At 40.0% G+C, this 933,044-nt stretch overlaps 17 protein-coding genes, 2 non-coding genes and 1 pseudogene across 66 annotated transcripts; 10 read left to right on the top strand and 10 right to left on the bottom strand.

Annotated features, from left to right (window-relative positions):
- Positions 1-7,785: 7,785 nt before the first annotated feature.
- CTDSPL2 (CTD small phosphatase like 2) lies at positions 7,786-100,391 on the bottom strand. Of its 2 annotated transcripts, none has more exons than XM_045528056.1 (13): positions 99,775-100,391; positions 74,161-74,369; positions 46,697-46,835; positions 43,422-43,568; positions 37,757-37,972; positions 33,958-34,036; positions 33,544-33,655; positions 30,678-30,764; positions 18,899-18,961; positions 18,715-18,794; positions 14,861-14,987; positions 13,496-13,591; positions 7,786-12,664 (listed from the first exon to the last, which is right to left on the bottom strand). In XM_045528056.1, the coding sequence occupies exons 2-13, from the start codon at positions 74,344-74,346 to the stop codon at positions 12,599-12,601; spliced, it is 1,398 nt and encodes a 465-aa protein (XP_045384012.1). In that variant the 5' UTR covers positions 74,347-74,369; positions 99,775-100,391; the 3' UTR covers positions 7,786-12,598. The 2 variants fall into 2 exon arrangements, with proteins under 2 accessions (XP_045384012.1, XP_045384003.1); XM_045528047.1 differs by having other exon boundaries at positions 43,422-43,571; positions 99,775-100,390.
- Positions 100,392-106,202: 5,811 nt separating this feature from the next.
- LOC123631105 lies at positions 106,203-106,308 on the top strand. The gene has a single exon (XR_006732980.1). It is a non-coding gene; the product is annotated as a U6 spliceosomal RNA (small nuclear RNA).
- Positions 106,309-109,655: 3,347 nt separating this feature from the next.
- Positions 109,656-196,971, bottom strand: GOLM2 (golgi membrane protein 2). 2 transcript variants are annotated; one of them, XM_045528026.1, is made up of 10 exons: positions 196,237-196,971; positions 160,643-160,697; positions 156,118-156,220; positions 154,308-154,398; positions 151,173-151,311; positions 150,838-150,918; positions 145,015-145,113; positions 143,797-143,967; positions 117,739-117,906; positions 109,656-111,793 (listed from the first exon to the last, which is right to left on the bottom strand). In XM_045528026.1, exons 1-10 carry the CDS (start codon positions 196,561-196,563, stop codon positions 111,723-111,725), a joined length of 1,305 nt encoding a protein of 434 aa, XP_045383982.1. In that variant the 5' UTR covers positions 196,564-196,971; the 3' UTR covers positions 109,656-111,722. The 2 variants fall into 2 exon arrangements, with proteins under 2 accessions (XP_045383982.1, XP_045383988.1); XM_045528032.1 differs by lacking the exon at positions 117,739-117,906.
- A 23,980-nt stretch (positions 196,972-220,951) lies between these two features.
- LOC123640859 lies at positions 220,952-221,345 on the top strand (annotated as a pseudogene).
- A 33,855-nt stretch (positions 221,346-255,200) lies between these two features.
- Positions 255,201-547,326, top strand: FRMD5 (FERM domain containing 5). 8 transcript variants are annotated; one of them, XM_045540442.1, is made up of 16 exons: positions 255,377-255,478; positions 498,369-498,473; positions 502,560-502,602; positions 502,846-502,924; positions 513,468-513,565; positions 515,733-515,856; positions 519,630-519,717; positions 528,472-528,560; positions 531,640-531,703; positions 532,225-532,316; positions 535,262-535,336; positions 536,277-536,345; positions 537,256-537,362; positions 543,602-543,945; positions 544,831-544,882; positions 545,224-547,326. In XM_045540442.1, the coding sequence occupies exons 1-16, from the start codon at positions 255,377-255,379 to the stop codon at positions 545,235-545,237; spliced, it is 1,545 nt and encodes a 514-aa protein (XP_045396398.1). In that variant the 3' UTR covers positions 545,238-547,326. The 8 variants fall into 8 exon arrangements, with proteins under 8 accessions (XP_045396373.1, XP_045396398.1, XP_045396392.1 ...); XM_045540436.1 differs by having other exon boundaries at positions 544,831-547,326; XM_045540451.1 differs by having other exon boundaries at positions 544,125-547,326.
- A 3,231-nt stretch (positions 547,327-550,557) lies between these two features.
- On the bottom strand, positions 550,558-597,233 carry WDR76 (WD repeat domain 76). 4 transcript variants are annotated; one of them, XM_045540331.1, is made up of 13 exons: positions 597,115-597,233; positions 596,122-596,520; positions 585,497-585,589; positions 583,697-583,752; positions 579,121-579,247; positions 577,516-577,620; positions 577,378-577,421; positions 575,856-576,009; positions 569,052-569,210; positions 563,645-563,862; positions 562,903-563,055; positions 560,846-560,899; positions 550,558-551,654 (listed from the first exon to the last, which is right to left on the bottom strand). In XM_045540331.1, the coding sequence occupies exons 1-13, from the start codon at positions 597,172-597,174 to the stop codon at positions 551,387-551,389; spliced, it is 1,890 nt and encodes a 629-aa protein (XP_045396287.1). In that variant the 5' UTR covers positions 597,175-597,233; the 3' UTR covers positions 550,558-551,386. The 4 variants fall into 4 exon arrangements, with proteins under 4 accessions (XP_045396287.1, XP_045396294.1, XP_045396301.1 ...); XM_045540338.1 differs by having other exon boundaries at positions 577,516-577,617; XM_045540345.1 differs by having other exon boundaries at positions 597,121-597,227.
- A 1,749-nt stretch (positions 597,234-598,982) lies between these two features.
- Positions 598,983-612,292, top strand: MFAP1 (microfibril associated protein 1). The gene is made up of 9 exons (XM_045540362.1): positions 598,983-599,293; positions 603,604-603,823; positions 605,059-605,188; positions 605,440-605,627; positions 606,148-606,256; positions 606,356-606,516; positions 608,548-608,707; positions 611,008-611,097; positions 611,194-612,292. Exons 1-9 carry the CDS (start codon positions 599,215-599,217, stop codon positions 611,374-611,376), a joined length of 1,320 nt encoding a protein of 439 aa, XP_045396318.1. The 5' UTR covers positions 598,983-599,214; the 3' UTR covers positions 611,377-612,292.
- Positions 602,531-602,634, bottom strand: LOC123631194. The gene has a single exon (XR_006733060.1). It is a non-coding gene; the product is annotated as a U6 spliceosomal RNA (small nuclear RNA).
- A 994-nt stretch (positions 612,293-613,286) lies between the features above and the next one.
- Positions 613,287-614,873, bottom strand: HYPK (huntingtin interacting protein K). Of its 2 annotated transcripts, XM_045540375.1 has the most exons (4): positions 614,386-614,873; positions 613,969-614,024; positions 613,581-613,632; positions 613,287-613,449 (listed from the first exon to the last, which is right to left on the bottom strand). In XM_045540375.1, exons 1-4 carry the CDS (start codon positions 614,545-614,547, stop codon positions 613,354-613,356), a joined length of 366 nt encoding a protein of 121 aa, XP_045396331.1. In that variant the 5' UTR covers positions 614,548-614,873; the 3' UTR covers positions 613,287-613,353. The 2 variants fall into 2 exon arrangements, with proteins under 2 accessions (XP_045396331.1, XP_045396339.1); XM_045540383.1 differs by lacking the exons at positions 613,287-613,449; positions 613,969-614,024 and having other exon boundaries at positions 613,573-613,632; positions 614,386-614,635.
- Positions 614,874-614,938: 65 nt separating this feature from the next.
- Positions 614,939-620,255, top strand: SERINC4 (serine incorporator 4). Its single transcript, XM_045540406.1, is given in 13 exon segments — positions 614,939-615,285; positions 615,741-615,917; positions 616,091-616,269; positions 617,191-617,270; positions 617,382-617,475; positions 617,905-618,116; positions 618,311-618,406; positions 618,512-618,638; positions 619,031-619,103; positions 619,530-619,578; positions 619,713-619,866; positions 620,041-620,221; positions 620,223-620,255. Coding segments are annotated over 13 exon segments (1,557 nt in total). The 5' UTR covers positions 614,939-615,183.
- A 948-nt stretch (positions 620,256-621,203) lies between these two features.
- SERF2 (small EDRK-rich factor 2) lies at positions 621,204-623,014 on the bottom strand. The gene is made up of 3 exons (XM_045540396.1): positions 622,828-623,014; positions 622,161-622,269; positions 621,204-621,538 (listed from the first exon to the last, which is right to left on the bottom strand). Exons 1-3 carry the CDS (start codon positions 622,970-622,972, stop codon positions 621,475-621,477), a joined length of 318 nt encoding a protein of 105 aa, XP_045396352.1. The 5' UTR covers positions 622,973-623,014; the 3' UTR covers positions 621,204-621,474.
- A 17,759-nt stretch (positions 623,015-640,773) lies between these two features.
- Positions 640,774-644,478, top strand: ELL3 (elongation factor for RNA polymerase II 3). The gene is made up of 11 exons (XM_045540318.1): positions 640,774-641,074; positions 641,295-641,330; positions 641,672-641,784; positions 641,901-642,102; positions 642,193-642,272; positions 642,416-642,491; positions 642,959-643,142; positions 643,225-643,267; positions 643,383-643,554; positions 643,770-643,814; positions 643,896-644,478. Exons 1-11 carry the CDS (start codon positions 640,943-640,945, stop codon positions 644,004-644,006), a joined length of 1,194 nt encoding a protein of 397 aa, XP_045396274.1. The 5' UTR covers positions 640,774-640,942; the 3' UTR covers positions 644,007-644,478.
- Positions 644,479-645,476: 998 nt separating this feature from the next.
- Positions 645,477-668,114, bottom strand: PDIA3 (protein disulfide isomerase family A member 3). Its single transcript, XM_045540272.1, has 13 exons — positions 667,727-668,114; positions 661,563-661,641; positions 660,128-660,245; positions 655,527-655,634; positions 654,256-654,385; positions 651,937-652,053; positions 651,451-651,576; positions 650,655-650,837; positions 649,293-649,401; positions 648,209-648,337; positions 647,577-647,656; positions 646,489-646,546; positions 645,477-646,244 (listed from the first exon to the last, which is right to left on the bottom strand). The coding sequence occupies exons 1-13, from the start codon at positions 667,891-667,893 to the stop codon at positions 646,128-646,130; spliced, it is 1,521 nt and encodes a 506-aa protein (XP_045396228.1). The 5' UTR covers positions 667,894-668,114; the 3' UTR covers positions 645,477-646,127.
- Positions 668,115-668,143: 29 nt separating this feature from the next.
- On the top strand, positions 668,144-714,610 carry LOC123630528 (stereocilin). Of its 2 annotated transcripts, XM_045540250.1 has the most exons (32): positions 668,144-668,178; positions 669,306-669,452; positions 670,004-670,177; positions 698,206-698,373; positions 698,688-699,473; positions 699,562-699,586; positions 700,349-701,603; positions 703,104-703,166; positions 703,266-703,376; positions 703,547-703,713; positions 703,911-704,097; positions 704,235-704,350; positions 704,611-704,743; positions 705,101-705,283; positions 705,574-705,612; positions 705,797-705,964; positions 706,140-706,205; positions 706,692-706,817; positions 707,121-707,179; positions 707,976-708,099; positions 708,214-708,326; positions 709,910-710,045; positions 710,461-710,657; positions 710,832-710,922; positions 711,138-711,294; positions 711,925-712,094; positions 712,648-712,803; positions 713,200-713,342; positions 713,531-713,679; positions 713,930-714,027; positions 714,119-714,266; positions 714,470-714,610. In XM_045540250.1, the coding sequence occupies exons 2-32, from the start codon at positions 669,308-669,310 to the stop codon at positions 714,556-714,558; spliced, it is 5,742 nt and encodes a 1,913-aa protein (XP_045396206.1). In that variant the 5' UTR covers positions 668,144-668,178; positions 669,306-669,307; the 3' UTR covers positions 714,559-714,610. The 2 variants fall into 2 exon arrangements, with proteins under 2 accessions (XP_045396206.1, XP_045396215.1); XM_045540259.1 differs by lacking the exons at positions 668,144-668,178; positions 698,206-698,373; positions 698,688-699,473; ... (25 more) ...; positions 714,119-714,266; positions 714,470-714,610 and adding exons at positions 668,209-668,394; positions 670,352-670,420; positions 673,927-674,099; ... (6 more) ...; positions 682,338-682,505; positions 683,729-683,873.
- A 211-nt stretch (positions 714,611-714,821) lies between these two features.
- On the bottom strand, positions 714,822-720,968 carry CKMT1A (creatine kinase, mitochondrial 1A). 3 transcript variants are annotated; one of them, XM_045540306.1, is made up of 11 exons: positions 720,876-720,968; positions 720,556-720,619; positions 719,726-719,911; positions 718,930-719,128; positions 718,631-718,726; positions 718,022-718,243; positions 717,790-717,875; positions 717,548-717,671; positions 715,770-715,904; positions 715,287-715,412; positions 714,822-715,069 (listed from the first exon to the last, which is right to left on the bottom strand). In XM_045540306.1, the coding sequence occupies exons 3-11, from the start codon at positions 719,872-719,874 to the stop codon at positions 714,953-714,955; spliced, it is 1,254 nt and encodes a 417-aa protein (XP_045396262.1). In that variant the 5' UTR covers positions 719,875-719,911; positions 720,556-720,619; positions 720,876-720,968; the 3' UTR covers positions 714,822-714,952. The 3 variants fall into 3 exon arrangements, with proteins under 3 accessions (XP_045396262.1, XP_045396252.1, XP_045396243.1); XM_045540296.1 differs by lacking the exon at positions 720,876-720,968 and adding an exon at positions 720,783-720,870; XM_045540287.1 differs by lacking the exons at positions 720,556-720,619; positions 720,876-720,968 and having other exon boundaries at positions 719,726-720,220.
- A 2,781-nt stretch (positions 720,969-723,749) lies between these two features.
- PPIP5K1 (diphosphoinositol pentakisphosphate kinase 1) lies at positions 723,750-771,939 on the top strand. 15 transcript variants are annotated; one of them, XM_045540219.1, is made up of 33 exons: positions 723,750-723,825; positions 728,689-728,766; positions 729,396-729,570; positions 730,037-730,232; positions 730,686-730,776; positions 730,998-731,083; positions 731,420-731,574; positions 731,713-731,814; positions 732,281-732,442; positions 732,551-732,672; positions 733,323-733,424; positions 733,683-733,769; positions 733,890-733,965; positions 734,108-734,217; positions 734,304-734,386; positions 734,638-734,769; positions 734,942-735,063; positions 735,354-735,536; positions 738,146-738,287; positions 738,469-738,692; positions 739,020-739,147; positions 739,361-739,475; positions 739,648-739,755; positions 740,671-740,787; positions 740,941-741,105; positions 742,932-743,081; positions 744,052-744,142; positions 746,958-747,083; positions 747,793-747,855; positions 753,501-753,638; positions 765,814-765,927; positions 769,967-770,385; positions 770,908-771,939. In XM_045540219.1, the coding sequence occupies exons 3-33, from the start codon at positions 729,424-729,426 to the stop codon at positions 770,914-770,916; spliced, it is 4,065 nt and encodes a 1,354-aa protein (XP_045396175.1). In that variant the 5' UTR covers positions 723,750-723,825; positions 728,689-728,766; positions 729,396-729,423; the 3' UTR covers positions 770,917-771,939. The 15 variants fall into 15 exon arrangements, with proteins under 15 accessions (XP_045396175.1, XP_045396099.1, XP_045396089.1 ...); XM_045540143.1 differs by having other exon boundaries at positions 739,020-739,123; positions 769,967-771,939; XM_045540133.1 differs by having other exon boundaries at positions 739,651-739,755; positions 769,967-771,939.
- A 1,316-nt stretch (positions 771,940-773,255) lies between these two features.
- MAP1A (microtubule associated protein 1A) lies at positions 773,256-787,506 on the bottom strand. 3 transcript variants are annotated; one of them, XM_045540097.1, is made up of 6 exons: positions 787,411-787,506; positions 784,349-784,431; positions 783,982-784,122; positions 775,376-783,761; positions 775,011-775,231; positions 773,256-774,822 (listed from the first exon to the last, which is right to left on the bottom strand). In XM_045540097.1, the coding sequence occupies exons 4-6, from the start codon at positions 783,609-783,611 to the stop codon at positions 774,667-774,669; spliced, it is 8,613 nt and encodes a 2,870-aa protein (XP_045396053.1). In that variant the 5' UTR covers positions 783,612-783,761; positions 783,982-784,122; positions 784,349-784,431; positions 787,411-787,506; the 3' UTR covers positions 773,256-774,666. The 3 variants fall into 3 exon arrangements, with proteins under 3 accessions (XP_045396053.1, XP_045396043.1, XP_045396062.1); XM_045540087.1 differs by lacking the exon at positions 784,349-784,431 and having other exon boundaries at positions 787,411-787,482; XM_045540106.1 differs by lacking the exons at positions 783,982-784,122; positions 784,349-784,431 and having other exon boundaries at positions 787,411-787,480.
- A 6,671-nt stretch (positions 787,507-794,177) lies between these two features.
- TP53BP1 (tumor protein p53 binding protein 1) lies at positions 794,178-887,037 on the top strand. 7 transcript variants are annotated; one of them, XM_045539950.1, is made up of 30 exons: positions 794,198-794,405; positions 794,522-794,592; positions 814,487-814,675; positions 815,261-815,445; positions 815,656-815,749; positions 816,002-816,086; positions 824,639-824,763; positions 825,263-825,421; positions 825,764-825,893; positions 827,374-827,540; positions 829,140-829,269; positions 830,072-830,166; positions 833,735-833,943; positions 843,481-844,807; positions 850,591-850,710; positions 851,474-851,677; positions 855,515-855,572; positions 859,050-859,142; positions 864,212-864,695; positions 868,717-868,869; positions 873,634-873,905; positions 874,578-874,727; positions 875,023-875,453; positions 878,647-878,838; positions 879,166-879,381; positions 881,138-881,353; positions 884,763-884,857; positions 885,406-885,605; positions 886,144-886,289; positions 886,681-887,037. In XM_045539950.1, exons 3-30 carry the CDS (start codon positions 814,669-814,671, stop codon positions 886,866-886,868), a joined length of 5,931 nt encoding a protein of 1,976 aa, XP_045395906.1. In that variant the 5' UTR covers positions 794,198-794,405; positions 794,522-794,592; positions 814,487-814,668; the 3' UTR covers positions 886,869-887,037. The 7 variants fall into 7 exon arrangements, with proteins under 7 accessions (XP_045395927.1, XP_045395906.1, XP_045395899.1 ...); XM_045539943.1 differs by having other exon boundaries at positions 825,251-825,421; positions 829,143-829,269; XM_045539934.1 differs by having other exon boundaries at positions 825,251-825,421.
- Positions 847,504-920,752, bottom strand: TUBGCP4 (tubulin gamma complex associated protein 4). Of its 7 annotated transcripts, none has more exons than XR_006732683.1 (19): positions 920,390-920,752; positions 915,965-916,093; positions 914,268-914,390; positions 913,826-913,879; positions 913,323-913,379; positions 910,468-910,547; positions 907,564-907,765; positions 904,736-904,901; positions 904,355-904,479; positions 897,992-898,042; positions 897,464-897,569; positions 895,801-895,908; positions 895,215-895,371; positions 892,576-892,753; positions 891,901-892,035; positions 890,287-890,403; positions 889,530-889,669; positions 876,040-876,215; positions 847,504-847,716 (listed from the first exon to the last, which is right to left on the bottom strand). XR_006732683.1 is itself a non-coding variant. In XM_045540033.1 (18 exons), exons 1-18 carry the CDS (start codon positions 920,741-920,743, stop codon positions 874,016-874,018), a joined length of 2,379 nt encoding a protein of 792 aa, XP_045395989.1. In that variant the 5' UTR covers positions 920,744-920,752; the 3' UTR covers positions 873,634-874,015. The 7 variants fall into 7 exon arrangements, 5 of the variants coding, with proteins under 5 accessions (XP_045395989.1, XP_045395996.1, XP_045396021.1 ...); XR_006732684.1 differs by lacking the exon at positions 847,504-847,716 and adding an exon at positions 874,056-874,112; XM_045540033.1 differs by lacking the exons at positions 847,504-847,716; positions 876,040-876,215 and adding an exon at positions 873,634-874,112.
- Positions 920,753-920,773: 21 nt separating this feature from the next.
- Positions 920,774-931,934, top strand: ZSCAN29 (zinc finger and SCAN domain containing 29). Of its 4 annotated transcripts, XM_045539994.1 has the most exons (6): positions 920,774-921,232; positions 921,780-922,217; positions 922,698-922,902; positions 924,706-925,407; positions 928,675-929,142; positions 930,763-931,934. In XM_045539994.1, the coding sequence occupies exons 2-6, from the start codon at positions 921,900-921,902 to the stop codon at positions 931,629-931,631; spliced, it is 2,562 nt and encodes an 853-aa protein (XP_045395950.1). In that variant the 5' UTR covers positions 920,774-921,232; positions 921,780-921,899; the 3' UTR covers positions 931,632-931,934. The 4 variants fall into 4 exon arrangements, with proteins under 4 accessions (XP_045395950.1, XP_045395960.1, XP_045395968.1 ...); XM_045540004.1 differs by having other exon boundaries at positions 920,775-922,217; positions 924,740-925,407; XM_045540012.1 differs by lacking the exon at positions 920,774-921,232 and having other exon boundaries at positions 922,127-922,534.
- Positions 931,935-933,044: the final 1,110 nt, after the last annotated feature.

Below are 933,044 nucleotides of genomic sequence, written 5' to 3'. Positions count from 1 at the left end.
CGGTGGCGGAGGGCCGGAGGATGTAGGAAAGGCTTCCTGAAGTAGGCGCTGGTGAAACTGGAGTTTGAGAGACCAGGGGAAATTTGATCAAGCGCATTTCCGGTAGAAGGAACTCCCGTGGTCCCTTAACTTACTGGAGCAATCGGAGATAAACTGAGCAGGTAAACTGATTATAAAGGGCTTAAAATGGGCTATCCTCTGTCCTTGGGCCACTGGGCTCCACTGCAGGGTTTTGAGGGGCAAACCGTCTCATGTATTTTGATTTTTGTTTTTATTGTTTTCGTTATTTTTGTATATATAATACATGTACTTGGTACAACATTCATGTTATAAAAGCGTGGATACAACAATCAGCTACTCTGTTCTTTCTAGTGAAAATCACTGTGCTCTGTTTCTTGTGTATCTTTTTCAGAGAGTCTACAAATATTTTATAAACAAGGTCTTTCAAGAGCTATTCTACAGCTCAGTTAAAGTGTGAGAGGCAATGATCTACAAACATCCGTTTATAAAGGGGGATTGGAAGGAGGCAAGACATAGGCAGGGAAAGGCTAGAATTTGAGTCCCTAAGGGCACAGTCTATCTCATTCACAATTGTATCTCCAACATTTGGTCTAGTACCTAATACATAAGTATTTTATAAATAATTAAATGAGAAGAACACATGCCTAAATTAAGGCAGTGGCAATGGAGAGGAAGGAAGCAATCTGAGAAATATTTAAAGGTCAGAGTCAATAGAACTTAGTGACTGTAATGGTTAGTTTTACGTATCAACTTGGCTAGGCCATGGTATCCATATTACTCAGTTTTTGGTCAAACACCAGTCTAGTTGTTGCTATGAATATATTTGTTAGATGTGATTAACATTTAAATCAGTAGACTTTGAGTAAAGCAGATTACCCTCCGTAATGAGAATTAGCTTCATCCAATCAGTCCAAATTAAGACAAGATTCTTAGGAAGAAGCAATTCTGCCTCCACCTTCTGTATCAAATTTTTCTTGGGTGTCCAGCCTGCTTGCCTGCCCTGTAGGTTTCCTACTTACCAGCTCCCATAATCATGTGAGTCAATTCCTTAAAATAAATCTCTATTTATATGTATACAAAATATATATATATATAAAATATATATCTTATTGATTCTGTTTCTCTGGCCTTTGGAGATTGAGTGACACCCATCTAATTGCTCAAGTCAAAAACTTTAGAGCTATTGTTGATTTCTTCTCTCTCACTCCCTAAATTCAAACCATCACCAAGTTCTGTAGTTGTACCTTCGACATTAATCTTGAAGCCATTTAATTACCCTCAAGTCTCTTGCTACCACCTTAATCCAGGCCGTTTCTAGACCAGCGGTCCCCAACCGTTTTGGCACCAGGGACTGGTTTTATGGAAGACAGTTTTTCCACGGATGGGACTGGGGAAGGCAGAGTTCAGGTAGTGATGTGAGCGATGGGGAATGGCTGTAGATACAAATGATGCTTCTCTCGCTTGCCCATCGCTCACCTCCTGCTGTGCTGCTGGGTTCCTTACAGGCCAGTAGGGGCCCGAGGGCCACGGGGTTGGGGACCACAGCTCTAGACTGTTATACTTTAACAGCCTCCCAGTTGGTCTTCATTCTTCCACTCTTTCCCCTTTACAATCCATTTACTACACACCAGGCAGTTTTCGTCTTTAAAAATGTAAATCAGGGTTGGGTGTGGTGGCTCACGCTAGCACTTTGGGAGGCCAAGGCAGGAGGAGCTCAGTTCTAGACCAGCCTGAGCAAAAGGGAGATCCTGTCTCTAGTAAAAATAGAAAAATTGGCCAGGTGTCAAGCGCACACCTGTAGTCCCAGCTACTTGGGAGGCTGAGGCAGGAAGATCACTTGAGACCAGGAGTTTGAGGTTGCTGTGAGCTGCAAAGATACCACTGCACTCTACCAGGGGCAACAGAGGGAGCCTGTCTCAAAAAAAAAAAAAAAAAAAAGTAAATCAGATTGTGACACCACTTGCCTTCAGTTGAAATCCCTTTAGTGGCTTCTTATTTTTAGAATAAGGCCTAACTCTTACTGACTCCTACCTCCCACCAATCCCCTCGTGCTATTCTCTCTTATTAACTTTATTGCTACTGGCCCTTTAAAGCTCCTAAGCTTTTTCCTGTTTAGTGGCTTTGTACTTAACTGTTCTACCTTCAGTGTTCTTGCCACACTTTGCATGGTATCTTCTCTTCTTCCTTCACAAAAGTTCAAATGTTACCTTTGCAGAAAGTCCTTCCCTGATCTCCCTCCTGCAAGAAACCTCTCCAGTTACTCTCTTTCATCACTCTGTTTTTGTCATAGCATTTATCACAATCTGGAATGATCTTGTTTATTTAATGTCTTTTTGGAGCATAGGGATCTTGTCTATGTTCTTTACTACTGTATTTCCAGTGCCTGGCATATAGTAAATGCTCCATAAATGTTTTTGAAAATGACTGAATGGCGCCTCTCATCGTAATAAGGAATACAGAATAAATTAAATTTGGCCACACAGATCTTGACATTATGCTGTGGGACATCCAAATGGAAATATTTAATACACAATTGAACTAGAGAGTCTGGACTATAGATAGAGAAATAGGAGTCATCTGATTATGGTGGTGGAGGAAATCATGTGTAAGTAGAGGCTATGTGACGATGGCACAGAATGAGAGACAACCTTGAAGGATGTCAACATTTAAGCAGCAGCCAGAGGAAAAAGATACAGGGAGGATAGTTAGGTTTTTAAAAAATTTTGTATCCTTCCAATTCTACCATATGTGTGGGTTTCTTTTTTTGTAAAAAAAAATTAATAATTTTTAAAAAAATACTGTAGAATGTGGTATATTCAATTTACTTCTTGGAGGTCAGAAGACCTGGTTCCAGTAATTCAAATTAGATTATATTGAACTGAACACTGGACACTTTTGGTGAAGGGGGAAGAGCTCACAAGATTCCTCCTTTTCTGGTAATTGTCCTAGTACACAGGAGTAGGTAGGCTCCCTAAAGCCATGTTTGCTGCCTTATCATAGCTGATAGGGGGAAGGGAGCTAGTCAGAAGCCGATTAACTGTGAGGGTGATGAAGCTTGAGCTTCAGGGCCCCTCATTGTGTAGCCCCTTCCATTCTTCAAGAAAGCCTCCTAAATTGTATGTGCTTCAAGCCATATAAAATCTGGATTTGCTCCTCAGTGGGTATAAGTAACCCAGTGGAACCATCACATTTTGTGGTAGCTAGTCTCCAACAGTGGCCTCCCCAATGAACAGTATTCAAACCCTTATGAATTCTCCTCCTCTTGAATCTGGGCTGCCCCTATGATTCATTTTTGACCAACAGAATAGGGCACAAGTGCCTACGCCATACATAACGTACCTTGCAGCTTCCATCTGTACTTTTGGAATGCTCACTCTGGTGGAAGCCAGCTATCATTTAAGAAGTCTTACTACCCTAAGACCACCATGCTGTTAATAAGTTCAAGTTAAACACATGGAGATGCTGTATAGAGAGAAATACTCAGCAAACCCCTGCCTGTTCCAGCTAGCCCAGCTGAGATGCCCACACATGAGCATGAAGAAGCCATCTTGGACATCCATCCTAGTTGAGCCTTCAGGTTATTCCATCCCCAATCACCATATGAATGCAACCACAGAAGACCCTAAGGGAGAGTTGGCCAACTGAGCCCAGTCAACCCCCTGATCTGTGACAGATAAGTTATTTTAGGTGTCTGAGTTTTGGGGTGAATTGTTATGAATTTAATAGATAACTAAAAGATTCTCTTTCCCAGGACTTTAGAATTTGGAACTCGAGACTCCTAGAGCCTGGGAGTTGGTGGTGGTGGAGAACAGCATCCTGAAGGGAGGGCCACAAACTCCTGCTGAGGTGATGATTTCCCAAGCCACCTTACTTCCTCCTGCCTTCCCTGAGGTCCAGTTCTCCAGCTCTTCCTTAATTGCCATGAGGTACCACAATATCTTAACAGTAAATTCAGTTTTGGCCTCAGCTAAAAATCTTAAATACATCCTAGTGCAGTCTAATTGCAGTTAAGAAATCTTGAGAGGCTAATTCTCTGGTATACCTAAGTCTGTATTTGGCACATAGTAGGCACTTAATAACTGAATGACTGCATCAATATATTTCCTTGAAGAACTGGGTTCTTTTCCAAGAAAAACCTGTCCACCAGGCCATTGTTTCTTTTCATGAAGGGTAGTCTCAAAGGAAAATTACTATAGCTGGGTCCCAAAAAAGCAAGTGTTTATTACTAGTAAGCAAGCACTCTGCATTGTAGCAGTAACTGAACCAGGAAATAGTAAACAAGTGGCTAAGAAGATGCCACATCCAAATTAACTACCTCAAGGTGGAGTCTCAGGAAAGCAAGGCTATATATATATCTGAAGTGGTAATGTAGTTAATTATTTGTATTGGTTGAAGAGGTTTTAAGACAATGTGTCTTTAAAGAATGTTGACAGAAAAAGTGAAATATAGGGAAGGGGAAGCCAAAGAACATTTTGAGTCTCCAGAGAAAAAGGTAAGCTGACCTGCAGTCTTTTAGCAAGTATATATCTAGTGGAGATGAGGGCATCCTCTTGACTTGATATTAGCCATTAAGGTTCTCTTTCAGTAGACTCCCTCTCTGGTTCTTCTCTTACCAAGCAGGCATCTAATTTAGTTTCTTAAGGGAGGAAACCTGACAGTAAATGAATAAAATTGAAATCTGGTGTAAAAATTAGTCTCTTGTGACTGTGATTAGTGTGAACCAGTTTCCCTGAGTCTCATCAATTTTGTATGCACTGAATGAATCAATTTTCTGGACTCAGAAGTCCAAACTCTGAAATGTGGGCTCATTTTTTCCTTCATTTATCAAACAATTATTGAGTGCCTACACTGTACCAAAGTACTCTTCTAGGTTCTGGGGATATTAACTTCAAAGTGTTAACCCATATAAAATTGAAAATGGAATGTGGGGGTTGAAGGTACTATGGAAAAATACATGGGCTATGTGTATGTAGCATTAATAAGTTTTTGAAACAAATTGAGAATTCATTCACAATATTGTACATACTTTTTCAAATGAGGAAGCAGGGAAACACATGTTTACAACTATATGTTAGGGACTCCACTTAGTCCTTAAAACTAACCTGCGATTCACATGCTAAGTCTCTAGGGGAATCCTGTAATCACAAATACAGTAACAATTCCCATTTTACAGACAAACAGAATAGGTAATCAATAAATGTTGAACAAAATAACGTTAAAACCTCTGTCCTCAAGAAGTATTATTAAAGGAGAGTAAATGACAGCAGAAGTGAAGCAGAGCTGCTCATGGATTTTATTTAAGAAGTACCTTATGCACCCGTCTCAAAATCTCATAAAGATGAACTAGCTTGAGGCTAAAGGGCAAACAGGGCTAGGTTAAAAACTCCTATGTATAAATTCCAAAATCAGAGTCATTTTTTCCAATGATTTCTTAGGAAAAGATTACATTTTGTAAAGATTTGATATATGTAACTTGATACAGAAACAGCTAAATGAAATTTTTTTCATTTTAAACCAAAACAACAAAAATCTACCCAAGAATCCTGTAAGATATAAAGTGATAGTTGATAGTATCTGTCTCCATTCAACTCCCATACATTTTTCCATACTTTTATAGGGCATCGTAAAATCCTATAGTACCTTCTCATTCCTGTCTGGACAGTGGGAAAAACAAACCTTTCTTCAGGAAGTCCCCAAAATCCACATGGTTAGTAAGCTCTCAGTAAACCAGACAAGCCATATTCTCTTTAGAACCATAACCACCTCTTGAACTCAGACTGTCCACTATGATGCTGTCACCCAATGCATTAACCATTTGTCTTGGAGAAAGGGAATACTTTGCATGAAGAACTTCAGAACTTCTAACTGGTCTCCCACCCACCCATTCTTATTTCTAAAGTGATCTTTTTAAGACCAACTCAATCATTTACTCCCCGTTTGAATGTTCCCTCGCCACAACCAAGCCTAGCTGTAGCCCTTGAATAAATTTTCTGAGGATCTTGATGTAAAATAGTTATTAGCACCCTCACAGCCATTCTCCTTTATGACCCTTTTCCCAACTATAATTAGTCAGTCTTCACTGCTAGATTGTAAGCTTGAGTGCAGCTTCAGTTTTGCTTTGTCATTTACAGAGCCAACAATGTAACATAGTAAGGTAGTGTGATTTCTTAAATGACTTTTTACCGTCATTAGGAAGGTTACTCATAGCCACTTGTTAACACATGAAGTACATTACTGCTTATATTGGTAGCCACTAAATGTACCAGTTCATTTGGTTCATCCGTCACTAAGGGGATTTTTCCTAACTTGGCAGATCCTTTAGGTGAGCTTGCTATCCTGACTTCTCACTTAAGCCATTCAACAATCACTCTTAAATTTCCTCATCACCATTTCTTAACACTCAAAATTTTCATCAAACATGTTCTCAACATGGCTAACCTCTCCATTGTCACTTTCCTAGTCTTCATTTGTTTAAATGCACCCCACTGTTCACATCTTTCTTAAAAATTCTAACATCTGTGATTATGATATTACAATACCCTGATCCTGCTATTCCTTTCTTCTTGCTTCATCTTCCAAAACTCTTGGGTATAGTTCTCATCCCTCTTGTATACCCTCCTTCAGAGAACTACCTGCTTTAACAGCTCTATTCTGGTATCTTATTTGCATATTACTTTATGGTTTATAATATGCTATAATGTTTCATTTGAACCTTTTAATTCTGAAAGGTAGATCTTAGTGCACCCATTTTACAGATGAACAAAATGAAGTTGAGATAACTGCCTTACCTAGTAAGTGGTTGAGTTTTCAGGAACTTGAATTCAGGTCTTTTGACCCTGAATTTCATGCATTAACCACACTCCCAAGTCAACTATTTGCCTGACTGCTTTAAGTGCTCTTTTATTTCTAAAGGATTGCTACAGTGACTCAAACCTGTGAACACCAAATTCCTTTAGAGCTTAGGGAAAATAGTTATCAAAAGTCTCATCACAGAGACTGAGGTGGGACCAGAGTACTATTCTATAGTTATATTGGCTCAAGTTATTTTAGCCTGTACATCAAGTATAAATTTTTCATCTTACATCACTATAATCTGGTTCCTTCTTGCCATCTTATCTCTACTTTTCAAAACCAACCCCTTCTTTATTCAGGTTGGTATCCTCAAGTGTTCTATTTCACCTCTGTTCACAGTAGTTCCAGAAATTAAAAATGCCCTTCCACAATCATTACTTTGTGTAATGGTAAATAAAGAGACCTTGATTCTAGTTCCAGCTCTGTGATCTTGGGAAGACACTCTTCTACTAAACTCATTTCCTTATCTGTAAAATAAAGAGGTACACTTAGAAGTTGGAATTTCCTTCTAGTTTAAAAATTGTACTGTTATCTACAGGTCTACTTGATACCATTGTATATATATTTTATTGGCTTAATTGGTAAATTTGAGAAAGTTTTGTATTCACATACAAACATTATCATACAAGAAAGCCAAGGCTTTGGGAATAGATTATAGTGATAACTAAATTTAAGTCTCCCAGAATAGATACATGGTCTTGGGTCACAGCTTTCTGAGCCCCAATTTCCTTATCTGTTTTTCCTTATCTGTAACCCTCTAAGGTCCTTACAGATTTGTCCTGAAGATTAACATCAAAATGGAAAGGAATGTGAGAAAATTGTATACTTGTAAACAAAACCAGCCCTATACAAATATAAGTTGTTAGAAATTATATTGTTTCTGGTGGTTGATAAAATATAATCAAAGAAAAGTGCTTCCATAAAAGTTTTATTTATCCCCACAACAACCCTGTGAGGTAGGGTGATAAGGGCATTTGAAGATGAGAAAACTAAATCTACATTACTTGTTCACGGCTATACTGCATAGTAAATAAGTAGAAATTAAATTGAAATTTTTAAATGTCCATGACTTTATATTGATTCACGTGGAAACAGGTAGAGAGAATATTAACTCCCCCCTACCTTAATGCCAAAAGGACACTGCCTTGAAAAATCCCATTTCAAAAGATGAAAGTAGTATTTCATTGCTTATTTCTAAAAAGATTTATAAAATAAAAAAATAGTGAAATATTTTACAGGTAATATATATAATGGTCTCATTCAGGGACATGTCCTTCAGCTGTGTATATGATCAACTATTCCAAGTCCTAGAAATGCAAAGTCTTAAAAAAGTATGAAAGACAAAAATGATAATGAGCAGTAGCCTCAATCTTCTTTATTATTCCTCCATGTATCTTGAAAAAGTTCTGTGAAATCTGGTCCCACGTTTAAAAAAGAAACCCTACTACAAAGATAATGTCTGGTAAATTTTTATTTTGTTGCCTAGTCTCAAAACACTGTCACATTACTTAAAACAGTGCACTATTTCCCAAACCTGGCCATTGAGAATCACTGGGAAAGCTTTAAAAAAATATACAGAGATCCACGCTAGAGCCAGTGAGACAATTTTCCAGAGGTAGGCCCCAGGAATCTGTATTTTAAAAGCTCCTTAGTGTAATTCTAATGCAGTCAGGGTTGGGAACCACTGATTTATCTTACTACTATCAAAACCATTAACTAGAATAAATCTGTTGCTTTCATATCCCCTTTTTTAAAAGATCTCAAAACGTGTAATATCCCCAGAACTCTTCCCTCTGAACAAGTAATTTCAATTCAAGATACAGAGAAACATTTTATAAAGATGTATCCTAGTTAGTGAGACTTGGATTCCAGTAATAATTTAAGTAGCATTTAAAGATAAGATACTGAGTTTTGTGGTTCCTATTCTGAAAATCTTAAATGTATGTAATATAGGTTCCTTGTAGGCTTTCAATTTAGGGGAAGACATGAAAAGTAATGACATAAGCACATCAGCACTAAAAAAATACTATACTCAAATATAGCTCATGAGAGGAATAAAAAAGTGAATGAATGACAATCAAAGGCCTTTTGGCCCATACATTTTTGTTCCCAGTCCACTCTTCCCCTATAAGGGGAAATAAAATAAACATTCTTTCCTAGTTGCTTGGCATAGTTATTCAGTGGGTAACTATTAACTAAGTTAATTTAGATACACAAGATTTAAGAGAGATAACAAATAAATACCTAGGAAGACAAAGAGAAGTCAGGTCAGAAAACCTTAACTAGCTAATAATGTAGTATATAACACCATCATATTAGTACAATTATATGAAGGCTTCAGTGTCCTTTACATTTCAGATTTGTGTGATTGACACAGACGTGGAAGAGATCTGGTCCTTATGAAGAATTCTGTGCTCGCTGGCAAGATTTGTAGGTATAATGAAATGTTTTCTTCACTGATGAGATGAAGTCTCTCTGTTTTTCAGGCAAGTTGACTGAACAGAACAATGAGAAACAAACTTCTTTAGAAGGTTGAATGAAAATAATATATCTAGCTGAAAAAGTCATTGGCCAAAGATACTTTTCTAAAAAAGCCATTCTATGTTAACCCTTAAAAAAAAAAGAGAGAGAAATATAAAAAAAAAACAATGTACACATCCATTTCACTGATAGTTACAAGAAAATAGCTGTTTATAGAAGTTACATAATGCTTTCAACAAATCCCCAACAATTTTGGGGAAACAGATAAAGCCATCAGGTAAATAAATATACATACTAGCTAATATAAAACAATTTATGGTTACGAATTGTCATCAATTTTTTTAGGACCCAAGGAGAAATATGGTGATATAAATCTGATTAGGGCTACATATATTACATGGAATTAAAAAACACAACTGATTAAAACATCCTCTAACAATGATACAAATATTTAAAAGAATGTCTTAAAAGTCAGACATTTATTACTGGAAATAGCACAATTTTAATATGTACTTCAGAGTTTTAATGTGTATACAGGTCACTTTTGCTGTGTCTCATCAGGTATCAATCTCTCCTGCATTTACTACAGTCAGTTTTTTAGGAGTTCACATTTTCTGTGTGAGCGGAAGGGGCTGGGCACATCTAAATTAAAAAAATATACACCTCCAGTTAACCAAATGGAAGTGTTTAACATTTACCAACAGAGAAAGACAAGACAGGGGTGGGTAATGGGAAGATAAAACATTATATTAAGATTGAAGGAAGCTAAATTGTCTCTTTATAAATTATTTTAAATTTTTATTAAATTTAAAATGACCCAAGTAAAGTAATGAAGAAAAAAATATATTAATTTGGTCTCAAGAAATTTTCTCAGGCCATATAAAATTTCCCTTAGTTTATGTCTTTATGGAAGCTTGTTATACTTGATTCATTTATCAGCTGACTTAAAGGAACAATCTCCTAGCATGGGACCGAAAACAACTCTTACCATTAATAAAAGACAATTTAAAAAATGATGTTTATTATTAAAGTGCCCACCGGCACAATGATATAGGTGCTTACATCTCCCTTTAAATTATGGGAAAGCCCTTTGAAACTGTATTTACTTATTCAGGAAAACTTTCAGCAATTATAATGTGTGCTGAAAGTTCAGATCTTGTACAGGGTTTGGGTTTTGCTGTTTGAGCATAAAAAGGAGTGGAGCAGGGAGAAATGTAACTAGGTTCACAATTTTGAGCAAGAGCATATGTAAAGGTAACGTATGTACATTTTATTTCAAGAAAGACAAGACAAACAGCGTAAAGATGCCCATATGCCCTAAAGATAAATACATTTCAAAGATTCTCATTAAAATGAATCTGTAGTATTTTTTCCTGCAAGCAAAATACCTTTCTTTAAATTAAAAAAAAAAAATCAGTATTCTGAATTGCAAATGCTTTTGCTTTTTTTGCAGAAAATCTGCCATGATTATTTTTTTAATGAATAAGGATTTTCCACAAAACAGGCTTGCTCTACATGCTAGATTTTTAAACATTTCAGTGACACAATATGCTAACTACATACACAACAGATAATATAGTAAGAAAACACTCAACCTGATGAAAAGTTAAAATCTTCATTAATACACTGAAAATTGACATAACTCATGCCTTTAAAATCAAAAATACAAAAATTAAATGTTTTCCTAAAAAGATTTCCTTATTTTAAGGATTCATTTGAAAATGAAGCTGCATGTAATTTGTACAGTAAGTTGTACAAGTAAACAGGTAATATACATAAAAAATTAATTGACATACTCAATTATCAGTTGTCCACCTTTAATTTCCAATACTGTACTTTCTTAACAAGCATACAAAATATCAAACTTCTCTTTAGAAAAAGTGCTGTTCTTTGACATCCTTTACATAAAAACAGTCTGAGCCTGTGGCATGTTAATGCAGTTGAGAGGCAAAGCATACTAACTTTTACAAATTCTACCTTCCATAAAAAGCCTCTCGAAAAGGAGATTACACGCCACTATAAAAATATCAACCTCTTGTGGTAGCTGCATTAGAGAACCAAGGCTTGAAGACTATTTTCATATAGCATAGAAAAACCACTATGAGAGCATATTAACTGCATTGGTGGCTTGGGAGTGTACTGTGCCACAGGATTATGCATAGCTACTGTTAGGTACCAAGACTGTTACACAGAGTTTTAAATTGATTGTAACCGAGAGCATAACAGAGGTACTACCAGCCCATGCAAAATAACTAAAAATACTGAGTCACTGTGCTGAATACTTCATTCCTGGAGAAAACCAAAGGCAGCAGTAACTAAATCAAGCCCAACAGGTGACCAAACCCATTCTCCTCAAAGATTGGTGAGCACAGTGAAGTCTGAGGTATACCTTTATCCATTAAATCTGTGTGCCATTGCAAGATATTACCATTTGGGAATATACGCCATCACAATGGTTTAAATCTTTTGAATATTAGTCATTCATATATTCTTATCTACCCAGTCTCTTGATTTTTGTAAAGATTTCACCTACAGTAGAATATTACAGAAACAAAATATAAATGCATGTCTTCTAAATGAAACTTACATGGACTAAAATAGAGAATATTTTTAAACAAATATACAATATGCAGGCAGACAAAGCAGGAAAACGGCCATTCAAATGTATAATAAAAAACTAAAAATTGACTATTTCCAGAAAACTATGAAGCGCCTCAACTAAAAGGAATGCATAATGAAATTCTAATCTAATATAGGTCAAAAATGTAAAAAGGTTATAAACCTTAACAGGAAAAATAAAACAACTTTTACTGGCCATTCCTGTTGAAATGAGAATCGTAAAGTAACAGAAAAGTGGCTACAAACCCACTTAGAGCACCAAACAGAGAGAAAATAAAAGTCCATTTTCATCTCTGTTATTATCATAAAATCCTGTGTGACTACAGGTCAAACTGCTGGTGGCAGAAACAGAATTCTTTATAAACTGCAGATGTCCTGTACATAAAAAAATTTCACTGGAAATTGCACTAGTTCTAAAGACTCTTCTGTTTTAGCCTACCTACTGTATGTATTCAATCTGAGATAGATAAAGTCTCTTTCTGTAACCCTTGATTATTATTGGGCACCAAAGATAAGAAAAGCAAGACAGGGTACAAAAATGCAAAATTTCAACAGTAATGGCGATGTTTTTGTCTTAGTCCAAAAGGGTCCTCTCCCCCTTCAGTGATTTGACAAGTCTTTGTACTTAATCTGGGGGCAGCAAATCATGCAAGCGAAATCTGTCTCTGATGTGAGGTCGAACATCTTCATTCTGTGTGGAAAAAGAGACAATTTTTTGAAAGCCACATAATTTCAAAGATATGATTATAACATTAGAAACATTCTTTGCAGAGAAAATATACTATTTTATTTTATAATTAAAATTTTATTATTGTTTGTCAAATATAGATATACTACACAGACATAATTAACTCAATTAAATTTAGGTTAAAGAAAACTTTCATTAAAGTTTTAATTTCATAAGAACAATGAAGCAATAAGAGGCCAAACAAAAACATAGCTAAAGGGGTTAAGCCACTGAATTCTACTTTCTACATTAGTCTTTAAAGTTGACTGATCCATGGATATAGAAAAATAATTCTGAGAATAAAGTTTCAGTGACATAGCATTAATTCTAGTTGTGAATTATGAAAGCAAAATGGAATCAATGTTATTTCAAACCCAATCTGTTAGTGATTTATAAGAGGAAGTCTACTGAAATAAACATTCAACCTATAAATTTAATACTGATAAGCATAATTTTAATATATAAAGTTCAAAAAATGCACATAATGCTTTTTAACCTTTGCCCCAATCTCCCACCACAGTTGACTTTATTTATTTATTTATTTAGTTATTTATTTATTTTAGAGAGATGGAGTCTGGCTGTGTTGCCTAGGCTGGCCTCGAACTCCTGGGCTTGTGATCCTCCCACCTCAGCCTCCCAAGTAGCTGGGACTACAGGTGTATGCAACCACACCTGGCTCATAATTGACTTTAAATGTCAGTATGTAAGATGAAGAAATTAAAAAGGAGATTTATTTTAATATAGTTGAGCAAACAGAAACACAATATGAAAAGATAAATTATAAGATATACTTACCAGTTCTACAAGCTTCTCCAGAAATGGAATCAATTTTAGGAGTTCATTGTCATTTTTATCCATAAACCAGCTTTCTATAGGGATTCCATTAGAAAGCTAAAACGATAAATAAGTAATTAAATCCACTTTTTACTTATATTTTGCCTAGTTTGGAAAAGCTTAAAAAAGAAAAGAACAGATTTAAGTAAACACTGCTTTAAAAGTTCCTTTTAAAAGGAATACCACCAGAGTTTTCACTGACAACTCAATAGTACAAGAGACAGATGTTAAAGAATAACTTGAAGCCTCTTGGTTTTTCAGTGTCATTTCTTCTCAGTGTATATAAAACTAAACAAGAAAGTTCCATTAAACCAAGTTTTACAGGGGTCATTAACATAATTTAAAACATTCCTTTATTCATTCAAGAAGTAATGACAATTAGTACAATGCTAGGCATTGTGAATGAAGGGATATTGCCAATCTAAACAGAGAACAAGAGCAGAACACATATACTTTTTTTTTTAAACACAGGGACCATTGTCCCATTCATTATTCTTTTCCCAAAAAGCAGCATGATAACCTGAAACATAGCAGAAACATTAACAAACTGACTCAGTGGCATTTCACTGAAGAAGAGTCTAAAAACAGTGTTATATATGAAATAGAGGATAACTGAAATGATTTTATCTAGGAACCAAGATGAAATTCTTAAAAACATATTTTAAAAGGCAAGCAAATAAAAGTAGGGATCTAAAGAAAACACATTTCAGTATCATATGCAGCTGTTCCCTTTTTTGCTTTTTATTATGGATATTTTGACACTCAAAAGTTAAGGGCTACTCTTGTTTTCATTTATACTCCCCATCCACTTTCCATTATCCCTATTCTGCACCGATTTACTGTAAAGCAAAATCTCAGAAATCTGTCACATGGACATATTTGTAATGGAAAATATATCTTGCGACGATGGCTCTTTAGTTACAGTTATATTTCAAAGGAATGTTAACAAAGGGTACAAATAGATTGACAGAATAGTCTAAGAAAATAATTCATAATGTGAAACCAAATAAACAGACCAGAAGAACACAGTTAAACAAATTATGTGATTAAAATTACTGATTTAATGACTGTTAAATGACATATATCTTATAGTTCCTTCTTAATCGGATTCACTACTCAGATTTTTCTTCATTTATGTTGCATTTCATTTAAAAGAAAAATTTCCGCAAGGAATATATGCTTTGGCATTTCTGATTCTAAAAACTGACACACTAAATGGAAATTCCACCAGTGAAAATTCTCTTGTTCTTCTCTCATCATTTTCTGTTTGCCAGTATTTGTCTTCATTGTATTTTTTCCAATCTGAATTTAACAACTTCTTCCTACCTGATATGCAAAGGCTTGTGGTGAGTTGTCAATTATTATAGTTTTTGAAAGATCTCTTCCAAGGATATTTAAGTCTTTTATATAGTTTCCTTGCACACACACACAATGTTCACGGAAAAGCCGGTGCCTAAACATAAAAATAAAAACAATCTCAAAAAAAAAAAAAAGATCTCTAAAAAGTACAACATATACTGAAATATGTAACACATACATATACCATAGGCTTTACAGGTTAAGCCTTATTATTCTCTCTCTCTCAAAGGAAATTCAAATATAAATGTGGGCCTAAGCTTTGGGCTACCATTTTACTATAAAAATTCTTAGGATTTATTGAAACCTTACAACCAAATATTACTATGCCTTAAAGAACTTTGGTTTATCCCAAAATGTTATAATATTAAATTATAAAGGGGGATTAAAAACTCTAAATTGTTTTTGTAGTTTATTTACCCAGAAAAGCTCAGCTCAGATGCAGCATCTGGTTGTCAGCGAGGTCCTGCTTTTTAACCAATTTTCCAGATGGTTGACTGAGGCACAAGGAGGTCAAGTGACTTGCCCAAGGTCACACAGTAAGTCAGTAGTTAGCCCCGCATTGGAACCCAGGATCCTCCTGGCTCCCAGTCCTTTGCTCTAACCAGTAGAACACACAGCCTCCCTATCCCTGTACATGCCAGAATAGAAAATATAAGAAGGAATGTTTTTGTGTTGGCATTTTTTAAAGTGTTTTTTTAGTTTTTCTTATAATTTTAGAAAAAAGGTGCTAAGGCCAAAACATTCCATCATTTCAACTTTTCCTAAATTAGTGTATGTGTATGATCATTTGAAAAGAGTGATTGAATGAAATGATGAATTCAGATTTAAATATTATAAATGTCAGCGGATGTTTCATCAATTTTAGATACTAAATATAAAAATGCTAAATCATTTTAGAAAGCTATCAATGGTTTTACAATAATAGTTACATACTACAGTAATTATGTAGTCTCAATTTATACTCAAAATATTAGTCTCTGAATATTATAACTGATACAGATATATTGATGTTTTTCACTTTGAAATACTCCATTCTGTACACATTAATTAGCTGGTAATTTGTCCTTTGCCACTAAACAACTTTTCAGGAGCTAGGGCCTACTTATACTTGTATTTTTAATTACATACTTTCAAGAAAGGGGTATTTTCTACCCACAAAATCTGTCACATTACTACCAAAATTAAATAAATAAATAAATAAATCACATACACACAAGTACAATCTCAACCTTAAAAAATATCAGTGCCAGTGGTGATGGCAAGGAGGAAGAATTTTACAAATAGTTCTTTCCCCTCTTATTGTAATCTAGGAATATTTTAATAATAATAGTCAAATGGTCATCTGCCTCTGGAAGATTTAAGACAATCCTATTTTGAAAAAAAACAAAGACTAGATAAAATAATTCAAGTCCTGGTTGGGCCTAAGTAAGATTCCGTATTTTATTTCCATAAACATTTGGATATGAGGAAATTGGAGAGGCAGGTACAGCACATGATGCAAAAGTCACTGTTGATGCCTCTTCGCCAACAGTAGCAAACTTGCTGAGACAAGAGACAATTGAAGGCTGGGCGCGGTGGCTCACGCCTGTAATCCTAGCACTCTGGGAGGCCAAGGTGGGTGGATTGTTTGAGCTCAGGAGTTCGAGACCAGCCTGAGGAAGAGTGAGACCCCGTCTCTACTAAAAATAGAAATTATATAGACAGCTAAAAAAAAATATATATATATATATATAGAAAAAAATTAGCCAGGCATGGTGGCACATGCCTGTAGTCCCAGCTACTCGGGAGGCTGAGGCAGGAGGATTGCTCAAGCCTAGGAGTTTGAGGTTGCTGTGAGCTAGGGTGACGCCATAGCACTCTAGCCCAGGCAACAGAACAAGACTCTGTCTCAAAAAAAAAGAGAGAGAGACAGACAATTGAATATGTATGTGGATACTATGGTTATTTTAATTAAATTACACTAAAAACCCGCCAGCCATTCAGGAATCTGAGGGTCCGTCTGCATGTATTTGCAGTGTTAGAAAAAAAAGAGATGCCAGTCATCCAATAGCAGATCCTCCATGTCAACAAATTTGCATTTGAAACTCAAAGGATTCAGAGATTACAGAATTTTTCAGAATCTACCTTGTCACCAACATAGATAATCCCCTAGCATTCTAACAAATTCAATTTACTGTTCAAAAAGCTCTTATTTCAAGTCTTTCAAAATATAACTAGATAAAACAAAAGGAAAACTCCCAAATATGTAGATTTTATAAATCTAGTTTTAAAGAGAAGTATTAATTTATAACACATTAGAATAGCATGACTATTATTTGTTCCCCCATAAAATGAAAGCTACAAGAGGGAAGGGTTTGTTGCTCACCACTGTTCCCTGGAACACTGGAGTCATCAAAGCAAAATCATTTGTATACTTTTATTAAAGTTAGGTAAAATGAGCACAAATTACAATAGACTTTTGTGGATAGAAAATACCATTTCTTATTTGTATAACTGTAGCTTACTTATTTTGATCCTTTAGATTAAAAAATAAAAGATGTTACAATTCTATTTAGAAGGAAAAACACCTCTAAAATATGGACATTAGGAAAAGCCTTTCAGTGTAATTGCAACCACTCAATAATAAAGGTATTATTAACAGTAGAAAATTAAGTTTAGGATTTCCACTAAGACAATATGGGGAAAAGTATTCAAGGAAATTAACACCTAGCTATTAAAGCTTTTATGGGCCTGGCCGGGCGCGGTGGCTCACGCCTGTAATCCTAGCTCTGGGAGGCCGAGGCGGGTGGATCGCTCGAGGTCAGGAGTTCGAGACCAGCCTGAGCAAGAGTGAGACCCCGTCTCTACTAAAAATAGAAAGAAATTATCTGGCCAACTAAAAAATATATATACAAAAAAATTAGCCGGGCATGGTGGCTCATGCCTGTAGTCCCAGCTACTAGGGAGGCTGAGGCAGTAGGATCGCTTAAGCCCAGGAGTTTGAGGTTGCTGTGAGCTAGGCTGATGCCACGGCACTCACTCTAGCCCGGGCAACAAAGTGACACTCTGTCTCAAAAAAAAAAAAAAAAAAAAAGCTTTTATGGGCCTTTTTTGTCATCATCTGTCAGCTTTTGGTCAAAAACTCAAAAAACTAACTAACTCCTTCCTCTTAAAGGATACATCAAGTCTGCTGCAGTCTTAATATGTCACTTCAGTTGACAGAAATAATGGAACTAATTTTCCAAATGTTTTAAAATCACCCAGAGAACTCCCACCTAACTAGGAACACAGTGCATCTGCTCACTCCAGGCACACACAAGGAACAGAGTCCTGAATAAACCAACTGTAATTTCCAATTAAATTCATGTAACATTTCCTTTCCATGGAAGATAAATTTGCTCTTGGAAAAAAGCAAAAGAGTTTAATTTGATCCTTTCTGTGAAAAATTAACTTTTATTTCTCCATGCCATTAAAAAGGTAATAAAACATGCATTATCTTTGACACATAAGAAGGTGAAACATCATGCACATAGTGGAAAAATTTCACACAGTCCTCCACCCTCCATCTCCCCCCAATCCCAAAAGAAATGAGGATATAGATGTCACATTGAATAAAACATGTTTGATTTTTGTATTCTTTAAAGAACGTCTGTCTGGAGGTAAATCATTAGGAACTCTTAAACAGTTTTGGGGCTTTAAAAAATTCATTTATTTTCACCATTCAACACAATTTAAATCTCTACATATGCAGCCAAATGAAAATGGCCATTAAAATTAAATAAAATGAGCAACTTAATAGATGAGTGTGACAGACATTTCCACTATTTCTTAATTAAATTTACCTGACCAGTTGCTTTTTAGGGTCTAGTATGTTCAGTAACTTGTCTGCATACACCTTCTTAGAAGCAGTAAAAAGAATGATCTATAAATTCAGGGGAAAAGAAGTAATCATTATACATCGTCTAAATATGGGTACTATACTAAATAAAATAAAAATACATATGTAATCAGCTTAAGCCTGTGTACCTCATACATCTGAGACATTCGTTCCAGGAATTCCCTGAAGAATGGTCTTAATCTCACATAAACCTGAAGAAATACAAAGATAGGTTTCAGCAAATAACATAAAATGAAAACCACTTATTTTAAAGGTATCTTGTGATCTAACTTTGGACATATAATTAAAAGTTCATTTTTTAAAATAGAAATGTTTACTAAGTACCACTCAAACCAAACATTTCACATACAAGAGATCACTTACAACAATCTTTTGGTAGGGTAATAATAATCATTGGTGATCATTTCACTTTTAATAGTTAAATAGCAGCATACAAGGTAACAGTACTTCATTGGAATATAATTTTAATAAACATTTAAACTAAAAATGAATGGAAGGTGTCCCTCTGAGATTTTGATCCACCAATCAACTCCATCTTCCAGCCAGGTAGCATCCATCCAATTATTAGGCAGGCTGTGTGTCCACCTCTAGCTGACCTGTCTCAATGACCTTCCTCAATAATTACTCAGAATTTCTTCTCAACAATCACCTGCTAAAAATTTCTTTAAGTTTGTTTCTATTAAGGTAAATAATATTCAAGAAGGAGATGTCTGGATTGGTGGGTTTAAAGAACCACAATTTTTCAGATATCAATCTTGCTGTTCTACATTTAATGATTCACATGTGGCATCTAATTTAGCATTACTGGGCTACTTAAGATTAAACATACAACAAACACACCAGTTCTCAAAAATCTGGCCAATGTGTACCCAAAGAGCTGTCTTATATACATTATTTTCTTATTTCTGTGTCTGTCTTCTTGCCAGTATTTAATGTAGCTCTTATAATATACCTTAATATTCAAAAAGCAGAAACATGATCCATGACTATCCACTAAAATTATATTTAAAAAGATGTCTTCAGGAAATTATAGAGAAATAAAAAATTTTTAAATTTTGTACTCCACTCAAAGGTGACTATTAGCTTCAGATACCATGAATAACAAATATTTATTGAACCAGGTTCACTGGATTCAGATTTTTTAAAAACATACTCTCCTCCCCCCCCCAAAAAACACATGAAAACCCCCCAAAAAACATACCCTCTGTGGTAGCAACAAATTCAAATCCAGGCTTAGTGGAGTTTAATTCTGGCATCCATCTACATGGCACAGGAAAATGCCCCTATAACAAAAATCTAGTTCTGGGAATGTTTTAGGGCAAAATGGAGACAGCATGCAAAGGATTCTTGGAAATAGGGACTATGTTTTACCAATCATTATAATTTCCAAAGTCCAAAATATATAAGACAAATATATAGTAGGTACCTGATAAAAATTTGTTCAGTAAATGAAGTAGAATTGCCTAAAGTTAGGCAACAGAGATAAATAAAGAGAAGCAAGCCTACATGACTACAACTACTGAACTTCCTTAAGAACTGACTGCTTAAAGAAGACAAATACTGAATGATTATTACTTTGCTAATATCATTCTGTCCCCATCTCTGGGCTGGATAAAGGTTTGGTTGTTTTTAATCCTATTAGTCTTGGCTAGTAAGAAACAAAGTAGGCTATATACCCCTCTCCTCCTAGCAAACAAAAATAACCAAATCCTTGTATCCAATCGCCATCATTTAGGATGAGGTATAAGAAATTATAATTACTCTTCTAATCAATTTTAACATTTTCATCCTGACATTCAGTATAGTTTGTAGCCTTGGTTGAAAACCACACACATCTTATTTGTTTGGTAAGCCAAATAATGATAGATTTTTGTTTTGTTTCGTGTTTTTTTGTTGAGACAGAGTCTCACTCTGTTGCCTGGGCTAGAGTGAGTGCCGTGGCGTCAGCCTAGCTCACAGCAACCTCAAACTCCTGGGCTCAAGCAATCCTTCTGCCTCAGCCTCCCAAGTAGCTGGGACTACAGGCATGCACAACCATGCCCGGCTAATTTCTCTCTCTCTCTTTATATGTATTTTTAGCTGTTCATATAATTTCTTTCTATTTTTAGTAGAGACGGGTCTCATTCTTGCTCAGGCTGGTCTCAAACTCCTGGGCTCAAACAATCCGCCCACCTCGGCCTCCCAGAGTGCTAGGATTATAGGCGTGAGCCACTGCGCCCGGCCAATGATAGATTTTGATGTATTAATATTACTATTTTACGGGCAAAATCATTTTTATTAACTATGGGTCTTTTCAAAACAGATTTGTGATAGTTAAGAAAAACCAATACTTTTTACGAATTACCTTATTTCAACGTGGATGATAAACTATGAACCATCAAGAGCCTTTTGTTGTCAATGTTCAGCACTTGAATGCATTTAATAACCAAAAATATTTCATTTTTGCATATGTATTTTTCATTTATTTTCAATATCCCTGTTATCACCTGCTTCATATACAAGTTGAGTATCCTTTATCCTAAATGCTTGGGACCAGAAGTGTTTCGGATTTTGGATTTTTTTTCAGATTTTGGAATATCTGCACTATACTAGTTGAGCATCCCTAATCCAAAGATCTAAAATCCAAAATGCTCCAATTGAGCATTTCCCTGGAGCATCATGTCAGCACTCAAGAAGTTTCAGATTTTGGAGCATTCTGGATTTAAAATGATTGGATTAGGGATACTCAACCTATAGTAAACTAAGATAAACAGGACCTCTTGAGATTCATTTCTTCTAACACAACACTGCACAGGAATACTTCTATTTAAACCATACTTTCCAAGCATAAGTGGAACACTGTTCACGGATAACATTTTCCAACCCCTTATACAGTGACTTCCAGATTAGGTCAAAACTGTAACTTCATCATACATTCTACTACTTTGACTATATTTAAATATACATCTTAAAACTTGACAGTGCTTTTAAAATGTGTTTGTTTACCAGGGATAAAAGGTGGCACTGAACATGGAGGGATACCTTGCTAGAGTGTTTCCTTACCATGAGAACAGAAAGAATTGTTGACCGTAATAATACCTATTCTCAGAACAGATTCACCATTTAAACAGGAAGGTGTTTTAGGATTAAAAAACAGATAGAGACTGAGGAAGTTAGTGAAAAAAATAATGTAGAAAGGTACAAAGTAACAATGAGCAGGTCTAGGGTTAGGGCCACATGAGGTACTGTCAGGTGATACAAAGGCAAAATTTGAGAAGCAGAAGTAGAGACAGATATAAGGCCAGCAGTGTTGGCATTTGGATATATTACAAGTGTGAACAGAAATATATACAAATCAAGAAGCACCAAGTATTGCCCAGTAGAAACAAAGAACATTTATCAGGTACATATAACACAATGAGTTTAATTCTTGAGACTGCCATTACTTATTGTGTCATCTCTATTAGGTCACAGAAATACAGATATATAGATGCACACAAAGACATGCCTCCAAATACTTCAAAATCTATTCCATAGATGCCATTAGCTCCATTTTTCTTCTACCTTTATTCTCATACGAAAATTCCTTTCCTGAGCTGCCTACTTCCCATTTTCTTCATTTCCTTTCTCTACTTACTATTTTAACAACCATCCTTCTTCAACTTGCAACTCTTCAAAACTATGTAGTCTCGCAAACGCCAAAACCTTCATTTCAGTCTACAGGGTGAATGTAGCTAAATGTACCTTTATTTACAAAATATTCATTACAAAATTTTACAAAATTTTCTTTATGTATGGCAACTTTTGGGACACCCTGTTGTATACATATGTTCTTCCAAATCTACAGTAATTATTGTATCTATGCTATAAATAGTTTTAATCCTCCTCAATAAACCAAAAAATAAGTCATAAGTTTAAAAATGATGCCTGATGTGATAATGAAAAACAATTATATAAAAATATTATACAAGATGGACTACTTCTCTACTGAAGATAGGGATTTATGAATGTTTTATATAAAACCTTTAAAATAAAACTTTATTAGGAATGATATCTGCAAAACTGATAACAAAGCTAATCTTATACAATGTGTTGTGGACTGATTTTACCAAAATTTAAATTTTATATAGAAAATTAAGAACCCCACTATATTAACATCACTTATGAATAATACCTGATAGCCTGCATTTTCTTTGGTATTAAAATAAGGAGAATTTCCTACAGTTGTCTATAGATAGTACAAATAGGACATTAATGGTTAACAGAACTGGATAAAGTAGTCATTAAAATAGCATGTACTTATAAGTTGATTATAAATATTGTGTGGTAAAGTCTAAATTGAAATTTCTATCTAATTATGCAATTTCACGTTATGCACTAATTTCTATTAGTTTATTAACCCTTAATTTAATGCCATAGATTAAAGCCTTCATCTAATATCACAGATAATTTTAACACTATGAAAAAAGAGTAAAAAACAAAACCCCATCCAAAGACAAGTAGTTTCAATTTGTGGTCAAGTGGCTAAGAAAAAATTATCTTACATGTGAGTCTTTTTAGGAAAAACATAGCCACAGGGTGGGGGGGGGGGGGAGTGTGTGTGTGTGTGTGTGTGTGTGTGTGTGTTTATTTTACGAGACAGTGTCTTGTGTGTGTGTGTTTATTTTACGAGACAGTGTCTTGTGTGTGTGTGTGTGTTTATTTTACGAGACAGTGTCTTGTGTGTGTGTGTGTTTATTTTACGAGACAGTGTCTTGTGTGTGTGTGTGTGTGTGTGTTTATTTTACGAGACAGTGTCTTGTGTGTGTGTGTGTGTGTGTGTTTATTTTACGAGACAGTGTCTTGCTGCCCAGGCAGGGTGGGGGTGGGGTGTGTGTGTGTGTGTGTTTATTTTACGAGACAGTGTCTTGCTGCCCAGGCTGGAGTGCAGTGCTGCAATCATAGCTCACTGCAGCCTGAAACTCTACAGCCTTGAACTCCTGGGCTCAAGTGATCCTTCTGCCTCAGCCTCTCCAGTAGCAGCTGGTACTACAGGCACCCACCACCACACCTGGCTAATTTTTTCATTTTTTTGTAGAGACAGAGTCTTGCTATATTGCCTAGGCTAGTCTTGAACTCCTGGCCTGAAGCAAAGTGATCCTCTCACCTTAAGCCTGCCAAAGTGCTGGGATTATTTAATAGGCATGAGCCACCGCACCTAGCCTTATTGCTACATTATAGCAATAGGCTAAAAAATGATAAATTCAGTGGGATTCATCCACTTAAGATCATAGCATGTTTTCCTTTAAACAAAATGATTGGTGACTATTAAATTTAATTAGCAGTAAGAATTGCAGCAGTAGAAAACTAACAATGTTGGGGGGAATATAAAGAATGAGATGCTACAATTAACTGAAAAATCTCACCACCACATGAATACAAGTGGCTCTGCCAATTTTTCTCACCCTTCTGTACACCTCAGTTTCCCCATCTATAAAATGGATGTAATAACAGTACCTACTCATAGGTTGTCATAAGGATTAAAGAAGTTAAAATATGTAAAGCACCTAGAACGATGCTTTGTACATTTAAAGTATCAACAGCTGTTAGCTATGATTATTATCTACCTGATTATTTAAGAATAATGAGACATAATAGCTGGAATGAGTATGATGCTATGGTGCAGAACTGGGTAACCTCAATTCCCAAGAGAAAGCTCTACAGCTACAATCTATACTTTTAGAAGGACAGTAATAACTGTATCAGTTAATAGTTTAACTATTTAGCTTAGTTAACATTTTCTTAGCATTCATACATGAGCAGAGACAAAACCCAAATCTCTAAGGAAAGAAAGTTGCTCAGGTAAGCCCTGTGGCGACCTCAATTTCATAACCCACTGAGTGATTTTATAGTCATCTTTTGATTTGCTAAGTTCCAATAAGAGGTAAATGGATGCTGAGGGTAGGATGTGTAAGTTCTGTGCCTACCCATGAATCTGAGGATAAACAGATAAATACTAAAACATCAGAACTAATGAAAATAAAAACAAAATAACAACAAAAATCCTCAAACTAAAAGCTTTCATAAAACCTTACTCTATTAAATGGAAATCAATTTGAAAAGGAATTGTTTAAAGAGTCCGTATGGGATAAAGTGAAGCTTGATGTATTCATACAGATGACATATTAAAAGTTAGAAATGAAGCATAATTTTCATGAAGTAAAAATTGGCCATTATAGATATACTTAAATATGTATGTACATATATTTGTATATACAGAAAACTTTTGATGTGTTTATATTAATATAAAGTTTAGTCATTTTAAAAGCAAAACAATGGCCATTTTAGTAAAACAAAAATATTAAATTTAAATTCAAAGAGAATGAAGCCTCCAATTTAATATGTTCAGTAATCAACTGTCACATCTTCTAAATTTATAGAATGTTTTCAGCTGTTAAATAAGAACTTTCCATGTAGTGTATTTTTTTAGTGAATTGCTCCTAACTTTAAAAGACACATTTTAGACAAAGAATTCCCCATGAAATAAATTTTCTTATTTTTGAGAAGCAGAGTACTACTATAGGTTTCATCTGCATTTTTTAGCCTAAAAATTAATAGTGAATAATTATGATGAAAAAATTAATACCAGTGACTACCTATACTTACTAATAAGGATGGGAAAGTTACTTTAAAATTACTCTAAATTGCCAGGCGAGGTTACTCATGCCTGTAATCCTAGCACTCTGGGAGGCCGAGGCGGGAGAATCACTTGAGCTCATGAGTTCGAGACCAGCCTGAGCAAGAGTGAGACTGCGTATCTACTAAAAATAGTAAAAATCAGCGAGGTGTGGTGGTGCGCTCCTGTAGTCCCAGCTACTCAGGAGGCTGAGGCAGGAGGATTGCTTGATCCCAGGAGTTTAAGGTTGCAGTGAGCTACGATGACGCCACTGCACTCTAGCACGGGCAAAAGAGTAAGACTCTGTCTCAAAAAAAAAAAAAAAAAATTACTCTAAATTAGTATTTTTGACATTTATCTATTGAGAAATATTGTTCTGTACCATCTAAAATATTACTTTTATCCTCCACACTAGTGTCTATAACCCCCTAATGTTTTTAAGGCACAAATACACATATTACTTCTGTGCAACAAAATAATGCTTTATGAAACTCAACAACAAAATGCCTTTAGTATCACTTTAAGATAAAACTTGAGGAAAGAGAAAAATTAAGTATTTTTACAAAATTCCTTTAAATGACTGCTTTTTTTCTTCATGAAGCAAAAATATAAGCTGAGTTTTCTAGGAAAGACTGTAGAAAGGAGACAGAAGTGAATGACCCTCTACGTCTCTTCATCTGTGGTATGAAAATTATCCTAAGCTGTAAGATTCCCAAGAAAACAAACTATAGTAATGGGGAAGAGGCTAAGCTTTGCTTACCATGGGCTTCCCCACCCACCTCTCCCCGCAACTTTTCCCATAAAAAACAATTTCTACTAATAAAGCATCCTTTACAAGTAGCTCCCTAAAGGATCCTATCTCTCCTTGAGTGCTTACCACAATCTGATTTCTGGACAGCTGACCCAAAGTTTGTTGATTTTACTGATCTTCAGAAAGCCACTGACTGGCTAAAGTCTTATTGGTGAACAGAGTCAAAAATCAGATGCCCCTGCCATACTTTACAGAATGAGGAGTTGGACAACACAGTTACGTTTGGCTGCACTGTGGTGAAACATATGAGGTATCTTCTTTTTGTCTTCAATCAGCCACCTTTGGGCTGGTAGCTCTATTACATCTTCAAAAAACTGAGCTCCAGTTCTTGATGGAGATAGAGGAAGGTCATTGAGGAGGTGGTTCAGCTCAAGAGCTAAGTGAAAAATGTCTTTTGATTCAGTCCTGCTTGTGGATAGAAGTCATCTTCTGGATGGAAGAGGGAGTGAGATGACCTAGAGTCTTGAATTGGTGGATCTGCAGGAACAGAAACTAAATACAGTGGAGACCTCTTAACTGAGTAACACCACGAGATGGATTTCCTGACAATGTGCCAATATAAGCTAAATATAAAAATTAAACATGTGCACTGTAAGTGATCATGCACTTGTTTTTCCAGATATCAAATGCATTTGTACCATTTTATGAATAAATGTTTTCTCAATAACTAATTATAAAATAATTTACAGAAAAAAGTACCAATTTAAGGAAAGAAAACAGACCCACTCAAACAAAAACCTATATACTTTGCTTTCATGAGTCCCATATCCTCACTTTCAAAAGTCAGTTCTTTCGAATGACTTTTTCTGCATATACACAAACTATAATCTGTCTACTCCATAATAGTGTCAGTAGTGGCATACATCAAATTTTAATCTGAGATGGATCTTTTAGGCTTTTTCATCCCCTAGAGAAATGGAATTCAAGGTATTAAATTTAGAATAATCTACCTGTTTATAAATACTAAGACTTGCATTAACCAAGTTTATTCCTACTTATCAATCAAAAGAAGAGTTATGTATCAAGTCGGGCAGTTTTTATTTATTTATTTACTTATTTTTTGAGACGGAGTCTCACTTTGTCACCCAGGCTAGAGTGCTGTGGCATCAGCCTTGCTCACAGCAACCTCAGACTCCTGGGCTCAAGCGATCCTCCTGCCTTAGCCTCCCAAATAGCTGGGACTATAGCCGTGCACCACCACGCCCGGCTAATTTTTTCTATTTTTAGTAGAAACGGGGTCTTGTTCCTGGTCAAGCTGGCCTAAAGCGATCCTCCCACCTCAGCCTCCCAGAGTGGTAGAATTATGGGCGTGAGTCACCGCACCTGGCCAAGTCAGGCAATTTTTAAACGTGAGTAGTGGGCACCTCAAATTTCCCTCAAACTTTGATTTGAAAAAAAACTTTAAAAGCCCACATTCGAATCACTGTGGATCTAATTTAAATTTTCTATATATTTATACAAGAATTTTGATGAACATTTGATTACTTCCACTTAGAATTTGGATATGTAAAGTTACTGTATATACTCTCAGAATTATTATAGCAGGGGTCAGGAAACTATGGCCTCTTGGTCAAATTCAGCCCACCACTTATTTTTGTAAATAAAGTTTTACTGGGACACAGATATGCTTTTTCCTTTACGTACTGTCCAAGGCTGCTCTCATCATGCAATGACAGAAAAAGTAGTTGCAACAGAGACCACAAAGCCTGAAATATTTACAACTGGCCCTTTATAGAAAAAGATTTCCAACCTCTGATATAAACAATTATTAAAATGTATGTAATACAAATTATACTTTAAATTTGTTTGGAAATGAAAGAGAAATACATGTAGAATTAAAATTATACATCAACCATAACAAATTTATCATAAAAAGAAAACAACAGTAAAGTAAGTCCCAAGAAGACATTTTATCTGGCTTTGATTCAGATGAAGAATTTCATCCTATTGTAACATACAGAATATATATGTTAATGCTGTGGAACTGATACAGTCAAGAGTATATACATAAATGCCATGGAACTGTTCACTTAAAAATGGTTAATTTTATGTCATGTGAATTTCACCTTAATAAATTATTTTTAAAATAAGAGTATATACAGTATTTTACAAGTTTCTACCTTTAAGTGGGCCACACCATAGTATAGTTGTTAAATATGTAAGTTACGTCTTACCTAATAATGTGGTTTCTCCAAAATCTCTTAGATCATCTCAGACCCTTGTGTATATTTCTTCTTTGCCAGTAGATGGAGACAACACCACTGAAAGTTTAAAAGACATCATTCCCTGTTTAAAGGGAGCTTGCTGGTCTGAAAACTGGGGGAACACTAACCCAAAGATTTCTTCAGTTGTTTTTTAAAAGGTAGACAGAATGGCTAAGCCAAAACCAGAAATCCAAGGGAATGCACCCAATACTAACTATGGATATCCTCAAAAATTTACTAAAGAGGAACTACACTCTATGATATAGTAATTAAATCATATTAAAATGCAGTCATCTCTATAGCTTGTAAGATTCAAACTGCCTGCTCATTGCTCCTGTTTAGGCTAGATCATTTATTTTCAGTTTCAGAAAGTATAACTCAGAATATCTAAGATAAAAGAGTTCCTTGAATTCCAGAGGTACATGCAGTACATATATATAGTTTTTAAAATTAGTCATATGCACTGCTAGAAGATTTTTATTCAAAATAACACAACCAGATCCACATGAAATAATAAGAACTTTAAAAAGTGAGTTAAAGTAGAAATGGTAGAAGCAATAAGAAAAAAATTCAATTTTATGATCATACTGAAAAGAAACACTCATGAAGGGGAAGAATCAAATTTATCTACTTTCCAAGTTTCTTATTTCACTATTAAAAATTATATAAACAGAGCAAAAACCACATGTAAGAAATAAATTGCAAACCTGGAAGCTTAAGAAGTCATCTCAAAATCATTATTTACCTATATTTTTCAAATAACAACTTTCCTTTCCAAATTCAAAGCCCTAAAGCTATTGCTTTCAAATGTAATCTTGCAAAAATACCAAAAAAAAAAAAAGAAAGAAAGAAAGAAAGAAAAAGAAAAGAAAAAAAAGAAAAGAAAAACTCAACAAGCTTATCAAGCTAAAAAGAGAAAAACTAAGATATTGCCACACTACTTATATTGGCTATAAGACTCCTGTTCTTGAAGTACACTAAACAAGAAAAACCCATTTGGCAGAAAATGTCTTAAGAAAAAGATTTGCTTTAAACCAAATAATAACCAGTTAAAAAGGAAAAGAAAAATCATAAAATCCTCTATTTTTATGTATTTTGCTCATCTTCTGATTATATATCATGACTAAAATCAGTTTATATAAAAGGGAGGTGAATATAGTATTCAGATATTACCACAGCTGTAATACCTACCTAGGTCAAAACAGAACTGACAATAACTACTAAAATAAATCCCCTTAAGACTCATTACTAGATAAAGTAGCCCTGAACCACAAACTTCTATTTAACTCTGAAATTTTATGATTCCTGTGAGATAGCAACTATCATCTGCCAAGAAAACTATAACCACATTCTAAGTGCCTATTAAGAGCACATAAACAACTGTAAACACCTTTTCATAATCCACATGGTAAATGATCTGCAGCTTTATTTAGTTAATCCTTGGATTGGCATCCTCTTGACAGACAACAAACTTTTTGACCTTTCCAAAAATTTTCAACAACTGTTAGGTATGAGGGAATTGCTAATTAAATAACAAACCGCCAACACAGAAAGGCACTTTGCAGTTTTCAAAGTGTGTTCACTTATATTAATCAATCTTATGACAAGAAAAACTGAAACGAAATAAAAACTACAGCCAACACACATAATCCAGTGAAATGTTAACGATATTTGTATTTTGCACTGTTACCTGTCCATTGGCACAGAAGAGGGAGAAATGCACATACTCAAATTCTTTAACTAAAGCAATAACTAGAAGAGTGTTCTGGAATTCTGTATTAATATAAAATAGATCTACCAAACTGCAATTTTACAGACCACATTACTACCACAGAAAATATATGACCAACAAGGAATGACTTTTCTTTTAATATATTAATTGGATTTTTGAAAAAAACACCAGGTGTTAACCTGGCAAGTTCCCCTTTGGGACCTATGATGTCAGTGCTCCTGCCTCCACCTGCTGGCAAACAGATTATGAAACTAACAGAGAGATCATTGGGTAAGAAAAATTAGCATTTGGGGGGGGCAATAAATTAACGGCATTTTATGCAGTATCTAGTACGATGCTATTTTTGTTAATAAATCATTAAAATATTGATGAAATCCATTAAGAGTTCTACAGAAAAACACATTTAATTTCACACACACACACACACACACACACACACACACACACACACAAATTACAAAACATTTCTCAGTTCAGAATGTTACCTAACAGGCCAAAAATTATTTTTAAAAAATTTTTAAATTACCTGATAAATGACATCTTGGAAAAGGACTGGAAAAGTAAGTGCTGCATCTTCTAGCTCATTTAGACTACAGTGCACTAGTGTTTCATCCTTAAAATAAAAAACACATTGAATGAAACAAGATATTAAAAGAAATTTCAAATAATAATGTATTCATGATCACCAAAAACACTTATTAAAACACCCATTCATATGTAGAATTATACATTCATAACACATTACTATATGTGTCCTAGCAATATGGGACAGAATTTTCTAAAGTCATTGGTTCTTGAGTATAGCTCCTGGAACAGCAAGCATCATCAGGATCATCTCAGAACTAGTTAGAAATGCAAATGTAAATTCTCTAGCTCCACTTCTGATAACTGAGAAACTAGGGGGAGGAGCTATATGGAGGGAGTCGCTGAGGAAGTAGTGGAGGGTGACCTCAGCAATCTATGTTTGTATAAGCTCCTTCAGGTGACATTGATGCATGCTTAAGTTCAAGAACCACTGCTCTGAGTTCTGTAGTTGCCTACTTTCAGTTAAAACCACATGCATACTAGATTTTTTTTTACAATTAGCAAATGCAAGTTTAGAATCTATTACTAAAATATATTTATATATATTTATTTGTATAATTCCTTTTATTTCTTTGAGACAGAGTCTCATTCTATTGCCCCGGGTATAGTGGCATCATCATAGCTCACATCAACCTCAAATTCTTGGGCTAAAGTGATCCTCCTGCCTCAGCCTCCCTGAGTAACTGGGACTACAGGCATGGGCCACCATGCCCGGCTAATTTTTCTATTTTTAGTAGAGACAAGGTCTTGCTCTTGCTCAGGCTAGTCTCCTACTCCTGGGCTCAAGTGATACTGCCACCTCAGCTGCCCGGAGTTCTACAATTACAGGTGTGAGCTACTGTACCTAGCCTGTATAACTCCTTATCCTCCAATTTTTTATAAAGCATCTTACTTTAGGAAAAGATTATTTTAGTATTTCACAAATACATTTCATATACATCATTTGACTAAATAGCAGTCAGTGAAAACTTGTCATCTTTAATTACCACATCCTGTTTTCTCATTAAAAGGATAAGAAAGTAAGGAAAGTTCAGTCTAAGATAGGTACAAATATTCAGTATATTTCTCAAATCCTGAATAACTGAAAAAAACTTTGGTTTCCATTAGTATAAGTGACAGCATTTTTAAAAATAAAGCTGCTAATAATTGTCCCCAAAATTTTTAATACATTTAAGATCAATTAAAGTAAAACAGAAATGTTCATACCTTGTGATTCCACCTTTTACTAGCTGGAGTGTTTCTTTTAACCTAATGTTAAACTCTGCTGAGACAAACAGCAAAAAAATACTCTAGATGTGCCTCACTTTCTTCTAATAGCAAATCAGACTAAACATTTCAAGGTGCCCTCTTTCTTACAACTGAATCATAAGTAATCCTACTACTTCATCTACAGCCTATTTAATTCTGATCATTCTTGATCTACTTCAATAAAATTATGCTCAGCCAATTCTTATCTTTCCTTCTCTATTGATCTTTAGATTCAAAATAATATGGCCAAACTTGATATCATGACCACATCAACTCTTTTCTTTTCATTTTTTTGGAGATAGAGTCTCTGTCGCCCAGGTTAGAGTGCCGAAGCATCGACCTAGCTCACAGCAACCTCAAACTCCTGGGCTCAAGCAGTCGACCTGCCTCAGCCTCCCAAGTAGTTGGGACTACAAGTGCATGCCACCACGCCAGGCTAAGAATAGGCTTTTTCATCAAGATAAATTTTCTATAAGAACTAAACCACATCTCTACTCATAGGGTACCAGTAAAAAATGCTAAATAATGAAATATTTTCCAATATGATATGATACTATTTTTGCTAATATCAAGAAATTGGAGGTAGATGGTAAATGTGTTGACTATATATTAAATTTGGTTAGCAAAAGATATGAGATATTTAGGTTTCAAAGCTCCTCTGGTACCCTAAAATATCAATTTTAAATCACATCAAGAGAGCATATTAAAGCCTTTATTAGTCAGCATTAAGAGATTATGCTGGGCCGGGCGCGGTGGCTCACGCCTGTAATCCTAGCACTCTGGGAGGCCGAGGCAAGCGGATCGCTTGAGGTCAGGAGTTCGAGACCAGCCTGAGCAAGAGTGAAACCCCGTCTCTACTAAAAATAGAAATAAATTATCTGGCCAACTAAAAATATATATACAAAAAATTAGCCGGGCATGGTGGCGCATGTCTGTAGTCCCAGCTACTCGGGAGGCTGAGGCAGTAGGATCACTTAAGCCCAGGAGTTTGAGGTTGCTGTGAGCTAGGCTGACGCCATGGCACTCACTCTAGCCCGGGCAATAGAGTGAGACTCTGTCTCAAAAAAAAAAAAAAAAAAAGAGATTATGCTTTATAGATTATCAAGTAAATGTTTATTGTATTAGACAGTATGTCAAAGTAAGAATAAGAAAGGGATTATGGTCTTGCATATGGTTCACTCAGTGAGACCCAAATTATATTCGGTCCTTCAGGGACACATGATCCCAACAAAAAGGGGGAAAATCTAAAACAGTCATAATTCCAATAAAATGACATTAGAATTTTTTAAGAGATTAAAAAACAAATCACAAGGGTTTCAGGAGTATGAAGGAAAACACTTTAAAAAGTCTAATTTATTTTTAAAGAGTACCTGATACTAAGCAAACTAAAGACCCTAACATTAGACTGTTCAAATAAAATCATTTCAGAACTCCTAGGATACATTTATAGTAAGTGTGATGGCTACTCATTCATTTGTATTCTTTTAGGTATTTTGGGCTATTATTTTTAAAAAGAATTTAACTGCTTTATTCTCTCTACATGCAGATAATATACTTACCAGGTCTAAAACTAGGGAGAATTCTGGTGTGCTTCTTGTTTTCAATGGAAGAGCAGGTTTCCTATTTAATTGTTCTTCTGTCAGTGGTGGAACATGTTTGATGAAATAATAGCTATAAATGGAATTTTAAGAAAATTTCAACATTCCTACTTTATAAATATAAAAGATATTACTAAATTCAGCGCATTTAATTAAATAAAGCACAATTAACCCAGTAAGCCAAATTTATAAAACATGTAAATATAAGGGAAAATGTACAAATTAGTATTGCTGTAACTCAGAGTAAAGGTTTTAATACCTATAGGTCACATGTTCTTGGTAATGTACCATTTAGCCACCCCTCCACACAGATAACATACTTTCATCATGCTCCAAAAAAGGAAAGAAAGGGAAAAAAAAAAAACCCCAACTCACGGGTCAAATACTTCCCAGTCTTCTTCATAGGTGGCCTCTGCGTGGGCTGATGAATAGCCACTATCTGGAGTTACTGGTGCTATTTAATAAAGAGAAAAACAAAATGTTATTATTACTTAATGATTCATGAAATACACATTTTATTGCTTCTACATAAGATCTTTCTGAAGCCCTGTGTATTTTAGGTTAAAGATAGAAATAATTTGTAAACAACATGAGAAACAAATTTATTAACGTAACTCTAACTCTAGATCAAAGGGAAAAATAATCACTACAGACAAAATGGCAAACTAGATCATGGCTAGTAGAATTAAGATCCTTATCAGCTTAGAGAAAATTTACTACATATTACTAGAAAAATACACTCCATAAAAATTTAATTTCTAACTGGATGGTGTTTATATGCAATAACCATAAAAATTTCATGGTACTCTTGTAGAGGTAATACTTCATAAAGTGACTTGTACATAAAGGCAGTCAATAAATATATGCTGACAGCAGACCCAAATGTAGTTTTTAAATCTGAGATCCATGAATAGTCTTTAAGAGATCTGTGAACCCCTTGAAGAATTATAAAAAAGTATTATATGTACATTTTTCCAGGAATCTCAGGGCTATATATGATCTTAAAAAGTTAAGAAATGCTGCTCTGTGTGGAAATCATTGCTTTAGAAGATCTATTATTTTACTTCTAATTTATAAGCAACTTAATTTCTATATTCCATACCACATAGCTCACTCTCTAAGCAATGATTATATCAATTGATGGAGCCTTAGAAATTATGCTGGGAATTTTATAAGACAATCATTACAACTTAAATTGAAGGAGAAGACAAAGGTAACTTAAAAGCCAAACAGGTATTATCTCAGACACAAAAGTTTAAGGTAGAAACCAATAAAAAATTGCTGTAATCTGGCCGGGTGCATTGGGCTCAAGCCTATTATCCCAGCACTTTGGGAGGCCAAGGCAGGAGGCTCGCTTGAGACCAGCTTGGGCAACACAGCAAGACCTCAGTCTCTACAAAAAATAGAAAAAATTAGCCTGGTATGGTGGTGTGTTCCTGTAGTCCCAGCTACTTGGGAGGCTGAGGTGAGAGGATCGCTTGAGCCCAGGAATTCAAGGCTGCAGTGGGCCATGATCACACCACTGCACTCCAGCCTTGGCGAGACAGTGAGACCTTGTTTCTTTAAAAGGAAAAAAAAAAAAAAAAAAAATTTTAAAAGATCAATCTTCCTATAGAAATGCAATGTTGGTGAATAATAGTCTTTCAGGACAAAAACTAACCTTTTTTGCAATTAATCACGTATTAACACCTTCTGAAAAATGTCATCATGGTATCTATGTTCAATGAATGACATCAGATATAAAGCAGAATTTTTGTTCCACTGTAACAACTTTATGCTTATCATGATTCATTAGCACAGAGAATAATGGAAAATGTATCTTCCAATCACTTTACTGTTTCAAATTCCTATTATCCTCAGAGAAATGAACATCTATACTTCAGCACATAAAATTATTTAGCATCTGAAATTATGGAGTGCCTATGTGCTAAGTATTTTCATATTTCATCTCATTTAACCTTCAAAACCTTTAATTATTACCACGTTAAAGCTAAGAAAATGGAGTTTCTTTTTTTCTTTTTGAGACAGAGTCTCACTTTGTTGCCCGGGCTAGAGTGCCATGGCATCAGCCTAGCTCACAGCAACCTCAAACTCCTGGGCTTAAGCGATCCTCCTGCCTCAGCCTCCCAAGTAGCTGGGACTACAGGCATGCGCCACCATGCCCAGCTAATTTTTTTCCTATATATATTTTTAGTTGTCCAGATAATTTTTATTTCTATTTTTAGTAGAGACAGGGTCTCGCTCAGGCTGGTCTCGAACTCCTGACCTCGAGCGATCCACCCGCCTCGGCCTCCCAGAGGGCGAGGATTACAGGCGTGAGCCACCGCGCCTGGCCGAAAATGGAGTTTCTTATGTCTATCTACCACAGTCCTCTCAAGAGCTTACATAAGTTGTCCAAAGTCACACAACTAAGTAAACAGTAGAGCCAACCTCCTACCTCATTCTCTTTGGCTACATTCTCAAAGTTAAGGAAAAGTAGTACTTTTGTCACTCGTATTCATCTTTTAAGATCAGCATAAATGTTACCTCTAAAGTCTTCCCATGAGCATCCCAGAGTAACTGCAGTGTGTCACCACCTCATTTTGCTCATTTAACTGTAATAACACTCACCCCACTGTAATTTTTCTGTGCACTAGGCTCTTCAATTAGATCATGAACTCCTCAGGGTCAGGGAGCATATCTTAATCACCATTATCAACAATTCCTCCTCACAAAAATAGGTGTTCACAAATGTTAGGGGAATAAATGAATGAATGTGACAACTGTAGTAAATCTTACTTTTCCCCTCTAGAAACCCTAAAGTTACAGAAATCTGTCTTCCATCTTCACAGTTGTCAGAAAAAATAAATACAAAGGCTTATACAGCAGCACAAAAATACAGAACAAGCATCAAACAGGAAACCAAAGCCCTGGACTTGATATTTTACTATTCATTAGTCTTATCTCACCAGGCAAAATAATCAGCATAAAATAGGAGGTCAAACATAGGTTAACATGCAATTCTTATGCACTAAAGAACAAACTAACTGTTCATAATGGTGTCAATTTCCTTGTTAGATTCAGTATTATTCTTAAATTCTGGGTTTAACATCATAGATATAAGTCTGTTACTTGAGGAATTTAAAATAAATCTTTCCTATTTTGCTGTTTTCCCTCCATATTGGTACTACTGGGATGAACTATATAAAAGTTTCATAATTGTGTCCATATTTTCTTTAAATGTTTCCTTCTGTTTCAGTGATTTAAAATTTCTTCTTTCTATTCAAGAGGAGTACAGATGCTCCTTGATCTACAACTAGGCTACATCCCGATAAACCTATCATAAGTCAAAAATATTGTAAGTCAAAATGCATTTAATACCTGGATAAATCCATCATAAGGTCAAAAAATTGTGAGTCAGAGAACATCTGTACATTATTCCACTTCCTTATACCAAGGTATGTTTCCTAACCAATACATATTTACTGGGCTCTCTTAAATACCTGTTACCCCCAAAATAAAAAAGCAAATCTAAGATCTCTGTCCCCAAATGAGAAAATGGCCATCCTCAGTTTTATTTCTGCTTTAAGAATGGTGAAACTCAATTTTATCTTGTACCTTATATGTCTATCTACCACAGTCCTCAGAGGTAATAAATTCCTGATCGCATGTGTTTCCACATTTCAATAACAACTAGCTGAGGAACCCCATAATTATGTTAGGCCTTTGTAAGGATCCAGAGCTAGGCTGCGAAGTTTGGTTATAGAGAGAGATCTGGAAACAGAAGGCCCCTTTGGGGGATGTGATCTATGTATGAAACAAATCTGAATGTATGAGACTGTCTCTAGTTAGGGACCTCAGACCTAAGGGTCCAAAGACTGGTACAACAATAACAAATATGTTCATAAACATAAGCATATATTTTGCTAGCTATATTAAATTCCTCCAAGCAGTAAGACTGGTGGAAATAATTCAACTGTGAAATGACTAATACTTAGTCAAAACAACCTTTCAAAAAATTTCAATTTCAAAATGATGGTGGATTTTTGGGACAAAGTTTTGTTTCCAACTTTAATTTTTTTTAACTTTAAGGAAGAAAAACTTATATATTTAATCTGCCCACTTAAGAAAAATATGAAATATTATATTTTTATAAACTATTCATGACAATGAATAAGAAAAGAATTTTCTTCACCTGTAAGGGGTGGGATATCACGATTAACTGTTTCTTCTGCTTCTTCTAAACTATTATTTATTGACGGCCTCACTTGAACTGCTTGATTTGAGTAAGCTGCTCCATTAGTTGATGTGGTAGTACTGGTAGTGATCTCATCTACCTGTTCCATATCAAGTTGTTTTACTATTTCTTCAGCTTCCACAGCCTGCCCTGGAGAATCTGATCCTGATGTTCCTGAAATCATAATTCAGTAAACTCACTATCATCACTTAAAAATGCAAGTATTTAGAAAAACTAAATGCAGTATCACTTTACAATTTATTTAGTTAAACTGGTAATTCATACGGGAACAAAGCTGAGAACGTCATTTGTTAATCTTTTCTAGACAATTCAAACAATGAGGAATAAAGATTATTACAGGCTAGAGTAATATTTGTGAGTTTTTCTTAAGTTTTCAAAAAGTTTGCAAACATCCATTTACGGTCATACGAAAGCCACAATGGAATTTTTCATTAAGGCAAATATCATTTATTAAGTATGTACTATGTGCCAGGCATTTTATGTACATTCATTATCCTTAAACAGCTACCAATCTTTCCAATTCAAATACTAAGCATCCCCTCCATGTAGGCAACTGTAATTTTTCAACCAGAGGTATCCAAGGAAGACCTAACTGTTCCTCTAACCATGAGAACCTTTTTAAGACAGAATAATTTCTCAATAAAATTCCATCTCATTACCAAATAAAGATTAAAGCTGTCCCTGCCGAATTCTTCTGCTATGAAATGATCCCAACTCTTTCCATTTATTTCCAGAATCCTCCAAATGTCATTTTAAACAACAAAAATAACAAAATCGAAGTCTAACACTATCAACTTCCTTGCAAAATACTTTCTCCCTCACTGCTTTAAATTTAACCTCTTTCCTAAAAATATCTCTTTTCCTGATACCTTTCCCTCAACACTTTTTTCTTCCACACTCCATGTTCTAATTGAATCAGTTCATTTATCTCCATTGCTGTCACCAGATCATTGGTTTCCACTGATGTGCAAAAAATGTCTGCTCTTTTGAGACTGATGTTGCATGGCTATATAATTCTTCACTTATCTTCACTGTTGTCACTTACCACTTACTGCCTGAATCTTGATCATGGAGGACTTTAACACCTAGCTACTACTTTACTGCTCTATTTAATGTGGTATTTTGTCCAGTTATTACAGGTGATGTCAATGATTCATTCAATGACTAATCCTCAAAGTTCTTGGCCTCTTCGGCTCCAACTATCTTCACTCACACTGCTCTTTAGCAGTTATTACCATAGCCATAACCTGGACATTAACACTAAGAAACTATTCACCTCTGAAATCTAAAATTCTAATCCTACATATTAATCCATTAGTACAGCCTTCTAACCTTCCAACAATCTATCTCATACTCCCATTATATGTGACCTCCAAGCTTGATAAAGGCCAGTATCATTTACTCCAAACAAATCCCTCAATGGCTTCTTCTTCCCTCCTAATCTAGTTAAGACTTCATGGTATATCACTCAACTCACTCTCAAGATGGCAACTTCAGTATCCTTGATCCCTTGTCCTTCATTGTCATCTGTCAAGAAATCCCTCTTGAAGCAATCTAACAAACAGGATTCTTAGGCCCCAGTCCCAGGGTACTGAAGGAAACAATATAAAGACTGGCCACACTACAAAAAAAACCCTCTAATCTTAGCCAGGTCCATAGCATGCTATTCGGTACTTCTGTGTGTGTCCCTCTCTCAGTTCCTTTTTCTTATTTCCCAGGCAGGGATGGGGAACCTGTAGCCTCAGGGCCACATGTGGCCTTTTGACTGAATCCAAATTTTACAGAACAAATCCTTTTAATAAAGGAAGTTTGGATTTGGTTGAGGGGCTGCACTTGGGGGTCTGGAGGGCCACATGTGGCCTTGAGGCTGCAGGTTCCCCACCCCTGCCAGTGGTTAACATTCTAAACCTTCACCATTCTCTTTCTTCAAGTCCCTGCTACCAGGAATATCTCAGTAAATGACACCATCTCCTCTTTCAAAGAAAAAAATTGTAACTGCCCAGGCATGATGGCTCACACCTGTAATTCTAGCACTTTGGGGGCTGAGGCAGAAGGATCTCTTCAGGCCTAGAGTTTGAGATCTGCCTACATAACATAGCAAGATCTTGTCTCTACAAAAAAAAAAAAATTTTTTTAACTAGCCAGGAGGATCACTCAAGCTCAGGAGTTTGAGGATGCAGTGAGCTAGGATTGTGCCACTGCACTCCAACCTGACCAACAGAATGAGACCCTGTCTCCCCCGCAAAAAAAAAAAAAAAAAGTAACTCTCAAACATCAACTTCTTCCTCAAACATCTATTTCTGTACATACCTTCACTGCTTCTTCCCTCCATCATGAAGGGAAAATGTCTCTTCCCAATTTCAATTTTAATTATTTTACCTGTTCTTTTGATTCCATCCCTGTCAATAGTTTCCAGAAACTTTCTCCATTATTTTCTCCTCTCAATTTTCATGCTTGCCTCCTGCAAATACAAACTATTCCCTGAGACTACGTAACCTCCCTAATTTCTTTCTTTCAATTCAAGCTCATAACAGTAATCTACACTTGCTGCTCCTTTCTTACTCTTCACTTTACTCTTCTAACTCAAAAATATTAGGCTTCCAAATTTAACTGCTCCTCTGAAACTGTTCTGACAAAAGACACCAATGACTTTCTAATTGTCACGTTTAGGTGTGTCTTTTCAATGATCATTTCCTTTTCTTCTGTCTTTACAACTATTTGACCCTGGGTTTTGATAGTTTCTCTTCCTCTGGCTTCTATAATACAATGTCTTTCCTGGCTTCCTCCATGTCTTCTTTTATGGCTCCTCTTACCCTGTCCAGTCCTTCGATGTTTTCCCCCCAAATTCTGGTCTTGGTCTGCTTGCTGAACCAAGTAAACCATTTATTCCACTGGTTTCAACTAATACCTACAAACTGATGGTACCATGATCTACTGCTTAAACTTAGAATTCTGAGGTCCACACCAGAATAACAAATTGCTACTAGACATATTTGGTTGTTTCATGGCATCTGAAAATCAGGATGGCACATATTAACCTCAATTACCTATCTCCCAAGAACTTTCTTCTCCTTCTTGAAACCTTTACCTTGTGTCATCTTAATTCTCTTTTCTTTCACCTCCAGTCTATACCCAAAATTTGCATATTTTATATCCTCTGATCCTTCCTCTCTTCTCTAATACCACAATTAATATCTCATCGAGTCTCACATATACTACAAGTCTACTAATTGTTCTCTGTGATTGCAGCCTCTTGAGAATCTAGCCAATAAATTATTGCCAAAGTGTTCTTTATAAAACACAAATCTGATCATATTATTCACCAGTTTATACCTTTGAATCATTCCCCACTGATTAAAGCTTAAACATCTTACCATGCTACCTCTATAATCTGACTTCTTCATAACTCTTCTACCTTATCCCTCCTCAAATTCAATGCTCCATCAGTTACAAACTACAGTTTCTCAAATATGCTAGGTTGCTTCCTATTGTAAGGCCTTTGCTCATGCTGCTGCTTCTACCTGGATTCAGCTTTTCTATCAAGCCTTTTTTTGTGAGCCACCACTGCCACTGCCCAGAAGACAGGACCACTCTATTCTGTGAATACCCCATTATCCCATACCTCTAATCAATGCACCTATAAAATTTATTATACCTATTTACCTACACTTTTCCCTCTGGTAAAAAGTAAGTTCCTGGCCAGGCACAGTGGCTCACGCCTCTAATCCTAGTACTTTAGGAGGCCAAGGTGGGAGGATCACTTGAGGCCAGGAGTTGAAGACCACATAGCAAGACCCCATCTCTACAAAAAATTAAAAAAATGAGCCAGGCATGGTGGCACATGACTGGAGTCCCAGCAACTTGGGAAACCGAGGCAGAAGGATCACTTGAGCCCAGGAGTTTGAGCTTGCAGTGAGCTATTATAATGCCACTGCATTCTGGCCCAGAAAACAGAGTGAGACCCTGTCTCTTAAAATAAAAAAAGTAAGCTCCTTGAGGGCAATGATCATTTGTTAAACATCTTTAAATATCCAATGACTTACACAATGACTGGAACACTGTAGATGCTCAATAAATATTTACTGAATGAATTGAAATCTTCAAAACACCCCTAACAGTTAAGTATAAATTAATTATCCCAATACGTGGATTAACAGGCATAAGAATTTAAAGAATTGTTCCAAGGTAATGTAGCTAAAGAGTGGCACAGATAAACTTTTAAAATAAGCATGTCTAACTCCAAAGCCTATTCTCTTTCCACCATACCAGCTTTTCCATTATATCAGCATCTAGTTCCATAAGATATTAATAGATACTACACAGAAAAAGGTTCTGTGGTCACATATGTCTATGAAATACCAGGTTAAACGAAGTTGAAGGAAGTTTTTGGTTTTCTTTTGTTTCTCTTATAGGACTTTACAGTCCTTTAATGTGCTAATATGCATTATTTTCTCCCTGAGAATATCTTGATTTTATATTACACCAATCTGCCTTTTAGAAATTATACTATCATCCAGAAATATAATTGATATTAGAATTTAAATCATCAGGCAACAAGCATTTAATGATTATCTTCCACGGACCTAACACTATATTAAACAGCATGACAGATGCAAAAATAAAGACATGGTCTCTTGCCCTGAAGTAACCTACAGACTAAATTATCATGTGTGAAATAAGGTATTAATCGTAAGAAAAGATAGGACAGAAGCTAGGCCATTAAAAAAACACAAAGTGAAAGAAGCCAATGTTTATTCTTTTGGAAAACACAGATAAGTTTTACAAATTATCTGAAACGACCCTAATTCAAATGAATTGAATTACTATTTATCCAGAATGAAAATCCCTGGGGGATAAAAATCAAGCAAATGATAATAAAAATAAACGGTGTTACCAAAAAAATCTGGTTTCAGCTCACTTAAAAATATTCAATAAATTCCATTTTAATGATCTTGAAAATGTTTCTGCATTCTCTCCTGTACATTCTCTAAATATTAAAAAAGTCATCTTGGCCAGGCCTGTGGCTCACGCCTGTAATCCCAGCACTCTGGGAGGCCGAGGCAGGCAGATCATTTGAGTTCAGGAGTTTGAGACCAGCTTGAGCAAGAGCAAGACCCCGTCTCTACTAAAAATAGAAAGAAATTATATGGACAGCTAAAAATATATACAGAAAAAATTAGCTGGGCATGGTGGCGCATGCCTGTAGTCCCAGCTACTCGGGAGGCTGAGGCAGGAGGATTGCTTGAGCTCAGGAGTTTGAGGTTGCTGTGAACTAGGCTGACGCCACAGCACTCTAGCCTGGGCAACAAAGTGAGACTCTGTCTCAAAAAAAAAAAAAAAAAAAGTCATCTTAACACAGTAAAAACAAAAAACCTTCCCTCCAGCCCAAAGTTTATCTAGCTTTGCAGATAATGAAAGCAGAGTTCACTACAACAGCACTAAATTTTATTTCAGTCACTTTAAAAGAAAAAGCTTTTAAGAAGCTGTATATTTTTAATGAGGCTAAAACAAACACAAGACATTGACAAAATAGGCCAGTAAAGTTAAAAAGATCTTTCAAAAAACTATGAATTTTTTAACCCAAATTATGATTAATACTCACCATTTTTATTTGCTGGTGAAAAAAAGTTGAAGACAGGTGAAAATATGGTCCCCAACAATGTAGTTCTTGGAGGACTGCCAGTGGAAGGATTATCTTCTAATTTTCCATTTTGTTTTACATGCTGATTTGTCATTTCATAACTACCAGCTTCTAACAAAAAAAACAAGAAACAAGTCATGATCTAGAAAACACTGACTTTCAGAAATGTGTTTTAAATCCCTCATTACAAAAATAACTTCCCCCTCCCTGAAAATATTTCATGAAAACTGATTTACAGGAGAACTTATTAAAGAAATCCTGAGAAAAATCAAATGTTCCTTATGCATAAATATATTAGCTTATTAAGTATGAAATGTCTGATTTCCTTAAGTATTGGGTTTGACAGTTGATGTCTTTGACTTTTCACTTTGATACTTCTTGTTTTATTTTTATTATGAAGGTACATGCTCGGTCTTTCAAACCCACAGTTTGGCTTGTGAATATCTTTCAAATTTTTTTTACAGCAATTGTTGTAAAACCATGAATAAGTAAAAAATTTGTGATATTTTCAAATATGAGTTCTGTCATGGAACCAGTGTAGCACAGACAGCCCAAAATATCAACGAAGTGTTTGGGAACGGTGTGGCTAATGAATGCACACTACACTGATGATTTGAGAAGTTCCATTCTGGTGATTTTAACACATTAACTGACATGTGAGTTGTACTTAACTCATAATAGTTTTGAGCCTGGGGCCTTACGAAGCATATGTAACTCACACATCTCTTCACCTTGAGAACCATGAGAACTATTTTTCAAGGTGCATAAAACTCATGCACAGGAAATAAAAATAAACAAATTTTTCATTAAATTAGAAAGGATCATTTTGTTTTCAAAGTTTTTATTCTATTTTCATAATAAAACACCATGGCCCCAATGAAAAATTTTTCTTTCCTAGTGGGGCAGTCAACGTGTTAATCTTGAAAATGAGCGACGTGGGCCACCTGAGACCAAAATGGATAATGATGAGCTGAAAGCTGTAGTGGAAGTAAATCCATCTCAACCTACATGTGAATTAACAGCAAGGTTTGACGTTACTATTCCAACAATAGTGGACCATTTGAAACAAATTGGCAAGGTAAAAGAGCTAGACAGATGGGTTCCGCATGTATTAAACGAGCGCCACAAGAGAAATCGTCTCAAAGCTTGCCTTTCTTTGCTGTCACGACATAAAGGCAAACCATTTCTACACCATATTGTTCCATGTGATGAAAAAGGGATTCTTTTTGACAATTGCAAGCGTTCGGCACAATGGTTGGATAAAGATGAAGTGCAGAAACACAGTCCAAAACTGAATATGCATCAAAAAAAGCTAATGGTGTCTGTTTGGTGGTCTAGCACTGGTTTTATCCACTATAGCGTCACGAAACCTGGTAAGTCGATTACAGTGGGTTTCTGCTGCAACCAATTGAACAAAATGATGAGGATGCTTGAGATTAAGCAGCCGAGACTGGTCAACAGAGACAGGCCCATCCTCTTGCAAGACAATGGTGGACCCACATGTCACACAAACAACGCTGCTCCAATTAAAGAGGCTGGGCTTGGAAATTCTCTGTCATCCACCGTATTCACCAGACCTTGCAATAACTGACTACCACTTATTCCAGGCTTTGGACCACTTCTCACAAGGAAAAATATTCAACTCTCAACAAGCTGTGGAAAACGCCTTTCGAGATTTCATTGCCACTTGCCCTCTGGGCTTCTTCGCTGCTGGCATAAACAAGCTACCTTGAAGATGGCAAAACTGTGTCAATAAGTTAGGCACATACTTTGATTAACTAACTGTACTGCTTCTTGTTTGAGATATAATAGACTACACTTTTGATGTGAAATCAGACATTTCATATTTAATGACCTAATATTGACGTTATACAAATGGTAACATACTGAGTTTTTTCAAAGTAGATTTACATCAAGAATTATATAGATTGAAAGGCTTCAAATCAACACAGTATAACAGAAAATGAAGGACATACTTTATAAACAAGGAAACAAGTTGCCAGTATCTAAAACATAAATGTAAGATTTTGGTTTTGTTTGCATTCTCAGACATTAACTTCATAAAACCTTCCCCCATATCTACTTCCAGTGAATAACAGCTAAATGAATAGAGGCAATATAGCTCTACTGAAGCAGAAGACTATATATATATATAGTAGTGTCAAAAATTACCTATGGATATTTAGGCAATGGTTAGGAAGAATAACCAGTTGTTTTAAAGTTTCTTGTAAATAAAAATTTTCCACAAATTTTAGAAAATAGAAAATACATATAAAATCAATCAAAAGTTTTGATTAATCATCCTTTGACCCTCCACTTTACTTGGTATCAACCGCAATTCTTTCCTTCTTTGCTATGGCTCTTTTAACTTGTTTCTTTCTCTCTCTCTCCTCTTTCCCTTTGTCCAGTCTCAGTTCCCTTTTTCAGTCTCCTTTATCTCCTCATTAGTTACTTCTAACAATAAAGATATATTATTGCACTGGCCAGAAAGAGGAGAGAAATTGTTATTGCTGTTGTTAAGATAGCATTGGTTAAAAGAACACTCCATGCTCTAAAGTGTTGTTCTTTATGGCTTTCTCTTCATGTCCTCTATTTTTCTCCCCTTTGATTCTGAGGAGCTTCTCAGCTATACGATAAGGTATTGACAAAGTTTATCAACAGCTGCACAACTGACATTTGGGCCTGACAATTCTTTATTGCAAGGGGCTGTCTTGTGTATTGCAGGATGTTTAGCAGCATCTCTGACATATACCTGATAGATGCCAGTAGCAGCTTCTCCACAGGTTATGATAACCAAAAAGGTCTCCAAGTACTGACAAATGTCTCCTGGGGACAAAACTACCCCCAGTTGAAAACTACTGGCCGAAGTGATCCAAGTCCCCTCTGAGCTCTTAAAGAGTGTAATCCAGGAAAAAAATTTTGTACATATTTCAAATGAATTATGTCGTAAGTATTACCGCTTTAAGAAATCAGAGGCCAAAAATGTTGATCCATATGTATTTTTATGGTAAACAGCATAAAGCTAGTTACTCTGCCTTTACTTATTTTAACTCATCACAGTACAATTTTTTTAGGACGGTAAATTTTTATTTCACTTTATGCTACTCATATTTGATATAAAGACTATAAAATCAGGTAGAAATTGCTCAAAGTAGATTTTTAAAAAGAGATAGGAAATGAGTCAAGTGCAATCTGTGTTTACACCTAAATAAAACAATATCTAAATATTAACAAACCTCCATTTACTTGACTTTTCCGTCTTACTCGAGAGATCTGTTTGTTAGGCTTTTCTCCTGCTCTTGGTGTTGATGTGATCAAATTATTATCTATATCACGTTCAATTCTACTCCGTTTTGAAGGATTTTCTCTCTCTTCCTTAAGATATAAGAGGAAAAAACATGCACTGAGCACAGTCATTCTGCCTTATGGGTTATACTTTTAAAATGATAAAATATGGTATAATATACTTTCCCCTGTTTTACATATCCAGGAAAAACAAAACGCAATTACAGGTTATATCAAAGAGTGTTAGGGAACACAAGAAAAATTTGATAGTGTTGTAAGGATATTAATACAATTGTAATATACACATATAATTACCACATCCCCACAATTCAGATCCTTTTCCCACAGTTTATTAAATTTTCCAGGCTATCAAAGCATTGAATTGTACAATGTACCCTGAATTTTCCACAATTCTTCCTTATTTTTGGAAATGTCCTAAAGAACCAAAGATCATTTCCTTAAGCAACTCAGGGTAGGAGAGAAAGCCTCAATGAACTTGCTGGCAAGTCACATATCCCCCCCACCACCCCCAGCAAAAAAGGAAAAGGTCTGCCTTTGCCATACTCCTCACTGCCAACCTCAATTATTTAAATGCCCAAACTGATATCATAGAGTCTACCCCTTAAAAACCTCTTCATTTACTGTCTTACGTGGGACAAGTCCACGTGACCACTTTAGACTATTCTTACAGAATTACTGACTAAAATAGTATACTTCAAGGCATTAGCCTGATTTTTCTCCTTTTATATATATTTTCTTCTCGTTTGTAAAGATTTTCTGAGTAATCTACCACAAACAATTTTCTTACATTATAATATTGCCCTATAATTCCTTGCTGTTTTAATTAGTACCTGAAATCTTTTGATAAAGATTAGATTTTCAAATCTATACACTATATATAATTTATACATAAATTTGACATGCTCATCTATTCTTTTTTGTATTCAATGCCTTGATCCCACAGAAAGTAATAAAATATACTAACATGCATTTTTAAAAAGCTGACTATTCTATTATTTCTGGAAAAAACCTTGGTATTGTAAATGGTGAAAACTACAATTTCCCATTTGGATCAAAACAGAAAAGAAGATATTCCTGCAATACAGAATTTTACTTTTACTCAGTAGTTTCTCTAATTTTAGGTAGCTCCATAAAACCAATATAACATTATAGCACAGAATAATGCCTCAGTGATCCACAACAAAATTCTTCAAATTTTCACTATTATTCCTCTATATTTTAAAATGACGAAGAGGAAGTCTCTTATCTCTAACATGGGATCTCCATTATCAGGAAATATAAGTGCTCTTTATAAAATCCATCTAGAACAGAAATAATACAGCAAAGCGTCAACTACATACACTAAGCTCTAGTCTCCCCTTTAAGAAATTTCTTAGTACAGCTGCCATAACATAAATACATACATTTCAGAAAACCCTGCATTCTGCAACACTAAAGTAACAATGCTTAAGGAAAAAATGTGTACGGGAGAAGGGAGAGGGGTATGTTGGGACAGATTACTTCATGCAACTGTAACTTTGTAACCATAGCACAATGTGACTGTAACTTTGTAACCAAGGCACAAACAAAAACACATCCGGACCTCCAGAGCTAACTTGGACACGCCAGTCAGGCAAAGAGTAGTTGGAATGCAACCTCAGAACATAAAACTTACTAAAAACAAGAAGTAGAAACAGGGGCCTATGGGACCTGAGAAGTGGAGCCTCAAGCCAGTGGAGCTGCTGTGCCTTAAGATGGGCACAAAAGGAAATGCGAATTACCACATGTAAAGACTCTCTGCTAGACCAGGGTGGACCTCTCTGGGGAGTGAGCCTCTGTTGCAGGTTATCGACTTTAATGAAAAAGCAAAAATAAAAACAAAGAACAAAAAACAAAACAAACAAGCAAACAAACAAAAAACAGGTGAAAGGGCTTTTGCCCAAGCAGTTGAACTTAAAGTTTTCTTTATTTTCTTTCCTTGCTTTCTTTATTTTCCTTCCTTCCCTCCCTCCCTCCCTCCTTCCTGTCTTTCTTTCTTTTCTTTTTTTTTTTTAAGAGATAGGGTCATTCTGTCACCCAGGCTGGAGTACCGTGGTGCAATCATAGCTTCCTGCAGCCTCCAGTTCCTAGGCTCAATCAATCCTCCTGCCTCAGCCTCCAGAATAGTTGGGATTGCAAGGTGCATGCCACCATGCCTGGCTAATTTATTTATTTTACTTCATTTTTAAAAGACAGGGTTTTACTGTTACCTGCTGAGAATACAGTGGCCCCATCATAGCTCAAATTCCAGGGCTCAAGCAATCCCCTCCCAAGTAGCTGGGGCTATAGGAACATGCCACAACACCTGGTTAATCTTTAAATTTTTGTAGAGATGGGGTCTCACTATGCTGCCCAGGCTGGTCTTAAACTTCTGTCCTCAAGCAATCCTCCTGTCTCAGCACTCCCAAAGCATAAGCCACCATGCCAGGCCTGAAGACTTCTTTTACAAAATAAACTACATGTTAGAAAGTACCAAAGAATACCAAAGATATCAAATCATACAGAGCATATTCTTAGATCACAATGATATTAAGTTAGAAATCAACAACTATAAGATATCTAAGAAGTGTCCAAATATCTGGAAATTAAGTAACACATTTCTAAGTAATCCATGGGTCAAGGAATAAATCACAAAGAAAAGGAAATAAAAATATTAATATAACTTATCAAAATGTGTGGGATACAAGGAAAGCAGGATGTTGAAATTCTTACCATTAAATACTTACATTAGAAAAAAAATAAAAGTGTACAATCAAGGATCTAAGCAAGGGGCTGGCAAACTACAGTCATAGGCATAGTATGGCCAGGAAACTAAGAATGGTTTTATATTTTTAAATGGTTAGAGGAAAAAAAATCAAAAGAATAATATTTTATAGCAAATGAAAACTATATGAAATTGAAATACAGTACTTCCTCCTTCTGCAAAGGGGATACATTTCAAGATCCCCCAGCAGATGCCTGAAACTAGATAGTATAGAACCCCATATATACTACGTTTTCTCCTATACATACATATAGCTATGATAAAGCTTAATTTATAAATTAAATACAGTATGAGATTAATAAGAACAATAAAATAGAATAATTATCAGCTTCATTACTCTTGCAGTTTGGGGCCATTATTAAGTAAAATAAGTATTATGTGAATACAAGCACTACAATATGATAACCAAGAAGGCTAACTGACTAGCAGGTAGGTAGGGTATCCAGTGTGGGTGGAGTAGGACAGAGTGAGATTTTAATCACACTACTCAAAACAGCAGACAATTTAAAACTCATGAATTGTTTATATCTGGAATTTTTCATATAATAATTTCGGACTATGGTTGACTGCAGGTAACTGAAATCGTGGCAGGTAAAACCACAGATAAGGGCGAAGTACTGTACCAATGTCCAAAGTCATGCTGATTCATTTATATATTGCCTACAATGGCAGAGTTGAGTAGTAGTTGCAACAGAGACAATACAGCCTGCAAAACCTAAAATATTTATCTGAAATATTCAAGAAAAATTTCACTGATCCCTAACCTAAGCTCCCACTTCTAGAAGCTAGAAAATTAAAAGTAAATCAAACTGGAAACAGAAAATTATTAAAAACAAAGGGCAGAAATCAGTTAAATAGAAAGTGACAGAAAATAGAAAAAATCTTTTTTAAAAAATAATGAATCTGATAAGCCTTAACGAGACAGATCAAAATAAAGATAAATCATGAATTATCTACATCAGGAATGGAGAGACATCATTACAGATCCCACAGACATCATTATGTTAATACAGAAATACCACGAAAACTTTACACCAAATAAATCAATAACTTAGATGAATGGTCAAATTCCTTGAAGATATATATGATTAAAACTGAAACAAGAAACAGAAAAGCTAAGTAATCCCATATATATTAGAAAAGTTAAATTACAATAAAAGGATCACACAAAGAAAATTCCAGTCACATTTCAGAAATCCTACTCCAGAATTCACCAGTGAGGGGATTCTGTCAAAAATTTAAGGATAAAATAATACCAATCCAACACAGTTCTTTCAGAAAAGAGAAGCAAGAGGAACAGTAACACCAACATACTCCTGATCCCAAATCTAAAAGCATTTCACATCAGTACAAAACTATATGGCCAGGCGCAGTGGCTCATGCCTATAATCCTAGCACTTTGGGAGGCCAAGGCAGGTGGATCGTTTGAGCTCAGGAGTTTGAGACCAGCCTGAGCAAGAGCAAGACCTCGTCGCTACTAAAAATAGAAAGAAATCGGCTGGACAACTAAAAATATATATAGAAAAAATTAGCCGGGCAGGGTGGTACATGCCTGTAGTCCCAGCTACTAGGGAGGCTGAGGCAGAAGGATTGCTTGAGCCCAGGAGTTTGAGGTTGCTGTGAGCTAGGCTGATGTCATGGCACTCTAGCCCGGGCAACAGAGTTGAGACTCTATCTCAAAAAAAAAAACAAAAAACAAAACAAAACTATAGACCAAAATCCCTCATCAACCCAGAAATAAAAAAAATCCTTAAAAAACAAACAAAACCCTCCAGCTAGTCAACTTCAACATACAAGTTATGGTTTTCCATTCAAAATTAATTTATGTACTATTCCACATTAAAAGAATAAAACAGGAAATCTGAAGAACATCTCAAAAGCAGAAAAGCCTGACAAAACTCAACAACATGATAAAACCTCTTCATAAACTAGGAATATTAATAAAAGGGAACTTCCCCAAACTGATAAAAGATAACTATGAAAAACATCTAGCTAACATCGCACCTAATGGTGAAACAAATTCTTTTTCCCTAAGAACAAGGCAAGGGTGTTTGCATTTACCACTCCTATAAAACATCGTACTACAGGTCCTAAACAATGTATTAAGAGAAGAAAAAGAAACAAAAGCCTCAGTGATCAAAAAAGAGTAAGTAAAACTCTCATTCTTTGGCATATGACATGATTATAGATGTATGAAATCTATGAACTCTTCCAAAGACTAGAACTATTTAGTGATTTAGCAAGTTCACACAGTACCTGGTCAATACTGAAAAATATTTCTATATATTAGCAACAAATAGAAAAGAAAAATGTTAAGTGTATACCATTTAAAACACTATCACAAAACACCAAATATGTAAGAATAAAACTACTGAAAGTTGTACAAGACCTCTACATTACTCAGAAAAATTAAGAATATGTATTAATGAAGGGGTATATCATGATCACGAATTCGCAGACTCAGAATCAATACTGTTAAGATGCCCATTCTCACTAAACGATCTACACTTTCAATATAATTTCTATTGTAATTCCAGTGGCTTTAACAGAAGAAATAGATAAGCTAATTCTTTCCTTTCTTTTTTTTTCCCCCAAGACTAGAGTCTCAACTCTGTCGCCCCAGCTAAAGTGCACTGGCGTCATGGTAGCTCACTGCAACCTCAAACTCCTGCGCTCAAGTGATCCTCCTGCCTCAGCCTCCCAAGTAGCTGGGACTACAGGCATGCACTACCATGCCTGGCTAATTTTTCTATTAATTGTAGAGATGGGGTCTCACTCTTGCTCAGGCTGGTCTTGAACTCCAGAGTGAAAAGCAATCACCCTGCCTGGAACTCCCAGAGTGCTAGGATTATAGGTGGGACCACCGCATCCAGCCTAGACAAGCTAATTCTAAAATTTATATGAACATATAAAGAATCTAAAACAATAAAACAAACTTGAAAAAGAACAAAGTTGGAGGACTTATACTATTTCATTTTAAGACTCACTATAAAACCACATTAATAAAGACAGTGTAGTACGGGTATAAAGATAGATATACAGTTCAATGGAACAAAACACATATGAGAAAGACATCCACACATGTATGGCCTTTTGACTTTCAAGGAAGGTATAAATCTAATGTGGACATAAAACTCTCTTTAACAAATGTTGCTTTTTTTTATGATTTCAGAATGTTACGGGGATACAAACATTTTAGTTACATGAATTGCTTTTGTGCAGTTTGAGTCAAAGTTATAAGTGTGTCCCTCCCCCATATAGTGCGCACTGTACCTGTTATGTGTGAATTTACCTGTCCCCTCCTCCCCTCTTGCACCTGCTTGATTTCCACTGAATTTTACTACCATATATGCACGTGTACTGACCTATAAGTTTCAATTTAGTAGTGAGTACATATGGTTTTTGTTCTTCCACTCTTGTGATAGTGCACTTAAAAGCATGGTCTCCAGTTCCATCTAGGTTGTTACAAAAGGTATTAGTTCACCATTTTTTTATGGCTGAGTAATACTGCATGGTATATGTATACCATATTTTATTGATCCATTCATGTGTTGATGGGCACCTGGGTTGATTCCACATCTTTCCGATTGTGAATTTTGCTGCTATAAACATTTGGGTACAGTTGTCTTTTTTATAAAATGTCTTTTTTTCCTTTGGGTAAATACCTAGTAGTGGGATTCCTGGATCAAGTGGTAGGTCTACTCTTAATTCTTTGAGGTACCTCCATACTAATTTCCATAGAGGCTGTACTAAAACAAGTGTATAAGTGTCCCTTTCTCTCTGCATCCAGGCCAGCATCTGTTCTTTTGGGACTTTTTGATAAAAGCCAGTCTCACTGGAGTTAGGTGATATCTCATTGTGGTTTTGATCCCTGATGATTAGAGACATTGAGCATTCTTTCATCTGTTTATTGGCCATTAGTCTACGTTCTTTTGAAAAGCTTCTGTTCATATCTTTTGCCTAATTTTTAATGGGTTTTTTTGATGTTTTCTTGCTGATTCACCTGAGTTCTTCATAGATTCTCATTATTAGCCCTTTATCACATGTACAGCGTGCAAATATTTTCTCCCATTCTGTAGGCTGTCTATTCGCTCTGTGGGTTGTTTCCTTGGTTGTACCGAAGCTTTTTAATTTAGCAGGTCCCATTTATTTATTTTTGTTGTTGCTGTGAATGCCTTTGGGGTCTTCTTCATAAATTCTTTGCCTAGGCCAATATCTACAGGAGTTTTTCCGAACTCTTCATGTAAAATTCTTATAGTTTCATGACTTAGGCTTAAGTCTGTTATCCATCATGAATTAATTTTTGTGAACGGTGAGAGGTGCGGGTCCTGTTTCAGTCTTCTACGTGTGGCTATCCAATTTTCCCAGCACTATTTATTGAGTAGGGATTCTTTTCCCTAGTGTATGTTTTCATCTGCTTTGTGAAAGATCAGATGGCAATATGAGGATGGTTTTATATCTGGGTTCTCTGTTCTGATCCATTGGTCTAGGTCTCTGTTTTTGTGCCAGTACCATGCTATTTTGCTTACTACAGCCTTGTAGTATAGCTTAAAGTCTGGTAAAGTGATGCCTCCCAATTTGTTCTTACTGCTTAAGGTTGCTTTGGCTATTTGGGGTCTTTTCTGGTTCCATACAAAGCGAAGAAGTATTTTTCCTAGATATGCAAAAAAAATGACATCGATACTTTAATGGGGATTGCATTCGATCTGTAAATCACTTTGGGTACCATAGACATCATAACAATGTTGATTCTGCCGAAGCATGAGCATGATATGATTTTCCATTTGTTTACATCCTCTGCGATTTCCTTCCTCAGTGTTTCATGGTTCTCCCTGCAGAGGTCTTTTACCTCCTTGGTTAAATAGATTCCTAGGGATTTTATTCTCTTTGTTGCTATTGTGAAAGGTATTGAATCTCTGATTTCATTCTCAGCTTGACTGCAGTTGCTGTAATAAGAATGCTGATTTGTGTACATTGATTTTATAGCCTGAGACTTTGCTGAACTTGTTTATCAATTCCAGGAGTCTCATGGCAGAATCTTTGGGGTTTTCTAGATACGAGATCATATTGTCAGCAAAGAGCGATAGTTTGACCTCTTCTTTCCCCATTTCGATAGCCTTAATTTCCTTCTCCTGCCTGCTTGCTCTGGCTAGAACTTCTAGCACTGTTAAACAGAAATGGTAATAGTGGGCAACCTTGTTTAGTTCCAGTTCTAAGCAATAATGCTTTCAGTTTTTCCCTGTTCAGTATGATGTTGGCTATGAGTTTGCTGTATATGGCTTTTATAATATTGAGGTATGCCTATTTGCTTAAGAGTTTCTTACCATAAAAGGGTGCTGAATTTTGTCAAATGCTTTTTCTGCATCTACTGAGAGGATCAGATGGTCTTTGTTTATGCTTCTATTTATGTGGTGAATCACATTTATAGATTTGCGTATGTTGAACTATCCTTGCATCTCTGGGATGAAGCCCACTTGATTGTAGTGGATTATTTTTTTGATGTGCAGCTGAATTCAGTTTCCTAGGATTTTACTGAGAACTTTTACATCTATATTCATAAGGGATATTGGTTTGTTATCTTTTTTTATTGTGTCCTTTCCTGGCATTGGTATCAGGGTGACACCGGCTTCCTGTAGAATGGGCTAGGCAGGATTCCCTTCTTCTCTATGTTATGAAATAATTTCTGCAGTCTAGGTACCAGTTCTTCTTTGAAAGTCTGATAAAATTCAGCTGTGAAACCATCCAGAACATGACTTTTTTTCCTTGGGAGATTTTTTTGTTGCTGCTTCCATTTCATTACTTGATATTGGTTTGGTCATGAGTTCTATTTCTTCCTGATTAAGCCTAAGGAGGTTGTGTGTTGCCAAGAATTTGATCATTTCCTCCATGTTTTCAAGTTTATGTGCATAAAGATTTTTATAGCATTCAGAGATAATATTTTGTATTTCTATAGTATCAATGGTAATATCTCCTTTTTCATTTCTGATTGAGATTAGGGAACTTTCTTTTCTGTTTCTGTTTAATATAGTGAGAGGCCTGTCAATTTTGTTCATCTTTTCAAAGAGTCAACTTTTTGTTTCATTAATCTTCTGTATAATTCCTTTGCTATCAATCTCATTTAGCTCTACTCGGACCTTAGTTATTTTTCTTCTGCTGGGGTTGGGATTGGTTTGCTCTTACTTCTCCAATTCCTTGAGATCATTCATTAGATTGCTAATCTGTGATTTTTCTGGTTTTTGGATGCAGACATTTATGGCTGTGAATTTTCCTCTTATGACTATTTTTGCTGAAACCCACAGATTTTTTGGTAACTTGTATCCCCGTTGTCACTTAGTTTGAAGAATCTTAATTTCCTCCTTGAACCAATACCTATCCAGTAGTAGGTTGTTTAATTTCCATGACTTTGTGTACAGTTCAGTGTTTCTATTAGGACTAATTTCTAATTTTATTGCACTGTGGTCTGAAAATATACATAGTATAATTTCTACTTTTGTAAATTTGTTGAGGCATGTTTTGTGGCCTAGGATGTGATCAATCTTAAAGAATGATCCATGAGCTGATGAAAAGAATATATATTCAATGGTTTTTGGGTAGAATGTTCTGTAAATGTCTGTTAGGCCCATTTGTTCTAGAATTCTATTTAAGTCCATCATTTCTTTGCTTATTTTCTACCTGGAGGATCTGTCCTGCTTTGTCAGTAGGGTGTTGGAAGTCCCCAGCTATTACAGCGCTACTTTTTATCATTTTGATTAGATCAAGTAGGGTTTCCTTTATGAATCTGGGCAAATCTGTGTTAGGTGCATAAATATTTAGGATTGTTATGTCTTTTTGTTGAATGGTTCCCTTCACCATTACATAATGACCATTTTTGTCTTTCTTTTCTTTTTTTTTTTTTTTTGAGACAGAGTCTCACTTTGTTGCCCAGGCTAGAGAGAGTGCCATGGCGTCAGCCTAGCTCACAGCAACCTCAAACTCCTGGGCTTAAGAGATCCTACTGCCTCAGCCTCCCGAGTAGCTGGGACTACAGGCATGCGCCACCATGCCTGGCTAATTTTTTCTATATATATTTTTTAGTTGGCCATATAATTTCTTTCTATTTTTAGTAGAGACGGGGTCTCGCTCTTGCCCAGGCTGGTCTCAAACTCCTGACCTCAAGAGCGATCCACCTGCCTCGGCCTCCCAGAGTGCTAGGATTACAAGCGTGAGCCACCACGCCCGGCCTTTGTCTTTCTTTACTGTTGCTGATTTGAAGTCTGTTATCTAACATGAGAATGGCTATACCAGCTTTCTTTCGGTTTCCATTTGCATGGAATAGTGTTTTCCATCACCTCACCTTGAGTCTGAATAAGTCCTTGTGGATTAGATGTGTTTCCTGGAGACAACAGATACTTGGCTTGTATTTTTTTATCCATTCAGCCAGCCTATGTCTCTTGAGTGGGGAGTTCATGCCATTCACATTTATTGAAAGAATTGATCGATGGGGTGTATTTCTGTTCAATCCTGTTGAGTAGAACTTTATTCCTTTGTTTTACCTCTTGAGCCATTGTGGTATCCAGGCTCTGACCTATAACTTTTGGGTGCTTTTATACTGGTGGATGTCTATTCTACTAATCCATGTACAATATAGTTCTGAGTACTTTCTGCAGGGCAGGTCTGGTCTTGACAAATTCCCTCAGTGTTTGCTTGTCTGAGAAAGGCTTTATTTCTCCATCACATAAGAACTTTAGTTTTACAAGATATAAAATTCTAGGCTGGGCAGTATTCTGTTTGAGAAGACTGAGAATGGGGCCTGAATTCCTTCTGGCTTATAAGGTCTCAGTTGAGAAGTGTGCAGTTACTATGATAGGTTTTCCTTCATAAGTTACCTGCCGCTTTCTCCTTACAGCTGGGCTCGTTAAGTAGGAGTGCCTCTTTCATGTTTACTTTGGCCACTCTAATATTTCTAGCAAGGCCAGGGAAATTTTCCTCCGTTATTCCCTCAAATAGGTTTTCCAAACCTTGTGTATTTTCTTCTTTGCCCTCTGGGATGCCTATGATTCTTATGCTGGGCCTCTTTACACAGTCCCATATTTCTTGTAGTTTTGTTAGTTCCTCTTGCTTCTCAGGTCTTTCTCTTTGACTGACTTGTTTAACTCGAAGATGTTGTTTTCAGGCTCTGAGAGTCCTTCTTCTGTCTGATCTAGTTTATACTTAAGGCTTTCCCTTGTGTTTTATTTCCTTAAATGAAATTTTCATTTCTAGATGTTTTGGTTAGACCTTTTTTCTTTAACATAATTCGATTTCCTTAGTAAATTTTTCATTCATTTCCTGCATTATTTCTGTGGTTTCTTTGTGTTGGGTTTCTATATTCTCTTGTCTTTCATTGAGCCTCCTTACAATCCATATTCAAAATTCTGCACCTGTCATTTCAATTTTTCCTTTTTTGGTTGGTATCCACTGGTAGGGAGTTACTGTTTTCTTTTGGGGGTGTCCTTTTGCTCTGACTTTTCACATTTCCAGAGTTCTTTTGCTAATTCCTTCTCATCTGGCCTCTCAGTTGAGACCTGGGGGTGGTAAGCCTGGGGCCTGTCTCTAGGTCCCCAAGGATTGAGTCCTGAGTGTGCCAGGGAGAGGAGTGCTGGTCGTAAGTTGATTATGGGGTGTTCTAGCAGGTTTGGGATACCTCTTGGGTTACTTCTGACCTGCTGTCTTCACCTCTTCCCAACAATGTGTAGTGAGTTAGGTCCTCCACCCTACTTTTAGTGACGGTGGGTGGTACCTGTGAGTGTGTATCAGCCACACCCTGTTTGCTTGAGTTGGAAGAAGCTATAATGTGCTATATCGCTGTTCTCCTTGTCATTTGTTGGTGTTTTTGTGATAGAGCCAGCTGCCGAGATGTTCTTTTGGGTCCCTGGTAGACTCTGATCCCCAGGTGGAGTACTTGAGTATCCCAAGCTTTAGGAGGGACCCTGTAGCTCCCAGGGGGTTTCTTGATCTCCACCAGCACCAAGAAATGTTGCTTGCTAAACTGGATATCTACATGGAAGTTAGGAGGAAGAGAGGCAAAAAGTTTTCCTTCTTCTCCACTTATTAATTTATTTATCTATGTATTTATCATAGTCTCATGGGCTATTTCATTCTAGAAGTTATAATCTGTTACTACACGAGCCATAGAATGAGATATTTCTTCAAGGAACCTGCTAAGTTTTGAATATGGTTTGTCTTCACCAAAACTCACATTGAGGCATGTCCCCAGTGCAAATAACAGTGTTGAGAGATGGTGGGATCTTTAAGAGACATTTGGGTCATGAGAGATGCACCCTCTTGAATGGATTAATGCCATCTCACAGGAGTGAGTTCTCATTCTTGCAGAACTGGATTAGTTACCACAAGCATGGGTTATTATGAAGTAAAGTCACACCTCATGTTTTGCCTCTTTTGCATGTGTTCCTACCAAGTAATGCCATCTACAATGTTATGATGCACAAGGAGGCCCTCACCAGATACAGCTGCATGATTTTGAAATTTCCAACATCCAAAACTATGAACGAAATAAACCTCCTTCTTTGTAAGTTATCCCATCTCAGGTATTCTGTTACAGCAACATAAAATGAACTAAGACAGAACCCTAGCTCCTTTTACTGGAGAATAGTACTGAGAAACCAAGATCTGGGTGCTAGGTGCACATAGTTCAGCAGAGAGAGCAAGGAAATACATTCATGTACCACATATGCTACATAAAGTTTCTCTAAATGAAAGACTACATATACGACGGTGGTTCCATAAGATTATAGGACTCGCTCTGTCACCCCAGCTAGAGTATAGTGGCATCATCATAGGTCAGTGCAACCTCAAACTCCTAGTCTCAAGTGATTCTGCCTCAGCCTCCTGAGTAGCTGGGACTATAGGCCTGTGCCACTACGCCTGGCTAACCGCTTCTATTTTTTCTAAAGACAAGACCTCATTCTTGCTCAGGCTGGTCTCAAACTCCTGGCCTCAAGCAATCCCCCTGTCTGCTGTATCTTTTCTATGTTTAAATGTGTTTAGATATACAAATACTTACCATTCTGTCACAATTGCCTACAGTATTCAGTACAGTAGTACACTATATGTTTGTAGCCTAGGAGCAATAGGCTACACCACATAGCCTAGGTGTGTAATAGGCTATATCATCTACATTTGTGTAAGTACAATCTATGATGTTCACACGATGATGACATCATCAAACAAAATACTTCTCAGAACATATCCCCATTATTAAACAACACATGACTGTATATAAATATATGCATGTAAGGAGGGGTGTATAGAAAAAGACAGAGAGAAAAAATTAATCAATATTACTTCACTTATCCAATTATTATTATTATTATTTTTTTTTTTTTGAGACAGAGTCTCGCTCTGTTGCTCGGGCTAGAGTGCCGTGGCATCAGCCTAGCTCACAGCAACTTCAAACTCCTGGGCTCGAGCAATCCTCCTCCCTCAGCCTCCCAAGTAGCTGGGACTATAGGCATGCGCCACCATGCCCAGCTAATTTTTTCTATATATATTTTTAGCTGTCCAGATAATTTCTGTTTTTAGTAGAGACGGGGTCTCGCTGTTGCTCAGGCTGGTCTCGAACTCCTGACCTCGAGTGATCCACCCGCCTCGGCCTCCCAGAGTGCTTGGATTACAGGCGTGAGCCACCGCGCCTGGCCACACTTATTCAATTATTAAAGAACACATCTAGAGACACTTGCTTACATGACAAGTGGGATTTAACTTTGGTGGAGAGAAAGAAAATTCCCAAATAAAAATATGAAGTATGGCACTAAAGAGTTTCAAAGAAACTTTTCATCTAATCATGTTTTTCAAGCTAAGGGATGCATGCAACCTATCAAGGAAATCATAAAATCAATTTAAAGTATTATAATCATCTTTAAAAGAAGAAACAATAGGACAGAAAAGAAAATTCAAGTATATCACATATATTAATGGTGAGTATAAACACAGTATAAGATGTGTTCCTTTCTGTGGATCACAGATAAAAGATTTAAAACCACTGACTTAATACAAGTGATAAGAATATATTAGTATTTTGTTAAAATGATATCCATATGGAAATTGATGATCTGCAAGTATCATAGAACAGTATTTAGGTAAGAACAGAAGAAAAGGCTGTTTTGTTATAGGGAAAATTCTACAAACCACTTATTTAGAAAGATGTAGAGAGATTCCTGGTACAAAGCAAATATATTTAGTTTGAGCCCTTCATTTCAAATATATATTAGAAACTTTACGGTGCTAAAAGCAGAAAGCCTCCATGTGAACAATCTTACTATTTCCTAATTCTAAAGTCAGAGAAGTGTAAGTCACTAAATCATAAAATGTGGATTTAAAAGAGACAAAAGGCTGGTGGTGGTGACTCACACCTGTAATCCTGGCACTTTGGGAGGCAGATGTGGGAGGACTGCTTAAACTGGGGAGTTTGAGAAAATCCTGGGCAACACATGAAACCCCAACCATACAAAAAAAATATGAAAAATTAGCAGGATATGGTAGCACACACCTGTACTCCCAGCTACTCTGGAGGCTGAGGCAGGAGGATCTCTTGAGCCCAGGAGTTCAAGGCTGCAGTGAGCTATGATCATACCACTGCACTCCAGCCTAGGTGACAGATGGAGAGCCTGTCTCTAAAAACGAGACTGAAGGTTTCATTCAACTGTTATAGGCTGAACTGTAGCCCCCTCAAATTCATATGTTCAAGCTATAACCCTGAGTACCAGACAATATGACTACATTTGAAGATAGACCTTTAAAAAGGGAATTAAGCCAGTGCAGTGGCTTATGCCTATAATCCTAGCACTCTGGGAGGCTGAGGCAGGAGGATTGCTTGAGCTCAGGATTTTGAGAGCAACCTGAGCAAGAGTGAGATCCTGTCTCTACTAAAAATAGAAAAATTAACCAGGCATAATGGCACACACCTGTAGTCCCAGCTACTCAGGTAGCTAAGGCAGGAGGATTGCTTGAGCCCAGGAGTTTGAGGTTGCAGTGAGCTATGATGATGCCAATGCACTCTACCTAGGCCAACAGAGCAAGAGTCTATCGCCAAAAAAAAAAAAAGGTAATGACGTTAAAAGAGGTTTATTAGGGTGAACCCCTAATGCCAATATCACTGGTATCCTTACAAGAAGAGAAGATTAGGATATATACAATACACAGACCAAAGGGTGACCATTTAAGGACACAGTGAGAAGGCAGCCATCTGCAAGTCAAGGAGGGAGGTCTCAGAAGATACCAAATCTGCCGACACCTTGATCTTGAACTTCTAGACAATATCTAGCTACTTTAAGACAGAATGGTAAAAGAGAAGGAGCATACGTATCAGTCAAATACTGACCTGGGTTTAAATTCCAGCACTGTCATTTCTTGGAGATGCACTAGTATACAGGAGGTAAGAGTCACTCTGGAACCAGGATAATTGGTTTCCAGCGTTGCCTCTTAAAACTAAGTAAACTTGAACAAGTTATTTAACTTCCTTGTATATCAGTTTCCTCATGTGTAATAAAGAGATGATAATGCCCACCTCACACAGTTTGTGAGGCTTAAATAAGTACACCTAAAACACTGAGAACACTGGTTGGCAAACAGTAACTGCTCAATAACTGTTAGTAAGTGCTGTTGTACTGTGCTTTTTTAAATATTTTTTTAGAGACAGGGTCTCGCACAGGCTGCAATGTAATGGCCCAATCATAGTTAATGGTAACCTCAAATTCCTGGGCTCAAGTGATCCTCCTACCTCTGCCTCCTGAGTAGCTGGGAACTACAGGTGCATGCCACCATGCCCAGCATGTTATTTTTTATTACATTTTTATCCTGGGAAAGTTACTATTATAATTATTGTTATTATTATTACTGACACTGTGCAAGTTACCTAAGTTTACTAAGTCTCAGTTTTTCTCTTCTATAACATATCAAAAGATAAGGATTAAGAGGACATGCTGGATATAAAGCACTTAATGGACATTCAACATATTGTAGATGTGAATCTCCACCCAAATTTTGAAAAAGCCAATGACGTTGTATTTAAGATAGATACATAAGCAAGCACTATCTACATGTTCAACACAACTTTAGAATACATCATCAAAATGATAGTTTAGGACAATGGAGATAAGAAACCAACAATAATTAAAAGCCAGTATGAGCTCATTAAAATTAATACATGACAAAGTAATCATTTTACTTTGGGTCATTAGTCTGGGAAAAGACACAGTGTACCGTCATTCAGCAAAGCATTCAAATACTAATTTCTTTAACAATCTTATAGAATATGATTTTAAAAATTTCAGTTGAATAACAGTATAATTAAGTGAATTTGTAACTGTAGGAAAAAATCTTATTCTAAAATATTAATTAATGAATAAGACATTAGTTTACAAACAGGTTTTTCATGGCCCTTTCCTATGCAACATTTTTGCATCAACAGGCTTTAATGAGAACTCTCAGATTTTGGTTAGAAAAAAAAAAGAAACCTGACAGAAATCTCCACAGGAAAATCTTGAATGTTTTAGTTAACAGGAGTAAAAATTTCCTGACCAGCAAAGACTGAGCCAATTACCAAAAGAGGAAAGAAAAGTATAATATAAAATCACACTGACAGAAAAAAGTTCCAGTGAAAGAAAGTACGGGTGACCCTTAAACACGGGTTTGAATTGTAAAGGTCCACATAAACAAATTGTCTTTCACCTTCTGCCACCCCAGACAAGACCAACCCTTCCGCCTACTCTTTCTCCTCCTTATCCTACTCAATGTGAAGATGATGAGAATGAATACCTTTATAATGATCCACCTCCACTTAATAAATTGTAAATACATTTACTCTTCCTTATGATTTTCTTAAGAACATAGCCTTTTTACTAGCTTACTTTATTGTAAGAATATAGTAATACACACAGTATGCAAAATGTGCATTAATTGACTAATTAGGTTATCAGTAAGGCTCCAGTCAACAGTAGGTTATTAATAAAGTTGCTGGGGAGTGAAAAATTTTATGTTGGAAGAGGACCAAGGTGGCAGAGTAGACTCAGCCTGCACTTGCCACTCTCAAGGAGAGGATCAAAGGATGCAGGTCTCTACCTGCAACCACAAATGACTCATCTCAAAGAGAGCATTGTGAAGCATCAAAGAAGCAACTAGGGACACCCAAACCAAGCGAGGGACACGTAGGGTGATTCACTGGGCAAGACTGAAAGGTACTTGGGGAAAGCATCTACACATGGGGAAGGGGTAGGGGAGAGATCCCCGGAGCTCCACACTGCCCCAGTAGACGCTGCAACCCAAGCAGTGAGGGGGCTCCCCCACCACAGCAGGCCTCCAAACTGATCAGGGAGCTAGCTGCCTGGAGACTGTGCAGCAGCATCGCCCTGGAGAGCAGGCACAGTGGGGTCCCGCCAGCTTCTGGTCTCAGGTCGCTTCAACAGACATAACTCTGTAGTCTCAGCCCAAAGCACCCGGTGTACAGAGAAGCTGGCCCCACTGCAGCCACCTCCCTATTACCCCTGCCAGTCCAGGGACAGAGTGGGGAGGATGGATGTTCTTAGGCACACTGTGACTGGGTGCTGTGCTCTTAACCCCTTCCACAAGCTGGCTCCCAGGCATTCAAGCAAAGACACCCACTAGCTCTCAGCATCTGCCAGCACCATCTCGACAGTGCCGCCACTACCACCTGAGTAGCACCATAGCAGCTACCAGGCAGACCGTGCCTGGAGGGAGAGACCATACCTCTCCGGCATGGCATCACACATCTCTCCAGCCCCACAAACTGCAGGTGGCCCAACCGCTGTAGCCTGACATGCAACCCCACCACCAACCATGGTCCTGTGATCCACCCAGACATCCGCCAAGATCCTACAACTCGTCTCGCTGCTGGCTGTACTGCTGTGACATGCCCAGGCACCCAACCAAGGTCTTGAGACCCACTCTGACATTGGCTGCACTCCCATGATGTGTCTAGGCTCCTGCCACAGTCACGCTACCCATCACCATGGAGAGAGACTTGTCCAGCCCCCAGGAAGAGCTTCCAACGGCAGCCTGGGGACCAACCCATCAATCCAAATGAGTATGCCTCAACAGTAGGTTGGACTTTGACAACCACAGGGGAATGGGAAAATGGCATTCAAGAGCTGCGACACAGGTTCTCAGTGCATCCCTCTCCAACTGGGTCAATTCTCTGGAGTAGGACACAAAACCACTATCTATCTAGGGACCTCTGCTCCTTCTCACTAGGTAGGTGAGTTCCCAGGAAAGGAGAACGGTACACCACAAACCTATCAGCCTAGAGCTGAGAGGAGAGGTTTCAGACAAGAAGAAACCAGCAAAAGAATTCTGATGACATAAAAACAAAACAACAAGCTAGTTAAAGAGTCATTTAGGAAATTACAAAGTACAGCAGGTGGAGAACCTGTAGGCTTAAGGCCACATGTGGCCTTCTAGGTCCTTAAGTGCGGCCTTTTGACTAAATCTAAATTTTACAGAACAAATCATTTTAGTACTAGGTTATTAAGTATGAAATGTCCAATGTCCTTAAGTACTAAGATTGACAGTTGGTATCTCTAACATTTCATATTGACATTCCTTGTTTTCTTTTTATTGTGAAGGTACATCCTCAGTCTTTCAAATGTACAGTTCACCTTGTCATTATCTTTCAAAAAAATTTTTAGGCCAGGTGCGATGGTTCACACCTGTAATCCTGGCACTCTAGGAGGCCAAGGTGGGAGGATCGCTCAAGGTCAGGAGTTCGAGACCAGCCTGAGCAAGAGCAAGACCCCGTCTCTACTAAAATATAGAAAGAAATTATCTGGACAGCTAAAAATATATATAGAAAAAAAATTAGCCGAGCGTGGTGGCACATGCCTGTAGTCCCAGCTACTTGGGAGGCTGAGGCAGAAGGATTGCTTGAGCCCAGGAGTTTGAGGTTGCTGTGAGCTAGGCTGATGCCATGGCACTCTAGCCTGGACAACAGAGCGAGACTCTGTCTCAAAAAAAAAAAAAAAAGTTTTTTTTTAGAGCATTTTTTGTGAAACAATGAATAAGTCAAAAATTTGAGTTATTTTTGAATACAAGTTCCATCATGGAACCAATGCTACACAGACAGCTAGAAATACCAACGAAGTGCTTGGGAAGGGTATGGCTAATGAACACACAGTATGTTGATGGTTTGAGAAGTTCTGTTCTGGTGATTTTAATCTTGAAAATGAGTCCCATAGGCGATCTGAGACCAAGGTGGAGAATGATGAGCTGAAAGCTGTAGTGGAAGTAAATCCATCTCAACCTACATGTGAATTAACAGCAAGGTTTTTGTTTGTTTGTTTGTTAATTTTTTTATTTTTTTCAAAATATACTTTTTTCTTTTTTTAAAATTACTTTTTCTTTTTGAGACAGAGTCTCACTCTGTTGCCCGGGCTAGAGTGCCATAGCATCAGCCTAGCTCACAGCAACCTCAAACTCCTGAGCTCAAGTGATCCGCCTGCCTCGGCCTCCCAGAGTGCTAGGATTACAGGTGTGAGCCACCGTGCCCGGCCTAGCAGCAAGGTTTGACATTACTATTCCAACAATAGTGGACCATTTGAAACAAATTGGCAAGGTAAAAGAGCTAGACAGATGGGTTCCGCATGTATTAAACGAGCGCCACAAGAGAAATCGTCTCAAAGCTTGCCTTTCTTTGCTGTCACGACATAAAGGCAAACCATTTCTACACCATATTGTTCCATGTGATGAAAAAGGGATTCTTTTTGACAATTGCAAGCGTTCGGCACAATGGTTGGATAAAGATGAAGTGCAGAAACACAGTCCAAAACTGAATATGCATCAAAAAAAGCTAATGGTGTCTGTTTGGTGGTCTAGCACTGGTTTTATCCACTATAGCGTCACGAAACCTGGTAAGTCGATTACAGTGGGTTTCTGCTGCAACCAATTGAACAAAATGATGAGGATGCTTGAGATTAAGCAGCCGAGACTGGTCAACAGAGACAGGCCCATCCTCTTGCAAGACAATGGTGGACCCACATGTCACACAAACAACGCTGCTCCAATTAAAGAGGCTGGGCTTGGAAATTCTCTGTCATCCACCGTATTCACCAGACCTTGCAATAACTGACTACCACTTATTCCAGGCTTTGGACCACTTCTCACAAGGAAAAATATTCAACTCTCAACAAGCTGTGGAAAACGCCTTTCGAGATTTCATTGCCACTTGCCCTCTGGGCTTCTTCGCTGCTGGCATAAACAAGCTACCTTGAAGATGGCAAAACTGTGTCAATAAGTTAGGCACATACTTTGATTAACTAACTGTACTGCTTCTTGTTTGAGATATAATAGACTACACTTTTGATTCGAAATCGGACATTTCATATAATGACCTAGTAAAAGGAGTGCAGCAGAGAAAGGTGAAGCTTTTCTTGCCTCCTTTGGTGGCTAAAAAAGAACAATCTTGAAATCAGATGGCCACAGGTTCCCCACCCCTGCCTAAAAGAAAAAAATCTCAGAGCTTGAAAACAAGGCTTTTGAGCTAACCCAGTCAGTAAAACATGCAGAAAAAATAAAGAATGAACCATCACTGAGAAAATATGGGACTATGTCAAACGAGCCAATATACAAATTATAGGTATCCCAGAGGGAGAAGAAGAAAAAACAAAAAGCATGGACAACCTATTCAAGGGAATTATTGAGGAAAACTTCCCTGGTATCACCAGAGATTTAGATATCCAGATACAAGATGGTCTTCAAACTCCAGGGAGATTCATAGCAAACAGGACATCCCCAAGGCACATAGCCATCAACCTAACCAAAGTCAAAATGAAGGAGAAAATTCTACAAACTGCAAGACAAAAGCAACAACTAACCTGTTAAGGAAAGCCCATCTGGGCTAACAGCAGAATTCTCAGAGGAAATCCTACAAGGTACAAGGGATTAGGGACCGATATTTAGTCTTCTTAAACAGAACTATCAGCCAGGATTTCTGTATCCTGCAAAAAAACTAAGTTTCATAAATGATGGAGAAATAAAGACTTTTCCAGACAAGCAAGTAATAAGGGAATTTGTCAGTACTAGACCTGCCCTACAGGAAATACTCAAAAGTGCATTACACATGGAACAGCATGATAGATATCTACCAGTCTAAAAACACCCGCAAGTTAAAGTTCACAGCTCTTATAAATAATAATAGCACAAGAGGAAAAACAAAATAAGGTATCATCCAAAATGATAAACAGAACATGAGCCCACATATCAATATGAAAACTCAATGTGAACAGTCCGTATGGCCCACTTAAAAGACACAGACTGACTGGATGAAGAATCACAACCCAGCTATTTGCTGTCTCTAAGAAACAAAACTAAACCACAAGGACTGACACAGACTCAAGGTAAAGAGATGGAAAAAAATATTCCACACAAATGGAAACCAAAAGTGAGCAAGTGTAGCCATTCTCTTAACAGATAAAACAGACTTGAAATCAACAATGGATTAAAAAAAAAAAAAGACAAAGATGGTTGTTATATAACAGTAAAAGGGCCAATTCAAGACACAACAATCCTAAATATATATATGCACCTAACAGAGATACTCCCAGATTCATAAAGCAAATTATACTAGATCTAAGGAAAGAAATAACATTAGCATCTTAATTGCCTTCAAAATCCCACTGACAGAACTGGACAGATCATGGAAGCGAAAAATGAATAAAAGAACACTACACTAGACTTGAATGGGACTCTAGAACAAATGGACCTAACAGATATTTATAGAATATTCTACCCCAAAACTACTGAATATACATTCTTCTCATCAGCACATGAGACATTTTCCAAAATTGATCACTATCTTAGGCCACAAAACAAGTCTTAGCAAATTCAAAAAAATCAAAATCATACCATATATCTTCTCAGATCTCAGTGGAATAAAACTAGAAATCAATTCCATGAGAAACTCTCAAATCTACACAAAGTCATGGTAATTAAACAACCTGCTGCTGAACAATCCTTAGGTCAATAATGAAATTGAGATGGACATCAAAAGATTCCTCAAACTGAATAAAAAAGGTAACACAAGCTTTCAAAATCTATGGGATACATACAGCGAAAGCACTCCTAAGAGGAAAGTTCATAGCCTTAAATGCTTACATCAAAAAGACAGAAAGATCACCAATTAACAACCTAATGTCACATCTCAAGGAACTAGCAAAAGAAAAACAAAGCAAATCCATAGCCAGCCGAAGAAAAGAAATAACAAAGCTTAGAGCATAATTAAATGAAATGGAAAAAAAAATTACAAACGATCAATGAAACAAAAAGTTGGTTCTTTGAAAATATACACAAAATTGACAGATGACTAGCCAGATTAACCAGAAGTAGAAGAGAAAGGACTCAAATTCGATCAGAAATGAAAAAGGAGACATTACAACTGATGTACACAGAAATATAAAATATCATTCATGAATACTATGAAAACCTCTATAAAAAGAAACTAGAAAACCTAGGGGAAATGGATAAATTCCTGGAAACACACAACCTCCCAAGCCTGTATCAAGAAGAAACAGAAATCCTGAACAGACCAATAACAAGCAGCAAGATTGAAGCAGTAATAAAAAACATCCCAAGAAAAAAAAGCCCCAGGCCAGACAGATTCACAGTCGAATTCTACCAGACCTATAAAGAAGAACTGGTACCCATCCTACAGAAATTATTCCGTAACACTGAGAAGGAAGGAATCCTCTCTAGCTCATTCTGTGAAGCCACAATCACCTTGATACAAAAGCCAGAAAAAGACACAACAAAAAAAGCAAACTACAGACTAGTATGCCTTATGAATATAGATGTGAAAATCATCAACAATATACTAGCAAACTGAATTCAAATTCAATTATCACCAAAAAGATAATTCACACTAGGTATGGTGGCTCACGCCTGTAATCCTAGCACTCTGGGAGGCCAAGGCAGGAGACTTGCTTGAGCTCAGGAGTTCAAGACAAGCCGCAGCCCTGAGCAAGAGCAAGACCCTGGTCTCTAATAAAAACAGAAAAAAATTAGCTGGGCATGAGGGCCCATGCCTGTAGTCCCAACTACTCAGGAGGCTGAAGGCAGAAGGATTGCTTGAGTCCAGGAGTTTGAGGTTACTATGAGCTAGGCTAATGCCAGGGCACTCTACCCCAGGCGACAGAGCAAGACTCTATCTCAAAAAAAAGAAAAAAAAGAAAAAAAAAAAGAAAGAAAGAAAATTCACCATGATCAAGTAAGTTTTATCCCAGGGATACAGGGCTGTTTCAACACACACAAATCAATAAACCTGATTCACCACATAAACAGAATTAAAAACAAAGATCATCACAACAAACACAGAAAAAGCATTTGATAAAAACCAGCACCCTCCCTTGCATGATAAAAACCCTCAACACACTAGGCATAGAAGGAACATACCTCAAAATTATAAAAGCCATATGTGCCAAAGTCACAACCAACATTATACTGAATGGGGAAAAGTTGAAAGCATACCCTCTAAGAACTGGAACAAGACAAAGCTGCCCACTGTCATCACTTCTATTCAACATAGTATTGGAAGTTCTAGCCAGAGCAATCAAGCAAGAGAAAGAAATAAAGAACATCCAAATCAGGAAAGAGAAGGTCAAACTATCCCTGTTTGCCCAAGATATGATCTTGAATCTAGAAAACCCTAAAGACTCAACCAAAAGACTCCTAGAATTGATAAATAAATCCAGCAAAGTCTCAAGTTACAAAATCAATGTACACAAATCAGTAGCATTTCTATATATTAGTAACAGTCAAGCTGAAAGTGCAATCAAGGACTCAATACCATTCACAATAGCTACAAAGAAAATAAAATAACTAGGAATATAATTAAGCAAGGAGGTGAAAGATCTCTACAAGGAGAACTACAAAACACTGATGAAAGAAATCGCAGAGGATGAAAAGGAAAAAACATCCTTGCTCATGGATTGGCAGAATCAACATCATTAAAATGTCCATGCTGCCCAAAGTGATTTACAGATTCAATGCAATTCCCATCGAGATACCAACATTGTATTTCACAGACCTATAAAACATAATTCTAAGCTTCATTTGGAACCAAAAAAGAGCCTGAATAGCCAAAGCAATCTTAAGCAAAAAGAACAAATCTGGAGGAATCACATTACCTGACTTCAAATTACACAAGCAATGGTACCGGTACAAACGCAGAGACACAGACAAATGGAACAAAATAGAGAACCCAGAAATAAAACCATATAGCTATGACCAACTGACCTTCAACAAAGCAGAGAACATACACTGGGGAAAGGAAGCTCCATTCAATAAATGGTGCTCAAAAAATTGGACAGCCACATGCAAAAGAATGAAACAAGATCCCTATTTCTTGTAATATACAAAAATTAATTCAACATGGATAAAAGACTTAAGTGTAAGGCATGAAACCATAAAAATTCTAGAAGGAAACATAGGAAAAACTCTTCCAGACATTGGCCTAGGCAAAGAATTCATGACTAAGACCCCAAAGGCAAACACAGCAACAACAGAAATAAATAAATGGGACTTAATTAAATTTAAAAGCTTCTGCACAACAAAGCAAATAATCAACAGAGTGAACAGACAACCTATAAAATGGTATAAAATATTCACAAACTATACATCCAGAATCTACAAAGTACTCAAATAAATCAGCAAGAAAAAACCAACTCCATCAAAAAGTGGGCAAAAGATATGAACAGAAGTTTTTCAAAAGAACACAGACAAATGACCAACAAACATATGGAAAAATGCTCAACATCACTAATCAAGGAAATGCAAATTAAAACTACAAGGAAATACCATTTTACCCTTATCAGAATGGCCATTATTAAAAAGTCAAAAATCAACAGATGCTGGCGTGGATGCAGAGAGAAAGGAATGCTTATAAACTGTTGGTGGGACTGCAAATTAGTACAATATCTGTGGAAAACAGTATGGAGATTCATCAAAGAAATAAATGTAGACCTACCATTCGATCCAGCAATACCACTGCTGGGTATCTACCAAAGGAAAAGAAGTTATTTTACCAAAAAGACAACTGCACTCAAATGTTGATCGCTGCACAATTCACAATTGTAAAGATGTGGACTCAATCTAAGTGACCATCAACTGATGAGTGGATAAAGAAAATACGTGTGTATACACACACACACACACACACACACCATGGAATACTGCTACTCAGCCATAAAAAGGAATGAAACAATGTCATTTACAGCACCTTGGATGGCACTGGAGATCATTATCCTAAGTGAAGTATATCATGAATGGAAAACCAAACACCATATGTTCTCACTAATAAACAGGAGCTCAACGATGGGTGTACACAGGCACAAAGAGATATAAAGGACACTGGAAACCAAGAAAGGAGTAGGGTGAGAGGGGAAAGGGAGGGATAAAAATGTACCTATTGAATAAAATGAACCCTATTCTGTTGACAGGCACACCAAAAACTCCAGCTTAAGCATTATACGAGGTATCCATGTAACAAAAATATTTGTACCCCCTTAATATTTTGAAATTAAAAAAAGTTATATGTAGATTTTTTTTTTTTTTTTTTTTGAGACAGAGTCTCACTCTCTTGCCCAGGCTAGAGTGCCGTGGTGTTAGCCTAGCTCACAGCAACCTCAAACTCCTGGGCTCAAGCAATCCTACTGCCTCAGCCTCCCGAGTAGCTGAGACTACAGGCATGAGCCACCATGCCCGGCTAATTTTTTCTATATATTTTTAGCTGTCCAGATCATTTCTTTCTATTTTTAGTAGAGACGGGGTCTTGCTCTTTCTCAGGCTGGTCTCAAACTCCTACCCCCGCATCGTTCATGGGTCAACTGTGAATATGAACAAAAGTTAGAAAATATAACAAAAACCTATCCTCACTTCTGGTTGTTATGAATAACAGGAAAAGGTCACCAAGATGGTGATATATATCATATAATGCCATGCAATGAAAACTAGAAATACTAAACCTAGATAATGACTGAACGTTTGCCCTTGCACATGTAAGGGAACATAGTATCTGTTTTCAAGAGAAACACTGCAAAAAAAGGAACATGTGAGAAAGTAAAGAGTAGATATATTTTCTACAAGATGAGAAGGCACTTTGCAACAATTACAACTGTTCACGAGAATGAACTGATATACAGTAAGCTTCCCATCAACACAGGCTGATGACAACCCATTAGGAATTTATAGAAATGGGTATTCATATTTCTAGAAAAAATTTGATCTTTAGGCCGGGCGCGGTGGCTCACGCCTGTAATCCTAGCACTCTGGGAGGCTGAGGCGGGTGGATCGCTCGAGGTCAGGAGTTCGAGACCAGCCTGAGCAAGAGTGAGACCCTGTCTCTACTAAAAATAGAAAGAAATTATCTGGCCAACTAAAAAATATATATACAAAAAAATTAGCCGGGCATGGTGGCTCATGCCTGTAGTCCCAGCTACTCGGGAGGCGGAGGCAGTAGGATCGCTTAAGCCCAGGAGTCTGAGGTTGCTGTGAGCTAGGCTGATGCCACGGCACTCACTCTAGCCCGGGCAACAAAGTGAGACTCTGTCTCAAAAAAAAAAAAAAAAAAAAAAATTTGATCTCTGTTATGTGATAATACTAGGATACTTCTAGGTTTATATAACTCAAACTTTTAAAAAATTCTAATTACTTAAAATTAACAAAGAAATTATAGCTACAATATTAGCAACATAAAAAAATAAAGCCGCCACAACAAAAAAAACCCCTATACACACAAAAAAAAATACTTATAAATCTTGCCAGTGATTCACAGTAATTAAGCTTTGTGAATACTATTACAAGAAAATCCACCCCCATGAACAAGTCAATAACCTTACATTATAATGAAAAAAAATCATATAAATTATCCAAGAAAGAACACAAAATTAGTAAACAGTCATAACAAAACGAAAAACACTAAACATTTATACAGTGCCTTAACATTTCTCAACTGCTTTTCTACATGCTGTGCCATCTAATGTGAAAACAACTCTTGAGACAAACACAGCAGTTAGTATTAGTCCCATTTAACTATCTTCCTAAGGCTCAGAGGGGTAAATGGCTCTCCTTAGGTCACTCGAGTGGGTCCAGAGTATGAATCTGGTGCATATGACTCCTGGTCAGAGGCCATTCTTTTTTTAGCAATCTTGTTTCCTCTTTATTGAAATAATACGTCTTCATTTGTACAAATGTTGGAATTCAGATAAAAGAAATCACTACCCTAGATAGTGAATGATATTAACAAGAAACTTTAACTCTCTTTGAAATGAAAGAAAATGGAAGTAAAAGGAACTCAAGTAAAAGAATAAGGAAAAATTGATGTTGCCACCTATAATTATTACTATGCTGAAAAAGCAGAGGCTAAGTGGATTAGTTCTATGGGATAAATAATGTTCTTCTTGAATTGCCATTAAGTATCTTGCATGTAAAACGCTTAAAGTAAAATAACACTAAAATATAGACATCTTCTGAAAATGAACTCTAGAAATGTCAGCTTTCTCATCTGTACTTGCATAGAGAAAACATTCTAAGTTTCACTTTAAATGATACATAAGTATAAGGTAAAACCATTACCTTGGGTGTGCTTCCTTTAATGAATTTTTTAATTGAAGACAACAAGCCGGTTTCATTCTTCGGTGGTTTTTCTCCTCCTGAAGGCAGGCTATCATCAACCTCGGAGTATTTCCTCTTTGCTCTGGCAGTGCGTTGTGTCTGGATTTGATTTGATTGCTGAGAAGCTTTCCGTGTTCTCAGCCTCATCTTTTATGGGTGCCACATGTAACCTATAAGAGAAAAATAACAAAGGTTATTAAAATTCAACCTAGCGTACCCAAATGTGCCCACCTTATATAATAAAAATCTCTTGGTTTAAAAAGAAGCCTAAATCTCTAGGAGACTGAAATAAGAAAACTAACATTTTAAGTAAAAGGTACTGTGTTTTGTACTTAATATGTAACCTTTCCAACAACCTCTGAAAAAAAAGTAAAGGTAACATCAAAGAGTGTGTTGTGCCTGCTCTTTCCACAATACTATGCTGCCTCCACCCATGCCCACATTATCATGTGTTTAATCATTCATTCAACAATTATTTATTGATCACTTAACCACTGGGATAGGTAAGCACTGAGTAAACAGTCAACAAGATATGACAGGGTTTTGCCCTTCTGGAAGTCACAATGTAGTGGAAAAAACTCAGTCAATGCATGAATTCCATGAGCATAACTGTAATAGTCAACAATCCTAGTGTAACAACAATGGTTCAATCATCTTAAGAAATCCCAATCTTACCACAGAAGATACTTTTAAAACTGAATTCACATCAGAAAGAAACTATGAGGCTACCTACTTAAACTCTCTCATTTTATAGATAGGAAAATTAATGGATGGCAAAATTCTACCAACACTTCTATGGAGTTAAGGCCATACCCTGAGTTAGAATTTGTGAGACAGAATACAAAGACTACTAAACTAAGAATTAAGAGATGTGAATTCCAATCCTACTTCAGTCATAGCTAAACTATAGTCACTTACCTGTGTTTTTTCACTTGTCTAAAAAATATATTCACCTTACCATCTTGAGGCTCAAAATGAAAAATGTATTAAAAAAGGCTACAAACAAGGCCAGGTTCGGTGGCTCACGCCTGTAATCCGAGCACTCTGGGAGGCCGAGGCAGGAGGATGGCTCAAGGTTAGGAGTTTGAGACCAGCCTGAGCAAGAGCGAGACCCCGTCTGTACTAAAAAATAGGAAGAAATTATCTGGACAACGAAAAATATATGGAAAAGATTAGCCGGGCATGGTGGCGCATGCCTGTAGTCCCAGCGACTTGGGAGGCTGAGGCAGAAGGATTGCTTGAGCCCAGGAGTTTGAGGTTGCTGTGAGTTAGGCTGACGCCATGGCACTCCAGTCAGGACAAAAGAGCGAGACTCTGTCTCCAAAAAAAAGAAAAGGCTATAATGTGCAGCGGATGATAAAGCTGTTCACAACAGTGAACGCTTTCACAGAAAAGTCTAACTCCAGTTAAGGACACTAAACTCCCAAAGCTATAGAAATTCCTGGCAAAGATTAAAGTCTTCAATGACCAATTAGGAAGTCTCAGAAATTGTGTTCTTACTAAATAAACACAACAATTACAGAAAATAAACTTTTTTGAAACACAGAAACTATATACATTTATAGTGCCTACTTAAAAAAACAAAAACCCTGTTATAGACCGAATGTTTGCACCCCTCACCTCAATTCACATGTTGAAACTTAATCCCCAATGTGATGGTATCTAGAGGTGGGCCCTTTGTAAGGTGATTAGGTCATGAGGGCATGAATTGGATTAGTGTCCCAATAAGGTTATATAAAGAGCCTGGTGGTGTATGAGGAAGCAGGCCCTTATCACATATCAAATCTGTCTGCACCCTGATGTTAGATTTCCAAATATCCAGAAGTATGAGAAAGAAATTTCTTTTGCTTGTAAGCCACTCACCCAATTTATGACATTCTTGTTATAGCAACTTGAACTGACCTAAGACATCCCCTACAAACTCAAAGAATTCACCAGAGGAGTCCGAAAGTATTTTTCCAAATGACTACTTTTTTCCATAACCAAATGGTGTTCGGTTTTAAGTTGCCATCTCCAAGTAAAACAAATACTGCTTTTTCTCCTAAAGAGTTAATGTTAAAGTATAAAGGGATTTATCATTCAAGGCATCTATTACTTATTTAATAATCCGATTTATAATCCATAAATTTTCTCTGAATTCCTTTGTTCTTCAACACAGAGCTCCCTTAGAATAGCAATATTTCTATATAGCAAAGCATGGGGAAATTTTTTCTAAAAGTTGTTTTTAATCAATTTCTGTAAAAATTTTTATAAGAGCCTTTTCAAAAATACCTATGAGTGAACCTACCTTAAACCCACAATCATTAAATGGAAGTCAAAAAAATTGTGAAAAAACATATTGCTGTAAAGGACGTCTTAAAAGACTAAAGACACATATAAGTAGTCCAGTCTTAAGAGGTTCAACTCATTCAAATAAAATGCTCATTGGTGACCTGTTGCCAGAATGGAAATAAAACATTGAAAACGATAATCTCTGCCCATGAAAAGCAAAAAAACCTAGCAGGTAAGCATATTTAATTATCATATTATATATATAAAATGCTAAATCACTCTGCATGAAGAAAGTGAAGAGGGCTTTGGGAAAGCTTAGAAGGCAGCCCTTTGAACTCAAAAATAACGAGGGGGTATTTCACTGGAAAGAAAGATGAACATCTGAAAAAGGAAGCTGATGTGTAGAGGTTTTGCCCTTTTTATAAGTAGGTTGTAAAAGATGTACTTAATAGGTCCAAAAGGACTGAAGCAGTCAAGCCCTAATGAACTTCCAAAATTGACCACTCACACAATGGATGAAGAAAACACATACTTTTCAATCATGCATGCAGTGCTCACCAAGATAGACCATATGCTGAGCCATAAAACAAGTCTCAATAAATTTTAAGACTAAACCCGCATGAAGTATGTACTCTGACCCGAGTTATAAATCAAATTATACATCAATAACCAAAAACGTTAAAAGTACCAAATACTTGGAAATTTTAAATTATATTTATAAATAAATCAGGAGCCACGAAATCACAAGGGAAATTAAAAATATTTTGAACTGAAAGATAGCAAAAATAGAATACATAAAAATTTCTAAGATGTACTAAGCAACGCTTAGTGGAAAATTATAAATATATATGTACCCAAAAACAGAACCGCAAAATATATAAAGGAAAAACTGTCACTACTGAGTGAAAAAGACAATTAATAGTTAGAGACTTCAATACCCCACTTTCGGTAATGGATAAAACAACTAGACAAAAGATTAACAAGGAAATAGAAGACCTGAACAACTCTTTAGATCTAACATACATAAAACACTACAACAGCAACAGAAAACTCTCCTCAACTTATACACAAAACATTCTCCAGGGTGGTACACCTGTTAAGACACAAAACAAGTCTTAATAAATTTAAAAGGATTGAAATCAAGTAAGTATAGGCATACCTCATTTTGTTGTGCTTTGCATATACTGTATTGGTTTTTTTCTTTTGAGGGGGGGTTGTTTTTTACAAATTGAAGCAACTCTGTATTAAGCAAGTCTTTCATCACTATTTTTAAAACAGCATATGCTCACTTTATGTCTCTGTATCACATTTTGGTAATTCTTACAATATTTCAAACTTTTTCATTATTATTTTATCTATAATAATGATTTGTGATCTGTGATCTTTGATGTTACTGTTTGAATTGTTTTGGGGCTATACGAACCACATCCATATAAGACAGCAAACATAATAAATGCCAAGTGCGTTCTGACTGCTTCACTGACCATCCATTCCCCATCTCTCTCCCTCTCCTTGGGCTTCCCTATTCCCTGAAACACAAGGATATTGAAATGAGGCCAATTCATAACCCTACAATAGCCTCTAAGTGTTCAAAGAAGAGTCAAACATCTCTCACTTTATTAATAAATCAAAAACTAGAAATGATTAAGCTTAGTAAGGAAGGCATATCAAAAGCCAACACAGGTCAAAAGTTAGGCCTCTTGTGCCAAACAGCCAAGATGTGAATGCAAAGGAAAAGTTCTTGAATGAAATTCAAAGTGCTAGTCCAGTAAACACAAGATAAGAAAGCAAAATAGCATTCTTTTTGATACGGAAAAGTTTTAGCAGGCTGGAGAGAAGATCAAACCAGTCACAGCATTCTCTTAAGCCAAAGCCTAATGAAGGCTAAGAGAGTTGAGGAAGCTGCAGAAGAAAAGTCTGAAGCTAGCACAGGTTGGTTCATGAGGTTTAAGAAAAGAAGCCATCTCCATTAACATAAAAGTGCAACTAAAGCAGCAAGTGCTAATGGAGAACCTGCAGCAAGTTATCCAGATGATCCAGCTAAGACCATTGATGAAGGTGGCTACACTAAACAACAGATTTTCAGTGTAGACAAAACAGCCTCCTATTGGAAGAAGATATCATGGAGGACTTTCATAGTCAGAGAGAAAAAGTCAATGCCTGGCTTCAAAGCTTCAAAGAACAGGCTGACTCTCTTGCTAAGGGCTAATGCAGCTGTTAACTTTAAGTTGAAGCCAACGTTCATTTACCGTTCCTAAAATCCTAGGGCCCTTAACAATAATGCTAAATTTGCCTATGCTCTATAAATGGAACAACAAAGTCTGAATGACAGCACATCTGTTGACAGCATGGTTTACTGACATTTTAAGTCCACTACTGAGACCTATTGTACAGAAAAAAAGATTCCTTTCAAAATATTACTGTTCATTATCAATGCACCTGGTCACCCAAGAGCTCTGATTGAGATGTACAAGAGATTAATGTTGTTTTCATGCCTGATAACACAATGTCCATTCTGTAGCCCATGGATCAAGGAGTCATTTTAACTTTCAAGTCTTATTATTAATATTTAGGAAACATATTTAGTAAGGCTATAGCTGCCACAGACAGTGATTTCTCTGACAGATCTGGGCAAAATAAATTGAAAACCTTCTGGAAAGGATTCACCATTCCAGATGCCATTAAGAACATTCATGATTCATGGGAGGACATCAAAATATCGACATTAACAGGAGTTTGGAAGAAGTTGATTCCAACTCTCATGGATGATTCTGAGGGGTTCAAGAAAGACTTCAGTGGAGGAAGTCACTGCAGATGTGGTAAAATCAACAAGAGAACTAAAATTAGAAGTGGAGGCTGAAGATATGATTAAACTGCTGCAATCTCATGATAAAACTTGAACAAATGAAGAGTTGCTTCTTATGGATGAGCAAAGAACATGGTTTCTTCATTTCCTGGTGAAGGTGCTGTGAACACTGTTGAAATGACAACAAAAGATTTAGAATATTACATAAATTTAGTTGATAAAGCAGTGGAAGTGTTGGAGAGAAATGACTCCAATTCTGAAAGAAGTTCTACTGTGGGTAAATGCTATCAAACAGTATCACATGCTACAGAGAAATTTTTCAGGAAAGGAAGAGTCAATTGATGTGGCAAACTTGTCTTATTTGAAGAAACTGCAACAGCTACCCCCAATCTTTAGCAACCACCACCCCAATCAGTCAGCAGCTATCAGTATCAAGGCAAGACCCTCCACCAGCAAAAAAAAAAAAATTATGACTTGCTGAAAGCTCAAATGATTGTTAGCATTTTTAGCAATAAAGTATTTATTTATTTATTTAGAAACAGGGTCTCTCTCTGTCACCCAGGCAAGAGTGCAGTGGCGCACTATAACCTCCAATTCCTGGGCTCAAGCGATCCTCTCTCACCTCAGCCTCCCAAGTAACTATGACTACAGGTACGTGCCTGGCTAATTTTTAATTTTTTTTGTAGAGACAGGGTCTTGCTATGTTGCCCAGGCTGGTTCAAACTCATAGCCTCAAACAATCCTCCCATCTTGGCCTGCCAGAGCACTGGGATTATAGGGATGAGCCACTGCGCCTGGCCACAATAACGTATTTTTTAAATTAAGATGTGTACATTGTTCTTTTAGACATAATGCTTTTTTTTGTTGTTGCACACTTAAATACAGTATAGTAGAAACAGATTTTATATGCACTGAGAAACCAAAACATTCATGTGACTCACTTTATTGCAGTATCCATTTTACTGTAGTGGAACCAAATGCGCAATATCTCTGAGGTACGCCTATATATGGTCTCCAACCACAACGGGACTGAGTTAGAAATATAAGAAAAGAGGAGAAATAAATGAAATAGATAACAGAAAAACAGTGAGAATCAATGAAACCAAAGTTGGTTCTTTGAAAAGAGCAACAAAATTGATGAAGTTTTGATTAAGCTAGCCAAGAAAAAAGACATTCAACTTATTAAAGTCAGAAAAAAAGAGAGAACATTAATAGCAACCTTATGGAAATAAAAATGATTCTGAGGGGATACTATGAACAGCTTTACGCCAATAAATTAGATAACCTAGATAAAATGTACAAAGTTCTAGAAAGACATAAGCAACCAAAATGGACTAAAAAAAACAGAAAATCTGAACACTGATAAACAGATAACAGACTGAATTAGTAATCAAAAAACATCCCACAGAGAAAAGGCCAGGACCAGATGACTTCACTAGTGAATTATACTAATTATTTATTTTGTTCTTGAGACACAGTCTCTGTCGCCCTGTGTAGAGTGCAGTGGTGTCATGGTAGCTCACTGCAACCTCAAACGCTTGGGCTCAAACGATCCTCTTGTATTAGCCTCCCAAGTAGCTGGGAACTACAGGCACCTGCCAAAATGCTCGGCTAATTTTTCCAATTTTTAGTAAAAATAGGATCTTGCTCTTGCTCAGGCTGCTCTCAAACAATCCTCTCACCTTGCCTCCCAGAGCGCTAGGATTACAGGCATGAGCCACTTCACCCAGTCTGTACTAAATATTTAAAGAATTAACAGCAATCCTTCTCCAGTTCCTCCAAAAAAAAAATTGAAGAATATCTCCCAACTCATTCTATGAAGCCAGCCTTACCACGATACCAAAGTCAGATAAAGACACTACAAGAAAAGAAAACCACAAGTCAGTGTCAATATCCTTTATGGGCTACACCCAGAGGGGCTCATGCCTGTAATCCTAGCACTTTGGGAGGCCAAGGTGAGGAGGGAGGATCACTTGAAGCCAGGAGTTGGAGACCAGCTGGAGCAACATAGCAAGACTCTGCCTCTAGAAAAAATAGAAAAATTAGAGGCATGGTGGCACATGTCTGTAGTCCCACCTACTCAGGAGGCTGAGGCAGGAAGATCCCTTGAGTCCAGGAGTTTAAGGTTGCAGTGAGCTATAATGATGTCACTGTTCTCTAGCCCAGGCAAGAGCCAGACCCCATCTCAAAACAAAAGTATAAATTAAAACCACAAAGGCATACCAATTTACATCTACTTAAATGGCAAAAAGACTTAATTTTCATACTCTACTGGTACAAATGTAAGTTTTTTGGTAAAGTTGTGCAATTTCCAATGTACACCTAACTCTTTGACCCATTAATTTCACTTCTAAGTTCTTATCCAAGAGAAATGTAAAACACGTTCACAATATAGTTTTACAAAACTGTTTCTGGCGGACTTATTCACAATAAGGCTGTTTCTAGTCCCAAGTGGAAACAACACAAATGCCCAACAACAGAAAGTTGACTACTGTGGTATTTTCATACAATAGAATACTAATCAGCATCAGAAAGTAATTGTTAATTATTGATATCATCAACGGAAAGAATCCCACAGACATGCTGAACAACTGCACACACAAAAGAATACATGTTTGATGATTCCATTAACAAGAAATTTTATTAGAGACAAAAATAATCTAAGGAGAAAAAAATCAGAAAAGAAGTTGCTTTGGGGAAAGGAAATGCCCTCTAATTTGATAGGAGTATTGGACCTATTTGCCAAAATTTTACAGCTGAGATCTGTGCTCAAGATGTTTAAGCTCAACATCTGTTGAATCATTAGCTGACCACTAGGCTATGCAGATACAGTGGATATGCCCCAGTAAGCTGGGCTTAAAAATGAAAGCAAGAAATTTTAAAACAAATAAAAATAATTAAGCAGAGAAATTAGTGGTCACACACTGCAGAAAGATAGATTTCATAAACTTTGCCTATGGAAGTTACTAAACAAACAACAACCTTTGAGGGGGGAATTATGTAAAATGACCAGTTTTCAAATAAAAAATTAAGAGACATGACAGAAACAGGAAAGTATGACCCAAACTCAGAGGGGGGAAAATGCAGTGAATACATATCAATTATGTGCCAAGCTTCCAACAATCCAGTGAGAGGTATATGTAATTATTAATATTTAGTCTACATAAGACAAAATTCACTCTTGATCCTTTAAGAGTTGGAAAAATTCTTATTTCAGGTGAACATACTGAGCCTTTTCTCTGATTACAAAACATATGTTATTTTAAACCTTTAAAAGGACAGAAAAACATGAAAAAAACTCCCATAATTCCTTAACTCAGAGATGAATGAAATTGGGTACATTACTCTGCTTATTTTAATATGTATAAATATTTTAATCAATGTTTAGAATTATACTACGTATATTACCTGCTTTTTCCTCTTTCAAACTATAAACACTTTACCAATATTCTTTTAAAAATTTAAGAATTTTTAATGGCCATATAATATTCCCACACACAGATAAATGTTTCAAAATTTATTTGATCACTGACTTGTCAGAAAATTAAATTTTTCATAATTACTCACTAACATTACCTCAAAAGGAATAACTACATAAATTTCAGTTTATATTTCTGATTCCTTTCTTTAAGATAGTTTCTTAGAGTCAATTTATTAGGTCAAAGATGGCTGACATTTGGTAGTATGCTTTCTGGAGAAGTGGTTTCAAACAGCAGTATATAAAGAGTGCTTATATGACTGAGTTTTCCACATCCGTATTTTTAATTTCTAAAATGCCTGCTAATTGTAAGATAAAAAAAAAAACTAGTAAAACTACACAATTTAATTATATTTACAGGCCATCTCCAGTTTCCATTTTAATGCTGAAAAATGGTCTGAATTCAATTTCCCCAACTAAAGCAGAAACACCTCATGTAGCAATCCCAAAGAAAGATAACTGAGAATGTTTGAATGTTTAGTGAGACGTGAAGCTCATTACTTCATAATGCAAACATTAAAAAATATTAAATGAGTTCTAACTAAAAAATTTTCTTAAACTGAACTGAATAAAATTTGCAAATATGGCCAGGTGCCGTGGCTCACACCTATAATCCTAGCATTCTAGGAGGCCGAGGCGGGTGGATTGTTTGAGCTCAGGAGTTTGAGACCAGCCTGAGCAAGAGCGAGACCCCATCTCTACTAAAAATAGAAAGAAATTATTTGGACAACTAAAAATATATACAGAAAAAATTAGCCGGACATGGTGGCACATGCCTGTAGTCCCAGCTACTCGGGAGGCTGAGGCAGAAGGATCGCTTGAACCCAGGAGTCTGAGGTTGCTGTGAGCTAGGCTGACGCCACGGCACTCTAGTCCAGGGAACAGTGAGACTCTGTCTCCAAAAAAAAAAAAAAAAAATCTGCAAATAGGCTGGGCAGGTGGCTCACACCTGTAATCCCAGGACTTTGGGAGGTCAAAGCAAGAGGATCACTTCACGCCAAGAGTTAGAGACTAGCCTGGGAAATGTGAGACCCCATCTCTACCAAAAAAAAAAAAAAAAATTAACCTGGTACAGAGGTGCACACCTGTAGTTCCAGCTACTCAGGAGGCTAAGGCAAGAGGATTACTTGAGCCCAGACTTTGGACTTGCAGTGAGCTATGATCATGCCACTGCACTCTATCCGAGCAGCAAAGTGAGATACTGTTTCAAAAAAAAAAAAAAAAAAAAATCTGCAAATATGTACTGTCAATTACCTTAATAAGGAAGAGTTTTTAAGAAGAAATTTAACACTGGCAACTTGGTTAAGCAATTCAAAGTTTGGGGATTTTTTTTTTTTAACTTTAATACTTTAAAAACAGATATTTATACAACTTTTTAGTTTGCTAATTATGGCTCAATGTAAGAGTTTAAATGTTTGCATTATCTTCTGCCTTAACTCCCCAAAATAATGGGACTAATATTTAATATTTCAAAAATCATTTGTATTTCCAGAGAGCCTAGCATACTATACTGGTGTGATAGAAGCATCTCAATAAATATTTGCTAAATTTAATCTTTTGATATTTCTTGCAAATTACTAAAAAGAAATCATAAAAAATAAAGGCTTAAATGTCTATGCTTACCTGAATACAGAAACATAACCCAACCACAAAAGCACTGTATTAAAAGCATTATGTTGGTTTTCTTTTTTGGGGGTGGGGTGAGGTGACAGAGTCTCGTTCTGTTGCCCAGAATGAAGTACTACAATCGCAGCTCACTGCAGCCGCAAATTCCTGGGTTCAAGCAATCCTTCCACCTCAGCCTCCTGAGCAAGCTGCACTACAGGCGCAGGCCATCACACGCAGCTACACTTTCTACTATAGGTTCCTACCTACTGACTTCAGAAAACCAACCTTCAACTTATTCTTTTTAAAAAAAAAAACTTTAAAATCAAGTATCTATTTTAATTACATTTATCCAAACACAAAAAAGGTTAAAGTCATTTTAACAACCAGATATCATTTATTGTTAAGTGCAAAGCACTGTTTTTTTTTTTTTTGAGACAGAGCCTTACTCTGTTGCCAGGGCTAAAGTGCTGTAGTGTTAGCTTAGCTCACGGTAACCTCAAACTCCTGGGCTTAAGCAATCCTGCCTCAGCTTCCCGAATAGCTGGGACTACAGGCATATGTCACCATGCCCAGCTAATTTTTTTTTCTATATATATTTTTAGCTGTCCAAATCATTTCTTTCTATTTTTAGTAGAGATGGGGTCTCACTCTTGCTCAGGCTGGTCTCGAACTCCTGACACCTCGAGTGATCCTCCCACCTCGGCCTCCCAGAGTGCCAGGATTATAGGCGTGAGCCACCGCGCCCGGCCCCAAAGCACTGTTTGAAGTGCCAAAATCTTTTAAACTATATAAAGTAGTTGAACCACATAAAGTAGACTATTATTTCCATTTTACAAAAGAGAAAATGGAGGTAGAGAAGATGGCAGAAGTGTTTTAAGTAACAATTTCTGGATAATTTCAAAAATAAGCTACAATGTGAAAATAGTGTATTTATCACCAACAAAACATTTTAACTAATTAAAAAGTTAGCAAAAATTCCAATTTCCCATTACTCTCTAACATTTTTTACTTCTGCTTTTTGCCTAAATAGTCCATTGGAATGGATGATTTTTTCTGCAGAATCTCAATTTGTGCAAAAAGCTCAAAATAAGATTAACTTGTAAAAGCTGTGTTTACTAATTGGCTGCTAGGAGCTCAAAATTAAACTTCTTATAGAAACAATGTTACAAATAAGGGCAGGTGTTCCAGGGCGGCTTCTATGGCAGCTAACCCATAATATAACTAAATTTAAAAATCTAGAAATTAACCCATTATACAAATAATATAAAAAACCACATTCCATATCTCAGCACCAGGCCTATCTGTACCCCTATTAAAGCTATAGATATTTGGGGCTGGGAAAAATGGATATCTAAATGCAAAAAAAAAAAAATGAAGCGGGACACTTACCTTATATTATATACAAAATTAACTCAAAATGGAACAAAGACCTAAATGCAAGAGCTAAAACTATAAAACTCTTAGAAGAAAATACAGAGGAAAAGCTCATGGAATTTGGCAATGGATTCTTGGATATCACACCAAAAGCACAGACAAGACAACAAAAGAAAAAATGGATAAACAGGACATCAAAATTAAAAATTTTTATATATCAAAGGACTCCATCAACAGAGGGATAAGGGGACCCATGGAATGGGAGAAAGTATTTGCAAATCATACATTTCATAAGGAGTTGATATCCAGAATATATAAAGAACTTCTACAATCAGAAATAAAAAACTCAATTCATAAATGGACAAAGGACTTGAACAGCATTTCTCCAAAGAGGATATACAAATAGACAATAATCACATGAAAACACACTTGACACATCACTCATCATTATGGAAATGCAAATTAAAACCACAATAAGATACAACTTCATACTCATTAGGATGACTATTATAAAAACAAAAAAAGGAAGAACAAAATAAGAAGTGCTGGCGAGAATGTGGAGAAATTAGAATCCTTGGGCACTGCTGGTGAGAATGTATAATAGTATAGCTGCTGTGAAAAATGGTATGACAGTTCCTAAAAAATTAATGCAGAATTACCATATGATCCAGCAATTCTACTTCTAGGTAAACACCCCAAAGAATTGAAAGTAGAAACTCAAACAGTACACCTACATTCACAGTAGCATTATTCACAGTAGCTAAAAGATGGAAGCAACCTAAGTATCTATCAGTGGATGAATGAATAAAATAATTTGGTACACACATACAATTAAATAGTATTCAGCCTTAAAAAGGGAGGAAATTCTGACATATAATATGGATGAACCTTGAAGACTAATGAATCTGGAGTTTCAGTCTGAGAAGATGAAAAAAGTTCTGAAAATGGATGGCAGTGATAGTTACAAAACAAGGTGAATATACTTAATGCCACTGAACTGTATACTTAAAAATGGTTAAAATGTCAAATTTTATGTTATGTATATTTTACCACATTAAAAAAAAACTAAAGATCTTCATTTAACCCAAAGGTTTCTAATACAGTGAAAGAGGAGGAGTCTGGAATCGGAAAACAAAATTTCTTCTATTTTTTTTCTAACAAACTACTGTGAAAAAGGGGTAGAATATAATGGGAACAAAATAAAAGGACAGGAAAAGGAGGCATGTAAAATTTGCCCTTCTACCCCACCGTTTTAATAATTACTTCTTTTTAAAAAATGATAAAATTATCTGTAGGCCAAAAAAAAAAAAAAGGCAAATTGTCAGGTACACACAGTAGTGAAATATGTAGTCTTAATTCTCCATTTAAAAATCCACAATATATCTAGTTTTTCTGGTCACTTCATAACTGGAAATAGAATGGGAGGATAAGCAGGGTTGGGAGAAAGAGACTGGAATAAAGATGACAAAAATTGTAGCGGAGGAGCTGACTACAAGACAGTTTTGGGGGAACCACAGTGTTTAGGGAAGAAGAAATGCAACCTAGGGCCAGTTGGAGAATTATTCTCTCTCCGCCATCAATCTAGCCAATTTGAACCCTCTCTTTTGGTCTAAACCAAGGAAAAGGCAACCTGAGGGCAAGGAAGTCAAGGAATTACAAACTACAGTCCCAGAAAAGAGAAGAGCACTTCCATGGCACACTGGAGTTTTGCCTAGAGATCCATTCTCATAAATTAATTGGGGTCTGTCCAGGCTAAAGAGCTGGGAAGAATGCCACCACCAGCCCAACAACAAGAAAAAAACTGGATAAACTACGAAATTAAACCTTTCTTGAACCATCAGAGAGCTGAAGACTCAAGGCAACAAGTCTCAAATTCAAGAAAAGATAAGCCCTTCCCTAGGAGAAAGGGGCTGCAAGCACTGGCTCACCTGTGGTAGAGCAAGGGAAAAACAATGGTTCCATAAAAGCAGGTAAAAAGAATTTATCTAAAATTGTTAATAAAAGCTAAAGGCAAAGTGTGTGGATCAGCATGAGCCTGTATTATCCCTGGGAGCCACAAACTCAACTAAAATTCAAACCTATTTGCAAGATTTTTGCCAGACCTCCACCAGGTTCACACAATATGGGAACATCAAACTAGAGAGAGCTTTCCTCGGTATTGCAGGGCTGGAGGAAGGAAGTAGCCTCTGCAATGGGAAAAATACAAAGCCCCAACCGGATCCTTTTCCCCTGAGGAACAAAAGATTGAAGGCACTAAGGGAGGAACAGCAAGGCCAGTGACCCAGTCAGGGCCAAGCGAAGATGTAATTAAGGATGGGGGAAGGGTGAAAGAAATAACCCTCCACCAAGAGAGGAGGGGTAGGAAACTGTACATTTGAGTACAGGACGCTGTACATTAGAGATCTATCACTGAGGCAGGAGCAGAGAAACTCTTTTTCCAAACAAGACCTGCAAAGATACAAGATGCAGTTTGCGCTAGAGGAGCAAAATCACTGAGAGTTCTACTTGTGATGCCCAGGCACACAGGCCCTATCCAAGATTGAGACTGGACCAAGACAAGACATTCCCGACTCCACCACCAGGCTAACAAGTACCACTTAACACAAAGATAGTCTACTTCTTGGAGAGGGAGAAGAGCACAGGGAAAGCCAGAAGCTAAGAGCTGATCAGGAAAATTGAGAAACATCTTCCTAACTCCCAGCCTAAGCACAAAGTAACACAAAAGAAATTTGAAGCCAATAGTGCACTTAAAGTACCCTTTGCAACAGCAAAACAGAAATTCAGCTTAACTCCTGATAGACTGACTTATACTTAAAGTCCAGGAATGCAATTTGCCAGGTATAAATACTATTGACTCAGTCTTTACCATACTATTCACAATATTCAGCATTCAATAAAATATTGCAAGACACAAAAAAAGAAGTTACAAATCACTGTGAAAAGACAAAACATTCAATAGAAACAGAAATCAATGAAGTTAAAAACAAAAACATCAATGAAACCACAAGTTGAATTTTTTACAAAGATCAGTAAATTGGTAAACCTCTAGCAGGACTGAGAACAAACAAAGACACAAATTACTGGTATTGGCAAAGAAAAGTGGGTAACACTACACATTCTATAGATTATGGAATATTACAAACAACTTTGTACCCATACACTAAACAATTCTGACAAAATGGTCAAATTTCTCAAAAAATATGAACCACTAAAGCTCACACAATAATAGATAACCTGATTAGCCCCTATCTATTTTAAAAATTTAAACTGTAGTAAAAACCTCTAACACAGAAAACTCCAGGCCCAGATGGCTTCACTGGAGAATCCTACCAAACATCTAAAAAGACACAATACCAAATCTATATAAACTCTTCCAGTAAAGAGCAGAGATGGGAATACTTCCCAATTCATTTTACAAGGCCAACATTACTCTGAAAATAAAACCAAACAGACAAAACACATTAATTAGGCCTAGTACACGTTAGAGGTTGCCTACATAACATCAGCAACAACCTAATTTTATTACCTAAATTTAAAATATAAAGCAAAGAGTTTAAACACACTTATACAACCTTACCTTAGTTAATCCTACTATTTATGTTATTATAAAATTTAACCCATCCTCTCAGTTCTTTAGAACTCCGCTACTAGAGAAATTCCTTTCTATTACAGGTTGAGTATCCCTCATCTGAAAATTTGAAATTCGAAATGCTACATAATCCAGAAATTTTTTGAGCAAGGACATGACATTCAAAGGAAATGCTCAACCAGTACAATGCAAATATTCCCAAATCTAAAAAAATCCCAAATCCACCTCTCGTCCCAAGCATTTCAGATAAGGGATACTCAACTTGTATCACTAAAAAATAGAATAAACAAAGATTGGGAAATAAGCACACTTAGGAACTAAATCTACTAATGAATGAAAATGATACAATTGACCTAAACTTTTGTACCCCCACAATATGCTGAAATAATAATAAATAAAAATAAATTAAAAAAAAAACAACAACAAAAAGAAAATGATACAATTGAGGTAGATTATGTCACAAAACAAACACAGCAAAGGTGGTAAAAACATTTTAAGAGTAAGAATTCATGACTTTTTCAACATTTGAATGACGTATCATTTCAGGAATTTAAAAAGCTGATTGTCGAGCAATCCAAAACTAGGCAAAGTTTCCTTTCTACTTACCTGCAGCCCAGGTAAAATTAGGGGAAGGGAATGTTTGGAGATGGAGAAAGAGCCTCTTCCAATGTTCATTATAAACTACAACATTAATTCTGCTAGTTTCTCTAGACCACCATCTCTAAATTTCAGACTCATATCCAACCACCATCTCAACACTTTTACTTGGCATCTCAAATTCAACTTACCCAAAACTGAATTCATTTTTCCCATATCACCCCCATACCCCAACCTGCCCTTCCTACTATATTTCTCCTGCTACATTCTTCATCACAGGCAATGCTACCACCTAATCAACCAAGCTAAAAACTTAGAAGCCATCCTAAACACCCTAGTCATTATTCCTCTCCCTTACCCCCTATAGCCAATCACCAAATCCTAATAATTTTACCTCTACAATATTTCTTGGTCTTGTCCTCTTTAAATCCATCCTCCGCACTGCACAATCTGCCTATTCTTCTCACCAGGTTTCCCATGAACTGCCTTCAAATAAAGACTAAACTCTCCAGCACTGTATATAAAACTCACAAGATCTCTCCATCTTTTTTCATTGTTATTTGCTGCCTCATTCTTTGCACTGCAGTAGTAATAGTCTCCTGCCCACACTGTGCTCTATACATGCTTCTGCTCTTCCCTCTACCTCAAACATTCTTTCAACTAATTCTTATTTTCATTGTTTAAAACTCAGTCCAAGTATCATGTACTCCAATAAGTAACCAATTCCATACCCAAATCTGTGTAAGCCTTGTGATTATCTCTACCTTAGCTCTTAACAAATCATAGTAAAATAAACTTTCTCTTTAATCACACTTGACTGTAAGAGACTTGAAGGGAGAAACCTGATCTGTAACTCCAGTAACCTGGGACACAAGTTAACGCTCTTTGTTGAACTGAACCGCAATCTGTCTCAAAAAGACCAGATTACATAGGGGAAAAACTGTATCACTGAAACATAAACAATTCTCACCGCAGTAATCAATTCTTGTTCACAAAAAAGGGGTCTCTAAATAAAACTAAAAATGTTCCTTCCTCGTAAGATTTCCTTCCTCTTCACAAAATCCCTAATACCAAGCAATCTTTGAAATAGACAATTACAGTTACAAATTATCTTGTGTTAACAGTAAGATTACAATAATAATATAAGCACAAACTCGGCTGATAATTTGCTATTGAGGGGTTGGGCATGGTGGCTCACCCCTGTGATCCCAGCACTATGGGAGGCTGAGGAAAGAGGATCATTTGAGGCCAGGAGTTTGAGACCAACCTAAGCAACATGACGAGACCCCATTTCTACAAAATATAAATAGAAAATAAATAAAATAAATTTGCTATTGAGGTCTTGAGTGCACAAATCTCTATGTAAACACATGAAGAAAAATAGCATATTTGAAGAATCCTTAAGAAATTATAGTACCTAGAACTAACTAGTGTGTCCTCTTTCAAACAAGTATGTCTGCTGAAAGAGAGAAGTGGCATATAGGTTGGGCATCCCTAATCTGAAAATCTGAAATCTGAAATGTCCCAAAATCCAAAACTTTTTGACCACTAACATGAAATCACAAGTGGAAAATTCCATATCTGACTTCATTTGACAGGTCAGTCGAAACAGTTTCAAAAAGAGGCTGAGAAGGGTAGTGGAGAGGTGGGGGGGGGGAAGGGGATGAAGAAGGTTGGTTAATGGGTACAAAAATACACTTAGATAAAAGGAATAAGTTCTAGTGTTTGGCAGCAGAATAGGGTGACTATATTTAACAATAATTTATAACATATTTCAAAATAGCTAGAAGAGAAGATTTGAAATGGTTCCAACACAAGGAAATGATAAATGTTTCAGGTGATGAATATCCCCATTACCGATCTGATCACTATACACTATATGCTTGTATCAAAATATCATATGTACCCCATAAATATGTACAACTATTATGTATCAATTAAAAAATAAAAACAAGTTAAAAGAAACAAACAAAAAAAAAGTTTCAAGAACAAAATTATTTAAAATATTGTATAAAACTATGTATATAAGTTACATATGAAATATAAATCAATTTCGTGTTCAGACTTGGGTCCTATCTCCAAGATAGCTCATTATATATATGTAAATATTCCAAAATGTTAAAAAATCTGAAATCTGAAACACTTCTGGTCCCAAGCATTTCAGATAAGAGATACTCAACCTGTACTGATGTATCACACATTAAGAGGAAAAAAGAGTGGATAATAAATATAAATAATGAAAACTGTAAAAAGATCACAAATCAAACTTTAAAGGCAACAAAGTTAAGTCAAGGTTTGCCATAAAATTTTAGGTATGTATTAATTATATTGGCTATATAAAGAATAATACATGCACGCAAGGTTCTGGAATAGGCTCCTAAAGGAGTTACTAGAGGAATTACCTCCAGACCAGGAGGAAGGAAGCCAGTTTCCAGTCCTGAATCGATCACTAGTCAGTAAAGTCATGCAATCATTCTAGCATTTCATTTCCTCAAAAGCAAGTTATTGAACATCAGATCTGTGCATTTCACTGCATGTAAATTTTACCTTAAAAAATTAAAATATGCTGTCAAAAATGGGAAATGAGTCATTAATCACAGCTATTTCATCTTTCTATTATATACAACTCATCCTGCAGTACCCTAATTAAGACATTTACTACATGTTAAAAAGTCTTTAGAATGATTCATCATTAATAAAACACAGATGTTATTGGACTAGTGACCTCATTGGTCTCCTCTAGCTCTAAAATTCTACCCGTCTGTTAATTTATACTTTACCTTACAAATGGTGTGATTACTAAATTTATATTAACTTATATCCATGAAAGAAAAAGCTAAAAGTCATTGCCTCAGTTGATACCAAACGACATTATCAAAAATGGCAGCATCTAGGCCGGGCGCGGTGGCTCATGCCTATAATCCTAGCACTCTGGGAGGCCGAGGTGGGCGGATCGTTTGAGCTCAGGAGTGCAAGGCCAGCCTGAGCAAGAGCAAGACCCTGTCTCTACTAAAAATAGAAAGAAATTATATGGACAACTAAAAAAAAAAAAAATATATATATATATAGATAGATAGATAGATAGATAAAATTACCCAGGCATGGTGGCGCATGCCTGTAATCCCAGCTACTCGGGAGGCTGAGACAGCAGGATCGCTTGAGCTCAGGAGTTCGAAGTTGTTGTGAGCTAGGCTGACGCCACGGCACTCTAGCCCGGGCAAGAGAGTGAGACTCTGTCTCAAAAAAAAAAAAAAAAAAAAAAAACAAGGCAGCATCTACTTCTACTTAGTCTATATTTCTAGCCCAACTAATCTGAAATCAACACCTTCAGGTATTTCAACTGTCCACTTTTACTCTCCACTACTTCCCTAAACCTTCAATGAATGATGTCAGGAAGAGATTTCTGTCACCTAAAAAAAAAACAAAAGTCAACTAGGGCAGAAGGAATAAGTAGAGGAGCATCATATGAAGCACCAACTCTAAGACAGGAGATCATTCAGATATATGTTTTTATTTTTTATTTATTTTTTTTTTTGAGACAAAGTCTCACTCTGTTGCCCTGAGTACAGTGCCATGGCGTCAGCCTAGCTCACAGCAACCTCAAACTCTTGGACTCAAGCGATCCTCCTGCCTCAGCCTCTCAAATAGCTGGGACTATAGGGGCGCGCCATGATGCCCGGCTAATTTTTCTATTTTTAGTAGAGATGCGGTCTCACTCTTGCTCAGGCTGGTCTCCAACTCCTCAGCTCAAGGGATCCTCCCACCTCGGCCTCCCAGAGTGCTAGGATTACAGGCGTGAGCTACCACATCCAGTCCAGATATATGTTTTTAAATGCTACTACTAGCACCCCAATTTAAAACCTTATATGGCCTTAGCACAAATATTAGGGCAAAACTCATATTTGTTGCAGACAGAATAAGGTATTTGTATTTCTTTAACCTAAGCTTTAATAGAACAATTTGCAGATTGTTCACCTTATAAAAAGAGAATTCTATTACATGTAAGAAAATTCATACCAATAAAACTTTAAAAACAAAATGTTATTTTAGCAAGAATATAGGTTATGAATTCATAAGAAGTGAGTACCATAGTTCATCCTTTTTCTCAACAAGCTCATGGGAAACTTGACACTCCCAGGCTACCATTTCTCACCATATTACTATCCTATCTGTGGAATGTGCCAACATATTTTGTTTTAATTTGTGGGGCTCACCTACATACATACAAGTTTCAATGTACCTACTGGATACATCAACAAAGAAATTGTAAAGATTAAATAGTTCCCACCAAAAATGGGCAAGGGCAGAGATGAATTTACTATACTTATTTATACCCTTTTGATTAAAAAAAAATCTTCCATTTAAAGTAAATTAGTTTTACATTAAACTTACTCTCAGGCCTGAAGAAATCTGAAACCCTCAGAACACATTAATTGGATAGTAAGAAAAGAATCAATGAGATGTTGACAATGAAGAAAAATAGTAACTAAAAATCTTTAAAATAATAAAGTAAAACATCATGGCCTTTGCCCAAAATAAATTCACATTAAGTGTCTCACATAATTTTCCACTATTCTTACCACTACCTACCAAGGAAAAACTAATCATTATGATTGAGATAAATATGGGACATAGAAGACAAAGTTTATGAAGAGTGAATTTTTATTTAAACTACTAGACAAAGATCAGGTATAATCATAATTCTCTAACAGAAATGTCCTCTTGTTTGCTACTACTAAAAAAAATTAATTAAAAGGCATATTCCCAATAGGGGGAATGCATGATGGTTTGCAATATGATTGTAAATATTTTTCAAATAATTTTTATCTGTACATTAGAAAATTAAAGGATTATGTAATTAATTTAACAAAATACACTAAAGCAGGTACTTGCAAGATCAGTGAGAGGTTAATCATTTCCAACTCATACATATTTGGGGAATACCAAGACAAAACTAAAGCAAATAGTTTTCTCTCAACTAAAAAGATCTTTATGTGTCCTGAATATTTTTCCTTAACAAATATACACTTCTTTTAATAAAGCATACTTTGAAAATTCCTAGTTAAAGATTATTTTAACTGGTCAACATGAGAAACTTAAAATAGCAAGTTATTTATACTCTTATTTATTTTTAGCAACTTCTCTGCTTTTGTTCCCAATTTCTCAATATATAAGTTTTCATCCAAAGGAAGAAAATATTCTTCCTACACTATACAAACTGCTATTACTAAATCTTAATCAAAATTGTTTCTGAAGTATTTAAGTGCCTTCTACTAGTAGTTTTAGGTTTCTTTCACCAAAGCAGTAAACACATTTCCTTGTCCAAAAAATTAATGTATCTATTATGAAAGCCTGTCTCCAACCAAGCATGGTGGCTCACCCCTATGATCCCAGCACTTTGTGAGGCCAAGGTGCAAGGATTGCTTGAGGCCAGGAGTTCAATACCAGCCTGAGCAACATAGCAAGACCCCATTTTCCACAAAAATAGAAAAATCAGCCAGGTGTGGTGGCATGTACCTGTAGTCTCAGCTACTGGAGAGACTGAGGCAGGAGGATGGCTTCAGCCTGGAAGTTTGAGGTTGCAGTGAGCTATAATAATGCCACTGCACTCTAGTCCAGGCAACAGACAAGAACCTGCCTCAAAGAAAGAAAGGAAAGAAAGAAAGGAAGAAAGGAAGATAAGAAAGCCTGATTGCTAGAACCCCCAGGATGCTGCCAATTCATGATTTGTGTTTAATCTAGGCCGGGCACTGTGGCTCACACCTGAAATCCTAGCACTTTGGGAAACCAATGAGGAAGAATCGCTTGAGGCCAGGAATTCAGGACCAGCCGGAGCTACCTAGTGAAACCTCTGTCTCTAGAAAAAACTAGAAAAATTATATGAGTGTGGTGGAGTGAGCCTGTAATTCCAACTACTCAGGAGGCTGAAGCAGGAGGATCACTTGAGCCAAGGACTTTGAAGTTGCAGTGAGCTATGATGACACCGCTACACTCTAGCCTAAGAGAGAGAGAGACCTCTCCCATCCCCCTTCCCCCAAAATGCTGGGTCCAGTGGCTCACATCTGTAAATCTAGCACTCTGCGAGGCTGGGACAGGAGGAATTCCTGAGGTCAGGAGTTCGAGACCAGCCTGAGCAACAGCCAGTCCCTGACTCCAGAAAAAATACAAAAAATTAGCCAGGTGTCATGGTGCATGCCTGTAGCCCCCACTACCTCAAGAGGCTGAGGCAGGAGGATTGCTTGGGCCCAGGAGTTTGAGGTTGCAATGAGCTATGATGACACCACTGCACTCTAGCCAGAATGACAGAACAAGACTGTCTCAAAAAGAAAAGAAAACCTAGACATATTCCCTTTTTTTTTGAGACAGAGTGTCACTCTGTTGCCTAGGCTAGAGTGCCATGGCATCAGCCTAGCTCACAGCAACCTCAAACTCCTGGGCTTAAGCGATCCTACTGCCTCAGTCTCCCGAGTAGCTGGGACTACAGGCATGCGCCACCATGCCCAGTTCATTTTTTCTATATATATTTTTAGTTGTCCATATAATTTCTTTCTATTTTTAGTAGAGACGGGGTCTCGCTCTTGCTCAGGCTGGTCTCAAACTCCTGACCTGGAGCGATCCACCCGCAATCCACCCGCCTTGGTCTCCCAGTGCTAGGATTACAGGCGTGAGCCACCATACCCAGCCAACATATTCCCTTTTTTTCAATCTAATGCAGGAGGCCATGGATACAATAAAATACGGGGTCCCTAATATAGTCAAATGGCCTATGATGACCTTATGTTAAAATAACTGTCCTTAAGGTCTTACAGTTCTTCTTGGGACCACACTTAGTCTCATCATTCCTTACTGCCAGGTACCCAAAGGACCCCAAAAGGCCCAAGCTTCTCACTATTACTCTACTCTCACCATGCCAGTCTTCCCTAGACAACGATCTTATATTCCACACCTCTCCTGATCATAGTCAGTACAGAGAAATTTAACTCTATATTCCCTTTTCTCTAAACCCTCACCTCTGTATGGTATCAGTAAGTCTATTTGATAGCTAATCTGTGATAATATTGCCAATAAAAGACAATAGTTTAAAGTTTCTCTTCCAGAGAATTTGTGATTTAAAACAGGATATTTTAGAAAGAATTGCATAAAACACTAGAGAGATACAAGTAAAGTTAGGCATTGGCAATTCTCAAATTATACCATATAGTCAACTACCTAGTCTACATATTTGTAATGTAGGGCCAATTACAATTTAGTACAGTTTAAATTAAAAATTAATGTACTCATATAACCACTAGTGAATATATGGCTGCCTTAGATACATGCCTCATGGCAAATGTCAAGTAAGTGGAAACTAAAGCTCTAATTGTACAGTTTCATGTCTGTTAAATCTCCTCATCCTCAAAGTAGAGCAAATAACCCCCTGTAGCCAATCCAGTTAAAATGGTCAGGTACTTCTTAACCTACCAAGAAAAATTACTTAGAGCACACCATACATGAAGTCCTCTCAGCACACTTGATAATTGTGACTTAAAGTGTTTTTTCTACTTTATACTTTCACAACAACTTGATAAATTAGAAATATAATTAGATATTGCTTTTTTCAAATTCTAATCCAAAGCATAGTCTCCTATGACTGAGATAAATACCATTTTACTCAACTGACAATTCTATAGTTACGAATGTAGTACATTCTTTCTGAACAACAGGACCAAGTTTAACCAGCATTAGATGGATTCTGTTACATAATAATCTCATGAAGAAACCACTTGACCAGAAATCACAAACTTGAAATCAGCTAAATGTGTTTGGGAAAAATAAAACCTCCCCAATTTTTAACATCTTAACAATGGAAAAAGAATAACATTACTAGCTCAAATGAAATGCCAAAGAGACACTATATAGAATGGAATATTGTAAAACATACCAATCCTATTTGGTATTCCTATGCAACCCTATTTGGATTTTCTATATAGCTATACATCTATAAGGGTTAAAGGTTACACCACCAAAAGCTTTCAAGTTTTGATTCTTCCCTGCAAGATCTGAGAAAAAAATAAAAATTTAAAAAAGAGTGCAGGTACTAAATGAATGTAATATCAGAAAATTTGGGAGAACTCTTGAAAACATAGTCTACAATGCTCATTCAGCTAACTGCAAACCAAATTTTATTAAAAACATTAATGCTATAAAATATCTGAAAAGGTCATTAAAATACAAAGCCTACACCAGATCAACATTTTAGATCCCTTTAAGCCATATATTTGGCCCCATTTTTTAAACAAATTGACTAAGCAACTAGTTAACATACCTGTACCTCCACTTCCCACCTCTATTGGTCCTAGAAAAGAAATATGAAGTTCAACTCAATCCTAAAAGACTGCTTCACATAAGAGCTACATTTTGCCTTGACTTTCTTTATGACCTTGGGCAAAGTCTATCAAATGAGGACTATTATAGTGATGTTTGTGCGTTCCTGTTTACTTCTGAAATTTAATCCTAATATACTAACAGCAGTGAAGTTTTCTAAGTTGGACCTACAAAGCTGAAAGCTTTTGAGTTATAAATATCAACTGATATGCACCACTTTTTAACATTTTAATTTGGTTAGTGGAAAAAAGACAACCACAAAGGCCCCAAATTCAACACAATTGAAAAACAAATTCTAAAAAATACCAACAACCTTATTAATTCTCTTTATGGACAACTGCTCTTCATGTTAAAAAAAAAAAAAAAGAAAGAAAGAAAGAAAAGAAAAGAAAAAAACTAGCTTTAACTTGCCATAATCCTGCTTTTATAAGGGTAACAGCTGGATCACCAACGAAAATTTACAACCTGGCAAAGACTGGGGAGACGGAATATAAAGCAATCTACAATCTGAAAATTACACAGATAAATCTATCATTTCAAGTCACTAATTTGTATATCCACGTTAGACAGTAATCTTGGTACTGCTTTACTAGCATTAGAAAGATAAATCCCTGCCTCGGAGGAACATCTACTAAGTACTTTTCATTTCAGGATCTCAGGGAATTTTACGAGCAGTATCTCTTTAGGCTTCCCTGAGGTACTCTAAAGTACTTAACATCATTCACACATCCAGTCACCACTAGGGTGAGAAGTAAATAAATGCGATTTACTTATCCAATTATTTATCACATAATTCTGGTCAAGAATGAAAAAGTAAACACCCATACAAGTACTTAATATCCAAAGAAAGCATAGAATATTAAGGATAATAAGATTCACTCTTCATTAACCACTATGGAAACCAGAGGCCTTCCACATGGGCTATTCTTCACTGCCACTCTTGATTTGAAAAAGTAACAATGTCAACTCGACATTTTAACGGTACAAAAGATAAACAGAACTTAGTGAAATCCCTTCTCCCAGATTCTCAAAAGGTGTTTATAAGAACTGAGATAGAGCAACGCCCCCCTGAAAGCACCCTACTAGAAAGAATGAAATACCAAATACATCAAGTGAGCCAAGAAGGTTAGAAAACCTGATCTTCTAACTTAAGTACCCAGAGGGACCACAGGGTTGGGGACTAGGAACGTGAGATCAGAGTGGGGGTGGGCAGCAAAGTGAAATCTAACCCCAGAAATCACAACGCAGGCCGCAGCCTAAGAGCTGAAGCTGGCGGGAAGTGAGCTCCCCTTTGGTTCCCAGGAGAAAGTCCAGAGAAGAGTGGCTCCACACAGTGGACGTACGAGGCGCCAATAGAACATGCCTACCAAGGCGCTGGAGCCGCTGGAGGACCGGGTTGAGAAGGGGAGGAGATCCCGGCAGACGGCCCTGGAAGAGGAGGAGGACTAAAATTGGGAGCAGCAGCAACGTCTGGACGAAGAGGATTACCTAACTGTGACGACAGAGAAGTGTCCTCAGGCTCCGGCGATGGTCCCGACTGCGCAATGTGTGGTGTCTTTCCCGCTTAGCCCGCAGCAGCAACAGAACCAGCTCCTTCAGCCAGTCGCCATTTCCCGCCTACCGACCTGCTGCACCGCACGGGCAGGGACCCGGATGGAAAGCGGCCTCTCCGCGCAGGCGCCCTGCCTTTCTCCTCCCCCTCCCACCACAATTCCGCGAGGTGGGAGGGAAGGAATGCGGGCAGTCACAGAGGCAACAACAACAACAAAAAAAAAACACTTTTACTTCCGTGAACAGCGTTGAAGTTCCTTACGCCGGAAGAAACTCCCGAGTTTGAATTCCTGACAGAAAGAGAACACAGGGCCGTAGGACCACATGAAATAAGAAAGGACAAAACCTAACCGGAACGCAAGGGCCTGGGGGGGATATTTGTACTTCAGGGGCCTCCGTAGCCGGCTGTGTAGTGGTCGCAGGGGGAGTAGGGAGTAAAGCCTTAGGAGTGGAGAGGCGGGGACCCGAAGGACGGTTTTTCCTCCCGCTGCTAACGGAACTGCTTAGGCCGAGCTGGGAGGGGGAGCGCGCCCTCGCCCCGGAGGCGAGGCTTAGGAACGCGTCGCACTTCCTGGCTGCCAGGGTTTAGTAACGTGGGCGAGCCAGATGGGTGGAGCCGAGGGGACGGGGTGGGACTAACGGCTTGGCGCGCTGGAGGAGGTAGTTGGTGGGGAAGGCTGGCCGAAGCCGGGGGCATCACGCAAGCCTTTCCTGGGATTTCAGTGGCTCCTGAAAGTCCTCTTTCCAGCTCGCTGCCTAGAGAGCATAGCTGTCGCTCTTGGATCAGTCATACAAATTCACACCCTTCGATTCCACGCAGGGTCGGAGGTAGTTCTGCAGGTTGAGAATTCGGATCTTTCAGACAAATGGGCTCCCACCTGCAAGCTTAGTTCAAAAGACAGCTCCACAAAATGAAAATGTATCAATCCAGAGCAACCAGTCCCAGTGGAGTATCAGAAAACCAAGCCTAGTGGTTGGCAGAGCATTGTCTTTTAACTAAAACTCTAAGCAACTTTCACTATTCAATCAAGACATAACTCATTGAAAAAATATTAGGTGCGAGGGATACAATAGTGAACGAGGCAGACTTGGACACTGTCTCCCAAACTTCACAGTCTATTGAAGTGCTCACACAAGTAATTTAAATACGATGTGATAAAGTGACTACAAGGGGTGGAATGATAGGCATTGGAGGACACGAGGGTGCTGGTGAGGGTGTCTAGGATGGCTTTCATAAGATGGATGACATCAAAGTCAAACACAAGCAAAGAGTGTCTAGATAAAGGAAACAACAAACGAAAAAGTCCAAAGATGAGATTGTGTTGAGCCATTGGAGAAGTAGTTCTGTGCACCAGGGAAAGAGGATTTGGGGGATAAAGGGGGTAGATGGAAAGATATGAGGCTGAGAGGTAAGCACAAATAACATAACCTTGTGAATCTGATTGATTGTTTCAAAGCGTGGAGCACCTAAGTGGGTTGTCTTCTGAAAACCTTATATACAACAGATCCTGTCAGAGCTCAGAGTTCATTTGCACCCTAAATCTTTCATAGTACAAAAATGCTTTGAATGTGACATTTATTGAGAGATGGTGGTATACACAGCACATAACTAGTTATAGTCCACAAAATAATACATTCCTGAAAAGCTAAATGGAAATCAACAGATAATTATTCATTATCCAATGTGTATCAGGGAAAGCAGTAAGCTAAATAATTACCCCCATTATTACTAAAGTTATTTTAAATGAAATAAAATTAAAAATATTTCTAGGAAAAAGTTTCAAGAAGTAGTTATTTCAAACCTTCATGCTTCTAAAACTTAACTAAAATATGCCATTTACAAAATATTTTTATATGCATTTTGATTCTCCCAACAACCTTGGGAGGTAGGTAGAATAGGTGGTGTTTGTTCATATGCATACCCTTGAAGACACTGAAATTTAAAAAAAGATAAAAGAAAAAAAGAAAAACAGATGCCTTATTGGAAGACACAATCAGCTAGTATATACAATCAGGTCTCAAGCCTCCATCTGCTCATTACACCACCTCCTCTGGCAATGTTGTTATCATTGTTAGCTTTGTTACATTTAGAAATGTTGCTGGTAGTAAGACTAAATCCTTGTGCAATTTATTTAACATTTTAACACCATTTTTTCACAAAGGATAATTATTGCATTCTGTTTTTCACCTTAACTATCATTTATAGCCCATGATCTTTTTCTACTAGTCTCTTTTCTGCAGTATCTAAGTGAATTGTTGTGAAGCTCAAATTAGATTATGAAAGCACTTAGCAAGGTGCTTCCCTTGCTCCTTAAATGGTGGTTGTTAGTGTCTTTAAGTTTCAGTAACTTTTGTTAGGGTGGAAACTTACTAGGTGTTCATGGAGGGTTGGAGAAAGAATTCTCACACAGTTTAGGATAGAAAGAAGTATAAAGCTTATTTATTTTCCTGAGAAAGAGAGAGAGAAGGAAGGAGTGGCCATGGCACATAGAGAAAGGAGTGAAAATACCAGGCCTTTGAGGAAATGCTGCTGGTGTTTTAAAGGGTAAAGATGGCTTTTTTCTCTGCTTTAGCAGACTGATAACAGGAACAGCTGCAGAGCAGTGGTGTTTGCTTTTGCTATTTTCCCCCCCTTTTTTCTGTGAAGCCAGTTTATCGGAGTCCTTGAAATGTGTTTCTTGCAGGAACTGAGGCAGAGAGTTGGAGCAGGGAATTCACACCCCTACTGTCTGCTTAAGGCTTTTCAAGCCTGAGAAAAATGAAGTCTTAGAGATAATGAGTTAGACCACAGGTGTTTTAATTAAACAAAACAAAGGGGGTAGTTGTAAGGTTTTTTCTTTTTTTTTCCAAAGGGGCAATTATGTGCTGTGAGTTTATTTTCCTTACTTTCTGTTTGATAGTTTATTTTCCTCTGTTACATAGGTCATTAGTAAGACCACCTTTTCAACCTTATCCAAAATTTCAGAATAAAATAAAGACCTAAAAATATGAACTTTTAAAAACTGGAAAGTACATTTAGATGCAAATCGGTGGCCATGGGAAAAATATGATGCAAAAAAAACCCCAAAAACTAGTAGCAGGTATTTTTGCATGCTTTTTTTTCATTTTTCTTTTCTTCTTCTTTTTTTAAGAGTTGAAGCCTCACTATGTTGCCCAGGCTAGACTTACTCTCTTGGGCCCAAGCAATCCTCTCACCTCAGCCTCCCAAGTAGCTGGGACTACATGTACACACCACTGCACCTATCTTGCATGTTCAATTTAAACTATTTAAAACTACTGCTGTATGAAAACACTAATGAAATAGAATGTTCATTAAATAATGTAGTAGTCTCTCAGATCTCCAATAGTCTTTCAGTAGGTCCCTAATTCCAGAGTATATGGAATATATTTACCATTTATCTGAAATATAAGGTATATGTACGTCACAATCTATTCTTATATTAATATTTTCTCTCTAGGATGTATATGTTTTTATCACTCTCTTATGGCAACTCACTAAGGCAGCAAAATTCATATTAAATATTGTAAAATCATATATTTTCAAAAATATATCAAAACTGTCATTTTGCTCCAATATTGCACTTATTGATGGCAATGGTCATCTGAAAATTTATATAGTCAAAACTAAACTCTTAATTTTCTCTCAGACCTGCTTCTCCCTTAGTGTTCTTCACCTTACTGAATGCAATTTTTCCTTCTCATACCCCAAGGTCCAGTTGGAAAGTATAATAAACTAAACTTTCAAAATATATGGTCCGTCTAACCTCTTCTCATCACCTCAGCTACATCCCTAGCTCAAGAACCATCATCTTTCACTATACTGTAACAACTTTTATAGTCTTTTTGCTTCATTCTTGAACCCCTTTAATCTTTTCAACATAGCAGCCAGTGATGATTTTAAATTTTTAAAATTTTCCATCACCCCCATAAATCTAAAGTCTTCACTAAGGCATGGAAAGCTCTTCATTAGCTGACTGACTCTTGGCTACCTCACTGACCACATTGCCTACCTCTTTCTTGTTGTACTCTACTCATACTGGCCAACTAACTGTTGTTTGAGAAAATGCATTCCTGCAGCGAAGACTTTGTATTTGTTGTTTCCTCTGCCTCTAATTCTCTTCCCTTAGACCTGTGCTACTCAATAGCCAGTAGCCACTAGCCACATATGGCCTCTGAGCACTGGAAAGGTGGCTAGTGTGACAGAGGAACTTAACTTTAAATTTTACTTAATTTTAATTAAATTTAAAAATTAATACTTACTTCAGTGACTGCCTGATGGATACAAGGTTCCCCTTTGAGGTGTTAAAAAAGTTCTGGAACTAGATAGTGATGATACTTGTACAACATTGTGAATGTACTTAATGCCACTCAATTGTATGCTTTATATATATATATGTACAATAGTGAATTTTATGTATATCTTACTACAGTAAAAATAAAATTGCACCTTGGAATTTACCCAAATGAGTTGAAAACATGTTCACACAAAAACCTGCACATGAATGTTTATAGCAGCTTTATTCATAATTACCATAACTTGGAACAACGAAAATGTCCTTTGGAATGGATAAACTGTGATAGAGTCATACAATGGAGTATTATTCAACTAAAAAGATATGAGCTATCAAGTCATGAAAAGTCATGGGGGAATGTTAAATGCATATTACTAAGTGAAAGAAGCCAACCTGAAAAGGCTGCATACTGTATGATTCCAACTGTATGACATTCTAGATATAGAGACAGTAAAAACATCAGTGGTGACCAGGGATTTAGGGGTAAGGAAGGAGGAATAGGTGGAACACAAGGGATTTTTAGGACTGTGAAACTATTCTACATGGTACTATAATGGTAGGGACATGTCATTACACATTTGTCCAAAGCCATAGAATGTAACACAAATAATAAATCTTCACATGAACTATGGACTTTGGTTGTGATGTCTCAGTGTTGGTTCATCAACTGTAACATTCTACATTAGTGCAGAATGTTGATGGTGAGTGAGGCTCTGTATATGTGTGTAGGAAGGGGGTATGTGGGAACTCTGTGTTTTGTGCTCAATTTTACTTTGAATGGAAAACTGCCCTAAAAAGTAGTCTGTTGAGGCCACATGTGGTGGCTTATGCCTGTAATCCTAGCACATTGGGAGGCTGAGGTGGAAGGACTGCTTGAGGCCAGGAGCTGGAAACCAGCCTGAGCAAGAGCAACACTCCATCTCTACCAAAAATAGGAAAATTTAGCCAGTGTGGTGGCACACACCTACAGTCCCAGCTACTCAGGAGGCTAAAGCAGGAGAATCGCTTGAGCCCAGAAGTTTGAGATTGCAGTGAGCTATGATCATGCCACTGCACTCCAGCCTGGGTAGCAAAGCAAGACACTGTCTCAAAAAAAAAAAAAAGTAGCTGAAACAATGATCATTGTTCTGCCATGATGGAATCTTGTGGTGAGGAGTGGGATGGACAGCATCTTAAGGGGCTGTTCATTAATTTTGACAAATGGAATCCCAAATCGATGTTTCTGGGTCTCTCAACATTTCAACCCTGTATTTCCAAATACTTATACAATGACTCCATTTGTACGTTTTCAAGTTCATTTCTCTGCCATCTCCAATCTGTTATTAAACTCGTCTGATTTTTCATTGGAGTTATTGTACTTTGCAGTTCTCGAATTCCATTAAGTTTTTTATAATTTCCATGTCCCGAGATTCCCTATCTGTTCACTCATTAACATATTTTCATTTAATTCTTTGAACATTTTATAATAGCTGCCTTAAGAAACAAACAATAAAAAGGTCCATCTCAATTTCTTAAAACTATGGATCACATTTTATTGTTTATATGTCTAGTTATTTTTAACTGAACACTGGAAATTGTAAATCATATATTGTAGAGATTCTGGAATCTGTTATCTTCTCTGAAAACTGATGATTCTTTTTTTAGTGGCATTTCAGTCACTGAGTGCTCACCTAAACTTATAGATGCTTTGTGTTGTACTTTGCTAGTTCATAGCTGCAGAAGGCCTAGAGTTTTGCAACATGCTTGCTTCCGCAGCACATATGTGAAAATAGGGGCCGGGCGCAGTGGCTCACACCTATAATCCTAGCACTGTGGGAGGCCGAGGTGGGAGGATTGCTTGAGCTCAGGAGTTCAAGACCAGCCTGAGCAAGAGCAAGACCCCATCTCTACTAAAAATAGAAAGAAATTAGACAAACAACTAAAAATAGAAAAAAAAAATTAGCTGGGCATGGTGGCACATGCCTGTAGTCCCAGCTACCCAGGAGGCTGAGGCAGGAGGATTGCTTGAGCCCACGAGTTTGAGGTTGCCATGAGCTAGGATGATGCCACGGCACCCTAGCCCAGGCAACAAAATGAGATTCTGTCTCATTAAAAAAACAAAATAGGAATGATACAGAGAAGATTAGCATGGCCCCTGCACAAGGATGACACGAAAATTCGTGAAGTGTTCCATATTTTTGGTTCCAGTTTCTAATGTTCCTGGGTGGGGAAACTGAGGCTGGGCAGGGGAAGCGACTCTTCCAGTTTTACACCCTTATCTCCAACTTCTATCCAAAAAAAAAGTTTTGCAAGTCCTAATTTGACAAGACTCAATCCTTAATCTCCATAATGTTTCCCATGCCAATCTTTTTTTCTTTGAAGACTTTTTTTAAAGACAAAGCCTACCTCTGTCGCCTGGGTAGAGTGCAATGGCACCATCATAGCTCACTGCAACCTGAAACTCCTGGGCTCAAGTGACCCTCTTGCCTCAGCCTCCCTAGTAGCTGGGACTGCAGGTGTGCGCCACAACGCCCGACTCATTTTTCTATTTTTAGTAGAGATGGATCTTATCTTGCTCAGGCTGGTCTTGAACTGTGCAGCTCAAGCAAACTTCTGACCTCGGCCTCCCACAGTGCTAGGATGAAAGGTGTGAGCCATCCCGTCCAGCCTGCCCTGCCAATCATGTCAAGAATTGATTTTAGGCTTTGTTGGGGAAGTCTAGAGTAGGTTTTACCATATGGCATGGTCTTTACTCCTAAGGTGCAGCCTTTTGAGTGTTCCAGCTGCTGCCACAATTATTAAAGAGATCTCCACTTTGGCAATCCCAGAAATCCAATGCCCTTTTGCACCAACACTTCTTGACGTCTGATATCTCTATTCTGTTCTCAACCCTGTAGCAACTACTATCTGGTAAGCATCAGGTGGTCTTGTTCTGAGGAGGGACGGCCCGGCCCTCAGCCATGGACTCTTTTGGGGCCACTTATATGAACAGCTCCCTCTTCTCTCGTGCCCCATCCCATAGATTCCAAATGTTTCAGTTGCTCCTCACTACGATCTCTGTCTTCTCAGCTAGGTAAAACCACTATGGTCTTCTCTGATTTCAGCCTGTTTACACCACAGGAAGCTGGGTTACTGGGGGGGCTCATTATTAAGTTTCCCTTCTCTCAGAGATGGTAGTCTTGTGCTGGCTGAAAATAGTTGCCTAATATATCTTGTCTAGTTTTATATTATAGTTGCTACTAATCCAAGAGTGCTAGTCAAGTTACACTACTTGGAGGTGGGGGGGGTGAAGCACGGGGAATGGGGAGGACTTGGGGAAAGAGTCTTGCTCTGTTGCCCAGGCTAAAGTGCAATGGGGATACCATAGCTCGCAGCAGCCTCCAACGCCTGGGCTCAAGCAATCTTCCTGCCTTAGCCTCTGAGGACTGTAAGTGCGTGCCATCAAGCCTGGCTAATTAAAAAAATTTTTTTTTCTTTAGAGATGGGGGCCGGGCGTGGTGGCTCACGCCTGTAATCCTAGCCCTCTGGGAGGCCGAGGCGGGTGGATCGCTCCAGGTCAGGAGTTCGAGACCAGCCTGAGCGAGACCCCGTCTCTACTAAAAATAGAAATAAAAATTATCTGGCCAACTAAAAATATATATAGAAAAAATTAGCCGGGCATGGTGGCTCATGCCTGTAGTCCCAGCTACTCGGGAGGCTGAGGCAGTAGGATCGCTTAAGCCCAGGAGTTTGAGGTTGCTGTGAGCTAGGCTGACGCCACGGCACTCACTCTAGCCCGGGCAACAAAGTGAGACTCTGTCTCAAAAAAAAAATAAAATAAAATAAAAAAAAATAAAAAAAAATAAAAATAAAATAGAGATGGGGAGTCTCACTAAGTTGCCCAGACTGGTCTTGAACTGGCTTCAAGCAGTCCTTCCCCATCAGTCTCCCAAAGTGCTGGGATTGCAGGCATGAGCCACCACACCGAGCCCTTCCCTCAATTTTTTAAAAGTTAAAGGAAGGGAAGAGGAACAATCCCTCTTAGACAGAAACACTAAGAAAATATGATTTGTTGGAAGACATGGTTAGAACTTTGAGTGGGGAGAAGGTTTGAGACACTGAAGGTAACAAGCAGACAGAAGCAGAAATGGAAGTTTGCATTCAAGTCCTTGTTTCAGTTGTCTGTAAGCCCAGGGGACCGCTGCCCTTTATGCAGTTTTTGTACACGGACCATAACATTTCCCCTCTTTTCTGGGTTAGCTGGTTGAGTTTTCATTTAGAATCCTTAGTGAGTAGAGTAAAAAGAAATTGATTTGGCTTGATGTAGCCCAATTAGAACTGAATATTGATTGCCCACATGTGATGTGAAGACTCAATATCCTAGACTTGGAAACGTATTAATGTCACACTGTTTGTCTTACTGGAGACAGTAAGTACTTACAGCCAAACAGAAGAACAGAAGTTTCCAAGGTCAGCCATTGTGGTAAGTGACTGCCTCCCTCATAATCGTGTTTTGTTTTGTTTTGTTTTGTTTTTGAGACAGAGTCTCACTCTGTTGCCCGGGCTAGAGTGCCCTGGCGTCAGCCTAGCTCACAGCAACCTCAAACTCCTGGGCTCAAGCAATCCTACTGCCTCAGCCTCCCAAGTAGCTGGGACTACAGGCCTGCGCCACCATGCCCAGCTAATTTTTTATATGTATACATTTTTAGTTGTCCAGCTAATTTCTTTCTATTTTTTAGTAGAGATGGGGTCTCGCTCTTGCTCAGGCTGGTCTCGAACTCCTGAGCTCAAACAATCCGTCCGCCTCAGCCTCCCAGAGAGCTAGGATTACAGGCGTAAGCCACCACACCAGGCCTATAATCATGTTTTTTATAGATTCTCTTTCCTCATATTCTAGCAAATTTTGTTGTTACATGATTACACAAATGAGAAGTTAAAAAGACACAGTCTTAAGATTTTTAAAAATAGTGTGACATTTTAAAAAATGATTTTGAAGTCATATTCGCATTTCCTCTGGAATCATCCTTCCATGTATATTTTATGTTCTGTGTTTTCACTTCATAGGTCAGTAACAGTGACCTGAACTTACAAGGCTCTCACTATCTTGTCCCCTCCATACCTCTTCAGCCACTTTCTCTTCCCCTTGCTCATTACACTCCAGCCACACGACTATAATATTTTAGGTGAGTGAAAATCTGATTATTTGAAACCTTGGAACTTTGTTTTATTTTTAATAGCTCTTTAACACTATTTAAAATTATCTGGCTCATTTGTTTACATGTGTATTGTTTGCCCCCACTTGAATGTACGCTCCAAGAAAACAGAGACCTTGTCTATCTTATCCAGTTATCTACTACATAGAACAATGCTGAGCACATAATAGGCATTCAATATTGTTGAATAAACTAGCCCTACAGTAAAGAGCCTTATTGTAAAAATTTCTGGTATTCTAGTTTAGCTTAATTTAAAATGAGTGCTAAATTTACTCAGATTTTAGTTAAAATGTAACTATTTACATCACACGAGTGTGATGTTTGTATATATATCAGAATCAGCAAAACAGTAAAACAAGTTTAATTTTTAATTTATTAGAACCCAGTAAGTGATGATTTCAAAAGCAGAGTTTCCATTAAATTAAACTTAATTCAGGGCAAAAATACATTTTAAAAACCTAAATCTTAAGGCAGAAGTAAAACATTATAAAAACAGCATGTCTAATACAGACTGTATAATGTCAGAACCTTGAGACTCACATATTATTTTATAGCACTATAATATTAATACAGTCAGAAATATTATCAATTGGTCCAAGATTTCTCACTTTATAAAGTGTTTAGGCTGATAACTAAAGAAATTTTGCTGTGTAAGTAATAACTATAATATAACCAAGTGATTGTTTTTATGATAAAGGAACTAAAGTCAGGTAATTTCATGGTTTTCATTCATAAAGATTTTACAGTATTAAATATGAAGTATTACTAGGAGTAATTTTAGATTTATTTCCCCATCCTAATGCCCAAAAGATGTACATGTACTTCTCTTTAACTCCATTTTAAAAATTCTGTGAACCACCATACCTATTCATTGTAGGCCTGACCCTACTAATAACAAAAGCATGAATTGTTTACTTTGATATGGCTATGGCAGAAAAACAATTTTAGTAAATTACTGCATCTTTTCCTAATCATTAAATAATTTCAAACTGAAGTCTTAAAAATTTTTGCACCTCAACAAGTGGACAATCTCTGTTAAGTTTGAATTTTTACTAGAACTTGTTAGTATGGCGGGGAAGCATTTTATGTTTATGTGCAATTAACAATAGCCCTTCTGAAAAACAGGGTTAACAACCTTAAATTTCCCCTTAAGGTCAAAACCTTTTGTTTTAGGGGAGCAGGATAAGATTTAAAAGTACTTTAAATCAGAAAACAAGGATTAGCTAGCTTACTCTACTCAATAGTCACAAAAAGAAATGCATTTAAAGAATGTTTTAAGTCCAGCAAATATGAGCCTGATGGGTTCTTAACATATTAATTACAAAGATTCATTTTTATTACAAACTTCTGAGCTATTTTAATAAAACGGCTATAGATCCCACTGTACTTCTATTTATCTGTGCATTAATAAAAACCTGTTAAAATTCCTTATTTAGTACTTGTGAAAAAAAATCTAGTCAAATAAGATCACTAAAACTACCAGAAAAGCTTTGAAATACCAATTGCAGATTCAATTCAAAGTATATTTAGCCACTTTCAGGATCTAGTATTTAAATCATGAATATCTTCACCTACTTCAACTCTGAAAATATAAAAAGTTTTGCCAGTGCTGGCTATAGTTAAACAGTACTGGTATTACCTGAAAAAATAAAAATTGAAAATATATTGTCAATCATGCATTCCACAATTTCAAGAACTAAGTAAGGTATAACTTATAAATATTGTTATGTCTTTGCAGGTTATCTCAGCTTCCATCAGGCCTCAGCTAAAAGTTTATCTGCCAAAACATATCAGCACTCACGTAAAATAAAAGGAGTATGGAGGTGATTTTGTACACATGCTGTCCAGTTTGCCTTCCAGTTTCCCCTTTTTTTTTTTTCACTGAAACACTTAATCAATTTGTAATCCTGAGATATTAGAGCTAGATGAGCCCCTCTTTTATGTAACTATTCTAGTTATAACTCCTTGAAAAGCATGGAATGAGGGGTAGCTAGAACAGAACACCTGTTGGGCTAACAAGAATATATTAGTGTAAAAAAAGTTTCCAGCTGAATACCTGTTCTCACGGTGGTCACCACGTGAAACATATAACCTGTACAACCACTTTCTCCTGTTTATCTATTTCTGGAAATAATTAGGCTCAATAAAATGTGAAATATACATTAGTTTGCTTTGAATGCAAGGATTAACTGTTTTTGGCTCAAATGTATCATAACCAAAAAAGTCTCTGCTTTGCTAATACAATATGAAAAAGTTCACATATGTACATGGGTACATTCCTTCATTAAAGTTTTTCCTTAAATCTATCTCAATGTATCTTTACAACTGATACAACTGATCTTTACAACAAAAGTCAAAATGACAAAGTAGAAATGATTCCATTTTACAGCACTTTAGGTTTTCTGAAGTTTTCCTTTAGGACTTAAAGGACATCATTGAAACGTTGCTTTCCATAGTCCGCAGGATCCATTTGAAGCTCTCTTTCTTCATCATCTGTAAGTGAAATAATTCTGTATCAAGAATATTATTTTTAAAATCACAGCAGAAATTCATTTAAATGATGTCTCAATTTTTCTCAGTCTTAAGATAGTTTTCTGCTTGTTATTTTACACCTACTGCAAATAGTGTTCTATTTTTTAGTTCTTTGGCTAAAGAGTGAAAAGTGTATAACTATTTTGGAAGAGTACTTAATTTTAACAAATCTTCTGATGATAGATAAATAGACAGGCAGAAATAGAGATAGATGGATGGATAGATAGGCAGGCAGAAATAGAGATAGATGATATAACTAGCAAAACTTTAGAAACACACAAAACATTGAAGAGTTAATCTTTTTATATAAATATATTATTTATATTTAGAAGAAGGTTTAGTCCTTTAAAGTTTTGGTAGAGACCTTTCTGTATACATTTTCATGCCTTTAAAAACCAAAATTTTTTCTAACTATAAAAGTGATCCACACTGGGATTGTAAAAATTATAAAATAAAACATAGGAAAATAAGTGTCACTCATAATCCCAACATTTAACAATTTCGTAAATTTCTTTGCTTCTCTGCAAATAGTTTACCCTTGGACTTCCTAAATGGAGTATACCAATTAAAATTTAACCTTTTCTTTACCAAAAATAAAAAATGATTACATAATAATGTTAGACAGTAAAATCCTCAAAGCCTCTTTGTGTAGTTATATTAAATGACTCCAAACAGTGTTGGAGTTTGATTTATTTGGCTTTTTTGACTCCTTGGCTATCTTATCTGCTGTTACTTTGCATTGTTGTCAGTTTATCTGCCAGTAGCAATCCCTCTTTTTTAATTTTGTTGCAAACTACAAGTTTTGAAATAAAACTGCTAAAGAGTATTTAAATTATACTAGGACAAGAATGGAAAGTATTTTAATCAAAGCCTAAAAGGGCCCCTTTTGAGTAAATGACTTTTTATGATATCTTTTGGCTCCCCTACAGCTTTAAAATTTAAAGTATTTTTCTCACTTTCTGGTTCACAGTGACAATTACCCAATAGCTTATTTTTGATAGATTGAGGTGTTATTATCATAATTGTCTGAAAATATAATTTTATATAATTTAAAGAAAAGTTATACGTTAGAATCCAAATTCATATGTATACTATAGCTTTCTAAAAATCTATTATTTTAAGTTTCACTCTAAAATTTTATTCTTTCAAAAATGCCAAACCAACCAACTTTCTTTTTCAACAACTTTCCTATTAAATTTATAGAATTTCTCATTTAGAATCATAAGCAACCATTTTGCACCATATTCTCAACAAACTGATCTCATATCTTTAATAGTCTAATCCGCTAGGATTGATGATCCCCAAGTCTATTATGTGTAAAGGCTTAAATTGTAGTCATATTCACACTCTTATTTTATAAAATGCTAATCAACCTCTTATCAAAGAACTCTCTGTACTTCAAAAAAATGATCTTTGGTTTTAAAAGGAAAAATGATCACCAGTACTTCTCTGAAAAATTCTCCTTAGGATTCATTTATGGAACCTCGCCTGATGGCTATAAACATCTTTTAGGACTTTAATAGTGAAACGAAGACTTAATCACCATGGAGTGGTGGAAAATTCTAGAAATTTAACAGGAATGTTATTGGAAAAAATGTTTTTACCTTTTGAGATTTTTAAATGAATAGATGTAAAGAGAAAATAGATAAAAGTCTAGGAATAGAAAAACTGAAATCTCTTAGGTTAGATACTTAACAAACATGATCTAGTTCCTAAACTTCTTTGAACCTCTAATTATCTTCTCAGTAAAACAGAGATAACTGTTTTTTCCTAACTCAAAATATTAATAATATATATGAAGGCAGTCTTATAGTTGCAATGTCCTCTATAAACACAAGGAGGGATTTTTTGGTTTTATTTGAAGTTTTAATATTGTACCTTCATGTTTTTCAGAATTTCTCAGGACTTTGGAATACTGCATTGAGCTACCATTTACATTAACTAGAGTCCATTTTCAGTATATCTATTCTACCTAGAATTCAAGTTTCTACCAACAACCTCTTAGCATTTATCTGTAAAGTTTTATTAAATCACCTCCAAATCTGATGTAGAGTAACAGATAACCCCTAAATATAATTACATGTACTGATATTTTATTTCATTTTAGAAAGCAAAATCTTTAAAAGCTCATTAATGACTATCAAAGGAAATATAATTATAAAGACATTCATACTTTATTAAATAATTCCTAAATTCCCTCTGAAGTCAAGAAAGGACTACCTCTATTAAAGAGAGCTCTACCAAGCAAGAACTTCTTGGGGCAATAAGCCAGTGAGGCTCCACTAAAAAGTACAAGTTAATCCACAAGCCAAAGTACAATGACCCTCTAAAGCAGGCAACCTAGAGAAAAAGTTCTAGATTTTCTTTTACTTTTTAAAAATTATTTTATTCAAAAAACACTTATATAGTGCTTACAGTGTGAAAGACCTTATTGTAAGTGAACAAATATTAAATCACTTAATCTACATAATGACTGTTGAGTTAGGTAACCATATTTCTATTTTATAGTAGAAGAAATTAAGGCATAGAGGTTAGGTAACTCACAATCTCACAGAACTAGTTAGTGGTCGAGCTAGTATTCAAACCCAGGCAGTCTGGCTCCAGAATATATTCACTTAAGCACTATGCTAAGCTTCCTTCCATTGGTATACACTTAGGAATACTTATGCATTTCACATCCTATTGAATTTGGAACTTCTATGTGACTAAAGATAAAAGGAAATTTGCAAAGATCTATTTCCTTAGTACAATAAAGAATGAATTAAAAGATATATTATCCATCAGATGTATAGTGTTTCCAGAGTTAATCTTTTCATTGGGTCACTAAAAGGAGTCAGGAAAAAAAATTTATATACCAACATAAATAAATTAATACCTCCTTTAGGATGCTTCTGAAAACTAGGAATCAGAGAAATCCAAATAAACCATGATTATAAACATAGGAAAAATTGGCCTCACCTAATTCTACAAGAAAACACTCTATAACTAGTGCTGACCACAATGATCAATACGCATGAACAGGTATCAGAGATAAGGCTGGAATCCTTCAGCTTCCCATTGGCAGAGATGCTGCCAAAGACTCCATTTCACAATTCAGAATTTTGGAGACCAAAGTCAGAGTGTATATAGTTAGCTGAAGCTACAACCTTGTCCTGCAGCTGGAATCTCTAATCCTTGGGACCTCACACCTTGAGAAAATAATCCTACTAGAGAAAGCAGAGAAGAGCTTTAAAAATAACCTTAATAGTGCTTCTGAAGTGCATGCTTTAATTTTTGCTATTTTTGGTTACAGAGTGTCAATGATAGCAGTGAAGTTTCCACTTTCTTTCTTGAGTTTGGGAATAGATGTGTTTCAGACATCCTGAAATCTGAAACACATTTTCCCCATACTACTTGTGTTATATATAGAGATTCCACTATGATGTGGCCACAAAATTTTAGAACTGAAGACCATCATATTCTCACATATAGATGAAGAAACTGTGGCACAGAGAGTTTAAGTGATTTGAAAAGCAATACACAGCCTGTCTTTTGATTCTCAGCCTTATATATTTTTTTCTACTCTATTTTACTGCCTGTTTTAGCTACAAGAACAAATTGTACTGGGAACCCAACCATTATTTCTACATTGGTGCAATGAAATGCTTTTCAATTCCACATATTCTGACTTATTAATAAACATTTGGAATCCAACTTGTTGATAAACTAGGGAACAGCCATAATTATCTCTCCCCACTTTTTGGACAGTTAATACTATACTTAAAGAATCCCTGAAAACATGTTTAAAATTATTGAGGTCTCTTCAGTATTCCTTTTTAGTCAGTTCACCCAAACTTATCCCTCTTTATTTGCTAGAGGTGATAATGTTCTTGCATCTTTCTGTTCTCCGTCACCTTTGTAGCTTGCCCTGTCCTCCTGCCACTATCATCTGGTGAACCCCAGAATGGGATAAGAAATGTTAGATGGCAACTCTCAATCAAGTAAGATTCACTTGCAAATAAGGACGCCCAAAAATTTAACAGCTCTCTCCCTAAATCACTGAGGATATCATCTTTGGTCATTTACTTGTATGCCTAGAATCAGTGAATTTATTGTGTTGTGAAAGGGAAAGCAGAGCAGCATGAGGGTACTGGGGACCTGAAGTAGAAGGTGGCCATGAGAATGAGGTGAAGAAAGGGGAAGGGTACAAGAAAGAGAGAAAGCAATGAAATAAATTTACCTACTGTGGATAAAAAACATAAAAATATTTAACTGAAATTTTGTGATAAAAATCATCAACTTTAAGATAGCCAAAAATATAAGAAATCATTGACAATAATGGTTGAAGTCAATTGCTATAATAAAAACCCCAAAATTATCCAGTGAGATGATAGAAGCCCTTAAGAAAAAAAAAAATAGAGAATATTTAAAGTGCAAACCAAGCAAGCTCATAAGACCAGAAGTTAAGGGGTTATTACCCTACTCATAGTTATAAGAATAAAAGCTCAATGAGAAAAACATAAAATTATCAGCTAATGACATTTATTGAGGACTCTGGGTGCTAAGTACTGTAGCAAGTGGGTATGAAAGCAGAAAAGGATATAAACAAAATAGAAGGCAAAATAAATGAAAATTCATGCCCTCCAATAGCTTACAATATACTTGGTGATATGATATGTATGCATGAAAAAGCCTTAAAATGCTATAAATATAATCCAAACAAATCACAAAAGCAATGAGAAAAAATGGTAAAATTTATGAAAAAGGGATGAAATTATATAAAAAGTGAATATAATTTACTCAGTATTACAAAAAAATTTGAGACTTCTCATTAATATATCATCCTTATATAACTCCCAGCAGTTACTAATCTCTTTTCTATCCCCAATAACCATATTTTTCCCAAAACTGCAATGTACTATTAAAAGAATGCCTACGTAGAAGTCAGAGTCTCTAGTTTCCTTTTCTCTACTAACTATATAGTACTCTAGAATAACTATATTTTCTTCTGAGTTTTATAAAAATAATTATCATCATGAACCTAAATAAAAATTTAATTACTTGAAGAAAAAGCTAAGAAAGAAATCAAAACAGGTTATACTGAAAAAACTTTCATGCATCATATTATAAAAATTTGACATAACACACACTAAGGTCGTAATCAATTTTTATAGAAAAAGGGCTCCACAAATACTACTAAACAATATAAGCAGGCAGAAAACAGGCCTAAAAGCTTGCAGTAAAGAAATACACTCTGATATGCATGCATGGGTAGGGCTGCATGCACACAGGTAGATTTTCAACTTTCACTAAGTTAAAAGCTCAGAAGTAACACAGTTAAGAAAAATATGTTGAATCTGTGTATTAAACATAAAACAAATAAATCTTCACAAACTGATTGTTAAATATAAATTTTAAGACTCTCAGAAAAAATTTCAAAAACAGCCCTCCTATACTGTATCAGTGGTGAAATAATCTTCTATGTGAAGAGGCCTTGTGGCTTTCTTTATAACAAAAAAGCTGCCTGGGTAATATCTGTACCTAGAATAATGAAATATTTTCAGATGAGAAATTGGAAAATAATTATTTTCTGGGAGCAATTGCCTTAAGAAAAGTCTAGAACTATCTTAAACAATTTAATTCTAAAATTTCTGAAGATTCTGAGTTTCAAATTGTAACTGCATCAATAATACACATAAGATGATAACCAAAAATTTTAAAACTTAAAATAATTTACTTACAGATCTATAAATACTACTATCATAAACTACTTTTGAAAATAAAACTGAAAAACTACACAGAACTTCTTTGTATTGATAGTAAGATTTTACTGCTACTAATAAGTGGGGAAATTCTACACAAATTCAACCAAAAAACTTAAGAGGTGGGTTTCACGGTCACAGCATGGAGGCCAGGCCCACGCTCACCTTGGACGTCTTCCTCTCCACCATCACCATCTTCTTCCTCATTGTAAGCCAGCTCAGCCTGCTTGTCTGCCTCATACTCACCTACGTTACCATCATCCCCATTATAATCCGCCAGTTTAGAGCCATGCTGCGGATCAACAGGGGATTCATTCTCATCAAAGAATCGGCCTGTGAAGTAGGTAGAGGATTAATTCAAGAGTAAAGAGAAGAAAAGAAGGGACCTACACTGAAGGCAGACCAGAAAGTAGACAAGTGAAACCTGGCAACTTTCAGGGTTCTGGTTATAAAAAGGATACATTTTGTGAAGGTTATCTAAGACAAAAGTACATAAGAGTGAAGACTCTGAAAATAAATGTTTATTTAAGAATTTCTCTTTTGTGTTAATTTTCAGATGTGCTTCTTAAGATTTGAATGTTTTCTTAAAGAAATGGACACCATTTTCAGGATTGTTTTCCTAATGACCAACGACTTCTTTAATATAAGTATGTCCAATTTAACCATTTAGGAAAAGAATAAATCATTTTATTACTAGACAAAACACACATTTGAAATTTGCAGTTTCAAATGTGTACTTTGTCTATTAATAAACTGTTACTAGATTTTCAAATTTTAAATAAGTACTGTGTCTAGTAATAAAATGATTTATTCTCCTAAAGTGTTAAATTAGACAAATGAATAGTTTTGAATAATTTTTCCATGAATAGTTTTGAAAACTTTAAAAAAAATAAATGAGTACTATACAAGCTAATTTCCTTTTGAATACTAAGACAAACTAACACACCTGAGGCTATCTCAAATTCCTTCAGTAATACTGATTCACTATAGCCATGGATTTCCAAGAAGGAATGGCAAAGGGAGCAAGCTATTATTAATAGAATCCCTAGCAGTTTTGAAAAAGACATTCTGAGTAATTCTCATTTATCTCTTCCCATTTCCTAAGCCAGATTTTTTAAAAAGTCAATAGAAGTATAAGAAAGTTAACCTGCAGGAGGCTGTTACATTGTACACATTCATTATCATTAGAAATCAAGAAGAGCAATGGACATAACACCTAACATAAAAAGCTATTCAACGACTAGACATTGAAAATAAAAATGTTAGGTACATTGAGATCTGACTCATAAATGAAACACTACTTTCGACATTAAATTTAAATGAGGGTAAATTTTATTTTGATCCCTAAAATATGAATAAAAGTAATTTGCTGGTGACATAAGAATTTAAGACTTAGAAATTTAACAACTTTCTGTGATAGGTCTAAATTTTTGGAATATATTTCAAAAACTTGCAATGAGACACTTAAGAAAAAATTAACAGCTTCCTTTGCTTGGAAAGAAAAGTTAAGTTACAAGTGGAAAGAATTATGGAAGTACTGGTCAATTCTACAGATGGCTCACCACATCATCAAGCCAACATATTTCTTTTCTTTTTCATAAAAGACAAGGGTGGTCTTGCTATGTTGCCCAGAATGGAGTGCAGTGGCTATTCACATGCACAATCCCACTAGTGACTGGCAGGGGAATTTTGACCTGCTCTGTTTCTGACCTGGGCCAGTTCACCCTTACTAGGCAACCTGCTGGTACCCTGCTCCCAGGAGGTCACCATATTGATGCTGAACTTAGTGTGGACACCCAATCGGCATGCACTACAGCCCAGAACTTCTGGGCTAAAGTGATCCTCCTGCCTCAGCTTCCTGAGTAGTTAGGACTATAGGTATGTGTCACCACACTCAACTAAGCCAATATATTTCTAATTGCTGAGGAAGGAGTCATTTAGGAAAATAAGTAACAAATCACACTTATATAGGCGGGTCGGATGTGGGGACAATAGGAGACTAAAGTAATTGGGACCAATAAAAAGAGCATGAATTCATCTTAAAACTATTGTAGAATAAGCTTACAGTATGTACAATAAATAAATAAATGGAAAAGTTGATCAAATAGAGTTAGAGAAAAGAAATGAATATACAAGAGTTACAAAGGAAGACAGTAACAAGGGAAGAATTGGTAGGCTGTTTGTGAGAAAAATACCCTGTCTCCTAATTACAGTCATATAAAAAAAAGCATTTTGGTGGCTTTTACTTTCTCTTTTTCTAATGATAAAATAAATGATGTCAACGTAAGCAGGAAAAAGGGAAATTTATAGAAATCTCTATTTTCTTCTCCTTAACATGCAATATTTGCTTATGGACAAAACAACTGGTCTAGATAAATCATCTTTATGCAATGTGAAACTGCTGTTTTAAACATATAAACACTTAAGGCTGGGCACGGTGGCTCACGCCTATAATCCTAGCACTCAGGGAGGCTGAGGCAGGTGGATCACTCGAGGTCAGGAGTTCAATACCAGCCTGAACAAGAGTGAGACCCCGTCATCTCTACTAAAAATAGAAAGAAATTAGCTGGACAACTAAAAATATATAGAAAAAATTAGCCAGGCATGGTAGCACATGCCTGTAGTCCCAGCTACTCGGGAGGCTGAGGCAGGAGGATTGCTTGAGCCCAGGAGTTTGAGGATGCTGTGAACTAGGCTAACGCCACAGCACTCTAGCCCAGGCAACAGAGTGAGACTCTGTCTCAAAAAAATCAAAAAACATATAAACACTTAAATATGGTAGTTACTAGTGAGTTTTTCAAAGTACACTATTTCTTCCAAGGAAACTTTTTCATTTTTTATCCATTATGAAATACGGAAGACTAAAACAATTAGCCTAAGAGAAATTATTGCAAAATATACATAGTTAATTTACTAATATTGTCAGACATGGATTAAAGAAATGGCCCACCTATATTTTTTATAAAATTCCAACAGAACAATTTGAAATTTCTTTCTTTTAGGTGTTTGACTGATTATCTGACTAGCCTGAATTCAGTCATATAATTTTTTTTTTTTTTGGAGACAAGGTCTTGCTGCTCTGTTGCCCAAGTTAGAGTGCAGTGGTGCCATCATAGCTCACACAATCTCAAACTCCTGGGCTCAAGCAATACTCCCACCTCAGCCTCCCAAGAAGCTGGGATTACAAGCCACCACACCCAGCTAATTTTTCTATTTTTTGTAGAGATGGGATCTTGCTATGTTGCTCAGGCTGGTCTGGAACTCCTGGCCTCTGGTGATCCTCAGAGGATGATCCTCAGCCTCCAAAAGTGCCAGGATTACAGGCATGAGCTACCACCACACCAGGTCAGTCATGTAATTTTGATACTATAATTACAGTGATACTTAAAGATAATAAAAATATCAATAACAAGGATGGATGACCACACAACTGCCTTGTGTTAAATAGTAATCTGTGCTATTATATATACAGAATTGTTATGTTTGGAGAAAGTGCTAACCCTTAATATTGGAGTTCCAACACTCTCATAGACAACAAGAGGAAAAAAATAGAGCCAACTACACAAAGTTCCCAGTCGAGTTGGGGAGATCAGACAATCTTCACATTAAACAGTGAATGAATATGATGGTATAGATAAAAATGAATAATGCTGATCAATGTAACATACTGTAAATTATACAGTTGTCAAGAAACATTTCAATATGAGTTAGAAGGGAGGGTTTCAGAAAGAAAGCAAACACACTAGACTATGACAGAGGGAAGAAAAGAAGCATTCAAAGAACAGGTAAGAACATATATGGGGTATTCAGGAGATAGTAAAGAGATCTGACTGGATTTACATAAAAAAGTAGAAAGGGGAATTTTGGACAAGCAAATTAAGGATAATAATGGGATATTTTTAAAGTTAGAGATTTCCCTCCAGTTTACAAGGTCATTGAATTAAATGACAAAGTATGTGAAAGTATCTACAACGTTCTTTCATCCATCTATTGAACAAAGATTCACTGATGTGATAGGTATTGTGCTAGGTAATGTGATACAAAAATAAACTTACTATCTCCATCTCCTATAATTCAGTGTAGTAAGAGAGAAAGACAAGTAAAAACATAATTAGGGAATGATGCTGTGCGGGCTATAGCACAGTGATCTAGCAAGTAACATCTGAACATGGAGACAGTTGCTTCAGTTCGTTTCTATTTCATAAAGTGAGTTTGAACTTTATGTTGGAGGCAATAAGCAGTTGTCATGATTGCTTTTAAACTCCCTGAGAATAGTAATCTAATCTGCCTTATGCCCTGTAGTATCTCCAGAATTTATTCAGGTAAGAAGCTATAAGGACTTAGACTAGGAAGACAGAGAAAAATGTTAGAAACAGGTGAATCAAATACATTTGAAAACGACAAAATGAATATATAGCATACTGGAGCATAAAGAGTCAAAGAATGATTCCATAATCTTAGCCTGGAAACTAAAAATAATGGTACCTATACCCAAAATGGTACAATTGGGAAGGTATGAAAGAGCAAATGTTGCTTTGGATAAACTGAGCTTGGGTCCACAGTAAGATATCCAAATGAGAATGTTTTAGAGAAAAATGGATATATGAATCTAGACTCTAGGAGGAAAGTGAAGGATAGACATGTAGATTTAAGCCTCATAAATTTCAAGATGATAGGTTAAACTATGAGAAGATAATTTCTCTTAGGAAATAAATATTTACAGAAAACAGCTATAAGTCAAAGGAATGGTCTTAGGGAATGACTATATTTAAGAAGGGAAAAAGGAATAAGGGCAAAGTTATCACATGATGGTATAAATCTGTGATGTGTTATGACAGGAATTAAGTACTAGACTTCATCTCTGAAGCATTTCACCTTTTTGACAACCTTTAATTCAGTTCTGTCCCTCAGTGACCACAATGTTAAAGCTGTGCCCAGCTAGGGAACTAATATGATAATTATATTTAGTTTGGATCTATAGAATTTCTTATTTTGTAGCAACATTCAACTATGCACTTAAATATTATTTTCACCCTGATGACTGTCTGAAAATGATTAACTTAGAGTCTATTAGCAACAAGATAGCTTCATCCCAACCGTTTAAACACAAAGAAACACCATACCCACTAACTATTGAAAGTCTTTGAACGGTATGATTTTGGAAAAAAACTGTAAGAGATTGGTTTCAATATTTAAATTCCTTTCCTGATCCAAATGAGTTAAAGAAGTCTCTAAATACATAATAAGCATGTATGAAGTAATTTTTCATACATCTTCCTTCCTTCAATTTATACACCATATGGTCAAAGTTCATATGCCCCACATCACCTAAAGTATCAAGCTTTGATATACTTTCAGTTCACTTTAAACAATACAATAAAACTTCATATAGAATGCTAGACATTCTGTAAAACATTTCAAATATCAGATTAAAAACTGTAAAAAAACAGTAGAAAATAAAAAGATAATAATGACAAAAACATTTCTCAATCACAAAAGGGCATTTCAATCAAGTGAAACTAGGCTGTATATTTTGATTCTGTACTGTAAACCAAATGAAACACCAAGATCAATCACTTTTTTTGCTTCATTAGCTCAAGGTTCATTTATGGGTTTCAATTTTTCAACTATTTTATTTAAAAAAGTTTATATTTTTGTCATTATTTCAATATTTTACTACTATTATAAGCAAAATGAAACAATCTGAGTTGGTTACAATAAACCTAGAAAGTAAGAAAAGTTTAAAGAAGGCAACCTCTTTTTCCAGCCTTCATCTATTGGCTGTATACAATTTCATTTACTCATTTGGTAGTTAACATGTTCAACTAACTCTTACATTATTCAATTTAAGACCTAGAGTTTTGACTATTTCAAGTATCCTTAAAGGTAAATGACATATGATAACTTATAATCTGTTGAGACATGAACCAGAGTTGTGAGTGCTGGGAGGGTAGGGTATGCAAATTGTGACAAAAATGTTACTGCAAGTTTTCCTCATAAAACAATATATAGGAAAACATTGACTGCTTTTGAATTGTTTACTTTGATTTCATTATCAGGAACATATTGGCGCAAAAAGGCCATAATTATTTTGTACCTCAATGTATAGGCCCTGCATGTAGTAGGCACAGGAAGGAATCTATTGATTGACTGGACTCATGAAAGGTAAAAAGAAATCAAAGAAATGAAAGAAGCATGGTAGCTAGAATTTATGGCTAAAAGCATCTGAACAACCTTACCATATTCCAGTTTTCAAGGCAAAGAGGTTCAATTGCTCTTTCCCCTTCCTTACATAATCCACAGGCTGCCCTTTTGCTATTTTTTCCTTCAGACTGATTCTTATGGTCCTGTAAGATTATAATACTGTATTTTTTTTTACTGTACCTATCCTATGTTTAGGTATGTTTAGACACACAAATACTTACTATTTTTTCCTTAAGACTGATTCTTATGGTCCCGTAAGATTATAATACTGTATTTTTTTTACTGCACCTATCCTATGTTTAGGTATGTTTAGACACACAAATACTTAACTATTGTGTTACAACTGCCTACAGTATTCAGTACAGTAACATGCTGTATGGGTTTGTAGCCTAGGAGCAATAAGCTATAGCATGTAATCTAGGCCTGTAGTAGGCTATACCACCTAGGTTTGTGTAAGTGCACTCTATGATATTCACACAATGACGAAATCACCTAAAGATGCATTTCTCAGTATGTATCCCCCATCTTTAACCAATACATGACTATATATAGCATCTAGGCAAGAAAGGGTTGGTTAACTCGGCATGCCTGGGTTGCTCAAGCTCTGTACATTCCAAAGAAAGGTTTGTCTTCAGGACTGGCCCTTGGCTGGATCCTAGGAGATAACCTCTGAGCCACTGGAATATTCTCCTTGGTAAGTGTTTTTGTATGCCTGAAGTCTTGGGTCATGATGTACCAGGCTGATTGATGAATTTATCCTAACAAAGTGATTTATGGTAGATACAGTTGTTCCTTGGTATCTGCTGGGGACTGGTTGCAGGACCCCCTGTGGATACCAAAATGAAGATTAATAGTTTTCCATTATATTAACTGGCTGTATAAAAAAAAAAGAAAAAAATAGTTTTCCATTTGGTTATCCAGTTGACCCAATACTATTTATTGAAAAGACTGTCCTTTCCCCCACTACTCAGGTCCCTTATATAAAAAAGGTATAGCATTTGCACATAACCTATAGACACCCTCCTGTATATTTCAAGTCATCTCCAGATTACCTATAATATGTAACACAATGTAAATGCTATGAAAATAGTTGTCATACTGTATTGTTTTGGGAATGACAAAGAAAAAAGTCTACACGTTTAGTACAGGTACAACCATCATAGGCCTAACTACATTTTAGATCTGTGGTTGGTTGATTCCACAGATGTGGAACCCGCAGATACTGAGGGCCAAATGTACTTGCTTTTCTGCTACGGACTAAGGGGGAGGGCTGAAGTCTGAGTAGCTGAGCTCAGTCATGCAGGTGCTACATGCTTACATGACTGACTCTCCCCAATAAAAACACTGGACACCAAGAAGAAAGTGAGCTTCCCTGTTTGGTAACACTTCACACATGTTGTGATGAATCATTGCTGGGAGAATTAAGCACATCACCATGGAACTCCATTAGGATGGTGCACCTGGAAGTGTGTGCCTAGACCTCATCCCATGCGCCCTTTCCCTTTTCTGATTTATTTTTTTTTACTATGGCAAATTTATTTGCTCACAGTTATGAAGGTCAGAAGTCCAGCTGGCCTCAGCTGGTTTCTCAGCTACAAGTTTCTCCAAGGCAGAAATCAAGGTGTTGATTAGCCAAAGCTCACAACTTAGAGGCTCTGGGAGAGAGTCTGCTTTCAAGCTCATTCAGGTTGTGGGCAGTTCAGTTCCTTGTGATTGTTGGACTAAGGTCCTGTTTCTTTCCTGGCTTTTGGCCAGGAGTCAATTTCAGTTTCTAGTTGCCTCCTACATTCCTTGGTTTGTGGTCTCCTTCAGCTTCAAAGCTGGAAATAGCCAGTCAGGTCCTTCTCATACTTCAGATCCCTCTGACTTTCCCTTCTGCCTCATCTCTTCCTTCTGACTTTCCCTTCTGCCTCCTCTCTTCTCATGGTACACCTATCTGACTCCAGCCCCAGAGTTTTCTTCTGTTAAGGGCTAATGCAACTTTAGATTTAAACTCACCTGGATAATCCAAGATAATCTCCTTAATTTAATGTCTGTGACCTTAATTACACCTTCAAAGTCCCTTTGCCATCTATGGTAACATATTCACAGGTTACAGAGATTAGGATACAGACATCTTTGGGGGACTATCTGCCTATCTATTATAAATAAGCAGCATATAACTTAGAAGTAAATAACTCATTGTTTTCTTACTGGAAGCTTGAACAAGTTTCTCTTTATCCTGGGCATCTCCCTTTGCTGTTTTTAATCTGTTTCCTGTCTCGGTACTAAACTATAACCATAAGTATAACAGCTCCTCTGAGTACTTGTAGTAAATCATCAGGCCTTAGGTTAGAAGTCTTGGGACTTCTAACACAGTATCATAATTCATCTATCCTGCAACTTGTTTTATTATCTCCCCACTACTTTTCAGATTTAACCATGTTGATCAATGTGGTTTTGTTCATTTCTTTTAACCCCTACATATGGTTCCATTGTCTGCATAGTATATATACCATGATTTATCTACTGTCAGATGAGGGTGTTTATAGATACATATATTAAGTGTTAAGCTGTAGGGTGTATGTATTTTCTCACTCTTTTTGGTCTGAATTTTAAGTCAGATCAATTAATTAATTAATCTGAATGGTTCTTAATTTTAATAAAGTCCAATTTATCATTTATCATATCCTTTAAAGTTAGCTTTTCTTAGAATCTAATTTAAGAAATCTTAGTCTACCCACGTCATGAAGATAGTCTGTGTTTTCTTCTAGCGGTTTTATTAATTTCAAACTTAAATCTGTAACGCAATTTGAACTAAATTTTCTGTATTGTGTAAGGTAGGGGGATCAAGATTAATAGTTTCCACTGGTTATCCAGTTGACCCAGTACTATTTATTAAAAAGACTATCCTAGGCCGGGCATGGTGGCTCTCGCTTATAATCCTAACACTCTGGGAGGCCAAAGCGGGAGGATCGCTTGAGGTCAGAAGTTCGAGACCAGCCTGAGCAACAGCGAGACCCCGTCTCTACTAAAATTAGAAAGAAACAATCTGGACAGCTAAAAATATACAGAAAAAATTAGCCAGGCATGGTGGCACATGCCTGTAGTCCCAGCTACTCGGGAGGCTGAGGCAGAAGGACTGCTTGATTCCAGGAGTTTGAGGTTGCTGTGAGCTAGGCTGATGCCACGGCACTCTAGCCTGGGCAACAGAGTGAGGCTCTGTCTCAAAAAAAAAAAAAAAAAAAGACTATCCTTTCCCTCATTGCATTGCAGTATCAACTTGATTCATAGATGAATCAGGTGACCATATATGTGTGGTTAGGTTCTGGATTCTGTATTTTGTTCCGCTGGTCCATCTGGCTATTCCTGTGCCAATACCATACTGTCTTAATTACTCTATCAGTAACAGCATTATAACAAATATTGATATCTGATAGTAGAAGTCTTAAGTTTTCTTTTTCTTATAGGTTGTCTTGGCTATTCTTACTCCTGTGCATTTGCCATATAAATTTTAGAGTCAGTTTATTTGCACCAAAACAAACAAAACCCTTCTGGGATTATGATTGAGACTGTACTGAAATTCTAAATTAATCTGTGAAGAACTGACATCTTTAAAACATTGAACATTCTAATCCATGAACATGGATTTATTCATATATTATCTAATTTTTGTCAATATTTTGTAGTTTACAGAGATTCTTGTAAATCTTTTGTTAGATTTTTTTCAAGGTATCTCATGTCTTTTTATACTATTAAAAAATTTCTTTAAAATTTCACTTTCTATGTTTATTGCTGCCATATAGAAATAAAATTATTTTTTATATTAACTTTGTATCTAATAACTTTGCTAAATACATTTATTAATACTTTGTAGATTGTTTTGAGTTTTTACATATAAAATCAAATTCTCTACAAATAATACCAGCTTTTCAGTTTTTTTTCTTTCTTTCCAATCTCTATACTCTTTATTTTCTTTTCTTCTGCTTTATTTCACTAATTACAACCCACAGTGAAAAGTCAAATAGAAGTGATGATGGTGGGTATCCTGTCTTCCTCTAGAACTCAGGGGGAAATTTTTTGATAATTGACCATTAAGTATGTTTGTTACCATTAAGTATGATGTTTGTTACAGGACTTTTGTATATATTCTTTATCAGATTAAAGAAATTATTTTCTAATCCCATTTTGCTTAAAGTTTGTTTTTTTATCATGAATACACATTTGTTTTTTTGGTTTTTTTTTTTGAGACAGAGTCTCACTCTGCTGCACAGGCTAGAGTGCCGTGGCATCAGCCTAGCTCACAACAACCTCAAACACCTGGCCTCATGCAATCCTCCTGCCTCAGCCTCCAGAGTAGCTGGGACTACAGGCAGCACCAGCATGCCTGGCTAATTTTTATATATATATTTTTAGCTGTCCATATAATTTATTTCTATTTTTAGTAGAGACGGGGTCTCGCTCTTGCTCAGGCTGGTGTCGAACTCCTGAACTCAAACAATCCGCCCATCTCGGCCTCCCAGAATGCTAGGATTACAGGTGTGAGCCACTGCGCCCAGCCAAGGTAATAATTTTCTAGAATATTACCCATATGGTCTAAGTTTTCAAATTTATTTTTTCATATTTTCTTGTGATTTTAAAATCTTTACTGCATTAGTAGTTATACCCTCCTTCTTGCTCTAAATATTATTTTCTTTTTCTATTTTCTCTTCATTCACATTACTAAAGGTTTATATTTTTCTTTTTGCTCCTATTTAATTATTCTTTATTTTCCGTTTCATTTATGACTGTTATTGTCTTTATTTTTCCCTCCCTTCTACAGTCTTTAGATTTTTTTTGTTATTCTTATTCCCCCGTTTTCTCTGAAGTCAGAATGCCTGGGTTCAAACCCTTACTCAGCTATTGACTAGCTAAGTAATCCTGGAAGTGTTGTGCAACTTCTTGTTGTCTGTTTCGGGTCTAAAACATGGGAATAACGACAGTATCTAAACATGGGTCTGTTATCAATTTAAACATTTAAAATGCCTTAGAACAGCAAGTGGCACATAGTAACCACTCAAATGTTAGCTATTATTGGTACTATCATTATTAATAGCAGTACAACTATTATCACCACTATTATTACTGCTAGTATTTTTTAGTTGAATTCAATTAATTTTAAAAAATTTTTTTCTTAATGCTTTTGAGGCAATAAATTTAACTAAATACTAATTCAGATGTATCCTTCACATTTTGGTATGTACAGTATTTATACTACTGTTCAATTCTATAAATTTTGAAATGCCTCCCATTTCATAAATCCCTCCCTTAAGTTATTTAGAATTGATTTTAAATTTTCTAAATATAGGGGTTTTAAAATACTATTCATAATATAAATTTCTTGAAATTTTTTTAAGAATCCCTGTGATCTAGTATCTAGCCTATATCTGTAATTATTTCATGTGTACTTGAAAACTGTTTATTTTCTCTTTATAAGGTATAGGGAATTATATGCATTTATATATATGAATAAACAACATTTTTGCTTCAAAATTTCTGTAGTCTTGTGATTTTTAGTTAGATAGAAATATATTAAAATCTTTCACATTATATAGTTGTTAATTATTACTTGAAATTGTATCAGTTTTTTGTCTTCCTATTTACTGGTTATGTTTTTAAATGATGATTTCTCCTTTTAGTAGGTCATTGTTTTTAATGTTTTCTTTTTTCCTTAAAATCTATCTTTTCATTTGTTAATACTTTACATCACCTTTCCTTTAATTAGTTTTCACCAAGGAGTATCTTTATTTTAATTTGTGGTAAAATGTACATTACATAAAATTTACCATCTTAACCATTTTTTGGTTTTTTTTTTGGTTTTTTTTTGCAGATATTAACCTGAACGTCTTAACCATTTGTAAGCATACAGTTCAGTGGCATTAAGTACATTCCCATTATTGTGTAATCATCACCACCATACAGGTCAGTATCATCTTCCCAAACTGACACTCTGTATCCATTAAACTCTAACTCCTTCTCCCCTCAACTGGACCATAGCAACAACCAATCTACTTTCTGTCTCTATGAATTTGACTATTCTAGGTACTTCACATAAATAGAATCCTACAGGATTTGTCCTTTGTGAACAGTTTATTTCATGTAGCATAATGTATTCAAAGTTCATCCATGTTGTAACATTTATCAACATATCCTTCCTTTTTAAGGCTGAATAGCATTCTATTATATGTTTACATCAAATTTTATCCATTTATCTGTCAATTAACACTTAGGTCGTATTCACATTTTGGGTATTGTGAATAATGCTGCTAGGAATGTGGGTATACAAATATCAGTCCAAGTTTCTGCTTTCAATTCTTCTGGGTATATACCCAGAAGTGAGGAATATCTTATGAGGTCATCTTATTTTCACACTTTCTGTGTGTGTGTGTTTAAGATTTAGATATAAACCCTATACAGCTGGATTTCTTTTTCACCCCACACCCCTGGATTTTCTTTTACTACGCTTTTATCCTCTGTCTTTTAGCAGATAATTATAATCTGTTTATATTTATTGTGGTTAGTATAGTATGTAAACTTATTTCTTTGCTTTTAAAGTTTATATCTTTCTTCTTTGGGTTTTCTTCTTCATTTCTTTCAATATTACCTCCTTTTCCTCCTCTACCCACTATTGGATAAAAGCTGTACACTGCATTTCTATTCTTTTGGCCTTAATTTCTAAACAAACACATTTTAAATATTTTTCTATCAAAATTTGAAAGTATTCAGCATTTCTGTCCTCTTTCTGAACTTTTTTTGTTTTTTGAGCAGAGTGTTGCTCTGTCACCTGGGCTACAGTGCCATGGCATCAGCCTAGCTCACAGCAACCTCAAACTCCTGGGCTCAAGCGATCCTCCTGCCTCAGGCTCCCGAGTAGCTGAGACTACAGGCATGCGCCACCACATCTGGCTAATTTTTTTCTATTTTTAGTAAATACGGGTCTTGTTCTTGCTCAGGCTGGCCTAAACTCCTGAGCTCAAAAGATCCACCCCCCTGGTCTCCCAGAGTGTTAGGATTACAGGCGTGAGCCACTGTATAGGTCAGGACTGTACTCTTGAACATCTTCTTTTATTACCTTTTTTTTTTTTAATTTTTTTATTTAAAGAGATGGTATCTCACGATGTCTCCCAGGCTAGTCTCAAACTCCTAGCTTCAAGTGATCCTTCTGCATCAGGTTCCCAAACTGCTCATTACAGGCATGTGCCTTCATGCCCAGCAATCATTTTTTCCTTTTATTTATTTATTTATTTTTTTTTGAGACAGTCTCGCTCTGTCACCCCAGCTAGAATGCAGTGGTGTCATCATAGCTCACCACAACCTCGAACTCCTGGGCTCAAGCAATCCTCCTCCTTCAGCCTCCTGAGTAGCAGGGACTACAGTCATGTGCCACCACATCCAGCTAATTTTTTCTATTTTTAGTAGAGATGGGGTTTCCCTCTTGCTCATGCTGGTCTCAAACTCCTGATCTCAGGTGATCTCCCACCTCAGCCTCCCCGAGTGCTTGAATTACAGGCATGAGCTACTGCGCCCAGCCCAATAATTTGTTATTGTTTTCACTGTCTTAACAGAAAAATAGTTTTCTTACATCAAAAGCTAATTAAATTTCCCAATACCTTTGGTCAATCTGAGCTCTAGTTTTTTTTGTTTTGTTTTTTTTTTTTTGAGACAGGGTCTTGCTCTGTCACCTGGGCTAGAGTGCAGTGATACTGATCATAGCTCACTGCAACCTCAAACTCCTGGGCTCAGGCAATCCTCCTGCCTCAGCCTCCCAAGTAGCTGGGATTACAGGAGCATACCACCACACCCAGCTACTTTTTTATAGAGACAGGGTCTCACTATGACCCAGGCTGGTCTCGAACTCCTGGCCTCAAGTGATCTTCTGCCTCAGCCTCCCAAGCAGCTAGAACCATAGGAGCATACTACCATGCCCAGCTTGTTTTGTTTCTTGATGACAGAAATATTTGCCATGATTTTAAGCTTATCAATGTAGTTTTAGCTCTTTCTTTTTTATATTTTGTCTACAGTTGTTGTGTGTGAGCAGAATGGATATGTCAAATGTGAACTCACTAAGGCATGTGGACCAGAGGTTGAAAAAGACTTTTAAAAGTTCCATACATAGCCAGTCATAATGGCTCATGCCTGTAATCCCAGCAACTCGGGAGCTGAGGTGAGAGGATCGCTTAGGGCCAGGAGTTCAAGACCAGCCTGGGAAACATAGTGGAACCTTCCATCTCTAAGAAAATGAGAAAACTTAGCTGGGTATGGAGACACACACCTGCAGTCCCAGCTACTCAGGAGGCTGAGGAGGGAAGATCACTTGACCCCAGGAGTTTGAGGTTGCAGTAAGCTACAATGTTCCGCCGCACTCCAGCCTGGGTGACCAAGCAAGACCTCACATATAAAAAAATAAAATAAAATTCAATATATAAAGGAAAATCAGGTACCTTGTTATATAGTAGCTTGCTTCTCCAACATTGTTCAGTAGAATCATTAATAACCACTGTCAAATAAGTGGATCCCTGTTGCTATTCAGAAAAGCCAATATGAGAAGCAGTTTGATCAACAATCACTTCCTACAGTTTGGAGTAACTGCCCTTGTGACTTTCCGTGTGGGGGCTGACATTTGAAGTGAACTGTTTTCTCTATTCAAAGCATCTAAACATATATGTTATATGGTTCTAACTGGCAAACAGCTGGGCCTCCCATGGATTCTCAGTTCCAATTATTTTAGAGGATGTCTATTTCTTTGAAGTATCCCCTAAACTATATTTTGTGTCACCATGTAGCCTACATTCTACAGTTTTAATTAACCCAAATATGCCAAAACATGCCCCAAAATGTTTTAGCCATTTTTGTATGATGTGGTAATACAAAATTAAATTCACAAAAGCATGCACATCTTTATAAATACATCAATATAAATGTGATATTAAGCTATAAGGAAAAAATACTAAATTAAATTTATCAAAAAATTGTGGTGATCATTATATAAAGTCTAAGGAGTCCCCCCATCTAACAGTCAGTGTTTTCAACAAAATTTTCAACTTGTTTCTAACTGTATGTCATTTTGTAGCTACAAAATCAAGTGCTTTTATACTTTATTATCTGTTTAAACATCTACTGTCACTTGCACTGCTGATCTCTTTCTATATACCTCTGGTATCTAGATGAAGTAAAAATCAGATGAAGATATGGACTAAGATTATATCTGTCCTGTTTCCATGATGCAAAAGCAGTCAAACAGGATAGAAAAAAAGATTCCTTCACAAAATCAAATTCTTCCTTCCTAGTCCTACTTTATATTTTCCAAGTATCAACAAAGCCTCATTATGACAATATTGCTCTGCCTCTGACATTGTCAATGTAGTATCTTTTCTCTCAAGACCACAATCTCTTCATTTACCATTTTTCAATATCACTTCTCATTCTGATACTCCTTAGTTGCTAAATTCCATAGTTAATATCTCCCTCTCAAGCTCAGCATAACCTCATGTACCTGCCATGGGTTCTAAATAGGCAAGTCCCTATCATCAATCAATCACATCTATATTTTCACACTACAGAAAAGAGGTCACAAACTCTAATGCCTATGGGCACGAGACAAGCAACATAAATGCATGTACTATGTCAGAATGGGTTTATAAGAAACTGGACAGAACAAGTCTTATTCTAAGGAGAACAATCATGATTAGTTCCCGTGATTTTGTCAAACATTCTGATTTAATAGAACCCAGATACTGAGAATGTGAAATCTCTTTATTTTAAAATATTTCCTTTTTTAAATAGAGACAGAGTCCTGCTCTGTCACTTAGGCTGGAGTGCAGTGGTGTGAGCACAGCTCACTATAACCTCAAACTTCTGGCCTCAAGCCATCCTCCAGCTTCAGCCTCCCAAAGTGCTGCAATTACAGGTGTGAGCCATCATACCTGGCCTATTTCCAATTTTTAAAAATCACTCTGTGGACAAAACTCATATGTTGGCTGGATATGGCCATGGGTCATCAGTTTCCAATTTCTATAAAAGATTACTTTTGTTATTTAACAACGTTTTGGAAACACAGAGATCTATCCTAACTTTAAAATCACATTTTTCAAATTCAATGAAAGCTTAGACATTCCTATAAATCTTAATCTCCAAAAAAAAAAAAAACCAACAAAACAAAACAGGCTTATCCCTCATCTGCTATTCCAAATGTTCTCTTTTACCTATTTTGAATGCTGATAGTGTCTGTTTTGTAATGCTATAACAAAATACCTTAGACTGGGTAATTTATAAACAATAAGAGATTTACTTGGCTTACAGTTCTGGAGGCTGGGCAGGCAGTCCAAGATCAAGGGGCCACATCTAATGAGGGCCATCTTGGTGAGTCATAACATGGTGGAAAGCATCATATGGTAAAAGAGAGTGCACATGGGATGCAGGGGTGGGGATTAGGGTGGGGAGATAGGAAAAGAAAGAGGGATGGGGGAAGGAGAGGGAAAGGGGGGAGGGAAGGGGACAGAGAGGGGGAGGAGGAGGGAGAAGGAAAGAAAAAGGGAGGAAAGGGGGCCAAACTCATCTTTTATAAGGACACTGCTACTGCACACAAACCTACTTCCTTGAAAACAGCATTAATTCATTCATGAGGGCAGAGTCTTCATGACCTAATCACCTCTTATAGGTCCCACTTCTCAACACTGTTGAATTAGGGATTAGGCCGGGCGCAGTGGCTCACGCCTGTAATCCTAGCCCTCTGGGAGGCCGAGACGGGTGGATCGCTTGAGGTTGGGAGTTCGAGACCACCCTGAGCGAGACCCCGTCTCTACTAAAAATAGAAATAAAAAAATTATCTGGACAACTAAAAATATATATAGAAAAAATTAGCCGGGCATGGTGGCGCATACCTGTAGTCCCAGCTACTCGGGAGGCTGAGGCAGTAGGATTGCTTGAGCCCAGGAGTTTGAGGTTGCTGTGAGCTAGGCTAACGCCACGGCACTCACTCTAGCCCGGGCAACAAAGTGAGACTCTGTCCCAAAAAAAAAAACGTTTCCAACACATGAATTTTGGGGCACACATTCAAACCATAACAGATAGAGATATAACATTAACAATTTAAATCACAGAGGAAAAAAATGTCCTTTATGATTCTTTTTTGTTTTGAGACAGAGTCGCGCTCTGGTCCCCAGGCTAGAGTGCCATGGCATCAGCCTAACTCACAGCAACCTCAAACTCCTGGGCTCAAGCAATCCTTCTGCCTCAGCCTCCAGAGTAGCTGGGACTACAGGCATGCGCCACCATGCCCAGCTAATTTTTTCTATATATTTTTAGTTGTCCAGATAATTTCTCTCTATTTTTTAGTAGAGACGGGGTCTCGCTCTTGCTTAGGCTGGTCTCAAACTCCTGAGCTCCAACAATCCACCCGCCTTGGCCTCCCAGAGTGCTAGGATTACAGGAGTGAGCCACCACACCTGGCCCTTAATGATTATTGATGAAGAACAAAATCAGAATAAAATGGCAAAATATTCTTAAAAGACAAAAGATACAGAAATACATAAAAACTTAAAGTACACTACCAAACAACAGAGGAAAAATTATAGTTATAAATGCACAATGTTTTGCACAGCAGTCATTCAATAAAAGTTTAAGTGAATATATTAGTAAGGAAAAAAGTGTTAACAATTAAGTATTGGCCGGGCGCAGTAGCTCACGCCTGTAATCCTAGCACTCTGGGAGGCCCAGGTGGGTGGATCGCTCAAAGTCAGCCTGAGCAAGAGCGAGACCCCACCATCTCTACTAAAAATAGAAAGAAATTATCTGGCCGACTAAAAATATATGTAGAAAAAATTAGCTGGGCATGGTGACACATGCCTGTAGTCCCAGCTACTCAGGAGGCTGAGGCAGGAGGATCACTTGAGCCCAGGAGTTCGAGGTTGCTGTGAGCTAGGCTGATGCCACGGCACTCTAGCACAGGCAAGAGAGTGAGACTCTGTCTCAAAAAAAAAAAAAAAAAAAAAAATTAAGTATCTACCTAAAAACTTCAAAAAGGAATAAAATGACAACTTGCAAGTAGCAAAGAATAAAGTATAAAACAGACTGAAAACTAGCAAAGTTAGTAGTTGAGTTTGTGAAACACAAAGTAAACAATTGATAAACTATAATTTTTAAAAAAGGAGATACTGTAAAAATTTCAGCACTAAGAATTCTAGGATAAAGAAATTAAAAATGGGAAAATTCTCATATATTAATATAATTAATGACCAAGTAAACAATTTGATTATATGACTACATACAGAAATACAAAATTCCAAAATTGATGGAATAATAAATGCTTACTATGTCCATATGAGGCTGGGAAAACAAAAAATAGTAAGACACATATCCTGCCCTCATGCTGTTACCACTGTAATACAGAAGACAGATACATAACTAGTTAATTACAGAATAATGTGGCATATACACTAATGAAAGTATGATCAATAGACTGAAGTAATATAAGAGGTTGATTGACTTGGTCAAGATAGTATGGATATGAGGAAGGACTTTATCAAATAGGCAACAGCAAAGCAGGGTTTTAAAGAACGACTAGGAGTTTGCTAGAAACAGAACAAGGAAATATTAAATAATTTTTCCAAAACTTCGAAGTATAGAGGAAGTGTTATACACCTCCTCTATACTTTGCTGTGATACAGCTAAAAAGAGCAGTAAACTGCAAAGTAATAGTCCTGGTTGTTCCACTATTTACCTCAAGAAAATTAAATCTCTCTGGATCTAATTTTTCTCATCTGTGAAATGAGAGATCATATTAGAACAGAGTCTCAATATTTAACATACATATATAAATAAGGTCTAAGGCAGGACATTAGACTATCTCTAAAGGTTCCTTTTATCTCAAAAGTTTATTTCAAATAATTCTCCTGCTATATTGAAATTAATGAGACAAATGACAGTCATATAAAAATTTGACAAAGATAAAACCAAAAAAGAAAGTTATAAAGCAAAAAAAAAGAAGAAAATTATACGGCAAAACTGCACTTAAAAATGAATTTTCATTTTGACAAAATAGTGTTTACCCTCTGGAAAACAAGGCTGTATAAACACAAGAATACTATTAATAATGATGTATTTCTGCACATAAATAGGAATGATGGTAAAAACCATAAATGTATAGATTCCAAGAGGTCATTTAACAAAATTCAACTTTTTAAAAATTTAAAACCTTAAAACATTTTGGTATGTAAAGCTTAAAAAAAACAAATTTAACCCCAAGAGCCAATGTTATGCTTAATGAACAAGCACTATAATTTAAAATTTTAAACGGTTCTAGAAATGCTGGTGAGAGTAATTTGAGTCAAATATTGTTTAAAAAATTACATAAAATCACTTCTACAATTGACAAGATAGTACAGCTTTTAAAATCCTTGTAAAAAAGGATTTCATGGACATAAACAAGTAGTACAAAGTTTGCAAGAAATGAGAAATACCAAAACGTGAATTATATTTTAAATAACAGTGATATGAAACTTGAAAATACAATGAAAAAAAAAAACACTCCATTTTTAAATAATGAGAAAAAAGTAGTAAGTACTTGGACATCAATTGAATTTGGAAGGTCAGATATTTATTCAGAGAAAAGTATAAGACTGTAATGAACCAAATAAGCAAGAATAAATGGAGACTTAGATGAAAAGATACTTGATAGTAAATAATATAATACCTAATTTAATATGTAGATTTAATTCAAAACAAATTAAGGTTTCTGAAAACTAGTTATAGAATATAATAAACTGAAAGTAAAATTTGCTTGAAAGAACAAAGAAAAAAAGGTTTTTAAAACTTTAAGGTAGGTTCAAATTATTATAAAGCAGTAGTTTTTAAACCAATATGCTAGGGATAAAGATAAGAATTGGCAAAAATGGAAATTCTGGAGATAAGTTAAAAATAGTGAAATAATTTAATGTATGTGCAACAAACCAGAAGTAATATCACCAAAGGAAAAATAAAAAAATTAATAAGAATTCTAGGACAAAGAATATCAATATAGAGAAAAATTAATTTGGATCACTATAAATTCCAGACAGGTTAAACAACCAATTAGTAAAAAGCATCAAAGAAAATTGAATAGTATATTTATGCCCAGATGGAGGACAGATGATTTTCTATTAAAAAAATACATGGAGGCTGGGTGAGGTGGCTCATGCCTGTAATCCTAGCACTCTGGGAGGCTGAGGTGGGAGGATTGCTCGAGGTCAGGAGTTCAAGACCAGCTTGAGCAAGACCGAGACCCCGTCTCTACTGAAAATAGAAAGAACTGATCTGGACAGCTAAAAATATATATAGAGAAAAAAAAATTAGCCGGGCATGGTGGCGCATGCCTATAGACCCAGCTACTTAGGAGGCTGAGGCAGGAAGATCCCTTGAGCCTAGGAGTTTGAGGTTGCTGTGAGCTAGGCTGATGCCACAGCACTCTAGCCTGGGCAATAGAGTGAGACTCTGTCTCAAAAAAAAAAAAAAAAAAAATGCATGGAGACTGTCATAAAAGTCAAGATAGATACGCTTGAAATATATACAATTAAAAGCCTTTTGTATCAAATTCAGCAAAATTACAGGATATGAGATAAGCACACAAAAATCAGTCATGTTTCTTCTATGCACCAGCAATAAAAATGTGAAAACAAAATTAAGAAAATAATTTCATTTACAATAAAATCAAAATAAGAAATTGCTTAGAAATAAATTTAATCAAGGCAGTGTGAGACCTGTACACTGAAAACATTGAAACATTGCTGAAAGAAATTAAAAATGATGTAAGTAAATGGAAAGACATCCCATATTCATAGATTGACAGACTTAATATTGTTAAGATGGTAATACTTTCCAAATTGATCTCCAGATTCAATGCAATTCCTTTTAAAATCCCAACCGACCTTTTAGTAGAAATGAAAAAGCAGATCTTGAAATTCACATAAAATCACAAAGGATTGTGAATAGCTAAAATAATCTTAAAGAAAAACAAAGTTGGAGAACTCATACTTCCTGTTTGAAAACTTACTATAATCAAAACAGTGTGATACTGGAATAAGGATAGACATATAGACCAATGGAACAGAATTGATAATCCAGAAATAAACCCATACATCTGTGGTCAGTAGATTTTTCACAAGGATACCAAGACTATTCAATAGGGAAAGAAGAGACTTTTCAACAAATGGTGCTGGGACAACTGTGGTCAGTAGATTTTTGACAAGGATACCAAGACTATTCAATAGGGAAAGAAGAGACTTTTCAACAAATGGTGCTGGGAAAACTGGATATCCACACACAAAAGGATGAAGTTAGACCTTACCTTATACCATATACAAAAATTAACTTAAAATGGATCAAAGCCTTAACTGTAACAGCCTAACCTATAAAACTCTTAGAAGAAGTCAGGGGAAAGTCTTCATGACCATGATTTTAGGAATGGTTTCTTAGATATGGCACAAAGCATGAGCAACAACAAAAAAACAGATAATCTGGACTTCTTCAAAATTACAAACTTTCGTGCACCAAAGGACACTACAAAGAAAGTGATAAGATGACTCACAGAATGGGCAAAAATATTTGTGAATCATATACCTGATAAGGGTCTAGTATTGAGAATATACAAAGAACTCTCATAACTCAACAACAACAAATAACTCAATTAAAAAATGTGCAAATGGGGCCGGGTGAGGTGGCTCACACCTGTAATCCTAGCACTCTGGGAGGCTGAGGTGGGAGTATAGCTCAAGGTCAGGAGTTCAAGACCAGCCTGAGCAAGAACGAGACCTGGTCTCTACTAAAAGTAGAAAGAAATTATCTGGACAACTAAAAATATATGTAGAAAAAATTAGTTGGGCATGGTGGCGTGTGCCTGTAGTCCCAGCTACTCAAGAGGCTGAGACAAGAAGATCGCTTGAGCCCGGGAGTTTGAGGTTGTTGTGAGCAAGGCTGACGCCACAGCACTCTAGCCTGGGCAACAGAGTGAGACTCTGTCTCAAAAAAAAAAAAAAAAATGTGCAAATGGCTGGGTGCAGGGGCTCGAGCCTGTAAACATTTTGGGAGGCCAATACAGGAAGATTGCTTGAGGCCAGGAGTTTGAGACCAGCCTGGGCAACACAGTAAGACCCTGTCTCTATAAAAAATTTTAAAAAATTAGCTGTGTGGTGGTACATGCCTGTAGTCCTAACTACAGGGGAAGCTAAGGCAGGAGGATTGCTTGAGCCCACAAGTTTGAGACTGCAGTGAACTACCATAGCACAACGGCACTCCATCTCTTAATAAAAAAAAAAAAAATACACAAATGACCAAAAATTACATAAAAAGAAGCTCAATGTCATTTGTCATTAGGGAAATGCAAACCAAAACCACAATGCAAACCAATACCAACTCACATCCACTAGGATGGCAATGTTAGAAGGAAGGAAGGAAGGAAGGAAGATAATAAGTGTTGAAAAGGATGTGGAGAAACTGGAATTCTCATGCATTGCTGGTGGGAATGTAAAATGGTGCAGCTGTTGTGGAAAACAGTTTGGCAGTTCCTCAAAAAGTAAAACGTAGAATTACCATATGACAGCAATTCCACATCAAGGTATATATCCAAAAGACCTGAAAACAGGTGTTCAACAAAAACTTGTACATGAATGTTCACAGCAGCACTATTCACAATAGCCAAAATGTAGAGAAAACCCGTATGTGCATCAACAGATGAATAGTGTACCCATACAAAATATACCCACACAACTGAGAATTACCCACCATAAAAAGAAATAAAATATTGATACATGCTATCCTCTGGCTGAACTTTGAAAAAATTATACTAAAAAAGAAGCTAGACACAAAAGGCCACATTTGTATGATTCCATTTATATGAAATACACAGAATAGGTGATCCCATAGACATGGAGAAAGAAAGCAGATTAGTGGTTGCCAGGTGCTGTGAGCAGCAAAGGGAGTAACTGTTTAATGGGTACAGAGTTTTCTTTTGGAGCGATGAAAATGTCCTGGAACTAGATAGGAGTGATGGTTATACTACATTGTGAATGCACTGAATGCTACTTCGGTGAATTTTATATGTATTTTACCACAACAAAAAATTATTTTTAATTTAAAAAACTTTTGTATGATAAAACATAATAAAGTCTCCTATCAGGAAAGACAATAGGTAAGGAAAACTGTGATTAAAGTAACTTACAAAAGGTTAGCATCTGAATTATTTACAAAGACTTGATACAAACATACAGAAACAATCTACAAAGTTCTCAGGTTAAGTGATCAAAACTGATGCACAGATTATATACCAATAAATAATTATAATAAAATTCCTCACATAAAAATAGGTTGCCACAAAGTAAATGCTAATTAAAACCTATCTAAGAAAACACTGTATTCTAAATATCTTATAAAAGAGATAAAAATCAATGTGCCCAGGCTACAGGGAAATAATAAACTTAAACATCTCCAGTGACACTATAAACCTGTTCTAGAGAACAACCTGACAATATGTAACAAGAGCTATAAAGCTAGTCAAGTGCTTTGACCCAATAATTTCATTCTGAGGGCTATACTTCTAAAGGAACACCCAAAGTAGGAGGAATAGGAAGCAATTAAAAAAAAAAGATGGGCCAGGCGCGGTGGCTAACGCCTGTAATCCTAGCACTCTGGGAGGCCGAGGCGGGTGGATCGCTCGAGGTCAGGAGTTCAAGACCAGCCTGAGCAAGAGCGGGACCCCGTCTCTACTAAAGATAGAAAGAGGTTATATGGACATCTAAAACTATATATATAAAAAAAAAAAATTAGCCGGGCATGGTGGCACATGCCTGTAGTCCCAGCTAGCTACTCGGGAGGCTGAGGCAGAAGGATTGCTTGAGCCCAGGAGTTTGAGGTTGCTGTGAGCTAGGCTGACGCCACGGCACTCTGCCCAGGGTGACAGAGCAAGACTCTGTCTCAAAAAAAAAAAAAAAAAAAAAAAAGATGGTCACAGTCATGACATCTACAATGAGAAAATACAAAATAATCTAAACAATCAATAAGATAGTCCTAAGTGAATTATTATTATTGCCTAGCACAATGGAATATATGTATATATTAAAACTCAATAGGCTCTTTTCAAAATAAATTGTAGAGAGTAACAATTTCCCGGTAACTACTTCTAATCACTTTCTTTACTCAAAGATCAGTTTAAAAAACACAGGGTAAGGCAACAATAAAAAAATTATGGGATAAATATGTTCATTTATTTTTTTATTTTTGAGACAAGGTCTTGTTCTGTTGCCTAGGCTGGAGAGCAGTGGCATGATCATAGTTCACTGTAACCTTGAACTCCTGGGCTCAAGCAATCCTCCTGCCTCAGCCTCCTAAGTAGCTAGGACTACTAGCTAGTCCTACCACTAACTAGGACTATTAGCTGCCACCATGCCCAGCTAATTTTTTTAATTTTTATTTTTTGTAGAGATAGGTAGGGTCTTACTATGTTGCCCAAATTTGTCTCGAACTCCTGGCCTCAAGCAATTCTCCCACCTCAGCCTCCCAAAGTGCCTGGATTACAGGTATAAGCCACCACACCCAGCCTAAGATATTTTATTTGTTATGTTCTTATTGTATACCTTTTCTTATTGAGATGTAAATTGTCAGGCCAATCTCCCAATTTAATTGAGGAAACATTTTTTCACTATATTTAAAATGTTAGCTACATTCTTGTAAATAAAAATGTTTTTCATACAATACCTTGGTCAAGATATGCTTTAAAATATCAAGGAAGGGGGCCAGGCGCAGTGGCTCACACCTGTAATCCTAGCCCTCTGGGAGGCCGAGGCAGGAGGATCGCTCGAAGTCAGGAGTTCGAGACCAGCCTGAGCAAGAGCAAGACCCCTTCTCTACTAAAAATAGAAAGAAATTGTATGAACAACTAAAAATATATATAGAAAAAAAATTAGCCAGGCATGGTGGCACATGCCTGTAGTCCCAGCTACTCAGGAGGCTGAGGCAGAAGGATTGCTTGAGCCCAGGAGTGTGAGGTTGCTGTGAGCTAGGCTGACGCCATGGCACTCTAGCCTGGGCAACAGAGCAAGACTCTGTCTCAAAAAATAAAATAAAATAAAAATATCTGTGTTCTTAGAATAAAGTAAGCAGTAAAAAAGAAAAAAAGAAAAAAAATATCAAGGAAGAAAAGCCAATTAAATGTATATAAACTATATATTCACAAATATGTAGAAATGTGAATAACTGTTGTGAGGACCAACAAAAATACCTTGAATAAATTGACAAATGTGACATTGTCCAGTTCTTTGTCTACAAACAACTTGTGTACAAATAACTGCCTAAACACTACTCTGAGCAGTTGCTACCACAGAAGCCATCATAAAAACCAAACAAAGACAAACTGGAGCTTTTAGAGATCCTATCTATTCAGAGGTGAAGGTGGAAAGAAGCCATGAAAAGCAGAACCAGTGAGAAACACAGTTTAGGGGAGCCGATCTAAGGAACACTCTCCTGCCCCAAATTCTCTCTACTACCAAAATTTTTTCTTATACTTCCTAAGACCTAAATGAGGCAAACTACAATTGGAGTGTATGGAGGAGGAAGTGGTATTGAACCTTCCACTATAGCAGTTTCTCCAGGGTATGTTTCTCCCAGAATGCTCCATTTTTCAAAACTATATATCTTCCCTCCCTTCTAATCAAGTTTTCATTCATTAGCCTACTAAAATATATCTTCTCTCATTTCTCCAAGGAAGTTTAGTCATAACATTTCTTAAAAAAATGAACTCACCTGAAATTTATTAGTTAACATTGAGAGCATGAGAAGCTTTTTCAAGTTTTCTTTAAAATAGTATCTATCCATTTAAAACCTGCTTTTCTTTTAAATTCTAACACTTTCATATCTTCTTTTTACATACACATAACTTCACTACACATTCATTAGGTAGAGATTATAATAATGAAGACCTTAATTCATATTTTACTTAACGAAATCTTTTTTGCATAATATTCATCAATTGATTCTTACTTTGCTTCAATTTATGGAAATCACTGACTCTATCCTTGGTAGCCTGCTTTAGTGTATCTGTTTGAATTCTGGGTTCACTCTCCAAGTTTGAGCCTGGAATTAAACGCTGAAGAGGACTGGAAGGGTTCTGTTTTGAAGTACCAGGGTTTCCATTGTGGTTTATGTGTGAATCTGTGGCATAAAAACATCAAATTAAAAGAATGTTAATTCTTTGACAGAGGATTTTCACAAGACCTGCTTTAGAAAAGCTAAGACACACTGTTGTCTAACACTGGGCAGTCACATAGCTTTTTTCATTTAAGCTTTATTCTAATTTCTTTAATCAAATCTTATAACCAATGTGATTTTAGCTGTGAGAAGTTTACTAATTCTCAGGTAAGTATCTCTACTAATGATTATAAACCTATTCACCAAAAATATATAGTAGAAACCCAAAGATTAATATTTCAATGATACCCGTATCTTTTCCCCCCTCCAAATTCCATACTGCTGTCAGAAATCTCCAAAATCTAGTAAGGCTTTTGAAATTTCTAATCTCTAAGTCATCTTCATCTATATAGTGACTCACAGTTGTTGACTCTTGATTCTTCCATAGCAGTATCTCCTGTATATAACCTCTCCTTCTCCCACCTCCCTTTCTTTCCCCATCAAAGTCTTGATGTAGATCCTTATTACAATGAATTTTGGATTCAGAAACTCCTATGCCACTCTGATTCCTATATCTTTCCCTTCCATCATCTCCCTTAAGCAGCACCCTTAAATTATATCGATTCTCAGTTTAAAGGAACATTTCTATAAAATCAAATAGGCATTCAGTAGGAAACAAATACATTCATAAATATGAAGTAAGGAATTTAATATAGGGGGGCAAAGTAATTTATAGAAGGCCTCCATGAAATAAATTTGAACACATTTTGAAGAAGGTACATCTATATAGCCTAGTGAAGATGAAAAGAAATCTAGTCCAGAGTGGCAAACAAATAATTTTTCTGCTTTTTAGAAAAAGACTGTTAACAATCCATTAGACAAAGTGCAATTTTAGATGATTATTTCTCCCTGAGATTTTATCAGTAATTAAAAAATGTGTAACATTAACTCAAAGAATGAATGCTATGTCACTATGCTGCTAAATGACATGTTTTATTCACTGTATAATATATAATAGTACATGACCAGTAAATTGGTTTTCCCATGAAATTCTAAAATAAGACCTCATACCTGGAGCCATATTTGGGGAGAGAGGTTGTCCAGTTGGAAGATAGGAGATTGCTTGATGACTTTCATGTTGAGAAACTGAAATAGGGGGCTTCTTTAAAGCTACAAGAAAAAAAATAAACCCATATGATTCTCATCATCTTACTGATATTATAATTTCTAAAAACCAACTGCGATGAATCTATTTACTTTGCATTAATTAATTCTATGTTTATTCTATTTTATAATCCTTATAGTTGGTATATTGACAAAATGATACATTGTACTATCCATTACAGGTTTTACTAACCAATAAATCTCACAAGAATATAAACTCCATGACAGTAAAAACTCTTGTCTTGTTCACCACTGTATCCCTAACATCTAGAATAGTGCCTGACACATAAGAGGAGCTCGATGAAGATTTACTGAATGAATAAATAAATGAATCTCTTCAGATACGATGATTTCCAATAGTGAGACCTCTTTAGATAGTACTAATAAAAATTGACATTTACAGATCAGGTAAGGCCTTAAGAATATGCTATTATTAGTTGCTTAGGTTTTAAATAAAACCTAAATATGACTAATTCAACAAGTTGAGATTTTATTTTGAAGATGGAAAATTTAAGTTGTGTGCAAAGGGCTTTACTAACAAAGATGCACATACTTATAGCTGAAGTTTTCTTTTCTCTTAACAAATAAAGGGAACAGGGAAAAAGATGATTTTTCACCTACTACTACTTACTCCACTCTATCCTCGGCAGCTTAACATGACAGAAAGGCAGATAGCAAAGAAGGAAACTAGAGAGAAGAAAAACAGATAAAAAGAAAAAAAAATAGAAAGCCTCAGCTATAAGATATGGTTAGTGCCATGCTTTATTCCTCTAAGACTTTGGTGTAAGTAAGTAAGTAAATAAATAAATAAATAAAATTTTAAAAAGACTTTGGTGTGGAAGAGACAATGCTATGTGTTCCCATTTCATTATATTTTTCCTGGGCACAGGAAAAGATCAACCTTCTTCTGTGGTTAGGGGCCAAGGGCCCTTGCTTTTGACCTTGAGGATATAGGTGAAACTGAATGTGCCATTTCTAAGTCTGGCAATAAAATCTATGCAAATCACCTACAGTCTCTCTTCCCTTTCTGCCACAACTTAGGAGGCTACATACGAAGATGGTGGCATCATATGATAAAAGTGGTCACTGCTTGGAGAAGAGCTGCAAAGAGAGCCACCCAACCTGCATCAGACAGTAAGATGAACAATAAATAAACCTTTATTGTTTTAAGCCACTGCAATTTGAGAGTTGTCTGTTAATATATCACAGAATAGTTAATCCTAACTAATATACACACTTGGGTTATTTTTATAATCCTCAAAGTTTATTTCAATATTTCATTTATTATTACACAGTTTTCTAAACTTAAGGACCCAAGAATTTTAAAATTCACCCTAAGCACATCACTCAAACTTACAGAAATCTTACTATGTTACCATTGCCTTGTCCCTATTGCCATCTGCAATATCCAACACCCATTTTTGCACATAGAACAGCTAAATAACAATAATCAACTAACATGTTAAAAGAGGAAAACTTTGCCAAATTTAACAATACAATTTTGACTTGCTAAGAGACTCTGAGGACACTAAGCAGCTGGCAGATATAGCTGGAAAGAGAAATCAGTCACAATCCACAAATTTGTTGATCACTATTGGACCTTAGCAGGCCCTTGCACAAAACAAACCAGACAACAAAGAGAGGTGCCTCCATTACAAAACAGTGATATTACAAAAAAGTGATCATTCATGGTCTTAGATTTATAATATAATAATAACCTGAGCCTCTTGCTCAAGAACTAGGTTACTACCTGAGGCAAAAGTATGATTTTAGATAGAAAAAAGCTGGATTAAAAATGGCCTTAATAAAAGTTTGGAACTGATATAGCAGCAATAGAGTAGCACAATGGAGTCCTCATATGTTTAAAAATATACTTTTAAATGTAACGTATAAATACTTTTGTTTCTATGCTTTTACTTTCCATTTTGTTTACTTTCCATTTTGGTTTCCTTAAAAAATTCCTTTTAACAAACTACAGCCTTGTTTTGTTGAACTAAGGAGAAAGGTGATTTATTTATATGTAGGATAGGATAGTTAGAGGATTTCACAGAGGCCAGAAGTAATGGTTATAGTTAATGATACTCAAACAAATGAAGAACTAGAAAAATGCTAGTGGACTTGGAGACAATGAGGAGTTAGTACTCCAAAACTAGAGTCACCCTCTAGGCTGGGCGTAGTGGCTCACGCCTGTAATCCTAGCCCTCTGGGAGGCCAAGGCGGGTGGATCACTCAAGGTCAGGAGTTCGAGACCAGCCTGAGCGAGACCCCGTCTCTACTAAAAATAGAAAGAAATTATCTGGCCAACTAAAAATATATATAGAAAAAAATTAGCCGGGCATGGTGGTGCATGCCTGTAGTCCCAGCTACTCGGGAGGCTGAGGCAGTAGGATCGCTTAAGCCCAGGAGTTTGAGGTTGCTGTGAGCTAGGCTGACGCCACGGCACTCACTCTAGCCTGGGCAACAAAGTAAGACTTTGTCTCAAAAAAAAAAAACAAAACAAAAAAACTAGTTAGGTTCTATGGCTTTGGAAACTGAGAAGGTGAAACATAATGCTAATCCTAGGTACATGCTCTACCCCTTAACTATTGCAGAACTATATTTTAAGACAGTTCAGCACTGCTTTGCTGTAATTTCTAGCATAGTCCCAGCTATCTTAAACAAAACTGTCAATAACATATGAGTCTACTTTAACATTGTAAGGATGTGTTCTTTTCTTTGCGTCCTCTTTGGGATTACTGCCTCTATAGCCAATAGGACACCACATATACACTAGAACTTGCACTGACATTAAGAATTTTGGCATAAACTACTTCAGGGAGAAAAGACAATACTCAGGAAATGGAATAGCAAGGAGATAACAAATAAGGTTATAATGATATGAAATAACCATAATAGTAACAACAGCAGCTAAGATTTATACAGTGCTTGCAATGTGCCAGGCACTGTTTTAAGTGCTTTATATTTAAATGTCACAATCCTATGTGGTTGGAATTGTTATTATCCTATTTTATAAATAAGGATAAAGGCAAATAAATGGTTACATGCTTGTTAAAAGATAGAGCCAAGGATCTGAATCTAGGCAATTTGACTCCAGAGATCATTGCCTCACCACCAAAGGTAGCCTGAGAATTCAACCACACACATTTACTGGGCCCCTGCTATATGCAAGGCAGCATATAGGAAGCTCAAGGTACAAAGATATGACATGGCTTTCCTTTGTGTTTGTATCTGACTGATGACACCTCAAAGTGTCCTTTAACCAGTTACTGTATCAAAGTAATCTTTATACCCAAAATACTTTTCCAAATTAAGGATAATTATTATGAAAAATATAAGCAAAGCACCAATAGTTTAAAGAGGCTCAAAAATTAATCCATAGGAAGGCCTCTAATATGCCATGACAATGTAGACAAAGTCTACAGATACAGATGTTTAAATTTACGTGAACTGTATATATATTTTTAGTGTTTTTACCACTTCCAAACTATAATGATGCAATCATTATGTGAGTTAACATGGCAAGTTCATATGGTAAAATCAGATATGAATTTGTTGGCATCTCATCAAAAGCAGCATTATTCATGCTTTTTAATTCTAATAAAATGGTTGTGCACTTTTTTGAAATTAATGAAGCAGAAGAGCCAAGACAGGATTTTTGTCCTGCTGGAGCGATGCATGTATGAAAGACATTTGAAAACCTCTGTCTGATAAGGACAATATTCCTAATAATGGTCAAGACAAGATCTTTTGTATTCCTATTTCATTTTATCCTAACTCTGGAATTTTCTGGTGGCCAAATAATAAATTATGACCAATGAGAAAATAAGCTGAGACATTACACATTTAGACTAGTGATGATAAAAAACTAACTTGAAAACTATGTGGAAATGAGTAACAAAGGTTAAAAATTATGTATTTAAATGTAAACAATATATTTTTGTAGACATATCACATGAAAATAAATGCATACAAGCAGGTAACCAACCCTTGCTCATGTATCTGAATAGAGTGCTTGTATATACCAGAAACCTGCAGAACTATCCTTGGCAAAACTTTCGGGATAGTGTAAAAAGTAAATAGGGGCAATGTAAAGAGATTAATGAGCCTAAAATTCAGTGAGTTTAGGACTAGAGTAAGTGCTACAAAAATTCAAAAGCATAATACATAGTCCCTGTTCCGAACATTTCTTTAATGTCTAAGTCAGTGGTTATTAAACTTTATATAAATCAAAACCACTAGGAGAGCTTCTTAACACAGAAACTGCTGGGCTTCATCCCCCAAAATTTCTGATTTAGGAGGCCTGGAATAGGACCTAAGAATCTGCATTTCTAATAAGTTCCTGGGTAATGGTGATAACTGCTGGTCCAGAGATCACACTTTAAGAATCACTGGAGGGCCGGGCACAGTGGCTCACGCCTGTAATCCTAGCACTCTGGGAGGCCAAGGCGGGTGGATCGCTCTTGAGGTCAGGAGTTCGAGACCAGCCTCAGCAAGAGCGAGACCCCATCTCTACTAAAAATAGAAAGAAATTATCTGACCAACTAAAAATATATATAGAAAAAATTAGCCGGGCATGGTGGCGCATGCCTGTAGTCCCAGCTACTCGGGAGGCTGAGGCAGTAAAGATCGCTTGAGCCCAGGAGTTTGAGGTTGCTGTGAGCTAGGCTGACACCACGGCACTCACTCTAGCCGGGCAACAGAGCGAGACTCTGTCTCAAAAAAAAAAAAAAAAAGAATCACTGGATTACTTTATTGCCTTATAAACAAATCTTGCTCATTCTAACTCTATTATTTTCAAATTCATGTTATTACTTTTGCCCTTATCTTTATTTTAGGGGAATATGCTATGAAATTGAAACCTACAAGAATATAGACATAAAAGAACTTGAGAAGATAACAAAATTATGCAAATGAAAGGACTAATACTTCATTGGTTTGGACCTCAAACAGCAATTTCAGTCATGCACAACTAGCTATAATCACGGAAGTAATTACTGAGATTGAAAAGGAATAAAAACAACCAAGAACAGCAAAGATGTGCTGTTACTTCTAATTTTTCCACAATAATAAATTGGAGGCAGCAGGGAGGGGTACCATAATAGCCAAGAAACATAGAAATGGCAAGAAAAACAAAAGACGTGAAGAAAAAAAAAACAAATGGGATTAAGATAGTTGCAAGTGGGATCAGGACTTCAAGTGAAAATGGGTAAGAAGCAGACACATTAATGAAGAAAGAGATATACTATGAACAGAAGTGGCCATAAAAGAAGAAAAACAAAAAATAGTGAATAAACTATCCAAAGGTGTGGGGTAATTCACTGAAAGGACAAGCCAAGCCCTAAAATCTAAATAACTCCTGTATGGATACTACTATGCCACATTCAACACAGCAATCTGGGCACATTTAGTATGAAAGAAAAGAGCCATGTATACTTTTCATAAACATAAATGACTCTAACACAGCACAACTGCCATGAGCAATAACCCTCAGTCATCAAGATTCAAATATGACTGACTCTTATCAAGGCAGAAAAGAAGCATTTTCATATGTTTTAGCAAAAAATTTTCATAAAAGTTGTATTCAAAAAGTTTTAGCAATTAATGGGTAATTAACTAGAAATATCAATCATCTAGATATTTGTGGCTCTTCCAAGTGTTACCCAAAAAGAGAATGAGGTCACATGAAAAATGTGATCACTTTAGTTGAATTCTCTAATAATTTTTACTTACCACTGGGAGGATCATCCATTTTTGCTAGGTCATTCTCTTCTATTCCGGGCATCCCTGCATCACCACCTCGTTTGACTTGTTCTGCCCAATTAACAAAAAGATGTAATTCTATATTTTTTCCCACATAAACTGAAAATGTTTAGAAACAATCAGTTTCTAAAGCAATAGGCTACATTAACTGAACATATTTATATCTTGAAATTTGAAACAATGCAGATATCTAGTCATATCTGAACTACAATCCAAATAATTTTCTTTATGATTAAAAATGTTCACTTCAAAATGGGAAGAAAAAGTCAATATCCTATTAACACAAAATAAAATAATAACAATACCTTTGCCATGTGGAATATGATTGCTTGAGGGTTCTTCATTCTTATCACTCTCAGCTACTTTTGGAATATTTTTAGGTACTACTTGATCATTTACACCCAAGTCTTTTCCATTATTTGATTGAATCTTGTGGGCCTCTTGCTGTCAGATAAAGATTTAGGAACAGTAAATATTTTTCAGTTCAAACTGTTAAACCATTGACACAACTATTAAATGTTCTGAAATAGTTCATCTTTTAAAACACATATCATAGATTCACATTCTGAACACTTGGTTCCTTCTATACCACAGTTCTGTCAAATTCTGAACATTTAGAGATGTGAGATATAATAATATTTTCTGTTCAGTTTTTATACTTGATATAAAGTCAAGGAATTAACTAACACTTGAAAGTTTCTCATTAGAGTAAATAGCCTAAAATGTTAGGCAGTTAATTCTCTTTGGCTATGCTGAGGGAGTGATTCTGCAAGACAGCCTGCTGAACACCGTGGGTTGCTGTGGTGGCCTACAGAGTCAAGCAAAACTGTCCTGGGTGTTTTAGCAGGGTGGGTTCTCTGTAGGCTATGTTGGAATCAAGCAGGATGGCACACAAGAGGAGGCTGGCACATAGGTGCTCCTTCAAGTGTGATAGATGGCTACTGAGATTGTCAGGCTTTTCCCCCAGGTGGAAATAGCAAGGGTGAAAAACATGCAATCTTTTTCCTAGGTATACTGGCCACCTATGCCTAACAAGTAATGACAGGACAGTACACAGGTCAGCGCTCCCTCCAACTTGTTCCTAACCCTATCATCTGCTTGGAAACTTAAATCTTCAGGTATATGGTTAGGCCTAACTCAATTCTATTGATGGGCCAGTTTTGAGTCACCTCAGTGGAAAACTGGGAGAGGCAAGGAGTCAAGTACACATGCTCGGGTTGCCATACATAGGTTGTATGCAAGTGCTTCATAAAGCACTAAGCAATGTAATTACTAGTAAGGTTATAAAAATGGTACCCAGGCCGGGCACGGTGGCTCACACCTGTAATCCTAGCCCTCTGGGAGGCCGAGTCGGGTGGATCGCTCGAGGTCAGGAGTTTGAGACCAGCCTGAGCAAGAGCGAGACCCCATCTCTACTAAAAATAGAAAGAAATTATCTGGCCAACTAAAATATATATAGAAAAAATGAGCCGGGCATGGTGGCACATGTCTGTAGTCCCAGCTACTCGGGAGGCTGAGGCAGTAGGATTGCTTAAGCCCAGGAGTTTGAGGTTGCTGTGAGCTAGGCTAACGCCACGGCACTCACTCTAGCCCGGGCAACAAAGTGAGACTCTGTCTCAAAAAAAAAAAAAGAAAAAATAGTACCCAAAAAAATCTATATGAAATTTAGAAAAACAAGAGACAAATCTTAAGCATGTGTCACAATAAAGAAGAAAGGGTGCTTTGATAATCTGGTGTAGGTATTCCAGTATCCTGGCAGACAAAAAAAACAACAAACATTTGTACCATGCTTCATAGTTTACAGATTGCTTTCATCTCTACCCTCCCCCCACTGTAGATATAAATGGATGGTTTTGAGAAAAACAAAACAAAATAAAACTGAGTCTTTTTGACTCCAAATCCCACATTTTCTGACAACTAGCCTATAGTTTGCTGACCCCTTTTCTAGAAAAATGTCTATGACAGACATTTGCTAGATTAATTAATAAATTAATAAACAAATAGAAAAATAAATCCCTGAATATCATTTATATTTGTTTCATAAAGCTAACATTGGATTTGTCCCTATGAAAAAAGTAATTCATTTCACAGAATCAATTTGTTATAGTTGTTGAAGAACAGAAAATAAAGGGTGGGGAGTAGAATTAGGCAACTGGACTAGAGGGCAAGGGCTCTTATGCTACCCTAGAAAGAAGTTCTTTAGGCACGTCAATCCCTGCCCTGCCCTGCCTTGTTCATTTAGGGCAGGATAAAAGCAAGGAAGAACTGGAGAGGCATTAGTTAGTAATATAAAAACAGACTAGAATAACATGAAATATAGAAATAATATAAAAACAATATAGAAGAGCAGAGAGAACTACACTGGCTGAGAAAAAAGGGAAAGCACTCCTCTGCCCTACTTGGGAGAAGAGAAGAGAGTAAATTTACCCCATTATTTATATACTAGGCTTAAAGACAACTGCAACAGGAAACCTCTCTTCCCCTTCCGTTTGTGTTCTACAATGTTCATTTAACCCTCTAGTGTCTCAATAATACCTTCTGGTTGCCCTCAATGCCTCTACTATGGTAGCTCGCTCAGGCCTGCCATTTTCCACCAATCTATTCTCACATCTCCTTCAAAGTAGACTGCAGATAGACAGCAGCTATTCCACTTTGTAGATTCAAAAAATGAAATCGAAAAAAATGAAACCCTGAATAGCCCACTATAAAATCATATAAAAGCTATGAATGAAAACCCAATGTCCTTAACTTCTAGTCCTTTACGTGAGATGCTACCAGACAGCAAACTAAATACTTTTCTCTATTAAATCTCTCTTTACTTTAAATCACAAGACTCCATAAAATCATGCCTAGTCAGGTAAGATTACAGGGTATAAAAAATGAATCGTGTACTTAATGACTAGTAATCTCAAGACAAATTCCTTCTATTTCTAAAAGAACCTTCAAAATATATATTAACTTAAAAGAGAGAAATTAAATGAATAAAAGAATTTGCCATTCATAACTAATTATGAATCAAAATTAGTTATGGTGGTTAGTGTCTCATTTCCATGTTTTAAGAAAGGGTGTCAGATAACAGAGATTAATAATAAAGGAAAAAGTTTCTCAAATTTTTTCTGTTTCTCAAATGCATAAGATAGGAAGTAACTGATTTTCTGTAAAATATTATCTACTTTACAACCTGCGAACTATATTAACAATAAAAATAATTTTTATTATTAATAAAAATTTCAATTCAAAATTAATTTTAACAAATTAAGATATTTTTGCAAATGTCTAATTTACTCAGCAACAAAGCTATTGCAAATCATTTTTATAATTACGCAGGCTAGAAAACTTAAGAATACAATGCTTTATGACAGAAGTAAAACTTTAATTTCTAATTACCATGATTTGTAACAAAAATATATTTGGATTTCAGTATATTTTTAAAAATTTACCTTTTGTTCCTGTAAAAACTGGTCTGCTAACTTTTTAATATTGTCTTCATTCTGTGCTCTTAATTCCTTGATCTGTTGTCCACACTGAAAACTAAATTATAAAGTCATTCTTTTAGAGTATATTATCTTGGATTAGATTCTCAAAGTTGTCTAGAAGTTGACACATACATTTAGAAAGATAAAACATTCAGTCATTAGAGGAGAGTACACAAGGAAGAACAAAGAGCAGACAAATAGCTCTCAGTCAAAATTTTTTAAATATTTGAACCTCTAATAGGGTATAAAGAATACTGATGACTGATAAAACTAATTGAGAAAACAGAAATTAGCTGAAAACAATCTTTTTATAAATTGCATTTTTATTATTTTTACAAATTGCATTCATTTATAAAGAAACAATTGTCAAAACCAACTTCAATTACAGAAGAGAAAAACACTATAGAAAGCCGTGAGACCAATTTATGGCAATAGACGAGAAAAGCTAGAATTATGAGAGTTGATAAGGAGTGACAGAGGATGATTCACTCAATAGTTAGCACTTTAAACACTGTACTAAAAGGCTGAACCAGAGAATAATAGGAATGGAAGAAACTAATACAGATGATAGAGTGGTGCCATCAAGAGAAAACGAATAGGAGCAAAACACATAAAGATGGTGACTTTCTGCTGGGCAAGTAGTTAAAGGATACAAATAGATCATTCATGCAAGAAGAAACATTCAGTAGATAAATACATAGAAAATGTTAAATTTCACCATTATAAAATGGAAATCAAAGTTCTTATATGTATATATGGTAGTACCTTATTCCTATATTAGCAAAATTAAATTAGAATTATAACTAAAGTTGGTATGGCTATGGGGTAACATCTACATTACAAATTAATATAATCATTTTAGAAAGCAATATTTTACCTATGCTATAAGAGCAACAAAATTGGTAAAACATTCTTTCTGAGGAATTCTAAATTTGAAAATAAACACTAATGAAATAAGGGGGGAAAATCTTTTTTACATAAAAATTTTTTATAGCTGTAATAGTCTTAATAGTAAAAAAAGGAAACCTCCTACAGTGGTCCCACAATTGGGGGAGATTAAAGAAGTTTTGGTACATTAATATACTAGAATAATATATTACCTCCAAATATGTTAAATCTTTAATTGTACAGATACATGGAAAAGTACTGAATATTGTTAAAATACATATATGTATACCAGTAAGAAGTAAGAAATGGATAAACAATGCTTTAAAATATGGCAAATCCTAATTTTTGGCGTGCAGCCCTAAAAAATACCTTTTACAGTAAAATTGATTAAAAATATAATAAAAAATTTTAAAGAGTGATTGCTATAAAGGGCCCTACGAGGCAGGGTAGAGATGTGAGCAAGAGCTGAAGTGCAGAGCAGGAGAAGCAGCTATCACTCAGTCCCTCAGCTATTCTGGGAACATCTCCCAGCGCTGGCTTCATCTTCTGGATGCCCCTTCAAAAAGAATCACAGAATCTTCTTTGGTCTTTGCCACATCTAATTCAATAAAACTCAGAGCTTGTAAGATTTTCTGTCTTACGATGAACCCTACAACACAAGACAAACTCAACATGCCCTGTAAGAGATATTTTTCATGGTGTTTAACATATCAAAATAAAAAAGTGTGGATTTCAAAGAGCCATAGGAAGATAAAATAAATTTAAAAGACCTAAGAAAATGAAAGAAGAGAAGAAAAACAAAAGTCATAAAGGTAGAAATGAATTAGGTCCAAAAGTTGGACAAATATTTTAGATTCATAAATATTTGTTGCATGTAGCATCTTACCTTTCATATTCCAATCTCTTCACAAGGTAAGTATTATTCTTCCTATAGTCCTGAAGCTGGTCTTCTTGTCGAAGAAACTCCTGACGAAGCTCAGCAAGTTGCTCTATCCACACAAGGTAAGAACCAAAGCATCAAGTTTACTCATTGTAATGCTTCCTATCAAGAAGCTATGGGATGTCTTTTTAATTATACACACTTTCCAATTTTCTTGTCATACTCTAGTAAATTAAATTATATATCACATTTAATTGCCTTTTATAACACACTCATGGTCAATAAAATTTATTTTTAAAATAATACAGCCTCCATGGCTTTCATATCAATCTGAAATATTTTTTAAATTACAAATCTTTCCACATTATGTAGACATACATAAGCTCTGGGGACAGTACAAAGAAACTACCTATCTCTTTAAACCTTTCTACTTTATAGCAGTAGAAAAAAATCATACTTTTTAGATATGCTCATTATGGGTACCAAATTCAAGGTTTCTTTTTCATTTTAAATTCTATTTGGCTACTGAGTTAGGTGCCAATCACTTTAGATCTCACTTCTAGTTCTGCTTCTGATGCTAGCCCCAAATATCCCAAAATTCCATTTCCAAACCTCATCATTTCTAGACTAGGGTTGAAAGTTTTTAGTGGAAATGAATAACGTGAAATTCCAAGCTGCATAGCAAATTAAAACCTGGGCTAGACGTTCTTTTGTAAACATTTAATTCATTAATCACTGGTCACACATTTTCTAGATTTTATTCTCTCATCATCTGAGACTACAGATGAAAGAAATGCAGGCAGAAAAAAGTAAGCGTCAATTTCTCTAATGAATGATTTAAAAATTAGCCAACAGGGGCCTGGTACAGTGGCTCACGCTTATAATCCCAGCACTTTGGGATGCCAAGGTGGGAGGATCCCTTGAGACTAAGAGTTTGAGACCAGCCTGGGCAACATAGCAAGACTTCATCTCTGCAAATAAAAATAACTAGCCAGGAGTGGTGATACAGGGCTGTAGCCTTAGATACTCAGGAGGCTGAGGCAGGAGGATCGCTTGAGCCTAGGAGTTCAAGGTTGCAGTGAGCTAAGATTGTACCACTGCACTCCAGCCTGGGTGAGAAAGTGAGATCCTGTCTCAAAAAAAAAAAGAAAAAAAAAATTAGCTGACAACCTTAGTAGTTAAGCAGAAGTCATATTAAGAAAGTTCTAATTTTTATAAATGGGAACAGGGGTCTATACTATATAAGCAATAGCTATTAAGATTAAAATGTAATATCAAACCATAATATACCAATACTATAATTAAAATATAAAAATCTGTTTTTCATGGAAGGCTTATAGAATTAGTCTTATTCTAAAGGCACTCCAAAAATGCTTAGGATATATGTTTTTATTTTTATTTTTCTTTAGAGGCCCACCTTGGCCTCCTACTGGGATTACAGGCATGACCCACCATGCCAGGCTGAGGATATACATTTTTCAAAAGCAGATAGAAACATATACTTATAATATAATTATATCCATGTAAAAAAAACTAGAATAAAAATATGTCAAAGCACTATCAGTGATTATGTTTGATGGTAGAATTTTGAGCATATTCTTTTTTTCTCTACTTTCTACATTTTACTGTGGAATTATAACAAAAATTTAAATCACATGAACATCTGAGGCATATAAATAAAGTTTAACAATATGCATAATAATGGCTATTATATAATATAATAATCGGGTTTGAAAATGCAGTAATTCATGTAAAATATTTGTAGTTAATAATTATGTTTATATATTCAAGCCACATTTAAAATTTCTCATTTTATTCTATTAATTCTCCAATATGTGAACATGGTTGATTTATCATCACCCCCACCTCAGATAAAAGTGATCAATCTGTGGCCACGTAGCCATAAACAACACTTCCCTGCTTTATAATCCTTTCAGGTAATAAGTTATCTTATTACCTGATCCCTGTCCCCATCTCCTAAGATATAAGAGGCTATGGGTAGCAGAAACCCTGGCCCCAGCTATGAATGTTGATTCTACAGAGACAATGAGAGCCCAGCAGGAAGCAATGACAAGAAGCCTTGGAGCTAAGGGGCGGAATTAGCCAGTTCCTTAAATCTGGTCCCAGGTTAGACAGGTTCTAGAACTGAAAGCTACTGCAATATATATACTGATATAAATAAATAAACAATCAGCAATTGGAATAGACTCCAATCGGTGATCTCTAGGGCTCATTCTTATCAGGAAAAAGGGAAGAGAAAGATTATAATCCCTTCTGACACAGGCTTCTTTTTCCTACACTGTAAAATATGTGAAGTAGCTTCAGAATTAACCTGAGGCTTACTATGATTTCAAGATTTAGGATAGCTTCTCTGCCTCCACAGAAAGCTTCCCACTAATATTTCAAATTCCTGTATCGGGAAACAAATTTTTCATTTATAATTGAAGATAAAAGACTTAAAATACAATTGCCAAAGAAAAATAAAACATCAGTATGAATGATTTTAGTTCATGTAAAACGTCAGATTCTTTCCTGTTGGAATACAGGGAAAGGATTATAAAGCAGGGAAGTAATAATGGTGCTTTCAGTGGGTCAAAACAAACACTTGCAAGGGGAAAAAAGTAGACCAGAAAGCAAAATAAAGACAAAATTTTCCTGTATTGCAATTTTACTTTCAACTGATTGACATGTGTTTTTTTTATATGAACCCAGAGATACTCTGTGTCTAGAGTGGTTGCTCCAGGTCACCATAGCAGAATTCTCACAGTAACTGAACACGAGTCAGGTTGATTGTGCAGGATGTTCCATCTCTGAAAGTAACACCAGGGTATGTTACAGAAAGGTATAACTGTCCTCCCTCAATTTAACTTCAAAAGATTAGGAATAGGTAGGAAAGGGATTGCCTAGGGCCAGCTTTTAAAGCAAAAAAATGATTTACTTCTAGGAAATTTTGACTTCAAATCTTCTTTCAGTGACAGGCATAAAAAGAATGTGAGCTTTTCAAAATAAATCTATGTATAGTAGAACGTTAATTTATTATCTCAGGGACTAAAAAAAAACAACTCTCATTCCTTTTATTTCTAAGAAAATATTAACCACCATAAATATCTATTAATTTCATATCAGGCATATTTCAAAGAAAACAGTCAAATCTGAATCTTACAGCTGAATTGTGAAGAAGTTTGTTTCAGTGGTGCAAAAGTCACATTACAGAAATTCAATCTTAAGAGCCCAAGCTTCAATAAGTGTACTAAAACTAAAAGTTGTACAGCTATATATACAAATCAAAGCCTTTTTCTCTGCTGAAGAGTATCATACAAAATTTCAATTCAACATACACAATACAATAAAGATTCTTAGTAACATTTTTTGTTATTTTCATTGACATATAGTAAGAGAAGCCACAGACTACTTATTCAACTGATGTATTACTATTTAATAATAAATATACTTTGATGACAAGTGGAATCATTTGTAAATACTGCAAGCTGGAAGCAGTACTGACTGTGGCATCTTCTGTGTCATCCTAATGTATTCCTGTGAGACAAAAAGAGTGAAACACGGACACAAAGGCAATAAAAACCAGTGTCACCACCTACAGAGCATTTCTAAAAGAAAGTCTAAGTTGTTCTAAATCATAGGTAGTAAAAAATTAACAACTTTTATTTTAGGGTTACAACACACAAATAATTCCGAATGTTTTAGCTAGGTAAGGAGTAAAATTGCACTACATTAAAAGCCAGCTAAGGTTGGCTATTTTAGGTCAATGACAAAAAAGGATTATCTAATTCTATCTAGAGAGGCTCAAAATGATAACAGAATAAGGGGATATTTATGAAATTAGAGAGCATGTATCACCCACATAAATTTATAGCCAATGCACACAAAGTTTTCAAGTATAGAGTGTTATAACTAAAGGGTATGAGGGAGAAGAGGGTTGATCCTCAGACCCCGAACTCCAAAAGCCAGCAATGCAGAGTGTAGAACTATTTTTTTCCATAAAAGCTGTAGTAATCTCCTAACACTTCATCCAAATAAAACTGCGTGTGTATATTTGTTATTTATTTATTATATATTTATCTATCTTCCAGGTTTCTTTCTGTTCCCAAGGTATCTAAAATGTTATGTTTAGAGGACCTGTCCAAAGCATCCCTAGACCTGAATGGATTATTTTAGCAGACTGGACACAGTATAGATGGAACACTTCTCACCTTTTCCCTAGAAATTTGATGGCCTCTGAAGCTACAGCTCAGTTGTCTTTGAGGATTCTTTTAAGAAAATTTTATTGCATGGAATCTTTCTATAGGACAAGATTAAGATATAGACCTCAAATTTTAACTTGCATTTATTTTATATAAAGCAATACTAAATAATTTTATATCTAAAGACAAAAAGATAAATGTTTTGCCATCAGAGGATCTTTGTTCAGAAAATTTTATTTCATTAAGCTAATTCAGTATTTCTTAATTCTTGAGCATGTTAGACATTTAGTGACCCTGGTTTATCTTTCATCTGTAATTAAGTTTCTTACCCTTTAAATGATGTATGTCTGCCATCTGATATGATATGTTGTTCTGTAGTTTAACCTGAAAAAAAATTAAGTTTTCATTTTATTAAAGAAAATGTAGTTTTGCTCATATTTACTTTTTTTTTTGCTCACATTCACTTTGAGCTTCATAATAAATGCAAATGAAAAACTCTGATTATTTATACCCCACCTCTTCCCCAAAAAAATCAGAGATAAATTCTGATTTTGTAATGTTTATTTTAAATTTGCACAAGAATATTCCTTTTACTTGATATACAGTGTAACAATTTTCAAAAGTTTGAGTTGAACATCACATAATGATTTTTTTTCCAAAACTCAAAGCTGTGGTCACTGTCCTCTAGGAGACTGTATACAAGAACACAAAGAACTCAAAAGTGTACCAAAACATAACTGATATTAAAGCTTATCACTCAACTGAAAAATTAAAACAAGGCCTTGGATAAGCCAGAACATCAAACACAAAGAACCACTGTATCTTAGTTCTTGCTTTAGACAAGTTTCACCTAATTGTAAAATGTAACTATTAATAAAATATCACTACAAATGGGTTCTCTTGCTTACCTCAAGGTAATTTTACTTTGAAAGGCACAGACAGATTCATACTAATCAGAAGCAGAACCATGAGTGGCAAAATGATGATGATAAATACCACCTCAATCTCTAAAGAACATTTTTAAAACTTTATTTTGTAATAATTATAGATTCACAGGGAACTGCAAAGATTGCAGAATGGTCCCACGTACCCTTCACACAATTTCTCCCAATGGGTATATCTTACATAACTATAGTACAACATCAAAACCAGAAAACTGGCCGGGCGCAGTAGCTCACGCCTATAATCCTAGCACTCTGGGAGGCCGAGGCAGGTGGATTGTTTGAGCTCAGGAGTTTAAAACCAGCTCTGAGCAAGAGCGAGACCCTGTCGCTACTAAAAATAGAAAGAAATTATCTGGACAACTAAAAATATATAGAAAAAAGTAGCCGGGCATGGTGGCGCATGCCTGTAGTCCCAGCTACTCGGGAGGCTGAGGCAGGAGGATCGCTTGAGCCCAGGAGTTTGAGGTTGCTGTAAGCTAGGCTGACGCCACGGCACTCTAGCCCAGGCAACAGAGTGAGACTTTGTCTCAAAAAAAAAAAAAAAAACAGAAAACTGACATTTTATCATTATGTATAGATTCCTATAACCACCATCACAATCAAGATACAGAACTATCCTATCATCACAAAAATCTCCTTCATGCTGTCCTTTATAGTTACTCCCATCCGTCTGCCCCCACCATCCTAGTGCCAAGATACTGATGGGAGAGTATAAATTTAAAACAATTAAAAAAACACTTAAAGGTACCATCTAAAGCAGTATAATTTATAGATCAGGGAAAGCTTCACGGAAGGGATTATATCTGAATTAGGCATTGAAGGCTAGTAAAACTTCAAACAGGCGGGAAAAGGGCATTTCAGATAGAGGAGATGACATAAAAAAAGGTACGGTAAGAAGAATGCATGAGATATACATCAAGACTCCACCAAGGTACTATTATATTTGACTGAAACACATGATATAGGAGAAAGAAGAATGGGAAAGGATGGAGTAAAAAGACTATGATGGATTCTTTAGCCCCAGGTAAATCTATTCTTCAATCTGACAGCCAGTGGCTTTCAAATGTAAAAAGAAAGCTTATCCATAAACAAATAACAGACGAAAGCAGAACTGTTCTAGTTGAAGCAGGAACAGGAGTCTAGAGGTCCCTCTTTCTTTTCCCCTAGAGGTCTGGGAGCTTTGAAGAATGAAGTTTAAAATATAATGCTGATATTCAGTGACAAAAAAGGAATGATATATTAGTACATAATACAACATGGAAGAACTTTGAAAATATTATATATGCTACATGAAAGAAGCCAGTCTCAAAAGGCCAAATAGTATGTGATTCCATTTATTAATATTTGAATGTACAGAATAGGCAAATCCATAGAGATTGGTGGTTTCTAGGAGCTGGGAGGAAGGAATAAGGAGAGAATTCTTACTGGGCATAGTGTTTCTTTTTCTTTTGGGGATATAAAAATGTTCTGGAATTAGAGATTGGTGATGGTTGCACAACACTGTGAATACATCAAAAACCATAAAATTGTACACTTTAAAAGGGTGAATTTTATGGCATATGAATTGTCTCCATTTTTAAAATGTAAAAGAAAATTTATTTTTAATTTTTTTTAATTCCTGTAGGCAGTGCCATACAGGAAACTGGGGATAAAACAAAGGACAAACACTATGTACTCAAGGAACTTATTATTTAGGACACAGAGTCAAGTAAACAGACAATTACAATACAGTAAAATAAATACTATCATTGGGTTCTACAGAAATGATGGAAGAACTTAATAGAAGCACATAAATCCAGCCTTGGGGAAGTGAGGGGAAGCTTCTAGAGATGATGGTGATGGCTGGAATGAGTACTACAGGAAAAGTAATGTTTAGCCAGGTGGAAGTAGGGAGAAGGTAAGGAGGAAAGACATTCAAGGCATGTCTCAAAACTTAGATGTGAAAAACACTGAACATCCTAGGAACTGCAAGCAGTTCCAAGTAGCTGGAACAGAGAATTAAGGATAAGTGGTAAGAAATATAGCTAAAAAGGTAAGCAATATAGCTAAAAAGGTAAGCAAGGTCCATATTATGAAGGCTCTTAGCAAGGAATGTGGATTCATCCCACAGGCTATGGTCAATCTTTAAAGGACTTTAAAGCAAGGTACTGAAATCCAATTTGCAATTTTGAAGTCAATCTGGCCACAGAGTGAAGAGGAGACCAGATAGAGAAATATTAGAGGGAGGGAAACCAGCTAGGAGACTGTTGTCATATTATCATATAGGTGAGAAAAAATGTTGGTCTAAACCAGGGGTTGGCAAACTATGACTTGTGAGCCTGCTTTTGTGGAAATGGCAAGCTACAGATGGTTGTAACATTTTTTAAATTGTTGGGATGAAAAATCAAGAGATTTTGTGGCATATGGATTATACAAAATTTAAATTTTGGTATCTATAAATAAGTTTTATGAGAAAACAGGCACACTGATTCATTTACATATTGTCTAAAAGTCTGCCAACTACTGGTCTAAGTTAATAGAATAAGAACAGAGAGATATTAATATATTAGTACATGAGAGATATTAAATGGGTAGAATGAATAGTCTTGCTGACTGAGTAGATACAGAGGTAAAAAAAAAAAAAAAAGAAACATCAAAGAGGATGTTTAGAATTCTAAATAGGGTGACTGGGTGATTAAGAATACAATTCTCCGTAAAGGGAAAACACAGGAAGAGAAACAGACTTGGAGTAGAGGAAAGAAGCAGAGAAATGATATTTTCAGATTTGGACCTGTTGAATTAGAGGCATTTGTGACATACCAAGAAGAGATCTTCAAATAGGCAGTTGGACATAAGGGTTTGGAGCTTAGGCAATGATTTCAGAGCCATTCACATATAAATGGTAATCAAAGCCATGGGAATGAGATCACTGACGGAAAGCTATAGGGGCAGCAGAAAAAACTGATACCCACAGCTACAGTATTTGATCAGTTGATCACTAAGAACTGTTCTCTAATAACTTCCAATTAGTCTATATTTACTTCCCACTTCCTTTATTTTCATGATCCAATTTCTTTTTGTATTTTCTGCCCTTCCAAAGAACATACCCATTCTTTTTATTCTTGTTTTAAATAAGTTTGCATTACTTTGGTTTTTTAACCATTTTTATGATCTATCTCACCTTCTCTGTACTCTTTATTTTAAATCTACTTCAGAAATTGCTAGAGGGATGCTATTCTTGAATACTAGGCTATGAGTAGCTTCCCTGGACTGTCTCTTTTATACCTTTATACATTTAAAAAAAATTTTAACAGAGGAAGAAAAATTCAATTCACAGACTACAAAAATAGTAAAGGATTATATGGGCAGTATTGCTTTGTTCTTCTTATCACTTTAATTTTCTCTCCAATCTTCCTTAATAAAAAATAGAGATGTTGATGCCAATGGCTCATACATAAAGTTCTCACGTTTCAAAAGCTGCTCTGTGACAATATATTTTACATGGTATTAAAGAGAAAATCATAGCTTCTCTAAATAAAAGACTTTTCTTAGTCTAAGCATAATAAATTTATTTCCTACCCCATTCATTTGGTATGTTCTTTATTATTCCTGTTATTATTCCTCTTCCTCTATTATTCTCATGTTCTCTATTACTCCTGTCAATCTTTCCAGCAGGATTCCAACAAAAATTTTACATTCAGTGGTTAGTACTATCAGTAGACATCAGTTCTCAATTACTCTCACTTCCTGTTAACACAAGTTTCACTGTGCCAGTCATCTCACCTTCCATATGCCTTTGAACAGAGGTGCCAAGGATTTGCTCAATGATTTTACAGAGCCCTGCTGCCAGGCCATTAAATCCTTTCCTATTCAGCAATTTTTTTTTTGTTGTTGTTGTTTTGAGACAGAGTCTCACTCTGTTGCCCGAGCTAGAGTGCCACAGCGTCAGCCTAGCTCACAGCAGCCTCAAAGTCCTCGGTTCAAGCAATCCTCCTGCCTCAGCCTCCCGAGTAGCTGAGACTACAGGCATGCACCACCATGTTCAGCTAATTTTTTCCATATATTTTTAGTTGTCCGGCTAATTTCTTTCTATTTCTTTTTAGTAGAGAAGGGGTCTCACTCTTGCTCAGGCTGGTCTGGAACTCCTAACCTCGAGTGATCCTCCCAGAGTGCTAGGATTACAGGCATGAGCCACGATGCCCGGCCCAGCAATTTTATTAATATTCTTTTGCTCACTTTTAGAACCTAGATGTCTGCTGCTAAATTATTTGCTTGCCTTTTTTTTTTTTTTTGGAGATAGGGTCTTGCTCTGTTGCCCAGGTTCGAGTGCAATGGCACGATCATAGCTCACTGTAGCCTCAAACTCCTGGGTTCAAGCAATCCTTCTGCCTCAGCCTCCTAAGTCACTGAGACTACTGGCGCCACACCACCATGCCCAGCTAATTTTTTGATTTTTTTTGTAGAGATGGGATCTCACTATATTGCCCAGGCTGATCTTGAACTCCTGGTCTCAAGCAGTCCTCCCGCCTTGGCCTCCCAAAGTGCCGAGATTACAAGCACGAGCCACCACACCCAGCCTGTTCATCTTTTTGACACTACAATAATAGAGCCATCTGATCTCCCTTCCCTCCATACAAATAGCCTACTTCCAAAATTCTTATCTATTAATAGTTCCAGAAACAATTTGACAAAGAATTCCGCCAACATTCAGCATTGCCCTTTTAAGAAAATCTGAATGTGTTTTCATCTATTATGACACTCCTTTGTATTTTCCCTGCAAAATCTAATCTTAATCTTATGTTTTCCACCAGATTCAGTCTATTTATAAAGACTTCTCCCATTTGTTTTTTTATTTTTAATATTTGTTCCAATTTCGTCAATCTTGTGAGGTTTTTTTGTTTCCTTTCATTTATCACTTCCTTTTCATTAATCATTTCTGCACACAGATAGGTCTCTTTAGTTCTTTAATTCTTTTGGTTTTATTTAACCCTTCCTCGGAGAGCCTTCATTTCTTTCAGTATCCTCACCTTCCTGTCACCTTCAAAAGGAAGCTTAACTTCTAATTATTCCTCCTTATAGTTTCAATTTCCTCGTGTTCCAACAGGAATTTACTTATCTTCCAAATGACTGTGCCAAAACTTCCTAGCTGTTGAGAAATTAATTTGAATTCTTACTACTGCATGATTGGAAAAAAGATTATCTTCATTTTGCCACATGCACTCTGTTGAACTGGCAATGCTATAGGAATACTTTCACTTTTTTTCTAAATATCTTCCAGAAGGTAATAGCACATAAACTATTAAGAAATACTATTTAAAACTTATTTTATAAAAGGATTCTCAGCCGGGCGCGGTGGCTCATGCCTGTAATCCTAGCACTCTGGGAGGCCGAGGCTAGAGGATTGCTCAAGGTCAGGAGTTCAAGACCAGCCTGAGCAAGAGCGAGACCCCATCTCTACTAAAAATAGAAAGAAATTATCTGGACAACTAAAAATTATACAGAAAAAAATTAGCCGGGCATGGTGGCGAATGACTGTAAGTCCCAGCTACTTGGGAGGCTGAGGCAGGAGGATCGCTTGAGCCCAGGTGTTTGAGGTTGCTGTGAGCTAGGCTGACGCCACAACACTCTAGCCCGGGCAACAGAGCGAGACTATGTCTCCAAAAAAAAAGAGAGAGAGATACCAAATAACTATTTTCTCTTTCAAATTTCTTTTGGGATGAGAGATAGGTGTGTATAGATATTAACAGATAGACAGATACATAGGTAGATAGACAGACAAACACAATCAGAAACACAGCCCATCCCTTACCTAATTTTCACGTATGGTCAGACAGACTCCGACCCAGATCTCAATACATCCTTAAAAAATCCACAATGCTCAAAACGCTATGCCTGGCTCCAGAGTCTACTAGGAAGAGCCTCATACTCAGTCCTCTAAAAAAGAAAACTTTTTTTAAAATCACATGTAGTCCTATTTCCAATAAAAATGTCACCTGTTTCTTTCTCTCTCTTTTTTTTTTTTTTATTGCACCTCCCTCCTGAGATAGAACCTTGTTTCTTTTCTGTCCTCCACATTTATCAGAAATGAGAATTCCATGAGAACAGGAACTTTGTCGTTCAGCCCTGTGTCTCACGTCCGGCATACTGCCTGACACCTACAAACACTGAATAAATGTTTGCTGAATGACCATCTAGACTTTTACGCCCCACACTCTCTGTACTACAAACTCTCCTACCTTACATTATACTTTACCCATATTTGTTTTTAATTATCCTTCAAGATTTCTTTTGGACTGTTTCATCTGTTTCCCCTTGTTTCCTCTATTACCTTCATTGCCTTAGGCTTTATTTTACCCCTCCCTTTCTACTTGTTTCTCTAGCATTTGGAGTCCATCTATACCAGGCCAAGTATCCTTGCTTTCTTTGGCCCTTTCGCTATTAATCTCTTAAAATGTGTTTACTGTCCTAAGACCTCCTTCTCTTTTCTCTTCTGAGGTATATGTTCTTTATGTCTTTTTCTCAGCAAGAATTATCTTCTCCTGATATTTTCCTATAGCACTTCTTGCTCATCCCCAGCTACTTTATTTTCCTCTAATCTTTCTTTCTCCAATACCTAAAACTTCATCTTTATTTTTCTACCAGCTCTTTCTGAAGTTCTTTTAATGCTTTTCCCATCCCCCGTGGCTTCTCCAAATTAATTTTGGCAGCTGTTACCAGCTCAGTTGCTCTGCTTCTCTTTTCATTTGGGGAAATCTTGAAAATGGTTCAGCTGTGCCTGCTTCACTTTCATTATGGCCTGATCTTAGCCAATCAGCACAAGTATGACCATTTATTCCAAAGGTTATATACAATTGGCTTTTCACAGATGTCATTTCTGTCGCCTTTTCCTCCACACCCAGAAACATTTTTCTTAATTATATCTCATAGTCAGATGATTTCTAGAGACAATTCTATCTTCTATAACTGTCCAACGTAGCTGATGCTCAGAATCACCTGGGGAGCTTTTAAAAGTACATAGTCTTCCCTCTCCACTGCCCAGAGTGATTCAGTAGTCTTAAACAGCTGAAGTGATTCTGATAAGCAGCCAGATTTAGCAATTACTCATCTATAGTACATCTTTGGCTAGCACCTATACCAGCTGGATCAAAATAGAACACCATTAATAACTAATGGATATTAAATGATTATTTTGTGCCGGGTCCTGTGCTAAGTGCTTTACAAGTATTATCTCATTTAATCTTCACAACAGCCCTATGAGATAGTCACAGCTATTATCTGCACTTCACAGATGAGGAAACTGTGCCCTAGGTCATATACCTATAATAGATTTTGAATATCCTCCCAAGCAGTCCCAGTCTGTAGCCTGTGCCCACGACTACTGGGTATATACTAGATCTGGCAAGTGATTATCCTTTTCTTCCCCCACTACTCTTACATTTCACACATTGTATGCAGGCAACATTCCAAACACACTTTTACTTGATCTGTTAAAGAATGACTATCTCTCCTAAGGCAAGTTTTAGTATAAATTATACTCAGTTACATTTTTAAAGAGAATAAAGAAGTCTTTGGTCTTGATTGGCTATAATGAACACCACAAAGTTTTTTCATTCACTCACTCATCACATTAAGAAATTTTATTTTATTGTGGTGCTCATTCTTTATTTATTCAATCAGTCGTTTCTAAAGCATTTTCTGAGTACCCACTATGTGCTAGGCCTGGAGATACAAAGTATTTGGTCTTTGTCTGTTAAACTGAATCACAATGAATCACTATAAAGTTTGTTTATTTATTCAGCCAGTCAGTCACAAGGAAACATTTATTGAACATCTACTAAGTGAAAGACACTATGTAAGGCCTTGAGATACAGCAATATATAAGAAATAAGAGAAGGGTCTGCTTAAAGGATACACATTTTGAAGTCATAAGAATATGGAATGTAACAAGTTTTGTGAGTGAATATGATTACTTAGGAAGAGAGTAGAATGAGAAGAGAAGAGGATCTCACACAGAAAACTATAAACTGTAACACTTAATAATGAATAGAAGTGAAGCCAGCAAAGGAGACTAAGAAGTAAACTGAGAGGAGAAAAACATGAGAGTGTGGTGTCATGGAAGCCAAGAACAGAGTGCTGGGGAAGAGATACTGAGATATCAAGAATAGGAAGAGAAAATGCAGATGAAATAGCAGAAAATGCAGAGAAAATGTGACTGGAAAGGGGAAGGAAGACAACTGTTTTTTAAATGCTGAGGAGCAAGTATAGACGGAGAGATTGAATATGAGAAGGGCACAGGATTGCTAATAGTACGAGGTCTTTGAAAAGATGGAGAACACTGGATCCAGAGAACAGGTAGAGAGGCTGGCCCTGGAGAAAGTATGAACCTTCTTTTATCCTAACAAAGAGGAAAGACAGATGGGTACAGATGTAGGTATGCCTAGAGATTTGGTAGTGAAAGTTGCATTCGTCCAATGCTTGGTCAAGCAGGAGACAAGATCACCTGTTGAGCTTGAGGAAGGAGAAAAGAAGTTTAAGTGAGTGGGGGCAGGGGAAATCTGAGGAGGGCAGAGATTTGAAAGTTGTTGGAAAGGGTACGTTGCCAGGAGAAATGTAATTTGCTGCTGAAAACTCAGTTGAGTTTGCTGATCATAAATTTCCACAAGCCTGGTTATATGATTTTCTCCAGCTGTGCTTGAAATAGGCCTGTAAAAGAAAGGATAATGGCAAGAAACTAAAATGAAACAATGGGCCACAGAATCTTAGCTAGATAGGGAGTCAAGTACAGAAAGAATAGTGCTGCTAGAAAGTGAAGGATTAGAGATACAGATGAAGCTGCAGAACAAGTATAATTTGTTCGACAGTTCTAATCTATTTTTAAATATATTCTCCCAATAACATGGAAGCTTGAGTTTCACAAACGTTAAATTTCAAGGATTTGAAAACCTATATTAGATTGATGTGAAAATGAATTAATAATCAAGACCTTTGATAGTCATTAGTGTTAGGAAGTATTTCTAGTTCTCGTCCCAGGCCCTTAGAAGGATTGCCCCTCCCCATTCCTTTGAAGTTATGTGGTTTTTTTTGTTTTGTTTTTTTTTTTTCCACAAACCCACCTACCATAATTTTTTTAAAAAAATCTTTTTCAGACATCATGTCCTGATTTTCAATTTGGAAAATATGGACACTATGCTGTTAACTCATATAAATCTCTAATTGGAAGCATTCTAGGCACCATAACATTTGTGGGGTATAAATATTTTTCCTCTTGTGGGAGGCACCATTTAAGAAAGTAAAACCTGTTAAGAAAATTTCCTCACTAAGCTGTAGAACAGTTTCCTCCTTTCCTTCAATTAAGATAAGAGATACCACATGTGGCATTAGGGCAGCAGCATAAGGTATAATAAGAACAGGTCATTTATAAATAGTGTATATGAGTATAAAAACTACCTTGAAGAATATGGTATGGAAAGTTTATACCCATATTCTTTAGTCATATGCCCTTTTAAGAACTTTTCCAGGTCTTTTTAGTTGGTTCTCTTATGGCTGCCCTTTCATCCCTTGATAATTTTAGTTCTTCTCTGGATCTTTCTTAAACTTGCATTGTGTAATGTACCACACAAAGTGTTGCAGGTAAGGAAAGACAGTGATCATGTACAGACCCAATGACATAGTGCTAAAAAGAAGGGGCTCTAAGGTCAGACTGCCTGGGTCTCAATTATGAATTTATCACTTATTAGCTCTATTACCTTGGACATACTTAACTTCTGTGCTTTAGTTTCCTTATCTATAAAACAAGAATATTTTTTGATTTACAGGGTTGTCAAAAGGATTACACCTGGAATAAACAAAGTATCTACAACACTGACTGGCACACAGTAAGGGCTTAATAAATGTTTAGCAATTATTATTATGTAAAAGAATAGAATGTCTTCTTTACTGTTTCTAATACCTAGCATGATAGTCACCAAAATTCAGCTGTTTTGGCTAAAATAATACATTGGGAATATCACAGAATTCCCCAATGTATTAGTTTATTCCCAATTACTTTTTTAATTGAAGTATATTTGACACTAAAGACTATATATATTTAAGGTATACAATTTGATGATGTGGTATACATATACATTGTGAAATAATCACTTCAAACTAATTAATATACCCATCACCTCAGAGAGTAACTAGTTTGTGTGTGTGTGTGTGTGTGTGTGTGTGTGTGTGTGTGTGTGTGTGTGTAAACACTGGAGATCTACCCTCTTAGCAAATTTCAAGTACACAATATTGTTAATTATAGCCACATTACTGTATATTATATTAGATCCCTAGAACTTATTCCTCTTCCATAACTGAAACTTTGGACCCCTTGACCAATATCTCTCTGTTTCTCCCTCCTCCCAGCACCTGGTAACCATCCTTTGATATATACCCAGAAGTAGGATTACTAGATCATAAAATAGCTCTATTTTAAATTTTTTGAGGAAGCTCCATCCTGTTTTCCATAGTGGCTATACCAATCTACATTCCCAGCAACAGTGTACAAGGGTTCCTTCCCCTTTCTCCACATTCTCGCCAACATTTGTTATCTTTCATCTTTCTGACAATAACCATTCTAACAGGTGTGAGGTAATTTCTAATTGTGGTTTTTGATTTGCATTTTTCTGGTGATTAGTGACACTGAGCACCTTTTCATATACCTGTAACCTGCTGGCCATCTGTATTCATTCTTTTGAGAAATGTCTATTCCAATTCTTTGCCCATTTTTTAAATGAGTTGTTTTTTGCTATTAAATTGTATAAGTTCCTTACATATTTTGGATATTAACCCCTTATCAGATACATGGTTTGCAAATATGTTCTCCTACTCTATAGTGTGACTTTTCACTCTGTTGATTGTTTTTTTTTTCTTATTTGTTTTTTTGCTATGCAGAAGCTTTTCAGTTTGATATAATCCCATTTGTCGATTTTTGGTTTTTGTTTCTTGTGCTTTTAGTGTCATATCCAAAAAAAAAAAATCATTGCCCAGGCTCCAGACCAGTGTTACAAAGTTTCCCCCCATGTTTTCTTCTAGTAGTTTCATAATTTCAGGTCTTATTTAAGGCTTTACTGTATTTTAAGTTGACTTTTGTATATGGCATGAGATAAGGATCAAATATCATTCTTCTACATGTGGATATCCAGTTTTCCTAACACCACTTACCGAAGAGACTACCCTTTCCTTATTTTGTGTTTATGGCACATTTGTCAAAGATCACTTGGCTGAGATGTATGGATTTATTTCTGGGCTTTCTATTCTGTTCCATTGGTCTATATGTCTGTTTTTATGCCAGTACCATATTCTTTATGCCAGTACCATTTACTGTAGCTTTGTAGTAAGTTTTAAAATCAGGAAATATGAATCCTCCAGCTTTGTTCTTCTTTTTGAAGATTGCTTTGGCTATTGGGGGTCTTTCTGTGGTTCCAAATGAATTTTAGGATTTTTTTTTCTATTTCTATAAAGAATGCATTGGGATTTTGAAAGAAAATGCCCTGAATCTGTAGATCACATTGGTAGTATGGACATTTTAACAATATTAATTCTTCCAATCCATTAATATCTTTCCATTCACCTATGTCTTCTTTAATTTTATTCATCAATGTTTTATAATTCTCAGTGTATGTCTTTCATCTCTTTGGTTACATTTATTCCTAAGTATTTTATTCTTTTTGTTTATTGTAATGGGAATGTTTTCTTAACTTGCTTTTCCAATAGCTCATTTTGTGAGTAGAAACACAACTGACCAGCCTGACCAAGAGCAAGACCCCGTCTCTACTAAAAATAGAAAGAAATTATCTGGCCAACTAAAAATATATACAGAAAAAATTAGCCAGGCATGGTGGCGCATGCCTGTAGTCCTAGCTCGGGAGGCTGAGACAGTAGGATCGCGTGAGCCCATGAATTTGAGGTTGCTGTGAGCTAGGCTGACACCACGGCACTCACTTTAGCCAGGCAACAGAGCGAGACTCCATCTCAAAAAAAAAAAAAAAAAAGAAACACAACTGATTTTTGTGTCTGCTCTTTGTATTCATCAACTTTACTGAATTTGTTTATTATTTCTAACAGATTTGTTTGTTTTTTACTGTTGTTCAGTCCCAAATCCTTTTTTGATAGCTCAGAGCTATTATATAGTAAGTACGTACTAGATTATTTTCTTTTAAATGCTTTCACTGAAGCTTCAATTTTCCCTCCCAATGCTCAGCTAATGATTTTCCTGTGGTTTATCCCCTTCAAGAGTCTCATTTGTATACTGTGAACTTTTTTCAAATCACTCATAAAAACATTAAATATGACCAGTCCCAAAATTGATCCCTATGTTTCCCACTGTTTATAATTGTCCATCTGAAAAAATAATCATGGTATAGTGGAAAATGATAAGATTAGAAATCAGAAGACCTAGGTTCAAGTTCCAACATCAGGTACTAGTCATGAGACCAGAGGCAAATCGATTTTAAAAGCATTAGCTTTCTCATCTATAAAATGGGAATTGCAAGTCCTACATACCTTACAGTTAAGTTATAAATACAAATTAACCAGTCTTTCAAAACTATTCTTCTCTATTCTTGCTGCCACTGTTTTAAATTTAGGCCCATAGTTCTTGCCTAAACTACTGCAGTAACTTATTTCCTAACTGATGTTGACTACAATTTTGTTTCTTTATAATCATTCTTGATTCACAAACATACATAATTACCTTTTCAAAATAAATTTTATTAAATTGTTCCTCATCACCTAGAGAGTGAAATAAACTCCTAGTGTGGCATTTAAGGATTTTAAGAGTCCGGCCCTAGAAAGCCAAGAAATAAACCCAACTGATTTTGGAAAGGATGCTAAAACCATTCAAGCCACCTGAAGACTCAAGAATTGGCTTACCAAAGCATACTAACACTGCTGCCAACATAAGCTGCTCTGGGGCCTAAAATCAGACATACTCAGCCAACTGCTTCCACCACTGGGGGCCAAAGACTGGCTTCACTGATGTTTAAGTCCTCAACAAAACTTCACCCCAGCCTCAACTAATAATTGTTCCCTAAGCTACTAAGGAAATCACAGATACCACTGACCCTGTGTACTGCCTAACAAATCAGACAAGGATGATACTACTGCAGGCACCCAAAAATCAAACAAAAGTGTCCTACTAACCAACATGATATTAATATATTAATATATTCATATTCAGGAAAAATTCTCCCCTTCAAAAGCACTTTCAAAAAATTGGAACAAGGACTACCAAGGAACAAGGACTACTACGTCAGATGTGCACATATCAATAAAAGCACACAGGAAATATGAAAAAGCAAGGAAATATAACACTACCAAAGGACCACAACAATCATCCACCAATGGATCCCAATCAAAAAGAATTCTTCGTAATGCCCCATTGAATGGTGGCTTGCTCAATAGCTAGTAGGTGGAGTGGAGGACAAGCAGTGTGGGTGAGAAATTGTGGAAGATACTATCTGCTATCTCTCAGTCTCAACGGCAGCTCATAGCAGGGTGCTAGGGACCTTCCCAGGGTTGTGTGGGAGCACCTGGGCTCCCCTATCCTTCCTCAGAGCTGTGCTGTGGCTGCAGGCATGCCTGCAATTCTCTGGTATCGAGGCTGTCAGTATGACACCCTGCTCAAGCTGCTCTGTGTATGGATGCCTGTGGGATTCCCTGTGCGTTCCCTTTCTGGAGCAATGTCTCTGTGCAATTTCTAAGCAGCTCCTTATGTTAGGCCTGAGACCTGCATGGGCCAGGGAGTTCTCTTGAGGCCACAATTGTAAAAGCTTATGTTGGTGAGTAGAGCCCTGGGGACTTCTCTCTTACTGCTTCCCCATATCCAGGAACTTTTCCCAGCTGTTAGCCAGTCACAAATTAACAACCTAACATCCCAACTCAAGGAACTAGAAAAACAAGAAACAGCCGGGCGCAGTGGCTCACGCCTGTAATCCTAGCACTCTGGAAGGCAGAGGCGGGCGGATTGTTTGAGCTCAGGAGTTCGAGACCAGCCTGAGCAAGAGCGAGACCCCTGTTTCTACTAAAAATAGAAAGAAATTATATGGACAACTAAAAATATATATAGAAAAAATCAGCCGGGCATGGTGGTGTATGCCTGTAGTCCCAGCTACTCGGGAGGCTGAGGCAGGAGGATCGCTTAAGCCCAGGAGTTTGAGGTTGCTGTGAGCTAGGCTGATGCCAAGGCATTCTAGCCCAGGCAAGAGTGAGACTCTGTCTCAAAAAAGAAAAAAGAAAAACAAGAAACAAATCTAAAGTTAGTAGAAAAAAGAAATAACAAGCATCAGAGTGTAACTAAATGAAATACAGACAAAAAAAAAACAATACAAAGGATCAACAAAACAAAAAGCTGATTATTCTAAAAGGTAAACAAAATTGATAAACCACTAGCTAATCAAGAAAAGATCCAAATAAACACAATCAGAAATGAAAAAGGAGACATTACAACTGATACCACAGAAATATAAAGATTATCAGCTACTATTATGAGCAACTATACACTCACAAACTAGAAAACCTAGAGGAAATGGATGTATTCCTGAAAACATACACTCTCTCATAATTGAAACAGGAAGAAACAGAACTCCAGAATAGACCAATAACGAGTAGCAAGACTGAATCAGTAATAAAAAAATCTCCCAACAAAAAAAAAGCTCAGGACCAAATGGATTCACAGCCAAATTCTACCAGACATACAAAGAAGGACTGGTGCCACTCCTACTGAAATTGTTCCAAAAGATCAAGAAGAACAGAATACTCCCTAACTCATTCTACGAAGCCAGTTTCACCGTAATACCAATGCCAGGAAAAGACACAACAACAAAAAACAACTGGCCGGGCACAATGGCTCACACCTGTAATCCCTAGGACTTTGGGAGGCTGAGGCCGGAGGATCGCTTGAGGCCAGGAGTTTAAGATCAGCCTGAGTAAGAGTGAGACCCTGTCTCTACAAAAAAAATAGAAAAATTAGCTGGGCATAGTGGCATGTGCCTGTAGTCCCAGCTACTTAGAAGGCTTAAGCAGGAAGATAACTTAAGCCCAGGAGTTTGAGGTTGCAGTGAGCTATGATGACACCACTGCACTCTAGACTCAGGAAACAGAGCAAGACTCTGTTTCAACAAACAAACAGAAGAAAATGAAAACTACAGACCAACATCTCTGATGAACATAGACACGAAAATCCTCAACAAAATACTAGCAAACTGAACCCAGCAGCACATCAAAAGCATAATTCACCACAATTGAGTGGGTTTCATAAACACGATTTATCACATGAACAGAATTAAAAACAAAAACCATATGATCATCTCAATAGATGAGGAAAAAGCATTCAATAAAATCTAGCATCCCTTCATGATAAAAACCTTCAACAAACTAGGCATAGAAAGAACATACTCAAATAATAAAAAGCCATATCCCTACAGCCAACATCATACTGAATGGGGAAAAGTTGAAAGCATTCCCCCTGAGAAATGGAAAAAAAAGAGGATGCTCACTTTTACCACTTCTATTCAACATAGTAATGGAAGTCCTAGCCAAAGCAATCAGGCAAGAGAAAGTAATAAAGGACATTCAAATTGGAAAAGAGGAAGTCAAATTATCTCTGTCTGCGTGTGATATGATCTTATTATGGTTAGAAATCCTTAAGGACTCCTCCAAAAAACTCCTAGATTCAATAAATGAATTCAGCAAAGTCTCAGGTTATAAAATCAACATACAAAAATCAATAGCATTTCTATACACCAACAACAACCAAGCTGAGAACCAAATCAAGAACTCAATCCCATTCATAATAGCTGCAAAAAAATTAAAATACCTAGGAATACATTTAATGAAGGAGATGAAAGATCTCTACAAAAACTACAAATCCCTGATGAAAGAAATAGACAACCCATAAACAAATCGAAAAACATCCCATGCTCATAGATCAGAAGAATCAATATTGTTAAAATCACTATACTGCCCAAAGATATTTACAGATTTAATGTGATTCCTATCAAAATACCAACATCATTTTTCACAGAATTAGAAAAAAAAATTCTAAACTTCACATAGAACCAAAAAACAGAGCCCGAATAGCCAAAGCAATCCTAAGCAAAATGAAAAAAACTGGAGGCATAATACTATTTGACTTCAAATTATATTATAAGGCTATAGTAATCAAAACAGCATGGTACTGGCATAAAAGTAGACACATAGATCAATGGAACACAACAGAGAACCTAGAAATAAAACCATATAACCTACGACCAACTAATCTTTGACAAAGCAGACAAAAACACACATGGGAAAGGACACACTATTCAATAAATGCTGCTGGGAAAAAGGAATGGCTATATGCAGAAGAATGAAACTGGGTCTCTATCTCTTACCACATACAAAAATTAACTCAAGATGGATTAAAAATTTAAATGTAAGACCCTAAACAATACAAATCCTAGAAGAAAATCTAGGAAAAACTCTTACAGACATTGGCCTAGGCAAAAAATTTATGACTAAGACCCCAAAAGTAAATGCAATAAAAACAAAAATAGACAAATGGGACTTAATTAAACTAAAGAGCTTCTGCACAGCAAAACAAATAATCAAAAGAATAGACAACCTACAGAATGGAAGAAAATATTCTCAAACTATGTGTCCGACAAAGGACTAATGCCCAGAATCTACAAGGAACTCAAACTCAGCAAGAATAAAACAAACAACCCCATTAAAAAGTGGGCAAATGGCCCGGCACGGTGGCTCACACCTGTAATCCTAGCACTCTGGGAGGCCGAGGCGGGTGGATTGCTCGAGGTCAGGAGTTCAAGACCAGCCTCAGAAAGAGCGAGACCCCGTCTCTACTAAAAATAGAAAGAAATTATCTGGTCAATTAAAAAATATATATAGAAAAAATTAGCCGGGCATGGTGGTGCATGCCTGTAGTCCCAGCTACTGGGGAGGCTGAGGCAGTAGGATCGCTTAAGCCCAGGAGTTTGAGGTTGCTGTGAGCTAGGCTGACACCACGGCACTCACTCTAGCCCGGGCACCACAGCGAGACTCTGTCTAAAAAAAAAAAAAAAAAAAAAAAGTGGGCTAATGACATGAATAGGCATATCTCAAAAGAAGATATGCAAATGGCCAAGAAACATATGAAAAAATGCTCAGCATCCCTAATCAGGAAAGTGTAAGTTAAAACCATGAGATACCATCTTACTCTAATTAGAATGGCCGTTATTAAAAAGTCAGAAAATCAGTGGTGGCATAGATGCTGTGAAAAGGGACCACGTATACACTGTTGGTGGGAATGTAAATTAGTACAACCTCTATGGAGATGAGTATAGAGATTTCTCAAAGAACCAAAAGTAGATCCTACAAAATCCCACTACTGAGTATCTATCCAGAGGAAAAGAGATCATTATATCAAAAAGATACTGGCACTTTTGTTTATTGCAGCACAATTCACAATCACAAAGACATGGAATCAACCTAAGTCCTTATCAACTGATGAGTGGATAAAGAAAATGTGGTATATATATATACCATCAACCTAAGTCCTTATCAACTGATGAGTGGATAAAGAAAATGTGGTATATATATATATATATATATACCATGGAGTACTACTGAGCAAAAAGAAAGAATGAAATAATGTCTTTTGCAGCAACTTGGATAGAACTGGAGGCCATTATCCTATGTGAAGTAATTCAGGAACAGAACAGAAAAATAAATGCCACATGTTCTCACTTATAAGTTAGCTACACAGCGGAACACAGAATGGTATAATGGACATTGGAGATCCAGAAGCAGGAAGGGTGGAAGGGGGCGAAAGATAAAATATTACCTATGGGGTACAGTGTACACTACTCAGATAATGGGTACACCAAAAGCCTACAATATGTACATGCAATAGAATTCAACTTGTACCCCCTAAATCTATTTTTAAAAATTAAAATTTTTGTGCATTTAAAGGACACTATCAACAGAGTAAAAAGACAACCCACAAAATGAGAGAAAACATTTGCAAATAATATATATGATAAAAGTTTAATATCTAGAATACATAAAGAACTCCTACAACAAACAACACAGAAACTCAAAAAAATCCAATTTAAAATTGGCCAAAGGACTCAAATAGACCTTTTTCCAAAGAAGATAAAAATGGTCAAGAAGCAGATGAAAAGATATTCAGCATCATGATTACACAAATTAAAACAAAAATGAAATATCACTTCAGACCCACGAGAATGGCCAATATTAAAAACAAATAAAAATTGGAAACTCTCATGTTGGCAAGGATGTGGAAAACTGAAACTTTTGTGCATTGCTGGTGGGAATGTAAAATGGTGCAGCCACTGTGGAAATAGTTTGGTGATTCTTCAAAAAGATACATACAGAATATGACCCAGCATGCCCCCTCCTAGCCATATATGCAAAAGAATTAAAACCAGGGATTCAAACAGATATTTGTACACCACCATTCACAGGTAAATTACTCACAATAACTTACAGGTGCAAACAACTCAAGTGTCTATCAACAGATGAACGGACAAACAAAACATGGTATACAATGGAATATTATTCAGCATAAAGAAGAATGAAGTTCTGATACATGCCACAACATGGATGAACCTTGAACACACTATGCTAAAGTGAAATAAGCTGGACCCAAAAGGATAAATATTATATGATTCCACTTGTATGAGGTATTTAGAATAAATAAATTCATAGAAACAGAAAGTTGAATAGAAGTTACCAGGGGCTAGGGAGGGGGTAATGAGAGTTATTGCTTAATGGGTAGAGTTTTTGTTGGGATAGTGAAAAAGTTCTAGAAGTAGATAGTAGTGATTGATGGCGATATGACACTCTGAATGTACTTAATGTTACTGAACTATACACTTAAAAATTGTTAAAACAGTAAATTTTATATTATGTATATTTTACTACAATAAAATAATAATAATAAAAAGTCTGGCCCCAAATAGTTTTAAATCAGCCACAATTTCCCCTACTTCTTACCACCATGTACTCCTGTTCTACTGCTTGACCTTCTATGAAGGCACAACGTACTTTAAAGCTTTCCTGGCTTTATTTATGTTCCTTCTGTCCTAGTGAATCGTTTCTTGACTTCCTGCAGAAGTTAATCAATCATTCCTTTGTACTCTCAAATTCCTTTGTAAATAGCTCTACTGTAGCATTTAATCATGCATTGTGGATTATTTCTCCATATATGCCTTCCTCATTAGATGGAGTTCCTCAAAGAAAAGTATTGAATCTTACCATCTTTCTACCCCTAGCACCTAGCACAGGGTATTCAACTTTCCCAGGTAAATGACTTACGCATATAAATAGCTCTGAAAAATCATAAAGCACTGTATCAGTAAATGGTCTTATTTCATTCTACCCTTTGTGAATTTACTTCATGTTAGTTTCCAGTTTATGAGACAATTCCCTGATTATATACAATACACAAGATACAGGCATACCTTGTTTTATTATGCTTGGCTTTACTGTGCTTTACAGATACTACATTTTTGTTTAATTGAAGGTTTGTGGTAACCTTGTATTGAGCAAGTCTATTTCAACAGCATGTATGGGCTACTCTGTTTTTGTGTCACATTTTGGTTATTCTCACAATATTTCAAACTTTTTCATTATTTTTATCTCTGTTATGGTGATCTGAGATGGTGACCTTTGATGTTACTATTTTAAGTGTTCTGGAATGCCATAAACAGTACCCACAGAAGACAGCCAACTTAATCAAGAAATATGTGTGTTCTGATTACTCTATGGACCAGAATTTTTCTCCCTCTGCTCAAGCTTCCCTATTCCCTGAGATATAACAATATTGAAATTAGGCCAATTAATAACCCTACAACAGCCTCTAAGTGTTCAGGAGAAGGAAGAATCAAACACCTCTCACTTCAAATCAAAAGCTAGAAATGATTAAGCTTAGTGAAGAAGGCAAGTCGAAAGTCAAGACAGTCCAAGAGGTAGGCCTCTCGCGCCAAACAGCCAAGTTGTGAATGCAAAGGAAAAGTTCTTGAAGAAAATTCAAAGTGCAACTCCAGTGAACACACGAATGATAAGAAAGCAAAACAGCCTTCTTGCTGATATGGAGAAAGTTTTAGTGGTCTGGATAGATCAAACCAGCCACAATATTCCCTTAAGTCAAAGCCTAATCCAGAACAAAGCTCTAACTCTCTTCAATTCTGTGAAAGCTGGGAGAGGTGAAGAAGCTGCACAAGAAAAGTCTGAAGCTAGCAGAGGTTGGTTTGTGAAGTTTAAGAAAAGAAGCCATCTTCATTACAAAAAGGTACAAAGTAGCTGGGTGCAGTGGCTTATGCCTGTAATCCCAGCACTTTGGGAGGCCGAGGTGGGAGGATCACTTGAGGCCAGGAATTTGAGACCAGCCTAGGTAATGTAGTGAGACTCTGTCTCTACAAAAAAAAATTAAAAATTAGCTGGGCATGGTGTCCCAGCTACTCAGGAGGCTGAGGCAGGAGGATCACTTGAACCCAGGAATTCAAGGTTGTAGTAAGCTATGATCATGCCACAGCACTCCAGCCTGGGCGAAAGAGCAAGACTCTGTCTCCAAAAAAAAAAAAATAAAAGTGTAATGTGAAGCAGCAGGTGCTGGAGGTGAAGCTGCAGCAAGTTATCCAGATGATCTAGCTAAGATCACTGATGAAGGTGGCTACACTAAACAACAGATTTTCAGTGTACACCAAACAGCCTTCTATGGGAAGATGCCATGTAGGACTTTCACAGCTAGAGAGGAGAAGTCAATGCCTGGCTCTCTTGTTACGGGCTAATGTAGCTGTTGACTTTAAGTTGAAGCCAATGGTCATTTATCATTCCTATAATCCTAGGGCCTTTAAGAATAATGCTCAATCTGCCTGTGCTCTATAAATGGAACAAGAAAGCCTGCATGACAGCATATCTGTTTATAGCATGGTTTACTGAATATTTTAAGTTCACTCTTGAGACCTACTACTCAAAAAAAAAAAAGATTCCTTTTGAAATATGGTCACCCAGGAGCTCTGATGGGGATGTACAAGGAAATAAATGTTTTCATGCCTACTAACACAACATCCATTCTGCAGCCCATGGATCAAGGAATCATTTTGACTTTAAAGTCTCATTGTTTAAGAGATATGTTTCATAAAGCTATAGCTGCCATAGACAATGATTCCTCTGATGGATCTGGGTAAAGTAAACTGAAAACTTTCTGGAAAGGATATACCATTCCAGATGCCATTAAGAACATTCGAGGTGCTACTAAATAGAATCTTAATGAATAAACTGTCTTTATTTGTAGATGACATGATCATGTAACATAGCGAATTCTAAGGAATCTACAAAAAAGCTACTATTAATGAATACTACTAGCTTTTCTTACAGATTCCTTAAAATTCCTTAGATTCCTTAGATTCTGAAGTGTCCCAAAAGTTGCCATATATAGGGAAAATGGGAAATTGTAGCTAAATGTACATTTATTTACAAAATATTCATTACAAAATTTTATAAATTTTTTTGCTTTGTATGGTGATTTTTTTGGGACACCCTGTATTAAACTACATGATTTCTTAGAACTAGTTCCATTAGAACTAATGAGTTCTAGTACAGGGAAACAATCAATATGGAATAATTAATAGTATTTCTATATATCTGCAATGAGCTAGTGGACAATGTAATAAAAAATACAGTTCCATTTATGATGGCATCAAATATATAAAATACTTAGGGATAAGTGTAATAAAAATATGTGCAAGTCCTGAGCACTAAAAATTATAAAATGTTACTGCAAGAAATTAAAGACCTAAAAATGGAGATATATCATGTTCATGGACTGAATGATTCAATATCATTAAGATTCAATTCAACTCAATAATAAGACAACCCAATTTTTTAAATAAGCAAAAGATATAAACAAACATTTCACCAAAGATTTAGGAATGCCAAACAAGCACATGAAAAGATGCTCAACAACACTAGTCATCATAAAAATGCAAATTAAAACCACAACGAGACACTACTACATACCCACTAAAATGGCAAACATTAAAAAGATTGATAGGCCAGGCATAGTGGCTCATGCCTATAATCCTAGCACTCTGGTAAGGCCGAGGCAGCAGGATCACTTCAGGTTAGCAGTTTAAGACCAGCCTGAGCAAAAGTGAGACCCTCATCTCTACTAAAAAGAGAAAAACTTAGCTGGACATGGTGTCGCAGGGACTGTAGTACCAGCTACTCAGGAGGCAAAGGCTGGAGGATAGCCTGAGCCCAGGAGTTTGAGGTTGCAGTGAGCTGTGCTGATACCAATGCACTCTAGCCAGGGCAACAGAGCAACACTCTGTCTCAAAAATTAATTAATTAATTCATTAAAAAGATTGATAATAACAAGTGTTAGTGTGGATGTGGAGCAACTAGAACTCTTATGTATTGCTGGCAGCAATATAAAATTGTGCAACCACATTGGAAAACTGCTTGGCAGTTTCTTATAAATTTAAATACATACCTACCATATCACACATCCATTCCACTCCTAGGTATTTATCTAAGAGAAATAAAAAACAATAATAATAACCACACAACAAAACTTGTACACATATATCCATAGTAGTAGCTACATTCATAGAAGCCAGAAACTGCAAAAACCCAAATGTCCATCAGTAGGTGAGTTGATAAACATAATGTGATAAATCCATATAATAGAATACTACTCAGCAATAAAAAGGAATGAGGTACTGATATAGTCAACAACATAGATTTAAATCTCCAAATGATTATGCTTAGTGAAAGAATCCAACACAATAGAGTACATATTGTATGATTCCATTTATATAACATTCTAGAGAAAGCAAGCTAATCTGTAATGATAGAAAGCAGAGTAGTTGTTGACTGAAGCCAGAGGCAGAGGGAGGGAAGACAATGGGACAAGAGGCAACTTGAGGGGTCAGTAAAAATGTGTGCTATATCTTGATTATACTGGTAGTTACCCAGGTGTATAAAGCTATCAAAACTCATCAAATTATATTCTTTAAACAGATGCAGTCTATTGTATATAAATAATACTTCAATGAAGATGTTAAAAAATTAAAATTAAAACATGCAAAAAAAGTTGGGGGAGAGCCAATCAATGGCTTCCTATTGCCTTTAACATAGCTCACAAATCTTTTCACAATCTGACCAGTTTTGCAGTCCAGCATCAAATATTATCATTCTCATTCTAGCTCCCTCACTCTACATACTAAACTTTTAGATCTTCAAACTCTTCATGCTTTCCCCTGTCCTGGGCTTTGAAATATGCAACATCCTACAATGGAACCCTTTTCTCATCTCTCCCAAGCCTCTTATTCTTCCCAAACCTCTCAGTTAATCTTTACCTCATTAAAGCTTAATCTTTTTTAGAACTCAACTAAAACTCCCTTTCTCAAGAACATGTTCCCCAAGCCTCTAAACTAGGTTAGGTCCTCCTCTTATATCCCCTGCTCAAGTATAAGTTCCATAATCACACATATCAAATCTACTTTGTTCACTCGTGCACTGTGTATCCACAGCATGTAGCATAGAAATTGACCCAAATAGAAACCCAAACATGCCTGATGAATGAAGAAATGAAAATGGGGTTAAAGATGGAAGCGAGTGGGAAAAAAACAGGATAACCAGGATACAAGGGTGTTACTAAAGCTAAGGGAAAGGAATTTCAAAAAGGAGGAACAGGAGAAATCAATAGTACAAAATGCTTTAGAGAATAAAGTTTAAGAATGAAAATGTTAGTTTATTAGGCCTTTGTTAATTACCAAATGAGAAAAAAATTTGCCCCAGGTTGAATTTAATTTGGATATATAGAATTCAAATTGTAAAGGGAAAACAAATCATTTTCTATCAAATAGAAAAAGTTTCCTGGAGATAAGTCTTGAAGTCATCTTTAGAGGAAAAATCTAGTTTACCAAAAGGGAAGACTCAGACATGAAACACACCTGAGCAAAAGCTCTGAGGCAATATTGTTCAAAGGAGGACCTAACCTCCTTTGAGGAGAAAGAAACAATACAAGAATGCTAGAAAAAGTTAATTAGAAGTAAGAAAGAGAGGCTTGAAGCACTCTGAGAAACTGAAATTATTGCATGCTCAGCCTGTTGCTAGAGAGAAAACTGGACTTTCAGTCCAAGGAAACTTTAGCTATCTATTGAGGAAGAAGCTACAATGGGGAAATCTTAGGTCTTCAACCAAAACTTATAAGGAATAGTTCCTCTTGCTTAATGAAGTCACAGTTCAAAGAGCAGTGGCTCGGAGCACTGGCTCTGCCTATACTCCTAGCACTTTGGGAGGCTGAAATGGAAAGATCGCTTCAGACCAGGAGTTCAAGATCACACTGGGCAACAGTGAAAGCCCATCTCTATAAAAAAAAATTAAAAAATAGCTGTATTTGGTGATGCACACCTGTAGTCCCAGTTACTCGAGTGGCTGAAGCAGAAGGGTTGCTTGAACCTGAGCTTTGGAGGTTGCAGTGAGCTATGATGACACCACTGCACTCTAGCCTGGGCAACAGAGCAATACCCTATCTCAAAAAACAAAAAAAAAAAAGTTGCTCCCTATCACTTCAGGGGACAGATGCCACATGCCACACTATAGGAATTATTTCTTTTCCTCTATAGAGTGAATGAAAGGGATTACTTAAATGTCATTTTACCTTTTCTCAGCATAACTAAATTCTAGTCATCATTTTTCAAGAAGCAGCCTATTTTATGAGCTCCATGGAACCTCTTGAGATTAGTCAGTCCCTTATGGGAGCATGAGGAAATCGAGAAATATGAGAATAAGAAAGGCAGATAAAAAAGAAAATTGATGGCTGGGTGCGGTGGCTCACGCCTGTAATCCTAGCACTCTGGGAGGCCAAGGTGGGAGGATCGCTCGAGGTCAGGAGTTCGAGACCAGCCTGAGCAAGAGCGAGACCCTGTCTCTACTAAAAATAGAAAGAAATTATCTGGCCAACTAAAAATACATATAGAAAAAATTAGCTGGGCATGGTGGCACATGCCTGTAGTCCCAGCTACTCGGGAGGCTGAGGCAGGAGGATCGCTTGAGCCCAGGAGTTTGAGGTTGCTGTGAGCTAGGGTGACGCCATGGCACTCATTCTAGCCCGGGCAACAGAGCGAGACTCTGTCTCAAAAAATAAAAATAATAAATAAATAAATAAATAAAAGAAAATTGATAAGTTTTAAATATCATTTTAGTACAGGATGCAGCATGTGTTCAATATATTTTTGTCAACTGAATTAATATATTTGGATTTCAAGAGAACAATATAAGACCTTTTTTTTTTTTTTTTTAGAGACATGATCTTGTTCTGTTGCCCAGGCTAGAGTACAATGGCATCATCATAGCACACTGCAAAATTGTGATTATACTCCTGGGCTCAAGCAATCCTCCTGCCTCAGCCTCCTGAGTAGCTGGGACTATAGGCACATGCCAGCACACCTGGCTAGTTTTTTTATTTTTATTTTTTGTAGAGACAGGGTCTCACTATGTTGCCTAGGCTGGTCTCAAACTCCTGGCCTCAAGCGTTCCTCCCGCCTTAGCCTCCCCAAAGTGCAAGGGTTATAGGTATAAGCCACTGCACCCAGCCCAGGACCAAATTTCTTCAAGATTAACTATACTGATGCACCTGGGAAAGAAAGAAACTAGCATTATTAAATGTTAAACTCTGTACTGGACAGGCCTCTACATGTTTTGTATCATTAACCCTACTCATTTTATGGGTAAAGAAACAGGCTTAAGAGAGGTAAGACACTGGCAGAATTATAAACTGAGGTCTGTTTGACTCCAAAAGCCCTTGCTCTTTCCAGTAAACTATATTGCCAAACAGTATATATTATATAAAAGAAGTTCTCTAACCAATATATCAAATAACTTTCGAGTATTCATTAGGTATACTCATTACTTAGGGATGCTTTAACAAAGTACCACAAACTGAAAGGCTTAAAATGACAGAAATTTCTTATCTCATAATTCTATAGGCTAGAAGTCCAAAATCAAAGTGTTAGCAAAGCTTTGCTCCCATTGGAGGGTCTAGGGGTAGGGTCCTTCTAGCTTCTGACAGCCTCAAGCATTCCTTGGCTTTTGAAAACAAAACTGTTTCTGCCTCCATCTTCCACTCCGTCTTCCCAATGTGTCTTTGTGTCTTCACCTGGCATTCTCCACTCTGTTTTCTCTCTCTTTTTTTTAACAGTCCAGAGGTGTTTTATCTTTTCACACCTGTTATGCCATGAATTCATAGGGAATAGATTCTAGCAGCTCAAGCTCCTTTTCATTGGTTCTCACAAAGTGCGCTGCTCTGGGTAGAGTAGGCTGGTGTTTCAGTTGAACCCAGGTGCCTTTCTCTTTGGCTTCCTTCTTTTTCTGATCATTTTCCTTCACACTTTTCAGGAAGCTATCTTGGCTCTTAAAGTGCTTAGTATGCTCAACACCCACATTAATTCTCTTGGCAAGAAACTTGCCCTTGTTTGTTTACAACAATGCCAACAGCATGCTAGGTAACACTGTAGACTCTTCAAGTTTTGCCATGGTAACTTGTGGGGCATTCCTTTTTGAACAGTACCCATTCCCTTGATGTCTACAATATCACCTTTCTTGTAGATTTGCATGTATGTGGTCAAAGGAACAACTCCATGTTTTCTAAAACACCTAGGGAACACATTAATACATCGGGTGCTTCTCCTGTTTCCTTTTGTGTTCATCATTTTTGCGAATTACTAGAAGATGTTGGTTACAGCCGAAAGGAAGGTTGTTTTCTCTTCTTATGAGGACTGACAAGTACATTTATAAGGCCTTATTCTAATTCAATATGACTTGTTTTTAACTTGATTACATCTGCTAAGAACCTATTCCCAAATAAGGTAACATTCACAGAGGGTTAGAACTTCAACATTTCTTATCGAGGAATACACATCAACCCACAATGTTTTGTATCAGCACTAAGAACTACCATGAACCCACAGGAAAAAATGTAAAACATATTCCTTTCTCAAGGAACTTAAAATTTTGTTGAGAAAAGTTAACACATAAGAAGCTATTGGTAAAAACTGAACAAAATAAGTTAGTGAGGTTCAAACAATAAATGTAAATTATGTATAAGGTAGGAAAAGCATTCTCCAGATCAAAAGTCCCAGGGGGCTTCAGGGTAGACATTGATCAGAAGTTGGATAAAAGATTAATAGAATAAAGACACAAAAAAGAGGCAAGAGGCTAAGAGTCAAACATCAGGAACAAAGGCATAGAAACAGGAATTAACACAGAAAGGCAAGTGGGGAGACACAAGCAAAACAACAACACAATTTGGGTCAGGAGATAGTAAGAGACAAAGGAAGACGTGAAAGATTAGACAGCAGAATTCTGACTTGAATCAGTAAGTGGTACAACCACTCTGAAAATAAGGTTTGAAAAAGATAAGGTTTGCTTAAGGGAAGAACTAAAAGAAATGGAGACCATGGCAAGGAGACTAGTTAGGAAGCTACTAAATTTTCTATTCTGCAGCCAGAGTAATTTTTTTAACTCAATTTGATCAAGTAACTCTTCTGCATGTTGAATCATTCAATATAAGATGCTAAAAGAGCCAAAGATAACACCAAAATTTCTAAATTCAGTCTTAATAATGGTTGCATGGGCACGATTTATAGGGACCAAGAAGATAAGAAAGGGATATATTAATAGATTGGAGAGAAGTTGTCAGTTTTATAATATATGAATAATTTGAGGTAACAATTAAATTACAGATAGAATTTAGATAGATTATGGCTGGTGAGGCAGAGGCAAAGTCAGGAATTATCATGTGCTGCATGTTAGAACTGTAGAAGGCTCGTCCTCAAATTACAGAGGAACAGGAAGGCTCTAGAGAGTCAGCTAAAACAACTATGGGAGGAGTCAACTAAGCCTAATTGGAAATGGACCAGGAAATTAAAAAAAAAAAGTCAGATATCTCGTTGCAAAGGGTGAGGTAGGTAGGCTGGAACTGGAACCGGATCTTGGGCAGGAACACTGACGGAGCCCCATCCTGGATAAAAGGTAGGACAGAAATAAGGAAGTAGCTGTAGAATAATAATAGCTAATGCAACATTTATCAAAATTTTTACTATATAGTAGGTGCTGTTTTAAGAATTTTAATGAATTTACTCATTTAACCTTCACAAAAATGAGGCTCATGCCTGTAATCCTAGCACTCTGGGAGACCGAGGCGGGCGGATCGTTTGAGCTCAGGAGTTCGAGACCAGCCTGAGCAAGAGTGAGACCCCTGTCTTTAATATTAAAATTTTAAATAAAAAAAAAAGAATAAACTTCACAAAAAATGAGAGAGATTATTACAATGCTCCTTAATTTACAAATGAGGAAACTGAGGCATGGAGAAGTTAAGTAATTTGCCCAAGGTTATACACATGCTAAATAGCACAGTCAGAAATTGAATCCACAGTGACTGTCTACTATGTGCCAGGGTTTCTACAAATACATATTTGGTATATATATGAGTGTTGTATACACACACACACACATACACACACACAGATATTTTTTGGGAAAAAAAATATGTAGTATGCTTTCCCATCCTCCTTTCTGGCACATGACCTTTTCACTATTCAATGAAAGTATACACTGCCTCAGGGAGGATTAGGGTTGTTAAAGGGAAAAAAGGTCATTTACTGTTCAGCTTCAAATCTCAAAACTGACTTATTATGTGTGTGCATGTTGGTCGTATGACAATTTTGAAGAGAACTTTTTCTTTTTTTTGAGACAGGGTCTTGCCTGAGCTAGAGTGCAGTAGCGTCATCATAGCTAACTGCAACCTCAAACTCCTGGGCTCAAACAATCCTCTTGCCTCAGCCCCCTGAGTAGCTGGGACTACAGGTGCATACCACCACACCTAGCCAGTTTTTAAATTTTTTTGTGTAGAGACAAAGTCTCCATATGATGCCCAGGCTGGTCTTGAGTGGCCTCAAGTAATCCTCCCTCCTCAGGCTCCCAAAGTGCTGGGATTACAGGCATAGGCCAACGTGCCAGGCCTGAGGAGGACTTTTTCTACATTCTAACAGCTCCTTTTATGAATCACAAGCTTAACTGGGCCCACCTGGACCACATAGCTTTAGCATAAGCCACAGGTAGCAAGAATCCAAGTTAGGAGGAGCCTGGTGCCAGTAGCTCACACCTGTAGTCCCAGCTACTCAGGAGGCTGAACCAAGAAGATCCCTGGAGCCCAGGAGTTCCAGGCTGCAGTACACTATGATCACACCTGTGAATAGCCATTGCACTCCAGTCTGGGCAACATAGCAAGATCTCATCTCTAAAAAAAATTAAAATAAAAAAGAATCCAAGTTAGGATAAGAGAAATGCTCTATACCCCAAAAATAAAAGGAATGACTTTTCACATAGAAAGAGGGAAGAAAAAGGCAGTGTGTGTGTGTGTGTGTGTGTGTGTGTGTGTGTGTGTGTCATAGCTCTCCTCTGTTATAGGCTGAATTGTGTTCCCCCCAATTCATATGTTGAAGTCCTAATACCCAGGACCTCAGAATGCAATCATATTTGGAGATGAGGTCTTCAAAGAGGTGATTAAGTTACAATGAGGCCATTAGTGTGGGGCCCTAATCCAACATGACTGCTATCCTTTATAAGAGGACAAGATACTAGGGATGCACATGCACAGACAGATGAAGATAAAGCAGCAAGAAGGCAGCCTTCTATCTGCAAGCCAAGGCTAGCGAAACCAACCCTGCTGGCACCTTGATTTTGGACTTCCAACCTTCAGAACTGTGAGAAAATAAATTTCCGTTGTTTAAGCCACCCAGTCTGTGGTAGTGTGTTATGGCAGCCCTAGCAAACTAATATACCCCTCCAGGCTAAAACTCTTTAGAAGGAAGACAAAAAATAAGATAAATTTGGGGGAATTCCAGAGAAATGAGGCTTGTTTCTCACTTCTCTGGACACTGATAGGGGCAATTTCAAGCTCCCTTAAAGAATTTTAGGTAACAGATTGAAAATGGAAGAATAGCATAATAAATTGGAAGATGTCAAATATCACCTGTCTGATTTCTTTGGAGAAGGGATTCCTGAATTTCCAAAGATAGCCTGACAGTAGCAACCAGCATATCTAGCATCCAGACCTGGTTTCTAATATCATTCTCCAATAAAAGGAACCAGGGCTCCTTGGAGAAATGGCTGACTCTAGGACTAGAGCAGCAAATATATAAGATGAGCCTGGAGCATCTCATAGTGCCAAAAACTAAGGAAGGGGCATGTCACAATAAAACTGTGTATGAGGTATGTGGAAATCCTCTGTACTTTTTGGCACTATAAAAATAAGTAAGGGATACAGAAGTCAACTGAGGGAGCTCCCCATTGGCCAGAGCTGGAACAATTTGAGCAATAATATATATAAAACATTGGAGGCTCAGCACCTGTAATCCTAGCACTCTGGGAAGACAAGGCAGGCAGATTGTTTGAGTTCAGGAGTTCAAGACCAGCCTGAACAAGAGTGAGACCCCATCTCTACTAAAAATAGAAAGAAATTATATGGACAGCTAAAAATATATATAGAAAAATTAGCCAGGCATGGTGGCACATGCCTGTAGTCCCAGCTACTCGGGAGGCTGAGGCAGGAGGATTGCTTGAGCCCAGGAGTTTGAGGTTGCTGTGAGCTAGGCGGGCGCCATGGCACTCTAGCCCGGGCAACAGAGTGAGACTCTGTCTCAAAACAAAACAACATTGGATTATAATCCAAAATATAAAATAAATATCCATGAGTCCATACTGATATAAATAAATGATTGAGGCCGGGCACGGTGGCTCGCACCTGTAATCCTAGCACTCTGGGAGGCCGAGGCAGGAGGATCACTTGAGGTCAGGAGTTCAAGACCGGCCTGAGCAAGAGTGAGACCCCATCTCTACTAAAAAATAGAAAGAAATTAACCGGACAACTAAAAATATAAAGAAAAAATTAGCCAGGCATGGTGGCATAAGCCTGTAGTCCCAGCTACTTGGGAGGCTGAGGCAGTAGGATTGCTTGAGCCCAGGCGTTTGAGGTTGCTGTGAGCTAGGCTGACGCCACGGCACTCTAGCCCAGGCAACAGAGTGAGACACTGCCTCAAAAAATAAATAAATAAATAAACAAATGATTGAATAAATTAATAAACGAGGGAGAAGAGACAAATTTCCTGTGCAGAAGGATTCCAAATAGTTTATGTAGATACTCTGCCTTTAAGGAGAAAGAGCATAACTACTCACTCATTAAGTGGGACTGTACATGACTTTCTTCCAAAGCATACAGTATGGAAGGAGGTTTTTTTTAAAAGCGGGTAACTTTACAGTAGAGAAATGTGACAAGCACTACCTCAAGCCAGGGATCTAGATTAACACCAATAGTGATAAGTCATTTTGAAACATGTACCCTTAATACGATGTGATGAAACTGGCACTTTATCTCCGTAGTCTTTCTCCCAAAAACCATAACCCCAATCTAATCCTAAGGAAAGAATCATACAAATCCCAATTGAGGCACACTGTACAAAACACCTTTTCAGTAATCCTCAAAACTGTCAAGGTCATGGAAAATAAGGAAAGTCTGGGAAACATGGAAAGCCTGAAAAGAAACTTAAGGAGACATGATAACTAAATGTAATGTGGTACCCTGGATGAGCTCCTACAACAGGTAAAGGGACATTAAGAAAAAACTGAAAAGATCAGAATCAAATATGGACTTTAATAATAATATATCAATACTGGTTCATTAATGTGACAAATGCACCATGCTAATATAAGATGTTAATGATAGAGGAAACTGGATGTGGGGTATAAAGAAAAGACAGAGACCAAGACTACCTTTCCATTAAACAGCTCAGAGTCTCCTCTTTAATGCCAAGAACAGATCTTCACAAGCACCCCAACAAAGATGTTACAGCTAGCTCAAAATATGGAACTGGCGTACAAGTAAGAGAGAGATTTGTAAGCCAGCTGCATAGAACATTAACCAAACACTTAAAAGTAGTTACAATACCTAGAGGAATATTTTCCAAACTAGTGTGCTTTGCTACATTATTCTGAACTATGATAACAGGTAGGCCATGAAAATAGTAACCTGTGATCAAATAAACTGAAAAAGACTGAGAGTTAAACAAAACTAAACAAAACTAAACTAAACCAGCTTCTTTACTAATGGATTTCTCAGAGCCTTTATGTGCTAGCAGGCATGATAAACTCCAAGAGGAAGATATACCACTTAACATTTCCCTCCAAAAAGGTTTTCCTTTTTACTCCTGACCACCCATGAACAATTCCAAGAAGAGTATTCTGTTTAACACCACTTTGGGGAATACTGCTCTAAGGGGAGAGCAAAGGCCCAAGAATAGAGTCCATTATTAGGAGGTTGGAAAGAAAAAAAAATCCAAGCAAAGAATACAAAGTAGGTAGGAAGAGAATCTGGAGAATCCAATATTACAGAAGCAAGAAAGGAGATAGTTTCCAAAAAGCTAGAGACAATCAACAGGACTAAACTACTGAAAGATTAAATACAATGAGAATAAAAATATTCTTTGGATTTGGCTAGGAAGACTGCCACTTGTGACCTTCAAGAGAATAGCTTCAGAAAAGAAGAAGGAAGGACAGCAGACAGAATTTTAAAAGATAAGGATAGGGATGAAAAAAGAGGAAGTAGATAGAACATTTACAGACCACTAATAACTTAAGTTTAGCAGTGAAAGTAAAAAGAGAAATTGGTTGACTGGGCGAAGGGAATATGTAGAAGAATTAAAAAAAATTAGAACAGGGGACACCTACACCTGGTTGAAGGTAAAAAATGAAAATGAACTGAAAGAGGTTAACTCTCCAGTGGACCCAGGCACGGGTAGGATGCACCCTGTAGTCCCATCTACTAAGAAGCCTGAGGCGGAGGATTGATTGAGCCTGAGAGTTTGCAGCCAACTTGGACAACATAGTGAGACTCTGTCTCTTCAAAAAAAACAAAAACAAAAAACAAATAACAGATAGTCCAATAGATGGAAGAAATGGAATACAGAGTATTAATTACTAGAAAAGACTTACCTTTCCTTTGAGATTGGAGAGAAGGATTTGAATAGTAATGCTTATATATGAAGACATCATTGTAATACTGCAAAATTTCATGGATTTCTACCTACTCCACCCAAGAGGTTTTTGTTTGTTTGTTTGTTTGTTTTTTTGAGACAGAGTCTCGCTGTGTTGCCCAGGCTAGAGTGAGTGCTGTGGCGTCAGCCTAGCTCACAGCAACCTCACACTCCTGGGATTAAATGATCCTACTGCCTCAGCCTCCCCAGTAGCTGGGACTACAGGCATGCACCACCATGCCCGGCTAATTTTTTCTATATATATTTTTTAGTTGGCCAAATAATTTCTTTCTATTTTTAGTAGAGACGGGGTCTCGCTCTTGCTCAGGCTGGTTTCGAACTCCTGAGCTCAAACAATCCACCCGCCTCGGCCTCCCAGAGTGCTAGGATTACAGGTGTGAGCCACCACGCCCGGCCTCCACCCAAGAGTTTTTTAGTCTTCAGAGTACAGTGTGTAGTATTTGCATAAATTTATGCAGCCCTTGCCCCTCTCAGAGGATGGCTATGATAGTGAAGAAGATGGGTTACAGAGAAACACTTAACCGAGGGCCTCAATTTTCACGAAATAAGAAGCAAGGTAGAGGCTGATGATAATAGGGAAGTTGGGAATTCATAAAGATTTTGATTTATAATGATTCACTATAAGTGATTTTGATGTGCAAAGTAAAAACCTGCAATTATAATGGGAATTTACACACAAAAATATGAAGATTACTGAAGAAGAGTCAAGAAAGAAAGGCATCTACTATCCCACCCAGAAATTTTACAACTCTACTATACCAACAAAAGTTGCACAAGTCATAAAGTTATTAATATAGCCACCAATAAGCTGGTGAAAACAAGGACAATTTAATAGCATGTATAGTTATAATTCAGTATTAAATTTTTTAGATTCAAAACTTTGTATGGCTTTCTATCTGCATAAGACACCAGCTCTTAGCCGGGCATGGTGACACATGCCTGTAGTTCTAGCTACTCAGGAGGCTGAGACAGGAGGATAGCTTGAGCCCAGGAGTTGGAGGTTGCAGTGAGCTATGATCGTGCCACTACACTCTAGCCTGGGGGACAGAGTGAGACCCTGTCTCTAAAAAAAAAAAAAAATTTAAATACAAAAACAAAAAAACCACACCAATCCTAATAGCTACTTAATCATACAGAAATTCATTTTATTTTCTTTCAATGAGGTCACTGACATAAGACTCTGTTGCTTAGAACTTATTTTTAGATTCTACCCTTTTGGCTAATTTCATTAACAATTCAAATTGAGTAGATAGATAATTATGGATCAACTATGTCCAAGTCACAAGTGTGGCTCATATATGGTTCCAGAGCCCATCTATCTTAGCATTTTGATCACAAACAGGCAGTAATATCTCATTCTTTAATTAATACATAGTCTTACAGAGATTTTAAAAGTCATACTGCTTAAAAAATATATGGTGAGTAGAAGAGGCCCCATTCTTTAAGTAAAGACATTAATATTAAACAGGGTGCACGGAATAAGGATCAGACAACGATACCCACACTAATCCTGGCAGTCTCCAGATTTGTGTGTCTGTGAACGTAAGGCGGCCACATAGGCCAGACGACTACTACTGCCAGCTCAGCAGCTGGGGCTGGAGAAAAGGCGGCATCCACACACAGGCCACTCGAGAACCAAGAACTTATAGTCAATTTTGTCTGGCAGAGACTGGAGAATGTGGCACTGATAAACCGGGAAAAGTCTGACAGAAACAGGGTTGTTGAGGGTGAGGGGAGCCTGCAGGGCAGCAATCCTGGAAGGGATGAGGCAACCGCTGGCGGACAAACAACCCCCACCCCGGAGATGAAAGAAAATATGGGGGTTAAGGAGAAAGAGCTCGTTCTTACCTTGTCATCCTCGCATCTCTTCCCCAGGCCCTCCCTGGCCTGCAGCCGGCTGCTCAGACGGCCGTAGTCAGCCTCCTTCTGGTCGATCTGTTTCTTGTGCGTGTCCACCAAAAGCAAGAGGTCCGAATTGCGCTTTTCCAGACGCCCGCGGGCCACCTCAGTGCGCTGGACCTGGCCCTGTAGCTCGGCCACCTCCTCCTGAAGCAGGACGTGGCGGGAGGAGATGCTCCAGTAGTTGAAGGCAAGGATGACGATCACCACCAACAGCACCACCAGCACAAGGGAGGGCAAGCGGCCAGCCCGCCGGTTGGCCCCGAAACCCACCATGGGGCCGAACCGGCTGTACCCTAGGGCCTCGCCACCGACACCTGCAGGCAGAAGCTCAGGCCTCAGCTGGAGTTGCCCGGGGTCCACGGCCCCAGGGCCGGCTGAAGGAGGAGGCGGGCTTATCCGCTCGCAGGCGAGCCGGAGAAGGGGGCGGGGCCGCAAGCCGCAGGTCCCTCCCCGCCCCCCCCTCCTCAAATCAGGCCAAAGCGCGTTCCGAAGGCTTTGAACCTGACCCCAAGCCGGCCCAAGGGAACCTGGAAAATCCAACTGCCCGCACCCGGAGCCCAACACCTCAGGGTTGGGAGGCGGGGAAAGGAGCCGGAAGAGGGCGGATTTACCCTAGCCCCGCCCACTGGCTGGGGCCGGGTCGCCTAGGGGGCCATTTCCTAGTGTCTGCCTACACCCCCTCTTCTCGCGAGAAAGTGGGCTGCCTCCCGCCCCCTTACGGTCTTATCTCGCGAGGGTTTTCTCTGTTGAGTAAGGTGCAGTTAATTTTGGCGGTTTGGGATTTCTCCTGTACCTGGATTGGGAGTCCCATTTACTATTACCTGCTGGACTCAAAGAGGGATGTCTGGGGCTGCGACGGCGCAATAGGGAAAACAGTAGATGAGCTGCAGCCAGAAACGGGCACCGCAGAAAGGTTTTGTACTTGCTTCATTGGAAGGGGATTTTCTGGTTTGTGCTAACGATGTGGAAAGAAAACAACAACAACAAAGACTATAAAATAGCAATGTCCCAAACATTACGGAGAAAAGCTGGAGGAACTAAGCTTATAGGACTGAGAAGGATGATGCCAGCTTGGTTTCCAAGGTTACTGCTTTCACAAATGAAAGAATTTAGAATGTAGTGGGCTCTTATTTTTAAACGCACCGTTTCTTTTGCCTCAACTGGGCTTCTAAAGAGAAAGTCCAGAAGCTGTCCTCAATGAATGGTAACTAATGCACTGTTAATGACAACGAATACATTCTGGGTTAGAAATAATAGCTCTCTTACAAATTGTTTCTGCGCGCCTAGTCTCATTCTCTCAACAACACAGTTTTACAGATGAGGAATCCAAGACACAAAGGTGTTCAGAAACTTTCTCAAAGTCCCATATCTTGTTTGAAATAGAGTTAGGCTTGAATCCAGATCACTGGACTCTAAACACCATTGCTTTTTGCATTATATAGCAGGCTAACTGTTGCTATATGTCCAGTGTTAATTTCAGCGATGCAAAGAAAGCCCCGCCTCTTTTGTTTTTCTTTGCATGGTTCCTTTTTTCATGCATAGAAAAATAAAAAGTTGCTGGCTCTATCCTGGTTAAGGAAAGGATGGAGTTTTATTTTTCAGACCTCAGGCTCATGGAAATGAGCATAAAACCTCAAGAATGGAAAAACTTCGGTATTTGTATTCAAATCAGAGTAGTATGATTTTGAGGCAGGGAGACTTAGCATCTTTGAATGATTATTGTATGCTTCCTGTCCAGTTCAAAAATAGTTACTTGCCTAATGGTCCTACAGCAGCCTGGAAAAATTATTGAACCTTCAAGGAATTATGATTTCTTTCTCATAGATGCATGTACAGAAAAGCAACGCTAAAATTATTAATACTTCATGTCAAACTTGAGCTCTAGCTTCAGAAGATCTAAGAAGTCCCCTCCACTCTCAGGTGACAAGCAGACTTTGTCAAAAGGAAGCAAGGCAAAATGGGAAATCATTAGCAATAATGAGCCTTCCATCTCTCCTTTCCTCAGCCTATATTGGCCTTGATCTGCTCAGCCAGAAGTTGAAAATTATTCTATAAAGTGATGTTAACTGCTTAAGATGTTACTTTTTCCAAGAGTGTTTTCATTTTTTAACGGATTCTGGCAGATCTAAGAGTATAATATTGTACAAAATATGTATACATACATTTCCTCAACAGATGCTTACAAGAACTATTTGGTACTATTATTCCATTTCACAGATGAGCAGAAATAACTTGCTGAAAGTCATACATCTAGTAAAGGACAGGGCTGACCAATCCTCTTTCTACTCTTCCCCAGGGGATTTCTTTTTTTGTTGTTATTTTGATGGTTCCCTCTTTCTGAGTCCAATCCAGATAGCTTCAAGACAGTATATAAGTGCTCTCCTATACATATTTCTGAGTTAGGCATTGAACAAATTAAGGTAAAAGGCAATTCCTTAAACTAAGTGATCAAGGTTAATATCAACAGTGATAATATGTTGACATCCTTGGTATGATGTCATGATTATAGCACTCTGTGATCTTCCTCTTAAAAACTCATAACCCTAGTCTAATCATAAGAAAAACATCAGACAAATCTCCCTTGAGGGACATTCTACAAAATGCTTGGCCAGTACTCCTCAAAACTATCAAGGTCATCAAAAACAAGGAAAATCTGAAAAACTTTCATGGCTAAAAGAAGTGTACGGGGACATGATGACTAAATGTGATGTGGTATGCTGGGTGGGATCCTGGAACAGAAAAAGGATGTTAGGTAAAAACTAAGGATCTGATTAAAGGATGGACTTTAGTTAATAATAAATATTGAAGGAGCTCAGGAAATTTCACCCCAAAATATGACTCCTTGCTATAAAGAATATTTTGAATTGCAGGCCCCTCAAGGTCACCAACACACTGGAGGGGGCTTTCCCTTTGTCTGCATAAACCTGACAGACCAGATCAAAAGAACAAAGAGGGCAACTGACTTCCCTTCCTCTCCCTGTCATCTCAGTATGTTACAGGAAAGATCAAGAGTGCAACCAGACCTAATCCAAATCATTTAAAACATAATATCTGTCTCTCAGGTTAATTTACAAGTCAGTCTGTTTCCCCACCTATTCATCCTCCCTAGCAACCCCTTATCTGTCTATACTCCTCATTTCCCCCCTCTCCTCTATAAGAAATGTATAAAAATATCTGAAATTCATACGGCTATTGGGTAATCACTTTTGTGATTCTCCCCATGCACATGGTATTGGTAAATAAACCTTTCTTTTATGTATCTGCCTTAATTGTGAGTTGATCTTTCAGCAAACTTTCCGGGGAAAGGGCAAGTTTCCCCCCACCCCTACAGTATCAATAATAGTTCCTTAATTGTGACAAATGCACCATACCAATGTAAGATGTTAGTAAGAGGGGAAACCGGGTGTGGGATATATGAGAAATCTACTATTTTCACAATTTTTCTCTAGATCTATAACTTCTAAAATAAAAAATTTATTTTAAAAAAGTCAGTTCCTATTTTTTGAGATATCTTTTAGGTTATCAAGTATAGACACAAGTATAATCACGTGTGAATTAAAATAGAATCTTAAGGCTCACCCCTCCACCGGCTAACTGAATGGATCCCCTCATGGCCAAAGGAATATGCTAAAACTAAATTGCCTGCCAGGAGGAGGGAGGTCAGAGATGCCTCATCATGCGCCCCTCCCTTCTTGAGGACATCTTTGGAACCCACTAACAGGCCTAAAGTTATGCAAGACAAACCTGTAGTTCTTCAGTTTATACAACAAATATATGTCAGGTGGCTTATCTCTGGCTTATCTCTGATAAACAGCTCCTTAAGTTAAAACATTACAAGCCTTTAGACACAGCTTCATGTCTTTAACCAATTATAAGTCAAAGAATCTTTAAACCCACCTATAACCTGTAAGCCCCCACTTCGAGATGGCCCACCTTTTCGGGCCAAACCAATGTATACCTCCCACGTATTGATATATAACTTTACCTGTAACTCCTGTCTCCCTGAAATGTATAAAACCAAACTGTAACCCAGCCACAGCGAGTCCACTTGCTCAAGGCTTCTTGGGCATGGCTCTGGGTCATGGTCTTCAAATTTGGCTCAGAGTAAATCTTGTTAAAATTATTTTACAGAGGTTGGCTTTTTTTTTCCATTGACATATGTAACTGGAAAGGCAATATAATCATAGACAAATAATGTTTTAAGATTTAATTGGGGGATAAGCATCTATCCTAGAATAGAAAGTGAGATTGAATCATAGGAATTTTGTGTTTAAATGGAGTCTTCTTTAAAGGCAAAAATTGTGTCATTTATTTCTCTTCCCCCCCCATTTATTTCTCTTATATAATCCTTCTGACCCTTTCTTGAGTTTATGACACATTTTGCCATATATTATCTTCAGTATAAGTTGAGTCATAACAAGTTTGGCATGCTGGAATTGGGCAGAGGAGTGGATTATTTTATAGCTATACTTCAATATTTAAGACATTGGATAGGATTAGCCTAGAGATGGTGGCAGCTCATAGAGATACAAAATACACAGATATGTTAGGGAAGATATGTTTCCATTATAAATTAAAAACCCAACTTAAAATAGCTTAAGAAAAAAATTATTAAAAGGATGCTAGGATAGTTCACAGTATTATTGGAAGAGCAGCAGGAACTAGGGTACCTGCAGCTGGATTTGATGCTTGTAGGACTCTCTGTTTCTTGCCTCTGATTGGCTTTATTCTCTCCTACTTCAGAGGGTCCTTTTCCTTGTAGACAGTAAATATGTCCCCAGCATCCTTAGAGTCACATCTTAACATTTCCATGATATGAGAAGCAAGGGGGCTTTCTCATCTAGCTTTCAGGACAAAAATTACCAGAGAAGGATTATGATTGTCCAAGCCTGGTCATATGCACACCACTAGTATCCATCACTGTAGCCAGGGAGGTGATGTATTATGATTGTCCCAGCATAGGACATTCCTCTGTGGCCAGTGGGCAGTATGTTACCAAGATACAGAAAGAGTATTGGGTAGACCAAACAAAGAAGGTTAATTACAACTGAGTTATATTTTTCATGATATGTATTAAGTAACTTCCTTCCAATTAGGAACAGTGAATGAGTGAATAAAGCTATGGTATCACAGGTTGGGTTCCCCAGGAAACAGACTCTGAGGTAGAGATCAGTAGTAACAAGAAGTTTTTGGGGGGAGTGTTCTTGGGATCACCACCTGCAGAAAGGAAGGGAAAGGAAGGGAAGGGAGGAAAACAAGATGGTCAAAGGGAGCAGTTAGTTGTACTGCTATGCAATCTCAGTGAAAGCTTCAGCCAACTCCATGTAGAGCTCTGAAGGTGGGATGACCCTTCAGAGTTGTCCTGAGTTGGAGGGGCCAAGGCTTTATATGCCCACATCAACCAGGTTTTGGATAACTAGGGGGAAAGGCCAAACTGTAACCAATTAGTAACAATGCCTGGATTGCTGTATTTGAAAAGATTGTCACTCAGTCTGGAGTGCAGTGACAAGATCTTAGCTCACTAGAGCCTCGAATTCCTGGGCTCAAGTGATTCCCCCTGCCTCAGCCTCCAGAGTAGCTGGGACTTCAGGCACGCACCACCATGCTAGGCTCATTTTTATATTTTTTGTTTTTGTGGAGACAGGGTCTCACGATGTTGCTCAGGGTGATCTGGTCTTGAACTCCTGGCTTCAAGCGATTCTCCCACCTTGGCCTCCCAAAAGGACCATATTTTTGATAGGACTGTAACCCAGCCTCTGCCAACGTCCACAGCCTTATTTTTTTCTTTCTCTTATGCCTTAGCTCTAGGATGTTCTGTTTTCCAGACTATATTATTTAAACCTTTGTTTTGCTATTCCCTCATATTGAAATGCCTCCCCAACTTACTTCCTTCTTTCGCTACCATTTATTTATGAATTTATTCATTCTTAATAAAAATGATACAAATTTCTCACATACCACATGATCACAAGTCTACAGTTAATATGTAAGTTGACTGAGAAAATAATCGAAAAAGTTATTAATATAATGTAATGCTTTTAAGTAAAATTTTAAAAAAATTCATTATAATGGCATTGTTATTGGAAGCCTGCTTTGTTCAAGGCTTTATATCGTGGTGCATACATTAGTTAATTTAAAATTAATTAATTAATCAAATATTCATTAAGCACCTGCTGTGTGCCAAATAGTGTTGTAAGTGGGAGGAGGTGCGGGACATACAGCAGAAATAGAAAAGTCCTCCTTAGGCTTCCCATCTCTCCTTCCTTTGCCAATGCCCAATCAGGCAACCACTGTATTTAGTTTCCCTCCCTGAAAACATTTTTTGACACCTCCCACCCCCTGCTGCTCCCAAGTGGAAATGACCACTATCTTACTGTGTCTCCACAACATCACAAAGATTTCTATTGTAGCAGTTAATTTTGCTGTGATGTATATGCCTCCAGAGTAGACTTTTAAATTTTTTTTTTTGTTTTAGACGGAATCTCACTCTGTTGCCCTGGCTAGAGTGCCATGGCGTTAGCCTATCTTATAGCAACCTCAAACCCGTTAGCTCAAGCAATCCTCCTGCCTCAGCCTCCTGAGTAGCTGGGACTACAGGCATGCGCCACCATGCCCGGCTAATTTTTCTATATATATTTTTAGCTGTCCATATGATTTCTTTCTGTTTTTAGTAGAGACGGGGTCTCGCTCTTGCTCAGGCCGGTCTCAAACTCCTGAGCTCAAGGAGTCTGCCCACCTCGGCCTCCCAGAGTGCTAGGATTACAGGCGTGAGCCACCGCACCCAGCACGCAGTAGATGTTCGGGAGATGTTTTTCTGCAGGACCACATTACCAGACAGTAGGAAGTAGGCTGTGATTTTATTTTGACTCCACACGACTAAGCTTTCTTCCCTTTCTCCAGTGACTGCCCACTCTTTCCTTTCCATTTGCCTGAAACCTTTTTTTAAATACTCTCTTAACCATTTCATCCATTTTTGCTTAAATAAAAAGGAGAAGGGAATTTAGAGACTACCTAGTCTAAACTTTCCATTTTATAGATGAAGATGAAAATCCAGAGAAGGAATGTGACTTGTCAAAATTATTCTATTCTACCAATCACAGGGTCAGACATAGGATCAGAATCCAAGCTGTCTTCAAGATCCAGCATAAAGCCTCCCTGTCTGATACCTTCCTCCAAGTTCCAGCTCATCTTATATCTTTCCATTTTGAATTTAGCATTTATTGTCTACAAGTTGCCCCATTTTGGAAATAATCGTAGAATATAATGCTGCCTTACATTTTTATCCAACTCTTTCTCATTGGTGTGTCTTGGCTCTCCAGTTAGCAGTAAACTCCAGAAAGCACAGATTTCATCACTTTTATTTTCTCTGTTAGTGGGTGGAAGAGTAGCTAATGATAGTAAGTAGATATGTATTAATTAACATATGTACTTAATGGCCACATAGTAGGGATTCAGTAAATATTTTTTAGCTGATTAGTCACCACTTTTCACCTATCTTTTCAAAACATAGTGGTTTTGTTCCTTAACATTTCCCTCTATTTCCTTTGTAATTTTTAAAAGCCAGACAGATTTTTGGCAAGCAATGAAAAGACGGTCATGCCTCTGCACAGTCTGCTGCAATGTATTTTTTCTGGACTTGGCAGGAAACCCAAGGTTTCTGCCCTATTTTTTGTTCTCTGCACTGCAGTTCATCTAATCTTGTAGCTCATGTTGGTGGCTTTCTCTGCTTGACATTGTTCTGTAGAGTGACCCAATTATTAATAAATATGGCCCCATTTGATGCAGTAGGACTTTATGTGATTTCAAATGATCATCCTGTAACTTTCCAAACCTTTATTTATTTACTTTTGTTTTCATTCCGTGGTACAGTGTACCTGCTGCAGATGCTAGTGTAGCATCACAGTAAATTCTCCTGTGCTGACTTTGAGGCAGAGACATATCTGTGAGCAGAGCTAGTCATGTGTCATATAGTTCCCTTTAAACAGATCCTCGTGTATCCATTGTCTGGGCTATAAGTAGAAGCTAAAAGCTTTTTTTAACCTGCATGTTTTTCACTAGATCTTTTAGTTTCAGCATGTTGTTTGTATTGTTTTCAGCTGTGTAATCCCTTGATATATATCAAGTAAACAGGATGATGGATTGAACTCACTTCACAGCCCCTGTTCAGGTGCTATGTTTTGATTTGTCAGGATCCTAGAGAAGCAGCATATTGCATCTCATGACAGAACAGAAGCCAGGGATTGAAAAAAGACCACATTTTGTAGCAGGGTCATGTAGTAGTTTTGAAATACTGATCCTTACTAACACTATATTGGTGTGCACAATGTTCTTCTTTTTGGTGTCTAGGCATTGTTAGGATTATTTAAAATCCATATTACAACTTATTGATATTTTAAAGAAAATCTATTAATTTCCATAGACAAGTAACTCATTTTAAATATGTGACTAGATCACATTCTATACACACTGTGATGTTTCATGCCTCCATGCCTTGGTTTCTCGTCACCAGAATGCACTCCCTTTTCATTTCCTTAAGTCCTTTAAGATCCTATTTGAATGTCTCTTCCGGAACAGTTTAGTCTTTGTGCCTGTACTACACCTAATTTACATGTCTGACATTAACACTTATTATAACTGTATTACTGCTATTAACTTACATATTTATCCCCTTATTAAAGACTGTGAGATCCTTAAAGACAAAGAAGTGTCCTATATATCTTTCCATCATTTAGCGTTGTAGCCGGCATATATTGTTTGATAAATGAATATGATTTATATCCTCTGAATGGTGGTTGACTCACTCACCTTGGTCTCACTACCACATATAAGGAAATCCTACAATGAATGAATTTTTCAAGTTGAATTGTATGAATTCATGAGTTGTATGAATGTATGAATTTTTCCTATTTCTTTAAGAAATGGAAATAACGTAATAGTTTTTAATCTCACTTGCACTGAAGGACTAAATTGAATAGTCTTTAATGCTTATAAAAGTAATACATGCTCAGAGCAAAAACAAAAAAAAATCATATCATCAGAAAGGGAAAACAAAAAGTGAAAATCACCCACAATTGTACTCATCCAGGTATAACTATTGCTAATATTTTAGCACAGATCTTTCCAGAATTTTTTTATCCACATACACACCCACATATACACATGCACACAAATATTTAAAAAAATGTTCTTATGCATACCATAAATGCATTTTATGCATACCAAAAATACTATGCATACTGTTTTGTGACCTGATTTTTCCCTGAACAATATCTTGTAGGCAATGTCAATAAATTTTATAACTACATATCCATTGGTTAATGCATAGAAAGATGTACTATACTTTATTTAACCAATCACCTATAGATGATCACTAAGTATTTTAGGTGGCTTCTTATGGTTGCCTGGAATAAAGATACCCCTCGAGACACTTTAAAAATGTGTGAAAGGCTGGACTGTGGCTCACACCTAACACTAATCCTAGCACTCTGGGAGGCTGAGGCAGGAGGATTGATTGAGGCCAGGAGTTCAAGACGAGCCTGAGCAAAAGGGAGACCCCATCTCTACAAAAAATAAAAAAATTAGCCAGGCGTGGTTGCACAGGCCTGTAGTCCCAGCTACTCCAGAGGCTGAGGCAGGAGAATCGCATGAGTCCAGGAATTTGAGGTTGCAGTGAGCTGTGATGACACCACTGCACTCTCCCTGGGACAACAGAGTAAGACTCTGTCTCAAAAAAAAGGTATGGAAGACTCGTTCAGGTTGCCTTAAGGAAAAAAAAAAAGGTATATTATCAGGATGTAGTCTATAGTTTGAATCTGGAACCGGAAGTCCATCTATCAGGAACAAAGCTCTATGAACGAACTACTCTTTCTGACACTTCTGTGTCTCCTCCTGTCTCTATGTCTCCCTAACTTTCTCTTCCTCAGAGTTTTTGCTTCCTCTTAACTTCCAGTTGTACTGGGCTTTGGCTTGGCTTCTTCCAGTCTCTTATGTATGACATTCTTTCAGTTTCTGTTCCTTATTTTCAGGTGGTGGAAGTTCAGATATTTTCATCCCACACCGAAGGATGATCTTGTATACTTCACTTGAGATCCCCTGGTGTGGAGACCCTGGTGCAGAGAAAGAATGGCAAGAGATGAGGGTGAAGAGGTAAGTGAAGGCCAGATCATGGAGAGGCTCAGATAAAGGAGTCTGGGTTTTTACCTAGAATAAGTAATAGAAAACCACTAAGAGGTTTTAAGAAGGCAGACACACAATCGGATTTATGATTTAGAAAGACTTTTCTAGCTAAGTGTGATTGTGCCTGCAAGTCTGTAGATGGCAGGAAGGCTAGTTGAGAGACTTGCAATAATTCAAATGAGAAATGATAGTCAAGAAAACAGGGAAACAGTTTTTAACTTGAACAACTGAATCCATGCTGGGCCAGTCACTGAAATAGGGAACTCCGGAGAACTTTTCAGAAGTTTCTTTACCATGAACTTACAGTTGTTTCTATAATGCAGAAGTTTTTCTGGTTGTAGAGAAAAATTACACATTACATCTCTAAGTCCTTGAAGATCTTTATTTGACAACCTCAGATTTCTCTACTCTTTCTAATTCTATGCACAAGCTATGTGGGGATATAGTTGTCTTGAGTCTTAAGCCATATAGCTAACTTTTACTTCTATAGCTTTATCTCCTGTCATAATGAAATAAATTTTTTGGCTGAAAACCATGTCATGTCTTTCACTTCCTCCTGCCAATATATGAGAGATATATAAGAAAAAATACTAAAATTTTCTTTTGATAATCAGTTCACTCTTCCCTGTGTCCTTTTGTTTTATTTGTTTTTCTTCTCCTTTTCCTTTTCTCTCTCCTCCTCGTCTTCCTTCTTTTTTTCCCCTGTGGGAAGTTGTTTTGAGGAACAGTCATCTGTCTAAACTGTTTTTCACTTCTAGAAAATATTAGATGGCTGACTGATGCTTCAGAAAAATGGATTCCACAGAAAAAGAAACAAGATTCCTGGTGTTCAGGTAGCTAGGTTAGTAACAATACATAAACAATTCCCTTGGTCTAGTAGTAGAATAGTAGGTAGGGCCTGGAAATGTTCATCGTATCTGGTATTCCTCACACCCAGACCTGCCTTTTATTCCTCAAGAAGAACATACCCTAGCAAGACTGATAGCCGACTCTCCTGAGCATGCTTGGAGCAGGAGACCTCTCTTAACTGCCTTTCCTCCTTTTCTTCTTCCACTTGAGGATAATTTTTGGATGGGAGCAAATTGAGTGTAAGAGTTTACTAACTTGAAACATTTCTTATTAGAATATATGTCTTAGGCCAAGTGTGGTGGCTCACACCTGTAATCCTAGCACTTTGGGAGGCCGAGGCGGGAGGATCGCTCGAGGTCAGGAGTTCGAGACCAGCCTGAGCAAGAGCGAGACCCCCGTCTCTACTAAAAATAGAAACAAATTAGCTGGCCAACTAAAATATATATAGAAAAAATTAGCCGAGCATGGTGGCACATGCCTGTAGTACCAGCTACTCGGGAGGCTTAGGCAAGAGGATCACTTGAGCCCAGGAGTTTGAGGTTGCTGTGAGCTAGGCTGATGCCATGGCACTCTAGCCCGGGCAACAGAGACTCTGTGTCAAAAAAAAAAAAAAAAAAAGGATATATGTCTCAGCTATAGTATTTCTTACCTGTAACTTCGGCTAAAGTAGCAAGACCTGACCTATCTCGCATAAATCCATTGAAATGTTCCCCCAAAATACTATGAAAAGTTTAACGAATTCTACCTCTTGCTTAGGACTCCTTTAAATATTATTTATATATCCTTGTTAGAGTTTTTCTAAATGGATACATAGAAACACCATTTCCATGGGATGCTTATAAAAAATATGGTATAGAGGAGGTTAGGTCCATGAGCAAATCATTTTGGGAAGCACTTCATTCTCTACTTTCTTCTTGAAGATTCACAAATTACATTAAGATACTAACAGCTGTGAAAAGTTCTGTAATAAAGAAACCTGCTAACTTTTTTAACAGCTTTATTGAGGTATAATTTACATACCATAAAATTCATGCATTTAAAGTGTATATAATTCAATGATTTTTAGTACATTTACAGAGTTATGCAACCATCACCACTATCTAATTCCAGATCATTTTCATTATCCCAGAAAGAAATCCATAAGCAGTCACTCCCCATTTTCCCTCCCCCTAGGTCAAGGCCTATTTTTGTCTTTATTTAACTATTCTGGACATTTTGTGTAAATATAATCATACAATATGTCATGTTTTGTACCTGGCTTCTTTCACTTAGCATAACATATTTGACCTTCATCCATGTTTGTAGCATGTATCGATACTTCATTACACTTTATTACCAAAGAATATTCCAATGTATGGATATGCTACATTTTGGTTTTTTTTTTTTTTTTTTTTTTTTGAGACAGAGTCTCACTTTGTTGCCCAGGCTAGAGTGAGTGCCGTGGTGTCAGCCTAGCTCACAGCAACCTCAAACTCCTGGGCTTAAGCGATCCTACTGCCTCAGCCTCCCGAGTAGCTGGGACTACAGGCATGAGCCACCATGCCCGGCTAATTTTTTCTATATATATTTTTAGTTGGCCAGATAATTTATTTCTATTTTTAGTAGAGACGGGGGTCTCACTCAGGCTGGTCTTGAACTCCTGACCTGAAGCGATCCACCCGCCTCGGCCTCCCAGAGGGCTAGGATTACAGGCGTGAGCCACCACGCCCGGCCTGATATGCTACATTTTGTTTATGTCATCAGTTGACAAGCATTTAGTTTGTTTCCACTTTTTGGCTATTATGAATAACACTTCTGTGAACATTCACCTAGGAGGAAACCTATTAATTTTAAATGTGTTGAATAGCAGGCCGAAATTGTGGCCACATGCCTATGAATATGTGGATATCATAAACTGTCACTTAGAGATCTAAGCTGTCACTGGGAAAATATTGTATTAGCTTATCACTTTATAATATTTCTAGTACAAAAGAGAGGACACCTACCTTTCAGTGCTCCAAATGAGAAGGAAAAAGTTGTAATTGGGTGTCTTCACTATTAATCTTCTTGATTAAAAGAGAAGAAAGCAGGTCACCTGGGGAACAAGGAACAGTAACTAGGTCATTTCTTATGGAGAAGGGCAGGGTCAATCTCCAATTCTTCTTGGAACTTTGACAAAATTCTAGGAGCAAGATCACCAGGAGCAGATGGCTGATAAACCAGTGCAGGTAATATCCAGAAATGATTTAATGTTACCTTGAGGGAAAAATAAGGAGATTATGTTGAAAAAAACATTCTAATTGATGTCTGCCTCTTGGAGCACTGACATTTTCACTTATGAAACCTATTAATTATTTTGGGTCCTGGTTTTTTTAATTTCTCCTCCCCTCTTTTTTACCTTAATACTTGCTGACTTTCTTGGCATTAATGTCCCATGGGGCATACCTTGGGAACTGCTGCTCTGATTACCTCTGTTCTTAGCTTCATTTCATGAGCAAATTATTTCTCTTTCAGTCAAAAGTTATGATTTTCTCCTAGCAGCAATCATGTGAGACTTCATAAAACATCAAATGCCAAGCCTAACAACCTGGCCATTTCCCCATATTTGGGTTTTAGGAAAGTTCAGTAATTTCTAATATAGGTCTGGGGTTAAAATGACTTATGGTCTTAAAATGAATAGTCAAATCCTTGAAATTTAAAAACTGATCTAACAGATCATTCTTGTGTGGATATGTAGACAAACTGAACTGACAGTGTGCGTAAAGCTCCAAACTCCACAGGATGGATTCTTTTAAATTATATATTTTCTAAGAAAGGAGAACAGTGATACAAATTCCAAAAACAGACCATATAAAACTTTTTTTTTTTTTTTGAGACAGAGTCTCGCTCTGTTGCCCGTGCTAAAGTGCCGTGGTGTCAGCCTAGCTCACAGCAACTTCAAACTCCTGGGCTCAAGCAATCCTTCTGCCTCAGCCTCCCGAGTAGCTGGGACTACAGGCACGCACCACCATGCCCAGATAATTTTTTCTATGTATTTTTAGTTGTCCAGCTAATTTCTTTCTGTTTTTAGTAGAGACGGGGTCTTGCTCTTGCTCAGGCTGGTCTCGAACTCCTGAGCTCTAATGATCCACCCGCTTCGGCCTCCCAGAGTGCTAGGATTACAGGTGTGAGCCACTGTAAAAAACCGGCCCCATATAAAACTATTGAAAGTTGGTTGCAATGCCTATTCTTTACAGTAGCAGATTTATATTTTTCATTAAGTTTCATTTAAGATATTGCTGAAATTTTCTAATAGGCCAATAATTCTTACTCTTTTTTGTTCTATGATAGACGTGAAGGATAATGATCATTAATGGGGCACTCCTCTAGGGTTATCTGCAATTCCCAGAACAAGCTGCAATTCTACCCCCTTTTTTCCCACTCATGAAAAAATATTAGAATGCAAATAAGTGGGAGTAAGGTTATAAAATGAATTACTGCTTATTTTTTTCTGGTGGGGAGCTCAGCTGAGCCTAAACAACCTAATATTACTCTTGGGAAAATATCTCAACCCACACAGCCAGAGCCAAACATATTAGCATATGGAGTAAATTGGGGGTGAGATGGGGATTGTTGAGGGTTAGGGTCGAGACATGAGAAGCCCAGGAGTGGGACAAGACTTTGCCAAAGAGCAACCTGTGGACATTTCAGTTCACTGAGCAAAAGCTACTTGACTTTGAGGGCGCCATTCCACTGAACAGGGATGTCTGCAAATGGACCCCACCTTGAAACCTGAGGGCCACAGCCTGGATGTCTGCAAAGGGACCCAGGCTTGTAATCGGAAGGCAGAGAGAATGACCAAAGGATGTCAGCCCAGCAGGTAAGAACAGTTTGCTATTCTAAGCCTGAGGCAATGTTTCTATCTCTTTCCTGAGTTCAAGTCTCGGTAAATGGAGAACTAGATAAAGTAGAAAGAAGTAGTGGTCTCTTTATTCCCGTTTGGATTATACGCTTTACTTCTGACTCATGATTTTATCTTTAACTTGTGTATATTTAGCTAGTTTATTGTTACTTTGGGAGACCTCAAAACTTAAATTCATGATATGTACATGTAAATCAGTGACTGATAATAATTGTTTGCTGAAAGAATAAATATTGATGCAGGGACTCCACTTGTGGCCTCCTGGCTCACGAGAATGCTGGAGGACCCCTGATTTCCCCATCACTTTAATCTATACTTTATCTCTGTCTCCTTTATTTCCAATCTCTTGCGATGTTCTTGCCTGGGACTTGATTTGTTGGGAGAGTGGCGAACTCCTGGCAGGGAATGACCAAGGTAAAAACAGAAGCCAAATTTCAATGGGAGTTTACCTCTTCGGAAGAACTCATCCTAAAAGAAGTAATTGAACACTTGTCTTTCTCAGTTTGGGCCTCTTGCATCTTGGACCTGCCCTTTTATCATTGTACTTATATTATTGATAAACCTTGTACTATAGGAAGAGTTATAAAATAACCACTCCCACAGAATTAGAGAGCAGCACAGTGAGGGGATCACAAGGAGAAAAGGGGTTAATGTTCACAGCTCACCTTATTTGGTTTCTTCCTTTTATCTGCCCAAGCCTTGATGCATTTCCTTGGGTTTCAGGACTTTCCCATTCTTACTGATACCACGTCTCTCCATTTCTGAGAGTGAGAGGCATTGAGCCCCAGACTGATTCTGAAAGGGAAAGATTCTCAAGAGCAACAGTAATGACATTTTGGGCTAGATAATCCTTTGTTGGGGGAGTGGAGAGGAGCAACTGTCCTGTGCATTGTAGGATGTTTACCAGCATTGGTAGCCTATATCCACTAGATATCAATAGTCTTCAGACATTCCAAATGTCCCCTGAGGCGGGAAATGGTCCCCAAGTTGAGAACCATTGTAATGGAGGTATGAAAAAGTCCTTTGTCTTTTCATTCAGTTGAGAGAGGGGAAATTTATTTAAATATTTTCTTTTTTTTTTTAAATGTTTTGCAGAGTTGGGGTCTTACTATGTTGCTCAGGCTGGTCTCAAACTCCTCGCCTCAAGCAATCTTCCCGCTTTGGCCTCCCAAAGTGCCTGTATTATAGGGATGAGCCACTGTGCCCAGCCTAAAATGTTTTCTAAGGACACTAGGGGAAAAAAAGCAAAACACAAAAGCATAGCATTTATGGTTAGTGGTGATGGTTACACAACATTATGAATGTATACAATGCCACTGAATTAATTGTACACTTAAAAATCACTAAAATAGTAAACTTCATGGTATGTATATTTTACTGCAGTTTTTTAAAAAGCATAACATTGGTCATATATACAAATTTCTGATCCTAATTTAACTAAATTTAACAACAGATTAGCATTGCTAGTAAAGTTTAACATGTACCTAGTTCAAGGTTCTTCTCTTTGCTTCATCATTGTCTAGGGATTTCTACTTAAGAGCCCCTTTCTTAGGCTGTCTTGTTCCATGCATGTGTGAGGCAAACTCCTAGCTAGACAGGACATTAGGCTGTTAATCAGCTTTTGGTTCACCGTCTGAAAGGACCATTATAGAAAAAGGGATCTTGGAGATCATCCTGTTTTACAGAGTAAAGAAAAAAAAGTTGAGATCAAAACAGGTTGAGTAACTTGCATAGATTCATGGAGTTCCTTGAAGGATGTGCCAGGACCAACGCCAAGATACCCTGCTTAGAGTTGAGTGTTCATGCTGCCAAACCACACTAATGCTTGTACACAGATATATATTTTTATCAGAGACTGACAGTACCTTTTGTGAATTATAGTCATTCTTATAAAGGAGAAAAATGGCTAATGGCAAAAAAGTGAATGCAGATTAATGAGAGTGAAATCATCTAAATAAATTAGTCATTGAGAAGTGATTAAGGAGCAGCAGCACTTATTCTCAGGAAATAGGATATGCTAATCTATACAATGAAATGGGTATATATTTATATTATTTAAAAAAGTTTGTGAAAATTGGCTTTCAAAAAACCCTGATTCAGCCGTGAAAGTTTAATTTCTGTTCTCTGAACTTCCACAGCAATGTTTCCTGTTCATTGGTTCATGCTGCGTCTTCACCTGGAGGAGCCTTCACCCTCTTCTGCACCTGCAGACATTCTTCTTCTTATTCAAAACTCAGATCCAATGTGAAAACTTCCCAGAACTTCAATCACCCTGGAACCTCCAAGAGGGAATTAAACATTTCTTTCTCCATGTTTCCATAGCAACCTATATACATAGGCCTTTCACCTACAGAGTGGGTTTTCATATTGCAAACTAGATACAATCTGATATGTGGGGAACTTAAATCACAGGACTACTGATTCTATACCACAACTGCGATACAGAACCACTGCCGCTCGTTACAGTAGGAACATACGGTTGAATGCATGGCTGGCAGCTCAGCTGGCCTCTTGCTCATGCTTGATGTTTGCAAACTGGGCTGGGATTTGTTTTGCATTGTATTTCACATCTGCGTGATATCTATCATTAAAGTGAGTAATAAAAGTGATAATAGCATGTGTAAGAAGTGCTGGGTTAATGAAAGTACTGTGCAGAGCTAGGAAAATTATAGGCCATGACTTGTGAAAAAGTCAAGGGTAATAAATTCTTTGAAAAAAACATGTACTATCATTACAACTGCTGGATATCAGATTATTAGAGTCAATGTTAATAAAGTTTTAAAAATTATCTTTTTGCAATGTTACTGCTTGGAAAACTTTGAGGCCAGACATGGTAACAGTAAAGGGAAAGCTCTGGGGTGTGAAGTTCAAGGGCCATGAGAAGGGTTTAGGCTTGTTTTTGTCCATTTTGATCAACCAATCTGTTATTTTTAGGCCACAATAACACAAACATCTTTATTGCTGACATTACTGAAGAAAAATAACTTTATAATTTTTCTTTGTTAAATCTCAGTTTTTTTTCCTTGAGACTATCACTTTTATTTATTTATTTATTTATTTATTTATTTGAGACAGATTCTCACTCTGTTGCCCAGGCTAGAGTGCCGTAGTGTCAGCCTAGCTCACAGCAACCTCAAACTCCCAGGCTCAAGCGATCCTTCTGCCTCAGCCCCCTGAGTAGCTGGGACTATAGGCATGTGCCACCATGCCCGGATAATTTTTCTATATATATTTTTAGCTGTCCATATGATTTCTTTCTATTTTTTGTTTTAGTAGAGACGGGGGTCTCACTCTTGCTCAGGCTGGTCTCGAACTCCTGACCTCGAGCGATCCTCCTGCCTTGGCCTCCCAGAGTGCTAGGATTACAGGTGGGAGCCACCTCGCCTGGCCAGACCATCACTTTTAATTGCAATTCTTAGATAATGTGATGTTTTGTAAGAACCCAAGTAGTCAGCCTGGACAACACAGTGAGACCCCGTCTCTAAAAAAATTTAAAAATTAGCTGGGCATGGTGGTGTGTACCTATAATCCCAGCTACTTATGAGGCTGAGAAAGAAGGATTGCTTGACTCCAGGAAGTTTGAGGCCGCAATGAGCTATGATTGTACCACTACACTCCAGCCTGGGTGACAAGAGTGAGACCCTGTCTCCAGAAAATAAAGAAAAAAGAAAAGAAAAGAAAAGAACCCAAGTAGTGCAAATGACAGAACAGTACCTTTATTTGTGCTTATTGGATTCTACCTTGCAATACTTTAAATATCTCTCATTCCCATGAGATTGTAAGATTTTTGAGGACAGGAACCATGGCATTCATCTTTGTATTTCATTTCTCCCTTGGCTTCAGAAAAGGAGTACCAAGCCTAAAACATAATCACTGAATACTTCTTCCCCCCCTCAGTTAAACTAAATGGAAATAAAAAGATTCTGATCTTTTTTTTAACCTTTTCTGTTGTAAAATATAACTCCTGATCAGAAAAGTGCACAATACGAAACTGTATAGTTCAAAGAATTACCACAAACCAAACATCCATGTAACTATTACTCAGCTTAAGAAAAAGAACATTATCAGCAACCCTCTCTCAATCACTATTCCTCTTCCCAAAAGTAACAATTATCTTGACTTTTCTAAGCACATATCCTAAAACACGGTAGATTAGTCTTATCTGTTTTTTTTTAACTTTCTACAAATGGAATAACACATTATGTATTTTATTGTATCTAGCTTCTTTTTCTCAACATTGTGTTTGTGAGATTCATCCATAATGTTGCATGTAGACTTAGTCTGTTTATTTTCAATGCTGTATATCATTCCATTGTATGAATATATCCCATTACATATTTACTCATTCTGCTGTTGATGTCATATTTGGGTTGTTTCCAGCTTGGAAAGATTACAAATAGGCCAGGTAAGGTGGCTCCCGCCTGTAATCCTAGCACTCTGGGAGGCTGTCGCGGGAGGATCGCTCGAGGTCAGAAGTTCGAGACCAGCCTGAGCAAGAGTGAGACCCCCATCTCTACTAAAATATAGAAAGAAATTATCTGGCCAACTAAAAATATATAGAAAAAATTGGCTGGGCATGGTGGCGCATGCCTGTAGTCCCAGCTGCTCGGGAGACTGAGGCAGAAGGATTACTTGAGCCTAGGAGTTTGAGGTTGCTGTGAGCTAGGCTGACGCCACGGCACTCTAGCCTGGACAACAGAGCGAGACTCTGTCTCAAAAAAAAAAAGAAAGATTACAAATAATAATTCCATGAACATTTGTGTTTAAGATATATATAAGGCCGGGCGCAGTGGCTCACGCCTGTAATCCTAGCACTCTGGGAGGCCGAGGCGGGTGGATCTCTCAAGGTCAGGAGTTCGAGACCAGCCTGAGCAAGAGTGAGACCCCGTCTCTACTAAAAAAATAGAAAGAAATTATTTGGCCAACTAAAATATATATAGCAAAAATTAGCCGGGCATGGTGGCACATGCCTGTAGTCCCAGCTACCCGAGAGGCTGAGGCAGTAGGATCGCTGAAGCCCAGGAGTTTGAGGTTCCTGTGAGCTAGGCTGATGCCACGGCACTCACTCTAGCCTGGGCAACAGAGTGAGACTCTGTCTCAAAAAAAAAAAAAAAAAAAAAGATATATATCTGTATATCTATATATATATATAGATATATACACACACACACACATATATATATGCACATATTTCTATTTGGTACCTAGGGTGGAATTGATGGATCATTGGGTACATGCATCTTCAACTTTAGTAGAGAAAGCTAAACTGTGGAAGTGCCTGTTAAGGCTCTTGCCTATTTTTCAGTTGAATTGTTGATCTTTTTCTTACTGATTTTTAGTATTAATAGATCTTTATATACACCCTGAATACAAGCAAAATAAGTTGTATATGTTGTAAATTTCTTCTCCTTTTTGTGGCTTGTCTTATTCATTTAATAGTATCTTTTTTTTTTTTTTTGAGACGGAGTCTTGCTCTGATGCCCAGGCTAGACTGCCATGGCATCAGCCTAGCTCACAGCAACCTCAAGCTCCAGGGCTCAAGCGATCCTTCTGCCTCAGCCTTCCAAGTAGATGGAACTACAGGCGTGCACCACCATGCCCAGCTAATTTTTTTTTTCTATTTTTAGTTGCCCAGCTAATTTCTTTCTATTTTTAGTAGAGACAGGGTCTCACTCTTGCTGAGGCTGGTCTGAAATTCCTGACCTCAAGTGATCCTTCCACCTTGGCCTCTGTAAGTGCTAGGATTACAAGCTTGAGCCACTATGCCCAGCCAATAGTATCGCTTGAAGAAGAGTTCTTAGTTATAATAGAGTCAGATTTATCAACCTTTTAACTTATTTCCTGTTTTAGAACACTTTCCCTGCACCAAGGTCATAAGATATTTTGTATTATCATCTAGAAATTTTATTTTTTCCCTTCAAATTTAGATCTACAATCTACCTTGGATTGCTTTTTATGTATGTTGTGAGTTAAGGGTTGTTTCTTTTTTTCTCCCCTAGGTTCTTGTTCAAATATCTTAGCACCATTTATTAAAAAGACTGTTCTTTCTCCACTGCTCAGCAGAACCACCCTTGTTAAGAATCAAAAGTTGATCAATGCATAAGCTCTTTATTCCATTCTGTCTTAATTCCTATAGCTTTACACTATGTCTTTATATCCAGCAAAGCAAATTCTTCCTTCCTGTTCTTCAATCAGGTCTTGGCTATTTTTGTTACTTTGCATTTCTGTATAACTTTTAGAATGTCAACTGGCACTTTCATTTTCTCCCCTAGGGCTGACTTTCAGCAGCTAAGTTTCTATGGGACCATGTTTCAGTTAGATGTTTTAGCTAGTTAGTTTAGTTTAATGCCTTTAGGACTTTGAAAGGACGTGATAATTAATAAACACGGGCTGTAGTGTCATACTTCAGTTGGAATTTATCCTTGCCACTTTCTATTAGTGTTGTCCATGAGCAGGGTTCAGGCTTATTTATATATATTTTGATCAATCATCTGTTATTTTTCGGCCATAATAACAAAAACATCTTTATTGCTAAAATTACTGGAGAAAAATAACGCTGTTATTGCAAATGTGAGACTATCTTCTTCCCATCGAGACAATCGCCTTTATAAGCACAAGTTAATTAAATTCCTTAAATTCAGTTTCATCAGTTGTAAAATGAGGATAAAAATATCTACTTTATGAGGACTAAACTTTTGTAAATATGCTTAGCATAGAAAAGGAACTTGATAATGGTTGTTCCTACATCTCTTCCTTCTTGGTTTGTCCAGTTTATTTTTCTATGTCCTTCTCAGTTGACTAGGAGCAATGGCAGATCTGAGATGCTAGAACTTTTTGCATAATAAAAGCCTAACTTTCAGAAATTCGTGTTATGTAACTGGGAGAGGTTAGGGGTACCTCTAAGAATTATGTATGTGGGCCGGGTGCGGTGGCTTATGCCTGTAATCCTAGCACTCTGGGAGGCCGAGGCGGGTGGATCGCTCGAGGACAGGAGTTCGAGACCAGCCTGAGCAAGAGCAAGACCCCGTCTCTACTAAAAATAGAAAGAAATTAGCTTGACAACTAAAAATATATATAGAAAAAATTAGCTGGGCATGGTGGCGCATGCCTGTAGTCCCAGCCACTCGGGAGGCTGAGGCAGGAGGATTGCTTGAGCCCAGGAGTTTGAGGTTGCTGTGAGCTAGGCTGACACCACGGCACTCACTCTAGCCCGGGCAACAGAGCAAGACTCTGTCTCAAAAAAAAAAAAAAGAATTATGTATGTGGATATGCTCTTCATAAATGTTTTATAAATTATGATGTACATTTTAAATTTCACCATCATTCTTCTTTTTCTCCTACTACAATATTAGCTGTAAAACATGTGAGAGTATAGGTTTGGTTTCAATATGCATAATGCAATAAAAATTCATGCTTGTGGCTGGACTGTTAAAATTCAGCACTGCACAGGTTTGTTGGCATCATGATAAATACTTCTTAGTCCAGTTCAGAAATATGTCATAGCTATCACGACAATCCAGTAGACAATGTATCAATCAGCTCTGAACTTCATTACCCGCTTATCATAATTGTAACTTGTGCCTCATCTTTTTAACTTTAAACATTTGTATTTGCCAAAAAACCAATTTAAAATGTTTTCCCAGCTTGGCACAGTGGCTCATGCCTATAATTTTAACACTCTGGGAGGGCGAGGCAGGAGGATTGCTTAAGCTCAGGCGTTCAAGACCAGCTTGAGCAAGAGTGAGACTCCATCTCTACTAAAAATAAAAGAATTAGCCAGGCATCATGGTGCACACCTGTAGTCTCAGCTAGTCAGAAGGCTGAGGCAGTGTGATCATTTGAGCCCAGGAGTTTGAGGTTGCAGTGAGCTACAATGATGCCACTACACTATAGCTGGGGTGATGGAGCGACATTGTGTCTCAAAATAAATAAATAAAATGTTTTCCCTGTTATTTTTCATCATCCCCCAAACATATATTTAACTCACAAAATACACGTCATATATGTACATTATAAAGTTATAATGAATGCCCGTGAATATAATATCTGTCATCCAAACCATGTGCTCCTCTGTTCATACTAACTGGCTTCTTATTTAAGATCTTTGAGAATTTGGCCTCTCCAATATATATTATTGGTTTAATATTCACTGAAAATATCCTCAAACTTATAGGATATACATATAAGTATAGACAGCTGCATCCCAGCTTCAATGTGTGATTATTTTGCAGCTCATTAATGCTATGAAATCTGTGAACATATTTATTTAGAAAAATTGGCAAGCAGGCAATTTTGTCTCCAAGTCTATCTACACTTCTGCGTGTCTGTGTATAAATGTGACTGCATATGGCCTCTTATACACATTCAGAATTGAATTCTCTCTCTCTCTTTCTCTCTCACTGTCACATATACACACATATTCAGACACACACATAAAGAAAAGGATAGATATAGAAAAAGAAAAGATAAAAACAGCTCCCGTTTGATCCATCTACCATCTGGTCTTTCCTATCCATCACTCTGCAAAATTGGGCAAATGCTCTCTCTTGTATTCATTTCCCTCCCTATTCCCTTATTCATGCTGGGTTGGAGACAAAGTGGGTGTGCAAAAGGCAGTCTGCTATTGCACATTTTCCCTTTTCAGTGACTCCATGGCTGCTGTCAGCTTACAGGAGCCATCATAGAGATGATCTTTTATGGATACGGGGGAAACTCCGAACACTCTGTGCAAGGTGCCTCATAGGAGAGAAGAGGGAATAATCTGCCAGTCTATTCACTTTGCTGCAATCCTGTCACCAGGTGGCAAAAGAAAATGTGCTGTCAAATGGCCCAAAAGCTTATCAGAGAGGAAAAGATTCAAGAGTTTATAGCATCTCAGCTTATACAACCTGCTCATTTAATTCATAAGATGTCTCATTTTTGTATTTTGCTTTTCAATTTTAGTAACACTTATGCCTTTATGATTGTAATCTTTTGCTTTTTCCTGTCTCTCTCTAGATGCATAAGTAAGCCTGGCATGGTGGCACATGCCTGTAGTCCCAGCTATTTGGGAGGCTGAGGTGCGAGGATTGCTTGAGCTCAGGATTTCAAAGCTGCTGCAGTGAGCTATGATTGTGCCACCGCACTCCGGCCTAGGTGACAGAGCAATGCCCTGTTTCTAAAAAAAAAAATATATATATATATAAAATGTATAGATGCACATGTATATATTATGTGTGTATATTTTTAATAATATGCATCTATATAGCATAGTTCAGTTCAATAGGCATTTATTGGCTGAGTGTGGTGGCCCATGTCTGTAATCCTAGCACTTTGGGAGGCTAAGGTGGAGGATCACTTGAGCCCAGGTGTTCGAGACCCCATCTCTAAAAAAAAAAAAACCTGGATATGGTGGTGTGCCCCTACAGTCCCAGCTACTCATTGCTTCAGCCCAGGGATTAGAGGTTGCAGTGAGCTGTGATTGCACCACTGTACTCCAGTGTATGCAACAAAGGGAGACTCTTTCTCAAAAAAAAAAAAAAAAGGCATTTTTTAAGTACTTTTGTGCCATGTATCAAGGACACAGATGAATAAAATATAGATTCTGCTCTCGAGGAGCTTGTGGTCTAATGGTATTTGTCTTTCTCAAGAGATGATTTTACACATAGGGATCATGTTTAAGTTATACTACACAGAGTATTAAAACCTAATAGAACTTTCCAGAAGAGGCCAAGTCCATGTAGGTGCTAGCACGGTGCAGGGCAGTGCAGGGTCTGCATGGTAGAGTTGCAGCAGGTCCAGGTGTAGGAGGTGGTGGACTCCATGGTGAAGAGTCTAGACAGAAAGAACATCCAGAAGATGCAGGGCCTCATGTTCTGGTGCAGCACCAGCTGTTGTGAGGACAGCCAGGGGTCCATGCAACACTGCCATGCACCTCTGGCTCAAGCTCAGGCTTTGGTGACCAATGAGTTGGAGGAGATCCAGGACTGCCTGGCCTGACGCACCATGCATTGCAACGACAAAGTCAAAGATTCAATACATGTAGGCAGGAAGGAGCTTCAGGTGAAGCAGCAGCTGGACAGTTGTGTGACCAAGTATGTGGATGACCACATGCACCTCATCCCAACTGACCAAGAAGATGAAGGAGTCTCTCTCATCCACTGGGAAATAAAAGTCCTTTCCAGTGGCCATCAGGGCTGAGGGCAAGAGTCTACTTTCAAAAAGGAATGGGAATTTTAGTCTTTTAAGCAAACTCTATGAATCCAGAAATTAAGGATGGCAATAAGTTTAAGGCATATATATGTCCACTTGCCTCTGCACACTTGTTCCTTTATGTTTCAAACCTAAAAAGTGAAATGGAAAAAAACTGGTGCTAAAATTTGGGTCAGAGATAGTACAAGAGAGTGTTTTAGGGCCTATATTTTTTCTGGTAAGTGCTTGTCTTGGCATTAGGGATCTCCCTTGTACCAAGCCAGAGCCCTCCAAGGTACCAAATTTTCATGACACAGGTACCGGCAAGCTGGAAGTGTCCTCTAACCTGCCTATGATCTGGTGCAGCTTGAGAAGTGTTTCTGTTTGTTGCCACCCTCCTGTTTACCAGAAGTGTCACCACACCATTTTCCATAAGCTGTAAAATAAAATCCATGAGATCACTAATTTAGAAGGGGAAAAAAGGTTTCTGGGTCTTCATTTTACTTGATTTTGTTTTATTTATACAAGGGCACAAAGTTGATTTAAGATGTGGAGTTGGGAGGGAGAGTAGTTTAGATGAGAACTCTAAAAGGTTCCTTGTAGATATCCTTTTCTGGCCATCAAGATGTGGATGTACAGTTCTTAAAATTATTACACATTACATCTTTCAGCCTGGAGACTGTGCGAAAACATGAGAGGTGATGTCACACTGATTATGGGAAGCAGAGCTTCCCTCTTATTGGCTGATAGGCCCTGAGGTTATCTGCAGCAGAGTGACAGGATAATATTGCAGGAACGCTTTCTCCTTGAAAAGAAAGGGGGTTTTGATTGTGGTATATACCAGTATCCAGGAAGGAACAGTAAAAGAGTGACTGTTGGCTACCTGATTAGAAGAAAGTTATTAAGTACTGGATTTAGAAGAACCTGATTTTCATAGAACAGAATGGAATGGAAACTTAAACCCAGCATTGCTTACTTAGCCCCCTGAATTAACAGAGCTCTATTGAGCCAATCCCCTGGCAACAGGATGTTCGAGGGAGAAAAAGTAAGCAAATTGGGCTAGGACAAGCTCTGACTCCCTTAGAGCAAAGCGGGGGCAGTCTCCCATTACCAAATACCGTTTTTGCCTGGGGCCTTTGCAACACACAGTGTTCCTGCCCCAGCATGGCACATCATAGTTTTGATAGCCACCTCATTGTCTTTTTACCAACTTGTTACTTGAAATGATAACATAGTCTGTTTGCTGTTTCCAGGCTGTGATATATTTTCCTAGTGGTTTGGTTTAAAATAAATAAATAAATAAGGTTTAATTTTCCCCTAAAAAAGAAAAAAAAAAAAGAACTCATAGGAAGCAGAAGAGACTTAATTTGTGTATAATTTACATATAATTTTAATTTTTTTATTAAATGCTTTTAATTTTTGAAATAATTTTAGACTTACATAAGAGTTGCAAAGATAGTACAAACAGTTTCTATGTACCCGTCACTTAGGTTCCCTTAATATTAACATCTAACCCTAGCAAACTTATTAAAACTAGGAAATTCTGCTGGGTGTGGTGGTTTATGCCCGTAATCCCAAAGGAGGTGGAGATGGGAGTATCCCTTGAGGCCAGGAGTTCAAGACCAGCCTGGGCAACATATCGAGACACTCCCTCGCTTCCTCGCTTCTCCCTATTTCTACGAAAAAAGTTAAAAATTAGCCAGGTGTGGTGGCACACACCTGTGGTCCCAGCTACTCTGAAGGTTGAGGCAAGAGGATCGCTTGAAGCCAGGAATTTGAGGTTACAGTGAGCTATGATCACACTTGGAAGACAAAGTAAGACCCTGTCTCAAAACAATCAAACAACAACAAAAAAAACCTAGTAAATTCACAGTACAATACTATTAACTAAAACACAGACTTGATCTGAGTATCACTAATTTTCACTAATGCTCTTCTTTTGTTCTAGGATTTCTCATGTCTTCTTAGTTTCCTCCAGTGTCTGATGGTTCCTTAGTCTTTCCTTGTCTTTTATGACCTTGATACTTTTGAATAGTACTGATCAGGAATTTGGTAGAATCTTCCTCAATTTGGGTTTGTCTTATGTTTTCCATTATTACATTGAAATTATAGATTTTTGGGGAAAATATCACAGAGGCAATGTGCCCTTCTCAGTATCCTATCGGGGTACATGATGTTGACATGTCTAATTATTGATGTTGTTTACCTTTATCATTTGGCTAAGGTGGTATATGCTAGGTTTCTCCACTGTAAGGTTACTATTGTTTCTTTTTATAATTAACAGATATTTTGGAGAAGATATTTTGGGGCTATGCAATTATCCCATTTCTCCTCAAACCTTCACCCACTCCTTTTTTATTTTCTAAATAAGCTTTTTATTTTAGAATAGTTTTAGATTTACAGAAAGGTTGCCAAGATAGTACATAGGGTTTCCATATACCCTCATCCATTTTCCTCTATTGCTAATACCTTCATGTACAATTGTCACTACTACTAAACTGATATTAATACATTATTGTTAACTAAACTTTATACTTTATTTGGATTTCACTATACTCACCCATTTTAAAATTCATTTAATCTTACCTGTAGCAATCATTATTATGGTGTTCTAATGGTGATTTCCTGTTTCCCTTATTTTTTTCTACACTATTCATTGGAATTCTTCTGTAAGGAACAGTTGTCCCTTGTCCCCTATTTATTTATTCAATCATTTTATTTACATCAGTGTGGATTCATGGATATTTATTATATTCTTTGGGCTATAATATAATACTATTATATATTTTGTTGATCAAATTATTTTATTCCAATTTTTACTATTGGGAGCTCTTGCATGTTAGCTTCTGTGTCCTTTTGACATGTTCCCATCCCTTGTCTTTTTTTTTTTAGCTTTCTGGCACTGTGCATATAATTATTATATAAGCCTACATAGCCTGTCATCTAGGAGGCTGTTAAATTATTATTTTCTTCCTCAGTCGACATTTTAACTTTTTCCTTTCCTTATTCTTATCATCTAAACATTATAATTGTTCCAAATTACACCGAAATATCGAGGCAAGACAAGTACATTAAGAAGGGGAAAAAGGGTGAGACATAGGGGGACAAAGCATATTTTCCTGCTCCTTCTTTTATTTATGGTCTTAGACGTATTGCTCCACCTCTCTAAGTCTCAGTTTACCCATCTGTATAAGTGGTGATAATAGTACTAATATCTACCTCATGGAGGTATAAAGATCAGATGAGTTAAGTGTCATAAGATGAAAAAGTACCCTGTTAATTATAAAGTTTTATATAAATGTGATAGTGTTATTTCAGTATCACAGCACAAGGACATTGTATCCTATCCCTTTAATTATTTGGTAAAGGTTGTTAAGAAAATGTTTTTATGATTACACAGAGAAGCCCATTCAAGGAAGAACAACGAACAATTGAAATTGTACTAGCCAAAACAGAGCCTGGAATGAGATTAATATATTTACTCAGATGCGGTCTCATTTCTATAACTCTATTCATTCAGAGAACCCAAAGATTATGCTGGTAATAAGCATTATCCCTCTGTCTTTCAGACATAAAATGAAAGCTTTGACTCTATTAAAATAAAAATATGTCAGGATCAAATTTTTTTCCCCAAAGCCATGCAGTGTTTCCTAAATCAACATAAAGTATAATATGGAAGCAATGCAAGTTGAAGAATCTGCAGTTTTCCTCAGAACTTCATCTACCTTGTTCGTCAGTCAGTGAGATTAATGGAAGACATATTACAAACAAAGAATACATGTTGCAAACACTACCCAGGAAGTAACAGACTTTGTACCTGCCCTTGAGGAGAATGAAACCTACCCTATCATTTCTGGAACTGGAGCTCAAGAAAGAAATAGTTGTTTTTTTTCAGAGATGGGGTCTCACTTTGTCGCCCAGGCTGGAGTGCAGTGGCAAGAGCATAGCTCACTGCAGCCTTGAACTCCTGGGCCCAAGCGATCCTCCTGCCTTAGGCTCCCAAGTAGCTAGGACTATAAACACATGCAACTATGGCCAGCTAATTTTCAAGTTTTTTGTAGAGACAGGGTCTCAGTAAGTGCTGAGATTACAGGAGTGAGCCATGGAGCTGGCCCTTTCTTAGTTTTTATGGCTGTGAAACAGCAATCAGGCTGCACTATGACATTTCAGCACTAAGTGGAGCCAGATGCCCAACTGCCTTAGAATTTACACATCAGCAGAAGACTGCAGCTTGCATACCTGGAAAACCTGACTTTGCCATGGGGTTTATAGACAGACAGCACTAGACTTTTATGGTACGTCATATATAACATAGATATTTGAATATCCAAGTCTCATGGCATCGTTATGTTGAGCTATCTTTTTTTTTTTTTTTTTGAGACAGACTCTCATTCTGTTGCCTAGGCTAGAGTGCCATGGTGTCAGCCAAGCTCACAGCAACCTCAAACTCCTGGGCTCAAGCAATCCTTTTGCCTCAGCCTCCCGAGTAGCTGGGACTACATGCATGCACCACCATGCCCAGTTAATTTTTTTCTATATATTTTTAGTTGTCCAGCTAATTTCTTTCTATTTTTAGTAGAGACGGGGTCTTGCTTTTGCTCAGGCTGGTCTTAAACTCCTGACCCCAAGTGATCCTCCCACCTTGGCCTCCCAGAGTGCTCGGATTACAGGCGTGAGCCACCGCGCCTGGCCTGAGCTATTTTCTTTATATAACTTTACATAACTCCCTTTACATATAAAATCTTTATCATAGCCAGGTGTAGTAGCTTGCACCTGTAATCCTAGCTATTGGAGAGGCTAAGGCAGGAGGACTGCCTGAGCTCAGGAGTTCAAGATCAGCCTGAGCAAGAGCAAGACCTCATCTCTACAAAAAATAGAAAAATTAGCTGGGTGTTGTGGCGTGCGCCTGTAGTCTCAGTTACTTGGGAGGCTGAGGCAGGAGGATCTCTTGAGCCCAGGAGTTGGATGTTGCAGTGAGGTCTGATGATGCTACCGCACTCTACCTAAGGTAACAGAGTGAGACTCTGTCTCAAAAAAAACAAACAAAACAAAACAAAACCAACCAACCAAACAAAAAAAAAAAAACAGCCTAGGCAACATAGCAAGACCCTGTCCTTAAAAAAAACTGAAAAAATACTTTATCATTTTATTTAGCATATAAGTATTTACTCCAATTTATTATGTCTAATTGTTTTATATGGGGTCTGTCTCCCTAGTTGTATCACAATTCAGTTCAGAAAATAGTCCATGAGTTATAAATCTTTGTATGCTGTTCAGTATCTAAGTGAGCTGAATATATAGTTGAAGCTCAAAAGTGATTTATTGTTATTATAGAAGTTAATCTGATAAAGGTGATGCTTTGGGAAACAGAACTTTCTCAAATTTCAATCCAGATAAGATATATGATGTTTCCAAATAATTTGATTGAATATCATATTATGCTGTCTGTCTTATATTAACTAGAAGGTAAAATGCTGCTGTATCATTTATTTTAATAAAAACAAAAAAATTTGCTATTGATGAAAGTTCTCTCCCAGATTTATCTTTTTTATCTGAATTTGATGCCTAAAAACCATTTCTTAAAGAGGAATAAAAAATTACAAAAATCAAACACCCTCTAAAGTTTCCATTTCTTCTTAAATGCCAGCTCAACAAGTAAAACTTAAAGGAATTCATTTCAGTCCTTCTAACATTAACACCACAGCTAGCTTATAGCATTCCTCCCACAAGATAAGTCCAGGTTCTGGACATGTGAAAGCCTTAGAATTTAGAGGAATCTGTTAGGTCCAACTTCAGGGCTGGTTGGTGGTGGTTGTTGGATGCCAAGAAGGGCAGTGTGCCATAATAAAAAGACAGAGACTTTGTTTTTCTTTTAAATCCTGTTAGAAATCCAAGGTCTGTGGTTTGACATAGTGTGCTACACATTTTTATTCAGTTCTGCCTCAGGGAAATGGGTGCATGCATATTGGGGCAAAGGAAGCTTTAGATATCATTCTCTTCCAGGTGATCCTCTATCTCCCCTTAAGCATGTGGAAAGTTACCTAGGCAAGGGTTATATGCTTCAGTAATCCTTGTCTCCTCTTCACGGTTTTTGCCAAATATTGTTCTTTTAAATGAACTATTTTTATTTATATACATTTTGTCTTTATATCACTCATAAACAAAATAAACCAGTTTCTGTTATCATAAACAGAATGCAACCATGAAAATAAATACAACAAAAATAAAACTTTTTAAAATCAAATTCCAGCTAGATACTCTTGGACTCCAAGCCCAAGGCTTGATTCCCTCTTTGCTATAAAGGAAGATGAGTAGATGTTAGGAGGTGTTGAGACATATTAGCATTTAGCCTGGGCAATAACGAGATCTCCTCTCTACAAAAAATAGAAAAATTACCTGGCATGGTGGCATTTGCCTGTAATCCTAGCTACTCGGGAGGCTGAGGCAGGAGGATCACTTGAGTCCAGGAGTTGGAGGCTGCAGTGAGCTATGATGACACCACTACACTCTAGCCTGGGTGGCAGAGTGAGACCCTGTCACGGAAAAAAAAAAAAAAAGGAAACCATCTACCTATTTAAAGCTTAACAAATATAATAGGTATTCAACTGTAAAACAAAAACCTTGGCTCATAAATCCACAACAAACTAAGGGAAACAAGTCAGCAGAGTTAGAGGGAGAAACATTTTAGGATTTCAATTAAAAAAACTATAAACTTGAAAAAGATAGGAAGGAGAAAAGAGGTACATTAGGAAATCTGAATAGGTCCAAGTAAGTTTTCTATGCCTTTTTTTTTTTTTTTTAGACAGTCTTGCTCTGTTGCCCAGGCGAGAGTATAGCAGTGTTATCATAGCTCACCTCAAACTCCTGGGCTCAAGCAATCCTCCTGCCTCAGCCTCCCGAGTAGCTGGGACTACAAGCATGCGCCACCATGTCCAGCTAATTTTTTATTTTTTGTAGAGACGAGATCTCAATGTTGCCCAGGCTGATCTTGAACTCCTGGCCTTAAGTGATCTTCCCACTTCGGCTTCCCCAAGTGCTAAGATTATAGGTGTGAGCCACCGCACCTGGCCTGTTTTCTATGCTTTTTTGAAAGAAATTTTCGAAGTCAACCATTCTGGTTTTCCTGGGACTAAGGGATTTCACAGGACACAGAAATTTTAAGATTGGGAAAGCCCTGGCAAACTAGGATGAGTTGGTCACTGTAATTCAAAAGCTTTCTTCAAATGCCAGGCATGGTGACATGGGCCTATAATTCCAGTTACTCTAGAGGCTGAAATGGGAGGATCCCTTGAGCCCAGGAGCTTGGGACCAGCCTGGGCAGCACAGTGAAAACAGTGAAAACTCCTGTCTCAAAAAAAAAAAAAAAAAGAAAAAAGAAAGAAAGAAAGAAAAAGAAAAAACAGCTTCCTTCACACATACATAATAAGCAGCATAAAAGTAGAACTTTTCCTCCTGTGGGTGTTGGAGGGTGAATGAAATTATGTCTACACAACCTACAGAATGGGAGAAAATATTCATGTGCTACACATCTGATAAAGGGCTGATAACTAGAATCTATATAGAACTCAGGAAAATCAGCAAGAAAAAATCAAACAACCCTATCAAAAAGTGGGCAAAGGACATGAACAGAAACTTTTCAAAAGAAGATAGACTAATGGCCAATAAACATGAAAAAATTTAGCATCTCTAATCATTAGGGAAATTCAAATCAAAATCACAATGAGATATCACTTATCTCCAGTAAGAATGGCCTTTATCAAAAAGTCCCAAAACAATAAATGTTGGCATGGATGTGGAGAGACAGGAACACTCATACACTGCTGGTGGGATTGCAAACTAGTACAACCTCTGTGGAAAGTAATATGGAGATACCTTAAAGAGATACAAGTAGATCTACCATTTGATCCAGCAATCTCATTACTGGGCATCTACTCAAAGGAATAAAAGACATTCTATAAAAAAAGACATCTGCACTAGAATGTTTATGGCAGCACGATTCACAATTGCAAAGATGTGGAAACAACCCAAGTGCCCATCAATACATGAGTGGATTAATAAAATGTGGTATATGTGTACCATGGAGTTCCACTCAGCCGCAAAAAACAATGGTGATCTAGCACCTCTTGTATTATCCTGGATAGAGCTGGAGCCCATTCTACTAAGTGAAGTATCCCAAGAATGGAAAAACAAGCACCACATGTACTCACCATCAAATTGGTATTAACTGGTCAACACTTAAGTGCATATATAGTAATAACATTCATCGGGTGTCGGGCAAGTGGGAGCAGGGAGGAGAAGATGAATATATACACACCTAATGGGTGCAATGCTCACCGTCTGGGGGATGGACATGCTTGAAGCTCTGACTTGGGTGGGGCAAAAGCAATATATATAACCTAAACATTTATACCCCCATAATATGCTGAAATTAAAAAATATTTAAAATAAGAGAAATTATGTCTACAGAACATCTGATAAACTTTGCCATTCCTGGAGTTCAGAAATCACTTTTGGGATATTATTAAGTATCAAGGCTTTTTTCTAAAATGATAATTCATGCAGTGAGTATGTCACTGAAAAAAAACAAAATAAAATAAAATTATAATTCAATTTTATTGAATAATTACCTAGAAATAAATGAAAGGGACAAGCATTCTCCTCTAACGCCCCCTCTGTTTGCTATTAATCATCTAAGTGCTTGGTGACACTCACGTAGCAATCCTTCTAGGGACTCTGGAGCATTATCTGTATGTAGTTAAAGATATTAAGTAACCAAAGGCACTTGCATAGGAAGACCCTCCAGTTCAGCATGCCAGTGTTTTTTCATAAATTGTCTACTTGTCTCTTGAACTTCTACAGCTTGATTTATAAGACAATGTAATTAAATTAAATGAGCAGTCACTGAAATGCCTTCTCTGTGCGAGACACTTTATTAATTTAATTCTAAGCTCCTCTTGCAAACCATGTATAAAACTGAATTATACACTTCTTTATTGAAAATCAAGATTTGGGGTTTTTCCAAATTTACACCTGGAAGATTTCAATTTTCTATAAGGGAAACCATTGCCACAAAACGCTTAATTGTGCATATTCTTAGCACTCCACACTTAAAGCTCTAACAGAATTTTCTGGGTGGAAAACACAATACAGTACTACTATTTCACAAGTCACTACATAGTAAAATAATTTCTTCTTAATGCCATTCTTCTCATTTATTGATTGCATTATTAAAAAATTATTGTTCCAATTTTAATATATGTGTTGCTCACGTGAGCACTGTTTGAAAATTTATTGAATACCTTCTCTAGACTGAACACTGTGCTAGGAACTGGGGATTCAAGAACAAGACAGACAATTTCTCTGGCTCCATTGGGCTCACATTCTGCCTGGTGCCTTTGAGACATTTAAAATGAATGTCAGAATAGAAAATAAATCTCCAAACCGTGATGCTCTGACTATTCAAGAGCAAAAAAAAAACAGCTAGCCAAACAGATCTCTCGTCTATCTTTAGTTTTCAGACTTTGGGGACCAAATAGAAGGAAAGCAGAGTAGTTTTAGAACAAGAAATGATTCATATTGGAATACAATAAGAATAAAAAGAAAATAAAAAGTTGGAATCTCTAAAGTTTCTATCTTCTTTGGAGCAGAATTCCACAAAAGAAATCTTTTGAGATATATATATAGTTACTTCCTCCAAGGGAAAGCACTCGGCCCTTTCCCTGAATCTTTTCTAAAGCTTTTGGTAAACAGCTTTGGTTACTATATCCTGTTTCTTTTAATGATATTTGTCTATTATTTAGCTATTACACACCTTCCAACTTAACTTTCATGGACAAGTTGCTGTGCCCATGAAATTACCAAGAATTTAGCCCAAAAATGTAATTGGGCCAGGTTTTCAGGAAAAATTCTTGTTTTCTTTCTATGGGTACAGGGACTTCTGAATAAAAAAGAAAATGAAACCATAGGTAATTTAAAAATTCTTGGCCAGACACAGTGGCTCACACCTGTAATCCTAGCACTCTGGGAGGCCGAGGCAGGAGGATTGCTCAAGGTCAGGAGTTTGAGACCAGCCTGAGCAAGAGCGAGACCCCGTCTTTACTAAAAATAGAAAGAAATTAGCTGGACAACTAAAAATATATAGAAAAAATTTCCCAGGCATGGTGGTGCATGCCTGTAGTCCCAGCTACTCGGGAGGCTGAGGCAGGAGGATAGCTTGAGCCCAGGAGCTTGAGGTTACAGTGAACTATGAAGACACCACTGCACTCTAGTCTGGGCAACAGAGTGAGACCCTGTCTTAAAAAAAAAAGAGAGAAAATTCTTTTAGCAATATTATAAACAATAATGCCTACTACTAATAGAAGATACTTATTGCAAGTCCTCGGTCTTAAAGAAATAACCATGTAGTGTGTGTCAGGTGCTAGATACCAGTAGAGATGCAAGAGAAGTATTTTAAGAGGGTTCTGGAGTAGACAGAAATTATTATCCCATTCATACTTACTAATGAACCTGACTTTAACCAGGAGTTCAACCTTCTACTGAACAGATCATATACTTCAGAAGAAATTAATTGATATTCCATAGCTCTGGACACTTCATTAACCTAAACCAATCACTATAACTCCTCCCCCTTGTCATGTAATTGGCTTAAGAAGAGGTCTGTGAGCCAATTCTGGCCAAAAAGTCATAAGGAGGTTTGTTGGAAATTTCTGATAAAAGAATTTCATTGATCTTGCTGGATGTTAAGAGGTGAAATGTAGCCTGGGTAACAGAGTGAGACTTTGTCTCAAAAAAAAAAGAAAAAGAAAAGAAAAGCACAGAAATAGCAGTGAATTATACATTTGATATAAATGGAGCAAATATTCATCCTTGGATGAATTAACACAATTCCATAGTTTTTGCAACTACTTTATACAGAAAATAGGAAAAGAAGACACCCACAGGTATATGCAATTGTGTTACATTCTTTGACTGAGATTAATCCAAAAGGAATGCTTACCACACAAGAGCAAGAAACAACAGAAAATCCCTGAGAATAGATGCAAGAAATTTCAGTTATAATATGCCTTTGTGTCATGTACTCCTGCATTATGCAGGACTGTCATTAAAGCATTGTGCCACAGAAAATGGAAACATTATCAATTACCTTTTACTTATAGGAAACTAATTGGTCTTTTAGGTAGATTGTGGACGCACCAGATGTGTATAATTCATTTTCCTGAAATGGGAGAAGAGGTTTTAATAATTTGGTTCTCTGCTATTATTTTTGTTTTCAAAAGTCAGATCAGCTTCTTTTTTTTACATAATTGAGGCATTTTGCTCTTTAAGTGAAAATACCAACACTGTTATTGGAGATACTGTTATTTAGTCCTGATAAAAAACCATTTCAAAAAGAAAACCACTCTAGGTACAGTAGTACAGGCCTGTAATCCCAGCTACTCAGGAGGCTGAGGTAGGAAGATTGCTTGAGGCCAGGAGGTTGAGGCTATAGTGTGGTATAACCACGCTTGTGAATAGCCACTGCACTCCAGCCTGGGCAATATAGCAAGAAGCCAACTCTTAAAAAAAAAAAAAAAGAAGAAGAAGAAAGATAGAAAAGAACCATTTAACTTAGGAACTTGCACCTCTTGACATAAATTTAGCTGGATAGATCCTTTATTCCCCTGGACTTAGCATCTGTAATACCCATAAGATAACTCACATTCCTTTGAAAATGTTTGTATGTAGCAGAATAGAGGCTTCTTAATCTCTTGTGTGTTTTAAATGTTTATAGACATATATAGAATGTAGAGAGACTGCTCTCTGGAAATAGATCTGCTCTTCTAAAGAGTCCCTAAATTATCTCTCTGCCTCTTCTCTTCTTGTCTTTTATTTAATTCTATACGATGCAAAATGTCCCTTCTAAAGTCAGATTTGGTTCTACTGCCTGCAGAATATCATACAAACTCTGCAGTCTGATATTCAATTTGATAATGCCAGCCTACTTTTCCACCTTTATCTTGTACCACGCTGTTTCTCACATTCTATACCTCAACAACATTGGAATACTTGCCTTTGCCCAAACCTACCTATAGTCTCTTATCGTCATAACTTTACTTATGCTAGTCTCTCCTTGCGGATCCTTTCCCATCATCTCTTCCTGTTGGAGTCCTTCCCATCCTTCATGGCCCTGCTCAAGAGTGCTATTTTATGTCTCCTTATTGAGAGCTAAAGTTCCTCTTCCTTATTTTCCTGTTACTTTCATTGCATGTTGTGTCACTATTACACTTGGTTTATCTTGTGTTAAAATTAAGGGTGATAAGTATATTTGCCCAACTAGACTATGGGCTCCTGAGAGCAATGACTAAATTTTTCATTCATTTTATTCATTCAATAATGAATAGGGATAGCCTCTGTCTTTTTTTTTTTTTTTTTTTGAGACAGAGTCTTGCTCTGTTGCCCAGACTAGAGTGCCATGGCATCAGCCTAGCTCACAGCAACCTCAGACTCCTGGGCTCAAGAGATCCTCCTGCCTCAGCCTCCCGAGTAGCTGGAACTACAGGCATGCGCCACAATGCCCAGCTAATTTTTCTGTATATATTTTTAGCTGTCCATATAATTTCCTTCTATTTTTAGTAGAGACGGGGTCTCGCTCTTGCTCAGGCTGGTCTCGAACTCCTGAGCTGAAACAATCCGCCCACCTCGGCCTCCCAGACTGCTAGGATTACAGGCGTGAGCCACCGTGCCCGACCTAGCCACTGTCTTAAATACCCTCAAGAAGCTTCTAGTCAATCAGGAAAGCCAGACATTAACAAACAATTACAAGTGTGTTGAATATTATGATACAGAAAGGCCAGTTTTAACAGGAGCATAGTAGAGGGGGACATAATTTAGTCTGGGTAATTAGGGAAGTCTTCCTGGAAGAAGTAACATTTAAATTGAATTCTTTGTTCTCAGTACTGACAAACTCAGGATCATGGGGATTTAAGGAATGAGGGAGAGGTGGCACCATGCAAACCTGTAGAAGCAGGCAGGGGCTGGGTCATGCAATCCTCAGAATTTATGATTTTATCCTGGGGGAAGTAGGAAGTCATTGGAGGTTTTAATGAGGGGAATGAGCAGGTCAGAATAATGTTTTTAAAAGTGCATGTTCAGGCCAGGCATGGTGGCTCACGCCTATAATCCTAGCACTCTGGGAGGCTGAGGTGGGTGGATTGTTCCAGCTCAGGAGTTCGAGACCAGCCTGATCAAGAGCGAGACCCCATCTCTACTAAAAATAGAAAGAAATTATATGAACAGCTAAAAATATATATAGAAAAATTAGTTGGGCATGGTGGCGCATGCCTGTAGTCCCAGTACTTGGGAGGCTGAGGCAGAAGGATTGCTTGAAACCAGAAGTTTGAGGTTGCTGTGAGGTAGTTTGAGGCCACGGCACTCTAGTGAGACTCTGTCTTCAAAAAAAAAAAAAAAAAAAAGGGCACGTTCACTGTAATATGAATAATACATCAGAGACACAAGAGCAGATGTGAGAAGGCCAGTTTGTTGTTTGTTGCTTTGGTGGGAGGTGGTTTTGTTTGTTGGTCTTTTGCAATCATCCAGACAAGAGACAATGGTAACTAAGACCCTTGGATCTTTGTATGCCCTACAACGTTGAGTACAAGTGCTTCTTTCCAGTATCATCAATAAGTGTTCCTTGAACGGAAGTAAATTAATTGGCTCATTATGTGTAAACTCCAAGACACTGCAATCATCAGGAACAAACACTTTTGAACTCTTAGGCATTCTTCTCCAGGTGACATTCTAAGGTCTCTGAATCTAGGTTTCACTTGGTCCAGTACAAACCATTTCTTCTCAGGTGGTCCCTGAAGATTCTGTATCAGGAAGAAAACACTGTAACTGAAACTACTGCCAGCCACATTTTATCAGAAACTTCCCTGTAAAGGTCACTTGTTAAGTATTGGTGGAAATGACATTCCTTTCAGCTTCAAGAAAGGAAGCTCATTCTTTCTCATTAGTTTCCTCTTGTTTTGGTTGCTAATATTTCAAGGTATGCAAATAAAACCTCTCCCTTAGGTTACTGTATAAAAACAACAGCTTATGCTTTTAACGTTTTGTGAGGCCAGAAAATCAGTCAAGGTGTAATATTTGGTAATCTTTGTGTCAGACCATTTTTTATGTTTAGTAATTTTTTTTAAATGTCAAGATAACTATCATCAAAAAGGGAAATATGTGTAGGTATGCATAAGCATAATTAAAGAAGAAAACAGGTCACAGTCTTTGTCACATTTTCACCTTGAAATGAAAATAACTATAATGTATTAGAAAATAATATTTAAAATATTTTTTAAAAAGAAAAGATGAGCTGATATCTGAGGAGAGCAGCCAGTTATCTGAGGCATAATCATTCAGGACAGCTGGGAGATACACACAAACACACACACAATCTTCTTTCAGATAGCAAATATATATAATCCTTCCCATCAGGCCTCTTGATCAAGAGATGAGGGTGCTAGGGCTGGCTTAGGGACCTGTCTCCAAGTCCCTGACCATGCCAGGGAGAGGAGTGCTGGTTCTAAGTTGCCTTTGGGGTGCTTTAGCAGGTTTGATGAACCTCTCGGGTTATGCTGCAGTGGCTCCATTTCAGTTGCAGGCTTGGCCAGGAATGTGCTCCCACTGCAGAGAAACAGACTTCTCAGTACTGAGCACTCTTGTGGTTACTAGGGGGGTGGGAGCATTTCCCAGCTTCCCTGTTGTCCCAGTATCTTCCTTACAGATCTTGTAATACCTGCAGGTCACAGGGCAACAGAGGCTGTGGCAGAGACACCTGGACCTTCCAGAGCAAAGGAGAAGGAGCAGTGAACACAGATTGAGCTTGGTGGTCTGACCTTGATTTTTCATTACTGAAAGGTTCCCATTTTTCTGTTATGTGAGTTACATACACCTTAATTACTATCTGGTAAAAGAAGTTTGGGAAAGTTTAATGGAAAGATAATAGAGCAATAATTATAATTTAAGTGTGATCAAATCCAACTCCTCACAAAGTGAGGAAACAAAGTCAAATGCTTAAAATTACACAGCTAGTTAGAGGTGGAGCCAGGACAAACTTTAAATGACTTAAACAATAGGATATTTTAAAATAATGAATTTTTAAATATTACTCATTCCTGTAAATGGCAAAAATTCAAACAATATGAAAAGGTATAAAATCAAAAGCAAATCTCTGGCTCCATTCCAATTTGCCCTTTTCAGAGAGGTTACTTTTTTTCAGAAAGCTGTTTCTGCCACAAATCATATAACTATCATCTTCCACAAGGCGGCAGTATTGCTTACTCTTCAACAATCTCCCCACGGCAGTCCACTCGATTGTCCAGAGTGGACTATGAAGATTCAAATCATCATCCCAGTGACAGAATCAGTCCCTGGTACTGAAATGCCAGGTCAAACCCAGATTCCTGATTCATGAGGAAAACCAAAAGTGAACAAAGAACTGCAGCAGACAGCTGTAGCTGTAGGGAAAGAGAGAACCAAAGGAGGCACCCGGCAGTGGACAGCCTGGAAACCTATCAATGTCTTATCTCCTTGGAGGTTCTAGCAGAGCTGGTGTCCAGTTTTGTAAAAATATACATCCAATTCTTTTGTGCACAAACTCTTCCCGTCACAATAAGCTGAAACTAGTTAAGGGTTTCCACAGTATCCCTGATGGCTCCATGAGTTTTGGGGCTACTAGAAAAAGACCTGGATCTTTTGATAGTGCCCTTACCCTAAAAGATTTGGAGAGATGGTGTTTGGGTTGTCCCAACCTTGTAGATTTCCAGCAGGAACAGGTGATAAAAAGCACAGATGCTCCTGTTTTTGTCATTAAATTCTAGAGACATATGGTGTGAGGAGAATAATTTTCAGGCTTTCTGTGTGATCAGATACCTACTAGAATAAAAAGTTTGTTCCTGGTGACATCTTTAGGATCCTGAGAGAATGACCCTTCTCTGTGACATTCAGGAATAGGCTTCTCCCTGACTTACAAGGGGACAGAATTGAAGAAAGTAGTAAGTGATGGAATGGTAGGAAGAAAAACTCTTTTTAATCCCTCAGTCTTGAGCTTATTGCAGCAGGAATACGGACGGGGAAAGGAATGGACCATGATAGAAAATGGTTATGGGAGGGCCAATTAGTAAGAGTGAAGCTTTGTCCCCAAGGTAGGCCCAGACAAACCGTAGAGAAAGAGGTATGTGGGAAACATTACGGAGTTTGCAAGATAAAGCTCTAATAACTGTGGATCTATTGTGATGAGATCTACTGTTTGGGGTCCTTTAAAATACAGGATTTATTCTTTAACGTAGAACACAGAGCCAAGGACCAAGAATCCAACCTTTTTTTTTTTTTTTTTTTCGTAATCAAAGGGCTTTCTAACAACTTCCAAGCTCTTAGGTCAACTTTGTAGTTCAGAGTCTTTTGTTAACTAATGGGAGTTGCCATGCCTAATTGCAACAAGAATCAAGAGAGGCATCATATTAAATACTTTGAGTCATAATGTCAATTTAAGTTAAACTCTTTACATTCCACAGGCATTATTTCTTTTAGTGCCCCCTGATTATTTCTAAATGATGTGCCTGATTTCAGCTATGAAGTTCTATTTTTTATTTTTTTAACACTGTATCTAAACTTCATTCGAGATTAGAGCAATTGGCAATATGTCTAATCATCAAGGTTGGTATTGGGAAATCCTGACCATTTGCTTCATAAGGCTTAGAAATACTATGTAGTCCTGGCAGAACTTTTGTTGATAAAAATAAATCTTGCACAGGGTATATATTGTATTTAGTGGGTACTCCCAAACCTCATACTGGAAATTCGAAACCTAGTCAAAAGCCAATGAGGAAAACTTGATGTGCTCCAAGAGACTATTAGGACAGTCCACTAAAAGGTTCTTATTAATAATGCAAGTGCCATGCTCATTGCCACAGGATTAGAAAAACCATGAAAAAGAAATCCTCACTCAGTTCTCTTAATTTCACTTTAATGGGTGAGAGGCATAAAATTAAGAAAGACATAAAAACCAAGAAGAGGATAGCATTACCAGTGCTATATGCCCTACCTTGTTCTGGAACCTGGTGCACAGTAAGCAGGAGAGAGGCTCTTATTGATCAACAGGAGTATGTATGTCTCAATAACAGTGGACATGTCTGAGAAGACTGCTTGTTCTGGGTAGATTGCTCACCAATATCTGGTTCCTCTTCTTGTGAGAAGAACACACTTACCTGTCCTGTTGAGCTCAGCAAGTGTCACCATGAGACTTGCTTTGGCCATTGAAACGTGAGTGGAAGCTCTGGGGGCCCCCTCCAGCAGAAGTTTTAAGAGCCAGAGTATGCTTTTTCATGTTCCCTTTTCCACTGCCATGCTTACCAATAATATTCCACATAGATGTTGCTCTGGCAGTCTGGGTGCCGCAGCAAAGACAATGATGCAGAGCAGACTCTGCTGACCCCCAATGGACATGTTGTACAAGCGAGACGTAAACTTCTGTTGTTTGAAGCCATTGAGATTTTGGGTTGTTTGCCACTGTAGCACAACCCTACAACCTGCATTCTCAACAGAAGTAACACCCCCATAGGGGGCAAAAATTGGCTCTTGGAGGGCAAGCCATACTCTTTTTATGTATAAAACACAGATGTATATTTTTTGTGTATATGCAGCACAATAACAGATTACAATATTTCTGTGGTATTAAATTTTCATGGGGAAGATGATTAGAAAAAATCTAAAAAGGCTCATTAAGAAGTAATAATGAAATAAAGATTGAGAAACATTGGTCTATAATGGTCAGGTTATCTCCATCAAGTTTAATCTGGGGGGGGAGGCGCTTCTCAAATCTGGTGGCACATTTAAATCTCCTGGAGAGCTTTTTAAAAACACTGGTAGCCAAGTCTGGTTCCCAGAGTTTTTTAATTAAATTGGTGGAACTCACACATTGGTATTTTAATTCTAATTTGCAGACATGGTTAAGAACCACTGGGGCAGACATTCTCAAAGACAAAGCAGCACTGCTTCTCCAGGGAGAGGTGCCACACAAATAGCACAGAACATTGGAAGTGACTGGCGTGGAGTACAACTCTGTCCGGTTTTAGTTGGGCTATTCTGGCCTCACACCAGGTAACAAAAAGCTGGATTCATCAAGAAGAGACAGCAATGTCCATTTTCTGTATTTTATTGTTCCCATTTCATGACACTATTTGAGTGTAGAGGGTCCTTTATGAGTCATTTGGAAAACATAAGGAAAAAAAAACTGGCTGTGGTTATTCCTGGACTAGTACCCATAGTCAGCATTTTCTGCACAGACGCATTTGGAAGTCGTCTCTATCTTCAGCTCCTAAAATCCTAAATTCTTGTTGAGTGGGTTAAAAACACTATTCAGTATGGCATCTTATCTTCCGTATCTTTAAATGCCAGAAGGGGACTGTCACATAGATTGTAGAAGTTAAAAATTAAATTAAAAACAATTAAGAAGGCACTTTTTCCTTCTTAGCAAGGAAAGGGGCCTTGGTCTGGGCTAAATTACAGTGATGAGGGATTATGGCTGAATTCGGTCATTAGATGGATCACCACTTATTCTTTCCTGAATTGTCACTTGGAATTGACAATGATATGGTTGTATTTTAATGAACTGACTCCATTTTCAGCTAGGAAGTCAAAATTATAATGTGCTAATAATAATATCACTTTTCATTTTCCTTTTATGCATCTTTGCAGTAAGATAGCATTTACAGTGGGCTCATTTAGCTCCACCCTTACCTAGTTCAAGGGTAAGGGTGGAGATATTTGCAGGCATTACTTTTGAAATTTCTTGTGGCATAAAAATAAAATTTCTAGGAAATTCTCCATGAGAAGAGGAGAGTGAATGTCAGTCGCACCAGTTGACAAATGCTCACAACTAGCTTGTCAACATTTTGTTGATGACTTTGGCAGATGCAGAAAGAAAAAAAAAAAACAAGTGTTTAAGGTTATTAGTAGAGGTAAGGGTGTTTTTGAGATGCAGAGATGGACAAAATGTGGATCCAAGAACAGCTTAAATGTTAATTCATCTGTAGTTCATTATCTCTAATTTCTTTTTTTAATTGACAAATAAAAATTGTATATATTATCTAGGCAGAGTGGTGCACACCTGTAGTCCCAGCTACTTAGGAAGCTGAAGTAGGAGGATCCCTTGAGCCCAGGAGTTTGAGGTTGCAGTGAGCTCTGATGACACCACTGCACTCCAGCCTGGGTGACAGAGCAAGACCTTGTCTCAAAAACCAAAACCAAACACAAAAAACAAAAAACCCAAACAAAATTGTATATATTTATCAGGTACAACATGATGTTTTGAAATATATATACATTGTGGAATGGCTCAATTGAGCTAATTAACATATGCATTACCTCCTTATCGCTAACTGCAAAGAATGGCAACAATGTGTTGTGAATTCTTTTCAGAATGCCTGCTAGCGCCAGTTCCTAATGTGGGGAAAGCAACCCAGTGTCCATATGATGCTGCTCCTCTAGCCATAGCTAGAGGTAGACACCTGACCTAAGCTAAGTTAATTACATTGTCTCTCCTGGGAATCTGTGATTGGGATGCAGAGTCTTTAGTTAGTTTGTATTGGGCACAGGAGCTGGTAGGTGATGAAGAGGTGGGGCTGGACTGACATTTTCTCTCAAGCGTATGCTGAAGCAGAGAAAGCCAATCTTTGAAGAAGAGACAGAAGACATTATGGAGCCTAGACAAGATGAAAATAATATCTTCAGTTTCTGACTTACAAGTACCACGTCAAGTCTGTTGTGAAAGCTGGCTATTCTGCCAGTTTTGCTTTCAAAAGATACACCTGTACCTTTTCAATAAGCATCATCCCCTTGTGCTTGAACTAGTTGAAGTGGGATTCTGTTCCTTGCAGGCAATAATTCCTGATTAAGACAGTATTCCTCTCCACACACAATGGCTAAAATCTGTGAAGGACATAGGCCACATTTACTGCAGGTGTTTGGCTGCTTAAAATTTTGCTTGAACTGTCAAGATTAGCCAGTAGATCAACTGGCTATTTAATACAACAGATGTGGCCGGCTTTGTGAGCAAATGGGTCACAAAGAAATGCCGAATGGCATGAAATCTTTGCAGCAATGGGCACATGTTTTACCACACATGTTCTAAACAAAAAAGTATACATCTAACATGCAAAACCTTATGGTTGAATTTTCTTTCTCTAACCCAATTAAGCCCTATTAATATAGATAGACTTAAAGGAGGTATGCACAGCAATTTAATGTCTCCATTATAAAAAGGGTTTGAAAAGATGCTAAGATAGATAGAATAATCAGCTCTATCAGCTCCATCAATTTCTAGCCCCCTTTTGCTTCTGCATTAGAACCCCCTGACACCAATTATGCAAATTTGCTCATACAGCGCCTGGTTGCTTTTGCATTGTAATTTAAATGTAGGTGTCCTATGAAGACAAAAGGAAATGCATTGTCCTTTTCAGAATTTAGAATTTGAACTGATTCACTGATTTAGTTCTTGTCAAATTACCAGGCAGCTGGAGAAACAGCTGGACCAGTTTCTGAAGATCAAGAAAAAAACCTCAAGTCTGAATTACAATAGAGGTTTTCATCAGAATTTTATAGTATTGTTTAATAAATACAAAACACACTTTACTGGTAATTGGCTGCTTTCCTGTTTACATTAGCAAATATATTATGAAGATGGAGCCAAATGCACTAGGAGTTCCTTGATTCACTGAGAGTAATCAATTTGGACTTTATTTTAAGGACTACAAAATCTACTTTGAAGGAGGATCTAAAGATCAGAAGCAGTATAGCACAGAGGTCCTCTAGGATTGCTTGGGTTCAATGCCCTATTCTAACTGTGTGAACTTTGTTAAATTTATCTTTCTGCGCTTTAATTTTCTTGTTTGTGAAATAGGGATGATAACAGTACCTACTTTATTGGGTAGTTATGAGGGTTAAATGAGTTAGTTTATATGAAGCAGTTAAAACAGTGCCTAGCATATAGTAAGTGGCATTAGTCGTTATTATATTCCAAAAGACAAAACCTTGTATTTTCTTGAAATTTCAGCCAATAGAACTAATTATGCCATTGGTGAAATATCCTTTCAAATCTAGTCAAGTCAGTGACTTGAAAGTAGGGTAATAGACATATGTCTGCCTTTTTATAGGAGACAGCCGTGTGGGTAAGGAGAGGTCTAGTGTGTGGATGTGCTATTTGTGTATATGTGTGTAAGAGCTGTGTGTACAAGCAGCCTTGATCTCAAAGTTCAGACATCCTACTTCCTTATAAGAATTATTTTCTGCCCAGTAGGGTGGTTGAATAACTGTTTTGTCTTAGGGCAGGGCAGCATGTTCTGATTAACTATAGATGGACAAGGTGCGTAAGTGTAAGCCAAGTGTAAGGTGGACCTAGCTGCGGGTCCTAGGAGGAAGTCTGGCCTAACTGGTACACATCAGAAGGGAGAGTAGCCTGGAGAAGCTGTTGAAAAAAAGGAGGAGTAGAGGATGCTAGTACTTTGAGACAGAAACCTGCCAGCCTCCTCATTTGCTGGCAAATTCATAAACTCCTCTTTCCTTCTCCTCAAACTACTTGTCCTCGTTTCTCTGGTGCAGCCTTGGGAACAAGTGCTGAACTTTTGGTAAAAGATTTGGCCTCCCTGGGTAGGGCCATTGGCTTCCCAGTAGAATAGCACCCTGTGACTGCTGGAAGAGGCAGGGAGCAGCTCCCGGTCAAGCTATGGGCAGGAGCATCACCTTTTTAAGTAAGAAAGAGAGGGATTCTCCTAGCAGATGCTGGGGCCTAGTTAGCTCTGGGGAGTTCTGTCTCTTTCTCCCCAAATGTATGCAGCTCCAACCAACCTGAACTGACTTGAGGAGAGGGAAACAGATCTGGGAAGTATCGTGACAGCCATGGCCATTTGTAAGTAAATTTCCCTGGGATGCTGAGGCCCTGAGTCCACCCATTTTGGTGGTGGTGGTGGTGGTTTCAGACCTCCCTGTTGGATTTGACAGGTGCCATTTGCAGGTAGAAGTCCAGAGGTTAAGTGGAACTTGGGGACTTGGTTTGGATTGAGCTCTTTTGTGGTTCCCAGGGAACCAGGGGGTATTGGGAGATGTTGGTTCTCTTGTCTGAGAGAATTTGGTTCTTGGTTGTCCCTTTTGGATTATCAGATGCTGATTCTCAATTGAGAATTTGGTTCTCATTTGTGGTTCCCATTTGGTCAGCCGTGGCATTTTATGTTAGGGATTCCCTACATTGTCTGTGTGTGTTTGTAAAGTTTTATTGCAACATAGGAAAGTTCCATCTAAAAGTCTCTTGGGAAAAATTTTGGCTGAATGGTCAACTTATAGCTACAAACCAATGTGTAAAGAGAATAGTGTTATTGTAACCCAATATATGTTCTGGAGTGTGAGGAGAAGTGGCTGCGAAAATAAAAACCTTGAATTATTAAAAAAAAAAAAGAAGGAGGAATAACTTGGAGTTACAGAATTTTCCTAAAGTGGACAGCACAGTGCCAGGTAATCCAGGAGAGGGAATATTCAGAGATCCAGACAGATACTCTGAGTGCAGTGGCTGGTGCCTGTATTCCCAGCTGTGTGGGAGGCTGAGGCAGGAGGATTGATTGAGCCCAGGAGTTCAAGGCTACAGTGAACTATGATCTCACCACTGCACTCCAGCCTGGGTGACAGAGCAAGACCCAATCTCAAAAAAAAAAAAAAAAAAAAAAAAAAAAAGACAGCCTGCTGTTTGAATCAGGCATATTTGCAGATAGCAGGATCTGGAATGGAAGACTTGTAAGAACATATTGGACTCCTTCTCGGAGGGACTGTGGTTTCGTGGTATATCAAGACAAGGGGGCCAATTAAAGGAAGCAGAAAGGAACTCAGATACCAGAAGCAGTGGCGAGGTCTCAGAAAACTGAACTCTGTCAGAACTGTAGCATAAGACCAGAACTGGAGCAGCAATAGCAATTTTACACTGGGTTTTGGGATAAAGATGGTCAGGATGATCCTAGGAATGAATTGGGTGGAACCTCCAGGTCCAATGGGTCTAGCAATATGGATAAGAAGGATAAAAATGGCTGGGAAGGGAAGGGAGAAAAGAACACCAGGATGTCTATAGGGGAGTGAGGCAGTTCTTCAGGCAGTTTGTTTTGTCTAATCAACTTAGAGTCACATAAAGCACCATTTAACTTCTGAACATTCTCTCAATGAAGGAATGATGGTCTTTAAGAACGCCTCATGTCAGCCCTGGCAACATCTCTGAGCGGTGGTAGAAAAAACAAAAACAAAAAGAACTATACTCCATACAGATCTCCCAGGTTTTTTCCTCCTGGGAAACTCTAATAAAGAGTGCAAGTTTCCTCCCCACAAGCCCATGTCCTTAAAAAAGTTGCTTCCTAGTATGCTAAGAAGAATCAGACTTATTTAAAATGCCATAAAAATTTGATTTGAAAAACCACGTTTTGCAATTACCAGATTAGGGAACTAGAATGGCATTTGGAATTGGAATTACACTAGTTGTAGAGGAAAACGACCTTCTATGAGAGTTGGATGCTGGTCAAATATCCCTGCGGTTGCTCTTGGATTTATATGCTCCCTTACTTGTCATTGATCACAACTTCTTGTTATGTATAGTAATAAGTATATTATGACTATGTCAATGCTTATACTATGATTACTTTTTCTTTCTTATACAACTTTTTGTTTTTCCTGGAATTAACACAAGCTTCATTTTTATTTTTCACTTACGTTGTTTTAATATAATTATTACTAACTCATAACCAAATTCTCCACTAAAAGTGTATTTCTTCTCAATACTGCATAGTCAGACATATCAAGATAGTCTTATCAATTTTATCTTCTTGGAAACACCTGAGAGACATCTGATTTTCTCCACTCTGACCTTGATTCTTCTCTAGACTAGCGTCACAGCTGTCATTTTGGAATCAAACTTCACCATTATTCTGAGTATTTACATTACTTCTTTCTGTGTTAGATACCATTTCAAGGATCCTAAGTATATTATTCAGCTTTTGATACTTATTTCTTTCAATAATGACTGAAAAATATCAGTAGCTTACCAAAAAAAGATTTATTTCTCACTCTCATTAGCCATCCCTCTGTGAGTTGGCTGCAGCTCTGCTTCATGTTGGCTTTTTCCCAGAACCCAGGAACAATCTTCATCTGGGCCATACCAGCCCTTTAGGACAGAAAAGAACAATAACATCTACTTTTTCCACTTAAATTCCATTGTTCAAAGCAAATCAATGGCCAGGCTTGATGTCAGTGGGGTAGGAAGAAAAATCCTAGTCCTAATACAGAGGGGCAGGAAATATTTGAATATATCACATAATCTACCATGTATTCATGTTTCTTTGTTTGCTCTGACATTTTTGGAGAGATCATGCCCCAAAAGTTTCCTGAGGGAAAGTGCATAAAAAGTGAAATTTATTGAGGTCATACATATCTAAAAATATCTTCTTACTCAATTGTAGTGTATTTGGGTATAAAATTCTAGATTGGAAGTCTATGTAAATGCTGTTCTACTATCTTCTTGATTCCAGCGTTGCTGTTGAGAAGTCCATTATGATTGTCATGCTTGTTTGTGACTTTTTTCCTTTCTGGAAGCTTATTTTTTTCCCTAGCATCCTAAAATTTCACAGTGGTGTGTTATGGTGTGGATTTGTTTCTATCCATTGTGCTGGATACTTGGTAGCTACTCTAAATTTAGAATTCATGTCCTTCATTATGGGAAATTTTCTTGAATTAAACTGTTGATAATTTCCTGTTTTTTTAATAATAATTTGCTTTTTGAAATTTTTCTTTTTCCTGCTTAGTTTGTCTGTCCTCTGAGTTGCCTGTTTCCTTTTTATTTTGATCTCTATATTTTATGTTAAAGATATTTCTTAAATTTCTGGTGGCCCCATTCCTAGGTCAGATATTCTGTTTTTCTCTTTTCAGAGGGCTTACCCTCCAGTCTTGTGATGGGGGAGAGAAAAGAATTCTCTTGGCTGCATGGAATTGGGGAAGGGAACTGCTTCTCAAACAAGTCTGCTGTTTTCAGTTCTATCACAATTTCCAAAAGCAGTAGGTGCATCAATTTCTAAATATTTTGTGGGTTCTACGATGCCAATCAGGTTGTTTCTCAGCTTTCTTGGGTTTACTCAGTCAGTTAGTACTCATGCTTATGCTTTCTGGATTCCAAAATATTGTTGTTGTGGTTCCTCTTCATTCACATTGGTCTTTTAGGTTTATGCATTTTAAAAATCCCTTTATTGTTGTTTTAGTGGATTTGGTGTGAGAGCTGAGGTAAATGCATGTGTTCACTGCCATTTTTATTTTTTTAAATTTTTATTTATTTATTTATTTATTTTTGAGACAGAGTCTTGTTCTGTCGCCCAGGCTAGAGTGCCCTGGCGTAAGCCTAGCTCACAGCAACCTCAAACTCCTGGGCTCAAGTGATCCTCCTGCCTCAGCCTCCTGAGTAGCTGGGACTACAGGCATGCGCCACCAGGCCCAGCTAATTTTTTCTGTATATATTTTTAGTTGTCCATATAATTTCTTTCTATTTTTAGTAGAGACAGGGTCTCGCTCTTGCTCAAGCTGGTCTCGAACTCTTGAGCTCAAACAATCCACCCGCCTCGGCCTCCCAGAGTGCTAGGATTACAGGCGTGAGCCACCGCGCCCGGCCCGCCGCCATTTTTAAGTGAAAGTATTATGACTCTCAGAACAACCAAGGAAGGTATTATTACTCCCATTTTACAAATGAGAAAAAGAGTTTAAATGACTTGCCAAGATTACATAGCGTATAATGTTGGAGCTGGGGCTTGTATTCAGGTCTTCTGACTCCAAGTCCAACACTCTTTCCACTAAATTCCTGAAAAAGAAAGCTGTATAATGCAGTTGTTAAAAACACAGTCTTTGGCACCAGAGACTTGAGTATGAGTCCAGATTTTGCCTCTTGATAGCTGTGTTCTTTCAACAAGTAGTTTAATCTCACTACACTGAAAGTTTCTCATCTATAAAATGGGCATGATAATAAGAGCACAACCTCACCACACTGTTGTGAGGATTCAATTAGTAATATATGTAAAGTACTCAGCACAGTCTGTGGCATATAGTGAGTGCTCCCTTATTACTATAATGGAAAAATTGAAATGATAAGATGTAATAATGATTTGCAATTTTAATTAACTGGACTATGTCCAGGGAAACTTTCAAATTAATTCTGCAGACATTTACTGAATAATTAGCATGTGCACTGTGGAATGTTTATTCTTCCTTTCTCTTCTGTTTAAACTTCTTCATGAAAATACCTTTTTTAAAAAATGTTGTTTTGATTAGCAACCACTTCAAACCTAGTTGAGCTTAGCTGAGTGATTTCTGACTAAGGGTAGAAGAATTAGGCAAGGTTGCAGCTTTTCTATCCACCTATATCTCATGAAATGAACAACAAAAATACATTGAGAAACCCCAAAGTTCACCAGCAGCTACAAGGTAAAGGGGGAAACCTTATACATAAGTGAAGTGTAAAAAAAACAAAAAGTGGACCAGACGAGGTGGCTCACACCTGTGATCCTAGTACTTTGGGAGGCAGTGGCTGGAGGGATAGCTTGAGCTCAGGAGTTTTAAATCAGCCTAAGCAAGAGTCAGACCCTGTCTCTACCAAAAATAGAAAAAATTAGCTGGGTGTACCTATAATTCCAGATACTCAGGAGGCTGAGGCAGGAGGATCCCTTGAGCCTGGGAGTTTGAGGTTGCAGTGAGCTATGATGATGCCACTGCTGCACTCTGCCCAGGGATGATGGAATGAGACTTTCTCAAAAGAAAAAAAAAAAAAAAAGAAAGAAAAGAAAAGAAAAAGAAAAAAAAAAAAGAAACATGGGCTGTTCTGATTTTCTCTTGTTTGTATATTTTCTTTGCCTTTTCCCTTTATATCTTTTTTTTTTTTTTTTTTTTTTTTTGAGACAGAGTCTCACTTTGTTGCCTGGGCTAGAGTGAGTGCCGTGGCATCAGCCTAGCTCACAGCAACCTCAGACTCCTGGGCTTAAGCGATCCTACTGCCTCAGCCTCCCGAGTAGCTGGGACTACAGGCATGAGCCACCATGCCCGGCTAATTTTTTTGTATATATATTTTTAGTTGGCCAGATAATTTGTTTCTATTTTTAGTAGAGACGGGGTCTCACTCTTGCTCAGGCTGGTCTCGAACTCCTGACCTCGAGCGATCCACCCGCCTCGGCCTCCCAGAGCTAGGATTACAGGCGTGAGCCACCGCGCCCGACCAATATATCTTTTTTTTAAAACCAATGTATTCTGAATATTAATCTATATAAACTGAATACTTAATAAATGTTGTTGAAGTTATTTTGCAGGTTGCATGTGGCTGTAAGTACTATGAAGATTGGGAATATGTTTTATTTATCTTTGAGTGCTTTTAGCACCTGGCATAGGTGCTCTCAGCACCTTGCACATAGTAAATCATAAATAAATTTTTTTGAATCAATGAAGTAATTTGTTTCATATACATTTTGTTGCTAGAATAATGGCTGAAAACTACCTGGAAATATAAGGAAAATGAGCCCATTTGGAAAATCTGAGAGACTTATTATTTTATTTATTTATTTTTTAATTGTTTTCTTTTTTTTTTTTGAGACAGAGTCTCGCTTTGTTGCCCGGGCTAGAGTGAGTGCCATGGCGTCAGCCTAGCTCACAGCAACCTCAAAGTCCTGGGCTTAAGTGATCCTCCTGCCTCAGCCTCCCGAGTAGCTGGGACTACAGGCATGCGCCACCATGCCCGGCTAATTTTTTTCTATATATGTTTTTAGTTGGCCAGATAATTTCTTTCTATTTTTTTAGTAGAGATGGGGTCTCACTCTTGCTCAGGCTGGTCTCGAACTCTTGACCTCGAGCGGTCCACCCGCCTCGGCCTCCCAGAGTGCTAGGATTATAGGCGTGAGCCACTGCACCCAGCCTATTTATTTATTTTTTGAGACAGAGTCGCACTCTGTTGCCCAGGCCAGAGTGCCGTGGCGTCAGCCTAGCTCACAGCAACCTCAAACTCCTGGGCTCAAGCGATCCTCCTGCCTCAGCCTCCTGAGTAGCTGGGACTACAGGCATGCACCACCGTGCCCGGCTAATTTTTCTATATATATATATATTTTAGCTGTCCATATAATTTCTTTCTACTTTTAGTAGAGACGGGGTCTCGCTCTTGCTCAGGCTGATCTTGAACTCCTGAGCTCAAATAATCCACCGGCTTCGGCCTCCCAGAGTGCTAGGATTACAGGCGTGAGCCACCGCACCCAGCCTGAGAGATTTATTATAACTACTTCTGGGTATCGGACAGAGGTGGGGGCTGGGGGGAAGGGATGGGGGTATACCTACTTGATGAGTGCAATGTGCACTGTCTGGGGAATGGACACGCTTGAAGTTCTGACTGGGGGGGATAGGGGAGAGGGGATGAGTGCATACCTACGTGATGAGTGTGATGAGCACTGTCTAGGGAATGGACACGCTTGAAGCTCAGACTCGGGGGGATTGGGGGGTATGGGCAATATATATAACCTGAACTTTTGTACCCCCATAATGAGCTAAAATAAAAAAAAATAACTACTTCTGATGCCTCATTAAAGATATTCTATTGTTTTCAGAATCCATTTTCCCTCAGCAAGTAATTTCTTTGTACTCTAATTTAATCCTTTACACTGTCATCAAAATGATCATTTCCAAATACAGATCTGATCCTGTCACTTCTTTTTTTTTTTTGAGACAGAGTCTCGCTCTGTTGCCCGGTGTAGAGTGCCGTAGCGTCAGCCTAGCTCACAGCAACCTCAGACTTCTGGGCTCAAGCAATTTTCCTGCCTCAGCCTCCCAAGTAGCTGGGACTACAGGCATGTGCCACCGTGCCCGGCTAATTTTTTTTATATGTATATTTTTAGCTGTCTAAATCATTTCTTCCTATTTTTAGTAGAGACAGGGTCTCGCTCTTGCTCAGGCTGGTCTCGAACTCCTGACCTTGAGCAATCCTCCTGCCTCAGCCTCCCAGAGTGCTAGGATTACAGGCATGAGCCACCATGCCCAGCCTGATCCTATCACTTCTTTATTTAAAAATTTCCAATGACTGCCTACTGACTGTGTGACAGAGTGCAAATTCCTAAGCATGGCACCGAAGGTACTGTTTAATCTGGCCTCAGTCCATCTCTTTCTGGCTAAGGCATTCCACATGCTATCCATCCAGAGGTACTTGCAGTTTCTGGAACATGCTATACTCATTTGTGCTTCTATGTCGTTGCTCACGCTGTTTTCTCTACTTAAATATCACTCCTCATCCCATATCCATCTCTTCTATTGCCTTCTTCATGATCAAGAGACTATTCCTCAGGACACAACTCAAATTCTTTCTCTGTCAAGTCAAAGGCTTCACTGTCTCTCCTAAGATTAAATAATTGTACCATTTGTGGTGCTCCTGTAGTACTTTACTCATGCTTCATGTATTACATTATAGCTAATTATACATACATATAACACTCTCTTCTAGACAGTGAATTCTTTTTTGTGAACCTCTTGATTTGTATATTTCCTTTCCCATATTTGGGCTATGTCTTACATATCTTAGAAAGCTGTCATAGTGCCTGACCCATAGTAAATCCTCAGTAAATGTTTGTAGTTTGAAATTAAAAAGAAACAACAACAACAACCAGGTACTGCTTGTGTTTCCATATTATAAAAACCACTTCTAGGCCGGGTGCAGTGGCTCACACCTGTAATCCTAGCACTCTGGGAGGCCGAGACGGGAGGATCGCTCTAGGTCAGGAGTTCGAGACCAGCCTGGGCAAGAGCGAGACCCCTGTCTCTACTAAAAATAGAAAGAAATTATCTGGACAGCTAAAAATCTATATAGAAAAAATTAGCCTGGCATGGTGGCACATGCCTGTAGTCCCAGCTACTTGGGAGGCTGAAGTAGTAGGATTGCTTAAGCCTGGGAGTTTGAGATTGCTGTGAGCTAGGCTGATGCCACAGCACTCTAGCCCGGGCAACAGAGTTGAGACTCTGTCTCAAAAAAAAGGAAGACTTGAATATTTCTTCAGGGGCAGACTGGGAACACTACATGAATTGTTTATTCGTATTGAAACAAGTATGCATCTGTTAGTCTTAGAAAACTACAAAGTAACTATTAAGCTGAACATAGATGCTTTATACCTGTGGTCCCCAACCCCGGGCTGTGGACCCATACAGGTCTGCAGCCTGTTAGGAACTGGGCAGCACAGCAGGAGGTGAGTGTCAGGCTAGCGAGTGAAGGTTTATCTGTATTTACAGCTACTCCCCATGGCTTGACATCCCCCCACCCTTGGTGTCTTCCATGAAACTAGTTCCTGGTGCCAAAAAGGTTGGGGACTGCTGCTTTAGACTGAGAAGCAGAATGCTCCATTTGGATATGCAAATCTTTGTGTGCGGAGCTGAAGTACTGCTTCTGCAGACATTGATACAGAAGAGAAGAACAAAAAAGCTGTTTCCTTGCTCTGTGGAATTGGAGCATACATGTGTCAATATATTGCTGTTTTTGTGGAGATATGAATGTCCTTGTTTGAGCCCTTGCTCTTTGGAGAACAGAAGCTGAGACCTAATGGATACAGGAAAGCAAGGACAGGCATGGTTCTTACTGCTTACTGGAGCAATAATTATGCAAAGGGACTGGACTAGCTTTGATGAGGGTCTACCTTGACCTACATGTAAAGACTGAATAACTCAACCTTTGCAAGAAATGTGCTGATGTTGGGCTATTATGTTCTAATGTGATTGTCCTGTTGGACTGTTGGATCAGAGGTCAACGTCATCCTCTGGGTGTGGAGGGTGAGGTTTCCTCTAAAAGAGTAGATTTCCATGGTCAGTCATTCTAGGAAGATGTAGCACCCGGGACAGAAAATGGGACTTTGAAAGTGGACCCTAACCTGGGTGAGGAGGGTTGTTTTCTCTGGTGATTGGGCCTAAATGCCCAAGACATGGTCAAGGGAACTCTTGCTGCAGAGGGGAAGCTGTCTGTGGCCACATGGACCAGGCTGGAAGCTTGATAGTAAGGCAGGCCTGTATCTAGTCCAGGAGGGCTTTGAGAGTAGCCACATCATACCTACAAACACTTTGGATTATTCTTCCTTTCTGAATATCATTACGAGTTACAGCCTGGTCTTGGCTGTGCTGTGGGGAGAATTTGATGGGAAGGGCCTGTGTTTGTCACATCCTAGTAAAGAGAGGTCAGTGCTCCTTTCTGCCAAAATCCAAGGCAATGGTGAAGGCTACATTGGGTAGAGAGAGAGAGATCAGTGTCCCAGAACAGCAGGGTATGGAACATCTGAAGCAGAGACAGGAATCAAACTGAAGAATACTTTGTTCAGTTATTTTAGGCATAAGTGGGAGATAGTACCTCTCCTGGGGACTACCTCATAGTAGAGAAGGAAGAGAAATTTAAAAAGGGACTGATATCCTGATAATTTGAAGGTGAGCATTCAGAGCCATTATAATTTGGATTTTTATTTTAAATATGGCTTCCTTTATATACAAAGACACATGAAAGCTATGACACTCTAGTTCTCAAGGGCACATGAGGCCTTTTATTAAACAAATCCTTTGCATCCTGGGTATCTGCTCAATAGATTTGAAGAAAATAAAGGCAATCAAAATATTCTTCAGTTTGGTTTTATATGAACCCTTTCTTTCTAGTTACCCTTAGGCTGCTTCTCATGAGCCTTGTTGTAGAGGTATACATCTAGATTCTTGGCTGTCTTCCATTATTTTTCCATCCTCTCTTTTCCTCACAAAGTGTTTGGTGTTAGAGAGGAAGGGAGAATTTGAACCTGTTTCTGGGTATCATGGATAAGCATGGATATATATCTAACTGGTCTTTCAGTGAAGTGGACATCTAAGCAGACATGATTTTCTTAGGCTGAGCAGGGATGCTATTTAACACATTGGCATAGCACAATCTCATTCCTGTTGATCGCATCTACTGCCATACTTTGACAAAAGACTGTATTCAGTTCCTTAGAGCTTTTCTGGATTCATGGTGCTTTGCCTTTTTATTCTAACAGCTGCTTATTTGCATAACCTGTTAAAGATACTTTCATACCATCACACTAATGGGCTTCCCCTAGCTTCTTGGACATTTTTTTCTTGCTCTTGTAGATTCTATAACAAACAACAACTTTTGCCTTCAAAAAAATTCTTCCCGTTTGAAATTTTTCATAATCTTCTCCCAGCTACATAACAAAGCTAAACTTTATATTATAGAACATTACTTTAGCATATTAGACCTTCCTGAAACTCTGAGTTTCTTCACAGATTTTCTTCTCTGGATTTTAAATGCTGTAGAATACCTATCAATTCCATTTACTTCAGTCCAGCATTTATTGAATACCTATTATGCTTCAGGCATCAGACTACCTGCTGGGGTTACAAAGTAGAGGAGCTCATGCCTGGTTTTATGCCTGGAACACTTGACTCTAGTTCTAGTCTTATGACTAACTCCATCAAAATTGCATTGAAAAGAGGAACCTCCTAAGGCTATTAAATGATACAAGGGAGAATGCAACCAGTAAGAAGAGCAATCGAGGTTACTAAGTTGGGGGTGGGGGGAAGAGAAATATCTTCCCATGTAAAAAGATTGGGAAAAATACTGGAATCCAAAGACACAAGGGAAGAAGCATACTTTAAAGGTCGAGTATTTTTCTAGGCTAATAATGTAGGGTTTCATTTTTGTTATGTGTTATAGCTATAAACAAGAACAGTATAAATGAAAATAATAGGAAAGTATGCATATTTCATTATTTTAAATTAATATATTTATTACAGCATTTATGTCTGTGTTGACAGGATTTTTTAAATAACATTTCCTTGTATCAAAATTCTTTGAGAGAGAATATATATCTCTTAAACTTAATGAAGTCTTGGTAAAGAACTTTAAATCTTTAGATGTGGGATCACAAAGAGAAGGAAACATTTTTTTTTCTTTGGGATGTATAACTCTTGACATACTGTGGTGTTTTGTTTAGGAAGTCTGAAGACATGATCCTAGTTCTAAAGGTGCAATAAAGATATCCTATCCATCGCTTCCTCTGCTGCCTATCAGCTGAAGGAAAATGCCTCAATCTCCTTTTGTCTTCCGAAAATAAAAGGAGGGAGGCAAAGGGTGTTAGAGTGCAGGGTTTTTTAGGGGTTAAACCGAGGTGCTTAAGAATCTCTGCGGTTCCCGCAGCTTTTACTTAAGCAGCTCCTGTAAAGCAGATGTTCCTCCAAATAAGAGGGCTGGAGTACAGAGGCCCGCCGGGAAGTCTTGGGGTGCAGCACAGGTTGGGGCAGCCGCCTGGACTGTATCGAAAGGTGCCCGCATTCTGCAGGTGCAGGGATTTTGATTTTGCACTCCGCCGTCTCCCCGCCCCGGCTCGCAAGGGGACTGGAGCCCCAGCGTTGCAGGGTGCGGGATTTGGCCCCTGAAACAGAGCTCAAATATATTCCCGGCAGTAGACATTAATCTAGCAGACACACCTGGCCCGGGGGAGGGGAAACGGCATCCAGGAGCTCCACGTTTGGGACGCTAGAGGGCCGGTCGGGCTTGGCTTCGTCAGACTGCTTTCCCGTGATTGCTTCCCCAACCCGCCCATCATCCCAGCACCCTATCTCGATTGGCTTTTCCGCCTGCCACTCGGTTCCGCCGCGCTGACCCCCATTGGCCTCCTCTGGCCGAGGCCCCGCCCCACGAGCTGGGCACGGGCAGTGGGGCACCGAGGAGACCGAGCTCGGCGCTTGCTCCGGGCTTGGGGGGGAGGCGGTGGCAGCTGAGAGGGAGGAGGAGAAGGAGGAGGAGCGGGGCCAGCAGGAGGCAGCGGCAGCTACCGGGCCGGGGTGATGGTGCAGGTGCCCGGAGTCGGCGCGGAGCTGCCGGGCTGAGGGGCGCCTGGTCCAGGGTCCGCAGCGCCGCCGCGTCGCTCTCGGGGGCGGGCGGGCGGGAAGATGCTGAGCAGGTTGATGAGCGGCAGCAGCAGGAGCCTGGAGCGCGAGTACAGCTGCACCGTGCGGCTGCTGGACGACAGCGAGTACACCTGCACCATTCAGGTCAGCGCTGCGCCGCCCCGCCCGTGGGACCCCCTAGTCCCCAGAGTCGGGCCAACTTGGCCGGCGGCCGCCGCCCGGGGGTCGCCCCAGCCCCAGCGCCGCGCTTTGTCCGTTTCTGCTTGCAGCGGACCGCCACGGTGCGGGCGCTTTCGCCGGAGCCCCTGCGGGGGACCCGGCACCCGGTGCTCAGCGCCGCCGCGGGGCTAGTCCCCGCGTCCCGCACCCCCAATACCTCCCCTGCCCTCTCCCGGGGTGAGGGCGCCCCTTCCTGGCTCTTCGAGCCCGCCCGGGTGGGGAGCACCTTCCGAGGGTGTCCGGAGGGAGGCGGGCAGGGCGGCAGGCTCCTAGCTCGGCCGCCCCGTCGGGGGGCGCAGGCTTTGGCTCTCCGGCCGGACAAGGACGTCTGGCTGGCTTTTCTTATCTCTCTTTGGTTGGAAGGATAATCGTTTATGTCATAATTTCCCCCCCACCATTTGTGAGTCAGAGCTTTCCGAAGGTAGAACTGAACGCGCAGCCCATGCAGAGTGGCCTATTGAAGGGAGCTCAGCCCTCTGGGCTTTAAAGATTTAGGGCCCCCTCCCGCCTTTCGATCCCCAAATCTTATTGTGTTGGGTAGTTTTGGGGGGCGTGAGATAAAGATTATCAACAAGTCCCAGCGATTTGGGGGTTGGCTGTGGCCAGAGAGAATCGGTGACTTACCAAAACGCCAACAATACGATAATGCTGCACAGCATTTGTTTCAAAACCTGGTATTTTTGAAGGGATTTTTACAACCTCTTGCTTATGTTCCTTCACTACTGCTGTGTGGTACGTCAGGAGTAGTAGTCTTTCCCGGGAATGCAGTCACAGCCCTCTCTCCTTCTTTGTAAAAAAAAGTCAGAGATTGAAAACATTGACAATGCTCAGGTGTTTAGTTCATCAGCTGGGAGGATCCTGCGCTTTTACCGCCCGAAACTGCTCTTTGTGGAAAAGCAAATTGAGTTGGACCCTAAGGGGTCTCACCTGATCCCTTGCCTTTGCAGCACGAAACCAGAGGCTGTTTCTCGGCTCTGATGTGACAGAAAAAAACTGTCGGCCCGGGTCCTACCCTTCTCAGTGTCTCCCTGCCCCCGCCCCCTTATTTATTTATTTTTGCTGACAGTGCTCAATAGCGGAAAATAGCGTTGTGTGAGAAAGACGCTGGGTAGTGTATGAGAGCAGCTGCTCTCTGCTGACTCCGTGCTCAGTTCAGCTTTCTCGCCACTTTCCCTTTTCTCCCTCCCCCTAAAACCAGCTCTGGGTATAAGTGCTGACTCCTGCCAAAGATCCATGAGGGTACAGAAAGAACACAAGATCTCTTTTTAAGGTCACTTAAATACAGATTAAGCAGTCATAAAGATGCTAGCCATCAAGTGAAAGGATTTTTGTAGTCGAATATGATAGAGAGATGCTATGTATTATTTCCTTACTGAATGAGTGGCATACTACTTTTTTGTTTCTATTGTATCATTGTGCCATGTACAGTTTTTTGTTTTTTCTTTTGGTGGGATAGGAGAAAACTTTGAATTGACGTCTTCATCATTTGAATATTAATGCATTATCCACAGCTTTTAAAGTCTTTATCCTTTTGTTTTAAAATTTAAAGCATTTACACAATAGCATATAAAGAGCAGTGTGAGATTTAGACTTCATAAGTCCTAATAATACTTTGGGGTATGTGGTAAAATAAGATTTCTGGGGCAGATCATTAACTTTTGCCAAGGTATAAAATACAAATGAAACACAATTCACATCACCATTCTGCTGGAAATGATTGATAACCTTGTGATTTTAAGGTATCATAGCAATAAGGCATCCAGTTATATTTTTCCCAGTTAGTGGAACCTTTGAATTTGCTTGATTGGTGTTATAATTGTGGCTAGTTTTTATTACTGTTGAGAAAAGAATATTTTTAAGTTAAACAGGACTTAGTGGATTTATGCTTGCTATATCCTGCTATGGTTGTATTTATTTTCCTACTGCTCTTATTTTACATTATTGCAATTTAATGTTATAAAAAATCTATGCCACTTTTTAAAAATTAAGGTGGGTGTATTATGGCCACACTGTAGTAAGTGTCCATTATTTAGACATGTTAATGATTGTGCACTGTGATTCTTATATAGAATCTAAAAAACACAAGATTTCTAAAGGGTATGTAATGTTGTCATTCTTTGGCACCACTATTGTGAATTGCTTTTGTTTTTACGCATGTGGGGAAATGTAGAAAAAGGACAATATCTTACATGAAATTAACATTTTTTGCATATGGCTTTTCTCAGTATTTAGAAATTGACCTTTTCTTAGTAAGTTTTCCCCTTGTACATTTCTGTAGTGTGTGTGTGTATGTGTGTGTGTGCGCGCGTGCGCGCCCATGTGCTCATTTATCAAACACTGGGCACAGTCTTTTGAATCAGTATAGAAAGGATCTGTGAGCTTCTTCTTAGGTTAAGCAATATTCCCAACATTTTAGGCATTTGCAGTATTGTATATTTAAAATTTTTTTTGGTAATAATTTGAACTCCTTTTCCTTAAAGTGTTGTATGTCATATTTTTGTTTAAATAAGCTTATCTATTTTAGAAATATTTTAGTGCCTCTTGAGATAATCAGAGACCGTTTAGGGTATTACAGAATCAGAAATGTATCACTGGGTTGGAGTTATGATAGCTACATTTGGTAAATATCAGTTGTAGGAAATTCTGTCAAAGTATTGGTTTGTCATTTCATAATGCAGCAGTAATACTGATCTGGCATTTAGGATGTGATATTAAGGTAATGAAAATGCCTTATATCTTCTCAATGAAGGTTGTCACAGTTACCAGACTATTTTCTTTCATTCTTTCTGATATGCAAATGTATTTGTAGAACCTGAGAAATGAAAGTATACATGGGAGGGTTGTAGTATAATTGCTCCCCTGTGAAGAACATTGTTAACAGCTCCCTGCCAGTTTTGAAGGTCATTGCCTCATAAATGCAGGTCTGGTACTCATCTATTTTTCACTCATCTGTTTCATTTATATTTACTTACCACATTTGCCATCTTAATTTTATTTGGAAGAACATAGGGAAAAGGAAAAATGAAAAGACTACCTAATATCTTTGAACTCGGTATACTGAATGGAGTCATTTAAATGCTTAGGTGTATAATATCTTAAGGAATAGATTTTTTTTTTTTTTTTTTTTTGAGACAGAGTCTCACTCTGTTGCCCGGGCTAGAGTGCTGTGGCGTCAGCCTAGCTCACAGCAACCTCAAACTCCTGGGCTCAAGCAATCCTCCTGCCTCAGCCTCCTGAGTAGCTGGGACTACAGGCATGTGCCACCGTGCTCAGCTAATTTTTCTACATATATTTTTAGCTGTCTATATGATTTCTTTCTATTTTTAGTAGAGATGGGTTCTCCCTCTTGCTCAGGCTGGTCTCGAACTCCTGAGCTCAAACAATCCACCCGCCTTGGCTTCTCAGAGTGCTAGGATTACAGAGGAAAAGATTTTTTTAAAGACATGGGATCTTGCTATGTTGCCCAGGTTGGACTCAAACTCCTGAGCTCAAGTGATCTTCCTGTCTCAGCTTCCTGAGTAGCTGGCACTATAGGCACACATTACCGTGCCCAGCTTCTGAGGAATAAATTTTTAACTATCTTTTAGGTTATAATTGTTTATAAATTATTAAGAATATATATTGCAGAATTTCCAGTAGAAATATTTATTTAAAAAATGTATATTTTCAAGTCAAATATATTAATCACTTTTTTGTGATTACTGAAAGGTGAAGATACTTTAGAAATGAATTTGATTTTACTGGAGACACATTAATATAACTGATTAAGCAGCTAGGTTAAATTTTGCTGTTAAATAAGATACTACCATAAATAAAATGTGTATACAGAGACAGTTCTGTAGTGGAACCAATATTTGGATTTGATTGTGGCTCAACCATTCAGTAACTGTAGGATCTATGGTAAAGGAGGAAGGGAGAGAACAAATGTATTAAGCCTTGTGCTTGCCAGGCACTCTGTGTGCGGTATCTTATCTTACTTCTCAGCAGCATTATGGATTGATTATATATCCATTGTACCTGGTGAAGAAAGTGGGATTGTGGGTTGGTGGGAGAGTTGATGTGAGTTGAATAGCTACAAACTAAACATTCTGTTAGGTGGTTTGCTTATGCCTTACCTCAAACATTTCAGAGGTAGGTGGTATAATACCTCTTTTACAAATGAAAAGAACAGGTCCAGGAGGCCAAAGGAATTTGCTGAAAGTTACTGGGTGGCCATGCAATATGTATGTATATATATTTTTTTAATTTATTTTTTAAAATTTCAGAATATTACAGGGGTACAAATGTTTTACATAAATTGCTTTTGTACCATTTGAGTCAAAGTTCTAAGTGTGCCCATCCCCCAAATAGCGTACCTGTTAGATGTGCCTGTTAGGTGTGAATTTACTCACCTCCCCCCACCCGCTTAATTTCCAATGAATGTTATTTCCATATGTGTACATAAAAAAGTATTGATCGATTAGTTCCGATTTAATGGTGAGTAGGTGTGGTGTTTGTTTTCCCATTCTTAGAAGAATGGTCTCCATCTCCATCCAGGTTAACATAATGATATGCTCTCATATCTAGAAAAACCCCAGAGATTCTGCCAAGAGACTGCTGGAATTGATAAATAAATTCAGCAAAGTCTCAGGTTACAAAATCAATGTATACAAATCAGTAGCATTCATATATGCCAACAACAGTCAAGCTGAGAACCAAATCAAAGACTCAATACCTTTCACAATAGCAACAAAGAAAATAAAATACCTAGGAATATATTTAGCTAAGGAGGTGAAAGACCTCTGCAGGGAGACCTATGAAAGACTGAGAAAGGAAATAGCAGAGGTTATAAACAGATGGAAAAACATACCATGCTCATGGATTGGTATAGAATCAACATTGTTAAAATGTCTATATTAGGCCTGGTGCTGTGGCTCACGCCTGTAATCCTAGCACTCTGGGAGGCCAAGGCGAGAGGATCATTTGAGCTCAGAGGTTCGAGACCAGCCTGAGCAAGAGCGAGACCCCATGTCTACTAAAAAAAATAGAAAGAAATTAGCTGGACAACTAAAAATATATATAGAAAAAATTAGCCGGGCATGGTGATGCATGCCTGTAGTCCTAGCTACTCAGGAGGCTGAGGCAGGAGGATTGCTTGAGCCCAGGAGTTTGAGGTTGCTGTGAGCTACACTGACACTACGACACTCACTCTAGTCTGGGCAACAGAGCAAGACTCTGTCTCAAAAAAAAAAAAAAATGTCTACATTACCCAAAGTGATCTACAGATTCATTGCAATCCCTATTAAAATACCAACATCATTTTTCTCAGATCTAAAAAAAAGAATTCTATGCTTTGTATGGAACCAGAGAAGACCCTGTATAGCTAGAGCAACCTCAAGCAAAAAGAACAAATTGAGAGGCATCAATTTACCAGACTTCACGCTATACCACAAGGCTATAGTAACCAAAACAGCATGGTACTGGCACAAGAACAGAGATATAGACCAATGGATCAGAATAGAGAACCCACATATAAAACCATCCTCACATTGCCATCTGATCTTTGCCATGCTGGTCTTTGTCATGCTGATCTTTTAATGCTGGTCTTTTTGTCTCTTAATCCCGTATTTGTTTCCTCTCTCCATTCTGACTCCCCAAGTCACTTTACCTCCCTATACCTTCATTTTCTCATCTATATAATGGGAATATTAATTTATTTCATAGTAAAAAGAAAATGACTTGGAAATATCATTAAAATATTAATAATAAGGAACATTTAAACAGGTTAACATACTACACATTGTGCCTTATTCAAATAAAAAGAATTGGGAAATGTTTTACCTTTTTTTTTTTTTTTGAAAATCAATTTAAGTCTTAAGTCCCCTTTGAAATGATTTCTGATTAGTCTCAATGAAATTGTGAAATCCTAGGATGGGATAACTTGATTCTTTATTAGAACTCTGCTTTAAAATTCAAGAATTTACATTTACTTCCTTTCTGTCCTACCAAGTGTTTGGATTTACAGGGGCATTTATTGCCTGGACTGTGGTTTGTCTTTTCAAGGAACTTCTGCTTCTTATTTGGTGAGTGGAATCCTTGGTTTCATTAATGCAAAAAGAATGTTGTTAGAGAATTAGGATAGTTTTATTCACAGAGAAAAACACAAAGCTGTTGTATTTGCATGAATATTGATTTTTAAAAAACTTTAATAGGTAATTATGCTGTCTCAGAATCTCTGTTACGATAGCATGTCAGTTAAACTCTTAACTCTTAAAACTAAGATAGTTTCAAAATTAGCCTTCTGGGTTCCTAAAAGCATTTGTATTCTGTTTCTAATTTCTATATTAAATATTTATTGTATAAGACTAATGCAAATCAGCCTTTTTAGTAGAGAAGGTAAATTCTAGATAGGCAATTGTGCTGTCATTCTTTTTCTTCTTGAAACAGTGCCCTTAAAGGAAGTGTCAATGGCATTCAAGAGAAATCTACAAGCATTTGCCACTGCAGATTTTACTCATGGGTATTTGTATGAATTTGCATTCTATTAAATGCTTGAAATGAATATGGTAGGGGAGGCAATTCAACATAGTGTTTAATAAAAGAGCATGTGGTTTTTGAGTCCTCTGTTTGTTACATTGCCCAAAGACTCATTTATCATGTCTGTGCTATCATTAATAAATAACACTTAAAAAAAATTTGCCAAAGCAAAATCAGACAACCACAACCAGAAGACAAAAAATAGTCATTTTTTTGTTATACATTTGTAATGATTTATGAATAGGTATGAAAACATTTAACCCAAAATAAGAGGAAACAGGCATTAGTTTTAGAAGAGATTTACTAATGATATAATAATTGCTGCATTAAGGTATTTGGGATTACTTTAAGAACTTTATTTTTATGGTAGATTAGAATTTATGAAGGTTAGAGTAAGAGAAAGCTATAAGCTAAACCCTAAGAATTATAGTACATAGTTCAGTGCCTTACATAGTTATAGTTCAATAAATATGCTAATTTGTTTGTGCTACATGATTGCTGTGTTAACTTCAACACTTTAAAATTTCTTATTCCTAAAAACAATAAACATTTTCTAACAATTATATAACCCTTTTTATAGTTTCAACCCATCCCATTACAAACCATTTTGCTGCAGCCCTTCTCCCTGGTGAGAAGTACAGTATGTAAATGTGGTATTTATGGAGCCTTTGAAGTCTCTGATAACTTTCTGCAATTATCCTTTGTTTGAATTAGTGGAGTCCTAGTCTACATAGCTCCTATGACTTTTTGGTTTTTCTCTTAGGATTTGAAGCCTTTCAGGTCTCCCCCCACTCCCATCTCTGCGGGTTTAGAGGGCTCAGATCAAATGAATACTGTGTAGTGCAGTGCTTTATGAAACATTAGAGGTCTGCCAGAATTAGGATTTTGAGCATAGGGATCACCACAGCCACAGAAACCTCCTTCACTCCTTTTCCCTATGTCAGTACCACATAAAACAGGATACAGACCTTCCCACAGCCTCATTTTCTAACTTCTTGCCTCAAGAGGAAGTGAACCATGCTTTTCAACCTGTTTCTAGTTATGTCTATTTTAGGCTGAATTCATCTTTGATAACCTCATCTATAGCATTCTGACTCTGCAGACCCTGTTTCACGGAGCAGCCTCCTGTGGGTTGCTTTTCCCTCAGGTGTGCCTAGCCAGGGCTTGAACTACAGATGTGAATATCATGGAGGATTGGCAGCAGCCTTACAGCTGCTGTTTCTCACCTGTGTGGTACTCAGAGAACTGGGTGCTGTTCTCCTGGAGGCCTGGTAGCTGTTAACCTTCTGTTTTCTGGCCTTGACCCTTGGGGCTTAGGCCAGCCACCTGAATGGGTTTCTTATGCAGCTGAGGGTACTAAAGCATCTCCATTCCCATGTTGCAGAGTGAATGGTGTTTCCTGTAAGAGAACAATGTCTGTCTTAGCAATTGAAGCAAGTCTTCTGTTCCTTTAAGAGTCTCTAGACCCTGGTGACCAATATAACTCTTTGAACTTTTATAAGCAGTTTAAATATAGGTAGAAGCAAAGATAGACCAGGGAGAGCAGAGGGTCTAAGTGTACATATTCCCAGCCTCCGGTTTCTCCGGAGAAATTTCCTTCTCAGAAAAATTTAAATCACAGACTTCTTCCCAAGATCACTGTGTGACCCTGATTTTTGTTGTCAATATTTTGACCAAGGTAGGAGTCTCTATTGGTCTTTCATCAGTTGCAATTCCTGTATTATTTCTAAGGATAGCATTTTACTTCTGTGATCTTTCCAACTTTCTTATATCCTTAATTTGGAAAGCAGGAACTTGTAAAGCCTCTTAGGTTCAAATTCTCCAGGCTTTTGCATGCTACCATCAGACGAAATACAAATGTGTATGAATAAAGTTTTCTAAAGAGATCCTCCCGTGCCATGCTCGTAAAGGCAAAATAATTGGGCCACATGCTTGGCAACCACTGAGTTTGTGTACAATAGCTCTATTCACTTGTCTACAGAAAACACCCCTTTGACAGCAATTACAGCTTTCATTCCCCCCTCCTCTACTTCTGACTCCTTGAATTACCATGACCTCATCTGCTGGTTTATCTTTAGAGGCACTCTGGACCACTCCAGAAATGCTACAGGACTCATTCCTCTGTGCTAAAGATCATTTCAAAGCCTCAGACACCAACCACTGCCCACCAAGGGAAATCATTCAAACTCAGGCCCAAATCTAACTATTCCCATGCCTCATTTGAATTATCTTACTATGTTGCAACTCAGGGACTTTTTCTTTTTTAGAAATTGTGAACCCTGTCAAAAGCATGGAAAGTAGGGGATCTGTTGCAGCAGTGGTTCTTAAAAGTGTAGTCCCTGAATGGGCATCATCAGTATCACCTGGTGCTTGTTAGAAACGCATATTCTTGGCCCTACCCCGGACCTAGTGAATCAGAAACTCTGCGGATGGCCAGGCGTGGTGGCTTACACCTATAGTCCCAGCTACTCAGGGGGCTGAGACAAGTGGATTGCTTGAGCCCAGGAGTTTGAGGTTGCTGTGAGCTAGGCTGACGCCATGGTGCTCTAGTCCGGGTGACAGAGTGAGCAGAGCAAGACTCTGTCTTGGGGGAAAAAAAAAAAAAAAAAAAGAAAAGAAACTCTGGGGATGGAGTTCAGCAGTCTGTTTTAACAAGCCTTCCAAGTTATTCCTATGCTTGCTGAGGTTTGAGAATCACTACTATTGGGTTATAGAGATATTTAGTAGGTAAAATTGACAAGTCTTAATTGGATGTACAAGGTGAAGGAGAAGGGAAGAATTAATCTCAAATTCTAACTTTTGTTTTATTTCTGAATGGCCTTAACTTGCAACATAAAAGCTAGGTTGTTTAAAGATACGCATACCTATCTTCAAGTGGGCAGGAGTCTAGAAATTCTACAATGGGTCATTATACCAATTTGATGCTGTTGTATTTATTGGTTAGTATTTTTTGTCTCCCCTCCCCTGACGTAAAACCAATATGATTATTGCATATTTTTATATTGTTTTGCAAACAAATTTTCTTCACAGCTTAAAGCCCTGGGGGAAAATGAAGAGGAAAGGCCCTCGGTGTCTGGGGACTTTCAATTTACAGGCTGCAGACAAGTAACGAATTATAAAACATTATAGAATTTGGGGCTAAGACAAGGTGATAAACTGTGTCAGTGCAAATTTGGGGTGGAGCTTGGGAGAGGGGAAGAGACTTCAAAATTCATAAGCATTTTCAAAGGAGGTGAGCTTTGACCCAGATTGTGAAAGATTGCCAGAAGCAAAAAATGGGCTGTGGGGATGGGTGAGGGGCATTCCAGGTTGAGTTAACAGCAGGCTACTTGTAGGTGAAAAAACTAAACATGTAAAATCTTTAGTTTTTCCTTGAGTATGTTTATCTTTCTTTGGTACAGTTGAGTCAAACAACAGAAATCTACTTGCTTAGGGGGAATTACTGTCAGCAAATTTCAATCATACTTGACACACTGAGAGAAGTCAATGCAAACTAAAAATGAATGTATAAAGCTGGTGTTGAATAAAATCTAAAGCTGTTTAACACAAATTAATATTCTTCACACAGGAATGGCATTATGAAAAGAAAAGGTGGATTCAGATTTCAATCTTAATTCTGTGGCTGCAGCAACTACATGTGAATTATATTAACAAGAGACCTCTTCTCTTTGGCATCAGTTTAATCATCTGACAAAAAAGAGGATATCAAAATCAAATCCCAGCATTTGGTTGATGTTTGAAAATTCTTTGATGGATCCAGGGCAGCCTCAGTTGTGCATTAACGGTTAAGAAATGTGACCTGTGGCACCCTAAAAGACACATTTCAGCATCTCTGTTCATAAACCTAAGTGGCCACCAAAAATAGCTTCTTTAGAGGACTGAGGATTGCTTCGCTGAATTCCCCAGTGAACGCCTGCCTGACAGCTCCAGAGTTCCCAGCCCTATGTAGGGTGTACTTTCAGCAGCCAACACAATGCCAGGCTAGAGCTTTGGGGATGGGAACCTCCAAGAAAGCATTGTTCGGCATTTGAGCAATCAATGTTCGGCAGAATGCCAATGCTAATAGGTTATTTTGCTCTGGAAAAGGAAAAAAAGAAGGGATAGTCTAAAGACTGATGAATAGAAGATGACTGACAATACAGGCACTCCACTTTGTTGGAGAGATTAAGGGGGCTTGCCTGTGAAGTGTTATTACGAGAGCCAAAAAAATTAGCAAAGGCCCACAGGCCCAAGACCTGAAAGAAATACTAGTGCATCAAAACAGCCGGCCCCAGGACACACTCAAATGTCTGGCCACTTTCACTGAACTCATAGTAGGAAAAAGCCAAATCATTAGGAACCCTCATACCTGGCACTCCATAGTCAGGCAAATTATCTTTCACCTTCAGGCAGATGAAGAGCCTTTTTTCTCTATACTCTGATTTAACTCAAGGGCCTCTAGTCTGGGCCTCAGTCTAATTTTGAGGATACCTGAGTGGAAGAGTTGACTTCAGGATTCCCAAAGGATTCTAAAAACTCTAGGCAGGAGGTGCCACTAAGATTCTTGTTTTGTGTTAGACATGAGCCAAGTAGATAAGAGCATTGATCAGAACACAGAAAGCAGAAATAATTAATTCACCTAAGGATCTCATGTACTTCTAGGGATAATTTAGGCTGGAAAATGCATCCAGCTTGCCCTCTTTCAGATTTTTGCCTCTAGAAAAGTCCAAAAGCCCCAAAGTTATAATGGAATTGAAGGTTTGTAGGTCAGAAGGACTCCATGGATTGGCATTATGCCTGGAATGTTATAAGGCATATTGAGCCTGCAACTTCACAGTATATACTTACCTATGCAACAGAATAGCCCATCAGCTCTTTGGGAGGCCATTCAGAAATTATGCCATCAAAAGAAATTTGGCTGTTGAGTGAAAAAAATCTGATAAAAACATAATGTAGTCCCAGTACTGGAATGCAGCTTCTTCAAACTATGCCCAGCTTCATATTCTAGTACATGTGAAATAGGTTAAAAAAAAAAAAAGGTGGATGGAAGTTTGCTTGGTGTAGTGGCAGGACATAAGATATTGAACTGCCTATTGCAATGTCAGATTTTATAAGCAGCATAGCTGATCTGAAAAATTAATACTTTCTTTGCTTTTTAATATATCTTGTGTAATTTAGACAAATTTGTTTCAATGAGTAGTCACAGAAATCACATCTAAGAATTGTTTTCTAATTTTATGGTATATGAGATATTACCCATATTCTAATTTTAAATATTGGGTATACTAGTCAGTCTGATTATTTTTGAGACACTAATATAATGATATACTATCTTGCTGCAAATCAGATCTTTCAGTGTGTCATTATAAAATATTAAGGACTATTTTTACTAATTGATATATGTCACAAAAGCTACTTTTACTTTCTGGCTGAAAGAAAATGACAAAAGAAGCGGAAAAACTTACTTTTCACTTCCTGAATTCTATAATTTTATTTCTGGCCATCTTTCCTGACATGATAGCTCTTCTGTCCATCTCTCATCATCTCCTTTGCTTTATGCTAATTTATACTTTCAGCCACTCACTTGATATAGTTTCTTATTACCATTTCTAATTGTCATCACTGCTTAGTTACATCTTTGCTGGTCAATTTCTTTGTGTGGTGGTAACACCTTCTGTTGTGGGAGGTATTAAAAAAAGGTGTCAGGCCGGGCGCGGTGGCTCACGCCTGTAATCCTAGCACTCTGGGAGGCCGAGGCGGGTGGATCACTCGAGATCAGGAGTTCGAGACCAGCCTGAGCAAGAGTGAGACCCCGTCTCTACTAAAAATAGAAAGAAATGATCTGGCCAACTAAAAATACATGTAGAAAAAATTAGCCGGGCATGGTGGCACATGCCTGTAGTCCCAGCTACTCGGGAGGCTGAGGCAGGAGGATTGCTTGAGCCCAGGAGTTTGAGGTTGCTTGTGAGCTAGGCTGACGCCACGGCACTCACTCCAACCCGGGCAACAGAGCGAGACTCTGTCTCAAAAAAAAAAAAAGGTGTAATCGTAATGTATGTAAATATATACTAAGGCATAATATGATAGTATGAACTTTAAGTTCATTATTTAACATGGGAGTGTTGTATATTTTAGTTAACTGGAACCTAAGATAATACAAACAAATTGAAATCTGTGTTGTATAAAGTAACATCTTAGGGTTCCAACCTAAAGATTGCTAAAAGCCTTGGGTTTTAGCTGTATTGGGTATTATATGTTTAGAGCTGCCTGTTAACTTTTTTGCTATTATTTCTTAATGGATTAATAGATCCAATGAGACTCTGTCTCTTTCTTTTGGTCTGGTACTTCAGGAATGGGTGGACATGGTGGGGGCACTCCCCATGGCCAGGAAAGTCTTCACTCTGGATAGCTGAAGTTAGTGAAACTGGAGGGAGAGTTAAAATAATTGACTAAAGGGAGAAACAAAAGATCAAAACCAGAGACACAGTAGGGTTGGAGCAAGGTAAGTCTTCAACAGTATTACCTGGTCAGAATCTGGAGCAGCAGGTTGGGGATGATGAGAGAATATTGGAGATCTATTTTTGTTGTTGCAGCTGTGTGTGATGGTAAAGGCTTAATGGTTTAAAGGAGCCCTCTTTGCTTGGCCTCTGTGCAAGAGTAATATTTAAAATATTCAACAATCAATGAATCATGGTGAATACCTCAGTGAGCAATACTCTGCCAGAGTGCATTGTAGCTGGGAATAGGGCTCTCTGCTGTGCCAGATACTATTTAATGCTGAATACATTGCATTCCTTGGTTCCCCATTTGTGCTTGCCAGATGTGGGGTCCAAATCATCCGGGAGGTTCTATCTTCCTGTGGAGCAGAGGGCCCATTCCCATCTTTCATATGCTTCCCAAATGCAACTCTTGATTATTTTCTCTTTTTTAAATCCTTCATGGTTTTCCTTGTCTACTGGATAACAGTAACCTTTTAGTGTGGCATAAGAGGCCTTCTGTGATTTCTCTGCTACCTCCCTTTGCAGCATTTTTTCATCTCATCCTCCATATGTATCTTTTCTCACTGCATGGATCATCAACCTCCCTATCCCAGGGTAGATTTCCTCCCCAGTGTTGCTGGACCTCCTTATCCCAGGGTAGATTTCCTTCCCAGTGTTGCTGGACAGTGCCTTGTGGGACCTTATTGTAGTACTTACCACATTGAAATGTAAATATTTACTCACATGTCTGCCTCTCACTGTAATGTGAACTGTTCTAAAGGCAGAGAGGATACCTTTGCATAATTAGTATCTAAGGTGTCACCTAGGGGCTTAATATGTGTTGATTATAGATGTGCATGAATAGAACTATTAGCTCTGAAGAAGATGATTATTAATAATGCAAATGTAAAGATACCTCTAGCTTGAGCTAAATACATTAAAGAAATGAACACATCAGATTTCCTGGTCTTGAGAGTTATGCTATGGTGGTTAGTTAGTGGTGAGGGTTGCACAACTCTGGGAATATAAACACTACAAAACATTGAATTGTATACTTTAAAATGGTGAATTTTATGGATTAGGAATTATATCTCAATAAGTGCCAATGTCAGTTTCCTGGTTTTGATAATATACTATAGTTATATAAAGTGTTACCATTGGGTGAAGCTGGGTGAAGGCTACATGGGACATCTCCATACTATTTTTTGCAACTTCTTGTGTGTTTATAATTATTACATAATAAAAAGTTTTAAAAAAGTGATTGAATTTGTTTTTCTGACCAGATGTATTTATTATTAAGTTGGGATTTATGGTTTAGAATAACTATAGAAAGTTTTCTCACTCGATAAGGATCTATTTGTTTTTCAAAATAATGTAGGATTATTTATAAAGAGGTAACTTGAGAATAAAATAAAGTCAATTATATTCTAATAAAAAGATAAACTAAGGACTTAGAAATGGTGGCTTGGTAGTATTCATTTTTTGCATCATTTTTTTCTATTCTTTGTTTTTTATAATATTTCTCTGACATAATTACAATTAAAATGAATGTACTGACAGGCCAGGTGTGATGGCTCACATCTATAATCCCAACACTTTGGAAGGCCGAGGCAGAAGGATAGCTTGAAGCCAGGAGTTTGAGACCGGCCTGGAAACATAGGGAGACCCAATCTGTACCAAAAAAAAAAAAAAAAAAATTACCTGAGTTGTGGTTGCATGTCTGTAGTCCCAGCTATGCAGGAGGCTGAGGTGAGAGGATCACTTGAGCTCAGGAGTTTGAGGCTGCAGTGAGCTACGATTGTGCCACTGCACTCTAGCCTGGGCAACAGAGCAAGGCCCTGTCTCTAAAAATAAATAAAAATGAATGTACTGACGAATTATGCATTTCATAACATGCTGCCATTTTTGTGTCTTAGAAAATTATCTGATGTAATGTCTGTATTAAAAATTTTTTAATTGTAATATGAGTTGATTCAAAAATTTATTGAATTCTTTTTGTGTTCTAGGCTCTGTGATAAGTACTTCATATACCTTCTTTCATTTAATCCTGTTAGATGGAAAATATTGTTGTCCCTAATTACAGATGAGTACAATGAAGCTTAGAAAGGTTAAATAACTTAATGTCCCAGGAGTAGTAAGTGGGGAACCTGGGATTTGAACTCTGGCATATGTAACTTAAGAGTTGTTTTTACTGCTCTGTAATAATGATTTGGGGGGAGTCAGGAGACCTCTGTTAAATGTCTGACTCTGACTAACTGTGAGAGCTTGGGCAGATAACTTAATCTCTAAGATGCAGTGTAACCTCTCATCTGCAGAATGAGGAGGCTCAGATAGAAGATCCTTCCAGTCCCTTTTAATAAAGACATTTTGTAGTCTGCAAGAAATTTGTCCATGGCTCAATAAGTGATGGTTTTTTTTTTTTTTGGTGTGCGTAAGTGTGTTCCCTCTGTGAAGGATATTCTTTATAAATACACATAGAGACAGGATCTTGCTGTTGCCCAGGCTGGAGTACAGTGATGTGATCATAGCTCACTGCATCCTCTAACTCCTGGGCTCAAGCAGTCCTCCTGCCTCAGTCTCCTGAGTAGCTGGAACTGCAGGTGCAAGTATTCCTTTTAAAGACAGATGTCAAAGGAAGGGCTTGGTGACAGCTTCAGTCTATATTCTGGTCCTTAGTTTTGCAGAACACAAAATACAGCTTCATCTGCTCGTTCAACACATATCAGGTTCCGGGAGATTGATTCATGCTAAACAAAATCATAAGCGCATTTTTAAAATCATAATCTAGAATCTCAGTTTGTTAATTATAGTGGAATAGTGAATACTAGTTTCTGCTATTGTAGACTGTCTTTAGGATCAGAGGCTTTGGAAAACCAAATTAGAAAGTTGTTTGGAAAGCAAAGGGAATTAAATGGTTTTGAGGGATAGTCTTTCAGATTGAAAGTCTTATAAACAATCTCTGTTCCATAGTAGAGTTCTGATAATTATGTATCAACCAGAATCGGTTTTCTTTTTTCCTTGATTAGTCTTACTAAATCCTGATAAAATCTTCTCTTCTTCCCCTACTTCACGCAAATTATTATACCAACGCTAATACAACTTTTTTTTTCCAGATAGGTTAATTTTTCTTTTCTAAAGGTATATCCCAGTCTAGAGAAGACACTGTTTATTTTGATTACACTTGGGTGTTTCTTAAGACTTTACTCTAAATGTTTTATAGTGTTAGCTCTTACATTTAGATCTATGATCCACTTTAAGTTAATTTTTGTGTATGGTATGAGATAGGGGTCTAAACTTGTTTTTTTTTTTTGAGACAGTGTCTTGCTCTGTCACCTGGGCTAGAATACAGTGGGGTGTTCATAGCTCACTGTAACCTCAGACTGAGGTTCTTGTGATCCTCCTGCCTCAGCCTCCTGAGTAGCTGGGGCCACAGGTGCATACCACTGGGCCTGTCATGTATATATATCTTTTGTAAAGATAGAGTCTCACTATATTACCCAGGCTGGTCTCAAGCAATCCTCCCACCTCAGCCTCCCAAATTGTTGGGATTACAGGTGTGAGCCACTGTGCTCAGCCCCAAAGTTATACTTTTATATGTGGATATTCAGTTGTCCAGCATCATTAAATGAAAGATTATTTTCCCCATTGAATTGTCTTTGTCCCTTCTGTTGAAGATCAACTGACTATAAATATATGGATTTATTTCTGGAATCTTAATTCTGTTCCATTGATCTATCTGTATACCTTTACTAATCAAGACAGTACCAACCTGTCTTGATTAATTAAGCTTTGTAGTAAGTTTTGAAATTGGGAAATATGAGTCTACCAACTTTACTCTTTTTCAAATTATTTTGGTTATTCTTGGTCCATTGCATTTCCGTATGAATTTTAGGATCAGTTGCCAATTTCTGCAGAAAAGCCAGGTGGAATTTTGATAGGAATTATGTTGAATCTATGGAAAATTCAGAAAGTATCGCTATCTTAACACCTTTTTTTTTTTAAGAGATAAGATCTTGCTCAGTTGCCCAGGCTGGGATGCAGTAGTATGATCATAGCTCACTGCAGCTCAAACTCCTGGGCTCAAGTGATCCTCCTGTCTTAGTCTCCCAAGTAGTTGGGACTACAGGCACCATCATGCCCAGCTAATTGAAAAAAACGTTTTTAAAGATGAAGTCTTGCTATGTTGCCTGGCTGGTCTCAAACTCCTGGCCTCAAATGATCCTCCCACCTCAGCCTCCTGAGTCATGGGATTACAGATGTGAGCCACTCTGCTCCGCTCATCTTAACAATATTAAGTCTTCTGATTCATGAATGTAGGATGTCTTTCCATTCATTTTTAGATTTTTTTTTTTTCTTGAGACAGAGTCTCACTCTGTTGCCTGGGCTAAAATGCCGTGGTGTCAGCCTAGCTCACAGCAACCTCAAACTCCTGGGCTCAAGCAATTCTCCTGCTTCAGCCTCCCCAGTAGCTGGGACTACAGGCATGCACCACCGTGCCCAGCTGATTTTTTCCACATATGTTTAGTTGTCCAGCTAATTTCTTTCTATTTTTAGTGGATGTGGGGGTCTCGCTCTTGCTCAGGCTGGTTTCGAATGCCTGAGCTCAAATGATCCTCCCGCCTCAGCCTCCCGAGTGCTAGGATTACAGGTATGAGCCACCACGCCCCACCAGATTTTTAATTTTTTAAATAATATGTTGTGGTTTTCAGTGTAAGCAATATGCTTTTGAGATTCATTCCTGTTAGTGCATGTACTAGCAGTTTGTTCCTTTTCATTGCTGAGTGTATTCCATTTTATGGTTGTATCACAATTTGTTCCATTAAACAGCTGATGAACATTTGAGTTGTTTTCATTTTTTGGCAATTATGAATTAGGCTGCAAAAAAGACATTTATATAGGTTTTTATTTAAACATAGTTTTCCATTTTACTTAGGTAAATATGTAGATGTAGAGTTACTGGTTGTATATATGTGTATATTTACGTCTATAAGAAACTACCAAACTGTTACCCAAAGTGGCTGTGCCATTTTGCATCCTCACTAGCACTTGGTATTATTAGCTTTTTGTAAAAAGCTATTCTGATAGGTATTTAATGATATTTCATTGAGGCTTTAATTTGCATTTTTCTAATGACTAATGGTATTGAGCATAAAATTCATGACATCCTAGAATTTTGGAATTGGGAGAGACATTAAAGAGTTCATTCCTGGTTTTTACATTGTGTTTCTCAGACATATGTCACAGTATGTCTGAGGGTTGGGGGTTGGGGCACTAAGGAGTGTGCTGCTGTGAGTGGGTAAGATCTGAGCACCCAGCTTGAAAGGGCTCTACTTTTATCAGTTTTTTAAATATTGAATTTTCATGTGACAAATTGTTAGTAAAAAGGGTACCTGTGTTTAAAAAAAAAAAAAAGAAAAAGAAAAAGTTGCTGAACTCAGTTTTTTTTTTTAAAGGATGAAATTGAGACCCAGAGAGGTAAATTGCCTTACCCAAGGTCCTATACTTAGTCTGAAATAGACTCATACAACAGTGTTCTTTATTCTGCAGTGTATTATCTTGTCTTAACTTTTAAATTCTACTGTTTATTGGCTCAAGGAAGAGTTAAGATGAAAAGTCTACTGATCAAGATTTGTTGAAATCATAAATATTTTTAAAAGTTTCTTTTATACTTAAAAGTAGTACATGGAAACTAAGTCATCTTTCATGAGTTAGCTGTACTGACCAAAAAAATGGGGGTTATCTTTTCTTTAGGAAACCAGTTTCTAGTACAAAACCTTCTAAAATTACTCTGCTTGGTTTCTAAGTAATGTAGGAAATGTGGCACAACTGTCAGAGGTTATAAATGACAATACATTATAGAAATAGGTGAGGGAACAAGCAGGGATTTTTTGTGGGGAAATAGTTATTATATTTTGTTATCAATTTTGACAAACACTGGCAGCAGCTCATCAATGTTGAAAAGGTAAATCTGAATTCATTAGATGCAATCATAATGGTTAGATTAGGGTATTTTTTTATAAGAAGGATTCAGTTCTGAAATCCTTCCTTTATTGAGGTTTTTCTAGAAATTACCAGAGTGTGAAAGCAGTTCTATACAGTTTTGACAATTCTGAGATTGGCTGTAGGACTGATGAGTAAGCAGAGCATGGTTAGATTGAGCAGAATTTTATTACAGTCCCTTTGATGGATTTGAATAAACTTTTTATTTAATAATTGTATAGTGAAAGCATCATATTTGAACTCAGAAAACTTGAAATCATGTCTTGGCTCTGCTTCATACTACTTATGTGACCTTAAATGAATCACTTAACTTCTGTGACTAGCCTACTTCCTAGGGTTGTATGAGAATGGGACAATGTATATGAAAATACTTTGTAAATTTTAAAGTGTTATTTAGCTATAGTTTTATTATTAATAATCATCTTTGTAATTGTGATATATAGGATTTAAAAAAGTTTTTTTCTTCCTCATATTTGACTATAAATTTATTTGCATTCTTTTTGCCTCTGTCCTGTATCTCTCGTTTTTTGGGGAAATTTTTCTCTGTCCTTAGTCATCCTCTTCCTCTTTCAAATAGATGAACCTTTCTCACTTTTGTCCATTAGAAGAAATAGTTGTATTAGTTTTTTCCTATGGAAAAGATAAATTGGTTTTTATTTTGTACACGTATTTAGTTTAACAAGCCTGGCTGAAATATTGAACCTATAATTGCATGTAGGTTTTCTTATTTGGCATTGAATTTCCCTTCCTTGTGGCTGTTATGTTTCTTGTACTAGTGCCTTTTCTCTGGGCTTTCTGTTCCTTTGGATGTGTTTGAGCTTAATATGACTTTACCTTGGTCAAACCCATTTGTTGATCTGTAATAGAGTTCATGATCCTTTGTCATGATTTGTGGACATGAACGACAGGGTTATATATTTCAACTCCCTGATACTGACAAGAAATTTCGTTTGTTGATGACTCTGTCTTAGATGGAGTTAAAGTTCTTCACTAGTCTTCAGTAACTATAGACACTGGAAACAACTTTCTCTTCTGTTGGTGAAATGGAAGTATCTTGTATCTAAAGCTGATGAGGTTGTCAATTTTAGTGTTAGTTCTTTTTCTTTCCCTTTAAGAAAGGGAATTTTTGGCCAGGCACGGTGGCTCACGCCTATAATCCTAGCACTCTGGGAGGCCTAGGTGGGTGGGTCGTTTGAGCTCAGGAGTTCGAGACCAGTCTGAGCAAGAGTGAGACCCCGTCTCTACTAAAAATAGAAAGAAATTATAAGGACAGCTAAAAATATATATAGAAAAAATTAGCTGAGCATGGTGGGGCATGCCTGTAGTCCCAGCTACTTGGGAGGCTGAGACAGTAGGATCGCTTGAGCCCAGGAGTTTGAGGTTGCTGTGAGCTAGGCTGGCCCCACAGCACTCTAGCCCGGGCAACAGAGCGAGACTCTGTCTCAAAAAATTAAAAAAAAAAAAGGAATTTTTTTTTTTTTACCTGAGGGCTTTCAAAGTCATTTTGAGTGGTCACTATCTATCTTATCAACTTCTTTTTATTCAAATTAATTTAAAAAATAAAATTGTATATTTTAAGTGGTTCTGAGATGACTGGGCTCTTTGAAACAGTTATGTCTAGCATAAAACATTGTTTTGTTTTTAGATTTATTTATGCTTTTTTGTTAGATCTGCCTTCATCATTTGGAGTAATGTTTTAAAATAACAGCATGTCCCATTTTTGAAATTAGAGGCTAGTTTTTAAAAGTCACAAATTTAATTTAAAGCAAAGGAAATAGAAATACTGCTATTTGTAATTTATCTAGTATTACTGCTGGGTTACGTTGTACTTTGTATTTTAGAAAACACACTGTTCATTAAATAAAACAAGATGTACAGTAATATTGTGTTAAAAGCCAGAAGATACTCATGTAAGGAGTACCCTTTCCAATAATGAATTCTAGGGTCATTTTTTTTTCTTTTTGAGACAGAGTCTCACTCTGTTGCCTGTGCTAGAGTGCCGTGGCATCAGCTAGCTCACTGCAACCTCAAACTCCTGGGCTCAAGCGATCCTCCTGCCTCAGCCTCCCGAGTAGCTGGGACTACAGGCATGTGCCACCATGCCTGGCTAATTCTTTCTATGTATTTTTAGTTGTCCAGATAATTTCTTTCTATATTTTAGTAGAGATGGGTTCTCGCTCTTGCTCAGGCTGGTCTCAAACTCCTGAGCTCAAACGATCCACCTGCCTCGGCCTCCCAGAGTGCTAGGATTACAGGTGTGAGCCACTGCGCCCGGCCTCTTGGGTCATTTTGTTCACTGTATTCCTTTATGGAGGAGTGGGAAGACAGAAGTTTGAATGGGATAGATGAAGGCATATGTGCTGGTTGAGTTACTCAGTGGGAATTCAGAAGTTAACATATACTGTAATCATTCATATCTAGGGGAAAATCATATCTTGGCCTAGAAAAATCCAATTTCTAAAGATACTACAAGGGCAGCATTCTCAGTGTACATTGTTGTATGCTCCATAGTATATTAAAAACAAAAACCAAAACAAAAATACTAGGTCCCTAAACACAGCCTTTATAACCAAAAGCTTGTAGTGTTAATACTCAGTAGAACAGAGAGATTCATAACCAGTGAATTGGGCAACTTAAACTGTTTGATCAGTGAATTGGCTGGATATAGAATGACTTGTCTAAAATATCACTTATCAGACTTAGTTATGGTGGCAATTATAATTTAGCTTTCATATTTTTCAGTGATATATACATTAAATCATATTCTAAAATTGCCACTAATCTGGGATAACTTACCATATTTTGTATTTAGATGTTGTTACACAAGAAATGTGCACTAACATATACTTTAAGAAGAGCAGGTTCTTGTGCCTAGACCCTAGGGTATGTCTGTGGGCTCTTAAAATGCTGCCTATAGGCATATATTTTGTTACCAAGCTATTAGTAGTCTAGATTGTAGTTTTCATATGTGTTTTGTTTTAAACATAGCAACATGAGTAGATTATATCAATTAAAGCTTTATGAGCTAGAGTAATGTAGGTATATCTTGGCACAGAATAGATAACTTTATAAAAATTTATTGTAAATGGAAGTATTTTTAAATGAGCTATTTATAAGAATCTATAGCAAATCCCTTTGTTAAATGAAAAATCACATATAAATTAAAGTAATATAGGCCAGTAGGGGTGGCTCATGTCTGTAATCCCAGTCCTTTGGGAGGCTGAGATGGGAGGATCACTTGAGGCCAGGAGATTGAGACCAGCCTGGACAACATAGTGAAATCCCCCCCTACAAAAAAATTTAAATAATTAGCTGGGTGTGGTGGCACATACTTGTAGTCCTAGCTATTGGGGAGACTGAGGCAAGAGGATCGCTCCAGCCCAGGAGTTGAGGTCACAGTGAGCTATGATGATACCACTGCACTCTAGCATGGGTACATGGAAGACCCTGTCACTTAAAAAATAGTAAGAAAGAAAGAGAGAGAGAGAGAGAGGGAAAAGAAAAGAAAGGTGATCAAAGCCTTTCAGGAAGATAGTAATTAATGGAGGGGGTGGTGGTGAATAGAGTAAATCCAAGTGTAATACAAAAGCCAGAAATAAGTGTTTTGTTGTATTTACCAGCTTCCTCCAAATAAAGAAGTTGGTTTATTCAAACTCAGTGTCCAGTGATTCCACATGAACAGAGGAAAGAAAAAAACAGAGCAATCTGTAGTAATAAGCGATGGGGCGGAGTAACCTAGGCAATCCTGAAGTGGTATCGATCAAGGAACAACAGGGAGAGAAGAAACCTTTGAAGTAAGGGAGGCCTGTTGCAGCAGGTGAGTGTTACGATGGAATAGCACTTAGGCAGCTTGGCAGAAGAACCTAGTGCATTAAGATCAGCGCCTAGGAGGGAATTGGAAGAGAAAGAGTGGGTAGAGATGGAGTAAATAAAAAATACGGACTATCAAAAATGAAGTGTCTTGGGGAAATTGGGTAACTCTAATTCTTTGAATTGTCCCAGCCCCCAAATATAATTGTACCTACCATTTAACTCTTAACTCTAACATGCATTTAAATTGATTCCTAGACTCTGATTGGGCAATGAGGATACAGTTTATGTTCTTTCAGAGAGTGGAGCTGTTAGAGTTTTTACATCAAATAACTGTTCTTGCCATTACTATTATAGTTTCAGTTGTGTTTGCCACCAAAAGTAAAATTGGCTCTGACACACAAGAAGTAAAGACAAGAATCTTAAAATTCATTTTAATTTGACATTAAGCAAGTATATATGCATGATTCCCCCACTAATCCTTGTCAGAGCTTAATCAAATAGGTGATCTCCATATGTGCAAGAGTTCTAAACACAGAAGGACCCTCAGTCACAGTCTGGTCTGACTTTAAAATATTAGCGATTTTCAAAAATGTCAGTATTTATTGCATTATAAAATTAATTCCCTCTTAATTGGGAAATCACTTAGCATGAAACGTGTTTAAACAGCCACATAAACTGTGTCACAGTCTATTCCGTTTATCATATTCAATCTCTTGCTATAAGCAGTGTGTTTTCTCAACTCACACTATTTGATTTATTCTAACAGTTGGCTTAACAGTTAAATTACTTCTCCTTTTCAATAAAGGATTGCCTATCTATTTATTGATTGGTAATAGAGTTGCTAGTCACTTTATCTGATTTGAAGATTGTTTGTATTGTTATTTGCTATTAGCGTCTGTGTATCTTAGAGCAGAGGATAAGTAGGAGCAATGTTCTGCTTTGTTGAATATGGACTTTCTCTCAGTGACTCTATGACAAATTTGAATTTAAATTGTAGAAATGAAATGCCTTATTAAAGTGCTTACAATGATTCAGAGAGAGGGTCTTGGATTGGATGTTACTCAGTCACTTAAAAGGCACTATACAAAGTATAGAGAATGAAGAGTAAAGTCCTGCCCCCTAGAATCCAGGTGTTGCAGCACTTGCCTCCCTGAACCATGGTCAATTATGCAGGTACTCTTCTCTGTTGAGCAGTGATTTAGACAGCCAATAACAATTGCTTGGAGGTGAAACCTGTTGGCTCTGCCATCTTGTCTGTGTATGGTTTTTTTGTTTTTTTTAGACAGGTTCTCACTCTGTCACCCAGGCTGGAGTGCAGTGGCTCACTGCAACCTCAAACTCCTGGGCTCAAGAGATCCTTCTGCCTCAGCCTCCCAAGTAGCTGGGACTACAGGCATGTGCCGCCATGCATGGCTAATTTAAAAAAATTTTTTTAGAGACGGGAGTCTCACTATGTTGCTCAGGCTGGTCTTGAACCCTTGGCCTCAAGTGATCCTCCCACCTTGGCCCCTCAAAGTGCTAGGATTACAGGTGTGAGCTGCCATGCCCGGCCTCTAGTGTTATTTTTATATTGAAAAGTCTAATTGGTAGAAACAGATTTCTTAGAAAAAATTTACTAATGAAGGAGTTAGTTGAATTGAAAGATGCTGAGAGATGTTAACTCTATTGTCATTTGCTTTAGTCAAAATCATTTGTCGATTTTCAGAAGTACTGACTGAGTTTAGTTAAAAACAAACTCAGTAAACTTGATTTCTCTGGATAAACCTTAATTTCTAAATAAGAAATATTAGGAGTTATTAGAAGAAAATGGAAGTATTTGTTTAATCTTTGCATAGGAACTTTCTAAGCATAAAGATAATGAAAAATAGAAAAACATCCAAAGATATACCACATAAAAATAAAAAATCTATGTCAAAAACAACAAGAACAAAAGCTAGAAGGTGAGTAAAAATTTAGGAAAAAATTTGCAGTCAATATGGCAAAGGGTTAATATCTTTAATCATAATAATAACCCCTTGTATAAACACCAAAAAAGCCCCAATAGTTCAATGGGGAAAATGCCCCCAAATGGACAATTAATACAATTAGGAATTACAGTTAGCTAATAAATGTGAAAAATGTTTATTTCAGCCTCATTAGTAAGAAAAAAACTATAAGTTAAAGAGATTCCAATTTTTATGATTTAAATTAGCAAGAACTGAAAAATAATTTTATATTATGATAAGACTATGAGGAGTGCAAGTTTAAATTGGCATCAGTGTTTCTGAAAAGGTTGGCAAGCTCACACTGAGGACCCCCACCTAAGGAAATGTTTAAAAATACAAGGAAATAATTTTCATACAAAATGTTCATTATAACATTATTTATAATAGTGAAAATTTAAATGTATGTAAAATAGAATGGTTACATAAATTATAGTATATCAGAAGATACAATAATGCATAATATATACAAAAAGACTTAATTCAAATGATACTTTTATAAAAATTTTAGTGTATATTATCTGAACCATGTAAAATAATTCATAGAAAAATATTGAAGGTATATTAATTTCCTGTGGCTGCTATAATAAATGATCAAAAACTTGGTGGCTTAAAGCAATAGACTTTTATTCTCTTGCAGTTGGAGACCAGAAGTCTGCAGTCAGTATCACTGGGCTGGAATCAAGGTGTCAGCAAGGCTGTACTTCCTCCAAAGGCTCTAGGGGAGAGTCCTTTCCTTGCCTCTTCCTTGCCTTTTCCCTGGCTGCCAGCATTCCTTGGGTTCTGGCTGCATCACTCCAGTCTCAGTCATAATGCTTTCTCCTCTTCATCTGTAACCTCCCTCTGCCTCTCTTTGATAAGGACACTTGTGATTGCACTTAGGGCCCATGTGGATGATTCAGGATAATCTCCCCATTTCAAGATCCTTAACTTAATCACATCCACAAGATCTTTTTCCATATAAAGGAACATTTACAGATTCTAGGGATTAGACTTGATATCTTTGGAGACAATTATTTAGCCAACTGTAGAAAGTAATAAATCAAAATTTTAATGTTGATTATCTCTGGATGTTTGGATTATCCAGGATGTTAATTTTATTTCTTATACTTTTCTTCTCTCAAGAAAGACTCAGGGGGCCGGACGCAGTGGCTCACGCCTGTAATCCTAGCTCTCTGGGACGCCGAGGCAAGTGGATTGTTTGAGCTCAGGAGTTCGAGACCAGCCTGAGCAAGAGCAAGACCCCATCTCTACTGAAAAAATAGAAAGAGATTAGCTGGACAACTAAAAATATACAGAAAAAAATTAGCCGGGCATGGTGGCTCATGCCTGTAATCCCAGCTACTCAGGAGGCTGAGGCAGAAGGATCGCTTGAGCCCAGGAGTTTGAGGTTGCTGTGAGCTAGGCTGATGCCATGGCACTCTAGCCAGGACAACAGAGTGAGACTCTGTCTCAAAAAAAAAAAAAAAAAAAGAAAGACTCAGGGAAATATTATTAAATAACTCCATGATCTTCTCTTAAACGGTATCTCATATGATTTAAACCTTTTTGGGTTCCTTGTTAGGTCACTCTGGTTAGATGTTCAGAAGGGATTTTATAACATTAAAGATGCAGCTTTTTCCCCCTTCCAGTTTAGTGATGGTCATTTCTTTTTGAAATTGTACCCTACCAGGACAGTTAACACAACTCCATTATTATTTTTCTTCCCATGGATTGCTTTTAAATGATTTTTTTACTATAAAACTGTATTTATTAATAATCAATTTTCTCATTTTAATTAATGAAAGGCATATAAATTTCAATTAGAACTTCTGATCATTATGAAATAACCAACTGAAAAGAAATATTAAGGATCAATGTAGAATTTCCATTGGGCTCTGTGAAATATTAAAATATAGATTTGCCAGTCCACCTGCCGCCGCTCCCCCTCCCCCTCTCCTAACCCCCACCTGTGAAAAAATTACCTTACATGAAACTTATGGGTAGGAGGTTGAGGGAGCGAAGCTTCATCTGTGTTTATAGCTGTTTCCCATCACTGGCATCACCGCCTGAGCTCTGCCTCCCCCTCCCCACTGGTCCATGCAAAAATTATCTTCCATGAAACCGGTCCCTGGTGCCAAAAAGGTTGGGGACCGCTGTCATAGATTATCACCATTATTCCCTTTGCAGGGTAGTGGCTTTATGGATCTTTTTATTCCTAAATGTCCTGAGAACTCTAGGTTGAGAACATCCTTAGAACTTATTTCTTGACCTTTTAATTGATACTTTTTTCAAGTTGTTCTCTTTCTTAGAGAAGTGTAATATGACTATTTTCTACCAAATTCATCATTGAATCCAAAATTAAACTTCTAAGTTTCTTCATTATTTTTAATAAAACCATCTCTGCTTTTGTCAGGGTCCTTTTAACATTTGGACAGTATTCAGAATTTCTGTTTTTATATTAGTAAGTACTCTAACTTACCTTTTATTTTCAGCTTATCTTCTATCTTGCTTAAACTGACTTTTTAACTTTAGAAAGAAGTCAGTATCCCACTTCATTTTGATGGGCATATTGCAATGTGGTGAAATTTTAAGATTTAAAGACCAGAAAACTCAGCTGTGTGTTTATAACTGTAGGTACAAATAGGATCTCATCCATTTGTTTTTGTTCAGATATGCCAGTTCTTGAAGATATCTTCATTTATTTCCAGAATTAATTACTCTGAAGTTGGGTACCCAGGAAGGTTGAAGTTTTACTCCCATCCAGTTGAAGAATTCCATCACTGACACTGCTACTCTTGCTCCTACTATGGGTCCCTGCTATTCTCTACTCCTTTGAATTCCCCAAGTCCTTTCTTCAAGAGGTGTAGGAAATAAGGTGGAACTTGAGTAATAGGTTTGAGACTATACAAAGTATAGTTAGCTTGTAGAGTAGGGTGGAGGGTGGGTTTCAATTCTTTATTTTGCTTTGTTAAAGGTCAAGGTGGCTTTTGGTAAATCGCAGTGAATCTTTCCTAAATATGTTATATTTTACAGTAAAACAGTAACATAACAGAAAAATCTACCTCAATCAGTAAATGTGGTTTGGCTAAGTGCATGATTTCATTTCCAAAGTTAATTGTATGCTGTAGTGTCTAGCACCCCCCATTGTATACATATTGAGTAATATCTTCATATTTTATCTAGAATAGTATTATTTCACTAATACTAGCCATTTATAAGTAGACTGAATTGACTTTCTTTAGCATGGGTATAAATATGTACCCTGGTTGCCTGGAAATTTTAACTTTATTATTTTTAAATTTTAATTATAACTAATTATGATCAATGACTTTGACTACAGTCCATGTACTTGGAAAATATGCTTGAAAAGTGACCATGAAATAGTGGAGTTAAGCAAATGTATAATTTTGAAAATCTCAAAAAGCTTTACAAGAAGAGAGCAGAATCTCAGAATTGGCAGGAATGCTTGTATTCAGTATGACCAGAGGAAATTGGAGAGATTAGCCTTTATGCTCACACTGTGTCTATAGAATTTGGGTTAGAATTCTGTTTCACATAAATGTTAGGACTTTTTTCTCAACCAGTATTTCTTCTTCATATTGAAATGTGTATGTTAATTATATCTCTTCTAATACTCAGAGACTGAATGGACAGCTTTTGGCAATATTGTTTACGAAACTTGAGAGTCATGAAAATAGGTTTGGAGAATGATTTTTCTCCTGGAGGGTGAATTACTGCAGGATGAAAACTGGCCACAGCCTTGGAATTGCTGTTGTTAGGTGCCTGGTTGATTTAAGAGAGTAGATGTCACTGAAGTAGCATTCTGCTTTTTACTGCATTGACTATAATGATACTCTAGGCAAAGGAGAAACAAAAATACATGTTTCTTGAAATATTTCCCTGAAGAATTTTTCTTGTAATTTTCTTGGAAAAAAATTTTAAAAAATTTCCTTGGAAGGGACCAATAATACTATCATTATTTTTACAAAGTGCCAAAAGGGAATACTTGAAAAAAATTCAATATGAGCCTATATGACTCCTCAAAATAGAATTAAATATTATATGCTAGAGAGAATACTTTATTTCCTTTATATTGTCCAAAGATTCCTACTATTTAAGCTCCTAGAAGATAGAGTATAACTATTTTGATACAATTCTATGTTTCAAAAGATTATTTAGGAGATAACCCAAATATCCATCAACTGGTGACTGGAAAAACACATTTTGGTACATGTATAAAATGGAATACTACTCAAGTAATAAAAAGGAACAAACTACTGATATATGCCACCACATGGAGAAATCTCAAATGCATTATGCTAAATGAAAGAAGTCAGACACAAAAGGTTGCATACTGTATAATTTATATGACATTCTGGAAAAAGCAACAATATAGGGACAGAAATCGCATCAGTGGTTGCCAGGAACTGGAGCTGGGGAGAAGAAACTAACTGTAAAAGGACACAAGGCAATCTTTTTAGATGATAGAAATATTCTATATCTTGATTGTGGTGATTGTTATGCCTGTAGTATTTGTCAAAACACATTACTTAAAGAGAGTAAATTTTACTTTTTTGTAAATTATACTTTGTTAAATCTGATTCTCCTCAAAGTTATGCTGAATGGGTCCTCAACAAATATTAATTTGGTGGAATTAGATTAATATCTACTACCTGCTAGCTACTAGCCCACTGTATTGGAGTTCTTAGCTGGAAACAACCTAAACTGACTTTGGCTGATTTTAACAAAAGAGAACTTTACTGAAAGGACATTGGGTAGCTAAGAAAATTTATAGCACCCAGGACCAGAGTGACACTACAGAGCCAGTGTGGAGAGGACATGGCTGCCTCTACCTCTATATACCTATCTGGATGCTGCAGCTTGCCCCAGTGTCACCCAGGGCACTGAAAACTAGGCACCAGTGGCACATTACTGCCATTTCTGCCCCCATACACTTCATATTGGTGCTGCAACTGCCTTAGCTGCCTCCACTTATTTCCAGAATATATTCTCCTTCGTCCCTGCTTTAGTCAGTGTCACAGCTTCAGAGTCAAAGTCCAGGGTAGGAGTGTCTTATTGGCCAAGCCCAAGTCATATACTCTATCTTAGCTGCAAGGCAGGTTGGGAAAGTATCTGGTATTTTCAGTTTATATAGTATTTCCCACTAAGACACATTGAGTGTAGAAGGCAATACACATGTTGAGTAGAAAAAAAGTCCATTATATCTTTATTTCCATGAAAATATGAAGAAAGTTTTAAATTTTACTTTCTGTAGCCCTTATCTTGCTAATGAATAGGCTAGCATTCTGTCAAATTCTATTATTGTATGGTACTATTTATGAGTATGTCACAGTCCCGCTTCATATGTGATCTCTGATCTTTAGGCTGATTTTAACTTGAATAATAGTTCTGAATCTGCAAAAAATGACCAACAATGTGTGCTTTGAACATAGTAAGTTGTCAATAAATGTTGTTAAATGAATCCATGAAAGTTGGAAGTACTATAGCGTATTTCTCTAATGATGCAAAAATGTGCTTAAAATACAAAAATGATACACTAAAAGAATGTACCATGGTCAAGAAGAAAGAATTTCAGGCTAGGCTATCATTGGGAAATGCATGAGTAGACTATCTTGTCAAAGGGTCAAATGAGAAAAATCTTGGGCTTGCTTTGTTGGCATCTGCTGAGTTGAGCACGTGTGCTAGCGAGGCTGTTCAGGGAAACCAAAGCAAACGTGATCAGTGATAGACAGTCTAGAAGGGGGTGGGATTGCAGAAATGAAAGGAAAGGTAGGGAGAATGGTGAGAAACAGGAAAGAACAGGTGGGGATTGGAAGAGAGATGCTTCTTGTTAGTTTGTCTCTGTTTCATTTTTCTTTTTATTTCTTTCTTTTAAATTTTTTATTATTTTTTTTTAAGAGAGAGAGTCTTCTTCTGTCACCCAGGCTGGAGTGTAGTGGCACAATTATAGTTCACTGTAACCTCCAACTCCTGGGTTCAAGTGATCCTCCTGCCTCAGTCTCCCTAGCAGCTGGGACTACAGGCCTGTGCCACCATCTCTGGCTAATTTTAAATTTTTTTTGTAGAGATGGGGTTTTGCTATGTTACCCAGGCTGGTCTTGTACTCCTGGCCTTCCCAAGCTCTGGGATTCCAGGTATGAGCCACCGCACCTGGCCTGTTTCATTTTTCTTTCCTAAGAGCTCGTGTGGAGGTTCAGAAGCAGCATAAAATGGAGCTCAGATTTGAAAGACTTGCTCTTGCTAGAAGAAAGGCAGAGACAGAGAAAGTGAGGTTAAAAATGCACGATGATATCTATCAACATTTAATTTGGCTCATATGGAATGAAGTGGAGGCACTTGACTAGGCAACATTCAGGGCCTCTAATTAGCAGCACACTCTCCCCATGCAACAAGAGAAATGGCTTTGTTAAAAATCTTAGCAGAGCAGAGAGGGAGACAGACAGCTGCTTTTTACCTTTGTCTGAGACCCCGCAGAACACTCACTAGATGTTCACTTTCTTCTCTTTTGGATCCGGTAAAGAATAAATACTTGGGCATTTTACCTCATGCAGATTTAGTTCACGATCTGATTATCAAATGGTAGAATATCCATATGCACTGAAGCCAGATTCTCAGCAGCTCAGCTTTTGCTAATCATATGAGGATGATGAATAAGTAATAAGACTCCAGAGCAGTTATCAAGTTGATATAAGTGGTTAGGCAAATTCGATATGAAATGATCAAAAGAAACAATGTAATGAATCTGTTAAAGCTAAAGAAGTCCATCATGACCACAATCATTATTTATTCGCTCAGTCATTCATAAAGTATTTGAGTGCCCAACCCCTTTGTTCCAGGCACTAGTCATGTACACAGGGTACAGGAGAGAATGCAGACAGACCTATTCCCTGCCACTGAGGAGTCCACAGTCTACCTGGGAAGTAGATACATTGAGTATAATCAAGAAGTGCTATGAGCATGTTTGACATTTTCTTAAAATTTTGAGAAAGTCAAGCATAGTAATATAAGCTCTGAAGATGGGAATTGAGGGGACATAGGAGTTTTAAGACAAAGAAGACATTAAATTTTTATCCCATAGGCAGGAAAAAACATGGCTTTAGGGGAAATAACAGAAATCCCAAATTGGCAAACTATCATAAAGCTACTAGAGGAAATGCAGTGTTAGGCAAAGTAATGTAAACAAAAAGACAAAGAAATAAAGAGTTAAATAGTAAAAAAGTTAAAATACTAGAAAAATGTAGAAGTTAAAATAAAAAATTTAGTTGATATTTGTGAAGAATTTCTGATTACATAATAAAATCTGAGGAAAAAATTGAAAGCAAAATAATAGTTTAGCTACACGAGTGAAAAAAACAACCACCTTCTGTGTGTTGGATGAAGTTAAATCTAAATAAGGTTAAGTAAGTCACTTTCTCAGAATCGCAGAGCTAGTGACGATGGAGCTGAGGATTAGATCCTAAGTCAGTCTATTTTCAGAATCTGAACTCTTAACCATTACATATTCCTGCCCCTTTTAACCCAAGTAGAGGTATAATTCTCCACATTATCATTTAAAAAAATTCTTGGCAGTATTGTTTCTTTTCTAAATTATATATTTGTTAGTTTCATGATCGTAGTTGGATTTTGGATTGTGCTTTGTACCTTGATGTTTTTCATACATGAGTAGGTTATGTAGTGTCTGATGCCTTACCTTTATCTTGACTTTCTAAATGTTTCTTAGATGTTCCAGGTGTGTCAGCAGCGCTTTCTTTACCAGCATTTGCCTTTTAAAAAAATAACAGCTTTATTGAGATATCCTTTACATACCATGCAATTCATTCTTTTAAAGTATACAGTTTATAGTTATGTGGTTTTTAGAATATTCAGAGTTGTGCAACTATTACCATTCTCTATTTTTAGAATGTTTTCAGCACTCCATAGAGAAATTGTTTCTACCCACTAGCGGTCACTCCTCATTCCTTTCTACCTCCAGCTCCTGCAAACCACTAATCTACTTTCTGTTTCTATAAATTTGCCTGTTTTGGACAATTTCAATGGAATCATACAGTATGTGGCCTTTTATGAATGCCTTCTTTCACTAGCATAATGTTTCCAAAAAGCTCACCCTTGTGATGTGTATCAACACTTCATTTTTAAAAAATGCAGTAAACTATAATATAAAGTTTTCTATTTTAACAATTTTTTTTTTTTTTTTTGAGACAGAGTCTCACTCTGTTGCCCGGACTAGAGTGCCGTGGCGTCAGCCTAGCTCACAGCAACCTCAAACTCCTGGGCTCAAGCGATCCTAGTGCCTCAGCCTCCCGAGTAGCTGGGACTACAGGCATGTGCCACCATGCCCGGCTAATTTTTTCTATATATATATTTTTAGTTGTCTAGATAATTTATTTCTATTTTTAGTAGAGACGGAGTCTCGCTCAGGCTGGTCTCGAACTCCTGACCTTGAGCGATCCACCCGCCTCAGCCTCCCAGAGGGCTAGGATTACGGGCGTGAGCCACCGCGCCTGGCCTATTTTAACAATTTTTAGGTATAACGTTCTATGACATAAAGTATATTCACAGTGTTGTACTCCATTCCTTTTTATTGCCAAATGATACTCTATTGTACAGATATACCACGTTTTGTTTATCAGCTCATCATTTGATGGACATTGGATTATTTCCACTTTTTGGCTATTAGGAATAATTCTGCTAAGAACATTTGTGTACCAGCATTTACTTTTAATCTGAAATACCTCAATCGTGATATGGAGGTAAGAACTTTGGACTTGTATTTTAAGTGCATCTCTTAGACTGATGAAATAATATTAATGTGTTCCCAGGTAATCATTTACCTCATCTATGAGCAGGTGGTATCATCCCCATTTTCAAGATGAGCAGACTACATACAGTTCAAGGTACTGTTGTAAAAAGTAAATGAGTTTGTAACAGGTAAGATCAACAAGAGTTAAACGATCTCTTCATGTGGCAGGTATTGAGGGTAGATCTCTGCTTTCAGAGGGAAGGAAAGAAAGAGGGGGATGCTTGGGCAGTTCTAATTGAAGTTAATCCTTGGGCTTTACTCAGTTTCCTTCTTTCTGTTGTATCCCCTTTTCTTTCATAGCCAGAGCTTTCTTGCTATCCCATCACAGCAGTTCCACTAGCTCGTTGGAACTTCTGCCTTTACTTCTCCCCTTTCTCTTTCTCCCTCAAAACTATCCGCTTAGTATGATTAATTATCGGCTTGTTTTGCACCACCAATAAACCTATGTTGCTTAGTTTGCTTGCCTTTTTGGTGGTGAGGGAGAGGGGTTTTTTGTTAACCCAGATGAATCTGTAAATGGCGGAATGCCTAGTAATCTGGAGGAGAGCTTTTGAGTCATACAGGCTTTTCTTAATTCGTACCACTCAGCCTACTGCACCTACTTATTTAAAAAAAAAGGCACTAGGAGAGGGAAGGAAAAGAGGGATGTCTTTAAGGCAGTGTCTCTACCTAAAAATCCCAGGAAGCAATGGCAGAACATAAGGCTGGTTAAAGTGATAATTCAGTACAAAAGCAGAGAAAGAAGTTGCTCAGCTGAATCCCATTGTCTGTGAAAATAATCATTTCAGTGGAGAGTTTGTGGAGAAAGGAGAAGGTATAGAGGAATAAGGGGCTGTTTTGGAACTTGAGACATTTAGATAGTTGCAGATAGGTAAATGAGGTCAGGCTCATCTCTCATGGAGGGAGAAGTTGGTCACCATATGCTATCCCACTGCATACATAGAAAGTATCAATGATAGTTATTTATACAAATCACTTGTTTAATTACCATACATCACAGCAATGATTAGACATATAATATACATCAAATTATTGTTGTATTTTATTTCATTAGAAAACTGTATATAACCCTCACAGTTGTGCAGTTTGATTGTTCTCAGTAGAAAATATTGATAGACAGATGGAACTTTGTGGTACTCTTTGAATCAGAGCATTCCTTTTCAGCATTTTTTTCATGAAACAACATGCTAGACCCTGGGGAGTATTACAGTGAATGGCAAGGACCCAAACTGAAGAGGCTTATGATTTGGTGGGTGAATATCAAATTACCATTTCAGTAAACTTTGCATCCTACTTAAGAGTTATAGGCAGGACACTTTGGGAACACTTGGTTCAAGATAAGCATGGTTGAAGAAGGCTTTCTGGGAGAAGTATTATAATAGTTGAACCGTCTCAAATGATAATTGGGAGCTGGTTGGGCACAGAAATTGGGGGAACGGAAGGAAATTGGTGGGTAGAAGGAATAGCATGAGCACAGAGGCTTCTCTGTTCATATTTATTGCTCACTCAAGGAGAGGCCAATAAAGTATCCATGGGATGGGAAGGAAGATATAAAACAATACACTTGATCCTGCTGACAAAGAACACATGGTTCACTTATTGGAGATGCATTTACTCTTTTGTGCCACCAGGGTACCATTTAGTGAATTACCTGCCTCTTCTATTGTACAATATGGTACGCTAGTGGCTTGATAAAATTAATGCAACCGCAACAAGTGAGCAATTTACTTTCTTCTTAAAGTAAGTTGCTATGCATTCTTTTTAGCTTGTTGTATAGGATTTTTTCATAGCTTTTTTTAAAAACAAAACTTAAGGGGAATTTTTTGATAAGGAATCTTCAAATAAAATACTTACATATCATTATCAGATGTTATAAAATGTGATTACTTGGGATGATAGGCATAATGCTTAAAATTATAATAGCTTGAAAAGCTTTTTTCAAACCTAAGTGTCCAACAATAGGTGATTATTATAATCATGGTATATAATCAGATGCTATTCAGCTTTAAACATGAAGTTATAGAAGAATGTTATGATATAGAAAGACGCTCACCATATTGTGAAATGTAAAAGAGCAGTCTACAAATAGTATGAATAACATGGTTTCACTTTTGCTAAAGTGTTTATTAACTGGTAAGCTGTAGGCTTCAGTTGCCCAGAAGAATAAAATAGGTCCCATTTACATTCTCAAAATGATAACTCATCCTGTCTGCTCCCCGCCGCCCCCCCCCCCCCCCCCCCCCCCCCCCGCTTTCAGATTCTGTTCCATCCTGTAAAACTTCCACATTTATTTCTATGAGAACTGAATGTCAGCAACGGCCACCATGAAGTATTAGCCATATTATTCATCTTTGGCTCACCCTGGAGGACGGATGCTGCCCTGATGAGCCTCACTGAGGCACTACTGAGAACCACAGGGCCTTGCCATAGAAGCTCCTTCAGAGTCTAGCAAAGCCCCTAATTTTTAGGGTGACAGGTAGTGCTGGATTCTGTTCCAAGGTAGAGAAAAAATGGCTTCCTCCTCAGATCTCAGCTGCTCTTTGTTTCCTGGGTCTCGAAGCACGGCAGAGTCTACAGACCCCCTCAAGAAATCAAGCAACTTCTCTAACTGCTGGTCTTCTTACTTTATCCCCAAGGGTTCAACCTTGGCAGGTCAAACCAGAAGTTACCACGCTTCCCAGTGCAACCTGATAATCCTCTTGTCTTCGTTCTCTGGGTGAGTGGCACGGTCGTCGCCTGGTTGGTCAGGCACGAAACCTGACAGGCATCTCAGACTCCGCCTGTTCCTGCACATTTAGGCTCCAAGTCTCCTTCATTCTTCTTTCTTGCTGTCTTGGAAATCTGTTGTTCATTCTTTTTGTCTGCACTGTCTCTCAGAATTTAGACTTTCATTTTGTATCTGCAGTATATTAATGGCATCCTGATCATTCTTGCACCTTCTAGTCTTTCTTCTCCTCTGGTTTAGCCTCCATACTACTGTGCTGTGGAATACAGAGCCCTTTATGGTCTAGCCCTGATACATCTCAATCCTTTCTCTTGCCACTCAGTCTTCTCCACAGATACCTTCTGCTGTGATTCTGCCCTTAAACACTTTTCTTTTTGTGTGCCTGTGTGTGTGGTAAAATATACATAACAAAAAATATACCATTTCTAAGTATACAATTCAGTAGCATTAATACATTCATAATGTTGTATAACCATCATCTCTATTTCCAGAACATTTTATCATCCCAAACAGAACATCTATGTCTTTTTACATGCTGCTTCCTCTGAATAGAATGCCTTTTCCCTCTACTCCCACCTCTGTTCCTCGTAAGGATCTCTCCAGACTTGGTTCTAATGCCACCTTGTCTGAGAAGCTTTTCCCAGTCGTTTCAGACTTGAGTTAGGTGCTTGGTGTTTTGTCCTCGCACACTGCTCTGAGCATACTCGTATTATGACACTTATCCACGATATTGTGATTGTAGGTTTATGTGGCTCTCTCTTCCACTAGGCTTTGAGGTCTTTGAATGAAGAGTCTGACTGAGTCTTTTATCTCTGCATCCTTAGCTTCTAGTGCTGTGCCTGCTGTGAATGAATGATTGGACTCAGCTTTTTATCAGCTATGCAAATTAGCACTTGCTCACATGCTAGCATTGAATGAAAATCAGGTAGCAGGTCTAAAAGAAATTTCATAAATATAGGCTCTTTCCTCTTTCCATTAGATATTCATGGAAATTTGTTTCTGAGGGCTGCTTTGAATGTGTAATTTCTCAGGCAGTTGCACATAATCTTCTGTGTTCATAATTTTAGTGAGTGATGGGTTGGGTCAGGAGTATACAGTAATTGGGGAAAGAGGACAAGGATTAGAGTCAAAATTTTACAAAATATTGAAAGTATGTGTGGTCTTAAATATCGAAAACAGTCAATTTCTGAGACTGCTTTATTTGTCAGGTTATGAAGTACAAAAGAAAGAAGGAAATGGAAGTCTTACTATTTTGGTGCTGTTGGGTAAAAAAATCAGTAAAAGTACATTGGAATGAGTCAAGGTATGAGACTTAAGGGCACAACAATTTCTTTTTCTCTCTTCTTTTTCTTTTTTGAGAGTATGAAAATAGATGGGAACAATCCTTAAGTCTATTTTGGAGCCTCTAACTTCTAACAGTAGTAGTTCAATGTTTGACTTGTAGTTATACTTCATCCTAGAGTGAGATGTTGAGTTTGTCAAAAGGGGTGGGCCAAAGGCTCTAAAATTCCTAGAATAAAAATTAGGTGTGTGGACCTACCATCTATGAATGTTTATTTCACTTCAGTTTGCCTTAAATTGAGTAAAGTAAAATCCCGAGCATACCATTGAAAATCCAGTTCAGCCAGCTGCTCAGCTAGAAAGGTCAAACTTTATCACTCCATTTACACTGAATAAACATATTTGTGGCAGCAAGAGAAGAGATCTGAATCAAGGGGAAAAAATGTAGTCCAGTAAAGTGATTCAATTGTCTAATCAGGCGTATGACTTGCACATAATTTGAAGGGTCCTTGAGGTTTCTTTTTTAAAATTTTGAATCAGAAATTTGCAATCGACACAACGTGAGTCATGCACATCTGATTGAAGTTCCTGGATTTTCTTTTTCTTTCAACTCCTGAATTGTACTTTTTCATTTTCTTTCCTATTTGTAGTGTAGTGAGGAAAGGAAGTGAAATTTAAAGGGAAATTAGATTGTACATTTGCATATTGTAGAACTGTATGGTATTTAAGATTTACAATTTATGATATAAATGACTTAGCAATAGTTGTTTTTTACACAACACATTTAGAAATTTCAGTTTCAACACTTTGAACAAGTAGTAGGTTGGTAGTGTGATTTACCTGCTTAGGACTTTTAAAGTAATCACTGCTGTTTAGATTTTTGTTTTTGAAAACTAAAATACTGATAAAACAACTTGATTGCCAGTTTAAAATTCCTGCCTCTAAGATTTTTAGCTTAGTTCATCCCCCTGGTAATTTAGGGCTCCATTGTGCCTTGGTATAACTGAATATCATTTTGTTCCCCAAAATATATTATTTCAAAAGTAAGTAGCAACTCAATAGAAGATTATTCAATATGGGTCTTTTTTCCTAGCTTGCTTAGCAAAAGCACTTACTTTAAGGACATTCCATATTTTCTGAACACAGCAGATATTGTAATTTTGTTGATTTATTTGTCCAAAATTATATAGGTTCAGAGGAAAATACCTTTCAAGAAAACGTGTGAGTACTGCTGCCTGCAGGTACTACAGTGGTGCTAATAGTTTAGACATCTGTTAGGCCTTTCATATAATCAAATGATCCATAGTTATTTAAAGAGGAGCAATTCTGAAGGCCCAGCGCCTAATGTGAGAGAACCTCATAGGTAGATCACAAGTATAGAATATTGCCTGCACTGATGGTGATTGATTATTATTCTTTAACATTTGGCCAGTGAAGAAAATTTTTGAAGGCAATTGTTTGTTGACATGAGCTATGCTTTTTAAGGGATTGAGCATGGGAGAATATGAAGAAATAAAGACGCTTTATCCAGAGACTTAGGCATTAAACATATCTGAAGAAGTCTGGGGATTTTAGCTCTCATAAAAATAATTAATGCATGTAAAAATTATATGTGTGTTTAATACAATGTAGAAGTTATAATGACATTTTTGAGGTTGACTTAATATTTTTGATACCAGAACAAAAGGATATAGAATGAAAAATTGATCTCTGTCCCATTTCTGACCTCCATTTTGCCCTTTCAGAGACAACTGTTAACTAATTTCTTATGTATCTAGAAAGGGCAATTTAAAAGATGTATTCTCAGTGTTTATCACAGTGCCAAACATACAGTGGGTATAAGTCAAGATGTATAGCAAATCCCATTTTCATACTTCTAAATGCCAGGGTAGAGATAAGATTTAGGTACATAAGCAGCAGCAGCTTACCTGGATCTTATAAATATTTCTCAGCTTTCATAAATTGTTTATATAGTCCTGGAAACACATATAAAAGTCAAATGTGTGAACCTCAAACATTGGACTCAATCTTTTTTTTTTTTTGAGACAAGGTCACCCAGGCTGGAGTGCAGTGGCCCAATCATAGCTCACTGCAGCTTCAAACTCCTGGGCTCAAGAGATCCTTCTGTCTCAGGCTCCCAAGTAGCTGGGACTATAGACATACACTATCATGTGTGGCTAATTTTTGTATTTTTTGTAGAGACAGAGTCTTGCTACGTTGCCCAGGCTGATCTCAAACTCCTTACCTCTTACCTGTCACGTCAGCCTTGCAAAGTGCTGAGATTGTAGGCGTGAGCCAGCATGACTGACCTGGACTTAGATGTTTTTTTTCCCGTTTCTTTTATTTATTTATTTATTTAATTTTTTTTTTATTGATACATAATAATTGTACATATTCATGGAGTACATGTTATGTTTTGATACAAGCATATAACATATAATGATCAAATCAGGGTAATTGGGACATGATTCACCTGAAACATTTATTATTGCTTTATGTTGCGAATATTTGAAAACTTCTAGCTATTCTGAAATATAATATTGTTAACAATAGTTACCCTATTGCACTATTGAACACTAAAACTTTTTTCTTGTATTTAACAGTACTATCCCTTCACCAACACCTCTTCATTACCCCTTTCCATGACCCTTACCAATCTCTAGTAGCCACCATTCTATTCACTACCTCCTTGAGATCAATTTTTTTTAGGTCCCATATGTGAGTGTGAAAAGGCAACATTTGTCTTTCTGTGCCTGGTTTATTTCACCTAAAATAATGTCCTCCAGATCCATCCATGTTTCTGCAAATGACAAAGTTTCCTTCTTTTTCATGGCTAAATAATATTCCATTGTATACATACACCACATCTTTTTTTTTTTTTGAGACAGAGTCTCACTCTGTTGCCCAGGCTAGAGTGAGTGCTGTGGCGTCAGCCTAGCTCACAGCAACCTCAAACTCCTGGTCTTAAGCGATCCTACTGCCTCAGCCTCCCGAGTAGCTGGGACTACAGGCATGCGCCACCATGCCCGGCTAATTTTATTCTATATATATTTTTAGTTGGCCAGATAATTTCTTTCTGTTTTTAGTAGAGATGGGGTCTCACTCTTGCTGGTCTCGAACTCCTGACCTTGAGCAATTCACCCGCCTCGGCCTCCCAGAGTGCTAGGATTACAGGCGTGAGCCACCACGCCTGGCCCACCACATCTTTTTTATCCATTCATCTCTTGATAAACACTTAAGTTGATTCCACATTTTAGCCATTGTGAATAATGCTGCAGTAAACACTGAAGTGCAAATATCTTCTGGTTACATTTTATGTCTTTGCCTCACCCAAGCCAGGTTTAGAGGCATGCCCTTCCCCTCTACAATGCTCACCGTGTCTGTGACCATTAGTTGTGAGTTTACCCCCACAATCCCCTGATCCCTGGAGAATATTACAAATGTGTGATGGACTGAGATGTTTTAAGGAAAGTTTAGAGTGCTGAAAGCTAGTACAAAATCTTGAACTTTACCCTACTTTTTAAAGTACAAATTTTGATGAACTCTATTTACAGTAAAAAATTATTTATGTATATTCTTTTTTATGTTTTATTTTTTGTGCATATTCTTGACAGGCTTCTGTCCATTGAGACTAAATATTAATCTTTTTCAATAACTTAAGGCTTCAAACTTTGCCTGAATTATTCTATCTTTGTGATACTGTGCTGTTTTCTACGACTCTTGGCTCTTTTTTCCCCCTTTCCTCTGGAGAACTTCCTGCATATTTCATTATACTCCTTATTGCACCTAGCCAATGGCCACTCAAAAATATTTTGGGGGAGGGATTCAATTTGTGAATAAAAAAATTCAACCTATTGAGACTACAGAAGGTGGTGGTCATGGATGCAGATTTAGGGATATTTTGAAATTGAAAGGATAATTCCTGGTCAGGGTTTTCCAGACTTAATGACCATGAAACATTTTAAAATATAAAAATGTATTAAAGAAATGCATGAGATACATAATTAGTACTTAGATTAAAATATAGCGAAACTTTATGGAGGAGTCAGTTATAGCAAGAAGAGATCAGAATTTTATTCTTTTGCTTTTTTCTTTTATGATAGGTTCTTGGTCCATAAGTAAACAAATTTTTCAGAACAAAAGTATAAAAAATTGCAAGATAAACAAAAATGCTTTAATTGTAGATTTTTGGTTCTGAAATATAACCGAAAAATTAAAAATAAAAACAGTGGTTTTGCATTTTATACATATCCACTGTTTACTATTAGGAACCATGTTGCTCAGTCCATCCTCATTGCGGGGGTAGCATCAAATCTATTCATTTTTTTTGTTGGAAATTTTTTGTTGCAGCATAAGCCTACCTCAGAAAGGCCTTTTCTAACAAAGGGAAGAACATGAACTACAGGTTTGCAATAATCTACTCTTCTTGAAGTAGGCAGCTCTGAAAATTATAAATTGTTTAATGTTGGGCAGTTCACCCTCCAAATTTTTAGAAAGCAAATGGTATGATTATTATTTTTGTATTAAAGGGTTTTAGATTTTTGCTTGCTTGGATCATGTATAGATTATGAACTAACGACAAGTCTATGGGGAACAACTAAGAGTGGTATAAATTTTTAATATATACTAAAATGTCACAAATATATGCTGAAATAAAATGGCTGGATTCATAACATAGACCAGCATTTATTGAATTAGTAATACGTGTTCAGTATAACTGCTAGCTGGTAAATACTCTGGGTAAATGGCAAATCAAACTTTCCTGGTTCTGTCAGCTATTGTGTACATTTTTTTTTTTATTTTTCCCCCTCACATTTTAAAAATAAACTTTTAAACTACAGTATGTGTATGTGTACATATATAAATGTAAATACAAATAATAAATATACAACTAGATGAATTATCACAAAATAAACACACTCACATGGCCAACATCCAGGTCAAGAAATTACCAGCCTCCCAGAAGCCTTCCTCTTCCCACAGTTACCACTTCTTTTTCTTCTACCCAAGGGTAATCACTATCCTAATTAGTAGCACCCACAGATTACTTTTGCCTATTTTGGATTATTTTAGTATGTGTTCTTTTGTGTGTTTCTTTCCTTAACATGTTAGTTCATTTTGTCTATGTTGTTGTGTGTCGCAATAGTTCATTTAATTACTGTGTGGTATTCTATTGTATAAATACACTGTAATTCTAAACCCTTTTTTAAAATTGATTTTGGGGATGTTTTCAGTTTAGGGCTATTACAAATAATGCTGTTATAGACATTCTTATACATGTTTTTTGGTGTGCATATGTGGTAGTGTGTATATATCTGGGAATGGAGTTGCTACATCATGTAGTGTACTTGTATTCAATTTTAATAGATACTACAAAACAGCTTTCCAAAGTGGCCATACAGCTTTTAGTCTTAGCAACAGTGTATGTATGCTGTACTACAACCTCACCAAACCATGTTATTATCCATCTCTTAATTTTAGCTGTTTTGATAGATGTATGGTGGTATCTCATTTTGGTCCTAATTTACATTTCTCTCGTGCCTAATGAGGTTGAGCATTTTTTCATATTTTTATTAGTAGTTTTTAGTGAAGGACATGTTCAAATATTTTCTTTTTCTTTTTAAAATAGCTTTCTTGAGAAATAATTCATATACTACAGAATTTACCCATTTAAACTGTACAGTTCAATTTAAAGTATACACTTCCATGGCTTTTAATATATTTACAGAGTTGTGCATCTGTCACCACAATCAATTTTGGAGTATTTTTATTACACCAAAGTGAAACCCTGTACCCCTTAGCTATCACCACCTAACCCTTTCCTCTCAGCCCATCTCCACCACTAATCTATTATTTTGTGTCTATTCTGTATATTTCATATAAATGGAATCATACAATATGAGGTCCTTTGTGACTATCCAGATATAAAAGACATTGTGTAATGGTTGCAATAAAGGCTTTACCCATAAAATGTTGCTCACTTTGCAATGAAAACAGTTCACTAAAGCTTAATTAGCAGTGTATACCAAGCAATTTTCACTCTAAGCATCTTATAAATGTGCACTGATTATAAATCATAAATAACTGTTTTACACTGTTGAGTAGGATTAAAAACCAAATTAATCCCAAAGTAAAAGCTTTGGTTCCCTGAGTAACCAAACATTTAAGTAGGTAAAGAAGTTAACATGGTGATTAGGGAAAATTAAAAACTTATGCACTATATTGGTCTCTCTCTCTTTTTACATTTTTCCCAATTTTTAATAGTATTTAAAAAATACACATAACTAAAATTTACCATCTTAACCATTTTTTAAGTGTATAGTCCAGTGGTATTAAATATAATACATTCATAATGTTATGCAACCATCACCACTGTCCATCTCCATAACCCTTTTCATCTGGTAAAACTAAAACTCTATACCCATTAAACAATAACTCCCCATTTCCCCACCCCTCCAACCTCCTGGCAACTACCATTCTGTCTGTCTCTATGATTTTGGCAATTCTAAATACCTCATGTAAGTGGAATCATACAGTATTTGTCTTTTTGTGTCTGGCTTATTTCACTTAGCATAATGTTCATGCATCTTGTAGCATATGTCAGAATTTTAAGTGAAGTTACAGACCATTGTTACAATAATATTAATAGTTTTATAATTGCCCACGTATTTACAGGCACACCTTGGAGATACTGCAGATTTGGTTCCAGACCACTGCAATAAAGTGAATATTGCAATAAAGCAAGTCACACATTTTTTGGTTTACCAGTGCATATAAAAGTTATGTTCACACTATACTGTAGTCTGTTAAATGTGCAGTAATATCATTATGTCTAAAAATGTGCATGCTTTAATTAAAAATATTTTATTGCTTAAAAATGCTGACACAGAGACATGGAGTGAACACATGCTGTTGGAAATATGGTGCCAATAGACTTGCTCAATGCAGGATTGCCACAGACCTTCAATTTGTAAAAAACCCTGCAATATCTGTGAAGCACAATAATGCAAAGCACAATAAGTGAAGCCTATACCTTTATTGAGATCTTTATTTTTTCATACTGTCTAGAGTTACTGTCTCTGGGTTTTGTTTGTTTGTTTGTTTTTTGAGTTACTGCCTAGTGTCCTTTTATTTCACCTTGCAGGACTCCCTTATGCATCTTTTTTTATTTCAAAATATTGAGGTGGTGCAAAACATGGGTAGTTTTTTATAATGCTTAAGTCAGGGATGTAAGTGTGCCCATCACCTGAATAGTGTTCATTTTACCTGATAGGTAGATTTTTTACCTCTCCCCTCTTCCCGCCTCTTCTCTTCTTGATTTCCAATGATTTTTACTTCTTTCTGTTCCTGTGTGTGCCCATCAATTAGTTCCAAATTATTAGAGAGTATAAGTGGTGTTTGTTTTTCAGTTCTTGAGATACTTCATTTAGGATGATGGTCTTCAGTTCCATCCAAATTGCTGCAAAAGACATTAAATAATTTCTTTCTATGGCTGAGCATCTTATGCATTTCTTGCAGGGCAGGTCCTAATGGTAACGAACATCCTTACCTTTTGTTTATCTGGGAATGTCCTAATTTCTCTCTCACTTTTGAACAATAGTTTTTCCAGATACAGGATTCTTGACTGACAATTTTTTTTTCTTTTAGCACTTAGAATGTATCAGCCTTCTAGCCTACAAAGTTTATAATGAGAAGTCTGCTGATAATCTTATTGAGGATCCCTTGTTGTGACAGGTCACTTATCTTGCTGCTTTTAAGATTTTCTTTGTCTTTGTCTTTTGAAAGTTTGATTATGACATGTCTTGCTATGTGTCTCTGAGTTCAACTTACTTGGAGATCATTGAGCTTCTTGGATGTTTATATTCATGTCTTTCATCAAATCTGGAAAGTTTGCAGTTATTATTCCATCAGATATTCTCTCTGCCCTTTTCTTTCTCTCATTATAGGACTCCCACAATGTGTAAGTTGGTCTGTTTGATGGTGTCCCACATGTCCACATGTTCATTTTCACTTTTCTTCAACCTTTTTTCTTTCTGTTTCTCAGACTTGATAATTTCCATTCTCTTATCTTCAAGTTCACTGATTCTTTCTTCTGCTTGCTTAAATATGCCTTTGAATCTCTAGCAAATGTTAAAAATTCAGTTACTGTACTTTTCAGCTCCAGAATTTCCTTTTGGTTTCTTTTTAGGTTTTCTATCTCTTTATTGATATTTCCATTTTAGTTGTCATCTTTTTAAAAATTTCCCCTCATCTTCTTTTATTTCTTTGAGCATCTTTAAGACAGTTGTTTTAAAGTCTTTGTCTAGTAGATCTGCCATCAGGTCTTTTTCAGGGACAACTTCTGTTGATTTATTTTTTTCCTTCAAATGTGCCATACTTTCCTGTTTCTTTGTATGCTTCATGATTTTTTTGTTGAAAACTGGACATTTGAATCTAATAATGTCATAACTTTGGAAATCGGGTTCTTTTCCTTCCCAATAAAGTTTGCTGTTTTTTGTTATTTTTGTTTTGATTGTTGTAGGCTGGCTCTGTGCCAAGGGTCAGCCTGAGATGTAAACTTAAAGTCTTCTCAGGTCTTTTCTGGGCCTGTGCCTTTACATTGACATGTGTGGTCACTTTCTAATTTTTCTTGTATGTGCTATTATTTTTGAATGTCCTAGTTTTTAGTATCTGGCTTCCAAAAGGAGAAAAAGAGAAAAATGAAGGGAGGGAAACAAAAAGGGTGCTGGAGTGGCTTGTAATAATTGGAGGGAGGTGCAACAACAATGGCTGCTTGCCTTTTGTCTGTACTTCCATGTTCAAAAGCAGCAATCAGCTTTTAAGACAGATCCCCAATATTTGGAGGACAAGGTCTTTTTCGCTCATCCTGGCTCCCACAAGCTGTGTGCAAGCTTCTCTGGGATCAGGTGCACAGTTGCCTGCTATGGGGGTAGGGGATGGGTAGCTGCTACTGTGCTGAGACCTGAAATTGGCCCAGCTGTGCAGCGCCTGTAATCCTAGCATTCTTGGAGGCTGAGGTGGGAGGATTGCTTGAGGTCAAGAGTTCAAGACCAGCCTGAGCAAGAGTGAGACCCTGTTTCTACAAAAAAAAAAAAAAGAAAAAGAAAAATAAGCCAGGCATCGTGGTGTACTCCTGCAGCTACTTGGGAGGCTGAGGCAGGAGGATCCCTTGAGCCCAGGAGTTTGAGGCTGCAGTGAGCTATGATGATGCCACAGCACTCTAGCTGGGGTGATGGAACCAGACTCTGTCTCAAACAAAACGAAACAAAACAAAAAACCAAAGAGCCAAAATTAATCAAAATTAACCAAGCTTTACCATCCAACCCATCCCCTGGACGTTGCAAGCCTTCAATAGACTCCAGAATAGTTATAGATTCCAAATAGTTACAGTCAACAGATTCTGCCAGTGCAGTTGTTGTCCAGGTGGGGAAACAGATTCCTAGTACTTCCTACTCTGCCATCTTTCCAGAATCCTCTCCTGTATCATTTAGTTCTTTTTTTTTTTTTTTTTTTTTTTTGGAGACAGAGTCTCACGCTTTTGCCCTGGCTAGAGTGCCGTGGTGTCAGCCTAGGTCGTAGCAACCTCAAACTCCTGGGCTTAAGCAATCCTTCTGCCTCAGCCTCCCAAGCAGCTGGGACTACTGGCATGTGCCACCATGCCCGGCTAATTTTTTCTATATATTTTTAGTTGTCCATATAATTTCTATTTTTTTAGTAGAGACAGGGTCTCGCTCTTGCTCAGGTTGGTCTCAAACTCCTGACCTCAAGCGATCCTCCTGCCTTGGCCTCCCAGAGTGCTAGAATTAGAGGTGTGAGCCCCCACGCCTGGCCTCATTCAGTTCTTAATACCTGTTTTCTAAGTCTTTTCTTTTAAAGATAAAGTCTTGCTCTGTTGCCAGGGACAGAGTGCAGTGGCATCATCACAGCTCACTACAACCTCCTGGGCTTAAGGGATCTTCCCTTAAGGGAAGCCTTGGCTTCCCAGAGTGCTAGGTTTACAGCCTGGCCTCTAAGTCATGTTAAAAGACAAAATGCCTTCAACTTAAGTTTACCTTAAAGTGAAAGTTCAATTCCATTCTTACCATGCAAAACCATAATGTATTAATTTTCTGCATGGTAACAGCATTGTTTTAAGTTGCTGTTTCCATATGGTAAACTCCTTTTAGTATGGTGTGTTTTTCTTCTAATAAAGATGATTAAAATGAAAGACAAGGGGCTGATTATATTTTATCAGTGGCCAAATATGCTCAGTAAATTACATGTGTTAAATCTCAAACTTTCTCATTCAGTTTGGCAGAATTATCTTTGGTAACCATGTGTCCCTGCTGCTTATTAAACATAATTGGACTGCTAGTGTGCAGTTGGAATTATAACCGTGAGTAATATTTTAACAGATTTCAGACTCCGAATAACAACTTCTAAGGTTGAGTTTCTTAGAGTTGAAGTCCTATTCAAAATGAGTTTTACACTGGAATGGATTTTACTCCCAAATTTTTGTGTTTTGAAATGTATGGTATATCTAAGTTTCCATTTACTCTCTCCTGTCAAATCTTATTTTAAGAACCAAAATTCCTTTTTCCCCTAAACTTTCCTACTGACACCAGCAATTAATCCTTGATGGTTTTACTGGTGTAAGAATACTGAATTTATGGAATACCTATTCAAGCAAATATAATAGTGAAAAGTAATACATTACTTGAAACTGATTTTTAAAGAGATGCTGGATTTTAGGGCATTAAGCATTAATGAGCACACTAAGTTAATGGTGTCATAACAGATGATTATTTCCCATTCGCATTTTGGCCTAGAATGAGTAGCTGGTGCATTCAGTTTTGTGCAGCTTTGCTATCTGCCAGCTCTCTGATGGCATGGAGGAGCATTAGGACCTCAGGACAGATGTTTGCAGGAGGTCTTTATAGGTAGATCTGTCAAGCAGAATCAGTAGTGAAAGAGCAAAACAGAGATAGAGACTACTGTACTTTATATATCCCCCTGGGATTCTACTTCAGAAATTTCAATTTTAAATCTTAGTAAACCTGAAAGAAGAAGAGCCCTCTGCCCCCAGAACACTTTATCAGGACAAATTTAATAATAACTCTGTGACAGTGGGGCTCTGTCCAGATTTCAACCGGGATCCTATCCTCTTCTGCCCTGCATACCAACCCCGCACATAGGACCAGCTGTCTTTACAGCCTGCCATAGAAAGGAACAAGCACAGGCTTCCTTACTCTTCTCACATTTTAGAAGGTATGGATGTAGTTATGGATTTGACTCACTCTATTGTAGCTTCCCCCTTCTAGAAGAATTTTTTTTTAGAAAAAAAAGAATGGAAAGTCTTACATATAACCATGGCATATTTATGAATTATGCAAGTGTTCAAATTTCTGTTGATTATGGGAAGATGTATTTGAAATAGATCTAACACTCTAATGATGGTAAAGTTTTTAAGCTAGTCCACCAAAGCCATTTAGCTCAGGATGTCCCTGCAAAGATAAGTTTTTACAATCTAGGATCCCTGAACCGCAAAGTCCTCTGGGCCCAAGACACTATATAGCTTAAAGCCTCGTATCACATGGAGTCCTGTGAGTGAAGTGGTTGGAGACTCCTGAGTACATTCCCTCTTCAACTCATTAATATATTGCAAAGACATTTCTCTCTTCTGTGTCCTAGGTTCTACCTACTGTCCCCACCCAGTTCTTACCCAGGGGATAAGAGATGGGCAGGGAACAGTCAGCCCAGAGGCTGAGAGAATTAGAGGAATCAGAGGCTGAATTGTCCTTACTTACATATAAAGTCCAGAGGGGTCTTTTAATGAAAAGATGAAGAAATATTTATAAAAATAATACCTACTCTGCAGATATTCTTAACTTACAAAGCTCTTGTTTTTAAGAAGAAGCTATGTTAGGAAACAAAGAAGAGAAGAGAAGGAAGTCCTGTAATAAAGTATGAAGAACACTGGCCGGTTCTTAAATCTGTTTACATCAGGAGCTTGTGCTGTTTGTTCAAGTGTGAGAGGCAGAGATATGGAGGGACATTATCTAAAGACTCTTCTAGTTCCAAAATAGTACGATTATAGGAGTCATTATGTTCTGCACCTTCCTAGAGTTGTAAAGCTTTTGTGAAAATTCAGTGCAGTATCTATTGATGGCCAGTGATTCTTAAGCAGGATGAAAAATGAGCCCTACACAGAAGAGAGAGACCCTGGAGAGCAGAAATTATACTCATGACGGTAAAAGCTCATGGCCTGGGTTCTAGTTCTAGCTTTGACATTGACTAATCATGAGACTTTGGGCTCTTGAGCTCCTTGGGCCTGTTTTTACCTCTGTGAAGTTTAGGTGGTTGCATTAGGTAGCTTCTAAATTATCCTCCAGCTCTTGGATTTTACTCATGTCTCTTAGAAAATGGCATTGAATCGTAATCATAACATCTATGTCATTGAGTTTTTTTGCTTAGCTCCTAGTGGAAAGGATGTGGTTACAGAGGAGCAGACAAAGTAAAAAAGCTGTTGGAAACCTAGTGTTTTAGACACTGAAAGGCTCTTGGGGATTTTCATCGTCATACATAGTGTCTAGGTACAGTTTTTAGCTTTTAGGTGCTCCATATTTTCATTTTTCATTTGCAATGAAGAAACAGAGCTTCAGACAAAGATAATATTGTCTACCATCTAGTAATGCGTACTGATCCCTCTATGGTAGTTTGTTGGGACATGTAATGTTTATTTATAGAATTGGTTTTTTCAGTTAAATTCTCATATCTTGTTTATTGATAGAACCCTTGGAAAGATGCTTGAAGTAGCAAAATATTTATTCTATCTTATGGTTCTTTGCGGTCATTGAAAAGTTTTGGCTGTTTGCCCATCTCCTTATACACAGTATCTTTATAGATAGCTGGTTTCTTAATCCCAGAGTGAACAATTTGTATTTGAGAAACGTTGAGAAAACTAAATAGAAGTAAACCTGTTTAGTGCTCATGTGGGAATTTAGCAGGAAGATGAAACGAGGAAGGGTTTCAAAGTTGGCTACGTGAAGGTAGCATAATATTTTCTACTCTCTAGTTTTGGTGTTTGGGGTGTACTGTGTCTGGTACATCCCTTGTGGTCAGTCAGGCTACTGTGTGTTTTCTTGGGAACTGAGTTTTGGAACTCTGTTTACTCTCCTTTTGTAAAGAACTATAGAGTTTGCCCAGTTATATCCCCATCTACTTTCTCTTAATTTAAACCATCAGAATAAATTTTATGAATTCAGTTATCCTTTTACATTTATCATGCTCCCCAAAGTCCTCCCTACCCCAAGGGGCTCCATATTTTAGAGTTGCCAGTTTTTTTTCTGTGAATGATAGATTTTACAGAAATTTTCTGGCCTACATGTTGTAGGGATACATATTTTTCATAATTGTATGTCCCTCATAGAGACTATAGTAATTGTTACAAATGTGTGGAGTCCCCACAATTTGGTCTCTTCTGTAATTTGTGCTAATTTTTCATGAATATACTCATAACATTGCTAATGAGTGGTTTGTGAGCATCTAAGAAGTAGTACAAGTTTTTTGATACTGCTGTGAGTTCACTAAAACCAGGTTATATCATGACTCATTTCATTTCTTGGAAAGGTTTTAGTAGAATGGCAGATCATGGAAATGCAATAAGCAAAGCTAAGGCAAAACTAAGCAGAACATTTGACCACATCTCATAAAGTTTTTGAAAGCCAGATGGAAAAATATGGACTAATTGCTAATGTAATTAAGTACTAATTAATGAATCAGTGGAGGAAATTTTCTATGTCTCTAGAGTTCAAGTTCTCTGTGTAAAACTTCTTGATCAACATTTTTATCAGTTCGTTGGATGAAGCCTTCTGTAGAATGCATGCATATTGATTTTGTGAATGACAGTGTAGGAAGGGATAATGAGTACATTTGATGACATAGAGAGATATGGAAAAGGTTGCTACAGACAAGGACAACAGGCCTAATTTAATGATAGTATTAAATAGATGTACCTGGAGGAGACAAAAAACCCTATACAAATGAGCCCAAGATGTGAGAGGTTTGGCTTAAGTGTAGTAGGTATAAAAATGACTTTAGCAGTTAGATGGCAAGTGCAGTCTTCATCATTTCTATTTCGTAGTGAACAAATAAAGCTAATGTGGTCTTAGGTAGGCTGTGTTACCAGAAGTCTAATATCAGGACTTGGAAAGTGATGCTCCCACTCTACTCTGCAGCTTCCAAATTACAAGGAGAATTCAGTTATGAGTACAGGATGCCCTTAAAGAGAACAAGTAGGATTGTTCAGAGCCTAGAAATTGTATCAAATAAGAAGGTCAAAAGAACCACAATGTCGTAATTCTTTTGGAAAGTTTTATAGTTTTGCTTTTATTTTCACATAGAGGGTTTTTTTTTTCCTTCATCAGTTTTATTTTGTTAAAAGGTAGGGATCCAATTTGCCTTGTGCATAGCCAATTATCCCAGCTCCTTTTATTGAATAGTCTATTTCTCCCTTGATTTTTAATGCCACCACTGTCCAATATCAAATTTCCATATATGTTCTTGACTGTCCCTGAGTTCTCTATTCTGTTCCAGTTATCTGTTTGTCTATATCTGGGCTAGAATCACACTATTTTAATTTTACCATTTATTTCAAAATTTCCTTGGCTATTCTTGGCATTTATTCATCTGTGTGAACTTTAGAATGAGCTTATCAAGTTCCATACAAATTCTCTGTATTATTTTTACTGGAATTGTGTTGATTTTTTTTAGGGAGTAATTTGAGGAGAATTGATATGGTTATTCCATCAGATATTCATGTTTATGAATATAACATTTATTTCGTTTTTTTGAGTTTATAATAAAATCTTACACTTTTTCTCTGACAGAGTCTTTTTTTTTTTTGAGGCAGGGTCTCACTCTGTTTCCTGGGCTAGAGTACAGTGGCATCATCATAGCTCACTGCAACCTCAAACTTCTGGGCTCGAGCAATTCTTCTGCCTCAGCCTCCCAAGTTGCTGGGACTACAGGCATGTGCCACCATTCCCAGCTGATTTTTCTATTTTTTGTAAAGATGGGGTCTTGCTATGTTGCTGAGGTTGGTCTCAAATTCCTGGCCTTGAGCAATCCTCCCACCTCGGCTTTCAAATTGCTAGGATTACAGACGTGACCCACTGTGTCTGGCCAGTTGTGTGCTTTTTCTTTACTTTCTTCTTGGTTTATTTTGCATTTCTTTCTCACTTGGATTAATCAAGTTGTCAATATCTTTTTTTGTTCCTCTACTGATTTTGGAAACTATAGATGGCATTTCTGTTCTTATAATGGTTATTCCTAAGTTTTGTTTTGTTTTGTTTTGTTTTGTTTGAGACAGAGTCTTGCTCTGTTGCCCGGGCTAGAGTGAGTGCTGTGGCGTCAGCCTAGCTCACAGCAACCTCAAACTCCTGGGCTTAAGCGATCCTCCTGACTCAGCCTCCCGAGTAGCTGGGACTACAGGCATGTGCCACCATGCCCGGCTAATTTTTTCTATATATATATTTTAGTTGGTCAGATAATTTCTTTCTATTTTTAGTAGAGACAGGGTCTCGCTCTTGCTCAGGCTGGTCTTGAACTCCTGAGCTCAAACAATCCACCCGCCCTGGCCTCCCAGAGTGCCAGGATTACAGGCATGAGCCACCGTGCCTGGCCCTAAGTTTTTAACATTCATAAATATTACTGCAAAGTTTTCTATCAAAGTTTAAGAGGATCTTAGTGTACTTGAACATGTCCTTTTTCCTTTCTAGTTCCACTTTTAAAAATTGCTTTATGGCCGGGTGCGGTGGCTCATGCCTGTAATCCTAGCACTCTAGAAGGCCGAGGAGGGAGGATCACTCGAGGTCAGGAGTTCGAGACCAACCTGAGCAAGAGCGAGACCCCCGTCTCAACTAAAAAAATAGAAATTATATGGACAACTAAAAATATATAGAAAAAATTAGCTGGGCATGGTGACACATGCCTGTAGTCCCAGCTGCTTGAGAGGCTGAGGCAGAAGGATTGCTTTAGCCCAGGAGTTTGAGGTTGCTGTGAGCTAGGCTGACGCCATGGCACTCTAGCCTAGGCAACAGAGCGAGACTCTGTCTCAAAAAAAAAAAAAATTGCTTTATTCATGTGTAATTCATACACCATACAATTCACCCATTTAAAGTGTACAAGTCAGTGTTTTTTAGTATATTCATAGGGTTGTGCAGCCATTTTCACAATCTAATTTTAGAACACTTTTGTCCCCCTCAAAAGAAATCCTGTACTCATTAACAGTGCCTGGCCTATTCCCTACCTCTGTCCCCCCAGTCCTAGGCAACCACTAATCTACTTCCTGTGTCTTCAGAGTTGTCTGTTCTGAACATTTCATATAAGTGGAATTATATAATATATGGTTTTGCTATTGGCTTCTTTCACTTAGCATAACATTCTCAAGATTCATCCATGTTGCTACTTTTCTCTTAATCACTTTTCTTTTAATCATTATTTATAATCTATAATTAACTACATTTGATATTATATTTTATCAATTTGTGTGACCACCAATATATCTTGCTTCCTTCTTTGGGCTCTTCTTTCTGAAGTACATCCTGTCAGTTTTTTACTGAGAACCTGTTAGTGGAAAACTGGTAGTCACTGTAGGTCTTAAAATGTTTTTAGTTTGCCTTCATTCTTTATGATAGCTTAGCTGGGCATGGAATCCTAGCTTGATAGTTCTTTTCCCCTAACATTTTGAACATATAACTTCATTATCTTCAAGGCATCTATTATTGCTGATGAAGTGTTTGCTGTCAGTTTAATTGTTGTTTTTTCGGTAGGTAATGTTTCTTTATGGCACCTTGATGTTCTGCAGTTTCACTATAATATGTCTAGATATGAATTTATTTGTGTTTGTCCTGAGTGGTACTGAGATTGCACTTTGAATCTCTATGTTTTGTGTCTGTTTTTCCTTTATCTTTTAGAGGACTCTAAACATTTATTTTAAGGTCATTTTTATCATTTTCTTTTTTGTCTTAAGTCAATTCATCTCCCAATGGTTGATTTTGTTGGTACTCATTATTTTAATTTTCTTCATGTATTTTGGAATTTTGGTTTGAGAGCTTAACTTGAATGATAGCTGTTACCAATTTCACCATATCCTACCCTGCCTAGCATTTTTGTAATTGTCTCCACTGGTTCCAGTAGGTAACTCAGGATTTCTGATCATTATGATAATGGTGCATAATACACATCTAACCACTGAGCTGGCCAGTGGCTAGCTTGGATCCTGGTTCCTCCTGCCTCTTTTTTTTTTAATTTAAGACAGGTCTCACTCTGTTGCCTGAGCTAGAGTGCAGTGGTGTCATCATAGCTCACAGCAACCTCAAACTCCTGGGCTCAAGTGATCCTCTTGCCTCAGCCTCCCAAGTAGCTGGGACTACAGGCATGCACCACCATGCCCAGCTAATTTTTCTGTTTTTTTTTAGAGACGGGTTCCCATTCTTCCTCAGGCTGGTCTCAAACTCCTGGCCTCAAGCAATCCTCCTGTGTTGGCCTCTCAGAGTGCTAGGATTACAGGCATGAGCCACTGTGCTGGGCCCCTCCTGCTTCTTTTAGTGTGTAGCTTTACATAAACTCCTTTTTCCAATCTCGTTCCTGGAGTTCTGCCCACTCCCTGGGTTTTAAGCAATGAGCCTGGCATCAGTCCCCTGCCTTAAGTGAGGCACTTTTAATTCTCATTAACTTATGGAAGCTCAACTCTTGGCCCTCTTTCCTTGCTTCTGGACATGGAGCCCATTAGACTTCACTCACAGCTTTCTGTTTCTGTTCCATTTATAGTCCTTGGGAATATTTATTATAAATAATACATTATCATAGAATTCAGATAATTTATTGTCATTTTCTTGGATATAGCTGTGGCATATATGATAGATGGGCTAACTCAGCATCTGTTTCTGCCTCCTTCTAATATGCTTTCCTGTACTGCATGGACTGGAAAGTAGAAACTACTGGATAGGCTTCTTTCCATCTAGAGTTCCTACTGTGATTCAGATTCCACTAGTCATATTTACTTCTGTGAGATTTGAATTCAGAAATGAGTCAGTGGGGAGAGGGTAGTAGTACACATAGCATCCATTTTCCTGGGACAGATCCAGTGGCTTGGAGTTTGTGGGGTTTCCGATCCTCAGGTTGTAGCCCTGGGCTGTGTTCCTCAGAGCCCACAATTTTGGCAGCAGCTTCTTGATCTCCAACTGAAGCTAAGGCCGTGTGTTCTTAGAGCCAACTTCATATTGGCTACTTAATTCCTGGACTGTGACTAAGGAGGTGTGATCCTGTAGCCAGCAGCTGGCACGGCAGTGCCTTGCTTCCTTAGCTTTCTGATGATGGCAGAGGTGCCGTTGCTTTGCCAAGCCAGTTCTGCGTGGATTCTGAGAAGCATTCCTTAAAGGTCTAGCATAAAATCTGCTTCTCTAATCCTTCCAATTATTTTGTTAGCATCTAAGTGTTAGCATCTAAATATTAAATCTGATTCTGTTTTAAATTCTAGAGCTGTTTTACACCTGCAATTGAACCTTAATACAGTAGCTGTAATTTTACTTTTTTTTAACCTTTTATTTTTTATCTATCACTGTTAGTGAGTGGTATAGGACTGTGTGTGTGTGGGGGGGGTGGGGACGGGGAGTGGCCTCACAATATGAACCTACACAGACATCTTAACCAGAGTTCTCTGTCACTTATATTATTTTTCAATTTCAAATGATTTCTTTTAACTCCTTGACATATAAAACCATGGTTGACTTGCAAAGTTGTCTGAACTATAACATTATAAAACTGAAATATAATGGTATCTGTTCCCTTGGAGCAAGAAAGAAGACAGTACATATTTAAGATTCCAATGGAAACTGATTGGCCTTAGGAAATTTAGAAGATTGAACACATTTTTCTACCACTGTAATAAAGGGTGGTATTCTTTCAAGACTATGATGAATTAATACCATCAAAAGTAGAAAATATTCATTGGGTACAGTGGGTCATACATGTAATCCCAGCACTTTGGGAGGCTGAAGCAGGAGGATTGGTTGAGGCCAGGAGTTTGTGACCAGCCTGGGCAACATATCGAGACTGTCTCTAAAAAAAAATTTTAGAAATTAGCCAAGTATGGTGGTTTGCACCTGTACTCCTAGCTACTTGGAAGGCTGAGGTGGGAGGATCGTTTGAGCCCTGGTGTTGATGGTTATAGTGAGTGATGATGATGCCACTGCACTCCAGCATGGGTGACAGAGGTAGACCTTGTCTCTAAAAAAAAAAAAAAACAGTAGGAAATATCAACTAGCTACAAATCTTATTCTCTCTCTCCTTCCTTCCTTCCTTCCCTCCCTCCTTCCCTCCTTCCTTCCCTCCCTCCATCCTTCCTTCCTTCCTTCCCTCCTTCCTTCCTTCCTTCCCTCCCACCTCCTTCCTTCCTTCCTTCCCTCCCTCCCTCCCACCCACCATGGCTTGAGTGCAGTGCCATCATCATAGCTCACTGTAACCTCAAACTCCTGGGCTCAAGCGATCCTCCTGCCTCAGCCTCCCAAGTATTTGGGGCTACAGGTGGGTGCCACCATGCCTGGTTAATTTTTCTATTTTTTGTAGAGATGAGGTCTCACCCAGGCTGGTCTCGAACTGCTGGCTTCAAGCAATCCTCCTGTCTTTGCCTCCCAAAGTACTAAAACTACAGATATGAGCCACTGCACCCAGCCCTGTACTTTTATATTTTATCATAGCCAGTTTGCTAGTTGTATACCTAGAGAAATAAAGCTCTTCTCTAGAATTTATAGAGTAAAAATAAATATTCACTCTACCCATCTTTGTGAAGTGGTTCTGGGATTTCTGACATTCTGTTTTTATTAAAATGTTATTTGCCTCTGATAAGAAATGTTCTATTTCATATTTTCTTGGCATGATTTGTTGCCACCCAAAACTTAACCTCTGTCAGATTTGTATTTTAAATAATATTTAAATAATATTCAGGATATAAGAAGAAATATCCTGAAAATTTTATGCCTCATCTACAAAGTTGTCTCCTTTTTCTCTTTCATTTACAGTTATTTAAAAAATTATGCCAGAGGCGAGGCACGGTGGCTCACGCCTGTAATCCTAGCACTCTGGGAGGCTGAGGTGGGCAGATCGTTTGAGCTCAGGAGTTTGAGACCAGCCTGAGCAAGAGCGAGACCCCGTCTCTACTAAAAATAGAAAGAAATTATTTGGATAACTAAAAATATATATAGAAAAAAATTAGCCGGGCATGGTGGCACATGCCTGTAGTCCCAGCTACCCAGGAGGCTGAGGCATGAGGATTGCCTGAGCCCAGGAGTTTGAGGTTGCTGTGAGTTAGGCTGACGCCACGGCACTCTAGCTGAGGCAAGAGAGTGAGACTCTGTCTCAAAAAAATAAAATAAAATATAAAAAATAAAAAATTATGCCAGAGTGACAACATAGAGAATGCTTATAATTATAAAATGTTTTATAACATAATATAAAAAATTAGGCAATAAAATGTGTATGTAATAACTAAAAAATCAGATATGTATGGGAATAAGGACTGGAAGAAAATATGAAAAAAATGGAAACAGTTGGTTGATGCTTTCTTAGAGGAAATAAAACCAGTTGGCCTTGTTTTGTTCATAGTAGGCTTATTTTGACTCCTAGTTTCTGGAATCTGCCTTTCCTTTCCTCCATTTGTGAAAAATAGGAAAACATTTATCTCCAGGCTTCTGGCACCACTCTTGTTTTTTGTAAGTTGTAAAAAATTATTGAAAGTGGTTGTATGAATAACACATCTGTACTTTTTTTGCCACTATCCTGAGATGTAGTTTGCATAGAGTTGAGGATTCAAACACATTTAGCCATCGTCATTCCTGTCCTGGACTTGCAGTTGCCTCCTAACTGCTCTGCCTACTTTCATGCTTATCCTTCAATAGATCCCTTTTCTACAATAGCCAGAGTGATACTTCCAAAGTATGAGTCAAATTATGTGTCCATGCTGCTCTGGTACTTCAGAGGTTTTCCATCTCGTGCAGTATGAAAGCCTGAGGGTCCTCTGTGTTCCAGCTTTGGGTCATCTTTTCCCCTTATTTCTTGTTGCTGCTTCCCTTGCTCCCTCCATTCCATCCACCGTAACCTTCTTGCTGTTTCTTGCTTAGGCATCCTGCGAACTCAGGATGCATTAGCTATTGCCTCAGCTTGCAGGGCCTTTCTCCCATGGCTTGCACCCTCATTTCATTCAAGTCTGTGCTCAAATGCCATCTTCTCAGAGAGGCCATCACAGAACACTCTATCTAAAGTGTTCCTCTGTATCTTCTTACCTAGATTTATTTTTTAAAGTATCATTACTCCCTTATTCTCTTCACTTTCTATGCATCTGAGAAGAGCTCTTATTATTGCCATCCATATTTTTCATGAGCCTTTGCTCATTTGGGGCCTTTGTCTTCCAGATAACTTTTTGTAAGTGCTTGCCAGTCTTTTGCATGGTTTCCTTTGGCCATGTGATTTTTTTCCTTCTATCTGTAGAACACATCATTTGAAAGTTTGGGTGATTCAGAGAGTTTCTTGACCATCTACATTGGCTTTTTTAGAGATCTTTCCCATTTCTCCCTCTTCTTTTAGTGACTGTGTATATAAAATTTTGGTTTCTTCCCCCCAGCCTTCTAGGACTTAAAAATGATTTTTTTTTTAAGCAATCTCTGGACATTGGCTTGGATCTGATTTTTCTCTGAACTTTTTGTAATCTGTTACAGAAAAAACTTTAACACTCTTAAATTTTATTTTGTTTAATTTTTATTTATTTATCTATTTTTTTTTTTTTTGAGACAGAGTCTCACTCTGTTGCCCGGGCTTAGAGTGCCGTGGCATCAGCCTAGCTCACAGCAACCTCAAACTCCTGGGCTCAAGCAATCCTTCTGCCTCAGCCTCCTGAGTAGCTGGGACTACAGGCATGTGCCACCATGCTCAGCTAGTTTTTTCTATATATTTTTAGTTGTCCATATAATTTGTTTCTATTTTCAGTAGAGACAGGGTCTCACTCTTGCTCAGGCTGGTCTCGAACTCCTGGGCTCAAACGATCCGCCCGCCTCGGCCTCCCAGAGTGCTAGGATTACAGGTGTGAGTCACCGCACCTAGCCCTCTTAAATTTTAATATGTATGTCTGATATGATCAGGGTTAATTTTTTTGTTATTAAATACTTGAATTTTACATAGGCATCTTCTTCCAAGATTTTTGTTGTTTTTACATCACTAACCTATTCTTTACTGTTTGTCAGAAGTAACTCATGTTTAGCAGGTCTCTTGTATTTTTTTTTGTTGTTGATTTCTCTAAAAATATCCTTTTATATTATGTAGGTTTTTTTTTTTTTTTTTTTTTTTGAGACAGAGTCTCACCCTGTTGCCCAGGCTAGAGTGCCATGGCGTCACCTAGCTCACAGCAACCTCAAACTCCTGGGTTCAAGCAATCCTCTTGCCTCATCCTCCCAAATAGCTGGGACTACAGGCATGTGCCACCATGCCTGGCTAATTTTTCTATATGTATTTTTAGTTGTCCAGTTAATTTCTTTCTATTTTTTAGTAGAGACGGGGTCTTGCTCTTGCTCAGGCTGGTCTTGAACTCCTGACCTCGAGCAGTCCTCCTGCCTCGGCCTCCCAGAGTGCTAGGATTACAGGCGTGAGCCACTGCACCTGGCCTATATTATGTAGTTCTTAAAGATTCCTCACAGAGATAGTTAAGAATTATCTTTTTCCTAATTTTTTATTGTGTTAAAATATATATAACATAAAATTTATGATCTTAACCATTTTTAGTGTACCGTTCAGTGGTATTAAACACACTCATAATGTTGTACAACCATCACCACTGTCTATATCCATAACTCTTTTCATCTTGTAAAATTGAATCTCTATACCCATTTAACAATAATTCTCAGCTGGGTGCGGTGGCTCACGCCTGTAATCCTAGCACTCTGTGAGGCCGAGGTGGGCGGGTTGTTTGAGCTCAGGAGTTCAAGACCAGCCTGAGCAAGAGCAAGACCCTGTCTCTACTAAAAATAGAAAGAAATTATATGGACAGCTAAAAATATATATAGAAAAATTAGCCGGGCATGGTGGCACATGCCTGTAGTCCCAGCTACTCAGGAGGCTGAGGCAGAAGGATTGCTTAAGCCCAGGAGTTTGAGGTTGCTGTGAGCTTGACGCCACGGCACTCCAGCCTGGGCAACTGAGCGAGACTCTGTCTCAAAAAAACAAAAAAAAACAAAAAAAAAACAAAAAAAACAATAATTCTCCATTTCATCATCCCCCAGACCCTGGCAACTACCATTCTGCTGTCTTTCTCTAAGATTTTGACTACTCTTACTTCAAATAGGTAGAATCATTTAGTATTTCTCTTTTTGTGACTGGTTTATTTCATTTAGCGTAATGTTTTCAAGGTTCATCGATGTTGTAGCAGATGTCAGAATTTCCTTCCTTTTTAAGGCTGAATAATCTTCCAGTGTGTGTGTCTGTGTGTGTGTGTGTGTGTGTGTGTGTGTGTGTGTGTGTGTATACACATCACATTGTGCTTATCCATTTATCTGTTGGTGGACACTTGGGTTGCTTCTGTGTTTTAGCTATTGTGACTAATGGTAATATGATTATGGGTGTACAAATATCTCTTTGAGATGTTATGTTTGATTGTTTGGGGTTTATACCCAGAAATGGAATTGCTAGATCATATCATAATTTTACTTTTAATTTTTAAAGGAATTGACCTATTGTTTTCCACAGTGGCTGTACTATTTTACATTCCCACCAGCAATGTTACAAGGATTCCAATTTCTCCATATCCTTGCCAATACTTGTTCTTTTCTTTTCTTTTCTTTTTGATAATAGACATCTTAATGGGTATGAGGTGGTATCTTCTTAGAGTTTTGATTTGCATTTCCCTAATGATTAGTGATGTTGAATATTTTTTCATGTGCTTATTGGCCATTTGTAAATCTTCTTTGCAGGAATGTCTAAAGAATTAGTTTTTGGTATCCATTTGAATGAAAGTGGATGGCACCATCTTGGCAACATAATAGGGTTTGGAGACTTTATGAATGGCAGTTGAAGGATTAAAAACTATTAGACTAGATAGCTTTTTGGTTAGGCCTCTGAGATAAAGTTTGGGTAACTATAAAGCTAAATCCTCATTTTTATTCATTCTTTAGTCAGTAGAGGTCATCTGTGTCAAACAAATTGTTTTTTTATTTATTTTCTGGTAGTGATATTATTGTAACATTACTAATACAGAAATAAGATTTTCTTTTCGATATTAACATGAACTAGTTTATGCCAAGCTGATTTCTGCTTGCTTGAGTCAGGGTTGTAAGTAAATCTGTAAATCTGTGCATCCTGTGCTTTGAAGTTCTAATTAATGAAAGTTACACAAGAGATATTATGTTTTCTCCCTTTTAGTTATCTCCAGTTGGTCCATACAACTGTAAACCAGGTGCTATCTTATAATTTGTGTAGCTACTCAAGTTTGGAAGAAATACATACCTTCTGAAGTGAAGCTTACAAATTCCTAAACAGGTTTCACAGTTCTAATGAATATTAACATATTGTGGAAAGATTTGCTCTAGAGTAATTTTTTAGAACTTTGAACAAGGTTCTCTTTTCCACTGCTCTTGACTTATCCTTTTTCTTGTTAGTTTTTCAGAATCACCTAAGAACAGCTTTCCTTTTGTAGTATATAAGCCAGGTGCTTCACTTGGAACAACTCTGGAGCAGTGGGATTGAAGTGTATTCTTTGGGGGAAAAAGGTGGAAAGAAAGAAGGCTACAAAGGTGAAGCAGAGCTGTCTCCAGTTGAGTGGGCAAGTCCTCTTGCCTCCAGGGATTTGATGGGGATGCCAGTCTCTCATTGGCCTCACTTTACAAAGGGTCATAAATGTGGTAATGGTGACAAGTGATAGCAACCTGCTGAAGCATGATGGGTTTGGAGGGTGGTTCTGGGCTTAGTGTAGCCCACCTGGATGTAGTATGATTGGCTGCAGGAGAGGGGAATCTTACTAATCACCAAGCAAAGCACAAGCCATCTCAGCATCTTTTAGGAGAAGGGAGGGATTTATGTGGGTGAGGGCACTGAGTTAGGGATATCTTAGCTGACATTGTAGATATGAACATTGAGGATCCTGAGTTGACCTTCCCCAAACTGGTATTCTCTAGGGAACACCAGTTGTAAAAGTTTGCCGAGTCATTTGCTTTGCCTATGGCTTATTTGTTCTTTGCCAAAAGTCAATCATAGGAAGGGTCCTAGTCACTAACCTGGGAACTACTGCAAGTCAAAACTTTTAGAATGATTATTCTGCTGGAGGAAGCATAGTAGCTGTGAAAATTGGAGAGGAAAAGGCCTTCCTTCTGTTCTGAACTCTAGTTAGGTCTATTTTTGTGATGTGGACTGTTTTGAGGAGCCTCACTCTGAAAGCTTCTCCTACAGTAAGTATCTCTTGATGCCCTTGGAAGTGACTTTAAGTTGTCTTTCCTCATTTGGAGTTAATGGGATATTGAAGCAGAAACTGAGTTATAATATTATCTGGAGACTGCAGGGAATCTCTAGGGATTATTTTTACTTTTTGTTTATTTTAAGTAAAAAAAAAATGCCTTTGAGATGTGGATGACAGGATAAAGGCACAATCAGAGGAATTGCCGTCACTCCTCACTGGATTCTTCAGACATAAAACAAAGTCGTTGCTATAGTTTTATATCCCTGGGGATAATGTCTGTGATTCCTTTGCTTATTACATTTTTGGGACAATGCTTCTTGCCTTTGTAGAATTTGACTTACAGTAGATCAAAATGGTCAGGTTTCAGGTTTATGGAATGTTTACTAAATGTATAAAAATTGAGTTTTGACTTTAAAGACAAAATTCTTTTTTTACTAGATGGAGTTTCTTGAATTGACTTTTTAAAATGGCATGTGAGCAAGGGATCTCTTTGTTCATTTTAGATTTGGGAAAAATAAGAGCTTCCTGGCCAGGTGTGGTAGCTCACACCTGTAATCTTAGCACTCTGGGAGGCTAAGGCAGGAGGATCGCTTGAGACCAGGAGTTCAAGCAAGAGTAGTGAGATCCTGTCTCTACAAAAAAATACAAAAATTAGCCAGGCGTGGTGGTGACTGTAGTCCCAGCTACTCCGGAGGATTGCTTGAGCCCAGGAGTTTGAGGTTGCAGTGAGCTATGATGACACCACTGTACTCTAGCTGGGGCAACAGAGCAAGACTCTGTCTCCAAAGGAAAAAAAAAAGAGCTTCCTGTCCATTTTTCCAGTATAATTGACATTGATCCTTAAAGGCTATTTGAATTAAGGTCAACTTGTAATCTTAGTTTTTTGAATTGTTATCTCTTTCAAAGCAGGACTTGCCTGAGATTCTATAAGGTAGAAATGTTTCATTCTCAGTGCTGTTGATTTTGTCTGCAAAGAGCTTCAGATCTCCACTGATGTTCTACTCCTAGCTGCTATTTAACACTACCTCCCTTCTCCAGAAGTAACTCGTTATGCATGCCTTCCATACCCACTCATGCTCAGAGACTTCTTAGCACATCATTCTGTCTGTGTTGCCCTTTTTCTTTTTTTTTAGCTCTTCCAGTTTCTCTCTCTCCTCCCTTGTCCAGTTCTAAAAAAACTATTTTAGTTGGCCAGATAATTTCTTTCTATTTTTAGTAGAGACAGGGTCTTGCTCTTGCTCAGGCTGGTCTCGAACTCCTGAGCTCAAACAATCCACCCGCCTTGGCTTCCCAGAGTGCTAGGATTACAGGTGTGAGCCACCGCGCCCGGCCCCTAGCATGTATCTTAATCAATTTCATAATCCTGTTTCTTTTTATTTATTTTATTTTTTTTCTGTCTTTTTTCAGACTCACGACAGGCACAGAATCTGCTTCTTTTTAAATGTTACTTTGTGAAACTTCTTAACTCTTGAGTGCTAAATAATGTGGACATAAAAATAATTGCCTATTTGGGGCATTTTTTGAAGAGTGTCCCTTATCACAAGAATCACTGAAATGTGACTGCCAGATTCATTTGTACAGTGGGGGGTGAAATTTTTGCCTTCCTTTACCTGGGCACAGCTACTATGTAAATTAAATAATTAAAACTGGAATGTAAGCAAAAAAGGGGGGAAGGATAGAACAGCCAGGTCCCTACAACGGCTTCCTTCACACTACTGATAGTTTGTTCTCCTAGAGTGATATAGGCATCTGGTGGGTTATTTTTATTAAAGAGTATCATTGAGGGAAAAGAGAGCCAACAACGATGAAATCAAGATCATTCAGTAGTCACGGAAATGGAGGGTGGTGGTGGTAGTGGTTAGTCAGTGCTTTTCCATTTCTGAAATGAACATGGAGGACTCCAGATTCAGATCTGGGAATACCTCTCTTACAACCTTCATAATAAAAAAGCGCTTATTAAATGACTATGTGAAACATGTTCTGTTATATACTATATAGAGAGATTGCTCTTCTGTAGGTGTTTGTTATTTAAAGTGAACAGTCACAGAATGAACACTCATTAGGATCAAACATTAAACAAGTACTTAAAAAAGTGTTTATAGAGCATGAATGCAGTAGTGCCAAGTGGTTGGTCTGAGTAAAGTATATTAGTTTAATTAGTTTGACATTCCTGTGGCTGGGCTGTTCCCTTACTTCTAGGTACTTGGGAAAATTTTTGTGAAGAAGACTGATTTCCAAGTGATTTAAGTGACGGCGGGTTGGAAGACTGGTCAGCTGCGAGTGGGAGGGACATAATATCAGAGGGAGCCAAGAGACAAGGGTAGAGGGATGGGCTAGTAAAGAGAATGAAGATCAGATGTATTCTAATGAGGAAAGGGTTTATGGGAAAGAAAAGGTAAGGGTCCTTGAAGTGTAGTGATGGGAATGTGGAACTTAGAGTTAGTTCCTGGTCAATAGGATGGTGTGATGTTTGTGCAGTGGCTTATGACAGGATCATGTAAGTGTGGACAGAAGAGAAGCTAAGTGTTTTTTAGACTCCCACATTTATTGGGAACTATATGACAATCATTTAAACATGCCATAGTCTCTGGAACTGCAGTATTTATTCTAGGCATACTTTAACACAGATTTCGTATCAACTTACATTATTTTAAAGATTTATTGTATTACTTTATGCACTTTAGCTTTTTTTCTTTAAATGAATTTTGAACTAAAGTAATTACTTTGGCAAAGAAGAAGGCTAAATTAAAATTTGTGGAAAGTAGCACCAGTCATAGGGAAATGCCATTATCTCAAACACTTTGAAATGCCTGGATTTCCAAACTGTCAGTTGGAGCCATATTTCTTGAATCTTTATTTTTTTTTAAAAAAACTCTCCAAGCTGGATTGTATCATTTTAATGTGGTAACATTTATCAGAGAAAAGGAGAAAATGATCCTGGTACTGATTATCACTTGTGAGGAGGTTCAGAGAGGTGAACTTTTAATGACACTTTGGTGTACCTATGGTACGTGCAAAATCACTGAAGTAGCTGACCTAACTTATATTGGTTTTTTTGAAACCATCTGATTACAACTCTGTGGGAATTTCTTCAAGTGAAAGGTAATTTGTGGAACTTACTGATAAGACTACTTACATTTTAAAAAGCTTTTTATTGCTTTTAGATGTACTCAGGAAAGGCCAAGATGTCCTAGGCTTCTCTGTTAATGTTGTGCTTCCCTGAAGTCAGTGGTGGCATCGTAGCAGAGTGGGTTCTAAATGACAGTAAATGGAGGACTACTGTGGCAAGATTGGTGATGGATGCTTTATTCAGTCATCATTGACACAAAAAATAGGACAAAAGAGGTCATGAAAATGATGGTGGAATTTTGAAGATTGATGAGAGTCTTATTTTATCATCTTTATAGTCCTCTTCCTTTCTTCAGAAGTAAAAGTTTTTTCATCTGAATGTCAAATCAAAAGTTATATTCATCAGACCACCCGTCTCCATTCTAATGTCTAAGAATTTCAAGGTCTCAGAAGTTGTAGCTAGAGCTTTATCTTCAGTTCCAAAGGCCTTTGAAGTAAAGTAAAGGAATTTTAAAGTCAGTTTAACCTCAGCATTTAGAACGAAACTGAAATAAATCATCTAATATATAGCCTGGTATTACTTATAAGAGCACAAGGTACTAGGGCAATAATCAAAGTGTGAAAGTCGGTCATGTCAAATCCATTTCCTATTCTTCTGTGATAGAATGAAAGACCCATAGACAAGGATGAAATAGTTATTCTTTCTTAATTTCAGTAAGCTTTTGATTTTGACTCATGCAACATTCTCATTGACAACCTAGGAAAGCACCCTTTTCATGAACTTAAGCAACTTCACAGAAAAAAGGAATATGATAAAAACAAAATTGTATTTACTTCTTTCTAAATGATGAATAATTGCTCTCCTTTGTCACTACATTTTGTTTTTTGTCTCCTGAGACACGGTCTCACTCTGTTGCCTGGGCTAGAGTGCAGTGGCATCATCATAACTCACTACAATCTCAAACTCCTGGGCTCAAGCGATCTTCCTGCCTCAGATGGCTGAGTAGCTGGGACTATGGGTGTGTGCAACCATGCCTGGCTAATTTTTTTAATATTTTGTAGAGACGAGGTGTTACTGTGTTGCTCAGGCTGGTCTTAAACTCCTGGGCTCAACTGATCTTCCTACTTTGGCCTCCCAAAGTACCATAATTACAGATGTGAGCCACTGTGCCTGGCCTGGAATATGTTTTTAATTGTTGTTTTGAAGTCTGTCTTGTTGATATATCCTAATTTTTATAACCATTCTCCTACTTGCATGATTTCTAGTTTTTTGATATTTTAAGTAGCACACCTAAAAACATCTTTATATAGATTATTTTTCCTCTTCTTCCCTTCTTCCTTTCTTCCCTCTTTTCTTCCTTCCTTCCCTCTTTTCTTCCTTCCTTCTTTTTAGGGTGCTGAATATTTCCTCATATTGCCAGATGGAATTATTGGGGGAAAAGATATGAACAATTTTATAGTTCTTATTACAAAGTTCTGATTGTTTTTCACGAAGATTGGGTCAATAATATCACTAAGTAGAAGTATAGCCCAGTCAACATCAGATTTTATACTTTATATTTTTTTAGTAGAGCAGTAGTACTTTAAAGCTATTTTAATTCATATTTTAAAATTTCTAACAGTATATTTTCTCTTTTGATTCCTTCCTATCTGTATTTTCTTTTTTAAAATTTATCTTTTTCTCTCCTTGACCACTTATGAATGAATTTTAGAAGCTGCAGTAATGTAATTGTATACTTATTTTCTTTTACATTTCTGGGCAAGAAACTTTTATCAGTTTTTCTCAAAGTGTTATGTACTTTTTTATATTTCTTCATTATGTTTCAGTAAACTGATTATTTTATCTTTGAGATATTTTCTTAATAATCACAAAAGATTAATTTTCTGGTTCCTTTATTTTTAAAAAAGTATTCAGTCTTGGCCAGGCTCATGCCTGTACTCCTAGCACTCTGGGAGGTCAAGGCAGGAGGATCACTTGACGACAGGAGTTCGAGACCAACCTGAGCAAGAATGAGACCCTATCTCTACCAAAAAATAGAAAAATGAGCTGGGCATGGTGGTGTGTGCCTATACTCCCACCTATTCAGGAGGCTGAGAAAAGAGCATCACTTGAACCCAGTAGCTTGAGGTTGTGATGAGCTATGATGATACCACTGTACCTAGCCCAGGGGACAGAGTGAGACCCTGTCTCAAAAAAAAAAAAATCAATCATACAAATACAGAGGTATATAAGGTACGCATCCTGATACACTTTCAGTACTAATATTCAATTATCCCAATAATTCCTAAGTGGTGATTCCTTTCTCCTACATTGAGTTGCTGTTGATTTCTAGCTTATTATATATTAAATAATACCAAATAAGCATATCTATCATATTCCTTGAATGTCACTTTTTCTTAAGCCTATTCCATATCATTTTGATTAGTGTTCACATTATAGTAGCCATAGAATTATTTTTGCCATCTTATTTTCTGTATATATTTTATCAAGCTGGTAATCACTGAAAATACAAAAGGATTTTAGTTGGTATTGAATTAAACTTATTTTTATCTTAGAGGTTTTATTATCTTGCCGTGCTTACTCTTATTGGCTTGAAGTCTAGTTTTTTATTTATTTATGTCTTCTTTTACTGTTAATGATTTGTCTCTTTCCTTAAATAAATACTTTACATTTGGTCAAAATAATATCTGAGTATTTCAAGGTTTCTTACCTTTTGTTAATGGAATTTTTATTTTTTACTATATCTTCTTATATGTCAGTATAATTTAGGAATGCAATTTGAATAAATATATTTTATGTGTTCAAGTGAAAAGTATGGTATTGACTAGACTATTTCAGCTGTCATACAAGGAGTATTCTTTATAAATATTTCCCTTGAAGCCTAGAGATACCCATGAAAGATATAGCAAACTATAGAACTTACTGAAAAAGGGAAGGGTCTAGGAGAAAGAGAAGATGGGAGGGAATAAGAACTTAAAAACAAAAAAGCAAAAAAACAAGGCTTAGAGATTTGGTGATTGGATTCTGTCTACCTATTGGGGATTTCTGGTATTACATCATACTGTATTTAGACCAATGCAGCCCAATGCAGTGGTCATTGGACTGAAGACTGAAAGCAGATCAATATTTTAGCACTAGTGTGGCAATACATTTTTAGTGGCCTTTCCCACTTCATAAAAATCCTTTAATTTTTTTCTTCCTTAGCTAATCTCCTTGAAAGCTATCTTGCTTTCACTTCTTTCACTTCTTTGGCATTTATTTACTTAACATCCACTGAAATCTGGCATTTGCCCCCCAATACTGTAATGCCCTAGTTAGTGTCCTTAGTGATACTTCATCAGCTCTTATCCTAATTGACCTTTTTGCAATATATGACACTGTCAACCGCTTCCTTTTTGATAGTTTTCTCTAAATCAATCTAAGACATTACTTTTTTTTTTTCCTCTTCATTCTCTTCCTACATCTCTGAATTCTTTCTTCCTTCCTTCATGTTGGGGATTCACAGGGGTCCATACTTGAACTTCTTTTTCTTATTCTATAATATATTTTCTTTCTGGGTCATTTTACTGTGACCTCAATTTCTATTTATAAGTTGATTGTGTTCAGGCTGTGTTCCTAAGGACAAGGTATGTACACCCAACTTTTTGCTACATATCTCTACTGGGGTTCAGTCCAGGCACCTCAGACTCAACATGTTCAAATTAAATTCATCATCTCAGCCGGGCACGGTGGCTCACGCCTGTAATCCTAGCACTCTGGGAGGCTGAGGCGGGTGGATCGCTCGAGGTCAGGAGTTCGAGACCAGCCTGAGCAAGAGTGAGACCCTGTCTCTATTTTATTTAAAAAAAAAAAAAAAATAAATAAATAAATAAATTCATCATCTCATCTTCAAAATCTACTGTTCCCCCATAAACCCTATTTTGGGGAATATCTTCATTGTCCTTCTAGTTTAACGTAAGTCAAATCTAGTACATATCCTATAATCCTTCTAACCCACCTCTACATTAATCTGTTATCACATTCTGTCAGTTCTATCTTGGAAATCTCTCCTAAATCTGGCTTTCTTCTCCATCTCCTCTGCTACTATCTTATTTCAAGCCCTCATTATTTTTGTCTGAACTACAGTGGCTTCTTACCTAATCTCCCTGCCTCTAGACAGACAGCTCATTCCTATTCATTCCTATTTCTGGCACAGTGATTCCAGAGAGATATTTCTAAAACTCAATATGCTCCTGCCATTCTTCTTCTTGAAATCCTTTAATGGTTCCATTATTGTCAGGATAATGGTCTATAAGGCCCTTTATGAATTGACCCTTCTGTATCTGTCCAGAATGTCCTGATATTCCCTCACAGGTGTTCTATACTCCAGCCATATTGAACAATCTGTGCATCTCTGGGACCATGTTGTCTGTTGTTATAATGCCTTCTTTAAAAAAATACAATATGGGCCGGGCGTGGTGGCTCACACCTGTAATCGTAGCACTCTGGGAGGCCGAGGCAGGTGGATTGCTTGAGGTCAGGAGTTCGAGACCAGCCTCAGCAAGAGTGAGACCCAGTCTCTACCAAAAATAGAAACAAATTATCTGGTCAACTAAAATATATATATAGAAAAAATTAGCCGGGCATGGTGGTGCATGCCTGTAGTCCCAGCTACTGGGGAGGCTGAGGCAGTAGGATCGCTTAAGCCCAGGAGTTTGAGGTTGCTGTGAGCTAGGCTAACGCCACGGCACTCACTCTAGCCCGGTCAACACAGTGAGACTCTGTCTCAAAAAAAAAAAAAAAAAAATACAATACAATATGAAGTAGACAAAATGAGTCTCCATGATTTTAGCTTTTCTATCATGAACCCTCTGTTCCCTTGAAATAATACTTTCTTCTTTACCTGGTCACTTCCCCTAATAAGCTCAGTCCTTCAGTCAATAAACATTTTTTACTACTTATTATGTGTTAGTTACTATGCTATATGCCAGAGATAGCAATGAATAAAACAGGGAAGAATCCCTGCACTCATGGAGGTTTACATTCTGATAGAACCCAGCACTGGGTTAGGTGCTTTTGTCCTCACAAAGTGCCTTAATCTTTTTTTAAAAAATAAAATATGAAGTAGACAAAGTTAGTCTCCATGATTCTAGCTTTTCTATCATGAGCCCTTCTCAAATCCTTCCCAGGAGATGGCACCATTGCTGATGCACAAACTGCCCCCTCTCCCATCCATTGTGAAAACTCTCATGAAAGAAGCTGAAACTCATTCACAGAAGATAAAAATGAGAGTTTAAAATATTATCCTTCCCAGAGATATTCCATTCCAAGAGGCTAAGAGAAAGAGTTTTTAAATTAAAAAAACTTTATTTTTTTAATTTTTAGAAACAGGGTCTCACTCTGTCACCCAGGTTGGGAGTACAGTGGCATGATCATAGCTCACTGAAGCTTCAAACTCCTGAGCTCAAGCAGTCCTCCCACCTCAGCCTCCCAAGTAGCTGGGACTATAGGCATGCACCACCAAGCCTGGCTAATTTTTTTCATTTTTTTTTTTTCATAGAGACAGGGGTCTCACTATGTTGCCTAGGTTGGTCTTAAACTCCTGGCCTCAAGCAGTATTACTGCCTTGGCCTCCCAAAGTGCTGGATTACAGGTGTGAGCCACTGTGCCTAGCCAGGCCAGAGAAACTCTAAGCTTGGACAATTTTAACCAGCAGAGTGCCTAAAATCAAGTTTAAACTTTTGAGCAATCTGTAATTTTCAGTACTGTTAAAACTTAAAACAAAAAAAAAAAGAAAAGGAAGAAAAGTAGCCTAGAATAGAACCAGTTAGGTTATGGTGTGTAATGTCACTGTATGTTTTGAAGTTAGTGGCCTTTAGTTTTTAACATGGTGATTGATTTCATGAGAAACCTTGAGCCCATTTATATTACTTAATTATTCCTGGTTGTCAACTAGGGAGAAAAATGCTGTTTACTTTCCTTTTCTTGGATCTTGGGAAGACTGGTGACCTATTTTGGAAGAAAAGTAGCATTATCTAATAAATGCTAATAAATCAGTGACTGTAATTTAAAAAATATTCTTAGAGGACAGACTCTATACAAAGCTCCCTATTATACTTTGTGAATCCCATTGGGGAATCTGGTTGAATCTGAATTTATGACTGTCTAGTTTATGAAGATTTCCTGCTTAGGGCTTGAGGTTGAGTTAGAATTGAAATAGGAGAAGTAAATGCCCTGATAAATTGAGGTAATATTCAGTATAGTGAAAAAGGTAGAATAGGAAACGAAGAAAAGATAGGTTCGTAGAAAAAAAGGAGTATGGTGGCAAGAAAGTGACTTAATATAGAGACAAAATAGTGCAGAAATGGTAAATGGGGAATCTATCATAATGTAGAGTATTAAGCAAAGTTGGCCTTGTCGTGGTCAGAGAAGACCATGAACATGTTCTAGATTTTTAGAGCACCACACAGACCTCTTTCTCTGCCTTTAAAATGTGTTTTCCATTTACTGGTAAAGGATGAACATTCTTTTAAAGATGCCCTTGGCCTTGTGTAATGCAAATATGCCCAGAAGGGAAAACACCCTATACTCCCTATAGACTAACTTGGTCTACTTTGAAATTTGGCTGAGGGTAGGCCTTGCCATGGAGTTACCTGGGGGCTATTGAAGAAGTTTAAGTTCAGAAATTCTTATAATTGCTTCCTTAATTTTTTCCTTATAGTTCCATTCTGAATCAGAGGTGAAGAATTACTGGAATATGTGAATACTCCTCAATCACTACCCCTAGCAAGCTTCCTTAATCTTTGAGGTGTTTTTCCCTATAAAAAACAGTGGCAAAAAAATGAAATCCAGATTAACTGAGTAGTTTTTATTCCTTGCTCTAATTCCGTAAAGCAAACCTTTAAAAGCTGTGTGTGTATTTGAGAGAGAGGAAAGAAGATTTATTAGTGATTGAAAGCTGCTGTTTTATTTAGAAAATCCTTTTAATTTTAGTTTAGGTCCTAAGTATCTTGGACCCAGGAAGAAGTACACACAGCTGCTGCATCCCCCGGTTATACTTATATCACTTTCCCTTCTTCCTCCCCTGGCCCCCTAAGTCCCTGACCTTCATGAATGCTAAGGCCCTGGTGCACTCTGCAGAGTTGCATGCAAAGGAGCACAGTCCAGCATCCAGAAGGAATTTAAAAAGAATCTCAGTCTTGCCTTGCTTCTCTCAAAGAATGTTAAGTAACATCTAAGTTGTAACCCATAGCAATGCTTCTCACAATCCCCTTCTTTAGTCTTCTCTCCAGTTCTTTCACTTTATTTAGGGCTTCTCAGAAATGTTGTCTTCACAGAAAGAGTCTGAGCTCTTTCTGGTACCCCAGCCTCATTTCCACCCCCAGCCTCACATCTGTCCTTCCTAATTCTTTATTAGATGGACAGACTTGGTCTTTTTGGCTTCTTTTCTTATTTTTTTCTATTCCCTGCTCATTCCTTGGATTCTCTACAACAAAGATGCGCCTAGAAACTGAGCAAGCAGGCATCCTTTCCTCTGAGCAATCGAGAAAGATCTGCCTTTCTCTACTCAGTGTCTTGATTCTGCCTCATAGCAAGTCCTGGGAAACTATACAAAAGAGAACATTTCTTAGAGTACAGTGAAGGCAAATTGAATGGGTAAAGACAAAATACATTTTAGATGTCTTCTTCCCCCAGGATGGGTGCATTCACACTTTAACGAATTTTGTTGTGGTACATAAGGTTGCTTTGAGGATCCAGGAATTCTATTTTCTGGGCCCAAAGGAGGAAGGATGTAATAAGAAAAGATCAGTAACCAGCACTAGGGAGGGAGAGGCATTAAGGAGATAGTGGTGACCTTTCTCCCTCTCCTAATCCTAATCAGTCGCAAACACCTGGTTCCTTCTTTAACCCTTTATCCAGTTAATGAAAGCATATTATGCTGGCAGCAGCATGCGCAACTGGCATATTCAGATGCCTTTGTGACAATTTTTTAAAAGGTACACCTTCCTCTGGCTGTTGTAACCCTGTAGTCAGGGTGCAGGTTCTGCCAATTGTTAAGCCAAAGAAACCTATTCTGAAACATTCTTCCATCTCCCCTAATCATCTTTCCTCCTCTTCCTTATCCCACCACTTCGCCTGGTTAGCACACATCCTGAGCCACTGTTATACTAGGAAGGCTGGCAGTCAAGTAGGGCTGATGGGACAGGGCCTGAATTATTAATAAGCAATAGCTTGGACCCCAGGATTCAAATTATTTGCTTTGATCAGTCGGCTGCTTATTAGCATAATCCAGAGACAGAAAGAACCTGCCTTGCTGTACCTGGTGTACTTTTTTTATCCTGATGATTGCCTCAGAACCTCCATCTGCACCTTATTCAGTTGTCTTTAAGTTTGGAGCTCCCTGAAATTACACCTACCTTCACAGCAGTTTTTCCCTACAAGTGTTTAGAACTCAGGTTTCCTCTGATCTTGTTTCTCTGATCTGATTCCACATGCTTGCTTTCCTTTGAGAAATCCTCAAAATATGTGATCTGCTTAGCACTCTTTTTTGCTTTCACTGAAATTCTGAATTTATTCTTTTAGGGTATTTTCTTTCATTTCATTGGATTTGGGATGGGAAAGAATTTAGAAATGTGCATAAAGTCTATCATCTCAATCCAGTCTTAGTTTTTATTATATGTATCTGTGGTTTTGTTTAATATCACCCTTCTGTGTATGATTGACTCAAAATGTTATTGAAGAACATTATTTATAGTTTTCTTCACTAGAAAGAAAGACGTTTCCAGTTCAAGTATGTTAAAAAGTGTGGAATATGTTAAGTTGATTTTGGAAGTCAATCCCAGATTGAAAAGAATAAAATGCATTGTGACGTAAATGTCTGAGAAGTACAGTTGACTAACTGTTTTCATAGAGATAAAAGTTGATGTTCATAACAAAATTTATTACTGGCTTATATGATATATAACACATGTGGATGGTTTTTATATATCTGTTTATGAGAAGAGTATATTGCTTTTGTATAATTTGACATATGTTCCAACACTTTGTGTGTTTTAGTGTTATAAGCATTTTTCAAAGTTACAAAGCAGAGTTGAAACTAGTGGACTCCAGGCCAAATCAGGCTATAGGCATGTTTTGTTTGGTCCTCATAATATTACCTCACTCAGTTTTTTAAAAATTGAATTAATTGCCAATGTTTGAGAGTCAAGATATTTCACAAAGAGATCCTGACCTCCAGCTTCTCTTGAAAAGTCAGAAGATTTAACAACATTGGGTCCACATTCCTCTGTGGCAATAGATGAGTACGGCTGAGTAGTGGCTGCCTTTGTTAGCTAGAAGTTACCACAGCCTTGATCATTCCCTGTTAGCTCTTAAGGCAGTCTGCTTCTCTCTTTATTGTTTCTTTCCTGATCCTATAGGCATTTGAGTTTGTGGCCTACTATGTAGTCTTCATAACCATTTTAAAAAATGATTATGAAATGTTCATGGAATAAAGGGTACTATAATTATCAGGTTGGTTTCTTTTAAGTATATATAACTTCGTAATTTTTAACTTTGTAAATGTATTTTTCACATTGGTATTATAACCTAGAAGCAGAAGTATAGAGTCAAAGAAAAGGGAACAGTTATATGGCTCTTGATACCTATGCAGAGTACTTTCTCAATAGATAGCTAATGTTGAAGTTAGAAAGAGGAGTCAATAGAGAATTCAGAGAAATGCTAGCATTCCGCCTAAGGATCTCACAGTGTCCTTGTGGCGATCCCGTCAGTTGAGGTCTGGTTTTTATTTTTATTGATCCAATTAGTAACCCAAAGTGGCTTGGTAAACATAGAATTAGAATAAAGGAAGTCAAGTAGTTTTGCAGGCTATTTCATTATACCTCAGTGAGGACTGATGTGTTAAGCTTGCTTTATAATACATAACATTTGTCTCTCAAAATCATGCCTGCTGAGTCAGCATCCGTTTTCCTTGGACACTGCTGAGTAAATACTGCCAAATTCTGCTTTGCAACTCCCTCCCTCTTTCTAAAAAAGTCCATTTATACTACCATCTTCTGCTAACATATTCTGTACATAAATCTTATAAATTATCATTAGATTACAGCTTTATTTTATACAAATCATTTGTGCTGATACACCTAATCATCTCATTGGACTTGGGGTAGAGGAACTAAAATGACCTTTTTAGATAGTGATGTCATCCATTATATGTTTACCCTTTCTAGATTCACGTTTAGTTTTGTCTTCCCAATTCTGGGTATACTCTGTTCTTATATGTTGATTAAACTGGCATTTGTTTAAGATTTCATAGTTACCCCAATAAAGTTCACATATATTATTAAATGTTATTTCATCCTATTCAGACCCTGTGTCAGTCATCTGAGAGGGTATCATGATCCCTGTTTTTAAAAATAAGGAAACTGATGATCAGAGCATGTAAGTGACTTGTTCAAGGTCAGAAAGCTATTAAGTAATTGGGTTGGGAATTAAACTGAGATTTTCTGACTTCAGAGTCCAGCAAAGTAGTAGTTTCGAGTCTAGGAAATCAGGTAGAACCAGGTAGTGGCTGAGTGCTCAGAAACTAGAAGGGAGCCTGACCCTAAGGTATAGATTGTTTCTTTTGAAAGTTCTTTTTTGCTCCTGCCGGGAAATCAGGGTCACCCTATTGGGTGTAAGTGGCACAGATCCTGTCAAGAGAGGTTCTTGGGGATGTAGTTGTAGCCTATTTGTGAGTGAGAGTCTTGCAAACTGGGTACCCTCTGATCCTGTCTGGGACAGCTGCATATAGGAGGGCAAAGGTTAAAGAGGGTCCTATGAGACCGTATTCTCATTTTGCTAAACACAAAGGCAAGGTATTCACTAATGAAGCTTAACTTATCCCTGAAACATTTTCATTTTAATAGAGGACTTGTAAGTAGAGATATGAAAGGGAAAAATCAGTGAAGGGGTGGGATGGTAGATAAGAGGATTCCTTTCTTAGTAAATTTTTTCCCCGGTATTTTAAAAAAGCATTAGAGGGCTGGGCACGGTGGCTCATGCCTGTAATCCTAGTACTCTGGGAGGCTGAGGAGGGAGGATCACTTGAGGTCAGGAGTTTGAGACCAGCCTGAGCAAGCACAAGATCCCGTCTCTATAAAAAATAGAAAAATTAGTTGGGCGTTGTGGCGAATGCCTGTAGTCCCAGCTACTCAGGAGGCTGAGGCAGGAGGATCGCTTGAGTCCAGGAGTTTGAGGTTGTAGTGAGCTATGAGGACCCCACTGCACTCTAGCCGGGGTGACAGAGTAAGACTGTGTCTCAAAAACAAAAACAAACAAAAAAAAATTAGAAAGACCGAATTATGAACTTTAAAATAACAAAATGCTTAATATAAGGAGTTCTTAAATTCTCTTCAGGCTTTTATTCTCTTAAAATGATTTCTAAAACCATATAACAGGAAAATTTTTGTATAAAACTTCTATTATAAGTTCATTATAATTCATGTGTACTTAAGCATTATAGCACAACTTTGAAATATAAAAGTAAGGTATACTTCTGTTTCCAGGAGCTTCTGACATTTTCATATGAAAGTATTCTGTAAATCGTTTTTCTGGCATATGGGTTTCCTCTCATTGACTTTTCCCTAAGAGACAGGGTCTTACTCTGTCACCCAGGCTAGAGTGCAGTGGCATGGTCATAGCTCATTGTAACCTTGAACTCCTGGGCTCAGGTGATCCTCCCACCTCAGTCTCCTGAGTAGCTGGGACTACAGACACATGTGACCACACCTGGCAAGTTTTTTGTAGAGAGGAGGTCTGGCTGTGTTGCTCAGGCTTATCTCAAACTCCTGGCCTCAAGCGATCCTCCCATCTTGGCCTCCTGTAGGGCTGGGATTACAGGTATGAGCCACTGCGCCTGGCCCTTATTGACTTTTGAAATATTGGTTGATGAATATATTCCCTTGTTCCTTACTGTGCCTCAGATGGCTAAGAATGGAGAGAGTACTAAAAGTCTCATGCTTTTTTTTTTTTTTTTGTAGAGATTAGAAACAAGATGTTTCTTGCTCTACTTCTTCAAAGTTTCAGAATCGGTGATTAAGAGCAACTTTAAGCGTTTTGAAGTTGAAAGAAAGATAAAGCCTAGCTCTTTAAAGCCCAGTGGCCTTGAGATTCAAAGAAGCTAAAAGAAACTATATGGCTTTGTGAATCATATGTATTTGGAATGTTTTAAATGTATTCGTACATTTTAGATGAATTAGTAGATACTCAGAGCATATATAAATCATAATTAGAACTCCACTAGTATCTATTGTAGCAAAGTCATCATTCTAATCTTGGTGGCTGAAACCAAATAGGGATAGAAAGTTGTTTTACATGAAGTCTGAAATGATTACTAGGTTTATACATGCTTTAGTTAGTGGTGATTTGCACACTGTACAATTTTCTTTGTTTTTATTAGTAGTAAAAATATGACACTACTTTCTAACCTGTGAAACTTTTCTGCATATAAGTTATTCTAAGGTAAAGAAACTTCCACATAATCTGCAGATGCTACCAAATGTATTTCCAAATGCTACTAAGACAAGCTAATTCTTTGTCTTTTGATCTAGAAATCTTTTTATGAATCTTTTTTAGCCTGAAAATTACTGTTATGAAGGAATGCATACCCAGTCAGCATTCCAAGGATACTGCTAGCAGCTGCACCAAAATATTCTTAGAGACATTGTTTATAGACAGGAAGTCCCTTGAACCTAAAGATCAAGAGAAACAAATTGATCAAGCCCTTGCAGGAGCAATTTATCACTCTGGAATACCTTTGACAATTGCTGAAAATGCATGCTGGCAGGAAGTTTTTTAATTACCAAAACCATCAGATCATTTGCTTGGTTCTTTTTGAGTCAGTGAAATATATGAGTGGGTAATGGAGTCTGTCCAAGAAAAAATGAGCTAAGCATTGTGCCTGGCACTGTCCTTGTTACAGCTGGAAGGCCAGATGTGCAGGGGCAGTCCCTAATCATCATGTATATATAGAATCACACATAGACACACACATATATGTATGAATGAGAGTTAAAAGAGGACAGATTTTTGTAGCACATAGGTGAACCTGATATTTGCAGTAGGTTGCATTCCTAGAAAAGGCATTTTAAGTGGAAAGGGTCTTAAAGTTTAATTCGGTTTCCCTTTAAAAGTAATGTTGTAATAGACGGTTATATGCTTGACGAGGGGAGAGATACTTCAGTCTTTATATAATTGGTTATAAATATAATATTTATCAGCTATTAATGTTAGGGATAATAGCCAAGCACTTTTCAAAGATAATACGTTTTCTCATTTAGTTTTGCACACTATTATCTTCATTTTGCAAATGAGGAAACTGAAATTTAGAGAGGTTCAGTAATCTGAGGAAGATCATAGGGCAAGGAAGTGCCAGAGCATGGATTCATTAAAGGGATTAGAGAATGCTAACCTTTGAGAGTTTCAAGGTTAGAGACATGAGGAGCAATGAAAAAATACTGCGTCTAGAGATGGATTATAATGGAAAAGAAGAGGTAGACTGTGCTTTTGCTATATCAAAAGCAATAATGGGAAATAGTTGCCAGAGGATTGTCTGAGTGATTTACTTTATTGAGTGGCAGTAAACTGAGGACTAGACAATTGTAAAATATATAAAGTCTTGCAAAAAGGTAGGTAGCAATAAAGAATTTGCTTTGTCTGAGTAACAATGGTAGCAACTTAAAAATAGCTTGGCACATTGTAATGGGTAAATATTTGCTTATTATTACAATAGGATGTGTACAATATATTCCAAATTTGTTCTTTGTGCATAAAGACATTGAGCATGATGCCTCTAAAATAGATGAGAAAAGTCAAAAGAAATTGCAAAATATTTGAGACCTATTCATACCCAGAGTATTCAAAAATAGGAGGGGACAGATTTATGCCTAGGATGTATAAACCTGGAAGGAATGTTGTTCTCAAATCACAAACCAGAAAAGTTCATATAATATATAAAATTATAACTATTCTTAAGCCTTATCAGAGAACTGAGGTTTCAGGGCAGTCAGGTAGCCTGAAATCTAGGAACAATAAAGGTGCTTCCAAGGAGAGACAGCTATAAGCACTGGCTCACCTGTGGTAGAAGATGGAGCTAACATACAAATGAGTAAGAATTTAGCTAAAAATCTTAATAAACTTTTTCCTTTTTTTTTTTCCAGCTCCTATTGAAGCAGAATTAACAAACTCTTAAAGGTTGAGTGTGGGCTAAGATAAAAGTATAGAATACCTAGGAGCTGTAGACAGAAAGGGAGTTTGTACCCACTTATATTTTCATATCCAATGACCTCTACTGGGTACTCATGGGAAAGATTGGGGGCAGGATGGGAGACTAGAGAAATCATCGCTCAGTTCTTCAGGCCTGGAGTGCTACTGTGCGAAAGATACAAAGCTCCACCCATGCCCTTCTCTAAGGTGAAAAGATCTTAGCCCATTTGGGAAAGGGTAGCAAACCCTGTTGTACCTCAGGGTATAGGAAACCCACTGTGGCTGGGAAAAAGGGAAACAAAATACCTTCTGCCAGTGGGGGAGGGAGAGGAATAATCCAGGGTCTAGACCATTGGATGTCTCCTATGTCTGTCTAGTAGGCAATAAAAAAAATTATCAGATACACAGAAGAGCAAGAAAACCAGCCCATTGTCAAGAGACAAAGCATTCAACAGAACAAGATTTAGAGATGGCCCAGATGTTACAACAATCAGGGAATTTGAAATAACTATGATTAATATGTTAAAAGCTCTAGTGGAAAAGATGAACAACATACATGAATAGATTGGGAGTTTCAGCAAAGAGATGGAAATTATAAGGAAGAATCAAATGGAAATGATAAACATGTAAAACAATAATAGTGATGAAAAATAGAATGCTTTTGATGGGCTTATCAGTAGACTTCCCTCAGCTGAGGAAAGAATCTATGCACTTGAAGATAGTCAGTAAATATCATCCATACTAAAACACAAAGAGAAAAATGAGTGGGGGAAAAAAACCCCAAAACAGAACTGAGTATCCAAGAGTTCTGGGATGATGTCAAATGGCCTATTGTTTTTTATTTTTTTTAATTTTTTTTTTTTTTGGAAACAGAGTGTCACTCTGTTCCCCAGGCTAGAGTGCCATGGCATCAGCCTAGCTCACAACAACCTCAAACTCCTGGGCTCAAGCAATCCTCCTGCCTCAGCCTCCCAAGTAGCTGGGACTACAGGCATGTGCCACCATGCCCGGCTAATTTTTTTTTCTATATATATTTTTAGTTGTCCGTATAATTTCTTTCTATTTTTAGTAGAGACAGGGTCTCGCTCTTGCTCAGGCTGGTCTCGAACTCCTGAGCTTGAACGATCCACCCGCCTCAGCCTCCCAGAGTGCTAGGATTACAGGCATGAGCCACTGCGCCCGGCCAAATGGCCTATTGTAATAGCACAAATATAATTGGAATCCCAGAAGAAAAAGACAGAAAGAATGGGGCAGAAGAAATGTTAAAAGAGATAATGGCTGAGAGTTTTCCAAAAATAATGGAAGATATCAAAGCACAGATCCAAGAAGCTCAGCGAATTCCAAGAAGGATAAATGCCAAACACATAGCCCTCCTCCATTCCTGAGATATATTCAAATTTCTGAAAACCAAAGATAAGGTGAAATTCTTGAAGGTAGCCAAAGAAAAAAGAGACATTACATACAGAGGAACAAAGATGAATTATAATAGAGTTCTTGTCAGAAACCTTGTAAGCAGTTTCCTACAAAACTAAACATACTCTTACTATATAATCCAGCAATTGCAGTCCTTGGTGTTTACCCAAATGAACTAAAAACTCAACAAAAACTTTCATATGGCCAGGTGTGGTGGTGTAGGCCTGTAGTTACAGCTACTTGGGAGGCTGAGGCAGAAGGATCGCTTGAGCCCAGGAGTTTGAGGCTGTAGTGCACTATATTGTACCTGTGAATAGCAAATGTGCTCCAGCCTGGATGGCATAGGGAGACCTTGTCTCTAACAAAAACCCCCAAGTCCCCCCAAAACGCCTGCACATAGATGTTTATAGCAGCTTTATTCATAATTGTCAAAACTTGGAAATATCCAAGATGTCCTTCAGTGGGTGAATGGCACTCTAAAAAGAAATGAGCTATTAGGTCATGGAAAGACATGGAGCAAACTTAAATGTATTTCACTAAGTTAAAGAAACCAATCTGAGAAGGCTACATACTGTATGATTTCAAATATATGGCATTCTGGAAAAGGCAAAACTATTGAGACAGTAAAATGATTAGTGGTTTCCAGGGGTTAAGAGGGAAGGAGGAAGATTAGGCATAGCAAAGAGGATTTTTAGGGCAGGGAAGTATATGTGAACTTCCTGTACTTTCTGCTCAATTCAGCTGTGAACCCAAAACTGCTATAGAAAAAACTTTTATTAATTAAAAAAAAATGGAAGCCAATACTAAAAAAGAAAATCTGTCAGCCCAAAATTCTATAAGCAATAGAAGCATCTTTCAAAAATGAAGGAGAAAATGGTAAATTTTATGTCATGTACACTTTACTACAGTAAAAGAAAGGAGAGATCAGGATATTTCAAGAATAAGCTGGATGAAAAGAGCAAACAATGACACTGAAACACAGATACTTCATAGTTAATGTAATGAGGCAAAGTTCAGAAATTTACAAAAATTATCCAAGGAACATAATCATTTAGGATAATAAAAGACAGGAATAATAACAACAGAATTAATAACAATAGCACCTAACATTTATTGGGTACATATTATGGACCAGGCACTAATATGATTGCTTTATACCTGGCATTGTCAAACTTGTTTTTAAGAGGTAGGGTCTCACTTTGTCACCCAGGCTGGAGTGCAGTGGCACAATCACTGCAGCTTCAAACACCTGCACTTAAGCGATCCTCCTGCCTCAGCCTCCCGAGTAGCTAGTATTACAGGTGGACCCACTAGGCCTGGCTGATTTAAAAACTTTTGTAGAGAAAGAGTTGCTATATTACCCAGGCTAGTTTTGAACTCATGGCCTCAAGCAATCCTCCTGCATCAGCCTCCCAAGTAGCTAAGATTATAGGTGTGTACTACCACACCCAGCAAGGCAAACTTTTTAAATAAAAGGCCACATAGTAAATATTTTTGGCTTTGCAGAGTATGTATAATTTCTTTTTGTTTTTTGAGACAGAGTGTCACTTTGTTGCCCTGGCTAGAGTGAGTGCCGTGGCGTCAGCCTAGCTCACAGCAACCTCAAACTCCTGGGCTCAAGCGATCCTCCTGCCTCAGCCTCCCGAGTAGCTGGGACTACAGGCATGCACCACCATGCCTGGCTAATATTTTCTATATATATTTTAGTTGGCCAGCTAATTTGTTTCTATTTTTAGGAGAGACGGGGGTCTCGCTCTTGCTCAGGCTGGTCTCGAACTCCTGACCTTGAGTGATCCACCCGCCTCGGCCTCCCAGAGTGCTAGGATTACAGGCGTGAGCCACCGTGCCCGGCCAATTTCTTTTGTCTGTTATTCATTTTTCATTTTGTTTGTTTTGTTTTAAGACCTTTTAAAAATGTAAAAACTATTTTTAGCTTGAGGGCCATAGAAAAATTATCTGTAGGCCAGATTCAGCCTGGGACTGTAATTTGCCTAACTCTAGTCTAGACCTTGAGTTTTTTACCTCAGCACGTGAGTACTTAAAATCCAAACCAATTTCATATCCCTGAACAGTTTGTAGAAAGAACCAAAGGCATATGTAAATTGAGAATTGTCATATTTCCATAGCTTTTCTTGCTATAGAAAGAAAGGATATAGCACAACTAAAGAAAGAATTTAAATCATCTATACTTCTACCACCCTAGCACAATAGCCAAATCCGTATTACTTTCTAATTCTGGCCTTCATGCAGCATATTTTAAGGACACTAATTTTTAATGTATTTTCATCATGTAAAAATAACTTCAGCATTTCTATTTTTAAAATCTCATTAACACTTTTTATAATCTAATAGAATGTTAAAAAATTTATCAGTTGAATTCCAGTCATGTAGCTTCATGAAAGCTCCTGTTCCACCACCTCCCCCCCCACCGGCTCCCGCCAATCACGTAACATTTGAGCAGCGTTTTCCTGCCAGTGACTACAAAGCAAGAGAGAAAAGAGTTCCAAAGGAAGGAGGAGAAGTATGTAAAAAAGAGGGTATGAGGATTGGGAATGAGAAAAAGATGTGAGTAGGGTGAGATAGACTTGTCAAAATGGTGCATTTCATATCCAAAAGATCAATTTTCATTTCAGGTTTTATTCAAACTTTTGGCCTCCTGTGTTATTCTTGTTTTGGGTTTTGTTGCTGAAGGATTACTTTTAGCTTCTTCTTTATTTTTCCTAACACTGCTACTGTTTGTGCTTTGTTACCACTCTTCCTTTTCTTTGCTTCTCTGTCCCCAGCAATTTTCTCTGGCTATGGTTAAGGTTGTATCTCCCTTCCCTTCTTATATCTTTTCATTTGCCCATCAACCTTCTCAAATAAATACTTTAACTTTGCATATAAATGAAAATACATCTTGTCATGTAGGAAACAAACAAAAAACACAATATCCTTATGTTGTAGTCTGGAGCCCTTGGGGGTCCCCGGGACTCTTTCAGACAGTCCCGAGAGCCATAGCTATTTTCATAATAATGCTGAGAGTTATTAACCTTTCTTACTTTTCTTGAACTAATGCATATTTTACAAATTTCTAGTATGTTAAAAATATGCCACATATATAATCCACATAAAACAAAAGCTCGTTGAAGTCCTCAATCATTTTCAGCAGGGGTCTGAAAGCAAAAAGGTTAAGAATGGCTAATGTATTCTATCAGCAGACAAAACATTTATTAAGCACCTTTGTATTTTCAGGTCAAGTACTAGTCCTGTAGAATCAGTGACAGAAACTTCTCTCACAGTTGAGAGGTGAAGATAATACTCCTCAAAGAATATATATTGTTGGAGGCAATTAAGTGCAGAGATATTACATCTGGGAGTCCAGAGGGAAGCATATCATGATTACGGTAGTAGTAGTAGGAGGGATCAGTGAGAGGCTGGAGCCATATTTGTTAAGCCTTCCTAGAGCTGTTGATCTCTGAATCAATGATTTTAAAGAGGAGAGTGAGTTAGCCAGGTGAGGGACCTTGGTAGGAGGCATTCTGGAGGAAGCAGTGGGAACAAAGGCACAGAAGTAAAGAAGAATGCAGTGTATGGGAGCAAACACAAGCAGGTGTCTGTCCCCGCATGTAGGGCAGGTCTCAGAGAGGAGTGGAGACTAGGCTGGACAGATGGCACAGATCAGATCTTAGCCATTTTTGGCCTTTTAGGAGTTTGAACTCTGTCCTTAAAAGGAAAGGCAGCCTCATCTTTTTTTTTTTTTTTGAGCACATAATGTGGTTTTATTGCTTCTTTCCATATATGAAGAATTTGGTTTGTTAAAATAATATTGGTTAATTATTGGGTGTCAGACACATTTCTAAACATTTTACATATATTAACACTTGGCATACATCCTCATTTTATTTATTAGAAAATGAAAGCTCAAAGAGATTAAGGATACATCTAGAAGGTAAAATGGTGTTCAAGTTCAGACAGCCTTGCTCCAGGATCGGTACTAGTATGCTCAGGCACCTCTTGGTATGAAAGGAAAGAAAAAACGGTAAGAATGTGATGTGAACAGCTATTCACAAAACTGTTTTCAAAAATGAAAACCAGATTTGTATATGGGATAAGAACTATTGTATATTTTGAAGGGGCAAAATTTCTGGTTGTGTGACTTTACATACATATCTCAGTAAAGCTGTGACTTAAAAGAAAATCAGGATGTAAGATCCTATGATAAGAAGCTTTTATAGATACAGATAATAAAAGTAAATATCAGACGTTCTAACAAGAAAGCCCTTCTATTAACATTTGTTGATAAGACAGCAAATGGGCTCTTAATAGACTTTTGTGAAAATAACCCCTTGAGAGTATTGCACTTTATAAGGTATATGTGTAAATTGGGTCACAGCCCTCTCTACTTGGCTATGTGTAGAAATTCAAAGATTTCTGCAGTGAATGTGTATAAAATAAGCTTGTCCCATATTATGACTTAACTTTGTCTTTCAGTCTACTTTTCTACCAGTGACTTTTCAGTGCAATCTCTACTTTTTGTTGTCCATATGTCATGTTTTTACATTATAATCAAGTGCTTAATATCTTTTAATGTATGTTGTAATTATTTCTTTCTTCTATGTTCATGACAGGCTCTGTGATACCGATTTTGAAAAAACAGGTGAAAAGATAAACTTGTGCATAATTATGTTACTCTTGGTTAAAAAACATCTTTTGCAAGTTTATGGTCTTTCTTAGGAAAATATTTAACTATTTTTCTGTGAAACAGAATGTAACCATAGTTTTTAAAGCACAGTATAGTCGGCCCTCGGTATCTGCAGGTTCCACATCCATGGGTTCCACATCCGCAGATTAAACCAACTGCACAGTGAAAATGTTTGGGGGGGGGCGGAAAGATAACAATACAGGCCGGTTGCGGTGGCTTATGCTTATAATCCTAAGTCTTTAGGAGGCCAAGGTGGGAGGATCACTTTAGGTCAGGAGTTGGAGACCAGCCTGAGCAAGAGTGAGACCCTGTCTGTACAAAAAATAGAAAAATTAGCCAGGTCTAGTGGTGTGCACCTGTAGTCCCAGCTACTTGGGAGGCTGAGGCAGGAGGATCGCTTGAGCCCAAGAGTTTGAGGCTGCAGTGAACTATGATGTCTCCACTGCCCTCTAGCCAGAGTGACAGTGTTAGACTGTCTCAATTAAAAAATAATAATGCAACAATAAATAATATAAATAAAAAACCAATTCAGTATAACAACTATTTACATAAGGTATTAGGCATTATAAATAATCTGGAGATGATATAAAGTGTACAGGAGGATGTATGTGCATAGGTTATATGCAAATACTACTATGTTTTATATGAGGGACTTCAGCATCTGTGGATTTTGGTATCTTTGGGGGTCCTGGATCCAATTCCCAAGAGACAACTGTAGTAAGCTTAATGGGAAGGAATTGTGTGGTATACGTAGTCCCCGTGCATTTAGTTCTAATGGGCAGTAATGATGATGGATTTTCTTGTTAAAGGTAACGAAAGTAAAAAATTTTCATTTTTGAAAGGCTAAATTGAGAACTGCTAGAGGTAAAAAACAGTATAGGCAGGAAAGGAAGAATGACAAGCAACAAATAAATAGTGGGAAGATGAACCCTAAACCTTTAAATCCTTAACTCAGTAATAAATGACAAAACATGTTACCAAATCTGCATCATATTTTTGCAGCCATTTAAATCTAGCTGACAGTTTCTTACAACTAGTAAATTAAACACACACACACACACACACACACACACACACACACGCACAAAGAACAGAACTTTATTTCTTAATTATTCTGGAGGCTGAGAAGTTCAAGATCAAGGAGTCACAGGTTAGAGTCTTGATCACTCTGTTTTTAAGATGGCATCTTGAATAACACATTTATTTTTAAGAAATTTTACTTTGCAGACCTTTGCAATAATCTGAGTGGTAGGCTGTTTACTACCATGTATGGTACTAACAAGAAAGTTTTATCAGCATTATTTGTAGTAGCCAAAAAAGTAGAAACAACCCAAATATCCATCAACTGAGAAATAGATAAATAAAATGTGGTATACCCATACAATGGAATATTATTCAGCAATAAAAAGAAATATGTGTTGCAACATGGATGAGCCTTAAAAACAATCACAAAAGACTATGTATTATTTGATTCTGTTTACAGTAATGCTCTGCCTAACAATATTTTATGTTCTGAGAAATGTGTCACTAGGTGATTTTGTTGTATGAACATCATAGACATAGGCAGGGGTCCCCATCCTTTCTGGCACCAGGGACTGGTTTCATGGAAGACAGTTTTTCCATGGATGGGGGGTGGGAGGAGGGAGGGAGGCGGAGATTAGGTGGTGATGTGAGCAATGGGGAGCAGCTGTAAATAGAAGCTTCACTCACTGGCCAGCTGCTCACCTCCTGCTGTGCACGCCCCCCACCCCCCAAATTTCATGGAAGACAGTTTTTCCACAGGGGGTGGGGGGTGCGGCAGATCTCTGCTGCCTAGTCCCTAACAGACCGTGGAGTGGTATTGGGGGTTGGGAACTGCAGACATGGAGTGTACTTATGCAGACCCAGATGGTAGAGCCTACTACATACCTAGGCTCTATGGCATAGCTTATTGCTCCTAGGCTACAGCACATAGCTGTCCTGAATACTGTAGGCAGTTATAACACAACAGTAAGTAGCTGTGTATCTAAACATAGAAAAGATACAGTAAAAATACGATATAAAAGTTAAAAAATGTCATACCTATATAGCATACTTACCATGCAGGGAGCTTGCAGGACTGGAAGTTGCTCCGGGTTAGTTGGTGAGTGAATGTGAAGGTCTAGGATATTGCTGTACACTACTGTAGACTTTATAAACATTGTACACTCAGATTACATTAAACTTATTAAAACTTTTTTCTTCAGTAACAAATTAACCTTAGCTTACTGTAACTTTATAAACTTTTAAATGTTTTAAAACTTTTGATTCTTTGGTATTAACACTTAGCTTAACACACACATTATACAGTTGTACAAAAACATTTTCTTTATGTCCTTCTTCTATAGGCTTTTTGCTATTTAAAAAATGTTTTTTTACTTTTTAAACTTTGCTGTTAAAAACTAACACAAACACGTTAGCCTAGGCCTACATAGGGTCAGGATGATCAATATCACTGTCTTCTGCAGCCACATCTTGTCCCATTGGAAGGTCTTCAGAGGCAATAACATGCATGGAACTGTCATCTCCTATAATAACAATGCCTTTTTCTAGATTCCCTCCTGAAGGACCTGCCTGAGGCTGTTTTATGGGTAACTTTGTTTTAATAAGTAGGAGTCCATTCTAAATAACAATGAAAAGTATAATATAATAAATACATAAGCCAGTAATGGTTGATTAATACCATTATCAATTATTATGTACTGTATATAATTGTATGTGCTATACTTTCATGTGACTGGCAGCACAGTAGATTTGTTTATACTAGCATCACCGCTAATAAGTGAGTGATGCATTACATTATGATGGCTACGACATCACTAGGCTTTTAACCTCCATTAGAAGGTTATGGGATCACCATGATATATGTGGTCTGTTGTTATGTGCTACAGGACTATGTAGGAAATATCTGGTATAGGCAGATCTGTGGAGACAGAAAGTAGATTAATGGTTGCCTAGGGATTAAAGGGAGTAGGGAAATGGGGAGAGACTGCTAATGGGTATGGGGTTTCTTTTGGGGATGATGAAAATGTTCTAGAATTGATTGTGGGAAAGGTTGCCCAACCGTATATATATATATATATATATATATATATTAAAAACCACTGAAATGTATGCTTTAAATGAGTGAGTTGTGTGGCATGTGAGTTATATCTCAATAAAGCTGCTTGATCTTTTATCTCAAAAGGTAGAGGAATAACTTGAATATTGAAAGATTTGAAAACACATGTTGTGAGGGAAGGTTAAAGGCCAAAGACTACACTGTACTAGTATATGTCTAATCAAAACTATTCCATAAAACTGTTTCATAATTTGAATAGAATGATTTTTTTCCTCAGAGGGTAAAAATCCTCAACCTTATACCATTTTATTAATATTTAATTTCTGCTTCTCCCTTTCTGGAGAAAATTTGGATTCTGATAGAGCTCATTCTTTATTGACCTGACAGGCAAGGTCCTGGAGACTAGTACTATTGCAGCTAATGAGTCAAGTGGACACCCGTGCTGGCTGTGTTCCCAAGACTGTTCTTGTATTAGAGCAAATGGCATGAGGACAGTGCATCCAATGTATCAGGGACAAAGAGGGTTTTCTTCCTGATTGACAATGTGTGTCTTCTTGTCTTAGTCATATCCGTCTTTCTTTAGACAATAGATGGAAAATCTTCCAACCATGACTGCTGAAATTCCTTTCCTTCCCTCTCCTCGTACCCAAGGTTATGAGCGTAGGCAAGGCTTTTGTTCCAAAGTTGTTATCTCCTTTTATCCGTTTCCCTTCTTCATTCCTTTTAGGTCTCCAAGTGTCAGAGCAAAAGATTGTGACTGGTAAGCGTTTCTGATTTGTTTACTCATTCAGGCACACATGATGAACAGCTGGGAGTGCAGCCAGTTTTGTCATCCTGTTGCTTGTCTAAGCGATCTCCAAGTGAGTCAGTAAGACTTTACGTCCAACTCTGACCATCCATTTGGTTAGTGGGATGGGTAGGTTGTGGACTGGGAAACCTTTTAAACTTTTACATAGTACCTTTGGAACTCTTACTCTTTTGTTCTGCCGGGCAGAATGAAAGTCTGCTTGGGAGCTTCTGGAAAGATTCCCATCTTCAAACAAACACATGCTACCTTTAATTCCAAGCTGGGTCAATTTCTTTCTTACCTTTTCCTATCAAAGAGTAGTACTCTGTTTTTAAGATTTTCATTTCCTTACCCTAATTTCTCCATGGCTCTTTCAATTTAGCTTTTATTTCCATTGACTTGCCAGATTTGTTTACCAGAAATACATTCTTAGAAAGTGAGGCTCTCCTTTGTGCCAAAACCCTCTGTCCTCATTTGACTTGACTTTATGTGATAATACTCCCAACAACTCCTTCCTTCTCAGAACTCTCTCACCCTGTGAGTGGAACTCAGCTGATGCTTGTTGGACTTGACTGTACTTTCTCACACTGCAGCATCCAAGCTTACTTTACTTTTTAGTGGTTTCATCTTTGTGTCTTGCATTGAACTACATATTCCTCTCATCCTCTAGTTGGAGTATTCTCTCTGGGCTCTACATTCCAGTATGTGATGCAAACTGCATCTTGTTTATATTTAGATCTTGTGATCCAGGGGGGGTGGATATGTCCAGGAGGTTAAAGGTCTGCAAAGACTATATAGTGGTGCCAAGTTCCTGTCATTGAGTGTGATGTGGTAATCACCATAAAAATCAATTACAAGGCTTTCAACTAGTCAGTAGTGCAAAGCTTTTCAGCCCTACCATAACTTAAGCCAGAGTTTCTAGACTTTAGAGAGCTTCTCAGAATCACTAAGGTAATGGTTTAGAATAGATTTCTGGAACCCAGCCAAATTTATGATACAGATTTTCTTGAAGTTGGGCCCAGGAAGCTGCATTTTAAGAAAGCACCCAGGTGTTTCTGATGCAGTTGTTTTAGACCATCGTTCTTGGCAGAAATAGTGTCCTAATCACTTTTCCTTTATTTATAGGCTACATCTCTGGAGAATAAGGAGGAACTAAGTAATTTGCAAAATGCAGTATAAGCTGCCTAGGATCTGGAATACATCTATTTTTGAAGTAACAATAGTACTCATCATGGATGTTTGTTCATCCTCACCTTGGGAACAAATACATGCAGTGCCATTCTTTATAGCGAAGACCTAAAAGGAGCAGGCCTACCTGTTCTCACTATCAGTCTATTTTCACCTACACAGGTGTTTCAGAATCATCTGTAAGAGGCCTGGAATCCAGAGGCACCCGAGGGAGTTAGCAACAAGAAATACATAAGTAGGTTAGTTAATGAGGTTATATTAGTATTGTTTTCCATTGTTTAAGGTACTCCACTGTGCCTACATTTTGGGGGAAATGTGTATCCTATGACATTTTTACTTGATTTGGTTTGATTTCATATCTGTTAGTCGCAAGCTTTCTTTGTGCTCCCCTGTCTGGGGGAAAGCCCCTCCGAATCCTGTGAATAGCTGCCAGGCCACAGAGCCGGCTTCTCCAGCGGGCGTCACAGGGCCACAAGGACCAGTTTATTTCTAGCTGCAGGAGCTAGTTCTCTTCTCTAGGCCTTCTAGTCTGAGTAAACAGAATTCACAGAAACCAGGATTCTTTCAATACAGCAACTTCTTTGGAAGGCAGAGAAAAATAATCTCATGCTCAGAAGTCAAGCTGTCCATGGTTCTCATCTGCCTTGGGAGATAGCAACGCTTTACATTGTGTCTCATTTTGTTGTTACAGGAGAGCTTGGGTCCTGTGTGAGGTCACTAAGATTAATAATGTAGAAGGGGTTTTTAGTTCAGAGGAGCAACTTGTCAACAGCTTGTATTTTTAAATGTCGTACTAGAAGGAAGTATATTGTACTCATAGAGTTTGTGCTTCTTTATTAGTGACCTTAATGCATGTATGAGCAGTTTGATATACCCTAATTATTTCTAGTACGGGGGGGGGTCTGTTTGGTGCTATGTGACAATGTGGTTGTTTGGGATGCAAAATTGTGGTAAAGGAGATATCAGATATAGTCAGGATGACTGGATTTCGGCTCTTGTGAGTAAAATTTGAACTTTTTCCTTCGGTATTCCGTCTGTGAAAATCAGAGACCTTTGAATATGCTCTTATGTTGTGTACCTACTGTGGTTAGGGATTTTTTTCAGAGTGAGTTTGTTAAATGCTTAAATCAGAGAAAAAGCCAGCTAGAATTGCTTACTCAGAATAGTTTGGTTAAACTCATACAAGGTTATATTTTTAGATGTTGTGGAATTCTTTGCAATCCTTTATAACGAGTTCAGGGTTGTTTAGATGTATTTCTAACAGCAGAGATAGTCTTATGGCTGCCTCCATAGCAGGCCTGAAACCACCCCAGGGTTGGCCTCTGTGGTAGTTGCAAGTAGATGATAAAAGATAATGCCTTTGTATCTTGGATACTGGTGAGCCTTGGCAACAGGCAATCTCCATGTCTCTTGAGAGGGAGTATGTCAAGCCATTTTGAGGAAAGGAGAATAAAATGATGGTGTGAATCAAAATAGGGGCCAAGAATCCCAAATTTGTTTTTCCTTCCATTCTGCAAAACTGAGGACTGCTATTTCCCCATATTTTTTCTATGTGTTCTTTTAACAATGTCTCCATTTTCATAATTGTGTGATGGGAATTCATGTGTGTCAGAGAGATTGCTCTGAACTCCCAAGAGAGGCTGTGGTAGATGACCTTGGTACTGAAAATGTGGTCCGTAGGATCAGTAGCATCAGCATTACCTGGGAGCTTGTTAGAATTCTGTAATCTCGGGCCCCTCTCCAGACCTACTGAAGCAGAATCTGTACTTTAATGAGATCCACAGGTGATTTGTATGCATGTTAAAGTTTGAGAAGCACTGGCATAGGGAATTATGGCTATTTACTTTACTGGTTATGAGCACACTAATTTCACAACCTCTTGAGTATTAAAATGCCTATGAACTTACTAGAACTACAACATATTGGTGTGAGGGAGGTGTTTATATATGAGGGTTATTAGCTGCCATGCAGAAACGTGTAACACCCAGCATAAACAGAATCTGATGGTATTGCCCTTAATCTGGGAACCAAAAGGATAATGTTGTCACGTTTGGATATTTAACTACTGTCCTGCTCAACTTGATAGACATGTCCAGGAGGTGGAGAGCAGTTCATTGCTTTTCATTTGCAAAACATGCATCTTTACTAGAAGTAGCAAATAGTTGATTTTAAAAGCTCAAAAGATAATTTTTAAGTAAGGATTTGTTTTACATGAAGTTTATAGAGGTTGGGCAAAGGCGACTTTGTTTAATTATTCTAATACATGATGTTTAAAGGAATTAAAATGAATATAAACAATGTAAGCAGTAGAAATGTATGGTTTCCTGTAAATCACAACTGTGACAGGGTCTCTTTAGGAGGCACTAGAAGTGCCAAATGACCATTGGTGAGCAAATGGTACATTTGCAGGTGGGGCTCATAGTTGTCCCACTCTGTAGGTGAAGGGAGACTCAAGTCTGTGGCAGAAGCTACCTCATAGATTGCTTTCTGCTCGTGTCTGTTTTTGTAGAGAATATGCTTTCTGTTCAGTGAAGTGTCAAGTGACCAGAGGAAGTCACGTAAGCTTTGAAGCTTGGACTTTTTATTTTGTTTGTTTTTTTGTCACTCTGAACTTTTGGGAGTGTGGCATTTATTTTCTGGCTGCTTTAGGCCTTTGTTTCCTGCTGATGTGCCAGGGTCAGGCCAGGTCCTTCCTGCTGCAGGTCCTTCCTTCTGTACTCTAAGAAAGTGACATTTTACATCAGGATGCAGTACACATATCATTCAAAGGCCATTCTACAGCTCCTGGAGCATGAGGACTCACTGAGTTTGCCAAGATTGTATGCAAATGTTTAAAAAGTCAAATACATGTATAAAAACAGTTTGTCAGACTAGTGTTGGAGGAAAACAAGAACAAGTTGAAATCAGTTGTTTGGGAGGAATATTTTGGCCTGGTTTCTCTGAAGTAGGGTAAACATAATTTGTCCATGTACCCATCTGGGCACACAGTAGCAGTCCTTCTGCCCACAGAAGGCGTTTGCACACATTAGATAAGTCTGAATCTCTAGGACACAGGTAGATGGTTTGTGTGTGTGTGTGTGTGTGTGTGTGTGTATTTGTGGGTATACACTGTTACATATCATCTTTATATGTAGTGTTGAAAGCAGAGCCTCCCCGGGCTATGGGCTACATTGCTTTCTTCAGAAAGCCTCCCTGTAGGCTGTTCGGGTAGCACCTTCTACTTCTTCCAAGGTTAGAACATGTATCAGGCTGATGGGTGTCCCCCTTCTTATCTGCCTGACCTGGACACTTTCGTAGCCATGTCATTCTAGAGGTTCAAGTCTAACCCAGATAAATCTTATGGCCCAGACTACTTGTCCGAAGTCTCCCAGGGACACAGTTGCAGAGGGAAAATGAGGCCTTGCTAAAGGCACTTCAGAAATGCAAACCAGAGAGACAAAGAAGTACAGATGAATCAAAGCTCCTTCAGCAATGTCTGAGAGGGGCTCCCTCTTGGGCATGAAGCTCAGGGGTCATTCTTAAAGTCATACTAAATAGAAACTGAATTTCCTGGGAATGCTTGTTATACACAGAGTCCTAGCCCTGTCCCTTAGAGATTCTGATTCAGCAGGTCTGAGGTGGGCTCCTGGAATCTGTATGTTTAGTGGTACTCTAGGTGAGTCTTATGCTTGGGGAATTTGGGGAAATACTCTGCTGCTATACTATATTTATTTTGTTGGGTGGGACTCTATGTTGGCTGGCTCTCTAGGGGTCCAGTGAGTAATACCCAGTGAATCACTGAATCGTGGTAATGTTACATCTATGGATATGATAATTCCATCAGTGCTTTCTATACAAGCCATTTCAGTGTGTCTCTCAATGACTTTTCTTAAAACTATTTATCAGCACACTCTGAACTCATTGCCCCTTTATCTCCAAAAAGGTCTTTCAGAATATTGACGTATATATATATGTGTGTGGGTGTGTGTGTATATATATATATATATATATATATATATATCTCAGCAATGCACAGAGTGAATATTAGCTGCAAAATAGGAATCATAGGCTTTGGATTTACATTGTAGACACGAAACTTTTAAGTATGTGTGACCTAAAATAATTTGTGCTATGATGAAAAGAAAATGTTAAATAAAATAGAAAATATAACTCTTAGATTTCTGTACACTAATGGTGAATAATTTGTGCATGGTTGGAGCTTGATAAATGCTGGAGGAATTCCAACACACTGGTAAGTGGGAATTTTGTGGCTCAATAAAACATTTATGTTTTAGTTAGGGCTAGCTGGTTGTAGATTTCTGAAAGGAACTTGAGCTAGCCTTAGCAGAAAGGGAGGTTTATTGTAGGGATATAGGGGTTGCCAGACCCAAGAACAGGACAGCAGCTGGACCTCAGAGAGAGACTGGAACTAGGGAACAAATGGGAAACCAGCACAGACCTGGGTGGGGGCAGTGCTCTTACTCCCTCTCCCTCAGTTTGTGTTTGTACATCTGCTTCTTTCTTATCTATGTACAGGCCAGATTTCTCTGTTCCACATTCTACTTGGTAGAAAAAATGTCCACCCTGCAGTACCTGAGTGACTCATGAAGACACTGCCTTGATTGTTCTCACAGTTCCAATTCCAAACTCTCAGGAGAGGAAATCTCACTGGCCAGGCTTGAGTCAGTGTGCACCCCTGGCTCATGGTAAGCACAAGGCTGCCAGAGTCCATGTGTTTCTGGAGATATGGAATGAATATGGAGGCGTGGTCCTTGAGAAAGGAGAATCCTTGCAAGCTGATTCACTCACCCCAAAATGCAACCATTATGGTTGATATTGTTGCCGATTTTTGTGATTTTTTTTTTTTTAGTGGGGCTGGGTTTTATTGCTCATTAATATATTAGCATGGTTGTAGTGTTTTATCAATAAGTATTGCCTCTCTTCTGTGCTTTTGCATAAGCTAATAGATTTAGTCATTGCTACCTTTCTTCACCTGACTAACCCCATTCATGCTCAAGTTTCAGATTAAATGACTCTTCAGAAGAAGAACTCACTGGTCAGTCTTCTGTGTCTCTTCAGGCTCTTCCCTACCCCTACCTCTGATAAGATAAAGTTTTGTGGCTTGAAGGAAGGAAAGGAAGAGAGTTTAGAAAATGAGTTTGTCCCCAAGAATACTCCCTAACTAATTTATACAAGTTTCTGTGCTAGTTCCCGTAAATATTAAAAAGGAAGCAAAAACAAGAAGATGAAACAAACGATTGCTATACTGCAAAGTAAAATGAAAATTCCAGAAGGACAATATAAGGAGGGGTAACGTTAGGATGTGGGGTCAGCAAAAGACTTTATGAAGGACATTTCACTTGAAATAGGCCTTGAAATATAGATTGAGTTTCTGGAGGTTGATGTTGGGGAGAAAGAGAGGATTTTAGGTAAGAATACATTGGGCAAGGTATGTAAAACCCATTTCATTGGAACACAGGGCAAAGGTACAGTAGGAGATTAATATAGAAAGGGTCACTTAGCTCATATCCTCTGATGGGCAGAGTGAGAAAATTACACTGAATTCCATTGGCAGTGGTTCTCCATGGACAAATTTTGGATAGAATAATTACATCATTAGAATATAAGCAGCATGTGGTAAAAAACCTGTGTGTGTCTTTTTCTCTGAATCTTTAGAGTCTAGCACAGTGTCTGGCATAGAGAATGTGTGCTTAACAAATATTTGTGACTTAGTAAATGATCACAACTGTATCTTAGCAACATTAATTTGGCAGCATCTTATAAAATGAGTTATAGAAGTCTTGGGGCTGCGAGACTGATTTGGAAGTGAATATGTAGCCTGAGTGAGAATTAATGAAGACCTGTGAGCTAGAACAAAAAGGATGGAGGCTGACTCATAGGGTACTGTGGAAGTAGAACCTGAAGGACCAGACACACATGGGAGGGAAGAGACCCTTTCAATCAAAGAGCTAGATTCTCAAAAGACATGGAGGGCCAAACAAAACCTACAGATTACTGTTTTATGAGAGAAAAATATGAAATAGTGCACTCCCTTCCTTTTTAAATTAAAAGTTGAGAACATTAAACCTATGTGAATCAGAAGTGATTTTTTTTTTTTTTTTTTTTTTTAGACAGAGTCTCGCTCTGTTGCCCGGACTAGAGTGCCGTGGCATCAGCCTAGCTCACAGCAGCCTCAAATCCTTCTGCCTCAGCCTCCCGAGTAGCTGGGACTACAGGCATGTGGCACCATGCCCAGCTAATTTTTTTCTATATATATGATTTTAGCTGTCCAGATCATTTCTTTCTATTTTTAGTAGAGACGGGGTCTCACTGTTGCTCAGGCTGGTCTCGAACTCCTGACCTCGAGCGATCCTCCCACCTTCGCCTCCCAGAGTACTAGGATTACAGGCATGAGCCACTGTGCCCAGCCAATCAGAAGTCATTTTAAAAAATATATACTGCAAGGTCTACTCCTCTTCCATCGCTGTGTCATATAGATGAGCCTCTCTGCTTATGTTTCGTGTAGGATATCAGGCCTCAGCTTTACCCTAAAATTTGTACATGGGCACTCTGGGTTTTTCCCTTCCTCTCTTGACTGAGGGGAAGCAGGGAGAGAGGAGAGTATAGGCTCAGGCAGCACACAATTCTAAAGAAAAACGAAACAAAAACTGCATTAAAAAAAAAAAAACAAACTTTCAATAGGCAGAAGAAAAGTAAGATAAGAGTAAGCACTGGGCTAGTGTTTCCTTTATCAAAAAGAAAAAAAGTTTATGGGAAAAAAATGAGTATTTAATGAAATAACCATAATGTTTATAAGGGTATTGGTTGTATACTTCCTTCTGGAACTTAGCACTGTAAGACTTGCTCAGTCACTAATTCCCATTTTTCCCATCACAAAATCTTGTTCACATTAATGTGCTGTGATTTATCTTCTTCCAAAGTCTCTTAAGCTTAGAAAAGAGGAACTAAATTAGTCAGGAAAGCATTCATTAAGGACTATCATGGGCACTCCACTAGGCATTGGTGAGGAGATTTGTAAGTTGCTTATGTTTTCTGCTCTTGAGGAATTTATAATCCTGGTTGAAGAAACAGGTTGATATAAAAATACGTAACATATATATACACACACACATATATACACATATGAAGTAAATATTATTAACATCTGCTAAGTGCTACATATGCCTGATTTCATAGTGTTAGTTCCATAAATGGATTAAAACCACCAGTCAGGTATACCATACCATATTAAGTGGATTTAATTTATCATTTTCTTCTTTTGAAGAAAAACACTTATTTCCTAAAGATTTCACTGAGAGAGAAAATCATGTTTGACAAATTAAATACAATACGATTATTAATAGCTTACAGTTGCTATAAATTGATCTCAGATGCCTGGTACTTGAATAATGGAACAGGTTCTTTGATTTATATTGTAACTTCATTGGCAAGTGTTTCCATAGTTACAGTGCTCTTTGTGCAAGGTCCCCAAGCTGGTTGTGTTAGGTAGTCTCAAATTGCCCATTTTCTCTGGTTGCATATTTGTAGTCTTTAGCAATGGAAAGAATTTAGTAGTCATGGTAAAGATTTATAGTGGTCTTTTAAAAATTCAAAACATCGAAGATAGAGTAATTAAAATACAGCACTTTCTTTGGAAATCAGTACAATAAGATTTAGTTTAAGCATGCACATCATCAGAAGAAAGACTGGTAATTTAAACAGGGCTTCCACAACATTTTATCTTTGATTTAAAAAAGTAGCTTGAGCTGGCTGTTGTGGCTAAATATTGTATATGCTAAAATATAGTCAACAAATCAAAATACAAAATCTGGCTATTATTATATACATAATTAAGTTTGTAACATATATGGGGCATCTAAAGAGAGCAATACTAGCTGGCAATGGTGGTTCGTGTCTGTAGTCCCAGCTACTTGGGAGGCTGATGGGGAGGATCACTTGAGCTCAGGAGTTGGAGGCTGCGGTGAGCTATGATGGCACCGCTGTACTCCTGCCTGAGTGATAGAGCAAGACCCCATCTCTGGGGAAAAAAGGAAAGAAAGAGCAGTACTCACTAGATATTTTTATCTACATCATCTCAGTAATTTTATAGTTGAGCATTCTGAGGATCCAAGAAATTAAGTAACTTGCTTATGGCCTTGTAGCTCATTAATGGGGTCTAAAATTGTAACCTGGTGTGTCTGACATTCACCTATACCACAGATTTTCAGATTCTTGGCATCACCATAATCTGCCTCTGACCTCAAGTTCAGAATAGCCAAGTTTAAAATGGGAACTGGAATAGGAGCTCCCTAAATCACAGATTTAGTTCAAGTGAAGTGAGGGAGGTGAGTGTGCATGTGTTTGTGTGCACATACAAGCGCGCACTGCTGAGGGACAGTGTGTTGGAGGTCTTTGCTGTGCTCTTTCTTTAAGATAGAGGGGGAAGGTGGAAGACAAAATTTTATTAGGCCCTTAGGCCTTATTAGCCATTTTCTCATTGCTCCAGCTTTGTAATATGCACTTCTAATGTCTTGACTTACCTGGCTTCATGCACTACGGCCATCGTCCAGTGAAATTCTGTCTATTTTTACTTTCCCATTCCTTTCCTTCACCTTGCTCTGACTGCAGGAAACTACCCAAATAAAATACCACCTGTTGGGAAGTGATCAGCTTTTCAAAGGACAAGTAAGATGCTTGTTTATCTTCTGGAATCTCTGGTACTGACAAGGAATGGTCAGTTCCGCATTACATATATACTTATAACCATTGTAACATCTTTATATAAGGTTTCTTCTTTCTTATTTTACATACAAGAATGGACTCACAGAGAAACATTTAAAAGCCTGTCTGAGGTTGTAAAGTGCTGTAGAATGGGAAAAGGGAGGGCAGACAAATGTGAGGAATATGGGCCGATGTGAAGACCCAGAGTCACCACCTTTCTGTCCCTTCCTGTGCCAAAATTCTTCTGTATCAATCAGCCAACTTTTGTTTTGTATTGAAACCTGAGTTTTTAATGTAAATCTATGAAGTATAAGATAAATGTGAAAGTTTATCAGCAATATCAGGGATCTATTTGTTTTATACATTAAGGAATTCCTGGGGAGTAAGCCATTTTGACTAGGTCAGGAGAAAACCACTATTGAGTAAAAGAGTTTAGCAGTTTAAGGGACTTGCAGTCAGGCTGAACAGAGTTCAAATCCCACCTCTGACATTACTGGCTCTCTAACTTTGGGTGAGCTCGTTCACCTTTCTAAACCTCAGTTTCCTCCTTTGTCAAATGAAAATAATGGTAGTTTTTGTCTCCCAGAGTTACTGTGAGATCATGCATATAAAGTGCTTATCACAGTGCCTGGCATATTATATGAAATGAATAAATGATAGCACTGGTCTTATTTTCCCTCCGCTTCACTCCAGTCCTGAGTACCTCTCTGGACACATAAAGTTTGAGGGGGAAGGAAGAAGAGAAAAAGTGAGGAGGTATAACCTGGAACGACAGTTATCACTCAGAGGTGCACACATAGAATCGACGCATGTGGAGCAAGAATCAGGGCATCATTTCTCTCTTTCAAGTCCTGATATTGAGCCAAAAATATTTAAATGAGAGAATATTATAATTATCCCAGAATAGTCTTAAAGTGGTTGGATTCTTATCACATATTGATGATTCATTTATATGAAATGTCTAGAATAGGCAAATCTGTAGAAATAGAAAGTCCATTAAGGGTTGTTTAGGGCTGGTGGGAGAGGGTTAAAGAGAAGTGGGGAGTGACTGCTAATGAAGGGTTTCTTTTTGGGGTGATGAAAATGTTCTAAAATTGATTGTGGTTGTGGTTGCATAACTCTGTGAATACACTAAAACTAAATTGTATATGTTAAATGGGTAAATTGTTTAATATCTTAATAAAGACAATTAAAATTTTAGTGGGTTTTGCCCATCTCATCGAATAGAATATAACTTTATTAGAGAAACAGGATCTGAGTCTTGCCTCTCCAGACACCCAGCCTAGCATAAAAACTAGCACATGCTAGATGTTCTCCAGATGTTGAATAACGAATAACTCCCTGAGTAAGCGCTAGGTAATATTCAGGACGGGATTCTCAAATGGTGTGACTCACCATACAGGAATCACTTCATTTAGAGTAGTTGTACTTCAACTCAGTGTAAATATTGGGCTTTCAATTTTGATTTTATTTGCCCACCCAAAATCTGAAAATTGCTTGACTGGATAACCAAGTTTTATCCCTAAATACAATTTACTCCTTCAGTTCCTGGGATGATGATGATGATGACGACGACGACGACGACAATGACGGCTGGTATTTAGTGAGCACTTTCTGTGCTCCAGGCACAATTCTAAGCATTTGAAATATGTATTAACTCATTTAATCCTTACCATTATTATTCCCACTTTTCAGATAAGGAAATTGAGGAAAAGAACTCGCACAGGTTCAGGCAGGTAGTGAGTGATGGAGCCAAAGTTCATCGTGGCTCCAAAACCCACACATAACTGCTGCACTGTTGTCCCATAATGTTTTGTGTCATTATTTCAAAGCAGCCTGCCTTGGCTGCTTTCCCCTCTGCATTCATAGCACATGTTGACTGCATTACTTTTACATTTTTACTTTATATTATTGTTTAATTTGTTATATTGTAGGACTTTCTGTGAGTCCTACTTGATTTTAAAACCTGTAAGGGCAGGGACTAGCTCTTCATCTCTTTCTTTTTTTATTTTATTTTTTTAATTAAAAAAAAATGAGCCTCAGAGAAGTTAAGTAATCTTCCCAAGGTCACACAGCTAGGCAGTGGCTCTTCATCTCTTTCTAACCCTTGCCCATTATTGTCCTGTGTTGCCCCTTATATCATCAAGGTATATCTTGAATGATGATTTTTACAGTGAATGGAAATCCTCTCCTTTGTAGGGCTTTATTAAGGCCAATATCCCTTTCATAATGCAAATATTTCATAAAAGATATAATTATTGCTTTTTAATGAGACTTATCCTTCTCCCTTACCCCATCAGTTCTACCCTTTAAAAATCTCCATGGAAGTGCTCTATCAATAGGCCAATATTCCACTTTTAGAAAATTATGGCAAGATACATATAACATAAGCTTACCATTATAACCATTTTAAAGTGTACAATTCAAGTGGCATTTAGTACATTTATGATGTGTAATCATTACTGCTATCTACTTCCACATAGTTTGGGGTATTTTCATCACCCAAAAGGAAATCCATTAAGCAGTCACTCATAGTTCTCTCACACCCATATCCCCTGGCAACCACTAACCTGATTTCTGTCTCTGTGGATTTGTCTATTCTGGATATTTCATATAAATGGAATCATACAATATGTGACCTTTGGTGCCTCGCGTCTTTAATTTAGCATAATGTTTTCAGGGTTCATCCATGTTGTATCATGTATTAGTATTTTATACCTTTTTATACCCAAATAATATGTCATTGTATGAATATACCACATTTTGTTTATCCATTCATCTGTTGTTGGGCATTTGGGTTGTTTCCTTTTAATTGTTGTAAATAGAGCTGCTATGAACATTCGTTTATAATATTTGTTTGAACACCTGTTTTTAATTCTTTTGAATATATACCTAGGAGTGATATATATGGTAATTCTATGTTTAGCTTATTAAGGAACACTAATATCCCTTTTATAATGTTATAGATAACAGATATTATTACTTGTATTACAATTAAAGCCTCCCTTTCTCTCATTCCTAGAGCTAATTGGTCAGCAGGCCCTCTCAGTTCTACCTTTTAATTATCTCCTGAATGTGATCCCTTTTCTCAACTTCTACTTAAACTATCAAACTGCTAGTATATCTTAATTAACCAGTTGCTAACTGTATGACTTGGACAAATTATTTAACCTCTCTGAGTGTGTTTCATTACTGATAAAATCGGGGATAATGTCTATATAGGGTTGTTATAATTAAGTGAGGTAATAGATAGAAAGCTCTTAGCTTTATGTCGGCACAATAGGGCTCAATAAATGTAAGCTGTTATAAATAGTCTTCTAACCTGTTTCTCTTCCTCAGGTTTGGTTGCCTCAAATCCATTAGCTATACTGCTGCCAGTATAATTTTTCTAAAATGCAAATTTGGTCTTGTTGCTTCCCTGTTTTGTAGTTTCTTATAACTTTCTGTGCCTACAAGATAAAGTCCAAACTCCTTAGCTTGATTTGAGACCCCCTTCTTTGGTTTCTCCTGTACTATGTGGCCCCTTATCAAGACCAGCGTCTGTACCCCTACCATTCACAGGGCTGCCATAGTATCAGGTAATTTGCTTACTGTTTTTAACTTAATTTTTCTACTTGGCCTCTGAGGAATTCCCTTATTTTCTTGAAAACTTAGCTGTGTATTTGAAGAAATGATGCTAAATTTTATTCCAAATTACTCTGAGTTTTGTTGGGGGGGAGGCTTTTTAGGTTGTCTGGTCTACCCTATTGCCAGAAATAAAGTCCTTTTTGTATTTCTTGTCTTATCTCTTGTTTTCCCACTTTGCCTCTCATACAAGACCCCTCTAGCGCTAGAACTGGGTTCAATTTATCATTATATTCCTGGGCTCTGGAACATAGTCGTTATATAATATCTGTTTCTAAGTCACAATGTTTATTTGGAATACTTGTTCACCTTTTAAAATTCACAAAAAAACTAATTTCTGCCCTTGTTAAATAAGAATCTATATAAATGCCAGCTGCTGAATGATGTTTGGGCATAGGGGAACATTTCCTGGTGGCCATATTACATTTCCGTAGGTAAATCCCTTTGTACTCAAATCACAATCTATATGTCCTGATCTCTGGGTGTGGTTTTACGCAGGGTGCTTCCTCAGATTGTGTATTGTAGTCACAGTCTTTTAGCAGAAATATAAATATAATTCTCCATGGAAATGGTGGCCTCTGAGTTTTATAACTCAGTTGCTGTCAATTTTTCACTAGAGACATAACAATTACAATGTCTTACATTTCTGTAGTTCTTTTGTTTTAAACAAATTTGAGATACAACACATACTATACAATTCACCCATGTAAAGTATGCAGTTCAGTGGAATAGAGGCTAAAGGATGATTAGCCTGGAGAAGAGAGAAGGCTTATAGGAATGTGACAACTTCTTCCAGTATTAGATCTGTCATGTGGGACATGTAGGAAAAGGTTTAGGTCTGCTGTGGTGCCCCAAAGGGAAGAACCAGGAAGTTGCAGGGAGCTGGATTTATATCAACATTTGTATCAGAAAAATTTCTAACAGTTGGCATCTGTTGAAAATGAAGTAGGCTGCCTTGGGAGTTCATAAAACTCTCCATCAATAACAGTATCCAGGCCAGGCACGATGGCTCACGCATGTAATCCTAGCACTCTGGGAGGCCGAGGCAGGAGGATCGCTTGAGGTCAGGAGTTCGAGACCAGCCTGAGCAAGAGCGAGACCCCGTCTCTACTAAAAATAGAAAGAAATTATCTGGCCAACTAAAAATATATATAGAAAAAATTAGCCGGGCATGGTGGCGCATGCCTGTAGTCCCAGCTACTGGGGAGGCTGAGGCAGTAGGATCGCTTAAGCCCAGGAGTTTGAGGTTGCTGTGAGCTAGGCTGACGCCACGGCACTCACTCTAGCCGGGCAACAGAGCGAGACTCTGTCTCAAAAAAAAAAAAAAAAAAAAACAGTATCCAAACGGGAGCAAGGTAATTGGTAATGGGGAATTCGCTAGTGGTGATTCAGGCATCCTGTGGCTTGTATCAGATGGTTTCCAAGGTCCCTTTCTGCCTTGAGAAATAGATTCTTTAGAGAGAACAAAGATAGAAGAAGTTAACTACAGCCTGTAAAACAGTGGATATGTATAATTTAAAGATGAGTGTACCATCATCATCTTGAAATTTGGTAGTCAAATCATAAAATTTCAGAGCAGTGAAGGACCTCATTGATAGTTTTGTTTTTGCCCCCTCATTATATAGACGGGGACATTCAGATACAGAGGTTATTCACGTTGCCCAAGGTCAAATAACCAGGTAGTGGCAGAATCAGAACTAGAATCCATATTGTTTTAAGACAAATATAAGAACTATTTATTTTAATAATTAAGAGAAAATAAAAATAACGTACTGGATGAAAATACTGACAGATTCAAGACTAGGTTATGACCAGATCCTTAATGCATAATTGATGAAAACTAGGTATGTTCAGGGTGCCTTTCTAACCTTTCTGAGGAAAGATCAAAGAATGTGGATGACAAGCTTTACCACAAAACTTACCGTGGTGCCGCTGTCAGAGAAAGCATATTGAACTGAATGAACCATTGATTTGACACAGTATGGCTTTTTAAACTGTGTATGTCTTTATGATTTTTTCTCTCTTTGCCTTTATCATTGTTTTTGAATGTTCTATTATTTCCATAGTTTGATCCCACAGATCTTGTTTTATTCCAGGCTACTTTTATCTCAGTGTCTTGAATGTTTAACACAAATAACAAATGCATTAAATGGCAAAGCATTCAAGCTTCTAACATCAATGTCAGTAAAAACAGTAAAACATTCAAGAACAATGAAATAAAAGCAGTGGGAAAAAGAAACCTGGGCTCAGCTGAAGCTTGGCTAAGAGCATAGCAGCCGACTGTGAGGCCTGAACAGGACCATTGAGGTGTGGTCAGACTGAATATAATTATGCCAGCCTATGGATGGACAGCAATTCTGCACTCCAGTTTTGAGCACATAGCATTAAAATATTACAACAATTAGTAACCATGTAAGACTGGCGTGAGAAAATGAAATCTAATCTTTATTAGTGTTTTGAATATTTTAAGAGGAGTTTATCAAATAAATTTTTTGCTTAAATGGATGCATTTGGGGTGATGAGAGTATCTTGATTTGCTTTTGCTCTTCTCTGGAAGATTACATATCTTAATCTTCCCTATAGCATCCTGAAGAGAGTTGGATATTTTGCATATTTTCAGTTTTTTTCACTGTTTTTATCACATGAAATGCCCTGTGATATTTATACATGTCCACTGAGGCCCAAAGGTAAAAGAAGGGCATTTTAATCTGTCTTTTAAAGCATATAATGAGAAAGGCTTTGAGAAGCCTGTCATGAATTATGAGCACTTTCGGTGAGTCATTTACACAGTATCTTCAGCCACCAAATCCTGTGAAATTTAGTTTCATAATTGCATCACACTCCTTTGGTACCATTGTTGGAGCCAGAATTCACTTGGGAAAACACTAACTTAATTGCCAAACTTTATCTCTTCTTCTTTCAGTACACCTGCAAAGTGCTTATTATAATGGGAATTATGCTTGTTCCAAGGAGAAGCTATCCTTGTGAATTAGCCAATTAGCCAGTGTTCCATATCTTATCTTTCATTCCCAAGCCTATGAATTTTTTTCCTCTAAGTACCAACACTTATTTGTGAGCTTGCAAATTGAAATGTATGTATTCCTTTGCTTGACATCTCATCACTGCATAATATGACCTTCAGCTATGCCTTTAGGAAGTGATTATATATATGTCTTGGTAAAAAAAAAATCTTCAGACTGTATGTGGAAAATGATTTTTTTAAAAACACATTTTAAAGAAACCTCCTATGTCATAATGTTTCTTGGCATATGAAACAAGGGAGTCTTCAACAGAAATAAAAGAGCACTGGAATGAGATGCGTACAAAGCAGCACATTTGGCTATTAATTTTGGACAAAATCGCCAGAAATGAAACACTTGGTCCCTCCTCCCAGGAGGAAGATTGATTGTCACATAGCAAGAATCCTGGCTGACTTAGCATTGTTCAGTATATGGGGTGGAGGGTATCTCATCACCAGAAAAGTCACTGGAAAATACTTTTAAATATACATTTGTTTGGTTTTGCTATTACAGACTTATTCTTGATGAGTGTATAGCGTGTATTTGAAGGAGATTCACTGCAACCTTGAAACTCACTTTTCCCCTCTGTGAGCTAGTGGAGAAAAGGAACCCTTGTCTTTGTTTTACTGAGTTAACATGAGCAAGAACAAATTTGTGTGAAACTTTGAACAGTGTTAAGAATGACCATTTTTGAAGATAAATTGTTATAGTGTCCCCATAGTACCAAGAAAAGGAAAGAAATCATGGGATAAGCAAGTTTCAGAGTAATTCAAAGCCAATGGCTGTTTCTTAGATCACAAAAAGCGTTAGTTAGGATATTGGTGTTGGCCTTTTGGGTTCATTTTTCTTTCTCATCGTCCTCTGAGGCTGTATATATGTAGCAGATGGACCAGATTGTGGCACAGCTGACCCATTAATTTTCACTATTTCCATTATTAGAAACTTTCATTGGTTGTGTGGCAATTCACATCAGCCACAAAGATGGCCAAAATTAATGGATTTTTAAATTGCCTTCAGGCTATTCATTTATGGCCTCAAAACCCAGACAAAATGTCAGTTCAGAATTTTATTTGAGGGGGATAAATATCAACTTGAGCAATAATTTTAAATACATGCTAATAATTCTTTTTATTAATCCTCTGAGTTCCTGAACACAGAGAAAGAAACTCACAGGATCTCAGTAAACGTAGAATTCCAATGTTTTAGGAATACATGTATTGTAAGTAAGGGAATGGACCATCGTTCATTTTCGTGTATGAAAGAATATAACTAGTGCCTTGCTGGTGTTTACTATTACTGGCTTCTTGCTGGATTCCACCTAACAGTCTCTTTGTTGCCTGGAATAGATCTCAGAATGCTTCAAAAATCACAATGCTGATTTTCTTTTCTTTGTGTACGCATAGATAGCAGTGAACTGTGTGGTAACACAGTCTTTTCTAAGTTTGTAGTTGAGGATTTTAAGCAGTCAGTAAAGACAGAAAATTAAAGGAGAGAAAATCCAGAGCAAGCTGTTCAAAACTAATCAGTAGGAAATTATGTAAACGTAATTAACTAGGGCATCAAGGGAAGGGCTGTGGAGTGTAATGAAATTTTTTAGAAATGAGGCAAAGCAGCCAAACTAAAACAGGGTTAGTTGAAGTGTTCCCAAAAGGTAGGGAGGGAATATCCTCCCTGCGCAGGGAGCACTGCTTGACCTCATGCCTTATTTTTGGCTGTGAATCTCTGTGTCATGATCCTCAGGGGGGTAGTATACAAGGAGATTTTGGAGCTGAATGAACCAAAAAAAGAAAAAGAGTGGCTTGCACTATATATTGGATGATGTTCATACAGTAAAATGGAGACTGAAATATAGACCTTATGGTCCAGCTGCAAACCTCTGACCTTCCATTTGCAAATGAGCCAAAATGATAAGCAAGGATTTGGGAGAAATTTTTAAATTTCAGATCTAGGTAGACCAGATGGAGAAAGATTTGAAGGTTCCCTGTCTAGAGCTCACTTCAGTTCAATTTTAAACTTACTTAGTGAACACCTGTTGTATGAAAGGTAATGTACGAATGCTGCACGGAACAAATAGCTAAGGAAGTCACTCCATTGCCCTTTAAGAGCTTACAATCTATTATGGAGAACGAGACGAATACACAGATAAGAAGCCCAGCACACAGTGGTGCAAAATAATGTGCCAATGGCAGAAGACTCCTAAATGTCTGTCTGTAGTCCCATCTTCTCTTTTGAGCCCCAGATCTGAACAGTCAGCTGCCTGTTGGACCTCTCCCTCCAGCTTTTGAGTTGAGAAAGAAATGTAAACTTTCAGTTTGTGATTACTTCAGAGGTAGATTTAGAAACCTAGACACACACAAAAAATGAAGTGTTTCTTCAAAGCTAGCATTTATTTTGTTGTAAATGTAGAATTCAGATGTTTTAGGAATACATGGGAAATATTTGTTACATATGCATGTACAATACCATATATGCACAAACCATGAAGAGGACAAACTCTCTAAAATACAGTACTATCAAATTTTAAAAGATAATGCATATATGAATTCTACATTTAAAAATTATTTGGAAATTCAAACAAAATTATCTAAATAAAGGAGATATTTTATTTGGTTATTCCTTTATTTGTGTCTTCAGCCATATGCTTTAAAAATTTTTTAATTGCAATAAAATATATTTAACATTAAATTTAACATTTTAACCATTTTTAGGTGTGAATTAAGATCACTCACATTGTTGTGCTAATGTCACCACCAGAACTTTTTCATTTTCCCAAACTGAAACTCTGTACCCATTAAATAATAACTCCCCATTCTATTTTCTGTCTCTATGATTTTAACTACTCTAGGTACCTCATATAGGTGGAATCATACAGTATTTGTCCTTTTGTGTCTGGCTTATTTCACCCAGTACAATGTTATCTTGTGGCATCTGTCAGAATTTCCTTCTTTTTAAAACCTGAATAATATTCCATTTCCTTCCCTTTTAAGGCTGAATAATATTCCATTGTATGTACATACCACATTTTGTTTATCTGTTCGTCAGTCAATGGACATTTGGGTTGTTTCCACCATTTGGTTATTGTGAGTAATATTGCTGTGAATGTGGGTATACAAATATCTGTTCAATTTTCTGCTTTCAGTTCTTTTGGGTATATACCCAGAAGTGCAATTGCTAGATCATAGGAGTATAGTTACTCCAGGTGGGCTTTTTCCCCCTCTAGAAGTCTCCCTCTTAGGGAGGGAGAGGGTCTTGCTATGTTGCCCAGGCTGGCCTTGAACTCCTGGGCTCAAGGGATCCTCCCACCTCAGCCTCCCAAGGAGCTAGTACTCCAGTGTGTGCCACTGCACCTGGCTCAATTGCTGGATCATGTAATTCTATGTTTAATTTTTTGAGGAACTGCCATATAATTTTCCATAGTGGCTGTACCATTTTATATTCTCATCAGCATTGTACAAGGGTTCTAATTTCTCTACATCCTTACTGACATTATATTCTGTTTTTTTAAGATAATAGTCATCCAAATGGGTGTGAAGTGGTATCTCATTGTAGTTTTGATTTGCATTTCCCTAATGATTAGTGATGTTGATCATCTTTTCATGTGCTTATTGGCCATCTGTTTATCTTTAGAGAAATGTCTATTCAAGCCCTTTCCCGTTTTTTAATTGAGTTGTTTTTTTTTGGTGAATTATAGGAGTTCTGCATATATTCTGGATGCCAACCACTTATAAGATATGTGATTTGTAAATATTTTCTCCCATATCATGGATTGCCTTTCAATCTGTTGGTAGCATCCTTTGTTAATTTTGATGACGTCCAATTTGACTGTTTTGCTTTTGTGGCCTTTGCTTTTGGTGTCATAACCAAGAAATCATTGCCAAATCCAATGTCATGAAGATTTTTCCCTATATTTTCTTTGAATTTTATACTTTTGACTCCTATGTTACAAATCCTCGATTCATTTTCAATTACTTTTTGTATATAGTGAAACATAAGGGTCCAAGTTCATTCTTTTACACATGGGTATCCCAACACCATTTGTTGAAAAGGCTGCCCTTTACCCATTAAATGGTCTGGGCAATCTTGTTGGAAAATTATTTGACCATATATACAAGTGTTTATTTCTGGGCTTTCTCTTCTATTCGTTTGCTCTATATGTCTGCTCTTATGCCAATATAGTGCCACACTGTTTTGATTACTGTAGCTTTGCAGTAAATTTTGAAATCAGGAAGTGTGAGATGTCAACCTTGTTCTTGTCTCTTCTTTTTTTTTTTAAAGACAGGATCTTGCTTTGTTGCCCTGGGTAGAGTACAGTGGAAAAATCATAGCTTATTGCAGCCTTGAACTCCTGGGCTCAATCAATCCTCCTGCCTCAGCCTCCTGAGTAGCTGGGACTACAGGCATGTGCCATGACACCCAGCTATTAATACTTTTTCTGTTTTTCATAGAGATGTGTCTCACTCTTCCTCAGCCTGGCCTTGAACTCCTGGCCTCAAGCAATCCTCCTGCCTGAGCCTTCCAAAGTGCTAGGATTATAGGTGTGAGCCACAGTGCCTGACCAGGTTCTTGTTTTTCAAGGTTGTTTTGATTATGTGGGGTTCCTTGAGATTCTATATGAATTTTACGACAGTGACATACTTTCACTTGTGGTCTTTCAAATAATTTATAGGAGTCCTCTATGACATTTTTATATAAAGACCCCTTTTGAGGTAATCATCTCTAGCTCATCTTAGTTTAGGGTAAATGACAGGGTCTGATAATTTAAGCCAATATAGGGCTACATGGTATTCTTTAAACCCTTAGGAAAAAAAGGTTACAAGATAGGATTTGGAAAAGATGTTTTCTTTCTATAGAAAAAGGGGAAAACCACATTTAAAAAAACAGTTACTCATGACTTTGGACTTTTTCGTTGGAAAATACTCATCTATTCAGCATTTGCCCTTAGAGAAGAATTTAGATTGACCCTCCCCCATTCTCAGTAATCTTATTTTTTGCTTTACAAATGGATAAGCTTAGAGAATTTTATAACACATGAATGTAATATGCAAGCTATGAAAAATAATCCAAATCTTCAGGGCACTACCTTTTGTTATTTAAAGATACATAAATCATGATAGGTTTTAATTTTTTTTTTTTTAAAGAGAAAGTCTGGCTCTGTTGCCCAGGCTGGTGTGCAGTGGTGTGATCATAGCCTGCTGCAACCTTGAACTCCTGGGCTCAAGCAGTCCTTCTGCCTCAGCCTCCCGAGTAGCTAGACTATAGGCACAGCTAATTTTAAATATTTTTTTTTATTTCAGCTTATTATGGGGGTACAAAAGTTCAGGTTATATATATTGCCCATGTCCCGCCCATCCCCCTGAGTCAGAGCCTCAAGCGTGTCCATTCCCCAGACAGTGCGCCTGGTACTCACCATGTAGTCATACCTCCATCCCCTCCCCCCCAACCCCCACCTCCCCGAGTCAGCACCTTCAAACATGGCCATTCCCCAGACGGTGCGCAACGCACTCATCATGTAGGCATACACCCATCCCCTCCCCCCCACCCCCTGCCTCAGTCTGATATCCAGTTGGTATCATTCCCCAATGTGCATTTAGGTGATGATCAGGGAAACCAATTTTCTGGTGAGTACATGTGATGCTTGTTTTTCCATTCTTGGGATACTTCACTTAATATAATGGGTTCCAACTCTCTCCAGGAGAACCAAAGAGATGTCGTATCACTGTTATTTCTTATAGCTGAGTAATACTCCATGGTGTACATATGCCACAATTTACTAATCCATTCGTGAATTGATGGGCATTTGGGTTGTTTCCACATCTTTGCAATTGTGAATTGTGCTGCTGTAAACATTCGGGTGCAGGTGCCTTTTTTATAGAATGACTTTTGTTCTTCTGGGTAGATGCCCAATAATGGGATTGCTGGATCGAATCTTAGGTCTACTTGAATCTGTTTAAGGTATCTCCATATTGTTTTCCATAGGGGTTGCACTAGTTTACAGTCCCACCAGCAGTGTATGAGTGTTCCTGTCTCTCCGCATCCACACCAACATGTATTGTTTAGGGACTTTTTGATAAAGGCCATTCTCACTGGGGTTAAGTGGTATCTCATTGTGGTTTTGATTTGCATTTCCCTGATGATTAGAGATGTTGAACATTTTTTCGTATGTTTGTTAGCCATTTTTATATCTTCTTTTGAAAATTTTCTATTCATGTCCTTTGCCCACTTTTTGATAGGGTTGTTTGATTTTTTCTTACTGATTTTCCTGAGTTCTAAATATATTCTTGTTATCAGTCCTTTATCTGATGTGTAGTATGTGAAAACATTTTTTTATTTTTTGTAGAGGTGAGGTCTCATTATGTTGTTTAGGCTGGTCTTGAACTCTTGGCCTTAAGCCATCCTCCTGCCTTAGCCTCCCAAAATGCTGGAATTACAGGTGTGAGCCACTTTGCCCAGCCTGTAATAGCTTTTAGATAAGTCTTTTTCCTCTTTATGACCTTCATGAAGTCTAGCACAGTTACTTGCCATAGCAGATGTTTTATAATTGTTTTTTAATGAAATTTTTAAAATAAGAATTTTATGTCTATTTTTTTCTCCATATTTGGAAGAAATTTTCTTAGTACATCCACTTTTCTTCCTCATCTATTCAAAGGCAAGGTGCTTACTAAGTTTGTTAGTGATCATGTTTTTTTTGTATTTTCTAGACTCAGTTTTATCATTTTGGTTAAAAGGTAATAAGTTAATATTTTCCCCTCAATATTTACATTTATTTGAATTGTCACATTTCTTTTGGCTTTGAACTTAGGGGTACTGCGGTCATCGTTGTCATCATCTTTTTCGATCTTGCAGTTACTTCTCTTATCATTTACTTTGTAATATACACAAGAAGTTCTTTGCATCCCTTCCAGCAGGTAGAGTAAAATCAGATCTATACAAGGGAAATCTCAGAGTGTTAATGTCCACCATGAGCATCTTTGCTCTTTCTACTAGATCTGAGTATCTCTTCTTACATTCAGATTATGGTGTGGTGCCCACCCTTGGATTAAGCCTGACCAAACATATATTGCACAGATAGACAAGTTAAATCATTGTAGAGTTTAATATGGAAGTTTAGATCTTTCCAGCTTTCTCTCAAAGTTAGTCACCAGTATACTGCGGAATGTTATTTGCTCATAAAAGGCGGCAATGACCACCATTATACCTGATTTGTCTTCACTAAGTTCCAAATTGTGCAAATGTTTAATAAATACTATCTAATGGATATATTTAAGACAAGTTATTATCTATAAAGCCCAATTTGGTCATTTAAATTTTTTCAGTTGTAGTTGATGGGCTCACCACATGGTTAATCCAGTTTGGCTATAATAGTAGTGGAAAAAAGCAAAAATTAATGAGAAATGATATGTTTTACTATATTTGTTTAAATGCTATAAAGCTATGAGCTAAGTATAAGAAATGTAGAATGGTTTATTGATTGATTGATTGATTGATTGAGACAGTCTCACTCTATTGCCCTGGGTAGAGGGTAGTGGCATCACCATAGCTTACTGTAACCTTCAACTCCTGTGCTCAAGTGTTCCACCTGCCCCAGCCTCCTCAGTAGCTGGGACTACAGGTGTGCACCACCACACTTGGCTAATTTTTTCTATTTTTTGTGGAGACTGGGTCTTCTTGCTCGTGTTCGGGCTGGTCTTGAATTCCTAAGTTCAAGCGATCCTCCTGCCTTGGCCTCCCAGAGTGCTAGGATCACAGGCATGAGCCACTGCGCCCAGCCAGAGTGCTATATTTTTTTAGTGAATGGGCATATGTTTAAAAACTTCATGTGAATATATTAAAAAACAAATTTTTCTTAAGCATTCACTGAAATATCAGTACATAGATTTTTTTTAAAGACATTAGCTCCTCCTTCAAAATGTGTGATGGTCCTTAATATATGTGTATTTTAAATGTCTAAGCATGGTTTATCCATGTGACACCATGTTCTTTCCCAAACATCACAGTCCCAAGGGACTGACTGAACAAGGGCTGTTACTGCTTCAGGCTAACATTTTCTGATCACATTCTCTGGACTGTGGATCCAATTTTAGCAAAATTCAAGTAAATTGTGGTTTGTGTCACTAATGTTTGCCTTTTCATATTGCTATGAGGTACTATTTATTTTGCATTAAATAGCACATGGAGCTGCAAGAGAACTACATGCATAGAGACTGAACTCTAGAGATTGCTGGACTACTTCTGAGTTACTTGATGAATTTAGATCATCTGAATCTTGTCATGGCCTTGTAAAAATAGCAGGGCACCAAAATTATGGCTACAAGTAGAGTCATAAAGGATTCCTTGTTCTTTTAGCACAGAGTAATGATAAACTCATTATTTGGTACTTTTCTCTTTCCAGATAAAACTCATGGATATGATAGCAGTTCTTGGAAAACGTGGTTCCAGGAAAATTCCAGAGAGTTGTGAAATATCTTAGTGGTTAAGAGTAGTCAGTGGCACAAGCTTTGGAGTTAGACCTCTATTAAAGTCCTAGCTCTACCATTATTGTAGTTTCAAAATGAGGATAATTAGACTACCTAGACTCGTAAGGTTATAGTAAGGATTAAATGAGATAACTTCTGAAAAGAGCTTATTTGTTCAATCTGGCACAAAGTGATTACTCATTAAATATGGCAATTATTACTGTTATTACCAATGTTTCTTCTGCATATAAAAGCAATATGTATTCTTTATAGAAAATTTTGGGAATATAAAAAAGAAAATTTTAATTACCCACATCCCACAATGCCAGAGATAGTCATTGATAACATTATTGGTATATTACTTGGTAGTCTTTTTCCTTTATATGTATGTATCTGTGTGTATATATGTGTGTGTGCATGTGTATGCACACAAAGTTAAGTCTGACACATAGTAACTGTTTAATAAAGATTGTTGAATACTATTGGGTATGGTAAAATGCATCCTTTTTAAAAATAGCTGTATAGCATTCTCTCCTGGGTGTAGCACAATTTATTTAACCAAATTCCTGCTGTTGAACTGTTAAGTTTTATTTTCTATAAAAAAATAGAAATATTTTTCTATTATAAATAGTTTTAAGATGAACATTTGTATTTATAAGTATTTATGTATGCATTTGATTGTTTCTTTAAAATAAATGCCCATAAGTAGAATTACTGAGTTAGAGGTTATGAGCATTGTAAAGTTTTGACACATATTGTCAGAATGCCCAATATAAAAGTTGTCCCAAGTATAGTGTTGCCTTTCTACACTTTGCTAATTTGATACATCGCAATGATCTCTTATGGTTTCTTTTTGTAACCTCTTACAGTTTTGATTCATATTTTTGACCATTAATGCAATTGAACATTTTCCCCATGTATTTAAGAACATTTTAAAGAAATGCCCATTTCTTTGTTAATAATTTTTCTCAGAAACAAATAAAACCTCAAGCTACTCCAGTAATACTTCCTTCCCAGACTAGTATACCATAGCTCATGAGAAGAAAAGGAAAAATAATTGTTTTTGTATGTTTCACATAAGTTTCTTTGATTTACATGAACATTAAGCCACAATAGATAATGACAGTTCATTCCTAATATGCATTCAGTTACCCATTGACATGGATATGTCATAACCTTTCATCCTTGGCTTACAGATTTTCCCCAGGGAAAATGTTCCAGGAGAGTGGGCAAAAGAAATGTTTTCTGGAGAAAGTATCAAGGCAAGAGTGTTGTGATTTCAGACATCACACTTCCCTGTGGCAGTCTATATCCAAGAGCAAATCTGTGCTAGCCAAGCAGATGAATGTGGCATTTCTGAGAGTACATGTGCTGGCTGAATTGAGATTTCTGGTGACAGCTGGAGACCACTCTAACATACCTATTTCTGGACATCTCAGACTGAGAGATAACTATGAGAGTTCTGATTTTAAGTACAGAGACCAGGAAACCTGTGTACTTGTTCATAGAGCTTTTCATTTATCCAAGTATTTTCCTCTGCCTCTCAGGACTTAGGTTCACACAAGCTCCTGCTCTCACATCAGGGGAGTGAATCATTGAATCTGAATAGTTTTTTGGTTTTTGAGTTGGACCACTCCTTTCTATATGGAACTTCTGTAGGAAAATGGGTCAAATGGATAACGTGCAGGAGAAGCAACTCAGAATGCTTCCAATGGATGCATGCATGTTTTCTGTGATATGCTAGACCCTAAGTAAAAGGAAAGTACTCTCTAAAATAAGGGGATTGGCCGGGCACGGTGACTCACGCCTGTAATCCTAGCCCTCTGGGAGGCTGAGGCGGGTGGATCGCTCGAGGTCAGGAGTTTGAGACCAGCCTGAGCAACACCCTGTCTCTACTAAAAATAGAAATAAATTATCTGGACAACTAAAAATATACATAGAAAAAATTAGCCGGGCATGGTGGTGCATGCCTGTAGTCCCAGCTACTCGGGAGGCTGAGGCAGGAAGATCGCTTAAGCCCAGGAGTTTGAGGTTGCTGTGAGCTAGGCTGACGCCACGGCACTCACTCTAGCCTGGGCAACAAAGTGAGACTCTGTCTCAAAAAAATAATAATAATAATAATAAAAAAACAAAATAAAATAAGGGTATATACCCTATATACCATCATCTAAGTATTTACAATGAAGTGTTTTTTATTGTAAGAGTCAAAAAGGTTGGGGCAGGAGTCACTTAAATTGAGAGGGCAAACACTTATTCTTTTATGATGGAAATAGAGAATAAGAAACTTGTATCCTCCTTTAATATCTGTGATAAACTATGATCATTTAAGGGTTAAGCAGTATCTTGTTAGAAGCAACTTATTTTCCTTTAAAACTGGCACCACTTTAGAATTTGCAGTTGAGGTCTACATGGCTTGGCTAAGAGCTCATTTCCCATGTAACTCTTTAAAATTGTTGATCTCTAAGCCAGGGTCTCTTTATGATGGGTCTGTATCAAACCAGCGCTGTCTAGAAACCCTCCAAGACCTGCGTGACTTTTTTTTTTTTTAAAGATTTATTATATAGAAGGAAGAAGCAAATATGTTCTGTTTTATACTATTCAGAGCCAGAGAATCACCCATTTCCCTTAGGAGTCGCCTGTACTAAGAGGGACCTGGACAGAGAAAGGCTCTGTGACGGCGGCTCATCACCTTGCGCTCCCCCATCTCTGGCTTCATTTCAGCCTGCAGCTCAGAGGAACCCCAACACTCTGTTTCCTTAGTGCTTAGGATGTAAGTAACTAGGGCTCTGAGACGTAGACCTAGCAAACGCCTGCAGATGGTACATCATTACGAAAAGAAGGCAGGTGCCCTCTGTGAGGAAGTTTTAAAAGTTTCTTTTTTTTTTAAATCGATATGGAATATTTTATAGAAGTTTCGTATATCAGCTAACTTCCCCATTAACAAGTAAATAGACCTTCCATATAGCAGCTAGAAAGTACCTAACTGATCATCCGATTTGTTGGACTGTGGCTGTGGGCTTCTCAGTGGTGTCCTTATAACCCCTAAGACCTAGTGGAAAACCTGGCACAGGTAAGCATACAGTAAATATTAGCTGAAAGAATAATTGAGTGATCTAGCTCTGAGATTTCCATTTTTTCCCCTGCCAAAGATCTTTTAAGTTATTTCTGTTTTCTATGGCCTCCATATTTTAAAAGATTTATTATTCTTTATTAATTAAATAATAATTCATTTGTTTCCTAATTTTACTGACCAAAACCAACCAGGACTTCTGGTCAATATGAGGAAATCATGGTTGATTAGTGCCATAATTTCAGCTCAGAAAAAAAATCTGACATGTTATTTAGTTTGTGTAGCAAATAAGCTATTTGAAATAAAAATAAACTTCCATGCCCAATTATTACTTTTGCAGGGGCTCCTATGAATCTGAGCACTAAGATTAAAAATCAGTGATCTTGGGCCGGGCATGGTGGTTTACACCTATAATCCTAGCATTTTGGGAGGCTGAGGTGGGAGGAGAGAGGATTGCTGAGGCCAGGAATTCCAGACCAGCCTGAGCACAGGAAAGACCCTATCTCTACAAAAAGTAGAAAAATTAGCCAGGTGTGCTGGCGCATGCCTGTAGTCCCAGCTGCTTGGGAGACTGAGGCAGGAGGATTGCTTAAGCCCAGGAGTTTGAGGTTGCAGTGAGCTATGATGATGCCATTGCACTCTAACCTGGGCAACAGAGCAAAACCCTGTCTCAAAAAAAAAAAAAAAAAAAAAAATCAGAAATCTTGTCTAAACCATTCATTTTACAGGTAAACATGCTAATGCTTAAGAAGGTAAGGTGAGATGACTTACCTGTAAAGCTAAACTGATTGCTTCCCAGTTCCCAATTTAGAGTCTAGTTAGGATGGGTATATAGGCTAGATCTTGGAGGATATTCTAGAATGAGGCCTTAGGTTCCTGGCTCCTGTTTAAGAATAGATGGTGTTTGGATTATTGCTGACTAGGATAGATTTTATATTTAGCAAATACTATATTATCTCACATCTAGTTATATATAGTACCATTACATGAATATGTAATGATCTAGCTCACAGTTCATACTAACGTTTTGTTGTTGTAAACTTCAAAATTCTACCAGATTAAAAAAATTTCATATGAATAGGTATCATAGAGGACTCGTTTTTTTCTCTGGGAAGGATGTGGGAACACCCTACTTGTGGCCCCAGGAGAGGGAATAGCTTGAGCGTGCATGTTACCAACTTGAGATCAGGCCAAAGGCAGCCATTAGAGAGTGACCCTTGTGGACAGTGGGGTCAGCCTTTGTAAGGCCTATAAAGAAAACCAGGGAAGAAACTATGCCATGAGGGCAAGGTCAAGGATTTGAAGTGGATCAGGATTCCCATGTCCATGATGTTTTGCATTTTTCCTATTATTAACATGTCAGTGTGGTAAAATAGATGGCCAATAAAATTTGATTGTTCCAAAAAAAATCACAAGTCCATATCTGTTTGGCAGACAATCTTCAAATCAGTATATTAATCCCTTTGCTACAGCATTTATGGACAATAGTTACATTCAAACACCTATATTACTAATGAACTTGGAGGTGTTTTGGCTGAATATTATGTTTGTCTTTATACACATATGTTTTTGTGTGCAGAATTGCTGAAAAGTTCAAGAAATGGAATTTGAAACTCTGGGACAGGCAAATGTAAAGAAAATCATGCAATGGCAAGAGGAATACTAAGATTTACCTAAAAGATGAGCTTTTACTATTTTTTTTCTTAAATTTATTTATGTATTTATTTTTTTAGAGACAGGGTCTTGCTCTATTGCCCAGACAGGAGTACAGTGGCATGATCATAGCTCACTGCAGGCTCAAACTCCTGGGCTCAAATGATCTTTCTGCCTCAGCCTCCCAAGTAGCTGGGACTACAGGTACATGCTATCATGCCTGGCTTTTTGTTTTTTTTTTCCTTTTGGTAGAGATGCAGTTTCGCTTATTACTCAGGCTGGTCTTGAACTTCTTGCCCCAAGCAATTATCCTGCCTCAGCCTTCCAAAGTCCTAGAATTATAGGCATGAGCTACCACACCTGGCCCAAAAATTTTTATTGAGGTATAATTTGTAGGTAATAAAAAGCACAGATTTTTTTGCTGGCAAAAATTTGGCGTAGTTTTATCTTTGAAAGGGACAGTATCTGCCATCTAGAATCATAAGCCAGTTAGTGGAATGAAGTTCTTCCAACCTAAATACAGTCCTCATATGGACTTTAATGTGACATAAAGCAATATAGCATGGTAAGTTCTGGTGTCCTACAAAAGCAAAAACAGAGCTTTCCACTGGAAGATTTTATAATGCAGGTAAGCAGTAACCAATTTTAAAGCTTTTTAAAGCCAGTTAAATTGTCTGTAACAGAAAATTTCTATAATAATCTCTTTTTTTTTTCACCTTGTGAGAGCAAGGTAGTCTAGCTGTGTTTCAAAATCTCTAAATTAACAAAGTAGAATCGGCCGGGCGTGGTGGCTCACGCCTGTAATCCTAGCTCTGGGAGGCCGAGGCGGGTGGATCGCTCGAGGTCAGGAGTTCGAGACCAGCCTCAGCAAGAGTGAGACCCCGTCTCTACTAAAAATAGAAAGAAATTATCTGGCCAACTAAAAATATATATACAAAAAAATTAGCCGGGCATGGTGGCTCATGCCTGTAGTCCCAGCTACTCGGGAGGCTGAGGCAGTAGGATCGCTTAAGCCCAGGAGTCTGAGGTTGCTGTGAGCTAGGCTGATGCCACGGCACTCACTCTAGCCCGGGCAACAAAGTGAGACTCTGTCTCAAAAAAAAAAAAAAAAAACAACAAAGTAGAATCATTCAATCACTGTTATGACAAACAGCAAGAAGGTACAAACATTTACAGGGTAAAGTGGAGTGGGTTCTTTTTCCGTCAGGCAGTCCCAACACACTGAGAAGCTCTTTATTTGACTGTTATATGTCACACTTAGAACTCTTAGGTTTTAGAATCTTTAAAAGAGAACTCATGAGGTCGGTAGGTCCAAAGCATGTTTTCTGTTTGTACAATCAGAACCCTTAAGAATATCTTGAAGTTTTAAAAAATCTAGCATCAATAGTAAGGAAGCAGTTTTTGCATATAAACATTTATGTATATAGTGGAATATTGAAAGTTTTTTAATGTTTTCCTCATTAAGAATATGATCAAGGCTGGGTGCAGTGGCTCACACCTGTAATCCTAGCACTCTGGGAGGCTGAGGCGGGAGGATCGCTTGAGGTCAGGAGTTCAAGACCAGCCTGAGCAAGAGTGAGACCCAGTCTCTACTAAAAATAGAAAGAAATTAACCAGACAACTAAAAATATATAGAAAAAATTAGCTGGGCATGGTGGCACGTGCCTGTAGTCCCAGCTACTCGGGAGGCTGAGGCAGTAGGATTGCTTGAGCCCAGGAGTTTGAGGTTGCTGTGAGCGAGGCTGACGCCACAGCACTCTAGCCTGGGCAACAGAGTGAGACTCTGTCTCAAAAAAAAAAAAAAAAAAAGAATATGATCAATTAATCAAAAGAATTGATCAATAACAATGATTCAAATGTAGTTTCATAGGCTGAAATGATGGATAAGAGCCAAAAGACGACATTAAGCATAAATAAATATAAAATCCTGAAGTTAGTTTCTAAAAATCAATTCTGGTTGTACAGTAGCATTTTATGGGTAAAGACCCAAAATATTATAAGTTCACCATAAAGCAAGGTAGTAAAACATTAGCCCTGGGCCAGGTGCAGTGGCTCACACCTGTAATCCTAGCACTCTGGGAGGCCGAGCCCAGGGAGGATTGCTTGAGCTCAGGAATTCCAGACCAGCCTGATCAAGACCCTTTCTCTACAAAAAATAGAAAAATTAGCCGGAGGTGGTGGTATGCACCTGTAGTCCCAGCTTCTTGGGAGCCTGAGGCAGGAGCATCACTTGAACCTAGGAGTTTGAGGTCGCAGTGAGCTATGATGATATCACTGCACTCTACCCCAGGGCAGCAGAATGAGACTCTGTCTCAAAAAAAAAAGCCCTAAATGTTTCTATTTGATTGTATTACATAGGGAGTTTTATAGTACACTTGTTGCCAGAACTTTAGTTTTGTGTTCTATTCTGGGCATCAGATTTTAAAAAGGATGTTAACCAACTAGGACATACTCAGAGGAAGGCAGCAAGGAGATTAGGGGACCGAAAACTGCCTGGGAGGATGAATCAGAATAACTGGGCAAAGACAAAAGTAAAATCATAGCTCTTGCATCTGGGGGAAGAAACTTAAGAGATTATTTGATCAGAAACGCTAACTTTCAAGTTGAGGAAACAGGCTGAGAGAGAGATGTATCCTCGGTCACATGACGAGACAGGAGCAGACTGAAGACTAGTTTCCATATGTGCCAGATGATGAGATAGCAGGTGCCAAAATGTGACAAGCAAGACATTTTTTCATAGTTTGAAAAGGGCAGAACCAAGACTAATGTTTAAAAGTTAAAGTGATTTGAGACAAAAATTGAAAGAACTACTTTCTGGCTGTTATGCCTGCCTGATGTTGGAATAAATTACCTTGAAAAGTACGTATCGCCTAGGTATGTTCGAGTAAAAGTTGGATAGGATGTTGGGAATGTTGTTTAGATGATTCCTTTTGTGCAGAAGAGGTTGGAATACATAAGCCAATTATTAATATTATAGCCCTCTTTATTGCTAATGATAGCTGACATTTATTGAATACTTATAAGTGATATATATACATATGTATATATAATATCTTTGATTCTTATTATGCATGAGGAAGCTGAGGCTCACAGAGCCAATTGTCTTGCTGAAAGTTGCATAGTTGATAATTAGTGAGATGGGATTCAAATCCAGGCAGTCTGGCTCCAGATCCGCTTTTGCTAATTTCTGTGCTACAATTGGCCCTAACTTAAGTTCTCTAGCTCATACAAATATTAATTAGATCCATTTTTTTATGATTTATAGCATTCTTGAACAGAAAGAGTCTCTTAGTAAGAGAGCCTATCTTGATTTAGGGGTCTAATTTCTTACGGGTTTCAGGTATCACAGATGTGCCCTTCCAAGGCACTTATGCCGTCACAGTCCTTGAGAATGAATCCTCTGGAAATTGTTAGCCACTTGTAGTTCCTGAGCCATTTCAATAACAGTAGAAGTTATACTAAATTACCGTTTATCATTAAAAGGCTTTGTGTCCCCAATCTCCTCACTTTATATATATTTTAAAAAATTCTCCTTAGTAGTTATTATAATCTCCTTATTATGAATGTGAAAACTGCATGTCAGATTTTGATTTAGCTTGCCTCCAGCTCAACCTGAGCTATTTTTTAAATTAAACTTTTTGAAATAATTGTAGATTCATATGCAGTTGTAGGTAATAATACAAAGAGATCCTATGTACCTTTTACCCAGTTTTCCCCATGATAACATCTCATAAAACAATATCACAACCAAGACGTTGGCATGGATACAGTCAAGATACAGAACATTTCCACGACCGCAGGGATCCCTCCTTTCACGACCGCAGGGATCCCTCCTTTCGTCCTTCCTCCCTCCCTCCCTCCCTCTCTCTCTCTCTCTCTCTCTCTCTCTCTCTCTCTCTCACCCTCTCTCTCACCCTCACCCTCACCCTCTCTCCCTTCCATCCCTGACACCTGGCAATGGCTAATCTTTTCTCTTCTTCTATAATTTTGTCATTTTAAGAATGTTATATAAATGGAATCATACTATATATAAACTTTGGGATTTTTTTTTCACTTGACATAATTTCTTGGAGGTTCGTCTAGGTTACTGAGTATATCAATAGTTTGTTTCTTTTTATTGCTGAGTAGTATTCCATGGTATAGCACAGTTTGTTTCACCATTATCCATGAAAGCAGTGGTCCCCAACCACTTTAGCACCAGGGACCAGTTTCATAGATGACAACTTTTCCATGGACCTGGGGCAGGGAGGGGATGGTTTCGGGATAATTCAAGCACATTACATTTATTGTATACTTTATTTCTATTATTATTACATTGTGATATATAATGAAATAATTATACAACTTACCATAATGTAGGATCAGTGGGAGCCCTAAACTTATTTTCCTGCAACTAGATGGTCCCATCTGGGGGTGATGGGCGACAATGACTGATCTGACAGGAGGTAGGGCTCAGGCAGTGATGTGAGCAGTGGAGAGTGGCTGTAAATATAGATGAAAGCCTGGGCTTGTGGCTGCTCACCCCTGCTGTGCGGTACTGGTCTGCAGCCCAGGGGTTGGGGACTGCAGCATTAAAGTACATCTAGATAGTTTCCAGTTTTAAACTACTATGAATAAAGCTGTTATGAACATTTGTGTAAAGATTTTTGTGTGAACATAGGTTTTCATCTCTCTGGGATAAATGCCCAAAAGTGTAACTGCTAGTTACGTGGTAGTTTCATGTTTAGTTTTATAAGAAATTGCCAAACTGTTTCCCAGAGTGGCTGTACCATTTTACATTCCCACCAACAATATATGAATAATCTAGTTTCTTTGCATCTTTGCCAGCATTTGCTGTTACCACTACATTTTATTTTAGCCATCCTGATAGGTATGTAGTGATATCTCATGGTTTTAATGAGCTATTGGCAAATGATATTGAACATCCTTTCATGTGCTTATTTCCCAGCTGTGTATCCTCTTTGGTGAAATGTCTGGTCATGTCTTTTGCCTGTTTCCTAATTGGATTGTTTGTGTTTTTATGGTGGGGTTTTGAAAGAGTCTGGGCTTTTTTAAGATATCCATTTCAGGAATGTGCTGTTCATTCTTTGACTTTGCCGTCCCTGCCTTCCTAATACCCTGCTCATGGTAACCTACACAGTCTGACTGGTGTGACTTTTTGTAGCCTGAGAAAGTCATAATTCCACTCTGAATAGATCTAGAACAAAATGCAGGTCATCTAAACCCACTGCTGCCTAGTGAGTTCTTTAAAAAAAGATATAATTCACATCTCATAAAATTCACCTTTTTAATTATACAAATCAGTGGTTTTTAGTATATTCACAAAGTATCGTGTAACCATCACCACTATGTAATGCCAGAACATTTTCTTCATGGAGAAAAGGAATCTCATACCCGTTAGCAGTCACTCTGCATTCCCCCATTCCTCCATTCTCCCATTCCCCTTTCCCCTGGGAATCACTAACCTACTTTCTGTCTCTATGGACTTGCCTATTCCAGGCATTTCATATAAATGGAATCCCACAATATGTGACCCTTCATGTCTGGCTTCTTTCACTTACCACAATGTTTTAAAGATTCATCCATATTATAGCATGTATTAGTACTTCATTCATTTTTATGGCTGAATAACATTCCATTATGTGGATATCCCACGTTTTGTTTACCCATTCATCAGTTGATGGACGTTTAAGTTGTTTCTACTTTTCAGTTACTGTGAATAATGCTGCTAAGAACTTTTGTGTGGACGTATGTTTTCATTTCTCTTGGATATATACCTAGGAATGAACTTAATTGCAGGTTTATATGGTAACTGTATTTTACTGTTTCTCAAAATGGCCATGTTATTTTATATTCCCATTGGCAATGTATGAAGGTTTTAATTTCTTCGCGCCTTTGTTATTTCAGCTACACTTGTTATTTTTTATTATGGTCACTTGTGTTTTCGATTACGACCATCCTAGTGGGTAAATGGTACCTCACGGTGGCTTTGATTTGCATTTCAATAATGATTAATGATGTCAAGCATCTTTATGTGTGCTCATCGGCCATTTGTATTTCTTTTGGAGAAATATTCAAATTCTTTTCCTATTTTTAAATTGGATTATTTGTTTTTTCATTGTTGACTTGTAAGAGTTACTTATGTATTCTGGATGTTAGACATTTATCATATATAAGGTTTGCAGGTATTTTCCCCCATTCTGTGTGTTGTATTTTTGCTTTCTTAATGGTGTCTGCTATTGTCTGAATGTTAGTGTTCCCCCAAAGTTCATATATTGGAATGTTAATCCCCAGTGGTATAGTATTAAGAGGTAGGGCCTTTGGGAGGTGATCAGGTCATGAGGGCTCCACCATCATGAATGGGACTAGTGCCCTTGTAAAAGAGACTCAAAGGAGCTTATCCCTCCCTTCCACCATGTGAGGATGCAGCAACAAGGCATAATCTGTGAGGAACAGGCCCTCACCAGACACCAAATCTGCTGGCATCTTGGTCTTGAACTTCCCAGCCTCCAGGACCAAGCAATACATTTTAGCTGTTTATAAATTACCCTGTCTATGGTATTTTGTGATAGCACCCTGCATAGGTTAAGTCAGTGCTCTTTGAAAAACAAAGTCTTTTAATTTTTGAATATGAGCATTTTAACTATATTTTTCTGCAGTTATTTTGCTTGAGGTGTCTTGGCAATAGTTTAATCAATACTTTTTTTATTCATCATTTCATCCCTCTCAATGTCTTTTCTAAGTGCTCTCCATTCACAGCAAGTACCTAGTCTCTGCCTACTTCCCTTACTCTATGCAGATGAACTTGCCTCTTACTTTCTGAGAAAATTAAGATTATTTGCCATAAATTCCTCAACTTCCTTTGCCTTAAGTTCATAAGTTTTATGTATTTTCACTTATCATACTCTCTTTTGATATACAAAAATTTTCCTCTTCCTTTTTAAGATGAATACCTCTACCTGGTCCATTCCATCTCCTCTTCTTAGACTTTAATTCAGTAATGGGCCTTTCTCTCCCTACTGACATCAGTAATAGTTCCTTCTCTCTAGTCTTTGTTTTCTGATTTATATAATCTCAGTCTCTGTTGCCGCTTTAAGGAAAAAGAATGGAGAGAGTGCTTTGCACAGTTGTATTTTTCCTTTAACCCTGCGGTCCCCAACCCCCCCAGTACCAGTCTGCAGCCTGTTAGGAACTGGCCTCACAGCAGGAGGTGAGTGGTGGGCAAGTGAGTCAAGCTTCATTGGTATTTACAGCCGCTCTGTGTGGCTTCAGTCACCACCTGAGCTCCACCTCCTGTCAGACCAGCAGCCAGCATTAGATTCTCGTAAGAGCACAACCCTACTATAAACTGCGCATGTGAGGGATCTAGGTGACATGCTCCTTATGCAAATCTAATGCCTGATGATCTGAGGTGGAACTGAGGCGGTGATGCTAGTGCTGGGGAGCAGCTGCAAATACAGATTATCATTAGCAGAGAGGTTTGCACAATAAACGTAGTGCACTTGAATCATCCAGCAACCTCCCTCCCACACACCTGTCTGTGGAAACATTGTCTTCCATGAAACTGGTCCCTGGTGCCAAAAAGGGTAGGGACCACTGCTTTAACCTACCAGCCTCTTTGACTACTTCCCCTTTACTTTTTTTTTTTTTTGAGACAGGGTCTCACTCCATTGCCTGGGCTAGAGTGCAGTGGTATCATCATAGCTCACTGCATCCTCCAATTCCCTGGGTAAAGCGATCCTCCTGCCTCTCAGCCTCCCAAGTAGCTAAGACTACAGGTGCTTGCCACCAGGCCCAGCTAATTCTTCTGATTTTTTGTAAGATGGGGGTCTCCCCCTTGCTCAGGCTGTTCTTGAACTACGGGCCTCAAGCAGTCCTCCTACCTCAGCCTCCCAGAGTGCTAGGATTACAGGTGTGACTCCCCTTTACTTTTAATCTTGAAAAAGCTGTTTCACTTCATCTAAAATATTGCAGTAACCCTCTCAGTGGTTTCCAAGTCCGGAGTCTCCCGCTTTGACTCATCTTCCACTCTTTCCATTAGATGAATCTTACCAAAGTGAAGTTCTTATCATCTAACTCTCCTGCCCAAAAACTTTTGATGACTCATTTAATCCAGTTATCTATAGGACTTTCCAGCCTAATTTTCAAAGCCTTTCATGACATGTTCTGTCAACTCTGACAGATCTAGACAACTCACTCCTCCCTAAATACCTTACCCCGCTAGTTTTCTTCATAATGCCTGCTTCCAGAATGCCTGTCTTCTTTCAACTCTTCCTATAAAAATTCAGTGTAAAATTTAAATACCTTAGTCTCTTTAATTATCTCCTCCCCCTTCCACCAGAGGGCACTATCCAGTCTTTAAATCCATATCACACTGCAAACTTCTGTGTGGCCCTTATTATTCTATCTTGTTTTATAACTTTCTAAAGTAGCTTGTAAGCTCTCTAAAAGCAGAGTCTAGTAGCTTAGCCATCTCTGGACCTTCCCCAGCGACCATTCCAGGGCTTTTTAGATCTAGTAGGTATTTCTTGAATTGTTTCAATTTGAATTGAAAAGAAGAACCTAGGCACCCACATCCTTGGAGAAAAATGTGGAAAAGATAAGGCAGAAAACATGGAGTAGATAGTGGGAGGTGAAGCTGAAAAGGAAATGTATGCTTTAGCTTTACAGCCAATCACAACATCTAGAGATCAAAACCTCAATTTTCTGAATGTGAGTTTTGTTTTTGAAAACTAATCTGTGCATAGCAGATTTATTCTGTTCTCAACACTAAGGTTTAAAAACAAGTGGAACTGGTTGAGTGAAATGATGTAAAGTCACCTTATCTGACAAACTGCATCATCTGTTCTGAATGAAGGCCCTAGAATTGTTGTGAAAGATGTCATCATATTCACCTCCCAGTTATGGAGAAAGTAATAGGTTGCAGGAACTTTGTAAACTACAAAGTGCTGTGTATAAGTTGACCTTTAAAGTTTAAAAATGTTTCTTACAAAATGTAGGTCAGTTTATATGCTTATATATTATTGGCAGCTGTTTGGTGGGCAGTGGTGGTCTCTCAGCTGGCTCCTTAAGGATGGGTGGGTCATGAAATCAATATTGTGATCAAAATCAGTGTATACTCAAGGATAAACCCAATCCCAAATTTTTATATTAAAAAGTCTTAAGTCAACCTGTATACTAGATTGTATTTACACCTCCATTATATGCGTAATGTTATTAACTCTATTGAGTATTCAAATAAGATAAATTGATTAAATACTTACCTGTTTGGGTTGGGTGGCTGAGAAGTGATTTTGTTTTATTAATTTTTAGGTCTGAATAGGAAAGTGATACTCTTCATTATTTTATCCTTCCTTTTGGGCTGTTTGAATTGATTTCTAAGTTGTAAGGTCTTGAAAGCTGGGAAACTGTGCCATATATTTTTTGTAAACTCTAGTCCTAACAGGACCCCTTTAGTATTATAATTATTTAATAATACTAATAATGATCATCTCGAATATTTATTGAGTGCTTACTCAGGGTAGGCACTGTGTTAAATACTGTCATTATTTATTTTAATTCTCAGAGCAACTATGAGATATTTAAAAGAAGAAAATAAGACTTAAATAATTTGCTAAAGTCACACATCACATAGGTGGCTTAGCCAAGATTGGAACCCAGGCATTCTGACTCCACGGCCTATGCTCTCAACCACTGCACCGTCTTCTTTAATAAATGTGCATTCTCGGTGATGCTAATTAGAACCAAGCTGTGCACATGGCATATGTGCAGTGACATCCTGTCTATGTTTTTATTGTGTAATGTACCCAGGATACTATGAGCCCGCAGCTGGTGTCCATTAATGATAATGGTGTGGGAATTCAGAAATAATTTCCACAGCGTCCTGGGTACAAGGCAATACATAATTTTCATTATTCACTGATATTTAAATCCTGGGTATGAAAAGGGTTGTTATTTGGATAACCAAAATAGTTATTTTTCTAAAAGTTGGATTTGAAATAGAAGTAATGTAAGACTATAGCATGCTTTCTGATATTATTTCAGTAGGATTTTTTCACTTTTACCTCTTCTACGCTCCTCTTAAAGGAGAGGTAGAGGCAACATCTTATTCTTTAAGCTTTTCCTTGTAATATCATCACATTTCTTGGATGAGAAAAATAAATATAAGTTTAAAGACTTTCTAAGGAACTTTCAAGTAAACCCTTCAGGTAAAAGTGCTCTCCAGTTTTCTAGTGTCAGTTGTAGATACATTAGGAGATATCCATACAGTGGAAAACTATGTAATACTAAAAAGAATGAGTTAGGTAAATATATTCTGACAAGGAAAGATGTCCATAATATATTATCAAGTAAAACAAGCAAGATCCAGAAATATGTTTAGTATTCTGTCTTTTAAGAACCCATTAATTTATAGGAGCTACTGTATATATTAGTAAATCTATAGGGCAATGTTTAGAATGGTATACACTGAATTGTCAACCTGTTTAAGTCTGGAGAAAAGAGTAAGATTAAGGGAAGGAGTAAAGCAGGATTTTTTATTCCATGTATTTCTGTTTTCTTTGAAATTTTAATGTGCATGTATTTCTATTTTTGTTAGGTTGAGTATATTTTTCTTGAAAAATAAGTCCCCAAATACAAAAATGTACAAAGATATTGACATATACTCCTGTGTACCAATTACTCAAAGTGAAGAAATATAAACTTTTCTTCATGTTTGCTTTAGAAAATTTTTATAATGAAAATTACAAAGTTGAGTTGTCCTATTTTCTCTTCCCAATTCTATTTTCTTCCTTCCCTCCCTGAAGGCAGCAACTATCATCAATTTGGCTTGTATTCATTCCATGTTTTTATGTATATATAATCATACAAAGATATAAATCCATAAACAATGTATAGTATTTTGTATATTTTAATTTTACATACACATAATATACGGTATTAATATTAAGTAACTTTTAAAAATAGTTTTCAGTATCTAGCCATGTTGATATCTTCAGATCTAGTTCAAGCATTTTTACCAACCTACCATGTGAATATCTTCAGATCTAGTTCAATTATGTTCCATTGTATGACAGTATCACAGTTGATCTCATCTCCCATTGCTGGATGTTTGGGTTGTTACCGTATTTTTTTCTCTTATAGACTGTTCTTCAGTGGACATCCCTGTACATGTCTTATTGTGTACCTGTATGAGAGATTCTCTAGGGCAGGGCTTCCTAAACTTTTTATTTGTCTGTCAAGAGAAAGGAAAGGATTTTTGCATGACACACTGTTGTAACCAGATGAAAGGTAAACGGCAGGGTTTCTAGCTAACATCCCAGTGCCATCCTGAGGGCTGAAGGAATAGTTATTTAAGCACACTTGTAACACCTTGCTACATCACACATGCTGGGAAACTCTGCTCTAGGGCATTGTCTTACAAACTGTGATGTTTATATGAGTCACCTGGTGAGCTTGTTAAAATGCAGATTTTGATTCTGTAGGTCTGGGGTTGGGCCTGAGAGTCAGTGTTTCCAACAACTTCCTGGGTGATGCTGATGCTTTCAGTAGCAAGGCTCTAGTGCTGTGCCAACCAGTAGGATAGCCACTAGCTAGTGAGCACTTGAAATGAGACTAGTCCGAATTGAGACATGACGTATGTGATTTTTGAAAATTTAGTATATAAAATGAATATAAAACATTTCATTAACATTTTATATTAATTATTACATGATTGTTAATTACATGCTGAAATGATACCATTTTGAATGTTATACAGTTAAATAAAATATAACTAATTTTACCTGTTTTCTTTCTTTAATTTGGCTACTAAAACATTTAAAATTACATATGTGATTTGTTTTATGTTTGTATTGAACAATACTGCTCTATAGTAGTTATATACCTAGAATTGAAATTACTGGGTGATAGATGTGCTTATTTTCAACTTTACTAGGTATTTCCAAATTATTCTTCAAAATGTACTAGTTATTCTTCTACCAAGAATATATGGGAATCCCTTTAATCTCCACTTTTTCACCTACCCTTAAAATTGTCAAACTTTAAATGTTTGCCAGTGAGGTGGGTTTAATTTACTATTTCCCTAATTACTAATGAGGTTGATCATTTCATGTTTATTAGCCACGTGAGTTTCATCTTCCATGAATAACTTTATTTTCTTGCGAATCTATAGTACTTTGTCACAAAGCCTGGATAGTAATTCTTTGTTATATATGTTGTAAATGTTTTCTCTTAATCTGTTGCTTTTCTTTTCAACTTTGTTTATGATATACTTGGTTGTATAAAAATGTGTAATTTTGACATAAACAACTTTATCAGTCTTTTAAAATATGTCTCAAATTTAGGTCTTTCACATATTTGGTGTTTAGTTTTGTGTATAATGTGAGGTAAGGATCTAATTATAATACATATAATTTTTGTGTGTGTGTATTTCCACATGGAAAGCCTGTTGTTTCACCTATTTATTGAATATTTCATCATTTTCCTGCTTATTTGAAATCCTTCCTCAATCATATGCCAAGGACCATATCTGTTCAACCCTATTTCTCTATGGGGTTCTTCCTGGATTATCTAAGATGTCTTTCAAGGTCATTAAAGTCAAAGGAAAATCTTAGGAAGTCATCATGCTGATACTAATATTGGCAGTGGGTTATACCTAAGTTGACAATATAATTCATCATCTTTCTACTTTTGAGAATGAAAGAGGATTCTTAATATAATTATATAATTTTTAAAATATTTACTTCTTGACTGAAAAATGCTTTTATACATTGGTGAACTGTAAAGTAGACTATTCTTTATAATAAAATGTATAAATACATGAATAAATATATGCCAATAAATGTGACAACTTAAATGACATTTCTTGAAGACATAACAACCAAAGCTCACCAAGAAGAAAAAGATAACTGGAGTAGCCCTATATCTTTTAAAGAAATTTAATTGATGGTTAAAAATCATTAAACCAAAAATAAAACTCTATTCCTAGATAGATTTACTGATAAATATTAGCAGTTCTAAACAAACTCTTCCCACATGGCTTTTTTTTTTTAAAAAGAAGGTGATAAACTGATGTTGAAATCGTATGGAAATGGAAAGAACCTAGAATAGCCAAAACAATTTTGAGAAAGAAAAAGTTGAAAATTTCACATTACTTGATTTTAAGACCTAATATAAAGCTCTATTCATCAAAACCATGTGGTTTAGGCTTAAGGGTACATATATACATCAGTGGAACAGAATAGAGAGTCCAGAAATAGACCACCTATACATAGTCAATTGACAAATGTTCCAAGGAAAAATTGGATATCCATGTATAACAAATATATCCTCAACCCTTAGTCATACTCCTTATATAAAAATTACAGTTGTCTCTTGGTATCCATGGGGGACTGGTTCCAGAAACCCCCAAGGGTATCAAAATCTACAGATGCTCAAGTCGCTTATGTAAAATAGGATAGTATTTGCATATAACCTACCCACATCCTCCCATATACTTTAAATCATCACTAGATTACTAATAATACCTAATACAATGTAAATGTCATGGAAATAGTTGTTATACAATATTGTTTAAGGAATAATGGTAAGAAAATAAATCTGCACATGTTCAGCACAGATGCGACCATTTTTTTTTTAATATTTTTGATCCACAGTTGGTTGAATCCATGGATATGGAACCAATGGATATGGAGAGCCAACTGTAATTCAAAATGGTTCATAGACCTAAATGTAAGAAGAAAATATAGCAGAAAATCTGCATGATTTTGAGTTAATAAAGAATTCTTTGGAAGGCAACAAAAAGCACACATGATAAAAGAAAAAAATGGCAAATTGGACTTCATTAAAATTTAAAACGTTTGCTCTTAAATTTAAAACACTGTTAAAAAATGAAAACACAAACCACAGACAGAGAAAAAAATTGCAAAAGAATTATATCATAAGGGACTGCTCTCTTCTAATTAACTCTCACAAATCAATAAGAAGAGAATAGTTTTTAAAATAGGCAGAAGATTCGAACACACTACCCCAATGAAAATATACAAATGGTCAATAACTACTTGAAAAGGTTCTTAACACCATTAGTTGTCAGGCAAATATGAATTAAAACCACAATAACAAAGGGCTGGGATGAATGGTTACACATCTATAGATATGACAGATTGGGATGAATGGAATACAAGCAGCTAGGGACAGTTCATTCTTGCCTGACCATGTCTTTTCTGTGCCATGTTTGAGATACACAAAGCTTCCAGGCTGCCAGGTAGTGAAGTCAGTGGGAAATATGGGAAATTGTAAATTAGATACAAGTATAAGAAACACAATCTGAGTAGTCCTGCTATAACATTTAGACAGTGGTCTGTATGCTCTTGCTATGGTGATTTTGTCATTTATTGGTGCAAACAAAGACTTTATTGTTTAGTGATGCTTTTGTGATAAACTTTTTTTTGGCAGCAATGATCTAAAAACATTTTCATGCTTAATGAAAATCTAATTATGAAGCTCTAAACAATTCGAAGTGCAAAGGATAGTGGTGGTATTCTGGCCAAAAGGGTCAGACTAATAGTGAGGGACCATTGGGCACCCTTTACTGCTTTTTATCTTGGTAAACCCTGGGAGCACCCCATAACTTTTCTTTAGGACTGAGGCTCTGGAAGCATCCAGGGGCATTACAGTTTGTCTACTTTCAGCTCAGGCTGAAACCATAATCTCTTCCAAATGCCTTGAAACTTGTCCCAGAAATCTGCCCATAGATTTTGACTGTGAGGGAGTCAGAGTCAAGTAACTATGATACCCAGAGAAGCTAGCATGTCTGGGTTGTGGAAATTGGAAGAAAAAAGGATGTAATGACAAAATCACATCTGTAAATCACATGGAGTAGGGAGTTGGGAGGGACATAGGATTCTCCCCTGATGTATCTTTGTGTTAAGAACTGAAAATGTAGAAGGATACTGGTGTACTCTTCAGAGCTAATCAAAAGCTTCAGCAAGTACACAGTGAAAGAACATTTAGTTAAGTGGCAGGGAAGAATGTTGAAGTTTGAAAGTTTATATTGTATACTATACATTATGTTCTAAGTACTGTGGAAGATAGAGAAATATGAAACAATTCCTTCCTATTAAACTGAACTTACATTTTTTTTTAAGGTATATAAAATGTTTGCACATAGGGGCCTGTCTCAGTTCGCCTCTTAGGGCTCAGGCTCTTAATCCAAGTATCCTCAGATTCAGATTGAAGAGTAAATTAAAGTTAGTATACCAGCGATATTTTTTGTTTTTCTTTTTTATTCTTTCATGTAATTAAGTGGCTTCTGACCTTTTCTATTTTTAGATTGTCTTCATAGAATTGTCATCTGTCTTTTAGCTGCCCTCTTGGTCCATTATGGAATGAAATTTCTATTTTCCTAGGTCATCAAGGAGTAAACCATTTGGGTACTAAAGAAATAAGTATGCCATATAGTTGAGTATTTTATGATTTATGCCCCCAATATTTTGACTTTTATTTTGCATGAAAATATTTCTAAGATGTGCCTTTTTAAACAAAGAATGTTTATCTTAGTTTGATCTTTTCTTGATTCAAGGTCATGTTTATAGGAACATCAGTCAGCGTTTTGTGCTGTGGATATGTATGGTGCAGGGCATGAAGCCGAATGATTCAGTTTGCCACTATGTAGATCTGCGCTGTCACAGCCCCTTCTCCCCTGGGCCCTTGGATTGCCTTGGTTGGCAGGCTTCTGGGTGCCCAACTAGCATGGATACCAAGGAGCATGTCCTTAGGCCCTCTTCCCTCTCACTCTCTCCTCCCCTGCATTTAGGGACTCTTTTTGAGCTGGTAACTCTTTGTCAGCTTAGACTGTAGAGAGAATTTCTTTTCTCCCTCTTTTGTAAATGGCTTTCTTCTGTGCCAGCATCTGCTACTTGCGTCCTTGCTGCCTGCCCTGTCATCATTTCCAATCTCTGCTTTTGCTTCCAGTCTCCGTTGCTGTCTGACAGCTCCCTCCATCTACCTTCTCATCTTCTCCTTTCTCTTCTCCTTTGTGCTGATAGACATTGTGAACAAATTGGAGGGAGGCTTTTCCTACAAAGAGCCATCTGATCAGCCTGCAGCTCTTTAGCACTTTTTGGGTGTTTTTGTAGCCAGATGTTCAGGGGGTGGCTCTGAACCTTAAATACTTTAAGAAAAAGGTACTTCTGAATTTGAAACAGGGATTTGTCAGAAGACTTGTCTCTATATAAATGAAGTTTTATTCTACCTCTCATGAAGTGTGTGACCCACACTAAAAGTATCTTGTTTTAAATAAGAATAGAATAACTTAGTTTTTGTATTATCTAGCATATTGGATTGGTATTCTCAGATGTCTTAGGCCCAGAGAAAATTCTAGCTCTTCTGTGAAGCCTTCCTAACCCTTCTAGTACCTTTGCAGACTCTATCAGAACATTTATTCACCTGGCCTTGCAATGTGCATGTTCTCTATCTTACTTGATTAAAGGCTCTTTGAAGTAGAGGAGGAGGTGGGAACCTATCTGTATCATTTTTGTATTCCCCACTTTACTATAGCTCTTAAGATAGTACCTTGTATATAATAACTTTCCTCAAAATGTTCCGTTGAATTGAACAATCTCTCCCAGGTCCCTTTTATAGTTTGTATCTGAAGCTAGTTGAGGGTCTCTCTCACCAAATGTGTCATCTTGCGTTTGCTCACATTAAAACTCCTCTGCCAATTGCACAGGTTCCTAAGTTTTTCATGTGTTCTGTCCCCAAAGAGCTGGCTTTGCTGCTCAGTGAAATTTAAGGTCAAGTAGAAACTAGGTAAACTTACTGTACACTTCCCCTTTCAGAACCATATAAAAGATATAATCTTTAGAATACTCTGTCCCTACAGAGATATGCCCACTTGTTCCTCACACATTTTTGTCTCTGAGCCAATTCACTCCCCACAGTAAAACAGCCCCATTATTTTTAAAAACTGCTTTGTTGGGATATAATTCATGTATCATACAATTCACCCCTTTAACGTACATAATCCAGTGGTTTGTAGTGTATTCACAAAATTATACAGCTATATCAGCACAATCTAATTTTAGAATATTTTTATCACCTCAAAAGGCAACCTCATGCCCATTATCAGTCACTCCACATTTCCCCAATTCCCAGTCCTAGCCAACCCCCTAATCTACTTTCTGTCTCTATAGATTTGCCAGTGCTGGACATTTCATATAAATGGAATCATACAATATGTGGTCTTTTGTGATTGGCTTCTTTCACTCAGTAGTGTTACTGGCCTTCGAGTGGAAGTTTTCCCAAGTTCTTGGTGATCATCAGGAAAAGAATTTCAGGACCCACCATGGAAGCCAAGCAAGTGACAGCTTTTCATTGAAAGTGAAAGTACACTCTCAGGAGAGAGAGTGACCAGGCTGGAAAAGAGCAGCTGCACTGGAGGGAAGTGGTTTTAGATCTTTTGCAGTTTTACTAATTGAGGGGAGGAACATTTAAGACCACAGGGTTGATTTTTACCAAGAATTTAGGTAGTAATTCCTAGAATTGGGTTCCTTCCCATTTTCATACTTTATATGGTTTTCTCAGAACTGTCATGGTGATTTCAAGGTCAGAGAAATTTAAAAATCGCAATGTAAATGATACTGTAATTAGCCAAAATTCATGTAAGGTGACAGAGATAGCTGACAAGCCAGTGGAAGCCGGTTCTTGTCTGTGGTTATCAGCCCCTCTAGTTAGCTTGTGCTTGAGGATTGTTTACTTTAACACCTGCACCCAATCTTCAAGCCCCTGCATCTGGTCTCAGCCCTATCTCCTACTCTAACAGTACTACTGATTTTTAAAAATACTCTTGTATTGATAACTTCTCAGAACAGATATGGTCTTGTAATTCTCATAAGTCCCTGCATGGCCTGGTTTTATTGTATTTGTGATATTTGGTTAAGTTGCAGAATATACTGTCACACATCACATAACATTGGCTGCTGATGAAAATGGCCCTGTTTCAGAGCCAAGATTCATTTACAGTTATTTTTCATAAGACTGATCCAAACTATTGCTGTGGTCAGATGAATTGGGATATATAGGACTCCATGGTTTTCACACTGACATCTAATGGGTTATTTGAGGCTTTGGGCTTTTTAATTCCTCAGGATCATAAGGCATTGGGGCTGGAAGGAACCCAACAGTCATTTAGCCTATTCTTTCTTCCCCTAACTCCTATCCCATTTTGTAGATCTCACAATGTTAGTTGTTCAAGGTCAAATAGCTAATTAATAGCTGAGGCAATTGTATAGCAAGATTATAACTGATGTGTCACAATTCCTAATCCAGTGTTCTTTTATTTCTTTATTTCCTTTATCTCTTTGTTGTTGCAGTAGCCTGGGTTCTCTAGAAACAAGAGCCTGAGGAAGAGATTAAGTGAAGCTTTATTTGGAGGTATAATCCCAGAACAGTGAGAATGAGGGAAAAGAGATGAGAAGCAAGAAGCTGTGAGAAACAGAGGAAGGTGATTGTATTACCATGGGGGCACCTGTGGCATATGAGCCTCAAGGAGATAGAGCTGGGGGTTCAGCAAGCACATATCCTTGACCAAGTGTGGTATGTCTAGAAAGGATATATAGAACAGTTTGTGGGAGCAAAGAGGGAGAAGGAGTTTATTGCCCAGCTCCTTCCTGCATGCTGTCTCCCGTTATCAAAGGTCAATCAGTGGAGAGTTAATTCACAGTTTTGGGTTGTGTCATCCTTCCCCACCACTGGAAAAGCCGGATTCCATGCCCTGGTGAAGGATTTTATCCAAGTGTGGAAGTGGTGGGAGAATCCAGAAATTTGGGTATATGGCTAATTTATAGTTAATAGGAAGGACTCCATCCCCCCACACACAATGCCCCTGGTTGGCCTCAGGAACGATGAGACAATGGTGTGGAGGGGAACTGAGGACGCGCATAAGATCTGTCTGATACACTTGCCAAGATAGTGTCCTTCCTAGCGTAGGTTTCTGAAGTCATCATTTGTGAGCATGTTATCACCTTCAGCTAGCGTATTTGAAGGATTTACTTAGATTTGCAGTCACGTTCTTTTTCTAACAAGATATTTTTTCACAATTGCTAGCTGAGACTCTTTAGAGTATTGAATATTGAGAAACCTGTAACTAAAACTGTCATTAGGAAACTTGTTCTCTTCACCATCTATCATCTCTAAGAAAAAAAAAAAAAAAAAAGAAGACGACACCTGGAAAGGCTTTTCAGAATTATAATTGCTTAGTACCTGAATTTCTGTGTAGGTTGCCCCACAGAGAGAGATTTCCTCAGTCAATTCAACTCTTCTTTCAAGGTGAAACTAGCTAGCTTATATTGAGATTTCTCCTACTTGTAATTAGAGTTTACTTTCAGTATATTTATTCTACCCTCTTTTATTTATGAATTCAGAATTATTCTTTCCTGGGTTGATCATATGGTAATTTTCCTCCTGGAGGTCTTTAACTTTTTGTGAATCCCCCCACTGCCTTGAATTATAAATGCTTCTTGACTGTCTCAATTTGGGCTGGAGTGTTTGATCTGGGCCAAGTTGTCCAAAACAATTTGGACAGTGGACAAAGAGGTAATTGAGGCTTTAAGTTATTCAGTGGATAATTGCTAATGAAAATTTTAAAGTTAGTTGTTTGAAATGGTTTGAAGATAAGAGAGGATTGTATGGTGATTAATTAATAAGGGAGGAGGTTATTTCAGTTTGGGGACAAATGGTAAGAAATACCAGGATAAAAAGAGGCAAAATTGTGGTTAAAAAAAAACTGGTAGAAACAATGAAGAAGATCACACAAAGACGAGATTTCTAACAATCTCCTAATTTTCTTTGTAGAATTATAGAATGTCAGAGCTGGAGGAAGGATTAGAAATAATTTAGTTCAGTTAGGCTGGGTGCAGTGGCTCACACCTGTAATCCTAGCACTTTGGGAGGCCGAGGCAGGAAGATTGCTTGAGGCCAGGAGTTCAAGACTAGTCTGAGTAACAGAGGAAGACCCTGTCTCTACAAAAAATAAAAAAAATTACCCAGGCATGGTGGCATGCACTTGTAGTTCCAGCTACTTGGGATGCTAAGGCAGAAAGATTGCTTGAGCCCAGGAATTGGAGTTTGCAGTGAGTTATGATGATGCCACTGCATTATAGCTTGGGCAATAGAGCAAGACCATGTCTGGGAAAAAAAAATGTCAATATTGGTTAGTAATTGTGATAAATGTGCTATAGTAATGTAAGATGTTAATAATAGAGAAAGAAACTGGATAGGGGTTATATGGGAACTCTGTACTATTTACAACTTATATATTTTTAAAACCATTCTAAAGTAAAAAATTAAATGCTTTTTTTTTAAGTGGCTAAACATATAAACTAATAAAGAGATGAAGGCTTGAAAGAGTTAAACAGGACTCTGAAATTTCAGGGTCAATGAGAAATAGTCAATTTAGGGTCTAATTGTTTGCTTTGTTTATTCTCTATTTGGGTTAGATTTAGGAAAATATTTTCTAAATGCAAGGGGAAAAAAAATAAAAATACTCATTAGTTATCAGATACCCCTCAAGTATAACTTCTTCATTTTTATGTTTCTAGTGTTTTGAGTTTCTTTTACCTGAGTTGAAATATTTTAAAAATGTAACCACACCTTTTTTTGGACACTGCTAAAGATAAGAGGAAACCATTTATATGGAAACTAGAATAGCTGGTATTCCAGACTAAAGTATTATGATAAGCTTCTGCATTACAATTCATAGATGTAATTTTTGTGAAAGATATGGTTTATGTTAATCTTCTACTGGTGTTCCTAATTTTGATTTTTTAAAAAACTTTATTCACTGAACTAAAATTTATTGTTGTTCATGTACAGAGTGATATAGGGACCAGGAAAGTGACTTGTTCACAGATCCTGCCCACAAGGAGATTATAGTTTAGTGCTAGGGATAAGACATATTTATAAACAACTAAACGGGGTCATAACTTTCCAGTAGAGGAGTTAATAAAGTACTATCCAAGATGAGTAGTGGAAGAAAATTCTCCCAATTAGGGGACTCTGGGAAGGTTTCATGGAGGAAGTAGTAGGTTGACCTGGTCTTAAATGATTTCAGGCTCCTCTAAGTCAGAAGTTATGTATTATTGATTTATATACCTCTAGCACATTGTAGGTCTTAACATTTGTTGAATGACTGGAGGATTTGTAAATGAAAATGAAAATGGGAAGGAAAGGTATTCTAGTCCTACCTATCGCCTCTGACAATGCTGTATAAAACTAACATCTATTCTGTAAATTACTGAATTTGATTATGTCACTTTCCATTTTTACATCTCAACAAATATTTATAAATATGTTATTTACAACAGCTTTTACATTGACTTTCCAATGGCTGGAGTATGGAATGGAGGAGCAAAGCCAGCCCTTTATTTACCATTTACTATGGTTACTCTATTTTCTTAGGAGCCCACTGTCCAGCAAAAGATTTATTCAGGTTACTGATACTCTTATATGCCTTTCTTCTTTAGGCTGTTGAAGGCTTGTGGGAATCTCTGCCAAATGTGGTACAGATTTCAGAAGTAAAACTCAGTCAAATGAGTGGGCTAGTTCTTAGCAACTCTCGTCAGGTGTGTGGTTCAGGAGGTTAAACTATGTTTAAAATAAAGATTGTGTATCATTTGTGAATTTCAGTTATTATGGGTTCTCTCCCTCATTTCTATTGATAATTAAGAGGTGGCTGATAGCACATCCTAGCATTTTTAGAGGGGGGGGGGTTCCCTGTCACTTGCACTATTGTAATTTGTTTTCAAAACCACCCCACTTTTTCATCTATAGGCAGTAACCATAATGCATGCTACCTTTCCCACAAGAACTACTAAGTGGTGCCTTAGCAGTGGCTTTCTAGGAATACAATTATATTTAAAACTAGTATAGATATGGGATCAAAATCCCAAGTGACAAAAGAAAAATAGATAAATTGGACTTAAACAAAATGAAAAATTTTTGTGCTTCAAATGGTATCAATAAGAAAGTGAGGCTGGGCATGGTGGCTCACACCTGTAATCCTAGCACTTTGGGAGGCCAAGGCAGAAGGATTGCTTGAGGCCAAGAGTTCGAGACCAGCCTGGGCAATAGTGAGACCATGTCTCTACAAAAAATAAAAAATTAACTGGGCTTGGTGGCATGCACTTGTGGTCCCAGCTACTCAGGAGGCTGAGGCAAGAGGATTGCTTGAGCCAAGGAGTTTGAGGTTGCAGTGAGCTATGGTGATGCCACTGTACTCTAACCCAGGCAACAAAAAGTGGGCAAAGGATTTGAATAGTCATTTTTCCCAATAATATATACAAATGGCTAATAAGCACGTGAAAAGATGCTAAACATCATTAGTCATAAGGGAAATTCAAATCAAATCAAAACTGCATCTCACTCCCACTGGCTTGGTTATAATCAAACAGATTGACAGTACAAGGCTTGTGAGCATGTGGAGAAACTGTAATACTGCGGTAGGAATATAAAGTGATACAACCACTTTGGAAAACAGTTTGACAGTTTCTCAAAAAGTTAAACAGAGTTACCATGTGATCCAGCAATACCACTCCTAGGTAGATAACCAAGAGAAATGAAAATATATGTCCACACAAAAGCCTGTTCACGAATGTTCATAGCAGCATTAATCGTAGTATTAATAGCTTAAAGCTGGAAGCAACCCAAATGTCTACAAACTGAGAAATGGATAAACAAATTGTGGTATATCCATACAATAAAATATTATTTGGTAATAAAAGGAAAGTATTGGTACATATTACAACGTGGATGAACCTTGAAAACATTACAGTAAGAGAAAGACCCAGAGGGCCATATATTGTATAATTTCATTCATATGAAACCTCCAGAATAGGCAAATCCATAGAGACAAAAAATAGATTAGTGGTTGCCAGGGGCTGGTGGGAGTTGGGAGGAATAGGAATTAGCTGCTAATGGATACAGGGTTTCTTTTAGGAGAGACAAACATGTTCTAAAATTAGATTATTGTGATGGTTGCACAATCCTGTGAATAGACCACTGAATTGTGCACTTTAAACAGTGAATTTTATATGTGAAGTACATCCCAATAAAGCCATTTTTAAAACGAATTTTCATAGAGGCTTGGATGATAAAGTCTGTGGATCTTCATGGTACAGAAAGGGTCACCCCACCAATATATAACGTTTAAAAGTTTCTGTGGGATTAGGGACATTAAGCCAAAGGACAAATCAGACAGAAGGCCAAAGGTTACCCATGTCTGGCCTAGTAATTGCTCACAGGAAGCTTAAGCAGCTTTTTCTTTTTTTAATTTTTGTTTGTTTGTTAATTTATTTTTAGAAACAGGATCTCGCTCTGTTACCCAGGCTGGAGTGCAGTGATGTGACCATAGTTTACTGCCACCTTGAACTCCTGGGTCCAGGTGATCCCCTCCCACCTCCATCTGCCAAACAGCTAAGACTACAGGCGTCCACCACCATGCCCAACTAATTTTTAAAAATTTTTTGTAGAGACAAGGTCTCGCTATGCTGCCCAAGCTGGTCATGAACTCTTGGCCTCAAGCGATCCTCCCACCTTGGCCTCCCAAATACTGGGATTACAGGCATGAGCCACTGCTCCCAGCCTTAAACAGTTTTTTCATTTATTAACAGTTGTATTGTTTCCTAAGAGGATGTCCTTACAGTAAAGATAGTACTGGCATGCTAGATACCTATAGCAAAATATGAATAAATATCTTCTAAGAGTGGTTCCAGATGGTATCCAGTGTAGAAAAATTACAAGATAATTTTTTCTCAGCCTACATGGGTGCTCTAGTTCTTGATATATTAGAATTAAGGGAAATTCAACTTGGCTAACCTTAATACAACTTCCAAATGTATTACATTTATGTATTGTTTCCAAGAATTTCCAAACACTAAAAGGTAAAAATGTTAGAAACCATTTAGAAAACTTGTAGTGGCCATTGCTATTCTTGGAAAAGTAATTACACCAACATTGTATTTCAGTTCCAGAGCCAAAAGAATGTATGTCAGAGTAAGCTAGCAAACACTAGGAAAGCTGCTATGAAGGAAAATTGGAAATTTAAATTCATATTAGCCTCTTGAGCTAGAATTTTTGTCCGTGGCCCATTGAACTTTTCTGTTTGCCTTGAACGGGCTTTGGTAATTAGATGTCGAGTAAACCTGGAATACATAAATGAAAATGTGTACTGTTACTATATACAAATGTCCTTGGAGCAATAAAGCCCCTGATGCATTTTCTATCATTTCTCTCAAAATTAGTTTTGCAGGATGTGTGACTTGTCTGCTAACTTTCTTAACGTGATGTATTAGCACATTTGTAGCTATTCATTAATTCCCCCTTTTCTTTTGACTTCTCTCCTACTTGTTCTCTGTTAGAGCTAAATTAAAAATCCGAATCTTTTTCTTTTTCCATTTTAAGAAAGGAAGAATAAGACATCTCCCTCCCTTCTTCAACAAAAGGAGAACCTCATTCACTCATTCCGGAATTATTTATTGAGTGCGTACTCTGTGCAAGGTGTCGGGTGTTTCTAAAATAATCAAGGAGATGCCGACAAAGCTGAGCTTTAAGTATAGCTTAATGTAATATTTCAGTGCTATGAGTGATGATAGCAGCAAAAAGACTATACTGTTTTTGGTCAGAGAAAATAGAATAATTCCATTGAACTCTCTGTGACAGAGGGGCAGATGACAACAGACCTTGTTCAAGTCCTGAATATGAGTTGAAGGAACACTCATATTTCCCATTAGTCATATTGTGCTTTGCCCTGATACTAAAGCCAGCTGTTCTGATATTCAGGATATAGCAGCATTGTATTCACATATCGAAGAGAATAGTGACATACTACATTTCTCCTTTCTACTCTTCTCTACCCTTTCCTTGCCCTCTGAGTGCCGTTTCTGACCATTCCTATCTCCATTTCGTTTCTCCTCCCACATTACTGTACTGTCTGTTGAAGAAGAGTTTTTATTACTGGTTTTATTGTCAGTGATATTACTTAACAAATCATCTGGTCTTCCATGTTGAACTTAAAGGCTATATATATATATATATATATATATATATACATACCTATACAAATATGTACATAGACATAGTAAACTTTTTATTCTACTTTCCCCTCTTTTTGTAATTTTTGATTGATTTAACTGTGGTAGATATGGGTTGATCAGCCTTTTGGTATGAACAATTTAAGCATAGTCAGGAATACAAAATACACCAGAGGGTGAAGTGAATGTCATAACTTATTAGCCATTTCTCTTTTGTTAGAAAAGACAGCATGACAGGAAAATGAGTCCTTGCCATAAATGCCATGTTTAAAAATCTAAAGTTAAATTGGAAAATATCTAGGACAAATGATGGAATTTGCTAATTATTCAGTCATGCCACTTATAATCACCTTGGAAGAGAACAAATGCCTTCCTGGACACATCTGATTGTCTAAGTAATCAAAGAGAGACTGAACTCTTACCTAATAGAATTTTGAAAATTATTGAGTAAGACTACACTTTAACGTGACGTAGACATTTAGCTATTTTTTCTCTCTAACCCGTGGGTGTAGGCTTGGGAGAAGAGTCAGATTAATTCTAAACAAAATGAGGGAATTTTCTTTTTCTCTGTACATCTGAGTTGTAGTGTGAGCTCAATTATGTGTCAGAGTTATATTTAGGGGACAATCATAGGAAGTGTAGTTACGAAAGCAGTCTGAGACAGAATGTTCAGAGAGGTAAGAGATGAACATACAATGTGTGGTACTGGGAAAGCAAAGGGAGTGAAAGTTTTTTTTAAAAAAAGCTGTAGTTTTTAATACTGAATGCTGTATAACACTCAGGCAAAATGATGATTGGGGCTGGTGGTTCATACCTGTAATCCCAGCATGTTGAGAAGCTGAGGTGGGAAGATGACTTGAGGCCAAGAGTTTTGAGACCAGCCGGGGCAACATAGTGAAACCCCATCTTTTAAAAAAAAAAAAAATTAGCTGGGTGTGGTAGTGTGCACCTATAGTCCCAGCTACGTGGGAGCCTGAGGTGGGAAGATTGCTTGAGCCCAGGAGTTCAAGGTTGCAGTGAGCTATGATGACGCCACTGCACTCTAGCCCAGGTAATAGAGCAAGACCCTGTCTGTAAAAAAATAAAAATAAAAATAATTTTTAATAAAAGACTGAAAGTGCCTCTTGGATTTAACAAGAATGTTATTAGTGCCCTTTGCCAGAACCTTTTAGTGACATAGTGGGGCAGGGGCCTAATGGAAATGGAAGACTAAACAGAAGAGTCAGGAAGACAACAAGGATGCTCACCTGCACTCCTCCTCTCTAGCACCGTACTGAAAGCCCATGCATAAGACAACACACACACACACACACACACACACATAAAGTATAAGACTTAGAAAGAAACAAAAATGTCATTACTTATGGATGATATGATCTGTGATTTTTCTATTAGAAAAATCCAAGAGAATCTGCAAACGAGTAGGTACAGGTTTGATTTTTGTTCTAAGTGCTTGACACACAATATCTTATTTAATCCTCTTAATTAACTATGATTAAGTATGATTATTATCCCCATTTTACTGATGAGGAAATTGTGGTACAGAGAGGTTAAGTAACTAGTGCAGTTGCACGACCATGTGGGTAGCAGTACAAGAATTTGAGCACAGGCAGTCTGGCTGCAAGGGCCATGCTCTTAACCCCTGTTCCACACTATCTTCAAAGGCAGGGACAGGGATAATAAGTAGAAAGGACCCAGGATATGAGGAGGATTTTGTTTGCTTTTCAATTTGAAGATAGGGGAATATTGAGCAGTGTATGAGTGATGGGGAAGAGAGGGACTAAATGATAGAACTTAGTTCTGGAGGATACAGAAAATAAGTTTAGAAGAACTTTAGAGGGACTTCAGCCTTGGTCAGGAGAAATTACCCCTCATGCTCTGACATTAACTCACAGGTTGTTATGTCTGATACAAACAACAGAGTCTGAAGTAAGCATTTTTGGTGTTTTAATCCTGTTGGCGAGTGCCCCCTGAGTACATGTTATAGGCAATGCTGCATTAGGAGTTGTTGCTTTAATTTTTGTGACATGTGACGCAGTTTCTCTGGCCAGAGGCTTCTCTTAGGTCAGCATACATTTCTCACTTAGTCCATCCATGCGGTGCCTTTCGAGAGAGTTCACTGTGGGGAAGATCTGTCAGGAGCACATGTATAACATTTTTGAGTCATTCTATTAATACTTAGTTGGCTTTAGGACAGAATAAAAGCCTCTCAGCTGATAAATAAAAAGAACCTGGCTCACATCACCTTCTTGAGGTGCCTCAAAATAGCACAGGGCTGCTCAGGTCTTAGGATATATAAACAGAAAATATAAAACATTATAGATTTTTAAAAGTAAGATCAACACTGTTCAGTTGGTCCAAAGAAAAATACAGTGAGGTACCAACCTCTAACAAGAGAAACATCCATATAATTGCACATCACTGACAGATCTAAAAATGTCTCCAAATTTTATTACTTCTGTAGTACCCTAACACTACTAGTAGGGTATCTTAATCAACATACATTTTTTTGAACAAGAAAATCAAATATTCTTTGAGAAATAAAACACATTTTGGTGCCTTCAAACAAATGCCAGAAGAATTTGGCAAAAGACGATCTAGCAAATGCCAAAGTAGCAGTCGTCCAGGATACTGTGCGCTTGGCTCTCAGCCAGTCAGGCACAGGCAAAGTCTGAACAGTTGCTATTTCACGCCAACAGAGTAACACTTTGGAGAATGCTACAGATGTGTAAGTGTTCAACATTTGAGCTCAGACCAGGCCTAAGCGGTATACAACCTGTTCCAAGGTTGATTTAGTCTCTTAAGGGTCTGTGTGGCCTTTTGTTAGCATGGCATGGCAAGACAACAAAAATTTTAAAGCGACAGGTTATATAGACTGTCTTTTGGGTGTGGGTACCATATCTTGTAACTTAGCCAGCCCTAGGAGAGTCAACTGTGACAGCATGGTTGCAGGCTGTTTGGGGCTTGAAGTCTGGAACCTGCTGCATGTGCTCCATCAGAAATTCTCTAGATATAGGACAAAGTTTTAAGAAAATATGGAAATGGAAAAGAGCAGGATTCTAATAAGAATTAACAGTATTCTGATAGGCCAATGGAAATTCTAGGAACAAACAACATTCAGCATTACAGGAAGTCAGCTTTAGAGACTGAGGTGACAAAAAGAGGGGGATAGATATATAAGGGGACAGCTGGAGAGAGAGTTTTCTAACCTGGGTAGAGGGGAAATAGTTACCAGCACCCGATTGCTAGGCCAGGGCTAGACTGAGCCTGATGTAGAACTCATCTGTATTTGACAAAGACTCCTCAAATCCTCTCTTCTCCCTCAGCTCCCAAGTTCCAGACTATTCCAAAGCTTGGAGAAAGAGCTAAATCTGAAATTATTAATAGCTAAAGCTGCTGAGGATTGAACATGGAGACTGGGGCAGGGAACTAGGCAAGTCCTGTGTCTTCCTGCTCCAAACAATGCTAAGTAAGGGGGATTTATTTTCCCAAGATAGATGGGCACATAGCCCATTAATTCCCAAAGGAGTATGAAAGGAAACATTGCTTTTTCTCTATAATCCCTTACTGTGAAATTAACTGATGCAGAAACAGGCACTAATGCAGGTGGCAAATGACAGGAATGTAACTCAGTTTTCCCAGCCTTTAGAAGACTATGAACCAAGTGTGGGCCAAGTGGGCCTTCAAGGGAAATGCAGTCATTTTTTGGTCAGGGTAACAAACCATCTAAATAGGTAGTCAAATAATTCCAGATAGAGGAAGGCCTGAAAAAATAAATTATCTTGCTGAAAAAGGAGGGTTGAATGAACAGTAGTCATCCCTGCATGATCGGTGACATTTTGAGATCCTATTATGGTAAATTATATCACTGTACTTTTCAAGTAGACAAGATTCAATTAGACACCTGCCTGAAGAGCATATTTTTCATTGACTTTTGATTATCAAAATCGAGATCTTTTACATGCCCGGACTATTGCCAAGGAAACAAGAGTAATGATCTCAACTCTGCAGCCTGGCTAAATTGGAGAACCTGTGTGACCAGGCAAACTCCTGGAATCTTTCTGATGAGCAGTATTAGACACGGTATGTCTGTAGCCTGTTGTGTTTTCCTGTGCGTTATAAGTACTTCATGGGAAAATTTATACTCTACATCAGATGTTAAGAATGAATCATAATCTTCTTTTATGGAAGACCTCATGGATATCAGACATTGTGCTAAGCCCCAAACATACATGATCTTATTTAATTCTTATGAATCTTTAGGGACAAGCTATTTTCACTCATTTTGTAGAGAAAGTTAGGCTTAGAGAGTTCAAATGGCTTACCCAGTGTCACCTAGTTAATAAGGGTCAGAGCCAGAATTTGAACTCAGGGAGTTTGACTACAATGCCTGTGATTTTAATCATTATATTCTACTGCCTTTTCCCTTTCTGTTTTTGAAATTAACTCAGAACTAAAACTTTTTTGAAATATTAGAGTTGTTTACTAGTGTAGTTCTCTGGAAAAAATCTTACAAAGCAAGTGTAAATAATGGGATAAATGAAAGCTTTGATTGAATATATACAATGGAAATTATACATGAAAAAAAAAATTTTTTTTTTTGAGACAGAATGTCACTCTCTTGCCTGGGTTACAGTGCCGTGGCATCAGCCTAGTTCACAGCAACCTCAAACTCCTGGGCTTAAGCTATCCTCCTGCCTCAGCCTCCCAGGTAACTGGGACTACAGGTATGCACTACCATGCCTGGCTAATTTTTTTTTCTATTTTTAGTTGTTTGGCTAATTTCTTTGTATTTATAGTAGAGACGGGGTCTTGCTCTTGCTCAGGCTAGTCTCGAACTCCTGACCTCGAGCAGTCCTCCCGCCTTGGGCTCCCAGAGTGCTAGGATTACAGGCATGAGCCACCACGCCCGGCCTACACGAAAATATTAAGCATAGAGCTCACTCATGCCATATCAAAGAGGAGGCTTATATAAAAACTGTCATTTGTGATATTTATTGAGACTCCTCTTAAAATAGAATTTGTCTTTTATCATCAGTTTGAAAAGCTTTAATTATCTATTTTCTGGCCTGCTTGAATTTTAAAATAGCTTCCAAGAGACCTGGTCAGTAAAGATTTACATCTGGCCATATAATCTGTAGAGTTGGAGTAATCATTTGAGGAAAAACAAAAGATGTCCAGGTAATCTTAAGGCAGATGAAGGTATAAGGTGATTGGAGAATACCATGGAAGTAGCCAGCAAATACTAGAGTACACGAAATGGGACAAAAAGAGCATTAACATTGGTATGGATTGAATATTTGTGTCTTCCCTCAAAATCCATATGTTGAAACCTAATCCCCAATGTGATAGTATTAGAAGATGGGGACTTTGGGAGGTGATTAGGTCATGAGAATGGAGCACTCCATTATTGGGATTAATGACCTTATAAAGAGCCAGAGATGAGAGTTCTCCCCTTCCATTATGTGAGGACACAGCAAGAGGTCCCATCTGTGAACCAAGAAGAGGCCCCTCACCATGAATCTGCCGGCACCTTGATCGTAGATTCCCAGCCTCCAGAACTGTGAGAAATAAATTTCTGTTGTTTATAAGCCACCCAGTTTATGGTATTTTGTTACAGCAGCCCAAATAGATGAAGACAAACATTAATTTTGTTTTTATATTTTCATAGAGAAATGATGGAATAATTGTAATATGCAGGGTTTTTTTTTTTTCCTATAGAAGAGATACCCTGGGAAGAACTTTGTATCCTTGCACTTTTCAAGGGATTCAGAGACAACTTTCATCTATACCACCTAGTATAACTGCTTTTGTCAGCCAAGGCAGGTGTGTAACATTCATCCACCCGGGCAGGAGCCCAGAGCACTCCTTACCAGGTAGGGTTGTGGAGCATATGTGTGTCTAATCACTCTGCTAGAAAGTCTAACTAGGAGACTCAGTCCGAATAACCACCTTCCTGCATTGCTTCAGGGCTGCTTCATTCATTCATTCATTCATTTTTCCTCATTTGGAAAACTTGCTTTGGTGACCTCTTGCTCTTTTAATAGAGAATAGATTTTTTCTCCTTATTTAGTTTCAGGCCATTATTCTCTTTCCCACCTGTCTCAGACTTTGCACTCTTGGGTACCTCTCATCCAGCACTCGCCTCTACCTCCCTTCCATGTAACCTCGAGTGTCAGAGTGACAGAAGACTGCAGAGCTCCCATGGATTCTCCGAGGAGTCGGAGTCAAACCAAGGCAAACCATCTTCCTCCCCCTTTACCTTCTCTTTTTGGGGATTGGAGTGGGATCCATGGTATCTCTCTGAGCTTTGCTAAGAGGTGAAATTGGCTTTGATTATAGAATTTAACTAGGAAGACTTAGAAAGTGAAACATGCTTGCTTTTTCCTAGCATAGAGTTTTGTTTACACAAAGCTTGAGAATCACGCTTACAGGGAGCTAGAAATATCACTGAGCCAATCCGTGTTTGCCTCATTCATCCAGGGCTTTGGAGTCATTAACACATTAAACATCCCCACAACTTAGTGCTGAATTATAAATCTTGTCAGTAACACTCGGTATTTTCAGTTGTACCTTATACTGCTGCTCAAGGAGAAGTAAATATAAAAATAAACAAACGGTAGGGGGCAGAATCAGGATTTGTAAATGGGGTGGTTTTGTGGTTCTGTTCTTCATACCCTGACTCTGGGTATGGGATTTCGTTATATAAATCTTATTAGAACACCAGTTTCCCCTGCCTATGCCTACCTCAGTTCAACAAAAATAATTTTACTTAATTTTTAAAAATCAGTGTTGTAGGCTGGGTGTGGTGGCCCATGCCTGTAATCCTAGCACTTTGGGAGGCCAAGGCAGAAGAATCGTTAGAGGCCAGGAGTTCAAGACCTGCCTGAACAATGTGGTAAGGCCCCGTCGCCACAAAATATAGAAAAATTAGCTGGGGGTGGTGGTACACACCTGTAGTCCCAGCTCCTCTGGAGGGTGAGGCAAGAGGATCACTTGCACCCAGGAGTTTGAGATTGATGTGAGCTGTGAAAATGCTACTGCACTGTAGCTGGGGTGACAGAGTAAGACTCCCCACTCCAAAAAAAAAATCATTATTGTAATGATCACACATATTCATTATCATTTAATCTGTCTAAAATTATGCTGGGAATTCTATGAAGTTCAGATTTACAACGAACATCAGCTATCAACTTTTTGGTTTGTTTCCCATGTTCAGGTTTCCTTGAGAGCATCAGGCAACCATGGCAGAGTATTCATGGTTTGTTCATTCACCTATTCATTCATTACAAGAAATACTGGAGGCTGGAGTACAAAAGTGAATAGAACACAGTTCATTCTCTTAAAGAATTTATAATCCAAGGAGCCTTTTCATTCATTAATTCTTTCTGTATTTACTGATCTGGTTCTTTGGGTGTTGTCATTTGCACAATGTTCTGGCCATGCACCAGAATCACCTGTGAAACTTTTAAAAATTAGTATTGCTCATGCCTCACCCCAGACCTACTGAATTGGAATCTTCAGGCATCTGTTCTATTTTAAAGCTTCACAGGTGATTCTAATGTACTGCTGGGGCATTGAGAAATAAACTTATTGAGGAAGGTACAGTGATTCAGTCAGCATATGTCTCCACTTCAATCCTGTATAACCTTGTATTTTAGTTACCATGTTTTCTCTGTCCTGTTCCCTGTGATGTTCTGTTTGGTAATCTTAGCTGCTATAATGCCTGCAGATGTAAAGGCTTTAATGCTGAAGTTATCCTGGGGCAGGTAAGATCAAGTTGCTACTAAATGCCAAAGTTAGTTTATTGGTTCAAATATCACCCATTCTGGTTCCATAACTCTTACTGCTTTCCTGTTGTGACTGCAAGGTTGAAATCCTGCATAGCTATTCTTTTTTTCCTGAGGCAAAAGGATGCAGTGTTGTTATCCAAAGGGCTTTGAAACAGTGAACCAAACATAAGTTAAATATGGTGGCAGGAGCCATTTCATAAAGGTTACAAGCTTATTATAGGAGTGAAGTGGGGACTGTGTTCATTGGTGTCAAAAAGAAACTGGCATTATCTTTTTAATTCAGTGTGCCTTGTACTTCTCACATAGCTTAGCCAGTTCATCAAATTCCTCTCACTACGGCCTCTCATTCATTCCTTCATTCAAAGATTATTTGTTGAATACCTCCTTATATCAGGCACTGTTAGGGTTATGGATATACTGGTGAATAAAACAGAAGTGGTTCAGTCTATTTCTTTGAGCCTTCGTCAGAGAAAATGCATATTTTTTATTTTTATCTTACTGGCCTTCATCCTGAGTTCCTACCCACTGATTAGCAAGGGTAGCTAAATATCCAGTCTGGTTTAAAGCTTAAACTGATCCAGTAATTCAGAACGTCCCTCAGGGTAGTGTCATAAATGATGAGCCTATGTGTCTCTGGGCTCAGGGGCAGTGTCCTCCATGCACTTCAGTGCTGCTTTTTCTCCTGGCATTTATGGCTGAGACATGTGGCAGTAGGCTGCTTGCTCAGAACTCAGCAGCATTCTGGCCACCTGGCCCTCACCTTGTCTTCTTGGTTGCACACCCCTGAGTGTCCGATGTGTCTGCCGTCCGGTTCACCTCTCGTATTCTCTCGGTGTCTTTGCTTTATGGGAACTATGTGAGCTCAGGTTACCCGAACCTCAGGCTCTTTTCTGCCAGCCCTGCTACAACAGAGTCACTGTTGCTGTGCCCCATGTAGTGGTGAGGGCTGCCTGAGAGTCGATCTTGTCTGGAGTCTCAAACATGAAGAGAGAGCTGGCTCTTAGCCCTTTGTTGCATACTCACTTATTTAACACACTGATTTCTCTCCAGGCTGAGGAAATCAGGGCTGCTTTGCTACACTTCCATCATCTCCCAGAGTCTGGAAGGGCTGGACTTTTTCCTACATTATGTTGTCTTCCTGCCATAGACCTAGTATGGCTGTCATAGTTGGTTGGAGTATCTTCTCTGTACTCACTTTTTTATGGGCTTGTTTGTTGGTTGACATGGAAAAGGGAGAGAATAAAGCATTTTGGGAAATTCTTTAAGATAACAACTTGGCTTGCAAGCTGCTGACTTCCTGCATATCATAGATTTTATTGTTGTTGGCAGTTGTTCATTCTTCCTTCCTTTTGCCATGTGATGTGCAGCACCTCCTATGAGAAGAGTACACATCCTTGCCCCATTGATGTTGGGCTTAAATGTGTGAATTTCTGTGGCCAATGGCATGTGAACAGATATGATATAGACCACATCTGAGCAGAAGTTTTGAGAGTCAGCACAGTTTCTACCAGCGTTCTTGCTCTATTCCTTCTGCCATGGTCATGCCTTTTGATGCATGATCAAAGGGCTGCTTATTCTGCATAGGTCACAGAATGCAAAGACGTGACATAGCAGCAAAGCTGCCACTGACCTACATCCAAACTGTAACGTGAGTGAGAAATAAAATTTTGTTGTAAACCACTGAGATTTGGGATTATTTGTTATGACAGCAAAGCTGATTAGTATACTCCATAATGTTTTGCATATCAAAAGCCAAATGTCCCTTCATTCTTTTTGCATACCTTTTCTAATAAATTGTAATCTCTTCCCAAGCAGATGGTTGCCTTGGGCTAGATACGTTATGCATTCAGAAGGGCAAAATAATAAAGCATCTTAATTCTTTTAAAAATATCGTCGTGTTACATAATAAGAGGAACCTTGTATGGAAGGTGTTCTAACCTCTGGTTTTGTTTTTGTTTTTTTGTTGTGTGTGTGAATGTGTTTTGCTCTCAAAGAAAAACGTGATCATCATTATGGAAATGAATGATGGTATATGCTATGCATATAGCACATCCAGGTGAAAATTAGAAAGTGGTTATTAAAGGATAGAAAGTATTATTTTAAGATTATGGCATTGTTATAGAAACACAATATAAGGACAAAGAAGATACTACATTCAGTGACAGGTAAATTCTGGGTTGTGTCATGGTCCACAGTTTTTGAGCAACCGTAGAATCCTTTCTATCCTTATTTGTGTGGATGCAAGTGATTTAGCTTAGATACCAACAAACACCTAGGATTCTTCTTGCTACTTTTTATTCCATTGTATTTTAGGAATTTGCAAGCATGTAAGATGTATTTAGTGGTGAATACACCTGCTGCTTATGGACTTATGCCAGAGGCAAACAAAAGAACTGATAGACAATGAGGAAAAGAACTGTTTTTGTTTGTTTTTGTTTTTGAGACAGTCTCACTCTGTTGCCTGGGCTAGAGTGCCGTGGCATCAGCCTAGCTCACAGCAACCTCAAACTCCTGGGCTTAAGCAATTCTACTGCCTCAGCCTCCTAAGTAGCTGGGACTATAGGCATGCACCACCATGCCTGGCTAATTTTTTCTGTATATGTTTTTAGTTGTCCAGCTAATTTCTTTCTTTTTTTTTCCCAGTAGAGACAGCATCTCGCTCTTGCTCAGGCTGCTCTTGAATTCCTGAGATCAAACGAGGAAAGAACTGTTGATCCCATAGTGATCATTTTAGCTACATCTGTGCATACGTGGTAATCACCATGAAAAGAATAAATTTTGGAAAAAGAAAAATATAGTAGCCTTTTCCTTTAGAAATGCTTAAGATTCCTCTGGATTTGACTGGTTAGAATTTCCCCACTGATATGGTTCATTTCTGGTTTTGTATACAGAACTGCCCACCATTTTCTGTTTGAGGAAAAGCATTTCACCATGTTCAAACCTGGGGTTTGCTAAGAAAAAAAATAACAATTCTGGTGTCCAAGGTTTGCAATTGGATCTGAAAACAGATTTGTAGTTCATTCTCTCATGAGTAAATGCTATTTTAAATTATAGCATAAGTATGACAAAAATGGGTAATAAGTGGAAGACTTTTTGTTCAAGACAAAATATACTGAATGAAAGTTGTTTCTTTCAAGAATAAATAAAAGAAATAAGTCTGACCACAGTTGCCAGGGCCTGTATAAGCAGAGCCCATGAGAAAAGGTATGGTTTTTCTGGGTCAGATTTCAGAACCTGTCCTGTTTAACAAAGAAAATTATACCTTGCTGATTTCCAGAAAGGCAGTAAGTGAGCATCCACCTAGCCTGGCTCTCCAGAGTGGCGGCAGGCCTCTCACCTATCACTCATTGGGCATCTCCATCTACTTGCTTTCTCTATACCAGTCACATGTAATATCCCCTGTTCTCCTAACACTGCTACCTCTGGATAATTCTTCTACTGATCCCTCTATACCAAATTTTATTCCAAAGCCAATGGTACTCCTATTCTATTCACACTTAGAATACTAATTAAGTCATGAGTTACCTTTTAGTGTATAGAGTATGCTGATAACATGAAAAATGAGTGTTTGTTTCTAATTTTCACTTAGTTTACTAAGTCTGCCTATATTTTGGCAGACTGGATAGATAGATAGATATTATAGATATTAGATATAATACTAAAGAAAATGATGAGGTTCATAAATTTGGAAAAGAGAGCTTTATTTCTCATAAAGGGTTACAGCCTGTGGGTGGCTCTTCTGCCAGGCTGGGAAGCAGAGCCCCTGGGACAGGACAATGGGAATAGGAATTTATGCTGAGTGGGGTGGCCAAATATACATATTGAAGAAGCTATAGGAGGAATCATGAATATTTATGAAAGAGAAACATGTGCGTATGCAATCAAGCTTTATGCCCCTCTGTGGGGTCCATGTGCAGAAAATGGCAGCCCTCTGATGTCAAAGGTGAAACAAGGACACGAAAACTTTCTCTGTGCATAATTCACAGACTGGTTAAAACCACTCTGTGGTTGGTGGTCTCTTATTGGGAAAGAATACTGGAAAGAATGCTGGTTAATTGTGGTGCCAAAATCACAAATAGGGAAGAGTAGATCACAAGATTGGTTTCTGTTTAGCACCGAAAGAAGAAAGCCTGATGGCTGTTAGCAAGGGAGGGAGTATAATGAGGCGTGTCTGACTTCCCATCCTATCATGGCTGGAAACTCAGTTTTAAGGTTTCTCTGGGGTCCCCTTGGCCACGAGGGTTCAGTTTATTATTACAGCCGTACCAGGTTCATTGCCTGCTACTCAAGAGGAAGCCAATACACTGAGACAGCAGGGGTTACAGCAGAGAAAAAGTTTAATATTGCAGGCACCAGGCAAGGAGACAGGAGGAAATTCTCAAATCTGTCTACCCAAGAATTTAGGAGAAAGGGTTTTTAAAGATAGTTTGGTGGGCAAAGGGCTAGGCAGTTGGGTCTGCTAATTGGCTGGGTTTGAGGCAGAACTATAGGGGTGTAGAAATTGTCTTCTTTGCTGAGCCAGTGTTTAGGTGGGGCGTCACAAGACCAGCTGAGTCGGTTCCTTAGTATGGGCAACTTGTCTGGGTGGGTCACCCATTCCACCGGAATGCAGGGCCTGGAAGATATCTCAAAAACTAGCCTTATGTTTCTGAAGAGTGCTGTTATCTATGGGAACAATAAGGAAAGCTAAGAATCTTTATGACCATCAGCTGTCTGACTCCTGAGTAGTAAGCAACTATAGGAAAGCAAGCTGGGGAACAATGGCTGGTTATGTATATATATCCTGTGCCACAGTTCCCACCTTGTGGCCCTTTACTAATTTTATAAAGGGCAGTTTCACATTCAGTCAGTGGGAAGCTTAGGATTTTATTCTATTAATAGTTCACAGTATATAATTAGATATATATGTGTATATTCTCTGTGCCTCTGTTTTGTTTACTAGAATGTCCTTCTCCATTTCTGTATTCCTTTTAAGGTCCATTCAAATGGCATTTCCTCTGTGAAGCCTCCCTTCACTCTCCCCTGCCCCCTAGCTGTAAGTTATCTCATCCATCTGTGCATTCCAATAGCATTGAATTACTGTTTTCTCATAGGGGGTTTTTATGAGATTTTGTTCTGTATTATAGTTATTTGTATACATTATGTATCTCCCCTAATAATGATGATGGTGATAGCAGCTACCATATGTTGAGACCTTTCTGTTGCCCAGCCACTAAACACTTCATTCTTCACAACACCACTGTGAGTTAAATATTATTATCCCACTTCTACAAATGAGGAAATTGATGCTAAAAGAGCTTAAGCTAGGTCGGCCAAGGTCATATAGCTCAATATGGTAAAGTTGGGATTTAAAACCAAATCTGTTCTACTCCAGATCCCATACTTTTAACCATTCTCCTGTTACTCACTTACGAATTTCTTAAGGACGTGGGTTGAGGGCAGATGGAAGAAAGTCACGTTTACTGAATATCTAATCTGTGCCTGATGCTTGACTAGGAGCTTTCAGGTGTATATTATTTATTCACTGTAAACAAAGTTAAAAAGACAGGTAATAGACTTTGAGAAGATATTTGTAGTTCACGTAACTGGCAAAGGATGAGAGCCACAATTATGTTTGTAAAATCCCACAAATCAATTAAGAAAAAGACCAATTTCCCAATTTTAAAAATGATCAAAAGAAATGAACAAGAAGTTTACTGAAGGGTAACTTGTAATAGGCAAAAACATATGTAGCAATTAGAGAACTATAAGTTAAAACGATGAGATACCATTTCATACCTATAATGTTGGCAAAAATTAAAATGCCTGACATCTAGTGTTGGTAACTGAGAATGCTCCCCCAATGCCAGGTACGAAAGAAAATGGTGTACCACTCTGGAGAGCACTCTGGTGATGTGAGGATTATTGTATCCTGTGACCCAGCAATTCTACTTATTGATATATATCTTAGAGAAATTCTCCCAGGAGACATGTCCAGTGCCAATATTATATAGCGGATTGATGAAATGTGCTATTTTCATACAGTTGAAAATCATAGGAAGTTAAAACAAATGATCTGCCAGACATCTGCTATTTATTTTCTGTACTCTTCTCTGTTTGAAATATTTAATAATGTAAAACAAAATAAAAGATGAAACAAATCCTAGATTCTAAGCCATGTCTTGTACATTGTAACAACAAATGTTTATTGAATTAAAATTTCATTTATATACACAATAGTACTAGTAGTCACAACATACCAAGTCCTTACTTATTGTTGGGTGCTGTATATACTTCATATCCTTACACCTCCCACACCAACAATCTTTCAAGGCAGATATTGTTAGATTCACTAGTAAATAATGAAAATGAGACCAAGAAAGGTAAAGTACCTCTTCTTTCTTTATATCATGCTGATTCTCAGAAATTCACTAAGCCTTTTGTGTCTTGAAAGCATTTAATGTTCCATAACTTACAATCAGTTACTAACTTGAGCTCTCAAAAGAATCCATTTTAACACTAGTAAAATATGAAATTCAAATACTGTAAATTTTGTATACTCAAAGACTTTTATATTTGCAAATTCCCCTTATAATTTTATTTTTAGACTTTTGGAAGGATTACTTATCTGGTGGGAATGCGTATAGACTGTAAACAAGTCCATCTTTAAAAGAGGCTTTAAAAATTCACTGTACAGTTTTTAAGTCTAGGTATTTTCAAAAGTTGAAGGAGGAGCTTTTTCCTGAAAAATCAATGAAAAGGTTTTGTACTAAAACAGCATCTTTCCCACAATGAGACAAGTTCCTTATGACAAAGCTCAAGGTGCTCTGTGGTGGTCTGCCTGTTGCTACTTCCCTGTTTTCTATCCACAGCCCTTGGCTTTCTTGTCTTGCCTCTGAACCTGTACGTGTGTCATTTCCTCTGAGTCAAATGTTTTCTCAGCATCATAGCTTAGGACTCCTTTGTCAGGCCATCACTGTTAACTGCCTCATTTGCTGCAATTCCTGTGACAACCTGGAAATTGGAGGTACTAGGGGACCTGGGGCAGTTTAGGGGAGATAAGAGTGTCCTTGGGTATCATCATCTAGAAGGTCGCTACATTGAAGAGGCAGGAACATTTCTCGTAGACCCCTGATCTCAACCTAGGAGTGTATGTAGTTGGTGAGGCCCAAAGATTGGGGCTTTTTGTGTCCTCCGTCCCTATTCCTGCACAGCTACAGATCAAGCAGGTAAGCTGCTACACCTCTGACCTCTTCTCACTCCACTCCTCCACATTTCTTCTCTCTAAACTTCATCCCGTCAAATTTTTCTAAACTCACTATCTTCATGAAGCTTAATCTTCAGGGTCATTTTTCTGATCTCACTTGCAGTCATTCTGTATCAAACACACACGACTCAGAACTTTGTAACATTAATCTGACAGTTGCTTGCCTATATGGAAGACAGTATGCCACTGTGGAAATAGTGCTAGCCCACTGAGATGATCTATAGTCAGGACTGGCTCTTCCATTTCACAGGTGATCCTGAGCAAGTCTCTCTTTGTGCCTCTCCATTAGAAGGAAAGTAAGCCCATTGATATCTTGGGACCAGACTGTCCCAACTCACAAAATCTGATTGTTAAATTTTCAGTAATATTGGGAGCTTTTTTTTCTTCTTTTATAATTATTCAAGTGTAAGAATATTCATTATTACCTGCCCTCTTTTTTATTTTGTTAAAATATACATGACATACGTTTATCATTTTAACTATTTTACCATACAGTTCAGCAGCACTCAGTACATTCACATTGTTGTGCAATCATCACTATTCATCTCCAGAACTTTTTCATCATCCCAAATGGAAACTCTGTATCCATTAAACAATAACTCCCTTTTATTCCTTCCTCACAACCCCAGGTAATCATCGTTCTACTTTCTGTCTCTATGAATTTGACTACTCTAGATACCTCATATAAGTGGAGTCATACAATATTTGTCCTTTTGTGGTTTGGCTTACTTCACTTAGCCTAATGTTTCCAAGGTCCATTTATCTTGTAACATATATCAGAATTTCATTTCTTTTTAAGGCTGAATACTATTCCATTGTATGTATATGCCAGGTTGTGTTTATCCATTCATTCATTCATTGATGGACATTTGGGTTATTTCCACTTTTTGGTTATTGTGAATAATACTGCTATAAACATTGGTGTAAAAATATCTTTTTGAGTCCCTGTCTTCAATTCTTTTGAGTATATACCTAGAAGTGGAATTGCTGGATTACATGGTAATTCTTTGTTTAGTTTTTGAGATGCCACCGTACTATTTCCATAGAGGCTGTGCCATGTTACATTTCTACTAGCAATGTATGAGAGCTTCAGGTCTTCTGTATCCTCACCAATATTTGCTACTTTCTGTTTCTTTCTTTCTTTCTTTCTTTCTTTTCTTTCTTTTCTTTCTTTTCTTTCTTTTCTTTCTTTTCTTTCTTTTCTTTCTTTTCTTTCTTTTCTTTCTTTTCTTTCTTTTCTTTCTTTTCTTTCTTTTCTTTCTTTTCTTTCTTTTCTTTCTTTTCTTTCTTTCTTTCTTTCTTTCTTTCTTTCTTTCTTTCTTTCTTTCTTTCTTTCTTTCTTTCTTTCTTTCTTTCTTTCTTTCTTTCTTTCTTTCTTTCTTTCTTTCTTTCTTTCTTTCTTTCTTTCTTTCTTTCTTTCTTTCTTTCTTTCTTTCTTTCTTTCTTTCTTTCTTTCTTTCTTTCTTTCTTTCTTTCTTTCTTTCTTTCTTTCTTTCTTTCTTTCTTTCTTTCTTTCTTTCTTTCTTTCTTTCTTTCTTTCTTTCTTTCTTTCTTTCTTTCTTTCTTTCTTTCTTTCTTTCTTTCTTTCTTTCTTTCTTTCTTTCTTTCTTTCTTTCTTTCTTTCTTTCTTTCTTTCTTTCTTTCTTTCTTTTCTTTCTTTCTTTCTTTCCTTTTCTTTTTTTTGAGACAGAGTCTTACTCTATCACCTGGGCTTAGGTGCAGTGCCATAATTACAGTGGCAACCTCCAACTCCTGGGCTCAAGTGATCCTCCTGCCTCAGCCTCCCGAGTATCTGGAACTACGGGCACATGCCACTATGCCCGGCTAATTTTTCTATCTTTAGTAGAGACAGGGTCTCACTCTTGCTCAGGCTGGTCTTGAATGCCCGAACTTAAGCAATCCCCCTGCCTTGGCCTCCCAGAGTGCTAGGATTATAGGTGTGAGCCACTGCACCTAGCCTTTCTATTTCTTTTTTATAAATAATAGCCATCCTAATGGAAGTGAAGTGGTACTTTATTGTGGTGTGGATTTGCATTTCTCTGATGTTGATCATTTCACATACTTACTGACTGGCCATTTATATATCTTCTTTGGAAAAATGTTCAAGTCTTTTTTCCATTTTTAAAATAGGGTTGTTAGGTTTTTTTGGTGGTTGTTAAGTTGTAGGTGTTCTTTATATATTCTGTTTATTAATTCCTTATCAAATATATGATTTGCAAATATTTTCTCCCATGCAATGTTACCTTTTATGAACTGATTTTAAAGCACATAAATTATTAAAAATTAAATTATTTAAACTTATGACTAAGTTATATTAAAACAACTACTCAAAACTAATCATTTTATGGTTTTCTATGTTTTTGAGTTTATTCACATCTATTAAATCAAATAGTAGAAATGCTATGTAATGGTGTACTACTGTGCATTTTTTTCTAAACTCTAAGTTCAGTGATTTCATGTTGATAGCTTAAAATTGGCCATGATAGGAGTACTTACACCACTGAAATCAACAAACACTACAAATCAGGGCTTGACTTACTGTTTTGTTGATATGTTAGACTCCAGCAAGTGGTGGAGAAAATGTTAATAATTGATTGTTTATAGCTATTGTATTGTGAATAGCACAAAAACTGAGAAAATAGTCTTCCAATATTTGAAAATTATTCATTGATTTAGCAAAGAAGTCACTCATAAAATTGACAAATGAATAAAGTTCCAACATCAAACTTTGTTGTTTCACTCTTTAAAGGAAAATATTAATTCATACACTCATGATGAACCTACATTTGAAGAGCTGGTTGTAAATATTTACAAATACACCACTGAGTAAGCTTCCTAAGAACAGGAACTTTGTCTTGTTCATCACTGTAAGTCTGGCACCCAGAAAAGTACCTGGCTTGTTGAATAAATGAAGATATTAATACATAACATTCCAGGCCCTCAATTCCTCATCTTATTGAGGACAATAGACCTGAGCTGCCACCTCACTGGGGTAAAGGGGAAAGCAAATGTGATAGTAAAACTGAAAGCGCTTTTTGAACAAGTAGCATTAAACAAATATAAGGTGATCTTAAGATGTATTGTGATATAACATATGGAATATGTTATTTTTTTCATATGTTGGTTTGTTAAAGGACTCTTTAATGAGATAAGGATTTTTATATAGATCATTTGTTTCACCCAAAGAAAACATATATTAGTTTTCTTTCTTTAAATATTTTGCAGTCTCTTGCCTGGTTCAATGCTAGGTGCTCTGGAATATACTAGAGAAATAGATTCCTCGAACTCAGAGGATGTATAATCTGCTCATAACTATAACTTACATAAAACATTTAGAGAACAGAAAATATTAAGGAGAAAATGTTTGGTATTAGACACTGTGCCAAGGATTTTAGTATTTATGCTTTTTTTTTGGTCTTAATAGGATGCCAAAGATTTTTGACTAACCTTTCTGATTATTAAAAAATCCTTCCTTTAATGCCTAAAATACCAAAGATATTATTTTTCAGAGCATCTTGGATGATGGTATTAGATCATCATCAGTAAATATTTAGTAGATGATCACTGTGTGTACCAGGTGTGCTAATAGAATATCAAGTCTAGAATTTATAGCCTTTTGGGAAAAAAATAGAAGTCATAGATTCATTAGAAATATATATCCTCATCAACTATTAGCCATCTTTCTCCTCTTTAACTGTCTATCTTAATATACCAAAAATTATTTCCCTGGAAACAAACTATGTCAGTAAGACCAAAACATGGAGGACAAGGAGACATTGTTGGCTTCGGATTTATAGCACAAAAGTCTCTTTTCAACCAAATGAGAAATACACTTTGTCTCACTCCCTGAGAGAGACTAGAATTCTTAGGGGTATAGCCACTGATCTATGCCTGTGGACTTGGTATTAAACAAGTGAATAGTTTGAGAACTTAGTGACAGGACATTTTTAATGATTATGCCCCAAAGTTTTTTTTTTCCCCCCCAAGGCTCTATATCCTAAGGCCCCTATCAGATTTCCTTGCTGAGAGTTAATTACCCAAATGCCCAAACGTAATCAAATTGATCCTTATCGCTTTATGCACACAGCCATTAAAAGTGGGCTCCTGGCCAGGTGTGGTGGCTCATGCCTGTAATGCTAGCACTTGGGGAGGCCAAGGCAGGAGGATCGCTTGAAGCCAGGAGTTTAAGACTAGCCTGTGCAACATAGTGAGATCCTGTCTCTACAAAAGAAATAGCCAGGTGTGGTGGAATGTATCTGTAGTCCCAGCTACTTGGGAGACTGAGGTAGGAGGATGGCTTGAGCCCCAGAGTTTGAGACTACGTTGAGCTATGATGACACCACTGCGCTCCATCCTGGGCAACAGAACAAGACCCTGTCTCTGAAAAAATTAAAAATAAATAAATAAATAATGGAACTAGACTTGAACCCAATTCTTTAGATGCCAGAGCGTGTGTGGTTTCCACAATACCATGCTGTGTCTCTACAGCCTGTTTCAGGGTAATGAAGAATTACATTATTTCTGTGCATAAATGTTAACTACATTCTGATGGTTTCTTGGTAAAAACACTTCAGTGGTATAACGAATTCCTGCTAGATTGTTTGGTTCTGTTGGTCTAAACATTCTGAGTAGTTTTAGTTGTTTTTAGGAGTTTTTCCCTTTCTGACCAGATCTGCCACATTTTGTTACCACTCTAGGTTTGCAGATGTTACTCTTTAATTAGATTGCTCTGTGGAGGATGAGAGAACCGGAGGCTCATTAGCATAGCTGATAAGCAGATTGGTTTAGAAGCAAAAGAGAGCAATGCTTCTTTGGATCCTATAAATTGGTAGGAAACCAATGTGTTAGTCTTTTCTATTAGAAACTGTCTATAAACAGGGAACTTCTCTACATCCAGGCATTCCCTAGATCTGAATATTGCATTCTGAACCTTACTCTGTAGTCTAGCAAGAGAATAAGGGTAATGCACACATAAATCAATCTTTCATTTACTTAAAAGAATACTTCTGCAGTAAAGGAGGAAATGACAGCTACTCTGATCCTTGAATACTGGGCAAAAGCAAACCATCCCTAAGTGCACAGTCCTTCAATATGATATAACCTTTCTCATTTAACAAAAATTTCCCCTAGTAACTCTGTGTTGGCAAACCATGAAAGGAAACGTGTAGACTTGGCAGCCCAATCCTGAAGTTTGTGTCTAAAAAATTATTGCAATTTATGCACCAAAGGTCCAAATGACGTTTGTCTGGGCAAAGACATGTCTGAAATTAAAAAGGATGAGGATGACCTTATTTCACTTAGTGAAATGAGATGTACTCTTTAATAGAACCATTTAAAATAGTTTTTCTTAGGGCAGTGCTGTCAAAAAAGGAGATACATATTCTTCCTTATTATCAGAAGAAAATACACTCTTAAAATAGGTTCAGTAAGATTTGCTTGGTTCTCATAGTACCATTTTAAAATTCCTTTTCCTAGCTGGTGGTTTGGCACAAAGATTAGGGATAGTTTTTTTCTTTTCTATTTTTTTTTTTGAGACAGAGTCTCACTCTGTTGCCCGGGCTAGAGTGCCATGTCAGCCTAGCTCACAGCAACCTCAAACTCCTGGGCTCAAGCAATCCTCCCAAGTAGCTGGGACTATAGGCATGCGCCACCATGCCCGGCTAATTTTTTCTATATATATATTTAGTTGTCCAGCTAATTTCTTTTTATTTTTAGTAGACGGGGGTCTCGCTCTTGCTCAGGCTGGTCTTGAACTCCTGACTTCAAGCGATCCTCCTGCCTCGGCCTCCCAGAGTGCTAGGATTACAGATGTGAGCCACCACGTCCAGCTTAGTTTTTTCTTTTGAGGTGGAAAACAGTGATCACAACATGATTGAAGATAGCACTGTGAATTTTACTGATATTTAATAAGCAGTGCCCAGCTTCTTTTCCTCTTGTTCCTTCATCCTTAGGAAATATAGTTTTCAAGGTTAAGTGTGTTTTAAATTATCTCATACAACCTGGGCAACATAACATAGTGAGGCCCTATCTCTACAACAAAATAAGAGAAATTAGTGAGGTGTGGTGGCACATGTCTATAGTCCTAGTTACTTGGGAGGCTGGCTTGAGCCCAGGAATTTCAGGTTGCTGTGAGCTATGTTGACACCACTGCACTCTAGCCCATTCAACACAGTGAGACCCTGTCTCAAAACACACACACACACACACACACACACACACACACACACACACACACGGCATGACATGCAATCAGCAACCTACACTTGTGTTTGTTTAGTTAATGCTTATATAACCCTTAGGATAGCCCAGACACTGTTAAATTATTTAATCCTCCTCATTACCTCAAGGTTGAGTACTTAGTCTGATATCTCATAGCTAATAAGTGAGGGGCTGGGACTTGAACCCAGAAAGTCTGGCTCCAGGATCCTTGTACTTGAACCCAGAAAATCTGGCTCCAGGATCCTTGTACTTAACCACTCTGCTATAGTGCTTTACATTTGGGTGAGAACCAGGCATAGGTAAGCTTGTACAAGAAGACTCCTTTCCTCATACTGCTTTTTCCCCATCACAGCTGCAGTCTTTTGCTGTCTAGACCCCTTCCTGCTCTAATGTCTGTCCTTACCTTGCTCCAGTTAGGCTCATGTTGAACATGTAATGATAGCATTATCTGGACCAACCCTATGGATAGTCTTTGTTGAAAATGTCCCCAGACTCTTACATCCCTCTTCTTTCTCCTCATCCCCTCCTCTCACCCCTCTAACTTTCTTTACAGGGCCTCCCCAATGGAAATAAGAAAATGTGAACATAGCTGATACTTAATATGAAATTTCTATCATAGCCGAGAGAGAAATTCCCATTCAGCCACCAAAGTTAGAGGATGAACCATAGGAGAGATTGTTCCTGTCAACCAAGCTGGAACTCAGAGCATATTTTCCAAAAGAAAGCAATTTTTTATATAATATTTAGTTTTTATTACTTATTTAGAATAGCGTAAGCCTTCACTTTTTAAATTTGTTAATTCATTAAATCATTTGTTCAGCAAACTTTTAAGGAGCACCACGTGCAAGGTATTATACCAGGTAGTAGGGATACAAATCACCACCATGGATTAAGTCCATGGCTAGACCTCAGAACCATTATTTATAGCATTGATGCTATGAGAAAATACTCATGAATTTTCAAGTACTTAAGTTACCGATTAACTTAAAAGTTAGAAATGCAAACTACAAAATAGTGACTTTTAAACATCAATGCGTGCCTTTCATTATGAGAATCGCCTTCTTAAGATATAATAACTTGCTAGTAACCAATAGTGTTTTAGGTAAATCCAAAAGATTGTTACGTTAAACCCGGATTGTACTTACATGCCCTGCAAGTGTATGTCCTATTGATTGAGATCAGCGTGGAACATTAGTAGGCATAGCCTGTAATTTTTCCACCAATGCTTCTCAACATCATACCTGTTCGGTGCAGATGTTTGGGAAGTTGGTCACTGGTTTTGAAAGAGGCATACCAAAATGTGTTATGTTTTTCTTTAATTTATGAATAGAATGGTTAGCCTTATTTAATTTGGCAGGGGAGCTTTATCATCCAGTGCGATATTCTGCTATAGACTTGAAATGGCTAAATACACATAAGTTCTAAGAAGGTTTGTCACTAAATGTAATTAAAATGTGTAGTTTTACAAAGCCTAGGGGTGTCAAAAGAATACCTGTGGAGTCTTTAGGAAGGTAGAGTCTCTGTGGTACCCAAGAAGACTTATAAGTGTCATTAATTCACTGGTACACATATAGTCGACCCTCCGTATTCGCAGGCCATTTCACTTGTCTTTAGTATATCTTTGCCTGAGGAACAAAATCTGGACAAACAATAGCCCTTTTATGAGCCTGGGGTTTCTTAGAGAGACTTACTCATTACTTTTGTCAATATCTATTGAATTCTTAAAATGAAGAGTGTTTAGAAACTTGCACACATCAGTGAAAGTGGACAGATGGTGAGTTCAGGAAGGGAAAAGAAGAGGCAAGCAGTAAAGACAGATAGATGCCCACAGACATGAATTGAATAACCCATTTGTTCCTACTGTAACCTTTGCACTTGACACCGCTGATGTCTGATCTCACCGGAAGCCTCGTGAAAAGGTTCCTCGAGGTTCTGGAGTCCCATCCTCTGACCTCTGTGTAGCATTTCATACTGTGACCTGTGCCCTCTGTTTTTTTTGTTTGTTTGTTTGTTTGTTTGTTTGAGACAGTCTCACTCTGTTGCCCAGGCTAGAGTGCCATGGTGTCAGCCTAGCTCACAGCAACCTCCAACTCCTGGGCGCAAGGGATCCTCCTGGCTCAGCCTCTCAAGTAGCTGGGACAAACAGGCATGAGCCACCATGCCCAGCTAATTTTTTCTATATATATTTTTAGTTGTCCAGATAATTTCTTTCTATTTTTAGTACAGACGGGGTCTCGCTCTTGCTCAGGCTGGTCTCGAACTCCTGACCTCGAGCAATCCTCCTGCCTCGGCCTCCCAGAGTGCTAGGATTACAGGCGTGAGCCACCGCGCCTGGCCGACCTGTGCCCTCTTGAGCTCCTTTTTTTCCTTTAGTTTGTGACCGTCTGCTGATTCTCAGATTATTGTTCTGAGCATCCAAGGGCACAACCTTCTTTCCTTTCTTCCTTGATCCCCCAAGCATAAGCAGCAGACCCCAGTGCTACTGGCCAAATGTTCTGTCTCTTCTAAACACATGTGTATGTTTCTCTTTTTCACCTCTGTTCCAGTTATTGCTGTTCATGTTTTATCTCTAGTACCAGAGATCACAGACTCTCATCTTGTTCACCTTAGTGCCCATTGAATAATGCAGTATGAACTTCCCAGCTGCTGCCCACAGTTAGTGCTCTTATGCCCGGCATAAAAAGTAAATGGAAGATTTCCCTGTTGTATTCGTGTGTGTTTGACTTCTGCTTCTTTCTGTGCTTTCAAATATTCCATTCTGTTGTCAGGAATATAGTTTGTGGGGTCTGATTTAGGAAATAAGTTCTTGCAAGGCTTCATCTCTGAGGTTGGTTATCCCGGTGACCTTATAGAGCTTCAACTCACTGTATTCTGTGAGTCTTCAACTCACTTGGGTCTTCTGCTGAGTGCAAAGCTGGGACAGAAGGCAACGTGCTGCCCTCTTGAGTATTTCTGGCAATTCATAGCCAAGCCATCCATGGCAGAAAGATCCCTCAGCAGAACAGATAGAGCCCATTCCAGAGATGGACTCTGTCCTCAACAATAGCTTGCTCAGTCTTAGTGGATAATTCCGTTATAAATAGAAATGATTCCATATGGCCAACATGATGTAGAAATAGGATAATTAAAATTTTCAAAATCTCTTTGAGGCATTCTTTACTCATTCTCTTATTTTTGTTTGTTCAACAAACACTTATTATTTCTTGCCTGTTAGGCACTGAGATTTGATGATGGGAAGGACATGGTTTCTGTTCTCAGGAAGCTTATTTTTAATGGAAACTTTACTAGCTTAGTGCAGTGTTTCTTAGTTATTTTTTGGTCAGCGACTCCTTTGAGAATCTGATGAAAATGTCATCTTCCCTTCCCACCAATGAAAATACGTATTTACAAAATTTTGCATACAAAAACCACTGGTGTACCCTACATTAAAAACACCTGGCCTTTTAGATGGTAGGAAAATACAAAATGTATTAGGATGTCAATATCCATTTTGATCAGCAGACAGAGAACTTGAAGGTTTAAAAACAGTACGCTCAAGACCAGCAAGTTTGTCAAATATGTACATTAACTCCTAATGAAATTCTAGACCCTCACACTATCATAAAAATTAAGAAGCTTATATATACAGGCATACCTCAGAGATATTGTGGGGTGGTTCCAGACCACCACAATGAGGCAAATATCACAATAAAGCAAGTCACACAAATTTTTTGGTTTTCCAGTGCATATAAAGGTTATGTTCCCACTATATATAGTTTGTTAAGTGTCCAATAGCATTATGTCTAGAAAAACAATGTATATACCTTAATTTAAAAATATTTTTTTGCTAAAAAATGCTAACAATCATCTGAACCTTGAATAATCATTTTGCTGGTGGAGGGTCTTGCCTTGATGTTGGTGGCTGCTGACTGATCAGGATGGTGTCACTGAAGGTTGGGGTACCTGTGGCAACTTCTGAAAATAAGACAGTGAAGATTGCTCCATCAATTGACTTTTCCTTTCATTAAAGATGTCTCTGTAGCATGCAATGCTGTTTGGTAGCATTTAAGCCACAGTAGAACCTCTTTCAAAACTGAAGTTAGTCCTCTCTAACCCTGCTGCTCCTTTATAAACTAAGTTTATGTAATAGTCTAAATCCTTTGTTGTCATGTCCATTTTTGTTTGTTTGTTTATTTAGAGACAGAGTCTCACTCTGTCACCCAGGCTAGAGTGCAGTGATGTCTGGGCTCAAGTGATCCTTCTGTCTCAGCCTCCTGAGTAGCTGGGACTATAGGCACACCATCATACCTGGCTAATTTTTTTATTTTTTGTGGAGATGAGGTCTCACTTTTGCTAAAGCTGGTCTCGAACTCCTGGCCTCAAGCAATCCTCCTACCTCAGCCTCCCAGAGTGCTGGGATTACAGGCATGAGCCACCACATCTGGCCCTTTGTTGTCATTTCAACAGTGTTTATAGCATTTTCACCAGGAGTAGGTTCCATCTCAAGAAACCAGTTTCTTTGCTCATCCATAAGAAGCAACTCCTCCTTCATTTAAGTTTTTGTCATGAGATTACAGAAATTCAATCACATCTTCAGGCTCTGCTTTGAATTCCAGTTCTCTTGCTATTTTCACCACATCAGTGTTGACTTCCTTCACTGAAGTCTTGAACCCCTCAGAGTCATCCATGAGGGTTGGAATCCACTTCTTCCGAACTTCTGTTCATGTTGATATTTTGACAAATGTTCTTCATGGCACCTAGAATGAGGAATCCTCTTCAGAAGGTTTTCAGTTTATTTTGCCCAGATCCATTGGAGGAATCACTATCTATTGCAGCTATCACCTTATGAACATATTTCTTAAATAAAAAGACTTAAAAATCAAAATTACTCCTTGATCCACGGGCTACAGAATGGATGTTATGTCAGCAGGCATGAAAACAGCATCAATCTTATATATCTCCATCGGAGCTCTTGGGCAACCAGGTGCATTGCCAATAAGCAGTAATGTTTTGAAAGGAATCTTTTTTTTTTTTTTTTTTTTTGAGTAGTAGGTCTCAATAGTGAACTTACAATATTCAGTAAACCATGTTGTAGACATATATACTCTCACCCAGGCTTTGTTGTTCTGTTTATAGAGCATGGGCAAAGAAGAGTTAGCATAATTCTTAAGGGCCCTAGGATTTTCAGAATGGTAAATGAGCATTGGCTTCAATTTAAATTCTCTAGCTGCATTAGCCCCTAACAAGAGAATCAGCCTATGCTTTGAAGCCACACATCTAGCTATGAAAGCCCTAGATGGCATCTTTTTCCAATAGAAGGCTGTTTCATCTACATTAAAAAGCTGTTTAGTGTACCCATCTTCATTAATTATCTTAGTTGGATTAGAATTGGTTATATTAGTGTAAACTCATGGTTTTTTAACATAGAGATATAGAAATGGATATAAATATACATTCTCAAACATATTTTCTTCATCACTGAAAAGGCCTGAAAAGAATGATCCTCCAGTGACAATGAGCACACAGCACCCAGATACAGCCTTTTAAATACCATTTTCCTAAAAGAAATCAGGCATCTTTAGGAACTAGCTGATTCTGGGCCAGGGCAGAGGAAGGATAAGATGAGCCTGGGACATCTTATTGTGCCAGAAATTAAGAAAGTGCTCAAATAATGGTGAGGATATATCAAAAGGGTAGGACAGGAGGATCTCTTGAGCCCAAGAGTTGGAAGCTGCAGTGAGCTATGATCATGCCACTGCGCTTCAGCCTGGGTGAAAGAGCAAGACCCCATTTGTTTAAAAAAAACAAAACAAAACAAAAAAACCCCCAGAAAACAAAAGAACAGGAGCCAGTTTGAAGGGCCTCCCATTGGCCAAACCCAGGACTATTTTAGCAACAAAATTAAGAATGTCAGTAACAGATTATAACCCATAGAATAAAATGAGACTCCATGGACCCATACTGATATAATAAATAATTACTGGAAGATAAAGAATGTTCTTCTTTATAGTAGACTGCCAAGTGATAAGCAAATAAGGAGTGATAAAGTTAGAATAATTACCATTTGACAGATATCAAGGTAATAACTGATTCATACATGAATTATTTAATATCAATGGCTAGTAAACTAATGGGTGAAAATTTGATGAGGAATAGAATATCAACATAGTCTCAAAATAATTATTACAGAAGGAAAAATAGTAATTATATAGTAGAGAAATCTGGCAGCTACTATCTTAACTGACCAAAGTTGATAGCACCAGTAATGGGACAAACTAATCATGTGCCTCCTTAAATAGTGCACCGAGAAGGATGCAACATGACTTTTGTAGAATTCTTGCCCAAAATGCACAGCCTCAATCTACTCATGAGGAAACGTCAAACAAACTCAGAGTTACTATTTAGAGGAATAACATCAGCAAGACAGCCGAATGGGAGCTTTCGATCTAGACAACCATCCATGGATGAGAGTACCTTTGTGGGAGTCTGGGAGTCCAGCAGAGACATTCCAGCACACCACTGGATCACAAAGTCTGAAAATAAATGCATTGTAGAGGGCAAGAACAGTTTTGCTTTACACATGTCACTCCTCCCCCAAGGCAGCACAGTTCAATGCCAAGAGAGTCAGTTTCAGTGCAATCCCTATCAAAATCTCAATGGCATTTTTCAAAGAAATAGAAAAAATAATCATAAAATTTGTATGAAACCACAAAAGACCCTGAATAGCTAAACAATCTTTATCAAGAAGAACAAAGCTAGGGGCATCACACTTCCAGATTTCAAATTATGTTATAAATCTATAGTAATCAAAACAGTATGATACTAGCATAAAAAGAGACATATATAAACCAATGAAACAGAACAGAAAGCTCAGAAATAAACCCATGCGTATACAGTCTACCAATCTTCGACAAAAGCACCAAGAATACACAATAAGGGGATGGGGAAGGATAGTCTCTTCAATAAATGATGTTGGGAAAATTGGATATCCACATGCAAAAGAATCAAATTGGACATTTATCTTACGCCATACACAAAATCAACACAAAATCGATTAAAGATTTAAATGTAAGACCTGAAACCATAAAATTTCTAGAAGAAAACATAGGGGAAAGCTCTATTACATTTGTCTTGGCAATGATTTTTTTGGATATGACACCAAAAGCACAGGCAGCAAAAGCGAAAATAAATAAGTGGGATTATATTAAATTAAAAAGTTTCTGCACAGCAGAGGGGACCATCAACAAACTAAAAAGGTATTCCATGGAATGGGAGAAAATATTTGCAGTCTATATATCTGTCTGATAAGGGAGTAAATCCAAAATATATAAGGAATTCATACAACTCAATAACAGAAAAACAAATACCCTGATTAAAAAATGGGCAAAGGAGCTAAGTAGACATTTTTCCAAGGAAGATATATTAATAAAAATAGCCAACAGGTATATGAAAAGGTGCTCCACATCACTAATCATTAGGGAACTACAAATCAAAACCACAATGATATAGTATCTCAAACATGTTAGAATGGCTGTTATCAAAAAGGCAGAAGATAACAAGGATTGGTGAGGATCTGGATTAAAGGGAATGCTTGTACACTGTTAGTGGGAATGTAAATCAGTACAGTCATGCAAATCAGTATAGGAGGTTCCTTGAAAATTTAAAATTAGAACTATCATATGATCTAGCAGTCCCACTTTTGAGTATATATCCAAAGGAAATGAGTTGAAGAGACATCTGCACTCCCATGTTCATTGCAGCATTATTCACAATAGCCAAGATATGACAACCACCTAAGTGTTCATTGACAAATGAATGGATAAATGTGGAATATATGTATATATATAGTATATGTATGATTATATGTATATGATGGAATATTAGAATATAACATATATTCCAATAGAATATATTATATAGTATATAATATATTTAATGGAATATAATATATATACACACTTACATATAAAATGGAACATATACACACACATGCATATCCAATGAAATATCCAGCCTGTGGGAAAAAAAGGAAATCCTGCTGTTTGTGACATGAATGAACCTAGAAGACATTATCCTGCATGAAATGACAGACACAGAAAGACAAATACAATATGATCTCACATATGTGGAATCTAAAAAAATCAAACTCATAAAAACAGAGTGGAAGAGTGGTTACCAGGTGCCCAGGCAGAGGTGGGGAAATGGGTAGATACCAGTCAGAGGATGCAAAGTTGAAGTTACAAGTAAGTTCTGGAGACCTAATGTATAGCATAGTAACTATAGTTAATAATAATGAATTATATACTAGCAAAAAAAAGTAGCTTCAGTTTTTCTAGATGAAAAGAGTTCTGGAGATTGGTTGTACAACAGTGTGAATATACTTGACACTACTAAACTGTACACTTAAAAATGGGTAAGATGGTAAATATATGAATTTTACCACAATTTTTTAAAAATCTGAAAAAAAAACAAAACAAAAATTTACGAACCTTTTACAAAATGTCTTGGTCATGAAAATATCTTCCAATCAAGAAAGACAGACTATGGAACTGTTCAAGACTAAAGAAGACTAAGGAGACATGACAACTGAATACAACTTGTGATTCTGGATTATATGAACCCTGAATGAGAAAACAATGTTTTTTTGCTCTAAAGTAAAATATTGGAACAATTGACTTAAATATCAGTAATACCTGTACATTAGATAATAGTATTATATCAGTGTTAACTTCTTGATTTGGATAATTATACTGTGGTCATTGTTAGAAAATACACACAAGTATTTGGGGAATAGAGGGTCATCATGTCTACAACATCATATGGCTAAGAAAATAATATGTAATATATACATACATATATGGAGAGAGAGAGAATGATTAAGTAAATATTGGAAAATGCTACCTATCGGGAATCTGGGTGAAGGGTATACAGGAGTTCTTTGTACCTTTCTTGCAACTTTTTTGTAAATCTGAAATTATTTCAAAACAAAAGATTGCAAAAGGAGTTCAATCTTGGACATGTGGAGTTTAAGTTATCTATCACGTGTCTAAATGGACATGTCAAACAGGCAGTTGTACATACATTATGGAGTTTGGAATAAAGGTTTGGGCTAAGGCCTCCAATCTGGTGTCTACATATAAATGGCATGTAATGCTATGAAACTTGGTTAAGATCACCAAGGCATGGGTTTAGGTAGAATAAAACCAAGCACTGAGCCCTGGAATGATCCAACATTAAATACTTCATTTATATCTCAGTAATATTCTTGACTTCACTTTTGGTCACTTTTCCAAAATGAAGAACTTGGGATTTTTGTGAAGAGAAAAGAAACTGTTAACAGCTGTTTGTTTCCTATCTCCAGCATTTGATGACTCCAGCTTATTTTCTTTTCCCAGAAGTTTTGGTGCCTGTTTGCCAGCAAATTGTCCACAGAGATTGTGTTCTAAAAAGTGAGGTTATCTTGCATGGCGGATAGCAGCTGGGTAGAAATAGGCCTGCCTATCTCTTGGCAGGGCAGAACCTTGGAATGAAAAGTCTTTCATTCAAATCACAGCCAGACTTCCTGATGTGAAATCAGCCCTCATCTCACAAGCTCATCTCATCAGTTTTCTGGTAGAAGCAGCTGTGCTGCCAGGGATAGAAACCTCTGGCTAGCCATTACTAAATCTAAAAGAACACCCTTTGTTTTCCCTTTAGTGCTCAAGCCTTAGTGCCTGCCAGTTTGAATGGCAGTGGAGTTTGGGGGTTTGCACTTAATGTGAGTGAGCTGGAGAGTCTGACAGTCATGACAAATGACAGACATCCCTCCATGGAATGTTGGATCACATATGCATTGCCTCTGATCATTCTGCTTGTTTGAAACTAATGTCAAAGGCAATGTATAGCATTGCCTCTTACCTTTAATAGGAAACTAGAATTATTAATAGAACCTTTGTACACCTGTGCAGAGATTTGCCATCAGAGAACTCTGTCCTTTGATACCTGGAAATTATTTTTTTTTACTCATTTTCCAAGAAACATCCCTTCCTCCTACTAACTAATAATAAGCATATCTAAATCTTATAGAGTACTTTGTAATTTACAAACAGTTATATATCCATTATTTCATTTAATCTTGACAACAGAACCAAAAAGAAGGTAGTCTTATCGTCATTTTGTAGAGAAGGAATCACAGCTCAAGATCATACACCACCAGTAAGCAGCTGTGACCCTTTTTTCCCTGACGAATTGGTGTGGACAATACCTGAGTTCCACACTGAATCAGTTAAAGAAATATAGCTTTATTAATTACATTATCCAACAAAGTCTCTCTGGTGTGATGTAGGAAATACCTCACACAAAAGACAGACCATTTTACTCTATACACACACACATCACATCACATCATATTGTATACCCTAAATATACAAAATAACATTTATTTTTTTAAAGAGACAGTAGAAAAAATTTAAAAGACCTACTGGAGGCATTAATAGATGGAAGATCTCAATGTCATCAGCCTTGAGGAACGTATCTTATTACTGTTATGGCTGTGGTTTTGTTGTGGTTGTTTGGAAACAGCAGAAGTCATATGAACTGAAATTATTGTTTCTTGTGCTGTGTATGATCATTCTGGATTTTCTGTAAAGAGTAGAGATAGAGGGAATATGTTTTCTTTTTATCATTGGCAAGCATCTTCTGTATTATAGGGAGGAAATTGTCACAGTTAGATTTCAACAATATAAACGCTTAAAAACAGAAATCAGGCCCAGGGGAAAAAGTCACTCACTTTGACAGCAGAGCTACGTCAAGAAAGCCCAGGAGAAAGGAGACAATAGTCAAGGAGACAGTTTCTTGTATGGAGAAACACTAGGTTCTGTCAGCAGTTCTGGCGTTCTAGGTCATTGCCAGCAGGCTCCCTGAAGGAATGAAATGAACCACAAGAGAAGGTGTTGGTAGGAATTTATCCTTTTGCAACCTTACTGCCAAATGAGAAATTCTTTGAGCTTGACCCATTCTACTTCCCCAGAACCAAAAATACATTTTCTTGAGGAATCTCAAGAGTAGAACCTTTGGGTGTGGATTGGAGAGAGGAATGGGCAGAGAACAGGACAACAATGAAGACTGGTTTTAGAGACGTAGAACAAAGATGCTGTAAAGCATAGCACTTAGGGTATTGTAAAAACCAGATGAAACTTGAGTGTTACCCTACAGGCCTTTATCAGCATAAGAGTCATTTAGCAGCATTCTTCTGTTAAGGTAGGTCCCCATATCTCCCCTCTTGAAAGTGAGAGGTCAACTTTTCTCTCTTTTCCTTTTACTCATCATGACTAGAGTATACCTGAGCAGTAGTTATTTGTGTTTGTGCATTCTGTTAATAGTTCAGTGGTTTTCACCTGGGCCTCACATTGGAATCATTGGACAGCATTAAAGAAATACTGATACGTGTATTTTTTAAAAAGCTCCCCACAAGTTTCTAATGTGTAGCCAAGGTTGACACTGTTCAAGAGCAGTGTTTATCAAACTTTAATGTGTAAATGAATCATCTGGGAATCTTGTTAAAAGATGGGTTCTGCTTTCAGTGGATCTGGTGCAGAACCTGAGGTTCTATATTTGCAACATGTAGAATACTTTGAGTAGCAAAATTCTGGAGCATTAGTTCTTAAATTCTGGCTATATAATAAAAAATAACCTGGGGAGCTTTAAAAAAACAAATAAACAATGGTGATCCCTACCCAGACAATTAAGTCAGAATCTGTAGAAGAGAAACTGGGGGTCTAGGCAAAAGCTAGATGGTAAAATAGAATTTTATAGCACTCATCACCACCAGAAATACCAATTTAAACAGCTGTCCACACATGATAATACCTTCACAAAAGCTAGGAAAGTCAGGTGAAATATTACAGCAACTGAGTGTAATACAGAAATAAGAAAAGATCTGCTGGGCACAGTGGCTCATGTCTGTAATCCTAGCACTTTGGGAGGCTGAGGTGGGAGCATTGCTTGAGGTCAGGAATTCAAGACCAGCCTGAGCAAAAGCAAGACCCTGTCTCTACAAAAAAAATTAGAAAAATTAGCTGGATGCAGTGGCATGTGCCTGTAGTCCCAGCTAACTGGCAGACGGAGGTAGGAGGATCTCTTGAGTCTAGGAGTTTGAGGTTGCAGTGAGCTATGTTGATGCCACTGCACTCTAGCCTGGGTGCAGAGACTCTGTCTCAAAATAAACAAACAAACAAAAAACCAGCCAAACAAAAGAAAAACAGATTTTTTAATTCCTGACAAAGAACTCAAAATAATTGTTCTAAGGAAGCTAAGCAAGCTTCAATAAAATACAGAGAAACAGTTCAACAAAAATCAGGAAAGCCATAAATGACAAAAATGAGAAATTTGAGAGAGATTTAAATTATAAAAATAAAATCAAACAGAAATTCTCCAGCTGAAAAATACAATAAACGAAATTAAAAATGCAATAGAGAGAATCAACAGCAGAATTTATCAAGCAGAAGAAAGGATCTGTGAACTTGAAGCCAGGTTATTTGAAAACATACAGTCAGAGGAGAAAAAGAAAAATGAATGAAAATGAATGAAGAGAGCTTATGGGATTTATGAGACAGCATCCAAAAAAAAATATTTGAGTTATAGGATTTATGGAAGAAAAAGAGAGATAAAGGGGTAGAAAGCTTATTTAAAAAAAAAAATAGCACAAAACTTTCCAGATCTGGGGAAAGAGATAAATAGTGAGGTACAGGAAGGTCAGAGGTCTCCAATCAGATTCAATCCAAATAAAACTATACCAAGACATACTATAATCAAACTGTCAAAAATCAAAGAGAAAGAAAGAATCCTGAGAGTAGCAAAAGGAAAGCATGTCACATACAAGGGAGTTTTAATAATGCTAGCAGTGAATTCTTAGGAAATCCTTACATGCCAGGATAGAGTGGGATGATTTGCAGCCACCCCTCCCCATACATGCGTTATGCATAAGTGATTCAACCAACCATGGATTGCAAATGTAGTTAGACCTACCATGGTTGTGTCAAGTACCAAACAAATACAGACTTTTTTTCCTTGTCATTATTCCCTAAACAATAAAGTATAACAACTATTTACATAGCATTTACATTGTATTAGGTATTGTTAATAATCTAGAGATGACTTAAGGTATACAGGAAGATGTGCACAGGTTTTATACAAAATAGCTTACCATTTTATATAAGGAACTTGAGCATCTGAATATTTTGGTATTCAAGAAGGATCCTGGAACCAATCCCCTGTGGTACCAAGAGGTGACTGTATTAAAAGTGCTGAAGGAAAAAAAAAAAAAACAACAACCAAAAAAAAACCCCCCAAAAGAACTGTCAACCAAGAGAATACTTTACCCGGCAAAGCTGTCCTTTAGAAATGAGGGACAGATAAAGGCTTTTCCAGATTAATAAAAGCTGAGGGAGTTTATCACCACCAAATCTGTCTTACAGGAAATGCTAAAGGAAGTTCTTCAAGCTGAATGATGATGCTCCTTAGTAACATTAAAACATAAGAAAGTATAAAACTTACTGGTAAAAGTAAGTACAGGCAAACTCAGAATACTCTAATACTGTAATGATGGTGTGTAAATCACTTATATCTGTAGTATGAAGGTTAAAAGGCAAAACTTTATTTTTACCTTTTATTAAAAATACTAATAGCTACAATAATTTGTAAAGGAATACACAGTATAAAAAGATGTAAATTTTGACATGAAAAACATAAAATGTGAGGGTAGAATGAAAGTGCTGAATTTTTATGCAATCAAAATTAAGTTGTTATTAGTTTAAAATGGCCTGTTATAACTATAAGATGTTCTATGTAAACCTCAAAGTACTACGAAGCAAATGCCTATAGTAGATACACAAAAGATGAAAAGTAAGGAATCAGAGTATACTGCTAGACAACCCCCACTGCTAAATTTGACTGGCTTAAAGAAAAAAGTATACTGGTAGAGAAAATAACCAAATCACAAAGGAATAGAGCAAGAGAAGAGGAAAGGAACAAAGGATCTACAAAACAACCAGAAAATTAACAAAATGGCAGCAATAAGTCCTTATCTGTCAATAACTACTTCAAATATAAATGGATTAAATTCTCTAATCAGAAGGCATAAAGTGGCTATTGAATAAAAACTCAAGACTCAACTATATGTTGCCTAAAAGATACTCACTTCATCTTTAAGGACACACACAGATTTAAAGTGAGCCAAAAAAATTTTTTTAAAAAGAAAGAAAAAAAACCTGAAAATATAGAAAAAAATTATTCTATGCAAATGGAAATCAAAAGACAGCAGCGGTAGCTATATTTAGATAAAATAGACTTTAAGTAAAAAACTGTAAAACAAGACAATGAAGGTCATTATATGATGATAAAGGGGTCAGTTCACCAAGAGACCATAAAAGTTATATGTGCAACAAAATTGAAGCACCTAAATATATAAAACAAATATTAAAGGACCTGCAGGGAGAGAGAGATTGCAATACAATAATAGTAGGGAATGTCAATACCGAACTTTCAGTAATGGACTAATCATCCAGACAGAAATCAATAAGGAAACATTGGACTTAAAACTATGCTTTAGATCAAATGGTCCTAATAGAAATATACTAAACATTGTATCCAGCAGCAACAGAAAATACATTCTTCTCTACCACACATGGTACATTCTCCAGGATAAATCATATGTTAGGGAGCAAAACAAGTCTGAATGATTTAAGAAGACTGAAATCACGTCAGATATATTTTCTGACCACAAAGGTATGGAACTAGACGTCAAGAACTAGAGGAATTTTAGTTCCCAAATACATGGAAATGAAACAACATGCTCCTTAACCAATAGGTCAAAGAATTAAAAGGGAAATTTAAAAATACCCTGAGACAAATGAAAATGGAAACAATGTATAAAAACTTATGGGATGCAACAAAAGCAGTTCTAAGAGGAAAGTTTATAACAATAAACACCTACATCAAAAAAGAAAAAAAGATCTTAAATAAACAACCTAACATTACACCTCAAGGAACTAGAAAAAGAACAAACTTAGAGTAAAGTTAATAGAAGGAAGGAAAAAGCAAAGATCAAAGCAAAAATAAATGAAATAGAGACTAGAAAAACAAAAGAGCAACAAAACTAACACTTGGGTTTTCAAAAATATAAACAAAATTGGCAAACCTTTAGGTAGACTAAGAAAAAAAGAAAAGACTCAACTAAATAAAATCAAAACTGAAAAAGGAGACATTACAACCGATAACCACCGAAATTCAAAGGATAAGAAACTACGATGAATGTTATATGCCAACAAGTTAGATAACCTAGAAGAAATAGGTAACTTCCTAGACACATACAAGCTACCAAGATTGAATCATGAGGAAATAGAAAACATGAACAGACCAATAATAAGTAAGAAAATTTGATTAGGAATTAAAAAGTCTCCTATCAAAGAAAAGTCCAGGACCTGATGGCTTCACAGTTGAATACTACAAAACATTTCAAGAAGAACTAATACCAATCCTTCTGAAATTCTTCCTAAAAATTGAAGAAGTGGGAGGATCGCTTGAGGTTAGGAGTTCAAGACCAGCCTGAGCAAGAGTGAGACCCCATCTCTACTAACAATAGAAAAAATTAGCCAGGTGCAATGGCACACACCTGTAGTCCCACCTACTGGGGAGGCTGAGGCAGGAGGATCGCTTGAGCCCAGGAGTTTGAGGTTGCTGTGAGCTAGGTTGATGCCATGGCACTCTAGCCTGGGCAACAGAGTGAGACTCTATCGCAAAAAAAAAAAAAAAAAAGGTTTATAGCAGAAAGCAAATGTTACATTCCTAGTAGTGTCTTTTAAAATAGAAGACACCTTATCCTCAAGTAACTTACAGTTTAAGGAGCTTCTGTGTCTCTCATTCTTCATTTTCTTGGGAGCTATCAGCATTCAAGGTTTGGATTTTGTCCATCACATGGTTTTTCCCTTGGAAACCTATAATTGGAAGAAGGATACAGGGCTAGGACACTGCGCCATATTAGAGATTTCATTATTGAGCTATCTCCTAAGAATACTGGATTGAATTTCAAGTTTAGCAGAGCTAATACATAAATGGAGGTAAGAAAACAGAATGGAGAACAGATCAGTGTCCTGTTTAAAAATATCAAGTAGTCCCTCGCTTGGTAGTCTGATGATTCTTGGTGGAGAAGAGATTTTGGATTTATTGTGGCAAGAATTGTCTGGTTTATTGGTCAAAAATTGTTAGTGCTAAAGAGAGCTCAAAAGGTCCATATTTGCCCTCCTTGGAAATGCCTTGTCCTGGGAGAGTGTTAATAAGCCTAACTTGGTGATGGGTTTTTATAATGAATATCCATGTTTCAAACTCAAGTGGGTGCTCTGGAGTAGTGCTGGTCTGAGTGCGCAGGGTGCAGCAGCAGCAGCAGCAAGGACCTGTCCCAGGTGTGCAGGGCTCATTGGGATGCACTGATGCTGTGGGAGCTGCGTACATCAAAGCCACTGCGGTCCCCGTCACAGGGCCTCACCGAAAACAGGATTATTCTGCAGCTTTCCTTTCCTATCAGGCTTCCACTCCATAATCTAATGCCCTCTATCTGGAGAGGGTCTGGGAGAAAAGGAGCTGAATGTACAAAGCGAAGAACAATTTAAGTACAGTGCTCAGAAATAATTGGCCGCTTAGGGTAAGATAAAGTTCTATAATAGTAAAAATCATAGCATCTTAGCTCTGGCAGAGACCTCTACAGGTCATACCATCCATCTTGCCTTCCCTGTTTTCAAACCTTAAACCATTCCAGTTGAATAAGAACTGATTCTATGTTTTAGGACTTCCAGAAAGAAAATTACACAGTTCTCTTTGAAACTTGTTCTGATATATGGTACCTCTTTCACTATAAGTTCATCCTTCAGTTAACCCAGATCCATCATGATCCAGTTAAAATTGGTTTTTATTTGTTCAGTCTTTGCTAGAGATGTATAATGACTAGTCAGTATCCCTTATGTAACAGTCAATAAAGATCAACCATAGTTAAATAACCACTTCAACCTTTTCAGTGGCTAAAATCTTTGTTTCTTCAAACGGTTTTTCTATGGCTAGGTTTCTTAGTTATTATTGCCTTCATCTTCTCCTTCAAGTTTTCCATGTCAGTCTTTGGTTGTAAAGCCTAAACTGGACCAACCCGGTGCTGTAGAAATAGCTGATGAATACTTAGTATAAGGAGAAACTCGATTCATGCTTCTGGAATACCAGTAGTTTTTGCTTTGCACAGTATTGTGAGACTAAAAACGATCATGTAAGGTGAGATTCCATAATATGATCTGAATAATCAGTGGGAAAATGATGATACATAAATGTGTGTCAAAACATTTAAAACTCTATTTCTGTTGGTTATAAATGTATAGAGAAATCTGAAAACACAGTAAGACCAATATTAGTAACCTATAGTTTAAAACATCATAAATATTAAGAGTTGAAGTTTTATTTGCAGGTAAAGCTCAGAGATATTGCGAGTTTGGTTCCAGAACATCACAATAAAGGAAGTCACACAAATTTTTTGGCTTTCCAGTACATATAAAAGTTATGTTTACACTATACGGTAGTCTATTAAGTAGCGTTATATTTAAAACAAACAAAACCCATGCAAATACCTTCATTAAAAAATACTTTGTTGCTAAAAAATGCTAACAATCATCTGAGCCTTCAGTGAGTGTAATGTTTTTGCTGGTGGAGGCTCTTGCCTTGATGTTAAGGACCATGCTCTGGATTAGGCTTTGGCTTAAGGGAATATTGTGGCTGGTTTGATCTTCTATCCAGACCACTAAACCTTTCTCCGTATCAGCAATAAGGCTGTTGCACTTTCTTATCATTCATGTGTTCACTGGAGTATCACTTTTAATTTCCTTTGAGAAATTTTTCTTTGTATTTACAACTTGGCTAACTATTTGGCACAAGAGGCCTAGCTTTCGGCCTGTTGGCTTTAGACATGCCTTCCTCACTAAGCTTGATCATTTCCAGCTTTTAATTTAAAGAGAGAGACTTGCAATTCTTTCTTTCACTTTAACACTTAGAGGACACTGTAGGGTTATTAACTGGCTTAATTTCAATATTGTTTCTCAGGGAATAAGGAGGCCTGAGGAGAGGGAGAGACATGGGGGAACAGCCATTTGTTGGAGCAGTCAGAACACACACAACATTTATTAAGTTCACCATCTTATATGGGCATGCCTCAAGGAACCCCAAAACAATTACAGTGGTAACACAAAGATCACACTGATCACAGCTCACCATAGCAGATATAATAATGATGAAAAAGTTTGAAATATTGTGAGAATTACCAAAATGTGACACAGAGACACAAACTAAGCACATGCTGTTGGAAAAAAACAAAAAACAAATTTAAAAAAAATGCCTAATAGCTGTAAAGCATAATACATTGAAGTGCAGTAAAATGAGGTATGTCTATTTTTATAAAAAACTTATCCAGAGTACTTTGAAATGTGCTTACTTCTTCTTCTTATACAGCTTAAGATACTGAACAAGCACATCTTTTCTGCACCGTGGTGACTTGTCATACTCCTTTCTAAGTTTGAATGAGCTTCCAACATTTTATACTTTGTACTTTCAGTGTTGTAAAATATCTTCAAGAGTTACTTTGATGTGAAGTTTTTGCCAGTATCACTTCCTCCGGGACATCTTCATACTTTTCATCACAACCACTTTCCTCATTTACATTGATCAGTTTGCCTTCACTAAATTCCTCTGGTGCATATCTAGTCCCTTGAATAGCAGCAGTGTCAATAATCCCACAGTTAGCTATTTCTTCTATAACTCTACTTAGATTCCAGAATTATCACTTTTTGTTTCTTTGCTGCATTTTCACCTTTGTTGGCAATTTCCTCTTTCAATTATCCATTTTTGGGTTTCATCACTGGGAGACGGAGGCAACCACACTGCACGCTTTGTTGTTTGTGCATTAACTGAATGGCAGATGCACAGTGACGAATCACCAGGAGACTGAAAGAAGTGACGTGATTTGTTACTGATCATGATCCACATCTGTTATTTATGTTGTGAACTAAAGAGCTAGCAGTTAAGTTTGTATTTTATGCAATTACTCACAGTTAATATACCATGGCAGCTGAAATTTTAACCCTCTTGTTTGGGGGTTGCATTTTAGACAAAAACAGTCTTATTCAATTCCTACATCTACCTTCAGGTCCACTGCTAATTTTCTGGTTCCTCTTCAGTTTGTTATCCATTCTCACACTCAGGTCTTTTTCTGACATAAAGCTTTACCAACCTCATCCTAGTGTTTAGGAAGTTTTCCTTTCTTCTCCAGGGGTAATACCTTGGATCTTTCCTGTTTGACCTTTAAGACCTTGGTTTCTGGCCACTCCTTCAGTCTCTAAGGTTGTCTGAATGCAGAATGTCAGTTCCTGGCCCTGACTCAGCACAGTGTCTCACGCCTGTAATCCCAGCACTCTGGGAGGCCGAGGCAGGAGGATCGCTTGAGCTCAGGAGTTCAGGACCAGCCTGAGGAAGAGCAAGACCCTGTCACTACTAAAAATAGAAAAATTAGCCAGATGTGGTGGCACAAGCCTGTAGTCCCAGCTACTCGGGAGGCTGAGGCAGGAGGATCGCTTGAGCCTGGGAGTTTGAGGTTCCAGTAGTTCCTGACTACCAGCACATGTTCACTCAGCCAACTCATCCTTATCCTTTTGGTCATACGATCCAGTCAGTTGTGTTAGCCTAAGGTTAGTGGTTCCCCGATCTGGTCCATCATCAGAATCTTCTGAGGAGCTTTACAAACAAACAACTTCCCAAGCTCCCGTAAGGGTCTTGGGGTGCAGCCTCAGAATCTACATATTTGAATGCTCCCCATATTATAGCTCGGTTTGGTCTATGCTATAACCCATGATGCTTTCCCAGTTCTCAGCAATCTTATCATAGACTAATAAGAATTTTAGAACCGACAAATACACTAGAGATCATTTTGTCAAACTACTTAGTTTATAAATGAGAAAACTAAGGCCCAGAGATGCCAGATTGACTTGCCTGCGGCCTCACAGTTACAGGCAAAGTGGGGACTAGAACTTGTTTCCAAACCTCCAGTCTTGCACTCTTTCCTAATTTTCATCACATGGGACACAATCAGTCTTTGACCATCATCTTCTTCAAGCTCTCCTTTGGTGATTTTTTTTTTTCTGTGTATAAGTGTATCTGTGGAATAACATCTGAGGAGAGTTTCTCAAATAGGTTTCTCCATGAGTGGGAAAGCAGTTGTGGCAAGACTTGTGCATGTAGTAGGGACTACGGGCCCTGGAGCAGCTCCGGGAGCCTCGGTCCAGCCCTGCTCCAGTGCTGACCTCTGCTTGCTCTGCGCCTGCCCGCGGTGCCTAGACTGCCGCCCACTTGTGTGCTTAGATGTCGGGCTTGAACACACAGTGCTGGTTTCCAGCGGTGGTTTGTGTGATGACACACACTGCCTGATGGAAAGAGGAGGGGGATATACTATTATGTAAAGCTTTTTCTATTTTCATCAGATTTTCTCACAACTAAAGACTCTGGCCTTCAGGTTTGCTGGCAGAGTAAAATGATTCTGTCTGTAAGTCTGAGAGCAGCACTAAAGAGTAGAGCATCCATCCCTTTGATGTGTTATGTGAGTTCATAAAAAATGAATGGGGAATGCCAACTAGTATGTACTAACAGTTAATGTTTACATACTGATCCTGGCTTGAAATAAACAAAAACAGAATTTGACTACTTCTTAATCTCCCTAAGCTCACCAGTCAGTCATAGGCAACAGCCCTGTTTGAAATGCTAATGTGTCTTGTAGCTGTTTAAAAAGGCAAGAGCTACATAATCCAGGGAAACTGAGATCAAGGGACTTTCTTATAAATTGTCCTTACTTTTTCTCAAGCACTTGCTGCCCCTAACCCTGGCTTCTCACTAGACCAGAAAATGAAAAATTGTATTTCATGGAATCATGGCATTTTAGAGGCAGGAAAGACCTTAACACTCTTCTGTTTCAATCCTAGAATTTTAGTTTTTGCCACTGAGACCCAAAATGGTCAACAAACTTAACTACAGTCACACAGTTTGTTTGGGGCTAGATTTAGACTAGAGCTCAGGTTTCCTGACTCCAGGCCAATGTGGTTTCGACTGCATGATATTATACATAAAAACATTTTCAGATTCTTTAAATGAAATACAAAATCCTGATGACTTGGCAGTTGTGAATTTTGCTGGCTATAACAGACTTTTGGAGGAAATAGGACTGTATTTTTATAGTAGGAAAACCAGATCAAGGAAACTAATGTAAATACTGGTCCAAGGGCTGAAAAAAATTCTCACAGCCTCCCCATTATGATAACTTCAACTTGGGGGTACCAGGAAGATTCTCACAAAAGGCAGCTCCCACTGAAGATGAGCTCAAAGAAAAAAAGCACAAAGCTCATCTGCAAATAGAGGAACCTAGAACCTACAGATAATAGAGCAATCTGAAAGGAACCTCAAAATGAGTATGCATAAAATGTTTAAGAGGTAAAGGAAAAAAGAAGTCTTATGTAAAGAACATTAAGAAGGAAATTCTTCATTATCCAGTTGATTCTCTGCAAGAGTATTTACCTTAAATGTAATGTTTCTGGGACTAACTGAACAGGTAAATCACAGATTTGAGCCCACTGAGTGTTCCTTGGTGGTGATTTCCTCTTTTTTAAATAGTTTTTGCCTTTTCCTAACTTCAACGGAATAGATGAATAAATACAGTTCATCTTCTAAAATCATACCCACTGGCCTGAGGGTGAGCTTTCTGTGTAGACTGCCATTGCCATTACTTGGTTGCTGGAACAATCGTTCCTGCAGTGTCATCTCCATGTTCCTGGTATGTTTTCATCTCTGATTTATTCTGACTTCACCAACTTAGTCATTGCTGTAGCTTTGAAGCTATTAAAGTGGAAGGCCCTACCCTCCCTATTCTTCTCCATGAGTCAAGTTTTTAGCAAGTTCTTTTAAGGGATCAAGACAATTCTATCTGGGCTACAAGCTGGAAATATAAAGAATCATCCACAAATACCTTCCACAGTACCATATTGTTTTTGAAATTTTCACAGAATCTGCTGAGAAAATGCAGAAAATTCTCCATTACTGATTTAAGTTAAGGTTTACATTGAAGGCTTGGACAAAATGTACGTAAAACACCTGTTTTGCTTATATATAGATACATCAGATCTCAGAATAATGAGAAGGGAAAGACCATCTTAAAAAATGAGAGATTTGGGGCCAGGCACAGTGGCTTATGCCTATGATCCTAGCACTCTGGCAAGCTGAGGCAGGAGGATCACTTGAGCTCAGGAGTTCAAGACCAGCTTGAGCAAGAGTGAGACCCCTGTCTCTACTAAAGATAGAAAAATTAGTTGGGCATCATAGCATGTACCTGTAGTCCCAGCTACTCAGGAGGCTGAGGCCAAGAGGATCACTTGAGCCCAGGAATTTGAGGTTACAGTGAGCTATGATAATGCCACTGCACTCTACCCAGGGTGACACAGCAACTCTGTCTCAAAAAAATAAAAAATTAAAATTAAAAAAAGATTTGCAAAAAGGAACCTGGAGAGAATTAGTCTTCAAGTGACCACCCAGTTTTTTCTTTCCAAGTGAAGGCTCCCATTCACATCAATAAATATTTTAAAACTTGTCCGACACCCTGATAAAGAACTTACCTTCTGTTCTTTGGAAACCCTACCACTAATTAATTTTAAGGTAATTTTAAAAAATCTTCTATTATCTTTCCTTTTCAAAAAACTTTAAAAATATGCTTTATAAAAACCCAATGTATTCTTTAAAAAATGTCTTAGTAGAGTTGCCAAAGTTCTATTTCTCCCCTAGTGAAGTATAAAAATTGAGTCCTCCAAACAGAAAGCAAGGGTTGCTGGCAAGTTCCCTGAGTATAAAACTGTTAGGGTGGAAATGTATTAGGCGCTCACAGCAGGTTGGAGAAAGAATTCTCACACCAGGAGTAGAAAAGTTTTCGGAAAGAAAATTTATTTTACTTTCTCAAAAAAGAAGGAAAAAGAGAGAGAGAGAGTAAAAGAGAGTGTGGCCATGGCACTGAAGAAAAGGTAGAGGGTAGTGCCGGGCAGCTAAAGAAAGTTGCTTGGTGCTTTTAAAGGGTAAAAATGACTTTTTTCCCCTCTGTTTTAGCAGACTGATAATAGAAGTGGTAGCGAAACAGTTGCAGGTGCTCTTTATTTTTTTCTATAAGGCTGATTTTATCTGAATCCTTGGAATCTGGTGCTGGTGAGAACCAAAGTGAGGAGATTGCACCTCTAGTGTCCGCTTAGGGCTCTTCAAGGCTGAGGAAACGAAGTCTTAGAGATAACGAGTTAGGCCACATGTGTTTTAATTAAACAAAAGGCAGTTGTACTGTGAGTTTCTCCTACTTTCTATTTGATAGTTTATTTTCCTCTGTTAGGTTATTAGTAAAGACTACCTTTCAAAAACCAGGTGACTTTTTTCTCTTTTACTTTTCCTGCTCTGTGAATCAATTCAATCCTCAATAGCCCTGTGTTATATATTCCACAATCTGCATGCTCTATTTGGATTTTTGCCATTTTCTATCATTTTCTGCTCTATAGCTTGGCCTAAGCCAGGGATGGGGAACCTGCGGCCATAAGGCCACATGTGTCTTTCTAGGTCCTTAAGTATGGCCTTTTGACTGAATCCAAATTTTACAGAACACATCCTTTTATTTTTATTAATATATTTTTGTTCATCTTTTATATTTTTATTTTATTTTTGAAATGAATACATTTAAAATACCAAAGAATAAAATAAGTTTCAATGAAATAATCCTCCCAGATTGACTGGCACAATTAGAACATTAGTAAACCATAAGGGCTAAATTTGACAGATGCTACGTTTATGATTTAGTTCTAACTTCCCCAGCCTGACTGGTGCCACTACCACATGAGAATGGTTGGCAAGAGTTTATGGGTGTTGAGTATACCAGTCTGTTATCAGCTTTTGAAGGTGGTCCACTGTGTTTCTGTTTGAAGTGGAATTTGTGAATAGTTGCACAGTTCGACAGTATTTTTTAATTCTGTCTGCTTAACAGCCTGTCATGTCAAAGAAGACCAAGAGAATGCTGAAGGAAGAAAACAGATTTTTTAATGAGGATTGGGAATTGCAATATTATCTTATTTCTGCTAAAGATAAAATGATTTGCTTGCTTCTTGATACTACAATATCAACATTACAGAAATTCAATGCCCATCAGCATTATAACACTTATAAGGACCACAAATATTTTATATTAGAGGGAAAGGCACAAAAGGTTGTACTACAGACATTAAAAGATGAAAAGCAAAAGCAAAGACAATTCTTTCAAGCAGCAGTAAGATCTGGAAATAATGCCACTGAAGCAACTTATAAAGTAGCCTATATACTCAGGAATAAAGAGAAGCCGATCAGTGATGTAGAAATTGCGAAAGAATGCATTGTCAAAGTTGTAGGATGTTTAGACCCTGATAATGTTTCAAAGTACAAACAACTGCCTCTTTCAAGGAGAACCATAACTGATTGGCAGCATAAATTAACCTGCAACTTAACAGAACAACTTCATGCAATATTTCAAAAGGAAAATACATATTGTTCAATTGGTTTGGATGAATCAACTAATACCACTGACTTGGCGTAGGTTTTATACTTCATTCCTGTCATAACAGAAGACTTTCTTTGCTACAAGAGTTAGTTGCTTTGGACGCTCTTGTGAGCAGAACATGAGGAAAAGATATCTTAAACAAATTTCAAGGTGAAAGTGGTGAAGTTGGACTGAATTTGGTAAATCTAGTGCATGTATGTACAGATGGTGCACCTTTCATGACAGGAAAACATGAAGGGTTTATTGCACAGATAAAAAAAAGTATTAACAGATCCAGATGCTCTCATTCTTTTCATTGTATCTTGCATTAGCAAAATCTCTGTGCTAAACCTTCTATTTTAAGTGACACTTTGCAACAAGTTATAAATATTGTTAACCATATTGGTGCAAATGCACATGGCATCATCAGTTTCATAACACGCTAAAGTATGAATTTGGCATATCATTGTAAAGTGCATTGGCTATCGCAGGGACAGGTGTTAGCCAAAATTTTATCTCTGCGAGAACAGATGCGTAAATTTTATGAGGAGCAAAATTGGCAATGTGAATTATTAAAAGAAGATTTCTGTAGGAATGCAGCATTTCTATGTGATATCATGTCAAATCAAAACAACTAGGATATTTCTTTGCAAGGCAAAACTAAGTCTATATATGATATATGGCAAAAAAATTCAAGCATTTCAAAAAAGCTGTCTTCTTTCAAAACGCTTCTTCAAAAGGAAATTTTAGATGAACATTTTCCCCAGTTAGCAAAGGTCATTAGCAGGATGATGTAGGCAAATCGTTTGAAGAATACACAGCTGTTATGAATCTATTAATTGGAGAATACAATGAAAGCTTCACTGACTTTGAAAATCATGATGTCACATTCAAATTAGCATTTTAGCATCACCTAGTTGATATCCCCAAGGTACCTAAAGAACTACAGATGAAATTGATTGAGCTCTCAGTAGATGACATTTTAAAGTCATTGTTTGATGCTAAGAAGGATCCAACTGAAATATGGGAAAATGCAGTAGAATACCCACGCCTTTGGCAACATGCCCAAAAAATACTTTCTTGCTTTTCAACCACTTATTGCTGGGAATTTACATTCTCCAGCCTAACCCCAATCAAGACACCCTTAAGGTCACAAATGACTGACATCCATCTAGAGGATCAACTGAAACTGTGGACCTCCATGCTACAACCAAATATTCAGATGCTTTCCAACAAAAAGCAGATACAAAAAAGCCATCAAAACGTTAGTTAACTTTAAAATTAACAAAAGAGTTTTCATTTTTTGAAATTATTAAGTACATTATAGTTAGATTTTTACAAAATAATGTACATTTTTAAGTATATCCAATTGAAGTTTCTTGAATGTGGCCTTATTTGATTACAGCTAAATCAGTGCTGCCTTCCAACATGAAAAGGTTCCCACCCCTGGCCTAAGCAGAGACTAATTCAGTATCCATTTGGTATCTTTAGCTGGTCACTTATTGAAGAGTTAGAAAATGGTATCTATCCAGGACTTTCTTCATAATACCTAAGTATTATGCACTAATGAGGACCAGAGTTAATTTTATTAGTTTTTCCTATAAGTGATGCCTTTCCAGTGAGACTTTAAATTAAGATACATGTAAAAGTCCACCATTGCTTCTTTTTCATTTTCTCCAAAGAAAAGCAGTAATAAATGAAAAACAGATTAAAAGCTGTGGTGTCCTAGCTTCATTCTACATGAAAACAAAATTTTGCCATAAGTAAATAAAATCTTCACTTGTTTACTACTCTGAACTCTTGAGATCCATCCTTGCTTGCTTTTTTGTTGTTGTTGTTTTGTTTTTAGAGATGGCGTCTTGCTCTGTCACCCAGGCTGGAGTACAGTGGCTCAATCATAGCTCACTGCAGCCTCGAACTCCTGGGCTCGGATGATCCTTCTGCCTCAGCCTCCCAAGTACCCAGGGCTACAAGCACACACCACCACACCTGGCTAATTTTTAAAAATTTTTTGTAGAGACAGGGTCTTGCTATGTTGCCCAGGCTGATCTTGAACTCCTGGCCTCAATCCATCCTCCCATCTTAGCCTCCCAAAGTGCTGGGATTACAGGTATGAACCACTGTGGCTAACCCCATGCTTTCTTTAATGAAGTAGATTACATGGCATTTTATAAAGTTGTCTGACATCCTTAAATAATTTTTCTAGTACTATAAGATATCTTTTCTTTCATCATAATCAAGATGATTCTAAGAGTTTTCCCAACCTTATTGTTAATATGGAAGACAGACGTTAATTAAAGCTTGTTGTATAAGGTTAACTTGGTGATTCTATTCCTGCAGAGTGGGAAAATGTGTGTGTTGGGGGAGTGCAGTTCTCTATAACAGTGTTCTTAGACAAGCACTATCTCAGTAAATGGAAATTCTGTCTACCCAGTGGACAAGCCAGAAACCAAGTCATCCCAATGCCTTCCTGTTCCTCACTCATGGTCCTTGCATCTCCAAGTCCTATTCATTTTACTTCCTGGAGAACTACCAAATCCATCTGCTTTTCATCTCTTGCCTGGACCATTTTGGAAAAATAGAAAAGCAACACAAGATAGAAATTACAATGTATTTTCCCTAATACTAATTCTTCCTAAAGAGGGGCACATGTGTTTTTTCTAATAGCAGTGATATTAAAGGTATCTCTCACACCCTACCACCATTGTCCATTTTCTGAAGAACTTCTACAAGAGTGGGACAGTCCTCTATTACAAGAGCTGACACATTTGAGGTCCTGGTTATACTTAAGCAGAGGGAGATTTTATTGACTTACAGAAGGACGTAAGTGTAGTGAATTAGCTTTGATTTGTTTTTTTTTTGGAAGTGTACTTTGTAGGGCCTGAATACCTTATTAAAAGCAACACAATACTGCATTAAAAGAGTAAACAAGCATCTTTGGAAATCATACTTACAATGCAATTAAATTTATAGGCTGGTATTTCAAAGTTTCAACTGAAAGAATTCAAATAGGACATCTGGAATTCTGAGCAGCACATTGAACTTGGAATTTAGTTATATGTCCTGGTTCCCTTACTCTAAATACTCTGTTCTCCAATTGGAGATTGGTTTTGTTCTTTAAGTCTTGATTTTCCCAGCATTGCCCAACTTCTGTTACTTTTCTTTCTTTCTTTTTTTTTTTTTTTAGACAGAATCTTGCTCTGTTGCCCGGGCTAGAGTGAGTGCTGTGGCGTCAGCCTAGCTCACAGCAACCTCAAACTCCTGGGCTTAAGCAATCCTTCTGCCTCAGCCTCCCAAGTAGCTGGGACTACAGGCATGTCCCACCATGCCCGGCTAATTTTTTCTATATATATTTTTAATTGTCCAGATAATTTCTTTCTATTTTTAGTAGGGACGGGGTCTCGCTCTTGCTCAGGCTGGTCTCGAACTCCTGACCTTGAGCGATCCACCCGCCTCGGCCTCCCAGAGTGCTAGGATTACAGGCGTGAGCCACCGCGCCTGGCCTGTTACTTTTGTTTATTGTACTTAAAAAGAATCATTTTGCCTTATCCTGCTGTTTGACCATTCTGGGGACACTTTCCAGTCTTATCTGTCATTTGGGAGGAATAGTAGGTAAAAGTGAGCTGCAATCACTCTGAAAATTCTTAATGAAACAGAAAATATGTAAAAACAGTATCTCCATTAATGCCTCATAACAATCCATTTGGACTTTTTGGACTAGAGAGAAAGAAGTCACCCAGTAGTTTTGTGTATCACTATCTAAGTTTCTTTTTGGTCAGTAAAGGTGGTGATGTTTCCAGATTCCCTTGTCCCACTACCCTCACCCAATCCATGAGGAATAAACTATTTTGAATCTCGGAGAAGATTGCCACTTCTAAGCTGTGGAAGGCTAAGTTCAAGTTCCAGTCCTTTGACTCGACAACTGACTCTAAGGACCTGAATAATCATGGGTCAATATCTGCCTATAAGAGCCTACAGGTATAGGAGCTGGACAAACCATGGCAAGCAAACTGAACCCTTTGTGTAAGTAGTTTCTGTGTTGCCAAAAATCTAGTGTGTTGTCCTTAGAAATACGGGCTTATTTACTAGAGATTTGGGGGACAGTATTTTACCAATACAATTCCATCTTCCTTTAAGCAAACTTAACATGCAAAAATCTATATTTATCCAATAGAGTGAGGGCTAAAGAACTTTTTGTTTTAAAAAGAAGAAAAGATATATGTTTCATTTTAAAACCAATCCTGGTATAATTTTTAAAACCTTTTTTAAAAAATTAGAAAGACACAGAAAGATATGGAAAATCATGTAAACCAAATGTATGTTTTAATCACTGTAAGGTGAATACCACCTAGATTGTGAAATAGAACTCTGCTACCCACTTGAGAAGCCCCATCCATGTACCCCAATTCAATTGCAGCACTTTCCTTCCTGACTGATGATCACTATTCTGACATTTACATTCTCACCAGCAATGTTCAACAAGAGAATTCTAGTACCTGCACATCCTTGCCAATCCTCGGTATGGTCAGTCTTTTTCATTTTAGCCATTCTAATAGGTATATATCATTTGTATTTGTGTGGTATATATTTGTTGTAGTGTCTCATTTGTGTTTTCCTAATGACTAATGATATTGAGCTTCTTTTCATCTGCTTATTTGCCATCCACATATATCTCTGGTAAAGTGTCTATTCAAATATTTTGCCTATTTCTTAAGTAGGTTGTTTGGATGGTTATTTTTTTTGTTTTTTGTTTTTTGGACAAGGTCTCACTGTGTTGCCAAGGCTGGAGTGCAGTGGTATCACCATAGCTCACTGCACGCTCAAATTCTTGGGCTCAAGCAATCCTCCTGCCTCAGCCTCCCAGAGTGCTGGGATTATGGGCATGAGCCACCATGCTGGGCCTGGTTTTTTAGTATAGAATTTTAATTTTGAGAGTTCTTTTTATTTTGGATACAAGTCTTTCATCAGATAAGTTGGTAAAGATTTTCTCCTAGTCTGTGATGTGTCTTATCATTCTCTTAACAGTTTATTTTGAAGAACAGAAGTTTTAAATTTTTATAAAATCCAGTATATCGATTTATTTATTTATAAATTATGTTTTTGGTGGTATATTTAAGAAAAATTTGCCTAATCTAAGGTTACAGATGTTTTCTTCTAGGAGTTTTATAGTTTTACGTTGTACATTTTGGTCTATGATCAATTTTAAGTTAATTTTTTTTTATATGCAGCAAAGTATGAAGTCCCTTTTTTTTGCATATAGATATCTAGTTGTTCCAACACCATTTGTTTAAAATGCTTTCTTTTCTTCACTGAATTGCCTTTATAATTTTTTCTGAAAATAAACATATGTGGATCTATTTATAGGCTCTTTATTCTGCTCCATTGATCTATCTGTGCTTCTTTGTGTCAATACCACACTATCATGGCTACTATAGCTTTATATTAATAATAAGTCTTGAAAATAGGTAGTATTACTCCTCCAAATTTGTTTCTTTTGCAAAGTTGTTTTGCCTATTCTAGGTCCTTTTATTGCCACATGAATTTTGGAATCCCTTTGGTAGTTTCTACAAAAAGAAAAGCCTCTTGGGATTTCAATTGGGATTGCATTGAATCTATAGATCAATTTGGGGAGAATTGACTTGTTAACAGTTTTGGTTGTTAAAACCTATGAACATAGTATATCCCTCCATTTGTTTAGTTCTTTGTTCATTTCTGTCAGCAGTGTTTTGTGGTTTTCATCGTAATTGTCAGAGTTTTTAATATTTGCCAATCATTTGCATGTAAGGTGACATCTCCTTGTGGTTTTACTGCAGGTCCCTGATCACCAGCTTTCACGTGTGTACTGGCCCTTTAGGTTTCCTCTTCTCTGTGTTGCATTCATATTGGCTCTGCATTTATTTGCCAAGAATCTATCTGTTGAGTGATCTTATGATATCCTGTTTTTCTTCTCTTTTGTTTGTTTTTATTGATAGTTGAGATGGTTTTTTTTTAAGCTCTTGAATTCTGAAATAGTAATTTAGATATTGGGGCAAATACTTCTTTACATCTTTTCATTCCTTGTTAATTTTATCTTCCCCTCCTTTCTGCCATTGGGAATTTCTGATCTTTCTGGTGTTCCCTAGCATGTTCTAGCTTAGATAACTTTTGAGAACTCTGATTGGAGAGCAAAGCGTGAGGTCACCTCACTTGTCAGTGTCCCTTGGGCGATGCCTAGTTTATATTTTTGCTCAGCTAATCTGCTCTCATTCCTCATGATTCACTGCTCTGGACATTCTGCAGTTCTGTTCCAGCTGAGCACATTAGAAGAGAAAGACAATGCCACGTCACTGAGCAGAGCTTGGCAGCCCAGGGTCCTCACCTTTGAGCCAGTGGGCACCTCGGCTGATTGCTCAGCAACTCCAGAAGAGGGTTTTGTCAGAGGCACAAAAGTCCCAGTCATTGCTCTGGGAACCTGCTTTGAGCCGTGAAAAGGATCTGCATATAACAAATTCTCAAGAAAAAATTGATTGATTGATTTTAATTGAAAAGGAAGCCTTTGATTACTGTTGGCTACAAAAGTATGCTTGTTGTGATTTCCAAATCAGAGAGCTATCTGAATCTGGTTCTGTCTTGCAGAATATTCTTTATGCATATTAGAATTGGTGAATAGTTGTTTTGCTTTTCAATACTTTAAACATTTGTTGAATACCTACTGCATGCCAAGCACTGTGTCAGGGACCAGAACTATTAAGATGAATAAGGCATGGCGCTTCCCCAGAAAAGCCTATAGAAGCCAGAGTGTAGGTAGGAGTTAAGTAATTCTCATGCTTTCTCAAGAGAGAAAGAAAAGGGAGGGTAGAGGCAGGAATGGGATCATTCTAAGACACAGAAAGCAAGCAGCTTTTACTTGTAGAAACTTAGCAAGGAAGAGTAGAGGTAGAGAATAAATGAGTACCTACCTGCAGCATATGATTTCTTGACAACTGGATAGGTGTCCAAAAAGAGAAAGATACTAAAAGAAGTCGGCAGTCAGAGATTTCTGTGATCCCAAATGCTTGGTCATGCTGTTCTCTTCCTAGAATGCTTTCCGTGACCCTTTTCTTTTGGCTAACTCCCACTCACCCTTAAGGACTCCCATTAGATTCTTATTTCCAATGGGAGAGCTTTCCTCCTTGCCTCTCACTTTCAGGAGGGGACCCTCCCGTATGCTTTCATAGCACCCCACTGCTTACCCCAGTTGTTCCACATATCACAGTGCATTGAAATTGCCTCTTTACTTGTCTGTCTCCTCCCAGTAGAGCACAAACTTATCTTGCTTACCTTTCTATCTAGTGCCTAGCATTGTATATGGCCCATGGTAGGATTTTAAGAACTATCTGATGAATAAATGAATAAACAATGAACTATCAAGTAAGTAAATGAACAAACAAGTGAACAAAAGCGGGGGTGGGGCGGGGGGGAAGGTTAGCCCAGAGAAAGAAAAGGGCTAAATCTAAAAATAAGGCTGAGGGCTTGGAGGTTTTAGGGATAAATATCTGTTAGAAGCACAGCAACAGTAACAGGAGGAGGAGCTCATTTTCTCTGTGCTACTGATTGTTGTTGGGACCAGCCACCTTCATGGTTCAGAGACTTCAGAAGAAATTATCAAAAATTGATTATGTGCCTAGTTATGTTGTAGTTGTCCTGGGAAATATGGTCCCTTCCTATAGAGCACTTTGAGAGCGCTGGTCCTTTTTGTAGTTATCTAAGCAAAAGAACTACTGAACAAAGTAGGGTCCGGACATAGCAGATCTCCCCTCTAGATTGACAGCCATCAGAAATGGTTGTTCAAATGGCTGTGAGTCAAACTAACCCAAGTGATGATTTCTCACCTTGGTGAAGTTCCCTGTTCAAAGCCAAATGCATCATAGCTATGATCTTTCTCTGGCTTAGCAATGGAGTGACCTTAAAAAAAAAAAAAAAAGTGGCCGGTTGCGGTGGCTCACACCTGTAATCCTAGCACTCTGGGAGGCCGAGGCGGGCGGATCGTTTGAGCTCAGGAGTTCGAGACCAGCCTGAGCAAGAGCGAGACCCCGTCCCTACTAAAAATAGGAAGAAATTATCTGGCCAACTAAAATATATATAGAAAAAATTAGCCGGGCATGGTGGCACATGCCTGTAGTCCCAGCTACCCGGGAGGCTGAGGCAGTAGGATCGTTTAAGCCCAGGCGTTTGAGGTTGCTGTGAGCTAGGTGGATGCCACGGCACTCACTCTAGTCCGGGCAACAAAGCAAGACTCTGTCTCAAAAAAAAAAAAGTTAATTGGATATGTTTTAACAGAATCTTAACATACTGAAACAGTAGGTTAAAATCAACAAAAAGAAATTTACCAGGCATAGTAAGTCCTACATTTTAGTTCCAGCAGTCAAATTACATAAGTAGAAGATTCAGGAGGACTGGCTTATTAGTAGGAGAATGTTTGAAATGGGGTTCTATATATCCACAAATTGAACATAGGCCAACGGTGTAAGTTTCTCTAAAACCAAATATAGAGTTTAGGTTACATTAGGGAAAATACGGTATTCAGATCAAGATTCAACAGCTTTATTATATTATAAAGCTGCAGTATATTTGGAGTATTGTGCTTAGTATGATTTTCTGAGTTAGCAAACTTTAGCAAATAAGAGAATAACATGAGATATTGACCTAAATCTAGAAATAAGTCATGTGAAGATCCAGTTGTAAGAATTAGATATTTCTTTTTTTTTCTTTTTTTTGAGACAAGGCCTTGCTCTGTCTCCCAGGCTAGAGTGCAGTGGCATCATTCATCATACCTCACTGCAACCTCAAACTCCTGGTCTCGAGCAATCCTCCTGCTTCAGCCTCCCAAGTAGCTGGGACTACAGGTGCACACCACCATGCCCAGCTAATTTTTCTATTTTCTGTAGAGATGGGATCTCACTCTTGCTCAGGCTGATCCAGAACGCTTGGCCTCAAGCCATCCTCCTGCCTCAGCTTCCCAGAGTGCTAGGATTACAGGCATGAGCTACCATGCCCAGCCACAATTAGATATTATGCCTGAGGAAGGGAATATTTGGAAGACATGGAATAAGAAAGTATCAAGTATCTGAAAGCAATCATGTGGAAGCTTGGGTGGAGTTGATCTCATTTCCTTCAGGAAGCAAAGCTAGGATCAGTGGGTAGAAGTTATACACTAAGTTACCTGGAAGACATTTCTTCTCATTAAGAAGAACTTGTCCCAAAGATGTTCAAAGGTAGAATGGACTACCTGTGTCTCTGTTGCTCAAGTGAAGGCTGGAAAGCCCTATCCCTGAGACCAGGACTATACAGTTGTATAGGTTAGTCATTGCACAAGGGTACCTGGCTAAGGGGGCAACTAGGGCTGAAATCCAGCCAGTGTTGTGGTCTCTATGTCATGTATCCTGGCATTGGTTACCTGGAGGAACAGGTAATGTTTTATAGTTCACCCAAAGATACCCCAGGTCTAGTGGATGTAGAAAGATTTTCTCATCAGCTGAGAGATCCGATCAGTAACCACTAACCCCCTGCAAACTCTTTTTGTCCATTAGTCTTTGGTTACAGTTATATGTAATTAAACTCTAGAAGATAAAGTGAAGAAGAAAATCCAAGCAAACAGATTCCATTTAACCCAAAGGAGAATAGTTTATGTACACTTTTTAATGTGTTGATGCATTTGAAGGCCACCCTAACTGAGTCCCACATGGTGTGTGATAGGCTGCAGAGGGGTTGAGAAAGAGATGGGGTTGATGGTCTTCCACACTTGATGAGCTTTCTTAATAACAAGGTGTGAGCTCTGCTAGATCTGAGGCATATTCAGTGCCTGTCATATCTTTCTTTGGATATGAAACACTATTAAAATGTTTTCTACTGGAAAACCTTATATTTAAATGTGAAGTTTAAAAAACAGGATATAAAATTGTCCATCTATCGTTTTGACCCTACTGCATAGAAATTTTCTCAAACAAAAGACAACAAAATATAATAGTAACAGATCTACTCTCTGGGGGATGGGATCGTGGGTGATTGTATGTATTTATTACTTTTACAAACAGAAAACAAATATTTTAAAGCAATCTTCCCTTCACCTTGAAAAATATACATTTTAAAAAGTCTTGTTTCACCATATGTTCCCCCATGTGACATAGGAAGAAAAATGTTCTTTTTTAAATTCACAAGACCCAGACTTGTCTGTAATACTGAGTTAATGGGTGGGGCAGTTCAGTAAGTTGCCCCTGGTATGTCTAGGTTGGTGCTTTAAGAACAGTGGTATCCTAGTAACAACAGGAATTCAGCTTTCTAAAGGGGCCAGATCTCATCCTGCCACCTTGTCATCAGCTTACTCTCCAATGAAGTTTGCGCCTTTTACATTCTTCCTTCCTTTATCACGTTACTATAACATGCTACCCAAACAGAGTGCAATTAAAATCTTTTGGGGAAAAAGACACCTCATTTACTGAAGAAATGCTCCTGGAAATGAGCTCCAGAAATAAATGGGGTAGAGCTGGGCATGGTGGCTCATGCCTATAATCCCACACTTTGGGAGGCCAAGGTGGGAGGATCGCTTGAGGCCAGGAATCTAAGACCAGCCTGGAAGACATAGTGAGACCCTGTCTCTACAAAAAATTTTAAAAATTAGCCAGGTGTGGTGGCACACATCTGTAGTCCTAGCTATTCAGGAGGCTGAGGTAGGTGGATCACTCCAGCCCAACAGTTTGAGGCTGCAGTGAGCCATGATCCCACCACAGCACTCCAGCCTGGATGACAGAGCAAGACCCTGTCTCTTTAAAAAAAGAAAGAAATAGATGGGGTAAAATGCTATATCCCAGAAGAGTGAGTTACCCTAGATACCATACATGTTGAAGCAGGAGGCTCCCATTAGCAGCATGTATTGGGGGGAAAAAGGAAAAAGAAGAAGCAGGAGGGGACATAAGCTAAAAACAAACATATGAGGCAGTGCTTTCAATTCCTGAGCTGTTTTCTGTCTCGGTCCAAAGAATGCTGAGAGAGGAACATTTCAAAGACAAAGAATAGAAGCATGGAGCAGTTAGCAAGAGTAATTGTCAGAAGTGCTGGCAGTAGGTAGGCCACGGTGTCAGGCCAGCAACCTGGGTTGTCTTCTGATGTTTCTGGGAATAGAGATTTATCTTAAATATCCACCTGGTTTAGTTTTAACTTGAGAACTCTCTTTATCTAGTTCATCAATCACATTACAATGTAGTAATTACGGAAAATTAAGCACAAAATCCAGTTTCCCCCTTTTTCTTATACCTTTCCTTTTGTGATTTGCATTTTGTCAAGTGCAGTTTGTATCTCAGCCAGGACACTCTTGTGACTTTCTGTGTATGCAGCAATCTGCTTTGACTTCACTCTTGTATGATTTAGGCACCTCACCAGCTAACGGGCATGTGCCAGTTGCTAGGACACTGCCAGGACAGAATTTCGCCACAAGTTCCTGCAGACTCACACTGAAAAAGGACCCTCACTATAGGGAAGGGGCAGAAAAACTGCCAATAATTAAAGCCAGTTGGCAGGTTTTGTGATGAAAGGCAGGCTGAGGGAAGAGAATGCTTGTAATAGAAAGCATAAGAAATAGAATCGTATAACTCCAACAAAAGTATATTTATAACCTATAATGTTCTTACCTCTGGAAAATCTTAGGACAGAGGGATAGTGTCATTTACCTCTTCCTAACCAGGAAACTATCCAGTTAGCTAGCACAGGCCCTCATGTGTTCTGTTCGGAAAGTCTTACAGATTTCGTTATAGGCAATATACAGTCCTCTCACAGATCAGTTAGTTATTGGCTGAAATGTTTAAAAGGAGTCTTTTTAAAGAAGATCTTTCAGTGTTTTTGAGTATATCTGGCAATATTCAGGAATCAAAATATTACAGTATTTTTTTGTGGAAATTCTAATTTATGTGGAGAAATCCCACCCATGAGGGAGGTACCGGATCTCTCTCCTTCATTATTGCATCCTGAGAATCACACATAGAACTGGACATGGTAGGTGTTGAGTAAATATTTGTTTAATGAATGATCAAATGAATGAATGAATCTGTATGGGTATAAAATTCTCAATAACTAAAAATTTAAGGTAATTTAAACCTCTCTTTTGGATGTCTGTATCCTTCCTTCTAAATAACGCCTCTAGATATAATCAGTCCTCATTCACCCACAGGCCTGTCTTGCTCTGTGAAACATAATGTTTCCTGAAGTAGGCACAAATTCAGAATAAAAAGACATTTTGTAGGATTTTGGTGAAGGCAAAGATTTTGTTCAGTGTCTTTCAGTTATTAACTTTAAAATGCTAGGTAGATCTTTTTTCAAAAAAAAAAAAAAGAATAAATGACTGTGAAATGGCAGTGTCCTTAGCAAAAGAAGTCATTTTGCAATGAAGAAAAAGCTTATTAAACACAGGAACGTGTTTTTCCCTCAAATTACGGAGAGAAAGGTAATTTCCTTCAGATACTAAAGTAAAATAACCCTGCATGTTCCATACACAGTAGAATAAGGCAGATAGACACAAGGCATTTTATTAAAACCAGCTTTAGGAAAGCTACAAGCACCACATGTACAATAAATGACTGTCATCTCTCCAGCTTGAAAAAAAGGAACATACAGAATAGGAGTCAGGAGAACAAAAGAAATATTTCATTTTTCATGTCAGAGGTACCTTGAAAAAAAAATGAAATTTCCAGAAAATTCTTCTGAGAAAGGGGATCGGGTCAATTCTTTTGCTCCTCACTTTCTCACATCTTGGTAATAAAAGGAATGCTCTGCAGGGCAGCATACATCCTCCTCGGTTTTTCAGTTAAAGCTAAAGATAGGAAATACTCCATTTGTGGGGAATTCAGCTGATTTTGATTTCTTCTTAAAAATATCATCTGGGCCTTAAATTATTTTTTTCCAACAAAAGAGCATTAACTGGGCCTTAGATTAAAAATAATTATAATATGATTTGGGGAAATCTGCTTCAAATAATTGTGGGTGGGTAGGGTATAGATGAGCCAGGTTTGGTTGGGAATTCATCATTGTTGAAGCTGGGTGATAGGTACATGGGAGTTCATTATACTGTTCTCTCTACTTTTGTGTATATGTGAAGTTTTCCATGAAAAAAAGCTGAAAATGATGGCCCCCCCAGAATGAAAAACAATCCCCTATTTTTTTAGATTAGTGTGATAAGTAGCAAATGCACAAGATACAGAATTAGAAACCCATTACATGCAGGTCTAAGTGTACAAATGTACCAACAGTGTGGCCTTGTGTTAGTCACTACAGGTCTTTAAACCTCAGTTTCAAATCTGAAAAATGGAAACAATGACAAATTTATTTACTTCATAGGATGTTATGAAAATGAATGAATATTTCTGAAAGTACTATATAACCTGTAAAATGATACAAAACTGTAAAGTTAAATAATTTTTAATTGTACAGTAGGCCTATCCAAAGTTGTTTGTGCTTTATTTTCCCCAAATTTACGCTTAGTTAAGCCAGTTCCAACCAAAAGCAAGTCCATATCTTTCTAAATCTATAGCATCAGAATGAAACTGAAATAATCTTCCTCTTCTTTCCCTCTGCTTCTGTAGGGTGTCTCAAAAGTCACCATACATAGGGAAAATGGGAAATTGTAGCTAAATGTACATTTACAAAATATTCATTACAAAATTTTTCCTTTGTATGGAGACTTTTGGGACACCCTGTATTGGATTCCTGGGCTGCTCCTATAGTCAACTCCTAACTGTTCTTTCTGCCTTCCTTCTGAACCCCTCTGCGAACTTTCTGCCACCTACTACTGGAGAAATCTTCGTAGAACATCAATTATATCGTGTGACTCCCTTGCTCAAAAGCATCCCAGATGGGAGGCCGAGGCAGGAGAATCACTTGGGGTCAGGAGCTGGAGACCAGCCTGAGCAAAAGTGAGACCCCATCCCTACTAAAAATAGAAAAAATTACTGAGGCACAGTGGCACATGCCTATAGTCTGTCCCAGCTACTTGGCAGGCTGAGGCAGGAGGATTGCTTGAGCCCAGGAGTTTGAGGTTGCAGTGAGCTATGATGATGCCACTGCACTGTAGCTGGGGCGACAGACCAAACTCTGTCTCAAAAAAAAAAATAATAATAATAATCCCTGGATCCTCACTGCCCATGGAATTAAATGCAGTGTACTTAACCCACCCTTTGAAGTCTCCAGCCTTTGGTCTCTAACCTACCTTCCCAACTACCTCACAGCCACTCATGTTCTCAAATCTTCAGCTCAAGAAAAGGTGTTTTTGTTCTCCATTTCTCCTCTTGGAACGCAGTACCCCTTTTCTCCCTGTCTGTCTAGATTTTACCAATCCCTAAGAATCAGCCTAATCACTCCTCGGAGGAGGCTTCCTAAACCTTTCCAGACAATCTAATCTGTTCTTAGTCTTAAATATGATTGATTTGGGCAATTAAATATTCTTCTGTGATACTATTTTTATCATTATATTAAACAGTTAATTATCCATTGTTACTTTTTCCCTAACCTGCCGGATTAGAAGATAAACTCTTAAGATGAGAACTGTGACTTTTACATCTTTGTGCCTCAGTGCTCAATGCTTCTCACATAGCAGGCACTTTCATTAACATTTGTGGGAAAATATTACCTAAACTGAGATGGAATTTTATAGTCCCTAATAGCCATACTTAGTATGTTAATATTGCCTTTGTATGTACTTCTCTGAATCTTAAAAATCACTTTTTAAAAAATTAATTTCACATAGTACCTTATAAAGTGGCATAATGGGACATTAATTTCAATCTTAGATGTTATACAGACCTGGATTCAAATCCCAACCTAGATATTAGCTGTGCGGAATCCTGGCAATTTACTTGGCCTCATTATTCTTCAGCTTCCTCAGTCATAAAATGTCAATACAATAATAATACTTGCTTTGCACAGCTAGGTACAATCTATGTATAGTGCCTGGCAGCTCGTTAATAAAAGGCAGATAGTAGTGCACAATATGGTTTTAACAGGTCATCAAGATGAATGACCATGGTTCTATTTAACTCTTGGGGGTTAGGATGCATTAAATACAGAACACAGTCAGGAAGAGTCTCTACCCACTTCTCCAAGCCCTGCCTCTGTGCTCTGCATTTGCTCTTGTGCATCCTTAGCCAATAAGGGTGGGTTATAAGCTAAATAGAGCTGTAATCCCTAACTGTCAATTGTAATCTAAAGGTACTAAGTCCCCAGGCCATTCTTCATCTCTTTCTATAGAAGGTGAGTTACCTTAGTACACTTCTTTGGAGGCTTCCCCTCCAGCCAAACCATAGCTCAGTCACATCCTCTTTCTTTGCTTGCTGTTTATTTCACAGCAGCCCTAATTGTACTTAATTCTCTTACAGTCTTCTGCCTACAGTCATGTTGAGTTTGCCAGCTCTGAGTCTTCCAAACCGTGGGCTATCAATCATCGTGTTTTCATTTTAGTGCACCAAGGTTGCCTCTTCTAGACAAGACCCAAAGCAGTGATATAGAAGGGCTTCAGTCATAAAGCACAATGTTGTCAATACTTGAGGGCGTAAGACTAGGCAGAATGCAAGGTCAGAAGAGAATTATTAATATCATCATCTACAGTTGGCCTTTAGGTAATATCTTCTCTCCATTGAGGGCAGGCCTCTGGATGTTTGCATGCTTACACATAAGAAAAGGCATCAGCATGTGAAAGAGGACAAAATCTTACATGCTAAAATTGAGAAGAACCTCGTTATGTCAGGATTCTATCATTATGGGCACTTATTTCAGTAGTTGATGCTGTGTTGTTTTCACACTTGAGAAAAGAAAAAAATTCAGGAAAAATAGCCACAAAAGCATTAGTTACCAAAGATGAGAAAATGGAAATCACAAGATTATTATTATGTATAGGGACTTTTCATTATGAATCTGACCCACTGTGTGGGGTGCCATTTCTTAGACGGATCCCTTGTGACTAATCTTAATCTATTAGTTGATCTATAACCAACGATTAGTCATCTTAATCTATCATTATAACAAAGGTTGGACTCACAGATGCTTTTAAAACCACAATTCTATATAGATTTTTTTTTTTTTTTTTTTGAGGCAGAGTCTTGCTCTGTCACCCTGGCTAGAGTGCCGTGGCATCAGCCTAGCTCACAGCAACCTCAAACTCCTGGGCTCAAGCGATCCTTCTGCCTCAGCCTCCCAAGTAGCTGGGACTACAGGCATGCGCCACCATGCCCGGCTAATTTTTTCTATATATTTTTAGTTGTCCAGCTAATTTCTTTTTATTTTTTAGTAGAGATGGGGCCTCGCTCTTGCTCAGGCTGGTTTCGAACTCCTGAGCTCAAACAAGCCTCCCGCCTCAGCCTCCCAGAGTGCTAGGATTACAGGCATGAGCCACTGCGCCCGGCCTAGGTTGGATTTTTTAAAATGCAAGATTACACTTCAATTTCTCTACTTTTGCCACTCAGCCTTAAATCATAAAAAGGGACTCAAATTCTAAATTACATTTGTTTTTCTACTGCTCATTGTTGCTGAGCTGTTTCTTATTTATCTTTTATTGATTGCAAAACAAACCTAAGGAGAACTGTTGGTTTCCATTATATGGATTTCATTTTTAAAAAATAATCATCTTACTGAAGAAATTTAATGAGTATAAATGAAAATAACTTGCCCTGTCAGTAGTACCATGCAAAAGGCCTTGCCAACTAGAACCCATTAAAAGGGAAAAGAAATATTTACTAAATATCCACTCACTGTATTTACTAGTCTTTTAACAAGCAAAAATGTCCAGAAAAAAATCTCAGAGATGCCAGGAATCTCAACACAGAAAATATTGTCAGTAGGGTCTTCTTAGAATCCAAAAAGCAGCAATATGTCTATTGATTTAAATCATACATTCATAAGATGATGGGGCTTCAGCCCCAGAAGGGACTTTGGTAATCATCTGGTTTAGAGACGTAAAGTAGTTGGTGTCCCAGCTGGACTCAGAGCTCTTGTGTCTGGTCTCCCAGTTCATTGTGGTCACCTGACTACTAAAGTTTTCCATATCAACTATAAAATCAATTGTGCTTATTTTCAGGCACGTAATGTCAGCTTTGCTAACACTACCTCAATTCCATTTGATTTCTTTGGAACTACCAGGACTATATTTGGTTTCTTTTTAAAGCCAAGCAGTTTTATAAACCTTAAAATATTTCATTTTCAGAACCTAAAAGGCTCTTTATTTAGTCCATGATGAATATTTGAGTAGTGTTAAATTTATCATTCTGGCAGTACTCACATTGTACTTGTCATTAATTGTGACTCATCAAAGAATGTTTTGATGTTGAATACTTGGCTAACAGATGGCTCTGTTTAGAGGAATTGAGGCAGTGAGCTATGAGGTCCGAGGAGAGAGACTTCTTACATAATTAGTCACTAGAGGTTGTTTGAATTTGTAAGAAAGCACAGTAGTCTGTGGTGGGGGTGGTGGGGTTAGTGAGGCGTTGTATCCCTTAGGGTTAGGGAAGGCCTCTTTTTGTCAACTTCCTTCAGAGAATGGATAGAAGAGTTGATGTCAGTGTTGCTTGTATGCCAGGTGTGGAGTTAGAATAACAAAAATGACCAGCAGAGAAGCACAAAGTCAAATACTAGAATGTCTCTGTTTCTAAGGAGTCTGTATCCTGGTAACGTGTGGTCACAGAGACCACTACAGAGCAAAGAACAGGAGCTCACGCACTGGTGGTACTAATAAGGACTCCAATATAGAATGTAAAGAAAGCAATGAACCTTCGTTTTAAAATGCGTTTGCATCAGAGGCTGTACAAGCATCTCCCTTTTCTTTCTCCTCTTTCTTTCACCCTCCAGGTTTTTTGTTTTTGATTTCCTTCCTAGATTGTTTTTCCTTGCCTTTTATCTTATGTCCGTCAATGGTACATAAAGGCCTGATGCTCAAAGGCATGAGTAGCCCTCAGTACAAAATTATACTGTGTTAGCCATGAAACTATATGAGCAGTTTGTCTGATAGTCTCGGTCCTAGTGTATGCACAAGCGAGTCATTCTTTGGAATGACATTCAATGCTTCTTTAATTTACTTAAGAAAAAGGGAATACGCATTGTGTCATAAATGGAACCAAGAAAAACCGGAAAGATAAAATTCCAATTCTCTTGTCTATATTCTAGAAGTGATCACAAGTGATTTAATAGGGGACACATACTTCTCTGAGCCTCAGTTTCTTAATCTGTAAAACAAGTTAATGATATATACCTTAGCCAGGCATGGGGGCTCAGGCCTACAATCCTAGCACTCTGGGAGGCCAAGGCAGGAGGATTGCTTGAACTCAGGAGTTTGAGACCAGCCTGAGCAAGAGCGAAATCCCTATTTTTCTATTAAAAATAGAAAAATTAGCCGGGCATGGTGGCGCATGCCTGTAGTCCCAGCTACTCAGGAGGCTGAGGCAAGAGGATTGCTTGAGCCCAGGAGTTTGAGGTTGCAGTGAGCTACAATGACACCACTGCACTCTACCCAGGGTAACAGAGTGAGACTTATTCTCAAAAAAACAATTAATAATAAATGTAGTAATAATATTATACACCTTGTGAAGTTATGTGAAAATGGAATAAGTGCAGTGTCTTGCCCACAATAAGGACTCAGTACATGGTCTCTGTGTTTAGGAGGAAAAGTAAATTAAGTAAGTAGGCAAAGATGCTGACTTGTTTGCTTACATGAGGAAACAAAGAAAAAAATGATTAAGAATAAAAGCAGACTGGAAGTTGAATTAATAATCAATGAGAAGAGGCTATTTTAAAAGGCTGGTTGTCAAGAGCACAGCATTCAAAATAAAAGTGATAATGCTTTCACTGCACATCACTGGAGTGTTACTTCATTTTGGGGCTGCATGACTTAAAAGCACTGAGAGAAAAACTAAATCAAGTAATACAAATGACTGAATGCATTCTGAGAGGCTAAAAAGGAACGATGAAGAGAATCAAGGATTTTGATCTCAAGAACCTAGACTTGAGCTCCTGCTCAACATTTTCTAGCCTCCTAAGTAGAAATTATCACAGATATTTTAATAGATGACACGTGGCCTCAGTACTCACATCTGTGAAAAAGGTTAAGAATAATTTTTAAATTTCTGAGAATTCTTGTGAACAAGTACTTTACAAATTACAAAGCATTATATGAATCAGATTTTTAAAGGGATGATGGGGGAAGATACTCCTCCCCAAAAAGCTAACTTAAATGCCTCCAGGTATTATAGGTAAAAGAATAAATGAAGGGCAGATGATACAATAATTCTTCGTTTTCGCAGATAATAGAGTTGGAAGAAATAGGATTGCAGTATGATCAATTTTGCAGACACACAAGAGAAAAAGCCTAAACATTAAGTTGCCTAAACATGGCCAGCTGTTAATGGCCATCAATAATCCCCTCCTTGCTTGTGCCAATTCTAATACTCATAGGCTCATGTAATTTCCAACCTTTACGCACAAGGAAAGTGCTATGTAGCATCTTTAACAAACCAAAATAATTTAAAATTCATTTTGTTTAATGCCTTGAAGTGTTGCAAAGTTCAGATTAAGAGACACTAATATATAGTACAACAAAATGACTATAATCAACAATAAGTTAGGGTATACTTTAAAATAACTAAAAGAGTGGAATTGGAACATTTCTAACACAAAGATGTTAAATGCCTGAGGTGGTAGATGCCCCAATTACCCTGATTTGATTAATTCACATTACATGCCATATCAAAACACATGTACTCTATATAAATATACAACCATTATGTACCCATGATAATTAAAAATAAAAATTTTTTTAAAAAGAAACACTAATATAGACAATTACATTTTTTTAGTGATGTTTTAGTTGACATATGATCCGGGAGGAGGGTCATAGCCTGAACAACCTTCTGAGATTCCTTCACTCAATCTGTTTTTCTTAATTGACCAGAAGTTTCTAATGAACTAATATGTTGAAAACTCTAGAGCAAAAAATATGTCATCTCACATGTGTATTTTAATTGGATTTACTTATTTTTTTTAGATCTTCCCACAAAGTAGCTGAATTTAAAAGAACTAAATGAGGAAAACTCTGATTTCCCTTCTGGTGAGCTGTTTGATTGAGACCTGATTTAGGACCTTCAATGCTTGAGAAGGCTTAAAGGAAAAAATTGTTTCTGGATTAAAACGTTGAAAATAGAAACATAAATTCCAAGTTAAGTCCCTTGAATTATTTGACATTTGAAGTAATTCCCCCAAAGTAATTTCCTTTGTAAAGGTTTATAAATTTATGAGAGAAAATACCTTATCCTACGTAGAGATTATTGTGTCAATTAAGAATAAACAGGATTAGAGGAAACCAAGCATTAGTTTGGAAATGGATCTACTCTAAGTGTGATGGACTCATATTCGAATTCTTAGTTGAAACAGTGAGTATGAGCCTTCCCTTCTTATCAAGGGCTTGAATCAGCTCTGAGTGGTTTTATAAATGGTCCTTGTTTGCATATGCTAGTTACTTAGCCTTGTGTCTTTGCCTTACCTGTGGGGAACTTTCCACCAAAATACCTAAAACCAAGGGATCCTCAGTTATCCATCTGAAGTTCTGAAAACACTCTGGTTCTCTTGTACATTCAAGGACCATACCCTTAAGAAACTGGTTTCTGAAGTTGCTACCTGATTCTTGGTTATAACCAGAGTAGAGACAGTTCACTGGGAAACATGCAACATATAGAAGAATAATTTGCTCTGTTATTGGAGACTAATATACTTTTCCCAGAGACTGATTGCTCATGAAATGCATTAAGAGGTTGTGTGCTTAACAAAAACAAAATTTATTCAGGTTTGCTGTTCTGCACACAAAAGTGGCCCTTTTCACAAAGCAGATCCCTTTTATCAATTTCTCCATAATGCTATACATACGTACAAATCAGATTTTCAGGTATTCACTGTAGAAACCTCATAAGATTAATAAGAAATCCCTCTTGATAACTGGATCCATTGGCTTTCTTTTTTTGGCCAAATGCTGAGTATTTTTTGTTTGAGATGATCACTTTATTTTCAGCCTGAGAGAGCAGTTGACTTGCCCTTGGTCTAATGTTACTGAGCAGCTGCCAAAGCCTGTTTCACATCCACTGTAGAAGACTGTCCCCGGAGAGGGGACACATAACTGTGCATGTCTCTTTCAGGATGTCTCTTTGGGTACCTTGTTGGGAAATGACTTTTTAAGGGTGGAGAGGGATCTGTGTTTGACTTTTTTATCATGCCCCTGTGCAAAAAGGAGACACAGTGTTAAAAAGAGTTAAGACTTTGAGAAAATTCTTGCAACTTGACTTGCATTTACAGTATACCTACGCTGAGGACATTTTGTTTTAGCACGATACACCAAAGGCAAATAAATGAACTCACATACACAGTAAAATGCCATTTTTAATTCTATGTTCCAGAATCAGAAGGGGCTTGATTTACATTGGGGGATGTAGGAACAGGAGGCATAGTTCCTTTAGATCTGTGGTCCCCAACCCTTGGGTCCGGCCCATTACCAGTCCATGGCCTGTTAGGAAATGGGCCACGCATCACCGCCTGAGTTCTGCACGGCACCCCTCCCAACTGTGACACCCCGCCCCACCCCCCAGTCTGTGGAAAAATTGTCTTCCATGAAACTGGTCGCTGGTGCCAAAAAGGCTGGGGACCGCTGCTTTAGATAATAATAATTATAATATCTTACATTTTCTGATTACTGTGTAAAATGCTTAGCATATTATCTAGCACATAAGAGATAATAAATAGCTGTTAAATGATGAGTGCCAGGTGCTATACTAAGTGCTTTATATATCTCATTTAATCTCACATGAAGATGCATGTACATCTTTATGATATACATGAAGAAACTGAAACTTAGGTTAAATAATTTGTCTAATGTCACACAACTAGTCAGCATGGCAGCCAAGATTCTATACCAATTTGATTCCAAAGTCTGTATTTAATACATCACAAGTGGGCACACCAAAAGCCCTGACTTAAGCATTATATAAGATATCCATGTAACAAAAATACTTGTACCCCCTTAATTAATATTTTATAATAAAAATAATAAAATAAAAACTTAATGAAAGGAAAAATGGAAAAGGAATACATCACATCTACCTGCACACACACACAAGGTCACAGAGTGTCTTTGAGCTCACTGTCTCTTGAGATTGTCACTTGTTTTGACTATCTCATTGCCCTTACTGGACTCTCCTTGTCAGGTTTATTCAATATAGATTCATTCGACATCGTTTCAAGACATTTCCTAAACCTAACCCTGTTATACTAGAGACACCCCACTTTATCTAGGAAATGTTCTTCCTTTATTCATAGAGCATCTTAAATTACATCATCCCCAGAAACCTCTGAATATTTGGAATTTTCCTGGGGCCTCCAATATGCCTGACTCCCTTTTCATTTATTTATTATTTCAGTATTTAATATTATTTTCCTTCCAAATTTACTGACCTCTTGTTTTCATTTAGTTAAAATTTTAGAATTACAGAGTTTTAGAACTAGGAGAAACCTCTGACCTCCCAGCCATTTTTTCCCACTTTCCTTACACCACACCCCTCAGAGATGAAGGCTGTGCCTCTCCAGCAAGACGGGCACTCACCGTGGTCAACACTACCTGGGGGAACACCAGGGAGTACTGTGAGAGGCCCTGACACAGAGTGTAGGAAGAAAATAATCACATCTGATTAACTAGTGTTTATAGATTACTCACCACGGTCAGGACGTTATTGCCAGGGCTTGGGGTGGGAGTGGGGTAAGCAATGAGTGGGACCCAGTCCCTGCCCCCAAGGAGCATAATCTGAAAGGCTGTGAGGAATGAGTTGACTGCACAAAAAAGACATGAGTTTAGAGATGAATGCTTTGTGCATTTAAAGGAGGAAAAATATGATAGCTAGTTGGAAGAAATTAGAAAAGACTTCATGAAGAAAAGTAAATTTTATCTTAGGCCTTGTGGGACGATGGGGACAGTCTTATTAAAGGGCATGGACTGCTCTCTCTCATCCCCTGTTAGACAAGGATATTTCATCAAGGTAAGAGAAGGTGGATGTGGCAAGTACCAAGCTCTGTAGAAAGAGATGCTGCAGAAATGCTAAATAAAATGTCATAGCTCTTGTTCAGACATGGCAAACTAGGATGAGTCAGCCCTCCCCTCCCCCATTATCACCTACACATTTCGGGATGGTGTTGGGGAAGTACAAAGCAACCCCATTTATCTTTGGTTGAGTCATTCTTATGCCTACCCTTTAGTATTACTCATCTTGCTTTGGCCACCCAACTCTCACTTTGTCCTCTCACTCAGCTCCGGTACTGGGGGTAGGGAAGCACATAGGGTCAACTGAATAATTTGGAGTCTGTAAATATAGCCTTTGAGCCACTGTCTCACGGCTCCTCGGTGGCCAGGGACAGTACCAAGTGCAACGATGAGCTTGCCCATCTGCTTTGGGCCTCAGCCCTCCAGCAGGTCTCCTCCTGCAGGGCGAGTGAACAGGCAGAGGCATCTCTGGCCCAGAAGGCGGCCCTGGATCAGTCTGCAGTTCTGTGCCAGTCCCTAGTGACAGCATGAGAGCAGGAAGGGATGAAAAGTGTACAAACTGAGTAGCCCTTTTCCTGATGATACTTACTTCAATCTGGGCACTGACAAGGCTCAGCCAAGCCGCTTTCTCTTCCTCACGTGCAGCTCTGTTCTGCCAAATTTATTCCACAATGGTCATTCCACCCAGGTATCGCAGGACTTTTTCAAAGAACGAGTCCTTGGGTAAGGATCAAGAAACCTGGAACCAGTTTCAACTGTGCCATAAACTTTAGGCAAGTCATTTAACATCTGTGAGTTATTGTTTCCTCATTTATAAAATAGAAAGAATATCCATCCTGCTGGTCTCTGTGAATTTTGTGTCTGAGGCTATAAAATCACATAATAGCTGAGAATACCCTGTGAAGGGTTAAAATGTGCTAAGTATTGTTATTACTAGAGTCTTATTGTTAACACATCTAAGTGCAAATAATACCACCTATGGAGGTAACAAATGAAAGGTACAATGTGGAAATTTGCTAAGCACTCTTTCTGTTTACACAAGGAGTGCGAATTCTAGCTGGGGTGTGAGGTGTTTGTTGTTGCGAGGGAAGTAGCTGGGAGGCGCAGGTGTGGTATAGGGCAAAGGATCTACAAGGCTTAGTGAGCAGCGTGGTCTGTGAAAGTCGGCCATACAGAACAATGTCTATAATGCAGGCCATAAGAGTAGGAACTCTCCACTTGTGTTTTCCTGTTGCTGTCTGACCAAGCCTCCTTCTCACTGTTGATCTTTTGGTGGTGGAATGTGAGCAACACTTGCTTCCTAATGCTGCCCCCTCCCCTGCCTGTCTCCACCAGCAAGGATTGAGCCTTGCTTGAGGGAGGAGGATGCTACCAGAAAGACACCTGGAAAGCTGCCAGCAAGGACTTTGTGATACAATGGTCCTGTCCCCTCCTCCACATTCTTTCTACCTTGCAGATTCTGTGTAATTTTGTTCCTCTGGGGAAGCTCTGAGAACTCTTTAGCAGATACCAAGACTATGCTGATTGAATTCCTTCATTGGATAGTGGAAATTGGGGAAGTCCTTGAGCTGTGGTCTCGGATTTCATAGCCCCTGGGGGCAGCCCTGGACTCCTCCTACCTTCTAAAGCAGAATTGCCAGTAGAGAAGAAAGTCACTGGGTGGGCACTATCATGCCTATAATCCCAGCACTTTGGGAGGCTGAGGTAGGAGGATTGCTTGACCCCAGGCGTTTGAGACTAGCCTGGGCAACATAGCAAGACTTCATCTCTAAAAAAATTAAAAAATTAGCTGGCAGTGCCACCTCCCAGCTACTCAGGGAGCTAAGGTAGGAGGACAGCCTGAGCCCAGGAGTTCAGTGCTGCAGTGAGCCATGACCCCACCACTGCACTCCAGCCTGGGTAACAGAGTGAGACCCCATCTCTTCAAAAAACAAAACAAGACAAACAAAGGAAAAAACAACAGAAGACAGTCATTCTTAGGACCTTTTCAAGGTGGAACTTTTCAAGGTCTAGGCCCTGGCTTCTGGGGTCCCTCAGCACTGGTGGGCAGAGGCCTATCTTCCTAATTTATTAGTAGGTAATGTCTCCAGACCACATTTAACCTCTTTCTCAGCTGTCCTTTTTTCTTTATTCTGCTTTCTGCTGACCTACAGTTTTCCTCAAGGAACGAAACAAACTATTTTCTTCTCCATCCCCCTCTTCTCCTGCTCACTTCCCTTCCTGGATGGATTGTTCCAGGGTTCCAGCAAAGCTGCCTTCAGCAGCCTCTGACTGAGGCTGCAGGCTGGCCGCACGTGTGGCTGCACACTGCCCCTTTGACCACCCCAATGAAAGAGGACCCGGCTCAGAAGCTGCAGGCTCCCTTTCTCTTCATATAATGTTTTCTTGAGAAATCTCAAGAAAGGGCAGCTCATTCCTGGAAGCCAGTCTGCAGTGCTGAAGCCTCGATCACCCAAGTGTTCCCTGTGCATGATGGCCGTGCTCCCAGGCTATCCAAAATGCAGCAGTGCACGGAGAGACAGTCTGCTGAGGTGTTACTGGTTTGCAATACCCTGATAAGGAGATTTCATTCCCTCCTTGCTGGCAGAGTTATATAGAGTAATTACATAAGTACTGCTGTGACACTGGGCGGAATCTCATTAAAAAACTGTATAAAGAACAATTGAATTGTGGTGGAGAATATTCATTTTATTCTGGTTAACTATAATCCATATAACAGAACATTAGCCTGAGCATATATGCTGGTGTTGCTTTGGCTCCCTGATATGATGTATTTGGAATATATATTTAGTGCAGCATTTGCGTATGTGGGGCATGATAAAAAGTTAGCATGGGGCAGGTCCAGATTTTCCCACCTGGTGAGGAAGTTGCTTGCTGTGCTGAGCAGATTGTTGTTTGATTTTTACTCCTCGTGGGAGAGCCACTTGTTCAGTTTAGATGGGACACTCTGTGGCAATTTGGCCACATGGCGACTCTGAAACACATATACACACAGATGCACATACAGACTCGGGCCCAGAAGGATGTGCCCCTTAGAAAGTTTAGCCTTCCACCCAAGACTAGGAAGAGTCCTGGCCAGAGTAGAATTTGACATGGGTTATTGTTCCTTTAGTTTCAAAGAAGCGGTGGGCAAGTCCTTTTTTAGTATAAGGATGTTTTTGGTTGATGGCATGTGAATTGTCCCTTCAGCCTTACTGACTGTCAGTCACCACAACAAACAAGAACCATTCGAGGCCGGATGTGGTGGCTCACACCTGTAATCCTAGCACTCTGGGAGGCCGAGGCAGGCGGATCGTTTGAGCTCAGGAGTTTGAGACCAGCCTAAGCAAGAGCAAGACCCCGTCTCTACTAAAAATAGAAAGAAATTAGCTGGACAACTAAAATTATATAGAAAAGATTCGCCGGGGATGGTGGCGCATGCCTGTAATCCCAGCTACTCGGGAGGCTGAGGCAGGAGGATTGCTTGAGCCCACGAGTCGGAGGTTGCTGTGAGCTAGGCTGACGCCAAGGGACTCTAGCCAGGGTGACAGAGAGAGACTCTGTCTCAAAAAAAAAAAAAAAAAAAAAAAAAACCATTCTAAATAGTTTGCTAACACAACAGCCTAATACTCAAAAGCACTGAAGGGCAATAATGTTTAATTTATTTATACCACTTTTCTGTGTATGAGGTGCTTTCATACACATCTCATCTGGTGTGGAGAATTCAATAATCTGTTTTTAATTATCCAGAGCACAAACTTTTTAGTATTTGAAGTCTAAAATCACCATGAATCATTTTATTTATTAATACAAAATATTTTCATTACAGCTCTAGTGTTTTGTAGCACTATAGGTTGATTATAATTAACAACAATTTATTGTATATTTTCAGGTAGCTAGAAGAGTGGATTTTATGTTCCTAACACAAAGAAATGTTTCAGGTGATGGATGTGCTAATTACCCTGATTTGATCATTACACATTGTATGCATGTATTGAAATACCACACTGCACCCCATAAATATGTACAATTATGTGTCAATTAAAAATAATAAAGCAAAAGAGATGAATTTTGCAAATACAAAAAATATGTTTCATTATAAAAGGTATCACATCACAGAACATTTAGAAACTAAGAGAAAAACTCTCTTGACCTAACTTTAGCACCTTAGTACACTGATATTACCATTTGCTCTTATTTCTTTCTGGTCTTTTTTCCGTATGCATTCTTGTACATGTAATCATAATACTATAAAAGTGCTTGTCTTCTCTAGATCTTCAGATTGCCCCATCTGAATTTTGTTATCTGGTCTCATACCATGTTTAAAGGAAAGAAACCAAGATTAATCAACCTCTGTTTATGTGAAGGGCATTATAACAAAGACTATATATCCTTATTGCTGAAAGTCAGTGTCACTTTGCCCGTAATCAAAGTACCAAAACGATGATGGGAGAAGCATTCAACTGTTAAATGCCCAGCTTCTCTGGGTTATTAAAACAGCTGAGCAAGGCAGCTAGAGAAAACCATTTGAGATTCTGGAGATTGCTGTCACTGGTAAGGATGTCCCAGCTGTGCCCTATTGTCAAAGTTTTCTCCATCATCCCAGAATGCCGGGCCCCAAGCCGAGCTCACTCTGGGGATTCAGATCCACTGAAGGGGGGTGCTCTGCCTCTGTCACTTAGGAGCTGCAGGTGAAACTGAGGTTAAAAGCGGCTCACTGATGTCTCTCTTAACGCACCCCTGCCCTGAGGAGTGTGTGTTTATGCTTGTCTAAGCATACCTGAGGTAGCTGAGAGAGGCTGCAGAATCACCATCCCCAAGGACCTGTCATCAGCTTTCACCCTGCTGTGGTTTAAGCATGGCTGTTCATCTATGTGAATGCATGTTTTAAAGTGTGAAGCCAATTTCCTCCCCAGACAATGACCTGCTCCCCTTTTTCTTGAGGAAAATGACATCAGGGTTAGGATCTCATTAAAGGAGGTACATGTCCCTCCTTGGTCACAATCTGCTCCTCCCTTCAGCCCTTTAGTCTCCCTGTTCTGCAGAAGCACGTCTAGCACACATGGCCTCTAGACCAGAGAGTGGAATGGGTTTCTTCGGAGGCTGCACCAACCTGCCAGTATCTCTGCTAGGAGCAGTGAGCCTGAGTTTGTAACCAGAGCCTGCCCAGATGCAGTGTAGGACAATCCCCTAGCTTTGCTGCGCACCAAGAAGGAAGAAGGAAGCAGTTAGAGAAACTGAGGCATTCTTAAGTTGACCAACTTATCCGTCATAATGACCAAAGCAAGTTCCAAAGCTCCTGGCTACCTGACAAGTACTCTTCCCAAGCCATGGAGTCTCTGTGCAGCATACAAATGTCTTCTTTTCATCTTTCATCCTTTTTATTTTTTTATAAGTAAAGAGAGCTCCCTGAAGTGTACTTACTTTCCAAATATGTACACAGCAGGACGTGAGAGATCACTTCTGCCTGTAATGGATGCCTTGTGTCCAAAGTATTTTCCTGGGTATTGTGCTATTCAATTTAGGACTCCTAATGCATGATTCATGTGTGTTTAAACAGTCATTGCTGGCCGGCGTGGTGGCTCACGCCTGTAATCTAGCCCTCTGGGAGGCCGAGGCGGGAGGATTGCTTGAGGTCAGCAGTTCGAGACCATCCTGAGCGAAAGTGATACCCTGTCTCTACCAAAAATAGAAAAAATTAGCCAGGCACAGTGACGGGCACCTATACAAGTCCCAGCTACTCGGGAGGCTGAGGCAGGAGCATTGCTTGAGCCTAAGAGCTGGAGGTTGCCGTGAGCTATGATGGTGCCACCACACACTACCCAAGGTAACAGAGCAAGACTCTGTCATAAATAACTAAATAGATAGATAAATAGTCATTGCCTAATCGGACTGCTTCACCATTGGGACACTGGTGAGTATCCAGAGCAGACTTACAAAAAGCACTATGAACATGTGTAGAATGATCCAACAACTCTAGTGTTGTATAAGGAATGAACATTTATTTATTTATGAATCTATGTATTTATTTATGAATCTATGTATTTATTTATGAATCTATGTATTTATTTATGAATCTATGTATTTATTTATTTATTTTGAGACAGGATCTAGCTCTGTCACCTGGACTAGAGTGCAGTGGTGTGATCATAGCTCACTATAGCCTCAAACTCTTGGGCTCAAGTGATCCTCCCGGCTCAGCCTCCAGAGTAGCTGGGATTCATAGGGTGTACCACCACTCCCGGCTAATTTTTTTTTTTTTTTCGTGGAGATTGAGTCTCACCGTGTCGCTCAGGCTGGTCTCGAACTCCTGGCCTCAAACGTTCCTCCCTCCTTGGCCTCAAAGTGCTAGGATTACAGGTGTGAGCCACTGCACCCAGCTCAGAATGCACATTTTGAGGTGCATACAGTGCCCATCTAATCCTGTAGTTTCTACTGAGCTGCATAGGACTTTCAGAGACTGGATTCCAGGACTATTTGTCTAATTCAGTATTTTTTGAGTATCTACCAGGCAAGGCTCCACAAGTTCCAGAAAGGGGAATTGGATGTGGGTCCTACCTGAAGAGATTTTACAGTTTAGTAGGCATAGAGTTATGTTTATGACGAATTAACTGGGTAGAAAGTTAAGAGGGCTCTAAAACTGATGAAGAAAAAGTATGGAAAGTCCATCCCATTGTGCAGGGGGACTCAGGTAGACAGTGAGGGTAGATGGAAGTGGATGGGGCTGAATGGAAGGGAGGAAGTAAGGAGCTTGCAGTTACTGCTGGGATGTCAGGGAGCCTTGTGGGGGCTTTGCAAGGCCTTCCCCAGTCATCCACACAGGCCACCAAAGTAGTAAGCAAGGGTGCCTGAGGTGCCCCCATCTCTGAGCCTTGTTGAGTTCTTTCCCGCTGGGCTTTGCCTGCTGACAGTGAAGCCCTCTCCCCTACTTGCTGCTACTTTGGGCCTGTATGGCTGTGAAGCAGGAGAAGCATCCCATGAAGAGGTCACCAAATTCTAGATTTTTATTCACAAAAATGTGATTTGAACCTAATGAGCTATGGACAGATGGCAAATAGGAAAGAGAATCTAAGGTGTGTGACTCTGAATATTTTGGTCATTTTCATTTCATCTCATTTGCAACCTATCAAAGGTACTGAGATTTGCATGTCACTTATCACAGAATCTGAACCCCCTAAGTAGGTCATGCCTATAAAATGGATGAGGCTTTTGCTCTGAGACATGTTAGTTGGGGGACAGTATAGGCCTGTCCTTTTCTGAGAATTCTTAGAACTGGTTGCATATAAATAGAACCTGAAAAAATGGGAACTTGGCTTGAAGATATCTTATATAGAGAGAGGGAGTATTGGTATGTGTGTATATTTATACATACTTTGAAAAAAAATTACACCCTCTTTATGGAAACTGCTTTCGAAGTTGGGCTCATAATTGCTTCATGATTCAACCACCAAATTACTGAAATGTTCCCCTCAATGACTATTTGACATTTAATTGAAATTTTAATATAATGGAATGAATATGTCAAAAATCCAAGCAGATTTTTAATTCTTTAATTTATTCAAACTTGAATTTAGAAGAAAGGGTGGCTTCGGGTAGGTTTTTTCTCCTTAAAAATAATGGTGGGTAGCAGAGACTAACACTGAAGAGGAGTCAGGACTTTTACCACTATATCCAGACAGATTTCCCAGGCAGCAGCCAGGTGTTAGAGGACAATACACTTTCAATCCCTTTTATCCTGTCAACTTGGTTGGGTTTTTTATTGTTGTTGCTGTTTGTTTTTGAGACATACTCTTGCTCTGTTGCCCCAGGTAGAGTACAATGGTGTCATTGTAGCTCACAGCAATCTCCAACTCCTGGACTCTAGCAATCCTCCTGCCTCATCCTCATGAGTATCTGGGACTATAGGTGCTTGCACCACCACACCTGGCTAATTTTTCTATTTTTAGTAGAGACCGTGTCTCGCTCTTCCTCAGGCTGGTCTCAAACTCCTGAGCTCAAGCAGTCCTCCTGCCTCAGCCTCCCAGAGTGCTAGGATTACAGGCATGAGCCACCACGCCCAGCCCTATTTTTTGTTACTTTGGAAAATGCCATATGGCACAATGATTACATATTCAGGTTCTGTAAACTACTTGGGTTCAATTCCTAGTTAAGTCACTTGCTGAGCAAGTTACTTACCTTCTCTGTGCTTTGATTTTCCCATCTATTAAATGGATATGATGACGGTACCTATCTGATAAGGTGGTTGTGACGATTAAAGAAAACATGTCCAATGCTTAACACAGTGCCTGACAGATACTTAGCACTCAGCCAACATTAGCTTGCTTGCTTGCTTCTTCCCTCCCCATCCATCGTATTCGTAATCTCCCCCTGTGGGAGAATAAGCCTGAGGATAGCTATTTAAAAATCGTCAGCTCAGCCACTTGTTACCTTTTGCTAACATCTGAGGTGAAAGGGTTTAAGTACTGGAGGAAGTTGAAATGTGGTAAGGTTTGAGTTATCTGTTAATTTTCATGTATCTCAGCTGCCTCTGCCTCAGTAGTAAGGGAAATTGAATTTATTAAAACTAAATCTTTCCCAAGACTCTATGCTCTCTGCTTGATATAAAGTTCAGCTGTGCTCTCCCCCTGGGTGTGGCATTTCTCCCTGCCTTCCCGGTTCTCCCCACTTTAGTCGGTGATGCAACCGCTCATCCCCTTGCCTCCTTTTCCATCTTCTTTCTTGGTTCATTCTTCTTTTTGTTTCTCATGCCGTCCTGTTCTTTGAAACCTCCTTAAAGCCAGGGATCATAAAAACGGTCATTTTAAAACCATCATTTTAAAATTTAAAAACCGTCATTTAATTTAGAATTTCAAATGGATTTTTTTTGTAAATTGCTTTTTATAAAACAAAACCCAAACTCTATAGGAAGATAATTTTAGCTGTCAATTTTTGCCTAACTCAAAGTTATCAGCATAAAATTGAGATAATAGCTTCTTAATATATGGAGTTTGGAACATAGTATAAATGGAAATTTTTTGTCAGCTTTTTGTAATCCTCCAGTAGTATATTTCCTAGGTAATATTCTTCACACATACTCTCCAATCCAAGGTAAATATCCAGCAGCCATCCCTGTCTCTGTGTAATGCTGAACCATTCCAGACATTGATGCCAGGAAATTTAGATTTGAAAGGATATCATACAATAAAACAGAAGTTTCTTAAGTACCAGTATTCATTAAATTCTACTAACATGATAACTTTAAAAGTAATCATTTCTACAGGTATAGGAAACAGAGATTTCTTTTTCTTTTGAACCAACTCACTGCAAATTGACAAGGTATTTGGAAATTCAAAAGCTTGTACTTTTCTAGCTTTTATCGGTAAACCAAGAGAAGTAGTTTAATGCTTGAAATGGCATTACCTAGGGCTTGGAAGGCTGAAATTGCCTACAAGACTTCCAAAGTATCTACTTTAATTAACTTTAGTAAATAAATTAGCCAGGCCATCACTCAGAGTGTATCTATCTTTAAAAATGAGCTTGGGCCAGGCATGGTGGCTCACGCCTGTAATCCTAGCGCTCTGTGAGGCTGAGGCCGGTGGATTGTTTGAGCTCAGGAGTTCGAGATCCCGTCTCTACTAAAAATAGAAAGAAATTATATGGACAACTAAAAATATATAGAGAAAAAATTAGCTGGGCATGGTGGCACATGCTTGTAGTCCCAGCTACTCGGGAGGCTGAGGCAGGAGGATTGCTTGAGCCCAGGAGTTTGAGGTTGCTGTGAGCTAGGATGATGCCACGGCACTCTAGCAAGGGCAACAGAGTGAGACTCTGTCTCAAAAAAAAAAAAAAAAATGAGCTTGGAGTGTGCGAGCAACAGAGAGGAGGCCATGTGACCACCATGTATGGAACGGGGGCTAGAAGAGAAGAGTATGAAGGTCAAGACTCTCTTCCATCCCAGGAGCCCCTGTGCCCCATCCAGCAGAACTCTGCCTTTAATCCTCTTCCCTCAACCAGCCCAGTCCCCCAATTTTCTCTCTTGAGAGCAAGACAACCCAACCCTCTGCTCCCTTTCTTCTCCCCCAAGACTCTCAGACATATCTTCATGTTTTCTAATGCATTTTACATTAATGTTAGAGATACCTCAGAGGCTGTGTGTTGGAGTGGAAAGAGAATGAACAGTGGCTATTAGCCTGAATTTCCTCATCTGAAAAATGGACAGAATTAGAAATAATATGTGTAACTAAAGTGCCTGGCACATAGTTAGTACTCAGACTCTGCCATCCTGAAGCACATCCCTTTCCTTCTTGTTATTTCCACATGTATTTGAGTATACAAATATAACAGAAGAAAACTATTAATTTATAAGTATTTACAATCATGCTACACACGTACACACACACCATCACACCATGAGGAGGAAGAATACTGTGCTGTACAGCTCCGCTCTTCTGCCTTTGTTGTGATGAGCAGAGAAATGGACGTAGCTGCAGATTAGGAGCAATCAAGAACTTTGCCCCTTTAAAAAAAAAAACAAAAACAGAAGAGAGCAAGGGGGCTGGTTAGGACTGGAAGAGGAGACCTGAGAGGACAGATTTGGGTAGCTGTCAGAAGAGGTGAGACTTTTGGCAAGATGTTTTAAAAAGATTGGGGGGAAGTTTCACTGTCTGTGGTGCAGTGTGCCCTCTTGTCCATATCCCTAAGCAGTCTTCCTGTCCAGTGAAAGCTGTAACTGTAAAAAGAAATCTTCGCAAAGGTGACATTACACTTCAGTACATTTAGTGGATACGTGTGGCTGTGTGTCCATGAAGTTGCATATTTTTTTAATTCATATTAATGTCTTCACAGTGGGCTTCGGAGGGGAGCGTGGCAGGCATAAAAAGGCTGAGGTACCCAGTACCCACTTAATTCATAATGGTATTCTAATGTAATAGGTAAAATTAATTTGCAATTAAAAAATAAATAAATTGAGACTTCCTGAGTAGTGATTTAAATCAGTTCTCCTCTGCTTACAACTGATTATGACTTTGGCTTTTATTTAATACTGTAATTCTTTCAGTTCAGGAAAACAATTTATTTAAAAAAATGACATCAAAATTTTTAACGAAGAGAGTTTCTACTTTCTGTAATGGCCAAGCACTTCCTGTTGAACCAGCTCTCCCACAGATAACTGGGAATATTGAATAAAATATAAAAAGCAACCACCTGACGCCACCAGAGCATGAGAAAAAGCAGGCAGAAACTAAAGCCAGGTCTACTCTTGTAAGAAGGAAATGGCAGTGGGTGAGTCTCCCATTCTTCTATGGCTTTTAGCTTAAGGGCACATCCTATCTGGTATCACATGTGGCTGTTAAAACTCATAGAAATCCACAGTTTCTAGCAAACCCACAGAGGTCAGAGTTTGGGACAACCACAACAGTTAGAAAGTAAGGAGAAAAATCCCAGAAAGGAGAGAGGGTAAACAAGACAGCCCCAAATTCTGTGCATAAATTCTGCCCAAATCTCTGGCTGACCCTTTAACCATGCATGGGACAGACTCCAGGGCACTCAGCTAAGCCTAAAAGAACCGAAACTTCTGAATAATGTTTATATCTTTTCTGGGAAGCATCTCATTGTTAAAATGATGAAAATTAATTCTTGGTTTATTCAGCATTTACTTTGGAATATGTTATTTTCATAAGTATCTGAGACTTTGGGATTTGTCAACAAAGAGCCCTTAAAAACTCTGATCTTTGAGGATATCATTCAGAGCTAGTTCATTGAATGCTTTCTTGGTGCCCACCTGTGTGCCGGGGAATTTAAATATCATTGGGAGGCTAGAACATACATATATGAAACCACTGAATGACACAAGGCCACATTTAATGCCAAAAACACTTTTATGCATAGTTCATGTCATAGGAATTAAGAAAAATCAGCATGTATGCTTTGGGACTACTAAAATGAATAAGATAGCCCTTGTCCTTAAGGAGCTTATGGAGCTTAGGAGTTTATATAGAAACATGGTAACAAAATGGAATATTGTAAATGATAAAATAATATACAAATAAAGGAAAAATTAATTCTAGTGAGAAATAGAAGACTGTTTCATGGAGTCGGTACCACTGGGTTTAAGTGTTGAAGTCTTCCTAGAATTTTGACAGGTAGAGATGAAGAGAATATTCCAGACAGAGGGAACAGCATGACCAAAGGCATAGTGGTGGGAAACATGGAGATTGGCTGGGAATGTCAAGTAGCCAGATTTGCCTAAAGCAATTTGCGTGTGGCAGCTTGGAAATGGGGAGGGGAGTGCTGGTTTTTGAATATTTGTCCCCTGCAAAACTCATGTTGAAACTTAATCCCCAAGGTGGCAGTATTGAGAGATGGGGCCTTTAAGAGGTGATTAAATCATGCGGGCTCTGGGATTAGTCCATTCATGGATTAATACATTAAAGAGTTATCATGAGAGAGCAACTGGTAACTGGATAAGAAGAGGGAGACATTAGCACGCTCCGCCCCCTCGCCTGTGCTGCCTCGAGACTCTGTAGGGTCCCCACCACCAAGAAGGCCCTCACCAGATATGGCCCCTAGACCTTGGGCTTCTCAGCCTCCATAACTGTATGAAATAAATTCCTTTTCTTTATAAATGCCCAGTTTCAGGTATTCTGTTACAGGTAACAGAAAGTGGACCAAGATAGGGAGTGGCCAATGGGACATGGCATTGAAAAGATAACAGAATGATCAGTCATGGAGAGGCCAGGTGCAATGTACTTTGCTGTGAGTAAGAAGAGAGGTCACGACAACCAGATTTGGTAAGGAAAGACTCCATGGACAAAGTATTAAATAGAACTTTTGCTCTGAAAGAGAGGTTGTATTCGTTTCCTAGGGCTGCCGTAACAATCACAAACTGGCTGGACACAACAGAAGTTTATTCTTTCACAGTTCTGGCTAGAGGTTTGAAATCAAGGTGTCAGCAGGGCCACTCTCCCTCTCAAGGCTCTAGGGAAGAATCCTTCCTTGCCTCTTCCAAGCTTCTGCTGGAATACTTGGCATTCCAAGGTTGCTGGCAATGCTTGGCATTCCTTGATTTGTGACTGCTTCACTCCAGACTCTGCCCCACCTTCACGTGGCTGTCCTTCCTCTGGGTGTGTTTGTGCCTCTTCATAGCCTTCTTATAAGGACACCAATCTGGATTCAGGGCCCACCCTAATCCAGTGTGACCTCATCTTAACTAATTAATTACTTCTTCAAAGTCCTTATTTCCAAATAAGGTCACATTCTGAGGTTCTGGGTGGACATGAATTTTGGGGGACACTATTCCACCCAGTACAGAGGTGAATTTAAAGTGTTATGAAATATCCATAGTCTTACAGTTTTGGGTCTACTTAATTCTTAATATTAAAGTACTCTCTTTTATGGAACACTGATTATTCATGAAAGTGTATTGTGTGTTATTAATACCTAATTACTCAGGACTCATTTACATTTTGACCTTTATATTGATAGTTAACAAAAATTTCACTTCAGTGTAAACATTTAAAATTAAGACATCACTAAGCATTAATCCTGGCCCTCTCCCCATTTCTTCCTTCCTTCTATTGTTCCAGATGAGTAAGGTTAAATGCATTTTTTGGGAGAAAAGGGTTATACAGCCCTCCACAAAATCTGTTTTCTAAAGCAAAGCCATTCCATTAAGCAAACCTAAATTTAGATTGTCAAAGCCCCATAGACTCTGAAAAGCAAGTTGTTAAAACTCATAATGAGTTTCAGTGTTGCTGCTTTTGGAACTGTCTGCATCTCAGCAGTAGCCCTTGTACTAGATTGCTCTAGAAGAGGGAGGGGGCAGATGTCTGAGGGCCTCTTGTCTTTGAGGCCATCATTTCAGATATTAGTTGAAATTCCATATTCTTGGGCTTCATGCATTCTTAAATTATGAATTCCTAGCAGCTATAATTTGTAAAAAGCATATGGACAAATCCCCTAATGACAGATCAGAGATGATTAACTTAAAATATTTAATTCAACTCAGAAGAACCAAAGCTGAAACATCCATTCCCTCCCTCTCCCTCTGCCCCTATACCGGCAAGCCTGGCTTTTTCTAACAATATCCCTAAGTTAAAGAAAATGCAAACGAAGCTTTTGAGATTCAATTAAAAATAAAAACATTTTGCAGCTGTCATGGCTAATTTGACAATAAATATGAACGATAGTAATTTTCTTAATATATTTTTTGAATAACAATTTTAGGGGTGAGAAAATACTGCCTTCATATGTATCCCATGTCTGAAATTGACTGTCTTTGCTGAGAAAATGATCACCAATATACAACCTGAAGTTGGTGTTGAGACTCAACTGAGTCCACAGGAGCAGCCCCCTTAGTTTTCTGTGCAGAATTAGTTTCAGTTCTGCTGGCAAGTCAGGAAATGAGCACTTAGAATGGTATTTGTTAGGTATAACTTACTACTTTTAATTTTTACAGCTTTTTTTCAGTCAAGATTCATGTCTTGAGTGCCCACCGTGTTTCAAGGATTGAGCACAGCAGAAGGAGTAAGACGAGGTCCCTGTCCCACCCACCCAGTCCTCCGTGACAAATTGGTAGATAATTACAACATATTGAGAGGTAGATACAACATAATGAGAGACTGTGCCCAGAATGCTATGGAAGCTCTGAGGAGAGCATTTAAAACTTTCTTTAAAGAAATGTACAAATTTCTTTTTATACAAACATGATTTCTATATTTGGTAATTGACTTCAACCTTGGTTCTACAAGAAGGAAATGTATTCTAGCAAACACTTTTTTACAACATAGGATTTGCCAAAACAAATCAATTTGTAGTGACCGATCTAAGAAATCTTAACTATTTTCTTAATTAATTCAGTAGTCAGAGCCTTAAAAGAATTAATGACCCACTCACCAAAGTCATCGTGATAACACTCAATTTAAAGATAGCCTTTCAACCTATTCTCCCAGCCTCCATGCTGAATTGAAATTGTCCTCCATTCCTAATTCTCATTCACTCCTCACTCCAAATTGGTCACTTAAATACTGTTTATTCTGCCACCTAAATATTTCTTTAATCTGTCACCTTTTAATCCTCATTGCCGTTATTTTATTACCCATCATAGCTCCCCTGGATTGTTACAATGATTTCCCAGCTGGTTTCCCAGCTTCTACTCTGTCTTTCATTCCTCCTCCACCAACATGAAATCTACTCAAGTCTTTCCTACTTAAAATCTTCCCAGCCCTGGCCAGGCACGGTGGCTCATGCCTGTAATCCCAGCACTTTGGGAGGCTGAGGCAGGAGGATCACTTTAGGCCAGGAAATCAAGACCAGCCTGGGCAGCATAGCAAGACCCCATCTGTACAAAAAATTTAAAAAATCTTACCATCGCCCACAGAATAAAGTTTGTAGCATGGCATACACAGCCCTTCACTATCCAGTCCTCGTCTACCTCTCCTTGTACCTAGAATATGCCCTGCTCTGCACATGCCTTTCCCTTTGCTGTTCTTCCACTCCAAGGCCATCAAGCTCCTAAGCATCCTTCAAGACTCAATTTGTAAATCACCCCTTGTGGGATCTATCTGATAGTCTCACTCCCACCAGACTATCCCTGTACCTTGTACATACCTCTGTTACAACATATACTATCCTGTTGTAATTTGAGAAAGGTGCTTCCCTACCCAAAAATAAGGTTTGCCCTCTTGTTAATGGAATATTGAGGGAATAATCCCAGCATTCCTCATCTCTAGAGCCTCTCTGGGCAGGAAAGAATGGGTGTAAGTAGTAGGGCCCCAAAAGAATTCTTTCTTGGAGGGTGGCGATGACACGAATATACTGAGGAGGCTGTTCCAGAGCCTGTTCCATTTAGTCTGTATCTTACATGGTCTGAGGCCACATACCTTTCTAAGTAAGTAGCTTTGACAAATTAAAAAGAGCACCCCAGAGAACAACATAAGATATTCCACCTCGGGAGAAAAACCCATAGGGCCAAATAAACTTGCCAATGATGCATCTTTTTGCTGAGGCAGCAGCTTTTCCCGTCTTGAACTGATGACTTCCTTTGGCCCATACATGTCATGCTGAAGATTAGGGAAATATGGAGTGTGCAAAGGAAGAGCAAAATTAATAACAACCTTTGGGGACTGTAGAAAGGGTACATAAACCTCTCATCAGCTCCCCAATCTGGGGGATTTGGGATCAGTTACCACTGATATCCAATCTCCAGAGTATAGACATTTGGAAATGTTCTGATCAAAAAATAAAACTCTTTAAAAAAAGAAGAAGAAGAAATCTGGCCTTAAATGCTGCTCATTGCTTTAAAATTTTCAAATATTGTTGATTAAGTTACTGTTTTCCATTAGATTTTGAGGATTTCCCCCTTTGTGTGCCCTCATGGAGAAGCGCAGTGTCTATACAGTTTTCAGCAGGAGAGGTTTTCTGGTTGAAGCAGGCCATTAGTGCCCAGGTCTAATGATTCCAAAGAGTTCAGAAAGGAATTCAAGCAATGGACTAGATACATGGCATGCTACACATTTATACATATAGTCAGAGGATTATAAAGCCAACCCAAAGCTATGTAGAAGGATGGAGCTGTAGGTTGCTTCTGCAGGCACCATATAAGAAAATCAAACAATGAGAGGTTAGCATTTGGAAAGAATGTGAGCTTTGCAACAAGGCAGTCCTGGGTTTGAATCCTACAGACTGGTTGTGTAGGCTTAGGTATGTCATTTGACTTCACTAAGCCTTAGTTTCTTTTTAGAAAATGAGGCTAATAGAAGCCTTCCTTGTGAAATTGTTGTTAGCATTAGAGGTGATGCTTGCAGAATGCTTTGCACATGGTAGGCTCTTAAGAAATGGTAGTTATGATTTTGGGTTTCTGTCAAGAGTCAGGTGATGGACTCTGATGTTCCACCCAGGTCCCCTATGGGAGTGCTGTTGGCAGTGGTCTATATTCAGTGGCTGCTCAAGGCAAGCATATAAAAGGCCTGTCTTGACTCAATGTGAAACAACTCTGAAGGGCCATTCTCACACCAGAGCTCCCATGGTTCAAACAAGTCAACACTAGGCCTACTGGCTGGGAGTGGTGGCTCACGCCTGTAATCCTAGCACTCTGGGATGCCAAGGCAGGAGGATTACTTGAGCTCAGGATTTCGAGACCAGCCTGAACAAGAGCAAGACCCTGTCTCTACTAAAAAAAAAAAAAAATATTAGGCCTACATCTCAGCTCAGCTTCCCCCTCTCCTCACTCCAGCTTTCTTCCCCTCTCTTCTGTGGGCATTGATCCCAAGAGCACTTCTTATTAAACATCCCGCATGCTAACCTCAGGGATCTCTATTGAGTTCATCCCTGAGGAACTGGACCTGTGACAAATGCTAAGGTAGGTATCCAATCCTGTGTTATCATGAATCTCTCGTTGATCTGAGGGGCTGACCTAAAGATCCTGTGGCATCTTGGCCAGGTGTCAGGATGTATTTTAGAAAGACAGGCAAAACATCAGGAAAACCATAAGGGAAAGCCCTAGAGACATGTAGAACTTGCCCACAGAAAGGCATTTGATAATTTCCAGACATTAAAAACATCCTAAATCTTATTTCAAATAAGCCCAGGAGCATGGAAGTATTTTTCAGCATCAACTTCCTAAAAATAACTTGGCTATGAGGTTCACATCATTATAATTAAGCAAATATAGTGATTAGTCTTTTCCAATATTGAGCTCTTAATTCTCTTTCCAATGGCAAGGACCCAGTTAGAGACCTTCCTGGAAGCAAAGCTGTGTTTTCCTTTCCCGTGACTGTGTGTCGGTGGCAAAAGCAGTTACTTGGGAGCTGAGCTGTACTGCAGGCGTCTTTCTGGGAACCCAGTAGAGTTTGGGCTGGGAGCCCAAACGTAGCCCCTGTCCCTCTGCTCCCAAGTACAGCCTGTGGAGTTAGAATCAGCAAACTAGACAAAAGGTAATGCCCATCAGGCCAATCCTGAAATGAATTTGTGGTGTTAAATTAGACTGATCTGGACACAGACACCATCTCCAGGAACAGCCTTACCCCAGCCTGATCCTTCTCTGTTCTTCCAACACTGATCTCACTGGTATAAGGAGGGAGGAGCTCATCAGGTAAAATTAGCTATTGCTAATTTGCTGGGTCATATTCATTTAGTAATTAATCAGCAAATACTTCCTAAGGATCATATACAAGGCACTGGGCTATGAACCATGAATGCAGACACTAGACACCATATTTCTATCTCTCCCAGCATTAGAGAGGAGAATGGACGTGAATATGCAAGGCTTAGCAATAGGACGGTTAAGTGGCACAGGCAGGGAGCGCCATGAGATCAGAGGAAAGAAGATGGCTTTTCCCAAGTCATTTTCAGATATCTGTAAACCCCTCACTCCGCAACCTTGAGATCGCTCAGGCATTGCCTTGCCCAAGGGAGGCAGCCCCTCAATAGATATATATTGAATTGAGTGCTTTTACCAATGATTTTCCATCCATTTTTTGGCTTTCAATTAACACAATATTCAGTTGGAGCAAACGTTAAGGTTTTTTTAAGTGGTGACATCTCAACCAGTGTTACCGTGCAGCCCTCAGTGGACTCCTGGTCTCATGTTTGTAACCTTACTGTGCAGAGGCACAGAGATGACAGGGAGGTGCCAGAGGCCTCAGGGGCCCTGCTGGGCTCAGGATTCCTACCTCTCCTCCACTCAATCTTACCCTTCTGCCCCGAGACTGCAGAAGGAACAGCCCCACATTTCAAGAAGTCTTGCTGCCTCTGTGTGCTCTCCCCGTCACGCTGCAAAGCCTGGGCCATGTTTCTGCCTGATGCACTGGGAATCTGGTCACCCACCCCACCTCCAGTGCACGTTGGGACATACATTTCCAAGCCCAAGAATTATTTATAGACTAAGAGACAGGCCGGGCACGGTGGCTCACGCCTGTAATCCTAGCACTCTGGGAGGCTGAGGCGGGTGGATCGTTTGAGCTCAGGAGTTCGAGACCAGCCTGAGCAAGAGCAAGACTCTGTCTCTACTAAAAAAAAAAAAAAAAAAAAAATGAATAAATTAGCTGGACAACTAAAAAATATATATATATAAAATTAGCCGGGCATGGTGGTGCATACCTGTAGTCCCAGCTACTCGGGAGGCTGAGGCAGAAGGATTGCTTGAGTCCGGGAGTTTGAGGTTGCTGTGAGCTAGGCTGACACCACGGCACTCTAGCCCGGGCAACAGAGTGAGACTCTGTCTCAAAAAAAAAAATAATAATAATAATAGCAAAATCAGAGATTTTGGGCATATAAGAGGACATGAGATTATTTGCAGAGGGGGAAACTGAGGCCCAGAGAGAGACAATGACTTGCCCAAGAGACCACAACCAGAATCTACCTTGCCTTACTCCCATTACTTCTTTCTTGCTCCAGACTCCCTGCTCAAAGCTGAACATGGAGGACTTGCCTCCCTGTCATGGAACTACATGCTCAGGGCATATATCCTATACTTACCCCTCCATAGAGGGGCACCTGGATCCTCTCCCAGGAAAAGGGAGAGAAGGAGAAGGCTGGTCATGATAGCCAAGACTGAGAAGCCTTAAGGAGTGCAGATGCAGGGAGGTAGGCAGCAGCAGGTGGAAGGCTGGGGAACCTTTCAGCCCCACCTCCTAGATAAGACAGCCAGAGGCCAGGAGAGGAAATGTTCTGGAACAGACTCCCTGTCACTGACAGCAGAACTGGTGTGAGAAGAGGACCTCTTCACCTGGATTAGGTTTAATGATAACTACCAGCTTTACTTTCGATGATCTAGTTCATAGCAAAAGTACAGTGAGTTTTGAGCTAGTTAGCCATTGAAAGTAAATGGTAATTGGGGACTTGACCTTGCTATCCAGAATTGGGTAGCTGCCTACTGAAAGGCAGAATTTGAAACCTGGCAGCAAGGAACAGAGTTCCTTTGCAGTATTTAACTCACAGTCTAATGCTCTGAAGTTGGTGCTCTTGGCATATGAAAATGTGGAAGGTTAATGAAAGTGAGGATTATGCTGACAGAGCTGGATGGTGGTAGAGGTCAAATATGCACTTCTCTCTCCCTTATCCCTGCAGTCTTGGCTTCAAGAACAGCTAGTGACAAACTGATGCTGGAGAAGGTTGATCTGGTCCAGTGATCCCAAGACCAGCAACAGCAGCATCACCTGGGGACTTGTTAGAAATGCAGATTCTCAGGCCCCACCCCAGACCCACTGAACTAGAAATGCTAGGGGTAGGGCCCAGCAATCCGTATTTTAACAAGCCTTCCAGGTGATTCTGGTGCAGGCTCAAGTTTAAGAACCACTGGTCCAGAGCATGATATGGTTCTGAATTTATTGCTTATTAGGGAAGCTCTACCTTCCGAATGAGCTAGCTGTGTGCCTCCCGTCTTGCCTCCCCTTCCTGTCCTCTTCCACCTCTGGGACAACTACTGTTGGGAGATTCAGAGTCTGTCCTGCTGCTTTTTCACACCTCAGCATTTGCACAGGAAACCATCTCCCTACCCATCTGTTTGGCTCCTGGTCCCAGCTGTCTCCCTTCTCTCCTGGGACTCTCAGTCTTGTTCCAGGGAGGATGTTTCTTTCCACTTGGTGGTGGAAAGGGAGGCATTCATAAATCTGGCTTTGTTCCACTAGTGAAACCACAGAACAAGAACAAAACCAAGAACCACCCCCTCCCCGCCCTTTGGAACCCACCTCAGAGATCTGTCTGCTGCGGTAAGGGGCTTTCAAGGGAGGCCCTGGCCATCCGTCTCAGGAGAAGCAGTGAAAATGACTTGTCTGGTCCCCAGATGGGATGCCAGCAGATGCTCTGGGGAACTAGGGACTGCCATTGGGGAGCTGTGGGCTCTACTTGCCCATCCCTCTCCCCTTTACCTGCCAGTGTCCTGTTATACAGTCACCTGGGGATTTCAGGGGGAGGAGTCTGATGATACAGTTAGCTCCTGTAGCTTTAACTCCAGAGAGAACCTGTTATGTTTTTTGAAAGAGATCAGGGTTCTGAGTTAATTTATTGAAATACATTTTGCCAAATATTTTTTTTCTTTTTATCCTAATCAAAGCTAAGGCATTAAAAGATACAGTGTCTGTTGGAATTGTGTCATGTCTCATCCTCCACCTCACTCAACTCTCCCTGTCTCTGTGGCACAGAGTAGAAGCTGCCAGGTGTCTGAGGGGCTTTGGGCCAATTGCATATATTTGATATTTTCTGCTCTTCTTCTGATCTGGTCTGGAAGGAATAGTCTTCAGGTATAAGGAAGATGCAGATCTGGGCTTGGGGCATGGGGCATACTTCCAAAATGCTGGCCATGCCCATATCTTAGGGACACCACAAGGTAGACATGTAGCCAGGATCCACCCATGTATTGTCCAGGCAGGGCAGGCTTCTGTTCCTTCAGGGCACAGTCTCATTGCCAAGGCCTTGGAGTGTTCTCACCCATTCAGCCTAAAGAAGAAGCGGTCACTGGAGGCCGAGGAAGTTGGTAGGAAGGTTCACAGGGCTTGTGAGTTTTCACAGACCCTGTGTGTGTTGTGTCTCTTGTTTTGAGCATCACAATAATCCTTTGAGAGATGGAGTATTAACCCTGTTTTATAGAGGAAGAAACTGAAGCTCAGAGTAAGGGATGGATCTGAGGTCACAAGCTGAGAAGTGGCAGAGCAGGGCCTTGACTCTGAGTCTCGTGCTTGTCCCCAAAGCCTCTGCTTTCCTTCCCCTCTCCACTCCCCGTGCCTCCACCTCACCTTCTAGGGAACACGAGTGACCTGATAGAGTTGAAAAGGAGACTGCACTCAGGACTCAAAAATCCTGACCTCTTTCATTTATGGGCTGTGTCCACCTCAGGATCATGGCATACGTTGGTACTGGCCAATAAACAATTCTCTGTGAAGGGGAAGGAAATTGGGGAATAGCTACAGAATTATGAAGACCCATAAGTTTATCATATTTCTTCTGACCCTGGCCACCTAGGCCGCTCCCTGTATCCTCAGAAATTCCTAGATTTGCCAAACAACATGTGCATTTGCTTTTGCAAAAAAACAAACAATAAAGTGAGTTGTCAAACTGTCCTTAGGGTTGGAGGCAAGAAGAAGTCAATTTTTCCCAAAATTCTAGATTTTCTTTTGAAGTTATCTGAAGCAAAATTGTATGAGATGCATAGTTGTATGAGAGAGAGAGAAGAGGAAGAGAGACAGACAGACAGAAGAGAGAAAGAAAATATGAGCTTCACAGCACAAAGAACTCAGCCTGGCTGATTGTCCAGTAATTCTGCAGCTGTGACATGACGAGTCTGCTGAGATATTCAGCACTGGCTGGAAAAATACAACCAAAATTTATTCAATCAATAGCAAGATGCAGTGATGCTTTTAAGAGTGCCTTACTTGTAAAAGTGAGAAAGATGAAAACGTTGTCTGCTTTCCTTCAGGCCCAGCTCTGTTTTTTTTCTTTCCAGAAACTTCACTAGCTACAAGGAATTCACATAGGAATGAGAAACTGGCTTTTGAAGCGTCATCATGGATATCTTAATAAGACTAGTTCTGTCGTTAGCCCTGCTCTTGCAGCCTGTACAGCAGCAGGTTTGAAGGTTCTGCTCAGAGGGTCTTAATTGCCCTTGTTGAGTCTGCTTTGGGCCATCTGTGCTGACAGAACACTTAGTCCTCCCTCCCATGACATTTACTTGCACACAGTGACCTCCATGTTCCAGACTGAGCGTGATCTCCCCGACCCACGTGCACGTCCTCTGCGAGCTATGCCATGTGGCGATGAGCTAAGCCTGTTCTCTGACCGAGCGAGCACTGCCCACAGGGCTCCCGGCGGCACCGCACCTGGCATCTGAACCCACAGATCTCTGTGTGGCATCATGAAAATCACTCTGCCTCTCAATTTGCATACAGAATGGGGGTTTTGGGGCAAAGAAGTTGCTGCATGTAAGGATTTGGTGAGAAGAGTGGCTGATTAGCGCTGGTCCTCTCTCCTGAACTCTGATTTCCCCCCACTCGGGGCCTGGCTGCTCCCTTAGGAGCCACATGGTTACCTGGCCCCATGGCAGCCTCCTGGCACTATAGTCAGGATGCCAGGAGCCTGCTCGGTATCCAGCCTGACTGCTGAGTTTTGCAGAGTAGGGACCAGAGGGGAGAGCCTGGGCGGGGCTGACCTGTGGCCCTGCTGCATTTGTGGTGACCTGCTACACCAGACAGTGTGGCTTGCAGATGGACATCTCTGCATCTCCCCGTGGAATGAGCTTCCTGATCTTTTCCCGGAGTGAGCTGGCTGCTCTTCTATCTGCAGCCTCAGCAGCTCCTGGGCAGATTTTGTTGGTTTAAGCCTAAGCAAGAAAAGTGGGCTCCTGGGCCAGGAGCTCAGCTGGGGGGTTCCCTCCCTTCAAAGAAAATGTAAATTAGTGTGGAAGGTGCTGAGGTGAGAAAATCTGGGGCCCCCCCGCTGTTGGCCCTTTTGCCCTCACCCTCGCTTTGCCTCACACAGCGCTGGGCTGGGTAGATGTGTGACCACAGGGGCAGAGCCCACACCCCAGTCGTGGACACACACTGTTCTGCTCAGCTCACTCAAGCCGTGGCCTTGAGAACATGAGCTAACGTGGCCGTTCCTCTGTGAATTTAAAGTGCTTCTACACAGCATCTGCTCCCAAACCTGGCAGATCTCGGCACACCACACGTGTCCTTAGAGGACACTGGTAAGGAAAGCAAGGAAGTCTTTGGCCTACAAGAAATTTAAATATAAAGTTAGGCTAGAATGGAGGCTGAGGTGTCATCCCATCCCTGGTGCCTGTGTCTTCCCTGTCAGGCCTCTGAGAACAACTTGTTCAGCTCTTGCCCTTTGCCCCAGACCCCCAGTCTTGGCCTTTTCCCACTCCTGGACTCTGTACTTTGAGGCCACAGGTGCCCACTGTCCGTAATCCCGCCATCTTACACTGTCTTCTCTAAGGGCCCGTGAAACCATGGCCAGCTCCCCTTTAAACAGCCCGGAGAAAGTTGTGATTGCTCTCGCCTCTGAGAGCCTCATTGAGTTTGCACTTAAAATCTATGTGCCTCACAAGTAAGCAGGACTGAATAAAGTGATGTCTAATGAAAGGGGGCTTTCTCCGTGTTAGCTTCCTCCACCAGGTTGCTGCATGCCAGAGTCCCTGGGCTTGACCCCATCTATGATGGGCTAAAACTAAGCTTCTCTCCTGCCCAAGGGTATTGACTATGAGGCAGAAAATGCAATTAACCTTGAATAGTTTAGGTCACTGGCCCAAGCTGGCTTACTGCTAGCTACCTCAGTCCCTTCCCTAAAGAAATGCAAACCATAGGGAACCAGAACCAGGCAGAAGGAGCAAGAATAGGCATTCTCCTACCCCCACAGTTGCAGAGTCATTACTCAGGTTTGTGAGTAATTCTGTCCATATAGGGAGAAGAAATGGGTTGTACTTACATGCACTTTTGTTTTCAAATATGTGTAGTGTAGGTACTGTTGTGGTTCATAAAATATAAATGTATTTTTTAAATAGGTGCTTAATAAGTTATTTTGACCCCATAATGTCTTTGGGAAGAAAATAACCTCAGAAGTCTAGCTGGAGGGTAAGGACTTGGGTGCTCCGCCTCAGCTCACTTGTCCTGAAGATAAACGCCCTCAGGCTTGGGGCCCTGACTTTGTGGCTCCGCAGTAATCGCCCGTCAGCACGAGCGCCTGTTTCTCCAGCGTAATCAATGGCACAACATCCAACGCACAGCACACAGTTTAGCCATCATGCCGGGGTAATTGCAAAGGGAGGAGAAGATAGAAAGTCACTGGGCTTTGCCATCCACCAAAGACAAGACTGGTTGCTGCAGAATATTCCAGAAACTCCTGGGACTTAGGGCTGGGAGACCATGGAGAGGTTATCCTGGGACTCAGCTGGCATCTGGAAGTGCAAGGGGACCCACGAGGCCAGGAAGCAGTGAAATTCCTAAAATCCTGCCCCTGCCGATGGCGTGTTGTAGCGAGCCCGTCAGGGTGGCACAGCTGCATGTGACTGCACCCGAATGCTGCCGCAGGGCTGCTCCGTCAGCCACGGGCACGAGCGCCTCAGGGAGGGCCGTGGGGCAGCCTTCTGTGAAAGGTGCCTACCTTTGTGTTCCTGCCATTTGAACTTCATGGAGTTCTGCTAGGGAGGGCCCTGTTCCTTCCTGTCTCGCCGTTTCTCTTACCCCCACCCCAGCCTTGGAACAGCGGCTTCTCTTCATTAGTCTACGCAAGAGCCTCCTAGCCGAAAACCACGAATCTGCCACTGGGAAATGGGAAATGGGAAATGGGAACCTGAGGGAACTATTACTTCATGGTGGGGAACCAGGGGATTCACCAGATGCTGAGAAATAAACAGAAAAAGATCCTCTTTTATAGATGCAGGGGATGTATAATGGGATATGTCCTTGTTTCATAACTACCGCAAGAGAAAACCTGTGCTGCTTTTTTCTTCCTGTGAAGTGGGAGAACTCTGAAGTTGGAGCTACTGAATTTAGGGTTTTACTAGTTAAGAGCCTTACAAGCACATCTGAGCCTCCAGCCCCTGAGAGTGAGTTGTTGTTGTGGAAGGCGGATTCTTATTCAAAGTCCGTAGGGTTTCCATCACAGAAGCACGTGTTCCCTGTGGCTAGCTCCATCCCAGGCCCTTGCGAATATGGTTGTATGTATGGAAGTGAACTTCTTTAGCCATTAAAACTCATACCAGCTGATCACAGTGTATTATAGTAGCCAGCTTGGTGCAAAGTAAAATTTGTAGAGAAAAATAATCATAATATGCCACTCTTACTGTTCCATTTTAGTTGCTCTATGAGAGATAATAGTGTAGGACATGCTGCATGGGATAGAGTTAAGTGTATTTCCTCTGCTCCCAGAGGAACCTTAAATGTCAGTTTAAGCCTTTTGGATACTCTAGGGCATCAGTAAAGAGGTATTTGGCAGGCCCTGCCCAAGGAGACATTTGCCAGTGGAGTCCCTTGAAAGACCTGGTCTGTGGCCCACCACCCAGAAGTCCCAGTGCGATTCGTAAGTCTCTGTCCTGAGAGTAGCTCTTTCTGGTAGGAGACAAAAGAGACGGGGAATGGGGCCCACTGCTTCAGGACTGTGTCATGAGAGGGAGTGTGAGGCCAGCAGGAGAGGAGGGGAGGGGCCCACGTGTTGCCGCCTCCTGTAGTTGAGCTGTCCACTCACCCATCCTTCATCTCCTGCAAGGATAAGCTTCTCAAGATATTTGCTGAGAGATTTAGTATCCTGCCCCAGTTCTCCACGGATAGTACAGGGTGAGCCAGCAGAAGGGCAAGAGGTAACATGTAAACCTTTTGTAAAGGTCTTAAAAATATGCCCATTCTTGGAGCAGGGCCGGACCCTTCTGTAATTACCCATGGCCTTGGGCTTTGGCACAGGGTGTGATCTTTGGATCTTATCACACAACCTCAATTTGGATGCAGAATTAGACACAGACCCCCCAGAGATGATCATCTGAGCTGAGCTGCAGAGACCACTGAGGACGGGCCCACAGGTCCATGCTTTGCAGGGCTCCAGATGTTTTGATAGTTTCCTGCAAGTCATTCTCCACCTGCTTCATCCCAGGTACCCAGGCAGGTCTCTGAAGTAAAAGGTTGTGGGTTATAAACAGCCTAGTTTCTCAACATTTTGTGAAACCTTTTAGCCAAGCTTTTACCTTCTTTTCTTTCAAATTTATTGAGCAAATAACTATTGAGTACCTACCTGCCATGTATCAAGCCCTGTGCTAAGTTTTGGGGGAGTCCTGCCCTCATGAAAATTACAGTCTAGAAAGGAAGCAGACAATAAATAAACAAACCAACAAAATGATTACAAATTGTTATAAGTGCCATCAAGGACGTAAACAGGATAATGAGATGGAAAGTACCTGGGAGGGCCATTCTAGAGGAGAGGACCTCTTGCACAGGAGGTACTTGAGCTAGGACAGGAAAAATACAAGGAGGAGCAGAGAAGGGCTGTAGGAAAAGCATTCCAGGCATAGGGAATACCAAGACACAGAGGCAGAAGAGCCTCAGCGTGTTCAGGAACAGAAAGGCCATAGCTGGAATCTAGTGAGGAGAATGATTTGGGTTAAATTCAGAGAGAAATCAGGAGCCAGGCTTCCTAGCACCTCCGAGGCCATGATCAGGGTTTGGATTTTATTCTGAGAACAACGGGAAGCCACTGATGGTGTTAAGCAGAAGTGAGGAAGGTAATTAAAGATCATTGTGTGTTCACTGCCACATTGTTTGTAATAGCAGATTAGAAACTAATTCTGTCAGTGTGGAACTGGGTAAATAACTTTGGGTTCGTTACAGTGGTATGCAGTTAAAAACTGTGAGGCATATCTATATGTACTGCAAGAAGGATTTGCAAGATATCCTAAGTAGGAGGGGGAAAAAAACCCAAGAAACAGAATAGATTATAAACATGTTACAAATATATTTTAAAGAGAGGAGATGTAGGGCCAGGCGCGGTAGCTCACACTTATAATCCTAGCACTTTGGGAAGCCAAGGCAGGAGAATCGCTTGAGGCCAAGAGTTCAAGACCAGCCTGGGCAATAGTGAGACCCCATCTCTACCAAAAACAAAACAAAACAAAAAAGGAAAATTAGCCGGGCATGGTGGCGCACACCTGTAGTCCAGGTTGCAGTGAGCTATGATGATGCCACTGCACTGTAGCCTGGGCTTCAGAGTGAAACCCTGTCTCTAAAAAGAAAGAAAGAAAGAAAGGATGGAAGGAGGAAAAGAAATAAAGAAAGAGAGAAAAAGAAGGGAAGGAAGAGAAGGAAGGAAGAGAGGGGGGGGAGTTGTGTATGTGTGTATGTTTGCCCATGTATAAAATATCACATAAAGGATATCCAAGAAGCTGATAACAGGTTGCTTCTGGAGAGAGGAACTAGAGAACAAAGCACCTAGGGCAGAAGGGACACTTACTCTTTTTTTTGAGACAGAGTCTCAGTCTGTTGCCCGGGCTAGAGTGCCGTGGCGTCAGCCTAGCTCACAGCAACCTCAAAGTCCTGGGCTCAAGCAATCCTACTGCCTCAGCCTCCCGAGTAGCTGGGACTACAGGCATGCGCCACCATGCCCGGCTAATTTTTTCTATATATTTTTAGTTGTCCAGATTATTTCTTTCTATTTTTTTTTTTTAGTAGAAACAGGGCCTTGCTCAGGCTGGTCTCGAACTCCTGAGCTCAAACGATCCGCCTGCCTCGGCCTCCCAGAGTGCTAGGATTACAGGTGTGAGCCACTGCGCCCGGCTGACACTTACTCTTGCTAATATATCCTTATGTATGTTTGAATATCTTACAATGTGTTTATATGACTTATTAAGCAAAAAAGATATTATGTCTATTATAAATTGCAGTCACTCTGGTTGCTGTGTGGAGAATGACTGAGGAGGGCAAGAGCAGAGCAGAGAGTAGTTAGAAGGCTCTGGCAGTGGTCCAGGTGAGGGATGGTGGTGGCCTGACCCATGGGTTGGCAATGGGGATGGAGAGAATAGATGGATTCCAGATTTACTGTAGAGGCAGAGCCAGCTGGACTTGGTCTTTACCAATTAATGCTGTATTGCACACTGGCCTTGCCTATTCCCACTAGTTTAAGAAAGCTTTGTGCATTAGAGATTGGAACTGGGTTTACCTGAGTTCTCTGATGGCTTTGTGGTGGGAAGGGCTCTTGGGCTCCTTCCAGGTGCCTCGGGATTCTGGAGAGTATCTGATGTATCACAGTGTGGAGAACATAGTTATGGATGTGTGCTCCTTCCATATGCACGTGCAACAGTTATAAACAATGTCTAATGACTGTAAAAACACTGGGGAAGCCCACTCACTTCTCAATGGAGCTTGCTTTCTTTGCAGAGAGATGCCAAAGGCCAGTACCTGTTTGACCTTCTGTGCCACCACCTGAACCTACTTGAGAAAGACTATTTTGGGATCCGCTTTGTAGACCCAGATAAGCAGCGGGTAAGTCGATATCCGAAGCACAAAGGGAAGACAGGACTAGTCAATAAGCCTGAGGCCTTGACCTGTCACTCACATTCAGAGTTAAGCTCCAGGAGTCAGGGACCAGCCAGGCCTTGCAGTTGGATGTCATCTCTTCAAATCATATCATTAGACCTGAAAGGTACTTTGCTAGAGTTCACCTAGAGAAGCTTGTCATTTTACAGATACTGAAATGGCAGACTAAAGAGTTTAAGTGGTTTGCACAAAGTTGCCCGGTCGGAGGCACAGCAGCTGGGCTAGTGTTGTGGTCTCAGCCCAGATCACAGGGTGAGCCTCTCCTGCCCCCTTTCTAATGAGTGGGCTGAACCGCATTGTTCTGGATAGGAAGAGCCTCCCCTGAGGTGCCACACCAACCCACCAACCCAGTCTAGGCAGGACAGGGATAGAGACAAACTGACGTGGCCCTTTCGTTGTCTTGCAAATCCTGCCATCCCTGCTCTGCTCTACACAGCACAGCCAGCTCTGCAGACACAGGGCATTGACAAGGATCACGATATTCCAGACAGATAAAGGAGCAAGTCCATTATCTCAGGCCCCTGACTACCTCTCCAGCTTCGTCTCCCCTGACCTGTCTTCTCCCCGAATGATGCTGTGGCTCTCCAGACACCTCGTGCCTTCTTTCTTTGCAGAGCCTTCACCTTCACAATTCCCCTGCCTAGAACACTCTTCTCCTTTTCCTCCACTTTTCTTCTGACTAACTTCTTTTCACACTTAAGGTCTTAGCTTAGAATTTTACTTCTTCCAGGAAGTCACCCCTAACCCCCACTCCAAACTAGGGGCCCTCCTATGGCCCCCATGTGCCCTCTACTATATCATAGCACTTATTAAACCACGCTGTGATTACCTGTTTGATTACCTGTGTTCCCTGCAAAAAAAACACAAGTTTCTTGAGGACTTGGACTTCATCTCATTCATCGCTGTCTCCCATGTAACTAGCACAGGGCCTAGAATGTGGTTGATGTTCAATAAATGGGTGAGTGAGTTAATGGTGTATAGCACTGTATTTCTCACCTCCACTTGCCCAGCCTCCCAGCTCGCAGACACCTGCAGTTTCCATAACTTCTGCTTACCTGGTTTTTGCTGTCGGTGGGAATGTACTCTCTGGCATCCCCATTGATGTGGGAAAATAATGATGAGCTATTTTTATGAATGGTGTTTGTTTATTTAGTCTGAGATTTCTCTCCTTAAAAGAAAGGCCAGTTGCCCCAAGAGTTTTCATCTCCCAGAGGAGGTGGTGTATGGAGAAAAAAGGCCAAAATGTATCCTGTTCATTATTTTTTTAGTTAGGTTGGAATATGCCTGAGAAGAACAAGAGAGTCTGTGGAGGTGATAAAGATTAAAAGGAGAAGGAGCTAGAAAGAGATAAGAAAACGGGAAAGAGGAGAAATAAACGTGCGTGGAGTGCCTGCTGTGGGCCAGGCTCTGCACTGAACACAAACTAGTTCTTCCAGCTGATGTACGTTGTTCACTGAGCTGTGTAGGCACTAAGCTAAGAGCTTCACATATGTTATTTCATTTGTTCCTTAACACAAATGAGATGAGTATCCATAATTATAATATCTGTTCTCAGGTGACTAAATAAAGTCTCAGATAGGTTAAGTAACTTTCCCAAGGTAAGTGGCAAAGCCAGTCTTGAGCTCAGACCTATCTGACTCCAGGGCCTGTATGATTTCTGAGATTCCATGCTGAATTCATACCTGATAGCCTCTGAACGTTGGGTGATTCTGTGCTTTGGGAGAGGGGTTAAAGAGAGCAGAGAGGCTTGAAGGGGTACCTGGGGCTTGTCGGGAAATGGGCTTTTAAGAGTTGTCCTAGATCCACGGATTCATGGTAGAGATGTAGGAGGTGAGCTCCCTGGCTCCCTCAGGGTGTAAGGCCCTAAACTAAACCTCCTCCCCGGGTGTGACCCAGCGCTCGCCCCATCCCCACGTCACCGCTTGCCCCGGGAGCTCTGCAGGTCTCTCCTGGTCCTCCACTGCCCTGCCCCACTGTTCCCAACTCAGGCTCTGGCCTCCGCCTGCTCTCAGCCTCTCCTGTGCACCCCGTCAAGCCCCCAGAGTCTGAAGATTCGCCCAAATACAGGAGGAAACCCTCCTCTCTGAATCTTCTTTTCCTTTTCTGATCCCTTCTCCCCAAGCGCATGTCACCAGTTCGCTAGGGATTCTGAGACCCAGAGTTAGCTAGGCAGCTGCAAAAAGCAACTCTGGCCATTGCCATATTCTTGGGATCCTCTCAAGATTTCCCTGCCAGACCCTTAAAATCCCATGGACAAGGTGTGACAGCTTTCCACCCCTTTCCCACCCCCTTCCTAATCTCCTCCAGCCTCAGTCCTTCCTTGAGCTCTCACTACTGTACGCACTGAAGTCTTCTCTCCAGCTATTGCCAAGGGGAATAGCCTCTTTGTAATTCAGCTCCATCTGCCCTCTACTGAGAACGCATCTCACAGTCATTCTTCTTAATTTCTATAGAACTTCCTTTGTTAATTCCTTTTAATCTATCAGTCTGATGTATAGGGGTGTTCCATTTACTGAGTCCCTGGCTCTTGCTATGTTCTCCTTACTATATACAATTCCAGGGCAGACAGGCCTCCTCCACCTTCACAGGCACAGCCTGGAACCCCGGTAGTTGCTGCGCAATTTCATCTCTTGCCTTTGCTTCCCCGTGAAGCCAAGCCGCGGTGGGCCGTGTAATGTGAGAAGGAGCTCTTAACCACATTGAGTGGCTATAATGAGTTGCCAGCCTCGTGGGAACTCAGATCAGAGGAAGCAAGAGAGCAGAATGTCAGCCCGGATTATCCATGTGGAGCTGATGGAAGAACTGGCTCTTAGTGGGTCCATTAACTGCATGACCCGTGGCCCAGCCCAGAAGGTGATAGCTGGGAGTCAGGGGAGGCCAGGATGCTGTCTGCATGGCCCTGGCTGCTTTCCTGCCACAGGGAGGACTCTGCCAAGACATTACGCCAAATGGAAGTAGCCAGAAAAGAGGGAAGTGTGGACCCAGTCTCTTTTTCCATTCAGTAGCTACGTATCGAACACTGTGCTAGGCACTGGTGATACAGTGTTAAATAACACAGTTTTCTTCCCTCACAGAAGTTACATCTGGCAGCTTTAAGCTACTTCCAGATAATCAAATCCCAAATAATAGCAGTCCTAGCTAATCCTGATTAGCATAAAAGCAACAAACATCAATAGTAAATTTTGTAAAGGACCTACGTAGAATTGAGAAACACGTAGAATGGTTTCATTGCTTCGTTCTCCCAAAGTAAGTACCCTGGGAAAAATTATATTGCTACTATACTATGTCCTGCCTCTTTGACAAGCTATGTAACAAAAACATTTGTACTCTCTTAATGTTTTGAAATAAAAGAAAAGAAAGAAAATCCAAGGGAAGAAGGATACTAACCTACACATTGGTTGTGGTTAGTTATCTTATGAGACTTAGACTTTAAACATCCCTAGATGCCAAGGAATCCTGAGTATGTGTTCTCTAGTTCAAGGGCTGGCAATCTGTGTTCCTCCAAGAAAGATGGAATATATAGCAGTCATCCCTGCCTTGTGAATTTCTACTTGTCAGTGCTTTCTAGAGTCGTTCCAATAGCCTCTATCCCTACTCCCCTGCCAAAGACGTTGGTACGAAACACACCCCCCCCCCACCTATCAAGTCAGCGGTTCCTACTCAAGCTGGGTGCGGCTTTGTTGGCACCTCATGTACGTGCCGTTGCTCGTGCCTACCTACTAGCCTGCCAGGATCGTGGCTCAGAACTTCGTGGCTCAGAACTTCGGCACCCTGCCTTGGAAGGCAGCACTTCCAGGGAAGCCCAGAAATGACATCTGAAGCTGGAACTATCCCCCCTTCCCAGCTAGGTTCCATGGGGAGCTTATTTCAGAAAATCATATTGCTTTTTACTCCCCAAACCTACATTTCACAAGCTTCTGGGCTGCTTTCACCCTAGGCTATAATCTGTCTAGTTATTTAAATTGGGTAAAACAAATTATTTTTGACAGTGCTTCTCATTAGGGTTTTCATGTTCTGTGTTCTCTGTTTCAGCATTGGTTGGAGTTTACAAAGTCTGTGGTGAAGCAATTGCGATGTAAGTATTTATTCTCCATGAAAAGACCGAAGTCTCCCCCCGGGGAGGGTGGGATGAAACTTCCCACATGTGATAAGCCATGGTCTACATATGTAAATTTCCATTATCCTGTGTATCAGTTGGCCCTAAACACATGAGGATTTTCTTCTGCTGGTTCTGTGGCCTATGCATGCTGGTGGGAGGACAGCCCAGTCATCTTCCGGGAGAGGGGCTTCCCTGATGGGTACCTCTTTTTCTCTGCAGCCCAGCCTCCATTCACCATGTGCTTCCGTGTGAAGTTTTACCCTGCAGACCCTGCTGCTCTGAAAGAAGAAATAACCAGGTGAGGCTGAACACACTTCCCTAGCTACTAAGACCTGTTGGAGAGGATAGGAAAAGGGGCCTCTTAGATCCTCTAATTGGGAAGCACCTCACTCTTACAGCAAGGAACCCTTCCTACATAGGACCTACTTCTGTATTTCATTTCCACATTCTTTCCTTTGCTCACCCTTCAGTGGAAATGGGACAGAGTGAATGTCTTTCCTTCAGGAAATGTGAATACTTCATCTCTAACTGATCACTTTCAAGGGGATCTGGAGTAACTAATCAAAAGCATTTTTTCTTTGACTTATGGCCGCTTGGACATTCTTAGAGAGGGCTGTGTTGCTGCCTATTTTGGGGATTGAAAACAGATTCAAGTGGCCTAATGGATGTACTTGGGGGATGCCAATGTGTGATGCTGAAAGACAAGCAGGGAAATACTGAAGATTTTAAATCCAGATGGGTAAACTCCAGTGTGCTGCTGGATCAGGTTCGTGATAAAGTCTTTATTGTGGGGATCATGTTCTGTGGCAGGCAGGCAGCTGTGTGGAATGAATCCTATCTCGTTCAGCACCACTCGAGGATGAGAAAGAACCTCTGTGCCCACTACCTTCCTACAAGAGGGTCAATGAATAGGAGCTTCAAAGCTTCCTCAGGATTTTTGATATCTGAGCCAAATTTACTCTGAAAGTCTCGCCTCATGGATTCAGAAACTCTATAAACAGGAATCCATAACTTTTATATCAGAAAGACCTAATTTTGACATAAGAAAAACCTCAACATTACCTTGTGGAAGGCAGGATCATAGGTAAAGAGGTGATGCCAGGGCATCCTAGAGCTGAGGAAGAGACAGCACTGCCAGCTCTTGTCACCTCCCTAAACCCTTGGCAACAGCAAAGATGGGAATGAGGACATTGCCAGTCATGTAGGCCTTGAGAGCTATTTCTAGATCCTGAACTGCCTAGGAACATCCCAAAGAAGGGAAAAGAGGAGGGAAGAAGGAAGGAAGGAAGAATATGGAATTATATTCCTTTCCTGTTCTGAAGAGCATGCCAAGTCAAAGGAGGAAAAGTTTCCCTAAGAGGGGAAATCAGGAAATGGGCAAAGAACAGGGCAAGAAACAGGAATGAGTAGTGCAAAGGAAGCAAGGAAGTGGGACGGGACGGGGGGAGGGGGGGGAAATGGCTTCTTCACATGGCCGCAGCGGGGGTTGAGGGAAATCTCCTTCTGATGGAGTAGAAGGATCAGGAAGCCTGTTTCCTGCAGGTGCACAGGGTAGTGTGTACCCACCCACGCAGAAGCACTAAAGACAGTGAGGTGTGTAGCCAGAACCAAACCCCATGCTTCTTACAGGGCACAGAAACCACAGGTTCTGCTCATTCACATGGACGTGGATGTGGCTCCTACTTTGTTTGGAAAACCAAATCCATCTAAATTAACAAGTGACCCTGCAGCTTTAGGCAGGTGAGTGAGGGTGGAGCCACTATGTTTAATGACTTAGAGTTTTGCAGAAGCACTAGCCTGCCCCACTCGTGAACTCCAGAGTGTTTGCCTTAGCTCTGAGCCTCTCTCTCTGTTGAAAGAGGTACCAGTGCCAGGGCAGACCCCGAAGTATCCTGTCCACATATCTGAGCAAACTTAATATATCTTTGTAGTGCAACTCACTGGACCAACAGTAGGGATGAGAGGGATTGGTCTAACACAAATCAGTGAGCAGCCGGTGGGAGCACCACAGTCCTGACTAAAGGACAAAAATATAAGGTCATCTTGGCCCTCAGGAGGAGCTCTTAATAATATGATAGTCCACGATGTGGTGGCTCACGCCTGTAACCCCAACACTTTGGGAGGCTAAGGTGGGGGGATCACTTGAGCCCAGGAGTTTGAGACCAGCCTGGGCAACATAGTGAGACCCCATCTCTAAAACAACAAAAAAAATTAGCTGGACATGATGGCATATGCCTGTAGTCTCAGGTACTCAGGAAGCTGAAACAGGAGAATTACTTAAGCCCAGGAATTCAAGGTTTATAGTGAGCCACTGCACTCTTGCCTGGGCAACAGAGTAAGACCCTGGCTCTAAAAAAAGATAGTAATAATAACACGATTTTCTAAATCCAGTGTCACTATCTTATATTAATGAGCAGACCCTCCTTCCCAAGAGCAGCATAGACCTGGGAGCTTAGATCCTACTTAAGTCACTTCTTGGCTATATGGTCTTGGGCATAAGATGTTTAAACCTCTCTGACCTTTGGATTTATTTATAAAATGGAGATGATAATATCTACCTCATAGAATTGTTGGGAGGACTAACCACTATACTAGTGTCTTATACTTTTTTTTTTTTTTTTTTTTTGAGCCAGGGTCTCACTCTGTCACCAGAGCCAGAGTGCAGTGGCATCATCCATCATCATAGCTCACTGCAACCTCAAACTCCTGGGCTCAAGCCAACCTCCTGCCTCTGCATCCCAAGTAGCTGGGACTCCAGGCACAAGCCACCACACCCGGTTAATTTTTCTATTTTTTGTAGAGACAGGGTCTCGCTCTTACTCAGGCTGGTCTCGAACTCATGAGCTCAAGCAATCCTCCTGCCTCAGCCTCCCAGAGTGCTAGGATTACAGCTGTGAGCCACCACTCCTGGCCATCTTATACTTCTTAATACACCTCTGATGAGTATTGCACTGAGCAAAGGCTCAATACATTTGCTGCCAGATTGATTACACGGTCCTTGGGCCACAAGGGCTCACAGTTAATACTGGCTTTTTCCCTTATGTGAAAAGGCACTTTTCTAATAATCTCAGCTCCTCTTCTGTCCCCTTTCTCTATCAACTAGAGTCCTAAAACTTAAGCAGCTAACTTCTGAGTTCCAAGAGAGAAAGCTATCCTAGGTAATCATCCAAGTCCTGGTAAGTGCAGCATTAGGACCATGGCCAGGCCTCCCACCAAGCCAGCAAACTTCAAGGACGCTGGCCAGTGTATGAGCTCCTCTCCCATCTGTGTGCTTTTGTGCTACCATCTTGGACAATCTTCCCTCTCTCTCCATCTCACTGGCCTTCTTTCCCTAGTATGCAATTTCCCGGCATTGTGAGGAATATGAACCACGGGTACCTGGGTGGTCTTTGTGCCTCCCTCTCCCTGGGACAATCTGTGAGGCTGTGGAATTAGCTGCATTTTTCTCTTCATTCACATCCCTACTGATCTGAAGAGAGTGGGTACCTGCCCCAGCCTCACTCAGTACCCATAATGCATTCCTGGCTTAGAGCCCTGCATCCCACCTTGCTACCGAACTAATTCAGCTGTCAGTGTGTTTTTTCCTGGCAATATTAGTCCTAAATTTCTCTGCCATCTCAGCCATTCCCATAAAGCCAGGCTGAGAGAAGGGGATGAAGTAGGGAGTAAAGAGCTACGCTTCCATTTATCTCTTGGATTCTTCCCAGATGATAAATTTAGTTGCCAAATCCTGATTAATTTCTTTTGTCATTTTTTTAAAGTAATAAATAGATTTTCTTGTCTAGGCTAGAGACAAGGCAGAGAAAATGGGGAATTAGGCACCCGATTTAGCTTTTAACAAGGACCACAAGTGTATGAATTCTTTGGAAAGAAAAAGTAATAGAAGGGAACTGAGTGCAGATGGGCCCCCACCCCCCAAGGAAGCAAAATGTCTGACACACAAAAGACAAAAGGTGCTCCCAAAAATGTTAATACAGGGCGTCCCAAAAGTCTCCATAGGAAGAAAAAATTTTGTAATGAATATTTTGTAAATAAAAAAGCACATTTAGCTACAATTTCCCATTTTCCCTATGTATGGCAACTTTTGGGACACCCTGTGTACATGAACAAATGGAGTCATTAGGTCATTTATTCCTTCAATGAACATCATTTCAGCCTAGCTTAGGCTAAGATGGATTGGCAAACTTTTTCTATAAAGGGCCAAATAGTAAGTATTTAAAGCTTTTTGGGCCATATGGTCTCTGTTGCAGCTACTCAGTTCTGTCATTGTAGTGTGAATGCAGCCATAGACAGTACATAAATGAATGAGCAAGGCTGTGTTTCAATAAAATTTTATTTCATCGCAGACTATGGCAGCAGGCCATAGTTTGCCAACCCCTGGGCTAAGAAATCAGGAAGACATGGGTTCAAATCCCAAGCTGTTCTTTAACTAGCTATGTGACAAGACAAGCTCTTGACAAAACAATAACTCTAAGCGTTCCGTTTCCTCATCTATTAAGCAAGGATAAAAACGGTAGTCACCTCAAAGACCTGTTGTGAGGATTAAAGGGGAGAATGCACATGAACCAGTTGGTACAGTGTGGGGCACACAGAATGCCCTCAGCAAATGCGAGTCATCATTATTATTCTTTTGTTTTGTTATTCAATAACACAACTGGAGCATCCTACAGTTGTGCATCCTACAATTGAGCATGCTACAGGTAGTAGCATCCTACTACCTGACTTTAAATTATATTACAAAGCTATAGTAACCAAAACAGCATGGCACTGGCATAAAAACAGACAGATCAATGGAACAGAACAGAGAACCCAGAAATAAATCCACACAGTTACAATCAACTCATTTTTGACAAAGTTGCCAAGAATATACATTGGGAAAAGGACAATCTCTTCAACAAATGGTGCTGAGAAAAATGGATAACAGTGTACAGAATAATGAAAGTAGACCCTTATCTCTTTTCGTATACAAATATCAAATCAAAATGGATTAAAGACTTTAAGACCTGAAACTGTAAAACTACTACAAGAAAACAACGGGGAAGCACTCCAGGACATTGGTCTGCGCAAAGATTTCTTGAGTAAGACCTCAAAAGCACAGGCAACCAAAGAAAACATGGACAAATGAGATCACATCAACCTAAAAAGCTTCTGCATAGAAAAGGAAATAATCAACAAAGTGAAGAGACAACCTATTGAATGGGAGAAAATATTTGCAAACTATGGATGTGACAAGGGATTAAAAACCAGAATATATATGGAGTTCAGACAATTCAACAGGAAAAAAATACAAATACTCCTGTTAAAAAAATGGTCAGGCATGGTGGCTTACACCTATAATTCCAGCACTTTGGGAGGCTGAGGCAGGAGGATTGCGTGAGCCAGGAGTTGGAGACCTGCCTGAGCAACAAGCAAGACCCCATCTCTACAAAAAATAGATTAGCTGGGCATGGTGGTGTGCGCCTGTAGTCCCAGATGCTCAGGAGGCTGAGGTAGGAGGATCACTTGAGTCTAGGAGTTTGAGGTTGCAGTGAGCTATGATGACACCACTGCATTGTAGCCTGAGCAACAGAGTGAGACCCTGTATCAAAAGAAAGAGGTGGGGGGATGGAAAAAGATCTAAATAGGCTTTTCTCTAAAGAAGACATACAAATGGCCAAAAAGTACATGAAAAAATGTTGAACATCACTTACCATCAGAAATGCAAATCAAAACTACAATGAGATATCATCTCACCCCAGTTAAAATAGCTTTTATCCAAAAGACAGGGAATAAAGAATGCAGGTGAGGATGTGGAGAAAGGGGAACCCTCATGTACCATTGGTGGGAATGTAAATTAGCGTAGCCACTATGGAGAACAGTATGTAGGTTCCTCACAACACTGAAACTAGAACCACCATAGGATCCAGCAATCCCACTTCTGGGTATATATCCAAAAGAAAGAAAATCAGTATCTTGAAGAAATATCTGCACTCCCATGTTTATTGCAGCTTTATTCACAATAGCCAAGATACGGGATCAACGTAAGTGTCCGTGGATTAATGGATAAAGAACATGTGGTACATATACACAATGGAATCTTATTCAGCCATAAAAAAGAATGAAATCCTAACATTTGCAACAACATGGATAGAACTGGTGGACATTATGTTAAGTGAAATAAGTCAGGCACAGGCAGACAAATGCCGCATGTTCTCACATGTGAGAGCTAAAAAAAAAAAAAAAAATCTCATGGAGATAGAGAGTGGAATGATGGTCACCAGAGGCTGGGAAGGGTCGGGAAGAGGCGGATAAAGAGAGGATGGTTAAAGGGTACAAAAGTACAGTTGTACAGAATGAATAGGGATTAGTAGGCAATAGCACAGTAGGGTGACTACAGTTAACAACAATTTATTGTATATTTAATAATAACTAAAAGAGTGGAATTGGAATGTTTCTAATACAAAGAAATGATCAATTCTTGAGGGTAATGGATAACCCCATTACCCTGCTTTGATCACCACACACTGCATACCTGTATCAAAACATCACATGTGCCTTATAAATATGTACAACTATTTTATATCCATGATAATTTCTAAATTTTTAAAAAAGAGATAAGCAAAGTTTAAAAAATAAGTTTCCTCAAGAGCAACCTTGTTATCTTAAATCTGGTCTAAAGCTGATTTCTTTGGTCCCGATGAGCATTTCCCTCTGAGGACAGAGTTCTCCTGATTTAGTTTAGGAGCCCTTCTTCCTAACCTGACAACTAACTGAATTACCATGGGGCTAGAAAAAGCACTGGGGCCAGAGTCAGGAGGCCGGGATTCTACTCACTGCGTCACCTCAGACAGGTCACTCCAGGTCTCTGGACTTGTGGTTCCTCAGCTGTGGAATGGGGAGATCAGGCTCTGTGGCTCCTGCTCTGAGGCTTGAGATGGGATAACCCAGCCAGTCTGCTCCTCAGGAGCTGGCAACACAGCGTGGCCCTGGTGACAGTGCCTCAGGCCACGGCATAGTCTTCCTTAGGTCATGTGTGGCAAGGGAGAACATGCCACGGTCTCTTGGGAATGGTCTGGGGATGCTGAGTCACGTGGGAAATATTTTCATGACCAACACCTAGTCATTGGTGAACTCCTTAAATGAACAAACACAAAGCTCAGTGGGAGCCCTAGTACAGCTCTCTGCCCTGAAGCTCTCAGGTGATTCTTCCATGGGTGCATCTCTTCTTGTCCTCCAAAGGCTATGATTTGTTTCTTTAGGGCACTGACGTGCCCCTTCCTCCCGCTCCCCCTGTTCTTTGACGTTGCCTGAGAATGCCCCAGGGCCTTACCTCTGACCTCCCTGTAGCCATTTTATCACCGAAGCCCCAAGGGGAAGGCCTTATTTCCATTCCAGTACACCTGAGGCACCTGTTACACGCCCATCAGTAATGTGAAGACAGTGGTTCTCGTGTGAGCAGCATGTCCTCTTGGGCAGATGGAAAGGGGGGAAGCAAATCAGAAGCTGTAGAGGGGCCTTTTCAAACCACAGGAGCACCACACACATACAGATTCTGACCTGCTCCCCCAGGGAGATGTTCCCCTCTCTGCCACATTGAAAATCACTGCCCAGAGCTGTGTTCTCCCTTTGAAATATTTCCTTTAGTATTTGGACGTAGTCAGACATGGAAGGAGTGATGCAGGAATCCAGGCCCAGGGAGTGATCACTGAGTAAGGGGCAAAAGGTTTGGGTCCTCGTCCTGCCTAAGCCTGCAGGAGGTGGGAGCTGGAACAGTGAGAGGCAGAGAAGTGTTCGCTCGCTGTCTCCCACACATCGTGTGGCATTTCACCGTGGGAAGCAGAGTGAAGACAAGCTTGCTTTGATAGATCCATTTTTTTTTTTTTTTTTGAGACAGAGTCTCACTTTGTTGCCCGGGCTAGAGTGAGTGCCGTGGCATCAGCCTAGCTCACAGCAACCTCAAACTCCTGGGCTTAAGCGATCCTACTGCCTCAGCCTCCCAAGTAGCTGGGACTACAGGCATGCGCCACCATGCCCAGCTAATTCTTTCTATATATATTTTTAGTTGGCCAGATAATTTCTTTGTATTTTTAGCAGAGACGGAGGTCTCGCTCTTGCTCAGGCTGGTCTCGAACTCCTGACCTTGAGCGATCCACCCGCCTCGGCCTCCCAGAGTGCTAGGATTACAGGCGTGAGCCACCATGCCCGGCCGAGATCCATCTTAATTATTGCCTCTACATGGAGTCTTTTATCTTTCAGTTTTTCTTAGCAAACACTGGGGCAGAGTGGGGTTGGTGGGAGGAGGAGGAAGGATTCTTGGTAACTTCCGGACTAAACTACTCACCTTCCCTTTGGTTTGAGGAAGGCATTCCATCCTGATGTGCATACAAAGATGCTTTTGAATTTCCTTAGGTCAGTGCTTCTTAAACCTAATCTATACACAGATTACCTGGAGATCTTGTTAAAAGGTGTAGATGTAGGTGTATGATGGGCCTAATATTCTGCGTCTCCATGAGCTCCCAAGTAATGCTGCTGCCTCTTATATGTGGGCTACACTTTGAGTAGCGAGGCCTGAGGAGAGAAGAAGCTTGACTGTGCCTTCATTTCTGTGCCTGAATTACTTGACTTTCCAAGCTCAAGACTCTCAGAGTTACCCTGGGACCCTGCCTACCCCTCCTAGACATTGCACTGTCACTGGGCCTCTTACTTACTCTTGGGCATGATCAAGTGGACAGGGAATACTCTTTTTTATTCTTCAGCCTTAAAACAAAAGCAGCAGAAACCTCCAGTTGTCCAGGGAGGGGCCAATTTCTTTTTGTTTCAGACTGGTGGAATTTAAGGGAATTTTACCACATTTTCATGACTCCCCCAGGAATGCTATAGTTATCTATGGCTGTCTAACAGAATACCTCAAAACTTAGCTTAAAATAACAAGTATTTCTTCTCGCAGAGTTTCTGTGGGTCAGGAATTTGGGAGCAACTTAGCTGGGTGGTTCTGGCTCAGGGTGAGTCATGAGGTTGCAGTCAGGAGGTTGGCCTGGGCCGCAGTCATCTGGAGGCTTGACTGGGGATTCACTTCCAAGATGGTGCACTCACATGGCTGTTGGCAGGAAGCCGCAGTTCCTTGCTGGCTGTTGGCAAAAGGCCTCAGTTCCTCACCTCATGGACCTTTCCAGAGGGCTGCTTAATCAACCCCAAGCAGAGTATGTGGTCCAAGAGAAAGAGAACAAGAAGGAAGCTGTTAATGACTTCATGACTTGGTCTCAGAAGTCAGACACTGTCACTTCTGCTTTATTCTATTCTTAGGAGTGAATCACTAAGCCTCAGCCACACTCAAAGGGAAGGAATTAAGCTCCATCTCATGAAAGGAGGAGTATCAAAGCATTTGAGGACATATTTTTAAACCATCACAGATGCTCCCTGGCCAAGGAGCCATTGTGGTTGGTGACCCTTTCAAAGGTTTGATGCTCCTCATAATCTCACAAAGCTGCTCTTCTTAGGAGATCTGTAAGTCTTTGAGCATCAAAGACCACATGCCTTGCAAAGACATTTCAAAATGGAAAGTTATCAATTCCATTCCACTGTGACAGGGTACACCCAACTCCTTGTGAACCTACGAAGCAGTGACAGTGCAAGGGGGGCAGTATAACTCAGTGATTAAGAGCCAAGTTCCGGAGTCTGACACTCCCGAATTTGAATCCTGGCTCTGCCATTTAGTTATATGTCTGTGATAAAGTCACTGGAGCCTCAGCTTCTTTATCTGGAAAAAATGGGGATCATAATAGTACCTATCTCAAAGTGTTACGTGAGAATTAAATGAGATATTGCATGTAAAGGTAACACCTGGCCTGGCAGATAGTGAGTGCTCCAAACATGTCAGCTACGATTAGCTCTTGTTCTTTTTTTTTTTTTTTTTTTTTGAGACAGAGTCTCACTCTGTTGCCCGGGCTAGAGTGCCGTGGTGTCAGCCTTGCTCACAGCAGCCTCAAACTCCTGGGCTCAAGCAATCCTCCTGCCTTAGCCTCCCAAGTAGCTGGGACTACAGGCATGCACCACCATTCCCGGCTAATTTTTTCTATATATATTTTTAGTTGGCCAGATAATTTCTTTCTATTTTTAGTAGAGACAGGGGTCTCACTCTTGCTCAGGCTGGTCTCGAACTCCTGACCTCAAGCGACCCACCCGCCTCGGCCTCCCAGAGCTCTTGTTCTTGATATCTTGTTTCCACCTGGAGCTGGAAGCTCTGTGCGTTCAAGGAGATGCTGGCCACCGGTTTCTGCTTAATTTTTATGCTTCCTTCACCAGTGCCTCTTCTTATACTTTATTCAAATTCAGAGAGGTCTGGTTGACCCCTGCCGATTGCAGGCTCTTTCCACATATGGACAGGTTCTCTTGGCAAGCCAAGGCCAACCTCTTCCCTGGGCTAGTTCCTACACCTGCGTTCTACTTCTTAAAAGGAGCATCAGCCAGAGTCCAGGGTGGGGACAGGCCCAGTTTGCCCCATGGCTGGTGGCATAGTTTTCTTTTTTGGCACTGGATTGACTAGGGCTGGCTCCTTCCAAACCCGGCCCGGGAGTAGGGTGCAGGAGACGATGCTTTCACCGGGAGACAGCCATTTCTGTTGTGAGCTGTGGAAGGAAACTGACATGTTGTTTTGAATCGAACCTCGACAAGACAAAGTACTTGAAAGAGTCTCCAGGGAAATGGAAAATATATTTGTTCTGTGGTATGTTTTGAGTTTGGGTTGTTTTTTTTAATGTAGTAAAAGTATCCTGACAAATATTTTGATAGGCTTACATTACATATTTATGTCTTTAAAGCAATCAAAGAAATCCTTTATAATTCATTCTCTGTTTTCTCTCCAGGTATTTAGTCTTCCTACAGATCAAAAGAGATCTCTACCATGGCCGCCTCCTCTGTAAAACGTCGGATGCTGCCTTGTTAGCAGCTTATATCCTTCAAGGTAATGACTTTTGACAGGATAAATTTGCTTTTCATGCTAAGTACTGATTCCATTATTTCAGTTACCACAGATGACTACTTCTTGGATCTAAACAGCATCTAACTTGAAGCAGAGTTCAAGTTAGAGGATTTTGCTTAGATTTCCTGGAGCCAGAAACCACTGAACACTCAATCCTAAATCATACCTAAGGTCTTACCACCCGCTCCTCGAGTCATCCTGACTCTGTTTGGGGGGTTTTCCCTGTGCCCTTGGTTGATAAAGTTACTGGGATTCTGGAAAGTAACTGGAATCACGTTTTTTTCTGTCCTCTCATGCAATCTCTAAGATACAAAGCATCTTGGAATTCTGGAATCTATTTCAGAGACCTTTTAGTTCAAAGTGCTTAAAGTTGAAAGTGTTTCCGAGTAACAAGCACATTTCCTAACATGCTAATCAGAGTAATGGCAGAGTCTTACCCAGCTGATACTCAGATTGGCTTTTTGAGCAAAACAATGGGAGAGAGATGCACCCTTAACATACGTCGCCTCCTCCCGAAATGCAGGAGACACTTGAGTGCCACTTCCCAGGTTTCTCTCAGTCCTTAGGCCTGAAACTGCCATTACTACCATAGCACTAAAGTCATGAAGCTTCCATCAAAGAATATTAACTCTTAATTATTAGTAAATCTCTGAACTCCCAGAAGCAACTTTGTGAAGAGAACCTGGAAAATGCTTGCTGATAAGAAACTAAAGCCCTTCTGGCAAGAGAAATATCACAGCTGCATTAAGAATGTAAAAGTCAGCCCATTGCCACGTTGACTTTTGAGGCTTCCATTTTAAAAATCACCTAAATGGGAAGTCTAGAGGGCCACTGCTAATTTGAAGGTACCTAAAAATGCCCCTTTAATTTTTAAAGACAAAGCCTGGCCTGATCTAAGTGAAGTTTTAAATTCTAGTCATTCCTTCACTTTTACCCTGACAATAATTTCTTTCTCTTTAAAGAATTACTTGATGTCCAACACTGATGTTTTCCACTTGAAGCTTTCTAAATAAAATCATAATAAATGACTCTAAGGCTCAAGGTCACCCCATACTTCAGGCTTGGGGAAGCCTTTAGTCTCTTGCTAACCAATGGAAATTCCCAAGTAATTTGGAAGTCACAGTGAGTAGACTTGTAGTGAAAAAGCATGAGCCACAAATACAATATTCAGCCGTGAGAGGAGGGCATGTTTTCCTCTGAATACTTCCTCCTCCCTCAAGACTTCTCATCTGAAGTGGCTGAGACTCTCACCAGGGAAGGAAAAGGGCAATCGCCAGGCAGCTGGACCCTCCTCCTTTCCTTTATCACACCCACCACGTCCCCTGCGGAGTTCTTCCTGGGAGAAAGCCGGAATCCGACCTGGGTGTGGAAAGCACCAGGGGTCCTCTGTCCTCCCAAAGCTACTGAGCTTAGATCTCCTCAGGTTTAGAGACGAACGTTCTCTGTGAATGGCCAGAGGAGAAAGCCCCACACCTGGCAGGGAGCTGAGAAATCAGCCTTAGAACTTGGTGCTTTTGAACTCAGTGACACTTTCTGCTTACAGCCAGGCTTCCTGCTCGGCAAGGCTGTCAAAGGGGCCTGGCACCTGGTCAGCCCTTAATAAATATTTATTCAAATTTATTCATTTGATCATATTTGGACTGAGGGTTGAGTTCTGAATTTGGATCATGGCTTAATTCATCAATTTGCTGTGTCCCTGCTAAAATCCTCAAAATGAGGTTTAGACTTCTGATCTGGCTTAGGCCCAAGAGCTTCTGTCTTCCTGACCAAGCTCACTGTTTCCTGTGCTGCCACAAAGAGCGTCACTCCTAGGCCCTCTTCCCGTGGCTGAATGAATGAGAACCGTGATGCAGGCTTTTGCTCTTTTATTGCAGATTTACTTGTGGTAACCTCAGAACAGAGGGTCAGGTCCACTGGTTCCCTGCATAGACTTGAGTGTCAACCCAGTGTGCACACCTGGGAAAACAGAGGTGGACATGTTCCTGCAGGGCCTGCCCTCTGCCCAGCCCTCAGCCGTGCTCGGGATCCAGTATTCTCTGTAAATCTGCTGTGTGCTTTGGCTTTTGCTCTGTGTGCTGATCTCTTGTTGCTTTGCCAATGATGATTTACCTATTTCCACACTTGTTTTCTTCTACCTTCCTTTTGAAAGCGGAGATTGGGGATTATGACTCAGGGAAACATCCTGAAGGCTACAGCTCCAAGTTCCAGTTTTTCCCTAAACATTCAGAGAAGCTGGAAAGGAAAATCGCTGAGATTCACAAGACAGAACTAAGGTACGTGACACCCATTCAGGCCCAGGACGCTGTGACCTCCCACAGCCTGAGCACGCAGGCTCTGTGCTGTGTGCTTTGCTCTCACAGACCAACCGTTTACTGACACATGGGTGCCCCCAGCCTGCCTGACACTGGGATGTACCATTGTTAATGATCCACTGACAGCACAGCCCCAGCCCCTATAGGCTCACTCTCCGAGAAAAGTGGTTTAGGCTGAGGCTTAAAGGCAAGAGAGAAGTTGTATTATAGGGAAGATAGAGAGTGGCTTTTGAAAGGTATTTGCTCCACTAAGATATTTAATCAAGACACAGAGGAAAGAAGCATGAACTGGGGAAAAGGAAAAGATAAACACAAAAGAAACAACAGAAGAGAAAAAAGAGGAAAGAAAGAGAAGCGGTTGAGTGGGGATGTGAAAAAGGACAGGCCTCTGCCCCCAGCATGTGACAGTGTGACAGGTGGCTTCTGGCAAATGATGGACTGCACAGCGCCGATTCATGAATGCTGGGAGTGCCCTGAGATCACCTTGGTGTGGGGCTACGTCTTCAGCACTGTCTGACTCAGCCCCCCACGCCCGCCTGGAGTCCCTGACCCTGCACCAAGGAAAGGAGAGGAGAAGTGGCTTCAGGCATGGAGTCTTGTGTTCCTCAGTGTCTCTTAGTTTGCTCAGAATATGCAGAATGCCATAAAGCAGCATCAGTGCAGCCTTTCACCCACATGAAATAGAATTTTCTACAAAGACTGATTTTAGAAAACAACAATCGGGTGTTTAGGCTCCACTTAGTGTGGCACACGGGAGCACAGATTGTCCCAGCCTCACCAGGTGCACTGCCTGCTGCTCAAGGAGAAGCCGACACTCTGAGACAGCAGGGGTTAGAGCAGAGAAAGAGTTTAATATCGCAGGTGCCGTGCGAGGAGATGGGAGGAAGTTCTCAGACCCATTGCCCTGAGAATTTGGGAGAAAGGGTTTTTAAAGATAGTTTGGTGGGCAAAGGGCTAGGCGATTGAGTCTGCTGATTGGCTGGGTCTGGGTGGAGCCACAGGGGTGTAGAAATTGTCTTCTTGTGCTGAGCCAGTTCCTGGGTGAGGGTCACAAGACCAGTGGAGTCAGTTCCTTGGGATGGGCCACTGGTCTGGGTGGGTCAGCCGGGCCACTGGAATGCAGGGCCTGGAAGATATCTCGAAAGCTAGCCTTAGCTGTCACAAGGGTGATGCTATCCATGGGGGCAATGAAGAAAGCTAAGAATCTTTATGACCATCAACTATGTGACTCCTGAGTAGCAATTATAGGAGAGCAACAGTGGCTGGTTATACATATATTTTAACTGTGCCTGTACCTTTACAGACTTCAGGCCCCTACCTTGTGGCCCTTTAATTAATTTTATAAAGGGCGGTTTCAGGACTCTCCACACTGACAAACTATGAGGGAAAAAAGTATATATAATGAATGCAGTGTTGTAAAATAAAATATGTCATCATTTTAAAACATTACAATTTTTAAAAAATCTTTAAAAATGTTTGTGTATCTACTGTTCTGAAGAAGGAATATCCCTGGCAGGAGAAGGGGGTGGTGGTGGATATTTCTAATGCTAAGCTTAACTATTAGTAGTTCTAGTTTCTAGTACTAAGCTTAAACTAGTTCCTACCCTGACCTTGACCCTCAAAGCCCTTCACTAAGCGATTTTATCTCAACAAATATAACGGAAGGCCTCCTTGGCCTTTGTAAATAGGCCCCGTGCCCACTGTGTGTGTCAGGACGGGTTCCTGCCCTCCCGGAGGAAGGGACGCCTGTCACCACCTCCCCATGCACGTGCAGCCTTTCCCGGCGCTGGACCCGGGGCGCCTCCCCCGACTCTCTGTTAGGGAAATAGCAACCCCTTGTGGTGGGGATCAGAATAAACACGGACCTGTGTGAGGTCTCATGGTTCCTTCAAAGAAGAGATGAGGGGACGTGCTGGAACTGCCCGGAGGGTTTTAGGAGATGTCAGAATAGTGGGGATAGTCCTCTAGAAACCTAGTTCAAGGCAGGGGATCCCCCAGGAAAGGATGCCCGCTTTGAGGGCCCTGGAGGTTTGGGCAGACTCTAGGGGTGAATGGAGCCCACAGGGCCTGCCGCCCTGCAGGCAGGGAACGAGGAAGCTCCCTGGAAAGGGAAGCAGGGCTCTGGCCACCTCTGGTGTCCAGCCATCTGCCTGCTCACAAGCATTTTCGAAACATCTTCCTGTGTCTCAGGGACGCTGGTGAAAGTCTGCGTTCACTACAATAACCGCCTGCACGGGTACTACTTACACAGGTCAGCCTTGTCCTCATAATGTGAAACTGTGTTCATACGTCCTTCCCCTAACATGAGTTCCTGAGGGCGCAGACTGTGTGCTGTGTGTCTTGGAATACTTTATGGCAAGCAGCACAGAGGCTGTCACATAAAGATGCTGCTTCAGTGATACCTCTCCAGAGGGACGGAGAAGGAATCTGGCCTGCTTCTCACTTGGGTCGGCTTATCTTCCTGCCCTGCCATATTATTTGAGGCAAATGACAAACTTAGAAATGAGCAACCTTCAGTCCTACCCACCAGCCATCAGAGGTGTTGACTTGACAAACTGCCCAGCGCTCTGCATCCCACTCTCTGTCCAAGTGCGTCTGCTCTGCGGGGCACCGGAGCCATGAGAGGGCCCACTGGTGACGCCACCACTGGCTCTGCATCGAGCTCACCAACACACCTGCTGAAGGGGCGGCGGGAAGGGAGTGATGCTACAGGCAGCCTTCTTCAGCTTGTTTCCTTTTCATAGTCATCACCCTGTGTTCAGACAGAGCAGTTGTGGAGTGTGGGAGCTCAGTGCTGTCTCCTGCTGCTTCTCCTCACCCTACGTTCTTGTGTTCCCTTTTGGTAAAGGGAGAGGGCTGGGTGGCATCAGCAAGATACACACACCCCTTCTTTGTATTTCAGTCTAGATCAGATCACAGATGAGAAACCTATGGCCTGCATCCAGCCTATAGATGCGGTGTTTTTTAATCCCCATGGTATTTTTTTTTTTTTTGAGACAGAGTCTTGCTCTGTTGCCCGGGCTAGAGTGCGTGCCGTGGCGTCAGCCTAGCTCACAGCAACCTCAGACTCCTGGGCTCAAGCGATCCTCCTGCCTCAGCCTCCCGAGTAGCTGGGACTACAGGCATGCGCCACCATGCCCAGCTAATTTTTTCTATATATGTCTTTTTAGTTGTCCATATAATTTCTTTCTATTTTTAGTAGAGACGGGGTCTCGCTCTTGTTCAGGCTGGTCTTGAACTCCTGACCTTGAGCGATCCTCCCGCCTTGGCCTCCCAGAGTGCTAGGATTACAGGTGTGAGCCACCGCACCCGGCCCCCATAGTATTTTAAATGGTGAAATACCACATACAAATCAGTATCTCTGATTTTTAAAAATCACAACATCTATCAATGCTGGGCCCTGCATTCTCACATGACAGAAATCTCAGAGCTGAGGAGCAGCTGTGCTCATTAAGTGGGGGGGAACACTCCCCATTTTGCCAGTGTCCCCACTACCCCCTATTGTCCATGCAGCCCAGGGGATTCATTATGTAGCCTGCCTCACTCTGAAGACATTTGAGTTTTTGACTCTGGGCAAGAGTCTCTGAAGTTGGTCCTAGAACCAAGCAGGGAGCATACAGTATGGAAAAATTGAGCTGTGAGGCTCACCCTGAGCACTTCTTAATAGATCATTTACCTCAGGGGAACCTGTGGGAACATGAAACCCTGAAATCATCTCATTTTCTTTATTCCAGTGGTCAAACACCAGCAACATCAGAGCTGAACTTCTTAAGGAAAGCGCAGACTTTGGAAACATACGGAGTGGATCCTCACCCATGTAAGGTAAGAGTCCCAGTGGTCGGAGGCTGCGCCAACCTTATTGCCTCTAGGGGGCGACAGGAGCGAGGGACCACATGCCTGCACCCATAGGCACCCTTCAGTGTCTGCAGGACTGGCTCTTCCAGTGACAGATGCCAGAGAAACTGTCTCATTGTGAAAACTCCTCTGGATTCCACGCTGCGTGATTTTGTGGTGCCACATCAACGTCAGAGGATGTGGGGCAAAGTCAATCTAAATAACAAATCCCAAACCGGGCCCCATGTAGGCAGCCGTGGATAATCCCGTAGAAATGAAGACAGGAGGCATGTGGACGGCCCCCCACAGGGAATGTGAGAGGCAGCTCAGCGACTGCCCACCCTTCCCTGACCCGTAATCTAGTTTCTTTCCAAGAGTGGGTTTTATTGACTGCAGTGGCATAAGTCACTGCACGGAACCGCAGTGGAGTCACGCTTAATTCCATTACACGCCTGTGAGGGATGGACGGCCACAGCCAGGGAGGCTGTGCCCAGAGAAAAGCTCTGTCATAACTCACTTGTGTCTGGCATTTCCGAGATGAGCCCCGGCAGCCACAGTCACCACTGAGGGCAGGGGAGAACCGTGGCCTCTTCCTGTCTCTGTGGCCGTGTCCCTCCCCTTCAACTCCTGTCCCTATTGCTTTGACAGTCCTGGTCTCTGCCTCCACATTTCTGCCTCCCCTGTCTGTTACTAGAGAGGTTCCAGTACCACCAGTAAAAGCAATTGTCAAACTGATCTGAAGGAGATAGTATCAGCTGGGAGCAGGAAGACATCAACATCTTCTTCCTGACAGGAGAAGGGGATACTGTAAGTTTCAAGCAAAAATTAAAAGAATAGTATATTCGTTTCCTAGGCTGCTGTAACAAAGTGTCACAGATGAGGTGGCTTCAACAACAGAAGTTTATTGTCTCACAGTTCTGAAGGCAAGAGGTCTGAGATCGAGGTGTCGGCCGGGTTGGTTCCTCCTCAGGGCTTTGAGGGAAGGGTCTATTCCAGGCCCCTCTCCTTGGTTTGTGGATGGCCATCTTCTCCCTGTGTCTTCACATTGTCTTCCCTCTGTGTGTGTCTGTGTCCAAATCTCCTCTTCTTGTAAGGACACCAGTTATACTGGATTAGGGCCCACCCTACTGACCTCAGTTTAAGTTCATTACCTCTGTAAAGAGCCTATCTCCAAATGAGGTCACATGCTGAGCTACTGGGGGTTACGACATCCACATGTGAATTTTTGAGGGTGCTACAACCCAGCTTATAACAAGCAGAATAGAAACAAATGAGCACAGTGACATGGGGACAAAGCAGTGTTTTTCCCTTGTCCCCTTGGTGAGTTGACAGTGATTTGTTCTTGCCTAGGATTTACCATGCGCCTTGGGAACATCCTGGCGCTCAGAAACCCTGGTCATCTTCTCTAGCCACAGCTCCCTGTCCCCTAGCTTAGCCCGCTGCCAGGTAACCCTATGTTCTTGGGGCCACACTGTCAGAAAACACATTCAGGCCATTTATACCAGAGAATCGGCACATAGGTATTTACACGTTAACAAAACTTCCTAAATAACGCCCTCTGCATAACAGATGTAGTTTAACGCCCCCACAAGTTGCGCAGATACTGTGCACAGGGGCCCCGCACAGGAGTGAAAAGAGCTTTGGAGTCAGCCAGCACGAGGCCGCAGTCCGGGTCTCCTGCTTACTGGGGCCCTTGGAGGCTTCTCTGAGCCTCACTTTCCTCACCTGTGTGAAGGTACACAGTGGGCGTTCAGCACCTGTGCTCCCTGAACTGCTGAGGTACCCCAGACTCAGCTGCTGAAGATAGACATGGTCACCAGAAGGTGCCAGGTTAGCTCTGCGCTTGACCCCAAACCTGCCCAGTCCCCTTGAGGCCAGAGACGGGTCCCTGGGCAGGGCCGATGGCACACACAGGAGGGCAGACAGGGAGCCCGAACACAACACTGACAAGAGGTGGGTGGGGATTTCCACTGTCGCCATGTGCATCTGGAAGATGGAGTGGCAGCCGGCCTGGTTCCAGCCCAAATCCACATGCCCCAGGATGTGGGGCTCCTGGCACAGCCTTGTCTTTGGTGAGTTTGTCCATCACTGGACACAGAGAAGCTGAAGGGACTGCAGGGACAGACCAGCATCCACACCAGGCACTGCGTGTGGCCCAGTCCCAAATATCTTCTCATCCCCACAGCTTCAACTCCTGGGAAGAAGGAGGGAGGGAGGGAAAAACGAAGAGGTGTTTGCGGCGTGCCTCCCATGGCAGGCGTAGGGAAGTCCTTCTTCGTTATTTCCTCACTTAGTCCTCATGCCAGCCCTGGGAGTGGATGTCATTCTCCCTGTTCTATAGATAAGAAGGCTGATGTTCCAGGAGGCCAAAGTTCACAAGGCCCTGGGTGGTATAGCAAGAGTTTGAACTCACCTTGCTGACAATTGTTGTGTACCCTCTGTAGGACAGAAGCCCCCAGAAGACTTACTCTTGGAAGGTGGGAGTGCTCGTCCCATTGGGCCCCTTGTCCCTAGGCCTCTGCCTCTTGCTCCCCCCGGCCATGGCAGGGCCCTGCTGCAGACCCCACACACAGCCCCTCAGTTCCTCCCATTAGGCTCTGGCTCTTGGTCTCCTCCACCCTCCCAAGCAAAGAGAACAGTCTGGGAGCCTTTACTCTTGTAATTAAGTAGAGTCACTTTAGTGATAAGCTAGCAAGCACTCCCCTTAATGTTGCTACAAGGAGAGCTGAAATAAGCTGGCCCACTCGGTGTAATAAATACTGATGATTTCTATTAACAGAGAGGCAATTACTGGGCCCAGGGAATCTGGGGCACGCAGCCCTGGGGAGGACAGAAGAAGAGGAATCATTTTGATAATTAAATGAGAGCAGAAAAACGCTTCAGCTGGGCTCTGTCCCCTGGACTGATTTAGAAGCTGCTCTTCTTCCTGTGCACACTGATGGTTTCTTTCTGCCCACAATGTCCTTGTCTGGCCCTGGGACCAGGAAGAGGAAATCCTACAAACCCTGGGTGAGACAGCCAGAGAGCTCCATTAGCTGGCGGGCCTGCAGTGATACCCAAACTCCGAACTTGCACGAGGCCGTCCCACACGCTCTGCCTCGCCCCTCAGCCCGCAGCTCCTGACAGGCGCCCCCAGCAGCCCAAGCCTCACAGCTGCTGGAGGAGAGTGGAGCAAACCACTAACAGCCCATTGCTGCTTCTGGTCCCCAGCCCTGGCACCTCTCCAACCTCAGGAGCCACTGCCTTGTTCCGTCCAGGTGGCCCTGAGATCGGCAGTTTGCCCTGGGTCTCCTGCAGCCCCGCCATGCTGTGGCCTCCTGGGCCTGACGGATGGAGCTGCCCCGCTAAGGCTCACAGAGTAGTTAGACCTGTCGCAGACACCCAGCCCGTACCCAGCCTCACTATTTTCAGTCTGAAAGGTGCCTGCACGTGCTAGGTGCATACATAATCTCACTTAATCTTTACAATATCACTGCCAAGAAGATATTCTTGTCCTAATTTTAGGATAAAACACTGGGCCTCTGAAGATTCAGGCAAGAAAGGATAAGAGCGGAATAAGACGTCCCCTCTGAGGACTAACTTGTCCAAAGTTACTGGTAAGGATAGTAGTAAGGATAGTTGGTAAGGTAAGGATAGTTGTCTGAGTCTCAATGCTGTGCTCTTTTCAGTTGTCAGGCATTTATTTAGGAACCAAGCACAACTCTCTGCCAATTCCGTTGCAGAGGGGGCACAGACCTACAAGATTACCGAAACTGTCATATAAAAATGTAATGTAAGTTCACCAGTGTCTTTCTGTCTGCTCTGTACAGACCAGGAGAAAATTGATTTCCGCAGGATCTAGGTTAGATCAACCGCGGAAATAAAATTAACACTGTTTGTTCCTCTGCCCTTAAAATAGGATCATTACTTTCATAATGCAGCCACCTAGCCTCCTCTCTAAAGAAAAACCCCTTCCCCCATCTTGACAAGTTGCCCCTGACTTCAGAGAAGCAGAACAGGAAGGGTCGGTGGGGATCCTCCCACCCTCAGGGGGGGCCCTCTGGGCTGTGCTGAGGGAGGGTGTCAGACTTACTGCTGAAATGAGGAAGCTGACCAAAGCCACTCGGACGGCACGTGTCCGCCAAGAATTCTATGTCTGAGCTTTCCTGGGTGATGCCAGGCCTCTTACAGGGTGCTGCCTCCTCCTCTTCACTGCCATTCTAGCTTCTTGTGGCCAAATTTAAGTAGTGTATATTAGAACTGGGTGATTTTCATGACTGACGTAAAATTCCCAACTCTGAGCTCTTTCCGAAATGGGTATAAGTGTCTGGAAAACATGTGAAATCATCTTCTTCCATAAGGTTTTTAAAGAATAATAGAGGCTTTATTCACTAAGATTGAATTAGTGTGAATCATGTCCCAGAGAGGGGACAAGATGACCCCAGAGGCCTAACAACCAAGAATGCCACGGTCCTGACTCAGCCACACTCAGGATGTCCTCTGGGGTGGCAGGAGACAAAAGCCTACTTCATTTGTATCTGGAGGTGGAACATGTGGGGACTAGACAAAGGTGGCTAGATGTCACTACTTCTAAGAACCAGTGAGTACTCTAATTTCCAAAAATCCTTTTCTGGGCAGAGCAATGATCTTAGGGTAAAGCTTTGATGATGTTGAACTTGATGCAAGTCAACTTTGATGGTAGGGTCTGTATGATCACGTGAATGAATGATAAGGAATGAAAACTCATCCCCTCTCTAAGAAAAACACTGTTGGCCATGTCCTAGCAGTAAGATATTTGGGCCATCTCCCTAAAATAAGATGGAAGTAGTATTTCCAGAGGTGTGTATTATTGTCCTCATTTTGCAAACAAGGAAACTGAGGTTTGGGGAGGTTAACTAAGTCACAGAGAAAATAAGAAGCAAAGCTGCGTTCCTCAACCAAAACTGAAGCTCTTTCCACAGGATGAGAAATTGAAAATACAACTTTAGAAGTAAACTAGATTCTTTTGACTGTCATCCGACACAGAGTGGGGCTGGCGATGTCTGCAGCGTAGCTGTCAAGACCTGAGTTTTTATTCCACCTCCCAGTTCCATTAATGGCCCAGTCCTATGGGCACGGATGTCATGCGGATGGGAAGAGGACTGGAGGAGACAGACTACAACTTGGTAAAATGCAAGATCTGAGGAACAGGAGACTACTGTCTGTGTCACTTTTCTCTGTGTCTTCATTCCCTCCTCTTTTTGTCATGCAACTTGTTATTTTGCATACAACTCCCAAGGGCAGGCTCACAGGGAAAAGGACATAATGTTAGATAGAAGAAACTGGAGAAGTTCCAGGGAGGGTGCTGGTGTAGCTGCCTGCCTGTGTACAGACGTGAGATTTCTCGCTGTCATTCAAGTCCCGCTCCTCAGTGGTTGCTGAGCCTCAGGTGCCAGAGACAAGCAAACATTCCAGCTGCCCTCGCCCCTGTGGTCGGGCAGCACATTCGTCTGTGGCTGTTGCATTCAAAGCAGTTTGGAGAATTGCTCTCTTCATGTGAGAGACTGGATTGGGATCATTCCAGGTGTTACTGTTGCTTATTGGAATGATGTGGCGTCTCATCGGGGTTGTTCCCAGTTCTCTCCTTGTTCACACCAGCCAGTCTGGTCACAAGAGGCTGTTCCCCTCTAACTCCAACACCTGCCTTCACTCAGAGGCCAGCCCTGCGGTGTCTGGAAGATGCAGGTGAACAGCCTGACCAGGGCAACCTGGCTGGCACTGCCCCCCTCCCTCTTCCTTTTGCTGTGGCCAGAGGGACACCGGTCAGTGGGTCAACTCTAGCAGATCTCTGACTGTGTCATGGCCTCTGACCCCATCTCCTTCCGCCCGTTCCAGATTCTTGCATCACCCAAATCTCCTTCTCCATGGTTCCCTAACAAGAAATGATTGCTTTTTCATTCTAACTTCCCACTCCCTTGTTTCTAATGAGCAAAGTTTAAATCCATCAACATCAGAAAAAAATAGTAAAATGTTAGGTTTTTTTAAAAAAAGAATTTGTATTAACTTCAATAAACTCAACTAACTAGTAGCAGCTATAATAATATTAACAAGACAGCCACTAGCATTTTTGGGGTGCCTACTAAGCATAACCTGTAAGGTAGCTAACATTATCAGCCCCCATTTTACAGTGAGGAGCTGAAACACAGAGGAATTAAGGGACCTGGCCACTGTCATACAGTGAGTGGCACAGCCGGACCGGGACTGAGCGGTTTGACCCAGAGCCTATCGCACTGTGGCTCTAGTGGGGGTGCTCTCCTGCCCTTCTCTGCCCGCATGAGCTGGGGGGGGCCTTCCCTGGCTGCCCCCTCCTCTCCCCCGTCCTTCCCTTTCTCGGGCCTCCTCCCCCGCCTGTCTCTCCCCTATCCCCTGCCACCACCAGTCCACCCCTCCCTCCTTCCACCTTCCTTCCCTACTCTCTCCCTGTTGTGTCACACTGTCCACTACCCTCCTGCAGGCCCAACCCTTCATTTCCATTCTTCCAGCTGTTCTTCTCGGCCTCTCCTCTATCCCAGCAAGTATTGTCAGACACCTTCCCTGCCTCCGCCCCACCTCTGCCTTCCCCACTCTTGTTCGTGCACATGCGTCCTTCCCCACCGTAACCAAACTGGCCCCTCTGCCCCGCCTCGTGGTCCTGCACCTTCATTTGACACACATTTCTGTTCTACACCACTACAGACACAATGAGGTCTCCACCCTCCAGTCTTTCTCAGCCCACAGTTTTAGGACTTCCTTGGGTCCTGCTAGCACGAGCAGAAGGTTCACAGAGCCCACCTTCCCTTTGAGGCCGCTGCCTCTGTCCCCCCGCTCTCCCAGGCACCCCCCGCAAAGGCAGCCGGCCCTGACCCGCACCTGCCAAGTCTACCAGGCTAGCCCGGGCGCCTCCTGGCAGGGGCAGCGTGTGTGCACAGTGCCTGGTACTCAGATATTAATAACCACCACCAAGCACTGATGACAGGACAGGCAGGAGGAAATCCAGCCCCGTGCCTTCACGGTGTCTATGTTCCGGTTATTTTTAAACAGCTTTTTTTGTGCCCATGGGTTGAATGACATTGTGCGTGCAGCTAAGTAAGTGTCTAGATCATGACAGGCCCTGAGGAAAGGATAATAATAACAATACATTAATTAGAAATGTTTATAAAACATATACTTAGTTTTTCTCTGGACACAGATGCTCACACTTGTAACCCTGACTCTGAGAGGCAGTTTTAAGGCAAAACTACATTTTTCCTGAGGTAAGGCTTATGAGGCCCTGCAGAGGCCCCACTGTTCTTAGGACCAGTAAGGCTGAAAACCTGTGCCAAGGAGGCAAAGCCTGAAGGTGGAGAGACCAAGAGAGCCCACCCACAAGCTGATCTGGCCCAGCAGGCAGGGCCCCAACTTCCATATCTCATGCCAGGTGTCCGGCCCTGACTCCACGGCACCACCTGTGGCCCAGGAGACTGTTTGACCAGCATCATGGCATGGTTTTCTGGCCACCTCAACACACTCATACCCTCTCCATTATCGTCCATGCAGCCTGACAGAACAGATTCTCACCCGACACCCTATCACGAAGGAAGCCCCTCTGAGAGAGCCCAATCCTTCAGCCATCCTCGTCCTCATGGGGCTCATTTTCCCACATGAGGGGACTGTGACCTATGGTTTCTGCTCTACCTTCTCCCCACTTTGCTCAACAGAGCCTCAAACCGGGTGTGCAGACTGATGGTGACAGTGACCTTGCTGTTGGTTCAGACCCCTCAGGGCTGAGGCGCCCTGTCAGGCTACCCTGGCGCCTCCTGGCAGGAACAGTGTGCGTGCGCAGTGCCCAGTGCTCAGATATTAATAACCGCTCCACTCGTCCACTTGCTTCTTATCTTCCTCAGCTAAACTTCCCTGAGGGGTCTGGTGTCATAGGACCATCATGACAATGATAACTGCCTCGCTCTCTCTCTCCTTCTCTTTAATAACAGCTTTTGGATTTATAATTCTCATGTCACAAAACTCGCCCTTTTAAAGTGTGCAATTCAGTGGCTTTCAGTATATTCACAGAGCTAAAAGACCACAACATATGACCTTTTATAACTGGCTTCTTTCCCTGGGCATAATGTTTTAAATGTTCATCGATGTTGTAGCAGGTGTCAGTGTTTCATTCCTTTTTACAGCCGAGTAATATCCCATTGTACCATGATATTACTACTTGTCTATTCATTTCAACGGACATTCTCCACTGGAGAATGGATTGGACTGTTGCCACTGTTGAGCTGTTAGGATAGTGCTACTATTAACAGTTACGTACTAGTTTCTGTGTGGACATATAATTTTAATTGTTTCAGGTACTTACCTAGGAGTGGAATTGCTGGGTCATATGGTAACTCTGTTTAACAATCTGAAGAACTTCCAAATGCGTTTTCAAAGTGACTGTACCATTTTACAGTCCCCCCAGCAATGCATGAGGCTTTGCCATTCTCTTTGGATGTTCACAACAACCTTCTAAGGTTGGTATCATTGTAACCTAGTTTACAGATAAGGGCACTGAGGCTGAGTTTGTCACCTGCCTATAGTCACATAGCTGGCAAGTGGCAAGGCTGGGACTCAGACTGTAGTCTTGTGGTTCCAAATGACATGCTCTTCCCTCTGTGACCTAGTGCCAGGTATTAACCCTGCATCACCTATGAACAATAATCTTTCTCTCCCTTTCACCTCTATGCTAGCATCCCCCCAGTGAGAAGTCTTTCTGTGTTGCAGGACGTGTCAGGAAATGCTGCATTTCTGGCCTTCACTCCTTTTGGCTTTGTTGTTCTTCAAGGAAACAAGAGGGTCCACTTCATTAAATGGTGAGTGTCTTCATTTTCAAAACTAACTCCTTATATTTCACCAACTGGGGAGGGGCTATGGTTCCCACGTCCTTTGTCTGTGATTGGGCAATTATGGTTCAGAGCCCTCTCCAAAGCCTTGTGTTGGTAATGGTACCTGACAAAGGGAGTGGTCTCTCCTAGGGATCCTGTTCTTCCAAGGGGGTGTCCCTGAGAGCCAACAGCCTCTCCAGAGAGAAGGGATATGGAGGTTTGATTTCTGGGGAGGATGAGAGGCCTGGTGGCTGAAGCCAATGTTAGGGAAGCAAAGTTCCCATGAGAACTGAGTCCTTGGGGCTGTCACCCACAGGGGGCCATAGCTAGCCCTATCGAGCCGGTTGTTCTGGAGCACCTCTGTGGCTGGCCCAGTACCCTTAACCCACTGTGCTAACAGGGAGGGGCTCACAGACAATGACCCCTAGGGCAGACATAAGGCACCCTGTGACTCTGGCAAAACACCTTCCTTAGACTAACCCCCACTGGGCATTTTGTCTCAAGAGCTCAGACGCTGCTGTCTTACTCCTGTTCCTCTTTAGGGCATAAGTGTCTTCAGCCTCTAGGAGTCACATCCCTACTCTTTCTTCCTTCCTTCCCCTCTCCACTCCTGCTTCTAACAGGCAAGAGCCACTGCCTCAGCTGCAGCTATGCTGAACTACTTCCTCTCCTGCCCAGTCTTTGCTTTTGGGGTCTGTTCTGCTGCATGGCTCCGGGCACAAACTCTGGTTTGTTGATTGACATTTGGCTATCCTGGAGGCTCTTTTGCTGGCCAGCCCATACAATCATCTGTCAGCTCAGCCTCATCAGAACATTTTGCATAGCCTACTAAGTCCCTGTGATTTCTGTACCTTCTTGGGCCTCAGACTGCCAAGTCTAAGCTGGCCAATTCCTCCCATGGGCTTAGATAAGTGGCTTCCCTTGGTCCAGCAGAGCTCAGCAGAGGAAACCTACTCCCTGTCTAGGTTCCTTTGCCTTCTCCAGAAGAGCTACTGAGGAGTGTGAGTGCAGAGTTGCTTCCTAGTAAGCTTTCTTCTGGGGGTGCTGCAGGGCATCCATCCTCCTGTGCCCTCTTTTGCTCTCCCACCGAGCTTATGGACAGATACCACCTTTTCAACCCATATTGCTCTTGTGAAGGATGGTGACATGATGGTCAACCAGAGTGCTGGTGAAACTGCTCCTCAGACATGCAGAACCAAGTCCCATTCCCCAGGTCAACAGCATGTCACAAGGCAGCCTGCTGCCCTGGAGTTACCAGTATACCCCCAACACACCTGCTTCCTAGGCTCCTTCAAGTTGGCCCACTTCATTGTGCTGTCTGGGTGAGGATCTCCTGTCCAACAAAACACTTTTCAGAAAAAGAGAAAGCAGGATCATGCCACAGCCCCCCTAGTGTGGAGCATTTGGTGCCTGCATATGTCTAGGCTACTTGATGTTCCCTAGAGGGCCCAGATCCTGGGCCACATGCTGACCAGGGTGGCAATCCCACAAGGTCCCTGTTAGGGGGCCAGTTTAGCTACAAACAAGTAGGATGCACCTGTTAGACACCTGCAGTCTGTAAATTGTCCCTCCCCCTCCAGAAGCCATGATGCTCCCCTGGTTCTCCCAGGCCCTTCTCTTACATGCCACTTCTTCAGGAAGCCTCCTCTTCACCTGGTCTGGACTTTGTAATAATAGATGTAAACCCAATCTCACTTTCAAAAGAAAACTCTTTACTTTCTTATCTTGCTGGCTGGAGCTTAGATGTCTGTGTGCTTGTCTCTATATTAACCAATTGACATTTATTGTGTTCTGTTTGCAAATGAGAGGTTGATGATTGATTGGTTGCAGGGGAAGATGAGGGATGCAGGGAATCAGACAGGAAAGGAGTACCCTGCAGCTTGTATTAGCTCAGAACCGGTGGTCAGAAGTTGTGAACCCTCGTCCTGACCCAGCCATGATTTCCAGGATCACAGAGAACAAGTGATACTCCTCTGTCCCCTAAATTTTGTCCAGCAGTAAATTGGGCACGTGGTTCTCACTACCTTTCTACTACTTCCTAGGATATTGAGTAAATGTCCCTACAAGTTACAAAGAGAAAGAAGCCGCAGGTGGAGGCAGATATGCACAATCAGACCTCCTTGGGCATCCCTGTTGGGTAGAAAAATAAGGTCTCCAATGACATGGAGAGGCCTTGAGGCTCCAGAGGGCAGATAGCAGGAAAGAGAGTGACTGATGCTGAGGCCTAGTTCTCTGGCTCTCAGGGACACCCACCTAAGACCCTGGTAATTTTTCCATTTTGCAAATGTAACCAAGGCTGAGAACAGTATATGGAGGTGAGGTCTAGGCCGTGCCATGTACAGTAACCATGTCACTTCTTCTGATTTGTGTCTGTCCCACGGGTGACATACCCCAGTATCCTGTTTGCCTCTTTTACTGCAGCCATTCACTGGGCTGGTGGCTTCAAGGATTTTTCTACAATAACCCCTAAGCCCCTTTCCTGGTCAGTACGCTGCATGACTGTTCCATGTAATTTGTTCTCTCTCTTTGGTATGTTGCCCTGCCCCCCTCCCTGAGATTGTCTGACATTTGTCTGCATTAAACTGCATTTTCCATCCCGTGGCACAGTCACCTGAAAGACTCAACTCCCTCAGAACCTGGTTGCATTGTTTCTCATTATTTGCTGTATCTTGAACTTTGGCCTCATCAGCTACCTGTGGCATCTTATGTTTGATAGTCCCATCCAGATAATGCACCTGTGTTATGAACCAAATCCTGAAATGACCCACACTCTACCTAGACTCACTTTCCATGCAAATGTTTCCCTTTTACAGCCACTGTTGATGAGCCCGAAATCCTCTTATCACCCTATTATTATAGTGTGATTGACCAGAAAACTGTGGATTGAACTGTTCCAACAACTGTTCTCTAAGGCCACTGCGCTGCTGTCTTGTTTCAGTTCTAATTTTGGCTAAAATTGTGTCTGTGCCTGGAGCCCTTTCCAGTCGGGGTGGGCTGTGCATCTATAAGAATTGGCTGTGAACAAGCAGCCCACATGAGATGACAGGCACTCTCTTTGTCCTTCTAGGAATGAGGTGACCAAGCTGAAATTTGAAGGAAAGACTTTCTATTTATACGTAAGTCAGAAAGAGGTGAGTGCTGGCTTCTTTCTCTTCAAGGAGGGCTGGGGTGATGGGATGATGGTTCCTGGTGGCCAGGGCCAAGCCTAAGGGGTCCAGATAGAACTAAGCCACCTGCATACTAAGCCAAGACCAAGGTCAAGACCTAGAGGTGAGGTATGGAAGGGGTGGGAACGCCCTGAAGCCCAGGACTTCCTCAGGGATGCTGATGACACCCAGAGCTTCCACCCGAGATCCCTATGGCTAGAAAATACAGTCAAAGTAAAATTCTTTTTCTTCTGTATGGAAATTCCAGATGTGAGTGCCGCTTTCTCACCAAGGGCCCTCCTGGTTCGCTTTGTGCCAGCTGAGACTTACTAATAGACTTGCCATGTTGAGACGAACTGGTCTCTGCCGCCTGCCCTGCAGGCCTTCTCTCCCAACTAACCAGCTGCCGGGGACCCTCCAACAGCTCAGGGGCCAGTGTCCTGGGCTACTTAACCCTTCGCTTCTCTTATCCACACTCAGACATTTCTATATGGAATTTTCTGCAGGAAAAGAAAATTATTCTCACATACTTTGCTCCAACTCCAGAAGCCTGCAAGCACCTCTGGAAATGTGGAATCGAGAACCAAGCCTTCTACAAGTGAGTGGACACACACAACAGGGACCATCTTTATCAAAGCCAAAGTCACAAAGTCTACTTTAGAGGAATGATGGGCAGGCCAACTTTGAGAAACTTTGAGAAAGGAGACCTGAGTTGACAAGGCTGGGCTTCCTAGCAAAACTCACACCCTTTCTGGATCTCTGTCTATATCCCCTGGAGGTACAGAGCCAAGGTCTGGGAATGTGGTTCAGCTGAGTTGTCCAAGGCATCTGCCTTGAGATGTCCTTGGAGAGCCCCCAGCAGTAGAGCATTTCTGGTTTTTTAGGGGTAAGATTTGGGCCAGAAAAAGCCAATGGGTGCCTAGCTTGAATCAAGCTGTCCTTGGGGAGCCATTCAGAGCCTTGGGAAGCCTAGAACACAACAGCTCCACAAAGGACCAAGCTCAACCCAAAGGAGCTCCCTGGCCTCTAGTCCCCAGCCCTAAGCCTTGGAGAAACTCTGGGGTCCGCTTCCTGGTTGGTGGCCAATGCTGATGCCAGCCCTTCCTGGTGTGTCACTGCCAAAGGGCTTGCCAGTGACAGGCCAAGTGCCCAGAAGCATGGGGTGGGGTAGCTGGAGGTAGGCAAGGGCTTGACTGTTACTGAGAGGCCAGGTCGGAGCCAAAGGAAAGAACGTTGCTTACCAAAGGATTTTGTAAAGTATGTGAGGCTTTTTTTGTTAAGTTTTCTTTTGTTAAGAAAGTGGTTATACAAGCATTAAGAAGCAAAGAAATGACCCATCAAGAAACCGGGGTGATGCCAAATAAAGAATGTTTCACTAAACCCCCTGGTTTTGTTTTAAAAATAGAACGTAATGATGTAAGCTTTAATAAGATGTATCTTAAGGAGGATAAGGCAAGACAGAGTGTGTGGTATATTCCACCCAAGGTGACCCCTGCTGTCACTAAAAGCCCCTGACAGACTAGGTCCCCCTCCAGTAACCCTAAGGATTCTAGAGAGATGGGAATTGCTCTGGGCTGTGGCGCCACCCTCCTCCCCGCTGAACAGACTCTGCCACCTGCTGGCTGCTAAGGATGCTGGCCACCAAACGCGTCTCCTCCCAGTTACCAGGGCCCCAGCCCCAGACGCTGTTTCTCCTGCAGGCTCCGAATTGCTTAATACTCACTACGCATTTATACCAGAATCAGGGATGAACTGAATGGGCAGGCAGAATTCTAACCTGAGTGGGCTTCTTTCTTCTCCTGAAGAAGAGAGACTTTGGCATGGTCAAATGGTCAAATGTCCCTCCTGTTCAGTCCCTGCTGTCCATGGAAAGTCAGGAAAACCTTTCTTCTGTTACCACTGTCCCTTTGCCTGTGAGGACAGATCCTAGGTATGGCCAGTTACACGAAGCTGGAGAGAAGCTGCTTGAGACGCAAACTCCTGCTTGTGGGACAGAGAAGCAGCCCAGGAAAGACGGGGTCCCGTGCATCTCTCCAACAGAGAGAGGAAGGCACTAGCAGACAGAGGCCTGCTCCACACTCAGCTGTCACTTCCCTGGGGGTGGTGTATTTGGAAGCATTCTCTTTCTCTTTGCCAAAGGGTCTAAGACAAATGCAAGTAATCTATCTCCTTGTCTCTTGTCTTTTCACGCCTCCAGTGCCATTTTTAAGGGCTTTGTTTTTCCATCTGTGTCATGGGTACAGAATGCTCTGAGCCTGTGACCAGACTCAGTTTCCGAGTCTTTCTACTAGTAGATCTCCACACCGCCCCAGCCCTGCCAGGACCCACACTGGACACTGAGATCATTTTTCAGTTTTCCGTTGCCTCTTTTATGTTCTAATTGTTACAAGTCCGAGGCTGGGTCAGATCCCCAGTTATGCCAAGTCTCCAGCAGGAGCCACTCTGGCCTTGCCCTCAGCATCTCTCACGCCCAGATCCCTAGTCCTGCCTTTGGCAGTGCCTGGACAGGAGCTGAGTCAGGCTTGAGAACATGCTCAGGCAGGAGGGAAGGTGGGTTCGGACCATACGGAGCCCCAAGACAGGTGGGGACGGTGTCTCCCAGGAACTGTTCATGGATTCTGGGGACAGCTCCTACTCACTGTGCGCTCATAGCAAAGGTTTCAGACCCAGATGGGTTACTGACTGGGTTAGTACCGTAGGCACCTGGGCATGTTACAGGTGAGCCGGGTTTGGGGAGACTTCTCCCTGTGTTGCTCTGTCCAAGCTTCCATTTCCAAGTGTGAGACAGCTAATGGGATTGGTGAAGTCACCCAGGAGGATGTTTTACAGTTCCCATGGCTTTCCAAAGTTTCCACGACAGCTGTCTGCAACCTTGAAAGTGATGTTGTGTAGGCATTCTCAGGGAGGGAGGAAAGCTCCAAGTTCAAATACATGATGAACTTTTAATGTTAAGCTAGTTTCTTCATTGCAGGACTTCTCAGAGTCTTAACTATGATAATGTATTTTAGGACTATCCAAGAGGGAGATGGAACAGGAAGGGTACAATTACCCAGACATGGACACGAAGTCCAAATACTAGGACTAGAAGGGACCCCTGAGGTCCAGTAGGCCCAGCTCCATCATTTGATAGATAAGAAAACTGAGGGTTAGAAAGGGAAAGAAATTTGCCCAAGGTCACACTGCTAATAAGTGGCCTGGCTGAGATTGGATAGGTGGCATCCTATCATCCCCCCAGACCACCATCCCTAACACTTACTCTCACAGTCCCCTGGTGAACCACATGAAGCATAATGGGGACCCTTCTCTCTCCTGACATTATAATGGGTTTCCGCATGACTGTCCTGGGCACTAAAGCAGGAGGGCAGTTGGCTGTGAACACAGCCCTCAGATCCTAAATGAGAGTCGGAAACAAGGTGGGCTATGAAAGGCTTTTTCCTGAATGGTTTCCTCAAGTAGCCTTTGGAAGGAGCTGGGAATGTGCTGCGTTAGCCTGTGCGGGGCAGTTTCAGGCCATCTGTCACACCGGACTTTGCCTTGCTGCAGGCTGGAGAAATCAAGCCAAGTCCGCACAGTGTCCAGCAGCAATTTATTCTTTAAAGGGAGCCGGTTCCGATACAGGTAAATAGTGACAGTAAGTAACCATTATGGATCTATTTTCAGACCCTTCTCTGGAGAACAGTCACTCAGTGGTCCTTATCCTTGAGAACTAAGAAACTGGGGAACTTTCAGAAAAGCCTGAGGTTTCCATCCAATTCTCTAGTCTTGTAACCCTTTTACTACTTCTTTCCTTCCCTACAGCTGGTTGTCTGTAGGCCTTTTGTTTGTTTGTTTCTTTGTTTTTTGTTTTTGAGACAGGGTTTCGCTCTGTCACCCAGGCTAGATTGCAGTGGCATCATCACAGCTCACTGCAACCTCAAACTCCTGGGCTCAAGCGATCCTCCTGCCTCAGGCTCCTGAGTAGCTGGGACTACAGGTGCTCGCCACCACGCCTGGCTCATTTTTCTATTTTTTATAGAGATGGGGTCTTGCTCAGGCTAGTCTTAAACTCCCAGCCTCAAGCAATCTTCCTGCCTTGGCCTCCCAAAGTATTAGGATTACAGGTGTGAGCCACTGCGCCCAGCCTGTCTGTAGGGTTTTAAATGTATATCTTCTCCTTCCCTTACAACAGTAGCAAAATAAGAACTATAACAGTGATTCTTTTTTTTTTTTTTTCCTCACTAAGTCCAACAGTGATTCTTTTCATGTCTCACTGTCTAAAGGTGGTTTTTTTCCTCCCATGATGTTACTGGAACATGCTGAACAATGAGGAATCATTCCTAAATGAGAATGGAAGATCCCAGACTCCAGAGATGGAGAGCTTTCTAAGATAGGCTGTCACAACATTTTAGAACTCTTTACCCCAGCAAGGAAAGCTTTCTCAGTGACCAAAACACTGGGAAAGGGGTGGGCCAAAGATCCATTTCCTGATTCAGCCAAAGCATCTGAGATCTTGGAGAGGAGTCCACTCCTGGAACACTGTCTCATTTCTTGCTGCTTATTTTTATTATACTACTTACAGTGGCCGAGTTGCAAAGGAAGTAATGGAGTCAAGTGCCAAGATCAAGCGGGAGCCACCAGAAATACACAGGTAGGCTGCCAGGAGCTTCCCCCCAAACCAGGTCCAGCTCAGATCCCAGAATCTCAAAAGACCCAGCAGTTTGAGTACTGTGAAGCTCCTCGCCACAACAGCTACCAAAAGGGGCAGGAGAATAGGGCAGGAAGATGAACAAACCTGTCTCAGCTGCAGGTATGGGGAGATGTCTTTGACCCTTGATGGAAAACGAGGGAGGGCTGCTACCAGATAGCAGTTCTCTTCTGCCCTCCAGAGTCTTGACTTTGATCACAGACCATTCAGGATGTGTCTAAGCAGCAATATTTCATTGGTTCTGGAATCAGTCCACTATAGGAAGCCAGGAATAGCCCCACAGCCCCACACTGGGTCTAAAATAGTTTCAAGATCCATGCTTCATGTATATCCATAAATCATGCACTTCCAGAAGGCTATCTCCTAGAACCTGATAAGACCCAGAAAGAATATGATCGGCCAAGAAGGCTGATTTGCCAACCAGGCTTTGCCTCTGGGAATGGGAGCCTTACTGCCTGCACTTCACACAGAGCCCCTCACACAGCAGCCTCTGCTGCAAGTCAGGGGAGGCTGCTCGTCGTGGTCCCCAGGCACATTTTCAGTACTGCCCATCCTGGGGCTCTACTCCCCAACAGTCCTGCTCCCAAACTCCAACCGGTGGCACTGTCGTGCACTAAAGAAAGGTTCAGGTGGGTCTAGGATATTAGGAGGTGGAGGAATTTGAAGCAGTGTCTCTGACTGGGATCCAGGAACCAAAGACAAAAAGAAAATATTAAAGATTAAAAAAAAAAAAAAAAAAAAGACCAAAACTTAAGACAGAGTTGAATACCGGCTGCTAGAATTGCCTGGTTAAGTACCTGCCAAATTTGTCTGTGCACTGAGTCAACAAAGTTCTCTTTTTCTTTAACTTCAGAGCAGGGATGGTTCCCAGCCGGAGTTGTCCCTCCATAACCCATGGCCCAAGGCTAAGCAGCGTCCCCAGGACCCGCAGAAGAGCTGTTCACATCTCCATCATGGAAGGTGAGCATGAGCTTCTGGAGATGACCACTGGGTTCCTCCAAGTTGTGACTTGGCCACGATCTTGAAAAGAGACGAATTTGCATTAGGGACAGCAGCAAGTTTCTCGGGGGGAAGAGCCTCCAGCAGCAGGTGGGTGGTTTACCAAGTGGATGGGACAACCAGTTGGGTGAGGCAAAGGCATCCCACCCAGGCCTGCTGCGCTGTAGTCCAGCACGGGGGTCCTGGGTTAGCCCTTCGGACCTACCAGGTTTCACAAAGTATTTCAGTTGTAGAAATCTGTCCTGTTGCTATCTGTCCTGAATTCCTTACCACTGTCAGGAAATCCAGTATGATCCATCTCTCTCCACCCTTCTCTCCCTCTGGAGGAAGCAAAAGTGGGAAGACAGAAATTCTGTGTATCTTTGCTGAACTAGATAACCCAATAGCAGGTTCCCTGTATTCTCTGGGTAGTTAACACTGGTAGGAGGTGCTCTCAGAATATTGCTGTCTAGCGGCTGTCACTCACCCAGCTCTCCAGCAGGCTGGACACGGGTGGAAAGTTGAGTGCTTTCATTCCTGAAAATGATGTTTTTGTAAGACCTCAGAAGACCTCAAACAGCAGGAGACAGCAGCAGGGTTTCTTCAAACCTGTCTTTCTCCTGGGATTAATGGGGTGGAAGCTGGGGAGGGAAAGCCTTTTGCCCTTTCTGTGGGCATGCTGCTTGTTAATGAACACGAAGAATTGCTCAGGTTAGGAAGGACGTTGCTCTGCTCTTCCCCTGGGAGGATCTCTGGTTTGTGTTTAGGGTTTTAGGATGTGTTACTATGAGTGTGTGAGACTCCGCATTACCTGAGTCTGGTATATAACTCCAGACAGGCTAGGGGTTGAGAACCCTGGCTAGACAACCACCATCACATTTCTTAATTATCTGAGTATCATGAATTTATTCTCCTCTTTTGAGGAAACAACTTTCTCCCTTCTCTGTGGCCCTTCTTCCCATCCATCCTGAGGCTGATGCTAGTGGGTTCACTCTAAGGCTTCTACAGAAAGTTGGGACAGCTGTCCTCCCAAAGAAAAGGCTCACCCTGGGAAGGCGGCACTCATGCAGGGTATAAAATAGGAGAGAAGCCTCATTCATGTCTAATTCCCAGAATATGGAAGAATGTCCAGCAAAACCAGCATCTCCAGGAGAGGGGAGGCGGAGGCTGGGTGGGGATATAACTCATGTGGAGTCACTGCCAAGTAGAGTGAGCAGAACTCAGGGCTGGGGAACACAATCCTCCTGTTCCCCCGAGACATGCTGAGCCTGCCTCTGTCCCACCCCAGCTCTGGCTTTACCTCCGGCCTCCTCCCAGAGCCTAGCTTCTCCCACTGCAGCAGCAAGTTCCTCATCCAAACTACTCACCTGCGTGCAGAACGCCAGGGGAGGCTGCAGTGGGGAGAGGGCATGTCAAAATCTCAGCCTTGTGGAATTTCATGCTTGGAAGGCTATGGCTCAGCAGGCTCCATATGCTACTCACCCAGCCACCCTGCTCCTCACGCCCCTGCCCAGGGCTGTCAGCAGGCAAGCACAGCGTATGGCCCCCAGCCCAGGACCCATCAGATTCAGGAGGGGACAGTAGAAGCAGCTAAGAACTGACCCAGAAAGAATGAACCTCACAGGCTCAGGGTGAGGAAAGGGAGATGGACATCTGCTTCGGATGTGGGAAAAATAAACATTTTAGCTGCTAAGTATCAGGGCAGGGGCTACCAAGCCTGTGTAAATAAAGAATGGATCAATTTCCAGGAGGCAAAAGTTCAGGTGCATCATCTTTCAAGAGAAGGTTTTGCCTTTAAAAGTTCTAACAGGTTGGGCCCGGTGGCTCACGCCCGTAATCCTTGCACAAAGGGAGGCCGAAGCGGGAGGATTGCTTGAGCTCAGGAGTTCGAGACCAGTCTGAGCAAGAGCGAGACCCCGTCTCTACTAAAAATAGAAATTAATTAATTAATTAATTAATTCTATTAAAAATAGAAAAAAAATTAGCCAGACATGGTGGCGCATGCCTATAGTCCCAGCTACTCGGGAGGCTGAGGCAGGAGGATCGCTTGAGCCCAGGAGTTTGAGGTTGCTGTGAGGTAGGCTGATGCCACGGCACTCTAGCCCAGGCAAGAGAGTGAGACTCTGTCTCAAAAAAAAGTTCTAACAAACATAGCTGACCCTAACTGTCCACCCAACAGGGGGATGTCATGAGGGCCCTAGAAGAAAGGCACAACCAACCAGAATCCCAAGGAATTTATGGACATTTGAAACTGGTTCATGCTCCATCAATGATTGTCTTTCCCACAGTCCACATAGCCCTTAAGTTAGTGTCACAGAAACCACCTCCTGCACTGCAGAACCACCCAGCCCAAAGCTAGTATAGACTGTGTGACTTGTTGGCACCAGGGCAGGCCTGTAGCAGGTGTGGCCTGGATAAAGCCCAACATCTTTGTAACTTTACAACCTGGATTTTCTGGGACAGTCTTGATTCTCCCTACACTCTGGAATTATTCGCTGACCTCTCTGTCCCTCACCCTCTGAGAGGTTGGGGCCCTTATCCAGGCCTCCGGGAAAGGGCTGCAGGCTAGGGAAGCATTACTTTTTATGGCTCTAAGTGCTTCTAACTGAATCCAGTGCACTGATAACGCAGCCTCTCAGAGCTGCTGCTTCCTTGCATTCAGCCTGATCCGAGGCTTGGAGAGCCGGCCTTCTCTCTCCAGCGCAGGAGGCACTGCTGAGGGGCTGCCATGGTGTGGGATCAGCAGAAATCCTTTGTCCCTAGTAGGCTTTCCACCCTTTCCCTCTCCCCATCTCCCCTGCCTGGCTGGTTTCTCTGAAGAGATCAGCTGGTTTCCACTGAAGAAGTATCTGCCTGCCTGGGCCACCATGGGGAAGAGTCTGATTAAGATTCACACCAGAGTCCATGTCCAGCTCCGGTTGACTAATCACTGCTCTCGGCACCTAAGCGTGCGCATCCTGAGGATGGGGCCCCGGCTGCAGGGTAGGGTCCTGACTACTGCGCCCCTCTGCCCTCTGGGAGCCACCGCTGGGCATGGGAGTCAGCTGGAGCGCCTTCAAGGTAAAAAAGACTCTGCTCTGTTTTGCTGGGCCACTTATCCTAGATCCTTCCCACCACACCCACCCCAACCAGCCCAGAAAAACAGCTTGAGGAAGGGGCAGGGCAGGTGCGGTTCCTCCATAGTGAGAACTTAATTTCTTGTACAGGACTAACCTGACATGGAATGCTAACCTTACAGGTGAGGTTTTCTGTCAAGAGAGCAGTCGGACTAACATTTACTGAATACTTGTATTTGCCAGGCATTCTGTTAGAAATGCATACCTGTCCACTGTCTTGTTTATTGAGAGCACCAACAACTCCCAATATGATGTGGCTTCTGGTGACTGTCTGCCTTGTTTTCTCATGTCACAGTGTCTGCCTCTCTCCTTTCCCCGCAAGCTGAGGGCTGAATTGTAGGCTAAGCTAAGCTTGCTCTGAAGTGGCCGCTGGCAGCTAAGCTGGTCACGCTTTGGAAGATCTGGCAGTCAGAGCTGTCCTTGCGAAGCGGCAGGCCTTTGAAAGGGTATCAGGTGCCCTATGCAATGGGCTGAGGTTCCAGAGAAAGGGGGCAGAGGTGTGCTTGGGAAAGGAGCCAAGCCAGCAACACGCTGTGACCACGGCCTTAAAGGTTCTGTTTTATTGATGACCTATAACATACTCTGAGGTACTTACATACAAATGGGAGCGTCAGGGAGGAATACTGGGTAATAGCAAGGTTAAAGAAACATCAAGCGCTCCGGAACAAGGGACAGGGGCTCTTAATTTCACATTCTTTCACAACAGTTTCTTGGGCAATTGAGACCTAAATCTAAGGCAGGTGCAGGCTGTTGACTTAATCCATCCTGGCCATGGTTCCATTCCCTGGAACTCAGCTACAGTAAGTCCTCACTTAACATCGTTGATAGGTTCTTGGAAACTGCAACTTTAAGCAAAGCAACATAATGAAACCACTTTTTTTCCTCGTCAACATTATAAAGAAATGACATTGAAGAACTCGATGTTATTCTAGGACCTGCTATATATACATTGTTTCATTTAAGGTCACAGTTTGCAAGAATCTTTTGAGAACCTTAAGTGAGGACTTTATATGATCAGTAAGTAGCACCCTGAACTAGAAAGAGGCTTGGATTCCATCCTTGGCTCTGCCTTTAACAACCAACCACGTGACTTCAGGCAAGTTCTGTAAACTTTCGCCCTCACTACTTCATGGAGTTATTGAAAGGTAAAATGAAAGTGCTTTAAAAAGTTTAAAACATTAACCAAATTTAAGATTTTAGCCTAGGGACAAACAAAATACAGCTAGGACAATGAGGAGCTTCTAAAAGCAGAAGTATAGAGCTGTGGCAAATGTACCAATGGCAAGGTGATGGGGAGGACAAGTAAACAGCAGGTTCCTGGCCATCACCCGGCCCCGCCAGTAATACTCATTCGGAACCCAGATTCCAGGGTCGGTTCCTCTGGAGAATCCTTAACTGCCTGTGCTGAGACAGGCTCCACCAGCCTGGTTGGGCCGCTGGCTGGTGCAAATGGCCAAGCCATTGGCCAAGGAAGAAGCAACATACTACTTCTGAAAGGTCACTGGCACATTTTTAAAAGAGATCTTTAGGCTTCTGGAACTAGCCCTCATAGGGAAAGGGAACCTGCAGCCTCAAGGCCTCATGTGACCCTCCAGATCCCCAAGTTCAGCCCTTTGACAGAACTCAAACTTCACAGAACAAATCCCTTCATTAAAAGGATTTGTTCTGTCAAATTTGGATTCCATCAAAAGGTCACACTCAAGGATCCAGACGAACAGTCTGGGACCATCACGGTCTATTTCAGAGCAACAGAAGGGGACTGGCTTTTCTTGTCACAGGTCACAATGGCAGAGCCGCACTGGCACCACCAAGATGGCCAGCAGTGGAAAATGTAGACATTTAACCTGAAACAAGAAGCTCTTTCCCTGGGCGCACTGTGATGTGGGCCACACTCTGACCTTGACAGCTGCTCTTTGGTTGAGGGTGTGACCAGCTCCTGTTTTTCCCTGCCAGAGCTTGAGCCCTGTGAGAGCCTTGGAAAGAAACAGTTTCATCTGAGAAAGAAAAGAGATAATTGGTTAGTTTTAGGGTCCAGAATACCCTTTTTCTCCTAACAAATGCAAGACACTTTCTCCCCTGACCCAACCAGATCTTCTCAGGAGACTGCTCTGTGCTCAAGAGTGTCTGAAGATATGGGAGCTTTCAGCCTATTCTAGACCCAGCTCCTCCTGAGGTGAAGAGAGAGGGAGCTGGCCGGGGACTGCCCCCCTGCTCCCTCAGGAAGTGCTTGGGAAGAGCAAAGAGAGTTTCTACCATCCCACAAGGTCAGAACAGGGAGGCCAAAGACACTGACAGCAACTGCAGAAATCCAAGAGATTTCACCTCATGAACCCAAGACGCCAAGTGCTGGGCTGTTAGGAAGGCACTCAGTATTTGAAAATAGTATTTGATGAAGCCCAGTTGGGCAAAACACATTCTCCTTCTCCCAACTCCTACCTCTCAAGGCCCTCTACCCAAAAGGCAGACTTGAGATCTGAACCATGGTCCCACCTCTACATCCGGGACAGTCTGCAATTCAGATTCTCTTTCAAACTGGGGCTAAAACTAGCCCCAGCACACCAAAGGCAAGAAAGGTAGAATATTTAACAAATTAGGCCAAAACCATAAGCAAAAAGCAAAAAAAATCTTCCAAAATGACTGCTCTGATTTCTGCTGTTCGTCTTATTCTATTCTTGATGTATCAAAATAGAATACAGGGCCGGGCCAGGCACAGTGGTTCACATCTATAATCCGAGCACTTTGGGAGGCCAAGGCAGGAGGATCACTTGAGCATAGAAGTTTGAGACCAGCCTGGGCAACATAGTGAAACTCTGTCTCTAAAAAAAAAAAAAAAATTAGAAGAATTAGCCGGGCATGGTGGTGCGCACCTGGATAGCTTGAACCCAGGAGTTTGAGGTTACAGTGAGCTATGACTGCATCACTGCACTCCTTCCTAGGCAACGGAGTGAGACCCTATCTCTAAAAAACAAACAAAAGAGTGCTGCAGCCAAGGCTGGTTACACGGGTGTGCAGAGGGCCACCTGACAAAACAGAATGCATGTTACTGAACAGCAGAGGGTGTGTTGGGGCACAAAAAGCCTACTTATGTACCTTTTGCTTTTCCAGGCCTAGAATCCCTACGGGACAGTGCCCATTCCACCCCGGTACGTTCCTCTTCCCATGGGGACACCTTCCTGCCTCATGTGAGAAGCAGTCGGGCAGACAGCAACGAGCGAGTAGCTGTGATTGCGGATGAGGCCTACAGCCCTGCGGACAGCGTGCTGCCCACCCCTGTGGCCGAGCACAGCCTGGAGCTGATGCTGCTTTCCCGGCAGATCAATGGAGCCACCTGCAGCATAGAGGAGGAGAAGGAGTCTGATGCCAGCACCCCAAATGCTGCAGAAGTGGAGGCCCTTGGGGGAGAGCTGAGGGCCCTGTGTCAGGGGCACGGCGGGCCAGAGGAGGAACAGGTGAATAAGTTTGTTTTAAGTGTCCTCCGTTTGCTCCTTGTGACCATGGGACTCCTCTTTGTTTTGCTCCTCCTCCTGATCATCCTTACCGAGTCTGACCTTGACATTGCCTTTTTCCGAGATATCCGCCAGACCCCCGAGTTTGAACAATTCCACTATCAATACTTTTGTCCCCTCAGGCGATGGTTTGCCTGCAAAATCCGCTCAGTGGTGAGCCTGCTCATTGACACCTGAGAAGGCATGACTCCTCCCAATAACTAGCCAGGTGGACCAAGGAGCCCGGCTACCCATTCCCAGCAATGGGACCCATCGCGGAACCATCGGCACATACACCAAGTCCTCCTCTCATGACAAAAATTACACTGCAGCCTAGGAGGGTTGTTTCCCAGAAGAAGAAAGGGATAGGCTCATGCTCTGTCTAAACAAACTGGGAAAACTCATTTTCTTCAGAGGTTCTTTCAAGAAAGGTTCAGCGACTCTGTTTCTCATCCTTCTGATTTGCAGGATAATTTTTGGTTTTGAATTTTGATTTTTCATAGATGTGTATTATTTTGAAAGTGTCAAATAAAAATAATTTATTTTACTATTACTGATTATTGCAGTAGTGTCACCTAGCAGATGGGACACTAGCTGAAGACTAGAGAGCCGCTGTCCTCTGTATTCTGCAGGAGCTTTCCTACTGGCGCTGCTGGGTTCCGGTAGAGCCATCACTGCAGCCTCGGCGGGGCAGGCCAGGGGTCTGGACAACAGGGACTGTTCAGGTTTTCTTGCCAGACAGACTTTTAAAAAAGTAAACATCCATGTAGAATGATTAAATGGAAAGTTGCTTCTTATGATGGTCTGAGTTGGATTTTCTTTTCCTTTTGTTTTTTCAAATCTGAGCAGAGTGGGCATCTGAAGGGACCACCGCTACAGCAGCAGCAGCAGCAGGGGTGGGGTAAGTCTGTCCCCTTAGACTAGAGCCTAGTAGGCATCACCATAGTTTTGTATAATGAACTTAGACTTCTGTGATTTTTTTCCTGAAGAACCTCAAGACTTTTTATAGTGCTCCAGGGACGTTAAATGAATTCAGTGGTGCCAGAGAGATAGTACTGTCAAGTGTTGGACAAAGTATAGCTAACAGAAACCAGAGCTAAGTTACCTGAGAGGCTGTTGAGATTCAGAGAGCAGTGCTTATTTTGTACACAACCTCCCCCCAGACTATTTCAATTTATATTTTAACAACAAAATGTTATTTTCTTATCAATTCATATTTTATTTTTTACTTTACGGATTAAGAAAATAGAACCTGATGAACTAAACGATGCAAGAAAGAAACTGATCCTGAGAATGAAAAGCGTCAGAAAATAGAATTCCAAGATCAACAAGCAGCCTTAGAAGGGACCAGGAAAAGAATCTCTTTGAATAGGATTTCTAAGAGATGCCTACAAAAGTCAGAAGGTGAATGTGGCAGAGACCAGCACTTAGATGTAGAAATGCTGCCCCCTAAGGTCATCCTCTGCATCAGGAAAATAAGTTCTAGAAAAGCACCTGCCATCCTTGCTGAGGGAAGCCCCGGAAGGCATGCAGAAGCACAGGCACATGAAGGGTGAGTGTGTTCCTGAGCCTGAGCTCTCCAACTTTTAAAACCAATGACACACAAGATCTTGTTTTCATCTCAGGGAGAGATTTCTAAGTCATCTGGGGCCTGAAGGCTTATTTAAGGATGATCAATGGACATATTCCTGGAACCTACACAATAGTGAAGCAGCTGCTGACACCCTGTGATGTTGGACAGCCCATATGCAGAACAGAATAAGTCATTTGTAGATTTGCTCTCCCCTATTTCATTCCCTGAGATGGTAGAACCATGTCCATGTTTGGAATATAACAGCTATGAAATAATTAGGTGGGTTTTTTTTTGGAGGGGAGGGGTTGCAAATTTTAAAGAAAAGACATCCTTTCATCTAGACCAGAGGTTGGCAAACTTCTGTAAAATGCAGACAGTAAATAATTTGGTTTTGTGGGCCATATTCAGTCACAACTACTCAACTCTGCCATCATAGCACAAAAACAGCCAGATAATACATAAATGAAGCAGCATGTCTGTATTCCAATAATACTTTGCAAAAATAGACAGTGAACTGAATTTGGCCCTCAGGCCATAAATATGCCAACCCTGATCTAGATCATAAAACTGATCCTTACCAGTATGTTAGCAGAAGAGAGTCAGCTGTGCTGCCATCCTAACGTGTCAAAGATCTGGGACCGTTTCCCAGAGGAGGCGTTGGGTTGCTTGCTTAAAGGGTGCTCGAACAACCAACCAGCAAAGAGATGTCTGATGCCAAGACGAACAAGATCAAACACTGGAATGCTAAAACACAGCTGGACTCCAAGAATGGAAGAGGGCCTCTCTGACCATTTCCATACCAGCAACAATTTGGGCAGAATTACACACATCTATTTACCAAGTGACAAAACAAACTGAAGGAGATCCTAGTAAAGATTAGGGATCACTTGAAACCAACTAGCCACTGCCACTTGTCATCTATATAGCAAGGCTTTATTTAGCACAGGACTAAAAAAAATGAAAAGTAGACCCACAGATGAAAAGGCTGTCAGGAGACAGGGGCTAGTATTAACCTGGATATTTACTGTCTTATGCAACATAGCAGATTACCTTTTAGTGTAGTGCTCCTACCTCAGTCTGTAGAATAATGGTGTTTCTATGCAGTGCGTGATAGCCTCGACTCTGACCTTTCATATTCACATTAGAGACAGATGCAGTATTCCATTTCTGGTATGTTACTTGTGTCTAGAGTTCTAACAAACAGTACAGTAGTCCATACCATTTCTAACAGCTGAATTTTGCTCTCTGAACAGAAACTTTCAGGTTATTTGTTTTTTTCCAGGGCTCATCCCAGAAAATATGGATAGGAAAGCTTCCTTCGATTTGCTTTTCAAATAGTGCTTGAATAACAAACCTCCTTTGTTGGTGACTGGTCTTTTTTAGTATCGCCTCATCATTAAAAATTGTTCAAGTTTTTAACCTGGTTTTACTGTGTTCTACTATGTCTCTCATTTTCTCTCAAAATTAGTTTTATTTCATTGTAGAAAAAGCAATGGTTTCCACAGCTTCATCTACCAGAGGAAATAAAATTCTTACTAAAGAATAGTTGTACTGCATCTTTTAAGCAGTAGAGGGTAAACTACCTGCAAATGTGAATTTCTTAGTTTCATTTGAAAATATATAGTTGTTAACCTTTTGTGTGCCAAAAACTCTTTAAGTTACATTTTCCTTCAAAGCAATGTACTTTTTTCTACATATGCAGTATGTAGTTAGCATAAAATCATTGGTGCCATGAAGATTATTTTTAAACTTAAATAAATATTTAAATATCATGGAAGAGTGGGCTCTTTCTTTAACTTATACCCTGTCTCACTTTTTTCCCCTTAAAGTTACCAACACATAGATAAAAGGATACCAGTGGGATTCACATACCTGACTGCTGTTCACAACTGGGATTATATAATGATCTTTTTTGGTCATGGACTTCCTATAGTCTAAAATGGAAAAGAAAAAAAAAGAAAATGATCATTTTGCTTATATCTATTATCTTTGTCCCTCCCTGCAAAATAAATACTACTAGAAACTGAGAAGCTATAAATGTTTTAGAAATAATTTTAGAGATGAATTGGACCTCATTTTTCTGAGGCAAACCAAGAAGGTTAAGTGATTTTCTCAAGATTACATAGTATTAGAGCCCAAACTATAACCTAGGTAGCCCAGCTTCTAGTCCAGTGTTCTTACTAAAGCATGAAGTGAGGAACAGAAAACACTTCCTGTGAAGGAAACAGAATGATATCACCACCACAGTAATAAACCACATATTTATAATTTATAAAATATATACGTGTAACATCATCTCATCTGATTATGTAACCATCACTCTGTGGCCATGGAATTGGTAATGGTCTGCTAAATTCCATGAGGATAAGAGGTGACACTGGGGGCCTGGCCCACTGTGCAAGCTGCTTACTTAATCTTCCTGTTCTCAGTTCTGCCTGCCCTACAATCCCCTATCCTGCTGCTAGATCATCTTCCTAAATGCCAATCAGGTTATGTCACTTACTTACCTTCAAGTTCTCAGAGGTGCCCACTTCCTATAAAATGATATCTCCAGTGCCATATTCCCACTGGAGTGTTTCGTTTTTACGACAAAAGTCTTTGCTTGAAATGATCTGAAGAGTAAAAAGCACAAGAACCACTGGACTTGGGTGGCTTCCCATGGCCCTACAGATTCACAGCCACCTCCCTTCAGCTGATACCTAAACAAGAACTGCCTACACATACAACCCTGGTAGGACTCTGGCCCCCACTCTCTCTGCTTTATGTTTCTCCAACATAACTGAGCTTCTCTGCACCTGAACATACTTTTGGTTTTAGCTCATGAACAGGCTTCCTCTACAGACCCCTACAACCCACTGCTGAAGTAGAGTAAAACAGGCAAAGCACACTTTTACTACATTTCCTCTGGCACAGCTTCCAGTTTGGGAAAATGTACCATAAAATGTTTTATAGGCAAATGAGCAAGAATATGGTTTATACTATCTTAGAACTAAAACTCATTTCCAGCCATCAGCAACGTGCTATAAACTGGGGGGTGGGAGAGGATTGAGGGAGAATGTACTAAGTCAGAAGGGACAGCCTTACCAAGCACAATGGTGCACGCGTGTAATTCCAGCTACTCGGAAGGTTGAGGTGAGAGGACTGCTTGAGCCAAGTTCAAGACCAGCCTGAGCAACATAGCAAGATCCTGTCAAAAAAAAAAAAGAAGAAGAAGAAAAGACAGCCTAACAAACATGACATCTAAGTTTTTGGAATGTGAAGTTAGAGGGTGTATATTTCTTCCTGTCAGTTTGATACAGAAGGCATGTGTGTCTTTCCCCAGCCCTAGCCCATGTACTATATGCTGGCTGAAAGGATTTAAATATTTGTATCCACAGCCCTAAGGCTCCCTGCTTTCCTGGAGAACTCCCTTTGTAAAATCTCCTCTGTGAAAAGGAAACTGAAAGGCCAGAATATTAAAGTAAGACTTAGACAACTCAGATTCTATTATTTTCTAATAATTTGCAGTCTTACCTGGTCCAACCAAGTTTCTGTCCACCCAGAATGAGAATTGTCTGCTCCTTCCTTAAAGTCAGATAATCAAAGGCTGGGCACGTCAAAAAAATAAATAAATAACTCAAGTGGCATTCAGAGCTCATGTGCTTAAAAGATATCATAAAGGCCAAACTTACATAAAAGGTTTATTCTGCAGGGAACAATCATAATACATACATAATTACAGAAGCTACACAGCTGTAAGCGAGTCTCTGGGAGAAGTACATTTCACTACAGATTACAGTGTAAGAATGTCCCAAGGGAGGCAATTTTCCTTTATGTGCTTTCTAGATTTAAACAATTACTCCATTATAAAGCTTACCACCAAGTAAAAAGTCCCTACTCATTCTCCTTAACTTCCTGCATTGCCTAAAGAAGATATAACTCTATTAAGTAAAATTGGATATAAATAGCACAGTTTATGAAGCTACAATGGCAAAAGAATCCACAAAAGTGAGAAACATCAAGAATTTGCTAACATTTATTGCAGAGGCCAGGCAATTACCACCAAGTGTCCAAAGCTTAAATGATAGTACTAATTTGATTAAGAGTAGTTTTCAGCATCTTAAAAAGAACAATTTCCACCTACACACTTATAACTTTGACTGAAACTGTACAAAAGCAATTCATGTAGGCAAACCATTTGTACCCATGTAATATTTTGAAATAAAAAAAAATTCCCATGGAACCACTCAAGAACCTGTGAAATTAATCGGTATAAAAAAGGGAAAGGAAGTCTAAAACCTTCTTTTACAATGATTCATGAATGGTTTAAATATAACTCAACCTCACTTAGCTTTACTTTCCCTTTCATAATGTTTTCATCTCACTTATCAATTCCTCTACTTGTATCACATAGAAAATAGAGAGCTCCTATTCCTTATAAACACCCTCAACCTATTAATAAACTAAACCTCAAAACACTTAAATTTTAATTATAAAGAAGGAAATGATTTAGAAAACAAATTTTCTTCAAGGAAATTACACATCACTTTATTTCTGTGATATACAATTATGAGAAGGTATTTAATAATATTTCTTCTTAGAATTCAAACATATCACCAAAGCTCTTTACAAGTCTTTCAGTAGTAGTTTGACAATGAAGAACAATCAAAAAAGTTGGATAGATGTCACACAGTAATATCAGTCACTGATTGAGTAGCTCCCTTTCCCAATAGACACGATGAAATTACCATAACTTCTGAAAACATTTTTATACAGAAATACCAAAAGTGGTATTTCATAACATTTCTCCAAAATATGAGTTGGAATGAAGGTAGCACTTAACAGGCTATTGACTCTCCTACGGAGAAGACAGGGACAGATAGGGGTGTCTGCGACATTCTAAGGCAGTAGCTTTCACTTCTTTAGCCATGACCCACAGTGCAATAGTAATGAAAAAATACATTTTACATCTGAGTATACATAAATATATATACCTACAAATATATGTGCATATGTAACTAAGTTTTACAAAATAATACTTATTCTAATTATGTTTTCTGTTCTTTACTAATTCTTTCCTTTTCATTTTTTTAAACACTAGTCATTAAACTGATTTCATGTAAAGAGCTACAACCCATAGTCTGGAAAACACTGGTCTGAGGACAATCTTACACTGGAATATCCCTATATAGGAATCAGGGTAGATCCAAACCCTGTGCCTAGGAGCCCTGGGATTCCTGGATGTGTTTCAGGAGCCAGGTAGAAGAGGAGGAAAGGAAAGGCTCAGCATACTCAGACTCAGGCCCTGCCCCAGGTAAACCAAAGCTTCTCAGCAATTATCTTGGTATTTCACATAAGATTTACCTTAGAGGCAGGGGGCAAAAAGGTTAAAAAAAAATTAAAAGGTTCAAAAATCACTGAGTTAGATGATCTTTCAAGGATCTCTTCCAGTGTGTGAGTCTAGAAATAAATATTCATTCCAAATGACAAAATGAACCACAAATCCATATATTACTATAGAATCAAAACCATATCATTAGACCACAAAAACTTTTAATATTGATCATTCAAAACTTTATAATTTATAATGTTAGAATTTCTCAACATACTGTCTGATTAAAAGTGAAGGCACCTCAGCCTTCCCTCAAATTCCCTCCCCATTCTGTAGAAAGGAAACATCCTCCAAGACTTCTCCTTTACTAAAAGGACATTCCACTCATAGTTCTTATTAATAAAGCAATTTTGTATTTGCTAAATATAGCATATCACTAAGTAAACACACTAAGCCACATGAATCACTAGGTCCCTTAGACAGTGATCAATTTGAACAAACTGGGTTTCTAAACCAAAAACTCAGCAGTTAGTTTCACTCATAAAAACATGTATCTTCCCGCTGGAATTACCTCCAGCCATAATATACCGAGTCGGGTGCATAGCATTGATGGAACACACAGAAGCAAGGCATTCTCCACCAAGAAAAGAGTGTACCCTCTTTCCTGCCTCATGGAAGATTTCTACCCGCCGTGGATAGGCCATGCTGCCAATCATGAAACAATCTTCTTGTTTAGGATCCCACACAGCTTGGAACCTGGTCAGCCATCGCCCAGTGATAGTGTTGTGCCTAGTAAAAAAAAAACAAAAAAAAAAAAAACAACTTTTTTTTTTTAAAAAGTGTTACATAACTCAAGGTAGCATTGGGCAGAGGATAAAGATGGCATTGCTTTTAAATGCTAGTTTTCTCTGCCAAGTTTCTTCTCATTAAGTTACTGAGTTAGCACCAACCTTATCTCATCCCCCCCTAAAAGACTGAAACTCTAGACACAGATGATGTCTTCCTCATCTGTGAATACTGAGTACTGAGCACAGTTTTTTGTACTTAGTGGATGGCCATTGAAATAGTACCTTTTTTGCTCACTATTCCTAGCCCAATGGACAAGGGGAATTTTCTGTGGGAAATCTCCATTTTTTAAAGCATATCTTAACAAAAGAAGCCCTAGAAATAAGAAATCTACAATCTAGGTTATTTCTTGCCATTTTGACAGGATCTGCTATTTCCCTCCCCTCTTTGTATTTCTCCTCTGATAACTGAACCTGAAACCATTTTATATTCCATACAATTTTAAAATCAAAGCCACATTTAGAGCTCAAAGTAAAAATCACAAGAGAAATTAGAAAATATCTGGAGACAAATGAAAACAAAAATACAACATTACCAAAACTTACAGGACACAGAAAAAACAATACTAACAGGGAAATTTAGAGCAGTAAAAGTTTACATTAAAAAAGATCTCAAATCAGCAACCTAACTCAAAGGAACCAGAAAAAGAACAACAACAAAAAAACCCCTGAAAGTTATTAGAAAGAAAAAAGAAAATAAAGATTAGCACAGAAATAAATAAAAGAGAACAGAAAAAAATCAACTAAACTAAGAGTTGGTATTTTGAAAAGACTGACAAAATTGGCAAACCCTTAGCTAACTTAAGAACAAAAGAGAAAACTCAAATAACTAATATGAAATGAAAAAAGGAACATCTGATAGACTGAACCATGAAGAAATTTTAAAAATCTAAACAGACTTAAAATTAGTAAGGAGGCTGGACATAGTGGCTCATGCCTGTAATCCCAGCACTTTGGAAGACCGAGGCAGAAGGATCCCTTGAGCCCAGGAGTTCACGTCCAGCCTGGGCAACACAGTGAGACAAAAGAAAAAAAAAAAGCTGGGTATAATGACATGTGCCTGTAGTCCTAGCTACCTGGGGAGCTGAGGCAGGATGATTACTTGAGCCGAGCAGTTTGAGGCTGCAGTGAGCTCTGATCGTGCCACTGCACTCCAGCATGGGCAACAGAGCAAGACCCTGTCTCTAAAACAAACAAAAAAATTAGTAAGGAGATTGAAGCAGTAATCAAAAACTTTCCAACAAAGAAAAGCCCATGACCTGATTGCTTCACTGGAGAATTCTACTAAATATGAGAACAAACACCAATGCTCCTCAAACTCTTCTAAAGAATTGGAGGGAACACCTCCAAACTCATTCTATGAGGCCAGCATTATCCTGATACCAAAGCCAGACAAAGACACAAGAAAACTACAGACCAATATCCCTAATTAATATTGATGCAAAAATCCTCTACAAAATACTAGCATCCCAAATTCAATTGCACATTAAAAGGATTATATACTATAACCAGTAGGATATAAGGATGGTTCAACATAACAAAAATCAATGTAAGATACCATGTTAACATAACGAAGGACAAAAAGCACACGGTCGTCTTAACTGATGGAGAAAAAGCATTTGACAAAATTCAGCATTCATGATAAAAAAACACTCAACAAACTAGGAATAGAAGGAAATTACCTCAATGTAAGAAAATTATAGGCCAGTGATGAACACAAATGCAGAAATCCTCAACAAAATACTAGCAAACCAAATCCAACAACCATTAAAAAGATTATTCATTATGATCAAGTGGAATTCATCCCAGAGATGCAAGGATGGTTCAACATATGCAAATCAATAAATGTGATAAATCATATCAACACAATGATTGTTTCAATTAACACCTAAAAGGCATTTGATAAAACTCAACATCTCTTCAGATAAAAACTGTCCAAAAACTGGGTATAAAAGGAACATACCTCAACATAATAAAAGCCATATATGACAAACTCACAGCTATTATCATACTGAATGGGGAAAAACTGAAAGCCTTTCTTCTAAGATCTGGAACAAGACAAGGATGCCCACTTTCACCACTGTTATTCAACACAGTACTGTAAGTCCTAGCCAGGGCAATGAGACAAGAGAAAGAAATAAAGGGTACCCAAATTGGAAAGAAAGAAGTAAAATTATCTGTTTGCAAATGACATGATCTTATATGTAGAAAATCCTTAAGATTCACACATAACAAAAAAAACTGTTAAAACTAATAAATGATTTCAGCAAAACTGCAGGACACAAAATCAACACACAAAAATCATTTGTGTTTCTACACACTAACAGTAACCAATTCAAAAAGGAAATTAAGAAAATCATCTCACTTAAAATAGCATCAAAAATAATAAAATACTTAGGAATAAACTTAACCAAGGAAGTGAAAGACCTCCACACAGAAAACTACAAAACACAGCTAAAAAGAAATCAAAGATATAAATAAATGTAAAGATATCCTATGTTTATGGATTAGAAGACTTAATATTGTTAAAATGTCCATACCACCCAAAGTAATCTACAGATTGAATGCAATCCTCATCAAAACCCCAATGGCATTTATTGCAGTTTTTTTTTTAAAAAAACACCCTAGAATTCTTATGGAAGCTTAAGGGACCCTGAATAGCCAAAACAATCTTGAAAAAGATGAACAAAGTTGGAGGCCTCACACTTCCTGATTTCCAAATGTAATACAAAGCAACAGTATTCAAGACAGTGTAGTACTGGTATAAAAACAAACATATACAGTAAACCAGTGGAACAGAATAGTGAGCCCAGATTCAGCAATCCCACTTCTAGGTATTTACCCAAAAGATCTGAAATTGGTTTGTTGAAGAGATATCTGTACTCCCAAGCTCAATGCAGCACTCACTATTCACAGTAGCCATGTTGTGAAATCAACTTAAGTGTCCAACAGATGAATAAAGAAAATGTGGTACATACACACAGTGAGAAACTATTCAGATCTGGGCAACATAGCAAGACTCCATCTCTACAAAAAACAGTCAGGCGTGGTGGCATGCACTTATAGTCCTAGCCACTTGGGAGGCTGAGGCAGGAGGATCACTTGACCCCAGAAGCTTGAGGTTACAGTGAGCTATAATCGTGCCACTGCACTCCAGCCTGAGCGACAGAGCAACACCCTGTCTCCAAAAAAAGAAAAAAAAGAATAGAAATACTATTTGGCCTTAAAAAAGAAGAAAATTCTGTAATTTGTGACAACATGGATGGAACTGGAGAACATTATGCTGAGTGAAATAAGCCAAGCACAGAAAGACAAATATCGCATGTCTTCATTTATATGTGGAATCTAAAACAAACTCACAGAAGCAGATAGGAGAATGGTGGTTACAGAGGCCGGGAGGTGGGGGAAATGAGGAGATGATGGTCAAAGGGCACAAAGTCTCAAAAAGAGAAATGTGTGGAGTTTTTTTTGAGATCTATTGCACAGCATTAGTGTATTACTACAGTTAGTAATAGTTCACAATAGCTAACAGAGTAAATTTCATGAGTTCTCACCACAAAAAATGTTAAGTATTTGAGGTGATAGATATGTTAACTAGCTTGATTTAATTATTCCACATTGTATTCATAAAACATAACATCATTTTGTACCCCATAAATATATATAATTATAAATTTTCCATTTATAATAAAAAAACTAAAAAACTAAAAAGAATAGACAGCCCAGAAATATAAACCAGCCTATATGTGATCAAATGATCTTCAAAAACAGTGCCTAAGACCACACAGTGGGGAAAGAACACTCTCTTCAACAAATGTAAGACCTAAAACTATAAAAGTTCTTTTCATTCTATAGATTGTTTCTTTTGATATGCAGATATTTTTGAGGTTGATGTAATTCTGTTAGTCTACTTTTATTTTTTCTGGCCTGTGCTTTTGGTGTCATGTCCAAGAAAGAACTGCCAAATCTAATGTCCTGAAGCTTTCCCCCCATGTTTTCTCTTAGGAATTTAATAGGCTTAGGTCTTACATTTAGGTCTTTAATCCATTTTTATTTAATTTTTGTATATAATGTAAGGACAACTTCACCCTTTCGCACGTGGATATCCAATTTTTCCAGCACCATTTGTTGAAGAGACTGCTTTTTCCCCATTGTGTGGTCTTGGCAGCATTATTAAAGATCATTTGACCATAAACAGGATATGGGTTCCTCAAAACATTAAAAACAGAATTACCACATGATCCAACAATCCCCCCTCTAGATACATATCCGGAAAAATTCAAGGCAGGATCTTCAAGAGATATTTACACATCCATGTTAACTTGCACCATTATTCACAATAGTCAAGAGGTGAAAGCAATCCAAATGTCCATTGACAGATAAATGGATAAAGAAAATGTGGTATATATACATGCAATGAAATATTATATAGCCTATAAAAGGAGATCCTGCCATATGTTACAACCCTGATGAATGTTGAGGATGTTATGCTAAGTACAATAAGCTAGTCATAAATAGGACAAATTGTATGATTCCACTCATCTGAGATGTCCAAAGTAGTCAAAATCAGCTGGGCACAGTGGGTCATACCTGTAATCCCAGCACTTTGGGAGGCTGAGGTGGGAGGATTGCTTGAGGCCAGGAGTTCCAAGACCAGCCTGGGAAACATAGTGAGACCCCATCGCTACAAAAACTAAAAAAATTAGCCAGGCATGGAGGCACAGGCTTGTAGTCTCAGCTACTTAGAAATGAGAGGATCACTTGAGCTCAGGAGTTCCAGGCTGCAGTGAGCTATGATTAGACACTGTGCTCCAGCCTGTGTTACAGAGCGAGACTATGTCTCTAAAAAAATAAATAAAAAAGTAGTCAAAATCATAGAAACAGGTACAGGTTAAATATCCCTAATCAAAAAATCCAAAATCTGAAATGCTCCAAAATCTGAAACTTTTTGAGCAATATGATGCTCAAAGGAAATCTTCATTGGAGCATTTTAGATTTTGGGGTTAGGGATGTTCAACCAGTAAGCATAATGCAAATATTCCAAAATCTGAAAAAAATCCAAAATCCAAAACACTCTGGTCTCAAGCATTTTGGATAAGGGACACAATCTGTAGTAGAAAGGTTGTTGCCAAGGGCTGAGAGAAGGGGAGAGAGGAAATTAGTGTTTATGGGGACAGAGTTTCAGTTTGGCAAGATGAAAAAGTTCTAGAGATTTATTGTATAACAATGTGAATACTTATAACTACTGAACTGTACTCTTAAAAAGGGTAAGATGGTAAATTTAAAATAAAATTTAATTTAATTTATTTGTTTTATTAAGAAATAAAACATGGGGCCTTTTATAGCTCTCAAAAGCAAAAAGAAAGTACTGTCCCTTTAGTCTTTACACCTTAATACCTTCCTACTGTCCCAAGAATAATTTTTTTAAAAATACACATTAGAAACTGATAAACTAGCCAGTATTACCCTCATCCCAAAGCCAGACAAAAACACTACAAGAAAAAAAAAATCACAGGCCAATATTCCTGATGCACACAGATGCTAAAATCCTCAACAAAATACAAGTAAACCAAATTCAAAACACATTAAAAGGATCATTCACCATGATCAAGTGAGATTTATCCAAGGGATGCAAGGATGGTTCAATATTTGCAAATCTATAAATGTGATACACCACATTAACAGAATGAAGGACAAAAACTACATGATCATCTCAACAGATGCAGAAAAAGCACTTGACAAAATTCAACATTCTTTAATAATAATTTTAAAAAAAGCCCTCTCAACAAATTAGGAATAGAAGGAAACTATCTAAACATAATAAAGGCCATATATGAAAAGCCCACAGTTAACACCATACTCAATGGTGAAAAGTTAAAAGTTTTTCCTCTAAGATAAGAAACAAGACAAGGATTCAAGCCAACAATGGTATGTTAAAAAATAAAAAGAAACAAGACAAGGATGCCCACTCTTGCCACTTCTTTTCAACATAGCACTGTAAGTCCTAGCTAGAGAGCAATTAGACAAGAGGAAGAAATAAGAGGCATTCAAACTGGAAAGGGGCCAGGCGCGGTGGCTCACGCCTGTAATCCTAGCACACTGGGAGGCCGAGGTGGGCGGATCGTTTGAACTCAGGAGTTCAAGACCAGCCTGAGCAAGAGCGAGACCCCGTCTCTACGGAAAAAATAGAAAGAAATCAGCTGGACAACTAAAAATATACAGAAAAAATTAGCCAGGCATGGTGGTACATGCCTGTAGTCCCAGCTACTCCGGAGGCTGAGGCAGTAGGATGGCTTGAGCCCGGGAGTTTGAGGTTGCTGTGAGCTAGGCTGACACCACGGCACTCTAGCCCAGGCAACAGAGTGAGACTCTGTCAAAAAAAAAAAACAAATTGTAAAGAAAGAAATCAATATGTCCATTTGCAGACAACATGATCTTATATATAGAAAACCCTAAAGACTCCACCAAAAATCTGTTAGAACTAATAAATTCAGTAAACTTGTAGCATTTACAAAATCAACTTACAAAAATCAGCAGCATTTCTACACACTGACAACTATCCAAAAAGGAAATCAAGAAAACAATCCCATTTACAAGAGCTACAAAAAAATAAAATACTTAGTAATAAATTTAACCAAGGAGGTGAAAGACCTATACATTGAAAGCTGTAAAATATTGATGAAAGAATTGAAGACACAAATAAATGCAAATATATTCCATGTTGGTCGACTGGAAGAATTAATGTTGTTAAAATGGCCATGCCACCCAAAGTGACCTATAGATTCAATGCAATCCCTATCAAAAGTCCAATGACATTTTTCACAGAAATAGAAAAAACAATGCTAAAATCGTATGTAACCACAAAAGACCCCAAATAGCCAAAGCAATCTTGAGCAAAAAGAACAAAGCCGGAGGCAATCATACTACCTGACTTCAAAGCCATAGTAACCAAAACAGCATGATAATGGCATAAAAACAGACACACAGACCAATGGAACAGAATAGAGAGCCCAGAGATAAATCCATGCATTTAGGGTCAATTGAGTTTTGACAAAGGTGCCAAGAACATGCAATGGGGAAAGGACAGTCTCTTTAATAAATGGTGTTGGGAAAACTTAATATCCTCATGCAGAAGAATAAAATTAGACCCTATCTCACACTATATGCAAAAATAAATTCAAAATAGATTAGAGACTTAAGTATAATTCTGAAAGTGTAAAACTACTAAAAGAAAACTTAGGGGAAAAGCTCCATGACATTGGTCTACGCAATGATTTTTTGAATAGGAACCCAAAAGGACCAGCAACAAAAGCAAAAATAGACAAATGAGATTGCATCAAACTAAAAAGCTTCTGTACAAACATAAAATCAACAGAGTGAAGAGACAACCTACAGAATGGGAGAAAATATTTACAAACCATACATCTGATAAAAGGTTAATAGCCATAATATATAAGGATCTCAAACAACAATAGTGAGAAAATAAATAACCCACTAAAAAAATGGGCAAAGGAACTGAATAGCCCCTTCTCAAAAGAAGACATACGAATGGCCAACAGTTATATGAAAAAAATGTTGAACATCACTAATTATCAGAGAAATGCAAATTAAAACCACAATGAGATACCACCTTGCACCTGTCAGAATAGCTATTATCAAAAAGACAAAAGATAGCAAATATTGGTAAAGATGTGGAGAAAAGGGAACCCTCATACACTCTCAGCAAGAATGCAAACTGGTGTAGCCATAATGGAAAACAGTATAGCAATTCCTCAAAAAATTAAAAATAGAACTACCACATGATCCAGCAATCTTACTTCTGGTTATCCATCCAAAGGAAGTGAAATCAGCATGTCAATGAGATATACATGTTCCCATGTTCATTGCAGCATTATTCACAATAGCCTAGATATGGAATCAACCTAACTGTCCATCAATAAGTGAATGGATAAAGACAATGTAGAATATACACACAATGGAATACTATGCAGCCTTAAAAAAGAATGAAATCTTTTCATTTGTGATAACATGGATGAACCTGAAGGACATTATGTTAAATAAAATAAACCAAGCAGAGAAAGACAAGTACCACATGATCTCACTTATATGTGGAATCAAAAAACATTGAACTCACAGAAACAGAGATTAGAAGGGTAGTTAACAGGGGCTGGCTGGCAGTGAGGAGGAAGGTTGGGAAGGTGTTGGTCAAAGAATAAAAATTTCAGCTAGATAGGAGAAATAAGTTCAAAAGATCTATTGTACATCATGGTTGACACATAGCTGATAACAACATATTACATTCTTGAAGATAACAATTAATAAGAGAGTAGATTTTAAGTGTTCTCACCACAAAAAAATGAGTATAGGAGGTAATGCATGTTACCTCAATTTAGCCCTTCCACAATGTATATATATTTCAAAACAATATGCCATACATGATAAACATATAATTTTTGTCAACTAAAAAAACAAAATTGTAGACCTAAAAAAAAAGAAACTGATAAACTGGAACAAATAAAGTTTGAAAAAGGAAATGTAGAGGAAAAAACTTCTGAAAAAGGAAATGAACATATTCAAGTATAGCCTCTACAGACTATAAAACTCATGAAGCAACAATCAATATGTATCACACACCCTGTCCCCAACTTCATAAATACTGATAAAGTGGAATATCTAGGGAGAAGGCACTGAGTAAAGTTTCATGTAAAATACACACACACAAATTCAAAGTAGTCGATGAGAGAGGATAATCAAAGAAATGAAGTGGGAAGGTGGGGAAGCCCTCTAAATCCAGAATATACAGGCACAAATAAACAGAGCATAGCCTCATCAGCAAGTGAGTAAGGTAACATGAATAATTCTGGTTGGAATAAAGTCATTAACCTTAACCAAAAATAACCTCTCACCTACAGAGAATAGCTACTGACTAAAAGAGACTGAACCTCTTTGTAGACACAGGGAACCTGGAAGCAAGAACCCTGCTGGATAGGAACTAGCAAACTGGGACACTTATACAATGTAATACAAAGATCAGGCCTATTACATCTCTTTGACGATCAGATGTCTAATGTATGCACTCCAACAAATAGCTTATAATATTCCAGGGTCTACATAATTTGGCAGATGAAAGCCTACCTGATGGTGGTGAGGAGAGGAATCTGAGAGGATATACAGCTGCTGTCAAAGATCCTGCAAAATAAAGATCAAGAATAGAGTAATACATTCTTTTTATTGTTTCTTAAAAATTTTCTGAAATAATATCAGTGTACTTAATATGCTTCCCATTGGTTCATGGCATGAAATATATTGTTATTTTAAAATATGTAGGATAAGGCTCTAGCAAACCTCAGCTAATACATTAAAAGTTACAACGGATATTATAAAATTCAGTGCTTATAGTTTAGTGTACAAATCATCTATTTAAACACTGTTACTCCAAACTTGAAATGTACATTCTAAAGTGATAATCTGGGCCGGGCGCGGTGGCTCACACCTGTAATCCTAACACTCTTGGAGGCCGAGGCAGGTGGATCGCTCGAGGTCAGGAGTCCGAGACCAGCCTGAGCAAGAGCGAGACCCCGTCTCTACTAAAAAATAGAAACAAATTATCTGGCCAACTAAAAATACATATAGAAAAAATTAGCTGGGCATGGTGGCGCATGCCTGTAGTCCCAGCTACTTGGGAGGCTGAGGCAGGAGGATTGCTTAAGCCCAGGAGTTTGAGGTTGCTGTGAGCGAGGCTGACGCCACGGCACTCACTCTAGCCTGGGCAACAGAGCAAGACTCTGTCTCAAAAATAAATAAATAAATAAATAAAGTGATAATCTGGACTCTAAAAGTACATTCAGATTTACAATAGTGCGGGACATACATAAGGGTAGTCTGAAAATGCACAAATAATCTCTAAGCACATGCACATATCAAGTGCAATTTCCCTATGCGACTCATCAGTTCAGAGCCTGATGGTGTTATTTCCAGGTGCTGACCAGACAAAGACCAACCAGCAACCAAGAAGAGGAGTTCTTGTGGGGCAGCTGGAGAGGAGTCCAGAAGCCTCCACTGAGTACACCAGCAGAAAGAAACTAACCACATCACCACCACCGCCCCCTTCTCCTTGGGCCTAAGGGTTCCAGTGTGGTTTCTTGACATAGAGCTCATGCCTAATTAGATTACCACAAAGCCAAACACTAATGGTTAATGTAACAAGAGTAAAACTCTGCAGTGTAAATGAACAGAAATGAGACAAATAGGTAGCACTTAGAACAAAGGAAACTACATGTGTGGAAAGGGGATGCTGGGATTCCATTTCTGGTGACTAACTCTCTTACTACATCACCTGGTAATGCTCACAGACTTTGTAGAAACTAACTGGGCACCTGTCACATACTGCAGGCCATGCTTTTCCCAATAGGTGGGTCCACGCTGAAATTAGGTGCCATTCTGGAGCATGGCCCACAGCACAAACTCAGTAGATATTTGCTGAATGAATAATGAATAAATTCCAAAATCATTTAAGGTAAAAGTCTCATAAACTGAGAAGTGCTTGCAATTTTAAGCAAAAGCAGGGATTTTAAAAGAGGACAAAATCATTTTCCTTTGTGGTTACACTAACATTCTCCACATCTTTCTCTACTAACATTATTTTCTGAGTTTTGTTCAAATGGTTATATTACATTTTTAAATCCATTTTTAGGAAGTAGCTATAGAAAGGTACCAAAGCTAAAACCCTAGGACTATAAAATTATATCGAATAGTTTGCATAGAAGCCCAAAGCCCAATTTGTGCTGTTTTCTGCCTGCTCATGGTCTGGGGCTCTGCAATTTCCATTCAGCATGTCACTTGTTAGGGAAGACCCCACTGTCCCCAAAGTATGCTAAAATTATCTCCCTTCCAAGATACCACACAGCCTGGTTTCTGGGATTCTTCAGTGCTGAAAAGGAAACCTGACCATCAACTCCCCAGGGTAACTATAGACCTTCTTTACCAGTCTCAAGGAAATTCCCAGGACCCAAAAACTGCTGAAAAGCCATTAAGTACAGGTCATTCGTCTTTGGGAACCTAGATTCAGCCACAAAACAATAACACTAGTGATCAAATAGGGAACACCAATAAACAAAGCGTTTGGTTTACTGACAAAATAGCTACAGACCATTTAGACTCCTTAAAAACTTATTTCTACCTTCCCAATTTACCTCAGCTTACAATCAGCACATGTGGTCACGACTCTGTTACCAGTGAGAGGTGAAAAATAGGCTGAAGCAATGCTCTTTGTATGTTCAGTCAAAGAAATCAAAGGCTGGCTTCCCCTGGCATCTAGGCGCCTTGCATCATAAATATGAATATCCCTGAAATGGGAGGAATAATTATCAATGTTGCCCCAGTACATATAATGAGCCTCTGGAATAGGGCTGAACATAAGTTATACACTTAAATACTTGCTACACTGAAGAACATTTAAGACAGAATCCCCTAATCCTCTGTATTAATTTAACAAACACTGGTATAGATAAAAGTAAACTACTAGAAAAATCCCAGAACTACAAAAGATATATGTAACTTGTGTGTATAGAGATACAAGTTTCTAGTTGGTTTTCTAATCTTCCAAGAAAAAAGTTAACACAGATCAACACGTCATATATAACTTTTTTCTTAAAATTTTAAATTTTCTTCTCATAAGACTAGAAGTAGATGCATATAATGCCAAGGAAAACACAAATACATATTTCTTTCAGTATTTCCACTACTTATTAAATCCAAAAGAGTTTCTCATTTTCAAAAAAAAAAAAAAATCACTCAAAAAACCTCAACCAATATAGAAAGGAAAATTATTTAGCCTTTGGATATCACCAAGGTCAAATATCTTTGACAACCAAACTAAACCAAGTATTCATGACATTAAAAGACATAAATCATAAAATTTTATAAAGAACATACCTCAATCCTGCAGTCATAAAATACTGTCTATGCACTGGGTGGACATGAATAGTTCTTATTTTTGCCAAAGAAGAATTGATAAGTTTCTCATAAGAAGCTCCAGGTGTCCGTCTATCTACCAGTGACATATTTCCATCCCAGTGTGCTACTATTAAAGTAGAGGCATCTTCTGCCAAGAAGTCAAAGGAAGAAAAGCTACTTCTTTCATTTCTATACACCTAAGAATATAAATAACAATCTTCTTTTAAAGAAAGTCAATGCATAAATTCTTTGGTAAAAGGGTTACAAAACATTTTACCGAAATAACCTCATTTATCCTCCCATCAACCCCATAAGAAGCATAAGACAAAATGGAAACAAAGTGAGGGTATTTAGGATATGTATTACCTCAAGCATTTATCATTTCTGTCTGTTAGGAACACTTTAAGTCCTTGCTTCTAGCAATTTTGAAATACACAATACATTGTTGTTAACTATAGTCACCCTAGTCTCCTATCAAACGTTAGAACTTATTCCTTCTATCTACCTGTAAAATTTTTAAAACTAGAAACAAAGGCACTGATCAGCTATGAGGCTTGCCTACCATTGAAATGGCCCATCTACCCATGGCAGGGCTACATCCCAAATCTCTTAAACCCAGTAAACCTCAGTTCCAGATCTACCTTGTGAAATTTACCAGAAAATGAATTGAATCCAAATTCTATACAATTGAAATTATATCTTAACATACAAAGTAACTATGCCAACCAGGTCTAAGATATATGGCTGAATGTTCATCTATTCTTGGTAGAAAAGTAAATAGATAAAAATTTTTGACAGTTAAATCAGGCTATATCTATTAAAATATTTAATGCTTATACTCTGACCCAATAATTTCACTAAGAGATATATGATGCCTGCTAAAAGAATGCTTATTATAATAGCAAAAAGAAGCAACCTAAATATCCACCAACAGACATGTGTTTAAATAAATAATGGTACATCTCTACTTTGAAATACCATGCAATGCTAAAAAGAATGAGGTAGTTTTTTATATTATTAACTGTCCAAGATAGACTATTAACTGAAAAAAACAAGTTGCAAAAAGCTATGTATGTAGTATGAATCCATTAGTGTAACGAAGGGAAGATAAAAATCTTTATCTATAGTCTTGTAAGTATATGTGCTTTGTGGAAGCATACTCAAGATATACAACAATGGTTACTTCTGAGAATGGGGGAGGGCAAATTTACTTTCATACTCTGTTTACTGTAAATATTTTTTATCACAAGCATGTTGTCGTTATAATTTCTTAATCACATACAATCCATAGTACTATCACTTTGGATTTAGGGCTAACACACTTAAAGAACAAAACATAAATATCAAGTAAGAGAGAATGACCACAATTCTTATTGTTGAATCATGAATTGCTGCTGATTTTTAGTTTTAATAAGCATTATTATAAACTAAGTTTAATAAATGAATATACTAAAGGTATCATAACCTCCCACTCCCAAAAAACCCCGATACATACAAATGAAACTTGAAGTATTCAGTCAGTATATTAAAATGATTAAGAGCAGAGGTTTTGGACTCAGACAAACCCAAGTGCACATTCTAGTTCTGCCATCTATGTCCTTGAGCAAGCTAATAAACCTCTCTTTGTCTCAGTTTCTTCATCTGTTAAATGGCATAACATTACTTCTTTTATAGGTTGTTATAAGGCTTAATAATATAAATATAAAGCACACTCAGGATAGTGCCTAGCACATGGTAACTGTTCGGGAACAGTAGTATCGGAAACAAATTACTGATACGTGCAACAGCATTGTGCTAAGTGAAAGAAGCCAGATACAAAAAGACTACATACAATTCCATTTGCTTGACATTCTGGGAAAGGCAAAATTATAGGGATAGAAACCACATCAATGATGCGCAGGGGTGGCAGACAGGAAGAGAAGAATGACTACAAAAGGTCATAAAGTAATTTTCAGGGAAGACAAAGATTTTCTATATTTTGATTGTAGTGGTTACACAGGTGTATACAATTAACCAAAATGCATGGACTTATATGCCTAAAAAGATAATTTTTAATGTAATTTATACTTCAAAAAACATGACTTTAAAAAAATAGGTGGAGAACTCTTACAACTCAATAAGAAATGTAAATAACCCAATTAAAAAATGGGCAAAGGATCAGAACAGACATTTCTCTAAAGAAATACAAATGGCCAATAAGCACATGAAAAGATGCTGAATATCATTAATCATTAGGACAATGTAAACCACAATTATATATCACTTTACACTCACTAGGATGGCTATACTTGCCAGCAATAACAAGTGTTGGCAAGTATGTGAAAAAACTAGAACCCTCGTTCACCGATAGTGGGTATGTAAAATGGTGCAGCTAATTGGTGAAACAGTTGGACAGTTACTCAAAATGTTAAGCATAGAGTTACCATATGGACCCAGCAATTCCACACCTAGGAATATACCCAAGAGAAATGAAGGCGTATGTCCACACAAAAATTCGTACATGAATGTTTATACCCGCATTATTTGCAATAGTACAAAAATGGAAACAACACAAATGTTCATCAACTGATGAATGGATGATTAAAATGTGGTACCTGGTATATGCATACAATAGAATATTATTCAACCATAGAAAGGAATGAAGTAATGATAATGCTACAACATGAATGAACTTTGAAAACATTTTGCTAAGTGAAAGAAGCCAGTCACAAAAGACCATAAATTGTACAATTCCATTTATATGAAATGTCCATGACAGGCAATTGTATCGAATCAGAAAGTAGATTAGTGGCTGCCTAGGGACTGGGAAAGGGGGAAATTGGGAATGACTGGAATGGGCAAGGCATTTCTTTTTAGGTTGATGAAAATGTTCTAAAATTAGACTGTGGTAATGGTTGCACAACTATGAATTTACTAAGAACTATTGGATTTTATAGCTTAAACGGGTGAACTTTATGGTATGTGAATTATATCTCAGTAAAGCTGTTTAAAAAATAAGTAGAATCCATTATTATTACTGACTGATAAATATAGATGCATCTTTAAATTCAAAACTCTAATTTTCTGTAAGAATATAAACAAATACAAACAGAAGGTGACTGACATAGATAACTACATGGTTGTATACTAATAACCAAAAGAGGTTTTTTCACAAAAATTATCTGATTTAATCCATAATTTATAACACATCTATTTCTAACAAAGATTTGAAATATCAGTGTTGCTTTTTGTGACAACAATGTTGCTTTTAAAAACCTGTTTTTAAAAAGGTAGAGCCGCTGTGTGCCTATAGTCCCAGCTACTGAGGGCTGAGGCTGGCGGATCACTTGAACACAGGCGTTCAAGGCCAACTGGGCAGCATAGCAAGACTCGCCGCTGAAGCAAAAAAAAAAAAGGGGGCAGGCAAGTATAATTTAATAAAAGTAGAAATCAAATTTAAAAGAAAAACAAAGACAGAGATAAGAAACTGTATTTCTTCTAATTGTCAGTATTAGGAAATCAAGACTGACCAGGAACGCAGCATTAATAGTCTTGAAAGTCTTTTTTCACATGGTTAAAAACAAACCTAAAGGGGCTTAAGCACATTCATTCTTAAGAAAAAACCCCAAAACTCAGCAGAGACAAAAAGCCTCCTCAGTTGTAAAAAAGATCATTTAGGAATTCAGTGAAGAATAAAAGCAGTTACATCATATACTATAATTATTACAATAATTATTTGAAAACCCTTTTAAAAATAATTATGAATCATCCATACATGGATTGTTTGGAATGATTACAAAGATATCAGAATGTCTTAATTTTGAGTACTGGCTTACATAAAAAAAGTAACACATAAAATTAGATCAATTAGTATTTACAAAACAACTTTAGTGATGAGTACACTGTTCTCTGCATTGTATGTCACATACCGGTTGTTCTTAAGTTGAGTACCTCTAAATATGTTAAAAGTCCCATTCAGAATAAGACAAAGGATGAAAATCTACATCTAAACCATCCTGGCCGGGCTTGGTGGCTCACTCCTGTAATCCTAGCACTCTGGGAGGCCGAGGCGGGAGGATCACTCAAGGTCAGGAGTTCAAGACCAGTCTGAGCAATGGTGAGACCCCGTCTCTACTAAAAATAGAAAGAAATTAGCTGGATAACTAAAAATATATAGAAAAAATTAGCCAGGCATGGTGGCGCATGCCTGTAGTCCCAGCTACTTGGGAGGCTAAGGCAGAAGGATCGCTTGAGCCCAGGAGTTTGAGGTTGCTGTGAACTAGCCTGATGCCACAGCACTTTAGCCCAGGCAACAGAGCAAGATTCTGTCTCAAAAAATAAAAATAAAAAAATAAATAAACCATCCTAAATTTCACAAAGATTAAAATCCATATTAAGAAAAAAAAGTTCAGGTGGCTCATGTTTGTAATCCTAGCACTCTGGGAGGCCAAGGCAGGAGGATTGCTTGAGGTCAGGAGTTCGAGACCAGCCTGAGCAAGAGCCAGACCCTGTCTCTACTAAAAATAGAAAAAAAATTAGCCAGGCATGGTGATACATGCCTGTAATCCCAGCTACTCAGGAGACAGAGGCAGGAGGATCACTTGAACCCATGAGTTTGAAGTTGCAGTGAGCTATGATGCCACTGCACTCTAGCCCAGGTGACAGAGCAAGACGTCTGGGCTCAAGCGATCCCCCTGCCTCAGCCTCCCAAGTAGCAGGGACTATAGGCACGTGCCACCAAACCTGGTTAATTTTTCTATTTTTAGTAGAGACAAGGTCTCGCTCTTGCTTAGGCTGGCCTCGAACTCCTGACCTCAAGTGATCCTCCCACCTCAGCCTCCCAGAGTGCTAGGATTACAGGTATGAGCCACCACACTCACGGCCGTAATGAATTTCTTTACTGTCTTTTTTGTCATGCATAAGATTCATCCCCACAAAATTCATGTCCACAAAGGCCAGGATGATGAAAAAAGTGTAATAATAATTTTTGTCCTGAATGAAGATGTACAAGTGTTAAGCCTAAAAATAGAAACATATGTTATTTTATTTAAAAGCTTTTTGCAAAAAAAAAATTAATAAGAGCAAACACTTACTATGTGCCAGGCTCCAAGTATTTTACCTACATTAACTCATTTAATCCTCATGACAACCTTGTAAGGTAGATACTGTTACTATCTCATTTCACAACTAAGGAAACTGAGGCGGCAAAGACATTAAGTTACTTGTCAAGGTCACACAACTCGTTAAAGATGGTCTGGGATTTGAACTTAGGTAGCAGTATTGTTCTAAAAGTCCCCATGCTATATAACTTCTCCCAATGTGGCTGCTATAATAATCATTCATGTGGCATTTCATAAAGAATCCAGAATATCATCTGAGGTTTGCATGTAAACACATTAACATTTACCTCTTCAAAAATCTCCCTGGAAAAATCTCCACAGCGTAATGTGCCATCATAGCTCAGTGACAATATATGGGCCGGATTGGCAGGTGAGAAGTAAAGACAGCTAACTGATTGACTATGGGGTTGAAAAACATAAACCGCATCTTCTTTAGGTTGCTGGGTCTGAAAGAGAGTTGCGGGTAGGGAGAGAGACAAAAACTAGTGAAAATGAATATTTGCTGGTATTATGTCATTAAAGCATTTACATATGGACTATATTGTCTTTTCTTAGCCTATAATTGCACCCACTCTCCCATTCAGAAAGTCGGAATAAACTTTATACTGTCACTAACATACTTTTTTCTAATTTTCAGTTCAACAGTATCAAGTCACATTAATTTTAAGTGTCCAGCTTTTTGTAACTAGCAAACTAGTTTATAAATTACTGTTGACTTCAGTTCATGAAATCCTCAGGAAATGAGAAATCTACTCTTTATTTCACACATGGCATAATTACTTCCAAAAACAGTATCAATACCACTAACACTTTGCTTCCCGAAGTAGGCTTATATATAACATTATCATTCTCAGTATAATTTTCATAAGGTAATTGGTCTTGGCACAAAATAATAGTTTTAAAAGTACTCTGTCAGGCCAGGTGCAGTGGCTCACACCTGTAATCCTAGCACTTTGGGAGGCTGAGGCAGGAGGATCGCTTGAGGTCAGGAGTTTGAGACCAGCCTGAGCAAGAACGAGACCGCATCTCTACTAAAAACAGAAAAAATTAGCCAGGTGCAGTGGCACGTGCCTGTAGTACCAGGTACTTGGAAGGCTGACGCAAGAGGATTGCTTGAGTCCAGGAGTTTGAGGTTGCACTGAGTTATGATGATACCACTATACTCTACTGGGGTCAACAGAGTGAGACTCTGTCTCAGAAGAAAAAAAAAAAGTACTCTATCTTCTAAATACACCGCAGAAGTTCATCTATTTTTACATTTCCATATTAATATTATTATTTCTGGCTAGACGTGGTGGCTCACACCTGTAATCCCAGCACTCTGGGAGGCCAAGGAGGAAGGACTGCTTGAGGCCAGGAGTTCAAGACCAACCTGAGCAACATAACAAGACCCCATCATTACAAAAAAATTTTTTTTAATCAGCAAGGCATTGTAGTGTGTGCCTGCAGTCCTAGCTACTGGGGAAGCTGAGACAGTAGGACCACTTGAGCCCAGGAATTTGAGGTTACAGCAAGCTATTCACACCACTGCATTGCAGCCTGGGTAACAGTATGAGACTCTGCTGTCTCTAAAAAAAATAAAAGAAAAGAAACATAAAAGAATATGAAAAATAAAGGATTTAAATATATATATAAAAATAACTACTTCGAAGGATTACCTTTTCCACAACTGGATTGCTGATTGCCACCTCCTGCGAAGTCAATTTTCAGATTTGGTAAGTTATGTTCCTATGCCCTATGGCTTATATATGAACCAGAGTAACTATCACCTCCATGTTTGACTTAGTCTGCTCTGAAATCGTCATGCATTTTTGCTTTCTTCTTTTTTATTTTAAATTTTAAAATGACGATTTTTTTTTAAAGGAAAGAAAGAAATGGAAGGGAAAGGGGAAGAAAAAGATTTACAATCACACATACTCTTCCTGCTACCCAGAGTTAGCCACTGTTGACATCTTGACATATTTGTTTACAACATTTATTTTCTAGAAAAACAAAACTCTCCCTTGTTATAAAGAACTCAAACAATATAGAAATGTACAAAGATGAAAGTTTTAAAAAAATCACTCCAAATCCAAAATTACTAGTAAAATATTAAGTAAGCATTATAGATATCTTTATATGTACCTATACAGATAGAATGACAGAGAGGAGAAATTTTTAAAAAATAAGACCATGCCATATATATATATCCCATTTTTAATAGTATTAAATTGAACTATACTTCAAAATAGTAAAAGAAAATTAGGCTAAAGGAATTTTTGAACTTATAATGATATCTCCTGCAAAGGCAAAAGTATAAAACATAAAGCATAAAAAGTATAAAACATAAAGTCATTATGTTTTTTACCTTTTTAACTGTCTTAATTCCAGACAGTTTCTATTGATTAGAGAATATTATTCTCACCTTTCCTTCAATTGTCCCTTTTTCCATCTCTGTATTTTGTGATATTATTATTTTTGTCTAGGTTGATAATATTCACATTGAGTTCTGTAACCAAAATTCCTATGACTGTTTAATATTAGTTCTACGTGTAAATGGGTCCAGTGCTCATCAGTTTTTTGCCAATCTTTTCCATTCCTAAATTCTTAATTTTGATTTAATTGGCTGGAATCTGCTGTCAAGCAGTTGTTTCCAGTGGGTCTTGAACTTCTTTAGTTTTTTCACATGTGAGAGTATCTTCCTGCTGCCTTTACACTAGAACAATATCATTGGCTGGGTAAGTATTCCAGGGTCACATTTCTTTCTCTCAGAACTTTGTAGACATTACATTAATTGTTGCTGTAGAAAACTGAAGTGAGCTGGGCTTTTCCTCTCGAATTTGTTTTTTCAGCCTGAAAAATTCTTTATCCACTAAATTACAAATTTCCCTGGAACACGGTATATTCACTCAATTGTCAATTCTGTCTTCATTTCAGGAAAATCTCTTTGACTATACTTTCTGTTCCACTTATTGGATCATCTTTGTCTATCCTTTTCTTTTGGCTTTGCTTTTAAGGCTTTTTCATCTGTGTTTGAGGTTACCTCAAATCTTTAATGTCTGTAATCCAATCTTCAGTACTGTCTATTCTGTTCTGTGCTATTGTCTAATTTATTATTTTCATTGATGTTTCTTTCCTTAGTTCTGCAATCTTTTTAAATCACATTCTGTTGTTTTATCATCTCATCTATGAGCTTTATTTTACCAAACTAATGTTACTAATTTGCTCGACAGCAGCACTGCCCAAAAGAACTTTCTAAGATGACAAAACTGTTAAATAACCCACCATCCAATATGTTATCCACCAGCCATGTGTGGCTGTTAGGCACTTGAAAATGTACCTGGTGTAACTGAAGAATGGAACTTTCAGTTTTAATTAAATTTTTTTTTTTTGAGACAGAGTCTCACTCTGTTGCCCTGGCTAGAGTGCTGTGGCATCAGCCTAGCTCACAGCAACCTCAAATTCCTGGGCTCAAACAATCCTTCTGCCTCAGCCTCCCGAGCAGCTGGGACTACAGGCAGCACCACCATGCCTGGCTAATTTTTTCTACATGTATTTTTAGCTGTCCATATAATTCTATTTTTAGTAGAGACAGGGTCTCGCTCTTGCTCAGGCTGGTCTCGAACCACTGAGTTCAAACAATCTGCCCACCTCGGCCTCCCAGAGTGCTAGGATTACAGGCATGAGCCACCGGGCCCGGCCATCAATTTTTTAATTAAATTTTTTTTATTTTTTATTTTATTATTTTTATTTTTTTTAGAGACAGGGTCTCACTGTTGCTCAAGCTGGAGTGCAGTGGTGCGATCATAGTTCACTATAACTTCAAATTCCTGGACTCAAGTAATCCTCCTGAGTAACTAGGACTACATGTGCATGCCACCACACCTGGCTCATTTTTAAAAAATTTTTTGCAGAGACGGAGTGTCTTGCCATGTTGCCCAGGCTGGTCTTCTGGCCTCAAGTGATCCTTCCAATCCTCTGCCTCTCAAAGTGCTGAGATTACAGGCATGAGCCACCATACCCAACTAAGTTTAAATTTAAATAGTCTCACGTGACTAACAGCTAATATATTGAATAGTACAGCTCTATGGTCTGAAGCAACCATGGAGAATTTCCTTCCTTTCCTTATGTTTTTCTTCTAGGTCTGTCTTTTCCATGCTAGGTTCTTTTGCTATTGTTTTTACTATAGTGTTTGTCTAGTTCCCATATAATTGCTTTTCATTTTCTTTTTATTTGCTTGAATTGCTCTGTCCAGGCTAGTTGTTCTGATATAATAGGACATCTCAATTTTTTTCTCCCAGTATCTGGTATCAGTTCATTTTTCCCTCAGAGCTACACTACAAGGAGAGGCTTTTCTATAACCAGGAAGAAAGACGGAGGCAGAAGGAGGGAGGTAGATAGTTGCATTTAGCTGAAGCAGTATGTAGCATTTGTTGGAATTCCTAGACTCTGAGATTTTATTATTTCATAACAGGATTCACACCACCTATTTGCGGGGGGAGGAGGGAGGTTATACCATTCCCATGGACCAAGAAAACTTTCTTTGTAGAGAATTAGTCCTACTATTCACTTTCCCTACTTCTCCTATTTTTCCTCAGCAGCCATTTCCCTTTTCCTCACTCAAAGAGAAAAAAATCTGAATACTCAGTGTGCTTCTCTCTAGTTTTGAGAATATAAGAGGAAAGTCTCAGGATTTGGCCAATTCACCAGTATGGATTTTGGGGGTAGGGCAGGGCAAAAGCAAACTATGCTGTCCCCCAGTGCTACAGAATTTGTTGCTACCCTTGGTGGCTAGTTTTTGAAGTACACTACATTATGTATGGCTCTTTCTTATTGCAGTAAGTTTTTTTTTTTCTTACTCACTTGACAATTTTTTGTTCATTCTATGGGAAAATTCCTATGCCCCATTTTAGTCTTAATATACCAGGTTAAGAGTGCCTGTAACTACCTTAAACCTAAACGAGTCAGGACCAGTTTCTTTTATGCCTAGAAACTACTATCTGTGCATACTGGATTGGAACGGAAAAACTGGAAATACAAACACCAGTTAAGGCTATTATGGTAGGCCGGGCTCAGTGGCTCATGCCTATAATCCTAACACTCTGGGAGGCCAAGGCGGGAGGACTGCTTGAGCTCAGGAGATCGAGATCAGCCTGAGCAAGAGCAAGACCCTGTCTCTACTATAAACAGAAAAATTAGCTGGGTGTGGTGGCATGTGCCTGTAGTCCCAGCTACTCAGGAGGCTCGCTTGAGCCCAGGAGTTTGAGGTTGCAGTGAGCTATGATGACACCACTGTACTCTAGCCAGGGCAACAGAGTGAAATCTGAAATCCTGTCAATCAATCAATCAATAAATAAATATATATGTGAGCATAAAAGATCTTATAGGGATCACAAAAATGTTCTAAAAATGGATTATGATAGTTATGCAACTCAGTAAACTTATTAAAAATCATTGAATTGTAAATTTAAACTGGGTGGATTTTATATGTAAATTATACTTCAATAAAGTATATTTTTTTAAAAAACTGGGAGATCTAGGGGATGAACACAGGACAGGCAAAATTATACTGCTCTTAAGCTTGCTGAATCTGTTAATAACATGGCCAAATGTCCTGGAAAATTAGAAGGTTAATGGAGATATTGGACTACAGAGACCTAGTAATATAGATTTTTGGAGTCACCAGGAAAGATATGAAAAAGGGACTTTTCTATATATATATATATATGTCTTCAGCTCTGTACACATCAATCCACCCTAAAAAGATCTTCACTTAACAGTGCTAATTCTCAATTTTTCCTTTTCAAAATTCTTCAAGAAGTAGTCTTTATCCATTGCTTCCGCTTCTTCCACCATCCCATACTTTCTTAATCTCCTAGAGGCTCTGTTCCTTCCTTAAGTCATCATCAAAGCTATTCTCTCAACTCACGAATGGGACCTTATTTTCAAAACCAATGTCTTTTTCTTTGCTCCCATTCTTTCTGACTCCTCTGCAAGAGGCCCTGCCAACCTCCCATCCTTGAAACTCATCTCTTGACTTCTATTCTGATCCTCTTCCCACTTCCCTGCTTCAGTTTTCTTTGCTAAACCCTTTCACCTCCTACCTAACTAACATCTTATTAAATAAGAGAGAGGCTACGATCCTAAAACAGGAGAGAATTTGTGGTTTTTCTGTCTTCGCACTTGCAAAATTTGTTTATAAACCCCAACTAGCTTCAAGTCACCATTGTTTCTTCATCTCCTTTAATTTTCCTTATGGCATTTTTCATGTCTTTGTTCTACTTCCCCAATTAGAAAATAAATTCAGAGAATATAAAGTTGGCTTTTCTCAATTTTGTAACTACTGAAAGCACTTAATGCAGAACTATATGCACAATGAATGGAATTCAGTATCTGTTTCTGACTCATCAAAAGATGACAAAAATCGTCCCAGGCAGTTCCCTGGGAAGACATTTTGATCCAGCTTAGAGACTGTGTCTTAGTCCATTCAGACTGCTATAATAAAATACCATAAACTGAGTGCCTTATAAATAACAAAAATTTATTTCTCACATTTCTGATGGCTATGAAAACCAAGACCAAAGTTCCAGCTGATTAAGTGTCTGGTAAGGGCCTACTTTCTGGTTCACAGCTGTATCCTCACATGGTGGAAAGGGCAGTGGTCTCTCTTGGGCTTCTTTTATAAAAAAGGTCACTAATCCCATTCATGATCTCAGCACCTCCCAAAGGCCCTGACTCCTAATACCATCACCATGAGGGGTATTTCAACATATGAATTTGGGGGGTAACAAAAACATTCAGACCACAGCAGACCATATTTTAAACATAACTAGAAAACTAAGAACTTTGTGTGATCTTTTCATATATACATTTAAAGTTTTAATAAAGCTTCCTGGCAGTTAATGCATGCCCAGATGGCTAATGATATTCAAGCTAAAAATGCTGAAGTTCTATAAAGCAAATTTAAATTCCTCCAGATTTCTAAAACTTGGAATCATAAAGCACAAAACTATAAGTTTCAAGCAACATTTATAAACACATGCCTCTAGTCTATTCTCTTCTAGACTATTTGCTTCAAACTTAGTATCTTCAAAAAATTAATAATAACTTACCAAATCCCAAAGTCCAACTTGTCCAAATTTGGCTCCAGCTGCTACCAAAGTTCTAGTTTCTGATGGGTGGAGAGCCATTGAGAATATTGGGCCTTTAGTAACTTTCTGAACAGTATCTTGACTAATGACCATGCCATTTAAATTAGCTTTGTAGCTAAGAAAATTAAAAAGTTAAATTTTATAAGAAAACTAATCTCAATAGTCAAAATAAGTAAAAGATGAGTCAAAAAAGAAATATCACAATTAGTAAATAAATGTAGGAAAGTATTCAACCTCTTAGTAACCAAGGAAATCAAATTAAACAATGTGATACTATTTTTCTCTTATAAAATTACCCTTGATGATTTTAATAACACCAAAAATTATTAATAATAGGCTACCGTTAAACATACACACTCACATATATTGCTCATGGCAGAGTAAATTCATATAAGATTTTTGGAAGGAAAAAAGAGATTTTTGGAAAACAATTCAGCAATGTGTACTAAACACCATAAAAATGTACACAATACGTGACTCATCAGTCCCACTTCTGGGAATCTATCCTAAGGAAAAAACCCATTATCACACACATTCACTTCAACAAATACACACACACACACACACACACACACACACACACGCACACAAACAAACAAACACACAAAACCAGAGGAGCCAGGTATAGTGAGTGGTTCATGCCTATAACGCAAGCAACTTGGGAGCCTGAAGCAGGATGATCACTTGAGGCCAGGAGTTCAAGACTAGCTTGGGCAACATAGTGAGACCCCATCTCTAAAAAAGTGAAAAAAATTAGCCAGAGTGGTGGTATGTGCCTGTAGTCCCAGCTACTTGGGAGTCTGCAACAGGAGGATCACTTGAGCCCAGGGGTTTGAGGCTACAGTGAGCTATGATCACACCACTGCACTCCAGTCTGGGCAACAGAGTCAAATCTCATTTCTTAAAAAAAAAAAAAAAAAAAAGGGAGGGCCAGGCATGGTGGTTTATGCCTGTAATTCCAGCACTTTGGAGGCAGAGGTGGGAGTATCGCTTGAGCCCAGGAGTTCAAGACCAGTCTGGGCAACATCTCTACAAAAAATTAAACAAAACACAACTCAAATACTAAACAGGTGGGAAGAGGTTAAGTAAATTCCACCTACTGAATGGAATATTCAATAATTTTAAAGACTCCAGTAACATGCAAGCACAAATGAAAAAGGCATAATGTAAAATTATACATACATTAGAATATAATAAAGTAAAAATGTATGTGAATTCATTCATCTATTCAACATTCAACAGATATATACAATGTGCCAGGCACTGTTCTGCTTATTGAGACAAAATCCCTGCCCTCATGAAGCTTATATCCTAGTGGTATTGAATGTGGCAACAATGGTGAAGAAATATATGAAAACAAAAAAAACACTCATTAGAGTGGAAATATTTCACCTCACAGGAAAATTTCCTGTAATGGTATATGGTCTTTATAACTCAAACTTCTCACAAAATGTAAAACAAAAGGCAAGGCATTTCAACTTACCTTTTAATGTTAGATAACTCCTTCTCAGTATTCTTAGTACTTGTCTGAAATAATGGGACAGACCAAAATACCAAGTTAATATATATTGAAATTTCCCTAACAGATGCTTCTAAAAGCAGTAAGCCTCCCAAGTGATACCTTGCTCATTGCTGTCCATGTCTGCAGAAATCCTTTAAATAGTTCCTTGTTGTCATCTCGAGTTTTAGGAGCCATTTCTAAAGGCCCAGGTGGTAGCAAAGGCTGCTATAAAAAATTAAAAAAAAAAAAAGTATTGTTTGTCTCCATACCCTAGAATATAACTCAGGGAGGGCAAGGGTATTTGTTTTTCCACACTTCACTTTCAACATCAACAACAGTGGTGGCACATCATGGGCATTCAAAATAATTTTTCAATAAATGAATCCCAGGTATCCTGTGAAGGAATAAGTTAACTTGCCCAAAGTCACACTGTTAATAACTGGAGAAGCTGGGAATTGCCTCAAATCAGTTTAACTCACTACTCAGTGTTACTATTCCACACCAGTGTTTTTTAAGCACAGGCTGTAACTAATTTATGTGTGTGAAATCATGTTAATATATTACAACCAGCAATTTACTTTAGTGAATGAGAACAGAAAATACCATGTAGTAAAAAAGGTATCATTCACAAACTGTCATTTCAGTTATGTGTGCATGTGTGTGTGTAATGTGTTGCAACGTAAATATATTTCTTATTGCAGAATGAGGTTTCAAAAACTTTTGAAAACTACTTTTCTATGCAGCTTCCCTTAGCACCTTTTGTTTTCTTTTTTTTAAGAGACAGAGTCTTGCTCTGTTACCCAGGCTGGAGTGCAGTGGCTCAATCATAGCTTGCTGCAACTTTGAACACCTGGGCTCAAGCGAGCCTCCCATCTCAGCCTTCCAAGTTGCTGGGACTACTGGCATGCACCACCATGCCCAGCTAATTTTTTTTTTTATTTTGTAGAGACAAGGTCTCGCTAGATTGCCAGGTTGGTCTCGAATTCCTGGCCTGAAATGATCCTTCTACCTCAGCATCCCAAAGTGCTGAGATTACAGGCACGAGCTACCACACCCAGCCTCCCATAGCACCTTGATTTGCAATTAGCTCCCAAAGCACCAGCATAATTAGTGCTATCTTCCTATTTAGAATTAAGCACCTAGATGTAAAGTATTGAAAACAGTAGATGTTCTCAAATAAAAATATATAATTATAATCTCATTTAAATAATAAATTTGCTAAAGACAACTACTCACTGATAGCATAAAATTAAACTACAGCAAGCGGCCAGGCGCAGTGGCTCCCGCCTGTAATCCTAGCACTCTGGATAGCTTGAGACCAGGAGTTTGAGACAAGCCTGAGCAAGAGCTAGACCCTGTCTCTACTAAAAATAAAAAAAATTAGCCGGGCATGGTGGCACATGCCTGTAGTCCTAGCTACACAAGAGGCTGAGGCAGGAGGATTGCTTGAGCCCAGGCATTTGAGGATGCTGTGAGCTAGGCAGACGCCACACACTCTAGCCTGGGCAACAGAGTGAGACTCCCTCTCAAAAAAAAAAAAAAAAACTACAGCAAAGGAGCACCTTTATGACTTTGAAATCTTACTCGTTAAACCATACCACATTCAAGCATTAAATTAATTAAATATAAATTAAACATAATTCATCAACTTTTGGTCCAGTTTCAACACTTCAAACTTTTCAATATTTTATTAAATTAATATACTGTATTTGCACTTTTTCTTACAGTTTCATCTGCTACTAATGTCGGCTGTGTTGGAGTTGCTGGTAATGATGCTCCTGAAGGATCAACATTTAGTAATCTCATCGACCTTCTACATCCAATCTCATTTGTTGTCTTCTTAGGCTTTTTCCTAAAGGAGTGGAGAAAAACTCATGTTATAGTCATTAAACAGTAAAACGTATTTAACAATATTAAGGATATAAGTTCTAGGAATGCATCCCACAGATATATCTGCACATTGCATATACATACACACATACACACACACACACACAGAGCCACATTGATTTTATATATTTTTATTTTTGCAGCAACAGGGTCTCTGTCACCCAGGCTGGAGTACAGTAGCCCGATCATAGCTCACTGTAATCTCAAATTCCTAGGCTCAAGCAATCCTCCCGCCTCAGGCTCCCAAGTAGCTAGGACTATAGGTGCATGCTACTATCTTTGGCTAATTTTTTTATTTTTTGTAGAGACAGGGTCTCGCTATGTTGCCCAGGCTGGTCTTCAACTCCTGGCCTCAAGCAATCATCCCGCCTTGGCCTCCCAAAGTGTTGGGATTACAGGCATGAGCACTGTGCCCAGCTGCCACACTGATTTTAATATAAAGTCTGGAAAAAACATAAACCTATGTATTCATAATGGGGAGGTGAGAGACACTGAGTAAATTATGGCCCGTATATCTAATAGAATAATATGCAGCCATAAAAAAGAATGATATACCAGGTGCGGTGGCTCACACCTGTAATCCTAGCACCTTGGGAGGCCAAGGCGGGCGGATTGTTTGAGCTCAGGGGTTCGAGACCAGCCTGAGCAAGAGCGAGACCCTGTCTCTACTAAAAAATAGAAATAAATTAGCTGGACAACTAAAAATATATAGAAAAACTTAGCCAGGCATGGTAGTCCATGCCTGTAGTCCCAGCTACTTGGGAAGCTGAGGCAGAAGGACTGCTTGAGCCCAGGACTTTGAGGTTGCTGTGAGCTAGGCTGATGCCACAGCACTCTAGCCAGGGTGACAAAGCGAGACTCTGCCTCAAAAAAAAAAAAAAAGAATGATATTGATCTTCGTGTGCTACTGAAATGAAGTCTAAGCTATAAGCAAAAACAAGTTCCAGTACATGTTTATAAAAAGGTTACATATACAAATACATTTGTACATGCTGAGGTTTACTTAGGGAGGAATATACATAAAACTATTAACAGTGGTCTCCTCTAGAAAGAAGGCCTGGAAAACTAAGGTCTAGGATGGTAAGAAAACTAAATGTTTCATTGCATTCCCTTCCATATACTGTAGTTTACTTTTTTAATCATATACATCCCCTGCTTTTTTTTTTTTTTTTTGAGACAGAGTCTCACTCTGTTGCCTGGGCTAGAGTGCCATAGTGTCAGCCTAGCTCACAGCAACCTCAAGCGCCTGGGCTCAAGCAATCCTTCTGCCTCAGCCTCCTGAGTAGCTGGGACTACAGGCATGCGCCACCATGCCCGACTAATTTTTTCTATATATTTTTAGTTGTCCAGCTAATTTCTTTCTATTTTTAGTAGAGATGGGATCTCATTCTTGCTCAGGCTGGTCTCAAACTCCTGAGCTCAAACAATCCACCCGTCTCGGCCTCCCAGAGTGCTAGGATTACAGGTGTGTGCCACCACTCCTGGCCCATCCCCTGCTTTTTATTCAAAATTTTTTCATTTAAAAAAAAAATAGTTCATCTAAAAGTGTTGAAGAAAGAGAAGCTTCTGAAATTACTTCCAAAAATTCACATCCAAATTCTCAGTTATAGTCCACATTAGTTCAGGAGAATTAGTAATAAATATTCTTTACTCGAAGTATACTATACGCTAGAAACTGTACTAAGCATTCAATCTCTAATTTAATCTCCAAAAAAGCCTAACCATATATAATAATTTGGGCTCCCATACAATCCTTTGAGAAACCCACTCCTAGAGAATTTGATTCCTAGAGAAACTCTCATACAAAAGCATTAAGAGAGTTAAGATTCTTCAGAGCAGCACTCTGAAGTAATGAAAATCTGGAAACAACTCAACTGTCCCTCAACAACAGAATAGACAAACCCCATAGCACATTCACACAGTGGAATATCATACAGCAGCAAAAAATTAATGGAATAAAACTATACACATCAATATGAGTAAATTTAAAACCATAAAGATATAGGCTAGGCATGGTAGCTCACGCCTGTAATCCTAGCACTCTGGGAGGCCAAGGCGGGTGGATCGCTCGAGGTCGGGAGTTCGATACCAGCCTGAACAAGAGTGAGACCCCGTCTCTACTAAAAGTAGAAAGAAAGTATCTGGCCAACTAAAAAAAATATATATATATAGATATATAGATATAGATATAGATATAGATATATATACACAAAAAATTAGCCGGGCACGGTGGCGCATGCCTGTAGTCCCAGCTACTCGGGAGGCTGAGGCAGTAGGATCGCTTAAGCCCAGGAGTTTGAGGTTGCTGTGAGCTAGGCTGAGGCCACGGCACTCACTCTAGCCCGGGCAACAGAGTGAGATTCTGTCTCAAAAAAATAAATAAATAAATAAAATAAAACCATAAAGATATAAAGATGAGCAAAACAAAAAAAACTAAGAATACAAAAATGGCATCATTTATATAACATCAAAAACAGACAAAACTAAACAATATAGTGTTTGATAGGTGGTAAAATGAAAAGTAAATGCAAGGAATGATTATCATAAAATTCAGCACAGTGGATATATCAGGAGGGAGGGGTATACATGGGCCTTCAGAGGTACATAATTTCTATTAACCTGGATGGCAGGTACATGGATGGGGCTTGTATTACTATAAGTTTTCAGCTACACTAATGCTATATCTACTTTTTATATGTATATTTAATAATTTTTTTAATTTAAATTCCCCTGGATTGGCATAACGCCAACTTTACAGAAAAGGAAAAAAAATTATGTAAATTATGAAATATTACACCATACCCATAAGTGGCTCAATCAAAACTTGAACCCACATTTGCTAAATGTCAAAGGCTATGCTTTTTCCTCTATATTACATAACCTCCACACCACCAACTTAGTACTACTACTTGTACAACTACTAAGTACTGGAACTTTTAGGTGATTTATGAACAAATCACCAATCTTGGCTAATAAAAAATATACAAATAGCTACCAATGTGTTCAAAAAAAAGATTAAAAAATATATATATATACAAATATAAAGCTACTAATCCACTGGCAACAGAATCAGCACTATTGTTTTTCCAGTGTTAATGATGTTCCTCTTTTTTTGTTGTTTTTGAGACAGGCTCTTGCTCTGTTGCCCTGGATAAAGGGCAGTGGTGTCATCATAGCTCACTACAACCTCGAACTCCTGGGCTCAAGATAGCCTCCTGCTTCAGCCTCCCAAGTAGCTGGGACTACAAGCATGCACCACCATGCCCGGCTAATTTTTTCTATTTTTTTGTAGAGGTAGAGTCTTGCTATCTTGCCCAGACTGGTCTTGAACTCCTGGCCACAAATGATCCTCCCACCTTGGCCTCCAAAAGTGCTGGGATTATAGGCGTGAGCCACTGCACCCAGCCCAATGTTCCTTACAATAACTTTTCACATTCGAAAATACCTGGCCATGATTAAAGGTTTAGCTTTGCTTAAGCTAATTGACCTAACATTATAGAATCAAACCAATTAAATGAAGCGACATTTCATTAGCATCTACCATTAAACAAATGAGCTAACACCAAGAAAATTTTTAGTTTCTTCAGTTATATGTAAGCACTGCTAAAATGCAGTGGAGAGAATTCAAGATAAAGAAATCCTGGGGTTCAAATCCTGGAACTACCACACTTATGAGCTGTTTTGACCTCTGGCAAATTAGATTACCTCTTTAAGCCTGTTTTCTAACTCACAAAATGCATATATTACCTACCACATATGATGATTATCAGAATTATATGAGATAATATAGGACAAAATTGCTAGATCATTGCACTATGTTTCACAGATGTTCAATAAATCTTAAATCCCTTCCTTTATTCTAGGATTGGGAAAGCAAAAACAAATAGAGAAGCAAAAAGATAGCTAGAAAAATTAAAAGGAAGTAGAATAATCTTTAATAGTTCTCTAGGCAAAAATAAGAATAATTTAGTGGAAATAAATTTGCCTCTATGAACATCAACAGTAAAGATAAACAAAATTCAGCTCTGGATTCTATTTGCTCCATATTCCTTTGATGAAGGTGAGAACTGTAAAGCCATTAAAAGGTGGCATTCCCAAAGAAATCTTAGTGATTAAGATTAAATTACAGAGTTTCTGGCTGGGTGAAGTGGCTCATGCTTGTAATCCTAGCACTCTGGGAGGCCAAGGCAGGAGGATCATTTAAGGTTGGGAGTTCAAGACCAGCCTGAACAAGAGCGAGACCCTATCTCTACTAAGGGGGAAAAAAATTATGTGTACATATATATATATATAAATAAAATTACAGTTTCTGATCTGTTTCTTATGCTTACTATACCAAATCATTTTTTTCAAATTATAAAACAATTCAGCAGTATATCATGGTCCAGGCATTATAAACCAGATATTTTACCTCTTAGATTCAGGAGGCTGTCTCTTCTTTATCATTTCACGAAGCCTTGCAGCCGACTGCAAAGTATACAAAACATACATACACATAAAAATGTTATAACTATATAGCTTATCTGCTAAAATGTTCAGCATCTGCTACTATATCCACACTAAACTAAGGTCTATTCAGGAACTAAAGATCCTCAAGGTAGGATATCACTCTTGGGACAATTATACTACCAATAATAAAGGCAAGTATATAATATTGTGTAATGTACTAACATTCTGATACCTTGGACCAAGCAGCTAACGAGTTTACATGATTAGACATAGTACTTAATCAAATATACTATTACAAATTAAAAGGTTTAACTTCTACTACTAACAAACCTACTTTGATGTTTTTCAGAAAAGTTATAGGTTATACTTCTATAAGTCAAATCATATTTTCTGTTAACTAAAATTGTAATTAGAGATTCTTTGTCTAAATTTCTGATGGAGGCCGGGCGCGGTGGCTCATGCCTGTAATCCTAGCCCTCTGGGAGGCCAAGGCGGGTGGATCGCTCGAGGTCAGGAGTTCGAGACCAGCCTGAGCAATAGTGAGACTCCGTCTCTACTAAAAATAGAAAGAAATTATCTGGCCAACTAAAAATCTATATAAAAAAAATTAGCCAGGCATGGTGGTGCATGCCTGTAGTCCCAGCTACTCGGGAGACTGAGGCAGTAGGATTGCTTAAGCCCAGGAGTTTGAGGTTGCTGTGAGCTAGGCTGATGCCACGGCACTCACTCTAGCCCGGGCAACAAAGTGAGACTCTGTCACAAAAAAAATAAATAAATAAATAAAATAAAAAATAAATAAATTTCTGATGGATTTTCAATTGTTAGTCACTCAAACAATTTAGTTCCTTCATTTGACTTGCCCTCTCTCCCCACAAGATGCAAACACACACTGAATATTTGGGAATCTGGTATTGAGGGAAATCAATTACTTAGTAAAGCCAAAGGTTTGATATCTTTGCTGGGGGGATCACACCCTCCTAAGCAGCTATTCTCTCACACACAGAAGTTTTACCCCCAGTGTGAAGACACCAATGTAAATCATACCTTTAATCTTAATGATTATAAAACATTAGCATATATCTGGCCATTTATCTGGCCTTTTTTTTTTTTTTTGAAGAGACAGGTTATCACTATGTTGCCCAAGCTGATCTAGAATTCCTGGCCTCAAGCGATCCTTGTTTCTCGGCCTCCCAAAGTGCTAGGATTTATAGGCATAAGCCACCACACCCAGCTCTGGCCATTTATCCCTAAAGCTCCCTATACGAAGCATATTCCCAACTATTCTTAAAGTGTAAGATTTAAAAAGAAAAAAGAATTGTCCCCACATTCCTCTGCCACACATCCTTCAACCCATCCCTCCCACTTCTCCTTCATCTTCAGATTAAAGCAACAATTGGCAATACAGGGACTATAACCCTGTTTCTTATCCAAGACAACCAACCATAAGACACCATTATTTTATGCACTACCAAAAAATAAGGAAGAAAGCTGCCAATTCTATTTTAAGATGCCTATTTCAAAATATTAAAATGTAAAAAAATATGCCTTAGAATCAAGGAAATACGATAACCTCTCTTATTTTAAGTGTAAAACCTGCTAATTTTTTTTTTTTTTTTACTAAAATGCGTCCTCGTGCACTAAAAACCTGCTCCTAATTTTGTACTCCTCATCTGACACTATGAAACCTGACTCTATAAGTATTTTATTGACCAACTGGCAGGAGGAATGGCATCTTAGTTTTAATTACAAATTCTACACAAACCTCAGATAAGTGAAGAGAAGCAAAAAAGTTTGCATTTTCTGATATGTTCTTCAGTCTCTTTCTTTCATATGGTGACAATCCTGAAAAATCATCCTATGAAATTACACCAAAAAGATTCCATTACTTTACATAATTTATAACAAAAGCACTCACAAAGACAGGTGTTTCATTCTCTGCATGTATACTCTCCTTCAAATTGCACCCCCTCTATTCATTTCATGCTATCTTACCAAATAGTACATAATTGTTGCTGAATTGGATATTGAGTAAAAGTTTGAATTTGGGATAATCACAAACTATTTGTATGGCTTCCCAATTAAATAAGAAATGATCTGATATTAGGAGTCAAGTAATATAACCTAACAGCAAATTATTTCCTAGTGGCCATCAATTGTACTACTACTTAAAAGTTATCTTTTTACTAAACAAAAACCTTCCAATAGACACAGCAGAGTGAACAAATGCACTTGTCTCTTTCTCCTAAAAATCCACAAATTTAACAGTGTACTGATAAAAAAAATCCTCAGCGATATAGGACAATGTATTCATGAAATAAGAGCAAGATATTATAAAAAGGGAAAATTCACAAAACAAGAAATAACAGAAAATTTTTAATCCATTAAAATGCTTAAAGAAAATTTAGAATGTAAAACAAAAAGAGATCAACACATGGACAGAAAAAACAAACTAGAGAATCAATCTTGGAGATCCAATATCCAATTAATAGTTTGAGAAACTGTGAAGAAATTGAAGAAATTATTAGAAATATAATACAAAAAGGTTTCTCAAAACTGAGGACATGAGTTTCCAGATTAAAAGAGCCCAAATGAGGCCAGACACGGTGGCTCGCACCTGTAATCCTAGCACTCTGGGAGGCAAAAGCAGGAAGATCACTAGAGGTCAGTTCAAGATCAGCCTGAGCAAAAGCAAGACCCCAACTCTACCAAAAATAGAAAAAAAATAGCCAGGTGTAGTGGGCACACACCTGTAGTCCCAGCTATTCAAGAGGCTGAGGCAGGAGGATCGCTTGAGCCAGGGGTTGGAGGCTGCAGTGAGCTATGATGATGCCACTGCACTCTAGCTCAAGTCAGAGAGAGAGATCGTATCTAAAATAAAATAAAATAAAATAAAATAAAATATAAAAGAAATTCAGAGGAAAATGGTAAAAGGTAGGCCAAGAAAGAGTAAAATGGTCCAGAATGAGGTAAGAAGATGGAGGGCCCCAAGGAATATTTCATGAGGGAAAAAAATGAAGCCATTTGAATTCTCTGATTTATATTGAGATTTTTACAACTCTCATGAAGCTTGTGCTGTACCTAATAAGGATGAGGGAATGGAAAGTGTGAGATACGTGTGTGAAGAATGTGGTATTAAGTGAAACAGCTTCATCTTCACAGTAAGTCAACAGATAACTGGGAAAAAAAGAAGCTAATAAGGCTGAAACTGTCCTTTATCTGCTGAGCAGTAATCAGAAACAAGGAGGTATGTGGAAGGAAATTTCGTGCTGCTTTGATTTTATGTATACAAGTAAGTGCGTAGATATGAAATTACATGCATACAGAGATAAAAGGAAGAAACTTAGATGATTCTACTTACCACAGAACAAATTAAGAAAATGTATTAAGAAAAATCACTAGTTTTTTTCTGAAGAGGCATGGGTAATTCAAACTACAGTCATCCCTCAGTATCTGAGGAGGATTGGTTCCAGGACACCCCCCACTTTGAGGATTTTTGTAGTATTTTCATATAAACTATGGATATCTTCCTGTATACTTTAAATCATCTCTATTTATAAAACCTAGTATGATGTAAATGATGTGTAAATAGTGTTGTAGCATATTGTTTTTTACTGGTATTATATTTCCCATCCTAAGTTGGTTGAATCCATGGATGCAAAACCTGCAGACACAGAGGGCCAACTGTATTCTTGACATAACCTACCTCAAAAACTTGCAACATGAAATAGAAAACAAAGCAAATATCATTAGAAAAAGTAGATTCTCAAAGTAAAGCTATTACAGGAAATAGAAATTTTAAAACTCTAAAATCTACAGAAATATTTCAGAAGTTACAGCATCCATAAAACAACAAAGGGATGCTGTTTAGCCTGAGCAATGTAGCAAGATCCTATGTCTACAAAAAATAGAAAAATTAGCTGGGCATGGTTGCATGTGCCTATAGTCTCAGCTACTCAGGAAGTTGAGGCAGGAGGATTGCTTGAGCCCAGGAGTTTGAGGTTGCAGTGAGCTATGATGATGCTACTGCACTCTAGCTTGAGTAACAGAGCAAGACCCTATCTCAAAAAAAGGGGGGGGGGGCGAGATGCTGTTTTAAAAAACTTTTTAAAGAAAAATAACTTGAATTAAAAATATGCTGATACCACAAGGTCACATACTGATGTACTGTATGATTCCGTTTATATAACATTCTCTGACAAAAATTCATCTGACAAAATTATACAGATGGAAAACAAATTAGTGATTGCCAGGGGTTAGGCATGGCGAGAGGGAAGTGGGTGGGCATAACTATAAAGGGGTAGCCTGAGGGAGATCTTTGAAGAGATGGAATTGTTCTGTATCTTGATTATGATGGTGGTTACATGAATTTACACAGGATAAAATGATATAGAACTATACACACACCTTGTACCAATGTGAATTTCCTGGTTTTCATACTGTAATATGTACTTATCATATATACTAATATATATGCTATACAAATTCCTTATATAGTAAGATGTTTCCATTGGGAGAAATTGGGTTAAGTATACATGAGACCTCTCTGAATTATTTCTGCAACTTCCTAACAATCTATAATCACTTCAAAATGAAAAGTTTAAAAAATTATATGCTTCTCACAGCCAAAATCATACTTAATGGTGAAAGACTAAAAGCTTTTTCCCTAAGATCAGGAACAAGACAAGGGTGTTCACTCTCGCCACTTCTATTCAACACTGTACTGGAGGTTCTAGCCAGGATGATTAGGCAAAAAGAAATAAAAGGCATGCAAATTGGAAAGGAAGAAATAAAACTTTATTTACCAAAAAACCTTTATTTGCCAATGACATGATTTCATGTATTAAAAAACCCTACAGAATACACACACAAAAATATTAGAACTAATTAACAACCTCAGCAAAGTTGCAGGATACAAGATCAATATCCAAAATCAGTTGTATTGCATACACTAGCAAGGAACAATCAGAAAATGAAATTAAGAAAACAATACTATTCACAATAGCATCAAAAAGAATAATCTACCTTGGAATAAATTTAACCAAAGAAGTGCAAAGCTTGTACACTGAAAATTACAAAACATTGAATGTAATTAAAGCAGACCTGAATTAATGGAAAGACATCCCATGTGTTTTTTGTTGTTGTTCTTAGTATCAAACTCCAGACTTTATGTGGATGTCATTAGTTTTTTCAGTAATGTCCTCTTTGTGTTCCAGGATCCAATCCAGGGTATCCACAGCATTTAGTTGTCATGTCTTACCAGTCTTTTGTGGTTGTAAGACAGTTTGTTCAGTCTTTTGTTGTTTTTCATGACCTTTAGAGTCTTGGCGAGAACTGGCCCCATTACCTATTAAATGTCTGCCAGTCTGGGTTTGTCTGTTGTTTTCATCAGGATTAGTCTGGGATTATGGGTTTTTGTAAAGAATGCCACAGGGATGAAGTGCTCTTCTCATCACATCATTTCAGGGAGTACATGATAGCCACATGATACCATTTATATTAACCTACATCACTTGTTAAGGTAGAGATTGCCAGGTTTCTCCAATGTAAAGCTCCTATTATATTTCCCCTTCTCTACTCTGGTCTTTGGAAGTAAATTGCTAAGTCTAGCCCACCCTTAAGGTATAAGAGGGGGGGCGGCATCAGTACCTTCTCTCAGAGGGGGGAGTATTTACATATATTATTTGAAATTCTTCAAGGAAGATGTGTCTCCTCATTTTATTTACTTGATCACTTATTTATTAATATATCAATATGGACTCATAGATACTTATTTTATACTTTGGGTTACAATCCAATACTGTATTATTTATTTTGTGGCTCAAATTGTTCCAGCTTTGGCCATTGAGAGCTCTTTCAGGCTGGTTCCTGTGTCCCTTTGACATGCTTCTTTCCCTCTGTTTTTTGAGCACTTCCTTACCTCCTGGCACTACAAGATGCTCCAGGTTCATCTTGTATTTTCCCTGCCCCAGCCCCAAAATCAGCCATTACTCCAAGGTGCCCTAGTTTATCATATTCTTTTGAAAGTCACTGATAGTGGCAAATCCAACTTCTTTGTGGGTGGATTTAAAAAATATGTTAACAACCAAATGTCATTTATAGTCATATCTGGTGAAACAGATTAGTAATCAAGTGCATTAAATCACACCTTTTATCAAAAACTGTGTGACAGGAAGTCAGTAGCAATCCAAAACAGTGTCATGGTTGAGAAACAAATCAAAGCCAGAGTTCCTTTAAAAAAAAAAAGTATTTAACATTTCCCAATCACTTTAATATTTGTGCATAAAATAATCTGATCAGCTCAGTTTTTGTGGGATGAACTGAAGATGAATAATGTCACTGAGGTTAAAAAAAAAATTAGTATTCTCTTCACTTTTTTTTTTTTTTTGAGAGAGAGTCTCACTGTTTTGCCTGGGCAAGAGTGCTGTGCTCCTGGGCTCAAGCAATCCTCCTGCCTCATCCTTCCGGGTAGCTGGGACTACAGGCACACGCCACCATGCCTGGCTAATTTTTTTCTAGTTTTTTTAGTTGTTTGGCTAATTTCTTTCTATTTTTAGTAGAGATGGGGTCTCTCTCTTGTTCAGGCTGGTCTCAAACTCCTGAGCTCAAGCAATCCTCCTGCCTCAGCCTCCCAAAGCACTAGGATTACAGGCGTGAGCCACCGCACCTGGCCTTTCTTCACTTTTGAAATAGGCATTTTTCCTAAGTCTCAGTGATGTTGAAGCTTTCTGTGGCAAACACTGATGCTTTACTTCTGGATCATAATAAAAACACCATGTTCCATGATCAGTTACTATTTTCCTCAAAAACTTGTGTGCTTTTCTTTTTACAAACCTCTCTTAAAAATATCAGAGCAGTAATCCCACCACTCCAGGAGGCTGAGGTGGCAGATCATTTGAGCTCAGGAGTTCAAGACCAGCCTGAGCAAAAGCAAGACCCCGTCTCTACTAAAAATAGGAAGAAATTATATGGACAACTAAAAATACATAGAAAAAATTAGCTGGGCATGGTGGTGCATGCCTGTAGTCCCAGCTACTGGGGAGGCTGAGGCAGGAGGATCACTTAAGCCCAGGAGTTTGAGGTTGCTGTGAGCTAAGCTGATGCCATGGCACTCTAGCCCGGGAAACAGAGTGAGACTCTGTCTCAACAACAAAAAAATATCAGAGTAAATGTCAGGGCTTTTTAGTTTAAGCTCATCATTGGAAATCCTTGGCAAGTTTTCACAGAAATTTCCCTGGTGTTCAAGTTCTCTTCCATTTGAATGTAACTCTTCAGCCATCACGCTCACAATCAATTGTCAAACACACTGAACTTTTCAGTATTTCCACTGCGCTTGTGAGGGACAAGGCAGTGCCTTTGTGCACCACCATGGAGCCAACTCCTTCCTTCCTGAAACTTTCCATGAAATCCACAGTAACTCTTGTCTTTCGCATCTGTTCTTGGCTTTTTCTCCAAATGCTCCTTTTTAATATGTCAAATGTCTTACTGGCCCATTGTTTTACTTTATGCAAAACTTGAGATTCTTTGCTTCTTAAACTGCTGCCATTTTCACTCAGGCATGAAGCCACACACACTTCCTTCACCCTGTGGCACAGGTCTGCCCTTCAGCAGACTGAAGTGAATTTATCAGGAAAGCAGCTGGCTTGGAAGATACAACGAAGGCCAGTTTGCTGGGGCTGTAGCTTCAAAGTACCAGACACTGGGCATCTTAGACAATAGAAACTCTTCGTCTCACAGTTCTGGAGGCTGGAAGTAAGTCCCAAATCAAGGTGTCATGTGTTTGGTTTCTTCTGAGGGCTGTGAGGAAGAATCTGTTCCAGACGTCTCTCCTAGCTTCTGGTAGTCTCAGATGTTCCTTGGCTGGTAGATGGCCATGTTCTCCCTGGGTCTTTACTTCCCTCTATGCATGTTTGACATCCCATGTTCTTGACTGGAAGACTTAATGTTGATAAAATGGCAATACTCCCCAAATTGATCTACAGAGTCAATGCAATCCCTATCAAAATTCTGAATGTTATTTTTTGTGGAAATGGATAAGATGATCCTAAAATTCATGGGTCCCAGAATAGCCAAAACAATCTTTAAAAAAAACTAAGTTGCAGCACTCATGCTTCCCAATTTCAAAACTTATTAAAAAACTACAGTAATTAAAACACTGGGGTACTGGCCTATCTATATTCCATATAGACCAATGGAATAAATTGAGAATCCAGAAATAAACCTATACACCTATGGTGACCAATTTTCAACAAAAGGTATCAAGACCATTCAGTGGGAAAGAACAGTCTTGCCAACAAATGATTCTGTGACAAATGGATATCCACATGCAACAGTATGAATTTGGACCCCTCCTTCATACTATATACAAAAATTAACTCAAAATGGATCAAAGACCTAAATGCAAGAGCTGAAACTATAACTCTTAGCAGAAAACATAGTTGTAAATCTTTATAACCCTGGATTAGGCAATGGTTTCTTAGATATTATACCAAAACACAAGCAACAAAAGAAAAAATAGATAAATTGAATTTCACCAAAATTAAAAACTTTTGTATGTCAAAGGACATTATCAAGAAAGCAAACATGCCATCCACAAAATGGAAGAAAATATGTGCAAATCATATCTCTCATAAGGGTCTAGTATCCATAATATATAAAGAACTCTTACAATTCAACGATAAAAAGACAACCCAATTTTTTTAAATGGACAAAAGACTTAAATAGACATTTCTCCAAAGAAGCTATACAAATGATCAATAAGCACATAAAACAATGCTCAACATCCTCAGTCATTAGGAAAGTGCAAATCAAGACCAAAATGAGATACCACTTTGCATCCACTAGGATGGCTATAATCAAAAAAATTGAGAACACTATGCTAAGTAAAATAAGCCAGTTACCAGAAGACAAATACTGTGTAATTCCATCATATGAAGTAACAGTAGTAGTAAAATTCATAGATAGTAAGTATAATGGTGTTTGCCAAGGGTCAGTGTGAGGGAAGAACAGGGATTTGTTTAATGGGTATACTTTCAGTTTGGCAAGATGAAAAGAGTTTTGGAGACTGGCTGCACAACAATGTGAATGTACTTAACATTACTGAACTATACACCTAAAAATGGTTAAGACGGTAAATTTTATGCTATGTATACTTTACCACAACTAAAATTTTTTTAATATTTAAAAAAGACAAACAATAACAAGTACTGGCAAGAGTGTGAAGAAACTGGAATCCTCACACATTGCTAATGGGTGTGCAAAATAGAAGAGCTGGTTTGGCAAACAGTTTGGCAGTTCCTCAAAAAGTTAAACAGAGTTACCCTATGACCTAGCAAATTCACTTCTAAGTATATACCCAAGAGAATTGAAAACATATGTTCATGAAAAATCTCATATGCAAATGCTCAAAGCAGCATTATTCATAATAGCCAAAAAGTGGAAATAACCCAAATGTTCATCAACTGATGAATGGATAAATAAAATGTGATATATCCACACAATGGAATGTTAGTCATCCATAAAAAGAAATGAAGTACTGATACATTCTACAACATGAACAAATCTTGAAAACATTATGTTAGGTGAAAGAAGCCAGACACAAAATACCACATATTGTATCATTCCATATATATGAAATGTCCAGAATAGGCAATTCTATAGACACAGAAAGTAGAATAGTGTTCACCAGAGTTGGAATGGGAAGGAGGGGGGATTGTTTATGACTGCTAATGAAAATAGGGTTTCTTTTTGGGGTGATGGAAATGTTCTGGAATTGGATAGTGGTGATGGTTGTACAACCTTGTACAGATACTAAAAACCACCAAATTGTTTACTTTTAAACAGTAAATTTTATTGTTAAGTGAATTATATCTCAATAAAAAAGATATATGTTGATGACAGAAATAGGATATTTGTATAGTTTCAAAGTATCTCCCCCCAAATATTTAGAAATTACAAAGGAAAAAATAGTAAGTATATAATGTAGAATCCTGGCAGACACCACCTTAGCCAAGTGATCGAGGTGAACATCACCAGTAAAATAAATCAACATCACATATACCCTGATATGATGCACTGAGGAGGGCACAATCACTTCCCTGGTATCCTTCCCAATGATGCAAAACCTTAATCTAATCATGAGAAAATATCAAACAGACCCAAATTGAGGGACATTATATAAAATAACTGTCCAAGGACATGAAAGACTGAGGGACTGTTGTAGATCAGAGGAGACTACAGAGACATGACAAGTAAATACACTGCGCGATCCTGGACTGGATAATGGAAGAGAAAAAAGACATCAGTGGAAAAAGTGTTGAAAGCCTATTAAGTTCTGTACTCTAGTTAGTAGTATTGCACCAATGTTAAGTTCTTAGTTTGGTAAATGTTCTATGGTTATGTAAGATATTAACATAAGGGAAAACTGGGTGAAAGATATACAGGAATTCTCTGTACTATTTTTGCATCTCTTCTGTAAGCATGCAATTATCTCAAAATGTTTAAAAATTAACTAAGAAATCCTTTATGAAATGAAAGTGTTTAATAGAAGGGCTGGGAGATAAATTTTTTTTTTTTAATTTTGCTGTCAATCTGTCAATCCTGTCCGTGTCCAGGCCAGAAGAGGTTTCCTGTGTTGAGTCAAATTAAGCCACAAGCTCCACCAGGGACAAAATTTTTAAAATTTCCCAGAAAATAGAACAAAATCCTAGACTTGCAGGCTAAGACTTTTGTCTGTGATGTGACAAAACTCTTCCTTCATTCAGGAAGAAATAAGCTTATAAACTAAATACTGTTCCTAAAGCATGGAACCACAAAGTTTGTCCTAAGAAAATATGTGTTGGGCATTTATGCTCTGCTTGACCATCTCCAGTACTATAGTATAGTACTCACTACCTCATGTTCTAATTTTGATCCTATTTCCTTACATCAAATGAAAATTTGCTTTATATTTACCTCATATACTCATACTCAGAATCTTACAGTCTAAGAGGCCAAAGAGATCATCTAATCCAGTGGTTCCCAAAGTGCAGTCTTGGACCAACAGCATCAGTGTCTCTAGGAAACCGTGTTAGACATGTAAATTATATGCTTCAACTCCAAAACTTCTGAATCAGAAATTCTGGTGGTGGAGCCCTGCAATGGAGTTTTAACAAGCTCTCCAGATAATTCTGATATAGGCTAAAGCTGAGAACCACTGATCTTATTAAATCCCCTCACTATGTAGGTGATTTGCTTAAAGGAACAAGGTTTCTTAAAAGTGGTTATGCCCAGAAGCTAGGCTCCCAACTCTCAGTCCAATGTGCTTAATACTTACCCCATGTTGTCCCACCATCAGCCCTGGTTCCTACCTCTGGTACAATAAAGCATAAATCAAATTCCTATTTCAAAACAATAACTTGTCAGTTATCATATCTCCCATTCCCTACTATTATTTTCTGTTCCCCTACTTCCAGCAACCTTTTGTCATGTGGTACGTACGGTTTCATCTTGTCCGACATAAAATTTATCACTTTGAATGGAGCACAACACTCCTGGTAGATAGTAGAAGCCAAAAGAATTAGAGACCTAATGCCTTAAACTGATTGGAACTATTAAAAGGAACTATTGGCCGGGCGCGGTGGCTCACGCCTGTAATCCTAGCTCTGGGAGGCCGAGGCGAGTGGATCGCTCGAGGTCAGGAGTTCGAGACCAGCCTGAGCAAGAGTGAGACCTCGTCTCTACTAAAAATAGAAAGAAATTATCTGGCCAACTAAAAATATATATATACAAAAAAATTAGCCGGGCATGGTGGCTCATGCCTGTAGTCCCAGCTACTCGGGAGGCTGAGGCAGTAGGATCGCTTAAGCCCAGGAGTTTGAGGTTGCTGTGAGCTAGGCTGATGCCACGGCACTCACTCTAGCCCAGGTAACAAAGTGAGACTCTGTCTCAAAAAAAAAAAAAAAATAAATAAAAGGAACTATTGTGTTTCTCAGGTATCTTCTCTGTCATTTGTCTCTTTTATATTTAAAAGAAATATTATTTAGTATATTAATACAATCAATTAATGACGGTTTTCCTACCCTGATATCACAGGTCAAATACCATATGTCCCTTCTGGTATACTGTACATGTCAATGAAAGGCACCATAATGTATGAGTAAACCCAAAAATATATGCAATAATTTTAGAGTAGGAAAAGGGGAAGCAAACTCAATCCTTTCTTTGACACATCGAAACCAAGAGCAAAATTAACCCAAAGAAGTTATTTCTTAAGCATTAAAAATAAAATTTCAATTAAACTTACATTAGATGATAATTTGTTTGAAATAGAGAGACTCTTAATAAACTTATCAGAACTTCACATTTCAAAACAGTAAGAAAATTAGAACAAGCTGCTAATTAAATTCTTACCAGGCCTGGTGTGGTATCTTCATCACTGTCTCCATCCTGACTGCTTTCCATATCAACAGCGAGAATCACAGCATCTGAATTGCTGTATTGTGGCTTGTTACTTTCAGTATGAACATCTAAGGATGATGTTTGCAGAGTGGCCTCTGCCTTGGAAGATGTGGCTTTCATCTTTGGAGTTAAAATACTTCCGCAAGTTTTTTTGATTGTAGTCTTATACTTTTTACAGGCCACTTCATTATTAGAATTCTTTTCTATTAGGGATTTGGAGCACTTAAGTTGGTCTAGATTACTGAGTGAAAAAGGGACAAGATAAACCTTAGCTGTTTTTCCTAGAAGTGTAGTGTGCACTGGTCTCAGAGATACATAAGCGATGTTTTGATTTTCTTTATATTCATTCACCTATTCAGGTCAATAAAGAAAAACAGAGTATTAGAATCCCAGATCCTATGCCTCTTCTTACAACGTTTCCAACAGATCTGCATAAACAAATCTAATTCCTAAGTCATAATGACAACATAAATCCAAATCCATAGCCTGTAAAAGAAGTTTTTTTCCCTTCCAAAATCTAGATATGTAATTCATTAACCTGAATAGAATTATTCATTTACTGGGGACATTTCTTGCCCATATGAGTTTGCCAGACCAATAATAATAATGACTAGCATTTGTATCTGAAGAAACGACCCTAACTTTCAGCTTCGGATTTACTGGAATTGTTTAAAGAGTATGAAGCTGACAATAACTGCCGCAAAAGCAAACGCAGAGGGCTGGAGAAAGGGAGTCCCAGATCTGATCCTGCCACTATTTCTAGGGCTACTGATAAGAACCTTACTTAATGCCGAAGGCCTAGTTTTTCACAGAGGAAAATCAGGGCAGGGATCCCCACTTATCCCTGGGGCCAGGTTGCCCGTGCCCTCCTGGGCCTGTGCCCGGGATATCCCTCACAAAAAAAATGCGGCAGGAGCACACGGGAAACGTCAACCCGTTTTTCACCTTCACCTGGAGTCGCTGTCTGGATTCCGCCTTCTCAGCCGCTGCGTCAGACCCCGACATCTTTCTGCTATGTAGCAGCCGGCGTCTTCCCGCCAAGACTGCGGCGGGAGGCCAGGAGGGGCGGAGCCCGGAGGGTAAGGGAGGCGGAATCCCGCCCCAATCGCCCGCGGCTTAAGAAGGCCGACTTACAGCCTCACCCTAAGACTCATAATCTTTAGGGATATTGTGGGACCGAATCAGCGTTTTTACTTTGGATCCTGTGATTTTGATGGTGGTGGTACTGAGATATCGCTTTGAAAAACACTGGCGCTTCTGCTAAGGAAAAACCACCTTGTCTTGCAATGTTAGATGCGTAAGGAATGGAGGCAAAAGGAAACCGAAATTAACATACAGCCTTTGCCTGGCATACTGCTTCCTTATAACTCCACCATCAGAAAATTATGCCCCATTGCTACCGTATTACCTTCTTCCTAGGAAGGAAAGCATTTTGATTTTTTTTCCAAGAGCTTATAACTTATGCTGGTTTAAATTTCACCTGACCATCTGCCCACCTGTTACCTAAGGATCTTAATGGTGACCTTAAAAGGCCCAAAGCCTAGGAGAAAATTGTGAATCAAGTAATTTGTGTATCACAAAATAACAAATAAGATTTTAGTGCATTGTACTTCTATGGTCACAACCATACTAAACTTTTTTTTTTTCCTCTGCCATGGGCCAAAACAATTACCTTTCCATCAGATTTACTCCCTCTGGAAAACATAATTTCTTAAACTGGTAAATTCATAATATAAAATTCTGTCTACTCTTATCTTTAAAGTTTTTTCTTTCTAGCCCAAAACCGCTTCCTTGTTAAGTGGATCCCCCGCTGTTCCTTGCTTGAGACTTGCCTAATTTCATTTCTTCTCCCAGCTGAGGCCCAATTCTAGAACAGGTGAAATAACTTGAGAGTTAATCATACCATTATAATAGCGTCTTCAAGGCCATCCATGACCTGGTACCTGCTGAACCTTCACCACTCTTTGACTAAAAAAAATTACTAATAACCCCAAACTTTTCATAGTGTCCTATGTATATCATACTATTTCTGGACTTCAAGACTTTGCTCATGCCATCCTTTCTCTTCCTCACCAAAGCAGTAATTAAGTCCTTTCTACTGTGGAATGTGCTCTGACTTTCCAATTACCCAATTTTTTTTTTTTAACACAACCCAGCTTGTAAATTGGGGCTGCTTCTTTTATGATTCTAGAAGTCTGTGAAGACTTCCTAAATAAAATACGAGCTTCTTGAGGACACGGGCCTTTTAACAATATTCCATACTCCTTTCAGAGCCGTAAGCACAGTAAACACTAATTACTTAATTACTTAACTTAAATACAAACAACTTTACAGCCAGGAAGGTATTTTAAAGGGCGGTTTCCAGAAACCCCGAAAGCCTATGAGTGGAGTGTTGGGATTTCAGGTAAAGCCCCAGGGCCCTTGGGGGGATTTTTTTTTTTTTTTTTTTTTTTGGTCACTGGCTTAAATAACCACCACCTGCCCTCTTGTGACCACCAAATACCGCACCACAGCCCACCTCGGCCTCATCAACTGAGCTAAACAAGTGCCATTAATAAGACTTTTATTCCATCAAACTCTCATTTTTCTGAGCATTCAACAGTCTAGACGAACGGGACCTCACTATCTCCTCAGCTTCTTATTTATCACTGTGCCGTTCTCCCTCGCTTTAAGTCAAGCTAACGTGAAACATTTCATTCCGACCTTCCTCGCCGCAGGACCTTAACAGCAAAGCTCCAAAGAAGCAATTTCCCGCCAGAAGAGCCTTCCAAACCCTGCGATACTGAAGACGCAAGGGCAGCCTATGAACATGCGCACTAACACACTCGACTTTCTAGCCGTAACCGCCCAAGCCTCCTCCACTATCCCACAATCCTCTTGTCACAGATTTCCGGTTTGTCTAGCTCGGCCGTACGTAGTTCCTATCAGTCACGCCATAGCGTTCTGTGGAGCCGGGTGGGAAGGAGTTTTTCTGTTCGTTGACGTCGTTGGTGTTCAGTGTTTGGAATCAGTCAAGTTTCGGGACTCACAGCCACTGCTGTCAACATGTCGGTCCCAAGCGCACTCATGAAGCAACCGCCCATTCAGTCTACGGCTGGGGCCGTACCGGTTCGCAATGAGAAAGGTACTGTGCTAATTCCTTTTCCAGTTGGACCTTACCTCTTCCTACTCCAGCATCCTCCAAACCTCCCCCGCCTTCTCCAACCCCGCCAAGCCTTAAGACCCAGCCCCCAAATTCTTCGACCTTCCTATCACCACCAAGTGGACGGAACCCACTTGCATCTGATCTTGTTCCTGTAGCCTGTCTGCTCTCTTATACAGCAAACAGCCCTCCTAGCCTCCCCAAATTCCTTCGATCTATGCGTTGTGCAATCACTCTTTTGTTGTCCATAGCAGTCTTTTTATGCTGCTGTTAATAACTCTTAAAAATTATCGTAGGCCTGGCGCGGTGGCTCACGCCTGTAATCCTAGCACTCTGGGAGGCCAAGGTGGGAGGATCACTCGAGGTCAGGAGTTTGAGACCAGCCTGAGCAAGAACGAGACCCCATCTCTACTGAAAAATAGAAAGAAATTATCTAGACAATTAAAAATATATAGAAAATATTAGCTGGGCATGGGGGCACATACCTGTAGTCCCAGCTGTGAGCAAGAGGCTGACGCCACGGCACTGTAGCCTGGGCAACAGAGCGAGACTCTGTCTCCAAAAAATAAAAATAAAATAAAATAATTATTGTAGTTATTTGTGTCCCTTTACTAGATCATAAGCTCATAACCCCGTTGAGGCAGAAACCATGTCTTCAACTTTTTATCCTTTTCAGCCAACGCAGTGACTGTGTTTATTATATTGAATACAAAGTTGTATAAGACAGTGCCCCTAACCTTAAGGAATTCATTTTCTAGTAGATGTAAGATATGCAAAAACAGGCACATTCTAAGCAGTGTACAGACTATCACCCTTGTGATCCCTATTATATAGGCAATATAAACCAAGTGCTATGAGAGGGCAGAGACGGGATGATCACGTCAGATTGTTGTGATCAAGGAAAGCTTCTTGAAGAAAGTGGCATTTAATTTGATCCTTAAAGGATGGGTAGGATTTCAATGGGTGCAGATGGAGGAAGGAACGTCTTGCTATGTTGCTCAGGCAGGGCTTGAATTCTTGGGTTCAAGCCATCCTCCCACCTCAACCTCTGGAGTAGCTGGGTATACAGCCATGCCCTACAGCGCCTGGCCACAACATGGCTTTTGAGAATTAACCTTTGGATACCTATAAATCTAATTTATTAATTTTAACTGCTTATGAATTCCATTGTATAATTAAGCCACAGTTGATTTCCTACTGACGAGCAGTAAATTGTTGTTTTTTTCCCTATAATAAATGTGCTGCAGTTGTCATTCTTAAACATGTTTTAGTGCGCTTGTGTAAGAATTTTAGGGTAGACTCCTAGAAGTTCATCATCAACTTTACTACCTGCTGCCAAATGCTCTCCAAAGTGAGTTGTAAGAACATAAGAATTTTATTTACCATATATTTATCTACAGACTTGGTTGTAATAAAGTTTTTGTTTAGTTTTGTTTTGTTTGAGACAGGGTCTCTGTTGCCCTGGCTGGAGTGCAGTGGTGTCATCATAGCTTGCTGCAGCCTCCAACTCCTGGGCTCAAACAATTCTCTTGCCTCAGCCTCTAGAGTAGCTGGGACTACAGGTGTGCACCACCAATCCTGGCAATTTTTTTTATTTTTTGTAGAGACAGGGGTCTCACTATTGCGTAGGTTGGTCACAAACTCCTGGGCTCAAGCAGTCCTTCCGCCTTGGCCTCCCAAAGTGCTAGGATTACAGGTGTGAGCCAGCGTGCCTGACCAGGTTTTTATAATAAATTTTTGCCCAATCTGACAAGTGTGAAATGGTATCTTGTTATTTTAATTTGCATTTCCCTGATTACTAGGGATGCTTGGCATCTTGTTCATGTGTGTATCAGTGCTCTGGGTTTTCTTTTCTATGATTTACCTGTTTCTGTCAAATACCCACTTTCTGTTGGCTGTGTTTTTATATATTCTAAATCCATATCATCCTTTTCCCCATATTTTTTTTGGCTTGTCTTTAACTTTAATTATGAAGTCATCTGTTAGGCAGACGTTTTTCGTTTTAGTCTTATCAGATTTATTAACTTCATGTTTTATGGTTTGTGCTTCTTTTTTGTATATTGCTTAAGAAATCCTTCCCTACACTGAGATCACATTGTAAAGATCAAAATGTAAAGATTTTCTGTCTTCTAAGCGTTAGTACATACTAAATAGGATTGAATACACAATTATCCAAGACGAACTCTAAGTTAAGGAGCATACAGTCCAATAGGGAATATAAATACTAAAGATATGTTTTTCACACTTGAGTTTTTGTTTGGAGAGTCGGGGACTTGCTCTGTCACCCAGGCTAGAGTGCAGTGGTGCGACCATAGCTCACTGTAATCTCAAACTCCTGGGGTCAAGAGATCCTGCAGCATTGAAATTATAGGCATGAGCCAATGCACCCGGCCACACTTGGATATTTAAATGATTTGGAATTTTTTGTTTTATTATTTACTATATGGTTAGCTAGTTGTCCCTCTGTTGACCGACTAGCCCATCCATTCTCTACTGACTTTTAATGCCACTCTTATAATACACTCAAGTTCTCATATAAGTCATATAAGTTTGTTTCTCTGCTCTCTACTTTGTTCTGTTGAGCTCTATGTACTTCCTGAGTCAATGACATATTGTTTTAATTACTGTAACTCTAAGCCTTGCTATCTGATACAAACAGCCCACCCCCCTTTTATTCTTCTTCAGCATTGTCTTGGCTCTTTTCAGCCTCCTGTTTGATTTTAGAATAAACCTGGGGACAACTTTTAATGAAATTGCATTAAAATTATAGATTATATTGCCATCTTATTACCCTTAAAAAAATTTTAAGGCTGGGTGCAGTGGCTTACACCTGTGATCCTAGCACTCTGGGAGGCTGAGGCAGGAGGATCTCTTGAGGTCAAGTGTTTGAGACCAGCCTGAGCAAAAGCAAGACCCCCATCTCTACTAAAAATAGAAAAAATCAGCTGGGCAACTAAAAATAGAGAAAATTAGCTGGGAGTGGTGGTGCCTTCCTATAGTCCCAGCTGCTCGGGTGGCTGAGGCAGGAGGATGGCTTGAGCCCAGGAGTTTAAGGTTGCTGTGAGCTAGGCTGATGCCACAGCACTGTAGCCCAGGGAACAGAGCAATATTCTGTCTCAAATAAAAATAATAAACAAATTAAACCCATAATACAATGTTGACTGGAAGGTGTGATGGGGACAACATAAGGATGCCCACTGTTTGTTTGTTTTATTTTTTTTTAATATGGAACACTTCATGAATTTGCATATCATCCTTGCCAAGGGGCCATGCTAATCTCCGTATCACTCCAATTTTAGTATATGTGCTGCCAAAGCAAGCACAATACCCACTGTTTCTTAAAGAGAATATTTCTAATGTTTTATCATTAAATATAATGTTTGCTATATCTATTGTTAAAATCATGAGACTCTTAAAAAAATATACTGCTTTTCCCCTTGTTAATTTTCTAAGGTTAAACCATCTTTGTAGTCCTGGGCTAAATCCTACTAGATCATGATGGCTTAGGAGTTTTTTTGGTTTTGGCTTTGGTTAGTTTTTACATTGCTTGAATAAATTTACTATTATGTTATTTAGTGATTTTGTATATAAGTTTATAAGTGAAATCCACCTAAAGTTTTCCTTTGAACTGTCTGGTTTGGTTATCAAGGTTATACCCATCTTATAAAATGAGTTGGTTAGTTTTCCTTCTTTTTTTTCACTAGAGTTGTTTGTATTTGTAAAAGAGAGACTATCCTTGCAGATTTGATAGCATATAAGCTAAAGGAAAAGAAGGTAGAAATAGGTAGGATTAGGATATTAAGTTATAGAGCAGTATGTTATAAAGGCTGCCACGGAAATTCCAGTGGGGATTACAAAAATGCCTGAGCAGCATTTTAGTTTTAGAATGTTTAGTTCCTGAATACATCATCCTTACTATGTGTTGGGCACTGTTACAAATTATTTAAGGCTGTAGTTGAGGTAGAATAGCATGAATTGTGATGGATGCAGTCTGCCTTTGTTAGAGGGACTTTTTTCTTCTGCTTCACTGTTCACCTTCCTCCACTTACTGTACCCGAGGTAGACTTTTTTATCATTAGTGATGGCGTTCCCAAGAATGCCTTCCTATGACTTGATCTTTATAGGAAAGCACTGTTAAATAGATAGATGGTTGGGTAATGGCTCTCTTTTTCTCCTGCTTAGACTCTTGTCTACCAGGAATACAAGGCTTTACCTACAAAGGCCAAGGGTTGAGGGACCTTGGGAAAGAATTTACGGAAACATAATAAGTTATGTTTATGTGTCTCTCCCAGGTGAGATTTCGATGGAGAAAGTGAAGGTAAAACGTTATGTGTCCGGAAAAAGGCCAGACTATGCCCCCATGGAGTCCTCAGATGAGGAGGATGAAGAATTTCAGTTCATTAAGAAAGCTAAAGAACAAGAAGCAGAGCCTGAGGAACAGGAGGAGGATTCATCTAGTGACCCCCGGCTGCGGCGGTTACAGAACCGTATTAGTGAAGATGTGGAAGAGAGGTAATGACTAGGGTTATGTTTCCCTGGAAACATATGTTTCCTGTTATTCATCTGAACCTCTCCAGATTAATAACAATAATAATAGCTAATACTTGAATAGTACTTATTATATGCCAAGTATGCTGTTCCAAGTAGATTACATTTACTAATTCTTGTAATCCACACAATAATCTTATAAGGTAGGTACTATTATCCTCATTTTGCAAATGAGGAAACTAAGGCACAAGGGGGTTAGGAAAGTAACATTACCAAAGTTACACAGCCAGTAAGTGAGAGCTTCAGAAAGAAGCAGGTAACTTCTGGTTTAAAGGCCCTAATTAACTCATTAAGGGAATAGAAGATACAAACCATTTATTAGTTGTTGAGGGGAGTCTTTTTAGCACAAAGATGTTCTATACAATTTGAGAAATTGATTTTATCCATCTACCTATTCTGAATGCTAATGAGGGGAAATGACACTGATAAAGTAGGAGCAAAGACCTGATAAATGGTTTCCTGTTGGAAAGAGAGCCTCCCCGTGAGGGATTTTGTATATACATATTGATTGAGCCATTACCTCACAGAGTGAGCCAGAGGTCTTGAACTTTCACAGTTCATATTGTCTCAGGAATTTTTTCACAGAGCTCCTAGGCCAATACAGTTCTGTTTATTTTATTAAGTAATCAGATTCAAATAACTTAATAAGTATTTATGTTCTAAAAGCTTAGCCATTTGAAAAATATAATGCCCATGAAAGAAAAATCATTTTTATTTCATTCCTACATTCTCCACAATTAATAATAGTAGAATTTATGTGCCTGTTGGACATTCACAACTTCTCAAACCTGGGAATCATTTGGCTCAGTTACTCTTTCCTATCTTGTTTTATATTGATTTTCACACTGTACTTTTTATCACAGCAGTCACCAAAAACCCAGTTTCCAAAAAATAGAATGTCATTGAAAGGAATCCAATGTGACCTATGTTGAAACTGTGAACTACCTTGGGCTATTAACATTATCCCAGTGTACCTCTATGAGTTGGCTGTGGTGGCCCTGGAGTTGCCTCAATATATGTTTTAGACCCAACTTGACTATTTGCTCTGACACTTTGGTTTAGTTTCTTTAATCTGCACCTTGGTTTCCCCATCTCAAGACTTCAATATTAATGAAGGCGAACATAATGCCAGGGTGCTCTGTGACTAAGGGATGTGGTTAATGCTCCATTTTTGTGACATTGGTGTTATTGTTTTTCAGATTGGCTCGACATCGGAAAATAGTGGAACCTGAAGTGGTAGGAGAAAGTGACTCAGAAGTAGAAGGAGATGCTTGGCGCATGGAACGAGAAGATAGCAGTGAAGAAGAGGAGGAAGAAATTGATGATGAGGTATGATAAAGGAAAATGGGAAGTTTTTTCTGGGTGCAAGAAAAAGTTGCGACCAGTGCTCATTTGTTGAGGCCCTAAGCTCATTGCTTGTGGCAGAACTCTGATCACGTTCACTGTTTGTTGGGGACAGGATTGAAAGTGGAATGGTGCCAAGTTGCATTTACTTATATCAGAATTTGTTGAGCTTGATGAGGGAAAAATAAAAAGCCACAAGCCGTTTGACTGACTGGCTTAGATGTATGACTTCACAGGAAATAGAGCGGCGCCGTGGCATGATGCGTCAGCGAGCACAGGAGAGGAAAAATGAAGAGATGGAAGTCATGGAAGTGGAAGATGAAGGACGTTCTGGGGAAGAGTCAGAATCAGAATCTGAGTATGAAGAGTACACAGACAGTGAAGATGAGATGGAGCCTCGCCTTAAGCCAGTCTTCATTCGAAAGTAAGTATCTCACAAACCAGGTCTGAATCCACATAGATACTTCTTTCCAGGTCTGAAGATAAAAGTCTCTTTTCTGTCTCATGCTCTTCTGAAATCTAAGCATTAAGTGAAAGTCTTTTACCCAGTCCCCTAGCCTTGCAGAGTAGTTGCTGAGGAATATCTTGGTGTTAGCAGGAAGCCTGAGTTTTCACATTTTTTTTTTTTTCAGTTAAAGAGCATACATCTGCCCAAAGTCTAATATTTTAAACACAAAATTAAGCTTGAAAAGCAAATTCCTATTCCGTTTCTAATGGCTAGAAATCCTACTACTTAGGGTCCAGCAGGTGCCTTGCTGTCTAGGCAGTTCTCAAAGATGAATGGAATGCTCTAAAGACCTGGTATGATTCCCATTTTGGGATCTTTGCAAATAACAGAGCCAAAGATTGTTTGGCTTTGTCTGATTTGGATGAAACTAGATCTAGGGGAACAAAGAGCTCCACTCTAAAGACTTTGGGCAATTAATAGGACCTCTGTGATGCAGGAAGGACCGAGTGACAGTTCAAGAACGTGAAGCTGAAGCATTGAAACAGAAGGAGCTGGAGCAGGAAGCAAAACGCATGGCTGAGGAGAGGCGCAAGTACACGCTCAAGGTACTGGAGAGTGGTTGCAAGGATTGAGAGCAAGAAGTAATGTAATGAGGTTTGAGGAGAAAAAGAAAGTCCAACAGCTGAATTGTTCTCCCTATCCAGATTGTAGAAGAGGAGACCAAGAAAGAGCTGGAGGAGAATAAGCGATCCCTAGCAGCACTGGATGCACTAAATACTGATGATGAAAATGATGAGGAGGAATATGAAGCATGGAAGGTTCGAGAGCTAAAAAGAATTAAGAGGGACAGAGAAGATAGAGAAGCGTGAGTAAAAAGGATGGGCCTAGTTAACATTGCTAAGGGAAAAGGTTTCGAGTAGGGTAGCTTTGAGGCTTATCACCTACTGTGAGTTACAGTCTAGCATTTTTTTTAGGGTTCTTATTGCTGGGTGAGTTTCCCATAATTGGAATATGAGTTTTATTTGTAAAAGTGAAATCAGGGAAGAGAAACATACTTTCTCGATGTGTCTCCATGATAGAGTACCAGCTAATGCTCCCTTTAGTTTCCTGTTAGACACACAAAAGTTACTATTATCAGTTATCTCTTGTTGTGTAACAACTCAACCCAAAATTCAGTGGCTTAAAACAACAATTTATTATTTCTTACAATTTTGGAGGTTGGCTCACTAGTTCCTCTACTGGTTTCACCTGGACTCATTTGTGTAGTTGCATCCAGCTGGAAGATTGACTGGGCTAGCATGTCCAAAAGGTTCACGACCAGCCTGGGCAACATAGCACAACCTCATCTCTACAAAAAATAAAAAAATTAGCTGGGCATGGTGGCGCATGCCTATAGTCCCAGCTATTCAGGAGCCTAAGACAGGAGGATCGCTTGACCTGAGGAGTTCAGGACTGCAGTGAGCTATGATCACACCACTGCACTCCAGCTTGGGTGACAAAAGCAAGACCCTGACTCAAAAAAATAAGTCCAAAAGGGGTTCACTTACATGTCTGGTAGTTACTGCTGGTTATCAACTAGGATGCCTCACTTCTCCTTCAGTGCCTTAGATTGTCTTCCCTTACACGACAATCTCAGGGCAAAGGTGGAAGCTGGCAAGGTCCCCTGAGGCTTAAGTTGCTAGAACTTACACAGCCACATATTGGTCAAAGCAAGTCACAAGGCCAACCCAGATTCAGTGGGGGGGCGGGGGGGGGGGGGATTAGATTCCACCTCTGGATGGAAGGAGCAGCAAAGTCACACTTTTTGAAAAAGGGCATGCATACTGTGAGGGAAAGAATTTGTGACAAATAATCTACCACATTATGTTACAGCAGAATCGTTTCTGAGCTGCACCACCCATTCCTGTAAATTACTAGGTATGAGAGGGTGATCCCAGATTACAAAGGGAAACCATCAATAGATAACTCTGTCCTCAGCCTATAGTTTCTAAGGTTCTTACTTTAGGCTTTAAAGAGTCCGTGCACCCTTTAAAAATTAAATGCAAAACTATATGCATATGTGCATTTTTCTAGAGAAAAGGAATCTGTGACACCCCCCAAAAATGATTAAAAATCACTGCAATCTGATTAATGATAGTAATCCTTGGTTTATGACATGTAAGTACATACATGATTATGATGTGCTTACAATAAGGAATACCAGCAAAGTCTTACACAGTTATTTTAAATTCACTCTTTTTTTAAGGCTAAGAAAGACTTTTAGGGAAGGGGAATCAGCAATGTTGTAAAATCAAGCAGTAATAGTATGTTTGAACCTCAGAAAGGCTACAATCAATTTTTTTTTTTTTTTTTTTGAGACAGAGTCTCGCTCTGTTGCCCAGGCTAGAGTGAATGCCGTGGTGTCAGCCTAGCTCACAGCAACCTCAAACTCCTGGGCTTAAGCGATCCTTCTGCCTCAGCCTCCCGAGTACCTGGGACTACAGGCATGCACCACCATGCCCGGCTAATTTTTTCTATATGTATTTTTAGTTGGCCAGATAATTTCTTTCTATTTTTAGTAGAGACAGAGTCTCACTCTTGCTCAGGCTGGTCTCGAACTCCTGACCTTGAGAGATCCACCCGCCTCGGCTTCCCAGAGTGCTAAGATTACAGGCATGAGCCACTGCGCCCGGCCTAGAACCAATTTTTGGAAGTTTGCAGTACCTGGTCTGGAAACATAATTGAGACCAACTCACCTTTTTGTTTATTGAGCTTCTGATCTTGATTCCTAACAGGCCCTGACTAGTCTTGAAGAAGGTGAATAATGCTTGAAATGACATGGGACTGTGTTATTTTCATTAATTGGGTCTTTCTGAAGCTGGAACAATACTAACACATAGTTTTGCTCTCTGGACAGGCTTGAAAAGGAAAAAGCAGAAATTGAACGAATGAGAAACCTGACTGAGGAAGAGAGGCGAGCTGAGCTTCGGGCAAATGGCAAAGTCATTACCAACAAAGCTGTTAAGGGCAAATATAAGTTCTTACAAAAGTATTACCACCGGGGTGCCTTCTTCATGGTAAGAAGTAAAAAGGGAGTCAGAAAATTGGGCAGTAGGTATAACTCAGAACCTTTGAATTCTTTTTTTCTTCCAGGAATAAACCATCCTGGAATGTTATTTCCACTTGCCAGTGGTCAACTTTCTCATTTGCTTTTTGCCTCTGAAGAATATAAACCCAGAGAAAAGCATTAGCAACTGGATTATAGAAGTAGCAGCAACTGTTCTCTATTTTGTTGCGGCTCTCAAAAAGAGGAGGTGATGTCATAGAAAAATTGAGGAAATGGAGAAATAATGATCCATGTAGATACTAATTAGGTCCCCAAAATCAGTTAGATGTTATTATTTCATAGCTGAATGAGAAGTTTTGGTTATGTGAAAACCAAACTTTGTAAATAGCTTCATGTTAATACATATTTGGGTGGCAGAAGTCTGGTTCGCTTCATTCTAAACTGACAGAAAGTAACTAAGCCTAACTAACCAACAGAATGGTCAATTAACCCTTATGTGGAATGTCATTGTCTTTGTTCTTCATATAAAAACCCAAGGTCAAATAGCAGTCTGTTAAGCTTGTATAGTTTATTAAATTATTTCCTAATGTTACAAGAGTTTGTATCAAAAACTAGACTAGCTTTTCAACTGCTGTTATGTCAAACGCTAAGTATCCCCACTACAGCTTAAATTCCTGCTCTGCACTGCAAATGCTGGTTAAATTTTAAAACTTCAGTGGTTTCCGTACTACCCTCCAAAATTAATTTCAAGTCTGTCTGATCAGGAAATGTTTGCTTATGTAGTTTTCCAGCAGACGTGGTTTTTTAGAGTCAGTGGAGATTACAAATTACTTTTTGTACTGCTTCGAAGTCATAAAGCATCTTTTGCATAGGTAATTCTGCAGCTTTAATAATCAAACTTCTTGGGCAGCTGGTACTTTAAAAAAAAAATAATCAAACTTCTTAGAGAAGCAGTGCATTGCTGGCTAAGATACATAAGGAAAGTTTATGTCAAAGTCTTTTGGTGAACATACTCCAATGACTCTTCTCATCTGGACAAGGAGAGTGAAATTGAAATGGTTTATGGGATTGAATCGGGGACTTTCAGGCCCCAAGGAGAAAAGTAGTTTTCACAAAAACAGTTTAATTGTCCATTTAAACTATAACTTTCTATAGCTGAAGGGAAAATACTCCAAAAGTGTGTTTGGTTAAAGGACTCAGCTCTTCCATGAAGCCTTAACCAAGATAGTGCTATTTCTAATCCCTTCAGCATGTATGTTTATAATTTGTATGGCAGTGTTGTAATCTTACCAACATTGATTTGAAACTATTGTCTATAGTTACTTTTTATTTCATTGAGTAAATAACCTTTTGTACATTTACTGTTCAAAGGTCACTGTTTAGCACTGCTAGAGGACACATAATCTTTGCCCTCAAAAGGTATAATCTTGCAGGATCTAAAAAAAAAAAAAGTTTATAATCTAAAAGTGCAGCTAAGGCAAATATACACTGTAATATAAGGAGTGAAAGTACCATGGAGGTTCTGAAGGGGGAGATGTTGTATTTGGTAGATGAAAAGGAAGTAACATTTAAGATGTATAGACTTCATTTAGACATTCCAGGTGAAGAAACCAGCAGGAGGGGAGGCAGGAAGTATAAGCTGTAAATATAAGTTGCTAGGGGAGCTAAAAAAATTAAGGCTATATAATATTTGGCTTTGACTGCTACACAGAAGAGTTGTGTTTAATAGAGAACCATTGAAGTTTTTGAACAAAGCAAAGATTATAATGAGAGTTGTGTTTTAGAAACATTAATACAGTGGCAATGTGTAAGACTGTAGAAAAAAACTAATAACCCACATGATGAGAATTTTTAAGATGTGGCAACTGATTGTACAGAGGTTACTCACATTTTGAATCTGAGTAATTGAGAGACTGTTGGTCCTACTAACAAAAAAGAGAAGCTGATTTGGAAAGGTTTAGGAAATGATTTACACTTTAGATGTCAGTTTGAAGTCCCAATAGAATATCCAAGTTATATAAAAAGCAGTAGAAAAATTCAGGATTGGAGATTTGAGAGGCCTGTGGAGAGTTGAAGTCACATAAGTAAATGAGCACACCGAGTGCAAAAAGAATAAGCCAACCTTAAAGAAATATCTATACTTAGGAAGGAGAAAGGCCATAAGGAGAAAGAATCTCATCTCAACTAGATGTAAGCTCTTAAAGGCTTAAAACCCTTTCTTTGTATCCCTTGTTGTAGAGTTTAATAAATTTGTGTGGTTTGAATATACGGGAAATAAAGCCACAAGACTGATAAGATTCTTTCCTACAGGATGAGGATGAAGAAGTATACAAGAGAGACTTCAGTGCCCCTACCCTGGAGGATCACTTCAACAAAACTATTCTTCCTAAAGTCATGCAGGTATGGGGAACCACAATTAACATGAGAGAGAAAATATTCTGAGGACTAAGGCATGGTGTATTCAGTGGTATAACTCACTATCTGTCCTTTCCTCAGGTCAAGAACTTTGGACGCTCTGGTCGTACCAAATACACTCACCTTGTGGATCAAGACACCACCTCCTTTGACTCAGCATGGGGCCAAGAAAGTGCCCAGAACACAAAGTTCTTTAAACAAAAGGCAGCTGGGGTACGAGATGTATTTGAGCGACCATCTGCCAAGAAGCGGAAAACTACCTAGGGTCCAACTACTTACTCTTCCAACTGTGGAACACAAGGGGAAGTCTCAGCATCTGGTCCTTGATTTGTTTTCACCATTATTTAAGGCCCCTGTATCCAGCCTATTGGACTTACACTGCCATATTTATGATACTGGGTAGCCCAGTCTTTGAAGGTGCTTTGTGAGGTCTGGACTCATGTTGAGAAGCCCACAGAAAAGCACTACCCAGGTAGGATTAGAGGCTTCCCACTTAAAACTATTTCTGAGAAATCTTAGATTTTATCATTGGTATGGCTTCCCATATTTACTTGGGACTGTTCTGAATTTTTTTCTAGCCACTTAGCTTGGGTTAGAAACGTGGGCCTATGAGCGGACTTCTACCTTAGGGTTAGAAGTAATATACCAGGAAATCTAAGCTCAGTGAAACCTGTTTTGCATTTTTGGTTGAAGTCAATTTTTCTAGGTGAACAAACTTTTTGATCCATTTACGTGTGCGTGATAAGAAATAAAAGAATCACACACCAAAAGAATTGTTAGCATGGTACTGGGAATAAAATGTCCAGGCCAATAAGCGTTAATTATCTGTTAAATAAAGTAAAAGACAGCAAGGAATTGTCAGGCAGAGGGCATTTCACATTTTGATCATCCCCTTTGATCTCAGAAACTCAGATACTAGATAGGCTTTAAGTAGCACCTGGAATTATTCCATGAGCAAATACAAATATGTTTGGTTGTCCTTGCTGTCTAAACTGTATCTATACAGAAACTGTACCTGTACAGAACAAAAGCTGGCTCATGAACTGGGGCATTTGCCTTATTGAATCCAAGTACCTATTAGTATCTTCTTGCCCAGCTCATGTATCAGGGAAGGTACCATTGCTCTCTGAGTAGCAATGCAGTGATGTCATACTGGAATTAAATTCATTTTTCCATTTAATATTTACTGTATTACTGCACATGGCAGAACACCATCGGTTTCAGGGGTTATAAAGAATGAAATTTAACCAGTGGAAAGATTGCTTTCTCCATTGCATAAGAAATAAGACCAAGGTCTTCTCACATCCTTCAAATGCCCCACTGAAAGAATCACTCATAAACTGTTTAGTGTCCTAGCATAAAATTTTGAGTGCAAATATTAATAATTACTATGAGGTAATAAAACACATGAACATAAGTACAAGTTACTGCTGCATGGGATATAATCTAAGAATTATCCCAGAGTCAAAATGAGAATAAGTCCTCAATATTTTTAGAAAAGTGCTTATAGTTGCCATTTGAGCGTCCACTCTGAGGCAGGTACTAAGCCAGGTTTTTGCATCCACGAGTTCTTACAACCTATAAGATAATATCACTATACAGTTGAGGAAACAAGTTCAGCAAGTGTGACTTGGCCAAAGCTGATGAATTTTTAAAGTAAAATTATCTTCTCTCTAGGATAGGAAATGGAACATAGAATGTTATGGTTCAGAATTCAAATACTAATAAAAATCTTTCATAGGTCAATTCTATATAAGGCCTCCCTGCCCCTCAATTAAGTTTAAAAATAAGACCTCGGATATCTTCTTTTCTTACCATGTTTTCACCTCATGTACCTAAATTCTAACTCAAAGCCACGTATGAACTGGATTGGTAACTTAGAAGGCAGGTGCTGGCCTTTCAGATATTCATAAGCTATCCTGGAGACATATGCCACTGAGTAAAGTAACTTTGCAGAGACTCCAAGTGTACCTTGAATAATGTTCAATGAGAGCTAGTCATGAGTAAGACTGGCCTGCCACCTAGCATCTGCATCTGAACATGATGCACTGATTCTTCACATAGATTCACTAAGGTTTGCAGGGGGAGGGGTCATTTAAATTGAGTTATTCTCCAACATATAAATTCCCCACAATAAAACAATATACACTGCACTTGACCCAGGATGACAAAACTGCAAAAGACAAAAAAAATCTTTATTGCAATAAGTTAATCCAGTAGGTATAGCTGAGAAAGCACGTTTCAGTTGGTTAGGGCAATAAGAGCCTCTACCACATTGCCCATGTGTTCCCGCAAGCTCCGTTCTGCTGCTGCTCGAGAGATCTCCATCTCTGTCATCTGCAGGAAAAGGATCAATCATGTTACCTAGTTCTGCCAAGCATTAACGTGCCAAACATACTGACTCTACTTATTTCAGGAAACAAACAGAACCTCTCCTGCCCATACACTAGTTAAGCACTATTACTCACTATCAGCTCCAGATCTTCCTTTTTGATAGTGACTTTTGCCAGTTCCTTCTCCCTGCAAACATTACATACATTAGTCCTCATTCTCAGCCAACACCATAACCTCCCAGGAAGGATCATTCCCAGTTATGCCTTGCAAATCTTAATAAACACTACTGAGTGAAAATACAAAATGAATCCCACTAATATCCCCTCATTCCCGGGGAGCCTTGGCGGCAGGTGCTGCCAGGAGGCCTTCCTTCCACTAACAAAAGAGTTGTAAACCCTAGGTGTGCAGGAATTCGTCGTAAAGTTGAAGAACGGTAGGTGCACAGGCTTAAAAATGGTTTTGGTTTTTGTCTGGGGGTGGAGTGGGGAGAAATTTAAGGCTGGCTGTGCGCTGAAGACTTACCGCTCCTGTTTGGCTTTCTGCTCACGGGACCGTCTGTCTCCAATAACAGACATGGCCTGTGGGAAAGACAGGTCTAATTACTGCTTCGATATCCACAACTTCCAATGATCTAAAAAGCCAATAACAAGTGGCTCAGGTATCTATTCACGATGATGAGTGTAATGAGGAATCAAGGACTATGTTTAACTCCATTCTGTGCACCTGAGGTCCACTTAAGCCCAGTCTCCATCAACTTCCTTTTAAGCAGGCAGCGTGCTCCAATGACCGCTGTTTCCCTTGGCTCTACCCTATTGCCTCCTCCTGCCATTTGGATGGGGACCGGGATCGGGACCCCGCCTTGTAGCGCTAGCTTCCAGCTACAGCCTCAGAGCCCCATCTGCTCTCAGCCCGCCCAGACGCCCTCCCGGCCAACCTTACCGTTTCCAGATTGGAACTCTGGATCTCCTTCTCCTCCGCATAGTCGGTGACCCGCTCCAGGTCCGCCGCACCACTGTCATGTTTCCGTGGCTTCTCGGGAGGCCGCTCTGGGCCGCTGGTCTCAGTCTCCAACTCCAGCTCCACATCCCCTTCGGTAGCCATACCGATTCCACCCCGCCGCAGAAGCACCGCCTCATGACAACTTCCGGTAATTGACCCACGACTTCCGCCCGGGCAGGAGGCGGGGCAGGTCCTGGGCCCCACCTTCCTTATGCTCCGCTTCTAGAAGCTTCAGCGAGGAAGGCAGTTTGCCTATCAGACTTCCTTTCAGGCTTGAAGAGTGTTGTTTTCTGCAAGGCCTTCTCCCACACCTAACCACACCTAACCTGTCACCGCACCAGAACACCCTACGGGCATCCTTCCCGCCTCTTTACCTAGGAACAGTCTCCCCACCAAACACACCCCCGCCAGGGAATTCTGTTCAACCAGGATGGATGCCGTCTAATCCTAAACCAATTAGGAACGTTAATCCACAAAAGGCCAAAATGCAAACTGCTCCCTAATCTGGGGAGAACAGCCTGAGTAGCCCAAGTGGTGAGGTCCTGAGGAGAAAGCAGCTACGTGGGCATTTACATTTACCACATCCTGAAGATCCCAGGAGATCCTGATGTCCCCATTCTGCCCTAGACTGGGTCTTCATCCCCAGCAAAGCGGAAGTCCACTGGGCTGAGGACAAAAGATGCTGTTTCCTCACCTACCTTCCATCTGGTGGACCTGACCCTAATCTCTGGGACAAAGATGGTGGGTGCGAAAGCCGTCACAGTCCCCAGCACCTCCCTAGACCTGGCACAGCAACACAGCGGAGTCAGCAGTGTCATAGTGAAAACCCCTTTCTATCAGGTAAGTGGGTGCTTGGGCAGATAGGCTTGAAAGCAACCTTAAGCAAAGGTTATATGAAAAATTGGAAGGGTAGGGTACCCAAAGCTGGAGAAGAAAAACTGCAGAAGCCAATAAAGATGATGGGCCTTCTTTTCTCCTCCAATGTCCTTCTGGTTTTTTGCCTCGGTAACCTGTGAACCTCTCCTTCCACATTCCCAGCCCCCGATGTTTAGGTCTAGGGAAAAGTCAAATAGCTCAAGCCTGCTTGTAATGAAAGCCCTATTGGTTGTCAGTGGAAGGCAATGCTCAAGAGCCTGAACCAGCCTGAAATGAATGGAACCTGACATTCTGACAATTCCTGAGTGAAAGGGAAAATTCTGGAATTCAACCTCATGGATTAGCCTCACATGTAACCTTTATGTATGCCTTTCCTCAGCAAATCTCCACCTTGCTGCCTTTCATCTGCTCTACCCCAGGTGTCCTGCTGTGGGCCTGTTCCTTGTACCAGCTGCTGCCACGCTAGGTGGCCTTCTCTCACAGAGTCTACTTGTAGCCGCCTGTTCTACATCCTGCTCCATGTGGGAGCCTCAGCAGTCTGCTGCCTCCTGCTGTCAAGGACAGTAGTGGAAAGGGTCTGGGGCAAGGCACATGGGGTAAGTGGGAGGGGGTCAGGTTGCAAGGTGGGAAGGGATAAAAGGGGAAACCCTGAGATAGACAAAGATTTGGGTTGAGGGCAGTAGACAAATGAGTGGACATACAAGTGAGACGTAGGTACCTCCTCATGCATTATGACTTGCCCTGCCACTTCTTCTCACACTCCCTCTAGATCCAGATGCCTTCAGGGTTGTGTGTCCACCTGTTTGGCCACTCTGACTGTCCAGTGCTCAGTGGCTCTGGGGCTGTATACCGCATATGTGGAGGAACTGCCACCTTCCACCTGCTGCAGGCTGTGCTGCTGGTCCACCTCCACTCCCCCACCAGCCCACGGGCACAGCTGCATAATAGGTTTGTATGTACTTTTTGGGTAGGGAGGGGGCAGAGGAGGGAATTAGACACAAGCTGGGTATAGGAAATTCTGGGATGAACCAATAGCACTGTCAAAAGAAAACAGGTTTAAATCCCTGCTTCTGGGCTGGGCGAGGTGGTTCACACCTGTAATCCTAACACTCTAGGAGGCTGCGACAGGAAGATTGCTTGAAGTCAGGAGTTCAAGACTAGCCTGAGCAAAAGCGAGACCCCATCTCTACTAAAAATAGAAAAAATTAGCCAGGTGTGGTGCTATGCACCTCTAGTCCCAGCTACTCAGGAAGCTGAGGCAGGAGGATCGCTTGAGCCCAGGAGTTTGAGGTTGCTGTGAGCTAGGCTGATCCCAGGACACTCCACCCCAGGTGACAGAGTGAGATTCTGTCTCAAAAAAAAAAAAAAAACAAAAGTCCATGCTTCTGCCATACTTGCTGTGTGACCAAGAGCTAGACACTTATCCTCTTTGAGCTTCTAGTCTCTAAAATGGAGATAACAGTGGGGTCATTATATGCAAACCCTTTGTAAACTATAAAACATTGCCCAGATGTTATTATTTCATTGAGCTATTCTTTGGAATAGGTTAGCCCTGCACAATGGCACGTCTGTAGTCCCAGCTACTGGGGAGGCTGAGGCAGGAGAATCATTTAAGCCCAGGAGTTCAAGATCAGCCTGGGCAACATAGTGAGAACCCTGTCTCAAAATACAAAAAAATTTGGAATAGGGTGCAATAGGCCTATCTCAGCCCCCTCTTACTTGGGCCTGAATCCTACTTTCCTATACTTAGTTGTCTCTTCTCTGCCCTCTCTCGTGTATTTTTGCTTTCTCTTTTGTTCTCCCATAGGCACTCTTCATTCTCCTTTGCCTTTTCTTCTGAGTGTGGTTTTCTCTCCCCCTCCTAACCAGCTTCTGGCTCCTCAAGCTGCTGTTGCTGTTAGGTCTCTGTGCTGTTGCCTTCTGCATCCCTGATGAGCATCTCTTCCCAGGTACTTTCTCACACCCTGACGAGCAAAAGTAGGCAAAGTTTTCTAAGACAAAGAGTTGGGTAAGAAAAGGAGTAATAATTTGACATTTTTCCATTGGTGCCCATCTTGCAGCCTGTCATTACATTGGCATCTGTGGAGGCTTCACATTCATCCTACTGCAGCTGGTGCTTATCACAGCCTTTGCCCATTCCTGGAACAAGAACTGGTAAGGGGCCTCACCTCAAAGGCTCTTCCTGGGAAAGTTGTCTGGCATTACTAGATGCAGAAGGACTGGGCATATGGTATGGCAGGTCACTGGTTCCACAGCTTCCCATAGCAGTAACAAAAAACTCAAGAGAATAGACTGGACATGCTGGCTCATACCTGTAATCCCAGCACTTTGGGAGGCTGTGTCAAGAGGACAACTTGTGTCCAAGAGTTCGAGACCAGCCTGGGCAGCAGCAGGAAACCTTGTCTCCACAGAAAAAATAATAATAAAATAAAATAAATTAAAAAAGCTCAAGAGTGTGATGACTGTGTGGACCAACTGGGACAGGAGTCTTACAAGTCTTCTTGGAGAAGGGGAATGGTTGATAGTTGACAATGGGTAAAAAAGAGTTGGAGTTCCAAGCCATTGCCCACCTCCCACCCTTAGGCTGACAGGTGCAGCCCAAGACTGCAGCTGGTTCCTAGCTGTGCTGCTGGCTACCCTAGGATTCTACAGCATGGCAGGTGTGGGAGCTGCACTCCTGTTCCAACACTACACGCACCCCGCTGGCTGCCTACTCAACAAGATGCTGATTAGTCTGCACCTTTGCTTCTGTGGCCTCCTCTCCTTCCTCTCCATCGCTCCTTGCATCCGCCTCAGTGGGTACATGCCCTAAGACATTCCAGATTTGGGGCCTATAGTATAGCAAATTTCATTAGCCTCCCTAATCTCAATTACCTGATAAAAGAATCTCTGCTTCCCCCAAAGGATAGGGAGACAAAAGTGCGGGTGGGAGTAGGAGTGGAGGAAATACCACCCTGTAGCCTAAAGCAATAACACCCCTTCTCCCCAGAGCAACCTCGCTCTGGCCTTCTACAAGCCTCTGTCATCAGCTGCTATATCATGTATCTGACCTTCTCTGCACTGTCCAGCCGTCCTCCAGAGAGAGGTAAGGGATAATACCTGGACTCCCCATACTTAAGACCTTTTTTGCTCTTGCCAAATACCCAGCTCATTGTTCTTAACACCATACTATTCTGTTGCCCCTTCCCAGTAATCCTTCAAGGACAGAATCACACCCTGTGCCTGCCTGGCCTGAGCAAAACGGAACTCCAAACACCAGATACCTCAATAGCAGTGTTGAGTGCTGGCATCATGTATGCTTGCGTACTTTTTGCTTGGTGCGTAAAGGTGTCAAGAGGAGAAGTATGAGAGGAAGGAGGATGACCAGGACAGAGGGAGATGATCAAGAGAATGTCTGGGACCATGGTTTAAACTTTAAAGCAATACTAGAGTGAGAAAACCTCCCCACAAACAGGGACACTAAGAATAGCACTTTGTCAGATGATCTGTATGAGATGAGGGGGGTGGGGGAAATGACTTGAGAATTTAAAATATGTGCCAAGATTTTAGGGCCCTCACATGAATAGAATTCTAAATCTTTGGTGGAAAGGGGCACAGGGAACACAATAACCCTCCTGGGGGTTACCAATATGGACCAACTAGCAGTAAATGCCCTCAAACAGTACCTATTATTTGACTAGAGCAGCCTGAGAACTCTCTTCTTTCTCAGCAACGAGGCTTCCTACCTGGCTGAGGTATTTGGACCCCTGTGGATTGTCAAGGTTTACAGCTATGAATTCCAGGTAAGCATTGAGAGCTCAATATCCCCAACACCCCTCTGTGCCCCACACACAGACACAGACACACACACCCCCTACCAACCTCCACCCAGAATGCTCAGATTCTAGCTGCTGTTACCTTTATTGAGTACCCACAATGTGCTAGGCACTGTGCTAGATACTTTACATACATACATTATCTCGTTTAATTTAATCCTCACAACAACCCTGTGAGGTAGGTATTTGCTCCATTTTACAAATGGAGAAATTGAGGCACAAGAGAGTAAACATCTTACCAAAGTTCGCATAGTCAGTTATATGCTGGAGTTAGAATTTGAACCCAGGTGTGCCTCCACTTTTTACAGGACCAATCTTTTCAAAGGGAGTTTTCTAGATTAACACCATCACCTTTTAAAGCCATTCCAAAACATGCTGCTTTCTGTTTTGCAGAAGCCCTCGCTCTGTTTCTGCTGCCCTGAAACACTGGAGGCAGAGGAAGGTGAGTGTCAAATGAGGAGCCATAAGAATTGGTAGATCTCCATGGAGTGCCAAAGAACGAACCCTCAAGTAGCTGGGGGAGGAGGAAAGAGGTGTTTAGCAGCACTGCTCTTAGCAGGCCTTCCATCTCTCCAGGGCAAAGGGCTGGAGCTGCCAGGCCAGTTGACGAAGAGACCCCTCCAGCTCCTCCAGTGCAAGCCCAGCATCTTTCCTACAGCTATTCTGCCTTCCACTTCGTCTTTTTCCTTGCTTCACTCTACGTCATGGTTACCCTTACCAACTGGTTCAGGTAGGATGGAGGTGGGCCTGAGATACTCTCCTGAAAACATACATATTTTAGGGAAAGAACAATTCAAGGCCATTCCAGACCAAATGAATCTGCCATAATCTTTCATTGGGAGGTAGGATAGGTCTAAAAGTTAAGGCCCTGCAGGTTACCTAACTAGCGCCTTTGGTTCCACAGTTATGAAGGAGCAGAACTGGAAAAGACCTTCACAAAGGGTAGCTGGGCTACCTTCTGGGTCAAGGTTGCCTCCTGCTGGGCCTGCGTACTGCTCTACCTGGGGATGCTACTGGCACCATTCTGTTGGTCCCCCACCCAGAACCCCCAGCCCCCTATGTTCAGGGGGCACTGCCATCGCATCAGTATTGCCAGATAAGAAACAGCCTCCAGTCTAGGTCCTTATAAGAAACTGGGGTTTCCCTGAGGTTGTACTCCTAGTTTTGGCTCAGGGGAGCTGTCCAGCCCAGCTCAATACCTCAAGGAACAATGGGGAGTTTTCTCCCTTCAGGCTGAAGTCAATACTATGTCTCAATTGGAAGATGTGGTCATAAACACCCTAATGCCCTGGGCAGAGGATCTGACTCACTGGAGCTACCGTCCAGCTCAAGAGCCTAACTCACAAATCAGCAGCTCAGGAACCACTGCCAATCCCAGCAGACAGTGTGACACCAGTCCTTTCCTGGCTCTTGAGCTGGAGGTGGGGGCAGGGAAAGACCAACAGGGACTGAAGACTTGGCTGTGCCCTTGGAGATAAAAAGAAAATAAGCAGTTCAGCCCTGGGCACAGGCGTGTAAGAAGCCCAGAACCACAGAACAAACCAGGGCATAGGAAGAAAGGAGCACAGAGGCCACCACAGGTTTTAATCTTGATCCTGAGGTCAAAGGAAGTGGGAAGACAAAAACTACCCTCATTCCATGAGGAATGACAGAAGAGAATGTGAACACTTGAGAGCAGCTGACCACAGGAAGTTGGTAAGCAGGATTTTTTTGCCAACTTTCAAGCAGACGAACAAACTGAGGAAGAATAAGAAGAGAGGCACAAACTTAGGTCTTGGAGCCTTCCCTCTTAGGTCCTCGACTCCATCCGTGGGATGGTGTTCAAGGTCTGGGTGGGGAACAAAAATCACAGAAAAGTCTCTATGGTTCTCAGAGGATTCCTCTACCACATATCTGGAGTACTTGTTTGGTTGTCATTGTATAATAAAGGCTTATTCTGTGATGATTAACTTACTAAGTCTACATATCCACAATCTCTTAGGAGTCTGAAGAGCTCTCCCCTTTTGGTGGGAAAGGGCAGTCATTCCTCCATCCCCATCCCCCCAAATCCCCAGTCAGACCAGGCGCTCAAGGAATTACAAAGCTACTTTTAATACTTTGGGGTGAGCCCCACAGGAATAAAAAACACTGGGAAGGGGTAACCCCCTCACCCCCAGGAGTGGCCCAGGGGGAGAGAGGCTACCTGAGGGGAAGGAAGCACAAAAGGGACCCGCTGCAGACTCAGGGCAAAGGGAATGCCATCGGTGCTGGGACCTGTGAGCACTACAGGAGGAAACGCGAGCGTGGTGGGACTGGCTCCAGGCACACAGGCAAGAGGGTTGGACACGAAGCCACAAAGCTACTTGGGTTCCTCCTTCTTCTCGTTTGCCTTTTTCTGCTTCTGCTGCATGATCTCCGAGTCCCTGGGGGTAGAGATGATGGGGCACTGGGAGGTACCAGAGGGCAAAAAGGACAAGATGCAGGGGGATGAAGGGCACAAAGGATAAGATGGAAATGGATGGGACAAAGTTCAGCATGTGGCTGCTGTTTTCCCACCCTAGGAGAACAAGAGGAAGAGAGCTGAGGCTCAAAAGGCAATCAGTCTCCATCTGGCTGTTGCCCAAGGGGTCAGAAGTCTGGCCACACAGGCCCAAGGCTCTCTATTCTGTGCCGAGTAGTACCACACCCAGCAACACTAGTGAGAAGGTTGGGAGAAGGGAGGAGAACCGAACAGCAAGGAGGGCCAAAAGTACTGGGCTGTCATAACCACAACTGAATTTGAAATATGAAGCTCCCTGCCCTTGCCCTTAAGGTCAGACCCAGGGGCACTCAGAAATCAGACTGAGGGCAGGCACCCATCCCAGTCCCTTCCTGTACTGCTGTAAGCTAACAATCTGGAGGGTGTGGAGGAAATAAAACCCTAGAGGTAGCAATGCACTCTGCCCCTCACACTCATCCAGATTCAAGCCCTGAGGTAGCTCTCTTTCCTACTACAACCCTTGGTCTAACCCAGGTCTCCCCATCCCTTCCCCTCCCTGGGGCTACCTCTGCTTGCGTGCGGCAGCAGAAAGCCCGTCATCTCGGCGTTTTCCCTTAACCGAGTCGCTCTGCTTTTTCATATTCTTCTGGCGGGCGAGCTCACGCTGGTTACCGCCTAAGAAAAGAAGGTAAAAGGTGAGACCTGGGGGCCGCTCTGGCCACACACCAGCGACCCTTCTTCTCCCCAACCCCGGACACCAGCTGGGAACCAGGCTGCTTGGGGGGGTGGGGAAGTGAAGCTGCCACGGGCCAGGTCAAATTGCAGGTGGAGGGAAAATGGTCCCGAAGAGCCAGCTGGAGGCATGTTTTGAGTTTTGGGGCGGCATGGGGGCCCAGACAGGTGGTGGGAAGTGTGTGGACGGTTTGGGTCTCTGTAGGGGATGGGCTGGATTGTGAAGGAGGGGCTCTGGGCCTATCACAGGGGCGTAGGGCTTCCCACACCGCGGAAGGTCGGGGAGGGCCTATGCCTTACGGGGAAGGGATGGGGGGGCTCGTGAAGTGGCAGTAGGCAAAGGGCTTGATTTCCGGGCTGAGAGTGTAAGGGTGGCCACAGAGCGCTCCCAGAGAAAGGCCTCGCTCGGGAAGCTAAGGGGACGTCAAGACCGGCGATTCACAAGTGGGGCACAGGATAAAGGGAAAGAAAAGGACAAGAGGAAGGGGGCTAGGTGCTCACGGGTCATGGCGACGGCAGCGGCTCCGGCCTGCCTCCGTTGCGTTCCCTCGTTCTGTCCGACGTTGCAGGCCCCGCCCCCTTCTCTCAACGCAGCGGAGTCGTCCCTTTCCTCCCCGCCCCTTCGCGCCCGGGCGCCGACCCCCATTGGGCAGAAGGAAGCACGTGCCGCCGCAGGCCCTGCTAGAGCCCGGGCGGAGGTTCGCAGGCGGAGCGCGCAGCGTGGGGCGGGGCCTCCCGAGCGAGGCGTTGGGCCAGGCCGGGAGAAACTAGGACGGATCACGTGGGCTGGGTGGGGGTGGAGGGGTGCGGCTGGCGATGTGGCATTCCCGCGGGCCTGGGCACGTGATCGGGCAGAGTGACCTCATGCGGGGACAGTTTGGGGTGCTGACAAACTCTCCCTGAAGGCACGCTGAGGAATGGAGGGCGGGGGTTCGGTCAGTTCTGTGTTATCAGGACTCTTCGATTAAACTTGGCCCTGTTACTTAGGACGTCCCCCAGCTGTTTATTTGGACGCGAGGTGTTCGCAGCTCACGTAAAATGTACAAACGCAGCTTCAGAAACGCCTGTCAACCTTGTTGTTCCCTTCCAAGCCCCTCCAATATAGAAAATCGCAGCCACATCCGGTATGTTCTAAAAACCTGGTCCTGCTCATTTCCCCACGGAAACTTTGAATGTGAAGATGCAGTAGCTTGGAAGTGTTGAAGGACTCCAAAAATCACAGACTATGGAGTTGGATCAGGAGCTGAGATTAGGGAATGCACATACTATGTCCATTTTTCCCTTTGGACATATCCCCATTGTAGTATCCCCACCAGGCATGCCTAGTTTGTAAGAGACAGTTGAATATAACCAGAAGCTGAAACTAAACTCATTCTCATTCCCAGTCCCGTTAATCTGTCTACAAGACTCCCCACCAGACCTGAGGAATTCACTGGATAAAGGAGAAATGCTTAGAAAACATAACGGGAAAAGATTGGTTGTAAATTTTAACTTGTGATTCTATCCAGCTAGTGCTCATAGCAGAACTGAACCAGCTGGAACTTGAAACTGGCTACTCCCTGAACTCAGAGCTGATTGAAAGCAATAAACCTCAGTCAGGACCGTCCCCACGATTTCTTCCATGCCCATGAATCACTTGAACTACTGTCTATTAGTTAATATTTTGTACCAGTCTTAAATAAAGGATACAACTCAAACTTCATATTCCTATAGTAAATTTAAAATCAATATCACTTGCCCACAGAAAGTAGCTGTGAAATAAAGCTGGGAGGTAGCTCATGCCTGTGTAATCCCAACACTTGGGGAGGCCAAGGCAGGAGTTGTGCTAAAGTGGAGTTCAAGACCAGCCTGGGCAATATAGAAGAGCCCCCCCTCTACAAAAAAAAAAATTTTTTTTTTACTTAGCTGAGTGTAGTGGCTTGCACCTGTAGTCCCAGCTACTCAGGAGGCTGAGGCAAGAGGATCACCTGAGCCCAGGAATCAGAGGTTACAGGGAGCTATGATTAGGCTACTGCACTCTAGCGTGGGAGACAGAGCTAAAAAGATGATTGATTAATTAATTAATCAAATACAAGGAAATTAAAAAGATTTTTAAATTATACCAAAATAATGTTATTGTTCAAAGGTTCTGAGCCTGGGAACTGACCTCTCTTAAAAAGAGAAATTAACAAACGTTAGAGAGGTAATAAGGCATAAGTCTTCCAAACTGAAGCTTTCTCTTGACATAATGAGAGGGTTGAAAAGCATTTTTTTTCATTTTCAATGTTATTTAATGCTGTATTTCTATACTAACTAAAAATCACTTTTTTTTTTTTTTTTTGGAGACAGGGACTTGCACTGTAGCCTGGGCTAGAGTGCAGTGGCACCATCATAGCTCACAGCAACCTCAAACTCCTGGGCTGCAGCAATCCTCCTGTATCAGCCTCCCAAGTAGCTGGGACTAGAGGTGTGTGTTATCATGTCCAGCTCATTTTTCTATTTTTTGTAAAGACAGGGTTGCTGTTGCTCAGGCTGGTCTCAAACTCCTGCCTTGGCCTTCCAAAGTACTAGGATTACAGACATGAGCCTCTGCACCTGGCCTAAAATTATTTTTCATATCACCAGTGGCACATATCCCACCCTTTAGTACATACGAAATGTAATAGATCAGCATTGCTGACACACATAACAATGTGCAAATCCTGACTCTGCTACTTATCGAATTTGATTTTGGACACTTAATTTCTCCATGCTTCAGTTATTTATATGGAAAATGGAAATAATATCTATTTTATATGTGTATATATTATATAATAATATCACAGTGTTGTGGAAAGGATTAAAAAAGATAACTTGATAAAAAGGGCTTGACCCATAATAGGCATTCAGTTAATGTCTCCTCTATCACCATTCTTCAAGTCCTAAAACTTCCTTTTCCTTTTCCACATCCCTCTACCCCTTTGTGATAGCCAGTCTTCAAGATAGCTCCTGATGATCCCTCCCTCCTGGTAGTCACTCTGTTGTATAGTCCTCTCCCACACTGAATCAGGGTTTGTCTGTGTGACCAATAGAATATGGCAGAAGTGATGGTATGTCACTTCTAATGCTAAATCATAAAAGACATCATGGCTTCTGCTTTGCCTTCTCTGTCTTGGATCACTGGCTCTTGGGACAGCCAGCTGCCATGTCATGAGGAGAGAGAGGCCCACGTGATGAAGATCTGAAGTCTCTTGCCAACAGCCAAGGGGGAACTATAGCCTCTTGCTGATAGCCACGTGAGTTATCTTGGAAGTGGATCCTCCAGCCCCAGTCAAGTCCTTAGATGACTGTAACCTCATGAAAGACCCTGTACCAGAATGACCCAATAAGCCTCTTCTGAATTCCTGACCCACAAAAATTGTGAGATAAATATTTGTTGTTTTAAGCTGCTAAGTTTTGTTTTGTTATATAACAATAGATAAATAATGCAACTTTCCACCTACAGCCTAATCTACTCCTTTATAGACCTCTGAGGAAGATTCAGACTTAAAGTGAAAAGACCAGTCCTTTCTGGCTCTATCCTTTCCGTCTCCCCATTGTGGTATGAGAGTGGGGCGTTAAGATGAAAACTCGGAGGTGTCTTTCTTTTCTCCATTCTGCCCAAGCAGTGGCATCACCACACCTATGCTCAATTCAGGGTCCCGATTCTCAGTGACCTAAAGGACTATGGGAAGGAAGAAGGAAAGACTGAACTGTTTGAAATCTCTGAACTATAGGAGGCTAAGCTGAAGGAATTAGGAGAGACCCTGGAAAACTGTAGGATACAGGCCTTGAAGGCAGGGAGCTTAAAGCTTAGAAGGAGGTTGGTCTCAGTGTGGGATGGACTGAGGTGACAGGAAAGAGCCATTAGGGAGAGTAGCATGTACCCCAGACAGAGGTGAGAAAGAAAAACACCTCCACCAGCCAGGTGCAGTGGCTCATGCCGGTAATCCTAGTACTCTGAGAGGCTGAGGCGGGAGGATCCCTTGAGTCCAGGAGTTTGAGGTTGCTGTGAGCTAGACTGCTGACAGAGCAAGACTCTGTCTCAAAAAAAAAAAAAAGAAAAGAAAAGACCTTCATTTAAGCTCAGCACAGGCCGAGCAGTGGCTCACGCCTGTAATCCTAGCACTCTGGGAGGCCATGGCAGGAGGATTGCTCAAGGTCAGGAGTTTGAGACCAGCCTGAACAGAGCAAGACCCTGTCTCTACTAAAAATAGAAAGAAATTAGCCAAACAACTAAAAACATATAGAAAAAAAAATTAGCCAGGCATGGTGGCACATGCCTGTAGTCCCAGCTACTTGGGAGGCTGAGGCAGAAGGATTGCTTAAGCCCAGGAGTTTGAGGTTGCTGTGAGCTAGGCTGACACCACGGCACTCTAGCCTGGGCAACAGAGTGAGACTCTGTCTCCAAAAAAAAAAAAAGAAAGAAAGAAAGAAAGTAAGCTCAGCACAAGCCTGGGCAACATAGCAAGATGCTTTCTCCTAAAAAATAAAAAGAAAAATAGCCAGTGCAAAAAATAATAATAAAAAAAATAGCCAGTGCAGTGGCACTCCCTGCTACTTGGAAGGCTGAGACGGGAGGATCACTTGAGGCCAGTTTGAGACCAGCCTGGGTGATACATAGTGAGACCCTGTCTTGCATAAAGAAATAAATAAGCAAGCAAGCGCATAGTTGAGAGTTCAGGAATAAATTAGAGATAATGAGGGACCCAAGGCTCCGAAGCAGAGAAACAGGTGAGGCAGAGGATTTAGGGACCCCAGGTATAAAGTGAGAAGATGAGGAAACTGGACTTGAATGGTGCGAACATCATCTGTAGACCGACAGGTATCACCAGCAACAGTCTGACCACAATTTATAAGAATTTGGGCTATCTTCCCAACCCCAGGTTCCCAGTGGTGCCAAGCCATATGGGCAGGTACACTTGCATGTAGAAAGCACACAGAACTAGCCCAGTGGGGAAAACTGAGCCAACTAGAGAGGTGAGTGAAACAGTGTGGGATGAGGAAACAAGTTCTCTTTGGTACCCGCTACTTCTTTATCAACTCCAACAGTTCAGATGGATGAAATAGTAGAATAGTCCTTTAACCAGTCTCCTCTTATCAACCCACCCAAGAGTCTATTTCCAATTCTGTCAGAACCCAGCCTGTTTGCCACATTTCCAGCCTAATTTTTCCAGGAGTTGCCATTAGAGATTCACTCATTCTTTCAATAAATATTCATTGTGCACCAACTATGTGGCAGCTACAATCCTGTACCACATACACATGTTGTGGTCAATGATGGACTGCATATACAATGGTGGTCCCATAAGATTTAATGGATCTGCCCTATACAGGTGTACCATTTTTTATCTTTCATACCATATTTTTGCTGTACCTTTTCTGTCTGGATATGTTTAGATACACAAATACTTACCATTGTGTTATAATTGCCTGCAGTATTCAGTACAATAACATGCTGTACAATAGGCCATAGCATAAAGCCTAGGTGTGTAGTAGGCTATACCATCTAGGTTTGTGTAAGTGTACTCTATGATATTCATAGAATGACAAAATTACCTAACAGTGTATTTCACACAATGTATCGCCATCATTAAGCAACACATGATTGCACTGTATTAGGCACTGGGTGTACAGTGATGAACAAAACACGTATCTTTGTACTTGTGGAGCATATAGTATAAAGAGGAAAAAGCTGTCTCAGACATTTTCTCTCCCTCTCCTCCCTCTCTAATATACATATATGCAAATTGATTGTGATAATTGCTTTAAGGGAAAAGAACAGGTCCAATGCAAGGATGATAGTCAAATATTTCACAGCATAAGCACTGATCCATGAAAACAGATGTCATTGTGATTTGAATGATGACTCTCTGTGAACAATTCTACCTGTTCTGGTATGAAGTAACTGAATAGTACTGCTGGTTCTATGAAGGGAGTATACCTGCAGACTCTGTAGATTTTGTTTTGATTAGGTAGGTGAAGGAAGTAATATTTGAGCTGAGGCAAAAAGATGAAGAATTAACCAGGCCAAGGAGGGAGGGGCAGGGAGAACATTTTAGGAGGGAATGTTTGAAGGCCCTCAGGCTCTGTTCCCTCAGGTCATCCCATCAACAGCCACAAGGTTAATGGGTAGGTATAGGCAAGTAACTAATGCCTCACGAGCAGGGTAGTGTGAAACTAGATCAGAGCGGTGGGTAGGGCAATGACAAGATCCAAGTTACTACTGCTAATACAATAACCCGCTAACATTAGGTAAGTTGCTTATTAGGTACATTCAGCGTACGTTTCTTATTTGAGCCTTACAATGACCTTTTGAGGTGTCATTATCCCCCTCCTATCAATTTAGAAGCCTTGGCACAGGCAGGGTTAGCAATTCTCCCAAGGAAACTCAAACAATAAGGGGTGGAGCTGGGAGTCTAACCAGGCCTCTGCTCTTCATAAATAGGAAGTTTTGAAAAGATCACTTTGTCGGTAGAGGATGGATTAGAGCAGATGAATGGAGATGGGGAGATCAGACAGGCAGCTATCACAGGCACTGGGGATGCTAGGCCTCATTTGGTAACAGATAACTGAAATTCAGTTCAGACTGATTTGGACAAAAACAGGAATTTGTTGGCTTATGCAACTAAACGAGGGGACTGACGGGGATGTGGCTGACTGTAGGGAAAGCTGAAATCAGTGAGCATGGAGTGTCTCCATGTCTCTTATCTTCCCTTTATTTTCTCAGATCCAGATTCCTTGACGTGACAGGAAATGGTCGCCAGTGGTACCTGCTCTCGCATCTCACAGCTTGTCCACGAGAGAGGGGCTGAATCTTTTCCCTTACTTTCAGTTTTTAAAAATCCCAGGACAGGGTTCTGATGGATCAGGTGCCTGCCCTTGTGGTGGGGAGGAAGGTATGGGGCAGCACATAATGAGAACAGAATCATGTGATTAGTATGGGAGAGGAACAGGTTTATCAAAGAAAGAAGTGCATCCCAAAACAAGGAAGATGCTAGACAGATAAAGCAAAAGATGTCCATTACATCAAAGAAAACAAGATAGCCACTTGAACTGAGATGGTGGCAGCAGAAATGGCAAAAGTGTGCAGCTTCAAAATATGTTTTGGAGATTCAGTGAGAGATTGGATGAGGGGATCATAGAGAGGAAAATCTTACTTATTCTTGGGTTCATTAATTTCTTCATTAAATATTAAGTGTATACCCATTATGTCCCAGACATTATTCTGGTCACTGTGTGTGCAGTGGTACACAAAACAGACACGGTCTCTGACCTCATGAAATTAACACTTTAGTGGAAGAGACTGACAATACATAAGTAAGTAAACAAACCAATCAATATATAATTACAACTTGTGCTAAGTGTTAAGAGAAACAAAATGTAAGGATTAATAATGGGAGAGAACCACTTCTGGGGTAACATTTAAACTGAGACCTAGAGCCAATTATAGGAAAAGCAGAAGAGGGTTCTAGCAGTGCAGTTGAATCCCTAACATCCCTAACATTCATCCTCCTTTATCATAGAAGAGCTGTACAGTTTTAAGACATTCTCCCCCTCCTTCTATACTCTAAGGGTGGTCTTATATAGCTAATTCAATCAAAGTAAACTAATCCTTTTTAGTATCAACTGGTTTAGGGACCCAGACCTAAGCCAATTCTTTCCTGGTATTCACCTGGTGAGTTATTGGCTCAGGAGTGAGCATGTGATCTAAATTGGCCTGATCAGATGAAAGGGAAGGACTTTTGTTCCATTGCTAAGGGAACAACAATGCTGTCTCCCACTGACATGAACAGGAAGCATATAGCCCCTATTGCTCACGGCACTCTAGTCTTTGACCTAGAAGGGAGCTAGCCTTAAGTTGAAGCAAAATGAGTGGCAGAAGGAATCTTGGTCCTTGGCGATGCTCTTGGACCACTGGATTCATCAACTTCTTTTTTTTTTTTTTGGAGACATAGTCTCGCTCTGTCCGTGGAGCTAGAGTGCCACGGTGTCAGTCTAGCTCACAGCAACCTCAAACTCCTGGGCTCAAGCGATCCTCCTGCCTCAGCCTCCCAAGTAGCTGGGACTTAGTAAAGACAGGGGTCTCATTCTTGCTCAGGCTGGTCTCAAACTCCAGACCTCAAGCTATCCTTCCACCTCAGCCTCTCAGAGTGCTAAGATCCAGGCATGAGCCACAGTATAGGGCCTGGATTCATTAACTTTTACATTTATTCTACTCTGAGCTTCCTTCTATGGGGACCACCATATTTTTTGTTTAAGATGTCTTGAATAAGGTTTTCTGTTACTTCAGCCAAATACATTTTAATCAAACACAGACAAGAGGAACAGCATGTACCAAGGCCCTGCGGTAGGAAAAAGTTGGATAATTAGATGAATTTAGGGCTCATGAAATGAAATGGTCCAGTCATATTATCTTAAAGTGAAACCAACCCTCTCCCTTCATACCAAGCTTCCAACCAACTTTTTATTGTCTTACTTGTAGAGATGAGTGTAGGGCCAAGGATCACCAAGTATTGGAGAAAACACTTAACATAAAAATAGACCCAAACAAAACAGAAACAGAAAAGAAGGTCTCAGAGGATACAGAAACAATTAATTTCAGGAACAGAAGAAAATCGGGGGAAGGTTTAATTAGTAGCCTTAGAGATGAGGAGATGAAGAGGATATTAAACAATAACAGGAGGGTTGTAAAAAAGAAATGTTCAGAAAATGAGTTCTTGGATATTAAAAATATAGTAGGTGAAATAACAAATCAATGGAAGGGTTGGAAGACAAAATTGAAGAAATACTCCAGAAAATAAACAAAAAGGAAATGATAAATAATAGGAAAGGAAAATAAGAAAATTAGAGAATCAATTAAGAAGGGCTAACATTTGAATTATATGAGTTTCAGAATGAGAAGAAAGTAAGACAAAAATGGAGGAAGCCCACTGAGTGCCCAGCACAAGGAATGAGAAAAGATCTACATCACCACACAGCCAAACTGGAGTCAGAGAAGACCCTAAAGCCTTCCAAGATACAAAATAGATGCAAACATAGCCAGGCGTGGTGACATGTGCCTGTAGTCCCAGCTACTCTATAGGCTGAGACAGGAGGATCACTTGAACCCAGGAGCACAAGAGTACAATGGGCTCTGATCAAGCCTGTGAGTAGCCAATGCACTCCAGCCTGCACACCATAGAGAGACCATGTTTTTAAAAAATATTTTTTAGTAGCTAAATCAAATAAAATCTCAGTGACTCCCTGTTTAAAAAAAAAAATCACATACAAAGAATGAAGAATCAGAATCACTTCAGACTTGTCAGCAGCAACACTGGAAGCCAGAAGACAATGTCAGCAAATACCTGAAGAAAAATAATTAACCTAGACTTTTTCATCCAGCTAAGCTACCACCAGTTAAGTATGAGCAAAGAATAAAAATATGGCCGGGCACGGTGGCTCATGCCTGTAATCCTAGCACTCTGGAAGGCCAGGCTGGGGGGGGATTGCTCCAGGTCAGGAGTTCCAGACCAGCCTGAGCAAGAGTGAGACTCCATCTCTACTAAAAATAGAAAAAAATTAGCCGGGCATGGTGGCTTGTGCCTGTAGTCCCAGCTACTCAGGAGGCTGAGGCAGGAGGATCACTTCAGTCTAGGAGTTTGAGGTTGCTGTGAGCTAGGCTGACGCCACCGCACTCACTCTAGCCCGGGGAACAAAGCGATACTCTGTCTCAAAAAAAAAAAAAAAAAAAGTCTCAAGGGACTTAACCAGTAGCTTTCTGAAAAGGGAGCATGGAAGGTAAGTCCTTTGAGACTTTATACCAAAATGAGAGAGTAGACCGGGCACAGTGGCTCACGCCTGTAATCCTAGGACTCTGGAACACCGAGGTGGGAGGATTGCTTGAGCTCAGGAGTTCGAGACCAGTCTGAACAAGAGAGAGACCCCTGTCTCTACAAAAAATAGAAAAAATTAGCCAGGCGTGGTGGCTTGTGACTATAGTCCCAGCTACTCAGGAGGCTGAGGCAGGAGAATCGCTTGAGCGCAGGAGTCTGACATTGCTGTGAGCTAGGCTAATGCTATGGCACTCTAGCATGGGTGACAGTGAGACTCTGTCTCAAAAAATAAATAAATAAATAAAATAAAAGACATAATTATTAATTCTGAGGGGGGATATACAAGAAGTAAATGTAAACATAATACAGTAAGTGTCACAGCTTGTAAATAATATTTACATACTGATAACAATGTAAACACTCAATTTTTTTTTTTTGAGTTAGAGTCTCACTTTGTTGCCCGGGCTAGAGTGAGTGCCGTGGCATCAGCCTTGCTCACAGCAACCTCAAACTCCTGGGCTCAAGCGATCCTACTGCCTCAGCCTCCCGAGTAGCTGGGACTACAGGCATGCGCCACCATGCCTGGCTCATTTGTTCTATATATATTTTTAGCTGTCCATATAATTTCTTTCTATTTTTAGTAGAGACAGGGTCTCGCTCTTGCTCAGGCTGGTCTCGAACTCCTGAGATCAAACCATCCGCCCACCTCGGCCTCCCAGAGTGCTAGGATTACAGGCGTGAGCCACCTCGCCCAGCCTAAACACTCAATATTGATCTAACAAAAATTACTACATTAGGAAGATGAAGAGAGAGAAAGTACATGCAAATTTATGGGATGCCTGAGAGAGTTAAGTTCTCATTTTTAAAATAGAAGTCAGTAGCTAATCTCTGAAACTGAAAAATCCAGAAATGGCATGATATTTAGAAAAAGCAATAAATAGCTGGGCGCGATGGCACGCACCTGTAGTCCCAGCTACTTGGGAGGCTGAGTCAGGAGGATCACTTGAGCCCAGGAGTCCAAGGCTGCAGCGAGCTATGATTGCACCACTGTACTCCAGCCTGGGTGATAGAGCGAGACCCTGTCTCAAAAAAAAAAAAAAAAAAAAAAGAGAGAGAGAGAGAGAGAAGAAAACAAGAAAAAGCAAGAAGAAACAGCAACAGCTAAAAAAGTTGTAATCTTCTTTAAGCAGTGAGAAGTGGAGTGGGATAAATAAGGGTTGCTATTTTTCTTTTCTTTTCTTTTTTTTTTTTTTTTTTTTGAGACAGAGTGGCATCAGCCTAGCTCACAGCAACCTCAAACCCCTGGGCTTAAGTGATCCTACTGCTTCAGCCTCCCGAGTAGCTGGGACTACAGGCATGCGCCACCATGCCCGGCTAATTTTTTCTATATATATTTTTAGATGGCCAGATAATTTCTTTCTATTTTTTTAGTAGAGACAGGGTCTCGCTCAGGCTGGTCTCGAACTCCTGACCTCGAGCGATCCACCCGCCTCGGCCTCCCAGAGTGCTAGGATTACAGGCGTGAGCCACCGCGCCCAGCCAAGGGTTGCTATTTTTCATTATAAGTCTTGTATAGAATTTATATCATGTACATGTATAACTTCCATAAAAACAAATAAATAACACATTAAAAACCCAGCCATGGTAATGAATGAAATAGCATAGGAGGAGAGAATAGAGAAAGGGTTTAGGTACTAATCTCTTAGAAACTTTTCATGTATGTGTCACTAGCTGTTAGAAGCATCCACCTATACTTCATCCCCCACTCCCAATGATCCATAAGTCTGGACTGAGAGAAGAAAGTCTGGACTGATAAAAAGAAAGAGAAGAGCCTCCAGGAGCAGATCCAGAGTCAAGGATGCCCCAGATAGGGGAAGAATCCAGAAAGAATATGGCTAGGATTATCCCCACAAAGCAGGTGACTTTGCATTGGAAGCCAGTTCTAAGTTCTAGAAGACTCAGGGTTGGCTGAAGTCTCCATTCTTGAAGAGGTACCAAATATGAACCAGGAAATGCCCAAGGAGAGGAGCTAAGGCACTTTCCCCCTTCATCTTGGGCTGTGTGATAACATCTCATTGCTGACCACTGGTGCTTCTGAATATCTCCCTCCCTCAACCAGGCACCTCCACCCTACCCTACCTACCTCCGTGCACATATCATGAGCACAGCTGGGGTCTCAGAGCAGCACTTCCTCCCAGATATCTCTGCTTCTCTCTTGGTTCAGATGAACTGCATTTAAATTATTCAGACATTCATAAGTTCTATCTCCTTTCCTCTCCTTTGGGAGACACCAGGAAGATAGGGCAAGTTTCCCTGACAGTCTCCAACCCTTCCCATTCTCACTCTCTTCTCTGCTTCTCACCCTTTTCAGCCCACTGCCTGCTTATCAAGACCTTCAGCTGCTGCATGATCCTTCCAACCATTTTGTCTATAACAGCCTTTATCTGTCCATATTATTCTCCCTCAGCCCTTTGGGCAGAAGTTCAGAGGCAAGGAGCTAGTACAAAGCAAGGTCTAGGCTATCCCCTGCTACCCCGTTGAAAAATATGCATTACCCTACTCCTGCTAGACCTCAAGACAGGGCTTCAGGTTCTTGTGCTGGGGCCATCTATTAAAGTGTACTCTCTATACCACAGCCCCAAGTCCCTGGGGGAATATGGAGCTCCTAGTAAAGTGAGCACTGTCAGTGCAGAGTGACACCTGCAGTGGCCACAGGGCCATAGGCCCAACAGACACTGGTGAGGAAAGAAACATTGCCAGGTCCAATGGACAGGAACCCCAGGAGGAAGGGAAAAGGGTAGGAAGACCAAAAGTATAACTCTAAGGGAACAGGGCCACATGCGCATCTGGATGATGTCTTCTTCCTCCTCCCCTGTATGCTATAATGCAGAACCTGCCCTGCTGTGGCTGAGTACCAGCTGCTGATGCAGCATGACCTCATGAATGTGGAAAGGGAGCCAAATGGCCTGAGTTCCAATCCTGGCCAGACCATGCACTGGGTTCTTATGGGCCATGGACTGCTTTGGAAGTCTAGCGGCGAAGCCTATGGACCCCTTCTCAGAATAGTGTTTTAAATACATTTAAAAAATACATGATATTTGTATACCCATGTTCATAGCATTACTCACAATAGCCAAAAGGTGGAAGCAACTCAAGTATCCATTGACAAATGAATGGATAGACAAAATGTGGCATATACATACTATGGAATATTATTCAGCTTTAAAAAGGAAGGATGTTCTGACACATTGTATAACATAGATGAACCTTGAGGACATTATGCTAAATGAAATAAGCCAGTCACAGAAGGCAAATACTGTATGAATCCACTATTCAGTAGCCCCCCTTATTTGCAGTTTCACTTTCCACGGTTTCAGTTACCCATGTTTAACAGCAGTCCAAAAATATTAAATGGAAAATTCCAGAAATAAACAATTCCTAAGTTTTATATTGCGAGCTGTTCTGAGTATCATGACAAAATCTTGTGTTCTCTCACTCCACCCTGCCCAGGATGGGAATCCTCCCCTTTTCCAGCGCATCCACACTTTCTGCTGTCTATGCTACCCACCTGTTTGTCACTTAGTAGCCATATAGTTTATCAGATTGTCTGCAGAATCACAGTGCTTGTGTTCAAGTAAACCTTATCTTACTTAATAATGGCCCCAAAACTCAAGAGTAGTGATGCTGGCAATTTGGATTTGCCAAAAAGAAGCTTAAATTGCTTCCTTTAAGTGAAAAGATGGAAGTTCTCAACTTAAAGAAAGAAAAAAAATCATCTGCGGAGGTTGCTAAGATCTACAATAAGAACGAATCTCCTATCTGTGAAATTGTGAAAAAAGAAAAAGAAATTCATGTTAGTTTTGCTGTCTCACCTCAAACTGCAAGAGTTATAGCCCCAATGTATGATAAGTGTTTGGTTAACATGGAAAAGGCATTAAATTTGTGGGTGGATGACATGAACAGAAACGTGTTCTGACTGACAGCAACTGGGTTCAGAACTTCCTGTAGTTTCAGCATCCACTGGGGAGCTGGGAACATATCCACCTTGGATAAGAGTGGACTACTGTATGAGGTAACTAGACTGGTCAAATTCATAAAAACAGAAAACAGAAGGATGGTTGCCAGGAGCTGGAAGGAGGAGGAAATGGAGACTTGTTTAATGGGTACAGAATTTCAGTTTTGCAAGATGAAAAGAGTTCTGGAGATTAGTTGCACAACAACATGAATGTACTTAACACTACTGAACTATACACTTAAAAATGCTTAAGACAGTAAGTTTTGTTTTTTTTTTTAATTTTTATTTCTTTAGAGACAAGGTCCTGCTCTGTCACCCAGGCTAGAGTGCAGTGCCAGGATCTTAGCACACTACAGCCTCGAATTCCTGGGCTCAAGTAATCCTTCCACCTCAGCCTTCAGAGTCACTGGGATTACAGGCTCGAGCCACCATGCTCAGCGAGATGCTAAATTTCTATTAGAGGTTAATGAAAATAAAGATGTATTTTTCCCCCTTGCAAGTTTATAGACTCCCTGAATTCTGTGATCTGCAGGCCCAGGTTTAGAACCTCTGCTTTGTGACAGAGGGTAAGCTATTTAGCTTCTCTAAGCCTCAGTTTTCTCATCAGTCCTTAGTGTTTGACACATTCCTAACTTACTCTCTTCACACGTTCAGGCAATTATTTCACACCATTTTCACACCTTAACCCCCATTACTTTTTCCACATCCTCTCTCTCAGTTGCTTCCTACTTTACTGAGAAGATGGAAGCAATTAGCAAAGAATTTCCACAGATTCCCGCCACATCTACTTACCTCTGCACCTGCATAAACTTTCTCTGCCTGTGGACTGCTACAATAGATGAACTGTCCATGCTCCTATCTAAAGATAATTCTGAGTGGATCCATCCTCTCTAATCTACTCAAGGACACCACTCCAGTTATCCTCCCCTCTCTCCCACATCATCAAAGTGTTGGGGATGTTCTCAAAATTATTTCCATCTACATACAAACACACTGTTTCTCCCATCTTAAAACCTTTTCTTGATGCTATTCCCCCCACCAATTAACTCTTATTTCTTTGCCCCCATATTTGGCAAAACTCAGGTTTCTTATATGCTTGGTGTATTCCTTTTTACCATGCTCTTTACACCGATTCCAATCAGCCTTTGATCCCCACAGTTTCACCAAAACTGTTCTTATTAAGGTCACCTGTGAACCCCCATTGCTAAATTCAGTGGTCAATTCTTTTTTTTTTTAACAAGAGATTTATTGAGATATAATTCACATACCATACAATTCACTCATTTGAAATGTAGAGTACAATTTAATGATTTTTAGTATATTCATAGATAGGTACAAGTATCACTACTGTCAATTTTAAAACACTTTCATCACAGTGGTCAATTCTTAATCTTCCTATTACTTGACTTATAGGTAGCATTTGACACAGTTGATGACACTGTTCTCCTTGAAACATTTTCTTTACTTGGCTTTCAGGGCATCACACTCTCTTGGTTTTCCTCCTTCCTCACTGGTCATTTTCTCTCAGTTGGCTGCTTTTCTTCCCCCTTGACCTGTTTCTAGAGATTGGAGTGCCCCCTGCAGGAGTGGGGATCCTGTAGCCTTCTGATTGCAAGATTGTTCTTTTTTAAGCACCAAAGGAGGCAAGAAAAGCTTCATCTTTCTCTGCCGAACCACTTTTAATAAAAAGGATTTGTTCTGTAAAATTTGGATTCCCATCAAAAGGCCACACTTAAGGACCTAGAAGACCACATGTGGCCTTAAAACTGCAGGTTCTCCACCCCTGCTGGGGCTCCTCTCTTCTTCCTTGGTGATCTCATCCAGTCTCATAGCTTTTAATACCATCCACATGTTTGATACTACCAAGTTTACAGCTCTAACCCAGATGGCTTTCACCAACTCCAAACCTGTATTTACAACTGCCTACTCCACACCTCCATGAGGATTCTAATGGACAACCCAACTTGTTCAGAATTAACCCTGCTACACTCCAAGTCTTCCTTATCTCAGTTGATGGCAATTATATCTCTCTAGTTGTTCTGGCCAAAAATCTTGGAGTCATCCTTGATGTCATCTCTCTCACACACATCACATTCAATCCATCAGGAAATCCTGTTGGCTCTACCAATATATATCCAGAACCCTCTATACCTCTCCTACCTGGTATAAGAGGCTACCATCTTCAGCTTGGGTAGCCGAAATAGCCTCTAAACAGGTCATACTGCTTTTATCTTGTCCCACTATACTCTATTCTCAACATAGTAACCAGAGTGACTCTTTTAAAATAGAAGTGACTTCGTGTTACTCCTACTCCTCTGCTCAAAACCCTTCAGTGACTTCCCATTTCAGTCAAAGTAAAAGCTAAGGTCCTTACAGTGACTGATAAGGCCCTCCATGATCTGGTCTGTCCCAGCTCTTTCTGTTCCTGCCTTTATCTCTCAGTCTTCTCCCCTTCACTCACCTTGCTCCAGTTACACTAGCCTCATCTTTTCTCCAAACACCCCAGGCACACTCTGACTGTCCTCTCTGCCTGGAAAGCATTTCCTCCAACCATACAGCTTAGCCAATCTCCTTGCCTCCTTTAGGGAATTGCTCAAACTTCATCTTCTTCAGATGGCCTTATCTGACCACCTTATTTAGTATACCGTCACCCTCTCCTCCTCTACTCCCAAATCCTCTTACCTTGCTCATTTTTTCTTTTCTTTTCTTTTCTTTTTTTCTTTTTCTTTTTTTTTTTTGAGACACAGTCTCACTCTGTTGCCTGGGCTAGAATGCTGTGGCATCAGCCTAGCTCACAGCAACCTCAAACTCCTGGGCTCAAGCAATCCTCCTGCCTCAGCCTCCCGAGTAGCTGGGACTACAGGCATGCGCCACCATGCCCAGCTAATTTTTTCCATATATTTTTAGTTGTTCAGCTAATTTCTGTTTTTTTAGTAGAGACGGGATCTCGCTCTTGTTCAGGCTGGTCTCGAACTCCTGAACTCAAACGATCTGCCCGCCTCGGCCTCCCAAGTTCTAGGATTACAGGCATGAGCCACCGTGCCGGGCTTCATTTTTTTTTTTTTTTTATCTGTAGCACTTATCACCTTCTAATATATACTATGATATTTCTTATGTTTATTTCTCCTGTTTGTTTATAGTATCTCCTTCCTTTCTAGAATGTAAGCTCTCCCAAAGCAAGAATCTGCTCACTGATTATTCCCAGTGTCTAGTACAGTGCCTAGTTCAGAGTAAGTACTCAACAAATATTTGTTTAATGAAGGAATGAGAAATGTAATAATAATACCCACTCCAAAAAGCTATTGTAGGGATTACATAAGAGGCAAAGGTCCTGACACACAATGGACACCCAACAAATGTTAGATCTGTAGCTCCCTTCTCCCTTTTCCAAATATCTTCCCCAGTTGCCTGTTCTTACAGTATTTCACACACCCCCTCCCCTGAAATTTTCACCATTCTAGTCTCTCCTTTGAATTTAAATCTAGGAAAATCCTACAAAAGGCCACACATGTTATCTTACTAATAAAAGAAAAGGAAGCCCGGGAGACCAGCTTTACCCATTAACACAACTGTTCATCAAATTAGCAAACTGTCATCCAGAGAAACAAAAAGCCCTGATGGACAGGTAAATGTTTTTGTCATTGGAGTTGGAGGTTTATTTCACTGGTTTTTAAAATCAACTTTGCTGAAGTATAGTTTACATACAATACACATTTTATGTGCACTGTTTGATGAGTTTTGACAAATGTATGGGTAATTTTATTGGCATTAAGGTTACTTGGGATTATGCAGGTCCAGGGATTAACAGAGGGATCCTGGTTAGGAAAGAGGGCATCCGGGCTCTTGGGAAACATAATCAAATAGGAACAAGTGTAGACAACAAGGGCTGGGCTGATGTTGATCTTGAGGTCTCACTGCACAGGATCTGGACCTCCGGAGTGCCTGGCAACTTCAGGGCACCTTCTGGCCTTCCTGAGGGAGGAAGCCAGCTCCCTTTCTTGCCACCGTCACGTGTGTTTAGGCCAGTAGGTGAGAACTGGGGCTGAGTTTCGGCTCTCCTCCGCCCTGCAACTCTCTTACCATCACCCATGCCTCCCATCCCCCCCAACCATGGGGGGCGCTCTGGCCTGCGACCACCAAGCCTCACCGCCTCCACCAGAACCACAGGGCCGGATAGCTTCTCCAGCCACAGTTAGGAACTGGCTTCAGGTCCGCTGCCACTCCGCGGCTGGGGAAAAACAAAAGGGCTGAGTTGGGTCCCCCTTCGGGGCTGCCAACCTCCGGTTCCTCGGGTCTCTGGGGCTCACGGCCTCGGAGGCGCGAACTTCTGAGCCCGCCTACCAACCAGGTCCTCTCTCCCGCTCCTCTGCGGCTGAAACCCTCAAGGGGTTGCAGGTTCAACTTTCACTGAAAGACGGCAACTCTGAATTCGAGGTAGCTGGGGAAACTGAGACAGGGCTGGGCATTCTGGATGGGAGCTCAGATGCTGGCCGCAGACTCTTTTCTCCTCAGCACTGGAATAGCCCTTCCGAAAGCCCGATGCGATTCGGGCCAATCCAAGAAGAAACTGCCGAAGTCCCCGCGGATGGCCCTGCAGGGCGAAGCGCCGCCCACGCGGCTGGGAAACCTCAGGGGTGGCGCGGGCTGGGGGTGGGGCGAGGGGCGGGTTCCTGGCGGAGGGCGGGTAGCCCCGGGCTCCCCGGTGTGCCAGCCGAGCCCTACACAGCGGAGGTGGCGGTGGTGGCCCTCGCCTGTGGCTCGCGTTCTGCGTGCGCTCGAACTTACCGCCATGGAGGGAGTCCGGGAACCTCTGAGCGGGAAGCTCCGACTCTGCTTCTCTCCTGCTGCCGGGACCAGCGTCTTACTGCTCAGACTCAACGACGCGGCGCTGCGGGCTCTGCAAGAGTGTCCCCGGCAACAGGTGCGGCCGGCCCCCTTCCTACCTAGGCCCGTAACTCGGGACGATGGGCCTCAGCCGGCAACCCCGGAGAAGGGACCTGGGGAGAGGGGGGCATCCGCAGGCTCCGGCTTCCCCACCTCTCCAGGTGAAGCCCGCGAGGCAGGTGCCCTCGGGGCCCTACCCCGGATACTGGGGACTCCGCTTCACCTGCGCTCAGTTCGCGTCTGTGCTCTTCCCGCAGGTACAGCCAGTGATCGCTTTCCAAGGCCACCGAGGGGTAAGTGCAGGCCCAGGCTGTGCGAGCGAGGTGAGGGTGAGGAAGCACAAACGTGGGTCCAGGAAGGTGTGGTAAGGGCGGGAGGCTGCCAGTGGTCCCAGTCTGAGGAAGTTCCGAGAACTGAACCCCAAGTCGGGCAGGAGGGCTGCTGGGGTTGTGTGGTCCCAGGAGACTGCGGTTGAGGGGACTGTGCCGTTTCGGCCTCCTGGGGAACTCAGGCCCAGCTGCACCTGGTGTGCTAACGAGCCCCATGGGATCCATCTTCCGTCTTAGGGAGGCGGCGTTGGCAGGAGGGGGAGGGGCTGACTTCACGGGGCTCACCGCCCCCCTTCCACCTCCAGTATCTGAGGCTCCCAGGCCCTGGCTCGTCCTGCCTCTTCTCCTTCATAGTGTCTCAGTGTGGCCAGGAAGGCGCTGGTGGTAGCTTGGATCTTGTGTGCCAACGTTTAGGCAGGTAAGATGGAACAGGTAGCAGGTATGAAAGGGTTTGTGGAAAGTGGGGGAGGGGAATGCGGAGAGGTGCTTAAAAATTCTTCACCCTCCTGTTTTTTTCCCACCACTCCTTTCCAGATCTGGGCCTAACCGCCTGCACTGCCTGGGCCCACTCAGGGAGCGCCTCACTGTTTGGGCAGCCATGGATTCCATCCCAGCCCGATCTTCAGCTCAGGGACACAACCTTACTGAAGATGCCAGACATCCTGAGAGTTGGCAGAACACAAGAGACTATTCTGAAGGAGATGCAATATCACAGTCACAGATGTCAGTAGAAGAGGTGAGGCCAGAAACTGCAGGGAGTTTTGATAAGGTGGGGTAAAGCCTTAAGCCCAGGGAGGCAAGTGCTTCCTGCCACTTTCCCCACCAGGTGTCAGATCCACTGGCAATCAACCAAGGACAGTCACTCCCAGGATCCTCAAGGGAGTACATGGCACAGTGGGAAGTGAGGTACTTGGAACAGGGTGGGACTAACGTGGGAAGCCTGGGTATTGTCTTCCTCTCTAATCTCCACCCTTAAATACTATAATAGATGATCTAGCCCCACCTCCTACCCTGGTCTTCATCTCTGCCATTCCCTTAAAATATCCTAGGAACCAGGCCCATCTTCCAAATAGAGAGCCTGATCAGGCACTGTCTTCCTCTACCAGCCGGAAATGTCTAGACAAGGTAAGTTGTAATGGCAAGGGCTTTTTAGAGAGCAGTTTAGTAAAGCTAAAATTTAAAAACTGGGAGCACCTAGCCCGGAGTGAGACATAGTGAGACCCCTATCTCTACAAAAAAATTTAAAAATTAGCCAGGCATGCATGCCTGTAGTCCTAGCTACTTGGGAGGCTGAGGCAGGAGGATCCCTTGAGCCCAGGAGTTTGGAGTTACAGTGAGCTACGATCACATCACTGCACTCCAGCCTGGGTGACAATGTGAGATTTTGTCTCAAAAAAATAAAATTAAATAAAAATTGGGAAGCTTGTTTCAATTAGCAATAATTGTACCTTGGATAAGAAACCTCATTGGCTATGATACTGCCACTTTGCAAAGCTAGGGAGCTTGTTATATGGGAGGAATTTTTAAGAGAAGGACAGAATAGGAAGCTCCTGGCTGACTGTTTATGTCACATGAATATTTTCCTCAAACAGAAACGTCCAGCTCCTGTAGCCACTATAGAACTAGAGGAAAAGAGGTTCAGAGCTCTGCCTCTAGCTCCAAGTCCCCTACAAGGGCTACCCAATCAGGATTTACAAGAGGGAGAAGATTGGGAGGAAGAAGATAAGGATAAAGACATGGATCCTGGCCTGGAGCACAGTACCTCAGTTCAAGCAGGTGAGTTAATGGAGAGGAGGGTTAAAATGCCAATGAAAAAAATACCTATCATCACTTTTGTGTTTTCTTGCTTCCTTCCCAGACTCTGAATATCCAAGCCCAGAAGAGGTACCAGATTACCTCCTGTGAGTTCCCTGCCATTTCCAATTTCATCAAGCCTTATGTGTATATAAACTTCCTAGAAGCTGGGAGCTTTTGGTGGCAATGAAATTAAAGGTGACAACTCTCTTCTCCTGGCAGGCAATACAGGGCCATCCACAGTGCAGAACAACAACATGCTTATGAGCAGGACTTTGAGACAGATTATGCTGAATACCGGATCCTGCATGCCCGTGTTGGGGCTGCAAGCCAAAGGTTCATAGAGCTGGGAGCAGAGATCAAGAGAGTTCAGCGAGGAACTCCAGAACATAAGGTAAGGACTGGACCCAGGCTGGCTTTCCAGCTCTACTGGCCATTAACCCCCTGCTAACTACTCATAAGCCTGTGTTTGTTCAGTGACTAAGCAAAGTGACAAGCAAACTTGTTTTGAGAGAAAAATTAGTCTGTATCATTTGGTAGAATGAGAAGGGATGTTACTTCCCTCTCATTTTTTAATGTTGAACTCAGTGCTAGTATTTTCTGTTTCAGGTGCTGGAAGATAAGATAGTCCAGGAATATAAAAAGTTCAGGAAGGTAAGACAAGGTTTGGGAATGGAAGCATAAAGGTAGAAATGAAGATTTTTACTTTTTGACGTGGATGCTTTTTCTCTGCAGCGGTACCCAGGTTACAGGGAAGAAAAACGTCGCTGTGAGTACCTGCATCAGAAATTGTCCCACATTAAAGGTCTCATCCTGGAATTTGAGGAAAAGAACAGGGGCAGCTGAAGCTGTCAAGAGGGCTCTTGACCCTCTGCTCAGTGATATAGGAACAAAGTAGCTATAAACTAGAGTGCAATATCTGCTTTCCCTATGCTGACCAGTAGAGTCCATGGTGGCAAGTAGAGAGCTGCTCTAGGTTCTTGAGGCTTGGTTTTCATTGTTGCCATATTTTAATTTTTAGGGTATAGGCAGTGTGCCAGGACTCCACAGCTGTACCTAGCAGTCTAGGAACAGTAGCAGAGGCTTAGCTTCTTTACTTTTAGTTCAGCCAAGTAATTTTCAAATAGTAAGAACTGACATCATTTCTAGGACAAGATAACTTCAGGACATTAGACAAACTAAAAAGTTAATGTAGCCTGGTTGGCTCCCTAAGGAAACAATGAAAACTTGGTAACAGAGCTAAAGGAACTTATAGCACACCTGGATATAATGGGAAAGGGCTTGGGTGTTAACCATGTACTAAAATAATTCTTTTATAAACATGGCTAAAAAATTAAAACTGACTGCTTCTGTGTCCTTTGTATCGTTGTATGTTTTCCTTAAATCCTCCAAGGCAGTAATTCTCACCCTGGATATACACAGGAACTACTTAAGGGGCTCTCTATAAAAGTAGATCCTCAGTCCTCAGCCCAGGTGTTCTTAGAATATCCAAGATTATGGTTTAGACTTTATTTTTTTTTTTTTGTTCCAGACAGGGTTTTACTCTGTTGCCTGGGCTAGAGTGCAGTGGCATCATCATAGATCACTGTAACCTCAAACTCCTGGGCTCAAGCAATCCTCCTGCCTTGCCTTCCCAAAGTGCTAGGATTATAGGCATAAGCCACTGTCTGGCCAAAACCTTCACTTTTTAAAAGCCCTATGCATGGCCCTGATGTGTATCTTGCTATATGGCTCTATCAATTCCATCTTATGTTTGACAACTAGAGATTATAATAGGAAGAAAGTTCTTTTCTGAACGTAGGGGTTTGTAGGATCACCTACAATTAGGGCTCCTATCTGGAATCATCCAGTGACTGAAAACTATAACTGTACAGGATTTGGATTTACCTACAAAGGAGGAAATGGTTCAATTGATTTGAACAAAAGATCAATTCAGTCCTATCCTTTTTGCTCCTCACTGTTACAGAAGAAAGTAGATGCTTCACTCCCAAGCAGGAATGATACTGTCTTTCCCAGTTCTACTGGAGAGGGAGGTTAGTGGGCCACACCCTAGGCTTTGGGGGAAAGCTGTACCCAACAGTGCCAGCAATTCCTAAAACAACTTGGAGAGAACCCCAACCTGATGCCACACCAATGGCAGGGCATTTCTGGGCAGAGGACAGTCCTTGGGAGGTATAAACATCCAATAAGCTTAGCTAGGTGGCAAGGATAAACAGCAACCCATCCTTAGGGCATGGGCAGGGCCAGAAACAGCCTTCTAAGAAAGGCCCCTCACAAAGCTAGGGCCTGGGTAATAAACAGGCAACAAGATAAAGAGATGAGAAATTTGGAAAGTATATTGAGGTGATAACTATGGATCCAGTTGGTCAGTCTATAGCTGCAGTGACCAATACGCTAGCCACTATGTGGCTATTTGAATTAATGAAAATTAAAAATGTAGTTCTTAGCCACATTTCAGACCCAATTTGGCACGTTGTAGGTAGTATGGCTGTAGACTTTACTCACATTTCAGATGCTCAATAGATACAAGAATTGGACAGTACAGATTGTAGGACATTTCCATCACTGTAGAAAGTTCTACTGGATAGTGATAGTCTAGAGAACCTTTGGTCCTTTATCCCATGGAAAAAAGACAGTTTAAAGGGGGCTCATTTATTGTCACTGTTCCAAATGTACAAAAAAAATTAGAAAATAACCCCCCAACTCAATTCCCCCCACCCCCACCACATTTCCCCCAACACAAATAATTTTTCCCAAAACCACAAACATAAACTGGCTCTGGTATTTCCATAAACAGTGCAGCTAAGAAACAGTTTAGAGAAAAATTTAACAGGATTCAGATTACATCCATTTTGTCCTCTCAGCGCCGAGAGGTAATAATCCCATATGGGTCCCAGTCCTCCCCAATGGTTTTCCCATCTCTGGTGGAAGAGTCCTTTTTACAAAGTAGGATGTTTGGCTGCTGCTTTAGAGATCCTCCTGTGCCTTCTTCTTCTTCTTCTTGGGTTTTTCTTCTTGAATTATAGGTGGGTTTGTAGCTTCTCGCTGCAGGTAGCTAATAAAATCACTCAATTCACGGCCACCCTGAAAACAGAAAGATTACTCTGAAAATTGAACTTTTTAAAAAACCCTAATTTGTGCCCTCCTCCCCAACTGGAAGTCTTTTCAGTCTGTAAAAGCACATTAGCAACTACATATATTGACCATCAGAGCTAAAACAGTTTCTGGTTAAAGTAACCCAGTTAAAGAACTGGATATGTACAAGCATGTGTATGTGTGTGTTTATGTCTGTGTGTATACTTGTCGGGGGAAAGGACAATGCACTTACTTCATATTTCTTTGGATTTAACTTCTTGTTGGCTGGAGAGAAGTAGATGGTAGGAAAACTGGAGAAAGGTGGAAAAAAAAAAAAAGTTTACTAATTTCAGGTTCCAGAGTAACTCTTGACATATGCTTCCTGAATAACTGTTTCTGAGAATAACTTCTCTTCATGGTTTCCAATCTGACCAAATACTATTCTCCATCAGTGGCTAAATTACATCCTATCAAAACTCAAGAATATGGGCCAGGTGCAGTGGCTCACACTTGGTAATCCCAGCATTTTGGGAGGCTGAAGCAGGAGGATTGCTTGAGGTCAGGAGTTCAATACCAGCCTGAGCATGCTGGCGAGACCCTAGCTCTACAAAAAATAAAAAAATTAGCCTGGGCCGGGCGCGGTGGCTCATGCCTGTAATCCTAGCCCTCTGGGAGGCCAAGGCGGGTGGATCGCTCGAGGTCAGGAGTTCCAGACCAGCCTGAGCAAGACCCCGTCTCTACTAAAAATAGAAATAAAAATTATCTGGACAACTAAAAATATATATAGAAAAAATTAGCCAGGCGTGGTGGCGCATGCCTGTAGTCCCAGCTACTCGGGAGGTTGAGGCAGTAGGATCGCTTAAGCCCAGGAGTTTGAGGTTGCTGTGAGCTAGGCTGACACCACGGCACTCACTCTAGCCTGGGCAACAAAGTGAGACTCTGTCTCAAAAAAAAAAATTAGCCTGGTGTGGTGGCACACGTCTGTAGTCCCAGCTACTTGGGAGACTGGGGCAGGAGGATGGCTTGAGCCCAGCAGTTCAAGGTTACAGTGAGCTACAATGGTGCCTCTGCACTCCAACCTGGGCAACAGAATAAGACCCTGTCACAACACTCCCCACAACAAAACACTCAAGAATGAGAGCTCACAAAATTTCTTGCAGTCATGTGGGCTCACACTGCAGAACTCTAAGCCAAAAAGCAATCAGTGGTTCTGTTCTCAAGTGGAATATGACACCCTCCCCCACCAAAACCATGTCCAGTAAAGGAATGGTTTCCTGGTGGTTTACAAGCCTTTTTCATACCAATTGCCTAGATGCTTTTGTTGATTTCTAATCTACTTACCCTCTGACTTCATATGGAGAAGGCACATCATTGGCTGTGGCATCCATCTTGGCTATGACAATATTTGGGTCTTTGCTGAGCTATTAATAAAAGTTAGATCTTTAAATTTCAAGTTTTCCGTGACTGAGTGACAGACACTTAGTAAATTCAGGACTTAACACAATTTCATTCTTTATACACCTGGATAAATTATTGCTCAGATGGGAAGAGTAGCTTGCATTATAGTACCTAATGTTCTATAAGCTTCCCTTTTCTTTCTTGGCTCCTACATAGTAAGACTTTACATAGAGCCACCTTTAAATTTACCTGGCCTGAATAAGATATCATAAGAGCTAAGCCAAGTGTTTTAAAAAGAAGGAACATATGGATTCATAAACCATTGCCAAAATTCAGAAGTTTCTAGATCTTTTTAACTATAATCTAGATTGAGTCTGAGGAATGGAATGTTAAAGTGGGTATCTGATACACTGCACAGGTTAGAGACACTAGGGGGCAGTCAAAAGGAAGTGTCAGTAGTTGGAAAAAAAAATCACATAGGAACTAATTAGGTTAACCATTAGCCCGTGGTGAATATGTACATAAACTTTCCAGCCCTGTTCAAATTTTATCTTCAGAATAGGGTTCAGACTTACCTTCTCTCCCAGTTCTTTATACTTGGGCTCCAGATTCTTACAGTGACCACACCAAGGGGCATAAAATTCAATCAGCACATCTTTATTTTCATTATTCACTATTTCATCAAAATTCTCTGCTACCACTACCTGGAAAACACAGAAGATTCTCTGGTTGGTAAGGTGACAAAAAGAATAAATTCATAAGCTACATTTGTTTCTGGACCCAATCTCTCTCAAATTTGATGTGTTACCACTGAAATAAGTCATGGAAACCCAAATCACATTTACAGACTATATACTAAGTTCAAGAAGTTATAGGGCCGGGCGCGGTGGCTCACACCTGTAATCCCAGTCCTCTGGGAGGCCGAGGCGGGTGGATCGCTCGAGGTCAGGAGTTCAAGACCAGCGTGAGCGAGACCCCGTCTCTACTAAAAATAGAAATAAAAATTATCTGGACAACTAAAAATATATATAGAAAAAATTAGCCGGGCGTGGTGGCGCATGCCTGTAGTCCCAGCTACTCGGGAGGCTGAGGCAGTAGGATCGCTTAAGCCCAGGAGTTTGAGGTTGCTGTGAGCTAGGCTGATGCCACGGCACTCACTCTAGCCCAGGCAACAAAGTGAGACTCTGTCTCAAAAAAAAAAAAGAAGTTATAGGATGGATAAGTGCCACCTAACCTTTTCTTAAAATAATTTCAAGCCAGATGGGTGCAGTGGCACATGTCTGTAATCCCAATCACTCAGGAGGCTGAGGCAGGAGGACTGCTTGAGCCCAGAAGTTCAAAATCAGCCTGGGCTACATAGCAAGGACCCTGTCTCTAATGAAAAATTTCAGAGCAACAAAACTATTCTTATGGGTTAGCTTGTTCTATCCCAGACAGTAACATAGCCCTAATATAAATTCCATCAGAAAATTCTGTGAAGGTTTTGTTCTTCTGTTCCTACCAAGCATTATGAGCTCTGCCAATGCTTACTTTATGACTCATGGAGGTGAGGACAGAAAAAAAGATGGTGAACAAGGTCTTCATTTATATTCAGCATTTTTGGGATAAAGAAATGAGGAGGCAACTGCTTATAGCCTGGTGAGGCTATGAGCACCTCACCTTTACAGGTCCATCATTGCTCTCTGGGATAGGCTCAGATTTCAGGTATCTCTTCAGGTTGCCATCAAAGTAATCCTGCAGGAACCTCTCAAGAGCCTTGCCATCACGCCTACAATTGGAAAAACAAGGGTTAGACTTGTTAATTTACTCCTATGACTGCAAGGATTAAAAGCAATTTCTCTGAACAGCTTCTGCGTATTTTAGTTTCAATTTCAAGGGTAAAAAAAGGGCTCTTATCTCTCAATATGTAGTACTGATTGAATAAGAGACAAACCACCTCCTTCTATTTCTAGTGTGTTCTTTGTGAATTAGGAAGTTCAGAGAAGGAAGAAGCACTGGTCTTCTGGAGATTCACTTTTGTGTAAGAACCAGGTCTTATCTTGTCACCCTAGAGAATAAGTGTGTATTTACAGTGTCTTGTTTTACTGATTGGCTCACAAGGAAGATTTTCTCTTGTCTTAATCTCCCAAAGTCTCAAAAGGTGAAGGTAAAAATTGTATCTGGGGTCTTAAGACATTCTGTTGGGATGGGAGAGGGCTAGTTTGGTTTGATCTGAAATTACATCAATCTCAAAGAGGCTGTTCAATCTTCTCTATTACTATCTTTTTTTTAACGACTGAAAGAACAACTTTATTCGGTCAGCTCCAATACAATCCCATAGTCATCTAATCGATCACTGACCACAAAATGTTCCTTTCCCATTGCTAGTAACCCTCAGTTTACTATCTCATTAACGGAAACAATTTTGAGTGAAAAAATTTCCTCGAAATTAGAACATGAAAACATACAAACACCTATACATGCCCCATTAGCCTCAAGTGGTAACCTCATCTTGCCTCATGTTAAAATCTGATAAAATAGAACAAAAATAATTAAAAGTCACCAAGATGAAAAGTAAAGATTTTAAATTCTTAAACACTATTTCAAATGTAAAAAGGAAGTACTTGCCTTAAATTCTTTCATACATTGTTTAAAAACAACAATCAAGGGTGGGAAGACAAACAGGCAGTTAGTTTTCCATTAATGTGAAATCCTGACTTCACATGAACATATACAATATCCAGAAATGTGTTTTCCCCCTTTTCAATCTCAAAAAGCAGCAGCATGGATTCTATTACTACTTCTAATGGCACAATGGAATTGTAAGAATTATAAGCTGCCATCCTTTGGTTAATTTTCAGAATCATGATCCTTAAAGTGCCTATAATTAAGTCAATTGAGAAAAAAAGACAGTCATAGGTCTTGACTAGAAGAACTATCTTCATATTCCAAAATTATTGTTCTTTATAAATTCTCTGTATAAAAGGCTTTAATAATTTCCTTGCAGAATCAAATCCCAAACTCATGTTAACTAGAACTCACGAGAACTCCTCCTGCATGACAAACTTCTCTCCTTTAGCAGTTTTGATAGCAACAACAGGAATCTCTCCAGCAGTGCCTTCCAAGCCAAAATCAGAAAGTTCATGGCTAAAGGTCTTGCGGCTAGCTACAGCAAAGCTGAGTTTGTGTCCAGCATCCAGGAATTTCTTTGCCACCATCATTATTCTGTGGGAAATAAGAGGTATTTGTGCCAAGACTATACCTGGGTGGTAAAACACTTTTGAAACTAGGAGGCAAGTGGCTAGAAAGCAAAGACTAAGTTCTACCGTTCCTGAAGCCTTGTGGAATCAGTCTGAAGTCTGTTTTTGGGCACCGACATAGGATTATGGTATACTTCAATGTCTTATGAATTTCACTGCCAAATTTGTGATACCCAATCAAACAATCCATTCCCACTGAATCTTGCTATATTATATAACTGTAAAATCTATTGTAGGCATAATGACTGATCTGAAAAGAAAATTTATAAGGATAAAATGCACTGAGAGTCTAAATATGCACGTAGGTAGGCACAATGTTTTTTACATCAAATTTGTACCTTTTACTGGAAGGTTTGGAGACAATGTATCACAAAACAAAGAAATACTTATGAAAGCCATGCCCAAAAGATTTTTGAAAACAGTTTGTTATTTGAACTTACAGCTTCAAATGTGGTTTTGGGGAGCCAAAAGCTCCCATTCTTTTCTGCTCTTACATCACACATGGTAACAGGATAGTTAAAAGGTACTGTTTATAAATTAGGTAAATGTGTTTACAAAGGAAAAACAATTCTTATTACCTGTTTCTCCAGTAGTTGGAACCTTTAGCATTCTTTTCATAGTCTACATCATAGTAAGCAATTAGTAGGTCCTTGCCCTGTATCAAATCTTTATTGTCTTCTGTCATGTGAGGGCAGATACCAAAACTGAAATGAAATAATCCATTATCAACTTTGGTAGGGTCATAGTTATATTATGGAATTATACATACAAAGTAACTGATAGCACATAAGGAAAGAGATTTTCAACATTTAGGACAAAAATTGAGTAATGTAACTTACAGAGCCAAAATAGGAGTTCTAGGGCCCACACACTCCTGCTTTTATATAAACTTAAGCTATTGTTGTTATAATCCCTTAAGTTAGGCTTCAATATAAACTTAAACTATTATTGTTATAACCCCCAAATATGCTATTTAAACCAAAACATGGCTCTGCTTAGTAACAGAGGTAAACAAACTAAAATGAAGCAAAGAAATCCTAGACAAGGTATAAAAAGGTACTCACATGTTTTCCTGGATAAACTTTTTAATCTTGCCACTGGTCATTTTCTCTTCTGCATATGCCACAGTCTTGTCCTCAAACTTGTTAATGAGATGTGAAGGACGAAATAAGGTGATACCCCTTAAAAAAAAAAATCTTAGTAGCTAAATAGCAGAGGAACTGTTTCCCATTTTTATTTAAAGCTCTCACTACCTACTTTTGCTGCCACTTTTACTATCACCAGCTAAGCACAGTAAGGACTCTCTTCTGGGCTGGGCATGGTGGCTCATGCCTGTAATCCTAGCACTCTGGAAGGCCAAGCTGGGAGGATTGCTTGAGCTCAGGAGTTCACAGCCTGAGCAAGACCCCATCTCTACTAAAAATAGAAAAATTAGCTGGGCAACTAAAAATAGAAAAAATTAGCCAGGCATGGTGGTACACACCTATAGTCCCAGCTACTAGGGAGGCTGAAGCAGGAGGATCGCTTGAGCCCAGGAGTTTGAGATTGCGGTGAACTCGGCTCACACCATGACACTCTAGCCCGGGCAACAGAGCAAGACTCTGTCTCAAAAAAAAAAAAGGAAAAAGGACTCTTTTCTGGTACCATAGACTCAGCAACATGATCTTTTTGTCAAAACTAAGATGCTAACCACCTCTTGGGTGCAATAACTGGGTACAGGGGTTTAAGAAATCCTGGATTGGAAAGTTAAGAGATCTTGGTTCTAATCTTAGCTCCACCACTAATTTCAAAGACCTTGGACCATGGTATCAATTTAATCCAATTTATTCCCAACTCCCAATATGTACAATAAAATAGGGCTTGCTTTTATTGGCAGGTATCTTGCCCTATCATTCTTGAAAATTCACCTCTCTCACATAGTAAGAAAAGTACTTCATTACAGAAAACACTTTTAAGATTCCTTCTAGTTAAAAAATATTATAGGTAGATATACAATTATAGATAATACTTAGCTTAAGTTCATTAGAATTTCCTTTGTTGTAGAGTTCTCTAACCCTAAGATAGAGAAGCCAAGTAAAATCAAGTTTACAGAATTTTGTCTTCTTGGTACTTCTTTGCCTCTCACCTAAGCCAAGTTTTTCTGAATCCACTGAACACTTGAGGAGGCAAATTTCTTCTTTAATTTCCAGTCTTTTGTTCAGCTAAAACTGTACATCAGGTTTGGTTCTGAGTCACAGCTTTATATCTAGTACCAGCTTTCCCACAAAACATCACTATTCTAACAATATCTTGCCTCTAGCTTCTCCCTCATTCACTACTCCCCCGCCCCCTTGCCCCCTGCACTACACACACCCACACAAACTTCATCACTTGTTTTTGGCTACGTTTTAACATCTTTAAGTCCTTATATCCCCTTCTCATTCTTCCCACTATTAACCATTAACTAAATTTATGTTAATTAAAACACAGGCATTTTCACAGAACACAGGGATACTACATGGCAAACAAGAATCTAATACAAACATGTTGGGCAAGCAAAAATGTGAATAGGGATAAAATTCTTTTTTAAAAAGCACAGTTACCAATTTCAGAGCTGTTAGTCTCAAAAACAGAAATCAGGCAGTTCCCAATGTGATCTTTAATGATGATATGGCTGTGGTGTACACATGAAGGTCTTAAGACATCCTTCACATAAGGTCTTTTCAATAAGATTTCTGATTAGAGACTGGCAGACCAGTTTAGATGGCAAGTGTAAGCAGTAGCCACCATTAACAAATCGAAGGTTAACAGGTGATATGCTTCCTAATGAGCCACAAGTGGCTCCAAATCCATTTATATACCTTATGTCTCTCAATCTAGGGTAGCCTAATGGTCAAGCCTACCAACTCTGCAGCCAAACTTTCCAGGTTCAAATCCTAGTTCCGCTATTTACTAGCTGTGCAAAGCTAGGCAATTTTCTTAACTTGTTTGTGTGTTTTCTCCTCTATAAAATGGGGATAATAATATATCTCACTCCTGCTGCTCTATCTGGAATAATTTTAATCTCAACTGCCATAACCTCCCTCGAAAAAACTCATCTTTCAAGTCACCTTCTCTATAAAACTTTTTCTAACACTACTCTACACTCTAAAGGAAGAAAAAAAAATCATGCCCTCCTTTGTACTTCCAACACACCCTATAAATCCTTCTATCATAACAACATATATTCATTTATACACTGTCTCCTCCTACTAGATACCCCTCAAAGGTAGCAATAATTTCCAGCACTTAGCTTAATACGTTGCAAGCACTCAAAAAACCTTTTGGAAAAATTAGGCATAACAAAGTTCACACAATAGCACTTGGTCCAGAGATTTACAAGGGCATTCAACACAGTCACTTACTCTCCATTATCATCATACTCGTTCACCAGGGACTGAACATCGGTGTGTGCAAATCGGTAATTATCCCTCAAGTTGCTGGCTGCTTTTAAGAACTCAGAGTGAGCGTCACTGAATAAATCCTTGAAAAAACCTACATAGAAAATGTTAAACAAAAGAAGAAGCAATAAATGCTGATGGATATTCAAAACTCTAAAATTCTATTTTTCAAAGCCTTCATTCTATTACGGATTAGCAAAGTGAGATAGGTAGGAGGACTGGGTCTGCTTTACCATGACTATCTCGGATATTTGGCACAATATTTAGGATAAGGATTCTTCCTCTACCCCTTACAGAAATATTTGAGAGCCAAAGGAGAGTATTTGTTAGTGTTCAAGTCTTAGTTCTACTTTTATGTAATTGAATAAATTTGGGCAAATTGCTTAATTGCTTAGAGTTTCAAGGACTATTTCATATGTCAGAAGGCTTAAATTAAGACAATATGTCAAAATAAACTGTAAATCAGTCTTTTTATGTCTTACTTGTCTTTAGAACTACAAGTCTAGGAAAGTAATAGATGCCTGCGTGCAGTCAATTCCTTGTAAAATACATAGAAACATTAAGATCCAGATGATAAGAAGTGGTTTTTAGTCAAATTTAAACGATAAACCATCTGCTGCCAGAAAATCAGTTTTATTATAGGAATTAGGAGGTTAAGAGAAGCACAAACATAACTACATGATTAAATTTATTTTTAGTCAAGTTTATCATATACCACATTTAAAAAACAAAGAACACCTAACATACAGAAAGTGTATAATTGGCTCATTTTAAGGATAAAATGAAATACATACTGCAACACCTAAGAAAGCAAAGACTGCTGTAAAAATCCTAGCAATCTGACCTTAAATTTTAAATTACCCAATTACTGTGAAAATAGCAGACACAGAAGTTTATTATTTACTTGTATCCTCCTGCCTTAAGACCTTATTTTCAGTCATAACTGCCCTATGAGTTAAATATCAAAGGTTTAAAAAGTGTTAGAAAAAGCCAAAGATAATCCCATTCTAGTCCTTTAACGGAAATTAAATATTTACACCTATAAGAACATAAACCCGCTCCAATAAAATACCAAAATACCTTTTTTCCCAATTATGCTGACCTAATTTTATAGTTATCTTTTCAATTGCCCCAAGGTTTCCTAAATTGTTTTAACTTTGTGGTTTTCCGAGACATAGAGGGTTTTTGAAACCAAGTTGATGATATTATGGCATAATTAAATATTTGCTACTTACCCACCACAGAGGCATCTTTATCACCAATGAATTTCTTAAATTCTTCCTCAGTCCTGAGAGGAACTGAAGCTGGTCCTGCCTGCTTCTTCAGGTGGCTGACAATTCCATCTTAGAAGTCAAGATGAAAGTTATAGCAACACAATTACTTATTTATAATTTTTGAAAAGGTAACTATTCACATGATTCGAAATTCAAAAGGTACAAAAGGATACATCAAAGCTTTCTTCCTACTCTGTCCCTAGTTACCCAGTTTCTTCCTTGTGAGATTTCAGTTTCTTGTATATCGTTCTAGACATTTTATGCATAAACTGGCAATTACATATACATTATATTTTTCTTTTAACTTCAAAATGACAGCATTTACATATGCTGTTTTGTATTTTATTTTTGTCATTTACCACAGTTTAGAGGTAATTTTTATCAATATACATAAAGAGCTGTCTCAACCTTTAATTATAGTTGCATACCGTTTTATTATATGGATATACTATAATTTCATCAGCCACAATTGATGGACATTTGTTTCCAATATTACTGTTACAAATGATTCTGCAATAAACCTTGTATCAATGTCATTTTGCACATGACAGAGTGTATCTATAGGCTAAATTCCTAGAAGTGGATTCATGGGGTCAGAGGGTATATACACTCATAATCGTTAAACTGCCCTCCAAAGAGATTTAACTATTATTTTTACATCTTTCTCTCTCCACTATCAAGTAAATTCCAAATGGTAGGGATTTTTTGTTTTGCTCACTGATAGATGCCTAGCTCTAATAGTGCCTACCACATAGAAAGTTCAATAAACATCCATCTTGCAAATAAGTTAAATCAATAGACAAACTCCTATTCTCAAGCAGCACAAAGAGTTACCTTTAGCCTTACATTTTTAAAGCAAAAAATGCAATCACTTGGCTAGTTTGTGTATATCTCTCTCCCTCTCCCTCTCTGTCAAATCACATCATTTGTAGGATCTAGCCAAAACCATACTTTCCTACTGAGGTACAATGAGCTAGTTAAGTAAAAAAAAGTTTAAATGGGGCCAGGCCATGGTGGCTTACGCCTGTAATCCCAGCACTTTGAGAGGCCCAGGTGGGAGGATCGCTTGAGGCCAGAAGTTCAAGACCAATCTGGACAACACAGCAAGATCTCATCTCTACAAAAACAAAAAATTAGCTAGGTTTGGTGGCACATGCCTATAGTCCCAGCTACTCAGGAGGCTGAGGCAGGAGGATCACTTGAGCCCAGGAATTTGAGGTTACAGTGCGCTATGATCAGATCACTGTACTCCAGCCTAGGCAACAGAGTGAGACCCTGTCTCTAAAAAATAAAAGTAATTAAATTAAAAATTTAAGAAGTTTTAAAAAGTTTAAATAACCACATATAAAAAATCTTTTTATCCCTTAAGCCTAGTTGACAGATGGTTGTTCCATTTTGTCCTAGGGTTTACTGACACCATTCACGGGCTCAAAATGCTTACAGGCCAGAGGCAGTACTACTCTTCCATGATATTCTACCTCTTCCACCCTTTTCTTTTCCTATGCACTGTAATGATTTGCTAACTAAGAGAGTACAGTTCCAGCTCTTTCAACATGATTAAGCCTATTTTGCATGTCTGAGGTAATTTTTTTCTTCTTCTATTTATGGATTTTTTTCTTTTCTTTATTTTTTTGAGATAGGGTCTTGCTCTGTTGCCCAAGGTAGACTGCAGTGGCCTTATCATAGCTCACTGCAACCTCAAACACCTGGGCTCAAGCAATCCTCCTGCCTCAGCCTTTCTAGTAGCTGCAACTATGAGCACATGCCATCATGGTTGGCTAAATTTTCTTTTCTTTTCTTTTTGTAGAGGTGAGGTCTTGTTATGTTGCCAAGGCTGGTCTCCAACTCCTGATTCAAGCAATCCTTCTACCTTGGCCTCCCAAAGTGCTGGGATTACAGGTGTGAGCCACTGTCCCAATCTTTTTTCTTTTAAATATTCTCCTCAACTGTTCCCAGAGGAGGGGTTTTATCAATACATTAGTTGAAACTGGATATGAATTGTTTAGTCTTCAAGGTGATTGCTATTACTGTATCATAATATAAATGATAAAGAACATTAACTCAGGACTATGATGAAAAGTGATTTTTCTTTCTGTGCTCATTAGAAATAACAAACTTTGAGTGTTGGCTAAATGGCCTCACTTGGGCCAAAATACTTATTCATGCATTCAACAAAAAGTTATTGAATATCTACTGTATGTGGAGAGTCGGTGCTGGTGATAGAGCAATAAATAAACTAAACAAGGTCTTTGTTCTTTGGGAGCTTACAATGTAGCAAATCTACAAATAAATAATATAAAAAATCAGATCATAGCCAGTGCTAAGCAGAGGATTTTTTTTTTTTGAGACAGGGTCTCACTCTGTCACCTAGGCTAGAGTACAGTGGCATCATCACAGCTCACTGCAACCTAAACTCCTGGGCTGATCCTCCTGCCTCAGCCTCCTAAGCAGCTGGGGCTACAGGTACACACCATCGCACCCAGCTATATGCAGAGAATTAAGAGGACGATGTGATAATAAAATGACTGGGTGGCTACCTTAGATTTAGTGGCCTGGGAAGGACTCTCTGAGGTGAAATTTAAGCCACGATCTGGATGACACAAAGGAGCAAGTCCTGCAAACAAAGATCATTTAGGCTGTGAATACAGCCAGGGGAAAAGGCCTAAGGTCAAACAGTCTTGAGATGGCATTAGAGTTAGGCAGGGGTTATGACATGCAGAGCTGTGTATGAGTAACAACATACATACTGAAAAAAAATTCCACATCTCCTAAAATCCCCAAATTCGATTCTTTCCTCTTGGCTTTCCATCATTAAAAGGTAAAAAATATGCCTGATTATTTGATAGGCCCAAGATACAAATGTCTTTGATCCTTTGAGAATATTTTTTCCTCATCAGTTATGGGCCCTGCAGGATCCAGGCCACATTTACCTCTCAAACTTTACCTCATACTTGCTAATAATATTCTAGCCATTTGGTCTTTTCATTCCTTGAACACACCAAGCTCAGTTACACATTAAGGACTTTTTGCCACCCAATTTCCCTCTGCCCAGACAGCTCTGGCCAAGATCGTCTCATGGCTGGCTCTTCCCTATCTTTCAGGTGTTTGCTCAAAGGTTACTTCCTTGACCATCATGATTACGTGGTTCTCACACCCTCAATCAGTGTTACATCATCTGCTTTATTGTCTTCCTTTAACACTCTTATCATAACTGAATTTATCTTATCCATATATATTTTTGACTATTTAATTGTTAAAATATACATATCTCAACTCTGTATAAGCATATAGTTCTGTATACTGTTGTACAACCTATCCCCCAAACTGTTTTCATCTTGCAAAACTGAAACTCTACCCATAAAACAACTCCCCATTTCCCCTGCTCCCAGGCCCCAGCCTTCTGTCTCTACAAATTTAACCATTCTTGCTACCTCAGGTAAATGGAATCATACAGTATTTGCTTTTTGTGATTGGCTTATTTCACTTAACATGATGTCTTTAAGGTTCATCCATGTTGTAGCCATGTGCCAGAATTTCCTTCCTTAAGGCTGAATAATACTTCATTGTATGTATGTAGCACATTTTGTTTACCATTCATCCACTGATGGACATCTGGCTCACTTCTACCTTTTGGCTACATGAATAATGCCACTATGAATGTAGGTGTATGACTATTTTAAGTATACAATATGTCCTCAGTGTTGCTGATAGATTCTTGGAAACTGCAACTTGACCTTAAATGGAAAGGATGTGTAACAATCTTGTCAACATTTGAAGGAAGGACATGATTCGAAGACCTGCTGTACTTTGGTTTCACTTAAAGTTGCAGTTTCCAAGAACCTATCGACAACGTTAAACAAGGACTTATTGTATACCCAGAAGTGGTATTGCTGGGTCATATGGTAATTCTATTTTTAATTTTTTTGAGGAATCACTATAATGATTTTCATTGCAGCTGCACCATTTTACACTCCAAACAATAGTACACACAAAGGTTCCATCCAATCTCCACATCCTTCCCAACACTTATTATTTTCTGTTTTTTTATAGTAGTATTCCTAATGTGTGTAAGGTGGTTACACATACACACACACACAGACACACACACAGACACACACACACACACACACGAAGGATCTCACTATGTTGCCTGGGCTGGCCTTGAACTCCTCATCTCAAGGGATCCTCCTGCCACAGCCTCCTGAGTATCTGGGACTACAGGTTTGTGCCACCGTACCTGGCACACATGTATTTTTAAAACTTGTTTGTTGCTTTCTTTCTCTTGTCCCCCAGAATGTAAGCTCCACAACAGTAGGGACCTTGTCTATTTTATCAATAAATGCCAAGCACCTAGTATATCTAGACTATCCAGCACAGAGTAGGAACTCAATAAATATTTGTCAAATGAAAAAATGCCTACCTGACCTTGTAACTCAAGTTCAAGTATTTTCTACATTACTCATGTAATCTGTTCATTTAGAGAGGTCCCTTGTTAACCGCACCAACTAATCTCTTAGATGAGGAATATTTAAGACTGAAAAGTATAAATCCAGGATCCTTACCAGCAGTCCTAGGCCCATCATAAGCACCTGCTTCTTCACCATCTCTAAATATCTTCAGGGTTGGATATCCACTGACTCCATACTTATTACAAGTGTTTGTGTTGGCAGTACAATCAACCTAAAGATTGAAACAAAAACTACTTTGTTATTCAAATATCTGCCGCAGGTTCTTCCTACATTCCCAAAATATTAGGATTGGTCAAATCATGAGAGGATCAAGCAATTGGCATACTTGCTACAGAACATTAGATCTTAAGGGCAAACTGGTGCTTGCCTAACTACAGCAGAACTGCCAAAGGCATTCTGTAAATTGAGATTCCCAGGCCTCATACAAAATACAAAAGTTACTATTTAAATTCTGCCCTTGGAGTCTCTATTATCTAAAGTAGTGGTCTCTACCTTTTTTCTGCCTTGGAACATGTGAGGGATAAATCACTTTAATTATTAACAGTGGCTTACTTTGATAACAACTATCATCAAGGGGATATATGGATGGGTATACATAGCCTCTTGGATGGGTGTACATATCCTCTTAGGTGGGGTGGGGTATAATTTGATTTTGCAAATCATCTAGAGTTATTAGCAAAGGTACCATTATTTGTACATGGTCCCTGAGCTAGTTTGAATCCAGACTAACCCACAGCATAACTGATCTAGTGAAACCTGTCAGGAAGAGGGAAAACAATTTCCGTCTATTTAGCCATGTACTCCAAACCAAGCACTTTGCATACATTAACTCATTTAATCTTTACAAGAATCTGAGGTATGATCTTTATGCTCTAAGATGGGTAAACTGAGGTCCAGAAAATTTATGTGTCTATAATCACACAGGCTACAGTCATAAGAGGCAAAAATTAAATCATGATCGAACTTTTTGTTTCCAATGGCAAGCTGTCTGACATAAGGATTAAAAGTAGTTTCCAAAAATAGCCTTATATATGTATGAACTATTTATCTGACTAGACTTTTAGACTAGATCTGGAATTTACTATACAGAATGATGGCAATATTCTGGAAGCATTACTTTAATTGTAAAAACAAATATCAAGTTTGCAGCTGACCAGTTTGATTACATACTTGTCAACATCCTCATATCATTTTCCTATTCCCATTATTGTGATTATCATATGGCAGTTTAAGGAACTGATTTACTCAATGATAATTTTCCTCTAACCTTTACAACTGTACTTTTACTTTCCATATTTGCCTCTTAATTCTTATTTACCATATATTTTACTTCTTATGCCAGTAATTTCCTTAGTCTATTTTTAATCTTTTGAAACTATAATTAATACAACAGTCAGTTGTATATTTTCTCAGAAACTAGTATTCACTCTTCTTAGCACTGGAACAGTAGAGAAAATGAATGTTAATTTTATAAGCTACACCTAAAAATACCTCATTTCCTTTAAATGAAGAATCCACCTGCATTTACCTTTGCTAATGGGACTATTCCTTTTAATCTGGTAGCTGCAGCTTCATACTCAGGGGCAAGCCTCTTGCAGTGTCCACACCTGTATGTATATATATAAAAACCAAATTTTCAGTTTAATCCTACAAACTTCTTAATTTTGTCTCACAAGGAAGACTTTCTAATATATTATATGTATATATAATACTACTACTTTTGAGCTAGCAGATGATTGCAAAAGCAAAAATATCACCTGAATAACATCCATTATTGCTGAGGTAAACCAGAGTTTTCAGAAAGTAAAGGTCTTATCTCAAGCCGAAGGTTGACTCTACAGCTCTAGCTCAGCCCAGAGCAGCATCTAGTGTCTTAATAAGAAGTCCTGAAAGTTGTAGTGAGTAGACTTCATATTAAAGAGGGAAAGGGTTCGTGCCCTTTTGACTAATTAGGCTAAATGAAGAACAAGATATCAATAATCCCATTTCTGGTAGAGTTCTCCCAAAGGAAGGTACTTTTCCAGCACTGTGGTTCTTAAAATATATAGTGACTGAAATTTTGTAATGTCCCAAGTATGCTATTAACTCTTTAAGAATCAACATCGAGGCCGGGCACGGTGGCTCATGCCTATAATCCTAGCACTCTGGGAGGCCAAGGTGGGAGGATCGCTCAAGGCCAGGAGTTCGAGACCAGCCTGAGAAAGAGCAAGACCTGTCTCTACTAAAAACAGAAAGAAATTATCTGGCCAACTAAAAATATATACAGAAAAAATTAGCCAGGCGTGGTGGCTCATACCTGTAGCCCCAACTACTCGGGAGGCTGAGGCAGGAGGATCGCTTGAGCCCAGGAGTTTGAGTTTGCTGTGAGCTAGGCTGATGCCACGGCACTCTAGCCTGGGCAACAGAGTGAGACTCTGTCTCAAAAAAAAAAAAAGGATCAACATCGAGTTGTGATCAAGCACATCAAGTGCTTTTTCTCCATTTCTTCAATATGAGTCTCTATGACTAAAAACCCAGTTTGAGGGATTAGTGTAAGGAGGCAGTCATTTGATATAAATAAGTACTTCCCAACTCATTAGAGGCTTTTTCGTTCTCAATTATTATTTTTTTTTTTTTGAGACAGAGTCTCACTTTGTTGCCCAGGCTAGAGTGCCGTGGCATCAGCCTAGCTCACAGCAACCTCAAACTCCTGGGCTCAAGAGATCCTCCTGCCTCAGCCTCCCGAGTAGCTAGGGCTACAGGCACAAGCCACCACGCCCGGCTAATTTTTTGTTTCTATTTTAGTTGCCAGGCTTATTTTTTTCTATTTTTAGTAGAGATAGGTCTCGCTCTTTCTTAGGCTGGTATCAAACTCCTGAGCTCAAGCGATCCTCCCGTCCCGGCCTCCCAGAGTGCTAGGATTACAGGCGTGAGCCACTATGCCCAGCCATCAACTGAGTTTTAACACAGCATTAGAATGACATATTTAAGATGGTAAGCCTGATTTTTACAGCTACACAGTTCAACTGGCCATGAAAACTGATGAAAACATGTAAACTAGAATACTTTTCCCTGAGGGCCAACAGAAGCACCTGCTCCTCTACCCAGAAAGTCCTAACAGTCTCACAGGTACATTGTATATACAATGTGGGGGGAGGGGGACACGAAATATATTCTTCCTTATCAGTGTACAGCTACCACCAGCTGTACATCATCTCTTCAAAAGCCAATGGTTGCAGAGGGATCACTTTGAGAAAGTGAGTAGTTCTGTAACCACCCAACAGACAGCAAAAACAGAAAGAAATAAAAAAGAAACATTTCACAGCCAACAGCCTCAATTTATTAAATGATGGATGGATAAGTAACATGGAAATATTTTACCCCTAAAACTTGTTTAAAACAAAGGACTTATATTATTAGAAAGCTTAATGAAGGAACAGTGATATTGAAAAAAAGACTACAATACTACATGTTGCAAGGTCACATACCTATTTACTATAAATATAAAAGAACCAAATGATAAACACTAAATTCAGAATGAGGGAGGACAGTCTGGGCACACTGTTACATGTCCACAATCTCATCACTTTGGGAGGCGGAGGCGGGAGAATTGCTTGAGGCCAGGAGTGACGCTGCCACTGTACTCTAGCCTGGGCCACAGAGCAAGACTTTGTCTCAAAACAAAACAAACAAACAAAAAAAAAATTGGGGAGTGAATAAGATACCCAAGAGGTACAAAGGGGTTTCAACCGTGCTGGCTTTGTTTTTGACTGAGTGGTGAATAAATGGCATTCCTTATACTGTATTTCACACATGCATATTTTTCTGAAATTGAGATGTATCTTGTAATCATAGTTTCAATGGTGGCATTTTTTTCTTAGTGAGACATAAAATAATAGTTCCTCAGCCTAAGCAACATAGTGAGACCGTGCCTCTACAAAAAATAGAAAAATTAGCTAGCTATGGTAGTGCACATCTGTAGTCCTAGCTACTTGGGAGGCTGAGACAGGAGGATCCCTTGAGCCCAGCTGCTTGAGGTTGCATTGAGCTATGATGCTGCCACTGCACTCCAGCCTGGGCAACAGAGCGAGACCTCATCTAAAAACAAACAAACAAAAACCCACAAAAAAAAAAAAAAAAGAAAAGAAAAGAAAAAAGGCTCCTATTGGAAACAAGGTATTATTCGCTGTATCTTCTGTATTCCTTTAATTTTGCATAAAAATTTAAACATTGACATAGGTATACCTGGGTTGCAACCAAAATATGCAAATTACAATTGATTTAATATAATAAAATAACCAATTTATCTGAGAAATAAATTTATCTGGGGTACACAATAAGGGTTATTTTATTTATTTTTTTAGACAGAGTCTTGCTCTGTCACCTGGGCTAGAGTGCAGTGGTGTCATCATAGCTCACTGCAATCTCAAACTCAAGCAATCCTCCTGCCTCAGCCTCCCTAGTAGCTGGGACTATATAGGTGCCTGCCACCACATCCAGCCAATTTTTTCGATTTTTTGTAGAGACAGGGGTCTTACTCTTGCGAGACTCCTGACCTCTAGCAATCCTCCCGCCTCGGCCTCCCAAAGTGCTACGATTACAGGTGTGAGCCATCATGCCCAGACCATAATAAGGATTTATTTTATTTTTTGAGACAAGGTCTCATTATGTTGCCCAACATGGTTTCAAACTCCTGGTCAAGGTGGAAGCAAAACAGATTTATGAGTCAATAGTTTCACCTCAACTATCTTCAAACATTTGAAGAGAAAAAAACTGTATGAAATAGTTATTAAGTAAGGCCAGTGTGTGTCAACTATAAGTGCATAAAAAATATCCACAGGGAATTAAAACAAAACAGTATGCATGGCTTATTGAATGAAAATCTCCAGGAATCTGGGAAGGAATCAGGTGTGTTAGTAAGCTGCAAGGCTGGGACTGAAAACCATTGCCCTAAACTTTGGCAATATCCCCCCCCTTTTTTTTGAGACAGAATCTCACTCTGTCACCCTGGCTAGAGCGCAGTGGCATCATTATAGCTCACTGCAACCTCAAACTGCTGGGCTCAAGCGATCCTACTGCCTTAGCCTCCTGAGTAGCTGGGACTGCAGGCTTGTGTCTATTTCTTGTAGAAGAATAGACAGGGTCGCGCTCTTGCTCAAGCTGGTCTCAAACTCCTGGCCTCAAGTGATCCTCCTGCCTTAGCCTTCCAAAGTGCTAGGATTATAGGCATGAGCAACCACACCCAGCCGGCAATATCTTTAAGCTCATCACATGCACAGAGAGTTCCAATGAGGCTGGAGACTGCCTCTTTAAACACAGCAGGAATGGAACTCGGGTGGGGTTTAAGGGAAATAAGGATTAGTTATACAGATTCATCAAGATCAACCATTACTTATTTCACCCACTCCTAGAAAACATTAAAACATAAACAGTCCCATCTACCCTCAGTGATGGCACCTAGCAGTTAATGACTTTCAATATATATTCACCCCAAAATCATTACCTCATATGCCTGTCATGGGCCAAATGCTTCTTTAGCCTCTGATAGAAAAATTGATACAGTCCTTTCCCCATAGGAGCACCAGTCTGGCAGGGTGACAGATAGTATTATTGGGTACCAATACAGAGGAAGGATCAACCAGTTAGTTGTCCAGGGAAGGAAAAAGTTAGCTTTTGAGCTAAATCTTTATGCTGAAAAGATCAATTGGAGGGTAGAGGGGGATTTCAAGTAAAGGAAACGCACATATATCATTATTTAGTACCACTGTCCTAGAGGGTAGCACACACATCTACAACGTAAGTCAATGTTGAGGACTTATAATTAACACTAATCAATAAATTTTCAGAAACTATCAAATATTTAAATAGTGCTATTTATTTCCCCAGAGAAATTCAGATACTCTCTTCCTATACAGATGATTAGTTCCATAATGGAAATATTAGTCTACAAGATCAACTGCAAAGAAAGCTTTCAGTTTCATTTGTAAAATGAAAGTGGAAAAAAACCTGAAACGAGAAAAAGAACTTGCTCAAAATAGGGCCATTTTTCCCTTAATGAATGATCTGTGGGGTAACAAAGAAAAAAGAAAAGAAAAGCAGCAAAATAGGGCCATTTTAGTCTTTAACAAAGATTCTTTAACTGTTCCCATCTACCTTTTGAGATAGTATTCCTGATCTTTAAAAAGATATATAGCAGTCAGAAAAAATTTCCAGCTTAAGTGTTAATAATAAAAATACTATAGTTAATTGTGAAGAAATAAAGACACTATCAACAGACTTCCTTGACTCAGAATTGCTCACACAGGAAACTGATCTTTCTTGCCGGCATTGTGGATGACCTTCTCTTTTAAACCAATTAAAAGTAGACACCACAGCAGAGATCCGCCCAATTCTTGGGACAGTTTAGTGCATGATGGGATTCGTAGTTTTAGGGAAGCACGTGCAACACTTTAAAGTATGAAAGAATGCCTTCAATTGAAACAAAAAATTCAGCTTTAAACTAACAGTCTAATGGCCCACAATTCTCCAGCAATTCCTACTTTAAATTGCACATCCTTCTGATTCAGATGGTCTTCACTACAACACTTTTAGAGTAACCCTCAACAGGTCAGCTGAGCCTGAAGAGTGAAGACCTGAGTTTGAAGCAAGTAAAAGTTACACACTAACTTTTTTTTTTTACTGATACTTTTTAACTAAGGGTCATTGTGCCAGGAGAGGGACAATTAAGTACTGTAATTAGCATGGGTATATTGAGCTACCCAAGGTTAAGATAATCAGTTTTCTATGGTTATGATTTGGAGGTTTAGAGAAAGAAAAAACAAAAAAAAAAAAAACAGGTTGACTGGGGCAGAAATCCTATTTGCTCTCCCTTTCCCCCAAGACAGTTTTTTATTTCAAGTTAGTTCTATCCTAAGGAATTTACCCCCTTGTTCAATTAAGCCACCCTTAAATGGACTATTTCTCCAACACTGGTTACTTTCTCATTGTGGAGTCTTTGTAATTTTTTTCAGAAATCCTAATTAAAACTGAAAACTGACAATTTGGACAGATTCTAATGGAATTATTCTTGTTCACCTACTCTTTCATTTTGACAGGTCTTCTGCCGGTACCGAGAAATAAGTGATCTGCTTAATGCAGAAATTGCACGCCATGCGATGGACAAATAATTGCCTGCCTCAAAAAAGCACTTAGGACCATTCTGCAGCCACTGAGTGACCTTGGCTAGAAAGCAATGGCTGTGGGGCAAGAAGACAGGAAATAAATACCCTGGGGATCCAAGATTTCTGCACTTGGTGAAACGTTCGCTTCCACTCTAAGACTTTGGGGATGCCTGGCCTGTAGACTGGAGAACATTTATGCTGACTAACCCAGAAACTGTAAAGATACATATCGAAGGGGGAGGGGGTGAAGGGGGTGGTTAAACCCTCTGCAAATAGGAAGTGCCGCAGGAGCACCGAGGTTAAGGATGTGGCCCTGCGTAAGAGGACCCTTCGCGTTTTCCTTCTCGGATGTCGCTCCCAGCCGATCAGCACTGACTTCTCCGCTCTCGGCGAGGCACCTCCGGCTTCCCGGGGGAGGGAAATGTGCCGGCGGCAGCCGGGGCCCGCAGGAATGGTGGAGAGCGCCGGTGCTGCGTAGGCCCAACCGTTCCCCGCGCCCTCGCCCCCGGCCCAGCCTGGTCCTCCCTCCCTCTTCCCGGCAGAGTGGCCTCACCAGGGGGCAAAGAACTCGACGAGCATGAGGCCCGCAGAACCCGTGTCGGAGACGCGACTCTCGAAGTTGTCGTCCGTGAGTTCCAGCACGTCCGAGGCATCTGCGAGGCGGGCCGCAGCGAGAAGCAGCGCCACGCCCGGGAACAGCGCTAGGCGGCGGAGGCGCATGGCGGCGAAGTGAGGCGGGGGCGGCCGGGAGGGTCGGGGTTCGGCGGGGACTGCGGAAGTAGGGACGGCAACCACGCACCCGCCGCCCGCGCTCGCGCGTCTGGCCCAGGCGGACCTGCAGCCGCAGGTCCCAACCCCCCGAGCCGGCTCGGCTGCTGTGTGGCAGCCGCCGATTGGCTGCTCGGCGCCTGCGTCGCGCAGGCGGGACCAGCTGGTAACTGCCGGGTGGCCGGAGCGCGGGGCGTGGCCGAGGCGGCGAGCGCGGAGCCGAGGTGGCGGCGCCAGGTCCTCGGCTAGGGGCTAGGGTCAGGGTCGAGGGCTGGGCCTGGGGCTCACCGGATCCTGGGGGTTGGCAGGGCGGAGCCGGGAATGCGGCGCCGCAAGGCTTGGAGCCGGCGCTGAGCTCGCCCTGCGTGGGCCGGAGCCGAGCCCGGGGGGCGCCACAGCTGGAGGCGGAAGAGTGTAGTCAGGGCTGAGTGGGCGAAGAGAACCTGGGCTGAGGTGAGGCCCAGAAGCGGGAATTGGGGTGAGGAGCTGGCCCCCAAGAGAGTGTTGGGGCGGACACACTTTGAGTTGGACACATTTTCAAAATGTCAGGCTCTTGCATTTTGTCCAATTCCTCTTCACTAGGTTTTTCTTTTGGGGGCAACCTAAGCCCTCCCACTGCCCCACCTCATGGCCCGATTCCCTCAGGTCCAGGTCGGGCCCGATTTTTCTTTCTTCGTTTTTTTTTTGGAGCCAGAGTCTCACTCTGTTGCCCGGGCTAGAGTGAGTGCCGTGGCATCAGCCTAGCTCACAGCAACCTCAAACTCCTCGGCTTAAGCGATCCTACTGTCTCAGCCTCCCGAGTAGCTGGGACTACAGGCATGTGCCACCATGCCCGGCTAATTTCTATATATATTTTTAGCTGTCCATATAATTTCTTTCTTTCTTTTCTTTTTTTTTTTTTTTTTAGTAGAGACGGAGTTTCACTCTTGCTCAGGCTGGTCTCGAACTCCTGAGCTCAAACAATCTGCCCGCCTCGGCCTCCCAGAGTGCTAGGATTACAGGTGTGAGCCACCGCGCCCGCCCCGATTTTCCTTTGTCCAGCCGCGGGTCCCTGCCATTGTGTCTGCTGCATCTTTATATATTTTTTTAAAATGAGCTCTTTATTAGAAATGCCGCCACAAAGTGAACGTGCCTTGCCACTTGGTCGACTGCACAGCATCTCTTACAACTCCTGTTCCCTTTGGTTTTCGCAAAACGTTGAGTCTTAGTAGGATGTGTTCTTTCCAACTGCTCCTAGTTCATAGATTTGGGCACCTTAAGGAATCTTAAGGGCAAAGCGGGTGGGGAGGAGGGGCAGAAAACCGCTAATCCTTGGTGCAAGTGTAAGAGTGAAATGACACTTGTGTCTTCCATTTTCTTAACAGACATGGCCACTTATCAACAACCAGGGCATGTGCAACTGCCCCGAGCTGATGCCATTCGTTCACGTCTCATTGATACTTTTTCTCTCATCGAGCATTTGCGAGGCTTGAGCCAAGCTGTGCCGCGGCACACGATCAGAGATTTACTTGGTCAGCAACCTATTTCTTTACTAATCTAAATTTAAGACTCCTGTTCACATCCTCCAAAGAGAGGCAAATTTAAGGGTGGAAGAAGATTCAAGGGAGGTTGGTTTGGTTGCTGGTTTAGAGTTCACACCAAACTTGATAAATCAAGGGCTTTATGTATAAAACTATTTGAATCCAGGAGATAGAATTCATGTCACTCACTTTTAGGCCTAACTAAGATAGCTACTAGCCTTGGCTGACTTGGAAAAGTTTCTACCAAAGACACTTAAAAGCTGGAGGGTTGAATCTGCTGCTTTTATTCATGGGCACAGACAGTGCTGGTCATAAGCAATACATTGGCTCCCACTCCAAACTAACAGGATTCTGAGTTGAGGTGAGAAGGAGCAGCAGTGAGGCAAGCCCCTGCACTAGGGGGACCAATATTACTGCCCCAAACCTACTTCTCTATATTTATTCACTATCCTTTTAAAATGTTTGTTATATCAAGTCCACTGGAAGTAGTAAATGTATAAAATTAAAAATAAATAAATAAATAAATAAAATGTTTGTTATAGATCCTTCCCATCAGCAGAGACTTATGTTGGGAGATCAACACCAGCTAGTGCGCTTCTCCATAAAGCCTCAACGTGAAGGACGGATTTCACATGCTCAAAGAATGTTGAGCAGGCTTCGTGTACGCTGCAGCCGGAGGCCACCACTTTCCTTGTGGGCTGGATGGGTTCTTGAGTGTATCCTTTCATGTCACTCATTTTATCCATGGCTGTTCATCATCTGCCTGATGACTTATTTTTCCCTCCCCAAACTCCATTGTCTTCTTATTATCACCGCTTTTATTCTTGCTCTTATTATTTCAGCTACACAAATCAGAACTCCACTCTGTGTGTTTCCTTAAGAGAAAACAGGTCGTCTCTTTACAAACTTTATCATCTTCCTCATCATTTTGAATATTATTGTATTTATGGTTGAAATAGGTGAGAACTAACTGAATGAAAAAGGAAGTGGGTGGGAATCATTTTCCTTCTAACTTGATTATTTTACATTTTTGAATGTCATTTGAGTTGTGATAAAGACAATTATATGAAGCCCTCTGGAGTAGGATTTGTGCAACTGGTTAACATCTGGAAACATCTGGAGGGCTCTAGAGAATACAGTAGATATGGGTAGACACTTAGAGGTAGAGTGTAATATGTAGTAACGTAACAAATCCACAAGGAACTAGAAATGGGAAGAACAGTTTTATTTCTTTTGTCAGTTTAATCCAATATTTGTTTGAATTAACCTTTTCTATTAAAGAGAGTGGTGCCTATCAGTGAATAATCTAACATTTACATTTTTACAAATGTAATTGGAAAGGTGATCTAAATACAAACAAGAAAGCTCACAAAGTTAGGTATAACTAAGATATTAAGTGACTCAAAAAATTACTTAAAGAGGAAATGACTCTTAAACCAATCATGAATTATATTAAATGTATTAAAAACAGAAGGACACCTGGAGAATCAGTGATCTCATTTGATGATCATCTCAAATAAACTAGTAAATGGTGAAAGAATAATAGCAGTACTCACTTGTTTCATGCTCACTGTTTTGGGGACGTTTCCCACTTTAAAACAGTCCTTTAATGTAGTTAGGTCAAAGATATTTAAATACACAACAATAATTGATGTCTCTGATCCACTACAGTATACTATATACTTTGAGGTATTTTATTTCCTTCCATAGCAATAAGCATTTTCAACTAAGTCACTCACAATTTTCTATTTCTTGTATGATCTGATTGTTGGCATATATTTGCCTTGTGGGGTTAGGGATATAGTCTTCAACCTTGGAATGAAGTAAATAAGAGTAAGTGTACAAGATTCCCTAGATCTAGTAGACAATTCAAAATAGAATAGCACTAACCATTCTGTTTGGGAAAATAGTTTGAATTTGAAGCATGATCTCTGTGCTACAGGATAGGTAAATTGCCATACTGGGAGTTATCTGGCAAGCTCATGAAAATTTTATCTTACTAAAGCATATTCTTGTGGTAAAAAGGCAGCAGGGATTTTGCAAAGGGAACTTATTTGTGATTAACAGATTTCTTTGGACAGACTAATTCTTATGATAAAGATAAGCATTAAGACTTTGTTTAGGCTTTTAAAAAATTTTTTTCCTATATCACAAAGAATATAACTATGTGTTAGGGCTTAAAAAAATCTACTTTCACAACTGAATATTGATGTTCTGTTTTGCACTTTTAACATCAATTAGCTTATTTTTATAATTTTCATATTTTGTTTCTAAATGATAAGAGAGAAAAAAGAAAGACTTGGCTCATTTCCAAGCCTTAATCTGAATAGTCCTTATTTATTAATACAACAAAAAACTGAGTATTACATTATTATAAATTTTTTGTCTGTTTGTTTTGAGACAGGGTCTCGCTCCTGCCCAGGATAAAGTGCAGTGTTGTGATCATAGCTCACTGCAGCCTTGTACTCCTGGGCTCAAGCGAGCCTACCGCCTCAGCCTCCCAAAGTGCTAGGATTACAGGAGTGAGTCACCTTGGCCTGTTTGTTTTTGAGTCAGGGTCTTGCTCTGTTGCCTAGGCTAGAGTGCAGTGGTGCAATCATAGCTAACTGCAACCTCGAACTCCTAGGCTCACGCGATCCTCCTGCCTCAGCCTCCCGAGTAGCTGGGACTACAGGTACGCACCACCACACCTGGCTAATTTTCTCTATTTTTAGTAGAGATGGGGACTCACTCTTGCTCAGGCTGGTCTCAAACTCCTGACCCCAGGTGATCCTCCTGCCTCGGTGTCCCAGCATGATAAGATTACAGGCACAAGCTACCGCACCCAGCCATCCCTTTTTTCCAGAGAGTACAAGTGCTACTTCTTCTGTAGTTTGTACTTCCCTAATCAAACCATCAGATTCCTCTTTTCAATACCCTTACTTTAAACTATGTTATTGTTCCCTTTGAGTTCCTATTTTATGAAGGCAACAACTGAATAAAAATGATAGCTTTCCATTTTCCAGCCGCAAATGTTGTCCTAGGCTCCTTCTAATAGTATAATCCCATGCTTCTGAGAACTAAGATTTATTGTTATTGAAAAAATATTGTATTTTATTGAATTAAGTTGTCATCAATGGTGAATTACATTATTTATTAATGATTAATAAAATAAATAAAATCATCCTCAATTAAACTGGGGCACATTGATTGTAAGATGCATCCTAATTTCAGAGATACTAAAATGTGAAAAACTGTCCATCTTAGAATTAGAGAAACATTTGTGTAAAAGAAAAACTTGCTGAAGAAGCACATAGCCTAAAGAAGCATAAGGATAAGTATAGTGTGACTCTGTTGGTTTTAAGGAGGTGCCAACCTCCTTAAAATTCTAGGGAGGGTTGAAGTATGTCTCTCTTCTTTTTGTCTTGATCCAGTTTAGGATTAGGAATGACAGTAAAGCCATAACACCATTGATTCTTATTTAGCTCTTAAGTCTATTTTGGTATCAATTTTTTTCTAGAGCATGGTATACATCCATTTATTGTATAAAAGTGACGAAGAGGGTTGAAAGATGAAGGCAATGAGCTATGGAATAGCAATTAAAAAATAATAGTGTTCTAGAGGGGAAGGGTAGAATTCAATTTGCTTTGCAGAACAAAATCAATTTTAGGGAGAGAAGAAAGGAAAGTTTCAAAAGAAAGCTAATATATAAAGAATCAAGTGTTTGGTTTTTTTTAAGAGATAGGGCTTCTTGCTCTGTCACCGAGGCAGGAGTGCAGTGGCCTGATCATGACCATAGCTCACTGGAACCTTGAATTCCTGGACTTAAGCAATCCTCCCACCTCAGCTTCCTGATTAGCTGGGATTATAGGCATGTGCCACCATGCTGGGCTAATTTTTTAATTTTTTGTAGAGGTGGGGTCTAGCTATATTGCCCACGCTGGTCTTGAACTTCTGGCCTCAAGCAATCCTTCTGCCTCAGCCTCAGCTGGGATTACAGGGGTGAGCCACCGCACTCGGCCCCCAAATAACTTCCTATTATAAATCAGTATATCCCATAAATCTGGCGTCTTGTTTCTACATGCCTCATAAAGTACTTTAGATATCATGGCCCCATATTTTCATTCTATTCTCAAGACTCATTGCTTGTATTGAACTTTGGGACTGAGATAACGGCACGGCATGCAGGAGTTGGGTAGGGGGTTAGTTAAAAAGAGCAATCTCTTAGTGGCTGTGTGACCCTCAGAGTAGGTAGGAAGTGACTTGTAGCTGGTAGAAATATGGATGTCAATAGATGAGTTGTGACTATTTGTTATGGTCAATTCTGTCCTCCTTTGTAATTCACAGGTTGAAGCAACAGTGTTAAGAAGAGAAACTCAAAGAAAAATAGCATAGGAGTGGGCACAACTGTGATTTATAAGTGATCATTCATCATTCAGCTTCCTATTTCTTTAACTTTTATTCCTCCTTTGTTCTACCCTCACAGAATTGCTGGAATCCACAAATACCGAACTGTGGCCATTGAAGCTGACTTTGGAGGTGGCAGCTTGGTTTATCTTGCTTATTTTCATTGTGGAGATCCTTCTTATGTGGCTATCCAGCTTTTCCCTTTTCTGGAAGAGTGCCTGGAATGTCTTTGACTTTATTGTTACCATGTTGGTAAGGATAGATATCCTAAGGATTAGTCTAGTGGGATGAGGAATGTGCCTAGGTGAATCAAAAGAACAAGAAAAGTTAACATGATTAGGTAACAGGAAGAAACAATTAGAAATTTATCTAACTTCACTCTTTTGATTTTTTTTCGAAAACTAAAAGTCAGCCATTGCAGGAATTGTTGGTATTAGGAACAAGGTGATCTAACCACAACATCAACCCCAACAATAACCTCTGCCAGTTACCGAGCACTTACTAAAAAGTGCCAGACACTATTTTAAGTGTTTTACACATACTATCCCATTTGTGCTCCAGAACAACCCAATGAAATAAGCACTAATTTTATCCCCTTTTTATATCTCAACAAGTTGAAGTACAGAGTTCAAGTAATTTAGTATAGAAGGGCTGAATAGGAAACAACCCCAGAGAATGCTATTCAAGGGATAATGCCCAGGGAACTATGAGGAGGAGATGAAGAAGGGGCAACTGTGCTTGGGTGCTTCTGGGTATATTTTACTCATAATCTATGTGTTTTCCACAGTCCTTGCTTCCTGAGGTTGCGGTGTTGACAGGGGTGACAAGCCAGTCTGTGTGGCTCCAGTTTCTGAGGATCTGCCGGGTGCTGAGGTCTCTCAGACTCTTTTCACGATTCCGTCAAATTCGAGTTATCATTTTGGCCCTGGTCAGGGCCCTCAAGGTGATTTGATTGTTGCAAGCTAAAGTAGGGGGTGCAAAGTGGATAAATACAGGGGTTTAACATTTTATATGAAACAAGTCTGGGAGGGTCAAAGAAGGCAATGAAAAGTCCTGTGAAATGTGATTGATGAGAAGGGGCTGGGGACAGCTGCTGTGGTTCACAGATGACTGGGCTCAGGAGTGGAAGGGAGGATTTGGTGTGGGATTGCCAGGTGGGCTTGACTGGGCTGTTATTGGAGATCAACCCAGTCTGGCCCATCTCTGACTTGAAGTCATGGCCTCTAGAGCATGACCTTCCTCCTGATGTTGCTGCTCATCTTCTTCTACATTTTTGCTGTGGCTGGTGTCTACTTCTTCGAGGAGTACACCCGTTCAACTCTCCAGGACCTGGAGTACCACCTGTTCTTCTCGTAGGCAGGGCTGGGGAAAGCCTGGGTGAGGGGAGAGAATTTGGGTAAGAGACTGGGAAGCTTGTCCAAAGTATAATAATATAAAAAGTATAGTCCATTCCAAGAAACTGGAATAGCACATAATAAGGAGGGGGGAAAGAGAAAGCAAAGGACTAGTGAGTGCTGTTAGCTCTGATCTTGAGGATAGGGCACCTAATTCCAGGTTTATTCTGGGTTTTGCAAATTCAAATGCACTCTTATCAAACGTCTTTTTTTTTTTTTTTGAGACAGGGTCTTGCTCTGTCTCCTGGGTTAGAGTGCCGTGGTGTCATCATAGCTCACTGCAACCTCAAACTCCTGGGCTCAAGTGAGCCTCCTGCCTCAGCCTCCCCAGTAGCTGGGACTACAGGTGCGTGCCACCACCTCCAGCTAGTATTTCTATTTTTTGTAGAGACAGGGTCTCGCTCTTACTCAAGCTGGTCTCGAACTCCTGGCCTCAAGTAGTCCTCCCTCTTTGGCCTCCCAAAGTGCTAGGATTACAGGCCTGAGCCACCGCACCCGCTCTCAACCATCTTTATTTTATTTTTTTTTTTTGAGACAGTGTGTCGCTTTGTTGCCTGGGCTAGAGTGAGTGCCGTGGCATCAGCCTTGCTCACAGCAACCTCAAACTCCTGGGCTTAAGCGATCCTACTGCCTCAGCCTCCCGAGTAGCTGGGACTACAGGCATGCGCCACCATGCCCGGCTAATTTTTTTCTATATATATATTTTAGTTGGCCAGATAATTTGTTTCTATTTTTAGTAGAGACGGGGTCTCGCTCTTGCTGAGGCTGGTCTCGAACTCCTGACCTCGAGCAATCCACCCGCCTCGGCCTCCCAGAGTGCTAGGATTACAGGCGTGAGTCACCGCGCCCGGCCTTCAACCATCTTTAAATAGCAATATACTCCAGTGGTTAAACTCTGGTTTCTATGACTCAGTTACCTCTTTTGAAAAATGGGAATAATAGCAGTACTACCTCATAAAAGTGTGGAGATAAATGAGGTTGTGCATTTCAGCACTTAGTACAGTATGAACACATTACAAATGATCAATAAATGTTACTATGATTGTCAAACATGGTCACTGGTTTTACCCCATTCTCTAGGTGTGGATATTATTCATGCATATATAATACCTATACTCATTTAAAAGTAAAATCTTGATAAGATCTCTGTTTAGAAAACACTGATTGCTACAAGAAAATCAACTTGAATTTAGACTAGATAATCCTATTTATGAATTGGAATCCAATCTTGTCAGCAACTCTCAGGTCTCAGACTCTAACAGGTAGTTGTGTAAATATATTGAGTTAGGAAGTCCTAGAATTCATCCTATACAAGCCTGATGTTTTTAATAAATTGTATATAGGGAACTAAAAGGGAAAGAATGAAAATTTAGATACCTTCCTGAGACTTTTTACCACAAAGGTCTCAGGAAGGTATCTAAATTTTTATTAATTTTTATATAATTATTTTATTATTAATTTTATACTTTAAAATATTACATGTATATATTTATCATCTTTAATTATTTGGAATCACACATGTTTATGTCACATATCCATCCTACTTGCCTATCAGTTCATACCAGTGAAATAAATAGGAATAATGTTTGCTAAATTTGTAAGTGATCTTCTATTAAATGGAGTCCATAGAGTAATGGAGAATGGCCTTAGAAAAAATTATATCTCATTGGTGATTGATTCATTCATCTTTTAAAAATTGAGTCAATACCTATTTATTGAGTACTCACTATGCCCCAGGAGTAATGGAATAGTGAGAAGTGGTCATAGGTTATTCATGAAAAAGGAAAACTTTTACAACAATTTCAAACTGAAGAACGGGCCAGGCACAGTGGCTCATGCCTGTAATCCCAGCACTTTGGGAGGCTGAGGTGGGAGGATTTCCTGAGGCCAGGATTTTGTGACCATCCTGGACAACATAGCAAGACCCTGTCTCTACAAAAAATAAAAAAATTAGCTGGGCATTGTGGCAGATGCCTGTGGTCCCAGCTACTTGGGAGGCTGAGACAGGAGGATCACTTGAGCCCCAGAGTTAGAAGTTGCAGTGAGCTATGATCAAGTCACTGCACCCCAGCCTGGGAGACAGAGCAAGACGGTAGTCTCAAAAAACAAATAAACAAGGGCCAGGCACGGTGGCTCATGGCTATAATCCTAGCACTCTGGGAGGCCGAGGCAGGTGGATTGCTGGAGGTCAGGAGTTCGAGACCAGCCTGAGCAAGAGCGAGACTCCGTCTCTACTAAAAGTAGAAACAAATTATCTGGCCAACTACAGTATATATATAGAAAAAATTAGCCGGGCATGGTAGCACATGCCTGTAGTTGAAGCTACTCGGGAGGCTGAGGCAGTAGGATCGCTTAAGCCCAGGAGTTTGAGGTTGCTGTGAGCTAGGCTGATGCCACAGCACTCTAGCCTGGGCAACAGAGTGAGACTCTGTCTCAAAAAACAAACAAACAAACAAAAACAAATAAACAATAACCTGAAGAATGATTAGCTAAAAATTGAGTATGGTAGAAGAGGAGCCAAAATCAGAGCAAACAACAAAGAAATACTCTTTTATTGTTTTAAAAGTAAGAATGATACAGTTTCTGAGAGGTTTACATCTGTTTCTATTCACATACCTTTTACTTTAGGGACCTGCTGAATTCCCTAGTGACAGTGTTCATTCTCTTCACCTTGGACCACTGGTATGCACTGCTTCAGGATGTCTGGAAGGTGCCTGAAGTCAGCCGCATCTTCAGCAGCATCTATGTCATCCTTTGGTTGTTGCTTGGCTCCATTATCTTTAGAAATATTATCGTAGCCATGATGGGTAAGCATAGAGGAGTTGAAACTTGAAGGGAAGAAGGGTTGGGAAGAAATGAGTCTGAAAGCTGGCATTGGTGGATTATGGGTAGAGAGAACCTAGTGCAGCAGGAAGGTTTGGGTCCTGGCATGGATATTTCACTTGGTTTCTCCCCACCAAAGCCTTCTCCCCAGGTCTAGTTACTACCATCTCTCAACTCCTAATGGCCCTTTGGGGCAGTTACTAATTTCCAGAGTATCAGGAAAGAGCTGAATGAAGAGATGACACATCTGGAGGTTCAGTACAAAGCTGACATATTCAAGCATCAGATTATCCAGAGGTCTGCTTTCCCATTTTCAAACCCAACTGTATTTCTCAAAAGTTTCCCGAACTCATTCCCTATTTCTACTTCTTGTCCTTGACCCCATTTTCTGTTTGTGAAAGAACATTTGCCCCCAGAGTTAAGAATTCTCTAACTTTAGAATATTGCCTGATTCTTCATCTGCTGTGGGGACTCCTCCGTTCTTTTTTACCCCTTTACTACAGTTTGCTTTTCCCACTCAGATTTCTTCACTTTCTGACTTGAATTCCTTTCTTTTTTTCTTACTGCACTTTGTCTTGAGTATAGTTCTCTTCACCCTTTTGGTTTTTTTGCTTTGCAGGAGACAAAACCTGTCCCCTGAAGCATGGAGATTAAGACGACGCAAAAGGGATGCCAGGTCAGGAGTGTATATGTGAACTGGGATGGAAACACATGAAAGAGGAGAGGGTAGAAAACTAAAGATGAAGATTGGCTTTGAGAGAGAATTCATACATTTAATAACTATTTATTGCAGTCTGTTGAATGGTGATCCCCAAAATGGTATGCCCATGTCCTAACTCCCCAGAACCTGTGAATGTGACCTAATTTGGAAAGGTCTTTTTCAGATATGATTCAGTTAAGGATCTTGAGATGAGATCATTCTGGATTACCCAGGTGGGCCCCAAATCAAACAACGAAGGTCTTTATAAGAGATTGAAGAGAAGATAGAGAATAGGAGAAGGCAGTGTGAAGATGGAGATAAAAATTACAGTGTTGTAGCCACAAGCCAAGGGAATCTGGGGAATGCCAGGCAGCTGCCAGAAGGTAGAAGAGGCAAGGAATCTTCTTCTAAGAGACTCAGGAGGGAGTAAGGCCCTACCAACACCTTGATTTCAGACTTCTAGCCTCCAAGAACAATACATTTCCATTGTTTTAAGCCACGAAGTTTATGGTCATTTGTTATGGCAGACACAAGAAACTAATATAAATACTATCAATGAAACAAATAACAATTCTAGATCCTGAGTGTTTAGCAGTAGACAAGAGAGCAGAAGGAGAAATAAGAAACTCATTCATCCATTAAGAAATAACTATTGAATACTTAGGTGCTTGGGATGTATCAGTGAAAAAAATAGACAATAATGCCACTCTCATGGAGCTTACGTACTAGTAGGAGTAAAAAGATAGTAAACATATTAAACAAGTAATATATTAAAATATGATAAACGTATTGAAAAATTAGAAGTAGAACAGGTTAAGGAGGATTGGGAGTAGAGAGTAGGGATTGCAGAAGGGTTGTCATTTTAAACAGGATGATCAGGGTGGCCTCATTGAAAAGGTAACATGTGGGCAAAGACTTTAAGGAAGTAAGAGGATTACACTGTGAATATCTATGGGAAGAGTGTTATAGGTAGAGGGAACAGCTAGTGCTAAAGTGCCAGAAGCATGCTTGATGTGTTTGAGAAACAGCAAAGAGGCCATTGTGAATAGAGCAGAGTGAGCAGGGGGAAGAATGCTGGGAGATAAGGTCAGAGAGATAATGGGGACCCAATCCTCTAGGACTGTGGGGGGCTATTGTAGGGACTTTTACTCTGAGGGAAATGGGAAGTAGAGCAGAGGAGTGCCGTGAAGTGACTTACATTTAAGAAGGATTATTCTGGTTGCTGTGATGATGATAGATTATAGAAGAACAAGGGAAGGAGCAGAGAGATCAGTTGGGAGGCTATGTTGCTGTCCAGGCAAGAGATGATGGCACAGACCAGGTGATACTAGTGAGTTAGTAAGAAAAGATATATTTTGAAGGTGGAGTCAACAGGATTTCTTTTTTTAAATTTTTAAAATTATTATGGGTACGTAATAGTTGTATGTCTTTATAGGGTACATGTGATATTTTGATACAGGCCTACAATGTAAATTAATCAAATCAGGATAACTGGGGTATCCATCACCTCAGTCATTTAACATTTTGTGTTAGGAACCTTCCAACTCCACTGTTTTAGTTATTTTAAAGTATGCCATAACTTATTTTTTATTATAGTCACTTTTTTGTGGTATCAAACATTGTTCATTCTATCTCTATCTATCTAGATTTTTGTACCCATTAACCATTGCCACTTTATGCTCCCCTCCCCACTACCTTTGCCAGCCTCTGGTAATCATCATTCTACTCTCTGTGTCCATGAGATCAATTGTTTTTGATATTTGGCTCCCACATATGAGTGAGAACATATGAGATTTGTCTTTCTGTGCTTGGCATATTTCACTTAACATCATGTTCTCCATTTCCATCCATGTTGTTGCAAATGGCAGGCAGGATTTCATGATTTTTTGTGGCTATATAATATTCCATTGTGTATAGGTGCCACAATTTATTTATGCATTCATCTGTTGATGGACACTTAGATTGATTCCAAATCTTGGGTATTGTGAACAGTACTGTAATAAACATGGGAGTGCAGATATCATTTTGATATACTGAATTTCCATCCTTTGGGTATATACCCAGCAGTGGGATTGCTGGCTCATATGGTAGTTCTATTTTTAGTTTTTTGAGGAACCTCCATACTGTTTTCTATAGCGGTTGCACTAATTTACATGCCCACCAACAGCGTACAAGGGTTCCCCTTTCTCTACATCCTCACCAGTATTTTTTTGTTTTTGAGACAGAGTCTCACTCTGTTGCCCAGGCTAGAGTGCCGTGGCGTCAGCCTCGCTCACAGCAAGCTCAAACTCCTGGGCTCAAGCGATCCTTCTGCCTCAGCCTCCCGAGTAGCTGGGACTACAGGCATGTGCCACCAGGCCTGGCTAGTTTTTTCTATATATATTTTTAATTGTCCATATAATTTTTTTCTTTTTTTAGTAGAGACGGGGGTCTCGCTCTTGCTCAGGCCGGTCTCGAACTCCTGAGCTCAAACGATCCGCCTGCCTCAGCCTCCCAGAGTGCTAGGATTACAGGCGTGAGCCACTATGCCCGGCCCTACCCAATATTTGTTATTGCATGTCTTGATAAAAACCTTCATTCTGTCAACAGGATTTCTTGATGGATGGTATGTGGGAGGGAATAGAAGACTTAAGGGTGACACACTGGGGATGGTTGAGGTTGGTAGTGCCCAAGGTTAAAGTTTGGGAGTAGTTTGGTCCTCATTGCCTGTGTCCCAGCTTTAGAGGTTGGCCAGGGCCAGGAACAGAATAATGAATGAACTACTCATATCTTGTAAATGTTTTTGAAGCAATAAAATTTCTCCTTTCATCCAGGTGTGGTAGCATGTGCCTGTAGTCCCAGCTGTTTGAGAGGCTGAGGCAGGAGGATCACTTGGGCCCAGGAGTTTGAGTCCAGCCTGGGCAACATAAAAAAAAAAAAAAATTTTCTCCTTTCACTTACAGAAAAGCACATCAAAAAAAGTTATCTTTGGACTCATTTGAAGCTTATGAAGAAGAGTCTAAGCACAGTCCTGCCAAAGAGGGTTTAGGAAAGGATTTAATGGCAGTGGCATCAAAACCAGAAGTGTCCTTGTCAAAACCGGAAGTGTCCTTGTCAAAACCAGAGGCATCCTTGTCAAAAACAAAAGAGTATCCATCTTCCTCCTCTACCTCCTCCAGATCCTCCTCCATTTCCTCCTTTTCTGAATCCAGAGATAAGGATTTTACTGGTGAGCAGAAGAAAGGTTTCTTCCATTTGAATTCAGACTCCTCCTCTTTATAAGATATCCCAATCTTAAGAGGAGCTCACCTATTATATCTGCTTTCCAATTTTCTCCATCATTCTGATTTTCTGGTCTTGATTACTCTTTTTGTGCTTCTTCATTTGCTCTGTACTTCTCATTCATCTTGGATAAATGTGGCTGTACCTCTATTTGCTCATTATAAAAAGGGGTCTCTTGGTGGAGCACTCTTTTGCCTTCCTGCTTCCTGTTTCCTCTTTCATCCCCTTTCCCACCCACACCATAGGATTTGTCAGCTCTTACCCAACTTTCACAAATCTAGCCATGTTTTAATGAAGCATTCCTCCTTACAGATCAATTGGACTGGGAAACACTTGTGCATCAGCATCTGCCTGGGCTAATGGAAATGGGTCAGGATGACCGTGTTGTTTGGCCCAGAGATTCACTCTTCCGATATTTTGAGCTGCTAGAAAAGCTTCAGTATAACCTAGAGGAGCGGAAGAAGTTGCAAGAGTTTGCAGGTATGGAGTTAGGGCAGTCATGGGGACTAGGAGTTAAGTACATGGGGAGAAAAAAATATATATACATTGATATATATATCTCGTATATAGCTGGGGAGAAGGAGGAAGGTGTCCACTACTCTGTCATCTCAACTTCTCAATTTCTGCCTCACACTTAAAAAAGGCAAATTTTTGGTTTGATAGGTCACATTCTGGGTATGTGTTCCAATTTCCTCTAACTTAGAGAAAAACTAGAAACTGCTTCTCCAGCAGGGGACGCCCAAATTCCATGAGGTCTGAGAGCTTGTGTCCCAAGAGGAGAGTGTCCAATTCCAGTTGTTGGGAATTAGAACATTGTGGGCTTTTGCTTTATTTGGGCAGCCCACCCCTTCTGTACATATTCCTTCTCTTTGAAGGTCCCATTTAAGACTTGAGCAGCAAAGCCTCAGGCTCAAATTGGACAGCTGTGGGGATCAAGACAGTGAGCAGAAAGCCCACAAGTGCCGACAGTCCCAACCCCCAAAAGAGGTTTATGAATTACAAACTTCTCTTACTATCAGCCCATCCTAGCATTAGCCTCAGCAGATAGAAGTATGTGATTTAAATAGTAGGGTTTGATGTAAGCTGAGAACTATCTGCTCATAATTATTTTCCCTAAATTTCACCACTTGGAGATTAATTTGTATTAATAAAATTTCCGTCTAAAAGTAAAAAAACCAGAAGAATTAGGGACATTTTTTTTACAATTTAATATGGACTAGTGTTACCTAGGTTTTCCTTCTCATAACTGGTTGGAAGCAACTACATGTGAGAATACAAAACTAGGGAGGAGGACTGTGTGTGTGTGTGTGTGTGTGTGTGTGGTGGGCACAGGTGGGCAATAAGAGGAATTTATAACATTGGAACATGGAATTTGGGGCAGGATGTCGAAGACAGGCTTTGCTTACTTCAAAATGTTGCCTAAGGTTCATCCTGCTCCTTCCAATCATTCTCAGCCCTGCCTTCTTATTTATTCTCTGGGAACAGGGTGAAAGGGAGGAGAAGGTAGCAAAGGAGTGTAGCTTCTTTAATCCCAGTATTAACTTGTCTATTGCAAAGAGTACACAGACTTATATGGCATTTAGAGTAAAGATTAGTAAAGATTGGTATGGCAACCTAGAACCCAGAAAAGTGGGTCTTCACCAGACATTTATATGTTCCGAATATGCTCAGCTCTTCAGCCTCACAGCCTGTTTCCTTTACAGTACAGGCACTGATGAACTTTGAAGACAAATAAAGCTGACAATGGATGGCTTCAATCTCTTTGGACCCAGCAAGAGATAATAAAGGGAGTAGTTGGAAATAGAAAATTCAACATATAAATGTCTAATAAATACTGCTGGTAATTGCTCAGTGGTCTGTCTCTGAAGGACGTAAGGTCAGGCAAAAAAGTTAGCTCATGTGCCAGTGAAGCTTGTGCTCCTGAGCGTTCTACTCTTTCCGCAGCTCCTGAGTCTGACTCTTTTCTGGGCTTTATCATTGTAACTCCCACTTTCCTGCAACCTCCCTGTTTAGAGTCCTAGTTTCACCCTCTCCCTCCCTGATGAGTACATAAAGTCCTCTCTGTAGGAGTAAGGAGATCCCCAGAGCTGTTAGTGTAACTAATTGAAGAAGTATTGTTTGCATTGCGCATTCTACTAAGGTTGTTTCTCTTGTGCACCATTAAATGGACATCATTTTTACCTGTTTCTGGGACAAAAGACAGTTTATTCCATTTCTTTGCCACTATTCAGGGCGGTGTTCAAATCAGTCAGGGTTCCACAGGTTTTTAGTGTTAGAAGGGACCTCAGAGTTAACCTATCTCCTATCAAAGCAGGAACACCATTTAGAATGCCACTGAAAGGAGGATTATACAGCTGATGCTCAATGTTTCTAACTATTGGGAATTTATTATCTAGAAGGGATCCCATTCCATTGCTGGATGACTCAAGTCTTTAGAAATGTTTATTATTAAAAATTCTAGGCCAGGAGCAGTGACCTATGCCTGTAATCCTAGCACTCCAGAAGGTTGAGGCGGGAGGATGGCTAGAGGTCAGGAGTTTGAGACCAGCCTGACCAAGGGCGAGACCCTGTCTCTACTAAAAATGGAAAAATTTAGCCGGGCATGGTGGTGCACACCTGTAGTCCCAGCTTCTCAGAAGGCTGAGGCAGAAGGATTGCTTGAGCCCAGGAGTTTGAGGTTGCTGTGAGTTAGGCTGATGCCATGGCACTCTAGCCTGGGCAACAGAGTGAGACTCTGTCTCAAAAAAAAAAAAATCTATCACCTATTGAGTGTTTAACATGTAAGAAGATATTTATATACGTAGTATTTATGTATACTATATAGAGAGTATGTATGTATATTTCATAAAATAATCATCTATGGAAGATATCTCCCCATTATTAGAGATAAGAAAACTGAGGGTTAAAGAAGTTAAGTAAATTCAGTAACTTTCCCAAAGGCATATACCAAGGAAGAGACAAAGCTAAGATTCTAACCCAGGTTAAAAATTCTGAGTTTAGAAAAATTCATTTTATACCATTAAAACAATAAAATAGCTTAGTGGGAAGTTCAAAGGTAGTGTAGCTTCAGGATTGATTTAATATAAAAATTCACTGTTGTTGTTAGAGTTGTGGTTTTGTTTCTCTGCTCTCCTCTGTGTGTCCTTGCTATCCACAGGCTGGCTTTGCTCAAGCAGCCAGATAATTTTCTGAAGGTCCTAGCCCTATATACCTATTTACTCACATCAAGGGGACAAGAGACAGTGCCTCCTTTCTCAGTCATTGAACAAATCTTCCGGGGCAGAATAGTGGTTATTCTTGGAGTGAGGATACTGACTGAGAGGAGGCATGAAGAACCTGGAGTGCTGTAGTGTTCTGTATCTTGATCTGCATGGTGGTTACGCAAGTATATATAAATGTAAAATTTCAACAAACTGTACACTTAAGGCCCGGCAGGGTGGCTCACACCTGTAATCCTAGCACTCTGGGAGGCCAAGGCAGGTGGATTGTTTGAGTTCAGGAGTTCGAGACCAGCCTGAGCAAGAGTGAGACCCCGTCTCTGCTAAAAATAGAAAGAAATTATATGGACAACTAAAAATATATATACAGAAAAAATTAGCCGGGCACGATGGCACATGCCTGTAGTCCCAGCTACTCGGGAGGCTGAGGCAGGAGGATGGCTTGAGCCCAGGAGTTTGAGGTTGCTGTGAGCTAGGCTGATGCCACGGCACTCTAGCCTGGGCAACGGAGTGAGACTCTATCTCAAAAAAAAAACAACAAAACTGTACACTTAAGATTTGGGTATTAACTGTATGTAAGTCAAACCACACACACATCCTGAGCACCACTCTGATTGCACCAAGAAGTTAGGTCATATGGTCACATGCTCACTCCTGACCAATCATAGAGGTAAAGTTTCTCCTGGATCTGGAGGTAGAGTCACACTCAGCCTTAAGTAAGGGCTGGTGCCCAAATGGAGAAGGGATGAATGGATAAGAAGGAGGCAACTATAAAGTCCTCCACATTAGTCATTACCTAAGAGTATGTCTGGCCAAAAGGCCAAGATAGGGAAAATGAAAATGAATAGAATGTCCAGAACAGGCAAATCCATGGAGACAGAAAGTAGATTAGTGGTTGCTAGGGACTTGGGGAGGGAGGAATTGGGACCAGCAACTAATAGGTATGTAGTTTCTTTGGGGGGTAATAGAAACATTTTAGAATTAGTGGTGGTAGTTGTACACCATAATTAATAAACTAAAAAACACTGAATTGCATATTTTCTTTTCTTTTTTTTTTTTTGAGACAGAATCTCACTCTGTTGCCTGGGCTAGAGTGCCGTGGCATCAGCCTAGCTCACCACAACCTCAAATTCCTGGGCTCAAGCAATCTTCCTGCCTCAGCCTCCTGAGTAGCTGGGACTGCAGGCAAGCGCCACCACGATCAGCTAATTTTTTCTATTTTTAGTAGAGACAGGGTCTCACTCTTGCTCAGGCTGGTCTCGAACTCCTGAGCTCAAGCAATCCTCCCACCTCAGCCTCCCAGAGTGCTAGGATTATAGGTTAGAGCCATCACGCCCAGCCTGAATTGCATATTTTAAAATGGTGAATTTTATGTGAATTAATCCCAATTTTTAAAATTAAGTAAGTAAAGATTTTCTAAAACTAAGAAACATCATATTTCAAGGAAAATCATTTTAGTCATTCCTCATAAAATGAGGAATAAAACAAAAATATTTGAAGAATAAACTTAAACTTAGAACATTGTAGTAGAAAATCCTCCCTATCTTAAGAAATGTGGCAAAAATATTTGGAAAGAACTAAAAATACTATTTTTAGACACAATTTTATACCCGAACGAATCAACTAAAATTAGAGATAACAAAGGATTTTCATTTAATACTATCAGAAGAAAAGAAGGCTGGAGACACAAACCTGGCAAACAGGAATGTTTAAGGTATAGGAGGAGGAAGTAGAGCCAGTAAGCTGAAGTGGCAGAGGGGCAGAAGGATAATCATTCTAGCACAATGTCTGTAGAGCCAAGACAGAATTTGGAGAAAGAAATGGTGCAGTTAGATCTGGACAGGAACATCCAATGATCCTGGCAATCAGAATACAATAAACATAATATTATAAAACAACAAGGAAGCATTATTTCATAAATCTTACATATGCTAGCCACAAAGAAGATGCTCTTGAGTAGCTCTGCTCAAAGTGTTGTCTGAGGACCAGCAGAACTGGCTTCACCTGGTAACTTGTTAGAAGTGTAGAATCTCAGGTTCCATCCCCCAGGCCTATTGAATTAGGTAATATATATGCACATTAAAGAGTCAAAAGCACTGTTTTATAGGTATTTGATGAATATTCCTTCTTGACTTTCTATAGCTGACCTTCTCTGGTGGTCTGTGCGTTCTGCCTGTTATTCTTTAACTCCTTCCTCAATGAACACAATAATCTGGCTTTAATTCTGCCGGAATGGAAGTTTATTCAAATATTTGTTGAGTTCCTATGCTCCAGACATTGTTCTAGGCACTTCGGATACACTAGTAAACAAACAAGACAGAAATCCCTGCTTATCCTAACTAGTTCCTCTTAAGATTTCCAAATTGTAAGACTTCCATGAAGACAGTAATTGTATCTCCTCCCATTTTTTTTAAATCATCCTTCCAGTGGCCCAGAACTATGTGATAATAGCTGCTGAAAAAACAAACAAAAATTTTTCTGACTAAATAAAAATATTCTACAAATATTCTAAGGTCTAAGGATCAAGCTCCACTGGCAAGGCATCCATTATTTCTCTAGCTTCCTTTTCATCCTGGCTCTGACTGAGTACCCCTGCTGTAGCATGCACCAGTGTCCTGAAGTCAAAGAAGATATTCAAGCTCCATGCCATGGCTCTGAGGGTTCCTCAAGAGCGTTTTAGAAGTGAAGTTAGAATTTAGATATTGTTGTGATATAACAAAATTTTACATTTTTTCACATATGATTTGTAATAAGATTTTATTTTGCAATATAATTTTCCCCTTTGATCTCTAGTTATTACTTATATCTGCAAATGCCATAATGGAACAGAAATAATGTGTTCTCACTTGGAAGCAGAAAAATTAATATTTGGTTTTATTGTAGCATAAAGTATATAAAAAGAATGCAAGAATGAAAGAGAAATCTTATAACAGTACAGCTTCTATCTCCTGTATTATAACTTTAACTTTTTTATGTTCAACATAGATTATTGGTTAGGAATCTATATTAATTTTGCTTTATTATACTTGGTCTATGTATTATTGTTTTCTTAAATTAAATATAAAAGTTTTAAGATGTTTTTTTCTATTTAGTGTACTTCCAAAGGTTCAAAACCTCAGAGAATTCCTAGGTCTCATTCCATCACATTTCTTGAGACCTTATACTAATCAGCCAGACCCCAAATGTCCAAAAAGGGATTCAGTTCTCCTTTCAGCAAAAGTTATAATGCCTTTTATTTGCCAGCCATAATATTGAAGTCTGAGGATAGAAAAACTGTTTGGTGTGTGACTGTAAGCCTTTTCTAATGCCACTTTTGGAAAGAGTTCTGTTTTTTACTACTTTTGCAAGGTATGCATCTGAGAGACAAGCAGACATCTTCACAGTGTTTACATTTGCATTCTTCCTATTCAGGTGACTTTCAATGAGATTAACGTTTTTAACTTTTTATTTTAAAATAACTTTAGACTTACAGAAGAGTTGCAGAGATTATTTGCATATGCCTGTCATCCAGATTTCTCTAATGTAACATCTTACATAACCATAATGAAATGATCAAAACTAAAAAGTTGACATTGGTAAAATACTATTAACAAACTATAGACTTTATTAGAATTTTCACCAGTTTTTCTACAAATGTCCGTTTTCTGTCCTAGGATCCAATCCAGGATATGACATTGTATTTAGCTGTCATGTCTCCTTAGTCTCCTGTCACTGGTTGTGACAGTTGCCTTAATCTTTTCTTGTCTTTCATGACCTTGATGTGTTGGAAGAGTTCTGGTCAAGTATTTTGTAGAATGTGCCTCAGTTTGGGTTCATCTGATATTTGTTTATGATTATACTGAGGTTATGAATTTTTAGAATTACCACTGAGGTGAAGTTCCCTTCTCAGCACATAATACAGGGGGCATATAATAGTGATATGGCTGATTACTGGTGATATTAACCTTGATACTTTAGGGTGATGTCTGTCAAGTTCCTCTGCTGTAAAGTTAATGATTTTCCCCTTTATAATTGATACCTATGTGGAAGGAGATACTTTGAGGTTACGCAAGTATCTTGTTTCTCCTCAAACTTTTGCCTACTAATTTTAGCTTTCATCAGTAGATGTTGTTTGCAGTAATTACTACTGTGGTGTTATGTTTCTTTCATTCCTTCTACATTTATTAATTGGAATTCTTTGTAAAGAAGAACTGTCCCTTCTCTGAGGTGAACATTTTAAGTCTATCTGGGTGGAAGCAGCAAATTCATCACCATGGTAGAGTTCTTACCCTCTATAATAGTGGTTCCCAACTTTTGGCACCAGGAACTGGTTTCATGGAAGATAGTTTTTCCACAGACCAGGGAGTGGGGCATGGTTTGGGGATGATTAAAGCACATTACATTTATTGTGCATTTTATTTCTACTATTATTACTTTGTAATATATAATGAAATAATTATACAACTCACCATAATGCAGAGTAAGTGGGAGCCCTGAGCTTGTTTTCCTACAACTAGATAGTCCCATCTGGGGGGCGATGGGAGACAATGACACCCAAAGTGTGTTGCTTATGTCTGGTCTACTCCATAATCTCATTTCGGTTGCTGTCACTGCAGAAAACCCTGCTTCACAAAGATAGGGTGTTGGAAATGCAAGCAGGCTTTTCAGTGCTTTTATGGCAATCGCAGGATATTCAGCCTTGACTTTAATCCAGAACATACTGAGATTTGAAGTTGTCTCAAACATACTTTTAAGCCTACTGTCATTTGCGATCCCAAGCAGTTGATCCTCTTCTAGCACAGACAAAGTTGATTCACCTGGCTTATTCACAATGGGGTTGTGGATCCATTCCTTCCCAGTTTGCGGAGTCTTTTGTGGTTAGGAAGTAATGCTCAAACTCTTTTGAAAGCTGAGATAGGTGATCATGCACCAGCTGGAGGAAAGAAGGCCCTAGCTCAGTCTCTTTCAAAATCTCTGCTAATGTTTGAAAGATGACAAAAATCACCCCCATAATTCCAGTTTGGCTTTGAATGCAGCCACTTTATCTGCCAACTTAAACACAGTTGTTGTTCTCCCCTGAAGTGACAGATTGAGTTTGTTGAGCAGGTTGAATATGTCACACAAGTAAGCAAGTTTTGCAACGCATTCTGTGTTACTGAAATATGCTGCCAGTGGTAACTCTTTTTCTAAAAGAAATCTCTGGAGCAGCTCTCATAACTCAAAACTCTGGCCAGTGATCTGCTTTTAGAAAGCCATCTCACTTCTGTGTATAAGAGATGTGTGCTCTGCATCTATCTCCTCACAGAGCTGTGCAAACAGATGTGAGTTAAGGGCATGTACTTTAATGTGGTTGATAATTTTAATTTCATCCTTCAAAACATTGTTTAGTTCAGGTGACATATTTTGGCTAGCCAGCATTTCTCTACGGGTGACACAATGTGTAGACTCACATTCAGAAGTGACCTCCTTGACCCGAGGAGGGAAACCGGAAAGGTGTCCAGTCATGGCAGCGGCTCCATCTGTGCATGTACTGACACAAAATGACCAAATCAGTTTTCCTGATATGTAATCATTTAAAGATTTGAATAGTTCTGTGGTGTTGGTTGGCAACAAAAGTGCACATAACATATCCTCATACACATCCTCCTGAAAAATGTATCACACAAAAACAAGCATTGTTGCCTTGTTGTCAACATCAGTAGACTCGTCAACCTGGATTGTGTACCATGGTGATTCATTAATCCTCTCTAACAATTGTGCCTCAGTATCCTCTGCTATTTCATCATCTAGTGATGGTGCTAGCCAAGAGAGGAACATGTACCACCTTTTGAACTGCAGCCTCTCCTGAAAGTTCATGACAAATGTCTTTAGCAGCAGACAGGACCAACTCTTCACCAGTAGTAAAGCGCTTCTTAGCTTTAGCAATGTGTTTAGCCACTAAGAATGATGGTGGCTTTCAGTAATTGCTTCTGTTTCTTTGTGTTCACATTTTTTCCTTTTGAAAAACTACAAAGCTTTGTCTTTTAATGCAGAGTGCTTGGTCTCCATGTGGCGGAGCAGCTTTGAAGTTTTCATCATGTTGTTGGATAGCTGGTTGCCACATATTATACAAAGCAGGTTTGGAGAATGTGAATCACCTGTGGCAATGAACCCATAATTTAGGTAGGACTCTTGGTATTTTCTTTTACATGCAGCTTTTATTTTTTGGCAGTCTTAGAGTCTTCTGCTGTCTCGTCACTGGATCTTTCCACCTTTTCAAAGAAGCTCTCCAGCAACATTTGTTTTTTACTCATTTTTGCTAGAGTTGGCTTGTGGCCTTACCAAAACTGTGACTGAGACAAAGTGTGCAGTACAGGAAAGAGGCATGGGCAGAACTGGCAAATAAAATAATGGGTGGGCCACTCACAGACTAAAATAAGTGTCGGATTCTGACTTACAGCCTGCGACCAAATGCAGCTGTACTATTGAAGTACCTCACTCCAGTATAAAGCCTGCCACCAGATGCAGTTTAATTGTCACTGGCCACTCACTGATAGGGTTTTGATATGAGTCTGCAAGCAATTGATTTATTATGGTCTCTGTGCAGTCAAACCTCTCTGCTAATAATAATCTGTATTTGCAGCTGTTCCCCAGAGCTAGCATCATGGCCTCACCTCTACCTCAGATCATCAGGCATTAGAGAACACAAAACCTAGATCCCTCACATGCGCCCTTTACAGTAGGGTTTGAACTCCTAATGCTGCCGCTGATCTGACAGGAGGAGGAGCTTAGGCATTGATACGAGTGATGGGGAGTGGCTGTAAATACAGATGAAGCTTCACTCACTTGCCAGCTGATCACCTCCTGCTGTGTGGCCCAGTTCCTAACAGGCCACGGACCACTATTGGTCCACAGCCCAGGGGTTGGGAACCACAGCTCCATAACACAGACCAGAAATATATGGGGTAGAATGAATTTATTTAACAAATTCTTTAATGCTATGTGCCAATAACTGTGTAAAGCACAGGGCATAAGTCTCTGCTGTAAAGCTGAAAGTCTAAGTCTAATGGAAGATGACACTAATGTCTCTGTATGGAAAAGTAGGTGGATTCCTTTGAGTAGCATATTTCCCCACAAAAGCCTTTGTAGGACCAAATAAGGATACTTTGATTGATTCATCTCCCTGTTTTTGTTTTTTTTTTTGTTTTTTTTTTTGAGACAGAGTCTCACTTTATCACCCAGGCCAGAGTGTAGTGGCATCATCACAGCTCACTGCAACCTCAAACTCCTAGGCTCAAGTGATTCTCCTGCCTCAGCCTCCCGAGTAGCTGGGACTACAGGTGCACGCCACTATGTCCGGCTAATTTTTCTATTTTTTGTAGAGACGGGGCCTTGCTCTTGCTTGAGCTGGTCTTGAACTCATGGCCTCAAGCAATTTTCCCACCTACGCCTCCCAGAGTGCTAGAATTACAAGCATGAGCCACCACACCTGGCCTGTTTTTTGTCTTCTTTTCAACGAGGAAAAATAACCTCTGCCCTCAACATGTGCCTATCCCTTACCACTTCTAACCAGAGGTTTTCACTCCTTCACTCCTTCCTCCCAAACCTCATACAAATTTCTCTTGTTGGCCATCTGTAACATGGAACCATACAAAGAAAGGAATCCTGGGAAATTAATTCCAGTTTGGCTAAATGGACAAAGTTCAAAACAACCATAGATCATTCTGATCATTGCAACTTCACTGCAATTTTCTCTTCCTTCGGCTGCAAAAGAACACTCTTTTCAGGTTTTTCTTTGGATTGCTTTCCCCCAACTTTTGTTGCTAGCTATCTTCTTCCCAAACTTTAAATGTTTGGTTCTCAACCATTTTTCCTTCTTACTCTATAAACTCTCTGTAAGTAGTTTCATCCACTTTTATTATTTCAATTACTATCTGTATGCTAATGACTTTTAATTCCATTTTCAGTCCAAACCTCTCTTAGAAACTCCAGAGGAAACATTCAGCTGCCTACTAGACATCTCCATTTATCTTTCCTCAGGCACTTTGTTTGTAATCTGTCCAAAACCAAACTTATTTCCATTTTCTCCTCTTCTAATCTCAATGAGGACTGCCAGACAACTTCCCTGGGTTGAGGAAGTCCTCAGTGATCCTCTCCCTGCTTAACTAAACTAGTTCCATATTTCTTATGAAGGCCTTTCACTCAAGATGCCATTTTTTGCACCAATTTTTATATTACTTAAGATTCTTTTAGTTGCAAAAAAAGAATTCATCTTGAGCTAATCTAATCATAGTAGTGATAGCATTTAGTGGATCTATACTAGTGCTTGGCACATCATAGGCACTTGATAATATAAGAGAGTGAACAAAATTGGGTAGATGGGTAATATTATTAATATCTCCATTTTACAGGTTAGTGAATTACAGAAACTTCTGGTCATCAGACTAGTAAGTATGGAATGGAGACCTAGAATTCAGAGGCCTGATACCAAAATGCAAACATATTTTAAAAGTGTTATAATCAGAGAGTCAAGGGCTATGCTGCAAAAACAAATTAACCCCTAAATCTCAGTGATTTGGTATAAGAAAGGCTTATTATTTACTCATGAAGATTTCAATACTAGCTGGGCAATTATTCAAGGCAGCTACAGTAAATTTTTGTTATTTGTAGTAGTTATGTTCTATAACATTGTTGCAAAGAACTGAATTAGTGACTATTGAACCAATGCTCCTAGCGGAAATTCAGAGTTAGGTTCCTATGAGCCTCTGGTCACAATATTTTCATCAGCTGATCAAATACACAACCTTGTTTTTGTGTTTCTGTTTATAGAGACCTTATTTGATGTATGTTATTGATTCATTCACCCTAAACTCATGGCCAACAGCTCTATAACTCATGCCTGAATGAAGCTTATCTAACATACATATTTTCTCTGTAAGGCACATCACAGCCTTCTTGTACTCAGAAACATGACACAACACTTCAGCACTAAGCTTCAGGGCCATCTTAAACAGTAAAATCACCAAGAAAAAGCACAAAGATGCAAAACTGTGGTGCTTAATAGATCCCTGAAAAGACACTTACTTACAGTATGAGAATTACAACGAGAAGGCAGAATATTGCCTTGTTTGACCTCAGCTAGCGATGTGTGTCTCATCTATACGTGTCTGTGAATGACCTAAAATGTGCTGTGAGTATTGATTTTAGAGTCACAAATAAATTTAGTGACTAGGCAAATTTACAGATATAAAACTCGCAAATGATGAAGATCGGCTATAAATGCTGTGTGATACTTTGGAACTTTGGGCTACTTTGGCTTTATGATGCTGCCATCTCAACATGAAGTTTCTAGGTTGCTTCAATAGGAAGAGATTGTTGGAGGGTCATTTGATAGCTCCTAAATTCTTAGCTCGGAAACAATCTGTTGGACAGAACTAATCACCTGAGCCCACCTAACTACAAGGGATCTGGGAAGTGTGAGGAATACTTGGATATTTAGTAAGCAATAAATATTTCAGTAACAAAAGGCAAACCAAAGGGGGAGAAAAATAAATGTACTGTACAAAGGGAGGTATTTGTTCTTGTTAGGTGGAGACTTCCCTGTGGGAGGTTTTGGGGAGTGAGGATGTCTCAGAGTTTGCAAATCCTTTGACTCCTCCCAACTATATCCATTCTAATTACCAGATCACAGAGTATTCCAATCAACACCAATCTTACCCATTTCACTTTAGCAGGACACATGATTAATATCTTGTTCTGGACCCCTGTAATTTCAGTTTTCTGGTGCTGTTTTTCTCTCCATTTGGTCATCCATAGGTTGGAACTTGTCTTGCACTTGTTGAACCTTACCAAACTTTAAGCAGTAACCAACACACTTCACTCTCAGTTAGCACATAGTCTGAATGCTTAGCAGCAAGCGGATTACTTAACCAACTGCTTACTACAGCATAATGTGGACTGCCAAGAAATTTCCCATCCTGGGTTGGGGGGAGTCCTCATTGTTCCCCTCTCTGCTTGACTCAACTAGTTCCATATTTGTTCTGAAGGTTTTTCATTCAAGACACCACTTCTGGATAATAATTTCTGTATTAATTAGAACTCTTTTAGTTTCAAATGAAAGAATTCATCTGCAGCTATTAAAATAAATAGTGGTAGTAACATTTAGTGAATGTTTATTCTGTACCAGTGCCTGGCACATGATAAGTGCTTAATCTTTGCTGAAAAAATGCCAGACATTGCACTAAATACTTTAAATGCATTATCTAATCCTCACAAAAAGTCCTGTATCAATATTTTTTTCCCTTTTTACAGAAGAGAACACTGTGGCACATAGAGGTTTAGAAACTACCTCAGGATACACAACTAGTAAATGCTGAAATGAGGATTTGAACCTAGGCCATGTCCTTTTTTTTGTTACCTTATAAGAAAAAAAAGAACAAGAAATTATTTTAACAGGGTTGTTATAGAACTAAGGACAGAAATTCAGGTGGTTTGCAGAATGGGCTGGAATGAGCTAGAAAGCTGTTGAGAACCCAGGCCATATTCTTCCTCTGATTCTCCTTCCTGCTTTCCGACTAGATCTGGTACCCTTGATGGCAAAGGGAAAATATTGCCAAAATGATGGAATAAATCATTTCACTGGTCCCAACTTCTGACTTGCTTTCCCAGCACTTCCCCCACCTCCCTTTGTGACCAGAGTCATCCCACTTCTTTGGACCTCAATTTCTTTGTCTACGGAATGAGAAGTTTTTACCAGAGGATTCCTCAGGTCTTTTCCACCTCTAAAATTCTGTGATCCTAAGTGAATCTTCCAGGGAAGAAGCACATTAATAATGGAGTTCAACATGTGGGTTTTGGGGAGAGAACAGGAAGGGTTCTAAGAAAAAAAGGGCAGAATAAAGGTTTGGGTAGAGCCTCAGTGTTGAATTATTGTTTAGAGCTGGTGCTCAGTAAAGGCTTATAAGAAGGTAGAAATGAGGAATGGAAAATACTTCTAACCCTGACCAGACCAGATTATTTTGAATGGAATCTCTCTGATCCATGAGCAGTTCTGTGTGTAGAGGGAGTAGCCCCCTCACATAGTTATTTAATCTGGTTTATCTCTTCTCAGCACAGAATTTTCTACAGGGCTTTCACCTAGGCCACAGAGAGAGAACCAAAGGGAAAATCCAAACATTTGAATGGCCTTATGAGCAAGTGACATTTCTTTGGGTCTGTTTCCTTATCCATAAGTTTGCAAAGTTTGGGCTATGTGATATCCAAGGTGTTGCCCAGCTCTTAACATTTTGTGGTTCTGGGTAGTGCATCAAAAGCAACTGTCCTCTTCCTGAATTCTCCATCCTTGGATCAAACCTCTGTCTTCATTTCTCCTCTCTGTTTATACCTAGCTGCCCAGTTTCTTTATCCTAAATCCCCTTTCTTCCTCTATTTCCTCAAATCCTACTTGCCCCTTATTAAATATGAAATGTCTGATTTCAAATCAAAAGTGTAGTTTATTATATCTCAAACAAGAAGCAGTACAATTAATCAAAGTATGCACCTAAACTTCGACACAGTTTTGCCATCTTCAAGGTAGCTTGTTTATGCCAGCAGTGAAGAAGCCTGGAGAGCAAGTGGCGATGAAATTGCGAAAGGCGTTTTCTATGGCTTGTTGAGAATTGAACATTTTTTTCTTGCAAGTGCTCCAAAGCCTGGAAGAAGTAGTAGTTGGAACAAGGTCTGGTGAATACGGTGCATGACAGAGAGTTTCCAAGTTCAGCCTCTGTAGTTTGAGCAGTGTTGTTTGTGCAACATGTGGTCGAGTGTTATCTTGCAAGAGGATTGGCCCGTCTCTATTGATCAATATTGGCTGCTTAATCACAAGTACCCTCATCATTTTGTCCAACTGGTTGCAGTAGACATCTGCTATAATCGGGTGACCAGTTTTCATGAAGCTGTAGTGGATAATACCAGCACTGGACCATCAAACAGACACCATTAGCTTTTTTTGACTAATACTCGGTTTTGGACTACATTTCAGCACCTCATCCTTATCCAATCATTGTGCCGAGTGCTTCTGATTGTTGAAAAGAATCCATTTTTCATCACACATAACAATACAGTCTAGAAATGGTTCGCCTTTATGTTGTGACAGCAAAGAAAGGCAAGCTTCAAGATGATTTCTCTTGCTTGTTTAATGGATGCAGAACCCATCTATCCAGCTTCTCTACCTGGCCAATTTGTTTCAAATGGTCCAATATTGTTGGAATGGTAACGTCAAACCTTTCTGCTAATTCACATGTGGGTTGAGATGGATTCACTTCCACTACAGCTTTCAGCTCATCATTATCCACCTTGGTCTCAGGTCACCCACGTGACTCATATTTAAGATTAAAATCACCGGAATGGAACTTCTCAAACCATAGACCTAGTGTGTGTTCATTAGCCACATCCTTCCCAAACACTTTGTTGATATTTCAAGCTGACTGCCCTGCATTGGTTCCACAACGGAACTCATATTCAAAAATAACATGAATTTTTTACTTATCTATGGTTTCACAAAAATTGCTCTAAAAAAATGTGAAAGATAATCACAAGCCAAACCATGTGTTTAAAAGACTGAGGATGTACCTTCACAATAAAAATAAAACAGGAAGTGTCAAAGCAAAATGTCAGTGATATCAACTGTCAAACTTAGTACTTGAAGAAATTGGACATTTCATACTTAATAATCTAATAGCTCTTTTATATCCCCTTTGTTTCCTTATATTTTTCTGCAGACCCCAGATTACACCCCTGGTCTCTAGTGCTCTATCTCCATATCTACTTAGTCCTCTGTGCATAACTGGCTCCTAACTCAAGCTATCTCCTTGGGTTCCTCCAAGGGCCCCCTGGGATACCCTATCATTGGTCCCTCTCACAGAAGCACACGCTTCTCCAGAGCCAAAGGATCAGGTATTCAGTGGCTCAGATGACAAACCTGCTGTCAGGTTACAGATATTGTTTCCTGAAAGACCACACTACAGTGTCAGTGGAGCCTCAAGCTGCCTGCAGTCCCCGCCCTCACCTGGCTATCCCACACAAGGTGACAATAACCGGAACTCACCTCTGGTACCAGTGTTCACCTGGAAACATGGCTCTGAGCCTCTGGCCCCTGCTGCTGCTGCTGCTTCTGCTGCTGATGTCCTGTGCAGGTGAGAGGAAGAATGAACAGGGCTGGGGATGAGGGGAGGCTTGCTGGAAAAAGACTTAAGAACATGGAGGTTAACCAGTTAGATAAAAGATAAAGGGACAAAGAAGAGGGGCAGAGAGTGGTGCTAATGGAGAAAATGAGGGTAAAGAAAGCAGACAGACCAAGACTTACTGTAGGCCAGTAAAAGGAGCTCAGCTTACCATCCTCTCGCCTCGCGGCATCTTTAGATCCAAGCAGGAATTGTGCTCAGGGGCAGGGCTGAGTTTGGGCTCTAGGTTCCTCCCCTTTAGTAACCTCTAGTTTCTCTCTTTACAGTGACTCTGGCCTCTACTGAACCTCAGTCTCTGGACCCTGGCCTTTCCCTCCTGAAGTCGTTGCTCTCCACTGTGGACCATGCTCCCCAGGGCTCCCCCGGCCGCTCACGGTTCTCTGCATTCCTGGCCAATATTTCTTCTTCCTTTGAGCCCGGGAGAATGGGGGAAGGACCAGTGGGAGAGCCCCCACCTCTCCAGCCCCCTGCCCTCCGGCTTCACGATTTTCTAGTGACGCTGAGAGGCAGCCCAGACTGGGAGCCAATGTTAGGGCTGCTGGGGGATGTGCTGGCACTGCTGGGACAGGAGCAGACTCCCCGGGACTTCCTGGTGCACCAGGCAGGTGTGCTGGGTGGACTTGTGGAGGTGCTGCTGGGAGCCTTAGTTCCCGGGGGACCCCCTGCCCCTACCCGGCCCCCGTGCATCCGTGATGGGCCCTCTGACTGTGTCCTGGCTGCTGACTGGTTGCCTTCTCTGCTGCTGTTGTTAGAGGGCACACGCTGGCAGGCCCTGGTGCAGGTGCAGCCAAGTGTGGACACTCCAAATGCAACAGGCCTCAATGGGAGGGAGCCAGCCCCTCACTTGTTGCAGGGTCTGTTGGGCTTGCTTACCCCAACAGGGGAGCCAGGCTCTGAGGAGGCTCTTTGGGGCGGTCTGCTACGCACAGTGGGGGCCCCCCTCTATGCTGCCTTTCAGGAGGGGCTGCTCCGTGTCACTCACTCCCTGCAGGATGAGGTCTTTTCCATTCTGGGGCAGCCAGAGCCTGATGCCAATGGGCAGTGCCAGGGAGGTAGGTGCTGCCAGGGCTGGGGCTGGGATGTGGCAGGGCAAGAAGGATGAAATTGAGGTAGTTCTCTTCCTTACTCTTTCCCTCCTAGGTAACCTTCAACAGCTGCTCTTATGGTAAGTAAGAGGAGACCAGTTCTGAGCAATTGGGCCTGGGAAATCTGGAGGTGGAGAACTGAAGGCATCAGCCTCCAGAGCTGAAGAGAGAACTGATGGGAGGAGTGGGTTTAATGGTTTTGGAGTGTGACTGTTGGGTTGGTGTCCTGGCTCCACCTCTTCCTAGCCAGGTGAACTTGGGCTGATTTCACACTCTTTTTATGCCTCCGTTTCCCTATTTGTAAAATAAGGATGATAATAGTGCAGAATTTTTGCAAGTGATTCAATGAGTTGATGCTTTATGTGTAAACTGCTTAGAACAAGGCCTGGCACATAGTGTTTAATAAATGTTAACTAATAAAGGTGGGGTATGGAAAATAAGGGCAAGACTGGATTCCTCCACCCCCTTTCTATTTCAGTACAATGCCAGAGCACAGTTAGACATATTCAATTGCTGTGAAGATTTCCTGATATGAGGCCAACCAAGGGTTGTATTTAAGCTACCTAAAAGCATATGCAGAAAAGAGGCAGAAGGAAGCCAGGTAGACAGAAGGGACTCCAACTGGGGATGCTCCTAGGTGATTTTGTGCTGTGGTAGGACAGCTCTCTCCCCTTTCCCCCATCCAGCATTTCAACCAGTAATGCCTATGCTCTCAGAGACCTCACTTTTAGAAAAGCCTATGCTTGCCATGCCCCTTGCAGGGCTCTGGGCCAGGGTCAGAATCTTTAACTAGAGGAAATGTGAACTGACCAGATCCTGCCTGCTCCTCCCTCTGTACCCAGGGGCGTCCGACACAACCTTTCCTGGGATGTCCAGGCGCTGGGCTTTCTGTCTGGATCGCCACCCACCCCCCCTGCCCTCCTCCACTGCCTCAGCACGGGTGTGCCTCTGCCCAGAGCTTCTCAGCACTCAGCCCACATCAGCCCTCGCCATCGGCGAGCCATCTCTCTGGAGGCCCTCTGCGAGAATCACTCAGGGCCAGCACCACCCTACAGCATTTCCAACTTCTCCATCCACTTGCTCTGCCAGCATGTCAAGCCTGCCACCCCGCAGCCCCCTCCCAGCACTGCTGCCATCTGCCAGACAGCTGTGTGGTATGCAGTCTCATGGGCACCGGGTGCCCAAGGCTGGCTACAGGCCTGCCATGACCAGTTTCCTGATCAGTTTCTGGCTGCGATCTGTAGCAACCTCTCCTTTTCAGTCCTGTCTGGCCCCAACCGCCGCCTGGTAAAGCAGCTCTGTGCTGGTCTGCTCCCACCCCCCACCAGCTGCCCTGGAGGCCTGCCCCCTGTTCCCCTCACCCCAGAAATCTTCTGGGGCTGCTTCTTGGAGAATGAGACCCTGTGGACTGAGCAGCTGTGTGGGGAGATGGGTCTGCAGGCTGTGCCTCCCAGCAACCAGGCTTGGGTTCAGCATGTGTGCCAGGGACCTACCCCGGATGTCACTGCCTCCCCACCCTGCCACATTGGACCCTGTGGGGAACGCTGCCCAGAGGGGGGCAGCTTTCTGGTGATGGTCTGTGCCAATGACACCATGTATGAGGCTCTGGTTCCCTTCTGGCCTTGGCTAGCAGGCCAGTGCAGGATAAGTCGTGGGGGCAATGACACTTGCTTCCTAGAAGGGCTGCTGGGCCCTCTTCTGCCCTCTCTGCCCCCACTGGGACCATCCCCACTCTGTCTGGCTCCTGGCCCCTTCCTGCTCGGCATGCTATCCCAGTTGCCACGCTGTCAGTCCTCTGTGCCAGCCCTTGCCCACCCTACACGCCTACACTATCTCCTGCGCCTGCTGACCTTCCTCCTAGGCCCAGGGGCTGGAGGGGCTGAGGCACAGGGGATGCTGGGTCAGGCCCTGCTACTCTCCAGTCTCCCAGACAACTGCTCCTTCTGGGATGCCTTCCGCCCAGAGGGCCGACGCAGTGTACTATGGACAATCGGGGAGTACCTGGAACAGGAGGAACAGCCAACGCCACCAGGCTTTGAACCCACTGTCAGCCCCAGCTCTGCTATAAGCAAGATGGAGCTACTGGCCTGCTTCAGTGTGAGTGACCTGCCAGGGTGAAAGCTCCTGGACCAGAGGGAAGGGCCTCTAGGGCAATTCCTCTAATACTGAGAGGCAGTAGGATAGTGTAGTGGTTTAAGCACACAGCTCTAGAGTCAGACAGGCTTGAGTTCCTGTCTCAGTTCTGTGACCAACCTTGGAAAAGTTATTTAACCTCTCTGAGCTGATGCCACTGTACTCTAGCAGGGGCAGAGTAAGGCTCTGTTTTGGAAAAAAAAAAAAAGATTCCTTACTCCATGTTAGGGCCTGCCTTTTTCAAGCCCTGGGCCCAGTAAAATGGAATTAGATAGACTCATAGTATTTGATTTAGGTCTACATGTATTTATTGAGCCATCTATGGACCTGGCATGGAAAGGGATACAGGAGAAGTTAGAGACATGGTCCGGACCTAAAGGAGCAATATTTTTCTCTTCTTATCCATAAATGGGGAATAATAATGGTATCATTCTTTTAGTCTGGTTGTAAGGCTTACATGCGATAATACATGCTGTGGGCTTAGCATAAACATGCAATAAATGTTATCTCATTATTCTTTTGGACTCTTTGACTCTCCCCTTTCTGTTCCAGAAAGGAAAGGACTCAAGTTAGAGGGCTCTAATTCTCTCCCTAGAGAGTGAGAATTGGAGGCTGGCAGAATACAAGAAAATAAGGCAGGAATGAGAAGATTCAGGGGGACTATCAATCAGAAGACTTTGGTTCTAGATTCAACTATTCCACAAATTAGTGTGATCTTAGGCAAGTAATTTAGGTTTTTTTGGCTTCAGTTTCTTCTCTGTAAAAGGGCTAGATTCTAGCAGCCAGAATATTCATTGAATGCCTGTTACATGCAAGGCACTTTGCTGGGTTCTATAGGGTATTTAAAGATTCCTTACTCCAGCTGGGTACAATGGCTCATGCCTTTAATCCTAACACTCTGAGAGGCTGAGGAGGGAGAATCGCTTGAGGTCAGGAGTTCGAGACCAGCCTGAGCAAGAGTGAGACCCTGTCTTTACTAAAAATAGAAAATAGTAGTGGGTCGTGGTGGTGCATGCCTGGAGTCCCAGCTACTTAGGAGGCTGAGGTGGGAGGATCACTTGAGCCCAGGAGTTTGAGGTTGTTATGAGCCAGGCTGATGCCACTAGCTGGGGCAGAGTAAGGCTCTGTTTCGGGGAAAAAACAAACAAAAAAAAAGATTCCTTACTCCATGTTAGGGCCTGCCTTTTTCAAGCCCTGGGCCCAGTAAAATGGAATTAGATAGACTCAGAGTATTTGGTTTAGGTCTACATGTATTTATTGAGCCATCTATGGACCTGGCATGGAAAGAGATACAGGAGAAGTTAGAGACATGGTCCGGACCTAAAGGAGCTTGATATTTGAAGAAACATGCATACTAGCTTCAGATGAAGGAAGCATCGAGCAAGCGGAGCTGGAGTGCCTGGGGCAACTGCAGGGGGGACAGAGGAGACAGCTCTCTTGGCATCTTGTCTTTCTTCTCACCAGCCTGTGCTATGGGATCTGCTCCAGAGGGAGAAGAGTGTTTGGGCCCTGCAGATTCTAGTGCAGGTAACAGGTGGAGGGCACAAGGGTGGGCTGAGTGACAGCCATGGCCTGAGATCCCTGCCCAGTGAGGAGGCCATACCCATCATGACCTCCTATTCCCAGGCGTACTTGCACATGCCCCCAGAAAACCTCCAGCAGCTGGTGCTTTCAGCAGAGAGGGAGGCTGCGCAGGGCTTCCTGACACTCATGCACCGTTCCTGGGGCCAGCTGCAGGTGGGCATAGAGGGAGAGCAGAGCAACCATGGAGGGGGAATCTAGGGATCAAGGGCACCTGGAACCTATTGTTCAGAGGGCTTGCCTTAGTGGGAGGAGGAACTCCAGAGGGGAGATGGCAAGGATACGGAGTGTCCCCAGAGCCGGAATCCATTCCTGTGCCCACACAGGTACCACCATCCGAGGAGCAGGCCCTGGGTCGCCTGACAGCCCTGCTGCTCCAGCGGTACCCACACCTTACCTCACAGCTCTTCATTGACCTGTCACCACTCATTCCCTTCTTGGCTGTCTCTGACCTGATGCGCTTCCCACCGTCCCTGTTGGCCAATGACAGTGTGTAAGAGTCCCACACCATTTCTTCTGTTCCTGTCAGGGCCAGACCAACCCCATCCTCCCTGGAGCAGCCCCTTCCATAGCTCTTCTCTATTACAAAAGGGGAGAGTCTCCTTCCTGTCCATGACACCAGGGCTACAGGGTGCCAGGGGACCATAGTTTGGAACAAGGCAAAGGGTTGAGACCCTTTACTCTCTCCAGGCTGGCTGCCATCCGGGATTACAGCCCAGGAATGAGGCCTGAACAGAAGGAGGCTCTGGCAAAGCGACTGCTGGCTCCTGAACTGTTCGGGGAAGTACCTGCCTGGCCCCAGGAGCTGCTGTGGGCAGTGCTGCCCCTGCTGCCCCACCTCCCTCTGGAGAACTTTCTGCAGCTCAGCCCTCACCAGGTGTGAGAATCATCCTCTTTACTTGACTGGCCCATCTTCTGCTAGGTGGGACAGGAGTCAGTGGCACATCTTCTAGTGGGCCCCACCTGCAAGTGTGCCACAGTGACCCCAACACAAGCAGACCGTCCCCATCTCAGATCCAGGCCCTGGAGGATAGCTGGCCAGCAGCAGGTCTTGGGCCAGGGCATGCCCGACATGTGCTGCGCAGCCTGGTGAACCAGAGTGTCCAGGATGGCGAGGAGCAGGTACGCAGGTGAGTGGTTATGGGATTAGTGACCAAGGCCAGAGTGGGAGAGATAGAGAGAGGCAGGTACAGGTGCCATGGTGGGTTTGTATTCTAGGAAGGGAAGAGGAAGAGCGTAGGCAGTGGCCCCAGGCAGTGCAGGGCTCCAGGAGAGAGGCCTCTATATGGTGCCCATGTTTCTTAGCTTAGTGGTCAGAGTGCCTACTCCATGTACTTACCTAGTCCCTGCCTCAGCGACCACACGAAGGCCAGCTTCATGCCCTCCTCAGGCTTGGGCCCCTCGCCTGTTTCCTGAGCCCTGAGGAGCTGCAGAGCCTGGTACCCTTGAGTGATCCGATGGGGCCGGTAGAACGAGGGCTGCTGGAATGTGCAGCCAACGGGACCCTCAGCCCAGAAGGACGGGTGAGCCCCTTGGCACAGACCTACGAGACTCCAGGCTTTCCCTGGGTCTGTGCGTATGGCTTGCACAATTGTATCAACCAAGCTCAAGCACAGTGGCGTCAGCTCCCCAACCCCTCTGCCACCTCCATCCCTTACTCTGTGGCCATTCTTATCTGTTACCACCTCTTCCTGGCCCTACTGTATCTGGTCTTAAGCACCCCAAACATACCCTTTGCCATCCTGAACCCAGTCTGCTCCAGTTCCATCCCTACTTCCAAGCCCTAGCCCAAGCCCTGGGAAATCCAGATGTGGGATTAGAGAAGAGGTTCAAGGTTCATCTGTCTTTTCTCTCTAGTCCCAAACCTTCTCTGGTTACAGGTGGCGTATGAACTTCTGGGGGTGTTGCGCTCATCTGGAGGAGCTGTGCTGAGTCCCCGGGAGCTGCGCATCTGGGCCCCTCTCTTCCCTCAGCTGGGTCTCCGTTTCCTCCAGGAGCTGTCAGAGCCCCAGCTTAGAGCCATGCTTCCTGCCCTGCAGGGAACCAGTGTCACACCTGCTCAGGTGGGCCCATTTCACTCCCTGGCATCCAGCCTGTACCCACTGGAGCCTCAGTCAAGAGAATCACATTCTGGGATACAATCAGCCCCTCCTTTCCCTGGGTGAGCACTAGAGGTGAACTCTGTCCCAGGGAGGATTCCCTCATCGCCCTTCTTTAGATCAAGAAGGAACTTGAGTTATTGGGGATGATTACTGGGAATGGTTAAGAGGGGGCTGGAAGTTTTGGAGGGCAGGCCTTAGGGCCTGTCCGCTGGGACCTGAGAGCTGTTGTTCCCTGTCCCATCACAACACAGGCTGCCCTGCTGCTTGGACGGCTCCTCCCTAGACATGATGTAAGTAGTAGCAACTTCCCAACATCCCCCTGGAGGTCCCTATCCCCCCTTTCCCTGGCTCCTTCATCTGCCTCCTCCTCCCTCTCAGCTTCCCTTGTACCTGTTGCCTCGCTGCTCTGTGATTGTTGTCTTCTCCGCCACCCTGCCCTTCTGCTTCAGGCCTCTTGTCTCTCTTGCCCTTCAGCTGTCCTTGGAAGAACTCTGCTCCTTGCACCTTCTGCTGCCAGGCCTCAGCCCCCAGACACTCCAAGCCATCCCTAGGCGAGTTCTGTTTGGGGCCTGTTCCTGTCTGGCCCCTGAACTGTCACGCCTCTCAGCCTGCCAGACTGCAGCACTGCTTCAGACCTTTCGGGTATGAGAGTAACAGGGACAATGAGACAATTAGGGATACAAGCCCTGGTTGGGAGGAAGGCATCTTCCCTGTGGTCAGGGAGGGCCTTCCATACTTCCCTACTCTCTTATGTATACCCAAAGACACACACACACACACACACACACACACACACACACTACCAATTCTCATGCAGGTGAAAGATGGCGTTAAAAATTTGGGTACAACAGGTGCCAGTCCAGCTGTGTGTATCCCTGGTCAGGTATGTGTGCGATCTCCTGACTGAGCTCCTCACCCAGTTTTAGGACAGTTTCATATGGCTAGTGCTGCCTTGCATGCTACCCCTGCAGTGGCCCTGAGAGTTCAGGTTAGTTCTGTTTCCCCCCAAGATATTGGGAGCTCTCCCCAGTTCCAGATGCAGGACATCATGACCCACACTGTCCTAGAACATCAAAGGTGGAAGCACCTGAGAAATCTTCCAGACCAACCACCCTGCTTTCAGATTAAAAGACCAAGGCTCAGAGAAGCTAAAAGACTTTAGTTCATCAGGCACCTAACTAGCAGCAAAACTTGACCACAACAGCTTTCAGTGTGAGGGCTCTTAGGTGCTCATTGCTACAGTGGCAAATGTCACTCTACCCCTGTCCTAGCTTTGGTCCCTTTCTGCCCCCATGGTTCCCCTTCTCTGAGGGCTGAGTCCAGACCCTCTCACCGATTGCTACACGACTACACCCATCACTGCCAGCAGCCCATCCCCACCACCTGGCCAGACTGCCTGCTTCCCCTGCTCCCATTAAAGCTGCTACAACTGGACTCCTCAGCTCTTCTGGCAAACCGAAGGCGCTACCGGGAGCTTCCCTGGTCTGAACAGCAGGTAATTCTCCTCAGTTAACCTCAGAACTCCCTCTCTAAATTTGTTCTCCCTCCTTTACCCACCCCTCAGCCCTATTTGGCACCTTACCCCTAGTATTCCTTATAATGTGACTTCTTTTGCTTTTTCTTTCTTCCTCCTCCCCATTCTTCCATTTCCCTCTCTCTCTGAGAGAGAAGTGGGCATTTGGGAGAGTGGGAGGCTAGTGGGGCCCACAGAATGGAGAGGCAATACTGGGGCCAAAGCACCTTAGGTCTTCGGACAGTATCTCTTCTGGGAAGCGGCTCCTTTTTCTTTCTCTTGTAGGCACAGTTTCTCTGGAAGAAGATGCAGGTGCCTACCAACCTGACCCTCAGGAATCTGCAGTGAGTAACTTCTGTTGAGCAGTGAGCTGAATTCAACTAATATTTTGGGTGCTTACCATGTGCCAGGCACCATGTGACATGCAATGTCGATACAGAGATGAGTGACGCCTAGTCCCTGCCTTGTGCATGTTCTCCTGCCTCCTCCCCTTGCCCTCCTGCCTTTCCACAGTGCCATACCTAATCCTGACTAGAGCTAAGGGCCTCAGAGACCTGGGTTCAGGTCCCAGTCCTGTCATCTATTCATGCTCTAGGGCAAGTCATTTCATCTCTCTAAGATTCAGTTTTCTCTTCTATAGAATGAAAATTAAAATGGTACCTACCTCATAGGTAGTTATTGTGAATATTAAATGAGATAAGTCATATAAGGTATTTAACACAGTACCTGGTCCATTGTTAGCCCCCAATAGACATTTGCTATTATTAGTTTAATTCAAGGTGACTTCAGAGCCACTGGCCAAGCAAGAATAAATAAGAATAAGTAGGCGTCACCTTACCTACACTCGCAGTAAAAGAACTGTGAGCTTCAGAATCTGAAGACATGGCTCTTGTCTCAGTTTACCACACTTCTAGTAGAATGATGTTGGGAATGTCTCTTGAACTCTGTAAATTTTATTTTCTTCTCTGATAAACAGTGATGATGTTATGGGGAGCCAATGAGAATATCTATGTAAAAACATTTCTCAAACTGTAAATTACCATAAATGAACATCTGTACTTGTGTTGAGAGTGCTGGTATGAAGGCACGACAGGCTGTGGCAGGTGTTGAATAAGCATCTACCCACTCACACACCCACAGGGCTCTGGGCACCCTGGCAGGGGGCATGTCCTGTGAGTTTCTGCAGCAGATCAACTCGATGGTAGACTTCCTTGAAGTGGTACACATGATATATCAACTGCCCACTGGGGTTCGAGGGAGCCTGGTGAGAGGGGGTACTTGGGCATTAGTGGGAGCAGGGAGGCTGGGACCCTGGGTGCAGAACCTAGCTCCCATGCTCAGCTCTGTCCTGACCCTGCTTCCCTGCCTTGTCTCACAGAGGGCCTGTATCTGGGCAGAGCTACAGCGGAGGATGGCAATGCCAGAGCCAGAGCTGACAACCCTGGGGCCAGAACTGAGTGGGCTGGACACCAAGCTACTCTTGGACTTACCGTAAGTGCTACAGCTGGAGATACTGGATCAGATCCTCAGAAAGCTCAACCCAAGGTAGAAGATCTGCCCTTAGGAAATGCTCTAAGGAGGAGGTGGTCTTTCTGTCTGGTGGTTTCTGTCAGGGTGGTTCCCTGACATCACTTATAGCCAAAAACAAAGGATTCTATTCAAAGTTGCTCTATGTATTGACTGGTTCCCAGAACATGGCCCCAGCATGGGACAGCTGAGGGTGGCAACACCGTGTTGTGGCCTGCCAACTAACTTTAATACAACCTACACCACATGAATATAGATAGAGAATCTGAAGTGAGGAAGCAATGGTCCAATTCTGCCCCAGAGGACTGTAGTCTGACTAGGGCACTGTGTTCTCAGTGTGTTCAGAGTAGGTAAGAGAAAATATATGAAAAATGTGATAAATGCCTTCAAATACCTGAGGGGCTATCAAGTAGAAATGAAATTGGCATATTTCTGAATGGCCCCATTGGGCAAGCCTAGGATTGATGAATGAAAATCAGATTTCTGCACAATATAAGGAAAATTGAGGTAATGAGTTCCTCCTGGTTATTCACCGGAGCTGTCCAAGCCTAAGCCAAATGGCCCCATGGCAGAAATGTTGTAGAGCACATTCAAGTATGGGTTGTGGGGAGAGAAGACAATGAATCTAAGGCTCCTCCCAACTCAGAGATTCTAGGAGTTCATCAGTATCTCACTCATATGCTTCTTTTTCCATTTTACTCCCATCCCATGCCATTGCCATCTGAACTGTAGGTCAAGGTAGGAAAAGGCTGGTGTGACAGTCTTCCTGGGGACATGGTGATAATAAAAGCAGCTGACTCCATTCTTACATTTTTATAGGCCTTTCCACAGATTTTGGCTCTTGTATAACTTGGCCCAGTTCCAGAATTGGCAACCCTGGAGAGAATACAGGATGTCATTTCTGACTTCTGGGCAAAAAGTTTTTTGTTTTGTTTTGTTTTTGCTTTTGCTTTTTAAATGCCATTCAAATCTGTTTAAATGTGTGGGTTCTCTGAGATAATTTAGAATCTCAAGGGCCTGGATGAGGAAAACTCATTTGTGAAAGAGGGATAAGAAAAAATACCTATTTTACCTCCAGGTCTTGTCATAAGGATCAAATAAGATAATACCTGAAAGAACTTTGTAAACTATATAGTGCTGTACAAATGAGGAGGGACCTCCTCATGACTAGAGGAAAGGTGGCCTTGTGGAAAGAACAGGAATTGGGAGTAAGACTCCACCATTTGATCTCTGTGAGCCTCAGTTTTTTAATCTATAAAGTGGGGAAATTTTAGTGGTACTTAATATTTGGGGCTTTTGAGTCCATTCAATCAGACTTGACTGTTGTTTCTTTTCAGGAAGGCTAGAAATATGTCACTACCTTTGTTCTCACCTTTCAAGTGCAATGGTGGGAACTGGCCGTGGGGCTGTTTAATGTCAATTCCTGTCCAAGGTCACTGGGTTTTGTCTGGTGTTACATCTTATCTGGGGAATGTGGGGTTCTGTGGTCTCTTCTCAACTTGGCTTAGTTCCAACTGAGTGCTTCTGTTGTCAAATTGCTATAATAGGGTCCAGTTGATGGACAGACTGACCAATGAATCCATTATGTTAGTGGTGGAGCTGGTACAAGGAGCTCCAGAGCAGCTGCTGGCACTGACACCACTCCACCAGGCAGCCCTGGCAGAGAGGGCACTACAAAACCTGGTAAGAGTCCACCCTACCAGACTCAGATCTGCTGCCCTGGGCAATTCTTGCCCCTCAGACAATGCTCCCTGACCATCTTCTAGGCCCAACCCTCTACTTCTTGCTGCCAAAGAGATTTCTGTCTACAAGGCCCTAGCCCCTAGATCTGCCTTTGGGTTCTATTTCTTGGTAACCTACTTCATGTTTCTTGTCCATACTCCTTGGAGTCCAAGATATCCCTTGGATTCCTCCTCTCAGTCTTTCTTCCTGTTCCCATCTGGGCTCATTGTTTAAGAAAGTGAACAAAGGCAGTGAGCATCGTAGGATGCTGAGCTGGGAGCAGGAGGGTGGGAAGGTCAAGGGGCTTGGTATCTTGAACAGCATCTGGTACTCTGAGTCAGAGGTGCATTGTCCAAGGTCTGATGCCCCTTTCTAGGCTCCAAAGGAAACCCCAGTCTCAGAGCAAGTGCTAGAGACATTGGGCCCCTTGGTCGGATTCCTGGGGATAGAGAGCACACGACGGATTCCCCTACAGATCCTGCTGTCCCATCTCAGTCAGCTGCAGGGCTTCTGCCTGGGAGAGACGTTTGCCACAGAACTGGGTTGGCTGCTGGTTCAGGAGCCTGTTCTTGGGTATGGACCTTCGAGAACTTCAGATTCTAACTCATCCTACACCCAACCCCTCAACCACCCTCATCAGTGGCAGCCCATTTCATATTCTTAATGTCCCCAATCCTAGCATGTCCTTTTTCCCCATCCTTTTCCTCACAGTTTAGCTCCCCAGCCCCTGATCTTTCTATCCCCCAGGAAACCAGAGCTGTGGAGCCAGGATGAAGTGGAACAAGCTGGACGCCTAGTATTCACTCTGTCTACCGAGGCTATTTCCTTGATCCCTAGGGTGAGATGATGGAAGGAACAAGGGAGGGAGTAAATGCAAACAGGGAACTGGTGAGCTGGTCGGGGACCTAAGGCCAAGGAGGCTGAAGACAAAGGATGTGAAGCCTGGATCAGGGGGAGACTTCTAAACAGAGACAGAACTTTGGAATTACAGCTGCAGCAGCTGATCCTGACCCTGTCCAGGTCTCCCCACCCTCCTTCTACTTTCTTATGCAGGAAGCCTTGGGCCCAGAGACTCTGGAACGGCTTCTAGAAAAGCAGCAGAGCTGGGAGCAGAGCAGAGTTGGACAACTGTGTGGGGAGCCACCGCTTGCTCCCAAGAAAGCGGCCCTGGTAGCTGGGATTGTGCGGCCAGCTGCAGAGGATCTTCCAGGTGAAACTACCCAAATACTCATATGTCCAGGAGGGCATATAGGACAGAGTATCAAACGATGCAGTTGTTGTGCAGAAGTCTGAGCTGCAAATGTACAGTGCCTTTTGAGCAGATTTGCACACTTTCTGCCCTCTGGGCTTGAGTTTTCTAATCTATAAGGCCAAGAGGTTAGAGAGAGGATCTTCAAGTCACTTCTAGTTCTAGGTTTCTATAGCTCTGGGAGTTTATAATCCATTGAGTTTTTAGCCCAGAACTCCCATTTTCTCTTGTTTCTATAAATAGCTGACTCAGCTCTAGGTTGGCTAAATGTGGAGCTCTCTGCTGGGGAGATTCCTACAAGGAAGAGACATTGTGGGGCTAGAGACCTGTGTTCTACTCCAGCTCTACCATTAGATCCCCAGGCAACATCTTCAGTCTTCCATCTATAAAATGAGGGACTTGTCCTCTCCAATCACTTTTTTTTCTAATATTTTCTGAACCCTATAAACCTAATCCTGCAATAATCCCTTAACCCATACTGCCCACACTGTCCCATCCTCCAAAGATTGAAAGGGTCATTCCATCTATAGATATCTCTCAGGGCACATTTTAATACTATACTGACCCCCTGGCCTTGCATTCCCCCTTCAGAACCTGTTCCAAATTGTGCAGATATACGGGGGACATTCCCAGCAGCCTGGTCTGCCACCCAGATTGCAGAGATGGAGCTCTCAGACTTCGAGGACTGCCTGGCACTATTTGCAGGAGACCCAGGACTTGGGCCTGAGGAACTACGGGCAGCCATGGGCAAGGCAAAGCAGGTTAGGGATGGAGAGGGCAACTGGGGTTGGCCTTGAGGAAGGTGGTTGGGTTTGATATGGGACATGAGAGAATAGAGAGTTGGGTGAACAGTGGGGAAAACAGGAAATAAAAGAGTTGGAAGGTTTGGATCACAAGAAGGAGGTAGGGGGATAAATAGTGAGGAAAGGGGCCTAGTGCAATGGATAGAAAGACTAGAGCAGTGTTAACAAATTTTAGTGTGTTATCAGAATCTTCCGGGGAATAGGTTTTTAATGCTGATGCCAGGGTCTCATGCTAGACTGACTGAATAGCAATCTCTGGGGAAGAAGTCTCAGCATCTGCATTTTAACAGGCACCTCAGGCTCTTCTTTCCTACTTACTCTAGGGTCTTTCAACACCTTAGTCAGAGAAATCACAATCCAACTCTCTTATTTTACAGTTGAGGAAACTAAAGAAAAGGCAAGTAATTTGCCTAGAGCTATACAGCTAAGGTCAGAGGCAAGATTAAGACCCAGCATTCTGACTCCCAATCTAGTGCTCTTTCCATTCACATTGTTCCTCTCTTTTTCCTAGTTGTGGGGTCCCCTCCGGGGATTCCGTCCTGAGCAGATCTTGCAGCTGGGTAGGCTCTTAATAGGTCTAGGAGATCGGGAACTACAGGAGCTGGTCCTGGTGGACTGGGGAGTGCTGAGCACCCTGGGGCAGATAGATGGCTGGAGCTCTCTCCAGGTAACACCTTCGCCCCTCCCTACCACTCTCCAAACATCCCACAGACCCAGTCCTTTAGGTCATCTAGGGCCCAAGGAATTTTTTCCCGTGGCCCTGCCTGGTCATTCTTTCTATCTTTTCTTGATATCCCACGCTATTAACCTTAGGGACCCTGTGATTTATACACTCTGAAGCCCTGGACACACAATACTCTCTCCTGCCTCTTGTCCCTGAGTCCTCCTCTTCTTTTCCCCTTTTCTTTTTTGGATCCTCAACCTTCCCCATGACTACTGGATCCTTAGGTGTTAATAATAACAGAATATAATCCAGTAGCACCTATCATTCTCTGATCACTTCCCCATCCATTAATTCCCCATAACTTCTCTCCTTATCCTGTGCCCCTTACCCCCACCCCAGCTCCGGGCTGTGGTCTCCAGTTTCCTGCGACAGAGTGGTCGGCACGTGAGCCACCTGGACTTCATTCACCTGACAGCACTGGGTTACACGCTCTGTGGACTGCGGCCAGAGGAGCTACAGCATATCAGCAGTTGGGAGTTTAGGTCATCTGTGAAGGGGGGTGTGGGAGGTGGCACTGAGGTAAAGGGGGGCTTACTATGGGAGGGAGGGATCATGAAGGTGTGGTCTCATAGAGGAAGGGACCTCTTTTGAAGCCATCTCTTCCCTTGTGTCGTAACCACAGCCCTCATCTCTGAGGCTGAATTCTCTCTTCCTTCCCACTCTTCTACAGCCAAGCGGCTCTATTCCTAGGCAACCTGCATCTCCAGTGCTCTGAGGAACAACTGGAGGTTCTGGCACAGCTCCTTGTGTTGCCTGGTGGCTTTGGCCCAGTCAGTAACTGGGGGCCTGAGATCTTCACTGAGATTGGCACAATAGCAGGTGGGAAGGCTGGGCCACTGCTTGTGCTTGGTGTCAGGGTTTGGTTTCCATACCACAGGTAGACTGGGTGGAGGACTGCCCTGGGAGTCTCAAGGCAGGGGTCTGAGAAGGAGTTTAGGTAAGGGGCTGGAGATGGGTTGGGAATGTCTGTGGTAGCATACTTTGGGAGCAATTGGAGGTCTACAGGTTTGAAGCGAAGGGAGGTCAGCCTAAGACAATGTTTGGATGTCCATTCGACTTGTTTCAACAGCTGGGATCCCAGACCTGGCTCTTTCAGCACTACTGCGGGGACAAATCCAGGGCCTTACCCCTCTTGCCATTTCTGCCATCCCTCCTCCTAAATTTGCTGTAAGTATTGATGGACTGGGGTCTAGAGTGACCACAGGAGAGCTAGGGCCCAACAGGGACTAAAGAGATGCACTGATTCCTGTACCCCCAGGTGGTATTCAGTCCCACCCAACTATCCAGTCTCACCAGTGTTCAGGCTGTGGCTGTCACTCCTGAGCAAATGGCCTCTCTGAGTCCTGAGCAGCGACGAGCAGTTGCATGGGCCCAGCGTGAGGGGAAGGAGAGCCCAGAACAGCAGGGTGAGTTTCCAGCTGTGCATCTTGACCATCCATCTCCTGACCCAGAACCTGACCCCTAACTTGGTGCTGTCTGGCTTTTAGAACCCACTCAGGGAGGTCCCTGGAGTGAAGGGGGTCAACAGGCAGAGAGAGCTTGTTTCCAAGTATCAATGCTTCTTAGGAGCAGAGTTGTGATATTGCTCCCATTCCCCATCTCATTTTAGGTAGAAGCACAGCCTGGGGCCTCCAGAACTTGTCACAACCTTCCTGGGCCCTGGTATTAACCATCAGCTTCCTTGGCCACCTGCTATGAGCCTGTCTCTACAGTTGAGAGATACTGTTAAATCATTAAATCATAATGAATAAAGTGCAAACAGAAATGCATCCTAATTATTCTCAGGAAGCTGATGAGGAGTATGGGTAAAATGCTAATGCTTTCCACCCACCTGAGAATCAGTGTTCCTGGCATGCCTTATCTGGAGTGGCTTCCCATCATAAATACCCCACTGCCTCTTTTCATTTCCTGGAGGCTGCTCCCGCCTCATCCCCACCATTAAAAATAACACGGACAGCTGGAGCACAGCAAGGAATCTTTACTAGGGTGGAGGTAGGGAGCTGGGGAGGGATGTCTGGGGCAAGTAGGAAGGGCCACCATTAGAATGGGCAGAAGTCCTGGGGATCTTGAGCCATCTGTGGGGGATGGGGAGTTAATGCTGCTTGTGGATGAGAGGTGCAGGGATGCGGATATCCTGGCCTCTCTCCAAACGCCGTTCACAGTCAATCAAATAGTTTACTCCATCGATGACCAGTTGTACCAGCTCCACCTGAAGGATACTAATCCTTGATCTCTGCTTCCCACAATCTGACTTTCTTTCTTTAGCACTGACTGACTTGCCTGCTCTGGGAACTCATTTCCAATTGCCTCCCAACTCAACCTGAATTTTATTTCAGATTCTATTACATTCCTGAGGCTCATTCACTGTCATGTATCAACCCCCACAGACCAATACCTCTCCTCACACTAATCCCTTAGGATCTCACCTCTGACTTGCCCAGTCGGTCCAAATTAGAGATGTCAAAGACGCTGCCTGTGGCAGCAGTGTCCACTCCTCCAGTACCACGTTTTTGGAGTCTTAGGTTCTCCAGGATCTTTGGAAAGCGGCTATCCTAGAGGGGAGATAGGGATTGGGGGCAGGGCCAATAGAGGCAGAGGCTGATCCTACCTGAAAGATCCCTGAACCTGTTCAAAGCTCTATCCCCTCACTCTTCAATTTATTTTCATTTATTTTTTTATTTTTTAGAGACAGGGGTCTTACTGTGTTGCCCAGGCTGGTCTTGAACTCCTAGCCACAAGCATTCCTCCCACCTCACCCTTCCAAGTAGCTGGGATTATAGGCGTGAGCTACTACACCTGGCTCTGACCTTTTAGCCACATGTTTGACTCCTTTCCAAAGGGTCCACTCCCTCCCCATCCACACTTCCCTTCCTCACTCACACCCCTCTCTAAACCCACAGCTCCTTTACTTTGCTTAGCAGGGGCAGTTTGATGTGCACTCCTGCCCGAAGTCCAGTGCCCAGGTTAGATGGACAGGTCAAGATGTATCCCAAACGCTCATTCCACATGAACTCCCAGCCACGCTCTTGGATTAGCCGCTCCACCTGAGTCCACAAAGGTTCTGTTAGTGAAAAATCAGGAATATGTAGACCCTCCCTTAGCTAGACTCACAGGAACCCTAGAAATACATCTAGAACAGAAACTTGGGTGTGAATGAATGATATTATTATCATTAACACATTATCATGCATGCATGTTGTAAAATTATGATGTACATAATGGTAAGATTGTGGATAAATATGTATGGAAACAAAGAAACTTGAGGGAGTGATGCACTAAAGATGATCTAGAGCAATGAACAGAGGTGGTAAACTGAACTGAGAAAGGATTGATCATTCAATGAACTCTGAATGCATCGGTTCTCTCTGCCTTGCTAATGAGCCTAGAGCTTGGAAGGGTCTTTTCAGACAGAAAATGAGGGCATAAGATTTGTAACAGGAAGAGACAAGACAGCCTTCTGTTAGCCACAGAAGGAGCACATGTGAGAAAGTAGAGAGAAAGGTAAAAACAGAGCAGAAAAGCCAGCTTCATAGGTGTGTGTGTGTGTTGGCGGCGGGGGCATGGGAAGGGTATTTTTGTTTCATTTGACTATCCTAATCATGGAGATGACTGTTAGAGTTGAAGAGATGGGGATCCACCAGAGTGATGTACACAGAGACCACTACCCTGAGTAAAGTGATCCTGTTCGTAGTTCAGAAAGAACCATGGTACCGGGGGCTATCATACACACTGAATAGGGGAAACTTCTTCCATCTAGAATAATAATGCAGCTAACACTGTAACACTTATTGAGCACTTACTGTGGACTAAGTACTTCACCTGCATTATTTCACTTAAGCCCAACAACAACCTAACACATAGAAAATCTTATTATCCTAATTTTCCAGATGAGAAAACTGAGGTATATAATTTAAATAGTACTTCCCTACCCACTCATAGAATATGTTACCTATTACTTGCCCCAAAAAGTAGAAACTTCCCAGCTAGAATCTAAAAGAGGAGCTCCCTTTCTTTGCATGTCCAAAATAGAACTGTATATATGAGAACATACTGTAAAAATTTGGTTTATGGGGATTTCTAATGTGGAATTGAATATGGAGACCCAGTCCAAATAGGATTTGAGGATTCAGTTCAACCCCTCACTTAGAGCCATGTATTCTAGAACTTGAGCCATTCTGTCTTCCTCAGTCTCCCTCCCACTCTCAGCTTAAAGCCTAGACATGATACTTTAGCCAGAATGACAGAATCCAGAGTCAAGCCCTACCTTGGCTGGGAACTAGCTGATTACATTAGAATCATGAACACACCAGTCTCTCATCCCCTACATCAATCCAGGTGCAAACGTTTTTCTTATCTACACACCGCACCATCCCACAGCACACACCTCGGGCACTGACCTGCCACTCAGTTATTCCTTCTTTGTATTATCTGGCAACTGCCTTATTTAACTCCTTAGGTTCCTGACATTCTTTCTCTCTTCCTGTTTTTAGGGTGACTTTATGTGCTGGTTTTTCCAGGACAGTCTTGGTTTATACCTATTGTCCTAGAGTGATTAATGGTGACTTTTTTTTTTTACTATCAGAAGTGTCCTGGGTTGGTTGATAAATTATACTGTCAATCTACCTGTGCTACTCTTTGGTTTTTCTTATGTCCTCCCACTTAGCTCCCCTATACACTCTTCTCCAACCTCTTTGAGGCCTCGGCAGAATCTTTCGAACACTCTCTTCATGTTGCCACCCTTCTCCATGGAGATGACCCGTGTATGATCCTCCTCATTCACCCAGATCAAGAAGCTCTTCTCATTGTTGTGCCTGACGGCAGGAGAGAGGGTGGCACAGAGATCAAGAGGCAAGGCAAGAATTGGGGGAGACAGAGAAAAAAGCATTTATGGGGGCATGAGGACAAAAGAGATAAGGAATAGCTTTGTACCAGATTCCACGGGCATCTGGCCAGTCTCGAGCCATTCCTGCTGCAGTCAGCAATGGGGACACAGGCTTATCAAATAGAAAGTGGTCCTGGGAAGAGTAAAGGGACTTTGGTTAAGAATCCTTCTGGTAGCCCCCAGGCCTCTCAGAGGCCGTCTATCTCATCTGGCCAGCCTCCCCTCTGGCTCTTTTTTCCATCTTCTCCCCCCACCCAACTCCCTCTCAAAGCCCCTCACATCAATAAGCTGCTGCTGCTCAGCCTCTGTCATCTCACTGAGCCTATAGTAACGTCCAGCCAGGTCACCCTTCAGACCACTCAGTGCATCCACCACAACACGTTCCACCTCTCGTCGCTCTGCCCGCGTGCAGGCTGGAGGCAGACTGAGTCCTCGGATACTTCGGCCAGTTCTTACTCTTGAGGACAATACGTACCTCTCATCAAAGTAGCCAGAACGGATCTGGGGGATAAGAGAAATGACTATAAGTCACAGAAACACAAGTGAGTGGGAACTGAGGACGCTTGTGGAAGGAGAGACCTTAGGGATTGGAGGGCTCTTTAGGTATTCCTCCTGCATGCATTGGAGGGAGAGGTCCTTTGGGCAAACACTCCAACTGAAGGGGGCACTGTGGACCCTCCCTCAAACTGCCCATCTTGGGGCAAGGTCATTCTCATCTACCTTCTCATCTCCATATATGCTGCTCCTTAAGATATGATTCTTTCCCAACATTAAGATTTAAAGCTCAGCAGTATATGACCATGAGTCAGGAAATAATTGAGGTGAAGGGATTGGAGAGAGAGTGTTGTACACAGACAATGCAAATCAGAAGTGAAATATTTGACCCACCTTACTAGCATCCAGATCAGTGGTGTGCTTCATTGTCCGGGGATCATACCCATTGTGTCGCTCTTGGATCACAGGGTCAAACAGGTCAGCAAATACCTGAGGGGGATTTAAGAGGGAGAGATGGTTAAGGAGAGGGAATCCCTTCTCAGACTTCAGTTGTGAATTAATTTCACTGGGTCAGAAAACTTGAGTATGGATGGCTGAGAGTCTTGAGGGAAGTGAGGGGTCTTCAGGGGGAAGAAGCTGGGATTACTGGGAAGATGAGGTGGATCACCAGGGAGACTCTGGGGGTGCCCTACCTCATAGGTCTCCTCATCTCCAGCCACCATGCCCACAGTCTTGATGAAGGGGTGGCCAGGGTTGTCCACGCCAGTCTGGATACACTGATCTAGCGTCCAACCAGTGGGTGTGGTCTTGTCGCAGAGCCGTGCATAGACTGCTGGGGTCAGGTGACTGGCCATGCAGTTGTTGTGCTTTCGGAGGTCTGGGTACTCAGCGCTGGGGAGGGGTACCCAGTAACCATGGAGGGAGGGCACAGGGGCCCAGACCTAGTGCAGTCGGCTGGGAGCTGACCAGTTAGCCATGTCTGGCTTTGCTCCACGTGAGGAGGGAGAATCAGAAGGAGGCTAAGCCTTGGTAATCTCTTTAGGGACTTTCAGGGTCTATTCTTTCCCAACAGTTCTAGCTGCCTCTGGCTGGCCAGCTCAGTTCCCCCAGACCTGTTCAGTTCTTTCCTCCCATGAGCACAACATTAGGGATGGAGGAGGGGAAAGACTAAGGAGGGGAATTCAGGAAATGGGGAGGAATAGCAGGAAAAGGAGATGGAGGAGAGCAAAAAGGATCCCTGGCCTTACAGTTAGGGATTTGGCCAGTGGGTATAGCTCGCGGGGCCAGAGCTGGTCTTGACAGGTGCCGACGAATGCTCTTACTTTATGGTTTTGCCCCCCACCCCCACCCCACTGAGGTTTCCAAATTCCCCCAGCTCCAGGCCTTGGTGATTATAGCTCTTCTCTGTTGCCCAGGTTCTCATCTCTACCCCCACCTTCGTTCCCATCACCACCAGCCTCCCCTCCCCCGCGCCTCAGGCACTGGTACCTCGGGGGATACAGCCTCCTTCGTTCACTGGCGGCTCGCACAGGTTCCGGGCGGAGCAGAAACCCAGCGGCTACAGATCCAGCTCCGGCCAAAGCCAGGAGCCTGAGCCCCGGGCGGGCGGACAGCAGTCGGGAGAAGGGACCAGCCATTGCTTGGGGGTCCGGCTACGGGATCCCGGAGCAGGAGCTGGCGCAAGACAGGAATCGGGAGGGGGGATGTAACCGGACAGGCTGAGGGTCGGAGCTGGGTACGAGGCTGAACCCGAAATGGGGGTCGGTGAGGAGGCTGGAGCCGGAGTGGGAGCCAGTCCCAACCAGACTGCAGGACCGGCGCAATGAGCTAGTGGCGGGCGGAGGAGAGGGAGGCCCGAGCCGCAGTCTCCAGAGGTGGGGCTCACACAGGCCCCGCCTTCCCGCCTGCCACAGCGCTAGGTGTGCGGGGGCGGGGGTGGGCCGCACCGGCCAGGTAATTAGCGGGGCTGGAGACTCGCACCCCCTAAAGCCGAGGATGTAGGCCCAGATTAGGATGAGGCCGTCCAGATTTCAGCACCAAGTAAAGGACAGCACCCACGGGGACTAGCGAAACCCCAATACCTCCCCCACCCCCCTTGGTTTAACTCGAAACCTGATCCCTCTACTCTGTGGGTGTGAAAGGGTGACATTGCCCAACCTCTTCTCTGCTTTCCGCCTTGCCCCAGCAACCTCTCCATCTTCCCGGGGGAGGCTGCCGCGGGGAAACCGCGGAATAAACACAGATACCAGGGGAAGACATGAAGAAAGCACAGGGTTAGAGGCAGAGAGTGGGACAGACACCCGCTGGCTCAAGGTCACCTTCTCCTTAGAGGCTCTTCCTTGTCACACCTGTGCTCTTCTTACAAGGTCGAGAAAGGATTCCCTGAAAGGAATCAGAGAAATATTAACTCTTACCCCCTCTATGCTGTGTCCCCCACCCCCACTTTGCCCCCAAGTCTGAAGCCCTGCTATTTCTTGCCTCCACTTCTCACGATCCCCCCACTTTTATTTTCCTCTCCCACCCTCCACCCCATCCCCTACTTCACCTTTGATATTTTACTTCTCTGAGTCTTTTCCAGGCTCAGACCTGTTTGCTGCTTACAGGACTCCCTCTGAGTATGCCCGGGGAGCTTGCCTACCTGTTGGTTGCACTGGGTGTGGGGTTGGGGTTGGGCAGGGAATTGTTGGCTTCCTCTTCCTGGTCTCCCTTCCCTTCCCTCCCTGTAGCTCCTAGTTCCCGGGCTGGAGAGGAATATAAAGTGGGGTGAAGGGTGTGGTGAGATGACTGGGTGTGGGAATGGAACAGGCAGGTAGGTACAGGTCTCCAGGCACCACACGTGTTTTGCCTCTTAGCTCCCTAATGCTGTTTAATCTGGAGTGTGAAGGCAAATGGTGTACAAGGACATAAGGTCATCAGGGAATCTTCACCTTCCTCCTAGTCCCCTCTCCTCCTCTCCTCATAAAGTGCATATTCAGATTTGAGGGGACTTTTTTCCCCACAGTTCCAGGTATGACTTGACTTTTGTCCTGGCAGGAAGGAGAATGAATGCTGAAGTTGAAATAGGGATGTGAGGCTTCAGTGTGGAGAGTCAATTAAGATGGAGTAGGTGGGGTGGCATTAGTCCCTTCCCTCAGCTATCTTTTTTTTTTTTTTTTTTTTGAGACAGAGTCTCACTCTGTTGCCCAGACTAGAGTGTCGTGGCATCAGCCTAGCTCACAGCAACCTCAAACTCCTGGGCTCAAGCAATCCTTCTGTCTCAGCCTCCCGAGTAGCTGGGACTACAGGCATGTGCCACCATGCCTGGCTATTTTTTTCTACATATTTTTAGCTGTCCAGATCATTTCTTTCTATTTTTAGTAGAGACGGGGTCTTGCTCTTGCTCAGGCTGGCCCTCAACTATCTTGATGCACCTACAAGACAGTAAGATACTCAGGAATCTTAAGGGAGAGTATTTAGGAAAGACAAATTCCCTTCACATTGTACCCTGGCCCCACTAATGAGACCCCACCCTGCCCTATACTACTCTCATTCCCTCCATTCCCCTCAGGCCTCCTTTTTGTTTTTTTCCTACCTTCCTCATTTGTGAGTATCCTTAGAAGCATCCACCTGTCTTTAGAGTCCATCACTTAACTCCTTCTCCTGGTAAGGCAGCAATTATCAGAGAATAGATAGAGTTATGCAGTTGTAGTGTGGACAAATGGAAAATGTTACCTGTGTTGTGGGGGCTCTTTACATCTAGGGGAAGGAGTAGCTATGTGTAGGTAAATATAATTTCTTGGAATGGCATATGTTTAGATAAAGAAGGGCGATAATCTTCCAGAGCAATAAGGTTGTTATTGACTGATAGGGCAGTTACAAAGATTAGGAGAATAGGGGTGGAAAGAGAGAATTATAGAAGGAGAAATAAGACAGCTAGAGAAGTAGAAAAATTGCTTGTTTAGAGAATAGCTGCCCAAATTTGAATAATAACTCCATTGAGAAAACATATATATTTGTGTACTTTTCTTATTCCTTGTGAGCCTCTGGTAGGTCCATAATATATAAATACTCATTTAAAAAATTATCCTACGGCATATGGAAAGTAATAGATATATGGTATTTATTTAATGATAATTGTCAATAACATTTAATATTTTTAAAGCAATTTCAATTACAAGGAAATTTGTATGTATTATTTCATTGACTTGAATTGGATTGTTCCAATGGATGACTAGGGACAGAGTATACATTTTCAGGGGTATGGCAAGAGAAGTTAAATACCTGGAAGGTTCTGTAGTAACTTGTTTGAAGGGTTGGAGTGGTTGAGGGGGTATGAGCCTGAGCATGAACTAGGGAGGCATCTATTCCTTTTAGAACCAGTCCTTAGAATCATCTCAATCTCTATTCAAGGAGACCTTGGGAGTCAGTACAATGAGGCGCCTGACTGGAAAAGTGCCAAGATCCCTAATGTTGAAGAGAAGAAACAGGGCACTTGGAGCTGTCTTGACCAGGGAAACCCAAGTGAAGATGCAAGGATAATATTATATTGAGAACAATATAAACATATACAAAATGCTTTCACATAATCAGTACCTACAAATTAGGTTTTTTGCTTTTGTTTTTGTCTTTTGAGAAAGAGTCTTGCTCAGTTGCACAGGCTGGAGTGCCGCGGCGTCAGCCTAGCTCACAGCAACCTCAAACTCCTGGGCTCAAGTGATCCTCCTGCCTCAGCCTCAGGAGTAGCTGGGACTACAGGTGCTCGCTACCGCCTCCAGCTATTTTTTTGTTTGTTTCTATTTTTAGTTGCCAGGCTAATATTTTCCTATTTTCAGTAGAAACGAGTCTCGCTCTTGCTCAGGCTGGTCTCCAACTCCGGACCTCAAGCGATCCTCCTACCCCGGCCTTCCAGAGTGCTAGGATTACAGACGTGAGCCGCCGTGCCCGGCCGCAAATTAGGTTTTTAATCCCACTCTTACAGATGAGAAAAATGGAGGCCCAGGGAACTTAAGTGACTTGCCCAAGGATGCACAGCTATTAAAGGTAAGGCCAGGATTCAAACCCAGCTTTGTCTGGTTCCAAGCCTGGAGGGTAGAGAAATATCTCTCAGTTCCTTCCGTTAATTTTCTTATCTGCTTCTGTTTTTGTCTCTGTTTTTGTCTTCAGTCTCCGTATCACTCCTCTTTACATCTGTTAACATTTTCAACCTACCTTTATTGGCTTTCTACATATATCATAGCCTGTTTTGTCTTTTGAAACAAACGGAAGACCTGGTTTTGCCCTCAAGGAGGTGCAATGGCACAGACTCTGTCTCTGCCTCTGCCTCTCACACCTCAACCCCCAATTCATCTCCCTGGAACATGTCTAGACCAAACATCTGGACGGTGGCGACGCAGTAAGAAACAGGAGAAAGGGGAGCATCAGGTGGCATTCCCCCCATGGCCACTAGAGGCCACTCTCCTCCGCGCAGAAGCGCCGGCCAACGCAGCCTGACTCTGTTGCTGGTGCGCGCCCTCTGCTGATTGGTGGCACCGCAAAGAAGTCGCGCTTTGATTGGGCCGCTGTCAGGTGTCGCTGCCGGCAGGTTCGGCTGCGCGAGCGGAGGGAGGCGGGTGAGTGAGGGCCGGGGGCGGTGGGGGAGTGGCTGGGGGCTGGGGGCGGTATCGGAGGGGGTGGGCTTGGGCGAGTGGGCTCGGTCGGTTCTGGGGGCTGTGGTTAGTGCCGGATGGGGGCAGCTTCGGAAAGAGGCCCAGCGGAGAGGCCTCAGTGTCGGGAAGGGAGAGCGAGACAGGGAAGGCGGGGGCGGGCAAAGGCTAGTGGAGTTGGGTTGGGAGGACGGCGTTCGTGATCCCGAGCTGGGCGCCGCGAGGACAGAAGGGGGTCAGCGAGAGAAGAGGTGGGCGTGCGAGGGTCTGCGTGAGGAAGAGGGGTTCCTGCGTGAGGTTGGAGGGTCCACAGGGGCGAGGGTCAGGGTGGAGGGTGTCTGAGCGAGCAGGTGTGGGAGTGAACTCAACAGGGGAGAGGGTCAGGGTGCAGGAGCCCTGCGCTGGGAGAGGTGGGACTGGGTCTACAGGGGAGAGGGTCAGGGTGCAGGAGACCTGCGCTGGGAGAGGTGGGACTGGGTCTACAGGGGAGAGGGTCAGGGTGCAGGAGCCCTGCGCTGGGAGAGGTGGGACTGGGTCTACAGGGGAGAGGGTCAGCTTGAGGAGTGGGTTGTTGTGGAGAGAAGGTGAACCTCGAGAGAGCGGTGGTGTGAGGAAAGAATGGATCACGGCAGTCATTTTAAGTCATGGTAGGGGACTGAGGGAAAAGTTAACAAGGGCGGTGACTCATCTGAGGGTTTGGAGGACTGATACTGGGCAATCAGTGAGTAGGAGGATTAGTTGGATTAATTGAATTAATTGAACAGTGATGGGGGTGGGTGGGCAGCAGTCAGTGTTGGGAGTGGTTAGGGGAGCGATCATAGCAATTTGGGGAAACAAGGCAGAATAAGTGAGTTGATACTGAGAACATGGCAGGGACACAGTTGATCAGTGTCAGAATAAGAGATATGTATGAAGGATTAGAAATTGCATTAAGAAGGAAGGCACACTGTTGAAGGTGGAAAGGAAGTATTGCTGGTGGCCTGAGAAGTTTTTCTGTGTTGGATGTGTTCTTGCCTGGCGTTTGTAATGATGTTTCCTCTTCATCACTGATGGAGCCTGCCATCAAGTGCATAGTGATTAAGGAAATTAGATGACTGTGCCAGCAGTCTTAAATTCTAAGGGCTAAAGAAGTTACACAGTTTACCCTTCCCTTCTACCCCTTCTACAGATCTGATTTAACATAGTCCACTTGTCCTTCGCTCCTTACGTTACTTAATATCTCCTCCCTTCCTTTCGTATTGATTCACATCAAAGTAAGACTACCCTTTAGCCCAGTGTAGAGTCTGAAATTTTCTTTTCTTTCACAACAAAGTTTGGGGGAGAGGGGAAAGGGAAGAAGAGCGTAGAAAACAAAGAAGTGGCTGTGAGAACACCACATTAAATCCCAGCTTATCCCAGAGGTACATCTAAATAAATCCTGGCTTATTTCACAGCTATTTCTGTCAGGCTTCTATTTTTGCTTTGTTAACTATGAATTTGGACCTTTCATCTCTTTTCAGTCCTGTATTTGTAAACAGACTCTTCTTCCCCATTCTGTTACTTACCATCCCCCATTACAGAGTTGTAATAGAATTTCAAGAATATGACTGTACATTCAGTAGAAAACCAGGGAGGACTTGTAGAAGCAAGGGCAAAGGGTTAAGAATCTTAGATGAGAGAAAGTCCCTGCTTCAGAGAATGGATAAAGAGTGTAGGCCGGGCGCGGTGGCTCACGCCTATAATCCTAGCACTCTGGGAAGCAGAGGCGGGCAGATTGTTTAAGCTCAGGAGTTCAAGACCAGCCTGAGCAAGAGTGAGACCCCATCTCTACTAAAAATAGAAAGAAATTATATGGACAGATAAAAATATATATAGAAAAAACTAGCTGGGCATGGTGGCACATGCCTGTAGTCCCAGCTACTCAGGAAGCTGAGGCAGGAGGATTGCTTGAGCCCAGGAGTTTGAGGTTGCTGTGAGTGAGGCTGACACCACGGCACTCTAGCCCGGGCAACAGAGTGAGACTCTGTCTCCAAAAAAAAAGAGTGTAACAAAATTCTAATTGCTTAAACTATACAGGGACCTTGGGAATACCATAAGTCATGGAAATTGGGTCAGGTCACTGAAAAGGAATTCAAAGAAATAGCCAAGACTGTATGTATGAGACCTGCAGTACACAACTGGAAATGTTAAGTCTAAGGAGACTGTTGTGCCCCCTGTGGTGTTTGAACAATAGAAACAGCAGATGATGAAGGCTGAAAAGGTCAAGGTCTATATAAAGATCAGCTATAACTTTCTAATCAAAGCTGCAAACACCAGTTGTAATGGAAGAATTTAAAATAAAAATAGAAGCCCAGAGCAGTGGCTCACACCTGTAATCCCAACATTTTGGGAACCCAAGGCAGGAAGATTATTTGAGTCCAGGAGTTCGAGACCAGCCTGGGCAACATAGTGAGACCCTGTCTCTACAAAAACATTTTTCATTTTATTTATTTATTTATTTTTGGAGACAGAATCTTGCTCTTTTGCCCTGACTAGAGTGCCGTGGCGTCAGCCTAGCTCACAGCAACCTCAAACTCCTGGGCTCAAGTGATCCTTCTGTCTCAGCCTGGGAGTCGCTGGGACTACAGGCATGCACCACCATGCCTGGCTAATTTTTTCTATATATTTTTAGTTGTCCAGATAATTTCTTTCTATTTTTTAGTAGAGACCAGTTCTCGCTCTTGCTCAGGCTGGTCTCGAACTCCTGACCTTGAGCGATCCTCCCGCCTTGGCCTCCCAGAGTGCTAGGATTACAGGCATGAGCCACTGTGCCTGGCCCAAAAACATTTTTTAAAGTAGCTAGCTATGGTCGTATGCAGCCATAGTCCTAGCTGCTCAGGAGGCTGAGCCAGGAGTTGGAGGCTTCAGTGAAATATGATCATGCCACTGCATTCCAGCCTGGCAACAGAGTGAGACCCTGTCTCTAAAAAAAAATAAAATAAAAATAGAGAAAGTAATTATTGAAGACTAGTTAAAAAGTCTTTAAGACTAAATTAATTCACTTACTTAAGTTTGTGGCTTTTAATAGAGTCATCAGTCAGTGTTTGGTACAACTTTTGTAGACCATGGAAAATTGCTGATATGTGACTCAATTTTATTTTTGGAAAATAATAACAGATACTAGTATCCTTATGATTCACTATTAACAAAGTGTTAACCTTTTATGTATTTGCTTCAGATATTTTTAAAAATTGAAATAAACATTATAGATAAGGTTGTAAAGTACCATTTGAATCCTTCTCAGTTTCCTTCTCCCTTCTCCTCAAAGGTGACCACTCTGATGAATTTGATGTCTTTCTTTCCAGTCCATGTTTTTATACTTCTGCTAATTATATATGCAGTCATAAACAATATGTGATTTTTTTAAATTTATACAGATGGAATTGTATTATGTATATATTTCTGCAGTTTGCATTTGGAAACTGTTGATTTGTTACGCATAGCTTTGATTCATTCTTTCAGTTGCTATTAGTCTATCGTTTCTATGTATCACACTGTATTTTTTTATTTGTTTTTTATTAATTTTTTTATTACAAAATTTTTATGGGGGTACAAACGTCTGGGTTACATCTATTGCATTTGCACCACCCACGTCAGAGCTACAAGCATGCGCCTCCCATTAGGTGTGAATTGATTCATCCTCTCTTCCCGCAACCACCTGCCTGATCCCCAATGAATGTTACTTCCATATGTGCACATAGATGTTGATCAATTAGTACCAATATGATGGTGAGCACGGTGTACCACACTGTATTTATCCATTCTTCTACTTGTGACACTTGAGTTGTTTTCAGTTTTCTTGTTACCAACAGTGAGATTAAAAAAGTTAAGAACTTCCTTATACAAGTCTTCTTATGTAGAAGAGTTTCTCTACAGCAGGATTTTTCCACCTCAGCACTACTGACATTTTGGGCTGGATAATTCTTTGTTGTGGAGGGATATCCTTTCCATTTTAGAATGTTTAGCAGCATCCCTGTGGCCTCTATTCACTAGACACCAATAGAATCTTTCCAGTTATGACAACCAAAAATGTCTCCTGCCAGATGTCCCCTGTGCAGCAAAATCACAACTGGTTGAGAACTAACTAGTTGTATGTATGTGCAAGTGGAACTGCTAAATTTTGACTTAAGTCTTAAGATATTCTTACTGATAAGGTTTTAGGCAGGATTTTTCTTTTCTTACATATATATTTTTATTTTCTATTTTTAGTAGAGATGGGGTCTCGTTCTTGCTCAAACTGGTTTTGAACTCCTGACCTCAAGTGATCCTACCACCTGAGCCTCCCAGAGTGCTAGGATTACAGGTGTGAGCCACCACGCCCAGCCTAGGCAGGAATTTTTTTTGCTGTGGCTCCTGGTGTGAGGGACCTCGGCCTAGACCAGCACTGTACTACAGTAGAGGGAACATTGAGATTTCAGTTTAAGAATGAGTTGGAGACTATTGTATAGATGCCTGTATCCTCAACCTCCCAACCAGCACTAGACCTCTTTCCCTGAAAAGATTTGCTAGATTTTGGCACCTGTTTTTTAAGGTAGGATAGATGAAGGAGAGAAAGGGAGCATGGGATTGGGGGGTTTAATGTTCTGATATAATGCTTAGGATGTAAGGTGCCCTCAATAAATATTTTTTGGGTTAATCCTTAGTAGGAATGAAGATTGGGTTTAAGGGCAAAGGCAGCTGAGCTCTCTCATTCCTCTGCTCTTGAATTAAATCCTTGAGTTCAACACTACTGTGGGGAGGTGGAGAAAGGGTAGGAACATTGTAGAATGAATCTAAAGTTTGAAATGTTAATCTAACCTTCTTTTCTGGTAGGAATCAACAGGAGCCTTCCTTGAGTAACTGCTTGGAGTTAACATTTCCTGCTGGCAGAATCAGGGACATGCCAGCACTGTAAGGGTTAATTTCCTGATTCTCTTACCAATTTCTTGGTTGGGGTGGCATGGGCAGGGAGGAAAAGGCAGACCTTGCTTTTCTTTTATGGCTCTTCAGTCATTTCTAGTCGTAGCCCATATGCCTCCTTTCTTGTTTTTTTTTTTTTTTTTTTTGAGACAGAGTCTCGCTCTGTTGCCCAGGCTAGAGTGAGTGCCGTGGCGTCAGCCTAGCTCACAGCAACCTCAAACTCCTGGGCTTAAGCGATCCTACTGCCTCAGCCTCCTGAGTAGCTGGGACTACAGGCATGCACCACTATGCCCGGCTAATTTTTTCTATATATATTTTTAGTTGTCCAGATAATTTATTTCTATTTTTAGTAGAGACGGGGTCTCGCTCAGGCTGGTCACAAACTCCTGACCTTGAGCCATCCACCCGCCTCGGCCTCCCAGACAGTTAGGATTACAGACGTGAGCCACCGCGCCCGGCCCCATATGCCTCCTTTCTTGTTGATCCTTCTTCCCATAGCTTTGTTTCCTGTTTCCTCTGGTAACTTTATAGTTCCCTTTTATTTTTTAATTCCTATCCCCCATCCCCACCCACTGCCAGGGTGCTTGGATTCTGAGCTGATGGGGTACTCCCCTTTGCAGAGCGGGATGAGTGGGTTCTCCGGCGGGGATGTGGTCATTGATGGCCAGTGAGGGCAAGAGTGCCACGGCCCACTTCTTCCTTGGAGCTGGAGATGAGGGGCTGGGCACCCGTGGAATAGGCATGAGGACAGAAGAGAGTGACAGCGAGCTCCTTGAGGACGAGGAGGATGAAGTGGTAAGACTTGGGAAAATAACGTAACTTGGTATTGGGGCCCCTGTCATACAGAGTTGAGATTCCATTGACTGGAGACACCTCTCTGTTCTCTCCAAATGTGTAGACTCCCTGTCATAAACAGGCCTTATCCTGGTTTAGGGGAGGGGCAGGGAAATTGGTTAGGTTGCCTGTCTTTGAGACCCCTAACCTTATGCCCTCCTCCTGTTGTCTCATGGTTATTGGTTCTCTGGCTCTTCTCCTTGAGCATACATTTCCTACTGTAGAAAGACTCCTATTCTATAGATAGTAGAAATCCCTAGATGTGCCCCACCCTAGACTGAAGTTAGGAGACACCCTTTACCCCATAGGTCCAAAGTCCTGGCAAGAAACTCTAAACTCTGTGTCCTGAGGAGATAAGACAGTGTTCCCTGATGGGCTGATATAGGTGGGAAGTTGCTGAGTTTCTGATCACTCTTCCTCTCTGTAGCCTCCTGAACCTCAGATCATTGTTGGCATCTGTGCCATGACCAAGAAATCCAAGTCCAAGCCAATGACCCAAATTCTAGAGAGACTCTGTAGATTTGATTACCTGACTGTTATCATCCTGGGAGAAGATGTGATCCTTAATGAACCTGTGGAAAACTGGCCATCTTGCCACTGCCTCATCTCTTTCCATTCCAAAGGTTGGGGTCTGGGAAGGAAAATGGGAAGGAATGGTGGTGGGAATGCTGGACTGGGAAATGAAGTCCTTACTGTGTTATTTCCTTAGTAAAGAGGCCATCAGCTCATCCTGACATACTAAAGAACAGTACAATGGGGTTTGCTTTCCCTACATCTTGGAGGGGTTCCTGGGGGTAGTTTAGAGCCCATATTCTAACCTCAGGACAGCTCTAAGGCTTTTAAGATCTCTAACAGAATTGGGTCTCTGGAAGAACCCTAAAAATAATTTCTTTTTAACTTTTTCCTGATGAATATCCTAGACTTGGGAAGCTGCACAGGAGGTAGGTTATGGGTCAGATGGGCAGAGGAGTTCAGTGGCAGCTAATAGCTTTAATATGTCTCTCTATATCTCTATTGTTTTCTCACTCTGTCTCTTTCACTCTCTTTGGTCTCTCTATGTCCTTTCTCCATCCCAGGCTTTCCTCTGGACAAAGCTGTTGCTTACTCCAAGCTTCGAAACCCCTTTCTTATCAATGATCTGGCCATGCAGTATTACATCCAAGATAGGTATAGTTTTCTGTTGTCTGGGGGATGGATGGCCTTGAGATCATGCCGTTTAGGGAACCCCCTCTGGGAGGGGCAGAGGCAAACATGCCTGATTTTTGTACCATACCTTATGAGTTCTGTGCCCTGGTGTCTTTTTAATCCCGGTGCAAATGAAATCCCCAGCCTCTCCCCTTAGTCACCCTGCCCCTACCTTTCCCAGCTAATTTATTTGGGGGTGACAGGAGGGAGGTGTACCGGATCCTGCAGGAGGAGGGTATTGATCTGCCTCGGTATGCTGTGCTCAATCGTGACCCTGCCCGGCCTGAGGGTGAGTACCTGGCCTTGTCCAGTCCTGCCCTTCCTTGATTTCTATGACTTAGCTTAGTTCTCCATCCTCTAGACATCTCCTATATACCACCTGTGTATGTGGGGCTTTGGTTATTGGATTATGGTTAAAGTTGGAGCTATGATGGGTCTTTGGACAGAGCTTGGACCTGTTACATAGATATTACCTATCTATATACCATATGTAGATATTACCATATCTATTACTAAAATATACTCATAAAAATTTGAGGGTTATGGAGATTAAAACCTGGGGAAATGGGAGTTGGAAATATTCTACAATCTTAGGCCTAGGAATGACCACCCATCCGCCTTGCAGAGTGCAATCTGATAGAAGGTGAAGACCAGGTAGAGGTCAATGGAGCTGTCTTTCCCAAGCCCTTTGTGGAGAAGCCAGTGAGTGCAGAGGACCACAATGTTTACATCTACTACCCCAGCTCAGCTGGAGGAGGAAGCCAGCGCCTTTTCCGTAAGGTGGGGGAGACATTTGAGCAACTGGGGAGTCAGAGAGGTAGAATGACAAGGATAAGATTGTGGGGAAGGATATTAGAGAATTTGGGGACAGCATAGATAGTTGAGGCAACATTTTTTTTCTTCCTTTTTCTCCTGAAGATTGGCAGCCGAAGCAGCGTTTACTCTCCCGAGAGCAGCGTCCGAAAGACAGGGTCATACATCTATGAGGAGTTTATGCCAACGGATGGCACAGATGTCAAGGTTATGGTGGATACAGGGACTTAAGAGGTTACAAATGTCTGTGTGGGCATGGGGTGCTTGGGAACCAGGTAGAAGTGTATGCAGGGGATCCTAAAAAATAACGTGTGAATGTAATTGGCGTTCATATTCAGGAGAAGATAATGATTGGAGGATGCAGACATTCACATTTTCACTATCAGAGCAAAGGCAAGGGTGACAGAAAATGGTACAATGTTGGTAAATTACTTTTTAACAAGGACTAGATAACAGTACTAGAGTCCTAAGGAGAAAACTTCATGATGATACTTCAGTAGAGCTTAGTAAGAAAAATGTCAGTCTCCTTTTTCTTAATACTCAGTGTTTATTTATTTTGTTTTGTTTTTGTTGTTGTTTTACCCTGAAACTAGTCCACAGACCTAGTGCTCATATTGTCTTCTCATATACAGGGTGAGCTGTGGGCATACTCAGTGATGCTATGTACCTGCAGGTGTATACAGTGGGGCCAGATTATGCCCATGCCGAAGCTAGAAAATCTCCAGCTTTGGATGGGAAGGTCGAACGAGACAGTGAGGGGAAAGAGATTCGCTATCCAGTCATGCTGACTGCCATGGAGAAGCTGGTGGCCAGGAAAGTCTGCGTAGCTTTTAAGGTAGAGGAAGGCCCAGGGAGGGATGTGGAATGAAGGAGAGAGACAAGAGCAGGTGTCTGGGAAGAGAGAGTGGCTGTCTTGTTGTGATTTTTCCTCTTTCCCCTGCAGCAAACAGTTTGTGGATTTGACCTTCTTCGTGCCAATGGTCACTCCTTTGTGTGTGATGTCAACGGTTTCAGTTTTGTCAAGAACTCCATGAAATACTACGATGACTGTGCCAAGATTCTGGGGTAAGAGACATAGTAGTCTGTGCTGGGGAGAATGGGCTTAGAGAACAGTGTTAGGAAGCTTTTGCTTTATTTTAAATATTGTAAAAATTATTTAAAATTGAAAAAGAAAAAAAGAAAAAGAGCTTCTCAGCCCCCTTGCCTTCCCAACATTTCACTCCTCAGAGATAATTACCATTGACAGTTTTAGACTTAACAATTTGTCTTTTCTGCCATATTCAAACAGACTATATTTATCTTACTAAATGTGACCATAGTATAATACTATTCCACAACTTGACTTTTTAAAAAATTCATTGTGTAATGTTTAAACCATTCAAAAATAAAAGGCATAATGACTATGGTAAGCATCTATGTATTCACCACCTAGCTTGAGAAGCAAAATATTGAGAATATAGTTGAAGCTCCCATATATTCCTCCCTGGTTACAGCCTCTCCCCACCCCCCAACCCCCAGAACCACAATCTGTAATTTGATGTTTGTCATTCCCATGCATTTATTTATATTTTTACTACATGTATGGGGGTATTTGTTTGTATATTTTAGACTTTATATTAATATATTCATCTACAGCTTGTTTTTGTGAACTTCATTTATATGTGTAGTTCTGGTTTATTCATTTTCACACAGCTTCTTCATGTTTCTCCTTCTAGTAACACCATAATGCGGGAGCTTGCCCCACAGTTCCAGATCCCATGGTCCATCCCCACAGAGGCTGAGGACATTCCCATTGTCCCGACCACATCTGGCACTATGTAAGCAAAGTAAAAAATCTGGAAGAACTTCATTAAGACCCATGGGATTCCTTAAGACCGGTAGTTACTTTTTGGCCCTGCACAATCTGACTGGTGGAGCCTGGGCCTCTTCTAGGCAGTCTCCTTAACTCTACTGAGGTTCCTAGTCTCAGATCCCTTCTCCTCTGTTCTTGCACATGTCAAGTAGGATGTGATGATGGGAGTTGGGGTGGGGGTGGGGATTGGGGAGAGAGGCTCTGATAACATTTCTAATCTTAGGATGGAACTTCGTTGTGTCATTGCAATTATCCGTCATGGGGATCGTACTCCTAAGCAGAAGATGAAAATGGAGGTGACACACCCAAGGTAGGAAGAGTGACCTAATTTAGACAAGTTGGTTTTTGTGGGAGAGATTGAGGCTGGGGGCAGCACCCAGAGGCTTTGACTGTCTCACCCTACACTGAAGATTCTCCTTTACTTCTTCAGGTTTTTTACTCTATTTGAAAAACATGGTGGCTACAAGACAGGAAAATTAAAACTCAAGCGACCTGAGCAGCTCCAGGTAAGGTAGTGAATCTGGCCAGGAGGAGCAGTTGTATGAGAAAGAAAGAGGATTATGGGATTGGTCTTGATGGGAGACTAGGATGAAAAGGTAACTGGCTGGGCCTTGGCCTCCTGCATGGATACCCTATTATTTCCTCTAGGAGGTGCTAGACATCACAAGGCTGTTGTTGGCTGAACTGGAGAAGGAACCAGGTGGTGAGATCGAGGAGAAGACTGGGAAACTAGAGCAGCTGAAGTCTGTGTTGGAGATGTGAGAAATGGAATAGCAAAAGGGAGCCAATAACAGTGAGAATTGGGGCGCTGGGACAGAAAGTAAACTGTGACTTTGTCCTACAGGTATGGTCACTTCTCAGGTATCAACCGGAAGGTGCAATTGACTTACTACCCTCACGGAGTAAAAGCTTCTAATGGGGGGCAAGGTAAGATATAATCCCCCTTCCCATTACTACTTAGATCTCTTGTTCTGTTCTTCTCTTCCCTTCCCTTCCCTTCCCTTCCCTTCCCTTCCCTTCCTTTCACTTTTCTTTTCTTTTCCACTTTTTCTGCCTCACCAGATCTCTTATTCGTGAGCCTATAGATGGCCTCTACCCCAAATTACCTTTCTTGTCTCCTCAGAAGACCTACATTTAGATGTAGCTCTAGACCTATTCACTGCCCCTTATTCCCACAGATCCACAGGGCGGGGCCCTGGGCCCATCCTTATTGCTGGTACTGAAGTGGGGTGGAGAACTGACTCCTGCCGGCCGTGTTCAGGCTGAGGAGCTGGGGCGAGCTTTTCGCTGCATGTACCCTGGAGGACAGGGTGAGTGTTTTGGGGGGTAAATGCCTTGCAGAGCTGGGATAAAATGATTAGAGAATAAGTTGGGGAAAATGAGGGGACAGAGGCAATGGGGAAGGTAGAGGGGAAATGAATATTTTTTCTTACACGTGAGTATTTATAGCAGTCCATTCCTGGTCCCCTCCTTTGCCCCCAGGTGACTATGCTGGCTTCCCTGGTTGTGGGCTGCTTCGTCTCCATAGCACTTTCCGCCATGATCTCAAGATCTATGCCTCTGACGAGGGCCGTGTCCAGATGACTGCTGCCGCCTTTGCCAAGGTGCGTACTATAGTTCTTCTACAACCCCAGCTTCCATTAGGTAGAGAAGCAGAATTTGGAGAATGACTTGGGAAATTTCGGGGTGTTCATATGCCAACTCAGAGAAGTTTTTACATGTTTCTGACCCCATTCTGTACTACTAAGAATGAGCTGAGAATAATTAGTAGGAGATGGCCCCTTGACCTCAACCTCAGCTCTTCAAGCCAGCTTGCATTGGATCTCTGGGACCCTCTAGGCCTAGGGGGACTGGTCTGGAAGGGAAACTAATAGACCTTGTGCTTCCCCTCCAGGGCCTTCTGGCTCTAGAAGGGGAGCTGACACCCATTTTGGTACAAATGGTGAAGAGTGCCAACATGAATGGGCTCCTGGACAGCGACGGTGATTCTTTGAGCAGTTGCCAGCACCGGGTGAAGGCTCGGTTGCACCATATTTTGCAGCAGGATGCACCCTTTGGCCCTGAAGACTATGATCAGGTCAGGCTGTCTCTATCTCTGTGCCCCAAATACCCTGGATCCCAAATTCCTAGAATTCTAAATAATAATAATCACTAATAATAGTATTTACTACTTGCCAAGCACTGTTTTAGTTGTTTTACACAATACTTACAGCCACCCTTTGAATAAGTACAGGTTCACAATCTCATATTCACAATTTCCAAAATTAAGAAGATTTTTGTAAGTTTGGTATCAAGACTCACTTGACAGCCAAACTTGACATGAACTGTCATAAGCTATTTATAATCCTTATTTATCCCACTTAGTGTAAATAGTCGTGCATTTGGTGGCAAAAATATTAATGTGTTTGGTAACACCCTTGGCCCTGCTGGAGGTATTAGATAACATATGGCATATGCACTGTGTTAACTTCTAAAGTCCAAAAAATTCTCAATTCCAAAATGCAGCTGATCCCAAGGATTTTTGAATAAAAGAATGTTTCTGTTATCTATTTCTGTATAAAAGAACTACCTCAAAATTTAGTAACTTAAAATGACAACCATTTATCTCTCACAGTTCTGGGCTCAACTGATCTTGCTTGGGGTCTCTTCCAAAATTGCAGTCAGATGTTGACTGGAGCTGGAACCAACTGGAAGTTCAACTGGGATTCTGGGATGGCTGGCTCTCACCCCCTCATTGTCTCCCTGTAACATCAGAGCCTCTCTTCTCCACATTTTTTTCATGTGGTTTCTCTAGAATGATAGCTGGACTTGATAAATGGTAGCTTAAGGCTCCCCAAAAGCAGGAACTTCCAGGCTTTCTTAACACATAGGCCCAGAATTATTAGCACAACATAATTTTATCTTTTGTTAGTTAAGCAGTCATAAGGCCAGCCCAGATTCAAGGGAAGGAGAGTGAGACAAAGAGTTAATGACCATCTTTAATCCACCACAAGGACTGTGGACCACAAGGACTTTCCTCCTATTTTACAGATGAGAAAATCTATGCTCAGAAGAATTTAAGTGACCTTTCCAAGGTCACCCAGCTAGTCTGAACACAAGGAGTCTAACTCCAGAACCAAGGCTGTTACATCGCCTCACAGTAGTCATCACAGTAGATGCCATTACCCAATATGGTCATTCTTTTCCAGTGTATCCAGGCCACGAGTGACCAAGCAGTGGTTTTCCACACTTCCCACTCCTCATTTCTGATAGTTTCTTTAAAAATATTACTTATTTTTTATAATTGTGAAACCACTTTAATCATTTGTAAGTAGACAGTTCAGCAGCATTAAGTACATTTACATTGTTGTGTGATCATTTCTGATAGGTTCTTTTTTGTTTTTTTTTTTTTTTTAGTTTTTTCTTTTACCCTGCTGTGATAGGTTCTTAAATGAGCTAAGTAGTTGAGCACATTGCTATGAGCGCATAGCATTTTCTGTGTTCTCCTCTGAGCAGGGCTTGACAAGGGTCAGGACCTTGCTCCTTATTTTCCAATTCATTGTTCACTGTGAAATCCTAAAAAGCTAAGGCAATTTTCGCTTTCTCGCTTACCACCTTTTGCTAGCAAGAATGGAACTTGTGAGGACCTAGGTAGAATAGTGCGTTTCACCCATAAATTTTTTTCTTCCTCTCCATTCCTCATTGACTGTGACTGTCCTAAAAGCTTGAGTTGGAAACCAGTTCTGAGGCAGCACTTTTACTTTAGCTTCAGGCCGGCATCTTGCAGCAGTCCCCAATCTTTTTGGCACCAGGGACCGTTTTCATGGAAGACAGTTTTTCCATGGACTGGGGAGGGTGGGAATGGTTTTGGGATGATTTAAGTGCATTATATTTATTGTGCACTTTATTTCTATTATCATTGTTATTATTATTGTTTTTTTTTTGAGACGGAGTCTTGCTCTGTTGCCCAGGCTAGAGTGCCATGGCGTCAGCCTAGCTCACAGCAACCTCAAACTCCTGGGCTTAAGCAATCCTTCTGCCTCAGCCTCCCGAGTAGCTGGAACTACAGGCATGCGCCACAATGCACGGCTAATTTTTTTCTATACATATTTTTAGCTGTCCAGATCATTTCTTTCTATTTTTAGTAGAGACGGGGTCTTGCTCTTGCTCAGGCTGGTCTCGAACTCCTGACCTCAAGCAATCCTCCTGCCTCGACCACCCAGAGGGCTAGGATTACAGGCGTGAGCCACCGTGCCTGGCCTATTTCTATTATTATTACATTGTAATGTATAATGAAATAATTATATAACTCACCATAGGTTGGGGACCCCTGGTTTAGAGGAACAAGATAGTGTTTTCTCTGATATCTACTCATGAAAACATTCTGTGAAGATTTTGAGGGATTTTGCTTTAATCTTTATTCTCCAGCATTTTCCATGTGTATTTTAGGGCCCCCAAGGAAAGAACTAAGGTCTGTTTTATTTTCTCTGGATTTAAGATCAACCCCTCTTAGTTGACTATGTGCTAAAGCAGTCTCCTCATCTGAAGGCCCTAGAACAGCTAGTATGCCCAGTAGTCTCAGAATGCCCATTGGAGTGAGCCAGTGTACAGGTCTGTTTTGCAGACAGGCTCTTACAAATAAGCTCACAGGAATGGGGGCAGTTGGCACTGAGCCGATCTTGCTTTTCTTTTCTCTATTCCCCATAGCTGGCTCCCACTGGAAGTACTTCCCTGCTCAACTCCATGACTATCATCCAGAATCCTGTGAAGGTCTGTGATCAGGTATTTGCCCTGATTGAAAACCTCACCCATCAGATCCAAGAGCGGATGCAGGACCCCAAGTCTGTAGGTGGGTATGAATACTGTTATCTTCCCTTCAAGGTCTCAGGTATGGATGGCTTTCTCAGGCACTCCTTTGTCCTCTCCTAATTCTCCTAAGACATCCTCATCCCCCTGGTTCTACTTAAGAGTTGTCGGGGTCTTTTGTTAGAGGCAAAAATTTTTGGCTCTGACTGCCACTTTCCTTCTAGACCTGCAGCTCTATCACAGTGAGACACTAGAGCTAATGCTACAGCGTTGGAGCAAGCTGGAGCGTGACTTTCGACAGAAGAGCGGACGCTATGATATCAGTAAGATCCCTGACATCTATGACTGTGTCAAGTATGATGTGCAGCACAATGGAAGTCTGGGACTTCAAGGCACAGCAGAGTTGCTACATCTCTCTAAGGCGTTGGCTGATGTGGTCATTCCCCAGGTGTGTCTTGTATGAGGGATCTACCCTGGGGGTAAGGGCCTTGGGGAAGGAAGGAGAAAAAAGGTGGAGAGGAGGGTGATTTGGCAACCTGGAGCAGGAAACTTAGAGAAGGAAATTAGTTGAGTTGCTATAATTCTCAGGGTCCACTCTGGCTCTGGGTAAGTACAAAAGGCTAATTCAGGAAACACCTGGAGGAGGGGGAGTATAGTGGATATGAAAGAAGGCCTAGACCTGAGGAGAAGACAAGCATGATCTTGGGCCTAGGAGTATGAGGCATGAGGAAAACAAGATTCATCGAGGTCCTTATTCCTGGCCTATGGCTCTTAGGAGTATGGGATCAGTCGAGAAGAGAAACTGGAAATTGCTGTGGGCTTCTGTCTTCCATTGTTGCGGAAAATACTACTTGACCTACAGAGAACCCACGAGGATGAGTCCGTCAACAAGCTGCATCCCCTGTGAGGGAGGGCTGGGAGGGGTGTCGGATGGAGGGAGGGGCATGTCAGGGAGCCCTGGGGGAATCAAGATTGGGGCAGCTTGGCGGGAACGAAGAGTAGGTGGGATGCTGGAACGGAAAGGAGAGGAGAAGTCTGAGGTGGGAGGAGGGAGTTTGTGGAAGGGTGGGAAGAGGATTATCTCTGACTGTGTGAGTGAGTTAGCTATTATCTTAGGTACTCCCGAGGAGTGCTCTCCCCAGGCCGCCACGTTCGAACACGTCTCTATTTCACCAGTGAGAGCCATGTCCACTCCCTACTCAGTGTCTTCCGTTATGGGGGACTTCTTGATGTAAGTAAGGATCCTTCTTCCTTAGCTCGTGAACCTCTTTCCCCAGCGTTCTTTTACTCTCCTTCTCATGCTTCTTTTTTACTGCAAGCTTTCAGTATTTTCCTTGGCTCCCTGCCCATTCCCTGACCCCCTTGTCCTTGGGCATTGGCTTATCTCTTTTTGTGTTTGGTAGGAGACCCAGGATGCGCAATGGCAGCGAGCTTTGGCTTATCTTAGTGCCATCTCAGAGCTCAACTACATGACCCAGATTGTCATCATGCTTTATGAGGACAACACACAGGTGAGGAGCTAACAGCGTAGGATAAAGAAACAGCCTCTTCATTCTACCTTCATTTAAAAAGAAAGTTCTGGCCAGGCACAGTGGCTCACACCTGTAATCCTAGCACTTTGGGAGGCCCAGGCAGAAGGATTGCTTGAAGCCAGGAGTTCAAGATCAGCCTGAGCAAAAGTGATACATCGTCTCTACTAAAAACAGAGAAATTAGCCAGGCATGGTGGTGTGCACCTATAGTCCCAGCTACTGGGGAGGCTGAGGCAGGAGGATTGCTTGAGCCCAGGAGCTTGAGGTTACAGTGAGCTATGATGACACCACTGCATTCTAGCCCAGGCAACAGAGTAAGACCCTGTCTCAGAAAAAAAAAAAAGTTCTTATCCTTAGAATCTGGAGAATCCAACTAAGTGTGGCATCTAGGCATAGCATGACAGAGGGCATCCAAGAGGTTCCTACTGGAAGAGAAAATATGTTCTAAGCTGGTGTTGAGCCAGAGAGATGACCTAGAACACAGCTCTGGCATTAGGGAGGATATGGGATTTGGGATAATGTTATGAGCCTTTTTTCCAAAAAACATGGTTATACATGTACCTTCTACCTATGGGTCCACAAAGATATCTTTAAATGTGCTGCCGTGTGCACCATAGCCAAGCTGAATTGTGGGAGATGGGTGGGAAAGGTTGTAGAACGGGAAGTTTGAAAGTCATGTGGAGTGACTTCACAAATGGCGGAGGTGAGGGAATGAGGATCCTGTGACAGATTACAGTTAAAGGGAAGCTATAAGAGACCAGCCCCAGAGAGGGCCAGGACACTGAATCCTTGGGAGGATGTATCCTTTTGAGTTTCTCTCTACTGCCCCTGCCTGGTCTTCCACCACAATATCCAGCTTCTCCCACCTGCCCTTTCACGTGGTGATACCCCATAGGATCCCTTATCAGAGGAACGGTTCCATGTGGAGCTACACTTCAGCCCTGGAGTGAAAGGCGTTGAGGAGGAAGGCAGTGCCCCAGCTGGCTGTGGATTCCGTCCAGCCTCTTCTGAGGTGGGTCAGAATGCTGGGATTTGGGACTGGAGGACTTAGAAACTAAGTGGTGGGAAACTGGGAAACGGCACAGGGAGGTGGTAAATAGGTTGAAGAGTCTGGGATTAGGAGGATGGAGGACACTGAGGCTTCTCTCTGCCTGTTACTGTACAGAATGAGGAGATGAAAGCAGACCAAGGCAGCATGGAGATCCTGTGCCCAGGGAAGGCATCAGATGAGCCAGACCGGGCATTGCAGACTTCACCCCAGCCTTCTGAGGGCCCTGGGCTCCCGAGGAGATCACCCCTCATTCGTAACCGAAAAGCCGGCTCCATGGAGGTAAAGGGAGGGGCTTGGGGAAGAGATGAAGGGGCGGAAGTGCTCATAGGATAATATCCATGTATCCTCTAAATCCCCTTGAAGGCATTCTTGGGACTTGAAGCAGAGTCCTCCTTCCCCTGATGGATATGTTTCACTTAATTTCTCTTTCACAGCTGGTTCCCCAGCAGAGCTTCTTTAACCTGCTTGCTACTTCCAAGATTAAAGAGTTGCCAGTGAGGGGTGCCTGAGAGATAAGAATTTAAAGAGGCAAGATTGAGGAGGAAGCCTCTAGATGGATTTGAAAAGGCAGTTCTTTAAAAGGAAATATTGTAGAAACAGCATGAACTCTGGGCTAAAATCCCAGTCTGATTCTTAGAAGCTGTGTGAACTTGGCTAGGTAACTTCTCTAAGCCTCAGATTTTTTTCATCAGCAAAATATGAGTAATACTCACCTTATAGACACTCAACAAGCAAAAACTGTAATAACAATATTAAAGGCCAGGTCTTCTGCATCTCTTTCTTACCTTGGGTAAAAATTATAGCTCAGACTGGAGCAAGTAGCTGGCGCTTTAATTTACCTATACTGTCATTCCATAAAGTGGGTCAGTCTGAAGATCTGTCTTCCTCTTGTTCTGATAATGAGTTTTATTAGCCTGGGCCTGTGTTCTGCTATTCTTGGAATTCATCTCTAGTTCTGGTTCTAGCTCTCTAGTCTAGAGAAAGGAACAGGTATTAATCTCACATTGTGTCCAGCTACCTGCCCTGGGGTTTTTGTTTTGGTCTTTTTCCTGGAAAGAAAGTTTCTCTCTTTGGCCCAGTGACACTCTTTTGGCCATCGTGATATATCTCTATTTCAGGGACTCTGACTATCTGATTTGGGTTCTGTTCTGACCCAGTGAATCTGTTCACCTGGCTCTGTGCCAGGTCTCTAGAGGAATTTGGTTTTCCATTTTAGGGATATTTCAGAAAAATCTATAACTAGCTTACTTAGGTTCAGTGAGAGGTTTACAGTTCAGATTTTGGAGAAGGCTGAGAAGATAAACTGCAATCTTTTTTCTAAACTCATCCTTTACTTCCTGATCATTTTATGATGGAATTGACATTGCATGTACGCAGAGTTTCTTTAGGTGGAATATGCATTATTTTCTCTTTGTGGTGTAGGTGTAACTTGGTATTTGTAGTACTCTATTACCCTACAGACTTATGTGACATAGATCAATCGGGCAGACTGACACATAATCTTCCATTAGTAAGCTGTTCCTTCCCGTCCACATATCCTCCTTATTCCTATGGTCTGCTGGTCTCCCTGGCACCGTTGTGCTTGACTCCTTCTTTCTTCTAGTTTATGCAGTCAGGAGACATACGCAGAGGAGAGACCTCTGTATCATCTCTCAGACTTGATGAGGCTGACTTCTTTCTCTAAGGCCTGTAGGAGATTCCTGTTGAAATCACATTCCTTCCTTTCAGTTACTAGTGCTGCTCAGACCCTGGCTTAGGATGGTTGCTCAGGATGTGCTCCCCAACTTTCTAAGAAAGTCTCTCTGCTCTTTGGTCACATAGCCATATAGTACTAGTATGTCCTCTCCTTGCTCTAGAAGTATAGGCATTAGACAGTCGTATCCTTATCAACTACATCCTTCCCCGTCTCTTCTTCTCCTCTCCACTTGTCATCTCATATTTTTGAGCTGTTTTAGATTACAAAGCCTGTGACCTTCATAGCAGCTGTGTTCCACCTGGTCATCCTCTCCAGCCCTATAACTAGCTCTGCTCCGTGGGCACTGGGGCTTTTGGGAGCCTGGGAATTAAAGGAGCCATGACCGGCTTTCCACCCGGTCTGATTGCAGGTCATGAACATGCAGTGCACGGGGAGCCTGGACCTGATCCCCTTGAGGGGACGGCGCCGCCGGAGGTCAGGAGACCTCCCCCGGCCTTCCCCAGCCATCGGCCTACAGCCCCGGGCTATGTCCACCACTCACCTGGCGTCCTGCACACAGGTGTCCCTCCCTACCTCACCTTCCTTTCCTGCTTTCGGTCTTTGCCTTTTGGGATCTAGAGACTCAGAACACTGTTTATGTGGGATGTGTATATGTTGGGGGTTGTGTGATTGGGCTCTCATGGGCACTTTAAGAATTCTGTTTCATGTGTCTAGGAGTGAGACAGTTGGAGGGGAGGGCTTCTTGGTTCAGATGGGAAACCTAGTATGGTTGCAGTAGCTACAGCTGTCCCATGGAAAGAAGAGAGGTTGGCCAGAGTTTATTTATTTCTTATTTGTGACTTAGCCATTGTAATTGGCTTTCTGAGTCCTGGAGAGGGATAGATGAGATTAGGGGACCCTGCTCTGCTAAGAACTAGGAGTGGTTGAAAATGATTTCTCAGATTTGAAATGGGAGGGCTGTGGGAACATGCGTCTTAGAAGTGCCTTCTGCTATAGAAGTATTCCCTGGACAGTTCCCTCCACACAGTGTACTCTCTGTTCCCTTTTCATCACTTTCCCCCCATAAATCCTTTGATTCGGCCGGGCATGGTGGCTCACGCCTATAATCCTAGCACTTTGGGAGGCCGAGGTGGGAGGATTGCTCGAGGTCAGGAGTTCGAGACCAGCCTGAACAAGAGTGAGACTCTGTCTCTACTAAAAATAGAAAGAAATTATCTGGATAACTAAAAATATATAGAAAAAATTAGCTGGGCATGGTGGCGCATGCCTGTAGTCCCAGCTACTCGGGAGGCTGAGGCAGAAGGATCACTTGAGCCCAGGAGTTTGAGGTTGCTGTGAGCTAGGCTGAGACCATGGCACTCTAGCCTGCACAATAGAGTGAGACTCTGTCTCAAAAAAAAAAAAAATCCTTTGAGTCTTCCAAACTTTCTGACACTGCTTGGCTTTATAGGGGCAGGAATTCAGGACCTGGGTTTTATTCTTCTGGGTTGAGGTGGCAAAATGATTAATATAAAGTCCTTATCCTGCAGGTACTTTCTGAGACTTCATCCTCGAGGCCTGGTGGCTACCGGCTCTTTTCATCTTCACGGCCACCAACAGAGATGAAGCAGAGTGGCCTAGGTATGGTTTTCCAGCATTTCTCACCTGTTATTGGAAAGAGTGTCTGTTCTTCCGAGTTTTATTGTGGGAAACCTTTGTCATGGGAGTTGGGACCATACAGCGAGTGGAATGTCAGGTGGGGGTAGGGAGGACGAAGTGGGAGAAGCCACAGTTAGGTATGAACCTGGATCTCGGATGATTGTTTCCATCCCAGGAAGGTGTGTGTCTTTTGGTTTTCTACACCAACCCCTGTTTCCCTGGCTGAAGGGCATTTTTCTGGCTTTCCCTCTCATGCCTTATCTGTCCCTCCAGTCTAGCCCAGACCTTAAGGGGCCATGGAGACTCTGAACCTTCAGAGTTATCAGAGACAGAGCTATAAATAGAGGTACTTGTGACCCCCATAAGTGTCATATTCCTCATTTGGAGAACATGTCCCATGTCTTCCTCTGGAATCTGTGTTTTTCACATCCCTGCACTGGCCCCGCCTACCACCAGTCCTTTTCCTCCATCCTCTCCTAATCCTGTAACTTTTCCCCCTTCCTTCTGGAAAATGGAGGGACAAATCTGAGACTACAGTAGTGGCAGAAGCTTCTCTCAGGACTTTGAAGGAGTATCTCTTGATTTTTTGATCCCTGGAGAACATCATTGAACCTTTTCTAAGAACACAGACAACAGGAAGGACCAAGCCTCAGAGGGTATAGTGTTCTTTGGGAGAGGGAGGTGGTCCTTGGGTGGGACTATTTCTCACAGTACCTTGTGAGCCATAACTAGACCTAGGAACTGGAGGTCAGAGATGGTTGTGTGGGGTCTGGACTTGGTCTCCTGGCTCTTTCTATCTTATCCTGTTATTTTCTCTGTTTAGCTTCTCTCATTTTTCTTTACCTTTGTTCTTGACGCCCAATTTCTTGGCCCCAAAGTGGTCAGCTTTTGGACCAGCAAGGGGGAGAAAGGTTTTGGTAACTTTCCAGGCTAATTTTATGAGAGTAGTTTGCCTTCTAGATCCCTGAAATGAGGAAGATGGTTTGAGGCATGAGAAATAAATGACAGATATGTAGATCTGTGATATGGACTTCTCTTCCTAGAAGTCCTAGTAAAGAATATCTCTCAGATAGGCTGGAAAAGAGGATAGGTGTGTCTGGCCCAGTTAAGTCAGAGTTCTTTCAAGAACATGGCACAGGTGTGGACATGGGACTGGTTGACAGATGGTAGTGGTAAGGTAGAGACCACCCTTTGAGATGATCCGAGGACTGGGCAGAACAGGGTTGGCACGACTGCACCAGAAAATTATTCAGTGGAGGAAGTAAATGTAGGACAAAGCTTAGGGTGGTCTGGGATGGAGCCAGCTAGTTTTAGCTTCTCTGAATAAAAGCAGACATATTTAGCAACCCTTATTACTCCCTGGAACCTCACTCCAGAGCCTGTTTGAGCATGAAAGGTAGGGGAGATTGCTGTGTAGAGGAGAGGTCCTGAATTCCAGGGTGGAGACCCTTGTCCATCTGAGCTTCTTGATTGCTCTGGTGACCTTGAAATCCTGGGACCCCTGAAACCATGGTGCTTTCTTTGTGGGCACAAAGGAAACTGGCCTCCTTTCCACAGACCATCTCCCAAATGAATGTTAAGTCCTAAGCCAAACCCAAGGACCTGGCTAAGATGGATTTTTAAGTAGAGGGACAAATCCTGGGAACTTGGGTGTCAGTCTTGTCTCTTCCTGACTATTCTGTGGGCTATAGTAGAAGAAGGGACCATGGAGTCCCAACCCTACTCTAGGTCACATATTGGGGACAGTGATTGGCCTGATTTATTTTCTTTTAGAGATGCTTCAGATTTTATTTACTCCTCTGATTGACAATAGAGTTCTCTTTGCTTTCTTTGAACTTATGTGTATGGGTATCTGGCTTTGAGCGTAGACTTATAAGACAATCAACTTTTGAGAGCAGAAAAAAACATGTCTTTTTTGTTGTTTCTTGCTTTCCTTTTTAGTAGGGTGTTCAGCACATAATAGGCATGCTCGACATATAGTCAGCTGACTCTTCCATGCCTTTCAATTTGTGACCATCTTGACTTCAGAAACTGTGCTGTTTCCTCTTATGAAAAATAAGTATTTCTTTTCTAACTGAATACAGTTGGTCTTCAGAGTCCAGAGACCTGGTTTCCAGCCCAGCTTAGCTTCTAACAAACTGTGTGACCTTGAGCAAAGCAGGTCCCCTTTGGATCTCAGTTTCTTCATCTCTAAAATGAGAAGGTTGAGCTGGACCATCTCAGAGTCCCTTCCAGCTTTAAAAATTCAATGAGTGTCATACTTTCATTCTTGGAAAAGGTAAAAGGAAGGGACATTGGACGAAAAACTAAGGAAGAATTGGAAGGGTGGCAGCTGAGTGCTCAACACCCAGTCTCTAGTTTCAGTCAAAGCTCTTTCCTTTCATACCTATAAGGGACTAGATTTCTGGGTTTCTCAAACCATATATCCAGGGTAAGGGGCACTGAATTAAATCTAGGGGGAATCTAGAGGCATCTACCAATTCTTTTAGCATTTCTGAGAGCCACATGGAGAGCACAGTCTATCCTTTTCAGTAGCTTTAAATCCCCTAATATGACTAACCCTGCATATGTAGTGGCCTCTTGTCTCTGCCTTGTAGATCTTCAAGAGAATCCCCACTTTGCTTGCCCAGTGTGGCTATGGGCAGTAGTGAAAGCTGTTTGTGGTTACATGGAATGGCCACACGGTGTTGGTTCTGAATGGCTGTGTGTATGTCTTGATGTTGTCGTGTGAAGTTGTATGTACTTCTGTGTGGTAGTGCAGCTTTGCGTGGCTACTAATGCACTCCCGGCCTTGCAGGCTCGCAGTGCACAGGGCTGTTCAGCACCACAGTGCTGGGTGGCTCCTCCAGCGCCCCGAATCTTCAGGACTACGCCCGCAGCCATGGCAAAAAGCTACCACCTGCCAGTCTGAAGCACCGAGATGGTATGTGGGTGGGTTTTGCGGGGGACAACTCTTTTCTTCACTTATCTCCCAGCGAGGACACAGCTCAAGAATTATTCATGCTTAAGATGGCACTGACACTGGCCTTATACCAAGTTTTCTTCATCAATAAGAGATGAGAGAAGGAACCAGGCCCCCTTCCACCCCTCCATTTGCATTCCCTCTTGCCATACAAATACTACTTATTTATGCTTATCCCTTCATAATCTCCCTCATACAGCCCTGCTGCATCAATTTGTACTCTTTCCTGGATTCTGGCCTGTAGGGGTAAGGACCAAGGAGGATGATCTATGGTCAGGAAGAATGCAGTGGAGTCTTGATTAAAATCCAGCACATCAGGTTTAGGGAAGGGGAAGTTGCTAAGCTAAGGCAGAAAAGATAATATGGAAAGAGACTCTGGGGGAAGGGATAAAAATTTCTACACAGATTTTATTTCCAAATGACCAGAAAGAAGATGCAGTGGTAAAATTAGAGTTGTTTTGGGGGCCGTATTGTGGTAGAGATGACACATACAGATTCCTAAGAGATTACACCAAAGGAAAATGAAATGTGTTAGTCAGGAATCTAAGGGGTGGGGATGGGAGTGGATCATATAACTAATTATAAAGAACAGAGTCTATTGTGGGCAAATTTCAGAGCAGAGGGTGGGGACAGGGGTGGGTATAATCCCCACGATGTCTTTTCTCCCCAGAGCTCTTGTTTGTCCCGGCCGTAAAACGATTTTCTGTGTCGTTTGCAAAGCATCCGACTAACGGTACGTTTGCTTCTGACTCAACGTCATTCCTCCTCACCATGTCACCTCCAGACACTTAACCTTTGAGTTCTGACACTGACTTTGCCTCTCCTTCCACTGTGTTTTCACCCTGCTATCTCTGAATGAGCCACTCACTAAGTGTGACAGGACATTTCCTTTGTGACAACCTTAGCCTTGGCCTAAGCCTGGCTGCCCTGTCCCTGTGGCAACTCAGGGTCTTACTTCCATAATCACTGTCATCACCATTACATCACTTTTGTTAGTATCACTGGCAAAACATTGATTAAACCTCTCCCTTTCCTATCTCATGACTGCTGGGCTGTGTACAGACATGATAATCATTCCCCTTCTTGAGATGAGAATATATTTCCTAGATTGGTCCCATTTCTTCTCCACTCCCACCCCCCCTCCCCAAACTCCTCAGCTTATATAATTTTGATCCTTCTGTTTTTTTCTCCAACTCTGTTGTTGGGTTTGTTGGGGCGGATGACTAGTTTGTTCCTCTTTTGGAGCAAAGCTACAGTTCTCAGCTCTCCAGCCTACTTACAAGGACATTGGTCTTGAATATATAGTTTCCCATCTCCATATTTCTATCTCCTGCCATTGTATGTATTTTGTGTGGCTCTCGTGCTCCTGACATTTGCTTTATGTTACTACTAACCTAGTGCCTGGGCCTAGAAAACAAGAGCCCAGATTGCTTTGGGATAAAAAAGAAAAAGAAAGGAGTAGGAGGTAGTGAGTAAAGATAAAAGGACTTGCCTTGAGTTTTTAAATGTAGTTTCCATGTGGCACCAGCCTACCTATGGCAAAGCTGTCTCAGAAAGGCTTAAAGTGAAGAGTTGAGATGTCTGCTGGCGATTCTGGGGGAGCTTAAGAATGAGTAATATTTCAAGAATATTGAAGAACCGGGTCTGCCCACACTAAGGTGGAAGAGTTCGGAGATCTGTGTGAACCAAAAACTGAAGGGCTGCGGTCTCTTTGTAGGTATAGCGGGAGAACCCAGGGCTCATTCCTTGTTGAGGTTTTATCCTTTATATCCTTAGTTTCTTCTCTGCATCATATTTTGTCTTCAAGATAAATCCAATTTTGTTAGATATGGTTTTCTTTTGTCCAAGGGCTAAGACTCTTGGAGGGAGTTAAAATTAGCCTGATTTCCTGGCTAGAAAACCTCCACGTGCTGCTCTCCTGCTCCCTAGCCAGTGGCAGCTGCTAGATTTTAGCCCATTCAGGTGGTTCATCTCCACTAGGCACTGCTGAAATTTCTCCCTAGTTTGACTAGCCTATACTTGCTCGGTTTGTCCCTGCCCCCAAGCTCCCATTTGTGCCTGTGGCAGGAGTCCCCATTCAGAGTGGCAAGGCTGTGCCTACGCATTTAGCTTCAAGCTCTTCTGGGCCCCATGTGTCACAGCCATCTCCAGTGTGGAACCTAATGCACTGATAATGTAGCCTAGTACTTGGACTTAGGGTCCATGATATAGTAAAAAGGACTGGGGCCTCTGAAATCAGAGCTAAATCACATATCTACTAGTTGCTTAGCTGCCACAAGAAAAGACCCAAGTTCATAAAACAGATCCCCAAACCTATATACCTCCAGTTCCCTGAACCCTTGGTTAGCAGCTTCACCAGCTGAAGAAAAGAATTAATTCTACCAAAAGGATGAGAGGAAGAAAGAACTGGACAATTCAGGTATAGCATAGGATAACAAATTCAAGATCTCCTCCAACATGCTGCACACTTCCCCAGGGGTCTTCTTGCCTCTTTTGTTTTTCTTGTGCTTGAGCATGGAAGCTAAGAAGCCAGAATCTGGGATCTACCTGTTAACAAAAAGGGGAAATTTGGAGCTGTGTGTCTCTTGCTGAAGAATATTATCTAGATTTAATTTGGCCCTCAGGACAATATGAGGGCTATACCCCATGGCCAAGATCTTGCATGACTGACCCAGCAATTACAGAGTGGATGTTCTGTCTGTAATTGATTGTGGCAGATTAGTCACGGTAGTATGCCACCCCACTGTCCCATCATCACCATCTCCTTGCTATGATGTCTGGCTTTGAAATAGCAGCTGGAAAAACTGGACCTGGTTTTGGAAAGGAGACAAGGCAATGCTTTCTCCATGCTTTTTTGGGAGGGTGGCCCTCAGTCCATCCCTGCCTCTGTTCCTGATAAGCTTCTGTCATATCCTGTGACTATATCCAGCACACAAGAATGGCCCGTTACTAAACCGCATGCTGAACTCACCACAGTAAATTACTAAAGTGGAAAGGAGACTGTGGCTCACCCACGGAGTGTCAGAGTGTGCCAACTGGATTTGTCAAGCCTGTTATCTTCTAGGGACCCACACAACTGTGTGACCATGGATACAGTGAGTGCTCACCAGACTATCCTGGGTAGAACTGAAATCAATTTTCTGACATTCAAACTAAGGTCGCTGAAAACTGTGGTCTCGTGGATCACCCTGTGGAGCCAGTCCTGGTCTGAGAGTTCTGAGCAGTCATCCTCAGCTACCTTAATCCTACCTTCTCTGCTTCCTGAGCACATCCTTGTACTCAAGTTCTTACCCATCCTCACACCAGGTCTTACCTTTTTCCCCAAGAGCTTTCCCCACTGTTTCCCCGACACCCCTACCCCGCACATGCCTTTCACTGCAGTCAACCTTTTGCAGTTGAATTGCATGCCTCTCACAGTTTGCCAAGCAGCTAAAATGAGGGGTTCAGAATCATAGCTTTTCTACTCGTCAGCTGAACAAAGTGCAGTTAGACTCACCAACAGTGGGAAGAAAATATAAAATTATCTAACTTTTAGCTTCTGTAATGGATATACTATTCCCCAAGTCCTGAGATTTATGTATTCTTTTAAAAATATATGCTTATTTGAACAAAAGTAAGGTAAAGGATGATTAGTCAATATTAGCATTTCTTTCAAAAATATATGTTTATTTGAACAAGAGTAAGGTAAAGGATGATTAGTCAATATTAGCATTTTCACATATTGATTTCATTTTTTACATGCACTGTTTCAAAGGAGTCCTAAACCTGGTTTCCTGCCAGTGTCCTGTGCCAGCTGCTTAGCGCCAGCCCGGTCTGTGGCTATCTTAGAGTCTGGTCCAGAAGGCCTGCCTTGAACCTTAACCTTCAGGAGGCTTATTAAGCTTTAAACTATGTTGATACCCAACACAGTTTTTTGTTTTGTTTTGTTTTGTTTTTTTTGAGACAAAGTCTTGTTCTGTTGCCCCAGCTAGAGTGCAGTGGTGTCATCATAGCTCACTGCAACCTCAAACTCCTGGGCTCAAGCGATCCTCCTGCCTCAGCCTCCCATGTAGCTAGGACTACAGGCATGTGCTACCATACCCGGCTAATTTTTTCTATTTTTAGTAGAGATGGGTCTCGCTCTTCCTCAGGCTGGTCTCGAACTCCAGACCTCAAGTGATCCTCCTACCTCAGCCTCCTGAACTGCTAGGATTAGAGGCATGAGTCACCACACCTGGCCTCAATACCTCAATTCTTGACCTTCATCTCTAAGTGACTTTAAATCCTTTCATCTTTATCCCAACTTCATAAATCCATTTGTCTGAAAAGCAGGCCCTAAATAGGGTTTGTCCAAGAATGATCAGGGACCCTGGAGCTCTAGTCAAAGCTCTCAGCTATAAAACTGCCACCTCACTCCTGTCCAGAATAATGTGACTGCTGTCTGCAAGCACTGAATCAATTATGTTTGAGGAGGCAGGGGAGGGCATTGCTGTATGATGAGGTCTCACTAGTCCCTTCTTTTAGACTCACTGTGTGATGCCAACACACTTCTTCCCTGCAAGAGATGCCCAGTGGCTCTGACCATCTCTGCTTCTCTCTTAGCTCACCTTGGATCTGAATGCCCCCACCTCCCAATAATGCTTGTGCCAGTCAGTGCCCCCTCATTGTCTCTCCCTCTTCTCTTTCTTTATCTCTGTGCTTCCTGCCGTGGTCCCCCCACCCCCTCCAGAGCTGCTGGATGACCAGCACCCTGTGGTCCGGTTGCTGCGCAGTTTTTCCTCTGACTGCACAGGGGGCCGGCCAGTCTCCTTGGATGCCACGCTGGCGCATCACCTGCACCAGTGCTCCTACCACCTACGCCTCTTCCGGAACTGGCTGCGCTCAGGCCAGGATGATCCCGAGTGCCTCTACGGTACCCCCTGCCACCAAGCTGGCTGCTGCCACTACCCTGGCTGGGACTGGCTGCTTTGCTTACCGCACTTCTGGCAGGAGAACCTACCTATTTCTTTCTTCTGTTTTCCCTAAGGTTATGTGACTTGCATTTAGTCGCTTGGATGGGATTGGGGCCAGACTGCCTGATAGCTGTAGCATTGGCTGCTCATCTCCTTCCTATTCTCCTTTCTCACTGCCCCCTAATGTTTCCCATTCCCCACCTCTATTCAGTACAGGAGTAATCTCTTGCCTTGGAATCTGTTCTTATCTCTCTAACTCTCTACTACCACCATCTTCAAATTCAAATGTTTTCTAACCATTCTGAGGAGCTAGAGGCTGTACCTGTCCAGCCCTCCTGCCACTAGATTATAGGGGGAAATTGAGGCACAGAGGCCTCAATTGAATCCTTGAGGCAAACAAGGGCCAGAGGTTAGAAGATGATCAGGTATAATCCTTTTGAGTTATAGATTTTAGTCATTGGTGAACAAGAAGCTAAGTCTTGCATAGATATTATTGTCTTGCCTACCTTTAGTCCCTTTAAGGAGATGTAGAGGAGGCATAGGAAAGATTGGGGACTGAGAAAGTGGTCGGGATGGGTATTTCTTGATCTTCTAATGGGGACATTTTTTCCATCAACAGTCCCTGGGATTAGGGTTGCACATTTAGGGTTACCCTGGACCCTACCTGAACTGGTAGAACTACATTGGAATTGTTGGGTTTAGAGCAGAGAATCAGTACTTATTCTTTTTTTCTAGGGGGATTGCCTTGTTTTCCTGATGGAGTAGAGAGATCCTAGCAAGTCTGGGGTCTTCCAGTAGATCAGAATGGAGAAGCATTGATGTGATGGAAATGACCAAGAAAGAACTTCCATCCCCCATCCTGTTCATGCATGTGGTTTTCCTGGGCTGAGCTTCAAGTATATTGCATGCCCTCCAATTTGCATCCAAGTATTCTAGCCTTTCTACCCACATCCTAAATTTGCATGAACCCCCTCCTCAGATTCCATGCCCTCCTCCTTAATCTGGTTCTCATGTTCATATACCTGAAATCTGCTGTTTCTTCCCAGCTCCCTGACCTCCGTACCTCATGTTAGATCTGCAGTTTCACCCCTTACCTCTGGATCCTTGTTTTATTCCCCCAGAAAGCACAAAAGCAATGTTGGTGCTTACCCTACTGGATTCTGTTGATTTTTCCATGGAACATTGCAGACTCTCCATAGGTAGGATGAGAGGTGATTTGATTCACCTGGAGGGCTTAGCAGGTAGACATTTGAAGAAATCTGGAGGTGAGAGAAACAGATTACCCTAGGAGCAATAAAAATTTTCCTCTCCTGAGAATCTCGGATACCCCACACTCCAAAAGCCACGGACTCTTCTGATGGCTCTCAGGGACTCTCCATGCTTCCTTGGCCAGTTGGGGTATATCTGGCAGAAATAACATTGACGTTGTCCATCTCTTTTCTAACAGGATTTGAAGGGTGCTCCATGGTGCCTACCATCTACCCCCTGGAAACACTGCATAATGCCCTTTCCCTGCGTCAAGTGAGTGAATTCTTGAGTAGAGTCTGCCAGCGCCACACTGATGCCCAGGCACAGGCCTCTGCAGGTATGGAGAATACGCTTATTTGGTACTCCATCTCTGCCCCTAATGCCATGCCTCCTAGCGTATGAGAAAGTAATAAAAAGATGGGCACTTCACAAAGACACAAAAATAAACTTGAAAAAAAATGTATAATTGTATAGGCCAACTAAAATATCACAGAAATATCATTCTTTCCCTACAAAATGTGATCCCAATAAAAATCCTATTCTTCTCAAATCACATAAATCAACTCTAAAGTTCTCACTGAAAAATAAACAAGCAAGAATAGGAAAGAAAACACGAAAAGAGGAGCAATGAGAGGATACTAGCCCCACCACATTTTAAAACATCCTATAAAACTTCTACAATACAAACGTGTAGTAATGGTACATGAATAGACAGAGGGTCAAAGAAACAAAATAGAAAACCTAGAAATAGATGAAATTAGCATTTCAAAATACTGAGTGAAAGATAGACTTTTTAATAAATAGATTTGGGACAACTAAATAGCCATTTGACAAAAATTAAATTTGAATCCATACTTTACACTATATACCAGGATAAACTCCATATAGAGCAGAGATCTAAATGTAAAAATCAAATTATATAGCTCCAAGAGCTTATTCATCCACAGAAACACCAAAAAAATCAAGCAAAAACTGTCAAAACCAACTCCATCAGAATCTGGAAAATAGTCAGAGGTTTATAGTAACTAGAAAAATGCTGAATCAAGAAAGAGGCAATTGGCAGAAAAGTTTTGTGGCCTTTTTACTTGCCCTTGCCCCGCCCACTTCCTTGGCTTGGTGGTGGTTTTGAACGCGGCAGCCCACATTCTCAGTGTGGGACCCTGGTCCCTGGCTCCAAAAGGAGCAGAGCAGACCTTATTCTCAAAGAATTGTGTTTGTTCTAATCTGTCTGTGTGCTACCTGAAGGACTGACACAAGGTGCATGCCTACATTTGTTTTGCCTAATTTGAAACTCACTCAGGGCAGAAAACTGGTTATGCAGAGAGTGTTCCTCAGAAACATTGTATAGCAAACGAATAGTTATTGCTCCCTGAGGGAAAACGTTATAGTTAAGGCAAACACCAAAGGTACTGAAAGCCTGGGAGGAAAACCTGGGAGAGAGTTTCTGTGGAAAATTAGGGAATTCAAAAGCACTCATATTTACTGGTGAAGAGCATGTGCACAGAAAAGACTTGAGAAGACCCTGAGTTTTCACCTCTGGCTGAACTCTAGATTGAGCACAAGCAGGAAGTAAAGGCTAAAGGATAGTTGGACATGGTCTGGCTAAGTGTCGAAGGAGTACCTCAACACAGAACCAATCTATAAAGATTAGGAGAGCTTTCCTTTCCTTTTTCTTTTCCTTTTTTGGTTTCTGGCATTCGAGGAAATCTTGGTCAAAACACTAGCTGAACACAGGCTAAAGAAACAGACTTCAGAGACTGCACATAACAAAGAATACAGTCTTTACGGAAATAGTTTAGGAAAGTCACTAAACAAACAGCTAGAGCCCACAGCAGATAACAAAAACAAAGCCTGAGGGGGGGAATAATCTCATTTACAGAGTTAACATGTTATAAATTTCAAAATATTTATAAACAAATTATAAAACGTACAAAAAAAAAAGAAAAGGACACCCAAGAAAGTATGGCCCATTCATAGAAGAAATGAATATAAATGGTCCATGAGGAAGCATAGACATTAGACTTACTAAACAGGATTTTAATCAGCTATTTTATAATACATATGGTCAAAGAGCTAAGAGACCATGGACAAAGAACTAAAGGGATCATCTTGAAGCATCTTGTCTGAATACAAAAAATTAATATAGAAAAAAAATTTTTAAGAAAATACAAAAGAACTAAAGGGAACCAGGAGAATTATGCCTCAACAAATAGAGAATTTTAATTAAAAGATAAAAAAATATAAAATGTAAGGAAATGGAAACTCTGAGGCTGAAAAGTACAATAACTAAAATGAAGAATTCACTAGAGGGATTCATAGAAGATTTGAGCAAACCTGAAGATAGGTCAATTGAAAATTTCCAGCATGAGTTGCAGAAAGAAGAAAGAAAAATGAATATGAGCAGAAGGGACCCTGGGATACCATCAATCATGCCAGCATATGCATAATGGATATTACAGAAGGAGAAGAAAAAGAGGCAGAAAGTATATTTGAAGAAATAATGGCCAAAACCTTCCCAAATTTGATAAAAGACATGAATCTATACGTCCAAATACCTCCAGCAGCTCCAAAAAGGATAAATGCAAAGAGATCCACACTGAGACACATTATAATCCAACTGTTAAAAGACAAAGAGAGAATCTTGAAAGCAGCAAGAAAGAAGGAACTTGTCACATATAAAGAATCTTTAGTAAGAGTAATAGCCAATTTCTCATCAGAAATCATGAAGATCAGAAGGCAGTGGGATGATACATTTATAGTGTTAAAAGAAAAAAACCATGAACCAGCCAGGTGCAGTGGCTCACGCCTGTAATCCTGGCACTCTGGGAGGCTGAGGTGGGAGGATTGCTTGAGCTCAGGAGTTTGAGACCAGCCTGAGCAAAAGCGAGACCCTGTCTCTAGTAAAAATAGAAAAAATCAGCCAGGAGTGGTAGCGAGCCCCTGTAGTCCCAGCTACTCAGGAGGCTGAGGCAGAAGGATCGCTTGAGCCCAGGAGTTTGAGGTTGCTGTGAGCTAGGCTAACGCCACGGCACTCTACTCAGGGCAATGGAGTGAGACTCTGTCTCAAGCAAACAAAAACAAAAAAAGAAAAAGAAAAAAAAGCCATGAACTAAGACTTCTTTAGCTGCAAAACTGTCCAAAAATGAAGGAGAAATTAAGACATTCCCAGATAAACAAAAGCTGAAGGAATTTGTCACTAGTAGACCTTCCCTATAAGATGCTAAAAGGAGCCTTTCAGGATGAAATAAAAGGATACTAGGATACCAGACAGTAACTTGAAGCCATATAAAAACTTAGGAACTCTGATAAAGGTAATTAAATTGGTACATATAAAAGCCAGTGTTATTATATTTTTGGCTTATAGCTCCTCTTTTTATTTCATGTATAATGTAGCACACAAATGAATAAAACATTCACTGTAAGTCTATGTTAATTGGCACACAATGTATAAAGATGTAATTTGTGACAACAACATAAGGTGGAGACTCAGCTTTATAGCAGCAGAGTTTTTGTGTGTTATCAAAGCTAAATTGCCATCAATTCAAACCAGATTTTTTATAAATTTAGAATCTTAATTATAATCTCCATGGTAACCACTAACAAAATACCTTAAAATATATACAAAAAAAGGAAATGAAAAGGTAATCAAAATGGTAAACTACAAAAAAAAATCAATTAAACACAAAAGGTAGCAGTAATGATAGAAAGAACAAAAAAAGGTATAAAACATACACAAAATAAATAGCAAAATGGCAGAAGCCCTTCCTTATCAGTAATGACTTTAAATGTAAATGAATTAAACTCTTCAATCAAAAGGCAGAGTGGCAGAATATATTTTGAAAAATGATCCAACTATATGCTGACTATAAGAGATTCATTTTGTTTATCTTTTTGAAGTTGAATTGGTTTATTTTCTGATTTGCAGTTCTTTAATGTTATTACAAAAGATGGAATATCATTTACTGTACAATTTTTTAAAAAAAAACACTCTCTGATGGTTTCCTTATTGAAAGACTATCATAATAATGTAAACAGAAGAAAAGCAACCAAGATTTAGGGAAATGTAATTGTGTTTTGTATATTTAATTTATTATTTACACTAACATATAATGTCAGAATGATAATTATAATATGGCCAGAGTTATAGGAATATAAAAGAATGAAAAGTCTAAGAAGACAAACTTCCAGCTTAGACAACTGTAAGTTTAGTAATGTTCTCTCATGTTGTTTTGCTTTCTAACATATTACACATTTCCTTGTGTGTGTGTGTGTATGCCAAGTGTGTTATATTTGATAAGAGACTCACTTTAGATCCAAAGACACAAATAGGTTGAAAGTGAAAAGGTAGAAAAAGAGATTCCATGCAAATAGTAACCAAAAGAGAGGTGGGGTAGCTATACTAATATCAGACAAAATAGTCTTTAAGTAAAACATTATTACAACAGACAAAGGTGGTCATTACATATTAATAATGAGATCAGTTTATCAAGAAGATATAACTGTTATAAACATGTAAGCCAGGCACAGTGGCTTATGCCTGTAGTCCCAGCTTCTTGGAGGCTGAGGCAGGAAGGTCATATGAGCCCAGGAGTTTGAGGCCAGCCTGGACAACATAGTGAGACCCCATCTCTTAAATAAAAGTGTATGTGTGTGTGTGTGTGTATATATATATATATATATACCCCCCACACACACAGAGCAAACAACAGAGCCCCAATAGTTGGAGACACCCACTTTTAATATTGGACAGAACAACTAGACAGAAAAATCAGATCAGTAAGGAAACAGAGGATGGGAACAACACTATAAACCAACTAGACCTGACAGACATATATAGAACATTCCACCCAATAACAGCAGAATACTGTTAGATTCTTAGAAGATCACTTAGATTCTTCTGAAGTGCACATGGAATATTCTCCAGAATAGACCATATGTTAGGCCACACAACAAGTCTCAATAAATTTTACATACAAATTTATCATACAAAGTATCTTCTCCAACCACAATGGAATGATGCTAGAAATCAATAATAGAAGGAAAACCAAAAAATTCACAAATATGTGGAAATTATACAATATACTCTCAAACAACCAGTGGGTCAAAGAAGAAATCACAAAGGAAATTAGATTATTCTTTGAGATGAATGAAAATGAAAATACAGCATACCAGAAGTTATGGGCTGCAGCAAAATCAGTGCTCAGAGATAAATTTATAGCTGTAAATACCTACATTAAAAAGAAGAAATCTTAAATCAATAACCTAACTTTATACCTTAAAGAACTAGAAAAAGAAGAGTAAACTAAACCCAAAGCTAGCAAAATGAAGAAAATAATAAAGATTAGAATGTCGATAAAGGAAATAATGAATAGAAAGATAGTAGGAAGAATCAACAAAACCAAAAGTTGGTTTTATGAAAAGATTAGCAAAATTGGCAAACCTTTAGCTAGACTGACTAAGAAGAGAGAGAATAGTCAAATAACTAAAATCAGCAATAAAAGTGGGGACATAAGAGAGTATTGTGAACAATTATATGTCAACAAATTAGATAACCTAGATGAGATGGATGAATTCTTAGAAACACACAAACTACAAAAATTGACTCAAGAAGAAATAGACCTGGCTGGGTGCAGTGGCTCACATCTGTAATCCCAGGACTTCGGGAGGATTGCCTGAGATCAGGAGCTCGAGACCAGCCTGGGAAGCACAGAGAGACCCGTCTTTACAAAAAAAAAAAATTAGTTGGGTATGATGGCACAGGTCTGTTGTCCCAGCTACTCAGGAGGCTAGGGCAGAAGGATTGCTTCAACCCAGGAGTCTGAGGCTGCAGTGAGCTATGATCATGCTACTGCACTCCAGCCTGGGTAACAGACCAAGACCCTGCCTCTAAAAAAAAAAGAATGCGTCACAAATAACCATTTCTAAATTGTAACAGAAACAATTGGAGTATGTTGTATATAGTAATGGAAGTATTGTATTGTACTAAACATTTAAAGAAGAATTAACCCCCGTGCTTCTCATGCTCTTCCAAAAACTTGAAGAGGAGAAAATACTTGCTAACTCATTCTGCAAGTCTAACATTACCCTGATACCACAAATCAGACAAAGACACTATAAGAAAACTACAGAACAACATCCCTTATGAATATAGTGGCAAAAATCCACAACAAAATGCTAGCAAGCCAAATCCAACAGCACCTTAAAAGAATTACACACCATGGCTAAGTGAGATTTATCTCAGGAATGCAAGAGCGACTCAATACAAGAAAATCAGTCAGTGTAATATACTACATTAATAGAATGAGGGAAAAAAACACAATCATCTCAGTTGACACAGAAAAACATTTGACAAAATCCGACATCCTTTCATGATAAAAACACTCAGCACACTGGGAATAGAGGAGAATTTCCTCAACATGATAAAGGGCATTTATGAAAACTCACAGCACATATCATACTCAATGGTGAAAGACTGAAAGCTTTCCTCTTGTAATTAGAAACAAGACAAGGATGCCTGCTTCTACCGCTGCCATTCAACATTGTACTAGAAATTCTCATCAAGGAAAAAAAAAGTCATCCAAATTGGAAAGGAAGTAATAATGCCAGGCCTATGCACAGCAATTGTGGTCCTATATATGGAAGATTGCAAAGAAGCCTCAAAAAAAAAAATCTACTAGAGCTAAGGAACAAATACAGCAGAGTTGCAGGGTATAAGATCAACTCACAAAAATCAATTGGGAAAAAAAAATCAATTGGGGACAAGGAGGAGAAAACAATCAATTGTGTTGCTATATGCCAGCAATGAACAATCCAAAAATGACATTAGGAAAACAATTCCATTTACTATAGCATCTAAAAGAATAAAATACCTAGGAACAAATTTAACCAAGAAAAGGAAAGATTTGTACACTGGAAACTATAAAACATTGCTGAAAGAAATTAAAGAAGACCTATACAATGGAAAGACATTCCATGTTCATATAGAAGACATGATATTGTTAAAATGGCAATATTTCCCAGAGTGATGTCTGGATATAATGCAATTACTATCAAAATGCCAATGACCTTCTTGCAGAAATGGAAAAGCTGATCCTCAAATTCATATGTAATTGCAATGAGGCCTGAATAGCCAAAAGAATATTGAAAAAGAAAAACAAAGTTTGAGGGCTCACACTGCCTAATTTCAAAATGTACTACAAAGCTATAGTAATCAAAACAATGTGGTACTGCCATAAAGATAAAAATATAGGCCAATTGAATAAAATCAAGAGTCCAGCCGGGTGCGGTGGCTCACGCCTGTAATCCTAGTCCTCTGGGAGGCCGAGGCTGGTGGATCTCTCGAGGTCAGGAGTTTGAGACCAGCCTGAGTGAGACCCCGTCTCTACTAAAAATAGAAATAAATTATCTGGACAACTAAAAATATATACATAAAAAAAAATAGCCGGGCATGGTGGCGCATGCCTATAGTCCCAGCTACTTGGGAGGCTGAGGCAGTAGGATCGCTTAAGCCCAGGAGTCTGAGGTTGCTGTGAGCTAGGCTGACGCCACGGCACTCACTCTAGCCTAGGCAACAAAGTGAGACTCTGTCTCAAAAAAAAAAAAAAAAAAAAGAGTCCAGAAACAAACCCATACGTCTATAGCTAATTGGTTTTCAGATGCCAAGGCTGTTCAATGGAGAAAGAACAGTCTCTTCAACAAATGGTGCTGGAACCACTGGATATTCACATGCAAAAGAATGAAGTTGGACCACTACCTCACACCATATAAAATTAACTCATGGATTAGTGACCTAAATATGAGAGCTAAAACTATAAAACCCTTAGAAGAAGACATAGGGTAAATCTCATGACCTTAGATCTGGTAGTGGATTCCTACAGAGACCAAAAGTATAAGCAACAAAAGTAAAAAATAGATAAATTTGACTTCACCAAAATTAAAAGCACTTGTGCATCAAAGAACATTGTCAAAAAGTGAAAAGACAGCTTACCGAAAGAAATTATTTGCAAATCAGTTTCTAATAAAGGTCTAGAACATAACAACTCAACAGAAAGACAAACAACCCAACTTAAAAATTAGGCAAAAGACTGGAATTGACCTTTCTCCAAAGAAGATAGAGAAATAGCCAAGAAGTGCATGAAAAGAAGCTCACTCTCATTAGTCATTAGGGATATGCAAATCTAAACCACAATGAGATACCACTTCAACCCCCTAGATAGCTATATAAAAAAACAAAGAAGAAAAATTGTGTAAGAGAGGATGTGGACAAATTGGAACACTTGCATATTGCTGCTAGAAATGTAAAATGGTACAGCCACTGTGGAAAACAGTTTGACAGTTCCTCAAAAATTTTAACAAACAATTACTATATGACCCAGCAATTCCACTCCCAGGTATGTACCCAAAAGAACTGAAAATAGGTACTCCAACAAATACCTTCACAGAGACGTTCATGGTAACAGTATTCACAGCAGTCAAAAGGTAGAAACAACTGAAATGTCCTTGAATGGATAAATAAAATGTATATACATACAATGGAATATTACTGAGATATAAAAAGGAATGAAGTACTGATACATATTATAATATGGATAAACCTCAGAAACATTATGCCAAGTGAAAAACGCCAAGCATAAAAAGTCACATATTGTATCATTCCATTTATGTGAAATACCCAGAGTAGGTAAATCCATAGAGACAGAAAGATTGGTAGTTTCCAGGGATTGAGGGTAAGGCAGAATGGGATTAACTTCTTAATGGCTATGGGGTTTTCTTTTTGGGTGATGAAAATGATTTGGAACTAGATAGAGGTGGTAGTTGTACAACATTGTGGATGTACTAAATGCCACAAAACTATATACACTTTAAGATGGATAACTTTATATTAGGTGCATTTCACTTCAATAAAAAAAATTAAGCCATGCAGAACTAAAAATAAGCAAGGTAGTGGTGGTAAATTCCTTTATCATTTGAAAGTAAGGAAAGCCTAATTGTGACTCAAAGTCAAATTTGGGAAATAATAGGAAAATATTGATAAATTAAGCATATAAACTTAAAACCAATAGGGACATCATAAGCAAAAACATTTTTTTGTGTTTTATGTCATATATGTAGAATTAATCATTCTAAAATATAAAGAGTTCTTATATATCAATAAGGAGAAGAACAAAACATGATTTTTAAAAACAGTTTACATAGAAAGAAATGCAGATAGCCATTGCATGTGTGAAATTATGCTCAATCTTGGTCATAAGAGATATGCAAATTAAAACCACACTGAGATATTATTTCTCACCTATCAGATTAGAAGATTGGAAAAAATCCAAAAGTTTAACAAAATACCTTCTTGGTAAGTCTAATGAAATAGGAAGTTGTTGGGAGTATAAAATGATAACAAATGGATGTAAAATTGGTAATATCTCACAGAATTACAGATACAGTTAACCTCTGATCCAATAATCCACTTTCAGGAATCTATTCTGAGGCTATTCCCACACAAAGTTGAAATAACATTTACATAAAATTATTCATTGTGAAAAAAAAGAAAAAATATTCATTGTGGCATTATTTATAGTAAAAAATATTGGAAACAATCCAAGAGTTCTTCAGTACAAGAGTGGTTGAAAAAACTTTGGTATAGCCACTCGATTAAATACTATGTATCGGTTGAAACTAATGAGAAAGTTCTATATCATATGACATGAAGTAATCACCACAATATATCATTAAGTGAAAAAACAAGGTGCAGAATAGTATGTTACCTATTTTGTAAATAAGGAGGTATAATAAAGAAAAAAATAAATATATATTTGCAAAATGAAATGCTAGAAGTATAAACCAGAAACTAATAGAATTGGTTACCTCTAGAGGTAAAAATGGAGAATGGGGCTGAAAGGCATGAAGGAAACACAACTTCCCTGAGTGTGCCTTCTTAGACAGCTTTGACTTGTGCACCTGTGAATGTTTTTCAAAATAGAAAATTAAATCAAAAGGGAAAAGAAACAAACCCTAAAATTGAAAACAAAAGAAAGAAATGACCTTAACTATATATCAAAATAGTAACATAACCACACAGGTAAAATAATTTTTCAAATTTACTCTGACTGTAAATTCTTTGATGAGACAAGAAGAACTATAAAATAATTTTAATCCTTATTTAGTAGTTTAATTGTTAGTAGTGATATTAATACTATAATAATATTGATACTATTTTGATGTATTTGTATTATAAAGTAATTACATGTATTATAAAGTAATGCAAATAAGGAATTACGTTCCTATTATTAGGAACCAGGATTTTCAAAATAAGGTAAATTAGACATGAGTATACATTCAAAAAGCCTTTTGTTTTTTGGAGACAGAGTCTCACTCTGTTGCCCAGGCCAGAGTGCTGTGGCATCAGCCTAGCTCACAGCAACCTCAAATTCCTGGGCTTAAGCAATCCTACTGCCTCAGCCTCCTGAGTAGCTGGGACTACAGGCATGTGCCACCATGCCTGGCTCATTTTTTCTATATATTTTTAGCTGTCCATATAATTTCTTTCTATTTTTAGTAGAGACAGGATCTCACTCTTGCTCAGGCTGGTCTCGAACTCCTGAGCTCAAATGACCTGCCCGCCTCGGTGTCCCAGAGTGCTAGGATTACAGGCGTGAGCCACTGTGCCCATCCTCAAAAAGCTTTTAAAATGCTATAATATAGGCTGGGGATGATGGCTCATGCCTGTAATCTCAGCACTCTGGGAGGCTGAGATAGGAGGATTGTTTGAGGCCAGGAGTTTGAGACCAGCATGGGCAACAATAGTAAGACCCTGTATTAAAAAAAAAAAAAAATTTAAAAATTAGCCGGGCGTGGTAGCTAGTAGTCCTAGCTACTTGGGAGGCTGAGGCGGGAGAATCACTTTGAGTCCAGGAGTTTAAGGTTGCAGTGAGCTGTGATTACACCACCCTGGGCAACAGAGCAATACCCTGTCTCTCTCTCAAAAAATTATATGTTTATATATATAAATATTTATTTATATATTTGTAAATAAAGTACACTGAATTTATAAAAATCCACAAGCCCATAATGAATCCTACAAAGAAAACAATAATAAAATAAAATAATACTTGTCCACTGCTATTGGAGAATACTTGTTACCAACTACTTACTCTGAAACCTAATTAAAGGGAAATAAACACTTAACCTACCTTTTCAGTGAGAACTGTGGTTCAAAATAATAAATAATCAAATAGCCTCAGTTGAAGAGGGAAAGCTCTTCTTTACAGAAAATACACTAGCTAATAAATGTAGAAGGATTGTCAGAATTAGAAAATCACCATTTGACACCCCTAATAAAATAATTAAAGATTGTCAATGGATAATACTAACACCATTAAGTGAAACATTGATGGGCAACTAGACTTCCCTCAAAGGATCACTCCTGATCAGAAAGGAAAACTTCACAATAGTGAGATCTGGTGGATGCCACCTTAACCTAGTTAGTAAACTTAGTCTTACTTATAATGGGACAATGAGACATTAAGTGCCTCCAATATGATACAATATATAAGTATACAGGATCACCTCTTAAAGTAATTCTTAACAAAATTATTTCACCTGAATCATCTAATTAGGTCTTTTAGATCTAACTTCCAATTTATAGGAAATACAAGGGATAATAAATTAAATGATTCTATGCAGAAGCAATTAGACAAGTCTAGAATGTAGGACATGACATACTGCAAGACAATTGACCTCTTCTTTTCAAAAAATTACTATGAATAAGAGTGGATGGGGGAGCACTATTTAGACTAAAAGAGACATAACGAAATGCGATGCATGGTTCATGTTTGGATCCTGCTATAAAAGACATTTAGGCTGGGCATGGTGCTTATGCCTGTAGTCCTATTTACTTGGGAGGCTGAGGCAGGAAGATTGCAGGAGCCCAGAAGTTTGAGGCTGCAGTGAACTATGACCAGGCCACTGCACTCCAGCCTGAGTAACAGAGAAGACCCTATGTCAAAAAAAAAAAAAAAAAAAAAGGAGCGAGAAAGACATTTGGGGAGTATTTGGGGAAATTTGAATATGTACTGGGTATTGGATGATATTAGGGAATTATTTTAAATTTTGTTCAGCTTGTTAATGGTGTGTGGCTATATAGGAAAAATTCCTTATGTTTTAGAAATGCATATTGAAGTATTTGGAGGTGAAATGTTTCATAATGTCAGTGATTTATTTTAAAGAACTTTCTTATGAAGAAATAGATGAAACAAGTATGCCAAAATGTTAATGTGTTAAATCTAGGAGATGAGTACATGGATATTGATGTACTAGTCTTTCAACTAGTTTTTAAAAATGTTTAAAAATGTTCATAATATACAGTTTAAAAAATTGACAATAGTTTGGGGGAAGGGTCCCTAGGAAATGCTACTTCTCAGCCCAAGAAGGGTAAGTTGGATTTGACTTACATTGAGAACCTGTGGCTCTTGGATTCTTCCTCATATGCCTTTTTTTCTCCCCACACCCCACCTATCCAGCCCTGTTTGACTCTCTGCACAGCAGCCAGGCCTCAGATAGCCCATTTTCCCCACCCCGTACTCTTCACTCACCTCCCCTGCAACTCCGGCAGCGTTCTGAGAAGCCCCCTTGGTGTAAGTAACCCTTTTGGAACTGCCTAGACAAAAGCCAAGGGGGGTGGAGGGATTGGTGAATGAGAGACCTGTTGCATGAGGGGAAAAAAGATGAGGGTCGAAAGACCAAGAATATCCATTCGGGAAAGCAGTCTCATCTGCTGCTTCCAAGATGAGGGGAGGGCCTGTTTATTCTCTCTTTTCACATCTGTCCTCCGTGCTCCCTCTGTCTCATTGGAGAAAGACTGTTCTTCAATATTAGGGAATTATCTTTAATTTCGAGAGAGCTCTGCCCTTGGAGGAAGAAAGGATGGAGACTTCATTCTCCTCCAATCCCCATTTGATCTCTACAGCTTTCTTCAGTAAAGATGACTGAAAGGCAACCTACTACACATCTAGAAAAGCTGGGAGCAGGAAACTAGAATCTGCTACTTATGTCTACATGTTCCTTCTCTCAAGTTGTCTGTTCTCAGTTGTTAGTTCAAGTTAAGGCACTGGATTTTCCATCTCTTCTTTATAATCTATAGCCTATCACTAATTAGTTTTGGTAACCATGCGAACAGTGGAGCCACAAGAAGTTCTTAAGGTGACTGTAAGGAGGGGAAGATGCTGGTAGTAATTGGAGGTGGGGCTATGGGCCAGAGGCACTGTTGGGGGAAAAAATCCTTTCCTTATCATCCTGCCTCCTGGAATCAAACATGCCTTTCATTATTTTACTTGGACAGGAATGAAGCAAAGATTTATATTTCAGCATTGGGGTTAACAGTTGGAGATTTTGCCCTTCTTCTGGCACCTGGTATCAGGAAGAAACTTTCCTCCCTGACACCAAGAATTCTCCCCTGACATTCAGGTTATCCTACACTCACCTTGACATTGCCCCTTTTACCTCTCTTGGAGTATTTATGGGTTCTGCTCCCTGGAAATCTTATCCTTTTCCCTCTTCTGTTTCTGTCTGACCTCTGTGATTTGCCAGCTCTGCCCATGAGCTGGATATTAAGGCTACTTCTATACCTAGGTAAAGCTTAATTTACATCTTTTCTTTTTTTCATCTAGACCTTTGATTAATTATCAGGCATGTAGCCTCATTGGTAAACATCTTCTTTAGGGTCTGTCTCCACCAGAAATAGACTCCATATCTCTTAAAGCCTTGTACCAAAACCATTTCCCCCTTTTCCTGCTTGAAGCATGCCTCTCTGATCCTTTATAGAAGAGATACAACTAGCATATCTTATAAACTCAATGACTGACTGAGCTTTTACAGGCTCAGACTTGCCAACTTTTCCAGGTTTTCTCTGATGACAATGTATCCAGGTATCCCCTGCTTCCAGAATCTATCGTTATTGATACTATAGTGCTTTAATATATAGTTATAATAAAATACTATCAATAAGTATGATATTTAAAAAGGGAAAAGTAGGTTATTCTCTTACTAGAGGTCAATGCAGAAATAGAGGTTGGGGTAGAAATTGTCCCACAGTGTGATTAAAGATTCTGAGGTCTTTATTATACTCAGGATATGGGAAATTAGTTTTATGTTTTCTATGTATGTAATAGAAATATGCACAAGCCTGTAATTTAGAGGGTCTCAAGACTTAGGGGGTCTTAAGTTTGGCTCCATGGATGGGCTTCAGGGTAGAGTCTGTAAGCCTCAGGAATCATATATAAAGATTAGTGTGAATATTCATATGTACGTTTTTCCTGGAAGATTTTCATTAAAGCCTCAAAGGGGTCAGTGACCCCCAGAAAGGTTAAGAACTTCTGCCATGTAGAGGTTCCATGGCAGTCTTCTATCTTGGTAAACTATTTTCTTTCCTACTGTTCTTATTTATAAGGTTTTTCTGTATTCTCTGGCTTGCTTATCTCTTGGGCTATTAATAATGATTACCTCTGCCCCAGAAATACATTGATTGCTTTAAAGAATGATTCTTAACAAAAGGTATACATCAGATTCAATTGGGAGTGTTTCAACAAAATGATATTGCCCTCATCCTTCCCCCTCCCCTCACCTATGCCTTTACACTAAACACAGAATTAGAATCTCTGGAGATGGAATCTGGGAATTTGTATTTAAAGAAAATTTTTGATAGTTTTTTTATTGATGCATAGTAGTAGTACATGTGATAACTTTAATACATTAGTATCATTTGTAAAGATCAGATCAGCGTACTTGGGATATCCATCCAAGAATTCTTCAAATTCTTCTCTTCTAGCTATTTTGAAGTATACTATGGATCTGCAGCCTCCAACCCCTGGGCTGCAGACTGGTACAGTCTGTGACCTGTTAGGTACTGGGGCACACAGCAGGAGGTGAGCAGTGGGGCTAGCTAAGCTTCATCTGTATTTACAGGTGCTCCCCATCACTCACATCACTGCCTGAGCCCTGCCTCCTGTCAGATCAGCGGTGGCAATAAATTCTCATAGGACCGCGAACCCTACTGGAAACTGCGCATTCAAGGGATCCAGGTTGCATGCTCCTTATGAGAATCTAATGCCTGATGATCTGAGGTGGAGCTGAGGTGGTGAAGCTAGCGCTGGGGAGCAGCTGCAAATACAGATTATCATTAGCAGAGAGGTTTAACTGCACAGAGACCATAATAAATCAATTGCTTGCAGACTCTCATCAAAACCCTATCCGTGAGTGGCAAGTGTAAATGTAATAATAATATAAATAGAGATTACAATAAATGTAATGCACTTGAATTATCCCAAAACATTCCCTCCCCCAGTCTGTGGAAAAATTGTCTTCCCTGGTGCCATAAAGGTTGGGGACTGCTGCTATATATTATTGTAAATTATAGTCATCCTGCTGATCTATCTAACACTAGGTCTTATTTCTTTTATCAAACCATATATTTGCACCCATTGATTAACTTCTCTTCATTCCCCTCTCTTGCCTACACTTTCTTGTTTTTCCATACTTGTCTTATTTCACTTAACATAATGACTTCCAGTTCCATCCATGTTGCTGCAAATGACAGATTTCATTCTTTTTTATGGCTGGATAATATTCCATTATGTATATATACCACATTTTCTTTATCCATTCATCTGTTGATGGGCACTTAGGTTGATTCCATATTTTGGCTATTGTGAATAGTGCTGCAGTGAACATGGAAGTGCCAATCTCTTTTCAATATATTGATTTTGTTTCTTTTGAATATATACCCAGTAGTGGAATTGCTGGATCATATGGTAGTTTTATTTTTAGTTTTTTGAGGAAACTCCCTACTGTTCTCCATAATGGCTGTACTAATACTAATTTACATTCCCACCAACAGGTTATGAGGGTTCCCCTTTCTCCACATCCTCACTAGCATCCATTGTTGCCTGTCTTTTTGATAAAAGCCATTGTATTTGATTTGCATTTCTCTGATAATTAGTGATATTGAGCATTTTTCATATACCTGTTGGGCATTTTTATGTCTTCCTTAGAGAAATGTCTATCAGATCTTTTGCTCATTTTAATTGGATTGTTTGTTTTTTTTGCTATTGAGTTGTTTTAGATCCTTATATATTCTGGTTATTAATCCTTTGTCAGATGGATAATTTGCAAATATTTTCTCGCATTCTGTGGGTTGTCTTTTCACTTTGTTAATTGCTTCCTTTGCTGTGCAGAAGCTTTTTAGCTTGATATAATTTCATTTTTCTATTTTTGCTTTGGTTGCTTGGGCTTTTGAAATCTTACACAATGTTGATAGGTAACTCTAATTATGAACCACTGGGCTAAAGTGTTCATATGCTTCCAAAGTAGAAATGAGGGGCCATGGGAATTTGGAGTTGGAATGGGGGTTTATTTGTGAAAGAACTGATGTAGTGGGCCTCAGCACTCTCTCCTGAAGTCTTAGATGTACCTTAATGTTACTCTCATAGTATACATTAAGCTAGGGTGAAAATTCCTGAGCTAGGCAAACTTAGAAATCTCTGCCTAACTTAGGAAGAACTCAGACCCTCTTTACTCAAGACATAAGTAGCATAGGCTACCCATTCTAGCATTTGAACTGTATGAGTAGAGCCTCCTCTTCCATCTTGTCTGACTTGGTCTCCTGACTTTGCTTTACAGACAGCAGTGGCCCTTCCAGCACTGTGTCCAGTGCTGGTCCTTCTTCCCCTACTGCAGTTGATGGTAACTCCCATTTTGGCTTCAGTGATCAACCCTCCCTAAATTTACATGTGACTGAAGAATGTCAATGCCTTGGGCTACTCCAGGAGACCCTCAGGAATGGAGCACAAGAGCTATCCATAGAAGGGAAGCAAGAGCCTTTTGAACTGAACCAATCTCCACAGATGCCACCTGTGGAAATTAGCCAGCCATGCCAACTTGCTGAAGAGGTCAGCCAGCCATTCCAGGAGAAGCATGACAATCTTAACCACACATACCAGGAGGTCCCTCACATCAGCCAGCCATGCCAGAAGGCCAGCCAACTGTGCCAGAAAGTCTCTGAGGAAGTATGCCAGCTTTGCCAGGAGAACCCTGAAGAGGTCAGCCAGCCATACCAGGTGGTCCCTCTGGAGGTTGGCCGGCTGGTCCACGGGTTCCCTGTAGGGGATGGGGGCCTGGTCCAGGAAACCATTGTGGAAGTTGGTAGGCCAGCCCAAGAGATCCCTGAGGAGCTCAGCCAGCCATGCCAGAAGTTTCCTGTGGAGGTTGGCAGGCTAGCCCAGGGGGCTTCGGTAATCAATCTGTTGTCTCAGAACATCCCTGAGGTTGATAAATCATCCCAAGAGTTCCCTGGGGAAATTGATCTGCAGGCCCTGGAGGTTCCCGAGGAAGTTAATCAGCAGTCCTGGGTGGTCCCTGAGGTGATTGACCAGCTGCCTGCAGAGGATGTTCCTCAAGTCCAGTATCTGTCTAGTGATCCAAACCCTCAAAGCCAATCTCCAGCCCATGACCAGCACTCACCTCTTCCACCAGCAACATGTAATTAATTATTTTCTCATGAGTGGTGTCACACTATACCAGCCATTTGAGCCAGCAACCTTTTCTCTTGGCTAACTCACCAGCCAGCATGAGGCCTTGGCTCTCACCAGAGGTGTCTGAGGAAGCAGTTGTCTTGGCATGAAGCACACCTGTGCCAGAGGCTTGCTTGAGGAGGAACCAATTTCATGTTCAAAGTAGGTATTGTCTCCTCACCTTGCCATTAGAGTTGAGTAGGATTTCCTTGGGGTGGGCTGGTCCGTCATTACCTGTCCTACTCTGAGCATTGCAGGAAATCACAGATTGTTAAAGGAAATGCCACTTAACTACTGAAGACACCATCCAGGGATAGCAAATGCAAAAGGAGAGACTCCAGAGTCTTCACTTTTCTGGGGAAATATTCACAACTTCTCAAATTTCCCTTAGACCATATGTGCATTCAGGGGGACTCTTATCTTTGCTAGCACTCCTCACATGGGCCCAGAATGGCCTTCTGAAATGTCTGGAAAATAGAGTCCCCTTCTCAAACAAACGTCTGTCATGGCCACTAATCTTTAGACTGGGCTTTTGAGTGTTTCCACATCATCCCCAAGTGCCCCCTCTCCCCCAGTGTTATTCCTCTGGTCAACAGCTCCAGGGAAAAATAGGTATTAGATGGCCATGCAAATTTCTGAGTAACTACTTAAAATGGTCTAGAGGATTCTTGGCCATTCTGTGAAGTTGGGCCTCACTTTGTTGTGGGGCTGTTTGGCTTTAGGAGATGCTGTAGTAGAGAGAATCAGGTTCTATTTTAAGAAATCATCAGAGATCAATATTGTACAGATATGATCAAAGATTTAATAAATAAATAAATAAATAAATATATATATATATATATATATATATATATATATACATATATTTCTGTAGTAGTGCCAGGGACAGACTGGCCAAAGAACAAACACTCCAGGGTCCCCAAGAAGTTTGTCCTTACATCATTGTGTCTTTAGGGCCAGACATGATTATGAAGCTTTTCCCAAAGATGTGGGGGTGGGAATGGGGGTGGATAGGAGGGGTAATGGGTCATTGGAGTGGGGGGGGGGCCGGAACATTATGAGTGCTCAATAAATACAAAATAATGAGAATGGTGGTGGTGATGACAATGTCCTTGTGAATTCAAGAATGACTATGACTGTGAGTCAATTGTGTCTGTGACTGAATTAATCTGAATCAGTCAAAAGTCATTATAGTTGAGCAGGAATGGGCTACAAAAATACAGAGATTGGGGGCTGGGTGCGGTGGCTCACACCTGTAATCCTAGCATAGGCCAAGGCAGGAGCATTGCTCGAGGTCAGGAGTTCAAGACTAGCCTGAGTAAGAGCGAGACTCTATCTCTACTAAAAGTAGAAAGAAATTAGCTGGACAACTAAAAATATATAGAAAAAATTAGCTGGGCATGGTGGCACATGCCTGTAGTCCCAGCTACTCAGGAGGCTGAGGCAGAAAGATTGCTTGAACCCAGGAGTTTGAGGTTGCTGTGAGCTAGGCTGACGCCATGGCACTCTAGCCTGGGCAACAGAGTGAGACTCTGTCTCAAAAAAAAAAAAAAAAGAAAATACAGAGATTGGGCATCCTAGGAGGTCCCTACAGCAATCAGCCCATCATCCCAAAATGTCTTTAATAAGCAGAGTGTTGGATGTGGGGGTGGAAAGAGGTTCTGTCTCTGTGAAGCACCAGAGGGTACATACCTTGTCACCAAATCCTTAGAATCATCCTCTGAATTTTTCACTCTGATAATTTGGAGTGTCAGGAGTTTATATAAAGGGGCTATGCCCTTTCTGTACCCACTTGATACCTTTATACTGGGAAAGCCCAGAATACTGGGAGGGCTAGAATATCCCTTTCCCCAAATACTCACATTCGTAACCTGGCCACTCCTGACATACCCAGAACTATAAAGGGTTTCACTGGAGGGGAGGAAATCTAACTTTTTATTCCATGTAAATCATGACTTCACAGGGAGAGGTATTTCCAACCTCAGTAGGTAGGCTCTGGGTCTCTTAGGACCCCTCAACTGCTTACCTCTTTGGTGTTTCCCTATCCAGGGTATCTGATCCTAGTTATTTGGTCCTCAGCTCTTGACCACATGGTATGCAGGTTCCCTTCCCCTCTTCGATCCCCCAAACCAAATGTATGTCCCACCCTAGACTCTTATTCCCCATACTCAGGCAATCTCACCCATTTTCAGAAATTATGTTGGGTCTCCCTATCTTTCTCCCTTTACCCACCCTATGTTCTCTGGCTCCTCTGTGTCCTGGAATTGCTTCCAGTAATCAAAAGCATCAGTGTCTTCCAAGATAAAAAAATAATACTGGTTGAAGCAGAGAGGTGGAAGCCAGGGCCCAGCAACTAAGCAATGTGAAGAGCCAGAACAAACCTAAGCAGTACTACACCATCCGCAATGAACTTGATTTATTGTTAGAGTTGGAGGCGGCTCCATTACAGCAGCTGGGAACTATAGCAGGAAAGTGTGGGGAGGAGCAGAGCACAGCAGCACGGGGAGGGTGGGAGCTAGGAAGAACACAAAGTGGGCTCATTTTGGTTTCCCAGTTTGGCAGAGAAGGCGAGCCCACAAGACTATCAGCGTCTGGGTTTCTCAGTCTGGGTTTCTCAGTCCGGCAGTAGTCTGGCAGGGCCGCTCACTGACTTGCTTGGGGTGAGGTCCTCTCCTGGGGTGGTATTTTCAGCCCATTTTCATTTCACTCTGTAGGAGTTAAGCTATAGCTCAGCTTCGTTTCCTTTTTCCCTTCCTCCCTCTCATTTTCCCCAAGTCCTCTGGCCTAGCCTCAACCCCCCAAATCCTCTAAGAGTTTGGGTTTGGAGAGGCAGCCAGCATTCTCATTTCAGCTGCAGGATGGTAGAGTGGAATGTTGGGGGAGTCACACATTGCCGCGGTGTCAAATGTTGGGATGTCATGTCAGGCAGTGGCTTATTTTTAACCCATTATACACCAGGCCACAGCAGATGACCACATGCAGAGAAGCCAAGCAGGGGATGAGTAGGGATCGATAATTGGAACAGGGTGAGTAAAAACTTCAAAGGGTCAGGGAGTTTGGAAGGATTCTGGGATTGGGACTGGGCTCTCCTTGCCCTTTTGTGCTGCCCAGTAGGCCTGGTCTGGACACAGCCCTGGGATGCGAATGGTATGAAACAGGGGGTGGGAGATAAGCTCCTTTCTCCTCTCACCAGGCTGTTGGTCAAAGAGCTTCAAGTTTTGGATTGAGACATTCAGATACTGAGGGAAGCAGTAGGACGGTGTAGCAGTGGTACACCCCCAGGCCACTGCTAGAACCCAGACCCTGGTGTGTGAGGGAATGGGAGATGGAGGAATGGGTGCAGCTCTGGGCACCTCACTAACAGTATCCTGCCCCTAGGTCACATAAATTACTATTGGAAATCCTTCCTGGGATGCTAAATAAATAGACTGAAATAAAGAGGTCCCTGGGGTCGGGGATATGATCTCCCTCCATGAAGGACGAGGTTGCTCTCTGAGACCCATCCTCACTCCCCATCCAATACCAGTATTTGACAGTGCTAGGAGAGTACTCCAAGGTTTTCCGGCATCAGATGACCTCTATCCTAATTTGTACCCTCCCCCTATCCTATTCCTGTTACCTTTGGTTTTGAGACCCCTCTCAGGAATGGATGAGGGGGAGGGACAACCCCTCCCATTTAGCCCAGCCCAAGTCCCCACAATAATCTGCTTCCCCTCTGGCTCCCATCTCCCTCAACCCCAAAGGACTCAGCAGTAGCCATTCTCTAAAGGAGCTGGGGGAGTGGATGCCTGGGGAAGGGTGGCGGCTCTTTCAGAACTCAATCTTGCAGGCTGGGAAGGACTCATCCTGCATGACCACGGTGCTGCTGCTTGCCAGGACCAGGACATTCAGTTGCTGCTGCTGCTCATGAGTCTGCTGGTACCACTCACGAGTCACCTCTGTGTCATGAGTGGGGATCAGAGTCACCTGGGAGGGAGATAAGACATGCCTGATGTGAGAACATGAAGGGAAGGTAGGTGAGGGGGAAGGGGCACCTGACGATCTCAGAAGCAGCTTTGCTGCCCATAAAAAAGGCCCAGTCCTTTTATGCATAGGGACTGTGCCTCTGAGTGAGCTTTGACCAGGCTACTACCTTGGCGTCCCTTGCTACTCACCTGGAGATTCTCCCCCCACTGGGCCTTGCCCTCCAGCAGGGCATCCAGCACGGCCCGGCTTGGCTCGCCATTGGCAGGGTCATTCCCACTGACCACATAGTAGGATGCACGCACTCGACGGAAGAAGTCAAGGTCAGCAGTCTTGCCACTGCAGTGATTCGGGATATAGGCGAGATCCACATATACAGGGGAGCCAGTGCCGCCCTTGGAACCCAAGGCCACTGTAGAGACAAGCCAGGACTCAGTGTAGGGGAAAAGTTGACCACTTTCAGCAACCTTCCCTCTCTTTCTCACTCCTGGAGCCTTTGACCAGTTTACTCCCAGCCCCAACCCACACCCTCTCCCGCTTTTCATGATACACTTACTGGGTCCTGCCTTGAGTCCATTGACCAGGCCTTTGGACATGGGGCTGTGTCCATCCTTTTCCTCTGCTGGGGTGACCTGGCTTGTAGTGCTGCGTGGTCGGGGTGGAGCTCGGGATGCTCGATCTGCAGGCCCTTTACCGGGGGTGGGTGAGCGTTTTCCCCGAAGATCCAGACGCCGTGCAGGGGATGCGGGCTTGGCCCTGCCTGGGGGCCTGCGCCCTACTCGTCCCTGCACTTTCTCCTTCTCCCGTAGCCTCTCTACCCTCCCAGACTCTGAGCTGAGTCCCTCAGGGTCTGCCATGCACACATCAGGGCGGGGAGGGGATGGATGGGGGTCTGGCTGCGGGATAGGGGGTGGGTCGTGGCCAGGCCTGGGATGGTGAGTTCCACTGACCCCCCCAGCTTTGTCCACAGGCAGGAAGTCCCCATCTTCATCTGAGTCGAGGGCTGCCTCAGCTGTGATGGATGGACACTCCTCAGTTTCTGGCGGGACATCGGAATCTGACTGTGAGGAGCCTGAGTCACTGGCTGATGTGGGGGGTGTCTCATCAGCCACAGGGCATGGGCCCCCTGTGTTCCCTGGCCCCCCTGCCCGGTGCCACCCCCCTCTTCCTACCAGCTGAGCTTCTTCAGTTGAAAGGTCATTGTCGTCCATGGATAGGGGCAGAGGTGGGTCCAGGAAGGATGGGGAGAGCTCCCCATGGTGGGGCTGGGGCTCAGTGGCACATCCCTGGGGCCCAGCCTCAACCTCAGGAGAGATACTGCTGGGCGGGCCACCAGAGCCCTCTCTGGGACATAGTGGCTGCTCAGGGGACAGCAGTGTGTCAGGCCGGGAGCTCCTCTCAGCTCCCTCAGGCCAGGCCCCACATTCCCAGGCAGAACAGGCCTCAGCCTCTTCTTTTTCAGCCTTAGCTGGGGTAGGGCCTGGAGGGTTGGGGCTGGTTTCATTCGTGCCATTGGCTGCACAGTCTCCAGAGGGACCCTGGAAGGGGCTTGGCTTCATGGCTGCCTCTGAGCACTCCAGGCGGCAGGGCAGGGTGCCATCATCCATGTCTCCAGGCAGGCTTCGAGCTGGAGCTAGGGCCAAGTCCAGTGAAGGGGGGGGTGCTGGGCTTAGAGGAGTGAGGTCCCAGAGGCTGTGAGCGGCTGGTTCCATTTCTGGGTCCAGCTCTCCAGACCCTTTTTCTGCAGCCTCAAGGCCTAGAGGAAAGCGCTCAGCCACACTTGAAATCACAGGTGTGGTAGCCTCAGAGGAGGAGCCTTCAGACAGGGCTGGTGAGGCAGGTCGTGGCAGATTGGAGAGAAGAGGGGCCCCAGGAGAGCTAGGTGATGGGAGCTGGGGCAGTGAGGAGTCTAGGCTGGGGGCCTTGGTCACTTCCAGGTACTCATCATGCCGGACTCTGGTCGGAGGTCCCGGAGCCAGAGCCAGAGCTCTATCCCCAGAGAAGGCAAGGGAGCCACAGGGTGCTGAGCGAGGTTCCGCTGGAGACGGCAGCTGTGGGGGAGCTGGCTGCAACGAGGAGAAGCCAAAGGCTGAAGCGGGGAAGTCCAGGCTGGGTCGAACAGGCCCCAGGTGTGAGTCCGAGGAAGGGCTGGTATGTGCCTCAGTTTCAGGCCACAGTGTGGGGGGTCCCACAGGGATAGGGTGAGGGGGACTTGGGGACTGGGCCTCTTTCTCTGACTGTTCCAGAGCCCCCTTCTCCAGCTCTGAGTCACTAGTGCTGTCATCCCAGTGACCACGGCCTGATTCCTTGGGGGATGGGGTCCTCCCCTCTGGGCTGCAGCTCAAGATGTTATCATTAAGAGGGGGGCTTGGGCCTTTGCTCAGGGAGATAGGAGCACGGGGGGGCACTGCAGGTGGGGTGAGGCTGGACTCCACACTCAGCCCTGGCTCAGGCTCCTGCCTGGTGGGTAGAGTGGGTCCTGCCAGGGATGCATAGCTAAAGGTTGCAGTGTCAGACTGGAGGCTCTTGGGGGAGACAGGAGATGAAAGCTCCTTCTCTGCAGATGTGTTTCTGCCGGCAGCCTCCTCCTTGGTTGAGAGGCGTGGGGGCCAATCCCCAGCTGCTCCAAGTGCAGGCTCCCTAGTGGGGCATGCAGGGCCAAGCCCGGTAAGCATCATCTGCTCATAGATGTCTGCATATTGAAAGCTTCTCTCATCAGGATAGGGCGTGGGCTCCCTCTGCTCTGGTTCAGTCTGCTCGGGGTCTGCGGTGGTATGGCTCTCGCTGGCCTCTGGGACCTTTGAGCTTTGGGGGCTGCTGTCAGGAGCCTCAGCTCTACCTTCTTCTTCCCTTTCCCCTTCAGCCTTGAGGTAGTCCTTCCCCAGGGGGGAGTATGGCCCCCCTTCCAACTCAGCTGCCCCCTCCTGCACTGCAGCCACCACATTGTCATATTCAGCTGTGCCCCAGGAGAAGGGTGAAGGAGTGTGGGGCTCTGGGGCAGGTGTAGGGGGAGTTGGAGCTGGGGAGAGGGGTGGAGGGGGCAAGGGTGTGTCCTTGGGCACCCATGGGGGGATGTCAGCCAACCATGAGGGGGTGGTGGGTTCATTCCTCATGGGTGGCATGGGCTTAGGCTCTGGGATAGGGCTCTCTTGTCCTGGGGCTGAAGGAACTCTCTGCCCAACCATCTCAGGTGGGGAGGCCGGAGGGGAGATGATCTCAAAAGGAGAGCGGGTCAGCTTGTCCTCTTCCTCTGGTGGCAGCCCAACTGGTGACTCAGCAAGCCAGCGTTCTACCTCCAGCCCCTTCTGTGGTGAGGGCTCCTGAAAATCCTTGAAGTCTGAGGCCCACGGGCTCCGGGGTGTGTGCTCTGTGGAGGGCACTTCTTGCTCATCCTCTAGCCCCTCATCGAGGAAAGTGCTCTCCCGTTCCTCGCTGTACCGTGGGCGGGCCCCTTGGCCATCCAGCTCATGAGGGAACCAGACCTTCCGCTCACAACTTAGCTCCCTCCAGTATGTGTCCTCTTCCAGGGCCACATCCTCTCTGCCCCTCCAATACCTGTTCTCCTGCTTAGGAGCAGTGTCCTCCCATGCTGGGGCCGGCTCTTTCTGTTCTCCAACTGGCTTCCCTCTGGTTGGAGATATTTCTTGCCACTCCTGGACTACATCCTGCTCTTTCCAGTACTTCTCTTCCTGCTCTCCAGCCTTGACCTCCAACACTGGGCTCTCTTTCAGCCCCAGAGCTTTGGTCTTCTCCTGAAGAGCTTCTTCCTTCTGTTCCACAGCCTTGACCTTTTCTAGGGATTTTTCCTCTAGGATCTTCTCCTCTGGTTTAGTGGTTTTATCCTCCTGTGCTAGGCTCTCCTCTCTCTGAGTTTTGTCCTTCTCTTCCAGAGCCTTATCTTTCTGTTCAACAGCCTTATTGTTTTGTTCCAGGGCCTCATCCTTTTGTCCTAAGGCCCAGTATTTTTGTTCTAAGGCCTGATCCTCCTTTTCTGAGCCCGTATCCTTCTGTTCCTGGGCCTTATCTTTCTGTTCAGGGGCTTTGTCTGTCTGTTCTAGGGCTTTGCCCTTAAGTTCAGGGACCTCTTCCTCTGGAGCCTTGTCTTTATGTTCAAAGTCTTGGACTTTTTGTTCCAAAGTTTTGTCTTTCTCTTCTGGGATCATATCCTTCTGTCCTAGGACCTTATCTTTTTGTTCTAAGTCTTTCTCTTTTGGTCCCAGGGCCTTGTCCTTTTGTTCCAGGGCTGTGTCCTTTTGTTCTGAGTCTCTGTCCTCATGTTCTAAGTCTTTGTCTTTTGGTTCCAAGGCCTTGTCCTTCTGTTCCAGGGCTGTGTCCTTTTGTTCTGAGTCTCTGTCTTTTTGTTCTAAGTCTTTGTCTTTTGGTTCCAAGGCCTTGTGCTTCTGTCCCAGGGCTGTGTCCTTTTGTTCTAAGGCTTTATCTCTCTCTTCTGGGATCTTGTCCTGATCCAGGGCCTTGTCTTTTTGTTCTAAGTCTTTGTCTTTTGGTTCCAGGGCCTTGTCCTTCTGTTCTAATACTACATCCTTTTGGTTTAAGTCTCTGCCTTTTTGTTCTAAAGCCTCATCCTGCTGTTTCACAGCCTTGTTCTTTTCTTCTAGAGCTTCATCTTTCTTAGGAATGGCTGTATCCTTCTGCTGTACAACAACATCCTTCTGCTCCAGAGTTTTGTCCTTCTGCTGTAGGACTTCATCCTTTGGCTCAGGTTCCTTGTCCTTATCCTGTGGGGTTCTATCTTTCAACCCTGGAACTTTACTTTCCCACTCCATAGCAATGTCCTCCATGGCAGGGCTTGGCAAAGACTCAGGACTCTTGGTGAGGGAGCTATCAGGTGTCAGAATGTGTTCACCAGGGCTTGTGATCACCCCAGGTGAGTGCTTCCCATCTCCTGATGGTATAGAGTGAGAGAAAGAGCTGGCAGGTAACTTTCTGTCAGGGCTCTCATCTGTGAAGTCTGCCTGTGCAGAATATCCAGTGGTCCCATGTAAGGGAGGTGACACTGTGGCTGCATAGGGCTCTGGAATAGACACAGGAGCTAGTTGGTGAGAGGTGTCCTCAGCCTGCATCAGTGGCTCCTTTTCTTCCTTTCCAAGGTTTAGTTCTCCAAACTGGAGAATGCCAAGGTTTTCTGGAGAGAGCTGCTTAGAAGAGATATCCAGAGAGGTCTCCTTGCTAGGACTTTCTTCTGAGACAGAAAGTGACTGGGTATCTTCTGGAGACACCTCTGGCCAAAGGTCTTTGTGTAGGTACTGCTCTGTCAGACCACAAGGAGACCTGGGGGTGGGCTCTTGGTTGGCAGTGTCTGGAGAGACCATGCTGAGGACAGAGAGGGACTCTGCATCTTCAGGGGAGAGGCTTCGGTCAGGAAATTGGAGCACCTCATCTTTCTGAGGTTCACCAGGTTCTTGGGGTGATGTCCTCAAACCTCCAGGAAGGGCTTCTCCCAGAATTGGGCCTGTGGGTTCTCCTGCCTTCACAGTCTCAAAGACTATTGCTTTGTCCTGTTCTGACAACAGCTGAATTCTGTAGCCTGTATGTCCCCTGACAATGCTGATGGGGGCTTCCTGGGCCTGAGGGCTTCTGGGAGGAGGCATCTTCCCCTCCTCTAGTGTGCCCTCTTCAGGACCTGGCTTGACCGTCTTCTCTGCAGCATCTTCTTTGCCCACACCTGGTGTGCGCTTAGTGTCTCCCCAGGAGCCCACTTCCTGAAAGTCTTGGGGCTCAGACTTTTCTTCCACTGGGGACTGATGGAAGGGTGTGTGGGTGGCACTGGGTGGGCCAGATGCCGGAGGAGAGGCCATCTTCACTGTACTGTCATCTGGGCTGAGGCACCGCTCCTCCACTTCTCCGAGAGCCGGTTCCCCTGGATGTAGGGCATGCCCAGGGGCACCAAACATTGGGGTTCCATATTGACTGCAAAGTTTATCAGACATCTCTACATTTGCCATCTCCTCCTCTTCTTCTATGGCTCTATCTCCAGGTAGGCCTCTCCCTGTGATCTCTCCTTTCTTCTCTGGCTCCCCAGTCACAGAGAAGTCCTCACAGGGTGGTGATTTGAAGCCCTTGTCTTCTTCCAGTGAGGAGGTGGGTGAGATGGTACCAGCTGATGGCACGTAGTCCAAGCCCTGAGTGGCTTCAGTGCGGGAGGAGGGGATGCTTGTGACTGTGTCAAGCAGTAGGGAGCTCTTGCCTGTCTCCTCTGTCTGGGGAGCTGTAAGTGAGGCCACAGACTGGTCCTCAGCCACTGATGTGGCAAAGGAAGAAAGTTTGTCACACTCAGTGATTGAGGTGGCTGAGGACACATGTTCCTCTTCAGCCAAAGGAGCAGCCACCATGTTGGGGGGGTAGGTGAGTTCAGTCTCTGGTGCTCCATAGCCTTTGCTGGAAGTGGTAGGAACGGAACTATCTGCAGGCTGGCTGGCTTCAAAGGGGCCAGGCCCTTCAGGCCCAGGGAGGTCATACGTACTTGTTTGGAATCTGGGCGGAGCTGGGCGCTCTTCCGGTTCATCATGGATCTCCTCATCTGAGATGGTCTGCTCAGTCTCTGAGTAGCCGGGGATTGTCTCATCCTGGATGTAAGAGACATGCTCAGTGGCTCCTGCAGGTGTGGCCAGGCTGCTTAGGAATGACGAGGTCTCTTTCTCAGGGGCCTTGCCCTGTAGTCCCAGTTCCCTGCCCCCAAGAGCCTCCCTGCCCTTTGGAGTTACTTTCAAGGCTTCCTGCATATGTTTTTGGTAAAAACTCTCAGCCTTTGTCTCTTCCTCTTCCTCCTCATCTGAAGGGTGCACCTCCTCCATTTCTTCTAACTCAGCCTTTTCTATCACATCCTCCTTTACCTCAGGTTCACTTTCCTCTCTGGCTTCTGTTTTATCTGGGAGCCTTTCTGTTTCTCTCTGCTTCTTTTCCTCCCAGGTATCTTTCTCTTCCTCTGTTTCAGCCCCAGAGTCTGGGCCTCTGTCCTTACTGCCTTGTTCCTCAGGGATGTCTGGAACAGCCTCTTTCTCCTTCATCACGTGCTCTTCTTGTCCCAGCCCTGGGACAGAGGGTGGTATTCCCTGGATAGCTGTGCTTGGGGGTGCCCCCTCTGTAGTGTCTAGAGGGAGTGGTTTCTCTACAAGTCCTGTGTCCCTTTGTTCAGCCAGCAAACTTCTCTCCTCACGTTTCATCTCCTCAAAGTCCTGTGTGAGGTCCTCTGGTGAGGACAGGGCCAGCTCCCTGTGCCCACTGACTGTTGGGAGTGGTACAGTCCCCTTCTGAGCTGGGGGTGTCCGGGGCTCAGAAGACAGCTCCTTCTCCCCGCGGGCAGCTCGGCTCTTGTCTATCTTGACTCTTCCAGGGGCCTTGGCTTTGTAGAGGGTCTTACGTACCTCAGGGGTAAAGGGCTTCAGGTCTGGCTTGGAAATCTTCTTGACCTCAGGTTTGGTATCTTTCCTCTTGTCCTCCCTCTTGGCATCCCTCTTCTCCTCTTTCCTTCCTTCATCCTTCTTGAACTCTTTTCTCTCCTTCTTGATCTCTTTTTTCTCCTTGTCTTTTTTCTCTTCCAGCTTTGATATCTTTTCTTTAAGGTGCTTCTTTCCCACCTTATCTTTGATCAGCTTTCGCTTCTCTGCCTTCAGTGCCTCACTTGACTCTGTCCGCACCCTCTCAGGCTTGGCAGGCTTCTCTGGGGGCTTCTCAGATGCCTCTTTTGCCTTCTTCTCTGTCTTGGCTAACTCCTTGGCCAGCTCTGAGCGAGCCTCCTTGGCTCCCTCTTCCGCCACCTCCTCCCGTTTGGCTAGCTTGCTCACAGCTGTCTTGGTAGTGGCTTTGAGGCTCTCCTTGCTGTCAGCCCGCTGTTTTATTTTGCTGGGTTTCAGGTTGGTGGGCACAGGCCCAGCAGCCAGGTCCTTCTGTGTGGCCACAGGGTAACGCAGGAAGTCCAGGTGCCGAAGTTTTTCCAGGCCCTCTAAGATCTTGTTCTGGGGAGCATTTCCTGGGAAAAGTACACGTACAATCTTCTCAGTGGGGTTGGCTGGTAGCCAGACCACCAGAGCAGTGATAGAGGTGAGGTAGGGCACTGAGATCTCAGCCTCCTTCCCGCTGGCCAGCACAATGCCTGTCTTGGCTTTACTATTGCCTGCCCACTTTTGCATGAGGAACTGCATCTCTTTGCTGTCCTTGACAGGGTTGAGGACATACATGTCCAGCCGGCCCACACCCATTTTGTGGAATAGGGTCAGTGGCTCAATGGTGTTGCTGACCACACGGTACAGAGGCTCAGCCTGGATTCCCAGGCGGTTTAGGTGCTGCAGAGTGAGGCAAGCCTCCTCAATGCTGCGCTTGGCTTTCCGGGAGGCATCAGGCAACCGCAGCTTATCAGGCACGTTGAAAAAAACAACTCCAAGTTCAGGGGAGATGAGATTCTTCACCCAGTCGCTGTAGCTGCTAGACCCTTGGGACTGCTCCTCCTCTAACTCTGCCACTTTGCGCTGCAGGAGTCCATTGATGCCTGGCAGGTTGTCTGCCCCAATGTGTGTGAGTAGCACAGAGTCAATGCGGTCCAGGTGCCGCACCAGTTTCCAAAAGCAGGACTTGCGATCAGAGCCACCATCCACCAGGATGTTGAAACCATTAACAGCAAAGAGGGCAGAGTCCCCACGACCACCAGGGAAAATGTAGCAGCAAGGCTTGGAGAGCTTGAGGAAGCCCCCTGAGGTGGGAGGCTCTAGCAGGTCAAAGGGGGATGGCACATCCACAGTCTCAGAGACGTATTCGGAGAACTCAGCCACACCATCCATGATGGGCAGTGTGGGCTCAGGGTTTAGCCGGAGGTGCAGGGTCTCTTGGGAACTGTATAGTCCCAGGTGGCTCCAATCACCCTCTCCTAAGCAGGACACGGTGAGGAAGGCCTGGATCCCAGGGTCTCTATTGCTGAGCAATTGGGCAATCTAGAGGAATGGGAGATAGAAGCCTGGTCAGATCATTGGGGTTGTCTTAGCCTGCCTCAGTTTCAATCCCCTCATCTTCACCTCTCTCTGAGGTGAACTACCTTTCTGCCAGGGTCCCCAGTTGTCACACAATATGAGACTTTCTTTTTCTTGGACCCCTCCATAGCCCTAGCCCTGCCCCATATCCCCTCTCTCTCAAACACACAGGCATGGAGCTTACCTCTGGGTTGTGAAGAACCTGGGCAAAGTTTTGGTAGGAGTAGGTGCCACTCTGTAGGATGAGGTCGCCCCCAGGCTCTAAACTTTGCCCACTCAAGATCAGTAGTTTGTGAGCTGATGGGCTGCTAAGAAGATGGTGAACCTGGAACGGACGAAGGGGAGTGGTCACAGATGTAGGAAATCCAGGGAAGGGCACTGAATGTTCCTGATTCCCCCCAGTACTGCAAGGACATGCTCCCCACTGGTGTCCCCCACAATACCTCCAGAGTAGGGCTGGGGATTATAAGTCAGCTTAGATGGCAGAGAGAGGAATTCTTGGCTTTAAAGTGGTAGCACTGGCAAGGATGGGTTACAGGCCCTGGCCTTACCTCAGAGCTGATGTTGTCTGCACTGGGGTTAACCAGGATGATGGTCTCTAGGATCTCACTCTGGTGGCAGAGGGTCCTTTGGCCTGAGGGAGAGATGTAGGAATTTGTACTGAAGAAAGGAGGTATAGACTAAAATGGGAAGGCATTGTGTGGGGCAGGCAAGGCAAGATTGCACTATCAGAAAATGGGGCTCGAGGAAAGAGAAGCCTGACTGTCCTTAGACCCTGCAACCTTGGATGCTGCTCAGTAAGGTCTAGGAACTGGCTCCTTTAGCCCTTCCCTTTCAGGGTTTTCACCTCCCCTCTCCCACACTGGCTGTCTTCTCCCTCCCTTCATCTGCCACACCCTCTGTTGCCTATGTCCCCACCCCTCTCGCCTCAGCCCTGTTGACAAGAAAGCTTTTGTCCCTCTCCAGCACTAAGCTCCTGGTGCTGCCTGGGTGTTGGGGGTCAGCTGGAGAGAGGGTTCCTGGGACGATGATCCTCACTCAGCTTTCTCCTCACTAGCTTGCCTCTGCCCTGTGTTTTCGTGTCAGCAGAGTGTCCGGAAACAAGGAGATGGGAGCTTCTGTGTAGTATCAACAGACTCCCCATCCTTCCTTCCAATCCCCCATCCAAGGCCAGAATTCCTGTCCCAGAAGACTCAGAGAAGCCCGTGCTATCTAAACCCTTGGAGTTTTATAATTCAAAGAGTGGACATAGGACTATAACTTCCTGTTTTGTTCTCTGGTTCCTCAGAGGCCAAGACTGCACTCACACACATGCATGCAATCATATTGTTCCAACCCCCAAAGGCTTCACAGCTTCCTCTCCGACCTCATCTTCATGTCCCTAGGCTCCAGAGAGGCTTGGTTCACTATCCCACAACCCGTCCTTTGTGAACAGTTTCTCCTCTCATCCTTGCTCCTCTCCTATCGGCCTTCTACACAGAGATGGGGAGTGAGGGGTCCACAAACAAGAAACACATAAATAAGGAAGGAGAGATTCATGGTGTTTCCCAGGCCATGAAAAATAATAAGACATCTCTAAATCCCCTGTCTACTTCGCTTCTCCAGACTCACATGAAATACCAAGCAATGCAGCAAAGAAAGAAAGTGGCAGATCAGACAGAAGATGCTTCAGCATTCTTCAGAATGCTGTTATCCTCTGTTCCTGCCCTCCCCACCACCCCGCCCCCCCCTTACCCAAAGGCAGCACACAGTGGAGTTAATCTCACAAATAGAGACTCCAACAGATGGCCTATGGCATGGGCTGTCTGGAGGATACTGCTGGGAGGGCTCATAATCTGTCCCCTAGACCCTCTTCTGTGACCCAACTCTCTCCTCTTCCTGAGGTTTGGACGAGAGGCACCTAGGGCCAGGGCCTTTGTTAAGAAGAGCCATGGTGTCAGGATCAGGCAGATCTGGCAGCACAGGGCTGCAGATGCAGCTGTGAGGGAAATGAACTATGGATGGTGTCAGAAGACCAAACCCCATACAGGGTGGGTTGGGCCCAAGAGGAGTTCAAGGGTTCTCCTCTGTTAACTTGGGAACTGAGGAGACCTTTGAGGTAAGTTCAGGGGATGAGTCCCCCCTCAGAGGCAAGCAAGGGGAGGGTTCGGGCAGGTGAGGGATAGCAAGGTCCAGGGAGCTCCCAGCCTTAAGGAGTTCAGCTTTAGAAGGGCAAGAGGTCCCCCTCACACATTTGAGCTAGAAGAGTCAGAAAGACAAATATCCATGGCACAGACTGACTTGCTTTCTTTGCACCACTCCTCGTTTCCCCCAGTCTACCTACCATTCCTCGCAGTCCCCTGCTTCTAAGCACAAGACTTCTCCCATCCCAGTTCCTGTCCTGGCATAAGACCCCATCCCTAGCCCTGTGCCTGGAGAGTGGTTCTGACTTGCAACTACACGGTTTGTACCCTGTGCCCCTCTTTTTCAGGCCTGGGAGAAAGCCCTGTTTCTCTCTTCTGCTCCCCCAGCTCTCCCACAGAAGGGAACTGACTTGTTTTTCCTTTTTCTTTGGAGAGGACCATCTTGTGGGGCAGGGGCACACGGTGCTCAGCCAGCGCTGGGGTGGGGGTGGGCGGCGGGCGCGGAGGCCGAGCAGGCAGGAGGGCAGGTGTCTCCGCAGTGAGGCAGAAGGGGTGGGGGGGGCGGCTCGGGCAGCTGCAGTCTGCCGCAGTGTGTGAGTGTGTGTGAGTGTGCGCGCTGAGCTCCGGCGCCAGCTCCGCCCCCACCCCCCACCCCAGCATGACAAGTCATTTTCTTGGCTGCCTCTGCATGGGGGGTGGGGGTGGGGGGACGCAGAGAGGGAGAAGAAACTGGCTTCTCTGTTCAAGAGACCCCATCTTGGGAAGAGAAGCAGAGATGAGGTGGGGGTGGGGCTGAGGCTGGGAACCTGTAAGGTTGACAGGACGGGGATCGCAGGGCAGAGGCTGGGGAGGGAGTGCTCCAGAGTGGAGCCTCCAGAGTGGCCTCAAGGGGGCCAGGAAGGGGGGCTTAGAGTCCCAGTCTCAAGCTGGCTGCAGGGAATAGGGTGGGGGAGCCCACTGCAAACTGGTTGGTCTGTGAAGAGGCATGTGCCACGTTTTAATGACCCTTTCCTCCCTTCTTTTCCATGGTGTCCCCCACCTTCCCTTACTTGGCAAAAACTCGCTGCCCCGCTCACCCCCAACACAGGAGCAGCTGAGCAATCCAGCAGCTGACACCCAGGGACCCTCCCATTAGGCACATTCCCATAACATCACCCTTTCTCTCAGATTTTTCTGCCTCTGACCAAAGACATAGCCCCCAAACTCCTCCAGCACCCTGGGCTGCCAGGCAAAGCCAGTGGCACCACCCTCTGCTGCTGCCCCAGGCTGATATCTCCCACCGTCCCCTGGTCTCCGGTTCTGGGTCCAGGCTGGCCCCACTGCCAGAAATGTTCGTCTTCTCTCTCCATTCCCCCAGCCTGCCCACACTGCTGGGCTAGTTCCAGACGCACCAGATTAGGTACCAACTCCCTTCCAGTTACCCCAATCCCACCTCCCTATCACAGTGCACCCCCCACCCCCCATGCCAGGCCCTTCGGTTCGGTTCTTACCCTGGGGTGTGGGAGGAAGGCTCTCATGGAGGCGGCAGCTCCAGCTCCGGCCGCAGCCGGCAGCTTCAGGGAAGAGTCTGCCGCACTTGGGGTGGGAGTGGGGGGGGGTGCTTGATGGGGAGGGCGGCGCCAGGGCAGGGAAGAGGGGCTGGTCCATGACGAGGCACTGGAGACTTAACTGTTTCTTTGCCTTCACAGTGTCAGTGCTCTAGTGCTTTTGCTTGGCTCTGTGTGACTGAGGGATTGTCTAGCAGCTTGAAGAGCCACTGTGATCTCCCTATGGTCCACAGGACCTTTCTCCCCCAACCCTACTTAGTTAAGAAATACTCTTAGCATCAGGCAAAAGACCAAAGCCCCATGCTAGGACACAGAGTGGGGATACAGGAGGCATGGGCCCTCCCCCTTCTCTTGGAAACCATCTGCTGCCTCTCCCCTCAGATGGGCCAGGGAGTGACCTTCAATCCCTAGAGGAGCAAGAGACAAAGGCTAGGGGCCTGAAAGCATGGGGTAGGGGTCGGGGGCTGCTTGAGAGAAAGGTTGGAGATGGAGAGATGCTCTCAGTTCTTCTGAACCACAGCTACAGAAACCAGGGAGGGCAGAAATGAGTCTCATTTTAGAGTTGGAGGGCAGTTTGAAATTCTGGAGTGGACACATAGTCCCTAGCCCATCTGGAGTGGGGCACAGGGACCCTGGGAGCTGCATGCAGTTCTGTGGCAATGCAGCACAGCACAGTAACCACACAGGCACTGCTTCTTGGGATTCTTGAGTCATTGGTTTGAAGAGGCAGTCTCTGAAGGGGCAGGGAGCTTTCTGCCTTTCAGTGAAGGAGTTAACAAGGATCAAGGAGGATCACCAGGGCCGCAGGCCCAAGCAAGGTTTTCTTACTATAGGCCAATTATTAAATGTAACATGAAGTACTCTTTGGATTAAAAAAATCTTATAATGACTTTGTAGGGTGGTTGGGTTCCTGTTCTCTCCTTATCTCTGCAGCTTTATATGTCTGTTTGTGTTTTTTTTGTTTGTTTTTTTGAGACAGAGTCTCACTCTGTTGCCCTGGCTAGAGTGCTGTGGCATCAGCCTAGCTCACAGCAACCTCAAACTCCTGGGCTCAAGTGATCCTTCTGCCTCAGCCTCCCGAGTAGCTGGGACTACAGACATGCACCACTATGCCCGGCTAATTTTTTTCTATATATATTTTGAGTTTTCCTGCTAATTTCTTTCTATTTTTAGTAGAGACGGGGTCTCATTCTTGCTCAGGCTGGTCTCGAACTCCTGAGCTCAAATGATCCACCTGCCTCGGCCTCCCAGAGTGCTAGGATTACAGGCGTGAGCCACCGTGCCCAGCCTATGTCTGTTTGTTATCTCTATCTTATCTTGATCCTTCTAATGTTGGTCCTATTTTCCTTAGTCTCTCTACCTCAGTCTCAGATTTAGTGAAGTGTTCTAGGACTCAAAGGAAGGATCTGGAGAGCTGTAGCACTCATTTCCAACTGGGTGATGTCCATGCTCTCACATGGTCCTTCCCTGCCCTCTTCCCATTAACTCTCCCTAGCCCTGGCTAGCTCCTAAGGCCTTTCTCACAGTGACATCCACCCACTCACACCCCAGCATGAGCTCCACCCTTGCCCAGGCTGCCAAAAGCTGCCTTTGAAGGTCAGAGAAGCCAAAATAGTCTCTGCTTTCAGCATCCCCCATCCCCCCTTAACTGCAGCCAGAAGAGAGGAGAAGCTGAGTCACCAGTACTCTTAGCGGGTGGGGAGGACAGAGGGGGAGCAATCTTTGCCCAGATCCGGGGATGCAAAGCAGCAACAATGGCAACAGCCCCATTTGGATAGAAGAGGCCATCTGCAGAGATACACAATGAAAACAGGCAGTTCCGAGAAAAGGAAAATATTCCCTCCTGCTACTTCAAAATTCTTATTTCCTCACACCTCAAGCCTTCTATCTCCTCTCTGCTTTCAAGGGCTCTCTGGAGTGTGTTAGGAGGGACACTTGAATGGACATTTGGCTTGAGAACAAAATAAGATTTCCTAGCTCAAAGCAGAGCCCACCCTTATTTTCAGCTGCCACCCCCAAGGACCACACCCTGGGCATGGTTTCAACTCACAGTGGCCCTTGCCCTCTGAAGAGCCACCCGCAACAACCAACCCTACACCGTTTGTGTTCCTAGGCTTGCAGCAATGAAATGATGAGATGCCAAAGAAGAGTCTTCAGCTCAGATGCAAAGTGAGATCAGAAACCCTGGATTTAGGCCGGGCGCGGTGGCTCACGCCTGTAATCCTAGCCCTCTGGGAGGCCGAGGCGGGTGGATCGCTCGAGGTCAGGAGTTCGAGACCAGCCTGAGCGAGACCCCGTCTCTACTAAAAATAGAAATAAACTATCTGGACAACTAAAAATATATATAGAAAAATTAGCCGGGCATGGTGGCACATGCCTGTAGTCCCAGCTACTCGGGAGGCCGAGGCAGTAGGATCGCTTAAGCCCAGGAGTTTGAGGTTGCTGTGAGCGAGGCTGACGCCACGGCACTCACTCTAGCCCGGGCAACAAAGTGACACTCTGTCTCAAAAAAAAAAAAAAGAAACCCTGGATTTCAGACCTGATTCCACCATGTTACTAATCATGCTGCTCAACAAGCCACTTAACCTCTTTCAGAGCTTGCTTCCTAAACTATAAAATGAGTGTAATATTAGTACCATCCTGCAATAATGCTGTGAGGTTCGAATGGCATAAAAGATGAAAAAGTGCATCTTCATTTCTAGAATCCTAAACCTGCAACGTATAAATGCCACTGGAAGTCCGTTTCTCTGTTATGGAAGATTTCCAAGAGGTCACTTCAGGGAAATGCTAAATCAGAATCTCAGACGAGACCAACTCTGGAGTGCCCTTAGCTCCCAGGTAAATCCAGAACTGGGGATGCCTGCAGCATGAGACTTGAAGTTCTATTCATGTCCCTTCTTTTCTGTTTCAGACTACAATGCTGTATTAATTCAGAATGGCTTTCCTACTGGCAGAAGTAACAGAACTGTCACTTCCCGAGCATATCAATGGTAATGCAGAGTCAAACAGAAGGCCTCCAAACTGGTCCCTCAGCCTGTGTTTTTAGGAGTCTTAGAATATTAACTGTGAATTATGAACCCCCCTCCCCTTCCTATCAGAGTGTTACTGAAACTCAGTTTTCCACTGTCCTGTTTCTGTGCCTGTGTTAGAATGCTCAGAAAGAAGCTCCAGATTTTCTGCAGGGGTTAGAAGGGAAAGCTCCAAGTCACCACTAGAGACTACCTGGTGCAAAAGCCACCTTTGAAAGCTTTTACCAGACTTGACCACTAGAAGGAGCTGGGCTACTGACTCTCCATCACAGGGTCCCTTTTCAGTGCGTGGGTGTGTAAATGTGGAGGGGGCAGTATTTATTCCTAACTGCACTCTCTCTGTCATTGTAGGATATATTTTTGTCCCCTTTCTCAGCATTTTGGCCCAGGACTTGAGGATAGGTGATAGGAATGGTAGCCTGTCCTGTGAGGTAGGCAGAAAAGGTCAAATTATAAGGTACTGGCATATCTTCTTGAGCCCATTCCAGCTGCCTGGTTCCCTCTGCCTCCTTCCTAATAGGAGGCTGAAGGGAAGGGCAGTGTCTGCAGCTGCTCTGGGCTGACTGTTGTTTGTGGGGACAGCTGAAAGAGGAGCCAGCAGGGGTGGGGCTGTGGCTGGCTTGAGCTGTATGGGATTTTCCAGGAAATTCTCCACTATTCTCCAGGGACATAGAGAGGCCACCATGAAAATGTCCAAACCTAAAAAAAATATCAGTATGCTAAAGTAAGCCCTGATCTTGGGTGTATGGCCCTAAGCCCCCTGAGGACACCATGGCAAAACTCTTTGATTGAAAAGGTCTAGTCAGTGCTTGTTTCTGAGACGTGTCCTAGAGCAACTATGCATCTCCTTGCAAGCATCTTCCCAAACATCCCTGCATCTTAATCTGTAGAATGTCTGCTTTGGCTTAACTTCTGTTCATTTCTTACATCATTCCAGAAAGCAGCCTATGCTCAAGTCTCTGTGGCCAAAAGGACAAGGTTAGAGAATTCAGCGTGAATTATTAACATCAGCAGATAATCCCCAAGCTTCAATTCAGTCATTAATTTCATTCTCTGTCACTTGTACCAAGAGTGAGTGGCATGCTTTACAAGAAGCCAGTCACATCGGGAAGATGCCAGCCTCACATTTTTTAAATTCCTGCACATATTCCTAGGATAATGTGCTTTAGTCATATTAACCTTGTTTTCTCCAGCTTTCCAGCAGCATGTCTAGAGGCATCGTGATCAAGAAATGACCAAAGATATGGCAATTAAGAGGAGGATCAGGAAGAGAAAGAGAAGTAACTATCTACTATACTGGATAATTGAGAATTATTTGTATAAGATATGAATTCAGTCATTCGGTTGCAGTGGCGGTTGAGCTGGATGGATTTTATATTCTATAAAGCTACAGGGATTGGTGTGTCAACATTTACCAATAACATGACTAGATGCCTAGCACTTTGCTAATGGGATGTAGGGCTTTTGCAGTCTCCCCACAGACATCTGTCATGGAATGATAGTTCTTAAAATCTTATTTTCTTAAATCTCTAACCCATTTCTCCCACTCAGTAGAATGGGAAACTGCATTCTGTGAGCTTTGATCTCAGAGCCAAATATCAGAGTGTAACTTGCTCTTGTGGCAGTAAATTCAGGAGATCCTCCTTTCACCCTGGATTTGATGGTGCTCATCATCCTTTGGTACTAGTGTTCTGCTCTGCTCTGGAGATCTGTTGTCTAAGCCAAAGGAAGAAACAGAAACCCTGAAACCTGGAGGGTAGGCTGTGCAGCCTGAGGGAAAATGCTAAGTAAGGGTCTGGGAAGGTGAGTGGGGGAGTCTAGGGTCTCCAAAGGGAAGCAAGGTGGCTGTGGTATGCAGAAAGGGCAACACAAATGAAGAGAGTGGATTTTTGCATGGGAGATGATTGATCACTCAAGAGGAGTACCTCATTTCTTTAGTGCATGCCAACAACTGTCCAGAAACCACTCTTTTCTCAGGGAGAGATTTTGTTCTTTAGGTTCTCTTCACTATCCAACCATGTATCTGCAAAGTGTTCTGGGTATGTGGGAATAGCTATGGAATTCTACAACTTTCCCCTCAGAAGTCCCTCCCTTCTCCCCCACCCAAACCTCCCAGAAGACCAGTTCTGCCAGGGAGACCATCCCTCATCCAAAGAACTGAAATAATGACACTAGTCCTAACCTTTGACCTCTGAAGAGAAGTGAGCTAGGTGCCGGGTAATGAAGAGTCTCAGCTGTTGGTTCAAGTCGAAGGATGATAAGTCAATGTTCCAGGAGAGAATCCCTGTGAAAAAAAAGAAACAAAGAGGGTTCTAGTAAGTTCAAGTGGGTGGGACTTCAGGGCACACTTTCAAGCTCACAGAAGGGTTAAGAGGGAGGGGATACTGGACAGCTGCTATGATCAGCCTCAGTGATGTCTCTGAGAAAGGCGGTTAGTACTGGTGTCTATCTCCCAACCTGTGCCTTTTCTGTGCTTTGCCTGAGGCAAACGAAGGAAGGTAGAGTTTAGGCTAAACTCGGTTATTAAAGATTTTGTAGGTAGGAATTTTTTTGCAAGGTTGCCCAGTTGTGGTGGAAGTGACACCTAAAGGCCTATTCCCAGATACTAGGAGCTGTCTTCTCTAGCCTTACAGCTAAGTTGGATTCTAAATTTTCCTTCCATGCCCCCCTCCCTGCTTCCACCCCTCCATGGCTTGCGTCCACCCGCAGGTGGCTCCGCAGCACTGCGCCACAGGCACCGCAACTAGGGAGGGAGGTAAGTCCTGAGGAGCTTGTATCTACGAAGGTCACTGTCTCAGGCTGGCCGCTAGCATTTAAACAATTTGAGATTTGTACGGGGCGTTCAGAAAGTATGCTGTGCTGGTTCAGGGACCCTAAAGAAGAAACGGCAAGGTAGGGACATGGAGACTCTCCAGAGGATGGTGAGGACCTTCAGAAAATGTGGCCCAAAACGGCTGCGGGAGAGGGGTATGACCAGAGGGGCCCCAGGGGCTGCACAGAGCTCCCCCACCTCAAGGAGATTACGGAATACCACTGGGTGTGCGGAAAGGATGGAGAAGCCAGGTGTTAGCAGCGTGGGAGCATATGGACACATGGCAAGGAAGATGCAGGTGACAGGGGCGCAGATCTCAGGAAGTGCACACTAAGGATGGAGGATGCAGACCTGTGCACTGGGAGGTGAATGCAAATGGCGGAGAAGCATGGGATGGAGGTACCCAAGCCCAGCTAGGACAGCGGCTCACCTTGTTCAAGGTGGGCCCGCACGGCCCTCAGCTGACTCTCTGTACCAATATCGCCGATCACGATGAGCAAAGAGTGTTTCCTCAGGTCCCAGCGTGCAGCCGCCACCGCGGCTCCAGCCTCGCAAGGCGGCTCTGCGGGGTTCTGAGCCAGCGGTGAGCCGGCGGGCCTTGGGAGCCCCAGCCCGGGAGTTGTCTCCATGACAACGCTGGGAGGCCGCGCGGGCCCGGCCTCGGTCTCCATGGAAACTCGGCGGAGCGCTAGGCCGGCAGCGTCCGCTGCAGGGAGAGTGCGCGCCGTTCTTAAAGGCCGGCGGCCGGTGCCGCTCATTGGCTGCCGCTTGTCAGGGGGTGGAGCACCGGCGCCGCAGGGGCCGGGCCGGGGCCAGGACGCTCTCGCTGCGGTGGCTCGCTTGGCCAGGGGATGGTGGCCGCCCCCTTAACCCTCCTCCAGTTTTCCAGAGGGAGGTCCCACTCCGACTTGAGCAGGGGTGGGGGTCTGAGGGACCCAGTGAAGGGGCGAGTCGATTGCCTCGGTGCCGGAAGAAGCTTCTAGTTAGGATGTGTCCCTGATAAGTACTGTCTGGCAATTCCGCAGCCTCGCCCGAACTGAGGGGAGCCATCTTGTCCCTGTCTGTCTCCAAGTTTGTACCGTTGTCTCCATCTCTGCGTCTGTATTATCTTTGTTTGGCGTTTTGATTTTCTTTTCTTTCTTTCTTTTTTTTTAATCACTGTCTGCCAGAGTCCTGGTCTTCATCCTCGGTTTTCCCATCTTCCTTGCCCCAGGCCCTGCGAGTGCTCTGGAAGGCTGCGCAGTATTGGAGGGGACAGAATGACCTTCCGGCCCTGAGTCCCTGGTGAGTTGTTATGCCGGTAGCGGTTGGCTGGCTAGTCGCCATCTCTGCTGAGTTCAGGACTCGAGTGCAATGAGCTCAGACTGCAGCAAGGGGGATTTGAGTAAAACCCAGGAAAGACCTTTCCAGTCACAAGTGATGTGAGATGTAAGTGATGTAAGGTTACTCAAAGAGATGAGTAACCTTAGGAGACTGTGGTATTACTTTCCCCGAGGGATTCTCGAAACGGGGAAGGGGCGACGTTTGAACCAAAGAAGAGATTGACAGTTCCAAAACCAAAACCAGAGAAAGGGAAAGGACTGAGGAGACCTGGCACTGTTTTATGACTGACTGAACACATCTTTGTAAAAGTGGTGCTGTAAGTCTACCCTACTCCATTTCTCAATGTGTCTCCCCCTACTCCATACTACAGAGTCTTTTACCCAGGTTACTGAATCACTTTGTACATATATGTATCTAGCCTGTCTGTCACCCTAGGGCTCAAGCAGCACTTGTTTTTTGGACCATTTGCCTTCCACTTTGGGGATAGTACAGGGTAGAAAGGAGCACAGTAGCTCATTCAGCAAGGCTGCTTGTGAGCCGCATTCTGATTGAGCAGTGTCTGTACGTTAAGAACCACACAGCAATTCTGGCCCCTATCATGGAGCATGTGCAATAGAAAAACAGCCAGTCCATTCTGCAACCAATTTGGATATGGCCCTGAAAATCCTTTTTCCAGCAGAGAGGGAGAAATAAGAGTGTTGGCAGAACATGAGATGGTGGGGATGCCTCCACCCTGTATGACACATGAGACAATGTTTTGCTACACCTCCACCTCCTTCTCCCCAGTATTTGGGGATCTGAATCCGGAGAAGTGCATGGAAAGATGTGCAATCAGAAAAAGAGTGCTCTGTGGAAGCAGAGAACCAGAATAGGTTGTGGGGAGAGGAAGGGGACAGTTTCCATAGCAACTGTAGAAATGAGGCCTTTAACTAGCACAGGGTCTCACAGTATAAGGGTCAGCAGCAGTTAACCACAGGCTCTGCTTTCATCAAGTCTGACAGAGGTTAGACAATAGATCTGAATAGTGTAAGGAAGGATCACGTACTGATCACATGATAGGGGCAAAAATTCAGGCCTGTGATCTCAGCCCTTGCTAGAATTGGGTTTTATTAATTACAGCTGCAAATGTAGACTACAATTTTAATTCTAAAGTTGCATATTTGTGCTGGATGAGTATTCTCCAGGCTCTTTGTGAAAGGCAGACAATGTCACCGATGCTTTTGAACTATTTTGAGATGAAAGACTCTTGAATTGTGGAAGGCATCTCTGAGGATTCACCATTGAAAGAGGATGTTAAAGAGGTGCAAGAGGAAGGCGTTATTTTTTTTTTTTTTTTTTGAAATAGGGTCTCAGTCTGTCCCCAGGCTCGCCCAGGCTGGAATGCAGGGCATCATCGTAGCTCACTGCAACCTCAAACTCCTGGGCTCAAGTGATCCTCCTGCCTCAGCCTCCCGAGTAGCTGGGACTACAGACATGCACCACCACACCTGGCTAATTTTTCTATTTTTTATAGAGACGGGGCTTGCTTTTGCTTAGGCTGATCTTGAACTCCTGGCCTTAAGCAGTCCTCCCACCTTGGGCTCCCAAAGTGCTACAATTATAGGTGTGAGCCACTGCTCCTGGCCAGAAGGTACTATTAAAGGCTCCTTCCTTGGGTGTGCTCTGAAGTAGGCACAAGGCAGAAGATAGTATAAATTTCAAATGGTTTGAAAGGTATTGTAGTCTTGGCTAAGTTTAAACTAGTTAGGACATTCTTAGCCCCTAGGACTTCATCAGTTCATAATATATAGTGATAAATTTACCCAATAGGTAAATTAAGCACACTCTTAACAAAGTAGGAGGGACATCTCTAAATTTTTTCTGGAAATAATTTCATACTTGGTATTAAAAATAAAGCATCAAAGTTATCCTCATGAGAAAAATCAGAGCTTTATTGCAATCAATTAGTCTCATCTTGAATTATGTGTGTATGTGAGAGAAGGACATCATACTTCTTTCAATGCTTATGATGTCCCTAAGATTTAAGACAGCTCTTGCAATTCAGACAGAAAAGATCCTGGCTCCTCTCTTACTTTTAGCCCAGTGAATGTCATTAATTTTTCTGGGGGTCTGAGCTCCTTTGGCAGAACTCAGCCTGCTCTGCTCTATTGCATGGTCTTATCAACCAAAATATCCAAAGAGAGCTGCATGCAGCTCAGATTCCCACCCTGTACTCAGTTCTGCCTATAAAGTGTTCTTTACACACAGAGAGGTGAGAGGTGTGTTGGATTACAGAATTGCTGTGTCAGAGGCTTATTCTTGGCTTTGGGGAAAATACTATGATCATAATGCACACCAGCAGCTATAGGTTCACCTCTTATCGTGAACAACTGGTTTATGTGCAAAGAGGCATGGAATAAAATAACTTCTAAAAAGGTTGAGATGGAGAAGTCTGCATTTATTACTATGTCTGGCCCACAGAGGAGGCCCACAATAAATATATGTTGAATAATTTTCCTAATTATTTGTTCACATTAAATAAATGGATAGAGCAAAGGTACTGGGTTTACCTTCCCCTGAAGAGCATTGCAAAGGATATTGAAGACATTTTGGCTGGGTGTGGTGGCTCATGCCTGTAATCCCAGCACTTTGGGATGCCGAGGCAGGAGGATAGTTTGAGACCAGGAGTTTGAGACCAGCCTGGGCAACATAGCAAGACCCTATCTCTAAAAAAATTTTTTTTTAAATGTTACTTTTATTTATTTTTTTTATGAAGGGGGGAAGTGAGGAAAGGGGTTCAATTTCAATTTCCTTTTTTTTTTTTTTTTTGAGACAGTCTCACTCTGTTGTCCTTGGTAGAGTGCAGTGTCATCGTCGTAGCTCATTGCAGCCTCAGACTCCTGGGCTCAAGTGATCCTCCTGGCTCAGCCTCCTGAGTACCTGGGACTACAGGTGCATGCCGCAATGCCTGGCTAGTATTTCTATTTTTAGTAGAGATGGTGTCTCACTCTTGCTAAGGCTGGTCTTGAACTCTGGAGCTCAAGCAATCCTCGTGCCTCGGCCTCCCAGAGTGCTAGGGATTATAGGCATGAGCCACTGTGTCTGGCCTCTATAAAAAATTTTAAAATTAGCTGGGTGTGGTGGTGTACCCCTGTAGTCCTAGCTACTTGGGAGGCTGAGGCAGGAGGATTGTTTGAACCTGGGAGTTATAGATGTGAGCTATGATTGGGCTACTGCACTCCAGCCTGGGTGACGGAGTGAGACCCTGTCTCTAAAATTAGAAAAATAAAACTTCCCCTTTTTCCCCCTACTCCCCGCATTCTTTTATTCAAGAAAGTGATTCCCAAAAGTTAAAAAGAAGTATTTATTAATACCATCTTACCTTATACATTCCATTAACCGGTGAGATGGAAAGTAGTATTTGGCTGTGACCTCTGACACCATCTTTTCCTTTACTCTGAGCAAAGCTACCTCTTACTGCAGGGGTCTCTAAGAATTTTTTTTGTGGTGATGGAGATGATAGTGGTAAAAAGAATTCAAACCTAAGCATATAACTTGGTTTTGAGGCCATAGGTGTGTGTGAATTATATTTTGCATCTTATTTTTCAAAGTATCCATAGAGTTATTTTCCTTCAAAGAATGCTTGGGTTGAAGAAATATTGTTCCCTTTACAATATCACAAAATCATAAGTACTTTTTCTCTTCCTTGTCATCAGTTCTTTCTTGAAGATCCTTTATAATGTGCCCTAACTTCCCTTTCCTACATTACCTCCTACAAATATCAACCCTTTCATTCAGTCAGTCTGAACCACTTGCCCTTCCCTCAGTCATTCTTGTATTTTCTGTTCCGGCTTTCCCTTTTTCCTTGAATGCTTTGTTCTCCTTAATTCTCATCTAGGGATTTATTTGTTTACCTTTACCTTTATGACTTACCTTATTTGTGGAATAAGTTTTCAACTAATTCCACAAAGAATTTAAGGAATATGACCTAATTCAAGGAAGAAGGTCATATCAAGGAATATGACCTTCTTTTGTGAAACTGGCTTCCTTATTTGCTGACTGTGTGAACTTGGGCAAGTTGCTTATCTTCTCTGTGGTTCAGTTTCCTCATCTGTAAAATTATAATAATAGCACCTACCTTACAGGAATTACTTTGAGAATTAAGTGTGACAACCATTTAAATATTCTTAGCATAATGCCTGGATTCATTCATTTACTCAGTAGTACTTATTGAGCACTTACTGTGTGCCAGCAAATGGAACACACAAAGGTCCTTGCTCTTGTGGTCCTTATATTCTAAAGGGGGAGAGAGATAATAAACAATGAATATAATAAGTAAATTATAAAGTATTAGTATAAATTATAAAGTATTACAGAAAGTGATTAATGCTGTGGCAAAAAAGAAAAATAGGGCCAGGCAGCATGGTGGCTTATGCCTGTAGTCCCAGCTACTCAGAAGGCTGAGGTGGAAGGATTGCTTGAGCCCAGGAGTTTGAGTCCAGTTCAGGCAACATAGTGAGCCCCAGTCTCTAAAAAATTAAAAAAAAAAATATGGTAAGGGTGGTAGGGAATGCTGGTAGGGGTGTGGTGATGGGAACAATAGTGAAGGGACTAGAAAAGTTTGCAATTTGAAATAAGGTGGTCAGAGTAGGCCTTATTGAGAAAATGAGATTTGAGCAGACTTGAAAGAAGTGAGTTAGCCTTTGGATATCTAGTGGAAGAGTCTTGTAGGCGGAGAGGATAGCCAGTACCAAGACCCTCAAGTAGCAGTATACCTGGCACTTTCAAGAAATAGGTGGAGCAGAGGAGTGACAGAAAGAATAAGATGATATCAGAGAGATAATAGGGGCCAGATCATGTAGGGTCTTGTTGGCATTGTTAAGATTTTGGCTTTTACTCTTAGCGAAATGGGGAACATTTGGAGGCTTTTGAATAGAGGAGTGATATGACTTGACTTAGATTTTTACAGGATTATTTTGCTGCAGTGTTGAGAATAGATGGTAGGGGTTGTAAGGATTAAAGTGGAGAGCCAGTCAGGGAACTTGCAGTAATCTGGGCGAGCAATGATTTAGCTTAAACCAGAGTGTTGTCAGTGGAGATGGTGAGAATCTGTGGGATTCTAGACACATAGTATCTTAAAAGTAGAACCAACCTGATTCCCTGCCTGATCAAACGAGAAATGAGAGCTAACAGGAATAAATAATGACTCTAAAGAGAAATAAAAAATGTAAAAAGAAAAAAAGTTACCTATAGGAGGAGAGAAAAAGCAGACTGTGAAGCAGCCAGGGATGGAAGGCAGACTTTTAAGAGTTTATCTTATTTTGCAAATTTGACTTTGGAATCATATAAATGTTTTACATAAATATAAAACAAAATCATAATGACCAATCTGACAAAGACTTTTTCCAGAATATATTTTCTTTAAATCTCCTACAAATCAATAAAAAAGACAACCCAATTATAAAGTGGACAATTTGAATGGTTTTTCACAAGAGAAGATATACCAGTGGCCAATAAGTACTTTAAAAAGTGCTTAACATTGTTAGTCCTAGGGAAATACAAATTAAAACCACAGTGCAATACCACTTAAGATCCACAAAATGAAAAAATTAAAAGACCAGTAACAACAAATGTTGGCAAGGATGGAACAAATAGAACTCTCATATACTGCTAATGGTAGTTTCAAATGGTGCAACCACTTAAGTATCTGAAAGTTTCTTAAAAAGTTAAACAAACATCTGCCTTATGACCTAGCAATTGCACTCCCAGGCATTTACTCAAGGGAAATGAAAATATAGATGTCCACAAAAAGACCTGTGATGGATGTTCATGATAAATTTATTCATAAATAGCCAAAAACATGTTCCTCAATAGGAGGATGGATAAGCAAACTGTGATACCTTCATACAACAGAATACTACTAGTAACAAAAAGAAACAAACTACAAATACACACAAAAATATAGATGAAAATGAAAAATATTATGAGCAAAAGAAAGCAGACACAGAGTACTGTGTTAGTTGGGTCTCCTAAGAAGCAGATGCCAAGATCTGATTAGATGTGCAAGAGATTTATTGGGGGAGTATATTGTATATTGCTCCAGAAAAAAATTACTGCCAAACTTAGCCATGTAAATAACAAATATTTATTACCTCACACAGTTTCTAAAAATCTGAAATCCAGGTACAGCTTAGTTGGGTGATTTTGGCTTAGGGCTTCTCATGAAGTTACAGTCAAGATGTTGGTTGGGGTTATAGTAATCTGAAGCCTTGACTGACAGACTGGAGGATTTACTTTCAAGATGGCTTACTCACATGGCTGTTGGCAGCAAGTCTCAGCTCTTCACCATCTAGGCCTCTTTATAGGTCTACTTGAGTATCCTCATGACATGGCATCTCGCTTCTCCCGAAGCAAGAGAGAGGCCCAAGAGAGAACAAGGAGGGAACCTTTGTTCTTATGCCTTTTATGACATAGTATTGGAAGTCAGATACCATCACTTTTGCCTTATTATATTTATTAGAAGTAAGTCATTAAATCTAGTCCACTCTCAAGAGAAGGGAAATTGATTCTACCTTTTGAAGGGAATGTTAAAGGATTTGTAGATATACAGTCATCCCTTGTATCCAAGAGGAATTGGTTCTGGGACCCCCATGGATACCAAAATCCATGGATGCTGAAGTCCTTCATATAAAATAGCATAGTATTTGCATATAACCTATGTACATATTCCTGTATATTTTAAATCATCTCTAGATTACCTATAGTACCTAACACAATGTAAATTCTATGTAAAATAGTTGTTATATTTTTTAGGGAATAATGATGAGAAAAAAAATCTGTACATGACTCTAAAGAGAAATCAAAAATATAAAAAGAAAAAAGTTACCTATAGGAGCAGACAAAAAGCAGACTGTGAAGCAGCCAGAGATGGAAGGTAGACTTTCAAGAATTTATCTTATTTTGTAAATTTGACTTTGGAATCATATAAATGTTTTAGATAAATATAAAGCAAAATTATAATGACCAATCTGACAAAGACTTTTTCCAGAATATATTTTCTTTTATTTATTTATTTATTTTATTTTTTGAGACAGAGTCTCACTCTGTTGCCCGGGCTAGAGTGCCGTGGCATCAGCCTAGCTCACAGCAACCTCAAACTCCTGAGCTCAAGCAATCCTACTGCCTCAGCCTCCCGAGTAGCTGGGACTACCGGCATGAGCCACCATGCCCGGCTAATTTTTGCTATGTATATATTTAGTTGTCCAGCTAATTTCTTTCTATTATTAATAGAGACAAGGTCTCGCTCTTACTCAGGCTGGTCTCGAACTCCTGAGCTCAAACGATCCACCTGCCTCGGCCTCCCAGAGTGCTAGGATTACAGGTGTGAGCCACCGCGCCCGGCCTAGAGTATATTTTCTTTAAATCTCCTACAAATCAATGTTCTATACATCATGTTCTGTACAGATGCAGCCATTCTTTTTTATTTCCCCCCACGGATGAATCAGGAGAAGGCAGGGAGAGCCTTCAGGCTAAGATGCAGATATGACATCTGTAAAAGGAGAGAGGGAAGTAAGGAGGATTGAAAAGGAAGAGGCTTATCCTACAGCATGGTCTTAAGAAAGTTTTGGCTAGACCAATGAAGAGTCATCAAACCAGAGGCTCTCTGTTGAAGAAATCTTGTATCCCACAGGGACGGGTCTGCCTTTGTAGCCCTGCTGTGCTCAGGCATTGGCTAGGATCAGCCTGTAGGAAGTATGGCCTTGATGCAAATGTGGTCGTAGATCCACAAGGGCAGTATGTGGGATCATCAGTCATTTATGCTCTCTGAAAGAAGATAGCAGTGGTGCATTTTCATGGTTGCCACAAATATGTACTGCATGAATAAATTTATATGAAATTCTGGAAAGGACACAACTAATCTACAGTGATAGGAAGCAAATAAGTGGTAGTCTGGGGCTGGGAATTGATTGCAAAAGGGCACAAGGGAACTTTCTGGGTAGCTACACACACACACACACACATACATATGCACATTTGTTGAACTTATGAAACTCTACACTTAAAATGAGCCTATTTTACTGTACATAAATAATATATAAAGTTCACTAAAAAACACAATGAGATACCACTTCACACTAACAGTACAAAATGTGAATGAGAATGTGGAGCACCTGAAACTCGTATGTTGTTAGTGGAAGTATAAACTTATACAATCATTTTAGAAAACTGGCAATTTCTTATAAAGTGAAAACAAGCACCTATTCTATGACCCAGCAAGAGAAATGAAAACATATAGTCACAAAAAGAATTGTTCATGAGTGTTTATAGCCGCTTTATTTATAGTAGCCCAAAACCCCCCAAATAAGTAGTAATAGAAGAATTGATAAATTGTGGTACATTTATACAATAGAATACTACTAAGCAATAAGAAAGAATGAACTGATGCATGCAACAACATGCAAAATGTTATGTTGAGCAAAACAAGCTGGATGCAAAAGACTACATATTGTGCAATTCCATTTATATAAAATTGTACAACAGGCATATATAATCCATGGTGATAGAAGTTACAATATAATTGCCTTGGGGAATGGGTATTGACTAGCGTCTACCATGAAAAAACTCTGGTGTGATGAAATGTTCTGTATATTGATTGATATATAGGTTTCATTGTATGGGTGTATCAAAGCTCATCAAATTATACAAATTATAAATTTTATCTCAATTTTAAAAATCAAGATAAATTAGACATTAAAAATCAAAAACAAAATGAAACTAGCCTGTGTATTAAATTGGTAGAATTATTATTTCAAATGACTTTAAAATACAATAATTTAACTGTACATTTTTTTGTTTGTTTGTTTTGAGACAGGATCTCACTCTGTTGCCCAGGCTAAAGTACAGTGGCATCACATAGCTCACTGCAATGTCAAACTCCTGGGCTCAAGGGATCCTCATGCCTCAGCCTCCTGAGTAGCTGGGACTAGAAGTGTGTGCCACCATACCTGGCTAATTTTTCTATTTTTTGTAGAGATGCGGTCTTGCTATGTTGCTCAGGCTGTTCTCAAACTCCTGGACTCAAATGATCCCTCTACCTTGGCCTCCCAAAATGCTGGGATTACAAGCGTGAGCCACCGCACCTAGACTTAACTGTACATTTTTGGTGGGATATACCCTAAGGGAAAAAAATCAACTGCAAAGAAATGTTAAACTGTTTTTATTAGTCATCTCATTAGTAAAAATACTGATATATTTTTCTGAAACTATTACATGTAGTATAATAAAAAATTACATTAATGTTATCAGGAACCAAGATATTGATCATAAGAGAAAGAGATACAAATATAAAATCAAAGAAGTTGGGTAAAACCCCTGAAGTCCTAAAATTTAATTGGAAACTGCCGAACAATGACCAATCTACTGGCAATCAGTAAGCATTCAAACCATCCAGATTGTGGTCTAAATACCATTTTCTACCAAAATGAACCAGGACTCTTTAGAGAAATATCTGATTCTGGGTCTGGGTCAGGAAATATACAAGATGAACCTGGAACATCTTGTTATATTAGAAAAAAAAGAAGCTATCAAAGACTGCTGGAATCCTGCAAAAGGACTTAGGAGCTAACCTGAAAGGACTCCCAAAATCCAGAGATAGCACAATATGGATTTCAAAGTGAATAATAACTGCAGTACCTGCAATAACAATGAACAATAACAAATAACAGTAACATATTTATATTTAAACACAAAATCCATGAGTTCATAATTATACTAAAAACAAAAATGTCAGTCATCTTTGGAATATGATAGACAGCCAACTCATCATTTTAGAAAACTAGTAAATAAAGAGAAAGAATTAAGCATTTATCATTGCCTTTCCTTCCATAATCAAATATTGGATGAGGAGAAAGTTCTTTATAGAATTCCAGGTAAAAAATGAAGATAGTACATTAAAATAAGAATATTGCCATTTGGCAGTGCCTAGTGAAATACTGCATCTAGGCAATGACTATCAATGACTACTAAACTACCACGCATAGCTGGGTGTGGTGGAGTGTGCCTGTAGTGCTACCTACTGGGGAGGCTGAGCAGGAGGATCACTTGAGCCCAGGAGTTGGAGGTTGCAGTGAGCTGTGATGACGATATTGCACTCCAGCCTCAATGACAAAGCAAGACCCTATCTCAAAAGAATAAATAAATAAATAAAAATAAACTATCAGGTAAAAAGTTGTCAACATTTGAACCTATTAATCAATTTTCGCAAAACAAAAATACATTCAACCAGATGTTTTGTGTCTTCTCCTTTTTTTTTTTTTTTTTTTTTTGAGACAGAGTCTTACTCTGTTGCCAAGGCTTGAGTGCCATGGTGTCAGCCTAGCTCACAGCAACCTCAAACTCCTGGGCTCAAGTGATCCTCTTGACTCAGCCTCCCGAGTTGATGGGATTACAGGCACGTGCCACCATGCCCAGCTAAGTTTTTCTATTTTTAATTGCCCAGCTAATTTTTTAGTAGAGACAAAGTCTCACTCTTGCTTAGGCTGGTCTCAAATTCCTGACCTCAAGCCATTCTCCCACCCCCAGAGTGCTAGGATTACAGGCATGAGCCACTGTGCCCAGCCTTTGTGTCTTCTCCTGATGAGTCGTTATAGGAAGTATATTCTACCATTTATGGAGTAGTCTTGCCAAAAAAAAAAAAAAAAAAAGAACATGAATCTGAACAAGGCTTTATATCTAACTGCCCACTTATAGGAAGTAAAAGGGACAAAGAAATATGTGAAATGACTCCAGAAGAACACAATCAGAAAAATCCATAATTTCATAAATTTTTCAGAGCAAATGATCTGGTTTCATCAACAAATAAACATATTGCAGGAAATAAAGGGGAAAGTTTACAGATTAAAAGAGATTTCAGAGGCTGAGCGTGGTGGCTCACACCTGTAATCCTAGCCCTCTGGGAGGCCAAGGCAGGAGGATCTCTTGAGGTCAGGAGTTCAAGACCAGTCTGAGCAAGAGTGAGACCTCATCTCTACTAAAAATAGAAAAAAATGGCCTGATGTGGTGGTGCACACCTGTAGTCCCAGCTTCTGGGGAGGCTGAGACAGGAGGATGGCTTGAGCCCAGGAGTTTGAGGCTGCTGTGAGCTAGGCTGATGCCAGGGCACTCTAGCCTGGGCAACAGAGTGAGGCTCTGTCTCTAAATAAATAAATAAATAAATAAATAGAAATTACTGTTAATTTCCTGTGGATATGTTAATGATATTCTTATTTTTAAAGAGTCTATATTTTAAATACTCATATAAGTATGTATAGATAACATTATATGATGTCTGGGATTTGCTTAAAAATAACCAGTTGAGGGGAAGTGGATGGTAATATACATGAAATAAGATTGAGGCTGGGCGCGGTGGCTCATGCCTGTAATCCTAGCACGCTGGGAGGCCGAGGCGGGTGGATCGCGCGAGGTCAGGAGTTCGAGACCAGCCTGAGCGAGACCCCGTCTCTACTAAAAGTAGAAATAAAAATTATCTGGACAACTAAAAATATATACAGAAAAAATTAGCCGGGCATGGTGGCGCATGCGTGTAGTCCCAGCTACTCGGGAGGCTGAGGCAGGAGGATCGCTTGAGCCCAGGAGTTTGAGGTTGCTGTGAGCAAGGCTGACGCCATGGCACTCACTCTAGCCTGGGCAACAAAGTGAGACTCTGTCTCCAAAAAAAAAAAAAAAAAAAGAAATAAGATTGAGTGTTGATAATTGTTAAAGCTGGATAAGAACATAGGTTTTAAAAAGTTTTTTTCTATTAAGAAAAATAGAATGTCTCCAAGCTTTTTGATGAAGTTGTCATCAGCTGAGATGGAGAAGGCTACAGCTAGAGCAGGTTTGGTAGAAAAGATGAGTTCAGTTTTGAGCATTTTGAATTTGAGATGTCAATTGGATATCCAAATGGAGATATTGAATAGCCAGTTAGATATATAATTTGGGATTTGGGAGAGAAGTATGGGCTGAAGATAAGTTGGGAGTCATTGGCATATAAACTGTATTTATAGCAATGAGACTGGATGAGATCAAGAAAGGAATGAGACTAAGTAGAACTTAGAACATACTAAGTGCTCAACCAATTCATTATAGCCATACGACTAAAATTCTTTCTTTTGATTTCTTTCTCAAAACTACAGATTTTTTATTGTAACTTGTATTATAGTTATTTGTATATGTAAGTTCCTTGAAGCTAGGAACTAGATCTTACTCATGTTTATACACTGCTCCACCACCATGGAACCCAAATGGTGTCTTGCATTTAAGTGAATTGAAATTAGCAAATGAACTTGAATTTGTGAAGAAATTTTTGGTCAGAGGTGTGGGTTTTCTGAATTGCTCTGGCTTTGGGTTCATGAGACTGTATGTGATGAGCTTATATCTGAACTGGGCCAAGATATGTTACTGTTATTCTTGCCTCTAGTTAGCACACTAGCTCTGTACAGCCCAGATCAGTCTTCGAGACCCAACCCTACCTTAAATACTATAGAAGGGAGATGGGTCAGGTGACTCAGACTAGAGTGGGAAGGGGCAGTAATGATGTGGGGAGTAGGATCCAAGAGTAGGCACTGTGGGCACCACGTGACATTACTTTATGTACACACACGCTTACCTCAGAGGATGAGTAAACATTTCACAGCTCAGGGCCGGGCGTGGTGGCTCACGCCTGTAATCCTAGCACTCTGGGAGGCCGAGGTGGGTAGATCACTCGAGGTCAGGAGTTCGAGACCAGCCTGAGCAAGAGCCAAGCCTGAGCAAGAGCCAGACCCCGTCTCTACTAAAAAAATAGAAAGAAATTATCTGGCCAACTAAAAATATATATAGAAAAAATTAGCCAGGCATGGTGGTGCATGCCTGTAGTCCCAGCTACTCGGGAGGCTGAGGCAGTAGGATCTCTTAAGCCCAGGAGTTTGAGGTTGCTGTGAGCTAGGCTGACACCAGGGCACTCACTCTAGCCCGGGCAACAAAGCGAGACTCTGTCTCAAAAAAAAAAAAAAAAAAAAAAAAACATTTCACAGCTCAGCTTCTAGGACACAGTGGTGTCCTTGCCCTCTGAAGTGTTCTCTTATATTCTTTTTAGATTTCTCAGCCCCAGCCCTGGAACATGAAAACTCTCTTCTCCCCACTGGGGTTTAAGAGTTTAGGAGTAGCTGGGTTTTTGTTGTTGTTATTGTTTTTGTTTGTTTGTTTTAATCTGCAAGATGAACTTTTCTCACCTTCTACCATCCTAGCTCTGATTCCTAACAGTTTCCAAAGGTTCTAAGAATATTTCTTCTCTTTTCTTCATCCTATTCCTATGTTGGGTGCAGGTTAACTTTTCTTGTAGTTTTGCTTAGTACCAAGCCTGCCCAGCTCCAAACTTGGATAATTTGGTGTCAGTCTCTTTCTCTTTTCTTTTTATATATAACCACGGTATAACTATCAAGATCAGGAAAATAACATTTATTCAATACTAATATATAATCTACAGACTATTCAAACATAACAGTGCTCCCATTACAGTGATTTATAGAAAGGAAAACCAAGGTCTTGTCCAGGATTCAATTCTGGATCACATGTTGCATTTAAATGTCTTGTCTTTGTAGTCTTCTCAAGTCTGTAACATTTCCTCAGTCTGTCTTTGTCATTTTTGACCTTGACTTTCTCTTTCTCACTCTCTTTCTCTCTCTTTGAAGAATATGGGCTTTATTGTAGAGCACCTATCAATTTGGGTTTACCTAATGTTTCCTCACAATCAGATTCAGGTTATACATTTTTGGCAGGAATACAATTAAAATGCATCATAACAAGTGACACCTGATGGCATTTTGTCCCCTTACTGGTGAAATGAACTGAGATCACTTGGTTGAATTGATGAATACCAGGTTTCTTCACTGCAAATTTGCTACTTTTCTCTTTGTAATAACTCAGTACATTTTAGGCAGATACTGTGAGACCATGTAAATACCCTCTTTTTCACCATATTATGAGCTTTAGCATCAATGATATTTATTTTTATTGTAAAATATAACACAAAAGCAAATAAAATGTGCAGATTTATGAATTATAAATAGTAAATCTGTAATGCTCCTGGCAATAAAAAATAGAACATTTCCAAGCACCTGACATGACTCTTAATGAACTACAACCTGTCTGTCCCCTCTGAAATTAACCATTCATTCTAGCTCTTATTGCAATTTTATTATTTAAAATTTTTTTAATGATCTAGGTATGCATCTTTAAATATTAAAGTTTAGGTTTGTCTCATTGAAAAACTTTTTTATTGTAGTAAAATCCACATAACATAAACTTTGCTGTTGTAACCATTGTTAAGTGTATGGTTCAGTGTCATTAAGTACATTCACATTGTTGTGCAGTCATCACCACCACCCATCTCGAGAACTTTTCATCTTCCTACACTAAAGCTCTGTAAGTCACTAAACAATAACTCCCCATTCCTCCCTCCTCCCAGCCCCTGGCAACCACCATTCTACTTTCTGTTGCTATGAATTTGCCTGTTCTAGGTACCGCAAATAAGTGGAATTGTACAATATTTGTTTTTCTGTGTCTGGCTTGTTTCACTTAACATAGTGTTTTCAAGGTCCATCCATGTTGTAGCACGTGTCAGAATTTTCCTTTGTTTTTAAGGACAAATAATATTGCATTGTATGTCTATATCACATTTTATCACCCTTGTTCATTTTAACCCACTTTCTGAACTTTCCCAGAGCCCCCAATTCTGCCACACCCACGCATAGATGAGGCTCTGGAGGCACGTTGGCAGTACTGTGCCAGCTCAGCACACTGCTGCCCCTTTCAGGCGTCTTCATTTTCTGGACAGCCAATCACGTGTGGGCTCTCTTATCAGGTTGGGTCTCTCAGACACACAGTACCAAGCATAATTTTGACTGTAGTATTAGCTGCAGTTTTCACCCTTCCTCCTTTTCAAATATTCAGTCCAAAGAGCTCAACTACCAGGAGCCACTTACCTTGGAAACAGAAATGTAGAAACAGAAAATTGTGATGAGGGAGGGAAGAAACTCCAGAATTCTTGCCTGTTTGAATACTGATGGAGGCTGCCATCTCCCCTTTTTCTGGCTTCCTTCCCTCTTCTTATAGAAGTATTCAAATATCCACATCTGAGTAGCAGCTTCCCTCCCCTCTACTTCTCTACCTTTGCAATCTGGCTTCAACCTCCATAAATCTAATATCTAGCACAATTCCAGACATAAAGTACTCTGAAAATGTTTTTTAATGACCAGTTCTAAAATTTTCTTGTCAAATTACCTTATTGTCTTTGACCTCTGTAGTGTTTGATGCTGTTGCCAATTCCTTCCTCCTTAAAATTCTCATCCTATGACTCTGGAGATCCTGGCTCTCCTCCTCCACCTCAGCCTTCTTTCTAATTCTAACATGCTAAAAGCCAGTCCTACAGAATAAAAACCAAAAGTGGTACCAACATGCTACAACACAGATGAACCTTGAAAACACTATGTTAAGTGAAATAAGCCAGAGAAAAAAGGACAAATATTGTTTGAATTCATTTATATGAGGTACCTAGAGCAGGCACATTTACAGAGACAGAAAGTAGAATGGTGGTTGCCAGGGGCTGGGAGGAGGGAGGAATGGGGAGTTATTGTTTAATGAGTTACAGAGCCTCAGTCTGGGCAGAAGAAAAGTGCTGGAGATGGATGGTGGTGATGGTTGCACAACAATGTGAATGTACTTAATGTCAGTGAACTGTACACTTAAAAATGGTTAAAATGGTAAATTTTATACTATTTAACATATATTTTACCACAATAAAAAAATAATGATCAGGAGCAATGTGGTAAAATGTTAACAATGTGTGAATCTAGGTGAAGAGTTTCTGAGAGGCCGGGTGCGGTGGCTCACGCCTGTAATCCTAGCACTCTGGGAGGCCGAGGCGGCTGGATAACTCGAGGTCAGGAGTTCGAGACCAGCCTGAGCAAGAGCGAGACCCCCGTCTCTACTGAAAATAGAAAGAAATTAGCTGGCCAACTAAAATATATATAGAAAAAATTAGCTGGGCATGGTGGCGCATGCCTGTAGTCCCAGCTACTCGGGAGGCTGAGGCAGTAGGATCGCTTAAGCCCAGGAGTTTGAGGTTGCTGTGAGCTAGGCTGACGCCAGGGCACTCACTCTAGCCTGGGCAACAAAGCGAGACTCTGTCTCAAAAAAAAAAAAAAAAAAGAGTTTATGAGAGATTATATTATTTTTTATTATACTCTTTTTGAAACTTTGTTGCTCTGAAATGTTTTCAACATAAAAAGTGTTCTTAAGAAAATTAGCAGGAGGAAGTTCTGTAGAGATAAGATACACAGCAGTTGAGATTGCTTCTATTGCAGGAGTTACAGGTACCTATGTCAACCTAGAGTTAGGAGGTTAATATAGTGTCACAGACAATTATTGACTTCCTTAAGCAATTTGGCTTTCACATTTTAATCATATCATCAGCTCTTTGTTAACTCCTTCATAAGGTTGTGGAGTTGATGACTTTTCAGTTTCTCCTCTGTTTTCTTCACATTATTTTAATTGTTATGAATTATTAGAACATTAGGGATACCCATATTCAGCATTCAAATAAAAATACATTTTAAAACACAAAAAGCTTTGCGTCAACTGTTTTGCAGTTTGTCCCTGCTCCTCCTAAATCATGGATATATAAAACCTCTGCAGTTATACAGAGTGAGTTCAAATTCTGACCCTCTCTTATTAGCTCTGAGAGGTTGTGCAAATTATATTTCATCTCCCCAAACCTTAGTTTGCTTATCGGTAACTCTCATAGAGTAATGAGTCTATTAGGTGAGATAATGAATGTAAAACAGCTTAGTACCTGCCACATAGTAAAAATGTAATACCTGTTATTAATTAATTATATCATTGGTATATGAATGGACATAATTGTATAGGTCCAAGTGCAACAGAAGGCCGGTGAGGGGTCAGAATCAATTATAGATTAACTAAATCAGCATGTAATACTTTAATATTACAGCTTAACAGGAATATATAATTGTTTTCCTATCATTAAATTCAATACTTAACAGGTTCTCCTCAGTAGAGTTTTCTGCCACTAAGCTCCAAAAAACCATGAAGCAAATTTAAAGGTTGGTGAATAATACCCATAAGGGAAGAATAAACTGGCTGAGGTTCTTTTGCATAGAGAAATTTGTGAGGAGCCGTCAGAGAAAGACTGACAAACTAAGTCATGTAGCATTTCTGTTTGTTGTTTGGTTGGTTGAAATTTATTATGGGGTTATAGAACCAAATGGAATGATCCCAACTTAATGACATCTATCCAGGATTTAAAGATACCAGTTAAAGATAGTATGAAAGAAAATGGCTTTAAGCTCTAGGATAAAGGATTCAGGATAGATGATTAGAAGAGAAATTTCTGACATTGAGGTTTGTTAAACTTTAAAGCAAGTTAACATAGGGTCTGATGGAGTTTTCTTCTCTGGGAGGACTTTAGAGGTAGATTAGATTTCTCTTTCTCTACGGTGACTTAGATAAAGATGTACCCGTAGATAGGTTGATGTGCTGATGGTCCTTTGCAGTGTAAGAGTCAATAAAGGCCTTTGGCTCATCTAGCTACAATCAGTCACAGCCTCAGTGGGTAACAATTCTGCCTATAAGTTTCTGATCTTTCTGGATCATTTAATGATTAATTTAATTGCCACCCTGCCTAACAAGGACTTCACAGTTTTTCTTCACAGTTTTTTTTAAGACTCTTGTTTTATTTAGTAATGGGAATGGCTCAGCTCATTTATTTATTTGTCTATTTTTAGTCATGTTTATTGAGATTTAATTTACCCTTTTTAGTTTTATGAGTTTTGACAAGCACATATAGTTGTTTGTCAAATGATCAAAAGACCTGTTTATGTTTCGCTTGGGGAGGGAGAAATGCAACAGCAGGCTGGAGAAGAACAGCAACAAGAAAGTGATTTTGGGGGACTTTTATGAGAATCAAGATCACTATTTGCCATAATGAGACCTGGTTGTTTGTACCCTCCCAAATTGAGCAGATGAACTTATTTTGTCCACTTGTTATGATTAATATTGCCCTGACCTGGTCCCTTTAGGGTTATATTTATTTGGTCATTAGGCCAGGTATGATGGCTCACACCTGTAATCCTAGCACTCTGGGAGGTGGGAGGATTGCTTGAGGTCAGGAGTTTAAGACCAGCCTGAGCAAGAGCAAGACCCTGTCTCTACTAAAAAATAGAAAGAATTAGCTGGGCGACTAAAAACAGAAAAAGTTAGCCACTCATGGTGGCGTCCACCTGTAGTGCCAGCCATTTGGGAACTCAGGAGGCTGAGGCAGGAGGATTGCTTGAGCCCAGGAGTTTGAGGTTGCTGTGAGCTAGGCTGACCCTGTGGCACTCTAGCCTGGATAACAGAGTGAGACTCTGTCTCAAAACAAACAAACAAACAAACAAACAAAAAAACCCTAAGATTTATTTGGTCATTGGTCTTCTTCAGCATTAGGAGTGGAGAATGAAAGGAGTCAATTACAAATGATTTTAAGATTAAGAAGTGTGATGTGTCTCTGTGTGGTCATTTCATTTTAGTTCCACTAGTAAAACATTCTGAGGACCCTAATATTCTAGTTATAGCAATAATAGACTCTAGATTTTTCAGGACTGTTTCATTTCAAAGAGTTAGTCCTTGTGTTCTTTTAAGTAACATAGACAACTTGCTTTGATTTTGGTTTGGAAAATACGATCACGGTAATTTATAGCAGCAGGGAGAAGATTGGTAGAAAGCTCCTCTTCATCTTTGCCTATATCAAGTGCTGGATTGGGCTGTGCCTAAATAAATCTGGGCCTGAGATAGCAAAAAGTACCTCCTATTAAATGCCCGCTATGTGTATGCTTGGCATTATGCTAGGTGCTTTCTTTATTGACAGCTGCTCTGGCTAGAATTCTATCCCAGATCCAACTGCCATTTAAATTAAAACAAAACAAAAGAAAACAAAACAAACAAGTTTGCCTCATGGGGCCTACTTCATTAATAGTCATCGTTGCTGCCACGTCCTCTATAAGCCCTGACACTGTAATTAGGATAATAGAATCTCGGGGCTTGGAGGGATCTTTGAGGTCATCTAGTTAGAAGGGGTCGCAGATGTTTTCTTCATCATAGAGTTTGGGAATCACGGTGCTTAATTCTCAATGGGAGGTGCAAAACATGTCTGGGGCTGTAGTCTCCGTAGGCTGCAATCCCATTAAAAGATACGGCAACGATAAACAAATGTGAAGCTTGAAATACGTCCCAGGCTGGAAAGGGAAATGGGAAGAAATAAGGCTTACTGGAGCCCTCAAACAATGTAAAAAACAAAACAAAACAAAACAAAACAAAAACTGTCAGAGATGTAATGTCCGACCCTTGAATTCAGGTAGAGGCCCACAAAAGGGATTCTGATAGACACAGGTTAACCCTGTATCAGAGAAGAAAGAGTCGTCTCTTCCATTTCACCAACTCTGAAGTACTAGCCATCCTCAATTCTCTTCTTCTTTGCCTTTTATTAGAAAGCTGGGAAACTCTTTTTCCATGGAAGAGGGTGAGGGAAGGGGCCTCAACGACATAAACGACATAAAGCATAAATGACAGAAAGCAGGTAGAGGTTCTCAAATGTCTTGAGTAGTGGTAAATACAGTCGTCCTGGAGGCAGAGGAATATATTTCACGCCCTCTCAAGGTCCCTTCGGTTCAAGGATACTGTCATTCTCTGGCTCTAGTAGGGGGAGGGCCTGCAACGTCCATGCTGCCATGGAAACGCGCCGCCGTGTTCCTTTTTCTTGCGGGGGGCGGGGCACTCAGCCTCAGCCACCTATCGTCCACAGGATTTCTTGAGTGGCGGGCAGCAGCAGCGAATGGGCGATCCGGTACTGCGTGACGAGACGGGAAAAGGGGGAGTTCGCGGCCCGCGGCGGCGGTGGCCACAGCGGCGACCTGGGATCGAGCTGGAGGGACTTGGGTGGCGTGCAGAGACCTCTAGCTCAAGCGCGAGGGACCTCCCGCGGGGATGCCTGGTACCGTTTGGAGAGAAATGGGGGCGCAGCCCGTTCTGAAGGCCTGGGTTTCGTGTCTGAAGGGATGGCTGACCGGAGGGGGCGGGGTGGCAAGCATGGCGGCGGTGACGGGGAAGGGGTTGGAGGGCCCTGAGGAGGGGGTGGGGAAGCAGTAGCTAAGAAGGCTGGGTGGTCGTGAGGAAGCGTGAAGGGCTGTGGGGGTTCTGGAGAACAGAAATTACAAAGCAGCCTTTAGTAAGGGGGGTAGAGGCGCAAGAAGGACGTAGGGAGAGTTGTGGGGGGATGGAAAAAAGGGCGGGGAGAGAAGAGGTTAGGAAGGAGGGGAAAGGGTGTCTGCGGGAAGGTGATGAAAAAGAAGAGGGAGGGAGGGATAGGTAGGCTTCTTGTAAATAACGAGGAGTCGAGGGCTTGGGAGGCATTATAGGAAAGTGCTCGCAGCGATTGTAAATATAATGTAATTGGAGGAGTCATGGACTGGTCCCTTTTCCCAGCTCTTGTACTTCCGCCCCATTATTTAGGCTCAGACTGCATGAGAAAGGCTAGTTGTAGGTTACACAGAACTGGTCTTTTGTTATTCCATTCCAGGGGAGCAGATGGACCCTACAGGAAGTCAGTTGGATTCAGATTTCTCTCAGCAAGATACTCCTTGCCTGATAATTGAAGATTCTCAGCCTGAAAGCCAGGTTCTTGAAGATAATTCTGGTTCTCACTTTGGTGTGCTGTCTCGACACCTTCCTAACCTACAGACGCACAAAGAGAACCCTGTGTTGGTGAGTGATTGAGTGATATCTTGTTTGAAAATGATTGAGCAGGTTTTTTTTTCCTAACCTAGACCAACCAGCAAACATAAGTGTGTAAAAAGATCACTATCTTTTTGATAAAGTTGGTTGGAAAAATGAAATCAACATGTTCACAAATAGTATATCTAATTTTAGACTATTTCATATACAGTGGGGATATTATATATGTGTGTTTTCCAGGATGTTGTGTCCAATCCTGAACAAACAGCTGGAGAAGAACAAGGAGACGGTAATAGTGGGTTCAGTGAACGTTTGAAAGAAAATAAGGCTGCAGGTGAGGTGTTTAAAGCCATTAGTCTGCTTTGCGTTTTTTGGGTGCTCTTGTTGGAGCTGGGTGGATTTAAACTTTACGTGTTTGTGGTCAGTGTATGTAAGAAAGCCTAGTGTGGTACCTGGTGCATAGTAGGCACTCAAAAACTAATGTTCTGATGTTGCTGATTAGATTGGTATTGTTTGTAATCCTGATTTTATATTAAAGTTTGGTATTAAAGTGCCTTTTGTACTAATATCCAATTACTGTTTTCAGACTGTATGGATTCTTCTCATTTGGACACATGTGGTTCCATCAGTCAGGTCATTGAACAGTTACCTCAGCCAAACAGGACAAGCAGGTATATGACATTTGAAAGCATTTATTTAAATTTATTAACAGATCAATTCTCTCATCTCTACCTGTTGCCTACAGGATAAAGAGATTAATCTTTTTTGTGTGTGGATTAGGAAGTGGGACTTGAGGATTGTATTAGATGTTACTGTATTAGTACTGATAGTTGGAATCTCTTTTGTGAAGATAATATTTTTTATACCTATATTATTCAAATCATCTATCTTGTGCATATGAGACAAAATAAGCATTCTTCATTCTTAGTATAGATATGACTTCTTAGTAGAAAATATAATCATCAAAAATATTTAGGAGTATTATCAAAACTATTAGGCATGTTTTCCACCTGCCAACCAAAGCACCTCACCAGATAGATCCAGAATGTTTAATTCATACCCTAAACAATATTCAACTTTTACCATGTCTTATGTGTATCTTTACGGTGTCCATTTTTTGAGTTCATCCTCTGTGGTAAGCCCTATATTGGATGTTTCACATATATTATAATATCATTTAATTCTATCCATAAAGCAGCTACACAATGAAGACATTATTAATATATTACTTCCATTATATAGAGGGGGAAACTGATAGGCAAAGAAATTAAATAACTTGCTCTAGAATACATTGCTAATAAGTGACAGAGCTGGGCTTTGAACATGGTCCTTCTGACTTGAATGCCTCTGCTTTCTTTTTTATTTATTTAGTTTTATTTTGTTAATTTTATTTTTTAAATAAAAAAAAATTTTTAAGAGACAGGGTTTCACTGTATTGCTCAGGCTGGAGTGCAGTGGCTATTTACAGGCATGGTCATAGCACACTGCAGCCTTGAACTCTTGGCCTTAAACAGTCCTGCTTCAGCCTCCTGAGTTCCTTTTAACTAGTCAGTGCTTCTCAGTCTTCTGCCCCAGTTCTCCTAAGGTCAAAGGAGAATGTAGACAACTTCAGGAGTCTCTGGGTATGAGGGTAGAAAGGGGAGATAGTCAAAGAGGAGGATGTTGGCTTGAGATGGTTGAAGACTATTGTTTTATCTTAAAAATAAATGGTTTTTTTTTTTTTACAGTCTGTTTGCACATCAATTTTTTTCTCCCAAGTCAACAAAATGAATGCTTCAGAACAATCTTCAAACTGATGGGCTTATTTTGTCCTGCAGAGGGGTTTTATTTGGCCTACATAAGTGGTAAACATGTTTGAATTAATTGACAATTTAAAAATGGGGAAATTTCTCATAAGACCTAGATTTCCTGCTTCTGTCATTACTAGTCCCTACTGGCAACAGTTGGCTGGAGCTGTGAGTAGGAGGCAACCTTTGCTTAGATGGGGCATGAGTTCTATGGTTTGCCATAGTCACCACATCTCACTATTGTACTTGGACACTGAAGCCAGGTGTTCCTTTGTCATTTGTCACAGTGCTTATGGCTTTTGTTCTTACACTCAGCTGCTTCACTCATCTGTGTTATCTTGCTTTGCTTTTTGTGGGCATATCAGTTTATGGTACCTATTTAGGAACATGTGTCAGGTTTATCTATATTTTTGTGGCTCAACATCCTGGTTTGAACTAGTGAGGACAGGAAGTATGCGTATCCCTCATTGTGAATGAAGCAATGCTATCTGAGAAGTTCCATGCTCCTTCTTTTCCTTTTTTGCATCAATGTGTTGCTCATTCTCTTAAAAAAAAAAAAAATTGAATGCTTATGTTCAATAAGTGGCATATGCTTTAAAAAGGGGCTTTGCCATTGTGGAGTTTATTATTTAATAGAGGGGGAGACAGATGTTAAGTCATTATATCAATAGATATTCAATTATAATTGTGATTATTGTAAAAAGGAAAAAAAATACATAATCTAATCCAGGGGATAAGGGAATGCCTCTTTGAGGAATGCAATCTACATGATAAATATGAATTTGCTAGACATAGTTGAAGAACTGGGGAGAAGTGTGTAGTTTGAAAGGAGGAGTTTTCCAAACAGAGTGAACTGCATGTGCAAAGATGATAAGGGTAGGAAGAATTTGGGGTTGATTTCAAAAGAATGAAAACTCATATATATATCTGTTGAGGTCTATATTTTGAAAAAAACTGTGAAACTTTCTATGTCATAAAATTCCAAAAAATCTTCCTGCCTTATCTAGTGTGCTATTGATGTAAGCTGATAGTCTTAAACATGGAGTGTCCTAAGATATTACACTAAAGAAATACAGATACCTTTATTTCCCCATCAAGCATTTTTAAAATTGAGATAATTGTAGAATCACATACTGTTTTTTTTTTTTTTTTTTTTTAGACAGAGTCTCGCTCTGTTGCCTGGGCTAGAGTGCCGTGGCGTCACCCTAGCTCACAGTAACCTCAAACTCCTGGGCTCAAGCAATCCTTCTGCCTCAGCCTCTCGAGTAGCTGGGACTACAGGCATGCGCCACTACGCCCGGCTAATTTTTTCTATATATATTTTTAGTTGTCCAGATAATTTATTTCTATTTTTAGTAGAGACGGGGTCTCGCTCTTGCTCAGGCTGGTCTCGAACTCCTGACCTTGAGCAATCCTCCCACCGTGCTAGGCCCACATACTGTTATAAGAAATGTACAGAGAGATCCTTTGTATGCTTTGCCCAGTTTCTCCCAATGGTAACATTTTGCAGCGTTATAGTAAATTACCACAACCAGGGTATTGACATTAATGAAATCCACTGTATTTATTCAGATGACCCATTTTACTTCTATTTGTGTGTGTGTGTTAAGTTTTATAACTTGTGTAGGTTTGTATATGCACCACTATAGTCAAGATATTGAACAGATCCAACACCATAGGATACCTGTTGTTCTTTTATTGCTATTCCCACTTCCCTCTTCCGCCTCTAAACCCCTAGTGGCAACCACTAATTCATTCTCTATTTGTAAAATTTTGTCATTTCAAAATGTCATATAAATGGGATTATATAGTATGTAACCTTTTGGGATTGGCTTTTTTCAACCAGCATAGCATAACTTTTGGGAGATCCATCCAAGTTTTTTTTTTTTTTGAGACCTGAGTGTTGCTCTGTCAGCCCAGCTAGAGTCCAGTGGCATCATCATAGCTCACTGCAATCTCAAATTCCTGGGCTAAAGCAATCCTCCTGCCTCAGCCTCCCAAGTAGCTAGGACTACAGGCACATGTCACCATGCCCAGCTAATTTTTGTATTTTTTGTAGAGATGGGGTCTTACTATGTTGTCCAGGCTGGTCTCAAACTCCTGACCTCAAGCAATCCTATCTCAGCCTCCCAGAGTGCTAGGATTACAGGCGTGAACCACTGCACCCGGCCTCATCCAAGTTTTTGTGTCTATCAATAGTTTGTTCCTTTTCATTGCTGAGTATTATTCCATGGTATGTGTCTACCACAGTTTGTTTAACTACTCACCTGTTGAAGGATATCCGGGTTGTTTCCGGTTTTTGACTACTGTGAATAAAGTGCTATAGACATTTGTGTACAGGTTTTTGTGTGAACATAAGTCTTCATTTCTCTGGGATAAATGCAGTTGCTGGGTTATATGATAGTTGCATGTTTGGTTTTTAAGGAAACTGCCAAACTGTTTTCTTGAGTGGCTATGCCATTTTACTGTCCCACCAGCAATGTATGAATGATCTAGTTTCTCTCCCTAATCAACAGCATTTGGTGTTTTCACTATTTTTTTATTTCAGTCATTCTCAGAAGTGTGAAGTGATAGCTCATTGTGGTTTTAATTTTCATTTCCCTAATGGCTAATGATGTTGAGCATCTTTTCATGTGCTTATTGGCTATCTGTCATCCTCTTCAGGGAAATGTCTATTCACGTCTTTTGCCCATTTTCTAATTGAATTTCCTTTTTCCTATTGTATTTTGAAAGTTCTTTATATATTCTGGATACTAGGCCTTTGCAGAATATGTGGTTTGCAAATATTTTCTTATACTCTATAGATAGTCTTTCATCCTCTTCATAGGGTTTTCATAAGTTTTCAATTTTGATGGGATCTATTAAATATTTTTAACAGAATTATATAAATACGTAGTTTATTTTTAAAAGGATGAAAAGCAAAGAGTCCTTCCTCACTCTTGGTCCCCTTTCACAAAGGCAATCTTCTTTAAGTGTTTGTGGTTTTTTCTTTGGGAGGTTGTCTTCCTAGCTCTAATACTATTGTAAAACTATAAATGTGTTTTATATGTAAAGCAATACTATCCTACTGTCATTTCTTGTTTTATCAGGTTAATACAATTGAGTTCTGATAATGAAGGGTGGGGATTTAACTCAGACCAGCACTGTCCCCAATTTTTTTTTTTTTGAGACAGGGTCTTGCTCTGTCACCTGAGCTGGAATGCAGTGGCATCATCATAGCTCACTGCAACCTCAAACTCCTGAGCTCAAGCGATCCTCCTGCTTCAGCCTTCTGAGTAGCTGGGACTAAGATGTATGCCTCCACACCTGGCTAAGTTTTCTATCTTTGTAGAGATGGGATCTCACTCTTGCTCAGGCTTGTCTTGAACTGCTGACCTCAAGCAGTCTTCCCGCCTTGGCCTCCCAAAGTGCTGGGATTACAGGCATGAGCTATTGTACCTGACCCCAGTTTTTGACAATGATTTCAGTTCTTCTACTGGCTACTTTTAGATCTCTAAATAATATATTTAAACCTTTGTTTTCCTTTTCCATCAGCTTTAGACAGTAGAGAAAAGTATAATATCAATACTGTTTTTTGCCTATAATTTGATTTATTTTAAGTCTCTTTTGATTCACCTAATCATTCTACAAATATTTTTTAAGTATTTCCTATGAGCCAAGCACTCTTGGGCTTGGGGATACAAAGTGATCAGGAGAAATAAAAATTCTAGACCTTAATGTAGCTTACATTCTTGTATGGGATACAGTAATACATGATAAATAAATAAAATATGTAGTATGTTAGATACTCATAAGGGCTGAAGTGAAAATAAAGCAGGGAAGGGAAGAGGAAGCATCAGAGGAGTTGCAAGTTTATAGGGTGGCTGGGGAGTGCTTCACTGATGTGTCATTTGATTAAAAATCTAAAGGGAGTGAATGTCTCTGCTATTACCTGGGATGAGTGCAATCCATGCATAGAGAATGGCAAGTGCAAAGGCCCTGAGCCACCTGTGAGTGTGCCTGGAATATTTGAGAAATAGCAAGGAGGTGAGCGTGTCTATAGTAGAATGACTGAGAGAAGTGTTTAGAGAGGTCAGAGAGGTAAAAAGAACCAGATTATATAAGGCTTTATGGGTCATTGTGAGAAATTTGGCTTTTACTCTTAGATAGGAAGGCATTTATTTAAGGGTTTTGAACAGAGGAATGACATGATCTGATTTAGATTTTTAATAGGCTCACTCAGGCTGCTGGATCAAAAACAGACTGAAGGGAAAACAAAGTTAGAGGCAGGAAGACCAATTAGGAGACTTTGGAAAGAATTTAGCAAAATGTGACAGTGGCAGGACCAGGGTTGAAGTGGATGAGGAGTGGTGAGATTTTGAGTATTTGAAAACAGGATTCAAAGATAGATCATATGTGGAGTAAGAGAGGCAACAAGGAGGAAATAATGATTGTAGGTGGCATTTTTTTGTTTTTTAAGCCATAGAGGTCTCACTTTGTTGCCCAGGCTGGAATTCAGTGGCTACTCACAGGTGTGATCATAGCAGGGGGCACTGTAGCCTAAAACTTCTGGCCTCAAGTGATCCTCCTGTGTCAGCTTCCGAGTAGCCCACAGGCATGTGCCACTGTGCCTGGCTGATTCCAGGTTTTTTATTTGAACAATTAGATGAATGGAGTAATTGTTAGTTAACAAGGAGACGACTACAGGAGGAGAATTTCAGTTTTAGACATTTTAAAATTGAGCTACCTCTTTAATAGCCAGTTGGACATGTTGAGGAGGCAGTTGGATGAGCAAGTCTAGAGCTCAGGGGAAAGGTCTAGGCTGGAGATTTAAATTACAGACTCACGCTGGGCGAGGTAGCTCATCCTTGTAATCCCAGCACTCTGGGAGGCCAAGCTGGGAGGATTGCCTGAGGCCAGGAGTTCGAGACCAGTCTAGGTAACATAGTGAGACCCCTATCTCTACAAAAAATAAGCTAAAAAAAAATTAGTTGGGCATGGTGACAGGCTCCTGTGTAGTCCTAGCTACTTGGGAGGCTGGGGCGGGAGTATCCCCTGAGACCAGGAGTTTGTGGCTGCAGTGAGTTGTGATCAGGCCACTGCACTCCAGCTTAGGTGATAGAATCATACCTGTTTCTTATTAAAAAAATTAGCAAACTCATAAGCATATGTATAGTATTCAAAATCATAAGTCTGGATAAGATCATTAAGGGGGTTAATATAGCTGGAGAAGAGGTCCAAGGACTCACTGAGTCCACTAGCATTTAGAGGTCAGGGACATGAGGAAGAACCATCAAAAGAGACTGGGAAGGATCCAAAGTGTGTGGTTTTGTGCTGTCCTTCATTGTTTCTCTTCTACCTTTTGTCCATTTGCTCTTGAACTTACTTTCCCTGTGTTTCCCAAGGATGTATCTGGTCCTCCCAGTTATGTAGATAATTTAGTTTCTGTGAAAGGTCTTTACTTAGTCCTTTTTCTCTTTCTTGAGTTGCGGTTCCCAACTTTGCAAATTTATGTTTTCACCTCTTTTATGTTTATTAAAGGTATACTTAATGCCCTTTTTATGAGATGTTAATGTGTAGAAAGCTGCAAGGAAGCAAAAATGGCATCTGTAATCCTGCCACCCAGAGGCTAATTTTTGTAAACATTTTGGTATATTTTCCCTCTTTTTTTAATGCATTTGGTTTACATAGTTGACATCATGTGGGATGTAAAAGTTTGTATGTTTGCTGACCTTTTTGATTCACAACATGAACATTTTTCCCATGACAATTAAAACTATTAACATTTTCCTCTAGTTTTTTATTTTAAAAGTTTAAACTTGCAGAAGAGGTAAAAGAGCACACATTTGTTCTCTCTGTGTGTGTGCATGTATTATATATTTTTTTGAGGGGCTGAATTGTTTGAAACTAGGTTGCCGACATCATAGTTCTTTGTCATACTTCCCTTTAAATACTTCAGTATTCATCCTCTAAGAATAAGTACGTTATCATGGTACCATTGTCACACTTAAGAAAATAATAATTGCATAATGCCTAATATTACAGTTCATATTCAGATTTTCTCAATGGTATCAAAGATATGTTTTATGTTGTTTTATTGGTTGATGGATTGATTGATTGGATCCAGTATCCAATCTAGGTTCACATACATTTCACATATGGTGGCATAACTTTTCATTTAGTAGATTATGAAATTATTTGATCATTTCCTTAATGCTGAACTTACAGGTTGTTTCTTAATAAGAGTAAACTTTGAGAAATAAATTTCTACAAATAAAGATCTTTCCATATTTAAAATTTTTTTTTATAATTGGAATTAGTGGCTATGAATATTTTTTAAAGCTTTTGTTGCATATTTCTGAATTGTTCTCCAGAAGGATCCATTTATTTATACTCTCATAAGCATTGTATGATGATGCTTATCTCACCTTAGTTTGGGTAACACTGAATAGTGATACAGTATTTAAAAATTTTTGTTTTCTGATTTAATTGGCAACAAATAGTTTCTCTGATTTTTTTACATGTTTAAAGATGCTTATATTTATTTTTTTGAGTTCTGTCATTTGTCCATTTATATGTTGGGGTTCTTTTTATGAATTCTTTATGTTTTATGGAAACTAATATTTTGTTACATTTGTTGCAAATACTTTTTCCTAATTTGTTGTCTTTTAAGTTTATTATGTTTTTTGACCTGTGGTGTTAACTTCTTTTGAAAATATACAGACCTCTTACCTGAATTTTGTTTGGACACTCTGGTTTTATATATGTATCTAAGATTGTTGACTAAAATATTTTTGTGAACTTTGTCCAATTTAAAGTGGCTTTTTTTTTTTTTTTTTTTTTTTGAGACAAGGTCTCACTTTGTTGCCCAGGGTAGAGTGCAATGGCATCATGATAGCTCACTGCAACCTCAAACTCCTAGGCTCCAGTGACCCTCCTGCCTCTGCCTCCCAATTAGCTGGGACTACAGGTGTATGCCACCATGCCTAATTTTAAAAATTTTTTATAGAGACAAGGTCTTGCTATGTTGCCCGGGCTGATCTTGAACTCCTGGTCTCAACCCGTCCTCCTGCCTTGGCCTTCCAGAGTGCTAGGATTACAGGCGTGAGCCACTGTACCCGGCCAAGTGTTTTTTGAGGCCCTTCCCTGCTCATCCAGTGTACATCTCTTGTCAGTAATTCTTTTGAATGCAAGATTTTTCTATCCTTGTTCAAGAAAGATAAAATTCAAGTATGTTTGTGCCTTTTGTTTAATTTTTGTGTTACTTAATATACAATATTTTGAGTTACTAACCTTTAGGTGCTTTCTGTAAAAAAATGCGCTGTAAGGGTGAAGTTTTTTACCTTTTCAACTTTAGCTAGGAGGTGATTGGTATGTGTGGGGAGTTAAAGTAAAATTCAGAGTGCTTTGAGCAATGTGTCCCGTCCTATCTGAGAACACATCTTTCTGCTGTATAGTATTCTGGGAATGTCAGTGGAATCTGCTCCTGCTGTGGGGGAAGAGAAGGAAGAAGAGTTGGAAGAGAAGGAGAAAGAGAAAGAAGATACTTCAGATAATACCACACACTCCTTTGGTGCTGAAGGTAGCCTTGTGACTTTTTCAGAATAGTAGATAGATATTCTAAGTTCCTTTAACATGAGCATGCAGGTGTCTAAATTTCTCCTCTTTATCAGGTTATAGAGTTCTCATGGTTAAACTAAGAGTCATTAAAAAATTTGCTAGTAATCTAAAATTTTCAAACTAATTTAGTATTCAGGAATTTGTAGCTCGTTAGATAGCTCCTTTTCTGCTTATTGAGTTTTCTTCCTTTTGTTCATTATTTTTCAAATATTTTTGGAATGTGTGCTTTTTGGTGTAGAAGTACAATGTGAAATGCTGTGCTTATAAGTCTTTATAGTATGTAATTTTTTACTTCTTTACACATTTTCCTCCATTTTTAATGCATTTATTTATTTTGAAAAATTTGGAGGGGCAGAGCTTTGATGTGAAGGACTTAACATGACCCTCTTTTACTGAGGAACAGCAGCTTGCACAATGCATAATGTGGGATGATACCTAATTTCTTCAAGTTTTGTTCCTAGATCCTGCCTCATCACAGTTAGGGTTTGGGGTTCTGGAACTCTCCCAGAGTCAGGATGTTGAAGAACATACTATGACATATGAAGTGGACAAAGAGCATCTACAGTCAGTAACCACCAACTCTGGCTATCCCAGGCTATCTGATGTGGATGCTAATACTGGTATGAAACATGTTTTATGACATTTGGAGTTGTTTATAAGTGTTTTCCTTTCATGACAGAGGTAGTTATTTTTTCCTTGGTAAGTTTTATAGTTATCCAAGTTAATATAATCTAAGTAATATAGTATGGTTGTGGAGTTGTCTGGTAGATACTTGTCAGTTGATGGCTTGCAATTGAAGTTTTCTATAAGGGGGTTATTGGTTATTTTTCTTTTTGGAATGATGCCTGTATATATTTTTAAATTGAACTTATTTCTATTAAAATCTTTGCCTTTTAGAAAGCATTTAGAATTGCTTCTAGTACTTTGAAAAATTAAACCTCTCGTTCCTGTCTTCTTCTAAGCAATTAAGCATGAAGAACAATCCAAGGAAGATATCACCACGGCAGAACAGCCCAGCAAGGATGTCCCTGTGACAGCACAGCCCAGTAAAGATGTACATGTGGTAGAAGACCAAAATCTGCCACCTACAAGGTAAACCATGTTGTTTCTCTAAGGTATCTATGGGTTTTTGCTATAGGGTTATACAAATTTCATTTTGTCAGGTGGAAACATTTTTAGAAACTGTTGATTTTTTTTCTCCTTATGCTGGGCATATTTCTGGTCCAGAAGAAACACTGATTATTTATGATGTTGTCTTGTGTCCTCTTTTTTTTTTTTTTTTTAAGAAACAGGGGTCTTGCTTTGTTGGCCTGGCTGGATTTGAACTCCTGGGGTAAAGTTATCCTCCTGCCTCAGCCTCTCGAGTAGTTGGGACCACAGGCACATGCCACCAGGCCTAGCTACTCATCTTTAGGCATACTACAAAGCTGTTTTATTGCTGCTATAACTATAAGTATGACTCCTTAATCTTTGGTTGCCACTCCTCCTGTGTGATCTTTGTTTGTACAGGCTCTGTCTTTCTGAGGGAGGTCTTCCTGACCTCTCTGGTATTATGAAGAGTTGCATGAATATTATATTTGAAAACGTACTATTTCTATGTTTGAGGAGCACCTAGATTCCTTTGGGTCCTCAGATATCCTGCTTCTGGTAGTTTATGGTATAGATAGATGTGTGGATTTTCTCAAGTCTTTTAGGCTCTTAACTTGGTGGGAAATGAGGAATATACCTCTACTCTGTCCCATAGTGATTATTATACCCAAAGCTCCATTGTCTCTGGCCAACAACTGAAGTTTGGATATGGCAGAGGAAAACCGGTATGCTTCCAATTTGTGGGAAGGGATGAATAAACATTTAGTATTGTTTTGTTATTTCCTTCTGCACAAAGTTGAATATCAAGAGAAGTTGTCATTCTCATGTAAAACACTCAGCTTAACAGTGGCTAACTTTTTAGGCTTTTCTTTAGGATGTTGCCTTCCAGCTAGTTATGCTATTTTATGTACTCTAGGGAGTGGTAGAATAAGTAAACCTCATAAATCTCTGGAAAGGGGCCAGCAATGTATGCCTTACATATGTTAATAGTACAGGTGTGAAGCAGTCTTGGTTTGGGACTTGGGTTGGGTGGATCAAATGGAAAAGGTCAGCAGAAGAAGTGTGTAGCACTAGTATGGAGGGTAATTCACATCAAGCACTTTGCTGAGGAAGGTCATTGTTTCGACAGCTCTCCTTACTGGTATCATGATCTGGATCAAAATCCTTCATACAGTCTAGATAACAGCATATATAACAAAAATCCCAAAATCACTCATTAGAAATCCTGGAAAGCATGCAGCACAGCATTGAACAGAGTTCAAGAGAGGTATTGTTGCGTGAGGGAGTGAGACAGGCTTTGAAATGGGCAAAGGGCTTTATATCATTATAAAGAACAGCTTATTTTATTTTCAGTAGATAATTATGTAGATTAGAGCCACTGGAATTTTTGAAATTATTAAAGAAAAACAAGAAAAGCTTTTTAGTTAAAGGATGAAATCATTTGACTTAGTAACTTTCTTTGCTGGTGATGTGAATTTTCTAGGTCAGAGGATATGTCTTCTAGTCCTAAAGTGTCTCCTGCTGCTATAGAAACATCAGAACAAATGTCTGCTCAAGAATTTCTAGAAGGTGGACTGCAGATTCAGAAGTCCCCAGAGCCTGAGGTTTTGTCAACTCAGGAAGACTTGTTTGACCAGAGCAATAAAACAGGTACCAAGAGTTATTAGTTGCTACTGCTCCTCTTCTCCAGATTTTAGTTCTGAGGCTACTGTTTAAGTTAGAATGCATTTTATAAGTATGCAAACTTGTTTGTGATGTGGAAGAAAAATATATTTCTTGTTAATTAGTGAGAATGGCTTTTTGGGCATGATTACTAGTTAACATTTTAACATAATTTTCTCTTTTTTGGAAATGAGATATTGAAGAATAACAGCTAATATAGTAAATTTATTATGGACAGTAGCTATTTCTTTTTCTGTCATGTGCTTACTGCATCTTCAAATCTAAATGTGGGAGACTCAATAAGGGGGAGGCTGGCAGTGGGTGAGGGATGAAAAATTACCTATAGGGTATGATGTACACTATTCAGGTGATGGGTACACCAAAAGCCCAGACTTCCACTCTACAATATGTACATGCAATGGAATTCAACTTGTATGCCCCAAATCTATTAAAATTGAAAAAAAAAGAAATAAATAAAGGCAAGTTCCCCCAAAATAAAAATACATAAGAAAATAAAATGCATAATAAAACGGAATAAACTGTTGCAATGACAGAAATATTTGTATAAAATCATAAAAGAGTTTTGCTGTATCAGTATGCTACCCAGACCTATTTTAAAAATAAGAAATTTATTTAAAAAAATCTCAAATATCATAATTAAGTTTAAGTTTTTCATACTCACCTGGGTAATAGTTATAATAAACTTATCTGTTTATTAGTTCATCAAATAGGAAGGTAAAGTCTAGCAGAAAGGACACAAATAAATAAAGACTGCAGTGGTGTTTGTTTCACACTTTTTAAACCGCCACCAGCCTTTTATTTTACAACCTCAGACAGCCAGAAAGCTTCAGTAATAACCAGTAAAATAACATGTTGGTTGTAAGAAGGTAAGGGAAGAAGGCTAGTGTTCTCATATAGGTTGCTGTGTAAGACATTCAAAGGGTTACCAACAAACCTTTTTTAGTTTCTCACTAAAGCTATAAGACTGTATTTAAGAAATTCCTTTACACTTGGGATTAATATAGTTAATACTTTATTGCTAAGAAGAAGGGACCTACAGGAGAGAAACTCTTCATAGTGTAAGTCAGTAATGGTTGCTCATATATCCTTTTACTAATGCATTAGTATTTTCTGTCTCCTTTGAGGAGGCTGAAGTTCTAATCATGAAAATTGCTGCATTCATATCATCAGGTATCATACGTATTGTTTTGACTTCTCCCATCTGCATCATGGCATGAGCTTTACTTATAATAGAAGCATCACAAGAAAAAAGAGCAGCCGAGTAGAAGTATAAGGATTCTGGCTTTTCCTCTCTAAGCTTCGATCATGACAGAAAGGATTAAGAAACTCTTTTCATCAATTTTTTATTCAAGAAACCCATTGGGAGGAAGGGTTTAATGTTCACTCAAGATTTATATTATTGTGGCATTCCATTAATTGTACTGCAATTAAAAAATAACTTCTGCCCTCTTGGAAGATGGTTGGAAATACAGATATTACTCTTTGCAATACTGATTGGTTTTTTGACAAGTCAGTTATGTCAATTTGTGAAATAAATGCAACTGGAATTTCTTTTTTTTTTCCCAGTAGCTTCTGATGGTTGCTCTACTCCTTCAAGGGAGGAAGGTGGGTGTTCTCTGGCTTCCACACCTGCCGCCACTCTGCACCTCCTGCAGCTCTCTGGTCAGAGGTCCCTTGTTCAGGAGAGTCTTTCCACGTAAGTAAGCCAGGAATAGCTTGTGCCAAGGCAATATGTGTCTGAGGGTCTTAGACTAAGGCTGAGAAAGCTAAAATTGCCAGCTAGTCCAGAATTCTTTTTGAAACCAACAGGTAGAATTTAGGCTTTAGAATTTTTAGGATGAGAACTAAGTGGAACTGTTGAAGGCAGATTAGTCTGTTTTCTCATTTGGAGGTTTTATAATAGTAGCCTAAAGGTTTCACTAGGAAAGAAAATGGCCAGTTATTTAGAAAATGTTATACATCCAAAACTAGCATCTGCTCCTCTTTTACTAGCAGTTCTTTCTATTTAACAACATAGGGTGGAGAATAAGTTGTTATAGTTGACAGTAGTTGAATTTCTCGATCTCTATGTTAGGGCAAAGAGATTTGCTTTATGTTTTTTGTTTTGTTTTTGTCTCTGTTTTTAAATAACAGTGTGCACGGTCTTCCTATTATTAGGCAAAAAAATAGAGTAAATTTTTTTTATGTCTCAAATCTGTAAATGAATTTTATTTCCTAGCACTTGCTCATCCTGCTTTTCAATCATGGTGTCCTTGTGTCTGGTCATTCGCTTTGCTCTTTTTTAAAAAAAAAATTCTTATTTTAGGAATGTCTGGTGTGGGAAATAGTTATTGAAGTATTCATGGTTCTTCTGCCAGCCTCAGGTTGCTGTTTGGGAGAAATGATAAGTATTTATCTGAATGACTTAGATATTTTTGCTATTAAAAAGTAAAAACAAATACAGAAATGCAAAACTGTGGCTGTAGTAAAATAACCTGTGATTCTCTCTTTATATAAAGGAATTCCTCAGATCTTGTTGCTCCTTCCCCCGATGCTTTCCGATCTACCCCTTTTATCGTTCCTAGCAGTCCCACAGAGCAAGAAGGGAGAAAAGGTGAGCTCTCTTGATCTGTCTGTTGATCTCAGATTAGAAGAGAAGCAGCACTTCTTCTGCCTTGCGAAATGTACTGTTTCTTTGTACTTTAGAACTGCATTTCCTAAACCCTGGGCTGCTGACTGGTACCGGTCTATGGCTTGTTAGGAACTGGGCCACACAGCAGGAGGTGAACAGAGGGCGAGAGAAGCTTAATATGTATTTACAGCTGCTCCCTATCACTCACATCACCTATAAGCTCCACCTCCTGTCAGATCAGCGGTGGCATTAGATTCTCATAGGAGCACGAACCCTACTGTAAACTGCACATGCGAGGTGTCTAGGTTGCGTGCTCTGTATGAGAATCTAATGCCTGATGATCTGAGGTGGAGCTGAGGCAGTGATGCTAGTGCTGGGGAGTGGCTGCAAATACAGATTATCATTAGAAGAGAGGTTTTGACTGCACAGTAAAGGTAATGTGCGTAAATCATCCTGAAACCATCCCCCATCCCCCGTCCATGGAAAAATTGTCTTCCATAAAACTGGTCCCTGGTGCCAAAAAGGTTGGGGACCGCTACTTTAGAACACTGGTGACCTACACTATTCAGTAGGACTCATGTCTGTCTAACTTTCAGGGATATGGCCTAGTGTAAAATGCTTTTAGTTCTTTGCTTTTCTAGCACTAATTCTTCTGAGATTTCTGTATTATTGGCTCAATTTATAAAAAGGCCCTTAAGGGAAAATTTTAATTTTTAAAAGTTGAACTCAAAAGAATTAGTATGGGGTAGAACTGGGCTTATTACTAGTGACCTAGTAGTTTCCTAACTGTTTCTGGTGAGAGAGAATCGGCAATTGTTCTTACAGTCTTTGTAGGTTATTTTTGCTATGATTGTTATTATTATCTTGAGAGAGAGTCTCGCCTTGTCACCTGGGTTAGAGTGCAGTGGCGTCATCATAGCTCACTGCAAACTCCAACTCCTGGGCTGAGGTGATCCTCCTGCCTCAGCCTTGCAACTAGCTGAAACTATAGGTGTGTGCCACTCCACCCAGCTACTTTCTCTATTTTTTATAGAGATGGAGTCTTGCTCTTGCTCAGGCTGGCCTTGAACTCCTGGCCTCAAGCAGTTCTCCTGCCTTGGCCTCCCAAAGTGCTAGGATTATAGTGTGAGCCACCATGCTAGGCCTAGTTTTGCTATTATTAAAATAGATTTAGTCAAGGAGCAGGTAGTAAAAATTTTGTCAGCTTGAACTCCTGGGCTCAAGTGTTCCTTTTACCTCTGGCTCCTGAGTAGCTAGGACTACAGTTCCTCGCCACCATGCCTAAATAATTTTTTAAAAACTTTTTTTGTAGAGCAGTGGTCTCACTATATTGTCCGTGCTGGTCTTGAACTGGCCTCAAGTGATCCTCTCGCCTTGGCTTACCAAAGTGCTGGGATTATAGGCATGAGCCGCCATACCTGGCCAAAAATTTTTAGCTTCATTCACTTCCTCCTTTGATAACTGAATGATTTTATATTAACTTTATTCACAAGAAAGCTTTCCTTTTCACTCACCTAATTTATCTCACTGTTTAAACCTCTTTTGCTTTGCCCTGGTCTCCGAGCCAATCATTCAAGATAATTCTAAATTGCTATAATTTCTAAAAATCCTTTTCCAATAAATTTCATGATTTTCTCCTTTTCCTTCTTTCACATACAAATAATGGTATAAGAGCTTTTATTTATTGAGCACTTATCAGACAGTTCTAGGTGTTTCTCTATGGTTTTTCTCCTTGAATTCTCACAGCAATCCTAAGAAGTAAGTGTTACTTTTATCCTCATCTTACAGATAAGGAAATGGAGGCACAGAGAGATTTTACAACTAATAAAGTTGTAGGGGCAGGATTTGAACTCAGACACCTGCCTCCAGAGCCTGTGCTTTTGTCTGTCATGTATATGCCTCCTATGATACCCTTCTCTTTGCCCTTGAGTAATGTAATTATAGACATATATTTAACAGTTCTTCAAGTGTAATTTATCCATGTCACAATTTGATCTTAGATTTTTTCTGCCACAAAGTTTGTCTCTTGCTATTTTCTCTTGAAATCAGCTGTATGTATCCAAATGGACTGATACTGTAAGCATAACATGATTAGTGATATCTTCAGTAAAAAAAAAAAGGTGAATTCATTCTACAGAAAACTGTTAATGCAAGTTAAGTTTGATTAATTCTTAGAAGCTTCTTCCATCTGTAGTGTCAACATTGAAAAAAATATAAAAGTAATTGTATTAAAAGTGCATTCTCCCCGATTATAAACATAATCAGTACTCACTGTAGAAAGTCTGGAAAGCATATAGGAAATTAATGAAAAGAAAACAAAAATCTCTTATGATACTACAATCCAGATATAGTTATAATTAGTATATTTAGATATATTTCACAGTGTTTTCAGTGCATAAATATAAAAAGTTTTTTTACACAATTGGCATCATTATGTATATGATTTAGTTTCCTTTTTTCCATGTAACACATTGTATTTACCCTTGTCAGTTGTATTTTAGATTTAATACATTTGCTTAATATGTGCATCAGTGTTTGTGAGACTATATATGCTTTTGTATTTATTCGTTCAGCAGGTCCTTAATGTGCTTTGTCATGGCAAGAAAGTTCAAAAGATGCAGTGAAAATACTTAACACAGCTATGGTGTAGTGTATTAAAGGCCTGTCTCACCAGATCCCAAATTAGCATTAGACTGGTAGAGACCAAGCTAAGCAGCAAGGGTAGGTATTGAGGATGGGGTATGAGTAGCTGGTAGCATGAATGTGGATTATGGGGAAAAACTATATGTCATACATAGCCTGCGAGTGGTCTAGAGGAAGCCTCGTTGGGGTCAAGTTGTAAGATATATATGGGGAAAAAGGATAATAAATCAAATGCCTAGCTAGCTAAACTTGCTCCAAGGAGGGTCCTGTTAGCCTATAGGTGGGTAGTATCCTGTGGTAAAATAGTGTTTTGTGTATATGTTTCCTCCTGAGCAATTTGTGTCAGGATTAGTGTCTTCTTAGTTGTTTGATTAAATCAGTGCTGATTGGCATTGATAGATTTTTCTTTCTTCCTCTATATTTGTACTGACATTTATCTCTACAGTTAGCAGTTGTTAGTGCAAATGTAATGAGTTTATAAATATGTACATACTGTATTTATTTAGAGTGGTGACAAGTACACTGTCTTTCAAGGCCTGTGGCAGAATATATGATGGTTAAATTAGGTGCCATTAATCTGGGCATTCCTACACAAAATGTGAAAAACTGAGCTGTTATCAGGAAAGGAGCTTAGAAGAGCCAAGTTAATTTAACATTTCTTATGAATGGGTGGGTATCTCCAGATGAACCCAATTTTCATCTATACCTAAAAAAGCAGCATGGACCTCTCCCCACCCCCGTATTGCTAGGACCCAGTCTACTACTATTCTTTCAGCTTTTCTAAAAGTTATATCACTATTTTTTTAGAGCAGAAATTTCTGTAATGTAATTGTTGTTAGTAGTGTTGGAACGTGAGTAATATTGATGAGTGATTATTTCTCAATTTGTTTTTCCTGTTTTAAACCAGATGAGCCAATGGACATGTCAGTGTTATCTGCAGAAGGAGGAGAGCCTTTTCAGAAGAAACTGCAAGATGATGAACCAGTGGAGATAGAGAAGCCCCCTCTCCCATCTGAGCCCACTATATCACCACAAGCCTCAACACCAGTATCTCAGAGCACACCAGTCTTCACTCCTGGTTCACTTCCTATCCCATCCCAGCCTGAGTTTTCTCATGTAAGTATTGTAGAAAGAGTTTTTTTTTCTCTTAACATTTTTTTTTTCATCCATTAGGTGTTTTATTTTGCATTTATATTACATATTGACTTAAACTTTACATTAATATCCAGTTTTGGTACTGGGCGTGACACTTCTCATCCCTGATCTGTTTTTCTGATCTCTAAAGTAGAGATAATTTTCATAAGTTTTCCTACCTGATAGCATGGATAGGATCTAAGTATATAACCAAGAGGCCACTATGAATGTGATTACTTATTGATAATTACCAGTTATCTATAAATAATAAAGAGCAATCTTTCTACCTACAACTGACTTTAATGTCTGCTATTTTTCAAGGACCTGAGAAGGAGACTGTCTCTTAACATTTTTTTAAAAACAGATTTACTAAGGTATAATTTATGAACCATAAAATTCACCCATTGTAAGTTTATAATTTAGTGATATTTTAGTGAATTGACAGAGTTGTGCAATTGTCATCACAATCCAGTTTTAGAACATTTACAACATTTCCTAACATCTTGTTATATTTTTCATGTTTAAATTTCCTATGTCTTTAAACTTTCTGAAAATTGAAAGGGAACATAAATCATTATTCTACCTTAACACAACTAGTGCTGTCATTTTGTGTTTCCACATGCCTCTGTTTTTAAAAAATGAAGTTGTTTATAGCAGAGATACAACTTTAGTTTTCTTTTTCCAGTTAACATTGTGTCATAATAATTTTCAGTGTTATATTGTGTTCATATTACCATTTTATTTTATTTATTTATTTATTGAGACAGAGTCTCACTCTGTTGCCCGGGCTAGAGTGCTGTGGCATCAGCCTAGCTCACAGCAACCTCAAACTCCTGGGCTCAAGCGATCCTTCTGCCTCAGCCTCCCGAGTAGCTGGGACTACAGGCGTGCACCACCATGCCCGGCTAATTTTTTCTCTATATTTTTAGTTGTTCAGCTCATTTCTTTCTATTTTTTTAGTAGAGACGGGGTCTTGCTCTTGCTCAGGCTGATCTTGAACTCCTGAGCTCAAACGATCCACCTGCCTCGGCCTCCCAGAGTGCTAGGATTACAGGCGTGAGCCACCGTGCCCGGCCTTATCCTTTTAAAAGTTGTGTGTTATTTCTCTAAGTGGGTTTTATCTGTTGTCGGTGTAATTCCTGTAGTGAGCGTATCAAGATGGGTTTTAGTTTTCTGATGTGTATTTCCTTCTAAAAGGAAGAGAAAACTAATTTGTGTAATTTTAAATTTAAATATTTAAAGAAATGAAATTCAGGTGTCATAGTGAATTGAAGGTCCTTAATTAAATCCAAATGACTGTATTGAATGTTCAGTCTAGATGCCTGTTCGTCTAAGACCTTAAATGGGGCAATTGTTGTAGTGTTATTGGGAGAACAACTTTCATATCTTTCAGTTTGCAGTGTTGTAACAAGGGTTTATATTTAAAAGTAAAATTTGAAAGTGAATAGTAATGAAATATGTCATAAATTTAATGAAGAGGGGACAGTTAGGAGTAAACAAATTTAATTGCTTTTTGGAGTTTTAAAATTTGTTTTGTTGAAGAATTCCTTTGTATGCAAATCATTAGAGACAATTTGTTGGAGTGGTTAAGAACAAGGACTCTAGAGTCAGAACTTCCTGGACTCACTTCTGGCTCTGTCATTACAGTCTTTGTGACCAATTGAAACTGAGCTTCAGTTTGCTTATCAATCAAATGGGGATATTGATACTACCTACCTCATCGAGTAGTTGTGAAGGACAAATGAGTTAATATATATAAAATGCCTAGAATAGTGCTTTGCACTTGGCAACTGCTGCATAAGGGTAGCTATTGCTGGCAGTGAAAGGCTTGAAGACAAGGTTGCCTATAGGTGAAGTGGATGTTCAACCGTCATACAACTTTTTCTTCAGCTTTTATCTATATCAAATGTATATGTGAAAATAGCTGGGTGTGATGGCATGTGCCTTGTAATCCCAGCTACTTGGGAGACTTGGCTGGGAGGCTTTAGGCATGGAGTTTGAGACCAGTCTGGATGATATAGCAAGACCTTGTTTTAAAAAAAAATGTGAATGTTAATAATTTACAGGAGTCATCAAGATTTAAGGATGAGCTATAAGCACACAGAGCACTGAGAATTTTCTTGCGCTGGTACAAAAAGGAATGGTTACAGGTGACCAAACAGGACTTCTATAGGAATGAATGTCTTTGCAAAGGTATCTCTACCAGTGGAGAGAAATGATGCCTAGCCCACAGAGGGAGAACTGACTTTTTGAAGAAGAAAGCACGGTTGAAGAAACTTTTCTACCTTTAGCATTTACCGAAGACGTTCAGAGGCAGCTGTAAAACCAGCAATGAAAACTTGAGAGGAATGATTCGGAACATAGTTCAAAGATTCTTGGAATCTAAGAAACGCTAGTCAGATTTCTTTGATCTCATATTTTAAGATGCCTCAGCCCTGTGGCATTAGACTGGTACGGTTGTGGCCTGTTAGGAAAATAGGGCCTCGCATCACTGCCTAAGCTCTACCTCCCTCCCCAGTCCGTGGAAAAACTGTCTTCCATGAAACCGGTCCCTGGTACCAAAAAGGTTGGGGACCACGGCCTCAGCCAGTGCAGTGCATGCCTCCTAAAAATCTCTCAAGAGTACCTTTACAACATAGCTTTTAAGCTAAAGATTTGACTTATCTGTATTTGTAAAAGCCAAAAAAAGGAGTCACACAGTTAAAAAAGGCCTCTCCCTTCCCCTACCCAAAGATAGCCACTTTCAGTTCTTTTAAGTTTTTTCTTTTGGTACTTATCTCCATAATTCTACATAGGACAATTAAATTTCATAAATTCTACTTAAAATTTTTTTTCAGCCATTTCTCTGTCTTCCAAGTATAATTACATCATAATTTTGGTTAGATCATTATTTTGTTTACATTATTATGACTATGTAAGCACTGTTCACAACAAAGCCTATGAAATGTTATGACTGGTTTTCCATGTTTGCCAAATTTCTTGCTGAGATTGCTAATTGTCTTTGTTGTTTGTTTAGTTTTCTTTGTATCTCACTAAATCAACCCTAGACTCCCCATCAGTTGTCAAAATTTCCTTTAAGGATGTCCAAGGGCCTCAAATTTTCTGTTTTAACTTTTTGAAGAAACCTCTTTTTGAAGCCTCCTGATTTCTAATCTGTACTGTTGCCCTCTATGTCTGGTGCGTAATTGTTTCCTCCGTTCACTGTTGTCCTTGGAGATTCTCCTTACCTGTCCATGTTGGATACCTCTTGGGCTCCGTGTCTTCTTACTTGCTTTACTCCCTCATTTTGGTGGGGGACATTGGCTAGTAGCCTTTATTTTACTGTCATAATTGATTTGTAGTTTGTGGGAATATAGCATTCTAGATTGGAAATAATTTTCCTTTAAAGTTTTTGAAGGCATTGCTCTTTTTCTTCCAACTTCCAATGCTGCTATTGAGAAGTGTGAAGCAAGTCTGATCCTGATATTTAATAGGTGACCTGTTTTTTTCTTACTGGAATCCTGTAGGATCTTCTCTTTGTCCCTAGTGTTCTGAAATTTCCAGACCTTTGGTATGGGTCTATTTTCATTCCTTCTATTGGGCACTTGGTAGGCCCTCTCAGTTTAGTAACTTAGGCGCTTCAGTTCAGAGAAATTTAATTACCTCTTTAATTTCTTCCCCTTTGTTTTCTCTGTTTTTTTTTTTTTTTTTTTTTTTTTGAGGTAGTCTTGCTCTATTGCCCTGGGTAGAGTGCAATGGTGTCATCATAGCTCACTGCAACCTCAAACTCCTTGGCTCAAGTGATCCTCTTGCTTCAGCCTCCCAAGTAGCTGGGACTACAGGCGCGTGCCATGACGCCCAGCTAATTTTTCTATTTTTAGTAGAGATGGGGGTCTCACCTTGCTTAGGCTGGTCTCGAACTCCTGAGTTCAAGCAATCCTCCCACCTCAGCCTCCCAGAGTGCTAGGATTACAGATGTGAGCCACCACACCTGGCCTCTCTGTTCTTTTTTTAATGGAATATCTATTGTTTGGATGTTGAAACTCCTAGAATAGTCTTCTCATTTTCTTATTTTATCTTGTACTTTCCATCATCTCTCTCTCTTTTTGTTCAAATTTCTGAGTGATTTCCTCAGCCATCTGTTAAAAAATAGCTTTACTGAGATTAACTCACATACAGTTCACTCATTTAAAGTGTACAGTCTAAACAAAGTGTACAATCTAATGCTTTTTAGTATATTCAGAATTGTGCAACCATCACATCTAATTTTAGAATGTTTTCATTATTCCCCCCCTAAAAAACCCACGCCCATTAGCAGTCATTTCCATTTCCTCCACCCTTAGCCCGGTGAGACCCCTAATCTACTTTCTGTCTCTATAGGTTTGCCTATTCTGGACATTTCATATAAATAGAATTATATATTAATAATATGTTTTTTTTGGACTGGCTTCTTTCATTTAGCATAAGGTTTTTCAAGGTTCGTTTATGTTGTAGCATGTATCAGAATTTCGTTCTTTTCTGTTGCTGAATAATACCATTGTATGTATATGCTGTGTTTGTTCATTTATCAGTTGATGGACATTTGGCTTGTTTTCCCCTTTTTGGCTGTTGTGGATAATGCTGCTATGTATATTTACGCACAAGTTTTTATGTGGACATGGTTTTATTTCTCTTATGTATACCTACGGGTACAATTGTTGTGTTCAACCATCTTTTAATTCTTCTCTGAGTTATTAATTTCTACTTTTGGGTTTTTAATTTCGAAACTCTTTTTTTTCCTCTGAATATTCTTTTTTTAAAAAGTAGCATTTATGCTGTTTTGTGGGTATACTATCTTATCTCTGTAATGATAGTAATAATAATAGTTGTTTTTTGTTTGTTTTGTTTTTGAAGTTTTCTCTCTGGAATAGTCACTGTTTTTTCCAGATAGGTTTTAGTTAGTTTTGTTTGCTTTGATCTCTCAAATTAGAGGCTTTTCTCAGATGTCTGGCAATCCTTGGTTATTTGCTGATATTTAAGAGTGAAATACCAGAAAGTTGATTAATAGTTCTGAGCTCTAGTGGTTAGAGTTTGTTGTGTCTGAGATTCATTATAGTGTTATCTGCTGGGACATTTTGTTGGGAGTCCCCTGATGTCAGTATCTGGACTTATCTTGGCCTGGTCAGATACCCCAGGAAAATGTCTAGTCGTCCTCTCTGCTGAGTACAGGTGTGGCTGCCATTGTACTAGAGGTCTCTTAATGGAAGAGGGCTGGGTGGGGGGCAGCATTGGGAGGCAGATGCAGGTTTTATTCAATATGTAGATTTTCATTTAATCTCCTTATTTTCAGTGTGGTACTTCCTAGTAACTGTGCTTCTTGTCCTCCTGTCCTGGGGCACTCTGTTTTATTCTCTTCAGGGCAGAGGAGGGGCAAGTGGGAGAGGATATGGAAGTTGAACTGTGATGTAACTCTGGTTCCTTCTTGGCTTTCTCCACTGCTGGCTTAGGAAATCAGCTTTCATTAGTCTGCTAAATAGATTACCATTCCTCCAGAATTTTTTTGCAATATTCTTTTCTCCTTTGCTTGAAAATTTGTGCTTATAAAAGTCCCTTTACCATCACTTGACGATTGAGAAAAACCTCATTTTCTGAGTATGTGTATATTCAATCCACCATTTTTATTTGAAAGTTCCCTACTTTTTTATCTATCACATTTCTACATGTTATTCTTAATGGTTAACCCTTGTACGTCTGTTATTTCTTCTGTACTTGGTTACTGGAGTCCAAATGAGCCCAATTTTGATGTTGTAAGATTTAAATATTTATAAAGAGATAATTACTAATCAAGAGAAAATTGGTACAAAGGGAGTTTATGAATTTTTTTCTTTCTTTTCTAATAAACTTGTCAATTACATAGCCTTTTTGGCTCTCTACCAGGATGTGAGGGATAAGAAGAGGATTAGTAGAAAATAGTTAACACTTTTCTCATTCTTTTTTTTTTTTTTTTTTGAGATAGAGTCTTACTCTGTGGCCCCGGGTAGAGTGCAGTGACATCATCATAGCTCACTGCAACTTCAAACTCCTGCGTTTAAAGCGATCCTCCTACCTGCTTCCCAAATAGCTGGAACTACAAGTGCACACCAAGATGCCTGGCTAATTTTTCTATTTTTAGTAGAGGTGGGATCTTGCTCTTGCTTAGACTGGTCTTAAACTCCTGAGCTCAAGCAATTCTCCTGCCTTGGCCTCCTAGAGTACTAGGATTACAGGTGTGAGCCACTGCTCCCGGGGCCTTTTCTCATTCTTGATGCACATGTTAATTTTAGGGATGACAAATTAGGTTATAGATGATTAAATGAATGGCTCTTAAACTCTTATATATGAAGTCAGTTTTTAACTGGTTGGATAGTATGGATTTAGGTCATCTGTACTCTATCTAGTCTTGGAAGCTGATTCATATTGAGCATAGTCCTGACAGTTCTTTGTTGGTCTTCATCCAGAGCCTTGGAAAGTTTTGTTCACTTAGTTCAGTTATTCTGACTAGGCCTCCAGAGGGTCTCAGTACGGTGGATTATTAGAGGCCAGACACTCAGTATGGCTAGATCCAGGCAGTCTTTAGAAATGTAGCTTGTTGATAGGCTGGTTAACTCCTTAAATTCTATTCTGACTAGATTGAATTTCTACTTATACATTGTAAAAATTCTGTTAAGAAAATCATATTAGTATTTACTTTGATAATGCTTAAAAAGTATTTATAATGGAAGGCAACTACTTAATGGGTATGAGGCTTCCTTTTTGGGGTGATACAAATGTTTTTGAACTGGTGGTTGCATGACATTGTGAATACACTAAATGCTACTGAATTGTTCATTTTAAAATGAATTAATTTTATGTTACGTGAATTTCATTCTTAAAACAGTTATTTATAGTTTTATTAGTGATGTCTTATCTATGAATCTTTGTAAAATGACTTACTGTTTGCAGCAAGAGAAAAAATACATATTTTTTTCAGAAGATTAATATACAGGTAAAAGAAAATATGATCATCAATGATGATCCCATCAGAAATAACAACTGTCGGCCAGGTGCGGTGGCTCACGCCTGTAATCCTAGCACTCTGGGAGGCTGAGGCGGGTGGATTGCTCGAGGTCAGGAGTTTGAGACCAGCCTGAGCAAGAGCGAGACCCCGTCTCTACTAAAAAATAGAAAGAAATTATCTGGCCAACGAAAAATATATATATAGAAAAAATTAGCTGGGCATGGTGGTGCATGCCTGTAGTCCCAGCTACTGGGGAGGCTGAGGCAGTAGGATCGCTTAAGCCCAGGAGTTTGAGGTTGCTGTGAGCAAGCTGACGCCACGGCACTCACTCTAGCCCAGGCAACACAGCGAGACTCTGTCTCCAAAAAAAAAGAAATAACAACTCTCAACTTTTTTTTATATGTTTACTAACTTTAAAAATACATGAAACTTATATAAAATATATAAAAAGACTATAATGAAGTACATATTCACATTTTTTTACTAAAATAGAAACTTTTCCTATTTAATGCATAGCCTGAATGTTTTCTATGTCTTTTAATATTCTTCTACAATATAACTTTCTGTAGATATAAAGTATTCTATAATATAGATGTATCATAATTTTTAAGTGGTTCTCCTGTCAGTAGACATTTAAGATATTTCATATTGTTTCCTATTCTAAATAATGTAGCAGTGAATAGTTTTGTAGCTAAATCTCTGTGTGCTTCTTTTATTTCCTAGAAATGGAATTACTGGCTTAAGGAGTATATAGAATTTCAAGGCTGTTTTGCTTTGCCAAACTGCCATTTAGAAATGTTGAACCAATTTATGCTCATTACTGTCTGAGAGTATATGAATAGGCTCAAATTTATGACCATTGTTATAATCTGATAAGATAAACAATAATACCAGACATTGAAATACCAGCATTTATGGAATATACAGAATGTCTGCCTACTCATTTTGATTCTTCATTCTCTTAAAAATCGTATTAAATGAATGTCTTTACCAGCTATATCTGGAGTTTTACAGCATTTATATTAGGCAGAGTAACATACTACATGTAAATTTTTACATAAAAATATATCTAAGCTTTGTATTATTTTTTCTTTTTTTTAAATTAAGGTATTACATAAAATAAAATTGCCATTTTAAGTGTATAGTTTCATGAATTTTGGTAATCGTATACAAACCATCACCACTATCAAAGTATAGAAGAGTTCCCTCACCCTAAAAAGCTCCCTCATAACCCTTTGTGGTTTGATCTCCCTCCCCTCAAAATGCTCCCCTCACCCACCCTCAACCACACATCTGCTTTCTGTCACTATAGTTTTGGTTTTTCAAGAATTTAACATAATTGGAATCATAAAGTCTGTATGGTCTTTTGTGTTTGTGCTCTTTCACCTATCATATTTTGAGATTTGTTTGTATTGTTGCATGTATTAATATTTTATTCCATTTATATTATTGAGTAGCATTCCATAATATGTATGCCTACAATTTGCTTATGCATTCACCACTTGACAGACATTTGGGTTTTTGGTTTTTGTGAATAGTACTGCTGTAATCATTTGTATACGTACCTTTCTGTGAACATACGTTTTCATTTCTCTTGGGTAAATGCCTACAAGTAAAATTTCTAGGTCATATGGTAATGTATATTTGGCTTTACAAGATACTGCCATACTATTTTCCAAAGTGGTTGTATATTTGCATTCCTACCAGCAATGTATGAGAGTTGCGGTTGTTCCACATCCTCACCAATAATTGGTTTGGGGAGCCATTTTAAGTTTGTTTTTGTTGTATGTAATGGTATTTAATTGTGGTTTTAATTTTCATTTCTCTGTTGACTAATGTTATTGTAAGCTTTAAATTTTAATATATGCTTTATGAATGCTAGCATATTTTGAAATAATAGAAGTAAAATGAGTACATGTGCCCACTTTGTGAGAACTGAAGTGGGCTATGTAGGCATATGTTCAAAAGATTCCTGTGGGGGGATGGGGGGAGGGGATGGAGGTATGACTACATGGTGAGTGCCAGGCGCACTGTCTGGAGAAAGGACACGCTTGAGGCTCTGACTCAGGGGGATGGGCGGGACATGGACAATGTATATAACCTGAGCTTTAGTACCCCCATGATGAGCTGAAATTAAAAAAAAAAAAAAAGAGTAAAAAAAAAAAAAGATTCCCGTGTAATTCAGGGTCCATCATATATATATGACATGATTTTAGTAGCTTGATGATGTACAGTTAAATTTAAGTTTCTTCCTACTCTTAAAAGGGTAAGTTAGTACTTTTAAGTTTTTGTTTAGATTATGCTTATTCTAGATCAGTAATTTCACGAGAAAAGCACTAAACACAGTGACTCGTGTTGATGAAAAAACTGGTGAGTATGAGTTTTGTGTTTCTGAGATTATGGTCCTAGAGTTCTTTGATTCTTGAATAGCTAATTTAGAAATTTTAGATGAATCCAGAGATTAGATGTAAAAGAAATATGATTATGGACAAATGATAATTTTTTCTCTTTTTATTCTTCCTTAGGATATTTTCATTCCATCACCAAGTTTGGAAGAACAATCAAATGATGGGAAGAAAGGTGGAGATTTGCATAGTTCATCTTTGACTGTTGAGTATTCTAAGACTTCAGAGATTGAACCAAAGAATTCCACTGAGGATCTTGGGTTATCTTTGACAGGGGAGTCTTGCAAATTGATGCTTTCTACAAGTGAGTACAGTCAGTCTCCAAAGGTGGAGAGCTTGAGTTCTCATAGGATTGATGAAGACGGAGAAAACGCACAGATTGAGGAAACTGAACCCATGTCTCCAGTTCCCAATTCTAAGCTTGTTCCTGCTGAAAGTGATAGTATCCTGATGAATCCGGCACAGGATGGCCAAGTAGAACTGAGTCAGAATGATGATAAAACAAAGGGAGATGATACAGAGACCAGGGATGACATTAGTATTTTAGCTTCTGGTTGCAAAGAAAGAGAAGACACTGTAGCAGAAGACATTTGTATTGATCTCACTTGTGATTCAGGGAGTCAGGCAGTTCCTTCTCCAGCTACTCAGTCAGAGGCACTCTCTAGTGTATTAGATCAGGAGGAAGCTATGGAAATTAAAGAACACCATCCAGAGGAGGGGTCTTCAGGATCTGAGGTGGAAGAAATCCCTGAGACTCCTTGTGAAATTCAAGGAGAAGAGCCCAAAGAAGAAAATATGGAGAGTGTCCCATTACATCTTTCTCTGACTGAAACTCAATCCCAAGGGTTGTGTCTTCAAAAGGAAATCCCAAAACAAGAATGCCCAGAAGCTATGGAAGTTGAAACCAGTGTGATTAGTATTGATTCCCCCCAAAAGCTAACAGTACTTGACCAAGAATTGGAACATAAAGATCAGGAAGCTTGGGAAGAAGCTACTTCGGAGGACTCGAGTGTTGTCATTGTAGATGTGAAAGAGCCATCTCCCAGAGTTGATATTTCTTGTGAACCTTTGGAGGGAGTGGAAAAAGGCTCAGATTCCCAGTCGTGGGAGGATATTGCTCCAGAAATAGAACCATGTGCTGAGAATAGATTAGATACCCAGGAAGAAAAGAGAATAGAATATGAAGGAGATCTGAAATCAGTGATTACACAAACGGAACCTATAGGGGAGGATTCTCCACAGCTTCCCTTGCCTTTAGTGAGAGCAGATAATCCTCTGAGACCTGACCAGGAGATGCAGCAGCCCCAGCCTCAAGAGAAAACAGATAACTCATTAGCAGAAGACTCAAAAATGGCTAATGCAAGGCAGCTAGGCCCAGATGTAGAGGCTCAGCAGCTGGAGAAGGCCTCTACCCATGCCTCACAAAGCTTCTGTGAAAGCTCTAGTGGTGAGTGAATTGTACATTATTTTGTGTCTCCAGCCAAATTATGATTTGGAATGGAAGAGAGGAGAGAATGGCATATTTATGTCAGGGCTTAACATTAACTTTGCTTTATGTTTATGAACAGCCAATGATAATTGAGAAATTTAAGATTTCGGATTGTATTTTTTATATCTATAATTATTTGTGGGATTATAGATCATTTGAGGTTTATCAGCTTTATAACGTAGCCAACATAAACATTTAGAAATTGTGCCAGTCTGTTTTTTTCTACTTAGGTCTCAACCTTCCTCTATGTTTTTTGACAGTTGCCTTGAAATACAAGGATCTTCTTTGATTACCCTATGCAGTAAAATCGCACTCAGAACTCTCTTAATAAGTATGCTATTATTGGTTGTTTCCTCTTGATGGGGATTAAGTAAAGTTTTAAAATTTGGTTCAACCTATATACATCTTAAACCTTAAACTGGAAAATATATTAGTTCTTGTTCTTTATCTTATTTTATGAAATTCAACATAAGAACATAGATTACTTTCTAAAATATTTTTAGAGCATCATGTATGACATTAGTTGAAAAGAATTCAACTTTTCCAAATGCCCAGAGTTAATATAATATAAAAACAAAACAAACTCCAAAACCAAAAAAATTAAAATAAAAATTTAAGAAAACAAGCTTCTAGGGATATGGAAATGAGAAAACAGTATTTGGGCAACATTGTATCTGTTAGTATGAGTGACCATACCTTTTGGTTTGCCTGGAAAAGTCCCAATTTATACCAACTGTCTAGTGTGATTATTACTAGTACTTTCTTTTTACTCTCAAAATTTCCCCTATTCATTAGGTTTTATAGTAAGGATTTGTTTTTTCCTCCTCAGAACAAGAAATGATAGAGCTAAAAAGGAAGTTAGGGGTTATTGGATTCAATCTCTTCTTTTTAAAGTCATGTGGCTAATTAGTGGTTGAGGTGGGACTAGAACCTAAGTCTCTTGATCCCCAGATCTGTGTTTTTTCCTTCTGTATAATATATTTTCTCTGATTTTGGTAAAGAACTATCTGAATGACCTAAAATTCTGTAGTATTGAGTATTTTTATAATTTCATTACATTTAAATACTGTTAATGACCTAGCAGGGCTTGTAGATTGTTTTAATATAGTTACTTAGGAGTACTTTTTAATTGCCTTAACGGTCTCCCTTTTGCTGGGCATGGTAGCTTATGCCTGTAATCTTAGCACTTTGGGAGGCTGAGGCAGGAGGATTGCTTGAGGCCAGGACTTTGAGACCAGCCTGAGCAACATAGCAAGACCCTTGTCTCTACAAAAAATAAAAAAATTAGCTGGGCATGGTGGTTTGTACCTGTAGTCCCAGCTACTCAGGAGGCTGGGGTAGGAGGATCACTTGAGCCCAGGAGTTTGAGGTTGCCTTGAGCTATGATGATGCCACTGCACTCTAGCCTGGGCAACAGAGTATGTGTCTCAAAAAAAATAAAAATAAAGATAAATAATTATCTTAAAACTTGTATGCAAAAGAAGCTTCTAAAACATTGAGATACTATTTATTATTTTAATAGTATTTAGGAATTCTTGTTTACACTATTAATTGGCAGAGTGAGCTTTTTTTTATCCTAGACACTGGGATAGTAAAACTTATAATTTTACTGGTACTACTGATTACTGGTATCCAGATTATTGAAAATTCTAGTAAGTGATTTTCTGCTTCAAGATTTTAGTTCTTAGGCAAACAACACAAAGCAGTTGAAGACAGTAGCTGAAAAATAGTATTTATGAGGAGAAGTTAAAGAAATTAAAATAATTTTAACTGGAAATCAGAACATGAAGGGAGAATAATAGTTTTTAACTTAGAGGATTAGTCCAAAATAAAGTAAATCATTCACAAGAGCATTGCAAAAAGAACAGCAAAAAAATTATTCTATACTTAAAACATAGTTGTTTAGTTGCTGAACTTTAAGAGATTAATTTAAATAAGAGTAACCGAAAAAGTAATAGTTCTTCAGTCTGAAAAGACAGAATGAAAGCTGTGAATTGGGTGAGTCCCAGGTTCATTAGATCTCTGTATGCTAAAGTTAGATGGGCACTTTTGTTGTATTTTTTGTTAATAGCTTTATTGGTTCAAATAAAAGAATACACGTTTAATTTTGAAAAACGTTTAAAAGATATAGGAAAGTGGAAATTGGGAATAGAGAGAGTGAGAGTAAGAAGGAAGTAGGGGAGAAGAGAAGGAGGGGGAGAATCCTTCTAAATATCTCTTACAGATAGCTGTTAATAGTTTGGAGACCCTCAAAAATTTGTGAAGGATACCTCTTAAACCTGAAAAAAGCAAATTTAGAAAGGTGGTACTCGGAAGCCCAACTTTATTCAACATAGAACAAATTTATGGTGGATTGATTATGTGAAAACCATAACAAGTTCAGTAAGTCTTTCTTTAAACCCAGAAGTGGTAGTCTGTAATAGTTTAATAACATTTAGGAAAGCTAGGTATGTTTTGGGCTCTAGCTATAACCTTTGTTGGCTTACTTGATGGAATGTCATCCTGATTGGCAATTAATGTCAGAGGCAGACTCAGGGTAGATTGTTTATGCATGGTATCATCTGAAATAGAAATTTTTATATTTTTAATTAGATGGATTTTAATCAAATATTAGAGGTGACCAGTTCTTCTTTTGAGAAGAAAAGAAGAAAAATGGGCTTTAAACCATAACAGAAAGTTAGGAGAGACCTTCCTGACATTAAGAGTTTTAAATATTGCTTTGGACTAATGAATTCTGTGAAGTCCTTAAGGATAAACTCCCCACTCAGGTGTTTTGACGATTGGTATTAAGTTTGCTTTTCTTTCTTCATTCATATCCTCCTTCATTGGTTGGTATAGTGACATACAACAGGATAGCTCATGGTAATCTGGGAAAACAAAATGAGACTTGATAATTTAAATAATGTAGGAGTGCTAAATGTTAGAGAAAGAGGCTGGGCACGTGGCTCATGCCTGTAATCCTAGCACTCTGGGAAGCCAAGGCGGGTGGATTGCTTGAGCTCAGGAGTTCGAGACCAGCCTGAGCAAGAGCAAGACCCTTATCTCTACTAAAAACAGAAAAATTAGCTGGCCATGGTGGCGTATGCTTGTAGTCCCAGCTACTTCGGAGGCTGAGGCAGGGGGATCGCTTAAACCCAGGAGTTTGAGGTTGCAGTGAGCTATGATGATGCCATTGCACTCTAACTGAGTGACAAGTAGAGTGAGATGCTGTCTCAAAAAAAAAAAAAAAAAAGTTAGAGGAAGAATTGAATATGTGAAAAATTCCAGTAAATTTAAAAGGTTAAAATATTCCAATAAATGTATTTTTCAGGATTTGGCAATAATTTGACTAGATTAATGGTGTTTTTCAGATGAATGAACAAAAACAGAGAAATGAAAAAGCAGTTGGAGAACATTGAGTAAGAGGCTTTATGAACAAGAAGAATTAAAGACTGTAAATGTAGGCTGCTGCCAGTTAATTGAATGCTGACTAAAGGGTTAGGAATTTGTCTTCTTGTGGAAACCATAACGTGTTTTGACCAGGAGCTAACATGTTCAAAGCCATGTTTCCTAGGAAGGCTCCCTTGGTTGCAGTGTGCAGAAAGAATGGGGGTTGGGGAGAGAGGAGGACTTCAGGTAGAGAAAGCAATTGATAGGCTGTTCTAATAATCCAGGAGTGAGGCATTGAAGACAAGATGAAGGTAGTGGCAGTGCTGCCCCTAGGCCCTGTAAAAGTCTCAATTCTACATTAGGTTATAGTAACACAGTTGGATAAATGGTACTAAAATTACTTTTCATAAGTTTTATATAGTACTGTACAAAGGAAACCCTGTTACAGGGAAATATTTTCAGTAATTAATGCTTGTATGTGACATTTGCATATTACAGTATGTCACATAGAAAGATCTGCTTAAGGATTTCATACATATTTTCAGAAGTCTGGATGATCACTTATAATATGAGGGATGGTACTTGTCAAGAGCAGTGTAGGTGGTCTTTCATTCTTGATAGTTCCAGGAATGAAAATTCTATAAAATATATCTCTGGAGTGTATGAGGCTTTGTTAGTGTTTTTTTTTTAGTTTCTATGTCTCTTCTAATTTCTTTATTAGCTTAAGAACTTGCTTTATAAGGAACGTATAAAGAATGAATGCTTACCTATCTGACCCATTTCTCTTCTTTCTGTAACTATGGTGTAAGTCTTTGCCGGTTAAATGTGATGTTAAGATTTTCCACGCATGGCCAAGCATATGTACTTTTATCCTTTATTTATAAAAACCATTTCATTTTCTATTTTCATCCCCTCAGATTACTAATTCATTTTCTCTTACATGTAGATATAAGAGATTTTTCGTTGTTGATTTGTGATTTTGAAGGGAAAAGGTATGAGGGTGCTTGATATTAAAGAAAATAAAGGATAGAAGATTAACGAAACCACCTATTCCTGGCACAGTGGCATGCACTTGTAGTATGAGCTATTTGGGAGGCTGAGGCAGGATGATTGCTTGAGTGATCCTACAGGAGTTCTGGGCCATGGTGCACTATGCCAGTGTCTGCACCAAGTTCAACATCAATATGGTGACCTCCCAGGAGCAGGTGACCACCAGGTTGCCTAAGGAGGGGTGAACCCGCCTGCATTGGAAATGGAACAGGTCAAAATTCCCATGCTGATCAGTAGTGGGATCACACCTGTGAACAACCATTGCACTCCACTTCTGCCTGGGCAACATAGTGAGACTCTGGCTCTTAAAAAAAAAAAAAAAAAAAGAAGCAAAGTAGTAGTAGTGATTGAGTGTGCCAGATTATAGTTATTTTGAGCCATCCCAGAAAAGTGAGAACAAATTATCATATAATAGGTTTAAGGGGCATTCTGACACAATTCTTACTTTCTCCTAAATTTACCATTTTATTAAAAGAGATTATAGGAAGTCAGAAAATGTATTTTTGGCAATTTGCTAATTCTGATCAGCAAAAATTTGGAACTTAGACCTAGTTACAAAGCAGTTTAATGTCTTGACTAATGTTTTATGTTTGTGATAATTTAATAACAACCAACCAAAATGTGTATACTGGGGGCGCTAATATATGTGGTATTTACTATTGTGCAGAGAGTTAGGTATGAACATTACTTTTTTGACCTAGAGTAAATGCTGGTTAGTACTGCTGAGCCATGAAACCCTTAGATTTCTATGTTAGAACCAGTGAGTATTTTGAAGTCCTTTGGCCCATGAGATGCTTTGTCACCTCTTTGAGTAGACTGTAAGTTATAAATATTAACAGCAGACTTTTCTTTGGCAAATCCTACAACTGCTAGTGCTTCTAAATGAACTCCTTGAGTTATTTAGCATTGCACAAAATTACATTGTCTGTATTTGAAACTGTCCAACTTTGTATTGCTAGGTATCCCCAAATGTACTGTCTTGGAGCTCAGATGTTCCTATGTTCCTTTTGACCCCATGTTCCTCAGGTCCTGCAAACTTTGGGCTTTCTCTCTTTGCCTGCCCTCTGGTCGTCTACTTTGGGTTAGTTCTGTTGTTGGCTGTGAAGAGATCAGAGCTAATAGGAGGGAACTGGTTGGGAGGCCTGGTGAGGGTGGTGGGAATGAGACAGAATTTGGGAGCAAAGGAAAAGAGTAATTAAAATATTTCTTGTAGTTCTCATTATTTTTGTGTATTTTATACTTTTTTTGGTTTGTTTTTTGTTTATCATTGTTTTGTTTTGTTTTTTTTCTTTCTTTCCTTTTTTTTTTTTTTTTTTTTTCAGAAACCCCATTTCATTTCACTTTGCCTAAAGAAGGTGATATTATTCCACCATTGACTGGTGCAACCCCACCTCTTATTGGGCACCTAAAATTGGAGCCCAAGAGACACAGTACTCCTATTGGTGAGTGAATAAAATGTAATGATATTTAAGGCAGCATTTTTGAGATATCATTCTTTACACAAATGATATTTTAGATTTGAGGAGTTGGGCCTGCCTGATAAAGTTGATTTTTGTCTTAGGAAGAATAGGGATCTTGGTGTCTGATTCCATGATTTTACTACCAGGAGATGAGAGGTGACTTGAGGATGTAAAAAAAGGGTGGAGGGAAGGAAGAAAAAGAATATAAGGATTTTATCATATTACATGCAAGGCAGTAGAATCTGAGTGCTAAGTGGTATAAGCTGTTTTATAAGAAAGGAACAGGAAGTAGGGTAGAAGTAATATTTATTCAGTACCCTGCCTACTTAATCAGTCTGCTGCTGGACAGAACAAGAAAACTTAGATTCTCCTTCCCTGAAGCAGCCAGTAGTCTTCTACATTAACCTATTTGTTTTCTCTAGTCAGTGCTGGGAGGTAACAGTCATGCCGTCTGGAGTCTCCTGCTACCTATGCCTGATGCTGGCAGATGTGGGTTGGCTGAGGGCTCATGCAGCATCCTTTGTCCAGATGCAGAAGTGGAACTGAATCCTGTTGCTCCTCTTAAGACCAGGTGTCAATACTAGTTCGTAGTTGTTGATACTTATGACAGGATCTATTGTAGGAACTCCCTTCAATTCTGCAGAGCTGTGGAGCCAAGCAGGCAAATTGATGACCTTGAATTGCTATTTTTCATGTTTTTATTTTAGTGTTCTCTCTTTCTTTCTCCCTGCCCCACTTCTTTTAGGTATTAGCAACTATCCAGAAAGCACCATAGCAGCCAGTGATGTCATGTCTGAAAGCATGGTGGAGACCAATGATCCCATACTTGGGAGTGAAAAGGGGGATTCTGGGGCTGCCCCAGAAATAGATGATAAATTGTGTCTAAGAATGAAACTGGTTAGTCCTGAGACTGAGGCAAGTGAAGAGTCTTTGCAGTTTAGCCTGGAAAGTAAGTTTTATTTTATGTTAATCTTGGGTAATTAGTAGCTCCAGATCATCTGGGAAATGTTGGTTATATTCTAGTTATAATGATTGATACTTTTATAATTATAAATATATTTGTAAAGTCTTATTCTCATAGATTTAATTCTTTGCTTTTGGCTAGTCCCTGTTATATTTCTGAAGATGCTCCATTTTAAAGTTTCTGTGTTGCTGCTTTTATTTCTGTATTAAACCCGTGTCTATATAAAGTAATTGGTTTTCATATTTGGAAAGAGTTCAGAAGATGGTAGAAAATTTAGCATTGTGGATTCACGTAGATTTATGTTGACTCTTTCTGACATGAATTGCTAGTTATATGGCTAGAATACAGAGAAGATACAAAGTGACTGTAAAGTGGGGGCCAGATGCTGAAAGTCCCTTTCCATCATGCTGAGAAGCTGAAGAATTTTAGGCAGGGGAGTGATATGATCATTCTGAAACATTCAGCTGCGTGTTTCAAACCTTTGTGCATGATGGTTCCTTTCCTTGCATTTCCTATTCTGCCTGGCAAACTCCCCAGTCTTTTTCTTTTTCCTTTCTTTTCTTTCTTTTTTTTGTGAGACAGAGTCTTGCTCTGTCACCTGGGCTAGAGTGCCATGGTGTCAGCGTGGCTCGCAGCAACCTCAGACTCCTGGGCTCAAGTGATCATCCTGCCTCAGCCTCCTGAGTAGCTGAGACTATAGGTGCATACCACTATGCCTGGCTAATTTTTTCTATTTTTAGTAGAGATGGGGTGTCATTGTTGCTCAGGCTGGTCTTGAACTCCTGAGCTTAAGAGATCCCTCCTACCTTGTCCTCCCAGAGTGGTAGGATTACAGGTGTGAGCCACTGTACCTGGCCCTACCCAGTCTTTTTTATTTTTTTATTTTTTTATTTTTGAGACAGAGTCTCACTCTGTTGCCTGGGCTAGAGTGCTGTGGTGTCAGCCTAGCTCACAGCAACCTCAAACTCCTGGGCTCAAGCAATCCTCCTGCCTCATCCTCCCGAGTAGCTGGGACTACAGGCATGCGCCACCATGCCCGGCTAATTTTTTCTATATATATTTTAGTTGTCCAGATAATTTCTTTCTATTTTAGTAGAGATGGGGTCTCGCTCTTGCTCAGGCTGGTTTCGAACTCCTGAGCTCAAATGATCCACCCACCTCAGCCTCCCAGAGTGCTAGAATTACAGGCGTGAGCCATCGCGCCCGGCCCCTACCCAGTCTTTAACCAGGAAGTTAGGTCATTTGTAGTAGGGATGGAGATAAGGGGATGAATTTGAGAGGTGAATGGAATTCAGATTCATGGGGCCAGTTGAATATGGAAGTAAGGGGGAGGATATAAAATGACTGTTTACATATACTACATCATCTCATTTTTATAATAGTGCTCCGGAGTAGCTATCTATATTTCTATTTTATTGATGATAAGACAAAGAGAAGTTTTTAAGTTATATGCCTAAGGTCACAATAATTGGTAAGAGGTAGAGCTGGTATTTGAGTCAGACCTAACTCTAAAGCTTACAATGTTTCCACTAGGTAGCTTGTAAAAGCTGTTTTAGGGCATTAGAAGAGGAAGAAGTCTCATAAAGGAGACTATAAAGGAACATTCAGAGAGGAGGAGAGCTAAGAGAGGAGTATGAAGACGTGGAAGCCTGTGGGGAGGATAGTTACAAGAAGATAACAATGTTAGACATAGCAACAGGTCTAGTAAGATATGTGTGAAAAGGTACATTGGCTTTGGCAATTAGGATCTGTTTGGTGACTCTAGAAAGAGTCATACTGAAGGTAATTGAGGAGAGACGGGGAAAAGATGAAGAGGCAGCAAGTAAACTCTCTACTTTTGAGAAGTTTATGTGAGAAAGGAAGGGAAAATATGGCAAATTAGAGGGAAATGAAGGATTGTGGGAGGATTTGTTTATTTTTAGGTTGAAAGAGGCCTGAGTAAGTTTATAGGAAGGATCCAAAAGAAAGAGAGAGATTAAAGATGAGGGAATGGGAAAACAGTTGGTGAATCAAGGCCCTGAAAGAGTTGCGAGGGGCAGCTTTCAGAGACCACACAGAGTAAGTGGACTTGATAAAGGAAGTTCTCCTTCTCTGAGACCAAGTAATAAGTAATTTTAGCTAATATATTTTGAGCTCTTACTATATGCCAGGCATTTCACATGTGCAGCTCATTAAATTTCACAACAGACCTATGAAGTAGATCCTATTATTATTCTCCTTTTATAGATGAAGAAACAGGAAGGTTGAGCACCTACCCTAGAGTCACACAGCTAGTTATAAATGGAGTAGCTTGGGTTCAAACTCAGGCAGTCTGGTGCCAAAACTTTAATGCTGTTGTGCTTCTTGGTGCAGGTTTCTCATTTGAATCTTGGAACCTCAGTAGACATTAAAGTATTACCTTGCTCTATCCTTACTGTCATCTTTTATGGAATAAAATAAGGGCTTATCGAGAGAGTGTATGTGGTAGCCTTGGATCTTACTTTAACTTTGATTCAGAAATTACAATTAGGAAGACCTTAAATGAAGCTAAGTGTTAAGGGTGATCATATCAGTAAATAATACTACTTTTCCTAGTACTAGGAGCATAGTATCAGGCACTGTATTCACAGTTTTACTTATGTCATTTCATCCTCACAACAAACCTATGAAGTTGGTCCTGTTTTATCTGTGTCTTAGAGATGAGGAAACTAAGACAAAAAAAAGTAGTTTACATATAGTATATGTAAAGTAGGAGCTAAGGTGTGAGCCAGGTTTCTATTGTACAGCCAGGGTGCTAACCACTGAATTTCAGCTGCCTCCTTGATGAACTGTTTAGATTATGTTGGTTCGTGAATATTTTAGAAATGTTTAAAAATATTTAAGAGTTATTTTATCTAAGGCTAGAATAAATTGTAGATGAATAAATTTTAATCCTTTGATATTAGTGACTTGCTATGAGAATATGGGATTCTTTTTCAGCATTACCTTTAATTCTTTCACCTTTGCCACAGGTTCTTGAAAAATGTGTTTTATTTTTCAAATATCTGTCCCAAAGCACTTTACGTGAGTGCTCTTAAAACTGTACACTATTTAAAATTTGTGCATCAACCTAAGATATTTTTCTACATGTTTTATTAAAAGTTTTTATTTTTAATTTGTTTTTCAATTTTTATGATTTTAATCTTTAATTTTGTATTACATAACTTTTTTTACTTCTTGTATGGGAAGAGATGACTTAGGATTCAGTAGAAGTCTAATTTTCATTTTAAAAATGTTACTGCTTAGTAATTCATTCTGTTGTATTTCCAGCCAAACTGATTAGTCTTTTATAGGAAGTTCGATTGGTGGAAGAAAAACTTGTACTATTAAATTACAAGAGGCCAGGTATGGTGGCTCATGCCTGTAATCCTAACATTTTGGGAGCCCAACGTGGGAGGATTGCTTGAGGCCAGAAGTACGAGACCAGCCTGAGCAACATAGTGAGACCCTGTCTCTATTAAAAAAAAAAAAAAAAATAGAAAAATTAGCTGGGTGTGGTGGCATGTTTAGGAAGTCCCAGATACTGGTGAGGCTGAGGCAGGACGATCACTTGAGCCCAGGAGTTGGAGGTTGCAGTGAGCTATGATGACACCACCACATTGTACCCCGGGCAATATAGTGAGACAGTGTCTCAAAAAAAAAAAAAGTTACGAGAAATCTTTTTATGTTTATTTATTAGTCTTATTTCTATTTCTTTTTGTTATTTGTTGCAAATACTAGTAGAGCAGGGTGAAGGTTTTTAAGTGTGATACTAACTGAATTCTCTTTCTCTTTCCTTTTTTTCCTTGATTTGTTTTTATTCAGAGCCTGCAACTGGTGAAAGAAAAAATGGATCTACTGCTGTTGCTGAGGCTGTTGCCAGGTAACTAGAGTTGTTCTCTATTTAGACTTTAATACAAAGCTACTAGTAATGCAGGGAAGATAATTTATCAACAGAGAAAAAACTTAAAATTAAACTCCAGCATAAAGGATTTAGCAATGTGTTATATTGATCATAGGCTTTCTTATTAATACTTTTTAAGTCTAATAAAGCTATTTCTATATTTAGAACTAAGATATTTAAAGATCTTTCCTCTTGTTCATGTGAGAGTACCCTTTTTTTCTTTTTTTATTGGTGAGACTGAGATTGTTGTTGCTATTGGTAAGGAGAAAAAGGGCTTAACAAGAGATAGCTATAGACCTTTTTCCTTCTGCAGTCCCATATTGGGCCACAGCCTCAGGCCATTTTCTCTCCTGGCTGCCACATTACTCTGTGGAGCTGTTACTTTTGCTTTGTCATGAATACTGTAATGCTTTAAGGATGAGTATGACTCCATACTGAGGTTTTGCTGGTTAAGCTTTGCCATGTGGTGGCTGTGAGAATACAATTGTTTCATTTATATTTGGCATGAGTCATCCAGCATGAAAACACTGGAAGCACTTCGTGAAATATAGGCAAAGATTCTTAAATCAGAATCTAGGGAGGTACTGTAAATAAATAAAGCAGGCTAGGTGCAAGACTGCTGGAGTGTGGAGGACAATGGCCAACCAAATATGTACCCATATAAAAGGGTGTACCCCATTCAACTCTAGCCAGTAGTTGTCATTTGAAAATGCCAACTTATTGTTATAAAATCTTTTAGTTTTTAAGGAAAAATCTGGATTTTTAAAAATAAAACAGGCCAGTGGACTAAGTTTGACTCCTCAGTTGTGAGTTTCTGATGCCTTTCAAAAATCTTTTGATCTGTTCTTAGCTATGCCTTAGAGAGATTAGTGACTGGGTTCTTGGCACATTTAGTCTGAAAGATAAGTACCTCAGAGTCTTTGAGCTGAAGACCTTTAATGATCCTTTAATGATATGTAGTCTTACAAGAAGAGGGTGGAGTTTGTATCTGGACTCTTTGCCGTTAACAGAATTGTGTGCCAGCAAAATTGTTATTAGTTGGTACATGTGTACATTAAGAGGGAACAGAATATGGTACTGAAGCTTCCTGAGCCCTTAGGGTGGAATGTAAGGAGGAAAAAATAAGGAAAAAACGGAAGCAGAGAGTTGGATTGGTGGATCAGAGAATGGGATGAAATTCATTGGTATTGTTATGAAGCAAATTTTCTATATAAGAATCTAGATTTAAAACTTTTTACAAAAATTTTATTATTTTTTGTAACAGTCCTAAATTAGAGACAGAGTTAAAAAATTTTGACTGTTTTACCATTGGCTTCACCGTAAGAAATCATTGAAAGTAATCTGTATTAGAATATTGTAAATGGTCATTGCTTCCTCTGCATTTAGGTGAAACTTTTAAGTGTTGTCTGTAACTGGACTCTGTTCAGATTACTTGCTCTCATCTTTCATTTTACTATGGAAGGTTTCAAACATATATGAAAGTAGAGAGAGCAGTATAATGAACCAGCATGTATTCATCACCCAGTTTAAAAAATTATCTTCTCCTGGTCAGTCTTGATTCATTTATAGATACTTCCGGCACCCCCCACCCTACTAAATTATTTTGAAGATAATTCCAGCATTATATCATTTTATCTGTAAATATTTCAATGCTATTAGGTATGAAATGTCCCATTTCCTTAAGTACTAACTTTGATAGTTACTATCTATGACATTTTACTTTGACACTTCTTCTTTTATTTTTATTGTAAAGGAACATCCTCATTCTTTCAAATGCAGGTTTTGACTTATGATTATCTTTCATATTTTTTAGAACAATTTTTATACAACCATAGATATGTCAAAAATTCATATTATTTTCAAATATGAGTTCTGTTGTGGAACCAGTACAACACAGACAGCTCAAAATATCAACAAAGTGTTTGGAAAGGATGTGGCTAATGATTATACAGTACATCGATGGTTTAAAAAGTTCTGTTCTGGTAATTTTAATCTTAAAAATGAGCCATGTGGATGACCTGGGACCAAGGTGGCGGATGATAAACTAAAAACTGTCTTGGAAGTGAATTCATCTCAACCTACGCATAAATTAACAAGGTTTGATGTTACTATTCCAACAATATTAGATCATTTAAAACAAATTAACAAGGTAAAGAAGCTGGATAGATACGTACTACATAAATTAAACAAACATCAAAAGAAAAATTGTCTTGAAGCTTGCCTTTCTTTGCTGTCACAGCATAAAGGTGAACCATTTCTACATTATGTTGTTATGTGTGATGAAAAATGGATTCTTTTGACAATTGCAAGCATTCAGCACAATGGTTGAAGTGCCGAAACACAGTCCAAAACCAAATATTCATCAAAAAAAGCTAATGGTGTCTCTTTGGTGGTCCATTGCTGGTATTATCCACTACAGTTTCATAAAAGCTAGTCAATTGATTACAGCGGATGTCTACTACAATCAAGTGGATGAAATGATGAGGATGCTTGCAATTAAACAGCTGAGATTGGTCAATAGAGACAGGCCAATCCTCTCATAAGATAATGCTCGACCACATGTTGAATGAACAATGCTCCTCATACTACAGAGACTGGACTCAGGAACTCTCTGTCATCCACCATATTCACCAGACCTTACACCAACTGACTACCACTTCTTCCAGGCTTTGGATCACTTCTTATAAGAAAACATATTCAGTTGTCAACAAGCTGTGGAAAACACCTTTCGTGATTTCTTTCCTACTCACTCTCCAGGCTTTTTCCCTGCTGGCATAAACAAGCTGCCATTCAAATGACAAAACTGTGTTGATAGTATAGATACACACTTTGATTAATTTTACTGGTTCTTGCTTGAGATATAATAAACTTTTCATTCAAAAGCGGACATTTCATATTTAATGACCTAACATATCTAAAAGAAGGATTCTTATTTTAATTAACCACATTATTATTATACTTTAGAAAATTAACAATGGTTCCTTTATGTCATCAAATATTCAGTGTTTAGATTTCTCTGATTGCCTCATAAATGTTTTTTTCAGTTTGTTTGAATCAAAATCTAAATAAGGTCTGCACGTTGCATTTGATTGATAAGTCTCTTAAGTCTTTTTAAATTTAGAGTGCCCCTCTTTTTTTTTTCCATTTTGCAGATTACTTGTTGAAGGAACTAGATTGTTGTATGCTTTTCTACATTCTGGATTTTGCTAATTACATCTTTATGGTATTAAGTATAGTCCACTATCTATCTATGTTATTTATAGTGAATCTTCCTCGAAAAATTTAAATTATGCCAATTTGAAACACGTATGAAGAATTTACATTTTGGTGTAAGGTGGTTTAGAGTTCGGGATGCAGAGAAAGGATTTTATTCCCTCTATGCCTAAAAGAATAATCTCCAGCAGTACTTTTCTTTTCAAAACTAACATAGTATATTGCTTTAATATATTATCTTAGTCCTCAGAAGACCATGTCTATGTTTAGCTGTGTCTGTGAAGCCCAGCAAGAGGATAAGGCTCGAAGTGAGGATCCCCCATCTGTACCCATCAGGTAAGCATTATTTTCATAGTATCCATGGGACTATGATGATTCATAAAATGGTTGGTACCAAAATCTAATACACACTGTGCTATAGTTTGAATGTGGCTGCCAAAGTTCATGTGTTGGAAACTTAATCCCTAATGCAAGAGTGTTGGGAGGTGGGGTCTTAGAGATATAATTAGGTCATGGGGCACTGCCCTTGTGAATGGGTTAAGGCTGATATGGTGAGAGTGTGTTAGTTATAAAAGGGGAGAGTTTGGTCCCCTTTCTATCCTCTTGCATGTGCCCTTGCCATGTGATACCTTGCAGCATGTTACGATGCAATAAGAAGGCCCTCACTAGATGGCTGAGCAGATGCCGATGCCTTGTCCTTGGACATCCCAGCCTCCAGAACCGTGAGCCAAATACTGTAACTCTCTTTTCTTTATAAATTGCCCAGTCTGTGTGGTGTTCTGTTATAGCAGCAAAAACAGACTAAGACATTACTGCTGTTTTGTGAGCGTGAGCTTTTTTATCAGAACATATTTTGAATGGATTCATAAATGAAATATGAGAAATTTTATTAGATAGATTTTTGTCTTTATCTTTCAGTTCTATCAATTTGAAATGATTGAGTCTTTATTCATTTGTGAAAATGATTTATACAATTCTGTATTGCTCAGATTATTTATTTTTTCTTAGTTTTAGAAATAATGTTTGTTTTTTATTTCTTTTTTTTCTTTTGCAATGATGTCTCAGTCTGTTGCCCGAGCTGGAAGTGCAACGGCACCATCACGGCTTATTGCAGCCCTGAATTCCTGGACTCAAGCAATCCTCCTGTTTTAGCCTCTGGAGTGGCTAGGACTATAGGCGTGTGCCACCACACCTGGCTAATTTTTTTAAAAAATTTTTTTGTGGAGATGAGGTCTCTTTATGTTGCCCAGGCTGGCCTCGAACTCTTGGCCTCAAGCGATCCTCTCACCTTGGCCTCCCAAAGTGCTGGGATTACAAGTGTGAGCCACCTTGCTTGACCATAATGTTTGCTTTTAACAGACTTTATTTCCCCTTAGTTTCCAACAGAGAAAATATGAGATGCTTAACATCCCAAATTTAAAGTTTTTCAGACTTGATGGAATTGATTTTCCGATAATATCTTTACTCCATAATCTCTTAGAACAGCTTTGAAGCAGAAAAATTTGAGTTGCAGGTGTTTTTACGCCATTTAAATAATTAAAGAATATCTTGTTTGGAATCTATGATTCTTAGTATAGGTAAATAAGCAATGGTAATGGAAATAAACTTGTAATTTCGTTATGAGGTGGTATCTTTGATTTTGTAATTAGACAATGTGATAATGTTTTGTCAGTAGGTATATCCTTAATAGTAGTATTGGTAGCATAATTTCTATGTTCATTATTAATAGAAATATTTAGAGGAAACATGTCAGTGCTTTTACTGGGCATTCTGATTATTAAATGTGAACTTGTTGATATTCTTGGGACTCAAATGACCCTGGTGGTAAGGAAATTATATTCTCTATTGTTTGAAAGCTTGATAGATGAAATGCCCCTTCATGTGATTCCAAAAGTGGTGTAATGGCCCAGCTATTACTAAATTTATTGATGGCATTTTATTGCCTTCCTTTTTTTATTAGAGTATCTTAAAATAGAGGTGCCAATATGTTGGTGGTGATACTGTTTCACCTTGGTAGAACAAGGACCTGGGAATCTAGCTGTATTTGTTTCAAGTTGCTTCATAGAGCTATACTCAGAAGAGAATAGTTAGAAGTTTGTTAAATATAGAGATTTATTCTTCCCTGTTTCACTTTGGATTAATTTTATCCAGGCTTTTTCTGGTAAAGTTTGCTTTCTTAGCATCATCAGTTTCTAAATCTGGCATATAGTGACCAGAGTAGAATTGTGTAGCTGGAACTAATGGAGAAGATGAAGTGTGGCATTTCTTTATAATTTACTGGATTTCCCTTGCTTCGAAAGTTCTTTTCTGGTGCTAAAGATGCCTTCTTTATTGCTTCTTGGGATGTTAGTATACATCTTTATGGTGGATTTTTCTTGGTTGCTTTACTTACATCTAAGGATTTATAAACTTGATAGGAGTAGGACAACACTTATATGTTCCATTTAAGGCTTTGTTTTTTCTCCTGTTGTTCTATTTTGATCTTAATCAGCAAACTTGTCAACCTAAACAAAATTTGTATGAACCTGAGGGAAAATGACTGTAATTTTAACATTAATGATATGGACCAATGCTAACATGAGAATGATTAAATATCAAAATTCTGATAGTTGATAGGAATCTGCTGAATATTGCTAATGTTGCAGTGAGACACCTTTGATCTTTAGAGAGAAGAGTTCTGATTAACTCTTTGGAGGGGAAAAAAAGCAACCTAATATTTGTCTCTTGAGGAAAAAAAAGTTCAAAATAAAACAGAATTGAATAAACAGCTTCTGAGGTATCTTAGTCTCTTTGGGCTGCTGTAACAAACTACCATAAACTGGGTGGCTTATTTATAAACAACAGAAATTTATTTCTCACAGTTCTGGAGGCTGGAAAGTTCTAGATCAAAGCACTGGCAGATTTAGTGTCTGGTGAGGGCCTGCTTCCTGGTTTATAAACAGCTGTCTTCACATGGCAGATGGGGGCAAGGGAACTCTCTGAGGTCTCTTTTATAAGAACATTAATCTCATTCATAAGGACTTCACCTCCTAATACCATCAGGTAAGGATTTAATTTATTAACTTTTTCTTTTTTTTTTGAGACAGAGTCTCACTTTGTTGCCCGGGCTAGAGTGAGTGCCGTGGCGTCAGCCTAGCTCACAGCAACCTCAACCCCCTGGGCTTAAGCAATCCTACTGCCTCAGCCTCCCGAGTAGCTGGGACTACAGGCATGCACCACCATGCCTGGCTAATTTTTTCTATATATATTTTTAGTTGTCCAGATAATTTTTATTTCTATTTTTAGTAGAGACGGGGTCTCGCTCAGGCTGGTCTCAAACTCCTGACCTTGAGCAATCCACCCGCCTCGGCCTCCCAGAGTGCTAGGATTACAGGTGTGAGCCACCGCGCCCGGCCAATTTATTAATTTTTTTGAGCAGGGGGACACACAAACATTCAGCTCAGGCAGTGGTCCCCAACCTTTTTGGCACCAGGGACTGTTTTCATGAGAGACAATTTTTCCATGGGCTAGGGAAGGGAAGATGGTTTCAGGATAATTCAAGTGCATTACATTTATTGTGTACTTTATTTCTATTATTATTACATTGTAATATATAATGAAATAATTATATAACTCAGCATAGGTTGGGGACCCCTGGAAAATCTGAAAGCTTATTTAGGGTTGGAAACAGTGGTAATTTAATTCTTAAAATGATTAATCAAGGCCTGCCCCTTCTGGTTTTTAAATCACTTTCACTGTTGCTTAGCCATTGATATGTTAGATGTCTTAAAGATTCAAACATGAATATTCAGTTCATATTGAAGATGTGAACTGAGTCTCTTTAATTTCTTTGTCTTATACAGCTAATATTGATTGAGCATCAGCTGTGCTCAGTACATATATGATCATTTATAACCCTATAAGAGGTAGGTGCTACTCATGTATCTCCTGGTGATTGTATTCTTATCTCTTCATCATTGGACCATATATCCTCATTTAGTTGAGGTTCCTAAGAGATAGGATACAAACTACAATAACCAAATGTATGCTAAGCTCTTCTTGGTTAGAACTCTATTTCAAATCCCTCTTTGATGTCCTGTTCTGATAAGCTGAGCTAAACAGTATAGACACCTCAGAAGCTTCTTTTCTCCTCCTTCAAGAGCCAAAGTAGAACAGAGCAAGCCCTAGAGAGCTCTCCATGCTTCCTTTACTCTTTCTGCTTAGGCAAGCTCAGATCCTAAGGATGTCTCCCAAATAGGAGATAGCCCCAGCTCTATCTTTCTTTGGCCAAATACTTAAAGCAACATATGACATAATTTCTAGGCCCCTTATCCTTGCTGTTATCTTCTGGGTGTATCTCAGTTTCTGCCTTGTGAAATGTCACACCCAAAACTGAAACAGGTATTCCAGATGTAGTCTTAGCATGCTCAGTTCGGAATAGATTCTTTTTATCTTTATTTTGGCTATTGTACATGTAATGTAGCCTAAGAATGCATTAGTTTATGTTTATTTAATCAGCAGGTAGATTTTTGTACTTAGTTGATTCAGAGAACATTCATTAAAAGTACATGTATTAAGCACTAATTTTATATTAAGCCCTGAGTTAAGTGTTTTAAATGTAAAGATGAATTAAGATGTGAATGTTGAGTTTCTGTGTAACCTGCTGACTTGGGCCTTTTTATTCTGGAGAATTAATTGTTAAGGACATTTAAGAATGCTCCTAGTCACCTCAGAAATCATGATACCTGGTTTGTAGGAGACATTCAGCAAATGTTTATAGGATAAGTAAGCACTGATACTCAAGTGGGAACACTCATGAAAAGAAATAGGCTGTATCTTGAGAACTGTCTTGAGGAACCAAGGCATTCTGAAATGTTTAGCTGTAGATATGTCAGTATAGCTAGCAAAATTCTGATCTATGTACAACTTTATCCTTTACAGATTGGATTTCTTTTCCTAAAATTACTGCTCAGGAGGGGACAAACAATATCTAGAATGCTAGGTCAATTAAGGAATGTTAGAACTATTCATAAAGTCAAATGAGATATCTTGACCTAATAGATCTTTTTCAAAGTGGATCCCTAAGCTGTCTTTCTTTGTCTGACTTCAGTAATGGGTTTACATGTTTTTGTTTACTTCATTTTCGCACATCAAGTTTTAGAGTTCATAGATAGTGATGAGAAGAAATTTTATAACTATTTTATTGTCATGGTGCAATTGTCCTATCTATCATTATTTTTTCACAGGAGTGAAATTATGATGAGAGGCCTTACAAGATGATATAGTTGGCCACCTAAATTTCTCCTTTCCGTATATTTTTCAAATTGTCAAAATATGGTTTACCCTTGCCACTATCCACATGCACATATGTACGCATACACACTCTTGCTTACTTCACATGGTTTCTTTATATGTTTCATTTTCAGGGGGAACTTGCTCCATTTTGCAAGTACTCAAGAAGAAGAGAAGAAAGAAAAATTGGCTGGTGACCAAAGAATTAGGCAGAGTCAACAGCCTATGAAACTCGTTACTCCTGTTAAGGACCCTGTTTCTCCTACCTCCCAGCATATGGCTACACAGGAGCCATCCAGTCCTCAAGGAGAAGCAGTGGAAACAGATGTGCTAGAAGGCCATAAAGAAAGACAGAATACCAATCAGGAAAAACCTAGTAAGGCCTTCATTGAAAGGCCCAGCCAAAATAACATAGGAATCCAAACCATGGAGCATTCCTTATGGGTCCCAGAAACCGTTTCAGCAGCAACCCAGACTGTAAAGAATGTGTGTGAGCAGGGGACCAGCACAGTGGATCAGAACTCTGGAAAACAAGATGCCACAGTTCAGACTGAGACGGGGAGTGGTGAGAAGCCAGTCAGTGCTCCTGGAGATGATACAGAGTCACTCCATAGCCAGGTGAGAGAACATATTGGGGTGCATCAGAGGCCCCGTTTTTGGCTCTCTGGGTTCTCAGAATTTAAGTTGTGGCACTTCTGCCCTCTACTTCTAACTTTTTAACAGTTTTGTGTAGTACAGTGATTAAAAGACAAAAACAATTTATCCAAGATAGAGTAGTGAAAACTGTGGATAGCTATAGTCAATAGATAGTCTTTCAGGGAAAATAGAATAGTGCTAGAGTTTGTCAAGTAGGTCTTTACTGGAAAAGAAAGCCAGGGATACAGTCTGGATTTTACAGTATTCTTCTACATTCAGTCTTTTCCTTCTCCATCATTTTTCATCTTCCTTTCTAGCTACCAAGCTAATTAACCTCTCCCTGAGTCTGTTTTGCTGTGCTTCCCAGGAACTCAAAGAGTAAAAAGTAAAGGAGGAAGGAGAAGCATGAGGGATAGTGTATTTCAGTATTGGAAACAGAAACAACAATAACAGGAATAAAAGGAGGTGGGGAAAAGTCCCCAGGTGACTAAGGATTGCAGAAGAGAGGCTTAGAGTAGAGATAATGGGAGGACAAGAATTGGGGCTGATGAAAGTGAGGCTGGAGGAAGAAGAGCTTCCTAGGAATAGGGTAGGGAAGTATAGGTGCCAGTAAAAATTGAGTAGGTTGAGGATAAGAAGTGATAGTGGAAATGTATGTGTTAACAAATAAGTGGAAGTTCACAAAATTTTATCAGGTGGCAGTGGGATCCACGGCAGAGAAAATTTGGAAGTTACTATTACAGTAGTGCCCCCTCATCAGAGGTTTTACTTTTCATGGTTTCAATTACCTGTAGTTGACCACAGTTGATTCCAAAAATATTAAATGGGAAATTCTAGAAATAATAAGTTTTAAATTGCATGCTGTTCTGAGTAGCATGATGAAATCTCCTGCAGTATTTGTAGGACATAAGTCAGTGCTAGTAGAAAAGCACATCAGCCTACTTTGACATTCTTTAAACTTTCATTTATGTGTCAAGTGGGCATGAAACCAGGTTTTCTGTGAAGAGAAAGTGTGGTTTTATTTTTGTTTCCTTCCCTTAATAATAAGATTCTCAGCTTATTTATCTTTGCAGAGACCTCTTTTCAGAAGACTATTTGAAGAGAATAAGCATAGCTTTCTTTTCATTTGCCTCCTTTCCCTCTTCTCCTTTCTTTTTTTTTTTTTTTTTTTTGAGACAGAGTGTTGCTTTGTTGCCTGGGCTAGAGTGAGTGCCGTGGCATCAGCCTAGCTCACAGCAACCTCAAACTCCTGGGCTCAAGCAATCCTCCTGCCTCAGCCTCCTGAGTAGCTGGGACTACAGGCATGTGCCACCAGGCCCGGCTAGTTTTTTCTATATATATTTTTAGTTGTCCATATAATTTCTTTCTATTTTTAGTAGAGACGGGGTCTCTCTCTTGCTCAGGCTGGTCTCGAACTCCTGAGCTCAAATGATCCACCTGCCTCGGCCTCCCAGAGTGCTAGGATTGCAGGCATGAGCCACTGTGCCCGGCTCCCTCTTCTCCTTTATTATTCTGTCAAACATGTTTAAGTGTCTCTCTTGAAGTGATCATTTGTATGGCTTTTGTAATTAGAAGAATATAGGGAAGCTTCTTGGCTGCATTTCAGGGATATGTAAAGCATTGAAACCTTTTAGACTGTGTGCTTCAGGGCTTGACCCTCTCTGTAGTGGAGAATAGCCAAACTGTGTGTATAGGCAGGAAGTCCAGACTTACATGGTTCTGATGCATGGGCTCCCTGATGGTTGAGGTGTGACAGACCTTTGCTCTAATCATTCATTAACCAGAGTTGTGTATATAGAAATATTTTAAGGAACTGTTTGAGTAAGATTCCATGCTTTTGATTTTATTTATATTTATTGACATAATTTACGTATTTCCATTTTAGCCAATATTTCACCCTTTCTCGTTCCCAAAGTGTAATGGGGAATATTCAGGTAAATTATTGAAAGTTTTAGGTGAATTTAGGCAAATTACTACTACATTGTCAGGAAAAATGCAGAATTACCATTATTACATTGGTACATATAATTATTTTTAAAGACTTGGTTACTTTGGTATTGAATGCTGAAAGTAAAATCAGCCTACCATGGGGAAAATAAGGTAGGAGACAAAATTGTGCATTTCTTCCTCAGAATTACAGAGTCAGTAGCGTAGAGGGGAGGAGGGTGAGGATGTGAGTAAATGTGATAATAGGTGTTATGTGAAAACACACTTCTTAAGAAATACAGAACTGAAATTCTGGCACTTGTTATCAGCCACAGGCAGGTCCTAGGCAATACAGGCTGGAAGGCTCAAAGAAACTAATGATTAGAGGTAGTAAATAGGGCTTTAAGATCTAATTTGCTGGCTGGGTGCAGTGGCTTATACCTGTAATCCCAACACTTTGGGACCCCAAGGTAGGAGGATAGCTTGAGGCCAGCAGTTCAAGAACAGCCTGGGCAACATAGAGAGACCCTGCCTCTACAAAAACATTTTTTAAAAACTAGCCAGGGCCGGGTGCGGTGGCTTACACCTGTAATCTTAGCACTCTGGAAGGCCGAGGCTGGCGGATTGTTTGAGCTTAGGAGTTCGAGACCAGCCTGAGCAAGAGCGAGACCCCATCTCTACTAAAAATAGAAAGAAATTATATGGACAGCTAAAAATATATATAGAAAAAACTAGCCTGGCATGGTGGCACGTGCCTGTAGTCCCAGCTACTCGGGAGGCTGAAGCAGGAGGATCGCTTGAGCCCAGGAGTTTGAGGTTGCTGTGAGCTAGGCTGACGCTACGGCACTCACTCTAGCCTGGGCAACGGAGTGAGACTCTGTCTCAAAAAAAAACAAAAAACAAAAAACAAAAAACCTAACCAAGTGTGATGGCATGTGCCCAGCTTACTCAGGAGGCTGAAGCAGGAGGATCGCTTGAGCCCAGGAGGTTCAAGGTTGCAGAGTGCCAGTGTACTCCAGCAAAAAAAAAAAAAAAAAAAAGAAAAATCTCTAATTTGCTAAGTAGTCATCTTTTAAAAATTATCCAGATCTTACTAAAGCATATACTCAGGGGCTATTTGTAAATAGAAATTATTTACAAGAAATCATGAATCTGGGTGCTATTTTAGTTAAAACCCACTTGCTCATTTGAAGGTAGTCTTAATTTGTTGTGTTTCTGTAAATCAGAGATAGTGCATATGAATTTTTTCAGAAATATTGAATGAATTACACCTGTCTTGAATTTTCTAGCTCCAAATTATTTGTCTGGCTCCCATAATTTGTTCAAAAAATATTTGCTTAATGTTTTTTGAGTGAAAGAGGTTCAGTCTTCCTAAATAATACTATGTGACAGTTGTCATAAAAATGTAGGATCTTATTGAAGCCTACATTATTCTTTATAGTAGAACTAGATACAAAATCTTAATTTACTAATGTTTTCTGCTACAGGACACTAGTTCTAACTCTTTATAATCTATTCTTTGGAATAGATTAAATATTTTACAATTAGTTCTAGGAGAAATCAATGTAACTTGTTCCAAGAATAATTAAACTTTAGTTTTCACTTACTAATGCAGGAAAACAGACTGCACTGAGATTAACAGATGTATTATTATGGTTTTGTGTAAAGGACTAAAGAATGCCTTCTTTTTACCTAAAGAGCTGTTCAAAATGTAAACTCATTTACTAATTGACAAGTCAGCATCAATTTCAGAAAGAATGCAGTTTTAAAATAATGTACTTTTAAGTGTCAGAGGTTCACCTAAATATCCCTAGGTATAAGTGCTGGATATTATGATTTTGATTTAGACAGAAATAGGTCATTTTAGTTCATGCTTATACAAATTCCTCTTAGCCTCTAACTATACAGCTGGTCTATCCCTGGTGTTATCTATAAGTGAATAGAAAACAAAATAGCTGGAAAGTTATATCACACTAGATTCATGGAACCTCTAAACGCTCATCATGAAGAAGTTGATTTATGATTTTGACAGTTTGCAGTTGACACCTGTGCTTGTGTTCTGTATTTTCTGTCATAGGGAGAAGAAGAGTTTGATATGCCTCAGCCTCCACATGGCCATGTCTTGCATCGTCACATGAGAACGATCCGTGAAGTACGCACACTTGTTACTCGTGTCATCACAGATGTGTATTATGTGGATGGAACAGAAGTAGAAAGAAAAGTAACTGAGGTAATATATACCCTGGGTCTATGTGGCAAGTTTCTTTTTGTAGAAAAATCATCTTGGCTTTCCACCCCATCCCCCTTTCCCATGCAACTAGCTACTAACACTTTGTTTTCTTTGATCTTTTTAGTTGGAAAGATATAAGAACTGGGTTAGAAATTAGAGGTCCTGGCCAGGCACGGTGGCTCGCGCCTGAAATCCTAGCACTCTGGGAGTCCGAGGCGGGTGGATCATTTGAGCTCAGGAGTTCGAGACCAGCCTGAGCAAGAGCAAGACCCCATCTCTACTAAAAAAAACAGGAAGAAATTATACAGACAACTAAAAATATATACAGAAAAAATTAGCCAGGCATGGTGGCGCATGCCTGTAGTCCCAGCTGCTCGGGAGGCTGAGGCAGAAGGATCGCTTGAGCCCAGGAGTTTGAGGTTGCTGTGAGCCAGGCTGATGCCAAGGCACTCTAGCCTGGGCAACAGAGTGAGACTCTGTCTCAAATAAAAAACCAAAATGTTATTTTATTAAAAAAAAAAAAAAAAAAAAAAATTAGAGGTCCTACATCCTGTGTCTTCCCCAACCATGGGCTTGCTGTTTGACATTTGGTTAGTTATTTTTAACCAGTCCCATCATGCTTTCTTTTTCTGTAAAGACTGGATTGATAAATCTCTGCAAAATCTCTCTTATGTATAAATAGAAAGATTTTATGTATTTTTAAAAAATCTTTAGAAACTCAAATGAAATGTAGAACTCTGTTTAGCTACGTATGTTTTCTCATTGTTTTCTGACATATTTTCATGTCTACTCATTGTGTTCTTTCTTTGTCTCTATCCGTGTGGGTGGTCATGGACCTGTTGGTAAGAGATACATCTTTATTTTTTAGTGGGATTCATTATAAAGTCATTTCCAATGTCAGCATTGTATTGACATTTACTATTTGTTATACTGGATAGTATAATATGCTGACTTTGTTTAGCTCGAGTACAGGCTGAGGTTAGACAGATTTTCTAGTATTAAAAATCAGGGGCTTTTGTTGGTACATACGTTAAGATCTGGAAACCATTTTTTTAATTGACAAGAGGCACAGCTATTTTCTTCCTCCTTTTTTTTCTTCCTTCACCCACTTTGCTTTAAATCTGCCTACAAACCTATAGGAAGTCTCAGGGAGAGCTAAACTCTGGTATATAGTTTTATTAAATGGAACATGTTACTGCTATTGTTCAGTAATGGGCCACTGTGGCCCTCATGTCAGATAACATTTGACATTAGTTTGAGAAACTGTTTTTTTTCCTTTATTTGTTGTATACCAAATCCCAGAAATATTTCTTTTAAAATACTGGTTTGTCTTCATTTTTTTGATGTTTTAAAAACATTTTTATGGAATTTTTTTCATGTTGTTATTATTTTGGAAAAATAATGAAAACCAATTTGCATTTATGAAAAATTTTTATAACTATTGTGGTCCACATTGAACTTTGTGCAAGATACACTATATTAAGTATTATACATATTGCTTCATTTAATATTTTATATGGTACTTTCTAAAGTATATTTCTGGACACAGCAAGCCTGTTAGTCTTGGGTGGGGGGAGTTCTGTGGTTATAAATAAGTTTGAGAAACACCAAATGCTGTATCATAGTCCATTTTCTGTTGGTGTAACTGAACAAATGCTGTATCATAGTCCATTTTCTGTTGGTGTAACTGAATACCTGAGACTGGGTAATTTATAAAGAAATGAAATTTCTTTTTTAAAAAATTTTATTTTTATTTTTTGAGACACAGTCTGGCTCTGTCTGGGCTAGAATGCCATGGCCTCAGCCTAGCTCATAGCAACCTTAAACTCCTGGGCTCAAGTGATTCTCCTGCCTCAGTTTCCCCTGGGACTACAGGCACACACCACTGTGCCTGGCTAATTTTTTCTATTTTTAGTAGAGATGGCGTCTTGCTCTTGCTCTGGCTGGTCTTAACTCCTGACCTCAAGCGATCTTCCCACCTCAGCCTCCTAGAGTGCTAGGATTACAGGCATTAACCACTGCACCTGGCTTAAGAAATTACTTACTTTTTTTTTTTTTTGAAACAGAGTGTCACTCTGTTGCCCAGGCTAGAGTGCTGTGGCGTTAGCCTAGCTCACAGCAATCTCAAACTCCCGGGCTCAAGCAATCCTACTGCTTCAGCCTCCCGAGTAGCTGGGACTACAGGCATGCGCCACCATGCCCAGCCTATTTTTTCTATATATATTTTTAGCTGTCCATATGATTTCTTTCTATTTTTAGTAGAGATGGGGGTCTTGCTCTTGCTCAGGCTGGTCTGGAACTCCTGACCTTGCTTGGGTGATCCACCTGCCTCGGCCTCCCAGAGTGCTAGGATTACAGGCGTGAGCCACCGCACCCAGCCAGAAATTTATTTCTTAAACAGTTCTGGAAGCTTAGAAGCCCAAAGTTGAGGGGCTGCATCTGGTGAGGACCTTCTTGCTTGTGGAGACTCTCTACAAAGTCCCAAGGCAGCACAGGACATCACATGGCAAGGGGACTCATGAGAGAACCAAACTGGCTTTTATAACAGACGTACTCTGGTGATGATAGGTGTGCTCCTATGATAACCCATTAATCCATCAACCCATTATTCCATTAATTTATTAATCCTCCAATGGATCAATCCATTCATGTGACTCAATCACCTCTAAAACGTCCTACCTGTTACTACTGTTACATTGGAGATTAAGTTTCAGCATGATTGGAGGGGACAAACCATAGCAATATACTGTTAACCCTCATGCCCCCCACCATGGAAATTCACATATTACCATATTAAAGATTCTAAGAAGTCCCTTAGTAAAGATACCTATTTTATTCTGTTTAACTTAGCATTTCCCAAACTTATTTGACCATTGAACATTTTTAAAAGTAATACCTGTTATACCCCTATAAAACCCAGTTTGGGAAATGCTACCATAATAGTATAATAATAGTGACTAACATTTATTGAGTGGTTACTGTGTGCCAGGCATTATTCTGAGGACTTTAATAAATTAATTTATTTAATCCTCACAACTGTGGTATGAGGTAGATATAGTTATTATTCCTATTTTGCAGATGTGGAAACAGAGGCATAGCAAGTTAAGATAAGCCACTGAGAATGATGACAGAAGCAGGGATGGGGAGGGCAGGGCGGCTGTGAACCAAGAGCTAAGGTCTTCATGCATGAGAAAGAGTGATTGGGAGGATGTTGGTGGATAACAGCAAGGGAAGGGGAAAGACAGATGTTGGTTTGGTAGGAGCCAGAGGTGGGGAGATAGAAATGGTCTGTAAATGGCCAAAAAGGATCAAGGAGGTTTCTCATCTCAAAACTCTTGAATGGAGGTTTGCTTGAAAGAAACCAGCCTCTGTTAGAGCTGTAGGGGATATGACATACATTAGGGATATCCAGGATTCATTCATTGAAGGCAGAGAAATGGAAAGAGGATCATAGATTGAGTTTGGGATGTGTTGAGTTCAGGGATGTATGGTACATCCAAGAGTTTAGCAGGAATTAGAATCTGTAAGTTTGGAGCTGAGTCACCATTGTATTGGTGGAAGATAGGCAGGGATAAGTGTGATGAGACTAGCCAGGGAGAGCATGTAAGAGTGACAAAAGGAATGAGAACAGAGTCCTCGGAAATACCAATTTTAAAGGTACAGGCAGAAAAAGAGGAACCCAAAAAGAAACATAAATGCGAGTAGCCAAAGAGGGAGAATGAAAGGAAGAGAAAGTGATTTTATGGATTTTAAAGGAAGACAGATTTTCAAGAAGGAGAGAGGTACAAAATAATTATTTAATCATTTTATAGTATTATCTAAATGTATAATGTATGTGTGTACATTGCATACTGTCTCCCCAGAGAGATTGCAAATTCTTTAAGAGAAGAATCTATTTTATACTTTTCCATATCCTGTCTGACAATTTGCATAATATAGCATGAACATTCTAGACTAGGAAGGCAAATGTATAACATCCATGATATAATTTCTCTATACTGTGCACATAGAGAACTTTGCTGACTGGTCTTAGAATTTTTCCCCACTAAACCTGGGATTTAGCCTTAGAAGCCTTAAAGACTGAACTCCAGGCAACCACTACCAATCCATCAGAGTGGGCATGTGAGATAAAACCAGTTTGACCTTGTGGTCAATAGATACTGAAAACTCATATATACTTTGATAATAACTTTTTTGTTCCTGTCTTCATTTTTCCAAATGGTAATATCACTTTTAGCCTATACTTTACTATTTCCTCAATCACTTACTAAAAGGTATCTAAAATAACTAATGTCCTTAAACATGTCATGCTGCCCACTGTTAATGGAGTACCTAGAAGGGCGCCTGACCACTGATTTTTCTCCTTTCACCTACCTACCTTGTTACCTGTCTTCTCTCAGACAGGGAATTACCTCCCTGGGAGCCAAAGGTTGTGAACTTATCCAATAAAAAGATAATTTAACTTAGCTCAGTATAGAGGTCTCTTTCTTCTCAGTCTAGTACCATCTTTATTTTTTATCGAGATATATATTCCCAATAGAATGAACAGATCTTAAATGTTCAGTGTAGTGGCTTTTGACAATTTTATTTAACCATTTCTCGAAACAAATATAATAGAACATTTCTATTATTCCAAAAAGTTTCCCCCTGATTACTACCTTTCTGAATTGAAATGTCTTGCCATCTCTGGGATTTTCCAACCTTCATATTAGCATGATGTTATTGTGGCTTCTTTTAGCTTTTGTCTTCATTTCTTCCTTGCAGGAGACTGAAGAGCCAATCGTAGAGTGTCAGGAGTGTGAAACTGAAGTTTCTCCTTCACAGACTGGGGGCTCCTCAGGTGACCTGGGGGATATCAGCTCCTTCTCCTCCAAGGCATCAAGCTTACACCGCACGTCAAGTGGGACCAGTCTCTCAGCCATGCACAGCAGTGGCAGCTCAGGGAGAGGAGCCGGACCACTCAAAGGGAAAACCAGCGGGACAGAACCCGCAGATTTTGCCTTACCCAGCTCCCGAGGAGGCCCAGGAAAACTGAGGTGCAGACAGGGTCTCCAGAGAGAGCCACAGCAGGGGCAGGGTTGCTGACATTTAATATCACAGGAAAAGGGGAGTAATGGGAAATTCCCCATTCTTGATCTAGGATAAATCAACTCCTCTTCCTCCCCATTTGTTCCTCTTCTGTATTGGGTTCACGTGGGAAGTAGGGTAGAGGCCTGTGGGAGGTAGACTTTGTTGACAAGCCCCTGAGAAAATGTAGAAAAACAGGTGAGGGGACTTTGGGAATGCTGGCCATATGCTCCTGCCACCCCTATATTCTGCATCCTACACGTTTTTAGTTGGGAATACAGGAAGTTTGGGGTAGTGGCCCCAATTTGATGTATCCCCTAGCTTTTTGGTATCCTTTGCAGATGTCCAGAGCCTAAAGTAGAGAAGGCAGGGCAGAAATGGGTGTGCTGTTTTTGAGGGCAGCAGTAGGAAGCTTTGTCAGGAGGGATTAGACTTATACAGAGGAGGACGTCCTTTATGTATTATCCCACACTCCCCACTCCCTGGTTGAGATTTTGGTGGTGGGTGTGTGAACCAGCTTCCTACTGCCCTGGAAGCCCAGCACATTGCAGGCCTGGCTTGTAGTCTGAGGGCCAAGGGGAGACTGTGAAGAAAGGATTCAGTAGCAGGTGCTATCAGACTAACCTGTCTTCATTCTCTAGTCCTAGAAAAGGGGTCAGTCAGACAGGGGCGCCAGTGTGTGAGGAGGATGGTGATGCAGGCCTTGGCATCAGACAGGGAGGGAAGGCTCCAGTCACACCTCGTGGGCGCGGGCGAAGGGGCCGCCCGCCTTCTCGGACCACTGGAACCAGGTACCCGGGTAGTGTGAGATATACTTAGCCTATTGTTCAGGAAAAAAAAGGGACTAGAGAGAAGAGAGGGGAGTAAAGAGTATGTGGGGTGTCAGGAGGGAGAAGAGGGGCCCACACTGACTGGGGAGTGGGCAGGGATCAGAGTGAGGCCACTGAGAGACAGGCTCGTGCCTGTGATGGGGTTATCAAAGAATGGGCTAAAGAGACCCATGGACAAAGGAGTGGGGAAGTTGGTAGATACGTACTTCTACCTTCTTATTCTCACTGCCTTTTCCTATCTCTTATCTCTCTTTAGAGAAACAGCAGTGCCTGGCCCCTTGGGCATAGAGGACATTTCACCTAGCATGTCACCAGATGATAAATCCTTCACCCGTATCGTGCCCCGAATGCCAGACTCCACCAAACGAGCAGACATGAGTGCTGGTGCTTTGCGTCGTAGTGACTCTCCAGAAATTCCTTTCCAGGCTTCTGCTGGCCCCTCTGATGGCCTAGATGCCTCCTCTCCAGGGAACAGCTTTGTAGGGCTTCGGGTTGTAGCCAAGTGGTCATCGAATGGCTACTTTTACTCTGGGAAAATCACACGAGATGTTGGAGCTGGGAAGTATAAATTGCTCTTTGATGATGGGTACGAGTGTGATGTGTTGGGCAAAGACATTCTTTTGTGTGACCCCATCCCGCTGGATACTGAAGTGACAGCCCTCTCGGAGGATGAGTATTTCAGTGCAGGTAATAAAAGAAGCAGAGTCTGTAGAGATTTTCTGTGCCCTGGGGCAATACTCTTATTATGTCAATAATTACCAAGACATTCACTTCGGCTGGATTACTTTTCTTTTCTTTTTTGAGACAGAGTCTCACTCTCTTGTGTGGGCTAGAGTGCCGTGGCATCAGCCTAGCTCACAGCAACCTCAAACTCCTGGGCTCAAGCAATCCTCCTGCCTCAGCCTCCTAGCTGGGACTGCAGCCATGCGCCACCATGCCCGGCCTATTTTTTCTATTTTTACTTGTTTGGCTAATTTCTTTCTATTTTTAGTAGAGATGGGGTCTTGCTCTTGCTCAGGCTGGTTGATTACTTTTCTGAGGCTTCTGAAGTTAGAAATTCCATTCCTACAATACTGGTTTCTCTTGCCACTGGCTTTTTATTTTTTCATTTGTTTTTGAATAAACTTATTTTGGAATAATTTTAGATTCAGAAAATTTGCCAAGTACAAAGTGCAGCTTGTACATGGAGTTCCCATATTCCCCTCATCCCCCTCCCTATTGTTGACATTTTATATTAGCATGGTACATTTGTTAAAACCAAAAAAAAACTAACCTTGGTTCATTACTATTAACAAATCTCCAGTCTTTACTTGGATTTCACCAGCTTTTCCATAATGTCCTTTTTCTGTTTCAGGATCCAATCCAGGATACCACATTGCATTTAGTCATCATGTGTCCTTTGGTCTTCTCTGATTTGTGGCAATTCCTCAGCCTTTTGTTTTTCATGACCTGACAATTTTGAGGAGTACTGGTCAGGTATTTTGTAGACTGTCCTTCAATTTGAGTTTGTCGAATATTTTCTCATTAGACTGGAGTTAAGAATTTTTTAAAAGGATGCCACAGAGGTGAAGTGCCTTTCTCATCATATCATATAAGGGCTAGGGGAGGTATGTAATGTCCACATGACATCACTGGTGATGTTAGTCTTCATCACTGGTTAAGATTGTATTTTCCAGCTTTCTCCACTTTAAAGTTAGTAGTTTTCCCTTTCCATACTCCATTCTTTCACCGTTGGCTTTTAAACTTAACTACCTCCTTTCATGGGAACCTAGTAGGTGAGTATAGCAGATATATTGAGATATTTTTGCTTAGGAAGAAATTGTTAGTGCTGTGTTTGTATGCCTGCACATCCACCACTTATTTTCTGGTTTGAAGAATGGTGCCTTTCTTATTTTTGTTGTGCCTGGTATTGGTGATGGTGAGTGATTTGTGTTTGTCATTACTGTTTCATGTGCTAGTTCTTTGAATATGTTGTATCCTCTCTATGAACTATTTTGAAGATACCTATTTGTGTTGAGTTTGTCATTTAAAAGCATCCTTTCTGGGGATGTTTTTGAACATGGATTGGGATACAATGGGCAAAGTGCCTTTCTATTAAAGTCTCTCCAGGCTGTCTTGTATTTGGAATTCTCTGAGTAGTTGCTGTTTGCCCCTTTGTTTCAGTGTTAAATGGGCCACTTTACCTTCTAGTTCTGGATAACATCATTAGCTATACACGGCATTGGTTAGGAGCAGCACATGGATTGGGTCTTTTATGACTTGTGACTCATAGTTTTTGTGTATCAAATGCATTCATTCCTTTCAGGTGTAAAGCCACTCTTGGAGGTCCACATTTGGCCCTTTTAAGACAAAGATAGTCAGTTCTGTATCTAGAGTGAATCATGGCATCAAGGGGTAGGGATTCTCTATCCAGTTTACTGAGGCTATCTACCAGTGTCAACACTAGACTGCTTCTAGTTCTAGTAGCTCTTCATTAGTGTAAAGTGTATTGCTGGCCTCGTGCTTCTTTGTGCTTTTGAGGTAGTCTTTGTGATTCAGTTTGGTAATAGAGATTTAAGCTAGGAGATGAACAAGCAAGGGCAAAGAGAGTGATTCTGTGGCACAGATAAGGAGAGAACCAAGGCTTGCTTTTGCCTCTATATTCTTTTGCTTGGGTGGGATAGGCTCTGGGTTTCTTTTAGCTCTTCACTCAACCACAGGCTAATGGGAGAGAACGAGAAATGGACCCTTCTGTTTATAGAAATGAAAAAGTATTCATAGTAATGCCTTATTTTTATATTATATATGTGTGGGGGTGTGTTTATATCTGTATAGTGTGTGTTTATTGTTTATTGATTGATAGAGGGGAAATTATTCTCTTTCACAGGTTGAAAATGGGTCTTGCCCAAGTTCACACAGCTTGGTGGTAGCAGAATTAGGCCTAGGCTCTGGTCTTCTGAATTCTAACCTAGTTTCCTTTCATACCCTGTGTTTCTTTTTACCCAAAGGCCTTATCCTCAGGTTCTGAATCATAGCAAGAGTAGGAAAGTACATAATCAAGAGGGACGATTAGGCAGGAGAGGCAGGATCTATTTTTTTTTTCCTTTCTTTATTCTGTATCTCTATTCTTTTTTTTTTTTTTTTTCCAGAGACAGGCTCTCGCTCTGTCACCCAGGCTGGAGTACAGTGGCATTGATCCTAGCTCACTGCAGCCTTGAACTCCTGGGCTCAAACGAAGCAATCCTCTTGCCTTAGCCTCCCAAGTAGCTAGGACTGCAGGCACACACCACCATGCCTGGCTGTCTTTAAATTTTTTGTAGAGATGGGTACTTGCTATGCTGCCCAGGCTGGTCTGGAACTCCTGGCCTCAAGCAGTCCTCCCACTTCAGCCCCCCAAAGTGTTGGGATTACAGGGGTGAGCCACTGCACCTGGCAATATCTGTCTTTTTAATTTTGCTACACACACAGACACAAACGTACATAACATGCTTTCTCTTAGAATATCGTTTTTCACCTACAGCTTAACTCAAAACTTTTCACTCAGCCTCCAAAGGAACCAAGAAGGAAAAGTTTAGTAAGTCATAATGGAATTGTTAAGAAATTACCTGCCATTTCACGTCAAAGGAACCATCTGAACCACCAATACATAAAGGCTGTCTTTGGGAAGCTTTATTTTATAACTAAAGGCCTCCTTCTGTCAAGAAACTTTCCCAGTGTAGTAGCTACATCTATCCTAAGTGTTGTTACTGCTTGAGTTGACAGCTAGAATTTTAAGTCCTAACTTTAGTCTACTGTTGGATCTCTAAATTCTCCTAGTCAAGCCTGCTTTCCAGAGCCCTTGTGAGAAGGTGTTAAGCAGCCTAAAACCAAGGTAAGCTGCTTTTATGTTTTTCCCCCTCAGGAGTGGTGAAAGGGCATAGGAAGGAGTCTGGAGAACTGTACTATAGCATTGAAAAAGAAGGTCAAAGGAAGTGGTATAAGCGAATGGCTGTCATCCTGTCCTTGGAGCAAGGAAACAGACTGAGAGAGCAGTATGGGCTTGGCCCATATGAGGCAGTAACACCCCTCACAAAGGCAGCAGATATCAGCTTAGGTAAGACCTTTGCTTTCTGAACTGCTTTTGGGTTCTTGTTTTGCCTACAGTGGGAGGCATGGTTTTTGGAGCAATCAGTAGTTTCCCTAACTCTTATTATTCATATATGTGGCTTATCAGATGGTGATGAGCTGTCATTTTTTAGAGCTATGGCCTTATCTCTTCCCTTCATAGTACCAAACGAAAAGTCCTTAGGGTTTTTCTGACTTCCGCAGTTCTATAGGGGAAAGGGCACTGTGGTATCTAAATCAGGGCTTTGCTCAGCTTCTTAGAGTTCAGAGCCTCAGACCATAGGATTTGACCAATTTTTGATTTATCCTACTATAGACAATTTGGTGGAAGGGAAGAGGAAACGGCGCAGTAACATCAGCTCCCCGGCCACCCCCACTGCCTCCAGTAGCAGCAGCACAACCCCTACCCGTAAAATCACAGAAAGTCCTCGTGCCTCCATGGGAGTTCTTTCAGGCAAAAGAAAACTTATCACTTCTGAGGAGGAAAGGTCCCCTGCCAAGCGAGGCCGAAAGTCTGCTGCTGTGAAACCTGGTGAGTGCTCCCTTCTGCCTCATCTCCCTCAGACCACAGCACAATGCAAGGTGACCTGCTGGGGAGATGGCAGCAATGGCCCCTCTGTCCTGGCTACCAAGTTGGGGTCCCACACAAGCCCATAGGTGGTACTCGGAGACAGCTTACTGCATCCCTTCTCCCCCAGTCCTCTCAGCAGAGTCTAGTGGGGATAGATAGGAGAGCTAAGACTTGATCACAAACATTTGTTGACTCCTGTGTAGGATCTATAAGGGAAAGAAGTATTGAATTTTAAGCATATTAAATAGGTGAAATTTCTATTAGATCTCTTCCTTTGCCTGCACCATGTTCTGCTTTCTGGAAACTGCTCCCCTCTCCCTTGTGCTTGGGGCCCTCTGGCTTTCTCACACTTCCTACTGAAAGGTTGTACCTCAGTGTGCATCTGCCATCTTCTCACTATCCCCTAGACACCCCGCTTCCAGTCTTTTGTGTTCAGTATTAAGAGTTCAGTCTATTTTGTTCATTAAGTCTCTACTATGACCCAGACCCAGCTGCCATGGTTCTGGAGATAGAAAGGTAGAGTCAGTCTCTGCCCTGATGGAACTTTCTCAGGCTGTCGAACTAATGGAATTCCATTGGATACATTGTCCTGGCACCAGAGCTCCTTTTCTTTCCTTTGTATTTGTGTCATATCCTTATCTACTAACACCGCTGCTGTGTTTCAGGGTATTTAAAAACAACAGCTAACCTTCATTGAATGTTTACTGTGTGAGGCATGGAGCTAAGTGCTTCACACACATTACCTCACGTATAATCCCTATGAAATATAGGTGCTTACATTCGTTTTCTAGTTGAAGAATCTGAGGCACAGAAAAGTTGGCTAACTTTCCCAAGGTGACAAAATAAACTGGGATTCAGACTCAGGCAGTCTTGACTTCTGGTCCAGCCTTGTACATATTACATCATATTGCCTCTGAGACTATTCTCTTGCTGCTGGTTTTATTTTAGGGAGGCATGCATGACCTGTCTGTCATCTTAGCCTCCTAATGAACCTACGATTCAGCGTCTCCAGGTCAGGTATTCACTTTCTTCTCAAGGACTTATTGGGGCACTCTTAGCATGGGTGTTCTGGGAGTCCTGGGCTGGCTGGTTCACTTACCTACCCAGGTGTTGGAAACTGGGACAGTTAAAGCAGGCTATTGTGATGTGGCTCCATCTGTGTGTGAAAACATTTTATCATCAAGTATTTTCTGCACCATTCTGGTGAGGGTCAGAGATGGGGTGGGAGGATTTGCTGGTGAAATTTCTTCATAATAACAAGGTGTTTTTTGTTTGTTGAAAGGCTGCTTCAAAATATCACATACCCTGGGGGAAATCAGAGCACTGGGCAAAGAAAGTGGGCTGAAGGTTTCCAAACATTTTTTACTTCTTACCTACTCTTTGTTTATTACAACTACCTCTTAAGATAACCTCAGAAGTTATTTCATGTGGCTACATAAAAACAATACTTGATTTTCATTATGAAAAACACTGTATACATTGTCATGACTGTAAAATTTAAACATATAAATTTCTCCTCATTGTAAATTTGGTTGGTCCTAGGTTGCCCATTTAGAATGTTGGCTATAGGAATGGTCTTCGGTTCATAGCTCAGAAAAGTTATCAGAACATTGCCTACCCATCAGGTCATGCTTGGTGCTAGAGCCCGTTGGTGCTGGGGCTTTTGCTTAGGCAATCATCTGTATCCCTCTAGTAACTGTGCCTCTATCCTTCCCAGGTGCAGTGGGGGCAGGAGAGTTTGTGAGCCCCTGTGAGAGTGGAGACAACACAGGTGAACCCTCTGCCCTGGAAGAGCAGAGAGGGCCTCTGCCTCTCAACAAGACATTGTTTCTGGGCTATGCCTTTCTCCTCACCATGGCCACAAGTAGCGACAAGTTAGCCAGCCGCTCGAAACTACCAGATGGTCCTACAGGAAGCAGTGAAGAAGAGGAGGGTAAGGCCTTAGGAAAACCTTGGGGATCTGACATGTACACTTCCTTCCTTTCCAGTCACTTAGGAACTGGTGGTCCCCCTGCCATATGTAGAGGAGGCAGGACAAGTGGCAACTGGGATCTTGGTCGGGGAAGTGAAAGTTAATCTGTACCCTACTTTGTGGTTTATATACTGTTTTCACAAAATTCCTCTGTGAGTGGTTCCTCAGGACAGTACTGTGAGGCAGATAGGATATAGATGTTATCCATTTTATAGGTGAGGAAACAAGCTTGGAGAGGTTAATAATTGCTTTTTGTCCACAATAATGGCAAACTGGAGACTAGAGCCCCAGTGTTCATTTGACCCTACTATACAACTATCCAAGTCAGTCAGCTTTCTGAATGCCCTGCCATCTTCCCCATTTGTGTTCTAGGGACAACTGCTCAAGGAAACCCACATGCAGGGTGAGGTTCATTCTCTTGAGGTCTGAGTGTCAGATGGGAATGTGGGGTGCCCAGTGCCCCAGGGTGATTTGTGAGAAAGCTTCTTGGCCTTTTCAACTCATGTACCTGTCAAACTAAATCTGCACATTGCATTTCTGTGTTGTCTGTTACTGAGTGTTCGAGTAAAGGCTGCAGTAAGGAGAGAGAGGCCTGAGAAGTGTGTGATCTAGGAGAGTGAGCAAATACAAATGTATACACTGCAAGTGACTAACAGCAGTAGCCAAATGTGTCTGTCAAGGCTAAAGATCCAGATGGAATGTTCTACAAGTTAGAGTCCTAACACTGAGTCTTGCAAGAAGGAATTGAATTAGGGAATGAGGTTGTCATAAAGCTGCACCACGGAAGATCTGTAATGGTTGGCATTTCAAGTGTGTGGATGACTCTTTCCTAATTAACCAAAACTGTATCTCACCAACTGCAGCTACGTGGAGATACGTGCAAGGACATGGGTAGGATGACCAGGGAGTTGCAATTAAGGTTTATACTACTTGGAAGGTACATAAAGAAAGAGTTGTGAGTTGAGAGGCTCTGGCACCGGGAGTCGGGCTGTGGGAAGAAGTGTGCTGTGGTAGGATTTCCAGAGTTTGTCAAACAATTCATATAAGTAAAATGGGAGATAAATAAGGTATGTGAGGAGTTTCTTAGACAGGAATTTAGTTTTACTTTTATCATAAATAATTGGGAGTCCCTTGAGGATTGATTCTGCATAGAGATACGTCATGGCATTAAAACAATGTTCTTTGTTCTTGGTTTTTATTCTCTAACAAATTCCTGGTCTCTCCCTAAACCACAACTTCACAAGGTAGCTCTATGGATGTTCTATTTGTTGCTTGGTGTACGGCATAATCAAGAAAGCTGACTGGTATAAGATACAGGGTGTCCAATTCCTTAAAAATCTTTGTGCCTGTGTGAGACCTAATAAACTCATAAAAATTAAATGAGGAGGCATTTGGACAGTGTTTTTTAAGGGATCTCCAGGTTTCTAATAGAAAGTATGGTTATGGTGAATGTGTCTGTTCTATGTTGGCTCCTTCATCCTTGGACTTCTGCCCCAACAGCACTAGAGTCCTTCGTATTTTTGGCACATGAAAGGGGTTTCTCAGTCTCAAGAAGGCTGAAGACATCTGTACTAAAACAGTTCTTTGCAGAATTAGTTTTCAAGAAGCTATGGGATAGCTGTTATAGATAAATGGGAATTCTTAGATGCTAGCTTATAATACGAGTCAGTAAAATATTTAAATCCATGTTATGAGGCATATTTATTAATGAGTTGAGAATATGGCACTCAGACTTTTTAGGTAGCACAAAATCAGGGACCCCTCAGACACAGGGATTGACACAGGGTTTATTTAGTACATACCTTCATACTTGATTTAGATGGTAAAATTAATAACCTATTCATTTTCACCTCTGGTTGGGCAGGGCACTCATACCTCAAAAGTAAAGAAAACTGAATCCAAACTCATTGAGGAAAATTAGAGAAATGGACTGCCTACACAGGGTAATACTTGATTATACAAATGCAAAGAAATATAATTGGGGATTAAAATCTAAACAGGTCAGTCCTGGATTAAGCAGACATAAAATAAAGGACTATGAAGGGTGACAGCAGGACTCAGCAGTAGTTTTAGTGGCGACGACTGTGATGTATGTCATCTGTTGAGACAGCAACAGGATGCTGGGACCAAGCTGAGAAATAGCCCTGCTCTATTCTGAGTTTCTTAGAACCATTTTGAGTTTCTAGTTTAGGTTTTCATTTTGAGAAGAGAATGTTGGATCAAGAAAAGAACAATAAAAGTGAACAGGCTAGCTAATCAGAACCAAACCAAGATGTAGAGCCCTGGCATGGGGCATCAGCATACCACCTGAGCTGCTCCAGCAGGCAGGGAGGGCACCAAAGGGGGAGCCGTCTCTGCAAGGGGTCTGTTCCACCAAGTCTTACCACTGGGTATGAGGGGGAAGGGGAGTAGTTCTGGCATTGAACCTTATGCATTGGGTTGAGTTTTTTATTTGTGATATAAATTTCAGTTACTTAGAACTTAATTTCCCAGAACTCCTAATTAACTAAAATCTCTAATGTCTTTTCTTTTTTTTAATGTGTTATTTATATATGAGAGGAGCAGATGACAAGAAAACAAGCTCAAATTAGATATTTGGTCAAAAGAAGCAATTTCTAATTGCCTAGGGTCATTACAGCTTCAGCCTCATCTCTCATATCTTCTACTTCACCCTCAAGATTGTAGAGCAGTCATTGATGTTCAGTGTCCCGAGGTACTTCAAGATCATCAAAGGTAGATAGTTTTCGATAAAAAGTTTGAAACAGGATTTCCTAATCTTTACTTAATCAGTTAAATTTTAAAAACTATACTTTCTTTGAGCATTCTGCTTTATCAAAATTTTAGTGTACAAAGGGGGTAAAAACGCTGATGAAGTGGGAATTTGAAGACTATTATAAAAAGTGCTCATCAGCTATTCTTCGTCTCCACAGAAGGCAGAACTAGAGGAAATGGGTTTAGTTGGCAGCAGGAAAGATTTAGGACAGACATAAGGAGAACTTCCTGATGGTAACGGTTATTCAAATTGGAATACGTCACTGTGGGAAATGGTTGCGTGTCCATGCCAAAGAACAGTCCAGTGACACAGTCTTAGTGCAGGAAACTTTGATGTTTTTAGGTCTGGGACCTACCTCCATTCCTCATTTTCCCAGTCCCTCCTACTCTTGTCCCTTCTTTTGGCAGCATTTTATAGGCCTCGAGACAGATCTCTTTCTGAGCCATGGGGAAGCCCTTGACCTGTCTTTGGGGACACACTGCTGTGGAGATAGTTGGGGAGCGGAAAAAGGGCCAGTAAGATGCAGGCATAAAGTAGCAAATAAGAAAACAACCACTCAGTAACTATTGATGATCTTGGTTATGTTTTTTTATATAGAATTTTTAGAAATTCCTCCTTTCAACAAGCAGTACACAGAATCCCAGCTTCGAGCAGGAGCTGGCTATATCCTCGAAGATTTCAATGAAGCCCAGGTGAGGAGTTTGTGTAGCTTCTGAGAGTGGCAACGATACAAGCCCACTGGCTGTACAAGAAGAGGCCCGAAAGGGGTTGGGGAGGTTGGATCAAGTAGCCAAAGATTTCAGGAACTGGGAAACTGCCAGTATGTTGTTGCATAAAATGGAATTTTTATTGTGTACATTGAAGAGAGGTTAGAACCTTAAGTTAGTTAATAGCTGTGGTTCTGTTGTTGAGACAAAAGCAGATTGAAATTTGTGTTTAGTAGAAATCTCTATAAGTGTTTTTGATTCTAGGCCTAAAAGGCTGAGTACATACATAGGTTTAGTTGTCCTTTGAGGATTTACGCTCTCAGAAAGCCGCAGGTGTGAGGCAGGGAGAACATCGATGGAAGCAAGCCATCTGGGCCTTTCAGTGAGAAAAATGGCTTTGGGCAGATGGACATACTAAATCACATTTTGGATAGTATTTGGAAATTGTCAGATTTGCTCTTCATGGCTCACTAGGCTTGCTATTCACGAACTTGCCACAAGTCACCCATTTGGCTCTGTTACTTTTCCTCTAGTGTAACACGGCCTACCAATGTCTCCTAATTGCGGATCAGCATTGTCGAACCCGGAAGTATTTCCTGTGCCTTGCCAGTGGGATTCCTTGTGTTTCTCATGTCTGGGTTCATGATAGTTGCCATGCCAACCAGCTCCAGAACTACCGTAATTATCTGTTGCCAGCTGGGTACAGCCTTGAGGAGCAAAGAATTCTGGACTGGTGAGTATTTGAGAACCCATCTAGAACTGTATAGATAGGAAAGACAGCAAGCTTTTGGAGGAAGGAGAATCCAGGTGAGAGAGTAAATAAATATTTCTAGAAACTGGAATGTCTGCAGGATAAATTATACGATTTGGGTTTGAAACGATTTCAGTAGTTCATATAATTTATTTCCACAGACTACGTTGCCTAGGAACCTTTTGAAAAATGTGTGAGGATTTGTATGTAGGATCAATACTCTCAACCTGTAAGGTTAGGGAACTAAGTTTTAAGAAAGCCATTTAAAAAATACAGGCTCAGGAATAGGATTTGGATCATTTCCAAATCTGGGACAAATAAGGAAATCAGAAGGATAGGATCAAAAAGCCAGGATTCCAGAGAATATACATTCACAGAAAGAAGGCGACCCTGATGCAGGGCTAGGTTTTGAAAGCATTCAGATGTGCATGAGTCCCTTTGCAGAAGGGCTATTTTTTGGATATTATCCGTCATGCTTAGGTCTCTTCCAATTCCAAAGGGCTGTGTCTCTGTTTTATAGGCAACCACGTGAAAACCCCTTCCAGAATCTGAAAGTACTCTTGGTATCAGACCAACAGCAGAACTTCCTAGAGCTCTGGTCTGAAATCCTCATGACCGGGGGGGCAGCCTCCGTGAAGCAGCACCATTCAAGTGCCCATAACAAAGGTACCTAGAAAGACTGTGTGTGTGTTGTCATTGTTTAAAGGACCCATAGCTATTAGGCCTTGTGGTCCAAGTCTCAGTCCTGATAAGCTGACCATATCCATGTTTCTAAGAGAAGAAAAGTACTACCTTCAAGAGGTGAGTCAATATAAGGGAAGCACTGAGGTGTCTATGCCTCTACTGAGGTATAGTATTTCCTGTGGCATATCTGTTAAACATTTCTACAAGGTCAGCATATGGTGTTAATAACTTTTTACTTTTGGTCATGATCACTAGCCCTGTGTCTGACAACAGGGTTGTAAGTTTGGGCAGAGTGGATGTACTGGCTAAAAGGACGTATCTGTCTTTTTAACGGAGGGCTAATTTGAGTGTCCTTTTCTCCTGCTCCTTGCAGATATTGCTTTAGGGGTATTTGACGTGGTGGTGACGGACCCCTCGTGCCCAGCCTCAGTGCTGAAGTGTGCTGAAGCACTGCAGTTGCCTGTGGTGTCACAAGAGTGGGTGATCCAGTGCCTCATTGTTGGGGAGAGAATTGGATTCAAGCAACATCCAAAATATAAACATGATTATGTTTCTCACTAAAGATACTTGGTCTTACCAGTTTTATTCACTGCTATTGTGGAGATTGTGTTTTAACCAGGTTTTAAATGTGTCTTGTGTGTAACTGGATTCCTTGCATGGATCTTGTATATAGTTTTATTTGCTGGACTTTTATGATAAAATAAATGTTGAATCTCTTTGGTTGTAGTAACTGGGATTTCTTCATTTGTTTCTTTGTACTTAATCTCAGAACAAATGACAAGGCAAACAACCTTCTCTGAGGCTTTCAATAGGCTTGTCCACTTTAGGAGGACAACTGGCCAAGGAAAATAAAAAGTTAGAGGAAACTATTCTTTGGCATCATTGTCAAAGGTCGTCCCAGGCTGTCTAAAATGTTATGCTTCCAGAAACTCGATTTTAAAGTAGGTGAGGGCCCAGGTTAATAGTTGTGCCAAAAGTTAAGTGGAATTGGGCACAGCTCTATGTTTCCTAACAGTTATAAAAAGATCTTTCTTGCTCTTTTAGAGCTGAGCTCTCACTAACAGCTGCCCTGTGGATACTCCCCCATTCTGAGCTAAAAGGGAAAAGAACCAATTGCTATGAATGGACATTGACCATAAGGTTGATGGGATGACTTTCTGTAAGACAAACATGAGAAGCACAAGTGAGACACTTGGAAATGTTAAAGGCTCTAGTCAGAGGTCCAATATTTTATTGTCACAATAGCTGGAAGGCTATTCTTTCCCTAGCCATGATATTATCCCTGTTAACGTCCTCTCATTCTCTAAAGCAGGGGTCAACAAGTTTCTTCTGTAAAGGGCCAAACAGTAAATATTTTAGGCTTTATGGGCCATTTGGTCTGTCACAACTACTCACCTTTGCTGTGAGAGCATGAAAGCAACCAAAGAAATGGGTAAACGAATGGGCGTAGCTGTGTTTCAATATAACTGTATTTACAAAAACAAGCCACAGTTTGCCAGTGCCTGCTCTAGAGGCAGCAGAGGGAAGGGGTCATCTTTAGTTGACAATAGCAGGGAATAGGGTGTCTGTAGTGTGTAGTAGAAGATGTAAAGGTCAGATTCAGTTACTGTAAGCCGAGACCGGAACACTGCATCTTTTTTAGTTTAGAGGGGGCTAGTCAATGAATATTTATTTTGGTTCACATTGACGTGAACATTGATTACCAGTGATGGCTGGGCCACATTAGGAGACCCCCAACTCCTGTGGTTTATCTAAAATGGGATAATTAGTCTTGCAATTTTCAGTATTCAAAATCTAACAATTTGACCTCAATTTTTTCTTAAGGACCTTTTATCTTTGGGGGGAAAAAACATACATAAATGATTTTAATGTATTTTTTCATTAGCTAGAATTTCCCTTTTACCAGACTTAAATAATTAGAAGTTATTGGCAAAATTCTTCAGAAATCTTAAATTTCTGAGGGAGGAAAGATAATCTGTGTAGGTATCAATTACTTGGTGTAGAGAGAAGGAAAGCCTATCTTACCTGTTCCTTTCTCACTCAGTGGTAACATCCAGCAGCTGGCCTATTTATAAACATAATTCCTTTTTCACATATGAACCTAAAATATTTAACTTTCTGATCTATATTGTTTATTGCTGTATCTCCCACACAACTTGAACAGTACCTGGGCACACAGCAGGTGCTCAGTAAATGACTGCTGAATAAATGAACACATCCAACAGGTGTTCTCAATGTGAAGGATCAGAGAGCCCTTGCCTGGTCGGCACAGGAATAGCTGACGCCACACATTCACCCTGATGGGTGCGTTAAGAACCTTCCCAAGGTGGGACAGACTCCTTCCATGTGAGAAGAACAGGAAAGGTTTGTACCCCTGGATATTTGGTAATTGCTTCTAGGAGAAAAGGGAGCGCCCTGTCACTAGGCCACAGACATTTGGCATGTGGCTAGAGAAGGGGATGTTTGTTTTGAATCTTCTCTTACAGACTTGGGAATGTGGTGGGATTGACTTATTTCAGTTTATGAGTCAGAAATTCTCACATCCCGAAACTAAAAAAGAAAAAAAAGAACCTCATTAAATATCATGCTTTCCCAAGATTGTCTTCAAAGAAATATGCATCAGGGCAACCTGTGATCTAGATATTGTCATCTTAAAACTCAGTTTCTTTTCTTTGACTCTTCTGCTAAAATCACTCAGAAAAAAAATCTGCTTGAGGATGTTTGAGAGAGAGAAGGGAGGACAATAAAGTGATTTTTGAGTGGGAATGACACATACTTCCGAGAAGCCAACTACCACTGAATCTCACTATTAGATTTAAATAAAGGTTTAGAGTTAGAAGTGGCATCCCCTCCTTTCATAGATGTGGAAGCTGGGGGCAAGGCCAGGTGCCTAAGCCTGCACAGCTAGTTCAAGTCGGAATTGGGAATGGAAGCCACTTAGCAATACATATAACCCAGCAAAGGACTTAACGCCTATTTCACTGTCAGCTGTTTTAGTATTTTACCATAATGATGAATTTTAGTGGAAAATAATCTTCATTAAAATTATTAAAGATGGACAGACACACCCCTTGTTTCTCTGACCCTTATTTATAAAATGAGTGTTTGCACTAGATAGATGATAGCTAAAGTCTCCTTCTAGCTCTGGAATTCTACAACTCATTAAAAAGTCACCAAAAAAAAAAAAAAAAGTCTACTGAGATCCCCAAGGGTTGTTCGTACCTGCCCAGAGTTCCACCAGCCTGGGTGTAGTATTTGTTATAATCTAGTCGTAACAGTAGTTGAGCCAAATCTGAGTTGATCTGATGATTCCGAACACTGGAGAGAATCTTGAATAGGAGTGAAGACTGGCGGCTAAAGCCCTGCAGAGAGAAGGACTCAGCTGTCATTGCTCTTAAACTCACCAACTCTCCATGTGGAGGATGGGGGTGGGGGGCAGTGGGGGAAAGTTACTTGGAAAAGCCTTGCTCAAAATTCTACAGAACCAACTGGCCTTTCCACATTCCCATTTCTATCAGCTCCTAAAATAACTTGACTTCTTAGTACCAACTCCACAAAATGCATGGACTCTTTCATCAATAGGAATTTGGCAGTTGGTATCCAATTAACGTATTCTGTCATGTAGGGAGTTGGGGAGAGCCTGTTTTGTTAAAGGCAGATAATTATAATCTCAGTGAGATAGGGGGTTAGTTCAAGGAAATAAGGACGGGTAGGATGTGAGAAAGTGAGAACAAAGCCAATCCATGTTTGGTGGGCTGAAACTATTCAGGGCTGAACTATTTTTGAACACTGTGAGGCGGCACACTATCTTCTTCAGAGTCAACTGATACCAACATATCTCTGTATCTTGCTATTTCTGGGTATATGTCTTGAGGAAATGCTTTATTGACTCAGAGGGAAGATCATGAATTCTCCACTGGCAAAACCATCGCTATCCTTTGGACACAGCTGCATACTTTCAATAGCCAGGCGGACTCACCTTCACAAGAATGCTCAGCTGAGCAGCTCCACGCTCGTCCAGGGGACCCAGGTTCTGACTGACCAGTGAGCAAAAACTGTGACAGAGATCTAGGATTTCATTCAGGCAGTGAAACACCTATCCGGGAAACAGAGTTACCATTAGGAAAAGAAGAAAGATATATCTGTGAAATTAAAGATCTGGGAAAATAGTTTAATAGCTGATATCCCAGTCTGACCTCAGGACAGACACGCACTGCCACTTGCAAGGCCTGCCAGTGCAAATGCAACACATGTAAAACAAACTCATCCCTTCCTGGCAAAGATGCTATTATTCTCTTAGTCACCCTTACACAAAACCTTCCTCTAGCCACATTAAACTAGTCATTTCTTAGACCCGAAGTGTGTTCCTGTCTCTGAGCTGTGAGTGTTGTTCTCTGTGCCTGAGATACTCCTTTAATACCTCCAGGTCCCACTCTCCCAGTGCAGGGCTCCCTTCCCACTGTAGGCTTTAGTGAGCCTGCACTTCCATATTATCCTGTATTACGTTTACCTGGCAATTATTCAAGCCACCTGGGTTGATAATGCTCTTTGTATGTGTATATGTCTCATTTCTCCAACTAGATTGTGAGCTCCTTAAGGGCAGAGCCATGACTTATACCTCTTTGTATTTCCAGTGCCTTGCATCCAGTAAGCACACAATAAATATTTAGTGACGATGACTTGCTCTGATATTCTGCTTTTCCCCAAGGATGTACACCCATGCCGTACAGGACACTGTCTACCTGTCACAGTGGTTCTTGGTTGTTTTCAATTCATAGAACCCTTTGGAGTGTCATCTATACAACTCATTCTTCCTTAGTGCAGCAAAAATAACAGCCCCAGATAACAGAACCAAAAAGAAGTCTGTAGAACTTGTTGTATGGTACACTGAGGAGTAACAGCTAGCTCACATCAGAGCTAAAATACAACCATTACATTAGAAATCACAAGTGATCATTTCAGTTTTCCTGCATTTCATCCTGGAATTGGAGGCAGTTTCTGAGTTTTAAAAAATACTGGTGCCTGGGTCCCACTCCAGAGATTCTAATTTAAATGCTCTGGGGCCTAGATTTTTTAAAGTTCCCAGATGAATCCAGTGCAGCCAAGGTTGAGCATAATTGCCATAAAGGAGATATATATGTATTTACAGATATGCCTACATACATATAGACAAACACTACCCTGGGTGTCTTTGAAAACAACTTTCAAACGACTGGTCAAATCCTGGTCCAAAAGAGTTCTAAGGTGAACTCTGTGCTTTTCTTTGTTTTTTCCTATAATGTCAGAAAGGTTTTTGAATTTCTTTAAATCCTTCCTTCTGAGGGTTAAGCACATAATTCTTTAATGTATAGCTACTATAATAAATAATAGTTTATCAACACAACATCTTATGGTAAAATATTTCAGACATTCAAAGACATTTCAGTTTCCTTTTAACCTTCCCTTTTAGTTTCACTTTGTAAGTTGTTAAAAAACGTTTAAAAATGGAGCTGAATAATTGCTTAATGATAGTTTCATATCCTGTCAGTTCAAAGTGCCTAAGGGAACAGTCAGTGCTAGAAGCAATCTGAAGGAATCAACCAGCCCTACTTACAGGTTTCAACAAGATAAAGGACTGAGCCAGCAAATTGCTCAGGAAGTGGTCGTGAGCCAACCGGATGCTTTCAAAGTCTCGGGTAGAATTGATTTGATGAAGCAGCTGTGAGAACTGAGACTCCAGCACATCTACCTGATAGACAGTTATATAAATAGTTTTAGTACCTTGCATACTCTTAGCACTCAAAGACATTAAGATGCCTGATAGGATGAAATAGAAATTCTTTGCTTATCTTCTAACCAAGCCACTTTAAGGCTGTCCAAAAACACCCTTATATTGCCCAGTTTTGCAGGAATAATTTGCCTAATTATTAACCACCTCCAGTGTCCTGGCAGACCAGTCTCCCCTATCTGAACCTAATCCACTCATTCCATGTCCCTCCACTGACTGACTTGTTTAAGTCCTATAGGATTCCAGAAATTATAGCAAACAACAAAACGAGGGGCAAGTGAACAATAAATAATGGATTGCTGATAAGGATCCTAACTCCGTATTCCCCTTCATCCATTTATTTCCATTTTTCTCTAACATGCCCTTAAGAAACATGCCTCGTGATAAAACTCCTGAATTTAGTGTTTTGCCAAAAGGAACTGTAGTTACCCTTCAATATCCATCTGCCAACCTCCTAGACTTTTTTAAACCCCCACTTTCTACTCATCCCTCAGCACAGACCTGGAGGTAGTACTGAAGATTATCCACCAAGAATGCCATGTGATTTCTTAGACGCCACTTGACTGCATCAGTCTGGTTGGACTTGAGGTGCTTGCGCTGCATCTGTAGGGCCCAGCAGTGCTGCAGCTCGGCTTGCACCCGGCGCACACTCAGTAGGTACTTGAAAACAACATTGTACCTATGACAGAAACATCAGGCTATTCAAGATAAAAACTTTACCTCCAACATCCCCCCCTACATGACAGACCCTAGGACTTTGTGCTACCCACCACTCCCCTAAAAAGGCAGGAAGGAACAAAAAATCGCTAGAGATGTGGACAAATAAATTATAATTTATTTATGCAATGGAGTATTATATAGCAGTCAAAATGAATGAATTTCAACTATGTGACACAACAGAACAACTCTTAGCAATATGATTTTTGAATGAAAAAGGTAAATTGCAAAAGATAGAGCATTTTTTATAATTCTTAAAACAACTAAAAGCAAAATAAAACTTTGGGGGAATATACATAGATGTAAAGCTACAGAAAAAGGAAAGAAAGATGGAATTTATGGTAGTGGTCACTATGGGTTGGGGAAAGCAAGGGGACAAGACTGGGAAGGAACACGCAAGTAGATGGACATTGTTGTCCGTGTTCTAGTTTTTGTGCTGGGAAATGGTTTTGACAGAGTGAGTGAGTGTGAGAGAGAGAGAGAGAGAGAGAGAGAGAGAGAGAGAGAGAGAGAGTGAGTGTGTGTGTGTGTGTGTGTGTGTGTGTGTGTGTGTGTGTGTATGAAGGAAGGAAAGAGGGTCTTCCATGAACCAATAATAATAGTGTTTTATGAATCGAGGATTATGATGTCTCTGATTCTCTGTCCCTGAAGCCCAAAGATAAAATACTTTCCCTTAATGAGGTCAGGCTCCTGCCTCCCAGGAAGCTCGGGGGCTAACTACTTAATGCTGAGACCCTGTACTGGGATGGGAAGAGCAGCTGATTCCTGGTAGAACTGGGTATCTTTACTTGTTTGTAGGCAGGCTTGCAGAAGACAATCCAATACCATTTTGTTTTAAAGATTATCTATTTTTAATGGAACAAACAGTGAAATAACAGACCTTGTTTAGATACTGATTTGAACAAACCCAGTCATAAAAATATTTTTAGATAATTGGGGAAATTTCAGTGTAGACTGGATATTAGGTTGTAAGGGGTTACTGTTAATTTTATTGAGTATGATAATGGTATTGTAGTAATTATGTTGAAATATTCCTTTTTAATTGCTTAGTGGCAGAGTGAAATGACATGTCTGGGATTTGCTTTATAAAGCTCCAGCAAAAAAAAGGAGGGGGGGCGCGGGGAGAGGGATAGATGAAACAAGTAGCATAAAGTTGGTAGTTACTGAAGGTAGGTAATGGACATGGGAGTTTGTTATAGTTTATACTTAGAAATCTTCCTAATACAAAGTTCAAGAAAATACTTCTAAACTTGATTTCTTCAAGGTTAAGAGCACATCAAGTTAGGAAGTAAGTACACTGTTGGCCTGTGGGATGCTGAGAGCTGTGGAGCTTTGGAAGCTCTCTGGACAAGGTCCATGCAAGTTGCTTAGCTGGACCATTGGCTCTGAACTTGCCATGTAATCTTCTCTCTGAACCAGCTTCATCTTTTCAGGTTTATGCCCAGTCTATTATACCCTAAGCTTCTCTACCCTCAAAAGTGTAGAGAGGCCAGTGAAGAGGAACAGGAAGGATGAAGAGTGGTGGTTGGAAGAAGAGATAGCCCTTTTGTTCATTTGCTTCTCTTTTCTCCATTCTTGTAGCATCACTGAGCGTGACGGCTTTCATCCTCCAACCAGGCCAGTGGCCAGTTCTCTAACCAGGAATAGGGTTTGGGAAGTTCCTAGAAATGGTGTGGGGATGGATTTCAGAGGCCACCATCAGCCAAGTATGATTCTTCCACCTCCTTTCCATAGATCTCTGGTTCCCCCCTGGTTTGGGGATATTAGATCCTGACCAGGCCGAGCAACTGCACTTGGCAGGGTCTTGTGATAAAGAACAAGGCTGATCTAATAGGAAGTCTCATACTTCCTCGGTCTACTTCCTTTATTCCATCCCCCCAGCTTGGCTGCCCCTGTTGCCTCTCCCTAGGGGTAAGAAGGTGATCTCCCCCGTGGCTAATATCCACAGCAAACATTTGGGCTAGAAGATTTTCCCAAGTAAATCGACAAAAAATTATAAAAGTTAGGCAGCAATCCTGTCAGGTCTAATAGAATCTTTAAGGGCCAGAGTCTTAATGTTGTACCTGAGATCTTCCTCATCTTTTTGGGTGTATGCCCAATCTCATTTTCCAGAGCTCACAAACTGGCAGACTACATGTTGCTTGTTACTTGGCAAATTTTTTTAAAAACTTACGATGGTTTTAAGTAGGTATATACTCGCCTATTCATTCCAGCACCCACTGCTCCCTATGTCTCACATCTGTAGTTCACTTACTGTGATCAGTCTAGTCCTTGAAGGCATAAGAGTTTGTAAGTTCTGATTTACAGATTGTTAAAAACTAGTTGGGTGGCTATCTTGCTCCCATTAATTCTCTTCCTGACAATTTCTTCCCTTGGAAGTAAGGTAAGTAATATTTACCTGTGAGAATCTCAGAAATACTCACTTTTCCAGGACAGCTGGGGTGAAGAGAATGTGTAGTGGCCACTGTACTTTGTAGGACAGACCTAGGGCTGCCCAGCCCGATGCAGGGGCTTCCCGGGGAGAAGTTTCTCGAGAAGGCCCTTCTCTTGCCTGATGCTCTCTTGCCTGAGTAGCATCTGCTATGATGAAAAGAAAAGGAAAAGGAAAAGAAAAGAAAAGAAGACAACTTCATTAATCCAGAACCAGAGATCAACAAGGTGAGTAACATTCATGAAATGAGAGCTCACTGGGAGGCAGAGAAACTTCTATGTGAGGTTCTTTTGGGAGATCTTTCAGAGATTTTTGTTTTCATCCTTAAAGTCTAGGGTCTGGAAAGAAAGAAACAGGGACCATTCCAGCAGCACAACAACAACAAAACCCCAAAACACAAAATCATGGCCTGGGCATCTCACTGTGGACTTCTGGGGTTCCTTTTTCTTCTGTATAAAATTATAGTACTGTACCAGATCATTTCTAAGGTCCAAACTTATATGGTTTCTGTGGAGGTGGATGGAAGCAGAGATGAGAAAATGGATGATGTTCAGCAGGAGCAGGTAAGAATAGCAAACCTTTGTGCTCCTTTCCGTGATACTCAATTGTCAAGTGCAACAGAGGGAGAAGGTTGTCATCATCTAGCAACACCTTGTGTGCTGACTGTTGAAAGGCCACGTTCACATCTGCAAGAAAGAACAGATGGGCAGACAAGAATGCTTACCTTCGTAACAGACCCAGACTCCTCCAGCTTCCACTTCTCCCCCAACCTGGCTAACATGAATAGCAGGATGCAGCGGACATCTGTTGCTTTTGCGTGACTAGCATTCATTCTTCCTTTTCTTCTTATTGGTACCAAGTTTTCCTTGGAGAATCATCCATACTCAGTATAGTTCATGTAGTTCCAGTGGGGTGGTTCTAGAGATAATACCTGATTCTAGGGGTAGACAGGCAACCCAGGCATGATCAAATGGAATGTAATACTCTACTAATTTGTTTAGGGACACTAATTTGTTTAGGGACAAATTGACCATGACCCAAGCCAGGCCAATCCAGAGGCTCTATTCAGAGTCTAAAAAGTACAGCTCTTTTTTAGAGATAAACAGGGACTTAGTAGGATGTAAACTTGGCTGGAGGCTGTCTTCCTATCATACAGAGCAGGCCCATCTGAGAAGAAAGGCAGAGGCGAAAGATGGAGAAAGACCCAAACCTAAAGGTGTTATGTGAGCCTCTGGATCAAACTTTGCCTAGACCCATCATACCTTGGAGCTTTTCAGTTATGAGAATCAATAAAACTTTTCTTTCCTTTTTTTTTTTTTTTTTTTGCTTAACTGAGTTTGAATTAGGTTTTCTGATATCTGCAACCAAAAAAGTAGTATATAAGCACAGTGGACATCTATTGTTTTATTGAGGTAGAAAAACGATCACCCTGTGTTTGTGTATTTTCTCTCTGCCATTTTCTTTTTCTGGCTCAGATCCTCACCCAACTCTGTTCGCGTAGTTTGAATGGGAATGGCCATCAACCGATTTACTGAACTAGGCATATCCTAGTGTCTGACTTCTTTGACTGATACAGGAACAGGCATGTGATCTGAGCTGGGCCAGTCAAAATCCTTTCTCTAGAATTCTTTAATGTGCTACCAGAGAGACTGGGTTTGGTTCCTCACTGTGAGACATGTTCCTGGGAGCTGCTGCTGGCCATGTTTCCAGATGGGACTGAAGGTCATCAAAGAGTACATAAGAGACACAGGCAAGATATGATGAGAAAGAGAGAAAGACTCCTAATAGTATCCAAGTCCCTAGTTTGAGTTGTTCTGAGGCTTAGCTATATCCCTATCCCACTGGAGTTTTAGATATAATAGCAAATAAGTTCCCCTTTCTAACTAGGCTAACACAGGTTAGGTTTCCATCTTTTACACCTAAAAAATTCTAATACATCACTCCAAGTGGCACTAAGTCCCAATATGCCCCATAAGGTATATATGGCTATAATCTGATGATATAAAATACCTGCTTTGAAGACCTGCACCAACTCTTCCAGGGAGGATCACAGGCCAAGATGCTGTTCCTAATGACCTCAGTGTGAAGCCTACCTGAAAGGGCCTTCCATCTTTGGAAATCACTGCTCTGTAACTCACCAGGCTCCTCTTATGTGGAGCAGGCCTTAAAAGGGTCAGCAGCAGCCAAGAAATACCCTGAAACTTCAATAAGTTGGTCATTCTCAGGGCCACAGGTAATTACCATGCTCAGTTACTGCAGTGGGTGGTGTTTTTAACATGTGTTGAGCTGTGTCAATGAAGGCCTGAAACAGTTCTCCACGTCCCAGAAGGTAAAAGTCTTTAATGATCTGAGGAAAGAATTTCAATTTACAATTCAGTAAAGCAGGGCCAGGAGCTCCTCACTATCCTGAGGGAATTACACATACACATTTCCAATCTCATCAATTTGAGCCCAGCCAACAAAAAGATGAGGCATTTGGCATTTCAAAGAGGCATACTTAGCAGTTCCTCATGGCAGGATGACTGGTGTGTATCTGGTATCATTTTTTCAACAGCAGCATAATTATATTATGCCAGAAGAAAGTAAACTCCCAAATCTTTGTATTATAGTAGATTTGTAGCATTAGGTATAGTTTGCTCACTTGGATAAGAACAAATGAGTCCACTCTGGAAGTCTGGATATAGGCAACTGTTGCTCTCAGGAAAAGGTTACAAAGTATAAGTCATTGCCCAACAGCATTATTTTAATAATTAAAAGAATAGCTATTACCTTCAGCTGACCCAGTAAATCTGACTCTTCTACCATCAACTTCCAGAGATGCTGTGAAAAGAACCAACAAAACAGGGACAAAATTTCATTACAATGAAAACTCCAGCAAAGAATGATTCTGTACAAATCCAGCAATATACTGAAAAAAGAACATACCGTCTACCACACACAAAAATTAACTCAAAATAATCACAGACCTAAATGTAAAACTGAAAACCATAAAATTTCTGGAAGAAAACAGAAGAGAAAAATCTTTGAGACCTTGGGTTAGGCAAAGTGACACAACACCAAAAACATGATCCATAAAAGGAAAAAAAAAAAAGATAAATTAAACTTCATCAACATGAACAACCTCTGTTCTCTGAAAGATACCATTAAGAGAATGAAAAAGACTAGTCATACAATGTGAGAAAATATTTGTAAGTCACATATCTGAAAAAGAACTTATATCCAGAATATATAAAGAACTCTCAAAATTCAATAGTAAGAAAACAAAAAACCCAATACAAAATGGGCAAAGAAGTACATGGAAAAATACTTAACATCTTTAGTCACTATGGGAATGCAAATTAAAACTACAATGAGGGAACAACTCAAATATCTATCTGCAGATGAATGGACAAACACATTGGTATAAACAATGGAATATTACCTAAGCAGTTAAAATGAATAAACTTTTGATAAATGCAACATGGATTCATCTCAAAATAATTATGCTGAGTAAAAGCAGCCTGATTCCCTCCCCAAAAAGAATACATATATGAATCCATTTTTATAAACTCTAGAAAATGCAAACTAACAAATAGTGACAGAACTAGCAGATCAGTGGTTGCCTGGGGCCTAAGAGGGCAATAAGAGTGGGAAAAAAACAAATAGGTTGAAAGTAAAAGATAGAAGAAGACATAAGGTAAATATCCAAAAGAAAGTTGAACAGTGATCTTAATAACTAATGGAATTTAAGACAAAAAAATATATATAACATATATCATAGAGGATATTATGTGTACATGAAAGGAAAAACAGAATAAATATGTATTTATTATAAATATGGACATGCCTAACATATATCCTTAAAATGAGCAATTAGAACTCTACACTCAACACAGAATATACATTCTGTGGGCACATGCAGAATAGTTAAAAACAAAAACCAGACCCTGTCCATAAAGAAAGCTGCTATAGATTCCAGAGAACCAATATCAATACAGAACTATGTTCTCTATAATGCAAGAAAATTGAAACAATAAATTCCTTGGTTAAAAAGAAAATCATAAAGAAAATTAAGAATTATTTAGGACAGAATGATAATGAAAACACTACATGCCAAAAACGCATGGGACTTATGTAAAGCAATATGTAAGTTTTATGTACACTTCTCCAAAAATAAAGGTTAAAAATAAAGGAGTCAAGTTTTCAACTTAGAAAAAGAGTAACTCAAAGAAACAAGAAGGAAGAAAATACTAACGAGAAAGGCAGATATCGATGAAATAGGGAATTAAAAAAAGAATATGCTGGGTGTGGTGGTGTGTGCCTATAATCCCAGCTACTTCAGAGGATCACTTGAGTCCAGGAATTTAGGGCTGCGGTGTGCTATCATCAAGCCTGCGAATAGCCACTGCACTCCAGCTTGAGCAACGTAGTGAGACCTGGTCTCTTAAAAAGAAAAGGAAAAGGCCGGTGTGGTGGCTCACACCTGTAATCCTAGCACTCTGGGAGGCTGAGGTGGGTGGATCGCTCGAGGTCAGGAGTTCGAGACCAGCCTGAGCAAGAGTGAGACCCCGTCTCTACTAAAAATAGAAAGAAATTATCTGGCCAACTAAAAATATATATACAAAAAATTAGCCGGCCATGGTGGCACATGTCTGTATTCCCAGCTACTCGGGAGGCTGAGGCAGTAGGATCGCCTAAACCCAGGAGTTTGAGGTTGCTGTGAGCTAGGCTGACGCCACAGCACTCACTCTAGCCCAGGCAACAGAGTGAGACTCTGTCTCAAAAAAAAAAAAAAAAGGAAAAAGAAAGAATAAAAACAAAAGCTGGTTCTTTGAAAAGATTAATAAGACTAAACAATAAAAAAGAGAAAACTTAAATAAAATGTAAAATAAGTATAGACAGCAGAGATTTTTTAAATTAAATCTAGATTAAATGGGTATCTAGATTAAATGGGTAAATTCCTAGAAAATACCAAAACTGGTACAAGAATAAATGTCTTTTTTTTTTAATATATATTTTTTGAAAGCTCTATTTCACTTTTGTATTTGAACTTTTTCTTTAGACTGTTATTTATGCATAACACGTGTGCTGTGAAACAAAAAAAGCAGCAAATAGAATGAAAATAAAAATCTCCTTTCACTACTTCACACATTTATCATTCCTCCCAGACATAACTTCTGGTATCAGTTGCATGAATATCTTACAGATCTATTCCAATGTTGAAAATGCAGATATGAATGTATACAATCTTTTTTTTTTTTTTAGCTGATTGTTAGTAAACATAGGTTACATTTTTTTTTTTTTTTGCTTTCAGAATATTATGGGGGTACAAACACTTTGGTTACATAAATTGCCTTTGTACCACCAGAGTCACAACTACAAGCATGCTCATCCCCCAGACAGCGTGCATAGCACCCATTAGGTGTGAATTTACCCATCCCCTCCTCCCCACTCCCACCTGCCAGGCACCCAAATGAATGTTACTTCCATATGTGCCTATGTGTTGATTGAGTAGTACCAATTTAATGGTGAGTGCATGTGGTGTTTGTTTTTTCATTCTGGTGGTACCTCACTTAGAAGAATGGTCTCCAGCTTCATCCAGGATAATACAAGAGGTATTAGTTCACCATTTTTTATGGCTGAGTAGTACTCCATGGTATACATATACCATATTTTATTAATCCACTCATGTATTCATGGGCACTTGGGTTATTTCCACATCTTTCCAATTGTGAATTGTGCTGCTATAAACATTTGAGTCCTTTTTCCTTTGGGTAGATGCCCAGTAGTGGGATTGCTGAATCAAATGGTAGTTCTACTTTTAGTTCTTTGAGGTATCTCCATATTACTTTTCATAGAGGTTGTACTAGTTTGCAGTCCCACCAGCAGTGTATGACTGTTCCTATCTCTCCACATCCATGCCAACATTTATTGTTTTGGGACTTTTTGATAAAGGCCATTTGTGTTTGGGCAGATGGGGTGCAGAAGGAGGGGATGGATGAATTCACACCTAACAGGTACAGTGTGCACTGTCTGGGGGTTGAGCACACTTGGAGCTCTGACTGGGGTGGTGCAAAGGCAATATATGTAACCAAAGCATTTGTACCCCCATAATATTCTGAGAAACAAAGAATAATATAGGAAGAGAAGAGTATAGTCTTATTTCACTAGTGAATGTTAATGTAAAAATTCTAAATATTGTATTGGCTAACCCACTCTAACAGTATATTAAAAAAATAAACATCACAATCAAGTAGGGTTTATCCCCGAAGATTTAACGTCTGAAAATCTAACCAGGAATTTATCAAATAAATAGACTCAAGGGGAAAAGGAACCCAGAGCAAGAAACTACATCTTAAATTGATATAGAAAAAGCTGATAAAATTCAACATCTATTTACGGTAAAACCTCTTAGCAAACTAGGAATAGGAGAGAAATTTCTTTAACTTGATAAACTATGTGCCAGAAGCCTACACTACATATTATAATAATGGAGAAACTTTATATGCATTATCTTATTTTCTTTTTAATTATTATGGGTACATAATAGTTATATATCTTTATAGGGTATATGTGATGTTTTGACACAGGCATACAATGTGAATTAATCAAATCAGGATAATTGGGGTGTCCATCACCTCAGGCATTTATCATTTCTTTGTATTAGGAACATTCTAATTCCACTCTTTTAGTTATTTTAAAGTATACCTTAACTCACTGTTGCCTATAGTCACTGTGTTGTGTTATCAAATATTGTTCATTCTATCTCTAATTATATATTTTGCACCCATTAACCATCCTCACTTTATCCCCCCTCCCCACTACCATTCCCAGCCTCTGGTAACCATCATTCCACTCTGTTTGCATGAGATCAACTGTTTTTAATATTTAGCTCCCACACAGGAGTGAGAACATGTGAGATTTGTCTTTCTGTGCTTGGCTTATTTCACTTAACATAATGTTCTCCCATTTCCATCCATGTTATTGCAAATAGCAAGATTTCATTCTTTTTTGTGGCTATATAATATTCCACTGTGTATATGCACCACAATTTCTTCATTCATATGTTGATAGACACTTAGGTTGATTCCAAATCTTGGCTATTGTGAATAGTGCTGCAAAAAACATGGGAGTGTAGATACCTTTTCAGTATATTGCATTCCCATCCTTTGGATATATACTCAGCAATGGGATTGCTGGGTCATATGGTAGTTCTATTTTCAGTTTTTTTGAGGAACCTCCATACTGTTGTTCACCATAGTGATTGCACTAAGTTACATTCCCACCACCAGTGTATGAGAGCTCCCCTTTCTCCACGTCTATATGCATTATCTGTAAGAGCCAACAAATCAAGGATGCCAATTTTACCTCTACTGTTTAACAGTTTATATAAACTAATACCCCAGATGTTTAATAACAGTATTAAAAATCCTAGTTAACAATGTAAGAAATAAAGAACAAGAAGTTTAAAAATTAGAAGGAAAGTTATAAAACTCTAACTTGCAGATGATATGATCATCTACAAGAAAAACCAGTAGAATCAAACTATCAGAACTAAAAGAGTTTAACAAGTTGCCAGTTATAAGAGTAACCTACAAAAATTTATACCACAATTTCTCTATGTAAACAATAACCAATAAAGACATAAGACTATTAAGGGAGAATTTTAAAAATCTTTTTAAGTACTAAAATACATATAGAAAAGTTCACAAATTATAAGTGTACAATTTGAAGAATTTTTACAAATTGAACACACTTGTATAACCAGCACCCAGATGAAGAAATGGAATAAAGTGAACATTACCAGCACCCAAAAGCCCTACTCATGCTCCTTCCATTGACCCAAGGGCAAACAATATCCTGAGACACCTAGCACCAAATTAGTTTTGCCTGTTTTTGAACATTATAGAAATAGTACATATAGCATGCATACTTTAAAAATTTAAAAGGAGAGAGAGATTCCCAAAAAGGATGAGTATGATACATATCCACAAGATGCACTCCCCCTTTTACCTTCTAGGCACACTATTTCTTCTCATTACTATAAGTTGTTATCATTGTTACAATAATACCTTTCAAAAAAGTCTATTAGCTACAATTCTAAGAAACTTCAAAGAGTCGGAGCTTCAATTATTTATCATTTTTACAAACTGGAAATATAATTTCTAGCAATATATTCATTTCAAAATTTTACAAGAAAAAACTGATTTTGAAATCTTACATAACTCATCCAATAAAATTTTACTTTCCTCCATTAATTATATTTCCCAAAGAGTTGTAATAACAATGATAAAAGAACAGAAATAGATTCAGTGAAAAAAGATGAAAGGAACTTGAGTGCTAGGATTACAGGCATGAGCTACCACACTTGGCTGGAAAATAATATTTTTTCTGTTTTCCTCATAAGATTATTATTATTTTTTTTTTTTTTTGAGACCGAGTCTTGCTCTGTTGCCCTAGCTAGAGTGCCGTGGCATCAGCCTAGCTCACAGCAACCTCAAACTCCTGGGTTTAAGCAATCCTTCTGCCTCAGCCTCCTGAGTAGCTGGGACTACAGGCATGTGCCACCATGCCCAGCTAATTTTTTTCTATATATATTTTTAGCTATCCAGATCATTTCTTTCTATTTTTAGTAGAGACGGAGTCTCGCCCTTGCTCAGGCTGGTCTCGAACTCCTGGGCTCAAACAATCCTCCCACCTCAGCCTCCCAGAGTGCTAGGATTACAGGTGCGAGCCACCGTGCCCGGCCCTCATAAGATTATTGTACATATAAATGAAAGCATGTTATAAAGCCATACTAAAATATAACTAAGACACTAAATTTAGTCAGAATCAGTTGATTCCTTGGAGTTACTGCAAACTATATTATAGACAGATCCAAAATGCTGTCAGAAATTAAACCAAAACCACCTCTCCTTTATTCCACTAACTCACTAAAAAACACCTGTCAGATGAGAGAAGCCTAAGACAGTTCTGCCTCTGTTATTAAAAACAGAAAGAATGCTTTTATTTTCTATCTCCTGCCCTTCAACTCTCAATTAATTCTCTCCAAAGCTCAGCTCTAATCACATTAAGAAGAAACAAAAGTCATTTACTCAATTTCTGGGGAATTAGTCCATTTTCTTCCTAAAAAAAATAAGACGAAAGACAAACCTCAGCCACAGTGCTACGAATACGATCCACCACCTGCTCAAAATCCACCAAGCTGAAGAGCGGCTGCTGCTTCAGACGATGTAGCTCTGCAGCAAAAGTGTCCTCCTGCTTCTTCAAAATGGATCCTGCAAAATAGGAAGACACTGACAAAGGAAGGCAGAGCACCCAGGACAGCCATGGTTTTCTGGAGAGGGCTAATCTCGGTGGGGCAGCAGCTTCGCCTGCTTCTCAGCCACAAGCAGGCAACCATGTCATGCTTGTGCTACGATCTTAGTACACGAATATTACCAGCCACTTACCCTGACAGGGCATGCTTTGGGGCCACATACTACTAAGTAACAGCTTTTGAGGAGGTGGTAAATTGGGCAAGGAGAGCTCTACCTTTTCTAGTTAGGTTCACATTTTGATTCTCAAACATCTGGACAGATTCTCCAACAAATAGGATTTTTTCAGCAACCCGCACTGGAATGTAGGATGGCAAAATCTCCACCCGTAGGGAAAACTGCTTTAGAGATGGTGCCAGCATGTTTTCTTCCTCAATCAGGCGCTAGTCAAGGAAATAATTTGTATCAGAGATGAAGTATGAAGTAAGAAAAGGAAAATAAGAAAATATCTAGCAACTCTCCTAACCCATGATTTATATTTTCTAGAAGCAGGGACTTTAAGTCTGAAGTTGCACAATACTTAAATCACCAGAGCTGGAGAAAAGTATTTCATTTTCAGGCAGTAGAGTAGCATTGTGGAAATAACAGTGGCTTTTAAACATTGGGATTTTAGTCCTCACTCTGCCTTTACTACTGCTGTAAAAACCTGTGAAGCCAATCAGCTTCCTCACTTGCATAGTGAAAGGGGTGGTCTTTATTTTTCTCAGGTCTTTTTTTTTCTTGAGACGGAGTTTCGCTCTGTCACCTGGGCTAGAGTGCCATGGTCAGCCCAGCTCACAGTAACCTCAAATTCTGGGCTCAAGCAATCCTCCTCCCTCAGCCTCCGAGTAGCTGGGATTACAGGCGCATGCCACCACGCCTGGCTAATTTTTTCTATTTTTAGTAGAGACGGGGTCTTGCTCTTGCTCAGGCTGGTACAAAACTCCTGACCTCAAGTGATCCTCCCATCTAGGCCTCCCAGAGTGCTAGGATTACAGGCATGAGCCACCATGCCTGGCCTTCAGGTCTTGTATATATGTCTGCTCTACTGGTGCCCCTCAGGGCATTATCCCAGACTCTCTTTTCCTCTTGCTCTACACACTCTTCTTACACAATCACATCTTCTTCAATGGCTTCATTGGTCACCATAATAGATTGTTTTAATCTTTGTAGGTCACAGGCCTCTCTGCAATTACAAAAGCTGTGGACCTTCCAGACAAATATACAAACATACAACATTTCACAGAACCTCCTGAAGCCACCCAGGGACCCCAGATGAAAAACTTCTGAGCTATATGCTGATGATTCCATATTTAGATTTATAGCAAGCTAGACTGCTCTCATGTGCCCCAGGCTGAGCCCACTGAACATTTCCTACAAGTTCCTCAAACTCAACATGCCCAAAATTAGACCCATTTTCTTTCCCCAATACCAGCAATACACATTCCCTATCATCACCACTCGCCTAGCTCCTGAAGGCAAAAACTTGCATATGGTCCTTGATTCTTCCCTCTTGACTCATATCCATCTAATCATTAAGGCCTATTGATTCCAGCTCCTAAACATATCTCAAACCTTTTTACTCTTTTCCATATTCACTATTACTGTCCTTGGGTTAGGGCACTATTATTTTCATCTAAGTATCCCAAACTCTCTTAACTGGTCTTCCTGCTCTAATCTTGATTTTTAAAAAAACGATTACCTGCACAGCATCCAGAGCAATCTATCAATAAAGTCTGATCATGCCGCCTTGCCTAAAGTTCTTCAGTGGCTCCCAACTCTTTTCAGGTTCAAGGCCAAATTCATTCCCACTGTTTACGAGCACCTTCATGATCTTGCCTCTGCTTAACTCAACAGCTTCATTGAGTACCACTTCCCTTCCCCACCATCTTACTTGTTACTCATTATACTTCAGCCTTTAATTACTAATGGTTCCCCAAATGAACCAGGTCCCTTCATGGCCTCTGTACCTATACATACACCATTCCTTCTGCCTGGACATTTCTTGACCTCCCAGACTCTGTGCAATACAGACATACATTTCACTGAAAAGCCTACTCTAGTTACTCCAAGACCCTACCTCAAGACCATGTTCCAAGAACACCCATACTTACTCTTTTCATAGCACTTAGCAAACTGTAATGTAACTGTTTACTTTTCTGTATCTTCCATTAAACCATAAGGTCCTTAAGGACAGGGACTACTACATTTTATATGTCTGTGTAGTTGTGGCACCTAGAACAACGTCTGGCACATAACAGGCATTCAATGAAATGTTAAAGGGTAAATGAATGGATGGATGGATGAACACGGACAATATAGGACTTTGAAGAATCTTAATCAAAACTCCAAATTGCATTTAAAAGCTATAGGGTGCCCGGGCGCGGTGGCTCACGCCTGTAATCCTAACACTCTGCGAAGCCGAGGGCGGAGGATCACTTGAGGTCAGGAGTTTGAGACCAGTCTGAGCAAGAGCGAGACCTTGTCTCTACTAAAAATGGAAAGAAATGATCTGGACAGCTAAAAATATATAGAAAAAATTAGTTGGGCATGGTGGCACATGCCTGTAGTCCCAGCTACTTGGGAGGCTGAGGCAGAAGGATTGTTTGAGCCCAGGAGTTTGAGGTTGCTGTGAGCTAGGCTGATGCCATGGCACTCTAGCCAGGGCAACAGAGCGAGACTCTGTCTCAAAAAATAAATAAATAAATAAATAAATAATAAAATAAAATAAAAAATAAAACCTATAGGGTAACTAGCTACCACTTGTAGTAGAGACAAGACTTATTATTAACCTCTTAGATGCATATATGGGGATAAGGGGAAAGAAAAGGAATCTTACAAACATATTTTCTTTTTTACACGGCTTTTTGTTTTTCTTTTTTTAACAAACATTATTTTCTATTTTGGAGTCTCACATTAGTTAAGATAAAACCAAATATTTATATCTAAAGAATTTATGGAATGTGCCCAGGCTATGAGCTGAGAAGGGATCACCTAAAGATCATTTAGCTATAGACTTTCCTGACTCCTGGTAGGAGTACGCTAGGGTTCTTGCTGCACTCTCACCAAGTCCTGGAGTTCTCTCAGTTGTTTTCCTGTCAGTCCCCCAATGCCCAGATCCTCCTCATCCTCTTCTGGCTGGGCACTGACATTACCAGAAGATGGACCCTGTTTGATAAAGAACTCTTCATGCTGGTCCAAAAGGAGTCCATGTAGCATCCAGGCTGAGAGTTGTTTATACATGACCCCATGACAAACGGCCAGGATTCTGAGCAGAGAGGAAAGCAAGAAGCTTAGAAGTCCACCTAGACAATACTAAACCCCACAAATGCCACAGAAGTCACGCTTTAAACTGCAACAGGATAGAGGACTGAGAGTGTGATGAGTCATAAGGGAAATAACCAATCAAGTTAAAAATAATTGTGCTATTTTAATTTAAATGTTTGTGGATTGACTAACTCATTGAATTTTCATACTTGCAGCCCACATCCTAAAGTCTGAAATGTTCTGATATTCTTTTAGAAGAGGCACATTTTCTTTCCTCCTTTTATATAAAGTAATTTTCAAAACTGATGAGCCCTAAATATGTAAAACTGTTACATACCAATAAAAAAAGTAAAAATTTGAAAAATGCACTTAATGGAGTCTCTTTTTGGCTAACACAGTATTAAATATGATTTCTTTTTTTTGTTATCCATAAGGAGAAGAGATTTAATATGTGAGTGCCAGGTATGTAATATGATCCAACAAAATGCAGAAACTAAAACAAAATGCAGAAAGGTTGTTGGGGAATAGGATATTCAGATGGTCTCAAAGGATCTCCCACCAGATAGCGTATTAATTACAAAGGGGAAAAGGTACTTCTACAATGGAGATCTTATGCAAACACCTAAACCAAGCGATCAAACTTCACAACGGCAATAAAGGGATAAACTGACTTTGTGTGCTTTCTGATATGACAAAATGGGAAGTAATATCACCTATGTAATATCCTTGCCAAAAATGTTTAACCTGAATCTAATCATGGACAAATAATTAGATAAATCCAGACTGTGGAACATTCTTCAGGACAACTGGTCAGGACTCTTAAATAAATGTCAGTGTCTTCAAAGATAGCAACAAGAGCAAGAACAAAAGGCAAGGGGACTGTTCCAAATTAGAGGAGACTAAAAAGACATGAGAACCAAATGCAGGATGTGAACATTGCAGAAGAATTTTATTAGTTCTTCTTTTGGGGAATGACTGAAAATTTTGGATGTATTCTGGATATTGTATTGAGTTATTGTTAACCTTCTTGAGTGTAAGATGGTATTGAGAATGCCTTTTTCCTAAAGGGATACAAGGTGAAGTATTTAGGGGTTAAATATTATGATATCCATGGCTACTTTCAAATGATTCAGCAAAAAACCTGGGGTGTGTACTTGTATTTCACATATACATATAAACGGAGAAAGAAAAAAGATAAATGTGGCAAAATGTTAACAACTGGTGAAACTAAAGCATATACAAGTGTTTTATTGTATGATCCTTTCAACTTTTTTGTAAGTTTGAAATTTTTCAAAATAAAAAGTTGAAGAGAAAAGAAACTTGAGCCTGCTATGTGTAGTATGCTAACTGAATGGACTCTCTTAAAAAAAAAAAAGAAAAATCGGCTGGGCACGGTGGCTCACGGCTGTAATCCTAGCACTCTGGGAGGCCGAGGTGGGTGGATCGCTGGAGGTGAGGAGTTTGAGGCCAGCCTGAGCAAGAGCGAGACTCCATCTCTACTCAAAATAAAAAGAAATGATTTGGACAGCTAAAAATATATATAGAAAAAAAAAAATTAGCCGGGCATGGTGGCGCATGCCTGTAGTCCCAGCTACTTGGGAGGCTGAGGCAGTAGGATCGCTTAAGCCCAGGAGTTTGAAGTTGCTGTGAGCTAGGCTGACACCACTGCACTCTAGCCAGGGCAACAGAGCGAGACTCTGTCTCAAAAACAAAAATAATAATAATAATAAAATAGAAAAAAAAATTAAAAAAAGAAAAGTATCAAATGGGAAGCCATTTTCACTTATGCATATCTGAGTATGTGGTCTATTAAAATTTGGTATAATAATCTACATAAGATTTTATATTCTATGCATAAAAGTATAATAGAGAATTAAATCCCTAAAACGTATTTTTGGAAAGTTTCCTGCTCTTCTGAGGGTTTACCTGTGCAGTGGTAATAGTGGAAATTGAGAGCTGTGAATGGCCACAGAGATCATCTATCACAATTTTGCAATTAATGCCACATTCTCTTTTTCAAAAGTCAGGAGGAAGAGGGAAATAGAAAGATCAGACAGTCTTTGATCATACCACATACAGATTTTTAATATAGTTGTAATCATAAGACAAATACAATTTTGTATCATTTTCAGCATATTTTTACATGTTGTTATGGTATTTATAATTTTAATGGCTTTATAGTCTATCAAGTGAATATGTATTTATTTAGCTTTTCTTCTACTTTTGGTAATTTTCTAATTTCCTGATATAGTAGACAACAAAGAATATGTTTGTACAGTTATTTTCTTCTATTAAATAATTTTGTTAGAATAAAATTCCTAAGAGTGGCATAATGGGATTATAAACATTTTTAAGGATCTTTGATGTGAAAATACCAGCTACTCAAATGCACATGTTTAGACACAGCAAGCAATATCTGGCACATGTAATGGAAATCCTGGGATAATGGGATCCAAAAATTAAAAAGGATTGCCTCAAGGTCATCTAGGCAGCTAAATTCTGGCTTTGATACTCAACACTCTATTACTCTCTTTACAATGCTTGAGACATCATAAGGATTATATGGGCTCCTCTGTTCACATGGCCTTTTCTATCCTGGTCATAACTTTCCCCAGAGGGAAACCTGAGATGATCCAAAAATAAATTGTGAGAAGTCATGTAAACCTACCTCCACCACCAATTCCTGATCAAGCCATGACTTACTTTTCTAGTGCACTGCGAACAGGAGGCAAACCCCCACAGCTGTGTTTGTAGACTGTTTCCAGGATTTGACAACCATGAATCTGTGGAAAATGTAGCCTTGTCAAACTGGGTTTCCATTTTAATAGTTTATGCAACACAAACTAATATTCTATATTCAACCAAGGGGGCACAATCCAGCAGAGAATGGGGATAAACTTTTGCATAAAACTTACGCATGTGGTTCTCAAAGATGGATCCCTGCCCTCAGCAACATCAGCATTGCCCCAGACTCCTTAGAAATGTAAATTTTTGGGTAGGGCCCAGCAGTTTGTATTTTAACAAGCCTTCCAGGTGATTCTAATGCACTGTGAAGTGTGAGAACCACTGCACTAAAGAAAAAGAATCACTTAGAGTTGGAGCTCCAAAGCCAAGGAAAGCTCTTCATTTCAGGTTAAGGCCCAATTCAGACTACAAGTATGGTATGTACCATTCCAATAATCCGCTGCGTCTATGTCCTTCAGGTTCTTTTTTTTTTTTTTAAACCATTTTGAAGTATAATTTACACACTATAAAATTCACCCTTTTTAAGTGTACTATTCAACAATGTTTAGTAAATTTACAGCATTGTGCAACCATCACCACAATCCAGTTTTATAACACTTCCATTACCCCAAAAACACCCACTGTGCCTGTGTGCAATCAAGCCCCATTCTCACCCCAGACCCGGACTCTTGACATCTCATTTGTGAACTCTGCAGAGCCTTGGCACACTAGCTTCTCTACCACCATCCAGGCAGGAAGGAAGATTCCCCCATCTGCAATCCCTCTATTCATTTTCCACTCTCCTTCTTGTAGCCAGTGGAAGCTGAGGGTCAACTGAGATGTGCAGCTAGCACTGGCTCTTATGCTGCCACCACTAACTCCACTTACCTAGAAGGTCCCCTCTCCTTTGGGGAGACAGTTTAATATAGTGGTTAAGAACACAGTCTCTGGGCCAGGCGAGGTGGCTCACGCCTGTAATCCTAGCACTCTGGGAGGCCGAGGCAGGCAGACTGTTTGAGCTCAGGAGTTCGAGACCAGCCTGAGCAAGAGCGAGACCCCTGTCTCTACTAAAAATAGAAAGAAATTAGCTGGACAACTAAAAATATATAGAAAAAATTAGCCGGGCATGGTGGCGCATGCCTGTAGTCCCAGCTACTCGAGAGGCTGAGGCAGAAGGATTGCTTGAGCCCAGGAGTTTGAGGTTGCTGTGAGCTAGGCAGATGCCACGGCACTCACTCTAGCCCGGGCAACAGAATGAGACTCTGTCTCAAAAAAAAAAAGAAAAAAAAAGAACATAGTCTCTGGGGCCAGACACACCTGGGTTTATATCCCAGCTCTACCATTTACTACCACCTGTGTGACCCTGCGCACATTCCTTAACCTACTTAAATAACCCTTTAGAGGACTGAATGTGATAATATACGTAAAGCCCTGACCACAGTGCCTACTACAGAGCAAGAGCACAATAAAAGCTGGATGCTGTGATCTGATGAGGACAATCAGCTTTGAAGGCACAAAGAGGACCTCCCTAAGTCTTTGCTGGCACAGCATGGGTGTAGCAGAGCACTTGTTTCTATACTTACACAGCAAAAAATGAAGTAGCATGTGGCAAATTAACTGGCTAACTAGTTATATTAATCAAAGCAAACACCCCTAGTAAGCTCAGGCACAAATATAAGAGCTTAAAAATGTGGAGACTTGAGATAAACATGTTTAATCCATTTGTCCACTTGGTCCAATTAAGGAGCAAATCAATAGACAGCAGATTCTTCTAATGTGAAATCTCAAAGCATTTATTTCTCAGAGTTATTACCACTGCCCAGAAAAGACATTCTTCTGACATTGGGGACCCTAACTTTTCAATGCATCTGATAAAAACTTGTGACAAAATTCAGCATGTTTAACTAATAAAATACACATGTGGCTTTCACTCACTGCTCTCATAATTCTCAAAAAACTGCCAGCACCTGTTAAGGGCCAAAAGCTTCAAGACTACTAACTGTTATAACTTTTTGGCCATATAATGTTAAAGGCTGAAATTTTAACATTGTCAAAGTTATTTCTATAATGTCATAATGTGAATTTCATGCCGAAAAATCATTAACCTGCTATCTCACCTCTGTAAAACTGCTTGCTAAAGACAGTGCTCCAAGTGTGGGAATGCAACACCCATGTTCTGCATGACCAAGCCCTAAACTGCCCAGATCCTGTTGCACCAGGACATGATAGTGATGTAATGCTGCTTTTTATCCCTGTAATCATACTTGGTCTGCCCCAGTGATTTTTCACCCACGATAAAAGCTTTCTGCTTCAAAAGCTCAATGCTGCTCTCTGTGCCGCCGCCTTTGGCGGTGCAGAGAATAGTCGCTGGTCAGCTAATTAAGAGTACTAATTTGGCTCAATTTGGTCTTTAGGTGGTCATTTCTCGCGTCTCAGACCATAACACACCCTAACCACAAACATAATCCCTTTTTTCTAAGAATTACCTTTCTGTTTCTCCTCAAGATCCATACTCAATGGTTCTAAACCCTTAGTGCAGATTGCTCTCACCCCCAAATATCCACAGCAATTTTTTCTTACCCCAGCAACATTCTTAGGTACATCTATTAACATTTCCTCTGCTTTCTGGACCAGGAGGTAAGAAAAGGGTCATATCTTATTTTTACATTCCTGACACTTAGCATTATACCCACGCAGATATTGCTGAATGAATGAATGAATGGATAAGTAAAACTACTAAAAAGTAGGGTCTTCAAAAAAGAATGTAAGGCAAAATTAATTACTAATTTTTCCTCAGTGCTTAGTAGAGCAAAAGAAAAAAGGAAAGTTCTTACCTTTTGACTTTTAATTTGTTCTACTACAACCATCACAGAGGGAAAAAGGAGCTGGAACTGTAGAGAATAATTAGTAAGGTATATAATCAAAAACAAAGAAAAAATCAATTCAGCAAAAGTTTTTATTTCTAAATAGTCCAACTTAAGGAAAAATGGCAATACCACAGAACGATCAAGATCCAGTATCCCACCTAAGGCAACGTGACGTGGGGGTTGGCTACAGATGGGAAGAGGATGGCAGAGAAAAGTAGTTTCTATTTCTGAGGCTGGTGTAACTATTAATATTGATGTCAACATAGAGCATTAACACTGGACATTGAGTTTCAACTAAATCTGGAACTTTTCAAATAGTTTTCATCTAGTAAGGCATACAAAATGCCCAGAATATAAAATGTTGGGCTCTGAATCCAGAAGAATAAAAGTTCTTGAATATAGCATCACAAATTAGATTATTCTAACAGTATCAACAGATTCCAAAGCATTTGGTTACTTAGGCAGCATACCTGATCTAAGGAGTAATTGACATGTGATATGGAGAGGTGAGGGTCAGCCAGGAACTGCAATAAAAAATGCATGATTAGGGCTCCACACCAAATATCTCAAATCTATGTGATCTATAAAAACTAGAAGAGAATCTGAGAATGGGCTTAGTGTTACTTTTAGGCTACAGAGAATTGATAATTTATAGAAGATTATTAATTCTGATTTTCAGGTGACAAAGAAGCCAAAGCCAGGGCCATTATAAGCTTACTAAGGAACTTGTGGCATGATCTATAATCCACTTTGACCATGGGTTGGGCAATCACAGAGAGAACACTGAATCCTCCAGCCACAAAAGAAACAGCTCACTCTTAACTACCTGACCTTATCAAAGGGCCTTTCACATTCAAAAACATGCCCTAATCTGCCACTCCAGAGGTGTTCCCTATATGTCCTTTTTCTCACCTCTTGTTCCAAATCAAGCAGTGCTTGGCGATAAGGCTGCAAAACCGAATCCAACCCTGTGCAGAAAGCCCTCAGGTAGATTCCATGTAACCCGCTTTGGCCCTGCTGAGATGGATGGTGATCCTGAAATCAAACAAAGAAAAGTCAACTTCTCAGCTCAGGCCCTGAAACCCAAGGAAGACATTATCCTTTGTTAGTGGTATTGTTTTTGCATAAATAATTCCATATCAAAGCAGTGCTTCAGTGAGAAGAAAACCCAACTGAAAATAAAGATTCTGAGCTCTCATTCTTTAAAATGTGGTAACATTTTAATTTTTCAAGGAGGCCTAGATATTACAAACAAAGCAGGTACGGTCAGTGGAGATTTTTCTGCATCTTAATTTTGACCTTATCACTCCCAGTTTAAAACCCTTTGGTGGCTTCCCACTGCCCCAGATTAATATCAATTCCTACATATGGCATACGATGACTTCTGCATTCTGACCCTTACTCATTTCTCCAAAATTATCTTTCACTGCTTCCAACTTCACATCCTCATTTCCAAACTACCCACAGTCCACCAGATGTGCCTTGCTTCTGTTGTCTCTCACCGCTGTGAATTTGGACTTGTGTTCTGCTTATAACTGTGCATCTTTGTAATAAACACCTCTTCCTGTGGGACCCAGCTCAAGCACCTCTTTTCCACAAAGCCCTTTTCTAACTCTCCCTAGGGGATTAATACCTCCACCTTTAATAACATCTTTATTTAGTGCTTGAATTATACTTTTTAAAATGTGTATCCTTCACTAGATCAAGAGCTTCATGAAGGCAAGGACCACACTTGATTAATCCTTGTATCTTAGCTCCTAGCACAGTTCTTTAAAAAGAGTGTAAATATTTCCTGAATAAGACCTGAATCTTCCTTCTAACATCCCTCTCCTGCCTCGGTTGGCAATTCCTCAAAACATGAATCTGACAGCCAACCTGGGAAGTTGTAAGACTCTCATCAAGAGGTTATACATGAATACAGCTTGCCTTTCAAGAAACCTGCAAGTTTTTTTGTAGGAGCTTAAGTAGTTTTATATGGGGCATTGCAGTTAACAGCTGATTGGAGGTTATGACGACTAGCCTCTCTGGCTATGTACTCATTTAGGTGATCAGGCTCTGCTGGTGGTAGATATGATAGCAGAATTCAGCAACAGATGTGGTAGGAAGCTTGGGCTCAGGTGTTATAAATTATAGCACAGCATAGCCAGACGATGCTGCAGCGTATGCTAGTAGTTCCTGAACAAATGTTCACAGGCATAATAAGAACAGTATGGAAAAGTTGAAACAGACCAGAGTGGCTTATAGCCAGGCAATTTTGTTTTGATCTTGTGTCATTCCAGAGAACTGAATGTTTTTATCACAAAATAAAAGAGAAAATGATTTTTTTTTTTACTTTTCCCCAAAAAAAGGTACAACAGGTACCTTCATAATTTGAGAAAGTAGGAATTCACATATCATATAAGATAAAATCTACATAGTTACATGAATATAGGACAGGCTTGTTTACGTATTATATACAAAGAACCATTAGAGACCTTGTATTCACGTGAATATTTCCAGTGATGAGAAATCCATAATTTATTTCATATGAATCACCAGTGTATTCACTGAAAGTGTGACATAGCTCCTGCTCTCTAGAGGTGTACATTTCCCCAAGAACAGGATCCCACCTGTTGCTGCACATGGCCCGTGTACTGTTCAATGAACTCCGTGAAGCGAATATAGTCTGTGCCAAGCCGGCAGAGTCGATTCAGGACACTGGTTTCACTGGGGTGGAGAAATGGGAGGTCCTGCGACACCTGTAGGAAGAGGGACAAGGCCACAAACACTGATGCCTGCTTGTCACTCTCTATGCTCTTTGGAACACTTCAAACTATGTATTTATCTTTTCCCTTCTCAAGATGTTCACTTAAGTTAGTTAAGTTCTGGATAACAAAGGTATTTCCAAACCACTAGGAAGCTGTTGCCCATCCCCGACCTAATTATTTGCTTTTTAAAATAGGTAACACATGGTAAAGAATTCAAACAATACAAAATGGCGTACATTAAAAATAAGTCTACCTCCCCAGAGGCAGCCACTCTTACTTGTTTCTTATCCAATCTTCTAGGGATGGCCTATAACGATATTGGGTTTTGACCTTGTTGCAACAAAGTCTCTTTAGCAATAGTGCTCAGACTGGGGTCTGCAGACTCCAAAGGTTTCTCAGACATATTACGATTTACAAACTCTCTACGAAATTTTATATTTTGTTTCATTACAATAAAAATCTAAAATTAATGTGAACATAGTATAATCTGTAAAAGCACCTAGCCATATAAAATTAGTGTTATTTGTATTTGTATTTTTAATTTAAATGAAGGACAAATGATAGCCTAATATGCTATATAAAGGTTTCACAGAAGTTTAAGTAGAAAAAACTAGTGGGAGAATGTATTCATTCAACCAACTCTTTAAAATATTGTGGTAAAATATATATAACATAAAATCAACCATTTTAACTATTTTTAAGTATACAGTTCACTGACATTAAGTACATTCACACTATTGTGCAACCATCACCATTATCCATCTCCAGAATTTTTCCCCAACTGAAACTCTGTACCCACTAAGTACTTACGCTACATCCCCTCAGCCCCTGCCAAACATTGTTCTACTTTCTATGAATCTGACTATTCTAGCTACCTCACGTAAGTGGAATCGTTCAATATTTGTCCTTTAGTGACTGGCTTGTTTCACTTAGCATAATGTCCTCAAGGTTCATCCGTATTGTAGCATGTGTCAGATTTCCTTCCTTTTTAAGGCTGAACAATATTCCATTGTAAATATTTAATATGCACATTTTGTTTATCCATATCTTTCAATGGACACTTGAGGTGCTTCTACCTTTTGGCTATTGTGAATAATGCTCTGTGAACATGGGTGGGTGTTAAAATATCTGTTGAGGCCAGCCATGGTGGCTCACGCCTGTAATCTCAGCACTTTGAGAGGCCAAGAGGGAGGAGGATCACTGGAGGCCAGGACTTCGAGACCAGCCTGGGCAACATAGCGAGACCTCATCTCTACAAAAAATACAAAATTTAGCCGGATGTGGTAGTGAACACCTGTAGTCCCAGCTACTCAAAGACTAAGGTGGTGGGAGGAGTTTAAGGTTACATTTAGCTATGCTCATGCCACCGTACTCCAGCTTAGGTGACACAGCAAGACCCTGTCTCTAAAAAAAAAAAAGCCCCAAAGTCTCTCCTTTTACCTCTTTTGGGTATATACCCAGAAGTGGAACTGCTAGATCATATGATAAGTCTATGTTTAATTTTTTGAGAAACTGCCATACCATTTTCCACAGTGACTGCATCACTTGACATTTTTACCAGCAATGTGTAAGGTTACTAATTTCTCTACAGTCTCACCAATACTTATTTTCTGTTTTGTTTTGTTTTTTATAATAGCCATCCAAATGGATGTGAAAGTGGTGTCTCATTGTGGTTTTGTTTATATTTCCCTAATGATTAGTGATATTGTACATCTTCTCATGGGCTTATTGACCATTTGTATATCTTTTTTGCAGACTCAATCAACTTTTAATGAACACCTACTCTTTACCAGGCATTGTGCTAACATTCTGAGATTAAAGAGTGAACAAAACCAGATATAGTTACTACTCCAAAGGAACTCAGCACATTATACATTCATGAGTATTGTATTTTGTGGAGGTAATCTTTTTATGACAGTAAATGTGGTAATAAATAGGCAAAGAAGAATTTTTCTGTTACTGAGTACATGATAATATGATTAAGAATCCATTTAATGTAGATTTTAATGACACAATGCTAATCATATCTTCAAGTTAATAACTTAAGAGGTAGCATGACATAATACTTAAGAACCTGGTCTTTGGAGCCAGACTCCCTGGGTTGGAATCCCTGAGTTGACTTTTACTTGCCTGAAAGCTTAGGCAAGTTACTATACCTCTCTGTGCCTCAGGTTTCATACCTATAAAGTGAAGATAATAATTGTAAAGATTAAATAAACATGTAAAGCAAATGTGCCAAGCCCATAGCAAGTACTCAATACATATAAGCAATTTTTTATATAAGCAAATTGATAAGACATCTCTACCCACTTATCAAGTGATACCCCTGTGAAAATTGTCATTTCTTGTTGGTAGAACTTTAGAAAAGTTCAAGATCTATCTAATTATTCTGAAATCGCAAACAATACCTTGAAGTTACTGATACCACTTTGTACAATATATGCTGTACATACTTATATGAACAAGCTGAGAAACCCTGCATTAGAGTAATATTAATGTGAATTTATTGATTTGGTAGGTTTGTTTATATTTAATTTATAAAAATATTTGGTTTTACATTTGTTTAAGAACAATATGCTTGAGTTTATACCTAGCTTATTATGTATATATTCAGTTAAAAATAATTTTCATCAACATTGGGCATTCATGACAATTTTTCCCTTTATTCAAATGTGAAAAACACTACTCTGCAGAAAGTATGCAATATTTGTTGTTTTTGTCTTCTTGTTTTCCATAAATACCTGTTATGTGGCAGAAACTGTGCTAGGTGTTCCAGGTACCTGAAAGACGAATGCTGTCTTTGTCTCCCATGGGCAATCTATGTGGGAGAAAGACTATAAACACGCAACAACAATAATTACGAGTTGTGGTAAGTCCTATAAGGGAAATAAACAAGTTTCTGTGATAGAGAATAATGGCATAACGGGAGGATCCTCAATTTAAAATATGGTCAGAGAAAGTTTTTCTGAGCAGTGACTTTAAAGCTGACACCTTAAGTATGAAAAGGAAGAAAATACCTGATTGAGATGATTGACTTTTTTATAAGAAAGGAAGGAAGGAAGGGAAAAGATGAATTACTTGTGGCTCTTTCCCCTGACCCCAACCTCAGCTATTTTTCCAATACTGTGTTATCTCTTTTTATTCCAGATAGTCAAGCACCCACATACTTCCTGAACATTTCCTCCTATATGCCTGGCGCTGTTCTAAGTTCTACAAGGGAAAAGTGAAATACCAACTCAGTCTTCAAAGATCTACACAATGAAAAGTGACAATTCAGACTCCACCATACAAATCTTCACCTCATTTATTTTTTCAAAAAACTCACCTAAACTCCCAAACCCCAAATACACATTCATAAATAACAAGAATCTGTTCGATTGACAGGTTTTATAGAGTAAGAATGTACTTTTTCTGCTCTTCTACAGTCTATATTGCCAGTTCTCCTAGGAATATGCAAGACTTTGTGATCAGACAGACCTGTCTTGCCACTACCAAGATTAGCTAGCACAAAGCTTTCTGAGCTTCAGTTTGCTCATTCGTAAACTGGTGCTAACAAAACCTAAGTGACCAAGTTATTGAGAGCATTAGATAACATTACTGGAAGCAGAAGCAGGTAAGAGTAGTTCAGATACTGAAGCCAGAAAGACCTGGGTTCAAAACTAAGCTCTGCTAATTACTAGCTATGTGCTTCTGGTAGTTATTTAACATTAAACCTGGGTTAATCCGTAAAATGGATATAAGTTATGACGATTAAATGAGATAACGCACAATATATAGCACTACCTCCTCATACATTCCTGGTTACACGAAAGCCCCCTACCAAGTTCTTCACCTAGTGCAGAAATGTCCTGGGAAAGGAGTAATGAGGGAAACACTACACGCTCTCCAATTCATTTTTTCATTCAACAAAAGTTCCTGAGCGCGTACTGGGTGTTTGGGTGCTGTGTGTTTGGACCAGCCTTCAAAACTCACTTTGAAACAGAATGCAAGCGTGAAAATAAATAGGAGAAAGTGCCTCCCTCACTTTTATATCGTTTCCCAGCAACTCTGGATCACACACCTCGACCTCAGGCCCTGTCCTCGCTCCCCACAAAGGCGGGGCCCCCGGAGGCCTGGCCTCTGTCCCCCAGCCTGCCCAGCCCTCTCCGGGAGTTCGCACCGCCCGCAGGCCCCTAGGGGCACGCCCCGAGCCCCGCCAGCCCCGCCCCTCAGACACCTCCCCCAGGCACGGGCTCCGACCCACGCCTTCCGCGCTCCCTAGTTCCCGCGCTCTGAGCCGGACGGTACCTGGAGGCCACTCCGTTTGTTCCAAGTGAAAATGGACCCTGGGTACCCGCTCAGAGCCAAGAGCAGTTCGTGGATCATTCCCACGGCGGACCTCGAGTCCCTAGCTACGTCACCGCCTCCAAAGCCCCTGCAGGCAAACGCGGGGGCGAATGCTGCCCCTGCGACACGCGCACAGGCCCCTGGGTCGGGCGGTTTGTCCTGAATCAACCCGCCGAGACAAATGATGCGGGAAGAGCGGACGGGGAGCGGGGAAGTGGTCGTGAGTCGAGCCCCGGAAGCGCGCCCAGCTGGGCCACCCGCTAGCGCCCGCCTTCGCTCTGCGGTGAAGGAGTCGCGGGAGTTGCCCTCGCGCATGCGCCCTCGGTGCCCGAGTCGCCCGCTCGGACTTCCGGTTTGGGAGCCGGACTAGGAGGCTGGAGAGCCGGGGCGGGGGCCGGTACCGAGTGGGTGAGGCTGCCCCGGAGACAGGGACGCGAGTGGGTTGAGGACAGCTCGAGAGGGAGACGCTCCCAGAGGTGGGCGGGAGGGTGCCCTCAGGGCACCTTGGCCTGGTCAGAGGCCTGTGGACGGACTGGACGGCAGCTCCGAGAGTAACCCGGCCGGAGGGAGCAGAGACAAAGAGGCCGGAACCCCGCACCCGCCGCTCCTGGAGCTGAGCCCTGCGCCCGCGATCCCGCAGCGCTCGGAGCCCTCGCCTGGCACCCGAGCTCGTCCTCAGGAAACCCATTCCTACTGCTGCCCACTCGGACAACCTCTCTCCAACTCAGTGTGACTCTCCCCAAGCCCACCTGGTCCTCGCTTCAGGAGGCAAAACCAACGTCTCTCCGTGCGCGAGGTTTCCCCGTTAGTAGCTCCCGAACCCTTGCTGAGCGGTTACTTCTGTGAGGGCAAAACGAAGACCCTTGAGGACTTGACTTTTGTCTGGGGTGGGAATTGGTAGTTGTGGCGTCCGAGGGGGCGGGGCGGACGCAGAGGGCCTTGGGAAGGACTGCGGAGGTACATTGGGGTCAGCTGCCACCCGCTGGATAGAGGCTTTTTTGTCTTAAGCACGATAGTGACTTTAGATCCTCTTGAGCTCCAGATCTCCCATATGGTTCGAACTCATTGTGCAACATTGATCAGGGAAATTAGATGGGATCAGACTTGAGGAGGGTGGGAGAGGAGCAGACAGTATTTTATATCCCCTGCTGCTTCCTGGGGCTGCTTTGGAAGTCACCCAAAAATGCAGCTTTTGAAAGGTCTCTCTCCATGCTCAGTGTTGGCTTGCCGCCCTGAAGATGGTGCTGCCTCATATGGCCACTTGGAGCATATGGGAAGTCAGGCCAGCTCTGGCAAGACTTTAGACATATGAATATATTCCTTCTGATAGTGCCATCTCTCTCTACCCTAGGAAGAAACTCCTCTTACAGAGAGAGACTCATCTGCAGGTGATTCTCCAAGGACATGGGAAGATAGGTGTAAGCCCTGGAACCCAGACCCTTAAGTGGAGGGGAACTGCTTTCTGCTGTGAATGATGGCCAAACCCGCTCTGAGAGGGAATGGCACTAACTCTGAGACCTTCAGACAGCGCTTCAGGAGATTCCATTACCAGGAGGTGGCTGGGCCTCGGGAGGCTTTCAGCCAACTCTGGGAACTTTGCTGTCGGTGGCTAAGGCCGGAGGTGCGCACCAAGGAGCAGATTGTAGAATTGTTGGTGCTAGAGCAGTTCCTGACCATCTTACCTGGGGAGATCCAGAATTGGGTACAGGAGCAATGTCCAGAAAGTGGAGAGGAGGCAGTGACTCTGGTGGAAGATTTAGAAAGAGAGCCTGGAAGACCTGGATGTTCGGTGAGAAGGGAGGGGGAATTCAGAAGTGTGAGATTGGGAAGGGGCAAGGATAGAGGGTCAAATTAAGGTATAGACAGGCTTAAAGAGGGGCATAGTCTCTCTTGGTGATACTTACACTTCTGGTCTGGACCAGGTAACTTTTTCAGATAGTGCTTGTCTGGAGATGCTACCTGGCTGTACCTTTGCCTACCTTGTCATGAGTTTTTCCTAGTTTCCCAGTTTCTTATTTAATAGGGAAGAAAGGGCAATTTTTTTTCCAGCCTATAGTTGGGTTTACTATTTTGATCTTTTCCTTCTGGACTTCCAGCTGCTCTAAGGTAATGGTAATTGAATAAGACCCTTGTTGGCTTTAACCTCCCCCACCCCTACAACGCTAACCATGTCCCAGAAGGATGATCTCTTTTGGGGTATTAAACAATCTCCTCTGGGAATGCCCCTCATTATGACCTTGCAGTGACAATTAATGGGGGTTGTTTCTAGGTCACAGTCTCTGTGAAGGGGCAGGAAGTGCGCTCGGAGAAGATGACACCCCTGAAATCATCACGAGAGTTATTAAGTGTTCGGCAGGAGTCAGTGGAACCCCAGCCCAGGGGTGTACCCAAGAAAGAGAGGGCAAGAAGCCCAGACCTGGGACCACAGGAGCAGATGAACCCAAAGGAGAAGCTCAGACCTTTTCAAAGGAGCGGTGAGGAGTAGATTCATATGGGAAGATAGAGTGCCCACTAAGTTGGGAAGTAGGGTTGGGAATAGTAAATGGGAAAGGGATTTCAGGAATAAGTGGAAACTGCAGAATATGTCGTTGCTGGGGACTGCCTGAAGACGTGTAGTTTAGCCCCCTGGTACAGTAAGTATTCTTATGTTACCTCTTTTGACAAGTCTGCTAGAGAATGACTCCCTAGTTTTTATCCTTTTATCCCTGTTTTACTACTTCTTGGTAATGATGATAGTAGGTCACTGTTTTCTAGATAAAAATTCTTTTCTGTACTTGAAGGCATATCTTCTCCGAATTCTTTATGCTTTCCCCAGGAGATCCATTCTTTAGAACTAAGTTTTTGTTACTTTGGAACCTTTAAGTTCTTCAAATATTATGTTAATTGTACAGACTAAATTATATATTATTCTAGTAAAATTGTGCTAGATAGAGGTAAGAATTTTACTTCAGAATTTTGCAATATCTTGTTTCAGTATAGCCCAACTTTTGATTATATGATTTTTAGTCATCTGGTAACTCCCAGGATTCTCATAGCTTTCCCCGTTGCCTTTGTACCTAGTTGCTTATACTTGTGCTTGATTTTGTAGAACTTGTTTTTCTTCTTTGTATTCTATTGAACTCTGTGTTGTATGTTTTTTTCTTTGATCATTTCATTTAAAACTTGTTGAAGTTGTTTTGAATTCTGATCTTATCATCCAAGACAACAGCCTTCTCAGCAGGTTTGGTAATGGTCTCTGTTTAACCATCCAGATGCAATCCCTCAACCTCACACACAAAATTGCAGGATTGATCAGTTTTTGAACACCTACCATGTGTTCAACACTTGCAGGGTACTCTGCAACAAGAAAAGGTTTTTATCTTGAAAGAACTTATAATATGCTTAAGTACACAACAGCAGACTATAAATACACACTGAACTGAACTGTATTGAAACAATGCCAAGTGATGACTTGTTCAATTGTTGAGTACTGTAAAGGTCTGGCAGAGTGGGAGATGAAGGTCAGCTGATGGAAGGCTTCTTGGGAGCACTGGAAAATACAGCTTCTTGAAGGATGGGTTGAATTTGGATACGAGGAAGGGAGTTAAGCAAAGGCACACAGTGATGCATAAAGGTGTGCTGTGTTCTAGAGAAAAGGGTAACACAAATGGGTAGTGCATGGTAGCCACTAAGGTTAAGGTTCAGCAGGAAAGCATGTGAGCTGAGGAAGCAAGTACCTGTGGTTAGAGCACAGTGACTGCTGCAATTATCCAGGTGTGAGAGGATAAGGAGTCTGGACTCAGATGGTGGCAGTAGGAATGGAAAGGAAGGACATACTAAGGGAAGCACCTTTAGAACTTGGCGACTGAGTGCGAGGGAAACAAATGAGTTGAAGACGACCTCCCCTTCCCTCCTCCTTGAAATCACTCTGAGTTTAATTCTCTAGTCCCAGGTAAAGAACAATAGGAGACAGGTGATGACTTCCCAGTTAGGACCTGCCTGCCTACAAGTGGTCATGAGGGCTAGGGAGCTACTTGGAATAGAATTATCAGAACACAAAACAGAACTTTTTCCTCTCTTGTCACCCTGCTCTGGAAAATAAAGTATTTCTCATCTTTTGAGGTTTCTGTATTTTCCCCACTTTCTTCAACCCACTGAACTTTCTGAAAACACTTCCCTAGAAGTGTTTATAATCCTCTTTATAATCCTCTTGGATAAAAAGGGCAGGACTGAATTCAGAATTTTTTTTTATGATCAGTCCAAACTATGATACCCTTTGTTTGCTTCCCTGCAAGCAGGATTTCCATTTCCTAAATCCGGTGTGGTCTCCAGGTTGGAGCAAGGAGAGCTACGGATCCCAGATCTGCTGGGCTCCAAGGAGAAAGAACTCCCAAGAGGCAGCCACACAGGAGATAAACGAGTGCATGCTGATTTGTTACCATCCAAAAGAGAGAGAAGAAGCTGGGTAGAACAAGATCACTGGGGCTTTGAGGATGAGAAAGTGGCAGGTGTGCACTGGGGCTATGAAGAGACCAGAACTCTCCTCGCAATTCTCAGCCAGACTGAGTTTTATGAGGCTCTCCGAAACTGTCATCGAAACAGCCAAGTGTATGGGGCTGTGGCTGAGCGGCTCCGGGAATATGGCTTCCTCCGGACCCTGGAACAGTGTCGGACCAAGTTCAAAGGTCTCCAGAAGAGCTATCGGAAAGTCAAGAGTGGCCACCCACCTGAGACGTGTCCCTTCTTTGAAGAGATGGAAGCCCTGATGAGCGCCCAGGTCATTGCCCTGCCCAGTAACGGCCTGGAAGAGGCAGCCTCTCACTCCGGACTGGTGGGCAGTGATGCTGAGACTGAGGAGCCAGAGCAGGGGGGCTGGCAGCATGAGGAGGGAGCAGAAGAGGCGGTGGCTGAGGAGTCTGACAGTGATGAAGTGGATCTGGAGGGGCCCCCGCAGGACCCTGACAACTCATCTGCACCTGTCCTATTTAGAAGCCCAAGTGGTAAGAAATTTTTCTTCTTGTAGTTTTGGGATTAGACTTGGGGAACAATGAAACTGGATATGGAGTCAGAAAGCTCAGTGTCACCTGCCAGCTTTACAAGAAGCACTTCTATTTTTTTTTTTTTTAAAGAGAGAGAGGGAGGAGGGAGAAGAGGGAGGAGGAGGAGGAAGGTGGGGGGCGGGGTAGGAAGCACTTCTTAATTCTATGTATATTTCATTCTTTTTTGTGGGAAAATCAGTGAGATAATAGGGAATAAATTCAGACTTTTAAAAGAAATACCCTCAGAAAATTCAGAGTCTTGAAAAGGAATGTCATTCCTTCCATTTCTTTATTAAAATATTTTTTCCCTGATTATAAAATCATTACAGGCTCACTGAGAAAAATGTGGCATTGTATTATCTTTAAGGGGAACTAGTGTTTATTGAGCACCTCATGTGAACTTGGTGCTTTAAATATTTTATCTTTTACTCTCCCAAATCTCAAAGTCAGTTTATGATGTTTTCATTTTTACTTTGAATAGTACAGTGAAGGATTGCCCAAAGTTGGGGAAACATTTTACAGGTCTTCTCTCTGATATTCAAAATATATGCTGGCATTTTAACAGGATCAAGAAGTCCTGATCAACAAGCAACAAAGCTTGTTTAACACTCTATATTGAAATGTTTTTGCCTATGGAATCCTTTTAAAAGGATTATCAACCTATTATTGCTGATATAATTTGTACAACTATGCTGTTATGGGAAGAGGACCAAAGTATGATTCAGGAGGCTTAGATTCTAATCCTGATGATCACTAATCAGCTGGGTGACCTTGGGCAGTTATCTAACCATTATAAGTTTCCATTTCCTCAACTATAAAGTGGGGCATGGCAGCAGTACTACATCTCTGAAGTTGCTGTTCCTTTGTGAACAGTGATCTTTTCCTTCCATTTTTTATTATATGTGTGATTAGTTCTGTTCTAGCCTTCTTGTCTTCTACTTTTTCCTTTCTCTTGTTTCTTCATTCCTTTTTCTTTTATTATCACTGACATATGTAGTATAAGCTAAATGCTATTTCATTATCTTTGTTCATCTTCATTGTTGCTTTTTCTCATCTTCTATTGGGTCATTAAAAATGAAATGTCCAATTTCAAATCAGAAGTTTAGTTTATTATATCTCAAGCAAGAACCAGTAAAATTAATCAAAGTATGTATCTATACTGTTGACACAGTTTTGTCATCTTAATGGCAGCTTGTTTGTGCCAGCAGGGAAGCCTGGAGAGCGAGTGAGTAGGAATGAAATCATGAAAAGGTGTTTTTCACAGCTTGTTGAGAACTGAATATTTTTCCATGCAAGAAGCGGTCCAAAGCCTGAAAGAAGTGGTAGTCAGTGGTGCAAGGTCTGGTGAATATGGTGGATGACAGTTTCCAAGTCCTGCCTCTAGTTTGAGCAGCATTGTTTGTACGACATGTAGTCGAGCATTGTCTTGCAAGAGGATTGGCCTGTCTATTGACCAATCTCAGCTGCTTAATCACAAGCATCTTCATCATTTCATCCAATTGGTTGCAGTAGACATCTGCTGAAATTGACTGACCAGGTTTGATGAAGCTGTAGTGGATAATACCAGCACTGGACCACCAAACAGACACCATTAGCTTTTTTTTTGATGGATATTTGGTTTTGGGCTGTGTTTCGGCACTTCATCCATTGTGCCGAATGCTTGTAATTGTCAAAAAGAATCCATTTTTTATCACATGTAACAATATGGTGTAGAAATGGTTCACCTTTATGTCATAATAGCAAAGAAAGGCAAGCTTCGAGACGATTTCTCTTCTGATGTTTAATTCATGCAGTACCCATCTATATAGCTTCTTTACCTTGCTGATTTGTTTCAAATGGTCCAGTATTGTTGGAATAGTAATGTGTCAAACCTTGCTGCTAATGCACGTGTAGGCTGAGATGGATTCGCTTCCACTAGTTTTCAGCTCATCATTATCCACCTCGGTCTCAGGTCACCCACGTGGCTTATTTCCAAGAATAAAATCACCAGAATAGAACTTCTGAAACCATATATGTACTGTGTGTCCATTACCCAGATCCTTCCCAAACACTTCATTGATATTTTGAGCTGTCTGTGCTGCATTGATTCCACAACAGAACTTCTATTCAAAAATCACATGAATTTTTGGCTTATCCATGGTTTCACAAAAATTGCTCTAAAAGAAAATGTGAAAGACAGTCTTTCAAACCATGCATTTGAAAGACTGAGGATGTACCTTCACAATAAAAATAAAACAAGAAGTGTCAAAATGGAATGTCAGATATCAACTGTCAAACTTAGTACTTAAGGAAATCGGACATTTCATACTTAATAACCTAATAATTTCTTTCTTGTTCTTCTTTACTCGCAGAGAGTGGAGGATAATGGAAGAAATCTAACCTCTGCTGGCTCTCAGGTGGTAGGAAGTCTCTTTGAAATTCCCTTCCCTCTACCTTGAGCACTTTCAGGGAGCAGAAACTATAATCACCCTGATGTTGCTTTCCTGAAAGTGCTGCCCAGGTGGGGGAGCTGCAGCGCTACCATGTGTTCAGGCCTGAAGATACTGTCTGCTCTTGCTTCTTTCTTCATTCCAGCTTCTGCCAGTCCTTCACCCCCATGGATGAGATGCATGCTTATAAGGTCCTTATCTTGTGCCCTTCAGGTCTTTGCTATTGCTGGGCTTGCTTATTTGAGATGGCAAGTGAAGAAAAGCCATAATAGGGACTAGGCAGCAGTATGATTCTGAAAGAGGCAGTTCCTTGGAGTTTTAAGTTATTCTTTGGAAAACTGAATTCATAAGGAAGTAGGCCAGGTGGACAAAGAATGATCAGAGAAATTACAGATGACTTGTGGCTGACAGAGATTTATTGGGGTCTTCTTCCCCTGACCAGCGATTCTTCTAATTAGGATTAGAATTCCAGGAAAAACTACTAGAAGTTTGGGAAAATGCATTCTATACATTTGCCTTAGTATACATAATGACTGTTTCAGTGATCAGGTGGAAAGGCTTCTTTTTTACATGGCTAAACAATTTATGAATAAAGGTCTTTGTGAAATTGCTAAAGGATATAGAGAAGCAAAACATTCTATAATGAGTTTGTATGGATTTTGGAACCATTAAGTATTTTTACTTTTTCATCTAGGAACCCAAGTTTAGGTGATTTTTCGTGATGCAGATGATAGGACTGAGGAATTAAGGTTATAAAGCTCTCGATTAAGTGGTGCTGAAATTTCTCTTCTGGTGGCAGGTGTACACTGGGGCTATGAAGAGACCAAGACTTACCTTGCAATTCTTAGTGAGACTCAGTTTTACGAAGCCCTCCGGAACTGTCACCGCAACAGCCAGCTGTATGGAGCAGTGGCTGAGAGATTATGGGAATATGGCTTCCTTAGGACCCCAGAGCAGTGTCGGACCAAGTTTAAAAGCCTGCAGACCAGCTATCGGAAAGTCAAGAATGGCCAAGCACCAGAGACCTGTCCCTTCTTTGAAGAGATGGATGCTTTGGTGAGTGCTCGGGTTGCTGCCCCACCCAGTGATGGCCAGGAAGAGACAGCTTCTTGCCCTATCCAAGGGACCAGTGAGGCTGAAGCTGAGAAGCAAGCTGAGGAGGCAGAAGAGACCATAGAGGAAGATTCTGACGATGATGAAGAGGATACTGAGATACCCCCAGAGGCTGACATAACCCGTGCTCCAGTCTTATTCCAGAGCCCCAGTGGTAAGATTCTTTCACTTCTTAAGGTATAAATAGCAAAGGGAGGGCAGTAGGATTTAGAAGAAAAGTCATCAGATTGAGGAGAACTGGCCTCTACACCCAGCTGTCATGGATTCTTCTTATGACCACCCAAGTTTCTTGTCTATTCAAGTAGCTCTGTTAGGGGATACAAATTATTTATATGACTTTGCTCCTCACACTACAGCACCAATCTGAGATAGTTGCAGACTTTGTAAATTTGCTGTCATCCATGTGTGAGCTGCTAGGTTTCCAGCCAGTTTACCTAACAGAGAATCTGCAAGCTAACATTTCCAAGTAGCGTATCATACCCATAGTAGGATAAAGGTGATTTTAAAAGTTCATACTCATTTATATGTTTTTCTTCTGTCTCCTTTATACACATACATGAAAAATTGATAACCCTTTTCTTCAGACACACTTTTGCAAAAGTCTGAGGTTTCTGAGGGAACTGACACTTTGTATCTTAGGTGCTGTGTAAGAAAAAAATACTTTAGAATGGCTTCCTTCCTTATGGGAAGAATAATTCTGATTTTGGAATCATACATGTACATGTATGTGAATTTGGGATCTGTTGTTTATTAGCTGAGTGACTTGGAGCAAGTTACTTAACCCCCAAGTTTGCTTATATATTTAGACCTCCCTCATAGGGTCAATGTAAATGGAGTACTGTGGTACAGCACCTAGCACAGTGCCTAGGCATATAGTTGGTATTCAATAAATACTAGTTTTCATTTCCCTAAGTCCTTTAGATGAACATTCTTTAAGTGTGTTCCATGGGATATCAATATATTCTACTAAAAATGGCTTCTAGTTTTGGGAAATACTCAACTTGGAGGCTTATAATACATAATCACATATTTAAGGTTCTGAATTTTCATTTAATTTAGTGAATCTTTATTTCATGCAATGTCTCATAAGGCTTCTGGGTAGAAATACTTCTTTAGGGGGTACACAGGCTGACACTCAGCATTCTTTTGCTCTTAGATTTAGTCCAGGGAATTTGGGATCCAGAATTTACCTGAAATATCTGAATAAGTACCAATTCTTATAGCCTAGGCCCAAAGAAGCTTGGCATTTGTTCTTAGTGAAAGACATTAAGTATTTTTCTGCCCCCCTTTTTTGTGAGACAGAGTCTTGCTCTGTTGCCCCATGTAGAGTATAGTGGTGTCATCATAGCTCACTGCAACCTCAAATTGTTAGGCTCAAACCATCCTTCTGCCTTAGCCTCCCAAGTAGCTGAGAGTACAGGCACGTGCCAGGACACCCAGCTAATTTTAGTAGAAATGGGGTCTCGCTCTTGCTCAGGCTGGTCTCGAATTCCTGAGCTCAAGTGATCCTCCCACCTCAGCCTCCCAGAGTACTAGGATTATAGGCATGAGCCACTGTACCTGGCCTTCTATCCTGTTTTTATTCCCAACATGTAATGGAATGTGAGGGGAAGGGGATTCATGAAGCTCTTTCTGGATATATAGGATCTATCTAGAGCTCCCTAACTTCTATCTTAAATCATCTAATGTAATACTTGTTTTTCCCAAGTTTACTTTGTCCTGGTACATATAATTAAGGAAATAGATAACTTTTTAAATTCTATTCTTCTATCAGGTTTTGAGGCTGGATTTGAGAATGAAGAGAATCCAAAACGAGATATTTCTGAGGAAGTACAGCTGCATAGGACACTACTTGCAAGGTCTGAAAGGAAAATTCCCCGTCATCATAACCAAAGTAAAGGCAGTGAGAGTGGATGTAGACCAGGAAGACAATGGGAAAAGATCCCAGGGGAGAAAAGAGTAAAACTGACACTCCCAGAGAAGAGTTTAGGTAAAGTCCTAAGTCATCAGAGACCTTGCTTGGGAGAGAGACCCTATAAATATCTCAGATATGGCAAAAACTTTGGCCCAAACTCCCTTCTCATGCATCAGCTACCCCATCAGGTGGAAAATCCATATAAATGTGCCGACTGTGGGAAAAGCTTCAGTCGGAGTGCACGCCTTATTAGACACCGGAGAATCCACACTGGGGAGAAGCCTTACAAGTGTCTCGACTGTGGGAAGAGTTTCCGTGACAGTTCAAATTTTATCACCCATAGGAGAATCCACACAGGAGAGAAACCTTATCAATGTGGTGAGTGTGGGAAACGCTTCAATCAGAGCTCAAGCCTGATAATTCACCAAAGAACCCACACAGGAGAAAAGCCCTATCAATGTGAAGAGTGTGGAAAAAGCTTCAATAACAGTTCTCATTTTAGTGCACATCGGAGGATACATACAGGAGAGAGACCCCATGTGTGCCCTGACTGTGGAAAGAGTTTCAGTAAGAGTTCTGACTTACGTGCACATCATAGAACCCACACAGGAGAGAAACCCTATGGGTGTCATGATTGTGGCAAATGCTTCAGTAAAAGCTCTGCCCTTAATAAGCACCGGGAAATCCATGCACGAGAAAAGCTTCTGTCACAGTCAGCACCTAAGTAAGCCCCTGAAGGTATATAAAGGAAAGAGCCTCAATAAATGTATTGTTTGGAAAGTCGTCCGATAGTGAGATCCATCTCCTCTTCTGTGCCCAGCTAGGTTAGGATACTCTTCAGGATTTATGCCACTGTTTGTTCTTATGTTTTTCCTGGATCTAGAGTCAAATCCCCAAGGCAGTTTTGTCTTAAGAATGAAAGTAAAATTTCCACCCCTCTCCATGCCTGCATCTGAATTGATAGATAACATCTTTTCCCACTCAGTGCCTATGGTGTTCCCTCAATAAAGCCGAGAGGACATGGTAGTAGATCCTATGAATTTGATATGCATCCTTCTTTACTCATTGTGTCATCTAGCTGCATTTTGACTGAAAAACCCCATCGCAGCAGCATTTCAGGGAGAAGTTGTGAGACTGTTCATTAAGTGGGTCTAGCTCTTCTTCATACAATAATGGAAATGCTACAAAGAATGACTCTTTCTACCCACTTAGTCCTGTGCTCAGAATGACATATTTGTCAGGCATATTCTTCATTTACCTTAGAGGAGAGTTTAATGTCCATCTTGGTTCTGCCCCATGAATCATCTTTTTCAGAACCAGGTATTCTATATGGGGAAATAACGTAAACCTTGTATAAATCCTGAGGTGTGAACCCTGGATTTCTTAAGTTTCTTCTAACTCCTAGAGGAAGGATTCGAATAGAATAATACTACAATTACAGGATCTAGTTTGATTTTTCTTTCTGTCCAATCTCATCTGAATTTCATCTGTCCTGTGTGGTCCAGAAGCCCAAAGAACAAGCCATCTGGATGTGGTGATAGGGAATGCAGTTAAAGCTGCCAATAGGGAATTGTCCATATTCCACAATCCAAACACGTAGTATAGTGTTATGCCCCCATGGGTGCTCAATACCAACCTATAATGAGCAGAAGCCACTGCTACATTCCCTGTATTGGGAAAACAGGCCACTGTGTGCCAACAACCCTTTACCCAAAAGGCAGGGAAGATGGATTATGGTCAGTGGAGCTACCAATCTATACATGTATATGTACACACACCCACCCACACACATTCAGTCTGTATACAATTAAAAGCAGCTCTTCAAACACAAGTGTAATTACTGGTCTTATAACCAAATAGCATTGAATTAATTGCCCATATGTTCATCATAGTAGGATGATGAACCCTGTACAGCACAAGTTAAACAGACCCTGTCCTTGCCCTTATAGTCTAAAACAGATGACAATGACGTGGACAAATAAGTACACATGTATAGCTGCAACAGTTTTAGGGAAATCTAGAAAGCTGGGTAGTAACATTATCCATAAATGTTATGATCCAGTGCATTAGAGTTTGGTATAAGAGAAATCTGGGAGGTATTTTCTTCCCTTTATTCAGGAAGGCTTCATGAAGCAGGAAGT

Source organism: Lemur catta, chromosome 1, assembly GCF_020740605.2.
Source record: "Lemur catta isolate mLemCat1 chromosome 1, mLemCat1.pri, whole genome shotgun sequence".
Classification (NCBI taxonomy): Eukaryota; Metazoa; Chordata; class Mammalia; order Primates; family Lemuridae; genus Lemur; species Lemur catta.
Note: the sequence above shows the minus strand (reverse complement) of the source record. Positions and strands in the feature narration are given on the sequence as shown.

Excerpts from the sequence above, each read along its gene's own strand:
- CTDSPL2 (XM_045528047.1), bottom strand. The coding sequence starts at position 74,346 with ATGAGGCTGAGAACACGGAAAGCTTCTCAGCAATCAAATCAAATCCAG. Across the intron at positions 34,037-37,756 it reads TGATATCCCACCCCTTACAG|CACCAGTAACTCCAGATAGT; the intron begins GTGAAGAAAATT and ends TTTATTAAATAG. Across the intron at positions 18,795-18,898 it reads GAATGTCTCAGATGTATGAG|ATCATTCTTTTTACTGCTTC; the intron begins GTACACAGGCTT and ends CTGAATTTATAG.
- GOLM2 (XM_045528026.1), bottom strand. The coding sequence starts at position 196,563 with ATGGTGGGTTTCGGGGCCAACCGGCGGGCTGGCCGCTTGCCCTCCCTT. Across the intron at positions 117,907-143,796 it reads TTTCCATAAATTGAAGCAAA|GCCGATTCTTTGATGAGAAT; the intron begins GTAAGAATCAAT and ends CCTACTTCACAG. Across the intron at positions 111,794-117,738 it reads TGGAGAGGAAGACGTCCAAG|ATGATGAAGAAAGAGAGCTT; the intron begins GTGAGCGTGGGC and ends TTTCACTTACAG.
- FRMD5 (XM_045540417.1), top strand. The coding sequence starts at position 255,377 with ATGCTGAGCAGGTTGATGAGCGGCAGCAGCAGGAGCCTGGAGCGCGAG. Across the intron at positions 498,474-502,559 it reads TAGACCCAGATAAGCAGCGG|CATTGGTTGGAGTTTACAAA; the intron begins GTAAGTCGATAT and ends TCTCTGTTTCAG. Across the intron at positions 537,363-543,601 it reads TCACATCTCCATCATGGAAG|GCCTAGAATCCCTACGGGAC; the intron begins GTGAGCATGAGC and ends TTGCTTTTCCAG.
- WDR76 (XM_045540331.1), bottom strand. The coding sequence starts at position 597,174 with ATGTCGGGGTCTGACGCAGCGGCTGAGAAGGCGGAATCCAGACAGCGA. Across the intron at positions 563,863-569,051 it reads CCAGGGAGATTTTTGAAGAG|GTGTATAGAAATGAAAGAAG; the intron begins GTAAATGTTAAT and ends TTATATTCTTAG. Across the intron at positions 551,655-560,845 it reads CCTCTCCTCACCACCATCAG|GCACAACACTATCACTGGGC; the intron begins GTAGGCTTTCAT and ends TTTTTTTACTAG.
- MFAP1 (XM_045540362.1), top strand. The coding sequence starts at position 599,215 with ATGTCGGTCCCAAGCGCACTCATGAAGCAACCGCCCATTCAGTCTACG. Across the intron at positions 605,628-606,147 it reads AAGCCAGTCTTCATTCGAAA|GAAGGACCGAGTGACAGTTC; the intron begins GTAAGTATCTCA and ends TCTGTGATGCAG. Across the intron at positions 606,517-608,547 it reads GACAGAGAAGATAGAGAAGC|GCTTGAAAAGGAAAAAGCAG; the intron begins GTGAGTAAAAAG and ends CTCTCTGGACAG.
- HYPK (XM_045540375.1), bottom strand. The coding sequence starts at position 614,547 with ATGGCTACCGAAGGGGATGTGGAGCTGGAGTTGGAGACTGAGACCAGC. Across the intron at positions 613,633-613,968 it reads CAGAAAGCCAAACAGGAGCG|GGAGAAGGAACTGGCAAAAG; the intron begins GTAAGTCTTCAG and ends TAATGTTTGCAG. Across the intron at positions 613,450-613,580 it reads AGGAAGATCTGGAGCTGATA|ATGACAGAGATGGAGATCTC; the intron begins GTGAGTAATAGT and ends CTTTTCCTGCAG.
- SERF2 (XM_045540396.1), bottom strand. The coding sequence starts at position 622,972 with ATGGGGGTCGGCGCCCGGGCGCGAAGGGGCGGGGAGGAAAGGGACGAC. Across the intron at positions 622,270-622,827 it reads CGCTGCCGTCGCCATGACCC|GCGGTAACCAGCGTGAGCTC; the intron begins GTGAGCACCTAG and ends TTCTTTTCTTAG. Across the intron at positions 621,539-622,160 it reads GCTGCCGCACGCAAGCAGAG|GGACTCGGAGATCATGCAGC; the intron begins GTAGCCCCAGGG and ends CTCTACCCCCAG.
- ELL3 (XM_045540318.1), top strand. The coding sequence starts at position 640,943 with ATGGAGGGAGTCCGGGAACCTCTGAGCGGGAAGCTCCGACTCTGCTTC. Across the intron at positions 641,075-641,294 it reads AAGAGTGTCCCCGGCAACAG|GTACAGCCAGTGATCGCTTT; the intron begins GTGCGGCCGGCC and ends CTCTTCCCGCAG. Across the intron at positions 643,143-643,224 it reads CAGTACCTCAGTTCAAGCAG|ACTCTGAATATCCAAGCCCA; the intron begins GTGAGTTAATGG and ends CTTCCTTCCCAG.
- PDIA3 (XM_045540272.1), bottom strand. The coding sequence starts at position 667,893 with ATGCGCCTCCGCCGCCTAGCGCTGTTCCCGGGCGTGGCGCTGCTTCTC. Across the intron at positions 655,635-660,127 it reads TGATGGGCCTAGGACTGCTG|ATGGAATTGTCAGCCACCTG; the intron begins GTAAGGATCCTG and ends TTGACTTCTAAG. Across the intron at positions 649,402-650,654 it reads GTCATGCAGGAGGAGTTCTC|GCGTGATGGCAAGGCTCTTG; the intron begins GTGAGTTCTAGT and ends TTCCAATTGTAG.
- LOC123630528 (XM_045540250.1), top strand. The coding sequence starts at position 669,308 with ATGGCCACTTATCAACAACCAGGGCATGTGCAACTGCCCCGAGCTGAT. Across the intron at positions 704,351-704,610 it reads GGCGAGGAGCAGGTACGCAG|GCTTGGGCCCCTCGCCTGTT; the intron begins GTGAGTGGTTAT and ends TGCCCTCCTCAG. Across the intron at positions 714,267-714,469 it reads GGAGAGCCCAGAACAGCAGG|GTAGAAGCACAGCCTGGGGC; the intron begins GTGAGTTTCCAG and ends ATCTCATTTTAG.
- CKMT1A (XM_045540306.1), bottom strand. The coding sequence starts at position 719,874 with ATGGCTGGTCCCTTCTCCCGACTGCTGTCCGCCCGCCCGGGGCTCAGG. Across the intron at positions 718,244-718,630 it reads CTGATCTGGATGCTAGTAAG|ATCCGTTCTGGCTACTTTGA; the intron begins GTGGGTCAAATA and ends CTTATCCCCCAG. Across the intron at positions 715,905-717,547 it reads TCTGCCGAGGCCTCAAAGAG|GTGGAGCGGCTAATCCAAGA; the intron begins GTTGGAGAAGAG and ends TTGTGGACTCAG.
- PPIP5K1 (XM_045540237.1), top strand. The coding sequence starts at position 729,424 with ATGTGGTCATTGATGGCCAGTGAGGGCAAGAGTGCCACGGCCCACTTC. Across the intron at positions 740,788-740,940 it reads TCCGTCCAGCCTCTTCTGAG|AATGAGGAGATGAAAGCAGA; the intron begins GTGGGTCAGAAT and ends GTTACTGTACAG. Across the intron at positions 741,106-744,051 it reads GAAAAGCCGGCTCCATGGAG|GTACTTTCTGAGACTTCATC; the intron begins GTAAAGGGAGGG and ends CTTATCCTGCAG.
- MAP1A (XM_045540087.1), bottom strand. The coding sequence starts at position 787,437 with ATGAGAGCCTTCCTCCCACACCCCAGG. Across the intron at positions 783,762-783,981 it reads AGGTTCTTCACAACCCAGAG|ATTGCCCAATTGCTCAGCAA; the intron begins GTAAGCTCCATG and ends CCATTCCTCTAG. Across the intron at positions 774,823-775,010 it reads AGTGGGGGGAGAATCTCCAG|GTGACTCTGATCCCCACTCA; the intron begins GTGAGTAGCAAG and ends TCTCCCTCCCAG.
- TP53BP1 (XM_045539934.1), top strand. Across the intron at positions 824,764-825,250 it reads ACACTCCTTTGGTGCTGAAG|TTTTGTTCCTAGATCCTGCC; the intron begins GTAGCCTTGTGA and ends AATTTCTTCAAG. Across the intron at positions 827,541-829,139 it reads TGACCAGAGCAATAAAACAG|TAGCTTCTGATGGTTGCTCT; the intron begins GTACCAAGAGTT and ends TTTTTTTCCCAG.
- TUBGCP4 (XM_045540033.1), bottom strand. The coding sequence starts at position 920,743 with ATGCGCGAGGGCAACTCCCGCGACTCCTTCACCGCAGAGCGAAGGCGG. Across the intron at positions 916,094-920,389 it reads ACAAACGGAGTGGCCTCCAG|GTGTCGCAGGACCTCCCATT; the intron begins GTACCGTCCGGC and ends CTCTTCCTACAG. Across the intron at positions 890,404-891,900 it reads CCTTTATCTTGTTGAAACCT|GTGTTTCACTGCCTGAATGA; the intron begins GTAAGTAGGGCT and ends TTTCCCGGATAG.
- ZSCAN29 (XM_045539994.1), top strand. The coding sequence starts at position 921,900 with ATGATGGCCAAACCCGCTCTGAGAGGGAATGGCACTAACTCTGAGACC. Across the intron at positions 925,408-928,674 it reads CCTATTTAGAAGCCCAAGTG|GTGTACACTGGGGCTATGAA; the intron begins GTAAGAAATTTT and ends TTCTGGTGGCAG. Across the intron at positions 929,143-930,762 it reads CTTATTCCAGAGCCCCAGTG|GTTTTGAGGCTGGATTTGAG; the intron begins GTAAGATTCTTT and ends TTCTTCTATCAG.